We start from the raw sequence: 1,153,433 nt of genomic DNA, 5'->3' as shown, positions 1-1,153,433 counted from the left end.
CGTGAAAGTATTTCTCTTGCAAAACTTCCTCACCTGATTGAATTGATTCTGGTGCCTTAATATATATATATATAAAGATGCTTGTTATTTTTGTAAATTGGTTTGGATCTCCTTATTGAATTGTGGGTCTCAGTTATTGACTGTGGGCTTATAGTAAATGTCTAACACTCCTCTCTGATAAGCATAAGGCTGTTCAACCACACCACCCCCTAAGAGAGCACCAAGGGATTGCTAGAGCAAGACCCTGTCCACTGGTAAGGGAACCCCTGGACTCTTTATATAGCATACCAAAATGAGGTACACCGCCCAAAGAGCCAGTTGCCTACAATCACTCTATGAAAAAGGGAGGCTGCTAACACCAAACCAAAAGGAAGTTCTTTTAAATGAAGCACCTTATTCATTGTGATAAACACTGTTAAAACTTTTGAAGTTGAAAGCAAGTTGATCTGGTGATAAGCTGCATTGAACAAAAGTAACATTTTCCCAAATGTCAGCAGTGGAAAACTATTAATTAATTTGTGTTCAAACTGGATAAGTCAACACAAAATCTTAGTTGGACACCCATGTAATGTGAAATCAAGACTGGGGAAAGCCAACCTCGTCATTCAAGATTCCATCCATTGTTTTTCTTTACTTATGGACTAATCATGAGTGGAACAGATGGCATAGGGTGTTGAACTGGAATTGTGTTTTCTTGGACACATTTCACCAACAATACAGTGTGATACTTTTTCATACTTCTTTAAGATTTTATGTGGCCCAGCATCCAAAAATAAAACATTCTCTCAATCACCCGTATTACCATCATGTCCTTATCATTTTTGTATCTTCAATATTCAGGGCCCTGTATCTGGTACATATATTCTGTGTATGCATTTTCTTACATTAAAAGCAATGTCTGCCTGCTAGGATACCTTAAGCTCGATGAATCCTTCATGGTACCCATCTATCTTCAAATATTTATTTAATAACTCATTAATTTCCTAGTTTTCCAAGTGGAATTGTGTATATGAGTCCTGAATCTACATTTACTACTAATCCTTTAATTTCCTGCATAGGATGAGGTTAAGGTGTCCTGATCTTGGGATTTTCCTCCTGCTGTCCCTCATACACATTATCCTCACAGACCGTCACAATATTTAAACCATGGGTTATTTCTTATACATCATTGCTTACATAAGACACTGCTCCCGAACCTCTTGTGTTTTAGCTCAGCACACTTTTGAAAACTGTCCACAACTGTCACAAGTCATATTTTATTTATCCAGTATTGAATCAGCAAGCCATGTACAGGACTAGAAGAAAATGAGTTACTCACCTGTAACTGTAGTTCTCTAGTATTGTAATCTTTCATAGATTCACATGCTTGAATCATTCCCCGTCGTCATAGTGGGAGTCCCCGGTATCATAATAAGTAGTGTACAATATAATATTAAGCTTTAAAAGGAAAGCAAAGCTCAATTTAATAGCCTATCTATGTCCTTTCTTAAAAAAGCACCAAAGCTATCCATTGACCAATCAGGCGTCAGCACCCTCTAGAACCCTCAGCACAGAGGCTCCAGTTCCTCAGATTTTCTACTGCACGTCAAGTGATAGAAGTCTCCCTGAGCTCTGCTCAGCTTTTCTCTTCAGAAGTTACTTCAACTGAATACTTCTCAGGTCAGATTTAAAAACTTATATTTTATTAGAGCCTGGGACATTCTCACCATGTCAGGATCTCCAAGGAAAGGCCTTTTTAAGCCATGTAACACCTGTGGCAAAAAGAGACTTTACTCAGAAGACCCCCACAGTGAGTGTATTTATTGTCTCTATCCAGAGCATAAGGTTGTGGAATGCAAAATCTGTAGAACTTTCTCACAGAAAACCCTAAAAGACAGAGAAGGAAGGAACCTCTTGTGGTTGCAAAAATGTAAATCAAAAGAACATACCTTCTCTGGGGAAGAGAGTGATGACTCTGTGCAAATTGAGAAATCCCACAAGAGAGAAAGATCTTTGGATGCGGAGCCTCCAGGGCCCGCACAAAAAAGCACTTAAAAAATCTCATGGAAAAGAGATGGTGCCACATAAGAAATCTTCCTCAAAAGTCTCTTCTGAGCCTTCAACACCGGCTACCAAAGAAATTTCTGTCAGAAAAATGTCGAAATCGCTTCCTTCTACAGCAAAAATAATTCCTGATAAAAATTAAAAACTTCAAAAATTCCTTCACCATCGATGACAGTCTTTTCGATGACATCTATGACCATAATACAGACTTTCCCAACAGCGACATCGCCTATGATAAGGTCCTCTTCTCCATTGTCATCGAAGACCATTGTATCTTGCAGGATTACGAGACCTCCGTCGACGAAGGTATTACTGTTGACGAGCTCTACAATGGCAGTAACGTCCCTGCCGTCAACGATACCTCCTTTGACGAGGGTTATCAAAAGATCATTTTCACTGACGAAACAACCGTTGACAACCTCATCGTCTATGAAGCCCCCGTCTACAACACCATCATCGATTATACTATTGTCGTCACCATCTACGAAGTTACCTCCAACAACCATGTTGCCTTCAACAACCTTGATGCCTGTAACTGGCCTGTCCCCTGCAGACCAACTAATATGTCCGGAGCACACATCCCTAAGTAAAGTCACGCCATTTCCACTGTATCATTTATCTGACAATGAGTCAGAGGATGAAGGACCTTTTGGTGTAGCGCACAGACCATCCGAATTGCGGGTGAAGTGCCAGGATGATGACCAGTACTATCATTCCAACGTTTACATCACTGAGAATGTACAACACACCTAAAAGCCTAGCACACCAATACAGGATCAAAAAGTCCAGATGCCACAGGACTTGATTTTTAACTTGCAAACGCTTTCCCGAACCTGCACAATCTGCACCTCCATTGCAGCTTCAAACACCAGCAAGATCACCTCTACAAATTCCGCCTACTCATCCTTCTTCGCTGTCCTTTTCAGGGATTCCGCTGTCTACAATGCTATTAGCGGATCCACTGTCAGACGATCAACATACATTGCAGGACAAATGGGAAGAAGAAGGGGAAATAAGGGATCAAGCCTCCATGTCTTCAGAATGGGACAACTACGTCATACAACCACCATCACCACCACAGCTGCCTCCAGTTGACTCTCCACCGGACAACATTGGTGGTTTTCATAGTGTAATGGAGCGTGCAGCAAATAGGTTTCAGTTACCTCTAACCTCTAAACAGATTGTTTTTTGTACGATTTTAAGAAACCCAGAGAGAAGTCAATGTAAGCAATACCCATAAAAGATTTAATCTGGCAAGAGGGTATTCGTACTATGAAGAATCCAGCCACTATTGCAGCAGTCATGCCAAGACTGGTTAAAAAATAGAAATTTCCAGACAATGCACCAGCTTGTTTATTAGGACATCCGAAACCAGACTCTGCGATAAGTCAAGCTGCCCAGCGGTGTTCCAAAACCCATCAGCACCCATTACAACACCACCTGATAGAGATGGGCGCCGGCTCGATTCTATCTGAAAACAATTCTCGAGTATGGCAGGGCTGACACAGTTCGTGCAGCTAATTCTCTTGTGATTCTGGCAAAGTTCGACAGGCAAATGTGGTTGGATATGTCGCAATACATAGATCTCCTTCCAGAGGAGCCTAGAGAAGAAGCCAGAAAAATTCTTCTTGAGGATCAGAAGGCGTCTTCAGAAATCATAGACTGCGCTATTGATATCTCTGCAACAGATTTTCGGCAACTAGCAGGAGCAGCTGTGCTCAGAAGACAAGCATGGTTAGAGGCCACATTCTTTAAAATTTTGGACATGCCTTATGATGGTGAATCACTATTCGGAAAACACATAGACGAAGCATTACAGACTATTAAGACTGATACTGACACTGCCAGATTATTGGGTGCGTTGAGGTCAAAAAGGCAACCCTTTCAGGGAGCCAGAGGCAGGAGTACTTTTACCTTTCGTGGAGGTTTTCAACCTTATAGACAGCAATATCAACCCTTCCAAGGACAGTACCATTCTCAATACATTCAGCAGTATAGACAACTGCCTACGGCAGCCTACAAGCAGCCAGCTAGAGGAAAATAACCCACCAGAGGTAGAGACTCATCAAGGAAGCAATGACCTAACATCTGCGCAGGCTACCCTACATTCCCAGTTAGTACACAAATTAGGAGGTTGTTTCTCCCAATTTTTCCACCAATGGGCTACTATAACAACAGACAAATGGGTCATAGATGTCATATCTCGAAGACACACCCGCAAATTTATCAACAAACCTCCAAATTGCCTGCCCAAGGGTCCACCTCCTCCAGGTCTAAAGCAGCTACTAAAGGAAATTTCCCTCATGATATCAAAAGTAGCAATAGAAAGAGTACCATCTACTCAAAAGGGAATGGGTTTTATTCCCGTTTCTTTCTCATCAAGAAATAAATCAGGAGATTGGCGTCCAATATAAGATCTTCGTAAACTAAACAAATATCTGAAAAAACAATCTTTTCGGATGGTCACCTTACAGGACATTCTACATCTTCTAAACCACGGCAACTATATGACATCTATAGACCTCAAAGATCCGTATTTCCACACACCCATTCATCTGAATCATCGAAAATACCTATGATTCCAGGTAGCCGGCGCTCATTTTCAGTTCAAAGTGCTCCCCTTTGGTTTAAAATCAGCCCCTCGAATATTTACAACGATGCTAGCCCCAGTAGCATCACGTCTGAGGCAAAAAGGAGTTCAAGTATTCCCATACTTGGACGATAGGTTGATCAAATCTCCTTCCCTGAAAACAAAGACAGCCCACACAAACATGTGTCTCAAACTGTTCAAACCCTTGGGTCTCACAGCAGATCTTCAGAAGTCTTCGCTCACTCCAAAACCAAAAATTGCATTCCTCTGTGCATTTATCAACACCATCACTGACAAAGCTATGGCATCTTTGGACAGACAGATAAGAATACAACAATTAGCTCGCAATCTAATCAAAAGAAGGTCTGTTTCAGTTTGGATGTACAAATCGTTCCTAGGAATGCTTTCTTCTTGCATTTCTTTAATTCCGAACTGCAGACTTCACATGAGGCCACTGCAAGAGGAGGTAGACAAGTAGTGGAAACAATCTCAAGGCTCTTTCGACAACACCTTACAAATAACCCACGTAATGAGATCCTCCGTGCAGTGGTGGACGCAGAAAAATAATTTGGCAGAGGGATTAACTTTTCTGTCCCCAGTGACAGATTACGTAATAACGACAGAAGCGTCACTACAATGTTGGGGCGCGAACTTGCAAGATCTTTCCATCAGTGGGAAATGGACCAATCTCGACAAGAAAATGCACATCAACTATCTCAAACTCAAAGCCATAGCTCTTGCGCTCCGTTTGTTCCTTCCCAAAATCAAAAAATGATCCACGCTCATCATGCATACATGCATACAGTACCCAAACAAGCAGGGGGGAACAATGTCTGAAGCCGTGTCGCATAAGGCGCAGGAAATCTGGAACTGGACGATACAGAACAAAATATCTCTGAGAGCAGAACATTTTCCAGGAGCATCAAATGTGCTGGCAGACACTCTGAGCAGATCGACTTCAACCTGCCATGAATTGGAGTTAGACCTGCAAACATTGCAGAACATATTCATCAGATGGGGCATGCCAAAACTAGACCTCTGTGCCACCAGGAACCACAGGAAATGCCAGTACAACACAAGTTGGCATCTCCAAAAAGTGTCATTGGAAAATGCATTTTCGATAAGATGGTCGAAAATATTTGCCTAAGCTTTTCCCCTGATTCCTCTAATCCCACGGATACTTCGCAAAATGAAGACAGAACCATGCAGGATCATCCTCATAGCTCCCAAATGGCCCAGGAAGTTCTGGTACACAGACCTGCTGCTATCGGAAAAGCTGCATGTACAGTTACTGCCCAGTTGGGCAATGCTAACAATGAACAAAGGCCAGATCTTGCATCCCAATCCAAAGCATGGCTCCTGAACACCATGAATTTAAAGACCTAGACATTCCACCTGATTGTACAAAGATTCTAGCCAAGGCTAGAGCAGAGTCCACCAATAAATCATATTAGCTAAAATGGAAACGTTTTTGTATCTGATGCTATCAAAGAAACTTGCACCCATTTTCCTCGAATCCTGAACACATTTTACCATATTGTTTGCAACTAGGAAAATCGGGGCTCACACACTCATCCATAAGAGTTCACTTGGTAGCAATATCTCGATTTAGACGAGAGGACAAAACACCCTCCCTATGGTAGTCGAGAGTTATCAAGCAATTTATGAAAGGCCTCTTCAGCGTTTTTCCCCCAGTAACAAAACCACTTCCTACATGGCTTACTAATATTGTCTTAAGCCAGCTAATCAGGGCCCCATTTGAGCCTATACACAAAGCAGACCTCAAATATATTACAGGGAAAACTGTTTGTTTGTAGCACTAACATCTGCTAGAAGACTGGGTGAGATACACGCCTTTACCATTAAAGAGCCCTTCATGCAGTTCAAGAAGGACTGTATACTCCTTAGAACGAACCCTAAGTTCAAACCTAATATTCCATCGGATTTCCATCTAAAAGAACCCATCATTCTAAAAACATTTTTTCCAAATCCCCAGTCGACTGCTGAACAGACGCTTCACACTTTAGATGTTAGAAGGTGCATTAGATTCTATTTACATAGAACACAACAATTTCACACATCAAGTCAGTTATTTGTCTCATATGGAAACTTCAGGAAAGGCTTTCCAGCAACCAAAGCCACAGTGGGAGGATGGATTGCTGAAACCATTCAACTCTGCCATGCAAAGGCAGGGAAACCATTGACTCGTATGGTTAAACGTCACTCTACAAGAGCTATATCTACATCAACAGCTCTATTTGCGGGAGTGTCTATCCAGCAGATCTGCAAAGCAGCGACATGGTCTAACAGACACACCTTCACGCAACATTATTGTTTGGAGGAGGCTGATAAATCGGATGCAGCAGTGGAGCAAGCAGTTTTACGCCATCCATTCCAATAAGGTGAGCCATTATATATTCATCTAACCACCATCCGCTTGCTTTGTATATGCATATGAATTGAAATTATAAACTGCTGATTATTCTGATTCAAGCATGTGAATCTATGAAAGATTCAAAACTGGAGAAGAAAATGAGCTACTTACCGGTAACTGTAGTTCTCCAGTATTGTAGTCTTTCATAGATTCACATGCAACCCCCCTCCTCCACATAGAGGCTCATCTTTTATCATCAGGCCTTGAGTACTAACTCACCTTTGCACGTAAAAATCTGAGGAAGTGGAGCCTCTGTGGTGAGGGTTCTAGAGGGTGCTGACGCCTGATTAGTCAATGTATAGCTTTGGTCCTTTTTTACGAAAGGACATAGACAGGCTATTAAATTGAGCTTTGTTTTCCTTTTAAAGCCTATTATTATAATGTACACTACTTATTATGATACTGGGGACTCCCACTTCGACGACGGGGAATGATTCAAGCATGTGAAACTTTAAAAGATTACAATACTGGAGAACTACAGTTACAGGTAAGTAACTCATTTTCTTCTATACCTGCACATGGCTTGCTGTATACAAGGTATTTTCTGTTGCCACACAAACAGCAATTTAATAAATCACATTATGTTCCTGGTTACTCCTAATTCTCTCTTCATTTCTTTAATTAGTAAATATATTTCCATCTGGTTTTTCACCTCACACTTTTGTTGTCCCTTTAATGCATTGCTCAATTTATTTTGTAGTTTGGTTATAATCACGGCCCAGTGGCGTCTTACTCGTAGCCGATCTTGTATTTTTTCATTACAGTACTGTACAGTTGACCACATGCTCTGTTAACTCTCCAAACTCAAACAATGCAACAAATTCTTTAGGTGCAGGTACAAATTAAGCAATGATCTAGTCTTTGTGGTCTACTGTAGAATTTAAAATGAACACCTTTCTTATTGTGTATTTCTAATCTGTGCATGTCTGATCAAATACATGTTGAGTCTATTACCGATTTCATCTCTTTCCTTCCCTAGAAAATGAAAATACTTTTTTTTCTCTGTGCCTAGTTCCCTGATTAACTGGTCTTGTTACATCAAGTATCTAAACCTCTAAATAATTTAAGACTATATTTTTCCTTTGATGTTATCCCATGGCATTCTAAAAATGTGGGGGTATAGCCACACTGGACAACTGTTGTCTACATATTTGATTGGAGATATGTCCGGTTTGAAATAAAATGTAACTTACTATGAATTTATATAACAATGCCCTATACTTTTGCAGATAGGTATTTTCATTCCCCTTTATCAGGCAATACTCTTTATTATATTGGTACCCCAAGATAGTTAATGGTTTATACCACCATTTCTCTTAATATGAATGTTACATTCTACTCCCAACACTGCTATTAAAATAATTGTCCTTAATTACCTTCCCTTTTTATTTACCTTTTTAAAGTTTTGTCTATTAAATGTGTTTTTATTAGCCAACAGGGATATATAAAAAATCGATTACAAATAGCCATTTCTACTTATCTTGATGTAAAACACTGCTTACCACTGGAATATTGCTAGAGAGGAGAAACTTTACAGCTAAGCGGAGCAAAATCAGTGTGCCTTGTTCAGCCTTGTTCAGCCAGGTGTCGGTGGGCACGTAAAATCCTGCTTATTGGTACATGAATGTCCCCTGAAGATATACAGTCTTGCCCCTTGCCCTGTGTGCTCGAACTGGATACCTATGATCCTGTTTTTGTGATTTTTGTTGATATCACACACTAATCCTGTGTGTGCACAGACCATGGCCCGGTCACGTTCTGAGCCTAGCCCTCAGTCAAGAGGACTGCACTGTTAGAAATGGGGTCTCTAGTTAGCAGTCAGTTTGCACCCTGTCCAAGTAGGGACCCTCGCTCTAGTCAGGATAAGGGAGATGCCCAGCTCAGATAAACCCTGCTCACCCGCTTGGTAGCTTGGCACGAGCAGTCAGGCGTATCTCAGAAGCAATGTGTAAAGCATTTGCACATAACACACAGTAATACAATGAAAACACTACAAAAGGACACCACACCAGTTTTAGAAAAATAGCCAATATTTATCTGTGTTAAACGAGTCCAAAACAAGAAAAATCCAACATACAGTAATAACGATATGAATTTTGCAAGAATTAACTTAAAAATCCAGTTCCTTGAAGTCGATAGCTCTGTTTGGGGCTCTCACGGCTTCGTGAAGAACAAATCCAACAGTTCAAGCCGGCTGCGGCGTCGAGGGTTAGCTATGGTTTTCGGGAAGAGCCGCAAACAATACCTTGGAAATGAAGGGCGGCATGATCCTCGCAATGAGGTCTGGATTGCGGCATCACTGGTGTCGCAAGTGTCAGTTCCGAAGGTCAGTGCAAGGTTCATCCAGCCCTTGAAGTCACACGCGTTGCAGAACGAACTCTGGGCTGATGACGAAGTCAGAAGCGATGCGTTGATAGCGTCAGGGCTGCAGTGCAAAGTGGGACTGTGAGGTGTGCGGTGCCCACAGGTCATGGTGCAGGTAGCGGCTCGGTGACGGCGTCCTGTGGCATCAGTGAGACCAGGACTGCGATGTAAAGCGAGGCAGTGCGACGTGAGGTGTCTTCAGGTCATGGTGCAGGCAGCCATGTGGTCGTTGCTGAAACGTTGTCGTCAGTAGGTCCAAGTTGGCAGTGTGGGCTCCGTGCGGCACCCATGAGTCACGGTGCACACAGGGACGTCTGTTGACAACACTGGAGTTGCTGGCTTCGGTGGACCGGGGCTGCGGTGCGGAACGGGATGGTGCTTCATGTGCCTCAGTGTCAGCGTGTAGCGGCGGCGTCGGGATGCCAAGGCTGCGGTGTGAGCAAGGCGATGCGGAGTGCGGGCCCACAGGTCATGTTGCAAGCAGCAGCTCAGTGACAGCATCAGGTGGCGGCGGCGGTGAGACCGGGGTTGCGGTTCGAGGTGGAGCACAGCTCCGTGTGATGTCGTCAGGTCACGGTGCAGTCAGCGGCATTATTGACCGCGTCATGGTGGTTTTTCTTCTGTTGCAGTACAGAGCACACAGTTCCAAGTGCTCTAGGCAGATGAAGTAAAGTCTTTAATATCCCTGAGACTTCCAACAGGAGGCAAGCTCTACTCCAAGCCTTAGGAGAAACCTCACAAGCAGGATACACAGCAAAGTCCAGTCTTTGCTCTCTTTAAGGCAGAAGCAGCAACTGCAGGCCAACCCAGCAAAGCACACAAAGCAAAGAGGCAGTACTCCTCCAAAAAGTGTGTGTTTTTAAATTGTCAGTTCAGAGACCCCAAACTCCACATCTCTATCTGCTCCCAAATGGAAACTGCACTTAAATGTTATTTAAAGGCAGCCCCCATGTTAACGTAAGAGAGAGATAGGTCTTGCAACAGCGATAACCAAATGTGGCGGTATTTCACTGTTAGGACATGTAAAACACATCAGTACATGTCCTAACTTCTAAATACACTGTACCCTGCCCATGGTGCTACCTATGGCCTACCTTAGGGGTGCCTTCATGTATTAAAAGGGAAGGTTTGGCCTGGCAAGTGGGTACACTTGCCCGGTCGAATTGGCAGTTTAAAACTGCACACACAGACACTGCAGTGGCAGATCTGAGACATGTTTACAGGGCTACTCATATGGGTGGTACAACCAATGCTGTAGGCCCACTAGTAGCATTTGACTTACAGGCCCTGGGCACCTCTGGTGCACATTACTAGGGACTTATCAGTAAATCACATATGCCAATCATGGGTAAACCAATCACCAGTACAATTTACATAGGGAGCACTTTCACTTTAGCACTGATCAGCATTGGTAAAGTGCGCAGACAATAAACCAGCCAAAACAGAGTCAGGCATACCAAAAAAAACAGGAGGGCAGAAGGCAAAAAACACAGGGGAAACACGCCAAAAGATGGCAGGTCTAACATGCACCAAGCACACTGTCATATTGACAGAAGCTATAGTCCTTGTTGCACTTTTTGCATACCGTATTAAAGAATTATAGTGACAGGCTTTTTTACACAGGAGACATGAATGCAGGCCAACTGGCACATTCATCTAAAACATTTTGCTTCTCATGATAAAACTAGAACATGGAATGTGACACCCCACGTGCTGTATGTGTGCTAGGGTTAGTAATATGATGTGCCCAAAAGACACAGGCTTGTGTGTTCTATTTTGGAAGCCCACAGCCTGGACCAGAGAACAAGATGGAGCAGAGGAGGCATCTCCTACATGGAAGAGGGGGCACCAGATGCTATGGTAAGGAAAAAGAAGACAGGTTTTCCATAGTTGTTCCAGGACCCTTCCTACTACATGAAGCTGTTAATGGCTGATTGCAGCTGCGATTAGGTAGACGGCAGGGGGTACAAGCTTAGGCCAGCAGAATCTGTTATGGAAAGGAGACCACTGAAAGGGCACAGATTCTTGTCTATTTTCCTGATCTCTGTAAGGAGGCATCATAAAAAGCTGGGTGCAGCCTGCTCTCATCTCTTTGTACTTCTGTAGTGGGCATTCAACCTAGAGACCATCCAACTGGACAGAACACACTTGCAGACAAGGGAGAGGCCTGGAAGGTGGACTGGTCAAGTCAGATGAAAGGTGAACTGACCCAGACTGGCTCCAAGGAAGCATTCATGGAATACACATCCACCGTCTGTGAAATTTGTATAAAGATGGTGGCTGAAGACCCATTGTTGTTCATTGCAGTGGTCTATTCCACGGAAGAGGGGGTACTCTGGAAAGTATTCAGGGAATGCTACGCAGCCAAGGGTTTGTGCTTCACTGACAGTCACTGCCCCAAGAAGCGAAGGAACATTACCTGGAGTACAAGCTGAATGAGGAATTACAGGAATGTCCTGGGTGCCAAGATATCCTGCTTCGGAGCAAAGGAAGGAAGTGCCAATGTTGCAGGAGAAGCAGATCATGGGAGAGACTGCTGTAATTGACCTTGGTGTATGGTCTGTCTGACAGAGACTCTGTAAGTGCACCAAACGAATCACTGTACTGCCAAGTCAGGCACTGTGGCATTCCTGGAAGAGCCCCATTAAAGCTGCCAAGCCCTTGGAGTGGTATGCCCATGCGGGCGATGTAGGAAAGTAGCCTCTTTTTAGCATGGTTAACCCCACTTTTTGCCAGTGTGTTTGACTGTGTTCACTGGGATCCTGCTAACCAGGACCCCATTGGCTATGCTCTCTCCCTTTAAACTTGGATACTTGAACCACATACACCCCACATTTGGCATATTGGTGCCCCCATATACATCCCTAGTATATGGTACCCAGGGCATTGGGGTACCAGGGGATCCCTGTGGGCTGCAGCATGTATTATGTCACCCATGGGGAGCCTATGCAAAGTGTATCTGCAGGCCTGCCATTGCAGCCTGCGTGGAAGGGTGCATGCACCCTTTTCACTTCAGGTCAATGCACCAGGTCACTGTAAGTCACCCATATGACAGGCCCTCAAGTACCTGTGTGTGAGGGCACCCCTGCACTAGCAGAGGTGCCCCCACGATCTCCAGTTCCATGTTTCGGAACTTTGTGAGTGCAGGGACGCCATTTTATGCGTGTACTGGACATAGGTCACTACCTATGTCCAGCTACATAATGTTAACTCCGTACCTGCGCATGTTTGGTATCAAAGGTGTCTGAATCATACCTCAATACTGTTGCCAGTACTGAAAGTAGATTACGTGCACTCGGGGGGCTCCTTATGGGACCGCCAGCATTGCTCCTACCAGCCTTCTGGGGTTTTCTAGGCAGCCCAAGCTGCTGCCACCCCTCAGACATATTTCTGTCCTCCTGTTGCTTGAAAAGCTCAAGCCCAGGCAGACAGAATAAATGATTTCCTGTGGGAGAGGGGGGTAACACCCTCTTCCTTTGGAAATAGGTGTTCTATGGCTTGGGAAGGGTAGCCACTCCAAGACAGTGGTATGCTTTGCAGGGCACATTTGGTGCCCTCCGTGCATAAACCAGTCTACATCAGTTCAGGGACCCCCAGTCCCTACTCTGGCGTGAAACTGCACAATGGAAAGAAAGTGATCACTTCCCCGTCCACCACCGCCCCAGGGGTGGTGCCCAGAGCTCCTCCAGAGGGTCTCTGGGGCCTGCCATCTTGAATCCAAGGTGGGCAGGGACCTCTGGGAGCATCTGAGTGGCCAGGTCAGGCAGCTGACGTCAGAGCCCCCTCCTGATAGTTGGTCACCTGGCTAGGTGACCAATCCCCCTTGCAGGGCTATTTAGGGTCTCCCTTTTGGGTGGGTCCTCAGATTCGGCTAGCAAGATTCCAGCAGGACTCTTCTGCAACCTCTACATGGACTTCTAGCCACTGGAACCGCGACTGGACCCTCCAGGAACCGACAATCTGCATCCATGGCGAAGACTCTGCTTTCAACCTTGTTTCTACAGTTTCTTCCAGCTTCTGCAACTTTTCCCCAGCTGTGCATCCTCTGAGGACAGCAAGTCTTCAGTCTGCACGAGAAGGAAGAAGGAATCTCCCTTGGAGTGAAGGAGTCACTGCCCTGCATCCGCAGGAACCAACTGCAACAACGATGGGCTGCGTGGATCTCTTCTCATCCTGAGCTGTGTGGATCCTGCATCATGGGTGGTGGTCCTGAGTAGTCCTCTTCCTCCTCTCTGCCAGCTGTCCAACTTTGGTTGAGCCCTTGCCTTCCCATGCAGGACAGTACCCCCGTGCACTACGTCTCTTGCAGCTACAAAGGCTTATTGGCATCTCCCCCAAGGGATCTTCAGGTTCTGTGTAGCCCTAGACCCCAGAACTCTTTCCTGCGACACAAAGCCCTCTGCGTGCTTCTCCTGCGGCTTGGGACCCTTCTCCAGTTGTGCTGTGTGGGCTCCTCTGCGACTCCTGGTTCCTCTTCCAGCGAGTCTCTTTCTTTTGGGGGCTGCCTCTTCTTCGGTGGATTCTCTGCCTTGCTGAGGGTCCCTCTATGACTCCCCCCATGGGTTGAGTCCTCCTGTAACTTGCTGGTCCCCGGCAGCTCCACTTTTGCTTCATCGCGACTTCTGCCTTTGCCAAGGCTTGTTGGTGGTTTTTGCACGTCACTGACCACCTGCAATCATCCATCTGGCGTGGGACCCCGACTGCATCCTCCAGGAACTCTTCACCTGCTCCAGGGCTCGGTTCTTGACTGTCTTGGTTCTACCGTCGACCAACTCCTACAACCACAGTTGGGTGGGTAGTGGCTCCTGCCCCCACTGGACTCTTCTGTGACTTCTGGACTTGGTCCCCCTGTGCCACAGGTCTTCCTCTTCAGGAATCCACCGCTGGTTTCTTGCAGTCTTGTCTGGGTGTTGCATTTTCTTTCCTTTTGGGTGGTTTGGGGAAAATCCAGTAACTTACTCCTTTCTTCCTGGTTGCTGGGGGCCACTGTGGTACTTACCTTTGGGTTTCCTAGTTTCCCCCAGCTACCCTCTACACATTCCACTTACCTAGGTGGGAGTCCCTCATTCGCATTCCATTTTTTTTAGTATATGGTTTGGGCTCCCCCTAGGGTCACTATTGTCCATTTGTATTTGCACTGTTTTCTATCACTTTTTATGCCTATTGCTGATTACTAGTGTACATACCTGGTGTATTACTTACCTCCTATTGGAGGGTTGCCTCTCTAGTACTTTTTGGTAATTGTGTCACTAAAATAAAGTACCTTTATTTTTGTAACACTGAGGGGGTTATTCTAACTTTGGAGGAGTGTTAATCCGTCCCAAAAGTGACGGTAAAGTGACGGATATACCACCAGCCGTATTACGAGTTCCATAGGATATAATGGACTCGTAATACGGCTGGTGGTAAATCCGTCACTTTTCCGTCACTTTTGGGACGGATTAACACCTCCTCCAAAGTTAGAATAACCCCCTGAGTGTTTTCTTTCATGTGCGTTAGTGCTGTGTGACTACAGTGGTATGCATGAGCTTTGCATTTCTCCTAGATAAGCCTTGGCTGCTCATCCACAGCTACCTCTAGAGAGCCTGGCTTCTAGACTGCCTACAATACACTAATAGGGGATTCCTGGACCTGCTATAAGGTTTAAGTACCACACACCAGGCCAGCTTCCTACAGTGGACATGACTGAAGCTTGTATAAGCACCTGCTGGTTCCCCATGTGTCCTGTAAGTGCACTTGTGACCGCAGCACTGCCAATTGCGCCATTGTATCGGCACCGTTCAAACACATTTTTTACCAGGGCTTCACAGAACATCAGAATCATAGCTTCAATGTCCAGAGCTCTTCATTCCCGGGGAAAGGCACGAAGCTCCACGATATATAGAAAAGCTATGATAAATGACAGCATCTGCAAAGGGCTTGAGTAGGACAACCGCATCTTGATAATGAACCCCAAGCATGTGAGAAGGTTTGCAGTCATCTGGCGGTGTTTGATGATTGTCTGGGGCCATCTTGCCTTAACCAGCTAGTCATTGAGGCTGGGAAGACTGGTACCCTTAACCTCCGAAGGTGTGCTGAAACCACAGCCATCACTATAGGGCACTGGTGAGGCCTAAGGGGAACACTGCACACTGAAAATGCTCTTGGCCTACCATGAACCGCAGGTGGTGTCTGTGGGCCCGCAGAACGAGGATGTGAAAATTAAAGTCCTGCAGGTCCAAAAGCCACCATCAAGCTTCCGGGGTTTAGGGTAGACAGGACCTGGGCTAAGGTAAGCATCTTGATTTGTTCTTCCACAGGGATGAATTGTGAGGGTGAAGATCTAAAACAGGACAATGGCCTCTGTCTTTCTTTGGCACAATTAATTAGCAAAAGTAACTTTCTACTTCCGAGGCTGGAACCCTCTCTATGGTCACTTTGGCCAAAAGGGCCTGCGCTTCCTGCCATAAGATGGACATATATTCCTCAGTCAGCCGCTTTGAAGATGGTAGAAGGCAGGGCTGGGAAGAAAAGAATAGCACCAACGGACAGTTGGAGGAACCACTTGCCTGCCGTGATGGCCTGCATATCGGGTCCTGCCTCCGACATGGTTGCTTTGTGCTGGCAAGAACATACTAAAGAGGTTTTGGGGTTGGGGCTGCTGGATGCGTGATTAACACATTGTCCTTGCTGTACCTGTTGTCTTTGAGAGCGTCTTCCATGGAAGAATTGAAAAGACTGTTGGTCTGGAGGAGGAGTCAAGCGTTAACAGATGAAGAATACTTTATTGTAGCCACAGAATTACCTAGTGGGAGAAGAAAGGCCCACACAACTTGCCATGGCTCTACTCTCCATGAAATGCTTCAAGACCAAGGCCCTCATTCCAACCCTGGCGGTCTCTGACCGCCAGGGTGGAGGGCAACGGAAGCACCGGCAACAGGCTAGCGGTGCTTCCAGGGCCATTCTGACCGCGGCGGTAAAGCCGCGGTCAGAAAAGGGGATCCGGCGGTTTCCCGCCGGATTACCCCTGGCCCAGAGAATCCCCCATGGCGGCGCTGCTTGCAGCGCCGCCATGGGGATTCCGACCCCCTTCCCGCCATCCTGTTCCTGGCGGTTTTTACTGCCAGGAACAGGATGGCGGGAACGGGTGTCGTGGGGCCCCTGGGGGCCCCATTAAGATTTTCACTGTCTGGTTTGCAGACAGTGAAATTTGCGACGGGTGCCACTGCTCCAGCCGGCTTCATTGTTGCAGGGTCTTTCCCGCTGGGCCGGCGGGCGCCCTTTTGGCGGTCGCCCGCCGGCCCAGCGGGAAAGTCGAAATGACCCCCGCGGTCTTTCGACGGGGTAACTTTGGCGGGCGGCAAAGTTAGAATGAGGGCCCAAGTCTGCTCTGTCACCAAAAAGGTTAGCGGCCTCAAAGGGCATACCCATTAGAGTTGCCTGGACGCCCCCGCAGAAGTCCACAGACCTCATTCAGGGATGGTACTGAATGGGCCTCACTGGCACCCATGACACATTACAATCAGTCACATCCACTCCTGAGCATATCACAGATTGTGCCATATCGCGACTGCCTCAATCACATGTGTAAGAGACACTCGAAGATCATATGGAACAGCTGGTAAAACTTAAGCCACTGTATCCCAAAGGGCATCGGCGTAATGGCCAAGGAGACAGTTGCCATTTACGGATCTCAGCACGAATTTCGTGGAGAAATTTTTTTATCATGTAAATGTCTATTCGCTGGTACTAATAATTGGGAGGAGCGGTAGGGAGGGCATTAGTGTTGACCCTGCTGGTGGACGCTTGTATCATCAAACTTTCTGGAGTTGGATGCCTTCTTAGGAAAGCAGGATCACCAGGTGCAGGGCGATGCCGACATGCATTCTGTTAATTTAACCAGTGGCCCTGAACAGGGCTTAGCGTTTGGGCCCAAAAGGATGTCAGTAATTGCCTTATTAAATGGTAACAATGGCTCAGTGAGAACCTGCCCAAGTTGAAAAACTTCAGTCAATACACTAGTTTTCACATCCATGGTTGGCAATTGTAGGTCAGCCTGAGAGCCATGTTGGTTGAGGTCATGGCCTATTCATTTCAGCTAGCACAAGAGGGTGTATATCCTCATCCGGTGTCAGTAGTGTTGATGCGAGTAGGAGTGGAGCAGCAGATGGCACCTGAGCCAAAGCAGGCACCAGAGCCAGTGCTGATTTGGAAACTGGTCCAAAGGCCACAGATGGCACCGAGGGCAGATCCTCCAGTGGATGTCCGACTTAAGGTCCATGTGGATCCTTGAAACCTGAAGGTATGCCAGATGGAGCGAATAAAGTCTTGAGAAAACACAGTTTAGCCTCCCTGAAAACTACTTGTTGCGATGTCCCCGACAGACCTAGAAACACATGATGACCATCCTAGGAATCTCTCCAATGTAGATCAGGAGCAAGACCTGGAGGCATAGTGACACCCTTGCACCCTCTCTGGAGTTTGAGAGTGGCAGAAAGAGGCCGATTCTGGGATTTTTTTGTTTTACTCACCAGAAGCCTTCGACCGAGATAACAATCTGCCACAGGAAATGACTTACGGAGCTAGAATAGGATCTTCCTTTTGAATTCGACAGGGCACTGTGCAGATCCTTACTGTGTTTGACATTATAGAGTTTGGCTGCACATTTTTGTATGGCTTTCCGGTTCATCATAGACTTTGGAGTCGTGGTCCGACACACCACACACCACACACACACACACTTACTTCATGGGGGTCTGCCAGATACATCTGACAGTCTCTGCACGGTTTAAACCCTGTGGTTTTAGGTTGTGACATTTTTCTTGCCCACTGGATGACATTTCTGTGATTAATCTGTTCAAATACCAGGGAGAAACTCCAGATCAGTGTCTGACCATGCAGAAAGGCACAGAAAGTAAGGAACAGACATGAATGTGCATGGGTGGTGCTAAGATGCAGCTCAGCTCACTTCTGGAGTGGAATGACATTGGTGTGAAGCCAGACACCTCCGTCTAACGATGTGAAGGGGAACTGCTCTACAAGTTTTCAAATACAGTGTGATGCATGGGAATTATTCACAAGGTGAGAAATCTACGATGAGAAGTATACATCAGAACTGAACACTTAGGGGGTCATTACGACCTCAGTGGTCTTTTCAAATGACCGCTGAGGCCGCGGGAGACAGAATACCGCCATTTCCGGCGGTATTCATGTCTCCCTATTATGACATTTCCGCTGGGCCAGCGGAAATGTCACATCAACATTGCAGCCGGCTCGTAATAGAGCCAGCAGCAATGCTGATGTGCAGCGGGTGCAGTAGCACCTGTCGCGCATTTCACTGCCCAAAATTCAGGCAGTGAAATGCGCGACGGGGCTATGCCTGGGGGCCCCTGCACTGCCCATGCCAAGTGCAGGGGCACCCCAAGTCCCCTTACCGCCGGCCTTTCAATGGCGGTGTGTACCGCCACGGACAGGCCCGGCGGTCGGGGACTCATATGACCGCCAGGCGGAATCCTGGCGGTATAATGGAGGGGCCGTCGGTATGGCCGTGGCAATTCCGCCACGGTCATAATTGCTGGCAGAGCACCGCCAGCCTGTTGGCGGTGTTACCGCCAACATACCGCCGGCCGCCAGGGTCGTAATGACCCCCTAAGTATTCAGCGAGGTATCCTGAGAGTGCAGCCACCTAGAAGAGGGCCACCAACAGATGCCTCAGCACCTGCCTCTAGCCTCTGTGACCGATGTGCTGAGCTGTAGCTGACACGTACTCCTGGGATGATTGTTGTGTACTGTCTGGAGGCTCCTGCTTGCCTGCTGAAGATCCTGCTGCCGCAGGTGGGCTGAGCTTCTCCCACACTGCTGCTGGACTACCATGTGCTGCTTGAAGTCTCACACCTGCTGCTAGTGAGATTCTGCTGCTGCAGGACACCCGAAACCAGGTGCACCATGCAACCACGAATTAGTTGAGAAATGAAAGGGGCCTAGACCTGAGGGAATATTACTGTAGTGCTGCAGATAACAAAGAGGGCATGGGCTGTACCCATATAGCTGACCGTTAGATTCCAAACCTACAACAGGGAGGGTCCCAGTGTGAGGGGAGGGTCCCAATAGAGCCAGATAAAGGCCTACTCAGCAGACAGAGAGCACAAAGACTTGTATCCGTGAATCGGGTATTCATGCATGATTAAATGTGTAGAGGAATTCTGTTTTTTTTAAATAATAAAGTACTTTCAACAAAGAGAAGCCCTGGGCTGCGCATTGACTTCACTGCGCTGCTGGGGGGGGGGGGGTAACATTGATTTCTGACTCTGAGTACTCCCACACCAACATCCCTGAGAAGTCTGTGACTGCTCTCCTACGCTACTACAGAGAGTCAGTTGCTGAAACCACTGTGCTTGGCCCAGTTTGCAGAGCCACAGTAGGGCTCCCCAGAGGACAGCAGTGGTAAAAGGCCTAAACTCCCCGGGCTGTGGCTCAGAAGCCCCTGCTAGCCCTGAAGCCTTCTGAATGGGACCTGACACTGCTTTTAAAGCTTTGGGAGGCAAAATAGGTGGTTGTCCTTCCGACCTTTGAAAAAGTATAATCCTTAGTTTGTTGCTGTAGAAAACATTTAGTACACACTCAAATAAGGATGAACAATTTATTCCTGGCCAGAATCAAGGCAGGTGACTTATTTTGTTTCATTAATTGAGCTATTAGCACTCACTGTAGTGGTTCGTAATATTCACTGAGAAAACGAAACCACTTTAAACTTTCCTGATATGTTGTCAAGGTACAAATGCAAGAGTTGCATAACCCTATGTTCAGTATGCTTGTTTTAATTTTGCTAAAAGCTGTCAATACGAAGGACTTATTTTCAGGCATTTCTTTTTGTTGTCATGAACATAAAATAGGGGGACTGGGAGTAACTAAAGTCCAGCACACACTCTCCAAACATATAATATTAACCCCTTCGCTGCCAGGCCTTTTCCCCCTCCTGTGCCAGGCCTTTTTTTGCCTATTTGGGGCAGTTCGCGCTTAGGCCCTCATAACTTTTTGTCCACATAAGCTAACCAAGCCAAATTTGCGTCCTTTTTTTCCAACATCCTAGGGATTCTAAAGGTACCCAGACTTTGTGGGTTCCCCTGAAGGAGGCCAAGAAATTGGCCAAAATACAGTGAAAATTTCGTTTTTTTTTTAAAAAATGGAAAAAGTGGCTGCAGAAGAAGGCTTGTGGATTTCCCCCCGAAAATGGCATCAACAAAGGGTTTGTAGTGCTAAACTCAGCAGCTTCCTAGCTTTCAGGAACAGGCAGACCTGAATCAGAAAACCCAATTTTTCAACACAATTTTGGCATTTTACTGGGGCATACCCCATTTTTGCAATTTTTGGTGCTTTCAGCCTCCTTCCAGTCAGTGACAGGAATGGGCATGAAACCAATGCTGGATCCCAGAAACCTAACCATTTCTGAAAAGTAGACAAAATTCTGAATTCAGCAAGGGGTCATTTGTGTAGATCCTACAAGGGTTTCCTACAGAAAATAACAGCTGAAAAAGAAAGATATTGAAATTGAGGTGAAAAAAACATCAATTTTTCTCTATGTTTTACTCTGTAACTTTTCCCTGCAATGTCAGATTATGGAAAGCAATATACCGTTACGTCTGCTGGACTCCTCTGGTTGCGGGGATATATAGGGCTTGTAGGTTCATCAAGAGCCCGAGGAACCCAGAGCCAATAAATGAGCTGCACCCTGCAGTGCGTTTTCATTCTATACCGGGTATACAGCAATTCATTTGCTGAAATATAAAGAGTAAAAAATTGCTATCAAGAAAACCTTTGCATTTCCAAAAAGGGCACAAGATAAGGTGCTGAGGAGCAGTGGTTATTTGCACATCTCTGAATTCCGGGGTGACCATACAAGCATGTGAATTATAGGGAATTTCTCAAATAGATGTCTTTTTTACACACTCTCCTATATTTGGAAGGAAAAAATGTAGAGAAAGACAAGGGGCAATAGCACTTGTTTTGCTAATCTATGTTCCCCCAAGTCTCCCGATAAAAATGATACCTCACTTGCGTGGGTAGGCCTAGCGCCCGCGACAGGAAACACCCCAAAGCGCAACGTGGACACATCCTAAATTTTGGAAAAAAACAGAGGTGTTTTTTGCGAAGTGCCTACCTGTAGATTTTGGCCTCTAGCTCAGCCGGCACCTAGGGAAACCTACCAAACCTGTGCATTTCTGAAAACTAGAGACCTAGGGGAATCCAAGGAGGGGTGACTTGCGGGGCTCGGACCAGGTTCTGTTACCCAGAATCCTTTGCAAACCTCAAAATTTGGCTAAAAAAACACATGTCCCTCACATTTCTGTGGCAGAAAGTTCTGGAATCTGAGAGGAGCTACAAATTTCCTTCCACCCAGCGTTCCCCCAAGTCTCCCGATAAAAATGATACCTCACTTGCGTGGGTAGGCCTAGCGCCGGCGACAGGAAACACCCCAAAGCGCAACGTGGACACATCCTAAATTTTGGAAAAAAACAGAGGTGTTTTTTGCGAAGTGCCTACCTGTAGATTTTGGCCTCTAGCTCAGCCGGCACCTAGGGAAACCTACCAAACCTGTGCATTTCTGAAAACTAGAGACCTAGGGGAATCCAAGGAGGGGTGACTTGCGGGGCTCGGACCAGGTTCTGTTACCCAGAATCCTTTGCAAACCTCAAAATTTGGCTAAAAATACACATGTTACTCACATTTCTGTGGCAGAAAGTTCTGGAATCTGAGAGGAGCCACAAATGTCCTTCTACCCAGCGTTCCCCCAAGTCTCCCGATAAAAATGATACCTCACTTGTGTGGGTAGGACTAGCGCCCACGAAAGGAAAGGGCCCAAAACACAACGTGGACACATCACATTTTTTTATAAAAAGCAGTGCCTACCTGTGGATTTTGGCCTGTAGCTCAGCCGACACCTGAGGAAACCTAGCAAACCAGTGCATTTTTGAAAACTAGAAACCCAGGGGAATCCAAGATGGGGTGACTTGCGGGGCTCTGACCAGGTTATGTTACCCAGAATCCTTTGCAAACATCAAAATTTGGCCCAAAAAACACTTTTTCCTCTAATTTCGGTGACAGAAAGTTCTGGAATCTGAGAGGAGCCACAAATTTCCTTCCACCCAGCGTTCCCCTAAGTCTCTCGATAAAAATGGTACATCACTTCTGTGGGTAGGCCTAGCGCCCACAAAAGGTAATGGCCCAAAACACAACGTGGACACAACATATTTTTTCACAGAAAACAGAGGTGTTTTTTGCAAGGTGCCTACCTGTGGTGTTTGGCCTGTAGCTCAGCCGGCCCCAGGGGGGGGGGCAGAAATGCCCTAAAATAAATTTGCCCCCCCAACCCCCACCCTCCCCCGCCGGGAGCGACCCTTGCCTACGGGGTCGCTCCCTCTGCGTGACATTGGCACCAAAAAACAAATCCCCGGTGCCTAGTGGTTTCTGCCCCCTTGGGGGCAGGTTGACCTAAACTCAGCCAATCTGCCCCCAAGGGGGGCAGAAATGGCCTAAATACAATTTGTCCCCCAGGGGAGCGACTTTTGCCTGATGGGTCGCTCCCCATCTCTAAAAAAAAAAAAAAATGAAAAAAAAGAAAGATTCCCCTGGCGCCTAGAGGTTTCTAATAATAGGCCGAACTGCCCCCAGGGGGGGCAGAAATGGCCTAAAATAAATTGCCCTCCCCCCCAGGGAGCGACCCTTGCCTAAGGGGTCGCTCCCTTTGCGTCAAATTCACGCAAAGAAAAAAAATCCCTGGTGTCTAGTGGTTTCTACCCCCCTTGGGGGCAGATTGGCCTCATCAAAATAGGCCAATCTGCCCCCAAGGGGGGCAGAAATGGCCAAAATATAATTTTCCCCCAAGGGGAGCGACCCTTGCCTAAGGGGTCGCTCGCCACCAAAAAATAAAAAAATGAAACAAAAAAAAAAAAAAAAGGTCCCTGGTGCCCGGGGGCAGATCGGCCTAATAGTAGGCCGATCTGCCCCCAGGGGGGGCAGAAAAGGCCTTCCCGAAAATATGCCCCCCCTGGGAGCGACCCTTGCCCAAGTGGTCGCTCCCTTTTGTCAATAACAATAAAAAAAAAAAAAAATCCCTGGTGTCTAGTGGTTTCTACCCCCCTTGGGGGCAGATTGGCCTCATCAAAATAGGCCAATCTGCCCCCAAGGGGGGCAGAAATGGCCAAAATATAATTTCCCCCCAAGGGGAGCGACCCTTGCCTAAGGGGTCGCTCCCCACCTCAATAAAAAAAAATGAAACAAAAAAAAAAACAAATGGTCCCTGGTGCCTAGAGGTTTCTGCCCCCAGGGGGGGCAGAAAAGGCCTTTTCAAAAAAATGCCCCCCCTGGGAGCGACCCTTGCCCAAGGGGTCGCTCCCTTTTGTCAATTTCAATGAAAAAAAAAAAAATCCCTGGTGTCTAGTGGGGTTTCAAAAGCCGGATTGCAAGCAATCCGGCTTTTGAAACCCTCGGAGGGACTTCAAAGGGAACAGGGGGGGGTGGGGGGGGTCGGGGGTGGAAGGGGAAGGTCTTCCCCTTCCATCGCCGACTTGGGGGGGGAGGGGGGTGCACGGGGGCGCGCTAGCGCGCCCCCAAGTTCCCCTGTGCCATGGACGAGATGATCTCGTCCAAGGCACAGGCACAGAAGAGGTTAAAAAACAGTCTGCTGTTCCTAAAAATGATTCAGGTTAACACCATTTTCGGAGGAAAAGCCCTCACCCACGCCAAGCGGTGGCATGTTTTATCACTGGGCTAGCTCCCCGTTGGGCCGGCACTGCAAGGCCCTACAGGGCCCTCTACAGGGGCTTTTTGCCTGAAAGCTTTTCTTTCTGTGTGTGCCATCAAGAGTCTGAGGTATCCATCAGAAAGTCAATATTGACTGAATCCATTGATTGGTAAACAAGAGGATAAAATTACCTGGGGTATCCCTCTGAGGATACTTTACTGGGAGGGTCCCTGTTAAAAATAAAAGACAAAGCGGGAATATGTTGGGAAATTTTGTCCCCCTATGTTCACCTAAAAGGTCGACATGTTTCTTGCCTGTTTAGCCTTTAAAGATCTATGACAATTCTTCAGGGATAGATCAACCTAATCTACAAGTAGTGGGGTGCTATGCTAAATCCATAAAGTGTCCCCACACAGAGAGCACTCAGTTATAAAATTATACCTCTTACATGTTGTAGGAAGATTTCTCACCCTAAACCCGGCCTAAAATATAAATATTTAGACAAAATGTCTGTAAAAACATCCTTGATACATCTCAAGGTCATAATTCTGTCATTCCAAATAAAGACCCTGATCCAAATATCAGTGTCAACACCAATGTAAAAACCAGTAAACAGGTAGGACATACACACATAGACAAAACACTTTGGGCCTGATTACAAAGGTTTGCGGTGGTGGTGGGACTGCTGCCAATGCGGCGGTCCACCGCCACATTACGACCACAGCAGTTGCAACACGGTCGGACTGCCAGGATTAGTCATCCCGGCAGTCTGGTGGTCCAAGCAGTCTCAATCTGCCAGGGCAGCGCTGCCCAGGGGATTATGACTTCGTTCTCCACCAGCGATTTCTTGGGGGTAGCACCGCCACGAAAAGGCTGGCGGAGAATGGGTGCAGGGAGCCCCCCTGGCCAGCAACGTCACAGTGTTCACTGTCTGCTTTGCAGACAGTGAACATTGCAAGGATGCTGGTGCACACTGCAGCATTTTTCCAATCTGCTCCATTTCGTTTTGATGGATGGGGAGGTCATGAAGTGGATGTTTATCTCAAAGGATGGATACAATTGTACATAGTTTGTAGATTGATTGGCTCTTTTCTTGTGACCTTTTGAAGTAAGGCTCGCCCTTCTGCTGGTTCGGTTGTATAAGTGTTTAGCCTCTCTACCAGTGAAAAATCCTGTATTCTAGATATTTAAGAAACAAAGGGCCTGATTTAGACATTGGCGGATAAGTTACTCTGTCACAACGGTGACTCATATCCAGTCGACCCAAATCTAAACCCCTTTAAATCCTATGGGATTTAGATTTAGGCGGAGGGATATCCATCACCGTTGTGATGGAGCAACTCGTCCACCAATATCTTAATAAGGCCCAGAGTTTTTCACTTTTCTTTGAGTTGCTCCACCCCACACACTTGTGTTATTTATTACTGTTGTGGGTGGAAATGTCCAAGTAAGTGGCATAAAGAGGTATAACCATTAATTAGGAAGTAGCAACCTTGCCTTGAAAGGGAACAGCGACAGAGGGGGGTGTCTGAGTCCTTAGTGTGCTCGTTACCTTAGGCATTGACAAAGGAGACAGATCTATGGTACCGCAACAGAGATAATAATCTCTCTACTGCGGGGTCATTAGTATTTTGCAATACAAAGAGCTTTCTTAGAAGGGTAGCTTACTGCTCCTTAGGGCATGTTTGGTGTGAAGGGTGTAGGATATTGTGTGGACTATAAAAGGAGAGTTTTGGTGTCATGAGTAATGACCCGAGGGATGCTGTTACCTTCATAGATGTAAAGTATGGATTGAGTGTGGTGTGGTGATCAGGAGAGAGATAGGGCTATCTTCACATAGCATCTTTGCGTGTTGTATGAGAAATGTGAGTTTAAGGTGTTATTTATGTCGATTACGAGCCTGAGACAATGCTGTAGGCCCTTTCCTGCTGACCCAGTTGGAAACTCGTAATGGGCCCGGCGGGGAGGCAGCCACAATGGCGGCAACCTCCTGGTCAGGATTTAGGCAGACAGGCTTTTCCGTCTGCCAAAATCGTAATAAGGCCCTTTGCGAGCCAGAACAACTACAGGAACACTCTGGAGTGAAAAACAAGTGATTGGATGAGAGCGTCACCGCTGCCTACCCAAGCCTTACTGGGATCGGGTCCTTTGGGAATCATGGGATCGTCAGCCATTTGTAGATATTTCTAAATACATATAGAGTATCTGTGCCATATCCACCATTGCCAGAAGTGGAAATTCACTCATTGTTTCCACTTACATCAACTCTTTGTGGGATTTGCCCAAGATCCACCCCGGTACAATGCAATATGTGATCATTTGTTCATGCCCTGCATCACTAATGCAAAGTAAATTTGACAAATTGCAGGTTTCTGGATGATGAGTTGACACACCTAAAAATGCTTCTGTAGAGCTTGTGGCATTTACACAAAAAATTCAACTATCATTGTTCTTTCCAAAAATGCCATTCTCTGCAGCGCCCAAAATTACTTTTTCTTGGTGTGATCTCCGTCCTTTTAAGTGTTTCTCCCTGCGACAAGTATTTGGAATTGTATTTAGTAGACTGCATTAGGTGGCTCCTGTGTCATCACGCAATGCATTGTAGATCCATCTTCTAGTTCCTCCAATAATTGCTACTACCTAATCATTGCCCAATGAAGTACTTGGTCATATACACAGGTTGGTCTTCCATTTGTGTGCACTTGCCACAGTCTTCTCTGCTGACCCATTTAGAAGTTTTTCCACCATACTTAGAGACACTCTTCACCAAATTGTAGGGATGATGTAAGGCGGTGAGTAGACAAGGGACACACAGTGATGCTTCCCAAGCTTTATTAATGCCAAACAAGGAATATTATTAGCTAGTGGTGGTGAGAAGGCAACTGACCAAATGCTTTTAGGCAACTATAGTTGCACCCTCAACATCCTGAAATATAAAGATCCCATTCTAATCTAGGCAGTGCTGGAACAATCCAACAGAGGATATCACTATAGAAATCAAGGTCCATAAAGATGCATAGAAACCTGTACGGAACAACTAGAAACTTAAAAAACAAAAGGTGATCAGAAAATTTTGAGACAGAAACAAAACTCATCTCACAACTGAGGGGCCCAGCTCATAGGTAATATGTTATAGGTGGCAACAGGGTCTCTAGGGGCTTAACTTACAAAAGTATTTTGTAGTCAAGAAGTCTGAGATCTGCAAAAAACACAGGATTTGTGAATACAAAACACCTTAATATAATGCACTAAAGCCTGTTTGCAAATCGAATTATGACTCACAAAAGTGTTTTTAAGACCCTTTCCAATTGCAAATAGGAGAGGGCATTTAAGCATTTAAGAGACATTGCCCTTCTCTTTATGAGTCAACTGTGGTCACAAACCATTCTGTTACCTGCCTCTGAGTTGGGATGATAACTGGTTAGCAAAGGGAAAGCCATCCCCTTGGGATCCCTGCACCTCTAGAAACCATGACTAGAAACGCTTGAAATACAGAACTGCTGCTGCTTGCAGACCTTCATTCCAGCATTCACAAGCATTCATCCGGTGCCACAAATGCCTGCTGTCTCCTACTTATCAAGTAGGAGGCTTTTCGACCTCTGGGATTCCATATTTTGAGATGATGCTGATCAGGACATGATATGCATTGCAAATGAAGGCCATATTGCAGTTCAGTCAGAGCGCAGAAACGCCAACTCTATTGCGCCCTGACCAGTAATGCACAAGTCCCTCAGTTCTGTGTCATTAATGTGTTCCTAAGAACACATCATATACTTGGTCTTAATGATTTCTAGTTTCTTTTATTGTTACAATTTGAATATTTCTTTCAAGCCTTTCAGTCTATTGCCTTTTTTGTATTACATCCAGCTGGGTTATACATTGTGCCTTGCAGATACGGCCTTCTTGGCCCTAGATGTGTCTCAGCTACTGATAGGTCTAGAGTTATGTTGGAAATTATTCCTGCAAAGGACACTTGAGGCAAAGGAGAAGCAATTGGCGCTAGAAATATATTTACAGTTACGTTCTTGTATAACTGGGATGGGCAGATTGAGGTATCACGCTAAGGGATTACTTCTCTGCATTTTGCATAAATGACTGTGGCCGTGTCTGACAGCTCAGCTTGTAGGGATGGGGGGCACGCACAAGGCCGCTTGTGTAAGAGAAATCAGGACGGCGCTCTTTGTCATCAAGAAAGATGTCCAGATTCTGGAGTAGGCTGGTGAAGAACATGAAGAGTTCCATCCGGGCGAGCTGCTCCCCTGGGCACACCCGCTGACCTACAACAAGAAACTGGGCATGAGAAGAATTCCAGATACAAAATCTCATCACACAACAGAACCCAAAAAACAAGGACACCAGGAGCAGGGCATGAGTAGGGAAAACAGAACAAGATGTCTATAAGGAATAACACCGAGCAAAAAGAAACAAGAAATAGCATATTATTTTTTTCTTTGTGTTTCTTTTTACAGAGCTAGGTGGCTGTGGTCTGCACTTGAATGCTAAGCACATGCATCACTGGCAGAGACAAAATGTTTAAATTTGTGAGGAAGAGAGTAATTGCATAGCAGGCAGCCATGTACTGACGTGTAGGCAAATTTGCTGGACCCCTCTCCAGATAACACAGGTCCCAATGAGCGGTGATGCAGGAACTTGCCAAACATCTCGCAGAAGATTATAGGAGAAGGGGGAAGAAACAGTGCCGAGGGCAAGGACATCTCGGACACTGCGAGCACAGCTTCTTGAGGCATTAATACCAGTGACATACTCAGGTGATACACCTGGTTCCTGAATCTCTGGGTTCAAACCTGAAATCCAGCACCATCTCCTCAACATCTCATATAACAGCGAGCATCCCTTTGGTCCCAACTTTGATGAGAAGCTTGGAAAGATAAATAAGGACAGACACATTTCAAAATCCATGGATGCCCCGAAAATTCTTCCGCTTAAGGGCTCCCTTTGGAAGCAACAGCTCAGGGGCAGAGCTAAATCCACCTCACCTAACAAGCAGTAATCCTATCAAAGACAGCAGCAGGCTTTCTACCTGCAGGCTGGTATGGGCTACACCAGAGTTGTCTATAGGATCAACATCAAAGGTGAGGGCAGAGGTGGCTCCAGTAAATATCTTCCACTGCAGTGAGTTGCCTTATTTCATCCTCCTGATCACACATCATGGGTTGGAGGCAGAATAAAAGTTTTCCTCCCAAGTTGGGACGAGATCAGATCACACAGAGGGTTCCACCTACAGCCTAGTAGCTGTCACTACCCCTCCCAAAATAATAGCCACACACGTCTTCAGCATGTCCTCCCAGAGGAAGTGCTACGAGCGCTGCAGAGACCGTGCCCCCACCTATACTTCCTTATTCCCCAATAGGAGTGCTCCTTTGGGCTTATTCTAGACCTCAGGCCTCTAAACAAACAAATCCTTTGGCAACACTTGCGTATGACAACTCCCTAGGATGTCTCTCCATTGATCCAACTGGATAACTACATGCCAGTGCTTGACCACAAAGATGCCTACTTTCACATAGCCATTCACACTGTCATCGGTGATATCTTCACTTTCAGTTAAGTAGACATTTCCAATTCAAAGTGGTCTATTTTGGGGTCACTGCAGTGCTATGGGTATTTCAAAGTGCCTGGCAGTGGTGGCTGCACATCTACAAAATGGAGCCACTCACATCCTCCCATATCTAAATGACTGGCTGATCAAGAGCGGCAGCAGGCAGCACTGCCATGGCTGCCCTCCGGCAGCACTTTCCCTGCTTGCAGTTTATCATAAATGCCACCAAGTTCCACCTACAACCTCAACAGATTCAACACTTCTAGGGATCTGTTAACCACAGTTACAGGGGAAAGTCTACCCCCAAACAACAAAGATTCTTGGCATTTCAGAAGCTGCTGACTCTTCTGCAGCTCAATCATCAATGCGCAGTCTGAACTATGATGTACCGCCTAGGGATGATGGCCTTATGTATCGTTATTGTACCCTATATTCAAGGCTCTCTCTGAGCCTCCTACAAGACTGCTTTGCGGCTCAGTGGTCACAAGCAGAGGGTCACTGGGGAAATCTGGTGTTAATAAAGGCCAACACTCACAATGTGCTGCAATGGGGAACAATAACAAATTGTTGCTGGGCAGACCTTGGCTCATGCATCATTTCACATGTGACCATCACCACAGACACATCTCTCAAAACCTTGGGAACACATCTTGAGGACATGACTACAGGGAATGTGGCTTCCTCAACAATACAGCTACCACATCAATTAGCTATAAGTGCTAACCATACAAATAGCCCTCAATGACTTCTTCTGTGTCATTAGATGGAAGGTAGCCCTTATCAAGACGGACAACATGACAGACATGTTCTACCAATAGAAGAAGGGTGGCACACACTCTCCCCAGCTCTCAGCACTAGCACAGAGGATGTGGCTTTGTGCGATCTGCCAAGACATATTCCTAGAAGAGGACAACAACTTTTGCAGACCCGCTCAGCAGGATGTATCAACATGTCCACTAGATAGAACTCTGCCCTCAAGTTCTGCAAAGGTATACTTCCAGTGGTGGGGAAACCCGTAAACAGACACCCCCAATAACACAAAATGATCAAACTTTGCCTCTGGGTGCTCACACCCAGAGTCCATGTGCAATGTACTCTGAATAAATTGGTCAGAGATCTTTGCCTGCAGTTTTCAGCCTCTCCCACACCTCTCTTATGTGGTCAAAAAATGCTACAAACATCTCTGACACTCACCCTAGTGGCCTCAGGAGGGCCTGACAATCCTGGTACTCCATGTTTCTGGAGATGTTCATCATCCCCCACAAGCACATTTATTCTCAGAACGGATCTTCTCACACAGATTCAAGGCCACACGAGATACCCAGACCCAAGGCAGTTCAACCTATCACTCTGGCACACAATGTCTTAGAATATGGCTATATGTGGACTTCAAAACCTTGTTCAGTTGTGAAGCAAAGGTGGCATCTTTCACCTGCCTGGGTGCCTAAATCAGGCAATATTTTGTGGAGCAAAATGTACTATATTCTTTGTCACTGAAGATATTTCTGAGATCTTAAAAACCTTACAGACAAGTGTGGGCAGCAGGCTACAGGATGCAGATCCCCAGAGAAAGAGATGCAGACAGGTAAAAATAATTCCGAATTTCAGACATTACACAAGGGAAAGCCAATACAGAGGCAGTGGATGAGCATAACAATAAATTAAGTCACAGAAATAAAAAGGGCACAGGTGAAACAGAAAATCTCAGATGCTTTAACAAAGAGAAACGCCAAAAATCCTAAGATGATCTGCTGCAAGTGTGTAGCACTTGAAGCAGGTAAAGTTATCAATGTGGACGTATGAGGATCTTGCTACCTCGTAAGGCACCTCTAAATTTGTACAGAAGTCCCCACATCTTATAGGTAGACTGTCCATGCTCCCATTCAACATCAACCAGTTAGGTTCCCTAGTCACCTAAAGCACATAATGTCTGAGGCTGGAAGCCTACAAAATAAAATTCCCACCCAAAAACTTCCAGAGTTGACTCACCTGCAGAAAAAGGGATCATAGATTCTGGCTTCTCAAATTGTCCTTGCTCGTTTAGGAAGTTCTGGGGGTTGAAGTGATTGGGGTCTTTCCACACCAAAGGGTCGAAGAAAAGGGAGGTCATGTTAGAGATCACAGAGGTGCCCTGAACGAAGATGAAATGAAAGGCATTAAACAAAATCTCAGGTGTAGAGGATGCAACCTTAAGAAAACTGTGGAACAAACCTGGGATGACATACAAAAAGAACCAGGGGATTGGAGAGAATCAGTGCAACTGAAGAACATCCAAGAGACAGCATGCACACTGGTGGGATTAAATCATTACCTGTGGAGCATAATGTGAAATACCTCATCTTACAGCATCACCCAGTTTTTTATTTTACATTATGACTCTAGTTACAATGTCACTTTCAACCTATTACACTTTCTCTATCACTTTGACTCAGATGATAAAACAATTGCAAGGAAGCATTGTAGGCCTAAGCTATAACTAATGTGCCAATACTCACTTCATAGTTTAAGGCACGTCTACAGGTATGTTTACAGAGCACAAGTGGGAAAACAGGTGCTGTTGATTTGGTTACAATGGCATGCAGGGACCCAGGGGTTTGCTTAAATGTAAATGATCTAGCTTGTAAATCTTCATGTAGTGGCACGTATTTAGGAATTCAGTGTATCTTTCTTAGGGTACCAAATCTAATTCACTTCCTTTTTAGCTTTACCTACTTAGTTCTCTTGAACCGGAGATTGGCTTCAGTCATTTTCTGGGTACTCACTTTGGTCAGGTGGTACCCTCGGAGAGTGGTGTCCTTGGTGACTTCTCTGAAAACTCCAGCAGGGCTGATGTTCCCAAAGCGCAGAATTTCATTGATAGTAGCCTCCACGTAGGGCATCTGGAGCCGATCATCCCAGGCAGGCAGGCGGTCCCAGCCCACCACTTGCTCGATCTCCTGCTGGCACCGGACTAGCATCAGAGATGTGAGGTAGAGAAGAGAAGGCAAGCTCAGTGATAGTGGTGTTATCAACACCCCTTAATTGCCTCCCACATCTGTGAATATGGTGGCATATGGTGAGGAGTCCTACGACCAAACAAACTGAGACATGCTACCAATATTCCAAACTGTACCTTTGGCACTGCATTGCTAATACAGAATAAACACAGCTCTGCCAATGAATCAGACTCCTCCCACGCAAATCACCTGCCTTTCCAAAACAATGAGACAACAAAGATCCTCCAATGTGTATCTCAACCTCATGCCTCAGATCCTACTTAACTACCCTCAGCACTATATTTAGTACATTGGACCAACATAATTCCCCAAGTTATGGTCAGTTTTTTTACAGGATGAAGGATACCATGGATGCACTCAATCCAAAGAAAGGGCTCAAAAGGATCTTCCTTCCTGTCATAACCTTGAGGCTTAGCATTACTTTTCAGACCAGTGAACTCTCATTTCATGTCAGGTAAGAAGAGGAATGGTAATATACAACAGCATGTCATGTCATTTGCTTGGAGCACTACACACCCCTAGAATCTCCCAATGCAGTCATCGTTATGCAAGAACAAATCTGTCTCCTTTTCATTTTCCTCTTCTGGTCCTTGACTGTCCATTTCCCGACTGCTACTACCTTTTCAATTTACCCTGTACTTAGAGTTTTAAAACCCTGGCTTGTGCAGATTTCTGTTAAAGTCAGAAACCAGCCTTGCTTTTTTCCCCATTATCCCTGTTAAGGTTCTTCTAAATTCTCTGCTGCTATTCACTTTAGAAGTCAGATCATCATCAGAAGGCAGTCACCCTTAACGTTGCATAAAAGATATTGTGCCAACTTCACACACAGACTGTTATTGTGTATCTAGTATTTTAGGTATCAATTTGTATATATTAGCCTTAGGTCATCATTTTGCATATCTTACCTTGGATGTCTGGGTAGGTGATCATGTACAGAAACCCCCATCTGAGAGTGGTGGAAGTTGTGTCTGTCCCAGCTACAAAGAGGTCAGCAATGCAAGCTTGTAGATTTTCAGACGAGAATGTGGAGTCTGGATTTGAGTTTTGCTACAATCAAATATACAGGAAAAGGGAAGTACAAACAAGTATGTTCATGTGTGACACCGACTCTAGACAGCATTTTCTATAATTTGTACACAGGTCCACGTAACTTTCAAACACCAGTGATGTATATAGGAATGTACAATTTTTTTAACTTTTTAAATATACTTACATTAGGGTGGGGGATACACTGCCTGGGGGAGCGCTGTTTTTATTTCTTTTTAACTGGGGCTTTTTTACCTTTCTTTGTCGTCTCTTCAGCCAGGCATCATTCTAGAGCCTGCACCGGAAGTGAGGGTCAGTTAGAGCCCTCCTTCCGGCCATCAGAGACTCTGTACCGCGAGTTAGCGGTCCAGCTGTCGGGCTCTTGGCCCGGCGCCATAAATGAATCCAGCTGAGTGGCCGCGCATTGAAGGAGAGCGCGTCACTCGGCTGCTTTGCGCGGCATGAGGGAAGTTTATTTTCAACTTTTTAAATATACTTACATTAGGGTGGGGGAAACGCTGCCTGGGGAGCGCTGTTTTTATTTCTTTTTAACTGGGGCTATTTTACCTTTCTTTGTCGTCTCTTCAGCCAGGCATCATTCTAGAGCCTGCACCGGAAGTGAGGGTCAGTTAGAGCCCTCCTTCCAGCCATCAGAGACTCTGTACTGCAAGTTAGCGGTCCAGCTGACGTCGGGCTTTTGGCCCGGTGCTATAAATAAATCCAGCTGAGCGGCCGCGCAGTGGGCACACCAAAGGCACGCCTAAGGCAAGCCCGTCTGCGCCCAAACGGGCCCTGGAGCCAGAGATTCTGCCCATTTTTTAAAATGTGCGGCCCCTCAGGAGTATAGCAGCAAAATCAAGATTAAGAATATGCCCTGTAAGAAGAAGGCGCCATCCGATTACGGGGCGCTTGGACCTGTGAGGAATGTAATTGGACAGTACAAGCTCCATTAACCTTGAAGGAGGCCAGAGCTCAGCATAGGAGGCCTCTGATGTCTGGAATGGCAGCTCAGGAAAATACGGTAGCTCACGGTCAGCCGTTCCAGTATGCCTTGTTAAATTTCTGCTCACTCCCCAAGCACAAACTGGAAATCTGCGATGATTGATACTTGCCATATTGATTATTTTTAACAGAAACCTGGGGCAAACAGAATCAAACCCGGTTTTTGTAGCAGCTCCCCCCCAGGGTATACCTACTACAGATTATATAGACCCCACAATAGGGGTGGGGGCTTGGCTATTATCTGCAGGGCTACTCTTGTGTGCGCTTGGTCTGGCCCCGCCGCTGAAACATGCGAAACAATGGCTTTTAAGATTTCTCAGAACAGTGGAGTACTGTAGGAGGGCCTATTGATTTATCGACCGCTGGGCCCTCCTACAAACTTTGTCCAATCTTGGGTTAAGCTGATAGAACCTATGGTTTTGTCCCCAAAGGCAATTATAATAGGCGATTTTAATATTAATTTTGACGAGATCTGCACTCCAGTGGTTAGGGAGTTCTTAGATCTTATGGAGGCCTTGGATTGGTCCCTCAGAGTCTCGGCAGCTACCCATAGTGCATGACATATATTAGATGGGGTCTTTGTTCGTACTTCTCTACAGCTGGTGTTAACCAATACCCAGTTAAGTTGGACGGATCATCATCTGCTAAACTTTAAATTTGACATAACGCACTTTCCTGCTCTGTATGAGGTGAAGAGAAAAGTATTTAGGCCATGGAAGCAGATTAAAGTGGAAGAGTTAGTTCCCGGCCTTAGAAGAGGCCTGGGACAGAGCCAAGAAGCTAGCTCGGCCCCTGCTTGACAGTTTTCAGCAACGGGTTGAAATGGCCATGACTCAACTGGCTCCCCTAAAGATCGGGGGGCCTTGCAGCCGAAAGAAGCTTGGTCAACCTTGGTTTACGAGCGAACTTAAATCTTTCCAGAGAAAGTACCGACAACAGGAGCGCCGGTGGAAATTAAAACCAGTCCCAGAGGAAAGAGCTGCATTAAAGTCCACCCTCAAGGCTTACAAAGCGGCGCGTTTTAAGGCCAAATCTAATTTCTATATTGCCGAAGTGAAGGAGGCATTAAATGCCCCTAGAGAACTATTTAAGGAGATAAAGGCATTATCCACTCCCCTTAGGCCATTCAATCTGGAAAATTCTCAGGAGTTCTGTGATAAGGTTGCTAGGCACTTTGAGAACAAAATTCTCCAAATACACGCAAATTTTGCTCCTCATGAGATTTCTACGGAAATCCCCTCTAGGGTATCTACCGACTCCAAAGGTAGCTGTATAGTTCTATCTGATTTCCATATCCCATCTCATGACAGTATTAGAAAGAGGATCCTAGAAATTAAGTCTGGTTCCCCTTTGGATCCGTGCCCCCATTCTATTTTTCAACTGGCCCCCGACCTGATGGCTCGGGCGTTAGCTCCTATCTTTCAAGAGGTTCTGATATCTGGGGTGTATCCCTCCCTATGGAAAGAAACCATAGTGGTTCCCCTTAAGAAGAAGCCAGATGGCGACAGCCAGGACCTAAACAATTTATGGCCAATAGCACTTCTTCCCTATCTGGCAAAGATTTTAGAGAAAATCTTGAATTTGGAACTGGCTGAATTCTTAGTGGAAGTGGGAGCCCTTGACGCCTCTCAACATGGTTTCAGAAAGGCGCATAGTACGGAGACGGCCTTGATTTCAAGGAGGTCAAGGGGTCATCCTAGTACTATTAGATTTATCGGCGGCGTTTGATACCATCTCCCCCCACCTATTGACGTCCCGCCTTTGTCAAGTAGGGATTAGAGAGCGAGCCCTTAAGCTTCTGGAATCTTTTCTTACTAACAGATGGACCACTGCAAGTTGTGGCGACTTTAGATCCACGCCTTATCTCTTACCCTGCGGGATTCCACAGGGATCTTCTCTGAGTCCCACTGTGTTTAATGTGTATGTTGCCCCGCTGGCTAGTCTGATTCACTCCTTTGGCTTCATCCCGTCCTCTTATGCAGACGATACTCAGCTTATCATCCCAATCAAAAACCCATGGGAGGAGGTTGCGGACTGGTTCAACAACTGTATGCAAGCAGTTAGCAATTGGATGAAGACTAACTGGCTTAAAATGAATGCCACCAAAACCTAAATTCTCTGTTTCGGACCAGGAAAATAGTTATGGAGCTCACGCTGGTGGCCTTCAGAATGTGGCGTGCTTCCTGCCCCCACCACTGTCAGTAGGAATTTGGGCATTCTTTTTGATGATCGCTTATCCTTTAAAAATCAGGTAAACCACACCTTAAAGACATGCCTCTGGTTCATTAAAATGCTCAGGAAATCTTTTCCTTATCTCCAGCATGAATGGAGTCTCTGCCATTTTAGCATCGGTGATGTTTAAAGTAGATTATTTTAATGCCTTATTCCTTAATCTGGACAAGGCCTTGATCAACAAATTGCAATTGGCCCAGAACGCAGCCGCTAGAGCGGTTCTCAACCTCTCACGGCAGGTATCAGTCAGAGAGAGCCTCAAACAATTACACTGGCTTCCGGTGGCTCAGCGCATCATCTTTAAATCGCTCTGTCTAACGTATAAAGCTACTCACGGGATCGGTCCTCGCTACCTCACCACCAGGCTCTGTTGGCATGCTCCTAAGAGAAACCTGAGGTCCTCCAAAGCCTATCAAATTCAGGTTCCCCCGTACTTATAAAGCTAAATGGGGGGATAAAGCTTTCACCGTGGCTGCTGCCAAAGGTTGGAACTCGCTTCCCTTGAATATCAGGCAAGAACCCTCTTACCTAAGGTTCAGGAAACTAGGTAAAACTTGTCTCTTCCCCCGATAGCACCCATTTCGTACCACAGTTTGTACTTTTAAGTAATTTTTTCTCTTACTATTCTCTGTTTTTTGGGTGGGTTCCTTGGATTTTGGCTATCTCCCTCTTTTCTCACCTTCTACATTAGCGCTTCAATGCTCTGTGAGTCGGAATGCGCTTTACAAATATGACATACATACATACATACCATTTACCTGCATCCATTTATTCACATTCTTAAAAAACACATCCAAACCGATTACCATCCTAAACAACTCTACCTTAACACCTTCACCATCACAGCACACATGAAGAGTGGGTCAAAGTCACTGAAAGGCATTCTACTACCAGACTTTCCCTATTTGCAAAGTACTAACACCAGAATACCCCAGTGCATCTGAGTTTTGAACTTTGTTAGCTCACACCGCCCCAACTTGCAAGTCCCCCAACCACTGACCAGAATATGAGCTGAGAGACAGTTAGCACCTTTCTCCACATCCCCACCCAGTAACCCCACATACTTGGAGCCATCAGCTGGAACCCCTTCAAGGTCTAAGCAACAATAACTCAGTTTCATCCTCACCAATTTTCTCCCCTGGATCAGCAACTATTAAACCTTCAGAATTTTGGCATGCGGCCTGGAACTGCATCTCATCCTAAAGACTAACAGCATCCAATGACCATCACTGGTTTCACAAAAAATAATTAAAACCAAGACAAAAACAATCCTCACAAGAATCAGAAGCATCATGAACACTATATTGCTGAGACTAACAAACACCCACATAAATTGGTGAAGAACACAAAATGCCTAGGTCTTTCACAGCAGCCACTAAAAACTAATTATAGAAAATTGCTGGCATGGTGAAGGGCCACAATAACCATATTCCCCCTCCACCTTAGAAAACAACTGGTACAGCTAACTCATGTCCACTTAACGCTTTCAAAGATTACACTGATAAACGCAAGATTTCCATTCCTCTATTTTAAGAGGTCCAGTCCATAGGCACAGTGAATGGATGCTTAATAGGACTAAAGCTAATCTTCAACTCTGGGAAAGCACATGCATTTAGATCTTGAATCCACTGTCTTATTGCTTTCCACAATACATATATTGCCACATACAGAGATGTACAATAGGGCTGCACCCCGTCACATTTCTTGGTTTATATCTATGTAGCACATCTGGGAGATTCTTTGGTGATTTTTGATCCTTCATGTCGGACAGAAACAAGTGTTGTCACTGCCATTCATAGCAAACAATATACTACTAGGGACGTACCAACCCGTAGATGCTGTTAGATTATTCATCAAAACCAAGGTGATTAATAACAATACTTCAAAGTAATAGTAATAACTTTTAGCTTAAAGGAGAACCATGTCTGGTCCATAGTTAAATGGTGCATAAGGACATCAGTCCAGCACAAACTCATTAGAGTTTATCTTAAAATCATTCTGCTGGGACGAAGGGGCTTTAAACAGAATAACTGAAAGCTCAGTGCCAACTACTGGAGAAAGAACCAGGTGAGGAAGTACGTTTAGCTAAATAATGATGGGGAAATGGATGAGCTCATGTTAGTTATGGTGAAATTTGCTGTCTAGAGAAGTGCAATTCTCTGGTAGCTGACATAATAATTAAGCAGAATATACAACATGACTTTGAAAAGACTTGAAAATTCTAAAAGGTAAACACAAAAAAATGGTTCTATACAGAATCAGAAAAAGTAGCAGCAATTACGTTTAGGGGCAGTTAAATATTCACATTAACCATTCCTTTGGCTCACACACTCCTAAAATGCAATTTTTTTTTTTTTTTTAACAAAATGACTAATCAAGTACATTGGTACCATATAGGCTTTCAGCAAGTGGAGTCCAAACTGCAATTAATTAGCACAATTAAAGGTAGGGGTCAACTGGATACTCCCACTTCATACATTACACCAACTGCTATGACAGTTTGTTAACTGTGTATTTGAGAAAATGCACAAATAAAAGTATAAAAACAATTAGCACAATTAATAACAGGAATGAAGTATAATTTAGTACTAAAAAACGGAGACTGGAACAGTTTAGGAGATTCCACCAGCAGCTTTATATATCTGCTCACTCTGTTGGAGTGAAACAATTGGGTTTCCTTGACAGGTTCAGCTTGCCAAGTACTTCTGAGATAGTTGGTGAGGTGAAAAGTTTGAGACCCTTGAAAATCAGAATGCAGTGTGGAAGGTGATTAAAACTCTGGATATGAAATGTGTGGGGGCAGTGATTACTGCAAAGATCAGTTCTAAGGTACAGTGGAATCAAAGTAATGAAAACTTTTTGCCAATCTCTGTCATATAACAACATGCATAGTTTGTCTCACAATAGGAGCGGCAATGGTTACTATGTTCCAAAAAACAGAAAAAGGACCCTGTGTTATGTTTGTTGTATTGGCTTATAGCTTTCTCCAGTATTGGATCTTTCATAGATTCATATGCTTGAATCTTCCCCGTCGTCGAAGTGGGAGTCCCACTATATCACTAGAACAGCAGTGCAATATACACTAATATAGTACACTGTAATGGATAGCCACTGCAATAGCCTATGCATATCCTTTTGTAAAAAATAACTTAACCTAGGTCACAACCAATCAGACGACAGCCCCCTGTAGAACCTTTGCAAGAGAGACTGAGTTGCTCACATTTTCTACCACACGTCAGGTGAAAGGGAGTCTCCCTGAGCTCTGCACAGTATTTCTTCACATTTCTGATATCTTCATCCATTTCTCACCATATCAACGCATCTAAGAAAGGACTCTTCACGTCATGTGGATCTTGTGGTGAGAAGAGACTTCACCAGGAGGATCCCTAGAAGGATTGTACAGTATATATAGCTTCTACCCGCAGCATAAGGTCAAAGACTGCAAAATTTGTAGGACTTTTTCAACCAGAACCCTAAAAGACAGAGCGTAGGTTGTCGATTTGGTTACAGAGACTCAAAACTAAATCTGATGTCATCTCTGAAGATGAAGACACTGCTAGCTCTGAACACCTCTTCTGAAAAGCACAAAAAGGGGGAGAGATCACAAGAGGCTCATGAGGGAGAGATCACAAAAGTCTCAAGAGGGTCATAAAAAGGCTGCTAAGAAAACGCACCAGGACCCTCCCAAATCTCCTCACAAAAAGGAAAACCTTCATCTAGTTCTTCGTCTGTTATCAAAATCTGCATCAAAGAAGAAACCTGCACTATCGACTGTAGCAAAAACCTCCACTCCCTAGATGGAGATTCCTCAGACACCAGCGAAAGCCTCCTTGGCGAAGCCTTCATTGGCGAAATATCCACCATTGGTGATGCCTCCACCATCGACGGCATATCCACCGTCGACAGCACCTCCACCATTGAAGACTACATCGTCGACATTCACTACATCGACGACGACAAAACCATCAGCGATGACAACACAGACAACCTCATCACATCATATCATATAATTCCATCATCAACAGCATGCTTCTTGTCGACGCCTCCATCATTTAGAATGAAATGACTCTCAGGCTTGAAAGTTATCCCTCTTTTTCAGGCACAATCATCCAGATATTTTTACCAAGATCTTTTGCAGGTATCACCATTACCGCCTGACAATTTTCTGGAAGAATCTGATGATGGTTTATTTGGCCCAGCACACAGTCCATCACAGCTGAATGACAAATATCAAGAGGATGATGATGACGAATATGACCAATATTACATCCAGGAATTCCGCCCACAATGTGTGGCTGACAAGACCCAGCAATATATAGAACCCATTCAGGTATCCATGGTTCAGCTTCGTGTGGCATTAGAATACTTGCACGCCATGTTAATAGAGTACTGTACACGTTTTCCAACACCTGTGGGATCACAACCACCTCCTCCTCAAAGAACGCCATCGCCTATACCTGCTTCAACACCAAGGGTTGTTCCACCCTCACACATTGCCGTTCCTTCAATGCAAGATCTGCCTTCAACTGATGATGATGCGGAGGAGGGTGAAATTCAAGACACCAGACCTTCTAGCAATGAATGGGATGAATCACACACCTTCTCCTCCACCTGCCCAACCAGCAGACTCACTACCAGAGGACATGGGTGGTTTTCACGCCCTGATGGAAAGGGACGCAACTAGGTTTCACCTTCCTATAACGGTCAAGCAGTCTGACTATTTTCTTTACCATTTTAAGGGCCAGTCAAGAGGAACTGTGAGAGGGATTCCAATAATCTACTATGTATGGGAAGAAGGCGCAAAGGTCATGAAGGCACCAACTACAGTACCGCACCCCTCCCCAAAATAGATAAAAAATTCAAGGCCATAAACAATGCACCTGCATGTTTGGTGGGAGATACAAAGTCAGACTCAGTGATCACCCAGGCTGCACAGAAGAGATCAAAGAATCCTTCTGCACCTATCACTCCCACTCCTGACAAGGAGGGTAGAAGACTCAATAACATAGGCAAGAGATTCATGACCATCTCCGGAACTACAGTGCTGGCAGCCAGTGCCTTAGAAATACTGGGAAGGTATGATCGCCAGATGTAGTAAGATATCACACCATATCTAGACTTTCTGCCAGGTGATAAAAAACAGGAGGCATGCAAAATCTTACTAGAAGGAGAAAGAGCAGCTTCCGAAATAATTGATTAATCAATGGACATTACTTCCCTTGCCGTTTGTCAGCTGGCTGGAGCAGCCGTCCTTAGATGCCAAGTTGGCTTAAGGCGACCACGTTCCGGCCAGAGGTACAAAGTAAGATTATGAACATGCATTTCGACGGCGATATGCTTTTTGGCAAGCATATAGATGACTCCTTACAGGCCATTGAGGCGGATACCGATACGGCTAGGTCCTTGGTAACACTTCAGTACAGTAAAACACCTTTTCATCGAGCACTAGATCAAGAAACCTACGCCTTCTGTGGGAGCTATCAATAGTACCAACCACAAAACTATCAATCATTTTGTTCCACCTACCAGCAGCACCGATATCCTGCACCATGGCAAGCTGCATTTTCCAGAGAGCAGCCCACATGCAAGCATCCAGCACAATCTGAAGACACATCAAGGAATAAGTGACAGTTCAGTGGAGCCCCCTACAGTTTCTCCTATCCTGCCACCCAAGGAAGCACACACATCTTGTTACTACAACCAATGGAAACAAATTACCACAGACAAGTGGGTTCTAGATATAATAAGATATGGCCATACTTTGGAGTTTGTCCAACTTCCACCTCCTCATCTGCCATAAACATCACCTATACCCTAAATCCACTTACTCAAAAAGGAAGCAGCCATCATGCTACAAAAGGGTGCATTAGAGAACGTTCCTCGTTCTCAGAGAGGAAAGGAGTTTTATTCTTGTTTCTTTCTAATAAAGAAATGTCGGGAGAATGGCACCGCATTCTACACCTCAGGAAGCTGAACAAAAATCTACAGAAAAAGGCCTCCCGTATGGTAACTCTCCAAGAGAAATTGCAACTTCTCGACCATGCAGATGTTATGGCCACTTGATTTGCAAGAAGCCTACTTTCACCTCACTATCCACCCAAAGCATCGAAAATATCTCTGCTTTACTGTGGCAGGAGCTCGCTTTCAATTCAAAGTCCTACCCTTTGGTCTCCGTTTAGCTTCCCAAGTGTTTACCAAATGTCTTGCCATGGTAGCAGCACATCTGTGGCTCAAAGGACTACAACCTTTTCAGTATCTTGAGGATTGGCTTGTAAAAGCGCTGTCTCTTCAGAAGGTGTCAGACGCCACGTCAATGTGCCTCCAACTGTTTTCTCTAGGACTTACAGTACGTTTCCAAAAATCGGTATTCTCACCCTCTCACAGGATAACTTTTCTCAGGGCAACTCTGGACACCATACAAAACAAGCCATTCTTGTCCGCAGAGAGACAAAGAAGCATAATATCCCAGGCTCACGATCTGTCCAGAAAAGAGTTAATTTCTGTGTGTATCCTCAAGTCATTTCTCGGCATGATGTCCTCAGCCATCCTCATGCTGCGTCATGCACGCCTCAGAATGAGATCCTTCCAAGAACAGTTGGACAAGCAGTAGCTCCAAGTAACTGGATCATTCAACGCTCTAATTCGAACTACTCAGACTATGAAAAAGGCACTTTTAGGGTGGCAATCCGTCAGAAACCTTTCAGCATGGCTAACATTTCTCTCTCCACTTTCAGATTTCATTATTATAGGAAAGTCACTCTTTTTGGCATGGTTTTTGCCTGTTTTGAGTGTGCTTAGACTGTTTTTACTGAGATCCATCTAACCAGGACCCCAGTGATTGTGCTCTCTCCTCTAAACGTGGTTGCTTTGGTACCCTTTATACCCCACAGTTGGCATACTGGTGCACCCCTGTAGGTGTCTAGAATATGGTGCCTAGGTACCCAGGGCATGCGTACACCCTGATGACCTGCATGGGGTCCCTGATGACCTGCAGCATGCATTTTGGCACCCATGGGAGCCCATTCAAACTGTGTCTGCAGGCCTCCCATTTGCAGCCTGTGTAAAAAGGTGCATGCACCCTTTCACTAATGTTCACTACACCAGGTCACTGTAAGTCACCCCTGTGGTAGGCCTTTCAGCCCAAAGGGCAGGGTGCAGGTTCTTGTGTTTGAGGGCACCCCGCATAAGCTGAGGAGACCCTATGGGCTCCAGTTCCAATGCACTGGATTTCGTAAGGGTGGGGAGGCCATTTTACCGGTGTACTGGCCACAGGTCACACTACCTGTGGTCCAGCTACATAATGGTAACTCTAAACCTAGGCATGTTTGGAATCAAACATGTTGGAATCATACCACCCAGTATTGCTCCTACCAGTCTTCCAGGGTTTTGCGAGCATCCCCATAGACATGTTTCTGCCCTCCTGCTGCTTGACCAGCTCAAGCAGGGGAATAAAGAACAAAGGATTTCCTGCGGGAGAGGGGATGCAACACCCTCTCCCTTGGAAATATGTGTTAAACGCCAGGGGAGAGGTAGCCTACCCACGCCACCGGCTTGCTTTGAAGGGCACATTTGGTGCTCTCCTTGCATAATCTGGTTTGTATTAGTCCAGCGACCCCTGATCCCTGCTCTGGCACTAAAGCACAGAAAGGAAAGAGGAGTGACCACTCCCCTGTCCATCACTATCCCAGGGGTGGTGTTCAGAGCTCTCCCTGGTGGCCACTTGATTCTGCCACATCGAAATAAGATGTGCAGAGGCCCCTGAGAGGATCTGGTTGGTCAAGACAGGTAACTGACGTCAGTGACTCTGCTGAACTTCACTGGAACCAAACAAGTCTGCAAATCCCGAGACGACCTCGCCCTGCAACATTGTTTCTTGGCTCCTTCCAGCAATTGCAACATTTCCACGGCCGGTCATCCTCTGGGGTCGGCAAAACTTCAGCTACACCAAAGAAGCAAGAAGGAGTCTTCCTTGGAGTGAAGGAATCACCTCCCTTGCATCTGCAAGTACCTAATGCAATGACATCTGGCTGCGGGGATCTGCTCACCACTGGAACTGCATGGATCCCTCAATACAGGTGGTGGTTCTGAGTTGTCCTCTTCGTCCTCTCAGCCCTCTGTCCAACTTGGGAGACGGTGAGCCCTTGCCTTTCCTGGCAGGACAGAATCCCTGTGCACTGCGACTCTTGCAGCAATCAAGGCTTATTGACTCCAGCTATGAGTGATCTTCAGGCTCCAAGGAGCCCCGGCCCCAGCACTGCATCCTTGCAAGGACAGTCTCCCCTCTACTGCTCCAGCAATGTGGGACTCCTCTCCAGGTGCGCTGACTGGGCCTCAGTGCAACTTACTGTGCCTACTGCCAGTAAGTTGCCTATGGGGGTTACAACTACTTCTGATGGCTCTCCTGACTGCTGATGGTCAGCCCGGACTCCCCTCTAAGGGTTGAGTCCCCTAAACTTTACTGGTCCTCTTCAGCTATGCAAATCCTCTTCTGTCCAGATTTCCATTTGCTAAGGTTTGTTGGTGGTCCTCCTACCATTGACCCGACTGCGACCCGGTGAATGGTGTGGGACAGCTTCTACACGACTTCAGGGACTCTTCTGCAGCTCCTGGACTCTACAGCTGGCCTTCATCTTTTATCATCGATCTGGATCTTCATCCACAGAAGGGTGGGTAGTGGGTCCTGCCCCACCTGGACACTCCTGTATGGACTGGACTCTGTCCCCTTCTTTTGCAGTTCCTCTTCTTCCGGAATCCACCATTGGGTTCCACTAGACTGGTCCTGTTCTTGCAAAGTTCCTTTTCCGAGTCCCCTTGTTAGTCTATGAGAAGACCAAGTAACTTACCTCTGCTCTCCTGGTCGAAGGGGGGTCATCTAGGTACTCACCTTTGGAGATGAGTTCTCCCAGCTCCCTCATAACTATACTACATCTTTGGGTGGGGGACCTCACTTCGCATTCCACTATTTTAGTATATGATTTGGCCCCCTGTAGGAAGCTGGCTCTGTATATACTATTTCAAAGTGAGAGATAGTGTGTGCACACAGAGTCCAGGGGTTCCCCAAGAGGCTTGACATAGGCAATAATAGATAATACTAATGCTCTATTCGTGTAGTGTGGTTGAGCAGTTATGCTTATCAGAGGGTAGTGTACCCACACAAGCAATAAGGGAAAACACACACTCAATGACTTAACTCCAGGCCAATAGGTTTTTATATAGAAAAATATTATTTTGTTGATTTATTTCTAGAATCACGAGATTCATTTAGCAGGTAAGTACATCAAATGAAAGGTACTTTGCATAGTAATACTTAGGACTTTGATTAGAATCAATATTGTACACAGTTTTCTTCAAAATGGCAAAAAGCTATTTTGAAAGTGGACACTGCAATTTTCAGTAGTTCCTGGGGGAGGTAAGTAAAGTACAGTTTCTGAGGTAAGTACCACACTTACGGGTTCAGTCTCACAGGCATAGGTAGCCCACCGTTGGGGGTTCAAGGCAACCCCAAACACCCAGCACCAGCAACACAGGGCTGGTCAGGTTCAGAGGTCAAACAGGTGCCAAAATAACGTGGGCACCTATGGAGACGTGGGGTACTCCGGTTCCCGTCTGCTTACAGGTAAGTACCCGTGTTGTTGGAGGGCAGACCAGAGGGGTTTGGAGGAGTACTTGAGGGGCCCCAAGTAGGCACAAAAACAACACCCTCAGCGGCACGGGGTGGCCGAGTGCAGTGTGCCAACAGGGTGTCGGGTTCTCAATAGAACTCTATGGAGGGACCCGGGGGTCACTTAGGCGCTGCAGGCAGGGTACAAGGTGGCCTCTCGGGCAAGCCACCAACTGGGCAACGGTGAGGGCCGCCTTCTGGTCGTTGCTGCACCGGTGGGACGGTTTCTCACGGGCTTGGGGGCTGCAGGTGCAGTGCTTCTCCAGGTGTCCGATATCTTCGTCCCGAACAGTCGCGGTCAGGGGGGTCCTCGGGATTCCCTCTGCAGGTGTCGTCGTGGGGGTGCAGAGAGGTCAGCCCAGGGTGGACAACGTTGTCAGAGGTGCCTGGGGCTCTTCTCTGGATAGTTGGTTTCTCTGGACATGGGTTGGGGTCGACAGGTACAGAGTAGTTGAACTCACGCTTCTGAGGTGAGGTGAGAGTCCCTTTAAAGTTGGTTTCTTGGTCTTTTCTTTGGGCAGGTCCGCTGTCTACGGGAGTTTCTTGGCCCTTGATGATGCAGGCAGTCCCCTGGATGCTTTTCAGGGGTCGTTGTTCCTGCAGAACGCGTTGCTTTCTTTCTTGCAACATTTTGAAGCAGGAGACGGGTCGGTAGGGCAGGGCCGAGTCAGTGTCTCCTTCTCTTCTCTGCGGGGTTTTCAGCTCAGCAGTCCTTCAGATTTCCTGACAACCTCAAGAAAGAAGAAGAGCTGGGTTCAGGGTTGCCCCTAAATACTAAATTTAGAGTGTGTTAGGGTCAGTGGGCAGTAGCCAATGGCTACTGTCCCTGAGGGTGGCTACACCCTCCTTGTGCCCACTACCTCTAGGGAGGGGGTACATCTCTATCCCTATTGGTCCTAATCCTCCAAAGCAAGATGGAGGATTTCACAAGGAGGGGGATCACTTCAGTTTCTGATCACCTTAGGGGTGGACCTAGCTGAGGGGGTGACTCCTCCTTGTTTTTCTCATTATCCCTCCAGACATGCCGCCAAAAGTGGGGGCTCGTCCAGGGGGCGGGCATCTCCACTAGCTGGAGTGCCCTAGGGCACTGTAACACCAGGCTTGAGCCTTTGAGGCTCACCGCCAGGTGTTACAGTTCTTGCAGGGGGAGGTGGGAAGCACCTCCACCCAGCACAGGCTTTGTTTCTGACCACAGACTGCACAAAGGCACTCACCCCATGTGGTCAGAAACTCGTCTGGAAATGGAAGGCTGGCACAGACCGGTCAGCCTTGCACTAGCAGTACATACTAGCAGTACATCTCTAAGATGCCCTCTGTGTGCATTTGCAATAAATCCCACACTGTCATCAGTGTGGGTTTATTGTGCTGAGAAGTTTGATACCAAACTTCCCAGTATTCAGTGTAGCCATTATGGTGCTGTGGAGTTCGTAATGACAGACTCCCAAACCATATACTCAGTATGGCTACCCTGCACTTACAATGTCTAAGAATTGACTTAGACACTGTAGAGGTGCAGCGCTCATGCAGATATGCCCTCACCTGTGTTATAGTGCACCCTGCCTTAGGCCTGTAAGGCCTGCCAGAGGGGTGACTTACCCATGCCACAGGCAGTGGTTTGTGGGCATGGCACTCTGAGGGGAGTGCCATGTCGACTTTGTCTTTTCTCCCCACTATCACACACAAGCTGCAAAGCAGTGTGCATGTACTGAATGAGGGATCCCCGAGGGTGGCATAATACGTGCTACAGCCTGTAGGGACCTTCCCTGGCCACAGGGCCCTTGGAACCAGGGGTACCTTTTAAAGGGACTTAACTGTGTGCCAGGGCTTTGCCAATTGTGGAAACAAAGGTACAGTTTTAGGGAAAGAACACTGGTGCTGGGGACTGGTTTGCAGGGTCCAGAACACTTCCATCAAAGCTGGCATCAACACTAGGCAAAAAAGTGGCGGGGTGACCATGCCAACAGTGGCATTTTCCTACACCACCCTATAAGGCCCTAGCTATTTTCTGCTATTTCTTTCTAATCCTTGTTGTTTTCATATGCTAATTCCTACTACATGTGTATATAGTGTAGTCTTACCTCCAGTTGAGGGACTGCTTATAAGTAATCTAGTTCAGTGTTACTGTAATAAAGTACCTTTATTTTTGCAACACTGTTTGGTTCCTTTCATGTGAGATAAGTTACTGTGTGACAAATGTGGTATTGCAAGTGCTTTACGCTGCTCGCCACAGCTACCACTGGAGAGCCCTGGCTTCCTAGACGCTGTCTCACTAACTAATAGGTGTTTTCTGGACCTAGTATAAGGTGCAAACACCATAGGTGTCCACCACACACCAGCCCAGCTTCCTACAATTATCACCACAGATGCCTTCCTGGAAGGTCGGAGAACCCATCTTCAAGATCTCCAAAGAAGGGGCAGATGGAGTGCCTCTCTTTCCAAAATGCACATCAGTTTCCTAGAAATGAGAGCCATTTTTCTGGCACTGTAATCATTCCTTTTGAGGATACAAACATCATCTGTCCTCATTCAAACAGACACCACCTGCATGTATTTTCTAAATAAGCAGGGAGATAACAAGGTCTCACATTCTCTCTCTAGAGGCTCGGAGAATTTGGAAATGGGCACTACAATGCTGTATGTCCATCAAGGCGAAGCATCTGCCAGAGAGAAAGAACAATCTAGCAAATATCCTTAGCAGAACCAGTCTAACCTGCCATGATTTGGAACTCCAATCAACCAATTCTCGACTTCATATTCCAGAGATGGGCCACACCAAATTTAGATCTCTTTGCGCCGAAAGACAACCAAAAAAGACGGTTCTTCGCCAGCTGGAAACCACAGAAAGGGTCATGGGGGAATGCGTTTTCGATAAAATGGTCAGGGATGTCGCGCCGCGCGGTGCGGCGCGAGCCGAGAGATCGACTTCGGCCGGGCGTTCGGCTCGGGCCGCGCACCGCGTTATTAAGACGCGGCGCGCCCCCAGCCTCTCCTGCGCGTTTCGAGGCCCCAGATTTGCTTGGGGCCTCGTTCTTCCTTCTGCCTTTCACTGTCCCAGGGGTCTCTGAACCCTCTTACCTGTTTTTCTTCGTTTCCTTGTCCTTTCTTCTGTTTGCAGTCTGTTGTGTGCCTTTCTTTATGTCTTTTCCTCCTTCCCAGATTCCTGTGCTTTCCCAGCATTCCTTGTTCCCTATTCTCTATGGTTCCTCTACTATTCTGTTCTATATATTGTTTCCCTATCTAAGATGGTGTCCTTTTACTTCCTGTGGGTCACTTCCTGTTTGTTGGTATATAAGGGCTGTGTTTTTCCTCTTTCCTTGCGCTGCAACACTTTCTGCTCAGTTGGTGTCTTCGCTCCTGATTTCCTTGCCTTTTGGTTTTGGACTCAGCATTCTGTGTTTTCTGAATTTTGCTCCTTTTGGATTCCTGTTTGTTTGTTCTTGTTTTTCTCCAGGACTTTTCCTGTTTGGAGGTTTTTCCCCTTTGGAAGGGGTTTTTCCCTCTGGCGCTACTTTCTGAAGGGCACGGTCTGTTCTTGGTGTCTCCATTGCCTACAGCACCGTGGCTACCAGAAAGAGTCGCCCCTTTTTGGGCCAAAGCCGAACATTGAAGATTCACGCCACCAGATCTGCAAATTCCAGGCGCAAGCAGCACGTGAGTCGTGACAGATTGCAGCGCCAAACCATTCCGACGTCCTCAAACACCATGGATAATACAGTGGCGGCTGCTGCAGATCCGGAGCAATCTCTGTTAACCACGATTCAGCAACAAGCCCAGGAGTTGCAACAACTACGTAATGAAAATGCTGCGTTACGACAGGCTTTGGCCCTCCGCACCAGTGATGTTCCGACAATCTCCGCTTCTACCCCTTGTTTCTCTGGTGAACCAACCAAGCTTCGCGAGTTCTTGGATGCTTTAACGGTGTATTTCGCCTTCCGACCTACTCAATTCTCCCACGACAGGACCAAGGTGGGTTACCTTATCAGTGCCTTATCCGGCCCAGCCTTGGCCTGGGCAACCCCGATGGTGTCCTCCGACGACCCTGTATTGTCAGACTATTCCGCCTTTGTGAGTCGCTTCAAACAAATGTTTAGCCGTCCTGGATTGGAAGCCTCCGCTGAAGAAGCCTTGTGCGACATCCAACAAGGCTCCCAAGACGTCCTGCAATATATAACCCGTTTTCGTCAGCTGGCGGCAGAGACCACTTGGGTGGAACGTACTCTGGTAACATTATTTCGTAGAGGACTCAAAGAAGAAATAAAGGATGAACTAGTGCATTCTACCAGAGCGGAAGATCTTCGTGGCCTGATGGATCAAGCACTGTCCATCGAATATCGTCTTCAGGAACGGAGATCGGAAAAGAAAAGGAGTAGAGGGTTTACCCAGCCAAGTAGCTCACGTGCATACCTGCAGCGTTCCGAGGAACCTCGCACTCCTGCTAGAGACATCGAAGGGGAACCCATGCAGGTGGATACTACCCGAGGTCCGCTCTCTGCTAGTGAACGAGAAGACAGACGCAAGAGAGGGTTGTGCCTGTATTGTGGTTCTGCTGGTCACATACTCCGTACCTGTCCAGTACGTCCGTCCAGACCTTCGGGAAACGCCACCTCCCGTCCTCTGTAAGAAGGGAGGGGACGGGATCTACAGCTATACCTTCCATCAGCTCCTTTAATGACAATACAACTGCCTTGTTCATCTTTCCTGTCCTGTTACAACTTCCTGACGGTCGTCAAGAAAAGACTATGGCATTACTAGACTGTGGTGCTAGTGGTATATACATGGACAAGACATGGGCTGCTGCTAACCTAGTTCCTACTCAAGCAAAAGAAGTACCCGAACAGGTACACACTGTGGATGGATCTTTGATATCCTCTGGTCCTGTAGACACCACTACCCTGATGTTAAGTCTACAGGTGGGAAACCATCAAGAACACATCTCCTTCGATCTTATTACGTCCCCTAACCATACCATCATTCTTGGAATTCCGTGGCTCATTAGACATAACCCATATATAAATTGGGTTACCCGGACAGTCTCTTTGTCTTCGCAATTTTGTCACGAGAACTGTTTTACTTCCGACAAGTATTGGTCTCCGAAAAGATCCTTAGCTACTGAAGGTGCCACTGGTATGTCCATTAATACGGTCCAAGGGGTCCCAGACCACTATTTGGAGTTTCAGGATATTTTCCAAAAACCGTCAAAACCTGTGCTACCTCCACATCGAGAATATGATTGTGCAATTCCATTAGAACCCGGCACAATTGTTCCTTTTGGGAGGATGTACTCCCTCACGGAACCCGAAAGGGAAGTTCTAAAGGAGTATCTGGACGAAAATATACAGAGTGGTCTTATTGTTCCATCGTCGTCTCCGGCTGGGGCCCCTCTCTTTTTTGTGCCCAAGAAGACTAAGGATCTTCGTCCGTGCCTGGATTTTCGAGGTCTGAATAAAATCACCATTAAGGATCGTTATCCTTTGCCTCTCATCAGGGACATACTGGAAGCAATCAGAGGGGCCCAACGTTTTACTAAATTGGATTTACGAGGAGCCTACCACCTTTTACGCATAAGAGAAGGCGACGAATGGAAGACAGCATTCAGGACCCCATTTGGCCATTTTGAATATAGGGTTATGCCGTTTGGTCTTACTAACGCCCCGGCAATCTTCCAGAGATTTATGGACTCAGTGTTTTCAGACCTACTTAATCAGACAGTCGTGATCTACCTAGATGACATTCTTATTTATTCTAGAAATCCTGAACTCCATACTTCCCATGTGAAACAAGTTCTTCAAAGACTTCGTGATCATCAACTATTTTGCAAATCAGAGAAATGTGAGTTCGACATAACGGAAGTCAAATATCTGGGCTATCATTTAAGTCCCACCGGCATAGCTATGGATCAAGAAAAGGTACAAGCTATCCTAGAGTGGCCTTCTCCTTCTACCATAAAAGAAACACAATGTTTCCTAGGTTTAGCAAACTTCTATCGACAATTCATTCTAGACTTTGCCAGTCAGACTAGCCACATAACTCACACCTTAAAGAAGGACAATTTAAAGAAGGGGTTTGTCTGGACTGAGGCTGCTGAAGCAGCCTTTCAAAGCTTAAAGAGAGCCTTCACCCAAGCCCCCATCTTAAGACATCCAGATACCACCAAGCAATTTATAGTAGTAACTGATGCTTCTGAGAGAGCCATCGGAGCTGTCTTACTCCAACGACAAGAGGATGATGGCCTTGAACATCCTGTTTTCTATTTGTCTCATATCCTTTCCACAGCTGAACAACATTATTCCGTACTTGAAAGGGAATTATTGGCTCTGAAAACAGCCTGCCTTGAGTGGAGGCAGTTTCTGATGGGTTCCAAGGAACCATTTGAGGTGAGGACAGACCACCGTAATTTACAATGTTTAAGAAATTTTGTATGCCAGAATAGTCGTCAGGCCCGCTGGGCCTTTTTCTTCAGTCAGTACGATTTTTATATTACATATATTCCAGGATCTCAAAACATTCTGGCTGATGCTCTGTCTCGCCGATATCCAGAGTGTTCTCCTTCCTCATCCCAGTATCTTCTAGAACCCAGTAAGATCATTGGAGTGGCTCAGTCTTTCCTGGAAGAAGTACAACAAGAATACGCCAACCTATCGGACCATGACATAGAAGAACTAAGACCATTATTGTACAAAAGACAAGGATATTTTTATTACCAAGACCTGATATTCCTCCCTACAAACAAGGTGCAAAAGAAAGCATTACAAATGTGCCATGATTCCCCTGTAGCTGGTCACAGAGGCATCAAGGCCACACAAGAATTACTTTCACGATTTTTTTGGTGGCCTACCTGGAAACTGGATGTGGAAAGATACGTTCAGGCCTGTCCCATATGTGCCCAAGTCAAAATACCTCACACCAGACCGGCAGGATTACTACAACCTTTGCCTGTTCCATCGGCCCCATGGCATACTATCTCTACTGATTTTATGTGTTCGCTCCCACCATCAGCAGGAAACCGGGTTATCATGGTCACAGTGGATTCTTTCACAAAGATGGCTCATTTCACTGGCCTAAAAAAGCTGCCTACTTCCCAAGAACTAGGTCAAATATTCATAGATCATGTCTTCCGTCTCCATGGACTTCCACATACCATAATCTCTGATAGAGGACCTCAGTACATCTCCCGATTTTGGAAGCATTTTTGTAAAACACTGAATATGAATAGAGCCCTGTCTTCAGGGTTCCATCCTCAGACCAACGGACAGACTGAGCGTCTGAACCAAGGACTAGAGCAATATCTTCGATGCTTTTGCAATTCTACCCAAAGTAACTGGAGCACTTACCTCTCTTTAGCTGAATTTTCCTACAATAACTCAGTCCATAGTGCCTCCAAGGTCACTCCCTTTTTCTGTTCCTATGGTTTTCATCCTACCTCTTTCCCTACTTCTCCACAATCCAACTCTCCTCTACCTGCTATTAACTATTTCTCCAAACGCCTTCTCCAACTCCATAAACTAATTCGATCTAATTTGTTACATACCAAGAGGTATATGAAGAAGGCTGCAGACAAGAGACGTACAACCAATCCAAATTATCATCTGCAAGATAAAGTCTGGCTCTCCTCCAAATTCTTGCCCTCACGTCTCTCTCAAAACAAGTTCACACCTCGTTACTATGGGCCTTTCCGTATTCTCCAGTTGGTCAATCCTGTCACTGTCCGTCTTCACTTACCCCATACATGGAAGATCCATCCGGTTTTTCATGTTTCTCAGCTTAAACCTTATGTGCCTGATCCTTACTCACGTCAGTTTCCTTGTCCACCTCCTGTCCTTGTGAATGATGCTCCTGAATATGAAGTGCAGGAAATCTGTGACTCTCGTCTTTTTCATAAACGACTTCAGTATCTGATTCATTGGAAGGGTTATCCTCTCAGTGAATGTTCATGGGAAGATGCCTCTTCCGTTCACGCTCCTCTCCTGACTCAACGCTTTCACTGTTTATTCCCTCTTAAACCTGAGCCTTCGGGAGGGGGACCTACTGTCGCGCCGCGCGGTGCGGCGCGAGCCGAGAGCTCGACTTCGGCCGGGCGTTCGGCTCGGGCCGCGCACCGCGTTATTAAGACGCGGCGCGCCCCCAGCCTCTCCTGCGCGTTTCGAGGCCCCAGATTTGCTTGGGGCCTCGTTCTTCCTTCTGCCTTTCACTGTCCCAGGGGTCTCTGAACCCTCTTACCTGTTTTTCTTCGTTTCCTTGTCCTTTCTTCTGTTTGCAGTCTGTTGTGTGCCTTTCTTTATGTCTTTTCCTCCTTCCCAGATTCCTGTGCTTTCCCAGCATTCCTTGTTCCCTATTCTCTATGGTTCCTCTACTATTCTGTTCTATATATTGTTTCCCTATCTAAGATGGTGTCCTTTTACTTCCTGTGGGTCACTTCCTGTTTGTTGGTATATAAGGGCTGTGTTTTTCCTCTTTCCTTGCGCTGCAACACTTTCTGCTCAGTTGGTGTCTTCGCTCCTGATTTCCTTGCCTTTTGGTTTTGGACTCAGCATTCTGTGTTTTCTGAATTTTGCTCCTTTTGGATTCCTGTTTGTTTGTTCTTGTTTTTCTCCAGGACTTTTCCTGTTTGGAGGTTTTTCCCCTTTGGAAGGGGTTTTTCCCTCTGGCGCTACTTTCTGAAGGGCACGGTCTGTTCTTGGTGTCTCCATTGCCTACAGCACCGTGGCTACCAGAAAGAGTCGCCCCTTTTTGGGCCAAAGCCGAACATTGAAGATTCACGCCACCAGATCTGCAAATTCCAGGCGCAAGCAGCACGTGAGTCGTGACAAGGGATCTTTGCTTACGCTTTTCCCCCATAACCTCTCATCTCCAGGATTCTAACGAAAATGAAGAGAGAACCGTGCCACCTGATCCTCATTGCTCCATGCAGGCCCTGACAACACTGGTTCACGCAACTTCTTCTGCTCTTGGAAACCAACCCATATCGCCTGCCTGTGGCGTCAACTCTATTAACCATGAACAAAGAGCAGATCCTCCGTCCACATCCCACCTCTCTCCAATTGCATGCATGGCTTCTGAATTCAACGAGTTCAAGCATTTATTATCCAAGGTGAGGGCTGATTGCACCAACAGAGCCTATAGGTTCAAATGGAGACGTTTTTGCTCAGATTCTACCTTACCTACTATCTCTGTCTAAATCAGAACTGGTACATGCGTCATTTAAAGTTCACCTCACTGATATGTGGTGGGTAACTAAGGTACTTAACACCTTATACCAGGTCTCCCTTATTAGTGTAGTGTAGGCAGTGTCTAGAAGCCAGGCTCTGTAGAGGTAGCTGTGTATGAGCAGCCAAGGCTTATCTAGGAGACATGCAAAGCTCATGAAGTACCACTGTTGTAAAGAAATGGCTCCCTGTTGCAGTTACCCCCCACTTTTTGCCTGATACTGATGCTGACTTGACTGAGAAGTGTGCTGGGACCCTGCTAACCAGGCCCCAGCACCAGTGTTCCTTCACCTAAAATGTACCATTGTATCCACAATTGGCACACCCTGGCATTCAGATAAGTCCCTTGTAACTGGTACTTCTAGTACCAAGGGCCCTGATGCCAAGGAAGGTCTCTAAGGGCTGCAGCATGTCTTATGCCACCCTAGAGACCCCTCACTCAGCACAGACACACTGCTTACAAGCCTGTGTGTGCTAGTGAGAACAAAATGAGTAAGTCGACATGGCACTCCCCTCAGGGTGCCATGCCAGCCTCTCACTGCCTATGCAGTATAGGTAAGACACCCCTCTAGCAGGCCTTACAGCCCTAAGGCAGGGTGCACTATACCATAGGTGAGGGTACCAGTGCATGAGCACTGTGCCCCTACAGTGTCTAAACAAAACCTTAGACATTGTAAGTGCAGGGTAGCCATAAGAGTATATGGTCTGGGAGTCTGTCAAACCCGAACTCCACAGCACCATAATGGCTACACTGAAAACTGGGAAGTTTGGTATCAAACTTCTCAGCACAATAAATGCACACTGATGCCAGTGTACATTTTATTGTAAAATACACCACAGAGGGCACCTTAGAGGTGCCCCCTGAAACTTAACCAACTATCTGTGTAGGCTGACTGGTTCCAGCAGCCTGCCACACTAGAGACATGTTGCTGGCCCCATGGGGAGAGTGCCTTTGTCACTCTGAGGCCAGTAACAAAGCCTGCACTGGGTGGAGATGCTAACACCTCCCCCAGGCAGGAACTGTGACACCTGGCGGTGAGCCTCAAAGGCTCCCCCCTTTGTCACAGCCCAACAGGGCACTCCAGCTTAGTGGAGTTGCCCGCCCTGTAGTCACACAACACTTACACACATGAAAGAAAACACAAATAAAGGTACTCTATCTGATAGAGACTTCCAGTTTCAGATTCCTTACCTTAGAATTTCCCCTGGTCGTCAAAACTGGATCCGGAGAATTTTCTTCGAGCAGTACCCTTGAGCGTCGTTAGGTGGCGTCTGGTGACTCCATGGGCGTTGTGGTCGCTGTGATGACGTTGGGAGTCGTACATAGACGCCGCCTCTGCATGGTGACGTCATTTATTTTCTTTCCGCACTATGCACTGATCTGGAGAGAGCTACCCTGGTAAATTTTTGACTGATTTTGACTCTTGTTGAGTTTTTGGTGAATGTTTGGTGCGTTGAGGATGTCCCCACAGACCGGTTTCAAACTTTGTTAGGCCTGTCACCGCATGATGTCGGTGACAGATCCGCACCGGGTCTGTTTGTGGTGCCTGGAGTGCGACCACACACCCGAAGGCCTTGAGGGAGCGTTCCCTCAAGCTTATATCGGCCCAGCGCTAGACTCCGCGTCAATCCCGGTCTCGCTCGAGAGGAAGGTCTCAAGACCTCTCGCTGAGTCACCACCACTCGTCATCCTCCAAGTCTTTAGGTCACTCAGGTAAGAGGAAAAGAAGTCGAAGAAGGCTAAACAACCTTCGACTTCACCCCATCGCTCAGCTGATGTGACACAGGAGAAGCGTTGATGCTCTAGGCCTCCATCCTGGGAGGCTACTTCTGGGTCCACTCTGTGCCTCCCCGACTTTTTTGGGAGCCAGAGCGACCCCTGCCCCATTGAAAGAATTCTATGAGGCCATGTATCTAATTTTTGTGTAGTCTGACTCCCCCCCTCCCCCCCACCCCCTTCGATGCCTTCAGGCCCTGGGGGTTTATCTGGGACCCCTTTGGTTTCCGCACCTGCAGCTCTGGCCCTGGCCTCTGAGGTCTCCTCTGGATCCCCTACCGGATCCGTACCGACACCGATCGTACCATCTCGACCTTCTCCACTGCCAGTTCACCATCAACACTCTCGTCGTCAGTTGTGCCCACGATCGGTGTCACCCCCGATTTTAATCCCTGATGACTCTGATTCGGAGCGGCGGCGGGGGACGATGCCCTCTTCTTTGATGGGTTCTATTCACCCCAGGTTGGATTCAGACTCTTTTTCTTATTTCTATGAATACAGAAACGGATTAGAGGGGTCCCTGGACCCTTATGAGTACCAGGACAACCCTAACATGGACTGGGCACAGGAATTGGGTGAGGCCAGTGGTCTGGATACTTCTCCAGACGCTGGCATGCTGTCTCCTCCTACCGTGGCTACGGCGGAGGGAGCCACTTATTCTATGGTTGCAAGTAGGGTGGCTGAGGTCCTTGGCCTTCCACATCTGAGCCTCTCCTTCCTTTGAATGAAGCCCTCATTGATGTCTTACTCGGTTCTTGGTCCATACTCCGCACAGGGGCTCTTGTGAACAGGTCCATCGCTCGCCACAATCGGCCCGCCCTGAACGACCCTAAATTCCTGTCCCAAATTCCATGCTTGAGAGCCTTGTTATCTAGGCATCCTCGTCATCTGGTGCATTCCCTTCCGCACCTTGGGAAGAAGATGTTTTCTTCCTCCAGTCTGGAGTTGCGGTCAGTGAACACCGCATGACTTTTGGGCCATTGTACTCACTCCCTGTGGGATACGATCGCGCACGTCTTGCCACAAATACAGGAGGAGGCCCGGACTATCACTTCCCAAGCAGTTGCTGATGCGAGAGACACTGCAAAGTTCACTATTCAATGTGTACTGTACACAACTGACTCTTCTGGGTAGATCGGTTGCGTTGACGGTGGCCTTGAGGCGCCACACCTGGTTGAGGACATCTGGTTTCTCAGGGGATGTCCAATAGACCCTTATGGACATGCCCTTTGATGGCACCCGTCTTTTTGGCGACAAAGCGGACTCAGCACTTGAGAGGTTCAAGGACACCGGGGCTACAGCTCGGTCCCTCGTCCATTCGACTCCCCCTCATCCCCAACAGTCCACCTTCCGCCCCTTTTGTGGCCAAGGAAGGGGCTCCCTGTCGCATCCCTTTCCCAGCCACCCTGCCACCCATGCTGTTTAGCCCCTGCATGGCAGGGAATGTAGAATCCCACGGGCTTGTGGGACAGGGAACCAGAGGTCTTCCCAGTCCACCCCCGCCCCTGCTGCAGCCTCCAAGCCTTCCTAGTCCGTTCCCCCAACTCAGTCCAGTTGCCAGGATTCGCCCCACTGGTAATCCATCACCACAGACAGGTGGGTTTTGCAGATTGTCCAAAAGGGCTACTCCCTCCCCTTCGAGACTGCCCCTTTGTCCATATCTCCATACTATGGCCACTTACTGGAGGATCATCTGGCACTTCTCTATGAGGATTTAGCGTCTCTCTTGGCCAAGGGAGCCATAGAGGGGGTCCCTGTGCCAGAAGTAGGTTGTGGTGGTTATTCCCAATACTTTCTGGTGCACGAAAAGGACAGGGAATTACGTCCTATCCTAGACCTTTCGGCCTGCAAGCTCTCCCTCAGAAGGAGATGTTCAAAATGCTCATCCTGGCTCAGGTCCTGTTTGACTTGGACACAGGAGACTGGATTGTAGCGTTGGACTTGCAGGACATTTATTTCCATATTCCCCATCTTGCCTGCCCACAGACGTTACCTAGGATTCATGGTAGGTCACGAGTACTTTCAATTTACCGTGCTTCCCTTTGGCCTTACCAGCTCCCCTGGGTGTTCACGAAAGTGATGGCAGTAGTTGCAGCTCACCTGCTCAGGTTGGGGGTTTCAGTCTTTCCCTACCTTGACTGGCTGTTGAGGGCGGACACGCCCCAGAAAGTCATCTCCCAGCTTTAGACTACGGCAAACCTCCTGCACACGATGGTGTTCACTATAAACATGCCAAAGTCACACCTGACTCCCTCTCAGATGCTCCCTTTCATCGGAGCTGTTCTGGACAAAGTGCAGTTTTGGGCTTAACCGCCCGAAAAGCGAGTCCAGGATATTCAGGCGATGATTCCTGTATTTCAGACTCTATCCTGGTTTTCGGTGAAAATGACTAGGAGGCTGCTGGGTCTCATGGCCTCCTGCATCCTACTAGTGACACATGCCAGATGGCATATGCGGGCTCTGCAGTAGGACTGAAAGTTCTATTGGGTGCATCATCCGGGGAATCTCTCCGACATGGTCCATATCTCGGAGGGGACTGCAAAAGACCTGCAGTGGTGGCTTTCGTATCAGGATTTGGTCAGCGCCGGATCCCTCTCCCTTCCCCAACCAGATCTGACAGTAGTGACAGACGCGTCACTCCTGGGCTGGGGCGGCCACAAGGGACAGGTGGCGTTCAGAGGTCTCTGGTCTCTGGCAGAGTTTGGACTCCACATCAGTCATTTGGAGCTCCGGGTGATCGTTCTTGCATTTAAAGCATTCCTTCCCTCTCTCAAAGGGAAAGTGGTGCAGGTCTTCACGCACAACACTACTGCCATGCGGTACTGCAATCTACAGGGCAGAGTGGCATCCAGGACCTTATTTCAGGAGGCTCTGTGCCTCTGGATATGGCTGGCACATCAGAGCATTATCCTGATGGGTCAACATCGTTTTCCAAGGCACCACTCGCTCTGCAACGCTTTTAGTCTCAAGTGGAACTCCGGCCTCCTTTATGCCTATACCACTCTGTCCAGAGTTCTGAAGATAATCAAGAATGACCGGGCCAAAGTAAACCTGGTAGCTCCAGACTGGGCACGGAGAGTATGGGATCCAGAACTACTGAGTATGGCCACCGATCCTTCAGTCAGACTGCCCCTTCAGGAGGATCTTCTGTCACAGCAGCACCGGATGGTTCTCCACCCGAACCTGTCCAATCTTCGTCTTCATGTGTGGAGATTGAGCAGCGACAGTTGACGGCTTTTGACCTTCCACCCGAAGTCTGTGATGTTAGCTTGGAAGCCAGGAGTCCCTCCACCAAAACGGTATATGCCTGTTGGCATAAATTTGTGGAATGTGTACCAACAAGTCTGTTGATCCCCTTTCTGCTCCTCTCTCTGAGGTTCTTTTGTTCATTCTTTCTTTAGCCCAGCAGGGCTCTGCTTTGGGCACTCTTGAAGGTTACTTATCAGCTATCTCAGCTTTTCTTAGATTGCCTGATCAACCTTCCCTTTTTAAGTCTCAAGTCGACTTAAGCCTCTCACCCATTTGTTTCTTCCCACTCCATTTATCATGCCTCAGTGGGACCTCAATCTTGTCCTTACTTACTTGATGTATGCTGCTTTTGAGCTGTTACACAATTGTCCCTTATGGCTCCTTACTTTCAAAACTGTTTTTCTTGTTGCGATCACCTGTGCTTGCCGAGTGAGTGAGCTCCCGGCACTTTCTTCAAAGCCCCCCATTTTTGTCTTTGCACCCTGACAAAGTGGTGTTATGCACTAGGGCCTTATTCCTTCCCAAAGTAGTTACACCTTCGAATCTGAGGAGCCACCCAAGAGGGAAACCCTAAATAGTCCTGGAATTGGGATTGGTCACCTAGCCAGGGGATCACCAATCAGGAGGGGGCTCTGACGACATTTGCCTGACCTGGCCACTCACATGCTCCCAGAGGCCTCTGCCCACCTTGGTTTCAAGATGGCAGAATCAAGGGACCCTCTGGAGGAGTCCTCCCTAGCCATGTACCACCTATTTCCAAAGGGAGACAGTGTTACCCCCCTCTCTCAAAGGAAATCCTTTGTTCTGCCCTCCTGGGCTTGAGCTGATAACACAGGAGGGCAGAAACCTGTCTGAGGGGTGGCAGCAGCTTCGGCTGCCCAGAAATTCCCAGAAAGCTGGTAGGAGCAATGCTGAATGTTCTCTAAGAAGCCCCCACAGTGCATGGAATCATACTTCCAAGACTGGCAAAAGTATTGGGGTACGATTCCCACATGTTTGATACCAAACACCCCTAGGTTTGGAGTTACGCTTATGTAGCTAGACATAGGTAGTGACCTATGTCCAGTACACACGTAAAATGGTGTCCCCACACTCACAAAGTCCATGAAAATGGAGCTGGAGTTCGTGGGGGTACCTCTGCTCATGCTGGGGTGCCCTCACACACAGGTACCTGCACCCTGCCCTCTGGGCTAGGGGGGCCTACCATAGGGGTGAATTACAGTGACCTGGTGCAGTGACCTGTAGTGAAAAGGGTGCATGCACGCAGGCTGCAGTGGCAGGGCTCCCATGGGTGGCATAATACATGCTGAAGCCCATGGGGGACCCTACACCATTCTAGCAAGAAAATGTCTTCAGTAGAGCACAACTCTCCGGCCCCAGACTGTCACTATGAGGGTCTTACCTTCCAAGAGCGTGCCACTAGAAAACTGAAGACAGGGAGAAATCCCAATAAAAGTCTACTTCTTGGCTTACTTCTCCAAGCTGACCAGGACAATGCTGGCAGCCAGGAGGAGGAAGAAGTAGAAACTGACCCTCCAGTCCTAGACAAGGTAGACTTAGGCTTCACTGGGGAGGGTCAGAGGGAACCTTGGGAACACCACAGCCCTGTTAGGAGCACTGCAGATAATGAGAAAGGGTTCATGTCAGTAGGCCCACCTTCACTCCTAGGGGGTTGATTCAGAGAGTTCTCAGGAGGAGGGATAGATCATCCGCTGTCAACACCCACATCTCCTCAGTATCTGAGGGGACCCGCTGCTCCACCTCAGGGGAAGATTACTTGGACAGGGAGCTAGGAAACTGAGGTTGGAGGAGGCCAAGCTGAGGCTGCAGCAGCAACAGCTGGCCCTAGATAGGGAGGTCCTGGCAGTGGAGATGAAAAGACATGGTCTGGGGTTAGCACCCTATGGTGGCAGCAATTTGAGCTTTAGGGACACCAGAATCAGGGAGGACTCATGATTCTAGGAACCTAAGCAAGATAGTCCCACCTTACACAGTAGGAGATAACATTTACAAATGACTCACTGCTTTGGAGAGGATCTGTAAAGTCCAAAAGGTCCCCCCAAAGGCAGTGGGCAGTACTCTTGTGGCTCCCCTTCTCTGACAAAGGCAGGGACAAATTCCTTACTGTTAAAGATAAAGATGCAGGCAATTATACAGCTCTAAAAAGTGCACTGTTAGATGGTTTTAGTTTGACTACTGAACAATACAGGATCAAGTTCAGGGAAAACAAAAAGAGTCCTCCCAAGATTGGGTAGATTTTGCGGTTCTGTGAAAGCTCTGGAACGCTGGTTGCATGGGTGCGAAGTAAGTGACTACCTGGGCTTATACAATTTAATTCTGAGAGCACGTTTTGAATAACTGTATATCTGATCACCTGCATTAGTACCTGGTGGGCTCTGATCTGACCTCTCCCCAAGAACTGGGAAAAAAGGCAGACAAGTGGGTCTGCACCAGGGTGAGCAAGAAAACTCACACAGTGGGTGACTACAAGAAGAAGGAAGCAAGTAAGCATCAGGATAAGGGTGGGGACAAAGATAAAACTAAAGTCTTCATCAGGCCCACAAAACTCCTCTGGGTGTGGGAATAAATCCTCTTCCTCAAATTTAAGAAGCCTTGGTGCTACATGTGTAAAAACAAAGGCCATGGGGCAGGAGAAAGCTCCTGTCCTAAGAAAGTCACCACGCCCCTCACAACTACTAATACCACGTCTACCTCTAGTGCCCCTAGCAATGGCAGTAGAGGTGGTAATAACACTAGTAGTAATTAGTCCACAAGAGTAGCTGGGCTCACCTTGAGGACTGTAGTGGGATCTGGGCTAGTCTGGGAGGCCACAGACGCTGTGTTGGTCTCAGATGGGGGCACTGACTTTGCCACTCTAGCTGCCTGTCCCCGTAATATGGGTAAGGACAGGTAGCATCCCTTAATCAGTGGTGTTGCGTCCAAGGCCAACAGGGACACAGGTGCCAGTGTCACTATAGTGACTTAAAAACTCTGTCTCCTGAGCAAAACCTACTTGTTAACACCTACCAGGTGACTGATGCTTATAATAACACTTTGTGCCATCCTATGGCAGTTATTGATTTCATCTGGGGGGGCGGTACTGGCCCTAAAAAGGTTTTACTGTCCTCTGATCTACCTATAGAATGTCTGTTAGGTAATCACTTGGAGACTTCAGCTTGGGCTGAAGTGGACTTGGAGGCCCATGCAGCAATGCTGGACATCACTGGGCACATCTTTGCCCTCACCAGATCACAGGCTAAGGAAATAAAAACAGGGAACTTTGGAGCATAGAACAATGGCCCAGGAGGATCCTAAACAGAAGAGCAGAAATGGGAAAAAGGTACCCCCTGCTCCAGCCTCCAGTAAAGATTGAACTCCTGAGGGAGGAGAATCTACTCAAGGTGGCACCCCAAAAGGCCCCTTTAATTCTACTACCAGTAGTCGGCGTGCCCTTTGAGAGGGCTGGCGTAGATATTGTTGGCCACCTGGACCCTCTAAATTCCTCTGGCAATAAATTCATACTGGTGGTAGCCACCAGATATCCAGAGGCCATTCCTCTTAGGACCACTACAGCTCATGCAGTGGCCAAAGCCCTCATGGGAGTTCTCTCCAGGGTGATTTTTTCCTAAAGAGGTGGTATCAGACAGGGGTGCAAATGTCATGTCTGCTTACCTTAAAGCCATGTGGAAGGAGTATGGTGTAACTTATAAACTCACCACCCCTTAACATCCACAAACAAATGGACTAGTTGAGAGGTTTAATACAAAAGGCATGATAATGGGACTCTCTGAGAAACTCAGAAGGAGGTGGGCTGTCCTGTTACCTTGCCTCCTCTTTCCCTACAAGGAGGATCCTCACAAGGGAGTCGGCTATAGCCCATTTGAACTTCTATTTGGACACCCTGTTAGGGGTCTCCTTGTTCTTGTAAAAGAAAGCTGGGAGCAACCTCTCAAGCCTCCAAAACAGGACATTGACTATGTACTAGGCCTCAGATCTAGGATGTCCGAGTACATGAAGAGGGATTCCAAAAACGTTAGGCCAGCCAGGAGTTGTAAAAACAATGGCATGACCAGAAGACTGTGCTTACTGTGTATCAGCCAGGACAGAAAGTATGGGTCCTGGAGCCTATGGCTCCTAGGGAACTCCAAGACACAAGGAGTGGACCACGCACTATTGTGGAGAAAAAGGGTGAAGTCACCTCCTTGGTGGATCTAGGCACTCCTAGAAGCCCCCACAGGGTGCTTCATTTAAACCACCTGAAACCATACTATGACAGATTTGACATGACCTTGCTCATGGCAACTGATGAGGGACAGGAAGAAGAGTGACCATCTCCCTGACCTCTTCTCCCACAATACAGTTGGTGACTCAGTAGATGGGGCTGTGCCAGCAGACTGCCTCTCTGAGTCACAAAAAGATGACTGCAGAATCCTCCTGGGACAGTTCTCGGAATGGTCCCCCTGAACCCTGGTTCAACTATATGGTGTGACCACACCATTGTCACAGGTGGCAGCTTGCCTATTAAAAGTAAAATTTACAGGCAGCCTGATCATGTCAGCGAGTGCATCAAATCTGAGGTGCAAAGTATGTTGTACCTGGGAGGCACTGAGTCCTCTAACAACCCCTGAGCTAGTCCTGTAGTTCTTGTCCCAAAACCACACTCCCAAAACGGTAAAAAAAAGAGATTATGCTTTGTGTGGACTACAGGAGTCTCAATACAGTTACTAAAACAGATGCTCATCCTATCCCAAGGACAGATGAGCTCATAGATACACACTGGCTTCTACCAAGTATCTGAGCACTTTTGACCTGACTGCTGGCAGATCACGTTTTCAGAAGATGCCAAACCAAAAACTACACTCTCCACTCCTAGTGGGCACTATCCCTTCACAGTGATGCCCTTTGAACTAAAGATTGCACCTGCCAACTTACAGAGGTTGGTGAACAAAGTTCTCTAAGGCCTGGAAAGCTTCAGTGCAGCTTATCTTGATGATATAGTGGTCTTTAGCTCCACCTGGGAGGATCGCCTGGTCCACCTTAGGAATGTGTTGGAGGCTCTGCTGAAAGCAGACCTCAAAGTCCCAAATAGGGCAGGGATAAGTGGTTTATCTGGGCCACCTTGTAGGTGGAGGCCAGATCCAACCACTACAGGCCAGAATCCAGACCATTCTAGATTGGAATACCCCCAACACACAAACCCAAGTCAGAGCATTCCAAGTCCTGACAGGGTACTACAGGAGGTTCATTAAGAACCATGACTTCATTGTAGCCCCCTTAAATGACCTCACCTCTAAAAAGATGCCCAATAAGGTTTTGTGGACAGCTAGCTGCCAAAAAGCTTTTGATGACATTAAACAACCATGTGCTCTGCTCCTATATTAAGATGCCCTGACTACTCCAAGCAATTTATTGTGCAGACAGATGCTTTTGGTGTAGCGATAGGGGCAGTACTATCTCAGCTGTATGAAGATTGGCAGGATCAACCTGTTGCCTTCATTAGCAGAAGGTTGACACCCAGGGAAAAGTGTTGGTCAGCCATAGAGAGGGACGCCTTTGCTGTGGTCTGGGCTTTGCGGTAGCTGAGGCCATACTTATTTGGCACTCACTTCCCTGTTCAAACAGACCACAAGCCCTTCCTATGGTTAAAACAGATGAAAGGTGAAAATCCCCCATAGTCCTAGAGGGAATGGACTATATAGTGGAACATAGACCTGGGAGTAACCACTCCAATGCAGATGGACTCTCTAGATATTTCCACTTAGAAAATGAAGACTCAACTGACCCAGGTTAGTCTTATTGTCCTTCGTTTGAGGTGGGTGGAGGGGTGGGGGGCTATGTAGGGAAGTACCCTCTTTTTGGCATGGTTATCCCCACTTTTTGCCTGCTGTCAACTGCGTTCTGACTGTTCACTGGGATGCTGCTAACCAGGACCTTGGTGACTGTGCTCTCTCCCTCTAAATTTGGGGCCAGATTTAGCAAAGTATTTGCACGTCGCAAACGGCGAAAATCGCAGTTTGCGAGGTGGAAATGCCTCTTTGCTATGCAGAAATGCATATTGCGAGTCAGTACCGACTCGCAATATGCATTTCCGACTCGCAAATAGGAAGGGGTGTTCCCTTCCTATTTGCGAGTCTGAGTGGTATGCAATACCATTTGCGACCGCGTACGCGGTCGCAAATGGCATCGCAGTTACCATCCACTTCAAGTGGATGGTAACCCACTCGCAAATTGGAAGGGGTCCCCATGGGACCCCTTCCAGTTTGTGACTGGACCCACAAATATTTTTTCAGGACAGGGAGTGGTCCAAGGGACCACTCCCTGCCCTGAAAAAATACCGAAACTAAAGGTTTCGGGTTTTTTTTAAGTGCAGCTCGTTTTCCTGTAAGGAAAACGGGCTACACTTAAAAAAAAAAAAACTGCTTTATTTAAAAGCAGTCACGAACATGGAGGTCTGCTGACGACAGCAGGCCTCCATGTTTGCGAGTGCCTATACTCGCTATGGGGCCGCAATTTGCGACCCACCTCATGAATATTCATGAGGTGGGTCATTGCGACCCCATAGCGAGTTGCAGTCGGTGTCTGAGACACCGTACTGCATACCAATTTGCGAGGTGCAAAGTGCGAGTCGCATGGACTCGCACTTTGCACCTCGCAAATTTTAAATTTGCTACATCTGGCCCTTGGTTCCTTAGGACTTTGCACAACCTACAGTTGGCATACTGGTGCCCCCATTTAAGTCTCTAGTATATGGTTAGGTATCCAGGGCATTGGGACACCAGGGGTTCCCCGTGGGCTGCAGCATGTTTGAGCCACCCATGGGAGCCCCTGCAAAATGTGTCTGCAGGCCTGCAATTGCAACCTGCGTAAAAAGGTGCATTCATCCTTCACTACAGGTCATTGCACTAGGTCACTGCAAGTCACCCTATGGTAGGCCTTCCCAGCCCAGAGGGCAGGGTGCAGGTACCTGTGTGTGATGGCACCCCAGCATGAGCAGAGGTGCCCCTACGAACTCCAGTTCCATTTTCATGGGGTAGCCATATTAAGCCTCCGAAACTGGACTTGTTTGGTATCAAACATGTCGGAATCATATCCCAATACTGTTGCCAGTATTGGTTGTATAATTCCATGCACTCTGGGTGGCTCCTTAGTGGACCCCCAGCATTGGTCCTACTGGTCTTATGGGGTTGTCCGGGAAGCCCAAGCTGCTGCCACCAGTCAGACAGGTTTCTGCCTTCATCCAGCTTGACCAGCTCAAGCAGAGGAAGGCAGAACAAAGGATTTCCTGTGGGAGAGGAAGGTACACCCTCCCCTTTGGAAATAGGTGTATACTATGGCCTGGGAGGGGTAGCATCCCTAAGCCACTGGTATGCTTTGAAGACCACATTTGGTGCCCTTCTTGCATAAACCAGTTTGCAGCAGTCCAGGGAAACTGGACAATTGAAAGGGAAGTGACCACTCCCCTGTCAATCACCACCCCAGGGGTGGTGCCCAGAGCTCTCCAGGTGGCCACTTAATTCTGCCATCTTGAATCCAAGGTGGACAGAGGCCCCTGGGAGCATCCGAGGGGGAAGGGCAGGCAGGTGACATCACATCCCCCTCCTGATAGGTGGTCACCCTGCCAGGTGACCAATCCCCCTTCCTGGGCTATTTAGGGTCTACCTCTCAAGTGGGTCCTCAGATTTGATGTGCAAGATTCTAGCAGGACTCCGCTGCATCGTTTACTTCATCTTCTGGCCATGGGGCATGCAACTGGACCCTCAAGGAATCGAAAATCTGCAACTCCAGCGACAACTCCTCTCTGCGACATTGTTTCTCCGGCTCCTTCCAGCAACTGCTAACACTTCCCTGGCTGTGCATCCTCCGAAGCCGACGAGTCATCAGCCTGCACAAGAAGTAAGAAGGAATCTCCCTTGGAGTGAACGAGTCACTCCCCTGTGTTCCCAGGCACCAACTGCAAGACCTACCTGCTGCGTGGATCCTCTCTCCTTCTGAATTGTGGGGATCCTGCATCACCGGTGGTGGTCTGGAGTGGTCTACTTGGTCCTCTCTGCCAGCTCTCTAACTTGGGAGACAGTTAGCCCTTGCCTCTCCTTGCAGGACAGAACCCCTGTGCACCACAACCCTTGCAGCTACCAAGGCTTGTTTGTTCCTCCTCCAAAGGATCTTTAGGCTCTGTATAGCGCAGGCCTCCATCAGTCTTACCTGCTGCTCCAGCGTCATGGGACTCTTCTCCAACTGTGCTAAGTGGGCCTCACTGTGACTCCTGTGCCTGCTGCCCATGAGTAGCCTGGGGAGCTGCCTCCTCTTCTTGTGACTCTCCCAGCTGCTGAGGGTCACCTCAGACTCCCCTCCTTGGGTCGAGTCCCCTAGGCCTTGCTGGTCCTCTTCAGCCTTGCAAAACATCCTTCTCTGACTCTAGCATTTGCCAAGGCTTGTTGGTGGTTTTCCAGCACCACTGACTGACTGCATCACGACCGTCGAAATGGGACATCACTTGCATAACTTCTGAACTCCTCTTCTGCTCCTGTGCTGCACTTCTGATTTTCTTCATCCACCGTCGACCTAGTCCTGCATCCACAGAAGGGTGGGTAGTGGCTCCTGCCACAACTGGACACTCCAAATCGAACTGGACAGGGTCCCCTTCTTTTGCACATCCTCTTCTGTCAGGATCCACCTTTGGTTTCTTTCAGTCTTGTCTGGGTCTTGCACAGTCCTTTTCCAAAGTGTTCCTGTGGGTTTGAGGGAAAACCAGGTACTTACCTCTCCTCCCCTAGTCGCCAGGGGGCAACCTGGTACTTACCTTGTGGGGTTCCTAGTTCCTCCAGCTCCCCTCTACTGATTCCACTTCCTTGGGTGTGGAACTACCTTTCACATTCCACTTACTTAGTATATGGTTTGGTCTCCCCCCTAGGGCCTTCACTATTTACTATTGTTTTACTATTTGCTATTGCTTTCTATGCTAATCATTGACATCTAATGTATACATAATAGTGTGTTTACTTACCCCCTATCGGAGTATTGCCTATTCAGTATTTTATTATTTGTGTTACTATACTGAAGTACCTTTATTTTTGTAACACTGTGTGGTTCTTTCATGTGTGTAAGTGTTGTGTGACTGTAGTGGTATTGCATAAGCTTTGCATGTCTCCTAGTTAAGTCTTGGCTGCTCATCCACTGCTACCTCTAAAGAGCCTAGCTTCCTAGACACTGTCTACACCTCACTAATAGGGGAATACCTGGACCTGATATAAGGTGATAATACCATGTGTGCTCACCACACACCAGGCCAACTTCCTACACTCACCACCACAAAACAACTGTCCAAGGCAGCTGGACCCCTCAGCACCACGGGCACACATAAATTACCTGGAGATTCAAGCCATCAGACTAGCCCTGAAAATGTTTGTTACACTGCTACAGGGAAAACTGTGCTATTAAAGACAGAGAACATGACAGCCTGTTCTACATTCAGAATGAGGGTTCCATCCATTCTTTTCATCTTTCTGCGCAGGTCCCAACAAATTTGGCACAGGGCAGTTTGTTTCAACATTCACCTGTTGGGGGAACATCTCTCAGAAGAGGAGAACATCTATTGTGGGGTCCCCAATATCCAATGAAGCATGAAGCTAAAGCACCCGTGAAAGGAATTCTCACAGTTAGAGTACCAGGGCATAATTGAACCATGTGTCTCACTAATGAACAATCCATTATTCCCTGTAGCTAAACCTGACCATTCATAAACAATAGTCTTAGACTACAGACATTTAAACAGTCATACACGCACATTTGCTATACAAAATGCACACAGCACAGCACTTATGAACAACATAGTGTGCAAAAAATACAAAACAACCCTGGATATTTCCAATTTTTTTTCCTGCCAAAATATAGCGCCTGAAAGTAGGGACTTAACAAGTTCCAGCGCTTTAGGCTCTCAGAAAAATGTTTGCGGACTCCCACAAGGGTAAAAGAAAATTCCAGGACTGTTTTCAGCTTGTGTAACATCAATTTTACATGGCATTGACCCTGAGGGGTTGTCCAACGTAGATGATATCTACCTTGCAGATGACGACCTCATGCAACACATAATATGGGTAGCCCGCTTTGTTGTGAGATTTGCCAAATTCAGCTACAATTTCAATAAAAACAAAAAATGAAAATAGCCTTCTTTGGTGTCTCTTTTTGGGATATGAATTATTAGATGAAGGCAAGAGCCTTGCGCCCCAATTTTTAGAAAATTGCGCACAACTACAACCTCCAAACACCATCAAAAAGACAGTCTTTGTTGGGCTTTTAAAATGTTGGAAGAATATACATTCCAGATTATGCACAACGCAGTAAACTTTTATATGACTGGATACGTCCTGACCTTTCCAGCAAATAATGGACAATCAAACACATGCGTTCTCAGGGCATTACAGCAAGACATGCTTGCAGCTAAACACCTACACACAAGGGACAACAAAAAACATTTGGTCATCAGAGTAATTGCTGGTGCCATTGGTTTCACCTACGTAACATTCATTGAGGGTGAGACCATCCCAATTGCATACAAATCACATCTATACTCTACAGCAGAACAATGCTTTGCTTCCACTGAGAAAATTCTCACTGCTGTTCAGATGGCTGTCATTAAAGAGAGACCTCTGGCCCAGGGGAAACATATTATTGTGGTATCCCGGCCCTTGCCGACCAAAGCTAGCGTTCCTAATGCTAAAGCATTACATCCACGTTGGATTCATTGTGCAATGTCTCTGACATGCACTTATGCTGACTATACGTTTGACTCAAAATTACAAACTCAAGAAATTTTGCAATACAAACTTGAATACCCAGTTCCAAACACATTGCCTATTGAACAATATCAAACAATTATGTACACTGATGGTTCAGCCCAACCAGCTACAGGCACAAAACATCAAGACTCCGTTGCTTGCGCAGGCTTGAGTGGCTACATGAAGGATGGTGAATTCCATCCACAACACACTTACATGCAGACCTTAGGGGACTGCACTGCACAATTAGCAGAGCTCAAGGCTCTGGTGATGGCACTGGAACACGCGGATCCTGAGCAGCTGATGCTGACTGTATGTGATTCATACTATTGGTTCCAGCCCTTCAATGAATATCTGCATTACTGGCACCAAAATGGGTTCAGAGATTCAAAAGGAAACACCATTAAACACAGACTTCTACGGGGAAAAGTAGTGGATCTGAAGGAAACGCTACCTAGTGTCCATGTTGTACATACACAGGGACCAGCGTGTTGAATACTGTTGACTGAGGAAGCATCCAAATCAGCAGGAGCTATGGCTTCTGTTGCTGCAGTAACTCGTTCAAGAACGAAATTGGATGCTGATGGCTGCTGTGATTGCCTCGTCTGACGGCCCGCCCTTGCCAAAGGCATATCCTGTCAAATATTCCTACCACATATCATGCCTCAAAACAGCTCTAGTGGTAATACCACAGGTGGGTAATCATGTGATTCCCAATAAACATCAAAGACCAGAATTGATCAAAGCAGTGCAGGAGGGAAATGCTTCTGCCAATGCTGGCGTGTTGGCTACAATATCATTGTTACAAGCACGTTGCTGGTGGCCAGCTCTCTACAAACAGACCAAGCAGTATGTCCTTTGTTGTGAGATCTATCAACAAATAAAAGGCTCCACCGTCAAACGCCCACTGCAGACACCCCTTCTAATTTCAATTACTTGGACTGTGGTCTCTTGACACCTGACAGTGCATACAAATATATTTTAGTCGCTGTTGACTCATGCTCCAGATATCTCTGGGTTTGACCACAATGGTTGGCTCACGCTCGAACTGTTATAAAAAATTTGCAAGTCTTTATCAGTACATATGCTGTTGCGGCTTTCCACTCGGACCAGGGCCCTGCTTTTGCCTTAAGGGCTTTCAGGGACGCCATGGCTTCGTTAAAGGTCCAACTGCATTATTTGTCTCCATTTCATCCTGGGGGAAACAGTGTTGTGGAGCGCAGAAACCGGGATTTAAAGCAATCCTTAACAGCCAGTGTATTAGGTACGGGTCGTAGTTGGCTTACACACCTGTATGGAGTCCAGAGAGCACTTAATAATCTTCCCAGAAGGTCCCTGGGGGAGGGGAAAGCGGGGGGGGCAACCTCATACGAATGCCTGTTTGGAACACAAATGTATGTTCCAGATCTTGATGGTCTTGGCACGCAGGTGGCAGATACACCTTTTGACTTAAACGAAGGTGTCACGTTCTTGCAGGACTAACAACCGTTCTGTGACAACAACGCATCTCCCAGTGCCGGTAAGGGATGTACCAATAACATCTACCGGCTGGATTCCCAAAGTTGGGGATCTAGTGCTTGAAAACGTTGCAGTGAAAAAGCGGTTTTGTCCTTCCTATTGTGTACCAGCTCCACTCCTCGGAATACACAGTACCAGAACTGTCATTATACTACTGCTGCCTGGTTCTAAAGAAAATCGCTTTGTCTCTATTGACAATGTCAGGCTACACCATATCGACGATCCTGCACAGCAGATCTTGGTGAATCCCTCTCACTACAGTCCAGGATGTTCCTCTACAGGTTTTAAAGAGCAACACTGATACCTCTCCGAGCTTGGGGAGGGTGGAAAATGATCTTTCATTATTCCCACTAACTTCTTCTGAGACAAGCAACGTCAGCAACATTGAGTGATTTTACTCAAATTCTTCAAAAACGGATGGTATAATCTACTATGATCCACTGATGGAGACTTCTGCTAGCTCTCCTCCTTCAAACATGGTTAATGTTTTTGCACGAACTTCTTTCTGGATATTTTGCCGACATCAATGACACTTTCACTGACTCATCTGCCTCTACTGCAACAGAACTGTCAAGAGCACGTAAGCTGATCATTTGGCTCAAAAGTTACTATTGTGTTCTTTCCAGGAACTATCTATGGCTTTTTTTTACCTGTACTTGACATCCTCCTTTGGATTGGGTTTGTCATTGTTTTCTTTTTACTAATGCATGGTCATAACCTTCCTTAAAGCTCTACAGTTGGACTGGTGGATGAGGTCCTAAAACCACATTTTTCTTCTCACAAGGTCCGCAGATACTTTTCTCTAGTGAACATTTCCGCTGTACCAATTCCTGATGGGATTGTTTGGGATAAAGTATCATTTGATATATATACGGCCCAATGGAGGCCATTCAAATTCCTTATGTTTTTAAACTTTCCATGAACGATGTTATAACACCCCGAGTTGTTTCTGATGATTGGGATGTAAAAACAGTTGATTCTATGATGACTGATCCGCAATATTACATTGTATTTGAAAGTGAGGATGTGTATCGATCCAAAGGGAATTATGGAGATATGTTCTGTTATCATTATTATGGACATCATTTAATTCACAGAGCAAGTACCCCAAAAACTATTTTTAATTTTACACATTGGGAACTTTGTCTGACTCTGCCGGGGGGAGTTCCAAAACATATACTGAAACGTTTGACTATTTCTCTGGGCACAATGTTAAAAATGCTGAGTCATATTATTTTAAATTGCCAGTAATGGAAAGTAAACACATTATTGACTGATACAAAATTAATTTATTCAGATTCCTTTGTTTCCCAGTTAGCTATAGAAGGCTATGAATATTGGTTGAAGTCGATTGACTTAAAAAGTGTGTGGGGAACGAAATATTGGCAAATAGTTGGGAAGGAAGCTTTATTTAGAGCATGCTTGATTCCTGTTCAAATGCAATTTTTTAAATGAAACTGTACAACAGACAAGTTGTTTAGGCTTGGCAAAAATTAAGGATTTGAATGCGCCCAGTATTCCTGCCCCTGCCAAATTTTACAAATGGCAAAAGTACATAAATGCATCCAAAGATCGGCTCGATGGGTAGGTCCAGAATGGAACATTTAACACATCTCTTTCACGTCCTGGTGGGTGGTTATTGTGGCCAGTGGACACCAATGGGTGCCATACACGTTTTGCAGACTCCATGTGGGGGTTTAGAACAAGTAAGCTCGACCCTTGCTATGTCTCAACGGAACACTCGGGTATATTAACATATAGAGTGTATGGAAATTATGCCAGCAATGGTTGTAAAGTTCATCACTTGATGCTGTTTAAGAACACCTCAGTCTCCTGTCTAACAAATCTGCAGAATTTCCTCCTAGGCCCCAGAAGACAACACAGAAAGCGGTTCTTATATGCAGTATATAACAAGATTTCAGAACTTTCTCAACAAGAAGTTGCTGCCTGGTTAAGGCAAACAGATCAGGAAAATTTACAGAAAGCATTAGCCATTGTAGATAATGGTAGTAACACCTTGTCCGACCGGATATACACATTGTCTCTTTTGCAATAGACACAGTACAGAGCGACATGTCATCTTTATTGAATGGACAGTCAGCTAAGGTCCATTAGGCAGTTAGGTTGGACACTACAAACATTGAAAGCAGGTCGCACTCTTGGCAACACATTAGCGCAAGGGATACATTTTCAACATTTAATTTAACGTGACAACAACAAATAATGGCTAAGAAGAAAGCGACTTATGTCATGCTAAATATCGAGACATTAGAAAAGTTGTCTTTTACTGTGGCTGAAATAACATCTGCTGAGTGGTTTATACACGGGGTTAATAATGTGCCTATTTCAACACTTCAAGTCACATCCTGCTTGAGACACATTCCAATAGGCAGATATGAAAGGCTGGGAGATAGTTACATACATGAGGTGTGGGAGCTTCCCTTTTCATACAAATGTTTCAATGGCATGTAAGAGGACTTTCTTGGCAGCAGTAAATGCAAGACTTCTGTGAGCCATTTGATGGTTTGTAAGCAGCTGTCCTTGCACAGGTGTGTAATGCCGCAGCGGCAAACTTGGCTTGCTATCTGAAGGGAGTTCCGGTCCCCTTGATTAGACCCAGGTTCCAGGTGCTCTCAAACAGTAACTGTGTGTTCCTTAACAGTGAGAGTTGTTGTGGAATGCGAGCCAGAATAGCTTGTCTCGTTTTGGTCTCCCAAATTGTCACCTGTTCTGGGAGTGTCCTTTTCCCCTCTTCACAACAAAGGGAAGTAGCAGAGCTTTGGCCTCATATTGCTACTTCAGATGTGAATTTTTACATGTTGAGCGGACTCAAAGCTTTATTGTTTTAAAAACATGTGGTGCTTTCATCTGCGCGTGAGACCTATGCGCTTCAAGTTGCAAGGTCATCTGCTGGGATTCAGTCTCTTTTAAGAGCAAACTTTCAGAGACACTTTGGTGAACTTGTGGGATGAATATGTAACGCGTCCAGTACTACTGGAATTCCGCATTTCGTAAAGGCTGTTGGTTCTGTTTTTGTTCACACCTTTTCCTCTATATTTGGCTTAATACCTTCAGCCATACACTCAATATTTTTGGATGTTTTGGGGGGATTTCCGATTACTTTGGCTATAATAGGTAGCATTCTGCTGTTGCTATTTTTTCTGTGCAATGCTGTCCCTTCAAAACAAGGAGGACTGAAAACGCTTTCACAGGCACAACTGTGTCGCACATGTATTATGCAGTATTTCAGAGCACCACTCCTAAAAGAACTGGAGTGCGACTGGTCAGACCGATTTTTGATTTTGTGCAGCCGGTGTTTCGATGCCTTTGGTGCCTTTTCGAATGTGCACTGAAAGTTTGTCTTTCTACACAGCATTTACTTTCATTGGATGCTGATCTGCTGATGTTCTCGTTGAGGGCTCATTACCAGACATGCTCGTCGAGGGTGCGTTTGCTCTGGGAAGCTGTTGTGGATAATGGAGCTGTTAACTCACCATTGGGCACACCACAGAATGCTGCTTCCTCAGCTGAAGCTCAGGCTTTGGAACACAAGTGCTCTATGGTTTTCCTTGGCACCGATTTGGATATTTTGTCTACCTGTTGAAATGGAACATTTGCTGGCTCCAATTGTCCTAGATATAATTGGCGATTTTAAAAAGGACATTGACTTTTGAATTCATTTTTTATTTTTTTTGTTGTCACTACTAATGTTTTAAATTGCCCTTTTGTCCGGTCCAGGGAGGACCTTCCTTGTCAGTTTGGGCTGGACTGTTCCCATAAGGAACAGGGTCAAGACTGATTTGCATATGGCTGGCTCCAAGCTGGATCGGTATGGTGAGCAAAAGAGCGATGGATTATACCCAGATCTGTGACTGGGGGTGAGTGTTTGCATTGTTCAGCACTCCATCCATCACCCTTTTGTGTTCCCAAATAGGAAGGCCCAAACCTTATATTCTAAGGACAATGGAAATAGAACATGCTCTCTTACATAGACAGCACTAAAATTAAAAATCACTCTTTCAGGAAGAAATGAAAAAAACATTCTCTGAACAGTCCCTTCTCCTGAGGCTTTTCTAAATGTTTAGTTGCATTCTACATGTGCCATCACTAAGCCCCACCAACACCTACCCAGTATATCAAACAAGCACTGGCAATGCCAATACGTCTGGCTTTAAAGGAACGTTGTATGGTAATGTGAAGCACTATGAGTAAATAGCATGGGAAAATATATGTATTTGTGTGGATGCAAAGAACTGTAGAATGATATGTGTAGGTTAAAAGGTCAGGTGAGAGTTGCACCGTCAATCCAGACCTAAATATTTATGTCGGTTAAGACTGCCCTCCTCCCATTTATGCCTCTGCAGGGTAAAAAAAACACATAGATTATTTAGTTATTTAAGCCACTATACTAGCGTTCCAATGGCTTGTGTGTGTCCCTGAAATTTCAGGCTTAGGCAGCTGGATAAATAAACAAAATGATCATGTGTGGAAGGCAAGCTGTCTTTTTTTGGTCACACACAACTTCTGCCCGATCAAAACATGTACTCCTGGCTCCCAACGTTTGGGCAGGGCCAAAGGCCCTCTTTGGTAAGGATCACATAATTGTCTGGCAACAGCTACCCTGTAAAGCCAGACCATAGAGACTCCTTAATCAAATGAAAAAGAATTCTTAAACGGCTCACCAAGCGGCTCTGTCAGTTTCTTTGTCTCAGCCAAACAGTCATTGTCAGCAAATGCATTCCCAGAAACGAGACATATTACTTATTGAATACTAAATTCAAATGTCCACTTATATCATGATAATTAAATGCACTGTGGATTTCTACTGTTCCATCATGACTAACAATCCTTCTGCACTTTAATCTCATCTGCAGTTTCATCTATGTAAGACCACAGATTCCGGGTGAAGCCATATGGTGACAAGATTAGAAGTCAGACTCAAAACACAATGGACCAACAACCATGTAGGACACTCATGGGTCCTGGCCCCTTACCTTGTCCATTTCAAGCAAGTAGGCATCAATGTAGTCCTTTGGGTTCTCAGCATCAAGTGTTTGTCTGTGCTCCTGGATGGTCTTGTCAATGAACTGGAATATTTCACAAGCATTGTCCAATATTTTCTGGTGTGGCCCAGGAAAGGGTCTCAAAAAAGGGCACATATTGACCATCTGAAAGTACACAACAGAATGCTAAAAGAATACAGTGGTTGTCCTAAACTCACAGCTTTCAAAATCCTCATACGTCCTTCTCAATATTTTCTGCCAGTCTGAGGGCTGTTCCAAACACAAGTCACTCTTAGGTGGCCTGTAGTAAACAACCTTTCCTTATGTTAATCTACGCACTTCATTGTTGTACGTTTTTTGCCTCTCTATCAAAGTGTCCAATCTCAGGTGAAAACCCTTGGTAAAGGGCTGCAAAAGGGTACCTACTGTGCATATCATAGGATAAATCTGAACAGACATATGCCTTCACATCTCTTCAACACTCTGTTAGCCACCTTAGACCTACCATTTTACAAAACTGTGTAATTTGGTGCATTAATGAAATTGGCTGACATACAACAAAACAAGAATACAACCGGTGAAAGGGTGACAATCTTCTGTCCTAGTAAAATGGTATCAAACGGACACCTTAAGAGAACATGTCTCCTACTGCACATTACAGGAAATGGTTTCTCAAATTTTTATGTATTTCTTGCAGTGAAATAAAGATACTTTGGTAGAAAGAAAACACTGTGGTTCTTGGCCTTACCTGAGCAGCCAACCCGCCAGCCAGCCGAACGTTGTTGCTAACTAGATGAAGAAGATACTGGAATTTGGCATCGCTGTACTCAAACCGAGTTCCAAAGACGAGTGAGCAAATTATGTTGGAGACAGCATTGGTTACTTTGAACTGAGGATCAAATGGCTGACCTGAAGACAAAGTATTGGAAAGGAGTGTTCAACACTGGAAAGTTAGAGTGCCTCTAACCTACATAAAGGATTACTTTGATGTTAACTCATACAGATAGTGCACCATGAAGGTGCACTTCAAGCCAAATAATTGGTGTATATGAGTCTCCAATGCCAGCATAAAGCATCTGACACCAGCAAAGAGACTCTCAAACACATAAGGAGGCACCAATCATGACAAAGGTACCCTGGGACAAGCAAAGAACCCCAGGAGACAAATAACCCCCACCTCATCAGTTTTCCACAGAAACAGCAAATAACACCACTATCACCAGCAAATAGAGATTTCAACACCAGCAAAAAGAAACCACCACCATTTAAGAAAGTCCACCACTATCTTCGAGCATCCAGCACCACTATATGACCTGTACAACTACCAACAAAGAGCCCTCAATACCAGCAATTGGTCTTTGTTGCCAGAAATGAGCACCTGTAATCAGTTACATCCACCACTTACTCTACAAGTTAAGAAACTATGGGCCCAATATAGAGTCTGACCCAAACAAAATATCTGCCCCTCAAAAAAAACCTTCAGTAAAGCCTCTTCAGCACCAGAAGAGACTCATACAACATCAGACAAGAGCTACTTTCAACACTAGATGGCCCCATGGTCAGCAGAGAGCCCCAGAAACTAGCAGTTAAGCTACTCTCCAGCATATGGTGGTCCAGTCACCATTTGAGAGGCTGCAGGGTTACAGCTGCCAACAGAGGGCACCGGCCACCAAAAAAAAAGACAAAGTCGCGAAATGTCCAAGGAATGACCATCATATCCTAAGCAGACGAAACCCAGCTCATCCTCTCACTATCAGAATACCCCCTCCAGCAAAAGGGCCAACTTCTGCAGGTGTATGACGGACATCGCCGACTGGATGAAAAACAACTGCCTGAAACTCAACACAGACAAAAACGGAAGTGCTGATCTTTGGGAACAACACCTCCCCATGGAAAGATTCTTGGCGGTCTTCCGAACCAGGACCCCCACCCACTCCGACAGACCACGCATGCAACCTTGGCATTATCCTGGACAGCAAGCTCACCATGAAAAAGCAGATCAACGCAGTCTCCTCTGCCTGCTTCCTCATTCCTTGCATGCTCTGTAAAATTTTCATATGTTTCCTCAACCACATGAGACGAACCGTCACTCAGATTCTAGTCACCAGTCTGGTGGAATGCAGCAACGTACTCTATGTAGGAATCACCATGCACCTCCTAAGGAGACTACAGAATACAGCAGCCAGACTCATCCTCAACCTCCCCTAACGGACCCACAAACCCCGTCACCCATCTTCCCCCCCCCCCCCCCGCCCCTCTGCCCCCCCCGGCTCAAGAAGCTCCACTGGCTGCCAATTCCGAAGAGATGCCAATTTAAAATTCTGATTCACTCCTACAAAGCCCTTCACAATCAAGGACCAGCATACATCAACCACTGCTTAAACCCTCCAGACACCTGGGCTCTACTTCCCTCGTCCTCGCACTCATCCCCTGCATCCACACAAGCAACAGTGGAGGTTGCTCCTTCTCCTACCTCACCTTGAAATCCTGGGACAACCCCACCCGCTTTATCTACGGACCTTAACACTCTCTTGTGGAATTAAGAAAAGGACTAAAGACCTCGCTGTTCAACTTAGCCCCCTCAGCAGCACCTAGATACCCTTGTGGGTGATTAGCAGCACTCTAATAAATCCTGGTTTTGTTTATTTGACAGAGAACCCTAGTGACCAGTAAAAATGCTACCTAAACAAAGGCAAAGTTGTCCTACCCTTTGTTTCTTGAAAGGCCCGGATCAGGAATGTTGATTCCTCGGATATCCGTGCTTCTAAGCTCTTCTTCCCCAAGCCAAAATTTCGAAGAGTCATCAGAGTAAATCTACGTTGTTGTTTCCAAGAAGGTCCATACGGGGCAGTCAGTATCCCTGGAAAAAAAATATATATATTGTTTTTGTAGGAAGCTGGCCTGGTGTGTAGTGGGTACCTTGGGAACTTACACCTTATACCAGGTCCAGTTCTCCCTTATTAGTGAAATGTAGTGTTCTAGCAGATTAGGCTGATAGAGGTAGCTATAGCAGAGCAGCTTAGGCTGAACTAGGAGACATGCAAAGCTCCTGCAATAGCACTTATAGTTACACAGTACTTATAAACAAGTAAAGACAATACTCTGTGTTACCAAAAATAAAGGTATCTTTATTTGGGCGACACAGTACCAAACATATCTTAGAGGCAATACTCCTTCTGGAGGTAAGTATTATACACAATATATACACTAGACACCAAAATAAGGTAAGTAATTAGACATAGAATAGTGCAAACAATAGGAAATGCTACAGAATCCAATGGGAGAAAATAGGTCTAGGTATAACACAAACCATATACTAAGAAAGTGGAATGTGAATCACAAATTCCTCCCTAGACAAGTGTAGTGTGTGCAGAATCGCTGGGAAAGTAAGAATACAGTAAAGGTAAGTAAATGTCCCTACCCCAGAGCCCAGAAAAGCAGGAGTAAAGTACTGCAAGTTTCCTGAGGACACACTACAAGTAGTGATTAGAGTTATTGCAAGAACCAACCAAGACTGCACTCAACAAATGGTGGATTCCTGGACCTGAAGACCTGCAGAGGAAGGAGACTAAGTCCAGAAGTCAAAAGAAGGCCCAGGAAGGACAGGAGCCCCTGCCAACCCAGAAGAGGGTAGAGTTCCCGGTTGGACGAAGACTGCAGAAATGCCCCCAAGGAAGATGTCAGCGGGTTCCTGCGTGATGCACTGGATGTCCCACGAAGAGAAGTTGGATGCAGGCGAGTTTTGGCGCTGGTTTCCTCCAACAAGCCTTGGTTCTGGCAAAGTTGCGTTTTGAATCAGGTTGGCGCTATCTGGACCCAGGAGGGACCTGGGGGCCTCAACTCTCTGTGAGGAGGAAGAGGGGGCTCTAAGCACTTCAGAGAGCCCTCAGGACATCAGATAGCGCCCACTGGAGTCCCAGGACACAGGGACAAAGGAGGTGCAAAATGCGGTTGGTGCAACACTACAAAGGAAGGTCCCACTCTGCCGGATAACAACGCAGCTAGTTGAGCGTCTCAGGATACAGTGCTGGGGACCTGGGCCAGGCTGTGCACGAAGGAATTTTTATATAGTGTACAGAGGCCTCTGGAGGTGAAGACGCCGCTGTGCACAGGGGTACAGTCGTTCTGGGGGAAGGCAAGGTTTTACCTCCTCCAAATTGGGACAGCAGGACCTCAGGACAGTCTGAGTTGATGGGGTCCTCCCTCTGTGTTCCAAGGAGCACGCTTGTGACCAGGAGAGGAGTCCAAGAGAACCGGTCATCGACTTCAGAAGATGCCTGCGTGAGCAAGGAAGTGACTGTCACTTCACGGGAGATTTCTTCGGTCCTTCTGGTGCAGGGTAAAGACAGGGAGTCCCCAGAGTGTGCACATCGTTGAAACTGTTGCAGTTGCTGGCTGGAGCTGAAGTTGCAGAGTAAAAAGTAGCCCTTCTGGATACTTTGTTGCAGTTACAGCGGTTCCTGGAGGAGTCTGCAGTTGATCCGAGGTCAGAGGATGAAGTAGTAGTTGCAGAGGATTCCTGCTGGAAACTTGCAAGTAGAATCTGAAGAGAACCCACAGGAGAGACCCTAAATAGCCCTGAGAGAGGGATTGGCTACTTTATCAGATAAGGACCTATCATGAGGGGTCTCTGACGTCACCTGCTGGCACTGGCCACTCAGAGGCCTCCAAAGTGTTCCCACACCCTGCAAAGCAAGATGGCTGAAGTCTGGGACACACTGGAGGAGCTGGGTCGACTGGGTTCACGACCTGTTGCTGGCAAAGGGATGAAGCAAGCATGCCCCATGGTGATGTATTCTTTTTAATTATTATTTTTGGCTTTGCGTTGTGCATGAATATATAATCACTGTATATGCAGAGATATAATCCATGATTAAAGTAGTGTATTTTTAGGTTTTATGAATATTTTTATTCTACTGCTGTGATTATTTTTGGAGGTGTACTCGTGTTGCTGCATTTGACCTACATTTCTCCTATATTCAAACCCGAAACAGTGCTTTAATAAATGTATTACTCAGACTAAGAGCCCTGTATTGTTGGAATTCCTTTTATTCTTGTTTCCTCTCGGTTCTTGGACTGAGAGGGTTGCATACCAGAAATTCCTTTCAGTATTTGTGTATTTCTTATTAGACTGCAATAGAGCAAAACACATTGGGGTAGTCGGGCAGTGAAAGGGGTAGTTAGAAGTGTAAAATTTTAAAGTGAAATATGTTTGGCAAAAAGTCAAAGGCAGCACCGCAAACCATTTCTAAAAATACATGTGAAATTCTGGGATGGATGACAGAGCCATATAATGTTTTAGTGAACAGGTTCTCTTGTTTATCAGTTCTCTTTCAAGTTTAGGACAAATGTTTAGGGGATGCAGACCCACAAAATGTGGTTACATGTTTTTAAAAAAGTGCCTTTTGAACGGAAAAATGAACTCTCTGTTCTTGGCAGACAGGGTTGGATAATTCTGTCTGCCTACAGGAAAATGCATGAAAAGTGCAAGCAGTTAGAACAAGAAAAGAAGCAATAAGAAAAACAACTTGTTGACACAAAAAATACCGTAACTACGCTGTCTTGTCAGAATAAGTTATTACAAGGTAAAGCAGACACCTACCAAACCATGGCCGAGAGGGCAGCTGTTAAGGTCGCCCAAAACAAATTCCATAAACGCAGAGGAAAAAATTAATCAGAAAAAAGTTTATTTAGCCCTTGCTAAAGCCGGTTTAGACTGAGACCCAGATTCATGGGACGTGAACATTTGGGACTCAGAAGTATTCTCCACTTCTAGTGAAGAGGAGATTAAGAAGAAGGGCCAGTGTGAATTGAATACACAGGACAAGAATATGGTTTACGCACAGCCATCACTTACCTGGGTTGTAAGACTGTTTGAAACCGGGGCTTCTGGAGTAATTTTAGATATAGGAGATGCTTGTAAGTTTTGTACTCTCAGTTGTGACACAGTAATACAGGAACTGTTTTCAAGGGCAACACCAGACTAATTTATTGCAACTACCAGTTGATGGATGTAATCTGAAGTATCCTACAGATTGAGAGTGGCCACCCAATGACAAACCCTGGTATACCCTGCAAGATGAAATGCAGAGAATTAAAGATGAGGCAATGAAACCTGCCATTTTCCTGGGCACTGCACACCAATTGTAAGACCGCTTACCATACCAATAAGAAACAATAATTTGCCTTGCTCAACCTGCCTACAAGCAAGTAATAATGACTTTCTTAATTAATCAGACAGGGTAGGCTTTGAAAGATATGCTAGAGGTGGTCACAGAGTTACGTGAATTAGGTGTCTTGGAAAAACCCGAGAGATCTTCAAGGTCTGAGGTCGTACTGATAACAGACTATCTAGGACAGATATGTGCATGGCATTACTGAAGGATGGTGTCAGCAAAGAGCAGATTGATGGGACAGATACTAAGAGCTTGTGGGAGATGTACCGCAAAAGAGGCTTGGATCGTAAGGAAGGTAGCAGAAAGGTAAACAAGCAAGATAATAAACGTGCAACTCAGAATCAGCCACAGGTGCAGGATGGAAAGAAGAGGAAGAAAACTGTCTCTTCACGAGGGAAAGAGGAGGAAGGATTTGACAGCAAGTGGTTAACTTTGGGGAACAGAGACGGAGGAGAGTCTGCTCGCAGATATGAAAGCATATATCCAGATCTGACTTGGGAAAAAGTTGACTGGTTTAAATCAGCCTAGGAAACTGGCCAAGCTCTGGTACAAAGCTCGTAAAGATAACAGACCCCATGTTGATTTAGAAATACACTGGAAACACAGAAATGTGCAAAAAGTTAGAGCATTAGTCGATACTGGAGCGGATGCCTCTTTAATTTATGGAAATCCTAAAAGGTTTTCAGGTCAGCAGTACACCATAACAGGGCTGGGGAGGGGGGGGCAGACCCCCACTGTGCAAACTACAGTTCAAATGAAAATAGGAAGAATACCAAAAAGAGAATATATTGTTTTAATTGTGCCCCTTTTGGAGTATATACTGGGAATTGACATTTTAAAAGGAATGACTTTGTATTTGGATGATGGTTATCAACAGTTTGGCTCAGAGGTACATTTCGGTGGCAGCTAAGAGAGTGAGTCAGTTGAAGATACTACCAGTGAAGGTGCCACCAGCAACCAAGATAATTTGCTTGAAGCAGTGCCGCATTCCAAGAGGGCACGAGGAAATAAGTGAAACCATAAAAGATATAATTAAAGCTGGTATAATAGCTCCAACCACCACTAAATGTAACAATCCTTTATGGCCTGTTCGTAAACCTGATGGGAGCTACAGAATGACCATTGATTATCCCAAGCTGAACAAACATACACCCCCATTGACAGCTGCGGTGCCAGACACCGTCACTTTGATTGAGAGAATACAGAGACATAAAAGGACCTGGCATGCTACTCTTGATATTGCCAGTGATTTATTTTCTATACCATTGGCCCCTGAGTGCCAAGATTAATTTTCTTTCTTGCATTCTGGCAGACAATTCCAAATGCTAAGGATCCTCCAAGGGTATTTACATAGCCCCACCATCTATCACCGGCTAGGGGCAGAACACCTGGATGAAATATCTATCATTCCAGGCGTGCAGTTGACCCATTACACTGATGATGTGATGATTCAGGAAGTGACACAAGAACAGGTGCAGACTCAGTTGGAGCGGGTTGTGGAACTCTTGCAGAGTAAAGGGTGGATGATTAATCCAGACAAGACACAAGGACCCTCTCAAAATGTGAAGTTTCTAGGGATTCAGTGGAATTAGGGACACAGAGAGATGTTGCCGTAAGCAAAACAAAAGATTCTAGGGTTTACCACTCCACCTACTAAGCAAGAAACACAGCGATTCATTGGATTGTTTGGTTTTTGGATACAACATCTTCCACATTTAAGTCAGATTCTAGCCTCTTTGTACAAAGTGACCAGAAAGAAACATGAGTTTGAATGGGGTGAACAGCAGCAATGAGAGTTTGATTTGGCAAAGGAGGCGATTCAACAAGCTTTAGATTTGTGGCCAGTACAGGATGGAGACACTGAGTTGCATGTAACCATTAAAGGGCAATATGCAAATTGGAGCATGTGGCAAAAGCAGGGAGGAACAAGGGCGCCCCTAGGGTTCTGATCTAAAAAATTACCTGAAGCTAGGGAGCGATACACTCCTTTTGAGAAACAGCTGCTAGCATATTATTGGGCTCTAGTGGATATGAGCAAATAACCCCAGGTCATAATGTGATTCTAAGACCTGAGATTCCAATAATGCAGTGGGTGATGAGCTCACCTAAAACACACCGCATAGGACATGCGCAAGAAGCTAGTATCATACATTGGAAATGGTACATTCGAGATAGAGCATGAGCGGGACCAGCAGGTACCGCTGTTCTACATGAACAGGTGTCACAACCCCAGTGCAGAATGAGGAGTGGGGGCAGGAGGTAACACAGGTAAAAGAGTCATCAGTGAGATGGGGTGAGACATTTGAATCCTTGTCCCCTGAGGAAAGGAAGCATGTATGGTTTACCGATGGTTCAGCCAAATATGTGGGAGCTAAAAGACGTTGGAAAGCAGTGTCATATAATCCAGTCACCAAAAAGTTGTTAACTACTACCGGAGAAGGGAAAAGTAGCCAATATGCAGAGTCGGACGCTGTGTATCAGGCTCTAAAGCAAGAGCTGCCTGGAACTTGTCTTATTTACACTGATTCTTGGTCCACTGCCAATGGGTTAGCCACCTGGCTTCCCACATGGCACGCACATAACTGGTTCATCTACTCTAAGGAAGTGTGGGGCAAAGAATTGTGGCAAGAAATTTGGGAAATGCTGGAGTAAATTACTGTTACTGTGCATCATGTAGATGCTCACTGTCCCATTGATTCACTAGAATGCTGGTTCAATTCCCTTGCAGACGACAAAGCCAAAATCTCAGAGGCAGAAGGGGCAACACAGGATTCTGACTCGGTGGGGATGGCTAAATGTGCGCACCAAAAATGTGGACACCTGGGAGAAAAGAAGGATGCACATTCCCCTAGATTTGATCAAAACTGTGATTTTGCAATGTCCTATTTGTCAGCACACACAACAGAGATCTGTCCTGCAAACTGTCAGAGGTCAATTGGGGAGAGTAAAGTAACCAGGAAAGATATGGCAACTTGATTACACTGGGCCTCTACTGATTAGTCATGGGTGTCAATATGCTTGCACAGCAGTGGACACTTATTTTGGTTACCTGATTGTTGTCCCATGTAAACGTGCTACTCAGTACAATACCATAAAAACTCTGGATCTGTTAATGTTATATTATGGAGTACCACTCCAGGTCCAGAGTGACAGTGGGTCACATTTTAAAGGGAAATTGGTACAGGATTACTGTGCACAACACATTATTGAGTGGATTTACCACATACCTTATTATCCACAAGCCTCGGGACTGATTGAGAGAATGAACGGCTTGCTGAAAGCCCAATTACGAAAATTATCAGATGAAACATTGAAAAACGGGAGAGAGCATTTAAATGAAGCCCTCCAGATTCTGAATAACACCACTAACAAATGCTGAGACTTCCCTGATGCGAATGTTAACCCCTGCATTGCAGATACAACCCCATGTGGCCACCAACACCATCATGTACTGGGAAATAAACCCCAGAGCCTTAGCCCCTTACAGAGCCACACCTGAACCTGCAGGTCTGGACTTGCATGCTTTAAAAGTGTACACATTCAAACCGAGAGATATGGCACTCTGTGAAACAGGTGTTGGTATACATATTCCCCAGAGCATTTCGGATTGATTGCTCAAAGATAGATCTGGGTTGGCACTCAAAGGTATTCAGGTTTTGGGGGGAGTGATTGATGCAGACTACTAAGGAGAAATTAAGACTATGGGGGTCATTCCGACCCTGGCGGTCATGGACCACCAGGGCCGGGGTTGGAGAATGCACCGCCAACAGGCTGGCGGTGCATCAAGGGCAATTCTGACCGCGGCGGTAAAGCCGCGGTCAGAAAAGGGAAACCGGCGGTTTCCCGCCGGTTTTCCCCTGCCCCTGTGAATTCTCCACGGCGGCGCTGCAAGCAGCGCCGCCATGGGGATTCCGACCCCCTTCCCGCCAGCCTGGTTCTGGCGGTTTTCACTGCCAGAACCAGGCTGGCGGGAACGGGTGTCGTGGGGCCCCCTAACAGGGCCCCACATTGATTTTCAGTGTCTGCCTAGCAGACACTGAAAATCGCGACAGGTGCAACTGCACCCGTCGCACACCAGCAACTCCGCCGGCTCCATTCGGAGCCGGCTTCCTCGTTGCTGGTGCTTTCCCGCTGGGCGGGCGGGCGGCCTTTTGGCGGTCGCCCGCCAGCTCAGCGGGAAAGTCAGAATGACCGCCGCGGTCTTTTGACCGCGGTACGGTCTTCTGGCGGTTCCCGCCAGGCGGGCGGCTTCCGCCGCCGGCGGGGGTCAGAATGACCCCCTATATTTTTTAATAGTGGAGATACTGATTTGATAATACACTCTGGAGATAGGATTGCCCAAATGGTGATTATCCCAGTGTATGGAGGAATAGTTAATAAAGGATCTACCCCAGCCCTTTTTTATACAGTATGTGGGGAGGGAGGCTTTGATTCAGCTGACAAAAATCCTGATGCTAAAGTGTGGGTAGAACCCCCGAGCCATCCTCCTGAACCAGCGGAAATCATAGCTAAGAACCCAGATAACGTCCTTCTGATTATGAAACCAGGAAAGGAAAGATGGGAGCACAACCCAGCTGACAAATGTTATTTGCAAGAATTATCATACTTGTTTCTTTTACAGATCATACTACTACTGATTGATCGACCACGTCGAGCAACACCACTGCTACACTTGTCGGAGAATATCTGGACCCACTTAGCACGAGTTGTGCTTAACCAAATAGACTTCTGCATGGGAACTATGCAGAGTACTGTGGATGTTCTATCAACCTGTTTGACTGCAGTACCTACATCTGCAAGTGTCCTGTTGTGTATTTTTAATGCCACCGACCAGGATGGGATTGTTTAAGAACATGATGTAAAAACTAATTTCAGTCCTTATGAATATTGTAGGGACTGTCAAGAAGCCACCAATGAGAAGTGAGATAATCTCACTGAGATAATTGTATACAATATCACCACAGGCGATGTTTGTTACCAGATGTCGTGCAATCCTCGTAACGTTGGAAAATGTGTTCAACTATGTCTAGAAAGTACAACAGGGTCTTCTCAAAAGATCCCGTGCGAACAGCAAACCTTATGTTCATCCCGAACGGACAAACATTGCAAAAACGTAACCAACCACATGGCTTGTCATCACCTGGTGACTGCTGCCAGTCACATCAAACACGTGTAATTACCCGTGGGATGGTTGTTCTCATGTGGAAACCTTCCTTTCACCTACATTCCTGCTAATATCGCTGGTGGACCGTGTACCTTTACACAATTAGGACTCATGATGTTTCCATTTAACTCTGTACATATTTGTTATCCTAGGGATGCAGTTCAATTAAGTGAGGACACTGATTCAGACATTCAATTACTATCCAAATCAGAATATCTAAGCTTGAGTCTTTCTATTGTAGGGGTACCCGGCTTAGCTGTTTATAATACTCAAATGATCTACAAGTTGGCATGCTTAACGGTTAAAAATATTAATCACACGTCTATTGCCTTATCTGAATTCTTATTAGATATGCGTGGTACTAGAAAGGCTGCATTAGAAATAGGGCTGCTATAGATTACTTGTTGTTGAAACATGACCACAGATGTTCTGAATTTGAAGGCATGGGCTGTTTTAACTTGTCCGACCACTCCAAAAGTATCCAGTCCCATAATGGTGCTTTACATGAATTGGTGAAAGGAGTAAAACAAGATGTTGATAAAGGTTGGCAGGATTGGTTATTCCAGTGGTTGCCTGATTTTTGGGCAGTTACGCAATGTCTTGGGTGGGATACTTGTGGTAATTTCTATAGTTATAACATTGTGCTGCTGTGTACAATGCATACCCAATTACTTGCAATGTTTAAAAAAAAAAAAGTTGATTTTAGACCTGTGTGTTATAAGACTCATTGGGCAAAGGGTGGAGTGTAATTACATCTGTATTTAACCACTGCTTCATCTTGTCTACTGAATCCATTTTGTGCTTAGTTTAGCTTCACACACCGTCACATTGGGAGCAAAAGTAAGATAAGGATTTACCAGGAGAATGTTTGTGGTACGGTGAGAAACAGCTTGGTTTTGAGAACGCATCTTGGGATGTGGCCAGTCTCAATGTGTTTTCTCGAAACTGACCTGAGGTAGCCAGCGTTTGAACCACAACTCATAGGTTGGGAGGAGGATTTCTAGAATTCTCCTCTTCGGCTTGTTTAAGGTATATAAGAGACGGAAACTAGATGGCTGGGGAAAAAGACTGAATTCGGGCGGGAGAGGACGCTCTGCCTGCCATCACTCCCTTGAGGGTAGATGTCTCTCTTTCTCCACAGTCAACTGGGTTCACAACCTGTTGCTGGCAAAGAGATGAAGCAAGCAAGCCCCATGGTGATGTATTCTTTTTAATTATTATTTCTGGCTTAGCGTTGTGCATGAATATATAATCACTGTATATGCAGAGATATAATCCATGATTAAAGTAGTGTATTTTTATTGTTTGGTTTTATGAATATTATTATTCTACTGCTGTGATTATTTTTGGAGGTGTACTCGTGTTGCTGCATTTGACCTACATGTCTCCTACATTCAAACCAGAACAGTGCTTTAATAAATTTATTACTCAGACAAAGAGCCCTGTATTGTTGGAATTCCTTTTATTCGTGTTTCCTCTCAGTTTAAAGTAAAGCAGTGCACTTTTATTTCTCAGTGGTGATTTTCTCCACATGTGCACTTGTGTTGCACATCACTGCAACGTGTCTTGATAAATGTGTTTCTCGGACTGAGAGGGTTGCATACCAGAAATTCCTTTCAGTATTTGTGTATTTCTTCTTAGTCTGCAGTAAAGCAAAACCACATGTAGCAGGCCACGTGAAGAGACCCATATGTGTATTTGAGAAATTAAGGTCCAAATTGACAATTTTATACCCATAACGAACATGGAAGAAATAGTAACTGTAAAGACATAGGGGGTCATTCTGACCCTGGCGGTCATCGACCGCCAGGGTCGACGACCACGGAAGCACCGCCAACAGGCTGGCGGTGCTTCCTTTGCTATTCCGACCGCGGCTGTAAAGCTGTGGTCGCCCAGCCGGGTCCGGCGGTTTTCCGCCGGATTTCCCCCGGCTGGGAGAATCCTCCATGGCGGTACTGCTTGCAGCACCGCCATGGGGATTCCGACCCCCTTCCCGCCAGCCTGTTTCTGGCGGTTTTCACCGCCAGAAACAGGATGGCGGGAATGGTGTCGTGGGGCCCCTGGGGGCCCCTGCACTGCCCATGCCACTGGCATGGGCAGTGCAGGGGCCCCCTAACAGGGCCCCAGCAGGATTTTCACTGTCTGCTTTGCAGACAGTGAAAATCGCGACGGGTGCAACTGCACCCGTCGCACCCCTGCAACACCGCCGGCTCCATTCGGAGCTGGCTTCAATGTTGCAGGGCCTTTCCCGCTGGGCCGGCGGGCGCTCTTTTGGCGGTCGCCCGCCGGGCCAGCGGGAAAGTCGAAATGGCCCCCGTGGTCTTTTGGCCGCGGAGCGGTCTTTCGACGGGGGTAGTTTGGCGACCCCCATAATTACCAAGCACATATACATGTGTGTCTAAGCCTTCTAAGGTCTAATAAAACCCATGCGGTGTGGGCAATACCAATAATTCTTTAGACCACATATAACGCTCCTACCTAAACAGGGCCCAGAATCTAGACTACTACCTGGCTAGAATAAAGCAATACATCTACCAATCAACAAAGACAAAGTGGCATCATGTATATATACCAAAAGATATTCCATATAAATAGAAAAGGGTAATATGAAAAAATACAGTCTTGAAATAACAAAATTAGAAAAACATCAAATAAATAAAACGGAGCACTTTATGAATACAACAACCCTGTGATCACCAGCAATAAAGTAAACATTATTCCAAAAAAATGTAGGTCTTTCTCTGTATTTAATCCTTCTACTGCTCTCAACCTATTAATCCATTTACTCTCCAGCTGTCTTGACATCAAACTCTTGTCCCCACCCCTAGGGCAGGTGCCTATTGTGTCTATACCATGCGAGGATATGTCCAGTATCTCTCTCTGTCCATGAACCAAATTATAGTGTTGTGCAAAGGGGTAATCGGTGTTATTGTGTCTTATGGCCCTAATTTGTTTCTGGATCCTCTCTTTAAATGGCCTGATTGTGCTGCCTACATATACACGGTTGCAAACACAAATCAGGCAATATACAATGAATTTGGTATTGCAATTCATAAATACAAGCGTTCCTTTTACATGTTCATCGGCCATAAAGTAATAATTGTGTCGACTTGAATTTGTGCCATGGGGTGCACAAAGGATTATTGTACTTGTTTTCGGTTGGAGTTTATTACAATTTCTTGTTTTGAGGATGACAGCATGATTCTTCTTTTTGGTATATAGGGCTGACAGTAGCATTGCTAATGAACGGATGTTAGATCTTGATTTAGTGGTTTGTAGTCTGGAAAATATAGTACAACTCTTTCTTCTCTCTTTCCACTGCAATATTTAGGCATGTCACCTCGTTTAGGGGAGCTTTTTCTTTACTCGTCTGCTCTTTTCTTGGTGTCTTGTCTAAGGCAAATTTAGTCTTTCCTACACTGTGTTGTGTTTTTATATATCATCTTCGTTTTTTCTAGACTTACCAAGTTCGTCTTCTTTCTGCATACTTCATGCTATGCAATTGATATATTTCTGGTGTTAAAATGGTTTCCTGTGTCCTCCAGGTACCTTATAAGTATTTTGACGGGGCGCTAATATGGATCATTTTGGTAGGTTAAACATTTACTCGCCTTAGGTTGGATTGCTTCCTTATTTATTTGGTATACCACAGGCTCATCTGGTTCTATGGACATCTTTGTATGTTACGGGCCAGCTTTTCTTTTTGGTTTTGCATGTAACGTGTATGTAGCACTTAGAGCTATAGGGTTCTATTATATGCACTGCATGTATCTCGTTTCCCTCACAGGGTTTCTATAATTACATTGTCTTTTTCTCTCTTGTCTCGTTCTCACGAGAGAGACCCCTTTGAGATTTGGCGTTCACTTCTTATTTTCATTTTTATATTTGTATGGTTCTTTAAGAAGTTAGTCCACTTATTCTCATCTTGTACCCATGCTATATACCAGGGTTGGTACATTGATATACATTTTTCTTTATTTGTATTACAGCTTTGAAAAAGTATTTTTGACTAAACACATGTCGGCTGTATTTTCATTTGAAGGATGCTTTTCACACTTGGAGTACCTGTGGTTTATATCGAGGAAGGAGCCATATTCAAGAGTTCCTCAACGCTCCTCAGATAAATAGCCCAGTTACTCAAATTGAAAAATTGGTTTCAAAGACCCCCTCATGCTGTCAGTGTTGGCTCTGCAGATGCTATGATAAAGCTTCATTATATCCATTTTGCATTCAGTTTCCATCTTTATTAAAGCAAATTCCAGGCATATCCCTGCGTGCCTAGTGGTTCTAGGAATCCAAAATATATTCTTGTAGGCTTCTGCCTGAAGCTTCTCAGGCAACATAGTAAGCCTACCAGGATATGCAAGATGCCCATAGGATATTGTTGGCAGTAACTTTACCTTAATGGCTCTTCTGATTGCCTCTGCAGTCTGGGATTGAAGCTGATAGTAACGTTTGAACAGGGCATAGGTAACTCTCTCCGCTTTTTCTGCCAAAGCTGCTGCTTGATATGAGATTTTCCCCAAGTTTGATATCCAAACTTCATGGTAGTGATACTTTGTTTCCCCCTGTACCTTTAACGGACCAAGGTTCCAATCCATTTGATGTTTTTTGGTTTGGCGGGAAAAGATCAAAACTTTGGTTTTAGCCACATTTGCCCGTAATGCATTTTTCACATTGTAACAATGCAGTATATCCAAGCCCTTTTCAGCCCTACCGAGTCTGGGCAAGCAGAACCAAGTAATCTGCATAATGAATTATAGGGAGCAAGTATTGCCCAATTTCGGAGGAAATATCTTTACTTTAAGCAACTCTGCGCCCAGGTCGGCCATATAAAGGTTGAAAAGAGTGGGGGCAATGACACAGCCTTGATTTAAACCTCTGTTAGTATAAAGTTTTTTTGTTACATGTGTTTGAGATATCTTGATAAGCACCCATGTGTTGGAGTATAGCACGATTATAGATCCCAGCAATTTTTTTGGTATCCTCCCCCCACGAGGCTAATTTTTTCCAGAGAATATGACACTCAACACCATCAAAAGCTGCACTATAATCTATGAAACAAGCGTAGAGTGGAAGGGATGGGGACTTCTGTGCTTTTTGACCCAGGTATGAAAGGGGAAAGAACATTGGGGGTCATTCTGACCCTGGGGGTAAAAGGCAGTTACCGCCGGTCAGAAGACCGCCATAACACCGCTGCGGCCGCGGTAACCCGCCAGGGTCATTCTGACCCACAACTGGCAAACCGCCAAAAACCCGACCTCCACTGAAGGCCGCCACATCAGCGGTCAGCGATAAACTGGAGATGACCAAACCTCCACCGTCATGCCAACAGAAATACGCCCATGCCATTACGACCCACGAATCCACGCGGCGGTCTTTCAACCGCGGTATCCCATTGGCGGTACACACCGCCGCGGTCAAAATACACACACATCTACAAAACACTGCCACTTTGGACAATTACAAATACACACACCTGATACACATACAAACACCACTCCCATACAATCAATACGATATAAAACACACACCCATATCACCCACAAACCCCCACAAATCGAAATTCAGAGACAAGGCGCAATACACAGAGATAGAGCACAGGGAACACAAACCACAACACACACAGGAACCCAACATCATCCCCCACACTACATCTACGCACAAAACACCACACACCACTACACTCATCACCACAAACACCACCCCACACCTCATCCACACCACCCCATGGCACCCCAAAGACACCCCAGGTTCTCGGACCAAGAACTCAGGGTCATGGTGGAGGAAATAATTACGGTAGAGCCCCAGCTCTTCGGCACACAGGTGCAGCACACCACAATAGCCAGGAAGGCAGAGCTATGGCAAAGGATCGTCGACAGGGTCAACGCTGTGGGACAGCATCCCAGAAATCGGGAAGACATCCGAAAGCGCTGGAACGACCTACGGGGGAAGGTGCGAACGATGGTGTCAAGACACAACATCGCTGTGCAGAAGACTGGCGGCGGACCCCCACCCACTCCACCCGAATTCACAGCATGGGAGCAAGAGGTCTTTAACATCCTGCATCCTGAGGGCCTCGCTGGAGTAGGCGGAGGAATGGACTCTGGTAAGTCTAATCTCAACTACTTCACCCCCCCCAACCACCAGCATGCCAACCTACACCCCCACCCTCACCCCCCCAGCACATATCCTCCCTGCTAATGTCTCACCAGCACAACCCACCCAAACCAACACCAACCCCTGAATGCCAACACAAACCATGGACACCCATCACCTAAGCATGACCACTGCACATACCCATCCCCCCCCAAACCACCCTCACAACTCCTCCCACAAGGGAATGCCAGCACTGGGGGACAAGGGCACCCACAAATCGCACGCCATGGCACACACAGAAGCAATAACCATACCCTTTTACCCCTGCAGGGCCCGAACGCCAACACACCGGCCCGGAGGGTCCAGAAATGTCCATCCCACCCCCAGAACAGGCCCCCAGTGATGACAGCAGCTCTGTCGACCTAGAACCTGATTACCAGCCCGGACCATCGGGGACCTCTAGACAGTCGGTTCCCCTCAGGCAGCCACAGGCCACAGCAGACCTACCCCCCTCTGGAAACCCCAGCACAGCACCCACCCAGCGGGCCCATGCCTCTGTCTCCAGGACAGGTCAAGCAGCGGTGTGTCTACCACTACAGGTCACCCAGGGCAACCCACCACCCCAACAACAACAGGGACCTGGGGGCAGTGGTAGTGGGCACACTGGCCAGGGGACAGAGGCCCAGGAACAAAGGGGAACTGGGAGGGCTGCTGTGCGACAGAGGGAGGACAGGCCTAGGGAACCCACTGTCCAAGAGGCCCTCACCACCATCATGGAAGCGTACCACCACTCCCAAGAGACGATGGCGACGGTCCTGGCCACGTTCCAGGAGATCCAGGCCATGCAGGAGGGCCAGAACATGGGGTTCCGGGAAGAACTGCGCAGCATCAGTTCCGCAATGGGTACAATCGTGGTGGCACTCAACCAGATTGTCACCACATTGCGGGACCATGTGGCCCCCCAAAGGGCCCCTGCCACTAGCATGGAGGAAGAACAGCCCACCACCTCCGCCGGCGCTAGTGGTCAGGAGGCCCCGACACAACAGCAACGGGCCACCCGGACCCCACCCCCTGCAGAACATGAACCACCCTGCAAGAAAGGCCTGAGACCTAGGAAGAAGACAGAGTAGGATGTCAAGACCCCCGCCATGCACGGATCCCCCTGGATGACATCCCACTGTCCCACTTGTTCACCCTGTCCAACCTTGAACTGCCCCAGCTCCACCTTCCACAGGCATATGGACAATGCACCTGTGCGAACGAGACTCTGGACTCTGCCATGGACATGCCTCCACCATCACCCATCACCCTTTTTGAACTATACACCAATTTTTGCACTTGAATAAACACAATTATTGCACAAAAACCATCTAGAGTCTGCTATTTATTTTTTTAAACCAAATGTATTCGATATAACCAACCAAAAATATCCAATTACATTGTGATGACAACATACCAGTGTCACACAGCGGTAGTCCATGGGGAAATAAACCAGAGGGCACTCCGTGGGGACCAGATCACTGAAATAGGAAGGCAAATTCACAACTAAGTTACCATACATTGGGCTGAAAGGTCAGACAGTAGAGAGCCAGTACTGTTACAGATATAATAAAATGCAGGAGTAGATTCTTACCCGTGTGTTACTGGAAATACTGCAGTATCACTCTGTCCCTGTTGTCTGTGTCGTCCTTTTCGTCTTCCTCCTCTTCACTCTCCGCAGGCTCCACAGCGGCCACAACACCACCATCTGGACCATCCTCCTGCAGGAAAGGCACCTGGCGTCGCAAAGCCAGGTTGTGAAGCATGCAGCAGGCCACGATGATATGACACACCTTCTTTGGTGAGTACATTAGGGATCCACCTGTCATATGCAGGCACCTAAACCTGGCCTTCAGGAGGCCGAAGGTCCGCTCGATCACCCTCCTAGTACACCCATGGGCCTCATTGTACCGTTCCACTGCCCTTGTCCTGGGATTCCTCACTGGGGTCAATAGCCAAGGCAGGTTGGGGGTAACCAGAGTCACCAATTAGCCACACACGCTGTCTCTGTAGCTGTTCCATCACATAAGGGATGCTGCTATTTCGCATGACGTACGCGTCATGCACTGACCCTGGGAACTTGGCATTTAAATGGGAGAGGCGGAATCCCTGTGGGTTGGCGGATGGGTGACATCAGGTCTGGCTCCAGCTGGGCACACAGTTCCTGTATAGTGGCAGTGTTGAGTCTGTAGGTGAGTATGACATGTCGTTCTTCCATTGTCGACAGGTCCACCAGCGGTCTGTACACGGGAACATTCCTCCGTCTCCTCGCAAGTCCCAGCGGACGGTGCCTAGGAAGGACAACATGGAGCACAGAGTCAATCAACCCACAGCTAAGTTCCCACAGCCTGCACAGTACACGAATCTCTCTGGATTGAATGGCGATGTAAGGCCTAGCCATGTGTGACGCAGTAGGAATTAAGCCATGTGGGCCCTTGAAATGGCGGCTGCCTGACCTGTGAAGTGTGACAATGTGAAGTGAGGTCATTGCGCTGGTGGGGCACGCCGTGCCGGTAGGCGGTCGGAGACCGCGGCGCAAAGCAGCATTGGTTAACATTGAACCCTATGGGTTTCAGGAGCCAATGACGATGTGCGCCGGCGGTCGCGGTACGCACCGCCGCGGTACGCACCGCCGCGGGCGTGACCACCATTTTCTCTCTGCTTAATCACACGAGACCTGAGCATCAACAGGAGAGGACCTATACTGCAAGTGCTGCTGTGACCTCGGTCTGGAAGTGACAATGGCTGCTGCGACTGGGGAAAGGGCCCCTGCCTTCAGTTCCGAAGAGTTGGAGAAGCTCGTGGACGGGGTCCTCCCCCAGTATGCGCTACTCTACGGTCCTCCAGACCAACAGGTGAGTACACGGGGCCAATGCATAGTGGGCAATGCCTGTGATGAGTGGGGTGGATGTACGATGGAGGGGAGGGGAGCGAATTACGAATGCATGGCACGACAGATGAGAGCATGTGCCACATGGCAAGTTTGGGGAGGGGGGGCCACTCACATTGAGCATGCAGAAAAGTGATGATGTTTCTTTTCCCCCCCTGTACATGTCACATAGGTCAGCGCCCATCAGAAGATCGATATTTGGCGTGCCATCGCCAAGGACGTCCGGGCCCTGGGGGTCCACAACAGACGGGGCACCCACTGCCGCAAGAGGTGGGAGGACATCCGCCGCGGGAGCAGGAAGACCGCCCAGGCTCTGCTGGGGATGGCCTCCCAACCTAGGAGGGGTGCCAGTCGTACCTTGACCCCCCTGATGTCCCGGATCCTGGCGGTGGCCTACCCCGATTTAGATGGGCGCTTGAGGACATCACAGCAGACACAAGGGGGTGAGTACCAGCACATTCAGCTATATTTGCGCGCAGTGGAGGTGCCTGGGTGGGGGAGGAGGGCTGTGGGTATCCCTAGGCCAGGGCGATTTCTGTAGGCTAGGCCCCTCCGTGAGGTATGGTCCTGTGCCCCCGCCCCCCATCTCTGTAGGGTGCCTAGTAACGCTATTCATGGACCTGTGTATTCTGTGTGGGCAGTTGTCGCCCATAGGCTTGTAGGGCATGTCCCAGTGAATGAGTAGTGTACCCCAAGTGCGCAGCGTAGTGCAGGGGGCTTCTGTGTCTGTCCTCTCCGCCAACGGTGTCCCCAATGCATGCACTCAACTTGTCTTTATTTCTCCACCCCCCACCCCCAATTTTCTTTGTTTTTCTGTGAATGTGTGCATTAGCATCATCAGGCGGAGGAGATGTGGCATCGGTGCAAGAGGGAGCTGCATCTCACATGGCCCCGGAGGGCCATGCAACGGACTCCGACATGACCAGTGAGACGGAGGGCGAGGGGGGCTCCACCACAGGGACCCGTGCAGACGTCAGTGACACCGGCACGTCCTCGGATGGGAGCTCCCTTGCGGTGGCGGCAACATCCGTGCCCACCGAAACTACAGGTACAGCCGCCACCCAGCGCACCAGCTCCGCCCTCCCAGCAGCCCCTCGGCCTTCGGCCCGTGCCCGCACGGCCAGGAAGGCGGCCATCTCCTTCGCCCCAGGCACCTCAGGCCCTACCCCCGTCACCCCTGCTGCCCTCAGTGAGGAGGTCATTGACCTCCTGAGGACCATCATTGTTGGGCAGTCTACCCTTTTGAATGCCATCCAGGGTGTGGAGAGGGAGGTGCATCAAAGCAATGCATACCTGGAGGGCCTTCATTCGGGTCAGGCTGCCCATCGGCGATCGTTCAACGCTCTGGCCTCAGCACTGACGGCAGCGATTGTCCCTGTTTCCAGCCTCCCTCTTCTAACTCCCTCCACCCAGTCCCACTCCCCTGTTCCTCTGCCTATCCCATCCACACCTACAGACCAGCCTGCACACACCTCAACACCCAAGGGAAGCTCATCCAGACATAAGCACCACAGAACACACAAGCATTCACACAAGCAACATAGAGATGCAGACATGCCAACAGCCACTACCTCCTCTGTGTCCCCCACCTCCTCGTCTCCCTCCTCCCTCCCTGTGACGTCTACACTCACACCTGCATGCACACCACCATCAGCCAGTACACCCATCACCAGCACACCCTCCAGCCCAGTCCGCACACGTGCAGTCACCACCCCCACTGCCATGTACACGTCCCCTGTGTCCTCTCCCAGTGTGTCTGTCACCCCCGCTTCCAACCCACACAAACGCAGGCAGGCACCCAACCAACAGCTATCCACCTCACGTCAGCCTCCAGCCCAAGCACCTGCACCCAAAGACAACAGACTTGACTCTCCTACAACCACATCCTCTTCCTCCACTCCCATATCCACTCCAGCTACCCTTCCCATTGCTCCTAAAAAACTATTCCTCTCTAAAGTGAACATCTTTTCCTCACCTGACCCACCCCCTCCATCTCGTAAGAGTTCCAAAAACACCTCAGCCACCACCAGCCCAGCAACTCCCAAGAACGTCGTGCCTGGTTTTTGGAGTCCGCCCTTTCCTTGGGCAGGGACATCGGCCAGCAGCAAAGGCACAGCCAGCCCCCCCCCCCCGGGGAAGAGAAGCAAAAAACTGAAGGGCAGGCGCGAGAGGCCTGATACGCCTGCCCCCAAGGAGGGTAGCCTTGCACCGTCACCTGCCACATCGGGTAAGGGAGCCAAGGGCCACGGAGAGTCTGCCAAGGAGGGCAAGGGCAGCAAAGCGCCGAAGGCAGGGAGCAGCCGACCTGGCCATGAGGGCCCCACCAGCCCCATTCCGGGGGTATCGGAGGAGACCCAGGGCCCCAGGACTCCATCACAGGAGGGCCCCGCAACGGAAAGGTCCGATGCTGACTGAGCGGGAAGTATTGGCCAGGTGTGGTTCACTCGAAACACAAGACAGGCACCGCTGAACAGGGCCCGCCGTGAGAAGCACCGCTGAACAGGGCCCCGCCAATACAGGCACCGCTGAACAGGGCCCGCCGTGAGAAGCACCGCTGAACAGGGCCCTGCCAAGACAGGCACCGCTGAACAGGGCCCGCCGTGAGAAGCACCGCTGGACAGGGCCCGCCGTGAGAAGCACCGCTGGACAGGGCCCGCCGTGAGAAGCACCGCTGAACAGGGCCCGCCGTGAGAAGCACCGCTGGACAGGGCCCCGCCAAGACAGGCACCGCTCCGCTGGGCCCTCCTGTCAAGCACCGCTCCGCTGGGCCCTCCTGTCAAGCACCGCTGGCCCATTGGCATGCCCGGTTCTGTGTCGGGCAGGGCTTCACGGGGCACTCTGCCCACCATGCCTCCTCCATGACCAGTGGACTCTGTAATCCACCTGATGGACTGTGGCTTTGCACTCCCCAGGATGGCACGGTGGGCAATCCACCCACTGTAGAGACTTGAGAGACTGTTGCTTTGCACTCCCCAGGATGGCACAGTGGGCATGGAGGCCCTTCGTGGATCTGGCGTCGTGGACTCATGTGGCTGAGGTGCCCCCCCCTTCCCTTCCCCCTGAGGTGCCAGTATTTTATTATTGTGATGCCCCAGCAGTGTTCTATCCAATGGACTCGATCTCGTGTGTGGGCTTTGCCCATGTGTTGCTGCACATTGGCCCACGGACATTTGAACTTTGCAAAAATGTGCCGGACTTTTGCTACTTGTATATATTAATTCTAGATGTGTAATGATTCTGTATATATTGCTAAGTTCGCTATACTTCATTATTGCTATAATATAGTTCTATTTTTACAATCATTGCCTTTTGTCTTTGCATCTTTGTTTTGGGGGTTTGGGGGTGTCACACTTGACTTTTTAATCTGCATTGGTGTGTAGGTATTTCGGTGGGGGTGAGGGTGGGGGTGGGTGTGTGGCGTATGTGAGTGCCCGTAACCTTTCCTCCTCCCCCCTCCCCTGTGTCGTAGGTGCAGTACTCACCGTTGTCGTCTGCAGCGACCTTCGTGATCCTGGAAGATGAGCAGGAAGGCAATGGCTGGGAGGATGTGGAGTTCCGGTTCCATGCTGTTCCGATTCCACGTGGAGTGTGTCGAGGTGAGCGTTTACCATTGGAAATGTCTGTTTCCGCTGTGTTTTTATCGGTGGGGCTCCCGGCCCGGAAAAGGTGGCGGATTGGTGAGTCGTGATAGGGTGGGCGGTACATTGTCTGCCGCCTGGCTGTTGGCGGTGAACGCCGCGCTGTTTGTTTGTGCCGCCGTGGCGGTCGGAGTGTTAAAGCGGCGGCCTGTGTTGGCGGTTCCCGCCAGGGTCAGAATTCCATTTTTTGGACCGCCAGCCTGTTGGCGGGTTGGCCGCCGCTTTAACACTGACCGCCAGGGTCAGAATGACCCCCATTGTCTATTGTAGAAGAGCAAGATCTAAACCCAGTCTGGTATATGGGTATAATGTCATTTTCTGTGATCCAATTTTCAAGCTCTTGTAGGAGCACCTTTGCAAAGGCCTTACCATCCACATCTAATAGTGCTATCAGCCTATAACTGCCAGGCCAGGTAATATCCCCTTTTTATGCATTGGGAACAAAATTTACCCTTTCCAGGCTTCTGGGAACACAGAAAAATATAGGCAATCATTGAACAGGATAGTCATAGGCTCAACCCAAAAAACATAGGGGGCGATTCCAACGCCGCCCGCCAGGCGGGAACCGCCATTTGGCCGCCATGCGGCCAAAATACCGCTGCCCCCATTCCAACATTACCGCTGGGCCGGCGGGTGCTAACCAAGTTAGCGCCTGCCGGCCCAGCGGGAATGAGGCCTGCAACACAGGAGCCGGCGGTGTTGCGGCTGTGCGACGGGTGCAGTTGCACCCGTCGCGCTTTTCACTGTCTGCTAGGCAGACAGTGAAAAGCTGTCCGGAGCCCTGTTAGGGGACCCCTGCACTGCCCATGCCAGTGGCATGGGCAGTGCAGGGGCCCCCAGGACACCCCTTACCGCCAGCCTCTTCCTGGCGGTGAAAACCGCCAGAAACAGGCTGGCGGTAAGGGGGTCAGAATCCCCAGGGCATGGCGGATTCTCCCAGCCAGGGCAAAAACGGCAGAAACCGCCGGCCCCGGCGGGGCGACCGCAGCTTTACCGTTGCGGTCAGAATGGCATGTGAAGCACCGCCAGCCTGTTGGCGGTGCTTCTGTCATTCGTGACCCTGGCGGTCCAAGACCGCCAGGGTCAGAATGACCCCCATAGTCATCTCTCAAGATGCCTCCTGGAAGGCCATTTGGATCTGGCGCTCCATCACGCTGCATACTACTAAGTATGACTTGCACTGATTTAGTAGTAAAGTTTAACGATCTATTATCAAGACCATATAATATATGTTGTGACCCCATGGTGCCATGAGCATCTACATAATCTGGGTCCACACATAGCTTTCCCGCATAGCTTTCCCATTCACAAGCAGAAATCACACTCTTTGCTGGCAGATGTGTGTAAGAGGGTATTGACATAGCCCCAGAATGCTCTGCTTTTCCTTGGCATCATTGTGTGTATTCGTTTCCAGCATTCCTCTCTATCCTTCATCTTTAATTTCCATATTATTTTCTTGTACTCTTTCCTTGCCAGCCTTCTGAGGCATTCAGTAATGGGAGTTTTATTTTTCCTGTAGCGTGATTCTGCCTCTCTGCATGCCTTTTTGCAATGTTGGTACTCCCGGGATGTTGTAAATTTATCCACTTCTCTTCCAGGGGATCCTCATCAATAGTCATAAACATTGAATATTCCCGCCCTCGTGCGGGCATCCCGGAGCATATATAAAAACACACATGTATAAGTATGAAATATATATGAAAAAATAAAATAAATTAGTAGATAATTTCCATGCCAGAATCATGTATAAATGTGTATAATCTTAATGCACACTATGTTGATAAACAGGCTAAAATGCTTTATTTTTATGGAGTTTTTTTTTTTTTAACACTCTCCCTTATAATTACAAGAAAACTTTCTGAAGCCCAATTGGAGGGCACAGAAAAAATACCAGCGACACGTGAAAAGAGAAAAAAACTACTTTGAAAACAACAGAGCATTATTAGCCAATAGGTTGCATGCAAGTTAATACAGCAGAACCACAAAATTTGGCACCGTGCCTTTAAGACCCTGAGCACCTCCAGTATCCCACCATGCCTCAGGGGTGAAGGAGAGGTGACAGTTGGTTCACAGTTAGGTCAGTTCTTTTTTCCGGCTTCTTCTGAGAGGATCCTGGAGCATTGAGCTCTCAGTTTTGCTGAGTTTTTCACAGAAAAATATTCAAAAACCTTGTTTTTTCTACCTTCACTCGACGTTTTTCACCTTTTTCTGAGTGAGGGGATTTTTTCCTGTCTGGAAAATGCCTTCTTTTTTTGTGAAGTGCCCTTCCTGTGGGAAGAAGAAGGTCCAGTCTGATCCACACTCTCTGCATTGTGTGTTTGCCTCAGAGCCACTGCCCTGACACATGCAGGCACTGTAATAACATGTCTAAAAGGACTCTGAAGGACAGAGAGAAAATCAGACTTCATGGGCTTCATGAGAGGCAGAAAACATCATCCTTTTCTCTTCCCAGGCAGTCAACAAGCCGTTCTCATGAGCGACAGGGTAGATCGATGTCAGCTGGTAAGAAAGCACCTGTTTGTTCCCAGTCTACGTCATCGCTGCCACCGTCGCATCATTGCTTATCACCGTCGACGGCGACCCGACTGGCGTCGAAAGATACGATGTCGAAAGCTCATCTCCCTCATCGGGGCAGATCTCCGTTGACGGCAACCCACAGATCGATGTTGAGCCAGCACCGGCATGCTCATACGCCATCGAAGGCATTACAGCCCTCGACGGCACAGAAGACGACGTCGAGGTCGCCGCAGCGTGGAGAGCAGAGACTTCCGTCGTCAGCGGCCCATCACTCGACGGCGAAGCATACGACGTCGAGTCGCACACATGCAAGGGACCACCAGTCGCTGTCTAGACCTGAGCAGCCTACAACACATTCTGGGCCTCCTTCGCCGTCAGTACACCGATCAACGTCGAGACAGCTAGTGGCTGTCTCTAAAGGAGAAGAGCATCAGCAACCCCGACCGACAAGAATCCCACACCACGAAGTCCAGTGGTCTCCATAAGGAGTGGATCGTCCAGACGGTCTAAGGCCTCATCGTCAGAGCACATCTCGCCCATAAACCTATCGCCTAGGTGGTTGGAGAGCCTTAACAAGGCGCCGGCTTCTCCAGGCTCTCAGTACTCACGCATGTACTCACCATCAGCGTCGCTTCCGAGGACACCATCGCCAACGGCGCATGCAGAGCGGGCTCGCTCTACGTCCCGCCAATCTACTACTAGGCCTCGACGCACTACCACAAGATCTCGGAGCAGGTCGCGCTCCCAGAGGAGGTCTAGGTCAAGGTCGCGCCATCACAGAAGGACCTCTTCTTGGTCCACATCGTCGAGGTCTTCCATAAGAGGTTACTCCCCGAATCTGACAGACTCTCCACCAGCTAGAGTTTCCCGGTGGATGATATAACAACTTTCAATGAGGTGCTGCTCAGGGGAGCACAAAAGTTTAACATTGATGTCCCGGAACCTTCAACTTCCTCATCAGTGATCTTCGAAACCTTGCAGCACAGAACGGTTTCAGGGAAGTTGTTACCACTAGTGCCTGGTCTTCTCCAGCCGACCATGGAGACTTTTTTGATGCCAGCAAACCTCCGTTCAGCTCCTGCTAGGATCTTGAAAAAGTACCAGGCCCCTGATCAGGATCCTTTGTTTCTCAGGGCTGATCCACCACCAGATTCAGTCATATTAGCCGCAGCCCGCAAGACGCATTCAGTGGTGTCATCCTCAACGGTTCCGCCAGACAAGGAGAGTAGACATCTGGACTCTCTAGGTAGGAAGATGTGTGGCACGGCGGCATCGTTGATGAAGGCCTCCAGTGCCTCAGCACTCCTAGGCAGATATGATCGATCCCTCTGGGACTCGCTGAACAGATTTGCGGAAAAGCTACCTAGGGAGGACAGGCAGGACTTCCAGGAGATCCTTCAGGAGGGAAGTCTGGTGGCCAATCAAATCATCAGTGCAGCCGCAGACGGTGCGGACTTGGCGGCACATGGATACGCACATGGGGTTTGCGCAAGAAGATCTTCCTGGCTGAGGCTCACAGGGTTAAAGCAGGAGGCGCAACAGCATATCATGAATCTTCAGTTTAATGGAAACTCGTTATTTGGAGCCCACGCGGATGATGAGATGGCACGTATGAAGGCGGAGGTCGACACGATGAGGGCAGTTGGTCTGGAAAGAAGGAAAGACTTCAGAAGGAGGTACAGACCTTACGGCAGGTGCCCGTTCCAACAGAGGGTTCAAACCCCTCATTGGTCCCAGAGACCGCAACAGAAGCAAGGGCGTCCTCTATTCCCTTCTCGCAAGGCCACAAGAGACTGAGGATCAAGCAGACCTCTACAGTCTACCCCCAAAACCCCCACAAAACAATGAGGGTTCACTTCCCTTAATACCGTCCACCACTCCGGTTGGGGGAAGTATCACAGAGTTCGCTCACGAGTGGCATGGCATAATAAGAGACAAATGGGTGCTGAACATTGTAGAGAATGGATACTCTCTTCTTTTCCGGCAACCTCCACCTCATTTGCCACCAACCAAGTCCAGGCCTGCTCACATGAACTTACTACACAAAGAGGTTTGCGCCCTGTTGCAGAAAAGAGCGATAGAAAAGGTGCCAGCCGCCCAAAGGGGAAAAGGAGTATACTCCCGATATTTTCTAGTAGCAAAAAAGGGTCGGGAAGGAGTCTTCAGACCTATTCTAGACTTGAGGCTGCTCAACAAATTCATACGGAAACAAAAATTCAGAATGCTGGCCCTTCATCAGATTTTCCCCCAGCTGCATCGAGGAGACTGGATGTGCTCCATAGATCTGCAGGATGCGTATTTTCATAACCCGATTGTACCCAGACATCGAAAATTCCTTCAGTTTGTGATAGCCTCTCAACACTATCAGTTCAAGGTGCTGCCTTTCGGCCTCAAATCTGCCCCTCGCGCATTCTCCAAGTGTGTAGCAACGGTAGCGGCGCATTTAAGGAACAGAAAATCTTCATTTATCCATACCTAGACGATTGGCTACTAAAAGCCTCCTCTCTGGAACAGGTGAAAAAGCATCTAGGCATTGTTCTCAGTGTTTTCCGCTCTCTAGGTCTGCAAATCAACTTCCAAAAGTCCACTCTCATCCCAACTCAAACCCTCCACTACCTGGGGGCAATACTGAATACAGAGCTAGAAAAAGTGTATCCTTCGGAGGAACGACTATTATCAATAAGGAGGAAGTGTCCCGATCTTCTTGGTTCCCCCGCGCCTACGGCCCGTAAGGTGACATCTCTGTTGGGCTCCATGGCCTCTTGCATTTTCATTGTCCCAAACGCCAGATTGCATAGGAGACCTCTTCAAGAGGCTCTAGAGGAAAACTGGAATCAACACACAGGTCAATGGGAGGACAGGATGCTTCTTCCTGTAGGAGCGCGGCAATCATTGCAATGGTGGACGCGCAGACATCAACTGTCAGTAGGAGTTCCGTTTCACCAACCAATTCCTTCCAACACTCTGGTAACGGCTGCATCACTAGAGGGCTGGGGAGCTCATCTGGGTTCCCTTCAAGCTCAGGGCTTGTGGTCCAGCAAAGAGAAGACTTACCATATCAACTTGCTGGAGCTCAGAGCGGTTCATCTGGCTCTCAAATCATTTGCACCATCGATCCAGGGAAATTCTCTGCTGGTGCAGACGGACAATACGACGACAATGTATTATCTGAACAAACAAGGGGGTACGAGATCCCGGCCCCTGTCTCGGGAGTCTCAAACCATTTGGCACTGGCTTATAGCGAGGAGAATGTCTCTTACAGCGATCCACCTCCCAGAGCAGCTCAAGTTGGTCAAGCGTCTCTGAGAAATTTGTTTGCATAGTGTATGTCTTTTTCCTGCACTTCTATTAGACAGTCCGCAGAGATAAGGGATGGGCTTGCTAATCTATTCAATGTTTATGACTATTGATGAGGATCCCCTGGAAGAGAAGGATAAGTTACTTACCTGTAAATCCTAGTTCTCTTCCAGGGGTATCCTCATCAAAGTCATAAACAACCCACCCTCCTTCCAGGACACAAGTCTCCTAGAAGTGCAGTACAGACTATCTATCTAATCTGTTGGATTCCTTGTCACCGTAAAAAAGTACTGACCTAATAGTGAACCAACTGTCACCTCTCCTTCACCCCTGAGGCATGGTGGGATACTGGAGGTGCTCAGGGTCTTAAAGGCACGGTGCCAAATTTTGTGGTTCTGCTGCATTAACTTGCATGCAGCCTATTGGCTAATAATGCTCTGTTGTTTTCAATGTATTTTTTTCTCTTTTCACATGTGTTGCTGGTATTTTTTCTGTGCCCTCCAATTGGGCTTCAGAAAGTTTTCTTGTAATTATAAGGGAAAGTGTTAAAAAAAAAAAAACTCCATAGAAATAAAACATTTTAGCCTGTTTATCAACATAGTCTGCATTGCTATTATACACATGTATACATGATTCTGGAATGGAAATTATCTACTAAAAAATGTTTTTTTTTCATATATATTTCATACTTATACATGTGTGTTTTTATATATGCTCCGGGATCCCAGCACGAGGGCAGGAATATTCAATGTATATGACTTTGATGAGGATACCCCTGGAAAAGAACTAGGATTTACAGGTAAGTAACTTATCCTTCTCTTCTTTTAGAGCAAAGTGGCCTATGCTGTTTAGAGCCATAAAGTGCACAGTGGAGCTTATTAACCATGATTTCCCACTGGTTAGACACTGGACTTGTCCCAGTTTCATACATTAGGGGGCCATTGGCCTGTTTACACAGTGCATACCTGGTAGAGCAAGCTGTATCCCATTTAATTAGTTTCATCAAATGACACAAATGAGATGACATTTGCTTCCCCGTAGCTTTGTAGGGCAGATGCCTTGCTGCTCCAAGACCAATTTCTATTGTCACAGAATTATGGTCACTTTCTGTTCTATTAATGACCTGATGGCTTAGGCATCGGGCCCACCGTATCACACACAAATGTAGTCTAATATGGAAATATTTCTGAATGTTGGTAGAGGTGTCACAACAACAGTTTCACAAAAATTGGTCGTTCTCATTTCAAAGTCTTTGAAGTTTCTAAAGTCATTCTTGCAGAATCTCCTTGAAGCCCATCCTCCTGACCCAAGTTGCGAAGATTAAAGTCTCCTGCTATCACATATCCATGATCCGGGTGCTCATACTAAAATTTGTTCAGCAAAGATAAGATGAATTTAATATTTGCCTGTTTTTTTTGCCCGGCTCGGATTTATGTACAAGTTTATAATTGATACCGGCATTTATTTATTGCTAAAGGCCATGCCGAACATGCTTACCACACGGACATCCCTCATTGATTTCCCTCAGACCTACGATGCCCTGATCATTCCATGTTTTCAGGCGATCCAAGCATAGATGTTAATGTTTACCGGGAGGAGATCTCCAGATGCAAGATTCGATAGCGATGGTATATTGTGCAGCAAACGCAATATGTTTGATCTATTAAGGATGTCTCAAGGCCTCCGTGATGTATATCGCGGGGTAAATTTTAGCGCAGGCTGATCAAAGTTCTTCTGGGACTTTATACTATTCATGATTGATTTCCCATGACACTCCTGCTCATAGTCAGACCCATGAGAAGCAGGGGAGTTCCGAGTACTTATAATGTCAGGCTCGAGGTGATTTGACCTGTGCTCCAGGTACACGCCTGATCCCCCGATATTACTTCCCTGGGTCGAATTGTTTCTTGTGGGAGTCCCTGTTCCTGATACTAAAATATTTATTCAGGTTGCACCAATGTAGGGAGCTTTGAAAGAAGCTTCTCCTGTATACATCGAACCTGAACCACCCGTGAGTTGGTATTTCATGTGGCTACTGTCCCGTCCTGTGCCATTTGCCGATTGGGGGAGGCCAGCCTCGTGCACCTCGTTGAGTGAAGAGAGAGTTTGATGTCTTATCCCCACTGTACCTTCTCTGTATGTGTAGCCCTTCCCTATTTATAAGGGTATTATTTTGGGAATCCCCCACTGAGCTACCCACTGGGCGACTCATTTTCTCCATTTTTTCTGGCTACGTTATTGAGAAGATCCTCTTAGGATTCCTGCCTACATCGTGGGCAGTTTTACAGTGACTAATAAGTGCTGTTAGCATATCAGGCAGGGTTGCTAACATCAATTATTTCATCACTAGAGCTTCCCCCCACCATATTACCTTCATTCCATCTATATCACCAACTATCTACCTTTCCACTTAATAAATCCAGTTTCCGATCCAGCGTAAGAACACTTTGAGCCAATATATGTGTTAGCTCCAACTGAATCTCCAGTTTGTGCGAATGCCAGGTAAGGCCTTTAACAGCAGCTAAGAGGAAGGCATTTATGGTGTTTATAATGCAGTCTTTTCTACCCTCTTCCCCAGACTCCTTATGAGTCAGGTTGGCTGAACGAACTATACAAGGATAGAAGGCAGCTGCACAGCCTATGGATTTTATCTTGGTATGTGTTGGGTTTATCAAAAATGCCATGTCTAGCTGTGTTTAAAGACATTAAGAATTATATAGAATAATAATATGCTTAAAGGAAACATGGCTTTGCAATGATCCTCCTGTATTGGGGGGAGGGGTTGCAGGTTAGGGTTAAAGAAGTGTCGCGTAGGCTCTCATTCTAATGAGACTACTGGATTTTGAGCGGCAGAATCGCCCGCGGTGTGGGAGACTAAGTCTAACCCACTGTGGGTGACACCTGTAGCTCCAATCCAGATTTTGCTCTGGCTAACTAGCAGTACCTCATCTCTACCTAAGGATAGGGATGACTGGGCAGCCGAGCGCATGACATCATTGGTTTCTCAGGGAAGCCCTGGCCACTCAGGTCTCATCCGTTTCTCTCAGTTACATTTAGTCTCATATATAAATGACAATCAGAGGCAGTATATGTTTCAATAATGAGTTTAAAAAAAACAACTGCTTCTTAGATAGCAAAGCGTGAGCTGCAATAACCAGGACGACACAATATGACAGTATTAAAATTGTGACGAGAAGAGTGAAGCATAAAAATAACGCTATTATATTATCACTATCGTCAATAGACTAACTCCTACCTAGGCTATGATAGAGCACAGCATGTTAAGCTCTAATTCTGCCCTTCAGGTTCCCCTGGGAAGACATCATCCCCCATACCTGAGCAAAGGCCTGCGGTCTGCGTTAGCATCTGTAGCGAAGCATTCGGCAATCAGCATACAGTTGTGGTCCTCTGGCTAAAATCTCCCTCTAACGTGTAAGGGACAAGGAAGTATTTTTATCACAACACAGCTGATGTTCTGGGAAAAAGTCCCTACGTAAGGATGTATGTTTTCTACGAATGTTGGAGACTAAACTTTTACCACGTTCACCAGCAGTGTACTGTGCTGTAGCCTTGGAAGAAGCACAGAGTGATTAAGAATGTCTTGTTTGAGAACAGAGTGCTGGTGTAGGCAAAAACAGTTAGATAAACAGAAAATAAAACAAGACCGTAAAAGTGGCTATTGTAACAATAATAAAATGAAGCCGAATAAAATATATCTAGGTTAAGGTGCACAGCAGCTTGGCCTAGTGTGTTAAAATGACGTGAATGAAGCTATGGCTAAAATGTCTACAGAACACCCTTCCCTTGTCGGTTGAAGGTGGTTCAAAACCTAAGGACAGATTAAATTGCTACTAAAAGCTCAACCTAAGATATATATGTAAAAGCAATGTCAATTATGAAAAGTCGAAGGGACACATGAGCATGTAGAAGGACAATTTAAAACATGAACATGTGGCGTAAAACCGAATTTCAAAAGGCAAAGTTATTTTTTAAAAGTTCCAATCGATTCTGGGACATTGGAGGACAGGAAATCTTCCACTTCGGCCGATGTTAAAGTTGGAAAGTCATCAATAAGAAGGATCAAGGAGCAATTGTGTTCCATAGCCTCAGCCAAGGCAGCATTCCGTGGTGTGCCCAGTGATGAGTCATGAGCCACATCCTCCTCACTTTTTATAAGGAGAGCCATAGATAGTTCCATGGAAAAATAAAGTATGTTATTTTAAGCCAGTTCATTAGCTTACATGTGTTTGACAGTTCAGGTGTCAAAGAGGCGAAGTTGTATCGAATCGATCGATCGATGATTTCTGTATTGTTTGATGTTAGTGCAAGATCATTTTCCACCCCCACCCCCAAGCTTAAAGAGGTCTCAGTGTTGCTGCTTACAACTTGTAGAGGGACTTCTTGACCAGTAGTGAAAGGGATTCGGGAACTAGTGGGTGTGCCTCTTGGTCTGCTGTGCAGGATCGGCCACATGGTGTAGTTTGACATTGTCGATGGAGACAAAACGATTTTCTTTGGCACCAGCCAACGGTGGTAAAATTACAGTTCTGGTACCGTGTATCCCCAAGACTGGGACTGGTGCTCCGTAAGAAGGACCAAATTCAGTTTTCACAGCAACCTTTTCACCTACTATATACCCGACTATAGGAATCCAGCCGGTAGGTGTTACAGGTACATCCTTGATTCCTGTGGAGGCAGCACTGATAGAAGAATTATCCTCACGGAACTGTTGCAATTCCTGTAAGACAGTGACACGTTCATTTATGTCAAAAGGTGTTGCCTCCACGCCAGGACCATCAAGATCTGGAACATACATTTGCGTTCCGAACAGGCACTCATATGAAGTACGACCCCCCCAAGGACCTTCAAGGCAGATTAAGTGCTCTCTGAACTCCATACAGGAGATTAAGCCAACTAAAACCCGTACCTAAGACTCTGACTGTTAAGGATTATTTTAAATCACGGTTTAATTGCTCCACAACACTATTTCCCTCAGGATGAAATGGAGACGAGTACTGGAGTTGGACCCCCAACGAAGCCATGGCGTCCCTGAATACCCTTGAGGTGAAAGCAGGGCCCTGGTCCAAATTGAAAGCCGCATATGTACCGATAAAGACTTGCAAATCTGTAATAACAGTCCGAGTGTCAGCCGAGCGTTATGGCCACACCCATAAAAATCTGGAGCAAGAAACAACAGCAACTAATATATACTTCTATGCACTATCCGGTGTTAGGGGACCGCAATGGTCCAAGTACACACATTGTAATGGTTTGTTTGAAATCAAGAGGGGTGTCTGCGGCGGGCGTTTGGCAGTGGAAACTTTGATTTGTTGGCAGATGTCACAGCAAAGGACATACTGCTTGGTCTCTTTGTAGAGGCCTAGCCACCAATAACTGGCTTGTAAGATTGAAATTGTAGCCGCCACACCAGCATGGGCAGATGCCACCCCCTCATGCGCTGCTTTAATCAATTGTGATCTTATATCTCTATTGGGAATATCTTGTACCCCTACGCCTGGTATCTTAACCTCAGCGTTCAGCATACCTCCCATTCGGTAGGAATATTTGTCAGGAAATCCTTTTGGGTAGGGCATACCATCAGCCGTAGCTGTCACGGCAGCCGATATGTCTGAGCCCGGTTTTGAACTCAAGCGAGTTACTGCAGCAGCCACAGCCACTGCTGACTTTGCGGCTTCATCAGCCAATGCATTTCCAGCAACGTGTATTCCAACACGCTAGTGTCCAAGTGTGTGTACAACATGGACATTTAGTAGCGTCTCTTTTAGATCTGATACCTTCCCCCACAGGAGTCTGTGTTTAATGGTGTTACCTTTAGAATCTCTGAACCCATTCTGGTGCCAGTAATCCAGGTATTCACTGAAGGACTGGACACAATAATATGAATCACAAACAATCAGCGTTGGCTGTGCAGGATCCGTATGTTCCAGCACCATCTATTAGCGCTTTTAGCTCTGCCAATTGTGCTGTGCAATCCCCTAGGGTTTGCGTAAATGTATGTAGGGGACAGAATTTATTGTCCTCCATATACCCGCTTACGACAGCGCAAGCAGCAGAATATTGGTGTTTTGTGCCAATTGCAGGTTGTGCAGAGCCATCAGTGTACATGATTCTATTATATTGTTTGTTAGGCAGTGTATTTGCTGGAGCTGGGTATTCTAGTTCATACTGCAAAAATTCTTGAGTCTGTAGTTTTGGGTAAAAAATGTAGTCTACATCAGTGGCTGTCAAAGACGTGGCCCATTGTATCCAGCGAGGATGTAATGCTTTTGCGTTTGGAACGCTGGCTTTTGTAACAGCCTCTAGGGCTGGGATTGGGGAAACAACAATTATGCATTTACCCTGGGCTAGAGGTCTTTCTTTAATGACCGCCATCTGTACACCAGTGAGTATTTTCTCAGTGGGAGCAAAGCGTTGTTCTGCTGCTGAGTACAAGTGTGATTTGTATGCCATCGGGACTGTCTCATCTTCATTAAATGCCACATAGGTGAAACCGATGGCACCAGTGATTACTCTGATGACCAAATGTGTTTTATTGTCCCTTTTGTGTAAATGTTATGCTGCAAACATGTCGGTCTGCAGTTCTCTAAGAATTTGTGTATGTTCAATTGTCCAAAATTTACTTGAGAAATCAGGACGTATCAAATCATATAAAGGTTTTATGCGTGTAGCATAATCTGGAATGTAAGTTCTGCCAAAATTGAGAAAACCCAATACAGATTGTAGTTTTTTTTAATCGTATTTGGTGGTTGTAGTTGTGCGCATTTTTATAAGAATTGTGGCGCTACGCTCTTTTCTTCGCTTGACAGCTCATATCCCAGAAACAGGATGCTGAGGTAGTCAATTTTTGTTTTTTTAAGTTGAATTCATAGCCAATTTCAGCAAAACCGACAACAATGCGGGCTACTCATCTTAAACGATGTAGCAATTCATCATCCATCAGATAAATATAATCTACATAGGACAATGCTTCAGGGTCAACCTCGTGCAAAATTGCTGTCACACGAGCTGCGAACAGTCCTGGGCTGTTCTTATACCGCTGAGGTAAACAACAGACTTTTTTCTGGGAGTCTAGTGCACTGAAACTTGTTAAGTCTCTACTGTCAGGTGCAGTATTCTACCGCTGAGGTAAACAACACACTTTTTTTCTGGGAGCCTAGTGCACTGAAACTTGTTAAGTCTCTACTCTCAGGCGCAGTATTCTGGCAGAAGAAACCATTGGAAATGTCCAGTGTTGCTTTGTATTTTTTATGCACTATAGTGTTCATTAGTGCTGTGCTATGTAAATTTTGTATAGCATATGTGCGTGTGTGACTCTTTAAGTGTCTGTAGCCTAAGACTATTCTGTATGAATGGTCTTGTTTAGCTACTGGGAATAATGGATTATTCATTGGGGAGACACAGGGTTCAATTATGCCCTGGTACTCTTATTGTGTGAGTATTTCTCTCACAGGTGCTTTTGCTTCATGTTTTATTGGGTACTGAGGTTGAGGTTGGGGTTGAGGTTCATTTTTAATAGGAATTACATGGTGGGGGATTCTTTATCCCATCCTACGTGATTGCGCTATAACGCAGGTGCCTGTGCCAAAGCCCAATCACTGGCATAGGATTCAGCCAGTTCCTCTGGAACAAGGGGAGAGAAAGAACGTTTAATAAGGTCTTCTCCATATGGGCAGGTACGGACAAATTCAGGTGGCCAATCTTGATCGGCCAACAAAACATCATATATGTTTAGTACGCAATCCCAAAAGATTGCGTCTATTATGCGCTTAATGTCTCCTTCTAACTGTAGCGTTACTTTATACACCCTACAGGTGTGGAGACACGCATGTCCACAGTTTCTACTTGTATAAAGTCATCAGTTGCTTTCACCTCTAGATGCTCTAGAAGACTCCGGCAAACTACTGTGACCTCTGCCGCGCTGTCTAGCAGTGCTAGTGCCCACTTCTTGTACTTCAAGAGGACCCTGTTCCTGAGTGGCATGTCGGGCTGCGACTGCTGCCACTTTTTTCCTTTTTGAATTGGGGTTTTTGTTGGGCAGGTTTCTCTTCCTTTTCAACAGAAACCTCAGATGAGCGTTGTGATTCCTGTCTCGGTTTCACGTACTCTGATCTCCGCTCTGATCGCCCATCTCTCTCATTTTGTTTTTCCGATGAGTCCTGAAAGGAACGAGATTGGCGTGTATCAGTATATTGATATCTATCAGGCGTTTTTATATTATCTCTAATTCTGACATTATATCAATTCTGTGGGGTCTCCATACGTGGAGATTCTCCCCTCTCTTTTTTAGGAGTTTGTTGTTTTTTATCCCAGTGTTTCTTATTACCCTCAGGAGCTTGCTTGGAAAAATCTTTGTTAGATTTGCCGTGAAATTGTGGTTTAGTTGGTCTGGCCCATAGACTATCTCGACCAATGCAAGAATAGGTCTCTGCGATAATCTTAGGCAGCTCGCGTTCCTGATCCTGTTGAGGAACGTCACAGACCCTCAAGCGCACTGCTAGTGCGACTGCTTCCCCTTTAAGATTACTTAAAATATTGAGGATACTGTGGGAAAATTGCCCATTAGTTGCATCCCCAAGTCCAGGGCTGGGGCTGCCCCGTATTCATCTTGAATTTGTTTCAACACTTCCGGCAAATTGGCAAGTGTCGGCGTACCGTGTGCGGTTGTATAGAGCGCGGCAAATCCTGTGCCCCAAGTATTACAGTTATCTACTGTAGGGACCATCCCAAATGGCAAGCGCATCGTTAGAATTCTATGTTTATCCTGAGGTCCCATATGGGGAAATACTGCTTCCAGCGCATTTATTTTTTGTGCTAACCAAAACAGAGATTCCTCTCGTTTGGCGGGTACTTTACCCACAATCGAATGTACAGTTGCATGGTTTATACCTGGCGTTTCTGCATGTGGTTGCACTGGTGCAGCACGTGCTGGGTTCGTATTTAATGTTTGCATCACAAACTGTACTAATCATCTATATGTTGCTGTTAATTCAGTATATAAGCGACGAACCTCAGCTACTGCTAAATTCGCTACTGCTGGATGTGGTGTATAGGTGGCCAATAAAGGCCAGGTAGGACCATCATTACTTAGAGGATCTAACCTTACTGGTAATATTGTGTGGGGTAGGGCGCCATAAAGCCAGTTATTATGTTCTTGATAAGATAATGGTATTTCTAAATATGCATATGACCTGTATTGTCCAGGTATGTTTGCAAGTGTATAATGATGAAATGTGTTTGTGTTCCCATCAGCTGCTGGAAATGTGACCCAAGAATAGAAGAGTTCTGTTCTATAAGCTGGATGGGCATCTACCACAAATGTGACTGGACCTCCTTGGGCCGTTAGGCCATCTGCTAATAAGTGTGCAGTCCGAGGTTGTCTCATATTTACTGCTATTGCTATCTGCTGTGGATTCGCCATACTAGATAGAAGATATGTTCAGAGAAGGCACACCAAATAGGGTTTTTCCTTTTAAAGTTCAAGCTTGAGCAACCTCCAGCCCCAAGTAGGATAGCCTACGTGGTTGTAGTGGAAATCCTCAATACCACGGACATCTCTGTATATAGAATTAAGGCATCATTGTATATAATGAGACCGAGATACTCCGGAGGATCCGAAAATTAGAGCCTGACCAAACGTTGGCGGTGCCATGTCGCGTAGGCTCTCATTATTCTAATGAGACTACTGGATTTTGAGCGGCAGAATCGCCCGTGGTGTGGGAGACTAATTCTAACCCACTGCAGGTGACAACTGTCGCTCCTATCCGGGTGTTGCTGCAGCTAACTAGCAGTGCCTCATCTCTACCCAAGGATAGGGATGACTGGGCAGCCGAGCGCATGACATAATTGGTTTCTCAGGGCAACCGTGGTCACTCAGGTCTCATCCGTTTCTCTCAGTTACATTTAGTCTCATATATAAATGACAATCAGAGGCAGTATATGTTTCAATAATGAGTTTAATAAAATGACTGCATCTTAGATAGCAAAGCGTGAGCTGCAATAACCAGGAAGACACTACATGACAGTATTAAAATTGTGACGAGAAGAGTGCAGCATAAAAATAACGCTATCATATTGTCACTATCGTCAATAGACTAACTCCTACCTAGGCTATGATGGAGCACAGCATGTTAAGCTCTAATTCTGCCCTTCAGGTTCCCCTGGGAAGACATCATCCCCCATACCTGAGCAAAGGCCTGCGGTCTGCGTTAGCATCTGTAACTAAGCATTCGGCAATCGGCATACAGTTGTGGTCCTCCCTCTAACATGTAAGGGACAAGGAAGTGTTTTTATAACAACACAGCTGATGTTCTGGGAAAATGTCCCTGCGTAAGGATGTGTGTTTTCTACGAATGTTGGAGACTAAACTTCTACCACGTTCACCGGCAATGTACTGTGCTGTAGCCTTGGAAGAAGCACAGAGTGATGAAGAATGTATTGTTTGAAAACAGAGTGCTGGCCTAGGCAAAAACAGTTAGATAAACAGAAAATAAAACAAGACTTTAAAAGTGGCTATTGTAACAATAATAAAATGAAGCCGAATAAAATATCTCTAGGTTAAGGAGCACAGCGGCTTGGCCTAGTGTGTTAAAATAATGTGCATGGAGCTATGGCTAAAATGGCTACACATAGCAGAAAAAGGGGGGGGCTTGGGATGGCCTTCTTGGGGGCGGCTGTTAACTTTAATCTCAACAAAGACTACCTACAAATATTATGACTAAAGAAAAAAAGTAAGTGGTATGTGAGTGGAAGGGCATAATGAGGGAAAAGATTATGATGGCCTGATCACAATTAATGTTTATATTCTTCTAGGGAGATCTGAAGATTTTGGGTGAGAAATAAGAATCTTCAAAGATTATCTTGAATGGATCTGTAGAAATTATTGTAAGGATATGATAACATTGCTAGGAGATTTCAATCATAAATTGGATCCAAGAAATAGCGACTCCTTGATTAAAGATACCATACAAGCATTTAATATTAGCTATGCAAGTTTCACAGCATGTAAAACTACAGCGCACAAGGTTGCACTGGTAAAATACCTGGTTCAAATAGGAATGTTCATTGTAAATGGCCCCACTAACAGACAGTCCCGCGAGACAAACCTTTAGAAATGGTGAGCAATTGTGTCAGATTGATTACATATTTTTACACACACCGTTTTTCAATAAAATTGTAAGGTTTAAGGTAATGACACTGGATGGAAGTGACCACTATCTGCTGCATCTGGAAATAATATCAGATGGAACAAACTCTAAGGAAAAGGTAGTCCCCTTACAGGCCGAACACCCAAAACGGTTAACCACCAGGATCTCAGAAGAGCATCTGTAGGGGCTGGCCAACCTACAACAGAACTCTGAAGCGATGCAGTGGGAGCATATACCTGAAAACTATATAGCATGGTATAGTGACATAATTGCCCAAGCAGTAGATTGTCTAAAGGTGAAAATAGACGCTGTAAGGGACAAGCAAGAAAGGGCCGGTGTAGGTATACGGAAAGGGAACCTATGGGTTGATAAAAGGGAATGTAGAAACCTATAAACCAGAAAAGGAAATGGGAGAAGAGCTTGAAGACAAAAAACTGCCAGCTTCTCAGCGCCAAGCAGAGATAAAAAAAAAAACTAATTGCCGATAGGAAAAGGGCTTTAAAGGAGAGTTGCTGGGCAAGCATGCAGGAAGCAATTGAAACGAAAAATACGAGAAAGTTCTGGTAGCTGGTGCAGAAAGGCACAGGAAAGGAATGTGGGTCATTGAGGTGTTTGGTAGAAGCAGCAGCATGGGTAAAGCACCTAAAAGATATGTATGGTGTAGGATGTGAGGAAAAGGCAAGAGATAGGGATGAATGGTCTACTGTAGCAGGGGAAATTAGGACATATTTCTCCTTCGAGATTATTAAAGACACCACAGGGACATTAGAACTAACCAGATAACCTGCCAGCCTTGATAATTAAAACCAAGATAGATTGGTGGGCCAAATCTGTTACTTACTTTTCCAGAAAATATTAGCAACTGGCCAAAATCCAGTCAGCTGGAAGGGTGCTATAATAAGGCTGATATATAAAAAAAATAGGATTTTAAGAACCCAAAACATGATAGATTAATTAACTTCCTTGATGTGGGTGTAAAACTGTTTTCAAAAGTGTTCTTGGGGAGGCTCAAGGAATGGGCCAACTAGCCTAATATAGCCCCATTAGAAAAGGGGGGTTCCAGGAGGGCCACTGAACGACAGATCACTGTTTTGACCTGTGGGCTCTTGCACTGAAGTTGGTGGAACAAAGGGAATCCCCTTTCTGCTGCTTCGTTGATTTCCGTACAGCATATGATTCAGTGGATTGGCACAGCCTATGGGAAACATTAACGAGTCAGGCATCCTTAGGAGCTTGTTGGCAATTTTAAAAGAACTTCATTATCAGTACCAGGCTCAGGTAAGAATGGATACCGAAGGAAGCCTGTCCCAGAAAATACCAATCGAAAACGGGCTGCACCAGGGCTGTGTCCTGATTCCTCTGCTTTTCTCCATTTTATAGCAGATTTTCCATCAGTACTCGCTGCAGCAAGAGGGTTAAGCCCCAAAATGAATAGCACACATTATAATTGCTTATTATATGCTGATAATCTAGTCGTTGTGGATATGACTGAAACAGGCCTACAAAAAAAGCTTGATATTTTAATGGAATACTGTAACAAGAAAACACTAGTGGTAAACATACATATAATGAAAGTGATAGTATTTGGGGAAAAGATTGTCAAATATACATGGCACCTAGGTACTATTAAACCAGAGACAGTAAGCTAAACATAAATACTTAGAAGTATGGTTTGAAAATAAGCTATTGTGGAAAAAGGACATAGAAGCATTAAAAACAAGAGTAATGGCCTCAGTAAGTGGCCTCAAAAAATGTAGCAAAGATTAAATAAATTGGTATGGCTTTAAGACCTATGCGAAATGCATATGCGGCTCTGGTTCACCTGGAACTCCACTACGGAGTTGAATTGCTAAACCCAAGTGGTAAGCAGTATTAGGAGTAAGAAGAGGCTACATTTTTAAAAAGCCTGTTGTCATTACCCAAGCCCAGACAACAATGATACAGGCTATAAGGATGGAAACAGGATTACCCTCTTGGAGTCGCTTAGCCGGTGAGGTGGTGGCGAGATTCTGGAAAGAGGGAACTTTGCACTTTAGCGGCAAATGTAAACAGAGATCATGGCATGGGGTACCTCAAGGGTAAGTTATCCACCCAATTCTTCTATGACTCATGGCAAAATGAAGAATGGTTCCCATATATAGAAGCATTACTAAAACACAATCTTAGATATGAGGTACTAACGCTAAGAACTGGCCTAAATCCCTGCTATCAAAACAATGAGGTACAAATGGCAATGCTAGATGCACAGGGAACATCCACATGTGGTTTAATAGGTAAATGTTTTTTGGACTGTGCAAAGGTGTGGTCAATACGAAAAAGGTTTTAAAGCCACTCTTTTTAAACTGCAACATTCGGGATTGCACCAAGCACCTGCTCTTTTAATAGATATGAGATTCCTGGATGTGATTTGTGCCTTGGGAAGATTTATGGCTGCTGTGAGGGAATTTTTAGTCCGGTTTTAGGTTGTTTAATAACTTATCCATGGCTAATACTTTTAGGCATACATTTTATTTGTGGCACATTCGTATCTACTATTAAATATAGTAGTATTTGTGTGATCTGTAATATTGAGTATTTATGGTGCATATGGTAGTTTGTTTAACCACTGTAAAACAAATCACAGTGTATATCATTTTTGCTGTTGTTTAAAGACCAGGGTCTAAATAAAAATCATTTTTGACTGACTGGTGTTAATACTACTCTTTTTTTCTTCAGCACATTTCGCAATTAACTTGGTCCCTACATCTAACAAGTCATGTTAACGTTGCTTTAGGTGGTTTTTGGCTCAGTGAGTGGGACTTTCATGTGTGGCAATAATTGTCTCACTGCAAAAGTGCTATACCACCGCTGTGATGTTTTCTGAGTTATTACAGATGTGTTGCGCTTGCCACCAAATATTCTGCCAAAACTACAGATTTCTACACTGTAAAGGTTATTTCTAACCGGTGGTGGCTGCTTTACAATGGAGAAAGAGCGTCAGCCCCCTGGCTAAGAGCCAGGAGCTGTAAAATAAAACAATATTTAATTATGGTTTTATTTTACAGCTGCTGGCTGAGCCATCAGCAGTGCAAGGCGGAGCTGGGCCACGGGAGGTGGGAGAGGGGAGTGGGAAGAGGATATATATATATATATATATATATATATATATATATATATATATAAACAATTGAAATAGCAATACCTTCTTTGTCATAGAAGCTTTTATTTATATATTAAAAAAAAGACCATCTGCATATCACCCTTTTCTGTCATTTCAAGTGGCCCTAAGCGTTCAGAAGATGCACAATATTTTTCATCACTTTTTAAAGACATAATGCATATAATCCTAAAATGTTTTCTGGTGAGACAGCAACATAGACAGTACGAAATCTACAAAATAAATATACATTGTGCAACACTCGTCTACCTTGGCTCCTAATTCTATTATTTAGGCCTTGGTAAGATTAAAATCGACAAGGCACATTGGGGCAATTTCTGAATGATAGTGTGTGGTCAATGTGTGCTCCGTCTATTTCACCCTTGTAGTCAGCCGCTGCTACTGGTGGCACACAAATGTTTTCGGAGCAGCTTGCACATTACTAACGCAACAGTGCCATGTGTGCCAGCTTTGGCATTACAGGGCACGCTTCAAGGACTCCAATTTACTACGGCGGCAGAACTGGTTTTGTGGAGAGGAGCGCGAGTGGAGATGGTGGGAGACCTATACATGGGCGTAGGAAGTGTGGGGGACGCGGGGGACGTATCCCCCCCAGATTTTGGAGGGTGGGGGACACGGGGGACGAAGATGGGATGGGACAAGGGGACAAAATAATTTCCCCTTTTACATCTATTATTCAGAGGGCCATTAGCGCACAAAAGCGCTACTTATACTATCCCTGTAGGGACCATCCTCCAATCTGATGGTAACAGAATGAAGGTGAGTCCGGAGGCCCCCTGCGCCCTCTGCCCTTTTGTTTGTCCTGTTCACAGCTGTGGGCATTAAGGGTGCTCATAAGAACAAAGGGCACGAAGAGGAGAAGAGTTTTGGATGATTACTGTCTGCATCACCTGCTGCCGCCTTGAAAAGGAGCACTGCAGGATGCCTTTAAGAGGAGCTGCAGAACAATGAGGAAGATCTAAAGAGGAAACTGAGTCCCACTCAGGCTGGTGTCTGCAGGCTAGAAAGGAGACTGTGAAACACAGTATTTGTATTTGCCTAAGATCACACCAGTTGGTGAAACAGTGAAGTCGAAATTGGGCCCAGATTTTACCCTTTCCCACAACGGTTTAGGTTTTAGAAGGGTATATTTTTCTAAGATTTATGCTTAATGCTTTTTTATCTAGATAATGAAGGGCTTGATTACAGCCTGGCTAACAGGGAGAAGCCATATTTCATTTTGGGCCGTTATGCCTAGAGTTATTATTTATGTTGTTGTTATCGTTACATACTTAAGCATATTGAAGTATATTATCTTTTCTTTATCTTTTCTTCACTCTACTCTGAAACAATCTACCCTATGCCACTGCACCCTACACCACTTTTCTCCACTCTGTGCTACTCTACGCCACTGCAATCTATGCTGTACCACTCCACTCTACATCACTCTACTCTGCAGCACTCTACACTACGCCACTGCAATCTATGCTATTCTACTCTAACCATTGTACACTACACCCCTGCACTCTGCCAGTGCACTCTTCACCACTTTACTCAAAACCAATGCACTCTATGCCACTGCACTCTATGCCAATCTACTCTGCACCACAGCACTCTATTCCACTGCTTTCAATGCCACTGCACTCTGCGCCACAGCACTCTAGGCGACTGCACTCTATGCCACTCTACAATACACCACTGTACTCTGCGACCCTCTAATCTGCAACATTACACTCTGCCACTGAACTTCACGCCACTCTACTCTGCACCACTGCATTCAATGCCACTGTACTCTGTCCCAATGCACTCTTTTCTGCACCACAGCACTCTAATCTACTCTACACCACTCCACTGTAGGCACTTCACTCTACTTTGAAATCATCTCCTCTATGCCACTGCAATCTACGCAATTCCACTCTTTGCTATGCCAGTCTAATCTACCCTTAACCACTCCAATGTACCCTGCGCCACTCCAATCTGCTCTGCACTGCTCTATGCTACTGCACTCTACATCATTATGCTCCACTCTGCAACAATCTACTCTTCACCACTATACTGTACTCTGCAGCAATCTACTCTATGCCATGGCACTCTATGCAACTCTATTCTATTGTGCACCACTGTACGCTAAACCACTCTTCTCTACTCTGCATTACTCTACATCACTGCACTCTACACCAATGCATTCTATGCCACTCTACTCTACACCACTGCCCTGTATGACACTCTGCTCTGCAACACTGCACTCTGCCACTGAACTATACTCCTATCTACTCTGCAACACGGCACTCTACTCTGCACCGCTCAACTATATGCCACTCTACTGCACTCTACACCAATGTACTATATGCCACTACACTCTATGCTACTCTACTCTGCATCACTGCCCTCTGCACCAGTCTACTCTACCTTGCACCACTCCACTCTACCATGCACTGCATCACTCTATGACACATCACTCTGAACCACTGCAATCTATGCTGTGCCACTCCACTCTGCTCCCCTCTACTCTTCACCACTCTACGCTACTGCACTGTACGCTAAACCAGTGCAGTCTTCGTCAATGCACTCTACACCACTTTACTCAAAACCAACGCATTCTATACCACCACACTCTACACCAATCTACTTTGCACCACTGTACTCTATGCCACTTCACTCTAGACCACCCAACTCCACTCTATGACACTTCACTCTGACATCACACTCCATGATACTAGACTCTGACACTCTATTCCATTAAACTCTAACACTTTCTCCACTCTGTAACTCCCTACACAACTCCCTATACGCCACTCCATTCTGCTTTACTCCACTCTATGCCACTCCACACCACTCAATGCCACTTCAACCTACAATACTCTACTCAACGCCACTGCACAACCCTCTATGCCACTCCACTATACAACCATGTACTATGCTCAACAACACTCTACCCAACTTTTTCTATGCAAGTTCACGTTACTTTACTTCACTCTACTCCAGTTCACTCATACTTATGCCTTTCCACTCTACAACACTCTGCCACTCCACTCTATGACACTCTATTACACTGTGACACTACTCCACTCTACTACTACTTTATGGCTTTGGCGCTTGATTAGAGATTCAGATCTCCATTGATTGCCTTGTCACTCATATGAGACGTGAGTTAGATTTATCTTGGCCGTTTTGGTTACAAGCACTCTGTAACCCTTTTAACTCAAGCTTAACGAAGGCTTAGGATGATCCTGATACTTGTCTAGGGGATCTAAATATCATCGGCCAAAGTACCTTGACATTAAATTTGTGATATTGTACATAAGTTGGCATAAGCATAGGTACTATGAGCTAATGACTTCTTGATTCACTATTTGAGTCATTCATGTAAAAGTGGGTGTATAAAAGCTTGTAAATCATTATTGTGGATGCTTACCTTGTAGGAAAGTAGCCTCTTTCTAGCTTGGTTACCCCCCCCCCATTTGGCCTGTTTGCCAGTGTGTTGAGTGTGTCTACTGGGATCCTGCTAATCAGGACCCCAACAGTTATGCTCTCGCCCTTAAATTATGGTTGTTGCATACTGGTAACTCAGTATTTCACCCAAGATTGGTATACTGGTGCCCCCTTATAAGTCCCTATTATATGGTACTTGGGTACCCAGAGCATTGGAGTTCCAGGAGTTCCCTATGAGCTGCAGCATTTCTTTTGCCATAGGGTGCCCATGCAAAGGCTTCTGCAGGACTGCCATTGCAGCTTGCGTGAAAAGGTGCATGCACCCTTTCACTGCCAGTTACACTGCACCAGGTCACTTATAAGTCACCCCTATAACAGGCCTTCCAGCCCTGAGGGCAGGGTGAAGAGTACCTGTGTGTGAGGGCACCCCTGCACTAGCAGAGGTGCCCCGACAACCTCCAGGACCATTTTCCCAGACTTCAGGAGTGCGGGATGCCATTTTACATGTGTACTGGAAATAGGTCACTCCCTATTCCCAGCTACATAATGGTAACTCCGTACATAGGTATGTTTGGTATCAAACATATTGGAATCATACCCCAAGGCTTTTGCAAGCATTGGTTGTATGATTTCATGCACTCTGGGGGCTCCTTAGAGGACCCCCAGTATTGCCATTCCAGCCTTCTGAGGTTTTCCAGGCAGCCCCAGCTGCTGCCACCTCTCAGACAGGTTTCTGCCCTCCTGTTGCTTGAGAAGCTCAAGCCCAGGAAGGTAGAACAAAGGATTTCCTTTGGGGGAGGGGTGCTACACCCTCTCCCTTTGGAAATAGGTTTGGAAGGGGTAGCTTCCTTCCCCAGGCCACTGGAAATGCTTTGAAGGGTACATTTGGTGCCCTCCTTACATAATCCAGTTTACACCAGTTTAGGTACCCCCAGTCCCTGCTCTGGCACAAAACTGGACAAAGGAAAGGGGAGTGACCACTCCCCTGTCCATCACCACCCCAGGTGTGGTGCTCAGAGCTCCTCCAGAGGGTCCCTGGGTTTTGCCATCTTAGATTCCAAGTTGGCAGCGAACTCTGGGAGCATCTGAGTGGCCAGTGCCAGCAGGTGGTGTCAGAGCCGTCCCCTGATAGGTGCTTACCTGGTTAGGTGACCAATCCCCCTTTCAGGGCTATTTAGGGTCTCTCCTTTGGGAGGATCTTCAAATTCAGATTGCAAGACTCCAGCAGGAATCCTCTGCATCCTTTACTTCACCTTCTCACCGAAGAAACTGCATCTGGACCCTCCAGGAACTAAACTGCAACAACGAAGCAAAGACGACTTCTGCAACATTGTAACTTCAGCTCCTGCCATCAACTGCAGCTGTTTCACGGTCGTGCATCCTCAGAGGACAGCCTGTCTTCAGTCTGCACCAGAAGAATGAACGAATCTCCTTTGGAGTGAAGGAGTCACTCCCCTGCTGAAGCAGGCACCTCTCTGCAATGATGACCATCTGCATGGGTCCCCTCTTCTGACGAGTTGCATGGATACTGCATCACGGGTGGTAGACTGAAGTGGTCCAGATGGTCCTGACGTCCTACTGTCCAACTTTGGTGGAGGTAAGAGCTTGCCTTCTCACGCAAGACAGTACCCCGTGCACCACGTGTTTTTCAGTTGCCAAGGCATGTGTCATCCTTCTATGAAATTCTTTGTGCACAATGTAGGTCCGGCCCCCAGCACTCCTTCCTGAGATGCACAGCTTCCTGAGTGGTTCTCTGGCGGCGTGGGATCCTTTGTTTTTGTGCTGCGTGGGCCTCCTTTTACAACTCCTTTGTCCCCGTGCTGGGGGACTCCTGTGTGTGCTGGCTGGTATTCGGTGGGCTCTCTGAGTTGCTGAGAGCCCCCTGTGACTCCTCCTCCTGGGTAGAGTCTACCAGGTCCCTCCTGGTCCCGGGCAGTGCCATTTTCCACTAACCATGAGCTTTGCCTGTGCCAAGGCTTGTTGGTGAAATCCAGCGATGCAAACCAGACTGCAATCATCCATCCGGTGTGGGATATCATCTGCACCAACCCGCATCCATCTTCTTGGGTGCAGTACTGACTGGTGTTCTTCACCAGTGGTTCTTCTTTTGCACCTTGATTCGGGTTAGCGGGGGCTCCTGTCCTCCCTGGACTCTTCTGTGCTTCTTGGACTTAGTCCCATTCTTCCACAGGTCTTTAGGGCCAGGAATCCACCCTTTGTGTCTTGAAGTATCTTCTGGTTCTTGCATTATCTTCTTTCTCATGTTCTTGTGTGTTCTGGGAAAGTTACTGTGATTTACTCCTGCTTTCCTGGGCTCGGAGGTGGGTTCTATTACTTACCTTTGGTATTTTCTAATACTCCCGGCGCCCCTCTACACACCACACTTGCCTAGGTGGGAAACCGATATTCGCATTCCAGTTTCTTAGTACATAGTTTGTGTTTCCCCTAGCCCCATTTCTAACCATTGTGATTTTCACTAATTGCACTGTTTTCTGTTTTTATTGCTATTGCTGCATACTAGTGTATATAATTGGTGGATTACTTACCTCCTAAGGGAGTATAGTCTCTATGGTATTTTTGGCATTTGTGTCACTAAAATAAAGTACCTTTATTTTTGTAACACTGAGTATTTTCTTGCATGTGTGTGAGTACTGTGTGACTACAGTGGTATTGCATGAGCTTTGCATGTCTCCTAGATGAGCCTTGGCTACAGCCACCCCTAGAGAGCCTGGCGTCTAGGCACTGCCTACATTTCACTAATAAGGGATAACTGGATGTGGTATAAGGTGTAAGTACCATAGGTACCCACTACAAACCAGGCCAGCCTCCTCCAAACCACTGTACTATATAGGTTACTTTTTAAATTTTTCTTGTAATTGGCGACATTGGGTCATCCAGATAACTTGTGTAATGCCTGAATACCAGTCTTTCTCGATTTCCCCTATTGATGTTTTCCCACTACATTTGATCTTTTATATTTTGATTGAAAAAATGCATAAAACATTCCATTTGCATACTACTTTAATATCATTGTTTATGGGAGGGGTGTTGCATTTTTTTTCCAGGGACCCCTGTTCCTTCAAAGTTAAGTTTACTGCTCCATTCTAGGACACTCTACTTACTCCATGATACTATGCCACACCAGTCGATGACACATCATTCTCCTTTATGCCATTAACTTTGAGCCATGCTGAATAGTAGTCTCACTAGTGTACAGCATGGCTAAAACACATTGGCAAAGGCAATAGAACTTACATAGGTGAGACCTATTGACTTTGCCACTGCTTGTTTATAAGGTATGAACTTTAAGGTGACTTGCAATATCCTTATGTACACAGGGGGTATTTTACCCCATATAATACATGGGCACACCACCAACTTTCCCACAAACCACTTAAAACCTTAGTGCATAGGTTCTGTCATTTCAAGCTATTAAAGTAGAGCAGAAGAAAGAAAAGCAACATTCAATTTTTTGCTTTAAACAGCTTTATTAATTATGCTCCTTGACCTGATCTTCCTTTTACCTTGGCTGCTAGCTCTGGCAGAAGGCATTGTAATGTCAGAACTCGACTGTAAGAACCCTATCATAGTCATTTTCTGCAGTCTTTTCGTTATAATCAGTGAATGTCTTTTCTTTACACGCTGTGACTTGGTGCATCACAAACAGCCGTTTCTAAAGAAATTAGTGACTGCAGTTTATACAGAGATTAGAGAATCCATGTTTATATAGACTGTAACTCCAAGAGTTTCTTCAGTTGAAATGCTTCTAGTTATGACTGATGTGGAGCTGAGCTTCCCAAGATCACACACTGGAGTAGAAGTGCTATTAGAACTATGGTTTCCGAGCACAGTTTACAACTATTGTACATAATCGCTTTTGATCTCTCCAGTGCGGTTCCAATTGGCATGAGGCGAAGGGCATGATGGGTGTGGGGCGCAAAGGGTATGTTCTTCCTTTTTACCCTCCTACCTTGATTTGCTTGGTGCATGAAGATGCAAGGTTAATCAACATGTTATTTTCACATTTGAGCTAATTACTTTGTGAATATAAATAACAATATAAGATACTTTCAGACTGTGTAAACATGCCTTCCTTTCTCCCTATTTCACTTCCAATATATATGATTGTGTATATTTATCTGAGCCTGCAGTTCGTAAACAACGAGCGATTTGTATAGGGTTGATTGAAAGTCCCCAAGGCTGTCCCTGTCCCCCCCAGAAATGTATTGTCTCCTACACCCCTGGACCTATATGAAGACGGGACGCTTCTGACTTATGAGGTGCTGGCAGAGGCAACGGGTCTCCCACCCGGGCAATTTTTGCTACATGGCTCCATTGTGGGGTTGCTGGCGAACCGCCAATACACCAAACCATACATTATCTTCATGTCATGGGAACAGATCGACACTTGGTGCGGTGGCTCGCCGCCTCACTGTGTGCGCCCACAGCATCATTGCTTGAGTCCCCGAGCGCAAAATGGGAGCAGAACTTTGTCCGCCCCTGCACAGGTAAAGAGTGGTCTAATATTTTGCAGACCCCCACAACCATCCCATGAAATGCATGGTTTAAGTTAACACAATTTGATATTGTGCACAGGCCATACATTACTCCTCTTAACATTAACAAATACTTTGGCACCACGAATGCTGCATGCCCGTGCTGTGAACTGATCAATGCGAACATAGTTCACATGTACGACTGCACACCCCTGCAGTCATACTGGAACAGGGTATTGAGGCACCTAATGCATTGCACAGACAGAAGCATCCCTGGTACGTGGGAGGTATGGATACTAGATCTATACCAGAGGAGCAAGAAACATAAGCCCACTTCTTGATTTATTAATTTGGGGCTCCTGATAGCTAAGCGTCTAATCACACACCAGAAAAAAGTCACTAGGTCCACAGCACTTAAGGGCTTGGCTACACTCATTGATGAACTGGGCACAGGCTGAGAGAGCAGCATTGAGCCATGAAGACGCAATGGGTATATGTAGGCATCCCATGGTCAGTGGGTGGAATGCATTAGTAGCGGGACTAAGTACAGACCTCACAGACACATGGGGGGTTATTACAACTTTGGAGGAGGGGTTAATCCGTCCCAAAAGTGACGGATATACCACCAGCCGTATTACGAGTTCCATAGGATATAATGGACTCGTAATACAGCTGGTGGTATATCCGTCACTTTACCGTCACTTTTGGGACGGTTTAACACCTCCTCCAAAGTTGTAATAACCCCCATAGACAAGCATGGATGATGGTGATTCCAACCCACACAAGCAACGAAAGGAGCAGAGCGGGCACCCTTAGTCGTATACGCAGGGGGCTCACTGGCAGGTATTAGTGACTACAGCAGGTTGAAATGCACTATTTAGAGGACACCGATCAATCCACAGTGTGCTGTAAGGAATGGTAACATAAAGAAACCAAGGTAGACCTGGAGGTTCTTGTTTTACCTTTACATTTTTGCAGTTGGAATGTGTTGTTAGAAATGTTTTGGTTAGATATGAAAATGTATTGTGAATTGTTGCTGATGCTGAAAATCATATAGTTATTCCTATTGTGATGCTAATTGATGAAAAGTAAGATATCTGTGCACCCATTCCGAGGAATTATACAGCAAATTGGGAAGTGTCAGCAAGCGGGTATGAAGACTAAGCATGTTATTGGCACTTGACAGGGTTGATGTACAAATGACGATCTATGCCAGACTGACTTTAGTTTCTGATGAGTGAGAAATGTATACCCCGCTCACATTGTCATTGTAAGTACTGACAAGAGAAAATTATGTAATGGGAAATGTTTCCACTGAAAAACAACAATAAACAGATTAAAACAAAAGAATTATAGTGTCTGGTCAATGCAAATGAACAGGGTGAGGCAAGTGTTCCCCAGTATCACACAACTAGTAATGGATGCAAAACTAGTGACACCGGAGTAAATGGATTTTTAAAATAATTAATACAGAGCTGTGGAGAATCCAGCAGGAAGGTGTGTTAGTTTATCATTCCTCTTTAGTATAGGAGATAATAGAGGTTTAGAACGCACCTCGACCATGAAGAAACCACTCCAAGATGGGCATAACTGGTCGGCCTGCAAACTCTACAGCAGATTGCACAAAGGCCTCCTTGACCACCTGGTAACCGTTGAGTATCACAACAGGGGTGCGACCCAAAAAGATGGTGCACATGTCACCATATTTTCGATGAATCTGAAAAACACATATAACCCAAATTTAGTTGAGTTGAAAGCATCTCAACAATTTCTACAGAAAGATTTTCTACACACGTCAAGATCCATTTACTAAGTAAACATCATCTCCCAGAACTCCAGAAATGTCATAGTTCTATTTGCTGCTATATCAGTATGAACCCATATGTTTACAATGGCTGTCAAGTTGTTTCTGTTTACTTATTTCTTCTAAAGTGCACAGTCACACTAGGCATCATTGCACAAAAAAAGGTAAAGACACCCAACCTGTCCCCAAGGACCCGACAAGAGCAGCCAATCACAAGCATTTGCAATGAAATAGGTCTTACATTTGCCTGAGTAAATCTATTGGCGTTGTAAATACATAATTGGACTTTTCTTGCCACATACGTTGGTCAACCCTGCCTCATAATTTAGTTCTTTCCTGTCACATAATTCCAGGGGCCCTGCATATAACTGCAAAAATCCCGAAAGTAATTACAACTTTTATACACACTCAACAGTTACTCTGGCAAAGCAAAAATCTTGTCAGCAACACACTAAAATAAACACATAATGTTACTGTAGGTTGTGCTGTTTTAAACAGTGTCTGTGCAGAGAGGGTATGGTGCAAGTTGGTATGAAAACGAGCATCTGGTCTGCTGTGCTGCTGACTGGAATACTGTGTTGCGATGTCTACTGACACTGTAGTTACATATGCATCTTGCCCCCACACCAGTATTTTTTTATTCTGAGGATAACCTCCTCCAATCAAATGAGATACAAAAAAAAAAAAGTATACCCCAAAATCTGTTTCAAGCGGAACTTCTCGCTGGAGTATTCTAAAGCCGTAATCAAAGTTATTACTATTACCAAACTCAACACTACACCTTCAGTGGACCTCAGACGAATAAAAGGGCAAAATCAGCCCTGATATAACTCAAATCCATGACCGATATCTAAAGCTTACTTTGTGCAGGTGGAAAGCACCACCACCCATTTCTGGAACCACAATATATTTTTCATCATCTGCCTTTGGCTGAAAGCAACAAAATGAAACGCCGAAAAGGTAGTAAAAAGAAGGTAGACTAAAATAGGAAAAACTGTCCAAAGGGAGAATTGGGGGGTGAAAACAATCTGCAGGAGTGAGATAAAGATACAGGAAGTTTTGTCTGGTTGGAAAAAGTGGTCATGAGGTAGAATCCAGAATTGGCAAACCTTGGTACAGCAACCATGGTCTGCAGCAGCAGAGGCTCCCTAATTAGGCACCTGCACATTTTTATTTTTATTTAAGTATTATAATGGATTAATAAAACCCAAAAGCTTAAACACCTTTTAAGTGGGTATAGCAATCCGATGAGCTATTTCACCCGCTTTTAAATGTTACACATGGCTGATCTATTTATTCTGTCAAACTCCATTCACATAATAGTTTTACTTATTCTGAGTTAGTCGGTGAATGTATTTTAATTGAGAGGTTTCTCGATGCACCTTTAAGCCACAGACAACTTAACACAGTAAAAGCTTTGAGAAGAAAAACCGGGATAGCTTGTGGTGTGTCTGGCGGAATTTCATCCCAAACCACAAAACATTAAATAACAGATTTGGTCCCTCATTAAGACATTGGCGGTAAGTGCCGCTTACCGCCATGCTGACTGCCGCCAACATACCGCGACCGCAGCGGTATACCGCCACCCGTATTATGACCCACACATAGAAATACGCCACTATACACACACACACACACACACACAAGTCCGCCAGCCCAAAGGTCAGTGATAAAATGGCGGTACCAAAACCCACACCGTTAGGCCAACAGAAATACGCCCACAGCATTATAACCCACGAATCACCACGGCGGACATTCAACCACGGTAAACCATTGGCAGGACATACCGCCACGCTCAAAATACACACACTCTAACAAAACAACACCACATAGGTCAATTCAGACTACACACACCTGACACCCATTCACACACCAAACCCACACCACTATAAAACACACACCCACATTACCCACAACCCTTACATCTACAAACAATTTACAACAGAGAGAGAGACACACACGCCAGGAGCACCCACAGAACCAGAGTCACAGAACACCATCACCCATACACGATCCACGCACCTCACAGCACACATCCCAACACATCACCCCACACACCCTCACACACCCTCACACACCCTGCACCCATGGCACCACAATGACACCCCAGGGTCTCTGAGGAGGAGCTAAGGGTCATGGTGGAGGAAATCATCCAGGTAGAGCCACAGCTATTCGGATCACAGGTGCAGCAGACATCCATCACTAGGAAGATGGAGCTATGGCAGAGAGTCGTGGATAGGGTCAACACCGAAGACAGCACCCCAGAACAAGGGATGACATCAGGAAGAGGTGTAACGACCTATGGAGGAAGGTGCGTTCCGTGAATGCAAGACACCAGATAGCTGTACAGAGTACTGACGGTGGACCCCCACCTCCTCCCCCACAGCTAATTACATGGGAGGAACAAGTCTTGGCGATCATGCATCCTGAGGGCCTGGCAGGAGTAGCAGGAGGACTGTACTCTGGTAAGTCAACTCTTTACTACTTTCACCCCCCCTACCTGCATGCCATCACATACCCCCACCTTCACCCTCACCCTCACTCCCATCACTCCACCACCTCCCACACACCCCACCATCACAACCCACTCCTCCCACAACCAAGCCCTGCATGCAAAACCAATGCATGGACACCCATCTCAGACCTGCATGGACACCCATCACCAAACCATGCACACTTGAGACAATCACCTAGCCCACCAAATCACCACTCACACAAGCGTAAGCTGTCAGGGCAGTAACAACCATAGAGGGCAACACACACTGATGCACAAGATGGCACACGCAGAAACACTAACACTGCATTTACATCCCTACAGGACCCCCACACAACGTCACCGGAGAGGAGGTGCCAGGAACATCCAGTCACCCCCCTCCCTCCCAGAAGAGACCCACAGTGATGAAAGCAGCTCTGCGTACCTGGATCAGGATGACCAACCTGGCCCATCAGGGACCTCTGGAAAGTTGGTTACCAAAGCACAGTCCCATACCACCACAGAGCCTCCCCCCTCAGGAATCACTAGCACAGCACCCACCCAGCGGGCCCAGACCACTGTCCCCCAGGACAAGTCAATCAGCAGTGTGTCCACCACTACAGGGACTCCAGGCAACCCCACAAACACAGGACGATCAGGGACCTGGGGTCAGTGGTAGTAGGCACACGGTTCAGGGGACAGAGGCACAGGACAACAGGGAAGTTGGGAGGACTGCTGTGCGACAGGGGGAGGACAGGCACAGGGAACCGACTCTCCACGAGGCACTCACCAACATCCTGGGATCATACCACCATTCCCAGGAGACCATGGGCCAGATACTGGCCAATTTGCAGGAGACCCAGCGGCTGCAGGAGGGACAGTACCTGGGGATCAGGGAGGACCTGAGGGACATCCAATAGCAACCTGGTCACCATGCAGGGGTGCTGGCTGACATGGCCAACTCAATGAGGGAGGCAGTGGCACACAAACGGGCCCCTGACACTGGCCACACCGATGAACAGCCTTCAACCTCCGCTGACGCTAGTGGACAGGAGGCCCTGCCACAGGAACAACAGGCCACCAGCACCCCACCCCCTGCAGGAGAATCACCCCACAAACGGGCCCTGTGATCCAGGCAGAAGCCAGAGAACATTGCCAAAACCCCTGCCAGGAAATAAGACTCTCCTGAATGTCACCCTTGTGTCCCACTCTGTCACCCTGTCCAACTTGAACTGACATTGATCCCCCTCCTATGCCCCCTTGGACAATGCACCTGTGAAACAAATAGACTGGACCCTATCCTAGATTTTTCTCCACCATCACCGAAGCCCATTGCACATCCCCATTTACTTCTCAGCACTGAAATAAACACCCTTGGAAAAAACAAGTATGTCATATGATTGAAGGATGTAGTTTTTTAACACTCATTAAACATTGCAAATAGACTGTACAGTGATGTATACGTACTTATGACCTGTAATGTGCTGCAGTCAATACACCAGGAGCCACAGGAGGGCACAAATATTGGCAAATAGACATGTTAAAGGGTACAATAAGTGGCCCTTGTAGTGTGAACAGCAGCCAGGCAGAGAAAAATCACTTCACAAAGCAGCAATGGAAGGTGAGGTTACAGTGTCTTACCTGTGTGTCACTGGAAGTACTGTTGTATTATAGTTGTTCTGTTGTCCACATCCTCTGCCTCCTCTTCGTCAGTGTCCACAGGCTCCACCACTGCCACACGACCATCTCCAGCCTCCTCCTCCTGCAGAAAAGGCACCTGGCGTCTCAAGGCCAGGTTGTGCAAAATGCAACAATGATCTGGCAGACCTTCTTGGGTGAGTATCACAGGGATCCACCAGTTAGATGGAGGCACCTGAACCTGGCCTTCAGGAGGCCTACGGTGCGCGCAATGATCCTCCTTGCTCGCCCATGTGCCTCATTGTAACATTCTCTGCCCTTGTCCTGGGATTCCTCACTGGGGTCAGTAGCCATGAGTGGTTGGGGTAACCAGAGCCACCTGTAAATATCGAGGGATACTGGTTAGCCAGACACTCACCCTTAGGGCCAACCCCACACCCATATACCAACATACACTGGGTGGGGACCATGGGCTCACCTGTTAGCCACACCCTGTGCCTCTGGAGTTGAACCAATACATATGGGATGCTGCTATTCCTCAGGATAAAGACATCATGCACAGACCCAGGATACTTTGCATTCACATGGGAGATGTACTGGTCCACCAGGCACACTATCTGCACATTCATAGAGTGATAGCTCTTTTGATTACTGTACACCTGTTTATTTCTCTGGGGGGGGGGGCACAAAGGCAATAGGTGTACCATCAATAGCACCAATGATGTTGGGGATATGTCCCAGTGCATAGAAGTCAGCCTTCACTGTGGCCAAATCCTCCACCCGGGGGAAAACGATGTAGCTGGGCATGTGGTTCATCAGGGCAGACAACACTCTGCTCAGCACGTTGGCGTTAGGCATTGTACTCCATGGCCTGGTGACTAGAATAGTAACTGGTAGTGCATGGCCTAGTGCATAGGGCTGTTCCCTGTGTGTGATTGTGTTGTGCAAGCCAACGCTGGTGTTGTTGCTGGCATTGACCAAGTGTATTCTCTGTCTCTCCCCCCCTTTCTGTTTTGTCACCCTGTCCTTGTGTGCATTAGCATCATCTGGCAGAGGAGCAGAGGCACCGGCGACAGAGGGAGATGCATCCCACATGGCCCATGACGCCGAATCCACCGACGGTGAGGGCACCAGTGGGACGGAGGGTGAGGGGAGCACCAAGGCACAGACAGCGACACCTCCTCCGATGGAAGCTCCATGGTGGTGGCGGACACCTCTGTGCCCACCCCAACTACATGTACAGCCGCCACCCCCGTACCAGCACCGTTCTCCCAGTAGCCCCATAGCGTGTTTCCCGTGCCCGCTCACCCAGAAGGGTGGGCATCTCCTTCGCCCCAGGCACCTCAGGCCCTGCCACAGTCAGCCCTGCTGCCTCAGTGAGGAGCCTATTGACCTCCTGCGATCCATCTCTGTTGGGCAGTCAACCATAGTGAATGCTATCCAGGGTCTGGCAGGGCATTTGCAACAAACAAATGCATTCCTGGAGGGCATTCACTCTGGTGTGGCGGCCCAGAAGAGATCATTCCAGGCTCTGGCCAACTCACTGATGGCAGCCATTGTCCCGGTCTCTAGCTTTCCCCCACCAACTTCCTCTAGCCAGTCCCATTCCCCTCAACCCCAGCCTATCCCAAGCACACCTTCAGACCAGCATGCACCCAATTCAACACACAGAAGTGGCTCAGGCAAACACAAGCACCACACTTCATCCCACAGGCACTCACACAAGCCCCATCCAGATGCAGACACCGCAACATCCACTGCCCCCACTGTGTCCCCCTCCTCCTCCTCGTCCACCACTCTCCAAGTAGCATCTCCACTCACACCTGCATGCACAACATCCTCATCCACTACCTCCATCATCAGCATGCCTATCACTACATGCCCCTCACTGGCAGTCACCATCCCCACATCCATGCACACGTCCCCTGTGTCCTCTCCCACTGTGTCTGCCCCCCCCCTCCTAAAGTACACAAAACGCAAGCACACGGACACCCAACAGCCATCCACCTCACAACAGCATCCAGCCCATGCACCTGCACCCAAACACAGCAGGCATCTCCTACCACCACTCCCTCTTCCTCCACTCCCAAACCTTCAGCCTCTTCCCAGCAAAATGTCCTAAAGAAGCTTTTCCTATCCACCCTTGACCTCTTACCTGAACTCCCCGCCCCGTCCTTCACTTCTGGCCGGGGTGGTCAGGACCCAGGCTAGCACCTCAGCCACCCAGACCACGGCCACTGTTGTTTCTGCAGCCACTGGAGTTGTGAGTGGCTCCATGAAGACACCCGTCCACACAGCCAGTGTGCCTGCACCAACTGCCAAGGGCAAAAAGGGAGCATCTGCTGTCAAATCCACAAAGGCACCACCAGCTGCCAGACGCAAGGAGGCACCACCAGCTGCCAAGGTAATTGACAAAGGCACAGACGCCGCAGGCATGGTGCTGGAGCAGCATCTGAACATACACCAGCCATGGCACTTCAGCTGTCCGAGGCTGTGGGAGAAGGGCTGGAGCCTCTACCCACCACAGGCAGCACCGACACCTGCACCTCTGCCAGCAACACTGCCAGCAGCAGCAGCCCCAGTGGGCAGCCGTCTGAGGCTGCAGGAGAAGGGCTAGAGCCTCCCCCCAGCACAGGCAGCACTGCCACCTGCACCGCTGCCAGCACCGACACCTGCACCGCCAGCAGCAGCAGCCGCCCCAGTGGGCAGCCATCCAAGGCTGCGGGAGAAGGGCTGGAGCCTCCCCCCACCGCCGCCAGCACTGCCACCTGCACCGCCTGCAGCAGCAGCCACAGTGGGCAGCCATCCGAGGCTGTGGGAGAAGGGCTGGAGCCTCCCCCCCCACCATAGGCAGCACCGCCACTGCCACCACTGAGCAGCAGTCACCGCCGGCGGGCACTGTGTAGTCATGCCTCCATGGGCTGTAGTGCGTCCTGGCCCCTGCAAAGACTGTAAGTGTGACATCCAGGTGAGAGACTGTGACCTTGCACCCTCCAAGATCTGCTTCACAGGGCACAAGGCCCCCTCTAGAACCAGTGGAAGAAGGCATCCACTCACCCACTCCTTGCCAGGATGAAGCACAATGGGCACAAGGCCCCCTCCAGGAGTGGAGAAGCTACCCACTAGAGAGACTGTGGCTTTGCACTCCCCAGGCCCAAGCAGTGGGCAAACCACCCACTAGAGAGACTGTGGCTTTGCACTCCCCAGGACCAAACTGTGGGCAAACCACCCACTAGAGAGACTGTGGCTTTGCACTCCCCAGGCCCAAGCAGTGGGCAAACCACCCACTAGAGAGACTGTGGGTTTGCACTCCCCAGGACCAAGCAGTGGGCACACAACCCACTAGAGAGACTGTGGCTTTGCACTCCCCAGGATATCACCGAGGGCATGTAGCCCCCTCTAGGAGCAGTGGCGTTGTACCCTCTTCCGGCTGAGGTGCCCCCCCCCCCCCTTCCCCCTGAGATGCCTGTGCATTTTCGACCTGATGCCCCAGCAGTGTTTTCTCCGTATTGAGGCAGGAGTCAAGTGGGGCCTTGACCTATGTGATATGGCCCTGTGGGCCACGGACAATTTGGACTGGGCAGTGTCCCTCCATTTGTATATATTTTAGATACTGTTTTGTGCTTTGAGGACGTATTTATTACAATGTATGTTATTACACTGACTTTACTCACTTCCTTTTGTCCTTGCGTTATTCCCGAGGGGTACGGGGTGGATATGTACTGTTGTTGCATCTGTTAGTGTATAAGTTGTTGGGTGTGGGGGTGTTGCGTGTCACTCTCTTCTCCCCCCCGCCCCCTTGTGTGCTAGGTGCAGTACTCACCGTGTTTGTTGTCTTCGCCGCTGTTTGTGTTCCTGGTGTAAGTGGAGGTAAACCAGCATGGGGAAGATCTACAGTTCAGGCTCCATGGTGTTGTGGTTCTTCCTTGAGTGTTGAGAGGTGAGTCGTTTCCCTTCTGTGTACTGTTTTCGCTGTGCTTTTGATGGCGTTGGTACCGCCCCAGAAAAGGTGGCGGATTGGCTTATTGTAAAAGGGTGGGCGGTACATTGTCTTCCACCTGGCTGTTGGCGGTTTCCGCTGCGGTGCTTGTTGCTACTGGCGTGGCGGTTGGTGTGTTAAAGTGGCTGTCTGTGTTGGCGGTTTCCGCCGTGGTCATAATTCCATTTTTTTTACTGCCGGCCTTTTGGCGGTGTTACCGTAGCTTGTTCACTGACCGCCAGGGTTGTAACGAGGGCCTTACTTCCTTAAACAAACGACTGTGTTACTGAAATCTTCATTTTTAATAAAAACACAAGGTCTTCCTATTCAAAACCCTGAAAAGCAAGAAGCCAACTGCGTATTTATTTCGTGGTGGGGAGAGCCCTTTTACGCATCAGTAGAAAGGTCGTCGCAGAGGTCACCCTCCATGTAGAGGGAGCCAGAAAGAACAGCAGCAGCCTCCTGGCCAATCAATGGCTGTCATTCACAAGCAGATATCTGTGATAGGCAACCTTGGGCGACCCACGCAACTGGAGCAGCACTAGTTGGGACAGCAAGTGCCACAACAGGTGGGCACAAAAAGGGGGCACAAGGGAATTAATTATGAAAAACAGACAGACGCCTGGAGCAGGAGGGCACAGGGGATTCTTAAACTGCCATTGCCAGGACTAAGTGCCACGCCTTGTGCACTGAGACAAAACCTCGAGCGCAAACAGATGTACCCACACACAGAAATCAAAGTAAGAAAGTGAACACATGATTTCCAATAAATAAGGCAGGAATAAATGTACTATTACTAGGATAAAAACCATAGCCAATACCCCATGTTTGATGTTTGTATTAGTTGTAACACAAGGTGAGAAATGTGAATTTAGCATACCCTTAAATATAAGTGAGTCGCACTGATCATGACGGCAGGGAGTTCAGGCATCCAGCAGCTATAACATTGTAATCCCAGAGTGGAACGAGCGATGCCGAAGGAAACAGGAGGCAGAAGCCAGAGATGCTAAAGTTTCCAGAGGGCGGGCCCGAGCCAGCAGCAAGCCACAAAGAGCGGCAGCAGCAGCCCCAGCAGGCTGAGCCTCACAGGTTGTAAAACAACAGCCCTGCAAAGCATTATGGAGTGACTTTCCTGAGTGCAGTGAATATTAAAGTATCGGCTTTCCTGTTGTGCCAGCCGCTTTGAGGATTCCTGTGTTTTTAAGGCAAAGCATATCCCAATTACAAGGGGTTTTCAAAAGCCATGGAGCGCGAAGGGTTGTGCCAAAAGCAAAATTGAAATAACACAGATTGGGTAACAGTGTGAACAATGTGAGGAGCGCTCCAATACTGCCAATAGAGTTTGTGCTGTGAGAGCCATGGCCCCCATGGAACGAGTAGGGGGGAGACAAAAGAAACAAGCATTTACAATACAATAGGTCTTGCATTTTCTTGAGTTAGAGCTATTGGCATTGTAAATTCAGAACTGGACTTTTCTTGCCACATAAATTGGTTAACCCTGTCTCATAATTTTGTCTTTTTCTGCCATGTTTTGGTGGTCACTGGCGGCTACTGACATCAGAAACATCTGAACATAAATTGAAAATAAGGCTGGAAAAGCATTTTCTTTTTATTTTAACAGACTGAAAAGTCTTGCAAGAGTTCTTGCCTCGCATTTCAACAAAGCTCTAATGAAAATAACAATATCAGAGCAGCCTGAAAAGATTTATGGCTCCAATAAAGGAGATAAGCAATGCCCTGTGTGTGATGTCCAGGGGCCCTGAAGAGAGAGAGACTACAACGTAAAGCAAGCTCCACACCATTGCTTTTAGGTTTAGCTACATTATACAAGAAAGGGCATATTGTGGCTTTCGTGAGCAGTGAGCTAAAGGACCAGGTATTTCCTTTGCAAAATAAGCATATTTTAGGAGCCAGAGATAAACGAGTACAGCACTGGAATAAAGCCAAAACAAATGTCAGCGACATGGGAGGGAATGCTGCAATAAAACGCAGAAAGCTACCAGCCTAAAACACCCACAGTGAAAAGGCAGCAACAAAGAAATAACAAAAAAAGTCAGTCACAGCAACAGATAAAGAAACCAAAGTAGAATAATACAGTAGTTGGTCACTGCTCTGAAACAGAAAAAGGAGGGAGAAAAAGGCAGAACTAACCACTAGTGAGCAAGAATTTTTAAAGGACACTGCAACCAACAAATGAAATTGCTTTAAGCCATAAGAAGTATACTAAAAGTATACACGAGGTCGAAAGCTTACACTCGACATAAAAAGTAGTTAGCCCACCCTGAAGTATATCTGCAGTTGTGCAATAATCCATGTAACAGGGTCAGTCTGCAAGGCGTAACACAACAGCCTCAAGGCGGGACAAATGTAAAGAAATTACCAGTGACATCAAGGGATTTTTGAAAGGCAAGCCCAGGAATGAATGAAAGTGATGGGCCTTAGGTGGGTGTGGTTAAAGCCCACAAATACTTACAACAGATCGAAAAGTGCTTGTGCGCTCGACCTAAAGACAACAGGGTAAGTACAGTGTATAATCTCACAAAAAAACTTCAAAAAAGGCTTTACAAAAGACATCATACTCCAATATTACTCACCGCCAGGAACAGGATGGCGGTGAGGGGGTCGGAATCCCCCATGGCGGCGCAGCTTGATTCCCAGGGCAGCGGAAAACCGGCGGGAGACCGCCGGTTTTCCTGGTCTGACCGCGGCCAAACCGCTGCGGTCAGAATGCCCTGCGGGGCACCGCCAGCCTGTTGGCGGTGCTCCCGCATCCCCGGCGGTCAAGAATGAGCCCCTAAGTGTCTCTCTGTTTCCATAACAGTGACCACAGAGCCTAGTGCTGTGGTTGAACTCAAAGTGCATTCCGCTTTTACAGAGTGGCTACTGCATTCTCTACCCAGTCTGTAGCAGAATGATAGTGATGGCAACATTAACCTATAGACAAAGGTACCGCTAGCACCAGCTTCTTCTGTCTTCCCTGGGGCCTGATGGCTTTTTATGTCTGGAATGTGTGCTGAGAGTGAATGTGTTCACTGGGAGAGGATGAATGGGTGAGCCATTTTTTAAATGTAAACTGAGCTAGTATATCTACAGCTGGACATTCCTGCTCCATCATGGCCCTCCTTAGTCCTTGCAGGAGCTGAGCAGGGTTGGGTGAAGATACCCCTTACCTACCTTTAGGTCAGACTTCCTGCTGAACCTCCCCTTCCCAGATGCTGGTAATCTCCCATTTCTGGAATTGATTAATATGTTACCATGTGTATGGTGGGTACAGGTACCACAGACATAAGTCTATGACAGCACTCCCTCACATATGTAGTGATCATGCAGTAGTAGACATTCAGGAAACATGCACCAAGGGCTATAGGGGTCGCAGAAATTCAGAAGTTGTTCACTGATCAGCCTCTTCTTCAGAAAATGGTAAAAGACTGGCCTCATTGGCTATTGGGTCTTTCAATATTTCACTATTTTCAAAAAAGTGCAACACATCAGGGTGGTTAAGGAAGTACACACCTTGATATGTAATCCTCTGTCAAGTACCATCATCGGTGCCACACCTGGGAATATGGGTTGGGTTTCAGAAGATGTTTCTGTGACGGATGTGCCTGTGGAAATGAATTTGCTAGACTGAGATTCTGAACCCCTTATATGACTAGAAGAATATTTACTCTGCTCTCCCTGTCAACAAGGTTGCGTGTTGGTATCATCTTAGCACGGTGGGAAGTACTGACCAATGATGAAGCATGTCACAAAAGAGTGGGTAAGGCCTTTCCATCTAAATATTTTTTTCTTCCTGTTCTTTTGTTTAGAGATGAATCTTCTGTTCCGAGAAGTGTGAAGGAATAGTTACTTTACCATACATTAGTATGGTTTTGTTTCGTGTTGGAGGGTGTACAGCACACCGCTCTCCATTACTCTATCTTATGTGTGTTATTACTTTATGATGAATAACATTCCAGCATAATGAATACAGGATAAAAAGAAGCTGACGAGAGGATGATATTTTTTCAGAAATAAAAGGGGCTTTTGTTACACGTAATAGCAGTTTGTATTGCCTGAGCTGTACTTTAAAAATATTCCAAGACTGTTCAGAGTAGTTTTGTCTCCATTTAGATACAGATTTTCTATTCAAAAGCTGCATAGCTCCAACTTCCGAGGTATACCATTTGTTAGAGTATCTGTTGTAACAACATTTATTGCAACTCTCGCTGCATCTTGCCACAGGATGCCATAATGGCTGTCTACCAACCATCAGACCCTGTCACATTCTGAAACAACGTGAGAGGCCCTCATGCGCACAGATACATGAGGAAGGAAACAAAAGGAAGGCATTGAAAGACAACCAAGGAAATGAACATACTGGCAATGTACAATCCACTATTTGACTAGACTACATTTACCTTCTAACTGCAGGTCAACACTACATCTTCTCCCTCCCTTCGGAAAAAGTCAGTCCAATCAACAGTCAATGAATCGGAGAGGCATCCCCACATTATGTGAACGCATCATCTTCTACCTTATTGATGTTTTCCTACATGCATCAAAAGAATAACTTGGCCAATTATGAGACAATGTCTCTGCCAGTGGTGACAGAACAGTGGCACCAGAAGATGTCCCAGCCTTCCTGAAAATGTCTCTTATAGTCACCCAGATAATGGTCCCAGAGGTTTGGACAATGTCTGGTGATCAGGTATAACATTCATGACATGTGACACATACCACCAACCTCCACTGCTGAGCATTGTGGCAGAACTGGAAGCTCTGATCACCTTCACTGGTTTCTCAAACTTGTCACCATTGAATTTGTTGTAGGGGCATCTAATCCTTACAAGATCCCAAACAGAGAGATTACTTGGAGTAGCAAATTCTCTTAGATCTTAATAGCACTTTATCTTAGCTTGGTACCTTTCAACACTGTTCCTCACAGTCACATCACACCAGACATGAGTGGTAACATCAATGGGAACTCCTTAAACCTCTTGACCACTTTTTTTAACCAATGGGGCAGGAGTTTGGTCGATACAAATCTGCCTTTCATTATGTGGGTGTGGTAAGGTCAGCCCGGAGGTGGACAATTAAGTAAACCCTTGGGGCCATTTGATTTGTCGCCTTGATAATGTGGTTGGTCCGCTCAACTTGGGTGTTACTTGGGGATCACAAAAGGATGGACATTTCTACAGAAATTAATTAAGAACCATATATCACTTACAAATTCTAAGGGAAACCTCTCACAGGAAAAACTTGTTTATAGGAATTCAAGAACATTGCCAGTGGTGAGAGAGTTAAAAAATTTAAATTACTGTAATTATCAACTTAAAAAAAAACACAGCACAACGCACGGTTTCAGGGAACTTATACATGGGTCCTATTAAATCAACCCCTTCCTTTGCTAGGGTCCCACTTGGAGTGGAAGAGGAAGAATAACACATGTATTTAAAGTTTTGGCCCTCATTATGAACACAGCAGTTTTCACCGCCGTGTTCAGGCCGGCGGTCATTTCATTGACCGCCAGCCCCCTGGGATCCCGCCAGTCGCATAATAAACATTTTGCTGGGCCGGCGGGCGGAAACTTTGCTTCCGCCTGCCGGCCCAGCAGAATGCCTGGTCAGGACATTGCCGGCGGCTCCACATGGAGCCGCCGTCAATGCATCTGTGCGGCGAGTGCAGCTGCACCTGTCGCGCAGATCAGACCTGCATGATTGGGCACTGCACAGGGGCCCCTGCATTGCCCATGCCAAGTGCATGGGCAGTGTAGGGGCCCCCAGATGGGCCCCAGAGCACCCCTTCCGCCAGCCTTTCCATGGTGGGGGAACCCGCCAGGGAAAGACTGGGGGCAGAAGGGATCATTATCCGCAGGACAGCAGCGTTGCCCTGTCGGATAATGATTCTTTCCACCGTCAGGCTGCGTCCATTATATGGCAGTTCAGCCCGCCATGCCGGTGGCGGGCTTTTCACCTGCCGCCGGCATGATGGGCAGAACCGCCGGTGTTCATTATGACCCCCTTTATCTTCTTTTCCACACAACTGACATTCCTGAACAACCACTACTACATCATAGTCCATAGCCAACCACAAATAATACATTCTCTGTTTTTCTTTTGTACCAGTTAAGCGAAGATATCATTCATTGGCCAAAGCAAGAGACGGGATCTTAATTGAATGGGGACCACCAAAACATTTCTCAAAACAACTTTACCTTCAACTGACAACTAATCTTGTATCTTCCACTAAGGTCTAAGATTTACATCCACCCCTTTTTCATTGGGCCAACCTTTCATAATGAGTGTAGGTACCTCAGAATAACATAAGCCAGTGGTTCCCAACCTGTGGTCCGGGGACCCCTGGGGGTCTGCGAAGCCTCTTCAGGGGGTCCGCGACAGCTTAGAAAAATAAAAAATATTAACAGATTATGTCCCCAGCGTTCAGCAATGACTCAGTGAGGGGTCCCCGGATTCCAATAAAGATTCAGTGGGGGTCCCCGGGCTCCAGTAATGATAAAGTGGGGGTCCACAGAAGTCAAAAGGTTGGGAACCACTGATAAGCCATATCATCCCCACAGTTTTGGATCAAGGGAATGAGAGGAAAAACTGAGCTGGGCTGGCCATGTTCTGTTTTTCCTTTATTGATAGGTAGTAGTACATAAACACGGTTAATTTAAAACAGGTCGAACTGACATAACAGGGCATACAAACATGCATATTTTGGAATTGTGCCACTGCACTGGTCACACGTATGGGAAAACATTGCAAATCATGTTTTTGGGTGAGGTTCATATTGTGTACAACAAGAACATGCTGCATCCATTCATCTTGACTTAACCTAAACTAATTGAAAAAAGTTCCCAATGAAAGGGTTTAAGGGCAGGACCCTTGCTTTCAAATTCTAATGAGAGTGTTTCTCTTATTAGAAAGAATCATTTCCATTCCAAAATTTTGATCCGAATGTTGGGCAATGCATAAGACAATGCCTGCACATACTTAGTCAAAGATTCTCCCTTGTAGAAAGGGACACGATTTATAGCATAAATCTAACCAAAAAACATTTCAGTCGACCCAAATGTACTTGCAAACATTTTACTTAATACCCACTGCCCATTCCCACAGGTCCCTAAAAAATAAGAATATATCAAGAAAGCTACTCTGGGGTGATAATACTTTTGTAGACAGCAATTTAAGCCTTTCAGCTTAAGGACAAAAGTTAATTCTGATAAATGGAAATTCCCAATCTGAAGTAAAAGAAAAGGAGTCGCATGTGCTGTATTCCTGAGGAAAGGGCATATAGATAAACAAGAAACAATCCTTCTTGCCAAAGTGCTTGCCTCCTGAAAGAAATGCAAATGTGTGCAATTGGTTAAATCTGGAATTTTAAAACCTGTGCTGGAGTCAGTATTGGTGTTAATTAAAATCACCCGAAGCTTCCTGTGGCAAAGGTATATTCTTTATTTTGAGAGGTACTGTAAGGGTGTCACAAGTTGTGCTGTGGTTGCTTTTAATGGACAGTTATAAAAAATGTTTGCACTAGATGAAAATCAGTATATTACTGAAATCTTTATTTTAGAAGCACTTTTTATCTTTAACCTAAATCTATATGAAATTTTGTGGCAGCCTATATTTTTACTGTGTGTAATGTACATTTAAAATAATGACTTACACATTCACTGTGCTTTCAGGGACCTCATAGCACTAAAAAGATACAAGTCGCTTTTCCCTGCTGCACCAAACAGGATTAAATTCTATGGGTCTCTGGTTGCACACATATACATATGTAGTGATCGTACTAACCAATAGAGGTTTCATAACATAAAATGGCGCATTTATTAGTTTAGCTTTAATTTATTTTTCATTTAATGTGCACGTTATTTTATATGAAGTTAATTTATGGTGAAAGATCACCAAAATAGAATATTATTTTCTTTTTAGCCACTTCTTTGAATTTGCCTTCTGTTCACTGACCCTGTCCCCATTGCAATAGTCATATTTTTTTAAAGCTCTTTTGCTGCTTGTTGGAAATTACCCTTTTAGCAGGGTTAACCCCAAACCTTTTGCCTTCTTCCTCATATTTTTTCAGGTCTGTGTTAGCTGGTTTATTGTCTCTGCACACTTTACCACTGCTAAAGTGCAGTTTCTCCCCATATAAATTGTACTGTGGATTGGTTTATCCATAATTGGCATATTTGATTTACTAATAATTCCCTAGTAATGTGCCCTAGAGGTGCCCAGGGCCTGTGAATCAAATGCTACTAGTGAGCCTGCAGTACTGGTTGTGCCACCCACATTAGTAGCCCTGTAAACATGACTCAGACCTGCCATTGCAGTATCTGTGTGTGCAGTTTTAAACTGCCAGTTCGACTTGGCAAGTGTACCCACTTGCCAGGCCTCAACCTTCCCTTTTACTACAAGTGAAGCACCCCTAAGTTAGGCCCTAGGTAGCCCCATGGGCAGGGAGCAGTGTATGTTTAAGGTAGGACAAATACTAGTGTGTTTTATATGTCCTAACAGTGAAATTCTGCCAAATTCGGTTTTCACTGTGCAAGGACTATCTCTCTCACAGGTTAACATGGGGGCTGCCTTTAAATATCCTTAAAGTGCAGATTCTCTTTGAGAGCAGATACAAATATGGAGTTTAGGGTCTCTGAGCTCACAATTTAAAAATACAGTGATTGGTATACACTACTACCATATTGCAGACCATTACGTGCCACATACAGTTTTTTTGTTATTGATTTTTTTTTCTCTTTGACCTTTTTTTGATCTTGAGTTCAAGTGAACCCCAACAACATCATGTCTCAATCAAGAGCATCTTCAGTTGCATCCCAGGATTTGGCTTTTGAGGAGGATAGGTTGGAAACCTATTCCATGAAGGAACTGACAGCAGTTTGTAAAAACCTCAAAGTTCAGATCAGAGTCCTCAATAAAAAGGAGGAGCTACAGAAGGCACTGAGGGCCTGGGTAGCAGCCAGAACTGCCAATGGGCAGTCTGAGGATCCAAATGGAGAGTCTGCTGACACAAATTCTAGGGAAGATGTACTGAGGGTGCAGGAGCTGCCGGGGGGAGGTACCCCCTATGCCAAGCAACAGTGGTGGATCAAAAGGCCTGGCTCCAGAGGAGCTGGAGGACAGGAGAGAAGCCAGGAGGCACCAGATTGAGTTGGAGAGATTAAAAATGGAGGCTCAGAGGGAGCAGCGAGCCATGGAGGGAAAAAAGATGCTTTTGGACCATGAGCTTAAAGTAAATGAGCTGGATGAGAGGAGCAGGTCCAGCCAGGATGGTGGCAGCAATTCCTCAGTGCAGTCAGACAGAATTGTGCACATTCCTAAAAACGTAGGGCGAGAGTACAAGAAGGGAGATGACATACAGAGGTGGTTGCAGGGATATGAGGCATCCATCCACATGAATGGGGATTGTGGAACCACTTCACAGAGAAGGGGAGGGACACTTTGCTAGCTTTGGGTAAGGGGTACAACCTCACCTACGCTGACATGAAGGAGGCCCTTCTCACTCGGTATGGTCTCACTCCTGACAAGTACAGGGATCAGTTTAGGCAGAGTAAGAAAACTGAGTCCCAGACCTGGTTAGAGCATGCAGATTCATTTTGCAGAGCACTGGATGGTTGGATGAAGGGCAGTAATGTGACAGATTTTCAGGGGCTGTACAACTTAATTGCGTGGGAGCACTTGTCTAGTCTGTGTTTTGCAGAGCTGTGCCAGCACTTGACTGATAGTAGGCTGACTGACCCCAGGAAGCTTGCTATGGAGGCGGACTGCTGGGTGAGTACCAGGGTCCACAAGAAGGTTTATGGGGGAGACTCTGCCAAAAGTGGGCAGGGTTCCCAGAAGAAGTAGAGGGAAGTCAAGGGAGATGCAGACAGGTCCCAGGATAAGGAGGGAGAAAAAGGGTCCCAGGTCCCTTCTGACAGGAAAAAGGGAGGTTCTGGTAGGTGGTGGCCCAGGGTACCCCATTTTCAACCCTGGTGCTTTGAATGTTCCCAGTTAGGACACATGAAATGGTATTCTGTCTGTCCTAAGACAATCCACATTGGTGGCCCCTCTACCGAGATGGCTAATGTGGCCTTAGGGGGGAGGTAGCCCCCAGGGGCAGGTCATAGACAATGCCATGATATCCCTTAGTTGGGAGTTTGACTCCGAGGGTGAGTTGGTGATCCCTGAGGGTGGGAGTCTTCACTTCCACCAGGTAACAGTGAATGGGGTCCCAGTCACTGCTCTGAGAGACAGTGGGGCTAGCCATACCATGATGGTGGAAAGGCTTGTCTCCCCAGAGCAGTACACCGGCCAGGTGTGTAGGTTGACACCAGCCCATGGGCAGGACTTCTTCCATCCTATGGCCCTGGTATCCCTAGAGTGGGGTGGGGAGGTGACCCAGAGGCGGGTCATAATCAGTCCCCAGATGCCCATAGACTGCCTTCTGGGGAATGAGTTGTCCCAAGTGTCAGGGGAACTGGGAGGGGTGGACCCCAGAGGCTCACTCACAGTTCAGTTGTCTGGGGGTACCACTCCAAGGCGGAGGGTACCGGATCTAAGCAAGAGGGACAGGAGGAGGGAGAGCTCACCACTGTCCCCTGTTCAGCCTGAGGGTGCAGACCCAAGGGTGAGAGACTAGTCTCAGGACACCACTCCTGAACTGGTAGGAAGGGAAGTGGAAAAAGGGTGCAAGTCACCTGGGGTTACTGCCCCCCACTTTTTAAAACCACAGAGGCCAGAGACCCCAGGATGGCCTGGGGCCTGGCTCGACACTGACAGCTATCAGTGGCCTCTGTTGGTTGTTATCCTTGTGGTCAGAGTTTTCCCTGGGAGGGGAACTGAAGACAGACCCCAGGGGTGGAATGGGCCACATCACACTGTTGGCCCTGGTGGTACTGTCTGCCTACTGGGATGCATCTGTGAGCAAGGTAAGATTAGGAGCTGCACAGATGGAGTCCTCAGTTGAGGAGGAGAGTTCCCCCTAGGTTAGTTCAGTGGGCCCTGAGAGTGTTGACCGAAGGATCAACCTGGATTCAGAGAGGCGTAGAACTGGCAAGAGCTCCTGCAGTAGTGGGCCATCGTCCAGGTTCTATCGCCCGGAGCAGGAAAGTCCAGCAAGGTATTGATTGGCCTACCCTGGCTTTAGGCTGGCAGGGGGTTGTGTTGGAAATGGCCCTTATTGCAGGGTTATCCCCAAACTTTTTGCCTTTTTCCTCCTATTCTTTTAGGTCTGTGTTAGCTGGTTTACGGTCTCTGCGCACTTTACCACTGCTTATCAGTGCTAAAGTGCAATTTCTCCCCATATAAATTGTACTGTGGATTGGTTTGTCCATAATTGGCATATTTGATTTACTAATAAGTCCCTAGTAACGTGCCCTAGAGGTGGCCAGGGCCTGTGAATCAAATGCTACTAGTGGGCCTGCAGCACTGGTTGTGCCACCCACATTAGTAGCCCTGTAAACATGACCCAGACCTGCCATTGCAGTGTCTGTGTGTGCAGTTTTCAACTGCCAATTCGACTTGGCAAGTGTACCCGCTTGCCAGGCCTCAACCTTCCCTTTTACTACATGTAAGGCACCCCTAAGTTAGGCCCTAGGTAGCGCATGGGCAGGGGGCAGTGTATGTTTAAGGTAGGACATATACTAGTGTGTTTTATATGTCCTAACAGTGAAATTCTGCCAAATTCGGTTTTCACTGTGCAAGGCCTATCCCTCTCATAGGTTAACATGAGGGCTGCCTTTAAAAATCCTTAAAGCGCAGATACAAATGTGGAGTTTACGGTCTCTGAGCTCACAATTTAAAACTACATCTTGTAGTGATGTTGGTTTTTAGATTGTTAGTTTGAAAATGCCTCTTTTAGAAAGTAGGCATTTTCTTGCTTAACCATTCTGTGCCCGTTTGGGGATTCCCCATCTGGGTCAGTTTGACAGTTGGGCTGTTCACACCTCTCCTCTAGATAGTGACACAAAGGGAACTTGGGTGTAGCCTGCACATCTTGATTAGCCATCTGTGCTGAAGGGGAGGAATGGTCACTCACACCTGAAAGGACTGTGCCTGCCCTCACACAATGCTGTCTCCTACCCCCTGGTGAGTGTCTGGGGCCTGGCCTGGCCAAGGAAGGATCCTGCAAACACTTGAGACTTTGCTTTGAAGTTTGCCAACTTCAAAGGCAGAACTGGGTCTAAGAAGAAGACCCAAACCCCCAGACTTTTAGAATATTTCTGGAATCAAGAGGAACCTCTGCAAGCTCTAGAGCTGAAGGAGAAGTACTGTCTCTTTGCTCTGTTGCTTTGCTGGACTGGCCTGCAGTTGCTGCTTCTGCCTGAAAAGAGTGCAAAGGATGAACTTTGCTGTGTGTCCTGCTTGAGAAAATTCTCCAAGGGCTTGGAGTAGAGCTTGCCTCCTGTTGGAAGTCTCAGGGACACCAAAGACTTCAGTTTCCTCGACATGCAGCACTGAAAACGGTGTGTTTTGTGCTGTTCAAGAGGAGAGTCCACCGCCACGCTGCCAATGACGCCGCTGGTCTGCACCGTGACCTGCCGACGCCACACGGAGTCGCATTGCCCCGCTTCGCACCACGACCCTGGTATCCCTGACACCGTCAAACGACTTCACCAAGCCACTGCTCACACCGTGACCTGTGGGCCCCGCACTCCGGCATCGCCTGCTCACCCCGCAGTCTGGGCATCCCAGACGTTGCCGCTCCTGCTGACACCGGCGCCGATGCCTGCACCGTGGCCTGTGGACACCGCTCGTGAGGTACACGAAGCACCGTCCTGTCCCGCACCGCAGCCCGGGTCCACCAACGTCAGCACCATCGACTCCTGCACCGTGGCCTGTGGACACCGTTTGTGAGGGTCACGAAGCACCGTCCCGCACCGCTGGCTTGGGCCTACTGACGAAAGCACTTCAGCAGCAATGACGCCACTGCTTGCAGCGTGACCTGTGGACACCGCATGTCGCACCTCCCGATTCACACCGCAGCTCTGGTCTCACTGACACTGCTGGACGCCATCTGTGGGCACCGCACATCGCATCGTCCCGCTTCGGACCGCAGCCCCAGCGCCATCCACGCCGGCGCACCTGACTTCATCAGCCTGGAGTTCGATCTGCAACGCGTGTGACCTCAAGGGCCCGACGACTCCAGAACCGACACCGCAACACCTCTCTCCAGAGCTCACCGCGAGAATCACGACACCCTGCAAATCCAAGGTACTGTTTGTGGATCTTCCCGACACCGTGGCTGGTCCGCAACGCCGGGGCCGGCCTCAACTGTTGGTTTTGTTCATCACAACGCCGTGATAGCCCCAGGTGGAGCTATCGACTTCAAGGAACTGTATTTTTGAGTAAATCTTGCAGAATTCATATTTTTATTACTGTGTGTTGGATTTTTAACGTATTTTATATAGATAAATATTGACTATTTTTCTAAAACTGGTGTGGTGTCCGTTTGTAGTGCTTTCTCTTATTGCTGTGTGTTATGTGCAAATGATTTACACATTGCTTTTGAGATCAGCTGGACTGTTTGTGCCAAGCTACCAAGGGGGTGAGCAGGGGTTATCTGAGTGGGTATCTCCCTTATCCGGACTAGAGTGAGGGTCCCTACAGGATGCAAACCGACTGCCAACTAGAGACCCACTTTATAACACTTCTGATTTGAATAGTTATGTAGGCCCAGATTTATATTTGTTTCATGCAACGCAGCAAGACAACTTAAAGGAAGAAGACAGGAATGTGCCATATCTATGAGTATATAGCGCATTCCTGTCCTTTGCCTGTGCTGGTGCACCATCTGCTGCCTAGCACCAACGCAGACACCTTTGCTCCATGGTGCACGGGTGCCTGCGTTACAGGGGGATTTCTTTTTGTGCAGAAAGGGACAGCTTCCTGCACAAAAGCAGACCATAGCTGCATTTTCCTCTTTCTAAGTGCTTTGCAGCATTCAGCACACTTAAAAAGAAGAAACAACAAGGAGAAATAGATATATGTATCTTTATTGCAACTCCCCTCAGACGGCGTACAATTCTGATGAATTCCCAGATATGTGACGCATTCCCAGGTCTACCAGTATCGGTAAATCAGGCAAACCTTAGAATACATGGGTGGATGAGTGGGAACACCTACGCTCCAACCATGTAACACCTTACTGGCTTACTTTAATGCAAGACAAGAGCTACCTTGCATTAGAACAGACTTACCAAGCCACGCAGGGTGCCTCTGTGTGTGATGGTAAATATCATTCTACGTTTTGCATCGCCCTGCGTTGCATTGCACAATGCAACCTTGGTAAATCTGCCCTTTAACCCCTTCGCTGCCAGGCCTTTTCCCCCTCCTGTGCCAGGCCTTTTTTTGCCTATTTGGAATAGTTCTCGCTTAGGCCCTCATTTTTGTCCACATAAGCTACCCACGCCAAATTTGCGTCCTTTTTTTCCAACATCCTAGGGATTCTAGAGGTACCTAGACTTTGTGGGTTCCATTGAAGGAGACCAAGAAATTGGCCAAAATACAGTGAAAATGTTTTTTTTTTTTTTTAAATGGAAAAAAAGGGCTGCAGAAGAAGGCTTGTGTTTTTTTCCCTGAAAATGGCATCAACAAAGGGTTTGCGGTGCTAAAATCACCAGCTTCCAGGAACAGGCAGACTTGAATCTGAAAACCCAATTTTTCAACACAATTTTGGATTTTACTGGGACATACCCCATTTTTACGATTTGTTGTGCTTTCAGCCTCCTTCCAGTCAGTGACAGAAATGGGTGTGAAACCAATGCTGGATCCCAGAAACCTTAACATTTCTGAAAAGTAGACAAAATTCTGAATTCAGCAATGGGTAATTGTGTAGATCCTACAAGGATTTCCTGCAGAAAATAACAACTGAAATAAAAAAATATTGAAAATGAGGTGAAAAAAACAGCCATTTTTCTCTACGTTTTACTCTGTAACTTTTTCCTGCAATGTCAGATTTTTGAAAGCAATATACTGTTACGTCCGCTGGTCTCTTCTGGTTGCGGGGACATATAGGGCTTGTAGGTTCATCAAGAACCCTAGGCACCCAGAGCCAATAAATGAGCTGCACCTTGCAGTAGGGTTTCATTCTATACTGGGTATACAGCAATTCATTTGCTGAAATATAAAGAGTCAAAAATAGGTATCAAGAAAACCTTTGTATTTCCAAAATGGGCACAAGATAAGGTGTTGAGAAGCAGTGGTTATTTGCACATCTCTGAATTCTGGGGTGCCCATACTAGCATGTGAATTACAGGGCATTTCTCAAATAGACCTCTTTTTTACACCCTCTCTTTTTATTTGGAAGGAAAAAATGTAGAGAAAGACAAAAGGGGGCAATAACACTTATTTTGCTATTCTATGTTCACCCAAGTCACCCGATAAAAATGGTACCTCACTTGTGTGGGTAGACCTAGTGCCCGCGACAGGAAATGCCCCAAAACACAACGTGGACACATCACATTTTTCTACAGAAAACAGAGGTGTTTTTTGCAAAGTGCCTACCTGTGGATTTTGGCCTCTAGCTCAGCCGCCACCTAGGGAAACCTACCAAACCTGTGCATTTTTGAAAACTAGAGACCTAGGGGAATCCAAGATGGGGTGACTTGTCGAGCTCTCACCAGGTTCTGTTACCCAGAATCCTTTGCAAACCTCAAAATGTGGCTTAAAAAATTATTTTTCCTCACATTTCGGTGACAGAAAGTTCTGGAATCTGAGAGGAGCCACGAATTTCCATCCACCCAGCGTTCCCTCAAGTCTCCCGATACAAATGGTACCTCACTTGTGTGGGTAGGCATAGTGCCCGCGACAGGAAATGCTCCAAAACACTATCTGGGCACATCAAAATTATCAAATAGAAAAATACCTGTTTTTGCGGGGTGCACCTGTGTTTTTGGTCCTGGGCTCAGCAGCCATTTAGGGAAACCTACCAAACCCAGACATTTCTGAAAACTAGACACCCGAGGGAGTCAAATGAGGTGTGACTTGCGTGGATCCCCCATATTTTCTTACCCAGAATCCTCAGCAAACCGCAATTCTAGCTAAAAAAAATTAAATTTTTCCCACATTTCTGTGTGGGATCACTGCACCAGGACAAATTTCCTACCACCCAACGTTCCCCTCAGTCTCCTGGTAAAAATTATACCTTACTTGTGTAGGTGGGCCAAGTGTTTGTGACAGGGAAGAGCCACAAACACGTCGAAATTGAGGGGGAACCAAAGTGGGTCCAAAAGGGCAGTTTGAAAAAAAACATTTTTAGGCTGACAAGTGCAGCAGAAATTTTATCAGTATAGATGAGAAAATACTGGGTGGTAGGAATTTTGTGGATTACTGCAGATTCCGGAAGGTTCCATCACAAAAATGTGGGAAAAATGTGTGCTTCCCAGCAAAGTTGCAGGTTTGCAGGGCATTGTGGGTAAGGAAATGGTGCGGGGTCATCAGACGCCACGGTGGGGGGCGGGGTTGAAGGGGAAGCGATTCCCCTTCCATCCCTGCCTAGGGGACGGGTGTGCCTGGCCCCAGGGGAAGCGCTAGCGCTTCCCCCGGGGGCCCATAGCAGGACGAGGTGATCTCATCCAAGGCACCGGGGAACCGTCACCTTGGATGAGATCACCACGTCCTCGGCACACTAGGGGTTAATGTGGGAAAAAGCCAATGGTATCTGCATATGGTGTCTTGCCTTCCCTTACTTTCACTATGTACTTTTTTCTGTTTTTAGACATTGTGTTATATTATCCTGCAATCTGTATTTATTTAACACAGTGCAATATTCATCTAACAGAATATTACAAAAACAATGGTTTCTGATTTTCAAAGGGAATAAGAAATAGAAATTAATCTAGTCAGTGGCCTAAGTGCACTATTTTTGACTTGGAAGCCTGGGTTCAAGACCTGGATTCCCTGCATGACTAAACTGTGTAATCTAATTAAATCAATTTACTTCATGTGTCTAATTTCCTTGGTAGTGACATTAGAGAGCACTTTCAAGTAGTTGTGTATAGGAACACAGCGAATTATGGGGAAATGTTCTGTTATAATCATTGGGGACATTACTTTCTGCACTGAGCAACTAGACATAAATCAGTATTTAATTACATACAGTGGGAACATTGGTCAACTCCACCCATGGGGAGCCTCAAAACATGTGTAGACAAATGTACATACTTTTCTTGGCATGACACTATAAATGCAGTCTCATTATTTCAAACTACCGCCATCCAAAATGCGGAATTATTTGCTAACTGACACCAAGTTAATCTATTCAGATTCCTTTGTTTCCCGGCTGGCTGTTGAAGGTTATGAATACTGGAAAAGCACTATTGAAGTGAAAAGTGTATGGGGATCACAAGATTGGAAATTGCCTTATTCCTGTTCAAAAAATATTTTAAATGACACGGTTCAACAAACATCCTGTCTAGGGTGAGCAAAAATAAAAGAAACAAATGCGCCCAGTAGCTCTATACCAGCCAAATTCACCAATGGGCAACCATTCCTAAATATCACAGAGAAAGAACTGAATGCTTGGGTTCAGAACGGTACCTCTAATTCCACACCTTCAAGTCCCGGCGGGTGGTTATTGTGGCTAATAGACGCGAATGAGTGTCAGACGCGTTTTGCTAATTCCTCAGGGGGTTTCAAGATTAGCCGGCCGGACTCTTGCTATGTCTCAGGTCAACACTCTGGTATAGTTACCACATACAGTGTGGGTAAACTATGCCAACAATGGTTATGCACTAAAACCTTAGCAGCAGTTAAAGAACATCTAAGTCTACTATCAGAGGAAGTAGACTAGCAAGATTTCTTGCTAGGTCCAAGAAAACCCTGTTCTAAACGATTCCGGTATGCCATATACAATGAAATTTGGAAGCTTTCTCACATGGAAGTAGATGCATGTTTGAGGCAGACAGGTAAGGAAAATATGGAAAAGGCTTTAGCTGTTGTCTATATTGGCATGAATACTCTGTCCAACAGAATATACACACTTAATAATATTGTGTCTTCTGCAATTGATATCTTACTCCAGTATTGGAACTTTCATAGATTCACAAGCTTGAATCATTCCCCGTCGTCGAGATGGGAGATCCTTGTACCTTAGAAAAAAGACAATGTCCCCAAAGACATATTAGCAATAACATAAAAACTCTACATTTTAGTAATCTATCCAAGTCCTTATGTAAAAAGGACCAAACTTGAGCCTCAGCCAATCAGACTGCCCCACCCTCCAGACCCCTCCTGAGAGAAGCTCCAGTACCTCAGATTTGCTACTGCACGTCGTGCTAGGGAGTCTTCTCTGAGCTCTGCTCATTTTGTTCCTGTTGGAGAAGATCTGGTCACTGCATCTGAATTTCTACTTTGCTATTAAGTGTTTCTGATTTACACTCACACTTTTCTGGAGCCTGGCCTGACCTTAACAGCACAATGTCTGACAGAGAGAGGAAAAGTCTCTTTAGAGCCTGCAGTACTTGTGGCAAGATAAGGCTCCATTCTGAAGATTCTTATAGAGATTGCATATATTGCCTCTATCCTGACCATTCTGCTACTGATTGTAAGGTATGTCGTACCTTTTCCTCAAAAACTTTGAAGGATAGAGAGGGAAGACTGCTAATATGGCTCCAGAAGCTTAAATCAAGGAAAAACCCTGTCTCAGACTGACAGTGATGAGTTTTCATGGTCTTATAAAAGATCCCAAAAGCAGTAAAAGATCGCCTCACTCTGAAAAGGGTTCAAAACAACCCTCAAAAACTTTCAAAAAGACCTTTCAGGGGTCTGTTGAAGGCCGCAGTCTCCCATCATCACCTCAAGAGAAAAGATCTTCCTCACAGTCCAAGCATCGGCCTTCAACGTCAAAGGAGGTGCCTAAACCTTCTTCACAGCCTTCTATGCCTCCACCAAAGGTTCTGACTACATTCAGAAAGTCTTCCTCAGCTCCTGACGACGGACCGTCGTCAAAGTCATTGTCGTTGACGAGAACATATACGGCAGCTGCATCGACAGTGTCAACGTTTACCAGACCCTCGACTGTGGCTTCCTGTGTCGTCGACTGTAACGAAATCTAGACCGTCAACGTTGAAGAAAAAAAAATTCGTCAGACGATTCCGACGACACCGTCGACGAGGATTCCGATGGCTATGCCATCGCCGGCGGCACCGTCAACGGGGAGCGGTGCATCTTGGCAAATGGAGATGACTTTGTCGACAGGACCGTCGTCTACACCGCCGACGAGGAGGAAACCACAGGCCTTGACTGGGAGAGGGGATATAACTCCGAGAGCCACATCCCCAAGTAAGGTCACACCTTTAATTCCTGCTCATCTTTTGGAAGAAGATTCTGATGATGATGGGCCATTTGGGGCAGCCCATAGTCCTTCCCAGCTCCATGTTAAATGTCAGGAGGATGAAGCAGAATATTATCAGCAGTATTATTCTCCTGAAGGACAGCAATCAAATGTGCCAGAGGATATGGTCTGTATCCAGAGTTCCCTTATGTCTGATTTACAACTGATGTTATCAGATTACAAAAAAAGAGTTTTCCATCGGAACCACAATCGGACATGCAAATGGCGCCTCCTCCCTTGGTGCCTGCCACTCCAGTGCCACAGCCTAGGTTATCTCCTAGATCAGCGAGAAGTACCCCGCAAAGGACTTTCATGCAGGTTACTGACTCCTCGGATGAGGAAAGGGAGGAAGGAGAGTTGCAGAATGCGCATTCGGGTTGGGACAACTATATATTGTCGACCCCTTCATCTCCATCACCTACCTCTGTGGATTCTCCCCCAGGAGATATTGGGGGTTCCAATAATCAGCTTGAAAGAGCAGCAAAGAGATTTGCATTGCCCATGTCATCTAAGCAGATGGATTATTTTTTTATACGACTTCAAGGAGCCTTTTCAAAAGAGTATCCACTCCATACCCATAGTGGGCTACATCTGGGAAGAAAGTCTCAAGGTAATGAGGAATCCAGCTATGGTGACAGCAGTGTTACCTAGATTAGAAAAAATATATAAGGCCCCAGAAGATGCCCCAGCTTGTCTCATTGGTCATCTGAAGCCAGACTCGGTCATAACCCAGGCAGCGCATTCAAAAAATTAGTACATGCCAACGTCAGCTCCTTCAGACAAGGAAGGGAGAAGGCTGGATAACAACATCGGAAAGCGTTTCTCCTCTATGTCGGGGCTTATAGTAAGAGCAGCGAACTCGTTGCAATCCTGGGGAGGTACCACAGACAGCTGTGGGCCGATATTGCTCCGTATCTGGACCACCTTTTGGAAGACTCTAAGGTGGAGGTGAAGAAGATCCTCTTGGACGGGGAGCGCACCTCGGCTGAGGTAATCTATTGCGACCACTGCTTTTTGTTAATTAGCTGGTGGGGCGGTGCTGCGACGTCAGGGCTAACTTAGAGCAACTTCCTTTCGTCCGGAAGTTCAGAATAAAGTATTAGACCTCCCGTTTGATGGGGAGGCTCTTTTCGGCAAGCATGTGGATGAAGCTCTGCAAGCCATCAAAACGTATACATACACTCCAAGGTCCTTAGGAACCCTTCAATTTAAAAAGATGCCTTTTCGTGCTTCCAGGAAGAGAGAACGAGAGAGCAGACACCCTCTGCAGGCTGACGTCCTCCTTTCACGAATGGGAGCTGAACCAGGAATGGGAACTGAGCCAGGAGGTGCTCGACCAAATTTTCAGAAGGTGGGGGAAACCCAAACTGGATCTTTTTGCAACTCCCCAGAACAACAAATGCTGCTTTTATGCAAGTTGGGTTCACCATCCAGGCTCATGGAGGAATGCATTTTCGATGGCATGGTGTGGAATATTTGCCTACGCTTTTCCACCCATTCCCCTGATCTCAAGAGTACTTGGCAAGATCAAAAGAGACTTATCCTAGTAGCTCTGTTTTGGCCTCGCCAAAATTGGTTTTCGGAACTCCTCCTACTTTCAGAGACAGACCACATTCCACTGAAAGTTTCACCACTGCTCTTGACAAGGAGCGAGTTATCATCTTGGATCATGAACACAGTGAGTTCACCTATTAAAATATTCACCCGGAATGTCAGGATATTGTTTCGAAAACCGGAGCAGATAGCACCAACAAATCATACTCTTTAAAATGGAAAAGGTTTTGTTTGTGGTGTCAAAAGGAGCAGATTGATCCGTTGTTGTCGCCGCCAGAGCGAATATTGCCCTATCTCTTCTATCTAGCGTTGACAGGCTTGGCGCATCCATCCATCAGAGTGCACTTGGCAGCCATAACTCGCTTCAGACGTTCGACGACATTGCCATCTCTCTGGTCTTCTAGATTGGTCAAACAACTTCCTAAAAGGCTATTGAGTTTTTCCACCAGTAAGGCCTCCTCCACCGTCTTGGCAGGGCAACACGGTTCTCTCTCAACTTATGAGACACCCATTTGAACCAATTCACAGAGCTGATTTGAAGCACTTATCGTGGAAAGTAGCTCTTTTGCCAGCCCATACTTCTTCTAGACGGGTCAGCAAGATCCAGGCGTTGACCATTCAAGAGCCTTTCCTTCAATGTAAAAATGAAAGAGTGATACTTCATACTGACCTGAAATTTGTTCCAAAGGTGCCATCAGACTTCCATATTAACGAACCTTTGATTTTGAAATCTTTCTTTCTGAACCTGTCATCTCCGGCAGAAAGAGCTCTTCACACGTTGGACATCAAAAGGAATCTCAAATTTTATTTGAAGAGAACCAAGCATTTTCGAAAGACTACTCAATTGTTTGTTTCATATAGTGCCCTTTGGAAGGGACAGGCCCTTTCCAACCAGAGTATAGCCAGGTGGATAGTAGCTGCTATAAACCTTTGTCACCAAGCAGCTGGTAAACCTTTACATTCTTCTGTAAGGGCACACTCTATGAGATCTGTCTCAGCGTCCATGCCACTGTTTGCAGGTGTACTCCTGCAGGACATTTGCAGAACAGCCACCTGCAAAAGTACTCACAATTTTACAAAGCACTATTGTCTGGATGCCATCCCTAAAGGAGATGTAGCGGTTGGTCAGGCGGTCCTGCGACATCTGTTCTGGTAATGGTGAGCTCATTTTACCTCCCTCCATCCTTCTTTTCTGATACGCACATTGCATGGTATGATGGTTGTGTGTCCCATTTGCATATAGTTCTGATCACACATAAATAGGTTTGCTAATAGGTTACAGTTATTTTATAGAAAATAATGCTATCATGTCTTTGCAGATAACTCAGCGATCTGTCAAGAATTCAAAACGATACATAGTCAATGCAATGTTCTCTGAATACTGCTTTAGAGTCTGATTCAAGCATGTGAATCTATGAAAGTTCCAATACTGGAGTACGAAAATAAGTTACTTACCTGTAACTATAGTTCTCCAGTACTGGAATCTTTCATAGATTCACATGCGACCCACCCACCTCCTGGGGGAAGCTCACCTTCATTATTTTCTTGATCAACCTTTAAGATACACACTAGTGCTTAGAAAATCTGAGATACTGGAGCTTCTCTCAGAGGAATCCCAAAGGAAATACATCAACAGTAGTGACTTGTTTGCATCTTTTAATTTGTCCAGGGAGCAACAGATAATGGCTAAAAAAAAGCGAGTTGCACCATGCTCAACATAGAAAAGTTAGAAAAGTTGCCTTTCATTGTAGCAGAGACACCACCAACAGTATGGCTCGTGCATGGCGTTACAAATCTGCCAATTTCCACCTTTCGTTTCACAAAATGCTAGAAACATTTTGCTGTGGGCAGATATGAGTGGCTAGGATATAGCTATACAAAAGAAGAGTGGAAGTTGCCTTTCGAGTTTAACTGTCTGAACGGCGAAACAGAGGTCTTTCTGAGTGGAAGCAAATGTGAGACTACTGTTAGTCATTCAGTGATCTGCAAACAAGTTTCACTTCACAGTTTCTGCAATGTGTGGGAGTTGCAAACTTGGCATGCTTTCTGAAGGGTACTCCCATCCCTTTGATTTGTCCAGCATTTCATATACTTTCAAATGGAAGTTATGTGGTCCTGAGCAATCAGAGCTGCTGTGGAATGAGACCAGGAATTGCCTACGCAATTTTGGTGTCTCAAATTGTAATTTGTTGTGGACATGTTCTGTTCCCCTCCAAAAGAGTAGCAGAAATGTGGCTTCACATTGATAATACTAATGTAAATTATGACAAGCTGAGCAGACTAAAGGCGCTACTGTTTTAAAAACAAGTGGCGCTGATATTGTCCAGAGAGACGAATTCTCTACAGATAGCAGGATCATCAGCCGAGATACAACCCCTATTAAATACCAACTTCCCTAAGCACTTTGGAGAGCTGGTCTTCAGAACTTTCAACGCCTCGTGCACTACAGGGATTGTACATTTCTTTAAGGCTGTTGGGTCTGGATTCGTTTTCATCTTCTAGACTGTCTTCAGAGTCATTCCATCAGCTATCCAGTCACTCTATTCAACTGTGGTTGGCGGCTTTCCTTTGACTTTGGCACTAATTGGCGTAATACTGATGCTGCTGTTTCTAATACGCAGTGGTTGTGCTTTCTAAGCTAAATGGAGTAATGGAGCTATTACCACCAGCCAGGCTGTGTTGTGATTGCATAGTACAGTTCTTTGCTGCAACGTTGATGGAAAAATTGGAGCATGATTGGTCATTGTCATTCTGACCAGTCCTGTTGTGCATGCAACCTGTCTTTCATTGCACCTGGTGCCTCTTTGAGGGTCTACCATTAGTGTGTCTTGCCGTTCAGCCAGTGCCTTCTGTGGACAAGGAGCGGCTGATGTTCTCGATGAGGGTTCATTCATGGTCGTGCCCCATGAGAGTGAGGTTGGTTTTCAAGGCCAGTTATGAGCCACCGCTTGTGAACTATTTGGCTCCTATGACATCTGGCATTATAGATGGTGCTGCCTACGCTCGTTATCCTGCGTTTGAGGCTTCTGCACGCTTCTGCTCCGATGGATCCATCTGCCAATCCTGTGATCGATCTGACATCTGATGATTTGGAGTCTTTCCTGGATCCACTCCCATTTATGACTTTGGAGACATTCTTCAGGGTCATGATTGTTGTTGAATGATTCGACCATGGGCCTTATTCAAAGTTTTAAAATTTAACAGCAAATTGCCTTATTAATTTGACTCCCATTTGGCCGGCAGTGCTTGTCATGGTTACGATATTATTTCTTTGTATGTTTTTAGCCTGGCTTTTAATTAGATTTTAGACTGTTTTTAGCTCAGAGCATTTTAGCGTGGACTTATGCACCCTCAATAGCGAGTTAGCATCCTTGTTTCGGCAATGGGGAAGGTGTGGTGAATCCAATTTAGTTTTTATTGGGACTCAGGAGTTTAGCTTAGCCTTTGGCTTGCACGTCCGTGTCCCCGTCACCTATTGACTTTTAACCTACTTAGCTTGCTCTGTTTTAGCCCATTTGTTTTATTATTGTTTTTTAAGATGGCTGCCATTGTTTATAGTTATAGAAATGTTTTGATTTGCATTATCAGTACCACTCTGGGAAGGCGTCATTATCAGCATCATGATCAGTGATGTATGTAGGGATTAACCTCATGTCCCTTTCTCACTTACGTGTGATAGGAACATAATGTACACTTGTTGGGGATTGTTTATATAATTGCTGCTACAAGTTTGCCTGATCTGTATAAATACATCTCACATGGACAAGGTCATTAGAGGGATTTCTTCCAGATGCCATCTACAATGCACATCACCTTGCTGCAGAACTCAGCATCTGTGTCACCACGGAGTCTGACCTAGAGACCTCCTTCATTGCCTGTGTGTGACTAAGACTTGTTGCTAAATTGAGAAAAGGATAACTTCTGTTACACCACAACTTCCCTGAGATGTCGCAATCTAGAGTCCATGCATAAGGATGCCAGAAATCACCTTGAACTGTTTTTATTTTTTATTTTATTTTGATGAGGTACTGCTTGTGAGCCGGGAGGGTTGGGCCGAGAGTTGCCACTTGTTGCAGGAGTGGCTTAGTCCGCTACAAACAAAGGTTTTGTCTTCCCTAAACCAGCAGTGTTGCCCAGGAGCAAGAGTCCAACTAGGACATGACAAAAGATGTTACATATCATGATAGTAGCCAGGTATATATCAACAGATTCCATTGTATCTTTACAGAAGACAGTGCTGGGCTATATACATTCATGAAAAGTTAGCATACATTTTTTTTTTAATTCCGTGTAACAAACTGACCTATAATCATCTGTCCCTTTGCATACTCTTACCCAGTCACAGCTGCCTTAACTATCAGTGTAGGGAACCCTGTAGCGCTTAGAAGAAAGTGTTCTAGTGGGTAAATTGCTACAGTGTATCAGTGATAGGCACCCTTAGACCACTGCCCTGTGCAGCTGTCTGGATTTGGCAAGAAACAATTGGTACATAGAAACTGAGTGTTTAGGATTGGGGGTGGATTGTGGGGAAGAATATCATCCTTGGGCAGTCTATAGAGCCCTCCACCAAAAAAAAAAACATGTGCATATAGTAACAAGTTTTCTCAAACCAGTTCATTCCTCCCTGAATAACAGAGTGCTCTTAGATTGAAACCAAGAGAGCAAGACCTTGGTCCAACTTATGAAAGTCAGAGCAAGTGAATCCTTCAAGTGCAGTGTAATATTGTGTTTTGCTAGAAGAAGAGCCAGGCCGAGGAACTTAGTGGAGGGTTTCTCAAAATTAGGGTGTGGGAAAATGCCCAATATGAACACTTCTGGGGAATTTGTTAGTACATAGCCCATCGTGGTCGACAGCACCTCAAGAACTCTGCTGGTATGGAAGGAGTGTGGCGGAAAGACCAAAACATACAAAGCAAATTGCATCTAATTGCATAAAGTGAGAACTTGCAGCTGGGACTTCCAGGTATATTTTGTTCGGGCAGGTGTAAGGGAAGAATATTAAATTGAATATACTTAAAATGGGAGCTCCCGGATGCTTTATGGGGATATGCCAATATTTTATCCCAGTCCGCGTGGTGCAGAGGTTTAGCCAGGTTAGTCTCGAGTTAGTACAGAGGGAAGCCTTGTAATGGTCACTATGTTTCAGGAACGCTTTGTACTCCTCTTACCAGTTTGCCACCAGTCCCTATATTGTTCAGCATCTGGCACACTTCGTGGGGTTGGTGCTAGGTGGTGGACACAAAATAGGGAATTTAATGATTGTTTAAGATATTCGTAAGTAAGGAAATGACCCACATGAAGTATGTAGTCCACCACAAGGGTTTGGAAATCTAATAGCTTGTCGTCAACAAACAAATCCCCCAATTTTGAGAGGCCTTCAGCATGCCACTGACAGTTGTCTAGAGTGAACCCTTCCTGTGTAAGAGGGGAGGCCTAGCAAAGGTAGTGCAGAAGCGTAGGGCTTCTTTGTGTTAGTGGGTTTACAGGTTCTAGTAAGGAAAGAGAAAGCTGTGTGGAATAACCCTGGGTGGCGCTGGGTAGAACGGTCAGTAGGAAATAATGAATAGTGCAGTAAGCCCCCCTCAAAGTCTTTACGGGTTTACCATGTCTCATGCAGGGGGTGGCGAGACAGACCGTGAGTCTCCCACTGGAGCTGTGTAACTAAACAGTAGCGTTCAAAGATAAGAAGGGCTAATCCACTCCCAGTCACAGGTAGCACCCCAGCCCCCAAATCAGATGTGGGACGTATCTGAAGAAAGAACGAGGGATGAGCAAGGGAAAGTTTGCAAAATAATACCATAACCAGAGTAGCACCACCAGCTTCACGAGTGCCAGGCGGTCCATTACTGAAAGCAGAAGAAAAGACCAAAAATCAAACTGGGCTCAGAGACCCTGTCACTCTGGCCAGATTTCCATCCTGCAAATCATGGAGGGAATAGTAGATATTAATCCCTAGGTATTGAAAGGTAACTGATTTCCAGTTCAATCTGGGACCTTATTGTATATAAAAGGGAAAACACTACCATATGTTAAAGAAATACTTATTACATTTTAAAACCTTTATCATGTTCTTCCATTTTTTGTGTGATTAACATCCCAATTATTTTGAAGATTGTACAAGTACTTTGGCATTTAGGGATAAGCCAGATCACTAGTTCAACCTTGTTTTGACTGCAGATCTATTTAAGACATGGACAGAGTGGACAATTGCCCAGGGCACAACCTTCCAAACGGTCTAGCCCCTACTCACCCTTCACAAGCATGGCCAGCAGACCTTTTCACCAGCAGTTTGCAACGTGGGATGGCTGCTTGTTCAACCATTTGACAGTGCCTCTTCAGTTTCTCCTCTCTCTGCTTAGAGAACTCCTCAGAGGTGTGCAATACTTCCCAATACCCATGGCTGGCCCGTCTTGTCTCATTTTAGGAACTATCCCACCTTGTTGTTCTCTTCCTTTTTTGTCCGTTTCTTAGCAACAGCCCTTTGAATAAGTTGCTGTGGATCGCTCATCTGACCTTGACTGCATCCTGTCCTTTAATTGTTTTTGATTGGTAGCTCGGGCTGTCTGTTCTGAGATAAATGCAGGGTCCCGGGCGCGCACTCTAGTGCTGTGAGACCATAGACAAGTTGTAGGTACCTCACATCCTGACATTAGGTGCAGGACTGTCGCCCAAACCATCTGTTCTGCCTCATTCATTTTATTAAAGTTTAAAGTCCACTGGAGGTTGAGGTGAGCCAGATGTTTTTTATTTAAACTTGTCTAAAGTGGTAGAAGGCTACATACCTTAATGTTTCCTACACTGCTTGTGATAGCTTTAAAATATTTAGAAACATAATCAAACTGTTGCTTTGCTCCAAGAACAATTGGGCAAATTTGGATAGGGCTAATGCCCTTGACACCGTGCACGGGGCGTTAATTCACTACTGAACAAGGATATAAGGTACCACCTGAATGTAGCAAACGCGGAGCACAACCACATATAGACCATTGTGAATAAATAGTGCTATGTAGAAAATAGTAACTATACTCGCTGGCAAAGGAGTGGGGTATGGCCTCTCCTTCCATGTGTCTGCAAAAATGTACCTTTTGTCCTGAATTTGTATCCATGCTCGATGACAACCCTACAGTTTACCAAATCGTTAATTGTTACATTATGCGGAGTCGTCACTATGTCGAGCTAGTTTCCACTTGAAGCCTTTAACTTATGATTGGACTAGTAAAACTACAAGTACCAGAATGCAACGTGATGTGATAGCTGACTGGCCACTCGTCGTACTATACAACTTGCCCTTTTCTAGACATAATAGTTCGTACTAACCGTATCTAGTTGGTTTAATAGTTTTAAAGTGTTTCAGTGAAACAGCTTACTGTCAACACTGGACGACTTCTGCCCCACCAGGCTTAAATCGTGTTGCCCGTAGGCTGCACAACTACTAGACCTCTGCAGTTAGTGCACTAACCCATCGATCAACCTTACCAGCTTAAAGTGCGTCCGTGTTTACTTGCCTTTGCAAAGGCCTTCACGGGGTCACTCGGGTTCAGCTGGAGCACGTTTCCCAGGAAGGGCAGCGGGACAGGCCCCGGGGGTCGCCGGTGCGAGGGATACCACAGCCTCCGGAGCTCCAGCACCAGCAGGAGCACAGCTCCGCCGAGCAGCACCGATAACCAGGTTGGACACTCCATCCCAGCGAGAGGAACCATCTCCCAGTCCTGGCGGAAGTTCACAAACTAGCCGTGTCAGGACGGCGGAAGCAAGAAAAACGGAGGTATCACAGCACGGATTAAGGGCGTCGGTCAGTTCGCAAAGTCAGAAGGAATATAGCGCCGTAGAGCGGCGTCAGGGTATGGAGACTGCTGACAAGGAGCGCCCTTTAGCCGGCCGCTGCCATCCACGCCTTGGAGTCGCACTTAAAGGAAGTTATCAGGAAGACGCGAAGCAGGAAAAGCAGGTGACATAACTGGGTCCGAGGTCTCGAAAATGGAACGGGCAGTTGTAGAGCGAGCGCCTAGATGCGAGTAGGGTCGCGCTGAAACCCGAAGAGGGCAGTAGGAGGGATGGGTAGAACGTGTGGATGGGAGGGATGGGTAGAACGTGTGGGTGGGAGGGATTGGGCACAGGGTGGGATTGGCCTCAAGGGCGCTTTGGCAGTGCTGCCCTGACAGGTCAGTGCGCGGGTTTAGTCAGCGATTATTTGTGAGCCTGTTTTATGTTCTTCTGGACCTTGTTTTAAACTGTTGATTACCATGATGTTACTAGGAACAGTGCCTGCAGCAACACAGAGACGCGTAACCTCTCATACCTTTCAAAACTCCTGTACAGACAGTATCTTTACAAGCCCCAAACCGCCCTGATTTGCAGACTGTTTTTTCCAGTTCAAAACTGTTCCGCTTTACAGGACACTGACTCACTATCGACTGGGCCTTTTTGTTTTGGTGCATACTGTCGCTCCCGACCGGTAAACTGAGGCCCAACAAATCCGCAAAGGGCCAAAATGCAAGCGATGTGAAAATGTTGTGCACCGTGGTTGGAGACTCGTTTCATTCATGGTTTTCTTGTGGTCCCTACTGCAAACAGCATGCGGAAGGGGGTTGTCCCACTCCGTCTATTGGCTAAAACGCACAGTGACATTTCATTCTGTCCATTCACAAGGAGCACATCCGCACAAAGTGCTTCTTTCTGCCATGTGCTACAAACGGAATGTAGGCTTTTGAGACCAAAGAATATTTGTGCTTTTAACCAGTTTATTTTTTATTTATTGGTGATGGTTTGGCAGCTCCACCAACAAAAACGTTTCCAAAATACAAGACAAAAACAAGCAATGACAAAGCCGAGTAGCCGCAGCCAAAACCAGATTTAAAGGCTTTGCAATACTTGTATTTAAGCTGCCTACTTTATTGTTAAATTTCAGCTGCTGTTGTATTCTGCGGATGTAGTTTTATACCCACGGCATCTGCACACACTGTTTCGTGCAGTGCGTGTACTGCACACCTGGCAGCTCGTCACAAGAGTGTCTGATGTGAGGGGATGCTAGAGGACCCATGGCAGATGGCCGCACTCTAGTGCAGCTCCGCTAGGAGCTTCAATCTGCCAGGTATCTTGCTATCTGGCTCTTACCCTTCTAAAAACGACCTCGCAGGCACACTGGAGGCCCAAAGAGCTGCCAGCCACGAACTCCGACTTTGGCGATAAACAGCGGGTGTGATCTGCCCTGTGAGAGGACCCGCATGGCAGCTTGTGAGTGAGACTGCAGCTGAGGGTGCTGCTATGAGCGGCCGGTGCTGCTGCCATGGGCAGAATAAAGAGCAGCTGGGGCCCGTATGACCTGCGGGGTTGAGGCGCTGTGCCGGCGGCAGAGGAACGGTACAGCCGGGTGGAAACGGTGTACGAGTGCGCCCCCCCTTGATCGATTGGCCGCAATGGCGCAAGCCGGCGGCCTGCGGACGGAAGCGGGACGACAGATGAGAACCTGATGGCGGCAGACAGAATTGAGTGCTGGAGACACAGGCCAGGAGGCCTGCTAAGAGGTATGTGGGGCTATACTAGGTGGCATAGCGGAGTGAAGGTATGGCTTGGGTGAGCTACCCAGGCGTTCGGAGCTTGTCTGGCCGCTGGGCAGGGGGCAACCATGAGCTCGGAGCTGCTGCAGTGCTGAGAAATCCTAGCTATTACCTCAAACTAAATAGTGGATTTGGCGCCTTAGGCCAATGGATCGACACAACATTGATTTGAGAGGATGTCAAGGGTGCATGTCATAATAAACATCAACAAGAAATCAATAATCTAATCACTATACAATAACCACACCAGTTTATTAAGAAGGATTATACATTTATTTCCCTATATTAACGTAGCAGTGGGCCCCTCCCACAAGTAGTTAGGTCATTACCTCCCAAGTGGATTAAGAGAATGTCCGGCTTGCACCCTCTCCTCCCCACCAGGCTGCTAACTCTATGTTCCAGCATGGCCCATCTCATTCCTGGGTACCCCATCCAGGAAAGTTCGACGTTACTGAAACCGCGGTTCCAGCCTTTTTCTTTGGCCCGTTGTTCCGCTCTGGCCACTAGGGAGTGGCCCATCACCCATACCGTCTTAGCCCCTAGATGAACGAGAAGGTACTATTACAACACACTTTATTGACGTTTTCGACAGCCATATATACACTTCTGGCAAAACATTGTTACAACACAGACATTGCAATTCTCCCGAAGCTGCGCCCCGTTCCCTTCTTGAGTAAATGACGGTCTATGAGCTCTCGGGGTGGTTGGGTGGGGGAGGCGGTGGTCAGGACCGAATGTAGAGTTTATATCTGTCTGACTGCCACCTCCCAATCTGCTTAATTGCCCCCTCCTGCAGCCCCTCGTGAAAGGCCGTTGAAGCCGCACCGATTCTGAAGGAATGGGTTGACCACTTGCGCCCTTGGTACCCTGCTTCTGTGATTGCCCACTTCAGGACCCTACTGTATTGAAACAGTGTGAGTGGTAGGCCGTCCTGGTGAAGCAATAGGTAACCTGGTTGTGTGGGGCGGCACGCTGCGTACCTCCTGAGCTGCTCCACAGGGCAACACTTGGGATCCTCAAAACCTCTCAAACGCACCAACACACCCATACCTTTCTGGTCGGTTTTGGAATGCCGCACTCTGAGTTCAATCATGTCAACCCCCAATTTTAAGTCGCCCCATTTCAGTGCCCTGTAGGATGTGTCGCTCTTCGCATTGGCCACTAACTCTGAAGCCCTAAATGCCCCGAAAAAAGCTAGGGAAAAGGTGACGGCGAATAATAGCTCCTCATACTGGGAGTTACATATAACAGTGAGTGCCCCCACCAGTCCCTTTAGCATGACCACATCGATGGGCGCCCTTTGGTCAGGTTGTTTTTCTTCCCCCCTCGCCCAACCTTTCAGTGCTGCCCTCAAGGGGAATCCCGACGTTGGGTCTCCTTCCCCTCTTAATTTGGTAAAATGGGCGATAGCCGCCAGGTGCCTTGAAATCCATGCGTGTGATTTGCCATTGTCTTTTGCCCATAGCACAAAGCGGTCTACTTTTTCGCCCGTTGGGTGGCTCTCCCCCGACCCCCAGGTGCTCGTTAGTGATGTAAACTTGTTGAAGCATGACTTGTATCTGGCTCGGGTTGTTGGTGCCAGGGATAACTCCCCCAGTGCCCTTATCCTTTGTTCCACCGAACCAGTCGCCACCATTCTGCCTTGAACGGCGTCATCTCCTTCATCGCATGGGGGCAGGCCTCCCGGAATTTTGTCCACTGAAAACGAGAAAGAGCGTCAGCGGCCACATTCTTCACCCCTTGCACATGCCGCGCACGAAACTCTACGTTTCTCGACAAGCAGACCCTCACCAGCTCCCTTAGCAGTCCTACTAACACGGGGCAGTTCCCTGACTGGCAGTTGATGGCCTGGACCACGGCCATGTTGTCTGACCAGAACGTAATCCTCTTGTCAGCTAGCACCTGTGGCCATAGATGGAGAGATAACACAATTGGGAACATCTCTAATACTGTGATGTTTTTGGTGAGCCCGTGCCTACTCCATGCATTGGGCCATTTTTCCGCACACCATTGACGGTCCAGTATGGCACCGAAGCCCTCTCTTCCCGAAGCATTGGTGAAAAGCTGGAGTTGTTGACTGGTGCACCATGGAGTGCGCCATAACAGTGTCCCATTGAATTCCTCCAGGAATGACTGCCACATGCGCAGGTCCTCCTTTAGGCCCGCACTCAGGCGTACCAAGTGGTGTGGTTTGTTAACCTTCGCGGTTGCCCTTGCTACTCGCCTGGCGAAGATTCTGCCCGCCGGTATAATCTTTGCTGCAACGTTTAGCCTGCCCAGTAGGCTCTGTATCATAGCTAATGTCGCTTTGTCCTTGCTCAGCACCCGCCGAATGTCGGCCTGTAGAGCTGTGACCTTGTCCTCCGGCAACCGGCAAATGCCGCTCGTGGAGTCGATCTCAATGCACAGAAATGTCAAACATTCCGACGGTCCCTGGGTCTTTTCCGGTGCCAGCGGTACCCCCAGTGCCCGACTCAGGTGCTCAAAGGCATTGAGGGTAGCCCTACACTCGTCCGACCCCGCCTTCCCCATGAAGAGGAAGTCGTCTAGGTAGTGAAGTGAACTTCCCGGGGGTTTTTGTTCTTTTAGCGCCCATTCCAGGAAGCAAGCGACTGTTTCAAACAAGGAACATGACACCGCACAGCCCATAGGCATGCACTTGTCGTAAAAATATTGACCAGCCCACTTCATCCCCAGGAGGTGGAAGCTACCTGGGTGGACTGGGAGGAGGCGGAATGCGGATTCAATGTCAGCTTTTGCCATGAGCGCACCTATCCCTGCTGCGCGAACCAGGTCAACTGCCTCGTCAAAAGAGGCGTAGCTCACGGAGCACGATCCTTCCTCCAAATAGTCGTTCACCGACGCCCCTTTGGGGTAGGAGAGATGGTGGATCATTCTATATTTGCCTAGTTCCTTCTTTGGGACGATCCCCAGGGGTGACACAATGAAGTTTGGAAGTGGTGGACGGGCGAAGGGGCCGGCCACCCTCCCCAATTGCAGCTCCATCTCCAGCTTCTCCTGGACTATTCCTGGTGCTTCCTTGGCTGACTGTAAGTTGTTGGCTTCCCTGGTGACTGACGGGCCTGCGTATGGTATCCTAAAACCCTCACTAAAACCTCTGAACAGCATCACCCGCTCACTCGGTCTAGGATAATCTTTCAGGATGTGGGCCAAGGTGCTAAATGATATGGGAGACAGTGCTATCGTGTTGTGTTGCGACTCAGGACAGTTAGGGCTGTTTGGAAACGGTATTGGCACCCGTTGGCTTGTCTGCCCTGTTCCCTTTGTTGCAGTTGGCTGCTGGGTGCCAGCCGGCGCACTTGGAGCAGTTGTGGGTGAATTTGCACCCGGCGCCCCAAGAGCATGCTCCGTTGTTGTACAGCCTGCATGAGTTGTTGTTGAACCTGTACTGTGAGGCTCCTCTCCCCCTCTGTGGGGGCCTCCCTCGAAAGGGGGGCCTAAACTGCTGTTTAAAATAGAATGGCCTTGCCTGTTTGTGCTTTGTGAAGGCCGAGTCGCTGCTTGCAGGCCTGCCGCCGTTACCCATGTACTGCACCCAGAGTTCAATTTCACGGCAGTCCCACGCCATCTCTGGTGCCTGTTCCATTTTTTGCCTGAACTCTCAGTCGTAGTTCAGCCACCCTGTGCCCCCGTTACGGGTATATTCCTCGTATATGACCCGGTTGTATTTGCATAGTGCCGGCCCTTGCTCAGGGAATTTTTCCATGATCACCGTGGACAGCATCGCAAATGCCTCTAGCCAGTTGTCAATTGACTCCTCTGGCTTAACCTTCCTCTTCCATTTGTGCTTGTCCACCTCCTTGCTGGGTACTGTTATGTCCGCGCCCTCCTTGGCAAATGTGAGCAGCGAGAAAATGTCAATGAATTCCCTCTTCCAGATTCGCTCCCTAGCTTCCAAAGGGACCCTCCACGCCAGGGAAGACCTCCCTGACAGCAAGGGGGGGTCAGGCCTGACGCTGTTTGCTCTATCGCTCCCGCCTGCTGCGGTATGTAGTGAGACCCCGTCTGCTACCCCCGCCCTTAACGCGGAAGCATCGCCCTGTGCCGTTGGCGACCCGTTGGTGTCCTGTCCCCACACCTGTCCCGCGCCTGCTCGCCTGCTGCTAGCGCTCTGCTCGTCCGCGCCCAAACCAGCTATTGCCTTTGCTGAAGCCATGAAGCTGTGCATTGCCTCCATCATCTTACCCAGTCCCACCTGCAGCCCCTGCCCTGGTGCCCCTATGGTGGGTCTGCAGGCCACATAAACTGCTGGTTGGCTGGTCTGGTCCTCCGCACTCGGCGTGCTTGCCCCTGGGGCCACCCCCACAGCCGCAAGGGGATCCCCGTGCCCCCGGCCGCCTCCTGCTCCTTATTGTCTTTCCCGGGCCCTCTCGGCCCGCTGTCCGGCTGGGGAGTAGCGGGGCCCTCCGGTAACTCAATGTCCGCTGTGTCCTTCTTGGATCTTTTCAGTTTGCTCCTTGCTGCGGCCCTTGCCGGCCTCTTCCGTTTTGCTGGCGCAGTTCCCCTCTCATCGCTTAGGAGACAGAGGCCCGAGTCCGAAGGCTGCACCTCGTTCGTGCTTGTCAGTGCGGGATTTCCTGACTGCTGAACTCCTTGTGCCGCCACCATCACCTTTGCCCATTCGAGGCCTTTCGCCTGACCCATGGCCATGAACCTCGACCATACATCCGCCTCCTCCGGGTTCTCTTCAGGGGAAAAGAGTGTAGGCGAACCGTGGTCCTCCATCGTCCCTTAGTGCGTGCCGGTGAGTGATCTTAGGTCTGTAATTGAGAGAAGACAGCCTTAATAACGCATCCTGGGCGATGTCCCACCCTATATTTGTTCGCCCGGTACTGCTGTGCTACGCCCTCCTCTCATATTTGCTCTCTCCCCCTTTTTTTTTTTTTTTTGCTCTCCGGCTCTCGTCCTGTGCTGCTGCTGCACCTGTTGGCCCTCTCGCCTGCCCCTAACCTATTCCGGTGGCAACTGGCCTCTTCTCTCGATGCGCCGCCAGCAGCCCCTTACCCTGAAAACCCCGCTTGGTACACTGTCTGAGTCTGGCACACTGATGTTCGGGTGGCCCCCCCTTTTTGCGCATCTACCCTGGTACCCCATCCAGTCTTACCGTGTACCTTAATTCACTTACGTGCCCCAGTGCCTCGCAGTTGCCCTATGCGGCCACCGCAGCGGAGCCTAGTAGTTCATTAGCTACCTGGAAGTAAAGACAAACAAGCACCAAACATCACCGTAATACAGCCGCCCCTCGCTATGTATATACAATTAATACGGTTTATTTCCACCAATATCTTTAAATATACACCACCCTTTTTTTTTTTTTTTTTTTTTAGTACGCCCCGCCCCACACATAATCCGTAATAAACAGGCATCATTTGATATATATCATTTCATCACAGTCCTCATTATAGTATTTGTAAAAAACTTTTTTTTTTTTTTTTTTTTTGGCGTAACATATCCATAAATCATCCTAACTGCTCGTATACCTTACATGCAGGTTAGCTGTACCCAGTCCATATGACATTGATTTGATTATGAGTATGTATATATTCTTATTTTTTTTTTTTTTTGGAATGGAACCTCTGCGCGCCTGCGCAGAGCCATTCTTCCCTTCGTGTCTAATATAGCCCTCTTTCCCCCCTTTTTTTTTTTTTTTTTTTTTTAATTAATTACTGGCGCGCTGGCATTGCCCAACGCGCCCAATTTCCGTAGCGGGAGGCGTGGGCTCGCCCGGGCGAGCCTCCGCGCCACCCTCGGCCCGTGGCTTGTGTGCCCTCAGCCGCACCTCGTTCCGCGTGGAACGCGATGCAGCCGAGCGGCGACCGGCCCCGCCCGTAGGAGGGCAGGGAGGCCATGCGCCGCCGGAAGAGCCGTGCGGCCATGCGGCCCCGCGCCGCCAGAGGCACAGCGGCCACGTGGTCCGCTGAACCGCACCAGCTCCGCCTGAGGAGCCGTGCGGCAAAGCGGCCCCTCACCTCCCGATCGCCGCAGCGGCCACGAGGCACGCTGACCGGCACCCGAGCCGTCTCGGGAGCCGAGCGGCCATGCGGCCCCGCGCCGCTGGAGGGGCACAGCGGCCAAGGCGTACGCCGCGCCCCCCCCCCTCCAAGCAAGAATGACACGCGGGGGGTGCAGCCCCATGCTGCCTACCCGCCGCACGAGCGCCCCGCATGACTACATGTCGGGCTCTATCAACGGCTAAAACGACGCGACGACCGCACGGCAAGCCCAGGAAAACCCCTGGCGCCGGGACCCAACGGTAGGTGGCTTATGCTTTCTCTATATGTATAATATTTTTATTATTTTATTTTATTTATTTGTTTATTTATTTATTTTTAAATGCCCTTATCTGTTAGTCCGGTTGCCGGCCGCAGCTTCTAGCGCCCTTCCCCCCCCCCCCCCCCCAACCCTCCCTCCACTTTTTAGACTAACCTCCGCGTTGTTGGCTCCTGCGTCTCACTGCCCGTCCACCAGCTGCCGTCCGTCTGCCCAAAATACTGCGCGTCTAAGAGGCCCCAGCCCCCCAGGGTCACTCCTTTTGAGGCCTCTTGGCCTCACTCCTCCCTGCCGACACCTCGGGGGCCATAAACCCGGGTGGACCACCCTTCCCCGCTATGGTGTCCCCTTATGCCCATATGCCTTCCTGGCAGGGGAGCACGCTAATGTGCTGTCCCCTCTATTGTCGCGCTTCGCGCGACGTGGCCAGCCGCAGAGGAACGGTACAGCCAGGTGGAAACGGTGTACGAGTGCGCCCCCACTTGATCGATTGGCCGCAGTGGCGCAAGCCGGCGGCCTGCGGACGGAAGCGGGACGACAGATGAGAACCTGATGGCGGCAGACAGAGTGCTGGTGCTGGAGACACAGGCCAGGAGGCCTGCTAAGAGGTATGTGGGGCTATACTAGGTGGCATAGCGGAGTGAAGGTATGGCTTGGGTGAGCTACCCAGGCGTTCGGAGCTTGTCTGGCCGCTGGGCAGGGGGCAACCATGAGCTCGGAGCTGCTGCAGTGCTGAGAAATCCTAGCTATTACCTCAAACTAAATAGTGGATTTGGCGCCTTAGGCCAATGGATCGACACAACATTGATTTGAGAGGATGTCAAGGGTGCATGTCATAATAAACATCAACAAGAAATCAATAATCTAATCACTATACAATAACCACACCAGTTTATTAAGAAGGATTATACATTTATTTCCCTATATTAACGCTAAAGTCACGAAAATAATTCTCAAACATAAAAGATAAGCATATAGAATCATCAACGGCTGATTAGAACGCCTTATATATATCTGAGTTTAATCAAAGCAAGTAAACAAATTAATTCAAGTATTATAACACAACGTCTTGTCTGTGGATCCATTGTTCCATCGCGTCCAAATCTTAGGTTCAGGAAGAAACATCTAACATAGTTGCCACCTACTTTCACCCTGGAGGAAGAAACCACACATCAGTGACAATTTTCTAAACAATAGGACAGTCAAACTCGAGCAATGACCTAATAAATCTGACCTTGTGAGACATAAAACAAAATCCCACTAGTGGTAGCTGTCCTCATGTCTATAAGCTATTAATCACACTCTTTTAAGTAGGCATTAATCAATGAAAAACAACTGCAAATTTAGCTAAAGTTAGCCTAAGCAGAAAACAAAATGAATGATGGTGGCCATTTACAAAAGTCACCCGTTTTTCACATTTTAGTTCATCAATGATCACTACATTATTAATGAATAAAATCATCAGTAACATTTCCGCTCCTGCAGAGCTGATCTATGTGGGGGCACACACACCAATGCTCATCCTACAAAGCCGTATCGGGCAGAGCAGCTATAATATAGGACAGACCTGCTGACACTAAATTGGGATGGTAGGGGCGCTTTACGCTGTTGATGGTTGGTCTGCTCTTGGTTCATGGGACATTACAGACATGCTGTATATTGACGTATTGTCGCTAATATCTGCTGCACTTTCTGCCACAATTTGCCAAGAGTGGCACTAACCAGCCTGGAGGTACCTGGCACCCGGACAATAAAACACATTTTACTGCATTGGGTGCCAGGCGGGGGCCGAGCAGACAGAGCGGGACCTGGCAGCGCTACAGCACCTTCTGGTCCAAGTGCATTGGTGGAGTGGTCTTCGGGGCGGCAAGAGTGTCAGGGAGCCAGCCCTGCTGCTGGTGAAGACGTAATCTCTAAAAAATGTGAAAAACAGATAAGACTCAACCACGGCTCGCGTTTGAGTCGTGTCAAACTGACAAGACCCTGCTGGATATGGCCACAGATCAGGGAATGGACATGCTCAGTCAGAGAGCAGCGGTGCTTCAGACCACACTGCTAGCCATGCAACAGGGTTTGCAATCTATCAATGGCAAGATGGATACCTTAAACCTGTGTGTGGATCACCTGACTACCAAACTGGATAAACAAAGAGGCGCTCAAAAAGACGGCAGAACAGCGCATCTGTGCAATGGAAGATGTCATGCAATTGATGAGCACTAAGTGCTTAAACATGGAAAAGGTGCTGGCTGTCATACAGACCAAGATTGAAGACTTGGAGGCACTTTTCCGCCATAAAAATCTGCATGCCACAGGTGTCCTGACATCGACAAAGACAGGCAAATGAAACAGTTTGTGGAAAATATGCTAACTGACATCTGTGGGTCTGACAACCTATCGAACCTGCTGGTGGTGAAAAAGGCGTACATATCTCTCTTGGCAAGGCTGCCTCTGGAGGTCCCAATGCGCCCAATAATAGCCAAACTAATAAACTGTTGAGATCATGATGCAGTGCTCCGGCTAGCGCAAGAAAAGGAGGACATCAACCGCCAGGGAAACTGTGGCATTTTCCCCTTTTTTCACAGCAACAGTGCAGGCAGACTGCAAATAATTTATGCCTGTCAAAAAAAATAAAAAAAATGATAGAAGGCGGAGATATCCTATGCAATGCTCTACCTGGCCCACCTGCGCATAGAGGGGCCACAAAAATCTTTATAATTCCCAAGGCAGCGATGGAGGTCCTTAAAAAACTTTCTCTAAGACATTGTGAACAGTCGGACGCCAAGGTAGAGAGCACTTGAGGCGCTGCGGAAATGACTACTGTTGGAACTTCCTGATGTTTGTCCCTTTTGTATCAGGAAATACTGCTTGTTCCGGGGAAAGGGGGGAACACAAAGCACAGGAGCAGACATGTAGCCTAGAGAACCAGGATGACCAGCTGGATATGGTCACTAATAACAACGCCCTCCATCCTCCTAGCCATGTGCAGTGTTTTGTGGTATTGCTTGACTGGTCCAATGCTGATTTGGTCCTAGGCTGTGAGACCCGGTGGCACCGCATGATGAGGACTACTCGAGTGCCTGAGGCATGGCAGTTTTTACCTGGCCGGATACTAGTGTGTCTTTCGACCACCTCTGTTCAACTGGGATTCTGGTCACCCCTACAAGGGTACACCCCATATGTCTCTCGAATGTGTTATACCAGTGTACACCTGTTATCTTTTTTTGTATACAGCTATGTGCCTTTTGCTTCTAGGTTGTGCAGATACCTTTCACATGAGTGGGATGTTGAAGTGGGTGGAGAGAGTGCTTCTTATCTTTTTTTAGTTGCCACTGAAATATTATATTATATTATTATTGATTGCCATTATTTGCAACATCACATGGTGCTTGACATGCTGTACAAATCATCTATTGTTTACAAACTGCTGACTCGACCGAGTCCGCTGGACATATATCCTTTTATTCTGGCCTGTATGCGAACTTAACAATCCCCGTAAAACATGTCAGGTACTCCCATATTTAGACAGACACTATATTAAAATTGCATTCCTACAGCAGAGCACACTGTAGATGTCTGGTGGGCAATAGTTCTCTTAGCCTCCTCATACTCTTCATACTGTAGGGAATGTTAATATTAGTTAAAAAAAAGCCATACCCTTCACTGTCATTCACTAATAGACAATCAAGGTAGACACGCAATGGTGCAGGGCAATTTGAGTGGTACTTTGGTGACTCTGCTTAACACCTAAAGGCCCAATACTGATGACCCTGAATCTGTACATGGCTCTGGAGCAGCTTGCAGTCCATACAACAGTCTGCTGTCCTATGGAGGGGTGATCTTATCACGCATCTAGATCCACTGCTGGATCAGTCTATGAGAAAAGACTGGCATGGTAGACACCTTCCAGGGTCCTATGCGAAGGCATTGAGAAATATGGACTAGTGGACCTTTGGTGACTGCAAAACCCCGGTGGACGAGAAGGGACTTTTGCCTCCTTGGTGCTCAGCTTGTGGTCCCGACAAGATTACTGTCTAGCAACCAGAAAGGTGAGTGCCTGGACTGTTGAGGTGTAGCACCCATCCAAAAAGAGTTTGCGGACACATTGCCTCTGCACCTTCTTGCGATGTATGAAGAGGCGTACAGTAGGCAGGTGCTCCCACCCTATCTCTGTGAAGCCCTGATCATTGCATTACTAAAGCCCGACAAACAACCAGAGTTCTGTGAGTCATATCGACAGCTGTCGCTGATTAATACAGGTGCCAAAATATTGGCAAAAATACTGGCTACTAGACTTCATTCGCTGCTGACTAATCTGGTCCTATCGGACCAAACAGGTTTTATACCTACCTGTTCCACAGCACAATCTGTGAACACTGTTTGTGTTCCAGAACCAACTTGACCCCAGGGGGCATCGTGCCCTATGCTCTTGATACTGGGGAGGCTGGGGTTGGTGGGTGTCTTACCCACTGGTTCTGGAGGAGGCATCATGCTCTGTGCTCTTGATCCTGGGGAGTGCAAGGTCAGTCTCTCAGGATGGGTGTCATACCCACAGGATTTGCAGGGGACGGGCCACACAGCAGCCCATGGAGGCAGGACTACATGCCAGTGGTGACGGCTGCTCAGTGGTGGAAGTGGTGGTGCTGCTGCTGGGGGGAGGCTCCAGCCCATCCCCTGCAGCCTCGGATGGCTTCCCACTGGTGGTGCCGTTGCTGCTGCTGGTGGGGGGAGGCTCCAGCCCATCCCCTGTAGCCTCGGATGGATGCCCACTGGTGGTGGTGGTGGTGCTGCTGCTGCTGGTGGTGGGAGGAAGCTCCAGCCCATCCCCTGCAGCCTCGGATGGCTGCCCACTGGTGGTGGTGCTGCTGCTACTGCTGCTGGTGGGGGGAGGCTCCAGCCCATCCTCTGCAGCCTCGGAATGGCTGCACAACCATGGTCGGTGGTGGGGGCTTCATCAAAGTTCCTGCCCCAGGCCCCTTTCCCTTCCTGCCTGCTGGTGCTGGTTCCTTGGTCTTCCTGGCAGCAGATGGGGCAGGCTCCTTGCTCGTCCTGGCAGGAGCTGGGGCAGGCTCTTTGCTCTTCCTGGCAGCAGCTGGGGCAGGCTCTTTGCTCTTCCTGGCAGCAGCTGGGGCAGGCTATTTGCTCTTCCTGGCAGCAGCTGGGGCAGGCTCCTTACCCCTGAGGCTGCCTGGTGCAGGCTCCTTCACCCTCAGGACATGTGCCCTGGATCCTTTTCCACCACAAGTGGGTGTGGTGACTTCTGGGCCTGTGGACTGGGTGGCTGAGGTGCTTGGCTAGGATTTTGCCACCCTGTGCAGGACGGGGGTGGAGGGCTTGGGAAAAAGTCAATGGTTGGTAGGAAAAGCTTTTTAGGGACATTGGGGCAGGGAGAGGGAGAAGGTTTGGGAGTGGAGGAAGAGGGAGTGGTTGTAGGAGGTGTCTGTCTGCTGATTTTGGGTGCAGGTGCATGGACTGGATGCTGTTGTGAGGTGGATGGCTGTTGGGTGTCTGAGTGCTTGCGTTTGTGTACTTAAGGGGGGGGGGGGCAGACAGTGGGAGAGGACATAGGGCACGTGTGCATGGCTGTTGTGGAGGTGTCTGCCAGTGAGGTGTGTGTTCTGCTAGGTGTAGTGGTGATGCTGGTAGTGGATGAGGATGTAGTGCATGCAGGTGTGAATGTAATCTGAACTGGGAGGGGGGGAGGAGGAGGGGGAGACAGTGGAAATTGTGGATGTTGCTATGTCTGCATCTGGATGGTGTGAGTGCCTGTGTGATATGTGTGGTGCTTGTTTTTTGCCTGTGCCACTCGTGTGTTGTCTTGTTTCCACCCACTCCCCTTACACGAGGCCTTCACACACACAACTCCATGCATTCATACCACATGCATCGTGCCCAGTGTACTCACCTGTTGGTTTAGAAGCCCATATAGTAGTCCATACTGGGGTAGGACCCCATCCACCAGTCTCTCCAACTACGAAGAAGTAAAGGCAGGGGCCCTTTCCCCAGTCACATGGGCCATGGTAGGTTCCAGACACACAGGTCACAGCAGCACATGCAGTGTAGGTCCTCTCCTGTTGAAGGTCAGGTAGAAAGTGAGGAATCAGATAGAAAATGGCAATCACGTCCGCGGCGGTGCATACTGTAACTGCCGGCATACATCACCTTTGGCCACTGTACCCCATAGGGCTCCATTATAACCAATGAGGAGTTGCACGGCGGTTCCCGCAACGGCGCATAACGTCAGCGGAATTACCTCACTTCCACCTGTCCCTCCAAACAGGACAGGCGGACACCATTTTGTGGGGGGTGGGGGGAGTTAGGCCCTTGATAATTACTGCGTCACTGTTTAATTTTGGACATACAGGACAATTCTCATTGACCCATTATAATTTGACAGCATGCATCGTACTGTTGTAGCCCTGACTCCTCACTCTTTTGTCCCTTCGATTGCTACCGCTGTGGTTCAATAGGAGATGGAGACATACCCCCGTCTACAGACCCCTGGTGGACTTGGCAACAATGGAGGACAGGCACATCATCCTCACCTATAGACTTGACAGGGCCACAATCACAGAGCTGTGTTCCCAATTGGAGCCTGACCTGATATCTGCTATCTGTCACCCTACTGGGATCCCCCCTCTTGTGCAAGTTCTATCAGTTCTCCATTTCCTGGCAACTGGTTCTTTCCAAGTGACAGTGGGCTTGGCAGCAGGAATGTCACAGTCAATGTTCTCAGTTGTGCTGACCAGAGTGTTGTCTGCCCTTATTTAACACATGTGCAGCTGCATTGTATTTCCCCAGGTGGAAGATTTGGCCACAGGGAAGGCTGACTTCTATGCAATGGGACACATCCCCAACATGTATGATTGATGAACCCATATTGCATTTGTCCCCCTGTCAAAATGAACAGGTGTACAGAAATCTTAAGAGTTTTAACTCAGTGAATGTACAGATGGTGTGCTTGGCGGACCAGTACATCTCCCATGTCAATGCTAAGTATCCTGGGTCAGTGCATGATGCCTTTGTCCTGAGGAATAGCAGCATCTCAAATGTGATGGCCAACTACAGAGGCACAGGGTGTTGCAAATAGGTGAGCCCTGGTTCCCACCCAGTAGATGTTGGGGTATGGGTATGGTGTGGGCCGTATGGGCTGGTGTGTGGCTAAATGTTGTCCCTCAATATTTGCAGTTAACTTGTTACCCCAACCTATCATGGCTACTGACCCCTGTGAGGAATGCCAGGACAAGGGCAGAAGAACGTTATAATGAGGCACATGGGCGAACCAGAAGGATCATAGAAAGAACTTTTGGCCTCCTGAAGGCCTGGTTTCGGTGCCTCCATCTGACAGGTGGATCCCTGTGATACTCACCCAAGAAGGTCTGCCAGATAATAGTGGCATGCTGCATGTTGCACAACTTCGCGTCGAGACACCATGTACGTTTTCTGCAGGAGGAGGAGGAGGATGGAGATGTCCATGTGGCAGCAGAGGCAGAGGATGAGGCAACAGAACAGCAGTGATCAGACAGTACTTCCAATGACACACAGGTAACACAGTGTTACTTCACATTTCATTGTCGTTATTTTAAAATGTTTGGCACTGGCATGCTGTTATTTCCCACTTCTATGCCCACTTACTGTACCCTTTGGTAATTCATTTTATAGATGTTGGTGCCTCACAGTAGCTCCTGGTGTGATCACTGCAGCCAACTACAGATCTTTCATATGTGCTTATTTTCTGTACAGTTTATTTGCAATGTTTGTACATGGTTAAACGTATACATACTTAAATAATGTGACATACTCCATACTTCTATTTGTTTTAAGGGTGTTTATTTAAGTGCTCAGATATTGAAGAGGAAGTTCAATGGGATGGGGTGATGATGGAGCAAATTCCAGGGTAGAGTTCCAGTCTGTAGCACAGGTGCATTGTCCATGGGGACATAGGAAGGGGAGCAATGGCAGTTCAAGGTGGACGGGGTGACAGAGTGGGACACAAGGGTGACAATCAGGAGAGTCTCATTGCTTGGTGGGGGTCTTGGCAATAGTCTCTGGCTTCTGCCTGGATCGCAGGGAACATTTGCAGGATGGTTGTCCTTCTGCAGGGGGAGGGGTTCTGGTGGCCTGTTGGTCCTATGGCGGGCCTCCTGTCCACTAGCAGCAGCAGAGGTGGAAGGCAGTTCAGATGTCTGGCTAGTGGCAGGGGTCCATTGTTGTGAGACTGCCTCCCTCATAATGTTGGCCATGTGTGCCAGCACCCCTGCTATGGAGACCAGGGTGCTGTTGATGGCCTGCAAGTCCTCCTGGATCCCCTGGTTCTGTCTCTCCTGCAGCCGCCGGTTCTCCTGCACATTGTCCAGGATCTGGCCCATCGTGTCCTGGGAATGTTGGTATGCTCCCAGGATCTCTGCAAGTGCCTCCTGGAGAGTCAGTTCCCAGGGCCCATCCTCCCCCTGGAGCACAGCACTCCTCCCTGTTGTCCTGTGCCTGTGTCCCCTGAGCCGTGTGCCCACTGCCACTGACCCCAGGTCCCTGATTGTCATGGGTTTGAGGTGTACCCTGGGGTCCCTTTAGCGGTGGACACATTGCTGATTGACATGTCCTGGGGACAGAGGTGTGGGTACGCTGGGTGGGTGCTGCAGTGGTGTTTCCAGATGGGGGAGGCTCTGTGGTTGTCTGTGACTGGGCTTGGTTGACCGACTGTCCAGAGGTCCCTGATGGGCCAGGTTGGTCATCCAGATCCAGGCGACTGGAGTTGCTGTCATCACTGTGGGCCTCGTCTGTGGGGTGGGGAGGAGGGCTGGATATTGCTGGCACCTCCTCTCCACTGACATTGGCTAGGATACCTGTAGGGATTGAAATGCTGTGTTATTGTTTCTGTGTGTGACATATTGTGCATTGGTGGGTTGCCCTCTTTGGTTGTCAGCTTTCATTTGTGTAAGTTGGTGTGTGGTGGGCTAGTTGATTCGCTCTTGTGTTCATCCTTTAGTGATAGATGTCCATGCAGGTCTGTGAGTGGTGTCCATGCATTCGTAGAGCATGCAAGGCTTAGCATTGGGATGAGTGAGATGTGATGGTGGGGTGTGTGGGAAGTGGTGGAGTGATGGGAGTGAGGGTGAGGGTTGGGGTATGTGTTGGAATGCAGGTAGGGGGTAGTGGTAGTATAGAGTTGACTTACCAGAGTCCAGTCCTCCTCCTACTCCGGCCAGGCCCTCAGAATGCATGTTTGCCAAGACTTGCTTCTCCCATGTTGTTAGTTGTGGGGGAGGAGGTTGGGGTCCACCGCCAGTCCTCTGTACAGCGAGTTGGTGTCTTGCTGCAATGGAACGTACCTTCCCCCGTAGGTTGTTCCACCTCTTCCTGATGTCATCCCTGGTTCTTGGGTGCTGTCCCACGGCGTTGACCTTGTCCACGATTCTCCGCCATAGCTCCATCTTCGTAGTTATTGATATCTGCTGCACCTGTGCTCCAAATAGCTGTGGCTCTACCCTGATGATTTCCTCCACCATGACCCTTAGCTCCTCCTCTGAGAATCAGGGATGTCTTTGTGGTGCCATGGGTGTTGTGTGAGTTGTGTGGGTGACGGTGTGTAAGGTGATGTGTTGGGGGTGTTTGATGTGGGGTGCTTGGGTGGTGTATAGGTGTAGGTAGTGCATGGCTCTGGTTTTGTCTGCGGTTGTGGTGTCTGTCTCGTGCCAACGGTTTGTAATGGTAAAGGGTTGTGGGTAATGTGGGCGTGTGTTTTATAGTGGTGTCGGTGTGGTGTGTGTGTATGGGTGTCAGGTGTGTGTTGTTTGAATTGTCCAATGTGGTGGTGTTTTGTTTGAGTGTGTGTATTTTGAGCGCAGCGGTATGTCCCACCAGTGGTTTACCGCCACTGAATGTCCGCCGTGGTGATTCGTGGGTCATAATGTGGTGGGCATTGTTCTGTTGGCGTAACAGTGTGGGTTTTGATACCGCCAGTTTATCACTGACCTTTGGACTGGCGGATTTGTGTGTGTGGCTGAATAGTGACGGATTGGTGTGTGTGTCATAATATGGTGAACGGAAATCCACTGCAACGGCGGTATGTTGGCGGCAGTCAGTGTGGCGGTAAGTGGGATTTACCGCCAATGTCAGAATGAGGGCCTGAGTGTGTTTGGGTTGCGTGATCCATTAATACGGAAATTACCATCAAGTTTGAAAGGCAGCCCTTATTTTGGCAGAATCTCGTTTGGTTCAGGGAGATGAGTCTATTGTTGGCCCAGTGCTCAAGTTCATTTAACGTCAAAGTTGTAACATGTTTAGCTTCAATGCCAATCAGAGCAACAAAATGATAATTTTTTGGTTTGGTTGAATCCCCGACTTTATAAATTGGGTGGATTATTGAACCCCTGCAAGACTCAGAATTTCTTCACCTTGCATAATGTGTTTATGTGTATGCTTAGTCTTTTTTTTTTTAAACCAGTCGTGTTCGGGCTGGGTGCACAATTTGTGCAAGATTTAGCAACAACCTTCTCCATGTCTTCACTGAGAAACTCAATATGGCGTGCTGCCTGCTGACCAGGCTCTGTTATGACGCCCATGAAACCGTTATTTGTGGCATAATTTTGAGATGTTGAATAGCTCATGATATGATGTTATGTATCTAGCGCTTTGAGGCGTTAAGGATCCAGCATGGCAATATCTATAGTTTGTTGCATGGAGTGCAGTGCTTTGCGGTTTCAGATGGAGTATCAGTTATTTTGTCCTGGCTACATCTACCAGGTATTACTCAGATCATATTCCCAGGCCGATTCTCAGGGAACAAAAATAATTTGTTAAATAGGCCGGTTCACTAATGTTTGCATTTTAGCTTTCAGACCTGTGCTCTTTTTTTGTTGATCATGCTCCAGAAGTTTGCAATATTTTTATCTTTATTTGCACATATAAGTTTTGCCCAGTAATCATTGTGTTTTGCCTTGTTTAGTGTCCAAAAGTTCTTCTTACGTTTGGTCCTCTCACCTGTTACTGCTGCCTTTATTATTTATGTTTTTAGGGTCGAGCCTGCGTTGCATGCGCTCGCGCATGCGTATTGCAGCAAGACGCTTTTGTATTTAGAAAAGGGCTCGGAGCCCTGTCAACTTCACGTCAGCGCTTTTTATTGGTTCGTGGGCTTGCCTTATAAAATCTGCTTGCTTTCATTAGCACGCATACGTCATTCCTTTTCCGGTGGCTAGCCCTCCTCGAGCGCAGTGACCAAGTACAGAAAACATGCGAGGCTCGCTGTTTTCCATCGGGCTTGTGGACCTCTTTTTCTCTAACTTACGAGCGCGATCTCGCTTGGCAGAAGTCGAGCGCTTTACATAGTTAATTTCACTTTTTCAGGTTATGTACATAAATGCACTTTTGCCCGATAGGTGAAAAGTCGGGTTAGGAGTTTACAACGCGATCAGCTCTAACATGAGCAAACGCGAGACCCGTTGCATTGTAAATGCTTGTTATTCATTGTACTGACATCACAGAAAGGGAGTTACGTTATGTAAAGTTGCTTCAGTGATGCTAAAGAGAACTAATAGAATTGAGTGATGTCTTTTCCTGCAACATCACTTGTGCGTTAGAGATGACTCTCACATTCACCTTTCTGCCTGAAGCTACAAAAACCTAAGAATCGGACAAGGATAGGAGAGTGTACCACTGGTACCGTAAATCTGTACTGTACCCGAATATGGGTGTGGGCTTGGGTGGGTTGATAAATGATTTAAAATCTTGCACTGCACGCCTACGGTGTAGTTTAGGGAAGTTTGCACAGCTACTTACTGCTGTCCATCTCATAAGTGTTCTTTTTGCCTACTGAAGCATGTTAAAACCATTTCAATAAACAAATACTAAAGGATCAGCTAAGACAATGTTGGTTTAAATTAGTATACCTCATTCTCATTCCACTGTGCCTCAGGATAATAAGAAATAATCAATTTTCTACTGGGGTATCGGCATTCTGGGAGTAGTTCCCAGTCTCTGAAACCATGCTCTGAAAACATTTCTTTCTTCTAATATGCCTTTATAAAACGATACATCTTGTAATTTTGTAGGTTGGTACCTGTTTAGTCAGGAGTTACGATTCCCTATATCACTGCTACTTATTTTATCCACCTAGGATGTCAGACTGAGCACTGTAAAAGAGCTAGCTTATGTAATCAGCTACCAGACGGGTTGCATGCACACATATCAGCAAATACATAAGCATACTGAGAGCTTTTTTCATACTTGTGGTACATGCATGTGCCATTTCCAGAAGCCAAATGGAGCCCAAACACAAAGTTTATAATTCTGCCCAGGGAAGTTTAATTCCTGCCATGGCTTGTAGGCCATCACATTTGGCCCAAACATGAAGGCAGGAAGGGAACGCCTGCTTTGTGAAATTGTCATGCAGATGAAGCTGGGAAAGATTGATGTGTAAGAGGGTGTATTGCACCATTGCACGCTGCTGTCAGCCATAATGACTTGCGACACATCCCTTGATATAAGCCATCACCAAGTGTATTGCTCAATACCTATTGCTCGGAAAGGCAAAACTGGTCAAACTTTGGCTCAACTAGTCTTTCAGAAATTTATGATTTAGGTGTGTTCGAAATTGCCAAAGTACACTTTCAGTGTCATATGTCGTTTGCCTGTATGTTCCATTACTTTTGTCATACAGTACTTTGATTTTAAAAGTGACCCGTGTCACGAGAAGGAGGCAGTTTCAAGTGGAACATGTCTCTTGGCAAGATATTTTCAATGTAAATTAAGGTCCTGCAGGAGAAAAGTACATGAAATCCCATAATGGATATTTTGAAAAATTTCCTGTGGCCCAAAATTCTTGAATTTCGTGATTTCTTTGAGATAATTTACATTTCGCTCAGGACTAGATTTTTCCTGTTATGCAGGGTTTCTGATAATCTAGATGGTCTAGGGAAAGATGGCGCTGCATTTTACATAGCGCAATTGCGTTGCGTTTGTTTTTGCTTTACAACGCTAATAGCTCTAACTCGAACAAATGCGAGACCCGTTGCATTGAAAATGCTTGTTGTAATTGAGTGATCACTTGCAATGTTGTCATCTTGAATTTTTGTGTTTTTATAAACTTGTTTATGAAGGAGAGGTCTAAAATTGGTTGTAGTGAGTCATCTACTTTAGTCATTAGGAAACAGATTGAGTAGTTTCCTTTGTTGAACTTGTTTGGAACCCTTTCTATTTCTCCAACAGTTCCTCCACCTCCTTGAGGAGGCATGTTGTTTCATCTTTAGAGTGAGTCTTTTTGTTTGGTCCTCTTTCCAAAAAGAATGAGAAATTCTATGAAATATCCGGATTTGATTAAATGTAATATTCATTTGTTTGATATTTTTCACCCATCATTTGGTGGCTTGATATATCAGCCGCATCCAAAGCTGACTTTAAACATGTGTTGGCAATGTTCTTGCCACTATCCACCAAGTGTGCTGCCCTTTTTCTGATTTGTTCTGGGAGGTGTTTCATCAGTTCTTCAAATTCAGTGTGCATTTGAATTTGTGATGGTGCCACTGGATGACTGCAATGCACTACAATCTTCTCCCCATGAGCTCCATCCTCTTGTTCTCTTTTTCTGGGGCCAGCCCTACAGTTGATGGCACACTGGCCCTTTTCCTCGCAGTTGGCACAATGACCGAGCCTGTTGGAACTGCTCCTTACATATATATGCCGAATCTTTTGACGAATGCTTGTACTTTTCCTCTGCCCTTGGAGTCACAACTCAACAAGCTGCAGGCTGTTTGAATGCTTCTTTCCCTTGGTCCAGGACATTAGGTAGCTTGAATAGTGTAGGAAGCTGGCTCTGTATATACTATATCAGAATGAGATATAGTGTGCACAGAGCCCTGGGGTTCCCCAGAGGCAATAATAGATAATATTAATGCTCTATTTGTAGTAGTGTTGGGCGAGCAGTTAGGCTTATCAGAGGGTAGTGCTAAGCATTTGTTTTACATACACAAGCAGAAGAAACACACACTCAATGACTTAACTCCAGACCAATATGATTTTATATAGAAAAATGTTTTCTTAATTTATTTCTAGAACCACAAGATTCAATTTGCACGTAAGTACATTAAATGAAAGGTACTTTGCATAGGTATAATCAGGACTTAGAATGGAATCAACAGTGTACACAGTTTTTCTTAAAGTGGCAAAAAGCTATTTTAAAAGTGGACACACTGAAATTTTCAACAGTTCCTGGGGGAAGAAAGTACAGTACAGTTTTGGAGGTAAGTAACCCACTTACAGATCCAGTCTCCGGGGCATAGGTAGCCCACCGCTGAGGGTTCAAGAAAACCCCAAACACCCAGCACCAGCGACCCAGGGCCGGTTAGGTGCAGGGGTCAAACACGAGCCAAAATAACGTGGGCCCCTATGGAGACAGGGGGTACTCCGGTCTGCCTGCAGTTATGTACCCATGTTGTTGGAGGGCAGACCGGGGGGCTTCAAGGCCTTTTAGACCTTTTTTTTAGTTTTTATGCAGGATTTAGATCTGAAAATTAATTTTGCTAAATGCTATGTAATGACAAGTGGCCAACTGAACACAAAGAGGAGCACTGGGGAGGGGGTGGGGGGGCCCAAGTAGGCACCAAACATGCACCCTTAGCCGCCAGGTGCAAACAGGGTGTCTGGTTCCCAATGGAACTCTATGGCGGGACCCCGGGGTCACTTAGGTGCTGCAGGGGGGCACCTCGGGCAAGCCACCGACTGGATAGGGAGGAGGGTCGCCTGCTGGTCACTGCTGCACCTGTGGTTGGTTTCTCTCAAATCTGGAGGCTGCAGGTGAAGTGCTTCTCCAGGCATTCAATATCTTCGTCCCAGGCAGTCGCGGCCGGGGGGGGTCCTCGGGATTCCCTCTGCAGGCGTCGTCGTGGAGGGGTGGGGAGGTCAGCCCAAGGTAGACACTGTCAGAATTGCCTGGGGATCCTCTCTGGATAGTTGGGCCACCTGGACACGGGCTTTGGGCATCGGGTGCAGAATGGTTTTGGACTCACCCTTCTGGGGTGAGGTGGGAGTACCTTGGAAGTAGTTTCTTCTTCTTGTTGGACAGGTCCACTGTCCACGGGAGTTTCTTGGTCCTCAGTGATGCAGGCAGTCCCCTAGAGGCTTTTCAGGGGTCGCTGGTCCTGCAGAACGCATCACTTTTCTTTTGCAGGGTCTTTGAAGCAGGAGACAGGTCGGTAGGGCTGGGGCCGAGTCAGTTGTTGTTTCATTTTCTTCTCTCTGGGGTTTTCAGCTCAGCAGTCCTTTTCTTTAGGCCATCAGGAATCTCCCTAGCTTGGTTCAGGGAGCCCTTAAATACATGATTTAGGGGTTAGAGGGCAGTAGCCAAAGGCTACTGTCCCTGAGGGTGGCTACACCCTCCTTGTGTCAGTATTTTGTGGGCATGGCACCCTGATGGGAATGCCATGTCAACTTTGCCTTTTTCTTCCCACCAACACACACAATCTGCAATGGCAGTGTCCATGTGTTTGGTGAGGGGTCCCATAGGGTGGCACAACACATGCTGCAGCTCTTAGGGACCTTACCTGGTCACAGGGCCCTTGGTACCTTTTAGAAGGGAGCTATCAGTGTACCAGACGTGGGACAATTGTTTTAGGGAAAGAATACTGGCCCTGGGGCCTGGTTAGAAGGATCCCAGCACACACTCAGTAAAGTCAGTATCAGGCAAAACGTGGGGGTAACTCCAACAAGTGCCAGTTTTCTACAGGTAGGAACTGGTTCCTGGTTTGTGTTGGCATTAGGGTTTCTAGAAGAAAACATTATTGGAGTTTTTCTTGCTCAAGCTGAACCCCATACTTCTGTTTAATCACCCGGCTATGCGTGCCAATATCGTCGGGAGATGGTCTAGAGGGATAACTGTCTGCACCTTCCTCTGTGGAGTCAGTATTTAGGTCCTGCCACTGCTCCACGTACTCAGCTTCTGATCCCCGATATGATTTAGCCAGCTCTTCTTCCTCGTCTTGGGATTCTGGAGTAAGGGGAGGCTCAATTTCCCTAACCTCTTTCTCCCTGTGATCTTTCGACAATAAAGTCTTTGTGGCATTTGTGGAAATACCCTCTCTTCTTCTGAAAGATGGCAGCCTTTTCAGCCTCGAGGCACCTTCTTTCTCTGTATCTAGGTCACTTTTTCTTCGGGGACTAGGTTTGTTCAAGCCCTCCTATGGCGTCTCCTTCGAGGGATCCGAGAGTCTCGTTTGGTCGAGGCATGCCTGCGCTCGGTGAGCTCTTCAACGCTGAGGCTCCCTTTGATGTCTTGGAGTCCGATTTACATGACTTGGGCAGTTTTTCAAAGCTAATGACTTCTACCTCCAGTTTCTTTGTTGTCTGACCTTTGACTTTGATGATGTTCCATTCAAAGACCGAAATCCCTCCTTCTGCCTCCCCAGCGACATTGTCCTCCTCTTCATTGGAAAGGCCCATATCTGTTAAGGATGGTGGTATCTGCTGTCCCTGCATGCTGTGATGGGCAAGCCTCTGTTTCTCCCTCACCCTCAGTGTCTTTGATGTGAAGACCAAGCAGGTGTTGCAGTCCTCGTTTTTTAGGGTTGATAGGCAGGTAGAGGTTGTGGACCGGATGTTATCCTTCTGAGAGAACTATGGTGGCAGTCGTCACAAAACTGGAAGGGTGTCTTCTCCATTTAGGCCCTTCAGGAAGCCCCCTGAATAAGCATTCTCTAAAAGTCTTTCAAAACTCTTCTTCTCTGAAATGATTCCTCCTGCACCTTTTTTTCGGTAATGGTAACAACTCAGATTGGAATTTGGCAATTTTCTGTAATCTTTTCCACAAATGTCTTCCTTGTGTTGGAGCTCTTTCAGCAAGCTTCCTGATCCAACAGCGAAAAAAAAAAAAAAAAAAACTTACGATGGTGACAAAAGGTGAGAGCTTCTGAAGGAGGAGATACAGCGTCACAGGAAGCACCAACTGGGCAGATCCGTCAACGCCCAACAACAAAAACAAAAAATAAAGAAAGGACTAAGGAAACAGTAAGAAGTTTTAAAATTCCACGCTCACCCACTAAATAGCGGCATAATGCACAGCTTGTGAATCCAGAAACAATTCATGCTGCAAAATCTTACTGCTGTAAAATAGGGTTTGGTGAGAGTGGAGGACTCGCATGTTGAAAATCATGAAATCCCTCCCACTCCCTTGGTTGCATGCAGCATGCACATTAGCAGGAGACTAAATAAACAAATTTATCATATTTATGGAAAGGGAATCTATACATTACCTGTACAGAAATAAAAATCATCTGTGTCCGGTGGACTGCATTATCATTCCCCTTTAAAAAAGTGTATTGCTTGACTTTTTTTTTGCTTATGAAACAAACTAATAGTATGCAGTGAGGCTTTAAGAATGAGTTGGCAAATGTATTATTTTTTTAACACACCTGCAAAGTTTCTCAAAATTCTCTATATCTACTATTTGTGTTGTTGTGAAGATTCCTGGTCAAAGTGTGGTAAGTATTTTTGCGGACTGAAAGATCATTTTCACTCTAGCCAAACATTGGGAAATATAAACAGAATTTTGTCTGCATGCTTTTGCAGCATAAATTGTTGAAAACGTCGCTATTTTCAGACAATTTTGGCAAAGGGGATGACTGCACAACCTTGTGAAGGTGCAGTGTTTTTCATATTTTGTTCTGAAGAAAAACAAATCGCCCACCAGTAGTTTTAAGGATATCCACAATGATTATCTACAGTTATGGAACTTCGCAGAAGGATATTTGTGGATTTTATCAGCCATTCTGAAAACCTAATCCCAAAATGACTACAGCAGACGTATTTCGAACACCTGCCCTTCTCATAAATCACTGGGTAATAAAACAGTATAACAGATAGAGTGCACTAATGATAGAACAGACAATATGTGACATCCATGATGAGTAAGGATAGTTCAAAGTAGTTGTCTTTGTTCTGAACAATGGTGGTTGTGATTCAGCCATGTCTTGCTTGTTAGGCGGATGGGTGAGAGGCTGGACAGAATGCACGTTCCTCAAGTGTCACATAAAAGGCCTTCTATTTTGAGTACACTTAGGATTCTAAAACTGATTCAAGAATCAGTCTGGTGTAGGGGTTATTCTAGAGTCTTGGTAAGAAAGGGTAGTGAACTACCATAAAAAGTCCTGCTGGCTTAGGGCACAGCCATTTTGAACATCAGCTTTGGGGCTGGGAAAAATATCAGCAAATAGGATTGTACAGGGAAAAAGCAAACAATGTGAATTGAGTAGCAACACATAGCAAAGAGAGAAGAGCTGCTGCTTAGAAGATATGCAGTTGGTCTGGACGCAAAAAAGATGCAACATTAGCGATCAACATGCAAAGAAAAACAAAATGGATGGCGAGTGATTACTGAACCCCCCCAGCTGAAGGACACCAGATGGGAAGGTTTCAATATCAGGTCCTTGCTGTGCTGACAGTCTGCTGTTCAGACTATAATTTCCACTTTGCATCCATGGCATGCTTTCTTCTTCCTTGGAATTAGTAGCAAATTCTCAAGAGTTTTGTTTATAATGAGCACTATCCACAGCTCAATACTTTTCTAAAAACACATGCACCCCTCAATAAAATGAAAGGCCAGGTGTTCACCAGGGTCGCATTGTAAAGTCTATCGATTCGAAAACCATCCTCGGAAGAAAATGCCCAGAATAGATGAGGAATCCTTCAAATCCGTGCCAATTTGATCCTTGTTCTTCAAGACATCTGTGAATTGTCCAAGGTCCCCTGGAAGTAGAAGGGAAGAAAAGTTTTGTTTCTAACTGGCCGCACAGTAAGTAAATAAAATGACATCATCTAAAACCTAAGATCAATGAATTTTAGACTTCATCACATGAGGTGAACAGCAATGGCTGTAGCATTGAGCTAAACTAACAAACAAAACGTGCGTTTCTTGGATGAATGTGCTATCAGAAACAAAGATTTTCAGGTTCTGAAAAAACATTGATTTTACCTCTTAAATGGCACTTTGATTTTGTACTACAACTGTCCATTGTAAAAGAACGAATACACCTCAATGTGTTTTACATCAAGCTGTACCAATTCTTTCTATGAAGCAGTTTTCTAAACAGACAAGCAATTGATGGAGGAAGTAAATGAGACCTGCAAGTGTTGGCTCTTAATTATCCCATTGTAATCTATAAGGACTTTTAGGAAAATAAAGATTTCGGTCTGAGAAAGCTAGGAGTGGGCCGCCTGTTGGTCAATTACAAGCAACACAACTACAACTGGTCTCAAGCCCCAGAATCTAATTTGCATGGTACCAACCAAGGACTAGAGCAGAAAAAAGTCAGAGGCCTCACCAAGACTGCATTTCTAAGTTATAGAGCATTTTGGTGATGTGAAGGATGCCAGTTTATCATTGGAAATGACCTCTCTTTGGCAAGTGGTAGAAGGTGCAAACCCAAAGTTGGAGGTAAAAAAAAAAAGCTACTGCTAGCACCTAAAAAGAAACAAAACGAATTTTAAGTGCCTCTGAACAAAGCCTCTGAACAAAGGGTTTAACGAGTTACTATGAAGATACTAGACATGCCCTATGATGGTGAGCTCTTGTTCGGCAAGCATGTAGATGATGCTTTGCAATCTATTAAAACAGACACCGAGACAGCCAGATCTCTGGGAGCATTACAATACAAAAGACAGCCCTTTCGGGGAGCGAGAGGGAGAGGAAGCTTTTCTTATAGAGGGGGCGCACATCAATACCGTCAAAACTCTTCTTACCAGGGACAGTTTCGTTCCACCTTTGGCCAGCAACAGCCACATACCTTTCAACAGCAGTCATCCACACATTTCAGACAGCAGGCGAGAGGAAAGTTGACTTATAAAGCCAAAGAGGCAGCAAGGAAACACTGACCTTCATCAGATGCCTGCATCCAACCCCTATACCAACACTCTAATAGGGGGCAGAATTGCCAAGTTCCTCCACCAGTGGTCCCAGATTACTTCAGACAAATGGGTGCTCGATATTGTCAACCGAGGACATACACTAGAATTCAATCCGCCTCCCCCTCATGTACCACCAAGAGGTCCCCCGCCGGCCCATCTCAGCGAACTTCTGGCGCAGATTGCTATCTTAATGGATAAGGGAGCAATAGAGATCGTACCACAGTACCAGAGGGGAACAGGTTTTTACTTCCGCTTCTTCCTTATACGGAAAAAGACAGGAGACTGGAGACCTATTTTAGATCTTCGTTCTCTCAATAAATACCTCAAGAAGCAATCATTTTGCATGATCTCCCTTCAAGACGTCCTATGCCTACTCAAACGGGGGGATTTTATGACATCCTTAGATCTCCAGGACGCATATTTCCACATTCCCATTCACCCCAGTCATCGGAAATTCTTACGATTCAGGGTTGCAGGCACTCATTACCAGTTCAGAGTGTTGCCCTTTGGCCTCAGATCGGCCCCAAGAGTGTTCACCAAGGTTTTGGCACCAGTTGCAGCCTACCTCAGGCAACTAGGGATTCAGGTGTTCCCGTACTTAGACGACTGGCTAATAAAAGCACGAACAACGACAAAAGCTGCCAGGGACACAAAGACATGTTTATCTCTCTTCGGGACACTAGGCTTAACAGTCAATTACCCCAAGTCTCATCTAGGTCCTTCCCAAAACCTCACCTTTTTAGGAGCCGTCTTGGACACAGTCCAAGCAAGAGCCTTTGCTTCGCACGACAGACGGAAGAGACTTCAAGATCTAGCAACACGTCTCAGCAGAAGAAGGTCCGCTTCTGTTCGGACTTACAAGTCTTTTCTGGGGATGCTTTCGTCTTGCATTCCATTGATAGAAAACTGTCGTCTGCACATGAGAACACTTCAACAGCAATTAGACAATCAATGGAAACAAATAGAAGGATCTTTCGACGATGTAGTTCGAATAACCCCATCAGCAAAACAAGCTCTCAAATGGTGGAAGGATACCCCCCTCATCTCGGAAGGTCTCTCATTCCTGAAGGACAAGCCAGTGCATATTATAACAACAGATGCATCCTTAGAGGGATGGGGCGCACCTTTACAAGATCTATCAGTGAGAGGGAAATGGTCCACTCAGGAGTCGACTCTTCACATAAACGTATTGGAGTTAAGAGCAGTTTCCTTGGCGCTCAAGTCCTTCTCACAACCATCAGTGGTTCCTCAGTCTTGATAAGAACAGACAACACCACAGTCATGCATTACCTCAACAAACAGGGGGGTACAAGATCGTGGGCATTGTCGCTAGAAACACAAACTGTGGCATTGGGTGATTCAGCATCAGATATCCATCAGAGCAGAACATCTCCCGGGGATCCCCAACACCTGGGCAGATGCCTTAAGCAGGACTCGAACCAGCTGCCACGAATGGGAACTCAATCAGACAGTTCTCGACCGCCTCTTTCGTCGTTGGGGCAAGCCCAGTCTGGATCTGTTTGCGACCAGAGACAACAAAAAATGCCAACACTTCGCAAGCTGGCGACCGCAAAAAGGATCAAAGGGGAATGCGTTTTTGATCAAATGGTCAGGGATTTATGCATACGCTTTTCCCCCGCTTCCACTCATCCCGAGACTTCTGCAGAAAATGAAGAGGGAGCCATGCCGGCTTCTATTGATAGCTCCCAAATGGCCACGCCAGTTTTGGTTCACAGAACTTCTATTACTCTCGGAACAGCCTCACATACGGCTGAGAACACTACCGGACTTGTTAACAACGAATCAGGGGCAGGTCCGTCATCCCAACCCGACATCTCTTCGATTATCAGCCTGGCTCCTGAATTCTATGAATTTGACGGCCTAGATATCCCTTCAGACTGCAGGGAGGTACTGGCCTGTGCCAGAGCTCAATCTACAAACAGGACGTATAAGTTAAAGTGGAAAAGGTTCTGCATATGGTGTTCAACTTCCAACGTTCATCCTCTAAAGTCTTCTCCTGAACAGATCCTTCCATATCTGTTGCATTTAGCTAAATCAGGCCTTTCCCATTCGTCTATCAGGGTCCACCTTGCTGCTATATCCCGTTTCCGGCGAACATCACACTCACCATCTTTATGGTCATCCAGGATAATAAAGCAATTTCTAAAAGGCTTGTTCAGGATGTTCCCGCCGATTCACCGTCCCCCACCTCCGTGGCATTTAAATATTGTGCTCTCCCAATTAATGAAGCATCCGTTTGAGCCCATTCATAAGGCAGACCTGAAATATATTTCTTTGAAAACAGCCCTCCTTCTGGCCCTCACTTCAGCGAAGAGGGTTAGTGATATCCAGGCTTTCACAGTCTCACCACCTTTTCTCCAATTCAAATCAGAGGTGGTCATTCTAAGAACTAATCCAAAATTTATCCCCAAGGTTCCATCGACTTTTCATTTGAATGAGCCGGTGGTTTTGAGAACATTTTTTCCAAATCCGCAAACTCCAGCGGAGCGGGCATTACATTCTCTAGACATTAAACGATGTTTAAAATTCTATATACAAAGGACTAGCAGTTTCCGTAAATCTGAGCAACTGTTTATTAGTTATGGGCGGATCAATAAAGGCAAGGCCGTTACTAAGCAGACCATAGCACGCTGGATCTCTTCTACCATACAACTCTGCCACCAGTTAGCAGGGAAGCCGTTATCGTCCAATGTCAGAGCGCACTCCACTAGAGCGGTATCCACTTCGGCAGCTCTATTCGCAGGAGTCCCTCTGAACCAGATCTGCAGAGCGGCAACGTGGACACGTGCCCACACCTTCACCCAGCACTACTACCTGTGAGCTACTGACAGGATGGATGCCGTAGTAGGACAAGCAGTGTTATGTAATTTATTTGCATAAGGTGAGCCAATAATCTCTTTACCCTCCATCCTCTATGTATTACCAGACTAATATTTTTTCATGTAGATATATCTATGTGTATATGTATATATTCATGTATATAATCTTTTAGAAGGTTGATTAGCATAATTTAACTACCTATATGAGTCCATATAGGAAGAATTGTGAACAGGCATGCTTCTGGTGTTCAGAACTCAACCATCTTTCTTACTGCTGACTACTCTGATTCAAGCATGTGAATCTATGAAAGATACCACAATACTGGAGAAGAAAATAAGTTACTTACCTGTAACTGTGGTTCTCCAGTATTGGTATCTTTCATAGATTCACATGCAACCCACCCTCCTCCCCATAGGGGCTCACCTCTTTTATTTTCTTGTAATCACTAGTGCGGAGAAATCTGAGAGACTGAGCTTCTGTGCTGAGGATTCTAAAGGGGTGGTCTCGCCTGATTGGCTGAAGTTTGGGCTTTTTCTAATGAGGCTGATAGTTACAAAACTGAATGTGTTTTTTCCTATTGACTACAATGAGAAGAAAAAAAAAAAAAGGGTTTTCTTTATCTATTTATTGCTTTCTATGTACCGTGGGACTCCCACTTCGACTACGGGGAATGATTCAAGCATGTGAATCTACAAAAGATACCACTACTGGAGAACCACAGTTACAGTTAAGTAACTTATTTTCATCCTTTCTTTGAGCAGTTTGGGCTAATCACCAAAAATGATCTTTTTACTAAAGTGACATTAAGTTAAGTAATTTCCCCAAGCTCACCAATGGATGAATACAGTAGATATAAAGTACAATATCCTTGATAGCCCTAGGAGCTATGAATGTGAGCTCAGCTGCCCCATGTCTTACAAAAAGTTGGTATTGTATTTATTTGAGCGTGGTACCAGTGTTCCCTGTTAGTATTTTTCTTCATTTTATTCTTCCGCTCTGAAGAAGGCCGACTAGCAGAGGTTTTTCAGTGCTTAGCTGTTACATTGACCTATCAGCATACATATAAAGATAAAATATCAACCATCATTATCTTAAAACAAGCATTTGCAATGTTAAAGGTCTCGCATTTGCTCGAGTTGGTGCTATTGGGATTGTAAATTCATAACTGGACTTTTCCTGCCACATAAATTGGTCAACCCTGCCTCATAATTCTGTCTTTTCCTGCCATATAATCCCAGTCGCCATGAAGCACGAAAGAGAGACACAAAAGAAAAAAAATAGTTTGCTCACGCTGAAGTATATCGGCAATCGTGCAATAATCAATGTAACAGGGGCAGTCTGTGAGGCGTGACAAAAACAGCCTCAAGTCGAGGCAAATGTAAAGCATTTACAAATGACATCAAGTGATTTTTGAAAGGCAAGCCCAGGAACAAATGAAAGTGATGGGCTAAAAGCCCACAATACTTAGAGCAGGTCAAAGTGCTTGTGCGGTCAACCTAGAAAAGCAGAGTATGAGATTTGGGTCCACTAAAAGTAAAGTAGAAATGTTCAGGCTCTCCACCTAAGTGCTGCGGTTTGTGGCTCCCGTTTGCCAGGGGAAGAGGGGTCTGCAATGAAGATTAAGGGCCCTCATCCTGATGCATTGTGAGCTGAGAAGTGGAGTGACGCCCCTGCCGTGCTGTAACCTGAAGAGCCATCACCCTGGTTTGCTGTATGCAAACCCTCCCACGAGGGGACTAGTGAAGATTAAAGGCTGTTGCCCTGGTTCATTGCTTCAACAAGAAGTAAGAATAGAATAGCACATGAAGTGTTGTTCCTGGAGGGCTGTTGCTCTGCAGCACTGTTCTCGACCCCCCATATACTAGGTAGGGGCTGTGGTGAGTAGGGAGGACCCTGGAGCATTGTGCAACAGTTGAGAGTAGTGAGTTGTGGCCCATGGAAGCAAAGCATTGATTCGATCACCTGAATCCAGAAGCACCCAAGACCAACCGCCGCACTCAAAAGCTTTACTGCATGATCGAAGGAGTGCCCTGGACACCTGCAGCCTCCAACCTTCTACTCCCCTACTGTGCTACCGACGCACAGGCTAGCCAATGTGCAGATCCAGAGAGCGTGGGTAAGTGTTTGCTGGACCACTGAGTCTCCGGGGGAGCTCTGACTAGAAGCAGTACACTTTTGGGATGCTTTAACTTTTGAGAGCCACCATGGAATTCTACTAGTGGGGTCTAAAATGAATGTTGCCTCATATGAATGGGAAATAACCACAGTCCTTAGATAAGGTAGCGGAAATTGGGGACTTGCCCGGAAAATGCTAGAGCGCTGGCCATTATTTTCTGTCCACCATATTTAACTTTGTGTTTGTATATAGATGCTACTTTTTTCATGAAAGCAAATATCTGGCTGGACATTCATTTATTGGGGTTGCTGAGTGTGTTCATGAGTTGTGATCCTGTATGCACCTTGCATATATCCTGCTTGCCCAGTTGCCCTTTGAAAGGGGTTCTAAGACCTTTTTTTGTGTACTATGAGAAATTGGGTATTAGTAGAGAAGGTTGCGATTCTTGCACAAGTAATACGCCTGCAATTGTCTTTTTACTGTGGACTGTGTACCCCATTGTAACTCTTTACTCTCCGTGTAGCAGAGTAAAACAGTCCGAAACCTAACCGGAGGAGGACTTTGTGTGGGCTAGTAATCTCAGTTCACTGGTACTCAACAACAGCATGTGACAAATTATTGTCCAGTTGGTGCCTTGTCTAAAAAAGAAAATTAATTTTATTACAGGTTACAAGATACTTTGCATTAAATTACAACCTGCTTTGTGAGGGGTGTCGTCAAATGCATCTTCCCCAAGAGAGTAAATCAGAGTTTGCACATTGTTAGAACACGCAGGGTTAATTCAGTTAAATTAATTATATTTACAGCCAAGAGCGCCTAGGACACAGTTCACTTGATTAGGTGTTGCTTACTAGAAGGCGCATCTGCTGTCTGGTGTGAGACATATTGTGGGCTTACCAAGAACATATGGGTTCTTGGAGCCCATCCACTGCTGCCTACTTCTTTTTCATGTTCCAGTTTGTCAATCTTGTGTTTGTCCCTCCCATGGAGAATTGTTCTTTATCATCACTTTTTATTGACTGACTTTTGTGCCTCGACGGCTTGCTTTTTTTTGTCTAAGTTCTCCATGAGTGAGCATGCATTTTCCAGTTTCCTCCCTCAAGTATTTCTCGCCATGTGCATGCACTGTGTTGCTCTGTCATTCATGTGCTTCTCCCAACCCCCTCCATGTGTGCTTGCCCTGGTGTACTTCCCACATGTCTTCTTGCCCATGTGCTTCTTCACTGCCCATTCATTGTGTTCTCACGAATGTCTGCTTCCCCCAACCCTGCCCTCAGTGTTCTTCCACCCTCTTCTTGAATCATTCAAGGTTATTGGAGATGGAGTCCCACTGTAACATTAAATAGCAGTAAAAATACATTTTACATATAAAACAATGTTAAAGTGCATTCACCTTTATGGCTTATGTCATTATTTGAAAAGACCCGAAGTCTAGCCAGTAAGCTGACAGCACCCTTTAAAACCCTCACCACAGAAGCTTCAGTCTCTCAGATTTTCTACTGCATGTCACACGAAGAGAGTCTCCCTGATCTCTGCTCAGTTTGTTATTTTTTCCAGCTTTAAAAGCATCAGAAAATGCCTGCTACTTCAAGGAAAATACTTTTTTGCCCCTGCAAATCATGTGAGGAAAAATATATTGTGTATGACCCACATAAAGACTGCCTCTGCTGCCTTCATCCTCACCACAAAGTGAAGGACTGCAAGGTATGTCACACTTTTCTCATCAAAGTCTTTGAGACAGAGAGGCGGGACTTCTGTTGTGGCTTCATAAGGTTAAATCACAAGTAAAGACACCCTCAGGTGAAGAAAATGACACCTAGGAAGTACTGCAAGAGAAAGAGAGATCCCACGACCAGGGGACCTCTAAGGAAGGCAGGAAGGCCCTTAAGTCTTCCCGTCATGGGTTTCTAAAAGCTACTCATAAAAAGGAGAAAAGCTCAAAATTTTCCTCAAAAACAATGACTTCTTCACCTACTAATACAACTACTGAGTCCTCAGAACCATCTATGACCAAACCAAAGAGCCAGGTAAAGGTATAGTTGAAGAGATCTTAACCGACAACAGCTTTGTGGATGACCACTATAACCACGGGTACCACTGTCTCGTCGACGAGACCATCAACAAGATGACAACTTCGGTCATAGGTGCCCAATCCCGTAGACGAAGATTGCCTTGTCGACAAAGACACCAACGAAGGCACCACTGTCGACTGACACCACCGGTGACGACAAGAGACACCAACATCAAAGACCATGCCGTCAACACATGCTCACATTTCCTCATCGACAATGTTGTCGACTACCCTGTTGATTATCGTCAAAGTGGCAAAGACTTTCTCAAGGCCTCAAAAAACCTCCCCCAGCAACGTTTGCCATATCCTTCTAGCCCCTTACTTGATATGGAGGCTTCCGAGAATGAAGGCCCGTTTGTCCCAGCACATAGCCCATCCGAGCTCCAGGTGAAATGTCAAGATGAGAAAGATAAAGAGGAGGAGTAATCCTATTATGGCCAATGTTATAATCGACAGGCCAAACTATGATAAACTGTGATTATCCAGACCCTCCACCTAAAAGTGATGTGCAAGTACCTCTCTCACTGGTACAAGATTTACAAGCTATGCTGCAGGAGTATTGTACAAGGTTCCCAGAACCATCATAGAAACAACTGCCACACTCTGTTCCAACGACGCCAAGGCCTATTCCCCGTCTAATAACACCAAAAATGACACCGGTCTCCTTTACTGCAGCACCACCCAGGGATGATCCATCCTTATCTGAAGATGACAGGGAAAAGGGTGAGATCCAAGACACCCATCCACCCCATGATGAGTGGGATGTCCATCTGCTCCCTACTCTGTCACCACCAGCACTGCATCCCTCAGATTCTCCTCCTGAGGACATCAGGGGCTTTCATAATTTGATGGAAAGAGCTGCGGCGAGGTTTGACTTGCCTCTTTTGAGGAAGCAGTCAGATTGCTTCCTTTACAACGTCAAGAAACGGGCATGTAAGTCTATTCATGCTATCCCAGCAATTACTCATGTTTGGGAAGAAGGTCTCGCGCTGATGTGGAATCCAGCGACTGTAGCGGTAGTGGATCCATGCATCGACAAGAAATACAAGGCCCCTGAGGATTCCCCCGCTTGCCTAACAGGACATTCTAAAGCAGATTCAGTGTCTTCACAAGCGACGCAACAGTGCTAAAAAAAATCCTTCTACCCAAATTTCTGCTCCACCTGACAGAGATTGTAGGTGTCTGAAGCGGGAAGCGCTTCTCCACTGTGTCTGCCATTACAATTCATTTAGCCAATTCTTTAGCCATCTTAGGCTGTTGCGATAGGCAGATGTGGTCAGATATCGGCACCATGATGGATCTAGAGCCTGAAGACCGAAGCAAGGAAAATATTGCAAGAAGGGGAACGTACATCCCCTGAAATAATTGACTGTGTGATGAATATCGCTTTCACTGGCTGATGACAGTTGGCAGGAACAGCAGCTTTCCACAGACAAGGCTTGCTAAAATCTACATGGTTTAGGCCAGAAGTACAATAAACAAATACTTGACATGGCATATGACAGAGAAACACTATTTGGCAAGCACATCGATGTCACCTTACTCACCATCAAAACTGATGCAGATACTGCAAAATCGTTGTGCATATTGCAGTTCGGCAAATTTTCCTTTCAAGGAGCATGCAGTAAGGTTTACCTACAGGGGAGGTTACCAACATTACCCGCAATACCAGCCCTTCAATCTCAACATAGGTCTACCTACCAATACCAGCCGTACTGTCCACCACCATCAAAGGTCACACTAAGCAGAATGCACGATGTAAGCAGCCTACCCAGTCCAGGGAAATCACCCATAATCAATGACCTTGACAAGGTGCCAGCTATGTTCATATTACCTCATCCCAGTGGTGCGAACATCTCGAACTATCTCCACCAGTGGCGGGAAATAACTACAGACAAATGGGCACTAGGTATGGATAGGCTTCATACCTTAGAGTTTATACAGAGACCGCCAAACATGCCAGCATTCCAGCAAAAGGTGCACACCCCCCTCATTTTCACTTATTGTGGAAAGAGGCCCTAATTAGAATTGCTGTGGGAGCAATCAAGCAGGTACCCTTTACTCAGAAGGGCAATGGTTTCTCCTCTAATTTTTTCCTCTTCCAAGAGAAATCTGGAGAGTGGAGATGCATTCGTGACCTCAGAAAGCTCAACAAATTTTAAGGAAGCAATTTTCTGCATGGCCACCCTATCAGACATCCTGCATCTCCTGAACCAGGGAGATTATATGACAACTAGACTTGAAGGAAGCATATTTCCACATTCTCATGCATCCAAAGCATTGCAAATACCTCTGCTTCACCATAGCTGGCACCAATTACCAGTTCAAAGCCCTCCCATTCGCCCTCAAATCAGCTCCCCGCATTTTACCTAAATGCCTCGCCCCAGTTGCAGCCGTCATCAGAAAACACGGTCATCAGGTATTTCCCTCTACCTGGACGACTGGAAGCATTTCTTTCCCTGGAAAGACAGCAAGGATTGACTCGTCTGGCCTTCAGGATTTCCAAAAGAAAGTCTGCTTCAGTGCGTCTATACATGTCAGTGCTAGGGATGATGTCAGCTGCAATACATATTTTCCTCTTAACACGCCTGAAGATGAGTCCCTTGCAGGAGGAACTACAACACCAATGGATTCAGACAACGGGTCGTACAACAAACGCATAAAAATAACTCCAAGAATGGTCCAAGCTTTGAGGTGGAGTTCCTACACACCCCATATCTCCAAGGGCCTCACATTTTTGCCACTAATACCGGACTTCACCATAACGACGGATGCCACCCTTGAAGGTTGGGACAGACCTCTCCATTACTTGCAAATCCAGGGGAAATGGTCTACCACCCAAAGGTCCATGCATATAATCCACCTGGACCTCAGGGCTATTTTTCTTACCCTCCAGGCTTTCTTACCTCGCATATACTGTTCTTCTATGCTGGTACGTACAGACAATATGACCAGCATGCATTACATAAACCAACAAGGAGGTACAAGATCGCTGGCTCTCTCCCAGGAAGCCCTGGAGTTATGGCACTGGCTGACAACACATTACTACTCTAAGGGCCGAGCATGTAGCAGGAACATGCAATACGTTGGCGGACACGCTCAGCAGATCCCTAGAGAGCTGCCACTAATGGGAGCTCAACCAGGTAGTATTAGACAAGATATTTCAGCTTTGGGGCAAACTAGACCTTTTCACCATGAACAAGAACAACAAATGCCACTTCTACCCCCTTCGGCACCCACTCCCAGGATCGTGGGGGATTACCTTTTTGATAAGATGGGCCAGGACATATGCGTAGGCCCTCCCCCCCCCCCCAATGATACCGAGAGTTCATTGAAAGATGAGGGCGGAGAGGTGTGCCGCTTGATCCTGATCACTCCCAGGTGGCTCTTGCAATACTGGTTCACAGAGCTCCTCCTGCTGTTGGAGTCCAAGCTTGTTCGTCTTAAGACCAAACAAACCCTGCTGACAGTGAACCAGAGCCCAGTTTTACATCCGAATCAGGCTCTCTCCAGTTATATGCATGACACCTGAATTCAATGGATACCCGAATGTGAATATTCTTCAAGAAATCGGGACCATCCTTGCGAGGGCAGAATCAACTAACAAATCCTACAGATTGAATTGGGAAAAGATTATGTTTATGGTGTCAAGAATCCAATCTGCATCCACTGGAAGCATCACCAGAACAAATCTTACCTTATATTTTCTCTGGCTCCTTCAGGTTTGGTACATACATCTGTGAAAGTACATTTTGCAGCAATGTCGAGATATAGACGTTCCTCATAATCTCCTTTGGTATGGTCCACAAGGATAGTCAAGCAATTCATAAAAGGACTTCCGATTTTTCCCTCCAGTCGAAGCTCCTCCACCGGAATGGCGTCTTAACATTGTACTTTCCCAGCTCATCAAACCTCCATTTGAACCGATTCACAAAACGGATCTAAAATTCCTCACCTGGAAGTTAGATGCTGTTGGCAATGACATCCGCTAGAAGAATGAGTGAGATTCAGGCATTCACGACCCATGGGCCTTTTCTCCGGTTCACAGACGATTGTGTCTTTCTAAGGACTAATCCAAAATGTATTCCTAAGGTACCTTCTCAGTTTCACCTTAGTGAGCCTACTATTTTACGAACATTTTTGCTAAATCCGGCAACTCTGGCAGAGCAATCTTTGCAGAACTGGACATAAAGAGATGCCTTAAATTCTACTAACATCATACCAAACAGTTTCGTAAAACTGAGCAACTCTTGGTTGCGTATGGACCGTCTCGACAAGGCACACCTTACAAAAGCAACTATCGCAAGGTGGATCTACGCAACTATACAGCTTTGCCACTCCAAGGTGGGCTAACCGCTTTCCGCAAAGTCACACTCCACGAGGGCAGTCTCCACGTCAGCTGCCTTGTTCGCAGGTGTTCCTTTGGAGAAAATCTGTTGTGCTGCAATGTGGAAGACAGTCCACACTTTCACTCAGCACTATTGCCTGGATTCGGCACACTGCAGTGATGCAGCAGTTGACTAGGCAGTGTTACAGCATCTATTTCAATAAGGCAAGCCTCTGTTATTTTGAATGCTACCTTTACTCGTCACCTCATTGATCTGATGAGCTTTTTACACATTATAGGTCAATACTAAAGCATTCAAGTATATGTATTATTTTACTATTTTGCAGCCTGCCATCTGCAGAGGTAATAATGTCATAATATGTCAAATTACAAAACTGCGTGCTATTCTGATTCAAGCATGTGAATCTATGAAAGATGAAAAACTGGAGATGAAAATGAGTTTCTTACCTGTAACTTCAGTTCTCCAGTAACCTGCTCTTTTTCGTTGCTGGATAGGCTTAGTTCCCTTAGCGACTCCTGATGTTTTTGGTTCTGCATCACTTCGTGGTGTTCCTCTTTGCCTTTGACGTGCCCTGAGGGTTTTAGGTACAAAAGCCGCGCAGACCTTGCAGCCCTCGTCTCTGTGGTCTTTCAACAGGCAGAGTTTGGAGATTTTTTGCAGGTCGTGCGGGGCAAATTTCTGGTGGCAGTTTGGGCAGAATTTAAATGGGGTGTTTTCCATGACCCCCCTACCTTGCTTCATTCTCCTTCCATATGCAGATTCTGTTGGGGGAGGCTCTCTGCTTCTCTCGGTCACTGTTCGCTTCTCTCGTTTGGCGATATCTTCCTGAAAAATAAACCTTGATTACTCTTGATTTTCCCAACGTTGTCTCAAAAAACTTCAGAGCTCCTCCTTTTGATTCCAGACCCAATGGCAGAAGAAAGAATCTGAAGATGGCTAATACACACAAGAACTTCTGGGGCGCCGTCTGACATCATGCAGGGGACAGACCAAACACCAAATGGTGGTTGAAAACGCCCAAAAAGGGGAAAAAAAGGAGAGACAGTTCCGACCAAACCACTAGATGGCAGAATAATGCACGGCATGTGAAAACCGGAAACTCTTCAGGCTGCAAAACTACTCCTACTGGTAGGTAACCCTTTTGTTACTTACCTGTAACTTCAGTTCTCCAATATTCGTATCTGATTGGCTGGACTTGGGTGTTTTTTCAAATGATGACAGTAAGCTATTGAGGTGAATGAACTTAAGCATTGTTTTATATGTAAAATGACTCTATGCTGCTATTTAACGCTACTGTGGGACTCTCACTTCAACGACGGGGAATGATTCAAGCATATCAGTCTAGAAACAGTACCAATACTGGAGAACTGAAGTTACAGGTAAGTAACTCATGTTCCTCTCCTCCCGATTCATGTACTGCCCTAATGCTGCCTTTCACTTGTTCTTCGCCCTTGCCTGCTGCATGTTTCTCTCTCACCTGTTGCTTCTCGCCACCCACCTGCTTCATATGTGATGGTTTCAACCTACTGCTGCCCAATGTATTGCTTCCTTTTCTGCCCACCCCCAAGGATTTCTACCATCCTGCCTCATGCAGTTTTTGCCACCCACTCCCCACGTGGCTTTCACCCATTACGTTGTTTCTTAGATACCCTTAGTTCCCCCTACCAATCACTTCAAAAGACACCTTTGTGCTTTTTTTTGTACTGATTAGAACATCATTTCTCAATGTAGATATGGTGAGTTTCAGGTGTTTGATGCAGATAAAAGCTGTCCGTAGTAAGTCATTTGTTTTGGAACTGACATTTTTAGGAATTTGGTGGGGGAACTTGGCTTTCTTTGAGCAGTTGTATTTAAATTGAACACCTTTCTAAATGAAGGTTCCCTATTCGTCTGTTGTTGATTGTTAATGTGAACTATGCTTGCTGTACAGTGTATAGTATAGGGTCAATGTTGCACAAAAAGCATACTTTCTGTCCATAAGGGAGTTGTATCTGGCGGAGGTGTATGTCATAGTTAGCGCTGTTAAAAAAAATAACTGGTAAATTTCTGTTTTTGTTTTATTTTTTTATTCAAAATGTTAATGTTATCACTGACATATTCACCTAACTATAACATTACTTTAACCTTTGGATTTTTCAGTGAATTTCAAAGGAAAAAAATAATTGATCCTTTCATCACACCTAATTATAACGCTACTTTAACCTTTGTTTTTTCGAGTGAATTTCTAGGGTATTTTTTTTTTTTTAACATAAAGTAATATTTATTTACCATACGTAAATGCAGCCCCCGCTACACATGGCCTTTGGTGGACTGGCTACAGGGCACATGCGCCCTGTAGATTGAGCCCTGGGGACCCCGTCCCCAGCGCCTAGCACCATAAGGGTTGGTGCCCACCCAGAGCACCCACAATACTGTCATTGGGAGCCACAGGGGGAGTTCCAAGGTCCTTGTGGCTCCAGTCGGCTCCAAGGAGCCGACATTGCTCCCGCCCAGAGGGAGCAGCTAATACTGCTATTTTTTTTATAACTTTAGAACAGGGGACTAAATCCTAAAGTCCTGTAATGGTAGCACTCTGGGTTTCCGCCAATGGGCCTTGGGGCTCAGGGTATCCTTACTCTGCCCCCATATATCTTTATTTTTTTAATAACTTCAGGACAGGAAACTTAGGCCCTGATTTTTACTTTTTTTGCGCCACACTACTGACGCAAAAGCGGCGCAAACTTACAAAATACAATTGTATTTTGTAAGTTTGCACCGCTTTTGCGTCAAAAAATGACAGTAATGCGGCACAAAAAAAAGTATAAATCAGGGCCTAGATTCTTAAGTCCTGTAATGGTAGCCAGCAATATTTTTCTAATGTTGATGGCAGCCAGTCAGAGAGCTTGATCTCGTGCATGTCTTGGCTCCTGCATGAGAGAGGTGGCCCACAGGAAAGAGAGCGTTCTGATTGGCCCAGTGAGCTTTATTTTTTATATTGACACTCCTGTAAGAGTCTGAGACTCTCACAAGTTCAGCTGACAAAATATAGAATTCATTTTGACCCTTAATTTTTCAAAATCGGTTGGTTTAGGTAGAACCAATAACTTACCTCCTCTCTCCTGGTCACTGGCGGGGCACTCTGGTAATTACCTTGTGGGTTTCCTAGTTCCTCCAGCTCCCCTCTACTGATTTAGATTCCACTTCCTTGGGTTGGACCCAACTTTCACATTCCACTTTCTTAGTATATGGTTTGGTCCCCCCCAGGCCTTCAGTATTGCCTATTGCTTTTCACTGTTTTCTATTATTTTTATGCCTATTTCTGATTGCTGTATATATATAGTATGGTTACTTACCTCCTATTGGAGGATTTCCTATCTAGTGTTTTAGTAATTGTGTCACTAAAATGAAGTACCTTTATTTGTGTAACACTGTGGTTCTTCCCTGTGTGTAAGTGCTGTGTGACTACAGTGGTATTGCATAAGCTTTGCATGTCTCCTAGATATGTCTTGGCTGCTCATCCACAGCTACCTCTAGAGAGCCTGGCTTCTAGACACTTACTACACTTAACTAATAAAGGGATACCTAGTATAAGGTGATAATACCATAGGTATTCACCACACATCGGGCCAGCTTCCTACGGGGACCCCCACTAAGTGTTATATATATATTTATTCTATTTGAGGGGTTTTATAGAGTGCGAACATGACCCAAGAGGGTATCAGAAGGCTGTACAGATAGCATACAAGTCATACATATAAAGTAAATAAAAAAGTGAGTATCGAAACAAATATACTGGGCACCAAATGATTATGTAGATTTGCATTCTAGTGGCACCTCAATTAATATAAGTCAGCTGAGAACTTCAGGGTAATTACTGAAGTAATTTGTTCATCAAAATATTTTTACTTCTTTTTTTAATTAGGTAGTTGAGGGGGTTTGACCTGATTACAGGCGGAAGAGTGTTCCATATGGAAGAGCAGTTATAAGCTTTCTTTTTTGTTGAGCTTCTGCGGTTTCAAGAGTACTAAGTAAGAGCTTCTTAAGGTGCGGCAGCCTCCAGGCAGTTCCAGTTTATTAGCCAGGTAGGTGGGAGTGTTATGGTGAAGGACCTTGTGTGTCATGTAGGCGATCTTCAGCATGATCCTTGCTTCAACAGGAAACCCATATATCAGTTTTAGGTCGGGAGTGATCAACTTTCTGGATACTGTGATGAGCCTAGCAGCTGCGTTTAGCGTGGAGTTTATCGGCGGTTGCATTGATATGATCTTGCATATTCAGGTGTTTGTCCAATGTTATGCCTAGTGATTTAGTAGAGTAAATGAGGTGTGGGGCTCAAATGAGAGCTGTAAATTTGTTTGAGCCAGTCTTCTATGGGGCCAGAGTGATTGTGGGGGCGATTAAGAGAAATTCAGTTTTGAGTATTTTAAGCATAAGGTGGCTGCGTGTTAGTCATTGCTGGGTTTTTAGCAGGGTGTAGTTGAGACTATTGACATCTTCGGGTGATGAGATTTTCAGGTTTAATTGAGTATCATCCGCGTACGTGTTGTAATGAGTGTTTTAGAATTTGAGTGAGAGGTTCCATGAACAAATTGATTAACTAGAGATAGAGTACTGAACTTTTTGGGTACTCCAATCGAATCTTGAATGGTGTCGGAGAGGGTTTGGTTGACTTTGATCCTTTGTGCTCTGTTTTGTAGGAATGAGGTAAACCAGTTTAAGATGGGTGCAGATAGCCCCATTCTTGACTCTAGAAGGTCAACCAAGCTGTCATGTTTGACTGCGTTGAATGCAGAGGAGAGATCAAGAAGTATAGGCAGGCACAGTTTGTTCTGATCAAGTCATCTCAAGGCATCATCTACAATATGAGTTACAGCAGTTTCAGTGCCATGTCCCGTTCTGAAGCCAGATTGGCAGTGGTCAAGGAGGTGATGTTGTTCAATGTGGTCGCAGAGTTGGAGGTGTACACATTTTTCTAGGCCCTTAGCAAGAGTTGGGAGGTTGGTGATGGGACGGAAATTATTGAGGTCAGACTGGTTGTTATTTGGCTTCTTTAGGATAGGAGTGTCCTGTCCTATCTTTACACAATTGGGAATCAGGCCGTGGGGGAGAGATGCATTAACAATCTTAGTCCAGAGAAGGAGGATGACAGAATTTAGTTCGTTGACGAGTTTTGTGGGCAAAGGATCATTGAAGTGGTCTGAGGGTTTTTAGTGACATAATTAGCTTGAGTATGTCTACTTCTTCTTGAATTGTTTTTGTAGTAAGCCTGGATTGAGGGGATCTCATAATTTGAGGTCCTGGGAGGCGACTGGGTTGGGAAAGGTTTAGTAGACTCTGGGAGGCAGGTTGCAGATCTGAATCGATCTTTATAGTCTTTTCCATGAAATACTCCGAGATTGTTTCTGCTTGGTAAAGATCCATTGTCTATCAAAAAGGGATGAGAGTTGCAAGGTGCTTGTTGTTTGAGGAGTTCGAATAGTTTTTTGGGTCTTTTATGGCGATATCTAGTTTAGTCCTGAAGTGTTCTGCTTTGGATCTTCAGATGTGTTTATTGTAGGCGCTTCTAGTCGATCTTAGATATTTGAGGTGTGCTAAGGAGGGAGCTATTCTTCGGGATCTTTCAGCAAGTCTTAAATTACACCTTTACTCATTAAGGTTGCTGTTGAACCAGGGTTTGCAGTGTTCATTGGTAATTCTTTTTAGTTGTTTCCGAGCAATAGTATCAAGTATGTCATTGGAAGTAGTGAGCAGTAAAATCATTGACATTCTTTAAGCTGGAAGGTTGTTGCTAATAGAGGTTAGTTCAGTTAGATTGATTGATATATATATATTTATTTTTTTACAGTGCAAAAAATCAGTCAAGGCACTCCTCGTGGTGAGGATAACAAGTTTATTGCAATCCCTGACATCGCAATAAACCTGTTATCTTCATCTTGAGGAGTGCCTTGGCTGATTTTTTGCATTGTATCATTGACATGGATGCTGCAGCCAGACTTGTTGAACGAATGGGCTTTGATGTGCCACAGTCACCTATAATGCAGTACACATTATGGAGCACCAGGTGGCAGCGTTTCACTATGCTAGAAGGGCACACGGAGCGTACTTGACAGCTGCGGAGGAATGTGTTCAAAGATTTAGTAGGCAAATATTGACTTATTGTAATGATGTGTCTCATCCTCAGCCTAACATCACACTCGAAATGCCAAAAATCACAAAGTGACATGGGCTGTGTTGTGGCGCAGGTGGGAGAGTGCAGGGTGTGGGAAGTTCAGCCAGCTCATTTGCTTCTTTTGCAGCTATGGCCTAGAGCGTCCAACAGCGCCCATCCTTTACCCATCTGTTAACGCTTCACTTTGGCGGTATTTCGCTGTAGGAAGGATTAACGAAGGCACAATGTCACCGCAAGACAGAAGTGGTGGGTTTAACAGTAAATCAGTGCAAAAATTACACGACATACACAGTATCAAGAGTACTTCACGAAAGGCAGGCAAATGAGTTGGTACAAATGCTGTGTTCTAGTAGGAGGCGTTGGTACCGCATCTAGGTCAAGTTTTTTGTTTGCATCTGGGGCTTGTAGTAATATTGTTTGCTTTCAAGCAATCGTAGTTTTTCGTTTGTTATTACAAACGCCCGTTTTAATGAGGGAAAACACATGCCAGAATGCTATAACAAACGAGTTTCTATGCGACATCATGCTCGTTTATGATCCGCTCTCCCCAAACACATTTCTACACTTTGTGATAAATGTCTGTAATGTTTACGTTCCCACAAGTAGCATAGGGTGTCTGATTTCACCTCCCTTTAGGGGGACTAGACGTCCTGGATTTACCTAGACAGTACCGGTTTTCAGAGGACTATTCTGGTGTCCAGACGAATTTGTTCGTTTTAAATAAATGCCGGGTTTTGGGAGCAAAGGCCAGGTCATCCGGAAAACGCTTTTGTTAATTTAAAAAAAATGTCCCGGTTTTTGAGACAAAGGTAAGGCCAACCTGCGACTCAGATGTGAATGGTATGCTTTCCTTTCACATTACCTCTAGAGTTTTAAAAAATTGAAGAAGTAATTTGTTGGCTTCTGGTGCCTCTCTCGTGCGTGCGCGCGCGCACACATTTACAGGACGTGCCAGAAATAAAAGTGAGACTAAAGGATTTAGTCCTACTTTTATGTCTAACCTTTCCCGGTTTTTTCCTTTCAAATTCTGTTACCGATTCCCCAAGTGACAAACGATCGACATGGCTGCCAGCCCTGTGGTGTGAGACTAGAATGGCGAAGCACCACTTATTCGGTGCTCGACCAAATGACCGCCTCTCTGCTCTATGCCACTTTACCATATTAGCCCCACCTTCCGAGGCAGCAGGGAGAAGTGGAAAAAACAAAGGCCGAGATGACTGCCTCATGGAGTTCACTTGCCCGCTCCTGCAGCTGCTCCTTACAAACTTTGGTTATGCATTTAATGTGGACGTATTACCCCTTTATGATATGCCGCCATGGCCTGTAAGTACAATAAGTGCATTTACCTTTTGAAGTCAAAATAGTCATAGATTACTGGCTGCCATGTTTGATACGGCTTCCGACGCTTGTCCTCCTTACCGCTACTCTTGTGTGCACTTACTGTCCTTTCTTGTCATTTGACTCAACCTCAGAGTCACAAAACATGGCAAACTTGGAGAGACACGAATAACCTCTCTCAGCAGCCTAACTTTTAACAGTGAAGTCTAGAGTCAACCAAATATGAAGTGTCTTGCTTAACTTGGGAAACTTTGAGGCATCAGAAATCAATCTCAACGTGGCAACTGTAAGCAGTCGTAGATAACCTCAAGGAAACACGAAGAGCCACACAAACTTAGAGACACATTCACTTTCAACAGACTAATACACAGCAACATTAGAGGCATGAATAACCACTCTCAACAGGGTAACACACGGCAAAATTAGAGGCATGAATAATATCTTACCATATTACAGAAAGAACAGTTAAAGGGGCATGCATAACCACTCAACAGGGTGACATTAATCATCCACCTTAAAAACGCACAAAGACTCACACAATATGGCAGACTTGACAGGGCTGAATAATCATTCTCAACAGGGCACAGGCACGAAACGTCACACTCAGAATAGTGACATTAATCAAGCCTTTCAGTGCCATAAGCAACACGGTGATCGTAAAGATCTATGCAGAGGCACACTGAACAAGGCCATTTTAAGCAAGCAAGAAGAATCACATTCACATTTAAGAAACGTGAAGAATCACCCTGAACATCACAAACTCAAACAACAATGTAGACCATGAGTACTCACAAACATTTTCCAAAGGGCCCAAAGGTTTGGTCGGTAGTGGGCCCAAGGGCTGCACTGATGCCGGTGGGGTCGGGGGTAGTGCTGTGTTACAGCGGGTGTAGAAGTGAAGCATGCGCATCTACTGGCTGAAATGAATTGCACAATGTGGAGCCAGAAAGCCTAGAATCAGTCCCGGCTTCCACACTTGATCAAATTGAGTGATCCCAGGTAAGTGTTTAATTTCACTTTGCCTTCTTTTTCTTCATTATCATTTATGAGGATCTTGAAATACAGGACTTCAGGAAGTGCACTGTAGAAAACCTTCTATTGTGTTGATTTAATGAACTATGATGTTGTTCATGTAGGATAGTAGCCCCGACCACCCAACAGGTGCCCATAGCAACTGACTTGCCTCTCTAGTTCATTATTGGCATTGTTTTTGGGTCAGGAGGAAGCATGAATGTTTGTACATTCATGTTTGAAAGCTGTCACTTAAAAAAAAAAATACTTTTCAGTGCACTGATATAATCTGATTTACTGAGGTGAAACATTTCTTCACGTTAATGAAATACACTTTTTGAATTTTTAAGAGACTCATAATTTTACAGGTATGCTGCAAAGCTTCTATATAAATGAAGGCGTTGCTAAGGTTAATTGGTGCATGATACCCTAAGTTACTTAGTTTCTTTAACTGCAGTTCATCTTTATATAAATGCTAGCTAGTTTAACATCTTTTTCTTTTAATGCTGAGTCGAGTAAACAGCAGCCCAGTGCTGCTGTTGACAAGGGGACCGCACATAAAGGTCTGGAGGGTTACACTTTGAGTATCACTGATGTAGACCATCCATATCACTGATGTAGACCATCCATACACAACATAGCATCAACCCCATAGAGTCATGGAGAAGCCCTTTCACTTGAAACATCCTCAGTTGAAGCCCTCACCATAGCAACCCTACACAGTCATACAGAAATAAGCCCCACTGACAGCCTTTGATAATCGAAGATAGGATGTTCAGTACAGTGACTGCAGAAAGTTGTGGAAAGGTGCAATAGGTGATTTCTGCTCACAGTCTGTCCACGGCACCTATCTCATTTTAGCTTCTACCTTTCTCTGTTCTTACTACTTTGTTGCTAAATAATGTATGGCACCCAGGTAATTACCCTTTCTTACCTTGACATTACTGTATAACCATCCTCGATCCTTTATCTCACCACTTTTGCTGCAGTTGGTTCTGTCTCACCCTTAGGGTTTGACTGGCCTTTAGGGCAATCAGGCAGTGCCCATGAGGCTGGTTTGACAGATCACTGTGCAAGTCGTTTTTTTGCAGCTTGTGAGCATGTTTTATGGCCAGGTGAGACAGTTTTCACTGTTGATTTCCCTGACTTTACCACAAATATTGCTTGCAGTAAACACACATGCTTGAATTCTCCCATACCTTGCAAAATCCCCATTAGGCTTGCCTTTATGAGTTCAAAACTGTCCTGATTTGCAAATGTGGGCTACTTTTTGGACGATCCGGTTTGCCCATGGTGGCCAATTTAATTTTAGTGCCTAGCCGTGTTTTTTGTCCCAGTCCTACTCTTCCTGCTTTATAGAGGTCAAATGTCAAACTCTAAATAGTACAATTAATTGTTCCTTACTCTGTTTTCATTGGCATTTCTACAGGAGTGATTGGGCTCCTGATGCCGTTCAGCCTACCGAGCTGCTCTTGCACCCACGTTGCATTGTTAGCATGCTTCTTTTGCAACACGGCCCCAACCATCGCCTCACCTCTTACTCCCACCTAAGACTCCCTCTTCCTCTCTCTTACTCTGGACAGCACTAACTAATGAGCTTATCCGTCATTTTCTTCCCAGACTAGTCATTAATGTTTTAATTTAATTCTAGGAAATAGAACGTACAATTTCCATGGTGATCCAGTTCTTTTCCCTGGAGCCCTGGTATAACCAGGGTCCAGGCTGGAAAGTAGATGGAGAGGAGTGCCTGGCACATTCTTTTAAGTTACCTCAGTCAAAAATATACACATAATTCCCAAAGGCTACGACTGATGGAATTATACGGTGACGGAAGACTAAATTATGTGCATGGTTGACTAAAATATGATGGAGGAAAAGGAAGATTACAAGGCATAATGTGGCACATTCTCCGGCAATATTATTTCACTAGTATGTCATTCTAAGTCATTAATAACGTCTAAGGAAAAGTTTCATCTCATTTGTGCCAACTTAATACTTGAATACAGAAACCATTAACTGAAAGGAGACCAGCTGACCTTTACGAAGGCTCTGTCACTGAGCATACATGCATGCTGCTCTATAATTGTATTTTTTTTTATCTGTTTGAACAACAAACCAATTCTTTTAAATCAACCAATTCTGTAGCATGAGGGGAATTATGTGGTAAGTACAATAAATCCATAATTATGCAGGAACAGAAAAGCTGCACAACCACACAGTTCCAGAGGCAGTGGGGAGAACAGTGGGGACATGCCTAGCCTCACCCACGTCTGTAAGTCCTCAGTGCACAACATAACTGACTGAACATTGGTACCTCCAAAGGCATGAAATTATGTTGACAGTAAATTAATTTGTCCATGGATGGTGGGGGCGGTGCTGTCTCCCTTTTTCAGTCTTACCATTATATCATATGAGGTATGAAGTGTAGTGCAAGGACTGACGCTCTATCCCTCTCATTTGAAAAATAGTCTCAAAACGCCTAAAATTGTGATGTTATCTCTTATGATTTTTTTAAGTATGCTTATTGAGATTTCTAATTTCACAGCTAGGCTTCTCTCCTGCTGGGAACCCTGACTTAAAAAATGTACCTTGGTCCAGCTGGTATGTGGAATCAAGACCAGAGAGCTTAGGTATTTGTGATATACAGCTTTCGGCAGTGGTGGGGGCAGGCTCCTGTGAAAACCATCGGGCCAGTGCACTTTTATGATTAAGATTATTATACCCCATTGATATACCTTTCAAAACCCTCCTTCTATTGCCCCCCATCTAAAGGGGACTGCATGGGATTTTTGCAGAAAATAAAGTGCAGCAACACACTCTGCACATCAAATAGCCTTATCACAAAGGACAGTTCAACAATCCCTTACCTCGTGCCGTTGTGAATATATATCCAGCTCATTTCTAAAATGTCCTGGTGCGTTATTCCAAGGAGCAGTTCTGAGACAATCTCTGGTAATGACTGGTTAATGCCTTAAAATACCTAGATGGCAGCGCCAGTCCAGCCTAGCACATTTTCTTACGCCTTTAAGACTATTTTCATGACTCACAAATGTCATCCATAAGCAGTAGCCCTGGAAAATCTGTTAAAAGCTCAAATACCTAGACCACTTGTTTCCTCCACAATTGTGGCTGCCAAGTCTGAGCACACTGCCATAGGATTGAATTGGCCTGGCAGGCAGAGTTTACCTGGTTCTTTTTAAATATTCTTTTTATTGAGATTATTAAGTATAAGAAAGAAGCACAGGTTTAACAACATAGGATATTATAACCATAGAAAGGGATGAATAAAAACATCCAGTCCTAGAATTAGAACATGATACATGTAGTGCAATAAGCAATGAACGTTCCTGTAAAGCAATAATCATAACTGGAAATACAATAACAAAGAACCACCAGGTAAACAGGGAATGAGGAGGGGTTGGAAGCTTAACAGCAGATGTCTAGGGTGTTGGAAATGGCCCTTTTTGCAGGGTTATCCCCAAACTTTTTGCCTTCTTCCTCCTATTTTTTCAGGTCTGTTTTTGCTGGTTTATTGTCTCTGCGCACTTTACCACTGCTAATCAGTGCTAAAGTGCAGCTGCTCCCTATAGAAATTGTACTGTTGATTAGTTTATCCATGATTGGCATATTTGATTTACTGGTAAGTCCCTAGTAAAGTGCACTAGAGGGGCCCAGGGCCATAAATCAAATTCTACAAGTGGGCCTGCAGCACTGGTTGTGCCACCCACATTAGTAGCCCTGTAACCATGGCTCAGACCTGCCATTGCAGTGTCTGTGTGTGCAGTTTTAAACTGCCAATTCGACTTGGCAAGTGTACCCACTTGCCAGGCTTCAACCTTCCCTTTTACTACATGTAAGGCACCCCTAAGTTAGGCCCTAGATAGCCTCAAGGGCAGGGTGCAGTGTATGTTTAAGGTAGGACATACACTAGTTTTTTTATGTGTCCTACCAGTGAAATACTGCCAAATTCGGTTTTCACTGTGTAAGGCCTATCTCTCTCATAGGTTAACATGGGGGCTGCCTTTAAATATCCTTAAAGCGCAGATTCTCTTTGAGAGCAGATAAAAATTTGGAGTTTAGGGTCTCTGATCTCACAATTTAAAAAATAAATCTTTTAGTGAAGTTGGTTTTTAGATTGTTAGTTTGAAAATGCCACTTTTAGAAAGTAGGCATTTTCTTGCTTAATCCATTCTATGACTCTGCCTGTTTGTGGATTCCCCGTCTGGGTCAGTTTGACAGTTGGGCTGTTCACACCTCTCCTCTGGACAGTGACACAAAGGGGGCTGGGGTGTAGCCTGCATATCTTGATTAGCCATCTGTGCTGGAGGGGAGGGGAGGAGTGGTCACTCACACCTGAAAGGACTGTGTCTGCCCTCACACAATGCTGTCTCCGACCCCCCTGCTGAGTGTCTGGGGCCTGGCCTGGACAAGGAAGGATCTTGCAAACACTTGAGACTTTGCTTTGAAGTTTGCAAACTTCAAAGGCAGAACTGGGTATAAGAAGCAGACCCAAAACCCCAGACTTTTAGAATCTTTCTGGAATCAAGAGGTACCTCTGCCCAGAAGAGCTGAAGGAGGAGTACTGTCCCTTTGCTGTGTTGCTTTGCTGGACTGGCCTGCAGTTGCTGCTTCTGCCTGAAAAGAGTACAAAGGGTGAACTTTGCTGTGTGTCCTGCTTAAGAAAATTCTCCAAGGGCTTGCCTCCTGTTGGAAGTCTCAGGGACACCAAAGACTTCAGTTTCCTCGACCTGCAGCACTGGGAACTGTGTTTTTTGTGCTGTTCAAGAGGAGAAACCACTGCAACGCCACCAATGACGCCGCTGGCCTGCACCATGACCTGCCGGCGCCACACGGCTTCGCATTGCCCCGCTTCGCACCGCGACCCTGGACTCACCGACGCTGTCATCGGACGACTTCACCGAGCCGCTACTCGCACCACGACCTGTGGGCCCCGCACTCCAGCATCGCCCGCTCACACCGCAGCCTGGGCATCCCTGACAACGCTGCTACTGCTGACACCGGCGCTGCTGCCTGCACCGTGGCCTGTGGACACCGCTCGTGAGGTACACGAAGCACCATCCCATCTCGCACCGCAGCCCCGGTCCACTGACGCCAGCGCCATCGACTCCTGTATCGTCACTAAGGCATCCTGCCTTCACCGTGGCCTGTGGACACTGCTTATGAGGGTCACAAAGCACTGTCCCGTCCTGCATCGCTGGCTTGGGCCTACCGACAACAGCGCTTCAGCAACGACGCTGACTGCACCGTGACCTGTGGACACCGCATGTCGCACCACCCCGCTTCACACCGCAGCCCTGGTTTCACCGACGCCGCTGGATGCCGTCACCAAGCTACTGCCTGCACCGTGACCTCTGGGCACTGCACGTTGCACCTGACTTCATCAGCCTGGAGTTCGATTTGTAACGCATGTGACCTCAAGGGCCCGCCGACTCCGGAACGGACTCCGGAACCGACACTGCGACATCAGTGACGCCGCTCTCCGGAGCTCACCGCGAGGATCACGATGCCCTGCAATTCCAAGGTACTGTTTGCGGGTCTTCCCGACACCGTAGCTGCCCTGCAACGCCGCGGCCGGCCTGAACTGTTGGTTTTGTTGATCACGACGCCGTGATAGCCCCAGGTGGAGCTACCGACTTCAAGGAACTGTAGTTTTGAGTAAATCTTGCAGAATTCATATTTTTCTTACTGTATGTTGGATTTTTATCGTATTTGGCCTTCTTTTCTATAGATACATATTGGCTATTTTTCTAAAACTGGTGTGGTGTCCTTTTGTAGTGTTTTCATTTATTACTGTGTGTTATGTGCAAATGCTTTACACATTGCTTCTGAGATAAGCCTGACTGCTCGTGCCAAGCTAATAAGGGGGTGAGCAGGGGTTATCTGAGCGGGTATCTCCCTTATCCTGACTGGAGTAAGGGTCCCTTCTTGGACAGGGTGCAAACCGACTAGAGACCCCATTTCTAACGGAGAGCTATTAGTAGTGGCAAGGCGGTTGATGTGGAGTGCCTGGCTGAAAAAGTGCAATGGAAGATATCTAAGGTGAGGTGTGGCAAGGGGACACTGCTCGATGAGGCAGGAAGAGTGGTATGCTGCCCTCGCAAAAGCCTAGCTGGTGTGTAGGAGTGGGGAGGAGGTATGCACCCGATGACATCACAAAGAGGTAACTTGTGAGGTAGAGCCCGGGGTCTGGTCAACTGGAGTCACGAGGAACTGAGAGTAGGGTATCCCATGCAGGAAATATGGGACGTCTGCAAATGTGCTGGGCCGCGTCGTAAGGGAGAGATGTACCCTCTGCGGCTCCCCACTTTCGCAGTGCTCCATGCCATGGTTCTACCAGTGGTGCATGCTTTCCAATGCAAGGGGACTGTTCGTTTAGCAAATGAGAGCAAAGCTGGTCTGAACAACACACAGTTTCCTACATTTAAAGATGTCTAGGACACAAGCCTCCCAAGAGTCTAAGTAAGTGAGTTCTGTGACGTCCCGTAGGACGGTGTGTATACCCTGCCAAAAGGAATAAATAGCAGGGCATGACCACAACGTGTGTCGGAGATCTGCCTCATCCAATCTACCACTGGGGCAGGTCATATTCGCTGTGGGGGAATTATCTGTTGAGTTGTGCCAGGCTTAAGTAAGCACGGTGTAAAATGTGAAACTATGTTTTTAAATCTCACATTTATTGAGACATTGTGTGGCACTGATTACCTTGTGACTCTTCTTGTCCTTTAGTCTGCGAGTGCCCATACGCCTGCGGCATCAGGTGATCTGTGCACTCTAAACAGTGAAAACTCATTGCTTCATTACTCCTCACACACAGGTTCTTGTATAGGTAACATGCTTGCAAAGAGAGAAGAAGAGGTCTATATGAAAGCTGGATGTTCGTGTTGTGGCATCTCAATGTGCATGTTTCACGTGTTCTCTACAACACTACAGGCTAACTCGTACTCCAGCGTGAGAAAGCATCCATCATGAGACCTGGGCTGGGTTGTGTCTAAGCTTTCTCCATCTCTTGCATTCAGGTCCCTCATCCAAGAACATCCTACACACCTGGCATTAAGTCCTCCTGAACTGCATCGTCTGCTTTCTGGAGAAAAGTCTTGAAACACTGTTGCATAACAGTACCCCGACCACAAAACAGTGCTGTAGTGTAGATTACTGACTGACAGTTGCCTTGTAACACTAAGCACAGATTAAGATAACAGTGGAACAAAAACATATCTGCTAGACCCCGTTTAGGACATGCAGAAGAAAGTTGGGGTATGGGCCTTCTTAGCCCAGGTGAGTCTTGGAATACACTTCTGGAAAATTTGAGAAGAACTGACAATCTCGTGACTTTTAGGAAGTCCTTCAAATACCTGCTGTGTTGAGTGCTCTTTCTCTGTCAGTGCTTTGTTTTGGTCTCCAGTGCAAAATGCACTCGTGATTGATTGGTTCACATACAGAGGCCAAGAATTTAGTTTTGATTACCCCTTGGTTATTCCATAAGAAGCTTCAAGAGGCCCATCCCTGGGGATGTGGACAACAGCACAAAAAAGAGGTCTGCCTGCACCATGATGGTTGCTTCGGCTCTTGTACAAATCTTCTCCCAGAGAAGGTGATCTCTGAATGGGGCTGCTGCTCATGAACAAGACCACTCATGAGCCTTGAAAAAAATGAGGTGCAGTGGCTGAGCTGGATGAGGTCCCCCTTTCAAACTGCTCAAATGGGGAGGGGAATTTGGGAAGATGTTGCCTGAATAGAGACCAGAAAAAAACTGGTAACAAAATGCAGTCAGAGTTCAATCTTCAGAGTAGTATAAACCTTTCCCCTTGTTGAAGCACCTTTGAAGTTATGCTTGGCCGTGGTTGTTTGATTATTTCCCGCTAGGATAAACTTATGTTATTACTCTCTTGGACACTGTGCAAAGAATTGAGGTGCTTAAAGGTTATGTACTCACAAGGATTCGCTACTGCATGTCAGTGTACTACAAAGAAGAAGGAAGAGAACGATGGCAAACTACGGGACAAAGCAGCAATGACAAAGAGACAAAGTGAAAGTGTTGGGTGGTGGAAGAAAGTGCAATGAGGTGGAATCAAAGCTAGGCAGCCTTGGTATTTGGCAACCACAACATTTGGTAGTGCCAGAGTGGACTCCTAAGAAACACTTTGGAGCACCCAACTTATTTTTTTAACAAACTAGACACAGATTGATGCCACCTTTGCTGCCTGCAGTGGTCATACACAGTATTGTCAAAAGTATATCTCAGGTAGGGTGTGGAAGCCCTTTTACCCCCAGCCCAATGGCATGGAAAATATTATACCCCATGCCCACTCCAATGAGAGCACTTCTCTGCTACCACTAATCCTCAAACAACTCCAGAAGGGAGAAAAGTGAAAGCCTTCCTCCAAAGCTGCAACTTAGGAAATTGCCAGTATGAAGCAGCTGTCCTGGGGTAGTGTTCAGCTTTTAGGGTCGCTTGAATTCTGGGGAGTGGTCAAATAAAGGCATCCAAGTGTTTTAACGGATCTCTACCTCGATGGTGCATTTGATGGTTTCTTGACCCAGCAGAAGTTGTAGTTGACTGAGTCAAAGGTTTGAGGAGGAGTGTGCCTTGTAAGAAGCTGCAGAGTGGCTGTTTTATTAATTGCCTATAACATATTGTTGAGTAGCTTGCGTTATAACCAGTAGAAAATTGCAGTGGATGGATGTTGAGCTAAGTTGTCTAGCATGCGGGTGCAGAACTGCTAATCTTATCAAGCAAAGAGAAAACATATGGTCACAGACATGCCTTCTGGGTTTTGTGGTAGACTTGTTTGTTCATAACTAACTAGCTGATAAGGGATTTAGTTAAGAAAGGGAGGTGGTTCCAGGTTCTGTTTAGAACCCAGAATGTGACATGTGAAGAAGATACTGAGCCCAGAGTGAATTTAAAAGGGCATCATGAAGCTCAAAATAGAAAGATAAATGTTGAATTATGGTAAAAGTTGAGACATGAAAGCTGCAACGAACCTACATTAAAGGGGCAAGCTCCGTGTAGTGTTTGTAACAGATTGGTGGGGATGTGTGGTATACAGACTATGAGTCAAGGAAGAGTCTAGGGTAGAAGTATGAGGATAAACAGAAAGTAGGGTACAGAAACTATGGATGAATGGTGTACTGAGCAGCTATGGATATAGAGCACACGTGGTAGGCCAACCAGGGTTGCTTTGAGAACAGGTAGGACGACGATGGCTGCATAGAAAGTTGAAATAAAGTTTTGTGGAACTTTAGGATCCAAGAATAAGTATTGAATGAAGCTCAGGATAGGTTGATGGGTGTTTCAGAGCCCAGATTGAGTGAAAAGTGAAGAATGCAGCCCAAGCTATGGGGATAAGTGCTCTATACATTCTAGGAAACAGGGCTTCATAGACCCTTGGATAATCAGGCTGTCCTTCTCCAAGTCTGGAGTCTATCAGAAGCAAGCATGCTTGACATTGTGCCTTTCAAATAATTAAGCCATTGGTTCACACTGGTCAAGGGTAGGGGTGTTGTGGAAATTCTGCAGTTTCTACAATTTTTTCATAACATCTGCGTGAAATTCAACCTTTGATCAACCTCAGGGGAAAAAAAATCTATCATGGCTACTCTGTTGCCCTTTGCAGGGACAGAGCATCAGATACATCTCTGTCTCGGGTTACTAGTAGCGGCCGAATCCACCAAGAGTAACATGATTCTTACCCTGGCACGAGGGGTCCCTGACTTTCAATGGCACGATCAATCCTAAACTGACTTTAAAGAAATGTTCATCTCCACCGGTATTTCTTCTACTTATTTTTTTAATTGCTTTGCTTTATTAGAAAGACTTCTCACAGTCCTCTTTTTTTTATTTTTTTATTATATCGACTACTAAAAATGTCAAAAAATGTTTCTTTTACGTAGTTGTCCATAAAAAGGGACGTCTCCGGCGAAGGTCAGACCTCTGAAGCGTTTAGCTACTGCACAACTTTCCCAGTCTTGGAAAGGTTCATTCATATGGACTAAAATACTGTCATTCATTAGGACATCTTCTGTAATTTGTACCTGACTGATCAAGAACTTTCAAGTCTGGCAAAAATGAGTCTTCTTCCAGGCATTCGCTGTCTAAAAGCATTGGCCCAGTACTATCCTTCTAAATGAGCCAGCGTGACATTTGAGTTACACGGGCCTAATTTATGTAATATTTGGAAGTGCGCGTTGCTCTTGTTCTTGTGAATGATAGATTTGAATTTCACATAATTAAACTAATTATGCGTAATTGTCCCACTATTTTACTTAATAATGCCAAGCGAAGTTCGCACATCCCTACTTTTAAAGTCCCTCCTCTTAAGCATATTCATGACACACTAAGGAGCCATTCCACCTTAATGTCGACTCCACTATGACGTGGATAAATATTGAGGACCACAATGTTTCTCTTGTCGACGTTTCGACATACAACCACTGACTGATTCTCAGAAACTGCCTCCACAGTGGAAGGCTGATGGAGTTTGTGACTTGGCAGCTGGTAACCACACTCTTTAGGGTTGGCAAAAGATAATTGCCAAGAACGCAGGTACCAATGGACTGCCTGGGTTTAGACTCTCTCGTTTTGAGCGTGGAAGGATGTGAAGTTTCCTTAAAACAGCATTCAGGGATCCTGATGCTACTTGTGGTATGCTTTACGAAGAGAAATCAACCAGTGAATTCATGCAAATATTTCATGTGGCATACAGCACTGTATCTCAGATAGATAACAGAACACAGCTATATCTGAGCGGACCTAGAATCAGAGCTTTTTCTGAAGCACCTGTGATCTGGTGAAGGAAGCCTGAAGGAGCACTCATACAATCTCAAGAATTGCTCTAATTTGCTTGACACCAATACCAAGTTTCATGCCCTCTTTTGAGGATTGATTTTGCATGATGATGCTCTTCTGAAGTGAAGAAGACTGCACCCCTCCCACCTGCTATAGAGTGGTGAAATGAGTCTAAAATGGCCGCCATGTAATGTAATCTGGTTGAGTAAAATAAATAGAAACGCTAGGTCTGCACCTCGGTTAGGAGTGCTGTTTAGACACTGGAGTGTGCACAGTGACGCTTTGGTAATAGGGTAGCAAACCTCCTGTGATCAGGAAAGCTCTCACATCATGAGCAGTATAAACATTGACTTAGTTTGAGATGCTGGTGGGCAAATATGGACTGTCGTGGAATGAGAACAGTTCCAGGGAATGGGAAGTAGCATTTAATGATCTTGACAGTATGAAAGCACATTTACTGAAAATAAGCAGGGGAAATTCAACAGAGAGCATCACCTCTTAAATCAAAACAGGTAGAACCATTAACTGACACATACAGTTCTGGAATCAGTACATTCCAAAGGGGGATCAAGGTTGGAATAATAATGGAGGCCAATGGTTTAGGAAAAGGAAAGGAGTATAACAGAGGGGTGTTGGAGTTAGAGGCAGATTGCAAAGGTAACGCTGGGTTGCAAAAAGTAAAATATGGGAACACCCAGTTATGCCTCCTACCCTCCAGAATAAGTTGCTAACAGCACCTCTCATACTTTGAGTCTTCCTGTTGAGTCCCGCCATGGCGTACACAGACTATTCCCCTACTTAAGGCAGGGTTGCCTTAAGGTCTGTGGTGCTCACTCAATAATGGCAGCCTACGTGATGTGAATATTGTATGTTGGGCTGAGTTTTCAACTGCTGCTGGCTATCTTGTAATTGTAATCCATACAACAAAAATTGACAAAATAATGTTTCAAAAACGGAAAGTAAATTGCAAAAATTGTAGCTATAGATTAATGAATGTCTTATTATCAAATGTCTGATTGTTTGGAATAATTACTGTCTTGAAAGTGACACATTTGGGAGGCTCTGTTAAACATCACAGTAAGAGTTGTTAAAGTGGCTATAAAAACAAAAATGAAAGACTTCAGAAACTTCCCACTGCTTACTTTAATTGGGGGAGGAATACTCAAGGCAAGCCAGTTCACTGTTGTTGTTTTTCTTCTTTGTTTTGAACTCTGCTGGATAGCAGAGCAGTTTGTCTTGTGATGAGCATTTCTCAACTTGGAATATATGCCAACCTCTCTTTGCTATTGTATGCCGATTTGTGATCGTTTTGAGAGAAACAAAAAGACATGAATCTAGGATGAGGTTTCATCAAGGGAAAGGCCAGGTTTTGTTGGCTGTTGGAAAGAAGGCACCCCTTTTCACCGAAGAAATTCTGATTGACAACCCAAACCCCTCCTCCCCACTCTTTTTGTGTCAGCTTAATGCTGGCATTTCACCCCTGCAACTATTTACCCCTTTGGAGTGCCACCAGATTTACCATAATCTTATTGTTTCATAAACAAACTGAATTTAAAAATTGTATCTGGTCCAGTAGCATGTTATTATACGGACTTTCCTCTCGTTAACCGTTCCCAAAAAATAATCTCTCCTGAGAAGCAGTATTTTCTAGTGCCATTACACAAGGAAGCGACTCTCCCGAGAAGCAATGTTGCCTATTTTAAATTAATTAGTCAACAACACCATTGCCCACCAATGTAGAGCAATACCAGTTCTTTAATACATATTGAGTAAATAGTATATATTTGAGTAGTGCACAGAATCATCGGGAGGGGCAATGGTTGTTGAAAATCCCGGTTAATGCATACAGCATGTATAGCATTCATGGTAAAACGAGGAGGAGTATGTGTAGTCCTTGGCACGGGGGTTCAGGTTGTTCAGTAAAACGATGTGGGCTCTATGGTACCCATTGAGAGACACAAGGGTAGTACGCATCCCAAGGTATGACGAGACTGGCTGTAAATATAAGGATTCCGTAAAGCCTTTTGGAGAAGCATCGGTGCTCTCTGAAGGCCGTAGTAAAAGGTTGCTATTGTAAACAACCGATAGCAGAATGATGTAAGGCTTGTAAAGGCTGTGGTCCAGGGGTGATGGGGTATAGAGCCAGGTGCAAAGGGGAGGGTGGAAGGGGTTCTTTGAAGAATTGTAGAGGGAAGGCGACCTGTGGAGTCCAAGGTAAAGGAATGACATTGATCTCTTGGGTCGTACACAGGCCAAGGTGAGCCATACTGCTTACATATTACTTGTTGAGATAAGTGTTATCTTTTGGAATAGGTATGGGAATTACAGACGGCTGTGACCTTGAATCAAACACTCAAAGAAGCGAACCGTTGCTGGCCCACCACGCCAGGTAATTCCTGGTGGATGTCTGTACTCTAACAACATGCCTTTGCACTTCAGCGTCGCTGGACCTTAGCAGATCCTTCCTAGTTACTTTTGCAGCTTTACAAAATCATGCCTCGTTTATCCCAGTCCCTGCGGGGGGTGAACCCACTAAAAGGCGCTATTTAATCTGCCATTAGGTCTGCCTTACCTAACAGATCGTCAGCAATGTCACTCTTTAATGCATTGTAGAGCACCCGACCTTGAGTCAAACCCCGAGATATTACATTTTCCATTTCAATTTCCCAGAATCCACCAGGGATAAGCCGACCCGACATGAAATCAACACTTGCAGCCTGTCCTCCGGCCAGTCCTCTGCGACCTTTCCAACATGCCGCTTTGAGATGGTGTGCAAAGTTTTTAATCACACAAACATAGAATCTGATTATTCCCTTTTTTTGTGGTATTTTACATTTTTCTATCCCTGGGAGCTTCTGTCTTTTTTTTTTTTTCTTCTTTCAGGACTGTCGGTTGACGCCAGTAATTCGTTAGTATTTAGAAAAACAATGCATACCTTGGGCAGTTTTTTCTCTCGAGTATCTCAATCCAAGTTTCACGTTTTGAAAAGCCTTGCGCAAGTCCCGATTTCTAAGCTAAAAATAATCTTTCATGGAAATTTGCGACCCTCTCAAATTGATTCTTGTTTTAGTAAGAAATGCCCAAAGTTCGAGGAAAAACACAATGCAAAATCTGAAATACCCCTGCTGTCGTCATTGTACCCCAGGCCAACGTGCTCTGTAGCCTAGGGCCAAGGTGACAGTAGCATAGACAGTACGTCATGGGCAAGGCCACTGGAATTGTGCGATTGAGCGGCCGTGGGGGGTTTCGCATTATTATAAATTTGCCACATAATCCATCATCTGCAGCACAGCCTGCAGATTTTAACAAAAAAAATTGTTTCTAGCTCAAACGGTTCATTTTTTAAAAAAAATGCAGCGACCTGTTGCCGCACATTGGAAGGCCCTTTCCAAAGCTAGAACTGATCAACTTTCTGTTTCTTAAAGCTATATTCGGGTGTTAAACTGTTACTACTGAGGTGCAGCCAAGTCCCATACAGTGTTAAACCAAGTTTAAAGTGATAAATAATCAAGTAATATAATTACAAAACGTGACACAATATGCAGCATAATTTGCCTTTTCTTGTCGCATAATTTACTCAACCCTACCGCATAATTTGGTCCTCTCCTGCCACATAATTCCAGGGGACCTGGGATTGGGCCCTAGTGCAAAGGAAGGATATGGACCCCTGTTCTTCTGTTTGAGTTATAAAATACAGCAATAATCGGGGATCAGTGAGCACCCGCTGCACTGAGGGAATCTAAGCCTCTTCTTGTTGGGTAGAGTGATAGCCTTTCGATGGCACTGCCTCCCCTGCAGGCCTTTGCTGGAGCTTGCTTCTGTTTTCTTTCAGAAGAAATCATTCTATCTCTTACATATTTATGACTGAGCAAATATTTAGGTTAAAGGTTTTACCCCTTACCCAATAACCATATCTCTGTAACCTTCAAGACAGCAATTCTTAACCTGCGGTCTGGGAACCTAGCTGTGCCACTGCACCTACTCAGAAGGTCCTTGACGGGTTACAAAATTAAATAATACTAGCAGATTAATAAATAAATACATATAAAAAGCAAAAATGAACATTTTAAAGTGTTATGTAAATGTGAAAGTATTCCTTATTGTGATTTGTGGGAGCAGCGCAATACAGAAAATGAAATCTAGTATGGATGATTTGTGGCCTCAATTGAAGCGCTAATATACATTGACAAAAAAGATAGCATATGTTAGGAGGAAAGCGTGCATATGCCTCCATCTTTTAAAAATAAAACCACACTTTGAAAAGCTCCCACTTTTCCATTAAACGTAACATTTTGCTTGTAGCATTTTTTTGTTTGTGAATTAAAGAAAATTAAATAAAGTATTTCAAAATGTGTGTATTTGTTTCATGTACACTTGTTTCTGTGTGTTTGCCTATAGTTTTGAGGTCAACTCACAGCAATTGCTTTGGCAGGGTTTCCCTACTTCCAGTAGTCGTTCACTGTGGGTGCTCCCAAAGTTAAAACAGTCCACTGCCCTAAAATACACCCTAGACCCTTTAACTCAGTCCTAAAATTCTACTGCTTGAATATATATACTAAAATGATGTCAAAACCTTAGTCCTAACGTCATAACTATTGAGATAAAATCTGACCCTGTACACATAACATATGAACTATATTACTCTTAAACTATAACCTCAACCGTATAACCCTAGTTATTCAGTCTAGCCCCACAAATGCTATACTGTAACGTTATAATGCTAACCAGATAATCCTAACATTTTATCCTTATAATCTAGAACCTATAACTCTACAATACTTAAGATAGAATTCTGATCACTGCAAACTCCTTTATTCTTGGATATAACTCATCCTACCATTCTAGCTCTGTCACTTATATAACAAGACTAACCTCATTTCTCTTACACTATATCTCTTAGGCTAAAACCCTGACTCGTAAGCTGTAACCTACAACCCTAATACTAAAATCCTACCACATACCATATACATCCTTTTAACCAATAACTTTCCTTCTAAAACACTGGGAATCTAGCCACATAACTCTAATTGTATAGCAAGAATCTCCCTGATAACCCTGTAAACCTGACCTCATAAATTAAAGCCATGCAAAACAAAGTGCATCTGTGGGTGTGAGTGCTTCTCGAACAGAAACCACCACTCTGGGGTCATCTTTGAATTCCTGGAACAAACGTTGAAGCCTCCACAGCATGAACCAAAAATTCCATTGAAAAGTAATGAATACAATTTTAAAATATTCATGAAGTAGAACAGAGGAAATGATACCCCCCAGCCTTCATCCTGCCAGCGAAGTAGTTTTAAGATTTGCAATTAGTAAGTGATGCAAAAGAGTGAAGGGTTGTGGGGGAGGCTGAAAGAAGGTACACAGACTGGGGATGTCATTTTCTTTTCCACATTTCATGGTATTTTAGCCCGTTAAAATTACCTGTGTTCTGTATTTAGATGTGAGATATTTCTGCTGGAAACCTCTAACCTCAGATTCCTCACTTTTAGAAAATATCCTGGGCGCCAGACTAGATCAGAAAGTTTTTCCAGTATTGCTTCCATGCACCACTAGATGGCGTTGTAAAGCTTCATGTTGTCCTTGTTCTTCCCCAGAAGTAACAGACTGGAGCATCATATAAGTGCCACCCCTCCATGCTGACATCGGTTCCTTTTTTTCACCACTTTTCGAAATCAGTTTAGGTGCTCAGCTCTATTCTTCCAAGTTGCTTTTCCAGTGTGAAAGGAGACATCTTCCCCACGGAACGTTACTAGGTTGAAACCGTACCTCGACTGTCGGAAACAGATGTTCGTGATCGATAAGCACAAATTGTGCCATTGGTGTTTGAGCACGGGGCTTGATTTTAAGTTGTGTGTAGAATATGCCTTAATGCGCCAAAACCGGTCCGAGACCATGAAGAGAAGCAGTTTGTTGCTGAAAGTAAATGAAGTCACAGACATCACATTCAGTCCCACTCCAAGTTGAGGGTGTGGACTCCTTGCCTTTCGTGAGGCTGTTCCTATGACAGTTCTTCTTCAAAGTCGAAATTGTACAGTAAGTCAAAGTTCAAGTTGAAGAAGACGCATAAGAAGCTGAAGCAGAACTCAATTCCATCCCGGTCTCTGTCTAAAGAGAAGTCAGAAGGGTGTCAAATTGCCAATAAACCTCGCTTGCGAGCACTGGCTGAGGAGCTGAATCCGCAACTGATCCAGTTGCACCCTGACTATCCTAGGCAACAGCACTTCAGCAGATGGAGGCCATGCTGTGTATTTTGGGTACCCTTCCAGCTATTCCTGGTGCACCTTTGGGCCCCAAGGTTCTGCATGAGACTTCAGGAGGGTTAGACCCATTGGATCCATCCTACACACTTCTCAAACCCCTGGACCTGCACCAACGCTGGTACCTACTTCATTCTGGCTCCACGACATTCACCCATCCCTTCTTAGTATCCAGTTCTGATGTCAGTGGAGGTGGATCCCCTCCTGACCCCTGATGCCCAACCCTGAGCTGAATCATTTCAAACCCATCTGAGGCTGTGCTTTGACTCCACTCAGGTGCACCCAATTCCCATACAATCTGATTCAGACAGAACAGTTCCTTTACCTCAGACCTGTCCCCAAAAGCTGTAGCATCTTTTTGGCTCAGATCCTGACCAATGTTAGCCACCACCTGATAATAACAACGGTGATGATTTATTTCCACATTACGATGATGATCATTTCTGTATTGACGTACACGAGGCCACTATGCTTGATACTTCCCCTGATACATAGTTGATTTCTCCCTTTGGACAACAATGGAAAAGAGCGCTTCATTTACTGTTGTTATAAAATGGGAAGCTGAGGTGCTGGATCTGCAGCTATCTTCTGTTGATGCCAAGACAAAGGTCCTTACTGTAAATTTGCCTTATTGGCGCCCAGACTTCAATTTAATGAAGTCCTGACTGACACCCTTCTCGGCACTTGGGCTAAGCCTTGCTCTTGCCCATCAGTGAACAAGAAGGTGGCCAGATGCCACAGACTGGCATCCAGTGACCTGGATTTTCTTACGCAGCATCCAACTTCTGAGAGTGTGGTCATCCAGGCTTCCACCAGAAAAAAGAATTCTAACACATTTTCCTTGGCTCTTGCAGACAAAGAGTTGAAAAGGATTGAGGGATTTGGTGAACGAACATTGTCTTCGGCCAGTTTGGCATTGAGGCCAGTTAATGTGGTCAGCCTATTAGGCCGCTAAACGGATTCCCCCTGAGACATGACCAGTGAGATCTTACCCACTGTCCCAGAAGAGTTCAGGGCTTCCTTGGCTCAAACCAATTCAAGATGGCTAGGATGCAGTCAAATATGTAATTTGGGCTGAACTGGACACTACTGGTTGCCTGCGGCTCCATTGCCGCATGTGAATGCAATCTACAGGCTTTGCTGGAAATGTGCAGGCATCCCTCATGAATATGTCTTTAAATGGGTTGTGCCTATTTGGCAAAAAGGCTGACTACGGCCTGGAATCCTTTAAGGAAAGCAGGGCTGCAATGAGCTATTAGAGTCTTTCCACACTTGCCAGAGAGCTCCCTCATCAGTTTCGACCCCTCTGATGCTATTCCAAAGCCTTGGCGTACACACACCAGGTTCCTCACCACTACAAGCGTTACTGACCAAAAGAGCAATTGAAAAGGTGTCAGCCTTGGGACGGGGGCTTCATTCTGTTTTAGATCTTCACATTGCTATGTAAGGACAAATTCAAAATGCTCACACTGGCCCAAATTCTGTCTGTCCTATATCAGGACGACCTGATGGTAGCTTTGGATCTGCAGGATGCTTACGTTCATATCCCCGTTCTGCAGGCCCACAGGTGTTAACTGCGGGTCAAGGTCAGCGAGGAGCATTTTCAGTTTTCTGTGCTTTCCATCAGCCTCAACAGTGTCCAATAGGTGTTCACATAAGTGCATCTTAAGAGGTTAGGGATACCAGTTTTCCCATACCTATGCAGGCTCTGCAGCAGGGTCTGAACTTTCACTGGGCCCATTACCAAGGAAACCTGTACACTCCCTTCCAGCCAGTACACAGCTTTTCATTGCATTTTTTGACCCTCAAAACTGTCTCCATCATTATGATTTACTTAACTTATGTGAGAGAGCTCTAGGCCCTCCTGGTGCAGCCTTTATTCTCTAGACAAACTAGTGTTGAGGCCAGGATGGCCTTTTTGCCAAAAATGTGACCCCTTTCCAAAATAGGGGGTCTATCGCTTGCCCTAAATCCTTGCTCCGGCTCACCCTTCAAAAGAGGAAAGACTCCAATGGATGAACGGGTAGAGAGCTTTAAGCTTTTACATCAATTGCACCAAAAATGCTTAGGTGGATGATCAACTTTTTGTGGGGTTTTGGTTCTTTGGGGCAAAGGAAGGTAAATGTGGTGCAGTAAAGGACTTTGTCAAGGTGGATAGACCTCCGCAATAGGATTTCATGTTCACCAGCCAAGAAGCTGTCTTTAGAAGGTCTGTGGGCTCATTCTACCAGGGCCATTCCACGACCACTGCTTTGGCATGCAGAGTGCCTGTTCCTGATACCTGTGAGGCTGCAACTTCTGTGTAAGTGCACACTTTAGCAAAGCACTATTGCCTTGACTGCCATGTCAGATAGGAAGAGCATTTAGCCTGTGTGATCCTGCAAGGTTTGTTTTGGTCTCAGCACACTCCACCTTAGGGAGGTACTGCTTTAGAATTATCCATCAGAATAACAAGTTACTTATCCTCAGCAGTGTTTCTGGCGGTTACTCTAGCTGCTGATTCCCCACATCCCTCGCTACCCATTCTGTCGACTGGTCTCTTTTTACCATCTAAAAAGGCCCCAAATTAGAAATGGGTGAATTGTTACCAACATTTGTTTTATGCCCCACAGAAAGAGTCAAGCAAAAACTGACATTGGAGCACAGGGTTTGTGCTTATATGCTGCCCCATCAGTTCCAGGACAAAGCAAAGCATTTAGCTGCATGTGGAAGCTCTGCCGTAAAAAAACTTCTGGATTCTGGTGCCTGGGAATCTGTGATAGCCACCAGAAAGAGGGTTACTGAAGGTAAGTAACTTTTTATTTCCTGCAATTGCGTCATATGGTAAGCAATCAGGGATGTATCTAAACGAGTGCAGTAGGTGCAGCAGCACCAGGTCCCATGAGTCCAAGAGGACCATTACTCAGTTTATATCTATTTTCACTACTACACCAGAATATTTAGGACCAGTATTCCTTGGTTGCATTAGCGACTCTGGCAACCTGGCTAAGCCTCTGTAAGCAATAACATTAAATCTCAACTTCACTCATCTTGCCTGAGTCCACCACTTTGGGCACCTTCAGATCCTCAGCTGAGTTCTGGCGTGCAGAATGGTCAGTAAGGCATCTTGTATGCTTTATGGCAGGGCTATCCGGCATCAGTCCACAAGTTCCAGATCGGTGCTTGATCTTTAGCAACCTCAGATTGTTTACGTATGTATAAATATGGTATTTTGGTAGCTCACGTAACCAGCAAGCAACAGAGCACTGTACCGGATAAACAACAAGCATAAAGTCAACAAGTCATTCAAGAGGTAGCTAGGTTGTGGCCAATTAAAGCGTTAAAATGTAGTTTTTTTTTAAAGAGGTAAGTCTTCAACTCTTTCTGCTTTGGGGAGGTCCTGATGAAGCTGGGAATGTTGTTCCATTTCCTGGATGCATAGATGAAAAACAGGCCTGCTCCCTTGTTTTCTTTTTTTACACTTCTCAGTTTACACTCTGATAGTATCCTGGCTATCAGTGTGTCGATAACCACCAGCGATGGTGAGCTTGACTTCAAGGTAAGCAGGGGTGCTGGTCGTGATGGTGTTGTAAATAATGCAGCAGGTTTATGTAGACTGTGCATTTAGTTTAGTTGTATGTAGAGTTATTGCAACTGAGATTCATAGTCCCCATGTACAATTTAGAGGAATTTTTATGTACATTTATAGTGGTTGACCAAGTACCATTTAGATTCTTTGAATGTAAATCTATTCTGTGTGGCTATCCGGGAAAAACTGCAATGGACTTGGGCCTAGTGGACTAAGACGGACACCTCTTCTTGAGGATTTAACAGTAAATGAGGGAACTGTAGGACAGGACGAGAAGGGTGGGAATGTTGGCTTATGCAAATAACTCTCACAAACCCTTCTGGGGCTAAAGGGGAGCCCAGTGCCTGACACTGCGTAGAGCAACTGCAAAAGGCTGCTTGCAATACTTCTGCACTTGACCAGATACTAGCTCAGGTCATTGGTGCTAAAAGACCCCTCAGAGCGAAGTTTGCCCTCATGTGCTCCTAGCCCCATGCAAATCCCCTATTTGTAGAAGAGGGTCATCCTGAGGGCTACCAGTGCCATCTTGCGTACAGTATAGCCTATTTGGGGTAGATTATTATTATTTTTTTTTTAATGAGTGCGCTGCAGCACAACAACCAAAAATTCAGTGTTGGCCATTCCTATCAGGCACTTTGGCAGCGCCAGATGTGCCAACTTGAAAGGTCCAGTGTGGCATGGCCCACTGGACCTAAAAAAGCAGCCTACACATTGGCCTTGATTTTCAGTGTGTTGTTTTAATTCTGGTGAGGCAAAACAAACCCAGAATGCATTAGGCGGTCACGAGAAAGACCAGGACTGGAAACAGTGTCTGTTATGACCTGGAGAGAAGTGGTTCCCCTTACCGGCATGCTTAAGCATAATATACAGCAGCAAATTACACTGTTACTTATTAGAAATACACATCGTAATTTTAACTACCACGACTGATATAACTTGTTGACACTTCAAAGCTCTTTTCAGATAAACTTTTCTCTGCAGCAGCCTATGTGCCAGTGGGCATACCTGTCTGGCAGTAATAAAACACGGAGAGATTGCTTCAAGGAGCTTTGCATTTTTAATGGTTTTACCCCTTTTATTTCCAACTCATTGCTAGATGTTAGAAGTGCATAAAGAACATTTGTGATCATGTTATTGTTATTAGCTGCCTGAAGTCGTCTCCTGGCTCCTTGAGTGACATATGAAAGCCACAAAATATAAAAAATAATATCAAACATATTCACATTCAAAGAACATTATCATGTAATTTGTTACCAACTATAACTGACATCCAGTTAATTAAAGAAATATTTCTGCTTTTCAAAAAAACTGCAAGTTAAGTTTTAAATGTGTACATTTCACTGCCACTGAGTAATTAAAATGTGCTGCATGCAATTTTTAGAATAAAGTGATGGTCGTGTGTGTTAAGTGTGGCATGGCCACGGGTTTCTCACTTTCCCATACTCTGAGAAGCAGACACCCTGGCTAGAAAACAGGGATAAAATAATCTATTTCAATAAAATAATTTTGCAGCCTCTTGTCTCATGCCGCCCCGGGAAAAGGTCTGGGTGTGATTGGTGACTAGAGCACATCTGGCCGCTCCTCTTCGCAGCTTTAGGCTTTTGTCGTTCTCCAATTTGAAAACATCCGTCAAGGCCTATATAGTACCTTCTTGTAGATTTAACGGTGCACCCTGTGTCAGACCTCATTTGGGAAGCCTCTGGGCAGATGGGCCACTGAGCCTCAACTGTAGTGTTTGAGTTGTTTGTCCCTGATGCCCTTGGTCTATCCTACTGTGGCTATGCAAACTGTGCCATGTACACCCCCCTCCACGCTTAACCCTCAGGGAGTTACTGTGGGGTGCACAAGCTTGGAACTCAACAAACGATAGATATAATAACTTCAGAATCCAACCCAGTACTTATCTTTTAAAAATATAAAGTACTTTTAATCACACAGCTCACTAAATGCTCCACTTTTCAATGTAAGTTACTAACTTCGGCACATCAGCTGATTCTCCCTTCTGTGCTAAACCTACCCCGTATGACCACCTAATGGTCAATCCCACCCGGTAGAGATGGCAAAGGCATGAATCAGGCATAGTTGCAGTCCATAATGTCTCCCGCAACCCATATGCGCACTAAGTCCACTTTGTGCAAGCTTCTTACTCTGATTGATCTAGTGGGGATACAGCAGTTCATGATGTTCTCTCTAGAGCATATCCTGCAGTTTAGAGCCCTTTCTGAATGTGAGCTGCGGTGAGCGAATGCAACCTTGGAGGACACCACATGAGCTGCGTCTGGGACTGGGTCAATCTTTATGGTGCAGAAGAACAAGTGCATGGAGCACAGAGTAGGGCAGGCTGATGTTGTCTCAGGGCCAGTAAAGCCCTGATTTGGCCAATGCCATCTCGTGGCCTTTACAGCCCTACCCAGGCCAAGCTGGCAGTTGTAGCCCTGGTTGTGCTGCTGTTGCATGGCAGTAGCAGCCTTGACTGGCCAGTTAGGTATTTGCAGCCCTAATAAGGGTGATGTATTACAACAGTTGCAGAACTGATCAAACCAATTAGACAGCAGAAGCCTCAATCAGGCTAATCTCATTGTTTGGCAGTTGCAGTCCCAATTGTGCCAGCTAGGCAGTTGCAGGCCCAGTCTGGCCTATGCCAGTATGGCATTTGCAGCCTGATTTGGGCCGAGCAGGTTATTATGAAGAGCAGTTCCCGCCAGGATAAAGGTATGCAAGACCAGGAGGAACCCTCCACGACATGTATGCTCCTGGCTCACTGTCAGCAGTCTGTTTCCTCTGGATGGCCCACAGCCCCTGGGATATGCTGGGCTTCTTCTCCAGGACAGCATCTCCTCTTACAGGGTCTGAGAGACTTCTTCACTCTCCCAGCAGACAGGCTGTCTTCCATGGATACAGGCAGACCCTCAGCATCTCTGGTAGAAAGTGCAGACTTCAGGTGACGTCCTCTCACCCCTGAGAGACTGATTGTCAGGCAGCCACTCCCCCTTGGTCACACAGCAGTCCTTCTGATACTCTTTGAATGACTCCTTTCCTTTGTCTTGAAGGACTTGGAGCTGAAACAAAGTAGGATGTTTTGTGCCTCACTTAAATACATGTATTGTAGACACAGATGTGGATGCAGCATCTCCAGTTTCAGAGTGCACTTCTCAAGGAGCTCTCCAAACCAACTTTTGTGTAGAGTGATGGCTCTCACAGCGGGTAGCATTGCGACTGTCTCTAGACTAGAACACAGGTGCCATGAAGTGTGAGAAGTTTACATCTGGCTGTCATCAGCCCAACAGAAGCAGTAACTCCCTGATAAGTAAAGGGGGATGCCTGACCTAGAAACCACCTCACATTTTACCTCAGAAATTGAAGTTCCACCCCTCATCCCTAACATCAACCCAATGGCAGTGGCTAGGAAGAACTAATCAGCAGCACTTGCTAACAAAACTCCTGGGATTTCTGATGGCAGCCCTGCCTCCATCCTCCTCAATCAAATGTCTGGCTTTCCACCCTCGACTCAAGGGACTGCAGACAATATATTTCCAGTGTCTGGGGAAAATGTTGTTATCCTCCATCTTGTGCTATGCTGTGCCACGGGTATCTAAAATAGATCCCATTGGCTTCATCCCTCAGTCTCACTCAAACATAGCCCTACCAATGCACATGTGCTAGGCAGGCAAACAGCCTTTACCACCTAGGTATGACAATGTAATGCTTTTACCACACATCAGTTACCATGCATTGCCTTTACCATACATGTTTTTACTATCCATATGCCTTTACCACGCATTAACATATATATTCACTGGAAAATAAACAATGGTTACAGGTAAGTTATAGTTAGGTTCACGTTTTACCCACACAAAACCATAGAAATTCAGCAGCTATAGTTATACTTATTTTAAGAAACTATAAATTGTGACCTAAAGTTATTTAATGGCACAAGTTATAGTTTCTTCAGATGAGTATAACTATACGTATATCTATAACTGCTGAATTTTTATGATTTTGTGTGGGTAAAATGTGAACCTTACTATTTGGTCCCCGTAACCTTTGTTCTTTTCAGTGATTTTCTATGGTTTTTTTTAAATATAAAGTAATGTGTAATTGCCACATGTTAATACAGCCACGGCCATGCAGGGCCTTTGGCAGTACAAGGTGGTTGTTGCCAACCCCCACCATGCACCCACGCTGCACAGCAGGGTTTGGTGTGTGAGATTTCTTTTCATTGGTTATTGGATCTGCAGATCCATTGCGATTTTACACGGGGGTGCACTGAGCGGTGCAGTGGATCCACGGATTAGGCCCAAAAAAAAATTGGGACAGTTTTTGCCCGAGGGACCCCTCCATGTGTCCTGTGGGGTCAGGATATCTGTATCCTTTCCAATTACATGTTTTACACTTTATTTTTCCCTCCCCCCAGGCCAAGTGACAAAAAAAATGGCATCTGCAACTTTTGTTGTAAGGTTACAGCGAGCCAATCACGGCCTTGCTTTTCTCCTAAATCCACAGATTCCCCATGATGTGGATCCGCATCCCCAGGTGTCTATATTTTCTTCCTTTAATAAATCACAAACTACTGAACAGGTTTACACAAAATAGCAAATAGAGATCTTTCTGGACCAAGATCTAGCCTTCTGCCAAATTTGGTGTAAATCCGCTCAGCAGTTCAGACTGCAGTTGTGTTCAAAATCACTATGGAAACTTGTATGGGGAAAACACATTTGGGACTCATCTGTCCCCTTTTTTAGGGGTTAGGGTGGTTAACAGGAATTAGTGGTAAGTGTGTTTTTAGGATTTAGGGGTGGGTAAGGGAATTGGGTGGGAAGGGTGTTTTAGGATTATGGGGTGGGTAAGGGTATAGAATGGTAAGGTTATTTTAGAGTATAGGGTTGGGTAAGGAAATTGGATGTAAGGACTGTTTAGGATTTAGGGGTGGGTAAGGAAATTGGATTTTAAGGGTGTTTTTAGGGTTTTGGGGTGGGTAACGAAATTGGGTGGTAAGGATGTTTTAGTGTTTTGGAGGGGATAAGGGTATGGGGGTAAGGATGTTTTTAAGGTTTATGGGTGGGTAAGGGAATTGGGTGGTGAGATTACAAAATAGGGGGATTATCCCCAGAAATGAAATATTGTTTTAATAATTTCAAAAAATGGGTGGGTTTAGGAAAACAAATGTATATATACATATATATTCACACATATTTAAATATACATAAACATATGAATGTGTGTATGTATGTATAAATATATATATGTATATGTGTGTGTATATACATATATATATATATAGCTTCCACTTGCCTTACATATACTTACCTTGCGTTGTAAAGGCATGTGTGTGGTAAAGATTTGCATGGTAAAGACTTTGCTCGGTAATTCATGTGTGGTAAAGGCATGCATTGTATATGCATGCATGCTAATGCCATATAACCGTGCTAGACGCACTACATAAGTGGACATACTCAAATTACACACAGGATACGAGCACAGTGTTGTGGGCATAGGCATAGCAGTGAAACTTTACACAAGAGGGGCCACTAGGCCTCAGTCATAGTGACACAGGTAAAAAAAAGTTCTATTCACTCTACTATTCTTCCAAAACACAGTATACTTGAGCCTTTACTTAATTTGCTACATGCAGAAAAGGACAGTAGTCGTCTGTCCACAGTGAAAGCATGCTTGGGGCACACTTCTAGGTCAAAGCACAGTTCCCGGATCTTGCATAGTCAGCGATAGGCCAAGGCTTGTATTAGCAAGACGCTAGTGCCAAAATTATGAAAATGATACTATATATGAGTGCAGTCAGGCTCTCATGAAAGTAGAACATGCCCTTATAACACACTGAGGATATTCCAGTCCCAAGCCCTGTGTATTTTTTCACAAAAATGTCCCACCTCGCCGTCTGTGGCTGTCTAGTGGGCCCATATATTATAGTTTCTCCTCATTCTCTCATGGATCTGCAGGATGAAGTAGGTAATGGTAAGGACAGGCAGGGGAGCTACACAGCCCAATATCAAATCATAGTTAAAATAATGATTTTACCAGTACACCGTAAGATCTCGGGATCTGAAGCCACACCACACGGCTATCATTTGTGAAAGATATCAAGGGTCACAGGGTAAAGGAACCTAAAATGAGAGTCAAGACGTCTGCTGTCTACTGTTGTCATTCGTATGGGGGCCTTAAGCTAATCACAGACCAATATTATTATTATTACTATTATTGTTATTTTAACTAAAACTACTAGCACCACTAATAACATAAATAATAATATTATTGTTATTAAGTATGCATATAGAGAAGTTCAGGTGTACACCACCACATCCCACGGAGGTACCTCAGCTCCAATGCCGGGTAGAGGAAGAGGCAGGCAGGGGTGTTGTGGTTGGGGATGCGTCTCCCCCCTGGGTATAAGAATGTTCTTTGTTCAATATTTAGTTGTATGTAGTGGTCATCTTCCCTAGACCACCGGATCTGCTTCTGCCACACTGCTTGGCCCTTGCTCAAACAGCATCCTTCATTTCTGATTGATGGGCAGGCAGCCCTGCACTCCCACTAGATTCTTGTGTTGTGGGAACTTCTTTCACCACCCACAGCTCTTCATTAGGAAAACAGTGTTCTCTGGGAGAAACTCATCCTTATTTGTCCCCAGGAGAAGTGATACAGGCAACACAAAGCTCCAAGTCCCAAGGAGACCCGAACAAGTCGCACTGGCCATGTTTTACAGCTACTCCCTTGCCGCTCCTCTTTGTCAAGTGGGCCAGTACGTATTCATCTTTCGGTGGGGAGCTTGAGAGGCTGCATCTCCACTGTGCGAGTGTGTTCTGAAAGAAAGTTCAAGGGGGGCCTATCAGGCTGGATTGAGTAGCTTACACAACACAACTTCCATCCAAAGACTGGGGCTGATTCCAGGCGTGAGCCATACCGTTGCACAACAGCCTCTTCGTGTGACAGGATGTGCGGGAAGCACTTAAGGGAACCAAGAAGAATAGGAGCCCTTCCTGATACGTTAGGATTTTTGCTGACAGAACATAGCTCCACAAAGGAAGACACACAGAGAAGAGGTGAGCGTGCATGCCTGATCACAGTCGCTCCTCACCATAAAATGGGATTTTCAGGCAGGAGTTGACACTGCTTTACATACGCACATATATAGTTATGGGGCCAAGATTGTTTTCCAGCTGCATGGATCGCACTGTCACCAACCAGTCAGACACCCTTAATTTCTAAAGGATATTACACCCTGGTTGATGAAACGAGAGCACTTTGATTGCTCCCCACTCAGTCTAACGTCCTCGGGATATCAGACGTACAGCCAAGTGAGCAAGAATCACTAAAGTCAATAGGCTAGGAACTGGCTGGCAGCGTTTTTGTTTTGCCGATGCTTGTTTTGTCCTTGCTTTTGTAAAACTTTTTCGTTGGAGAAGCTGCTGGATTCTTATCAATTTATATATAAAAAAAAAACAACCCTTGGCTAAAAGCAAAAAATATTCTTGGTCTTAAAAACATACATTTCTGTAGAAGGGGACTACTTTGTATGTGGTTGTGCTGCTCGTGAGAGGGAAGAATACTGTCACTCAGGGTGAAGATAGCCAGTAGTTGAATGGGCTGAACCATTGCCTCATGCTGTAGTGGGTGGGAGAAATATGTGAATGACCCAACAACAGACCAATAGGTGACAAGGGCTGGCTGAAAGCCCCTATCACTGAGGAGGAGGGGGTGTGTGGGGAGGGAGGGTGGGGTGTGTGTGTGTGTGTGTGTTTTTTTTTTTTTTTTTTTTTTTATGTCAGATCTGAAAATGTGGAAAAGGGAACTTTTGGGCGTAGAAGAAACAACGCAGAATGGTTGAGCTGTGAAGAGACTGCCTGTATTTCGCCATCTCATTGACCATAAAGTCAATGAGTGAAATAAATGGTGTCATGTGAAATGAGAAAAGAGCAACTATGGCAGAGTGCGGAGTAAGACACTCGCATCGTCCTCTAGTCCCTATAATCCCAACATCTGATCTGAGTACTCCATTTAAAAGATTTAACAGAAACCTAGTCTGTTTTCACCTCGGCCCCGAGGATCTGAAGTAAAAGTCTTTTTTCACACAAACACCTACATAATAACTAAACACACCCAAAAGCATCATATTTCCGCTCCAAGAATCCAGCCTGCGACCTAATCCTTGAGACCATGGTGTTAAGTATGGGACGCCCATAGCGCTACGAGGCCAATACTAGTGGCAAGTCAGCGCTATACAAACCACTGTAACGTATAGCATAGCAACTATTTTCGAAGTTAAAATCTTAAAAAATGTGAAATGCGCCCATCCATCTCAAACATAGGGCTATGTGTGTGGTGGCGCCAAACTTTGGATTCTAGAAACTGGATAAGACAGCTGAGTAGGTTAGGCTCCTGCTGCTGAAATCTAGCGCGTTACTATTAAACTGGTTAGTTTCAAGACCCGGGTGACTTAACCTCTCGTGAATTCGCGGTCAGTAAAATATCACCAGTGAATTCGTTCGTAATAAGCAATCTTATATAAAAGGCTTCTAAACTGGTAGATGGCGGCAGCAAACGCTATAGAAAGGTCAATGATTATTAACGCCAAGTGGTGTTTCCGTGGGGGTCACACACAACCCACGCCAATCCCGCCCGCCTAGTCAGAAAACGGTACAGAGATCTCGAGGGACTGAGAGGGGAAGGGCAGTGATGTAGTGGCTTTTGGAAACTTCAAATTGATGAAGCTGCTAAACACAAAAATGCATTGCGATGTGGGGGGGATGATTCATTATCAGCCGCAGTCTGGCAGTGAACTTTTTCCCCTCCCCCATAAATATATTCATTTAAGGCTACTCTGCTGATTTAATCTCGAGCGCGCCGTGAAAATTGTTTAGACCAAAGACGCAATTCGCCTTTTTTCGCCTTGTTTATGTCTTTATTTACAGCAGGTGGTTTTTTTTTCCTCACTCGGCTGTGGAGGCGAACGCATGTTTTTTTCCTTCCCTTTCCAGAGTGAGAGAGCGGAAAGGGTTAAGGAGCCGCGTCTATGGTAGCAGCTCTGGTTTGTCGCTGAATCGGGGAAGGAAACTGCTTCGCCTGCCTGTTCAGATAATCGCAATCTGCCTTTCCCAGTCACTTCCAGCGCTGGGAAGCGGACGGAGCGCGCTCGGAGCCCGGCGTGCGAGCCCTCACTCGGGCGAGTTCACACTCCCTTCCCAACGGGAGGTGGCGACTCCTCGCAGGTCCTGGATGGGAGCGATATTAAAATTCCAGAGGAGCTCGAAACACAACTTGCCAGGGAAGTCAACGTTCAAAGGTTTGCCGTCTCGGGTGGTCCCTGGTCCTAGTAGGACTCTGACCATCGAAAGTCCATGATGACTTCAGGACGTGTCAAGAACCCATAGGAGACTAATGGGTGGCAAAGCTTTTTCTTAGAGAAACAAAGCGGTTTAGAAGAGCAACGTTTGATTCATGTTTTTTTTTAGGGTTTAGAGTTGAATGTTGGACTTTTGGTGCCGTCTGAAAATTTGCACACTTTTGGAGAAGCTGGCCTGATAATAGTTGAAGGTGTGGAGGGGCGGATTTTGAATCCTGTAAGGGAGTTGTTATAGTGCGACTGACTTCCAACAATGAAAGTTGCCCAACTGGATGGTTGACTTGGAAAGGGCGCCATGAGGCTCCCACGAGTTGTCTGGGCCCTCGTAGGGTTGGTGGCTTGCTCCTTGGTTGGTTGTGAGGTGACAGTGGAGAACCTCACATTGGCAGTAGTATTGCCGAAGCAAAATCTGGTCTACCCATGGGCATGGCCGCGGGTGGGGCCCGCCATCCTGTTTGCCATCGACAAGATTAACGATGACCCCAACCTCCTGGCTGGCCTTCACATCCAGTCCGTGTTTGGGAACAGCGAGGACAAGAACGGCAACTGCTCTGACTCGGCAGCGCCCTTCACAGCTGTTGACCTGAAGTTCGCCTACAAACCCAATGCCTTCATCGGGCCAGGATGTGTCTACACCTCGGCTCCTGTGGCTCGCTTCACCGGCCACTGGAAAATGCCACTGATTACTGCTGGGGCAGCAGCCTTCGGCATCGACGACAAGAGCATGTACCCGCTAACTACCAGGACGGGGCCAAGCCACACCAAGCTGGGCGAGTATGTGGCCCAAATCCACCAGCAGTTCAACTGGACCACCCGCGCTATGATCATCTACATGGATGGGAAGATGGACGACCGGCCTTGTTATTTCACCGTTGAGGGTCTCTACGTGGAGCTGCCAAAATTTAAAAACTTAACTGTGGTGGACATGCAGTTCAAGGAGAAGGATATGGCCAACTACACGTCGGTCATCCAAGACATTAAGCAGAAAGGCAGAAGTGAGTATGTTGGTGATAGTCGAATCACACCCATTGGGGTATATGTTGTATGTGAGTGCAAATTAGGGCATCAGAGCTGCTTATGACCTGAACCATGTTGCTTTCCACTCTCCACCCTAGATTGTTTTCTGTCAATTTAATTCCAGAGTGGTAAATCACTTTTAGCAAGTCTGGTGCCTCATATGCACAACAAGGTGTGGTACCAGAATGTAGATGTCAGCATAGCAAATAAATATTGTTGAAGATACCTTTTACAAAAATGTCACCACAGCCGAGGAAATAATAGAAAATCTACAACTAATGAGAAGATAATTTTGATAATAATGATTATGACACTACTTATGTCAGCCGATAGTGCTATTTACAATATTTTTCCATTTAGCGCTTACACAATTATAACTTCTGTCTTACCGACTGGTGAACAGACAAATCTATTCATTCAGTGGTTGTGTTGCCAACTCTAGGCAGATCACTTATTGCAAAGATGACCGTGTTTATGAGCAATACATTAGGACTGTAAAGCCATAATCTCAAACTAACTCACCAGCACTCCCCTACTCTTCTCACACGTTGTATAGTGGTGATTATATTGTATTGTTGCTTTTAGCCTTCCTGATTTTCTTGTGCACTCCACACCCCCATGCTTTTCCACCACATACCCCCTGCGACTCCCCAGATGAGGAAGGGCTGTACTCGGTGGCCCGATGTGCCTGGGGCATGCATTAATCACCTCTGTGTTTCTTAATGAAATCTAGACTTTTTGTCGCCACGCTAGGGAAATTTCAATTTACATGCTCTTTGAGAACCAGCTTTTCCTAACTGCAGATTCTGTTGTTTGTAAGGAGATACATTACTTGGATGATGGGGGTATGAGAAACGACCCGTCTAATATTAATAGTAATAATAATAAATCCAGGATTTGTAAATTCCGACAAATCACCCGTGAGGGTCTCAAGGTGCTGAATTGTAGACATAGGGAGATTAAGTGATTTGTCCTCTCCTGTGGGCAGTCATTCACGAAGGCACACAACTTCTGTGGTCTTTTTCCAGGTGATGTAGGGTACTGTGCTGCTGTAGTTAAACATACACGAGGTATCTTACGCCTACGGTCAGACATCCAAGAGGCGAACCAACTCCTGTGGTTGATTCATTGGGGGAGGGGGGCTGCTATTTTGTTGCATTCCGGCTCTGCTGTAGTGTTCAGTTCACAGAATAGAGACCGTACACATAGGCTGAATCATTGTCAATCTTTGAATAAGGGACTTTTATAGGTGGGGATCTCTACTTTTTTGTTCAGTTTGGGCGCAGCTATATTGTTTATTTTGCCAAATAGAGACCATACACATAGGATCAATCATTGAATAGGGGACTCTGTTCTGTTGTCAGTTATTGAACAGGAGGTGGTCCGTTTCTACAAAGGACCTTACTCTTGTGGTTAGTGATCCAAGAAGGTACTGGTTTGGGGATTCATCATTTAAGGGGAGGGTGGGCTTGAATTTCATAGTGAAACTTCAAGGAGTATTGTGATCCTGTAGTCAAGCTTCAAATAGGGATCTCCAATTCCATGGCCAATCTCTGAGAAGTGCCCCTGATTTCTGTGATGGATAATCCATCGTCCCATGCAGACCCTACTCCTATGGTCAGTCATTCAAGAAGATTCTCTTTCTCCTGTTCTCAAACACCCAAGAGCTCTCCTCTCCCTGACATCTACAAGTGATAATTGTTTGCCCCAGCTAGGTCCCGAATCCTAAAGTAAAACTTCAAAGAGGTGCCCCTTAAACCTCTGGCCAACTGCCCAAGTGTTGTTCCTTACTCCTGTGGTCAGCTGTCCAAGAGAGGTCCCATGTGTGTGTGGTGATTCAAGCTGTGTCCCTTCCTTGTGTCCCTTCCTTCTTTAACTAATAATCCATCATCCAAGATGGGTCCTTTACCCCTAGAGTCGACTGTCCAAAACTGGACTCTCTTGCGTGAAGTTGGTTTTCCAAGAGGAAGACTGTTTCAGTGGTGATGAATCAAGAGCAGGCTTTTACATATGTAGTCGATATATTAACATGTGTTAATTTCCTAAGATTCACAATGAAGCATGGGTCCCTAATCCGGTGATTGATAATACAACATCCAAGGGTGTTTCTGACTCCTATGGGTGGTAACCTAAAAAGGTCTACCTTTCTACCAATCCAGGATAAAGTCCTTCTCCTGTGGTTGGCCATCCAGGAGAAAATTCTCTCCTAAGGTTTAACACCCAACAGGGATTCTTACTTCTGTAGTCGATCATCCAAAATGGGACACTAATCCTATAGTTCACCTCCCATCAGGTCTCTCATACTCTTGTGTTCCGACGTCCAAGAACTCCTGTTATCAGTTGTTCAGGGGTGGTCCCTTAGTCATGTGGTCAGTCATCCAAGAGGGGTCCTTTATTTCTCTGGTTGATCAACCTAGAGGGTGCTTTACTCCTATGGCCTGTCATCCGAGAGTGTTCCTTTACTTGTGTGCTTTATCATCCAAAAGGGGTCCTTTACTCCTATGATTGATCTTCCAGCAGTGCTCCTTTACTTCAATATCAAGAGATGATCATTTATGTCTATGGTTTATTAACCAGGAGTGGTTCTTAACTTCAATGGTTGATCATCTAAGAGATGCACTTTAATTCGATGGTTAATCTTCCTATCCTTTACTCTTGTAATTCATCATCCAAATTGGATCCCAATTCCTGTGTTGAATGTCGAAAGAAAGTCCCTTACTACTGTGTTTGATCATTCAAGATGGTGGCATCTGTTTCCTATCTGTGATCATCGGTCATCTAAGAAGCTCCCTTATTCATGTGGTCAGTCATCCAAAAAGAGTCCCTTAGAAGTATGGTTAGTTACACAAAAGGGGTTCCTTATTCCTTTTGTTGATTGTTCAAAAGGGGTCCCTTTCATCTGTTGATCATCTAAGCAGATTTATTTTCTTCTGTGGTATATCTTGCACATGGGTCATACTCCTGTGATAAATTTTTTCAGCCAGTGCTGTATGTCTGTGGTTGGTCACATAATTTTTTTTTTCACTCCTATAGTTATCCTGTGGTTTATCATCCATGACGGGGTCCCTTAGTCCTGTGGCTATTCATCCAATAGTAATACTTTACTCCTGTTTTTAACATCCGTGTGTGGTCCCTTACACCTGTGGCCATTCTTCCAGGAGTGATCCCTTACTCGTGTGGCTGTTCTTCTACGTGTGGACCTTTACTCCTGTGTTTTTCATCCATGAGGGGCCCTACTCTTGAGGCCATTCATCCAGCAGTGGTCCCTTACTGCTGTGTTCATCACCCAGGACGAATCTCTTACTCCTGGAGTCATTCATTCAGGAGCGGCCTTAACACCTGTAGTCATGAATCTTGCAGTGCTCACTTCAAGTTTATCATCCAGGAGTGGTCACTCATGTGGTCATTCGTCGAGGAATGGTCCCTTACTCCTTTGGCCATCCTTCTAAGAGTGATCCCTTACTCCTATGTTTATGAGTGTTGATGGGGTCCCTTGCTCCTGCAGTCTGTCATCCATGAGGAGTCCCTTACCTCCGCGGGCATTCACCCAGGAGTGGTCCCTTCCTGCTGTGCACATTCATCCAGGATTTATTCCCTAACTCCTGTGTTTATAACCAATGGGGGTCCCTTACTATTATAGTTGATCATTCAAGAAGGGACCCTAAAGCCACACCTTTCTCATGTGCGATCACCTAAGAGTTGACTCTACCCTTGATCACCAGACGTTGGTTGTACTTCAAGAGTTGAGCCTACTGCTACGGCCAGGCCTCCAAGAGGTGACTCTTGCCCTATGGTTTTTTGTCTGAAAGGAGACCTTGCTTTTGCGGCTGGTGGTCCAAGAGGAACCTCTAGTCCTTTGAGAAGCCAAAGGAAAGGCCACACTACTGTGCTTTGGGCCCAAAGGACGCCCTACTTCTATGATCAGTTACCAAGAGAACACCCTACACCTCTGACCAGTCAACTGAACTGAGGGCCACCTCCTGTGCCGTCTTCACTGGGGGGGGCATTGCTCATGTGGTTATTAGGCCAAAGGGTGACCCCACATTAGTGAGAGGGCGCCCTAGTCCGGTGTTTGGACGTCCAGATGCGGGCCTACCTCCGTGGCCGATCGCCAGGGGTGAAACTTCTGCTGTGGGCGACCCTCCCAGGCGCAAAGGATCCACCCAGGTCGGTCGTCTGAAAGACGCTTACACCAGTTTTATACCTGGTAATAGGAAAAGGTACTCATGGTGCCCAAGAGAGGGAGGTTTCCACGGCAGCTGTCGCCGAAGAGAGGGCGCCCTCTCCTGCGGTGCTCGGCTCCAGGTTGAAGGCTCTGCCCTGCTCCGGCAGATCAGCCTAGCCCGGGCACACGCCTACGACGAATGTCCTAGAAGACGCCTCCTCCGGTAGGAGGCGCTAGACTCACCCGAGACCGGGGCATACGCCTACCACGAATGTACTAGAAGGCGCCTTCTCCGGCTGGAGGCGCTAGACTCACCCGAGACCGGAACGGAAAGGCTTCCAGATGCAGAAAATGGATTAGTGTGTCCCCCGCTGGGTCCGAGAGAGGTTTTTCTGCCACGTTGTAGACCACCCCAACCTCCCACTGAACCAAACGCAATGTCCATTGACCATGTTATTATGTATATAGCATCGGAAAAGTTTTCCGCATCAGAGCCTGCTTCCACGAAGGGCGCCCCCCTTTTAACTCGTATGATACGTATGTTTCACAGCAGCAGATGCGGCCTCAGATCTTGTTCTTCTTTCGACTCAGAAAACAACATGAAGTTATTGCCTAACGGTGCTGGTCAGGCGAAGAAGGGGCATTCTGGATAAAAGCGGGGACGGAAGACAATGAAACAGACAAGTCGCAGCAGGTGTGGGGTGTAGGAGGGTGAAATGAGCTGTCCAGGCACTCCTGGAGCGGTGCCAGGGTGATCTCGTACGCCACCTGGGTGCCCTTGCCGGCATCCGATCACCACAACACTGGCATCTTTGAGAGATCCCTCTTGGTCGCCCGGGGGACAAATGTTCGAATATTGACAGATGTCACTTTGTTGTTATTAAGTGTACATGGGGGACCTAGAAAGGTCGATGTTGAGGCAAACCGGTGTCAGCCCTCCTAGCGTCCAGAGGGCTCCGTGAGACACCGGCCACCGCTGACATCCGGTGTGATCTGTAGCCACGAGTTCGGATCCCGACTGGACAGCTCCGGCTTCAGTTCTTTCTAGGTCGGTGAATTGAAGGCTATTCAATCAGGTGAGCGCTACACCTGCTACGTGTAGCGCCTTTAAATGGCAGACGTGCGTTAAGAAGCGCTTGATTAAACATACGTTATTGTTTTCAGTGAGAAAACAGTGTGGCCCAGTCGCTAAAACACGCTGTTTTGCCTAAACTGTCAACATTCGCGCACGCTTCCCTTGAGCAAATGCCGAAATGTTGGTAAAAATCAGAGGAGCGTTCAGGTACAACGCTCGCTGCTGAAACCTGCTGTAATCTTTATACGACGCCCTCAAATCCCTGTAGGGCAGACTGAGCTGGGCATCCTTCCCAGTCGCCTATCTAGTGCCATACACTGGGTAATAGCTACACCTGTATAGAGCTTAGAGATGACAGATGGGAAGGATGGGGCGATATAGAAAAAATGAAGTTATTTCTGTGTATAAGCCTCTTAACCGGCATAAATCACGACTTCCCAACGCTGGTTTATGGTGTGATCTTGGGCAAATCACATGTTGCCTCTTTGTCATAGTCTCGTTTTCCCAAAAATGAGAGATCTTAGACGTAGCACGAACACCACTTTCAAGCGCCGTACCAGCATGTAGTTGGCAACCCCACTCTTAAGAATGCCGTGTGAGCGTTAAACTGTTTAGGGAACAGAGGCCGTTCAATGCCCCTCCGCCTTAGTGCTTTACGAACGGAAGGAACTAGGAGTCTTTTTTACTTTCGGCGCACCGTGCACTATAAATTGTGTAAAGTGAGTTTTCATCAAGCCTGAACCAGTCGCCCTCTGAGTGGGGATTGAGGCGCCACGGGTGAAACCTAAGCCAGATCCGGAAATTCTTATGGTTGAAATTGTTTAATCGTCTGATTTTCGGATCCGCGGTTGTGCGTTCTCCACGAGTGTTGTGACTTTTGTGTGTAACACTGTCAGTCAGCAGTGGGGAACAACACGGATAGGGAGGGCAGAGACGTCCCTCTCCACCCACCAAAAAGGCAACTCCTGTACGGTTTACCAGTTTGGGGGACCGGGGTTGGAGAGGAGGCGTCCTATTCTCACGAGTACAGGTGATGCTGGAATGATTTTACGAATCCCACTGTGGGTAATTCCAGTAATTGTGTTCTGTCCAGAGGGGGCCGTGGGGCTCCGGAAGCTCTGATAATGAGGCTGTTATAGAAAGCATCGGAGGAAGAAGCGGCGAGGGAGCCGAAAGAAAGATGTCATTTAATTCCCACTGTAGCGCACACAGCAAGCTTAACGCCTTTAGGCACTTTGAGCGAACGGTTTGGGTGGATTGGCGCTAATGAAAATTACCAGACGCATGGTGCTGAAGTTCCGGCTTCCAAAAGCTCCTTTCTGAGTCTGTTCACCATTGACCGCTTTTAAAACTAGCCACCAGTGCCTGCTGCTCGAACAGCCTTCCAGTGTCAGCGCCTCACACTGCCTCCTAATGGCAACTGCTCAACTGCCCACCACTGCCAGGGACTGTTCCTCGCGCTTCTCACCACTGCCAGCTGCACACACAACCTTCTAGTGTTAGTACCTCAGACTGCTCACCAGTGCCAGCTGCTCACACCGCCTTAGTGTCTGTACCTCAGACTGCTCACCAGAGCCAGTGGCTCACACTGCTTTACAGTGACTGTACCTCACACTTCTCACCAGTGCCAGCTGCACACACAACCTTCCAGTGTTAGTACCTCAGACTGCTCACCAGTGCCAGCTGCTCACACCGCCTTAGTGTCTGTACCTCAGACTGCTCACCAGAGCCAGTGGCTCACACTGCCTTACAGTGTCTGTACCTCAGACTGCTCACCAGTGCCAGCTGCTCACACCGCCTTAGTGTCTGTACCTCAGACTGCCTGCTGCTCACATTGCCTTACAGTGGCTGTACCTCAGACTGCTCACCAGAGCCAGCGGCTCACACTATCTGTACCTTAAACTGTTCACCAGTGCCTGCGGCTCACACTGCCTCAGACTGTTCACCAGTGCCAGCGGCTCACACTGCCTTACAGTGTCTGTACCTCAGACTGCTCACCAGTGCCAGCTGTTCACACTGCCTTAGTGTCTGTACCTCAGACTGTTCACCAGTGCCAGCGGCTCACACTGCCTTACAGTGTCTGTACCTCAGACTGCTCACCAGTGCCAGCTGCTCACACCGCCTTAGTGTCTGTACCTCAGACTGTCTGCTGCTCACATTGCCTTCAGTGTCTGTACCTCAGACTGCTCACCAGAGCCAGCGGCTCACACTGTCTGTACCTTAAACTGCTCACCAGTGCCTGCGGCTCACACTGCCTCAGACTGTTCACCAGTGCCAGTGGCTCAACTGCCTTACAGTGTCTGTACCTCACACTTCTCACCAGTGCCAGCTGCACACACAACCTTCCAGTGTTAGTACCTCAGACTGCTCACCAGTGCCAGCTGCTCACACCGCCTTAGTGTCTGTACCTCAGACTGCTCACCAGAGCCAGCGGCTCACACTGTCTGTACCTTAAACTGCTCACCAGTGCCTGCGGCTCACACTGCCTCAGACTGTTCACCAGTGCCAGCGGCTCAACTGCCTTACAGTGTCTGTACCTCACACTTCTCACCAGTGCCAGCTGCACACACAACCTTCCAGTGTTAGTACCTCAGACTGCTCACCAGTGCCAGCTGCTCACACCGCCTTAGTGTCTGTACCTCAGACTGCTCACCAGAGCCAGTGGCTCACACCGCCTTAGTGTCTGTACCTCAGACTGCCTGCTGCTCACATTGCCTTACAGTGTCTGTACCTCAGACTGCTCACCAGAGCCAGCGGCTCACACTATCTGTACCTTAAACTGTTCACCAGTGCCTGCGGCTCACACTGCCTCAGACTGTTCACCAGTGCCAGCGGCTCACACTGCCTTACAGTGTCTGTACCTCAGACTGCTCACCAGTGCCAGCTGTTCACACTGCCTTAGTGTCTGTACCTCAGACTGTTCACCAGTGCCAGCGGCTCACACTGCCTTACAGTGTCTGTACCTCAGACTGCTCACCAGTGCCAGCTGCTCACACCGCCTTAGTGTCTGTACCTCAGACTGCCTGCTGCTCACATTGCCTTCAGTGTCTGTACCTCAGACTGCTCACCAGAGCCAGCGGCTCACACTGTCTGTACCTTAAACTGCTCACCAGTGCCTGCGGCTCACACTGCCTCAGACTGTTCACCAGTGCCAGTGGCTCAACTGCCTTACAGTGTCTGTACCTCACACTTCTCACCAGTGCCAGCTGCTCACACCGCCTTAGTGTCTGTACCTCAGACTGCCTGCTGCTCACATTGCCTTACAGTGTCTGTACCTCAGACTGCTCACCAGAGCCAGCGGCTCACACTATCTGTACCTTAAACTGCTCACCAGTGCCCGCGGCTCACACTGCCTCAGACTGTTCACCAGTGCCAGCGGCTCACACTGCCTTACAGTGTCTGTACCTCAGACTGCTCACCAGTGCCAGCTGTTCACACTGCCTTAGTGTCTGTACCTCAGACTGTTCACCAGTGCCAGCGGCTCACACTGCCTTACAGTGTCTGTACCTCAGACTGCTCACCAGTGCCAGCTGCTCACACCGCCTTAGTGTCTGTACCTCAGACTGCCTGCTGCTCACACCGCCTTAGTGTCTGTACCTCAGACTGCCTGCTGCTCACACCGCCTTAGTGTCTGTACCTCAGACTGCCTGCTGCTCACATTGCCTTACAGTGTCTGTACCTCAGACTGCTCACCAGAGCCAGCGGCTCACACTATCTGTACCTTAAACTGTTCACCAGTGCCTGCGGCTCACACTGCCTCAGACTGTTCACCAGTGCCAGCGGCTCACACTGCCTTACAGTGTCTGTACCTCAGACTGCTCACCAGTGCCAGCTGTTCACACTGCCTTAGTGTCTGTACCTCAGACTGTTCACCAGTGCCAGCGGCTCACACTGCCTTACAGTGTCTGTACCTCAGACTGCTCACCAGTGCCAGCTGCTCACACCGCCTTAGTGTCTGTACCTCAGACTGCCTGCTGCTCACATTGCCTTCAGTGTCTGTACCTCAGACTGCTCACCAGAGCCAGCGGCTCACACTGTCTGTACCTTAAACTGCTCACCAGTGCCTGCGGCTCACACTGCCTCAGACTGTTCACCAGTGCCAGTGGCTCAACTGCCTTACAGTGTCTGTACCTCACACTTCTCACCAGTGCCAGCTGCTCACACCGCCTTAGTGTCTGTACCTCAGACTGCCTGCTGCTCACATTGCCTTACAGTGTCTGTACCTCAGACTGCTCACCAGAGCCAGCGGCTCACACTATCTGTACCTTAAACTGCTCACCAGTGCCCGCGGCTCACACTGCCTCAGACTGTTCACCAGTGCCAGCTGTTCACACTGCCTTAGTGTCTGTACCTCAGACTGTTCACCAGTGCCAGCGGCTCAACTGCCTTACAGTGTCTGTACCTCACACTTCTCACCAGTGCCAGGTGCTCACACCGCCTTACAGTGCTGTACCTCAGACTGCTTACCAGTGTCAGTGGCTCACACTGCCTTACGGTGTTTGTACCTCAGACTACCCTAGAGTGCCTGTTGCTCACACTGCCTTATAGTGTCTGTACCTCAGACTGCTCACTACTGCCAGTGGCACACACCATCTTACAGTGTCTGTAACTCAGACTGCTCACCAGTGCCAGCTACTCACACCGCCTTAGTGTCTGTACCTCAGACCGCTCACTAGTACCAACTGATCACACTGCCTTACAGTGACTGCACCTCAGACTGCTCACCAGTGCCTGCGGCTCACACTGCCTTACACTGTCTGTAACTCACAGTGCTTCTGTGCCTCACAGTGCTCACCAGTGCCGGCGGCTCACACAGCCTTCCAGTGTCTGTACCTCACACTTCTCACCAGTGCCAGCTGCTCACACTGCCTTACAGTGTATGTACCTCAGACTGCTCGCCAGCTGCTCACACTGCCTTACAGTATCTGTACCTCAAACTACTCACCAGTACCACCTGCTCACACTGCCCTACCGTTTCCGTTCCTCAAACTGAGAACCAGTGCCAGCAGCTCACACTGTCTCACAGTGATTGTACCTCAGACTGCCCTAGAGTGCCTGCTGCTCACACTGCCTTAGTGTCCGTACCTCAGACTGCTCGCCAGCTGCTCACACTGCCCTACCGTTTCCGTTCCTCAAACTGAGAACCAGTGCCAGCGGCTCACACTGATTGTACCTCAGACTGCTCACTAGCGCCAGCGGCTCACACTGCCTTACACTGATTGTACCTCAGACCGTTCACCAGTGCCAGCGGCTCACACTGCCTTAGTGTCTCTACCTCAGAGTGCTCTCCAGTGTCAGCTGTTCACGCTGCCTTACACTGTCTGTACCTCAAACTGTGCACTAGTGCCGGCTGCTCATAATCCCACCACTGCCAGGGACCATTCATTATACTGCTCACCAGGGCCTGCTTTTCAAACTGGCTTCCGGTGTGCGTTTCTCAAACTGTTGACCAGAGCCAACTGCTCACGTTGCCTACCAGTGTTCTCTACTCACACTGCTCACCAGTGCCAGCTTCTCACACTGGCCTCCATTGTCAGTTGTCCACACTGCTCACAGTGCCAACTGCACAAGCTGCCTTCCAGTGACCCTCCACCAAACTATTTAAGGTGCCAGCTGCTCACATTGCACACTAGAGCCAGCTGGGCAACTGCAGATCTCTGCCAGGGACTGTTCTTCACACCGTTCACTAGTGCCAGCTTCTCTCACTGCCTTCCAGGGTACCACTCCTCAAACTGCTCACTAGTACCAACTGTTCATACTGCATAATAGTGCCAGTTCCTCACACTGCCCATAGGTGCCAACTGCAAACACCCCACAGGTGGCAGTTTCAAACATTACCCTCCTGGTGGAGTTTCCCACACTGACCGCTAGCACCAGTCTTCACACCGCCCATCACTGTCTGTTCCTCACCCTGCCCACCAGTGCCAGCCGGTCACACTGTCCACCACGCCAGTGCTTTACATTACCGACAGTGCCAGATTCTAACACTGCCCCCCAGTGTAACTTCAGCATTCTGAACACCATAGTCCGCTGCTCACATTGTTCATTGTGGCAGCTACTTAAATTGCCCAATTCTTGCCGCTAAACTTTGCTCACCACTGCCCGTTCCTCAAAATGCCCACTTGTGCGACATCCTCACATGCCTCAAAGTGCCAGTCCCTCATACTATCAGTGGCAGTCCCTCACACTGCCCATCAGTTAAAGCTTCTAAGAACCCGTTCGTTAGAGTGCCCACATTTTTCCGGACAGTCCCTGTTTTTCGTGGAATGTCCCGGCGTCCCAACATTTTTAATAAACACAGAAACATGTCCCGGTGTGGGGAAGAGGGACGGGGAAGCCTGCACATTACAGTTGGAATAGAGTGCAGGCTGGCATTCCGCTGCTTCTCTCTTGTTAAATCACCGGAGGGACAAAAAGCAGATCTTTTTATAATTTTTAAAGACTCCCCTGTTGTGCTGTAGTTTCTTACTGAAGCGTTACAGCAGGGTGTATAGAGGGGTTGATTAGTAACAAAAGACCCTGAGGCGATGCCCAAGCTTCGTGAGTTTTCCTTTAAACTTTATCGCAAGTTGGAGAGGCGAAGGTGGGTATTTATTGAAAACACTGTACTATTTTCGTTTAAATTGTGAAAAGCTGGCACGTCTTTAATGCTTAGCCACGTCTCAAAAAGAGATTCTGTACGTTTTATTTAAGTCTACGTATTTTCCGGCCCACATCGTAGCAAAGGCAAATATATTTTTATGGGTCCTTGTGCAACTTTCAATGTTCTACCACCAAACTTTCTTAGCAAGTTATGGTTTTCAGAGAGGGTATCCTCAGTACACAGGGAGGTGAGTTTTCATGTATTTTGGTGCAAAATTAATCATTAGCCCGCAGTGAAATTAATTTAGTTAACAGCTAAACCGTGAATAAAAGCTGCATTTAATTCAGTATAGTGCCACATTGTCTCTTTCCTATGTTGGTCTGCGCTGTCAAGTCTTTCTGTGCCCCCCAATCAATGCAAAATGATAGTCCTACTTCTATATTTGTGGACATAATCTAGTCACCCAACTTTCAGTGGCAGTGTCCGACACTGACTACCACTTACAGCATCCAACAACCCATTATTTTATACAGTCCTACAGGGGCAGTTCGTCACATTGTTAACTTATATCAGCTGCTCACACTGCCCCTCATTAGGCATTGCACCAGATGAGGGGGCTATCAGGCTCCATGCCCATTTAGTCCGAGGACTCTTTGCTGTGATTAGAAAGTTCAACGCCACGTTTGTGCCAGCGGCGCATCGGTGAAGTGGGGGCACGAGGCATAGTGTGGTGTCGGGGAGAGAGGGGGAGAGTGAGGGTCGCACTTTAGCTTGGGAGGCAGAAGGCAGTGTACTCCGATAGCGGAGAGTGCAACTGAGCGTGAGTAGTACAGTTGAGAAACGAGGTTGTGTGGAAAAAAATCGATAGTGGGGGGGACAAGTGCGGGGAAGTTTGGAGTGTAAATGGGAGCGGAGGGTTTGCTCAGGAGTGGAGAGCACGGCGGGGGGTAGGACCACACCCCGGCCTCCTTCGGTGTGCCCCGGCACCCTCTGCAAACCCTGCTGCATGAAGGCGGCTCCACCCCGCCTGGCCGACCAGCGGAACACCTCCGGGGCAAGGGTCAAGCACGTGACCGAGAGGTAAGATCCCGTGAGCGGGGTCTGAAGGGTCCCCCCACCGCCTCTAAAGCGCTCTGAGGGGAGGGAGCCGACGAGTCCCGGCCTCGGAGCGCTAACACAGTACTGAGCGGCCGGAGAGGCAGTGCAGCGCCTCTGCACTCCGCGGGGGCCGGCGCCCCCGCTGCACTCCCTCAGTCACTGCCCCGCCTCTCGTCGCCCCCTCGTCGTTACCCGGCCTCTATTCTCTTTTTGTACTCTGGACCCTCCTCTCCCCTGTTCTCTTACTCGGTTTCTCTTCTTTCTGTCATGTTACCTGTTCACTGTTTTTCCCAGGTACTCTCTTCCCTTGTTTCTGCCGGCTGCTGTTCCTTCTCTTTTCTCTCCTCTGCACTCCCCCTCCTATGTCAACCCCATGATGTTAACTCTTCTCTCCGTTGTACTCTCTTGTCTTTCCCCTCTTCCTTTTCTCTGGTGTCTTGCCTCTACCGTCTTCCCTTTCTCTGGTCTCTTGCCTCTACCCTCTTCCCTTTCTCCAGTCTCCTGCCTGTACCCTTCCTTTCTCCGGTCTCTTGCCTCTACCCTCTTCCCTTTCTCCGGTCTCTTGCCTCTACCCTCTTCTCTTTCTTTGGTCTCTTGCCTCTACCCTCTTTGCTTTCTCTGGTCTCTTGCCTCTACCCTCTTTGCTTTCTCTGGTCTCTTGCCTCTACCCTCTTTGCTTTCTCTGGTCTCTTGCCTCTACCCTCTTTGCTTTCTCTGGTCTCTTGCCTCTACCCTCTTTGCTTTCTCTGGTCTCTTGCCTCTACCCTCTTTGCTTTCTCTGGTCTCTTGCCTCTACCCTCTTTGCTTTCTCTGGTCTCTTGCTTCTACCCTCTTTGCTTTCTCTGGTCTCTTGCCTCTACCATCTTCTCTTTCTCTGGTCTCTTGCCGCTACCCTCCCTTTCTCTGGTCTCTTGCCTCTACCCCCCCTTTCTCTGGTCTCTTTCCTGTACCATCCCTTTCGCTGGTCTCTTGCCTCTACCCTCTTCTCTTTCTCTGGTCTCTTGCCTCTACCCTCTTATCTTTCTCTAGTCTCTTGCCTCTACCCTCTTCCCTTTCTCCAGTCTCCTGCCTGTACCCTCCCTTTCTCTGGTCTCTTGCCTCTACCTTTTCTCTGGTCTCTTGCCTCTACCCTCTTTGCATTCTCTGGTCTCTTGCCTCTACCCTCTTTGCGTTCTCTGGTCTCTTGCCTCTACCCTTTTCCCTTTCTCCGGTCTCTTGCCTCTACCCTCTTCTCTTTCTCTGGTCTCTTGCCTCTACCCTCTTCTCTGTCTCCGGTCTCTTGCCTACTCCTTTTCTCTGGTCTTGTGCCTCTACCCTCTTCCCTTTCTCCGTTCTCTTGCCTCTTCCCTCTTCCCTTTCTCCGTTCTCTTGCCTCTACCCTCTTCCCTTTCTCTGGTCTCTTGCCTCTACCCTCCCTTTCTCCGGTCTCTTGCCTCTACCCTCTTCTCTTTCTCAGGTCTCTTGCCTCTGCCCTCTTTGCTTTCTCTGGTCTCTTGCCTCTACCTTTTCTCTGGTCTCTTGCCTCTACCCTCCTCCCTTTCTCCGGTCTCTTGCCTCTACCCTCTTCCCTTTCTCCGGTCTCTTGCCTCTACCCTCTTCGCTTTCTCTGGTCTCTTGCCTCTACCGTCTTCGCTTTCTCTGGTCTCTTGCCTCTACCCTCTTCGCTTTCTCCGGTCTCTTGCCTCTACCCTCTTCGCTTTCTCCGGTCTCTTGCCTCTACCCTCTTCTCTTTCTCCGGTCTCTTGCCTCTACCCTCTTCTCTTTCTCCGGTCTCTTGCCTCTACCCTCTTCTCTTTCTCCGGTCTCTTGCCTCTACCCTCTTCACTTTCTCCGGTCTCTTGCCTCTACCCTCACCTTTCTCCGGTCTCTTGCCACTACCCTCCCTTTCTCCGGTCTCTTGCCTCTACCCTCTTCTCTTTCTCTGGTCTCTTGCCTCTACCCTCTTCTCTTTCTCTGGTCTCTTGCCTCTACCCTCTTCTCTTTCTCTGGTCTCTTGCCTCTACCCTCTTCTCTTTCTCTGGTCTCTTGCCTCTACCCTCTTCTCTTTCTCCGTCTCTTGCCTCTACCCTCTTCTCTTTCTCCGGTCTCTTGCCTCATCCTATTCTCTGGTCTCGTGTCCCTACCCTCTTCCCTTTCTCCATTCTCTTACCTCTTCCCTTTCTCCGGTCTCTTGCCTCTACCCTCTTCTCTTTCTCCGTCTCTTGCCTCTACCCTCTTCTCTTTCTCCGTCTCTTGCCTCTACCCTCTTCTCTTTCTCCGTCTCTTGCCTCTACCCTCTTCTCTTTCTCCGGTCTCTTGCCTCATCCTATTCTCTGGTCTCGTGTCCCTACCCTCTTCCCTTTCTCCATTCTCTTACCTCTTCCCTTTCTCCGGTCTCTTGCCTCTACCCTCTTCCCTTTCTCCGGTCTCTTGCCTCTACCCTCTTCCCTTTCTCTGGTCTCTTGCCTCTACCCTCTTCTCTTTCTCCGTCTCTTGCCTCTACCCTCTTCTCTTTCTCTGTCTCTTGCCTCTACCCTCTTCTCTTTCTCCGGTCTCTTGCCTCTACCCTCTTCTCTTTCTCCGGTCTCTTGCCTCATCCTATTCTCTGGTCTCGTGTCCCTACCCTCTTCCTTTTCTCCATTCTCTTACCTCTTCCCTTTCTCCGGTCTCTTGCCTCTACCCTCTTCCCTTTCTCTGGTCTCTTGCCTCTACCCTCTTCTCTTTCTCCGTCTCTTGCCTCTACCCTCTTCTCTTTCTCCGGTCTGTTGCCTCTACCCTCTTCCCTTTCTCCAGTCTCCTGCCTGTACCCTCCCTTTCTCTGGTCTCTTGCCTCTACCCTCTTCTCTTTCTCTGGTCTCTTGCCTCTACCCTCTTCTCTGTCTCCGGTCTCTTGCCTACTCCTTTTCTCTGGTCTTGTGCCCCTACCCTCTTCCCTCTCTCCGTTCTCTTGCCTCTACCCTCTTTCCTTTCTCTTGCCTCTACCCTCTTTCCTTTCTCTTGCCTCTACCCTCTTCCCTTTCTCTGTTCTCTTGCCTCTACCCTCTTCCCTTTCTCCGTTCTCTTGCCTCTACCCTCTTCCCTTTCTCTGGTCTCTTGCCTCTACCCTCCCTTTCTCCGGTCTCTTGCCTCTACTCTCTTCTCTTTCTCAGGTCTCTTGCCTCTGCCCTCTTTGCTTTCTCTGGTCTCTTGCCTCTACCTTTTCTCTGGTCTCTTGCCTCTACCCTCCTCCCTTTCTCCGGTCTCTTGCCTCTACCCTCTTCCCTTTCTCTGGTCTCTTGCCTCTACCCTCTTCCCTTTCTCTGGTCTCTTGCCTCTACCCTCTTCCCTTTCTCTGGTCTCTTGCCTCTACCCTCTTCGCTTTCTCTGGTCTCTTGCCTCTACCCTCTTTGCTTTCTCCGGTCTCTTGCCTCTACCCTCTTCGCTTTCTCCGGTCTCTTGCCTCTACCCTCTTCGCTTTCTCCGGTCTCTTGCCTCTACCCTCTTCGCTTTCTCTGGTCTCTTGCCTCTACCCTCTTCGCTTTCTCCGGTCTCTTGCCTCTACCCTCTTCGCTTTCTCCGGTCTCTTGCCTCTACCCTCTTCTCTTTCTCCGGTCTCTTGCCTCTACCCTCTTCTCTTTCTCCGTCTCTTGCCTCTACCCTCTTCTCTTTCTCCGGTCTCTTGCCTCTACCCTCTTCTCTTTCTCCTGGTCTCTTGCCTCTACCCTCTTCTCTTTCTCCGGTCTCTTGCCTCTACCCTCTTCTCTTTCTCCGGTCTCTTGCCTCATCCTATTCTCTGGTCTCGTGTCCCTACCCTCTTCCCTTTCTCCATTCTCTTACCTCTTCCCTTTCTCCATTCTCTTACCTCTTCCCTTTCTCCGGTCTCTTGCCTCTACCCTCTTCTCTTTCTCCGTCTCTTGCCTCTACCCTCTTCTATTTCTCCGTCTCTTGCCTCTACCCTCTTCTCTTTCTCCGGTCTCTTGCCTCATCCTATTCTCTGGTCTCGTGTCCCTACCCTCTTCCCTTTCTCCATTCTCTTACCTCTTCCCTTTCTCCGGTCTCTTGCCTCTACCATCTTCTCTTTCTCCGTCTCTTGCCTCTACCCTCTTCTCTTTCTCCGGTCTCTTGCCTCTACCCTCTTCTCTTTCTCCGGTCTCTTGCCTCTACCCTCTTCTCTTTCTCCGGTCTCTTGCCTCTACCCTCTTCTCTTTCTCCGGTCTCTTGCCTCTACCCTCTTCTCTTTCTCCGGTCTCTTGCCTCTACCCTCTTCTCTTTCTCCGGTCTCTTGCTTCTACCCTCTTCTCTTTCTCCGGTCTCTTGCCTCTACCCTCTTCTCTTTCTCCGGTCTCTTGCCTCTACCCTCTTCTCTTTCTCTGGTCTCTTGCCTCTACCCTCTTTCTCCGGTCTCTTGCCTCTACCCTCTTCTCTTTCTCCGGTCTCTTGCCTCTACCCTCTTCTCTTTCTCCGGTCTCTTGCCTCTACCCTCTTCTCTTTCTCCGGTCTCTTGCCTCTACCCTCTTCTCTTTCTCCGGTCTCTTGCCTCTACCCTCTTCTCTTTCTCCGTCTCTTGCCTCTACCCTCTTCTCTTTCTCCGGTCTCTTGCCTCATCCTATTCTCTGGTCTCGTGTCCCTACCCTCTTCCCTTTCTCCATTCTCTTACCTCTTCGCTTTCTCTGGTCTCTTGCCTCTACCCTCTTCGCTTTCTCCGGTCTCTTGCCTCTACCCTCTTCGCTTTCTCTGGTCTCTTGCCTCTACCCTCTTCTCTTTCTCCGGTCTCTTGCCTCTACCCTCTTCTCTTTCTCCGGTCTCTTGCCTCTACCCTCTTCTCTTTCTCCTGGTCTCTTGCCTCTACCCTCTTCTCTTTCTCCTGGTCTCTTGCCTCTACCCTCTTCTCTTTCTCCGGTCTCTTGCCTCTACCCTCTTCTCTTTCTCCGTCTCTTGCCTCTACCCTCTTCTCTTTCTCCGGTCTCTTGCCTCTACCCTCTTCTCTTTCTCCGGTCTCTTGCCTCATCCTATTCTCTGGTCTCGTGTCCCTACCCTCTTCCCTTTCTCCATTCTCTTACCTCTTCCCTTTCTCCGGTCTCTTGCCTCTACCATCTTCTCTTTCTCCGTCTCTTGCCTCTACCCTCTTCTCTTTCTCCGGTCTCTTGCCTCTACCCTCTTCTCTTTCTCCGGTCTCTTGCCTCTACCCTCTTCTCTTTCTCCGGTCTCTTGCCTCTACCCTCTTCTCTTTCTCCGGTCTCTTGCCTCTACCCTCTTCTCTTTCTCCGGTCTCTTGCCTCTACCCTCTTCTCTTTCTCCGGTCTCTTGCCTCTACCCTCTTCTCTTTCTCCGGTCTCTTGCCTCTACCCTCTTCTCTTTCTCCGGTCTCTTGCCTCTACCCTCTTCTCTTTCTCCGGTCTCTTGCCTCTACCCTCTTCTCTTTCTCTGGTCTCTTGCCTCTACCCTCTTTCTCCGGTCTCTTGCCTCTACCCTCTTCTCTTTCTCCGGTCTCTTGCCTCTACCCTCTTCTCTTTCTCCGGTCTCTTGCCTCTACCCTCTTCTCTTTCTCCGGTCTCTTGCCTCTACCCTCTTCTCTTTCTCCGGTCTCTTGCCTCTACCCTCTTCTCTTTCTCCGTCTCTTGCCTCTACCCTCTTCTCTTTCTCCGGTCTCTTGCCTCATCCTATTCTCTGGTCTCGTGTCCCTACCCTCTTCCCTTTCTCCATTCTCTTACCTCTTCGCTTTCTCTGGTCTCTTGCCTCTACCCTCTTCGCTTTCTCCGGTCTCTTGCCTCTACCCTCTTCGCTTTCTCTGGTCTCTTGCCTCTACCCTCTTCTCTTTCTCCGGTCTCTTGCCTCTACCCTCTTCTCTTTCTCCGGTCTCTTGCCTCTACCCTCTTCTCTTTCTCCTGGTCTCTTGCCTCTACCCTCTTCTCTTTCTCCTGGTCTCTTGCCTCTACCCTCTTCTCTTTCTCCGGTCTCTTGCCTCTACCCTCTTCTCTTTCTCCGTCTCTTGCCTCTTGCCTCTACCCTCTTCTCTTTCTCCGGTCTCTTGCCTCTACCCTCTTCTCTTTCTCCTGGTCTCTTGCCTCTACCCTCTTCTCTTTCTCCGGTCTCTTGCCTCATCCTATTCTCTGGTCCCTACCCTCTTCCCTTTCTCCATTCTCTTACCTCTTCCCTTTCTCCGGTCTCTTGCCTCTACCCTCTTCTCTTTCTCCGTCTCTTGCCTCTACCCTCTTCTCTTTCTCCGTCTCTTGCATCTACCCTCTTCTCTTTCTCCGGTCTCTTGCCTCTACCCTCTTCTCTTTCTCCGGTCTCTTGCCTCATCCTATTCTCTGGTCTCGTGTCCCTACCCTCTTCCCTTTCTCCATTCTCTTACCTCTTCCCTTTCTCCGGTCTCTTGCCTCTACCATCTTCTCTTTCTCCGGTCTCTTGCCTCTACCATCTTCTCTTTCTCCGGTCTCTTGCCTCTACCCTCTTCTCTTTCTCTGGTCTCTTGCCTCTACCCTCTTCTCTTTCTCCGGTCTCTTGCCTCTACCCTCTTCTCTTTCTCCGGTCTCTTGCCTCTACCCTCTTCTCTTTCTCCGTCTCTTGCCTCTACCCTCTTCTCTTTCTCCGGTCTCTTTCCTCATCCTATTCTCTGGTCTCGTGTCCCTACCCTCTTCCCTTTCTCCATTCTCTTGCCTCTACCCTCTTCTCTTTCTCCGTCTCTTGCCTCTACCCTCTTCTCTTTCTCCGGTCTCTTGCCTCTACCCTCTTCTCTTTCTCCGGTCTCTTGCCTCTACCCTCTTCTCTTTCTCCGTCTCTTGCCTCTACCCTCTTCTCTTTCTCCGGTCTCTTTCCTCATCCTATTCTCTGGTCTCGTGTCCCTACCCTCTTCCCTTTCTCCATTCTCTTACCTCTTCCCTTTCTCCATTCTCTTACCTCTTCCCTTTCTCCGGTCTCTTGCCTCTACCCTCTTCTCTTTCTCCGTCTCTTGCCTCTACCCTCCTCTCTTTCTCCGGTCTCACGCCTGTGCCCTTTCTGTCTCTTGTCTCTACCCTCTGACACTACCTGTCCTCTGTACCCTCTCCTCCCCTATACTCTGTATTCCTGCCGCCACCCCCACCCTACTCCAGATCTTGCTCCTACACTTGTGTTGCTCAGCCTCCCTCTCTCTGCATCCTCTGTACAAAGTGCCTTTGTTGATGGTGTTTGTTACCGTTTCACTGATTTTCTCCTAAGTGCTCAGGCGGTGAAAGAAATCTATTGTTTTATGGGAGTTATTTTTGGCTCTTGTTGGAGGGAAAAGAGGATCTTTGGTGCCAAAGGTTTGGAAACACAACGCATGTAGCTCCCTTTCTTTATTGTACTAGTTAAGAGATATTTGGACATGCCTGTCCTACACCCTCTTTACTGTGCCAGTGCCGATCTCTATAGAAGTGCCTGTCCTACACCCTCTTTACTGTGCCAGTGCCGATCTCTATAGAAGTGCCTGTCCTACACCCCTGTGACTGTGCCAGTCTCTATAGAAGTGCCTGTCCTACACCCCTGTGACTGTGCCAGTCTCTATAGAAGTGCCTGTCCTACACCCCTGTGACTGTGCCAGTCTCTATAGAAGTGCCTGTCCTACACCACTGTGACTGTGCCAGTCTCTATAGAAGTGCCTGTCCTACACCCCTGTGTCTGTGCCAGTCTCTATAGAAGTGCCTGTCCTACACCCCTGTGTCTGTGCCAGTGTAAGGAAATGCCTCCTTGGCATGGTTGCCCCCTGACTTTTTGCCTTTGCTGATGCTATGTTTACAATTGAAAGTGTGCTGAGGCCTGCTAACCAGGCCCCAGCACCAGTGTTCTTTCCCTAACCTGTACTTTTGTATCCACAATTGGCAGACCCTGGCATCCAGATAAGTCCCTTGTAACTGGTACTTCTAGTACCAAGGGCCCTGATGCCAAGGAAGGTCTCTAAGGGCTGCAGCATGTCTTATGCCACCCTGGAGACCTCTCACTCAGCACAGACACCCTGCTTGCCAGCTTGTGTGTGCTAGTGAGGACAAAACGAGTAAGTCGACATGGCACTCCCCTCAGGGTGCCATGCCAGCCTCTCACTGCCTATGCAGTATAGGTAAGACACCCCTCTAGCAGGCCTTACAGCCCTAAGGCAGGGTGCACTATACCATAGGTGAGGGTACCAGTGCATGAGCATGGTACCCCTACAGTGTCTAAACAAAACCTTAGACATTGTAAGTGCAGGGTAGCCATAAGAGTATATGGTCTGGGAGTTTGTCGAACACGAACTCCACAGCACCATAATGGCTACACTGAAAACTGGGAAGTTTGGTATCAAACTTCTCAGCACAATAAATGCACACTGATGCCAGTGTACATTTTATTGTAAAATACACCCCAGAGGGCACCTTAGAGGTGCCCCCTGAAACTTAACCGACTATCTGTGTAGGCTGACTAGTTTTAGCAGCCTGCCACAAACCGAGACATGTTGCTGGCCCCATGGGGAGAGTGCCTTTGTCACTCTGAGGCCAGTAACAAAGCCTGCACTGGGTGGAGATGCTAACACCTCCCCCAGGCAGGAATTGTCACACCTGGCGGTGAGCCTCAAAGGCTCACCTCCTTTGTGCCAACCCAGCAGGACACTCCAGCTAGTGGAGTTGCCCGCCCCCTCCGGCCAGGCCCCACTTTTGGCGGCAAGGCCGGAGAAAATAATGAGAAAAACAAGGAGGAGTCACTGGCCAGTCAGGACAGCCCCTAAGGTGTCCTGAGCTGAAGTGACTCTAACTTTTAGAAATCCTCCATCTTGCAGATGGAGGATTCCCCCAATAGGGTTAGGATTGTGACCCCCTCCCCTTGGGAGGAGGCACAAAGAGGGTGTACCCACCCTCAGGGCTAGTAGCCATTGGCTACTAACCCCCCAGACCTAAACACGCCCTTAAATTTAGTATTTAAGGGCTACCCTGAACCCTAGAAAATTAGATTCCTGCAACTACAAGAAGAAGGACTGCCTAGCTGAAAACCCCTGCAGAGGAAGACCAGAAGACGACAACTGCCTTGGCTCCAGAAACTCACCGGCCTGTCTCCTGCCGTCCAAAGACCCTGCTCCAGCGACGCCTTCCAAAGGGACCAGCGACCTCGACATCCTCTGAGGACTGCCCCTGCTTCGAAAAGACAAGAAACTCCCGAGGACAGCGGACCTGCTCCAAGAAAAGCTGCAACTTTGTTTCCAGCAGCTTTAAAGAACCCTGCAAGCTCCCCGCAAGAAGCGTGAGACTTGCAACACTGCACCCGGCGACCCCGACTCGGCTGGTGGCGATCCAACACCTCAGGAGGGACCCCAGGACTACTCTAAGACTGTGAGTACAAAAACCTGTCCCCCCTGAGCCCCCACAGCGCCGCCTGCAGAGGGAATCCCGAGGCTTCCCCTGACCGCGACTCTTTGAATCCTAAGTCCCGACACCTGGGAGAGACCCTGCACCCGCAGCCCCCAGGACCTGAAGGACCGGACTTTCACTGGAGGAGTGACCCCCAGGAGTCCCTCTCCCTTGATCAAGTGGAGGTTTCCCCGAGGAACCCCCCCCTTGCCTGCCTGCAGCGCTGAAGAGATCCCGAGATCTCTCATAGACTAACATTGCAAACCCGACGCTTGTTTCTACACTGCACCCGGCCGCCCCCGCGCCGCTGAGGGTGAAATTTCTGTGTGGGCTTGTGTCCCCCCCCGGTGCCCTACAAAACCCCCCCTGGTCTGCCCTCCGAAGACGCGGGTACTTACCTGCAAGCAGACCGGAACCGGGGCACCCCCTTCTCTCCATTCTAGCCTATGTGTTTTGGGCACCACTTTGAACTCTGCACCTGACCGGCCCTGAGCTGCTGGTGTGGTGACTTTGGGGTTGCTCTGAACCCCCAACGGTGGGCTACCTTGGACCAAGAACTGAACCCTGTAAGAGTCGTACTTACCTGGTAAAACTAACCAAAACTTACCTCCCCTAGGAACTGTGAAAATTGCACTGTGTCCACTTTTAAAACAGCTATTTGTGAATAACTTGAAAAGTATACATGCAATTTTGATGATTTGAAGTTCCTAAAGTACTTACCTGCAATACCTTTCGAATGAGATATTGCATGTAGAATTTGAACCTGTGGTTCTTAAAATAAACTAAGAAAATATATTTTTCTATACAAAAACCTATTGGCTGGATTTGTCTCTGAGTGTGTGTACCTCATTTATTGTCTATGTGTATGTTCAACAAATGCTTAACACTACTCCTTGGATAAGCCTACTGCTCGACCACACTACCACAAAATAGAGCATTAGTATTATCTCTTTTTGCCACTATCTTACCTCTAAGGGGAACCCTTGGACTCTGTGCATGCTATTCCTTACTTTGAAATAGCACATACAGAGCCAACTTCCTACATTGGTGGATCAGCGGTGGGGTACAAGACTTTGCATTTGCTGGACTACTCAGCCAATACCTGATCACACAACAAATTCCAAAATTGTCATTAGAAATTCATTTTTGCAATTTGAAATTTTTCTAAATTCTTAAAAGTCCTGCTAGGGCCTTGTGTGTTAAGTCCCTGTTTAGCATTGTCTTTTAGAGTTTAAAAGTTTGTTAAAGGTTTGAAATTAGATTCTAGAAACAGTTTTAGATTCTTTAAAACGTCTTCCAACTTTTAGCAAAATAATGTCTGATACAGAGATGAATGTGGTGGAACTCGACACCACACCTTACCTCCATCTTAAGATGAGGGAGCTAAGGTCTCTCTGTAATATCAAAAAAATAACCATTGGCTCCAGACCTACCAAAATTCAGCTCCAGGAGCTGTTGGCAGAGTTTGAAAAAGCCAACCTGTTGGACTTTTGCTTTTGCAGGGTCATCCCCAGACTTTTTTGCCTCCTGCCTCCTATATTTTTCTGACATGTTGCTGTTGGCTTTTCAACTCTGAGCACTTTACCACTGCTAACCAGTGCTAAAGTGCATATGCTCTCCTGTTTAAATTGTATGTAAGTGGTTTATCCATGATTGGCATATTTGATTTACTAGTAAGTCCCTAGTAAGGTGCACTAGAGGTGCCAGGGCCTGTAAATCAAATGCTACTAGTGGGCCTGCAGCACTGGTTGTGCCACCCACATAAGTAGCTCTGTAATCATGTCTCAGACCTGCCACTGCAGTGTCTGTATGTGTATTTTTACACTGTAAATTCGACTTGGCAAGTGTACCCACTTGCCAGGCCTAAACCTTCCCTTTTCTTACATGTAAGGCACCCCTAAGGTATGCCCTAGGTAGCCCCAAGGGCAGGGTGCAGTGTATGGATAAGGTAGGACATATAGTAAGGTGGTTTATATGTCCTGACAGTGAAATACTGCCAATTTCGTTTTCACTGTTGCAAGGTCTGTCTCTCTCTCATAGGATAATATGGGGGCTACCTTTAAATATGATTAAAGTGTAGATTCCCCTAGAGAAGAGATGGACAGTTGGAGTTTGGGATCCCTGAACTCACAATTTAAAAATACATCTTTTAGTAAAGTTGATTTTGAGATTGTGAGTTTGGAAATGCCACTTTTAGAAAGTGAGCATTTTCTTGCTTAAACCATTCTGTGACTCTGCCTTGTTTGTGGATTCCCTGTCTGGGTCAGTTTGACAGTTGGGTTGTTTTTCACCTCACACCAGACAGTGACACAAAGGGAGCTGGGGTGTGATCTGCATTTCCTGATTAGCCATCTCTGCTAGGAGGGAGGGGTGGAGTGGTCACTCTCATCTGAAAGGACTGTGCCTGCCTCTGACAATGCTGTCTCCAGCCCCCTGGTGTGTGTCTGAGGCCTTGCCTGGGCAAGGCAGGATTTCACAAGAAGGTGTGAGTCCCCTTTGAAGAAAGGTGACTTCAAAGACTAAAATGGGTATAAGAAGGGCACCCAAACTTACAAACTTTAGAAACACTTCTGGAATCAAGGGGAACCTCTGCCTGGAGAAGAGCTGATCGCTGAGGAACAAGTGCTGCCCTGCCTGTGACTGTGCTTTGTGGAGCTTTCCTGCAGTGCTGCTTCTGCCTGAGTAAGAGGGCAAAGACTGGACTTTGTGTGCCTTCCATCTTGAAGAAGAAATCTCCAAGGGCTTGATGTAGAGCTTGCCTCCTGTTGTTGAAGTCTCAGGGATAGCAAAGACTTCTTCCTGCCAGCACCTGGAGTCTCTGGAGAGACCCCTGCTCTGCTCTGTGGTGCCCTTCCAGTTCCTGGGACCCTAAAAGGAGAGGCTGGCAGCCTAAGGACAAAAATACACGCACCGCGCACCGTGCGGAGAAAAGATCGACGCGAATCCGATCGCGGCCGAGAAAACGACGCGACGCCGGCTCCGCAGCTGAGAAACGACGCCGCTGGAAACGCGACCGGAGAATCGACGCCCGGAGCAGGAGAAACGACGCGCAGCATCGCTGACGAAGGCTGAGAGATCGCAACCAGCGCCGCGGGACTTCGGACCGTCGCGTGGCTGGCTTTTTCGACGCGCCTCGCCGAGCCGAGCTGTTTTCGACGCATATACCCGTGCCGGGTTATTTTCGACGCACACCGCCCGTGCGGGGTTATTTTTGCCGCAAACCAGGTACATTTACACGCTAGCAGCGCTAGTGTGTTGTTACAACTACCTAAAGACTCTTTTTATTTTAAACCTTTTAGAAATCATAACTTGACTTGTGTATGTTGGATTTTTGTCGTTTTGGTCTTGTTTTGCCTAGATAAATATTTCCTATTTTTCTAAACTGGTGTTGTGTCATTTTGTAGTGTTTTCATTAAGTTACTGTGTGTGTTGGTACAAATACTTTACGCCCAGCACTCTGAGGTTAAGCCTACTGCTCTGCCAAGCTACCAAGGGGGTAAGCAGGGGTTAGCTGAGGGTGATTCTCTTTTATCCTAACTAGAGTGAGGGTCCTTGCTTGAACAGGGGGTAACCTGACTGTCAACCAAAGACCCCATTTCTAACATTGGTGACCAGCGGTTGGGATTGGACGTGTGTTTGTACTTGACATACAGTAATTAAGTGTACACTACTGTTTTGATCTCAGACCACTACGTGACCACATACTACTTGTTTGGTGATCTTTTGATTTTTCTCTTAAGGACTCTTTTTATTCTACTTCCATGATTTTGCTGATCCCTTGACTGATTCTTTTTACTTCATTGGGAAATTATTTTTTTCTGCCTTTTGGAACTTTGCACTTGTGACCATCATGTCTCAATCTGGAGATGCAACAGCTGGAGCTGTGTTTGAAATGGAGAAACTGAAGGAGTACTCAGTTGCTCAATTGAAACAGTTCCTTAAAGATCTTGACTGTCCCACTGAGAGCTCCACCAGGGAGGGGGAGCTGCAACAGGCACAGAGGGCCTGGGTGACAATCAAGAAGGCTGGAAGGCACACAGAGGAGGAGAATATGGGGGGGGAAGTGCAGAGGATACACAGTGGTGTAGTGGAGGAACCTGTTACGCCTGGGGGGAGGGTCCCCAGGAGGGATGGCAGGGTGTCACCCAAGGGTCTGACTCCTGAAGAGTTACAGGACAGACAGGCAGAGAGGGAGTTCCAATGGGAGATGAAAAAGCTCAATTGGGAGTTGGAAGAAAGGAGGAGGAACTTAGAGATTAAAAAAATGATTTATGCTTACGAGCTTAAATTGAAAGAGCTGGAAGTCATGAGGGCTGAGTCCAGCTGGAATGGTGGCAGCAACAATTGTATATCCAGTGATGCTGCAGAAGTGCACATGCCCAGAGAGGTGGTGCCCTACTTGAAGGAGGGAGTTAACACACGCCAGGAGGTTCAGGGGTATGAGGTAGCTCCAGTGATGCACAGGGTCTCTGAGGTGGATTGGGGAACTGGCATGGGGAGTCATATTCCTACTGGTGGGAGGGACACTCTACTGACTCTAGTTGAGAGTGACAGGGAGAGGGGTTCCCCCCAGGTAGAAGTCCTGGTTATGGAGTGTGAAGACATCCCAGAAGAGTGTGGGTTGAGTGTCAGGGACAGTCAGGTACTGTCTCACCAGTCTCAGGAGGGTGATGTGGGGTGCTTTGTCAAAGCAGAGTCACTGGATGGTTGGGTGAAGGGTACTTTGGTTAATTCATGTGAGGGGCTGAGTGATGTAATTGCTGGAGAGCATATGTCTAGTCCTTATTTTCCAGAGCTATGCCAACACCAGGTGGAGTGTGAGTTCTCTGACCCCAGGGAGCTTACAATGGAGGCAGACTTCTGGGTGAGTACCAGAGAGTCTGAAGAGACATTTGGGGGTGCTCCTGAGAGGAGTGGTCTAGGTAGTTCCCAACCATGTGTGGTAGGGAAGGATTGTAGTGTCCCAGGTAGGTCCCAGTGTAGTGGGATGGGTGAGGGACCCCATGTCCAGTCTCAGAGGAGAGGGAATGGGGATGGGTTGAGGCCCAAGGTGCCCGAGATCCGGTCCCAGGTCCTGGAGGGTTCCCTGCGGGAACACCAGGAGGGGAGCCTAGCCTGTACCATAGGGCCCTCTGTTGAGGGAGACCCCACAGTGTCAGGAGAACTTGGGGGGGCGGCTGTAGCCAGCGTCCCACCAGTTCTGGTGTCTGGCAGTACCACTCCTAGTGAGGGGGTGCAGAAGTCCAGACAGAGGGTTGAGAGGGGGTTGCGGACCCCAGTGGAGAACCTGGAGGGTCAGGGGTCAGCTCTGAGTGCAGAGCCCCCCAGGAATGACCTTGGTGAGACCATTTCTGGGCTGGGGGGAATCCAGACTCTGTCAGATGGGCAGAGGTCAGGAGACCTGCGCCAGCCAGACTCTTGTATGGCCCTTGGGGAAAGTGTTTCCCTTGTGGGGGGTAGGTGTGCCCCCCAGGAAGTCCTGGTGTGCCAGGCAGTGGTTCAACCGCAGGGTGGTGACCCTGGGTTGGATGACCAGGTTCAGAGGGTAAACTCTGACCGGGTAGGGGGTAAGTATGCCCCCCAGGAAGTCCTGGGTTGCCAGGCAGTGATCCAGTCTGTGGGTACAGACCCTGGATTGGGAGGCCAGGTTAAGGGTGTCCCCCCTGACCTGGAGGAAGGGGCTACTGCTAACAGTACCCCTACCATGTTGTCTTCTGGGGGGGCCGCTCCTAGTTGGGTGGTTCAGGACCCCAGAAGAGAGGGCAGGGGGAGGGAAGCCTCACCCCTGGCCCTGGTCCAACCTGAAGGTACAGACCCCAGGTTGGAGGATCAGTTGCAGGTTAACATCCCTGCACTGATGGAAGAATTGTGCAGGACTGCTTCTACAAGCACCCTGACAGTTTTTGACTCTGGGGGTGCCGCTTCTGCAGGGAGGGTACAGAGCCCCAGAGGGGAGGACCAGGGTCAGGTTGTCATCCCTGACCTGGTGGAAGAGAGAGTGGTCAAAGGGTGCCAGGCACCTGGGGCTACCACCCCCCACTCTCCACAGTCACAGTGGTTAGAGAGGCCTGAGGTCGGGCTCTCATCCCTGACAGTTGTCTGGGGCCACTGTGGCTTGCTGTCCTGGTGGACAGAGTTGCCCCTGGGGGGGGGAGGACGAGAGTCACACCCCGGGGGTGGAGTGGGCAACACCACTGTGTTGGCCCTGGTGGTACTATCTGCCCATTGCAATACATCTGTGAGCAAAGTAAAGTTAGGTGTTGCACAGATGGTGTCTGTAGATGTGGAGAGGGGTTCCCCATGGGTTAGCTTAGTGGGCCCTGAGAGTATGGACAGAGGGATCCAACTGGAGTCAGGAAGGCGTAGAACTGGAACATGCCCCTGCTGTTGTGGGCCTGGGTCCCTGTTCTATCGCCCCAATCAGGGAAGTACATCAAGGTATTGATTGTTCTCCCCTGGCTTTAGGCTGGTAGGGGGTCGTGTTGGACTTTTGCTTTTGCAGGGTCATCCCCAGACTTTTTTGCCTCCTGCCTCCTATATTTTTCTGACATGTTGCTGTTGGCTTTTCAACTCTGAGCACTTTACCACTGCTAACCAGTGCTAAAGTGCATATGCTCTCCTGTTTAAATTGTATGTAAGTGGTTTATCCATGATTGGCATATTTGATTTACTAGTAAGTCCCTAGTAAGGTGCACTAGAGGTGCCAGGGCCTGTAAATCAAATGCTACTAGTGGGCCTGCAGCACTGGTTGTGCCACCCACATAAGTAGCTCTGTAATCATGTCTCAGACCTGCCACTGCAGTGTCTGTATGTGTATTTTTACACTGTAAATTCGACTTGGCAAGTGTACCCACTTGCCAGGCCTAAACCTTCCCTTTTCTTACATGTAAGGCACCCCTAAGGTATGCCCTAGGTAGCCCCAAGGGCAGGGTGCAGTGTATGGATAAGGTAGGACATATAGTAAGGTGGTTTATATGTCCTGACAGTGAAATACTGCCAATTTCGTTTTCACTGTTGCAAGGTCTGTCTCTCTCTCATAGGATAATATGGGGGCTACCTTTAAATATGATTAAAGTGTAGATTCCCCTAGAGAAGAGATGGACAGTTGGAGTTTGGGATCCCTGAACTCACAATTTAAAAATACATCTTTTAGTAAAGTTGATTTTGAGATTGTGAGTTTGGAAATGCCACTTTTAGAAAGTGAGCATTTTCTTGCTTAAACCATTCTGTGACTCTGCCTTGTTTGTGGATTCCCTGTCTGGGTCAGTTTGACAGTTGGGTTGTTTTTCACCTCACACCAGACAGTGACACAAAGGGAGCTGGGGTGTGATCTGCATTTCCTGATTAGCCATCTCTGCTAGGAGGGAGGGGTGGAGTGGTCACTCTCATCTGAAAGGACTGTGCCTGCCTCTGACAATGCTGTCTCCAGCCCCCTGGTGTGTGTCTGAGGCCTTGCCTGGGCAAGGCAGGATTTCACAAGAAGGTGTGAGTCCCCTTTGAAGAAAGGTGACTTCAAAGACTAAAATGGGTATAAGAAGGGCACCCAAACTTACAAACTTTAGAAACACTTCTGGAATCAAGGGGAACCTCTGCCTGGAGAAGAGCTGATCGCTGAGGAACAAGTGCTGCCCTGCCTGTGACTGTGCTTTGTGGAGCTTTCCTGCAGTGCTGCTTCTGCCTGAGTAAGAGGGCAAAGACTGGACTTTGTGTGCCTTCCATCTTGAAGAAGAAATCTCCAAGGGCTTGATGTAGAGCTTGCCTCCTGTTGTTGAAGTCTCAGGGATAGCAAAGACTTCTTCCTGCCAGCACCTGGAGTCTCTGGAGAGACCCCTGCTCTGCTCTGTGGTGCCCTTCCAGTTCCTGGGACCCTAAAAGGAGAGGCTGGCAGCCTAAGGACAAAAATACACGCACCGCGCACCGTGCGGAGAAAAGATCGACGCGAATCCGATCGCGGCCGAGAAAACGACGCGACGCCGGCTCCGCAGCTGAGAAACGACGCCGCTGGAAACGCGACCGGAGAATCGACGCCCGGAGCAGGAGAAACGACGCGCAGCATCGCTGACGAAGGCTGAGAGATCGCAACCAGCGCCGCGGGACTTCGGACCGTCGCGTGGCTGGCTTTTTCGACGCGCCTCGCCGAGCTGTTTTCGACGCATATACCCGTGCCGGGTTATTTTCGACGCACACCGCCCGTGCGGGGTTATTTTTGCCGCAAACCAGGTACATTTACACGCTAGCAGCGCTAGTGTGTTGTTACAACTACCTAAAGACTCTTTTTATTTTAAACCTTTTAGAAATCATAACTTGACTTGTGTATGTTGGATTTTTGTCGTTTTGGTCTTGTTTTGTCTAGATAAATATTTCCTATTTTTCTAAACTGGTGTTGTGTCATTTTGTAGTGTTTTCATTAAGTTACTGTGTGTGTTGGTACAAATACTTTACGCCCAGCACTCTGAGGTTAAGCCTACTGCTCTGCCAAGCTACCAAGGGGGTAAGCAGGGGTTAGCTGAGGGTGATTCTCTTTTATCCTAACTAGAGTGAGGGTCCTTGCTTGAACAGGGGGTAACCTGACTGTCAACCAAAGACCCCATTTCTAACACAACCCCTCTGATGATGACATCACAGAGGAAGAAATTAGTGACTTGGAGGCCAATGTCCCTCCTCCAGTCCTAAATAGGGAGAACAGGACCCCTCAAGTCCTGTCTCCAACTGTGTTAGTCAGAAATAGTGAGTCCCTCACAGGAGGGTCCCACATTTCTGAAATCACTGAGGATGCTCTCAGTGAAGATGACCTCCTGTTAGCCAGGATGGCCAAAAGATTGGCTTTAGAGAGACAGCTCCTAGCCATAGAAAGGGAAAGACAAGAGATGGGCCTAGGACCCATCAATGGTGGCAGCAATATAAATAGGGTCAGAGATTCTCCTGACATGTTAAAAATCCCCAAAGGGATTGTGACAAAATTTGAAGATGGTGATGACATCACCAAGTGGTTCACAGCTTTTGAGAGTGCTTGTGTAACCAGAAAAGTGAACAGATCTCACTGGGGTGCTCTCCTTTGGGAAATGTTCACTGGAAAGTGTAGGGATAGACTCCTCACACTCTCTGGAAAAGATGCAGAATCTTATGACCTCATGAAGGGTACCCTGATTGAGGGCTTTGGATTCTCCACTGAGGAGTACAGGATTAGATTCAGGGGGGCTCAAAAATCCTCGAGCCAGACCTGGGTTGACTTTGTTGACTACTCAGTGAAAACACTAGATGGTTGGATTCAAGGCAGTGGTGTAAGTAATTATGATGGGCTGTACAATTTATTTGTGAAAGAACACCTGTTAAGTAATTGTTTCAATGATAAACTGCATCAGCATCTGGTAGACCTAGGACCAATTTCTCCCCAAGAATTGGGAAAGAAGGCGGACCATTGGGTCAAGACAAGGGTGTCCAAGACTTCAACAGGGGGTGACCAAAAGAAAGGGGTCACAAAGCCTCCCCAGGGGAAGGGTGATGAGACAGCCAAAACTAAAAATAGTAAAGAGTCTTCTACAGGCCCCCAAAAACCTGCACAGGAGGGTGGGCCCAGAGCCTCTTCACAAAACAATGGGTACAAGGGTAAAAACTTTGATCCCAAAAAGGCCTGGTGTCATAGCTGTAAACAGCATGGACACCAAACTGGAGACAAGGCCTGTCCCAAGAAAGGTTCCACTCCAAACTCCCATCCAGGTAACACTGGTATGGCTAGTCTCCAAGTGGGATCAACAGTGTGCCCAGAGCAAATCAGGGTCCACACTGAAGCTATTCTAGTTTCTGAGGGTGGGGTGGATTTAGCCACACTAGCTGTCTGGCCGCCTAACATGCAAAAATACAGACAGCAACTCTTAATTAATGGGACTAGAATAGAGGGCCTGAGGGATACAGGTGCCAGTGTCACCATGGTGACAGAGAAACTGGTTTCCCCTGGCCAATACCTGACTGGAAAAACTTACACAGTCACCAACGCTGACAATCAGAGAAAAGTACATCCCATGGCAATGGTTACTTTAGAATGGGGAGGGGTCAATGGCCTGAAACAGGTGGTGGTCTCCTCAAATATCCCAGTGGACTGTCTGCTTGGAAATGACCTGGAGTCCTCAGCATGGGCTGAGGTAGAACTAAAAACCCATGCAGCAATGCTGGGTATCCCTGAACTGGTGTGTGTGAAAACAAGAGCACAATGCAAGGCACAGGGTGAAAAAGTAGAGCTGGAGTCTGGAAAAATGGCCCAGCCTACCAAGAGAACAGGAAAGTCAGTTGGGAAACCAACTGCAACACAGCAAAAGAAAGGGAACCTCTCTTCTCAGGAAGAAGTTCTGCCCTCTGAGGGAACTGAGCCTTTGGAGCTTGAACCTTATCAGGTTGAGCTCTTGGGCCCAGGGGGACCCTCAAGGGAGGAGCTGTGTAAGGGACAAGAAACCTGTCCCTCTCTTGAAGGCCTTAGGCAGCAAGCTGCTGAAGAGTCCAAAGGCAAGAAAACTGGAACGCACAGGGTCTATTGGGAAGATGGACTCCTGTACACTGAGGCCAGAGACCCCAAACCTGGTGCCACTAGGAGAGTGGTAGTGCCTCAGCTGTTCAGGAAGTTCATCCTAACATTGGCCCATGACATTCCCCTTGCTGGACATTTGGGACAAACCAAGACGTGGGAGAGGTTAGTCAACCACTTCTACTGGCCCAATATGTCCAACATGGTTAAGGAGTTTTGCCTCTCCTGCCCCACCTGTCAAGCCAGTGGTAAGACAGGTGGACATCCAAAGGCCCCCCTCATTCCACTTCCAGTGGTGGGGGTTCCCTTTGAAAGAGTGGGTGTGGACATAGTTGGTCCACTGGAACCTCCCACAGCCTCAGGAAATATGTATATCCTGGTAGTAGTGGATCATGCTACCAGGTATCCTGAAGCTATTCCCCTTAGGTCGACTACTGCCCCTGCAGTAGCCAAGGCCCTCATTGGTATCTTTACCAGAGTGGGTTTCCCTAAGGAGGTGGTGTCTGACAGAGGTACCAACTTCATGTCAGCATACCTAAAGCACATGTGGAATGAGTGTGGGGTGACTTATAAATTCACTACACCATACCATCCACAAACTAATGGCTTAGTTGAGAGATTCAACAAGACATTAAAGGGCATGATCATGGGGCTCCCAGAAAAACTCAAAAGGAGATGGGATGTCCTCTTGCCATGCCTGCTTTTCGCTTACAGAGAGGTGCCACAGAAGGGAGTAGGATTCTCACCCTTTGAACTTCTGTTTGGTCATCCTGTAAGGGGACCACTTGCCCTTGTTAAAGAAGGCTGGGAGAGACCTCTCCATGAGCCTAAACAGGACATAGTGGACTATGTACTTGGCCTTCGCTCTAGAATGGCAGAGTACATGGAAAAGGCAACCAAAAACCTTGAGGCCAGCCAACAGCTCCAGAAGTTTTGGTATGACCAAAAGGCTGCACTGGTTGAGTTCCAACCAGGGCAGAAAGTCTGGGTTCTGGAGCCTGTGGCTCCCAGGGCACTCCAGGACAAATGGAGTGGCCCTTACCCAGTACTAGAAAGGAAGAGTCAGGTCACCTACCTGGTGGACCTGGGCACAAGCAGGAGCCCCAAGAGGGTGATCCATGTGAACCGCCTTAAGCTCTTCCATGACCGGGCTGATGTCAATCTGTTGATGGTAACAGATGAGGATCAGGAGGCAGAGAGTGAACCTCTCCCTGATCTTCTGTCATCAGACCCAAAAGATGGCACAGTAGATGGAGTGATCTACTCAGACACCCTCTCTGGCCAACAGCAAGCTGATTGTAGGAGAGTCCTACAACAGTTTCCTGAACTCTTCTCCTTAACCCCTGGTCAGACACACCTGTGTACCCATGATGTGGACACAGGAGACAGCATGCCTGTCAAGAACAAAATCTTTAGACAATCTGACCATGTTAAAGAAAGCATCAAGGTGGAAGTCCACAAGATGCTGGAATTGGGAGTAATTGAGCGCTCTGACAGCCCCTGGGCTAGCCCAGTGGTCTTAGTCCCCAAACCTCACACCAAAGATGGAAAGAAAGAGATGAGGTTTTGTGTGGACTACAGAGGGCTCAATTCTGTCACCAAGACAGATGCTCATCCAATTCCAAGAGCTGATGAGCTCATAGACAAATTAGGTGCTGCCAAATTCTTAAGTACCTTTGACTTGACAGCAGGGTACTGGCAAATAAAAATGGCACCTGGAGCAAAAGAGAAAACAGCATTCTCCACACCTGATGGGCATTATCAGTTTACTGTTATGCCCTTTGGTTTAAAGAATGCCCCTGCCACCTTCCAAAGGATGGTGAATCAAGTCCTTGCTGGCTTGGAGTCCTTTAGCACAGCTTATCTTGATGATATTGCTGTCTTTAGCTCCACCTGGCAGGATCACCTGGTCCACCTGAAGAAGGTTTTGAAGGCTCTGCAATCTGCAGGCCTCTCTATCAAGGCATCCAAATGCCAGATAGGGCAGGGAACTGTGGTTTACTTGGGACACCTTGTAGGTGGAGGCCAAGTTCAGCCACTCCAACCCAAGATCCAGACTATTCTGGACTGGGTAGCTCCAAAAACCCAGACTCAAGTCAGGGCATTCCTTGGCTTGACTGGGTATTACAGGAGGTTTGTGAAGGGATATGGATCCATTGTGACAGCCCTCACTGAACTCACCTCCAAGAAAATGCCCAAGAAAGTGAACTGGACTGTGGAATGCCAACAGGCCTTTGACACCCTGAAACAGGCAATGTGCTCAGCACCAGTTCTAAAAGCTCCAGATTATTCTAAGCAGTTCATTGTGCAGACTGATGCCTCTGAACATGGGATAGGGGCAGTTTTGTCCCAAACAAATGATGATGGCCTTGACCAGCCTGTTGCTTTCATTAGCAGGAGGTTACTCCCCAGGGAGCAGCGTTGGAGTGCCATTGAGAGGGAGGCCTTTGCTGTGGTTTGGTCCCTGAAGAAGCTGAGACCATACCTCTTTGGGACTCACTTCCTAGTTCAAACTGACCACAGACCTCTCAAATGGCTGATGCAAATGAAAGGTGAAAATCCTAAACTGTTGAGGTGGTCCATCTCCCTACAGGGAATGGACTTTATAGTGGAACACAGACCTGGGACTGCCCATGCCAATGCAGATGGCCTTTCCAGGTTCTTCCACTTAGAAAATGAAGACTCTCTTGGGAAAGGTTAGTCTCATCCTCTTTCGTTTGGGGGGGGGTTGTGTAAGGAAATGCCTCCTTGGCATGGTTGCCCCCTGACTTTTTGCCTTTGCTGATGCTATGTTTACAATTGAAAGTGTGCTGAGGCCTGCTAACCAGGCCCCAGCACCAGTGTTCTTTCCCTAACCTGTACTTTTGTATCCACAATTGGCAGACCCTGGCATCCAGATAAGTCCCTTGTAACTGGTACTTCTAGTACCAAGGGCCCTGATGCCAAGGAAGGTCTCTAAGGGCTGCAGCATGTCTTATGCCACCCTGGAGACCTCTCACTCAGCACAGACACCCTGCTTGCCAGCTTGTGTGTGCTAGTGAGGACAAAACGAGTAAGTCGACATGGCACTCCCCTCAGGGTGCCATGCCAGCCTCTCACTGCCTATGCAGTATAGGTAAGACACCCCTCTAGCAGGCCTTACAGCCCTAAGGCAGGGTGCACTATACCATAGGTGAGGGTACCAGTGCATGAGCATGGTACCCCTACAGTGTCTAAACAAAACCTTAGACATTGTAAGTGCAGGGTAGCCATAAGAGTATATGGTCTGGGAGTTTGTCGAACACGAACTCCACAGCACCATAATGGCTACACTGAAAACTGGGAAGTTTGGTATCAAACTTCTCAGCACAATAAATGCACACTGATGCCAGTGTACATTTTATTGTAAAATACACCCCAGAGGGCACCTTAGAGGTGCCCCCTGAAACTTAACCGACTATCTGTGTAGGCTGACTAGTTTTAGCAGCCTGCCACAAACCGAGACATGTTGCTGGCCCCATGGGGAGAGTGCCTTTGTCACTCTGAGGCCAGTAACAAAGCCTGCACTGGGTGGAGATGCTAACACCTCCCCCAGGCAGGAATTGTCACACCTGGCGGTGAGCCTCAAAGGCTCACCTCCTTTGTGCCAACCCAGCAGGACACTCCAGCTAGTGGAGTTGCCCGCCCCCTCCGGCCAGGCCCCACTTTTGGCGGCAAGGCCGGAGAAAATAATGAGAAAAACAAGGAGGAGTCACTGGCCAGTCAGGACAGCCCCTAAGGTGTCCTGAGCTGAAGTGACTCTAACTTTTAGAAATCCTCCATCTTGCAGATGGAGGATTCCCCCAATAGGGTTAGGATTGTGACCCCCTCCCCTTGGGAGGAGGCACAAAGAGGGTGTACCCACCCTCAGGGCTAGTAGCCATTGGCTACTAACCCCCCAGACCTAAACACGCCCTTAAATTTAGTATTTAAGGGCTACCCTGAACCCTAGAAAATTAGATTCCTGCAACTACAAGAAGAAGGACTGCCTAGCTGAAAACCCCTGCAGAGGAAGACCAGAAGACGACAACTGCCTTGGCTCCAGAAACTCACCGGCCTGTCTCCTGCCGTCCAAAGACCCTGCTCCAGCGACGCCTTCCAAAGGGACCAGCGACCTCGACATCCTCTGAGGACTGCCCCTGCTTCGAAAAGACAAGAAACTCCCGAGGACAGCGGACCTGCTCCAAGAAAAGCTGCAACTTTGTTTCCAGCAGCTTTAAAGAACCCTGCAAGCTCCCCGCAAGAAGCGTGAGACTTGCAACACTGCACCCGGCGACCCCGACTCGGCTGGTGGCGATCCAACACCTCAGGAGGGACCCCAGGACTACTCTGATACTGTGAGTACAAAAACCTGTCCCCCCTGAGCCCCCACAGCGCCGCCTGCAGAGGGAATCCCGAGGCTTCCCCTGACCGCGACTCTTTGAATCCTAAGTCCCGACACCTGGGAGAGACCCTGCACCCGCAGCCCCCAGGACCTGAAGGACCGGACTTTCACTGGAGGAGTGACCCCCAGGAGTCCCTCTCCCTTGATCAAGTGGAGGTTTCCCCGAGGAACCCCCCCCTTGCCTGCCTGCAGCGCTGAAGAGATCCCGAGATCTCTCATAGACTAACATTGCAAACCCGACGCTTGTTTCTACACTGCACCCGGCCGCCCCCGCGCCGCTGAGGGTGAAATTTCTGTGTGGGCTTGTGTCCCCCCCCGGTGCCCTACAAAACCCCCCTGGTCTGCCCTCCGAAGACGCGGGTACTTACCTGCAAGCAGACCGGAACCGGGGCACCCCCTTCTCTCCATTCTAGCCTATGTGTTTTGGGCACCACTTTGAACTCTGCACCTGACCGGCCCTGAGCTGCTGGTGTGGTGACTTTGGGGTTGCTCTGAACCCCCAACGGTGGGCTACCTTGGACCAAGAACTGAACCCTGTAAGTGTCGTACTTACCTGGTAAAACTAACCAAAACTTACCTCCCCTAGGAACTGTGAAAATTGCACTAAGTGTCCACTTTTAAAACAGCTATTTGTGAATAACTTGAAAAGTATACATGCAATTTTGATGATTTGAAGTTCCTAAAGTACTTACCTGCAATACCTTTCGAATGAGATATTGCATGTAGAATTTGAACCTGTGGTTCTTAAAATAAACTAAGAAAAGATATTTTTCCATACAAAAACCTATTGGCTGGATTTGTCTCTGAGTGTGTGTACCTCATGTATTGTCTATGTGTATGTTCAACAAATGCTTAACACTACTCCTTGGATAAGCCTACTGCTCGACCACACTACCACAAAATAGAGCATTAGTATTATCTCTTTTTGCCACTATCTTACCTCTAAGGGGAACCCTTGGACTCTGTGCATGCTATTCCTTACTTTGAAATAGCACATACAGAGCCAACTTCCTACAGCCAGTCTCTATAGAAGTGCCTGTCCTACACCCCTGTGTCTGTGCCAGTCTCTATAGAAGTGCCTGTCCTACACCCCTGTGACTGTGCCAGTCTCTATAGAAGTGCCTGTCCTACACCCCTGTGACTATGCCAGTCTCTATAGAAGTGCCTGTCCTACACCCCTTTTACTGTACCGGTCTCCATGAATGTGCCTGTGCTCCTCTCTCTTACTGTGCTAGTGCCTGTCCGTCACCCTCCTTACTGCGCCAGACCGACATTTTATGGAAATGCCTGTGCTTCACCCGTTTTAGTGTGCCAGTGCTTGGCTTCCCTGCCTTACTGTGCCAGTGCCTGTCCCACTTTCTATGGAAGCGCATGCGCTTCACTCTCTTTAATGTGTCAGTACTGGTTTCTATGAAAGTGCCTGTGCTTCTTTCTCTTACTGTGCCAGTGCCTCACCCTTTTTACTATGCCAGACACCTTTTTCTTCTGTAAGTGCCAGTGCTTCACCCTCTTTAATGTGCCAGTGCCGATCTTTAAGGTGGTGCCTTTGATTCACTCTCTTGAATGTACCAGTTCCTGTGCTTCATCCAATTCAGGGTGCCTGTGTTGGTGTCTGGAAGTGCCTGTGTTGGTGTCTGGAAGTGCCTGTGTTGGTGTCTGGAAGTGCCTGTGTCGGTGTCTGGAAGTGCCTGTGTCGGTGTCTGGAAGCGCCTGTGCTACTCTCTTGTTGTGCAAGTCTTTGTCCCACTTTCTATGGAAGTGCCTGTCTTCACAATCTTTAATTTGCCAGTGCCGTCATTATGAACGCGCCTTTGCTTCTCTATTTTACTGGGAAGTGCTTCGCCCTCTTTGCTGTGCCAGAGCCACTTTTTATGGGAGTGCTTGTGCTTCACCCTCTGTAATGTGCTAGTGTCGGTCTGTATGAAAGCGCCAGTGCTACTCGATCTGTCTCTGGCAGTGTCTGTGCCTCACCCGCTTTACTGTGCCAGTTTCTTTAAAGTACCTGTGCTTTCTTACCTGTCCAAGTTTTAGTGTATGTGTCTGGTTCTTCACCATCTTTCCTGTGCTAGTTTTAGTGTAAGTGGCTGTTCTTCGCCATCTTACCTGTGCCACTTTTAATGTAAGTGGCTGTTGTTCACCATCTTTCCTGTGCAACTTTTAATGTAAGTGTCTGTTGTTCACCATCTTACCTATGCCGGTTTTAATGTCAGTGGCTGTTCTTCACCGTCTTACCTGTGCCACTTTTAATATAAGTGGCTGTTCTTCACCATCTTACCTGTGCAACTTTTAATGTAAGTGGCTGTTCTTCACCATCTTACCTATGCCGGTTTTAATGTAAGTAGCTGGTTCTTCACCGTCTTACCTGCGCCAGTTTTAGTGTAAGTGGCTGGTTCTTCCCAATATTACCTGTGCCACTTTTAATGTAAGTGGCTGTTCTTCACCATCTTACCTGTGCCGGTTTTAATGTAAGTGGCTGTTCTTCACCATCTTTCCTGTGCAACTTTTAATGTAAGTGGCTGTTATTCACAATCTTACCTGTGCCAGTTTTAATGGAAGTGGCTAGTTTTTCACCATCTTACCGGTGCCAGTTTTAATGGAAGTGGCTGTTCTTCGCCATCTTACCTGCGCCGGTCTCTGTGGAAGTGCCCCACTTGCCGCGCCAGTGCCGGTTGTTTTTACTGTGTAACTGTGGTAGGCGGTGTACGAGAAAAATGCAGGCTGCAGAATCTCTGGGCGGGTTTTCCTCCCCACCCTACTTGTGCACGATTAGAGCGGCTCCCTCCGTTTACAGATTACACCCACCAAAAGCCTCGGGGGGTTTTCAGACTCCTACCCGAACACTGCGTTGATTGCTTTGTCCGGCCACAAGCCCACAACCCCACAAAGTGATGGGCTGTGACTAAAATTAGATTCCATTCGCTATCATCGCAGGATATAGGCTGCAGATGGGTTCCTTGTCCTTATGAGACCCGAGTCTTTCGCCACAAATTGGCCGATGCGTCTGCAGTACGTACAAGCGTGCAACTGTGAAAACCCTTGTCTCAGAAAACTAACAGTGAAAGCCAGCAGAGCCTGGAATATATCGATGGATGCACTCCCTTATATTCTGTTGTGCTCTCACTGTACTGTCAACCATAGAACATAAGGTATGTACTTAGTCTTCTAGAAAGTTTGTGCATATTATATTCACTAGGACACTGGCATATCCGTCATTTCAGAATCTTTTTCTAATCATTCGTTTTGAAATGGACTATCAATTTATTCTGGTGACTAGCTTTCTTCTTATTGTTACCGTGGACTCACTTGCTGGCCAAACACTTTGTGGCTTGTTACTTGAATGAATCTTAGGAACCATTGGTTTTTCTCTTTCACTGATCTCACTTTTCTTTCTTTCACCAGCAGTTTCCATCGTAGCACTATCTTAACCCGGGCACCCTTTTCGTATGTTTCTGGAATTTCCGTCCATTGGACGTGCTTGGTGGTAAGGCTGGGTGTGGTTAGTAAATCTATAACACTAGTCTAGTTTAGTGATGTTTCATGTTGGCTTATCGGTTGTCTTTCTCGAGACTGGGGACGTTTTTAACTAGACATCGGCACTAAATAGAAAGCAATGTTGTGTGCTTGTGCGTGTAGTTTGTTTACGCTAAGATATATATATTTGTGTGGGTTTGGGATTGTTGTTGAGTTGGCAGCGTTTTGTCAACTGGGTTGCTTTGGTGCCATGTTTTTCAGGATGTCAGGAGGGCTGGCTATTGTGTTGTTTTTCATGAAGGCACACTGTAAGTGTAATAGGGAAGTTGTGGTAGTAATAATTGTTAGTTGGATGGGCTGTTGGGTGTCCATGGCACATTGGAGATATGTTGTGCAATTGTGGTTAAGTGGTTCTGCAGCTTTTTGATGCCTGTAGGTGTGTGGTGTGTATTTCATTTGGGTGGTGTTTGTAGCATACTGATAGTAGCAGTATTCCAGATTCTAGACACTGGTTGGCTGGAATTCAAGGGTGGAAGGCGCAAGGTAAGTGTAGGTTGGGCGTTAGAATTAAAGATAAGAGACAGAGCAGAAAATATTATCAGGGTGTATGTGAGGGACCCAGTGAGGATGTGGCTGTTGACAGAAACTTGGGACCTCAGGATTAAATGTTAAAGGTAGCATTCCTGGGATACTGGGCCCAGGAGGATACCAGGAGGGTAGGAAGCTGGCACCTCCTGCCCCTAGTAGTGTCTGAAATCAGACAAGAGCCAGCTGTTTCTCCCTGACTAATACATTTACCTGCGGGCCCAGAGGCTGGAAAGGAGAATGGCTTTAGCTTGGGTCGATAGTTACACCACCCTTCGTTGCGTCTGAAGGCCTTGCCCTGGCGCTCACCGAGCCTAAGGAGGATCGGTGGACTGGAAGGATGTTCCATTGAAGCTCTTTGTCGAATGAGGACACTGGCTCGTGTTGTGATGTGTGGAGGAGGACAAGGCCCAGACCCCTGCACAGTTCGCTCTAGGATTTTAACTTCTTGGTCTGCAAGGGAAGAGAGTAAGTGCAGTGCATGTGTGGGGTGGTTAGCACAGCAGGGGAGCATTTGAAAGAATGAGTGAGTAAATGAAGGTAGTGCGAGGTTTTACAGACAGGTGTGCCTGGACGACGGATCAGAGAGGATTGCAAGATGAAAACTATCGCCCTACCCCTATTCCCCGTCTCCCCAATTCCAAGTATGGATAAGCTATCCTATGAGTGCCTTTTAAGCCGCAGAAATTGGTTTATCAGTTGCAATTGGGAATTCATTTCCAAACACAGATAATTCTTTTCTGCAGAAGGCATTTTATACTTGCATGCAAAAGGTACTCTTTTTCTGCAAAAGGATCTGCCTTTTGCAGAAAGTACTCAGCTCTGTAGATGGTACTGCATCTGGGTCAGACTGGCCTATAAATACAATCCGGCAGTGCCCGATGGGCTGATCTGCCAGGTCAGTATGTGGGCTGTGTTTTTTGCCGGTTTTACGGTCTGCTGGGCCGGTTTTTACTGTTTGTTTCCCTGATATTAAAAGAAACATTCATGCAGCAACAGCGAATCCATGCACACTCTGGAAAGCACTTACACAGCCTGTCTCCACAAGTTTAAAATTGCTGCAGTTTGCAAATATAGCCACTGTTTTAGCTGACTACTTCACTAAAGGGGGCTGCTTTAGGTTGGTGGCTGTTCTTATTTTTTGCCCCAGTCCGACCCTGTACTCTCTTCTCCAGGTGCTGCCTAGTTTCATACGGCCCAGTCGTTTCCCAGGAAGGCAGCCGTTTCTGCAAAGTGCTCCCTTTAGTTCCAGAAAGTGCTCCTATCTGCAGATATCTTTCAGAAGGTACTCATTTCTGCAAATGGACCTTGGCCGGCCCTGTTTCCAATGTACTGTCGGGAGGGTGTGATAACCAGCTATAGCCATAACTGCCTGCATTGATTGTATGTGGAGAGTTCTGTCTTATGTATTCTGTTGAGGGTTTGTGTGTGAAGTGTAGTCGCGTACACGTCACACACAATCAGTCTATCTTTTAGCACTTGCGTGAAATGTTCTGTCTAATATATTCTGCTATAAATTGGTTTGCTGTGAGGTAACAATAGATACTAAGCAAACTTTCTCAGGGTGATGCATTAAGATGAAGCTTCTAATTAGTGCTTCACAATACAGTTTGTCTGTGAAAGAAAACCAGTTTGCAGGGGATATATTTGCACATTTCTTTTCATTTGCATCGCACGATAGGTGCATGTGTGTATACAGACAGCTATAACTGTGCTTGTGTGTGCGCCTGCATGTTTTTTTTAAATCTGTGAATATTCATGCCTCTGAACATTTCATGTGATGGCTGGATTGGGGTGCAGAGAGAGGCCGCACACAGGAGCTCATGCTTTCTATTTCACAAAGGGACAGACAGTCGGTTTCAAGGCTGAAGAGGGGATCCCGCAGGGCACTGAAGTGGTGAAACAAGGGGAGATGGCCTGCTTCTGGTGGCCGTAGTTATCCTTAGCGCAGCAGCTGGGCTTGCGCTGCCCCCAGGAGTGGAAGGGGCTCACAGCACCCCAACTAACGGGAGGGGGGCTAGTGTTTTTTGTCGACTCTGTTTTTGTTTGATGCATTTGCTCTTTTATAATGTTTACATTTAGGCAGCGGGTGAAGTTAGATGGTGGACTCACACGGGTGGGGGTGGGGGGTGGGGCGCGGAACGGCTTGGACGGTGTTCACGCTAGGGTGCACAGCATTTTTTGGGAGCTCTCACTTTACTGGAGAGCACAAGGCTATTGAAAAAGAAACGATGACTGATTCTGCTCTCTTGTCATTTAAATCACTGACATGCATTTTGCACATATGCTTCACCAATGTCACCATTAATTTGATCCCCTAACAATTAACCAAATACTGCTTGAAAGGTGCATCAGACTGCTAACCTCTGGGATAACTCAACACTCATACCTGCCTTGACCAAGCACCATTCTACCGCTCAGCCCCTCGCGCTATCCATCACCCAAACATACCACTGTCAGTTCCCACTTGGCACTGATAGTTTGCGATGGGCCCAGGCATTCTGGGTATTTTCAATTCGAGGTGTTTTTCAGCTCCCTCATTCTGATTCACACGATGTTCGTGCTACATTAAAAAAATGCACAAAAGGTAAAATCAAAGCCTTAACATAAAGAAAGAGAAAAGGATACCCCCTTGCTGGCTGAATTGTACGTAGTGAAACCAGAAAACCTAGGTAAAGCCTTTGCTTCAAAAGATTACCTTTTAGTTGTTTTGCAGTTTTATATAGTGCAAACTGGACCTGAGGTTATTTGAACGCTTTACATGAGCACCACTTACATGTCACAAGGCATTCATTCACTGTAGCTTTTAGGTAGGGTGTGGTCAGGCAGCTGCCAAGTGTGTTTTTTACTTATTACCTCACATGATTGCAGCTGTGGGGGCACCACTGGAGGGAAGTTCCTTTAACTTGGTGATGCTGACTTTAAAGTTTAAGCAGAAATGTGAACCACCTTAGCTCCACACAATTAGTCTGCTGGCTGGGAATGAAACTCCGGAGCTTAATGGCGTACTTCATTGACTATGGTGCAAGAAGCAGACACCTGAGTCTGTGCAGTGTATCTTGAAAGGTGCTGATGACAGATTGTCAAGACTTGATTTCTCGGCCCCCTGCTTTCCTGCAGCCTCTACCCCACTCGTTCTCAACTCGCCTGAAGGTGCGACCCCCCCCCCCCTTGTGAGGAGTTGGGGAAAGGGTGCTCTCTACCCCCTGATTGACATGAAGCCCCTGCACTTCAGCGCTTCAGTCGAATATGTCCAGGCTTAATTTTAACCTTTTGTCATCTGGGGGTGAGACTGGCACTCAAGGCTATGACTTTGCCAAGTTGATGCTCTCACAGGCCTCAGAGCTCTGAGACTGTCATCCCGGCAGATGCTTTAGACTTTGGGCCCGTCCAGTGGGAACAGTTTTACTGAATATATCACTGACTCCCTGCAACAACAAGCACAGTAGGTGGCACTGTGCTGCAGGCTGCAGCCTCGGCCCCTAGCAAGACTGAAAAAAGTGTTTGTGTTTTTTTTCCCTTGAAAAGGGAGCAGTCTGCTATTAATATTTTTCTTTATTTTGCCATGCCCTGAATAGAGTGAAAGTAAAGAGGGCGGAGCCCCGACGCCCTCGCCAGGAAACCACCACTGGATTATGAACTATAGAAAAGCATCCCAAAAATAATATTCCATGCCGTCACCCACTTACCCAATCTTTGCCATAAAGTGTTGGGGGGGGGGGTGGCTGACTTTAAAACATTTTGCTTAGGGGGTTCAGTGTAAAAAAAGTTTGAGGATCTCTTTTCTGGGTCAGTAGGAGGTGTTGTTCTCTACTTTGTAATAAACCCTTAAACAGTTCTTTGTGTGTGATGTGTTCTCAAATAGTTCCTTGTAACAATTATGTAACGAGTGCCAGAGGAGGGGCGGGCAGAACAGCCACCAACTTCTCACGATGACTTCTCCTGATCCCAAGAAGTCCTCAAGGTTATTCGGCCTGGACTGAAAATCAGAAGACAAGCCTTAAAATCACAGATAAAGTGACTAATCTTGTGATTTTGCACTGTCTCCTTGGTTGTTGTTTCAGTTTCTGATATTTCACCATTCTTGTGCCCCTCCCTACCAATTACTGGATCCTACTTGATGTGAATGGGTAGTGGTTAGAATCAGACAGTGCTTGTGCCATGGCTTTCTTGAGCTTTGTACTAATTCACATCATTATATCGTGGAATGTATCACTGAGTCTTCATGTTTGGCGCGTCAGCTAATATAGACGTGTACTCTTACAGAAAGTTTGTTACAGAGCAACTGAAAGCTCTGGAAATAAGGATCAGGTCAAGTCTTTGTTTAGGCCTGACAACATATTTTTCACAATTCATCTGTGATTTTGCCAGATTTTCTTTTACGTCTTATTGTTTTGCTTGAGAAAGGTGCTAAATTCTCTTGGTTGAAAGTGTGTGACAATACCTTTTGCAGAGTTAAAAGAGAGATTGGTAAAATGCCCACATTGGGTCACTTTGATGTCACAAAGAAGACCACCTGAACCACAGATGCCAGCATGAAAGGCATGGGTGTGGTATTATCTCAATACGTTTATTGCGAGGATAGAGGCATTTTCCTCGCACTCTCTTAAGGGGTCAGAGGAATGCTTCTGTTTGATTGAACATGAGCTACTTGCATGTTCATATTAACTTCTTTCTTGGTTAGGGGGGCTTCCTTTGGTCCTTGTGTGTTTATATTTCAGGGTGCTGCAATTGCCAGCCCACGAATAAGGAGATGGGTTGAGGAGTTAGAGGAGTACAACTTAAATGTGGGGTATCTGCAGCTGATTACAGTGTCTTCACTGGAATATCTGTGATGATGGAGAATGAACCATTAGTTATGTAGATGACAAAATCTCTTTTATATGAGGAGGAGGGAGTCTGGCCTAGATCTAGCGGGCCACCAGGTCAAGAAGAATGTGAGTTAGGACTGGCCTAACTTTGCTATGTTGACAGTGCCTCTCAAGGGTTTTGAAATGTACAATGCAAATTGTGAATCACTAAAGAAGAACTGCATAGTAATGGGAGACTTGAACCACCATGTGTGTTGAGAAGCAAGATCATAAACTTGACACACAAGGGACATTGTGGGTGGACTTTCATGAAGGCAAAAGTGAGGGACATATATAGGTGGACTAAGGTTGAGAGGCAGGTCAAGGATATGGCTAGCAATCGCATTCTCTGTGCTGGGAATGATAAATGTAGAGTTGTTCGAATTCCCACTGTTCGCCTGTTAAGATCCTGGTGGAGTCTTGGACAGAATATGTCAGGGACATTATGGCTTCATTTGAATTATTGTCATCTGCTAAGATGTGTGATGCTTCTATGGACTGTACTGCCAAACGGGTTACAGCAAGTTGTGTGAGCCTTATCAACACAAAGAATGTTTTGGAATACTTGAAGGATGTGTTTGCCTGTGAAGGCATACCAAAGGCAAAAATTACGGACAATGTAACCCAGCTTGATTTTCACTACATGAAAGGATTTTTTGAGTGATCTGTCCTTTGCTCATCATAGGACAGCGCTCTGTGATCTCACCATTAATGAAACGGATGCAATTAGAAATGTTGAAAATCATTTTATAGATGAGATTACATATCACATTACCTTAACTACTTTGACAGATGACTATGAATGTAGTATAATTTATTAGTTTGAGGATGGGTTGTTGTTTAATTACTTTTGATTTAGACTAATGCTATATATTGTTTTATAAACTGTGAGGTCATAAGCATTGCATTTGAAGTGCAAGTTATGATTTGCATGGCTGTGTGCAAGTTATAGATTAAGGTCCTAACCAGAACTTGGAAACTTCAGTGGTTTTTCAGTTTTAATTCGTACCCATGACTACATAATTTAATTTCTATTTTTTTTAAACATGTCTTATAAACCAAAGCTATCTGGAACTTCAATTTCACCTTTGCTTTTTTCCAGTGATTTTTGGGGGGTTTATGGTCATATATCACATGCAAGACCACCCTAACCCAATCAACCACCAGAAACTATCCCATGCTGTGCATGGCCTTTGGGCATGAAGCGTGGGTGTTGGCTACATGGACAACTGCCAGGCCCTGCACTCAGCATTCTATGGGTGGTAGACCCCTACTGGCCACAGCCTTTGTCCTTTGGACAACCCCCTGAAGGATGTTAAGATATTGGCCACAGGCGGCCAGGCCCAGCATCTAACTTGCAGCCTGTTTCCAGCACCTACTGCACAAGGCCTTTGGCTGTCAACAGCAGGGGTTGGCCTAAGGTCTGTTGTGATCCTGGCAGCTATCCCCTGCCAGGGATTGGTAGCAAGGACTGGACTGGCACAAGGACCTACTCCCAACCCTCCGTGTATGGCCAGTTCCCTCATATGGCCAGTTGCCAAGTGAGGTAGGAGTGTGCTAAATACTTTTTTTCCATTTTTTGTATCAGGATTCATTAATCTTATGCTGGATTTGTGAGTTCTGGACCTTGACTGGGTACTGCAGACCGTTAGAGAGTTTAAGGTTTAAATCTAGCATGGGATTGAAACTCATGATTCTTTTTTTTAATATTTATTTAACTACTGTAGGGGGTCCCTATGGGCCCTCTCACATCGTAGGTTTGCCCTGCCCCATTATATCTTTCTTATTTTTTCCAACTCAGTGCTCAGTTCTTGTGCTGAGTAATGACAGCAGCAGAAGACAATTTTATGTGACGGCCAGCCATTCACAGTACAACAAATTTGTGGATCCAGGGCGGATTCACAAATCCACAACAGATTCACAAATTTGCCTTGCATGATGGGAGAAAAAACTCCCTTGTCTAATGATGTGCCTCTAATTTTTGATTTGCATTCGCAAATCCTTCCTGGATTTGTGAGTCCATGGAGGAGCCATGAATTTACAGTTCAGACATCTCTAAAATTTTACTTCTTCATTGCCCAACCAGAACACTTTTTAAACAGTAATTTTTAGAAAAATGCTGACTGGATTTACACCAAAAAAGCACAGATGTTTTCTTGAATAAAGTTCTATTGACATGCCAAATTTTCTGCAGTCCTGTTTGCATATCAAGGAGAAAATAATTTTATGGGAGGAAAGCTGGTAAACGTTATTGTTGGGACACTTGTCCCCGCCCTATTTTTAGGAGCCAACTTCACAGATCTGCATGAAACCTGCCATAAAGAACCTGAAGTGGACATGTTTTTTTAAGTTTCTTCTAGACTCTATGAACAGCACCAAATCTATTAAGAAAACAAAAAAAATGGCAGATTCTGTGCTTAAGCGTCTTAAGGACAGCAAGGCCAGCGCTCAGTCAGTCGGTTTCTCCATGTCTCTGCAAGAGCCCCACTCTGCTTCTATTCCCGCCCTGACCAACACACTCCCCAGCCCTTTCGTAGCCTTGTATGTGGTTCCCACAAGCCCGGTGGGACTCCAGTCCAGAGATCTCACCAGTCTGCCTCCCCTGGCAGCCAAAGCCGCTGAACCTTATCCTCTGAATCTTAATATATCCTCTCTCCAACATGGGCAACCGGTCAGCGGCAGAATCCCTCACGACCTGCACTGATGGTAGTGCATAGCCTTGGGCAAATGGGTGCTCCAAATTGTTCAGCAGGGTTACACTCTTCCATTCATAGAAGCCCTGCCTTCCATGCCACCATCCTCAGATCGGCTGATGGAGGACCACCTCTCCCTTCTTCATCAGAAAGTGCAGGCTCTTAGGACAAAGGAGCCATCGAGAGGGTACCAACTTCAGAAGATGGTCATACCTGCTATTCCAGCTACTTTCTGGGGCTGAAAAAGGATGGCAGCTTCCGCCCTATGCTAGACCTGTGACTCTATTTTTTGTCCAGAAGGCGAAATTCATAATACTCTTGTTGGCTCAGGTCCTGTCTGCCCTGGATGCTGGAGGCGGGATGGTAGCTTCGGACCAGCAGGATGCCTATTTTCACATTCTAGCCCTGCCGGCCCACAGGCATTACCCACAGTGGGCCACAAGCACTTTCAGTTTGCTGTGCTAAATTTTGGCCTCACCTGTGCCCCTTGTGTGTTAATGAAGGTGATAGTGAAGGTTGCTCCCCATCTGCAGAGGACAGGGGTCCTAGTCTTTCCTCTTTCGACTGGGTGTTGAAGGTTTGCTTGCCCCAGGCTATTGTCGCCCACCTCCAGACTGCAGCGGCTCTCCTGCACTTGCTGGGTTTCATTATCAATATGCCTAAGTCACACCTGACTCCCTCTCAGATGCTTCCTTTCATCTGAGCTATTCTGGACACCGTGCACTTTTGGGCCTATCCTCCAGAGTGGCAAGTTCCAGGATATTCAGGCTATGATTCTGATGTTTCAGCCCTATCCTGGATTTCGGTGAGACTGACAGAGACTGCTGGGCTTCATGGCCTCCAACACCCTGGTTTTGCAGCATGCCCACTAGCATAGGAAGGTTCTGCAGTTGGAACTAAAGTCCTAGTGTGAACAGTATCACAGGAATCTCTCAATCGTGATCCAGATAGCAACAGGAACTGCAAAAGATCCGCATTGGTGGCTGACCAACTGCAATTGGGTCAGTGGCAGACCCCTCTCCCTTCCCCATCCAGAGCTGACTAAGGTGACATATGTGTCACTCTTGGGTTGATATGGCCATCTGGGAGAGGTGGTGATCAAAAAGCTCTGGTCTCCGTTGGAGTCTCATCTCCTCATAAACCTATTGAAGTTCAGAGCGATTCGCCTGCCATTGAAAGGCTTTCTTTCTTCCATCAAAGAAAGGCTGATTCAGGTTGTCATGGAAAAAAACAACGCCATGTGGTATTGCAACAAGCAGGACGGGTGGGGCATTTGACCCTATGTCAAGAGGCAGTGTGTCTCTGGACATGGCTATAATGTCAGGAAATAATCCTGTGTGTACAACACTTGATGGCTCTCTGAACGCCAGAGCAGAAAAACTGAGCAGTTGATGCTTCGCGGATCATGTCTCCATCCGGAGGTGATGCAACGTCTCTTCCACCACTAGGGAGAACCTTGCTTAGATCAGTTCATCACTACCCAGAAGCACAAGGTCAGCACTTCTGCAAGCTGGAGTTTCCAAGGCAACTCTCACTCAGAGATGCATTTTTTCTCAATTGGACTTCAAGTCTCTTGTACGCCTTCTTGCTGATGCTACTCCTTCCCAGAGTTCTAAAGAAGATCAGGAATGACCAGGACCAAGTTATTCTTGTGGCCCCATAGTCTGCCTTGAGCATTGATGTAGGGGGCCACATAAACACCTGATAATGCCCTTTCTCCTGGAAAATATAGAAAATGTCAGAACATAATTACAACAGATTTGGCCAGTGTATAGTGTTTAGCTGTATTTGGTGTCCTTTAGTGGTGTTTCCATTTTTGTTTTGCAGTTAGTAAAAAAGTAAGGAATTGTCACTATTGAATACACTGTTGCTGGTTATAGCTGTATCCCTTACTCAGCCCGTGAAGATGAGGTAAATAAGAAGAAAATGAAACAGGCCCTTTGATAATCTAAATTTGTCTAATATTCACAAACAGAAAAAAAATGATTTAGCTTTTTAAAAAAGCCACATAATTAAGCCCTTTGATTATCTGAATTTGTTTAATAGTCACAAACAGGGATAAAAGTGATTAACTTTAATTAAAAAAAAAAGGTACATAATTGGCTAGCAAAATAAAATCTTCTAAAACTGAGAAAATGTTCTAGTATATACTTTATGCCATAAAACCCTTCTCTCGTGTTAGCAAAAGTCAAGAGCAGTGACACATAAACATTCAGCACAGTGGTTTTGGCTGCTGCATACTGTAAAAGAAGATGTTCTATTTGGTCTGCCACCTTGACTGATCCTATCCCTTGACGTGTGATGGCCGACAGGGAGAACTGTACCCAAACAAGCATTGGCTAATTGGTCTGGTGTCGGCTGCCAGCCTTTTTGCCTTTGTGAATGCTTGAGGGGATTGCTGGGCCTTCGCCAATATCAAAAAAATACGGCTATAAACAAAAATATTTTTTGTCTTAAAGCATACATCACCATAATAGTCCCTCGCACTGCAGTAAACTACTCTGTGTGTGGTTGTGCTTCTTGTGAAAGAGCAGAACGTTGTCACTCACAATGAGGTTGGAGTGGCTGGCCCATTGACCACAATATATGCTGCGGGGGGCAGAAGGAAAATGTGAATGATACAACAAGTGACCAATAGATGAAGAAGGTTTGTTGAAAGTATTTATAAATAAGTATATTGCGAACATATAATTTTGGTAAAATCAAAAGATCTTGGCTATTACAGACCAAAATAAAAATATCCACTACGAGGAGTTTAAAAGACACATTGGCCCAAGATCTTGAATGCAGTACCATAATAGTACTGGCCTTGCACTGGCCTTGCGCAGCGACTGGGGAGAAATATTATGCATTCTTGTCCTTAGCCCTACTAAACGTTTTCGGTGCTTTATTAGCCCATTTCTCCTGTTTTTTTGCTTATACCGTCAGTGATGATGTAATATGTGATGTCACCAGTGATGTCATTGATGATGTAATTGATTACCTACCAGCTAGAGGTCAGTGCAAGCATAAACTAAGAGCAGGGATGAGTATGCTAGTAGTGAAATGGGTGCAAATACCATTTATTCCTGCATTAGTGTCTCTGCATGGGCTACTTTCTATTTGTTGAAAAAATTAAGGTGTGTTCGAAATATTGCCTTACTTTTAGGAGTCCTAAAAAGTTGGGTGAAATGACAAGCCCAGACTGTTAATACAGATCCGATTAGTTTAGACAAATTCCAGAGGATTATTAATTATGGGACTCAGTTCGATACCACAAGACATTAAAACAACACCTAAAATAGTCACAAAAGAGGTCTGATTGCTAAGGGCAACTGCAACAGCAGGGGTGAGATTATCACATCAGGTTTACTTAGATAGTTGGGTTTTAGCTGAGCTATTTACGCCAAGGTTCGGATAGTTTCATCATGGAATGGTTACCCAGGGCTCAGATGTTAGTTTGGGTCTTGGACAGATACCTCTGTGCTCGGAGTCCGGAAGAGCTCAGATTGTCAAGCTAGAGCTTAAGTGGTTACTACCGTGCTCAGATGTTTACACCAGGGCTCGGATAGTTACATATGTAGCTCAGATAGTTACTGTAGGGCTCATATCTTAAGTCATGTTTTAGGTAATTACCCCTGGGCTCTGATGAGTTACATCAGAGCTCAGGTAGCTAAGCCACAGCTCAGACGGTTACTGCAGCGCTCAGATGATTATGCCAAGGCGCAGACGAGTACAAGAGGGTTCAGGCAGTTGAGCCTGAGTTTAAAAAATTGACTCTGGGCTCAAATGGTGGCATGAGAAATCTTATGTTACATAAGGTCTAAGATAGTTGCATTAGACCTCAGAAAGTTACTCTGGAGCTCAGATAGATTCACCAAGACACTAATGGTAATGACAAGGGTTAGACACTTACAACAGTGCCCTGGTGTTCTGACAAGCTGAAGGGGTTATGGTAGCAATAGGCAGATCTGGGCTCAGAGACAGTATGGCGGGGCTCATCATTTTAAAATTCCCTCTGAACCAAAAGCGCTAAAGCAAACTTGGATCCATAAAAAAAAAAAAACAGGAGCGTTTTCAAAGGTTTCCTAAACCAAAGAAGTTCCTTTATTAGCCGAAACGCACAAGACCTCTAAGACAGACCAGCATGGGATGCTAAAGATTGGCTGCCTGTCTGTGCTCGGAGGGCCTGGGTATCAGAACAGTCCACCAAGCTAGGTTTTAGTTTTGACCCTGAACTTGCGATGGGTTACAGGGCTTGTAAAAACTGCTTTATGAGTCAGGCATAACCCTTACATGTCATTCTGGCATGGACGTGCAACCAGTGCAGTGTACTGAGAACGAAAGTGGAAGAGATATCTTCTCCCAGGAACGCTAGACGTGTCCTAGAAAAATAGTTCTGAGGAACTCTGGTTTTATGATAGGGATTCCCTGGCACATGGATAAGAAGAGACCTACAGCAATCCCTATAAATGCCATTAATATCTGTTGCAATGGTTTCTCTCTGCTTTTTGGCTAGAAACTGTGCAATCTGGATAGAAGTCTAATCATGATTTGAGGAGGCTACCACCACAATGAGCACGTCTGTCCATGGACAAGTTAGTAATCAGACAATGGGTGAAGTGGTCTGACCCAAAACCTGTTTCTGTTTGCTATATGCTGTGTGGTGCATGTTTTATTACGTTTCATGTATTGTGTTGACACGAGGTTTGCTAATAGATGAAGCTGTCTGTGGCTAGATCTACAAATGTCACCAAGAGACATTACTTTCTCCTGGGATGCAATCAAAATGTCAGTCAGTCAGTCTAGTTTGATGATAGTTTGTATCGCATTTTATGAGGGGTGGCTCCTCCATGAGGGCGGAGGAGTGTTGCCTCCCCCGCCAGCAGCAGCTGCAAAACCTTCTTAAGGAAACAATAATAAACAGTATTTATTATTGTTTCCTTATAAAAGGGCGGGGCCACAGGGATGACGAGTGTGAGGGGGAGTGCTGACCACTCCCTCTCAGTGCGCATGTGTGTTTGGCCGGCCAAACACACAAGTGCACAGGTCTCTCTCCAGCCCAGCAACACAGTTGCTGGGCTGGAGAGAGCCTGCACAGGCTCCCAGTCTGCCTGGGAGCGCCCTTGCTGGGCACTCCCAGGCAATCCTGACGCTGCTTTGAGCTGCGTCAGGATTGGGCGCAGGGCAGGGTGGGAGACTGTGCCTGCCAGCTGAGGAGCAGGACGCTGCGCAGCACGCACAGCTTTAAAGTTTATTTTCTTTTTCTTTTATTAATATTCCCCCCCTGTTCACCCCAGAACCCCGCTCGTGCGCCGCCCCGCCCCTTCTAACATCGTGAGCCACAACTGCATTTTATAAATGTTATCGGAATGGCTCAGGCACAACACTTATCCTCAGCTAGGCAGGATAAAGTCCAGTCAGTAATGGGGTACAGATAGGACATTTATATATTTTTTATAACCAACTTTATTATTTATAAATAAGGTGCACTTGTCATACAGCAAGAAAAAACAAGTATTGAGTCTTCAGCACTGATGCATTACATATCTGTCCATTTTTATACAGTGTGGCTGTCTTACAATGATAACTCATAGTAGTTCCTCGTTTCCCCCACATTTTATCGTGTTTCTTTGGACATCTCTGAGCTGCATCAAACAGCTTTTCTTGTTGTGCACACCAGTCAATACCCGCTTGCCACGCCCCCTTCAATGGGATTGTGGGCTGCTTTCACAAGCAGGCTATGTCTCTCTTAGCTATGAGGCGTGCCATTCCTAAAAAGTTACGTTCCACATGTGGACCTGCCAGCTCCTCTAATAGATCCAGCGTAATCTTCGGGGTCAAGTCAATCGGACATCCCAGGACCTCTGAAATTTCTGTTGCAACCACCTCCCAGAAGGGTCTTAGCTGAGGTCATTCTCAGACCATATGAAAGATGTCCCCTGTGGAAAGGTTACATCTAGCACATATTGGGTGGGCCTCCAGGAACATTAGTTGCATACATGCAGAGGAAAGGTAGGGTGCATGAAAATAGTTGAACTTTACCATGCGTAGTTGGGTGGATGTTGCCAGTTCCCTTGGGGCCAGGGACGCTTCCCTCCAGTCGTCATCGTCTAAGTCTCCAACCCAGTTTGCCCATTTCTGTCCCAAGGAGTCAAACCCGTCAGGGGCATGAGTGATCAAGGATCCATAGAGTTGAGATATTGCTTCCCCCGCCAATTGCCCCTTTAGTATTGTTGCCTCCGGTGGGCTGTATTCTGGGAGCTGAGTGTCAGGGGGATGTGTGCCCCAAGGACATGTCGCATCTGTAGGAAGCAGAAAAATTGTGTATTAGCTAGAGCGTGGTGCTGTTTTAGGTCCTGGAAGGACATCAGGCTGGATGGGTAGATGTCTCCCAGGTATGTAATTCCGATCTGGTCCCTTTGATAGAACCCTCTCAGTGTTGTGAGTTGATGCATCCATGTACCCTGCCGGTTCTACCTTATTAGGAGCAAAGCTGCGCTCCAGCAATGTATTGCTCCTTGAGTACATGAAGGGGTTCTCCCGAGACAACCTCTCCCATATAGTAGGCACAGGAGTCCGTTGAAGCACGTTCAGTGAATCTCAAGGTGGTAGACGCGGTCGCCTCAACCTCTCGCAAATCTGGGATTCCCAATTCCCCACCACCTTCACCCCCCCCAATTGGTTACTTCCGCACCAAATTAAAGGCTACTCTGTGCCGCCCTCCATTCCATATAAAGGTCATCATTTTAGATGGCAAATAACGAAACCACTCACCTGGTATAAGGTAGGGGAAGCTTATCAGGGTATAGAAGTAACGGGGAAGCCACATCATTTTAAAAGTGCAGTGCGTCCCATGGATTTGAGGGGTAGGCCTTTCCATCGTTGCAGATCTCGATCAAGGGCCAAGGTCAGACCTCTGAAGTTAAGCTGCCATGCCAGCCCAGGAAAAGGAGATTTATGGATCCCTAGGTAATTAAAGACATTCCTCCGTATCGGGAAGTTTGGACACCAGCAGTGGCCCTCGACGTCTCTTGGCACTTCCTCCAGGGTAAATTTGTTTGCATTAATGTGAAGACCAGAGGCCTCCCCTTACAAATTCAGCAGCTCTAGGCATCGTGGACCCAAGGTTGGAGGATCCCCCAAAAATACCAGGATGCCATCTGCGTATATTGCTGCTCTGTCTTCCTGCCCGTCCCCCCATCTCCAGCCCCTTATTAGAGGGTCGCAATGCAGCTGGCGTGCCAAGGGCTCTATAGCGAGGGTGAACAACAGCAGGAAGAGGGGGCATTCCTGGTGTGTGCCCCTCCGGATCGGGAATGGGGGGGATAAAACTCCATTCAATCTGACCCGGGCAGTCGGGCTTTGGTAAAAGAGGGTGATCATTTTACGGAATTGTGTTCCCAGTCCCATACGCAATAGGACCACTTCCACGAATTCCCATGAAAGTGTCAAATGCTTTACAGAAATCTATTAGGCGGAGGGCCAGTTTTCCATTCAGTTCCAGGGCTTGGGAGCGGGTCACCTGAACCCGACGGAGGCAATGTCGGGTGTTTCTGCCGGGCATAAATCCACGTTGATCATGGTGGATGAGATGGGATAGTGTTCGGGCCAGACGTGTCGCTAATATTTTAGCATTGGTCTTAACATCGACGTTAATGAGAGAGATTAGTCGATATAAGGCTCACTGGTCACAGGGATGACTACGATTGTGGCACAGTCTAATTCGAGGAGGAATTACCCTCTTTCCACTGCCTTTTTGTAGGTGTATAGGAGATGATGGGCCAGGATGGAGCTAAACATTTTATAGTACTCTATAAGATACCCATCCGGTACACGGTTTTCATCGATTTAAGGTCAGAGATTGCTGCTCCAGTTTTTCCCACATCAACGGCTGGTCCTGATTGCGAGCTAGGGAAGGCAGGATATGTGGCAGAGGGATGTACCAGATAATAGGCTCTACTTCATTCAACGGCGCTGAGCATAGAGGTCTTGGAAAAAGGTTGCAAACGTTTGGACTGTCACTGGCAAGTCTTCTTGAAGAGTACCCTGCCAGTCTCGTATGACCGGCACCCCTCTGGTGAAGGCAGTTCTCGTTGCCAATCAGTACAGTCATTTACCGGACTTGTTTCTTGTGCCATAAATCCGACTAGCTGAGGCCTGCCAACATTGTTTGCCTCTTGTAGGGACACTTGTTGCAATTCGACTCATGCCAGTGTCAACTGACGTTATGTTTCCTGTGATTCTGACTGCTGGACCTGCTGTTCTAGATCAAGTATCTTGTTTTCTAGGGTGGTACACTTTTCCCTTTGCTGCCTTTCCTGCCATCTCACATAACCCTAAAGCACACATCTCATTGAAGGTTTACATGCCTCCCATAGTGTAATTTTAGATTCCACTGTGCCTTGGAGCCCATCCTCCAAAAATGTTGGCACATTCAGAAGCTTTCAAGTGCCATGCACTGAATCTCCAAGTTGACTGTTGTTGTGCCCCATTCCGCCAGGTGTGATGCATGGTCTGATTTGCAGAGTGAATTTAAACCTCAGTAAGCGATGGTCCAGATTTTTTCTTCCTGTGTAAATGCCCTTTAAGGATTGAAAGAGATTGGTGGTGGGAACTCAAACGGGGGGTCTGGACCAAAATCCCCCTTATGTAGAAAAGTCCGAACAGGTTGAGAGTGAGAATCCACTTGTATTTTGTTAAATAGTATCCAGTTTTAAAAAAAATAAACTTGCAAACTGTGCTTAATATTCAATCATGTATTCAATTGATCCAGATCAGGTACAGCCGACACGTGTTTCGCCCTCTATGGTGAGTCCACCTAGGGCTTTCTCAAGGCATTTCGATAATTATGTTTAACAAAAGATCTGCTGATGTCTAGTCATTACAGCAATTTATATAGAGAATTGCAACATGTAGTATGTGGTATCAATACCATGATTTGTGTCTGAAATACGAAGTAGGCAGCAGCTGTATGCCGTTATCTCATCCTAGATTGGCGCCATCAAGGGCAGCCCATCAAGGTCAGCCCAGGAGGAAAGGACACCAGGAGAGGCCCAATAACTTTTAGTGTGGGCTGCAGAAATTGCAAGGGAATATAACAGGAGAATAGGTTATACTGTCTGGCTGCCATTCAGCCCTCCACACCTTCGTGTACCTTCGTCACTGTTATTGGGAGAGATCAGTGCAACAATAGGGCCACCCCCTCGAGCCTCGTGTGAAGCCCGAGTGAAAAAGCCTGTCATATCCAAACCATCCTAGGAAAGAGCCGTGTGTCCCCGGTAGGTGGATTTCTTGTAACAAAACTACTGTAGGTGTGTGCCTCTTTACATAACATAAGACTGCAGTTCTCTTGATGCGGTCTAGGAGAACATTAACATTCCATGAGATTATTGAGATCATTGGGAAGGAGGACATAATCTTAGGGGATCTCAGAAGGTTCCCCGTGTGCAGTAATCATCTGTCTAGGACAGCTAGTGTGTAAGTCTGAATACCTATGATAACACATTGGATGTTTCAGTGCACAGGAACCTGGACTTGGAAAACAACATTAATACAACTATATGTGATACATGAACTGTAAAGAAAAAACAGGTAAAAACAACATGAACTGATAAAGCAATATCCCTACACCCCAACTCCCCCCACCCCGTACTTCCTTCCCAGAAGCATCTGTCGCCCATATATGAAACATTCTATGTACCTTACCACTGGTGGAGGAACTCTGAGTCAAGCCCCACCCATCAATACAAGGATACTTTGCCCTGACACCATAGTTCTGAATATGTGAAAAAGAAGCGGGCCTCAACCTCGGGACCCCCAATCGAGTCCATGGCTCCGGGACCCCACCCACCAGATGTCCCACAGACAGGGGAACTCAGACTCACAATTGAACGCTATTTAACTCTGTGAAATTACCAATGTCTGATTTGCATTATTAAAGTACCCTCTACATAGGACAGTTAAGGCAGTGAGTCAGAGGGACCATCCTGTGATTAAATAATAGCTGGTGTGTCTGACAAGGAGGCCTCCTGTGGCTCTGAGTGCAAACCCTATCTGCCGGAGCCTGGCTCAACGACCCCACCACCACCACCGTTGGGCACTGCTCTGTCACCCACTCCCATGCCTTCTGCAGAGTGTCAAAAAAGTGTGTGGAGGCGCCATGTATAAACTTGAGCCTGGCAGGGAAGAGGAACATGTAAAGTACCTCGAGGGCCCACAGTTTCTGTTTCACTTCCACGTAGGAGCGGCGACGCTGCTGGACCGCTCAGGTGTAATCAGAGAAGATCAGAATTTTCGCATTGGAATACCGTAAATCCAGCTTGGACCGAGCCCCTTGGAGGATAACATCACAATCCCTGTTGTTGAGAATTCGGATCATATCCGGCAGCTCCGGAGGGAGGCCTCTTGGTCAGCGCCCGATATGCCCGCTCCACCACAAAGCAGAGGGACTGTTTGTCTTCTGGTACTCATGGGAGAAATCAGATTTCCATAAGTCCTTCCATACCAGCTCCCTCAAGACCCTCCGGCAGGCCCACTAGGCGTAGGTTATTTCTGCATGAGCAGTTTTTATCCTCCAACACTGCCACTTTTGAGGTAAGTCGAGAAGCTCATTTTCGGAGGGTAGTCCCTTCATCCTCAGTTGTAAGTAGCCGTGTCTCAGCTTCCGTGACCCTCTCAGCCACCCTTTGCAGATCTTGGCACAATAAGGAGAGATCAATTTGGATGCCAACAACTTTGGACTCGACTGCCTTTCTGGAGTCCTGGATTACCTTCAGGTGGACCTATGTATCCGTTGGAGGAGGCGAGCCCGCCATGTCCTGCGGCAGCCCATCCGCCGTGCCACCGCCATCACGCCACGTAGTAAATTGTTCCATTTTTGTTTGCACCGCCAATGTATGTGGAGGTTTGTCCTGAGGAAGCGGGCAGCCAGGACGCAGCAAGTCACCAGCAGGAGGTAGACTCCAGCACCAACGTCCCACCCAGACGAAGGCACCTTTGGAGCCCTGCTCACAGGCCGGTAGTGGTCAGGCAGACCCCCTGGGGCTCACACGCCCCAGATGTGCAGATGGCCAGCCTCCAGCCCGCGGGGGAGGGCACAGGCGAGCCCAGGGGAAAGGGGAAGCCGAACCCCCAGCCAGGGCCCCCTTCAATTAACTTGTGCGCTGGTGCGGGAGGTGTATGCTTTGTCCACGACTCGCAGCCAGAGCCCCCGTCAATAAACTTGTGCGCTGGTGCGGGAGGTGTATACTGTGTCCACTGACCCCCCCCGCCCTGCCACTGATGACCTCAGTCCACCACCATCTGAGGTGTCGAAACGGGGGTCGGCCAACCAGGATGTGTCCCTTAAGTGTTTATATAGTGGTCTGCCCTCTTCCCCCTGCCGTCTGCTCCAAGGGCGGGTCATAGGTTGCTGAATTTATCTGAGAAAGTCCTCAAATAGTCTTGGTGGGAGCGGGCCCGGGTCCCCAAGGTACCCCCAATTGGGTGCCACTCCCCAGATGCAGCAGGCACGGGTTCCGTTCCACCACACCGGGGGCAGCCTCTCCAAGGTCCCGCCAGGTCCCTCCGCTCCTTCACTCCACCACCTGCTGCCAGTCAGAGGTCGGGCCCGGCCTCACTCCGCCACGCCACTCAGCCCCTATCCAGCATTCCTCTCACCTCAGGGCGGTGGGAGGCCACCAACCGGTGCGTCACTGCCGCAGACAGCCTGCAGGATACAAGAGGGAATTGGCCTCAGGGCGAGGCACCCAACGGCATCAGCATGCTTGCTGCCGGGCCACTCCCTCCAAGCCCACGATGTCTCGATCCCAGGTTCTTGCCAGGGTGGGCCCCCGTCTACGCTGTGATGACAGTGACAGGGGCCGGGACAGCCGTGCCCCTGCCGGGCCTCCGTAGCAGCAATCTGTCTCTGCGCCAGCTCACTCCTCCAGGGCCAGTGTAGCCCTCACTAGGCCACGTCCCGCCCTGACCTTCCACAAGCCAAGCACTGCACCCAGGGGGGCTCAGAAGGTTCCTCACCACCTCAGGGCGCGTCGGGATGGCAAAATGTATAGCCGCTGTCAGGCAGGAGAAGTTGAAGGATTCCGGATGGCGGGAGCTCCCTCAAGTTGCTGCCGCCATGTTGGCCAGCTTAACAGATAGAATATTTATGGCAGGGCTCACACAGTTATCACAGAGGTGAAAGGCATAAGGCAGGGCTCTAATATACTAGGATTAGAAGGGTGGAATGGATTATTTTACTGAAAGGTCAAACTGCCTCTGGGGTGGGTAGTTAAAGATAGCCATAATTTGGCTGCAGTCGACCTCTCAGACCTCTGGATTAGGAGCCACAGTACCTGCTGTGGTGATGGAATGTATGCCTCTGCTCAGATTGTTACTGCACAGCTCACATCAGGACTTGGATAGTTAAGGTAGGACTCATGTGGCAACCATATGACTACGGTGATTGTGACCGGGCTAAGATGGTGCTCAAATGACTAGGACATGGCTCACAATAGGGCTAAGATGGATATAGTAAGGCTCAAATGGTTACAGCTGAACTCAGATGGTTGTGACTGATCTCAGACGATCCTGACAGGCTCATGTTGGCGCTCAAATCATTACAAAAGGCCTGAGAACAGAGCTCCGAACCTTGGTTGGTTGCAGCAGGCATCGGAAGCCTAGAACAGCACAATTGATTACAGCAGGGCTCCGATAGTTAGAAAAGGGTTCAGCTGGTTATAGTAGGGCTTACAACAGGACTCCGATGGTAACAAGACCCAGTTGGCTGCAGCATGCCTTGGATACCTACGAAGAGGCTCGGTTGGTTACAGCAGGGCTTAGATGGCTACGAGCTGGCGAGTGGTTACAACAGGGTTCACACAGGGCTCAGATGGTAACAAGACTTTGTTGGATGCAGCAGGCTTTGGATACCTAGGAAGAGAGCTTGTTGGCTGCAGCAGGCCTTGGATACCTAGGAAGAGAGCTGGTTGGCTGCAGCAGGCCTTGGATACCTAGGAAGAGACTTATTTGGTCATAGCAAGGCTCGGATTGTTACCAAAGGTTCAGTTGGCTATATTGTGGCCACCTGGTAATGATGGGATTCATAGTTGCCACAGAGCAAAGATGATTACAGCAGGGCGTAGATTTCTACAAGCTGACTAGTGGTTACAACAAGGTCCGCACAGGGCTCAGATGCCCACGACAGTGCTCAATTAGTTACGCCTGAGTCTTGCGTAGATGAAACAGATATTTAAGACAGGGCTCAGGTGGTTACAGCAGGCTCTGATATTTGACTGTGCTCTAATAGAACAGCGTTCAGATGGTTGCAGCAGCACTGAGATGGTTGCTGCGACCAGGTGCTGTGGTTACAACTTTGTTGGCACATTTAAGACGCGGCTCGCATGCTTACAGCAAACTTTGGCTATTTGCTTAGACCAGCGCTCAGATGGTTACATCATGGCTTCGATGACTATGACCTGGTTAGGAGTTAAAACGGGGATCTCCGCGGGGTTCAGATGTGAACGACCAGTGAGTGGCTTGACCCAGGATGTGGCCCGTGGGCAGTGCTTAATTTGTAAATAAAAACGTGCGGTGCCTGTAGGAGGCTGGCCTGGCTTATAGTGGGTACCTTGTGGTACTTACACCCTGTGCCAGGTCCAGTTATCCCTTATTAGTAGAATAGAGGTGTTTCTAGCAGCTGAGGCTGATAGAAGTAGCTATGGCAAAGCAGCTGAGGCTGAACTAGGAGACATGCAAAGCTCCTACTATACCACTTATATCATATAGCACAATGTCATAAGAAAACACAATACTCGGAGTTACTAAAAATAAAGGTACTTTATTTTTGTGACAATATGCCAAAGGTATCTCAGAGGATACCCTCACTTAGGAGGTAAATAATATACACAAATTATATGTACACAAACCCAAAACAGGTAAGTAACAGTAAGAAAAGTAGTGCAAACAATGTAGAATCACAATAGGGTGCAATAGGTAGACATCGGTCTAGGGGCAACACAAACCATATACTCCAAAAGTGGAATGCGAATCACGAATGGACCCCAGACCTTTGGGAGGTTGTAGAGGGTCGCTGGGACTGTAAGAAAACAGTAAGGGTGTCCAAGATACCCCACCCCAAGACCCTGAAAAGTAGGAGTAAAGTTACCCTACTACCCCAGAAAGACACAATAGTCGTGATAGGGGATTTTGCAAGAACCACAAGCACCAGCAAAACACTGTAGACGGATTCCTGGACCTGAGGATCTGTAAAGGAAGGGGACCAAGTCCAAGAGTCACAAAAGTGTCGGGGGCAGGACCCCACTAAACCCCGGATGAAGGTGCAAAAGGGCTGCCCCTGGGTGGAAAAAGCCGAAGATTCTGCAACAACTAAAAGGGCTAGGAACTTCTCCTTTGGATGGAAGATGTCCCACGGCGTGCTGGAGGTTGCAGAAGTGTTTCCAGGCAGAAATACCGCAAACAAGCCTTGCTAGCTGCAAGAGTCGTGGTTGAGGATTTGGGTGCTGCTGGGGACCAGGAAGGACCAGGATGTCGCCCCTTGGAGGAGGAGACAGCGGGGGCGCTCAGCAACTCAGAGAGCCTCCACAGAAGCAGGCAGCACCCGCAGAAGTACTGGAGCAGGCACTTAGAAGATCTGAGGACAGCAGTCACAAAGGAGGGTCCCACGACTTCGGAGTCCACCTCAGTGAGTTGGCCAATGCAGGACGGAGTGCTGGGGACCCAGGCTAGGCTGTGCACAAAGGAATCCTTGGAGAAGTGCACAGAAGCCGGAGCAGCTGCAAATCACGCAGTACACAGGTTTGCTGTCTGGCGTGGGGAGGCAAGGACTTACCTCCACCAACTTTGGACAGAAGGGCCACTGGACTGTGGGAGACACTTGGACCCAGCTGCAGTGTTCCAGGGACCACGCTCGTCAGGATGAGAGGGGACCCAGAGGACCGGTGATGCAGAAGTTTGGTGCCTGCGTTGGCAGGGGGAATATTCCCTCTACCCACTGGAGATTTCTTCTGGGCTCCCAGTGGAGGGTGAAGGCAGACAGCCCTCAGAGCATGCACCACCAGGAAACAGTTGAGAAAGCCGGCAGGATGAGGCGCTACAATGTTGCTGGTAGTCGTCTTCCTACTTTGTTGCGGTTTTGCAGGCGTCCTGGAGCAGTCAGCGGTCGATCCTTGGCAGAAGTCGAAAAGTCAAGTGCAGAGGAATTCTGGTGAGCTCTTGCATTCGTTATCTGAGGAATAGCCCAGAGGAGAGACCCTAAATAGCCAGAAAAGGAGGTTTGGCTACTAAGAAAGTAGGCTTGGCTACTGAAAGAGGTAAGCACCTATCAGGAGGGGTCTCTGACGTCACCTGCTGGCACTGGCCACTCAGAGCAGTCCATTGTGCCCCAACACCTCTGAATCCAAGATGGCAGAGGTCTGGGACACACTGGAGGAGCTCTGGGCACCTCCCCTGGGAGGTGCACGTCAGGGGAGTAGTCACTCCCCTTTCCTTTGTCCAGTTTCACACCAGAGCAGGGCTGGGGGATCCCTGAACCAGTGTAGACTGGCTTATGCAGAGATGGGCACCATCTGTGCCCATCAAAGCATTTCCAGAGGCTGGGGGAGGCTACTCCTCCCCAGCTTTTCACACCTATTCCCAAAGGGAGAGTGTGTAACACCCTCTCTCAGAGGAAATCCTTTGTTCTGCCTTCCTGAGACTGGGCTGCCCAGGCCCCAGGGGGGCAGAAACCTGTCTGGGGGGGTTGGCAGCAGCAGTAGTTGCAGTGGAGACCCCGGAAAGCAAGTTTGGCAGTACCCGGGTTCTGTGCTAGAGACCCGGGGATGCATGGAAATGTCCCCCCAATACCATTCTGGTATTGGGGGGACAATTCCATGATCCTAGACATGTTACATGGCCATGTTTGGAGTTACCATTGTGACGCTACATATAGGTAGTGACCTATATTTAGTGCACGCGTTTAATGGTGTCCCTGCACTCACAAAGTCCGGGGAATTCGCCCTGAACAATGTGGGGGCACCTTGGCTAGTGCCAGGGTGCCCACACACTAAGTAGCTTGGCACCTAACCTTCACCAAGTGAGGGTTAGACATATAGGTGACTTATAAGTTACTTATGTGCAGTGAAAATGGCTGTGAAATAACGTGGACGTTATTTCACTCAGGCTGCAGTGGCAGTCCTGTGTAAGAATTGTCTGAGCTCCCTATGGGTGGCAAAAGAAATGCTGCAGCCCATAGGGATCTCCTGGAACCCCAATACCCTGGGTACCTAGGTACCATATACAAGGGAATTATAAGGGTGTTCCAGTGTGCCAATGAGAATTGGTAAAATTGGTCACTAGCCTGCAGTGACAATTTTAAAAAGCAGAGAGAGCATAAACACTGAGGTTCTGGTCAGCAGAGCCTCAGTGATACAGTTAGGTACCACACAGGGAACACATATAGGCCACAAACTTATGATCTCTGGGGTCCTGGCTAGCAGGATCCCAGTGACACATATCAAACACACTGACAACGTAGTGTTTTCACTATGAGCACTGGGTCCTGGCTAGCAGGATCCCAGTGAGACAGTAAAAAACACCCTGACATATACTCACAAACAGGCCAAAAGTGGGGGGTAACAAGGCTAGAAAGAGGCTACCTTCCTACAGTGCCCAAAGCCCTCCTCTTAAACATGCGGCTGCTGCAATTAAATGTTGGAACAGGGACTAATGAGGCAGAGTAATGCTGAAGCCATCTCAGGCCTCTTCAATCCATACAAAGCTCCTCCCTGTCCCTTCAGCTCACTCCAGCAGCTTTCTGCTTTCTCCCATTGTGACCCTTTGTTCGCTTTTTTCTTCCTCCATCTTTCCCAGATGTGTCTTTTGCTCGCAGTAAATGCCCGAGGCAGAAGAATAAGCCCTGGCCTGCAAAAATAATTGCCGGTGCTCAGCACTGTAAACAACAAAAACAAATAAAGCACTGCTCGTGGGCATCCTGATAGGTCAATGCAGCCGTTTAGAACATGTACACATCTTAGAGAGTGTCAAGGGTTTTTGGCGTTGCGCCCTTGATCCAAGCTCCATAAAACAGAGTATTGGCCACTTGTAATTGTCATTAAAGACTACAGTTAAAACCGCAACGTATTCCAAAATGCTTTTCTTATTGCAGACCACTTTACTGCTGTTTCAGTGTTCACAAATGGCAAAATTAGTCCTTATTTAAGATTTATGGGCTAGGCCTGGTATGCGGTGTGGGCTGCGAGCACTCAAACAGGCTCCCAGCACACAAATACCAAACTTCTGCTAATCTGAGCAAGTTTTGCAGGGTATTTTTAGAAGCATTGCCAATAGAATGATATGATAGGCTGTGGTCCAGGCGAGAATGCGAAATCTCAACTCTCCAGAAGAAGTTTCAGACCACTCCAAATTCATGGAAATGTTTTGAGTTGTATTTATTATACAAACATATTAATCTGATACCGGTATTAATTTATGGCATTGACATAACGTAAACATATGGAACAGAAATCTTAAGCTTTCAATAAAAGATTTCGCTTTGTGCATTTCCAAACAAGCCGAAAGACCGACGAAACTGTCAAACATCGAAGAAAAATAAGTTCTTGGAAAAACCTGTGCCTTAGTGCATATACTCCCCATAAACACCACTTGTAAGACCACCCTGGACAACCATGATTTGTAGATGCACTCGCCCAGACCGATCTCTAATTAACCGTGGGCACAGTAAGGGTTGCAGGCAGGGCGAATATTTCCCGGGGAATTTCGTCGTGGGCACACAGTCGAGGTGTGGCTCTATCATCCACAGGAACAGCACGTCTAGAATTCTGCAGAAAGATGTGGTTGTTGGAACTGAAACTTGAGGGTCAGATTTACTAAAAGTCACGCAAAGCAGCAAAACAACTTGCTGCACTGTGTTCCATGACAGGGAGAGAGCAGGAATGCGGCATAATACAGCACTCCGAGAAAAAGGAAGTTACGGAGAAATGAAGATATTTGTCCTTATTACGCCTCTACTGGGAAAGCTTAGCATTTTGACACATTTCAAGGTTTACTAGTGTTTGTAAAGCTGCGAGTGCGGCAAAAACCCGTGGATGGATGCATGGAAACAACCGCTCTTCACCCATGGTACGCCTTCCAGCGCAGTGTAATGCCAAGCAGTGACTTGCACTGCCTTGCATTACTCCAGATTTACTGAGCCACGCAAGGTGGCTCTGCGTATTTTCGTAAATCTGACTTAAGCCCTTGTATTGCCTTGCGTCACCTTGCATGACTTAATGGCAATGTAAGGCCTTAGTAAACCTGGCCCTTATTTTATAGGTTCCATCATTTATGGCCTTACGGCGTACTAAGTACTCAACCAGTTTCCTGAATGACAAATTTATTTCGGCCTCACCAAAGAAGGTGGGGGTACCTTTACCTACTGTACTTAAAAGATGGTAATGCGGACCGCATCTTATCCTGTACCCCTATTGAAGGGTTACAGGTGGATCGCCAAGAGGGACAGCAGGCATTTTCCATGTAGGTTAATGCAGGGATGCCCAGTGTAGGTCCATGAGGGTCTGATCTTGCTTGAGTTTTAAGGTTGTCCATGAAACATAAGTGTGCATACAGCCTGTGTTCAAGGAACTTAATTACATAGTCACTGGTTATCCTGAAAATCGGGCGTGGATCCAGCTTTTTTGAACCACGGTGCGTACTCGCAACATGGCGTTTTCCTAGCGTTTAGACGCCGTATTTGGATCGTTTGCAGCCTAATAGCTTTGAATGAAACGTCTTTTGAAATACTGAGCATACAACAATCAAGGAATTTGATGTATGTTGTTTTGCACTGAGCAGTCATATTAGGAACAATACCTACCTTTTGAAGTAACTTAAAACTATTTGGAATTGGAAGCTTATAAGAGCCCTGAAGAAGTCGTTGGGGACTAGAGGACTTCCCCATGACGAAACGTGTTGGCTCGGAGTGTATTTCCATGGATGATGCTGTAAATTTGAAGTTGTGATCTAATAAACTTCTGGACTGGATTGGACTTTATATTGATTTACGTGAAATTTGTAGATTGCATTCCTTCGAACTTTACTCACTTGAATTTTGACTTACTTGATGTGAACTTTACTCACTTGATTTTTGACTGACTTAACTTGTGAATAGAAAAAAAAATAAAAAATTGGGCGAAGGGGGCCTCACTTTGTGTTAATCACGGTTTGAAACAACTCTGGTAACATCATTAAAAGGTCACAATCAGTCACCTGCCAATAATTGTGTACTTTTGGCCTACAGCAAGCAGCACATCTTTACCCAGGCTTTGAGACATGTCAGTTAAACAAGGATATTTCTACTTCAAGTGTTACCATTGCTGTGCTGTAGAGCCCCTACAGGCATTGACCCGAGACCTTGTCAAACACGTTAGATCAGGACAGAGGAGTATTTAGGTCTCAAGTGCTACCATTAGTATACATGAGAGGCTATTTCACACCTGAAAAGTGCACTCAATCATCACACTTTTTGTTACAGTCAATTCCTTGTTTCATACTTGCACTGTATATAAAAGCAAGCTTTTTTTTCAAAGTAGGATACACTGGCTCACTTTACAACAGAACAAATAGATTTGTCGACATCCCTAAGGCTCATTCCTCTAATGGCTGCTGTTGGAGGAAGAGCCCTGTAGGATCTCTGCAGCCACATTCAGCAGCTGGTGTACCGGTGAGATATAGCATACTCTGCACTGTCCCTGCTGCCACCAGGCAGCAGCTGAAATACAGGTTCATTGCGGCCAGCTGCTTTGGAGAAGCCAAGATCTTTACCAGAAACTGCAAGGGATACCCAAGGACCCTGCCAGTGCTGCTTCTTCCTTGCAGTCGCTTCTGTGTGGGTACCTTTTGGGTCCTCCCCTGTTCTCTCCCATCTTCAATATCCACTTTTGAACTGGTGCATATGAACAAGGGCAACTCAATAACCCCTAGAGAGCTTGGGTATAGGGTATGTATTATTATTATATAGAATAAATAGCCACCATGGTGGATCATTCAGACAAAAATGTCAAACTATCTTAATCTTATAATGACTACATGAATGGATTCATTCACGATCCTATATGCATCACTAGAAACCAGCTTACTGAGAATGAAATGAATTCTCATTAGTTTAAGTGATATTTACTTAAGTAGATTAAACAAAAATTGCATTTAAGAGAATGTTCGATGTTTACAAGTTGCACAACACAGGGTGTATATTCTAGCATATAGCAAAAACATCTCCGATGTCAAAAGGAAGTTCAGAAGTATTCATCAAGAAGAGACAGGTTAGTGCTGATCCACTGTTGCACATAGTTTGTTTGGTCACTCATCCAATGTAGAGCATGTGTGATTGTCAATGAGAAGACGCTTGTTCGTCAAGTCGCAAGTAGTGGAGTCACATCAACGTTTCGGTCTCTAAGTTAATTTGTTTGCATTTACCACCGGCTTCCCTAACCCAAGTACTGATGGTGCTTCTGCAAGACTTAGTCTAACATTGAAAGAAAGTCGTTACTGCACACCCAACTGAGTTGTCATTACCTTGTTGGCAACATCTTCTTCTTAAATAGACATTGCATCTCAGCACGTCATTACTGCAGACTATTTTTAATGAAACGGGCTCACTAATACCTGCTCTAAGCACTTCTGTGCTGAAGATTGTCTCGTTTTTTAATTATATCATAGACTAATCATGTCCAAGTTTGAAGCTTTAGGTTAAATGACCCACTTAGTGGCTTTTTTTTATCTACCTTGAGTTTGGCGGCCAACCTTCTCTGGTCCCATGGCTTTCTCTTTTCTTTTATATGTATGTCTAAAATGGCAAGTTCCTTGCTCATCTTCCTGGTGGCCTGGATGCTGTCAACAGATTCCGATATTGTGAGAGGTCAGGGTCCGGTTGGAGAGCCACAGCCTTAACTTAATGGAGAAAAAAAAAAAATATTGGTAGTTGGGGACGGCACAGACCCCTAGACCTCCAGGCTCATGGCCTTGTGAAAGGGGGTACTTGACCCTCACTGGTTAAAGATGTTCATAGTCCAGGCGTCAGAATCGATAGAGACCATAACCATCTTCTTCACATAAAAGCTATGACAAGCCCTTACTTTTAACCAGAGCATTTGCCACTTCAGTGGCTAACAAGACATTTTATCAGAACAAGCGTTGGGAAACCCATGAGTTTAATACTTGATAATTGACAAAGGGAGTTAAAAAAAAAAAAAGTCTGCTGTACTGCAAAACAAATTAAGAAAATAAACTGTTTTGCATATTCAGTGCAGCATGAGATAAATAAATAAATTTGTGATGAAACATTTACTCTTCATTTGTAAAATAGTCTCCTGTGCATTGCAGTGCAAAGACGGCGCTAATATACTCCTGTGGAATGATCCAAGGTGTGATGTAGAGCGTGTCAAGCCAGTGGCTGAAGGTTCCGCAGGCAGAGAAGCCAGTGGCTGAAGGTTCCGCAGGCAGAGAAGCCAGTGGCTGAAGGTTCCGCAGGCAGAGAAGCCAGTGGCTGAAGGTTCCGCAGGCAGAGAAGCCAGTGGCTGAAGGTTCCGCAGGCAGAGAAGCCAGTGGCTGAAGGTTCCGCAGGCAGAGAAGCCAGTGGCTGAAGGTTCCGCAGGCAGAGAAGCCAGTGGCTGAACCAAAGCCCTTGCTGTTTGAAAAGACCACAGTATGTTCGACAGGAAGGGCGAAAGATCCAGTACACATCAGACTTCAAAATGAGTACCTACTGGTTGCTGTGCCGGCAAGAGCGTGGGTAGGGGTAGTCACCAAAAGTGACCTTTGAATCCGAGCCAGTGCAGGCCGGTATTAAGACCCCCCACCCTCAACACCACAGTTCCCTCCCCTCCGCCCCCGAAGTTCCCGCAGACGTGCAGTGTCAGGACTCTTCTAATGCTAACACAACTTAGAGGATTCACCCTAAGAGGAATCAGGCGGCAGGGAGAGAAATGTACAGCCTTTCTTTATTTTGACAATCCCTGGCAGTTTGCCCATTTTTAAATCCCTAATCTTTTTCTGTCGCATGGAGGCAATTGGCTTATGATGGGGTCAGGGTCAGTACTTCTTAAGAGCTGATATGGACTTCCGGTGTAGAAAGGAAGCCTGTTAGCAAGCAGAGAACGTAAATGATGGTATTAGAAATGAGCCTTCTGAGTGGAAGGATCTTGTCTAAAATACAGGTATCTTAGCAGAGCACCTGAAAATGCAAGCTAGAGCTATTGGCTTTGTCCGTGCTTGTTTGTTACATAGCTAAAAACAATGCACATGACCCTCCATCAGAGTTTATTATTACATTGACATTTTCAGAAACAAGCTGTTCTTCAGTCGCCCTGACTCTGGGGTGATGAGTAATAAGTTTGCAGAAGGTAAAAAAAGCACAGCTCTCGTCGCTTGTGAAGAAGCATTGTGGGAAGAGGCTTCAAGGAGGGCTGGCAGTCCTTGAAAAAAAAGCAAAATCAGTGTCATTGAGGTCCTTGCCAAGGAAATCCAAACCCTGTGTCTCTTATCATAGATGTTTATCCAGAAAGATAAATCTGCAGTTTAGCCCTCTTCTGTGATTTGTGCATCAGCAGGCGGTATTTGTAAAGCTCAGTCCTAGATAAAAGATATTGGAGCCATGGCTGGGTCAAAGAGAAAGATACATTGAAAGAGGGTTTGGAGGGGTAACTGAGCCCTGAGAGAGGACATGGACTGTTACTTTGTGGTCTTCTCGAGACTGGAAGTTCACAGGTTCGAAACTCACTAGAAAGTCTAAATCCTTTGGTGAATTGTAGTCTGTTAAATTATACGCCACTTTTTTACACTATCATGTCTCATATAAAAAATATAGTGCTCTTTCGGAGATTCTTGTATTTGAGAAGCTGAAATATTGCCCACTCCTCCATTTTTTTTAATTATTACCCACCCCTCCATCTTCTGATTACTGCCCACCTCTCCATCTTTTGATTATTGCACACCCCACCATCTTTTGATTATTGCCCACATCTTTTGATTATCGCCCACCCATATCTTTTGATTATTACTCTGCCCTCCATCTTATGATTATTGCCCACCCCTCCATCTTTTAATTATTGCCCACCCCTCCATCTTTTAATTATTGCCCACCGCTCCATCTTTTAATTACTGCCCAACCTCCCATCTTTTAATTACTGCCCAACCTCCCATCTTTTAATTATTGCTCACCCCTCCATCTTTAAATTACTGCCCAACCTCCCATCTTTTAATTATTGCCCACCTCTCCATCTTTTAATTATTGCCTACCATTGCATCTTTTAATTATTGCCCAGCACTCCATCTTTTAACTGTTGCCCAGCGTTCCATCTTTTAATTATTGCCCACCCTTCCATCTTTTATTTATTGCCCACTGCTCCATCTTCTAATTATTGGCCAGCGATCTATCTTTTGATTATTACCCACCCCTCCATGATTATTGCCCACCCCAAATCTTTTGATTATTGCCCACCCCAAATCTTTTGATTATTGCCCACCCCTCCATCTTTTGATTATTGCCCACCACTCCATCTTTTAATTATTGCCCACCTCTCCATCTTTTAATTATTGCCTACCCTTCCATCTTTTAATTATTGCCCAGCACTCCATCTTTTAACTATTGCCCAGCGCTCCATCTTTTAACTATTGCCCAGCGCTCCATCTTATTATTGCCCAACCTTCCATCTTTTAATTATTGCCCACCACTCCATCTTTTGATTACCCACCCCTCCATCTTTTAATTATTGTCCACCACTCCATCTTTTAATTATTGCTCACCCCTCCATCTTTTAATTACTGCCCAGCCTCCCATCTTTTAATTACTGCCCAGCCTCCCATCTTTTAATTATTGCCCACCTCTCCATCTTTTAATTATTGCCTACCATTGCATCTTTTAATTATTGCCCAGCACTCCATCTTTAAACTGTTGCCCAGCGTTCCATCTTTTAATTATTGGCCACCCTTCCATCTTTTATTTATTGCCCAGCGCTCAATCTTTTAACTATTGCCCAGCGCTCCATCTTTTAACTATTGCCCAGCGTTCCATCTTTTTATTATTGCCCAACCTTCCATCTTTTAATTATTGCCCACTGCTCCATCTTCTAATTATTGCCCAGCGCTCCATCTTTTAATTATTGCCCGGCGCTCCATCTTCTAAGTATTGCCCAGCGATCTATCTTTTGATTATTGCCCACCCCTCCATGATCATTGCCCACCCCAAATCTTTTGATTATTGCCCACCCCTCCATCTTTTGATTATTACCCACCGCTCCATCTTTTAATTATTGTCCACCACTCCATCTTTTAATTATTGCTCACCCCTCCATCTTTTAATTATTGCCTACCATTCCATCTTTCAATTATTGCCCAGCACTCCATATTTTAACTGTTGCCCAGCGTTCCATCTTTTAATTATTGCCCACCCTTCCATCTTTTATTTATTGCCCAGCGCTCCATCTTTTAACTATTGCCCAGCGCTCCATCTTTTAACTATTGCCCAGCACTCCATCTTTTAACTATTGCCCAGCGCTCCAACTTTTTATAATTGCCCAACCTTCCATCTTTTAATTATTGCCCACCACTCAATCTTTTCATTATTGCCCACTGCTCCATCTTCTAATTATTGCCCAGTGCTCCATCTTTTAATTATCGCCCAGCGCTCCATCTTCTAAGTATTGCCCAGCAATCTATCTTTTGATTATTACCCACCCCTCCATGATTATTGCCCACCCCAAATCTTTTGATTATTGCCCACCCCTCCATCTTTTGATTATTACCCACCGCTCCATCTTTTAATTATTGTCCACCACTCCATCTTTTAATTATTGCTCACCCCTCCATCTTTTAATTATTGCTCACCCCTCCATCTTTTAATTACTGCCCAGCCTCCCATCTTTTAATTATTGACCACCTCTCCATCTTTTAATTATTGCCTACCATTCCATCTTTTAATTATTGCCCAGCACTCCATCTTTTAACTGTTGCCCAGCGTTCCATCTTTTAATTATTGCCCACCCTTCCATCTTTTATTTATTGCCCAGCGCTCCATCTTTTAACTATTGCCCAGCGCTCCATATTTTAACTACTGCTCAGCGCTCCATCTTTTAACTATTGCTCAGCGCGCCATCTTTTAACTATTGCTCAGCGCTCCATCTTTTAACTAATGCTCAGCGCTCCATCTTTTAACTATTGCTCAGCGCTCCATCTTTTAACTATTGCCCAGCGCTCCATCTTTTTATTATTGCCCAACCTTCCATCTTTTAATTATTGCCCACCACTCAATCTTTTAATTATTGCCCAGCGCTCCATCTTCTAATTATTGCCCAGCGCTCCATCTTTTAATTATTGCCCGGCGCTCCATCTTCTAAGTATTGCCCAGCGATCTATTTTTTGATTACTACCCACCCCTCCATGATTATTGCCCACCCCAAATCTTTTGATTATTGCCCACCCCTCCATCTTTTGATTATTACCCACCGCTCCATCTTTTAATTATTGCCCAACCTCCCATCTTTTAATAATTGCCCACCTCTCCATCTTTTAATTATTGCCTACCATTCCATCTTTTAATTATTGCCCAGCACTCCATCTTTTAACTGTTGCCCAGCGTTCCATCTTTTAATTATTGCCCACCCTTCCATCTTTTAACTATTGCCCAGCGCTCCATCTTTTAACTATTGCCCAGCGCTCCATCTTTTAACTACTGCTCAGCGCTCCATCTTTTAACTATTGCTCAGCGCGCCATCTTTTAACTATTGCCCAGCGCTCCATCTTTTTATTATTGCCCAACCTTCCATCTTTTAATTATTGCCCACCACTCAATCTTTTAATTATTGCCCACTGCTCCATCTTCTAATTATTGCCCAGCGCTCCATCTTTTAATTATTGCCCGGTGCTCCATCTTCTAAGTATTGACCAGCGATCTATCTTTTGATTATTACCCACCCCTCCATGATTATTGCCCACCCCAAATCTTTTGATTATTGCCCACCCCTCCATCTTTTGATTATTACCCACCGCTCCATCTTTTGATTATTTCCCACCCCAAATCTTGTGATTATTGCCCACCCCTCCATCTTTTGATTATTACCCACCCCTCCATCTTTTGATTATTTCCCACCCCAAATCTTGTGATTATTGCCCAACCTTCCATCTTTTAATTATTGCCCACCGCTCCATCTTTTCATTATTGCCCAGCGCTCCATCTTTTGATTATTACTCACCTCTCCGTCTTTTGATTATTGCCGACCCCACCATCTTTTGATTAAGGACCCAACATGAATCTGGACGTCGTAAGCGGGGCCATGGTGTGTGCTAGAGCAAGCGGGGCCATGCATGTGCGTGAAGCAAGAAGGTATCTCGGTGCTTCTGGGACACTGAATAGTAAACGAGCGGGCAGAGCGAGGTGTTGTTCACCGTCCCAGCAGCTTCTGCTCCTCCCGCTGGTTCCACTGATCCGAGCAGGCGCAGAGAGCACGTGCTGCGGGGAATTGGGCCGAATGACGGAAAGCAGACATCGCTGGGCCGCTCAAGACTGAGAGCATCCAGCGGCTTCCTGCTGCTGCCGAATGCGTGCGAGTCCTCTTAGGAGCACGGACGCCGAGCCCAACAGTGAGGAAACGTGCACGACCAGCGTCTGTGTGTGCCGGTGTGCCAGCCACGAGGACCTGTCGAGCAGGCTTTACCGAAAGGCTGCCACGCATGGCTGGGTCTGGCGTCCTCACAGCTGGTGTCACTGACTGCAAAATCACTCACCGGTGCAGATCCTGCCAGGGAGCGCCGCTGCAGGGGCAGCTGTGTGAGGAGGGGTAGTTCCTGCGAGCACGCTCCGGCTTCGTGTTAGAGACGCCGGCGCCCCAGGACCCACACACACCAGGCAAGTGTCCAGGTGCTGGGTGAAGCAGCTGCCATGCCTCGCCGTGCCTCGCGCGACAGAGCAGCGGGCGACTTTGTGACCCGCCAACAATCCCCAGTGTGACGGCAGAAAGTGCCGTCAGCGGACAACAAAGTGTGATGGAGAAGTGTGGCTCAATGGTTAGAGCGGCAGACCCTGAAGCAGAGATCTGGCTCAAGACCACGGTTCAAGTCCCGCTTCGGCAGGTCTTGGGCTCAATTCCCCTTGACCAGATAATTCTCGCCTGGGTGCCTAAACTAATTCATGGGTCCCACTCTGCAACTCTGGGCAATAGCTTGCTTAATCTCCACAACGGCCCCAACAGCGCTTGGATGCCTGGCTTCACCCTGGGGGTGCTCAGGAGTGGGCGCCTCACAGGGAAAAGCCAGGAGGGGTTCCATAGCGGTATGAGTACAGCGCCTTGAGACCCTAACGGGTGAGTAGTGCGCTATACAAGTGCTAATTTACATTTACATTTACATTAAAAAGATTCACGCAAAGGATGAGCAGAGAGCCCCTTTCTGGTCGCATGCTGTGCTGTGTTGCACAGATTGCCCGTGCCACGTCTGAAAAGGGAGCAGTAGATGGAAGAACTGGGAGAACGGGAGCAGGAGGAGGAGGTCGGTGGGATGGAGTTGACAGTGAGGCACTGGGGCCTGGCAGAGGGAAGTCATGGTCATTGTGTTGAATTTAAATACCACATCGGTGCTAAACATCCCCTGCACAACTAGCAGTCTGGCTTCAGAGCACACTGTTGCACGGGGAACAAAACTGTACCCACCTCAGTCAATGCCTTGTTGACCACAAAATCAGATGAGCCATGCCCCCTGATATTGCTGGACCTCTCGGCTGACTTCGACACAGTTGTCCATCGCACCCTCATACGCACCCTGTTGTCTCGGATAGTGTTCACCAGCAATGTATTTCACTGGCTTTCTTCCTAGCTTTCCAACCAACACCTGTTTGTTCACATGGGCACCGCTTGTCAACAAAAGATCCCTGTCACTTGTAGAGTCTCCCATGGGCTCCATATTGTCTCCTGTCATCTTCCACCTCTACACAGAACCGCTTGGTGCTCTACTCAGAAATAACAGCATCAGGATTCACCAATTTACCAATGATACACAACTGTACTTGAGTCTTCTGTACTCCAGACTTACAATGCCTCAAACACTTCCTGTATATCATCCACATGTGCCTGTCCACCAACTACCTGAAGCTCAACCCAACCAAGACAGGATTCCTCTTATATACCAAGACCAATAAATAAGAAACAGTAAAAAAAATCTGGCTCGATGATCTAAACCTTGATGTCCTCTAACCCCATCTTTTATCGGATACAAAGTCACTTGTATTCACCTTTGGGCACCAACCTGAACCTTGAGGAAAACATTGTTAAAAACATACAAAAATGGCCTGGTACCAGTTCTGTCTTCTAAAGAAAGTCAAAAATTTCTTCCAGAAAACGATTTCAGATGTGCCATTCCAGCTCTTGCACTCCCACATCTGAATGATGGTAGTTCTCTGCTATATGGCCTCCCATACTCCACACACTAGCATCTCTGACAGGGCTTTAGACACCCTGCAGTACATCTCTTCCAGGGCCTGAAGAAATATTATCACATCACCCCATCCTGCTGGAACTCCATTAGCTCCCTGTGTTGGACTGCACCATCTTCAAAACCAGCTGCATTATTTACAAAACGGTCACAACCAGCACCCCGCTTATCTTGCATACAAGCTCACCATCTCTAGTGGTTGTCTGCACCCCCTCAGCCAGGACATCATCAAACTAAGAGGTGTGAAAAAATAAGACAGCCATGCATCTAGTTCTAGAAAAACATCCCTGTATCCATCAGGAATGCTCCAACACTGCTACATTTTAGGAAATAGCCGAAGCCTCACTACTGTATAGAACACCACATTACAATGCATTAACCATCCTTAATCCAGCCTTTCCTCCTCTTCCTCATTTACTCCATGCTTGTCTTTGACATCGCGCAGTGCTCCACTGCCTTTTGGCTAGGTTTGCTCTCTAGAAATACCACATACATACATACATACATACATTCTGCCAGAGCTATTGGAACAGTGAAGATGGGTATGTGGGAAGCAGACAATTGCCCCGTCCCTCCTTTCAAACTGTCAAATAACCCCCACCCGCTTCCTCAACTGTCTCTAGTGTGACATTAGCATTCAAAGGCTTTCCTGCTGTCAGTCCTTGGGGGGTCAAACACTCCCCCACCCTCTCCCTTAACTGCCTGTAATGAGACATTGGTAGACAAAAACTGCCCCGCTGTGAGACATTGGGAGTAAAAGACTCTCCCTCCATTTCTCCCTAAAATATCTACAGTAAGACATTGGTAGTCAAAGGCAGCCCAACTGTGAGACTTTGGGATCATTAAGTGCACTCTCCTAATTTCCGTAAATGCTCCAAATTTTATGTTGCAGAGGCAGTTACACATCAGGTTCTGAAGGCTGGTAGGGCTGAGGCCAGCAAGTTACAAGTCAGAGCCTTGGAAAAGCCAGAGTGAATAGGGACGAGTAATTCACATAAGAAGCCGTGCCTCTGGAAACAGAACAGAGTTGTGATAGAGTCAGGCAGGTCCCCTTCAAAGTATGGTGGGCCTGAAACCAGAGTCAAGAGGATGTCAGGTAAGGATTTCCCCAGTTACAGCTCTCATCCTTTTATGTTTATAGGTTTCTAACAGGAACAACATATGATGGCCAACAGATTCTATCTCGCTCTCTGTTCTTGTATAGATATTTCGAAGGAGCCTTCCTAGTTCAGACTGGCACCTTTGATGTATATGGTGTTTGTTTAGGGTGAACCTGGCCAAAATGCAGGGGCGTGCTAGACATGGTTCAGGCCAGCCAAGTCAAACAGTGTAATTTTGTGCGACATAATATTGGCTTTTTTCACACAGTCATGCCCGTGAGGAGCCAGTATCGCCCTGTGGCAGACAGTATGAGTTGGAAACCCCTGCAGAGTGTTTCCAACTCTCATTGTGTGGAGGCTGAGCATTGCTGATGTAAATCAGGGTTTTACTACCTTCCCAGGACATCAGTCGCAGCCTTTGAAGCCTTGGTTTGTTTTATTTAGGAAGCTTACAGTGGCACATGGGCGGTGACCTTCTCAAAGCCCCATCGCCATCTGAATGGCCATGCCCTTCAGAAGCACTCTGATGGATAAAGAGGTAATGGGCTCAAGGTCCCGCTCCCTCTGCAAGCCCCGCCCCCTCTTGGGTCCATCCTCTCACATGCCAAGTTTTTATTTTTTGCTAGTTTGGCAAGTTTGCAAAGATACAGTCAGCCCTCTGAGGTGAAGCCTGGTTCTGAGGGTGGAGGTGGACCGTTATTTCTTCAGGATATAGTTTTCTTTAAGGAGGTGAGAATCTCTTTCCTAAATTAGAGCAGGGGTGAGGCAGTCTGGAGAAGTACCCAGATGTTGTTGTACACCTTTGTTGCGTAGCTGGAAAAGGCCTATTGCCTTGTATTTCTTGTTTTTCAAAATTCGTTTCCCGGTTATACCAGCTTAGTAGACGACATGCTGGTGGGCGGTGGAAGAGCCCTGTACAGGTCAGACATATGCCTCTGACATGGTGGAAACTTGGGGTGCAGTGCTTCCCGGGTCAGAGTAGTGCTTTTGACATAGTGGAGGGTTTGTGAACAGTCCATAGTCTGATGCTCTGGTGTACTGATAACGTGGGGAAGTGTCTTTTCTAGGTCAGACTAGTTCCTCCCATAGGCTGGTGTGCGAGGAAAGAGTCCATCATAAGTTAGGCTGGTGCTTCTAATGTCCTAGTTTCCTCAGGAGGGTTCTTTCTAGGTCAGACTGATACCTGTAACATGTAGAGGGCTGGGCAGAGTCTGTCACGTGCTAGTTTGTTTGCCTTATTACTTTTAAAGAACAGTGTGTGAGACCAAATGTGGATTCTTCCCTCTGACACTGTTTACAGTGATAATATTAGTAGTATTTATGCATGTCCAGTGACCCAAGACATTAGGAGGGAGGGTGAAGTGCAGTGGGTGGTAGAGCCTCCTCGATCCTGTTGAGAATAAATATTGTGCCAGGTTAGAGAGGTCACTGCTAGAATGAAGGGCATCTGTAAATACAGAGAGCAAAGATACGGGTAAGCCAAAGGAAAAGTTGATAGGGAGTTGTCACTTGCTAGCCTGAAAATCCCTTTTTGAAGTGAGGCGCAAGAATGTTGAAAAATAGTTCACACAATAACCAAAGTCCAATAAATCTAATTAAAGACAAAAAATAGATAATGATGAATTCAAACCATTTGTAGGTCTAGTTGCAACCAAATGATATATAAAAAAATAATTTATGTGAAAGCGAACAGTGAGAAGGGATTAAAGTTAGGAAAGCGTATGCAGGTGTGGTCAGGGTAAGGGATAATTTGAGAGTTAGTTTCAGGGTGAGAATGACAGTCTGAGGTAAGATTAGGGTTGTGGTAAGGCCAAGGATACAGTAATGGTGAGGTGCAGTCTTCCAGTTGGACGTAGAGTTAGGCTTAGGGTGACAAATGTAGAGTACGAGTAAGTGACTGGTTTAATTTTAATATTACGGTTTATAGTTAGAAAAACTTAAAACAGTGCAATTCAAACTGTCTTTCAATTCCTTATTAAAACTATCTGCAAACAGATGTTTTGATCAGAACTAAATGTATTTTGTAGGGCATGGACATCTTTTGCATGGTGCAGCATCCATTTTTTGCTGTATCTGTCTTGCTGGCCATAGAACTCTGTGCACTTTACCCTTGATAATCAGTGGTAAAATGCCAATGCTCCCTCTTTCAACATGATGACATTGGTATGTACCTGACTGTCATATTTCACTTGCCAATAAGGTCCTAGTTTTTGGTACAAAGTGCATTCAGAGCCTTCAACTTAAATACCACCAGTGAACTGCAGTACCTATTGTGACATCCCCTCATTATCAGTGTAAACATGGCTTCGGCCCTACCAGCGTAACCGTATTGAAGCAGTGTAAAACCTGCAATTTGAGCTATCAAAATCAACCCCTTTGAAAGGTCAACCCTACCTTTAAATATTAATAAGTCACCATAATTTAGGCCTTGTCGTCTACAAGGTTGGGGACATGGCAATTTAAAAGTATGATATGTAGAAATGTAATGTTAACATGTTCTTACGACGACTAGCACCCAAAATCTATTTTTCACTGTGGCAGGCCTAGCTGTCCTATGTAGAAAACCACAGTACAGATTGAAAATCCTAATACTGTAGTTTGAGAATGGGACTAGCTAGAAAAAACATTAGACATCTTTTTTTAATAGCTATTAAAATCCAATTCTATGGCGAAGTCAGATTGTTAATAAACACGAAGAAGAAGTAACTTTTAAAAAGTTACCTTTTCCCTGCCTTTGCATTTTCTCTCCCACTTCTGCCAGCTAGTAATCAGCATTTGAAGAGGTGTGAAAACTGTTGCGATGGCAGAGAACAAAGACCTCTGTGGTGGGAGGAGTTACTGTTCCCTTGTCAGGGTAACCAGTGGGGTTGGACACTGAAACCGGATTAACTTCAAAGATACCTGACCAGTCAAAGACCAGTGTTAGCTGACACCTGAGCAGGGCCCTTCTTTTGTCCCACCAGAGGGTAAACTTCAAACTCCCCACTAAATAGTGGATAATGCTGTAGTCTTTGGCACTTCTGTGGAAACTTGTGGCTGAACTATTGGTGTGCAACTTTTTAAGGTGCATATGGTGTAAAATACATTGATAAAATTATGTGTGATTAGTTACAATGGAAATAGTAATTGATTTAAGACCCCTAATGGCACTGTTGGGTGTGAATGTGCAGACTGCAACATTATCCATGACTGAATAGGAAGTTTGAAGAATAATCATTACAATATGGTTTGTCCATCTGAAGGAATAAGTCCTAAGGAATTCTTAGTGGAGGAGCAAAACATGTTGGCTTGGCTGATGCACGGATTTTAAAAGAAGGAATGGATTTATAATAAAGAAAATTTTGAATTAATTTTAGAATGATGTTGGTTCACTTCAAGTGTTTTGTGAATTTAAAATGGATTTTTTTTTTTTTTTTAATATATGCATTTGGATAACTCAGTTTTGATGGGATCAGATAGAAACTGTGAGATGGGTTTAAGTATTACATTTTGGTGATTTCAAATGGTATTTCTGGTATTTCAGTATTGCCAGTTGAATGTATAGTATGTCTCTCTAAGATGTTTTTATGTATGTTGATAATGGGCATTTAGGCAGACAAACTGGTTAGAGGAATAGCACCACTTTGATTGTGTGTACTAATAGTGCGTGTGTGATGTGAGTAGCTATAGCTGCCTGTGTTTTTGGAATCCCCTACCTGACACACTTTGAGTCTCTGAGGGGCATATTTATACTTTATGCTGCAAACTGCGAAAGCGCCAGCCAGGTGCCAAATTTATGGAATACTGACAGCCGGCAATCAGGGTGGACTACCATCAGAAAAAATGATGTTAGACGGGTGGGGGTGGCAGTCTGGGGGAAGGGGGTTTTGCTTCAAAAAATGACCCTAGGCTGGTTAGAGGCAAAAAATGCCCCTAACCAGCCTAGCATAATTTCCTGACACAAAACCATCCATACCACATGACTCCTGTCTTAGAAAAGACAGGACTCATGCCCCCCACCCCAATGTCCAGCACAGGGGACCAGGGTCCCCTGGGCATGGCCATTGCCCCAAGATCCATGTGGGGGGCCCATGTCAGGGCCCCCAGTGGCACTTCATTTTTTTTTTTTAAATACTTACCTATACTTAACCTACTTACCTGGGATGGGGTCCCCGTCCTCTAGTGTCTCTCTGGTGTGGGGGGGCGGGTTCCAGGGGCTTGGGGTGGGCACCTGTGGGCCCATTCCATGGTGTTTCACCATGGAAATGGGTCCACAGCTCCCCTAACGCCTGAATTCCCAGGTGTTAAATAATGGTGCATAGCAAGCTTTGCACCATTTTTGAGCCCCTCCACCCACCCTTGCGTCATTTTAGCACGGGGGATAAATATGTGGCTATGGGGTTAGCACCAATTTTTAGATGGGAACGCCTACCTTGCATCTCATTGATGCAAGGTAGGTGCACGCATCCAAAAAAATGGAGCTAACACCAATATTTTGACCCTAGACATGTCTAGCGTCAAAATATAAATATGGAGTTAAGTTTGCACTGAATTTGTGTTAAAAAATAATGCAAATATGGCACAAACATAATTTAAATATGCCCCTAAGTGTCTGCCCTGAAGTTTTGGGGGGTTCCGAAGTGTACTTTGGTAGATTGGGATTTGACGGACAAAAGTCAGAAGGTAAAGTCTTTGACCAGAATGAACCTGGTTGGTGTATACAACCTACGTTCCATTAAGTATCTTTATGCTTCTTGGTGCCATTCCTACTTAAGTCTTTGAAAATTCCCATTTCCCATTATTGAATCTTTGTCTTTTAAATTGTACTTATAATTTCTAATTAAGTTTGGGATTTTTATTGTTTTGCATTTCATCTTTATTACTGTTTTGGTACTGCATACATTCTTCATACATTGCCCTAAGTTAAATCTGTCTGCTCTGTGTCATAGCTGCTACGAGGTTAAATTCAGGTTAATTTAGTGACTTTAAGGGTTTACCCTAACAAGGGTTGTGATTACTCCTTGAGGTGGGTAGTTACCTCCCCCAATTAATAATTCAATGTATAACCGATTTTATTGAAGCCCTTCACATAATTGCATAAAGTCAAACTTTGAAATCATAAAAAATGTACAGTATAAAAACGTGCTATCCCTGAACAGCTTGAAACTACCCATAATACATAAAGTAGTCACGCACAACACAGTGAAACAGCAAAGAATGGGACACTGATGACAAACTATAGATAGTGGGCTCCTTTCACAAAAGCAATTTCAGAGAATGTAACATAGTACTACTCGGGTATCCAAAACACAATTCAAAACCTCTGACTGGAGATCTCCACGTTCACCTATCCTTGTCTGTTCTGTACGGAGATCTTCATCAGGGTGTTAAGAGACCTCCAAACATATACGTATATGTCTCAGTAGTAAATGTAGGAGGGGAGAGGCAAGTGGAGTGGTGGGAAAATGGGAAATAATTTCTAGAAAATGGATGGGATAAAGGAAAATTGAAGGCAAGGTTTAGGGAAAAACATGCTAATGCAAATCACATCCTTTCCCACCTTCGAGTCGGTCAAGGCAAACACATTAGCAATCACTGGAACTGCAACACTCCCAAACAAATCAAAGGAAGCAGGCAATAGAAAACAGAGGTAAGAGGTATCTGACTCACAAGGCTGGATTCTTAAGCACCTAGACAGATAAAGAAATGTGACATCTGGCTTATGTGTCAAGGTACTAGGGCAACTGCAGTGATAGTGGATTGGGCATCTGACTATGGCAAGTGACACATTTGGCTTTTATGCCTGTGTTCTTGAGCACTTTTTACAGAGAAGGGCAAGCTCTGGCTTACATGGCTGGGTTCTGGAACACCTAGACAGACGGAGGAGCAGGACATCTGGCTAATGTAGATAGTTCTGAAGCACTTAGGTGGAGGGGCGGGACTTCATGTTTCAATGCCTGTGTCCCGCCCTTCATAGATAGAGGAACATAACATCTGCCTCACATGGTGCGGGTTCTAATAACCTAAACTGATGGTTGAGCAGATCATCTGGCTCATGTGGCTGGGACTGTGGCTCAAAGGCAGATCATTGAGTGGGACATCTGGTGTGCATGGTTAGGTTGTGAAGCACCGAGACAGACAGAGTAGTAGGGTGTCTCGTTAACAGTTATACGTGAGAATGTTGATAACAAAGATATCATTGAAGCAAAACTATCATTTACAAAAATATTGCTCTGTTAGGTGTAAGTGTTCTATTTTTAACACCAATCGGATGATATTTTGTAAATTTATATTTAGCTCACAATTTTTTGTCAGATGTTATTTAATCCACAATATTCTTCCATGCCAGGGGGGTTGTATGGTACCTTTGTGGCCACATTTTAAAATGTCTTTCACTACTACCTTTCGACCTGCAGAACAATGCATGTTTCAGCAGGGTGCATTCCGCTCACTGAGGTTTTACCTGTTTTTGCTGTCTTTGCAGTAATGTGTTTCTGTCTTATGGATTTGAGATTTGTTTCATATTACAGGAACGGCCTTTCTTCGGTGTTTAATTTATGCAGGCACTTGGCACCACCACCACTCATTTTTGAGAACCTTGACTTACATTTCTTTATCTGTCTTTAACCCAGAGCAAGAGAGACAAAATCAGAAATCTGAGAAGGAGGATAAAGATTGGAAAAAAATGAAAAAAGGAGCAGAAATATTCTCTTTGTAAAGACTGCTTGTATACAGATATTAAATTGTTGGGATTAGGATGATCACCTGCCTCAGAGGCAAACTGGAGGCAGTGACTGTAAAACTTTAGGACAAACTTTAAAAACAATTTTGGACACAAATTCAGGACAAACGTTCGGTTTAATGAAAACATCTTAGGAGGTCAAAAAATAACATTAAAGAAAATAAACAGGCGGCCAAAACAAGTAAAAGTCAAAATAGCCTTATATTGATTTAAAGAAAATAAACAGGCGGCCAAAACAAGTAAAAGTCAAAATAGCCTTATATTTTTTTAAGTTGTATAATAGATAACAGTATTGAACAAACATTTGTATTTGAATGAACCTACCTGAAGTTTAAACTATGGCAAACACACATGCCAAGCAACATTTCACAGCCGACATAAGCTAAGGGGATTCGGACCCCTTACCTTGATCGATAGTAACAGAAGCAAACATACAGGGAGCGACAGCAGCAATAGTCCCAAATGCACAACTGTTTTTTTTGTTTTGTAATAGAAAGTTTTCCTCCCTGAAAGAAGTTTCAGTAGGGAGGTCTTGTACTGTAAGAAGGCCAAATGTGTCTACTTGCATGAGTAATTACACTTATAATTATGTACATAGCAGTGACAAATGAGTGTTGATTACCAGCCAAATGAAACTTGCGAATATGGAAATATTAAGAAAAATAACATAGGGTTCCTTGAAAAATGTTCATAACTCACTGGGTTATATTGCAGTGATTATAGTTTCTGGCCTGTAGGTACCACAGGGGAATCTATTGCCAGAAACAGTAAACCATTGAGCTTTCTATATAAATAAAAATCTGTGAACAGCGTGGGCACTTTGCAATAGTAACATGAAGTAGGTAAATCACGTTTACCTGACCCATAGAGCCAGCGATGAACAGACACACTAAACGCACCCGAGGAGGGTGAAGGAGCAGCATCCGTTCCAAAGTTCTCCTACCTAAACTGCCACCTTTGCTGTAAAAAAAAAAAAAAAAAAAATACCTGCCAATTCAACTACCCACCACTCGATCAGAAGCACCTTCGTCATGGACACTTACAGTCATAAGCGCAAAAGATTCAAGCATTACGGAGTAAGTATACAGTGTTTGGGCGAACCTCTGTACCACCATTCTGCACCGGAAGAGGACCACCCAATACCGCGCCATGTCATGCTGACCCCTGTTTCTTTGACTGATGGTTCGGGGCATCTATAGAGCTCATTAATACCCATAAAAGATCTCAACACAGTGACCAGCAGGAGCAGAGCCTACACCATCACAACAACACTGATTGAGGGCTTGTTAGTTTCTCATACCTAAGAGTGTCTGCCTGGTCCCATCACTGGCTTTCATAAAGAGATTAAAGACATACAATGAAGGCACAAATGCATCTTGACAGGTCTGCATTAGTCAATAGCCGCAGTATCCAAGTACAATGGCAACTCAGTCTGTCTACTAGATTCCCTAAAAAGCATTGCAGTTTTTTGTTTGAGAGTTTGTGTCTCCAATGACAGTTTTGTTTCCCCAAACATGAAAAATGTGTATTAATCACATTTGCCGTGTATTTTGTATTTTTTTCCTAATTGCATCTATACTCAAGCATCATTGCACATGTGCTGCAGGGGGAAATTAGTGAAAGGTGTTACTTTCTTATTTTCTGGAGCCGCCTGCTCTGTCCGTTGTTGACACATCCCCGTGAGTTTGTCTCTAGTGGCCACTTATTTGCTGTCTGCCAAACACTCGCTAGAGCCTTGCTCGATTTATTATTTTTTATAATCAAGAGTGAAATGAAGACTGTCAGAATTAAAAGCAGTAAAATTATGGACAAATTCTGCCCTTAATGGATTTTTAAATTTGCTCCACAGTGCAGCTGTTGCCTAATTCTATGTGATCAACAAAAAAACTTTCAGAATACTACTGAAAGGGGCGTTTAGTTTCCGCCCACATGTTGGTTACCCTAAGTATAGAATTTGATTGGGCAGAATTTGTGTGATTCCACTGCCAACAGTTCTTGAATTGCAATGTTTGGCTTCTGGCAAAGTTTATGCTGGACACAGCACGACTGAATTTGTTATGGTGACAAGCCAATGTTCATGGCTACAGACCTGAACTGTTTATTATCACATTATGATAAAGGCACAAGGCTTGACTTATTTATTTAAAAGGCACATGTTAAAATCAAAAGGCATTTAAGTGTGGATTGTTATTACTCTGTATTAAAGCTTGCATACAGGTATTATGATGCATGCAATCTCACAGATTAGCATACTAAGCAAAGATTTTAGTGTTGGTTACCCTGTATGGCAAACCGTGGAATACAGAGTATTCCTCTGTGAGAATCCTTGTTAGGCCTTCTTAGGAGAAACTATATTTTGTTTAGCCAAATACAATTTGTGTACCTCTCTAATTTTGACTGTGTGCCTGGTGGATACCTTGCAGAACAGCTTACTCTCCAAATCAGTGATACTCTAAGTACGGCCCGTGGGCCACATGCGGCCCTCCTGACCTTTACTTGTGGCCCCTTGGTCAACAGCAGCACTTGGCTGCGTTTACTCAACTCAGCTCTAACATTAAAAATATGTTAAATAAACATGTTAAATAAATGGCCAAGCATGTATTTAAAGGTTAATCTCAGTTAAAGAAGTGGAGTAATTAGCTTGTCCTGCACTGCAGCTTAACTTTAGGAACACCCCATTTATAAATATATCTTGCAGCAAACATGTAAAAATACGAAAGTGTCTTAAAAATTCAAAAACTATATTCCATGTAGAAGTGGTTCACCTTAGGAAATAAGATTGTCAGTGCATTAAACAGCTTTTTTTGTTTAAGGGATCGTTTTCAAACTTGAATTTAGAAACAGTCATGCTTCCCTCCCACCCTGGCAATATTGCAAATAGTGAACTAAAAGGCAAGTCAGGTGTTATTTGCACCTTTTGGGTGGCCAGTGTAGCCATTATACATGAACAACTACATTATTAAATTGAACACAGTATAAGTTGTTGTACAGCACACATTCTGAAGTCATGTATTTCAAGGTCCTCTTAGATGTGATAAAGAATGGAAAGTCAGTTAGGACAACAGCCTAAGATCACACAAATTGATCAAGCATGAAAGCCTAGTGTAATCCAGGGTTTTCTGATTCCACCTAGTGCAATTTAGTTCAGACACTAGATTTACATGCTTAGCTTCCACTATACCCACCCACCACCTACCTGCTCACATCAGTGCGGCTCTGTCTTATCGCTGACCAAATATATCGGCCACTGGGAAAGTGTTTGTGAGTACCCATGCTCTAAACTGTAGGCCTGAGTTTGTTGTGGTGCAAACTATAGACGTGATTGATGTGCTGGGAAACGTTAAGTCTGATACCAAAGCTCTAGTCGACTTATTATGAAATGTTTTGACAAATGCAATTGGCCTAGCTAAACTATTTGTTAAAACCAGTAAGCCTTTAACAGTCTGTTGTTATCATGTCGTATTACACTCGGTTGACAAATATTTTATGACCCTCTAATCTCATAGATTACTTTAAACCAAGGGATTTTCCCTTTCTGACAAACCCTGAGTTATTTCACTACAATGATTCTTCTTAGGGCCTCTTGAGAGAGGCTGTATATGGTTTTGCAAGCTTGTTTTTCCTATTTATTTGTGATTGTCTAAGTGTATGCATTATGGATGTCAGTTTATGTGCACTTGAGTAGGCTGTTGGTGGGTGAAGTGTAAAGCCCATGGACAAGTTTATGGGCTTCATCCGTTCGAAAGGTCATGCCAGATTTCATAGGTCTGATGTTTATCTTGTGAGAAGGTTTATGACTAACACAGTAGATCTGAGCTGGTCATGGTGACAAACCAACGATAAACTGTATAAGACAGATTGTTTAAAAGTTATGATAAAGACAGTAGGCATGCCACATTTATTTTGAAAACTATATGTTAAAGCCAATATGTGTTTACGGGTAGAATATTATTGCTCTGCATTAAAGCCTACAGGTAGATATTTTGTAACTTGGAATCTCACAGGTTACTGTAGTAGGCAATGATATTGCTTCTGGTTACCCCATCTGACAAACCACCAGTATAGAAGTTTTGAAAAGACAGAATCCTTTTTAGGCCCTGTTACAGGAGATAATATTTTGCTTTATTGGCTGTAATTTTGTATACTACATATTTTTGTGACTGTTTGTCTGATGGCTGCTTTGTGGGAAAGCTTAAGCTGAGTAGGGGAGGCCTGATTTTGTTATGGTGACAAGTCAATGATAACAGCTAGAGATCTGATTGTTTCACTTGGAAAAATATTTCAGAAGGAATTGGTATGATCTGTTTATTATGAAACGTTATGATAAAGGCAGTAGGCCTCACAAGCTAATTGTGAAAAGCATATGTTAAAGTAATAGGCATTTAAAGGTGGACTATTGTTTTTCTGTACTGTCTACAGACAAGTATTTTATTACATGAAATGTCACAGATTACCTTTGTAGGGAAGGATGATTTTGGTGTTGGTTACCACCTCTGACATACCCTAGGTCTTAATTGATTTGCACTGTAGTAATTATTGCTTGAATCTTTAATTCGCTTCCTGTTAGAATCGTGTACAAAAAAAAAAAAAAAAAAATACATGCACCAATTTAAATAAATATATATCAATATCGATGCACAGCGGGCATTTGGGTCAGCTGTAGTCTGCTTTTGTTTTTTCTGAGTCTCATTTACATTCTACTTCCATTCATGACAATGTACAGCATGTGGCAACTGTTCAGTCCATATTACTCATTAGCACACATCCATCTGGAAATGAATGCACTTCAGTATCATTGCAGTTTGGCCAGTCCTTTAGATTTTTGTTTCATCCTTTAAATGTTCTGCTTTCATTGTTCTGCTTCTCCTTACTTTAATTAATGTTTCTAAGAAGATGTTACAGCTCTGCAGGAAGTGCTAATGGGTGTGCTAGCTTACTGCTGATTTCATCCGTAGTGCACCACATCCTATATGACTACTTACGCTAAACCAGGAAATAATTATGGAATTCTGTTTTCCATAGTGTATCATTGTTTTGCTATTCCAGAATGTTCTAAATGTGACGGCCATGCTGGAACGTTAAAACACCTATAGACCATTTACAATACATCTCCAATATGGACACTCATTGCAATCTTTAGTTTTGTTATTGCAAGCATCTGCCTGTCATGTTTAGGCAGCAGCATGGTTTCTATTTTTCTGCTTGTATTCTTTTAATTTATCTTGAGCATGTTATTGCGTTGGTGTGTGTTTTATTACGGTTGTGTCAGAGGGTAAATGGAAGAATGAGTCAGTAGATTGATGAATGGATGCAGGACTGCAAAAATCTGTGACGGGGAGCATGACTGGTGACTTATTCAGTGCCTAAACCCAACAATGACACAAAAGGGACTTTCATTCATTAACCTGACCTATTGGCTTTGGCAATGCTTATTACAAATTTAAGTACTGCCTTTCCTGTCTCAAAAAGAAACAACTAACTTACCCAACAGGCTGTCAACTATGTGGTATATATGTAACCATATGATTAACATGATTTTCCTATTTAAAGTAATGCTGTGATATTGCATAAAAATATGGAGTAAAATTCAATAAGAGTATAGAATAAATGTGCACATTTACGCCAGTAAAACATTGATTTAACTTAGTTTCTTCCCACATTTAAAGAAATTGTCTGAAACGCAGGTTGTTCTACCAGAATAAGTTTCAATCATCTTTTAATGAGCATCATAATGCCAAAACAAAGTCTGATTTAAAATTCAGCATTTAGTTTTGTGTATTTTCATTGTATTGAATTTAATATGGGATTTGGGAGGGAAATGAAGAATTGTGCAGCCTTCAAGCTCGCCAGTCAAAATTTCCACTTTCCCTAAGGTCAAATTATAAAGTTCATAGAGGTATGCGGGGAGGGACTAGGCACAGGGAAACTAATATTTACTCTATTCTTTGCTGCTCCACACCACACAATGATGCTCGGTGCCGCTCTACGCCACACCACTCTACACCACTCCAGTCTATGCCACTCAACTCTGCTGCTCTCTGCATATGCATCCCTAGGCCATGCCACTCTACTCCATTCCACCCCACTATGTCATCCTATTCTATGCCATTATTCAACTTCACTCGGCACGACACTGCGCCTCTCCATGATACTCTACACCACTCCACACAATGCCATTCTGTGCCACTCCAGTCTGCGGCACGACACTCGATGCAAATCTACTCTACTCTACAGCATGTCATTCTGCTCTACTCAATGCCACTCAATGCCACTCTACACCACTCCATGCCACTCTACCACTCCACGCCACTCTACCACTCCACTCTTAGCCACTCTCTTCTGCTCTACACAGTGCTTAATTTGTGCTTGTTGTTTTCGGTGCTGAGTACCAGCACTTATTTTTTAGGGCCGGGGCTTATTCTTCTGCCCCAAACATTTGCTGGGCGCAAAAGCCTCATATGGGAAAGACAGAGGAAGGGAAAAACGAAAAAGCTTCACAAAGGGAGAAAGCTGCCAGATTGAGCTGAAGGAGCAGGGGGTGGCTTTAAATGGATTAAAGAGGCCCGAGATGGCTTCAGGATTAAGCCGCCTCAGTATTCCGTGTTCCCACATTTAATTGCAGCAGCCGCATGTTTAAGAGGAGGGCTTTGGGCACTAGCATGTTTATATTTACAAATTAAGCACTGGCTCTACACCATTAACTTTTAGCCATGCTGCTGTACAGCATGGCTAAACTACAGTGGCAAAGCCAATAGTTCTCACATAGGCGAGTCCTTTTGGCCTTGCCAAAGCTTGTTACCTTATGTTCTTGGCATTGCCTTTGCCACCCCTGAGGCCAGGGTCGCAGCGTCCATGTGAAACGCGTCTTGCTTAAAGGAGTTTCCGAAAATTCTGATCAATTGGTTTTAAATCCAAAAGGAAAGCATGAGAAATCGACCATCGCGGTCTTCAGTCCTAATATTCGCTCCCCTTTGCGAGTATTTATTTCACAAGGCGAGAGTTCGCTCTCCCCCTTGTTTTCCCGCCCATGCATTCCCGTCATAGACAAGCTGTGAGTTGCAACGGCGTCTTCCTGCGGAGGGACGGGGCCTGTCTCCTTCCAGATGCCTCCCACCCCAAATCCGTCCCCCCGTCCGCGTGACGGCCATCCTGCCACACGATGCACTTAATGGCTTTAGGCAGCAGGGGCCTACCTCTGAGACCCCTGCCTGTCATTATGCATCGACATATCTGTCATTAGGCCGCTGCGGCTTTACCAATTCACCACATCACGTTGCATGTCAAATGTGGCAGGAGACTGTCAGGCACCCCTCCCCCAGTCCGATTGTGCTCTCACGCTGTGTACACACAATGCACATACAGTATGAGGCGGAGATGACTCGAGAGTCAATAACTGTACTCGGTGTTGATGTGAAACCCTTTCAGCAGCCATTTATTCCTGAAACAAGGCTCGAGGAGAAGATTTTAGGGAGAAGCTTCGGATACCATAACCCCTAATGGCTTTGCCAGTGCTTCTTTTTTTAAATTTATTTTTATTTAATAGCATATTCATTTAAAGATCGTAGAGGGATGTTGATTCTTCTAGCATACTTGATCACTAGCACCAGAAGGGTGTGGTGATGTAATTGCGGTTCCAGGAGGCCACTGCAAGCCTGTTTGTCATTTCACCTGAATTTTGTAGCACTTTGTTCCTTTGTGTGATTTCACCTAAAAGATAAGCTGGACAATGCATCATTGTGTTTGTTGGTTGACTGTTGCATTCTGGGCTCTTGCTCCCCTCACTACCTCCCTGAGAAGCCTTTGACTGCTCGCCCTTCCCACTCTGAGCGTCAATTACCCAACTTGCACTTGGACCCCAGGACACCAGTGGCAAACGGCCTCTACGTCCGTGTTTAGAGCTCAGCAGCCTCTGTTTGCCTTATGCCTACCAACCTGGGACTGACACGTGGCCTCTCAGCTGGGAGTTAGAGCTAGAGTACTGAATAATGCAGGGCCTCTCAGCTGAGAGCTAGATGTGGAATATTTAATGACACAGGGCCTCTCAGCTGGGAGTTAGAGCTGGAGTACTGAATAATGCAGGGCCTCTCAGCTGAGAGCTAGATGTGGAATATTAAATGACACAGGGCCTCTCAGCTGGGAGTTAGAGCTAGAGTACTGAATAATGCAGGGCCTCTCAGCTGAGAGCTAGATGTGGAATATTAAATGACACAGGGCCTCTCAGCTGGGAGTTAGAGCAAGAGTACTGAATAATGCAGGGCCTCTCAGCTGAGAGCTAGATGTGGAATATTTAATGACACAGGGCCTCTCAGCTGGGAGTTAGAGCAAGAGTACTGAATAATGCAGGGCCTCTCAGCTGAGAGCTAGATGTGGAATATTAAATGACTCTTGGCCTCTCAGCTGGGAGTTAGAGCTAGAGCACTGAATAATGCAGGGCCTCTCAGCTGAGAGCTAGATGTGGAATATTAAATGACACAGGGCCTCTCAGCTGGGAGTTAGAGCAAGAGTATTGAATGATGCAGGGCTTCTCAGATGGGAGTTAGAGCTGAGAGTTAGACGTACAATATTAAATGATGCAGGGCCTCTCAGCAGGGAGTTAGAACTAGAGTACTGAATGACGCAGGGCATCTCAGCTGAGAGTTAGAGCTAGAATACTGAATAATGCAGGGCCTCTCAGCTGAGAGTTCGATGTAGAATATTAAATGACTCTTGGCCTCTCAGCTGGGAGTTAGAGCTAGAGTACTGAATAATGCAGGGCCTCTCAGCTGAGAGCTAGATGTGGAATATTAAATGACACAGGGCCTCTCAGCTGGGAGTTAGAGCAAGAGTATTGAATGATGCAGGGCTTCTCAGATGGGAGTTAGAGCTGAGAGTTAGACGTACAATATTAAATGATGCAGGGCCTCTCAGCAGGGAGTTAGGTGTAGAATATGAAATGATGCAGGGCTTGTCAGCTGGAAGTTAGAGTACAGAATGAAGCGGGCCTCTCAGCTGGGGGTTAGAACTAGAGTAGAATGGTGCAGGGCTTCTCAACTGGGAGTTAGAATATTGAATGATGCAAGGCCTCTCAGCTGGGAGTTGGAGTTAGAATAGTAAATGATGCAGGGCCTCTCAGCTGGGAGTTAGTGTTGGAATATTGAATGGTGCAGGAGTTAGAGCTGGAATATTAAATGATGCAGGGCCTCTCAGCTGGGAGTTAGTGTTGGAATATTGAATGGTGCAGGAGTTAGTGTTGGAATATTGAATGGTGCAGGAGTTAGTGTTGGAATATTGAATGGTGCAGGAGTTAGTGTTGGAATATTGAATGGTGCAGGAGTTAGTGTTGGAATATTGAATGGTGCAGGAGTTAGTGTTGGAATATTGAATGGTGCAGGAGTTAGTGCTGGAATATTGAATGATGCAGGGCCTCTCAGCTTGCTGATGGAGTTATTACTGAACGAGTAATGCATGCACTCAAATAGAAAGACTCCCTTCTACCAGTGACTGTGGCTGTGCACATGCGTAATTAATTAAATGAGCAGAAAGTACAGGGCCGCGGCTCCCGGGTGCTGCAGGAGGAGCGCGGGGCCTGTGCTGGGAGTCTGCCCCCCCCCCCCCCCCCCCCCCGCCCCACCCAGCTCCCGAAGCTGGCAGCTCTTGGAGGGCCCTGGAGTGCCCAAATCACTTAATGTGTTAGCACAAGACATGCATTATTCATGCGCACAGTTTAGCCTCCTTCATTTCAACGTCTATGAATTTGCATCGTTAGGCTGGGCGTTCTAGAGAGCCTGCCTCGGCTGATGTGTCTATAATGTGTGCACCGGTGGGGGCCATGGGAGGTGAGGGGGGGGCAGGGACTGCCGGGGTAAAGCATAGAGGTGCATTGGGGAGCTGCGTGCACCCCATGGTCCCATGCACTGCCAGAGATGTGTGAGTGGAAGGCACCGAGGCCGCTGCAGTAAGGGAAGAAACATGCGTCATTAGAGCGGTGCGCGTGCACTGCGGGGTTGTAGCACCGGCGAGAGGTGCTTTGACGGCGCTCTGTGTGCTGTGCAGGGCCTGCTGCAGATAGGATACTTAGGTGCATTGTCAAAGTGTTTGTAGAAGGCGTAGGGTGATGCAGACAGAGCTGGGCTTCTGCGTTACCCGGTAGAGGTGATCTGATGAGCTGGGCTGCTGCATTATACTGTAGAGGTGCATTTGCATAGCTGGGGCTTCTGCGTTACCTTATAGAAGTGCATTTGTAGAGCTGGGCTGCTGCATTATCCAGTAGAGGTGCATTTGCAGAGCTGGTGCTTCTGCGTTACCTTATAGAAGTGCATTTGCAGAGCTGGGCTGCTGCGTTACCCAGTAGAGGTGCATTTGCAGAGCTGGGGTGTCTGCATTACCTTATAGAAGTGCATTTGCAGAGCTGGGCTGCTACCTTACCCAGTAGAGGTGCATTTGCAGAGTTGTGTGACCGGTTGAAAACGTTGTGCAGGTCAGGATAGCACCGCATTGATTAGGATCCGGAGGCCTCCAGACAACCCGCACTCCCCCCACCAGAAATACACAGACCGACAAACTTTAAGTCGTTGGAAGTGGTTTATTTAAACATTAAAAAACATCTTATAACTTTAAAGCAAACTAGTTATACCAAGTGTAATGGGTATCCGTTCCTCAAACATTGATCATATTTACATTTATCATATTTACATGTCATGAAAGTTAGTGACCATAAGTCAATTCTGACAGGATCCCTTCCTGCCCTGAACCACCATTGGACCACACAGGTGACCCATATCTCACCTGTATCCATAGGAGGGGCGGTTACCCTGACTACACCGTACCTTGTCCTCATGCTTCGGGTTCCGCCCCCCCCTCCAAACACCAATCAGACTCGGGGTGTAACGGGGCGGCCAAGAGCTGGAGCCCCATGTTCCCCCCAGCGATCTGAGCTCCCTCACCCCTTGATCTGGTGTGTACATCCGTTGGTTGGCTCAGAACTTCAGGATCCTATCCCAGGTGTCCTCCCGGGGGCCTCACCTTGGGGACCCCCCCCCCCCCCCTGTTGCTTCTAGCCACATTTATATCTCAATTTCTGCCACGAGGGCGACCAGGGCCCAAAAGGTCCTTCGCCTTCCCCACCTAAAAACAGACTACGAGCAAAAGACCACATGTCACAAATTAATTGATCAGTCCCCGCATCAGATAGATGCACCTGGTCATTGTGAAACATGTGGGAGCCCTTTAAGAGTTTGTGGGGGATGTTCCATAATCGCCCAGGGCCTGGGCAGAGTTTGGCCATCTCTGCGTTAAGCCGGCGTACCGAAACATTGATAGTCCTTGATCTGATCCCTGTGCCCCATTTTCGTCGTGGCACCATGTGGGACCATGCAGTTGCAGCATTTGGAAATTGTTTTGCCAACTTAGTGATCTCTAAAAATACTGTTTCTCTCAGAGCCTTGCGGCCCAATCGCACCAAGTCGTTGCCTCCTAAGTGAATAATGATAAGATCCGGGGACTGTAGCCCCCCACATCCTTTCGCCATATTGACCAAATGCTGTAGCTGAGTGATGCCTACTCCACCAATTCCACACTAGCAGAACGCCACACCTTGTACCATCACCGGATTCGACCCAAGGAGCTGTTGCACCCGGTACGCCGCCCGTGGAACAAATGAATGCCCCAGAACCCAAACTACACTTTGCAACATTGCACTGAAATGAAAAGAAAAGAGCGTGAGGAGATCACATACTAGCAACCGCGCTGCCTTTATACCAATTCTGGCCTGATGTAACGTCTGTAACACTCCGATGACCACCGCCCGATGCCTTTTCCTGCGGTAGCCGACAGGCCAGCAGCTGCCGCCAGTGTGGCTGCCCCTATTCTAAATGAATGGGAGGAGTAACCTTTTTGCTCCACCCCTATTGTCTTCAGTGCCAACTTGAAGACCTCCACGAATTTGTAGCGCGATAAGCAGTCCCTGTTATGGTGTATGATCAAGGCGGACGAGCCTGCCGGAGAGCGGACCGTGAGGTAACTATTCGTTAGAAACACTGGGCATAGCGGTGATCCGGGCGCGGCCCTGAGTTTGATGCGCACCCCCTTCTTAAGCTGATCCGTTTTTGATTTGCGCAAGTCTATAGAAAGGAACCCTGTGCTGACTGTAACGTCACCCCACTGTAACCCACCCGCGTGGTTGCCCTTGGATGAGCCCACCAATTCACTGATGCGAAAGGCCACCGCGAAAGCTGCAGAAAATAAAGCTGACTCAGCTTGGGACGAGCAGATGACTGGGAGTGCACGCAAGAGGTTCTCAAGCAGGGGTGCGGTAACGGGGCACCTAGCATCTGCGCTAAAATGACCCACCCTGGCCCAACCCGCTAGGGCCCATTTTATAATAAAGGCGTTCAAAGGTGCCTCAAGTTTTCTGATCTTTGCGAAAAAACGTATCGCTGCCAAATAAGCTTTTGCACAAGACACAGGGCGCCCCAAGATTTTTATATGCTGTAGGAAAGTGCAAACCGCGGACTCAGTGAATATTTTGGAAATATGCTAGGTCTGCAAGAACCGTCTGTAATGGTAGAAATCGTTCTCAGAAGCTTTCTTAGTGCGTGGTGCTAGAGATGTTGCTACTAAATAAGGGAGGGCGGGGCACCAATTCTCCACAGGGATTCTGGGAACTCCGTCATCTTCTCCATCGCCCGGGGGTGATACCGCAGAAAATCCTTCATTAATGAGCGAGACAGAGCGTCAGCTGCGTTGTTATGAACCCCAGGCACATGCTTAGCCCTGAAAGTAATGTTGTGTTGCAGACAAGTCAAAATCAGGAGCTTTAACAGGCGCAGGACCAGAGGGCATGAAGCCCCTTGGCGGTTAATGACTTCTACTACCGCCATGTTGTCAGACCAAAAGATTACAACCCTATTCTTCAATACTTCCGCCCAGATATTTACAGCTACAACAATAGGGAATAATTCCAAAAAGGCTATGTTCTTGGTCCAACCCTTGCAGACCCAATCTTCAGGTCAGTCAGCCCTGCAACACAAAGGGCCCAATATTGCTCCAAAACGTATGCTACCTGCAAAATCAGTGTACAAGCCCAGCGTCGGGCTGGAGATCGCCTTGAAATCTTACAGGAAAAGATCCCACAACCTTAAGTCTTCCTTAACCTCCCCAGACAACCGAGTGTGGTGATGCTTCTCAGACAGCCCGACCATTGAACGAGCGATAGATCTAGAAAAGGGGCGGGCCATAGGAATGATCCTCAGTGCGAAATTCAGTTGGCCTATCAGCACCTGGAGCTGGTGAAGGGTAACTTTCTTCTGAGACAACATTGTATGAATGGATTCCTTGAAAGCCAGCAACTTCTCCTGAGGTAAGTGACACTCCCCGGCCACAGAATCAATTTCAATCCCCAGGAATGTGATGCACGTAGAGGGACCAGCCGTTTTTTCGGGGCCAAAGGAACCCCGAATTCCTCAAACATTGCAATCAACGCCCGGAGAGCCCAACCGCATTTGTCAGACCCAGGGGGGGCCAGGATTAGGAAGTTATCCAAGTAATGAATAACATCGCGGTGACCAGTGCAAAGTGAGAAAACCCACTGGAGAAAAGTACAGAATTGCTCAAAATAACTACATGATATACTACAACCCATGGGAATGCATTTATCATAGTAGTATTCACCATGGAACTGAAAACCCAATAGGTGATAATCATCGGGGTGGACAGGAAGAAGACGGAAAGCTGACTCAATGTCAGTTTTTGCTAACAAGGCCCCATGGCCTAACGCCCTTAATTTTTCCAATGCGTTGTCAGCTGATGCTTAGTGGACCGAGCAAAGTTGAGGATCAATGGCATCGTTCACTGATGACCCCCACAGGGCAGACAAATTGTGAATCAGCCTGAATTGCCCTGGTTCCCTCTCTCTTAGGAACCACTCCCAAAGGGGAGCACACAAAGCCTGCTAAAGGTGGTCTTTGGAAGGGGCCCGCTCTTTTTCCAGCTTCCTGGCCACCACATAAGAGTTCTGTGATGCTGAGATTAAGTTCTTACAGTGATTCACTGGTGAGACATTAGCGACAGGGATCCTGAAACCAAAGGAAAAACCGTGAAGAAGTAACTTTGCGGAATCTAACGCTAGGTAAGCATGTAACCACAGAAGCAATGTGTCTAGTCTAATAGGGGAAGGCAGAGGTTGGTCAATTAGATGGCTTACCTGGATCTCTGCCCCTCTCTTTAGACTTCTTAATACATTTAAATTCTGGGTGGGAAGGGTGCCCGCAAAAGGAACAGTTATGCCTGAACTTGCAGGATCCGGCGGGACGTGAACACACCTTCCTGTTGAACGCCGAGCAAGAGCGATTCTTCTCACCTGACACTTGTGGCCGAAAGGGCTGCCTACCAGAGACCTTGTTGTTAATGCATTCCAGCCAAACATTAACCTCAGTTTGATCCCATCCAATGGATGGATCTTCTACCTTAGCCCAGCGAAAATCCCTGTCATATTCCAACCAAGCAGACCCCCCATAAGCGTGTTGGGCCTTCAATATTTTATTTGCGTAGTAAATTAGAGAGGAGCCCAACTCAGGTTTTTTCTCCAACAAGACTGACGTGAATACGTTAAAACCAAATAACCAATTTGTAATATTCTCCTCCACCTTGGGGCTTCCTATCTCCAAATGATGATGACTTAGGTTCTTTATCTTTAGTCTCCACCTCCCTCCTTTTTGCCCTAATCAACGAAAAGATGTCCACAAATTCTCCCTTCCAGAGCTTCTCTTTTACCTCTGTACCAACATGTGCTGCCAGCTTACCTGGTTTGGATAGTAACGCATCTGTTGTCCTTTCCTTTGCAGAGTTATCCTGACCCGGAGCCTTGCTTGTACTAGGCAGGACATTTTGAACTATGGGTGGTGATGCGAGAACAGCGCACAGTGTCAGGGCGACACTCGGGCTGTTAACTGATGCTTGCGTAGGATTTGAGGTATGTGCAGCCGACAGTGCGTCCACCTGGCGTTTTAGTTCTTTTAGTGTATTCTGCAAGGAATCATTTGACCCCCACGGGGTTGTAGGCGGGGTGTGTTGTTAGATGGGGCATTAATACTGGCTAACAACCTGGATACCTCAAGTAACGCTTGCCTGGATGGATCCTGCACCTGTGCCTGATGCTCGGGAGCCTGAGGAGTAGAAGGGGGCACAGGCAGCGCTGCAGGCAACGCTGCGGGCAAAACTACCTCTGGTAAAGGGGCGGGAGGGACCCCTGATTGCGTTGTGGGTGCCAAGGAGGCCAGGGATTTCCAGATATCCGCTAGGACCCCTTCCAACCCCAGAACCAGTGATGTAATGGTGTCTACCGTTACGCCCTGAGGCATAGGAGGAGGGGCTGCGACTAGGGCAGGAGGTTCTGGTAGGTCAATCTGTACTGGGGGGCTGACTACTGCAGTGGGGGTCTGCTTAGAGGAGGCCGGAACTGGCGTTTTACCATTCCTCTTGCGCGTGACCGGGGGGAAAGCAGCGCTTGGAGCTACATGGAACCGCTTTGGGCGACTGCTCCTATCTCCACCAACATCTTTAAAAGGTGACCCGCTGACCTCGACTGCATCATCTCTCCCCAATTTCTCTAGAACCAATCTTAGCAACTGGGATAATTCAAGATCCCTCCCATTTCTTTTTAGGCGCTCGCCTTTTTTGGTGGCGTGATCAAATGCAAATACAAGAAACCTTCTTACGCTGAAATTGCAAAGAAGTTTTTTTTTTTTTATGTGTTATTGATGACCCTGCAAACAAGATCAATACAATCACAGTTAACCACTGAATTAAGGGTATAACATGTCTTACATACCTAACCCTGCCATGAACAGCCAGATAATTAATGCAACCACACAGGCTACACACACTCTTTGGCTGACTGCAAATGGGCCACTTCTTAATAATGGCTCATACACATAACGCGCTACACAGGCAGGTGGCTTAACACTGCGCTAAAGCACGATAAAATACAATACCAATGCTATGAAAAGCTGTAAGCCCCCAGATGAAAAACCACAGCTTTACATAAAATTGTTTTGCTTGCCATTGAACCATGAGTTTCAGGGAATTAAGCAGAGGCAGAAGTTACCCCTTTTTTTACAAACAAAGCAGAAACGTAAAACTCCCCAGAGGTCCTGTGAAGCGGAACGCACAAATCACAACATTAAAACAAGAGCGATACACCAAAACAAGACCAGTTCGCCCAGCGCGCGTTTGGCAAAATGCACTGAACGTCGGGAATCGTGCTGCCCACCACTGATAATGCGTTTAAAACACGAGCGATAAACTAAAAACAAGACCAGTTAACACAGCGCGCGCTTGAAACGCGCTGCTCGCCACTTGGGAGACTGACCCGGCGACCGGAACCCAAGCACTCCGCTGCTCGGATAATATTTTGCCCCCACGTGGCTTACCAAACAAAAAATTCCGGATGGAAGGTTCTACCCAGCTGGTTCTACTTAGCCGGCCGCCCTGAAATTAAATAAGACTGGAGACCGCGGCGCGTTTAGTTGCCCCCCCCCCCCCACGCGACTTGAAAGCAGGGGCCCCAGCACGCCACTAGAGCGCGAAGAAATCCGGCTCGGGCACCGACCAGGACACGCAAATACTTACGATATTCTACGGCCGTCAACAGCGAAGCAGGAAAGACCAAGAAGAAGGCAGCAACCGATGAAGAAGCGGGAATCCCTTTGGTGAGTAATCCTTAATTGCGGGCTCCTGCACGCACCTGGCCGTCACAACAGGTAAAGAAGGACTAGCCTTCTTGGGGGGGCTCTTAAATAGCCCCCCACCGGATTGCGGTGGCCGGATCCAGCCAGAGGCCAACGCGGACCCAACGTCTGGCCCCCTGCAGTACTTCCGCCCGATGCCTCGCGAGGCTCGGGGGCGGAAGTCCGGCCGGCCCCTGCGCACCTCCGGTGCGTCCAAGGGGAGTGCTGGGCCTCGGAGGCCCCGACCCCTAATGGGCCGCGCCCCCCCCCACTTTGGGGCGGGCGCTTTACCCATAGCTGTGCACTGTTCTGCATCTGCATTAGATCATGATAAAGGTGCATTGGCGGCACTGCATGTAGAGGTTGCAGTGGCTTCTGTGAAACAGGGTAGGGGTGCATTGGTGGTGCTGGCCAGGTTTTATGTGCATTTCAGAGCTGTGTGAGTGGAGGTCAGTGACACTTGCTACAGTGATGCTAAAGGCGGTTTGACAGAGCTGGGTGTAGACGTTGCAGGGGTTTCTGCAGTACATGACAGGGGTGAGTATGTAGAAATCAAGATACACGTGCACCAGTACAGCGGTGTGCGCTGACCAGGATTTAGGTACACTGGCAGAGATGTGCACATGGTATGGGTCACCTGCTACAATGATTCAAAAGGTGCATTGGCAGAGCTGGATGTAGAAGTTGCAAGGGTTTCGGCAGTACATGACAGCGGTGCTGTGGTGGTGCAGGATGTGCCAACCAAGATACATGTGCACCAGTACAGCGGTGTGTGCTGGCCAGGATTTAGGTGCACTGGCAGAGATGTGCACGTGGTCATAGTCATCTGCTTCAATGATTCAAAAGGTGCATTGGCAGAGCTGGATGTGGAAGTTGCAAGGGTTTCGGCAGTACATGACAATGGTGCTTTGGTGGTGCAGGATGTGCCGACCAAGATACATGTGCACCAGTACAGCGGTGTGTGCTGGCCAGGATTTAGGTGCACTGGCAGGGATGTGCGCGTGGTCATCTGCTTCAATGATTCAAAAGGTGCATTGGCAGAGCTGGGTGTAGACGTTGCAGGGGTTTCTGCAGTACATGACAGGGGTGAGTATGTAGCAATCAAGATACACGTGCACCAGTACAGCGGTGGGTGCTGGCCAGGATTTAGGTGCACTGGCAGATATGTGCACGTGGTCATTGTCATCTGCTTAAATTATTCAAAAGGTGCATTGGCAGAGCTGGATGTAGAATTTGCAAGGGTTTCTGCAGTACATGACAGCGGTGCTATGGTGGTGCAGGATGTGCCAACCAAGATACATGTGCACCAGTACAGCGGTGTGCGCTGGCCAGGATTTAGGTGCACTGGCAGAGAAGTGCGAGTGGTCATGGTCACCTGCTTCAATGATTCAAAAGGTGCATTGGCAGAGCTGGATGTAGAAGTTGCAAGGGTTTCAGCAATACATGACAGCGGTGCTATGGTGGTGCAGGATGTGCCAACCAAGATACATGTGCACCAGTACAGCGGTGTGTGCTGGCCATGATTTAGGTGCACTGGCAGAGATGTGCGCGTGGTCATGGTCACCTGCTTCAATGATTCAAAACGTGCATTGGCAGAGCTGGGTGTAGAAGTTGCAAGGGTTTCGGCAGTACATGACAGCGGTGCTATGATGGTGCAGTATGTGCCAACAAAGATATAGGTGCACCAGTAAAGTTCTGTGTGTTGGCTAGGATTTAGGTGCATTGGTGGATCTGTTTGCGTGGACATCAGGGATGTAGAGGATTTCAGGGGTTTCTGCAGTACATGCCAGGAATGCTATTGTGGTGCAGTTTGTGCCAACGACAGTACAAGCGCACCTGTAGAGCTGTATTTGTTTGCCCGGACACAGGGCGACAGCAAGGCATAGGAGCGATGCATTAACAAAGCATTTGGCAGAATGGGCAAATCTGCACCGGGTCCTCCAGGCCTCTGCTGAATGTTGGCTGATGATGCACTGGGGGACCCACCCCATGACCACCCAGACTTGCTTTTGAGTTTTTGTGGCTTTATGGCAGATCCAGGATAAAGTAATGTAGTCATTTTCCAGACCTATCGGTTCCGTACTGACCTCCTGGCCCCACTTGTCCTTCTTCCCGACCATTTATTTGTGAATTCAGACCAACCAGTCTTCCGTGCAGCCTGCTCCTCTTGGACCAGGGTTATCGGTCTCACTATTCCATCTCTTGTAATTATCTTCCTGTGAAGTCCCTAGGCAACCAGGACAATTGTAATACATGGAGTCACCTGCCTCTCGTGTCTGGTCACTTCCTTACTACTGATTCCAAATACCAGGTACATGCTTTAGCACTTGACCCCCACTCTATCAGGCAGAGCATACTAAGGGCCGGATTACGAGTAAAATAATTATTGCGTTCAATAAAATCCAGCACAAAGGAATTGAGAATTTGAAAGGATCTGATAATTAGCCCTTAATATGATCTTTTGGGGAATAACATGCATATTTTGGTCTTTATGTAATTAGACATGCTGGCACTCAAGGTGTACTACCTCCACTGACTGAAGGGGGCTGGCCCCTTGCCCATGTTGTATGCTAGTATGGGCAGACGCAAGCTGAATGACACTTGAAGAGACCAGTGAATAAAGAGGGCTGCCCCAATACACTTAATGGATGTTTCTGAATGTATTGTGTTATATGTCATTGTTACTCTGTCTTATGCAGGTCTAGGTCATTCTTGTGAATGAATTTGGACCATTTAATACTCAAGAAAGGCCAAGCTTCCGGCTTCATAGAATGGGTTTTGCATGTGCTGTGTGCTGCACACTGTGATATCCCATGGGGAGCAGAGGGGGTAGTGAGTGGTCAAAGGTTAGTGTGTGCAGAGGGGAAGTAGTAACAATTTCATAGTTAAATTAACAACCTTATCCAGTTTTAAAAATGAATCAAATTGCAGACATTGTATAAGTGGATAAGCCAGTTGCATTAGAAAAACATCTCTGTATCCAACAGGACCACACCCACGCTGCTCAAATTTAGGAAATAGTTGAAGACTATCCTCTTTAAAGAATACTACATGACAATGTACTAACTGTCCACAACCCAGCTTTCTCTCATTTTACTCACTGAATTTATGCTTATATTGTGCTTCTTTACCTTTTGGCTAGGTTTGTGCTATTAAAATGCCACATGTGTACTACCTGCAATATGCATTAACCTTTGGGGCATGTGACCTCAGGTTCCACAGTACTTTTGTGAAAAGGACTACCATGCAGAGACAACTCAAATAAGTCTCCCAACGGGAGCTTCGTACTGAGGTTAAAAAAAAAACAATGAAATATCCTCTTTAATCATAACTTGGAATGCAATTAAGACATCACACTCAACAGTACTCAGATCTCAGCATCTTCCTGAATGCATATGAAATTAGGAGAAACAAGGAGCAAGCTAATGCAAGAGAGAACTACCTTTTGCCAGTCCGTGTGGACACCAATGTAGCAATGGGTAAATCCCAAATCTTGGTTCTGGAAGCTTTAGCACATTATATTGTTATTATAGCTCAACTTTTTTTCAGAGATTTTACTTCAAATTTTTGTTTTTCAAGCTTTGAATTTTGTGACTCTGATTGCTGAACATGTTTTTTTTTACATTTGGCCAAGCTCAACTAGGAGGAGAACGGTGGCTCAAGGTGTAGCCACAGACTGATTGGGGAATGCTTGAATACATCTTAGCCCCTGATAATTAAGGCAGTGACCTGCAAATCAGCCTGGGCCCTACTCAAATAGGGACCGCCAAGCCTGAACTTCACTACAAGTAATCACAGACATATTTTGTCCTTATTAGGTCTCTTCAGTGAACTTTAATTATCGCCCTTTGACACAGCGAGCACAGAACCCTTATTTGCCCACACCCGTTGGGCTTAGAGATTCACACTGAAAAAGGATTAAAAATGTGATGGATGGACTACCTGAATGAATCTTATCCACTGGCAATACCTCTGCATCGCATTTCAGTCCACTTTTTTTATTTTTTATACAGTTTACCCCTTCTTACAGAGACCTACCATATGTAAATCAGCCTTAACCCGACATAAATTGGGATAATCTAGATCAAACTGCTAGGGGCTCATCAGTGTGGTGCCAATGAGTTCTATGGCACAGGCAGTGTGGGGCCCACATCTGAGCCTGTGTGTTGCACTGAACATCTCACTAAGAAAAAACAAAAGATAATTGAATGCTTGAGTTAAGTTAATTACTCTAAGCTGCATTCCAGTCCATTGTTTTTTGCTCATTATACCACTACAAATAGTGGACTAACTGTGTAAATCAGACGTTCTTGAATCCACCATTAGGGATAATAAACTCAAAACTGCCGGAGAAGTTCCTTCTGTCTGTCTATCGCTACATCATATTTTTCAGGCTCTTTTGAAAGCCCTCCGTGTGCATATTGAGTGGTCTGCATGGGCCGGAGCAAGCACAGTGCTTCCAGCAGACCTTGGGCGACTTTACACCTCTCCAGCACGTCCAGAGCCTTACTCCTTCACTAATGGGCTTTCTATTCCAGATAAAATGAATTGTTCATGCAAGCTGTCATTTTCGGTTTCTTTCACTGTCCAAAATTCTGTATTTAGAAATTAATCTCTAGCACACAGTCCCACTATGCATTGCTGGCAGATGTGGGCCTTGGAAGTCCTAACTTAGCTCAGGAATTTCCAGTATTTTGTCAATACAACTGGTTCTCTCTAGCTTTACTTGCCTTTCAGAAACACCCCCTCTAAGCAACAGCTAAAAATATACTGAAAGAAAGGGGAGAAACAGGATTATTGGCCTTTATTCCAGTTCTTAAATCCTTTGCCAGGTAGACAAAAGCAAAACAAGTTTATTATCAACATGTGGGAGCCATGAACAGTAGCAACGGTGCCAAAATTTCCTTTCTCTGTGTACAGAAAACGCAATCTCTCCCACATCACCTGATTGCCTGGAAGGGAGCAGAACCGTCCTCAATATACCAGTCAGGAGGCAATATATGTAACAACTGTCAGTACAAAGTGGACCCTAGGTACTGGAACAGATAGAAGTTAGACGGATTACATATTTACAGTGCCTTAGTACCCAAAATACTAGAATCCGACTACGTCTGATGGGTTGTATACTTTTGTCACATTTGCCATACCCAATGAGTTCTATTGAGTAAGTGATGGGGTGTATTGTAAATTCATCCGACCCTCAACACCAATAGATTGTGTTTCAGTCAATCAATCGGGATTTACAAAGCATGGTTAATCACCCAATAGGGTACCCAGGCGCTTTGCAGGTCACAGAGGCTTATTTGAACTACCAGGTCTTGAGGGCCCTTCGGAATTCCAGAAGTGAGGTGATGGTCCGGAGGTGTGTGGGGAGGCTGTTCCAGGTTTTTCCTGCAACGTGAGAGAAGGAGCGTCCTCCACTTCTGCTTCGGTAGATGCCGGGAGTATAGGCAACTGAAAGGGAGGCAGAGCGTAGTCTTCTCGATGGCTTGTGGAAGTTCAAGCAGTGGTTAATGTACGTGGGTCCTTTTTTGTGTAAAGCCTTGTGTGTGTGGGTCAGCAGCTTGAATGCACATCGCTTCTGTACGGGGACCCAGTGGAGTTGCGTGATGTGGGTTGTGATGTGGGTTCGTCGGGGAAGGCCGAGAATGAGTCTGGTTGCAGCGTTCTGTATGGTCTGAAGTCTCTGTAGGAGGTGCACAGCGATTCCTAAGTAAAGGGTGTTGCCATAGTCCAGTCGGCTGGTGATGAGGACCTGTGTCATGGTTTATCTCGTTTGTAGAGGTAACCACTTGAAGATCTTACGTGGCATGTGCAAAGTGAGGAAGCAGGCGGAGAAGATGGTATTGATCAGTGATTTCATGGTGAGCTTGTTGTCAATGAGTATTCTGACGTTTCTGGCATGGCCGGAGTGAGTGGGCATGGGTCTGATGGGTCACATTTTATTTGAGTCCGACTTTTAAAACCCAACTCCATAGATTCATTCTGAGCCCAATGGGTCATATTGTATTTACATCTGACCAACAACACCCAACACACTAGATTCACTTAGGACCAGATGGATCATATTGCGTCACCGGACCCTCAAGACCCAACACACTAGATTCATTCTGAGCCTGAGGGGTCTTATTGTATTCACATTGAACCGTTAACACCATGCATCCTAGATTCAGTTTGCGCCTGAGTGTCATATTATATTTACATCTGACCCGCAACACCCAACACACTTGATTCAGTATCAGCCTTTTAAGGTGCATTATATTTATATCAGACTCCCAACACCAAGCACACTAGATTAATTCTGAGCACAATAGGTCGTATTTTATTTACATATACTCTAGAACTCATTGGATAATCCACAGTAAAGGCCCTGCTCACTCTCACGCAAAGTCAGTTATCCATCTGACAAATACATTGAGACAATAAGGGAGTAGTGGGGAGTCAAAACATACATGTGAATCAGCAATATATTAAAGTTTAAATTTGTATTATAAACTTGTATTTCTTTCATGGAAAAACATAGTTTGACGCAAATATTACATTCTCATTGTGAAGATGAATAGAATATAAAGTCATAAGTGCATATAGACCAAAGTTATCAGGAGTATTACATTCTTGTTCTGAACATCAGTACAGTACAAAGCAGTAAGAAAAACACTAAAGTTGCCAATACGTGTTTCGTGGACTGTATCGGCTTCTTCAGGGCAAAAACTCTAGAGAAGTATTCTTTAATTTAATAGGTTTTATCAGCAACCATACATATTTTCGTTTTTCCTTCACACCTGATCTGGAAATATAAAGCATATTCACATAAAGATGTAAAGCTTATGATGCAACCCAAATAATTATCTTATTAAACATTCCACAATTACATTAGAGGTTTCACAATATATAAAAATTCATTAAGTGTGCAGTCGCAACATTATTATATTAACATTATTATAGGCTGCTGCGAGTCAGATTTACTTCATGCACAAGAAAGTATCTATCTATACTAGGAGTCATAATGGTGGTTTTATGCACTAATATATATTTTAAAGTTACAAGTTTTAATTCTAAAAAATATATACACTTACCTATTTTATTGCACTATTGTGGTCTTCAATATTTTATAAATCAATATTTTTGAATGTACATATGTAATGTCGATATTTGGGTCCTCTATACTTTTTAACAATACTTTAGTCATAGATATTTTTGTCGGAATTATTCTTTCATTCAACCATTGTATTTACATCAGACCCTTAACACCCAACAGACTAGATTCAGTCTGTGCCTGAAGGGTCGAGTCTGTAGCTCAAAAAACAATACACTGGATTTAATGGGATAATATAAAGATGGTGTTTTATACTGCAATATCGCCTACTACAATATTGTCGTATCAAGCTTTTGTCAGAACACAACACAAAAATATTGTATTTTTAGTGTATGATACTTCCTTTACTACAATATCATCCACACACAAATAGCATTATTTATGTCTTTTTAATGTACATACCATTAAATATAGACAATATAACGAGAAGATACATGGCAGATAATAAATAAATAAGAGCACACCTAACCCTAATGTTAGCCCTAAACCCTATTCCAAATAAGAACCAAGGTCCCAGCACTAGCCTTAGCCCTAACACGAGCCCTGTACCTAACCCAAGTCTTGATACTAACCCCAACCCAAACTAATACTTGCTTTAATACTTACCGGTCAAGGTACGTTCAAACAGTAGATATTATCCACAATATTTTTGTAGGACTCGGAGCCCAGAGTGTTGTATTCAAATTACCCTCTCCCACACACCTATTGAAGAGTTTAATCTAATATCTACTCAAACTAGGACCACAGTTGACTTAGTTGGAGTTCTGATTATCAGCTGGAGTCAGTCTGACCCCAGTAGTTTGTGTTTACAGCTGACCCCCAACATCTAAAACAATGGGCTCAGACTCTAGTAGGATGTCAGCATGAGATGCTCCCCACCAACACCCAGCACACTGAATTCAATCTGAACCCAATGGTTTGTGTTTACATCTGACCTGAAACAGCCCTCTGGGAATCCAAGAGGGTGTTTACATCACATGCCCTCCCCATCAACACCCAACACACCAGTTCAATTGGTGTGTAATTGTTTGTGTTCCCCTGTAAAAACTAAACATCAAATGCAATAAAGCCAATCTCAGCCCAATGGGTTACGGCCAGTGCTTAATCTGAGTCGGTGGTTGCCAGTGGTGGGCACTGGCACTTATTTATGAGACTGGCACTTACTTTTACGCATCAGATGATTGCTGAAGACAAGCGAGGAAAAAACTCACAAATCGGTAGGATGGAGGAAGAGAAAGTGGGAGAAAATGTCATGCAGTGAAGAAGCAGGAACCTGCAGGGGTGAGGTAAAGGAGTAGGGAGTGTGTGGTGGTGGATTTAACACTACCAGCCTTTGTACTGGGCACACAGACATTTAATTGCGCCGACTGTGGGCTTCTGAGCAGAGCTTTGGGTACCGGCACTCTTTCCTTTACAAATTAAATGATGGTTGTGACCCTCATCACGCATAATATTGGATCCCATCTAACTTTTTTTTTGCAGACCCCAGCATGTACATGAAATCCTTGCGTTCTTTACCCCTGAAACAGAGTGGGCTGCTCACGGGACCCTCTGGCAGATAGGTGTGGGCTTTTGGAGGATGGATTGGGACATTGGCCTCTGGCAATGCAGTTGGTATTTTTTATTTTTTATTTTGGCGTGAGCCTGATAAAGGCCACGGAATTTAGCTCCCATCTTGATTGGTGGAAGGGCGATAAGAAAACAACAGGAGCAGCTGTAGGACAACAGGTCAGCTGGATTTAAGGCAGGGTCACCTTGGACTTAGCCTTTTTAACTTTATGGCTGCCCTGTAGTTGCCTGCTGAAATTGCGCAGCAGCCTTCTTTTTCACCTGTCCACCCATAACTCATGTAAGTGTTTCTGGTGATGTGGAGATGAAACAAATGGTAGTTTGTCGCGTTTGGCAAGGTGGACTCGTGACTGGTCACAAGGCAGGTCGACGCCCTGGCATCACACATTCTAAAGCGTCATGAGAATTCTAAATTTGGCTCAATTGTTACCTACAGCTTGAGCAATACACCTCTACAATCATTGAGGGGCTGGGGAGGGCGCTTCAGTGTTTGTCCTTAGCCCTTAAATGGTACTCCATAGAACTATCCTGGTGAGGTGAGAGGATGGTGCTTGCTCCAAGGGACCAAGGTATGACCCGGTTGCCCAGGCCTCTATCCCAAAGGCTGTTCAGGGATGATCTGTCATTAGAGTTGGCTTTGGCATGATGGTTTTGGGCCCAACTTTCTAGTTTGTCTGTGCTCCAGGTAGTTTGTAGGAAATACATTTGTTATGAGTAAAATTCAGTATGGGCCCCAGAAATTAGCAAAAGCAGCTCCGAAAATTAGCAGAAAGAGCCCAATTCAATTCTCTGGTGCTGAAAGGGCATGTTAGGTGGTAAGCCATGACTCCGGAAGTAGAAGCTGTTAGGAGTTTTATGGCAGGTTATCAATGCAGGTTTTGACTTACTGATATAATTAATTGTATTGATGATCATTTTATATGCAATGTTTATATTTTGTCCTATTTCTAATGAATATGTCCCGAAAAGTGTTTTTTTTATTTCTCAAAAATGAATGAGGTGTTCCAGGCTAATTGTTATACGTTTTGGGCAGAGAGTTTTTCCTCTGATGGTCCTCTCACCTTTTTATCCCTGGTTTGCTGATATTGTTCAGAACGCTGATTGCAGGCAGACACTAACAAAATCTCCCTCCTCTGCCAGACTCGGCGCTGCTCTTTCCTCTCCGAAAAACAGAGACTTAAGTGCTGTCGTTTATTAGGACATTACTCGTATAATGAGCATAATCGGGGGCGAGCGATAACGTCCTAGGGCCACAGCACAAAACCACATCTCATTGCACCGCAGACGTCCTTGTCTCTGAATATGTCGGGTCCCAGTGAGTCTTGAAGTGATGCTGACTATGGACAGCCCCCCGCCCCCCCCCCCACCCCCCCCCCGGCACCACCACCAAGTAGTCTCTGGCACTTAAGAGAACAACTTTGTGTTCCCTGTGAAAGGTCACAATGCCATTACTCACATTGAAGTTACCCATTGCTACATGATGCACGCTGTAGTGTATACTACAAATATGTGAATGACACAACAATAGACCAATCAATCAAGAAGGTTGGCTGAAAAACACTCCAAAAAAGGTTGGTTTGTATATATGTTTATAATTTTAGTAAAATCAAAAGGGTTTGGTAACACAGACCTGTAAAGTTCTTATTCCATCATCAAAGCAAGGAGATGCCGGCCCTTTCTCCTATATTATTGAGAGGTGCCTTTCTCTTGCCCATGTCCTAGACCCTTTGCAGTCGCGACTTGTGGGATTGCGGCGCGGGGGTGGGGGTCTAGGAGTTTGGACGACCCAAAAAATATATTTATAATAATAAAAAAAAGATATTTTTTGTCGCGCTGCACCGCCGCTTCGATCTGCTCCTGTCCTGTATTGCAGCACAGACACAGACTCCCAGCCTGCCCTGCGTCCAATCCTAATGCTGCTTTCATGTTGCTGGCAGCGTGAAAGCAGCCTTAGGATTGGACGGAACGCCCAGCTAGGGCACACTGAGGCAGAGTGGGAGCCTCTGCCTACTCTCTCCAACCTGGCACTGTGTTGCCGGCGTGGAGAGAGCCTATTGCGCATGTATGTTTGGCAGGCCCAAAGCGGATTGCCAAACATACATGCGCACTGAGGGTGAGTGCTGTGCACTCCCCCTATGTCCCTGTTACACCCGTGGCCCAGCCACTTTTACAGAAAAAACATAAACATAGTTTATTATGTTTTTACTGTAAAGGTTTTGCTTCTGGGAGGGACGCTCCTCTGCCATGTTCAGACAATGGTTCCCCTTTTCTATCAACTAGTTTTCTTTCTAACTCCCAAAACAGTGTGGTTGCTTATGGGTAATGTAATGCCTGGTCTTTAACCTTTTGCCACCTGCTTTCCGGGGCATTTGTCCCAATGGCACAGGAATGAATTCCATTGCATCCTTATAGTGTAGAAGTGGGCTTAGCATGCTGATGGTGGTGGCAGTGGGGACTGGTATTAAATACTAAGCACTACTGCACTACAAAGTAATGTATTGGTGTGACAAGTTACACAAGTGTTGGTAATCACATACAATTAACTAAAATTACATTATTATATATAACATTCTGTCTAGTTGTGGTTGTTTGAGTTTCTTGTATTTGTAGAAGTCCTTGTTTTATGTACAATATGTTTTTTTAGGTCACTGCATAGATATAGTTTGCTGCTTTCCCCACCTTTTCAAGCAGGTCTTTTAGGATGATGCCCAGATTTTAGGTCAGGCTTTTGAGACTGCTTGAGCTGTCTTGCAAGACTATTGTGGTTTTTTTTGGTTGTTATTTTTAAACATGTATAAAGGAGTTTTTGGTGGGCGGGCTTCATTCATTGGTCTGTAAAGTTGTCACTCACATTTTGCTTCCGCCCACCACAGCGACAGCATGAGGCAGTGGGTCAGCCCACTTTTCCCATTGGCTCTATTCATTGTGAGTAACTGGACAGGGGCATGTGGCAAAGGGGGTTCAGTGTGTGTGTGTTTTTTAATTATATCTTTATATTAGCTTGAAGTACCAGTTATATAGCCTGCAGTCTGTTTATCTGATAGAGACTTCTAGCTGCAGCTTCCTTACCGTAGAATTCCCTGGTGTCAGCTTCGAATCTGGAATTTTTCTGCTGAGCAGTACCCTGTGCGCGCCGTCGTTCGGATCCGCGTGCGTCAACCAGCTCCGCGTGCGTCGTCAGCATCGTTGGAGCCGTCTTATGATGTCACGGTTGTTTATATAGACGCCGTCTCGGCGCGCGTATGTCAGTTCTTTTCCTTCCGTGCAGGTTAAGCGCAGTTCCGGAAAGAGCTACCCTTCTTCGACGGTTTGTCGAGGCTTTTTTGACCGTTTGAAGTAATGTGTTCAAGAAAGACAGGGTTCAAGCCGTGTGGTGTGTCCCTTCGCACCATGTCGGTGACGGACCTGCACCGTATTTGTCTTTGGCCCAAGTACTCTTCCTCGCATTCGAGGTCATCTGAAGGTAAGAGGCACATGAAGAAGAAGAAGTCCAAGCGGACTTCGACTTTGCCACGCCCGTCGGCCGACGAGGCATCTGTGGAACGTCGACGTTCCGAGCGCGGTTCTGCGGAGCCGACGCCAGGGCCGACTCCGCGTCTTCCCCCTTTTCCGAGGACCGGATTGACCCCCGCTTAGATTGAAAGTCTTGTGTGAAGGGCATTCCATAATTTAGGGGCATTGTCTGAGACGAATAGTCGAGGATGGCCTTTTTCCTCAATCAAGGGTCTTGAGAAGCATTGAGAACTAATTTCTGGATCCTCTGGTTTTGATAGCTATATTGAGTTTTTGTGAGAGGTATTTCCTAGTCCTCCTCCTTTCTAGTCCTGATCCCTCAAGTCTTATAATACTCAGGCGGTCATTTGGACCGCGGTGGGCGGCGGTCGCCGCCCGCCATGCGGTTACCGCCGAATGACCGCACCGCAGTCATTCCAACTTTCCCGCTGGGCCGGCGTGCGACCGCCAAAAGGCCGCCCGCCCGCCGGCCCAGCGGGAAAGCCCCTGCAACGAGGAAGCCGGCTCCGAATGGAGCCGGCGGAGTTGCAGGGGTGCGACGGGTGCAGTGGCACCCGTCGCGATTTTCACTGTCTGCAAAGCAGACAGTGAAAATCTTTGTGGGGCCCTGTTAGGGGGCCCCTGCACTGCCCATGGGCACTGCCGTGGGGCCCTGCTGCATGGGCAGTGCAGGGGCCCCACGGCACCCGTTCCCGCCATCCTGGTTCTGGCGGTGGACACCACCAGAAACAGGCTGGCGGGAAGGGGGTCGGAATCCCCATGGCGGTGCTGCAAGCAGCGCCGCCATGGCGGATTCCCTGGGCCAGGGGAAAACCGGCGGGAAACCGCTGGTTCCCCTTTTCTGACCGCGGCTTTACCGCCACGGTCAGAATAGCCCAGGAAGCACCGCCAGCCTGTTGGCGGTGCTTCCGCCGCCCTCCGCCATGGCGGTCATGGACCGCCAGGGTCAGAATGACCCCCTCAGTCTTGTAGGTTGATCGGGTGGCTGGAGGTAGTCCGCTGAGGTATTTGAGAATCTGAGAGAGTCGATAGTCCCTCTGTCTCACTCTGTTTAGTGCTCTGTTGCTTTACAGGTAGGTTTACACTCTGAATTCACATACATGAATAGAAATCATGCCTAACCTGGTACCTACTGTTAAATCTCTTGGGCACTCAGTTGATATTACCTCAAACTTCAAGGCTCCTTTAAGCAATTTCTTGAGAGTCGTAAAATACCACTTATAACTTTTAAAGAAAATTCAAAACTTCATCCACATAGAGGCTTCTAAACACTGGTGAATGTTCTGGTACTCATCCATCTAGGCAGCTGTGATGCCATCTCGGCAGGCCTCCCTAAGTCAAGAATGTCTACCCTCAAAGCCATTGTGCATGATATGGCTCGACTGGGGGCAATGTGAGAAAATCTTGTTACTTAATGTAAGCCCTGAAACCACTCCACTGGCTTCCCCTGTAGGAGAGTGAATCATCTTCTGAAATTGTTTACATAACATACACAACGGTAAATAGAGGAGCTCCAGGATACCTGCAGGTCAGACTACACACCTTTGGGAGCTAAACAGTTAAAAGAGAGAAAGAAAGACTAACTTTAGAAATCCCTCCCCCGCCCATCAAAGAAGAGTAACACTGTCATGAAGCATTCCCCTGCCTTGCACCCATATTCTGAATCCGAATTCCAGAAGGCATGAGAACCATTCATAATGTTCGGACCTTCTGTAACACAATATCTCAAAACGTATCTTTTCAAACTGTGCCTTCCACAGTTTTGCACCATTGAGCCGAGCAGAGGTGGTTCTGGGTAACGTCTTTGTTCTATGACCTGATATCTGATGGTTTAATATGTCGGAACCTGTTTGATGTAAATCACCCTGCAGTGCCTGTGGGGAGGGAAACTACAAAATATTTAATAAATAAATACATCACTTGCAAAGAAATTACTTTTGGGAGGAAGAGAACATAAAAGAGAAACGTGAAAGATTTCTTCCATTTTCCCCAAAATTTAATTTATGGGGATTATATAAAGCAATATACAACATGGGGATCAATAATGAAAATTACTAGACTCCTGTCTTGGCATTCCCTCAATCGGAAGGCTACTGATACTAGTGGTATTAGAGTATTCAGGAACACAGAGTACCAGCCCATTCTGAATTATCGACCGAGGAATGATGAACAACAGCTAGAGTCTAGTCCACGGAGATCACCAAATGTTATTCCTCATGCCCATGTCGTTTTTCACTGTCACATTGCATATGTGTTAGTTGTGACGACAGTGAGATTTTTGGAGATCACATACAAGAGAAGGGAATGCTTTATTATAATATTGGCGCATTTTCACATTTAAATTAGAAAAATAAAGATCAGGGTTATCGTGAAAATGGACCAGTATCCAGAGCTCTTCTCAAAACAGTCAAAGTGAACAACATACATACATCTTGTACTGACATTCCTCGCTCAAAACGTGAAATAACTTCGATTTATTTACCCCAGTGAGTTGTGTTAACATTTAGTCATCATTGTGAAATTTAGAAATCCTTCCCAAAATCCATATTTACCAGCAGTAGCCAATTTTCTATGATATTCATTTTTGATCACTTAGAAAGTGATTCTTATGTTCTCCAACAAATAAGGACTCTCTGCATGAGTGGCCTGCTCATTGGCATTTCAGGAGTTAAGAGGCTACTCCCTTCATCATGATGCAGCATTCCAAATTGCACATGTTATCTGTGGATAAGGGGATAGCTTTTTAGATCTGGGTTTTGCCAAGAGAGGCCTGTAGCCCACAACACACACAGTGTGGGCTTACTGTCTGCCTCTTTTAACCATTGGGTTTCTTTAACTAACCTGTGTAATCCATTTGCTTGAAATGTTGTAAGTCATGCTTTGGCTACGCCCAGTGGAGTATTCATCTCACATCTAATGCTAGTGGATGTAGGCATGTATCCTTCTGCCTCCTCTCCAGTGCTTGCACTGTACAAAGGACTTCTTCACAACCATAGCCCTCCCTGTCCGCTGTTGCTGGCTCCCTCTTGAGTGTCTCACTCTAATGTGCTAATACTCCATGTTTACCAATGCTTGTTTCCAGTTATATTGTACTTTGTAATCTTTTTTGGATTTGTTACATTCTTTCTTTTGATTTGATTTGAATACACAAGACACTGAGTAGTATTTACCCACTTTATGTTATTGTGTGTGTCATAATTTTGAGTGGAGACCTTCCTATGGGTCACTGTCGCTTTCTCTGTTAAGGGGAACTCTCTCACCTCCAGTTGCTTGTGAATTTGGACTAGTATGTCCTGCATTTAGACTGGGGTGCCCGACTTTGGTCCATTAGGGATAGGGCCATGACGCATTTTTAGACTACCCAGTTAAGATACCTTTCTATGTAATTATCCTAAATTGGTTAACCTGAAAATCTGACACTGGTCCAGCCCTTGTGATCAAATGCTTGGCACCCACTGATTTAAGCCACCTTCTCACTAACTGAGAACTGATCAAGAACCTAGCATTGCCCCAGTGGCAAGCATCACGCAAACCTTAGTGGTACTGATCTAGAAATTCATTATGAAACATTCAGTGGAGTAACAAAACTTGAAGGGGGCCCCCTGCAAAGTACATGCAGCTCCTCCCCTCAACCCCCACCCACCACCCCCCTCCGGACTCAGTCAGGAGCTCTCAGGCCATAGTGCTGATGGGGCCTTTGTTACGCAACTGGGAAAACTTTGTTGGTATAATAGATTTTGCCAAAGCTAGGGTATAATACAATACAGAATTTCCAGTTGAGTGCAGTGTTCTGCTGTGTTGTGTTATAGCCTACTAGAGATGCGCCTTTCTAGGCTTGTTGAAGTCTGTGAGACTTAATAATGGTTCTTATATGTCCTCCATCGACGGAGCTCTATCGAAACGTGAGAGGTTGTGAAGGTGATGTCTTGCAGTCTTTGATAGCAGAGTTGCCTCCATGCCCCACTCGTAGCTGCTCACCAGCCTCTTATTTAGCACATGCTGAGGAGAAAGGCAGGAGCTTGAACAAGAGAAAACAGGGGACTCGTGCAGCCAGTGGTAACCGTTCAGACTGCATTTATAATGCTTACTAGCGTTGAGGAGACATTGCAAAGCTTCGATGTTCAGTGGCTCGAATCCTTGCAGGCAGTGAATGTAAAATGTGGCATCTGCTCCTTTCTGCTTCTGCCTTCCTCGCCTCTGATGTCAGGGGTGGCCAGGACAGTGCCAGGGGCTCTAATGGGCACCGGTATGAGGGCTGCTCCCCACAGCTCCCCCTGCCTGGCGCCTGCGCTGTCCTCTCTCCTGTGGTGACAGGTACAGGTGCAGCCCGCTCGCGGCAGCCCCCATCACCGAGAGGTAGACTCGGGTTCTGCTCCGTTATACTGGACCTTTTCCGTTTCCTCAAAGCGTGAGGGGAACAGGCCTCTTAAGGGTCTTGGTTTGAAGAGAAGTGCAGTTTAAGGTGCTTCCCAGCCTCAGCGCATCGCAGCTCGCACTGCCGACACAAGTTGGTTTTCTAAGTTTCATACTGGGCCGGTGGTAGCCAGCTTCCTTTTCCGAGCATGTCGTCACTCAGAGGGGTTTTACTTTGTGAAGTTCCCTCACACGTTTTCGCAGTGGGTGATGCTTTGCCCATTGTCCTGACTGGGCTTGTCCTAAACATCCATGACACTGTTGGAAGTTTACCTCTCAGTAATTAGTCTAGTGCCATTAGGGTTACTTTCCGTGAGCATTTTGTTTATCGCGTTTCCCTCTCGGTAACGCATCTTGTGGCCTTAGTGTGTCAGTCAGTAACCACTGTGGGCCCCCGTTCTCCTCTCAGTAAATATAGTGCCCGAACTATGCCTGTCAGAAATCAGTCTGCCGCCCTAATAATAACTATAGCTATTGATGATTCGGTTATCCTAAGTGAGCTTGAGAGTAATAATCATTATATTACCTGAAGTGATCCCCTCGGTAGGAATCATTGTATGGCCGTAGGCGTCAATAGTAATCATTATATTGAGAGGCTCTCAGCAGCAGTAATTGTTATTTCGCTCAAAGTGTGCTCCCCAGTGGTGCTGGTGACACTGCCCTGTGTGTGTGTTTCTAGGTAATCCTTGCTTGCACTGCCTGTGTCTCGAGAGCAGTACAGGGTGCGTCCAGTTTATTGCTCGAGATGCATTTCGCAGGAGGAGAGTTTTACTCTAGGCGTCTCTTAGTAGGCGCTATATGCAATCGAGGTGTCCCAGAGTATGTGCTTTGTCCCCCTGAGAGTCTTTCAGTGGGCAGTGTGTTACTATGGACTGTCTCTGTGTGAGCCCCGTATTCCCTCTGGGTGTCTCAAGTGTGCTGTATTACCTCAAGATGTCTCTGGGTGTGCGCTGTGTACCTTAAACGTGTATCTGGCTAGAGGATATTTTTCCACGGGCTGTCTGAATGAGAGGCGTGTCTACCCACGGGCCGTCTGAGTGAGAGGCGTGTCTACCCACGGGCCGTCTGAGTCAGATGTGTGTCTACCCACGGGCCGTCTGAGTCAGAGATGTGTCTACCCACGGGCCGTCTGAGAGATGTGTCTACCCATGGGCCCCCTCAGTCAGAGATGTCTACCCACGGGCCCCCTCAGTGAGAGATGTGTTTACCCACGGGCCGTCTGAGAGATGTGTCTACCCATGGGCCCCCTCAGTCAGAGATGTCTACCCACGGGCCCCCTCAGTGAGAGATGTGTTTACCCACGGGCCCCCTCGGTGAGAGATGTGTTTACCCACGGGCCCCCTCAGTGAGAGATGTGTTTACCCACGGGCCCCCTCAGTGAGAGATGTGTTTACCCACGGGCCCCCTCAGTGAGAGATGTGTTTACCCACGGGCCCCCTCAGTGAGAGATGTATTTACCCACGGGCCCCCTCAGTGACAGCTGTGTTTTTCCCAAGGGTTGTCTGAGTGAGACGTGTCTACCCACGGGCCGTCTGAGTGAGAGATGTGTCTACCCACAGACCGTCTGAGTGAGAGGCGTGTCTACCCACAGACCGTCTGAGTGAGAGGCGTGTCTACCCACGGGCCGTCTGAGAGATGTGTCTACCCACGGGCCGTCTGAGAGATGTGTTTACCCACGGGCCCCCTCAGTGAGAGATGTGTCTACCCACGGGCCCCCTCAGTGAGAGATGTGTTTACCTACGGGCCCCCTCAGCGAGAGATGTGTTTACCCACGGGCCCCCTCAGTGAGAGATGTGTTTACCCACGGGCCCCCTCAGTGAGAGATGTGTTTAACCACGGGCCCCCTCAGTGAGAGATGTGTTTACCTACGGGCCCCCTCAGTGAGAGATGTGTTTACCCACGGGCCCCCTCAGTGAGAGATGTGTTTACCTACGGGCCCCCTCAGTGAGAGATGTGTTTACCCACGGGCCCCCTCAGTGACAGTTGTGTTTTTCCCAAGGGTTGTCGGAGTGAGACGTGTCTACCCACGGGCCGTCTGAGTGAGAGATGTGTCTACCCACGGGCCGTCTGACGGAGAAATGTGTTTACTTAGTCTTACTGGGAGATGTGTTTACCCACTGACTGTCTCTGTGCGGTCGAATTGTTTGTTCCGTGGAGTGTATCCAGTTAGTGCTGTGTTAATCAAGATGGCTTCGAGGAGGTGGTGTATTACCTCGCTGCCCCTCTGTAGGGGCTTATGCCCCCTCTCAGTGTCTGAGTGGGCGCTGTGATCCATCAGCTTGTCAACAAATAGCTCCTGTGTTCCCTCGGGGTGTTTATGAGTAGGAGCTATATTCCATAGGGAACACTGAGTAGGTGCCGAGTTCTATGTAGTTGTCTCTGAGTAGGCACCGTGTTCACTCATGCGGTGTGCTACCCTTCAGTTTTACCCGTCAAAGGCATGTTTTGTTTGAATTTTCATACGTTTCTGGAGGGACTGAGGAAGGTTCAGACCTTTCATTTTGCAGCACGCTAGTGTCCCTCTGGACATACTCTCTCAACCCTACAGGATTGTAAGATTGAAGCATGTTAGATTGCAGGAAGGTCGGAACTGGAAACGGGCCCTTCAGAGGACAAGGAGTCAGGTAACCACTCTACTCGTGGGAGTAACTCCTGGCTCCGTCTTTCTTAAAGGAACTGTGCAATGAAAGCACACGACTCCAAATCAACAGGGATAAGGTCAGTTCTTGACTTTCTTTTGACAAATTCATAATGCATTCTGCGAATATAATATTAGTTTAATTCAAGTGAACAGAGACGAATAGCACTGCTAAAAACAATAATTTATAAAAGGAAAGCCCATGACACCTAGTCCCCAAACCTTTAAGTTACACCCAGATCTCCGCAGCAGTCATTTGACACACTAAGGTATCTTAGCAGCTATTTGAAAGGTTGCATTCGGACCACCCCCGCTATCAAGCAAGCCTGTGTAATGAAGGATGCTCTAATTCCAATAAATCCCATTTAGCTCGGACTCTCGAGATGAGACTTGCTGAACACCTGACCTCACTCTGAACTTTAACCTCCCGTCTGGGAGATCTATTGGTTTGACATTTTCCCAATAGCTGCAGCTCGTGTTTGCGGATTTCATTAGCCACTTCTTGTTATTAAAAGATCCGCTTGTTTACACAGGGGTGAATGTCATTGGTTGGGCGCGCGCCTGCCTCCTCCCAGCTACATCTGGAGCGAGGGGGCGCTGTCGCGTGGGCGCGGCGGCCTTTACTGCTTAGTGACCCCCTATATCTCGTCTTGCCCTCATATCTTTTAGCACTTCCCCCAGGTTTCTCCTGCACCCCGTGAGTTCCAGCACTCCACACACACCCTTTCGCAGCACCTCGCCCACATCCCAAGGCGCAATTCCGATTCCCCCCAGGAAGTCTTAAACATATCTCCCAGCAGCACCTCGGACATTTCTATGTCAGTCCTGGCCGGTGCATTCTAGCGCCTCGCAGATCTCTGGCAGTCCTCGCCTTCCGTCCCGTACATCCCAGTGCGCACGAGGTCATCGGAGCAGTTAATTGTTAACCTCCCCCTGAGGGTGGGAATGTGAGGGGGAGCTGCGGCTCCTGCCCGCCCTCCCGCACCACCTGCCCCTGAGCTCAGTCGAGCGTGGCGCGCACTTCTGCCGTCCGGGTCCAGCCGCAGCCTTAACGCTCTACCCACATACCAGTCTGCTGAGGAAACTGTTACACAGCAGCATCCACGGCTCTAGTGCTACCCACAGACCAGTCTGCTGAGGAAACTGTTACACAGCAGCATCCACGGCTCTAGTGCTACCCACATACCAGTCTGCTGAGGAAACTGTTACACAGCAGCATCCACGGCTCTAGTGCTACCCACAGACCAGTCTGCTGAGGAAACTGTTACACAGCAGCATCCACGGCTCTAGTGCTACCCACAGACCAGTCTGCTGAGGAAACTGTTACACAGCAGCATCCACGGCTCTAGTGCTACCCACGTACCAGTCTGCTGAGGAAACTGTTACACAGCAGCATCCACGGCTCTAGTGCTACCCACAGACCAGTCTGCTGAGGAAACTGTTACACATCAGCATCCACGGCTCTAGTGCTACCCACGTACCAGTCTGCTGAGGAAACTGTTACACATCAGCATCCACGGCTCTAGTGCTACCCACGTACCAGTCTGCTGAGGAAACTGTTACACAGCAGCATCCACGGCTCTAGTGCTACCCACAGACCAGTCTGCTGAGGAAACTGTTACACAGCAGTCCCTGCCGCCCTATCGCTAACCACATAGCAGGCAGATCACAGACCTGTCATACAGCAGCAGCAGTCCTTGTGCTACCCAGATGTCAGGCAGATCAGACACGTTACCAGCGGCCTCCGCAGCCCTGTGAAACCCATGTATCAGGCTGACTGTTCACACAGCACCATTCGTGTCCCTAGAATGCGCGACCCACATTCTGCCCCATGATATCGCTTCCTCCACAGCCCTTTTACGTCACCTCCAGCATTGACAGTGGTGACCCGTCTTGCACACCTCTGTCCGCAGCTCTGTTGCAGCCTGACGGACATCCCATTAGCACAACTCTTCACACAGCTTTGGTGCTCTTTTCAAATCACAAAGATTTACTATAGTCGCACAGCCGCATCCACAGCCCAGAGGCACCACCCACATCTGTTGCACAGCTCCAGGGCATCCACAGTGCACCACCCTCATTGCTGCACAGCTCCACAGCTCCACAGCTCCGTGCTGACGCAGCGTTCACGAGTATCACCGAGCGCGAGCCGTGTTACACTGCATTCTCCGCAGCCGCGGTGCACCATCCACATGAGCTATCTTTTACAGAATTCACCCACCGCCCTAGTGCACCATTCACGCCCCCAAAGCGACCTTTGTTCCACCGCTCCATCCCCCAGCTCTAATGCACCATTCATAGTGATTCTTGTTTCACAGCTCTCTCCACAGCCCTCCCAAATCTTCGACATGCAGGGCCCCTATCCATCAGTGCTGCCTGTCGACTTTGAAGCAGGCAACACCGCACTGCTCTGTTCCACAGCTCTACGCTGTCCTCAGCAGCACTGCGTCACTGTCCTCAACAGGGCAGCATCTTGATCCTCAGCAGCACCGCATTCTCCTGTGCGGCTCTACACTACCTTCAGCTAACCCCCTCCTCTCAAATCAGAAAAAGATCTGCCTTCTCAACAGCACTGCGCCCTCTTCTCAGCAGCGCCACATCCCTCCCAGCAGCACTGCACCCCTATTCTCGGCAGCGCCACACCCCTACCGGCAGCACCGCGCCCCTCTTCTCAACAGACCCACATTCGAATCAGCAGCACTTAACTCCCATCAGCAGCACAGCGCTCCACTCGCAACTCGTGAGTGGCACAGCCGCCTGTCCTCGGCAGCACAACTCTTCTCAGCAGCTCCACATTCCCATCGGCAACACTACGCTACCTTCAGTGATACAACCCCTCCTCTCAGCAGCGCAGCGCCCTTCTCCTCAGAAGTAAAGCACCCCTTCCCTATGAAGGCACGGCACCCCTACCTCCCTCCTCCCAACAGCACTGTACTGCACTCAGCAGCACCACACCACTCTCCCCAGCCTGTCTTATCCACAGCTCTGCACTGCCTTTCTTAGCTGCCCCGCACTATTCGCCTCAGCAGATCTGAATCGTCACTCGTGGGCAGAACTGTACTGCACCCAGCAGCACTGCACTAATTTCCTCAGTTGCCCAACAGCCTTCCTATCCGCAGCATTGCACCCCTTTCCTCACACCCTTCTCAGCAGTACTGCCTTCCATTCAGGTGCACTGTACCTCTCTCCCCAGCAGCACCGGACCAGTCCCCCAGCAAATCTGCCTTTCATTTAGCTGCATTGCAGCTCCCTCCCCAGCAGCACTGCACACCCTCTCAGCAGTTCTGCCTTCCATTCAGGTGCAGTGCGTCTCCCTTCCCATCAGCACTGCACTCTCCTCAGCAGCTCTGCCTTCTGTTTAGCTGCACTGAAGCTCCTCCCGCGGCAGCAACGCACTCTCCTCAGCAGTTCTGCCATCCGTTTAGCTGAACTGAAGCTCCCTCCCCAGCAGTACTGCACTCAGCAGCTCTGCCTTCCGTTTAACTGCACTCACTGCTTTAAATGAAAATGTAGCATTGCAGGTACTATTTAGAGTATCTGGTTGCTCCTGGGATACTCTCCTATTAAATGTACTGCAGTAGAGCTGAGAAGTGCAGGTACCCTCCCTTTCAAATTAAAGAAGTGCAGGTACTCAGTACCGGACAGTACCTGCCCATTTAAAGCACTGGCTGCACTGAAGCTCCCTCCCCAGTGGCACTGCGCTCTCCTCAGCAGCTCTGCATTCACTTTAACTGCACTAAAGCTCCCTTCCCAGTAGCACTTCACTTCCTCAGCAGCTCCGCCTTATGCTTAGCTGCACTTAAGCTCCCTTTCCAGCAGCACAGCACATTCCTTCAGCATTTCTGCCTTCCGTTTAGCTGCACTGAGGCTTCCTCACCCAGCAGCACCACACTCCCACAGCAGCTCTGTCTTCCGTGGCTGCACTGAGCTCCTGCCACAGCTGCACCGCACTCTCCTCAGCACCTCTGCCTTCCTTTTAGCTGCACTGAAGCTCCTTACCCAGCAGCACCACACTGTCAGCAGTGCTGCCTTCCGTTTCCCTGCAGTGAAGCTCCCTTCTCAGTAGCACCACTCTCCTCAGCATCTCTACTTTCTCTTTAGCTGCACTGAAGCTCCCTCTCCAGAAGCACCAAACTTTCCTTAGCCGCTCTGCCTTCAGTTCTGCTGCACTGAAGCTCCCTCTCCAGCAGCACCACACTCCCTCAGCAGCTCTGCCTTCCCATTAGCTGCACTAAGTCTCCCTCCCCAGCAGCAGTGCACTCCCTTAGCAGCTCTGCCTTCCATTTAGCTGCACAGAAGCTCTCCTTGACTAGCAGCACCACACTCTCCTCAGCAGCTCTGCCTACCATTTAGCTGCACTGAGGCTCCCTCCCCAGCAGCACCACACTCCCTCAGCAACTCTGCCTTTCGTGTAGCTGCACTGAAGCATCTCACCCCAGCAGCACCACACCCTCCTCAGCAGCTCTGCCTTCCGTTTAGCTGCAATGAAGCTCCCTCCCCAGCAGCACAGCATTCCTTCATCAGCTCTGCCTTCCGTTTAGCTGCACCGAAGTTCCCTCCCCAGGAGCACTGCACTCCCTCAGCAGCTCTGCTCCTGTTTAGCTGCACTGAGGCTAACTCCCCAGCAGCACTGTACTCTCTTTAACGGCACTGCCTTCCACTTAGCTGTGCTAAGGCTCCTCCCCAGCAGCACCGCAGTCCCTAAGCAGCACTGAGGCTCCCTACCCAGCAGCACTTTACTCCCTCAGTGGCTCTGCTCCTGTTTAGCTGCACTAAGGCTCCTCTCCCCAGCAGCAGCGCATTCCTTAAGCAGCTCTGCCTTCCCTTTAGCTGCACTGAAGCTCCCTCTCCAGCAGCACCACACTGTCAGCAGCTCTGCTTTAGTTTAGTTTCACTGAGGCTCCCTTCCCAGCAACACTGCACCCCCTCAGCAGCTCTGCCTTCCGTTTAGCTGCACTGAAGCCTCTTCCCTAGCAGTACGGCATCCGCTCAGCATCTCTGCTTTCCGCTTAGCTGCACTAAAACTCCCTCCCAGCAGCACCACACTCCCAGGGCTGCTTCCCCACAGCAGCACTGCACTCATAAGGTTGCCTCCTGACAGCAGCACTGAAGCTCCCTCCCTGGCAGCACCACACTGCCTCAGCAGCACTGAAGCTCTCTCCCCAACAGCACCGCACTCCCAGTGATGCCTCCCCACAGAAGCACTGACGCTCCCTTCCCGGCAGCACTACACTCCCTCAGCAGCACTAAAGCTCCTTCCCCAGCAGCACCAAACTCCCAGGGCTGCCTCTGCTTCCGTTTAGCTGCACTAAGGCTACCTCCCCAGCAGCACCACACTCCATCAGCCACTCTGCCTTCCCTTTAGCTGCACTGAAGTTCCCTTCCCACAGCAGCATTGAAGCTCCCACCCCAGCAGCACCGCACTCTCACGGCTGCCTCCCCACAGCAGCACTGAAGCTTCCTCCCCAGCAGCACCGCACTCCCTCAGCTGCACTGAAGCTCCCTCCCTAGCAGCACCACACTCCCAGGGCTGCCGCCACACAGCAGCACTGAAGCTCCCTCCCTAGCAGCACCGCACTCCCAGGGCTGCCTCATTACAGCAGCACTGAGGCTCCCTCCCCAGCAGCAAAACACTTCCAGGGCTACCTCCCCAGCAGCACTGACGCTCCCGCCCCAGCAGCACCGCACTCGCAGGACTGCCTCCCCACAGCAGTACTGAAGCTCCCTCCCGAGCAGCACCGCACTCCTAGGGCTTCCTCCCTGAGCAGCACTGGAGCTCCCACCCTAGCAGCACCGCAGTCCCAGGGCTGACTTCCGTTTAGTTGCACTGAAGCCCCTTCCCCGGCAGTACTGCATCTGCTCAGCAGCTCTGCATTCCGCTTAGCTGCGCTAAAGCTCCCTCTCCAGCAGCACCACACTCCCAAAGCTGCTTCCTCACAGCAGCACCGCACTCATAAAGTTGCCTCCCGACAGCAGCACTGAAGCTCCCTCCCTGGCAGCACCACACTGCCTCAGCAGCACTGAAGCTCTCTCCCCAGCAGCACCGCACTCCCAGTGCTGCCCCCCCACAGCAGCACAGACGCTTCCTTCATGGCAGCACTACACTCCCTCAGCAGCACTGAAGCTCCTTCCCCAGCGGCACCAAACTCCCAGGGCTGCCTCTGCTTCCGTTTAGCTGCACTAAGGCTACCTCCCCAGCAGCACCACACTCCATCAGCCGCTCTGCCTTCCTTTTAGCTGCACTGAAGTTCCCTCCCCACAGCAGCATTGAAGCTCCTGCCCCAGCAGCACTGAAACTCCCGCCCCAGCAGCGCCGCACTGCCAGGGCTGCCTCCCCACAGCAGCACTGCAGCTCCCTGCCTAGCAGCACTGCAGCTCCCAGTCCTGACTCCCCACAGCAGCACTGAAGCTTCCTCCCCAGCAGCACTGCACTCCCACAGCAGCACTGAAGCTCCTTCCCTAGCAGCACTGCACTCCAAGGGCTGCCTCCCTCAGCAGCACTAGGGCTCCTGCCCCAGAAGCGCTGCACTCCCAGGGCTGCCTCCCCAGCAGCACTGCACTCACTCAGCAGCTCCGCAATCCCAGGGCTGCCTACCCAGCAGCACTGCACTCACGCAGCAGCGCCGCTTTCTCAGGACTGCCCACCCAGCAGCACTGTACTCACTCAGCAGTGACACACTCCCAGGGCTGCCTCCCCACGGCAGCACTGAAGCTCCCTCCCTAGCAGCACCACACTCCCAGGGCTGCCTCATTACAGCAGCACTGAAGCTCCCTCCCCAGCAGCAAAACACTTCCAGGGCTGCCTCCCCAGCAGCACTGACACTCCCGCCCCAGCAGCACCGCACTCGCAGGACTGCCTCCCCACAGCAGTACTGAAGCTCCTTCCCGAGCAGCACCGCACTCCTAGGGCTTCCTCCCTGAGCAGCACTGGAGCTTCCACCCTAGCAGCACCGCACTCCCAGGGCTGACTTCCGTTTAGCTGCACTGAAGCCCCTTCCCCGGCAGTACTGCATCCGCTGAGCAGCTCTGCATTCCGCTTAGCTGCGCTAAAGCTCCCTCTCCAGCAGCACCACACTCCCAGAGCTGCTTCCTCACAGCAGCACCGCACTCATAAAGTTGCCTCCCCACAGCAGCACTGACGCTCCCTTCACGGCAGCACTACACTCCCTCAGCAGCACTGAAGCTCCTTCCCCAGCAGCACCAAACTCCCAGGGCTGCCTCTGCTTCCGTTTAGCTGCAGTAAGGCTACCTCCCCAGCAGCACCACACTCCATCAGCCGCTCTGCCTTCCTTTTAGCTGCACTGAAGCTCCCTCCCCACAGCAGCATTGAAGCTCCTGCCCCAGCAGCACCGCACTCCCTCAGCAGCACTGAAACTCCCGCCCTAGCAACACCACACTCCCAGGGCTGTCTCCCCACAGCAGCACTGCAGCTCCCTGCCTAGCAGCACCATACTCCCAGGCCTGCCTCCCCACAGCAGCACTGAAGCTTCCTCCCCAGCAGCACTGCACTCCCACAGCAGCACTGAAGCTCCCTCCCCAGCAGCACCTCACTCCCAGGTCTGCCTCCCCACTGCAGCAATGAAGCTCCTGCCCCAGCAGCACCGCACTCCCAGGGCTGCCTCCTCACAGCAGCACTCAAGCTGCCTCCCTAGCAGCACCGCACTCCCAGGGCTGCCTCCTCACAGCAGCAATGAAGCTGCCTCCCTAGCAGCACCGAGCTCCCAGGGCTGCCTCCCCAGCAGCACTGCACTTACTCAGCAGCGCCGCAATCCCAGGGCTGCCTACCAAGCAGCACTGCACTCACGCAGCAGCGCCGCTTTCTCAGGGCTGCCCACCCAGCAGCACTGTACTCACTCAGTAGTGACGCACTCCCAGGGCTGCCTCCCCACAGCAGCACTGAAGCTCCCTCCCTAGCAGCACCACACTCCCAGGGCTGCCTCCCCACAGCAGCACTGAAGCTCCCTCCCCAGCAGCACCGCACTCCGAGGGCTGCCTCCACACAGCTGCACTGAAGCGTCCTCCTCAGCAGCACTGAAGCTCCCTCCCCAGCAGCACCTCACTCCCAGGGCTGCCTCCCCACAGCAGCACTGAAGCTCCCGCCCCAGTAGCACCACACTCCCAGGGCTGCCTCCCCACAGCAGCACTGAAGCTCCCTCCCCAGCAGCACCGCACTCCGAGGGCTGCCTCCACACAGCTGCACTGAAGCTTCCTCCTCAGCAGCACTGCAGCTCCCTCCCCAGCAGCACCTCACTCCCAGGGCTGCCTCCCCACAGCAGCACTGAAGCTCCCGCCCCAGTAGCACCGCAGTCCCAGGGCTGCCGCCTTACAGCAGCACTGAAGGTCCCTCCCTAGCAGCACTGCACTCCCAGGGCTGCCTCCCAACAGCAGCACTGAAGCTCCCTCCCCAGCAGCACCACACTCCCAAGGCTGCCTCCCCATAGCAGCACTGAAGCTCCCTCTCTAGCAGCACCGAACTCCCATAGCTGCCTCCCCAAAGCAGTACTGAAGCTTACTTCCCACCAGCACCGCACTCCCTAAGCACTGAACATCCCTCCCTAGCAGCACCGCACTCCCAGGGCTGCCGCCTCACAGCAGCACTGAAGCTCCCTCCCCAGCAGCACCGTACTCCCAGGCCTGCCTCCTCACAGCAGCACTGAAGCTGCCTCCCTAGCAGCACCGCACTCCCATGGCTGCCTCCCAACAGAAGCAATGAAGCTCCCTCCCCAGCAGCACCGCACTCCCAGGGCTGCCTCCTCACAGCAGCACTGAAGCTGCCTCCCTAGCAGCACCGCACTCCCAGGCCTGCCTCCTCACAGCAGCACTGAAGCTGCCTCCCTAGCAGCACCGCACTCCCATGGCTGCCTCCCAACAGAAGCAATGAAGCTCCCTCCCCAGCAGCACCGCACTCCCAGGGCTGCCTCCTCACAGCAGCACTGAAGCTGCCTCCCTAGCAGCACCGCGCTCCCAGGGCGGCCTCCCCAGCAGCACTGCACTCACTCAGCAGCGCCGCACTCCCAGGGCTGCCTACCCAGCAGCACTGCACTCACTCAGCAGCGCTGCACTCCCAGGGCTGCCCACCTAGCAGCACTGTACTCACTCAGCAGCGACACACTCCCAGGGCTGCCTCCCTCGGCAGCACTGGAGCTGCTGCCCCAGCAGCACCGCACTCCCAGGGATGCCTCCCCTCAGCAGCACTGAAACTGCCTCCCTAGCAGGACCGCACTCCCGAAGGCTGCCTCCCCACAGCACCACTGATGCTTCCTCCCCAGCAGCAGCGCACTCACTCAGCAGCGCCGCACTCCCAGGGCTGCCTCCCTCAGCAGCACCGCAGCTCTCGCCCCAGCAGCACCGCAGCTCTCGCCCCAGCAGCACCGCATTCCCAGGGCTGCCTCCCCACAGCAGCACTGCTGTGCCCGGCGCAGGCGCACAGACACCCTCTCCCACCCCCGGTGACATGTCTCTCACTGTCTCTGTTTGTGTTTGTGCTGCGAGAAATGTTCTGTCACAATCCCAGGAAATATCACCACCTCCGGAGATTATTTATAAACAAGACGGCTCCTGTCCCTGCTCTCTCGCTCCCCTCTTCCCTCCTTCCGCACCATTCAACCTCTCTCCTTCCTCTTCCTCCATCCCTTCTCCCTTTCCACCCGAACCCCTTATTTGTTTGAGCCATTGCTCTCCTTGTTGTCATACATCCCTCTCTATCACCCCCTTTCTCCTTCTCCCATTCCCCGCGTTCTCCTTCAGTTTCCCCCTCTTTAGTTGTATTTCTTCCGATTCGTGCTTCGCCTCTTACTTCCTATCCCCATCCATCCTGCTTTCATGTTCCTCCTTCTCCGTTATATGTCCTGTGCCCCTTGCTGCCCCCATTCCTAATTCTTCCTCATTCCTTCCTGCCTCCTCCGTGCCACCCTGCCCCGTCTCACCGTGCTTTCCCTCATTCTCCTCAGCCGTTATCCACCCTCTCCTCGCTGCCTCCACCCGTCTCTCCCCCAGTACCTCTTCCTCCATCTCCACACGCTTTCCCCCTCTGCGCAGTCCCTCATGCTCCTTCTCACCCCCCACTATCCCACACCATAGCACCTACTCCTCCACTACCCTTCTCTGCCTCCTTCTCACTTCTTCCACAGTATTCCTTCCCCGGCCCTCCCTTTAACTCGTACTTCAGACACCTCCTTTTTCACTCCCTCTCACCACCTTTAAGCATCCTCAGGTGGACAGTGTCTGAAGTGTCCATACACCCACTTTCTGCCCCCATCTCTTCAATATTCCACACTCCTCACTCTTTCTTTATCTTCCCTTCTTAAGCATTCACGTTTCATTCTTTTCTTTCTTCCCTCTGCACATTTTCTTCTCCCAACCTTTCTCTTCTCCCCTCCACTCTTCCTTCCGAACCTTTTTCATCCTCCTTTTATTTCCTAATGGTCCCTCCTTCACAATTCTCCCCTCCTTTATATTTCATAATGGTTCTTCCCTCACCATTCTCCCCTTTTATATTTCCTAATGGTCCCTCCTTCACAATTCTCCCCTCCTTTATATTTCCTAATGGTCCCTCCCTCACCATTCTCCCACCCCTTTACATTTCCTAATGGTCCCTCCCTCACCAGTCTCCCATCCCTTTATAATACCTAATGGCCCCTCCCTGAACAGTCTCTAATCCCTTTATATTGCCTAATGGTCCCTCCCTCACCATTCTCACATCCCTTTAAATTACCTAATGGTCCCTCCCTCATCAGTCCACCATCCCTTTATATTTCCTAATGGTCCCTCCCTCACCATTCTCCCCCTTTATATTTCCTAAGTGTCCCTCCCTCACCATTCTCCCCTAATGGCCCCTCGCTCCCCTAATGGTCCCTACCTCACCTTTCTCCCACCCTCCACGTCTCCATCTCCCCTTCCCATCTTCTCCTCATCTCCTTCTATTCATCCCCTCCATCGTCGCCTCATCTTTATCTTCTTCACTCTCGCCTCCTTTCCTTTATTTCCTCCCTCCTTTGCCTATCCGTCCTTAGCACCTTCTATTCTATCCCCGCCACCCTATGATCTTTCCTCGCCTTGCCCTGTTCCCCTGTAAGCCCTCCTCTTCTCCACATCTGTTTTATTCTCTTCCTGCTCGTCATTTCTTCACCTCTGCTCCGTCCTCCCTTCTCCTCATCTTTTCCGGGTCTTGCCCCACCGCATGCCTCTGCTCCTTCAGGACAGTCGGCACGCGCCCGTCTCCTTTAGCCTCGCTTCCCCCCTCATCTCTCTCCTGCCCTCTTCTTCTCTCCAGTCCCTCTCCTCCTCTGGCCTTGCTTCTCTCCTCATCTCTCTCTCGCACTCTTCTTCTCTCCAGCCCCTCTCCTTTAGCCTCGCTTCCCCCCTCATCTCTCTCTTGCCCTCTTCTTCTCTCCAGCCCTCTTCTTCTCTCCAGCCCCTCTCTCCTCCTCTGGCCTTGCTTCCCTCCTCATCTCTCTCTATTGCCCCTCTCCGTTCTCCAGCCTCTCTCCTCTGGTCTTGTTTCCCTCGCCCTATCCCCTCATCTCTTTCTTGCCCCTCTTTTTCCCTCCTCATCTCTCTTGCCCCTCTACTGTCTCCAGTCTCTCCTCCTCTAGTGTCACTTCCCCCGTCCCCTTATCTATTCAATGCCTCTCTCCCCTTCTTCAGCCTCTCTCTCCTCTAGTCTCGCTTCTGTCCTCACGCCCTCCTCATCTCTCTCCCCCCTCTCCTTTCTCAGTCCTCATCTCTCTTGCCCTTCTCCTTTCTCCCTCCTCATCTCTCTTGTCCTTCTCCTTTCTCCCTCCTCATCTCTCTTGTCCTTCTCCTTTCTCCCTCCTCATCTCTCTTGTCCTTCTCCTTTCTCCCTCCTCATCTCTCTTGTCCTTCTCCTTTCTCCCTCCTCATCTCTCTTGTCCTTCTCCTTTCTCCCTCCTTATCTCTCTTGCCCCTCTCCTTTCTCCGCCCTCCTTTCTCTTGCCTCTCTTTTCTTCCTCCTCATCTCTCCCCCCCTCCTCTAGTCTCGCTTCCCTCTGCCCCCCTAATCTCCCTCTTGCCCCTCTCCTTTCTCCAGCCGCTCTCCCCCTCTAGTGTCACTTCCCTCCCCATGCCCCCCTCATCTTTCTTGCCCCTCTCCCCAGGCCCCCGTCTTACTCTCGCCCCTCAGCTTTCTCCAGCCTCTCCCTCCTTCTCTAGTGTCACTTCCCTCCCCATGCCCCCTCATCTCTTTCTTGCTCCTCTCCTTTCTCCAATCTCTCTCTCCTTTAGTTTCACTTTCTCCCCTGCCCACCCCTTCATCTCATTCTTGTCCCTCTCCTATCCCCCGCCTCTCTCACTCCACTCCCCATCTCTCTGTAGCCTCGCACTTCCACCTACATCCTCACCCTTATCTCGGCCACTCCCCCTCTTCTCTCCACTTGCCCTCCTTATCCTTCTCCTTCTCTATTGTCGCTCCTCCCCGTCTCTCTCCGGTCCTATTCCGCATGCTCCCCATTTCTTCCTTTTTCTTTTCTTTCTCCTCCCATCCTTCTGACCTTTCTGTCCTCTATCCCCTCCTTCATTCTTCGCTTTTTTTCCGTCGCCTTTCCCCCACCTTCCACTATTTCTCCATCGATGTTAATTCCTCTCTCCCCGCTATTCTCCTCATCTTCCGATCCCATCTCGTCCTCTTCCCCCAAAGTGTGCCCCTACTCTCCTTCCGCCCTTCGAGTCCCCTCCTGAATTGGATATCTGCCCTCTTCTGTCTGCACTCCCCCCTCTCCTGCTCTGAGCTTTCTCTTCCTACTGTCCCCGTCTCTGTTTGCCTTCGTGGCACACTTCGTCCTCGGTATTTTCGCATCGCTTTTCCCCTTCTTCTCTCCCCCACCCCCCTCTACCCCTATCCTCCCCTATCTCCAGCCTCCCTCTGTATCTCCTTCTGTTGCAAGCTCTGTCTAACTAGCGCTCCTGTCCCCTCTTCCCTGTATTCTCACCTCTCCACCCTACTCCCCAGCCCTCAGATTTACCGCCCATATCCACACCCCCGTTCTGCTTTCATATCCCCACTTTCTTAACCCAGTTCAGCCATTGGTTTCCGACTTTTTCAAACACGTTTTGGGTCAGCCCAGTGTTGTATTCAGTGCTTAATTTGTAAATAAACACGTGCCGGTGCCCAAAGCTCTCCTTGAAAACGCTGCTGCTGAAATTAAATGTAGAGTGGAGAATACTGAGGCACTTCTCGGGCCCCCTTAATCTATTTAGAGCCACTCGCTGCCCTTTTAGCTCACTCTTTCAGCTTTCTGCTATCTCCCTTTGCGACGGTTTTTCGTTTTTCTCTTCCTCCGTCTTTCCCTTATGTCTCGTTTGCTCGCAGGAAATACTAGAGGCAGAAGACTAAGTGCCGGCCCTCAAAAACAAGTCCTGGTGCCTAGCACCGGAAACCACCGGCTCAAGTTAAGCACTGGGTGTATTTACGTCTCACCTCTTCCTATCGGTTGTTTAGGCGTATCCTTCCGCTACCACTTTCCTTTGAACTGCCATGAGCTACTATTTCACAATTATAACCGTTTATTTGAAATAAGAGCAACACGATCAGTATCCAATGCAGGGGAGCCTTCAATAAAGTTTGCCTTTTATTTTTTTTCTATCTTAAGTACGTTTAAGCTTCATGCATTGGCACATTAAACCCAGGACTTTTGGGCCTGCAAACACTTCTTATTTAATCTAATCCAATGAAGGCCCAGCCCAGCCACTCGCCTTCTCTGTCCCTACTTCTGTATGGGAGGATTACTAAGATTTTTTTTTTCCTCAATGTTTTTGACATGGTGACCCACCTATTTATTATTGCATTAGTCTGTTCCAGATGAATTTCAATTGATGGTTGCTACTCAGCTTTACAAGACAATCTATGGCCTTAAGGCTAGTGGTTTTTGTTTCTAGATTTGCTTCAATGATTAAGAGTGCTAAGGGTGTATTAAAAGAAACCACAATCTGAAAATTCGTTACCAGGGTTTATAATAGATGTGATACACACATCAATAAATGAATAAGTCACTCTTCCATGTTTTTCAATAAGTTGAACGCGGTGGTAAGGCTAGTTGTCAATTTGCTTGCAAAATATTTGCATAAAGGACAGTCCCCTGTATCTGAACATTTGTTTCTAATATTTTGGTAACTTGTACTTCTTTCAACTTGCATGCAAGTGAGTTTAGAAAGAAGCCAGCCTGGAATATACCTCAACCATATTCTGAAAAAGGACTGTGTTCCGCCATGCATAGCATTTTGTACATATCCCGTAACCATGTAGTTTCAGATATTCCTTTGCACTATACTTCACTGCCTGTTTACATTCATCCTTATACAGCTGGATATGTTTTGTGCAACGCCTCGATACTCACTTTGTCACCATTTTAGGTTGAGCATAGCAGCGTGCAACCACCCAACCTTGTGCTGCGCATGGCCGTGCGTCGTGTGGTTGTCCGCAGGGTCTGGCAAGTGGCCAGGCCTTGCAGCCAACTCCCCTAACCACCAAACCCCATGCTTCACACAGCCTTTGGCCAAGTGCAGCAGGAGTTGGCAACAGGCCTGTGAGGCCCCCTCCCCTGGCCTATTTCGGGCTCTGGGACCACATTCCCTGGACCCAGTCTTTTAAAATATTTTTTTGGGGGGGGGGGGGGGGGTGGTCTGCGTTGCCCCACTCCCCAGGCCAATCTCAGTCCCAGGGACTGCAAGCCCCAGAGCCCAGTCTATATAGTCTTTTTTTTTTTTTAGGTGCGGCCCCCATCCCCAGGCCAATCTCAGCCCCAGGAACTCCATCCCCCGGGCCCAGTCATGTGACTTTGGTGCCCCCCAGGGCACCCAGGGACAATGCTGGTGGCCGCAGGGGAGCCTTAAGGCCCTGCGATCCCAGCCGGCTCCCTAACTCGAGTAGGAGCTGGGATTGCTGTCACAGAGCAATATTTCCTCTGTTTCCCCTCCTGTCTCTCCTAGCTGCCTTCACTTTCTGTATCACTAGTTTCCAATGGAGTTTTTGTTATGGAAAGCAATTAGCACCCCATGAGCCTTCGTTTTTCACTTGTCTGAAATATTTATGAAATTGCAAAGCCTTTGTTTAAACTGTGTTTAATCGTTTTTGTCAGGAGAGGGATCTCCTTGTGGTAAACCACATCTGGTGATGCAGTGCCATGTCATAATGTGCTTAGATTGCAAACAAGTTCCCACATTTTTAGTAACAATATTGTGTTTCTGTGTTGTTCATGGAATGTTCTTCTGCTTCCTCCACTTTTAGGTGTGTTTTCCTCTTGTGCTATTCTGTGTAAGAATACGTGTGGTTTGCCTGTATGCAGTGGGAGGGAACATTTTTTTTTGGAGTAACAGGACAATCAGAGACTACTAGCCCAAAATTGTGACAACTGGAGTCTTTTACCTGTACTGTTCTGTCTTTCCCTGCTGCTGGACCCCAAACTGAATTCCAAGTACTACCCTTTAGCATTTGCCCCTCAATGTAGCTGGAGAGAGAGGTCCAAGGTTTATACTCAGGGAGGAGGTATGAGGTAGAAACTCAGAAATGACTCAAGCAACTACTAACCATTAAACAATCATTGAACAGCCCATGCTTTTGCTAGAAAAAAGTACTCCGACTGTACAAAACTAAATACCACTCGTGAAATGCAGGGAACAAAATAATACATAAGCTTATAAAGGATGGAGGAGTGTTACTGGGGGCATGAAGTCCATTGTATGAATCATGAACTTCTACACACTTGCAGGTAAATGTATGGTGTTGGAGATCAGAATGAAATACAATAAGCAGCCCCAGGGGCCGGTGGATATGACTCATAGCTGCCCCGGTGCCAGGTAATGCTAGAGTGGTCCCTGCAAAGTATTAGTTAGCACTGTACCTCCGCAGGTTTTACGGTTGACTTTGGCTGTCAGTATTCGTGGCGTGAGGCTTCAGCTAGCGTGCTCACCTGCAAGTACCATGGAAGTGCAGCAGTCTTGATTCTGCCATGGCCTAGCCACATGCAGACTCTCTGTTGCGCACACGATTCCGAAAGAGGATGCCGCTTGAGCACAAGGAGGGAGGCGAAACTCTGCTACCTTCTGCTAGGGAGGCTGTTTGTCTTCACATCTTCATTGGACCCAGGCTTCCAACCAAAAAACACAAACAGCATACCTCTGGTCATAGTGGTGATCTCGTTGAGTAAAGATATGTCTCTTCTGGCCAAGCCATCACAGGTGCTTTTTCTCGCACACCATTAGTAGTAGTCTCAGGGGAAAAGATAAGCACAGATTGTAGGAGTAAGTAAGCCCACTCCAAAGGGCCCTCTGCGGGAGGACCAGGGCCATAAAGCTTCACTACACAGCCTGGTAGTTCCAGATCGTTCCTTGGACTACGGTGGTCCAACTTTCAGCTCCTCGAGCACAACTCCTCAAGCCCCTCCTCTTCTAGGCAGCCTTTCTTTCATCCAGGGATACCTCTAGTACCATTTCTCAGCTGTCAGAGGGTTTCTCCCTTCAAGGTGATTCAAAACAGCTTTTCTCAACAGGATAAAGTAGGCACCCTCCTATTCATATGAGCCTGGATCAGTTTAAAGTGCTCAGGAATGTTCCACAGTTTTCTACAGATTCACATCCCATTACTGCCAGGCTCGTGCTCAACCTCCATCTTGTCAGCCTTACACATGCAGAAGTCCTAAAGAGAATTTGTCACTCACACTGAGCAAATATACCTGCACACTAGTGTCCCATAGGTATCATACTAAATATCAAAGTCAGAATATCGATCGAACTAAATATCGAGCACAAAATATTGAGAAAAAAATTGTGTAAGTCTAGATTTCTTTATACCCAGCTCCACATACATGTACCTAGCAGTACTTCCATCTTCATGGCATGTAGATGAGGAGTTAGGAATAATAAATCTGTACTTCCCTATATGCACTTACCTTTCAATGTTTTGTCCCTCGATATTATTGCACCACGAAATTTGTTCACGTCGATATTCAGTAGTACAGTAGTCCCGAATGAATGGAGTTATGGACCCCATCTAAGGTAACTGGCAGAACTTTTTGAACAGGAGCGGTTGGTAGACAGCTCTCCCACTGAAGGGCACAGGTAAAAATACCTAATCTTACCACTCCATTCTGTGGTTGCCACCACTGTTAGTTCTTTTATATGAGAGTAGCCACTCTCAGGAGAAACACACTTGTTGTGTCCCTCTAAGACACAGCTTCGCTCTGGATCTCGTGCCATTTGAAAGAGGTACTCAGTGAACATGCATGACTTTGTGTGCTGAGGCAAATTATCAAAAAGCTAGAGAGTTGCTGCAAGTGGAACTCAGGACAGGGGTGCACACAATAGCCAGACTTGGAGGTCCAAATTTCTGTCCCTTTGTATGCAATACTGTGAACTCAAATTAGACGTTTTGCTAGCAAGCGAACAACACAATTGTGCACCCATGCCATGTTGTTTTTTTTTATAGCAAGTGGACTGCCATAATGCACCATGAAGTTGGTTGTATTTCAATCAGTGAGAGAGCGTAGAGGCACACATATCCGTAAGTGATATTCACTCTTTCTGCTCCCTGTGTAGCATCCTGACATTGAGCATACTCACATTTACCATTAGCTTAGGTGTCTAGCTATCCTATTGGCATGCCTTCATCACCTGTTGTTTGGTAACACGAAACATAACAAAATGTTCCAAAACATAATTGGGCAATGCCTTTGCTGCCTTTTTTGGTAGTGGAAGGCATGCGGCTAAAGCTTCATCCCATCTAAAATGTGGGCCTACCTTAAGTTTGCCTGCACCTACCCTTCCAGGTTTCTAGGCACCTTCTCTTGATTATCATACATCCTTTTTTAATATTGCATCCGGTTTTTCCTATTGGAAAGTGTAGCCTGAGGGGAAGTGCTCATTGGAATTGGATTTACCAATCTGTGAGCGCCATGTGATTGCTTCTAGTTTTTACTCTTTTGGACTACTGTAAGTAAATTCTAGAAATAATTGAATAAATTAATGTAGCACGTCGGAGCTTGTTGGTGTGCGACCATGTTTAGCTTTTCGTTTGATCTCAAAGGGGATTATTTTCAAAGGGGATCTCTTGCTGTACTACTCTTTCTAAATTCTCTTCCTATTTCAAAGTCGTCACACCAGGATTATCTTAAAAAATCCTTGCACAAAGCCCAAGTAGCCAATTGGATCTTCTTTCTACAAACCCTATTTCAAGTTCTGTATGCAAATGTACTCTTCTTATCTTTAGATTAAGCTTATTCAATGTCAGTAACCAATTGATAAAAGTGACTTCCTTACAAGGTCTTGTTATACATTGCATTGTTTAGTGAATACTTATTCCATATTCATGGGCAGGATTGTGAGAGTAACAGATTATTATTTTCTCGTCTCATGTTTAGGGCACTTTTGTGTCATGTCCGAGGGCCACCCAATAAAGTGTATGTCTTTCTCATGTTCAGGGAAAGGTCGCTCCATGTTTCTGGACAGGTTATGAGAATCACTGACCTTGGGTGTTGTCTTTCTTCCAGCGCTCACTAAGGCTTGTGCTGGAATCCTTGGTCCTAACCAGAGACTGACTGGCTAAAGTGTTCTTTATCTTTTCATGTTCTTGAAAACTATTATACATGTTTCTGGGCTGAATAATGAGTGTTCTTCTGAAGTGCTTTCCTGTCCCATGTTCAGGTGAATTGTGTTATGTGTCCAAGAGCTCTGCTACCTAGGGCTGAAGGTGTCTGGCCTCACTAGCCATTTTTATTCTGTTCCTGATTTTAGGGGAAGGTTGTGTTTTGTCTGTGGCTGGGGTGGGAGACTGACTGATCCAAGATATTTATATTCCCTTTTCAGGCTTGGGCAAAGCTGTTCCATGTCTGAAGGATGAGGAATGCGATTCACTGCCCCCTTAATGTGTTTATGTGTTTTTCTCATGTTCAGGAAAGTGTGTTCCATGTTTCCTGGCTAAGGAGTGCCAGTGATTGATCTCCTAAGTTCTTTTGTTACGTTTTTGTGATCACGGGAGGCTTGTTGTAAAGCTGTGAGCTAAAGGGTCAGATTGATTGATTTCCAGACGCAGTTCTTCTCTCTTCACCTCTTTGGGTGGATGTGGGTCCTGAATATTGAATAGGTAATATTGTTTTATTTTAATATCATAGGTGGAGGTGGGCAAGCCAACCAATTAACATGGATAGCCACAGCCAAGCCAAGGGACCGGATGGGCTCTGAGAGCCCATTCATGAGCCGAGCCCTGAAATATCTGTCATCTAAATCATGCAGCAAACATCATGTGAAAATGAGTCTATTTAAAATAAAAAATGTATTGCTTTAACATGTACAAACGTTTTACTTTAATACATCAGATTATTTTTGTACCTCATACACTCAGAATGTTCGTATTGGAATGTGCTCTCATGTGATAATGAAGGAAAAGGAGGCTGTCTAAAATAAAATGTTTGCCTAGGATCATACATTTTCATTAAGTGGAGAAGCCAGGATTGGTCCCAAGATTTCTGGTTTTACATTATGCAGTTTACCTACTAGATGGCAACTTCTTTCCCTCCTTTTAACACCAAAAGCTTATGCTTTGTTTTTAATTCTTGGCGGAGATGGTAGATGGTAAACCACATTAAAGTTTGGCTTGTTTTGGGCTTGAGAGTGCAAGAGTACTTTGAGCTGATCCGGGCCTCTGGCTCGAGCCTTAAGTGGCTTGTCCATCACTAATCGTAGCTATAATAACGAGGGCAAAATTATCAATAGGTAAGAATGTATAGATTTCTTTTATACCAAACTCCACATAAGAGCACCTTGGAGATATATAATACATATTCCCATCCTATTGAGGGCCACAAATAAGTACAGTTAGGACCTAATTCCCATAGACAAAAAGCTTTTTGTTCTGCCAATAACTTTTGCACGGTTTGATGAATCTTCACACATTTTGTTAAAACTGTAATTCGTTCAGCTGTTGTCTTTAAAGTTTCAGGTTGATCCGTCAACTAGGGACTGATAAAAAAAAAAAAACTGGGGTCCCAAAATCCGTTTTCCCCTTGCAATTCTCTTTATGGATTTCAAACATGACTACAGTCCGAACCGCTGAGCAGAATTATACTACATTTGGCAGAAAGGTAAATCTTGGTCCAGAAAGATCTCTTTTTGTTACTTGGTGTAAATTCATTCTGTAGTTTTGGAGTTATTTGAAGAAAGAAATATAGATATCTACGGATGCGGATCATCCGCGGATGGACTGCTAAGTACCCCACATGTTACATCACTCATGACATCTTCTGTGACATCACTGACAATAACACTGCAACATTTACAATAAAATTATTGATGAGAAAATTGTGCATGGCAAGGGTGCGCATTATAGTTACCTTAAGGCACAAGTAATCGTTTCTTGAGATAAGTATAACTGTTGAATTTCTATTGTTCTGTGCGTGTAAGATCTGAACCTAACTATAGCGTACCTATAAACTTTTTCTTTTTTCAGTGAATTTCTAAGGGTTTTTTAATATATTTCCTAACTTTAACGTCACTTTAACCTTTGTGTTTTTTCAGTGAAATAAATAGAGATAAATATATATATAATCAAGGTACGTAGATGTGGCGTTAAGAATAATACATCTTTGCTTCCCTTACCTTTTAGTGGTTTTATCCTCATTAGCTTGGCTATGATATGAAGGTATAACAATATTCTCTAATCAATATTTCGGGAATGAAAAAGATTTTGTTTTCTGTGAGCTAAGGCTTGGGAACTGCTGACCTATTAAGAGTGGCCTTTGTTTTCTTGTATTTAGGGGAGCCCTGTTCCATGACTGTGATGCAGGGTCGGGGAATGGCGGTTCTCCTAAGAGAGGCTTTTACTTTCTGTCATGACGAGGCTTGTTACTGTCTTTGAGATAGGGTATATGAATGACTACTCCTAGGTTTTTTCTCTTTTCTTTCTATATAAAGGGGGTTATTCTAACTTTGGAGGAGTGTTAATCCGTCCCAAAAGTGACGGTAAAGTGACGGATATACCACCAGCCGTATTACGAGTTCCATAGGATATAATGGACTTGTAATACGGCTGGTGGTAAATCCGACACTTTTCCGTCACTTTTGGGACGGATTAACACCTCCTCCAAAGTTAGAATAACCCCCAAAGTGTTCAAAGTCAGAAGGTTGAGGTGTAGCATGCCTGGGTATGATGCTTCTTTTGTCCTCTTGTTTTTTGATGAGGTGTGATGTGAGAAAGGCTGCTTGATTACTTTCATTGCTTCAATTTTCTGCATTTTTGCAGTCTACTTAGTAGGTCAGTTTGAGGCTGTCTGCATACCGAATGCTGAATATGGTGTATACTAAATGCCTTTAAAGTAAACGTGTTTTGCTGTCACACAAAGCATGTGTAGGCAATGACTTGTGTCCTTCCATAAGGAAGGAGACACTGAATATAAGGAACTCATGTCCCACGTGTATCAGGCACTCATTAGGTACTCAGGTACCCCGTGTAAACAGATGCATACACTCCTTACTATATATCTTTTGTTCCAAGAACACTAGTGAAGGTAACACTGCCTCTGTTGGCCGTTCGGGATCCGGTTTGCTTGATCCACTTAACACACATCCTTGGTAGAATGAACACAAAGGAAAAAAGAACAGAAAGAGTTTTGGGATTGTAGATTACTAAAATGTATGATGATGGCAGTTCCACAATTTAAAGGTTGCTTTGTAAGACTTTCTCCAACTAGCCTTTTGGGCTGCTGATCATAAGTCACCTTGAAGATCAAGTTGAATTGTTCGTTGCTAAGCTTGGCCTCCCCTTGTCTTCTGTTTTCTTGCCCTAGTTGTCTACATCTGCTGTACCCCGGACATTTTCCGACAGCTCATGCTGCAAGCCTGGAGAGAGGGGTTGACCAATGGGGACTATGCCTTCTTCTACATAGATGTCTTTGGAACCAGCCTCCAAGGCTCGCAGTTCCCTGACCCTGAGAGACCCTGGAAACGAAATGATGCTGACGATGCAAATGCTAAGGAGGCTTTTAAGGTAAGATCTTAGGTGCTACTTCACTTGCTTTGTGGTTTGCTTAGGACATTAAGATGTTTCACTGGACTGGTGTCTCTAAATGTGACTGTGATATACCTTGCCATTGTCTATTAAAAGTGGGTACATGCGGACAAAAGGTAAACAAAGTTTGTTGGAAAAATATGTCCACAGTAATGGCATCCATTAAAGTGTCAGCTTCAGTGCCCCATCTGACTGACTACAACACACACAGCCTCAAAGACCTCACAGTCACACTCATCAACCCCATGTTCACCTATTTCAGCTACCGTTGGCCTAAATTCGTATGAAACTACATGCCTCCACAAAAAATGACAAAATCAGACTAGATAGTGCAAAGGAAAATACACCTCAAGACTTCATGATAGAAACTCACTCCGGACTATATGTTGCAACGGCCTATCATGAAATGTATTGTCTGAAACCTTGCTTGTGACTGAGTCACTGTTTGTCCCCTCTCCCCTTTAACCACTCCCTTACATAGGGAGATCCTAGTTGGATTCCATATGCAACCATCACCTGAATAGACACAAATTGTGAATCAGCTCAACAGCTTTAAGAAGCTTCAAAATTCAGATCGATTTTTCTTAATTTCAACCTAACAACACAGTCATGATAATGTCACCCACGACAGCTGAACTCATCTAACTTGGAGGCTGGTTCACCTAACAAATCAAATCCAATGCCTCCCTCCAAAGTCGTCTTGAACGGAATCCTGGTAAGCCTTCTCATTTACAGCCTCTTGCTCACTCCGACTATAGGAACCTTCCCAGGCACATCAGAATTTATTTTCTAACACCGAGTGCCTTAAACGAAATGAGATGTGTTACCATATTGTGTGAGAAGCATCAGACTACTGATTCAGTTTCAACAACATGTTTTTGTGGAAATAATGTGGTTACTCAATGTCTTTGAACTAAGGAGCAAAGTCCAAAGTAGCCAGGTCATTTACAAAATTCATTACCTTCTAATCTGTTATGCACACTGGTGATGTGGACATTTGGTTATGGAACTATCGTCTGTTTTGTGCAGTGGTACTCTGAGCAACTATGGGAAATCTACTGGATTTCATTACAAAAATGGTTGTTGCAGAAAGTGACTAACACTTCCATTTTCTACTCCTGAAACAGATTATAGGATTTGCTATTTAACATACCTTAATGTATGCAGATGTAAGCATGGTGCATTATTCCTTTTTAATTCAAATACAGTCTCAAAAAAATATATGAAGTGTTTTGTTCTGGTATTCCTACAGCATAAATATTCTTTTTAGAAACATGATTGGCTAAATATGCAAATCATTTTTCTCAAATATGCAAAAGTGTGACGCAAAGTTCATTTGCACACAAACTATCCTCAAGTTCTCTGCCATATAGATGTGGCTGTTGTTTTTCGTATCTTTTTGCAGTATGTGGATGCTTTGTTATGAAGAGAGGAGTTTATTGTATAAAGGTATGGAACTCGTATCGTGTGATCCCTCCCTACCTTCGAGTTTATTCTTTGGGGCCTCTGCTTTTATTCCCAAGAAAACGTGAATGTACTAATGATGTAAAGTTCATGAAATTCCAAGGGGTCGTTTTTGTTTTTGTGCACTGCAGCCTCGAAAAAGTTGTTGTTTCCCAAATTATCCGGTGCGATATTGGGCATAGACTGATACCAAAAACACTGGGGGTGGATGTCCTATGCAAAACAGGCTTTAGCTGTTCTGTCTCTAAGGCAGTGAGGGATAAGGAGGGGTGCCTTTTGACATTACAAATACTTCGGGGCAGGCAGCCGCTTACACGTCTTAATACCTACATTCCAAATTCCACTCAGGATTCCTATCTCAGGCGTGGGCTGCACGAACAACTGATGGGGCTTCAGGGCGACATAATAGTCAGTGGTGACTTTAATTTGGCCTGGGATCCTGAAAAGAACAGAAGTGGGTTTTGTATCAGGGCAGTGGGGCAATGTCTGCCTAGCTAAAGAGGAATATCGCTGACGTGGGGCTCGCGGATGCCTGGTATTACAAACATCCTGATGCGTGGGACTACTCCTTCCACTCCCATGTACATGCCTCGTATTCCCACATAGACCATGTCTTTGTAACACATTCTCTTCTTCGCAATATTGACGCAGCAGATATCTCAGGTATATCAGTCTCCGATCACGCACACATAGAACTGCTCTGGTCCGACACCACTTCCCCTTGCAGAGGTCTGCCACATTGGTGCTTCCCCCCAAAATCATACGAAACCCAGTAGATGTGACTGAGATATGTAAGTTGATCGTGGAGTACTTTACCCTTAACTCCCTACCGGATACCTCCCCACATATGCTATAGGATGGGTTCAAAGCTCATATATGGTGAGTGGTCGCCTGTGCAGCTAGAAGGATAGAAGCGTGCATGGTAGAATCAAACTAACAACAGAGTTCAAAGAAATGGAGCGGCAAGATAAGCTAGGGCCCTTCCACCGAAACAAACGCTAACTTGCCCTGCTGCGGAGTCATATAGAACCAACTGTCGGAACACACTCTTTTGGCTCTACAGCAGAGATACTATGAGGGAGGTAACAAGGTGGGCACACTTTCAGCTCATAGACTCCTCCAGACACTAGTCCGGGTGCATATAGCGAAATTCCAAACCGGAGACCAAATTTTGGCGACTGCTGAACGTGACAAACAGGCATTTTCAAGACTATCATCGAGCACTTTACCAGCGCGACAGCGTGTCTCCAGCACAGATAGAGACCCACTTGAATGCCTGCGAGTGGGAACCACTACATCCCCAACACGCAGAGCTCCTTGATGCTCCAATTACCTGGAGGAGCTTCACACAGTGGTAAGAGTCCTCCCACTCGGCAAAAACCCCATGCTCAGATGGACTGCCTGCCATCTTTTACTGCCTTTTCTTATCTGACATGCAGGATCACCTTTTACAACTCTTCAACTCCTTCACACAAGATACAGGGCTCACTCCCTACTTGTCACCTGTGGAGGTATCCCTCATATCCAAACCAGGCCAAGACAAAGTCCCATTGCTTATCTTGTCCCCCTATAATCCTACTTAATAATGACTCCAAGATATTTACCAAGATTCTGGCTACCAGACTGGCCTCATTTACTTTGGCCAGGTGGTCTTTATTCGTAACAGATAAGGGGCGGATAATGTCCGCCATTGTGCACACCTTGTTGAGAAGGTACAATGCCATTATATCCCGGCAGGCCTCCTCTCTCTTGATGCGGAGAAGGCATTTGACAGGGTTTGGGCCCAGGCATATAGCTAAAATTATGGTATCCTATGCCACCCCAACACCAACAGTCCATGTCAATGGGCAGCAATTGGCTGCGATTGCCATACGGCAGGGAACGCGACAGGGGTGCCCTTTGTCGCCCCTTATATTTGCTCTAGTCATTGAACCGCTGGCTATCACCCAGAGGATTTATAGAGCGCACTAATCACCCGTTAGGGTCTCCAGGCACTGGGGGGGTGGGGGGGAGCTACTGGTCGAAGACCCATGTCTTTGAGGTGTTTCCTGATTGACAGGAGGTCTTGGACCTGGCAGAGGTGGAGCGGTAGGGAGTTCCAGGTCTTGGCGGCTAGGTGAGAGAAGGATCTTCCTCCGGCGGTGGTGCGACGGATGCAGGGGACGCAGGCGAGGGTGAGGCTGGCAGAGCGAAGGTTTCGGGTGGGGGTGTGGAAGGTGAGTCTGTCGTTGAGGTAGGCAGGACCTGTGTTGCGGAGGGCTTTGTGTGTGTGGATGAGGACTTTGAAGGTGATTCTCTTTGATACTGGTAGCCAGTGTAGGTCTCTGAGGTGGGGTGAGACGTGGTTGCGGCGTGGGACATCTAGAATGAGGCGGGCAAATGCATTCTGGATTCTTTGCAGCTTTGTTTGGAGTTTGGTATTCCTTCATATAGGGCGTTTCCGTAGTCCAATCTGCTGCTGACCAGGGCGTGGGTGACAGTTTTCCTGGTTTCGGCGGGAATCCACTTGAAGATTTTGCGGAGCAAGCGGAGAGTGTTGTAGCAGGAAGAGGAGGTGGCATTGACCTGCTGAGTCACGCTGAGTGTGGAATCAAAGATGAAGCCCAGGTTGCGTGCGTGGGTGAGGGTGCGGATCCTAGGGAGGTGGGCCAACAGGAGTCGTTCCAAGCTGAGGGGTTGGTGCCAAAGATGAGTATTTCTGTCTTGTCTGTGTTTAACTTGAGGTGGCTTATTCCATCCAGCTGGCGATCGCGTGAAGTCCGTTGTGGAGGTTGTTCTTTGCAGTTGTAGGGTCTTTCGTGAGGGAGAGGATAAGCTGAGTGTCGTCTGCGTAAGAGACTATGTTGATGTGGTGGGTTTGTGCAATCTTGGCGAGGAGGGCCATGTAAACGTTGAAGAGTGTGGGGCTGAGCGAAGATCTTTGGGGGATGCCACAGGTGATTCCGGAGGCTTCTGACAGGAACGGTGGAAGGCGGACTCTCTGGGTTCTGCCCGTGAGAAATGAAGAGATCCAATCCAGTGCTGTTTCTCCTTTGTCGAGCATGGTCCTGATGTCGTCTGTGGCAGCAATGAGTGCGGTCTCGGTGCTGTGGTTTTTGCAGAATCCGGATTGGGAGGTGTCGAGTATCTTGCTGTCTTTCAAAAACCGGGATAGTTGACTGCTCACAATTTTTTCGATGAGCTTGGCTGGGAAGGGGAGGAGGGAGATTGGCCGGTAGTTCTTGGGGTCGTCAGGACCTGCCTTTGGTTTCTTCAGCAGGGCGTTGATTTCTGCATGCTTCCATCTCTCTGGGAAGGTGGCTGACTCGAAGGAGCTGTTGATGGTGTTTCAGAGATGGGGAGCGATGATGATGTTAGCTTTGTTGAAGATATGGTGTGGGCAGGGGTCCGATGGTGATCTGGAGTGGATGGAGGCCATTGTGTTGGCGGTGTCTTCTATGTTGACAGGGATCCAGGTGTGGAGGAAGTGGGTGTTGCTTGGAGCATTGGGTTTGTGGGTGTTTGTAGTTAGCTGGTGGGTCTGGGGGTTGAAATTGTTGTGGATTTCTTCTATCTTTCGACGGAAGTGGGTTGCGAGTGAGTTGCAGAACTCCTGTGATGGCGGGGGTTCGTTGGAGCAGGTCCTGGAGGTGGAGAGCTCTTTGATGATGCCGGAGAGCTCTTTGCTGTTGTGAGCGTTGGTGTCAATGCGGTTCTTGAAGTGGATCCTTTTGGTGGTGCAGATCAGTTGGTGATGTTTGCGTAGGGCATCATTGAAGGCGATGTGGTTGGAGTTGGTAGGGTCAAGGTGGCAGGTTTTTTCCATTCTGCGACATAGCCGTTTGTATTCCTGTAGGTCTGGGGTGAACCAGTTGGCCTTGATTCTGTGTGGGGTGTTTGTTTTTTTTTTTTTTGCGGCGCGAGGGTGTTGACGCAGTCTTCTATCCAGCGATGCAGGTTGGTGGCGGCTGTGTTGGGGTCCAGGGTCCCAGGGGGTGGGGCCCGGGCGAGGGTGGAGATCAGTTGATCCGTTGATATTTTGCTCCAGTTGCGTGGGGGCGTTGTGTGCAGTGGTGGTGAGTGACTGGTTTCTGGTAGGAGAAGTGGATGCAGCAGTGGTCTGACCATCTGAGTTCGGTGGTGTGGCTGAAGGAGACGTGTGTGCTGGCTGAGAAGATGGGATCGAGTGTGTGGCCTGTGGAGTGGGTGGGTGAAGTGACAAGTTGCTTGAGGCCGAGGTTGTCGATTAGGTTGGTGGTGTTGATATTGTTGTTATTTTCTAGGTGGAAGTTCGGGTCGCCGAGGAGGATGTAGTCCGTTGAGGCGAGGCCTTGGGAGCTGATGGTGTCGGTGATGTAGTCGCAGAACTGCGGTCTAGGGCCAGGGGGTCTGTAGACCAGTGTTCCTCTGAGTGTGTTGTTGGCGTTGATGTGGATTTTGAAGTGGAGGTGCTCAGCGGATTTGATGGTGTCGTCGGAGTTGGTGGCGACTCTTATGGTGTTTTTGTGGACTATGGCGATTCCTCCTCCTGGTTTGTTGCTGCGGTCTCTTCTGGTGATCTTGCAGTTTTCTGGAATGGCTATGGCTATGTCTGATTCCGAGGCTGAGTTCATCCAGGTTTCGGTGAGGAATGCGATGTCGGTGGAGTACGTGGTCAGTAGGTCCCAGAGTTCAATTGCATGTTTGTGGACAGAGCCGGAGTTAAGCAGGATGCATCTTAGGTGGCTGTCTGTTGTTTTGATATGGTGTTCGGAGGTTAGGTTGCAGATGACGTTGCAGGCTTTGCAGGAGAAGAGTCCTTTGGCGCGTCGGTGTGGACTGGAAGCAGATAGAGGAGCGTCCTGGATTGAGGGCGTGGAGTTCGTCGGCAGAGTAATGGTGATTGGTGGCGTGGGGGCGTGTTGGCCAGGGGGGTCTGGTGCTGGGCGTGGTCTTGGCGCGGACGGGCTTACCTTTGGTGCGCCAGCGGCGCGACCGTGCTGCTGCCGGCATAAGAGGGGAGGTGGGAGGGAGTGGCAGCTGGGAGGAGGGGGTGGCTTGACCAATGGAAGGGCAGGGGGGGCAGCTGGGCTCCGAGGCGGGAAACCACGGGGGAAGCAAGAAAATGGAAGGAGACTTGAGGATGAGGGAGGGGGGCGGGCCGCAGGGACGCATCGGCTACGAAGGTCAGAAATGCACAGGGAATAGAAAATAGGATACCAAATCAAGAGGAAGGCAGCTGGCAGTAGCGGAGGTGAGGAGGAAGCGACCTACCTGCTAGAAGCAGGGTCAGAGGTCGCTGTCCCTGCGACAGAGGTCGCTGGTCATATGACTGATGTAGTGGGCATTGCTTTTGGGGGAACAAAACTAAAAGATAAGCATGTTTGCTGATGACATTTTACTCACTTTCTCACAACCAGCTGTTTCTTTCCTGGTAGTAATATCTTGCCTGACGGCCTTTGAGGCTGTTTCGGGCTTCACGACATGACCGTACCCAAACAGGACCTGCCTGCCCTATGGAGCCTGGTGCCATTCTAGCAGGCATCAGTTATGATCAGATACTGGGGCCTTTAACTTACCCTGATGCTTTCAACCTGGACGCAGGGAAACTGGCCACAGCTTCATCGCTGTATCCTGGCAGATTTTAAATGGTGGAAACCCCGCCATATTTCCTGGTTAGGCAGAGATAATTTTGTTAAAATGAATGTGCTCCCACGGGCCCCTTACTTATTCCAGACTGTGCCCACCCCAATCCCACATGATGACATCTACACTTGTAACTGGACATCCGCTCCTTTATCTGCAACGGGAGGCGGCTGAGGATCTCTAACACCCTATTGATGCAACCTTGTGACAGAGACAGGCTGGCCAGCCCCAACCTCCTCGACTATTACTGGGCTGCCCACTTGCGATACATATCTGCATGGGTGGTATGCGCAAGCAAAAAACACTGGTTCGCCATGGATCGAGCCATCCCCTTTTGAGACCTAGCTTGGCCACTCAAACACTCCCGCCCGCACAACGCTTATATTGCCACCCTCACAAAAAAGGCACTTGACATATGGGACAGGCTTGCACTTAGAAGTGGTCTTACCACCTTCCCCTCCCCTAATACTCCTATTGCTTGCAACCCTGACTTTACTCTGGCACTTTCTCCCGAACCTTTTCTCGACTGAAGGGTGAGCGAATGCAGGACACCACGTAACCTCTTTCTCAGAATCTTGATAAAGTACTTTGACTGGTGTAATACTGACTACCATCTCCCGGACACAAGGAGGTTACAATCCCACCAGCTGTGACATTGGGCACTACACCCAACTGCTTAACCCAGACTTATAAGAACATATACCTCCTTCTAAAAGCTGGTGAGGACACATACTAGGCCCAAGGGCCTCATATCCAACACATACCCCACACTTCAGCACGCCACACCCGTTCGCAAACACAGGTATCAGACCAGGCAAACCTCCACTACAGGGGGCATCTCACAGAAACAGTGGGAGAACTTATGGCGTGACATATGTTTCATTGGTATTATAATCCAGCCCGTCTTTCCGCTATCTCCCTCTCTACAACCTCCCTCTGCTGGAGCTGTGGCCTTACAGTGGGTGACATCTGCTACTTGTGGTGGTCATGCATCCTCATTACAACCTTCTGGAAAGGGATCCTGGGTCATATTAAAGCCACAGATGGATTCCCACTCCCTACTTAGTATCTCAGTCATCCTTGGAGTCTGCCCCTTGAATTAAGCGCAATGACTCAAGCTGATTGGAGACTCAGTTATATGCTTCATGCGGCTTGACAGCTCGTGGCCCCTGCATGTAAAAAAACAACAGCTCCCTCTATCGCTCAGTGGTTCACTCGCCTCTGACATGTCATGGCGATGGACCAGCTTTCCCATAAGTGCTGCTGCTTCTGTTCCAGTTGCTCACAGTGAAGAAGTCTTCTTATTTATTAGCAGTGTGCTCACCAGTGGGCAACACAATATCACATGGATGTTTATACACGAATAAGTGGAGTAGGCTCTGGTGGGGTATGACTCCCTCCACTGAGCTGAATTCACTGCCCCTGGTGCACAGCTTTCAAACCTTTTACAGGTTCAGTTCACACATCCGTCTTTCAGCGAGTCTCACTCTGTAGTGATGAAAGGACTGGCACTGATTGGAAAGATGGGCCTGTCTCACTTTTGGTTTGAGTTCCTGTCTCAACCAATGTTTCTCTCAATGGACTGCTTATATTTTGTTGATATGTATAGCACACAGATCGCCCGTGAGGGTGTCCTGGCTGCTGAATTGACATCTCTGTGCCCATTGGGGTGCTCCATGTGTTTTTATGATACTCAGTTTGACTGTGGGATGCGCCAAAGTAAATCCCCATTTGTGATAGGCGGTGGCTATTGTTCCATCACAAAACTAAAGAGAGAATTACGCTGGCAGCAGATTACATTTTGAGGGATAGGGATGAGGCCGTTTTAGATGTAGCAGGCATTCATGGAAACCAAGCTGTATGCAAGGTGACCTCTGTGAAGAGACGCTGCATGCAATGTAAAGTTGGTGACTTCCTGCAGAAGCTGGCAAGTACTTTCCAGCTTCCCTGTCCTTGGAGAAGACATGGAGTTGAATACAAAAGACTGGCCTAAACTGTTCTGATTGCAGCTGGAACGGATTTGCCTACGATCTGCCTACTGCGTCTACTAGTGTGCGACCGAATCCGAATCCTGTGACCTACTGGGCTTCTCCCTTTCGTACTCAATGAACACGATCTTGAATTCATGTAATCCCACTCAAGGACTCTAAATTGTCTTCCTGGGAAACTACATTTCCACAATCAGTTAATTGGTGCGTGTCTTCCTCCTCTTTTTTACATGTCCAAAAAACAAAGGCCGTGAATACTCTCTCTATTTTGGCTGGCTGGTGTTAGGATTTTTTAACCTGGCCACCAGCTTGACTTAATGCAGTTGTATTCTCCAAGACGACTAACATATATAGCTGAGGCCCTGAGGCAGTTTACTGATCTGCCTATTCATTGCTTACGTGATTAGTGGGTCACTGCTGTCACCATGGCTCACCATCATCATCTCTATGCTTATGTCCAATGACCTTCATGGGAAGAAGCGGGCATCAAAGCAGTGGCCAACATGGGCGTCTGTGGGGAGGTGGGGGCAAAGGCAGGGAGCACTTCCTGGAAGCGCTCCAAAGCCCTGCATGGTCCATAATTTAGGTTGGCTTAATTGCAGAAAGTAGAGATCAATTGTGTTCCAAATTCCATTTACATTTTAAAATAAAAGACGTGTTACACTAGGTTGCATTTGTGTGGTGCACCACTAACATCAATGGCAATATTCAGCGCCATTTTTCGCATTACAGAGTAATTACCACGCAGACCTAGTCACGAGTTCTGAAATGCAAACCTTGTGGAGAGGGGGAGCTAGAATAGTAGAAGCCGCTATATATTCTTCATCTACTGGGAGAGTAGTAGTGGAAATCATTCTATTTCCTCCATGAAATAGACACTGCTCCTGACCAAACAGGAGAGTGTAAGGCATCCACTCAGTTGGGTGATCAGGCGTCCCGGATTTGCCGGGATAGTCCTGGTTTTTACCTGCTGTCCTAGCAGATTTCAGCAAATTTCATTCATGTCCAGTTTTCAGCGAGGGTTGACTGAAAACAGATGGAGGCAGGTTTATTATGTGTCCCAAAGCAGAGCTAGCAAGCATCTTATCTGAAAGCAATACAAATACCAGATGTGATTCTGAGTTTTATACTTGTTAATTTAGTCCGTTAGTCTCCAGTTTGTCTGTTTCTCCGATGATGAGCGCTGTCAGTCCCTGCCCCTCGGTTGGTGTAAAATTGTAGTCATTTTATTTCTGTGAAATGTCCCCGTTTTTAGTTTCCAAAATCTGGTCACCTACCACTCGGCATAGCCTAGGCGGGTGTGGCGGAAGGTACTGCGCTCTCCCAACCCAAGAGAAACTAATAGACCGGACGGACACCCCCCACCCTGGAGGCTCCAGGTACCCAAGGACCTCTCTTGGTTTCCTAAAGAGTTGTGCGTCATCTAACGTGGTGGACTTAATCCCAGCCACCAGCACCGGTCGCGATATGTGGCTCCTTCCATAGCTCATGCCTCTTATCTCAGAGTCCTCTACCAGGCCGGCAGCAGCAGGAAGGACACTGACTTCTCCTGCCTGAGCGTCGCCGCCCTCGAGCCCCCAAGGTGCATCCTGGCGGGCACGGCGCGTTCGTCCCTCGCGCCGCCCGGCTCCTGGCACAAAGGGCAGGAAAAGCGTCAGCACAATAGCGCGCTTCCGGCAGCCCGGCCGGGGCCAGCTGACTGCGCGCGTGACGCGCTGCGGCCTGCGCACGCGGCCTTTCCTCTCACACCTCTGCCTCTCAGATTTCAGCCCGGATAAGGCCACGCAAGCACCTCCCAATTTAGGTCACTTTCTGGAGCAGAAAGTCACTGCCCAGCTGGAACCAAACAACCGTCGTGCAACTCGAGACTCACTAAAAGGCCCAAGTGTTCCTTGACAACTGTTTTATTTTCTCACAGTAGGTATTCCGTACACATTTTTTTTTACCCTCAATGTCTTCCCTTTGTTTCCTTCCCTTTTCTCTTCTCCCCTTTTGTGTCCATCATGCCTTCTCCGCCGTTTTTACTTACTATATCATCACCAATCAACTGTGCTACTTTCAACCCACTGAGACCCAGTCTTTACTCTTTGGCTTTTTGCTGTGCTCTGCATGTTTCTTTAACAGTGGGCCAGATATCCGAAATTACTTTGACAAGTATGACCTGAGGTGGGCCAACATGCATAGAACTCGTGCAGGAAAACTGCCTCAAAATGACCGATGTTCTTGGCAAGCTTGTAAGGGTGAGGTAGACTTAATCACTTTCATGCCAAAGGGTCTGTTTTCAAACGGCTAGTTGGTCTTCCAAAATGCTTAATTTGATCTGGTGGTTGCAGGTGGTACCTAATAACACTCATTTTTAGGGACCCGCACTTCTCTTTTCTCATCAGACTCTGAACAAGAGGGCAAAAAGTACACAACGGGAAAAGAAGGAGAAAACTAGAAAAGCAATTAAATGGGGAGAAAGCAGGGATGAAAAGAACTTGCAACTGTGAGATAACGAAGTAGGGAGTCTCTGGTGGTACATAAAGGAGACATGAGATGACTACGCAGCCTTGGTATTTTGCACATCGCCACTGCCAGCTGTGGGCCATCGAGCAAATCTTTGGACTCCAGCTCTTATCCTTTTACAAACTAAGCAGTGGACTCACCCAGTATGTGACTGACCTTGCACCGATTTCACTGCCCATTCAGGGACATCGGTAAATACAGAAATCCCCTCATATTCAGAATTTTTCTGTACTCCAATCTGTGGGGCGTTTCCCTATTGCAAAGTCAAGTAATACAATGCAGCAAAAAGTCTTGAAAGGGTATTCTCTTTCCAGCACAAAACACGTGCCCTTTGTGTCAATTACGTAAAGGAGGTATTACTTGGGTGTAACTTGGACATATCATCGCAAGCGAACATTATTTTTGACACAAAGTCCAATATACTAAGACAGGCACACAGGACTTGGAAAAACGTGCTAACTTGGAGAAATGTTTTAATTTCTCCAAACATTTCACACATTGCATGTGAGCACTGTATAGCGCACATCCAGTGTGTCTGTTTTACAGTTTGTCTACACATAGGATTTTTTACTGTAAGGCTGTGCTTCTAGTACAAATACTGTGCCAGACATCACAGACACCACTGTGCCATGGTGCAAAGGTTGTGCATGGTGCTAGGCACTCTGTGTGCCAGGGATGAGAGGAGCAGCAGGCCATTATTAATAAAAAACACAGCACATCAACTTTGGTTGCTGCGTCGCACACAGAAATACGAATTATTCCCCATGTGTCACCTAAACAGAACAGTAACCACAGGTTCGGAGAGTGCAGAAAGAGGGTGGCTTGCGATCTCAAACATTTATAATTGTTTATTGGGGAGCAGCTGCCATATTCTGATGTACAAGCTATGAGTAAAAGAGCCCAGACAGCTTGTGCGTATCTGATCAAGTGGCTGAGTCACACAGCTGAATACTTGAAATGTTCCTTGACTTCTTAGGGCTCCACCAAAAAATATCAGATAGGAGAACACGTCTAAAATGGGGCACCTTTTTGTTCAGGTAGTATCACAACCCTGAGCAGGGTAGCAGCCAAACCGAAACAAAAAATCTTAAATAGAGTGGTTCATTTGTAATACTTGTCCACAGAATTCTCAGATCCTCAGGCTAATTCTTTTTATCATAGTAATAATATTTTTAAAAGACCACAATGGGAAAGAAACACAGCCACATATCAAGAGTTTTCACAACAGAATCACAACCTCGGCAAAAGCTGTGAATCTGCACATTTACCATGAGGAAAGCCCATTTTTAGCTTCAGTCATTCCAGGGAAAGCCCAGAATAATGTCATAAACTCCATTCAACCACAAGATTAGAACAAAATCAATAACCTTATATAAGGACAGGTACTGGTCCTTTAACAAATCTTCTTCACCACCCCAAACTCCTCCAAGTCGTTCAAATTGGAACCACATGATCCAGAAAACGATTAGTCTTCAATTCACCCATAACTTTGGGTGGTGGATCTATTGGGCATTTCAGAGCATCCTTTACGGTTTTGTGGCAGGTGCATATGGGCGCATAGCTTAGTGTATTCCTTAGTATTAACAAAAAAACAAGTCACAGCTGCCTAAAAGCACAAGGTCATTTGTTCTTGTTTTCAAAGATTGTTTAAAGTAACTTGACCATAGCAGGCCAACCAGTGGAAGACCATAGCAGGCCAACCAGTGGAGAGAGTCAGCCAATTTGACTATCTGGGGATCAGGCTAAGTGATGACCAACACTGGTCGACGCAGATTGGGAAGAGTCTGACAGTACTCAGGCAGAGGTCAACAGCGATAGGGAAGAAAATTGCCAATACCTTGGAAGGGGAGATATCACCCGCCATCACTGTTTATAAAGCAGCGGCAGTTGCAGCTTCAATCTATGGCGCTGAGCTCTGGGGATACACTAATTCTAGGTGTTTGACTACTGTAGAAAACCGGTTCATACGGAATTTCCTGCGGCTACCGATGAGTACCCCTCTCACCCCCCTTAGATTTCACCTAGCCTTAAACGAAATCCATAACGAAATTGCACTAAGACCTCTCATGTATTGGGTTCGTCTTTGGACTTCGGAGTACTTGTCCATCCTCCATGTAGCATTAGACGAGTTTCTTGTAGGTGACTGTGCATTAAAGATCCCTTGGTTTAGACACATCAGAGATGTGTGTAAACTCCTCAAGATGGAGGAGGTGTGGAGTACTCCTCATAATTTGACCAAGGAAGTAAAAGAGCGTGTAAAAAGGTGCTACTGGGAGAATATCTTGGTTCAAATCTGTCTAAAAAGCAAGGCAGTCGGAGCCTACAGTTCCTAGACCATAAATGTAGCCCCAAATTTGAGGCCTACATGGACAATGTAAATCCTCCCTGTTGGACTTTTTGCCTTACGCAGGGTCATCCCCAGTCTTTTTTGCCTCCTTCCTCCTGGTTTTTCTGACCTCTTGCTGTTGGCGCTAGGACTCTGAGCACTTTATCACTGCTGACCAGTGCTAAAGGGCAGGTGCTCTCCCATCTAAAGTTGGTATGATTGGCTTATACCTAATTGGCATATTTAATTTATCTATAAGTCCCTTGTACAGTGGTATCTCTATACCCAGGGCCTGTAAATTAAATACTACTAGTGGGCCTGCAGCGCTGCTTGCGCCACCCACTGAAGTAGACTTTCAAACCTGTCTCAGGCCTGCTAGCGCAGGGCCTGTCTGCGCAGTTTTCTGCCACAGGGACCTGACATCTAAATTTACTTGCCAGGCCCAGAACTCCCCTTTTACTACATGTAAGTCAACCCTAAGGTACGCCGTAGCTAGCCCTATGGGCAGGGTGCCATGTATGTAGAAAGGCAGGACATGTGCCATATTGCATGGCCTGTCCTAGTAGTGACAAGCAGCCTAACTTGGTGTCTCACTGCTGTGAGTGCTGCCTTCTCATAGGATTGCATTAGAAATGGGGTATTGTCTGATTTATGAGGGGTAGCGTAGGCGTGTTTGGTATGGTTGTGATGGTGATAATAAATGCTGCTTACTGGTGTGGGTGTATTTTGTTATTACTATCAGAGAAATGCCACCTCTAGAAAGTGCACATTTATCTGTGCTTATGACTCTGGTGTTTTGCAGCTTGACTCCAATCCACGTCTGGGCAGAGTGACAGTTGGGGCTTTGTGCATACTTTTCAGACAGCCTGTACACAGGGAGGGTGGAGGTGTCACAGAGGTGCATCTGCATACTGAATAGTCTTCCTGGGCTGAGAGAAGGGAGAGGCGGGGCACACCTGCATTTGTAAAGACTGTGCCCTGGCCTCACACAATAGGGTCGTTAACCCACCACTGATGTTTGGAGCCTGTGCTGAAAGGAGAGAGGAGGCACTCCCAGAACCAGTTGTAACTGGCTGGAACCTCCTCTCCCTACCATTGTAAAACACTGTAAGAACTGACTATAAGTACAGGGGAATTTTCCCCACAATTTGGAGACTCTTAGAATCATCTTGGAACTGGACACCAAAGGCTGAAAGGACTCACCAGGAACCGCCATGGACTGCTGCTGCTGTGCTGACCTGTGACCTGCCTGGTCACTGTGAAGGACTTGCCACTTGCTGCCTTTCCCTTGTGCTGGCCTGTAGCTGGGCCCTCCACCTGAGGACCTTGTCTTAAGATTCTGCTCCCCAGGGGCAGGGTGCTGTGGCCCCTGACCCCTGCATCCATTTCTTCACAAGGGGTGCTTCTCCGTGGTTGCGGCTGCCATAGCGCTGATTGCAGCGCGCTTATGGAGCCTTGGGAGCTCGTAGGCTCCTTGCTGCATTGTGCCCCTTTAAATAAGATCACCGCAGCAGCCCGGTAAGCTGGAAGAACACTCGCGCACCGCATCGGGTGCAGGCGAGTGTCTGCTCGGGACCCAGGAGGGGTCTGATCTTCTTGTGGCTTCACGGCAGGACCAGGGGAAGGCGCGGGGAGTGCCCCCTTCCCCCTGGCCTCTGCATTAGGAGCAGGACGCTCCTTTTCTGCTATTAGGTAAAACAGGCATTATTGTGCCTCCCCCCCGAGCTTGGTGGAAGGGCCAGTGGAGGCTCGGGGGGGCCCCCAGAGATCACGGGTCCCGGGAGGGGCCTGTCATTAAACCGGAGGGGCTGCGTGGTGCCCCCCTCCTGCCCTAAGTTGTTTTTGCTGGCTTTGGCCCCCCTCATGAGGGCCGGTTGAGGCCCTGGGGGCCCCCAGTAATCACGGTCCCTGGAGGGGCCTGTCTATAAAAGAGAGGAGGTGCATGTCGCCCTCCTCTGACCCCAGAGTATAAGGGAGGCCCCCGTTTTGCGCATAGGAGCGCCGGGGGCCCCATTCTTCGCCTTCTAGGCACTGGAGGTGCCTTCATCCAACCAGGTACTGTTTAAAGGACCAATATAGTTGCAATCCAAAGTTCTTTCTACAGACTTTTGTTTGATTCATATATTACCTACCTGTGTTTGATGTTTTTACATATGTGTATGCAAAAGTTCCTTTTATGGGCATGACTTGCTAATATGTTTCCCTAACTTGCCATATGTTTTCTAATGTTCCTACTATGGGCGTTTTATGATACTCTTATGACAAGTGTTCTAATGTGATAACGTGTTTCCTGACTACTGCTTATGTTGCAGAATACTGAGTAACCTGTGTGTTATGTGTGACTACTGCTAATTTGCAGAGTAACTAATGTGTAACGTTCTGACAACTGCTAAGGTAGCAGGATAGTACTGTTATGTGATGTTTGGTCTGATAATTGCGTTGTGTACAATACAGTATATTTTCATATAATCTGGTGTTGTGTTTCCTTTGTGGTGGGGATATTGCGTCACATGTGTTGTGTGTGTTGTGCGGACGCTTTACACATTGCCTCCGGGTTAAGCCTGACTGCTCGTGCCAAGCTACCAAGGGGGTGAGCAGGGGTTATCTTGGACGTGTACTCCCTTGCCCTGACTAGAGTGGGTAAGTTCTGCCTGGCTGAGGTGCATACCCAAACCAACCAGAAACCCCATTTCTAACACTCCCTATACTAAAACACTTTTCCTCAAATTCAGATTAGGAATCCTCCCGCTCAAGACATTTACAGTGCGATGGAGGGCGGAGGATAGTAACTCAATATTTTGTCATTATTGTCAAAAGACAATAGAGTCACTCGCTCATTTTATGTTTTTTTGTCCTAGATATTTGGTACCTAGGAAGAAGTGGATTGCTCCGTTATGTAGGTCAGTGGGGATTAGGGAATGGAATACAGCATTACGCTTTTTGACAACTGACACAAATGACAAAATAGTTCTTCCAGTTGCAAGATTTCTGCAAAGTGCATGGGCTATAAGAACCAGAGAATTGTTATAATTGCGTGTTTTAACATATTGGTCTTAGATTATATTTATTCAACATAATCAAGTTTTAACTGTTTGGAGTTAAGATATAATGGCCTAATAATTGTATATTTAATATTTTAGGATTTTAAGACTTTAAGAATTTTTTTTGTTTTGTACTGTTTTCAATAACTATGTGATCTTATAACTTATTTAGCTTGCTCAATTATGATATGGTGTTTTATTGTTTACTTTTATGGCTTTTAGCCGAAATAAAGTTACTATTTGGCTGAAAGTAACTTTGCAAAACTCATTTGAAGAACTGACTTTATTTGTAACCCATGGAATTCCATAAGGCTCCGCTGGCAAGACTCAAGCTCCTTCCTAACATAACAATGGCCGTATGGCTGAATATTAAACCTGACTAGAGCTTAGGACATACAAATACTTTTCAGGCCATCATTCTGTCCCAGAGAACATTAGACATGTCTAATAAATACTAATTATCTGTGAGGAAGATAGAATATTCTAGCTAAGGTAATAAAGTCCTGTTGTTCTTACAAGTGAAGATCTTTTTAGACTCTAACATTATTTTCAAAATGTATTGTGTAAACTGTTTCTGAGAGTCTGTCATAGCCCCAATTCCTTTAGTAAGCCTTTGCTGTTCTACCTTGCTATACTGTGTGAGATATTTGCAAAAGATGGTTATCCAGATGGAGTACAGCAGGTAGTGGACCCAACACAGCAGAGGTATACAATATTAATGTACTACAGTTACTGCCCAGTAACTTGTTATTGCCCTGGGACTCCAGGAAAAGGCCTCATAAACACCAAGTCAAACAATTCCATTGGTAATTAAAAATAAATGGAGGGGATTTCAAGACTTCTTTCTAACAAAATCTCACTAATAAGAGAACAAATTACAGCCTTCTTTCCACGGACACTGTTGGAAGCCTTACTCACCAAAAGCAACTAACTCATGAATGAAGTTTGCACAATCTCTGAAGATCAACAATGTAACACAAAAATACCTGAAGCCCATGTTCTACTATGATGACTGATGGAGGTCAAGTGAATAAACAATTTTTTCTTTTATTCTGCATATCATAGTGTAACTTAATCAATAACTCATTGCAAGAATGCACATTTCCAGATGCTCTAAACACTGGGCAAATCACACAACCCCTACTAAAAAAGCCTGAAACAGACACTAACCAACAACCATTCTCTCGCTTATCTTCCATCCCTAGGGAAAGCCAGTGAACATTGTATAGTCAACCATTTGGGGATAAATATATTGAAATAGACAATCTCCTAAGACTTTGCCATCTGTTGGAGAATTGTGATGCCCGTCTCCTGTCCTTTTACACACAAGACGTTGGTTCTGAATTAGGCAAATTGACAATCATAGATTGGGTATTTAAAGTGTATGCAGTATTTTGGCACCTGGCTCAAGCCTGATCTACCAAAGAATGCCTACAACACACCATTAAATCAACCCGATTCTTCAAGCACTTAATAAAAAAGTTAACTTCTTCATCATTAACCATAAAAAAACGATTTAAGCCCTTAAAAGCTCTCCAAATAACTATAGTAACGCTTCTCTGAGAAGCTTAATAAAGCAGCAGTGGCACCACTAACTGCCATTCTACATTCAACTGGAAGACTTGTCTCCAAACAAAGAACTCTAAAAATATTACCCCTGTGATCTTAGAACTAAATTGGTTACACATCCGAGTCTCAAATAAAATTCTAGTGTTTCTGTCTTATTTTTAAGACTCTGCACCTACAGTTACTTTACAGTTCAACCAACATCTTATTTGAGTGTTGCTCAAACACCAATGACCTACCTTCACTTATGTTTGTGATTTATCTCTTTGGGGCCTTGTTGTTTTCCTCCTTGAGGCAGTATTCATAACCTGCACTCACTTCTGTTAATCGTTTGTCTCTTTGAGGTAGCAATGATTGCCTAGGCTTACTCTTGTAAGATATTTCTCCCCTTGAGGTAGTATTAATGACACATAGCCGTTTCTGTTAGTGGTTTCTTTCACTGTTTACAGTTTCTTGTCTATGTTTATGATTTATCTTGAGATAGTATCAAGTGTCCTACACTTATGTCCAGTTCACATTTCTTTCAGAGGGCTTATCAAATGTCTGCAGTCACCTCTGTGATTTGTCAGTTTACAGCCTTATTGGTGGCCTATACTCCCTTCTGTTTGTGGTTTCGTTCCTGTTGCCTTTATTTAAACATTTAAGCCCCCCCCCTTTTTTGGTTCAAGATTAATTTCCTTTCAGACCTTAAAGAATACGTTTATTCACCTCTATTTGAGTTTTTTCTTTACTGCCTCTTTCGCTGCCTTATCAGTTTTTACGGGGTTCTTGTCTCTTGGTGCTTATTGATGGTCCACAAAATCTCTTCCTTTTGAGTTTTCTCTAATTAAGGATGTAATAATGATGACACTCACTTCTGTTTACGGTTAGTTTTCTAGAGAGGGTATTGGGGGCGACACTTGTTTTAGATTGAGATTTGATTCCTTAGGTTTTACTGCCTGTCTGGTTTCTGTTGACCTACACTTGTTTTGGCAGAAGAGAGCATAGAGGGCTGGCTGGTACATTAACAACTGCCTTGGCCCTAGAAGAAATCATTCTGGCCGCCTTAGTGGGCATATTAAGGGCAACCCCCCCCCCCCCTGCCCCCCCCCAAAGGAAATTGGGAGGGGGTCAAAAAAGCACTAAAAGGAAACTAAAAGACACAAAAATAGTTGGACCATCAGAGGCCCAGAATAGCAAAGGGGGGTAGGGGTTATAAGCATCGCTGCCCCATGCGTATGCTCAATAAGAGGTAGATGGGCTGCAACCTGTGGCACCCAGAACTGTTTTTTCCGGGCCTAGGGCAGTTGTTAAAACATCAGCCCTCTATACCCCCTTCATTTGCAGCCTCTGCCTTTAACCCCTGAACTTGACCCACTCCAACACATTCACATTGTGATGACTTGGGGGAGCCGCATGGGGACGTAAGCTGCACAGGTGGGGTGGCGGTAAAACAAGAGCAAGTGTTGGTAAAAGAAGGCACTCCAGTAGGGCGGTGTGCCCTACTGTAGCCCAGAATGGTTTATTTGGTATGTTTCACACTTGGAGAACAACAGTGGGAGTATGCAGAACACAGCACTCGCTGCCCAGACCTGTCAGAGGGCAGGGCAGAAGGGGCCATACAAAGTAGCGAGTTGAGCCTAACAGCAGTGCAAGGCTACTCTCCCTACCACTCGTGGTCAGAGGATAAGGCCAACATACAGAAACTCTATTTACCTCTTAGAATTGATATGTATGATGGATGACATACCAACAAATTAAACCTGTCTGATTTATGACCGGGTTTGTGACCAAGAGTGATTGATGATCCGTCAAAATTATTTAAGACCTCTCAAAAGTGATTTACTACCCTACCAAAGATGATTAATGAAACCTGTCAGTGATTTATGTTGTCCAGCGACATACGAGTGCCAATCATACATGATACTAAAACTACCACCAAGAATTCCTAAAAGCACAACCCATGCCTCCTGTCTCTATATGATAAGCCATCAAAATGTGAATGTGTTGGAGTGGGTCAAGTGTGGAGGTTAGCATTTTCTTTCTTCTGGGCCTTATTGAATGCCTGTACTAGGTTCCATTTGTAGTTTTATCTTCTGAACCATTCTGTTGCTCTACACTTGTTCTTGTTAGTGGTTTGTTTCCTGTGAGCCTTATATAACATCTACATTTTGTTCTATTTCTGGTTTCCCTCACACAGGTCCTATTAATATTTTGAGTATTTTCTGCTTTTGAGTATTTTCTAACTGGTGCCTTATGCTATTTGTCCAACACTCATTTTTCTTTATTGTTTCTCTGCTTGAGGTTAAATTGATGCTTCATTTTGCAAATTACTTTGAGATGATATTAACAGATTTCACTAGTTTTAATCTGCAATTGTTTTCCCAGAGTCTTTGTGAATAGCCTCACTCGCTTTTATTTATGGTTCCTGTCCTTTTCGGTTTTATTGTGTTGGCCTACTTTTGTTTGTGTTTCTGGTTTATTTCCTCTGGGACTTATTGAATGTCTAACCCTTCCATTTGCAGGTTGTGTTCTAGGGGTATTATTGATGACCTGCATTTGCTTCTATTTGCGGTTTCTTTCTTCACAGCTTTCTTAAAGTAAACACTCACTGAGTACACAATTTGTTTCTTTCTACTCTTCGGGATGACCTGCATTCGTTTCTGTTTGTGGTTTCTCTCCTCGAGGCCTGTTAATGTGACTCTTGCTTCTGTTTGTGGTTTCCTTCCTTGAAGGCATATTAATGGTAGACCACTCTTCTGTTTGTGGTTAATTCTTTGAGGTAGAATTAATATCTCGGTTTTAGATTTTCTGTTTGCGGCTTGTGTTTTCTGGGGATCTATTGACTGGCTAGTGTTGCTTCTATTTACTGTTCTCTCTCTGGGACCTCGTTGGTGTCCTGCATTTGCTTCTGTAAGTGTGCTTTTTCTCTCTCGGAGTATCTTCTAAGACTGACAACCAAGGGATCTTGTTCATGGCGGGCACTGCAGCAGCTGATGATTTCTCGGGCCCAGCAATTAGCCACGTTTGCTGAGGACGACCAAGAGCCCCCCTGAGACGTGTGCAACCAGGCTCCATTAAGCGGCTAATTTATCGGCCTGCTGTTTGCAGTCTGTGCTGAACCACTTGGTAACAACGCAGGTGTCGCATCCTCTCCGGCGCTTATGCTCCAGGAGAAGACATGACAGGCTGCATTCAGGTATCTTCAGTCCAGCGTTAATCCCAAATATCGGGCGGTGAGTAATTGGTTTCTTATCTGGCACTAATTACCAGAGGTGAGAAAATCTGCTAGCATTTGTATCCTTTAAGCCAACCATGTTCTCTGTCGGGAAGAGAGAGAAAGGATGTCCTTAAGCAAACACTATCTAAAGTAGGCAGGATGTCAGTTTCTTCCTGATATTTCTAGATGCTTGTTTCTGCTGTAAATTCAGATCCATTTCCGTTGTCTGCTGGACTGTTGTAAAGACTTCTTACACCCCAGGAACTGAACTACCCATCTGGGGTTGTCCGTACATTTAAACCTGCTAAATTCTGACCCCCCTGTGCGAACAGCACAATTATTACACCATTGCTGTTTCCCCATGCTAGATTCTGGAAGGTGAAACCGCCCAAAACTTATCAGGGTGTGGGGGAAGACTAAATAAAGGCAAGGCTTCTAAAATTTGGCATGTTAAGTACTGTTTCTGCATATTAAGTTTTATTTTCAACTTGAAAATGAAAATAGGAGTATTTAACAAAGGTGGTTAATATCTCACCCTCTGGAAACAGTATTTAGCTTGTGTATTGGCTATCTGATACAAATTAAACATGAAGCTATTTGTAATTGATCAGATGCAATAATTATTAAATATTTTGATTTTTTATTGGGGGGGATAACATGCAGATTTTGGTTCCTTTATGCGCCAGATTTCACATTTACTGGCTACCTGGCCGTTTCACTTTAAATTCCAGCAGGTTTGACCTGTCAAAACTGAAAGAAGGATGACATCTTTATCGCACCTGGTAATTACCCCCTCATGTGATCCTCCTCGTCCCAGTCCTAACAATCGAAGAGGACTGGGACGAGTAGGATCTCAATCGGGGTAATAAACATTACTGGTAAGTAACTGAACATTACCGGGCGAAATAAACATTGTACCACTTGTAATTGTGATTCCTGCACAAACAATTTAATGGCCACTTGCAGTGGGGCTCCCTATCTTCAAGGGTGTTCTCATCCTGGAGGATTTATAGGTTGTTCTTTTGAGGTATTATTTTGAAAACAGATATAAATGGTCAAGTCACCACTTTATGGACTAAACAGAGACTATTTGAGATTGTGAGGTACTGGCAGCCAGACAGAGTCTTTTGGAAAGAGGGGTATGTATGGGAGAGGGCCTGTTGTGTTCTGCAAGGGCTGTAGTATGTGGAAGTATCTGTGGGGAGCTGAGGTTGAATCAAATTAATAGGTTGAATGAAGGCAGAATAACGACCTGCATCAGAGATGGACTGGGCCAGTGAGGAGATGGAATGGCTAGAGTGACTGGTGTGTCTGGTATGTAATTTACTGTTCTTCAGGCCCACTCAACTTTCAAAGTGAAGCTTTCCTGATATGTGGCAGGCTGTGTCCCACCGATAGTGGCTGGTCGAAGAATCTGCCCACATCTACTCACCCCATTCAACTATATTGCCTTCTAGCCAATATTTTTGGGCGGTTGAAAGTAGGAAATATTTCATCTTTTGATTTAAGGCAGCAATATTTATTCTAGGCAAAATTCAGAGTTTACATCATTTGGAAAATATTTTGATAACTATTGGGGAATCAGGCCTCAACAGTGTGCTTGCTCAGCAGAGACTTGTCTCTTTGGCGTACTGAGTGCTCCATCAAAACAGTGGCAGATGTTCCAGCCACTGTATTTCAAGTGTGCTATAGTCTGTAACAATCCAAATATAGCAGATGGGGCATCCATCACCTTTTGAGAGAGTTCCATGTCCCAAACTCTAAAGAAAGCCACAAGACTGCAAACTGAGAACCACCAGTCATCATGTGACTTACACTTTGTACATTAATCTAAGTAAATGATAAACGTATAGTCACGCCTTAATATCCGTTTTGTTGCGCTATTTTGCTTTGTGCAATTAAATAATACATTTACCTGAAACCAACAGAACTGTATTTTAAAAATAAAATAATGACAGACATTTACATGTAAAAATATAAACTTAGAGCCTAAATTTCTAAACATGGGCAGAATATTAACTAATGCCAAACTAGTTGTTTCTGGCGTGCTGTTCATGAGTGGCTAGCATTAATATCAGGGTGGGCAGATGTGGCTCTGCACTTGGCGACATTGAGCTTCTGCTTGCTGTCCCTCCCCAGCTCCCTGTTCTGGCCTCTTCCTCCCTTCCCATAAGGCCCAATGTCCGGCTCTGCGCCGGTCGGATGCAGCTGCATGGAGCTGTGGATGAAGAGGAAGCTGGAGGGGCTTAACTTCCCTTCCTCTTTCACAAACACCATTTTCCGAAGGTCTCAGACACAACAGTCCCTCACATCTTCAAGGCACGAAGACTCCAGCCACGACAGCATGCATCAAAGGGGAATTGTTAAAACCTTACAAGCGGACCCTTGTGCTTATAGACGTCTGTCTTGTTGGATCCTTCTCGCCGGCGGCCCCATGTCCTGGGGGGCCTACTTTTTGAAGAGGCACTTGAACCCCCCTTACAAACGTGTGAGGTAGCTGCTGATGTCATTAAAATAAAGTAGCCAAATTCAGTGGAATTACATTGCCTAATGTCAGGATTGTGTAGTTTAGGCAGCCATGTTTTTAGGTCTGTCATAAGCTAGACATTGTGGGCTTGATTCACAAAGGTGAGTCTTTTTATACGTGGAGAATCTACACTCTTAAAAATACTACTGATATATCCCCTTGTGAATACCAAACAATCATAAACGTCCACAGAAGTGTAAGTTTACTTTTGTGAATCAGGGCCTTTGATTTCATTCAAAGTACAAGTATACTAACTTATAGGGGCTCTCAGCCACCCTTATTCATCATTTCATCAGTTATTGTGTTATTCACATTTTGATTCCTCCCCATACAGAATACATTGTAATAGGTCAGTCCACTTTAGCCATTGGCTAACTTCACTTTTGAGTGACAGCAATTTGCCCTTTTACAGGGAGCACAACCACACACCAATGTTGGTTCCCTTAAGTGCCAGGAAATACTATGGAAGTGACCAGAGGTATTTTGGCTTTTAGTCAATTTTTTTTAGATTGATGAGGGCCCAGTAGCTGCCCCGATGACAAAGTTTCACTAAAAAAAGCAAAACAAAATAAGCATTGACAGAGCCAAAAGGCTGACGGCCAATAGACAACCTACTGGCTTTACCAATGTTTGTTTCCTGGTACTTGCAGTTTTTCTTTTTCCATAAAAAAAATAAAAGATTTCCTCTTTGAGAGACATTCGCAGGGTGAGTGAGTCTGAATAAGATGCGTTGGCTATCTGAGTCCAACTGTGGACTCTTGGCTTTCTGACTATGAGGATACCTTGGCTTTGTTTTCGTTTGACTGAATGCATTTGTCTAAGTGTGACTGAGGACATTTTTCTTTAGTGCCCTACAAAGGATACTGCTGAGGTAACTTGGCTTTTTGAGTTCAGCAGATAACATTTGGCTTTCTAAGTGCAGCTGATGAAGTGTGTCTCCCTGGCCATCTTTGCCTGGATGCAGAGTGTGCATATGTAAGAGAAGGGAGGGCTCTTGCTAAACACAACTGTGGCTAACTGGCCAATGACTGATAATGGTTATAGGATTTGGGCAGTGTGCAAATTGCTGCATAACAACTTTATAACATGGTCAGTGGCAGCATAAGCGGCACAACAGGGCAGGATAACCTTCTGTAGATCATACAGAACAGAAAACATACATGTTCACAGAAAACAGAGTTCCACTTTGTGTCCTTTGTTTCCATCCATTAAAGCATGCCTCATTATTTTGCAGTCTATCTGAAGTAAAAACAAAATTCTACATAAGTTAGTACAGCCAAGCATAAGCCGCAGGAATAGTTCTTAGTTGTTGGCACGTGACTCAGCAAAACATTGACACAGGGAGCTCTCGGCTTGTCACGAGATATGTAATGTTTTGAAGTATGAAACACATGCAAGGCAGGTGGTTTTGTGTGTAACTTGCATGTTTTATGCTGAAAGAAGACAGACCTTTTCTCCAGTATTGGATCTTTCATAGATTCACATGCTTGAATCATTCCCCGCCGTCGAGATGGGAGTCCCCGGTAACTTAATAAAGCAGTATATATATATATCATTATCATAGGCTATAATAGCAATGAAAAGGTCAGTTTAATAGCCTATCCGTGTACTTTTTCAAAAAAGGACCAAACTTGAACTATAATCAATCAGGCAACGGCACCCTCTACAACACTCCCAACAGAGGCAGAGTCCCTCAGATTTTCTACAAGACGCCGTGTGAAGGGAGTCTCCCTGAGCTCTGCTCAGTTCTTCAGCTTTTACTTCTTTTTGGATCATCCATGATTATATTTCCTGTTTCATTTCTCTAACCCTGGCACTAATATGTCAGAGTAACAGTAAACAAGGTAAAAGACTACATAAATATGTCTAACCTTTTCCTCAAAAACTCTCACGTCCTGAGAGATAAGGCTATTACTGGGGTTACAAAATCTTAAGTCTGTCACTAATAATGAGGCCAGTGAGGATTCCTTCACCTCACAGGAGAGGTCAGAGGGAAGAGGTTGCGCCAGGCTCTCCAGAAGGCACGCAGAAAAGCCATAAAAAGACTTACCATGAGTCTTCATAAGGCACTTCTCACAGAGAGAAAAATAAAATGGCAAAAAACCCTCGACTCCCTCTTCAACTCTGACAATACATCAGAGCGACCCTCATAACCTCACAGTGGGGCGTCTGAAAACTGCCTGTAAAATCATCATTCACAGGAATTACTTTGAGGTGGTTGATGACAGTGTTGACTATTATTACCTTGTCTACGAGGGCCTCGTCTATTATGGCCTGATCTACGAATGGCCTCACCTGCGATGCTGATCTACGACTGCCTCATCTACGACAGTCGTCTATGACAGTCATCTACAGTGGTCGTCTACGACGGTCATCTACAGTGATAGTCTACGATGGTCATCAACAGTGATCGTCTGCGACAGTCATCTACAGTGGTCTATGATGGCCTCATCTACGGAGGGTTTAATCTACGGTGGCCTCATCTATGACTATCGTCTACAACAGTCATTTACAGTGGTTGTCTACAACAGTCATCTACAGTGGTTTTCTACGACAGTCACCTACAGTTGTTTTCTACGACCGTCACCTACAGTTGTTTTCTACGACCGTCATCTACAGTGGTCGTCTATGACAGTCATCTACAGTGGTCGTCTACGACAGTCATCTACAGTTGTCGTCTACGACGGTCATCTACAGTGGTCGTCTACGACGGTCATCTACAGTGGTCGTCTACGACGGTCATCTACAGTGGTCGTCTACGACGGTCATCTACAGTGATCGTCTACGACGGTCATCTACAGTGATCGTCTACGACGGTCATCTACAGTGATCGTCTACGACGGTCATCTACTGTGATCGTCTACGACGGTCATCTACTGTGATCGTCTACGACGGTCATCTACAGTGATCGTCTACGACTTTCATCTACAGTGGTCTATGATGGCCTCCTCTACGAAGGGACTCATCTACGGTGGCCTCATCTAGAATGGTCATCTACTATGGCCTCATCTAGAATGGTCATCTACGACAGCCTCATCTATGTTGGTTGTCTGACATCCTTATCTATGATGGTTCTATATGCTAGCCTCATGTATGATGGTCCTAGATGATAGCCTCATCTATGATGGTTCTGTATGACAGCCTCATCTATGATGGCCGTCTACAACAGCCTCATCTACGATAGTCATCCACCACAGCCTCATCTATGATGGTTCTATATGACAGCCTCATCTATGATGGCCGTCTACAACAGCCTCATATATGATGGCACTATCATCTGCGACTGTCGTCTACGGCAACCTCATCTATGGTGCAAGTATATGACAACCTCATCTACGATGGTCCTCTACGACAGTCATATACGACTGTCTCTTCTATGATAGTCATCTGTGACAGTCTTATCTACGATGTTCATCTGCGACAGCCTCTTCTGATGGTTGTCTACTACTATCACCTTGCCTGCAATGATCTAGTCTACGGAACCACGTCTACGATGGCCTTGTCTTTGTAGGTTTTGACGACGACAGCCTTGTCTATGACTGCATCCACTACGAAGGCCTCGTCAACAGCAAACATTGTCTACATGAGCCTAGTCGTTTACTTCCGCCTCGTCGAACTTGATCACAATACAAATTAAGACAAAAATACGTAATTGTCAACAAGAGCAAAACACACATAATCCAGAATAATTTAGTGTCAACCATTGAGGTACTAATATGAGCATGTGTTAAACAGTCCGTATATTGAGGGGCAATATATGGAGCAATTACACCACTCCGCCTCCAACTGCAGAGTATGGGTCAGGTCCATGTATCTCATACTAGAGCTTTAGAGCATATTACAACCGCAACTGGTGGATTTCCCCACCAGATTTATTTAGGGGTTTCCATACCCTTCCGAGTGAGCGACCAAACACTTCCAGTTTCCTATAGGAAACAAGATAAATTTCTTTTCCTTATGAATTTAAATGGGAAAGCTGTAAAACCTATTCCAATTGCTCGTATATCCAGGAGGAATTACAATCATGGAAAACCTTATCATTCATAATTCCGCCTAACCAGCAAGGACACGTTCTCATCTAGGTCCTAACTACTGTACGGGCTGTCAATTCACTGGTAATATGGGGCAGGTATAGCCACCGGATGTGGTCAGACATGGCCACATAAATAAAATGTTTGCCGGAGGATGAAAAAGAAAATGCTGCTGTGGTGGAGTGAGATGTCAGCATAGACTGTGCTATAGACAAAGGTTCAATATTATTCCCACAACTTGCAGGGTCAGTGGTCCTTGGATATTATTGATCAAGGCCACAACATTTAAAAATTTGAAGGAAGTACAAATATATCTAATATTTTATAGTTCCATGCCGACGCTCTGGATGTCATGTATGTTGACGACTACTTACAAGCAGTCAACGGTGTCTCTTGACACAGCATGATCTTTTGGGGTATTACAATTTCAAATGAAACAATCTTTAGAGGGGCCCAAAAAAGACAATTATCCATTCATATGTATCTGACTTAGCAACCCTCTCAGTAGCACTTAGGCTAGCTTACCTACAGTGACAACATTCTGGTGCTGATTACACCATCCAGAGGGAAAAACCGTTCCAAAAATGTTGTCATCTGGCAGAAAATGGCATTGAACAAATAAGTCCTGGATGTCGTCACATATAGATATATATTACAAATACAGTAGTGGCTATGCTAATGGTTCGCACCTCCTATGTATATATGTACGGGTAATGTTAATTTTTTACGAATGGTCCTGCAAAGGGTGCTAAAACTGGTACCGCACCCAACCACTTCAGGTGCAAACGTGTTGGTTGAATAACAACCAGTACCAGTCAATTTGACATATAGATATATGTTGCAGTTCACCCAGATTCTGCCATCTACATTCGGAAGGAAGTGCTAGCTACTCTGACAAAAGGGTCCATAGAGAGACACCCACATTCTCAGCAAGAAAGAGGCTTCTATTCTCGGTTTTACCTTATAAACCAGAAAACAGAGGAGTGTCCATCCATCATACACCTCCAGAAATTAACATGTATTTCCAGAAACAATCCTTTTATAGGGTCTCCTTCAGCACAGGATATATATTTTTGTTTTTGCATTCCCACTCATCAGAGTTCTTCCATTTTGCTTCAGATCCGCTTTTTCCCCAACTTCGACAACTCGTTGATAAAAGCACCAACGGCATTTCAAGCGTCCAGTGCCACAAAGGCTTGCCTAAAGTTGTTTCACAGGCTGTTTCCTTGTGAATTATCAGAGATAATCAACTTCTTCATCAAAGAAGATACTTTCTGTTCAGTTAGCTTTTGGGCGTCAGGTCCTCAGCGATCAATAGGATCCCTCTTGTATGCCTGAAAATGAATGCCTTACAGGAGCAGCTACAAAAACAATAGATTCAATCAAACAAATCATTTCAGAGCCTGATGAATTTTCACATAGGTGATGGAAGCTCTAGTAGGGTAGTCTCAGACTACAAATACTTCCCTGGAAAGCTGGGGCAGTCATCTACAGAACCACTAATTCAAGGAAAGTGGTCTCTGCTTCATAAGAGCATACATATCAGTCACCTAGATCTCAAAGCCAGCTGTTCGGTCTCCAAATGTTCCTGCCAATGTATTAGAGCCTTCGGTGTTAGTTCGCAAGTACAGTACTACCAGCATGAAATTGGTGAATAAACGAAGCAACACAAGGTCCTTGGCGCTGTCCAAGGAAGACCAGGAAATTTGGTGTCAGCGAATGACACACAGGATAACTCTTCAGGCTGAACATAGTCCCTGGACTAGAAATCTCATAGCAGACATGCTAAACAAAACTGTAAACAGCCTCCAAGAAGGAGAATTTGATAATTCGGCTCTAAGCATGATCTTCTTGTTGTGGGCAAACTGGATCTAAATCCCTTTGCAACATACGAAACCAGCAAATGCCAGTTCTATGCAAGTTGGCATCCACATCCAGGCTCTTGGTGGAGTGCCTTTCGACAGATGCTCCAGGGTCTATATCTACCTTTTTCCCCAGTACCTTTAATACTAAAGATTCTCACCAAGAGGAAAGCAAAGCAGTGTCCTCTTGTCCTCATAGCCTCCAGGTGGCTAGTTCAGCATTGGTTCACTGAGCTTCTCCTGCTATCAGAATACAACCACATTCACCTACCAACATTCTGTAAACCTTTGATGATAAACCAAGGCCAGGCCCTTCATCCTGACCTGACTTCTCTCCTCTTAAGCGCACAGCTCCTAAATTCCATCAATCCAAAGATCTCAATATTCCTCAGAACTGCAGGTGTATTCTGTCCAAGTCGAGGAGGAGGCCACGATAAGGACATGTAAACATTAATGGAAAGGTTTCTGCCTGTGGTGCCAGAAAATCAAACCTACATCCTCTGTTGCAAATAACTAACCTATCTCATATCACTAGCTCAGTCACAGTTGGTACATTTGTCCATTAAGGTACAGCTTACAGCAATATCAAGATAAAGCTTCTCATCATATTTTTACTTTCTACTCTTGCAGAATCATCAAACAATTTATAAAATATTTATTCAGTGTTTTCCTACAGAAAGGGCTGCTTCCTTGGACTGTCACCTGAACATACTTCTATTTCAACTCATGAAGAGTTGATTCAAACCCATTCTCAGAGCACACCTCATATTTCATTGAAGTAGGGTAGAGAAGGTGCAGGCTTTCTCAACACAAGAGCCTTCTTGTGTCTCACAGGCAATTTAGTTCTTCTCTGAACCAATCCACAGATTTATTCCCATGGGTCCTTCAGATTTTGCCTCAATGAGCCTATAATATTTCAGACTTTTCTCTTGAATTCAACATCACCAGCTGAGGGTTCTATTTACACTAAAGGTATCAAGTGATATCTAAAATTTCTACTTACATCGCACTAAACAACTCATGTGAACTGACCAACTGTTGGACTCAGATAGTCACACTCGTAAGGGTGCTCCAGTCACAATGGCAACCATTGCTGAATGAATTTCTGCTGCAGTCCATTTCTGCCACTCAGACTAGCAAACCCCTCACAGACAAAAGTAGGGTGCATTAAACTGGGACAGTTCCACTTCAACTACTTTGTTTGTGTAAGTACCTCTGGAGAAGATGTGTTGTGATGTCACTTGGAAAAGTGTGCATATTATTCATGCAGCATTATTACCTGGAATCAGCGCACCGCAATCATACAGCGGTTGGATTGGTATTACTATACCACTTATTTCATTAAGGGGAGCCTCTTTTGGTTCCTTGTGTTTATGTATTCATGCAGATTTTAATATTGGATGTGTGTGTATATATATATATATATTTATTATATTCCATATGAATGTTATGTATATATTTTCTACCCACCATCCACAATTTTTTCTAATATTACAAGATATACAAATACAGTAACTGCTTGCTATTCTGATTCAAGCATGTGACTCTATGAAAGATCCAATACCGGAGAAGAAAATAAGTTACTTACCTGTAACTGCAGTTCTCCAGTATTGGTATCCTTCATAGATTCATATGCGACCCAACCTGCTCCCCAGAGAGGCTCCCCTTATAGCTCAGGATTATCTATTCCCACTTGTGCTTGAAAATCTGAGGGACTCAGCCTCTGTTGGGAGTGTTCTAGAGGGTGCTGTCACCTGATTGGTTATAGTTCAAGTTTGGTCCTTTTTGAAAAAAGACATGAATAGGCTATTAAACTGACCTTTTCATTTCCATTATATATAGCCTGTGATATATATATATATATATACTGCTTTATTAAGTTACCAGGGACTCCCATCTCGACGACGGGGAATGATTCAAGAATGTGAATCTATGAACTATACCAATACTGGAGAACTGCAGTTACAGGTAAGTAACTTATTTTCTTAGCCTGCAAAAAAATGGAATATCTGATTGACACTTCTAGAAACAGATTTCTTATCTTAAAATTATCCCTAGGCATCAGTCTGGATTTGGAAATTTTTTCATAAGGAGTACCCCTGCTCTTCAGTAGGTACCGTCCTTGGGCTCCACGTGGCATCTTCTATGTCAGAAGAGAGGTTGGCGGTGCCTATATAGGTGCCACCCAAGTGTGTTGATGTTGGTTCTTTTCTTTCTGCGCCAGTCAGTGCAGATCCACAGAAGAGCTATTCCTTACTCTTTTTTTTGACTTTTTAGACTTTTTGTTGACGATTTTTTAGGTTAATTTCTCCTTGTGTGGCAGGGATGTCATCTACAAAGGCTGGCGACATACCTTCCAATGCCTGTCATCGATCGATCGATATTGGTGACAATCCCGCAATTTGTAAGCCTCTGGTGCCTCAAGCATGACCACAACCTGAAGGCCTGCACTGATTGCTGTCCCATGAACCCAAAGGCCTTGAGGGAGCGATCCCTCAAGCTCCTGGCGGCTCTATGTGCGACTCCGCGACAATCCAGATCCCAGTTGAGAGGTAGGACCAGGGAACAATCATGGAGTCCAAGACCTTCTTTGCACTCAAAGTCATCAGGTCACTCAGGTAAATCCCACCACCACAAAAAGAAGTCCTCATCAAAGAAGTCTTCAACTTCACCTCGTTTGTCAGGCAACAAGAAAAGGGAGTGTCGTGCACCGAGGCCTGGTTCAACGGTAGAGCCAGTGCCTGGGCGGTCTCCACACCTCCCTGAGTTTCTGGGAGCCAAAGTGACCACCCCAACTTCAGTAGTTCAGTGAGAACATGGGCCTCATATTTGGGTGGCCCCTTGCCACTGGTGTACCTTTGGCCCGAGGGCCCAGATGGGGCCCCTTCTGGTTCAACACAGATGGCTCTGACCTCGGCACCAGTTGGGCCCCTAGGATCCAACCTCAGATCCGGACCCACACCTTTCGTGCCATTTAAACCTTTCTCAGTGCCAGTCTCGATGTCAGTGCTCCCAGCAGCACCTTCACAGTCTTCATACCCGACTGGAACCATGCCTTCTAGGCCAGAGCTACAGCCCTATTCCCATGGACTAGGACTTGGGGAGGATTGGGAGGGATCGCTGGACCCTAAAGAATACCAGCATTTTGAAGACCCTGACATAGACTGGTGTGAGGATTTGGGCGGAGCCAGTGGACTCAATACTTCTCTATATACTGATATGCTTTCTCCTCTTCCTGTGGCTACAGCGGAGGGAGCATTCTTTGTTATAGAGGAGCGGAGGGCAGCAGAGGTCTTGGACCTGAGTTTGCCCTTAGTGGCAGTCAACAGTAACATCTTGATGGAGGTGTTGCAACTGGGAGTCTTCCCCTCAGAACCGTTATTCCACTCAATGGGGCCCTCACAGACGTCCTTCTGGGGATATGGTACAAACCCAGCATATTGACTCCTGTGAATAGGAGGGTTGCCGGCTGTCACTGCTCCACTCCAGGGGATGCAAACTTCCTCAGTCAACACCCTACCCCAGAGGACTTGGGGGTCCACGTCTGTACATCCCATGAAAATCCTGGTGCATTCCCTATCGCACCCCTGGATACGGAATCCAAGGTGCTAGATGCGTTAGAGAAGATTATGTTTTCTTTCAGCAGCCTGGCATTGCGGTCCGTGAACACTACATGCCTTTTGGGTTGCTACTCCCATCCTTTGTGGGACACGGTTGCACAGGTGCTGCCACTGGTTTTGGAAGAAGGCTGGGCCATACTCTCCCATGCTGCTTGCGACACGAGAGATGCATCAAAGTTCACTGTCCTCTAAATAACTACCCCTCCTCCCCATGCCACCAACTTATGACAGGCTGACGGAAGACCACTTGTCCATTCTACACCAGGAAGTGAAATCTCTCTTGCCCAAGGGAGCCATAGAGAAGGTGCCAACACCAGAAGTAGGTTATGATTGCTTTTGCCACCTCTACTTTCTGGTGCCCAAAAAAGACAGGGGCCTTTGTCCTATCCTACACCTGCGCCTTCCCAATTTCTTCCTCAAGAAGGAGAAGTTTAGAATGCGCTCACATCGACTGAGGTCCTTTCTGCCCTAGACCCAGGAGACTGAATGGTAGCAGTTGATTTGCAGGACACGTACCTCCACATCCCCGTCCTGCCTGGCCACAGACGTTACGCGCGGTTTACAATAGACCACAAGCACTTTTAATTCGCTGTGCTGCCCTTTGGCCTTACCAGCACACCCCTCAGCTGTTCACAAGGTGATGGTGGTAGTTTGAGCTCTTCTGCGAAGATCAGGAGTGCCAGTCTTCCTTATCTCGATGACTAGCTATTGAAGGCGAGATCGTCCTGGCTGTTGTCTCCCACCTCCAAACCATGGCGGACTTCCTGCATTTGCTGGGTTCACTATCAATGTGCCAAAGTCGCACCTTACTCCCTCTCAGATGCTCCCCTTCATCAGAGCTGTTCTGGACATGGTACAGTTTCTGGCTTACCTTCCCGAACAGCGACCCCAGGGTATTCAGGCTATGATACTGATGTTTAAACCTCTATCCTGTATTTCAGTGAGACTGACTTTGAGGCTTCTGGGACTTATGGCCTCCTGCATCCTGCTAGTGACACATTCCCGCTGGCATATGCAGGCTCTGCAGTGGGACCTGAATTTCCAGTGGGCACAGCATCAGGGGAATCTCTCCGACATGGCACAGATCGTGAGGGGAACTGTGAAAGACCGGCAATGGTGGCTTATGAACCATGATTGTATCAGAGTTATACCACTCTCCCTTCCCCAACCAGACCTGACAGTAGTGACAGATGCATCACTCCTGCAAAGGGGAGGCAGTCTGGGAAAAGTGGAGGTCAGAGGCATCTGGTCTCCAGAGAATTTCGGACTCCACATCAACCTGTTTGAGTTCCGAGCGATCAGATTGACATTGAAAGCCTTTTAAACCTCCATCAAGGGAAGGCTAGTGCAGGTGTTCATGGACTGCATCACTGCATTGTGGTACTACAAAAACAGTGCAGGATGGGGTTGTGAACTTTTTGCCAAGCGGCCCCCCGATCTCTGGACGTAGCTGGAACATCAGGGCATATCTGTGGTAGTTCAACACCTGGCAGGCTCTCTGAATGTCAGTGTGCACAAACTCAGCCGAAGATGTCTAGCGGATCACAAATGGCATCTCCACCTGGAGGTGGCACAAGGTCTTTTTCAACAGTGGCGAGAGCTGTCACCTCTACTGAGAATGTGCAGTGCCAGGAGTTTACTAGGCAGCACCTGCGCGAAGACGCTGTTTGTCTCAAGTGGAGCTCAGGTCCCCTGTACGCCTTTACCCCAATACCACTCATTCCTGGAGTCCTTAACATAATCAAGAATGACCTGGCCCATGTCATCTTTGTGGCTGTGGGTTGGGCATGGAGAGTCTGGTATCCCAAACTCTTGATCATGGCCATCGATCCTGCAATCAGGTTGCCCATTTGGGAGGATCTTCTGTCACAGCAGCACAAGAGAGTCCTACACCCGAACCTGTCCAGTCTATGCCTTTTTCCGTGGAGATTGAACGGTGACAGTTGATAGCTTTCAACTTTCTTCCCGAGGTCTGTGATGTAATCTTGGCAGCTAGGCATCCCTCCACCAAGACGGTATGTGCCTGCTGTTGGCAACATTTTGTGGCATATTGTGCAGAAAAAGAAATTGATCCCCATTCTGCCCTTCTTTCTCAAGTCCTACTTTTCATTCTCTCCCTTGCCTAGCAGGGATTATCTGTGAGCACTCTTGAAGGCTATCTCTCTGCTAGCTCTGCTTTTCTGCAGTTGCCTGATCAGCCATCACTCTTCACATCCTCTGTTGTACAAAGGTTCTTGAAAGGTTTACAGCATCTTTTCCCTCCTTCATTTATCTTGCCTTAATGGGACCTTAATCTTGTTTCAACTTTTCTGATGTGTGCTCCCTTTAAGCCATTACATAATTGCCCACTCAGATTACTGACTATCAAGACAGCGTTCCTTGTGGCAATAACATCTGCCCGGTGAGTCAGCAAGCTTCAGGCTTTCTCATCCAAGCCTCAGTATCTCACCATCTATCTTGATAAACTGGTGCTTTGCACGCTGGCCTCTTCCTCCCAAAAGTGGTCACTCCTTTTCACGTAGGCCGATCCATCACCTTGCCTCATCCTTCCAAGTAAGAAGAGCAACTCCACTGTCTTGATCCAAAAAGAGCGTTGTCCTTCTATTTTGACCATAGACAAAGGGTTCTTCGAACAACTCATTGTGGGGTATGTCGGAGTGAAGAACGAACGGGCCATGCGGATGCAGACTATCTCCAAATGGATTGACCTCTGCATAAAGATCTGCTATGCATTGGCCAAGAGGCAACCCCCTGAGAGCTCTTTCCACCAGAGCTAAAGCAGCGACTACTGTGTTAGCATGCAGCCTTTCAGTCCTGGACATCTGCCATGCAGCAATGTGGGCCTCATTGCACACGTTTATGAAACTTTACTTTCTGGACAGTCAGGTCCAAAGGGATGGGGATTTTGCCCATTCGGTCATGCAGGACCTCCTTGTCTGAAATTAGTCTGCTGACCCACCTCCAGGAATGGTATTGCTTGGGTGTCTATTCTAAGGTAAGGAATCTGCGGCTAGGAGCCTCTGTCAGATGAGGAAGTTACTTGCCTTCAATAATGGCAACTGTAGAGACTATATCTAGCCACAGATTCCTTACTGACCCACCCATCCTCCCTGTTCTGCAAAAAGATTTCTAGGGACAGAGCTTATTCCCTTTCAGGCTCCTAGTTCTACGCCAGTGGTCAGTGTTCTTTGTGGCTCAGCCCTCCTGGTTTAAAAGTTCTGGTGCGAAAGAAACTGATGTCAGCACACCTGGGTGTCGCCTATATAGGCACTGTGAACCTCCGGCGTGGGCGATGACGCCAGCTGGAGCCAAACAATGCCACCCACTGGCATGCACGGGTACTGCTCACAAATCCAATTTCTGGATCCAGTCTGACACCTAGATAAATCTAAGATGAGGAATCTGTGTTTTTTAGAGGGGTTAGCGTGGCTCAAAGGTAAAAAACTGCATAAAGCCCTGCCCCTCTCGATGCTCTCTCTCACTGCTTAGAAGCACTTTATGGCCAGGGAGGTAATGTGATCATGAGCTGACCCACTTGCCCCACTCCTTTGAGGTTTTTAGGTCGAGTCTACTAGACAGTGCTGTTGTGTCTGTTGCAAGGCATATTTTTGCCTACAAACTTGGAGTCTGCCCATTGCTTACCATTGGTTGACTTTCCTGTCACTCTCATTTGTCCGCTTCTTAGTGTCTCAGTGTGTTAATCTTCTGAGAACCATTAGGCATTTATATACGCAGAAGGACCAACGCACACGTAAGGCTGCTTCCTAGCAAGAATGGTGGGTTTAGAGTAATTTAGAGAAAATTAGAAGGTCTGGGAAAGGCAGTTTAGTAACTGGATAAGAGCAGGCACAAGTTATGAGATTGATTTAGGGGACAGTGGTAATATAAATTCTACTAACAAATATTCCATTTGGCAGTTTTTCTTGCAGCTAACAGTATTGCGATTGATTGGCAAATTTACCACCTCCTGAAGAAATCATCAGATTTTATCCTTCTGCAGAGCTGTAAATCAGGCCCTAAACAGAAATAAGGTGTTGCAATAGAGAGAGAATTAGGCCGGAGTGGATGCTTCTGGGGTCGTGTTCTCAAGCAAAATGGCTTCATTGGATGGGTCGGAAAATCCCCATCTGCAGAGCGATGGTCAGACTGCAGGACCAAGGAGTTTTCTGTTACCAGGTGCAAAACAGAGAAATTATTCCAAATCAGAGTCCCAGGCGGGGGTTAAAGCCATTTAAAGTTTAGCTTACTGGGAAGTCCGCTTTCCCTAGACCAGAGACTCATCAGTCAAGGACGATAGCTAGGCAATCAGTATTTCTGTCTTCTTCCGGAGTGGCTGTCGCCTTTTTAATATGTGGCAGGTGATTTGTCACAATGTAATTTGGATTGTTGAATTTAAGTGACAAATGGACGTGTCATCTCACCCGATAGGGCAGCGCAGAGCCAGCTAGCAAATACGCTATCAGAAGAGTATTCTAGAGTGGATCATGTCAGCCTTAGGAGGCAAGAGGAGGGTACAGGGTAGGAACCTCAAACAACCCTCCATACCTCACCCTAGGCACAAAGAAATCATATGACTGGAAGGTATAGAAAGGGAGTGAGCAGAAAGTCTACCTCCCAGCATTGGGTGGAGCTGGAGTTCGACACTTTTGCTCAAGAGAAATTCCTGTGAGGGAAAAAAAGGAAGTATTCCTGGCAGGTTCAGATTTGAGGTATACCAATCAGTGATGCAGCAAGTCCCTAAGCGGTGCACTGCAAGAAAGTTAAATGCTATCACTGTCCTGGTGTTGTGTTTACCCCAATATTTTTGGAGTCACGCCTGTTAGATCCCCTGAGCCCCAGAAGGAAATGCACCTCTTCCAGTGAAAAGGAGAAACTGGCAGGTGTCGCTCACTCCTCTTCTAGAAATGTTTTCTCTTGTAGACAGGGAGTGTTGAGTCAGATAGACCTGTTAAAGAGCCCCTCTCTGTATCCTCAAAACACTATACGCACATGCTGTATGATATTTTACAGTCATATGATTATTTATTGTGGGGTATCTAACTGAGTCAGGTTGAGCATAAGGATGTCTTATGGTGTGAGGCGGTGTCATTCATGCCGGGCTCCTGTTGTGCTACAAAAATGTGCAGACAGCGCTCCTCTGCAGAAGAATACGGAAGTTAATACTACTGTTTCCTCCTTCCTTCCAAGATGGCTCTCCCCAAGGTCATCTTTGCCTTGCAGCCGTTTCCTTGTGCACCAAGGTAGTGGAACGTTTACTTTCTTTGTCCTGTTAATTTGAACGGTATTGGAATGAAGTTTTCTTAAACAAAATACATGGAGATCTAGCACGTTTGTTACTATTACTATTCAAACCGTGTGCTTTTCTAGGTCGTGTGCCTATTAACAACGTCGGATTGGAAGGGCGGGCAATCTGCCATTGCCCGAGGGCCCTGAGGCAGAGGCCTTCCGGTGGGCCGGTTTTAATAGCTGTAGAAAAAAATCGGACTTGCCTGGGCCGGCTTGGCCACAGGTGCTTAACCTTAATAACTCCTGCAGCCTTAGAGCGTAAAACTGTGCTCATTCCAACCAAGCACACAGAATGGCTGGCTCATTGTCTTGTGTACTAGGACAATGGGCCAAACTGAGCAGGCACAGCATGTGGCGGGTCTCCTCCTGTCCCCAGCGCCACAGTGCACAACTAGCACTAATGCTACCATGGGTCAGGGTGAAAGGGGCCTGTGCAGGGAGACAGACTACAAATGGTGGCCATTTAAGAGTCTCTACGTTGCTCTCCAGCAGCAGACAGATGAGCCCAAGGTGCCCGCTATATTGTCATTTTAAAAACGGCGAGGGGACTGCTGTTCACCACTGAACAAAAATAAAAAATAATGCACACAACCAAAAAGAAAAATGTTTTTTGACAAGAAAACACTTATTGTGAGAAATGTTTATTCTGGAACAAAATGAAAAAGATAAGGGAGAATAGGCATGGCAGGACAGTAACCAAATGGATTGAGCTAAGAGAGCAATAGGGAGAGAGTCAAAAGTAGAAGTGAGACAGCAGAGTGCAGAAGAATGAAAACAAATATTGGAGGAGTGTGAGGAAATGGCTCCCTGTTGCAGTTACCCACCACTTTTTGCCTGATACTGATGCTGACTTGACTGAGAAGTGTGCTGGGACCCTGCTAACCAGGCCCCAGCACCAGTGTTCTTTCACCTAAAATGTACCATTGTTCTCACAATTGGCACACCCCTGGCACACAGATAAGTCCCTTGTAAAAGGTACCAGTGGTACCACGGGCCCTGTGACCAGGGAAGGTCCCTAAGGGCTGCAGCATATGTTGTGCCACCCTCAAGGACCCCACACCTAACACATGCACACTGCCATTGCAGATTGTTTGTGTTGGTGGGGAGAAAAAGCCAAAGTCAACATGGCATCCCCTTCAGGATGCCATGCACACAAAATGCTGCCTGTGGCATAGGTAAGTCACCCCTCTAGCAGGCCTTACAGCCCTAAGGCAGGGTGCACTATACCACAGGTGAGGGCATAGCTGCATGAGCAATATGCCCCTACAGTGTCTAAGTCTATTCTTAGACATTGTAAGTACAGTGTGGCAATATTAAGTATATGGTCTGGGAGTTTGTCAAAAACGAACTCCACAGCTCCATAATGGCTACACTGAATACTGGGAAGTTTGGTATCAAACTTCTCAGAATAATAAACCCACACTGATGCCAGTGTTGGATTTGTTAAAAAATGCACACAAGGGGCATCTTAGAGATGCCCCCTGTATTTTACCCAATTGTTCAGTGCAGGACTGACTGGTCTGTGCTAGCCTGCTGCTGAGAGACGAGTTTCTGACCCCATGTGGCGAGGGCCTTTGTGCTCTCTGAGGACAGAAACAAAAGCCTGCTCTGGGTGGAGGTGCTTCACACCTCCCCCCTGCAGGAACTGTAACACTTAGCAGTGAGCCTCAAAGGCTCAGGCTTCGTCTTACAATGCCCCAGGGCACTCCAGCTAGTGGAGATGGCCGCCCCCTGGACACAGCCCCCACATTTGGCGGCAAGTCCAGGGGAGATAATGAGAAAAACAAGGAGGAGTCACCCACCAGTCCCTAAGGTGTCCTGAGCTGAGGTGACCCCTGACTTTAGAAATCCTCCATCTTGATTTTGGAGGATTCCCCCAATAGGAATAGGGATGTGCCCCCCTCCCCTCAGGGAGGAGACACAAAGAGGGTGTAGCCACCCTCAGGGCAGTAGCCATTGGCTACTAACCTCCCACACCCAAACACACCCCTAAATTGAGTATTTAGGGGCCCCCAGAACCAAGCAAGATAGATTCCTGCAACCCGAAGACGAAGAAGGACTGCTGACCTGAAGCCCTACAGAGAAAACGGAGACACCAACTGCTTTGGCCCCAGCCCTACCGGCCTGTCTCCCCACTTCAAGAAAAACTGCAACAGCGACGCGTCCCCCAGCGAACTCTGAAGCCTCAGAGGACTACCCTGCATCTAAAAGGACCAAGAACTCCCGAGGACAGCGGCCCTGTTCCACAGAGACTGCAACTTTGCAACAAAGAAGCAACTTTTAAAGCCCACACGTTTCCCGCCGGAAGCGTGAGACTTTCCACACTGCACCCGCAGCCCCCAGGACCTGAAGGATCCGACCTCCAGTGTAGGAGCGACCCCCCCAGGTTGCCCTCTCCCTAGCCCAGGTGGTGGCTGCCCCGAGGAGCCCCCCCCCTTGCCTGCCTGCATCGCTGAAGAGACCCCTGGGTCTCCCATTGAAACCTATTGCAAACCCGACGCCTGTTTGCACTCTGCACCTGGCCGCCCCTGTGCCGCTGACAGTGTACTTTGTGTGCTGACTTGTGTCCCCCCCCAGTGCCCTACAAAACCCCCCTGGTCTGCCCTCCGAAGTCGCGGGTACTTACCTGCTGGCAGACTGGAACCGGGGCACCCCCTTCTCCATTGAAGCCTATGCGTTTTGGGCACCACTTTGACCTCTACACCTGACTGGCCCTGAGCTGCTGGTGTGGTAACTTTGGGGTTGCCCTGAACCCCCAATGATGGGCTACCTTGGACCCAACTTTGAACCCTGTAAGTGTTGTACTTACCTGTGAACTTAACATTTACTTACCTCCCCCAGGAACTGTTGAATTTTGCAGTGTCCAATTTTAAAATAGCTTATTGCCATTTGTGCCAAAACTGTACATGCTATTGTGATGATTCAAAGTTCCTAAGATACCTGAGTGAAATACCTTTCATTTAAAGTATTGTTTGTAAATCTTGAACCTGTGGTTCTTAAAATAAACTAAGAAAATATATTTTTCTATATAAAAAACCTATTGGCCTGGAATTGTCTTTGAGTGTGTGTTCCTCATTTATTGCCTGTGTGTGTACAACAAATGCTTAACGCTACCCTCTGATAAGCCTACTGCTCGACCACACTACCACAAAATAGACCATTAGAATTATCTCTTTTTGCCACTATCTCACCTCTCAGGGGAACCCTTGGACTCTGTGCATGCTATTTCTTACTTTGAAATAGTACATACAGAGCCAACTTCCTACATTTGTGGATCAGCGGTGGGGTACAAGACTTTGCATTTGCTGGACTAGTCAGCCAATACCTGATCACACAACTAAATTCCCAAAATTGTCATTAGAAACTGATTTTTGAAATTTGAGCTATTTTTCTAAATTTTTTAAAGTCCTTCTAGGGCCTTGTGTTAGTCCCTGATAGCATTTCTTTTAGAGTTTAAAAGTTTTGTAAAAGTTTGGATTAAGTTCTAGAGATAGTTTTAGATTCTTAAAAAGTATCCCAACTTTTAGAGAAATAATGTCTATTGCAGAAGAGATGGTGGTGGAGCTCAACCTCACCCCTTACCTGCATCTTAGGATGTCAGAGTTAAGGACTCTGCAAAATCAAAAAGATAAAAACTGGGTCCGACACTACCAAACTAAAGCTCCAGGAGCTTTTGGCAGAGTTCACAAGGGACCACCCCTCTGAGGATAATCCCTCAGATGGGGAAGTTAATGAACAGGAGGATGATTTCCCCCCTCCTGTCCTAAATAGGGAAGACAGAGTTCCCAGAACGCTGACTCCACAAATCATAGTCAGAGAGCCTGGTTCTTCCATAGGGGAGTCCAGTACCTCTGAAAGCATTGAGGGCAGCCTCAATGAAGAGGACCTCCTGTTAGCCAGGGTGGCCAAAAGATTGGCTTTGGAGAAGCAGCTCATAGCCATAGAAAGGGAAATAAAAGAGATGGGTTTAGCTCCCATCAATGGTCGCAGCAACATAAATAGGGTCAGAGAGAATACTGACATCCTAAAAATCCCCAAAGGGATTGTAACAAAATATGAAGATGGTGATGATATCACCAAGTGGTTCACAGCTTTTGAGAGGGCTTGTGCAACCAGAAAAGTAAACAGATCTCACTGGGGAGCTCTCCTTTGGGAAATGTTCACTGGAAAGTGTAGGGATAGACTCTCACACTCTCTGGTAAAGATGTAGAATCTTATGACCTCATGAAGGCTACCCTGATTGAGGGCTTTGGATTCTCCACTGAGGAGTACAGGATGAGGTTCAGGGGGGCTCAAAAATCCTCAAGCCAGACCTGGGTTGATTTTGTAGACTACTCAGTGAAAACACTGGATGGTTGGGTAACTGGAAATGAAGTGCATGACTATGTTGGGCTTTATAATTTGTTTATGAAAGAACACATTTTAAGTAACTGCTTCAATGAAAAGTTGCATCAGTATCTGGTAGACCTAGGTCCAATTTGTCCCCAAGAGTTGGGAAAGAAGGCAGACCACTGGGTAAAGACTAGGGTAACCAAAACTTCCACTGGGGGTGACCAAAAGAAAGGGGTTACAAAGCCTCCCCAGGAGAAAGTGGGTGAGACTAGAAATAAAGAAAAAGAGTCCTATGTAGGCCCCCAAAAACCATACCAGGTGGGTGGGGCCCAATACACAACCCAAAACAAAGGTGGGTACCAGGGTAAGAACTGGGATGCCACTAAGGCAGGTTGACAAAACTGTAGACAGACGGCACCACACCAAGGGCACTTCTTGTCCCAAAAACAAACCCCATAGCAATATTCCAGGGGTGACCAGTGTAGCCATTGGGGATGACTCCTCAGATGAGGAGGTCTTCATAGCCTTCAACTGGAAAAAGGGCCCAACAGGTGAGTTGGAGATTCTAGAGGGAAGTAGACACTTCCACCACCTACTGGTGAATGGAATCCCAGCCACTGCCCTGAGAGACACTTGTGCCAGTCACACTATTGTGCATGACAGGCTGGTGTTCTCAAACCAGTACATCCCAGGTGAGACTGCCAGAGTAAGAGTTAGCCCAGACAGGGTCACTGATAGGCCTGTGGCTTTTGTGCCCATAGAAGTGGGTGGGACGTTTAGCTGGAGAAGAGTGGTAGTCAGTACAGACCTCCCCTTGATTGTCTCCTTGGAAATGACTACCCAGAGGTTAGTCAGAGCCCAAGAGAGGAACTCCTCCAGTGCCAGTCCTCTCCCAAAGATTCTGGAGGTGCTACCCCTGCAGTAACTGCAAGTAGGCCCCAAAAGAAAAAGAAAGGAAAACAGAGTAGAAAAGGTGGACAACCTTTAGCCAAGGTTCCAGCAAGCCAAGGAGATTCTGCTCCAGTAGGGGAGAACTCCCAAAATGGCACTGGTAAAGTCCAACCTGACCCACAAGACGTCCTGGCTAGTCAGGCAACTGTTAAACCTGAGTGGGTGGCTCCTCGGTTAACAGAAGAAAGAGTGGAAGAAGGGTGTTTACTACAAGATGTAGTAACCCCCCACTCTTACACAGCAGACAGGCACCTGAACCCAAAGAAGCCTGTAACGTAGCTCCTTCCCTTGCAGGTAAAGACCTAAAGGTGTGGTTCTGGGTACTGACAGCCGTCAGTGGCCTCTGCTGGGTGTTAGCTTTTATGGCTGCACTATCCTTGGCATGGTGGTCTGACCCCATACCATATTGCAAGTTAGGCCCCCTGACCCTGTTGGTCATGGTGGGGTTACTCCAGCTCTGGGTAACCTCTCTGGGCAAGCTAGGGGTGACCCTGGCTAAGATAAGATTAGCAGAGGTGGATACCTCTAACCCCAAAATAGAGAGAATGGGTGAAGACATTAAAAGCACAGACAAGAGTCAATTCAGACTAGGTCCTATCACTGTGGAAGTGGGTCAGTTCCCCAGAGGGAATGACCTGAACAGGAGGATCTAAGGCAGAGTAGGCCCTGCAACAAACCAGCCTATTTTCTCTAATCTTCCTCGCCTGACAGACTAGGACGACTCTCCCAACTTTGGCTGAGTCTCCTGGCCTGTGGGCTTGGGGGGCTTGTGTGAGGAAATGGCTCCCTGTTGCAGTAACCCCCCACTTTTTGCCTGATACTGATGCTGACTTGACTGAGAAGTTTGCTGGGACCCTGCTAACCAGGCCCTAGCACCAGTGTTCTTTCACCTAAAATGTACCATTGTTTCCACAATTGGCACACCCCTGGCACACAGATAAGTCCCTTGTAAAAGGTACCAGTGGTACCACGGGCCCTGTGACCAGGGAAGGTCCCTAAGGGCTGCAGCATATGTTGTGCCACCCTCAAGGACCCCACACCTAACACATGCACACTGCCATTGCAGATTGTTTGTGTTGCTGGGGAGAAAAAGCCAAAGTCGACATGGCATCCCCTTCAGGATGCCATGCACACAAAATGCTGCCTGTGGCATAGGTAAGTCACCCCTCTAGCAGGTCTTACAGCCCTAAGGCAGGGTGCACTATACCACAGGTGAGGGCATAGCTGTATGAGCAATATGCCCCTACAGTGTCTAAGTCTATTCTTAGACATTGTAAGTACAGTGTGGCCATATTTAGTATGTGGTCTGGAGTTTGTCAAAAACGAACTCCATAGCTCCATAATGGCTGCACTGAATACTGAGAAGTTTGGTATCAAACTTCTCAGAATAATAAACCCACACTGATGCCAGTGTTGGATTTATAAAAAAATGCACACAGAGGGCATCTTAGAGATGCCCCTGCCTGCTGCTGAGAGACGAGTTTCTGAGCCCATGTGGGGAGGGCCTTTGTGCTCTCTGAGGACAGAAACAAAAGCCTGCTCTGGGTGGAGGTGCTTCACACCTCCCCCCTGCAGGAACTGTAACACCTAGCAGTGAGCCTCAAAGGCTCAGGCTTCGTGTTACAATGCCCCAGGGCACTCCAGCTAGTGGAGATGGCTGCCCCCTGGACACAGCCCCCACTTTTGGCGGCATGTCCAGGGGAGATAATGAGAAAAACAAGGAGTCGTCACCCACCAGTCAGGACAGCCCCTAAGGTGTCCAGAGCTGAGGTGACCCCTGCCTTTAGAAATCCTCCATCTTGCTTTTGGAGGATTCCCCCAATAGGAATAGGGATGTGCCCCCCTCCCCTCAGGGAGGAGGCACAAAGAGGGTGTAGCCACCCTCAGGGCTAGTAGCCATTGTCTACTAACCTCCCAGACCTAAACACCCCCCTAAATTGAGTATTTAGGGCCCCCCAGAACCAAGCAAGATAGATTCCTGCAACCTGAAGACGAAGAAGGACTGCTGACCTGAAGCCCTGCAGAGAAGACGGAGACACCAACTGCTTTGGCCCCAGCCCTACCGGCCTGTCTCCCCACTTCAAGAACAACTGCAACAGCGACGCGTCCCCCAGGGTCCAGCGACCTCTGAAGCCTCAGAGGACTACCCTGCATCTAAAAGGACCAAGAACTCCAGAGGACAGCGGCCCTGTTCCACAGAGACTGCAACTTTTAAAGCCCACACGTTTCCCGCCGGAAGCGTGAGACTTTCCGACGCCCCCGGCTCGACCTGCGGAGAAACAACGCTACAGGGAGGACTCCCCGGCGACTACGACCCTGTGAGTAGCCAGAGTTGACCCCCTGAGCCCCCACAGCGACGCCTGCAGAGGGAATCCAGAGGTTCCCCTGACCGCGACTGCCTGCTTCAAAGAACCCGACGCCTGGGAAACCCACTGCACCCACAGCCCCCAGGACCTGAAGGATCCAACCTCCAGTGCAGGAGGGACCCCCAGGTGGCCCTCTCCCTAGCCCAGATGGTGGCTACCCCGAGGAGCCCCCCCCTGCCTGCCTGCATCATGAAGAAACCCCTGGGTCTCCCATTGAAACCTATTGCAAACCCGACACCTGTATGCACTCTGCACCCGGCCGCCCCTATGCCGCTGAGGGTGTACTTTTTGTGCTGACTTGTGTCCCCCCCTGTGCCCTACAAAACCCCGCTGGTCGGCCCTCCGATGTCGCGGGTACTTACCTGCTGGCAGACTGGAACCGGGGCACCCATTCTCCTTTGAAGCCTATGCGTTTTGGGCACCACTTTGACCTCTGCACCTGACTGGCCCTAAGCTGCTGGTGTGGTAACTTTGGGGTTGCCCTGAAACCCCAACGGTGGGCTACCTTGGACCCAACTTTGAACCCTGTAAGTGTTGTACTTACCTGTGAACTTAACATTTACTTACCTCACCCATGAACTGTTGAATTTTGCACTGTGTCCAATTTTAAAATTGCTTATTGCCATTTTTGCCAAAACTGTACATGCTATTGTGATGATTCAAAGTTCCTAAGATACCTGAGTGAAATACCTTTCATTTAAAGTATTGTTTGTAAATCTTGAACCTGCGGTTCTTAAAATAAACTAAGAAAATATATTTTTCTATATAAAAAACCTATTGGCCTGGAATTGTCTTTGAGTGTGTGTTCCTCATTTATTGCCTGTGTGTGTACAACAAATGCTTAACACTACCCTCTGATAAGCCTACTGCTCGACCACACTACCACAAAATAGAACATTAGAATGATCTCTTTTTGCCACTATCTTACCTCTAAGGGGAACCCTTGGACTCTGTGCATGCTATTTCTTACTTTGAAATAGTACATACAGAGCCAACTTCCTACAAAGAGGAAAAGGAAATCAAGTAAGGAAGGAAAGTTAGAGGCGAGAGTTTAAGAATGCTAGCGATGCAAGCAGATTGAGCGAGTGAGATGGAAGAAATTAAGGAGAAGAAGTGATGAAAGACAGAAGAGAGAAGGGTCAGATATTTGTTAAAGATAGAGAGAAAGCTAAAAAGCTAAAGTGGAGAGAGAAAGCTGGAAAGCGAAAGTGTGGAAGAGGGAGACAGGAAAGTGGTCGAGGATGTGGTGTAATGGCCAGAGCAGCCGACATTGGAACTTGGGAACCGGGTTTGTCTCTGTGTCAGCTCAGCATTCTGTGTTTCTAGGCAAATCACTTAATCTCCCTGTGCCTATAAAAATGAATGTGTCTATGTAAAGCACATTTGGGTAGGGTTTCCACTATATAAAACTACAAAAAAAGTAAATGACAAAGGTTATTGGTGGAGAGGAAGGTAAAAGAGGGTGTCAAACATTTCTTGATCTATGAGAAAAAAGGAAGGTTGGCTACTACCTCACTTGCACTATTCTAATTCTCTCCCTCAGTCTAGGGCTTAGTTAAGAGGTTGTTAATATTCCAGGAGGTCGTGATATTTGTAGATTGCAATCCACCAGTGGAATTCCCTTCTTCAAAGGGATGGAATGGTAAAGGAATTTCTACTGGTGGATTCTCCTTTGGTTTAAGCACTGTCTCCAGGCACAGGAGGACATTCCATTACTGTCTGCAGCAAAGCAATAAAGTGGACAAATAAGAATATACCATTAGGTATAGTACAAAGGAATTTAAGGGGCAGAGGGATGTGAGAAAGACTGCCAGGAGAGCAAGATAAGAGAAAAGCAAAGGTTTGCAAGACAGAGAAAAGAAATAAAACGTCAAAGAGAGATACAAAATGGCAGGAGCAATATGGGTGTAACAGATATAAAAATAAATGAATAAAGATCCCACAGGGGAGACAGGAGTGGGAGAGAGAGGAGGGGATTTCTAGAGAGAGAGAGAGAGAGAGAGAGAGATAGGAAAAGAGAGGGGAGATGTGAGAGACTGAGTGAAGGAGATAGGTAGAATGAGAGACACCAAGGAAAAGAAAAGTAGAAGAATGTGGGAGAAAAGGGAAGAACAAGATAGAGGGGCACAATAGTGATAGCAAGAATAAGAGAGATGTACACAGCGAGTAAGAAAGGGGAATGTAGACCAATAGGTGATTAACAAATTCGTCCATTGGGATGTGTGAGGGCTCTTGCTCCTAGAGAGTTAGGTCTCCCTGCCTTTCTTCTGGAACAGTGTCCTCGTTGTTTGTTGTTTGTTGTGATTAACAAATTCAGTCACCCGAAATAGAGAACTATGTAGACCTGAAGGTCAGGTAAGGAATAATTGTGTTCAAATGGTGTGTCGTGTCTTAGCCAATGCTACTGACCCCATGAGTTAGATGAAAGCTTAATTTATCAGATAATACTCCCACAATTACTCCCGATACTAGGCATCGTTTCATGAAAGGCCATTATTCACAAATGTGGTCCACTTTGTTTTGGGGCCCGTGCCTAATTCTGTTCCCAATCTGACCCCGAGAGGAAAGGCTGTGGTGAGTACGAGAAAGGAAAGGCATAGGCCTATGATAAATATCCCTGATGAAAGTGAGAAAGGTGACTTGACATTAGCTGGAAAAGAACCTGCCAAGAATGCTGGCATTGGTTTGGTGGGTATTGTAAAGCTACTTAGCACAAGTCATAACGGAGTGGTGCTGTGGAGGGTAAGACATGATATTAGAAGAGTTAGGAATGCAATTTAGCAAGAGTCAGAAAGGTTACTTGGCTGATATATTGTTAAAGTGTTTTCCATGTAGAAAAAGAGGTGAATCTGCTGATGTAGACTTCAAGCTCAACTTCTGCTAACATCTATTCCCTTCAAACATGCTAGTGATGCACCCTTACTGAATTTTGGTGTGATGTGGTGGTGTATACCATGCCTTGCCAAAGTAGCAGTAAATCTACTGAAGTGAAATTGAAGCCCAGCTTCAACTCATGCCTGTTTTCTGTGAGCTCTTTGCTTAGACAGAGTTCCTCAATTTCTGCTGCTGAAATTTGTGTGGTGCTGTAGAATCGTTTAACGCTGTAATGGTGAGGTGAACCATAAGGATGTCTAGGTTATGTATTTATCTCTTAAAGATTTTTTTTCACAGAAATCGTTTAACTGATCCACACAACAGGATAAAAATCAAGATACACCATACAGCTGCTACTTGAGAAAAGATTTAGGACATTTTTACAGTCGATAACAGATATTAAGATACTTCGAGTAATATACAGTGTCAGCGCTTCGGAAAAAGGATTGACATTATACTTTAGAAAAAGTGGTTGTAAAAAGAACTTTTGATTAACCTGTTAATCAGGTCAAAAAAGAGTCCATGGTTTACACAGAATTGCAATAAGGACGTCCTGGGTGGCTTGGGCCATTGGTATCAGAAAGGCAGATGCTATTTCCTAGCATGAGGCTCCCTAATTTAAAATTCAGAAAGATTCTTCTCACTTCAGGTTCTAAGTTCTTTCTTAAGTAGAAGTGAGGTTCACCCATTTTCACCAGGGACCAATAAAAGTGCAGTTTATTTTTAAGCAGTGAGCAAGATCTGCATCAAAATGTTTGCTCCTGGATATTTTATTTTCCCAAAACGTCATGCTAGCCTTAAATGGCTGAGGTAAAACCTTATTTTTAATTATCTCCAAGACTTCCATTGAGCAAGAGAGTAATTTAGAAACAATACTGAAATCCTACATCACTTAATAGTTCATGCCAAAAAAGCCCTTTTAACACAGAAGGTAGGGCTTTGGTCAATAATAAAATAATTACCCACCTGGGAATATGCCTGATAGTTTAACAAAGTTACACCAAGCTCTAACCTAAGATTGTAAACCAACTGGACCACCTGAAACAAAAATACGTCCTCCAAAGTCGACCTTAGCATTTCAATGATGTTAGAACTTGAGTCTCAATGGCATATGAAGTGATGCAAGGAATTTTAGGGGTTTAAACATTTAATAAAGAAATTAAATCTCTCTTGACTAATGCTTTGAAAACATGTAATAATCCCAGGCCAACTGAGCTAGCATTAGCTGACTGAATATTACTCTGAGTTAAACATGAAAAATTATTTGAAACCATAACTCTCAAAGATGTTTAACAACTTTAAGTTCACTGTCATTAATCAACCACTGTCGTGGGGTGGCTTTCCCTCGAGCACTCGTTATCATAACTTTTTTTTTTATTTGCCTCCAAATTATCAGTGTTTGAAGAAAATGGCAAAGCATCAGGTTGTTTCTTTAGGCCTACCAGAGAGTTTTCAATTAATAACAGGTTATCATCATTATGCATATAAATAGCTCTGCTGGCCCAACTTTGGGAAATAAGGGAATTACATGTTTTGCTTAGTTTTTGAAAATTGGCATCTAAACAGAAAATATTAAGAGAGCTCACTCAATCCCATTTCAAGGCATTCACCACTGGGATTTTAGCAATAAGTTCAGAGTGGGTTCTAAACATGACCCATAGCCGAGTATCAACATGAACATTTATCATAGCATTTAGTAGTTAAGAATATTCAGAGCTTTTAACTTTTGCCATAATTTAGTATGATCAACCTATCAAATACACACATAAAGTCAACAAATGCATGCTATACATTACAGATACGGATTGCACACACCTCTCAGTCAAAAGCTGTAGACGTAAAATATTATTTAGAGACACAAGAACCACCTGTCCAATTGGCAACAAGTTGTTTTCTAGAACCCAGGATCCTAGATGGTTTAAAATACCCATGTCAAATATTGTCCCTGTAGCATCTAGAAGGGCAGCATGTTGATCATTTAAAGGGTTGGGCCTAAATCCTTTTTATATATCAGAATAAGATGACTATCTTCCCATGAGTCAGGAATCCTATTGTTAATAATAGAATGTTTAAAAAGAAGTTGTAGCAGATCAGCTCACAGTAATGGTGCTGATTTAAGAACTGTAGTAGGGACACCAACTGTCACTGAACATGAGAATTATTGATACCTTGGATGATTGAGGCAATCGATTCAGTGGTTATTGATTAAGAACTGTAAGATAAATTCTGGAAGATGCCAAATTTAGAGAAGAACAAAGAATACTTGCCTCATTATAAAGAATTATAAAGTGAAATCACTAAGTGGCACCATCCCCAGGAATATATATTTTGGGAACTTCTCTGCCCAGAGCTCTAGCTACAGTAGATTAATAGTCATGTATGCAACATTTGGTTAAAGTAATTAAAATCTCAAGCCAGCCCCTAGATAATATATTTTTCCTTCTCCAATTATGAATTTTCCTTATGGTAAGGTTTTAGGTTGTAAATATCCTTTGATGATTTACTTTTTGGAGACGAGGCAAGAGAAAGAACTTGACTCTCTAGTCCATACAAACTGAAAAGTTACAGTATTTTTTATTAATTGATTCAAATATGAAGCTCATAAAATCCTGCTCAGAACGTAGACATTGGAGTGCTCAGTAGTTACATGAATTGTGGTGGGGTAACTAGGGCTTAATAGCAAATAATTTGCTTGATTTTATTTACAGTGATAAGACAATTTGCTTCACGAACAATGTGCTTGACAAGCACTGCCCTTTGAGTGACAAATAGTCCCTGTTAATAATGCACTTAAAATTAGAGGTATACCGAAGCCAGATATGACAAAATTATGTCTTAGAAGCAATGTATAATAATAAAAGATCTGACTTGTTGTAAGTAGTAGTTAGCAATCCATCTTACTGGGACGGATTGCAGCAGTGGGAATAGGTTTTCATCTTTTCATAGGTGTTTATCTTCTACTGATTGTCAATAACCTATTTGAGGGATAATTTAATTGCTTAAATGATACATTACGTATGATGTGAGTTCATAGAGAGAAGTGGTACTGTAGACAAGAGGGAGAACTCACTTTTACAGCTTTTGGTACTGGGTAGGTGCCAAGCTTTTCATGCACAAGCTGTGCGGGTGGGACATAGTAGAAACACAGGAGGCTAATGATTTGGGTATCATTTCATTTGAATTGTACCATATTAGGTGTGGGTCATAACCATACAGAGGTAAAGCATATCCTCTCTGGATCTGTTCTATTCTTTTTTGTAGATGCCCAGTTATCTTGCCTATATATAGGCACCTGACTTAAGACCCACACTGGAGTTTGTATTGGGTGGAAAGAAAATAGATGAAGCTGATGAGTGATAAATCTCTGAATGGGAATTGCCAATGACAGACTTTTGTGAGTGATGAGCTGGAAGATACCCTTTACACACATTAAAGATTTCAAAGAAGTGAGAGTGGTAATAAGCCTTTAGCCTTCACCTTTTCTGATTTTGCAGATCTCTTATTCTAGAAGCCAAATGGTTGAACGTAGTTTAATTAATGTATACCCTAGATGTCAACAAATTGATTGTGCATCTGTTATCACAACTTGGATAAAGGCAGATTTTCTGCTGTTATGGAATGTTGAACTGCTGATACACCTTCGAACTTGTCTCTAAGCCATTTGAGGATTTTGTTGCAAAAATAAGGAAAGAACGCCAGTCCCACTAAGATTTTCAGACATGGGAACATAAACTGGTGGCATTTGTTGTCTCCAAAAACAGTGATACTTGTTCTCTAAAAAAAGAAAAAAAGCGCTCAAAATATTTCTGTAGCTCAAAGATTGCAGCATATGAACATGAAAAGTACAAGAGGATTGCCAAGCAAGGAAACAAGATTTGTGGCAGAATACAGCACAAGAGGTTCAGTTCACCAGTAGATATATCTTTTGTTTTTTAAACTGGCCTCTCATACAGATACTATTTCAAACAGTGGTCAGTAGGCCAATATACTTAGTCGAGTTTGAGTTTACTTTATGGAAACCATTAAAAGTTGTCTCTGAATTCACTCCTTCCCAATTATGTAATCCTACAATAATCTGTTGACATAGTAAGAGTCTAGGACTAAATGGAGTCCCAGTTAACATATATTTTTATAAATCAGACTTTTGGGTCCCACTGTTGACCAGTGTATTTAATCCTGTAATTCTGTCAGTCAGTCATCATTCCTACTTTCCAAAAAGTAAATAGAAAGGATCCGCCTGTTACTGCTGTATATCCATGTGAAGCACCACTTGGAAACTAATGGGTTGGATTATCCACTTCCAGTTACAAAAGATGCTGCTGTCTTGCTGTATATTCAATAAGGCTTTACACACAGGCTGAGAATAGTAGAACAATGTTTGAATTTTTGTTTGTTAGTAGCTAACATATGTCATAACCAAAAATGGGAATGTTTGGTTTATCTTTAATGGACTTGCAGTCTGCATTTGATAATATAAATCATGCTAAATTGTGGTATAATTTGGCTTAAAATGGTCTGGGCATTCACCTTATAATACTGTTATAAAGTACAGCCACACAAACAAAGCTACTGTTAGATATGGAGACAGAGGGAGTTCACATAGTTCCTTAAAGTCTTCAAAGGTGTCTGACAGACATATGCCTGCCCCTTTTCTATTTCACTTGCACTCCAAATGATTTGGAGTCAGTACTTATGCAGCCATGATTTGCATTATGGATTTCACAGACTTCGAGTCGTCTTTAGAAACAAGTTCAGGCATATGAGCACATTTGGACATTTTAGACAGCTCCACAAATATGATTAAATCAAAAGTTATATGCATTCAGAGTATGTTTTTTTAAATGAGAGAGATAAATGGAGCGCCCTAGTTCTTTATTAGTACATCATTATCATATTTAAAAAAAGCAAACCTGGGAGGCAGCAAGATGGAAATCTTGGTTGAGTCTAATGGTGCTAGGACAACCTTTGCCCACACATGGTTACAGACAAATCAATTTAAAGCTTATAAAAACAAATATATCTGTCCCCACTATGTAACATGAAGTGGATTATTCAAGATGTTCAGAAGGAACTAAACAAATTTTTTTCAGTTCTTACTGGATGCCCGCAACCCTTGATCTGCTGCATTGTGCACTGGTAACAGGTTTGTCATATATCACAGATTAGGCAATTTGGACCCCTATTCCCTTTATGTGTTTATAGAGCGAATTTGGGAAAATGTATATAGACAAACCTTAGAAGAAGAGAGAGGAAGTTTGGGTGGAATACTGTTGACTAAGGGTCCTTCTATACCACAAGGACCTAGAACTCCAAAGTGCAGACATGAAAGTGGTAGACACATACAGTATTTTACATTAAAGGGCTTAGGGTAAAATACTCCATTGAAGTGGTTGAGATTCTAGCAGAAACATATGGGACACTTAGACAGGACCTTAAAAAACACAGGGAAGAACTGTAGTGGATCCCAAAGAAGACAACACATCTAAACAAACATGCTTGGAATAGAGATGGAGGCTGTTTGAGTTAACTTTAATTTTGAAAAACAGTGGAATCTAAAACACATTCTATTATGGAGTGCCTCTAAAGGTATTAGAAATTGTAAGAATGGAGTCATACAAGCATGCTGTGACCAGAAAGAGAAAACTGAACATTTCTGAGAAATAACAGGATATACCAACAGAGTAATGCGTGTCCCACCGAGATGCTTTATTTGGGAAAGCATCTCTTGCAGTGCCAGAATCTTAAAACAAATTGGAAAGCAATGCATGAAAGAAATAGTGTAGTGGGAGTAACACCAAGATCCATTGAGGAAATCCGTTAAAGATGGTATGACCACAGATCCAGGAAGGGAGAAGGTAAAAATCCAGGTATGTGAGGCCACAGCAACTGGAGGAGGTTCCCCCACTTCCCTCCACTTCCCCCCACCCACTGTGATAGAGTAACTTGTGGAAACAACTTTAAAACCAGAGTCCGTGGAAGGATTCAGCACAATTGGTACATTTGAGATTCCCAGAACCTCTCAAGGTATGTGTACTAGAAGACTTTGATGAAAATACTATATACACATTAGGCTTTGCATAAACACATTACACATAGAATAGCACTGTTTTAATGTGTATAATAAAAATAAATAACATGAAAAATATGTCAGTAAAATAGTAACCCTTGCATATTAACAGTGCCTCACACAAGCTGAAGTACATTCATCATAGGCTGATGTGACTTCTCTCAAAGTTAATTTTTCAAAACAACAAAATTAAACACACATCACTTAGCTATATTAAAGAAAGTAATTGTGATTCAATTTCCTAACCGATAACCATACTTATGAAAGTGATGTTTCAGAAGGCAAGGAACTTGAGGATTACCAAATACAATGCAAAGAGCCACTTGGTGTTGGGGCCATAACACAACACCCCAAGCTGAACCAATGAGTCCCACAACTGTAGAATAGACACAGTCTGCAAATTAAGTCTGTGGAACAAGCACACAAAGTGTGAGGCAAGAACCTGTAGTCAGGCCAAGAAAACTGAATGGAAGATGTAGACATCGCACTGGCTGTGTTCCCAACACTCCATCCCAAAGAAACATTGAAAATGGTAACATCTCTAAAATGTCAAGCGTTTGGTGGCTTGGATGCATTGATGCTCAAATTCAGCGACTGCAACAGAAGGAAATAAAGCTGGTTAATACAAAACCTTCTAATATTGAGAAAAGTATAACCACAATGACTGGATAATATTGCATCAACTCTAGCTGATAATCAAAGTACCATCAATGCAAAGATTGACAATCTCACAAACACATTAAAGACTCATAATAACAACCATGTCCTCTAGAGATGTAGGGAATGCCAACAAACTGCCCGCTTTGCTGGAATGACAAGATCAATTAACAGACTTGCACATGCGACATCTGTGCTGTCCAGACGTACTGTCAACCTCCAAGTGGCTGTGATGTGACTCATGGACCGATACAGATAACAAATACTGTAAAGACTTTACAAACCGCTCAGATCGCAGGTGTCAGTCAGGTAGTATGGCCAGGGAGTGATGACCGATCTAGTGTCAGTACCATATCTGTCAGTGGCACTATGAGGTGACTCAGGGCTGTGGGTGTAAATGTGAGTGCCAGCACTTCTGTTCATAACAAATGCAAGTCATAGGCTGTTATCCTTGTGTTTATTTTGGATTTCCTGCGTGTCTGTAAACATATGTCAAAATAGTTTTCAACTATACTTGTGACATGATGTAATGTCATATTTCATTGCTTACGTTCCTTGCAAACCATAGGAATAAAGGTTGGTTTATGTTTACTTGCAAACATGCTGTTGATTGTGATTTTCTAATATTGTCTGAATAGTTCACTTACTCAGAAAAAGTATTATCAGTTATGCTAGCGCTGCGTCTTCGACTGTCTGCTGCTCATGATGCATCCTTTTATAAATGTTGCAATAGCTGTTCTTCCTCATCATGAGTTTCAGACTCTGATACAGTAACTTCTAAGCCTTTGTGAGTTGCTACATTGTGTAGAATTGCAGTTGCAACAACCCTGCAACAGGTTTCAGGAAAGTACCTAATGGCACCACCATTCTTTTCCAGACATCTGAATCTACTTTTCAGTATTGCAAATGTGCGCTCAGTGTCACCTCTAGTTTTTCTATGTGCCACCTTGCAGTGTCGCTCACTGCGTGTGGATATATGAAGCCATTATCCATGGACGTAAGGCATATGCACTATCACCTTAAATAGCAATGTATACTTTTGCACATCATAGTAACAATATTTGATTTTTTTCTGTTGCCATCAAAATGTAATATAGGCTTACTACTCAAAATATGTCGACCAGGATTGCTAGTTCACAGGAAGAGGCAGTGGTCAGGCCCACAAGCACTAGTATGTTGGGACTATATATTGTATATGACCTTATGCAGAACACTGAGGTGGCACTTCTGGTCAAATACTTATGTTTTTTTTTTTAAGTTTCACAGTAATGGACTGTGGCAATAATTTTAAAAAATTGAAGCTTTTTTTAATGTTTATTTAAAGAAATTGTTTAATTTTATTTGTAATGGCAATAGTGCACATTCCACTTTTGAATTTATATTTTCCCAACTTAACAATAGTCTCCCCATATGATCTGCAGCAGGTAAACAGTATTTATCGGAAAACTGTTTACTTTATTTGCCTGCTACTAGTTCTCCACCTTTAAGACCCGGGGTTGCATCAGCAGTGTTAGGGTTCACAAGAGGCAAACCTGGGTCACAGCTGCGATCTCTAAATTATCTCCATGTTGATAGCTCCCAGACGTTAATAGATGTAAACTGTATAACACAAGCACGAGTAAGGATGGACTTACTACATAAGTTGTGTCTCTCAAGCCGAGCCTTTAGATCAGCAATTAGAACCATGATTACTGCTTTACTTAGCCTATACTTGGTGTATATCCCATCCTCTGTTTGTTGAAAAACTGTGGCCCTCAGTCTGAAGATTATCTCTTGTCTTTTCCACCTTCAATGTAAACCCACCAAAATCCTGGTTCTCCTTGCCAAGACATACAGAGCAGCCATTCTGGAAAAATATGATACATTTTGAGGCTTTATTGTAGTTTGCACATGATTACCACCTGGGTAGAGGTGATGATCAATTGCATGTGCAAAATAGTGTTTTCACAAATGTTCGCTATTTGCGACTGGGATGAGCATATGAGTAGTGAAAAGCAAATACTTATTTCTTATTGACCATTTAATTTAGGACTGCGAATGTGTTTCTTACATTTTTATTTCACTGTGTTGCAATTCATATTCAGCTTGCGACTGAATACCACTTCGCAATGGTTTTGTACATATGCCCTTTAACCTTTCATGTCCAACTTTCATCACGTCTCACCCTGACTGTTGCATGATCCGCTTTTATACCACCTACCAACTCTCTTTATTCTGAGTGTTGCAATGAGCCTTACTTTCTGATGTTGCAAAATCCCTTTTTCATATGTATGACTTAACAATGCGGGCATTTATAAAGCATGCCTTTACTACGCATCCATTACCTCGCAATGCCTTTACCACACATTGCGTTTACAACGTAAGCCTCTACCACGCTAATGCCTTTACCACACATGCCTTCACACACTTTACAACGCATGGTAAGTATATATAAGGTAAGTAAAACCTGTGTGTGTGTGTGTGTGTGTAGGTATATATATAAATAACTGTTTTTAAAAATTAGGAGGAAATCCCCCATTAAAAAAAAAAAATTACCTTTACCACCCCATACTGTGACCTGCTCCTAAACCCTAAAAACACCTTACCACTCTTTACAACTATTCACCCTAAAAAGACATTTACCACCAATACACTTACCCACCTCTAAACTTTAAAAATACCCTTACTACCCTATACTCCTTACCCACTGCTAAACCCTAAAAACACCATCATCACCCAATAACCTTACCACCCATGCCCCTGCCCATCCCTAAACCCTAAATAGCTCCTTATCACCCAACACCCCTCCCCTCCCCACCCCTAAACCCTAAAAACATCCTTACCACCCAATACCCCTACCCATCTTTAAACCCTAACAACACCCTTTCCACCCTACCTACCCCTCAATGGAAAAACACCCTTAAACCCAAAACCCTTACCTACCCCTAAACCCTAATAAACACCCCTGCCATCCTATATTCGTAACCACCCCTAAACCCTAAATATACCCTTTCTAACTAATATCACTACCCACGCCTAAACCCAGTAAACACTGTTACCACCTAATACCCTACCCATCCCTAACAGATGAATAGATAGATAGATAGACAGACAGACAGACAGACAGACAGACAGACAGATAGATAGATAGATAGATAGATAGATACTGTTGAGAAGAAGGGCTTCCTCTAGGTAGGTCTAATCAGGGGTTTTATTCAAGACGAAATTCAGATAAGGAGCGGTGCCAGCATGCCGACCTGAGAGACCATATCAGCTCCAACTGCCACCCCCAACCAACACACCACAAAATAGCTCTCCCTGTACATTCCACATACCAACCCAACATTCTACCTACCTATGTCCCACATATACATATTTATATGTATATAAACACACAGTTACCTTATGTGTACTTAACCTTTCGATGCATATGTTGTAAAGTGTATGCATGGCAAAGGCATTGCGTCTTCATGCCCGTGTTGTTAAAGGCTGTTTCCCCACCTTTTTCTGACTGACTCGCAAGGGTTCCCTTTATGACTCTCACCAGCTATACCTTTTTTACTCCTACCAGGTACTCTTTCTGACTCCTACCAGTTGTTTTCTTTCTGACTTTTGCCAGGTCCCTTCCTTTCTTACATTCACCATGTCCCTACCTACTGACTCACATCAGGTTAGTTTCTGACTTACTTTAGCTGCCTTGATTTGTGAATCGTCAGGTCACTGTTCTGCCACTTATCATCAATTGCTATTTGTGATGTCACTGGTACTACTCTATGAGGTCATGAGCAGTGGATTCAGGTGTTATAGAACTTAAGTGTATTTTTAATACATGAGACCAGATATGTGACTTAACAGTTACTTTTTTCTGTTTTATTAAGGCTGTGATGATAATAACCTATCGGGAGCCGGAAAATCCTGAATACCGTGATTTTCTGGAAAGGACGAAAAACTATGCAAAGCAATATTTTGACTACAACTTAGAAGACAGCCTGGTAAGTGAAGTATTTGGGCGAATCAATTGTGCGTTACAAATACTGAATCTGACCCAACCTGAGTGGCCTTTCAAGGACTGTGTTGTGTGACATGTTACTGACTTGTTCAGTGATGTAACAAAACGTAAGGGGGCCACCTGCAAAGTACCCATCGGGGCTTCTTCCTCTGTGGACCCAGTCAGGGGCCTGCCACCTGTGCACAATGTACTGTGCTTGGAGGCCCTCCGCACTGCAAGGACTGCAGGGGCCTTTGTTACGCCACAGGAATTGTCCTCCTGACCATTCAGGGCCTTTTTAACTGATATGTGAACAGCTCTTGAGGTTGACCTAGATACCAGGTCATATTACTTCTCCTGGTAACCCAGGCAATTGTTTGGTCCATGGGATTCTTTTTTTTAGTCTCTCCTCAGTGGCCTGTCCAGCACATGGGTTGTGTCTTCTGTACCACCTTTGATAGTCAATGGCATTTCCATGATTGTGGCCCTTTGATGATATTTGTGGCATCCTGCTTGCTACTATAAGCAGTGGAAATCTTTCAACATTTCTATCATTATTCATACTTGTGTACTTTCCATGTTCTAAGCTGACTTTTAAAACCTGGAAAAGATGGTGGATGAGGTGCCCCATAAAGCTGACCCTTAACTCTGTATGCTGTGGTTTAGTAGTACATTTAGTGGTTTAGTGTAATAGAGAGAATTGTGATGCTGATTTAGTAGGATATTGGATGGAGAAAGAGAGTTAGCCCCTGCTTGTGATGTCATTGTGAGAGATTATAGATAGGTCGGTACCCGAGGAACTCTTTGGTGTAAGCGTTTGGACTTAACACACCAGTGAATCAGTGAGACCAACTATAGAGTGCAGCGTGATTATTGATGGTCAGGTATGGATTCCCAAGTAGAAAGTTATTAAATGTGTAGATTCCTGTATGAGGGACACAGTGAGAATGATCAGTACACCTCCCACAAAATACAGGAAACTACCCATCAGTCCATGGGAGGCGTTAGCCCTTGAGATAATTAAATCAAAGATGGTGAGCATTCACCTGTATGAATGCCGGTTTTAATAGCTATTTTTCTAGCTGGACTGAAATCAAGATACTTCCCAATATCGAAACTAGCTCTGTCCCTGATTTTTGGGGTAAAGTATTTATTGGAGTAGACTTACCTGCAGTTTTCTAACTGACAGTGTCCCCCAATTGATTTCACAAATCATATTAAAGTTTTAAAGAAACGTTGAATACTTCACAACAAATGTGCTGTGTGTCATTCAGAGGGAGATGGCCTGGTCAAAAGGCTAACAAGACAGTAAAAGAAGCAATACAACTGGTTAGATCTACAGGGAAATTGTGGAGAGAGAAGGTTGACAAATAGTCGGTGGTGCAAAGTATGACGCTGCATGCCTCTACAAGCAAAATCTCTTGAAAAATGAAGAGGTAGAAAACCTAATATTATTTTGTCTCAAGATTGTGTGAAGACTGAAAAAAACGAGCATTTCCAATGCAACGTGTCTTGTGTTTGCTCGAGTTAGAGCTATTAGCATTGTAAATTCCTTAATGGACTTTTCTTGACACATAAATTTGAAAATGAAAAGTAAAATAGCTGACAGAATCAAGTCAATTCAAAGCGCCCTGGCCGCCATGAGTGCGAGAGTTTTTGGCTCCCTGCGTGAATGTCTATAAAGGATCGTGGCTGGGAAAAAAGGCAAACCGAAACCGGAGGAAGGCCAATACACGCTGTAACAGGAGGAAGCATGACATAGTGTGATGACCAACAAACATGTTCACTTAGTGAAATCACCTGGGAGGGAACTCAGCACATAAAGGAGGGACATTTTGCAAAATGCACCAAATAAAATGAAGCATTAAGACAAGCGCAACAAAGAATGAATAGCAAGAGTGGGCTTGGTTAAAAGCCCACAAAGAGATTACGACAGGCCAGAGTGCTTGCACACTCGACCCTAAAAAGACAAAGTAAGAGTGAAGGGAAGAGAAAAAAATTGCGAAAGAACGAATGCCTGATGAAGAAAAACAGATGAAACAAATAACTACGTTTATTGCAAGTTTGAAAGAGGAGGTAGCAATAGGGACATATTAAAAAAAATGGAGAGGAGTAGAAATAAACAGATGAAAGAAAGAGCAAAACTGTGTGCAAGTGTTGCTGAGTGTTAGCCTGGAGGTGCCCTGGTGAAGATGTGAGGGGGGGCCAGCATGGGAATGACCTTGCCTCTGAACCACAGAATTGAAGAGTCCTCAAGTGTGTGTGTGTGTGTGAGTGTGTGTGAGCCTTAGTACTGAGAAGAAATGTGCACTGAATTTTAGAATTGATGGATTCTGGCAGAGCTGTGGTGGTTCCCATCAATAGTGGCGTTCGATGTTGGACTTGAGGTGCACTGGCTAAGCTGTGTTTTGCTCTTTGGGTCCAGGACTGGCTTGGCATTGGGACTGAATATTAGAATTGAATTGCTGTAGTGGAACTGTATGTGAACAGGGTCCCAGTATAGGAAAGAAAGTGACCTCACCGTGGTAGAACTGAGGTGCACTGATGGAGCTGCACCTGAGATCCCAGTACTGGAATAGTAGAGTGTACTGACTGCAAAAACTGAGGTGCTCTGGCAGACAGCGTGCTTGGGGGTCCTGGCAATGGCACGGCTAAGAGCTTGGAGCATGTGAACGGTGGTGCAGTTATGGAGCAATGCCCGAGGTCCCAGAACTGAAGCAGCAGAGAGTACTGACTGCAAGAACTGAGGTGCTCTGGCAGACAACGTGCGTCGGGTTACTGGTGCAACTGAGGGATTGGTGCGTGTGTACAGAGGTGCACTGATGGCGCTGCAACAGAGGTCCCAGTACTAGAGCAGCAGAGTGTACTGACTGCAAGAACTGAGGTGCTCTGGCAGAGAGCATGCGTGGGGTTCTGGCACTGGCACAGCTGAGGGCTTGGAGTGTGTGAATGGAGGTGCACTGATGGAGCTGCACCCGAGGTCCCAGTACTGGAGCAGCAGAGTGTACTGACTGCAAGAACTGAGGTGCTCTGGCAGACAGTGTGTGTGGGGTTCCTGGCACTGGCACTGCTCAGGGCTTGGAGCGTGTGAATGGAGTTGCACTGATGGAGCTGCGCCCGAGGTCCCAGTACTGGAGCAGCAGAGTGTACTGACTGCAAAAACTGAAGTGCTCTGGAAGACAACGTGCTTGGGGTTCGTGGCACTGGCACAGCTGAGGGTTTGGAGTGTGTGAACTGAGGTGCACTGATGGAGCTGCGTGTGAGGTCACAGTACTGGAGCAGCAGTGTGTACTGACTGCAAGAACTGAGGTGCTCTGACAGACAGCTTGTGTGGAGTTCTGGCATTGGCACTGTTGAGGGCTTGGAGTGTGTGACTAAGGTACACTGGTGGAGCTGCGAGTGGGATCCCAGTTTGTAGCAGAAGTGTGCACTGTCTCTAAGGATTGTGGAGCCCTGGTAAAGCTGGGTGCCTAGGCTATAAGCAATTACAAGTGATCCTCCAGGCAGGCACTCTTAGTAAAGAAAATCCAAGCAAAGGAAGGGTGGGAACCAGGCAGCTGAGAGAGTGTGCAGAGAGCCTATAAAGACCAAAAGTGACCAAGATGACAGCCTGATTCATAGCCTTGTGTACAGCTAAGCTCAGAGCAAGAATGCTCTGCAAATGAACATGGGAGCTTCCCTGGATAGGAGCAGGAAAGAAAGTTTAAAAAAAAAAAAAAAAAAATGTCCCATCGAGACCAGATAAAGAGGACAACGTGTTATACAGTAGTTGGTCCCTGCTCCCATACAGAAGAAGGAGGGACAAAGAGGCATGACTGACCACTAGCAAGCAAGGATTTTTAAATGATATTGAAACTAAAAATGAAATAGCTGGAAGCCCATAGAAGAAGAATACTTAAAAGTATACAAGAGGCTGTATGCTTATGCTCAACCTAAAAACTGTGTAAAATGTGACACCGGCAATATAGCATGAAATGAGAAGTTGAAAATGGCTTGAAGTGGGAGACATGCTAATAGTGAAATTGCCAGTTCCAAAAGGATAATCGAAATTTTGTATGTCCGTGCAGGTCGTCTAGACGTTTAGAATTGCTGTCAGAATTGCAGATGGGTCTATCTAGACCATGAACCGAGTATCGCTGATTAAGTGAAATATACTTCTCTGCTTAATTCATATGTATCTTTATGTATGTATGTTTTTCTTGAGGCAGACAGAGTGGATTGTTCAGTTTGTATTTGTTGAAAGTGGGGGGGGGGGGGCGGGGGGGGAGTGTGACAATCTGCTTCCTGCTGCAAGCAGTAGAATCCCGTCAAAGGTGCCATCACAGGACGTGTGTTGTGTATGTTCCATGTTCTATGTTGACTTTTGGAACAGTTTACCTAGCAAGGCTGTGAATAAGGTGTCTAATACAGAAGTAGCTAAACCTTACATCTGTAGGCTGTGGTTTTCCTTGGCCTTCCAAAGTATCTGCTAGCTGGCAAAGAAGGTTTAAACTTCCCTCCCTTTTGAGCCCTGCAAATTGCCTTGACTGCTAGAATAAGTGTCTACTCTTGGTGGCCATGAGGGAGGTTTTCCTGAATAATGTTGCCTGCAATAATGCAGCAAGACCTGGAAGACCAGATACTCAAAAGTTGTTTCTCAGAGTTCCAAGCAACGTGTACAGTGACCCCTCGTTACCACCCTCATAGAGAGAAGGGCTGTTGCCATCCCTGACCATGCTTTGTGAGACTGACAGTGGCAGGATCATGATCTGTAGTGGAAGTGATAGGTCATTCTACCTATTACCTTCAGTAGGTTCCCTAGCGGCCTCCTTTGTATAAAAGGTTAGACAACCTCACTTAACTGGACCTCTCACCGCCGGCTGTGTAAGAGGCACGCCACTCTCGCATTTTGATGAATCCCCCAAATTACAAAATCAGGCTTACAAAACTAAACTTAATTTTGGGGAAGAGTTGAAATGATGAAATACATTTTGTACAAAATAGTATGTTTCTGTGAAAAAAACTATAATGGAGTATTTAAAAAAAAAAGTCTGTACTTGCAGTACTCTTACTTTTACGTCCAACGCGACCCGGAGTTAAAAACAATAAGTTGAAAATGAGATAGAAAATATGGTGAGCAGTCTGAAACAAAGGTAAGTAAGGAAAATAGTGTGGGTATAGTGGATGGGGAGGCATAGGTAGGTGTGGGATATTGTTTTGAGGGTGTGAAGAGGGGAGTGGAGCGGCACAAATGGGCGTTGAAAGGCAGAGGGAGAGGATCAGGTGGCTAAAGGGGTAATGGGGTCCCTTAAAGAAACAGGGTGAAACAAATTGAAGAAGCTCGTTTTTGTCAAGAAGAGCTTTGCCAGGTTGATTTTTGTCAACTGGTGAAACCCAATCTGGTAACAGAATTTGTCAAGCAAGGTCCTAGGAAAAACATAAAATCAAAATCAAGTTCATGCTTTTAATATTTTATATAAAGTCTATGGTTTCATCATGTGATGGTTAAAGATTTTGTTTTCACCTCAATTTCTTCAGGTGAAATAAATAGTGTAATTTGTGACGTATTGTTTTAAGCACAATGCACATCAGATTTCGTCTCTTCATGAGGGACGTTCTTACATAGATCCTTCAAATACAAAATACTAAGATACAGTTTACGAAATTCAACAAAACACATTACAGCAAGTTAAACAATTATCGCTATATCTTTCAAGTGCTGCATACTAAATACAATTGAATCCAGGAAATTAAAAAATACAGGTAAAATAAAACCATCACTTTCAGTTCTATCTCTCGGTTCAGTATTTTCTTACAGTTCTTTCCCCTCCTGTCCTTGTGAGGCTGGGTACAGCATGAACGCTACTGTTGTTTCCCTTGGTGTATATGGCAGTAGAAAATAGAGGAGTGCCTTAGCTAAGGCCATCAGTGTTCTTCACGCTGCATACTTTCATCAACTTGGGAAAAAGTTGATGGTGATCAATACTTTCAAAAATAGGCGCCCTTGTACTTTAATTGACATGGTTGCTGAAAAATCATAAATGTTACTGAAATTTGGCCATTTACTTCCATAATCCTGCCAGACCTGGAGAATCGAGTGTGTGGACAATGGAAGCATCTTTAGTTCTTCTCCAGCGATAGACTTTCACAAATCTGTGCTTCGTTGCTCTCTGCTCCCTTCCTCCCGTTGTCGAGGCACTCCATCTTCGTTTACTCTTCCATTCCATCTTGATTGGCAGCATTTGTTGGACTTGAAAAGAATCCTCCAAGGTCAGGCAAAGGTCACATGAACATAATAAAGCCTTGATGGTAGTGCACAACCTGACCCGCTACAACTTAATGAAGTCTCCCTTGAACTGCCTGCAACTGTATACTGTCGCCGCTGAGCAACAAGTGAACACATGCGTATTACAGTTTCAGGGACTAGATTCACTAAGGCTGTGGTATTCACAAGAGCCCTTAACAGCCTTATCTATTAATATTTTTTATAAAACCATGGAATTGACTTGACTTGAGTTAATTCTGACAGCAGTAAAGATACTCTAATGCAGACCTCTGGTTAGGAAGGAACAAGAGGGGTATAGTTTTCATTGCTTTTCTTTTTACCACATTGATTCAGAAGATTGTGATTAGTGAGTTATATGTGTTACTGAGTTTTCGGCAAACATTACTTTGTTGAGGCTTTTCTACCAGAATATTGAGGTTTTTAATAGTGACCTGTTAAACTATTTTGGCCAAAATACTGTTTATAAAGTACATGGTCCTCCACAATGAACACATAGAAATTGAGGTAGTGGATGATAAATCGCTTACTATCATACTTGGTACAAGAGAAACATCCCAGCCATCAACCACTCTTTAGCGTCAATCTGTTTGAATCGTAACATTCTCTTTAGAACAAACATATACTTAGGTTCTAGAAGTGATGACATTATATCTCACACTGTTTGGTGTGCAACACATCATGTTACCTCACAATTCCCTTCCATATGAAACTCTATGAAACAATAATCCAGAAAGATTTGAGGTAAGCAGTGAATCTAATAACTACACATTTTACCCCAAGATAAATGATCACAGTGTAATGCTGATGACATGATAAAACAAGTATAATTTAATTTACAATATAATCTTTTAAATATGATGAAGTCATTACTTCTCTATTAGACCTCCGCATAAGTGTAACATCGTGGCTAGAGTCTTCACATACATCAACTCTTTGTTTATTATTCTGAGAGGCATTTCCATTTTTTCTCCTCTCCTTACACTTCTAAATTACCACGCTATTGAGATTCCACACTTGTGATCTTCTCTCTTGACTGTATTGGTGAAAATCGTAATCACTTTCATAGGTATTGACAATTTGCCAATCTATTTTTTAACCAGCTTTCTTTATCATGACCCACTCACCTACTGCAACTACTGTTTGTTTAACAGAATTTCTTCTGTCAAAGTTTACTTTGCTGACTTTTATGTTTTTGTCTTCCTTCAGTTTCCAAACATCCAAACTCCCTCATACATGGCTGATTGTCCTTTGCCAAATAAATGTTTTCTTTTAATACTCAATTAAACCTCTGCACCATCCCAATTGTTTCAGGATGATAGAGAGCACACTTTTTGTGTTTGACTCCACAGCCTTCAAGGAAAATCTCCATTTCTCTAGACACCAGCTGCATCCAATTGTCAGTAAGTAGTGTCTCAGGAATCCCTTCTCTCATTATTAATTCTTTTAGAAATTTATTGACATGTTTAGTCTCAATTCCCTTTGTAAAACACATTTCCAGTCACTTGGAGAAAATATCCATCACCACAGTGATAAACATTTTGGGCCCATCCCCATGAATAGGTCTTAGAATATCCAGAGCAATATCTTGCCATGGACCTGCTGGACGATTCCTGATCACCACGGGTTGCACTTTGGTTTCATGACATTTTCACTCACCGCATACGCTCTCTCACTAATCGTTCTGCTTGAAGAGCCATCCCTGGCCACCAATATGAAGATTGTAACCTCTCTTTAGTTTTAGAAATTCCTAAATGACACCTGTGTGCTTGTTCTAACAACTCTCCTATTAACTTTCTTGGAGAAACTAATCTTGTACCCATAAACAACAAACCTTTATTGTAAGCCAATTGATCTTTCACCCACCAATACTCTTTACACTCAGCCCCTCCTTGTTTTCTTTGTTTCCAACCAAGGTGCAGTAGATTAATCACTTTTTATAATACTTCATCCTTCTGAACTTCTTCTCATCATCTCTCTTCAGAAATAATTTTGTAGTTAATCTCACAGGCAAATTTACCCTGGTCAGAATCATTCACATCTTCCTTTTGTCAATCATTCATGTCGGGTACTAACCTGGACATTGTATCAGCCAAAACATTCTCCATCCCAGGAATGTATCTTACCTTAAAGTCATACTCTTGCAAACTCACAACCTACTTCGTGATCCTGCCTGACACAGCCTCAATTCCTTTTGATTTGAAGACCTCATATAAGGGTTCGTGATCAGTTCTTCCTGCTAATGAACTTCCCCATAAGAACTTCAATTTCTTTATTGCCCAATGTACAGCTAAAGCTTCTCTTTCTGTCACAGAATACCTTGTCTCTGCTCCTTTTGAACTCCTTGAAATGAACCTAATGGTATTTTTGGCAGCTAGACCTTTGAGACTACCATCAGTGGTTATTATCGAGCTTTTCTTTGGATCAGATTTTTGAGTTTTGGAACAAGAGCTAGCTTATTTTTCAGCTCTACAAATTATTTTTAACACTCGGGATTCCACACAAAATCAACTCACTTTTTCAACAAATGCCTCATGTTCGAACTGATCTCTGCAAAATTTCTAATTAACTTATTATATTATTCTGCCATTCCTAGAAACCGCATAAGTATTTTTTTGTTAGAAAGAGGAATAATGTTTTGCATTGTGTTAAGATCTGTTTTGGGAAATATCCCATCACCTGTGATTCTGTGCCCAAGATAATCAATTGTTTTTATGCCAAATTTACATGTATCTATCTTGATGGAAAGATTGTGTTAATTTAATTTACTTAGCACTTTCTGTACTCTTTCATTATGTTCAATCTTATCTTTTCCATACCCAAGTATACCATCCTGATACACACGCACACACACTCCCCACTTACTTCATGCAAGATTTTCTCCATTGTACCGTGAAATAATTAGGCTGCTGAAACCAACCAAAATGGCAGTCTAACATATCTGAAAGTCCCAAAGGGTGTTATGAACGCTGTGAGGATTTTAGAAAATTTGTCTAGTTCAATTTGATGATAGGCCGAAGTGAGGTCAGTGGTACTAAAAATATTTTCTCCTCCCAGCATCATCAATAGTTCTGAAATATTTGGAAGTGGATATCTATCAACCATGACACATTTGTTTAGTTTTCTAAGGTCAACACATAATCTCACACAACCATTAGCCTTCCTAGCCATCACACCAGGTGCTAACTATTCAGTACCCTCTATTTCTTGAATTATTCCTTGACTCTCAAGATTTTCCAACTCCACATGCATCTTCTCTCTTACTGTTATATTAACACTACAAATGTTGCTGTGCATCAGGTTGCAATTGAATTTTGTGGGTATAATCCTTCATGCATCCTAACTCATTTCTAGATACTTGTGGAAATTCATTTTTGGATTCATCCGGTGATGTTGGTCTAGTAATCTCCTCATCACCCACTACGCTCACACAATGACCCTTCTTCAAAATTATGGATTTAGAGCTATTAGGGTCCAGAATCACCCTTAAATCTCTTTGATGTAACCAACTTGTAATGCTATCACTTTTTTTTTTTAAACATACACCTTCCTAGAGGTATAATGATGTTTATAATCAATCAACCAAACAAAGCAACCATGCAATTCAGTGGACTCTCCACCATACTCACAAGGTCTGTTGTCAGGTTTCAATAACTTCACTTTCCCTTTCAGGTTATCATCATAAAATGTACTTGTAATAATTGTAATCTTTGCTCCAGAATCAAATTACATTTTGGTTTTCTTTTACCAAACTTCAATATAATCTAGTAGACCCGCATCACTTTTATTCCCAACTTATACAATTATTTGGCCACATTCAAAATTGCGGTTTCCGTCCTCTTTATCATTCACATCAATATAATTTACCTTTTGTTTAGCTTTTTTCATTCTACAGCCTGTCACAAAATTACCCTTTTTCTTACAATACAAACAGACACCTTTAAGGGAAGGGCATGTTTTGTCATTAGCAAAATGTCCTTCTTTATCACACCTAAAACATTTTTCTCAACCTTTGACTGCTTATCTGTACTCCGAGTAGACACTTGTTCCTTCCCTTTTTTCAATTTTTAACAACATGTACATCTTCGTGACCTTTTCATGACCTCTGCACACTTCCTGGAATGTTAAATTTTTCCAGCTACTGAAAAGACCTAATCTAGAGTAGGTTCATCTCACAACCAGAGTTTGTCACACACCTTCTTAATGTTGCATTCTAACATAAACTAATCGTTAATTCTTTCATCTTGCAAGGAACCAAATTTACATGAGGATGCTAAACTTCTAAAATCTGTAATATAGTTCTCTGTAGACTCTCCCTCATTTTGTACCCTCTTCCTGAAGTGGTATCTTTTGAGAATAGTGCTTATCTTTTTGCAACTAATGTAAGTCTAACTTTCGTATGCATGTCTCATATTCATTGAGATCAATAGCTTCATTGTCTAGAACATCCGGAAGATGGTCAAAAACGTCTTGACCTTCAGCTCCAAGTCAGTGAAGTAAAAGTGTGGTTCTCTTTTCTGCACTCAAATAAGTGCCACAGACCCTGGCGTATCTTTCGAAAACTTTTTTCCATTTCTTCCATTTAATAGGTGGATCACCTAGACTTGACAAAAAGAATGGAGGTGCTGTTACATTCTGCATGGTAATGGTATTCATTCACCTTACTCAAATAGAAACATAGGTACGTTTTGGCTAAATAACAGATTAAACAATTAATCAGTTGAAATGGAATATAAATGCCCTGACTTAATGTCATTTTATAAACTCTCAATATCTAGTCTCACAAACTGCTTCAAATACCTAATATGGTGCTCCTAATTAAACTGTAGTTTTCTAAGTTCAAGAATGACAACCAAGCGTTACAGGAGCGAGTTACAGGTGTGCCTGTCGCTGAACATGCTGCAGAACAATCTGCTAGAGTTGAAGTCGTTCTTGTCACTGAGATAGCTGAATATGTGGCTGAACGGCTGCTAAAGTTAAAGGGCAAAACAGGCTGCTAGAGTTGAAGGCGTGCCTGTCGCCAAAATAGCATAATCTGTGGAAAACAGGTTGCTAAAGAAATACATGTTACTTGATGATGTACATATCTTCTAGTACTTTGTGGAATTAAGAGTAATGCAATTACCGTCACATTATAAAGGTAGCCAATATTTTGGAAGGCCAATATTCTTGTCGTCAGTTTTCTGGCATGCAGCCTGCTTTGTGCAAGACTTACACTGTCCTGCTTCACTATCCCAAGAGTCGAGTACTAAAGGGGTATGTTTGATAAATACTTCCTGGGTTTTTTGTCTCTCTATTGTATTGCAAGATCTCCAAGACCGAAATATCACATGCTCAAATAGCTACCACTATTGCATCAAGGTACATATCTACAGGGAAGTGTAGATTTACTATTCTAACCTCACATCTACTTGCCTTGATGATATAGTGAAAGGTGATATTGTGGAGTCAATATCTGAGTACGTTGAAACTAAAAACTCAGTATTGTGACTCTCCTCCTTCCACTGAAGCCCATTTTAAAATAAAATCCTAACTGACATTGAAACCAAGGTTATCTTTCTCCTAAGTGGAATGAAAGGACAGCTGCCTTTATATGAATGTGCGTGGCTTGGCAGAGTCTCTTTTAAAAAGGAGTGACCCCTTTCAGTATCTCACAAAATCCTTTTGCGAGTTGTGATTATTGTTATAGTTAGAAAGTGACCTGCCGCCTTTGGTCATCAGTTTGTTAACACTAACAAGCACTGCTAGTAGAAAGAACCCCTTATGAGATGTAAAACAAAGAGAGCCACCAGCAACTGTACATTGTCTCAGCAAAACCGAGGTGTGGTTGGGAGTTAAAGTGAAAAAGACTCATCGTGGCTTAAAGTACTCTAACAAGTACTTGAAAATAACGTATGAGCCAGCAGATTATATTTTACAATGATGTTCTGTAGGAAGACAACACACGTTAGAGTCACAAGCCCTCTTCAATGTGAATTTACTTCACTGCACAAATTTAACCCCTTGAACCCTGATCTTGGTTAAATAACTTGGGATTTTTGTTTTTATTGTTTGGTTTGACAGCATACTTGTCACCAGCGGTAATGTGATAAAGCTTTAAAAAAAAGTATTTAGGTGTACTATACAGAGGGGCTTTGGCACTACCCACATGTTGGTAACCAGGAGTACGTGTGTTGATTGGGCAGAAGTTATATGCTTCCACAGGGAAAAAGTGCTTCCCCCTCAATGCAATAGTGATCATTTTGTTTATTTATCTACCTGTCTGAGATGACTGCAGTATGGCTCCTTTCCTTGAACTTAAATGGGCAAACACTTGATATTGTAATGTTAAAATGTCCTAGATACCTGAATAGTTTACAGCAGCACAGATGTAAGGAGCGCAGTCATGAGGATTGTATTGCCCCAGCATCCTCTCCTTCCTAACTTTAGACTTATGAATGACGTTTTGTGTTTGAGAGCAGCATAGCAACCTCAGGGCTACACTAATCTACATAGAGTTTTAGACATGGCCTGACAGAAAAACTCTAAAGAGAGGAGGAGGTTTGGGCTCCTCTCACATGCTGGTTTCCCCAATACAGAATTTGATTGGGCAGAAATTGTGTGCTTCTACAAAAAAGACAACTTTTTCAATTGCTGCAAAGCTTATACTCGATACAGAAAGATTGGGTTGGTTATGGTGGAAAAGGATCATGTCTACAGGTTTTATGTGTTTATTATAAAATGTTATGATAAAGGCACTAGGTATGACACATTTATTGTAAAAAGCATATTTTAAAGTTAGTAAGCATTTAAGTTTGGGTTGTTATTACACTACATCTGATAAGAGAGATGTGGTTGCAGATTCCTTACCTTAGAATTTCCCCCCAAGCACCAGACTTGATCCGGAGATTTTTCTTTGAGCAGTACCCTTGCATGGCGTCAGGTGGCGTTGGTCGACTCTGCCGTTGGCAACGTGGTCGCCATGATGACGTTGCTGTACATAGACACCACACCGGCGTGTTGATGTCAATTCTTTTCTTTCTGCGCCACATGCAGATCCGGAGAGAGCTACCACCTTTGACTAAAACTTTCCTTTTTGCTGTCTGTTTTTTACTTCTTTGGTGCGTCGAGGGATGTGTCAGAAGACCGGCTTCAAATGATGTCGGTGACAGACTTACTCCTGGTGTGTTTGTGGTGTCTGGAGTGCGACCACAACCCGAAGTCATGCTGTGAGTGCCGGGCCATGCACCCGAAGGCTTTGAAGAAGCGGTCCTTGATGCTCACAGCAACCGCTTGCGGAGTAATCACCACTCCTCCTCCAAATCTTCGTGAGAATCGGGTCACAAGAAGAAGTAGAAGAAAGGCAAACGTTCTTTGACTTCACCTTGTCGCTCAGCCGATGCAACGCAGGAAGAGGGTTGACGTTCAAGGCCTCCGTCAGCCGAGCCTACTTCTGGGTCCGCTCCGCACCTCCCCGAGTTTCTGAGAGCCGGAGCCACCTCTACCCAGTTAAAAGAAATTTATGAGGCCTGGCTCCTCACCTTTGGGCAGCTCGAACCCCCTGTGGTGCCTTTGGATCCTAGGGGCTCGGATGGGGGCCCATTAGGTTCTGTACCAGTGGCTTCGGCCCCTGAGGGCTCCTCCAGATCCGTTCTTGGATCCGTGCCGACGCCGGTCGTGCCAATGCGACCTTCCCTGGTGCCGGCTAAGACATCAACACTTCCGACGTTGGTTTGGCCCACAATCAACATCGACCCAAACGTCATCTCTGACAACCCAGAGCCGGAGGGATGTCAATCGACGCCGCTTCCGACTTCGATGGGGCCTACTCACCCCAGGTTGCATTCTGACCCTTTTTATTATGGGCACGAATATGGGGGAAGAATTAGAACGGTCGCTGGACCCTTTGGAATACCAGCTTGACAACCCTGACGTGGACTGGGCACAGGAATTGGGTGAGGCTAGTGATCTGGTTACTTCTCCAGACGCTGGCATGCTTTCTCCTCCTACTGTGGCTATGGTGGAGGGGAGCGTCTTACTCCATGTTGGTCAGGAGTGTGGCTGAGGACCTCAGCCTCGACCTTCCCTCTGTAACAGTCAGGGCTAACCTCCTGACGGAGGTGCTCCAGCCTGGTGCTTCCACTGCGGAGCCTCTCCTTCCATTTAATATAGCCCTCACCCATGTCCTTCTGGGTACTTGGTCCGGACCCAGCAGAGGGGCTCCTGTCAATAGGACAATCGCCCGCCCCGAACAACCCTAAATTCCTGTCCTGAGAGCCTTGACATCCAGGCTTCTTCTTCCTGAGGCTCATTTCCAACCGCTCCACCAGATAGGGAATCCAAAAGACTGGATCAACTTGGAAAGAAGAGTTTTTCTTCCTCCAGTCTGCATTGTGGTCAGTGTACACTGCATGCCTTTTGGGCTGCTACACCCATTTATTGTGGGATACAGTCATGCAGGTGTTGCCGCAGGTCCCAGAGGAGGCCCAGGCCATCATCTCCCTAGCCGGTACTGGTGGGAGGGATGTGGCGCAGTTAACAATTCTTTGTGGGCTGGATACGACCAACTCACTGGGCAGATTGGTTGTGTCAACGGTGCCCTTGAGGCGCCACGCCTGGTTGAGGACATCTGGTTTTCCAGGGGATGTCCAACAGACTGTCATGGACATGCATTTCGATGGCACCTGCCTCTTCAGAGACAAAGCGGACTCAGCACTTGAGAGGTTCAAGGGGTCCCGGGCTATGGCTCCGTCCCTTGGCCTCCCAGCCAGCCTCCCCTTCGCCAAGCATGGTCTGCTTTTCACCCCTTTGGTGGTCACCTGTCGCATCCTTTTCCTGCCAACCACCAAGCCGCACATGCTACTCAGCCATTGCGTGGCTGGGGACGTGGAATCCCACAGGCTCATGGGACAGTGAACCAGAGATCTGCCCAGTTCACCCCTGCGCAGCCTCCAAACCCTCCTAGTCCGTCCCACCATCTCAGACCAAGTGGGGGGGCAGGATCCGCTGTCATCTGCACCACTGGGAATCCATCACACCAGACAGGAGTTTTGCAGACAGTCAGAAGGGGCTAATCCTTACCCTTCAAGACTGCCCCTCCGGCCATGCCTCCATATTACGGCCCCTTACTGGAGTATAATCTGACACAACTCTGCAAGGAAGTCACAGCTCTCTTGGTCAAAGGAGCCATAGAGAGGGTCACCGCACCAGAAGTAGGTTGTGGTTGTTATTCCCGCTACTTTCTGGTGCCCAAAAAGAACAGGAGCCTATGTCCTATCCTAGATCTTTGGTCCCTCAATTTCTTCCTCCAGAAGGAGAAGTTCAAAATACTCAGTCTAGCTCAGGTGCTGTCTGCCTTGAACCAGGGAGACTGGATGGTAGCGTTGGACTTGCAGGAAGGTTATTTCCATATATCCGTCTTGCCTGCCCACAGGCACTACTTGCGATTCGTGGTAGGTCACAAGCACTTTCAATTTACTGTGCTCCCCTTCAGCCTTACCAGTGCCCCTCGGGGGTTCACGAAAGTGATGGCGGTAGTTGCGGCTCATCTGCACAGGTTAGAGGTTTCAGTCTTCCCTTACCTCGGCGACTGGCTGTTGAAGGTGAACACGCCCCAGAAAGTCGTCTCCTATCTTCAGACTACAGCGAACCTTCTGCACTCGGAGGGGTTCACTATAAACGTGCCAAAATCACACCTGACTCCTTCTCAGACACTCCCTTTCATCAGAGCTGTTCTGGACACAGTGCAGTTTCGGGCATATCCCCCCGAAAAGCAAGTCATGGATATTCAGGCTAGGATTCCTATGTTTCAGCTTCTATCCTGGATCTCGGTGAGAATGTCTCTGAGCCTGCTGGCCCTCATGGCCTCCTGCATCCTGCTGGTGACACATGCCAGATGTGAGGAATCCCCAAGGTGCCTCCTGCGTTATCTGTCAGCATCCCCAGGTATTAGGGTTAAATCATATCTCTGTTCTTGGTTAAACCTTCATGTTTCTAAGAAAACATAATGTGCTGTGTTACACAATTAGTTTTATCAATGTTTGTTTTACCAATGCTTGTTTGCTAATGTGAGCAGGTGTAGACTTGTGGTTCTAATTGGATGTGGTGTAGACATGTGCTTCTAATTGAGAGTGGTGACTCATCCACATGTGGAAACCTGATCTCAGCATCAGATTTGGCAGTCCAGCCCCTGCTGTCATTCTCGTATTCAGGACATTGGAGGCAATTCTTTTCTTTGTTCCTGTACCAGCTGACACCAGGCATTCCTCCAGCACTCTGGAAAAGACTGCAGCTAAGTGACTAGTATTTTCCAGGGAGTTTGTTCTTTGAGCGCTGCGCTTTCCTAGAACAGCTGTTTTGGCAGAGTGCTTATCTTGAAGAGGCAAATGCATTTCTGAACATTTTACATTATTATTGTAGTTACTTGCCTAAATGTGCTTCAAGAAATCTGCTTGAGCTCAAGTAGTACAAAAAGTGACAGTGCAATTTAAAAAAAGCATTAACGTGACTTTTCTTTCTCTAATAGCATAACTCTTGGATTTAAATTGTCATTCATGCCTGTGTTTCAGGTTTGAGGAATTTGCTTTTGAAGGGTTTTTCACAGACAGTGAAACCAAACCAAACTGTGCCACCCTAACTGTTTAAACCCAGAATGGACATTTGTATTTTTTGGATTGTTTTTGTTCCTTTTAGTTTAACCCTATGCATGCAGGAAAGTTATATGTGATATAATTAATACCCTTGTTTGTCTTTCTTGTGCATGATAAGTGCAACCACAGTTCTAATTGTAGTGTGCAACAGTGAATCTCTGTGAGGCCAGCCCTAGTGTCGCAGTACTTATTGTTATGATACTCAGTTTGTGTTTTTGGTGATGCAGTGTTAGTAATTGTGCCAACAGTTATTATTATCCAAGAAAAGTGCTGGAGCATCCTGGTGTTCTTCTGCCGCTCCGTGCCCATATCAGAAAGAGAGATTCAATTTCAAGGAAGTTGAGTGCACTAACTCTACTATCACTCTGTCAACAACGACCTGCTCCCGCCCGAAGATACAGGGCCTATCTGGACCGGCAAGACGTGGCAGTGTTTTGTCTCTTTCTCTTCCACTCCCCCTTTCCGTTTGGGACACCTGCCGGGGTTTCTGTGTCCACCAGGAAGTGCCAAGAGGTGTTCCAGGAGGTCGGGGGCATACCATCACCCCTGCAGACATCCTGCTTTTCAGGTGAGTGGCCCCATCTCAACACCAGATGGCATATGCGGGCTCTGCGCTTGGACCTGAAGTCCAGTGGGCGCAGCATCAGGGAAATCTTTCTGACATGGTCCTCTCAGGGAACTGCCAAAAATTTGCAGTGGTGGCTTTGAAACTGTGATTCGGTCAGTGGCAGACCCTTTTCCCTTTCCCAACCAGATCTTACAGTAGTGACTCTCCTGGGATGGGGCGGCCACGTGGGAGAGGCTGAGATCAGAGGTCTCTGCAGAATCCAGACTCCAAATCAATTGTTTGGTGCTCCGGGCGATCAGATTTGCATTGAAAGCATCCCTTCCCTCTCTGAAAGGGAAAGTGGGACAGGTGTTCAGGGACAACACTACCGCCATTTGGTACTGCAACAAGCAGGGCAGAGTGGGGTCGTGGACTCTTTGTCAAGAGGCTGTGTACCTCTGGACTTGTCTTGAACATCAGGGCATAATCCTGGTGGTTCAACTTCTGGCGGGCTCTCTGATCACCAGAGCAGACAAACTTAGTTGTCGATGCAGAGTCAATCACGAATGGCGTCTCCATCCATCTACAGCCTTCAGTAGTGGGGAGAGTCTTGAATAGATCTGTTCACCTCTGCAGGGAACACGCAATGTCACCTGTTTTGTGCGTTGGAGTTTCCAATGCAGCACTCGCTCTGCAACACTTTTTGTCTTGAGTGTAACTCAGGCCTCCTTTATGCCTTAATGCCAATACCACTTCTGTCCAGAGTTCTAAAGAAGATCAAAAGCGACTGGGCCCAAGCAGTCTTTGTGGCTCCAGACTGGGCACGAAGAGTATGGGATCGAGAGCTATGGAGCATGGCTACGGATCTTCTGATCAGACTGCCCCTTCAGGAGGATCTTCTGTGATGTTATCTTGGCAGCCAGGCGCCCCTCCACCAAAACAGTATACTGCTGTCGTTGGCATAAATTTGTTGCATGGTATACTAACAAGTCTGTTGATACCCTTTCTGCACCTCTCTCTGAGGTTCTCTTGTTCATCCTTATTCTGGCCTAGCAGGCCTCTGCTTTGGGCACCCTTAAAGGTTACTTATCAGCCATCTCAGCTTTTCTTAAATTGCCAGACCAGCCTTCTTTATTCAGGTCTCCCATTGTTGACAGGTTCCTTAAGGGGCTCACCCATTTGTTTCCTCCGAGTCTGTTCATTATGCCCCAGTGGGACTTGAACCTGGTCCTAAAATACCTTATTGGTGTCCCTTTTGAGTTGCTGCACAGTTGTCCCTTACGGCTTATAATAATCAAGACTGCTTTTCTTATTGCCATCACCTCTGCTGGCAGAATGAGTGAGCTTTAGGCTCTTTCTTCCAAGCCAACATTTTGTCTGTCCATCCTGACAAAGTAGTGCTTTGTACAAGGGCCTCCTTCCTTCCTAAGTTTGTTACGCCTTTTCACGTAGGCTAATCCATCACTTTGCCTACTTTTTATGCACTCCCACATTCCTCTCATGAAGAGGAGAGACTCCACCGTCTGGATTAAAAAAGAGCGTTGGCGTTCTACCTGAAAGATTTCTAGGTGGACAATCAACGTTTTGTTGGATATGTGGGTGTGAAGAAAGGGAAGGGGGTGCAGAAGTGTACTGTCTTGCGATGGTTACTCCTCTGCATCAAAATGTGCTATGCTTTGGCAAAGAAACAACCTCTGAGAGATTGCTTGCTCACTCCACCAAAGCAGCTGCTGCTACAACAGTGTTAGTGGGCCGAGTTCCTTTCCTGGACATCTGCCAGGCATCAACGTGTTGGGCATCCATGCACACGTTCACAAGGCATTACTGCCTGGACAGTCAAGTCCACAGAGATGGCTACTTTAGTCGTTAGGTCCTGCAAGACTTTTTAGTATGATCTTGGTTCGCAGCCTACTATTAGGATGGTATTATTTGGGTATCTATTCTAAGGTAAGGAATATGCAACTAGAAGTCTCTATCAGATGAAGAAGTCCCTTATCTTTGGTAACAACTTATCTGGTAGAGAGATATTCTAGTTGCGGATTCCTTACCGACCGCTTGCCAACTGATTTCTAGGGACAGGGATTCCCGTTTCAGGCCCTTAGCTCTGGCGCACCAATTTCAGTGTTCTTCATGGCTCTGCGCTACTAGTGTGGAAAGTCGTGAAAAGAAACTGACGTCAGCGTGCCCGGGTGGTGCCTATTTACGACCACAACATTATCACGGAGACCGCGATGGACGGGGAGTCTACTGACGCCACCTGATGGCGCTCAATGTACTGCTCAAAGGAAAATCTCCAGATCCAGTCTGACGCCTGAGTGACATTATAAGGTAAAGAACCTGCAACTAGAATATGTCTCCACCAGATAAATCGTAACCTAAGGTAAGTAACTTGTTTATTAAAGCATGCAGATAGGTATTTTGTTACATGGAATTTCACACATTATCATAGTAGGCAATGGTTTTGGTGTTGCTTAGCCCGTGTTCCAACCCATGGATGTAAAGTTTTTGCTCTGTGGGAATCCTTGTTAGGCACTTTTAGGAGAGACAGTATTTGCTTAAACAACTGTTAATCTGTATATCTTTCTGGTGCTATGACTCTGTGTCAAATGGTTGCCCTGTGATAAAGTGTACAATCAAAGCTACAGGCCAAAGTTGGTTATTGTGACAAGCTATATGCTTGATTGGTGCACAGGGAAACGTTATGTCTGATGCCATAATCTTGTTAGGAAACCTTGTGACAAAGGCAGTTGGCCTAGATTATTATTCTGAAAATCAATTGTTAAAGCTAATAAACCTTTCACTGCTGGTTGAGAAGGGTTGGACAATGTTTTCAAGCTGCATTTTTCATCATAATTATAATTTTATAACAGTATGAATGATGGTTGCCAGTTTATGTGCACTTCAATGGGCCAGTGTTTGGTAAGGTATAAAGCCAATTGTAAAGGCTTCACCTGTTCATTGGGAACAGGGCCGGTGCTGAGCATGGGCAGTGTGGCCAGCAGCATCCCAGGGCCTCATTACTGCTCACAACTAAGGGGGCCTCACATCAGATCACTGCCTTTCAAAGTATTCCAGTGTTATGAAGACCCGGGGAGCAGCAGAGATGCAGCTCTGCAGAAGAAGAGGGCCCTCCTTCCCTGGGCCTTACAGGTCTGGGCTGAAAGGCCATCAGAAAGTCTAATAGATGCATATGCATGAAAATAGCGATTCAGTGGGTACTTGATGTGCCCTTAGGTGAGAAGTGAGACCTGCCCCTCTATGAATGAAAAGCAGGGCGTCCTGCAGAGCTCACAAAAAAAAGAAAGAGACCTATTCCATCACCAATGGGCATTACTTAATTAGGATAAAGAAAAGGGCGACAATGTCAACTCAATTCAAGGCGTTTTACCTTAGTACATCAATTTTATTTCACTGCACTGAGATGTATTTAGTAAAAGTAAAAGGTTTCTAACATGAACTAGAACATCATTCCGTCCCTGCTCGGATGATAATGGTATTGGTGAACAAAGAAATGGGCCACTGGAATTATGTCCGGAATGGAACAAATGAGGATGCAGGGCTTTCTAACTGGTGCAGTATGAAAAGCCAAATTATGTGGCATATTTTGTGATAGTATTACATCATTATTTTGCCGTTTTTACCGGGTTATTGCAGTCTAGGCAAAGGTTTTGTCTCGTTAGTACCAGTCTGACACAACCAAAAACTTCAAATATGCAACGGAAAGATGACCAGTAAACCTTTGCAAATGACTTTCAACTCTGCAGCAACAGGAGTTGCTACTTTTTAGTAACTTTTGATTCGTTTTTTAATCAATTTGAGTTAGAAACAAAATTATTTTTGTTAAATGGATGTAAAGAAGGAGAACTGCTGACGTTTGGTAAGAGGCTAGGGAAGAAGAATGATAAAGCGCAGCATATGGAAGGAAGATGTGGATGTATGAGGGTCTTAGTTTTGAGATGCATGTAACATTCTTCACAAAGAATTGTGATCTTTCACCATCCTCAATATGTCTGCTGAATTTCAGCCTGCTCTCTGTGTATTTTATTACTCCTCTTGACCTTTCTATTAAATCGTACTCCGATTGGGACCCTCTCCTGCTCATGTCCTGACCGTAGACCTAAAGATCAGAGCTCTTGTCCTGAACACCCTTTGCCTTATCTTGCTTGTCTCATCGTAAGTTCCTACCAATGTAAAAACTAGAAGAACTATGGTTGTTTTTCTGGTTTAAAAAAACCCTTCAGCAGGCTCAGAACGTCTCTGTATACTCTGACATCTCTTTGCTACTCTTTTATCGGATGTCCAATAATATTATTCTGTAAAAGCAGTGCTTGAAAAGGAAAAAATAAAGTGCCGGTACTCTGTGCCAGAGTACCTGCTTGTTTCTGAGAAGTGCCGGTACTCTCCAATTAAAAGTATTACGTTTTTCCTGAGATGTGCCGGTACTCACCCTCTCAAAATAAAAAAGTGCCGGTACTCAGTACCGGACAGTACCGGCCCATTTAAAGCACTGAAAAAAAGAAGAAGTATGGTGTGAGACCTTTTCTTTGATTCAGATGCAATAGGTTATTAATTGGCAGCATCTGTGGAGGATAATATTGTTAATGATTGCTGTTTCAGAACTGATTCATTTGGTTAAGATTTACTGCTTTTAAAAGCTTGTCTCTCCGAAGGTGGCATTAGCGAGCAGTCAAAGCTTAATCCAGGAGGTTATAAAGGTATTGGAACTCAAATATGGTATGTCACATTAATCATAGCAGATTAGCACCTTATCCAGGCAACTTAGCTATCTTTTTAAAGTGGACTGATTTAGAGCAGATGGTTGTGAAATGAAACACCAAAAAATTTGTACTGTGACGAATAGTCCCTCAATACCCAAAAAGCACCTTAGGATGTCTCTGTGTTGCAAACTGTCCTGCAAATTGATAGCAGAGAGTAGCTCATCCTGCAGCACTTAAGTGCGGTGAGGACTATGAAAGGGGTTAGGCTCAGGAAGGAAAGGCTGAGAATCCACAATTCATCAACGGGCCTAAGCCCATGTCGGAGTGCCAAGATGAGTTTTTGTAATTGCTGTAGATAAGCTAGACTCCTTGCTTGGGTTGGCTTGCCCGCTTAAATACAACCCAAAATGCTGCTGCAGCCTTAAGGTTGGTGTGCATAGAATCAGCCTGACTGTGCTCACAAAGCCAGCTGTTTCATTGTCATGTGCAGAATGACAATGAGCCGGCCTCACCAAGTACAGTATGATGTGCGACTGACTCCCGGTATAGTTTTGGCATTCTTTTTTTTCCCCTGGTCACAAACTGTTTTCCTGTTTTACCTATCTCTTGTGTATATCTTTAAGTTAGTTCAGTTCTTTGCACTCTTAAAAATGGAGTTTGAGAGTAATTACTGTGTTTGGATAATCAGTGTGCAGGTGTGGTCCAGACTATGGTGCTTTTGCCTGCCAATATGTCAGCAACCCCACCTGCGTATGACATTAATGCGGGCACCTCTTCTTATCTTCTGGAATCTGTGCTGTGGTTTGATGCAGCTCTTGGAGGTCACTTACCCGATCTAGCATGCATCTCTTGTGTTGATCTCCTATGCCTGCCGAAAAAGCAAATGCCTTATCTTCAACTTCACTAGCAGAAAGGCAGGGCTGGGGAATCACTAGAAGTCACCCTATTTAAGGGGGGTATTGCTATTACTCCAAATGAAAGCCTATAGACAAACTGTACTTTTTTCACTTAGTAGGCCAGGGTTATGGTGTTGGTTATCCCGACTAACAAACCATGGGCATAGAGTATATGCACTGGGGAATCCCTGTTAAGCCTGTTAGATTTCATATTTTGCTCTGCCAACTGTAATTTTGTATCTATTTTCAGTTTTATGACTATATGCTGATGGTTGCCTTAAAGGAAAGCTTACATTCAGTTTAGTACTCAGCTGTAAGCTTGATTGGGATGTATGGTATGCCCAATACATAGGTCTGGTCTATTTATCATGAAAGGTTATTGCAAAGACAGTTGAGGCATGGCTTAGTAACTGTGCAAAACATGTGGCAAATATGCATCTAACAGTGGATTATTATCGCATTATTCTACAGGATGTAAAAGGGTTACATATAATCCAACAGATTACTATAGTATGCAAGGGTTTTGGTGTTGGTCACCCATTCTGACAAAGCCTGGAAGTAGAATTTCACTGTGATGATTCTTGTTAGGCCCTGTTTAGAGGGGTTGTACATTGGTTTGATAACTGCAATTCTGTACACATTTGTAATTCTATAAATGTATGCCTGATTGTTGCCAGTTTATTAGTGCTTCAGTGGGCCTATATTGTATGTAGTGCAAATCCATTGTGAAAGGCCAGAGTCCTTATCGGTTCTCTGGGAAAAGGTACGTTGGATTCTTGAGGTATGATCAACTCATAGGGAAATGTTGTGACAAAGCAAGTAGGCCTTACTTATTGTGAAAAATGTGTTACAGACAACAGGTTTTAACCCCTTAGCTGCTGGGCATTTCCCCCCCCAGTGCTGAGCCCTTTTTTGGCTATTTGGGGTAGTTCGCGCTTAGGCCCTCATAACTTTTTGTCCACATAAGCTAACCAAGCCAAATTTGCGTCCTTTTTTTCCAACATCCTAGGGATTCTAGAGGTACCCAGACTTTGTGGGTTCCCCTGAAGGAGGCCAAGAAATTGGCCAAAATACAGGGAAAATTTTGTTTTTTTTAAAAAAAAAATTGAAAAAGTGGCTGCAGAAGAAGGCTTGTGGTTTTTCACCTGAAAATGGCATCAACAAAGGGTTTGCGGTGCTAAACTCAGCAGCTTCACAGCTTTCAGGAACAGGCAGACGTGAATCAGAAAACCCAATTTTTCAACACAATTTTGGCATTTTACTGGGACATACCCCATTTTTGAAATTTTTTGTGCTTTTAGCCTCCTTCCAGTCAGTGACAGAAATGGGCATGAAACCAATGCTGGATCCCAGAAACCTAAACATTTCTGAAAAGTAGACAAAATTCTGAATTCAGCAAGGGGTCATTTGTGTAGATCCTACAAGGGTTTCCTACAGAAAATAACAACTGAAAAAGAAAAATATTGAAATTGAGGTGAAAAAAACATAAATGTTTCTCTACGTTTTACTCTGTAAATTTTCCCTGCAATGTCAGATTATCGAAAGCAATATACCGTTACGTCTGCTGGACTCCTCTGGTTGCGGGGATATATAGGGCTTGTAGGTTCATCAAGAACCCAAGGAACCCAGAGCCAATAAATGAGCTGCACCCTGCAGTGCGTTTTCATTCTATACCGGGTATACAGCAATTAATTTGCTGAAATATAAAGAGTAAAAAATTGCTATCAAGAAAACCTTTGTATTTCCAAAAAGGGCACAAGATAAGGTGTTGAGGAGCAGTGGTTATTTGCACATCTCTGATTTCCGGGGTGACCATACTAGCATGTGAATTACAGGGCATTTCTAAAAATAGATGTCTTTTTTACACACTCTCCTATATTTGGAAGGAAAAAATGTAGAGAAAGACAAGGGGCAATAACACTTGTTTTGCTAATCTATGTTCCCCCAAGTCTCCCGATAAAAATGATACCTCACTTGTGTGGGTAGGCCTAGCGCCCGCGACAGGAAACGCCCCAAAGCGCAACGTGGACACATCCAAATTTTTGGAAGAAAACAGAGGTGTTTTTTCGAAGTGCCTACCTGTAGATTTTGGCCTCTAGCTCAGCCGGCACCTAGGGAAACCTACCAAACCTGTGCATTTCTGAAAACTAGAGACCTAGGGGAATCCAAGATGGGGTGACTTGCGGGGCTCTGACCAGGTTCTGTTACCCAGAATCCTTTGCAAACCTCAAAAAGTGGCTAAAAAAACAAGTTTTCCTCACATTTCGGTGACAGAAAGTTCTAGAATCTGAGAGGAGCCACAAATTTCCTTCCACCCAGCGTCCCCCCAAGTCTCGCAATAAAAATGATACCTCACTTGTGTGGGTAGGCCTAGCACCCGCGACAGGAAATGCTCCAAAACGCAACGTGGACACATCAAATATTTTGAAAGAAAACAGAGGTGTTTTTTGCAAAGTGCCTACCTGTAGATTTTGGCCTCTAGCTCAGCCGGCACCTAGGGAAACCTACCAAACCTGTGCATTTTTGAAAACTAGAGACCTAGGGGAATCCAAGATGGGGTGACTTGCGGGGCTCTGACCAGGTTCTGTTACCCAGAATCCTTTGCAAACCTCAAAAAGTGGCTAAAAAAACAAGTTTTCCTCACATTTCGGTGACAGAAAGTTCTGGAATCTGAGAGGAGCCACAAATTTCCTTCCACCCAGCATTCCCCCAAGTCTCGCAATAAAAATGATACCTCACTTGTGTGGGTAGGCCTAGCGCCCGCGACAGGAATGGATCACACAAGGGTCAATGGTAGTCCTTGCTTGAGGTCTACTGTTAACCCTGGAGTGATTCATTCCTGAAGCAGGCACTAGGCGCAGGCACACAAGCGGGGTTGTGTTTTTATCAGGACAAGTGGGGAAACATTGGGTGGTAGAAATTTTGAGGATCCCTGCAGATCCCTGGACTTCTGCTCATTGGAATGCAAGGAAAATGTGTTTTTTAAGCACATAATGTAATTTCAAGGGGATTCTGGGTGAAGGAAAACTGGTGAGAGCCATGCAAGTCCTGCACCCTTGGACTCCCCTGGTACTAGTTTGTTAAAGTTAACCCACCACTCACACTGGTTGGTTTTAGCACCTCCAGAAATTATGGTTTCAAAGCATGATTACTTATCAAAGTATCTGAATATTGAAACCAAGCCTTCTGAAGGTGGGCCATAAAGCCGCGTCCAGGCACCAACCTCTTTATGGTCCATTCACACGCCATTCACACACAACAAACAACCCTTTCATATCGCCAGCCACGGGCCCAATCCAACCAATCACTGCACTCACATTAATTACCGCTGCCAGACAAGGGCCCATCACATTCACACGCCACAGAACGGAATAAGTTTGACTACATTTTACCACCTGTCAAGTAACTGCCTCCTTCTTCCTTAACATTACCAAATGCATGCGTAACGAATCTTTACTAATGACTCCTGTGACAGCCACCTGAGGCTCAGGAAGACATGTTTTTCATGCACCTTTAACGCACTCTCTGTGCTAAATCCAACTCCTTCCAGTTTGTGGATGCAAGTTTGGGGTGTCCGAGTATGCCGTACAAAGCGATTCCTCGAACTGAGTGAGCATATCTACCTTTGAAACTAAGGGAGACATGCTGGGGATTTCTCATGATGTTCCCTAAAGAGAAGGTCATAGGCTATGGAAAAGGGTAGTGTTTGGTACATAGGGGAGTCCATGAGAACGTAGCATATGTCCCAGCCAACATTATGTGCAGTGATGTGACTATAATGCACTTATACAGCAAACTGAACATCTACTAAGTTCTGATGGAGGATGAACATGCAAAGCAGGTCAAACACTGACCTATACAAGTCATTCTCCTTCAGTGCTGGGATGGCACAAATGGGTTTGAATCCATAGGTGTAGATGATGTACATCTGTACTACCTTTACTATCTGCCTTCTACCTGTGCAATAACCCTGTGAAGGCACTCTCACCATAAGCTTTCCTTACCCATCCATGTCTCTGTTCTCATAAGAGTCCTGGCTAATCCTGTATAATAGCCAAGTGAACCTATACTAGTTTGTGGAAGCAAGTTGGGGGTTTCCAAGTATGCCGTACAAAGTGATTCCTCGAACTGAGAGAGCATATCTACCGTTGAATGTAAGGTAGACATGCAGGTGAAGAAAGGGTACTCCGTGGCAATGTGGCATATGTTCTGTCCACTAGTATATGCAGTAGGGGGAAGAAAATTCATGTTAATTGAACAGAACACCGACCACGCCAAAAGGAAGTCCATGATGAAGTAAAATTCTGTGGCTCCTTGCCTAACGAAGCAGTGGCCCATGGACGTTCGGTATCCATGCACTGCCACTGAAAGGATTACCCAACAGCAGCTCAACCTCAGTCGATTTCCCAGAACTTTGCTTTAGTATGATACAACGTAAAGCAAGTGGGGATACAGAGGCCTGGTTGTGATGGACACTGGGGACAGTAATACCGACTCTCCTGCCGCTTTCCATGCTTTGAGCACACTTTACAGCGACGACATGGACGATCCTTTTTGGGTGTTTTAGGTATGCGATCAGCAAAGTGTCGCTCCTGCAGCCTTGCCACATCCTCCAGAACATATGAGGTGGAGGCTGCTGCTTCTTCTGTAACAGCAGTGAGGCTTTCAATTACAGACAACTGGAAGTCAAGGAAAGTCATGAGTCTTCCTGTTGTTGTCTGACGGTAAACAACATACGCATTATATGTTGCCATCTGAATCAGGTGGGCAAACAGTTTCTTGTACCAAGTGCAAGTTTTACGACACGCATTGTATGGTTGAAGAACCTGGTCGTTCTTGTCCACTCCACCCATGTACTTATTGTAATCGAGTATACAGATAGGCTTGTGGACTTCGGCCATCTGACCCCAAACCGTGATGGGAGAAATGCTCTCATCATGAATTGTAGTGAGCACGTATACATCACGCCTATCTAGGAACTTGACTGCGAGCAGTTCGTTAGAACGCAATGCAGTACTCTGTGATTTCTGGAGCTTCTTGCAAACAAGCTCCCGCGGGAATCCTTTGCGGTTACAACGAACTGTACCGCAGGCCACAGTGCCAGCTTTGTAGAGCTCACTGAACAGCTCTACTCCTGTATAGAAATTGTCCACATAAAGGTTATAACCTTTGTGAAGAAGTGGCTGGACAAGTTCCCATACAATCTTACCTGTGACCCCTAACGTGGGAGGTCAACCTACAGGGTTTAGGGTAGAATCCTTCCCTTTATACACTCTCAGTCTGTACACATAGCCAGTAGAGCTCTCACACAGCATGTACAGCTTTATGCCATAGCGAGCTCTTTTGCTCGCAATGTACTGTCTGAAAAGCAGCCGTCCTTTGTAGAGGATCAAGGACTCATCGACTGCTATATTCTTTCCAGGAGTATAGATCTCTGGAAACCTGGCAGACAAATGTTCCACGACAGGCCGAATTTTGAACAACCTGTCATGATCTGGATGGTCCCGGGGCAATGCAGCAGAATTGTCATTGAAATGCAGCATGCGCTGCAGTAGCAAAAAACGATCTCTGCTCATGTATGGTGCAAAGATGGGAGTTACCCAAACCGTGCGAGTCGTCCAGTAGCACTGCAATGTGGGTTTCTGCACTAACCCCATTTTGAGCGTAAGGCTCAAAAATATCTTCAACTCCGCCAGCGAAGTGGGAGTCCACTGGCGTGCCCTAGAACGGGGCCCTAGAGTGCCTCCGCGCTCCCTCAGAAATTGGTCTGCACGCAAATTTGTTTGCTGCACAACTTTCTGAAGAAAGTCAACATCCAAAAACAGATAGATGTAGTCGACTGGCAAAAAGTTAGCTGTATCGACTTTACATCCAGCGTCACCAGTAAAAGGTGGAATTTGGGGCTGAACCAAACAGGGGGGCTGCCAAGAGAGCACGCTCTCTGTGCTCGTGGCAGCAAGCACGTGCTCTCTGGGTTTGGCTAACCCAATGTGGTCCCGCTGCCCAGAATGTGCTTGTGAAGGGACAGCACGGATGTTGTCATTGTCTCCTTCCGACTCACTGGAAGAGGTGTCGTCAGATGGGACTCCGCCGACTGAAAAATCACTCCCAGAATCTGCCCCATTGTCCTCTCCCTCAGATGCTGTCTCAGTGTCTGCTGTCTCAGTCTCTGAGCCTACATCAGAACTGTCCTCCATAACCCGAGCTAGGGCTTGATCAGCAGTCATCCAACGAGACGCCATCTCTGCAACTGGCTAAACTGTCCCTCTAAATTACTAGCCTACGTAGAAGGCAGATAGTCACAAAATTGCTTGTGGGTATGTTTGTTGTGTACAACAGGAAATGTCGTCACCTTACCTTCGCTTCTTCTCCAATTCTGCAGATTCTCTGAAAACACTGAAAAAAGACAAAAAAAGAATGTATTACTTCACCTTACCACACACCCTGTGCAACAGTCATTTTTGGTGCTCTGCCTCCCATTACCTCCTCTTCTAATTCCCTCAGTACTACCCAGCAAAAGTGCCACTCATATCTCCTCAGTCCCCCTGGCATTACATTTGTTTTAAAGCGCAGGTAACGCTTGCCTTTACTAATCCACTCAGCTACTTTATGGCAACTGCCACTAAAGAAAAGACATGTGTATATATATATATATATATATATATATATATATATATATATATATATATATATTGTGTGAACAAGATTCTCACCCCACTCCACGAGGTTCAAATTGGCATCTTTTATTGCAAGCAACAGCCACGTACGCGTTTCGACTCTCAAGGAGTCTTGATCACAGTAAATGAGTCCCTCTTTTCTTTCATTGTTTATACTTGCAATAAAACATGTCAATTTGAACCTCGTGGAGTGCGGTGAGATTCTTGTTCACAAAATATTTTCGAGGTTGCTCTCCTCCATCACTGAGCACCGGCAGTGAAGTGCGCTTCGCAACAATCTTTTTAACCAATTTGTGTTGCATATATATATATATATATATATATATATATATATATATATATATATATATATATATATATATATATACAGAGAAGACCAATCTAGAAATTATCTAATGCCGAAAAATTTCACCGCACTCCACGAGGTACAAATAAACGTGTATTTTATTGCAGTCAATAATCACCAACGTGTTTCAACTCACCAAGGAGTCTTGATCACGGTCCACGTGGAGTGCGGTGAAATTGTTCACCATTATAAAACAACACACACAAGAATAACAAGCATTTACAATGCAATGGGTCTCGCATCTGCTCGAGTTAGAGCTATTAGCGTTATAAACTCCTAACCCAACTTTTCTTTTGCCACATAAATTGATAATTGAAAGTTAAACTCTTTCACATAAGAGAGCCGATTCACAGCGCCACGGCCACCATGAGCATCATGTGAAGAGATACACAAAAGGAAAAGAAGTTCGCTCGCAGTTAAACGTAACAGCAAAAGTGCAATTAGCCATGTACCAGGGGCGATGGCCAAGGCGGTAACAAAACCTCCCCAAGGAGGGACAAAGGTAAATCATTTTCCAATGTAATCAAAGGATTTTTGAAGGGCAAGCCCACGAACGAGTGGTAGTGATGGGCGTGAGGTGGGCGTTGTTAGAAGCCCAGATACACACCAACAAGTCAGAAAAGCAGCACATGGGCACTGCAATGCTTGTCCTGAAAAAAAAATATATATATATATCTATATCTAAATATATATATATATATGTGTGTATACATATATACACATATATATGAGAGAGAGAGAAAACAAGACACTCATGTCACAAACCTTTTTTTTTTATACATGTGTGCTTGCCCTTGGCAAAGCACACATGTATAAAAAATAAAAAGGCCCCATTGATGGTCACCCCAAGGGCTGACCAACAATTTTTTTTTCTTTTCTTTTTTACCCTGGGGGGGCAATCGGCCCCCCCTGGCAAAACTACATGTTTTTTTTTCTCCCCATTTTGTTTTCTTTTGTAACTTTTTTTTATATTGTGGGGGGCGCGATCGCCCCCCAAAACCGTGTAAATAAATAAATATTGCCCCCAGGGGGGGGGGCGGCCCTTTTACAAGGGGGCCGACCCCCCCAAAGAAGATCCCTGGTGCCTAGGGGCGTTTCCTGGAGATGGATCGCAGCCGCGCTGCGATCCATGGCCAGGAAACGGTGCCAGGGAGGCATCGACGGAAAGGGGAGAGCCTCCCCTTTCCATCGATGCCTCCCTGGCATCTGGGGAGGCCGTTTTGGCCTTTTTTTCCCCACCGGAGAAAAAGAGAACGCTTATCTGCTTCTCCCCTTCTCCGGTGGGGAAAAACGGTGACGTCAGCGTGACTCGCGGCGCGCTGACGTCATAAGGGGGCGGGAGGGGGGTGGGATGGAGACGTGGAAGCTCTTCCGCGTCTCCCACGGTGTAAAAAAAAAAAAAAAAAAAAAAATCCTCCGGTGGATTGCACCGGAGGATTTTTAACCCCCTCCCTGGTGTCGGCCACTGGTCATGACCCGCACCAGGGAGGGAGTGTGGGCGTCGGCCAGTGGCAGACGCCCGCATCTAAAAGGTTAAAGGGTGGATTGTTATTACAGTAATCTAAAGCCTCTAGGCAGGTATTTTGTAACATGGAATGTCACAGAGAGCGATAGGGTTTTAGGGTTGGTGAGAGCAAGTGTGGGTGAGAGTAATCCTTATTTGGCAATATTAGAAGGGATGTATTTATTGTTTTGACAACTGTATTTTCTAAATATTTGTAATTTTATTAAGGTATATCTGATGGTTGCCTTTTGGGAAGCCTTGTGACCAACACAGTAGGTCCCAGTTGGTTATGGTGACAAATCAATGATAAGGCTTAGAGGCCTGATTGTTTATAATGAAATGTTATGATAACGGCAGTAGGCCTGACATACTGATTATGGAAATTATATGTTAAATTCAATTGGCGTTTAACCGTAGATTGTCATTACTCTGTATTAAAACCTACAGGTAGGTATTTTGTCAGATGGAAACTTCCAGATTACCATAGTAGGCTATGGAATGTTAAAGTTAATAGGTGTTTAAGCGCAGATTGTCATTACTATGTATTAAAGCCTACAGGTGGTAGGTATTTTGTCACATGGAAACTAAAAGATTACTGTAGTAGGCTAGGTTGTGGTACTTTTTGCCCCCTCTGACAAAACTGAAGGTATAGATTTTTTGATAGGTCCTCTTAGGTGAGACATTATTTTGCTTTTACCCACTGCAAGTTTGTATACTTTGTAATTGCATTCATGTATGCCTAATGGTTGCCTTGTGGAAAAGCTTAAGTTCCGTAGAGGAGGTCTCCTTTCACTAGAAAAAATATTTCCAGTGCCATTGGTCTGATAAGTTTATCATGAAAAGTTATGATAAACACAGTAGGGCTGACATATTGATTTAGGAAATCATTTTAAAGTCAATAGGCATTTAAAAGTGGATTGTGTTTTCTCTGCATTGAAGCATACATTTAGCTTAATATTTCTTGCTAGAATGTCTTCTTAGCTGTCTTGAGGGTTCTTGCATGCAGGTGAGCCGGTGGGGCCATAGGGGCCATGGGCCTCCCCCTGGATCACAAAAATGTGTGTATAGTGGGTGTCCCCGGTGGGATCGGGGTACCCCTTTAGACCCCAGGTTATGGGGCCGCAGGGCCACTTGGCTAGGGATGGGGGCCGCAACCCCCTTTAAATGAATTTCACCCTGAGGGATGAACCTTAAGTGATTGCTTTCTCTAACATGTACAAGAAGTGTTTCATGTAGGGCGAGTGTGATGCAGGACCTGCCTGAATATATTTTGGATTTGCTTTTATTTCATCCTTCTGTGGACGCATTAAACTTTTCAAAGAACATGTTTTCTCTAGTAGCTGCTGCCTTAATCAGCAGCTGGAATGCCCATTGTCTCGCTTGCTAAATGACAGTTCCAATTTACAGGTTTTAAATTACCTACTTTGTCCGTTACTAGGCAGGTGATGATACAGGCTCCATTTTGCTATCATAAGGCATGGATCATAATGTTCAAGTAAGGTAATTAGTATGTGCTGCTTCACAGATGGGGCCTATAATTTAAGAGCTGTGAATATTATGGTGATATCAAATGCATTAGGGTTCTTTTCTAGGCTTTCAAGATAGGTCCTGTTGTGTGCTTCCTGCCTGTGTCCGACCGATGTGAGTGTGGCCAAGTTTGAACCATTTTCAGGAGAAACTAGTCCACCAGGGCCTGAAGATGGAATGCTTTGTAGTACACATATGTAATTCTGATACCCAAAATCGGAGTCCTAGTGCTAGAGGGGCAGTAGGCTGACTTGAAGAGACATGTTTTTTAAAATAAATTTTTATTGCAGTAAGAAAAAAGGTTGACACACCTTATCACATCATTATTATGAATGGATACATATTTGATCAATTTGAATATACATAGGACACGGTTTCTTCCTGCCCCCCACCCAACCCCTAAAATAGTAAACTGAAATTCACAATACTATAAATTACCTGTGCAATACACTGAGCTACACCAAGCGCAGCCCAGCTTTATTTGCCACTTCCATCGTGGAGGCATGGGCCTCTGGTCACTCATCATCTTCCTGAAGAGCCATGTTTTGTCTTTCTTAAGGCATATGCGCCATACAATGGGGCCAACTTATTCCAGTGTTGTAAAAAGAGATAGGAAAAGTAAAGTCCACCCAAGCTTGCATGCTTAGTGGGTGGGCTGACTGTCATCTTGTTATTCGCTGAGCACAGTTCAGGAGTAGGGCACTACTGGTGATAACATTTTGAATGCATACAGGGCCTTTATTGGAAAGAGCATTGAAAACCATCAAGAGGACTTTGAAGATGGAACTTTGTTTAAAAGTAGCCAATGAAGATCTCTACAATGTTAAGAAATTGGGTGACAAGCAACGAGGGATGTTGAGAATAAGTCTTGCATCTGCATTTTTGTCTACAGAAAGGCGATGAGATAAGTAGTGTAGGAAGCCCAGATCAGAAAGGTTGCCATAGCCAAGGGAAGCAAAGGGAAAATTACTATCAAACCAGATGCCCAGATTTTCTAAGAGCTGGCTAGGGTGGGAAATTGTCCAAGTTCAGATAGCTGCCAACTTTCAGACTAGAAGATGAGTTGATTACCAAACAGAAGAATTTCTGGTATGTTGCTGTTTAGTTTCAGACAGTTGGCGTCCTTCCATTTGGCCATCGAGGCCATGCAAGTGCAGAACTTATTTTGGATGGATGACAAGTTATCAGAGACGTACACAGTAAGTTGTATGTCATTGATATGCCATATGATCTTGAAACCAAAGGAGCAAACTAAAGCAGCAAATGGAGTAGTGTAAATATTACATAAAGTAGGGATCAGAGAGAACCTCTGTGGGATATCCCCAGATAGAGGAGCAGGAAAAGAACTGAAAGGAGAAAGGGAAACTGATTGCGGCATGTGAGGAGGAAAATAACGGAGCCATTTGATTGAGGGCAGATTTACAGACACCCAGACTGAGGAGACGATTGATAAAGATTGCAAGTGAAATTTTGTGAGAACTGCTGAGAGATTTAGTACTATAAAGGTGGTTGAGCCAGCCAGATCTAAGATGATACAGAGGTCTTCTGTGGCTAACAAATCCGTTTCAGTACTGTGTTGAGACAGTTGGACATTAATTAGTTTCTCTAAGATTCTGGCACAGAAAGGCAAGAAGTACATTGGAATATATTTGGATCCAATGTTTTTTTTTTCAGAATAGAGACCACTGTGGTGAATTTCCACAGGGAGGGGGCTGTGGCTGAGATCATGGAATAATGAATGAGCTTGGTAAGGACAGAAAAATGCTTTCAGAGCTTAGCAAGAGGGTATTGAGTCTGACTTATTCTATATAAGGGCAAGTTGGATCTCAGCGCATAAACTCAAACTAGCAACTAGTGAGTCCATTGAAAGTAAATCAGGAAAATAGGTGTAAACGTTTGAGATTTTATTGTGGAAGATCAACAATTGATCACAAATCGAGTTTGTGCCACGGAGCAAAGCAAGGGAGTATCGATAAAACTCTTAATATACCACACTTGAACCATACCTTTATTCACTACAAGAGGACATGAATCGAGCAACCTGACCTTCCTTTGGAGAATGCCTTATACGCTTTGATCCTCCTGTCCTTTCCATCCTTCTATCTCTCTGTCCTTTCCATCTTTTATATGATCATATATTCATCTGTCTATCAATTTACCATTCCACTGCTATATTTCAGTGCATAAGTCATCCTTGGGTCAATTTTTGAGCTAAGGATGCATTTTGCAGTAAAAAGATTCCATTAAAAGCACGAATGGCACGAACAACAACCACGCACATTCTCTCAGTTCACATTATTTGCACGACCTCGTGGTAAAAGTTTGCCTTGAACAGCACATATACACAGCGTATTTTGTTGCATCATTTTGGGAATTTCATGTAACTAGCTTAACATGAAATTCACCAAACTATTCAAATTATGCAGGTTTAATTTTAATTTAACCTAGGCCTAATGTTCTTTCATCCTATCACCCATCCATCATTCGTTAGATACAAATCGCCTTCCATCTATACTTAATTCCTTCCATATACATCCATATTTTCATACATTCACCCATCAAATATATCTATGTAGCCACCCATGCTTCCTTTTACTCTTCCCAATCTTTCAATCCTCATCCTCCCATTAATTCACCCTTTTACCTATCAATCATCTGACTCTCACATCCATCCTTTCATTCTTTCAACTGTCCTTCTTTTCACTCTTCCACCCATTCATTCTTTCACACTTCTATCCTTTCGGTTTTTCTTCATTATTGTCTTTTCACATTTTCTTCCTTTCTGCTCCTGCTTTCCGATTTTTATCTACCAATCTTTTGTCTCTCATTCTTACTTTTTCTTTCTTCACTTTCTATCCCAAGCTTACTTATCTATTTGTCCCTCTCGGTGTACATTCACTTTTTCGTTGTTTCGTCAGTTGCCCTTCTCGGTTTTCTTTGAGCATATCAGCCCATCTTCCACCAATGTCTGTCATGGTATTCCCTAGCAGTGTTATTTATGATCATTTTGTCTGCAATCCTGCTGACATTAGATATCCATATGCAACTAAGTCCCAGCTGTTTAAGGTGTAGGTTCACGGTGTTACTGGTGCAATGGTTTGAGTCAGAGCTGGGGAGCAATTTATGTTTTAAATGATCAAGAGAATGACTTCTGAGCAGTTGGCAGACTGTCACAGCAAAATATGCAGAGCAAACCGAATGGATTTGATGCTGATATTTTTTATGTGGCTTTGTAGAGCACTTTTGCTTCTGGGTTGTAAGCTGACCAACATTTGGGTTTACAGCGACACTTAGCGGCTTCAAGATTCTCAGTATACCGTAGTGCAGGGGGTAATTAGCTGTAAGCATGTTCAGATTTCAAAAGGGCCAGAGCATTAAGTGAACACAGAAGGCAGATATTTAAGTTTTCAACAGGTCCTCTGAAAGTGATAGTGAGGTTTCCTGTGGTGATTTCAGGAAGGTAGAGGCGTCTAGTTTAGGCCAGACCCACAAGGTTTGCACTACCAGAAAAGATGGTCAATAGAAAAAAGGAACAGAAAAGTGGTATGTCCAGATCAAAGGGAGGTGTGATGAGATAGACAAGTCCTTTAGGTTGGAAAAATAGGATCCAGGATTTGTCCCGCCTTATAGGGTGGATTGATACCTTTTGAGTTTCATCAAACACACTTAAAGCTTCAAGAAGGGATACAGAGTCAGGGAGGGAGTTGTTCTCTACGTAGTCCTTTAGATCTTCTAGAATAATAATGTCAGCGATTTAGTATATAGAACACGACCAGGTTGACCAGCAAACTGCTAAAACTAGATTTTGATGGGTACAACTACCTGTGGATTCCTCACCTTATGAATTCTCCCAATGCGCCAGCATTCAACTGAAATTTTTCTTCCCAGCTCTCTACGTCGATGAGGACGTCACAATTGCCCGACTCTCACGTGACTTCATCTTCCGGAAAATCCTCGAGGTCGCACAAGAAACAGCGTCGGCATGATACCTGGCGTCGTTCAGATAGAGGTCGGTCCCAATCGAGGTCTCCATCAAGTCGGCGTCGTGTGACGTGGGAGGTTAGTCCGACGGCGACTCCATCACCTCAGAGTCCTCAAGCTTCTCCGGCGGCTTCAGTCATCGAGGTGGTTGGCGCTCAGGAGAGTCCTCGCTTCTCGCCTGGAGCACAATCGGACGTTCCAGATCCGGTGCAGACGCCACAGGAGGAACAGGGGTATCTTGCCTTCCCGGCTCTGGGTGCGGATGCAGCGGTGGGCACTTCCATTGTCACCAGAAGACATGCGTGGTTGAGGTCTTCTGGATTCTCTACGGGTGTCCAGACGACCCTCTTAGACCTGCCCTTTGATGGGTACAAATTGTTTGGGGCTAAAGCTGACTCTGCATTAGAGCGCTTTAAGGAGAGTATGGCTACTGCCAAATCCTTGGGCCTACAGGCTTCCACTGCCACCCCATTCAGATCTTTTAGGAGGTTTAGGGGGTTCAGACGAGGAGCTTCCTTTCATGGGAGACCCCAACCAGCAGGCCAACAACACTCAAGTCTACCCTATAGATCCTATAGAGGGCGGGGTAGAGTTAGAACAAGAAGGGCCACCCAGCAGCACCCTGCCTCTTCCTCTTCCTCCGGGGGGGTGCTGCAGCAAGGAAAGCAGCCTTAGTTCTCCACCCATTGCATCTCATGTTTCTGCTGTAGGGGGAAGGTTTTTTCATTTTCTCAGCGGGTGGGACTTAATCACATCGGACTCCTGGGTCCTCAATATTGTGGGGAAAGGTTATGCCCTTCCTTTTTGGGAGTTTCCCCCTCCCATCCCTCCCCGTCCATCCTTTTGCACAGAAGACCATCTCCTGTTGTTACAGCAGGAATTTCTAGTCCTTTTATCAAAAGGTGCAGTGGAGTTGGGCCCAGAGCAGGAAAGGGGTCAGGGTTGTTATTCAAGATATTTCATGATCCCCCAGAAGGATTGTCGTTTGAGACCTATCCTGGACGTGAGGGTTTTGAATTGGTTTCTCAAACAGGAAAAATTCAAAATGCTGACTCTAGCACAGGTGCTCCTATCCTTGAAGAAAGAGGATTGGATGGTGTCTGTCGACTTTCAGGATGCTTACTTTCATATCCCTATTCTGAAGTCGCACATGAAGTATCTCCGGTTTGTGGTGGGGTCGCAGCACTACCAGTTTGTGGTCCTTCCGTTTGATCTTACTTCCGCACCTCAAGTCTTCACAAAGGTGATGGCCGTGGTTGCAGCAAGTCTCAGGAGGAAGGGAATAGCGGTATTCCCTTACCAAGATGATTGGTTGATCAAGGCCAAGTCTCCAGAGATTGTGCTGCATCACCTGCGAATGACAACCCAGTTGTTGTTCGATCTGGGATTTTCGGTAAACGTGCCCAAATCTCACCTGAAGCCCTCTCAACGCCTCCTGTTCATAGGGGAAGTACTGGATACAACATTGGATCGAGCCTCAGCTGATTCAGGACATTCAGGGGTTGATTCCAATGTTTCAGAGTGGAGCGGTCGTTCCAGTCCTCAAGGCCCTTTGTCTGCTCGGTCTGTTGGCTTCATGCGTTCTGTTGGTCACTCATGCACGCTGGCACTTGAGGGCTCTTCAGTGGTGCCTCCGCAGGCAGTGGTTTCAACACAAAGGGGATCTCGAGGAGTTGATAACGATCTCCAGAGACACTGCAGTGGATCTACAATGGTGGGCTGTGGACGGCAACCTTTCCCAAGGAAGGCCGTTTTCACTACCGCCTCCAGTGGCCACGGTTATAACGGATGCCTCCACTCTAGGGTGGGGAGCTCATTTGGGGGACCTGGAGATCAAGCGTTGTTGGTCTCCAGTGGAAAAGATGTTTCACATCAATCTGTTAGAATTGCGGGCGATACGTCTGGCTCTCAAGGCCTTCCTCCCCTCCCTTCACAGTCAGTCGGTCCAAGTCCTGACGGACAACACTACCGCGATGTAGTACATCAACAAGCAGGGAGGAGTAGGGTCATACCTTCCCTGGAGAAAGGCTCTGCGACTCTGGTCCTGGGCTCAGGACCATCGGATTTGCTTAGTAGCAAACCATCTGGCCAGAGTTCTGAACGTGCGTGCGGACAGTCTCAGTCGGCATTTCTCATCCGATCACGAGTGGCGGCTCCATCCAGACCTGATCCATTACATCTTCCAGATGTGGAGGTTTCCTCAAGTACGCCTGTTTGCCATTCGGGAGAACGCTCACTGCCCGTCGTTCTGCAGCCTCCAGTATCAGGTGCAAGGAGCGTTGGGGTACACGTTTCAGATGTCCTGGAACGGCCAATTGCTTTACACGTTTCCCCCATACCCTTGATTCCTCGGGTTCTGAGGAAGATTCGCCAAGACTGGACTCAAGTCATCTTAATAGCTCTTGATTGGCCGAGAAGGTTGTGGTACACAGACCTTCTCCAACTCTTACTGTGCCCTCCTCTCGCAGGGGCAGGTTCTATACCCCCACCTCCAGAACCTGCACCTTCATACCTGGAGATTGAACGGGGCAATCTGAGTTCCTTTTCTCTCCCTCCAGAAGTGGTGGATGTTATTTTATCGGCCAGGCGACACTCCACCAAGACTATCTATACTGGCAGATGGGCAAAATTTGTTGCTTGGTGTGGAGAGAAGCAAATTGATTCCTTACGAGCCCATATGACGAACAGTCCAAATTGTTTGCATTGTCTTTGGCGCAGAAGGGTTGTGAAGTTGCGACTGTCAAGGGCTATTTATCGGCACTGTCGGCCTTTCTGTGCCTTCCTGATCAACCCTCATTGTTTAAGTCCACCATAGTTGTAAGGTTCTAAAAAGAACAAACCAATAGGTTTCCTCCCACTCAGTGGGATTTGAATTTGGTTCTCACTTTTCTGATGGGTTCACCATTTGAACCTTTGCCCATTAAGGCTTTTGGTTTTGAAGACAGTTTTCCTCACAGCCACCAAGTCTGCTAGGCGTGTGAGTGAGCATCAAGCTATTAGTGTTAAACCCCCTTTCACATCTTTTCATGCAGACAAGGTGGTGCTGAGAACCAGGACGGCTTTCCTATCAAAGGTAGCACTCCCTTTCATACGGGGCAATCCATAACACTCTCGTCCTGTTACCCTCCTCCCCATCCATCGAAAGAGGAGGAGAGACTGCATCGGCTTAAACCAAGGAGAGCTTTGAGCTTTTTTATTGAAGGGACTAGAGAGTTTAGAGTGGACGATCAACTCTTCATTGGCTATGTGGCGAAGAGGAAAGGCAAGGTCGTCCATAAGAGAACACTGTCCAGGTGGGTCATTCTTTGTATTAAAATCAGTTATTCTGTGGCAAAGAAGGCTCCTCCTGTTGGAATTAGGGCCCATTCCACCAGTGATAAGTCTGCCACTTCAGCCTTGGCTAGAGGTGTTCCAGTGGTTGACATTTGTAGGGCTGCAACTTGGGCTTACCTCCACACTTTCGCTAAGCATTATTGCTTGGACTCGGAGGTTAGGAGGGATGGCCGTTTTGCACGGTCGGTGCTTCAAGATTTCTTGGTGTGACCACTCAGGCACCCACCTCTGAGTGCGGTACTGCTTTGGGACTCTATTCATAAGGTAATGAATCCACAGATAGTTGTATCGATCAGAAGAACAAGTTACTTACCTTCGGTAATGCTTTTTCTGGTGGATACACTAGCTACCTGTGGATTCCTCACTGTCCCACCCGCCTCCCCATTGCCTGTCTTGTCATACCAAGTTTTCTTTGGGTGATTATGTGTATATATATATATATATATATATATATATATATATATATATATATATATATATATATATATATATATATATATATATATGTAATAATGTGTGTATATATGTTTTTACAGTTTATATTTGAATAAATATTATGTATTATATTTGATGTATTTATGTTGAGTATGTGATGTCGGTGATCACCTGTTCGCCTCAAATGCACGTAAAAAAATGGTGAAAACTGATGTCAGCACGCCTGCGAGGACCTCTTATTGCCACAATGACGTCAGACGGAGTTGTGTGGGAGTTGGGCAGTTGTGACGTCCTCGTCGACGTAGAGAGCTGGGAAGAAAAAGTTTTGTCGAATGCTGGCGCATCAGGAGAATTCATAAGGTGAGGAATCCACAGGTAGCTAGTGTATCCACCAGAAAAAGCGTTACCGAAGGTAAGTAACTTGTGCTTTAGGGCCAGGAGTCGATATACTGTGGCTCCTAAGAAATAGAAAGTGGGGTTGAGTGTCAGGTAGAAAAGCAGGCATTTGCCCTCTGGGAAAAGCTCCCTTGTTGATGAGGGAGCAAGTAAAAGTAGAGTAATAAATGATAGCAAGTCTTCTTTGCCTACAGACGGTAGGGCCAATCGTGCACCCCACTTAGAAATCGATCTGGCCAAGACCATTTCCTGATGGCCTCTGAAAGGTTTTTATACGCAAGCCAGGGCCTGTACGATGTCATAGCAAAAGCAGGACAACTTGCTTTGAGATCTGCAAAGAAATTGTGTCACATATCAATTCGAAGTACCTAGTTGTGGTATGAGAGGCATGACATTACATTAATTTTATTGTCATTGATCTGACCTGATCATGAAATTGAAAGTTGGAACCATTTCCTTTTGTAGGGCTCACATGAGCTTCAGATAATTTGCAATGAAATGATTGACCACCCAAGGAGATAATTGTACGCCCTGGTAGATAATCGATTTGGAAGTCTGTGTGTAAGGTGCCCCCATGTGAGGCTGATTATTTCATATATATTGAGATTAAGTTTAAAAACTGCCACTTTCTGAAAGGGCTGCAGGATTTATATCAGATTTGGGAGTGATGCTGTAGAGGAGTTCCAAGTTAGAAGTATATCATTCATAAATAACATGATTTTATGTATGTATGTATGTGCCGAATGTGATCTCTTCGAGGTCAAGCTTTTTCCTTATTTGGAGGTACATTTGTCTATCCACAATAAAGCTATATTGTCCAGATGGACCTAGCCAGGCATAGGTCTCTAATCTCATTGCCAATATTTTAGTGAAAAGTTTTACATAAGTGCTCATAAGATGTTCATTAAGACAGTAGGCATGTAAGGTACACACTGTTTATGATCTTGCCCTGACTAATTTGAGGGGTATGAATGCTTCTTCCAGAGAGTTAGATGACCCACCCCTGTCGTTGGTTCATTCAATAAGATAGTCAACCTAGATGCAAATATGTGAGGGAAGATCTTATAGAATTGATGCCTGAAGTCGTCCAACCCAGGGTGTTTGCAAACCTTAAGAGTGTTAATGGCTGTAATTACCTTGCCAACAGTTATGGGGCATCTCGTACCCATCCTTGGGCTTCTAATAGGCAAAATATAGAGGGCATCTCAAGGTTAGTATCTTGTACCCAGTCAAGGTGTGCCTCTACAATGAATAGAAAGTATAGAAAATGTGAGACTATTGTTTTATGCCAACAGGGAACACCTGTCAGAGGAAAGTATCCAAGCAATGTAGTTATTTTCAATCTTTCGTCTACGCAAGCATGCCAACTGCTGACCCACCTTGTTGTCTTGGTCAAAGGTTTTCCTTATCAAATGGAATAGCAATTTATCAGCCTTTACCCCACAACACCGTGAACCTATGGAGCGAGAGGGAATACTATCTGCCTCCCCAAATGCCCTCTTGTGGTTTGTGTTCCTGAACTCTAAATTTAAGGGATGCCATAGAACCTATACATTTTTCTGATGTCAGTGCCCTGAAGGCATTCCACAAAGAGCTGGAGCTCCTTTTCACCTGTATTATCACGGATAAGTAATCCATTATTTGAATAAGCAAGTCAGATCAATGTGCTGGATCAACCCAACATGCCTAGGTCTTTCCTCAACTTCCTACAGTTAGATATTTTCAATGTGTAATCTGGAGATAAAGTCACTAGTACCTGATCTGAAAATGTCTTTGAGTATATTTCTACCTCTGAAGTGTCCACAACTAAGCTATTGCTGCCCAGCATGTAATCACCCTCAGGCATATAGCTGATCTTCTGCATATCTCAAGCTTCACAGAGTTTATAGGCATATACTGTGGCAGCCCTGAAAAATTGTCTCTCCTTCTGCCGCTGGTGGGTGTCCGTAAACCTTTTGAAATATTCCAAAAGGGCCAAATGTCCCAAAACAAACAATGACATTTCACATATGAATCCATTAGGTTCCCCTACTGCAGTTGGTGCAGCACCCTCCCTGTCACCAAAGTGTGAAATGTCGCCATCATTATCGATGCTGATCTTTTATTGGTAGCCCAGGTAGCCAAGGACTCTGACACCTGCTTTCTGCAAACAAAAATTAAGAATGTTACCTTTTTCACAGCTGCAACAACAGATTCCCATAGTCTACTCCTTAGTCCAATATAGTCTGTATTATGCCAGTACTATTTATATGGCAACTTCCATCTAACTGCTTGCAAGCTACAAACAGTTCATGATGGAGCTGCATACTCACTTACCTGGTTCCTGAGCCAGATCACATCAATTAAGTGCTTTGCATACTTCACTATCTGTTAGTTCAAAGTCTGAGCTGTCAAATGCTGGCCCATTAACCTGTTCACTTGCCTTTGGAGTTCTAAGGATCCTCCAGTAAATCTCTTGCAGCCTAACCCTGACTGTTGGTTCACTAAAACATCAGCTTTCCCTCTGCCCACACCAACCAGGTTGTTTACTCAGCAGCACAATCTGTCCTTCTGCAATGCCACTGTGCCAGTCATTGCTTGCACTAACCTTGAGCCACAAACTCTCTGTCACGAGCCGTGCTCCAACCCACGGGTAACACGTTTGCGATTCATCCCCCTTCCAACACTAGCCATGGCTTATCCCACGCCTAAAGCTAGTCATGATATATATCACTTCAGGCACCATGCATGATCCTCCACATTGCTGAAACATGCATGATCTGTCCGGTTACTGTCACTAGCCGTGATCATACCGGGACCCATTGGGAATTGCTGTAAACACAGGGATGGTGGCCTGCTGAAGACAGAAGATCACCATTTCTGTGTTTGTTTTTAAATAAAACAACATTTTTTTTTTAATGCAGCCCATTTTCCTTTAAGGAGAAAGGGATGTGTTTCAAAAACAAAAATGAAAAGTTTTATTTTCATTTTTATAAGAGCAGGCATGTCGTCCATGGGACCATTGCCTTCTCTTAAAAACCTTTTTAGGACCATTCACTTGGGGACCGCTCCCCATTTGCGAATGGGTGACCACCAAATTGAATTTGGTGGTAAAAAGTAAACATTTTGCAATCTCATTCTGGTTGCAAAACATTCATACATACCACTGCAAGTTGTTATTAGTAAGGGATGCATTAAACATGCCCTTCCTAGTACCGAATCCCCAACCCGTTTTACGATTCGGAAATTGGTTACCAAATCGGACTTAGTATATAGGAAAATGCTTTTTTCCTGTCAGAAACGGGCCAATTCAGCAAATCGGTGCATTTGCGAGCTGAATAAAGCTTCATACATCTGGCCCAAAGTTCTTTTATTGCATCCGAGACAAGCTCCAAGGGATGGAGAGGGTCCAAGGCACTAACTTCCTGTGTAGAATGCCTAATTGGTTGAATAATATGTAGGGACTTTGCCGGAGGACATGGACCCAAGTCCTCCTAAAGTACGAATACATAAACTGAGATAATGGAAAAGTCCCTCTAAAACAAAGTCTTTACCGAAAAGTCCAAATACTTTAAATTAGATGAAAATAGGGTGAACAAGATTACATCATTGTTGATCCACAGGTTCCTTGTTTATTTTATGTGAGTAGGGCAAATTGTTTCCAAAGTAGATAACATCAATAATGAGTCCTGAGCAACGACACAGAAGAATCAGCCAACACGTTTTTCGCCCCAACAGGCGCGAAGGCCGGGGCTTTCTCAAGGCATTCAGATTTAGGGTTCAGCAGTACAAAACAATTTGTTGTGTATGATACTTAGGTATGTTCTTAGTCTAAGGGAACCAATAAAGTGCCTAGAGACGCGTCCGTCTCCATGTGAAACACCGGGACGGACACAAAGACGCGGCTCTGCTTATAAATATGTTGCCGGCGTCTTTGCGTCCATCCCGGTGTTTCACATGGAGACGGACGCGTCTCTAGGCACTTTATTGGTTCCCAAAGTTCTTTTATGCCTGAATAATTTAATTGTTGTATTGCTCCAATAAGACCACTTATGAGTGCTGTATGAATGAAGGGGGGGGTGGCTTCGCCGACCAAGATGGCGGGTGCAAGTTAACGGAGCTCCGAGATGGGGCCCCGATCCAGCTATCCTGTCAGCCATCGGGCCGGGGATGGACCGCTGCCGTCTGTGGCACGGGGGTACAGAACTCGCTGCGCACCGGCCGCACTGATTGAGAGGCGAACCGATTCACCAGGAGCCGCGTTGGAACGGATACGGCCTATGCGGAGTTGCACCGCGCAGCAGCTGTGGTGGTGAGGCCGGGCGTGGAGTGCCTGCGGGGAGGTGGTGTGATTCGGACGCGCCCCGCATTGATCCAATGGCTGCTGCTGGGCGGAACTAGGATGACACGCGCCTGCCTGGCCTGAGAGGAGGTGAGACACCGGTGGAACAAGACTGGGGGCTACATTGGAGGAGCCGCAGATGAGATGGAGGCACGGGGAGCTACAGAGGCGCAATAAGGGCCTCGGTGCCCAGAGGAAGCTGAAAAAAACTCTTGGAGGTCACAGTCTTGGTGCTTATCTGTTCAGGGGCCTTAATCTTGTTCTCACTCCAATGAGCTACTGGGACTGTGGTGACTAACGGATGGCCTACACGCCCGCCTGACACTTTTTATGTCCCACGTGGTCTGTGCCTTACCAACTGATTGTTCTGTTATTACGCTAGTGTTTGCTGACCCTCCGTCAGTTTCACAAACCCACAACGTAACTGCTTCTGGCATGGCAACTGGACCAGAGGATATACAGAGGAGTGGCACAGTAGGTAGCTGCCTTGGCTGTGGCCTGTCATCGTCTTTGGGGAGGGCTGCTCGTACTGCTGCGTGTTAAGACTTGCACGCAAGCGGGCGCCCCTGTGCAGCTGGCAGTTAACAACACACCCCAACAGTCGTGGAGACTTACAGTGATTGAATGAGCCTAGAATGCCGGGACCCTGGATCAGATGACATGGGCCGTCTACGGTCTGGCACGAGGGCCAAACAACCAACACTTAAGGGCAGGCCTCTGGACTCTGACAGCAACAAGTTAGACGTTGTGCTGGCTTCGGTGGAACGTTTCGGAGCCTCGCTGGAACAGGCTGGAACCTCAGTGGAGAGTAAGATTGACAAAGTGGCTAGTGATCTCACCCTGCTTTGCGCTGACCACCGCAAAGTAGCGGACAAGACCCGCTCTCTGGAGAGCCACCTTGACGAAATTGATCCTCAAACTACTCATGTGGAGAGCTCATGCAGGCTGTGTTGAGCAGACTGACAACTTTGGAACACCGCCTGGAGGATGCTGAAGGATGCTCCAGAAGAAACAATCTCTGCGTCTTGGGTCTCCAAGAGGGTGTAGAGGGTACAGGTGCAGTCGCCTATGCCACAAACTGGCTCCGAGCATTGGTCCCAGAGGGCACGCTGACATCCTTCTTCTTGGTGGAATGCGCTCACCAGGTCCAGACCAGAGCCAGGCCGTCGGGCAAGGGCTCCCACCCTTTCCTCATCCGCCTGCTACACTGCGGACAGAGACAGCATTTTGCGTGAGGTGAGATTACTCCCGGCACTTCAGGTTGACAATGTGCAAGTCATGATGTTCCCGGATTATACCGTCGCTGTACAGAAGCAATGAGCATCTTTCCTGACAGTGAAATTCAAACTTCACGCCCTCCATCTAACATACTCCCTTCTCTTCCCTGCCAAGTTGTGAGTAGTGCACCACGGAAAAACGCACTTCTTCAACACTCCGGATGACGCCTAGGAGTGGCTGGAATGGACTAGCTTGAGCAGCCAACAGAAGGCAATAGAAGAGAGTGCCAAGCGAGAAAACTCTCAATCATGCAGGCAGAGAAAACGCAAATGAAGTGAAGCCCTCCTCCCACATGCCTGCCATGCTCCCAACTTAGAGCAGATCATACGGGAACATTGACAGGCGCTACAGAATGCAGCAGCCATCACTGAGCTGCCGGCCACATCTGACCCAGAACCAGAGCTGGCGGACTCAGATGCCGTGAACGGCTCCCTCGCTGACCTGCTCTCGGACACTGGCTCCTCGGCTCCCCTTGTGGTGACACTCCAAACAGTGGACAACATCATCTGAACTGCCGCACCTAGCGCGTATGGTCACCCCGCTGGACTTGCGATGACATCGCACAACACGATCTGGGAAATTCGCCAAGTCACATGTTCTACTTGTCCCCCATGCTGACTAGTTGGGCATTGATGTGCCACGCTGCTTCTCACAATTGCTGGGGAAGCTATGATGGATCCCCGCGCAGACAACTTAATCTCATGCCAGACATTGCACAGCTCGCTCATCCGCCGCCCACATCCACACTATATTTGGGGCCTCTACCTCCTTAGGCTCCTCAGCCACCTCCGTCCCATTTTACCTGTTGTTAGTGGGTCTTTCCTGCTTACACTGGTGATGCCAACAGGCAAGTTACATAGTTTGGGTGTATACTAGATGTCCCTCCCCTCTTTTGGTATTTCACAATTTTTTTAAGGCAGCAGTCATTTCTGTACTGCACAAGTTAGGTTTTGACTGGAGCCCGAGTTTCCCCGCCTTCATCCCCTGCACCCTGCTTGGCGGGCGAGTGGGTGTGCTCCTCCCCTCCCCAGGTCCTGACCTCTAGGACATTATTCACCCACCGCTCAGCATGACCTCCACTAACATCCTGACATGGAATGTGCACGGCATACACACGCCAGCCTGCAGATATTCCATATTTTCATACCTTAGGAGACAATTCAAATAGCACTCTTGCAGGAAACCCATCTCACGCACCCGGAGACTGCACAACTGCGGAGGCGCTGGTGGGGGCAGTTGTCTGCGACCCATTACTCCTCCTACGTCAGGAGGGCCCTGATCTGAATTCACCCTGTTCATGGCTGATGCCTGCGAGATTGATGCTGAATGGTGATATGTGTTAGTACGTGGGCGAATGCAAGGCCGGATGATATTATTGCGGTCCATTTACGCACCAAATGTGGATCAGGCTTCTTTTCTCAGCAGGCTCTATGGCCCTCTCTCTAGATGGAGTGACCTCCCCTGGCTGTTGGAGGGAGACTTCAACAGTGTACTAGACCTCCGGATGGATCGATCCTTCCCCCACTACCTGCTGCACCCACAGTGATCGCTGCACGTGCTCTGTGAGAGTGGCACAGGCATTGGTGGCTGTTGGATATCTGGCACCAGCGTAATCCGGATGCTAGAGTCTACTTGATCTTCTCTGCCCCACATCAGCTTCATGTGAGATTAGACAGATTTTTATGCACTACCAACCTAAATTCTTCAGTTTTGGGGACAGATTACTTAGGCCGCACTCATTCTGAACATAACCCACAACTTCTACAGCTGGGTTGGGACATATCTCCCCCCGTGATCCCCACATTGCGATTGCGGTCAGAATTGCTAGAAGATGCTGCTTTCAGGGCATCACTAGAGAAAGCAATCCCTGAATATTTTGAACTCAACGCCGGTTCCACCTCGTCGAGTCCCATTGAATGGGAGGCGTTCAAGGTATTTATACGAGGGCATTGTCTGGGCGCACTGGAATCTGCGCAGATCCGTTGAACATGACCTGGTCCAAGTGGAAAGGTCCCTGTTATCACATGACCAAAGGGTCATTCAGCACTCCACTGCCGCCCCGGAGCTGACGTCTGCCGGTCGGAGCACATGTCCCTGTTAGAAAGGTTGAGGCGTCTTAACTATACAGCGCATTCGACCCGCACACACGCCATCTGGCCTGGCTGATCCGCCAGGAGCAGGATCATGGCTCTGTGGTGGTACTGCGCTCGGCGATGGGCGTGTCAATCCATATATCAGGTGAGATACATGCCGAATTCACCCAATACTACACAACACTGTACCGCTCTTCCACTGTAGCTAATTCAACTGACTATAATGAGTTCTTTTCCCTGAACACTCTCCCCTGTTTGACAGATGAGCAGCATGAAGAACTGGATGCACCCCTAGAATTCTATAAGACATTCTCCTCAGCCATTGCGCCCCGCCTCCTCAGCCTTTAGGAGGAGGCGTTGAGAACTGCAACCCTGCCTGCATCACAGTGGGAGGCACTGTTGGTATCGCACCCCAAACCTGGTAAGGATCCGATGGCACTGGGTTCTTACAGACCCCTTGCAATGCTCAACACAGACTATAAAATCCTGGCCAAAACTCTGGTGATGCGATTAACACCCCTAGTGGACCAGTTAATCCACCTGGACCAAAACGGATTTGTGTCAGACCGCAGCACATCCCTGAATATCAGGCGCCTATTCAGGGTCATGAGGTACTCGATTCAGGACTGGCCTCGGGTGGGTTGCCTAGTGCTTTATCTAGAAAAAGCCTTTGATTCCCTGGAGTGGCCCTACCTGTTTGAGGCACTGTGGCGCTTTGGACTGGGCCCGCGCTTCTTAAGCCTGGCAAGACAGCTGTACACCTAACCACAGCTCAGAGTTAAGATTGGTGTAAACATCTCTGACCCACTGAGGTGGGCAGAATGATCTCACAGGGCTTCCCCCTCTCTCCGTTACTATTCTCGCTTGCCATGGAACCCTTGGCGGTCTAATTTCGCAGGAGGGAGGTGGCCTGGGGCATCCCGTTAGGAGACAGCGCACACATTGTGTCATTATACGCAGATGACCTCCTTTTATACCTCAGAGACATTAAAAACATCCCAGCTGACATTGCGGATATACTACAAAACCTTGCCGCACTTTCTGGGCTGCGGGACAACTGGGTGAAGTCATGTCTTTTCCTTTCGCCCCTGACATGCATGACCCAGGCCGCTGCTTGTTCAGTGTACTTATCCCCTGGCAGCCTAGAACATTCCATTATCTTGGCATCAATATATTTCACACAGAAGATGACCTCCATGATGGTAACCTTAAACGGGCGGTGACCTCCATTAGAGCTCAGGTGACGTTCTGGCAAACCCTCCCCCTCTTGTGATGGGCAGAATTGCCCACCTAAAAATGGTAGTTCTTCCCCGACTGCTCTATTATTTCTCTAATTTACCCTAGTATGTCCCGACCAAATTCTTTAGGGAACTGGAGACTAGAATCAGAGAATTCCTCTGGGGTAAGAGCCGCTGTAGAGTAGCACTTACTAAGATGTACCTGCCCCTGGACAGGGAAGGCCTGGCAGTTCCGAACATAGAGCAATATTATTTGGCCTCCCAACTTCACTGGGTGGCGCTGTGGCTATGTGGTGGCCAGTTGGCGGACACAGCGACTAAAGCACCGCCCTGGACAATGTCTGAAATTCTACACCTCTTCCACCCCCTTACAAAACCAAAGCAACCTGAAGCACCCTTGATGGATGTAGTGCACTGCTGCTACTGCAGAAGCCTGCACCTCACACGCACAAGCATCCCCTATGCACCTGCTGTGGTGCTACTGGGCACGCCACGTGGCTTACAGTACACTAGGAGTACTGAGCTGAGACTTGTGCGAGGTAGAGATACATACATTAGGCGACATATACGAGGAGGGCACACTCCATCCCATTCGCCATTCTGGCGGCGGAGACTGGTCTGTCCACGGGGCAATTCTTGCTGCATAGCTCCCTGATAGCGACACTGAAGAGACACTGGGAGGACATAACAGCCAAACCACCAACACACTTACTACTACAATACATGCACGTCATGGGGCAAGGTAGACACCTTGTAAGGTGGTTCACTGATGCCCTTGCTCACACACGGCTCACAGTTGCACTGAGCTGCGTGCCAGGTGGGAGGCAGACGTGACTAGACCTTGCCCTGACATGACATGGGCTGCTGTGGTGTCAACCCACACTAACATCCCCGCAACTCTAGGTTCTGCCTCATCCAGTTCTACATTCTTCACAGGGCCTATCTCACGCCAGCTACCCTAAACAAATACTATCAGCAGTTGAATGCTGCATGCCCCGGTTGCGCACTGACGGAAGCGGACTTGCTCCATATGCTTTGGTCCTGCCCCTCTCTTAGGGCCAGATGTAGCAAGGGTTTTGCGACTCGCAAACGGCGAAAAACGCTGTTTGCGAGTCGCAAAAGCCTCACCGGAATGCATTTCCGACTCGCAAATAGGAAGGGGTGTTCCCTTCCTATTTGCGACTCGCAATGCTATGCATTTTCATTTGCGACCGCGATTGCGGTCGCAAATGAAAGTGCAGTTACCATCCACTTGAAGTGGGTGGTAACCCAGGCGCAAACGGGAAGGGGTCCCCATGGGACCCCTTCCCCTTTGTGTCTGGAAAAAAAAAAAAAAATTCAGAGCAGGCAGTGGTCCAAGGGACCACTACCTGCCCTGAAAAATACCGAAACTAAAGGTTTCGGGTTTTTTTCAAAGTGCAGCTCGTTTTCCTTTAAGGAAAACGGGCAACACTTTGAAAAAAAAAAGACTGCTTTATTTAAAAGCAGTCACGGACATGGTGGTCTGCTGTCTCCAGCAGGCCACCATCCCTGTGAGTGCCCTGACTCGCTATGGGGTCGCAAATTGCGACCCACCTCATTAATATTAATGAGGTGGGTCTTTGCGACCCCATAGCGACTCGCAGAAGGTGTCTGAGACATCTTTCTGCATTCCAAATTGCGAGTTGCAATTTGCGAGTCGCTGGGACTCGCAAATTGCAACTCGCAATTTGGAGTTTTGCTACATCTGGCCCTTAGTGCCTACTGGTGTGGCGTCACGGGGAGATTGTCGGATTGCATGGCGCGCCCACTTCTGTCCACTAGGAAGGCTTGCCTCCTGGGGTTATACCCCAGGGCCAAAGAGCATAAAGCCTTGTCAAGATTTCTTGACCTTGATCTCCTGACCGCTAAGTGCCTAGTTACCAGGAGCTGAAAAGCCATGGTCTCACCCACATTAGCGGCCTGGGAGAACTCCTTTGCGGTGTGGTCGGAGGCAGAGGGGATGGCGCAGCGTAGGGAGGACAAGCTGGGACTCCGAAAATATCCTTTGGTCATCAGTTGGGATGCGATGCTTGATAAACTGAGAGAGGCAGGGCAGCCAACAAACATGGGCAATACTACGGCCAATGATACACTGTTGATTACTGGATGAACTGTCCACACACAGGGGCTAGCTACTGCATTTGCTCAGATGCATGAACAGTGCCTTCGTCCCTGCTTGCGGGGACCCGCCCCGTGGTGGGTGGGTGGGTGTTATGGGGACGGGCCCCAATGGACCGGTGGAGATGGATGTTTGATTTGTGAGACATGCTGGGACTGTGGGGTGAAGGAGGGGCCGAGGGGAGGCATTCGAAATGGACTCCAAGTTGTTAAATGTTGTTTTGTAATTGCATCGTTATGTCACACAAGTTATGCTGAATCTCCACCTTGAAATGCAGCTATGTGACAAAGCTGTTTGTAATGCATATGTTCTCTATGCCTTTACATGTTGTACTGTAGCCTTGAATTTAAAACTAAAACTATAAAAAGATTCAAGCAAAAAAAAATGAGTGCTGTATGAATGAAAGCCTGCAGCAAGTCTCTGGTGCCAACCATCTACCTAAAACTAAATACCAACAAAACAAACTTCTACTTGTCAAGGGTAGTAAACTGCAACCAGTTATTATGGGTTAGTTAAATAACACTACATTGAATGGATTCATCCCATCTCTGAGTACTCCTGACTTATCTTTTGTCACCTACATTGCAATAACCTTCCCTTGAAAGGCAACTTTAATAAGAACAAACAGAGAAAATAGCACCTTATCGGCTATTTATGCAAGATAAAATCTATTCTGCACATGACCACAACACGATCGCATAAGCACATGTCCTGCCACCCCTCACCATCATTGCCAGAGACAAAGACCTGCTCACTGGCATCCCTGATTCCTTACTCAGGCCACTGAAAAACAACTTCGAACCATCTGACACACTAATGTCTGCAGAACGAAACTTTACCATATCGCGCCCTGGACAGTGCTCTGCTGTCATCTGGCTAGATTGCTCTATAGAAACACATACATAAATCACCTTGAAACCGCCAGATCCACTTCCAGACAGTACCAGCACTAATCATTTTAAATCATTGTGAATCATCTACAAGACCGTAGGCACCAAAATGACTGAAAACCTAGCAGAAATACTTCGCTTACATTTCCGTGTCTGTACCATCTCGAGCACCAACCACGAACCAGACCACGCGCACAGAAAAAACCTTCCCCCCTATGTTCCCTTCTTCTGGAATATGCCCTCTGTAGGTTACTACCATGTCTTCTGACCAACAAAGACCTTCAGCTCTACTCTTCTCTGTGCACTTCTTCCCATCTAATCCTTCTTTATCACACATCCCACTATGTAAATATCGTAAACTGTATATTATTGTAATATTTGTAATTCGCGGCATCTTGTAAACTGAGTCTAACTGTAACACAGTCTGGCTGCCCGTGGCCCTCTATCCTGCACATAAGGACAACTAATGCTCAGCCCTCAATAGGCTGCTCTTCCAGCTCAGAGCCAAAGTTAGGTCTGCAGTATGGAGATCCCCTAGATCGTCCTCAACTAATAACACTAGCCAGGAGGTCTTGTATTCTTCAATTAGTAAGTGATGCTCCAAACCCAGGTCTTCAAACAGTGGTGATAGTCACCATGTCCCTGACTCCTCCACTCAGTAGCTGGTCTTTGTCTCATCAGTCTCTGCTCAGTCAGTAAGGGAAAATCCTCACTATGGGTCAAATGTAGGTTATTTCCATTCTCAGAAAGTGGTTGAAAATTACGCACTGACGTTTTGCTAATGGAAAATAGTTTTGTGAATCGACCTATTTACTAATCGATTGATTCCCAACATTTCAAATCATAGTGTGTCGCAGTCCGACCTACCTCATCATTATTCATGAGGTTGGTGATAAACTGTGACTCACTACGATTGGATGCCATCACAGAGAAGGTGGCATGTTGATGTCAGCAGGCCAACATGACTGTAATTGCATTTAAATAAAGTAAACAGTTTTTAATGCCACCTGTTTTCCTTAAAGAATAAAGGGCTGCATTTAAATAGAAAGGTTTATTGTTTTTAAGGTTTGGTTTAGAGTTGGCAGTGGTCCCCAGTACCACTGTCTACTCTCCAACAAACCTTTTTTTTTTTACATTCACAGTGAGGATGGGGCACCAAAGCAATCCCTTCCTTTTTGCGAATATGTCATCACCCCCAACTCAGCATAACTTTTCAATGTTATGCAATCGGATTTCAGTTGCAAAACCTTGATACATACTATACCGAAGACCTATTTGAAAAGGCTGCCTTAAAAAAGCTCCTTTCCAAAAAGCAAGTTTTGGATGACATGTTACTGCATCACAAAATGTGCTTGGTACATTTAAAAAGGCCATTTGTGGTTGAAACCCTGTTATTTTGTAAACCACAGGCTTTGCATTAACAAAATGACTTTGCAAATCTGGCCCAAAATCTTCTAGGGTCCTGTACTCTGTAAGTGGTGATCTTTACCCCAGATCTTCGTGTCATCGGTTCATCTCAATACATTATGGTCCTCACCTAGTCCTTTGCCCCTCCACTCCGTAAAGGTTTATCCTTCCCACAAGATTAAGTCACCTCCCTTCCCTCTCTCAATGAGTTGTGATCCTGAATAAGCCCTTGGCTCCTCTGCTGAATAAATGTTGATCTATAGTATACGAGATGGTCTTAACTGGATGCTTCTTGAGCACTTTGTGGCCCAGTCAAGGGTTCGAAACGCTGTACAAATGTACCAATACAATACGTTGTACGTGTTGATCCTACCTCAAGGGACTTGGATGCTCTTGGATGATGTGCCCACCAGAGGACTGGCATGCTGCTAGCAAACAAGCTGGATCAGGGGAGTAGCTCAAAAAATAAATTACCCTCCCACTTGAAACTAAAGCTCTTACGGAAACAAGCAACCAAAGCAAGTCATTGTGAACCCCCCACCCAGAAAAGCTTGCTTGTCTCTTCCATCCAAGCATCTATCTATTCACCCTTTCATTCTTCCATCTACCTTCTGATAGCCACCATTCCACTTTTACATACTGTCATCCATTCAGTCTTTCATCCATTGTTTATTCTGTCACCATTACATCCATCCACCTAGCCATCTGTCCGCCCATCCATAGCCAAACATCCATCCATCTTCAAACCTATTCATCAAACATATCCATCCATCCTTTCAGTCAGTCATCCATCCTTTCAGTTATCCAACATCCTTTCATCCTTCCTTTCAATCATCCATCCTTTGCCTCTTCCATCCACCCTTCAACCACCCATCCACCCCATCATCCACCCACCCCTTTCAATTAACTGTCCGTCCTTTCACTCACCCATCCATCCTTAAAGTAATCCATCCACCCTTTGACCCATCCATCCATTTACGCTTTCACTCATCCATCCACCTTTTCACTCATCCATCCATCCACTCACCCTTTCACTCATCTGTCTGTCCACCCTTTCATCTATCCATCCTTCTACACTCCCCTTTACTCATCATGCATTCTTTCATTCATTCATCTTTACAGCCATCCTCTCACCCCTCCACCCTTTCACTTATCAATCCATCCTTTCACTCCGTCCACCCAGCCACCTTCCAATCCATCCATCTACTCATCCATCCAGTCACCCTTTCACTTAGCCATCCATCCTTTCATTTACTCATCCATCCATCCTCTTATCTATCCATCTACGATTTCACTCATCCCATCCATTTACTCTTTCACTCATCCCATCCAGCCATCCGTTCACCTTTTCACTCGTCCATCCTTCCATCCGTCCATCTTTCTTTCACTCATTCATACTTTAATCCATCCTTTCACTCACTTATCCATCCATCCACTCACTTACCCAACCTTTCACGGTAATTATAAGCCTTTTCTGGAGAGGCCCATCACCAACCTCACCCCTGCTGCTAAAGCTGGGGTTGACAGCGTCGCTGAGCTGGATGCCTCTCGGAGCCCAGCACATTGTCCATCTCGAAGCCCAGCACAGTTGCGAGCTGGAGCTGTGTAGAGAGGGTTCTACCACAAAATGGAAGTTTTAATATCAGCATGCACTTATATCAGCTTCACAATGTTGCCTCCCGACACTGTCAAGATAGGTTAATGGGAGTTACTGATCTTGATATTTTGACCTGCAACCATGCTGAGCTGCCTGTGAGGGAACATGATTGCTTATGAAGGAAATGGGAGAGAGGATCTGTAAGGAAGAAGGTGCCCCGGACGGTGCAGCTTTCGAACATGTTTACCTGTAGAGATGCTAACAAGCAGGAAAGTCGGAACATACAGTAGTAGCCCTAAACCAGTGATGGTCCTCAAAGCCCTCAATGCAGCTGGCTGATGTGGTCCATTCCACCCTGCCACCACCCAGTGCCCAGCCTATCGGCAACGAGGTCTTGCTGTCAGGATACAACTGTACACACCTGCCCATCAACCTGATCCCTTAGTCTAGTAAAAGTAGCTGGATATACAAACATCACTTGTGTCTAGACTCCTTGAGAGAACAAGGTGTGAGGCTGCAGGCGTGAAGATACAAGCGTGGGAAGGTAGGTGTAGGAATAAAATTGTGAAAATACAGGCGTGCGAACAAGGGGGTGAAGATGTAGTTGTTAAGATGCAGATGTGAGGCTAGGTGTAAGGATGCAGACATGCGGCTGCAGGTGTGAGAATTAAGGGGTGAAGACACAGGCGTCGGGATTCAGGCATAAAGGTTAAACGTGTGTAGATGAAGATATAGTTGCAAAGATACAGGTGTGAAGATTCTGATGTTATGATACAGACGTGAGGTTGTAGGTGCAAGGATGCGGGCGTGATGCTGCAGACGTGAGGACAGGTGAGAAGATAAAGGTGTGAGGATACAGGGATGAAGATATAGTTGCAAAGATACAGGTATGAAGATGCAGACATGACGATACAGACGGGAGGCTGTAGGTGTGAAGTTGCGGGCGTGGGGCTGCAGACGTGAGGACAAAGGTGAGAAGATAAATGTGTGAGGATACAGGGATGAAGATATAGTTGCAAAGATACAGGTGTGAAGATGCAGACATGATACAGACGGGAGGCTGCATTTGTGAGGATGCGGGCGTGAGGCTCCAGATATGAGGTCACAGGTGTGAAGATAAAGGTATTGGAACACAGGTGAGGTACGGGGTAAAACATAACTGTGATCATAACGGTGTGATGATGATGTAGGCGTGAGTATACGGGGTGAAGAGACGGGTATGAAAAAGACACGAGTGAGTATACTGGGGCACCATATGTCATGTTCTAGTCATGGAATGGGAGCTGTGCGGGCCCCATATACAGGGGGTGGTCCCCTTCCGTGATGCGGATGCACTCCTGAAGCCTATGCCAGAGAAGGTGCACAGCATGTCAGGGTCAGGAATAGGGTCACCATGGAAACCTCAGCCATTAAAAACTGAGAAAATATAAGGAGCTGCTGGCGCGCGCTCCCTCCTCTAGCCCTAGAGACATGTGAGGCTCTGCCCTGGCAACCAGAACTCTGCTCCTTAAGGGTCATTTAATGAGAAGGACCAGCGTGGAACCTGTGGGGAGGGTTCGCTCAGAACGCGGGGAGCTGTGCACGGGTTGTATGGGGGGCCAGAAGCGGGCTCACTGAACCGCCCAGTGTGCGAGGGCTTTACACGGGATATATACCAGAGGCCTCCAAGAGCATTATACTGAGGCCTCTATCGGTGCACGGTATGTGCACTTGTATAAGTGCTTCCCATGCTGCCCTGTACCAGTGCCCCAAGGTACAGTATACTAGTGCTTTCGCAGGTTCACTATAATAAAGCTTAGCCGAGTGCAGTAAACTGTTCCCCCCCCTAGATGCTGTACACTAGGGCGCTCTGTGCACCATACTGGTGCTCCCTAGATATACTGCTGTAGTAGTGTTGATTCAAGTGGGGTACACTAGTACTTCCTAAGTGCAGTTTGGTAATAGTGCTCACCAAAGTGCAGTACACTAGTGTACCCATCCTTGGTGCAGTGCACTATCATTTCCCATGTGCAAGTGCAAACTACACTAGTGTAGTGCATCCTTGGTGCAGCAGACTATCACTTCCCATGTGCAGTATACTAGTTGTTCCACAGGTGTGCTACTGAGGTGTCTATTGAAGTGCAGGAATGTCAGCGTGACAGTGCGGTCATTTACAACACAGCAATCATAACGTGATTACCTTTACATAATGAGATTTTATAGTGTGGTTTGTTAGCGTATGTGGAAGTGCTATTTTTAACAGCCACATATGTGTGTGTGTGTATCTTTTTAATATTAAAAATATATTCCTTGTTTATAGATCATGTTGTAAGTATTGTTGGCTTTAAATCACTCCCACCTCACGCCCATCACTTTCACTCGTTGGTGGGCTTTCCTTAAAAAAATTATTTGTTATCATTGGTAAATGCTTTATGTTTGTCCCTCCTTGGGGCGGTTTTGTTACTGCGTTAGTCACCGAACCTGTTGCATGGAAAATTGCCCGTTCGCACACATGCTCATGGCTGCCATGGTGCTTTGAATCGACTCGCTTATGTCAACTGTTAACTTTTCATTTTCAATTTATGTGGCTAGAAAAGTCCAGTTAAGAATTTACAACGTGAATAGCTCTAACTCGAGAAAACGTGAGACCCATTGCATTGCGAATGCTTGTTTAATTATAGTAAAATTCCCCTGCACCAAGCCCTTAAACCTAAACCCCCTTAACACTACCCAACCTTGAACATCCTTAGTGCCCATCAACACTACCCATTCCTGAACTCTAAAACCCCTTCCTATCCCCGTAAAACTACCTGTCCCTGAATCCTGAAAACACCCTATCATTCTTTAATGCGACCCATCCCTGAGTCCTGAAAATAAACCCTTACTACCCCTTCAAACCACCTGTCCTCAAACCCTAAGACCCACTTACTACTTCTTTTTATGTGACACTAACCCTAAAATACAAAAATATATATTTTTAATTTAGTAAAAAACTGTGGTGTGCACACATAGGCCTACGATTTCACTCACTCATACACACACAAAACACTCACACACATATTTCACAGAAAAAAACAAAGGTTACGTGGCGGTTTAGTTAGGTATGATGCCAACAAGATCTAAGCTTATATTAAAACAAAAAAATCTTGAAATTCACTGAAAAAGTCTACATTGACATTATAGTTAGGTGTTAAAATGATGGAAAACCTAATGTTTAAAAGACAACAAATAAATGAAATTCACCTGTTAGAGTTTACTGAGCTAATAATAACTTGGCCCCATGCCAAGCACTGTTTATGACCTCACATGTTACATCACTCAGGACATGCTAAATGACGTCTTTAATTACACCTCAAATGACGTTGATGACATTACTGATGGCCTCAACCCGACATTGTGGCATCGCATGGAGTTGTAGGCTTGAATTAATTCAACAAACATGGTACATTATTATACATATAGACCTAATGTAATGTTACTTAAAACATTAACAAATTACTTACCTGCAATGTAAAGTATTGCTTTGTTAACATACTAAAATCCCTTTTCTGGTACTTACTTGAAACGTAAAGACTGGGTCGGACTGTGTTGTAGTGACCCCATTGTAAAAGCAGCATATCAAAGTGCAGTATACTACAGCACCCTAAATGCGCAATACTATGACTCAGTGTGTGCAGTATACCTGTGATTCCACAGGTGCATTATAGTAGTACTTGAAGTACAGTGGACTAGTGCACTCTAGTGCAGCATAATAATGGTCCCTAGGTGAAAATGAAAATAAACTTGTAAAACAATCAGATGCCCAAGGGCATCAGGGCACTGAAAAGGTCAAAAGCCCATTCCCTGAAACAGACTAAGAGCTCTAGAAACAGAAACCTAAAGATCGAAGAACCAGGTTTTAAGGTTTTTCCTAAATAAAAGATGATTGTCTAGAGAGAGAACAGCTTAGGGCAGAGTATTCCCAAGCTTGGCAGGTGCATAAGAGAAAGATTTACTGCTGTTTTGGGCACAACAAATTCTGGGAACCACAAGTGGTGTACTGTAAGAAGAGCACAGTTCCCTTCTAGGAGAATACCAATGGAAGTGGTCTGTAAAACAAATTTGGGCCTGCAATTATGTAGCGCATTCTGTGTGTTATAGAGAGTCTTAAAAATGATACGTTTTCTGACCTGGAGCTAGTGGAAAATGTTTTCTGACCGAGAGCCAATGAGACTTAGGGATGTCCAAAATCAACCTAGCTATGGAATTCTACACTGTTTGTAGCCTGTTCAATGAGCATTGCTTAGCATCAAGATTAAGCATGTTGCAGTAGTCCAGATGCGAGATCAAAGCAAGAACCACCTCTTTACAGGAGGCAATAGGGATGTAAGAAAAGATTTTCCGTAAAGAGTGGATAATGTTGAAGCAGGATGAGACCATACTGTTAATGTTAGAGTCGAGAGGCAATTTATTATCAAACATTGCCACCAAGCTCTTGGCCAAGTTAACCAGAGGGGGGGGGCACGAGTAAAGCATCAGGCCACCGGAGACTGGATTACAACAAATACTGAGATCCAAACAAGACCCGAGTTTTGTTTGTGTTTAATTTAAGGCAATTTGCCTTCATCCGACAGCGGATCTCCTGCATGCAGTTTTTAAAATTAGTGGCCACAGAACTAACATCATCAGTGATGGTAACAGTAATGTGTGTGTTGTCAGCATAAGACAACACATGAAGACCAAAGGAAAAGATCAGTTGGGCAAAGAGCAAACGCATTAAGCAGTGTTGGACTGAGGGACCATTCCTGCGGGACATCACACGGTAGAAATAAATATTTGGAAGAGATATAATCACACATGACTGATAGAGACATATCAGACAGGAAAGATCCCAAGAGACTCGCAGCTGCTTCTCAGAGATGCCTACTTCCTGAAAATATGAGACCAAACAAGTGGGTGAGACAGTACTGAAAGCTGTGGACAGATCTAACATTTTAAGGGCCACAGCCTTTTCTCTATCTATCACAGATTTAGCAAAGGGATCAAGCAGCTCATGAGTCATGTTGAAGTTAATACGTTCTTTATTTAAATGTTTTTCAAGCATCTTCACTGGTGATGGAAGCAATGAGAAAGGGTAATATTTTGTAACAGCCTTTGGATCACTCTTAGGTTTTTTTAAGCAAAGGGATGACAATGGCTTATTCCCACTGTGTAGGGAATTGACCTGAGTCAATCACATGATTAAAAAAAGGGGTAAGGTTGATTGGCAATGCAATCTTGCGCCAGGTGCAGGATCTTAGAAGAGCATGGATATAACAGGAATAAGAGCCTGCACTTGAGAGATGGATAGAGAGGACAAGGAGGAAAAGATTGAGCTGGTAGATGGCTTCTCAATTCTATTAACTACAGCACAGAGGTCGCCTGGGTTATTAATACCAAACTCAGAATAGATGTCACTTATTTTATTTTGGAAGAAGATAGCTATCTCATTACAAGCGACTGAGACCACTCCATGTTGACTTGAGTGCTGGACCTGAAAGAGTGTTGACAAGTTTGAAAAGATCCTTTGATGGGTCTGTGGGTTACTGACGCTCTGGATACAGTACTTAGATTTGGCTTCAAAGACTGCACGTTTGTACTCAAGAATAAGAGATCTGTATTTCACTTTTTCAGAGGGATTGTGAACAAAGCACCATTTGCACTCTTGTCTGCAACATTTTTGCTCCCACTCTGTAGGACTTCTGAGAGCCAGGGAGCAGGGGGTTTATCTTTAACAGGGATGGCAGATTTAAAAAGAGCAATGATGTCAGGAGCACAAAACTAGGCGCCGCTATATCAGTGTTGTGATAGGGGATAGGAGAATTAACAGTGATTGCTTTGCTAAACTTACTGGACGAGATGTTTTGCCAACTTTGCCATTTCAGGTTGGAGTGGATTATGTTAGGCTGGGTCCTCAGGCCAGTAACAACAAGAGAGAAGCGTACTGCATTCAGACCAGTGAAGGGGGAGTACGTCCTTAATGCAGAGATGAGAGTTAGTGGGCAAGATGCCATCTAGGGTGTGACTGGACAGATGGGTCGGGCGCATACCAATTTTGTGAACTAAAAGCTGCCAAAGGTTTTGATAAGTCAAGTACCATCCCTACACAAATATGATTTGAGAGGAAAAGTAAAATCTCCAAGGATTGTAAAATTAGATTTAGACAAAACAGATTTTAAATAGGTACATGAAGAGTTAACAAAAGCAGCTCTTGTTCCCAGAGGGTGCTACACTAAGAGGCTAGAGAAGATGCAGAAGGTAAGATTTTTGAGGTCAAAAGTGACTTCTTCGCGCAGCAAGGAAGGAAAGGGAACCATATGACATTGAAAGCGTTCCATTGAATAATCACAAGTCCACCTCCCATTTGTTTGTGCAATCCAACCTACAAACTGCATGGCCAGCTGGAACGGCTTCTACAAAATCAGGACCAGAATGAGCACGTGCCCATGTTTCAGTGACGAAAACACAATCAGGGTTACTGGTTTGCACTAACTCAAAACACTCAAATGTATTTCTCAATAGAGAGTGGGTGTTAATAAGATAACAAGTAAGGCCACTAAAGACTGAGAATGGGCCTTTAAACACAGGTTGTACCGTTCCAACTATGAAGCATGCTTAGTAAACTTATCCGTGCAAAAGCCACACTTAGGACAAGAGGCGTCTGTGAGATCAAACGCCGTTAGCCTATTTAAACTATGGCCGAGAACACTTATCATTGATATTGAGCCTCAGAAGAAGATTACAGGAATAGACCAAGATATTGCTTCAGATTGGATCTGAGAGCGAAGAATCAGGGGTTCTGGCGCAAAACGCAGTCCGGGCACAGACAGGCTTGCCTTTGGAGGCAGCTATGCGGACGCGTTGCAGGTGGATAAAAAAAATCCAGCATGCAAGCACCTGCTACAGCGTTCCTTGCCTCATGCAATTTTCAGGCAACAATAAATATAGCAAAATAACTCTGGTGATTAATGTCCTGCCTGGAGCCACATCAGAGTTTTCTTTGGTGTACGTTTTAAGGTAGCGTAGAAGGTTAATGTACCAAGCAGATCACAAAGTGCAAATAATACAGATAGGTCAGTAGGTTACTACATTTGTCAGAGCGGTTAAAATCCTAATAAGGAACAGTAAACTCTTAAGTGTCTTCAAAGAGGTGCATTCATACTGCAAGGTATAGATGAGAGCGTTATGAATGTTTCTCGTGCCTTTCATTATCCTAATTTTTTTTAAAAAGCTTAATTTGGATAGAAATCAATTCTTATTATTAAAGAGAACCCTAACCATGGTGTTACACTGTACGTTTTGAATTTGTGCTTCTCTAGATCAAGTAATCTTAAACTATACAGCCTTCTGGTATGGATGACATGTGACACCCCTACACTTTGTAATCCTCTGTCTTACGTAACATTTCTTATACACTGATTTACACACCATTGATTGTCTCTGTGTAATGTGTGTGCATAGTAAAGTGCTCTGACTTCCTACACTGGTATGAGTGGCACTATAAAACAAATCAAGTGCATCTGAGAGAGACTGCTTAAAGAGAGTTTAGGGGCACTATTAAATGGTGGTCAGTGGGGAACACAAACAAACATTGTTGCACAGGGCGCCACCAGCAGTAACAATGCAATGAGTCTTGCCCTTGCTACAGTTGACTTTTCCTGCCACATAAATTTTAAATGAAAAGTAAAACATTACTTGACAAAAGCGAGCTGATTTAAAGCGCCATGGCCACCAGGAGCGCAATTGGGAGACACAAAAGGAAAAAGAAGTTTGCTCACAGTCAAACATATCGGCAATTGTGCAGTTATCAATGTAACGGGGTCAGTGTCCAAGGCTGTAACCAAACCGCTCCAAGGCACACAAAAGTTAAGCATTTACCAAGAATAATAAAGGATTTTTGAAAGGCAAGCCCAAAAACGAGTGAAAGTGATGGGCGTGAGGTGGGTGTGGTTAAAAGCTGACAATACTTAAAACAGGTCAAAACGCTTGTGCCCTCAACCTTAAAAAAAAAAAAAAAAAAAAAAAAAAAAAAAGTGGGGGAAATAAAATACAAAATCGAACTGGATTTCAGCAACTCCAAATGGGGCTCACAGGCTCCCCTGTGAGGCCAGTTTACTAGGAATAGAAAGCGAAATAAATAAACCATGAAAAAGAAAAAATATAAACGAAAAATAGCATGCTATTTTCAGGCATTTAAAGAGATGGGACCATCCTCAAGACTGTTTAATGATTTTGAACTGTTGGACTGAATAGTTTCTTTTGTGAGTGTGTCATCGTTTCAAAATAGCCAACTATTCCTGAAATATATGCCTCTGAATTTCATTTTCTTCCCAAAAAATGTATACATAATTTGTTTTTTCTGACAGCATAGTTAGTCTTTTTCTTCTACATGATTTAATCAATAACACGCGATCCCACGGCCCCGTAATAGCATTGGCCCGGACTCTGCAGATCCTTCCCCGGGTGCACCATACCAGTGCTCCCTTGGTGTAAAAAATGTCCCATCTGTTCCTCAAATGCAGTAAAAAAAAAGGCACACATTTTATCAGAGTACACAGTTTTTCCCATCAGAAATTGAAATGTAAACAAATTGATTGTAATTAAATATATATAAATATATTTACATGTATAGATCTCAAAATGGTTCTGAGTTGGTACGTTTCTGTTTCAGATGAATTACATAGCTGCGGGCTTTCATGACGGGGTCCTGCTGTATGCCCAGGCCATCAATGACACGTTAGCTGAAGGGGGGAGCCATCACGATGGACCTGCCGTCACGCGTCATATGTGGAATCGGACCTTTTACGGTGAGTGCACTACAGTGCTTAATTTGTGCCGGAGCTTGCAGGTGGTGGGTAACAGAAATCATTTTTGTTAGCCGGGTGAAAAAGATAGCAGCATGATACCGCAGGAGGACGCTTAAACTAGGAAAACAATAAAAAGAGGGCAAAGTAAGCTAAAGAGACAGGAAGTGTAGGGTGGTGGAATGACTGGTGTAGCATGGATGGCAAGGGCCCTAATGCAAGAATGGAGAACGGGCCAGGTCTTCTGCTAGTTTCATATTAAAAAACAAAAAAACAGCTATAAATTGGGTGCAGAAGGCCACTTGGAACCGGTGCCATTGCACTTGCTGCACTATTGCTAGCCACGCCCTTGGGAAGAAGAAAAAGGCATGAAATGAATCAGGACTAGGCAGCCTTAGTTTATCACTGGACTGTTTTTTTTTCACAAAGTAAATATAAGGCCCGGTTGGGAAGGTGTCACCCATCAGCAGGGAAGTGATGAGGCTACAACGAGGAAAGTGTAATTTTCCAGCAGTTAACGGTTTAACTGTACTGGGCAGAGTGTTAACTCAAGTAGAGACAAAGGAGCTCACCTGCAGTAGGAAGGAGGCACCGACCAGGAACAAAAGGGGATTTGTGCAGAGGTGACATGTTAGCCTGAGCAGCACAAGGGGGCATGCTGCAGACAGCAGGTTAGGCTGCAGAGAGAAAGGACCACTTTCATGAACAACTTCAGACTAGCAGTTTGCAAGGAGAGGCATCTCTTGCTTTGTCAAAATGTAAATTCCAGTCTGTGCTAGCTTTTGTTGCATTCATTTGCAGTGTTCACAGCAAGCTGTGGCTCACTGTCTCACTTCTTTCCCCTTCTGCCTCTGATCAAGAACTGTCACCTTCATGTTGTTTTGTGCCCCATCCGCTCTCTCCCTCCACCCACGCTCTTGCGCCACTCATCAGCTCTGTTGTCCATAGCATACACTCCACTTCACTTACCGTATACTCACTGTAAATAGGCGCTCTCACTCAGTTTTTAATTTAAGCCGGTGGTTGCACAATTGATCCTCTGTTGTCCACCCGTGTTTGGCTGTGTGTCTGTATTACTTAATAACTTGTCTGCAACCAGTGTGTTCCTCCTTTGCTCATCATGGTCATCACATGTTACTGTTTATCTTAATTCTAGTGTAAATTATTACTTAACACATATATCATGGAAGGTACATGTGCGCCTACAACATTTGTAGACGCCAGGAGAACCTGCAGTAGAGTGGGACCAATGGAAGGAGGGTTTTGAGGCTTAGAAATGAAGGTGGGGTCATTTTTACAGACAAATGCAAATGAGTTCTCCTCAAGCTCTGTTTGGGGGAAGAAGGTAGGAGAATACTCAAACATTTGCAGACTCAGATACATGAAGATGAAGACCAGGGAGAAAACAATTTAGATGAATCTGAAGTAGCCATGAAAAAACTGGATGCCCACTGCATTAAGACAGTGAATGAGGTGGCGGTCAGAATCCAGAGATGTTAACAACTACTAGGGCAGACCAGTTGGCAAGCATGTAGCAAATATAAGAATGATGGGTGCTACTTTTCCAAAAGTTTTCTTTATTTTCCAATTTGTAGGAACTTTAATTAATAGCATTATAGCGTAATGTGTACTAATTCCACAATAGTTTGCTAGCTCGCAAATATTTTAGGGCAGTGAAGCGCACAACTTTCTTTGTTATTTTACTGCTTAGAATTTTACTTCTTAAGATAACTTTAATACCTCTCCTTCCTCTTCTTCTTATCCCAAACCTCAACAATAAAGCATGAAAAACAATCTTTTCACTAGAAGGGTCTAATTATATTAATATTTCAAATAAGGTTTTCTCTAACTATATGAGAGGCTCCTTTCGCAATTATACTTCCTCAGCTCAGAACTTGTCCATGAATTAGGTTGTTTAGCCCTTTTCATTTGTTCTTTATTTGGGAAAAAATATCAACCCAAAACTTGTGGATGTGAGCAAGAGGTTCACAAAGCTCCCATCAACAGCCCCTCGACTAAAATATTTGCAAAGGTTTGAAAGTTCATTGGATTCCAAACTGTTGGCAGTTAAGAGCCATGCTCCAAGGAAAGTGTGCATCTGCATTGGGCATATGGGTAAGACTGAGCAAGGGGATTTGTTAAGCCGGGGTCATGTTTGCTGGAAGTAATTCATTTTGCAGCAGGGAATGTCTAAATATTTTCATTTGTTTTGGCCTACAGTGTCCAAGTAGCACAAAAGCAGTTCCTACAAGTACTGAAGCACTTTACAAGAACATTTTGATCAAAACAAAACAATTTCCTATATGAAATGCTTCAAAAAATGTATTTGGTAAATGGGGGCATTTGACAATGGGTTACAAATTCCAGAGTTTAATGGCAGTGGGGGTGGGAGCACACAATCGGGACAGGACCCTGCAGTTTATTTTTGCATATTAGAAACATTATAATATACATATTTATAGTTAAAGGTACAGGGAGGTTGACAATCATAAGTAAAGATCTCAACATGCAGCACTAAAGGGGTTGATATTCAGAAGTTAAAAATGTAACATGTAGCAGTAAGGGGTTGGCATTTAGAATTAAAGGGGTTGACATTCAGAAGTAAATATCTCAACATGTAGCAGTAGGGGGTTGACATTGTGAACTAAAGATTTTAACATGTGGTAGTAAGGGGGATGGCATTCAGAAGTAAAGAACTTAACATGTAGTAGTAAAGGGGTTGACGTTCAGAAGTAAAGATCTGAACTTGTAGCAGTAATGGGGTTGGCATTCAGAAGTATAGATCTTCATGTGAGCAGTAAAGGGGCTGACATTCAGAAGTAAAGATTGTAACGTAGCAGTAAAGAGGTTGAGATCCAGAAGTAAAGATCTTAACATGTAGCAGTAAAGGGATTGATATGCAGAAGTAAAGATCTTAACATGTAGCAGTAATGGGGTTGGCATTCAGAAGTATAGATCTTCATGTGAGCAGTAAAGTGGCTGACATTCAGAAGTAAAGGTTTTAACATGTGGCAATGAGTGGAAGGAATTCAGAAGTAGAGGTGTTCATATTAAGAAGTAAAGATCTTAACATCTAGCAGTAAAGGGTTTGACATTTAGAAGTGAAGATCTTAACATGTAGCAATAAAGGGGTTGACAGTCAGAAGTAAAGATCCTAACATGTAGCTGTAAAGGGGTTGACCTGCTGCAGGAAAGTGGTACCTTTGCCACAAATTAACAATTGAACCACTGCTGAGAAAAAAGTAACCTGATTTGGGCAAAGTGTTGTCAGACTGCAGGTACACTCACTTTGGTCAATGGAGATGGGTAATGCTGTAGAAGGTGGTCGGAACGATGGCACCGCTGTAGGTCTAGAGGTCACTATATACACATAGTCGTAAGGACTTCCCAGGAGCACGCCTTCAACAGTTTAAAAGGAATGACTACGTGGACAGCATTACACAAGCAGCAGGTACTCACTACTTGAGCATCAGGCGGTCATTACTTCTGTGGTAGTGGCCTCTAGGTGGGCTTCAGGGCATCAGTTCGTGGTTAGCAGGTGTCCCCACGTGTCCCCATGGAAACAGTTATAAATACAGCGACGGTAGACCCCTGCCTGGATCCTGACATTAGAGACTTTCCTAGTACTAAACCCTCTTCCTGCTGAGCTCGCGCCTTCCTCAGTCTCCAGTGGGCTAACTCCCTCCATTCCTCCTTGAATTTCCCATAACATTGTGTTCTCTGTGTCAGAGCAAATAGTCCTCCACTTTCTCTGATCTTTGCAAAAGCTGCAGGTTAGGCGCCGAAAGCCTGAGCTGTGAAATGCAGGCCTCATAATCCACCTACTTGCCTTTGGAGTGCTATGGAGACTCCAGTAAATCTCTGGCGGCCTGAGCCTGTATCTTTCTCCAGCTTGCTGACATGCCGCCTTCGGCTAAGAAGATTATCTGACTCCGAGATTCAGTTCACTATCAGTGATGCTTAGACGGATGAATTTATGTGGGATTTACAGTCCCTGCTTCTTTCAGCACAGAGATGGTGATTAGTTTGACTGCCTGTTCACTGCATATCAAGCTTCAAACTGCTCACCCAGGTATCGTAAGCCAAGCTGCTGTGATTCCAAACACAGTCTTCCCCTCTGCTGTCTTCTTCTGTTAGCCATCCCTTTCTTAATCGTAAACCACATCTTCTGGTTCACCAACCACTATTCATCTCACGAATGACACGTATCATTCTTCCCATTTCTCAGTCTAGCCAAGACCCATCAAAATGCTGACATGAGCCATGTTCCATGCTACTGCTGAAACCAGGCGTAAGCCATCTTCTGCTGACACCAGCCATGATTCATCCAACTGCTGACACCAGCCATGCTTCCTCCCACCACTGATTCCAGGCATGACTCCCTCCACCGCTGACCTCAGTGATGATTTCTTCCATCACTGGCACCAGCCAAGATCAGTCCTTCTGCTGATACCGCCCATGGTCATCTTCTACTGATGCTGGCATTATTTCTTTCGCAGGTGACACCAGCCAAAATCATTCCCTCTGCTGATACATATTCAATTCACTCCCCTGCTGATAGCAGCCAAAAGCCATCTCCCAGCTGAAACATGCACACAATCAATCCCACTGCTTCTATGTACATCCAACCCACTGTGGACATCAATAGTTTTCCATCCCGTTCCAAATGTCATTTAAGACCTGTTCCACTGCTGACACCAGGCATGATCCATTCTACTGCTTTCACCAGGCATGACCCATCCCGCTTCATACACCTGCCAAAATCCACCCCTGTGCTGACGCCATTTATAATCCATTCCACTGCCGACAGTAGCTGACGCCAGCTATGATATATTCTACTGCAGACGCGTGCCTTGAAACGTCCCTTGTCTGAAAAGAGCCATAAGGCATACCTCTGCTGAGAACAGCTATGAAGCTTGCAACTTTTGGCACAAGTTGTGATCCATTCCACTGCCGTCATCATCCATGTTCTATTCCACTTTTGTCCCAGCCATGATCCATCCCACCATTGATGTCATTCATGATCTTTCTAACTGCAGACAGCAGCCATGATCCTTCTCCGCCTAACACATGCACAATCCATCCCGTGCTGGCTCAGGCATAATGCACCCCACTGGTCACACTACCAAAGATGCATTGCTCTGCTAACACAGCCATCATCTGTTTCACAGATAAACCAGTCCACTTCTCCCCTTACGACAGCTATCGTTAGTTTTCCCTTCTTCCTGTCTTAATTCGGTTCATTTATAGCCTCTTTTCTCGAAATGTCAATTCTTCTTGCATGAATACCCTTGTCTAATTGTTATGTGCCTTCCTACTGTTATCATATGCTCTCTTTTGCCACTGTTTGAATTTATCTTTCCCACTCTTTTTTGTCTTTAACTCTTTCTCCATGCCCTGTGGATGTATCTTCTCGCTCTTTGTTTTTCTTTCTAGGATGCATCCCCATTTCCCCTTTCTCCCTGTTTTTCACATACTCACCCACTCAAAAATCAATCAACCCACATCACCGCCTAATTTTCCCAAAATGTTGCACACATTTTTGTGTCTAGTAGGAAGACTTGTTCTGGGCAAGAAGCATTGCTGGTTGTCTTTTATCAGAGTTTGTGGGTGAGGGATTTCTGTTGCCCTCACTGGTGGCTGTTACACAATTGCACTTTTATCCCCTACTCAGGGTTGATTGTTCATTACCCGAGGGCTCCTTGCACAGTGACGTCATACGAGGTTTGTTTAAGTGCCCTTAACTCACCTTTTCATAGCTTGCTGGAACTGACCGGGTGCAAGGCTGAGTGTAAACAATTCAGGTCTTTTGTTACCTTTACTACTCTTTTTTGCCTTTGTGGGTGCCGGGAGCCTCGGGACAGCTCCTTCAAGGCAATTACAGTGGGAATATTTGGTGGCAAGGATATAGCAGGCCATCTTCTTGAGGTTCTTCTTTCTTCCGGCCTGGTGTACTTCCAGAATTTCAACTTTTCACATCAACCTACAGAAATATTGACGTCAGTATATCAACTGCCACTATATCTTAAAGATGATATAGTAGTGTACTATTGTTAACTCCACAAAAGAGTACCTTGACTATATATATCAAAGAACATGGATGCGGATTTAAGAATAGTAGATCTACTTACCCTTTATAAATTATCTTGAGAATATAGTCGTAGTCAATATTTTTTTACTTCAATATTTTATAATCTCAGTAGTTTGACATAGAATCTCTCTTTCCCTCTTGTGTTCGTCCACCAGACTGAACTCGGTTTTTACGCGTCTCAAAAATTGCTTCAGAGAAATCAGAAACTTGATTTGCTTTATTGTTCACAGAATGCAACATACATCCCTAGAGGCAGGGCATCTTCTCACTGAGTAGTACATACAGTGATCTGAAATCAGACAACAACTAAAACACATGCAGAAATAGGGAGCAGACCTGTCAAAAGAGAAGGATCAGTTGAACAGGAATGTCTCAGGGTCTTTACTGAAAGTTAAATGACTCTGAAGGAAACTATTGTGGATGAGGACATAGCCTTTCAGGTGTTTAAACAACACCATTCTCCAGTCCCCCTTTATTGAAGAAGTTTTATCAGTAATTTGAAAAGGGGTTCATCTGGCCCCTTGACCAATGTGACCAAAGAGGCTCTGTCTGGGCACTAGGGCTGACAGCTTCGTTCTGCTTGTATTTGGCATGGTTGAAATAAACATGTCAAACAGGTTACAGTAGGACACATTTTGGGGCTTGGACCGGACTGCTAGAAATGTAGGGCATTTGACGTTTGAATCATAATTTACACTTTTGAAGCTGAACCCACTGACAAGACATTTCTCCATTAGCCTCATAATGTAAGTGGACTCCACACAGGCTCCTCGCTTGGACACTTGTTTCATGCTTGGTCTAGTTAAATGTCCGTGACAAGGTAGCCACACAGAAAGGGCATTTTATTAGGCATTGTTGATGCACCCCCAAGTCTAATGGAAACTCCAGCCCGAGCGTGGCCTTACAACCAAGGCTTCTCTTAGGCTCCTAAGTGAGAAAGTCTTTGAAGGAGAAATAATGAATTACTTGTCTTTAGTATTTGGTGCACGGATCAGAGGGTCTTGAAGAAATATTTTGTACACTGGATGCCAATGTCAAACTTTGGCAGGCCAAAGAAGTCTGTGTCAATGGTCGAGATGCAATAGGAGTCATGCCCCTCTCTTCTGGGCGCTCTTAAGTTTGTAAAGGGATATTTAAACTCCAAGGCAGAGTACATTTGTATAATCAAGTTGCAATACCTTGTGCCCAATGAGGGCTGGAGGGGACAATATGTCCTGGGAGCCCCTCAGGCACCCTGGAGAGGCTCTCGTCTCCCTTATCGCTCAGGCAACCTGTGAAGTCTCTTACTTTCTTGAGTACCCTGTGAAGGCTCGTCTCCCTTAAATACCCTGGGAAAAGCTCTTGGCTGTCCACTGTGACTTATCTGGCTAGCACCTACATGCTCTTCTGGGGACACAAAAAAGACACGAGGAACAGTGGGTGGTGTGAAGACACCCCGCTATCAAATTACAGAAAGGGTGATGAGATGTGTATGAGGGTCAGAAATCCTGATGGGGGTGTAGTTATCAATGGTGCAGTAACACTGGGACTCTGAGGGCTGGTTGATCCCTGATTAATTTAATTTACTACTCAGCCAAAAGAGAGCGTGACAGCGTTTCCTTCCTTGTATGAGTGCTAATGTACCCCAACATCGATGCATAGTGACGCAGAAATGAGGTACCAAGCATTCCGAAAATAATAATAAATACAGTGGATGAAGTTTGATATAGATTGCTTCTTTTTAGTATTAAATTGGGACTGAGGATTCTTCACATTTCTTAGGTTTTCACTTAAGATTTTACCGTCCACCCCCTTCAAAACTTTGATAACAATTCTGCAGATTTTATTTTTTTAGTTGGCAGTTATATAGAGTATGATTCTGACCCGATGGCATTAGAGAAGCTTCAGAAGAGAATGATATTACTTTGTACATTATTTTAGGCATGGGGAGTAAGTGATTTGCCCAGAGTCACAGGATGTTGAGCCACGGCTGGGATTCCAACCTGATTTCCCAATTCTAAGGTTGGCATCTATAGCCGATACCCCATGCCTCCTTTCTTTGAGAGGATTTAGACTGCCTCTAAGTCATATGGTCCTATTGTACTCTCTTGTAGCTCTCTCAACACCCTCTACCCAGTATTTAACAAGTACGTGTAGCCAAAATCTGACACATTTGGGTTCTTGTTTCCGGAATATATTTTTTTACAGGTCTGCAGTGTGATGGAAATAATGATTTTAATAGGATCAGAGCAAATCAAAACACTTGGTGATGCACAAAAAATAAATATTCACTGAAACCCTTCCCCACACATTATCATTTGTGTGTAATATATTTTTAGCAGTGCAACTGTGTCTGTGCACATTTAGTGAACATTTCAACGGAAAACATGCCTTCTGTACATGGCAGTGCACTACCACATGATGATTTAGGTTACATTAAAAATACGCTGTCTCATGTGAATTAAAGTTAGGTCGTTCACAAAAGTGTGTTGTTCTAAAAAGGTAGATCGTGGCTGTAAAGTGTTTGGGAAGCACAGTTCTAGAACTGCTCTATCAGTTCCATGGTCCTTCTCCTTGGGTGTAGGACTCGTTTCTCAATCTCTATCTCGGCCCCCGTGGCCTGGTTCTGCGTTCTACAACTGGTCTCAGTCTCTCGCCCCACCCTGCAATCTGATGGTCATAGAGCTGCCGTCCTACTCCCTCGCTCAGGCTCGGCCGGGCCTAGTCACTGCTGGGTCTAGACCTACTGTCAGTTTCCTCGACCTGCTCCTCGAGTGTCGCTTTTGTTCTCAGTTTCTCGCCCCGCCTTTACAGTTCTTGATTCTAGCGCTGCGGCTCCCTGTTTCCTTGCTCTGCCTCTGCTCTGCCCGTGTGTAGGAGGTTTATGCTTGTAGTGTGCTCCCTGGAGCCTGTAATCCCCTTTGGATGGCTCCAGCCATGCAGGGCCGATCTGATAGACCCGGCGGCGCTCTGTACACGACTCAGCCATGAACAAAGCAAGCTTTTAACACCGAGCCCCAAGCACAATGGCCTCTACCCTAGCAAACCTTTTATCCTCATTTCAGCCCAGAGAGCGGTGGGAGAGAGCAGCAGGCTCCCTGATGAATAATGTAAATGCAAATGTACATTCCTTCGAGGGACAAATGCCTTTCTACCACCAGAGGTAGTTAGTGCTATTCAAAGGCAATCACTGTACAATACAAGTGGAAGGGGTGTGTATGGGGCGGGGGGGGGGGGGGGGTGGGGGGGTTGTCATGTGAAGACAGTGTCACAGGCTGTCTTTAATGTGATGTGCTCTGCCTAAGCTATGTCCCCCAATCATTGTTGTGCTGTAGTACAGGGTTGAAAAGCATTGGGAGAGTGCGTACTTAGGTTACATCTAGGTGCATATATATAGGATATGGGTGAGGTGCACTGCCAAGCTGCATACCACACATACTCACTTATAGGTGAGCACAGGAAACGGGTGGGGGCATTTCAAGACCTGTGTACATACGTCATTTCTAGGTGTTATTAGAAATTGGTCTACAGTTGACAGAGGTATGCATCCTGTCCAAGTAGGGGCCACAATTCTAGTCAGGGTAAGTGAGATACCCTAAATTAAGCTATGTTCACCATCTGGTCGCTTGGCACATAGCAGCCAGGCTTAGCTTAAGAGGCAATGTGTAAAGTATATATGCAACACTTATATTACAGTAACACAGTGAAAAACACCTCAAAACGACACCACACCAGTTTACAGTTTTGAACAATAGAGAATATTTATCTGAATAAAACAAAACCAAAATTACAAAAATCCAATAAGTAGAAGTCGAGATATGAATTTTTAAAGATTAAATGTGAAAACTTTGCATTGACATCAATAGCGGTCAAAAGGTTACTCGAGGTTGCGAGGGACCAGTGCAAATCCAAAATCCGGGCCAGCTACGAGGGAGTGTAGGCTGGCTACAGGACCCAGACAGGTCCAACTGAATCAGTACCTTCTATGGAGCCTTTGTCAACAATGAGAGTCCAGTGCATCACCGTCGAGCTGTGCAAAAGGGGGGTCCCGCGCCGTAGTCAAACTCCGTTGAAGTGAATTGAAATGCATCAACCGTGCCAAGCATCGTTGTTTAGCCAAGTAGATCATGGATCCGATGTCCGTCGGCATGAGCTGTGCCAAGCATAGAGGCGATGTTGTCAAGCAGCCACTGTGTCGACATCGAAGAAGAGACTGTGTCGACTCCGATTGATGCAAAATCCCCGATGCGTCAACATTGAGGAGAAAAAAGGCTACAGAAACCCACTTCTGAGGCAGGGGAATAGAGGAGGGGCGCCTCAGTCAAGGGTAGGACTCACATATGGCGGAGACCAGCAGCACCAGGTAAGTTGCAAGTAGTTTTTGATGTCCCTGAGACTGCAGGAGAACAGGGGGCAAGCCAACAAGCACTGGAAAACTCTTGTGTTCAAGGATGAAGAGAACCGGTCTAGCCCTTCTCACTGCAGGTAAGAAGTCGCAGGCTAGCACAGCAAAGCAAGTAGCAAAGTGGCAGTCCTTCCTGTAGCATACAGCAAGCCTTAGGCCAACACAGCAATGCAGTTGCAGAGTGGCAGTCCTTCATGGCATCACACAGTCCTTCTTCCTGGCAGAAAGTCCTTTGTTCCAGTAGATTTCTGATTTGCTGGGGTTTGGGGCACAGTACGTATATCCAATGTGCCTTTGGATTGGGAGAGACTTCAAAGAGGTCTTTGAAGAGCACAAGGTCCTTGCTATTACTTCCCTGGCTCCAGACACGCTATAGGGGGTGGATGCAGCCCTTTGTGTGATGAGAGGCACAGCCCTGTTCAGGTGTGTCAGCTCCTCCCACCCATCTAGCCTAGGGCGACCCATCAGCCTAGTGATGGGTCATCAGGATGCAAATGTCACACCCAAGCGCCGTTCTGTGTGACTGTCTAGAGGGAATGCACAAAGCCTAACTTTCATCTACCTCAGATATGTATTCAGAGACAGGTGAGGTACAGAATGGTTAAAGTAAGAAAATGCCAACTTTCTAAAAGTGGCATTTTCAGGTTTGCAATTTAAAATCTGACTTCATCATGAGTTGTGATTTTGAATTGTTAGTCCAGGGACACCAAACTCCATATTTCTATCTTTTCCCAATTGAAAGTTACACTTGAAGGATGCACCAAGGTAACCCCAATGTTAATCTTTGGAAAAGACAATCCTTGCTGTAGTGGAAAACAAATGTAGCAGTTTGTCACTGCCTGGACTTGTTAAACTTAGAAGTACATGTCCAACTCTTTAAATACACTGCACCCTGCCCTTGGGGCTAACTAGGGCCGACCGCAGTGATAACGTACACGTAATAAAAAGGAAGGCTTGGGCCTGACAAGTAGGTGCACTTGCCAGGTCGAAATGGCAGTTTAAAACTGCACACACAGGCTGTGCAATAGCAGGCCTGAGACATGTTTGAAAGGTTACTCTAGTGGGTGGCATGAGCAGTGCTGCAGAACAATTAGGAGCATTTCATTTACAGGCCCCGGGCACATATGGACTGGTATCACTGAGGCTTGTTGTCCAGACCCCACCATTCAACACAACCAGACCCCCACACTCCAAGTCACCCAACATGGCATTACTTCACCTTGAATGACAACAGCTTTTTAGGTTTGGGGGTTGTGAACTCCCGGACGTATTTTATTTTTAGGAAAAAAAATCGAATTCAATCAATAAAACGTTTACGCAGTAACCCCACTGTAGGAAATTGCCTCTGTATATACTATATTAAAATGAGATAAGTGTGCACAGAGTCCAGGGGTTCCCCAGAGGCTTGACAAAGGCTAAAGTAGATAATACTAATGCTATCTTTTGTGGTAGTGCAGTTGAGCAGTTAGGCTTATCAGAGGGTAGTGCAAAGCATTTTGTTGTACACACACAGACAATAGAAGAAGCATACACTCAATGACTTAAATCCAGACCAATGGGTTTTATGTAGCAAAAATATATTTTCTTAATTTATTTTTAGAACCTCAAGATTCAAGTTGCAGGTAAGTACTTCAATAGATTCATATTTTACACATGTATCAACAGTACTTTGTTTGAGATCGACAGATCATACAGTTTTTGAAATATTGACAATAATCTGTTTTAAAAATGGACACTGCAATTTTCAGAAACAGTTCCTGGGGGGGAAGAAAAGTTAAATCGTTTTACAGGTAAACTTACAACTTACAGATCTAGTCTCCGGGTTTTAGGAAGTCCACCGGTCGGGGTTCAAATTAACCCCAAGCACCCACCACCAGCAACACGAGGCCAGCTGGGTGCAGAGGTCAAAGATGAGCACACTTAACCTGGGCTCCTATGGAGACAGGGGGTACTCGGAATCAGGCCTGCCATCAGGTAAGTACCCGTGGCTTGGAGGGCAAACCATGGGGGGTTAGAGGAGCACTGGGGGTGGCAGCACAAGTAGGCACCAAACATACACCCTCAGCAGCACAGGGGCGGTCGGGTGCAGGGTGCAAACATGACATCGGGCTCCCAATGCTGGTCTATGAGAGGACCCCAGGGTCACTCAGAGGTTGCAGGCGAGATCTGGGGGGTCGTCTCAAGCAGACCACAAGCTGGACAGGGAGAAGGGCCTCCTGCTGAACGTTGTTGCACCAGAGGTAGGGTTCTCCAAGGCCTGGAGGCTGCGGGTGCAGTGTGTCTTTAGGTGTCAGATATCTTTGTTCGGAGCTTCGTGGTCAGGGGGGTCCTCGGGATTCCCTCTGCAGGTGGCGTTGTGGAGGGGTGGAGAGGTCAACCCAGGGCGGGCACATGCTCAGAACTGTCTGGGGATCCTCTCTAGCTGGCTGGGCCACCTGGACATGGGCCGTGGGCATCGAGTGCAGAGTGGTTAGTACTCACGCATTCGGAGTGAGGTGGGAGTCCTTAGTTGTTTGTTTCTTCTTGGATTGGCCCGATATCCACAGGAATTCTTGGTCAATTTGTGAGCAGGGCAGTCCTCTGGAACTTGGCAGAGGTCTCTGGTCCCGCTGGATGTGTTTCGGTCCTTTTGTAGATTCTTTGAAGCAGGAGACAGGCAGGTAGGGCTGGGGCCAAATCACTTGTCGTCTTTCTTCTTCTCTGTTAGGGGTTTCAGCTAAGCAGTCCTTCTTCTTGCCAGGTCACCAGGAATCTGGTGAGTTGGGTTCAAGGAAGCCCTTAAATACAAGATTTAGGGGCATTACAGGGGTCAGAGGGCAGTAGCCAATGGCTACTGTCCCTGAGGGTGGTTACACCCTTCTTGTGCCCACTCCCTTTGGGGAGGAGGGCACATTCCTAACCCTATTGGTCCCTATCCTCCAAACCAAGATGGAGGATTCTGCAGGGAGGGGGGTCACTTCAGTTTTGGACACTTAGAGGTAGTCCCAGCTTAAGTGGTCACTCCTCCTTGTTTTTCTTAAGTCTCGTGCTGAACTGGCCATCAAAAGCGGGGCTTTGTCCGGGGGGGAGTGGGCATCTCACTAGCTGGAGTGCCCTCGGGCACTGTAACATGAGGCTTGAGCCTTTGAGGCTCACCGCAAGGTGTTACAGTTCCTGCAGGGGGGAGGTGTGAAGTACCTCCACCCAGAGCAGGCTTTGTTTCTGGCCTCAGAGAGCACACAAGCCCTCACCCCGTGGGGTCAGAAACGTGTCTGCTAGTGGCAGGCTGGCACAGACCAGTCAGTCCTACACTAGAGGATTAGGTGAAATACAGAGGGCATGCATCTCTAAGATGCCCTCTAGGTGTTTTTTGTCATAAATCCTCCACCGGCGTCAGTATGGGTTTACTGTGCGGAGAAGTTTGATACCAAACTTCCCAGTATTCAGTAAAGCCACTATGGAACTGAGGAGTTCCTAATGACACACTCCCAGACCATATACCTAATATGGCCACACTGCACTTGCAGTGCCTCAGAATGGACTTAGACACTGTAGGGGCATATTGCTTCTGCAGCTATGCCCTCACCTGTGGTATGATGCACCCTGTCTTAAGGCTGGAAGGCCTGCTAGAGGGGTGAATTAACTATGCCACAGGCAGTGTTTTGTGGGCATGGCACCCTGAGGGGGATGCCATGTCGACCTTTCCTTTTTCTCCCCACCAACACACAATCTGCAATAGCAGTGTGCATGTGTTTGGTGAGGGGTCCCTTAGGTTGGCCCAACACATGCTGCAGCCCTTACGGACCCTTCCTGGTCACGGGGGCCCTTGGTACCACTGGCACCCTTTTTAAGGGAATTATCAGTGTACCAGAGGTGTGCCAATTGTTGAAACAATGGTACATTTTTAGGGAAAGAACACTGGAATTGAAGGCTAGTTAGCAGGATCCCAGCACACACTTTCAAGTCAGCATCAATATCAGGCAAAAAGTGTGTGTGGGGGTAACTGCAACAAGTGCCAGTTTGCTACACCCACCATCTTATTTACAAAATATTTGCATTTTTCAGATGCCTAGCCTTAACAGAATCCGCTAATACATCAGAATTCCTATAGCTGACTAAATCAATTCCTGAGTATCCAAAATATCAGTGACTGTGGGTGAGGTCATGGCTGACTGCTAAGTCACCTGGTCCCTGCCTCTTCCCTCTGGCTATAAGGCCCAGGGGTAGGATCTCCGTGTGGGATTGTTCCATCCCCTCTCTAAAAATTCCAGTTGTGTAGACCATGTGGTGGGACCCGCCTACCTGCCAGGACACCTACCTCAGGCATCCCCTCCACTCAAAAGACTCTCCGACCCCCCCCTCCCCTCACCCCCCTAAAGGGCCAGTGCTAGTTTAAAATCTTTGGACGGGTGGTTGGCCCTAGGGACCAGATGCCAAAGACCGCTTGCAACTCCTGCGTCACTGGATGTCATCCTCAATTCCCAGCCAGCACCCCCTGGAGGATCCAATTACCATGCTGTACTGCTGAGGTGAGGAAAATGCACCTAATTCCGCCACCCCCCCCATCCAGTCATGGTCTCACCCCGTCTCAGGCCAGCATAGTAGACCGGGTATCCGGCCTCCCCTCCCGCATTCATTCCTCTATTGGGGATAGTGGGACAACTAGGCCAAAAAGTTTGTCAAGCAACATGTTGTTCCACACCCAAGAAAGATGCACCCCATCCCTGAGAAAGAAACACTCCCCTTGTATGCGTCCGTGTGGGATGACGGTTAACCTTAGTGATCTGAACAACCTGGCAAGCTTGTTCTTAATTCTCCTAACCAACTCATTGAGAGCCTTAACTGAGAGGCCGACCTTCCACTGCAATTGGGTTTTAATGTTTGACCATGCAAGCACCACCTGTGGAAATTTCTTGGCAAGCCAACTGAATTCAGAGACCACAAGGTCAAATAGCTGTTGCCAAACCAGAGGAGCCAAGTCATTACCCCCTAGATGCATTATGATGACGTCTGGTTAGGGGGACCCTCGTGGAAGCATAGAGTCCAAGACCATTCTCAGCTGGGTGAAGCGCAACCCTCCTCTCCCAAAGAAGAAGAAGCGGAATCCAGCCTGCACTGCATGTGCTGCAATGCACCTCTTCACATACCCATCAGCTGCCCATTGAACATAAGAGGTGCTGATGACCCACACCTTCACGAATTTTGACGCTCCTCCGTCAACCAGAACGCTCTGGAACTCTAAGCGAATGCCTCGGCCACCTAGAGAAAAGGCAGGACAGAAGGGAGGTGTAAGAAACTAGTATTCACAGCATATGCAATTTCACATACCTCTTATAGCAGTCGGAGGACCATCTTCCACTTCTTTGAACCGCCGCCCCCGGTAAACCCATTGCCACCGCCACCATTGCAGCCCCGATCCTAAAGGAATGAGTCCCAAATTCAGAGCCATCAAAACCTGCTGCGCCCAGTCCCCGCTTAAGTACTTGTGAAAACTGGTACCTGGTTAGCGGTGAGCCATCAGTATGCACCAAGACTGTACCCCCACTTGTGAAAACTGGTACCTGGTTAGTGGTGAGCCATCAGTATGCACCAAGACTGTACCCCTTGACCCCTGCCAGCGCAACGCTAGGAAGAACTCCAAGCTATAAACTGGACAGCACACATTGGCAGGGGCCCTTCGCAACAATACATGGTCACCTTTCCCATCCTTGTCCATTTTAGAATGAGGGATATTGATCACCAAGGACCCGTCCCCGTCTGCCAATGAATGTCCCCCAAATGTAACCCCTCCTGCTATGTCTTTCTTTTTGCTGGCCACCGATTCTCCCAATCTGAAGGCCCCATAAAAGGCTAATGTAAAAGTCGCCTTAAATAGGGCGACCTCCCAAGGGGATGTACAGATCCATTCAAGGACCCCCAAAAGATAGCCCATCTTCCCTACGTCAGTGGGGCACCTAGGGTCCCTTGTAGCTGCTGCCAACCCTTAATGGCCCTCCTTACTAGGAAAGATTTAGTTCCGTCATGCACCCCTGTAACTGGGCAAAAACAGAAATGGCAGCCGTGCGGCGCCTAGCACATGCAACCAACCTCCCACTCTTCCTCAGGACTTCCAGAAAAGCCAAAACCGAAGAAGCGTCCGCCCAAGAGGACCCTCCTGCCCCAGGAAATTAACGTAGGCTGTGAAACCCCCCTCATAAGTCTCCTTGGTGCTAGACTGGCTGCCAAAAGGCCTGATAGTCTTGTGCACCAATCCACCACAGATGTTCCGGGAAGGGTGTTCGGCATTCCTCCTCTTGTGGATGGTGGGACCTGAAAACCTACATCTTAGAACAGAATAGAGCATCAGCAGCATTATTCAAGATACTGAGCACATGTTTCGGTCTAAAAATCACATTTAACCTGAGACACAGTAACACAATTACTTTCAAGACTCTTAGAATCATTTTATACCTGGCAGCCTGTTGATTTATGCATTCAACCACTGACATATTGTCAGGCCAGAAAATCACAGACTGGTTGCAGAACTTATCAGGCCAGATTGACAATGACACCAGAATCGTGAATAACTCCAGAAAACCAATGTTCGTCACTAGTCCAGATTGCACCCATTCCTTGGGCCACCTCTGTGCACACCATGCCGAACCAAAGATGGCACCAAAACCCTCACTGTCTGCTGCATCTGTAAAGAGACCAAGCTCCTCACTGGACCTGGGCAGACTTGGCCACACGACCATTCCATTCAAGTCACGCAAGAAAGATTCCTAAATTCTCTTGTCCTGTTTAACCTCACTGGAGAGCCTAGTGTGGTGGTGTTTCACCTTTAGACCTGACATGGCTTGAGCTGTGGACCAAGATAGGGCACCCCAAGAGAATGATACGTAGAACGAAATTGAGCTGGCCAACCAAGCACTGCAACTGATGGAGAGTCACTTTATTCGCCTTCATGCATGCTTGGAGTGGGGACCTAAATTCTTGCCATGCGCAAGCGGAACCCTGAGTTCTCTTATCAGACTGAAAAACTTCTAATGTACCCACACACTGATCCGAACCAGTGTGACCAAGAATGAGGAATCATCGAGGTAATGAAGTACTGACTGATGCTGTGGTTTGCGGCTGAAAACCCAACCCAAGAAGGGGCTACATTTTTCAAAATGGGAACAAGACACAAAGCTGCCATTTGGCTTTCACCTGTCAAAGTAGTACCTCCCCTCAAACTGGAAGCCCAATAGATGGAAATCTTCTGGATGGACTGGTAGCAAGCTAAAGGCAGATTCAATGTCTGTTTTTTGCCATCAAGCTCCGGGCCCCAGCTCCTGAAGCATACTTGACTGAACAGAGGGCCACATCAATAGCATCAGTCACTGACTGGCCTTTGGGTACCGACAGGTTCTTAATCAGTCTGTACTCCCCGGTTCCTTCTTATGGACCACCCCTATGGGGGGAACAACAGAGTCCTGCATGGGGACACCATCAACAAGACCTGCTATTTACCCCAAGCTTAGTTCCTTGATAATCCTATTTCTAGCCACATTGGCAGGGCTCGAAAAATCTACTCAACCACTCGCTATGGCAAGGCATTTTTTATCAGGTCAAGCTATTTTTAGGACTTACTGGCCCCTTCTGGCAAGTTGATAAAGAACAGGTGTTCTGTTCAGTCAGAAAGTGGAGGAGCAATAAAAGACATCTTTAAATCTTGTTCCTGTATGTCACATTTGCTCCGTGTTCACAGACAGAGGTCAAAAGTCAGTTTGTCTTGCAATTAATTTTCCTTCTGACTGTAGAGTTCCAGGATTTTGAAAGGTGAACTGTCTGGCCTGCTGTGTAGAGTGTGAAATAAAAGGCTATAGGGTGTCAGGGATTTCCTAACACACAGCATTTAAATGATTAAGTCAACTGTACAAACCTTTCAAAATGTATTTCAGTAGTTGTGAAAGCTCTTTTTTTGTAGTTGTGTGACGAAAAAATATTTTAATAGGATGAAAACAAATCAGAATACTTTAAGTGTTGACGTGTAAAGGATAGGTTTTTTCTGAAACCCAATTTTCACAGATTAATACATTATATCATTTTATCAGTAAAGCTGAAAATTAGTGGAAAGGTTTTTGGACATTTCTTGAAAATGTACTGTGTCCAGTTTACAAAACATGGTTTAGTAATATATCTATTAAAAGTGAGAGTTTAAACAAACTGAGAAACACTCCTGCTCTGGTGGCAATGGTATTAGTAAAGTAAAAGCAAGTAATGGGTCATGTGTCCCCTATATGTGGGATAGATGCTTTTGCTACATGGATCAAACTTTAGTCTACTTAATCAAACAAAAGAGGCTTTTTTGTACAGCTGAAATGCTGCACTCACACATTTGAAGGTGTAATCGTGTGAGAATGAAGAAAAAGACAAATCTAAACTATTTGTCTAGGATCACACAATTTGAGAGCCGTTTACGGATCAAGTACATTACAGTTAGGTCGAGTAGATTATTCAACCATGAAGGATCAATGGTTCAAGCAATGCCTCCGTGTGTGAGCGCCTTGCGCCCCTATGCTGACTAGCTGCCATCATGTAGCAAAACCGGAATCAAAACACAAAACACCAGATCAACACAGTCAATCCCTACACCCAAAGCACCCCAACAAAAAATCTCCACGGGCTAACCTAGGGAACAGTTGGAAACTAGCATACATCAGGCAAGGGTAAACAATACCAGATATGGCTGCGAGATGAATTAGACACAACAAACCAAGCAACCCTGTAAAGAAGGGTACGACCAATATGGCCAGAATTGACTAACTACATATACTCAGTGTGTCCAAATAATGCTCTTCCCCTGTGTGGCCTGTGCAGATCCCTCACCTGCAGCCCCAGGAACCCCACCAAAGGCGCCACCAAGATTGACTTGGGTTGGGTGAGCGTAGCTTGAACCCGTATATCTCCCGGTGAGGGGCGCGCTGGGCTTCTCGTAAAATCCGGGCCAAATATGCAGTGTGTGCAAGCAGAGCGTTCCCCCCCTGTCTGCTGCCTTGACGATCGAACCTGTAGAAAACAAAGGGGAAGAGAGAAGAAAAACGAAGTCTTCTGAAGATTTCAGCGCCAACGGAATGCTCTTCTAGACAATGCTGTCGGCGAGTGGGAGCAAGAGACCCACTCACTTACCACTACCCCCTTTTAAAGGGGGTGGAGGGATTATGGCATCATCATCACATGCGGCCTGAAACCACTTAAGTGCTTCCAGGCTGCTCCACCCTCATCGTCAATCCTTGGAGACATCAAGGAGGGGGTCGGGCGTGACGCACCCTCTTCTCCCACCCCCAGCTTCAGTGCCCGGCATGCCCCCATATTTGGGGTCCTCCCGATGGATCAGGGCCCAGTCTATATAGTGCACGTTATGAGTGACTCACAAGTAAACTAAATATGCCAATTGTAGAGAAACCAATAATACCGTGTTCAGAGTACAGAGCACCTAGACTTTAGCACTGGTCAGCAATGGTAAAGTACCCAGCAATCTAAAAGCCTGCAAAATTGACTCAGTAAAACAGGAGATAAGAGAACAAAAAATTAAGGGGAACCACACCAAGAATGCCAGGTCTAACAGGTGTGCACAGGATATGGGTGAGGTGCACTGGCAGAGCTGTGTGCATACGTCACTTCTGGGTGCGCCCAGAATATGGGTGAGGTGCATTGGCAGAGCTGCACACGATCGGCAATTCTTGGTGCGCACAGGATATAGGTGAGGTGCAATGGCAGACCTGCATACGTACAGCACTTCTAGGTGCGCCCAGAATATGGGTGAGGTGCAGTGGAAGAGCTGCGTACGTACATTATTTCTAGGTGCACCCAGGAGATGGGTGTAGTGCACTGGCAGAGCCTTGTACGTATGTCACTTCTAGGTGCGCACAGGTCATGGGTAAGGTGCATTGGCAGAGCTGCCTACATACATCACTTCTTGGTGCATACAGGATATGGGTGAGATGCATTGGCAGAACTGCGTACGTATGTCACTTCTAGATCCACACAGGAGAGGGGTGAGGTGCATTGGCAGAGCTTCGTACGTACATCACTTCTAGGTGCACACAGGATTTGAGAGAGGTCCATTGGCAAAGCTGCATATGTACATCACTTCTACGTGCGCATAGGATATGAATGAGGTGCATTGATAGAGGTGTGTATGTACATCACTTCTGGGTGTGCATAGGATATGGGTGAAGTGCATTGGCAGAGCTTCGTACGTACATCAATCACTTCAGGTGCACACAGGGTACGGGTGAGGTGCATTAGTGGAGCTGTGTGCAGGGCTTCTCCAAGTGCAGAGAGGTTTGACAGGACTGAGGTGCATTCATAGAGCTGTGTGCCTTGAAAACGGCTGGATATAAGACATTGCAGTGGTGGGTGGCTCGTATCTACAATGGGATAGGGCGTTGTACAATAATATATATTTTTTTAAACGGCACCTACCTTTGGACTTCCTCATCTCTTCTCTCCTGGCTCCAGCACGCGACTGGGCCCAGGAAACTGCACTAGCCAATCTTGGCACTGTTTCCATGCGGGTAACAAGCATGAAAGAAGTGTCAGGATTGGTGGGAGCGGCCTCTCTCAGCGCTCACGAGACGCACGAGGCATGTGCTTGGGTTACAGAAATTTAAAGTGCGCATGTCAGGCTGGCCGTCACAAGACAAAAGGACATGCGCACTTTAAACAAGTGCACAACTCCCTGCTGCCCCTTGACAGCAGTTGGCCTACCACATCCTGCCAGGGGGCTGAAAAATAAAATGGTAATAAAGAAAGTTTATTACCATTTTATTTTTCGTTTTGGGGGCCTTTGTTTTACCGGGGCGATGCTCCTCCGCTCTCGTGGAGGGGCCGCCCCTGCACTGGAGTACAGCAATGGGTGGTAGAACCGAGGTGCATTGGCAGAACTGAAAGCTGGGCTTACTCAGAATACTTGGGGTGCTGGGAAGGTGGACTGCTGTGCACTGTGTATTAATTGCAGTAACAGTAGAGAGTGCAGCATGGCAGGATTGGGGCGCTCTGGTGGGATGGGTGATTGGACTGCACCGTTGACCTTCTGGAATGTCAAGGGTTGCTACAGGGCACGGCTGAGGTACCCTGGCGGAGTGTCACTCCGGCCTCACTGTGGTGCTTAGTTACCACATCCGATGGTCTCCAGAAGAACATCCGAATACACCATTAAAGTGTTAACCAAGTATTTAATATAAGATGAAATATGCAAGAGTCCAGCTGACATGTCCCACACTCCCGACTCCAGATCACCAACTGACGAAATGTTCAGTCATCTACAATCCTAATGCCCGGTGCATCACGAGACCTCAAGCGCGAGTCATCGTGCTCTCCACACACCAGAACCCAACATGGACAGATGAACAAGGATAAACTCAGGATACAACCCTCATTCAGGAATAGCGCAGGTTGCACAGGACACGGTAAAGGCACCTTGTCTGAGGTTTCTGCTGGATTTGTAAGGGCTAATAGAGGGCACTGCCAAGGAACCTTGGTGAATGTGTGTGCTGGGCTCACTTCTGTATTAATAAGGGCTATTGGTTGGCGTATATCCTGGGCTCAATCATGGAATAATGACTGATTTAAATGGGCAGACATAGGAGTAGGAAACACATTAAAATATCCCCCACTTGAAGCATCCTTCTATTCATATGACCACAAGAAGAGAGCAATCCCAACTTTCATTAGAATACTGGAATGTTGCACACATGTTCAGTCCAATCCAATCCAATCCAATCCATCCCAGTGAAGCACACTGCACCCAAATCCAATCCACCCCACCTCATTTCAATCCACCCCACTCACTCCATTCCACCACACTCTACTCCAATACACCCCACCCCACCCCATCTCAGTTCAGCCCAGCCCTCTCCAGTCCTATCCATCAAGCCCACCCCACTCTATTCCACCACACTCCAATCTAATCCAGTCCACCCCACTCCAATCCACCCCACTACAGTCCAGTGAATCCAATCCATCCCACTCTAATCCACCCTACTCTAGTCAGTCTAATCCACTCCAGTCCACCCCAATCCACACCAGCCCTATCACTCCGATCCAGCCCACCACATACCAATCCACCCCAATTAATCTACCCCTATCCAACCCACCACACTTTACTCTAATCCACCCTACTACCTTAATCAATTCCAACTCTGTCCACTCTATTTCAGACCACTTCACTCCACTCTAGACACGCCAACACATCCACTCTACGACACTCTACTCCCCCACTCCACTCTGACACTCAACACCACTACCTTTTAGCCATGTTGAACAGCAGCCACATTGGTATACAACATGGTAAAACACATTGACAAAGCCAGTAGCTCTTGTATAGGCGAGACCTATTGACTTTTCCAATGCTTGTTAATTTCCTGCACTCAGCGTTATACCAGGACGTGATTTTATATACTCTTCCTCTATTGTTATTGGGCATGAGGAAACAGACAATTAGAAGATTAAAAAAGCTTGAGTGGTTATCAATGACATCCTGCAGATTATCCCCGGGAGCCATAGCAGCTTTAAGTTTTACTAAGACGCTCAACAGTTTTTTCTCATTAGAGGATAGAGCTTCCTATCTTGCTGCCAAGTGCCTCCATTTGAGATGACGTTTGCCGTTAGCTAGCTGAACATCCTTAGTAATACAAAAGGGATAGGGGGTCGGAGGTGAGTTTCCCCCAGTAGGGAGTCATAGAAAGACATAGGGGATTATGATGGCGTTCAGTTCTACTTTACAGTACCATGTCATCTATAAATTGCCACAACCTTAAATCAATCAAGATGTAATTGATGCAGTTCTTGTGATATTGTTTGTTTTAGGTGGCCACACCTCTACAGTCAGATTGTGTCCTGCCATTTAATGCCCCTAGACTGTGTTTTAATGTAATGGATTGAAGCTGGAAAGTAGTCTCTGTCCACTTTTTAACTAAGGGAAGATCAAATTATGGGATAGCTGATCTTTCACCCTCTTCTCCGGCCAGCATTGCATCCTCCCTATCCAGGGGTTTAAATGTAGTGTTAAAGTCAACACCTGCTATAGAATAAGCAGAAGGATAACTGGTTTCCCAGAGAGTTTTTCAGCTTTGGCACTGTATCCAAAAACTTGCCTCCATTGGAGCCCCCTTGCGTATACATTGTAAATTTAAACATTTTGGTTCTTAGCTTAACTAAAATGGAGCCCTAGGAAGTCAGGGGAATCTGTCTTAATTATATCAATTTTGCAATCAAGTGAGAGCTTCACCCAGACTGTTAGCCCACCAGTGGGGCAACCACACAGATTAACAATAGCTGTTATGAAACAGTTTAAATACCCAACTGATTACAGGTATGGTGCACTACATCTCCTTAAATAGGCAAATATCAAACCTATCAACAAAGGAGCACCTATCAGTTAAACTTGTTTTGTAGATTAGGTCTGCACCCGCTAACAGACTCACTCAGACCCTCAGGCACCCACTCACACTCATGCACCCACCAACCCACTCAGACCATCATACACCCACTCACTGTGCCACTCAGACACTGACACACCCACACATAGACCCACTCAGACCCTCATGCACCCACTCACAGATCCACTCAGACCCAAACACACCCACTTTCACACCCAGATGGACACTCACACCCAGAGACACCCTCTCACACCTATTCTCACATGAACAAAGACATACTGTTCGGCTGTGCATGGTGTGGGGGGGTGGGTACGGGAGTTGGCCGCAAGGCCTGGGCGAAGGCTGTGCACAGCACGGGGTTGGGTGGTTATTAAGCTTGGCCTGCTCAGACCTGGCCACAGGCCGGGCCCTGCAACCAACTTGTGGGCTGTGCACAGTGTGGGGTTGGGTTGTTAAAGGGGCTGGCAGCAGGGCCTGGCCCAGCAGCCAACTGCCACCGTGCAGCAGTGGTTGGATTAACGTATAGTAATAAAAATTATGTTAACAAAAAACATGGAAATTCACTGAAAAAAAACAAAGCTTACAGGGACGTTCTAGTTAGGAAACAGTGGCCCTCATTACAACCCTGGCGGTCGGTATTAAAGCAGCAGTAATATCGCCAACAGCCAGACAGAAAAGAAAATGGAATCACAACCATGGCGGAAACTGCCAACATAGACAGCCACTTTAACACTCCGACTGTCACGGCGGTAGAAACAAACACCGCGGCGGTAACCGCCAACAGACAGATGGAGGACAAAGTACTGCCCACACTATTACAAGAGGCCTATCCGCCACCTCTTCCGGGGTGGTACCAACGCTATCAAAAGCACGACGGAAACAGGAATTGGAACGGAAACCACTCACCTCTCGACACCCGAGGAACCAGGACGCCATTGAGCCCGAACTACAGGTCCTGCCCATGCTGGTCTTCGTCCTCTTGTATCAGGAGCAGGAAAGACGCTGTCAACGACCAGGGTGAGTACTGCACCTACAACACAGGGGAGGGTGGGAGGGAAAAGAGAGTGACACACACACGCAACACGCAATACCCCCACCCCCACCCTCACCCACAACACCATACACACAAATACATGCAGCAACATTACATATACACCCCCTCACTCCCTGGAAGAACGCAAGGACAAAAGAAAATGATTGTAACAATTGTAATCAATAAAAATCAGATAGTGCAATTTAAAAAATCAGTATATACAAATAAGTACACCAACTACACAAGTCTGGATATTAATCAAACATCGTCTGTGGATCAGTGTCCCAAAATGCATGGGCGAAGCCCACACAAGATACCTGACTCGAAGCAGAGAGAACACTGCAGGGGCATCAGATCGAAATGAAACAGGCACCTCAGGGGGAGGGGGGGGCACCTCAGCCGGATGAAAGCACGACGCCACTGCTCCACAAGGGGGCTCCATGCCCACTGCTGTATCCTGGGGAGTGCAAAGCCACAGTCTCTCAAGTCTTTCCAGTGGGTGGTTTGCCCGCTGCTATATCCTGAGGAGTGAAAAGCCACAGTCTCTCAAGTCTTTCCAGTGGGTGGTTTGCCCACTGCTCTATCCTTGGGAGTGCAAAGCCACAGTCTCACAAGTCTTTCCAGTGGGTGGTTTTCCCACTGCTCTATCCTGGGGAGTGCAAAGCCACAGTCTCTCAAGTGGATGTCAGTCTCGACTGGTTCTGGAGGGGGCTTTGTGCCCAGAGTGCTTCATCCTGCCAAGGACTGAGGAAGTGGATGTATCTCTCCACTGGTTCTGGAGGGGGCTTTGTTCCCAGAGTGCCTCACATGCAGTGTGGCAGGTCCCATTCCCTCACCTGGGTGTGTGTGCCACGAGATTCCCTGGGAACAGGTAGCATGATACGCCATGGAGGCAGGGACGCACTCCACCCTGCTGCGACTTCTCCTGCCACCTGCTGGTGCAAACAGTGCTGGGAGTCATGCCTCATGGACGCTGGGCAGGGTCCAGGACGTCTCCTGCAGGCTCGGACGGCTGCCCACTGGGGATGATAGCCGTGTCAGCTGTGGTGGCTCTGTCTGAGCACGTCGCGGGGCTGGTGGCGGTGGTGTCTGTGGCGGAGGTGCTGACGGTGGTGTATGTGTCTGCACCTGTTGAGGGACACAGCAGGACGTCTCCTGCAGCCTTGGACGGCTACCCACTGGGGATGATGCTGGGGACTGTTGGTGAGGCAGCAGACGTGCAAGTGGCGGTGTCCACCGCCGAACAGGTTGATGTACTGGTTGACAGAAGGGGTGACTCTGGTCCCTCAGCCGGAGCCACCATGCCCTGTCCTGACCTGCTCTTCAGCTTGTGTCCCTTCCCCACCTTTGATGTTGCTGCTGGTGTCTTGCCACTGTCCCCTTTTGGTTTGGAGGAACCCTTGCTTGCTGGTAGGTGCGGCTTCTCCCTCCGGCATGTGGGCACCTTCTTCACCTTGGCAGTTGGCGGAATGGCCTGCTCCTTGGCCTCGCTAGGTGGCACACTGGCAGCCCTGATGGGTGGCGGCCGTGGTGAGACCGGAGTTGCTGTGACCACTGTGCTTGGGGATTTGGTGGCTGAGGTGCTGGGCTTGGGACCTGGACAGCCTGGCCCTAGGGGAAGGACGGGGGGAGGTGTAGGGAAGAGGTCAATGTTAGCCAGGAAAGGTTTCTTAGACACACTGGGACTGGAGGATGGAGGGGGTTTGGGAGTGGAGGAACAGGTAGTGGCTGTAGGAGGTGTACGTTTGCTGAATTTGGGTGAAGGTGCATGGGCCGGAGGCTGTTGTGAGGTGGATGGCTGTTGGGTGGGTGTGTACCTGCGTTTGTGTACTTTGGGAGGAGGGCTCACAGACACACTGGGAGAGGACACATAGGATGTGTGAATGGTAGTGGGGGTGGTGATTGCACGTGAGCGGTGTGTGGTGATGGGTGTGCTGGTGATGGAGGTAGTGACTGAGGATGTAGCACATGTAGGTGTGAGTGGAGACGCAACAGGGAGGGAGGAGGAGGATGACGTGGAGGAGGGGGACACAGTGGAGGCAGTGGATGTTGTTGTGTCTGCATGTGGATGGTGCTTGTGTGAGTGCCTGTGGGATGTGTGGTGCTTATGTTTGCCATGTCCACTCTTGTGTGTTGATGAGTGTGCCTGCTGGTCTGATGGTGTGCTTGTGATAGGCTGAGGTACAGGGGATTGGGTCTGGGTGGAGGAAGTTGGAGGGGGGAGGCTGGACACAGGGACAATGGCTGCCATCAGTGCTGAGGCTAGAGAATGAAATGCTCTCTGTTGGGCCGCCTGCCCAGAATGAATGCCCTCTAGGTATGCATTTGTTTGCTGCAAATGCCTATCAACACCATGGATGGCATTCATAATGGTAGATTGCCCAACAAAGAGGGATCTCAGGAGGTCAATAGCCTCCTCACTGAGGGCAGCAGGGTTGACTGGGGCAGGGCCTGAGGTGCCTATGGCAAAGGAGATGCCCACCCTCCTTGGCGAGTGGGCACGGGACACACGCTGAGGGGCTGCTGGGAGGGCGGTGCTGGTGGGGGGGGTGGCGGCTGTACCTGTTGATGCGGTGGGCACAGAGGTGCCCAGCACTGCAAGGGAGCTCCCATCAGAGGAGGAGTCGCTGTCGCTGGTGTATGCTCCTGTCCCTGTTGTGGAGCTCCCCTCGCCCTCTGTCCCACTGGTGCCTTCAGACTCCGTTACTTCACCCTCCAGGGCCATGTGGGATGCAGATCCCTCCTGCTCCTGTGCCACTGCTCCTCCGCCAGATGATGCTAATGCAAGCAAGAACAGGGTAACAAAACAAAAAGGGGGAGGGTGAGACAGAAGATACACATAGTAAGTGCATGCAGCACCACTACTGTTGGCGGACACAACACACAGGGAGCAGCCCTATGTACTAAGCCATGCACTAACAGTGCAGTGGAAAAGCACATGCCCAAGGGAGACTTTGTCTAGACCCATTTCATGCACAGCTGGCACCCATGGGAGCCTGACTAGGTGTAGAGGACAAATACCACCTTTGGGGTTGGACTGGGAATGAGGCTGCAAAACAATGGATCTACCTTTGCCCGTATGCCTTTGCCTAGGGGAACCTACAGGCTACCACCCCCACCCAGACACCTCGTCAAGCGCGCAGAGTCAGCTTAATGAGAGTGTACTCACCCCCTTGTGGCTTCTGTGATGCCCTCAAGCACCCATCCAACTCCGGATATGCCACCGCCAGGATCTGGTGCATCAGGAAGGTCATGGTGCGACGGGCACACCTTCCACGTTAGGAGGCCATCCCCAGCTGGGCCTCCACCGTCTTCTTGCTCCAGCGGCGCAGGTCCTCCCATCTTTTCCGGCAGTGGGTGCTCCGTCTATGGTAGACCCCCAGGGTCCGCACTTCCTTGGTGATAGCACACCAAATCCCCTTCTTCTGGTGGGCGCTGACCTAGGGGAAAAGTGAAGTAATAATGGATGTTACTATCCCGTACACTTCTCTCACACATTGCCTAAAAACCTTCCACCCTGGCCCAGACATACATACACACACACTATCCTCACATGCTGGCCTGTCCCTCTCCCCTCCCTCTTCCATCCATGACACTCCATACAATAATGTGCCATCCACCATGCTCACAGTGTACTCACCTGTTTGTCTGGAGTACCGTACAGTTGCGTGTACTGGGGGAGGACCCCATCCACTAGTTTCTCCAACTCCTCCGAAGTGACACTGTAGCCATTGTCGCTTCCAGACACAGGTCACAGCAGCACTTGCAGTGTCGGGCCTCTCCTGTTGAAGGTCAGGTATCAAGTGAGTGAACAGTTAGAAAATGGCAGCCTCGTCCGCGGCGGTGCGTACCGTCACCGCCGGCGTACATCATCATTGGCTCCTGGAACCCACAGGGCCCAATGTTAACCAATGCTGAATTGTGCAGCGGTCTTCGACCGCCTACCGCGACGGTGTACAACGCCAGCGCAGTTACCTCATTTACCCTTGTCCCACCTTACAGGTCAGGCAGCTGCCATTTCAGGGGGCGACATGGCAGGCCAAATAACTGCATCACACCTATTTAGGCCTGGAATACAGACAGACAAAGGCACATGGAGAAATTGTTATCTTTTTGCAAAACAGCATTGTGATACCTAAGTGTTGTATGACCCTCTGCTCACCGTTCTCCTCCATAGGGCACCTCCTCAGGGGCAGGTGATGAGATGGCGGCATCCTCCGGTATACGGACCCCTGGTGGACCTGTCGACAATGGAAGAGAGACACATAATTATCACTTACAGACTTGATCGTGCAACAATCCAGGAACTGTGTGCCCAGTTGGAGCCAGACCTGATTTCAGCTATCCACCATCCCACAGGAATACTCCCTCTAGTGCAGGTCCTGTCTGTACTCCATTTCCTGGCCAGTGGGTCTTTTCAAACAACAGTGGCCATGACATCAGGGATGTCCCAGCCAATGTTCTCTAACGTGTTGTCCAGAGTGTTGTCTACCCTGCTGAAACACATGCGCAGCTACATTGTTTTCCCTCAAGTGGAGGATTTGCCCACAGTGAAAAGTGACTTCTATGCCCTGGGACACATCCCCAACATCATTGGTGCCATTGATGGTACACATGGGGGATTTGTCCCCCCCCCCCCTGCAGAAAAGAACAGGTGTACAGAAACCGGAAAAGCTACCATTCTATGAATGTGCAGATGGTGTGTTTGGCAGACCATTACATCTCCCATGTGAATGACAAGTATCCTGGCTCAGTGCATGACGCTTACATTTTGAGGAATAGCAGCATCCCTTATGTGATAGGCCAACTCCAGAGGCACTGTGTGGCTAATAGGTGAGCCTAAAGTCCCCACACAGTTTAATTTGCTGTCTGGGTATGGAGGATTCCCTAATGTTTGGAGGATGTCTAACAGTTGTCCCTCAATATTTGCAGGGGACTCTGGTTACCCCAACCTGTCATGGCTACTGACCCCAGTGAAGAATCCCAGGACAAGGGCAGAGGAACGCTACAGTGAGGCACATAGGCGAACTAGGAGGATAATAGAGCGCACCTTCGGCCTCCTGAAGGCCAGATTCCGGTGCCTCCATCTGACAGGTGGATCCCTATACTACTCACTGAAGAAGGTGTGCCAGATCATCGTGGCCTGCTGTATGTTGCACTACCTGGCTTTGCGACGCCAGGTGCCTTTTCTGCAGGAGGATGGGCATGATGGTGGTCTTGTGGCAGCTGTGGAGCCTGTGGACAGTGAAGAAGAGGAGGCAGAAAAAGAAGATGTAGACAACCAAAACAACATCATCATGCAATACTTCCAGTGAGACACAGGTAAGAAGATGGAACTGCTTCACACATCTCATACTATTGTAGGACCTAGCATAACTCTGCCTTTTTACCTCTGTGTATGGACCCTGACTTGTCACTTTGGCTTTCCAGTTCACAGATCTGGGTCACAATTTGTGCCCCCTGCTAGGTTTACTCCTGGCCTACAGCTGTGTAACATTGGTATGTGAACAAGTACATTGACATTGCTATATTCCAGAGATTTTGCAATTACACATTTGTGAAAGCACAGACTGTCTCCAGATTGATTTGTGATTCAAGGGTGTTTATTTCTGTGCAAATAAGTGGAGGGGGGTGTGAAATGGACTGGGGTGATGGTGGAGGAATGTCCATGGCAGAGTCCAGTCTCTCGGTCTCACAGGTGCATTGTCCAATGGGGCATAGGAAGTGAAGCTATGGCAGTTTAAGGTGGACAGGGTGACGAAGTGGGACAGAAGGGTGACATTCAGGAGGGTCTTATTTCCTGGCAGGGGTCTTGGCAATGTTCTCTGTCTTGTTCATGGATCTCAGGGACCGTTTGCGGGGTGGTTCTCCTTCTGCAGGTGGTGGGGTGCTGGTGGCCTTTTGGTCCTGTGGCGGTGCCTCCTGTCCACTAGCGCCGGCGGAGGTGGAGGGCTGTTCATCGTCCAGGCTAGTGTTAGGGGCCCATTTGTGTGCCACTGTGTCCCTCATGGTGTTGACAAGGTCTGCCAGCACCCCTGCAATGGTGACCAGGGTGGTGTTAATGGACTTCAAGTCCTGCCTGATCCCCAGGTAGTGTTCCTCCTGCGGCCGCTGGGTCTCCTGAAACTTGGCCAGCACCATGCCCATGGTCTCCTGGGAATAGTGGTAAGCTCCCATGATGTTGGAGAGTGCCTCGTGGAGTGTTGGTTCCCTTGGCCTGTCCTCCCCCTGTCGTAGAGCAGTCCTCCCAGCTTCCCTGTTATCCTGTGCCTCTGTCCCCTGCACCGTGTGCACACTGCCACTGACCCCAGGTCCCTGATTGTCTTGGGTTGGTGGGTTTGCCCGGGGTCCCTGTAGTGGTGGACACACTGCTGATTGATGTGTCCTGGGGACAGAGGGATGGGCCCGCTGGGTGGGTGCTGTGGCGGTGTTTCCTGAGGGGGGAGGCTCTGTGGTGGTTTGGGACTGTGTCAGGGGAACCGACAGTCCTGAGGTCCCTGATGGGCCGGGCTGGTCATCTTGATCCAGACGTGCAGAGCCTCTGTCATCACTGTGGCCCTCTTCTGTGGGGGGACGGGATATGTCTGGCACCTCCTGTCCGGTGACGTTGGGTAGGGGTCCTGTTGGGGTGTAAATGCATAGTTTTAGTATCTGTGTGTGCCATCTTGTGCATTGGGTGAGGTACCCTCTACTCCTGTGCTTGCGTCATTGTGTTAGCCCTTTTGTGATAGTTGGTTTGGGGTCTGTGTGGGTTTCTGGACTGGACATGCTTTGGTGACAGTGGTCCATGCATAGATGTTGCATGCAGGGCCTTGGTATTGAGATGTGTGGGTTGTGATAGTGGGACATATGGAGATGATGGTGTGATGGGGGGGAGGGTAAGGTTGGGAGTATGTGATGGCATGCAGGTGGGGTGGGGGGATGAAGTAGTTAAGATATGACTTACCAGAGTCCAGTCCTCCTGCTACTCCTGCAAGGCCCTCAGGATGCATTATTGCCAAGACTTGCTCCTCCTATGTTGTTAGTTGTGGGGGAGGAGGTGGGGGTCCACCGCCAGTCCTCTGTACAGCAATCTGGTGTCTTGATACCACGGAAAGTACCTTCCCCAGTAGGTCGTTCCACCTCTTCCTGATGCCATCCTGTGTTCTTGGATGCTGTTCCACTGCGTTGACCCTGTCGACGATTCTCCGCCACAGCTCCATCTTCCTTGCAACGGATGTCTGCTGCACCTGTGATCCGAATAGCTGTGGCTCTACCCGGATGATTTCCTCCACCATGATCCTGAGCTCCTCCTCTGAAAACCTGGGGTGTCTTTGAGGTGTCATGATGTGGTGTGGGTGATGTGTGAGGTGCTGTGTTGTGATGTGTGGGGGGATGTGTTGGTGTGTGTTGTTTGAGGTGCGTGGATGTTGTATAAGTGATGGTGGTGTTGTGTTAGCTAATCTCTCTCTCTGGCCTTCTTTGAAATTTTGGTTGTAAGGGTTTGTGGGTAATGTGGATGTGTGTTTTATAGTGTTGTGGGTGTGGTGTGTGTGTGTGTCAGGTGTGTGTATTTTGAATTGTCCAATGTGGTTGTGTTTTGTAAATGTGTGTGTATTTTGAGCGCAGCAGTGTGTACCGCCAATGGATTACCGCGGTTGAAAGACCACTGTGTTGAGTCGTGGGTCGTGATAGTGTGGGTGTATTCTTGTTTGCGTGACGGTGTAGGTTTTGGTATCGCCAGTTTATCACTGACCTTTAGTGTGGAGGACTTGTGTGGGTGTCTGTAATGTGGCGGATTCTGAGACGTGGGTCGTAATACCTGTAGCGGAATTCCACCGCCACAGCGGTATGTTGGCGGTCTTCAGCATGGCGGAAAGCGTGATTTACCGCCAGGGTTATAATGAGTGCCAGAATTTTTAAAAACTTAAAAATCCACTTAAAAAATCAAATGTTACAGAGACGTTATAGTTATGCTCTAAATTTACTCGTACAAAACCATAGAAATTCAGCAGTTATAGTTAGAGTTCTTTCAAGTAACTAGAACTCGCGCCCTAAGGTAACTATAACTCTCGCCCTCGCCATGCACTGCTAATTACCCCACAAATTACAGCACTCATGACATCTTTGATAACATCATTGATAATGTCACTGTAACATCTGCAGTAAAATTATTGATGCATGGAAAAGCTAGTCTGGACCAAGCCTAGCATGGAGGGAAAGCAGTTACTTGACTATGAGAGCTGTGTGGCTCCCACTCCATGTGTAGGAACTAGCATGCCCTGGGAGAAGATGTCTTGGAATGAGGCAGTGTAGCTTGCAGGACCCACTGGATTAGCTCACTAGCACAGCGGCCAACTTTAAACTAAAATGTACCCTAGAACAAAGGATCGAGCTAGCCCACAAGGCAGAAAGTCACAACTAGAATGGGGCCATGGGTTTTCTCATTGTTTGGTCATGGCAGCCCATGATGCTCTGAAAGCAGCCCCAAGCATGCAGCCCAAAGAAAAATGGAAGACTGGCAGAATGGCCAGTCCTGCCCTTGCTAGTGCTTCATTGGGCAGAGTTGAAGCCACTAGCGTTATTGCTGGACAGGTGGCACTCAGTTGATAGTCATGCTTCAGTAGCCACATTACAAGATTATTAGTGTTACCTCACTGTGCTGCTTCTCCAAAAGGCAGAAAGCAGCACTAGTAGCCCTTCTTCATTGGTACACCGAAAAATCAGGAAGCACATTTAAACTAACATTGTATAAACTATCTTGTAACCTGAAAAACCACAACCAAACACCACCAAACAACTACTGACGGTGGGCCCAAAGAAATATAAAAGAGGGTGCAGAATAAGAAATTTGCACTGTGGTATAATGATGGCAGTGAGTGCCATACAAATAACAGAACTATTGATTCCGGAGTTTGTTTTCTTGTCTGATCTCATGCCATGCTTTCCTGACGTCCTTAGTGCATCTTTTCCTTACCTGCCTTCTGCCAGCCAATTTGAGTCTCTTTTTCTGTTTCTATTCCTCTCCTCCAAATCTAAGATTTTGCTTAGGCTGTGTGTTCTTGCTCGGATCTGAGCTGTGAACAGGCTACAAACAGATATGCTGTTGAGGGACACCTGGGAGAACATGACACGGGGTATAGGGTAGCAAGGGTGCAGGAAACACAAGTGATATTTTTTCAGGTAGGTGCTGCTTTGCGGTGCCACAACTAAAAATAGGATTGGCATAGATTGACCTAGCTAATAAGTGCAGCAGATGGACTTAAACACAGTTGACACAGGTTAGACACTGGTGTATCACAGGCCCCTCCAACACCAGGAGTGCACCTCACCTCTCCTTACATGGGACCCTTTCATCCTCAGGATTAGGAATATCTGTGACATATGGGAGTCTTAGGGGCACCTCAACACATTCTGCAGGCGAGCACCATTTTGCATTTTGCCACTGAGGTTATCATATAAAAGCATACATGTCAATAGACACGATACAGACAGGAAACTCCTGATTTTTTAAGAATAAAAAATGATTTATTTTAGCTGTCTCCACCTCAGATTGCCTGTGCTTCAGTAGAATTCAGTGGAGAAAATACATTCATTTATTTTTTTCTGTAAATCTCCCGTCTTGTTCTAAAATGTTGACATATGCAAATGACTCACACCTATTGTTGCCACCCAGTTGGTTTTCTGCGGGCATCACCGGTAGTTTAATGTCCCGGTCAGTACAAAAATAAGCAAAATCACCAAAAGTCAGTATTTTTAGCCATTAACTGTACTTACTTCAGACTGAAAAGATAAATGCATACAGGCAACATTTGAGAAGGCGGAGATTTTAAATAACAATCAAAAGAGGTGTTTTCCCTATTGACTTCTAATGAAGAAGATGCAAATTCAGACGGGCAACAGCCAAAATAAAACCATCTTTAGCTTTGAAAATCAGAATTCTCCCACCTGAATCGGCTCTATTGGCATGTATGTAAATAGAATACACTTTTAAATGTGTTCCAATGCTGTGTCAACTATCCATGGCTAATAATTGAAACGAACACAGACAAAAAAGTCAAGTTACAAATTAAAACATTTGATTTCGTTGAAAGTCCTGTTTAGTAACATGTTGTGGTCTTTGCAGACTCTTGAAACAACAACAAATGGCTGGTATTTTTCTTCTGGAAAGGTGGCAATCCTACTCACACCCTGGAGAGACAATCCTAAAGCATACATGCGGATAGACCGATTCAGGCAGGAGACTCCTGATTTTTTTAAGAGAAAAATGGTTTTATTTTGGCTGTTCCCACCTGAAATTGCTTCAGCTCCTCATAGGTGCCAAGGTTTCAGATTGCTATGTGTGACATTTTCATAATTTCAGTGTAATTGTGAGTGACATTTCAAAAAAATTAGTGACATTTTCTTGCAAACAAAATCAAGCGATAAAGACGAGGGAACCATATAAATATCGTAATGTGACCTTTGATAAACTCTACTCAGAGCTTACCTAGCAAAATTAGAAACTGGAATAAGAAGGTGTTACTGCACTTAAGGAGTTGAGTGCCAGTCTCAGGCATTGCGGTAATGCATATTCTAACGCGAGATGCATGACACTTGGCAGGGCTGGGTCCTATATCAAGTCAGTGGGGGAAGTCCGTTCTCCCGCTTATTATTATTTTTTTCATATTTTTTTTTAATCCGGAACTTTTCTCTTCTAAAACGTTGGCATGTGTGCTAAGGACGCCTTACTCTGTTCAGCAGGTTTCACTGGAATCTATTTTCTGAACGAAACTACCTAAATCACCAAATCACGCGCAACACCGCTCTCTATCTTTGGCGTGGTCTGTCCAGCAAGTGTCACCATCCTAGGGCAAACATTCGACATGTCAACATTTTAGAAAACGAAAGGGGGAGATTAAAAAAAAAACGGCAGAATGTGTTTTCCTTACTGAATAAGAGGCAAATTCACATGGGAGAAAGCTAAAAAAAAAAAAAAAAAAAACATTTTGTCTTAAAAAAAATAGAGAGGCTGCCGCCTCAACCGGGTCTATTGACATGTATGCCCATTGCACGAAAACAGAAATAGTTGTCTGGCGTGCGTAGCGCTGCGTAACGTGAGAGCACTACACGCGAAAAGTGCAGCAGCTCGAGCAGCGATGCGAACCGAGGCTGGTCTTGTCACGCGTCGTCCTCCCCCTCGCAGGAAGAGAGGGGCTTCGGGTGCCAAGGGAGGTTAATTACACCTGCTAATTTTGGGGCTTAATTGGATCAGCGATTCCGTTGTGGGAGGCGGCAGGGGGTCTGAGGGCCTCCGTGCTTTGGGCTGAGAATGAAGCTCCCCCTGCCCTCGGTTCCACAGAGAGCCGCGTGTGCCGCTAACGAGGACGAAATGGTCTATAATTTTAATGAGAGATAGCGTTCACTTCAGATGAGTTTTCTTGCGAATATCGCAGACACGTACACAGACGCGCTCACACTAAACTCTGGACATAAACGTTTCCATACTCCACTCCTGTCATGTCTGGTCTCCCAAGACGCCATGTCCAGCAATCGATAGGTTTCTTAAAGCACCGGAAGCCCAGCACTGCCTGACAGGTTTGTACTTCTCAGGGATCTTTAATTTCCTTTTTTTTACATGGATAGCTTAGGTTGGAAACTGGTGTCGCAAATTCTGAGTAAGAGTTTCATATTTGTTGCCCTGGAGTAAAGCGAAGTGGTGGTGGGTGGGGTGGTTTCGATGATGGTAGTTTACACTTGCTCAAGACTCGTTTTCCTTTTAATTCATAAATTTCCTGAATGAAGATAGTCCTCTGTTGCAACAGAGTGAACGTATAACTAATGAAACGAAGGCCGAGTTAACAAAAGATCATTCAGTGGTAAATTCTGCATGTTTGTACATTCTGAGTTACAAATATTTTTGAATCCGAATTACATTAAACTGGTTCTGTTATCTTTTTGCAACAAATTACTACTGTGGCATATACACACTAATCAAAAAGCAGTACCACTTAATCAAAAACAAGTGTCAAATAAACGTGTGTGTGCATTACTCAGTAGCTATGACGACTGTGTAGTTGTGTTTGCCTCACAGTTTCCATTTATATTTTATTTGAATATATATATATTTTTTACCTCTGGACAGATTTTCACAACACTTGGTGATCAGCGAAATAAGTAGCCTAAGTTAAATATACCAAGTTTCGTGAAAATGCATCAACGGGAAACACTTTTAAAGGAGGTGTGAAAAAATAGCTATTTCCCGTTTTAGCTTCCATACAAAATTTGGCTCATTCTCATAGCCCAAAACCGCTGAGCAGATTTGCACCAAATTCTGCATGAAAGTAGAACTTAATTAAAATGTATGGTTTTGATGTTTCGTGAAATCCATTTAGTACTTTTTGACATATAACCATTTAAAAAAGTTGTAGAGAGGGAGTCAGAGAGTGTCTGATGATATTTTTTTAAATTACGAGTCAAGACTCACAAATTTTGGCAATCACATTCTGATTTTGTAAAGAAATATGATTGTCTGATTAAGGGCTCCTAAATGTATGTTGGCATTTTGAAGCTTATTACGTGGCATTGACTTGTGAGTATCGCACTGAGAAAAAAAAAGTTCCACAACCATAGATAGGGGTGGTGCTTAATTTGTAAGTGCCAGGGGCCAAAGTATTTTTTAGGATACCAGTGTAGCTTGCCATCCACTGCCCCTGCTGCCAAATGTCTGTACCAACACAACTACTAATCAGCTTACTCCTACATGTCTGACAATTTGGACTATTTTAGGCAACCTAAAGCTGTCCGTATTTCCAAGATGTGCAGGTATTATTCATTTTTAATGTTTAATTGTTAAACACTCTGTTGAGACGGCAACCTCAAAAATAGACAAACAGTGCCACTCTGTGGTGGACTGCCATAAGTGCTGATGTTGAGAATTAAGTCCTGGTGCTGAGCCCCGGCAACCACTGGCTCAAATCAAGCACTGCGTGGGCAGCCACTCAGAAGTTGCCTACCTGAGGGCAGTGCTCAAGAGTACCTGGAGGCATTGATAACTCAAATCCCACAACAGATAGAAAACACTGTAAATGCTGCATGACATTTGAGTGGCCATTTTAGGTGCTGAATTAGTCTTGCATTTTCTGAGTGACTTGAGAATACCTTCTGACTCAAGTTTCAGAGACTGTTAAAAAAATAAATAAAAGCAGATGCAAAGGCACTCATTCGTGTCTGAGGCAGTTGGACACAATCCTTGCCTTGCCACCAGGCCCTGCGCAAAATCTCCATTGTCCATCGCCAAATGCCTTTGCTTAGCAGGGGTTGGATAATGGCAGGAGGTATAGCAGAGCAAACCCTGCTGTGCTGCAAGGCTGCTGATGGCAGGAGGGTCATTGCAGGTCCCATGGACAACCCCCACTGTTCGTGGCTTTCGTCTGTGCGCAACACAGGTTGACTGATGGCAGGAGATAGGGAGCAGGGCCTGGGCATTGGCCAGGGCCTGGGCATTGGCCAGGCCCAGCGGGCAACCCCTTTGTTACATGGTGTAAGGCCCTGCTCAGAGGGCGAGAATTGCAGTCAAACCTCACTTGCACAGCTGAAGACCCAGCCATCATTGCGAGGGTTGCCTGATATGAGGTGCTTAGGTATAGGGCTTGACCTGTACATTCAACACCCACCTTGCGCAGCAAAGCAGGGGTTGACTGCTGGCAGGGTATACAACCACCCCTGCTGGCAGAACATGCACTCAATCCCTGATATGCGAGGGAATTGGACAAAGGGCCTAGCCTCTGACCAAGTCATGCACACAGGCTTTCTGGGCAAAGGATGTGCACAGTGGAGTTTGACAAAGGTTGCTTGCCGGGATGCTCACAAGCCCTGGTGCACATGGTCACAGGAAGTGTCAAGTGAAGGCTGGCTGTGGCTATAGTGCACATCCGAAAACTGGGCAGTGGAGGTTAGATGCCAGTAGTGGAATAGGTGCAGGACCTCCCCGCAGGCAATGCTCTTTGACAAACTCCTGCTGTGTGCAACCTCCGTAGCATACTGCTGACAGCCGTACATAGTGGGTGTTGACTAATGGCAGAAGGTTAAGTGAAATGTCAGGCCCTGCTCCCAACTGTCGCTGAACATGGCCTTTGGGGAGGGGGACTGGAGAGGGTTGGGTACCGCTCCTGGTAGCAGGCCAGGCCCTGCACCCAAATCCCTCATGTACAGTTGGGTTTTGGAAATTAAGTACATCATAAACAAAACAATAAATTTCACTGAAAAACACTTAAAAATTGAGTTATGATTCTGTCGGAAATGAGACAAACCACAGAAATTTGCATGTTATGTTTTCCAACTTACACAACACACCATAACTGGCTTTGACTGCCATGCTCAAAACACCAATTGGCTGGCAGCTCAGAACAAAAAATGGAGCAGAAAAGAGAACAAAATAATATGAAGCACGAGTTATGGCATGCTTGGTGTGCATTGGCTTCCATAGCTGGCACACATCTCTGTGCTTTGTGTGTAATTTATTTATATATTAATTACGTACTGATGGTCGCCAGTAGGAATTTATAGTTAGGACCTAGTTTCCCTTAGAAGAAGCGCTCTTTGGTTTGCTAATAACTTTGGCGCCATTCGCTGAATCATCACAACATTTTCAAAACTAGTTTGCCAGTCAGTTCAGCTGCTGGCTGTTAAGTTTTAGGATGATCCGGCAAGTGGGGCTGTGAAAAGGGGAGGGGGGCTTTAGCCCAAAATAGCATTTTTCCCATGCAATTTCCTATAGGGATTTTAGACATGACTACAGCCCGAACCACTGAATGGAATTACACCAAATTTGGCAGAAAGATAGATCTTGGTCCGAGAAAGAGTGTTTTTGTAGTTAGGTGTACATCAGTAGTTTTGGAATTATTAAAGTAAAAAGAGTAATGTATAGAGAGACGTGGATGCAAATGCCAACAGCAGTGCTGTGATTGGCTGGCCGCAACCTAATAGCAAATTTGTGGCTGCCATATTGTGCATCAGAACTCTGTTAAAAGTGATAGAAGGAGTCAGGATAAAGGTACCCTGACCGCATGGGACTGATGGATCTGTGAGGGCCTCCTCATGGACACAAAAGTATCAAAAAAACGTTTTCTTTTAGTGTGCGAGGAACCACATAGCTACCACCGTGCTCAGCACAACTCCCTGTGTGCTCCGCGGCAGATCTGCAAATCCAGGCCCTAATTAAAAAAAAACACACAACTAATCACAGACCCACACACCTACTCACTCACACACCCACTTACACTCTCATACGCCCGTACAACCACTCACCAACCCACAAAACCTCTCACACCCTATTGACAGCCACTCACACAACCTTTTACACACCCAAAAGCCAGTCACACACCCTCTCACAGACCTACAAAATCACACACACACACACACACACACACACTTACTTGCACACCCACACAACTACTCACACATTCATACCATACAGCCACTCATACAACCAAATAATCGCACAGACAAGCACTCACACACCAACAAAACCACTCTCACTCACAAGCCCACAGAGCTACTCGCACACCCATTCACACAACCACACGACCACTCACATACCCACCCACTCACACACATACATCCACTTACACACCAGCACAACCACACACAATATAAAGCCAGTCAGACACCCGTTCACAAACCCATAAAACAGCTTACACACCCACTTGCAGATACAAACAGCCACTCACACATCCACTCACACCCACAAAACCACTCAGGCCCACACAGCCACTCGCGCACCCACTCATACAACCACTTGCACACCCACATAACCACTCACATAGCCACACACACACAACCTCTCTTACACCCACTCACAAACCCCACAAAACCACTCACACACCCTTTTGCAAACCCACACAGCCACTTGCACACCCATGCAGCCACTCACACACCCATACAGCCAATGACACAGCCACTCACAGACCCGCAAGACCACTCACGACCCACAAAACCGCTCACACACCCACTCACAAGCCCACACAGCTACTCGCATACCCACATGACCACTCACATACCAATTCACACACATTCGCTCACTCACAGAACTGCAAAACCACTCACAGACCCACACAGCCACTCAAACACCCACTGACACACCCACACAACCATTCACAAACACAAAGCCACTCACACACCCACACCACCACTCACATAGCCACGCACACACACATACACCTACAGCCTCTCTTACACCCACTCACAAACCCCACAAAACCACTCACACACCCTCTTGCAAACTCACATATCCAGCCATACACACACAAAGCCACTTGTACACTTACAAAACTGCTCACACATCCAGATCCACAGATCCATAAAATGAATTAAAAAAAGATTTGGTGCATTGTATTTATAGAAAGACTACGTAAGTTAGCTTATGTTATTTTTTAAATATTTTTTTTAAAAGTATTTTAAGAATGAAAGCATGAATAAAAAGTATTTATAAATTTGTGAAAATGTATGGATCTAATTGTAGTACAATTTATATTTAAAAAATGATGACATTCACTAAAAAAACAAAGGTTACGAGGATGTTATAGTTAGGAAATAGAATTTTAAAAAAAAACTAGAAATTCCCTAAAACAAATCAAGGGTTACAGGAATGTTATAGGTAGGTTGAGATTTTACATACACAAAACCATAGACATTCAGCAGTTATAGTTACCTGAGCTAACAATAACTTACGCTCCCCGCAATGCACTGCTTATGACTTCACATAATGCATCTCTCGTGACATAATCAGGGACATCACATGACTATAGTTAGGCCCTAGGAAATTTATTTTTTGGTTTGCCAATAACTTTGGTGCTGTTTGAAGAATCTTCTTAAAACTTCAAAAAATACAGAAAGTTCATCCACCTCAGCTCCTTCCTGGAAAGTCTTTTGGCGATCTGTCGAGCGGGGCTCTGAGAAAAAGGGAGGTTCCAAAATACAGTTTTGGAATGCATTTTCCTTAGTGATTTTTGAAAATCGCTACAGTCAAAAGGGTAGAAAGAAATTACACCAAATTTGGCAAGGTATTTACCAAGAAAGCGTGCTTTTTGTGATTTGTTGTAAATCCATTCAGTAGTATTTGAGAAATTGAGGTTCAGAATTTAGATAGCTGGACTCCACGCGCATGCAGCTCCAAATAATAAAGCAATCTGATTGGCTAAGGAGGGCTTTTATCCCCTCCCAGGGACTCTGTCCCCATGTCCTGAAAATAAAAAAAATATAAGGAATAAGAAGCGAGGGGGGGCTAGCCTGAACCTCTAGACCTTATTTGGGGGGGGAGGTGCAGAGGGACCCTAAACACTGCCTCTCCACCCGCTGCCCCCAAGGTGGCCACCTTTCAAGGGATACATTTTGGGTTGCTGCAATCAGGCTCCTTTCCTTCCGTGCAATCAGACTCTAATCCAGAGCTCTCTCTTGTCTCTCAGAGACACTTACCTCTTTCTGTCATTTCTACTTAGTCTTGTTTGGTGCTGGGACATTTCTCTGGCTCTTCATAGGACCTCCTGTGAGATACTTGACAAAGCAGTACTAGATGCTTTCTTTTCCACTTTGAGATCCATTAGTAACACGCATATGTGCTTTTATCTGACATTCTTTGGTAGATACACTTTTTTTGGATCTTCTTTTATGATATGTCCTTCACAGGGAGTCTTTTGGGACTAATGTGTTATTGGTGATCCTTCCTGTCTCTCTTATCATTTCAGATAAACTCTGGGCAATATATGTTTATCAAAATTAGGTTTTGAAATTTGTTATCGACCTCTGTATACTGTTGCAGCCTTGAAAAAGTTGCTGTGGTGACGAAGCATGTGTCGGTTTCCTTTGACGTTATAAGCTTGTGATCAAGTTACATGTGGAATCTGGACTGAACTATGGACTGTATTTGGAATAAATACCACTGGACTTCAATAAGAGTGGTTCAGTATCAAATTGTATGTCATTTACACCCTACACTCCCCTTTTCTGAATGAACTCAGATAATGGTTAGGATGAGTTCATCCCTATCAAGATGACAATTCGTATGATACCTTGTAGGAGACTAATTGTGTTGATAATCCCCCCCGAAACAGGCATTCTCTCGCCCCATGGTCCAGCCAGATAGGAGTCCAGTTTTTATGGTAATGCTTAGGGTGGCTGAAGCCTTTGATTTCCGGATCCCACTGTGGAAGTCAAGACTAACTAACAATACTTCTCCAGCCTGGGCAGACATCTTCTGAGTCCATTTTACTAGTTAGTGAGACACTGACAGATACCCTTTTGGGGGATTGGGCTGACCCTTGTACAGGCTTCCCATTCATCAGACAAATAGCCATCGCTCTGCCGGCGATCCTGCGTTCCTCTCTGCACCACCAAACCTTTCCCCGAATGTTTGGTGGTGCAGGCATCCACAAGCATATCTAACACCAATGCTTTTCCAGCTACTCCCCCTATTAGGGAGCCTAAATGGGTGGAAGCATTTTGGATACTTGTTCTTTCTTCGTGGTGCCTGACTCCACGTTCAGCAAATGTCATCTGCTTTCGGGAACATTATTCCCATGCCCTTTTCCCATTCATTTTTCCATAGGAAATTTGAACAGGGATACACCAAAAACTGTTGAACAGATTTACACGAAGTCTGTTAGAAAGGTAGATCTTAGCCAGAAAGTGTGTTTTTGGTGGTTTGGTGTAAATCCACTCAGTAGTTGTAGTAATGCTCTAAAACGTATATTTTATGCCACAGAGGATCTGTGGAACCGACATATCTAATGATGAGATCTGATTGCTGCCACCACATCAACAAGGATGCTGCGGCAGCCATCTTGGGACTCTAGACTCAGTTCTGAATCTTAAACAGAGGTTAAAAAAAAGAGACATAAGTGAGTAGGGTAGGGATACCCTGAGCTCCTAGGTTATGGCCCCCAAGGGAATTTTTATTTTTTTTAAATAAATTGCCTCAAATTCGGGGCGGATCCACTGCAAACTTAAAAAAGAAAGTGGGCTCCTGTGCTATTGTTGTAACACCCCGGGTGGGCCGGCCATACTGGAGCAATGCTGGCTCCCGCAGCACTCAGGATGGGCACATGCGGGGAGTCGGCTGGGGCCGTGCAGGTCCTTGGGCTCCCTCTGCTTCACATATTGTTTCATGGGTGCTCCAGGTGGACACTGGGGCACCCACTGGGAAAGAGCAGGGGCCCTGGGGGCTGGAGTTCCCGAGTCCTATTAAAGCTCTGATAAGGGGTCCGTGCGCCGCTCTTCCCTTATTCATGGAATTTAGCCCTGGGCATGTGGCCCCTGGGGCCTATTATGGCTGAGAGAGAGGGCCATGCACCCTTCTCTCCTTGCTTTAAATTACAGCCCCAGGTGATGGTGTCCCTGGGACCTCTGTTGGCCCTAGGAGAAGGGGCCATGCACCTCACTCTTATTTTTCTTTTTAAAATGGGACTATGGCATGGAGTCACCGGAGCCACTATTGGCTAGTGGAGTGGGCTGTGCGCCCCCCCCCCCCTAATATTAATAAAACAATGGCCAGGGGGATGGGACACATGCTTCCCCTCTTAATCAAGAAAAAAGCCTCCAGGGGATGGGAGGAAGACCGTGTGCCTCCTGCCTTTAATAAAAAATAAAAATAAATCAAAGGCACTGTGGGATGGGCTTCCCCAGGCATAAAGTGGCTCAGGGAGGGGGGGCCATGTGCTCTCTCCACTTAAAAAAAAGTAAATAAAAGGGCCCTGGGAAATGGGAATGCTGGGCTGCAGAGTGGCTTGAGGAGGGGGATTATGCAAATGGTTTGGACACAAGACCTGGCCGCAGCTGAATGCATTGGGTGCTGTGGGGTTGACTGCCTGTGGGTGGTTAGCCACTGGGCTCGGCCACAGACCAGGCCCCGTGGCAACCTCCCACTGCCAAGGGCCATGTGCAGCAGTTGGTTGGCTTAACGTATGGTAATAAAGTATTACTTTACGTTAAAAAAAAATGCAAGAAATTCACTGGAAGAAAACAAAGTTTAAAGGGACGTTATTGCTAGGTGAATATGTCAGTCAAAACATGCTCTTTTAAATCTGCAAACTACTGAAATTCACCAGTTACAGTTATCTCAAGTAAATATAACTCATGCCCTAAGGTAACCATAACTCGTACCCTCACCATGCACTGATAATTACCCCACATATTACATTGCTCATGACATCTTTTATGACATCACTGATAATATCACTGCAACATTTGCAATTAAATCATTGATGCGAAAACTGTGCGTGGTGGGAGCACAATTTACATTTATCTTAGGGCACAAGTTATAGTTACATGAGATTACTAAAACTAGTGAGTTTTAGTTTGTTTTGTTGGTTTAAAACGTATGTTGTAACTGACAACAGTACGTTGTAACTGACATTTCACCTAACTATAAAATCCATTTAACCTTTGGATATCATATATATATATATATATGTGTGTTCAATTAAAAAAACAAAGGTTAGAGGCACGTTATAGGTATGTCCTGAATTTACTTGTACAAAACCATAGACATTTTGCAGTTAGAGTTCTTTAAAGTAACTATAACTCGTGCCCTAAGGTAACTATAACACGATCCTTTGCCATGCACAGCTAGTTACCCCACATATTATGTCACTTATGAGATCTTGTATGGCATCTTTGATATCACTGCAACGTTTGCAATAACATTATTGAGAAGAATACATGTATGAGTGAATTAATTAGTGTATGAATAAGTGTGATCTTTCTTTCAAATATTTCAAATCATGAATGCAGCGCAGGGAAATGCAGAATTATTTGAAATCCATAATTTCCCCCTAAAAAACCTATATCACATGCATGGGTTCAGGTTACCTGCACCCTGACCCCTTATGCCACTTTAAATTAGGATGTTCAGCCCTGGGGACCGTGTCCTGTGAAATAAAATGGCAGCCACAATTTTCTAGTCCGGTTGTGGTCAGCCAATTACAACACTTTCTTTCTCATGCACATTTACCAAAAATTCATGAATTTTGTAAATTATTTGCAAAGACGCTGTGACAAGAGATATACAAATTTGGATTTACCTAAATTTCTCAAACTACTAAACGGATTTACACCAAATAAGCAAAAGATCAATCTGCGTACCGAAAGCTAGCTTTCTGCCAAAGTTAGTGTAGTTCCGTCTAGTGGTTTGGGCGGTGGACATGTCTAACAGTCCTATGGGAATTAATATGGGAAATGTAACTTTTTTGCCCCCTCTTTTTCCCAGCCCCCACTTAATGGATCACCCGAAACTTTCCATGCGCAGCAAGAATCACCCCAACACTTTTTTGGGGACAATTTTGTGAATATTGGTCAAATGGTGCCAAAGATGTAGGCAAGTCAAAAAATGTTTTTTCTATGGAAACATGGTCCTAACTATATCTACCTAGTGGTGGCCGCCACTAGGTAATATATATGTGTGTGTGTAGGAGGCAGTAATGTGTAATTATTATGGTTAGGTCATAGGTTTCATTGTTGTTTTTTTTTAGAAACTTTGGTGCAGTTCACTGAATCTTGTAAAAAGTTTTTTTAAAAAGGGCATCCACTTTAGGTTTGGCTTGACAGGTTTAATACAGAGCTGTCAATCATGAGCAAAAAAAAAAAAAAAAAAAACTCTTCCAGTTCTAGCTCCCATCAGGAATCTTTGCATCTCAATGGTGAGGAAAAGCAGGTGAACAGATTTTACACCAAATTTGGTATAAAAGTAGAACTTTACATAAATTGATTCTCAACTTTTTAAAGAAATTTGCATTTATAAATTGTTTTGGTCTGGTCATGAAGAGGGTACATTTTAGCAATACCTTGATAGTATGAAACTTATATTTTTTTATCTGTGTGTACCTTTAGTGCTATTGGATGAATTTGCACAAAATTTGGCAAACGCTTGCCACATTTAGATTATTTTTGGTATTCCTAAATTTGTGAATATTCATTAAGAAGGTCACAATTAAAAGAGGTTTAAACAAGTGTTTATTTGCTAATAAATGTGGCACTTTTTAACGAACCCACATGAAATCTGACTGGCATTTAACATGTAGTTTTCTGTGGATATTGTAAGTTTCATGCAGATTCATCAACAGTGGCAATCTTGAAAGGTGGGGAATACTTTTCCTATGCTGATAACATTGATTTTTTTTATTAATCTGCTTGAAATTTGGCAGATAGTTAGCATATAAGCCCAGTGTAGGAATCTCAAGTTTTGTGCAGATTCTCCAACTTGGAGGACAAAGGTAAATGGGAGGGTGCCAAAAATAATCTATTTCTTGTTGTCGTTAGTGCATTTTTACGGATCTTCACAACACTTGACAAATGCCATGTTTAGCTTATTCTTATTATTTTGAGATTCATGTAAGTTTGTTGGCGTGCTTGGTGGTGTCACTTAATGGGGTGTTGGAAAAAAACACTATTTTTCCCATTCTACCTTTCATATGATGTATTTACTCCCTGAAGAAAAAAAAACACTAACCTGAACCATCTCAAACTTTGAATGAAATTAGAACTTTTCTTGGTTGATTTGGCCTAAATCCGTTTAGTAGTTTAAAAAAAATAGCATTACAAACCATGTTGGATGGCTTGACCATGTTAAATGTTAGAAATAACTGGACCATTAGTTCATGGACAGTCCGGTTAGTAAACTGTCCATGGACCTAAATTTAAACCCAATAGCTGCCATTGGATAAGGACGTTTTTTGCTTCTGTCATCAATTTCAGGTCTGTTGGTCCAAGGTTGGATCCATTAATCACAAACCAGAGTCTACAGACTCTTACAAACATGTAAAAAATTGAAATTGTGCCTGTTGACAGGCACATTCAATTCCAGATGACCAATCGCCAATGCGCACGGCTAAAACCATGGGCAGTGAGTGGGGCTTGGACACCCCTGAAGTGTTGGGTGCAGGGCTTGTGCACACATGGAGGGTTTAGTGCAGGGCCTTTGGCAAGCCCTGCAGTCAAGTCAACCCCTGCTTCTTATAGCAAAATTCGTTCATAGTGGGTGTTGACCATGAATGGAAGGTTAAGGGCAAGGAACAGTTGGATATGGTATAATTAAAACCCACTGAGGTTCACAGGAAAATAAAAAACCTAGAGGTTGTAAAATAACTGCTAATAACGTTCCATACTTCCACAGTATCAATGTTAGCCTACACATTCATTTATTTGCTGTAAAGTGACATTTCTATAGATAACACTGTTTAGAAACATACTAGTGGATAGACAAATGGTATTTCTCTCTACTTGGCAAAGGTCGAAAATGTTATAGGTTTTGGTCCCGGATCTGAGACTAGAACATAATAAATTACAAGGTCACAGAATAAGTAACCCTTCTGAACATATTGCAGCAGTGACTTAAACAGGTTAATACAATATCATTTTGTTTGGTCGAATTCATCAATAAATAAGGATTTCATAGCCTTCATTTGTAGTATAAAAACTGCACTGCGTACAAAATCAATAAAAAATGTTTTAAACTATTAAAAAATTAACAAATTTTGTAGCACACAATTTCATTTGGCGACTTGTATAAAAAACTGTGCTTTATGTACACTAGAAATCTTGCTATGTATAAATAATGGTTTCAGGAACTTTACTCGTTGAAAGTATAATGCTGGGAAGGCAAAAATTAAGTTATCTACATCCTGGATTCCCTGTGATTATAGCGGGCATAATCTTTCATTTCTTTTAATGTTATCCAAGGCCCCAGTCACACTCCTTAGTGCCAGCATTTGAAGTCTGATCAGTAAAAACAGGCTGCAAACTTGGTGCTCTATTCCAACTCAAATAGGGCTTCATTCATTTTCTAGTGCATCAGGATCGCAGGGATTTTGCCATTGATAGATTTGATGAATGACCAGAGATCAGTTCCTACAATCTTTGATGCACACAGTAGACTTGCCAAGACTTTAAGGTGAAACAGAAGGAGAAGTGTGGCAAAGTGTCTCCTCCCATGAGCTTTATAACACCTTCGCAGACTGTTTGCGTGCCTCCACGCTTCGGAACTTAGATGTGAAAAATGATCCTTCTCTGATAGGTTAGCACTGAACAATTTCCCCAGATGAACATAGTTTTTTGACCAGCTACATTTTTTTCTTTCTCTATATGCCAGCTAAAATGTGTTTCCTTTAAGTGATGCTTTTCTTTTAATGTCAGTATTTAGCTTTTGGATACATTTATTTTTAGAAAATGTTCTTCTCAATAGGTTTGGAGTTGATTTAGCCTCTTTTGCAGGTCTTTGGGGATCAAGTCTGGCAGCACTATATCATACGCATACAGTAAGCAACTTATTTCTTCACCATCAACATTTGGGGGGACCCTCCTTGACTGACACCAGGCATCTGGTAAATCATGGACATACAGAGAAAACAGCATAGGTGCTAGTAAGCACCCCTGTTTTAGCCCATTATTTGTATTTAATGGTTTCCTAACCGCAGCTCTTTACACCAATTCGGCGTATGCATTGCTACTATTAGATGCAACAAACATTAGGGTATACCAAGGGATGCTAATTTCTTCCAAAGAGTGGGTCTGTTGAGCGGGTCGAATGTTGTGGTGAAGTCACTGAAAGCTGTATGTACAAATTGCCTCACTGTCCATTAGTATTTTTTCAGTAATGAATAATTGAATTGTCAAGTGTGACACAGTTCTGTCTGAAGCCTGACTGTTTCCCAAGGAGGATATTTTTTTCTAATCCAACTTTATAAATAGACTAAAATACTTTTTGTGAATATCTTGCCAGCAGCACCCAGTAGTGCTGTCGGTAATTACTCTGGGGAGATCTATCCCCCTGCTTATATAGTGGGAGGATGATGGTGCTTCCCCTCCATTAAGGCACAACCTCCGAGTGCTCATATCAGTGCTTGAAGATGGGAGCTAAGAAATTGAACCTAAGACAGTGCTCTATTTTTTAAACTGAAATTGGGACCTCATTAGGACCCATTGCACTGAAGCATCTGACTTATGTAATGTATGATTTAATGGTTGTCCCCAATCTGTAGGTGTTTGTGGACCCATGACTGTGCTATAGCTTTGAGAATTCTTAAATTGGATTACAGTTTATTGATTGCTATTGTGGTTGCTAAGTTTCTTGGGGACATGTGACGTATTAGGAGTAAGTTATTGAAGGCTTTATGAGCGAACAATTCTTTTTATTGTCTTGTACCAATACTTTTGTGTACCCAGTGGACCTTTAGCGTAAACCTGCTGCTTGATGTTCATTAATTGTATATTTGAGCTGTAATAACGTATCTTTCCTGTGTTGTTCAAATTTTGGTGATGATGGTGTAGTGATTTTTTTTTTACTTTTAAAAGATTATTTATTCTTCATTTATATCTGTTTATTTATTCTGTTGTCAGGAAGACTTTTATGGCACTAGTTGCCGAAATAGTTATTTGATTTGATTTAAACATGCCTCCTGTGGGGGGGGCGCATAGACCATTTTGGAATCATCAGGCTTTAGCTCTCCATGATGAATTACTTCAGGGTCGTCACTTTTTTGGGCATACAAGGCCTGGATGTATTAGACCCATTGAGTGTTGCTGATTGGAGTTGACTTTTTTCTTGCTGCGCAGGTTTCCGCAATTACAGGCCAGAACTTCTTCCTGTTGTTTGGGACGACAGCTTCCCTCAGGGCAATCCATTTATGTTCTGCTTGATTTTGTCTAATTATAAAATCTGTCTTGTCTTTTTTTACTTTAGCTTCTTAATTAATTTTCCCCTACAGATGAATAAAATAAATTTCGGGATCTTGTCATCTGATTTCTAGCCCTGGTTATACTTATGAGGGTAGAAAATTTGTTGCCGGAGGGATGATGCTCTGTGTGGAACTTGCCAGCATTAAACTTGAATCTACTTTCTGTCTTCCTGGAAAAATGTCTTATTGATTGTGAAAATGTATCTAAATGGTTGTGGGAGGAACACCTTACTGCCTCAATTGCCCTTTTGAGGAGAGACTTTGTCAGCTAATCTATTCCCGTCCTAATAAGACCACCTGTTCTTATTAACCAACTTCAGGTGGGTCCCCTGGTTATTCCACATGAAAGATTATTCAAGCAGTCAATCAACACATTGTCGATGACCCTTAGGTTGGACAGTAACCCAAATGAGGTATAGGATTTAATCCCTATGTGGCCACTAAACTCCGGGCCTTCTCAAGGTTGCAAGTAATGCAAAGGACAAACAGTTTATTCCAGATATATTCTTTTCATGCAGCAGCTGGATAAAACCAATATTTATTAGAAAAAACATATTTACTGATGTACCAACTACGAGAGTATGCACTCTACAAAAAGTGCCACGTCACTCAACTATAATTGTAATTATATGAACTATGGGGTCAGAATGTATGATCTGTTGGTTTGCTTTCTTAACTGTTCAAAAAGGTATGTGAGTTAAGGTAAGACAGTCAGTGGCGGACATAAATCTACCTCTTCTGGTTTCAGTCACCATTAACGGCAATGTCTAGGATTCAGTAGTTTTCATACTGTGAATCGATTAGGTCTCAAGTCCATCTGAAGAATATAGGAAAAAGAATTAAAAGTGGAATCGAAATAAGAGAGAACTGACTCTTCTGGCACGATCATTGGCTTACACATGGATGTACAATGTCTTCAATAAAATTATGTAATGCGTTCTGTGGCTTGTAAGTTTGTTAGAGTAGCTTTTGTATGGTTGTAAAGCTATGTAGTCCTGATAAATATGCAGAATACAGCATATTAGCGGACTGAATAGCAACAATAAGTTAAGTTGGGAGCAATGTAGGAATTTAATTCACAAATACAAGGTATGGATTTTGATTTGATAAAGAAATTTTACTTAAATAAAAATATGTAATGGTACATAAAATTTAGATTGTGTATTGAGTCCATTTTCCCATTTTTATGTGAATCACGCTAGTCTTAATAAATTTAGAACATTATATTACATTATATTATAATATATTGTATTAGACCATTTTATAGCGTGTCCTACAATAAGAAATGGGGGTAGAGGGCTATCAAACTGCATACTTGGTTGGTTAGCAATGCTACACCATGGAGCAGTGCATGTTTGAAAGACTGTAGTATTTGCTGTGAACCTCTGCTGGAAGTGTTTTGTTGCTGTGCATGAGTTACCAGGGAGGTGTTAATTTACTTTTGGAGGCGACTCTTAGCAATGTTACGGAGTAGTAGGAAGTATGAGAGACTGATGTAGAGATTATGATCGTAGTTGTCTGGCAGTTATAATTTAGTCTGCTGTTCTATTATTATGTTGATAGCTGTCTTTATTGTTTTTTGTCCATCTCCTATGTCGACTGCAGCAACTGAGATGTCTTTGTAAATCGTATGACCCTAGTTTGTAGTTTGCAGTGACAGACAGAAACAGGAGAAATGGGAAAGAGGCAAATATCTACCTGGATGGTCTACATTATAGTCATCCTTTATGACATTAAGACTATGAGATCAATGGTATTGTTAAAGAGTACTATTAGGGACCTACTTGGATGGAGTTTTAGAGTTCTCCGGAGTATCAGCTATATCGATCAGATCTCTTCATCGAATAACTGGCTGTCCATATTGGTACTGGCTAGTAAGGTAAAGCTGATCGAGATTGGATTTCTTGGCTGTTATGAGTGATAGCCCAGGACCCTGCTAAAATATATATTTCCTGCATTGATTATAGTCAGTACTGGTAGTGTTCCGTTGGTAACGGGCCTTTATCAGCCCCACACAGGTATGTAATTATGTAACCATCGTCTTGCACTCAACTGGAAAGAATCCTAGTGTGGCTCTCTGAAACTTACAATCAATATTTGTAGTTGAGTTTTCAGGAATAAAGAAGTGAGACAACTCTGGTAGCAATATAGTATTTATCAAAGAATAATACGGCCGGGAGCACAGCTCAGTTTTGTAACTGAAACCACATTCAACTCAACTTTTACAAACAGCGTCTTTTATAGACTTAAAAAACGCATCTGACTATTTGTCACTAAAAATGCAGCTGTAGCGCATATAATATGCGTATGCATACTCTAACAAGCACAGTTTCTTTTGATTGCACCCTTGGAATTCTAGCTGAGTTTCCTCCCTACACTGTTCCCATACTCTGAAGTTTTACGGCCTATCCTCCTCCCTCTACCAGCCTTGACACTCACAAGAATCCCGTGTCTTTCTTTCAGATTTGCCATGATGTACCCCTCCTCCTAACACTCGTACCGGGAAGTGGCTCAGGCTCTCGTGTGTGCGGCCTTCTAAATTATCTGAGATATGCGAGGGCCAGCTGCAACTGCTCTGCCCTGCACCTGACCTGTTCCTCTGTTTCCTTTCTGCACCTGTATTCCATTTTAACATGGTCCCCTGGTTTACGCCTGTATTTATCTCGCACTGTATATGCTCCTGCATGTTTTCCTCTTAAGCCATGTGTTGACCAGACTGGGCCTTCTCTGTTTCTTTTGAGGCCTATTACATTCCCCCCTCCAGTTGAATTTTCAACTACTAACTTACCTCTCCTATCTAGCGTACCTATCTCAGCGTATGCATTCATTTTTTCCTTCCACCCTTTACTAACTACCCTTCTAGTAAACATCCCTCCTAACAACCGACCGCTGGATTTACAACACCCTACAAAAATCTGGGCCAGGCAATATATCAAAGGGATCACCACAAGGATTGGAAGAAGTCCTTTAAGCAATTCTGGTAACCAGGACGGCATCCACAAAAACAACCCTGGAAACCACTTGTCGGGGCACCCCCTTCTTCCACCACTCTCTTCTACGGATTAGGCAAAGTCTGTATGGCCTCTGTTATTGTTCCATTGTCTGCATCATTAGCTGGCATGTATATACAACAAGCTGTACCGATCTTGGCACAAACCCCTCCTTCCATAGCTGTCATCAAGTCTAACACATACCTATGTTGCATAAGCATTACTCACACTGCCCGCAACTCTTCTTTGATTGCATTTAAATCATCTTCCATAGCATTAATGGCTTTCATCAGTTCCCATTGTGTTATTTGCAACCAATGAGCTGTGGCTTTCTCTTGAATGAATGGGAGGATGCTTCCAAAAAAACAACTGGGCATCGTTGAATACTCCTGCGGAACTTCTGCCCAAGTTGCAGTGCCAAAATACTCGGCGGCTCTTCTCCTCCAGTGATGATGAAACAAGGTCGTTGGACGACTGATGGGGTGGTCATGTAGCTATGAGATGTCCACTCCTGGAATCACCAAGGAGGGGGTGTGCACAGTGACTAAAGAACAGAGTCCTCTCTATCCTGCAGGAAGTCGCATATATAGCTATTCTCCACCCTGCCAATAATAGTCCATCAGACTGGAGGTGACTCATTGAATGTCAGCATTGTACCTTGTGATGCAATTGACATTCTTTCCTACCGAGACTGTTCCGTTTCCCCTAAAACATAAGGAAAAGACAATGGGTGTTCGACCCACTCGAAGAGTTGTAGGTGCTTCTACCCAAGTTAAACTCTGTATATTCTCATCCCATATAGCCTGACAGTTCTGTTGTGGGTCAGTATTGTTTTTATTCCCTCTCCATAAGGAGAGACCTCTGCATGCAAATGTTGCACCATGGTGCCATTGACCATGAACGTATACTGAACCATTTACCTTGAGATATGGTCTTTCCTGCCAATCATAGGGCCTAGGTGTGGCAGAATAATCCTTACACAAAAGAGTAGGTCTTGATACCACTAGGAATCCCTGCTCTAATATTCTAGCCTTCCACCTATCCCCCTTGTACCTTAGAACCCCTGTCTGAGCCATTGTCTCTAGCTTCTCTTCTATTTCTTTGCGATCGGTCAAGATATCCTTTGTCAGCTAACTCCTCTTCATACTGTGTGATGTTTACTAAAAATGTTCCCCTTTGTACCTGTGAGGGTTGCTTCCATGCTCTCAGTCTACACAGGAAAAGATGCAAAAGACACCGTGTGATGATAAGAGGTACTTCTTTAGATGAATGCAATCTATCTGAATCACTGGCATGCATAAGTAAAGAACATACCAGGCAAGACTTGTTAGTACTTTGCATGCCTACTTTTGTCATAAACTGATAACACATATTGGGGGTCATTACGAGCTTGGCGGCTACCGCCGCCCGCCAAGTGGTAACCGCCATGAGGCCACCAATGCGGCCGCACTCCCGCGGACCCCATTACAACATCCCCGCCGGGGCTAAAACGGTGGGAAACCGCTGGCCCCGGCAGTGCGACCGCGGCGCTACCGCCACGGTCGTAATACTGGTCTCCGTACCGCCAGCCTGTTGGCAGTACGGACGCCACATTACCCCTGGCGGTCTCTGACCGCCAGGGTCGTAATGACCACCATTATCTAATGGGCTAGCATGCATATTGTGAGATACATTCTTATACTCCTATGCTTCTCTTTGCAAGCGCACAGTACTTGGACATGATACTATACATGAATTAAGATAACACTGTAATATAGCTTTAAAAATGATAAAACATAAACAAGAAAACAAAACAATAATCCACCAATGTCTGTTGGCAGAGCCAATGAGGTATTCTGCTCACTCTTTAAAAGAAAACAGTGTTACTCATCGTCCTCTTTGTTCTCCTCTAAATGTTCCTGTAACAATGGCGTGGTTTGACACAGGGCAGGGGCCAACCGAATGTCCGATAGTGTATCCACGGTTTCCTGCCCTCCACTTTCACTGCTGTGGTGGTGTTCTGGGTGACTGGATAAGGCCCCTCGAACTTGCTGTCTTTCCATCGCCTTACAAAATTGCGAACGTACACTTGTTGATCCACAGGAATTGGACTGCTGGGCTATGGTGGGGCACTTCTGCTGTCGCGCCACCTGTTTAGAGAAGAACTTAGCAGACTTCATCAAATGAGACAAATAACAGCTCATTTCATTCCCCAAAACCTCCACTGTTGAGCATTTGTCTTCTGCCTTGCAATTGTTAAAGGAGTCTGCATAGGGTGCTCTGTCACCATCTGGTGCAGGGTTGGGTGATGATCACTTCCTGGTTGATTTCTGAGGGCATACAAGGCTAACGGGAGGCAGTGGATCCAGTTCTTATGCAGTGTAGCACACAGTTTGCTTATTTTGTTTTTCAGCAGGCCATTAAGGCGCTCAACTGTACCATTACTTTGGAGGTGATAGACAGGTAACAATGGATGTTTTATCCCCAGGGAGGTGCATATGTGTTGAAAAAGGGTTTGTAAAATGGGTTCCGTTGTCTGAACGGATCACTTTTGCGATTCCCCACCTAGGTATTACTTCTCGTATCAAAAGGTTAGCTGCTGCTTTAGCATCATTATGTACACAGGGTCCTGCCTCAATCCACCTTGAGAAATGACAGACGATTACAATTAGATACCTGAAGTTGTTACATCTACAAAACATGTCAACAAAGTCTAAATGTACATGTTTAAATGGACCTGTTGGGCGGGGAATTGTTTCTGTAATAACTTTTACTGTGGGTCTTGGACTGTATTGTTGGCATACTGCACATTCAGCAATATATATAGTAATTATTTCAGATAGTTGTGGGATAAACCAATCTGCCTGTAATGTAGCAAGAAGATATTCTTTGGCCGTGTGTGCAGGGAGATGTAGTTGCTCTAGTACTGTATACAACAGGGCTTGTGGCATTACAGGTTTCCCAGTACTTTCCTTCCTATAAATGAAATCTGTTGGTGATTATATACACCCTCCGTGTTCGCATAATTCCCTTTCATGTGGTTGTGCTTGCTCTTGCAACTCACATAGATGTAATTGTGCTGTTTCTGTGTACGGGGTGGTAATTCAGTATCATTCTGTTGCCTACTTATCATCATTTCTAATGTGTGGTCTTCTGATTCCGTATAATTGGGAGGTGTTTTGGCTGCCTCTTTGGCTGCCCAGTCTGCCAAAGCATTACCCCTGGAGACAAGATCTTGCTTGTTGGTGTGCACCACACATTTTATCACTGCTTCCTTGGATGGTAGGGCTAGAGCCTGTATCAATTTTGAATCACCAGGGACCCATTAGATTTAAGAAACCCCCTCTCCTCCCACTTGTGAATGCTAGAATGTACAGTGGTGGTGACCTGAATAGATGGTGACTTCTAACCCCTCGGCATCCTGCAGTGCTTCAATGATGGCCACTAGTTCTGTGGCTTGTACTGAAAAATGAGAGGGTAGTGGTATGTGACTCACTATCTGTAAAGTATCAGATGACCCCTGCTGTTTGGCTCTTACAGCTGCAGCTCCTGAATGTCTGTTTTTTTATCTGTGAAGGAAGATCCATCCACAAAGAGCAGCATGCTCCCAGGGATGGGGTCCTCCCCCACCATGCTGTCTTACTCTGGCACATAATTGGCACAGTCGTGTACTTGTTCGTCTTCAGTAACTAGGTGTGCGACGAATGTTTCTGGATTAACTGTGTGACATCTGATCATTTGCAAAGATGGTAATGAAAGTATTACTTCGTACCCAGATACTCTCTGAGTGGTGAGAGTGCTCTTGCTTCTTTGCAAGATAGCAAATACTGCATGCTCTACATACAGTGTTTAAGGTGATCCCATCACGATAGTGGTGCTCTTCTGGACTGCAAAGGCTGCTGTAGCCAGGGCTTGCTCACATGGATAGTGACCTTTCATGACAGAATCTAGCAGCCCACTGCAGTAGGCAATTGGCTTATGCCCCATAGATGTCTTTTCAGTCAGTACTGCAGTCATTGTCATTCCGTTACAATGACAAAAGAGGTAGAATTGTTTGGTGTAGTCAGGTGTACCTAACACTGGAGCATTTGTGATCGCTTTCTTTAGCTCCAGGAATGCTGTCTCCCCCTCCTCTCCAAGTTATTTTATTTGCTGTCTCATGTGACTCTTTTAACGCGGTGAGGAGTGGTGCTGTCAGCATAGCGTAATCAAACACCCACTGCCTCACATAATTACAGAGTCCTAAAAATTGCTGCATTTGTTTGGTAGTGTTGGGCTTAGGTATGTTTCTAATGCTCTCTACTCTGTCAGGTGTCAGATGTTAGTTGTCTCAAATAGTGGGCCTCTGTCTGCACATATTGTAACTTATTTTTATCGACTTTGTACCCTTTGTCTGCAAGTGTACAATGGAGGCCAATGGTATTGTCTCTACAAATGTCTTGAGTGGCGCTATGTAAAAGTGTACTCTTTCATTGTTTGTTCGCTAGGTCTTTTTTCACGGTTCTATTAAAAATGCTCGAGGAATTGCAAAAACCTTGAGGGAACCGTCTGTGGCAAAATTGCGTATTTTTAAATGTGATCCCAATCAAATATTGACTGTCTGGATGTAATGGAATGCTAAAAAACTAAATTTTCAAATTGATTACAAAGAAGAAAGTGGCATCTTTGGGAATATTTTTCAGCATAACGGATGGGTCAGGTACCACGGGAACTCTGGAATGACTGTTGTCCAGAGAGCGCAAATCTTGAGTCATTCTCCAAGTTCCTCCCTTGGCATTTTTTATCAGGAAAATCGGCATATTACATGGATGTCGGTCTTTCATGTATCACTTCCTGCTCAAGTAACGCCTGACGTATCCTGGGCAATATGGCTCCAGGTTTCAATGTCATTTTAACAGGCTCAGCTCCTTTAATTAGTCGCACATCATGTGGCCCCTTTGTCCAGAACACTTCCGGTACCTTTGCCAAATCCCTTTCTCTTATTGTGGAGTCTTGTACTTGTTTTCACACTGTCCTATTCTGCTACTGCATTCTAATAGAAATGTCAATTTCGAACACAACTGTTCCTAACAGGGGGTGTTCACTGAACAATTCCTCCTCTGAGACATCCCTTAATTTGACCCCGGGATTTGTAAACACTATTGATGCCCACATTCCCTGCCTCTGGTCGAATGCGATGAGCACCGCATATGTTGGAGAACTGATATGTCCAGTACCACCTCTCATTCTGTTATGGGGTCTACGGATTCACAAGGTCAGAACACCAGCTCTTTTGGTAGCTGCAACATCTTCCCTTTTAGTGTTGGTGTCTGCACTATCAAAGCGTATATGCCATGCAAGAAAGCCTCTTTATCAACTGATACTGCTCTAACCTGCTGCCCTGATTCCTCATGAGCTATGAGGGACAGTATTCTGCCTGGCGTGACACTGGGTGTAGAACACACCATCGATCCATCTTCCAGGAACAAAATGGTCATATTCAACTTGCTCATTAGGTCTCTTCCAAGAAGGTTGACTGGTTACTCTGGGGAATACAACAATGGTCCGTCAACTTGTGCGTCATTCACAGTCATGTTTACTGATCTTGTAAAAGGAACCCGTCTGACAGACCCAGAGAACCCTTGTGTGTACATTGAGTTGCACGAAGGTGGTAATATTCCTTCCTTTATGCAAGACTTGGTATACCCAGTGTCAATTAAACACTGACAGGGTGGCACTTCTATGGCTACTGTCACAGTGGGTTACCCATAGTATTGGACACATAGTTGTTACCTGTGGGCTTTGTCTTTGGACATAGTAGGTGTCACTGTCCCACTGAACGCTTGGGGTGATGGTGAAAGGGGTTACCTCCTTGCACCATCACTCCCCCTCCCTGAACTTGCGCTTGACCTCCCATGGTGTTGCTGTCTCCCAGGGGCCCATTTTCCGGCGGTGGCCCCTGTGGTGCCACCCACTGAACTTTAGGGGTCTGGGGGTACTCCTGTCTCCCATATTGTTGTGGTCCCATTGTAACTGCGTCAGTCTAGTTGCCTGTCTTTGCGAAGTAGGCCACCCTTGCATGCGTTCATCTGCCCTCTTAGCCTTGCATTCTCTTGCAAAATGACCCACTTTACCGCAATAATAAAATTGCTGTCCCACTCTGTATCCTCCTTGTCTTCTCCCCTGCATTAGTCCTGGCTCTCCTGACGAACCTCCATGTCTCTTCCCCATATCACTTGCTATTTTCCCTCCTGATTTCTGCCCTTGCCCTGGCGTTGTGATAGTTGCTGGTGATGCCCTCACCAGTGCCCCTTCCATGCTCGGTTTCTTGAGTTTCTGTTGCACCAACTTAGCTGTAGCCCTCTCTGCCTGTTCTGTTCTTTCTTCATCTTTTTCTTGTTTCTGTTTAAAATAATGTGTTATGTTGGCCTTTATTTCTTGCCATGGTTTGGCCTCAATTCCCACTACCCCATCCAAATTTGACTATTTTTCAGTAGGAAGACCTTTCTTCAGCACGTTGTAAAACAAAAAGTGCATTTCCTCCCGTATTTTCCCAATTACACCCGACCTTCTCTACCCATCGTTCTTTCATTCTCGAGATGAACTCTGCAATATCCTCAGTTAGCTTAATACTTTCTGCCATAAGTGCTCCGATATCTGGTCTGTCTGGGTATGTCTGCCGAAGCGCATTCCAAACGTGTTGGCGGACATTGTTGAAGGAGAACCCGCCAAACTACGTGTTTATCAATGTGACTTGAAGGCGTCCTACTCTAGTAAATATGGTGGTCACTTCATCACCCACCAGAGAACTTAGCAAACTTTTAACATCGCCCAAGGCGAGGTTGACTCCTGCGGTGTATTTTTCAAAACATCCTATCCATTTTCCTGCACCTTCAGACAGCGGGGGAAATGCTCTCTTTAAATTCTCTTTATCCATCTGCGGCCAAGGCACGTGTGTTACTTGCCCTCCCATAAAAATGAGGGGCAACTGCATGACGGGTGGGAGACCGTGGCTTAACCTTGGATCTGGCCTGTTAATTTGTGTCACTTCAGTAGGTTTATCCTCAGCTTACATCTCCCAGAATGCAAGGCATTCCTGCAGATATGGATAGTTCCGTTCTGGGGCACCTCATCCCTGCCGTGTACAGTCTTCTGCCATGGCTAAGTCATAGGGTTGGAAAGACCCCTGTCGGGGCCACAGTGTCCTCCCATTTCTTTCAGTCCATGTTGCCAGTTTGTCTGAAAAGGGCTGACAATAATAACTACCCTCCTTCTGCTCTATCGTCTCTATATGTTTTGGCCCCTCTCTGGATGTTTTTTAAATTGACCTTCTTTCTGTCTCTACTGGGTCCCTTGCTATCAATTGTAGTCTTCGTATGGGCAGTGGTCAGAAATTATACAGGCTGCTGTCTCTTCCGAAGGTACTTTCTCTTACTTCAATCCCTTCGCCCCATTCCTCTGCTTCCGCTTCTGCCCCTGCTCACCCTCCCATCTCATCTCGACATTCGTCATACCATGATCTCTCCATCCCTTTTTCCCACTCTTTCTTCCTGCATCCAGTCCCCAGCTGCCTCTCTGTGTTTCTGCTGATGTGTTTCCCAATTTTAGAACGATCAGCCCAGTCGTCCATTGCCCCCGAAGAGGGTCAAGGCCCCTTGGATTTTCCTGCCTGTTCTCTAGTGTGTCGCGACTTAGGTGTTGCCCTGCCTCTTCTTCTCTGCTCATGATCCACCCAAGGAGCTCTCCCAGCCCCTTTCACATCTTTCCTATCTTCCTCAGGTTCAATCCGTTCTGGGTGCTGATACCCCGCAGCCGGCAGAGTAGGATAGATACCATATGGTGGGGGCACCTCTGGAGCCTGCTCTGGGGTTTCTCTTGCTCCTGCGTTGCTGCCTCTTTAGGCTCTGTCCCTTTTACAGTTGTCTTCGTATCACAGAAAACCTGCTATAATAACAGAATAGCTTCCCTCTTCTTTCTCTTCTTCTGATACTTAGACCTAATATGAGTCAGTGTGTGTTCAACTATGTCTTCATCAAATGTCTCTTCCTTTGGCCATGGCTGGGCATGGTCCTTAGTGTCTCTGTGCCATTGCTTACAATATTTCTGTATTTTCCTTTTGTCTGACAAAAATGTTTTTATCATATGTTCCAGGGCATCCATGGCTTTCCCCAATACATACGCTTCCTGTTTTCTCCTCTTATTATTATCCCCTCTTTGTGTCCCTTCTCTCCCCTTCGTCTTCCTCACTGCTATATATGTCTCCTTATCAATGTTGCGAACCTATAGCAATGTGCTTGGTGGAGAAGTGTTCTCATGGAGTGTTGCCTGACTTGACATACATCGTTGTAAGGCCGTACTGGTGAACATCAGCGATACTGAACGCTAATCTGTGCAGCACTTCTTCTATACTAATGTCGGCTACATTTATGGGGTGGGGACGAAGTGGATTGGTGCTTGACGCAGTAAATGTTATAACGTTATCATGAATGAAAATTATCAGTAGTGGTGTCTGGGGCTGTGGCGTCCCTTTCATCATTTAAAATCCCAGAGTCATAGAAATCTGTGAAAAACGCATCAAGAAGTATTTCTAATATAAGAGGGTCTTGCGTTGTAATGCTAAACCGAGGGGTGTTATACGGGCATGGTGGTTGGTCGTGAGCCCATTTAAATATTAAAACTAGATCAGGGGTATCTGTTTCCCACTACAGGGAATCGTTAACTTCACTCATAAGGTCTTTCTATTTATTTTCACTTGTTTTGACTTTTTCTATTTTTTTTTTTAATAAAGAAATTGTTATTGGTTTTGCAAAAAAATAAAAAATTAACAGTGATATATACATGTAACTAGGCGCCAACGGGCACCGAACATCGGTCAATCCCAAGTCCTAGACAACACATTGAGTGAGTAGATTGTGCTTCTCCCTGTTGGAGCGTTTCATGAATGATTTAACCCATCGGGGGGGAGGAGAGGGGTTCGTTTCGGCTCTCTCCAGTGTTGAGCCAGTCAGTCATGCAGAAAGGTTAATCGTTGAGGCCTCCCACTTCCCCCACACCTTATTATATTTATGTGGGCATCCTCTAGCCTCGTATACGAGTTTTTCACGCTGTGCACACCAATCCACTCCTCGTCTCCACTTAGTCAAAGCTGGTGCGCTTTTGGTTTTCCAGTCTGCCATTATGTCTCTTTTGGCCACCAGGCACGCCACCCCCAGAAAGGTTTGTTCCGCTCTCCTTAGTCCAATATCGCCCATGATCCCCAGCAGGTGTGGCAATGGTGTCAACCCCACGTCTATCTGTAAGGCCATTGAGATCTCCCTTGTAACCGCCCCCCAGTAGGCTTTAATAATTGGGCAGGTCCATACCATGTAGAAAAAATCTGCATCTGGGCCTATACAGCGGGGGCAGTCAGCTGCGGGTCGGAGACCTGCCCTATGTAGTTTGGCAGGTGTAAGGTAGGCCGTATGGAGATAATAGGTTTGTATTAGTCGGAGACGAGTCGTCATCGTTATTGTGTGTGGAGATGCCAAAGCTTCATTCCAGTCCACCTCTTCCATAGGACCCACCCATCCCTCCCATTTCTGACGCAGCCCCTCCAGGGAACAGGCAGTGATAGTAATTAATGTACGATATATCTGGGAGACGCCTCCCCTACCCAGGTTCCCCATCAGTGCTCTCGCCTCCATAGGGCTATATTCAGGTATGCTGTCCCCTGTTTGGACTTCTGTCAGTAGGGCGTGACGGATCTGGAGGTATTTATGGAATTGCGTTTTGTTTAATGAAAAGCTTTTCTGGAGGTCTTCAAAGGAACGCATGTGTGACCCCTCCCATACGTCACCAAGTGTAGAGATACCTATGCTGTCCCATTTCTGGAATCCCTCCAGGCCCGCCACTTCCCTTAAGAGCGTCCCCTGCCATAGTGGGGTCTGCTGGGTGAGGCGCCCCCACCACCCCGTCACCTTTTGGGCTGTCCGCCAACCCTGCAATACCACCCCGGTCACTTCCGGGGTCCCACGCGAGATCAGCCCACCATATAGGGCATTAAAGATCTTTGAATAGCTCATTGTCTGGAGTTCTAGCCGGTATGCCGGGTCTGTCCATCCACCCCCATCCAATCATTAATCACGAGTAGTTGCATTGCTAGATGATAGTAATGAATGTTGGACATTCCTAGCCCCCCCTCATAAACGTCTCTTTGGCAGGTTTTAAGCGCCAACCGGGGACGGGTGCCATTCCATAAAAATTGGCGTGCCTGTGAGTCCATCTCTCTGAACCATCTCATGGGAATAGGGTGAGGGAAATTCTGGAGGAGATAGAGGAGTCTGGGGAGAACCATCATCTTATAAAGTGCGATTCTCCCAAGTAGATTAAGGGGTAGGTTCCTCCATCGCTGGAGGTCATTTTTAATTTTCTTGGTTAATGGTGTGATGTTACGTTCCCATGTTAGCTCAGGGAGCATGGAGACAGGTACACCCAAGTATTTAAAGCTATTTCTCCGTACTGGAATGTTTTGCTGCCAGTCCACACAGTCTCGAGACTGGTGGAGGGGAACCAGTAAGGATTTACTAGGATTTAGGATCAGTCCTGAGGCTTCCGAGAAGAGACCTAGGATTTGTAAAATGCGGGGGCCACTTTTAGCCAGATTAGAGATGTACAGCAGGACGTCGTCCGCGTATAATGCTACCCGGTCCTCCGGACAAACAGGCCAGGGCCAACCCTCTATCAACGGGTCTTCCTGAAGCAACTTCGCCAGTGGCTCTATTATTAGTGCAAAAAGCAGTGGAGATAATGGGCACCCCTGATGGGTGCCATGGCCAGTGGGGAATGGGTCGGAGACTAGACTTTTTCTATTTTTAATTCATGTATTTTATCTGCACTAATATTTCCCCACTTTTCCCTGCCGCTTTGAGTTTTTCTATTGGGATATCAAAAATATGGCAGAGATCTTGCACCCACTCGTCCTCACTTATTTCAGATTGTACAACCACTGGTGAGAATTCTTGCCTTTTTTTTTTTTTTTTTAATAATTTGACCACCGTGGCTGGGGATTATCATATTCTTTTCATCCTTCCTATTACTCATTATGTTTATTCATAGCTGTTGTGTTTTTTTTCAGTTTCGCAAACAGTGGTCTGACCATGCTCAGGGTGAGGTCACTTGACGCCGACCATTCGGTCGTCTTTTTACTAAAACGTCAGATTTCCCCCTGATGCTTAGGACTCGGAAGATGCCAGCAGGCCTTTACCCCTACACAGGTCATACTACACCAACCGACAAGACAATTAATTAGTTGGAAGAAGTATTTATTTATATACTTTTGTTTAAGATCAAAATACCATTAATCAAAATTATGCAAATCATCTTATGCAAATTACTCTATTACACATTTCACTGCAAATCCTCAATATACACTGATATATGTACATTTTTACATTTGTAACCATACATTTTGACAGGATCCCTTCCTGTCCTAAACCTCCTTTGGACCACACAGGGACTGGTTGTCACCTGTATCCCTGGAGGGGCGGTACCCCGCTTCCTCTGTTCCTTGCATCCATGCTCCGTCCCCTCTCCAAACACCAATCAGCCAAGGGGTGTACCGGGGTGGCCCAGGGCATGAGCCCCGTGACCACCCCAGTGATCTGGGCTCCCAATCTGGTGTGTCCATCCGCAGGTTGGTCCGGGACTTCAGGATCCTATCTCTGTTGTTATACCGGGGCCCCACCCTTGGGGTCCCCTCTGTTGCTTCAGGTTACTTTAGTCTCTCTTCTTCCGCCACGAGGGCGACCAGGGGCCCAAAGGTCCTTCTCCCTCCCCACCAGAAAAGAAACACCTAGCGAAGAACCACATATCAGCTATGAATTGGTCCGTACCGGAGTCGGACAAATGAACCAGGTCCCTGTGAAACATTTCCAGTCCTTTTAATTGTCTATGAGGGATGTTCCGCAAACAGCCTGGACCAGGGCAGAGTTTTGTCATCTCCGCATTGAGTCTCCTAACTGACACATTGATTGTCCTTGGCTTTATTCCTGGGTCCCATTTCGTCCTTGGCACCATGTGGGACCAGGCGATGGCTGCGTGTGGGAATTGTTTAGCTAGCTGTGTAATTTCTAGAAATATGGCCTCCCTGAGGGCCTTTCGTTCTAAGTGCACCAGGTCATTGCCCCCAAGGTGAATGATGATGAGGTCCGGGGACTGGAGCCCTGCACATCCACGAGCCAGATCTACCAACTGCTGCAGCTGTTTAATTCCTTTGCCGCCAACCCCGCACCACCTGAAGGCCACGTCTAACTTGCCGCCGGATTCGGTTTACGGAGCTGCTGCAACCGGCATGCCGCCCGACGAACGAATGAATGCCCCAATACCCAAACCACACGAGGAGCCATCTACTGTAATATAGGAAAAAATGCGTGAGAAATAAGAATAAATGTGAAGACATAACATATAACCACTGCTTATACCAGTTCTGGCCTAACGTAACGTTTATAGCAACTGGATGCCCATCTTCCAATGGCTTTCACCACTGAGATGGGCATGCCTTCCCCTGCTGCCAAGGGGGCCGCGCCAATCCTGCATGAATGGGGGGAGTAACCCCGAGGTTCCACGCCCGCTCCCAGTAGTGTAATCTTCAACACCTCTGCAAATTGGTAACGTGATAGGCAAGCCCCATTAGCATGTATGAATAGGGCAGTGGAGTTCTCTATGGGGCGTACCTTCAAGTAAGCAGCTAGATTGGCCACAGGACAGATTGTTGACCCATGCGCTGCCCGTAGTACAATCCTCGCACCCTTGCCTAACTGATCAGTATGGACTTACGCAGCTGTATAGTGGTAGTTATTATTGATTATCACATCGTGCCACTGGAGACCCCCTGCGTGGTCATTTGTGGAAGCACCTATCAATTCCCCTATGCGGAAGGCCCTGTAAAAAGCCACAGTAAAGGCCGCTGTGAATAAATTAGCCTCAAACTGTGAGGATGTAACTAGGGTGACTGAACCCACCAATTTTCCCAATAATTGCGTGGTTATGGGCCCCCTGAAGTCTGTTCTGGGACCGTCTGCTCTAGACCAAGCCACTAGCGCCTGCTTAATAACAAAGTCATTGAGTTTAGAGTCTTGCCCCCTGAGTTTGGCAAAAAAACGGATGGCTGACAAGTTGACTTTGGCGCAAGACACCAGTTTACCTTTGGTCTTTAAATGCTGCTAAAAGGCACAGATTGCTTCTGATGAAAGCCAATCTGAAATGTTCACGGATTTCAAGAACCGTCTATAATGCAAGAAAGCCCTTTCGTATGCCCCCCTAGTGCGCGTTGCCAATGATGACACTACTAAGGCTGCTAATGCGGGACACCAATCCTCCACATTGATGTTGGAAACTCCGTCATCTCCGACGCCTGTGGGTGGACCCTCTGAAAATCCTGCATCAATGATCGAGACAAGGCATCAGCCGCATTGTTATTTACCCCTGGAACATGTTTTGCCCAGAATGTGACATTGAGTTTCAAACACTGCAGCACCAAATGTTTAAGTAGTCTAAGTACCCATCTGCAACTAGCTTTCTGTCTATTGATAGACTCCACAACAGCCATGTTGTCTGACCAAAATACTACAGATTTGTCTCTTAATATGTCGCCCCAGACCAATACCGCGACGATGATGGGAAATAATTCTAAAAATTCTATATTTTTTGTGAGTCCTAGGTTAGCCCATTCTGTTGGCCAATCCGCCCTGCACCAGGCAGAACCAAGAATAGCCCCGAACCCCACGCTGCCTGCAGCGTCTGTGAATAGGCCGAAGGAGGGGCTATCTACTGAGTGGTGGGGCCAAATTACCACCCCATTAAAGTCTTGTAGGAAAGCATCCCAGACTCTCAAATCTTCCTTTACTTCAGCAGACAGTCTGGTGTGGTGGTGTTTCTCTGTCAATCCCGCCATGGACCTAGCTATGGATCTGGAAAAAGGGCGGGCCATGGGGATGATTATCAGGGCGAAATTCAATTGTCCCACCAGAACCTGCAGTTGGTGAAGTGTAACTTTATTATGGGACAGGACGGCACGGAAGGACCCCTTAAAAGCCTGAAGCTTATCTAAAGGAAGGCGACACTCACCCGCCTCAGAGTAAATTTCAATGCCCAGAAAAGTGATGCAAGTGGAGGGGCTCTCTGTTTTGTCCTGCGCAATTGGGACCCCAAATTCCTTGGACATGGTAGTTAGTGACTGCAGGGCCCGTAGGCATTTTTTAGACCTAGGGGGGCCCAAGACTAGAAATTCATCTTAGTAATGGATCACGTTTTCATGACTTGTACGCCTGGTGAATATCCACTGTAAGGCAGAACTGAACTGTTCGAAATAACTGCAGGACACACTGCACCCCATGGGCATACACTTATAATAAAAATAGTCCCCGTTAAACTGAAATCCCAGGAGATGGTAATCTTCAGAGTGGACTGGCAGGAGCCGGAAAGCTGCCTCAATATCTGTTTTTGCTAGCAGCGTACCGCGCCCCAGAACCCTCAGCTTCTCCAGCGCCTGGTCGACGGTAGCATAGCGAACTGAGCAGAGGACCGGGTCAATAGCTTCATTTACTGAACCACCCAGAGGGGCTGACAGGTTGTGAATCAACCTGAAATGACCAGGATCTTTTTTGGGTACTACCCCTAAGGGGGAACAGACAAAATCATTAGTATGAGGGAACGGGCGAGGACATGCCAGTCTCCCTAGTGTGCATTCCTTAGCAATTTTTCTAGCAACTACTTCAGGGTTCCTCAAGGCAGACAACAGATTCCTGCAATGCTTTAGAGGGGGGACCCGGGTGGCGGGAATTCTAAAGCCCTGGGAGAAGCCGTTAATCAATAGTTCAGCTGAAGCTTTTACTGGGTAAGCCTTCAACCAAGGGATAAGAGTATCTAAGTCAATGGGCGAGGGCAGGGAGGAACTATACATTGGGCTTACTCCCCTCCTTAACTTTATCCCTTGATTTCTTAAGGCATTTGAATTCGGGGTGGGAAGGATGCCCACAAAATGAATAGGAGTGCCTGAATTTGCACGTCCCGGAGGGGCATGAACATATCTTTCTGTTGAACGCCCAACATGAGCCTTTTTTGTCATTCGCATACCGTGCTCGAAAGGGCTGCTTGCTAGGTAACTTGTTATTCACGCATTCTAACCAAACGTTTACTTCCGTCTGATCCCACCCGATCGCTGGGTCCTCCACCTTTGCCCACCTGAAATCTCTGTCATATTCTAGCCAAGCGTTCCCTCCATACACATGGTGGGCTTTTAATATTTTGTTTGCATAGCATATCATAGCTATACCAGTTTCCGGCTTCTTCTCTAGCATGACTGACATAAACACATTAAAACCGAACAACCAATTCTTAATGTTCTCCTCAATCTTTTGTTTTTTCTCGCTAAAAGAAGAGGCTTTTGCATCCTTTTCTTTTGTTTCTACCGCTCTTCTCTTAGCCCTAACCAGGCTAAAAATATCTACAAATTCCCCTTTCCTTATTTTCTCTTTAATTTCAGGAGCCACATGCGCGGCTAACTTCCCTGGCTTGGACAGCAAAGTGTCAACTCCTGTCCCCTCAGCAGAAGCAAGTGTTTTCATGGCACTAACGCCTTGTTCGCTAACCTTACCATGCTCTTTTTCCACCTGCGGATTCTGAGGGAGCGAGCCCGGTGCCAGGCTGACACAGGGGCTGGAGGTCGTCACCTGTAAAGAAGGAACAGCACGCGCCGTCACCAGTGCTTCAACCTGGCGCTTAAGATCTTGCACTGAACTCTGAAATGAATCGCTAGCCCCTGGAGTTTTGGGGGGGGGAGGGGCGGGTGGCGCTCTAAGATTGGCTAACAACTGTGATACCGCCAATAGGGCTTGGGTTGTTGGGTCTTGAGATGCTCCTGGGAGGTTCGGCGCACTCTGCCCCTGCTCTGAAGTTGTGCCCCCCACTGGTGCCACCCCCTGGGTACTGGGGGATGCTTGGACGGGTAACTCCTTGGTTGATGCTGCCAGTACTGCTAAAGATCGCTGTATGTCAGCCAGCATGGAATCCACCCCTAACGCCGGTCCTGGGTTAGCCGTCACCTCCCTTGGGTGAGGCACTGGATTAACCACAGTGTGTGATGCAGGCATCGGGGCTCCCAAGGGGACTGGATCAACTATAGGAGATTGGGGGGGGAGGGCTGAATGTGTTGCACTTGGTTGTTCGACCGCTGCGACCTGCTTTTTACTCCTACGCTTGACTGGAGGAAAAGCTGTGCGCGGGGCCACATGCGTTCAATGAGGACGGGAAGGGCCTTCCCCACAGTCATCTCCCTCTGAAGGGACATCCCCCCCCATCTAAGTCACCGTCACCCAATTTTGCTAGAACCAATTGTAGGAGGCTGGCCTGGCTTGTAGTGGGTACCAAGGGGTACTTACACTCTGTACCAGTCCAGTTAACCCTTATTAGTGTAGAAGAGGTGTTTCTAGCAGCTTAGGCTGATAGAAGGTAGCTACAGCAGAGCAGCTTAGGCTGAACTAGGAGACATGCAAAGCTCCTACTATACCACTGGTGTCATATGCACAATATCATAAGAAAACACAATACACAGATATACTAAAAAATAAAGGTACTTTATCTTTATGACAATATGCCAAAAGTATCTCAGTGAGTACCCTCAGTATGAGGATGCCAAATATACACAAGATATATGTACACAATACCAAAAATATGCAGTAATAGCAAAAGGAAGTAATGCAAGCAATGTAAAGTTACAGTAGATTGCAATAGGAGCACATAGGTATAGGGGCAACACAAACCATATACTCCAAAAGTGGAATGCGAACCACGAATGGACCCCAAACCTATGTGAGCTTGTAGAGGGTCACTGGGACTGTAAGAAAACAGTGAGGGTTAGAAAAATAGCCCACCCCAAGACCCTGTAAGGTAGGTGTAAAGTGCACCTACAACCCCCAGAGAGCACAGAAGTCGTGATAGGGGGATTCTGCAAGGAAAACCAACACCAGCAAAGCAACAACAGTGGATTTCTGGATCTGAGTACCTGTGAAACAAGGAGACCAAGTCCAAGAGTCGCGATAGTGTCGAGAGTGGGCAGATGCCCAGGAAATGCCAGCTGAGGGTGCAAAGGAGCTGCCACCGGATGGAAGAAGCTTGGTGTTTTGCTAGAACGAAGAGGACTAGGAACTTCCCCTTTGGAGGATGGATGTCCCACGTCGTGAAGAAGCTTGCAGAGGTGTTCCCACGCAGAAAGACCGCAAACAAGCCTTGCTAGCTGCAAGGGTCACGGTTAGGGTTTTTGGATGCTGCTGTGGCCCAGGAGGGACCAGAATGTCGCCACTTGGATGAGGAGACAGATGGGGCGCCCTGCAAGTCAGGGAGCCCTCACAGAAGCAGGCAGCACCTGCAGAAGTACCGGAACAGGCACTTGGAAGAGGAGTGAACCGGAGTCCACCCGAAGTCAGAAAAGGGAGACCCACGACGCCGGAGGACAACTCAGAAGGTTGTGCACTGCAGGTTAGAGTGTTGGGGACCCAGGCTTGGCTGTGCACTAAGGAAATCCTGGAAGAGTGCACAGGAGCCGGAGCAGCTGCAAATCACGCGGTACCCAGCAATGCAGTCTAGCGTGGGGAGGCAAGGACTTACCTCCACCAAACTTGGACTGAAGAGTCACTGGACTGTGGGAGTCACTTGGAAAGAGTTGCTGAGTTCCAGGGACCGCGCTCGTTGTGCTGAGAGGGAGAGGACCGGTGATGCAGTCTTTTGTTGCCTGCGGTTGCAGGGGGAAGATTCCGTCGACCCACGGGAGATTTCTTCAGAGCTCCTGGTGCAAGAAGGAGGCAGGCTACCCCCAGAGCATGCACCACCAGGAAACAGGCGAGAAAGCCGGCAGGATGAAGCGATACAAGGTTGCAGTAGTCGTCTTTGCTACTTTGTTGCGGTTTTGCAGGCATCCTGAGCAGTCAGCGGTCGATCCTTTGGCAGAAGGTGAAGAGGGAGATGCAGAGGAACTCTGATGAGCTCTTGCATTCGGTATCTGAAGAATTCCCCAAAGCAGAGACCCTAAATAGCCAGAAAAGGAGGTTTGGCTACTTAGGAAGGAGGATAGGCTAGTAACACAGGTAAGAGCCTATCAGGAGTCTCTGACGTCACCTGCTGGCCCTGGCCACTCAGAGCAGTCCAGTGTGCCAGCACACCTGAATCCAAGATGGCAGAGGTCTGGGGCATGCTGGAGGAGCTCTGGGCACCTCCCCTGGGAGGTGCAGGTAAGGGGAGTGGTCACTCCCCTTTCCTTTGTCCAGTTTTGCACCAGAGCAGGGCTGGGGGATCCCTGAACCGGTGTAGACTGGCTTATGCAGAGATGGGCACCATCTGTGCCCATCAAAGCATTTCCAGAGGCTGGGGGAGGCTACTCCTCCCCAGCCCTGACACCTTTTTCCAAAGGGAGAGGGTGTGACACCCTCTCTCTGAGGAAGTCCTTTGTTCTGCCTTCCTGGGCCAGGCCTGGCTGGACCCCAGGAGGGCAGAAACCTGTCTTAGGGGTTGGCAGCAGCTGCAGTGAAACCCCGGGAAAGGCAGTTTGGCAGCACCCGGGTCTGTGCTAGAGACTCGGGGGATCATGGAATTGTCTCCCCAATGCCAGAATGGCATTGGGGTGACAATTCCATGATCTTAGACATCTTACATGGCCATGTTCAGAGTTACCATTGTGACGCTATACATAGGTAGTGACCTATGTATAGTGCACGCGTGAAATGGTGTCCCCGCACTCACAAAGTCTGGGGAATTTGCCCTGAACGATGTGGGGGCACCTTGGCTAGTGCCAGGGTGCCCACACACAAAGTAACTTTGCACCCAACCTTCACCAGGTGAAGGTTAGACATATAGGTGACTTATAAGTTACTTAAGTGCAGTGGTAAATGGCTGTGAAATAATGTGGACGTTATTTCACTCAGGCTGCAGTGGCAGGCCTGTGTAAGAATTGTCAGAGCTCCCTATGGGTGGCAAAAGAAATGCTGCAGCCCATATTGAACCCCAATACCCTGGGTACCTTAGTACCATATACTAGGGAATTATAAGGGTGTTCCAGTATGGCAATGTGAATTGGTGAAATTGGTCACTAGCCTGTTAGTGACAATTTAGAAAGCAGAGAGAGCATAACCACTGTGGTTCTGGTTAGCAGAGCCTCAGTGAGACAGTTAGTCATCACACAGGGAACACATAGAGGGCACACTTATGAGCACTGGGGCCCTGGCTGGCAGGGTTCCAGTGACACATACACTAAAACAACATATATACAGTGAAATATGGGGGTAACATGCCAGGCAAGATGGTACTTTCCTACACCAATTTCAATAGTTGGGCCAACTCTGGATCAGTTCCCTTCCTCTTGCCCACCCTCAACCTATTGGATGCCATAATGTAAGAGATAGGTGAGAAACAAGGGCCCAGCAGCCGCAATACACTTCTAACAGGAAAATACCCTTCAAGAAAATTCTTTGTTAACACAATCACCCAACAGCTAAATTGAAACCTTAGCAAAGTTTGTAAATAATAACAGTCCTGTAAAACCTGAAATAAAATTGTGTTAATTAACACCAGCAGAAAATAACAAACTGGCTGTTAACACTTCTTAAGCATCCATTGGCAACATTTTTTGCTGTAAATAACTTTTGGATTTAAAGCATACACAAATTAATCACAAATTAGTGAAACGACCGTATTGTAAAATTGATGACGCTTTCAACATTAACCACAATTCGAGAAAAGACGACCGCGCTGTGCAACAGGTAAATTGAAATGCTATAACAAAGAAATGCTGTAACAATCACATAAATCACTGAAGCTCTCAACATTATCCCCAATTCGAGCCAAAACAATCATGTAAATTGAAATGCTGTAACAAAGAAATGCTGTAACAATCACATAAATCACTTATTATTGCTGAAGTTCTCAACATTAACCCCAATTCGAGCCAAAAAACGATCGGATAATGCAGTTGTTCCAGGTGAGGCACGAACTCACAACCTTGGCATGGCTCAGTGCAAGTACTGCTCTATAAGTACCATGCGCTAACCGATTGCGCCACTGGAGCTCACACACCTAACAACACGTTTACGCGCCCCGCAACCAGCGTGTTACTGGCACCTGAAATTGCCAAAGTAAAGTTTGGGGGGAACCCCTAGCAGGTGAGCGCGCTCACAGTTAAACCCACACTCCTAAGAACGGAGCCTAGCTACTGTGCGCTCACTCACCTCTGTTCAAACTGTTAACGTGCCCCTGAGACCTGCCGCCTGCTCTCCGCGAAGCCTGGACTGGACTGCTCCTGGATCTAGATAAGGAATAGGATCTCGATCTGGAAGAGGAATCCCAACCGTCCGGGCCACCGTGCCAACGAGAAGAAGGCCGAGCCTTCTGTGGGGGGCGCTATTAAGCCCCCACTGGCTTGCGGCGGCCCAGACCGGTCCGGCCCGCACGTCGGCCTGACGGTCCCTCAATGGAGGTACTTCCGCTCCCAAGCCTCGCGTGGCGTGCGAGCAGAAGCCTCGGCCAGCCCGTGCACAACTAGTGTGAGGGTTTGGCCCCGGCGTCCCCGACCCCTAAGGGGCCGCACTCCCCCCCCATGTTGGGGGGGGTGCTTTTCCATCGGTCTCGATTGTTCTCCCTCCAAAGCACTTTCCCAATGTCTTAAATCAAGTATTTGTGAATCCGGCGTCTGTCCTTTTTAGAGTGGGGTCTGCCGATACCTGTTAAGTAACTATCTCCTGCGACGTCAGACTTTGTGCGCATTACCCGATTCACCTCACTTGCTTTATTCTAACCCTCCGGGTCTAACCAGGATATCTGGGTGGACACGAACTGTTCCTTCCAGGAACTGCCTTCTGGGTAATGCACTAGTACCTAACTATTTCTTCCAGGAGCTGTCCCCTGGGTAATACTGTTATAATGTATTTCTTCTTGGAGCTGTCCCATGGATAATGCACTATTACTTATTGCACTTCCTTTCTTTCACACAAAGGGAATCCCTACTAGCTAGCCTTCTGGCCTGGCTGGGAAAACACATTTCTGCATCACCATTGCTTTTAAAAAACCCACACAAATCCTACATGCACTTATTCCCCCATACTACAATTGCCACAGAAATATGCACTTTACATAATAAAGTTCGAAGCCCGACCTCTTACCATTTAGGACAGAAACCTCTAAAACCCCGCTGTCTTGAATAGGCAGGTGTATGCTCACCTGACTTGCGCACAATGTTCTATTCAAAAGATGCTGGCGGTGTTTCCTTCAGCCGCAGTCCAGGGAGTTGAAGAGATGGAGGGCTTCTGGCTGCCGCTCGCCAAAATTTTGTCAAGTTTTCAGAAATAAAGAAGTGACACAACTCTGGTAGCAATGTAGTATTTATCAAAGAATAATATGGCCGGGAGCACAGTTCAGTTCTGTAACTGAAACCATACTTCACTCTGCTTTTACAAACAGCGTAGAAGTATAGTTTTGAAGACTTTGGGGCTCATTACGACTTTGGTGATCGGAAAACTCCAAAGCCTCGGTGAGGATACAGCCATCATACCGGCTGCCCCCCCCCCCGTCAAATTACGACTTTCCCACCAGACTGACCAGGAGGAACATCGTATTACAACATTTCCACAAGTCAAACTGGCGGAAAAAGTGCTGCGGTATTGGCTTCCGCTCCCTTAATGGAGCCTAGGTCAATACCATAGCACACCAGCACCCTCAGAATACGCACTGTCTGCAGCGCAGACAGTGCGCATTCATAGGGTGCTAGGCGGGGGGGGCCCTTGCACTGTTTCTGCCAGCCTTTCCATCGTGGGATCTCCACCATGGAGAGGCTGGTGGAACAGGAGTCGTGATCAGCACAGTGGCGCTGAGTAGTGCCGCCGTAGCTGACAATGTGCCCACTCGCTGTCAGCTAGTCGGGAACCTTGTTTCCGGCAGTCGCAGCAGTCCCCTGGTGGTTGGACCGCCAGAGTCGTAATGTGGCAGTCCGACCGTCACCGCGGGGCTGGTGGCCTCAAGACGGCCAGCCTCGTAACGAGAGTGTTTATCTGGAGTGGGTTCTGTCAGATTGGGGTGTTTTTTAATATGGAGTTGGGTGAGCCACTGAAAGCTTGAGCCAGATTAGAGCCAGATATCGGTCTGGCCAAGCTCTGGGTCCCCTTGGATCCTCAAGCCCAAAACGAGCTGAGCCTCCTTGTGGCTTCTGCCTGCCGCCCACAATTTGCCCACATGCACCAGGAATGAAAAGGAAGCATAAACATTTTGATATTAAAAATGAGAGAAAAAAATACCTTTCGAGTTGCTAAAGTGCATAATGTGAAGCCTGTAATTCTGGGGTGAATTCTGGCCTCCTCACTTGAAATAGTGTGAATCTAGGCAACGATTTTAATTCACTAAGCCTGTTTTTCCTTATTTGTTACATGTGAGAGCATCTTCAAAACCTGAACTCGGGATTTGCGCAGTCCAAAAACCTTGTGCGTTTGATGTAATATACTATAATGTTGCTACAGCTATAATAAGAATCTTGGCCGCATATGGAGTACAGATGACAGCTGTGTTGCCTCTTAATTCACTTTGTCGTCGAGGTGGTGGGGGAACAGTAATATTTTTTATTTCATGTTTAAAAACTAACCCTTTTAATAATTATCCATCACTACAGTGATAGAATCTGATGCACAAAGGTAAACACTTCCATGTGGTAAAGAAATATACTTTTTGGAATTTTGAAGAGACTTTGCCATATTTTTACATAATGTTTGTGATTGATTTGCATGCCAACTATTTCTAGGGGTCGGTTCGTGCACGGGCTCTAAGAGCCAATCTAGACCCTTGACTCGGCCCTCTCTGTTAATTTGTTGGCTCGTCCACCTCTATGTATGTTAGAGCTTCTTAAAACCTCGGTTCACAGTGCTGCTTTGATGAGGCTATGACTTGTTACAAATGTAATTGGTTGGTTTAGTACTTTTTACATGCCAAATTACTGTGGCTAATTTCCCTAGAATTCAAAGATCTCACTTTAACAAACGCTCTAAATGGAGGTGGGTATGCATAACAGCCATTCTCTTCACCAATGAGTAATTTCCTGTCCCTTAATTCCTCTGGTCTGGCTTCAGTCCTCTCCCGTCCATTAGTTCCCTTTGTTACTTCAAGGCCCTGTGCCCCGGAAGTGTAAACACAGCAGAAGAGCATTATTCTCAGACGGCTCCCTTTGTTCTTTAGCTCAGCATTCCATTATTCCGGTACGACTCAAGGAAGATCTGACTTCAGACCAGCAACTTTGAAATTAAGTTTAAATAACATTTGCAGAGTAATGGATGCGTTTGCCTAATGACTTTATGCAGTATTAACTATTTTTGTAAACATGCAGCACTTTAACACTTAGTACGGTATTCTGCGTGCATTTTCGTTTGTGGAAACAAAAACATGCCTCTTTTTGTGCCTTACTAAACTAAACAATGTAATATAAAAAGCGGTTGTATTTGAATTACAAACATTTACTTTTATCTTGGAGTGCTAGTCATATTAATCAGTCACTTTTTAGGGTCAAGCCTGCGTTGCATGCGCTCGTGCATGCGTATCGCAGCGAGACGCTTTAGTATTTAGAAAAGGGCTCGAGCCCTGTCAACTTCACGTCAGTGTTTTTGATTGGTTCGTGGGCTTGCCTAATAAAATCTGCTTGTTTTCATTAGTCAAAGGCACGCATACCTCATGCCTTTTCCGGTGGCTAGCCCTCCTCGAGCGCAGCCACTAAGTGCAGAAAACATGCGAGGCTCGCTGTTTTCCATCGGGCTCGTGGACTTCTTTTTCTCTAATTTACGAGCGCGATCTCGTTTGACAGAAGTCAGGCGCTTTACATAGTTAATTTCACTTTTTTGGGTTACGTACATAAATGCACTTTTGCCCAATAGGTGAAAAGTCGGGTTAGGAGTTTACAACGCGATCAGCTCTAACATGAGCAAACGCGAGACCCTTTGCATTGTAAATGCTTGTTGGTTTATGCGGTCACCAGAACTTCTGGATAGCAACACAGACTTGTAATTTACAGCAAGGCTGCCACATATCCTCCCTGTGTTATATATATATGGCTCACAGATTCCAGGCAGAAAATCGTGCCAGTTTCCCCGTAATTCACAGGACTAATGTCAAGAGAGACCCATATTAGTTTTATTCATTTTATTCGTTTACATAATTAGTAATCCTCACACTTAAAATAAAATCCCTCTTTGTCAGGTCTCCAGGGGCCTGAATTATGACAGGACACGAGGGAACGTTTGGCACTTCTATCTTTATTGCTATCCTGCTCCGTACTGCCTTCGCGCCCTTTCTCCCCCTCCCTTGTCACCTCCCCTTGCCGTCCAGCCCATCCTGTCCTCTGAAGAGGGGTGATCCTTCTTCCCCCTCTGTGACTCCACTGCTGGTGCGGTCCCGTATTGGTGACGACACCACATCCCTCCCCAACGTGGAAGAGGAAAAGTTTGAAACAAAACACTTAACTTGTCAGGCAAAACGTGCCTGCTCCTTCTGCAGGGATCTGTCCACTGCCTCCCGGGCAGGGACTTTAAAGAGTGTTCAATCATCAGCGTAATTTTCGTACCGTCGGGACGGGCCTGGATTGTGTCTCAACATGTATCTTCCGGTTTTGGACCTGTCCGACACTTGGCTTTGTTCTGGTCTTTCTCCGGGTGCTGGCCCGCCAACTGAATGGTTTTGGCTTTGCTCTGTCGCTGGACGGGCTGTGCTGTGTTCCAGAATGTCTTCAGTTCTTCCTCCTGCCGCCTCGGGATTGTCGGTATTTGCATCCAGGTCTGTCCATTCTTCACCGCTATCTCCTGTTTGCTCGTCGAGTGTTGCTTGGGGTACCTGTTTAAACATTGCTGCATTTTGTGTTATCATCTCTGGTCCTCGTCGGGCTGTTATCATGGTGCCTTTCCTTGCTGTTACTCTCCAGGGTTGTGCTTCGAATGGGAGCCGGAACTTTCCCCTTGGGTGACGGTCTTTGACTAGGACGGTGTCTCCCGCCTGCAATGTCACCTCGCGAGCTCTCCTCTTCTTGGATGCTTGTTCGTTCGTTTTAGTTCTCCTTCCTTCCGACTTGTTCAAAGGCGGTGGTCTCTCTGCCCACGACGGGTGGTGTGGGATGACGTCAGACACCGTTCTCCCGAAACAGAGTTGGCTGGGGGTGACTCCTGTGGTGGCATGCGGTGTCACTCTGTACTCTCTTAAAAAGGTATATATCGCTCTTTCCAGGTTCTCACTTTGTGCCACCGCTATGCGGATGACTTTGTTGATTGTTTTCACGAATCTTTCCACCTCCCCATTTGCCTGTGGCCATCGCGGTGTTATTCGCCGATGTTTAGTGTTCGTTGACGCTAAGAATTCTGCCCATTCGTGACCATTGAAAGGGGGCCCGTTGTCTGTGCGCACTTCTCCGAACAAACCATGAGTGGCCATCATTTTCTCAAATTTTGGAATGACTGCTTGTGCAGATGTAGATTGTACGATTTCTACTTCTGGGTAACGTGAGTAGTCGTCCATCACCACTACCATGTACGAGCCATCCGGCAGGCTTCCGAAGTCTGCGCTTACCCGTTGCCACGGCGCTGTTGGCCCCTTTTCCGTGATGATGGGTGGTGGTGAATCTGGGCTGCCGCTGGCCTGGCATACCAAGCATCTTTTGACTGTGTCTTCCACTAGCTTGTCTAAACCGGGGAACCACACTTTTTCTCTGATGCGGGCTTTTGACTTTACTATGCCTTGGTGCGCCCCATGAGCTAGGGATACTGTCCTGGTTGTAAGACTCAATGGGATTACCAAACGGAGGCCTCTCAGCAGGCAGCCATCTTCACTTACGGAGAGCTCTTGCCGTATGTTGAACAGCGCATGTAGTCGCGCCTGGGCTTCTTGTGTCCTGAAAGCGTCAGGCCGTTGTAGGGCCCGCCAATTTCCTGTTCTGATGGCTGTTATGGCTAGCTGCAGGCACTCGTCTTGGGCTGTTGCTTCAACCACTTCGCTGAGTGGTATCGGTAGGGGTCTAGCGCGCTCTACTACCATTCGGACGTACTCCTCCGTCTCTTGTGCTTCTTCGATCTCTTGAGGTGTGGCTATGCGGGCGTGGCGGGAGAGGAAGTCTGCTGGGTTCCTTGTGCCCGGTTGGTATTCTAATGTGAAGTCATATTCTTGGAGTTGCAGAATCCACTTCTCTATCCTCGGTGGTGGTTTTGAGGAGGAACCTTTGAATAGTGGTAGTAGGGGTTTGTGGTCTGTCACAACTGAGAACGGCTTCCCGTACAGGTAGAGATGGTAATGACGGCACCCCCAGTGGATGGCAATGGCTTCCCGTTCGATCTGCGAGAACCGTTGTTCTGTCGGTGTGAGTGTACGGCTGGCAAATGCGATAGGTGCCCACTCCCCACAATCTTGCCTTTGTACCAATACTGCTCCCAGCCCTGTGGGGCTGGCATCGACGACCAGCTGTGACTGTCGTTGTGGGTCGAAAAACGCCAGCGTGGTTTCCGCCGACAGCGCTTTCTTTGTGGCTTGGAACGCATGCTCTTGTTCTTCCCCCCATTGCCACTGGCGGTTGGCTTGCGTGAGCTGGCGCAGGGGTCCTGTGATGTCTGCCAGGTTTGGCATGAACCGGCTACAGTACGTGACCATGCCTAGGAAACTCCGTACTCCTGATACTGATGTTGGAGCCGGTGCTTCCTGGATATCCTTCACTTTGAGGGGGTCTGGTCCAACTCCATTTTTGGAGAATCGGTATCCAAAGAAACACATTTCTTGTTTGAGGAACTCGCATTTCTCTTTGTGCAGTGTCAGTCCTCTGCTTTGTAGCCTGGCAAATACCGCTCTCAGCCTTTTCAGATGTGTTTCTACTGTGGGTGCATGGACTAGAATGTCGTCACTCACGTTCAGAACCCCCGGGAGTCCATTCAGAACGTCTTTGATAACGTGTTGGAACACTTCAGCTGCGCTAGAGATGCCAAAGTTCAACCGTTTGTATCTCCAGAGTCCATTGTGGGTGGAAAAGGTGGTGATGGGTCGTGAGTCTGGGTGAAGCATTATTTGATGGTATCCAGACTGCAGGTCCATTTTTGAGAACCAGATTGACCCTGACAGTTCGCTGAGAATGTCATCTATGGTCGGGGTTAGGTGCCTTTCTCTTTTGATAGCTAGGTTTGGTACGCGCATGTCGACACATATCCTCACTGCTTCTGGTTGTTTGGGTTTCCGGGCGACGACGATGGGGGAGACCCACGGTGTTGGGCCCGATACTTTTTCTATGACCCCTGCTTGTTCTAGGAGCCGTAGTTCATGTTCCACTTTGGGGCGTAGGTGGAATGCTATTCTTCGGTGTCTGAGCGCTATGGGGGCCACTGACTTGTCAATGTGGAGGCGTAGTGGCGGTCCTTTCAGGCATCCGATGCCTTCAAACAGACTTTTGAAATCTTGCATGAGGATTTGTAGTGTGTTCACGTGGACTGTGAAGGCAAAATGCACCAGGTTGAGGTCTTGGGCCGTGCGACAGCCTAGGAGGAAGCCTGTTCCGTCTTCGGAGACATACACTTTGGTTGCCATTTCAGTGTCGTCGTGGGTAATGGCAGTTGTAAAGACTCCCGCTATACTTAGAGGCCGGTCGTTGCCAAACGCGAATACTTGTATGTTTGTGGACCGGAGTGCTGGTCGCGGTTGCGACAGGTTGTTGTACACATTCATGGCCATCAGGTTGATGGAGGCGCCTGTGTCTACCAGTGCTTGTGTGGGGGAGCCTTGGACCATGACAGTGCATGTGGGCAGACGTCGGTTTCCTACCGCGTGAATCACGTGGACTGTGTGCTGATCGTTGTCCATGTCGCTGTCTGAGTCTTGATCTAGTAGTGTGTCCACCATCTTGACGGTTTGTTTTGTGGGGTTATTTGGTGGCTTCGGTGTTGACTTGCAGACCTTGGCGAAGTGGTTAAGCTTCCCACACGCGCTGCACATCTTGCCCCAGGCTGGGCAGGTGGTCGGGTGTGGTGCTGGGCCACCGCACCATTTGCATGGCTTGCCCCACAGTCTCCCCTTATATGGTTCTCTTTTCTGTCGTGGCGTGTTTGTCTTGACTGCATTGGCTACCTCTGTTTTTGTCGGGGTCGCAGACACTTGTTCCATGTGAGCTGCTCTGGCTCGCGCTAGTTCTTGTGACCTCCCCAGTGCGAGAATGTCCTTCATTGGCATATTGGGTTGTTGGAGAATGCGCTCTCTTAGCTTTGATGACGAGCATCCTTGTATGAACTGTGCACGAATTTCATCCGCTTCATCCGGTAGAGTGCAGGTGCTGGCCAGTTCTCGTAGTCTCGTGTAGAAAACGTCGACTGATTCGTCGGTGGTTTGGCGTGCTTGGCGCAGTAGGAAACTTTCGTAATCTGAGTTGGCGTACGGCTCAAAGTGGGCTGTGATGGCTCTTTTGAGTGTCTCGTATGTGCGGGGTTGCACCTCAGTGACCGATTTAAAAATTCTGTGGATGTCCGCTCCGCCGATGTGGAGGAGGAGGGGTCTGCGCCGTTCGGCTTTGATATCTAGTGCTTCGAAGTACGTTTCCAGTCTTTCAACCCAGACCTTCCATTTTGCAGCTTGGGTGGGTGGCGCCCCTGTAATGGTGAAAGGTTCTATTGGCGGTACGCCGGCCATGGTCTGTGGTCCTTAGGCTAGTGCTGTGTAGAGATGAAAATTTCCTGTTTTCGTTGGTCTCTGGGCTTTAGCGCTGGAGCTCTGGGAGTGGCCGGGCACTCTTTTCTACCTTGTGCCTGTGGTGTCTTGTGTACTGCCGCTCCTGTGTGCAGTGGTGCCTAGCTGGCTGGTAAGTCACCTAAGCGTTTGGTATTTGATTGTCTCCTGGGAGTGCGTGGCTGTAAATTCACCTCTGGCTTGGGCGGCGCTTTTTCGGTCCCCTCCGGCGTGGGCGGCGCTGTTGCGGTGCAGCTCGTCGCGTTGGACGCTGAGCACAGTTTGCACGGGGACACTCGCGGCTCCTTCGACTCAGCGAGCAGCTGGGTGTCTTCTTTTAAGCCGCGCCGTGCTGGGAGCGCGCTCTCGCGGCCGGCAGCCGCTTGCGGTGAGTGTTGTTTTTTTTTTTTCCTCTGGGAGTGCGCGGATGCACCTCCCGTTACTTTGTGCTGCCGTCGGCGCAGTGCAACGCGGTGCGCGTCGAGTGCAGGACTCCGGTTCTATTTGTTTCCTCTGGGAGTGCGCGGATGCACCTCCCGTTTTCCTTATGCCGCCGCCGGCGCAGTGCAACGCGGTATGCGCCGCGTGCAGGACTCACAGTTCCTGGGGCAGATGAGTAAGCGGGTGTCGTCTTCTCACCGCGCAGTGCGGGATGCGCGCGTGGCCGGCCGCCGCGACCGGTAAGTGCAGGTTGCTCGGGGTGCGTGGTGACGGCCACAGTGCCTCAGTGCTGAGTTGCAGAAATTAGCCGTTGGATTGGTTGGTTGTGCGGGTGCACCGCGGTGTTCCATTCTGGGCTGGGTGCGTTCGTGGGTGGCGGCGCTACCATGGATGGTAGGCCCACCTTCGTCGCCAAATGTCAGGTCTCCAGGGGCCTGAATTATGACAGGACACGAGGGAACGTTTGGCACTTCTATCTTTATTGCTATCCTGCTCCGTACTGCCTTCGCGCCCTTTCTCCCCCTCCCTTGTCACCTCCCCTTGCCGTCCAGCCCATCCTGTCCTCTGAAGAGGGGTGATCCTTCTTCCCCCTCTGTGACTCCACTGCTGGTGCGGTCCCGTATTGGTGACGACACCACACTCTTGGCACGCAATCGGCAAGGCAAAGACATGCAGACAGATTCGGCTGTGAGTGGTTAATTGTCGAGCAGGCCTTCCTGATAACGAACAAGCCCTGATAAAAGAGATCTGATTTCATAGGCAGCCTTGTCCAGAGAGGTGGCGCCTCAAGAGAAAGGCAAATCCCTTAGGAGGCGTGTCGAGATGGGGGGTAACAAGTAGCAACTACTGTAGACGCTTGGTAGTCTCTGGGCGAGGAAAAGGTCGTATCACTGCCTGATGTTGCCTGTTGGACATTTTGTATTAAAACATTTTGTAGGATTCAACACAGATGTATTCACGTTTGCGAACCCAGGCGAATTCAGGGAACTGTGTACTTGAACAAAAGTAAAAAGCTACACAAATTCGTCTGGGAAGCATAGTTTTCTATCTGCCCACCCTTGTAGCTGGATTTCCCACTCAGCGTGGACAGGCAACCAGGTGGCAGGAACTTGTGTTCGTCTGTCAACTGTTTGACCGTGTGGTGAAACATTTGGTCAGACTTCTTCATCCATTGGTCTGTTCAGGTGTCATTCACCTGTTGCTTCTGCCTTGTGCAGAGTTCTTCGTGGGACGATTGGTCAGCCTCTTTGGCTATTGTCTTTTTCACATTTTACTCTTAAATATGTTCACATCCACCTAAAAAGCAGTCCACTTTAGTACCAGGGAAGGTAGGCCTGCGATCATTTCATTTTTTTGAATTTGTTTGCAGTGCCTACGGGTTCCAGTATTGATAAAGTGGTGGTCCACAGGAGTCAAAAAGTGGGGAACCACTGCTTTACACCTTTGCATATGTTTGCAAAATAAATAAAATGCATTGTAGGTTTGCCAAGGTTGGAACTGTTTGTATTGTTAATTCTTATTTTAAAACTGCTAGTTTCATGGTGCCTAAGGAAAGGAAATGTCATATCGCAGTGGTTCCCAAACTTTTCACTTCTGTGGACCCCCATTTTAGCATAACTGGAACTCGGGGACCCTCACTGAATCTTTTTTGGAACCCGGGGACCCCCACTAAGTCATTACTGAAAGCTGGGGACCTAATCTGTTAATATTATTTAATTTTCTAAGCTGTCGCGGACCCCCTGAAGAGGCTTTGCGGACCCCCAGGGGTCCCCGGACCACAGGTTGGGAACCACTGTCATATCGTTTTTCAGACATACATTTATGCAGTCAACCCCAAAGTGGATCAAGGATATTTGGATAGTTAGGAATAATGGGCATTGGCATAGTCTGGTCACAATATTACGAAGGAAGCTGAAAACCATTGTGCAGACCGGGGTTAAGATGTGAAGGCGTTAATATTCAGTGTTGGCAGAATATGAACAGCTTCATAAGTTAATTTAAGGATTTAGGCTCAAGTTGCCTTCTGAAAATGTTAGACAGGGAACCAGAAGGTTCTCTGGCAAAAACTGTTCTACTTGCAACACACAGAGGCAGGCAAGCAAAAGTAGCTAGCGAACTGCCCCTTAATTAAAATGTCTACATTGAAGAATAATTTAGAAAATGCCATATGTTTAACGGCAGCTCTGAATGAGAATTTGTGAAATTTTCCAGACTTCGGAACCTGCCATAGCATCCAGGAGAACTATTTCTCCACAGCAGCAAACGCTGCATCTTTCTATGAGGAACTGTACTCGAAATAAAGAAAACAGAATCAAAATATACATTGCAAAAAAAAAAAAAACGTCCGTTTACTAAATGCTACAGAAGCCACCAGGACGTTTGCAGAGGATGTTTAACAGATGAAGGTCAATATTATCCTCAATAAGCTTTATTCTTGTGGTTATGGGTTACAGTAGCATGCTTGTATACCAAACACTGCTGTGACAGTTTCCTCGATGCCCCTGTAAGAAAAAAACATTAGCATGGCATTCCCAAATTGCCCTGTATGTAAAGTCTAATTGCCACGAAAGCGTTCACATTGCCCTGTGTGTAAAGCACCCACTAACATGCCCATCTCCTACTATGTAAATGATACCCTATGACATTTTCTGTGTTGTCAAGTGCATAACTTATACATTATTGCCATCCCGATTCCACATTCTTTTTTGTGTGCTTTCCATTCAGAAAAAGGATCCCCTACAATATGTGTGCAAACCATTTTGTATTGCTATGTATGCAAAGCAGATATTCCCATGCCCATCTCCCACAGCTGCCTAAAAGGGCCTGTCAAATCATAGAAAACTCTAGGTACCATGGATGTATGCATTTTTCTACTGCAGCCCTAGCTGGGTAACAGCGAAGCATTGCGTATTCATGGGGGTGCAGGGGGATGAGCCAAGACTGTTGCATCATTTGGGGATTACAAATTCATTACATTTCAGTCACCTTTAAAATTGTAGTCACAGGTCTCCGGTTTCCAAAGTCAGCAAACAATATATTGCTCGCGATCACATGAGCCATAAGAGAGCCAGCATCCCTCAAAGGTGCACAAGTAGCAACATGTACTCTGTGCCTAATTTGTTAAAAAATAAAATGAAGGGCCTCAAAGCTCCTCTTTGGAGCCCACCACCGGCTCTGCCTCATGCTTCTGTCTCCACCACCTTACACCCTTACAATTCTTATCCCTTTATTTCACTCTTGCAGGTTCCTTTTCATCTCAGCTTTTTCCCTTCATCACTATTTTTTCATCTTTCTCGTACTCCTTCTTTTTCCCTCTGCTGCATTTGTCTCCTCTTTTGGGTTGAGGTCTGATGATGGTAAAAAAAAAATCCTGGTCAGTTAAAATGAATGCTCAAGTCCACCACTTGCAGTCACTGACACAACTCCGGCTAGTTGGCACACTAGAGGATATATTGAAACGTTGGTGATCCACGAGGTGGTTGAAATAAAGCTCTCCTCAAGCTGCTGGTGCTGTTCTCTCGATAAGGAGTGCCCTGTGGCATTGCAATACCATGCAAACTTCTACGTACTGGGGTATCGCCAGTATAGGTGGTTAGAATGTTTCCAGTACCTCAGTTTTCGTCGGTAAATATAGGCAGGTCAGGGCTGCTAATATTTACCAGATGAAAAGGCAGATAAATCCCGGGAAGTGCGGATTTTGGCGATGGGACCAAAATCCACGTGCAATTGGGAAAATTCCTCAAACTGCTGCTTCTCGCACCTGTTAAATCTTGAGCTCCAGGGAATCGGTATTTAACAGATGCGCTAAATAGCATCTGTCCCTCAAAGGCACTGATAGTTGAGGCCTAAGATGTTATGAGTGTTCTGAGATGGCAGTAGCTGTTCAGTTGTTTTGGGGAAGATGGAACCCTTTCCCGCTGAATGCCCGCCACAGCTTAAGGCCCTCATTATGAGTGTGGCCCAGCAATTGGTGTGATATTTATCGCGCCTGATAAAATTCCATCCCGCTGGGAATAGGAGGGAGTAACCTGGGAATGTTGGCGCTTACCGTACCATACCGTGCAGGTTCTGGTAAATATCTGATCGGTATGGGCAGGTCTGATCTGCTGATGTTTAGAACAAAATTAATAATTGTGATATATGTGGTAACAACAGCTGTTAGTTATTGTATATGCCCAGTGTCGTAACAAAGACCCCCGCAGCCCCACGGTTCGGGGTGGGGCGATGTCAGCCCCCTCAGCACAGTATGCTGTGAACTAGCGGCAGACCCCTCATTGGGTCCAGGGGGGTGGGACCCCTCAAGGTCTTTTCCAGGGGGACCCCTTCAAGTTTTGTTACGCCACTGCAGATGTCACAGTTAACGAGGCTTCTTGTAGCGAGCGCCACAGAAGTATAACAGAGATAAGAGATACATACCCTCAACTACGGATATGTGGAAACCTACGCACAGTCATAAACCACCCGACCTTCAGAACTGTCGCTTGACTTCCAAATAACTCGTTTACGACTTTGGAGGCTTGTAATTCATGCAGACGTTCATTATTCGGTTCAGGTTCCGTATCCGCATTTCGGTTCCTTTATCTTAAAATGTCATTCCCATGTTCATGCATATTTAGTGAGAGCTGTGGCCTTGCTTTGATGTTTTCAGAGATGGAAAGATAATACTCTTATCACGAAAATGACATCTTTAATTGCGCGGATCCTCTGTTTAAGATATCTTTTTGAAGGGACGGCGTCAAATATTCTGTGAAGGGAACAAGGAGATTGGTTAGTGTACCTTCGGGTTAAATGCAGTACATGGTTTATGGCTCCTTAATGAGAAGGTTCATTTTAAATGATAGTTTCCGAATAAGACAAATGCTTTTGAAGATCTTTGTGCAGTGATGCTCCGACTGTCTTTGGATCCTCAAAGACGGTGTCTCGCTTTCTATAAAGCATACACCCACATTTTCTTTTTCTGTCCTACTCGTTCCCTGCTGAGTGGTCGGCTTGCTTCTTTTTCTGAATAAGGTGTTCCCGAGTTTTTACTATCTCTCTCTCTCCTCCTGCAAATGGATCCCTCTGCCTCTTTCTGTCTGTTTCTTTATCTATTTCTGTATCTCTATCTTGCTCTTTTTCTCTGGCTATCCCTGTTTCTCTCTCTCATTGTCTTTCAGTTTAGGTGGATCTCTATCGCTATTTTTCTCTCTTTGGCTCTTGCTGGCTTTATCCTAGGGTAGGTCACTTCCCCTGCCGCTGCAGCTCCACCTTCCCAGGCTCCTGACACCTCCCAGCAAGACCAGCTAAAACCGTAAGTACTCCCCCCGCCCAGCCCCACGCTACTCACCTCTCTTTCCCTGAACTTCTGTCTTCTGTCTTCTGCCTTCCGCTCTCTCCTCCAACCTTTCTCCGCACCTCTGCTGTCCATTTCCCTTCGCTTTCTGCTCCTCCTTCTGGTAGCCATCTTCCTCCGCTCTCTGCTCCTCTTCTGCAGCCCACTTGCTGCGTGTTCTGCTCTTCCTCTGTGCCCCTCTCCTCTTCCTCACCGAGTTCTCTTCCTGCTTTGCTCTTCATCTGTGTTCTTCATTTCTCCTCTTCCTCACCGCGTTCTCTTCCTGCTTTGCTCTTCATCTGTGTTCTTCATTTCTCCTCTTCCTCACCGCGTTCTCTTCCTGCTTTGCTCTTCATCTGTGTTCTTCATTTCTCCTCTGCACCCCGTCCTGCGTGTTCTTTCTTCTTCTGTGCTCTTCTCCTCCTCTGCACCCCGTACTGCGTTTTCTTTCTTCTTCCGTGTTCTTCTGTGCTCTTCTCCTCCTCTGCACCCCGTCCTGCGTGTTCTTTTCTTCTTCTGTACTCTTCTCTGCATGTTCATTTTCTTCTTCTGTGGCCTTCTCCTCATCTTCTGGACTCTTCCCTCCTCTGCTTCTCTGGTCTCTCCTCTTCTTCTTGACTCTCCTCTCCTCCACTTCTCCTGTCTCTCCTCTTCTTCCTGACTCTTCTCTCCTCCTCTTCTCTGGTCTCTCCTCTTATTCTTGACTCTCCTCTCCTCCTCTTCTCTGGTCTCTCCTCTTCTTCCTGACTCTTCTCTCCTCCTCTCCTCCTCTTCTCTGGTCTCTCCTCTTCTTCTTGACTCTTCTCTCCTTCCTCTTCTACTCCTCTCTTCTTCTTCTTGACTTCTCTCCTTCCTCTTCTACTCCTCTCTTCATCTTCCTGACTCCTCTCATTCTCTCTAATCCCCCCTTCCCTATCTTCTTTTTTTCCCTTCCCCTCTACCTGACCCCCCCGCCCTCTGCTTTCCCGCCGCCACCTCCCGCTCGGCCCGCCTCCCCGCTCCCATTCGTCGCCCCCCCTCCTGCCCCCAGCTGACCCCCCCTCCTCCCTCTTATGGGGGCCGCTGTGCGGCTGCGCCGAAGGCAAGCCCGTCTGCGCCCGTCCGCGCCTGGACCGCGCACAGCGCCACGACCCCTGGCCCCCAGCACTCCCAAACCCCGCAGCACTGCTACGACCCCACCTCCCCCTACGCTCTCAACCCGGGACGCTCCAGAACCTGCTTCCAAGCCAACCCTAAACGCACCCATGGACCCTTTGCATGCCTCACCTGCAAACACACCTTCCACCGGGACTGCACCCCGCCCGCCAGCCCACGCGCCAATAACCACCTCAAATGGATCCTCATCAACGCACGCTCCGTCCACAAGCACGCCATTGAACTATGGGACCTCCTGGACTCCACCGGACGTCGCCTTCATCACTGAGACCTGGATGAACGCCTCCTCGTCCCCTGACATCGCCATAGCCATCCCCGACGGCTACAAGATCACCAGGAGAGACCGCACCAACCAAGTCGGTGGAGAAAACGCCATTGTTTTCAAGGACTTCATCAACGTCACCACCTCCGCGGAAGACACCCCCCTCGCCGCAAAACACATGCACTTCCAGATCCACACCGACCCCAGGACCACCCTCAGAGGAACTCTCATCTACAGACCCCCTGGATCACGCGCCCTCTTCAGCGAATCCATCGCCGACTTCATCTCCCCGCACGCCCTTGCCTCGCCGGACTACATCCTCCTCGGTGACCTCAACTTCCACCTGGAGCAGAACAACGACCCCAACACCACCACCCTGCTCGACAACCTCGCCAACCTCGGTCTCAAGCAACTGGTGAACACCCCCACCCACATCGCCGGACACACGCTCGACCCCATCTTCTCCGCCAGCAACCACGTATCCTTCAGCCACTCCTCCGTAATACACTGGACCGACCACAGATGTGTCCACTTCACCTTCAGACGCAGGACTCTCCACCTCCGCACACAACCCATCCCACGCAGACATTGGAACAAAATCCCAACGGAACAGCTTCTCTCCACTCTCAGCGACAACCAACCCACCTTCTCCACCGACCCCAGCGACGCAGCCCTCAGCCTCACTCATTGGATCACCAACTGCGCGGACAACCTCGCACCCCTCAGACGCCTCCCAAGACAGACCAGCACCAGGAAACCTCAATGGTTCACAGACACCCTCAAAGAATCAAAAAAAACCTGCCGTACCCTCGAGAAAGCCTGGCGCAAGGACCACACCGCAGAAAACATGTCTGCCCTCAAAAACGCCACCCGCGAACACAATCAGCTGATCCACGCCACCAAAAGAACTTCCTTCACAGACAGACTGGACAAGAACACTCACAACAGCAATGAACTCTTCAACATCGTCAAAGAGCTCTCCAATTCTAACGCCAACTCAAACTCCATCACGCCATCACAAGACCTCTGCAACTCCCTCGCTACCTTCTTCCATCGTAAGATCACCGACCTACACGACAGCTTTGGACACCAGACCCAGCCAACCACCACAGAACCTACAAACCCAGCCATCACCCTCAACGCCTGGACTCACATCAGCGCGGAGGAGACCAAAGCTACCATGAACTCCATCCACTCCGGTGCCCCCTCGGACCCCTGCCCACACTTCATCTTCAGCAAAGCTGACAACATCATCGCCCCGCATCTCCAGACCATCATCAACAGCTCGTTTGCTTCTGCCACCTTCCCCGAGAGCTGGAAACACACGGAAGTCAACGCCCTACTGAAGAAACCTACGGCAGACCCCAGCGACCTGAAGAACTTCCGCCCCATCTCGCTCCTCCCCTTCCCTGACAAAATCATTGAGAAGACCGTCAACAAGCAACTGACCAACTTCCTTGAAGACAACAACCTACTCGACCCCTCTCAGTCCGGATTCCGAGCCAATCACAGCACAGAAACAGCCCTCATCTCAGTCACAGACAACATCAGAACTCTGATGGACAACGGAGAAACAGTCGCCCTCATCCTCCTCGACCTCTCGGCTGCCTTCGACACCGTCTGCCACCGAACCCTAACATCCCGCCTGCGCTCCACCGGTATCCAAGGACTGGCCCTGGACTGGATCCCCTCTTTCCTCTCCAACCGCTCCCAAAGAGTCTACCTCCCTCCATTCCGCTCGGACCCCACTGAGATCATCTGCGGCGCCCCCAAGGCTCCTCGCTCAGACCGACTCTCTTCAATGTCTACATGAGCCCCCTCGCCGACATCGTACGCAAACACAACATCATCATCAGCTCCTACGCCGACGACACTCAGCTGATACTTTCCCTCACCAAGGACCCCACTGGCGCCAAAACCAACCTACAAGATGGAAAGAAAGACGTCGCAGAATGGATGAAACTCAGCCGTCTGAAACTGAACTCAGAAAAAACGGAAGTCCTCATCCTCGGAAACACCCTGTCCGCCTGGGACGACTCTTGGTGGCCCATGGCCCTAGGCACCGCACCAACCCCCTCTGACCACGCACGCAACCTCGGATTCATCCTGGACCCGCTTCTCACCATGACCAAACAAGTCAACGCCGTATCATCTTCCTGCTTCCTCACTCTCCGCATGCTCCGTTAGATCTTCCGCTGGATCCCCGCTGACACCAGAAAAACTGTGACCCAGGCCCTCGTCACAAGCCGCCTGGACTACGGAAACACCCTATACGCAGAAACCACAGCTAAACTCCAGAAACGTCTGCAGCGAATACAAAACGCCTCCGCCCGCCTCGTCCTCGACATATCTCGCAACAGCCACATCTCCGCCCACCTGAGACACCTGCACTGGCTTCCCGTCAACAAAAGGATCACCTTCCGGCTCCTCACCCACACACACAAAGCCCTCCACAACAAGGGACCCGATTACTTCAACCGTCGCCTCAGTTTCTACACGCCCACCCGTCAACTTCGCTCCACCAACCTCGCACTCGCCGCCGTCCCTTGCATCCGCCGCACCACAGCAGGTGGGAAATCCTTCTCCTACCTGGCAGCCAAGACATGGAACTCCCTCCCCGCCAACCTCAGGACCACCCAGGACCACCCTGCATTCCGGAGGCAGCTCAAAACCTGGCTGTTCGAGCAGCAGTAACCCCCTCTCCCTAGCGCCATGAGACCCTCACGGGTGAGTAGCGCGCTTTATAAATGTTTTTGATTTGATTCTATCTTTTTGTAGAAGTATAACTCTTTAGCTCCCTCGTCCTTAGATTTCATTATTTCTCTTCTTGTGGGGTTATATTCAGCTTCCTGACTGTATTTTTGTACAAGGAAGAACTAAACTGCCCAATTCTTTGAGCATATGTGCCCAAATTCTTGTCTTGTTCAACTTATGAACATGATGTTCCCAGCTTCCTCGTTCATATTACATAGTTCCTATCTTCCTAATTCACTATCTTCCAAAGTGGTTGTACCTAGTTTCCTTCCTGTCTTTCCACGGAGGCCGATATCAGAGTCCTGCATCTTTTCTCTGTCTCTCTCGATCTCTTCTTTAAGGCTAGTTACTCAGCTTCCTTCTTCTTGTTGGGAGTGCTTCTAACTTCCTATCTTTCTATACAGAGTGACCTCTGCTTCCCATGTATATCTCCCTCTTTCCTCTCACACTTTCTATAGAGGGTGCTGTATTAGCCAGCATGTTCCCATTCCATGTATGTCTGAGATGGTGTTTGTAATGCTGAAAGTGAATGATATAATAGATTGTTGGTATGTGTGGTCCGCAGTGGAAGCTAGGAGAGAGGGATAGAGGAGGGTGGACGGGGCTCTAACAATACCTAATTGCTATTGTAGAAGGGCCTAAAATGTAATAAAGGACTTAACCTCCTATAACATTGGCTCCAGACTCGTTTGAAGACCCTGCTGTCCAACTACAAAAGGTGCACCCAGTTCACCTGCCTTTCTGGAAGAGGATATTCTCAGTTTCAAACTCTCTCCTGCCTTTAGACACTGCTCTCAACTTCCAGTTTTCTTCTTTTTCCATAGAAGGCGTAATTAGCTCCATCTCTCTCACTCTCCTTTTCCTATTGTCGTGTTCTGGGACACCTCAAACACTCTTTTTTTATGTTTAAGATCTCTTTTATTTTATAATATAAGACAACCAAGGAACAGTACAACATTTCCCACCTACATCCAATGGCCGGTGGGGAGCTTCGATCATATCAAATGGGAAAAAGGGGGAATAGGAAGTGGGTGGGGAGAACAGTTATGGTGATGACCATTCTTATGTAAAGTCCAGTGGGTAAGTAGCAAATTAGGCTTGCAGTGCGGGGACCACTTCTCCATTGTCTCAACAATCTAACCTCCCTATGTTCTATAAATTTCAGATGTGGTCAGTCGGAGAATACAAAGGTACAGCGGACATGTCAGTTCCCTAAACCTTTCTGATAGATATCGGATACACAGGCCCCACATTTTATCGAATAAGGGCAGCAGGGCTGCCATAGCCGCTGTCAATTTTTCCATCCCCAGTATGTTCCGTAATTTATGTAGCCAGTCAGTGTGTGTGGGTATTGCCTCTGAGCCCCAGTGTGAAAGTAGCAGTTGCTTAGCTGCCCCTAGGGCTAGTGTGGTAGCGCATCCTCTAAGGGAGCGGAGCTATGTCTGTGGATTAATGAGTCCCAATAACGCATAGCTAGGGAGTCTTGGTATAGCGGTGTTGTATATTTAGTCTACAAGCATGCAAGACTATTTCCCAAAAGGAGTACATTTTGGGGCAATGCCACAGCAAGTGAGTAAGCATGCTGTCCTGGCCACAGTTACGCCAACACCTACCGTCGCTGTGTCCTCCACCGATCAACCCTCACTGGTGTGTTGTACCAATAATGGGCTATCTTTAGAAACATCTCTTTAGAAGTCATATTTTGGGCGGTGGCCCATGCTCGATGTAGAATATCCTGCCGCTCCCTAACCGTAAATGAGTGACTGCACTCCAGCTCCCATCTTCGCCTGGCTGGTGTCTGAGGAATGTGCGCGTGAGCAACAATCTTTCAAATGGCATGAGGGGTCTGCTCGCCCGAGTTCGTATCAATGGGGATGTCACCCAGTGGCGGACCTCTAAGTATGGACAGTGTGCTGTGTTTGGAAGATTATAGCCCTCCTGTATCTGGGCAAAGTCCATAAACCCATCTGCATCAAAGAGGTCACCAGTTCTTTTGCAGTTTGCGTCTCGCCAAACCGCAAATGAAGTTTCGCTCTGTGCAGGGAGGAAATCTGGATTTCCAGTGAATGGGGCCTGTGGAGAGACCAGGGTAGATAGTCCCTTCCTCACCCAAACTCTATCCCAGGACCTTAATGTCACTCACAAAATAGGGGAGATATAGACACCTAGTGGACGGTGTTTCTTTGGCAGCCATGGGATCTTCTAAATATGTACTCCGGCCAGGCTTGGTCAATAAAGCACCAATGCTTCTCGGTGTATGTCTGTGACCATTCTACCATGTAGTGTAATTGGGCTGCGTGGTAATAACTCAACAAGTGTAGAATTCCCAGTCCCCCTTTCGGCCTGTGTCGGGTATGCTTGGGTTTTCCCCATTCTGGCTTTCTTGCCAGTCCATATATATAGTCCCAGATGTATGTTTGTATTTTTCCAGTACGCTAGAGGGCGTTTGCAGGGGTAAAGTCTGCATAGAGCACCTTCGGCAAGATCATCATCTTGACCGCGGACAAACGTCACAGCCAAAAGAGGCCATACGTCTTCCATCCTGCCAAATCTGCTGGGTCGGTCTGCAATAATGCGTTATAGTTGTATTCTACTACAGCTCCTAAGGTGGGGAGGATCTGCAGACCCAGATATCTAATCCTGTTCGTGGACCAGGAGAAAGGCAGGATGCCTCCAGGGGGCCCTGTCTGCCTCTGGTAGAGTAAGATTCAAAATGGATAATTTGTGTTTGAAGCCAGAGACTTCACTAATGGCTGCCAACTATTGCATGACTGCCAGGAGTGAAGTCTGTAGTTTGGGACAAGTGAAGGAGCACATCGTCCGTTTATAGGGCCAACTTATGTGTTCTACCACCCATAGGAATGCCTGTTATGCAGAGATGTCTTCTTATGCGTTCAGCAAAAGGTTCAATATATAAGCCAAACAATAAGGTCGAAAGTGGGCAAACTCGTTGTGTGCCCGTAGAGAAAGGGAACTGCTGTGAAAGGTTTCCATTCACACTTAGAACAGCTCTGGGCGCTTCATAGTTACAACTTATCCAGTTACAAACCTAGGACCCAGGCCACAGTGCCCCAAGACTACACATAGATACAGCCAGTGCACACAGTTAAAGGCTTTCTCTGCATCTATAGAAAAGAGTGTAGCCGGCATTTGTGAGCGGTGAATTTTGTCCAATAAATAGTAAAGACGCTTAGTATTATCAGCACACGATCTTTCAGGGATGAACCCGGTCTCGTCTGGGTCCTCTAAGTGCTGCATGTACAGACCCACCCTCTGGGTCAATAGGTACATGAAGATCTTAGCGTCTACATTTAGCAACATGATGGGACGATAGGAGGAACACAGCTGTGGGTCTTTCCCAGCCTTGGTTATGATCGTTATTGAGCCCAGTTGCATCGAAGGGGGGAGGGAGCTAGCAGCGCCCAGGGCATTATACAGCCTAGCCAGCAAGGGATCCAATTGGATTCCAAAAGCTTTGTAAAATTTCACCCCAAACCATCAGCACCCGGTGCCTTCCCTGCTCGGCGGCGCTAGATGGCCAGGAGCACTTCAATAGGGGTAATGTCCTTATCTAAATTGGCACTAGTCCCCTGTGAGATCTGAGGCAGAGGGACGGAGTCCAAGTAAGCCCCCAGACCATCGAGATAAAGATCATCGGCAGCAGAGAGGGACACATAGAACTCTTTAATTTGCTTGAGGATCAGATCATCTCAGTGTGTTAAGGTGTCATTGGACAGTTTCAGTTCCGCCACCCTCCTTTTCACGGCCTGAGATAAAAAGGCAGTATGCTAGACCAGTTTTATTCCCCTAATGTAGTGCGTCTATTTTGTCCATAGGAGGGCATGTTCAAACACGGTTTCTTTTAATGATGTTTTACACTCTTTTGCTTTCTTACAGCAGTGTCCTCAGCTTACTGAGGACACTGGCCCTGCCTGCCATTGAACATCTGATCCCAGTGGGGTCTGTGTGGATGTGGGGTGTAAACCTCGCACCTCCTTTCTTTACACAAACTGCCGATCATTGGCCGCCCATAAACTGGACATTAATTTATTACTGAGGCCTCTCCCACAGCCTTGTTTCTAACTGAAACATGGCTGAATGAAAGTTTGGACCCTGACATTAACCTGGCATTGCCTACAGGATATCTAATTGCCAAATTAGACAGAGGGATGGCCAGAGGAGGGGGATTGCAGTAATTTACAGGGAATTCCTTAACCTTACCGACCAGCCCCTTCAGTTAGTGGAAGGGGAAGGCATGTTCTTCTCTTTTGCTCTTAACCCCCGTTAAACCATTTCAGGGATTTTATTATATTGCCTCCCAGGCCCCTCTGAGAAGTTTCTAGATTCTCTTTTAGATTGCACCGCAGATTTTATATGCTCTAGACCTAGTTTTACTATTTTTGGAGATTTTAATATTTATGCTGAGACTTTTGAACAATCAGGCTCAAGACGTCTACTTGGTGGCATGGAGGCATTGGGTTTGACCCAACTTGTTAAGGGTCCTACCCATGAAAGGGGTCATACTATTGATTTAGTCTTTAGCAATACACCTGCCTTGACATGTATGTCCCCTATTCCACTGGCTTGGTCCGACCATTTTCTAATTCCTTTTGAATTAGTTACGGACACAGTGGAAAAGGGGCCCAAGCCTTCTGTACAGGTTGGGAGATCATGGAGTAAACTGAATAGAGATAACTTTTTAGCTACCTTGGTTTCCCTTAAGTCTTGGTTCATAGACAAGGGGGAACCCGAAGCTGCGGCCTTCAATGACTGGATTACTGATAGCCTGGACAAAATTCTTCCCTGGAGGAAACAATTCGGCCCGCGTAGGTAGGCTAGCGCTCCATGGTTTGCACCCCAACTACTTCTCCTAAAGAAAGGATGTAAAAAAACTAGAAAGGACTTGGAGAAAAAATTATGATCCAACAGACAGGGAAGCATACAAAGGGGCTATGAGGAGATATCACTCTGGGATTAAGGTGGCACAAAGTGTTTTTTATCAGCAGAAAATTGAAGAGGCAGCAGGGTCTCCTAAAGTAGTTTTCCAAGTCCTAAAGAATATCCTTCAAACTCCTGTGGAGGACAACCCCAAGGAAGCCTCCTTAGAATATAGTAACACGTTAGCTAATTTTTTCCACCCAAAAATTTTGGACATCTATGCTACCTTTGGGGATTATAGTCCTTCTCTTGAGGAGGAGGAGAATCCTACTGCTGACATTGTAGCCTGCCTCTCTCATTTTACCCCTTTGTCGCAGGCTCATGTATTCGCTTTCTTGAGTGCCCTTAAATCTGGATCCCCCTTGGACCCGGCTTTTCCGTGCATACTTGTTCAAGGGGCGGAAGCTATAATACCTGAGCTTACAGAACTACTTAATGATTCACTAGCCAAAGGACTAGTACATAGCCTATGGAAGCATGCTATAGTGAAGCCGCTACTAAAAACAAAATCCACTCTTGACCCTACAGTGTTGAAGAATTTTAGACCGATCTCCCTACTGCCTACCCCAGCCAAGATTTTGGATAAATATATCAATGTACAACTTTCCACCTTTTTGGAAGAGAATATGCTGCTCCATCCCACTCAGATGGGTTTCAGAGCGGGTCATAGTACAGGAAACTGCATTAATTGCGGTTATGGAAGAAGCCAGGAAGCGGGTTGACCAGGGTCATACTACAGTGATCATTATGCTGGACCTGAGTGCAGCATTTGACACTGTAGACCACCAAGTTCTGATCCAGAGAAGGAAGAATTTTGGAATTAGGGATCAGGCGTTGGCTTGGTTTATATCCTTCGTACAGGACAGATCCTTTCAGGTCCTTGACTGATCTTTTCTGTCAGACAAACTACAGTGTAGGTGCAGTGTACCTCAGGGCTCTGCCCTGAGTCCGACACTGTTTAACATTTAAATGGCCCCGCTGGCTACCCTGGTAGAATCATTTGGTCTAGCTTTGGTGTCCTGTGCTAATGACACCCAACTGGTGGTTTCTTTTTCTACTAATGAGACCGCGGAATGAGTCGCATTATCCACGTGCATGCAAGCGGTCTCTAGCTGGATGACCCAGAGTAAATTGCAACTAAATGAGGAGAAAACTGAATTGATGATTTTGGGGCCGGAACCTAGACCTGGAAACCTTCGCAGTTGTCCTCTGGCACTTAGTGAGTTCCCGCCTCCCAAAAAGCAGATTAAGAGTTTGGGGATTAGCTTGGATCCCCTCTTGACGTTAGACATTCATGCTAGGCACATATCAACAACTTGCTTCAGCTTACTTAGACTTCTTAGGAAGGTCTTTGCCATCCTCCCGGCATTGGCAAGAAGACTTATTGTACAGGCCGTCATCCTATCAAGGTTAGATTATGGGAATGGCCTCTTCTTAGGCTCCCCAGCTTATGTCAAGAAGAAATTACAAAGAGTACAAAATGCTGCAGCTCGTTTACTGCTGAACATCCCGAGACGGTCATCCGTGCAAGCTGGGTTAGCCTCCTTGCTCTGGTTGCCGGTAGAGCAGCGGATCAAATTCAAGGCCCTCTGCCATATACATAGATCTTTGTATGACAGAGGACCCCCGCTCCTTAAGAATTTGGCCACTTTTTAAAAGACGAACAGAGATTTGAGATCCGCCACAATACCTTTAGCAACTACACCTAAAATAAAGAAAGTAAGATGGGGTGGGTCTACACTGGCGTTCTTAAGAGTCAGACTCTGGAATCTGTTGCCCCTTAAACTTCGGCTGATGAATCATGAACTTGAGTTTCGGAAGGCTTTGAAAACATGGTTGTTTTAGATCTGGTCTTTTTCCTCCTGTGTACTTTCTGTGGTTAGGGTCCATTAGTGCTGGGAAACCCAAGGATATCCATGCGCTCTACAAACCGTGTAACGTAACGGTCACATGGTTTCCGGCTGTAGGGTGTTCTTCAGTTTCTGATTTAGCTCTTGCCAGCTGTCTTTGTTCTCTCTTGCAAGCTGTCTTTATTCTCCAGTCCCTGCTTCTTTCTCATTAACTTTGTTCTTAAATTCCCCCCTCTGGTCTCTCTCATACAGACATATGTTGTACAGCTTCTCTCTCTTTCATCCGCTCTCATCATGTAGACTGAATCTACAATCCTGCCATGGTACGCTTGAGATACTGTCCAGTTCACAGACTTACGATCGTCTATAAAATGTTAGTCTGATGAGGAAACCTTGCCTTGGAGGAGCTTTTTCGCAAAGCGCTGCGGAACAATCACTTAAACCTTGTATGCTGCCTGCCTCCACCCACCCAAAAAATAAGTAAATACATTTAAAAAAACAAAAGCTTCTGAGGCTGTTGCCAATGTCCTGAAGAGGTGTAAACGCCCTTATCAATCACAAGCTGTGCAGAGTCTCAAAAGATGAGCTGTAAACCCTTGGAAACCCACTCCATGCACGAGTTTTCATCACACCAGCGAATCGCCGTGTGATACTGACTGTGTGAAGAGAGATTATATTCTGTGACACACTATGCTACCTTTTGAGTTCCAAGGTATCAATTTAGGTGTGGTCCATGTGCGCGGACCGCCCTTCAATGGATAACTTTTTTTTAAAGAATAAAACTCTGTTTTCAACTCCTACTCACCATACTTGCGGTTCAGTCCTGAACTTTGCATTCCGGCATAGACCAGTCATTCTTCACAGAGTATACTGGGGTTCCTGCACAGAATGTTTTCTCTTCAACACAATCCATCTGGCTGTTATTATTTTTATTTAGCAGTTTTCAATATAGTTTGATACAGGCCAAGAAAGGTGCACTGGGGCACTTAACAGGAATGAAAACACATTTTTATAAATCTTGAGAAAAAAATATCCGATGTAATTGAGGTCTGAAACCATAACTTAGAAGTGTGGGGTAACCTTACCTATCAATGACTGTTAAAGTCAGATTTTATGTGAGCAAAACAGAGAAATATTTACTGAATCCATAATACTGCAGGAGCAAAAGTAGTCTGGAATTTGGAGATTTTAGTTTAATACCAGCCAACAGTAGTCAATGAGGACCCTCTTCCAGTGACAGACGATAACTGTCAGTGTTTTTAAGGTCACGGGTTGTGTGGATATATTATAAACTCACACAGACGTTCATTTCCTACATATGTAGGGAGAGTGGTCCAGATAGCAAGTCCAATAAAGACCACTTGAAAATGTTTTCTCCTGAATAGCTTTTTTCGTTGAATCAATATCCTCCTCAGTTTCTCTTGTAACCAGAGATCTTTAAGGGCTGTGAATTTTCATGTGGCGAGCTTCTTAGGAGATCTTTGAAGTATAGAACCAGGATATCAAGTGTTAAATGTTGTGTTACAAAAATATCGCAGCAGAATATCGACTACCAAAATATTACTACGGTAAGTATTTATAGGTAAACAGAGATTTTCTATATAACTTAGCCTCACGTTTATGTTGAGTCTGAATGTGTTCAATTGCAAAAAATAATAGTTGGTAAATCTGCTGCCAAAGCGGTTCTCCACACATAAGTATCAAGGCATAGCTCCCCCATACAAGGCACAGCCACAATAAATATTTTACTACATGCAGTTTTAGCATTGATCATATGATAAAATTCAAACCAACCGAACAAGCAGCTGCCTAGCTGAGCTTGAGAGAATTGGTAGATAGACTTCAGTAGTAACATAAATGTAAAAAGGTTGGCTGATCAAGTTGGTTTTAAAACTTGTGTCTTTTGTGTGAGCACTATATATACCCAAGGCTTGGAGACCAGCAATTCAGAGCAAAACTGCTTACATTATTTTACAATTGTATATATATAAATATATAATATATACTTGGCCATGGCATTAACAAAAGTGTCTAGATTAGACATGTCATTAAGAGTGAAGACAAGTGGTTTAACGATATATAAGTAGTAGGACAGTTGTGTGCCTATCCTGGATATCTATCTCAAGCTAGTGAGTTTCTTACTACAGAGTTCTTCTCTATGTTCCAGTCCGTGCAAACTCCAGTTTGCGACTTCACTGTCAATGTCCCAGTCTTTTGAGCGCCAGTCCTAAATGGTGAAACCCTTTATGCTGCAGTCCTTTATTCTAAACCTTGAACTCTCTAGTTTACTACAGACCTGAACTGTATTCCAAAACTGCAGGTCATAAACACTAGACCTGGTAGAGAAAAGGTTTTAATTTGTTTACGCTTTTATTTTCTTGGGCCGTTTGGCTCTACTTTCCAGAGCACATCCATCTGTAACCTGGATTAGGGCCAGGAAAGAGAGAAGAAGGAGTGTTTTGTTCAAACATCTCTTTGAAAAATGTGTAGGATGGACCCCCCGAACCCCTCCATGGCCAATCCTTGGTAGAACTCTTCTCTCCATTTTTTTTGTGTGTGAAGGAATGAGATAGAAGGTATGTATGTTCTAGACCTGGGGTCTCCAGCCTTCTTAGTAATAAGAACTAATTTTATGAAATAAAATCATCCCGACCTATTAACATTATTAGTGTCGTAATAGTGACCACATTAGATAAGATTATATCAGTGCCCACTATATGCAGGGTTACTAGCAGTGATCACCTCAGGTCGTCAGACAGGGTTACCAGCATTAATGTAAATAAGCATTGGCAAAGCCAATAGGTCTAGACTATGCAAGAACTATAGGCTTTGCCAATGTGTTTTAGCTATGTTGTAGCAGTGTAGCTGCTCTTCAGCATGGCTAATAATTTGTTGTATAGAGGAGAGTGGGGTAGAGTGCAGTAGCAAAGAGTGTTGTGGAGTGGTGCCGCATCATAGTATGTAGTGCCATAGATTAGAGTGGTGCACAGTAGGCTAAAATGCAGTGGCGTAGAGTGCAGCGGTGTAGAGTGCAATGGTGTAGAGTGGAGTTGCAGAGGGCATTGGGTAGATTGGTGCAGAGTGGTGCAGAGTAGAATACAGTGACGTGATGCAGAGTTGAGTGCACTGGTTTAGAGTGGAGTAATGTAGAGTGTAGTGGCATAGAATGTGTGGCGTAGAGTGGTACAGAATAGAATGCAGTGGCATAGAGCACAGTGATGCGGAGTAGAGCGGCATTGAGTTCAGTGTTAGAAGGTGCAGTGTAACAGTAGTGTCGTAAAGTGCAGTGGTGTAGAGTAGAGTGCAGTGGCATAGTGAACAGTGATGTATAGTACACTGTTGCAGAGTAGAATAGAGGTAGAGTGCACTGTAGAGGACCGTGTAGTGGTGTAGAGTGCAATGGTAAAATATAGAGTAGAGCATAGTGGTGCAGAGTAGATAGGTGTGGAGTGCATTGGTTTTGAGTAGTGTCGTAGAGCATGCTGTTAGCGTTGTTGCTGCGGCATGTCTAAAAGTTTGTGGCATAGTGGAGAGGGGAGTACAGTGAAGTAGCATAAAGTGGAGTGTCCCGTAGTATGCAGTGGTGTAGAATAGAGTGCTGCAGAGTAGAATAAAGTGGCCTAGAATTCAGTGGCGTAGAGTGCGTGGTACAGAGTAGAATAGAGTAGTGTAGAGTGCAGTGGTGTAGAGTGGAGTAGCATGGAATGCAGTAAGGTAGGGTGGCATTGAGTAGAGTGAGGTAGAGTGATGCAGGGGACAATGCAGTGGTGTGGAGTGCTGAAGAGTATAGTGCAGTGGTGTAGAGTAGAGTAGCGTAGAGTACAGTACAGGGGTGCACATTAGAATAGAGCTAGGGTGCAATGGTGCAGAGTGCAGTGTTGTTGCATAGAGTACTGTTGCAGAGTAGAGTATAGGTGCATAGAGTAGAGTGTTGCAGAGTGGATAGCTATAGAGTGTATTGGTTTTGAGTAGAGTGCAGTGGCATAGAGTAGAATGGTGCAGCGTAGAGAGGAGTGGTGCAGAGTGGATTGTTCTCAGCGTAGAGCTACAGTGGTGCAGAGCGAAGTAGTGCAGGGTAGAGTGGGTTGGTGTAGATTACAGTGATGTAGACTGCAGTCGTGCAGAGTAGATTAGAGTGACTTAGAGTGGAGTGGTACAGAGTAGAATATAGTGGCGTAGAGTGCATTGTTACAGAGCAAAGTGGCATGGAGTGGTGTAGAGTGGAGTGGCACAGTAGATTGGAGCTGTGCAGAGTGGTGTAGTGTAGTGCAGTGGCTAAGAGTAAGTAGTGCCCTGTGGCATAGAGTGCATTGACATAAAGTAGAGTGGTGCAAAGTAGAGTGCAGTGGTGTGGAGTGGTGCAGAGTAGAGTGGCGTAAACTGAAGTATGCATGGGTGGTAGGGCACTGCCATTACACACAACACATTTTCAATTGAAATTACCATTACATTTGCACAGACATACAGTTTATTGATAAACTGTTCAGCACACAAAGGATAATGTGTGGAAATGTCATCAACTAGAGTATTGATTTGTTTTGATTGTATTAAAATATTTGTTTCCACCACACTTCCGATTTACAAAAAACTGTGCTTAATGTCTGCTTTCTTAATTCTGATATATTCTGGAATATCTGCACAGTTAATTTACAGACATTTAAATTTTGTTGTTTTCTGGAAAAAATAACATCTACAGTCTTGTTCCAGCACATCCCAAGTACCCCGCATGATTGTCAAATAAATTCTCTCACTCTGAAATCAGAAAAAGAAAAGTAAATACCAGGCTCCCTTGGAAAGCAGTCTGACATTTGACATCTGTCTTTGAAATCTCAGCAAATGTGACGCGATAAGAACAAGATTTAAAGGCCTGTTTACAGAAAAGGGAGCACTTGGAAGGCTACAGTAAATAAGCAGTACTCCATGCGAGGGTCAAACTCAAGCTGGACAACCTAAAAGAAATAAAGACAGCAAATAGAAAGCAAGCAAATGCGATTTACAAACCACAAAGTCAATGGTGAGCAATAGGTGGAACACATTTACAGCGGAGGTTTCAGAATGCCCACAAGAGGTTGTTAGCAAACCAGACAGCTGCACAGTCTGGTAGGCTTCACCCTAAAAAGGCTTTGTCATTTTGGAATGTCTGTACATCGGTGATAACAGCCAAAGTTGCAATGCATCTGAACCAAAGTTACAATATTAGTTATAAGCCTCCCCAATGCCATATGATTTATCACTGTTTTTATTCCAAACATCAGCTGTAAACACATATACGTTTGTCTCAAATACACACTCAATGTTGGTATGCATATAATTTCAGTCAAGTACAGTTGTCTTATTTAGTAGGGGAGCGCTTCACAAAGGAGTGCTACTTGCAGATAGTTGGAGCACAACCCGTAGCTCACGAGCAATTTGTTAGAGAAGCGGGTTCGAGACTGTTCATGTTTCTCTATGCCCTCTCATTCCCTTTACAACCTTTTAATCTCCTTCATTCTGCCAACTGTTTGAAACCTGGTCGTATGCAGAGTTGCCGAGGATGAATATTCATCGTCTGTGCTTTGTTTTCTCCGTAGGTGTGACCGGCTACATGCGAATTGACCAGAATGGTGACCGGGAAAATGACTACTCACTGTGGGACATGGCAGATTCAAATGAAGGAAACTTTCAGGTAATTGATGGTCAGATGTGATGTTGAGGGTATGTTTTACTGTTTTGTGTTACACATTCTGCTTTTGATACAGGCCCACAGACCACAGTGGGGTCCAGCATTTTCCCACCCCTTCGTCTTTTAGGATTTCATCACAGACAAGTGTCTCATTTTGTTAATGAGCTGTAATTTGTAGACGTCATTGTGAATATAGTTATTGGTTTTATTGCTGATAATTTGATGTTTTGCAGCTTCACTGGGTCAAAAACCATTGCCACGAGTTTCCACACAGTCTCGGTCATGATCCTCATAATATTGTCACCCCTTATCGATATGTTAACTGGTATAGGATTTTGAGGTACCTTGTTGCATGGATACGATTGTCACACACTTAAACGGTCACTTACCTGGATAATCATTTGAGGTACCTAGTTGCATGTTGGGTATAAATTAACGAGGCCACCATGTGAAGAGGAAATAACGTTTTTTTACCCAGTACTAAGTTGCTAAAACTCACCAATAACGGGCGTTCTTGTAAGTTCCTTTCTTTGACGATATCAGCTTTGGTTTTTATTTCTGTTGTGACCTCGTCGAGTCAATGGTCCCTTTAAATCTGAGTGCCCAGAGGAGCCCAGGGTGTGCTGTAAACCTGAGTGGAAATGTGCTGTATTGTACAGCAAGACTGAAGATCATAGGCAGGTTCGTTGGGATTGCTTGCTTAAGAGATGCAGCAGTGCTGGTTGGTAGTTTTCCGGTCTGGCCACTGGACTTGGACTGTGAGAGTTATAGATTTGGAGGACTAACGACTGTGGATAACTTTTCCCTCAAATTGGTGTTACTGCGTTTATTGAGATTATACAATTATTTTTCCCAGTTTGTGAGTGGGTTATCAGTTGCTTCAAACATTTTAATGAGTGGGACTTTAGCCTATGGCTAGAGGGTATGTTTCATCTTCCATAATGGCCCGAGGCAATGGCGCAATGCATGGAGTAATGTGGTGGTGTGTGGTAGAGAGCATGACCGTGTATTTAGTCTGGGGTTGCAGTTGCGCCTTTATTGATGGCAGTCTGTGTAGATGCTCATGTGTTTTTAAGTAATCTACCTAAGAGACCTTGTCAGGGGCCTATACGCTGAACCAGTGGTTTAAGTTGACCAGACTGGGGTTCAAGCATCGTCTTTTTTGTATTTGCCACGACATGTTTCAAGCAGAATATGGAGGTTCAAGTCTCATTTTCATTTTGTGAGACAAAGGTGGTTTTGAGGCTCTACATGTCCCAGCCTCATTTTCACCTACAAAAGACTGTAGTGGGTGCCACTAGCTGGAGTGAAAAGCATCTTTTCCGAGTCTTGGAAGAGAACTGCACACATGTTCCATGAGCAGGTGCAAAGTTTGGCAGCTACTGGAATGCATGCAGTGTTGTTAAAAGTTATTTTTTCTTGACCATTTCTAAATTTTGGGTGCTCTGTCAGCTTCTCAAAATCAACATTTTACTGACTTTCTATTTTTGATAGATCTTGTTGGTGTGGCAATGACTGTGGTTTCCATTGGGGTTGTATGTCATAATATTGTCTAAATAAGTATCTTCTGACAAAAATATTGTATCCTAAATATCATTTACTAAAATGTTGGATGTAGATTTTCTATTATTAACTCCAATGGGGCAATATTTTTGTAGACAATGTTTACAAAACTCTGTTTGACATAACCTTACCTGTGCTTGTCCCTGACATACTTGAGTATGGGTGCCTCCCTAACCTCCATGTTACTTAGCTAAAGTCTGAACTATTACCCTTATTCGGATCAAGGCATAGTCTAATTCAGATCCTCATCTCTGGTGGTGACAACTTGATGTCAGGATTTTGGTGATTCCGCTTAGTGACTCGTTCATTGCTTTTATAGGAAAAACATTTTAGTTGTAGTTGCCAGGGGGCATAGAGAGTAGGGTGAACCACACCCTTCTACCTCCACCTGTGAATGGAGCTTCGTCAATTATGATGAAAATGATGGTACTTTAAATGTTTTTGTATCTCTTCCTAGTAACCCCTCTCACAATGCCTGCCTACTTTTTATTAGGATAAGGTACTGTCTGATAAGACTGATTCAGAGGAGTGGGATGGAGCAGAATTTCTCTAGGTCGACGCCTTGAAAAGGACTAGCTGTGCCATATCTGAAAGTATACCCAGTGACACCTTTAGCACCCTGTGCTAGGTGTTAATCACAGCTGATGTCTCACCTCCAGTCACTGTCCCTCCCTCAACACGTGCATAAATAGTGGAAGCCTCAATCACGCTGTTATATCCTTGAATAGAACCCAGTTTTATTCTCCTCCAGACCCTGACACAGTTGTTATCACGCTGAGCCTAGTGTTAGCTACTGTACATATTGAAGCTAGTCCGCCTACTGTTGCCTGGGCCCAGTTTTTGGCGTGAGGCGGGTATTGACTTCTCCTTTGATTGACAGATACATTGTCCTTGGAGCTATTTACTGCTCTACAGATGTTTTCATTAATCTCACATTTATTACCAAAACCAGGTGGCAAAGCAGGATGGCAGCAAAGCACATACACTTTTTTAGTATAAGAGAATCAGGGACACTCTAAAGAAAGCCTGGCTGAACAGCTCCTATCTCGCTGATGGATCTTAGAGAGCACACTGTGGTCAATATGTACTAATCAATTTTTTTACAGACAGAGAATGGTAAAAACTCTTTGATACATCAGGCCTTATATCAGTGAAGAGAGGGGTAGGGGGTAGGGGGTAGGGGGTGGGGCCACGACTTATCCTTGTACTACAAGATCCAAGCAGAGGAGATTGCAGTAGTTACTTGTGCTCATCTCCCTTTGCCGAACCATTGACGTATGATTGCATATTAATATGAAGGCATAAGGGGTGATTCTTGTTATAGTTTTGAATATAAGCCTAGTGTCTCAACAGTGCACCATACATTATAAATAAATCAATCAGTAGGTTTGTAGCATGCTTCTTGTCATCCGTGAGGGTATCCAGGTGCTGGCAGGGTCCAGTTGGTTAACTGAATAGCCAAGTATTCAGGGACTTTCAGACCTGTGGAGTAGATGGGGAGGTCCAGATATAAAAGGGTAGCTTGTTGATATCTTCGCTGCTAGGTAGGACAAAGAGCGGCCTCCACATATGATAAGTCATATGTTCTGTGTTTGCATTGCACACCTGCCAGCATGCATAGCATTGATAATAACTTCACTGACAAGTGCCACAAGTCCAACATGCCCATAGCATATTCAATATGCGTGGTCTAACCTTGCCCTCTAGTACATTGCTGGGTGGTGTATGTCTGAAACGCTGAGTGATGTTCCGGTGTAACAAGTCCCTGCCCATCATCCTGCTTTCCTCTTGGGCTTCAAAGACACAACACTCGAAGTATGCCAGAGGTTGGAGGTTGGAGGTTGGGCTGTGGGGATCTCAATAATAGATGTTGCCAAAGGCTTCTTGTTCAGGGAATGGATGGATGATCTAATTTATTTTCGCATTAAAGGCAATGCTTTCAATGGAAGTTTTAATATGAGATTCAGACTGAAGGATAGATGACCTAATATCCTATGCAATGTAATGAATTTGAGTGGGCTGAATGATGCTCTCTGTATCCTTTGCCACCGCCAGGTGACTGAAGAATTGTCGGTTACCACCTTCATTGAGTAATAGTATTAATAAACAATTGAATTTTCTGTTTGCTGCTACCATAGGATGTGATTTGCATATTGCACTCTTAAGTGTAATTTTTCTCATGGATTCTTCTAACTGCAGAATCCTCAGCATTTTAATTTACCCAGGTGCAAGGCTGGATACAGAAAATGTTTCCAGCAAGTACTCCCATTTGCCTGTAGGGAGAGCCATCAGACTTCAAGGTAACCTCGCCCCGCCTCCAGAAGTGACAGGACAGAGCCGTAATAGAGACCACGCAATGTGCTGGCATCAGTTCCTTTTTCCTGTGCCCTTCAACACGGATCTAGAGCTCTGCTCTAGAACTTTTGTTGGTGCTTTCAAGACTTAGAAAATGTTTTTTCTTTGCGGGGTATGCTAGTGCTGTTTCCCCAGTAGACTGCAGGCTTCAAACAGTGCTGCACTTGAAGGAGGCAGATATCGGCAATGACTCACATGTTTGTTAATGGTGTATATGATCTAAGCATGATTGTATGTCAAGTGATAAATGGACCCTGATGCACCCCAAAGGCTGTTAGGGAGCGAAATGTGAAATTGTACATCGCAGAGCACAATAAGTTGTCCCAACCTAATTTGTAGCACATTCCCACTCCAAAACTCGCATCTGGTTGAGGTCCTCAGGCAATTCTCAGACCAGGTCCAGGAACAAATTTTGTCACAAGCAAAAGTTCTCTGCAGTTCCTCATTCCTGAGTGAGAGATATTGCAGAGTAGGTACTCTAAAGGCCTGACACCTCTCCAGTCATTTGACTCAGATCTCCTTCCACGGAGGATCTAGTTGACCCCAAAACTCATGGGCCATTCTTAACTCCACAGCAGGTAGAGGCCTTCAAGAAGCCAATGCTGCAGCTTTTCCAAATTAATCCAGGTCCCCGTGCTGTGCCGTCAGGCTCCAATGATCTCCTGATGCCACAAGTCAGACTTCCAATGACAGATTCTACCCTGGTGTAGACCAACCCGTATGACTGCCACAAGTCAATCACCAACACTGGGCCATGTCTCAACTCCTTAGCAAGAGGCAAGGCCAGTTCATGTAAGGCCTGATTCTGGATCCGACTCCAATGCCCATATTGAAGCCGTAGCCAAGATCAGCTAGATCTAAACCAAATTGTTTTAGGAGATAACTAGTGTACAGCATCTGGTTTTTGTGGACTTTCTTGTCAGTCTTTGCCTCAGTGTCAGTATCTTAAATGCCTTAAGGCCTTTTTCCGCTTAGATTCTGATGTCATGCAAGGCTTGCAGTATGTTCCACAAGACAGGGGTGAGGAGGATGAGACAGACAATTATTTGCACCTGGTCTGGACACTTATCCACAGACAGAATTCAATTCTTCATTTGGGCCCCTTCTGAGGAATACTAAGTTTTGCTGTTGTAGTAGGTCTGGCAACAGAGATTTTGGGACCGAAGTCATAAACAAAGGAAACTTCTTACGTCAGAGCCCTTGCTGCCTTTTAGTGAGGCGCTGACAGGCTCTGTTGACTGCAGTCAGATTGAAGCCTGCTTGCTGTCCGCAGTAAGTGAACTCATCTATAGGTGCCAGGCCCTTTTTTCTGGTGCCACAGCCTTCTTGACTTTGCACCGAACACAATAAATCTTAGGATTCACGTTTCATGCTCCCTACTGCTCCTCAGGGACATCTTAAGGATTTTGGGGGCCCTGGGCCAAACATATTGTGGGGGGCCCTGTTCAAAACAGCTTTGAATTGATGATTCAATTTCAGCTCTTTCATGCTCTATTCGGTCAGGTAACTGCCAGTGCAGAGGGACACTTGTCAACATTTATTTGTGTTTGCAGCTATTATTCAGGGATAGTGATGTGTGATTTCAATAGTGTAGTAAAGCAGCAGCTCACTAATATTACTGCAAATAAACTCTGTGACACCTTCCCCTTTTTCATATATGAGGTCCTATTGTGATCCAAAAGAAACCTTTTTATGGATGTTGCATGAAACAAACACATTTTGTTTGCAAAATGTCGGTCACATATCATCCACTTTAAAATCAATTAAAGGAAAACGGTATTTATAACAATCTGCTTAAACATTGTTCAAGGTCATCAGGGCAAGGCTCTGCAGAACAGAGCTGGCTGTACCAGTAGCCCCCCTGAAAGGCTGGGGCCTTGGGCCAGAACCCACTTTACCCATGCCTTAAAACGTTTCTGCTGCTTCTCAGTTTGGTGTATCAAAGCAGTTGATGCAGTGGGACCTTCAGTTGATGTGCATGCCCTTCAATCCTGCACTGCTGTTCTTTAAAGTTACTGGTCCTTGAGATTATCTTCCTAATTGTTATTATTTCTGTGCACCTTGTCAGTAAACTTCATGTACTGTGAATGCAACTACAACTTCATGCACTGTGAATGCAACCACCATCAACACAATGGGTACTCGCAGACATTTTCCCAGGAGCCAAAAGTCTGGTCTGTGATGTGCCTGAGAGCCGCATTGATGCATTGGGAGGTGAGACTGGGCGAGGGGGCTGGTGGGATTGGCAGTATGGTAGGTGTAGGTGAATTGACGGATATGCTTCTAGTGGCTAAAGTGAACAATGTGAAACAAGAAAAACTGGGATTAACCCCAGCTTCCCCACTTTTCCAAGTTTTGTGGCCCTAGGCAATTGTTTAATTTCACTTTCCCTCATTTTCCTTTATCATCACACATAAGAGGACCTCGAAATATATGATGTTATGGTGTGTGCTGTACAAATCCTGCTCCTGTGTTTGATTTAATAAACTATAATGTTGTTTAAGCATAATAGGAACCCAGGCCACCCAAAATGTGCACATAGTATAACTGACTTGCCTCTTTAATTTACTATTGGCGTTGTTGGCAGGATAATGGGAATAATTAATGTTTCTAAATTCATGTTTGAAAACTATTACTTTTAAATGAATGCTTCTCAATACACTGTTATAATGCATTGTACTAAGGTAAAAAGGTTCTACCTGTTAACTAAATATACGTTTTGAATTTTTAAGAGACTGTTATTTTTTTACACATTTGCTGTAAAATGTCTTTTAAAATTAAGGTGTTTCTAAAGTTAAGCACAGGTTTCCCTAGTGTCTTCCTTCCTTTAACACCAGTTAAGCTTGAAATAAACAATTGCCTGACTATTTAATATTTTGTATTGCTAATGCTGAGGCGAGTAAACAGCTGCCTAGTGCTCCTGTTGCCCATGGTGGCCACATGCGGCCCGCGGTCCATACTATGAGTATCCATGATTCTACATCTTATTTCCAGACAAGCTGGTGCTTTAGACTTCGACCTCATTTCTTCAGAAAGTGGTGTCTCCTTTCTAATGGTAGCAGTCCATAATGCTTCACACTTTATTCTTTCTAGCGCTTTCCTATAAGAAGGTGAAGAAAGGCTTCTGTTGTAGTATCCCAGAAGGACCCTTCGTTTTAAAATCGATTGCACCTAGGAGCACTGAGTGGGTGACAAACTTTTTGCAAGGTCCTTTGGTGCTAAAAAGAAGAAGAGCTAATCCAGACAGAATATCTTTGTATAAAGACATGCCATGCCGTGGCCAAAAAAATAAGCACCCTAGGGGCCTTTGGACTCACTCTACCAGAGCTTACGGCTACCCCTCCTCAGACATACTACCTTTTGGGAGGGGCTGCTTTAGTAGCTTTTCAAAGATGAGAACGGTTTGTTTAGAAGTATCCATAAGAAGAACAAGTCACTTACCTTCGGTAACGCTCTAATTGCAGATTCCTTACTGACCAATTTCTTCTCCCCACTCAGTGGACTGACCTTTTAGGTGTTAACCAGGTTCCAAGTTAAATTTTGCATACTGTCATGCTTCTTAATTTATTACTGATACTGTGCACGAGGGTGCAGAATGCTTAGTTTGAAACCGATGTCAGCATGTGAGTGTGAAGAGTGCTGGTGCCTTTGCTTCCTTGGACAGGGTGAGGTCATTGTGGAATGTGATGGCGCTATCTGCCGTCAAGGGAGGGGAAGCAATTGCTTGAAAGGTTTTGGAGCCTGTTTGGCACTTGGGGTATTTCTAAAGGTAAGGATTCTGCAGTTAGAGGAGTAGCCACAGGAAAGAGTATTACAGAAAGTAAGTAAATTAATCTGCAATGCACAGGCTTTTTAACATCATTAGAATGTGTTAAACTTGTTTTTTCCCATTATGAAAGGTGGGGGGAACATTTTTTTAAGAACTGTTGAGTTCATTGATTGGGTTGGCATTGTATGTGGGGTCGGTGTAAATTGTATATCTTTTTTGTTATTCTTCTTGGGGTGGCCTGCAGGTGGTTCCTCTGTCCAGTGGCATGAAGGTGAGCACAGGGTTCAGTGTTCGGTTCTGTAGTGTGTTTGGTTTGAGTGTGGCCGTAGTCACTCTGAGTCTTTAGTGAAAAGAAAGAGGTATGTAATAAGTGTTACTGACCTTGTATTTATAGTTGGAAAGGGTGGGGAATGACCTGTTTACACCCCGGTCTTTACCTGGCGATGTTTGAGCTGAGTTAGTAGTGTCATTGGTGCAAAGGTTCTGTTCAGTTCTTTCATCAAGTTGGGCCGTCCATGTAGGAAGGTGGTGCGTGGTATTGTTGGTGTTTATATAGGGCTGAGCTGTGCTGTCTTTCTCTGTCCAGGATGGAATGCATGAACTCTGCTGGAATGTTGCTTCCCTCACTGTTGGGGTGAGATTATCTGGAGTTTAAGGAGCATGAGCAGAGAGTGGCTGTGCTGCTGCAGATGCTGGTTGAAACCTATATCACCAATAGGGAAGATTTATTTCTGTTGCTCACGATGTCGTGCCTGGCTTAGCACTGTAGACTTTCGTTGGTTGTTCTGGTAAGTTTTGGTAAAAAAATAAATATATATGCTGAGAGCTTCCATGGAAGGATTTGTGGGTGGCCTGCACTGCTTCATTGGAATAATGCTGCCCCATGCATCCCATGACCACTTTGTCTTCTCATCCTGCTGATCGTAATGCAAGCCAGAAATTGTAGTATTTAGAAATGTTATCAACAGGTCATGTTAATGCATTTTCTCTTCTCTCTCCTCTTTCTTTTCTGGTCTTTCATTGTCCCCAACTATCTTTCTGTGCCATCTCTCCCTCTCTTGTCTCTCTCTCCGTGCATTTCTCATTCCCTTTCTGTTTCTCTTTCTGACTCTTCCTCTCTGTTTCTTCCTCTTTGTTTATCCCCATCTCTTTCTTTCTCCCTCTTCACATCTGTCACTTGCTGTTTCTTTCTCCACCTCCTATCGCCCTTCTTTTCTTTTTCACACTCGACTTCTTGCTGTCTTTCACTTTTTTGGTCCTCTCCTGTTTGGTCCTCTTTTTCTCCCCCTCTCTCCCAGATTGTATCAAACTATAACGGGTCAGTTAAGAAGATCATTCCAGTTCCAGGGCGGGAGATCCATTGGCCTCGGAATCGAATTCCATCTGATGTTCCTCTCTGTGGCTTTGACCAGAGCAATCCCATCTGCAGGAAAGGTTTGGACTGCCTCTTTTGTGGATTTTCACTGATTGCATTGTATTGTCACATTGATATTAGGCTTACTACACCTTTGTGGGAGATGAAGTGCTTGCCTGCATGTGTACCAGGCTACACCATCTGCGGTGTGTGATTGGAAGGACGTTGTCTTTGTTTTGATCCTATGTGGAAAGTGTTTTGTTGTTTTGCGTAAATTTTTAGGATAAATGTACATGAGATGGGGAGTGGGCTATAGGTGCTGATGGTTGTTGTAGCAAGCACATACAGAACACTAGTTGCCTGAGACCGCAAACCATAACAACCTTATATAGATTATTGCTGGTAACAGCTTCTAAACATAAGCAGCCATTAACTCTTAACGCCAATGAAATGGAGTTGAAGCAAATATTTACTATAGTAGTGTCAACCATGTGCCCAATGCGCCCATGAGGTTTGACAGATTCATTGCTTGGTGAGCAACTAACAAAAGGGAAATTGTGTTCTAAGAGTTCTCTTCCAGATGATATCCAAGGTAATTCATAAAGCAGTAAAGATCTCATATTCCTTGTCAATATCCCACAGATTATGTGATTTAATTTGAAGTGTCTTTTGGGTCTTCATGAATGACAACTAGAGGCAAAGGGAACAGTGGTCCCAAGGTATTGACATTAGTATGACTGGAGCAGGGTGGCGATTAAGAGAGGATTGAGCCCAGGAGCAGGGCTTCAACCTGGGAGTGGAAGGGAACTTGAGTGGCGAGGTGACTTGAGATCTGAGGTCGGGAGTACTACAAACTGAACAGCGGGGAGAGAATGAGGGACAGAAGGAAAGCCAGGAGCGACGATGGGATGAGGGATGAAAGGGAGGCCAGAAGAAGGGCTAGGGCAGTCTGCTGGACTAAACTTGTGAGTTAGTATGAGACTGAGGAAAGGATTGAAGGGAGGAGCCCTGGAGTGAGGCCGAGATGAAAATCAGGACTGAACAGTGGATAGAGGGCTGAACATGGAAGCGGGACTGAACATGGAAGCAGGATTGAACATGGAAGCAGGGATGAACATGGAAGTTGAGCCTAGGCATATGGTCATTGCAAGGATTTTTGGCACCACAAACAGACAATTTGTTTCCCTGCTCATCTGTCAGTGGTCCGTGTCCTCCTTGTTGGTGGATCCTTTGGCAGCTGCCTTTTACTTTCTTAAAGAAATACTGGCTTTGCTTAAACAAAGTGCAGGACAGATCTAGGATGAGGAGCAAGACTTAACCAATTGTAATGGGACAAAGATTGGGTCTGAACCCCAGAGCCAGGCTGAGATGAAAAGTTGGTATGAACCGGGTGTGAGGTCTAGGAACAGGGCTCATCCTGAGAAGCCGAATCTCTCCATTTCTGTAAAGTCTGGTGTAGTGAGCTTTAAAGAAGGAATGAGCAATCTGTTATTGTCATTCACATTTTTCTTCCACCCACTACAGCATACATCATGAGATAGTGGATCAGCCCCATTAGCCACTATACTCTCTGTGAGTGGAGGCACTCTTCCTTTCACACGAAACGCACCCGCAGAGAGTGTTTGTCCGAGCAGGCAATATTCTGTACCTGCTGCTCCCCGTGAAGGCGGAGAGGTCATTTTTAGGGTCGAGCGCACAAGTGTTCCGTCCCTGTTGTAATCTCTCTTTGGGCTTATAACCACGCCCATGTCACGCCTGTCACTTTCATTGGTTCATGGGCTTGCCTTTTGAAATCCACTGGCTTTCATTACTGAAAGGCATGCATAGGTCATGCCTTTTCCGGTGTTTAACCCTCCTCGAGTACACCGGCAACTACTGAAAACTTACAAGGCTCGATGTTTTCAGCCTGGTTTCTCCACTACTTTATCTTTTTATTTTCCATCCAGCGCGCTCGCGCTGGGATTTACATTGCGCGATCGCGCTGTTTCTTTTCTTTTAATTTTTGTGGCAAGAAAAGTCCGGTTAGGAGTTTACAACACTAACAGCTCTAACTCGAGCAAATGCGAGACCCGTTGCATAGCAAATGCTTGTTTTTTTTTGTTTTTTTTACCTGTCACCAAAGTCGTCATTCCCTTCAGAAAAACGCAGGCACTGTGACCTTTTAAAAACGTAACATGGATAAAGTATTTTATTACCGAGCATCGAGCCGCGGGGCAGGCATTTGCAGACCTTCATTAAGAAGGCATCGGTGGCCACCTTTACAGCACACAACTCAATATCAAGAACAGCAGGCATGACAAAGGCCTGGCTGGCATGGTGTCAGCAGAATCACAAGGCTCACAATCCAATTTTCCATTTGTGTAGAGCTTTCCTATTCCATTTGGAATATTGATGTGGGATCGCTAAGTAAGTTGTGACACAGTAGGCACTGCAACATTCTGCTTTGTCCTTCATGTAGTTAATTCCCCTAAGCTCAGCAATGCCTTTATTTAAAGAATTCAACATCTCTGGGCTTCGATTTTTAGAATTCTATTCCATGCAGTATATATTTTAGCAGTGCTTGTGTTTCAAATTCAACTTGGTCATTTCGAATTAAGAAAAATACTAATTGTGCTACAGGTCACTAGAAATAAAACCTGAAATAACTGATTAAACGCATATTGTGGTAAATACATATCTGCATATTAGTATGCAAATGTATTAATATGGTCCAGTGTTGTTTAGAAGGGTTCTGGTGACATCTTAAACCATGAGGCTAAAGTCACAGTGGTTTGTAAATGTCACCAGAACTTCAAAGTGACAAAACGGGGCCATACTAAACAGTTCCCTTTATGTATTTCTATATATTTGATAGAGACTTCTAGTTGCAGATTCCTTAACTTTTGAATTCCCCCAGGTGTCAGACTGGATCCAGAGACTTCTTCTTCAAGCAGTACCTCTGCGGGCCGTCAGGTGGCGTCGTTCTCACCATGATGACGTTGCAGTCGTACATAGGCACCACCCCAGCTTGCTGATGTCAGTTCTTTTCTTTCCGCACCAGTCCACGTGCAGATCCGGAGAACAGCTACCTCCGTCACTTTTTGACAACAACGACATTTTTGTCAAACAATTTTTGACGAGGTCATGGATGCGTCAAGGGATGTCCTGCAAGACCGGTTTTAAGCCCTGCTGCTACTGTCACTGAATGATGTCAGTGACGCATCCGCACCTTGTGTGTCTTTGGTGCCTGGAGTGCGATCACGACCCGAAGTCGTGCTCCGAGTGTCTGGCCATCAACCCGAAAGCTTTGAGGGAGCGGTCCCTAAAGCTAATGGTAGCCCGGCACTCGACTCTGCAGCGCTTATGGTCTCGTTCGAGAGGAAGGTCTCGAGACCGGCTGCGGAGTCATCATCACTCTTCGTCCTCAAAGTCATCTGGATTTTCGGGTCATAAGAAAAAGAAGTTGAAAAAGAACTGCGGCACGGCAAGCGCGTCGATGCTCTAGGCCTCTGTCCTCGGAGCCTCCATCTGGGTCTGCCCCGCGCTTCCCTGATTTCCCGGAGCCACCCCTGGCCAGCTAAAAGAGTTTTATGAGGTAATGTGCTTCATTTTTGGGCAGAGACCCACCTTCAGCGCCCTCAGGCACAGGTGAGTCGGTGAGGGCCCCCTCAGGTTCGAAGTCGCCTGCTTTGGCCACAGCTCCGGAGAGCTCCTTCGGATCCAATCTAGAATCACCCACGCCCAATGCCAGTCGTGCCACAGCAACGTTCCCCGGCGCCGGGTTAGACGTCGAGTCTCCCGACATCAGTTGGGCCCACAATCGACGTCGATCCTATTCTCATACCCGCCGACCTGGAACAATGTTGCTTTGACGCTGATTCCGTTCTCTATGGGTTCCCTTGAAGGGGGGGGGGCATAGGGAATGCGTCAGAGGAAGAAGAAGAGAAAGCCTGGATCACAAGGCTCTCAGGCGTGGGGTATTGGGTGAGGAATTTCGTGTCTGATGGCGCAGGCCAATGGCAGTGGGCAATCATCCTATTCACAGGAGCCTCTATGCTGGGTCTGGACCAAAAGGACGTCAGTCAGCACCTCATTAAAGGGGAGAAATGGTTCTGATGTGGAAGACCCCAGCTGAAGCACATTGGTTAGGATATTAGGCCTAACCTCCACAGAAGGTAGCTCAAGGTCCACATCCCCGTCTTGCCGGCCCCCAGACGTTACCTAAGATTCGTGGTAGGCCACAAGCATTTTCAGTTCACTGTGCTCCCTTTTGGCCTTACCAGCGCCCCTCGGTTGTTCACAAAGGTGATGGTATTGGTTGCAGCTCATCTGCGCAGGTTAGGGGTCCCAGTCTTCCCCTACCTCAATGAATGGCTGTTGAAGGTGGATACACCCCAGAAAGTCGTCTCCCACCTCCAGACTACAGCTAACCTCTTGCATTTGCTGGGGTTCACTATAAACATGCCGAAGTTACACCAACTCCTTCTCAGACGCTCCCTTTCATAGGAGCTGTTCTGGACATAGTGCAGTTTTGGGCTTACCCTCCCAAAAAGCGAGTTCAGGGTATTTGGGCTATGATACCGATGTTTCAGCCTCTGTCCTGGATTTCGGTGAGAAGAACTCTGAGGCTGCTGGGCCACCTGCATTCTGCTGGTTCAAAGGGCCTGATGGTATATGCAGGCTCTGCAGTGGGACCTGAAGTTCCAGTGCATTTGCTGGACTACTCAGCCAATACCTGATCACACGACTCAATTCCAAAAATTGTCATTAGAAACTGATTTTTGAAATTTGAGCTATTTTTCTAAATTTTTAAAAGTCCTGCTAGGGCCTTGTGTTAGTCCCTGTTAGCATTTCTTTTAGAGTTTAAAAGTTTTGTAAAAGTTTGAATTAAGTTCTAGAGATAGTTTTAGATTCTTAAAAAGTATTCCAACTTTTAGAAACAAAATGTCTGCTGCAGAAGAGATTGTGATGGAACTCAACCTCACCCCTTACCTGCATCTTAGGATGTCAGAGTTAAGGTCTCTCTGCAAAATCAAAAAGGTAAAGGGGGTTATTACAACTTTGGAGGAGGTGTTAATCCATCCCAAAAGTGACGGTAAAGTGACGGATATACCACCAGCCGTATTACGAGTCCATTATATCCTATGGAATTCGTAATACGGCTGGTGGTATAACCGTCACTTTACCGTCACTTTTGGGACGGATTAACACCTCCTCCAAAGTTGTAATAACCCCCAAAAACTGGTTCAAACCCTACCAAAGTACAGCTCCAGGAGCTTTTGGCAGAGGTTGCTAAAAATAACCCCTCTGAGGATACCTTCCCAGAGGGGGAAGCTAGTGATGTGGAGGATTTCCCACCTCCAGCCCTAGATAGGGAGCCCAGGGTTTCTTAAACCCTGTCTCCACAAGTGATAGTCAGAGATGTTGCTTCTCTCACAGGAGAGTCCAACAGCTCAGCCAGTGAGGGAAGGCAGCAGTCCCAACCCTACTGGGACCTCCGAGCTGAGAGAGAGAAAGAAAAATATTTTTCTCCTCCTTGTGAGGAGGAATAGCCATCGCCCACAAATCCACCCTCAAAATCCACACCCACACGGACGACACGCTCAAGACCGCCGAACACCTGCACTTCCGGATCCACACTGACCCCAACACCACCCTCAGGGGAACACTCATCTACCGACCCCCAGGACCACGAGCACCCTTCAGCGACTCCATCGCCGACCTCACGAGCACCCACGCCCTCACCTCTACGGACTACATCCTCCTTGGAGACCTCAATTTCCACTTAGAGAACAACAACAACGCCAACACCACATCCCTAATCGACAACCTCTCCAACCTCGGCCTCAGACAACTGGTCAACACAGCCTCCCACATCGCCGGCCACACGCTCGATCCGATCTTCTCCGCAAGCAACCACGTCACCTTCAACCACACCACCGAACTCCACTGGACCGACCACCACTGCATCCACTTCACATTCAAGAAGCACATCGAACACCACCGCACCCAACTACCACCCCGCCGCCGCTGGAGCAAAGTCACCGAAGACCAACTGACCAACACCCTCGCCCAGAACCCGCCCACCAACCCAGACACCGCCGCTCTCAACCTACGACAGTGGATCAACGACTGCCAACACCCTCGCACCCCTCAAGAGGCCCACCGACAACCAAGGAAAGAAAAAAGCCGCCTGGTTCACGGACGAACTCCTCACCTCCAAACACACCTGCCAGAAACTAAAGAAGAAATGGCTCCTCGAACACACACCGACAGCCTAGCAGCCCACAAGGAAGCCACCCGCAAGCACCACCAGCTAATCCGACTCGCCAAACCTTCCCACTTCACAGAACGCCTGAACAACAACGCACACGACAGCAAAGAACTCTTCTGCATCGTGAAAGAGCTCTCCAACCCCAGCGCCAACGTCAACGACATCCCACCATCCCAAGAACTCTGCAACGCCCTGTCCACCTTCTTCTACAAGAAGATCGCCGACATCCACGACAGCCTCAACACCACGCCTCCGCCAGACCCCACCCCCGACAGCTCCACCTGCACCAACCGCCTGACCGCCTGGACCCCCTTAGACGACACGGAAACCTGCAAGATCATGAACTCCATCCACTCAGGATCCCCTTCAGACCCTTGCCCCCACCACGTTTACAACAAAGCTGACTCTACCATTGCCCCCCAACTTCGAAAGGTCATCAACTTATCCTTCGAAACCGCAACCTTCCCGGAAAGCTGGAAGCACGCCGAAATCCACGCCCTCCTCAAGAAACCCAAGGCAGACCCCAACGACCTCAAAAACTTCCGCCCGATCTCCCTCCTCCCCTTCCCGGCGAAGGTCATCGAGAAGATCGTCAACGCTCAGCTTACCCACCACCTCGAGGACAACTCCATCCTGGACCCCTCCCAGTCCGGTTTCAGATGCAACCACAGCACCGAGACTGCTCTCCTTGCCGCCACAGACGACATCAGACAGCAAATGGACAACGGCGAAACATCAGCCCTCATCCTCCTGGACCTTTCCGCAGCCTTCGACACGGTTTGCCACCCCACCCTACTAACACGCCTCCACGAAGCCAGAATACAAGAAAAAGCCCTCAACTGGATCTCCTCTTTCCTCTCCAGCAGAACCCAGAGAGTCCGACTTCCACCCTTCCGCTCCGAAGCCACCAACATCATCTGCGGCGTACCCCAAGGCTCCTCCCTAAGCCCGACGCTGTTCAACGTCTACATGGCCCCCCTCGCACAACTGGCCCATCAGCACAACCTCAACATTCTCTCCTACGCCGACGACACCCAGCTCATCCTCTCCCTCACCAAAGACCCACACACCGCCAAAGCCAACCTCCACGAGGGAATGAAGTCCATCGCCGAATGGATGAGAAATAGCCGCCTGAAGTTGAACTCCGACAAGACGGAGGTCCTCATCCTCGGACACACCCCCTCGGCCTGGGACGACTCCTGGTGGCCCACCGCGCTGGGCCCCCCTCCAACGCCAGCCAACCACGCACGCAACCTGGGTTTCGTCCTCGACTCCGCCCTCACCATGTCCAAGCAGGTCAACGCAGTTTCCTCCTCCTGCTACAACACCCTCTGCATGCTCCGTAGAATCTACAAATGGATCCCGACGGAAACCAGAAAAACTGTGACCCAGGCACTCGTCAGCAGTAGACTAGACTACGGCAACGCACTCTACTCAGGCATCCCAGCAAAAGACATCCGACGCCTCCAACGCATCCAAAACGCCTCCGCCCGACTGGTCCTCGACATACCCCGCTGATGCCACATCTCCCACCACCTGAAAGACCTCCACTGGCTCCCCGTGGACAAGAGGATCGCCTTCAAGCTCCTCACCCACGCTCACAAGGCACTCCACAACGCCGGACCAGCCTACCTGAACAACAGACTCAACTTCTACGTCCCCTCCCGCCAACTCCGCTCCGCCAACCTCTCCCTCCCCATCGTCCCCCCCTTCCAACGCAAGACCTCCGGCAGAAGATCCTTCTCCTATCTCGCCGCCAAGACCTGGAACGCCCTCCCGACCCCCCCTGCGGCAGACCCAGGACCTTCTCACCTTCAGGAGACTCCTCAAGACCTGGCTCTTCGACCAGTAGCAGCTTGAAACCCTAACGGGTACGTAGCGCTCTATACATTTTTTGATTGATTGATTGATTGTGTGTTCATTTGTGTGAGTTCTTTTCGAATTAATGTTTGGTGCGTGCGTGCGTGCATGTTTGAATGTTGATGAGTGTTGTTAATGGATGTGGGTGCGTGTGAAAGTGTGCTTCCAGTCCACCCCCCTCCCTACTAAAACTGCTGGCGCCACTGGTTGCCATTACCTCTGCTTGCAGAGTAAGAGAGCTCCAAGCTCTGTCATCTAAACTACCTTTTCTGGCAGTACATCCTGACAAAGTGGTACTCCACACTAGGGCTTCTTTTCTTCCTAAAGTGGTAACATCCTTCCATGTAGGTCAATTCATCACCTTGCCTACTTTTTACCCACCCCTACATCCCTCACATGAGAAGGAGAGACTTGACCGCCTGGACCCAAAAAGAGCATTGGTGTTCTACCTTGATCATACTAAAGACTTCCGGGTGGACAATCAACTCTTTGTGGGATATTTGGGGGTGAAGAAAGGGAAGGCGGTGCACAAGAGAACCATTTCACAATGGGTCCTCCTATGCATCAAAATGTGCGAAGCTTTGGCAAAGAAGCAACCCCCTGAGGGTTTGTGTGCTCACTCAACTAGAGCAACTGCAGCTATCGCAGCATTAGCACGAGATGTTCCAGTCCTGGATATCTGTCAGGCAGCTACGAGGGCATCTCTGCACACGTTCACCAAGCACTATTGCCTGAAGAGTCATGTCCGTAGGGAAAGCTACTTTGGTTGTTCGGTCCTACAGGATTTCCTGGTCTGATCTTGGTTTGCAGCCCACCTCCAGGGATGGTATTGTTCAGGTATCTATTCAAAAGGTAAGGAATCTATAACTAGAAGTCTCTATCAGATGTACAAGTTACTTACCTTTGTAAATGATAGATCTGGTAGAGACATATTCTAGTTGCAAATTCCTTACCGTCCTGCTCATCCTCCCCGCTCTGCGAACTGATTTCTAGGGTAGGAACTTTCCTTAAAGGGCTCTGATTTTGGTGCACCACTATCGGTGTCCTTCATGGCTCCGCACTTCTGGTGTGGAAAATTGTGAAAAGAAACTGATGTCAGCACGCCGGGGTGGTGCCTATATACGACTGTAACGTCATCCGAGCTAGCACAATGCCACCGACGCCTGCGGAGTTGACTGACACCACTTGACGGCATCGAAAAAAAAAGTCTCCAGATCCAGTCTGACGACTGGGGTAATTCAAAAGGTAAGGAATCTGCAACTAGAATATGTCTCTACCAGATATATTGTTACCGAAGGTAAGTAACTTGTGCTACATGTTATATTGGGGTAGTTACATAGAAAAAATTGGGCACCGATTACAATTAAAATGTTAATGGTTTGATTCGTACTGATTTCTTCCCCAAAATTAGTGTGGCCCAGATGTGACACTTTTTACTCTAAATTACCATTTCTTGCATTTAATAGTCAAACCATAATTCTTAAAGTCCCCAAAACGTCTGTAAACTGATATGTCATCCTTAAAGAAAATAAAATTTTCACCTCAACCCACACTCCTTTCATTATCCGTAAAAAGCGTGCCAAAGAGAATCACCCAAAAGGCATCCTTACTTTCCTCCATCCATCGATGCCTAACCCAGTGCAGAAGCCACTTGGAGGCCTGTCTCCTACATTACCTGCAGCACTTTTATTCTATCCAACTCTTCTTGAAATGGCTCCAACATCAAATTTGGCACCTCACTAATCTTAAGAACATCGGCTTATCTCTATTCTTTAAAATGATCATGTGTTCAATACTACAGAGCAAGCTCAACTTTTCATCAAATGCTTTCCGAAATCTGCACACAATGTCTACATTTTCACCCAATCTGGAGATCAGCACAGCTTGTTCTGAGGCTCTAAGATTCAACATAATACCAGGATATAGCAGGTAGGTACCCACGTCTTCGGAGGGCAGACCAGGGGGGTTTTGTATGGCACCGGGGAGGACACAAGTCAGCACAAAAAGTACACCCTCAGCGGCACGGGCGGCCGGGTGCAGAGTGCAGACAGGCGTCGGGTTTTCAATAGGTTTCAATGGGAGACCCAGGGGTCTCTTCAGCGAAGCAGGCAGGCAAGGGGGGGCTCCTCAGGGTAGCCACCACCTGGGCAAGGGAGAGGGCCACCTGGGGGTCACTTCTGCACTGGAGGTCGGATCCTTCAGGTCCTGGGGGCTGCGGGTGCAGTGTCTTTACCAGGCGTTGGGTTCTTAGAAGCAGGCAGTCGCGGTCAGGGGGAGCCTCTGGATTCCCTCTGCAGGCGTCGCTGGAGGGGTACAGGGGGGGGTCAACTCTGGCTACTCAAGGGGTCGCAGTCGCCGGGAGTCCTCCCTGTAGTGTTGTTTCTCCGCAGGTCGAGCCGGGGGCGTCGGGTGCAGAGTGCAAAGTCTCACGCTTCCGGCAGGAAACGTAGAGTCCTTTTAAAGTTGTTTCTTTGTTGCAAAGTTGTTTCTTCTTTGGAGCAGAGCCGCTGTCCTCAGGAGTTCTTGGTCCTTTTAGAAGCAGGGTAGTCCTCTGAGGCTTCAGAGGTCGCTGGACCCTGGGGAGCGCGTTGCTGGTGCAGTATTTCTTGAAGTGGGGAGACAGGCCGGTAGGGCTGAGGCCAAAGCAGTTGGTGTATCCATCTTCTCTGCAGGGCTTTCAGGTCAGCAGTCCTTCTTCGTCCTCAGGTTGCAGGAATCTCTCTTGCTAGGTTCTGGGAGCCCCTAAGTACTCAATTTAGGAGTGTGTTTAGGTCTGGGGTGTTAGTAGCCAATGGCTACTAGCCCTGAGGGTGGCTACACCCTCTTTGTGCCTCCTCCCTGAGGGGAGGGAGGCACATCCCTAATCCCATTGGGGGAATCCTCCATCTGCAAGATGGAGGATTTCTAAAAGTCAGAGTCACCTCAGCTCAGGACACCTTAGGGGCTGTCCTGACTGGCCAGTGACTAACAATCTTATCTTGCATTCCCCTTACAATCTTTCCCGGGTTTGGCCATCAGTCAAGGTGTATGGATACCCCCAGCCTGCTAACACTGAAGCTATGCTCCTCTCAATCTCAGCATCACGTTAAGGCTAGGTTATGTTTTCATCTTCATTTTATTAATTTTCCACCTCACTCACCCACCTTTTGCGCGTATTCCACTTTTGGATTGTTCCAACTCTTTCATGCTTTTGCATCATGGCCCTTCTTTCTACCCGCCTCACATGAAGATTTCCTGCCTACACCGCCACAGCAGTATCACCTTGTTTTATTTTTCCTGTCTCCTTTTTATTTCTCTAATCTCTTCTTATCATCGGTTTTATTACATTCATTGACCCTGACAATTTTTAACCACAGCATTCCTTTATCTCATCTATTTCACCCAGTATTTAATATATTCCAGATCTTCTACAATAGTGATGGCCTCTTCGAAATTAAACGTTTTAGGAAAGTAGTTTTTCTGGCACTCCAGGATTATTAGTGTAGTGCAAAAGTTGATTTAGGGATTAGTGAATCTGTTAAATGACAAAATTTGCAAGTGCAAGCCAAATTCCTTAGGCTGGCTACGTAGTAAAACTTTCATTCACCACTTTGTTATGCATGCCAAAATACCCCTCAAGCATACTGACCGACTTTTCACAGATGCTTCTTGGTTCTCAGTTCCCATTATTACTCAGTGGTGTTTCCTTAATACTTTCACCGATATTGTTTTCCTTGATGCCTAAGTTGTGAAGCAATACATCTTGCTTCCTGGCTGGAGTTTTTTTTTTTTTTTGCTTTCAATGACGACCAAATGTCAATCAGACGTTTCCACTGCTTCTAGGGCAAAAGTTGTTCCCCTACCTTTGAGGAAAAATTGAGGTATTTGGAACATATTGTGTGCCAATTTTCCTCCATATTCTCTGTTCTCAAAAGAAGTTGTCTGCACGCCTTTGATTGAAATATACATTTGTAGTTCGGCTTTCAATTGTGAGGTCTTTCTCAGCTGTTCCACTTTCTTCAAACAGCAGCCGTGAGCCACTTTCATAAAGGAAACAATAAATCCACAGGGTACAGGTTGCCCCGGGCTAAGAGGACCACATTTATGAAGGACCTTAGTACACTGATTGGACACACATCAAAACACAGTAGGTTAAGTCACTTTCTCAGCTCGTGTCACATGGTCATGTACCCACCGGTTTGGTCCCGTGGTGGCTGATTCTAGTCTTCTGTCACTTGACCTCTGGACTGTTATGTGAGTGCTACTCCCAGTTTATCTCCTATCAGGTATCCATTTGCCGACTCTATTTGCTGTGTTTGTGCTCACACTGGGTTCGGTGCACTAATGTAAAATGATGGCTTTTGGTAAAACCCGGAGACATACATTACCCGAGTATGTGGGCTATAGGTTTCTTTAAGATCCTCTGCTTCAGTCTCTCTTTGCTGTCTGGTTGATACATCAGGGGGCTTTGGTTGTTGGGTCTAGAGTTGCCTTTCTCCAGCTCAGGCTCCACTTGTTGCCACGTGTGGTGTTCTTGTACCATCTGCTCCCGCAGAACAAACAGTCTTAAGTTCTTGGTGAAGTTTTATTAGACCAGAACAGTTATCTTTCCACAAGTAACATCTAGCAACCACCAACCCGTTAATCCCAGCAATGCACGCATTCCCCAAAGGAAGCAGGCAGAGACTCATTGCACTCAAGCTGGAGATGGCTATTCAGGAGATGGAAAGAGATTTGGATCGTTTCCGGCCTGGTTGGAATGTGACCCGAAACCCTCCAGGCGGAAGGACATATCATCGGCCACGAGGCTCCCGTGGAACCGGGCTGCGGCCTCGACCAAAGGGGTTATCATTTGTATCGTACACTGAGAACATTCATTGGCAGCCAGCGGTGGACTCGTTCTGCCCCTTGGGACCTCCAGTCACGAGAGCTGCAGTCCGGCGCTCAGCTGATGTCGAGGGCTCCCCTTGTTTCTTTGTTCCCGTTGGTACATTCCTGCCCGAGGAGGCTGCCAGTTTGTTCCCAGAGCTGACCTCCGGAGATGTATCTGCCGTCGGCGCTTGGCCCGAGGCCAGTGCTAACATGCTTCAGCCAGCACATATTGACCTTCCATCTGGAGGAAGAACTCCCTGCTGACTTGGCGCCTTTCTCCATGTAATTGGCAAATCAAGACATCAGAACAAGTTGTCAAATGCAGCGGGGGGGAGGGGATGTTCCTCTCCTTCACGCCACTCCCCGTCTGATGCCCTTAAGTGGGGGAAAACATTGCAATTTTAAATTGTGGTCTCCTGAGGTAGAAACAGCTGGACTTCTCTTGCCTTTGGGTGAGACTTAAAAGTTTTCAGTCCGTGCCTGGCCGTTTGGATGATGTTTCGTCGAACCCAGGAAGGCACGAAAACTGAATGTCGGCGGCAGGCCGGAGAAGGAGTCAATCGTGCCATGGGGCTTCACATTTAACACACGTTTTCCATTCCATCCGACACTTTAGGATTATCAACTACTCTGGACATCGCCCATAGTGCCTTGCTGGTTTGGAAGCTTTGCCCCAAGACTTGCAGAAATACTTGAAAGAATGCAGGGTTCCTTCTGCTCACTCATGTGCCACGTAGTTGTGTTTGCAGTTTTGTTGAAGGGTCATTATGGGAAATAAGGCCTGGATGTTGGGAACATAGGAACCAGGAACGAGCAAAAGAGAAATAACACACTAGAGTACCACACACCCGAAGGCTAGAAAATCTACCAACGCAACAAGGACCTCTGAACACCAGTCACCATGATTGACCACAACCCATAAACCAAGATCCGTCCCTCCTGTATTAGAACCGCTTGTAAAAGCACTTCAGAATTCTAACTCACTGTACCACGCATAGTGACAAGATTAATAAAACATCCACCCTTGACCAGAGGTTGATCCGATACAATCTCTTTTCAGACAAACAGTGGCGAATATGAGTTTGTTGGAGGATTACAAAACAGCACCCAAACTCTGAACTGGCACCCACACAACCTACTACCACTCAACATGCACTTTGGTTAGGTAGGATGATCACAAGACACCCACCTCTATCCAAACCACCTGTCAACATCAGCTGTGATTTGGGAAGGGACTCCAAACACATGCTGGATGAATGTCATATGCAGAACAGAGTTTCTGCACATAGTGCCAAAAGATCAAGCAATTGCTCAAAGTTCTGCAATTCCAATACCCACCAAAAACATAACCCAACATAACAATTGCGTACTCCTGTATTACATTTATATTGTGCTTCATATCTCTTTATGAGGCTCTGATAGTTACCATGCTGTACCATAGGGGTCATGAATATTTGTAGGAGTATTGGTTTGCCATGTGGCCTTTGTAGGAAGTATAGTGCTCTTCTTTTGTTTTAGGTGACAACGTTGAGCTGTATAATGATGAGAAGAAATGTAAGTGATAGAGTACATGCAGCTTACATTAATTGATTGGAGAGACTCATTGAGCAGGTCACCATAGAATAAACCCATAGGGAGCAGCCCATGGCTTCTACTCACTACTCATATTCACAGTAGATGGCTCGGTGGACTAATGCATACACTCAAGGGTCTGTGTTTGAACTGAATGAGTATCTTTGAGTTGGGTAGTAATAATCTTCTGTTGTTTATTGTCCCAGAGGGATGAGCATATACATTACAAAAAAGATGTGATATAATTCCCTGGGGGGACGAGTGAGTGACCCTCAGGCATGTTCTGCATACAGTTAGCCAAATTAAGGTCCAGATGTTCAAATGCATCTTCTGGTTTGCAAATCCTACAATACAGTAAATCACTAGGTTTGCAACAAAAAATCTGTTTTTCAAACATACTAAACCATTTTAGCAATTCAGTAACCTGTTACCAAATCTCTAACTGGGTTTAGGAAACACAGAAATCACTGTCGGAAGGGGTGTGTTTAGGGTGTCCCTTCCAAATGGCAATTCCTTATAGTACATATTAATGTTTTGAGACCGAAATTCCGTTGCAAAACATTAATATTTTACTGGCTACTGAGAGGTACTGGTAATCTTTGCACAAACAGGAAGGAGTCCCCTAGGAACCCCTCTTCCTTTGTGACTGGTCGAAACACATGTTATTTGGAGTATTTGGAGTAGGATTACTGAATACACTCTAAAATAGTTTTCAAAACTTTTCTTAGATTCTTTTTTTTTTTTAACATACCTTTTCCTTTAAAGAAACGGGCTGCATAAAAAAAAAATTGAGTGATGTATTTAAAAGCAATAACAGACATGGTGGTGTGCTGTTCTCAGCAGGCCACATACTTGTGATGGCAGAAAATCATAGTGGGTAGCAATTTGTGACCCACCTCATTAATATCTGATAGGTCAAATTGCAACTACCTGGAATTCATTAATTTGTGAACTGACCTATTAGTACATAATTAGGTTTACAAAATACTATAGCAGTTGCAAAAAGTTGGTGTGCAAATTACGACCACTTTTGGAGAAATCTATCGTAGTACAGCTGGTCCTAAATGTTTCAATAGCTTATCCGGAAGGGATGGAGAGTGAACCCCATATGTGTCAGGTGAAATGCAGCTATGGGAAATGTTTAGTGTGACAGAGAGTTGCTCAGATCTGTTTATCCATTGGGTGTGCTATAATGCTTTGTTACAGACTGCTTGTCATTAGAAGGGGGACTCTGTTGCTGGTGCCTGCTGCACACTTATCTCCTGCCTTGTGTCTTGCAGTCAGCCTTACTGTTTTGGAGATCATGTCCATCGTGGTCAGCCTCTTTCTTCTGGGAATCATCATCTCCTCTGTCTTTGTGTACAGGTATGTACTCCTCTTCTCGGATCTCTGCTAAGTGGTCAGTGTTTATTTCTTCATACAGTGCTGGGTTTTAGACATGTTTTAAGTGCTTCACTTCACTTACAATACTGCACTGAGCCTCAGTTTGGTGGTAAACGGAGTCACCTGGAGCTAAAATGATTTGTCCAGGTTTACCCAATGCACTGAAATGGGGAAACCCAGTTGGAATTAGAACTTGACAATCCTCATTCCACAAATCACAATTTAACCACAAGACCCTACGTACTTTTACTCCAGTGTGGTTCAAAACATTCATGTAAGAGGTGTGGATGAGTGTGAAATACACACTTGGACTGGGTAAGCTTTCTCATGCATGGACTTGGGAAAATTGAGCGCTCTGTATTCTGGGACCGGATTCGCCCTGCATTGAAGGCACATGTGTAGGAAGCTGGCTCTGCATATACTATATCAAAATGAGATATAGTGTGCACAGAGTCCAGGGGTTCCCCAGAGGCTTAACAGAGGGTAAGGAAGATAATACTAATGCTCTCTTTTGTGGTAATGTGATAGAGCAGTTAGGCTTATCAGAGGGTAATGTAAAGCATTTGTTGTACACACACAGAAAATAGAAGAAGCACACACTCAATGACTGAACTCCAGACCAGTGGTTTTTAGATAGCAAAAATATATTTTCTTAATTTATTTTTAGAACTACAAGATTCAAGTAGCAGGTAAGTACCTTAACCCCTTAGCTGCTGCCCCCCCTACCCCCCCAACCACACACACACACCAGTGCTGAGCCCTTTTTTTTGGCTATTTGGGGTAGTTCGTGCTTAGGCCTTCATAACCGTTTGTCCACATAAGCTATCCAGGACAAATGTGCATCCTTTTTTTCCAACATCCTATGGATTGTAAAGTTACCCGGAGTTTGTGGGTTCCCCTGGAAGAGACCAAGAAATTAGCCAAAGTACAGCAACAATTTTGCTTTTTTTCAGAACAATGGGGAAAAGGGCTGCAGAAGAAAGCATGTGTTTTTTTCCTGAAAATTGCATCAACAAAGGGTTTGCTGTGCTAAAATCTCCATCTTCCCAGCTTTCAGGAACAAGCAGACTTGAATCAGAAAACCACATTTTCAACACAATTTAGGCATTTTACTGGGGCATACCCCGTTTTTACTATTTTTTGTGTGTTCAGCCTCCTTCCAGTTAGTGACAGAAATAGATGTGAAACCAATGCTGTATCCTGGACAGCTAAACATTTCTGAAAAGTAGACACAATTCTGAGTTCAGCAAGGGGTTATTTGTGTAGATCCTTCAAGGTTTTCCTACAGAAAGTAACAGCTAAAATAAAAAAATATTGAAATTGAGGTTTCTGTCCACATTTTCTTCTATAACTTTTTCCAGCTATGGCAGATTTTTTAAAGCAATATACCGTTACATCTGTTGGACTCTTCTGGTTGCACAGATATTTGGGGCTTGTAGGTTCATCAAGAAGCCTAGGTACCCAGAGCCAATAAATAAGCTGCATCTTGCAATGGGTTTTCCTTGTATACCGGGTATATAGCAATTCATTTGGTGAAATATAAAGAGTGAAAAATAGGTATGAAGGAAACCTTTGTATTTCCAAAATTGGCACAAGATAAGGTGTTGAGAAGCATGTGAATTACAGGACATTTCTCAAATAGACGTCTTTTTTACACACTGTTTTACATTTGGAAGGAAAAAGGGTAGAGAAAGACAAGGGGCTATAACACCTGTTCTTCTATTCTGTGTTTCCCCAAGTCTCCTGATAAAATGGTACCTCACTTGTGTGGGTAGGCCTAGTGCCTGTGACAGGAAATTCCCCAATGCACAACGTGGACACATCACATTTTCCCAAAGAAAACTGACGTGTTTTTTGCAAAGTGCCTAGCTGTGGTCTTTGGCCTCTAGCTCAGCCGTCACCTAGGGAAACCTGGTAAACCTATACATTTCTGAAAACTAGACATCTGTGGGAATTCAGAATGGGATGACTTGTGGGGCTCTCACCAAGTTCTGTTACCCAGACTTGTTTGCAAACCTCAAAAACTGGCAAAAAAAACACTTTTCCTCACATTTCGGTGATGGAAAGTTCTGGAATCAGAGAGGAACCACAAATTTCCTTCCACCCACCTTCCCCCAAGTCTCCCGTTAAAAATGATACCTCACTTGTGTGCGTAGGCCTAGTGCCCGTGTCAGGAATGGATCATACAACGGTCAATGTTAGCCCTTACATGAGGGCAACTGTTGCCCCTGGGGTGATCCATTCCTGACGCAGGCACTAGGTTGCAGGCAGTGAAGTGGGGTAGCGTTTTTATCAGGACAGGTGGGAAACACTAGGTGGTCGGAATTTTGTGGATCCCAGCATATTCCTGCAGTTTGTGTGACAGAAATGCTAGAAAAAATTGAGTTTTTATTCACCATTTCACATTTGCAGGGTATTCTGGGTAAAAACAAATTTGGGGATTCCACACAAGCCACACCTCTCTGGACTCCCCCGGGTGTCTAGTTTCCAGAAATGTCTGGGTTTGGTAAGTTTCCCTATATGTCTGCCGAGCCCGGGACCAAAAAGCAGGTGTCTGCCTTACAAAATCAGGTTGTTTTGTGATAGATAATTTTGATGTCTCCACAGTACGATTTGGGTGGTGGAATTTGGGGCTGAACTAAATTGGGGATCTCCCAAGAGAGCACTCTCTGTGTGCTTGCCATCACATGCACCTGCTCTCTGGGTGGGCTAACCCACTTTTGCCCGGCTGCACAGACTGTGCTTGCTAAGAGACAGCAGGACTGTCCTCATCACCTCCCTCAGAATCACTGGAAGAGGAGTTGTCGGAAAAATCACTCCCAGAGTCTGCACCATTGTCGTATCCCCCCGATGCTGTCTCAGTATCTGATCCTACGTCAGAGCTGTCCTCTACAGGGAGTGCAGAATTATTAGGCAAATGAGTATTTTGACCACATCATCCTCTTTATGCATGTTGTCTTACTCCAAGCTGTATAGGCGCGAAAGCCTACTACCAATTAAGCATATTAGGTGATGTGCATCTCTGTAATGAGAAGGGGTGTGGTCTAATGACATCAACACCCTATATCAGGTGTGCATAATTATTAGGCAACTTCCTTTCCTTTGGCAAAATGGGTCAAAAGAATGACTTGACAGGCTCAGAAAAGTCAAAAATAGTGAGATATCTTGCAGAGGGATGCAGCACTCTTAAAATTGCAAAGCTTCTGAAGCGTGATCATCGAACAATCAAGCGTTTCATTCAAAATAGTCAACAGGGTCGCAAGAAGCGTGTGGAAAAACCAAGGCGCAAAATAACTGCCCATGAACTGAGAAAAGTCAAGCGTGCAGCTGCCACGATGCCACTTGCCACCAGTTTGGCCATATTTCAGAGCTGCAACATCACTGGAGTGCCCAAAAGCACAAGGTGTGCAATACTCAGAGACATGGCCAAGGTAAGAAAGGCTGAAAGACGACCACCACTGACCAAGACACACAAGCTGAAACGTCAAGACTGGGCCAAGAAATATCTCAAGACTGATTTTTCTAAGGTTTTATGGACTGATGAAATGAGAGTGAGTCTTGATGGGCCAGATGGATGGGCCCGTGGCTGGATTGGTAAAGGGCAGAGAGCTCCAGTCCGACTCAGACGCCAGCAAGGTGGAGGTGGAGTACTGGTTTGGGCTGGTATCATCAAAGATGAGCTTGTGGGGCCTTTTCGGGTTGAGGATGGAGTCAAGTTCAACTCCCAGTCCTACTGCCAGTTCCTGGAAGACACCTTCTTCAAGCAGTGGTACAGGAAGAAGTCTGCATCCTTCAAGAAAAACATGGTTTTCATGCAGGACAATGCTCCATCACACGCGTCCAAGTACTCCACAGCGTGGCTGGCAAGAAAGGGTATAAAAGAAGGAAATCTAATGACATGGCCTCCTTGTTCACCTGATCTGAACCCCATTGAGAACCTGTGGTCCATCATCAAATGTGAGATTTACAAGGAGGGAAAAAAGTACACCTCTCTGAACAGTGTCTGGGAGGCTGTGGTTGCTGCTGCACGCAATGTTGATGGTGAACAGATCAAAACACTGACAGAATCCATGGATGGCAGGCTTTTGAGTGTCCTTGCAAAGAAAGGTGGCTATATTGGTCACTGATTTGTTTTTGTTTTGTTTTTGAATGTCAGAAATGTATATTTGTGAATGTTGAGATGTTATATTGGTTTCACTGGTAATAATAAATAATTGAAATGGGTATATATTTTTTTTTGTTAAGTTGCCTAATAATTATGCACAGTAATAGTCACCTGCACACACAGATATCCCCCTAACATAGCTAAAACTAAAAACAAACTAAAAACTACTTCCAAAAATATTCAGCTTTGATATTAATGAGTTTTTTGGGTTCATTGAGAACATGGTTGTTGTTCAATAATAAAATTAATCCTCAAAAATACAACTTGCCTAATAATTCTGCACTCCCTGTATAACTCGAGTTAGGGCTTGAGCAGCAATCATTCAACGAGACGCGATCTCTGCTACTGTCTGAGGTCTTGCTCTAAAACACTAATCTACTTAGACAGTCACAAAATTGCTGGTGGGTGTGTGTGATGACTGCAACCGTAAAAGTCAGTCACCTTACCTTCTCTCGTAGGGGATTTCCATGTATAGTCATAAGCGTACAATAATGCCCCACCCACCTGCGGGGACCCCGGAGCTCTTTTTCCAATATCACTTCTTAAGTGTCCCTGTTCGCCTCCCTTCAGTAAGGCCTGTCAAGACACTTAAGAATATTCCCATGCAGCCTATAGGAAGGGCTACAGTGTTCAAGCTCCTGCATTCAGATTGTCCTGGAAGTAAAAATATTAAATGTTTGTCAAATAAAAGCCATTTTCCAGACCAGCTACTTCCCAAAAACGTATTATATTTCACAAAACCCCTATAAAGGAGTGCAGAACAGTGTAGTCCATAGGCTGCCATTAGAAATGAAGAAAAGGGATACTGTGCCTTTAAGAACAGCCAGTCCTCCAGTATCCCATCATGCCTAGAGAGAGGCTGTTAACTTAGTTCTTTTTTCCAGCACCTGCTGACAGGACCCTGGAGCATTGAACTCGACCTTTTTTAGTTTTTTCCTTCAAAATTTCAGAGAAAAGTTCGGAAAAAAGGCTTCATTCTACGTCTTTTGTCTTTCTCTACTACATTTTGAAGTTTTCTGACAGAACTTTAAGACTTTTTTCAACAAAATGCCTTCCTTGTTTGACAAGTGCCCTAAATGTGGCAGAAAAAAGGCTAAAACAGACCCTCATGAGCTCTGTATTATTTGTCTACCCTCATCTCACATTCCTGCCTCCTGCAGCATCTGCAAGATGTTCTCCAGGCGCACGTTGCGTGACAGAGAGAAAATTCGCCTTCAAGGGAGAGCAGAGAGAAGAAGACAAGGAACCAGTGGGACCTCTGAGCGAGGGGAAGGTCAGTCTTCCACCAGGGCTCATACCTCAACCTCCAGGGGTCGTGGGAGGTCTGAGAGGCGCTCGTCAGGGCAAAGACGACATTGGTCCCGGACGACGTCGAGAAGGACGACGTCGAGAGGTGGTACGGCGCCGACATGTTCGCCTTCAAAGTCCGGTTCGACGTCATTCTGAAGCCACCAGTCAGCGTCGAGGCATAGTGCGACGTCGAAGACCCCGAGACGCACGACATCAAGGAGCAGATCGGCGTCGTCGGGGTTGACGTAGACATGGCTCGTCGCCACACACAGCGTCTACATCGAGACGGAGAGGGAGATCGACGTCAAGGACTCCGTTGACGTTGAGGGGTCACAAGAGGCGGAGAATTTATTCCTCATCGGAGCGCTCTTCCTCGGTAGTGCTGCTGGCTTCCTCTCCTTCTTCTCGTCCGTCTCCGCCTCGGTCCCCTCCTCCAGAGCTTCCGGCAATGCCGCCTCAGCCAACTGGCCAGGAGGCGCCGCAACCAACGCCACTCCAGGCACCTCAAGATCCGGTTAGTGTACCGTCTAGACCGCGCTGTTCATCGCGCCATCGTTCACGCCATGAACGGGACTCCTCCAGATCAAGATCACACCGCCGATCGAGGCGTAGATCAAGTTCAAGGGAGCGTGACAGAGACTCTTGGTCCTCCACCAGAGACTATTCACCTACGTTGTCGGACTCTCCTCCTCTTCGGTCCTCTCCGGTGGATGATATTAATACATTTCATGAGGTTCTAGACCGAGGGGCGTTGAAACTAAGTATACCGATGGCTGCTCCTACGCCATCCACATCGGTCATTTTTGAGACGCTTCAACAGCGGTCAGCGGCCAGGCCATTGCTATCTCTAGTGCTGGGCCTCCTGGGGCCCGCTATGGAGGTCTTCCTCACACCGGCAGTGACAGACCTGCACCGTCCAGGCTGCAAAAGAAATATCGCCCTCCGGAGCAAGATCCGCTCTTCTTGCTTCTGATCCGCCACCGGACTCAGTCGTTATTTTGGCGGCACGCAAGGCCCACGCAACTTCTCCATCCTCCACTTCTCCTCCAGATAAGGAGAGTAGGTGTCTGGACTCGACAGGTCGTAAGGTCTGTGGCTCGGCAGCGTCCACGATGAAAATGGCGAGCGCCACAGCCCTTTTGGGCAGGTACGATCGCTCCCTGTGGGACTCCATCTTGCAGTTTGCAGATCATCTCCCAAGAGACCACAGAGAGGACTTTTTAGAAGTTGCCAAGGAGGGCGCTATGGTTTCCAACCAAATAATAAGCGCAGCAGCAGATGCTTCGCTGCTTTCAGCACATTCGTACTGCCATGGTGTAACGCTCAGGAGCCACTCATGGCTGCGACTCACGTTGTTAAAACCAGATACGAAGCAAAGACTTTTAAATCTGCCATTTTCAGGATCCATGTTATTCGGATCGCACACAGACGACGAAATGGCACAAATGAAATCTGAGGTGGACACATTAAAGGCAGTAGGATTGGACAAGCCTAAAGAACAACGCAGGTCCTTCCGTCCTTTTCATCGCCGCTACACCACGCAGAGGGTTCAAGCCCCTCAATGGGCCTCTACGAGGCCTCACCAGCAGTACCAGCGGCTCTACCAGCAACAGCGTAAGGCGCAGAGGGGACGATCAGCCCATCAGTCCACTCAGAGCACCCGACAGCCCACCACCTCAAAGCCCTGAGGATTTCCTCCCCCCAACTTCGTTATCCACTATGGTGGGGGGAAGTGTCACCAATTGCCTGGTAGAGTGGCAAAAGATTACAACAGACGCTTGGGTCTTAGACATTGTGCAGAATGGATATTGTCTCAGATTTTCTTGACCACCTCCGGCCATCCCGCCAAAGCAGACGACTGCAAACCTCGATCTCCTAAAGGCGGAAGTTTCCATCCTCCTCGAAAAGAGAGCAGTGGAATCGGTTCCCCTCAACCAACAGGGGAAGGGTGTCTACTCAAAATACTTTCTCATCCAAAAAAAGGACAAAAACGAAGTCAGACCTATTTTAGACCTCAAAACGGCCAACAAAAGGATCCGAAAAGAGAAGTTCAGGATGCTATCCTTACACCAGATATATCCTCAGATTCGGCAAGGAGATTGGCTTTGCTCAGTGGATCTACATGATGCGTATTTCCACATCCCCATTGCAAAGAAACATCTGAAGTTCCTGAGGTTTTTGGTAGGTCAAGATCACTTCCAGTACACGGTCCTGCCATTCGGTCTCAAGTCTGTGCCCAGGACCTTTTCCAAGTGCATGGCAGTGGTGGCAGCTCACCTCTGGAGGAAACGGATCTTCATCTACCCGTATCTCGACGACTGGTTGATCAAAGCATCCACGTATGCAGAAGCAAAACGGCATTTACAACTGACCTGCGACCTTCTGTACCGGTTAGGTCTTCATATCAACTTTCAAAAGTCAACGATAGTACCAGTCCAGAGGCTACATTACTTAGGAGCTACCATAGACACACTGCAGGCAAAAGTGTGTCCTTCGGCGGAACGACGCTTATCTATTCTCCGGAAGTGTCGGAATCTCCAGACAACGAGTCTCCCAACAGTCTCCTCATTCCTCGGATCCATTGCATCCTGCATATACCTGACACCCAATGCTCGCCTCCACATGCGTCCACTTCAGGAATGCCTGGAGGACCAGTGGGATCAGTGCTCGGGGAGCTGGGAAGATCGCATTCACCTCTCCACTCATGCACTCAGATCTCTAACCTGGTGGTGCTGTCCATCCAACATCCTAAAGGGGATGCCATTCCAGGCGCAGCCTCCGACGCAGACTATTGTGACAGATGCCTCTCTCCTCGATTGGGGAGCTCATATGGATCACCTGCAAATTCAGGGCCGATGGACACAGAAGGAATCGTTATACCACATCAATCTTCTAGAGCTACGAGCGGTACACATAGCTCTCAAGGCGTTCCTACCCTCAATCACGGCAGACAACTTGCTGGTGCAGACGGACAATACCACCACTATGTTCTATCTGAACAAACAAGGGGGCACCAGATCCAGAATCCTGTCTCAGGAGTCCCAGACAATTTGGCACTGGCTCCTTGCCAGAAAATTGAACATAGTGGCTACCCATCTGCCAGGGGTTCAGAACAGTCAAGCGGATGCCCTCAGCAGAGTTCTGAAAGACGTTACTCAAGACATTTTCCATTTGTGGGGCACACCTTCTATCGATCTATTCGCCACAGAAGAAAACAGGAAATGCCGCCACTTCGCCGCCAGATTTTACCACCCGCAGTCGAAGGGCAATGCTCTGTGGATAGACTGGTCCAACAAATTTCTGTACGCTTTTCCATCGATTCCGCTGATCCCAGCAGTCCTCCTCAAACTGTCAATGACATCAGCCACAATGATCCTCATTGCACCGGAGTGGCCGAGGCAGTGGTGGTTCCCGGGTCTTCTTCAGAAATCACTCCAGCCACATCTCAGGCTACCCTGCAGGCCGGACCTCCTGACGAAGTTCAGCGGACAATTGAGGCATCCCATTCTCTCATCTTTGAATTTGGCGGCATGGCTCCTGAGCTAGTCCAGTATGGTCATCTCAACCTGCCACAGGATTGTATCTTAAAGGAGGCGAAGAGGCTATCTATGCGTTCAGCGTATTCCTTTAAGTGGAAACGATTCTGCATTTGGTGTTCCTCTAGAGGGATAGATCCTACATCTTGCAAAGAAGATGTTATTCTGCCTTACTTGTTGCATCTAGCACGATCGGGCCTCCAGTTTCCCTCCATTAAAGTGCATTTAGCATCATTAACTGCTTATAGAAAGACTCCTTCACAGACCTCTTTCTTCAGAATCCCAGTGATTAAATATTTTCTAGAAGGGTTAAAGAAGGTCTTTCCCCCAATTAGACGCCCCTCACCACCATGGGAACTTAATGTGGTCCTTTCACGTTTAATGCAGGCCACATTTGAACCCATACACAAGGCATCCCTCCAACACCTCACTTGGAAGACAGCCTTTCTGGTAGCGATCACTTCAGCATGAAGGTCCGCGAAATCCAGGCCCTCTGTGCTCATGAACCTTACACAATATTTCATTCTTCCAAAGTAGTCTTACGGACATGTCCGAAATTTCTACCTAAGGTCATATCCGACTCCCACATTAACCAGTCGATTGCCTTGCCCACGTTCTTTCCAAACCCTTCCACTCCTGCTGAGAGGACTCTCCATTCCCTAGATGTTAAGAGAGTATTGAAATTTTATCTAGATAAGACCACTCCTGAACGGAGAACTACACAACTGTTTGTTAATTACGGACCTGTACGAACTGGCTTAGCCACCTCCAAACAATCAATAGCGAGATGGATAGTCTCTTGTATTTTATTGTGTTATCAACTAGCTAAGAAAACCTTACAGGGTAGGCCTAGAGCCCATTCCACTAGAGGAAAAGCAGCTACCACTGCTCTATTGCGCAATGTTCCTTTAGCAGACATTTGTAAAGCTGCGACTTGGAAATCAGTTTACACATTTACTAAACATTATTGTTTAGATTCGGATGCTAGAGCAGATGCTCGAGTAGGCCAGGCTTCGCTTAGAAACCTTTTTGCTTGAGTACATATGAATGGTTTACTCTAACTACTCCTCCGCTGGTTGGGGGGATGGGCTTGGTATTCTATTCTACGCTTATGACTATACATGGAAATCCCCTACGAGAGAAGGTATAGTTTCTTACCTGTAACTCCAGTTCTCTCGTAGGGGTATTTCCATGATAGTCATAAGCAACCCTCCCTCCTCCCCGGGGGAGCAGTTAGATGTCTTGATACGTTTATTCTGATTGTCAGCCAGTAACTACCTGCAAAAAGAACTGAGTTAACAGCCTCTCTCTAGCCATGATGGGATACTGGAGGACTGGCTGTTCTTAAAGGCACAGTATCCCTTTTCTTCATTTCTAATGGCAGCCTATGGACTACACTGTTCTGCACTCCTTTATAGGGGTTTTGTGAAATAAAAGGAGTTTTTGGTAAGTAGCTGGTCTGGAAAATGGGTTTTATTGGACAAACATTTAATATTTTTACTTCCAAGACAATCTGAATGCAGGAGCTTGAACACTGTAGCCCTTCCTATAGGCTGCATGGGAATATTCTTAAGTGTCTTGACAGGCCTTACTGAAGGGAGGCGAACAGGGACACTTAAGAAGTGATATTGGAAAAAGTGCTCCGGGGTCCCCGCAGGCGGGCGGGGAATTATTCTACGCTTATGACTATCATGGAAATACCCCTACGAGAGAACTGGAGTTACAGGTAAGAAACTGTACCTTCGCTTCTGCTCTCAATCAGCACGTTCTGTCAAGACACTAAAAGAAAACACAAAAAAGACACACTATTACTTCACCTTGTCACATACCAGTCGTCACAGTCTTTAGCGCCTCTGGACCCCAGTCCAACAATCATTATTGGTGCTCTCACTCCCATGACCTCCTCCTCGGATTCCCTCACTACTACCCGGCAAAAGTGTGCTTCATCTCTCCATAGTCCCCCTCGCACATATATTTCATTTGTATTATAGCGCAGGTAATGACTGGCTTTACTAATCCACTCCGCTATTTACATAAAATACAGATTTGATCTTTGCAGTAGGCATATAAACCTTCTGCTCTACTTTATGGTATCAAAACTGCCACTAGACAAAAGTCAGATCCTGTTGTTGCAGAAACATAATCACAAGTTACTTAACTTTTTTATTGCTGCCGAAAAGCTACAGTTGAAACACGTTAGTTGAAGTGTGTGCATTGCTTTGAAGGCGCAAGCTGCAACTGCAGGAGAACTGGTGGCGAATATTTATATATATATAGATCACTTTTACATGTGGGTGTGGTTTTCCTGGGGGCCGATTGCAGCCCCCAGGGAAACCGCACATGCACTGACAAAAGTGATCTCTCTCTGTCTAAATAGCTGTACTGTTTCCTGAAACCATACAACTATTAAAAAATAAATTGCCCCCACTGGGGGTTGCCATGCTCACTGGCGATCCCCTGTCAATTTCATTTTTACAAAAAAAAAAAAAATTATATATATATATTTATTTTTTAGGTGGTTATTTTTAAAATATGTGCCCCTGTTTGGGGGGGGGGGGAGGTGGGGGAATCCCTGGTGTCTAGTGGGGTTTCCTGGCCCTGGATCGCAGCTTTTGCTGTGATCCGGGGCAAGGAATCTGTTTCAGGAAGGCCTCGTTTGAAAGGGGAGACACTCCCCTTTCAAACAAGGCCTTCCCGAATGGTGGGGAGGCCCCTTTGGGCCCTTTTTCCCCACTGGAGCAGGAAGTGGCCTTACCTCCGCTTCCTGCTCCGGTGGGGAAAACAGATTGTGACGTCAGCGCGCCATGTGCTGTGCTGAAGTCACAAAGGGACGGGTGGGGTGCAGGGGAGACACGGATGCTCTTACGTGTATCCCATGGGTATTTAAATTTAAAAAATCCTCTTTAACCCCTTTCCTGGTGTCGGCCACTGGTCATCACCCGTACCAGGGAGGTAGTGTGGCCGAGTCCTGCACTTATGAGGTTAAAAGATTCGTATTTCGCACAGGTATCAAGAGTACTTTGTTTGAAATCGGTAAGTAATACAGTTTTTGAAATATTGGCAATTATCCGCTTTAAAAATGGACACACTGCAATTTTCAGAAACAGTTCCTGGGGGGAAGAAAAGTTAGCTCGGTTTACAGGTAAGTACAACATTTACAGTTTCAGTCTCTGGGTTTTAGGAAGTCCACTGGGTGGGGTTCAAGTTAACCCCAAATACCCACCACCAGCAACACTGGGCCAGCTGGGTGCAGAGGTCAAAGATGAGCAATTTTAACTTGGGCTCCTATTGAGACATGGGGTACTCGGAATCAAGCCTGCATGCAGGTAAGTACCTGCAGCTTGGAGGGCAGACCAGGGGAGATTGAAAGCACCCTGGAGAGGCCACAAGTAGGCACCAAACCCACACCCTCAGTGGCACAGGGGGGGCCGGGTGCAGGGTGCAGGGTGCAAACAGGACATCGGGCTTCAAATGCTTGTCTATGAGGTAACCCCGGGGGTCACTCAGAGGCTGCAGACGAGGTCCAGGGGGTGTCTAGGGCACACCACTGGTCAGACAGGGAGGAGGGCCGCCTGCTGAACGTCGCTGCGCTGGGTGTCGGTTTCTCCAAGGCCTGGGGGCTGCGGGCTGCAGTGTGTCTTAAGGCGTCCGATATCTTCTTCCTAAGCTTCGCAGTCAGGGGGATCTTTGGGATTCCCTCAGCAGACATTGTCGTGGAGAGGTCAACCCAGGGTGGGCATTTGCTCGCAATCACCTGGGGACCCTCTCTTGCTGGGTGGACCTCCTGGACACAGGCCGTGGACGTCGGGTACACAGGAGTCAGGACTTGTGCATCCGGAGTGAGGTGAAAGTCCTTGGTTGTTGATTTTTCTTGGACAGGACCGCTGTCCTTTTGGGTGCAGGGCAGTTCTCTGGAGTTGGGCAGAAGTTGCTGGTCCCACTGGACGCGTCACTGTTCTTTTGCAGGTTCTTTAAAGCAGGAGACAGGCCGGTAGGGCTGGGGCCAAAGCTGTTGTCGTCTTCCTTCTTCTCTGCTGGGGTTTTCAGGGTGCTAAGCAGTCCTTTTTCTTCTTGTCAGGTCAGGTGAGTTGGGTTCAGGGAAGCCCTTAAATACTAGATGTAGGGGTGTTACAGGAGTCAGAGGGCAGTAGCCAATAGCTACTGTCCCTGAGGCTGGCTACACTCTCCTTGTGTCCACTCCATTTGGGGAGGGGGGCATATTCCTATCCCTATTGATCCCTGTCTTCCAAACCAAGATGGAGGTTCCTGCAGGGAGGGGGTCACTTCAGCTCTGGACACCTAAGGGGTGGTCCCAGCAGAAGTGGTCACTCCTTGTTTTTCCTAAGTTTCCTGCCGAACTTGCTGCCAAAAGTGGGGCTTTGTCCGTGGGACGGGCATCTCCACTAGCTGGAGTGCCCTGGGGCACTGTAACATAAGGTCTGAGCCTTTGAGGCTCACTGCCAGGTGTTACAGTTCCTGCAGGGGGAGGTGGGAAGCACCTACACCCAGAGCAGGCTTTGTTTCTGGCCTCAGAGAATACAAAGGCCCTCACCCCATGGGGGCAGAAACTTGTCTGTTAGTGGCAGGCTGGCACAGACCAGTCTGCCCTATACTACAGGGTTGGGTAAAATACAGGGGGCATCTCTAAGATGCCCTCTGTGTGCATTTTTTAAATAATTGCACACTGACCTCAGTGGGGATTTATTGTGCTGAGAAGTATGATACCAAACTTCCCAGTATTCAGTGAAGCTATTATGAAACTGTGGAGTTTGTAATGACAAACTCCCAGACCATATACTTAATAATATGGCCACACTGCACTTACAATGTCTAAGAATGGACTTAGACACTGTAGGGGCATATTGCTCATGCAGCAATGTCCTAACCTGAGGTATAATGCGCCCTGCCTTAGGGCTGTAAGGCCTGCTAGAGAGGTGACTTACGTATACCACAGGCAGTGTTTTGTGGGCATGGCACCCTAAGGAGGATGCCATGTCGACTTTGCCTTTTTCTCCCCACCAACACACACAATCTGCAATGGCAGTGTGCATGTGTTTGGTGAGGGGTCCCTTAGGGTGGCACAACACATGCTGCAGCCCTTAGGGACCCTCCCTGGTCACCGAGCCCTTGGTACCACTGGTACCTTTTACAAGGGACTTATCTGTGTGCCAAAGGTGTTCCATTTGAGTAAACAATGGTACATTTTTAGGGAAAGAACACTGGTGCTGGGGCCTGGTTAGCAGGATCCCAGCACACTCTCAGTCAAGTCAGCATTACTATCAGGCAAAATGTATGTGTGTTTTTGGGGGGGGGGGGGGTAACTGCAACAAGTGCCAGTTTCTTACAGCATGGTTGTCTATAGTTCAGTTTACTTGTACAAAATGCCCCCTTCCATCATGAATCATAGTTGAAGCTTTTTCCAGAAAATATTGTTTAGTCGTGTTTCTGATTGAAAGACATCAACATAGTTCAACTTATTACATTACTCTGATGCATAGTGTGAGTCATATATATTGAGTGTGTCGCCATATATTGTTACATTGATGTACATATCTCAAGAAACATTTAATAGAATCAAAGTGTAATAAACACAGTTTAAAGTGTCCAAACTCCCTCACTGTCAAAAGATGTCTGCACAAATGAAGCACGCAGATGTGGAACATCTTAACTTAACTAAACTTTGTCATTTAACATTGTGCTTGTAGCTTCATTGGTACTGGGATATAGCATTGACCCTCACTATGAAAACTGAAATCTTCAGTCTATGAATTCAGTTTCCATCACTGCGTGTCCTTCTGCATTTATTTGGATGACACTCCCAGTATAACAAAATGTAAAGTTTGGAGTCTGTACTTGGACACAATTCACCAAATTGCAGTGTAAAGCTCTGCCCTAGAAATTAATTAGGCCCATCGGAGAAACTGCATGTGGCTATAGTAGAAATTATTGAATTGAGTGGCATTATGTCAAACACCTAGATCAGAATGATCCAACATTGGCCCAGTACAGTCAAAAAGCCAGATTTTCATAATATCCACATCCATTTACATTCAGTGTAACATATCAACATAGCCAATGGCTGTCCTGATAATCTGCTATGAATCCACCCCTTACGGACCTATGCTAGACACCCAGGAAGTAGTAGAGAAAATATTGTTTCAGGAAGTTCCTGAAGCAATACTTCTTCCATAGAACCTGACCAAACCCACCTGCCCGCCTCCTTCTTGGGGTACTTACACTCTTCCTAGAAGCGTACTGCATTGAGGCACCCTTCTGACAAGATATTTCGCTTTACAAGTAGCTCATAAAACTTCCAGTAATGTCCAACTTTCCTTTGCTACAAGGCCCACCTGCTCTTTGTTTTTCTTAGTTTCTGAACCCCCGTAGTAAATCCAGGAGGACTGGACCCATGCAACTTTTTCAGGGGAACCATCAGCATTGTAAATTAGTTCAGTTTACATTAATTATTTGTACATTTATCATATGTGGATTTCCTAAAACTCTGGCATGGGTCTGGCCCTGTTGGACCTACATATGACACCCCTTTTCTATCAGATCTTTTCCTTATAACACTAGCTCCACTTCCCACCACTCCTGTAAGATCCATTGTCATTCTTATGTTGTTCAACAATATGCAAGTTCCTCTGTCTGCATTTTCTGTTTGATATTTAATGCCTACCCTTACCAAGTAATAAACATTAGGCATTGATCTCAATCCAAACTGAACAATGGTGCATCAAACTTGATGACATTTTGCAACTTCTGTTTGCTGTTACTACCCAGACTCCTACTAGTTATTCTTTTAACGTCACATTAATAAGTGATCGTTGCATGCTGTCGTATCTACCAGACCGGATGGGGAGTTCAAAGAATTGTGATTGGATTGCCTAGAATCTTAACTATATCGTCATTTTCACTGGTGATCGGAATATGAGCAGACATGTATAAGCCACGAGGAAGCAGGGCTCCGCGAAACACGTGTTGGATGTGATTTTCATGTTGCATAAAGGTTTGAATTGATGTATTTGGGTGATTATGCCTGGACTTTTGACTATGTGAACTGAACAAATCATGAAAATATCTTGACTATAGCTTGACTTCGGAATTTAATGTATGTATTTCAGCTACTAGGAAATCACAAAAGAGCTTCCCCACGTATAATAATATTTACACATCTGTTGACGCCACTGCATATTGGTGCCGTTAGAAGCAATAGCACCTGTCTGTACCTGTGATAACTGTAGGCATCACTGAAGTGCAGGAAACATATACTATTTGAAAATTTAGGTGAAAATAAAATATTTAACCCACTTAAAACGACTCAAGGAGGTGTTATTTTTTAGTGCAAGGTCTTGTCTGCCATTGTTAGTAGAGAGGGCTGTACGTTAAAAACCATAGATGGTAGTGTGGGAGAACCCATATACCGCCACTGGGACTCCCCCTTGACGCAAAGTAGTCCAGAGTAGCACACAGCTCTGTTTGTATTACTTTACAGGCTAGGTTTAGTGCAAATAAATTTTTGTGCTGGAAAGTGTGTACTTTAACAACAGTTTGCGTTGGTTTACCTCACGTTTTGTGACTTTTTACTAGTGCAAAGTGCTGATTAAAGTGCCCCTGAATCGGATGCCTTTTGGCACTGAAAATGTTATTTACTAACATATGTAACATTGAAAGCAACTTTCCAACATCTTTATCCCAGTGTGCTCAGTCGGGGTACTTTATGCCATCTACTGCACCTATTACTAGGCCTTCTTTAAATGACATGCCATTCTTGTAGCTCAAGCTTTTCTCCACCTGACTTCTTGCTTGCAGGCTCTGTGTGTGTCGTGGCGCCCAAAGTAGGTCAGTGCTTCAAGTGGTGTGGTCCGCCCAATGAATCATTTATGTGGCATCACCAAGCCATGACCTGTCTGACTCAAGGAGGAATGACCTGGTAGTTTATGAATCGCAGGGGCTTTACATATGTTCCTTCCAACCAGCCTGTCTCCTGCCTTTCATGCAGTGTGCGGTTTGGTCTGGTGGTAGGAGGTGGTGGACATTAGCACTCATTTTTAGGGCCGGGACTAACTTTTCATTATCAGACTTTGACCATAACAACCCAGAGACAGGTGAAAAGGAAGGGGTGGGGGGAAAGACACCCAAACAGGACCACGGGAGAAAGGAATATAAAAGAACCCGAATAAGTGTGATAAAGCGACAGGAGTGTGGGGCGTGGGGGAGGGTCTAAAGAGGCCTATGTTAGAATCAAGACAGCAGCTTTGGCAACACCTGCATTTGACGGCACCGAGCAGGCTCCCTGTAAAACGAGCCATCCCGCCCCCTACCTCCCTTCCCCACACACCCGACCTTCTTTCTTTCCAAATGAGGCACTACTTTCATCCCATTTCCCCTCACCCGAGGGACTTGTGCAGGTCTGGTGCTCCCGCCTCGTAGGAGACACGTCCACCTCCCACTATCCCTTCCACCTAGGGCGCTGGAACACTTGTTGTCGGTGCGAGAAAGCAAGGGGACACCTGGCAAGCCGGGCTTTTAATAGGGGCCGCTCATGAAAGCGGGGATGATGAGCCAGCGCCACATCACTTGTCAGCTAAGGATGCTGCTGGGTGCTGGCGGCGCGGATAGTCCTCTTTTTTTAGGTCAGCTCGCCGCGCGCTGTGATACCGGGGAGCCGCAGTCTCTTCCTCCCGCCGCTATTTTTATCTCTCCCCGGCAGCCTTTGTTCCCGGCTGCCTGCGGCCTGGCCAGGCCAGCCTAATTCAAAGGCAGCCTGCGGAAGAGGTTGCGCAGGGATGCTGCGCACGACAACCAAGTCCTTATTAGCCGAGCTGGGATCCTGTGTGGGGGGCCACTGCTCATGTCTGCAGCCTGGCACCGCACCCTCCACGACACCCGCCAAAAGGGCCTCTGTTTTCAAGGATTATAATTTATTCATGCCGCTTGACGCTCCTGCCATTTGCTCGCTTGCTTTTGAAAGCCTTGTTCCCACAAGTTGTGCTCGTTAGCGGGAGCCCTGGTGCGTACGTGGTAGCATCTCCTAGGATATAAGTGAAGCAGGTAATGTCGTTTTTTTAAAGGAGGTGACATAAAGGTGTAGCGTCGAAGGGAATGAGGTCCTACACTGATAGCCGGAGATCAGCGGCTGGGCATACGTTGACACTGCGGTTACCACGGTTTGATCGGTACAGTTTTGTTTTAGACTGATCTGTTAGGCCAGAGGGAGCATTTTGCCCCATTGTGACCCATGTTCTGTCCACTCTGGATAATTATCTGATGGTGCCTGAGTAAATGTCTTTTCGAGTCAGACCGACCTCTCTGTCCCATACGGACATTGGTTCTAGGCCAGATCCGATCCTTTGCGTCAGAATGCACACTTGCCCTTAGGGACCCATGTTTTGTTCCACTCAGGTTAATTCTATGATCGCTTCTGGATAAATGTTTGAGTCAGAACGACCTCTCTGTCCTGTAGGGACCTTTGTTGGATTCTAGGCCAGATATGCTTTTGTTGGGGACACTTGCCCTTAGGGACCTATGTTGGGTTTGAGCTTGGAAACATCTCTGTTCATTTGTAGTGTGTGAGGTCTCTGGGAGGGTCGTGTCTGCAAAAAGTGTTGTTTCATTCAGAGAGAACTCCTGTCAAATTGTGACCTACTTTGTGTTCGAATCTGGATACATTTTGATTCGAACCCGGGTAACTATTTAAGTTAAGTGGAAACCCTAAATTGAAGTCCTACAAAATATATTGGACCAGTGTTTTGGGAACCAGCAGACTTCCAATAGTGTGGAATGTGCATAACTCTTTGTAAAAAAAAACAAAAAACAACAGTCGTGAACGTATGAATGAGCCTCGGTTAAAGTATATGAGAGCATTCATTTGGGAATGAATGACTTCATTTAAGTGTGCTGGTCTAGTGACACCGGAATGAATACAACTCAGTATTTATGAAGTGAGTGATGGGGAATGAGTTAGGCTCCATTGACATGGCTGGAGTGATGCTCCATTAAAGTGTATGAGGCCAGTGATAGGGAATAAGCGAAACTCAATGAAAAGTATCTGAAACCAATGGTGGAAGAATGCTTAAGATTCAGTTGAACTGTGCTGATCTGATCTGGGAATGAGTTACATCCTAGAGTCACGTAGGGTTTCAAAGATGAACATTTTCAATTTTGATTCAGAAATAAAACACAAAGGCCTTGTGTGCCTGTGACGCCAGGACTATATTTTGCATTTGCCCATTAGTTGAAATATCTAGGTTTCAGACCCATATTTAGTGGTGGTAGGGTGGGTGGAGGTTGGGCATTTGTAGAATAGTTGGGCTTTCTCCTCAAGCATCTGTACACATTTCGTCTAGGAATTCTAGCATCTGTACATTGCAAAGACACGGTTCAACATTGAGATGAATAACCTCTAAAGTTGTATTGCACAGATGAACGTAATCAAAACTACAAATATGTCCCTAATACAAAATGGGTTCCTACTGATGGAGTCCCAAGTGTAAAAAAAAAAAAAAAAAGTGTGTGTCTCAAACCCAAAAAGTTCCAAATACATTTAAATATGTCTAATATCAGTAATCAAAAATACATTTATTCATTAATATACGTATTCATAAATCCAATTATAACCTGAAAACACAATTTCTTGATAAAGAATTTTGTTGTATACTCTGGAAAATATCTATAGAACCTAAAAACAGTGAACACAATCATATGAATTCACTCATACAGAAATTTAAAAGATGTAGCAAGGACAAGACATAGTCAAGGAAAACAATGTAAATCACAGTACAGAAATCATATATACTACCCCAGACGGACCACCCGGACTCGCCGATTATGCTCCAACAAAGTTATGATAAACCAGCTTCCTAGTCCACAGGCTGTTATATTATAAGGAAGTCCATTATTTCTATTGTATTGTTTCTTCAATCAGAGCTTCTTTTATATGAATCTCCTTTTTTTATGTGAGTCCTTCTTCACATCCTTATATTTAGGGGAAACATTTTTTAGTCCAATGCACTGTCCTTGTCCTAAGTATAAATGACAATACATATCAAGTGAAAAGTCCTTGTCCTACATAGTAGTGCCGACGTACGTTTTGGTGAAAAGTGGCCTGTCTGGGTCACTAACCTTCTTCAGGGCACAGATAGTTGACATGAATAGAGTAATCCCAGGGACAAATATAATATTTATATAGTATCTATTTTTTGGAGCCTAGGGGCTGATAGAATTCCTGTCATTTGCTTCCGCAGAGGGAAAATCCCCTCAAGCATCCCCTTTTGGTCAAGGTACCTTATACAGCCAGAGTTGTCATATTCTGCAATGTTGAGACTCTATCACGTGTCTATTCACTGTTATTCCTCCTTGAATTGGTATTACCATACCAAGGGTGTCCCCAACTGTGGGGTAGCGGGACAAACGCCAGCACCAAACACATTCACGAACAATTTTATATTGGCGAAATCAGTGGGCTCCCACTCTTCCTTTTTCATTACAGCTGCCGAAATGGCAGTACTCGCACATCCAACAGTTGTCTCAAGACTGTAACGGACGTTCTTTTTTTGAAGATCCCTTGGAGGAGATGCAAGCAAGCCTTTGCAGCTGCAAGAGATGTGATGCACAGGGGTACTACCCTGGGTGGGAAGGCAAAGGCTTACCTCCACCAATGTTGGACAGCTGGTAGAGAGGACTAAGAGGGCTACTCCAGACCACCACGCATGATGCAGAATCCAGGCAGCTCAGCAGGAGAGGGGATCCTCACAGCCAGTCGTCGCTTGTCATAGGTGCCTGCGGATGCAGGGAAGTGACTTCTTCACTCCAAGGGAGATTCCTACTTCTTCTTGTGCAGCCTTCTGGGGATGCACAGCGAGGAAAATGTTGCAAAGCTGGCAGGAGCCATGGAAACAATGTTGCTGAAGAGTCCTTTCTTCTTGGAAGCAGCTTGTTGGGTCCTGGAGGTTCCAGTTGCAGTTTCGAAGGCCAGAAGTCGACACAGAGGTTGCCATGAATCCCACTGGAATCTTGCAAGCTGAATATGAGGAACCACCCAAGAGAGAGACCCTAAATAGCCCTGAAAGGGAATTGGTCCCCTAACCAGGTAAGCACCTATCAGGAGGGGGCTCTGACGTCACCTGCCTGGCCTGGCCACTCAGATGCTCCCAGAGTTCTCTGCCAACCCCCTTGGGGCTATTATGGACAGGGGAGTGGTCACTCACCTTTCCACTGTCCAGTTTCACGCCAGAGAAGGCACTGGGGGTCCCTGAACTGGTGTGGACTGGTTTATGCACGGAGGGCACCACATGTGCCCTTCAAAGCAAACCAGTGGCTTGGGGAGACTACCTCTCCCAAGTCAGTCACACCTATTTCTAAAGGGAGAGGGTATTCCTCCCTCTCCCAAAGGAAAGCCTTTGTTCTGCCTTCCTGGGTTTGATCAAATCAAGCAGCAGGAGGGCTGAAATATGTCTGAGGGGTGGCGGCAGCTGGGCTGCCTGGAAAACCCTGTAAGACTGGTGGTAGCAATGCTGGGGGTCCTCTAAGGAGCCCCCAGAGTGCATGGAATCATATTTTAAATACTTGCAACAGTATTGGGGTATGATTCCGACATGTTTGATACCAAACAAGCCCAGGTTTGGAGTTACCATTATGTAGCTGGACATAGGTAGGGACCTATGTCCAGTCCACATGTAAAATGGTTTCCCTGCACTCACAAAGTCCAGGAAAGTGGATCTGGAGTTTATGGGGCACCTCTGCTAAAAAAGGGGTGCCCTCACTCACAGGTACCTGCACCCTACCTTTTGGGCTTAGAGGGCCTACTAAAGGTGTGCCTGGTCTGTAGTGATCTGTAGTGAAAATGGGTGCATGCACCCGTTTCTCGCAGGCTGCAATGGTAGGCCTGCAGAACCCTTTGCATGGGCTCCCTACGGGTGGCAGAATAACTGCTGCAGCCCATAGGGATCCACTGGAACCCCAGTGCCCTGGGTACCTAGGTACCACATACTAGGGACTTACATGGGGGGACCAGTATGCCAATTGTGGGAAGAAAAAGGTACAATGTAGAGGAGAGAGCAAAACTATTGGGGTCCTGGTTAGCAGGAACCCTTTAGACACAGGCAGACATACTGACAACAGGCAGAAAATGGTGGTAACCTTGCAAGAAAGAGGGTACTTTCCTGCACTGAAATGGATAGGGGAACGCCCTCTGACATTCAGTTCCCCAAATCCTGCAGCAGAGCTTAATTTGTCAAATAATAATAATCTAATATTATTAGTAATAATAATAAATGCAGGGGTGTCAACATTTTTTCTTAGAAGTCCATTGTTGCCATAGTCAAATACAAAGGCAGCCAAACTCCAAAGCCACAGGCCCTCACAACTCTTCCAGGTTCTTATTGACTGTAGTCCAGGTGATGTGTAGCCACCATACTGGGTTGTGTTTAGTAATTAATCCTGTTGAATAGAGGTCTAGTGTTCAAGAATTCTGGCAGATGCACAAGATTACTCTATCCAGATATAGTTCTCTGTATAGTTTTGTAGCATTTTTTTGCGTTACTCAGATGCTTCCATTTTAATTGACATGATATGTCTAAAGCAAAAATTGTGAAATTGTCATCAATGATTGCATATAATTGATTCTTTGTCACTGTCTCTACTGCTGAAGTCGATCCATTCTCGTTTTTCTTGTCACCCAGAAAGCTGCGCCTTGAAAAGGAGTTGGCAGCTGAACTGTGGCGGATCCGGTGGGAAGACATTCAGACCAGCCAGATGGAAAAAAATCTACGCAGTGCTGGAAGCAAGCTAACGCTTTCTTTGGTAAGGGCACATGTGGCATAGGGATGGGTAACTACTGTTAGGGTGTGGGCCAGTGCTTAGTATGAGCCAGTGGCTGCAGGTTGTTCTCACTAGCACTCAAGTTTGGAGACTATGACTTGATATTTATCATTAGACTTTTACCTTGTAGCATGAGAACGACACCTAGAGAAAGAAAATGGAGAAAGACAGGAAAACAGATACTATGAAGAAAGCAGTGATAAAAAAGAACCTGCAAGAGTGAGATAAAGAGGCAGGAAGTGGATGGTGATGGAAGAAGAGGCATGCGGTGGAATGAAGACTAGGCAACCTTGGTATTCGTCAACCGGAACTTTTGGGGGTGTTGGCTGTTGCCTTCTTATAAAAATGTTGTTGATGTGTTCCACAATTGAGTAAGTTTGGGTGTACCATTTAGGGTACACTGATCAACAATGTATTTAAGGTAAAGGGTCCGTATGCATGAATGAGACATGGGTCTGGGTGTTGGCATGGTATAGAGGCTGAACTCAGTATTGGACCAAGTGTAGAGGTAGACAGAGTTTCCAACGATCTCTGCTGTGACAGTGATGAATTTTTGGGGTCATTCTTAATCTGTTAGTTTTTAAAGTTTTCCCTTTATAGGTCTGACCTAGGGACATATTTTGCAGTCATGCCAGCCTCATGCAATTAAATAAATTAATAATAAATGTTTACATATTTAACTGCTTTCATAGAACTCCACATTGGTTTACTGAACTATTGTAGACTTTTTGCTTCTGCCCACCATGGAAGGACCACTGGTACACATAGTACAGCCAGTGGGTCGCTTGCTGTCTACCTGATAACTTCATGCTGCCCCCTGGTAAACAGCAGCACTCTCCTTATTCATTAAGATGTGCTGCTGTTTTCCACAGGGCTGCATTTGTGTTCCAGTCAGGGGCGGCTCCTCCTTTAGGGCGGAGGAGAGTCAACCCTCCGTCAGCAGCAGAAGTTGCAAAACTTTCACAACGAGGGGATAATAAACTATGTTTATTATTCCCTCGTTGTGAAAGGGGTGGGGCATCTGGGATGAGGAGCAGTGAGGGGGAGTGCTCAGCACTCCCCCCTCCCTGCGCATGTATGTTTGGCTGGCTGTCTCGGGCCGGCCAAACACACATGCGCGGTAGGCTGTCTCCAGCCCAGCAACACAGTTGCTGGGCTGGGGAGAGTTTGTACAGGCTCCCAGTCTGCCTAGGAGTGCCCAGCCAGGGCGCTCCCAGCCAATCCTGACCCTGCTTTTAGCCGCAGGGCAGGCTGGGAGCATGTGCCTGCATGAAGGCAGCAGGGAAGAGGAGCGCGGCAGGGGATGGAATTGAAAAGGTAATGGTTTATTTAAAAAATGTAATTTAATTATATTTGAGATCCCCTCACCACCCCCACCCCCAACCCCCCCCCCTCCACCCAGCTCGCTGCACCCACCACATTCCTTTTGAGCGAAGCGAGCCACGACTGGTTCCAGTTGTAGATAGTCAGCTGAAAATGCATATTGGAGGGAATGTTGGGCATGCTCATTACCACTGGTCCATCTCTCAGTAACATCACATTACTGGGGTGGTGGGGCATTCTTAAAAAACTTGGTGGGGGTAAGATGATTTGTGTAAGAAACTGGGTTATTAATTAGGGTGGGTGACTCCCTACCTCAAGGAATAACCACAATTCCTGGTTTGCCCTGGTCAAAGACTGTATCTTCTGATTTAGTCCTGTAATTCTCAATTCACCACATGAACACACTTCTAAAGGCCTCCAGGACCCCAGGGGAGGCACTTAGAGTTTCAAAGGGTATCATAGTCTCATAGGGGTTCAGGTAGAGGCCAACGGCTGGGTCCAGTCCAGTCCCACTGCCACAGGTCAGCTGGGTACTTCTAGGAAAAGACTTCTTGTAGCTTGTTGTATCCCTGTATTTTGAACAGAAGGTGAGCTTCATGACTCCCGGAGTCCCCCTCTGGGGTACAAGAGGCAGCAGATGCAGTCCTTCAAGTCTCATCTCAGGTGACAGACAGGAAGCCCAGTCCTCATCTGATTTCCCGCAGATCCAGATACTGTTTTGAAGCGGGTGCTTGAGGTGCCACATTTATGCTTGACACTAGCTAGTGGGTGGGAATGACTCATGGGTATGCCCTACCCAATGGGATAAAAGTTCCCAGGGCCAACCCTACCACTTTGGGCATGTTCAAGATTACGTAAATCATCCCCGCCCTAAATTTGAGCTCTGAGGGCTGGTGTTATGTGTGGGGAGTGTACTGTCATAATTCTAGTGTCATCCCAGTCTAACATTAAAATCCAGATTGCGGCAACCACTGTACCCACAAAAAACCCAAGCAAAGATAGCTGGCAAGATAAAAGCAGAGTTCTTCAGCAACCAGGCAGAGAATCCACAAGAATTGTCTTGGCTTCCTGTTCTTCCTGCTTTCAAGCGTGCCCTAAGTGTTAAATGTGAACTCATTAGATCTGTGAAGCAGGATTTTACACTTAAACAGGATTTTACACTGTAGAACCTCCCAGCCATTCTTGAAAGGGCTGTTACACAACAGGGACACCACTTGCTGTATATGTTGTAGGTGCTGGCCTGGTAGGGGGCCGTTCACTAGAGCCACAAATCTGTGGCCAGCGCATCCCACTTCCCTTCAGCATCCTCCAAACCCCTCGTCATAACGAACCTATGCCATCCATATATGTACAAAGCCATTCCAGGAATTTCTCACCGTATACACTGGCATAAAAAAGTCAAATTCTCTAAATTTACAAGACCTTTTAAGCGTTTGGATAGCTTCATCTCCTGTACTTCTGACCCTTCCTTAGCCCTTACTTCTCGGTGCAGAGTTAAGCATATTCATCTTCAAAAAGTTTCTCTTTCCCCTTTTTAGGGTCGAGCCTGCATTGCATGCGCTCGTGCATGCCTATCGCAGCGAGATGCTTTAGTTATTAGAAAAGGGCTCGGAGCCCTGTTGACGTCACGTCAGTGTGTTTCATTGGTTCGTGGGCTTGCCTAGTAAAATCTGCTTGCTTTCATTAGTGGAAGGCATGCACACGTCATTCCTTTTCCGGTGGTTAGCCCTCCTCGAGCGCAGAGACCAAGTACAGAAAACATGCGAGGCTCGCTGTTTTCTGTCCGATCGTGGACTACTTTTTCTCTATTTTCCTAGCGCGATTTCGCTTGGCAGAAGTCGAGCGCTTTACACAGTTAATTTCACTTTTTCGGGTTAAGTACATAAAAGCACTTTTGCCGATAGATGAAAAGTCGGGTTAGGAGTATACAACACGATCAGCTATGACATGAGCAAACGCGAGACCCGTCGCATTGCAAATGCTTGTTTACTTTCTTTTTACTACCCTCTTTTTCCATATCCAGCGTTCCTTCCCCGTCTAATAAATTTGGTTTCCAATCCTTTTTGCTTTCCTCAACCAACATAACCTCATCATTTCCCATGCCGTTGTCAGCCACATGCTTGCATTTCGTCTGCTGGCCTTCCTCCAAAACTCCATGCACAGTGGAGTGAACAAATAACACGCCCCCTTTTCTGTCCAGCAACACACCTGGTTTGAAAACTGAGGCCTGCACTGAAGCCTGCTGTTCTGACACCGTTTCTTACAGTCTATTTTCCTCCTCTTTGTGAGCTTTAAACATTCTGCTCCTGCAAAACACCAACTGCACCCACCTTATTAAGCATCTCTGGCCTCCCCTGGCCCTGCAAACCTTCTGTCCACTAATGCCATTCTTCCTATGTTTCTCTCACTCGAGGCTCACCCACAATAATCTCTTCTTCCTCCAGCTCCACATCCTCTTCATCATATTCCAGTTCAGTGCCCCATGCCGCCTCGCCCTCTTTTGCGGTATACCCATTCATACTGGGGATCTTGCTGTCTCCCACACGAGTATCAAAATTACCCTGTTGACATTTCTTTCTTTATCCCAAGGGGCTGCACGAAACCCTCTCAGGCTCCATTACCCTAAGCCCATTACCACCACCAGTCGAGATGCACTAGACTGAGCCCCGTCTTCGGACAGGGGTCGTGTGGCCCCAAAAGACCTACCCTGTTTCATAAGCCATAAACCGCATTCTGATGCATCCTCTTCACACACCATATTTCCTCGCAAGAGGTTACCTTCAGGAAGTGTTCTGCCTACCGCGCTCTCATAACCTGTTGCCTCACTCTCTCTGGCATAACCAACACCCATAACCAACACCCAGCAGCACTTTGGACACTTCTGCCTGCTCATCTGCCTGCTTCTACTCTATGTAACCTCATTCCCTCCATGCATCTTGCCATCTTATCCATCACTTACTTTCATTCCAGATGTGCAGCACATCTGGCCATCTCTTGACCTGTTGCTGTCAAGCAGCTTCCCCTTTGCTGGTTTCCCTGAAATGTATACCACCTGTTGCCTGTAATCCTCGTTCCCAGCAACAGCCTCCTCTGCCATAATCTCTTTCCTCTGCCCCTCACTCACACCAGGTGAATAAATCTTGCCCCTATGCCCTCCTTTTCCTCTCCTTTTTTACCCTTCACGGTAACACAGCAACCACGCCATATTGACGGCCAAGCTTTGTATTTTCTGTCTCTTTCTTGGTAAGATGAAGCGGGCCTGCAATTCTTCCTCTCTATCCAGTAATCAGCCTTTGTCTTATCGATGGTGCCTGCAAGGGTGGAGTTTGGTCTCTGCTCAGACTCCACCTGCTGGGCCCCACTCTGCAACAGTGCTCTCCTCCTGCAATAGCAGCGGTTAAGCAAGGACAGTTGCAAACCCTGCAGCCAGTGCTAAGGCTCCCACACCAGATGAGCCCAAGTGTTGCTTCTTGCATGAGACTGGGCGCATTTCATGATGGGGGCACTCCTGACACGTCTTCCGCTGGACAATATCCACTCCAGGACCCCAATATCCTTCACTGCCTCCAACCACTCTTTTTTCCCCATTTTTTTATTTTGAGAACGGTGCAGGGAGGAGGCTAATACAGAGGCCGCCACCCCTGTCGCCAACTTCCTCATTCATCGGTCTCCACCCCTCTTGGACCCTAGGCTTGATCAAAGACCACGATATCAGCAGGTCCTCACACTTAGCCTCCTTCAGATCCAAAAGTGCCTCAGCCACTGGTTTTGCCTTCTAGCCCTCAGTAATCCCTCTAGTGAAAGATAGGCCTCACTAGCCTAAATCCCTTGCCTGCAGGTAACCGTCACAGAAACCTAAATGGAAAGAGGACCTTTCATCCTTCGCCTTATATCTAGACTGTCAATTAACCCCTGTCACAAGGTCCCCCCACCAATCACCCATGGCCTGGCTCCTGGACTGGCTCCTGGACTGCACCCACCTGCCTGATAGCTTACATTTCGCCTCCCTTAAAGCCTTCTTTGGGTAAGACGGCACTATGCTTAGACCATCACCTCCCACAAAGCCCCATTTGTACTGATGGCCTACCTCCCTCCCCTCATGCCTTCCTTTTATTAGTGGTATGGTTGCCACCTTTAAAAGCAAACCTGTCGGACAATTGATTGTTTTACTATTCTGGAAGGCAAAAATCTGAAGGAACAAGGATTTTTGCAAAAGTCTCAGCACTCTTTGTTACTGGCACTTATCTCTCTGTTTACTTTAATAATCATTTAGAAATAATTTACAAAGCTCTCAAACACCTTATAATAGACTTCATTGTGTGTCTGCTGGTTCTGGTCTGTATTTCAAAAGAGGGGTTAAAATGGATTTCCCTTGTTTAAAAGGACACAGACATAAGAATACGGGCTAGGTCTCGGAAATATAGGAAGGATTCCAACCCTAGTTGCTGAGGTGAATAAGGTATTTAGCAAGGATTGCGTGACAGTGTTTTTTCCTGGATGTGAATTGCACTGTTCTTCCTGACAGGTTAAAATGATTAATTCGAGCAGATTATGTTTCTAACTACCGAGTATCTGCTGTGAAAAGGCATTGTATAAATGTTTCTTATCAATTCCATAGAGTCAAGTTTTGTTTGTTCATGTTTTTCTTTTAATTTCAAATGGGGCAGGGGATGGATCTATGATATTTTTAGGTTGAGCCTACTAGACAGTGCATTCGCTCTATGTTGCGAGGCATATTGTGCCATACCAAGAACATAGAGGGGCTTGTGACCTGCCCATTACTTACCGTTGGTTGGCTTACATTTTAAATACTCCCAATGCTCCAGCATTCAACGGAAATCTTATCTTTCTAGCTCTCCACGTCGATGAGGACTTCGCAATGGTACGGCTCCACACATCAGTCCGTCTGATGTCATCGGAGCCATAAGAAGTCCTCGCCGGCCTGCTGACGTCAGTTTCCTTTTTTCCGCGCCTTCGCAAACATTTTTTCTACCTCTCCAGGCGGTTACGCTGTTTCGATTGAGCTTTTTTGGTTGGGGTTTTGTTTCTGCAACAATGTCTCCGCCGAAGAAGTCTGGCTTTAAGCCTTGTAGGGCGTGTGGGGGTCACATGTCGGTCACTGACCATCATGAAAACAGCCTTTGGTGCTTGAGTTCTGACCATGACCTCGGAGAATTCTCTTCTTGTCAGAGCATAAACCTGAAAACCCTGAAAGAAAGAGAGGCAAAGCTCTTCCTGTCGAAAGCTAAAAAGGAGAAGTGGGGGCATTGGAGGTCCCGGCCTTCTTGAGGAGTCGTCATCCCACAAATCTTCGAGATTGTACAAGAAGCAACGTCGTCATGCCTCAATGCGTCGTTCATACTAAGATACCAGCCCTCAGTCTGTGTCTCCGACTTCGAGGTACCGGTGCCGCTTGCCTTGGGAAGTGGGTCCCACTCTGTCTCCTCAACCGAAGTTGCCTGAGGTGTAACTGGCTCTGTCTTTAGTGGAGATAACGGCGTCGCCTTCAAGTCCTGTGGCACACTTTTCTCCTGTGTCCCCATCAAGTCAGGAGATTGAAGAACAGGTAACAGGTCTGGTCTAGCCTCCACAAAAGGAGCAGGAATATCCAACCTTTCCGGCTCCAGGGACGGACCCATCCAACTTCTTAAATGCTGTGTAGAGCATTTTTAATGGGGAGATGGCCCCCTCTGCTGCTTCTTCAGATCCCACAGTGCTTTGGCCTTTAATGTTGGATTTCCAACACCATATAGGCAGGCTCCATTCATGCCTTTTCTGACCACAACTCCATACCAGTGGACTGGATTGTCGCAGAGAAAAACACCATCATCTTCGGAGATGACAGATGTTGGCTAGAACTCATCCGGCATCGAGTCAATCTACTCCTGCTCGGAGTAAGATCCCGGCGCCGGCCCGTCTTCACCAGCACCACAACAGGCTTCCTCTACATCAGTGCATTCTCTGTCAACACTGCACCTGGAATACTGGCTAGGATCTAAGAGGGAGGCTTTGAGGCTCTTGGAGGAACAGCAGTATTTGGAGGAACAGCAGGAGCTAGAGGAAGGAGAGATTCCTTTGCCTTCCCATGACTTTGAAGGAATTGAGGTAACAAATGGGTCGGACACCTCCCCTCAGTGGGAATTGTTATCCCCTGGGGGCATACCCCCTCCGGAGGTTACCTCGTACCATGGGGTATTTAGAAAGACAGTGGAACTTTTAGACTTGCTCTGCCTACTACAGAATTGAAGTCTAATATCTTGACTGAGGTTCTCCACTCATTCTCTGTATCAGCGGAACATCTACTACCATTCAATGAGGCTTTATCTGAGCCAATTTCAGATTTATGGAAGAAACCTGTTACTACTCCTACAGTTTCTAAGTCCATCACCATGAGATATAGAGTTGCACCAGGTACCCGCAGTTCCTGTTTCAGCATCCAACACCTGAAAGTCTGGTGGTGCAAGCTACATATTCATCAAGGGCTGCACCTGGTTCCTTCCCTACAATTCTTGCGGATAGGTAGTCCAAATGTATGGAACAATGAGCGAAAAATACCTTTTCGTCAGGAAGCATGGCCCTAAAATCAGTTGCTTGGAAGGTACATTCATGCGCTGATGGATTCGGCAAAAGAGGTCAGCCCTAAGCTGCCGCAGGATGTGCACGGCCATTTTATGGAACTATTGCAGGATAGTCAGGTGGCAGAGAAACAGGTGATACAATCAAACCTGGACACCGGATTCTCTCGCCAAAGACATGGGACTTCAATTGCTAGCAGAAGGCACGCATGGCTTAGATGATAGGGTTTTCCCCTGATGTGCAAACCTCTTTAATGGATCTCCGATTTGATGCATCTAGACTTTTTGGAACCAAGGCAGACTTGGCCTTAGAGAGGTTTAAAAGAGAGTAAGGTTACAGCCAAGTTTTTGGGCCTTCAAACACTTTCCACGACTTACAGACCTTTGCGTAGGTTTAGGCTGTTTGGCCGCAGCTCCTCCTTTCGAGGGAGGCAGCAGTTCCAGGGCCAACAGCCTGCCAACTCCTATATAGGTCCAACAGAGGTTGTGGGAGACCTAGGTAATGTGGTGCCATACATTAGCCTTCCTCCTCCTCCTCCACTTCATCATCAGCTGGAAACATGTCAGGGAAGCAGCCCTAGTTTTCTCCCCTTTCAGCAGCATGTGTTGCACGTAGGGGGAAGATTAGTTATTTTCTACAAGAGTGGGAGTCAATAACATTGGACTCATGGGTGTTGAGCATTGTAGGAAATGGGTAAGCTCTTCCCTTTTGGGAGTTTCCCCCTCCCTTCCCTCCCTTCCCTCCCCAGCATTTCTTTTGTTCAGAGGATTTCCTGCTGTTGCTTCAGCAGGAGGAACAATATCTGCTGTTAAAGGGTGTAGTGGAGCTGGTTCCAGAGCAGTAAAGGGGTCAGGGATGTTATTCAAGGTATTTCCTGAACCCCAAGAATGATGATCGTTTGAGGCCCATCCTAGACCTGAGAATTTTGAACTGGTACCTCAAACAGGAGAAGTTCAAAATGCTGACCCTTGCTCAGGTGGTTCTTGCGCTGGACAATGAAGACTGGCTGGTTTCTATGAAGTTGCAGGACACAAATTTTCACATCCCCATTCTGAAATCACACAGGAAGTATTTTCGGTTCATGGTAGGGTCGCAGTCCTTCCTTTTGGTCTTACTTCCTCATTGCGAGTTTTCACGAAGGTGATGGCAGTGGTCGCAGCGCAGCTCAGAAGGAAGGGAATATCGGTACTCCCTTATCTGGACGATTGGCTGCTCAAAGCCAAGTCCCCAGGGTTAGTGCTACACCACATGCAGGTGACACAACCCTGTTGTTGTTCAACATGGGCTTTTCGTTAAACGTGCCCAAATCTCACCTGGAGCCCTCTTACCACCTCCTGTTCATAGGGGCAGTACTGGACACAACATTGAATCATGCCCCCCCATAACCCACTCAGAGGATTTGGGAAATTCAGGATATGATTCCAATGTTTCAGGATGGATCAGTGGTTCCAATCCTATAGGTCCTATCCCTGCTCGATCTCTTCGCTTCCTGTATTCTGGTGGTCACTCATGCACTTTGGCACATGATGGCTCTCCAGTAGTGCCTCTGCAAACAGTGGCTTCAACACATTAGGGACCTCAAAGAGTCATTAACAGTCTCCAGAGACACTGCAGGATCTTCCATAATGGAGTGTGGATGGCAGCCTATCGCAGTAGAGGCTGTTTTGTCCTCCACCTCCGGTGACCACAGTCATAACGGATGCTTCCACTCTAGGGGTAGAGTGCATCTGGGGGATCTGGAGATCAAAGGTCTTTGGTCCCCAGTAGAACAGATGTTTCACATCAATCTGTTCAAGTTACAGGCAATACGTCTGGCTCTCAAGGCCTTCCTCCTGAACATTCGTGTTCAGTTGGTTCAAGTCTTGGTAGACAACACAACTGTGATGTGGTACATCAACAAACAGATAGGAGTAGGGTTGTACCTGCTCTGCAGAGAGGCTCTGTGACTCTGGTCCTGGACTCAGGATCATCAGATTTGCATAATTGCGAACCATTTGGCCGGAGTTCTCAACATATGTGTGGACAGTCGTAGCCGGCTTTTCAGCTGACCACGAGAGGCATCGTCATCCGGATGTGGTTCTTCATATCATCCAGTTGTGGGCGACACCTCGGATAGACCTGTTTGCCTCTCACGAGAACGCCTTTGTTCTGCAGCCTCAAGCATTCGCTCCCGGGAGCTTTGGGGGACGCATTTCAGTTGAGCTGAAGCAACCGGCTGCTTTATGCATTTCCTCCCATACCCTTGATTCCTCTGGGTCTGAGGAAAGTTCGCCCAGACCTGGCCCAAGTCCTATTCATAGCACTGGATTGGCCAAGACGGGTATGGTACAAAGACCTCCTTGAGTTCTCCTTGTGCCTTCCGCTCCATCTCCCTCACAGGGCAGACCTCCTCTCGCAGTTGCAGGGGCAGGTTCTACACCCGCACCCCCAGAGCCTGCACCTACATGCCTGAAGATTGAATGGGGCAATCTCAATTCTTTTTCTCTCTCTCCAGAAGTGGTGAACGTTATATTATCGGCCAGGCTACCTCTACCAGAACTGTCTATGCTGGTAGATGGGACAAATTTGTTAAAAGGTGTGAGTACAGAAACATTGATCCTTTAAAGGCCCATTTGTCCAATGTTCTACAATTTGCTATCCCCTTGGCACAGCAAGGCTGCACAGTTGTGACAATGAAGGGTTATCTGTCTGCACTGTTGGCATTTATTTCTTTAACAGATCAACCATCTTTATTTAAGTCCACTATTGTTCTAAGGCTTCTTAAGGGTTTTGCTAATAGGTATCCTCCCACTTAATTTATAATGCCTCAGTGGGATTTAAATTTACTTTTAGCATATCTGACGGATACACCGTTTGAACTATTGCATAGTTGCCAGTTGAGGCTCCTTGTGTTTAAAACTATTTTCCTTATAGCAATCACATCTGCCAGGCATGTTAACAAGCTTCAGGCTGTAAGTGCGAAACCCCTTTTACCACTTCCCATGCTAACAAGGTGGTTTTTGGAACCAGGGCTGCTTTGCTGCCAAAGGTCGCGACTCCTTCTCATTTAGGGCAGTCCTTCACCCTTCTGTCCTTTTACCCTTCTCCCCATCCTTCTAAGGAGGAGGAAAGGTTACATTATCTGATTCAAAGAGAGTGTTGATCTTCTATGTGGACAGGATGAGAGAGTTGAGGACGGATGATCAGCTCTTCGTTGGCTGTGTGGGCAAGATGAAGGGCAAAGCCATCCAGAAAAGAACAATATCAAGATGGGTCACTCTTTGCATTAAAATATGTTATTCACTGGTAAAGAAGGATCCTCCTAAGGGCATTAGAACTCATTCGACCAGAGCTAAGTCTGCTACTTCTGCTTTGGCTAGAATTGTACCTGTTGTTGGCATTTGCAAGGCAGCAACTTGGGTTTCCCTCCACACTTCTGCAAAACATTACTGCTTGGACTCAGAAGTGAGGATGGATGGCCGTTTTGGCTGTTCGATACTGCAGGATTCCTTGGTATAGCCAGACCGACAGGGATTCTGTTGAAAAGGTGAGGAATCCACAGGTAGATGTATCCATCAGAAGAACAAGTTACTTACCTTCGGTAACGCTTTTTCTGGTGGATACAGTATCTACCTGTGGATTCCTCACGGTCCCACCCGCTTCCCCCTAGCCTATCTGGTTATGCCAAGAAAGAAATTGTTTGTATATGATATATGTGTGTGTATATATATATATATATATATATATATATATGTGTGTGTGTGTGTGTGTGTGTCTGTGAGTGTATATATGTGTGTGCGTGTGTTTATATATGTGTGTGTGTGTGTGTGTGTGTATTTCTGGAAAATTCTATATTCCGAATATATGTTTAAATAAGGAAAAATAAATATATATATATATATACATACACATATATATATATATATGTAAAAAAAAGTTTGTATTGAGTTCGCACATGGTGTGCTTGTGATGTTGGTGTTCACCCGTTCGCCTCGAAGGCACGGTAAAAAAAAAAAAAGTGGGTGAAACTGACAACAGCACACGGGCGAGGACTTCTTATGGCTTCGATGACGTCAGACGGAGTCACGTGAGGAGCCATACCAGTGTGACGCCCTAGTCAACGTGGAGAGCTAAAAGAAAAGATTTCCTTTGAATGCTGGCACATTAGGAGTATTCAAAAAGCGAGGAATCCACAGGTAGGTACTGTATCCACCAGAAAAAGCGTTATTGAAGGTAAGTAACTTGTTCGTGTTTTCGAGCCGTCTCCCTTGTGTACTTCTCTCCCCATGCAAGTGTGTTGCTTTCTGTTGCCCAAGTGCTTCTCCCTTGTGGTGGTACCTTAGGAAAGCAGCAAGGTTGCATTCAACCCCAGTTTATAAGCGGTTCATACCGTAGAGCCCACTACAGAGGCAGTACTAACAGAGGTCGTGGATCCACTACCAAAGGTATCATGTCCACAAAGCAGTGACTCGGTCCGCCTCCCCCTCAACACTTAACACCGTTGGGAGAAGGCTACAGGACTTCCACTTAGACTGGGAGCAAATCACCTCTGATCAGTGGGTCCCGTCTATAATAAAAGACAGATATTGTCTAGAACTAAAAACATCTCCAACCAGTATTCCACCTTGGTCACAATGTCAAAAGAACAGTTAACTCTCCTACAAGAGAAAATTCAAGCTCTGCTTCAAAAGGGAGCCATAGAGCCAGTTCCAAAGCAATATCAGGGACATGAAGTGTACTCACTATATTTCCTTATTCCAAAGAAAAATGGCACCTTAAGGCCTATACTAGACCTCAGGCCACTCAACAAGTACATCTTGTCGGAACACTTCCACATTGTTACACTTCAAGAAGTCATAACACTGTTGCAGCAAGGAGACTTATTGACTGCCATAGACCTCAAGGATGCCTACTTTCGTATACCGGTGTGGTTGTGGGAAGGTAGTCACACTTGTTTTCATATCTAGATGATTTGCTTATCGAGAGCGCAAGCAAACAACCTCTGCAGGAGATTCATATCCCAGTTTACAAGAGGTTTCAACACTAGCATCATAATCAGCCGCCAAGCATGGTTAAGGGTCTCAGGGTTTAAACCTTAATGTAATCAACCTTCCACACAATCTGGGCTTCATGCTCAGTGTTAAAAACATCTCACCTACACCCTTACAGGTTCAGCCATTCCTCAGGGCTACCCTAAATTCCATTTCAACAAAGGCTTATCCCAGTCCTGCCAGATTACAAAAGGTCCAACTTGCATTGCCTCTTTTTCAACTACATCATCACAGTAAAAACAGTGATAAGCCTTATAGACATGATGTCCTCATATATCTTCATAGTGCCACATGCACAACTGCACATGCCCGTCTACAACAATGTCTACAGTCACAATGGTCCCAAGCGGAGGGTTATCTAAAGGATGTAGTGATGATAGGGCCAGCGACCCATCGCTGTCTGCAGTGATGGAACAGCAACAATCTGTTTTTCACGAGCAGTACCCGTGTGCACTGATAGGTGGCGCTGATCTGCTCTGTCATCAGGATTTTCTGCATGGTTCCTATATAGGCCCCAACCAGGGGCACCAACTTCATTATTTTCTTTGCGTGCCAACCAGTGCAGATCTGATAGAGAGCAACCCCTCTGTCAATTTTTGACTAGCCTTTTTTGACATTTTGTCTAACATTTTTGAGGTTTCTTTCTCCTGATGTGTTAAGATGTCACGTAAGATGGGTTTTAAGCCCTGCGGAACCTGTCATCTGATGATGTTGGTGACAGATCCACACCTCATCTGCTTGTGATGTCTGGAGCCCGACCTTGACACAAAGTCATGCTCCAGTTGTTGGGCTATGCATTCAAAGGCTTTTAGAGAGCGGTCCCTAAACCTAATGGCGGCCTGCCATGCGCGCAGGTCAAGAGGTTGGTCCTGGGACCGTTCGCGGAGTCCCAGGTCATTGTCATCCCACTCCAGGTCCTTGGGATGATCAGGTAAGTCGAGGCACAAGAAAAAGAGTAAGAAGTCAAACCCTTCTTTGAATTCTCCTTGTCCGTCGCTCCGCCGACACTACGAGGAGCGTCATCATTCTAGGCTTCGATCTTCAGAACCTGCACCTGGGCCGACTCTGTGAGTGTCCAGAAGCTGGAGCAACCGCTGCCCAATTAAAATGATTTTATGAGGCCATGTGCCTATTTTTGGGAAATCCGACCCTGTTGGCGTGTCTTTGGAACCGGCAGGGTTAGAGGGGGCTCCATCGGGTTCCACGCCAGCAGCTTTGGCCGTGTCACCAATGTGCACGCCGGCCGTACCACCTTGACCTTCCCTGGTGCCAGTCCCGATGCCGATGCTCCTGGCGCCCACTTAAGGCACCAATCCCCATTGTCATTCCCGACTGATACGGAATCGGATGCATGTTGCCCAACGCCAACTCTGACGCTGACAGGAGCTTTGCCTCCTAGATTGGATTGGACCCTAGCTGTATTCTGCTGGGCTAGGTTCAGGGAGCACTGGGAGGGGTTGCTGGACCCTTTAGAATACCAGCCTTATAAGGAGGAAAAGGACTGCAGTGAGGGCTTGGATGGAGCCAGTGACCTCAATATGTCTCCAGAGACTGGTATGCTTTCTCCCTCTGCTGTGGCTATGGAGTAGGAGGAAGCCTCTTACGAAAAGGTGGTGAGGAAGGTGATGAGAAGGGCGGCTGAGGTCCTGGACCTTGAGCTACCCTTGGTGGTAGTAAAGACTAATCTCTTGACAGAGGTGCTGCAACCAGGAGCTGTCACATCTGGACCCCTGCTCCTGTTCAGTGATGCCCTCATGGATGTCCTTCTGTATACCTGGTCCAAACCCATCACAGGGGCTCCTGTGAATAGGACAATTGCCCACCGCCATCACTCCATGCCTGGGGACCCATGTTTCCTTATGCAACACCCCACTCCTGCGAGCTTGATAGTACAAGCTTCTACTTCCCAAGGCATGTTCCCTGCCGCTCCCCAGGGAGCGACTCCAAGGTGCTGGATTCACTTGGGAAGACGTTTTCTTCTTACAGCATAGCTTTGCAGGCCGTGAACACTGCATGCCTTTTGGGCCATTATTCACACACACTGTGGGACATGTTTGCGTAAATGCTGCCACAGGACCCAGAGGAAGCCTGGGCTTTCTGTTGCCAGTGGGAGAGACGTAGCAAAGTTCATGATCCCTTGTAGACTGGACACAACCTACTCGCTAGGCAGAGTGGTTTCAACAGCAGTGGCCCTGAGGCCCCATCCCTGGCTGAGTACGTCTGGCTTTTAGGGGATGTCCAAGTTTCTCTTATGGACATGCCCTTCGATGGCACCGGTCTCTTCGGAGACCAGGTAGATTCGGCGCTTGAGCACTTCAAGGACTGTCAGGCAATGGCCAGGTCCTTGAGCCTCGCGGTAGCCCCTTGTTCCCCCAATCTGCCTTATTTTCCTTTTGTGGCTACGGAAGGGGCTTCCCACTGCTCCTATTCCCATCCAGCCACTGTGCCTCACATGCTGCCCAGCCTCTGCATGGCTGAGGGTGCGGGACCCACCATCCTCATGTGTCAGGTGACCAGCGGTCTGTCAGTCTGAACCCCCTGCAGCAGCCTCTAAGCCCTCTTAGTATGCCTCTCTACCACCATGAGCATCCATTTGGCAGCAAGATTCGCCATCACCAGCCACATGCACAGTCCATCACCTCGGACAGGTGGGTTTTGTGGGAAACACCCGGTAGAACGAGTCCGGAACCACGAGGTTGTGAAAAACAAAAGCGAAACAGCGTTTTCGTTTTCCAAGACTTCCTGGTTTCGGTACCTTAACCATGCATGTCTGAACAACGTACATGCGTAGTTAAAGTACAGAAGGGAGTTGGAGTGGACGTGGTGAAGGAGGAGGTACGTTGGGCTGGGACTGGGGCTGTTTTGGGGGAGCTGGGGGTGATTAGGGTTTGGGGGGCAGGGTTTAGGTTTTAGGGGCGAGGGTGGGGACTCTGGGTATTTTTAGTTTTTGGGGTGGGGTGGGGGGCTGGGGGTGATTAGATTTTGGGGGGGTTAGGGTTTAGGTTTAAGGGGTGGGGTGGGGGGCTGGGGTGGAAGCATGCTGGGTTGTGCATGCTGATTGGTAATGCCTTTACCAGGAATGCGTTTACAATGGTAAAATCGTTGTAAACACATTCGTGGTAAAGGCATTAGTGTTTAGAACGAGGTCGTTGTTGAGCCACGGGTGGTTTAGTTACCCGTGGTTCCGACATATAACCGGGATTTGCAGATCGTCCGAAGGGGCTACTCCCTCCCCTTTGAAACTACCCCTCTCTCCATGCAACCCTATCTCCATGCAACCATCTCACAACGGGATGATGGAAGATCGTCTCTCCCTGCAGAAAGTTGCAGCTCTTTTGGCCAGCAAAGCCTTCGGGAGGGTTCCGGTGCCAGAAGTAGGCTGTAGGCTTCTGGTTCCCAAGAAGGACAAGGGTCTTCGCCCTAGACCTACGATCCCTTAATCTCTTCCTCAGGAAGGAGAAGTTCAAAATGCTCATGTTGGCTCAGGTCTTGTCTGCCCTGGACCCAGGAGATTGGATGGTAGCATTGGACTATCAGGATGCTTATTTCCACATCCCTTTCCTGGCTGCCCACAGATGTTACCTGTGGTTCACAGTAGGCCACAAGCACTTTCAGTTCACTGTGCTTCCCTTTGACCTTACCAGTGCTCCTCTGGTGTTCACCAAGGTAGTGGTTGCAGCTTATCTGTAGAGATCTGGGGTGTCAGTCTTCCCCTTTCTCGACAACTTGCTGTTGAAGGCAGACTCGCCGCAGGCTGTCGTCTCACACTTACGGACTATGGTGAACATCCTGTATTCACTAAGGTTCACTATAAACATACCAAAATCACATCTGGCGCCCTCTAAGACGTTCCCTTTCATCAGAGCTGTGCAGTTTCGGGCTTATCCTCCCAAGCGGCAAGTGCAGGATATTCAGACTATCATTCCGATGTTTCAGCCTCTATCCTGGATTTCTGTGAGAATAACTGAGGCTGTTGGGAATCTTAGCCTTCGGCAGCCTGCTGGTGACACATGCCAGATGGTATATGTGGGCTCTGCAGTGGGACCTGAAGCTCCAGTGGGCACAGCATCAGGGGAATCTCTACGACATGGTCCATGGAACTATGACAGATATGCAGTGATGGTTATCTAACCACGATTGGGTCTTAGGCAGATCCCCCTCCTTTGCCTACCCAGATCTGACAGTGGTGACAGATGTGTCACTCCTGGGATGGGACAGCCATCTGGGAGAGGTGGAGATATGAGGACTCTGGTCTCCACTTGTCCCTTTGGTGGCATGTAGTGTGGCAACAAATTATAGCAGCAATTTAATTATATAAGAGCTCTGATAACTTCTCTGGTTATGCCAGGGCACATACTATTGTAGGGTTTGAATACGAGCAATTCCTTAATTTCGGCACCCTTCATCAGATCTACATCCTGAGGCTGGAGATAGGGATAAGCAATAGTTTTAGGGTTGGAATGCCATTTGAGTCTGTGCAAACCTAATAACATGCACGCTTTGGGGTTTTCACCAACTCTTCTGTAATCTTTTCCCAGAGAAAGGTTGGAAATGTACTCATGACAAGGGCAGAAGTACAACTACTTCCTGGGTTGGGAAAAAATGGTTGGAGAGAAAGAGAACTGTCTACACATGCAAATTTGTTCATGCTAAAACACAGTTCACAAGTATTTTCTATGTTTTCTTGGCCTGCTTCTGTAAATTCTTGTGAAATCATGAGTGCAGTAAATCTGCAATAATGCAAGAACATATACTATGCATACACTTTTGTGATTTTCTTTAAGATAACTGGCTATCCAAGAATTTTTGTTTTTATTAAAATTCTTGCTCTCGCTCTATTTATTGTCTGTCTTCTCTTTCAGAGGGAGCATACTGCCACATTAAGTAGATGTGTTTAGTGTCCTGAACTACTGTGGCAACGTGTGCTTTTTGAAACCAAAAATATTTTTGCTTTCTGCGAGTGTTTATGATGGTGAGGGCCCGGTAGTTCCCACACCAATAACGTTTTACAAAAACCAAGTCAAAACAAGACACGCACTGACAAAACCAAAAGGCCAATCACCAAAGTCAGACCTATTGGTTTTGCCATACTTATTTATTTTCATGTTTCCCATAATCTTTTTGGAATTACTTACACTGATCCTTCCACTATGAATATTTTTACTAGCATGTCAACACGTTTTACTAAATGATGCTTCAAAGAAATGGTACGTAAATTTCACAGTTGTTTTAGCAAAATGTTTTTTTTCCTAGATGCCGTTTTAGTGAACATTTTTTTTTAAAACAAAGAATCATCAATCCCGCTTTCAAGCGCCTGCAAATACTCATCAAACCAGAGAGCATGCTGGGTGCATTACATGTAGCCTCATGTTATCAACTTTCGCATATGTGTGTATGCATTTTTATGCTGGAACCACTGTCATTAGTGCAGTCCGAGCTTAGATTTTCTTGGAGTGCTCACCCTAATAATAAAGATCTTGCATTAGTGGACCATAAATACAAGTCTGAACATCATTAACATATGGACACAAATATGACCCAAAATGCGAATAATGCTCTTTCTGGATCCCTGTAAACTGGCAGCCAAAGGGCTTGTACTGCAGGGCGCTGCGCATACTTGTACCAAGAACAAAATAAACAATGAACTTGTTGTCCTTGACTTCAAACTATATGTCCTGGGCATCGGGCTATAGGAATTCCACATCCCTGCCTTTGTGGTTCAACACCCGGCAGGTTCTCTGAACGCCAGGGCGAACAATCTTAGTCGAAGATGCCTAGCATATCACAAATGGTATCCCATCCATAGGTGGTGCACGGTCTCTCCCAGCAGTGGGGAGAGCTTTGGTTAGATCTGCTTGCCGCTGCCGAGAATGTGCAATGTCAGCAGTTTTGCGCACTTGAGTTTCCCTGAAGGCTTTCACTCCAAGATGCTTTTTGACTGAAGTGGAATTCAGGCCTCCTGAATGCCTTCTTGCCTATATTAATTCTGCCCAAAGTTCTTGATAAGATCAAGAACAAACGGGCCCACTATATTTTGGTGGCTCCGGACTGGGCATGGAGAGTCTGGTATCCCAAGCTACTGAGCATGGCCATCGATTCGCTGAGGAGGCTGCCCCTTTGGAAGATCTTCTGTTGCAGCAGCAGGGAAGGATTCACCACCTGAACCTGTCCAGTCTCTGCCTTCTTTTGTGGAGATGAAATGGCAGCAATTGACAGCCTTTGACCTTTCTTGATGCTATTTTGGCAGACAGGTGTTCCTCTACTAAGACGGTATATGCCTGCTGCTGGAAGAAATTTGTGGTTTGGTGTTAAACAGAAATGTTGACCCCCTTTCTTGCCCCTCTTCTCAGGTTCTTCTCTTTATTCTGTCTTGCCAAGCAGAGCTCTGCTCTGGGCACTCTCACAAGCTATCTTTCTGCGATATCTGCATTCCTCATATTGCCTGACGAACCCTCTCTTTTCAAATCTCCTATTGTATATAAATTCTTGAAAGATTTGGTTAATCTTTTCCCACCTTCTCCTTTTATCATGCTGCAGTGGAACTTAAATCTGGTCCTCGCATTCGTAATGTGCGCTTCTTTTGAGCCACTTCACACAATTGTCAACTGTGCTAACTCACCATCAAAATGGCTTTCCTCGTGGCTATAACATCTGCCTGCCGAGTTAGCGAGCTGCAGGCCCTGTCATCTAAACTGCTCTACTTAGCTGTACATCCTGACAGAGTGGTGCTTCTCATGCAGGCTTCCTTTCTTCCATAGGTGGCCACACCCTTTCATGTAGGTTAATCCATCACTTTACCTACTTTATATGCTCCATCACTCCAAAGATGAGCATTTTCATCATCTGGACCCCAAATGAGTTGTTGTTCTAACTTGACCACACACAAGAGCTCCGGATGGATGATCACTCTTCGTGGGGTATGTTGGAGCTGATAAATGTTGTGCTGTGCACAAAAGGACCCTTTGTAGATGGGTCATGCTCTGCATTACAATCTGCTGAGCATCAGTCAAGAAGCAACCCCCTGAGGACTTGCACGCTTATTCCACCAGAGCCGAAGCTGCGACCACTGCGTTAGCACGCAGAGTTCCAGTCCTGGATATCTGCCAAGCAGCAGCATGGGCCTCTCTGCACATGTTTACTAAACATTATTGCTCAGACAGTCAGGTCCGTTGTGTTGGGCATTTTGCCATTTGGTCCTGCAGCCCTTTCTCTGCTTTAATTGGCCTGCAGACCCACCTCTGGGGATGGTATTGCTGGGGTATCTATTCTAAGGTAAAGAATCTGCAGATAGAAGTCTTGTCAGATGAACAAGTTACTTACCTTCGGTAATGCCTTATCTGGTAGAGACTATAGCTGCAGATTCCTTACTGACCCACCCATCCTCCCTACTGTGCGACCAGATTTCTAGGGATAGGGTTGCATCCCTTTCAGGGCCCTGGTTATCCACACCAGTGGTCAGTGTTCTTACCGTAAACTGTGGACCCTTGTTGGATAAATGAGTAGGTGAGCTTCCGTTCTAGCTGTGATGCTCATTTTACAGAAATTAAACCTCAACAGTAAACACTTAAAAATATGATTGTAGCAAGTCCCAGTTGAAGCTCCACTTCTGAAATGGACAAATTATCCTAATTCCTAGGTTTGGTGAAGGCAAAGCAGGTGTGCTTACTGGGCGATTCCATATTGAAAAACGATGTAAAATCCTTTGTGGAAGTGAATGCTCCTTTCATCTATTAGAGCGCAATCAGACTCTCACACCCACCCTCACACCCACATAGACCCTCTCAAACCCACTCTCACAGCCACTCTCACACCTATTCTCACACCCAGAAAGACATGCCCTGCAACCAACTTTTGCTGTGCATGGCAAAAGGCTGTCTACAGTGTGGGGTTGGGTGGATAGGGGAGTTGGTCGCAGGATTGGCCACAGCCTGCGGCCAAACCCCTATTTACTCCAGTATTGAAACTTTCATAGATTCACATGCTTGAATCATTCCCCGTCGTCGAGATGGGAGTCCCGGTACAATTTTCACAAGTAATGTTAAAACATATTGAAGAGAAAAAGGCCCTAGGCCTCTTCAATTTCATAGTTTATCAGAGTCATTTTGTGAAAAGGACCAAACCTGATCCTCCACCAATCAGGCGACAGCACCCTTCAGAACCTCCTGAGAGAAGCTCTAGCACCTCAGATTTTCTACCGCACGTCGTGCTAGGGAGTCTCCTCAGAGCTCTGCTCTGTCTTCACACCTTTATTCAGCTCTTTTCTCTCAGAGAAACTCATTTATTTGGATTTGTCAGCTATTTTTCAACTATGTCTGACAAGGAAAAGAAAAGTCTCTTTAGAGACTGCAAGACTTGTGGGAAGAAAATACTTCATTCTGAACTGTAAGATTTACCATACTTTTTCTTCTAAGACCTTAAAAGATAGAGAAGGCAGATTATTAATATGGCTGCACATAGGAAGGATCCAGTTTCTGGTTCTGAGAGTGAGGAATCATCAACATCCAAGAGATCAACTAAAAGGGCAAGATCACGCTCTAGATCTCCCTCACAAATCTCAAGGAAAGCCCTCAAAAAGACTGCTTCAGGGCCTTATAAGGGTCGCAGCCCATCTTCTTCCCCAACTAAACTCTTAAGTAAAGAGGGGAAAAGACATTCTTCCAGTTCTGAGAGGCACAGGAAATCTTCATCTGTTCCACCATCTATGCCTTTCAAAAAGCCATCCTCTGTGACTGGAAAAAAGGTCTCGTCGACGGATTCCCCGTCGACGGCACCGTCGGTGGTCGTATTGCCGACGACAACAGCTACTTCAGGATTTCCATCGTCAACGGCTCCGTCGGCGACATCGTCGACGAGAACAAGTACACCACCGTCGACGAGAACTGCAACGAGGACATCAGCGTCGATGACCGTCTACACCTCGTCATCGTCGACGGCGCTGATGTCAGTGTCAGCCCTACCGTTGTCGACTTCGGCTTTCTGCTATTAAAATAACGGTGCGTCCAGCGTCGATGGCACCGTCCATGACAAAGTCAATTTACACGTCATCGACGACACCGTCGACGAGGGAAAAACATCAAAAAAGAGGAGAAAAGTTAACTCCAACCCACACATCACCTAGTAAGGTATCCTCCCTGGTACCAGTACATCTTTTGGAGGGAGATGAAGATTCAGATGAAGATGGGCCTTTTGGAACAGCCCCTCTGAATTGAATGTAAAATACCAGGAAGAGGAGGAATATTAGGAAGCTTATGATCCCCAGGCTTACTCTGAGCATCAGCAGTATCAGCAGGGAGCGTATATTCCTTCCGACCTGCTTACTGGCCTTAGAGCAATGTTAGTGGATTACAACAGTAGGTTTCCTCCACAAGGAGAACAGCCTCCTCCATCGCCCATTTCTGGTGTTTCTACTCCACATCAAAGACCAACGTATTTGCATCTCACAGATGTGGCCACCCTGGACATGACAATTCCCCAAGACACTGACATCTCAGAAGGAGATCAGGAGGAAGGAGAGCTCATAGACACTCACTCAGAGTGGGACGAGTATATTATTCCTGCTCCATCTTCTTCTTCTCATTCGAAGGTGGAGTCCCCACCTGAAGACATTGGAGGTTTTCACAATCTCCTAGAGAGGGCAGCCAAGCGTTTTGCTTTACCGCTACCTACGAAGCAAACAGATTGTTTCCTATATGAATTTAAAGAGCCCTTTCAGAAGTCTGTGCGCTCTATCCCGATGGTGAACTACCTGTGGGAAGAAGGCCATAAAGTCATGAGTAATCCTGCAACAGTCACAGCAGTTTTGCCACGTCTGGATAAGAAATAAGAAGCTCCTGATGATGCACCAACATGCTTGACAGGACATCCTCCTCCAGATTCAGTAGTAGCTCAGGCGGCTCAAAGAAGATCAAAAAATCCTTCTGCTCCGATTTCCGCACCCCCAGGTAAGGAGGGTAGGCGGCTAGATAACATAGGGAAAAGATTTTCGTCTATGGCCAGCCTAGTGCTTAGAGCTGCCAACTCCTTGGCTATTTTGTCTCGATACGACAGACAGCTTTGGGCGGATATTGCACCTTTTATTAATCAACTGCCAGAAGACGTAAAATCAGAGGCAAATAAGACTGTACAAGAAGGTCAACGCACGTCTGCAGAGCTTATAGACTGTGCAATGGATATAGCGACCACTGCTTTCAGACAGCTTGCAGGTGCTGCTGTATTAAGAAGGCAGGGCTGGCTCAAAGCCACCTCATTTCGCCCAGAAGTCCAGAATAAAATCCTAGACTTACCCTTTGATGGCCAAGCGCTATTTGGGAAACATGTGGACGAAGCCCTACAGTCAATTAAAACGGACACAGACACGGCAAGGTCATTAGGGACCCTGCAATATCTAAGATCGTCCTTTTGTCCTAGGGGGCGGGGCCAACCCTCTTACAGAGGGGGATATCAACAACAGAGATATTCTTCCTATCCATCATCTTCACAACAATATCGTCCATACTACTCCCAAAGGCAACCGACTCAACCAGCCTATAGTAGACCGGCAGGCCGTGGACGTTTAAACCGCGCCGCCAAAGATTCAGCTCGTAGAACCTGATGTTTTCGAGGCGCCGGCTACGCTCAGTCCTCCTCCTGTCACCCTGGGCGGGAGAATTTCCTTATTTCTCAGTCAGTGGCAAACCATTACGTCAGACAAGTGGGTCCTACAATTAGTGGAACGGGGCCATACTTTAGAATTTGTCCAGATACCTCCCTCCAACCCTCCCCGCAGGACTCCTTCAAGATATCCTCAACAACTCAAAGAAGAAGTCGACAAGCTCCTTCTCAAGGGAGCTATAGAGAAGGTGCCTCGGGCTCAACAAGGAACAGGATTTTATTCCAGGTTCTTCATCATTCGAAAAAAGTGGAAGGATTGGAGGCCGATCCTCGATTTAAGGCAACTAAATGTATACCTAAAAAAGCAATAGTTTCGAATGATCAGCCTGCAAGACGTCCTTCTGCGTCTCAATCAAAGAGATTTTATGTCATCACTAGACCTCAAAGACACATACTTCCGCATACCCATCCACCCTGCCCACAGAAAGTATTTGAGATTCACCGTAGCCGGGAGCCATTATCAATATCGCGTCCTTCCCTTCGGGCTCAAATCAGCCCCAAGAATATTTACCAAATGCCTAGCACCAGTTGCAGCCTTTCTCAGGAGAAGAAAGCACCAGGTCTTTCCATACTTAGACGACTGGTTAATAAAGGCAAAGACTTATGCAGGAGCACACAAGTCAACAAGAAAGTGCGTTTCCTTACTGACCAATCTCGGATTCACAATCAACTGGGAGAAGTCCAACCCTCTACCAGTACGCAGTATTACTTTTCTTGGAGCAAAACTGAACACGGAATCCGGCATGGCATGTCCCACGTTAGAGAGACAACAAAGATTACTAACCCTAGGGAGTTTCATACACAGAAGACGAAAGGTTACAGTCCGTCTCTTCAAATCACTATTGGGCAGGAGCAGCTAAACCGTCAATGGCTCCAAGTATCAGGCACTTTCGAAGACCGGATACAAATAACTCCGATAATGATCAAAACTCTCAAGTGGTGGTCTCAAAAGCATCATCTGTCAATCGGTCTCTCGTTTCTTCAACAGCCAGCCCCGTGGACCATAACAACAGATGCCTCACTGGAAGGCTGGGGCGCAGTATTACAGGACCTGAAAATATGTGGCAAATGGCCAACCCATCTGGCATCAATGCATATCAATTGGCTAGAACTCAGGGCAATGCACCTCGCCTTACAAGCGTTTCTCCCAAGAATCTCTGGATCGCGAGTGGTGATAAGAACGGACAACACAACTACGATGCACTATCTCAACAAACAAGGAGGAACAAGATCTCTCACCCTCTCCAGGGAAGCCCAAGCGATCTGGAACTGGGCCTCGCAGCAAGGCATCACACTATCGGCGGTACACTTGCCGGGAATAAACAACAAGGCAGCAGATGCACTCAGCAGGCAGAAATCGGACTGCCACGAGTGGGAACTAGACCAGACAGTACTGACCCAGATTTTTTCCCAGTGGGGAACACCAACAGTGGATCTGTTTGCGAAGAAGGACAACGCCAAATGCCAGTTCTTCGCAAGTTGGCATCACCAAAAGGGATCTTGGGGGAATGCGTTTTCGATAGTCTGGTCAGACATCTTTGCTTACGCCTTTCCTCCCATTCCGTTGATCCCAAGGGTCCTCACGAAGATAAAAACAGAACCGTGCACTCTCATACTGATAGCCCCGTACTGGCCGCGCCAACATTGGTTCACAGAGCTCCTCATTCTGTCAGTCAAACCTCATATTCCACTGGAGCCGTTACCTCATTTACTAACGATGAACAACGGCCAAGTTCGGCACCCCGATCCGCAGTCAATGCGGTTATCAGCATGGCTCCTCACCACAGAGAATTTGCGCATTTGAACATCCTGCAGGACTGCAGAGATATTTTGTCAAAGGCCAGAGCTGATAGCACTAACAAGGCGTATCAGTGTAAATGGAAAAGATTCTGTGCCTGGTGTCATCAGCGTCAAATCGACCCTCTACTCTCACCACCAGAAGAAATATTGCCGTATCTCTTACAGTTAGCTCGATCTGGCCTAGCACACTCGTCCATTAAAGTTCATGTAGCAGCCATAGCTGCATACAGACGTTCAGATGACACACCCTCGCTCTTCTCTTCTTAGCTGATTAAGAGATTTCTAAAGGGGCTTTTCAGGGTTTACCCTCCTTTCAGACCGCCACCTCCTTCGTGGAATTTGAATATTGTTTTGGCACAACTGATGAAGCATCCATTTGAACCGATCCACCGTGCTTCCCTCAAATACTTGTTGTGGAAGGTTGCCTTAATGATAGCTCTTACATCAGCTAGGCGGGTCAGTGAGGTGCAAGCGCTGTCCATCCAAGAGCCATTCCTGCAGCTTAAACAAGATAGACTACTAATGCGCACTAACCCGCATTTTATTCCAAAGGTTCCGTCAGACTTTCACATGAACGAACCTTTGGTCTTCAAGTCTTTTTTCCCTCATCCATCTACTCCAGCGGAGAGGGCATTACACTCTTTAGACGTTCAATTTTATTTGGACAGGACTAAATCTTTTCGGCGCTCTAATCAGCTATTTGTGGCGTACAGTGCTCCTAGGAAGGGGTACCCTCTATCCAAGCAGAGTATTTCTAGATGGATCGCCTCTGCTATTCGCTTCTGCCATCAGGCAGCGGGCAAACCTTTGCAGTCATCTGTGCATGCTCCCTCGACGAGAAAAGTCTAATCGTCAGCGGCACTGTTTGCCGGAGTGCCACTACAAGACATATGTAGGGCAGCAACATAGAAGAGCTGTCATACCTTCATTAAGCACTATTGCTTGGAGTCCCTCTTGCACGGAGAGTAGCAGGGGGCCAGGCGGTTCTCAGGAATCTCTTCAGGTGAAGGTGAGCCATTTCTCCTACATCCCTCCATCCTAGAACAGGTATGCACATTGAAAAAAACAAAAAAAAAAACGAAATGCATCTAAAGATAAGAGAACGCTATCATAATCCCATAAGTAAGCAGGTTTTCAGACATTGATCATGTTACAATAGTGTCTTATGATGTTTTATTACTGTTTTGTTATTCAAATTTCATCATGTATCTTCACAGGTATATCTCTATATATATTAGAGATAAGTAGATAGTTATATTTATATATATATATATATATATAAAGACATATGTCAGTACACTCATATACTTCATCAATTTATGCATGTTGATAAGAAGGGTTTGTGGTTTAAGATATTTTGTTTATTAAAGATGTTGTCATTTTACAATGTGCATAGTTATTGCTTTCTACTCTGATTCAAGCATGTGAATCTATGAAAGTTCCAATACTGGAGTAAGAAAATAAGTTACTTACCTGTAACTGTAGTTTTCCAGTATTGGAATCTTTCATAGATTCACATGCGACCCACCCGCCTCCCCGGAGAAGCTCACTTCACCTCTTTCTTTCTATTTATACATATATTCAGCATAACATAAGCACTTGTGCTTGGAAAATCTGAGGTGCTAGAACTTCTCTCAGGAGGTTCTGAAGGGTGCCGTCGCCTGATTGGTGGAGGATCAGGTTCGGTCCTTTTCACTAAATGACTCTGACTGACTATGAAATTGAAGAGGCCTAGGGCCTTTTTCTCTTCAATATGTTTTAACATTACTTGTGAAAATTGTACCGGGACTCCCATCTCGACGACGGGGAATGATTCAAGCATGCGAATCTATGAAAGATTCCAATACTGGAGAACTACAGTTACAGGTAAGTAACTTATTTTCATCCACCCAGCCCTGCAACACATGCGTGGCAGGGCTAAGGTAACTAAAACTCGTGCTCTCGACATGCACTGCTAATTACCCCAGATATTACAGCTCTCATGACAACTTTTATAATGTCAATAAAAATATCAATTAAACATTAGAAAAATATTTTAAATATTTTTAATCATAAAAATATTGAAGAAAAAAACTGTGCCTGGCGGGGGCACGAATTATAGCTACTTAAGACTGCAAGTTCAACTTCCTTGATATAACTCTTTAACTCCTGAATTTCAGTGGTTTTGTATCAGTGAACTCTGTGCCTAAATATAAATTCCTTGTATCCTTTTTTTTTTTGGTGAATTTCTAAGATTTTTTTAATTCTATTTCCTAGCTATAACATCCCTGTAACCTTTTTTTTTCGTTTTGTGTGTGTGTGTGTGTGTGTGTGTGTGTGTGTACACACACACACAAACACACACACACACACACCTAGTTTCTATATAAAAAATATTTTTTTCCCCAAAAATTTGCCAGTCCCATCAGCTGCTGCCTGGAAAGTTTTAAGGTGATCCATCCAGGGGAGCAGAGGCAGAAAGGGGGGACCAAAACACGTTTTCCCCATTCATTTGTCCATAGGGGTTTTAAACAACGATAGAGCAAAAACTACTGGACGGAATTACACTAAATATGGCAGGAAGGTAGGTCCTGGTCCAGAAAGAGGGCTTTTTTTGTTTTGGTGTTATTCAGTTCAGTAGTTTTTGAGAAATTAAGGGTAAAACAAATTTGTATATCTAGGGACGCAAAGGATTTGCGACCCCCTAATGATCTTGTGCCGAGATCTGATTGGTTGATAACACTTCAATAACAGAAGCTGTTGAAGTGTTGTCAGTCATTTTGGGACTCTGCTTCAGCCAAGTCCTAAAATAAAAGTAAACAGAAAAAATAAAAGGTGCCAGGGTACGGACACCCGGACCCCTTAGCTCTGGTGGTGGGATCCCAAAGGGACTCCCCCATGGCTAAAAAGCTTTTTTTTAAAAAAAAAATGTACAAGCAGAGATGTGGATCAGTGAATTCGCTCATAAAAAGAAAAAAACAAAGCGTTTGTTTAATGCTCCCGGGTGGGCCAAGTCCTGGGGGCTTTAAAAAAAAAAAAAAAAAAAAAGCAGGGGGGACCTCCTGGCAGCCTCCCGATACCACGGGGATTACCTTCTCCCCAGGGCTCTAATGTAATATGGGGGGCATATGGCCCCCCTCCCGTCGCCCTGGTGACCCCCAAGCAAAATGTATTTTATTTGCGGGGTGACCGGACCAAGACCTTCCGGATTGGAGGCAGTGTCTCCATTTTATGACAGGCTTTGTGAGAAATATGCTTGGGGTGAAACTGAGCATCCTTGTGGTTACCCTTGGCCAAGGATAATGTATACTAGTGGTCTAGACACCTCACCAGACACTAGACTGGTCTCTCCTCCTAGTGTAACCACAGAGGAAGAGACTTTCTTTGCTTTTGCGGAGGGTGGCAGAGCATCTGGACCTTATGCTGCCCTCAGTGGAGGTCTAGACCAATGTGTTGACAGAGGTGGTTCAACCTGTGGTGTTCCACGAGTACTTCTCCTCCCCTCACTGATGTCCTGCTCGAGGCCTGGGCCAAGCTCTGCACAGGCATGGCTATACACAGGACACTTGCCCATTGCCAGCGCCCACCCCCTGAGGATCTAGATTTTCTAACCCTGCACCCCGCCCCAGAGAGACTGGTCATTCAGGCCTCCACGTTCGAAGTTAACCCTGGAGTGTTCCTTACTGCACTACTGGATAAGAAATCCAAGAGGCTGGACACCTTTAGCAAGACGGTTTTCACTTCAACCAGTCTTGCACTGCGGTCAGTGAACACTGTATGCCTCTTGTGCCAGTATACCCACACAGTATGGGACTCAGTTGCACAAGTGCTGCCCATGGTGTCGAAGGAGGTACAACCCATCCTGACCCAAGCTATTGCTGATGGCAGAGATGCAGCACAGTTCATTATGCGCCACGGACTGAGTACTATAGACTAACAAAGTAGAGCAATTGCTTTGTCGCCACACCTGACTGAGGTCAACTTATGGACATGCCCTTTGGCAGCACTCGCCGGTTCGGTGAAAAGGCAGATTCAGTACTTGAGAGCCCCAAAGACAGTAGAGTACCACCAGATCGTTGAGCCCCATGCCAGCCTCACTTTGCCTTCTACTCCTTCCTTGGCTGTGGTAGGGGCTACCAGCTGTGTCCATTTCCACCCAGAAACCACCACCAACAAGCTCCCTAGTCCTTTCATGACAATGGATGCAGCTCCCTGAAGGCTCATGTGTTACAAAGCTAAAGGTCTGCCCAGTCCACCACCACCCCACCCCCAATGCAGCTGCAGCCTCCAAACCTCTTTAATACACCCTCGCAACATCACAAGCTACCGGTTGGCGGGAGGAACATGCACCACTTTACCCACTGCAAGTCACAACTTCTGACAAGCTGGTGCTCCGAAGTGTTCAGTGGGGTTATGCCCATCCATTCACAGAACCCTCCACTGTGGTGCAGGTACCAATGCGGTACTAGGGCCCGATTGATCATGGTGGAAAAACAACCTGCTGTGGAACAGGAACCTTTGTTCTAGGATCACATGAATTATGATGCAAGTGCATGAAAGCTCACAATACTAATGTGCTATAACACCTGTGATCATTGTGTTTAACCCAGTGGCAGATCCTGTGCAGTAGTGAAGAAGCATTGCCCCACTGGCTGAGCCAGCAGCTGGAAAATAAAACAATATCGTTTTTTTTTTTCAGCTGCCGAGTCAGTCAGCAGGTGCGAGGAGGGGTGGGGCTGATCCATCAGAGGGGGGAGGAAGGGGAGTGGAGTCAGTGTACCTAAATGCGCCTGTTAGTTTGGCTGGCTGCCTTAGGCCGGTCAAACTGACATCCACACTTGAGTGTCTCCAACTCGGCTGTGTAACACAGCCGGGTTGGAGAAACTGCACAGACCCCAGTGCACTTTCTGAGTGGCAAACCAAGCTGCTCAGACCAATCCTGACTCTCCTCTCATGTGATTTCCCCCCCCCCCCCCCAAATATTATTTTATTATCCCCCCATATCCCCGCTCCCTCCCGTTGAGATTTGCGGAGGCCGCCGCTGGTTCAGGTGCAGCATCCTTTGCTGCACTTATATGCTAGGTCTCCCTGGAACTCTAGGCCCAACCCCCACTGCAGTGTAGTAAGGATCACTGTAGTAACGCACTATGACCACCCCCCCCCCCCCCCCCCTGGAATGTTCATTACCAACCAATTTCTTCAATGCAGGAACCATGTCTGTGCACTTGTGCTAGTGCTATGGCTCATTGTGTACTACCCCCAGCTTTTATCCAGGTTTCCTGCCAGGGCCCTTTCAATCACCCACCAGAGTATCAGCAGACATCAAAGGCTTATTTTTACACTGAGGTGCTTTCTGGAAGGGAGAAGCTAGTTTGGGGGTTACAGAAATAATTAATCACAATTGCAACTCAGAAAACAAAATATACCGAAGTTCCAAATACCACTATCTGTAAGATTTTTTTTTTTTTTAAGTTAAAATATTGTTAATAGAAAAATGGATTAGGATGTTGGAAAGGGTAATTAATCTTTTTACCATTTTACACTAAAGACAATAGGAACTAAGGGTAATAGGGAATCCTGGAGGGGAAACTTTTCATCTATTAGAAAGGAACGTGATTGACAGACATAACAGAGGGGGTTCATTTATGGTTTGGTGGGGCGGGAGCTCCACCATAAATTGGCAAATTGTCCGAACCGGAGGTTCTCTCATCCTATTTAGAGGGAATGGAATAGCCAGGTGTTCAACTTAAAGACTGCAGCCAGCTTCACCATAGGAAACCCTTGATCTGGATTCATGCCCATTTGTTCATTGATTCTTGGTGCCTGGGACCGACATGCGAAGCAGCCTCTACATGGGCAAAAAATAACAAAAATGCCCCTAATGCACATCGAGCAAAAATACTCTTCAGAAATAAACCACCAGTTTGGGGCTTACTTCTTAAAAGAATGCCAAGCGGACTCCAACAAAATGGCAGCCTGCGACCGACATGGAAGGCATGCTCTACATGGGCAGGAAATGACGAAAATGCCCCAATGCGCATGGAGAAAAATACTTTTCAGCAACAAACTGCCATTTTGGGGCTTACTTCTGAAAAGAATGTAAAGCAGACTGCAACAAAATGCAGACCACTCAGTATTTATATTTAACAAATGTGCATCTGCTGCCAGCATCAATGCTCCTTCAGCAAAAGAATTCCCACCACAAAGGTGTTGATTTCTGTATATGATAGCGGTCTTCTGCTGGGAATTGGAAGTGAGAGCCTCCACTGGAATAGTGGCCCAACTCTTGCATCGGATTTAACCCAGAAGTTCCGGTTTGAGACTTTTAGATGAAACAAGTCTACTGGCATGGCCAGACCATGAGTACATGAGGTTAGCCTCATATTGGAATTTGTGCTTAGCATGTTACCTTGCATCTTTTTTGTTAAAGAAGAAAATAACTTCAAGTGGGTGCTACTCCGCAGGCAGAGGTCAAGCAGGGTTCCGCAACCCTAGACGGCTCCAGCGCAATTCTTCAGAAAAAGGTGAAACGCTGCAGCTGCCTTTTTGTACTCAATGATCAAGCTAGGCGTGCTGGATTATGATGTGTTTTTTAGCAGTGGAATGAAAATAGGTCCAGAAGCAGTTGTCCAAAAAGTTAAGCCGAACGGCACTCTCTTTACCAACATAGATATGGTAGCATGTGATTTACAATTACATGTGGTCCACGGGTACTGTGAAACAGATGGATGATTTTGCTTTTCCTGGTTTTTTAGATGGTGCTCAAGAAAAGCGTGGTCTTTTTTGGCCTGATTCCTTCACTTAATACCAAAGTTTTCAGTCATCAGTTTCGCAACCTCGGTTCTTAAGAGAAATAAATATTCCCAAGGTTAGCTCCAGCTGGCTAGGGCCCAGAAATATGTCCTTTAGACATAGTGAAGTGTTGTATTCTGGGCTTTGCTGAGCAGTACTCTTCTTTAACACACAAATACCAAACCCATTCAGGAACTTCTTGTAGGTCCCAGGCAGGGCAGCCAGTGTTGACTCAGGTCGTGCACAGAAGTAGTAGAGGCTCTCTATCTCAGCCCTGGCAGAAAGGCTTTTGGTGAGAAGGCTGTTGGGGAGGTTACCTGCAGGCTGGCAAAACGGTTCCAAGATCAGCGCCTTTAATGTGTGTGGAAAGTCTTTGTGGGATTAAATGTTTTACCATGCTGGGATTTAACCCCTTTTGCTCTTCTTCAGCAAGATAGTGATGACGCAAGGGTACATTGTGTAGTGCTGTGTGAAAAATGTAATAATCTCTGGACACTTTATAGGACTGTACTGATGCACATTTCACACACTACTGACTGGTACCTTGCAAGTTTTTCCACTTGAATAGAGAATAGCATGAATAATTTGGTGCTTACTGTACCGAAATACCCATGTCCCAGTATTTACTAAGCATTTTTTTCCAGATACATTTTGGCATGGGTGGCCTACAGATATTTATCACAAAAGTCATAATTCCTATGTAGAGGGTAGTGGGAGTTAATTGGTCAACTCATAATGTGAGGGCATTAGTGGATACTAAATAGCCAAGATGGCTTTCAAGTGTCTCTCCTGAATAGATGTTCCTTTTGGCTGAACTGCAGACCTGCAATTGTTAAAGAATCTGTTGTTACAGGTTGAAAGGAGAGGGGCTTCGGGGGGCATCAGACCTCTTTGTAGGATCTTTGCCTTGTCTATTGAGCTTTCATTAGCTGGACCTCTCATCATGAGATGTTCAACTTATTTTAGTTATCTCCACCCAGGAGAAGTATTGTCTTTGAGATGGACCCAAAAGTTCTTGGCTATTGGGAGACTCTACCGAGAAATAGCCAAGCTAGTTTTACTTGTATATTCCTTAACCAGGTTGCCAAATACAAAAATAAAAACTTAATGATACAATGTCCATTTTATAAATGAAAATATGCAGCTAGTTTTACTTGTATATTCCTTAACCAGGTTGCCAAATACAAAAATAAAAGCTTAATGATAAAATGTCCATTTTATAAATGAAACTATGCAAAGTGATTTTTGGGAAAGCAATGTAAAAACCTCTAAACATAATTATTCATCTTAGATACAAGTCCACGTGGGAAGAAATGAGGTCTGCTGACTTTGAAACATGGGAATCTTGCTGAATTCTGTCCATTAACTCATTGTCCTCTGATTCTGTAAATCACCTAATCTCTCCCTGTTGCTACAAAAAGGTGTAGCGTCTGTTTTTTTGTAAAGTGTACCAAGTTTGCACTGTAAAAAAAAAAGTGCAAAACAATATGCTAGGGATACCAGCCACGAGAGGCGTACTTTGCTGCCTCCAAATGCTTGTTTGAGTTGTTTGGTTATTTAATATAGACATTAATGTTAGGTGACCCCTTCTCTCCAGGTCATTACTGAAATTGTCTCTTGTCCTTAACTTTTCATCTGCAAATCATTAATTTCAGGAGTGTTAGTCTAATTAGCTCAGTGGGAGAAAAAACTATTTTTTTCAGGTTGCATTAGTCTATATTATAAAAGTCCTGAATTGGCAGCAGTGTCCGTAGTGACCTGGAGGGAAGTGGGCACTCAGTGGAATGTCACATCATTGAATAAATGCTTTGTAAGCTGTTTTTCAATGCTATACCAAGTTTGGGACCTAACTCTAGTAACTTTCCAGTGGCAATAAAAACTACCAGAGTAGGATCACTATCACGATACAGGGATCAAAGGTAACTTTAAAATAATTTAGAAACCCTTAATCACATTGATTTATGATTTTAATTTTTTGGGGCAATCCTTTAGCTTGCAGGGTCAGCATCTACTGAAAAATAAAGCAGACATTTTTGGAGCAGCAAAGCTTTTGAAACAATTTGGACTTTCAACAATCAGTTTGTGCATGTCTAAAATATCAAAATGTCTAGGGTAGGCTTGCAGCTCAGCTGAGATCGAAACGTCGCAGAAGTGAGAACATCTTTCTTGATTACAGTTGAGCAGATCGGATCCTTACAAACCACCATCTCCGTACTAGTAACTAGGGTCCTCTGTCTCATTGTGTTTCATCTAGAGGTGGGTGAATTCTTGTGAAGCAAGATAAACACTGGTATTCCCCTTGTGTCTTTTCTGTCCACAGATTAGAATTAGTTGTGATCTGCTCCATGGGTGGATAAAAGAATATAAAAAGCACAGTTGATTTTAAAATCAAAGGATTTATCTTAATTCTGGCTGCATTACAGGAAACACAGACAGCACAAGAAAGCATTGTTCTTGGATTCCTCAGTGCCCGTAATGAGGATTTCTTGTATTTCCAGGAATGTTACCTGCAGTCCTTACTTTTTTCTATCCAGGCCAGGCGGATCTGGAAAATCCGGTATTTGCCAAAGTGCTGCATTCTTTCTTACCATGGAGTAACATTTTTTAATTTTGCTAAAGCCCCACTACTGTACTAATGTCCGAGGGCCACTTGTTTGAATTTGTCCAGCCATCTCCTGTGCTACTGTGAGCCGTCACCAACAGTCTTCTCCTCTTCTACAGTACCATTCACTGTAATAATCATCAGTACCGTGGGTCAGGATGTCCAGCCTCCTGCCTTGTTTTACCTTTCACTGTATTAGTGTACTTGGCACCACTAGGCTATTGTGCCCACCTTCCTGTGTTAGTGTAATCAGGACCACTGAGTTATTGTGCCCAGCTTCCTGCTTTGTGACAACTGCAGTAGATTTGCAAATGTACTTGGATCCAGTTAGATTTTGTGTCGGCCCCTGCCCTGCTGCCAGACCTATCACAGTACTACAGTACTATGGACCACTGGGTTATTAAATCCAGCACCCTACTCTGCTGTTGGACCTATCACGGCACCAGTGTAATCTGGACCACTGGGTTATTGTGTCCAACTTCCTGCACTAGTATACTTTAGTCCGCTGGGTTATTGGGTTCAGCTTGCTGCACTAGTGTCAATCAATCAGGGAGTTCTTGTAACGTGTGAGCTTGTCACCCTGGCGGTGGAGGGGGGGAGAAGGAGGGGGGAGGAATGGGGGGGGGGTGCTGTGGTGGTGTTGCAAGTCTGGCCCAGTGGGAGATGGTGGTCTAAGAGCCAGGTCTTGAGCTGCTTTCTGAAGTCCCCCAGAGTAGGTGAATTGGGAGGTCATTCCAGGACTTGGCGAGGAGGTAGAAGGAGTGCCCTCTGAGTCGTTCGTGGCAGATTTTGGGGTATGTGGGCCAGGGCTAGGGTGGCTGATCGGAGTGCTGGTCGGTGGAAGGTGAGGTGGTTGCTGAAATAGTTTGGTCCGGCATTGTGGAGGGCCTTGTAGGTGTGGATGAGGAGAGTGAAGAGACGTCTGTGCTGTACTGGGAGCCAGTGGAGGGCCCTGAGGTGGGGAGTGATGCTGGTTCTTCTGGGGAGTTTGAGGATGAGTCCTGCTACTGCAGTTTGGATGGTCTGGAGGAGGTTGATGTGCTGCTTCATGGTTCCAGTGTATGGTGCATTATTGTAGTCGAAGCGGCTGCATATGAGGGCCTGGGTGATTGTTTTCCCGATGGAGAGGGGTATACAAGTGAAGATCTTGTGGAGTGTGTGGAAGCAGGTGGAGGAGGCAGAATTGATCTGTTGTTCCATGGTGAGTTGAGTGTCCAGGATTAATCCGAGGTTGCATGCGTGGCTTGAGGGTGTGGGAGGGGGGCAGAGGGCAGCAGACCACTATGAGTCGTTCCAGGGGGATGGCTTGTTTCCGAAGACGAGGATATCCGTTTTGTCTGAGTTAATCTTGAGGCAGTTTGTCTTCATCCAGGAGGCGATGTCGGTCATAGTGTTTTGCAATTTGGAGCGTATGGAGGTGGTGTCGTCGGTGAGGGAGAGGATGACCTCAATGTCGTCAGCATAGGAGACAATGTTGAGTCTGTGGGTACGTGCAAGGTCAGCTAAAGGGGTCATATAGGCCTTGAAGAGGGTGGCGCTGAGGGAGGAGCCCCATCACTCTCACACTGTCTGCCTCTCCATCACTTTCGCCCCACCATCACTCTGGCCACATCTGTCTCTCCATCACTCTCTCCCCATCTGCCCCACCATCACTCTCGCCACAGCTGTCTCTCCATCACTCTCTCCCCATCTGCCTCTCCGTCACTCTCGCCCCACCATCATTCTCACCCTATCTACCTCCAACACTCTCACCCCATCTGCCTGCCTCTCCATCACTCTCGCCCCATCTGCCTCTCCATCACTCTCGCCCCACCATCATTCTCACCCTATCTACCTCTCCATCACTCTCAGCCTCTCTGCCTCTCCATTACTCTCGCCCCATCTGCCTGCCTCTCCATCACTCTCTCCCCATCTGCCTGCCTCTCCATCACTCTCTCCCCATCTGCCTGCCTCTCCATCACTCTCGCCCCATTTGCCTGCCTCTCCATCACTCTCGCTCCATCTGCCTCTCCATCACTCTCGCTCCATCTGCCTCTCCATCACTCTCGCCCCATCTGCCTGCCTCTCCATCACTCTCGCCCCATCTTCCTGCCTCTCCATTACTCTCGCTCCATCTACCTGCCTCTCCATAACTCTCGCCCCATCTTCCTGCCTCTCAATCACTCTCGCCCCATCTTCCTGCCTCTCAATCACTCTCACCCCCTCTTCCTGCCTCTCCATCACTCTTGCCCCATCGGCCTGCCTCTCCATCACTCTCGCCCTGTCTTCCTTCCTCTCCATCACTCTTGCCCCATCTTCCTGCCTCTCCATCACTCTTGCCCCATCTTCCTGCCTCTCCATCACTCTTGCCCCATCATCATTCTCACCCTATCTGCCTCTCCATCGCTCTCGCCCCATCTGCCTGCCTCTCCATCACTCTTGCCCCATCGGCCTGCCTCTCCATCACTCTCGCCCTGTCTTCCTTCCTCTCCATCACTCTTGCCCCATCTTCCTACCTCTCCATCACTCTTGCCCCATCTTCCTGCCTCTCCATCACTCTTGCCCCATCTTCCTGCCTCTCCATCACTCTTGCCCCATCTTCCTGCCCCTCCATCACTCTCGCCCCATCATCATTCTCACCCTATCTTCCTCTCCATCACTCTCACCCTATCTGCCTCTCCATCGCTCTCGCCCCATCTGCCTGCCTCTCCATCACTCTTGCCCCATCTTCCTGCCTCTCCATCACTCTTGCCCCATCTTCCTGCCTCTCCATCACTCTTGCCCCATCTTCCTGCCCCTCCATCACTCTCGCCCCATCATCATTCTCACCCTATCTTCCTCTCCATCACTCTCACCCTATCTGCCTCTCCATCGCTCTCGCCCCATCTGCCTGCCTCTCCATCACTCTTGCCCCACCCGCGTGCCTCTCCATCACTCTCACCCCACCTGCGTGCCTCTCCATCACTCTTGCCCCCTTTTCCTGCCTCTCCATCACTCTTGCCCCCTTTTCCTGCCTCTTCATCACTCTTGCCCCCTTTTCCTGCCTCTTCATCACTCTTGCCCCCTTTTCCTGCCTCTCCATCACTCTCGCCCCATCTGCCTGCCTCTCCCATCACTCTCGCCCCATCTGCCTGCCTCTCCATCACTTTCGTCCCATCTTCCTGCCTCTCCATCACTCTCGTCCCATCTTCCTGCCTCTCCATCACTCTCGTCCCATCTTCCTGCCCCTCCATCACTCTTGTTCCATCTGCCTCTCCATCCTTCTTGCACCACCGCCCTCCCTCTCTTTCTCACTATCCCTTCTCTCTTAACCCACCACCTCTCCTCCCTCTTGACTCACTGCCTCCTCATTTTCACTCGCTTCTCGTGTTCAGTCTTTTCCTCACTCACCTGCTTGAATCCTCCCTCCACCCTTCTCAGTCCCTTTCCCTGCATATCTCGTTCCTCCTTTCCTCTCTTCCATCCCATTTCTCCCTGCTCCCTCCTCATGCCATCTTCCCCCGCACATCTTTATCCATGCATCCCACCTGTCCCATTTTTCACCCTATCAATCATTTGTCGCTTCAGTCCAATCCATTTTTAACTCATAAATAATTTCCTCTGCCTCGCAATAAGGCTGGCCCCTTCCACCTGTTTCTGCCCACCTCCTTTTAAGTCTAACGCTCCGTGCTTTACGTCGTTCACAGGCGCCACCTCATCTCCCCCCAAAAAGCTACAAGCTCTACTTCCGCCCAGACACGAGGTCTGACGTCCTCAAAGGCCCGAGGCTCGTAATTAGAAGAGATTAGTGCTAATGGACGGGCGGGAAGTGCTGGTGCCCGGCGTCCTGTGATTACCGGAGAGGGACCTGGCTGGTCTTTACTGGCCAAACGCCACTTTCCGCTAGTCGACCAGTTGGCACCATGCCACTGCCTTCCACCCTTCTTTGCACTGGCAGAGCACAGGCCAAACGGAGGTCCTTTCACTGAGTATTTAGTGAACTTCCAGTTCACAAGGAGACCCTTTGTGTCACCATCATCACCCCTTTGTCCTCAAATTGTTGGAGGCCGTGAGGCTGCTATATTACCATAAGGACCAGATGCAGACTGACCTGAAGGGAAATTAGGTTATCCCTTGACAGATGGTTGCCTCTGAATTGGCATTTGTGTAGTCCTGACAGGCGACTTGCTCATTCATGAGACACACATTATTCAAAGATCACCAAATAGATGATAGATCTTATTTCAGGCAGTGGTCTGGATAGGATGCCAGGTGCCCTAATGCAAGCAAGAAAATTGACTCTTCACCCATAATTGAGGTGCAGAAGGCCCCTTAAACTTCTAGGCTCTGGCGCTAGAGCAGCTGCTGCTCCTTGGCTGGCTTATACCTCTGACGCATTCCGGGACTCAAAATGCACATTGATAATAAAGAACCACTTGTAAACCACCTTTTAAGACCTGTTAGCCCCTAAAGTGATAGGCACTGCTACTTGGATAAACTGAGTCATCTGTGCCGTGGACCTGCAGGCCACACCCAGATTATCTACAATTAATGTGATGTCACTTTTTGTGAATACACAGTGAGAAGTGCCAACGGAGAACAGAATTAGGCAGTAATAATGTGAGTGTAAAGACCGGGAGACCGAACCAGAGACCATGCTCATCTCGCTATGTTGTAATAAGTAGCTGCATGGTAGAAAGTTAAATTTTTGCCTCTCATCCAGTGTCAACGCGGGTCTGGTTTTTATAGATGTCTCCCATGGAGTTGCTCTTCTTATTGAGGAAACTCAGAGGCTTCCAGTATACTGGTAATTAAATAGACCTCTATGGGCAAGGTCTAAGGTCTGTTAAAGAACTGACTTATAGAATCCCCCTGAGGGGTGACCAGAAGAAGGTTCCTCAGTGAGATAGTCAGGTCTACCACGTACACGGGGGTTGTGGAGGGATTCCTTTAGTTTATGCTTTTTGTGCTCACCAACAGATTTGTGAGGCGAATAGAGCAAGATTTTGCAGAAGAAAACATAGGGTCACCATTTACAAAACTAAAAAGGTCACTTGTAACATCCTGGGTGCTATTAACCCATTTCCATGAGTTTGGATTGATGTCAAATGGGTGGTCGTAGTAGCTCAGATTGGTCCCCTTGAGCACTGAAAATCCATTAATAGGATAGGCAGCATTGATCAAAGAGACTAGTGTGTGAGACTTCAGATTGTTTTCTTGTGGCTAGGTGGCTTCCCTGCTTAAGACAGTGTATTGGGCTGTGTTGCTTCTGCCTTAACTCTCTTATCAGGGCTGTGGAAGATGGCATGCAGATCCTACTGGACATTAGAGACTCTGGTTCTGGACGCTGAACTGTTCCCAACAGGGTCAGGCTATAGTTACTTGAGATCCGAGGAGTCGAGACAGTGGTGCCAGACACAAGGAGAGGGGTAGAGCAGAATACTGCAAAATTCATAGTGTGGTCTCAAGAGGAGCTCAGCAGGTGAACTATCCAGCATCAAGGAACCAAATTTGAGGCAGTTTCTACTTCCAACTCAAAATTAGAGTGGCTGAAGATGTCTTCTAAGATCCAAGACACACATATTTAAATGTTCACAAAGATACAAGGAGAAGACGTTCCTAAAGACCAACTTTTTCAAATGTTCATCAGAGGGAGAAGGTCCACACCATTGATCCAGAGAATGAGCAACCTTGTCAACCTCGAATCCTTCTTCAGAACGTTTGCTGGTCTACAGAAATTCTTGAGTATGAGCTTGTGTACACCTCATTTGATCCTGTGGAGAGCTCATTTTATGAAGCTTTGAAACAACCACCAGTGAACTTGTAGCGAATCCTATCTTGTTTTAATGAGAAGCAGGAGTTAGCTTATCCTTCTGGCTTGCAGACCTGTGCCCCTGTCGTCCAGTGACTTTTACCCTACGTAGCTTGCTCTGTTTTAGAGCAATTATTTAATTATATCTTTCCAAGATGGCTGCATTGTTTTTAGTTGGAACAATGTTTTAGTTTCCTGGTATCAGTGCCACTCTGCTAAGGCGTCGGTATCGGCGCCAGAAGATAGATAAGATGTAGGTATTCACATTAGGGACTTTCCCTCTTTGTGCTTTCAAGAAATTGTTTATGTAATTGCTGCCCCAAGCATGTCTTGTTTTCTGTTTGGGAAGAAGCCTACGTCAGGAGTCTGAGCAGATCTGTATAAATGCACCTCACATGGACAGATAGTTAGAGTGATTCCTACCAGATGCCATCAATGCTATACCTGCTACACGTCGCCTTGATGCTGACCCAGTCTCTGTGTCTCTACGGAGTCAGAGCTAGAGCCCTCATTCTAAGGTAACAAGGGTTTGGGGGGCTCTTCACATGGACATGGCATTGGCAGATTACGTTTAACGAACACCTAGCTCTCTTTAGGTTATAGATTAGGTTCATCATTCTAGGGAATTAGGACATATTTCATATCTCATGTCATTTTATGTTACTGCAAGATGGTGGGAGTATTTGTATTAATGACTCTTCTGTTCACAATTCCGTTTCTTACATTATTCATTATCCTTATCATTGCAGCCCAGGCAACTTATTGTAGATTGCAGTTTTGTTAATAAAACCTATTGAAAACTTTACTGTATCTCCTTCCTTGCCTGTGTTTGATTGATAAATGTTGTTCATGTGAGAAAGGGGTAATCTCCGTTCAACCATGACACTCCCCGAGATGTCGCACTCTTGAGTCCATGCGTAAAGGTTGCTACAAGTCACCCTTTACTGTTTGGGTTTTTGGTGAGGTGCTGCTTGTGAACCAGGAGGGTTGGGACAACAGTTGCGATTTGTTGTAGGACTGGCATAGTTGCCTACAAACATAAGTACTCTCATCCTTAAGCCAGCAGTCTTGCCTAGAGCAAGAGTCAAATTACGACGTGGCGCCACCAAAGATGGTGTTTAGGCACTGATTTACGGATACCCTGACTATCACTGTCTCACGTACAACAGGAACCCTAAGTACCATTATATAGAGATGTCTGTCGTCTTAGGGAAGATCCTTTTCAGCTCAACAGGGATCACCTAATTAGGCTGTAGGTTGTTCAAGCACGAACCATTAAAAGGACTTTTCTCCGCACTTGGTGTTCCATCTCTTTACTCACTCACATTATGTCTAAAGCCATAGACATTCCTGAGAATGCTAGATAAGCATTAACATTACACCTAGTAGGGCATGGCTTAACAGACGAGGACGGGGATGTCACATTCATAGTAATAGCTAGTGAAGCTTACCAAATAGAAATATTCTACTCTTGGGTCACCTTTCCTGAGGCAGACCAAAGATCATTCACATGCCACACATACAGAACTGCAATCGTACCTCAAAGGTACCAAGCATACCAGTATCTTGAAATCGCGATTACTTATCAAGAACATCAGAACTGGTTTAATGGCACCCTACCACACGTAATACAACCAGTGAGATCAAGTCCCTTAGGTAATGAAGGACCAACATGGCCTATGTTTGCCACATACACACCTCACCCAGGTATACAAACCATGCAGGCAGCAGATCTGCGCAATCTATACATTGAGCTAGTGACACTATATAGACGACTTGTTCAGTTCGTAATGCAAACTCTGAACACTACACCAGCGCGTCCAGCATCTGCTGGATACCAGTTGGCTACTACTGGGATTAATACACAAACAGTACATTCTGTCATGGTTAAAGTACCCACTGAATGAGAGAAAATTCAGTTCTGGATAGGCCATAAAACAAATCAGCTGGAAGCGGTGTTTCCCCATACAGGACCACAGGAGAAACATACAGTTCTCACAATGTGCTTGCCCTTCGGGATGGTTCCCTCAGTGGATGACTATGCCGCATGGGGTACAGTCTTCGCTGCACTTTACAGTGCCACACCTGGTACCCAAACACTTGCCAATTTACCTGAAGTGTTAAAACAAATTTAGAATGAGCATGGGGCTGCTCCAGCCCTAGATTTGGGGATGAAATTCATGCGTAACTTTGACGCAGTCTCCTCAGTCATACTCAGTAACATTAAAGGGGAAGCAGTAGCACTGGCTATATGCCAGCGCCTCCGAGAGATTCCACATTTGAACCAGGAGAAAGAGCTACCAAAAATAATTTCCAACACCTAAACCAGTAAAGGGTGGGATAGTTTGGGAGCCAAGCCGAAAAAGCACGAAATACAGAGTACCATCCTTAAAGAAGGTACTAAACAAGCACAGGAGGGTTCTAAAAAGTGCTGGGATAAACAAAAGCAATTTAAAGACAGACGAAATTAGAGAGCAGATTCTTCACACCCGGAGAACTCCGACAGGAGGTATACTCTGAGAAATAGAGAAAATATAAAAGCTCCTGACAGATATACTGATTCACGTCCCTCTCGCTCCTTTCAGGACGCACCGGATAGACGTAGCAAGAGAATGGCCTGGTCAGAGCGAAGTCCTGACTACGTGAAACAGAAGAAAGACTCACCAAAGTCTTTACACAAAATCCTATCTTTTTTAAATGGGAAGCAGGAGTTAGCTTAGCCTTCTGGCTTGCAGACATGTGCCCCCGTCACCCAGTGACTTTTAGCCTATTTAATTTGCTCTGCTTTAGTTAGGACAATGTTTTAGTTTCCTGATATCAGTGCCACTCTGCTAAGGCGTCACTATCAGCGCCAGTAGATAGATAAGATGTAGGTATTCACATTAGGTACTTTCCCACTTTATGCTTTCAAGGAATTGTTTTTGTAATTGCCGCCCCAAGTATTTCTTATTATCTATTGTTTGCTAACAAGCCTACGTCAAGAGTCTGATCAGATCTTTATAAATGCACCTCACATAGATGGATAGTTAGAGGGATTCCTACCAGATGCCATTGACACTACCCATGCTGCACGTCGCCTTGACGCTGACCCAGTCTTCATGTCCCTACGGAGTCTGAGCTGGAGACTTCATTCCAAGGTAACGAGGGTTGGGGGCTCTTCTCATGTACATAGCATTAGCAGATTAGGTTTAACACACCTAGCTCTCTTTAGGTTATAGATTAGGTTCATCATTCTAGGGTATTAGGACATATTTCATATCTCATGTCATTTTATGTTATTGCAAGATGGTGGGGGTATGTGTATTAATGACTCTTGTGTTCACAATTCTGTTTCTTACATTATTCATTATCCTTATCATTGCAGCCCATGCACTTATTGTAGATTGCAGTTTTGTTAATAAAACCTATTGAAAACTTTAAGACATCTCCTTCCTTGCCTGTGTTTGATTGAGAGATGTTGTTCATGTGAGAAAGGGGTAATCTCCATTTAACCACGACACTCCCTGAGATGTCGCACTCTTGAATCCATGTGTAACGGCTGCCATGAATCATCTTTTACTGTTTGGGTTTTGGTGACATGCTGCTTGTGAGCCGGGAGGATTGGGACGACAGTTGCAACTTGTTGTAGGACTGGCTTAGTCACCTTCAAACATACGTACTGTCATCCTTAAACCAGCAGTCTTGCCTAGAGCAAGAGTCAAACTACGACAAACTAGCCTCGGCTTCCTCTGAGAGACATTGTGTGAAGGTGATGTTTTTGATCAGCCCAAAACTCCATAAGATCTTCCCCTTTTTAATATATTTTTTTAATAAATACCCAAGTTTATCAATTGTATTTCTTGAGCTTTTCTGTAAATTTTCCTTTAACTTGTAAGTAATGTAGCTTGTTGATATCAGCCAACCACCAGCACATAACCTAATCCACACCCCTCAGCACCACTGCAGAGTGACTTCACTGGATACGAGCTTTGTGTATCTAAGTTAAAAATCGGCCACTCTCTCCTCTGCCTTGCAGGTGTGTTTTGTTCAGTCCTATCAGATATTTCCTGTTACTACATAAGAATAGATTGCCTTTGTCCTAGAAGGAGGGCCTTAACGTCACAGACAGATATGGCTTGCGTACAATAGACAAGGATTGCCCATGTTATAGACGCAAGTTGTTTCTGGAGTCCTACACTGGAGTGGCAGTTGTATCATGGTTGAGGATTGCTTATGGTTTAAAACTGGATAGGTCTTGTGATATCATAGAACAAATACTATGTTTCTATCAATAAGGATTGTGTGTGATATCAAAGATGTCTTAGTTGTGATGTCATCTACCAAGATTGCATGTGGTATCTTACTGAGGGATTTCCACTAATTTAAACAGCACTGATAGTTTGTATTGTATCGTAGGCAGTAAGTGCTTGCTTCATAGAAAAAGGTGGCTTCTGTCATTAGCTATAATAGATTCTTTGGATGGTACTATAAACTAGTTTCTTTGATTGTCATGTTTCAAATAGAGATTGCTTGTGTCAAAAAAAGGGATTGCTTGTGATGCCACATATAATGATTGCTTGGGGTGTCACATAGTGCTGTTGTTGCATGGCTTGCATGTAGTCTCCGTTTTAGCTTCAACTCCTTAAGTTGACATCTCCTTTCCATGGTAACCTTTTCCACACTTTATCGTGTCAGTGTGCTGTATGTGCCTTTCTGATAGGCACTGATGCAATGCATTCTAAACTGCTGGGTCCAGGGTCATACTATTCAGAACTTGATGCCATTGTTTTGCTTTTGTGCTGTGCTCATTAGGAGACTTTTTTTAGCTAAATGAAACAAATGAGCTGCCCTGTGTCTCTCTCTCAGTGCGATAAGAATGCTACTTTATTATATAAACAACTTCCGTGCTATGGCTCAATGAGAGGGGCACTTCTGTGCTAGGATTATCACAGAATCTCTGCAGCTGTGACTGCAGACTCTGACCTCCATTCTGCCAAAGCAGACAACCTTTACTGGCTTCCTGACTCATAACACCAAGGTATGAGGGTTATACTATCCCAACTGATTTGGCAGATGGTACTCCTGCTGTGCTCATTTTACTATAGTGTTAGATGCAGATAGGAGTAAGCAAGCATTAGCAACAAATACCATGGTTGAATTGTTCATATTGTTCACCTTTCTAACAATGCTGATTACAGTGGTGTGCCTCATCTTTCTAATAATCAAGGCACATGCTTTCTATACAAGAATTCAATCATTCCAGTAAATGTTTTTAAAAAGCTTTTCATTTCTTTCTTGTGTTTACCTTGGGCGTACAAAAGTGACCACAAACAGGGCTAGATCTATTTACACTGATTCCTTGGGAATCAGAGTGCCATTTTCGAGGTTGTCAACAACATCTTTCCCTGGTCTGTTTGGGGGTTGGATGTGGTACTTTCAACTAGCTGAGATACACCAGCAATTATCAATGGTATAAGTGGGCTGAGACTCTGTATTGTGAAGTTGGTGTTGGTCTAATACACAGTCCTGCTATATTCGTAGGAACTGTATAACAGTGTGTGGTCTCACAGTTTGTGATTGCTTGTGCTGCTGTTGACCAGGATTGCCTATGGTGCTCATAGTGATTTTGTCATAGTCTGTAATTAATCATGCTGTTACAGACATATATTGTTATGTAATTGCCATTGCTTGTGGTGTCACAGGCAGGGTTTGCTTTTATTATCGACCAGAATTGATTGGGCTGTCATAAACAGATAATGCTTGGGCATAGATTAGGATTTCTTGTGGTGCTGTGATCTAGGATTCCCTAGCTGTCATAGTCAGGTATTTATGTTATTATAGACCAGGGCTGATTGTGCTGTCATAGACAGATATTGCTTGGGTCATAGATTAGGATGGCTTGTGGTGCTGTGACCTAGACTAGGCTGTGCTGACACAGATTTATTTTGTCACAGACTTCTATTGAATGTCCTGTTATAGGCTAACAGTGCTTACTCCAGTTTTGGAACGTCCATAGACTCACATGCTTGAATCATTCCCGTCATTGAGATGAGAGTCCCCCGGTTCCTTATAAATAGCAATGTAATATAAAACATAAAGCATTTAGGCCTTGAGGCCTTCACTGTTGTAACATGTCTCAGTCTAATTAAATAAAGAGACCAAAGACAAGTTTCAGCCAATCAGGTTGTCCCTCCCTTTAAAATAATCCTATGAGAAGCTCCAGTCCCTGAGATTTTCTACTGCACATCGTGCTAGGGAGTCTCCACTGAGCTCTGCTCAGTAGTACCTCAGAGTTACTTCTGGGAATATATTCCACAATTTTCTATTTCTTATAGCTAATGTTTCCTACTCAGTAGTATTGTTTTGGTGTTTATATGATTTTTTTCCTTCACCAGCCATGTCAGATAAGGAGAAAAAGACTAGACCTGTGGCAAGAAAAGACTTCATTTAGAGGATCCACATAAGGATTGCATATATTGCCTTTACCCAGACCATTCAGCAAAGGACTATAAGGCACGTCAAACATTTTCTAGTAAAACTCTGAAGGACAGAGAAGGGAGACTGTTAATTTGGCTCCAGAAATTGAATTCGAGAAAGAAGCCTGCGTCTGACTCGGACAGTGAGGAATCATCTACATTCTCAAGGAGGTCACACAACGGAAACAGATCCCCTCACTCGCGTGCCTCTAGCGAGCAGCCTCAAAAAAGACCAGTCGGGTCTTTTGAAGGTCGCAGTCCTTGAGGTTCTTCTTGCAGGCGATTATCATCTTCGCACAAGGAGAAAAAATAACATTCTCCTTCTTCAGAAAGATTTCAGAAGGCTTCTTTTGAACCCCTTACACAACCTCGGAGGGTTCAACACTTTCAAAAAGCCACCTTCTGTACTACTGTCTGAGAAGATGCCGATGAGAACCGCAGCATGGTCGAGACCCCCCGTCGTCCACATTGTAGACAACAAAAACATCTGCGGCATCATCGACTATAAGTACCACAACCACTGTCTCCACTGTGTGCAGTACTTCAACATATCAGACGACAGTGACGTCTTCAGTGAGACAGTCAACATTAGACATATCTGTATCTGCACCACCAACGACAATGAGGACAATTCCATTGTTGGTCACTCTACTGCCATCGACGGCCCACTTGTCGCTGGGTTCGTCTACATCGCTGCAGATCACGCTGTCGACGCTTTTGACAAAGGAAAAAAGTTTAAAAAACAGGACACTGTCCCACACGTCTCCCAGCAAGATATCTCTGATTCCTGCATATCTCCTGTAAGAAGACAATTCAGGTGTTGAAGGTCCATTTGTTGTGGCACACGGCCCATCTGAATTACAAGTAAAATGCCAGGATGAGGAAGACGAATAGGACGAATACGAGTCTAAAGGGTATGATCCACAAGCATTTTATAACCTTCAAGAGCAATTCTTAGATCAGAAAGAAATGGTTCCTGTGCCTGGATCTCTAATATCAGACTTACAGTTAATGCTGGTGGATTACAGGAAGCTATTTCCACCTACATCTACAGCTGCACAGCAGTTACCTGCTCCACCAGAGTCACCAACACCGTCTTCAAAAACTGTACAGACAAAGTTACCGCTATTTGAAGTTGGCAGGCATACACCTCTAACAGCTTTTATTGAAGACCCAGGAACCTCTGATAGTGACAGGGAGGAAGGAGAGTTGATGTGTCAATACAGAGTGGGATGATTATCTCATACCCACACAGCCTTTGCCTTTTCCTGTTCCAGTGGATTCCCCAACTAGAGGAGATTTGAGAATTCCATAATCTGTTATAAAGAGCTGCATTGATCAAAGAATCCCCCAGCCCCAATTTCTGCACCCCCGGACAAAGAGGAGAGGAGGCTATACAACATTGGAAAATGTTTTCCCTCAATGTCGGCTCTTACTGTCAGAGTGTCAAATTCCTTGGCTGTTATGGGCAGTATGATAGACAGCTATGGGGGGACGTCGCTCCCTACTTAGATCAGCTACCAGAGGAGGCCAAAGCAGAGGCTACAAAAATCTAACCAGAGGGTAAACGCACCTCAGCAGAAGTTATTGACTGTGCGATGGACATCCCTACTACAGCTTTGGACAATTGGCAGGAGCTGCCGTACTTAGAAGACAAGATCGGCTTCAAGCAACTTAGTTCAGGCCTGAGGTCCAAAACATGATTCTGGTTCTACCATTAAATGGGAAAGCCCTGTTTGAAAAACATGTGGACGACACCTTGCAGGCTACTAAAACTGACTTGGCCAAGTCCCTAGGTACCCTTCAATTCAGAAAACAGCCTTTTCGTGGCATCAGAGGGAGGAGCTTTCCTTCCTACCGAGGAAATTTCCAGCAGTATGGATACCCCGCTTACTCCTCTTCTTACTAGTCATTTCGACCAAAGTATACGCAGAGACAGCCTCCACGGGCTGCCTATAGCAAACCCATGCAGAAGGGTAGAGCAGAGCATCAGGGAAAGGATGCATTCCGTAGACAATGACTTTACCCAAACTTCGGCTACCATTACCCTCCTCGATACCAAAGCTAGGAGGAAGGATTACCCATTATTATTGGATTTGGCAAGACATCACTTTGGATCAATGGGTCCTAAACCTTACACAAATTGGTCACACCCTGGAGTTCATGCACATTTTACCAACAAGACCTCCTCTTGCACATATTCAAAAGTACTTCCATCTCCTCAAAAGAAGATTTTTGACAATGTTCCAGAAGGGAGCAATGGAAAAAGTTCCTGTTTCAGACAGAAGGAAAGGGTTCTACTTCCGTTTCTTTCTTGTCCACAAGAAGTGGAAGGATTGGAGTCCAATTCTGCACCTCAGGGATTTTAACACCTTTCTCAAGAAGTTGTCATTCCGTATGATAACTCTACAGGATATCCTCTCGCTTATAAATTCCAGGGATATGTCCCCTCTCGTCCTCCAGGATGCATACCTTTAAATCCCAATCCCAATTCATCTGTCCCACAGAAAATTTCTCCGATTTATGGTACTTGGAAGTCACTTTCAATTCAAGCTCCTCCCATTTGGCCTGAAGTTGCCCCGGGATATTCACCAAATGTTTAGCTCCATCTGCAGCATTCCCAAGGAAATACAAACATCAGGTATTCCCATATTTGGATGACTGGCTAATCAAGGCCCCGTCCAGGGCACAGGCGCAGACATCAATATCAGCCTGCACAGATCTGTTCAAAGAATTGGGTCTCACAATCAACAACAAAAAATCATATTTTCAGTCCTCAAAAAACATCAGCTTCGTGGGGCAATACTGGACACATCACTTAACAAAGCTTTTCCTACAAAGGAAAGACAGCTAAGAATGATAACCTTAGCAAAACCAGTTCAAAGAAAAAAGTATTTCAGTATGCCTCGTCAATTTGCTAATAGGCAGGGATGTGGAATTCCTATCGCCCGACGCCCGGGACATCTTGTTTGGGGTCAAGGGCAACAAGTTTTTATGTTTACTTTGTCCTTGGGACAAGTAGGCCCAACCCTCTGCAGCACAAACCCTTTGGCTGACTGTTTACAGAGAGTGGAACTCTCTGCAGTTGAGGTAATGTGTTTCCAAGAGATAATGCTGTTCGAACTTGTATTTATGGTTCATTATTTGAAATCCTTCATTATTAGGGTGAGTGCTGTAAATAAATGTTTTAAGGTCACACTTCACTACTGATGTTGGTTCCAGTACAAAAAAAAAAACGTGTATACACGTTTGAAAAGTTTAGGCTATGAGGCTAAGTATAATGCTCCCAGAATGCTCTCTGATTAGATGCAAATGAAGTGTCATTTAGTAAAATGTGTTGGTGCATGCTAGTATTTCCCAAAAATATTTCTAATGGAAAATCAGTGTAACCATTTTCAACACGATTATGGCAAGCATGAAAATAAACAAACACTGACAAAGCCAACTGATCTGACATATTTTTATAAGTCTTTTAGTTTCATCAATGCGTGTCTTGTTTTGACATGGCTTTTGTAACACTTTATTGTTGTGGGAGCTATCAGGCCCTCAACACTGTAACAAACACTGGCAAAAAAAAAAAAAAACATTTTTGAACTCTAAAAGCACACGTTGCCACCAGTGGCATAACAAAGGCCCCGCAGCCGCCCTCCTGGGGGCCCCTTCAGCACAGCACCTGGCCTGAGTGAGTCTGGAGAGGGGGCTCCTCCATGTTCTTTGCAAAGGGGCACCCTCCAGTTTCGTTACGTCAATGATTGCCACTGTAGTTCCTGACACTGAACAAAACTACTTTGTGTGCCAATATGCTCCTTGTGGAAGAGCAGAATGCGATCGCTCAAAGTAAAGCCAGCCGAAAGAGAGAGAAATAGAAGTTTAATAAAAACAAAATGTTTTGTTAACACCAGACCTAATTAGGGACCAAGACCCACATGTAGGTAGCTTTTTGCATGTCGCAAACAGCGACTTTCGCTGTTTGCGGCGTGCAAAAAGCACATTGCGATGCACAAACCCAGTGTTGCCATTCGGTAACCTGGTTACCGAATCGCAAAACGGGTTTGCGACTCGCAATTAGGAAGGGGTGTTCCCTTCCTAATTGCGACTCGCAGTGCAATGTAGGATTGTTTTGTGACCGCGGGCGCAAACCAATCGCAGTTTTCACCCATTTCAAATGGGTGCTAACACTTTCGCTAAAGGGAAGGGGTCCCTATGGGACCCCTTCCCCATTGTGAATGTCACTGTAAACATTTTTCAGAGCAGGCAGTGGTCCTGCGGAACACTGCCTGCTCTGAAAAAATGAACCGAAAACGTTTCATTTTTCGTTTTTGTAATGCATCTCGTTTTCCTTTAAGGAAAACGGACTGCATTACAAAAAAAAAAAAAAAAAAAAAACAGCTTTATTAAAAAGCAGTCACAGACATGTTGGTCTGCTGTCTCCATTCGCAAGGGGGTCGCAAATTGCGACCCACCTCATGATTATTCATGAGGTGGGCATTTGCGAAGCCCTTGCGAATCACAGATGGTGCCATCCTACATTCGGATTTGCGACTCGCAAATTGCGAGTCTCTCTGACTCGTAATTTGCGGGTCGCAAATCTGAACCTACTGACATGTGGCCCCAAATTCTTAAAGAAAGTCACAAAAGTGCACCCATGGTATATGTCGTACCCCTATAAAATATTTGTGAACTGTATTTTAGCATGGGTAAATACGATGTGTAGATTTGCTCGTGTGAAAATCTATTGAGCATTTGCAAGTTCATTTTCCCTCCAGCCACTTTCTTCCCAACCCTGGAAGAAGTTCTAATTCTGCCATTGTCAGGAGTAAATGTCCAACCTTTCTTATTATGGGAAAATATTAGAGAGAAGCTGGTGAAAATCTTTAAAACATGCAGGTTAGTAGGTTTGCAGACTCAAATGCATTTCAGCCCTGGAACTATTGCTTACTGCTTCCTCCAGCCCCAGTATGCAGATCTGCAGAAAGGTGGAAAAATAAGGAAATTGCTACAGTAGGGTTTGAAACTGCAAGTATTCAAGCCCTACTAAGGTAGTAGCCCTGGCATAATCAGAGAGGCTATTATCAGAGCTCTTACATAATGAGATTGCTGCCATAATTTGTCGCCACACTACATGGCACCAAAGGGACAAGTAGATCTTTTTACAGGACAAGTAGATTTGAGAAGCAACCTGTCCCCTGGACAAGTAGATATTTTAATAAATTCCACACCCCTGAATAGGAGTTATGTCATCTTGTATACCTCTCATTCCATTCTGCCATCTCAAAATGCAACCCCTTCAATAAGAGCTGGACTGCCAGTGGGCGCAGTCCACAGGTTCCTTCAACTATGCCGTCATGATTATAAACACTATGATCACAGCACTATACTGGTGGACCTAGTTCTCCCATCTATCAGTCAGTCTCTCATTCCTCACTCCACCATCTTTGTGGGTCATCAATACCAATGCTTCACTGGAGGGATGGGATGCCTCTCTACAGGATTTATATGTCAGTGGCAAGTGGGAAAAGCCACACAAAATCTTCCACATCAATCTTCTTGAGCTCAAAGCGGTTCCTGTAGTCTTTCAGGCTTTCCTTCCAAGGATACAAAACTCCCTAGTCCTCAAATGTATGGACAACACTACAACGATGCACTATACCAACAAACAGGGAGGGACAAGATCTATCTTATCTTATCTCAAGTATAACAACATACCTGGAATTGGTCCATCCTTCATGGAGGGCATCTACGCGCCGAGCATGTGCCAGTAAAGCAGAATGTGTTAGCAGACACTCTTAGCAGTTTGAGAACATTCAACCACAAATGTGAATTAGATCAAGAAGTGCTGGACCACATCTTCTATTGGTGCGGCAAACCGAACCTAAATCTGTTTGCCACTCCCCAGAATGCAAAATGACTATTCTTCGCAAGTCAGGATCATCATCCAGGGTCATTGGGAAATGCATTTTTGATGGCATGATCCGGAATATATGCTTTTTCACCCCTTCCCCTCATTCCAAGAGAACTAGCCAAGATCAAGGCTGAATGCTGCAAAATACTCCTGATAGCTCCAGCATGGCCGCACCAACATTGGTTTACAGAGCTGCTTCTTCTCTCAGAGAGTCTCAACATCTCATTACCAATAACTCCGTTGCTGTTGACAATGAACAGGGGTCAAGTGCTGCACCTGGATCCAGCATCTCGTCACTTGACGGCCTGGCTCCTGAATACAATGAAGTTGCTCACTTGAACATTTCTCCTGACTGTAGGGATATTCTCGCCAGAGCGGACAGTACAAACAAAACTTACCTTCTTAAATGGAAAAGATTTTGCATATTGTGCAAGCAAGCTCAGGTGCATCAATTGTCATAATCACCTGAACAGGTTTTTCCATACCTCCTGCATTTTGCACAAACTGGATTGTCTAATGCTTCAATTTAGGTTCTCCTAGCTGCGATATCCCGCTACAGACGGTCGGAAAACTAACCATCTTAATGGTCTACTAGAATTGTCAAGCACTTCCTCAAAGGTCTGATTCGAGTTTTTCCATTAGTCAGGCAACCTCCTCCATCATGGCAGCTGAACATCGTATTATCTCATCTGATGAAACATCCATTCCAACCCATTCACAAGGCAGAGTGAAAATTCCTTTTGTGCAAGGTCGCTGTTCTCTTGGCCCTTTCCTCAGCAAGGAGAGTAAGCGAAATCCAAGCTTTCATCATAGAGGATCGTTTCTTATAGTTTAAAGAGGCTAGAGTAATCCATTGAACAAATCCAGAGTTCATACAAAAGGCCCCTTCAGACTTTCACATTAATAAGCCAGTTGTTTTAAAATTGTTCTTTCCAAATCCTACAAGATCTGCAAAACAAGCTCTTCACTCTTTGGACATCAAAACGTGTCTCAATTTTTTTTCTGGATAATACCAAAAGCTTTAGAAAATCCAACCAACTGTTAGTGACATTTAGTGCCCTTAGAAAAGGTCAACCGCTTTCCAAGCAAGATATTGCTAGGTGGATATCTATCACAATTCATTTCTGCCATGGAGCTGCAGGAAATCCTCTGTAGAGACCAACACATGCCCATTCTCAAGAGCTGTAGTGGCCTCAACGGTGCTGTTTGTTGATGTGCCCATCCAGGACATTTGCAGAGCAGCCACCTGGAGGAACGTGCATACTTTTACAAAGCACTACTGTTTAGAGTCCATGCCAGGTGGTGCTGAGGCATCTGTTCCAGTAGTGGTGAGCTTTCATGTTCTTCCTTTTCCCTCCGTCACAGTTTCTGTTCAGCACATTGTCTACTTTTCATGGTGCTTTATGATAATCACATGTATTCATATAAGGTTCAAAACTAATTGGATAGATTTTCAATGTTCTTTACACAATGATATTTGTATATGCTAACAGTTATAATTGGTATGCTTAAAATTACAATGTGCTTCACTACTGCTTGCTGCTCTGATTCAAGCATGTGAATATATGAAAGTTTCAATTTTGGAGTAAGAAAGAGTTAGTTACCTTTAACTGTAGTTATCCAGTATTGGAATCTTTCATAGATTCACATGCGACCCTCCCTCCTCCCCTGAGAGGCTCATAATTCCCTCTTTATTTTCTTTCTTTACCATTGGTTCACCAGCACTCGTGCCTAGGAAAATCTGAGGGTCTAGAGCATACTGCTTATTACAGGGGCTGCTTGTACATCAAGAGGGTATTTGCCTGTGATTTCATACAGGAATCCCTGTGGTGACAGCGATTATGTTTGGTGTCACTGAAAGGAATTGTTTGTGGTGCTATGGTCTAGATTTGCTTGTTGTATGATGAACAGAGATTGCTTGTTTCTTAGACAGTGATGGTGTCGCAGACCGGGATTGCTTGTGCGGCTGTTGGCCAGGATTGCCTGTGGTGTCTATAGGCAGGAGCTGATTTTGTCATACAAACAAAAGAGGGCTAGGTAGATTGACCCGTCCAGTGTACAGCCTTCCAATTCAAATAGTCAACACATCAAAATACACTGCTCCATTTTAGGGGGGCTCAGTCTGTTCCTTCTTTTAATCACAGATCGATGGGCACATATAAGGAAACAGGAACCCTCACACAAATAGATATAATGCTTCATCATAGGGTCTGCTACACATTGGGCCGGCTCTGCAATGCCCAACTGGCCCCTCCAAAGGGATCTTCCCCTGAGATCTTTTAATCAGTGCTTTTGAAAAGTGCAGAAAAACCTTTATTCCGCTGAAAAGGAAGTAATGGACTGAAAAAAGTGTATTAAAATTAACTATAGGCCCTAAACATTATTGCTTATAGGTTTAACTACATTCTACCAGGAAGGACATATTGTGGCTTTCCTGAGCAGTGAGCTAAATGACCCGGTGTTTCTTTTGTAAAATAAGCTTATTTTAGGAGGCAGAGGTAAACGAGGACAGCACTGGAATAATCCAAAACAAATGTCAGAGACATGGAAGGAGATGGGAATGCTGCAATAAAACGCAGGCAGCTACCAGCGTAAACACCCACAGTGATAGGGGAGCACCAAAGATAGAACAAAAATAGTCCATCACAGTAACAGATAAAGCAACCAAAGTGGAATAATACAGTAGTTGGTCCCTGCTCTGAAACGGAAAAAGGAGAGAGAAAAGGGCAGAACTGACCACTAGCGACAAATAATTTTTAAAGGACACTGCAGCCAACAAATGAAATCGCCTTAAGTCATAAGAAGTATACTAAAAGTATACACGAGGTCGAACATTTACACTCAACCTAATAACTAAATCCCTGCCTTGTGTGATGTGAAGTTTGCTGCGCTGACGTGCGTCAAAAAGGGGCCACTTCACAACATCTGCTGAATTATAGCATTTGACACTCAGGTATACTTAATAAATGTCTCGCAAGGCAGCGCAGCAACCAGAGCTTCTGTGTTGCGTGAGATGGTAAAAGCAGGTCAACACCATATCTACTGACATATGGCGCTGTCCTGCTCTCTCTCCAGCGCTGCGTCACAATCAGGGTGCAAGCACCAACCACAGACCTTTGGACTATAGTGCAGAAGTGCCTGTGCCATATCCAGCTTGGAATTTGCAGTAGTTTAGTGTGGGTTTTGTACTAGAAAGTATCCTGGAGTACACAATACTGTGCTTAGACTAACTTTTAATGTTTTCTTACTGTGTGTGTTGTACAGTACAACAAACATGCAAAGTCAGAAAAGATTGTAGAACTAAAATCATTTCTTCAAGAATAGCAGTGTCAAAGCAGCATTACTTTTGAGGGAAAACCCTGTATACTTTTTTAGTAGATCGCTGTTTGCATCTGAAACCATAGGTAGCTGCATGGGAATGCCCACGCACCACCTATGGACCCATGACACACAGTGATTGAAAGCAGCACTAGGCACTGCTTTCTATTACTTCCAGGTGACAATCCAGCACACAGCAAGTTTTGCACTGATTGTAAATTTCAAATAAGCACTTTTGTGACATGCAAAATGTAAATAAATATACCCCTCAGTTACCAAACCACCGCACTCACACAATCTCTCGAGTGGAAATTTGGTCTCCAAATTACCCATCTCCCAACATTTTTTTTAATTTGTTTGTCTTTGTTTATTTGTGCAGTTCCATATCGGGTGAAATAGGCATTTTAGGGCTTTACAAGGACAAAGGGCAGAGTTACGAGATAAATAATACAACCACACCATCACCAAGAAAAGCATTTGCACAATAAGCAATTGCACCTTGAAGGAAGTCAGAAATGAGTGTGAAAGAGAGAAAGCTGGACAGCGGCATATCTATAGACATATGACACTGCCCTGCTCTCTCCCCTGTGCTGCCACATGATCAGGCCGCAAGCACCAACCACCCTTTTTTGCACCGTAGTGCAAACGTACCTGTGTAATGTCCAGAATGGGGTTTGCACTGGTTTAGTGTGGATTTTGTACTGGAAAGTATCCTAGCAGTACACACTACTGTGCTTAGACTAACCTTTAAAGTTTTCTTACTGTGTGTGTTGTACAGTACAACACACATACAAAGTTGGAAAAGATTGTAGAACTACAACCTTTTCTCCTACAATAGCAGTCAACACAGCGCTATGTTTTAATGGAAATCCCTGTCTACTTTTTAGTAGATTGGTGTTTGCATGAGAAACCATAGGTGGTTGCATCGGAACGCTCATGCACCACCTATAGAATGCCCCCATGACGCAAAGTGATGGAAAGCAACACCAGGCACTGCTTTGCTTTACTTCCAGGTGACATTCCAGCTTACAACATGTTTTGCTCTGGATGATAAATTTCAAGTAAACCAATTTGTGGTACTTTTGTGATGGTGCAAAATGTTAGTGAATATACCTCTCAGCTACCAAATCACTGCACTCAATCTCTGGAGTGGAAATGTGGGCTTCAAATTACCCAACTTGCATCATTTTATTTGTTTGTTTTTATTTGTGCAGTTTCATATGGGGCGGTACAACCCAAGGGCATTATAGAGCCTTACAAGGACAAGGGCAGAGTTACAAGATAAATAATACAACCACACCTTAATCAAGAAACGCATTTACACAATAAACAATTGCACCTCGAAGGAAGTCAGAAAGGGGTATGTACAAGATTTGACGTAAGCAAACACAAGGTAGCAGCCAGATGCGTCTTGTGGCATTAAATAACAGAGGATATCAACAAGAAAGGGAATTTGGAAAATAGACCATGAGAGACATTGAAGAGACAAAAGAACAGACCAAGGTATTGATGAGGGTGGGGAATGAAAGTATTCATTCCAAGTACTTAAAGAGTCAAGACAAGGGGGCTGGAGGTTAAAGAACACTGTGGAGCTAAGCACCTGAGCAACAAATCTAGTTGTTGCAGACATGCAGTGTCCCTGGACAAAAAGTTTCAGGCCCTTCTTGAAGATTTCCAATACGGGTGTGGTGAGAAGATTATGAAACCGAGAATTCCAGCATCTTGTTTCACTCACAAGACTTATTGTGCCATTGTATGCTTCTTTTTGAAACCTAGATGTTCTAAGAGAAATGTATCTGATAGAGTCTTCTAGCTATTGAAATCTTACCTTATTCTCCAAACGTCAGACTGAATCTGGAAAGTCCACACTACGCTGGTAGGTGGCATCGTTCAGCTCCATGCCAGCATAGTCCACGCCGGAAGTGACATGCGCAGTGCCTACATGGGCACTGACCCACTGCACTGACATTGGTTCTTTTCTTTTTGCGCCATCACAGCCGATCTGGATGAGCTATACCTCAGTCCTTTTTTTAGACTACCTTTTTCAGCCTTTTGTTGAAATTATTTTTTAGCTTCAGTCCGTATGTCCTCTAGAGATGTCTCTAAAAATATGTGTGGTTTAAACCCTGCAAATACTATCACAGGCAGATGTCTGTGAGAGACCCTCTCCCCCCCCCCCCCCCCCCAAAAAAAAACCTCCCCCTCTGGGTTTGCGTGTGGTGTCTGGAGCAGGGCCACGGCTCCAAGTCATGCCTGGTATATCTAGTGATGAACCCCAAGGTGGTTGAGGAACATGCATGAAACTCTTAGTCGCTCAATACCTGACGACTCCGCATGGCTCCAGGTGCTGGTTGCAAGGAAGGTCTCTGGCCCATTCTCTGAGGCGTTCCCACCGGTCATCATTGCATTCAAAATCCTCAGTGGGTGAGTCCCACGAGAAAAAGTAATACAAGAAGGTGAAGCTTTCTTCAACTTCACCCTGCCAGGCCAAGTCACCTGACGGGGCACTGGAACAAAGCCACAAATCTAGGCCCGCTCCCACACTACGCCCTCTGAACTACTTTTTGAAAAAGGAGAAATTCTAAATGCTCACATTGGTTCTGGTCCCGTCTGTCTTGGATCCTGGAGATTCTATGGTGGTGCTGACCTTGCAGGGCGCATATTTCCAGATACCCGTCCTGCCGGTCCACAGGCTTTACCTGTAGTTCACATTGGGCCAAGAGCTCTTTCAGCTTGCTGTACTTCCTTTTGGTCTTACCACCATCCCTCGGGTATTCACAAAGGTGATAGCTGTGGTTGCAACCCACTTGTGTAAGTCAGGGGTTTCCTGTCTACCCCTACATGGATAACTGGTTGTTGAAAGCGGGCTCACCCCAGGCAGTCATTGGCCACCTTCTACTATGATGGACCTATTGCATTCGCTGGGGTTCACTATAAATGTGCCAAAGTCACACCTACCTCTGTCTCAGATACTCTCTTTTGCCTCAGCCATTCTGGACGTAGTGCAGTTTTATGCCTGCCCTCCAGAGCGGTGAGTCAAGGATATTCTGGCTGTGATTCCAAAGTTTCAGACTCTATTCTGGATTTTGATGCGCTGACTCAAAGGCTACTGGGTCTCATGGCCTCCTCAATCCTGCTTGTAAAGCATTCCCAGCAGCATGTGCCGGTTCTGCAATTGAAACGGAAATCCCAGTGGGTGCAGCAGCAGGAAAATCTCTCAGACTTGCTCCAGATATCGAAGGGTGCTGAAAAAGATCTTCAGGGGTGGCTGAGAAACTGCGATTGGGCCAGCGGCAGACCCCTCTTCCTCCCCCACCCAGACCTCACAGTGATGACAGATGAGTCCCTTCTGGGTTGGGGAGGTCATCCGGGACAGGTGAGTATCAGAGGACTCTGGTTACTGGTAGAGTCTCAGCATCACATCAGATTGTTGAAGTTTAGAGCTATCCGCTTGGCTTTGAAGGCCTCCCTACCTTTCATCAAGGGGAGGCTAGTTATGGTGTTGATGGACAACACCATTGCAATGTGGTACTGCAACAAGCAGGGCTGGGAGGGGTCATGGACTCTTTGCCGAGAGGCTCGGCATGTCTGGACGTGGTGAAATGTCCGGGCATATTCTTGGTTGTACTACACCTGGCGGGTTGCTGAATGTCAGACCAAGTAGACTCAGCCGTCAATGCCTTACAGATCACAAATAGCGTCACCATCCATTGGTGTTGCTAGGTCTTTTCAACAACTGGGGTGAACCTTGGTTAGATCTATTCACAACTGCTGAGAATGGGCAATGTCTTCACTTCTGCGCATTGGAGTTTCCAAGGCAACTCTCCGTCAGAGAAGCATTTCTTCTCCAGTGGGGCTCAGCACTGCTGTACCCTTCCCTCTGATACCCCTTTTGCCTTGAGTTCTGAAGAAACTCACGATGGACGTGAGCCCAAGGCATCGTTGTGGCTCTGTAGTGGGAATGGAGAGTATGGTATCCTGAACTCCTGAGCATGAGCATTGGTCCAGTGGTTAGGCTGCCCCTTCGAGAAGATCTCCTGTCACAGCAACAGGGCAGGGTTCTACACCCAAACATGCGCACACTCCGCCATCATGCATGGTGATTAATCTGCAGCAGTTGACAGGTTTTTGTCCCTCAGAAGTTTGAGACGTCACCTTGATAGCTAGGCATCCATCAATAAAGGCCGTACATGCCTGTCGTTGGGACATGTTTGTGACTTTGTGCGTTGAAAAGCATGTTGATGCACCTTTGCCTGAGGTATTATGTTTGTTTTAGCATTAGCCCAGCAGGGCATTGCTTTGGGCACAGTTAAAGGGTATATTGTGGCCATTTGGGCTTTCTTATTGTTGGCCGGATCAACCATCACTGTTTAAGTCACTTCTTGTGACTCATTTCCTTAAAGGTTGTTTCCCCAGCCCTTTATTATGCTCCAATGGAAATTAATTTGGTTTTAATCTTCTTCATGTGTTCGCCCTTCAAGCCCATGCATAGCGTCCCTCAACCTTTCTTGGTTAAAGAAAAAGTCCTCATGATGGCTATTACTTCGGCCAAGAGGGTTAGCGAGCTACAGGCATTCTCTGTACCCCTTCCATACACCAGCTTCTTCCCTTCTTCCCAGGCAAACCGGTTCTGTTCACCTGTGCCTCTTTTCTGCAAAAGGTTGTCACACCTTTCCACAACAGCCAAAGCATCACCCGTTGACCTGCTTTGCTCTACCTTAACCTTCTAAGACGGAGGAGAGACTCCATCGGCTTAACCCAAAAAAGAGTGTTGTTGTTTTACATTGATAGCACAGGAGAACACTAGGTAGATGTTCAACTCTTTGTTGGGCTTGCCGGAGTGGAAAAAAGGTAAGCTGTGTAGAAACTGTCCATCTTCAGAAGGATTGTGCTCTGCATTAAGATCTGCTATGCACTGACCAAGAAGCATCCAACTGAGGGTGTGTGGGTTCATTCCACCACAGCTAAGGCCCAAGCCACTGTGTTGGCTCACAGAGTCCCTATCCTGGACATTTGTCAGGCTGCTGTATTGTCATCTCTGCTCACATTTACAAAACACTACAGGCTTGACAGTCAGGTCTGTCATGACTGGCACTTTGCCCGTTTGGTCCTCCAGTACTTTTTTGTTCATAGTCCGCTCACAGACCCACCACTGATGAGCTATTTCTTTGGTATCTATTCTAAGGTAAGGAATTCTTGGCTAGACATCTACTATCAGAAGAACAAGTTGCTTACCTTCAGTAATTCGTAGAGACTTTGTCTAGCCGCAAATTCCTTACCAACCCTTCCAAACTCCCCGCTTCTATGAACCAGTTTTTTATGCTTAAAGTTCCCTGTAGGTCCATAGTAGCTGCACACAGGTCCATCAGCCTTCCGATGTCATTCTGTTCTTCTGGCACAGAAAAGTCACAGAAGGAAACTGATGTCAGCTCCTTAGGGTCACATCACTTCCAGCACTAATCAACGTAACCTGCCAGCATGCAGAGGTACTGCTCAAGATTTTCCAGATCCAGTCGGATGCCTGGGGAATATTCTAAGGTAAGGTATCTGCAGGCAGATAGTGTCTTAATGGATACGGCATTACTGGGGGTGAGTAACTTGTTTTTCACATCTACAGAGAGATTTCAGACTATCTGACACCATCAGCTTCAAAGGCAGGTATGGGGGCCTTTAAGTGTGTAGGACCCTCTTCATAGTGCAGGCTGTCTTATGTAATGCTGTCACTTCTATGAGAAGTGACATTTTGATTGATCATATTGGTGTAATAGGGTCTAATGTTTTGGTGCAGTAAAGTAACCTGCCACATCATGTTGTGCTGGTTTTAAAGGAGGAAGAAGCGCTTTAGAATGTCCTTTCAGGATTGCGTTACCTTAGTCAATAATTGATTAGTACCAAAAATTGGACTAGCAGCTTCAGGTCTTGTTCTGGCATAAGATGGCAAATCCTCCAAAGAAGTCTCAGTTGGAACCATGCACTCTAGGACATTATATTAATTTGTGTTGGAAGGTTGGATCACTTATCGGAGGCGGGTGGTAATTTGCCTGAGTGGGAGAGTGGGCAGGTCACATGCTTACACACATACTCTCACTCATCTACATGCAATCTCATTCACATACATCCATTCACAAGCATGCACACATACACGAACCATTTACAATCATATATGTGAGATTTGGAGAAAGGTCTGTGCAAAATTAGAGCGCAGTTGGAGGAAATCGTATAACTGCAATGCCAAGACTCTCTATAAAGAGGTGCTTAGGAGCATCCTTAAAAATACATGCAACGCTATGAAAGAATACTTTGACCATCATATCAAGATGGTGGCTAATTCTTCCAAGGAAGTGTTTAAAATAGTGAATTCATTTGTCTTCCCCAAAGGGGCCAAATCTGCTATCATCCACTCAGACGAACTCTGCGAAAATCTGTCTGTCTTCTTTGATGAGAAGATTCAAAACGTATATTCCTCCTTTCCAGAGACACCGATGAAGGGTTTAGCTTCAAGTTCAGTTATTGCAGGGAAGGCTGAAACCACCCCTGTGCTCCCTTATGATTCAAGCCGTCCTTCTCTGACTCTGCCCTTATTTCAGATAAATGCTCCTTGAACGAGATATTAAAATGCAGGTCCGACTCCCTGGATGAGGTTTGCCCCCTGCATATTTTCAGACTTATGGCTCAGCACTTTCACCTTCCTCTCAATAAAATATAGAATGCCTTGCTAATGTCTGATGTTTTCCCTCATCTCTTCTCTCGCTCCTTAAAAAGCTGAATGCTGACAAAGGTGTTCTGAGCAATTACGGGCCCATATCTCTCATCCCAGCTCCTGCAAAATTTTGGAGAAATTAGCTAATCATTAACTGTCCTCTTTTGTAGAGGCCAAATCCATCCTCCACTAATCGCAGTTGGGCTTCTTTGCAGGACCCAGCATGGATGCAGCTCTCCTGGAGTTAGCAGAGTTTGTCATGGTGAATCTGGACAAGGGCATACCTGTTATGGTGCTGCTTCTTGATTTTTCGGCGGCTTTGACACAGTATGTGGTGCCTTGCAGGGTTCTGCCCCAAACCTGATCTTGTTCAGCCTTTCCCTTCCGTCTTGGCGGATCTTATTGAGACCTTGAGTGTTAAGTTAGTGTCGTACCTCGATGACACCCAATTGCTTTTTTTCCTTCCAAGACCACTCGGAGGCAGCTTTTAACAATTTTAAGGAGTGCCTCTGAGGAGACGCGGTTTGGATACAGGCAAATTGCCTGAAACTAAATTCCAATAAAACTGAAGTCTTGGTTTCAGTCAAAGTGGGACCCCCACGGCCCTCTGTTTGTTAGCCTGCTAAACTTGACGCTCCTTCAAATCCAACCTCTTTGGCCAAAAATATTGGCATAGTTTTCAATTCCACACTCTCCTTTGCCACTCAGATTAAACAAATCTCGTTGGTCTGCTTCATGAAGATAAAAATCCTAAAGACGTTTCTTCATCTGGTACCTGAGGAGAAAAACTGTAGTTCATTCTTTAGTCACCTTTCGCCTGGGCTACTTGAACAGTCTCCTTCGTCTCCCTGCTTATCAGATACAGACTTCAGTTAATGCAGAACGCAGGGGCCAGACTAATTAAGAGAGTCCCTAGTCGCAATCACATCGTTCCACATTTTAGACGTCTGCACTGGCTCCCGGTGGAACAGGGCATTAAATTCAAAGCTCTGACGCTGGCTTTCAGAGCTCTCCACGGTGATGCCCCTTGCTACTTGTCGAACAGACTGACCATGTATCCTCAAGAGAGAGCACTCATATCCAACAACAGCGGCTTCTTGCGGATCCCAAACTTTTCAAAGTCACACCATGAAGGTAGCTCCTTCACTTTTACTACAGCTAAATTATGGAACATCCTTCATCTAATCTGCATTCGGCAACCTTCAAAAGCAACTCAAACCTGGCTATTTGACACTGCTTAGCTTTGATGATATATAACCTAGCCTTACATTGTCGGCTTGACTGTAAGGACGCTTCTGTTTGAAACAGCTGTGCGCTTTATCAGATGATGAGATAAGTAAACATGGACTCAGGCATCAAAGTTAAGGATGCAAATACATGTTATGTTAGCTTCCTTGAAGATCAATAATTTTAATGTGGCTCAACCACTAGCCTACTCAAAGAAATAATTGCGCGAGTTGAGTCAGTTGGACTCAGGCGAAAGGGATTTTCATTATTGTGGCTTAAGCCTTCTACTCTAGATTTTTGTGAACCTTGGCATTCTAATGTTCCCTTTCCATAATTACAAGAACTGATTAATCCCCAGATGTGCAGCGCTATTTTTAAATTTAGAATATGACTTCAATCACTTATTGAACACTCACTAGGGATTTCGTCATTTACGGACTCAGACGGGGTCTCTGGATGTGGGTTGTGGACTCACTGTACGAAAGTTCATGTCTTAGCTTGTTGATATTTTTTTTAATTCCACAGCAGAAAATGTTAAAACCCATTTCTTTTAAAATATAATATAAGGTCTAGAAAAGAGCTTTCTATTTCAAATGCAGTCTTTGGCTGTAACTTGTGCCTTGGTGAGATTTTTTATGATTTCAAAACATCTTGCACCTTGATTGTGTATTATCATGTTTGTACTGAGGGATTTTTATAGTTTTAAATTCTGTTTTTGGCAAGGGAAATCCTATTTTGTTGTTTTATTGAGAGCTTGTTGTTCAAACGTATTATTGATTGACTGGCACACACAAATCCATATACATTCATACATAAACATGCACATACAAAATGAAAAAACAAAAACGTACCGTGCTGCGGCGGTGATATCGGGTGGCAGGAGGGAAGCCTCTCCCTGGCAGACCTTTTCATGTATCACCTAATGAGAAGAGGAACCTTGCTTACTTGTCACAGAATGGGATGGGGTCAGTGAGACTTGCTGACCCCACCCCACTCTGTGACGAGACATCACTGACGGACTGCCGACCCTGTGCACTTCATAATTTAAATCTGAAAAACCTAGGTATGGGTCTATCAGTGATATGCCCCGTGCCATGAGGCAGAGACCTTGCAGTGTCTAGACAGGCCGAGAAAGTCAAAGTCACACGCACAGGGTTGTGAAATCTTCAGCCCAGCAAAGTTCGTCTCAGGCAGCCAGACACCTGCGCATTTAGTGCATGTACAACGCCTGGCTGCTTTACTTGAAGAGTGCTTGTCAGGCTGACATTAGCTCAACCTGACAGACACTCTTCTTCATGTTTGGAAAAAGGTGAGGGGCAGGGCCCCTCCACTCTTTATGGCAGGCTGCGCCTGCCGCTTATCAATAATGACACTTAAGGATATGGTGTACCGTTCCATAGCTGAATGTATGAAGCTCATATTTGGGTTCGAAACACCTCACTCACAAAATGTTTGAAATAGCCATTTGGGCTCCAAAGCTCAACAGTAAAAGAATGGTTGGAGATAAAACTAAGTTGTCAAAGCGTCCTTTCACAGAAAGTTTAACAGCAGCATTTAAATTCTACTTCCCCTACTCACAAAATACATGAAGCAACCACTTGGGCTCAAGAACACCACACTCACAAGAAGGTTGACTCTTGACACTTTAGAATCAAGCAACTAACAGAATATATGAAAGTGAAACTGGTGCACCAAAATCCCCACTCACGGGGCGAATTAAGCTGACACCTGTCCTCCAGTTACCCCACATACAGAATGAATGTAGAAACCTGGGTTCCAAACACCCCCTTGTAGAATGAGTGTAGTATATACATGACACCAAACCCCTCAACTAAAGAATGCCTGAATATGAAATTTGGAGACCAGTTGCCCCACTCACAGAACTTATGAACCCGACACTTCTGCTCCAAACACCCAAATCACAGAGTGAATTAATCTGGCTTTTGGAATCAGAACACCCCAATCCCAGAATGCATTAATCTGACACCTGTGCTGCAAACATCCCTCTCACAGTATGAAGATAGCTGACACTTGTGCTCCAAAGCCCCATCCACAGCATGCTTGAATCTAACACTTGCGCTCCAAAGACCCCACCTGCAGAATGAAAGAATCTGACACTTGCGCTCCAAAACCCTACTTGTCGAATTAAGTAATCTGAGACTTGAGAGCCAAATACCCCACTTGCAGAATTAGTGAACTGACATCTGAGCATCAAGCACCCACTCACAGATTATTAAAGCTGACAATTATACTCCAAGACAAAACACAGTGTTTGAAACAGATTGTTTCTGACCAGTCCCATTAATCCGGGGGTTACTCATAGGAAGACTGAATCTAACACCTCTCTGCAAAACCAGCCTACTTGCTGAAAGTATGAAGCTGCAAGTCGGGTTACAAACACCTTGCTCACAGAACAAATTAAATTGACTCTTGGGCTCCAGTCACCCCACTCACAGAATGAATGAATGAAGTTGACACTGCCTCCAAACACCCTACTCACAGAGTAAATTAAGCTGAGTCTTGGGCTCCAAATCAGTCAATTAAGGATTTGTGCAGTGCGGCTAATCACCCATAGGATCTCAAGATGCTAAATGTAGGTGTGCTGCTCAGTCGAAGAGCCAGATCTTGAGGTCTTTCCTGAACTGCTTCAGTGATGTGGTCTGCCTGAGTTTGATCGGAAGTGTGTTCCATTTCTGGACTGCTAGGTATGAGAAGGATCTTCCTCCTGCTGTACTTTTCTGGATCTTGGGGACGCCTGCAAGCACAAGCTGGGAGGAACAGAGACATCTTTTGGATATGTAGAAGGTGAGGCGGTGGTTGAGGTATGCTGGTCTTATGTTGTGCAGTGCCTTGAAGGTGTGGATCAGGAGTTTGTATGTGATGCGCCTGTTGACTGGGAGCCAGTGTAGGTCTCTGAGGTGGGAGGAGATTCAGCTGTGTCATGGGATGTTCAGGATGAGTCTAGCTGCTACATTCTGGACTCATTGTAGTCTTGATTGAAGCTTCTAGGTAATGCCAGCATATGGTGCATTGCCGTAATCCAGTTTAAAGGTGATGAGTGCATGTATGACTGTCTTCCTCATGTCGGGAGTGAATCCATTTGAAGAGACGGAGGGTGTGGAAGGTTGATAAGGAGACAGTGTTAAACCCACTCACAGGATAAATAAAGTTTACTCTTGGGCTCAAAACACCCCACTCATAGAATGAATAAAGCTGACTCTTGGGCTCCAAACACCATGGCTACAGAACGAATGAAGGAGTTGGGCTCTCAACACCAATTTACAGATCGAATGAAGGGGACACTTTGGCTGAAACTAAAGCACTCACAAATGTTTTATGCAAATCGTTTTTGACCAGTCCTTTAAACCTAGAGTCCAATCTGCTCAGGATGTGCTGAGTGTGAAAGGTATTCTGTTACTTGTCGTACTTGTAGTATGTAACACTGCAGCATGGGTGAAATTAAGTGCGGTTGGTAAAACAACATATGAAACATGAATTACACTGGTACAATCTGTACCGTATTGCTACGCTATTTTCTTAAATAATAAATGTCAGTACACGAAACTGGGTTTCTCTATTTGCCTATGCTTCTGGCAGGAAGGGGCGAGTTACACGCTCATTCCTGTGTAGTTTGGGCTGGTTCTACCTGAGGCAGTACTGGGGTTCAGATATTACCTCGAGGGCTGTCACAGGCAGATTTAAGTAAAACGACCTAAATTTGACAGCAGTTTCAGCAGATGGATAGCACACAAATTTTCTGCGTCTGTTAATTTGATGGGCCTAAACTCCATTTGTTATGTTGTATGTATTTGTAAAGCACACTTTCACCCGCGAGCGTATCGGGGCACTGAGTTGGCGTGTGTGCTTAGCCCTGGCTGTGGTACCTCTGTTAATTGAAAAGCCAGGTTTTCAACTCCTTGCAGAAGAGAGGAAGGGAGGCTCTGATATTTGGTGTTAGGGCGTACCATGTTTTAAGAGCTAGGTAAGAGAATGCCTGTCCACCTGATCTGGGGCCAGATGCAGGAAACCATTTGTGAGTCGCAAACGGCAAAAATTGCCGTTTGCGACTCGCAAATCGCATTTTCCTATGCAGAAATGCATATTGCGAGTCGGGACCGACTCGCAATATGCATTTCAGAATCGCAAATAGGAAGGGGTGTTCCCTTCCTATTTGCGATTCGGAGTGGTATGCAATACCATTTGCGACCGCATATGTGGTCGCAAAGGGTGTCGCAGTTACCATCCACTTCAAGTGGATGGTAACCCACTTGCAAATTGGAAGGGGTCCCCATGGGACCCCTTCCCCTTTGCGAATGGACCCAATACTATTTTTTCAGGGCAGGTAGTGGTCCAAGGGACCACTGCCTGCCCTGAAAAAATACCGAAACTAAAGGTTTCGTTTTTTTTTTTAAGTGCAGCTCGTTTTCCTTTAAGGAAAACGTGCTACACTTAAAAATAAAAAAAACTGCTTTATTTAAAAGCAGTCACGAACATGAAGGTCTGCTGACTACAGCAGGCCTCCATGTTTGCGAGTGCCCATAGTCGGTATGGGGCCGCAATTTGCGACCCACCTCATTAATATTAATGAGGTGGGTCTCTGCGACCCCATAGCGACTCGCAGACGGTGTCTGAGACACTGTTCTGCTTTGGAAATTGCAAGTCGCAATTTCCAAGTTTGCTACATCTGGCCCTTAGTTCGGAGTGTGCGTGGGATGGGTGCGGGTAGGAGTGCTGCGGAGCGGAGATGTCTGGGTGGTTGGTGGAAGGAGATGTGACTGTTCAGGTAAATGGTACCTAAATTATGTAGTGCCTTGTAGACATCTGTATGTCATTCACAGGGCAGAGACTGCCATTCATTCTTCCACAGTTGATATGAATGGCATTGGGAATAGGACCAACACCTAATACTGAAGCAGAGTTGGTGCTACATTGTCACTCATGCAGCTGCCTTCTTGGGAACAAGTAGGCACCAGAAGCAAATGTTGTCAAAGAATGCGTTTTTACTGACAGAAAGGGAGCGCCCACTCGACAAAATGTATTTTTCCATGGGGCTCCGAAAATCCTCACACTGGTAGGAGCAGTATTGAGGAAGCGCAAGCGGACTGTTTGGTTTGCGGTGTACACTCTAAAATCTGTCAACCTTATTGGAACACTTTATTTGAAGGAGAGTTTGTTTTGCGGGACTGAGTCATCGTCTCGCAGCTGAGTCCTTGCAAGGGATGTGCCGTGAACCCTTCACGAGGCACCGGGGACTCATGTTAACAGAGGCATTGGACGCCAGCCCTGGCGCTGCTATGACTCCTATGTTTCTCTCATTATCTTGTTGTGCTTTAAATATGTTTATAATTTGATTTGGCCTCCTTGGAGCATTTCTTCATTCCTCCTTCAGTGGGTCACGGCGTGTACACAAACACATTTCACTCTCTCTCCCCCGGGGAGGCTCTGCGTAGCTGCTCCTCTGTTCCCTGTGAAGCAGGGAGGTTGGGGGCGCAGAGAGAGAGGGCGGGGGCGCACTTAAGTTCCGCAGGTGGCGGCAGCTCTGATTCAGAGCAGTGCTGTGCATGTCACCATGGATAAAATACTTGGAGGTCTTGGGGTCGCTTGCCTTTCGATTCCTATGATGAAGCGATAATGTTTACATCCCGACTCTACGTCCGACTACTTCCCAATAGAACCAAACCCCCAAACCACAAGTAGTGGACGAGAACTGAAGATAGGCCTTTCCTGCTCCAGGACTGGGTGCTTGAGGCCTAAAGACCTGAGGGTCTTAGGATACAGACCGCTCACTGTCGGTGGCCAGATATGAGGGATACAAGCACTTCACCCTTTGTGGCTAGATATCTGAGGGATATGAGCACTTCACCCTTTGTGGCTAGATATCTGAGGGATATGAGCACTTCACCCTTTGTGGCTAGATATCTGAGGGATATGAGCACTTCACCCTTTGTGGCTAGATATCGCAGGGATACAAACACTCCACAGACTGTGGCTAGATATCTGAGGGATACAAACACTTCACCCTCTGTGGCTAGATATCTGAGGGAATCAAACACTTCACCCTCTATTGCTGGATATCTGCATACCATACACCCTCTGTGGCCAGTTATCTGAGATATACCAATCTTTCACCCTCTATGGCCAGATATCCTAGGGATTAAAACACATCACCCTTTGTGGCTAGTTATCGCAGGGATACAAACACTTCACAGTCTGTGGCTAGATATCTGCATACCATACACCCTTTGTGGCCAGTTATCTGTGATATACCAATCTTTCACCCTCTATGGCCAGATATCTGAGGGATTCAAACACTTCACCGTCTGTGGCTATATATCTGAGGCAGGGTCGGCTTTAGGACTTGTGGCGCCCTGTGCGACAGTTTATTGTGGCGCCCCCCCGCCCCATGACCTCCTCCTCGGTTTCACTCACTACCACCCGGCAAATTTGCCCCTCATCATTCCATCGCTCCCCTTTCACATACATTCATGTGTTTTAAAGCACTTGTAAAGGCTGGCTTTACTAATCCACTCAGCTAGCCACTTAAAATATAGGGGCATATTTAAGAGCCCCTAGCACCATTCTAACTCCACATTAGTGTCATTTTTTTCACGCTAATATGGTGTTAGAAGGCCAAAAATGCCGTGCCATATTTACAAAGTGGCGCAATGCATGCATTGCGCGAATTTAAATCCCTTTGTGCTACTTTATGCCTGCAAAACACCGGACTAGCGTAAAAACTTCTGACACTAGTCCCCTAACTACCACCATGTTGCACTGTATTTTAAATATGATGCACACATGGGGGCGTTAGGGGAGCTCTAAGGGGTGCAAGAAAAGTGGTGCTGTACTGTGTGCAGTGCCACTTTTCCTAAATATGCCCCATAGTTCTGTTTTTTTGCAGCAGGCATATTAACCCTCTATGCTACTTTATGTTGAGTCAAAGCTGCCGCTAGCAAAACTCCCATCTCTCTCTCAAGCAGGAACATTTATCACAAGAGGTATCTTGACATTTTAATTGTTTCTTGAAGGCTAAATGCATAAGTATCTTTTCAGCAGGTGCTTTTAAATCGCAAGTTTCGGACGTTATTGCTAAACACAACGCCCCCCCGGAGGTCAGCGCCTGGTGCGGTCGCACCGCTAGCACCGCCCAAAAACCGGCCCTGATCTGAGGGATATGAACACTTCACCCTCTGTGGCTAGATATCTGAGAGAATCAAACACTTCACCCTCTGTTGCTGGATATCTGCTTACCAAACACCCTCTGTGGCCATTTATCTGAGAGATACCAATCTTTCACCCTCTATGGTCAGATATCTGAGGGATACAAACACCTCACTATCTGTGGCTAGATACCTGAGGGATATCAATACTTCACCTTTTGTTGCGGGATATCTGAGGGATACATACAAAATACCTTCTGTGGCAAGATATCTGAAGGATCTAAACACTACACCTTCTGCGGCCATTATTCTAGGGGATTCAAACACCTCACCCTCTATGGCCAGGTCTCTGAGGGATACAAATCCTTCACCCTCTGTGACCATATATCCGAGGGATACATACCATATGCAACTAGATGTATGAGGGATACAAACATTTCACCGTCTGTGGCCAGATATCCGAGGGATACAAACCCTTCACCATCTGTAGCCAATTATAGGAGGGATAGAAACCTGTCACCCTCTGTGGCTAGATATCTGAGGGATATAAACACCTCACCCTCGGTTGCTTGATATCTGCTTACCATACACCCTCTGTGACCAGTTATCTGAGAGATACCGATCTTTCACCCTCTATGGCCAGAAATCTGAGGGATTAAAACACTTCACAGTTTGTGGCTAGATATCGGAGGGATATAAACACTCCTCGGTCTGTGGCTAGATATCTGCATACCATATACCCTCTGTGACCAGTTATCCGAGGGATTCAAACACTTCAAAGTCTGTGGCTAGATATCTGCCTACCGTACACCCTCTCCGGCCAGGTATCTGAGAGAAACAAGTCGTTCACCCTCTATGGCCAGATATCTGAGGGATTCAAACACTTTACCCTCTTTTGCTGGATATCTGCATACCATACACCTTTTGTGGCAAGTTATCTGAGAGATACCAATCTTTCACCCTCTATGGCCAGGTATCTGAGGGACATAAACGCTTCACCCTTTGTCACCATATATCCGAGGGATACATACCATATGCCATCTCTGACTAGGTATGTGAGGGTTACAAACATTTCACCCTCTGTGTTCATATATCAGACGGACACATGCCATATGTGGCCAGATATCCGAGGGATACAAACCCTTCACCATCTGTAGCCAATTATATTGGGGGCAAAAATCTGTCACCCTCTGTGGCTAGATATCTGCAGGATGTTGACCATACACACTCTGTGGCAATATATCTTAGGGATACAAAGCCTTCGCCCTCGAGGGATGGATGTCCTAATGACCCAGAGCCTTTATCATCCAGTGCTAGATATCTTACGCATACTAGCCCTCCACCTTCAAGGTCTGGATATTTGTAGGATACCTCTGTGGATTGATATCTTAGGGACACAATGTATTTACCATCTAGGTTTGGATATTGTAGGGATACAAACCTTTCACCTACTAGAGTTGGATAGCTACATTTTTCCATATAGTCTATATTTGTACAAGGTTACGGTTGTTTTTAGTTCTCCATCATTTCACATCACTCAGTATGTTCATTTATTAGCATCAGTCACTTACCACTCCTCTACTGTCTATCTCACTCTGCACTCTTGTCTGCTCAGTTTCTGATTGCATGCACTTGTTCTTTCTGAGTAACGGGTAGTTTAGAGTAAGGTGGTATATGACCTGACGAGAAAAATACTGGAGTATGTGGTCTATAAAAACTGGCCATATCTCACCCCTACACATTACTGGAGAGTAGGTCTTCCTCCCTCCCATGAATCCACTCATCAGCTCCTTCCCAGTGATATCGGAAAAGCCTGTGGGAGGCACATTGGCTTGGTTTGACAAGTGGGTCCGTGGAGCTTCTATGTTTGTATCATTTTATGTTGGTAATCGGCCCTCACATACTTTACATCCTTATTACCCAATCGATGTACCGCTGCTACAAATGTCTTTTCCACCTTAATCTTTGCATCTGTGGTCATCAAAATAATCTTTATAGTGCCTGGCAAGGCAACCGCCACTAGGATACAGGTTCACACACTCTATATTTCCTCCTACTCTCCAGCCACCCACATCTCCAGGTGACATTATTGCTACACATTGTCTTCGAGGATGTTTTTTTGTCCCTGCCACATTATACACATCAAGTTTCTGGGTTCTACCTGATCGAGTAACAATGAATTACACTGACATATCATCTGGTCCAATCAAAATAGAGTCAAACTGGTCTCACCAAAGAGAGGATAGACGAGGAAAGCAACCCAGCAGTCTTTTGGGGTTCCTGAGTGCTAATAGTTCCAAAAATATTTAAAAGGGAGATAATGGTTTCTCCGTACCTGGCGAAGTACAGCTTCTATAAAGAGTTGTTATAATAGCTGAAGTCATGTCCAAAGTGCTTCAGGTCCTGTAGTTTAGTAGGTGTCTACTCAAGCCATCGGAAACATTATTTCCCAAAATGGAAAATTGACAACTCCAATGTGGTCACTATTGACCCTCTCCATCACTCTGCTCTATGACAGAGGTTTTCTTCCTAATTTTCGCAGTGCTTCTTCTTATTACAGCTCTTCCAGGTGAGATGTAGCGGGTAGTTCCCCTCTTGGTTCCTGCATTTTATGGCTGTGAGTTTTCACTCAGCAATGCCGGGCTCGAGCAGTGAGCAGGGCATCTCTTCTCTGTTTCCAGCTTTAAATGGATGGGCATCCCAGCTTTGGGGTTTGCTTTGTGCAGGGAGGATCATAAGTAACCCAGGCTATATGTACCAGTGGGTGGAAGTGTCTTCCCCCACCTCCGTCCTACCTCTAATACTGGGCATGGTTACGCACTCTTAGCTTCAATATGATTTTTTAAAAGCAGTGTGTAGAATACAAACCCAAACAGTGGGGCCCTGAATGTAGCACATAGAATAATTTTATAAAAGTATTTCAGAGCTGTGTAATATACAAAGTACGATGTGCATAGAAGATAGCAGCTTACGTGCAGAGAAGATGAATAAGCATCGTAAAGGAAAGCACTAGTTACAGTTTAGAGAAATGAGTCATCAGAGCTGGGCTGAAAGGGTCCACAGGTTACTGCGTTAATCTTGAAAGCAGAGTACCGGCATTGCTAAGCTTTGATGCAATAATTTAAATGACAGAGGAGCTGATATTTATTGGGTATATCCACATGTAGTTACTAAAGAAGGTGAACAGAAGGAGTGCCAGAGAAAAAGTAGACCCGATACACCTCTTACATGCACCACAACCACCCAACTCTAATCCTAGAACTGTGCAAAAATGAGGGTGGCCCAGCATTATCCACACCTCGATCAGCTTCTCTTGTATTAACTGTTTTCCATGTCTTCTTTCCCAACAGAGAGGATCCAACTATGGCTCCTTGCTGACCACAGAAGGGCAGTTTCAAGTCTACGCCAAGACTGCATATTACAGGGTAGGTGACTGTGTGCATACAGGTGTGTCTGCTCTTCTTCCTATCTTCTATCGCCGTGAAGCCACATCCTTATCCCTCATGATACCCAAGTGCCATACGCCACTGTTATCCTCATATGTTGTGATGGACGATGTCTTGGTTAACTCTAATTCCTTGTCACCTGTCTCATCTCCGAGTAAAAATATCCTGATTCTGCCCCTAAAACTTGTTTCATTGAAATGTTCTAACCCATTTCCCTTTGCACGCAAATACCTTTTCTTAACTATTGGGAATTTCTCTGCTAGCACTTTATTTCTTTGTTTTTAGCTCCTCTAATCTATGACAGAAAGGAGACCACCATATGCAGCTACATCTTTTGCACCCCAGAGCAAAAATCCAGTGTTTTCCGTGTATTGCTACAGTTGCCCTACGGCTTCCCCTTGAAATACATTTTGGGTATGAGAAAATGGAAAGTGTTCAGGGAAAAGCCACTTGTTTCTTCCTGGGTTTTAGTTCGAACGGAGAGCCACAGTTCTGCCACTTAAACTGAAATTATTGCCCCTGGATCTGCTCTTCTTAAATTTGGAAATAATGACATATCACAAGGTAGGAGAGCAGGGTCGTCTCCCTGGTTGGTGTAGCCAAATTCATTCCACCAGGAATGGAGGGCTAAAGCTGATTGATTAATGATGCCAAGGGTTTAAATTCATTCCATGCTCAAACTGGCAGATGACTATGGAATTCTTTATGCATTGTGGGCCAGATGTACCAAAGGATTTTACCCATTCTGTGTCTATGGGAAAATGCTTGAGTACATATGGCCCTTAGTTCTTTGCCTCTAGGACTAGACCAGTCAGTGAGATCCATGACATCAGGCTGAGTGTTTGGTGAACAAGTTGCTATAGGAGCATCAGCAGGGCATAAGGAGTAGAGTGGCCGCTTTGATTTTGCTCACCAAAACCTACTGAATTACTTGTTATGCTCTATCTTACTTTAATTATTTTTAACTTGAAGAATGATGAAAGGCTTTCTCAGCGTACTGAAGTCGCATTGGGGGCATTTTTTACAGCTTCTGCATTAGTTGTATCCTGAAAGTTAAGTATCTCCTCTGAGTGATTGCTTGGATGATTAATGTAGTTGGTGTAGTTTACCTTTTTTATCATTTTATTCTTTTTAGTGCTCATTTATATGATTCCCTTTACACGCCTTTCTTTGTTTATGATTTTTGACGGGTACTCCTCAGTCCAGTATTTTATTATGCTGCCACAGAGGTTATCTAGGAATTCTTCGTACCATTTACATTTGTTGCATCACTGAATCTGTTCTGAAAGTGGTCTTATTTACTCTATCAAGTTGTCTTACCCAGATATGCAGTGCAAGAGATGGAAAGTAATCAGAGAGTTCTCACAGCATGTTTGAGAATTATCAAGTTTGCCACCTTTTAATTTACAATTGAAAATTAGGTCCAATCAATCCAAGCCATGTGAACAGACTCATTAACTAGTTGGTTGAGTTTTAAAGCTTCCATATTCTCTATGCAGTAAACTCCGAGTTTATTATCAGGGGATCTCTACCTACTTGTTTGAATCTACCAACAGTATGATTTCTTAAATAATGGACAGCTCCAGGATTTGGTAAAAAAGCAATTTTAATATCTTAATCCAGTGGTTCCCAACCTGTGGTCCGGGGACCCCTGGGGTTCTGTGAAGCCTCCTCAGGGGGTCTGTGACTGCTCAGATTATAAAGTGTATATAAATAAAGTGGTTAATTGTACAACTGGAAATTTTAAAACATACTGTAAATGTCAAGGAATGTGAAATTAGAGGCTAAAAATGTAATTAGTAACCTCAGATTGATTTGTGGGAGCAGTACAGGTGCATCAAATAGAATGTAGTATGGAGAGAGTGTGGCTTCAATTAAATTTAGAAAAACTCAAACCTTCCTATTAAAATTTGCATTTTTCATTTGTATTGCAAATTAAATAAAATGTGTTATTATTTGTGTATGTGTGTGATGGAATGCTTGTTTCTGTATTGTTTGTGTATTGTTTTGCTGTTCAAACCATCAACAGTATTTAGGCTGGCGTCCCCGCTTCCAGTTGTGACTCAGTGGGGGGATCACCAGATTCCAATAATAATTAAGTGGGGGGGGGTCCGCAGGTTCCAATAATGACAAAGTGGGGTCCACAGAAGTCAAAAGGTTGGGGACCACTGTCGTAATCTATAAAAATTTATTGGGGGTGCTGATAAAAGATGTGGTTGTATCCACTGTGCATCTTGTAGCTAGGACCTCAGTAGAATTGTATAACATTATCGAGATCGCAATGCATTAGAGTTCCTTGGTGGATACTGCATACCCACTTTACCTCCCTTCTCTTCAGGGCACCCATTTTTCAGGATTGATATATCACCTTGTAGGAGCTATTTATCAATAATGGCTACTGGATAATCTGCAAGCCATGTTTCTAAAAAAAAAAACCATGGTGTTATACATTCCCCTTATTTAGTTCCACTTGATCAATTTGCGTGTGTCAAATGAGTGCTTTTTGATTAAAAATAGTTCTAATATGGTTTTCTGTTTCGGCTTCAAAGATACAGGTTTTCTGTGGCTTGTCTACCAGAAGTTGTGGTGCATTCCTGATCTTGAATGTCATCTGTGTAGTGTAATCTGTCTCCCTCCCTTTCTTCTGGGTTAGTTTGAGATTTGGGTGTTTGGCAGAAGTGTTTCATATTAGGTCTTTGTGCTTAGCTGTTAGTGGACTTTATGTAATTTTTGGTTCATTGCATGATTATGGTTGCAGTTTGATCGCTGGGATTGACGCTGCTAATAGGAGATGTATTTGTTGTATACATGATGGGTTTCTATATCATTCTGATAACTTGTTGTTCTAAAATTAACTCCTTATGGAATTATGTAGGCATTTGCTGTTGCAGGAATGTTAAATTAAAACAACAAAGGATAACAACAATCACAAAATAAATAAAGTATAACTGAAACTTGGTGCAGCCCCTCATAGTTAAAATTACAGTCAAAATGGAGGCAAAATGGAAGTGAGAGGAAATCTTGGTGGTTTAATTATGCTGCAGCTGTAATCGCATTAAAGGCAATTGACAATTGTTATAACTAATAGATTTAAGTGTGCTAAGCAAGTTTTTTTTTTTAAGGATTTCTTTTAGTCCTACACCGTGGCACATCGCTAAAGGCAGGATGTGGGGTAAATCAAAATTGATGGGATGGGGCTGCAAGTAAAACAGAAAATCGAAACCTATTGTGTCGATAATCAATGTGTCGGAATGGTCAGAGTGAGGAAGGATTTTTTAGGAGAAACTGAGGAAGGAAAGGCAACAAGCTTTCAGATTGTGCTTTGTGGTTTTAGGTTCCTCACTATCTAAAAGTCAGGATTTAGAATTAAGAGCCTTTACATGGCATCAGCTGAGCCAACCATTTCGGGAGCCCGAGGGACTGGATGCCATGGTGTTAGAAATGGCATTTCTGGTTGGCTAGGGTGTACACTTCACCCAGGCCAAACCCACCACCCTTGTCATGAAAAGTCAGATAAACACCCTAAATTAAACTGTGCTCACCCTCTGGTAGTTTGGCGCAGAACAGTCAGGCTTAACTTAAGAGGCAATGTATAAAGTATTTGTGCGGTAATCAAGCCAGAAATTACAGTGAAGACACCCCATAGGGATAATACTCCAGGCAGGGGTATAGTAAAAAATGTACACATTTTATGAGCTTTCAATATAATCGCAAAAGACAATATCAGAACATAAATAAAAGCAATATTTTAGGGTTAAGCATTTGCTGGGAAGTCTTCAGGCTGTTAGGTATGTTATCAAGGTGCTTTTAGATAAAGAAGTGTTACTGACAGGTCTCACACTATTTTCGTTGCACGAGGCATGCAAGGAGGGTATTCCAGGAAATTCACCGGCACCACTATCGAGGTGCTTGCAAGCAAAACAGCGTTATGGGCGGGCCTCATAGTATCTCCATAGCGCAAGGTGAGCATTGAAGATGTTCCTAAAAATCCACGTGTGCATGAGAATTATGGCCCTGCCCTAAAGCTTTGTAGAGCAGCAGCAGCAGCTCCCTTGATGGGGTGGAAGGTTCCAAGTTTGTTGGAGGCACCTTGCTTCGATTAGGACACATGGGGAGATCGCAAACCCTTGGGGTGCAGTCCTGGTCACAGAGGTATCGTAGGGCAAATGTGGTGGCCCCTCCCAGGGTTTCGCAGAGAGGAACGTGGACCTCACACGGCAGGGTTGCACAGAGGGGCAGGTATGAGCGGGGTTCTCCTGCACTCGAACACGGTCCTTCCCAGGGGGTTGGGGGAGGTGGATACAGTACCAACAACGACAGGAGGTGGTGTCCTGCGGCCACACTCCGAGTTGGAAGATACGCAGTGTGGCACGCACCTCGGCAAGTTCTTCCGGCAATGGTGTGCTGGACGAGGAAGCTTATTGCAGTCCCAAGCGCGGTGTTTCTCCTGAGACTAGACACGCGCAGGAGTTAGGTAGTGAACCCCTGGAGTTGGCTTGGGGGTTCCTTAGGCTGGGCAGGGCAGCGGTCCCTGAGGACAGTCGGGCAAAGCGAAGTAGCAATCCTTCTGGGCAGCAGGGTTTACTCCAGCAGAGTTTCCTCTTGATCAAGGAGTGAGCTGTCTGAGTGGATCAAGAGAACCAGTACTAATACGAGAAAGTGCATTTGATGTGGGGGATGACCACAAAAGAATCCTTGTGAAGGGCACAGTTCCCCCTTTCAGGTCGGTCTTTGCTCCAGACAGTCAGTCGGAGGTAATCAGCCCTTTTGTGTGAACCCTAGTCCTTACCGTTTGAGGTGTAAGTGTGAGCCCTTCCCAACCTCCTTCCCAGGAAGCCCATCAGTATGCAGATGTGGCTGAGTAGCCTATTTTGTGTTGTCTGAGGGGAATGTACAAGTGGAGCTCGCACCTAGCCCAAGCCAGACGTTCCAGAGTGCAGAGAACTGTCCACATTCTAAAAAGTGGCATTTCTAAAATAGTAATGATAAATCCAACATCAAAGAGGATTTATTATTCCCATTCCAGTGGTACTAAACATAATGCAGCTCCTCCTTTCAGAAAAGGAATTACACATTTATAGATCATATAAGAAATTCCTAATGCTGGCCCATGAGAGGGGCAGACCTCACCGGAATGAAAAATTACTTTTAGGAGCTTGTCATTACTAGGATATGAAAAACTTAAAGGTACATGTCCTACCTTTTGCTAACATTGCACCCTGCCCTATGGGCTACCTAAGGCCTACCTTGGGGGTGACTTACATGTAAGAAAAGGGGAGTTCTGGACTTGGAAAGAGGATTTGGACGCCAAGTTGGAGTGGCAATGAGACTGCATACGTGGGTTCTGTGATGGCAGGCCTGAGACTTGTTTACAGGGTTACTTAAGTGGGTGGCACAATCAGTGCTGCAGACCCACTAGTAGCATCCAGTTTACAGGCCCTTGGTATGTGGCATACCACTCTACAGGTAAATTAAATATGCCAATTGTTGTTACACCAAGGGTACCATGATGCAGGGGACAAGCACATGCACTTGAGCACTGATTAGCAGTGTTAAAGTGCTCAGAGTCCTATGGCCAACAAAAAGATACAGAAACAAAACAGGAGGTAATGGCAAAAAGTCTAATGTAAGGCCATCATAAGGTCGCCAGGTCTAATACATGCCCCCCCCCTCCCCCCCCCAAAACCCTCCTAGGTCTCCTGTGCTTTCTCTGCCACAGCCTCCGCTTCCCCAGCAGGTTGTGGTGCTCTAACCAAACCTTATGTCTAATGCAGATCTTCTGAGCCCGGGCAAGCGGATCTCTGCTGTCAGCAAAGCCTGGCTTGTTAATGCAATTTAAGTCCAGCATGCTGCCTGCTGTTCTTTGACACAATCCGTGTTTACCAACAGCATGCTCACTCGGACTGTCCTTTCTCCTCTCCCGGAAGTGTGGACACGTTCAAGCCACCTTGCAAAGCAGCATTGTCTAAACCACTTTCCCTCTCAGAAGTGAAGTTTATCAAAGACATAGTGTAGGAAGCTGGCTCGTTATATAGTGGACCAAAATGAGGTACACTGTGCAAAGAGTTCAGACAAACACCAGAGGTAGCACAAATTACATCCCAAATGCTCTCTTTTGTGGTAGTGTGATCGAGCAGTTGGGCATAGTAGAAGGTAGTGCTAAGCATGTAAGGCATACACTTATCTACAGTAAGTGAGACACACACCCAGTAAAGAAAGCCAACACCAGTTTATAAAACAAAAAACATATTCTTTTGTATAACCTTCAATACTAAGATCATCAGAATCAGGTCAGTAAATTTGAGATATGGATTCTTAAAGTTTTTAAAAATTGACAATGCAATTTTTGTGTGCAGTAATGTTATCCTATGAGGGAAATACGTACTGCATTTGGACACTTCACAGTGCCTTACGGGACTGTTCTCCAGGACTTACGGTGAGTATGGGGCAGAGTCCAAGGCCATAACAACAGGTCACATTGGGAGACTCTGGGACGTCCGGGTGCAGAGGTGTGTTAAGGCGTCGGGTGTCCCATTCACTTCTCCCCTTTGGTTACTGCCTTTTCCATCTCCTTTTTATCAGTTTTTGTCTTTCACTTCTTTCCTCAGCTACCCTCTGCATTTTTGCTTCATCACTCTATCCCCTCCTGTCTCTCTTCAGCTACCACGTCTCCTTTCTCGGTTACCATTAAACACTCTAACCTACTATTTTCCCCTGCCTCTGTGCTTATTGTCTCCCAACTTCCATCACCCACTTTTTGTCCATCTCTAGTGATATTCACGAAGCCTGTGCCCTTATTTGTCCTTTCATGTACTCTTTCATCTATTACACATTTCCATTCTCTCCTCAGCCACTCTTTTTAACCCGTCTCCTGTCACACCATTTTCCCTTCTCAGTTACACTTTTTTCCCTTCACTTCACAGGGGGTCTCGACCACTGAGGTCCTTGGGCACGTGGGGATACCGTTGGACCACTTCTCCTGGGCTATGTGGCATGGATGCAGTGGTGTCTTCTGGCGTTTGGTCTGTTGCTGGAGTTCCTCCTGGTTGTAGGGGGGCCTGCAGGAACAGTTTGCAGGTGTGGACTGGGAGTCCAGTGAGACCAAGCCTACAAGTGGATTCAGGTCTCACGAGGCTGTGAGACATGGGGATATCCTTGGATCTCTTCTCCCCAGTCCAGGACTGATGGGTGCAGAGATGTCTTGAGTCGTTGGTTTCTGTCTTGTGGTCACTCGCAGTTGTAGGGGTATCTGCAGAAACAGGCTGCAGATGCCATCTCGAAGTCCACAGTGGGTGAACTCAGAGTCGGCTTTGTCTCTCAAGGCCCTGGGGACAACGCTGACACAGGAGTCCCACTTTAGCACGGGCTAGGCGGCTCAGGTCTATGTTCTTCTTGGAGATGTGTGAATAACTGGCAGCTCTCCCAGTTTCTTGGATGCTGCAGCGGCAGGACAGGTCAGTTGCTCCTCGACGGTCAGGTGAAGCAGGCCGGCAGGGTGGGCACCATGTCAGTCGTGCTCTTCAGTTCTCGGGTTCAGCAGGTTTCTTGTCCACTCCTTCATTTGTGTCCAGCAAAGAGCTGAGGATCTGGTATCAGGGAGTTTCCTAAATACTCAATTTAGACTGCGTTAAGGAGACTGAAGGGTATTAGCCAATGGGCTGCTTACCCTGGGGTCACTACACTCCCTAGATTACCACTTTCTGTGAAGAGCGGGCATCACCCTGTCCACAGGTCCTAAATTCCACCACAGTTAAGATGGTGGAATTCCTGAGGCTGTGCCCACAACAGGCTGGCCACGCTAGGGGTATGTCCAGCCTGGGAATGCATCACGTCTCCAACATAGCCTATTTTCCCGCCTGTCCAGGTGCCAGATGGGCCCTGAGACAAGGGGCTTGGCATCTTCCTCTGAGGAAGGCCAGCTCTGCAAGCCAAAGGTGGTGAGCTTCTTTAAAGCTCCAGCCTTGGAATGTAGATTTGTGGGTTATCCTGTTGGGAGGGGTGTGTCAACACCCTGGCCAGAGCAGGCTTTGTTACTGACCTCCAGAGAGCAGAGGCTCTCACCCCTGGAGGTCATATTTTCATCTGTTGGCAAACTGGCTAGAACTGGTGTAGGAAGTTGGCTCTGTATATACTATTTCAAAGTAAGAAATAGTGTGCACAGAGTCCAAGGGTTCCCCTTAGAGGTAAGATAGTGGCAAAAGTAGATAATTCGAATGCTCTATTTTGTGGTAGGGTGGTCGAGCAGTAGGCTTATCAGAGGGTAGTGTTAAGCATTTGTTGTACACACACAGGGAATACATGAGGAACACACACTCAAAGACTTAATCCAGGCCAATAGGTTTTTATATTGAAAAATATCTTGTCTTAGTTTATTTTAAGAACTGCAGGTTCAATATTTACATTAAACACTTTAAATGGAAGGTACTTCACTTAGTTACTTTAGGAACTTTGAATGAAAACAATATCATGTACAGTCTTTGTAAAAATGGCAATAAGCTATTTTTAAAGTGGACACTGTGCAAAAATCAACAGTTCCTGGGGGAGGAAGTAAAGGTTAGATTAGGAGGTAAGTACAACACTTACAAGTCTCAGTCCTGGGGCATAGGCAGCCAACCGTCAGGGGTTCGAAGCAACCCCAAAGTTACCACACCAGCAGCTCGGGGCTGGTCAGGTGCAGAGGTCAAAGAGGTGCCCAAAACATATAGACGCCTATGGAGAACAGGGGTGCTCCGGTTCCAGTCTGCCAGCAGGTAAGTACCTGTGTCTTTGGGGGCAGACCAGGTGGGTTTTGTAGAGCACTGGGGGGGGACACAAGTAGGCACACAAAACACACCCTCAGTGGCACAGGCGCCGGCCGGGTGCAGTGTGCAAAGCATGTGTTGGGTTTCTGATAGGAAACAATGGAGGGACCCGGGGGTCACTCTAGCGGTGCAGGCAGGTACAGGGGGGGCTCCTTGGGGCAGCCACCACCTGGGCTAGGCAGAGGTTCGCCTGGGGGTCACTCCTGCGTCGAAGTTCGGTTCCTTCAGGTCCTGGGGGCTGCGGGTGCAGTGTTACTTCTCCAGGCGTCAGGTCCCTTGTTACAAGCAGTCGCGGTCAGGGGGAGCCTCTGGATTCTCTCTGCAGGCATCGCTGTGGGGCTCAGGGGGGTCTTCTCTGGTTACTCACGGGCTCGCTGTCACCGGGGAGTCCTCCCTGTGGTGTTTGTTCTCTGGATCTCGAGCCGGGGGCATCGGGTGCAGTGTGTGAAGTCTCGCGCTTCCGGCAGGAAACGTGAAGGCTTTGAAAGTTGCTTCTTTGTTGCAAAGAAGTAGCTGGTTTTGAGCAGGGCCGCTGTTCACTGGAGTTTCTTGGTCCTTTAATCCAGGGCAGGCCTCTGAGGCTTCAGAGGTCGCTGGTCCCTGTCGGATGCGTCGCTGGAGCAGGTTTTCGAAGTTGGAGACAGGCCGGTAGAGCTGAGGCCAAGGCAGTCTTTGTCCTCTTCCTTCTCTGCAGGCTTGTAGGTCAGCAGTCCTTCTTGTTTCTTCAGGTTGCAGGAATCTGATTTCCCGGGATCCGGGGTGCCCCTAAATACTGAATTTAGGGGTGTGTTTAGATCCGGGAGGGCAGTAGCCAATGACTACTGTCCTTGAGGGTGGCTACACCCTCTTTGTGCCTCCTCCCTGTGGGGAGGGGGCACATCCCTAATCCTATTGGGGGAATCCTCCAAAATCAAGATGGAGGATTTTTAAAGGCAGGGGTCACCTAAGGGGCTGTCCTGACTGGTGGGTGACTCCTCCTTGTTTTTCTCACTATCTCCCCTGGACTTGCCGCCAAAAGTGGGGGCTGTGTCCAGGGGGCAGGCATCTCTACTAGCTGGAGTACCCTGGGGCATTGTAACACAAAGCTTGAGACTTTGAGGCTCACTGCTAGGTGTTACAGTTCCTGCAGGGGGGAGGTGTTAAGCATCTCCACCCAGTGGAGACTTTGTTTCTGGCCTCATAGAGCACAAAGGTTCTCAGCAGCAGGCTGGCACAGACCAGTCAGTCCTGCACTGAAGGATTGGGTAAAATACAGGTGGTATCTCTAAGATGCCCTCTGTGTGCATTTTTTAAAAATAAATCCAACACAGGCATCAGTGTGGGTTTATTATTCTGAGAAGTTTGATACCAAACTTCCCAGTATTCAGTGTAGCCATTATGGAGCTGTGGAGTTCGTTTTTGACAAACTCCCAGACCATATACTTAATATGGCTACACTGTACTTACAATGTCTAAGAATAGACTTAGGCCCTGAAGGGGCATATTGCTCATGCAGCTATGCCCTCACCGGTGGTATAGTGCACCCTGCCTTAGGGCTGTAAGGCCTGCTAGAGGGGTGACTTACCTATGCCACAGGCAGTATTTTGTGTGCATGGCATCCGGTCTGGGATGCCATGTCGACTTTGCCTTTTTCTCCCCACCAACACACACAATCTGCAATGGCAGTGTGCGTGTATTATGTGAGGGGTCCCTAAGGGTGGCACAACACATGCTGCAGCCCTTAGAGACCTTCCCTGGTCACAGGGCCCTTGGTACCACTTGTAACATTTACAAGGGATTTATCTGTGTGCCAGGGCTGTGCCAATTGTGGAAACAATGGTACATTTTAGGTGAAAGAACACTGGTGTTGGGGCCTGGTTAGCAGGGTCCCAGCACACTTCTCAGTCAAGTCAGAATCAGTATCAGGCAAAAAGTGGGGGGTAACTGCAACAGGGAGCCATTTTCCTACAACTGGTCAGTGAGCTCGCCAGCAGTTGGTAAGATTTCAGGGGTGCCCTTTGGGTACATGTATTAATAAACCTGTCAGTGGAATCAGTGAGGGTTTATCAATATGAGATGTTTGATACCAAACATCCTTAGTTTCAGTGAAGCCATCACGTAGCAGGGGAACTCGTATTGACCAGTTTCCAGCACATGTATTTAAAATGGCTTCACTGCACACTTAATATGTCTAAGAATCAACAAAGGCATAGCAGGGGCATATCTGCTCTTGCAGATATGCCCACACATGTAATATTATGCACTCTTCCTTAAGGCTGTAAGGCCTGCTGTAGTGGTGACTTACAAATATCACAGGCAATGTTTTAGGGGGCATGACCCATCTGGCACCTGGCACACACAGTGTGTACCATGCCGTGTTTTCACTTTTGGGAGCACCTTGTACTGCAGCCTGCAATGGCAGTCTGCATGATATTGGTGTTTGGTCCCTTAGAGTGGCACAAGTTTAGCTGCAGCTCTTAGAGGCCGTCTTCAGTACTCATACCCTAGGTACCAGGGGTACCATTTACTACGGACTTACAGAAGTACTAAAGGGTCTGCCCACTTGGGAATCAAGTGACTAGGTGTTTTGTTTTGGGGAAGGAACACTGGCACCGGGGACCTGGTTAGCAGGAACCCAGTGAGTGTCAGTCAATGTTGCACCAAAAACCAGGCAAAAAGTGTGCGGGTGCGTACTGCAACCAGAACCCAGCTTCCTACAGGTAGTCTTTAATTATTTTTATATTATAGAGACTTCTAGTTGCAGATTACTTAACTTAGAATTTCCCCCAGGCGTTAGACTGGATCCGGAGATTTTCCTTCGAGCAATACCCTTGCGCGTCAGTAGGTCGGTAGGTGGCGTCGGTCGACTCTGAGAGCATTATTGGCATTGTAGTCGCCGTGATGACGTCAGGAGTAGCACATAGACGCCGCCTCAGCGCAGTGACGTCAGTTCTTTTCTTTCCGCATCAGGTGCTGATCCGGAGAGAGCTACCCTGGTCTCTTTTTGACCGAATTAGACAGTTTTGTTCAGTTTTCTAGTGAGCTTTTGGTGTGTGAAGATGTCCCTGAAGACCGGTTTCAAGCCGTTTGAGGACTGTCACTGCATGATGTCAGTGACGGATCCGCATCAGGTTTGTTTGTGGTGTCTTGAGTGCGACCACAACCCAAAGTGGTGCTCTGAGTGCCGGGCTGGGCACCCGGAGGCCTTGAGGGGGAGGGGTACCTCAAACTCATGGCGGCCAGGCACTCAACTCCGTGTAGCTCCCGGTCTCGATCGAGAGGAAGGTCTCGAGACCGTTCGCAGAGACATCACCACTCGTCGTCCACAAAATCCTCGGGTACAGGTAAGAAGAAGAAGAAAAAATCGAACAGGTCTCATCGCTCTCCGACTTCGCCCCGTCACTCAGCTGACGTGACGCGGGAGGAGCGTCGACTCTAAAGGCCTCTGTCCTGGGAGCCTGCATCTGGGTCCGCTCAACACTTCCCTGAGTTTCCAGGAGCCGGAGTGACCCCCGCCCAACTTAAGGAATTCTATGAGGCCATGCGCCTCATCTTTTGGCGGACCGACCCCGATACGGTGTCTTCGGGCCAAGGGGTTCGGTTGAGGGGCCTTCGGCAGCAGCTTTGGCTCCGGCCACCAAGGTCCTCTCCATATCTGCACCAGGGGCCGTCGCACCGTTGAGACCTTCCCCGGCGCTGGGTCAATTGTCGACGCTCCCGATGTCGGTAGTGCCCACTATTGACGTCAACCCGATCCTTATCCCTGACGACTTGGAGTCGGGGCGGCGTCAGCCGCCACCCCCTTTCTCTTTGATGGGCCCTATTCACCCCAAGTCAGATTCAGACCCTTTTTCCTATGGGTACAAATTCGGGGAAGGATTGGAGGGGTCCCTGGACCTTTGTAAATACCAGGATGACCCATCCTTGGACTGGGCACAGTCTGCCCAGTGCACCTTTGCCCCCGCTGCAGCCTCCAAACCCTCCTAGTCCGTCCCCCCACTCTCTCCCAGTTGACGGCAGGATTCGCCATCACCTGCCCCACTGGGAATCCATCAGTACAGACAGATGGGTTTTGCAGATCATTCGGAAGGGTTACTCCCTCCCTTTCGAATCTGCCCCACCAGCCATGCCTCCATCACTCAGCCAAGTCCTGGAGGATCATTTGACACTTCTCTGCCAGGAAGTTATGGCTCTCTTGTCCAAGGGAGCTATAGAGAAGGTCCCTGTGCCTGAACAAGGTTGTGGTTGTTATTCCCACTACTTTCTGGTGCCAAAAAAGCACAAGGGCTTACGTCCTATCCTAGACCTTCGGGACCTAATCTACTTCCTCAAGAAGGAGAAATTCAAAATGCTCACCCTGGCTCAGTTTCTGTCTGCCTTAGACCCAGGAGACTGGATGGTTGCGTTGGACTTGCAGGATGCTTATTTCCACATCCCCATTCTGCCTGCCCACAGACTTTACCTACGATTCGTGGTAGGTCACAAGCACTTTCAGTTTACCGTGCTCCCCTTCAGCCTTACCAGCGCCCCTCGGGTGTTCACGAAAGTGATGGCGGTGGTTGCAGCTCATCTGCGCAGGATAGGAGTATCAGTCTCCCCCTAACTCGACGACTGGCTGTTGAAGGTGGAGTCGCCCCAAAAAGTCGTCACCCACCTTCAGACTACGGCGAGCCTCCTGTATACGCTGGGGTCCACTATAACATGCCGAAGTCACACCTGACTCCCTCTCAGACGCTCCCTTTCATCTGAGCTGTTCTGGACACAGTGCAGTTTCGGGCTTATCCTCCTGAAAAGCAAGTCCAAGATATTCAGGCTATGATTCCGATCTTTCAGCCTCTGTCTTGGGTTTCAGTGATGGCGTCCTGCATCCTGCTAGTGACACATGCCAGGTGGCATATGCAGGCTTTGCAGTGGGTCTTAAAGTTCCAGTGGGCGCAGCATCGGGCAAATCTCTCTGATATGGTCCAGATCTTGGAGGGGACTGCGAAAGACCTGCAGTGGTGGCTTTCGAATCCGCATTGGGTCCACGGCAGATCCCTCTCCCTTCCCCAACCAGATCTACCTATAGTGACAGATGCGTCACTTCTGTGTTGGGGCGGCCACATGGGAGAGGCGGAGATCAGAGGCCTCTGGTCTCTGGCAGAGTCTGGGCTTCATATCAATCTTCTGGAGCTCCGGGCGATCAGGCTTGCGCTGAAAGCATTTCTTCTCTCTCTCAAAGGGAAAGTAGTGCTGGTGTTCACGGACAATACTACTGCCATGCGGTACTGCAACAAACAAGGCGGAGTAGGGTCCTGGACCCTTTGTCAAGAGGCCCTACTTCTTTAGATATGGCTGGAACATCAGGGCATCACCCTGGTGGTTCCACATCTGGTGGGTTCTCTCAATGCCAGAGTGGCTGAACTCAGCCGTCGATGCACAGACGATCATGAATGGCGTCTCCATCCGGAGGTGGCGCAAGGTCTCTTTCAGCAGTGGAGAGATCCTTGATTAGATCTGTTCGCCTCTGGAGAGAACACGCAATATAAGCTATTTTGCGCATTGGAGTTTCCAAGGCGGCACTCGCTCAGAGGCACTTTTCATCTTGAGTGGAACTCTGGCCTCCTTTCCGCCTATACCGCTTCTGCCCAGAGTTCTCAAGAAGATCAGGAACGACCAGGCCCAAGTCTTCTTGGTGGCTTCGGACTGGGCAGGGAGAGTCTGGTATCCAGAGCTATTGAGCATGGCCATGGATCCTCCAGTCAGACTGCCTCTTCGGGCGGATCTTCTGTCACAGCAACAGGGTACGGTTCTCCACCCGAACCTGTCCAATCTCCGCCTTCATGAGTGGAGATTGAGCGATGACAGTTGACGACTTTTGATCTTCCACCTGAAGTCTGTGATATTATCTTGCCAGCCAGGTGTCACGCCACCACAACTGTATACACTTGTCGTTGGCATAAAGTTGTGGCATGGTGCACCAACAAATCTGTTGATCCCCTCTCTGCCCCTCTGTCCGAGGTGCTTTTGTTCATTCTTTCTTTAGCCCAACATAACTCTGCTTTGGGCACCCTTAAAGGATATTTATTTGCCATTTCGGCCTTTCTTAGGTTACCTGATCAGCCCTCACTCTTTAAATCCCCTATTGTGAGTAGGTTCCTAAAAGGTCTCACCCATTTATTTCCTCCCACTCCCTTTATCATGCCCTAGTTGGACCTCAGTCTTGTCCTTGCTTATTTAATGTGTACTCCCTTTGATCTGATACACAATTGTCCCTTACGGCTGCTCACCATCAAAACTATCTTTCTTGTTGCCATCAGCTCTGCTTGCAGTGTGAGTGAGCTTCAGGCCCTTTCGTCCAAGCCTCCATACTAGTCTGTGCACCCTAACAAAGTGGCATTGAGCACTAAGGCTTCCTTCCTTCCAAAGGTGGTTATGCCTTTTCATATAGGTCAGTCCATCACCCTGCCTACTTTCTTCACACACCCACATCCTTCCCATGAGAAGGATATCTATCTTAATCGTACAAAAGATTTCCGGGTGGACGATCAACTCTTTGTCCGGTAGGTGGGTGCGAAAAAAGCGAAGGCGGTGCAAAAACGTACCATCTCTCGGTGGGTGGTACTTTGCATCAAGATATGCCACGTTTTGGCCAAGAAGCCACCCCCTGAGAGCTTGCGTGCTCATTGCACCTGAGAAACTGCTGCTTCCACAGCGTTGGCAGGCAGAGTTCCTGTCCCGGATATCTGCCAGGCAGCTACTTGGGCGTCCCTGCGCACGTTTGCTAAACACTTTTGCCTGGACAGTCAGGTCCGTCTGGACGGCTACTTTGGTCGTTCGGTCCTGCAGGACGTCCTAGTATGATCTTGGTTCACAGCCCACCACTGAGGATGGCATTGCTTGGGTATCTATTCCAAGGTAAGGAATCTCTAACTAGAAGTCTCTATCAGATGTACAAGTTACTTCCCTTCGATAACGAAATATCTGTTAGAGACATATTCTAGTTGCAGATTCCTTACCGACCCACCCATCCTCCTGCTTGCGAACTGGTTTCTAGGGACAGGGATTCCCCCTTCAGGTCTTTAGCACTGGCGCACCAATCTCAGTGTTCTTAGCGGCTCTGTGATTTGGCATAGAAAGTCATTAAAAGAAACTGACTTCACTGCGCTGAGATGGCGTCTATGTACTACGCATGATGTCATCAATGCGACTACGACGCGAAGGACGCCCGCGGAGTCGACCGATGCCACCTACCGACGGGCAAGGGTATTGCTCAAAGAAAAATTTCCAGATCCAGTCTGACGCCTGGGAGAAATTCTAAGGTAAGGAATCTGCAACTAGAAAATGTCTCTACCAGATATGTTGTTACCGAAAGTAAGTAACTTGTACCTTGGTACCCACATTGACCTTGTTAAGTGGCTGCACAACACAGATTGCACTTGTGACTCATATTTGTTTTACATTTAGAGGCACTGCTGAGCTATTGTTTTAGAGATAGATTTTTACTTTCATGTGGTGTATGCTGTTGACTGTAGTGGTTTCCTAACTGCGGACATTTAGATTTAGGTAAAAGTTCTGATTTGTAAGAAGCCCATGTCCACTGAAATACAATTAGTCTGTGTAACTTCTGCAAGTTTACCTGGGGCTTTATTCTTCATTCTGTCTCAATATACCAGGATGCAGTTTTAGTACTTCAGTTCTATTAGTTCTCCTCTTTTTTTGTTGATGTTTTTATAAATCGCATTAACATGTTTGTTGGACCTGGCCCTTTTTTGCAGGGCCATCCCCAAAATATTTGCCTCCTTCCCCCTATTTCTTCTGACCTGGCTTTAGGACTCTGGGCATTTGGCCACTTGTAACCAGTGCTAAAGTGCATGTGCTCTCTGTCTAAACTGTATTAGTTTTTCCATGATTGGTTTAAGGAAATGCCTCCTTGGCATGGTTACCCTCTGACTTTTGCCTTTTGCTGATGCCATTTATGATTGAAAGTGTGCTGGGACCCCGCTAACCAGGCCCCAGCACCAGTGTTCTTTCCCTAAACTGTACCTTTGTTCCCACAATTGGCACAGCCCTGGCACCCAGATAAGTCCCTTCTAAATGGTACCCCTGATACCAAGGGCCCTGATGCCAGGGAAGGTCTCTAAGGGCTGCAGCATGTATTATGCCACCCTAGGGACCCCTCACTCAGCACATGCACACTGCCTCACAGCTTGTGTGTGCTGGTGGGGAGAAAATGACTAAGTCGACATGGCACTCCCCTCAAAGTGCCATGCCCACCTCACACTGCCTGTGGCATAGGTAAGTAACCTCTCTAGCAGGCCTTACAGCCCTAAGTCAGGGTGCACTATACCACAGGTGAGGGCATATGTGCATGAGCACTATGCCCCTACAGTGTCTAAGCAAAACCTTAGATATTGTAAGTGCAGGGTAGCCATAAAGAGTATATGGTCTTGGAGTTTGTCAAATACGAACTCCACAGTTGCATAATGGCTACACTGAAATCTGGGAAATTTGGTATCAAACTTCTCAGCACAATAAATGCACACTGATGCCAGTGTGGAATTTATTGTAAAATGCACCCAGAGGGCATCTTAGAGATGCCCCCTGAATACCAGTCAGACTCCCAGTGCTAGGCTGACGAGTTTCTGCCAGCCTGCCACAACCAGATGAGTTGCTGGTCACATAGGGAGAGTGCCTTTGTCACTCTGTGGCCAGGAACAAAGCCTGTACTGGGTGGAGGTGCTTCTCACCTCTCCCTGCAGGAACCATAACACCTGGCGGTGAGCCTCAAAGGCTCATGCCTTTTGTTACAGCACCCCAGGGCATCCCAGCTAGTTGAGATGCCCACCCCTCCGGCCACTGCCCCCACTTTTGGCGAAAAGGCTGGAGTAGATAATGAGAAAAACAAGGAGGAGTTACCCACCAGTCAGGACAGCCCCTAAGGTGTCCTGAGCTGATGTGACCCCTGTAAATCCTCCCTCTTGAGATTGGAGGATTCCCCCAATAGGATTAGGGATGTGCCCCCCCTCCCCTCAGGGAGGAGGCACAAAGAGGGTGTAGCCACCCTCCAGGACAGTAGCCATTGGCTACTGCCCTCCTGACCTAATCACGCCCCTAAATTCAGTATTTAGGGGCACCCCAGATCCCAGGAAATCAGATTCCTGCAACCTGAAACAAGAAAAAGGATGCTGACCTGAAAGCCCTGCAGAGACGACGGAGACGACAACTGCTTTGCCCCCAGCCCTACCGGCCTGTCTCCAGACTCAAAGAAAACTGCACAGCGATGCTTCCGACAGGGACCAGCAACCTCTGAAGCCTCAGAGGACTGCCCTGAAATCCAAAGGACCAAGAAACTCCAGAGAAGAGCGGCACTGTTCACCTACAGCAACATTTTTGGAATGTTCTAACAGCTTTTAAAGAACTTACTCTTCCTGCCGGAAGCGTGAGACTTCACCCTCTGCACCTGACGCACAAGGCTTGAGCTCCAGAGAACGAACACCACAGGGAGGACTCCCAGGCAACTGCGACCTCGTGAGTAGGCCGAGACGACCACCCCTGGCCACCCACAACGACGCATGCACAGAGAATCCAGAGGCTACCCCGACCGCGACTGCCTGTAACAAGGAACCCGACTCCTGGAACAAGCACTGCACCCGCAGTCCCCAGGACCATAAGGAACCAAACTCCAGTGCAGGAGTGACCCTCAGTCGACCCGCTGCCTAGCCCAGTCGGTGGCTGGCCCGAGAAGCACCCCTGTGTCCTGCCTGCACCGCTAGAGTGACCCCCGTGTCCCTCCATTGATTTCTATTACAGACCTGACGCCTGCTTTGCACACTGCACCCGGCCGCCCTTTTGCCGCTGAGGGTGTGTTTTGTGTGTCTACTTGTGTCCCCCCAGTGCTCTACAAAACTCCCCTGGTCTGCCCTCCGAAGACGGAGGTACTTACCTGTTGGCAGACCAGAACCGGAGCACCCCTGTTCTTCATAGGCGCCTATGTGTTTTGGGCCATCCGTCGACCTCTGCACCTGACTGGCCCTGTGTTGCTGGTGTAGTGACTTTGGGGTTGCCTTGAACCCCCAATGGTGGGCTGCCTATGCCCAGGAACTTGAACTTGTAAGTGCCTTACTTACCTGAAAAACTAACCATTACTTACCTCTCCCAGGAACTTTTGATTTTTGCACTCTGTCCACTTTTAAAATAGCTTATTGCCATTTTAACTAAAACTGTGTATGCTACTGCTCTTATTCAAAGTTCCTAACTTACCTGTGTGGAGTACCTTGCATTTTATGCATTTACTTCAAATCTTGAATCTTGTGGTTCTAAAATAAATTAAGAAAATATATTTTTCTATACCAAAACTGTTGGCTTGGAGTTAAGTCTTTGAGCGTGTGTTCCTCATTTATTGCCTGTGTGTGTACAACAAATGCTTAACACTACCTTCTGATAAGCCTACTGCTCGACCACACTATCACAAAATAGAGCATTAGAATTATCTACTTTTGCCACTATCTTACCTCTAAGAGGAACCCTTGGACTCTGTGCACACTATCTCTCACTTTGAGATAGTATATACAGACCCAACTTCTTACAATTGGCATATTTGATTTACTGGTAAGTCCCTAGTAAAGTGCACTGTGTGTGCCCAGGGCCTGTAAAGCAAATGCTACTAGTGGGCCTGCAGCACTGATTGTGCCTGTCTCAGACTTGCCACTGCAGTGTCTATGTTTGCAGTTTTCAAACTTAAAGTGTACCCACTGCCAAGCCCAAACCTTCCCTTTTACTATGTGTAAGTCATCCCTAAGATAGGCCCTAGGTAGGCCCATGGGCAGGATGCAGTGTATTTAGAAGGTAGGACATACACTGTTGTGTTTTACTTGTCCTCATAGTGAAATACTGCCAAATTTGTTTTTCACTATTGCAAGGCCTATCCCTCCCATAGGTTAACATGGGGATTGCTTTTAAATATCTTTTAAGTGCAGCTTCCCATTGGAGCAGATAGAGTTATGGAGTCCCTTTACTCACAATTTAAAAATACATCTTTTGGTAAAGTTGGTTTTAGACTGTCTGTTTGAAAATGGCAATTTTAGAAAGTGGGCGTTTTCCTGCTTAACCATTCTGTGCCTCCGCTTGGCTGCCGAATACACGTCTGGGACAGACTGACAGTTGGGCTGTTTGTAAATTCAATCTAGACAGTGACACAAAGAGAGTTGAGGTGTGTCCTGCATATCCTGATGAGTCTTCCTGGGCTAGAGTGGGAGGAAGGAGTTGGCACCTGTACTTGAAAGGGCTGTGCCTGCCCTCACACAATACAGAGTCTGACCCCCTGGTATGTGTCTGGGGCATGGCATGGAAGAGGAAGGGATTTGTGCACTGCAAAAACTTTCCTTTGAAGTTTGCCTACTTCAAAGGCAGAAATTAGTATTAGTATTGGACTGTTGACACCACAACTTTGGATTACTTCTGGATCAAGAAGAATCTCTGCCAAGGAGAAGAGCTTGATGCTTAAGGAGGACCCGCCACTCTGCCTGTTGCTTTGCTGTGCTGGCCTGCTGCCCTGCTCCTGCCTTGAGAGTGAAAGGACTGGACTTTTCTTTCTGAAATCCTGCATATAAAGTTTCTCCACAGGCTTGGACTAAGTGTGCCCCATGTTCTGAAGTCTCAGGGACATCAAAGACCTCATCTCCCAGTGCCTGGGCTCTTCTGCTTAGAGTCCTGACTTGCTAAGTGGTGCCAAATCCAGTCCTTGGGCCCTCAGAACTGGAAGCTGGTGACTTGCAAGGGGAAAATCACGCACCTCAGTGTGCGTGTCAGAAGAATCGGTGCAGCGGCTGTCCCGCGGCTGAAAAGTCGACGCAGCACCTGCCTCATGGCTGGTGAATTGACGCAGTGCCTGTTCTCAACCTGGACCCTTCGCACAGCGCATCAGAATTTTCCATGCATCGACCTTGGGCGTCAAAATCTTCAACATCACAGCACAGTCATGAGGCTGCTTGTCTGGAAATCGGTGCATCGCTTCCCACTCTGGAAAGAATTGATGCATTGCTTACCCTGCGAGGAGAGAATCGACGCATGGCCTCACTTGCACTTAAGAAATCAAGGCATCACTTGCTTTTTCGACACGCGCTTCCCGGTGCAGCTTTAATTTTTTGCGCATACCAGGTACTTTGTGGTAAAACATTGTATCCATTGATTTATATGGATGAAGCCGCTTTATAAATTAAAAATTCATATTTTTTCTTGTGTATGTTGGATGATTGTTGTTTTGGTCGTGTTTGTTTTAGATAAATATTGCCTTTTTGTCTAAACTGGTGAGGAGTCCCTTTGTTGTGTTTTCACTGTGTTACTGAGTGTGTCTGTACAAATACTTTACACATTGCCTCTGAGATGAGCCTGACTACTTATGCCAAGCTTCGAAGGGGGTGAGCAGGGGTTATCTGAGCTGTGTATCTCCCTTACCCTGACCGGAGTGGGGGTCCCTACTTGGACAAGGTGTAAACTGACTGCCAACTAAAGACCACATTTCTAACTATGTTCTAAAAGCTTACTGAGTATTTATTGTGCTGTTATAGTAGATATTTATTGTGTGCTATTTTTGTGGAAGGGCTTGGGTCTTGCGCTATCATCATCTTATCTACTGAGGCTTGTTTCTTTAATTACGTCAATCAGTTTTGAACTTGACTTCAAGGAACAATCCAACCGGAATTGCTTGGCCACCTCTCATGTGAAGGAGAATTGAAGCAACCTCAGGTCCATAAGACATATTGCTGCATCATCCCAGAGGTGGATCTTGTGTCCTTAAACCTAGCAACCAAGCTGGGCCCTACTCCTAACGAGTGACCCAACTGAGCCCTGAAACAGAACAAAACTCTGTTCTACATATCCCAACTCCTAGCCTTCTCATGCATGATCCGCTCACACAACCAATACTTTACATCCCGATAAAACAGATAGGCTGTAAATAAAGTAATTGAGTCCATCTACCAGCACTCCATTTTCTTAAAGGAGCATTGATTCACACATTGCCATCCATCACGTTTTGGGTATCTCTGCTACAGTTCTAACAGCCTTGATGGGTGTCTCCGGCTTAAAGTCTAGTGCTGTCCCTTTCTCCTCTACACCATTTACCAGTATTTCTCATTTATGTCCCCCATTGTTTCTTCCGGTAACAGATGGGTTTCCTAACCCATTGTTCTCTCTCTTAAGATACACTTGGTTACTCCAGTATTGGAACTTTCATAGATTCACATGCTTGAAACGTTCCCAGTCATCGAGATGGGAGTCCCCGGTGTCATACAAAAGCAATGCTCTTGTATATATATATACATTACAGGCCATAGGCTTTTAGCTTAGTAACATATCACAGTAATTTTGTAAAAAGGGCCAAGCTCTAGACTCCGCCAATAAGGCTACACCATCCTCTAGAACCCTCCTGTGATGTGCTGCTTTCCCTCAGATTTTCCACTGCACCTCGTGCTAAGGAGTCTCCTCTGAGCTCTGCTCAGTTTTGTCTCAGAAACAGTTATTCTGAGTTATTTTTGGCTTGAACTTTTAACCTTCTTCTCAGAAGCTGAATTCTCTTCAAGTTGGCGATACAAACTGACATACACCATGTCAGAGACACCCAAAAAGGGGCTTTTCAGACCTTGTGCTATCTGCATGAAGAGGCTTCAAAATGATGACCCACATACGGACTGCATATACTGTCTCTACCCAAACCATAAGACCATAGACTGCAGGGTATGTCGCAAACTTCCGACAAAGACATTAAAAGATCATAAGGGGAATCTCCTCTGGCTGCAGAAGCTAAAATCTAGAGACAATTCTGTCTCCAACGATGAAGGTGCCTCATCTTCCGTTTCAGTCACCAAGACACCAGTGAAGAGACATAGTGAGAGATATACATCGCCTGTCACTAAGGAACCTTCCAAAAAAAGACACTCAAGAAGTCATCTGAGGGCTCTTCAAAACTTCGCAGCCCTTCTAAGAAACATTCATTCAACTTAGACAAACAAAAACAGTCAGATTCCTTATCAAAATCAAAAAGGGAATCTCATTCTGAGCCCCCAACTCCGCCTCTGCAGGTTAAACACACTTAAAAAACAACCTCTTCACAGTGGACTGCAGCATCGTCAACATTATCCCCATCGACGGCACACGCGTCAATAATTTCATCCACTGTCTCTTCCATAACATCCACCGTCTTTTCCATAATATCCAGCGTCAACACTATCTCTGTGTCGACGGCAGTGTCAACTGAGTCCTTGTCAACGTTTTTTCCATCTTCATCAGCGGTGCGTCCTATTTCATCTCCGTTCATGCAGTCGCTGACGATGCGCACCTCGTTGACAATTCTCCCGTCATTGATACTCTTGTCGACTGAGCATCTGTCGACGACTCCGCCGACTACGCTACTGCTGTTGATGGCACCTCCATCGACGACACCTCCATCAACAATGAATCTGTTGACCACAATCGATCTTTCGTCGGCGACCATGTAAACACCAGCGACAGGGAAGAGACTATTAACACGGCCTCTTTTCTCGTTGACGGATCAGATAGAACTTAAAAAGATTAAAAAAGCTTGTTTGACCTCATCTCTCACATCTCCTAGCAAAGTTACTACACTTCTACCATCCCATCTTTTGGATTAGGATGATTCGGAAGAAGATGGACTATATGAGGTGGCTAGAAGCAGTTTACAGCTGCATGTAAAGTGTCAAGCAATATTTAGATGATGACTCATATTATGACCAACAGTATTATGACCAGCCACCTCAACAACTGCAGGAGATGGTATGCCTGCCTTCCAGCCTTATGTTGGACCTGAAAGCTATGTTGGCGGATTACAGGAAATGTTTCCCGCCAGTATCTATGTCTGTACAGCAGCCACCAATTTCCACAATCCCAGCAACCTCTCAACAACTTCCACAGTCACAGATGTTACCTCTGACGCAACCACGAGATTCTCCCCGGGGCTGTACCTGCGCAGAACCAAACTTCCCCGGAGGAAGAAGGGGAAAAGGGTGAGATCCACACCCACCAAGATGAATGGGATGAGTATAATATACCTGTACCTGCTTCTCCCTTACCACCTCAAGTAGAATCTCCTCCTGAGGATATAGGAGTTTTCACAACCTACTGGAAAGGGCAGCCACACACTTTGACGTACCATTACCAGCAACACAGCAGGATTGTTTCCTTTACAATTTCAAAGAGCCCCACAGGAAAACTGTCAGAGCTATTCCTATCATTGACTATGTTTTGGATCCAAGGCTTGAAAATTATGCGTAACCTGCAACAGTACCTGTGGTATTAACTAAATGTTAAACAGATGAAGCTCCTACCTGCCTAACGGGTCACCCAAAGCCAGACTCAGTTAGCTCACAGGCGATGCAACAACACTCTAGGAACCCCTCCTCATCTCTCACCACCAGATAAAGAGTGAAGGCTTGTAGGAGGCTGGACTGGCTTGTAGTGAGTACCAAGGGGTACTTGCACCTTGCACCAGGCCCAGTTATCCCTTATTAGTGTATAGGGTGTCTAGCAGCTTAGGCTGATAGATAATGGTAGCTTAGCAGAGCAGCTTAGGCTGAACTAGGAGACGTGTGAAGCTACTACAGTACCACTTAGTGTCATATGCACAATATCATAAGAAAACACAATACACAGTTATACTAAAAATAAAGGTACTTTATTTTTATGACAATATGCCAAAGTATCTTAGAGTGTACCCTCAGTGAGAGGATAGGAAATATACACAAGATATATATACACAATAGCAAAAATATGCAGTATAGTCTTAGAAAACAGTGCAAACAATGTATAGTTACAATAGGATGCAATGGGGAAACATAGGGATAGGGGCAACACAAACCATATACTCCAAAAGTGGAATGCGAACCACGAATGGACCCCAAACCTATGTGACCTTGTAGAGGGTCGCTGGGACTATTAGAAAATAGTGAGAGTTAGCAAAATAACCCTCCCCAAGACCCTGAAAAGTGAGTGCAAAGTGCACCAAAGTTCCCCTAAGGACAAAATAGTCGTGTTAGAGGGAAAATGCAAGGAAAACACAAATCAGCAATGCAACAACGATAGATTCCTGACTGAGGGTACCTGTGGAACAAGGGGACCAAGTCCAAAAGTCACAAGCAACTCGGAGATGGGCAGATGCCCAAGAAATGCCAGCGGTTGGTGCAAAGAAGCTCTTACTAGGCTGAAGAACTGTGAATACTGCAGGAACGACAAGGGCTAGAGACTTCCCCTTTGGAGGATGGATCCCCCACGCCTTGGAGAGTCGTGCAGAAGTGTTTTCCCGCCGGATGGACGCCAACAAGCCTTGCTACACGCAAATCGTGCGTTTGGCGTTTTTGGACGCTGCTGGGGCCCAGGAGGGACCAGGAGGTCGCAAATTGGACCTGCAGAGAGAGGGGACGTCGAGCAAGACAAAGAGCCCTCACTGAAGCAGGTAGCACCCGGAGAAGTGCCAGAAACAGGCACTACGAGGATGCGTGAAACGGTGCTCGCCGAAGTTGCACAAAGGAGTCCCACGTCGCCGGAGACCAACTTAGAAAGTCGTGCAATGCAGGTTAGAGTGCCGTGGACCCAGGCTTGGCTGTGCACGAAGGATTTCCGCCGGAAGTGCACAGGGGCCGGAGTAGCTTGCAAAGTCGCGGTTCCCAGCAATGCAGCCCAGCGAGGTGAGGCAAGGACTTACCTCCACCAAACTTGGGCTGAAGAGTCACTGGACTGTGGGGGTCACTTGGACGGTGTCGCTGGATTCGAGGGACCTCGCTCGTCGTGCTGAGAGGAGACCCAAGGGACCGGTAATGCAGCTTTTTGGTGCCTGCGGTTGCAGGGGGAAGATTCCGTCGACCCACGGGAGATTTCTTCGGAGCTTCTGGTGCAGAGAGGAGGCAGACTACCCCCACAGCATGCACAAGCAGGAAAACAGTCGAGAAGGCGGCAGGATCAGCGTTACAGAGTTGCAGTAGTCGTCTTTGCTACTATGTTGCAGGTTTGCAGGCTTCCAGCGCGGTCAGCGGTCGATTCCTTATCAGAAGGTGAAGAGGGAGATGCAGAGGAACTCGGCTGAGCTCATGCATTCGTTATCTCAAGTTTCCCCAGAGACAGAGACCCTAAATAGCCAGAAAAGAGGGTTTGGCTACCTAGGAGAGAGGAAAGGCTACTAACACCTGAAGGAGCCTATCACAAGGAGTCTCTGACGTCACCTGGTGGCACTGGCCACTCAGAGCAGTCCAGTGTGCCAGCAGCACCTCTGTTTCCAAGATGGCAGAGGTCTGGAGCACACTGGAGGAGCTCTGGACACCTCCCAGGGGAGGTGCAGGTCAGGGGAGTGGTCACTCCCCTTTCCTTTGTCCAGTTTCGCGCCAGAGCAGGGGCTAAGGGGTCCCTGAACCGGTGTAGACTGGCTTATGCAGAATTGGGCACATCTGTGCCCAACAAAGCATTTCCAGAGGCTGGGGGAGGCTACTCCTCCCCTGCCTTCACACCATTTTCCAAAGGGAGAGGGTGTCACACCCTCTCTCAGAGGAAGTTCTTTGTTCTGCCATCCTGGGCCAGGCCTGGCTGGACCCCAGGAGGGCAGCTGCCTGTCTGAGGGGTTGGCAGCAGCAGCAGCTGCAGAGAAACCCCAGGAAGGGCAGTCTGGCAGTACCAGGGTCTGTGCTACAGACCACTGGGATCATGGAATTGTACCAACAATGCCAGGATGGCATAGAGGGGGCAATTCCATGATCATAGACATGTTACATGGCCATATTCGGAGTTACCATGGTGAAGCTACATATAGGTAGTGACCTATATGTAGTGCACGCGTGTAATGGTGTCCCCGCACTCACAAAGTTCAGTGAATTGGCTCTGAACAATGTGGGGGCACCTTGGCTATTGCCAGGGTGCCCTCACACTAAGTAACTTTGCACCTAACCTTTACCAGGTAAAGGTTAGACATATAGGTGACTTATAAGTTACTTAAGTGCAGTGTAAAATGGCTGTGAAATAACGTGGACGTTATTTCACTCAGGCTGCAGTGGCAGGCCTGTGTAAGAATTGTCAGAGCTCCCTATGGGTGGCAAAAGAAATGCTGCAGCCCATAGGGATCTCCTGGAACCCCAATACCCTGGGTACCTCAGTACCATATACTAGGGGATTATAAGGGTGTTCCAGTAAGCCAATGTAAATTGGTAAAAATAGTCACTAGCCTGTCAGTGACAATTTGGAAAGAAATGAGAGAGCATAACCACTGAGGTTCTGATTAGCAGAGCCTCAGTGAGACAGTTAGTCACTACACAGGTAACACATTCAGGCACACTTATGAGCACTGGGGCCCTGGGTTACCAGGGTCCCAGTGACACATACAACTAAAACAACATATATACAGTGAAAAATGGGGGTAACATGCCAGGCAAGATGGTACTTTCCTACAAGGCTGCCTTGATAACATTGGCAAGCGCTTTCCTCAATGTCTGCCATTGTGGTATGGGCTTCAAATTCTCTGATGCTCCTTGGGAGATACAAAGGCACCTATGGTTAGATATTGCTCAATACTTAGAAGAGCTACTGGAGAACGCCAGAGGAGAAGCCAGGAAAGTACTGTTGGAAGGCCAACGTTGTTCTGTCGAAATTATTGACTGCACACTCAACATCGCCGCCATGGGTTTTAGACAGTTAGCTGGGGAAGCAGTACTAAGACGTCAAGGGTGGCTTAAGGTGACTAATTTGCAACCTGAGGTTCAGACAAAAATTTTGGATCTTCCCTATGATGGGGAAGCACTGTTTGGAAAGCACATTGATGATGCGCTTCAAGCTATAAAATCTGAAACAGACACCACCAGATCGCTGGGCACACTACAGTATAGGAAAATACCTTTTTGTGGAGTCAAAGGAAGAAGCCAGCCCTCATTTCATTGAGGATACTAACAGTATAGGTATCAAACATACTCCTACAGTATTCACGGTGCCATGCCTCAATATCAGCAAAGGCAACCACCTTCGGCAGCATACAGTAGACTTCCTCTGAGAGGAAAGTCCACAAGGCAGAGCAAGGAAGCCTCCTCTAGGCAATGACAGGATTCAAAGGCCGGCTACCTCTTATTCTTCCACATCATGGTTACCAGGAACACTGAAAGACTACCTCCATTGTTGGCATCTAATAACCAAGAACCAATGGGTCCTAGGCATAATTAATTTTGGCCACCTTCTTGAGTTTGTACAAATACCCCCATTGATACCACCTTCTCTAGTGCAGCAAAAACACCTGCATTTGCTCAAATTAGAAGTGGAGATCATGTTACGAAAAGGGGCAATAGAAGTCGTACCCTATTCTCAAAGAGGGAAGGGCTTTTACTCCTGCTTTTTCTTGATTTGAGAAAAATATTGTCTATGGAGACCAATACTAGACTTAAGAGAGCTCAACAAGTACCTGAAGAAGCAAACATTCTGCGTGCTCACATTACAAGACGTTTTACAGGTTCTCAACAGGGTGGACTACATGGCGTCCCTGGACATTCAAGATGCCTACTTTCACATACCCATTCACCCGAGTCACAGAAGGTTCCTGAGATTCACAATAGTCTGCAGGCATTTTCAATTTAAGGTCCTTCCCTTTGGGCTCAAGTCAGCTCCCCAGATCTTTACCAAATGACTAGCTCCAGTCGCAGACTACCTCAGGTGGAAATGGCACCAGGTTTTCCCCTACTTAGACAATTAGCTAGTAAAAGCTCCTAATATTTGATCAGCCAACTTAGCCATCAAAACTACCTTATGTCTTTTTAAGGACTTGGGCCTCACTCTCAATCAAGAGCAATTGGTGCTCCAGCCATCAAGAAGAATAACCTTCCTGGGGGCTATATTAGATATGGAACAAACCAAGGCATACCCAATGCTAGACAGACAAGAGAAGTTAACCACCATAGCAAAGTGAATACAAAGAAAAAGGTCTCTTTCAGTTTGACATTACAAATCTTTGATAGGAGTGATATAATCTTGTATCAATCTGATTCCCTACTGTCGCCTTCATATGCATCCACTCCAAGAGGAGCTAGACAAACAGTGGAAACAGGCGCAAGGGTCCTTCGAAGATGTAATCCAAGTAACTCCACTCATGATAACCTCTCTCAATTTGTGGAACGGTCCGTGCAAATGTCTGGGGAAGCCCACACTTCTTAGCTCAAATTCCCCCATTAACCATAACAACGGATGTGTGGCTGGAAGAATAGGTGAGCCTACTTGCAGGATCTTCAAGTAAGTGGCAAATGGCATCCCCCACACTGCACTCTTCACATCAACCTCCTTGAACTGAAAGCAGTGTATTTGGCGCTACATGCCTTCCTCCCAAGAATTTGCAGATCAACGGTGCTTGTCAGAACAGAAAACATATCGACAATGCACTACATCAACAAACAGTGAGGAACTCGCTCACATATACTGTCCCAGGAAGCACAACCATTTGGACTTGGTGGATTCAACATTCAATGCACGTAAAGTCAGAACACGTTCTGGGACATCAAAATGCCATTGCAGACTCTTTAAGCAGGCTGACGACAATTCCTCGTGAATGGGAATTCATGAGCCATTTCCACGTCCTGTGCATTGTTTGCAGGAGTATCATCACCGGACATCTGCTGAGTTGCAACGTGGAAAACTGCACATACCTCCACAAGACACTTCTGCCTAGATACAGAAACGCTCAGTGATGCAGCAGTTGGGCAGGCACTGCTGAGACATCTGTTCCAATAAAGGTGAGCCATTTGGTGTTCCCACCATCCACTTTTACAGTCTGATGCACATTTTCAACACATCTGTAAGTCTGCTTTTATCATATATTAAAAGTCTAAACATAACCAGTAAACAAAAAAATAGTAATACTATCTAATATATAGTAGAATATTTATATATGATCACCGAAAATGTGCTAATTACTGCTTGCTGTTATGATTCAAGCATGTGAATCCATGAAAGTTCTAATACTGGAGTAAGAAAATAAGTTACTTACCTGTAACTGTAGTTCTCCAGTATTAGAAACGTTTATAGATTCACATGCAACCCACCCACCTCCCCTGAGAAGCTCACCTTCATTTCTCTCAGTGTTATCCTTCTACCAGCACTACTGCTTGGAAAAACTGAGGGAAAGCAGCCTCTCACAGGAGGTTTCTAGAGAGTGCTGTAGCCTGGCTGATTGGTGGACTCTAAATTTTGGTCTTTTTTCTTTTTTTTAAAAAATATCTGTGATAAGTTACTAAGCTAAAGGGCTATGACCTGTAATGTATATGTATATTAGAGCATTACTTTGGTATGACACCCGGGACTCACATCTCGACGACTGGAAAGGATTCAAGCATGTGAATCTATGAAAGTTTCCAATACTGGAGAACTACAGTTTCAGGAAAGTAACTCATTTGTTTTTTTCACTTAGCCAGATTTCCCGTGCCTCTTCCCCTAGTTATTCGCCTTCCTCTTCTTACACGTATTTACTGATATCCCTTGTTTTGCTGCTTTCCTTCGGTCTCCCGGCCCATTTCATCTGTAGCTCTTCACACTTCTCTCCTAACCACCTGCTACACTTCTCAGTTACTCCCCACCCAATCTACTAATCTTCCTCTTTTTCCAGTTTTACCACCCGCTTTTGAATCAGTTATTCTGTTCCCTTTGGTTACTGCCTTTGCAGTTGGGCATAGTAGAGGGTAGTGCAAAGCATGTAAGGCATACACTCATACAGTAACTGAGACATACACCCAGTAAACAAATCTAACACCAGTTTATAAAACAAAAACCATATACTTTTATATAAACTTTGGTACTAAGATCACCAGACTCAGGTGAGTAAATTCAAGATATGGATTCTTAAAGTTTTTAAAGGTTGACAGTGCAGTTTTTGTGTGCGGTAATGTTATCCTATGAGGGTAAAACGTATTTCATTTGGACACTTCACAGCGACTTACGGGACTGTTCCTCAGGACTCAAGGTGAGTATGTGGCAGGGTCTAAGGCCACAACAACAAGTCACATTGGGAGACTCTGGAGCGTCCGGGTCCCGAGGTGTTTTAGGGCGTCGGGTGTCCCATTCACTTCTCCCCTTTGGTTACTGCCTTTCCATCTCTTTTTATTATCAGTTTCTGTCTTTCACCTCTTTCCTCAGCTACCCTCTGCATGTTTGCTTCATTACTCTATCTCCTCCAATCTCTCCTCACTACCACATCTCCTTTCTCAGTTACCATTTAACACCCTCACCTACTACTTTCACCTGCTTCTGTGGTTATTGTCTCCTAACTTTTCACTCACTTTTCCTCCATCTCTGGGGATGTTCTTTTAGCCTATGCCCTTATTTGTTATGTTGTGTACCGTCTTTCATCTATTATACATTTCCATTCTCTCCTCAGCCACTCTTTTTAACCTGTCTCCTGTCAGATCATTTTCCCATCTCAGTTACACTTAATCTCCCTCCTGCCTTGTGCCCTCACTCCTTTCCTTTCATCCCTTTCTTTTTCTCACTTCCCCACCCTATGCTCTCCTCAGTTAGCCTTTCTCCTCAGTTACTCCTTTCCCTGTATCCTTGGCTACTATCTTTACCATCATCTTAGTTACTCTTTCATTACCTCTCTCTCCTCAGTTACCATTCCCCATTTAACCTTGTCTCCACATGCCCTTAGTTACTCTTTGTGCCCTCTCTCCTCCTCTATTGTTTCCAGCCGCTTTCCTTAGCTTCTCTGCTACACTTTCTCCCCAACTGCCTTCTCAGTTATCCTATCCCCTCTACAGTAGAGCCACATCCCTCTCCCCTTATGGTGTCATTGCTTGGAAGGCAGTCATCTGGCTTCGTTTCTGTATTCTCCGTAATTCATCCTGTCCATGCTGGTCTCTGGGGCTGTATATTATATGTATTATTCTGTATGTGTGAGCAACTCACATAAATATTCTGAGTTTTTGGATGGGTCCAGGCCAACATCTGAAACCAGTTAGTAGGGGCATTGTGGGAGAAAAGGGGAATGGTGGTGTTCCTCAGGTCTGTTATTAAGGATATTTTGGAAGAGAAAATAAATGAGGTGGTCTCTAATCCTGCTCAGAAAACCTTTTGGGAGAGGGGTAGTTTAGACTTGCAAATCCTATTAGCCAGGGATAATGTGAGACAATAGGTATTGAAGTTCTCCATGTTGAATGCTGGACCACGTTGAAAGGAAACTGTATGACAGAGCCGGAGGTGCAGAAATGAAGATGTGCACACTGGATTTCTTTATCAGATTTGTTGCTGATGAGTGGTGAACAAGGGGTGGCCTGTCAATTTCGCTGTTTCAGGCAGTCTCCTAGGGTGCCTTAAGTGCGGCTCTCAAACCGCAAAAAATAAATTCCAAAAATCAAAATGAAAAAAACTTGTGTGTGTGCAGATTGCATCATTCTCAAACAAAGCCCCTCTTCAAAGCTAGTCCAGTATTCAGAGGCACTCCTTCATTGGAGCAGTATCTGTATTTCCTTGGGCCCAATAGCATGCCTCAAGAGCTTTCTTGGGGAAGTAAGCTATCACCTGAGAGATACGTAAAATTAACTAATGGGCCCATCTGGCTTAATCAAGTTAAATCACGCCTGGGATCTCCAGATCTAGAAGGGTCGATAATTTGCATTGGATTCTACAGTGCAGCTCCGGGCCCTTCAATATCACAACTGGTACTTGCAGTCTATCTCCACAGGACAGCAAGGCTTCAGAGATCCTCTAGGGCTCCGTCCATGAAGGTGAACACCATGAACAATCCTGAAACTTCAGATGGGTACTACTAACTGCAGAGTCCCCAAGCTCCGGACTAGATGCAGACTTTTTCACTGCTGTGCGCTCCAGCACCACTAAGGGGCATCATGTTGCTCTTTGTTGACCTCGTCCGCCCCAGTAGTGACAGAGTGGAACCTCATATAAGCGCCACCCCTGCACGCAGCAAAGACTTCCTTTCTTTCTGCACCTTCAAACATGAATATCGAGCTCCGTTCCCTTTTCATAACTTGATGAAGCCCTTTCAAAATCTTTTCCAGTGTACGAGTGAACAATGTCCCCACATGTCTACAGGATAAGACTGTGCCATGATTGTCGATAACAGGTGATGGACCCACATGAGATGGATCTCTTGTATTTGAGCTTGGGGTAGGAATCCAAGATGTGGGAAGAATGTGCCCTCATACACCCAAATGCAGTCTGGGACTGTGAAACAAAGCTGTATGTCACGAATACCAAATAAGTCACAGACCTTTTTTAAGTCCTGTAGGAAAGTGCCCTCTTTTTGGCATGGTTACTCCCACTTTTTGCCTGCTGTCAGTGTGTTTTGACTATTTTGACTGGGATCCTGCTAACCAGGACCCCAGTGATTGTACTCTCTCTCGCTAAATGTGGTTGCTTAGGACTTTGCACACACCCCCAATTGGCATACTGGTGCCCCCATATAGGTTTCTAGTACATTGTACAGGGCATTAGGGTTCCTCAGTGGCTGCTGCATTTATTGTGGGAGCCCATGCAAAATGTGTCTGCAGGCTTGCCATTGCAGCCTGCGTGAAAAGGTTCATGCACCCTTTCACTACAGGTCACCTCACCCGCCCCTGTAGCCTAGAGGGCAGGGTGCTACGAACTCCAGCTCCATTACACTGGAGTTAGTATGTGCGGGGAAGCCATTTTACCCATGTACTGGACACAGGTCACTCACTACCTGTGTCCAGCTACATAATGGGAACTCCGAACCTGGTCATGTTTGGTATCAAACATGTCGGAATCATACCCTAATACTGTTGCCATTAATGGTTGTATGATTCTGTGCACTCTAGGAGCTTCCCAGAGGACCCCCAGCATTGCTTCTACCAGCCTTTTGGGGTTTTCCAGACAGACTGCGCTGCTGCCATACCTCAAACAGCTTTCTGCCCACCTGCTGCTTGACCAGCTCAGGCAGAGGAAGGCAGAACAAAGGATTTCCTGTGTGAGAGGGATGTAACACCCTCTCCCTTGGAAATAGGTGTTACATGGCTTGGGAGGGATAGCCTCCCAAAGCCACCGGTATGCTTCAAAGGGCACATTTGGAGCCCTCCTTGCATAAACTGATTTGCACCAATACAGGCACCCCAGTCCCTGCTCTGGCATGAAACTGGACAAAGTAAAGGGGAGGGGAGTAACCACTCCCCTGTCGATCACCACCCCAAGGGTGGTGCCCAAAGCTCCTCCAGGTGGCCACTTGATTCTACCATCTTAAATCCAAGGTGGGCAGAGGCCCCTGGGAGAATCTGAGTGGCTAGTTCAGGTAGGTGATGTCACAGCCCCCTCCTGATATGTGGTCACCCTGCTAGGTGACCAGTCCCCCTTCTTGGGCTATTTAGGGTCTCCCTCTAGGATGGGTCCTCAGATTCGACGTGCAAGATTCCAGCAGGACTCCTCTGCATCGTTTACTTCATCTTCTGGCCCCTAGGACTGGACCCTCTAGAAACTGACAATTTGCAACTACAGTGACAACTCCGCTCGGCAACATTGTTTCTCCAACTTCTTCCAGCAGTTGCAACATTTCCCCAGCTGTGCATCCTCTGAGGGCGATGAGTATTCAGCCTGCACAAGAAATAAGAAGGAATCTCCCTTGGAGTGAAGAAGTCGATCCCCTGCATCCGCAGGCCCCAACTGCAACATCGACTGTCTGTGTGGATCTTCTCTCCTCTGGAGCTGCAGGGATCCTGCATCACAGGTTGTGGTCTGGAGTGGTCTCCTTGGTCCTCTCTACCAGCTGTCCAATTTGGGAGACGGTAAGGCAAGCCTTTCCTTGCAGGGCAGTACCCCTGTGCGCTGCAACTCTTGCAGCTACCAAGGCTTATTTGTTCCTCCTCCAAGGGATTTTCAGGCTCTGTGCTTTCCAGGAAGGAGTGCTGGGGCTACACAGTCTCCTGCCTGCTGCTCCAATGACTTGGGACTCCTCTTCAGGCGTGCTGAGTGAGCCTCACCGCGACTCCTGTGCCTGTTGCCAGTGGGTTGCCTGTGGGAGCTGTCTCGTCTTCTTGTGACTCTCACAGCTGCTGAGGGGCACCCCTCCTTGGGTTAAGTCCCCTGGACCTTACTTGTCGTCTTCAGCCTTGCAAAACCTTCTTCTCCGACTCTTGCATTTGACAAAGCTTTGTTGGTGTTTTTTCAGCACCACTGATCAACTGCATCTTGACCGCCAACGTGGGACATCACTTGCATCACTTCTGGGACTCGTCTTCGGCTCCTGTGCTGCACTGCTGACCTTCTTCGCCGACCTGGTCCTCCATCCCCAGAAGGGTGGGTAGTGGCTCCTGCCACAACCGGACACTCCAACTCGAACTGGACTTGGTCCCCTTCCTTTGTAGGTCCTGTTCCTTTCAGGATCCACCTTGGGGTTCTTCCAGTCTTATTTGGGTTTTGCACAATCCTTTGCCAAAGTCCTCCTGTTGGGTTTGGGGAAAACCAGGTACTTACCTCTCCTTTCGCTTGGGGAGGGGGGGGAAGGGGGGGGGGGACTCTGGTACTTACCTTTTGGGGTTCCCAGTTTCTCCAGCTCCCTTCTACTGATGTTACCTCCTTGGGTAGGGGACTGCCTTTCACATTCCACTTTTTTAGTATATGGTTTGGCCCTCCTCTAGGGCTCTCACTATTTGCTATTGCTTTTACCAATGCCTATTGCTTTCTATGCTATTTACTGATTGCTAATGTGTATATAATAGTGTGTGCCTCTACCTCCAGTTTTTGCCTTTTCAGTATTCTAGTATTTGTGTTACTCTAATAAAGTGCCTTTATTTTTGTAACACTGTGTGGTTCTTTCATGTGTGTAAGTGCTGTGTGACTATAGTGGTATTGCATAAGCTTTGCATGTCTCATTGATAAGTCTTCGCTGATCATCCACAGCTATCTCTAGAGAGCCCTGGCTTCCTAGACACTACGTACACTTCACTAATAGGGATACCTGGTATAAGGTGATAACACCGTAGGTGCTCACCACACACCAAGCCAGCTTCGTACAAGTCCCACTTCAAGTCAAGGGCGTGGACTCATGCCCGCTCCTGAGGCCACTGTAGCAACAGGTCTTCTTTGTGGTCAAGGTTGTCTGGTAATTTCAAGTCTTATTTTAAGAATAAGCTTAAGAAGTTAAAGTGGGACTCGTCTCAGACCCGCCACTCTCTGTCAAGCGTGCAATTGGGAGAATATCAGATGCCAATCCATCTTGCTTCCAATCCTTGTTTGCAGAGTGCCTGAACTTCCCAGGCTGTAGGCGATGCCGTAGCATGGCGAAGTCTTTGAGGATAGGCCATGCTGCATATTTTTGGCACTCTTCTGGTTCCCTATGGTGCTCCTTTGGGCCCCAAGAATCTACAAGGACTGCCAGTCAGATTATCACTGGCAGATCCATACACTGTTCCATCTTTGCTTCTAGAACCCGTCTTGGGTTCTGCACAACTTCATTGTCAACTTATATTCCAACTCCAAGATCTGCGACAGTCTAGAGTTTACTAAAGTCCTAACAGGCTAGAAAATGGGGAGAGCATGGAAGCCAGAGTGTGTGAGGTGTCAGTCCCCAGAAGGATAGCTATATCATATGCTCTGGTCCTCCACAACTATAGAACCTTACTGGCGGAAGGTCTGTGCGTCACTTGCTGAGATTTTACAGTTACACATGGTCATGGATGCCAAGGTAGCCCTACTGGGAATAATGAATGGCTTATTGGAGACAAGGGCTCATCAAGCTTTTGCAGGCATGGGCTTTGTAGTAGCTAAGTTGACATTGCCAGATATTGGCTGCAAGTGGGACCTCCATCTCTGCAGAAATGGTCTAGAGGCATGAACATTTATTCAAGGGCTGAAAGCTTTATTTGCAAGTAGAGGGGCTGCAAATGCAAATTTGATAAAGTGTAGGGCCGTGGGTGTCACAATAGAGGACATGAGATAGAGACTCAGACCACATTCTGTCTTGTATGTTCATTTACACAATCTCAATGTGCCACATACCCTGTATGCTTGGAAATGTGTACAGTCTGCCTTGTTTGGTGCTATAGCTCGTTGTCTGTGGATTGTGTGTATATCATGTTCTAAAACAATTAAAAAGAGTTATTTAAAAAAATAAAAAGTCACCACCAGTCTCTTCTGTACCAATGGCTATCCCACTTTTCCGAAGTCGAGTCTCTGCCAACTTTGGTCTATGACCTCAAGACAAATCTGCTTTGACCTTGCCCTAAGTTATGACTTAAGCGCATCCAGTCCCTGTACACTCTGGATCCAACAAAGCTCTTCTCCAACAATGGCTTTCTCAGAGGCTTAATCACCTTTTTTCATCAAATTCTGATTGACCTGACACTGATGGTGGAGATGATCTAACCCAACACTATGATGATGATGACAACATCTACATGGACTTGCAGGATGGTATTGGGCTGGATACTAACCCTAATACAGTGTTAGTTTCACACCTTGGTCCCCCAGAAAAAGTGAGTGTTGCATTTGCTGTAGTTTAGATAAGACACTGAGGTTCTGGACCTACATCTGCCTTCAGCTGAAGCCAAAACAAATATCCTTACTATAGTTTTGCACTCTGGAAAAGCTGCATCTGTGCCTTACTTCCCTTTAATAAAACCCTGAATGACACCCTGTTAGAAATGGGGTCTCTAGTTGGCAGTGGTTTTCACCCTGTCCAAGTAGGGACCCTCACTCTAGTCAGGGTAATGGAGTCACACAGCTAACATAACCCCTGCTCACCCCCTTCGTAGCTTGGCATGGGCAGTCAGGCTTATCTCAGAGGCAATGTGTAAAGTCTTTGTACACACGCACACACACACACACACACACACACACACACACACAACACACACACAGTAAAACAGTGAAAACACCACAGAAGTACTCCACACCAGTTTAGGGAAATAGCCAATATTTATCTGAGACCAAAATGACAAAAATACAACATACACAAGCTAAGATATGAATTTTAAAAGATTAAATCTTAGTATGGCGCTTAGAAACACAATAACTCCAACTGAGGCTATCATAACATCTTGACGGTGTCCTTCCCAATAGTTCAATGCCACTCGCGGGGGAATGCGGGCCGGTCATGGAGTTGCAAGGACCCCCTGGTTCAGTACACTGGAAAACGAGGAAATAAAGTTGTTGTGGGGAGTTGAGGCATGGAGCCAGTGTGGGGTCAGTTTCTTACTGCTACTGGGGACGTAAGGCGTTGGTTCCTTACTGCTGGGCAGGGGAGAGGAGGCGTCTGTTCCTTACGGTTGCAGGGGAGGTGATGCAGCGTCAGTGGTTATGCGTCAGTTCCTTACGATCCAGTGGGTTCCATGAGCCCAGCAGATCAAGACGTGAGGCGTCAAATTAGCGGTGTTGCAGTCACACCATGGGGTCACGGGTGCTGCGACGGAGTTGGGTGTTCTGGACATCGGGGACATGGCACTCGGGACTCATGCTGTGGTGAGACTTAAGAGGTGCTGCAGCAGGATGGATCTGCAGTGTCAGTCATGGTCATTGCACTCAGCGGGGACCACGGCTCCGGTGCAGGCAGCAGCGTGGAGTTAGCGTCGCTATTTCCGAAGTGGCTCTGGAGTCGATGTTTCTTCTTGGTTGCACCAAAGCTCACTCGTAAGTACCAGGGATTGGCACCACTTGGCAAGTCAGGACTCTCAGCAAGAGAGCCCTGGAAGATTAAGTCTTAGATGTCCCTGAGACTTTTAAAAGGAGGCAAGCTCAGATGAAGCCCTTGGAGAACCTTGGAAACCAGGATGTAGAAAGCAAAGTCCAGTCCTTTCACTCCCAAGATAGAAGCAGCAGGCCAGCACAGAAAAGCAACAGGCATAGTGCAGTCCCTCCTACAGAATCTAGCTCTTCTTCATGTCAGAATGTCTTGGTCCAGAAGGATTCTAAAGTTGTGGTCTCAGAGGTCCAATACTTATACTCATTTATGCCTTTGAAGTAGGTAAATTTCAAAGGAAAATCTTTGTAGTGCACAAAGCCCTGTCTTTCCTGCCCTGGCCCGAGACACACTGCAGGGGGTTGGAGACTGCTTTGTGTAAGGACATGCACAGTCCTTTTCAGGTGCAACTGTCAGCTCTTCCCACCACTCTAGCACAGGAAGACCCATCAGGATATGTAGGGCACACCTCAGCTCCCTTTATGTGACTGTCTAGAATGAATTCATAAACAGCCCAACTGTCATCCTGACTCAGACATGTATTCCACAGACAGGCAGAGGCACAGAATTGTTAAGCAAGAAAATGCCCACCTTCTGAAAGTGGCATTTTAAAACTTACAATTTAAAAACCAACTTCACCAAAAGATGTATTTTAAATTGTGAGTTCAGAGACCCCAAACTCCATATCTCAATCTGCTCCCCAGGGGAAATTACACGTAAAAGATATTTCAAGGCAATCCCTATGTTAACCTGTGGGAGAGGTGGGCCTTGCAATAATGAAAACCATATTGAGCATTATTTCACTATCGGGACATGAAAAACACACCAGTCCATGTCCTACCTTTTAAATGCACTGCATGCTGCCCATGGGGCTGCTTTGGGCCTACTTTAGGGGTGACATACATGTAGTAAAAGGAAAGATTCGGGCCTGCCAAGTTGGCGTACTGGCCAGGTTGACCTGGCAGTTAAAACAGCACATATAGATACTGCAGTGGCAGGTCTGATACATGGTTACAGGGCTACTCATGTGAGTGGCACAATCAGTGCTGAAGGCCCACTAGTAGCATTTGATTTAAAGGCCCTTGGCGCACACACAGTACACTTTACTATAGACTTAGCAGTAAGTCAAATATTGCAATCATGACTTACTGTGCTCGTCCTAGGAGGTGCTTATCTGCATTCAGAGGGTCGCGTTGTGCGGGGGAGCCGGAGAGTGAGGATTACCGAGCCCAGCAACACCAGCAGCAGGAGGGCAGTCCATAAGCTGCATTCACACCAGGAGGTACTTATCTGCAGTCAGAGGGTCCCTCTGTGCCGGGGAGCCAGAGGGCGAGGACTAACATGCCCGTCAATACGAGTAGCAGGAGGGCTGCCCACAAGCTGTGCTCACGCCAGGAGACGCTCATCTGCAGTCAGAGGTTCCTGATGTGTAGGGGAGCCAGAGAGTGAAAACTACCGAGCCCAGCAACACTAGCGGCAGGAGGGACACCCACAAGCTGTGCTCACACCAGGAGGGTCACCCACAAGCTGTGCTCACACCAGGAGGCGTTTATCTGCAGTCAAAGGGTCCCGCTGCGCTGGGGGCTAGAGGGCAAGGACTACCAAGCCCAACAGGAGTCCGCCCACAAACTGTGCTCACGCCAGGATGCACTTATCTGCAGTCAGAGGGTCCCACTGTGCGGGGGGCAGAGGGCAAGGACTACCAATCCAAGCAACACTAATGGCAGGAGGGTTGCTCACAAACCCTACTCAGGCCTGGAGGCACTTATCTGCATTCAGAGGGTCCCGCTGCGTGGGGGAGCCGGAGGGCGAGGACTACCAAACCCAGCAGCAGGAGGGCCACCCACAAGCTATGCTCGTGAAAGGGGGTGCTTATTTGTAGTCAGAGGGTCCTGTTGCGCTGTACGTGCCTGTGCTTGTCCAGGCAAAGATCGGAACAAGAGTGGGCCCGTCTGCGCCTAGATGAGGCTGGGCCCACTCTTTTGGTCCCGGAAGAAGTAGTGGGATGTTGAGATCTGGGCGGGCCACATCTATTTCTTATGTATGGTGAGTGACTCCGCTGTTTTCTTCCCTTCATAATCTCTTTTTATTTGTTAATAACCCTGATATGGGTAAGTGTAAGGCGTGTGTACACCCCTCACCATCTGCTTTAGCCCCCAATATGACAAGTATAGATGCTTTTTGTAACTCACGCCGTGGATATTTTTGATAAAGAGATAGCCCTGGCCGAATGCCTTCTCTCCCTATTTTCTCCATCTATTTCGGAGGTTGATTAAACTTCAGCTATTTCAGGCTTGGTAGTTGTCCCTGGTGTTGTGTCCTTAAAATGCGGTGGTGGTCACCCCCCATACCCCCACCAGGTTGAATCTGCAGAGGAAAAAGAAAAAGGGTGCAGGCTATCACTAAATCTAACGGAGCGAAGATCAGCACTTCCAAGCCCAAGCCTGGTATGAAAGGGCTACGTTAAGTGAGGGCTCACAACAGCAAGGCGCTGTCTTGGAGCCGATGGTATAATTGGTGCTCTAGACTCTAGATTAAGACCAATCTTGGATCGATTGGATGTTATTGAGCTGGCGCATACAAAACTTTCAAACATAAGGCGAAAGAATTGTGCGTGTGTAACGAATCTTATTGATAGACCTACCCCATCCTTTTGTATGTCGGGTTCTGTTACTACATGTTGGGAGGCAGGGCGTATTCAAGCTATTCCCCTATGCCCCCCAGGAAAGTGTCCCCTCCAGTCAGACTGCTGGGCAAATCTAGTAAATCCTGTCAAATCTGCAAATTCTACAAACTTGACAAATTCTCAGAATGGAAAGTCTTCCCTGATAAGAACCCCTTTGGTTTCCGCTGTATCTACTGGCTCAAATAGAGAGCAGGATGTTTCTAACCCACCTATACCACCTTGGAGGTCACGAGTCCCTGTGGATAAGAGAATGAGAAGGGAGCATGGCTCAGTGAGGGGAGGTCAAAATTATGAGATTTCTCTTCCATGTACTCACATTCAGCCTGAATGCATCCTGTGTGTATGGCTAATGTTCCTAAGGTTAATCATAGGTTTTCAGAGCAGCACACTACCCTAAGGAATAAGGTATTGCACTGGCTGGACTTGCATGTATATTGGCCTTACTTGCAATCTGGTAAAATAAATTGTTTCTACAAGGAAGGCTGCCTGGATTGGCAATTCTCTGAGATCCATCGATGGGGATTATGTGATAATTAAATTTAGAGATACTGGTGTTGTGCGGAGTACTTTGCAATCACTGGGTCCCTTTCCATATAAGCAGGATGGTATTAAAACTCTCCCTTTGGGTTTTTCCTACCCCCACCCCAAGGCTCAGAGGTTTTTGCCGGAGCAGGATACAGACTGTTCGGTGGCATGTGTAGCTGCAGATACACATGCTGTGCATAGTCCGCCGTCTGGTGTTGGGTCGAAGTGTTACAAGTTGTTTTTCTTCGAAGAAGTCTTTTCGAGTCACGAGACCGAGGGACTCCTCCTCCTTTGTTTCCATTGCGCATGGGCGTCGACTCCATCTTAGATTGTTTTTTTTCCGCCATCGGGTTCGGACGTGTTCCTTTTCGCTCCGTGTTTCGGGACGGAAAGATAGTCATAACTTCGGAAAACTACGTCGGTATTGTTTCGTTCGGTATCGGGTTAGATTAGAATCGACACCGAATCCTGAAGAGCTCCGGAAGCCCTTCGGGGTAATTTCGATCCCCGTCGGGGCCTGGTCGGCCCGACCGCGTGCAACATCGACACTGATGGAACGGACCCCGTTCCGATTCTGTCCTAAATGCCACAGTAAATATCCCTATACAGACCAACATTTGGTCTGTAACTTGTGCCTGTCACCCGAGCACAAGGAAGAAACGTGTGAGGCCTGTCGAGCGTTTCGGTCGAGAAAAACGCTCCGTGACCGAAGAGCCAGACGGTTGCAGATGGCGTCCACGCCGACAGGACAACAAGGGTTCGAGGAACAGGGAGAAGAAGAGGAAGCCTTCTCCATCCATGAATCGGACTCGGAAGAATTCGACGTCGAAGAAACCGTGAGTAAGACGTCGAAGCAAGCACCACACGGGAAAACAGACAAAGGCCATGGCTCAACCCATAAAGTAGGTGACCGTCCATCGGCACCGAAAAAAGGCGAACTGGTGCCAAGGTCGTCCGACTCGGGTCGAGACACAGGCACGCAGCCATCTCGGGACCGAGAAAGCGCTGCAGAAAAGGGTCGACACTGAGACAGCACCACCGAGGCTGCCCGGCACAGAGACAGCGGCACCGAAGATGGTCGACGCCGAGAAAGTTCGACACCGAAAAAGAGGAAAATCTCGTCGGGGCCGAAGACAACAAAAGACACGGTTTCGGTGCCTAAACGACCAGCAACCGAACCAACAGCCAGTTCGTACTCAGATGCGCAAACACAGGTTTGAGGAAGATTTACAAACCACAGATGTAGACCACACCCAAAAGCGGATCTTCATACAAAGTGGTACAGGGAAGATCAGCACTCTTCCCCCAATCAGGAGGAAACGGAAACTCGATTTCCAACCACAAGAAAAGACACCTCAAGCAAAAGTGGTAAAGAAGGTAACTCCACCACCCTCTCCACCACCGGTAACTCATACATCACCGGCACAGACACCGTCACATTCACCAGCTCATACCACTATGAGCCAAGATGACCAGGATGCGTGGGATCTCTATGACGCCCCAGTATCAGACAATAGCCCTGAGTCGTACCCTACTAAGCCCTCACCACCTGAAGACAGTACTGCGTATGCACAGGTGGTAGCTAGGGCAGCAGAGTTCCATAACGTGTCGTTACACTCAGAGACTGTCGAGGATGAATTCCTTTTCAACACCCTCTCCTCCACCCACAGCAATTATCAAAGCCTTCCTATGCTCCCGGGAATGCTAAGGCACGCTAAACAGATCTTTAAAGAACCTGTCAAAAGCAGAGCAATAACTCCAAGGGTGGAGAAGAAATATAAAGCACCGCCCACGGACCCTGCTTTTATCACATCACAACTGCCACCAGATTCAGTTGTCGTAGGAGCAGCTCGTAAAAGAGCCAACTCGCACACATCAGGCGACGCACCACCTCCAGACAAGGAGAGCCGCAAGTTCGACGCAGCTGGGAAAAGGGTTGCAGTACAAGCTGCAAACCAGTGGCGCATCGCTAACTCGCAGGCGCTCCTAGCGCGATATGACAGAGCCCATTGGGACGAGATGCAGCATCTCATCGAGCATCTACCCAAAGAATGACAAAAACGGGCAAAACAAGTGGTTGAGGAGGGACAAAATATCTCCAATAACCAAATACGTTCCTCTATGGATGCAGCGGATACAGCTGCAAGAACAATAAATACCGCGGTAACCATAAGGAGGCACGCATGGTTGCGCACATCCGGCTTCAAACCTGAGATACAACAGGCAGTACTCAATATGCCGTTCAATGAACAACAATTGTTTGGACCCGAAGTGGACACGGCAATTGAAAAATTGAAAAAAGATACTGACACAGCTAAGGCCATGGGCGCACTCTATTCCCCGCAGGGCAGAGGCACTTTTGGCACGTTTCGCAAAACAACCTTCAGAGGGGGGTTTCGAGGTCAAACCACACAAGCTAGTACCTCACAAACAACACCGTCTACCTACCAGGGACAGTACCAAAGGGGAGGCTTTCGGGGCCAATACAGAGGGGGACAGTTCCCTAGAAACCGGGGAAAATTTCAGGGTCCCAAAACCCCGCCAACCAAACAGTGACTCACAAGTCACTCAACCCCTTCACACAACACCAGTGGGGGGAAGACTAAGCCAGTTCTACAAATTTTGGGAGGAGATAACAACAGACACTTGGGTCTTAGCAATTATCCGGCATGGTTATTGCATAGAATTTCACCAACTCCCTCCAAACGTCCCACCAACAACACAGAATATGTCAAAACAGCACTTAGACCTGCTAGATCTGGAAATTCAAGCATTACTACAAAAAGACGCAATAGAATTCGTACCAGGTCCACAAAGAAACACAGGAGTTTACTCACTGTACTTTCTAATACCAAAAAAAGACAAAACACTGAGACCAATCTTAGATCTCAGAACAGTAAACACCTACATCAAATCGGAACACTTTCACATGGTCACGCTACAGGACTTATTACCACTGTTGAGACAGCAAGACTACATGACAACCTTAGATCTAAAAGACGCGTATTTCCACATACCGATACATCCCTCGCACAGGAAATACCTAAGGTTCGTATTCAAGGGAATACATTACCAATTCAAAGTGTTGCCGTTCGGTATAACAACCGCACCGAGAGTCTTTACAAAATGTCTAGCAGTAGTAGCTGCACATATCAGAAGGCAGCAAATACACGTGTTCCCCTACCTAGACGATTGGCTAATCAAGACCAACTCCCTAACAAGGTGTTCACACCACACAGATTATGTCATACAAACCCTCCACAAACTAGGGTTCTCCATCAACTATACAAAGTCACACATTCTGCCGTGCCAAACACAGCAATACTTGGGAGCAACAATCAACACAACAAAAGGGATAGCCACTCCAAGTCAACAAAGGGTTCAAAATGTTTACAAAGTCATACAAGCCATGTATCCAACACAAAAAATACATGCAAAGATGGTGTTAAAACTCCTAGGCATGATGTCCTCATGCATAGCCATTGTCCCAAACGCAAGATTGCACATGAGGCCCTTACAACAGTGCCTAGCATCACAATGGTCACATGCACAGGGTCACCTTCTAGATCTGGTGTTGATAGACCGCCAAACATACATCTCGCTTCTATGGCGGAACAGTATAAATTTAAACAAAGGGCGGCCTTTCCAAGACCCAGTGCCACAATACGTGATAAATACAGATGCTTCCATGACAGGGTGGGGAGCACACCTCAATCAACACAGCATCCAAGGACAATGGGACGTACATCAAAGAAGGTTTCATATAAATCACCTCGAATTGTTAGCAGTATTCCTAGCGTTGAAAGCATTTCAACCCATCATAATCCACAAATACATTCTTGTCAAAACAGACAACATGACAACAATGTATTATCTAAACAAACAGGGGGGAACACACTCAACACAGCTGTGTCTCCTAGCACAAAGGATATGGCAGTGGGCAATTCACAACCACATTCGCCTAATAGCACAGTTTATTCCAGGGATCCAGAATCAGCTAGCAGACAATCTCTCTCGGGATCACCAACAAGTACACGAATGGGAAATTCACCCCCAAATTCTAAACTCTTACTTCCAAATTTGGGGAACACCTCAAATAGACCTATTTGCAACAAAAGAGAACGCAAAATGCCAAAACTTCGCATCCAGGTACCCACACCAGCAGTCTCAAGGCAATGCTCTATGGATGAATTGGTCAGGGATATTTGCGTACGCATTTCCCCCTCTCCCTCTTCTTCCATATCTAGTAAACAAATTGAGTCAAAACAAACTCAAACTCATACTAATAGCACCTACATGGGCAAGACAACCTTGGTATACAACACTACTAGACCTGTCAGTAGTGCCTCATGTCAAACTACCCAACAGACCAGATCTGTTAACACAGCACAGACAACAGATCAGGCATCCAAACCCAGCATCGCTGAATCTAGCAATTTGGCTCCTGAAATCCTAGAATTTGGACACTTAAACCTCACACAAGAATGTATGGAGGTCATAAAACAAGCTAGAAGGCCATCCACTAGACACTGCTATGCAAGTAAATGGAAAAGATTTGTTTGCTACTGCCATAATAATCAAGTTCAACCATTACATGCATCTCCAACGGATGTAGTAGGATACTTATTACATTTGCAGAAATCAAATCTGGCCTTCTCTTCCATAAAGATACATCTCGCAGCAATATCTGCATACCTGCAGATTACTCATTCAACTTCACTGTTTAGAATACCTGTCATTAAAGCATTTATGGAAGGCCTAAAGAGAATTATACCACCAAGAACACCACCTGTTCCTTCATGGAACCTCAACATTGTCTTAACAAGACTCATGGGTCCACCTTTCGAACCCATACATTCTTGCGAAATACAATACCTAACGTGGAAAGTTGCATTTCTCATTGCCATTACATCTCTAAGAAGAGTAAGTGAAATTCAGGCGTTTACTATACAGGAACCATTTATTCAAATACACAAAAATAAGGTAGTTCTAAGAACCAATCCAAAATTCTTACCAAAAGTTATCTCGCCGTTCCACTTAAATCAAACAGTAGAACTACCAGTGTTCTTTCACAGCCAGACTCAATAGCTGAAAGGGCACTACATACATTAGACATCAAAAGAGCACTAATGTACTACATTGACAGAACAAAACCAATTAGGAAAACAAAACAACTATTTATTGCATTTCAAAAACCTCATACAGGAAACCCAATATCAAAACAAGGTATAGCCAGATGGATAGTTAAGTGCATCCAAACCTGCTACCTTAAAGCAAAGAGAGAGCTGCCTATTACACCAAAGGCACACTCAACCAGGAAGAAAGGCGCTACCATGGCCTTCCTAGGAAATATTCCAATGAACGAAATATGTAAGGCAGCAACATGGTCTACGCCTCACACATTTACTAAGCACTACTGTGTAGACGTGCTATCTGCACAACAAGCCACAGTAGGTCAAGCTGTACTGAGAACTTTATTTCAAACTACTTCCACTCCTACAGGCTGAACCACCGCTTTTGGGGAGATAACTGCTTACTAGTCTATGCACAGCATGTGTATCTGCAGCTACACATGCCACTGAACGGAAAATGTCACTTACCCAGTGTACATCTGTTCGTGGCATTAGTCGCTGCAGATTCACATGCGCCCACCCGCCTCCCCGGTAGCCTGTAGCCGTTTGGAAGTAATCTCCAACATTTGTACATTTGTAAATATATTACCTTAAGCTTTATTTTGTACATACTTATTAATTCCATTGCATGGGCACTATTACTAACATACACAACTCCTACCTCACCCTCTGCGGGGAAAACAATCTAAGATGGAGTCGACGCCCATGCGCAATGGAAACAAAGGAGGAGGAGTCCCTCGGTCTCGTGACTCGAAAAGACCTCTTCGAAGAAAAACAACTTGTAACACTCCGACCCAACACCAGACGGCGGACTATGCACAGCATGTGAATCTGCAGCGACTAATGCCACGAACAGATGTACACTGGGTAAGTGACATTTTCCTTCAGGCAGAAGCAATGAGGTGGAGTGTTTACTCTCAGAACTGTCAGCAGGCCTATCTTCTTCCTTTATATAATAGGTTTGATGTTCTTTCCTCTCTGGATCAGAATGATTGACTTTTAAATATAAGTCCTATCTCAATGGACAGCATTCATTCTAAACTGGACTCCCCTGACTGGTTAAGTTTAGTGGAACGTTAGCATATTATTTGCTGCCAAGAGACCTGGTTGGGGGATGTTTCTTATGTTAACAGATGTACCTCTTTTTGCGTTCCTACTTCTCCCGCCACCTCAGAAAGAGCAAGGGGGTTTGGTGTCTCTTGTCTCTGTTCCATTGGTGCACTCAAATGTCACTGTTAATGTAGTTACTGCATATTATCAGGTGATATTGTTGCACTCCCCAAACCCTTTGATATACTGCTGGTGATTGTTTCCCATAACATCTTTGACCATGCAGAAATCATTATTGTAGATGAGCTAGAGCAACTCTGTATGAAATTTCAAGTAGTCTTGTTAAATTGACTCGTGCTTTTGGGGATGTTCAAATATGCGGTATCAGTGATGAATGTAATTGTTCACTAGCCCATTTTAAACATACATCATATGGTGATTCCGTGAATAAGGTGATGTTTTCACATAGTTTGGTGTTACTTTCAAATCATTTATATTCGAGCTCAGAGGAGATCCCCACTTTCATGGGTCCAAAATCAAGTTCTTCAATTGACCTTATTTTGGTCTCTAGGCCACTGTTACCATTAGTTGGCTCTTGTAAAGTTAGGGCCTCAGGTTAGAGTGATCATAATCCACTCACCTTGGAACTCATATTCTCTTTGTTCAATAAGTTGTCACCTACTTTTTTCCTGTAGTTGGATTACAGTTCCAACAAAGGGTTAAGCATTAAGTGGGATAAGGTAAGCAAGACCGTTTTTCATAACCATCTTTACAGCATAATGAAGTAGATATTAATATTATCTCACAGGAAGACTTGAGTCCTTTAGACGTTTTTGAGGCTTTTACGAGGTTAACCAATTATATGGGGGGTAAGCTGACTAAGGTGGCCCAGAAGGAAGGGGTTGACCCAACATGGTTGAATAGCTCTTGTTCGAAAGCACACAAGCTTATGAACCTTGCCCTAAAAAAACGTCTACGGGTCCAGTCAGAAATTGCCCTGGCAAGGAAGTCATACATGGAGGCTTCTCGCTTGCGGAAAGCTGACTTCGGGTCGACGGTCTCAGAAGACTTGAGATTAGCAAGTGAGCAGAAATATTCTAGGAGCTTTTTGGAAGGTAGTGAGCTCATATTACCCTTTGGCAGAAGCCACGCCAAAAATGGAGTGTTATTAGTAGTAAAGATTGGGTGGCTTATTTCTCTAATATGTTTGCCTCTAAGGTGCAGGTTTCTGCTTTGCTTCTCAAAAAAGTGATTACTACTGATGTAGCCACCACCCAGGCACTCTGTAGTGCGACCACAGTCTCAGATGTTAGGTTAGCTATTGGACGTAGCATCCCGAGCAGGGCCACTGGCCCAGTTAGAGTCCCTGCTGATGTTTTTAAAGCATATCCAGAGTTCTGGGCACCCTTATTACTAAAGTTATTTAGAAGTATATTGTTAGGCCCCCAAATTAAATCTTGGACGAGGCCATCATTGTGCATATATTTAAAAAAGGTGTTAAGTGCTCCCTTAATTGTTACTGTCTCATCTCCCTCTCGGACAGTAGAGTAAAGGTATTGGGTAGAGTCATGCTGATAGTGCTATTGTCTCCCTACTTAGTAGGTTACATAAGCAAACAACTGCCAGATTTCGCTATAGTATATGAGGGGAATCTCACTGAGGAGTTTCCATCGGTAATGCGAGTTAGGCAGGTTTGCGTCTTGGCCCCTTTTCTTCTCATTTATTAATTTGTTGGGGAATTATCTGATTAGGCAGGAAAAAGATTTCCTCATAATGGCTCAAGGGAAATCCCGGTCTTGCTTTACGCAGACAAGGCTGTTCTTATTGCCCTACAGTTAATGCCCTTCAAGTTTGTATAGATACTTTTAATAAGTTCATGGATTCTTTGAGTCTCAGGGTTAATCTGTCTAAATCGCATGTTATGAAATGCGTCCCCAAGCTTGCTAAAACAAAAAAGTTTGTTCTTAATGATGAGGACATTTTGAAAATTCCACATTTCACATACCTGGGGATCCCGTTTGATGTAGGCCATAATTGGACGTTTTTAATTAATGTTAGAATGGTGCATTTTTAGTGAGCTATAGTTGCCCTTTTCAGATTTTCTAAGTGGCTGGGCCACAAGTCTATGAAAGAAATTATGTGGATTTTTAAAAGTGAATGTGTCCCGGGGCCACATATGGGGAGGGAGTATGGGGCTATATGGACGATACAGCTCTTCAAATCATCGAAAACAAATTTCTAAGAAGGCTGCTGGCAGTCCTACAGTCAACTCTTGCTGTTCTTTGCCATAAAGAGGGTTAGGCTCCATATTTTGGGTGATTATATTGCGCTTCAGCCCATGGTGCTGTGGCATAGGATTTGGATGAACCCTGAGATGCAGCTCTGTAGAATTATTCATTAGGGCTTGTATGAATCTTGATAAGTATAAAGACATTGTAGGAAGTTGGCTCTGTATATACTAGCTCCAAGTGAGAGATAGTGTGCACAGAGTCCAAGGGTTCCCCTTAGAGGTAAGATAGTGGCAAAATTAGATAATTCTAATGCTCTATTTTGAGGTAGTGTGGTCGAGCAGTAGGCTTATCAGAGGGTAGTGTTAAGCATTTGTTGTACACACACAGGCGGTAAATGAGGAATACACACTCAAAGACTTGACTCCAGGCCAATAGTTTTTATATAGAAAAATATATTTTCTTAATTTATTTTTAGAACCACAAGTTCAAGATTTGAAGTAAATACATAAAATGCAAGGTACTCCACACGGGTAAGTTAGGAACTTTGAATTAGAGCAATAACATATACAGTTTTTGTTAAAATGGCAATAAGCTATTTTAAAGGTGGACCCAGTGCAAAAATCAACAGTTCCTAAGGGGAGGTAAGTAATGGTTAGTTTGTCAGGTAAGTAAAGCACTTACAAGTCTTAGTTCCTGGGCATAGGCAGCCCACCGTTGGGGGTTCAAGGCAACCCCAAAGTTACCACACCCAGCAGCTCAGGGCCTGTCAGGTGCAGAGGTCAAAGAGGTGCCCAAAACACATAGGCGCCTATGGAGAACAGGGGTGCTCCGTTTCCAGTCTGCCAGCAGGTAAGTACCCGTGTCCTCGGGGGTGTTGTAGAGCTTTGGGTGGGACACAAGTAGGCACACAAAACGCACCCTCAGCGGCACAGGGGCAGCCGGGTGCAGTGTGCAAAGCAGGCGTCGGGTTTTGTATTGGATTCAATGGAGGGACCCGGGGGTCACTCGAGCGGTGCAGGCAGGGCACAGGGGGGCTTCTCAGGCCAGCCACCGACTGGGCTAGGCAGAGGGTCGCCTGGGGGTCATTCCTGCACTGAGGTTCGGTTACTTCTGGTCCTGGGGGCTGCGGGTTCAGTGCTTGGTCCAGGCGTTGTCTCCTCGTTACAGGCAGTCGTGGTCAGGGGGAGCCTCTGGATTCTCTCTGCAGGCATCGCTGTGGGGGTCCATGGGGGTTGTCTTGGGCTACTCATGGGGTCACAGTCGCCGGGGAGTCCTCCCTGTGGTGTTTATTTTCTGGATCTCATGCGGGGGCGTCGGGTGCAGAGTGTGAATTCTCACGCTTCCGGCGGAAAGAGTGAGTTCTTTGGAAGTTGCTTCTTTGTTGCAAAGATGTAGCTGTTGTTGAGCAGAGCTGCTGCTCACGGGGGTTTCTTGGTCCTGGGGGTCAGGGCAGTCCTCTGAGGCTTCAGAGGTCGCTGGTCCCTGTTGGATGCGTCACTGGTTGCAGGTTTTCGACTCTGGAGACAGGCCAGTAGGGCTGGGCCCAAAGCAGTTGTCGTCCATCATCTCTGCAGGCTTGTAGGTCAGCAGTCCTTCTTTGTAGTTCAGGTTGCAGTAATCTGATTTCCTGGGTTCTGGGGTGCCCCTAAATACTATATTTAGGGGTGTGTTTAGGTCAGGAGGGCAGTAGCCAATGGCTACTCTCCTGGAGGGTGGCTACACCCTCTTTGTGCTTCCTCCCTGTGGGGAGGGGGGCACATCCCTATTCCTATTGGGGGAATCCTCCAAAACTAAGATGGAGGGTTTCTAAAGGCAGGGGTCAACTCAGCTCAGGGCACCTTAGGGGCTGTCCTGACTGGTGGGTGACTCCTTGTTTTCCTAAGTAACTTCTCCAGCCTTGCCACCCAAAGTGTGGGCAGTGGCTGGAGGGGGGGGGGGGGCATCTCCACTAGCTGGGATGCCCTGTGGCGCTGTAACAAAAGGGGTGAGCCTTTGAGGCTCACCGCCAGGTGTTACAGTTCCTACAGGGGGAGGGGAGAAGCACCTCCACCCAGTATAGGTTTATTCCTGGCCACAGAGTGACAAAGGCACTCTCCCCATGTGGCCAGAAACTCATCTGGTTGTGGCAGGCTGGCAGAAACTGGTTAGCCCCACACTAGAAGTCAGATTGGTATTTAGGGGGCATCTATAGGATGCCCTCTGGGTGCATTTTACCATAAATTCCACACTGGCATCAGTGTGCATTTATTGTGCTGAGAAGTTTGATAACAAACTTCCCAGATTTAAGTGAAGCCATTATGGAACTGTGGAGCCCGTGTTTGACAAACTCCCAGACCATATACTCTTATGGCTACCCTGCACTTTCAATGTCTAAGGACACTGTAGGGGCATAGTGCTCATGCGCATATGCCCTCATCTGTGGTGTAGTGCACCCTGCTTTAGGGCTGTGAGGCCTACTAGAGGGGTGACTTACCTATGCCACAGGCAGTGCGAGGTTGGCATGGCACTCTGAGGGGAGTGCCATGTCGACTTAGTCCTTTTCTCCCCATCATCACACACAAGCTGTGAGGCAAGTGTGCATGTGCTGAGTGAGGGGTCCCCAGGTTGGCATAAGACATGCTGCAGCCCTTAGAGACCTTCCCTGGCATCTGGGCCCTTAGTACCAGGGTTACTATTTACAAGGGACTTATCTGAGTGCCAGGGCTGTGCCAATTGTGGAAGCAAAGGTACAGTTTAGGGAAAGAACACTGGTGCTGGGGCCTGGTTAGCAGGGTCCCAGCACACTTTCAATCATAACTTGGCATCAGCAAAAGGCAAAATGTCAGGGGGTAACCATGCCAAGGAGGCATTTCCTTACAGACATGCCTTGGCTAAATTGTGTTAAGTGTTGCTGTGACAGAATAGGTAAGCCAGGCCACTTTATTAATCCAGAAAGTGTAGCTACTATCCCCCTTGGCCAATTTATAGAAATATTTAAACAACATTCTGGCTAACTGTGGTTAACCGTTATTTTGATCTTTCACTGAACACCGCAGTTTATTTACAGCTTATTGTGAATGGAAAACTTATTGTTTTATTGACACGGTTCTGACTTAGGATGCTACATTTTTTAGTGGCCTTTTCACAGAAGGGGACCTGGTTTTTCACTCTACCTCACTGTCATTATAGTCTCCCAGCTGAACAAAGCACATTAAACTTTGTCTTGTTCTGCGCTTGTTATGAGCCCCAAAGACAGCAGTTTTTATGCCCTGCTTATGAGCCTTAGGAACCAAGTCTCATGTTGTTGTGTTTGACACACTGCTCCAGCTGGATAATCAAAGGGTTATATATGCTGTTTTTAATTTTATATTAATTGCTCCTAATGTCGTTCCAGATACAGAAGCTTGTTTTCTTTTGGTATTTTATAGAACGCACTTTGTAGGATGTGCTAATCTGTTAATTGTATCTTATTGTGTGGTTTGAAGCATTTTTATAGATGGATGCTTTTGGCACTATTTTTATGTTTTTATTTTAAAGTGTAATGCTTTATTATTGGACTTTTTTATGGATGTAAAAATTGCAGAATAAATGTATTTTGACTGGCTGAAAAAGTTAGACACAACACTTGCACTTTAGAACTGGTTAGCAGTGGTAAAGTGCCCGGAGTCCTAAAGCCAGCAATAACAGGAGGTCAGAAGCCAAAAAGACAGAGTAAACCCTTCAGAAAGGTCCATTTCCAACACACCTTTATGGGTACTTGGGCGCAGCCTTTCTCTTCAACAGGCAGGTGTTGAGGCGCAACAGACCTGCACCAGGTGATGCAGATCATTTTGCGCAGTAACCAACTCCTAAGAGTTTGATGGTCCAAGCTTCCACCAGAAACATCAGTCTCGGTGCATTTTCCTCGACCCCCCCTCAGATAGGAAGTCTAAAAGTATTGAGGGTTCGAGAAGTGAATTTTATTTTCCAAATACTTGACATTGAGACTGGTCAAAGTGGTCAGCCTATTATGCTGTTAAAAGCACACTGACAGTCTTGCTGTGACAGTATTATAGGGGGTTCAGGCATCTTGGGTTCAAACCATTCAAGATTTCCAGGATGCAGCAAAAAATGTGATTTGGGCTGGACTGGATACTACAGACTGCTTGGGGCATGCGGTGTGCACGAGTGTGGTGCTCCACTGTTATGCATGGATGTGATTCACTGGCCTTTTTGGGAACAGGAGGACGTCTCTTATGGATATGTGTGATTGTGTTCTTGCATGGTTTAAAGAAAGCAGAGCTGCAGTGTGTTCCAGTGGCTTTACAACCCCTGGCTGACCGTGTTCTCAACAGTTCTGACCTTTTCTAGGCTAATCCAGATGGTTTGTGCATAGGAAATGCCTGGCACCACAGCCATCTCCCCAGTCCTTTGTTGTCCAGGACGGGGATCAAGCAGACATAGTGTAGGTCACCTAGCACACCATACCACTCAGTCCCCCATACCAGCAACATCAGACTCCAAGCCGCTTTACTTTGCCATTTGCGACACAGACCTACCTTATGGTGAGGCAGGATTCGATTTTTTTTCCAGGTGCCGACAGATGAGTCCTCCAGGTCATCCAACAGGGCTTCCATTCCTTTCCGATCTACCTCAGCTTCCTGCCACATTAGAGCAGCTTTTAGAGGAGCAACTATCCATCTTGTTGCAAGAGGTGCAGTTTATACAGGCCATAGGGTACACTGAAAGGGTGTCAGCAATGGAAGTAGGGAGGGGCTGTTACTCCTGGTATTTGCTGATGCTGAAGAAGGATGGAGGGCGTTATCCTATTTTAGATCTTTGCATCATATATTCCTTCATTCAGATGGACAGTTTCAAAATACTTACTCTAGCTCAAGTTCTGTCTGCAGTGGTAGACCTGGGTGACTGGGTGGTTGCCTTCAACCTGCAGGACATGTACTTTCATGTTCCCAGCTTGCAGTGCCACAGACTTCACCTGCAGTTAAAGGTCGGCCAGGAGCATTTTCAGTTTGCTGTGCTCTCCTTCGGCCCTACCTTGCACGCATCAAGTGTTTATGAAAGTGGTGGCTGCACATAATTGGATAGTAGGGAAACTAGTTTTCCCCTACCTTGATGACTGGCCGTTGAAGGCAGACTTGCCACAGTCAGTTGTAGACCACCTCCAGACGATAGCTAACCTTTTGATGTCATGGGGGTTCTCACTTGACTCCATAGTAGAAGTTTACTTTTATAAGAGTTCTTCTGGATACTGTGCAGTTCAGGGCCTTTCCTCCCTTCCAGATCCTTTGGGCTATGATTACGATGTTTCATCCTAGGACCTGGGGAGATCAGCTCTGAGGCTTTTTGGCCTGCTGGCCCCATGCATTCTGGTTGTTGATTTATCCAGGTGGATGTGTAGTGGGTGTCTTAAGTCTCAGTGGGCCCAGCACCAAGGAAACCTGTCGGATGTGATCCAAGTTTCAGAGGAAACTACACAAACTCTGCAGTAATGGCTGCCAGTCTGCAGTCTGATGAGTGGAAGGCCCATCTCCCTTTCTCACCCAGAGCTAACGTTGTTGACTGATGTGTTTCTTCTGGGCTGGGGACATCATCTGAGAGATGTGCTGATCAAAGCACTCTAGTCTCCAGTGGAAACTCAGCTCCACATAAATCTGTTGTAGTTGAAGGCCTTCCAATGACGCGGGGATCATTGAAATGTTTTTACTTTCACTTACTGCCACATTTTACATGGAAGTAAGCGAAAGTAAAAACTTGCTATTTGTTTGCCCACTCTAAATAGGGCGGTTGGATAAATGGCAAAACCTCTGTCGGGGAGTCCCCGCCGCTTACATACTGAAGGTCCGCCTATCTCTAAATGAGGCGAGCGGACCTTCAGTATAGTGGAAGGAGCCTCTGCCATTGCGACAGAGTACCCTTTCTGCCTCACTCTGAATCAAGTCCTAACTTCTTGGAGCCTCCTAAAGGCAAGGTCCTCCAACACTACAAACGAGGCATAGTACATGTCAGTGTTGAGTTCCTTCCAGTCGGTACCGTCAAGATGACCATCTATTTCCGGCCTCTAAGGGAATTTCTATATTTTAAAACTAGATCTTCATTTTGCCCCATGCCTATGCCAGCCGCATCCTCTTTTTCAGGTCCCAGCCAATAGTTCAGGAGGATGTTGTTTAAGAGAAAGTCTAGTGCCATCTCCCAGTCCTCACCAGAGCTATAAAGTTCAAATTACTTTTTTTAGGTTCTACTTCATATTAAAAGGGCCAGTCCACTCCAGTGGTAGGACGCATACTTTTCCCTCCAGTATCATCACTGGACCAAAATCATCACAATGCCTGTATCCTCTTGATGATGAGGAATGGTGCTGTTCTGGAGATTCCCTTGACACGTCTATCAAGGCCAGCTCTTCCCCAATCGAAATTGGTATCTTTTGCAGGAGGTCAAAAGGCTCCTTGCTTTAGGGCTACTCGCTTTGGGGCTATTATTACCAATGCTGCCCAAGAAAAGCGGGATGAGCTATTTATTACTCCCTCTACTTTGATGTTAAGAAACACAGCATAGGTCTACTCGCCATTATAGCTCTTTAGGGTCTCAACCAGGGCCCAGCAGAAGTTCAAGGTATTGGTTTTAGCTTAGGGCCTGCTGCAATTTATCCAGTGCAAACCATTTGCTGTTTTCAGTAGACCTCTTAAACTCCTACTTCCATGTACCTTTTCTATTGTACATAATAGGTAAGCTCTATTCCAGTAGGAAACCAACACTGCCAGTGCAAGATAGTGTCATTTGGCCTAATCTTTACTCCCATCTAGATACTGGGCGCTCTGAAACCCTTTCTGCAGATTCTACAGCTAGATGGATGATTGTATATTGAGTTCACCAACGGAGTCAGCAAAGTAGGGTCTTGCCATAGCGCTGCAAAGCATGTTTAATCTTGATATCTCAATGTACTACCCCAAATCCTTGCTGACGCCATCAGATGATTCAGGCAATCCATAATATTCTGTACAAAAACTGGGAAAGACATTTCCTTGAACCAGAGAGACTACTGGCACAGAAACAAACTCTGTCCTGTTGCTGGAAAACAGGGCCATTTAAGCCTAGCTATTCTGAGGACATCTGGGACAACTGGCACCGTGCATAGTGGTGGTACTCTAAACCAGGCCTCACATGCACTCCTTGACCTCCATAAGGGAGAGCGTAAGAATCAGTTGCTTGGCAGCAAGTCCAAGCCTAGCCCAGTCAACCCACGTTTGTTGTCAATCCTGATATAGTAGACGTATGTTACTGTATTCCTGGTGGGCTCCCTTTTAATGCCCCATAGTTAGCAAATGGCAGCCATGACCGCCTCAGCAGTTTGGATAGTCGGCCTAACTGACCTCTCTGTCAATGCCTTATGGGACTGATTACATATGACTCTCCAGATAACTTCTGGTGCTGAAAGCTTTCTCACCCCAAAAGCCTTTATCAAAGCAGTAGTGAGGAGATATGTGTGACCACCTCAGCTGTTCTTGAGATAACATAGACGTCTTGGTAGTTGCCAGGACATTTTTCAACATAAAATAGTACAGAAAAAAGTGACTAGGATTCTGCCAGTGTCAGAGGACATCAACCTGCTCAGTGGACAATGTCTGATCCATTTTCAAGCAACTAGCCTAATCAGAATTTCATAAAGATGTGCAAGATCTACCACTACAACTTAACAAAAAAATTGATTGGAATCTACCATGGGTGGTGCATCTGTTCTCTCCGAGAATATCTACAGTGGTCTCTTCAGATCTAAAATTCCTGGCAGATTGATGCACAGATCCTTTGAACCTATGGGCTGCCGCAGTTTGAAACTCCTCTCTTGGGAAAGATCCTTCTTGTTGCTTTACTTTTACCCTGATATTTTCATCAAGGCTGGTATCCTCTGCGCCTCTGAACATTATAATATGCCTTGTCCTGAAGACTCATCCCACTTTGGTCCGAAGATGTTGATTGAGGACCATTAGAATCATATTTTCCCTATTTTTTCCATCCCTACGAGTCTTTTGCATGACGAGATGCCCCACAGCTCTGACTTAAGTTCCATATCCTTTTTCATACATAAAATCATGGTGCTGTGTTCCACAGTTAACTTTTATGAGACAGTAATGTTGGCAAAACTGACGGTATGGACAACATTGCCATATGGATCAAGTATTGCATCCCTCACCTCTGTTCACTGCATGAGACAGTCCCACCACTGTTATATCCGAGCATCCTCCATCTTAGCAAGGAGAGCTTCAATGCCATTCCCCAGGCCCTACCAGTAAGAAATTTGTATTAGGTGCTTAGTGGGAAGTGGCAAACGATTTCTGTGGACACTCTGCGCTTGAGGCTTCCTCCTGAAACAATATTCAGAAGATTCTTCTGAGTGTATTCACCTAGGCATTGTCTGTTCATTGCTGCCTTCTACCCCATCTCTGTTCTCTATGCCGTGGAATCCCACCACAAGTTGTGAATGGTAGCGAGCCAGAATGTCGGAGCAGGATGGAAATTACCTTTATGGTGACTCAATATTCCTCGTCCATAGGCTTCCTCTTATTATCAACAGCCTCCCTCCAATCGTCAGCTTTTGGTGAAAAAATAACATTGATTTGTTCTTTTGTATAAGAAGTAAAAATAAGAATAGTACGAATATGTATGGGATAAGGTATGGTGTCAATGTATGTCTCATGCATGGTACCTTACAAATAAAACTCCATTTGAAGCTGTTTCCGCTCACACCTTCCGGTGGTGCTGTGAGAGAGAGAGCATGCAGGCTAGGAGTAAAGAAATCACCATATGGGTAACAGTATCCTTTTGTGGTACTGAACTTTCTCTATACTCTTACTCTGGCGCTGACCTACCTCTGCCCTCAGATCCTACACATAAACTTCCTCTAAAATCAGCAGCGACCTCCTTCTTTGCCCTCTACTTACTAAACTGTTCTTTATGGTGTGTGGCAGCGACCTCCTGTTCTTTCTCTTGCTGTCTCTCGTGATGACCCATATGTCTTTTGCTTTGTTGTGTATTGTAAAATGCGCATATCACTTCTGTTGGGAAGAGTGGCGGCCTTTTCAGAACTCTAACCTTTAAATCTGCACGTTGACCTTAATGAAAGCCCTCCTGTCCTATGTAATAATAAATGACCTTTCTCTGGTTCCAACATGTCTCTGAATTGTGGGCAGACCAGTGGCATTTCTCAGACTCCAGCACTGCCCTCCCGACATCCTTATCAGCAATTTGTTTGGCCTTTATAAAATCTGACCTTTGCCCCTATTTTGGTCACTGTGCCTGATTTCTCGCTCTTCTTTTCACAGGGAAATATTGTGGCCGTGAAGCACATCAACAGGAAAAGAATCGATCTCACCCGGGAGGTGCTCTTCGAACTGAAGCATGTAAATAAGCTTTTCATCTTCTCTGTGGTACAGCGAGTGGGTGGGGGCATCTGGGGAGGTGCTCGAGCTTCAAGGACGGTGTGGGGCTGAGATTCTAGGGAGGGGTTGGGGCTTCTAGGGAGCGCTTGAGCTTCAAGGGAGATGTTTGGGATTATGTGGAGGGATTTGGGTTTATCACCGTTTAGGTTTACGGGGGAAGGACAGATTTATTGCATAGTAGTTGTGGTTTTTGATAAGCCTTAGTGATCGGGGGAAGAATCTAGTGCTTGTGGGAAGAGACATGCTTTTGTGGAAGTGGCCTAGTATTATAAAGGCTGGGGGCTGGGGGCTAGGGTAGGGGTGAGGGGGCGCTGAGCGCATAGGTTGAGCTTCTGGGAAGAGGCTTGATTTTCTTGAGAGTTTCTTTGCATTATGAGTGAAAGACCAGGACTTCTAAGGAGGCCATTCACTTCTTGTGAGGGACTTGCTCATCTTTATCAGTCCTAAGCAATATGGCAAGTGAGATGGGGCTTCAGGAGGTGGAGTTTGAGCATCCGAGGGAGGTACTTATGCTGGTGGGTGATGATTAGCTGCTTCTGGCGTTAGACGTGTGGCTCTGGAGTGGGACTTGGCTTCTCAAGGTGGGATTGCGCCTCAGGTACGGGGAAAAAAACTACCAAGTTTGGTAGTGGATACAGGACAGCGTTTCATGGCTAATTGAGTTACATTTTAGGGCGAGGACTAAGAGGATTAGTTAGGCCTTGATGGATGGTCAGGGGTTCCACCAGGGTACTGGAAAGGAAGCCACAGCATCGGTTCTCTCCCCAGTACTGAAGGTTTGCCAAGCTGGAGACATGTTGAATTGACTCTCCCAGCAAACTTTTTTTGATTAGAAAAAAGAAACTCATAAAGAGGGAGGTTTTTTTCACTTGAACAAAAATTGAATGGCCCATTGCAAAGAGAGTTTTCTCCCTGTGTCTGAGGGCCATTCTGTATTTTCACTGCCTGTGTTTGCGATGGGAAATAAATAATACTGGTCCACCCTCAGTGGTGCGGGCCTCCCAGTACTGTGACCCAGAGGAGACGGACTGCGAGTCAGCCGAGGCTCCTAACCAAAGCCTTTGCGGGGCATAGGTACTGCTGGTTTTAGTGTTGCTCTCCTGCTTTAGAAAAGCATGAGGTCCTGTGGCTTGTAGAGGGAGGGGGCTTTTAAAAGTGCTGCACATTGTTCTGAAGTGTATGGCATGCAATGATTTATTGTAATGTGCAGTCCTTCTGTGCGTTGCACCTCTGGGTGAAATGTCGTGATCATCACCCCTTCTGAACGTTAAGGATGCTGAGCAGCAGCCAGCAAATACCCCTTGATGGACCTTCACACTGCTGGCCTGTCCTGTACCAACCACTGAAAAATAGAACAAGATGGTGCCGTGTACCTGTTTGTATTCTGTCATGAAGTTTAGAAAGGGGGCACTCCTGCTGTCAGCTTGCTCAGCACTCGTCCAGCATACTCAGAATGAGAGACATTTTGTAGTTTTTGAACGTCTAATGTGCCTATACACATTGAGCTTGCCTGCTGTGTCACAGCTTGCCAAAGTATTTGTCACACTGGTATGAAACGGAGCACTCCTGGAACATCATCTCAGTCGCCGTTCTGTCAAAATTCTCGGAAAGCGAATGTACCTTCTGTGCCGCAGCTTGGGGAGCATTCTACACCAGCGCTGAGGAAGGGGTGCGCCTGCTAATGTCAGTATTCTTATAGTCTTAAGAAAGAGAGAATATTGAACAATGCAGATAGCTAAACATCCTGCATCAATGCTTAGGAACAGAGTGACTGCTGTGGTGCACCGGGGGAACCTTCTTCGAACTTTTCAGAAAAGCAACAGGACAGCTGTGCAGAGGCCGTACAACTGTGCCCATGGCTGCCACACCACGGCTTGCTAAGCATTCTGCCACAGTGTTCAGGTGCCACACCACGGCTTGCTAAGCATTCTGCCACAGTGTTCAGGTGCCACACCACGGCTTGCTAAGCATTCTGCCACAGTGTTCACGGCTGCCACACCACGTCTTGCTAAGCATTCTGCCACAGTGTTCAGGTGCCACACCACGGCTTGCTAAGCATTCTGCCAGAGTGTTCACGGCTGCCACACCACGTCTTGCTAAGCATTCTGCCACAGTGCTCATGGCCGCCACACCGCGGCATGCTAAGCATTCTGCCACAGTGTTCACAGCCGCCACACCATGGCTTGGCAAGCATTCTGCCACAGTGTTCACGGCTGCCACACCACGGCTTGCTAAGCATTCTGCCACAGAGCCCATGGCTGCCACACCACAGCTTGGCAAGCATTCTGCCACAGTGCTCATGGCCACCACACCGTGGCATGCTAAGCATTCTGCCACAGTGTTCAGGTGCCACACCACGGCTTGCTAAGCATTCTGCCAGAGTGTTCACGGCTGCCACACCACGTCTTGCTAAGCATTCTGCCACAGTGTTCAGGTGCCACACCACGGCTTGCTAAGCATTCTGACAGAGTGTTCACGGCTGTCACACCACGTCTTGCTAAGCATTCTGCCAGAGTGTTCAAGGCTGCCACACCACGTCTTGCTAAGCATTCTGCCACAGTGCTCATGGCCGCCACACCGCGGCATGCTAAGCATTCTGCCACAGTGTTCACAGCAGCCACACCATGGCTTGGAAAGCATTCTCCCACAGTGTTCACAGCTGCCACACCACGGCTTGCTAAGCATTCTGCCACAGGGCCCATGGCTGCCACACCACGGCTTGCTAAGCATTCTGCCACAGTGTTCACGGCTGCCACACCATGGCTTGCTAAGCATTCTGCCACAGGGCCCATGGCTGCCACACCACGGCTTGCTAAGCATTCTGCCACAGTGTTCACGGCTGCCACACCATGGCTTGCTAAGCATTCTGCCACAGTGTTCACGGCTGCCACACCATGGCTTGCTAAGCATTCTGCCACAGGGCCCATGGCTGCCACACCACGGCTTGCTAAGCATTCTGCCACAGTGTTCACGGCTTCCACACCATGGCTTGCTAAGCATTCTGCCACAGTGTTCACGACTGCCACACCATGGCTTGCTAAACATTCTGCCACAGTGCCCATGGCTGCCACACCACGGCTTGGCAAGCATTCTGCCACAGTGCCCATGGCTGCCACACCACGGCTTGGCAAGAATTCTGCCACAGTGTTCACAGCTGCCACACCACGGCTTGGCAAGAATTCTGCCACAGTGTTCACAGCTGCCACACCACGGCTTGCTAAGCATTCTGCCACAGAGTCCGGGTGCCTGGCGTCCCACCGCAGGGTCAGATCAAGAGAGTGACTGTTGTATGTGCACACATGCTTGTTACTAATAACGCTACTACTAGTAATAACAACAGTGTCTTTAAGAAAGGCCTCTTAGCCACTCGCAGGATAAAATGGTCTTTCTTTCTGGATACCAACAGCAGCTCACTTTCCCCTCCTCCGCGTTTTCATCTGTTGCTTAATCGCCACGGTTTCTAATCGTTGGTCAGGATTCGCGAATGGAGTATTTTTTGCTTCTTTTGTTTTTTTAAGCTGAAGGGACGCCCATGAAACGGGGCTCTGGCAATGAGGCAGAAAAGGCCTGTAGCAGTGAATCACACACGGGGGACAACATGTTTGTGGGCTAAAGGAGGCTGCGGTTTCTCTCCTCATAGATGACCGCGGAGGGAGAACGCATGTCTCCGCTCAGAGAGTTTCGGCATTTGGGGGTCCACTCGGGGTGAGCCAGGGAGCCTCGTCAGGGCCCACGGCCAAGTGTGAGCAGCGGAATGAGAGAACCGGGAATCTCGCTGCATGCTCAGCCTGCCTCTCTTGTGCTCACTGACGAAACTCTCATTCGAAGAATCCTCTTTCCGGAGCCCAGTACAGTGGATCTGTGACACCTGTCGCTGGTGTTCCTTTCTTGCGTGTCTCACAACCCCTGAAGCCTGTTTCAGCTTTCTCGAGGATATTATTCACTCATGTCGTCTTCAGAATCTCACACAGAGTCAAGCCTGTCTTGATGCCCCAAACACTTGTACTGGTGACCACAGCCAGAATTCACCCTCTGGAGTGCCGTGGCAGTGGTTCTTACAGCCTTGGGATCCTTCCTCTGGTTCCTTCTTCCCATGGGGTGTCACAGCCTGGAGATCCTTCCTCTGGTACCTTTTTCCCAGGGGGTGTCACTGCCTGGGAATCCTTCCTTTGGTGCCTCCTTCCCAGGGGTTCTCATAGACTGTTTTGTCTCAGGACCTCACAGCTTTTCACACCTACCTGCGTCCATAGCCCCGCACCGAGGAGCTAAACACATGTAAAGCCTCTCTTGCTGCTGCCTGAGGATCTCATAGGTAGTGAATTGTGTACGTGTATCTCACAACCTATGTAGAATTTCTTTCTATAATTCCCCTTCCTGAGGATTTTACAACATGTAAATCCTATCTCTGAAACTTTCTACACAAAGAAGTTCTCAATCTGTGAAATTTCTCTCTTGTGACCCCTCTCTTAGGATCTCACACCCTGTGAATCCGGTCCCTTCTTTGAGGATCTTACATCATGTGAATCGTGTCTCCGATAATGTCTGCACGAAGAAGTTCACATCCTGTGAAACCTGTCTCTCATGACTCCTGTCTTAGGATGTCACACACTGTGAACCCTGGTGCCCTCTTCCTTAGTGATGTTACAGCCTATGGAACCCTTCTGTCTCTATTACCTGCTCTGTGAGGATCTCACCGCCTGGGAATCTTGTTGTAACCATTCACTTAGGCTCTTACACCCTGTGAACTCCTTGCTGTCTGCTGCTTTATGCCCCTCAGAGCCTGAAAAATATTTTTCTAATACCTTTGTCCAGGGATTCGTACAGTCTAGTAGCCCCTCCCTTTGACACGTTCTTCTTCATGAGGATCTCATAGCCGTTGGTGCCTGCCTGCCTGTTTTGCTGTCTGAATGAGGATCTTGCAGCTTTCGAGTCTCCTGGATCCACTGCCCCTCCCTGAGGATCTCAGAGTTTGTGAATCCTGCATGTGTATCTCATGCCCTGTGGATCCTTTCTGCCTCTATGTTTCCCCTCCCTGCAGATCGTATAGGCTGTACGATGTATCTTGTGCATCTCTGTCTCAGATACTTACCTCACGAAAAAGCTTAGATTCAGCAAAACCTGTCTCTTGTGATCCCTTATGTTAGAATCTCACACCCTACTAACCCTGTCTGTGATATTGTATTCCTTGGTGATCTCACAACCTGTGAATCCTGACTCTGGTACCTTCTTCTCTGAAGATCTTACATCAAGTGAATCCTGTCACCGATAACTTCGTCACAAAAAAAGTTAAGATCCTGTGAAACCTGCTTCTTGTGATCCCTCTCTTAGGATCCCATACCCATTTAATCCTGTCTTTGGTACCATCTTTCTTCGTGATCCCTTGCCCTGTGAACCCTGTCTCTGGTGCATTCCTCCATGATGATATCAAACCCTGTGACTTTGTCTCTGGTACTGTCGTCCTTGATGATCTCACAGCCTGGGAAATACATCTCTGCTACTTTGTTCTCAGTGACCTCTCTCTAGTGATCTCTCAGTCTATGTGGCCAATCCCTGATGCCTTTTCCCTGAGGGTTTCCTAATCTGGGAATTCTGTCTGTGGTGCTAATTTCCAGAGGGTGTTATAGTTTTGTGCACTTTGTTTCTAGCACCCCTGCCCTGAGGATCTATGAGTATGTATAACCTGTACGTGGCACACTTTCTCAGGAGAGCTCACAGTCACTGCAACACTTCTTTGGTTCCCCATTGTTGAGTAAGTTCTGGTGAGTCTAGACTGAATGGCCAAAACGCCATTTCTATTGGACCTGGCTGTCAGGGCAGTAGTGCTTAATTAACATGTGCACTGGCTCCCACATTGCAGCCAGATAAGTATCCAGGACAGGCATTATGCATTCTAATGCTGTGGTGTCAGCCCAGGACCTTGTGGAAAGGGCCCTAAACCCTTCTGGAGTCTGCTTTGTGGCCATCATATAGCAGATCTTAATGCAGAGGACTATCCATATAGACAAAGTCCATTGATGCCCTGTCTTGTCTTTCTTTGCTCTGGTGCAACCCACAAGAGCTGATCGCTCCAACAATAATCTTTGGTACAATCAGTGTTAAAACTGGACTGTGTCTGCCAGAATGCCTACACCAACAGGATTGGATTGCCTGTTTATGGGGTAATCAGCCTTGATGTTGCTTGAAGGCGAAGCCCTTAGCAATATCAAGAAAGGGGCAAAATTGTTGAGCATTCTGCCTTGCAGGATGCAGAAAGACTGAGGGAGCGCTAAGTAGCTCTACTCTTTAAAGACCTGTAAGGCGAGTCAGGCTTGGTGAGACGTGTCAAAAGACATAATCATAAGTGATGCCTGAACGGACCTTGAGAAGCCTGTGGATCTCATCCACAGGTGGCACTGGAGCACCAGGCCATTGCTGACCTCTTTGCCTGAGCAGTCTGTCGTGTCCAGGTCTTACCGGATAACATTCTTGGCCTAAGCTTGGCTATCTTCAATGCTGTGGGCCAAAATAGCATGAAATTCCTCCGAACCTGCTGCTAGAATCGCAGGCAACGAATCCTATAATGCCTGGAAGTACCTTCCCAGCAAACAGCTGGTGTGGACTGACCTTAGGGTGAAGCTAGCAGAAGAAAACATCCTCTTACAAAATGCCTCAGTTCTTTTTAGTTCTCTGTCCTGAGTGTACTTGGAAAATAATTAGGATAAACCTTTCTGTTCGAGGTCTATTCTGTCAGTCTATTAGGAGTATGGCATTGCTCCAGGAAGGCAGGGTAACCCAGGGTGCATACGTGACAGTGTGCCACTTGTCTGTTATGAGATGAGTAAGAGCAGGGCTTGGCCCAAGTGCTCATGAGAGTGTTGGTCAAGACCTCCTAAAATGGCAGTAGGGATTCTGATGATGATAATCCAGGTTGTCACATTTCCTTGATAACGTTGATTTTTACTTCTATGGAAGACAACTGTAGATCTGAGACTTCAGCCACCCTTCTAATGACCATTGCAAATGAATCAGACTCTTCTGTGGAAGGATCAGTGGGCGGAGGCAGACCTCTCCAGTGTCAGGGGAAGTGTCGAGCCCACTGGCGTCTGGTAGGTCTAAATACAAATTGTCATCATTATATTGTGGAGAGAATGTGTACCTATCATCACCAAAAGCTGGTTGGTGCTGTTTTGAATCCTGGAGGACTTTTTGGTTTGAGCCAGTCTACAGACCCACCACTGGGGTAGGTACAGCTTTGTTATCTGTTTTAAATGTGAGGAATCTGAAGTTGGAAGTATCCATTAGAAGAACAAGTTACTTACCTTCAGTATTACACTTTCTAGTGGAAATACTAGCTAACCTCAGATTCCTCACTGCCCTCCCACCGCCCTTTTCTTCAGAATGGACTCTTTTTCCACCCACAAAGATCCTCAATTGGAGATCTGCACACTGGCATAAGCAATTCGTTTTTGGGCTAAGCAAGCGAGGGTACAGCCAGTGTCCAGAAAGAAACTGGTAGCAGCGCCTGTATACTGTATGGATCCAGTTATCAGTTCAGTTTGGAGTCTAGTCAGTGCACAGCCGCACAACACTGCCTGTTGACATACAAGGGCTATGCTGAAATCTTGCAGATCAGTCTGGCACCTGGGGATATTTAAAGGTGACGGATATGGTTAGATGGAGTATCCACCAGAAAGACTGACTGAATGTAAGTACCTTGTTGTTTAGGGCCTCCAACCTTCAAAGAGGAACATACAGTGGCACAATCTTTCACTTGATGTTAACTAACATTTGCAGGCTCCCCCCCCCCCCCCCCCCCCACAATATGAATCACAACAACCTCTTTAAGACACATCTAATTTGCAGTTGAAACTTCTCCTCTTTAACAAATACTGCATGTGAGCACCTGGTAAATTGGTGTTGTAAGAAAACTCCCCCACACCTATTTTCGTTTTCTCTTTGTTCTTGCTTCCACTGAGTTAGCTTTTAATGTATTACCTTATTTTCTTCTTTTGTGAACTATAAATGAATACATAGACCACAGGCTATCCCCCTTTATTGGCTAGCTTTGATCCAGTGCCTAAAAAGTGCCTGACGTCCCCTTCCCATCCGACATGATGCTCGTGTTCTCGTCCTCCACCGTTAATAGGCTGCCCTCCCTTTTCTCATCTTTTTTGTACAGACTGTGTCTTTTGTTCCACCCCAACCTGCCTGTCTCCTTGCATTAAAGAAGGGAATTTAAATAGAGTGAGGTTATGGCTCACGCCCACCCTGCCACAAGCACCGCTCATCCACTCCTGCACTGGTTCTCAGAAGGATGTGCCATTTTGGGGAGACACACATGAGAAAGGCGCAATCCTGGTTGAAGGGGAGACCGTCGAGCCCTGCTCCAGGCAGCAGTAATCTCTATAGGGAATTGGAGCTCTGGCTTTTACTGCCCTGCCTCACGGAGGTAATGCAAGGAAATGGTAATAAGTGGGAGCCACTCAAGGGAAGTAAATGTGCTGTCTGCTCAGAACTGGGAGCAGAAGAGAAAGGCTCAGCCTGGGGTTCACCAGGGACATTGACACTTTGTGGCGGTACATTGGAGTGTGGGCAGTGCAGCCAGTGGGTACTACGAGCTGTGTTTCAGGTTCCTGACATACAAGATGGGCATGGGTGTAACTGAGGGTAATGCAGACTGGGGGTTGGCAGCAGCAATCAGAGGAGGAAGGGGGCTAGTAAAGGGAGGTGCATTCTAATATATTACAGAATGGAATGGTGGCACAGAGACCAGAGGAGTGATTACAACAGGGGACCGGAGCGCATTTCAGTGTATTGAGAGATTATAACAGACCCCATAGATCACAGCAGGGACGTGTGCTTTCCAATGAAGTGGGGATTGAAAGGATTAGAGTAGATCCCTGGGATTACAAGAGGGGTCTGAGTGTATTCTGGTGTGTTAGAGTCCTGAGGGATTACAACAAACCCTAGGGATCAAAGAAAGGGCATGTGTGCACTCCACTGGAGATTGGGAGGATTGGAGTAGATCCCTGGCATTACAAAAGATGTCTGAGTGTAATCCAGTGTGTTAGGGACTGAGTGAATGATAGCAGACCCCTGGCATTTCCAAAGGGGCATGTGTGCATTGAAGGGAATTGGAGACTGCGGGGAGTAGAGTAATCACGAGGGGATGAATTGCGAGGGGTAGAAGTGCCTTCCAGTACATTAGATACCACGAGGAATACAACAGACCACAGTAACTACACAGGGGGGATGAACTGATTCCTCAGACTGGCATGATTAGTACAGACCTGGGCCTGGGTGTGTTCTGGTATATTTGGGAGTGGAAAGATTAGGATAAACCCTCGGGATTATACGAGGGGCCTGGGTGTGTTCTGGTATATTGGGGAGTGGAAAGATTAGGATAAACCCTGGGGATTATACGAGAGGGCTGGGTGCTTCCAGTCTCTGCTGGAGACAGAGAGGATTACAAACATCTACAGGGATTACACGAGAGGCCTTGATCCATTGCAGTGGAGTGGACACTGTGAAGATAGGCCAGACCCCAGGTTTATCAGAGGGGCATGGATGCATTGCAGTGAAGTCGAGACTACGAGGATTACAGTAGACACCTGGGGGGTACTTAGGTGTAGGGTTGCATTTCAGTATATTAGATACTGCACTGATTACAACAGACTTTAGGGATTACACAAGGGGCCAGGTACATGGCGGGGGGTAGACACTGGGGAGCAGTCTCACAAAGTGATGAATGCGGGAATTGTTCAGGCACCAATATAGGCAATACCAGCGGGGTTAGTAGTTTCCTGTGAAGTGAAGACTAGGATGATGAGACACAGTACAGTATAAGGAAAACTAAAGAGGCACCAGTAGATACGTGTGGATGTGTACAGAGTCGAGTACAGATATTTCCTGATTTGCAATGGTATATAACTGAATAGTGAATACTACGAAGATGAGGCCAAACCCCGGTGCAGGAACTGCAAGGGATGTTAGGTCCAGTCCTTCATGCTAAAGATTGAGGATATGGACAGGATCGCAGACAGGGTAGGTTGTACAAGAAGGACTTGGGTAGGATCCAGTGTAAATTGGAGATTGGGATGGTTAGGTTCAGACTCCTACATATGGATTACAATCGGGTCTTAGTTGGTTCAGCTAAAGTGGGATTGGAGGGCCAGTACCTCTTGTGGTGCAGGACTCACCAAGAACTCTTGAGCACATCCTTCATGCAAGAGATTGGGGGTAGGGTATTAGAGGAGGGGCATCAGTGGATTCAGGTGGATGAGAGATTTTGAGAATTAGGGGAGATAGCTGCCCTTGTGTGTTCCTTTCAAGTGTTGCTTACCTGCCCATGTGCTTTGATTCCCATCTCCGTTCCAAATGCTCTCTTTCTCACCTATTTGCTTTTCTCTCGTGCCCTCCATACTCAACGTGCTTCCCCTCTCCCACATTTGCTCCTGCCTCCCATGCCCTCTATGTTGCTTCCCCCCACTCACGCCCTCTGTGTTGCTTCAGTCCCCTGTGTTGCTTTAGCCCCCCCATAGCGCCGCGCCCTATGTTGGTTCTGGTCCCTGCCTGTGTTGTTTCCTCCCCACACGCTGTGTATTATATTGCTTTTGCACCCTTCACCCATGTTGCATCCCCACTCAGTTTCCAATAGAAGAAAAACATAAATGCGTGTTTGCATTTTATTTTTGCATTTGTCGAGTCTACATGGATCGGCAAGTAAAAAGTGAATAAGCAGTTGCTTCATTTTGTTGACGCCTATAAGCGGTGCGAAGTGACGCAATAGCCTTATTTCATTTAGCCAGGCTGCACAGTACCGGGATGTTGTACAGTAGTACTAAAAAACTAATTGACAAAGCCAGTAGGTTGCAAACATCCCCCCGCCTCCCCCCACCCGCCTTGTATTTCTCTGTACTGGAATATAGCCTTTCCTCACACTACTCCACTCTATTATAATCAGATGCTTATGAATGAACATTAAGCGTCCCACACACTATGGGGGTCATCCCGCCAAGCGGGAACCGCCAGAAGACGGTACCGCAGTCAGAAGACCGCGGCGGTCATTCTGAGTTTCCCGCTGGGCTGGCGGGCGACCGCCAGAAGGCCGCCCGCCCGCCCAGCGGGAAACCCCCTTTCACGAGGATGCCGGCTCCGAATGGAGCCGGCGGAGTGGAAGGGGTTCGACGGGTGCAGTGGCACCCGTCGCGATTTTCAGTGTCTGCATAGCAGACACTGAAAATCTCAATGGGGCCCTGTTAGGGGGCCCCTGCACTGCCCATGCCAGTGGCATGGGCAGTGCAGGGGCCCCCAGGGGCCCCACGACACCCGTTACCGCCATCCTCTTCCTGGCGGTGAAAACCGCCAGGAACAGGATGGCGGTAAGGGGGTCGGAATCCCCATGGCGGCGCTGCAAGCAGCGCCGCCGTGGAGGATTCCCTGGGGCAGCGGGAAACCGGCGGGACACCGCCGGTTTCCCGTTTCTGACCGCGGCTTTACCGCCGCGGTCAGAATGCCCCCGGAAGCACCGCCAGCCTGTTGGCGGTGCTTCCTCCGTCACCTACCCTGGCGGTCATAGACCGCCAGGGTAGAAATGACCCCCTATATTTGTGCTGTATTATAGTACAACAAGCGTGCAATGTGTGAAAAGATAGGACACATAAAATAATTTCTCCTTGTCAGCCCCTGCCTTGAGGAAGCTGTATTGTTGGCACGAAGCCATGTCTACCAGTGGTAGTAGATAGGGTTTTGTGTAAAAAAAAAAAATCATGTCTGTCAGTGCTGAAGTAACACAGTCGGGCAAATCACAGCTTGCATTACTTTTATATTACAACTTTCCGCTTCAAAAAAGTTTTGCACTGGAAAGTATTTTGTTTGCGCCAGTTTGCATCAGTCCTTGTGAAGTGGCATTGCCGCAGAGTGTGGATATATGTGCCCCATGGTGTCCTGACAGCATTGCGGGAGGCCGCAACCCTACTCTTTGGAAAGATGGCTGTCAGCCTGGGGCTGGACTTTCTAAAAGTCAGGCACTGCCAAGTGGATCCGCTTGCGAGGGCGGTGCCCGACTGCCCCAAAGCCCAGCCCAGCACCGATGACCTGCCAAGGCCTAAAGGCGCGCGGAAACTGAACCCTGGCGGGGATCAGTCCCTGCCCCCTGCTGATCTGATTAGACCGATGGCCAGTTCATAATTAATAGTTAATAAGCCTAATTAGGAGGCCATCCGGGTGGAAGAAAGTGGGATTTAAGAGAATAATTTGCGGTTCCTTTCTGGTGTGAAGGTCAGGCCGGTAATCCTGGCTACGGAAAGCAGCGCGAGCCTCAGATCTGTGCTGATTACACTGACGAGATGGGACAGGGGGAGACGGACGGCTCTTAATTAGCAGCTTGTTGGGCATTTTCTAATTAGCAAGGGAAGAAGCCATGAGCACAGAGGAGAGAGCAGCGCCACCGAAAACGGACAGGAAGGCGGGGGCAGCAGAGATCAGAAGAAAGTGGGAAAGGATTGAGTGGTGCGATGGAAAAGAAGTGGAGGGGGCGGGGAGACTGGTGAACGGGAGGGACAGAAGATCATAGAGAAGAAGGGAAAAGAGTAAGACAAGTGGGCAGGGAGATGCTGGAAAGAAGGGAAGGAGACTAGTGAGTGGAGAGGGGGAAGGAAGCATTGAGAAAGGGAAAGAAAAGAGAGTAGGAAGAGCAAGGAAAGAAGGGGTGCAGTCTATAGAGCGGAGGGGGAAGAGGAGCATTGAGAAGAAGGGCAAAGAAAGGTGGGTTGGGGAGCAATGAAAGAGGGGGTGCGGTCTAGAGAGAGGAGGGGGAAGAGGAGCCTTGAGAAGAAGGGGAAAGACAGAAAAGAGGGTAGTGAGAGCGAGGAAAAAGGGGGTGCCGACCAGAGAGGGGCAAGAGGAGCATTGAGAAGAAGGGAAAAGAAAGGTGGGTAGGGGGAGCTAGGAAACAGGGGTGCAGAATAGTGAGGGGGAAGAGGAGCATTGAAAAGAAGAGGAAAGAAAGTTGGGTGTAGGAAAGTCACACTTTTTGGCATGGTTACCCCCACTTTTTGCCAGTGGTCAGTTTGCTTAGACTGTTTTCACTTGGATTCTGCTAACCAGGACCCAGTGATTGTGCTCTGTCCTCCAAAGTTGGTTACCCTGGTACCATTTTACACCCCACACTTGGAATTCTGGTGTCCCCTTTTAAGTCCCTAGTACATGGTGCATGGTTACCCATGGCATTGGCACACCAGAGGTCCCCCCATGGGCTGCAGCATGTATTATGCCACCCATGGGAACCCATGCAAACTGTGTCTGCAGACCTGCCATTGCAGCGTGCGTGAAAAGGTGCATGCGCCCTTTCACTGTTGGTCACTGCACCAGGTCACTGTAAGTCACCCCTAGGGCAGGTCTTTTCAGCCCAAAGGGCAGGGTGCAGGTCCCTGTGTGTGAGGGCACCCCTGCAGCGGTGCTCCTACAACTTCCAGTTCTGTGCACTGGACTTCGTAATTGCGAGGAAGTCATTTTACCTGTGTACTGGCCACAGTTCACTCACTATCTGTGGTCCAGCTACATAATGGAAACTCCGAACCTAGGCATGTTTGTTATCAAACATGTCTGAATAATTCCCTAATACCAATGCCAGTATTGGTGACATGATTCCATGCACACTAGGGGGTCCTTAGAGGACCCTTCCAGTATTGCTCTTACTAGTCTTTCGGGATTTGCGGGCAGCCCACACTGCTTCAGCCCCTCAGACAGGTTTCAGCCCACCTGCTGCTTGATCAGCTCAAGCAAGGGAAGGCAGAACAAAGGATTTCCTTGGGGAGAGGGAGGTAACACATCCTTGCATAAACCGGTTTGCACCAGCCCAGGGACCCCAGGTCCCTGCTCTGACACGAACCTGGACAAAGGAAGGGGGAGTGACTACTCCCCTGCACTTCACCACCCCAGCATTGGTGCCTAGAGCTCCTCCTGGTGGCCACTAGATTCTGCCATTTTGAAAACAAGATGTGTGGAGGCCCCTGGGACAATCTGAGTGGCCAGGTCAGGCAGGTGACTTCCGTGACCCCCAATAATAGGCGGTCACTGTACAAAGTGACCAAACCCCCTCTTAGGGCTATTTAGGGACTCTTGTGGGTGGGTCCCCAGATTCAATGTGCAAGATTCCACAGGACCCCGCTGCATCAGTCTATTCTGCTCCTGGCGACTGGAACCGCAACTGGACACTTTAGGAACCTACAAGACTGCAACTCCTGATACCTCACCTTGCAACGTTGTTTCCCCAGCTCTTTCCAGCAACTGCAACATTTCCACGGCTGTGCATCTTCTGGGTTCAGCAAGACTTCAGCTGTACCAAGAGAAAATCTCCCTTGGACTGAAGGAGTCACCAAAGGCAACAACGTCTGGCTGCGTTGATCTGCTCTCCCCCGATACTGCGTGGATCCTGCAACACAGGTGGTGGGCCTCTCTGCCCTCTGTCCATTTTGGGAGACAGTGAGCCCTTCCCTCTCTTTGCAGGGCAGTACCCCTGTGCACCGCGACTCTTGCAGCAACCAAGGCGTGTTGGCTCCTGCTCCAAGGGATCATCAGGCTCCAAGTATCCTCAGCCTCCAGCACTTCATCCTTTCAAGGACAGTCTCCCCTCTTCTGCTCCAGCGACATGGGACTCCTATCTAGGTGTGCTGATCGGGCCTCACTGCAACTTACTGTGCCTGCTGGCAGTGGGTTGGCTGTGGGGACTGCGATTGCTTCTGCTGGCTCTTCCGACTGCTGAGGGTCATCCCAGACTCCCCTCCAAAGGTCGAATCCCCAGGACCTTGCTGGTCCTCCTCAGCCCTGCAACTCTTCTTTTGCCATGGTTTGCATTTGTTAAGGCTTGTTGGCGGTCCTTCTGACTGCTGACCCCTCTGCGACCAGACAACTCCGGGAAGTTTTCTGCTGCTTCTGGACTCCGTAGCTGGTCTTCATCCTCCCTTGTCAACACAGATGTTCATTCTCAAAAGGGTGGGCTGTGGCTCCTGCCCCGGCTGGGCACTCCATCTTGGACTGGACACTGTCCCCTTCTTTTACAGGTCCTCTTATTCCAGAATCCACCTTTTGGTTCCTCCGGTCTGGTCCTGTTCTTGCAAAGTTCCTTTTCTAAGTCTCCTTGTTAGCCTATGGGGAAACCAGGTAAGCTACCTCTGCTGTCCTGGTCCCTGGGGGTCATCTAAGTACTCACATCTCGGGGTTCCGAGTTCTCCCAACTTCCGACTAATTACTCCACATCCTTAGGTGTGGGACCTGACTTCGCATTCCACTATTTTAGTATATTGTTGGCCCTCCCCTAGGGCCCTAGTATGTTCTGATATTTCTTACCAGTGCTTGTTGTTTTGTATGCTAATTCCTAACTGTTACCATATATATATATATATATATATATATATATATATATATATATATATATATATATATATATATATATATATATGGTTAGGGGCTAGTCTATAAGTAATCTAGTTTAATGTTAACATGATAAAGTTCCCTTATTTTTGCAACACTCTAAGTATCCTTTCAGGTGTGAAAGTTGTTGTGTGACTAGTATGGTATTGCAAGTGCTTTACACTCCTCCTAGATAAGTCTTGGCTGCTCATCCACAGCTACCTCTAGCGAGCCCTGGCTTCCTAGACACTGCCTACATTCACTAATAGGGGATACCTGGACCTGGTAGAAAGTGCCAACACCATAGGTGTCCACCACACACCAGGCAAGCTTCCTACAAAAAAGGAGCATTGAGAAGGAGGGAAAGAAAGGTGGGTGGGTGGGGGGAGCAAGGAAATAGGGGGTGCAGCGTATTGAGGGGAGAGATAAAGAGGAGCATTTAGAAGAATGGGAAAGAAAGAAAAGAGGGGAGTGAGAGCGAGGAAAGAGGTGGTGCCAACCAGAGAGGGGCAAGAGGAGCATTGAGAAGAAGGGGAAAGCAAGGTGTGTAGGGGGAGCAAGGAAAGAGGGGGTGCACACTAGAGAGGGGAGGGGGAAGAGGGGCATTGAGAAGAAGGGGGAAGGTGGGTGGGGGGGCAAGGAAAGGGGATGCAGAGTAGTGAGGGGAGGGGTGAAGAGTAGCATTGAGAAGAAGAGGAAAGCTAAGTGGGTGGGGGAAGCAATGAAAGAGAATGTGCAGAATAGTGAGGGGGAAGAGGCGCATTGAAAAGAAGGGAAAAGAAAGGTGGGTAGGGGAGCAAGGAAAGAGGAGATGCGGACTAGAGAGGAGAGGGGGGAGAGAAGCATTGAGAAGAAGGGGAAAGTAAGGTGGGTAGGAGAGCAAGGAAAGAGGAGATGTGGTCTAGAGAGGAGAGGGGGAGAGAAGCATTGAGAAGAATAGGGAAAGGAAGGTGGGTAGGGGAGCAATGAAAGAGGAGATGCGGACTAGAGAGGAGAGTGGGAAGAGAAGCATTGAGAAGAAAGGGAAAGAAAGGTGGGTAGGGGGAGCAAGGAAAGAGGGGATGCAGACCAGTGCGGGAGAGGGAGGACCAAAGGAGCATGGAAAAGTGGCGGGGGGGAGGCAAAATGAGCAGAGTGGGGCAGAGGAGTACGGTGAAGAAGGGGAAATTGAGGTGGTAAAGGTGGGTTTGAGAGAGGTACGGAGAAGGGCAGCCAGAACAAATGAAGAAGATGGGGTGAAAGATAGGCGAGCAGGGATGGGTACGATGGTTAAAGGAGGAATGCGGAGACAGTGGAAGAGGGAGAGCCAGAGGCCGAGGAGAGGAGGGCAGGGACGATGACAGAAAGAGAGAAAGGACACAGAAGCAAGGAGAGACGGAGAGTTAGGAGGCGGGCCAGGGTGGAGTAACCACGTGAGCAGTGGAAGGCATCCGGTCTGAAGACGGAAGAGTGGGGGTGAAATCAGGGATTTAAGTTGGCTGAGTACTGCCGGTGCACATCACGGACAGTTCTAAAAAGCAGGTGCCAAGGCGGGTCCCTATCTAGCTTTCCATTTTTGCCCTCAACCTCAGGGTGAAAAAAAAAATCTTAACTCCGCAGAAGTACCACCCTGTGCTACCTTTAATATAACTTCAAAGAGACTGGTTATAATATAATTCTTTAACAGTCTCATTTTTCAGAACTGAAGCATTTTCAATATTTTATACAACAAACCCATTGTTGCTTTTTTATCTTATGCATTTAACAACCATTGACAAAAACAACAGACCTGGCTGATTGTAGGTTGCTACTTTTTGCATTATATCTCTGGATGGAATGACACAAAGAAGCAGCAAAATGCCAGTCAGGCGGCACACGATGCTAAGCACAGATTAATAGCTTATGTGTTTTTAAAGCACGCCCTTCATTACATTGGCCACGCCCCTTTGAGAGACCCCCAGTTTATTCTTCCCACTTCAAGCCCTGGGTGAAGGTGTGAGACGGGGTGGAAGTGGGCGGGTTGAAGAGGACACAAGCAAGGGACAGTAACGGAGTGAGGGAGAGGAAGAAGAAGAGATACAAAGGGAAGTAGAGTGGAGGATGAAAACAGAAGAGAGGGTTGTGGAGATACGAGGATGAGGGCTTGAAAAAGGAACCAAACGAAAGCGCGCAAGGAGAAATATAAGTTTATACAGCACTTACTGCCCCTGGCGAGGCGCTGAATGGGGGAGTGGATGAAGCCAGAGGCTTACAGAGAAGGGGAGAAATGAGCAGGCTGAAGGGCTACCGGAGAGAGCAGAGGAAGGTGCATGAAGGGGGAACTGTTTGGGAGAAGGGCAAGGCTAAACAGGCACTAATGGACAGACGCGAGGGAGCTGGATGTGAAATGATAACGAACCGAGAACGCAGCCCATGTTTGGTGTTTTCAGATAAAATGTATTGCAACATTTACATTCTTCCGTTTTAAAGAATCCAACAGTTTCAAGGCCTGGGAGGAACCCCTGGAGTACAGAGGAGGTGGGGTGCGACGGCTGAAATCAAACTACAGAACTAGACCTAGAAAGCATTGCGCTGTGAAGGGTAGCTTTGCTGTTTATAGCACCACCTGTAAAATCAGTATAAATTGAGAGATTGTTCTGCTGTGTTACCTACCAGCCTGTAAGATCCGAATAACCCATGATATAGTTCAGCTTTCTAAGAAACAGCTTGTAATATCCGATAGAGACTTTTAGCTGCAGATTGCTTACCTTTAGAATTTCCTGGCGTCAGCTTGGAATCTGGAACTTTTTCAGAGCAATACTCTTGCGCACACAGTCGGGTGGTGTCGTTCAGATCCATGTGGCGTGGTTGGATCTGTCTGTGACGTCACAGTCGCCTATAAAGGCACCACCCAGGCATGCGTCATCAGTTCTTTTCCTTCCATGCCGGTTAAAGCGCAGATTTGGAATCAAGGCCTTTTTCTACCCTTTTGTCAAGACATTTTTCATCTGTGCAGGAAGATGACTTCTAGGTACACAGGGTTTAAGCTATGTGACGCCTGCCACAGTGCCATGTTGGTGACGGACCCCCACCAGGTATGTCTCTGGTGCTTAGACCGAGACTACTACTCGAAGTCGTTTTCCAACTGCCGGTACATGGCTCCGAAAGCTTTCAGGGAGCGGTCCTTGAAGCTCATCTCCTTGGAGGTAACAGCCCCGTTCAATAAGGAGGACGCAAGACCGCTCCAGGAGCCCAACTTCCTTTTCATCCCACTCGAGGTCCTCCAGACACTCAGGGAGGAGGCAAAAGAAGAAGAAGTCAAAGTCGACTTTAATTTTATCTCTCCCATTGGCCGACTAGGCGAGTTGGGAACATTGACGTTCCTTGCACGGTTCCACAGAACCGTTGCCAGGGCTAATTTTGAGCCTTCCCCTTCCCCACTTTTCCGGGAGCTAGAGCGACCCCCGTTCATCTAAAAGAGTTTTAGGAGGCCGTGCATCCGGTCTTTGAGTGGGTTGGCGCTGCTGGTGCTCCTTCGGGCCCTGCAGAGTCCCCATCAGATTCCACGCCGGAGACTTCAGGCTGATGGGGACCCTTGGATCTGTTGCCAGATCTGGAACGACGCTGAGTCCACACAGTCTGCCTCTTCTGGCGTCTCTCCCAACGTAGACGATCCCAGTGCCACTGGTGGTATGAACCCCATTCTAATAACTGATGGTCGGGAATGGTGTCGCACGATGCCGATTATTGCGCCAGCAGGTGTCAGGTCATTGCCTGAGCCTTTCTACAATCAGCCAGGTACTGGTGAAGAATGTGAGGGGTCTAAGGACCCTCTGCAGTCCCAATTGGCACCAAGGGACTGGTATGAGGAACTAGGAGAGGCCAATGGACTGGACACCTCTCCAGATACTGGCACGCTCTCACCTTCTACTGTGGCTATGGAGGAGGGTGCATCATACACAATGGTGAACCGTAGGGCAGCTGAGGTCTTGGACCTAGATCTGCCTATGGAGCCGGTCAGGACTAACCTCCTAACTTAGGTGCTTCAGCCGGGGGTTTCTACATCATCACCGATGTTACCCTTTAATGAGGCCCTCACGGATGTCCAGCACAGGGACGACTGTAAACAGGACAATTGGCCGCCGCCATCGCCCAGCTCTGGGTGATTCTAGCTTCCTCACGCAACACCCCACCCCAGAGAGCTTGGTGGTCCAAACCTCCTGTAGGAATCTGGCTGGATGGTGAGCACCTGTGGTGTTATCACCTTACAGCAGGTCCAGGTATCCTTTATTAGTGAGGTGTATGTAGTGTCTAGAAGCCAGGGCTCAGTCAAATAAGGGGTCTCTGAATTGATGAGGAGAGAGAACCAGGGAATCAAATACAATTAATTAACAAGAGCAACTCTCCTACATTCATATAAATAACAATAAATATAAATAATACTAATGAATAGAAAAAAACTTCAACTTTATTATAATATTAAGACAAAGCTAAAATATAAATGTACTATGACAAAGACATCTACCATTAGACAAATTCTTGCTAGTGACAATAGAACAAAAAGTCAGGAGAGCCAGACAACACATAAAACAAATATAATTCAGAAAATATATAAATGATAACACACTAAACAGATAATCTTCAATCAAATAAATTGTATCGTTATGAAGATTTACTTTAACATATAGTTTTTTCAGCCTATATGAATTGTAGGTCCTGCATATTTTGTTGTAATTGATTACTTATATTAGTCTTTCAAAATGTAATTGTTTACTGCTTTACACATAATTTTGAGATGATATAACAAAATAATACTCATCAGAGTCTTTGTACACTTTTAGTGTTCCTTAGGTCAGGATAGAACCACGATTGAAAAAGTATTTTCAGTCGGCAGCAAGTGTGTTCTCAACTTTTGCTTGCCCAAGTCCCGGCAGAGTTTCAACTTTTGCTTGCCCAAGTCCCAGCAAAGTTTTGATACTACTCGCTTTTACAGCCTTGATACTTTGATACTGCTCACTCAAACTTGATACTAGTTGCCAAGTCTAAGCGCAGTTTTGATACTGCTCACTCGAACAGCCTTGGTACTGATTGCCAACGCGCGTTTCGGTGCATCCCAATGTATAATAATTCTCAAAGCCACCTTCATCAGGGCCTCATTCAATTCTGTACCAAAGACACAATCGTACATCTGCATAGAGCGGATAAAAAAAATATTCAATTCTATTGTCACATTCTACGTCTCGTCATAAATAACAACGTGCATTATGCAAATAGATCTGGCTTTTCGGGGGATGATCAGGCAAACCTCGTGGACATGCCCTTTATTAGCGAAAAGGCAGACTCGGCGCTAGAGCGTTTCAAGGACTCCTGGGCTACGGCCAAGTCCTTGCGCCTCTTGGTGACCCCTCGCCAACAGTCTGTCTTTCGCTTCTTTCAAGGCTTTGGCAGGAGCGCAGTACAACACCACCCACAGACCATCCACCATCCTCTGCCAGGCCAACACCTTGTATAGGGACGTGGATGTGTTAACTTCAGACCTAGAGGGTCTGGCCAGAAGTTGTCCACCACCCAGCCCCCCTCCTCTACAGCATCCAAGCCCTACTAGTGTGATTCTGCAAGTCCATGTGCGTCCAGTTGGAGGGAGGATTCAATACCCCTCAGTGGCAAGCCATAGCATCAGACAAATGGGTCTTGCAGATCACGCTGAAAGGCTGTTCCCTCCTCTTCCAGTCTGGCACCCCCTACCCCCATCCCTCCATCAAAAGAACGGCTGATGGAGGATGACTTAGTTTTCCTCCCCGAGGAAGTTAGAACTCTCTTGGCCAATGGAGCCATAGAAAGGGTCCCGATATCAGAAGTAGGTAGTGGTTATTTATTCCCGCTACTTTCTGATACCCAAAAAGAGCAAGGGTCTTCGCTGTATTCTGGATTTGTTGGACGTCAGTCTCTTCCTCAAAAGGGAGGAGTTGAAAATGCTCACTCTGGCTCAGGTCTTGTCTGCCCTAGTCCAAGGAGACTGGATGGTAACATTGGACTTGCCTGATGCGTATTTCCATACCCCCATCCTGCCTGCCCACAGGCGTTACCTGAGGTTCCAGGTGGGCCACAAGCACTTTGTTTACCGTGCTCCCATTAGGCCTTACCAGTGCCCCTTGGGTGTTCACCAACGTGGTGGCAGTGGTCACAGCTCATCTGCACAGGTTAGGGCTTTCAGTCTTTCCCTTCTCAATTACTGGCTGCGGAAGGCTTCTTCGCTCCAAGCTGTTGTCACCCACCTTCAGAGTATGACGAACCTCCTGCATTTGCTGGGGTTCACTATAAATGTGCAGAAGTCACAGCTGACTCCCTCTCAGACGCTCCATTTCATCAGAGCCGTTCTGGACACAGTGCAATTTCGGGCCTATCCTCCCGGGCAGCGAGTCCAGTATATTCAGTTTATGATTCAGATGTTCTGACCTCTATCTTGGATTTCGGTGAGACAGACTCTGGGGTTGCTAGGCCTCATGGCCACCTGCATCCTGTTAGTAAAACATGCCAGAAGGCATATGAGGGCTCTGTAGTGGAGCCTGAAGTTCCAGTGGGCACAGCATCAGGCGAATCTTGCCAACATGGTTCAGATCTCGAAGGGAACTGCAAAAGATCTGCAGTGGTGGTTAGAAACCCTGATTGGGTCAGAGGCAGACAACACCACAACAGTGTGGTACTGCAACAAGCAAGGAGGTGTGGGGTCATGGACCCTTTGTCAAGAGGCCTTGCGTCTCTGAATGTGGCTGGAACAGCAGGACATAACCCTGGTGGTTTAATATCTGGCAGGTTCTCTGAACACAAGGGCAGACAAACTCAGTTGTCGATGCCTAGCGGATCACAAGTGGTGTCTCCATCCAGAGGTGGCACAAGGAATCTTTCAGCAGTGGGGAGAGCCTTGGTAGATCTGTTTGCCTCTGAAGAGAACGAGCAATGTCAGCAGTATTGCGTCCTGTGGCATCCATCCACTAAGACGGTATATGCCTGCTGTTGTAAATGGTTTGTATATTGCTGTAAAGAGAGATCTATTGATCCTCTTTCTGCTTCTCTCTCTGACATTCTTCTCTTTGTCTTATCTCTCGCCCAGCATGGATCTGCCTTGGGAAGTCTCAAAGGCTATCTTTCCACCTTATCAGCGTTCCTTTGGCTGCCTCATCAGCCTTCATTATTTAAATCACCTATAGTACATAGGTTTCTCAAAGGGCTTGTACATATCTATCCTCCTACACCCTTTGTTAAGCCTCACTGGGACTTAAATCTGGTTCTCACATTTCTTATGTGTGCTCCCTTTGAGCCACTGCACAACTGTCCCCTTCGGCTGCTCACCATCGAGACAGCCTTCATAGTGGGAATAACATCTGCCAGGAGGGTGAATGAGATCTAAGCCGCCGTATCTCACCATTGTCCAACAAGGTTGTAGTAAGAACTCGTGCCTCTCTCCTCCCTAAGGTGGGGACCCCATTTCATCTGGGTCAGAACATCACCCTGCCCACTTTCTATGCTCCACCGAATCCTTCAAAAGAAGAGCAGCGACTCCACCGACTGGACCCAAAAAGAGCATTGTCGTTCTTCCTTGACCGAAGAAAAGAGTTCTGGGTGGATGACCAACTCTTTGTGGGGTACATGGGAGCAAAGAAAGGTAGGGTAGTGTAAAAGTGAACCATTTTGTGCTAGGTCGTTCTTTGCATTAAGATCTGCTATGCACTGCCTAAAAAGCAGCCCCCTGAGGACTTTTGAGCTCATTCCACCAGGGTCAAGGCTGGTACCACTGCGCTAGCACAAGGTGTTCCAGTCCTGGATATCTGCCAGGCAGCAACGTGGGCATCCTTGCGCATGTTCACAAGACATTAATTCCTGGACAGTGGGGTCCGTAGAGATGGGCACTTTGCCTGTTTTCTCCTACAGGACTTTCTGGTGTAAGGAGATATGTCCTCAGCCCACCGCCAGGAGGTATCTATTCTAAAGGTGAGGAATCTGCAGCTAGAAGTTTCTATCAGATGAACAAGTTACTTACCTTTGGTAATGCATTATCTGGTAGAGACTCTAGCTTGCAGATTCCTTACACCCACCCATGGCTCCCCGCTCTGCGGACACGTCTAGTAGGGTCAGGGATTGTCCCTTTCAGGGTCCTAGTTTTTTGCACAGACAAACTGTGTAGTTCTTTTCATGGCTCTGCGCTTCTGACGTGGAAGTTCGTGGAAAAGGAACTGATGTACGCGCTTCTGGGTGGTGCCTTTGTAGGCGACAGAGACTGCTCCAATGACGACACCACGCGTATCCGAAAGACGCTACCCGACGGCGCGCATTAGGGTATTGCTCTGCAAAAGTTTCAGATTCCAAGCTGACACCAGGAAATTCTAAAGGTAATCAATCTGCAGCTAGATAGAGTCTCTATCAGATAATGCGTTACCGAAGGTAAGTAACTTGTTCATCAATGCAATCCGAGGGACAGATGGGCTTTCCAAAGCACCAACTTGAAGGATAGCTCTGCTTTCTAAAGAACCAAACTGTCAGATCAGTATAAATTTAGGGATAACTCTGCTGCATAACATACCTGCCTGTAATAGCAGAATAACCTGAGTGCTAGCTCTGCTATGTAAAGCATCAACCTGTAAAATCTGTATATCCAGGAGGATAGCTCTGCTTTCTAAAGCACCAACCTGAACGATAACATGCGGGCACGTCCGTGCTGTCTTTTTCATCAGCCTGTAACATCAGTATGATCCAGGGGATAGCACTGCAGTCTAAAGAAAGGTTCTTTGCTTGACGCACACAGGGCCTGGCTCTAATGAGCATATTCATAACTAGAACTTTGTGTAACAGCTCTTTACGAGCATTCTTAATAGAGATTACTTTCTAAGCAAAATAGTTAATAGAGAATCAATTCCAGAGCCTCACTTCATTAATTCTTAAGGGGCTCTTTGCAATATTGAAACATTCTTATTATAACTCCTAGGCGAACCCATTAACAATTATAAAAAGAAAATTCACAGCTCCTTCAGAGTAAGCAGTTTCATATAATATCGCCAATTTCGGGTGACGATTGCATAATGGAGACTTCATGTAATGTTGTTATCAATGGCTACCAACCAGGTAGGAGGCTACCCCACAACAGTACACCTAGCAAGGCAACAGCATAGCTTTAGAAAAGAGGTAGGGTATTTTTGGGAGAAGCTTGATTTGAGACAATGGTTAGTCCATCCAACTTTGAGCTGACCGAGACGATACAAGACACTTTCTCTATTTTTATTACCTCGTTATCCATATTTAAATAGAGCTCCGATCCATTTCTCTTACTTTGAAATGTTAACCTATCATTATAGTAAGAGACAATGAGGGTCATTATGACCCCCAGCGGTGAGTATTAATGTGGTGGTAGTACCGCCAACAGGTTGGCGGTACATACATTATGGGTATGGCGAGTTGCCTGCAGCCAACCTGCCACTTCTCCACTCATACAGCTGTGGCGGTATGAGCCACCAGGCCAGAGATATTAATCTCCAGCCCGGCGGCCGGCACAGGACTGCCGGCGGCATTATGAGCCTGCCTACCACCATGGTTTTTGTGGCGTTAGCAATGCCACAAAAACCATGGCGGTACACCCTACAGGTGACAGGGAATTCCTTCCCTGTCACCAGTAGGTGGCTCCCCCACCCCCCCCAAACACACTTGATACCCCTCAACATTCACATATAACCCCCACCCTCGATCCAAACACACACACCCCACCCCCTCCGAACCAAACACACACCCCCACCCCATCCGATTCTCTCACTCACCCCCCCACAACCCTCTACATGCACACACCCGCAGACACGCACCACGCATAAACTCAGTCACTCACACTGGCATACATGCATTCATACACACACTGGTATACACGTATTCATACATGCATGCTTCCAGACATGCTCGCACACATTCTTACACACAATCACACTGACATGCATACACGCATTCACTCACGCATACACCACAACACTCACTCACAGACGCATTCACACACACACACATTCATGCACACATCCAGACACACACAAAACACCCCCCACCCTCCCCTGTCGACTGCCCGACTTACCTTTGTCGAGGAGGTCTTCCAGTAGGGAATGGGAAGGGGTATTACTACCGCCAGCAGTGCCCCACCAGCAGAACACTGCCAGCCCGTATTACTTTTCATACTACGGCTGGCAGCATTCAACTGGCCTGGCGGTGCTGGTGGTATTGCCGCCTTACCACCGTCTGCCACCATGAACACTGCTGGATTTCTGCCCTTCTTGTGGCAGAAGCCTGGCAGTGCTCATAATATGGAAGACGGATGGTAGCCGCTGTGGCAGTATTTTGGTGCCTGTCACCGCAGCGGTAGGCGGTTTTTACTGCCAAAGTCAAAAATACCACCAATGTCTACTAGAATGTAACACAAATGTTTGTTTTGCTGTGTTCACAAATACACACTTCACTGACGTGTGAATCACGTGTGTCTCCTCACAGCATGTGATGAATGTGTAAACTACTTTCAACAATATAAGATCTTACGGTTGTCGGAATTTACTTTTCTTTTACAGACCAATAATCTACATTCATTGAGGATTACACCTGATATCAACTATCTTTTTCCTCAGATGCAGGTTGTAATTACACGTATTTGTTTGTTTGTTTGTTTGTGACAATAGAAGACTGCACTGACTGTTCTCATAAATCCTCTGAACCCTAATGTGTTTGAGGAAAACCTGCACCATTTTACACTTCAGCCTTTAAATTCAGTATAACCCAAGGGATAGCTCTGAAGACTTAAAAAGTAAACCTCTGAGATTACTATAAATTGAGAGGCAGAGCTGCTGTCTAACAACTACCCTGTAAAATTCCCACATGTGACTAACTGTTCGATGTAAACGGAAGGACATCTCTGTTATGTAAAGCACCAACCTCTTGCATCAGTGTAGTTTGCAGAAGAGTGCTGCTGTCCAGCAGTGACCTGTGACATGCCAGAGAGATAGGTCTGCTCCATACTACAAAAATATGTAAGATCCATGAAATAACCTGACAGTAGTTGTGCTAAGGCACCAGCTATGCCATCCGTGCGATCGGAAGGATTACTCTTGTGTCAGGTATCCCTAGCACTTGCTACTTACTGGGTAGCACTGCTGTCTAAAGTACCAGCATGTAACCAGTGTAACTCTATAGATATAGGCTCCAGGTCCCAACTGGTAACCTCTCTTTATACCAGGGGATAGCTCTGCCACTTTAAGTACCAACCCATCACATCGGTGCAGCCAGCAGAAAAGCCTTCCTTCCAGAAAGTCATGTATTATTTCATGTACTCTGAGTGATAGCCATGCTCTCAGAACATCCCAAGCTTCTGCGTGACAATAACCTGACAGATAGTTTTGCTGTCTAAGACACCACTTGTACCACCTCTGTGACCATTCAACTTCCTACCAGCTCTCTCTGCTCTTGAAGCGCTCTCTGTGCTTGTTTATTTTTAGCCTAACTGTGGTTTTGGTTTCAGATCAAAGTGCAACTTGTAGGGAAGTACCCTCTTTCTTGGCATGATTAGGTTAGCTGTTTTCACTGGGATCCAGCTAACCAGAACCCCAGTGATTTATGCTCTCTTCCTTCTAACTTGGTAAATTGTACCACTTTCACCCCACATTTGGTGTACTGGTGCCGCCATGTAAGTCCCTAGTACAGTTCGCCCCGGAAAAATAATTTGGATGAAGCTGATGACGGTATTATAATCCTAGATGTAATCCTAACCTGTCCACTGCGGAGCCCCATGCGTCCACAGGCACGCCATCGAACTCTGGAACCTCATCGACACCACATACCCGGACGTCGCCTTCCTCACAGAAACCTGGTTTAACCCCATCCTCAGCTCCAAGCATCGCCATCCCAGACAGCTACAAGATCATCCGTAAAGACCGCGCGATCTGCCCCGGGGGAGGCATCGCCATTGTCCACAAAGAGTCACTACGCATCTTCACCAGCACCGAAGACTCCACAACCAACATGAAACTCCTCCAATTCCAGATTGGAACCAACCCTAACACCAATCTTCGGGGCACCCTCATCTAGGCCTCACATTCTGCGGCACCATCGCTGACCTCACCACTACCCACGCACTTGCTTCTAAGGGCTACATCCTTCTCAGGGACCTCAACTTCCACCTGGAGAACCCCAATGACAACAATTCCACAGCGCTGCCCGAAAACCTAGCCAACCTTGCACTCAAGCAACTCATCACCTCACCCACACACTCCGCCAGACACATACTCGACCCCATCTTCACCGCCAGCAACCACATCTCCATTAGCCACATCACCGAAATCCAATGGACCGACCACCTCTGTATCCACTTTACCTTCAGCAAAACCCCGACCAACACCTCGCACACCTACCCACCCCGCAGGAATTGGAACAAGATCACCCAGGAACAGCTACTTTCCAGCCTCAACAACTCACCCCCCAGATGACCTCAACACTAACACAGTTACCCGAGACCTCATCAACTGGATGTCAGACTGCGCCAACACCTTAGCCTCCATCAACAAACCTTCCAACAGATGTACATCAACGAAAGCCAATTTGTTCACACCTGCCCTCAAGGAGTCCAAACAAAATGGCAGACGCCTAGAAAGAAAATGGCGCACCAACAAGACCCCCACCAACCACGAAGCCTTCACCACACCACCAACTCATCAGGACCCCCAAGAGAAACACCTTCGAGGAATGCATCAACAAAAACGCACACAACAGCAAAGAACTCTTCGCGATCATCAGTGAACTGACCAACCCCAGAGCAAACTCCATGGATATCATCCCCTAACAAGAACTCTGCAATAACCTCTCCACCTACTTCCACTTCCACCGCAAGATAGCAGACATCTACGACAGCTTCCCGACTCAGGACCTTCCCACCATCGGCATATCCACCAACGAAACTCCTCCAAACCCCCACCACCTACTCTGCTGGGCCAACATCTCCGATGAAGAAACCCCCAACATCATGAACTCCATCCACTTCGGCTCTTCCTCTGATCCCTGCCCCTACCACATCTTCAACAAACAAGCAGCACTATTGCTCTCATACTCCGGCACATCATCGACTGCTCCTTCAAAACCGCCACCTTCCCAGAAATCTGGAAACACGCCGAAATCAAGCCCTTACTGAAGAAACCCACCGCAGACCCAGAAGACCTCAAGAACGTCCGGCCCATCTCTCTGCTCCCATTCCCAGCTAAGTTCATTGAAAAGGCTGTCAACAGACAACTCATCAGACACATTGAACTCAGCAACATCCTGGACCCCTCACAGTCAGGCTTCCGGAACAACCACAGCACCAAGACCACCCTCCTCGCCGTCACAGGTGACATCCGCATCCTCCTAGACAGGGTTGAGACCGCGGCTCTCATCCTTGACCTGTCTGCCGCCTTCGACACCAACTCCCACTGCACACTACAGACACGTCTTCACGACGCCGGCATCCGAGACAGAGCACTAGAATGGATCACCTCCTTCCTCTCCGGCAGGCCCAAAGAGTCCGACTCCCCCCTTCTACTCAAAGGCCACCAAGATCATCTGCAACTTCCTGCAAGGCTCCTCTCTGAGCCCCACTCTCTTCAACCTCTACATGGCCCCCTTAGCCACCATCGCCAGACACCACACACTCAATATCGTCTCATACGCCAACAACACTCAGCTAATCATCTCCCTCACCAACGACCTGCACACAGCCAAAACCAACTTCCACAGCGGGATGAGGGCAATCGACGCCTGGATGAAGGACAGCTGCTTCAAGCTTAACACTGAAAAAAACAGAAGTCCTCGTCATCGGCAACAACCCCTCAACCTAGGACATCTCTTGGTGGCCCACTGCCCTCGGAAGCGCTCTGATCCCCACCGACCGCACCTGCTACCTCGGCTTCATCCTGGACTCAGTACTCTCGATGAACCGTCAAGTCAGCGCAGTCTCCTCCGCCTGCTTCAACACCATGTGCATGCTCTGGAAGACCTTCAAATGGATCCCAACCAAATCCAAAAGAACAGTCACCCAGGCCCTCGTCAGCAGCCGCATAGTCTATGGAAATGCACTGTACACAGGAACCACCACCAAGGTACAGAAAAGACTGCAAAGCATCCAGAACGCCTCCGCCCGTCTCATCATGAACACCCCCAAACACAGCCACACCTCCGCTCTACTGAGAGACCTGCACTGGCTCCCAATAGACAAGAAAATCACATTCAAGCTTATCATGCACGCCTACAAATCCCCCCACAACGCAAGACCAGAATACTTTAACCAAAGACTCCACTTCTACATGCCCATCAGACAGTCCCGCTCCGCCGACCTCGCACTCGCTGCCATCCCACCACGCCGCCAAGACCTGGAACTCCCTTCTCATCCACCTCAGAAGATCTCCCACCCTATTGCAATTCAGAAACGACCTCAAAACCTGGCTTTTTACCTGACCCCCTCTGTTCTTTGACATCCTCTCACTTCCTGCCTCCCTCTCCCAGCGCTTTGAGACCCTAGCGGGTGACGGTCGCTTTTTACGACTGATTGAAGGGACACGTGATTCTCGGAGAAGTGAACTGTTAAGGAATGCTTGATGCTAGGCCACACCCCTAAAAATACTTCATTTTAAAAGGTCTATGTATAGGTGCTACGTGTTGTGCCAGCTGGTAAAATGTTTTGTGTGGGAGATGCTGGAATTGCGGGATGAGGTTTACTCACTTATTGTTGAGAGAGATCAGCAAGACTGTCTTTCAAGAGGGGTGGATTTAGAGCTGATCACTGTTTAAAGATTTTGTTTTTACTCCTCCCTACGCTCCTCATGTGGCTTATCCTGCTACTGGGCATTATTCTCAGAAAACCCAACCACTCAGAGTCACTGTCACTTTCTTCCCATTAGATTCCAATATAACAGGTAATGAAATATTTTGTAGCCAATGCGTTTTAACATGCTACTTATTTACCATGATATGTAGGAAGACCAGCCACGAAACATGTAAATGCCAAGTATCCCCTTTGCCTTATGTAACATTTATTGTGTTACAATACTGATGGTGCAATCAAGCACTTCCTTTACCAGCAACAAATTCTCACTTTACCTCCTCTACGTTTTACTCCAGGCGATGAAGCCTTAACTCACACGCTTTCACCATGAAACCATCTTCTTCAATGGCAGCAGATTGCATCATACTCTTCATATCACTGAATAAAATCAAATGCAAATCCCTGCCAACTCTTAGCAGCAAATATGATACATCCATTGCAGCTCCACTTTTCTTGTGTCCCTTAGTACCCCCCTAACGCCACCTTCTGTGTGCCGTATTTAAGATATGGCACTCCATGGCGGTAGTTAGGGAACTAGCGTAAAAAATGTTGATGCTAGTTTGGCGATTTGCAGGATTAGCATAAAAAATGTTGACGATAACCCTGCAAAGCACATTGAGGCCCATTATTATAAATAATGGTGTGTCTCCTTTTAACACCTGCTCGGTGTAGGCGTTAAAAATGATACAAAAAATGGTGCAAATAAATCTTTTAGATTTCTTTGCAACATTTTTTCGGCCCACCTAACGGGGGGACGCCCCCTTGCATACACTTAATGCCTGGTGCAGGCATAGTGTAGCGCAAAGGGTTACAAAGTGGCGCAATGCATGCATTGCGCCACTTTGTAAATCTTGCGCAGCGATTTTTGCCTCACTGGGCCACATTAGTATAAAAAAAATGACGTTAATGTGGCGCAAGGAGGTGCTAGGGGCTCTTAAATCTGGGCCTTCTTTTCTTTGGAATTCTGGCATTAACTTCAGCAATCTGAAAAGGGCTAAATACACCTCCTCTTCAATACAAACCCAACAGAGAAAACACCTTCCCTGGATTTTTTCTAAACTTCCCTCATAGCTCTTCTCACATATTGGCATGTATGGCATGTACAATCAGAGTAACCTGCGGTCCACCTGCCTTCACTGGAAGAGACTAGAGATAAAAAAAAGTAAAATCAGACATGTCCTAAGAAGCTAGCTGTTTCAGCAGATTCCAAAACCAGTGCGTCACTCTACTCCGTCTCCCATACCACACATCAGTGCGCAGATTGAGAAATCGTCCATTATTTGCCACAGATGGCATATCTTCATCTTCGAGTCAAAAGATGTGGCTACCTACCTACGTGCATCTTGAACAGCTCTGGCAGGCAGATGATAAACATATGACTACTACAGTGAGGAGTTTAGTGAGCATCGACTTGGTGGTGGCCCTGCACATGCCATGCAGTAAGATTGTTTGTACACGCATCCTGGTTCAGCATATGTCTTAAGTGACGTTGAAGCTGCCTGTTCTTTGTTCAAAGTAATTTCTTTTTTTAGCAAAACTTTTATCCACAGCTAAGCTTTTTTTTTAATCTGGCATTGAGCTCCATCAGCTCACAGTGGCTCCAAAACTGTGTGCTGGTGAGTGCGCCCCTGGTTAGTTTTGGTGGCGCACCAGAGTGCCGCGGCGCACAGATTGGGTACCCCTGCCCTAGTATATGGTACACCGGTACCAAGGGCATTTGGGTACCAGGGGATCCCCTTGAGCTGCAGCACATGTTATGCCACCCATGGGGAGCCCATGCAAAGTGTTGTGCAGGCCTGTCATTGCAGCCTGTGTGACAGGCTGCATGCATCCTTTTTCACTACAGGTCACTGCATCAGGTCACTGTATGTTACCCTTATGGCGGGCCCGCCTAGCCTAGAGGGCAGGGTGCAAGTACCTGTATGTGAGGGCACCCCTGCACTAGCAGAGGTGCCCCCACGAACTCCAGTGCCATTTGCATGAACTTCGTGAGTGCAGGGATGCCAATTTATGCATGTGCTGGACATAGGTCACTACCTATGTGTAGCTCCGAACCGAGGCATGTTTGGTATCAAACATGTCGGAATCACACACCAATACTGTTGCCAGTATTGGAAGTATGATTCCATGCGCTCAGGGGACTCCTTAGAGGACCCCCAGCATTGCTCTTCCCAGTCTTCCAGGGTTTTCCATGCAGCCGAAGCTGCTACCACCCCTCAGACAGGTTTCTGCCTTCCTGCTGCTTAAATAGCTCAAGCCCAGGAAGGCAGACAAATACTTTTCTTTGGGAGAAGGGGGTAACACCCTCTCCCTTTGGAAATAGGTATTACATGGCTTGGGACGGGTAGCCTCCCCAAGCCACTGGTATGCTTTGAAGGGCACATGTGGTGCCCTCCCTGCATAAACCAGTCTACACCTGTTCATGGACATCCAGTCTCTGCTCTGGTGCGAAACTGGACAATGGAAAGGGGAGTGACCACTCCCCTGTCTATAAGCTCCTCCAGAGTGTTCCTGGGTTCTGCCATCTTGAATCAAAGGTTGGCAGGGACCTGTGGGAGCATCTGAGTGGCCAGGCCAGGCAGGTGACATCGGAGCCCCATCCTGATAGGTAGTTACCTGGCTAGGTGACCAGTCCCCCTTTCAGGGCTATTTAGGGTTTCTCTCTTGGGTGGGTCCTCCGATTCGGCTTGCAAGATTCCAGCAGGACTCATCTGCAACTTTACTTCAACTTCTAGCCAGTGGAACCGCTACTGGCCCCTCCAGAAACCGACAATCTGCATCCACGAAGAAGTATTTTCCTGAAACATTGTTTCCACGTCTCCTTCCACCTTCTGCAACATTTCCCCAGCTGTGCATCTTCTGAAGGCGGCAAGTCTTCAGTCTGCACGAGAAGTAAGAAGGAATCTCCCTTGGAGTGGAGGAGTCACTCCCCTGCATCCACAGGCACATACTGCAGCGTCGACCGGCTGCGTGGATCTTCTCTCATCCTGAGCTGCGTGGATCCTGCAACACGGGTGGTGGTCCAGAGTAGTCCTCTTGATCCTCTCTGCCAGCTGTCCAACTTTGGTGGACGTAAGTCGTTGCCTTCCCATGCAGGACAGTACCCCCGTGCATCGTGTCTCTTGCAGCTGCCAAGGCTTGTTTGTATCTCCTCCAAAGGATCTTCAGGCTACTAGTAGTCCAGCTCCCAGTACTCCTTCCTGCGACGCACAGCCCTCTGCGTGGTTCTCCTGCAGCGTGGGACCCTTCTCCAGTTGTGCTGCGTGGACTCTTCTGCGACTCCTGTGTCCCCGTCCTGTGGGACTCCTGTGGGTGCTGCCTTTGCTTCTGTGGGGTCTCTGTGTCGTTGAGTGTCCCCTCTGATTCCCCCCTCCTGGGTTGAGTCGAGCTGTGTGACTACAGTGGTACTGCATGAGTTTTGCATTTCCCCTAGATAAGCTTTGGCTGCTCATCCACAGCTACCTCTCGAAAGCCTGGCTTCTAGAGACTGCCTGCATTACAACACTACACTAATAGGGGATACCTGGTATAAGGTGTAAGTACCTTAGCTACCCACCACACACCAGGCCAGCTTCTTACACAACTCATCAAGAGTTTTTGGTGCGTTGAAGTGCAGGGTGCTTTCACGTGCTGCTGAGCTGTTTAGTGTGTCTGACGCTCAGATGATCAGTTCACTGTGATGCACACAGCACTGCCACATCACGAGCCCCGAAACTTGAAAGCACAAGCTGCGTCTGCTTTTGTGTGCACCGACATGCACTGCTGCCCACCTGATTGTCTATGCTATGATAAATTCTAGAACTGCACAGCACACTCTCCGCAGGCAGTGCTGCAAATGAGTCAAGTATGCAAAGACTGTACCAGCAAATCTGTTCTGGCTTGTTTACAGAAAGACAGCATTTTAAAATATCTTATGAGGGCACTGCACCTGCTGCAAAGAAGACTGTGTACCCCTAAAGTTCCATAGTATAATAGCAGTACGTTTACTCTGTTGTTTATGCACTTGCTTGGGTGATTAGTATGCACTGTGCAGTACCGTCACAGGTTTGAATCCGCAAGCACAGAGTCGAGGTGCCTTCTGCAAAGCACATCGCTCCCGACATCGCCATCGCTATCCCAGAGGGCTACAAGATCGTCCGGAGGGACCGAAACGCCAACCAGATGGGAGGAGGCATCGCCATCATCCACAGAAACACCATCCGGATCACGACCAGCACCGACATCACCCTGACCAGCGCCGAACACCTGCACTTCCAGATCCACACCAACCCGAACACCACCCTCAGAGGCACCCTGATCTACCGACCCCCTGGTCCACGCACGCAATTCAGCGAGGACATCGCCGACTTCGTCAGCCCGCATGCCCTCCCCTCCGCTGACTACATCCTCCTGGGAGACCTCAACTACCATCTGGAGAACAACAACGACCACAACACCAGCACCCTGCTCGACAACCTCGCCAACCTGGGACTCAAGCAACTGGTGTCCACCCCCACCCACCTCGCCGGACACACACTCGACGCCGTCTTCTCATCCAGCACAGACATCCTCTTCAGCCACGCCACAGAGCTTCAATGGACGGACCACAGCTGCGTCCACTTCACCTTCAAGAGAACAACGACCCACCAACACCAGCAACAAGCCGCCCACAGAAGCTGGAACAAGATCACAGCAGACCAGCTCGCCACCTCCCTGAGCCAGCACCCTCCTGCCAGCTCAGCGAACCCCAGCCAGGCCGCCGACAACCTCACGAAGTGGATCAGCAACTGCGCGGACGAGCTCGCCCCGCTGAGGACCCCGCCTAGCAGACCCGGCAGCAAGAAGGCCCCATGGTTCACCGACGAACTCAAGTGCTCCAAGAAGAACCTCCGAGCCCTCGAGAAAGTCTGGAAAAGGGAACCAACACCGGACAACAGGACCTCCTACAAACTTGCCACCCGGAAACACCACCAGCTGATCCGCGCCGCCAAGAAAACAGCATTCAAGGACCGGTTGGACAACAACGCACACAACAGCAAGGAACTCTTCAACATCGTGAATGAGCTCTCCAACCCCAGCGCAGGAAACAACGAAATCACCCCATCACAAGACCTCTGCAACTCCCTCGCTTCATACTTCCACAACAAGATCGCGGACATACACAACAGCTTCAACAACCAACCAACGCACACCATGACCGAACAACCACCCCCCACCACCACCCTCCACGCCTGGACCCCGATCAGCACCGAAGACACCATCCGCACGATGAACTCCATCCACTCCGGATCACCGACCGACCCCTGCCCTCACCACGTCTTCAACAAGGCCGACGCTGTCATCGCACCCCACCTGCGAGACATCATCAACACATCCTTCGACACCACCATCTTCCCCGAGAGCTGGAAACACGCCGAACTCAGCGCTCTACTCAAGAAACCAACAGCGGACCCCACCGACCTCAAGAATCACCGCCCCATCTCGCTTCTCCCGTTTCCAGCCAAAGTCATCGAGAAGACCGTCAACAAGCAGATGGCCGCCTTCCTCGAGACAAACGGATCCCTCGACCCCTCACAGTCCGGCTTCCGAGCCAACCACAGCACCGAGACCGCCCTCATCGCCGCCACCGATGACATCCGAGCCCTGATGGACAATGGAGAAACAGCGGCCCTCATCCTCCTAGACCTCTCCGCGGCATTCGACACGGTCTGCCACCGCACCCTAGTACGGCGCCTCAGCAACATCGGAATCAAGGACAAGGCGCTGGAATGGATCATCTCCTTCCTCGACGGAAGAACACAGAGAGTCCGCCTACCACCGTACAAGTCAGAGGCCTCCGAAGTCATCTGCGGCGTCCCACAAGGATCATCTCTGAGCCCCACCCTCTTCAACGTCTACATGAGCCCCCTCGCGGCCATCGTACGCAAACACAACCTCAGCATAATCTCCTACGCCGACGACACCCAGCTGATCCTCTCCCTGACCAACGACCCCGCCGCCGCCAGAGCCAACCTGCACGAAGGGATGAAAGAGGTAGCCGAGTGGATGACGACCAGCCGCCTGAAACTGAACTCGGACAAGACGGAGGTTCTCATCCTGGGCTCTTCACCCTCCGCCTGGGACGACTCCTGGTGGCCTCCCGCCCTGGGCACCGCACCCAAACCGACAGACCATGCACGCAACCTGGGCTTCATCCTGGACTCCTCCCTCTCCATGACCAGGCAGGTCAACAACGTCTCCTCGGCGTGCTTCAACATCCTACGCACACTTCGGAAGATCTTCTGGTGGATCCCCACCGAGACCAGGAGGACCGTCACCCAGGCCCTCGTCACCAGCCGACTGGACTACGGTAACGCCCTCTACGCCGGTACCACCGCCAAGCTCCAGAAGAGACTCCAGCGGATCCAGAACGCCTCAGCCAGACTCATCCTCGACATCCCACGATCCAGCCACATCTCCGGACATCTGAGAGACCTGCACTGGCTCCCCGTCAACAAGAGAATCACCTTCCGCCTCCTCACCCACGCACACAAAGCCCTACACGACCAAGGCCCGAGCTACCTCAACAGCCGAGTCAACTTCTACGCTCCCACGCGCCACCTCCGATCAGCCAACCACGCCCTCGCCGCCGTCCCCCGCATCCGAAGAGCGACTACAGGAGGAAGGTCCTTCTCCTACCTGGCCGCCAAGAACTGGAACTCCCTCCCGACCGACCTGCGCCTGACCCAAGACCACCTCTCCTTCAGGAAGAAGCTGAAGACCTGGCTATTCGAGCAGTAGCGGCACCCCCCCCCCCCAGCGCCTTGAGACCCTACGGGTATGTAGCGCGCTTTATAAGTGTCATTGATTGATTGATTGATTGATCGTATCACATGCAGATGCCAGAGTTGTCCCCATGGACAAATGTGACAGCAAGTCACTTCGGGCGTACTTGTTTACACTCTGCGTACTAAAGTCTGATATGAGGGTAATGTAGCTGCTGGAGAGATCATTGGATACCCCAAAGGTTTTAGAGTACACTTGCAGTACGATAACTCGTTTGGTTAATGCAGGCATTGGAGTAATTTGTGTGCATGGCTGAGTACACTCAGATGTTTGACGCATCAAGCGTGCAAAGTTAATGTGCCTACTGCAAAGCACAGAGCATGACACTCACTTCACAAGTTCGTTTATGTCTATCGCCTAGTGCGTTACTGCTTTGCTTGCTGCTTTGTGCAGGGGTTGGAATTCTGATTTGTGGGGAGTTTACCATAGCCAGATGTGCTGAGTCTTTTCCTGGTGTTAAATTTCAGCAGGTCAATCGAAACCTGCTTGAAATTAATAAAGCAGGAAAGTATGGGATTTATCGTGCCATGCATATTTGGTGAGCAATAGCACTTTCTTACAGCTTGAGAAGTTCGAACCCAGAGTTTTTTAGCCATCCTCTGAAGGTTAAGGAATCCTTTGGAGGACTGAGTGGAAAACCAGTTCATTGCTTGTCTAATGCAGAATTAGCTTACTTTCCCAGAGTTGTATTTAAGTACAAGCATGCGAAATGATTTTGTACTTTTTGAAAGTGTTCTATAAACTAGTCGGAGAAGTGGTTGATTTATTTTTCTTCAGGTACCACTGTTAGTGGTAAGTCGGCTTAATCTAGTTGCAACTGCCCCTTATGCCGGCTGTCTCATTTTGCTTTGTGTTTCGTTTTTTATTCTTTGAATAAGCCCAGTTACATGAGAATGTTAGCTCGGTACTGCTATTTATTATACACGCCAAACAACATAATGCCTATTTGACCTGTCCCAGTCTTGGTCATCTGTTTACCAACTTTTATATATTTGATTGACCTCGTCGAAAGTGTCTCTAAAACCGAACTTTGTCCTGATTTTTGTCCCGATTCATGACATTTGTCCTGAAATGTTACAGTATTTGCGTCCATGTCAAGTGGTCACCCTAGAAACACATAGATTAAAAATGATTCGCTCGGCCGGTCCTCCTTCTTGGAATCAAACATGCTTTACTTCCCGCACACAAGGCAGTCCTGTACATACATTCCAGGGGGCCTTAATGTGACACAATCATTACCATAAGCAGGAAGCAGTCGGTACTAGCTAGAGCTGATCCCCTGTGCGAGCTCTCGATATACAAGTGAAAACCTATTACCCTCCTGAGACCTGAGTGGTGGGTAATGCTCTGGTGGCCTCTTAAGTGATTGCAGTCGGGTAGGGCGTGATTTTCCCCTGCACTGTACCTTTTTATCTTCCCCGTTCTCTGCAGACTTTACCTGCTATTGCTTGTTCAAGATCCGGCAAAAGGGGCCTTTCCCATCCCAAAGCACCCAGACATGCTCACGAACGTGGCTTGACTTGAGCACTGGACGGTGACAGGCAAAATCTGTATACACGAGGCGCCCCGAAGCAGGGTTATCTACACTCGGGTGTGAGCCACAACAATTTCAGTGGCGGAGTGGGCGACACGTGTCTCACGAACGGCCACGCTCTGTCACATGCACACATGCTGACTCGTAGTTTACCAAATGACAGCATCCTAAGTGGAATAGCTGGCAGCTGGCCTGGTCCTCACTCTGGGCCACTTCCGGTCACCCTGCGGGGGGAGCCGGCATCAATCCTCCAGCACATAGCCAAGGCAGTGAACGTTCCGTTGAAGGGGTCAGTGTGTGAAGGCCGGGCCCCCAGCCAAGATGTGCATCATGCGGGGTGAAGCCTTCTCTGTCTGTATTCAATATCACCGGTAGCCTGCTCTCTGACTCTGCCTGCGGGACCCTTTGTATCCTGCCGTCACTGGATTTATAGGACCTTGTTAGTCTGCTCTCCTTGACCGTGTCTGCGGGACGCTCGGTATCCTACTCACCCTGGCTCTCTCAAGGACCTCCATAACCTGCTCTCCCTGACTGTATGCAGCACCTCAGTAGTACCCTCTCCATCGCTGTATTTGTGGAACCCCAGATATCTTGCTCTCACCGATTGTGTCTGCGGGACCCTCAGTATACTGCTTTCACTGGCTCTGTCTATGGAACCCTCGGTACCCCTTGTAGGAAGCTGGCCTGGTGTGTAGTGGGTAACCAAGCTACTTACACCTTATACCAGGTCCAGGTATCCCCTATTAGTGTAGCGCAGTGCAGGCAGTGTCTAGAACCAAGGATCTCTAAAGGTAGCTGTGGATAAGTAGCCAAGGCTTATCTAGGAGACATGCAAAGCTCATGCAATACCACTGTAGTCACACAGCACTCACACACATACATGAAAGAACCACACAGTGTTACTAAAATAAAGGTACTTTATTTTAGTGACACAATCAAGAAAAAGTACTAGAGACACAACCCCCCAGTAGGAGGTGACTAACATACTAGATATGTACACTAGTAAACAGAAATAGGCATACAAAGCAGTGGAAAGCAGTGCAAATAGCAATAGACAATGGTGACCCTAGGGGGAGCCCAAACCATATATTAAAAAAATGAAATACGAATGCAGGTCCCTCACCTAGGTAAGTGGAATGTGTAGAGGGGAGCTGCGGGAATTAGGAAACCCCAAAGGTAAGTACCACAGTGCCTCCCAGTGACCAGGAAGAAAGGAGTAAGGTACTGGATTTTCCCCAAACCACCAAAAGGGCTAACAAGAAGATAATACAACACCCAGACAAGACTGCAAGAAACCAGTGGTGGATTCCTGAAGAGGAAGACCTGAAAAAGAAGGGGACCAAGTCCAGAAGTCGCAGGAGTGTCCGGTGGTGGCAGGAGCCACTACCCACCCATCTTTTGTTACAGGAGTTGGTTGAAGGTAGGGCGAAAACGGTCAGCACCCTGGGTTCGGTGAAGAGTTCCTGGAGGATGCAGTTGACGCCCCATGCCAGATGGAAGATTGCAGTCTGTCTGTGGTGTGGTAAAGCCACCAACAAGCCTTGGCAACGGCAAGAGTTGTAGTAGAAGAAAAGTAGAGCTGCCAGGGACCAGCAAGGTCCAGGAGGACTCATCCCACAAGAGGAAAGGGGGGGGGGGGGCTGTCTCAGGGGACCGTCAGTGATGCAGGGACTGCACAGAAGAAAAGGCAGCCCCCACAGGAGACCCACTGGAAGAGGACCCAGGAGTCACAGAGGGTGAAGAAGGGTCCCATGCCTCAGGAGAAGCACATAGAGAGCTGTGCGTCAAAGGGAAGAGTGCTGAGGGCTGGGGCTACATGGAGCCTGGAGAATCCCTTGGAGGAGATGCCGACAAGTCTTGGTAGCTGCAAGAGACACAGTGCACAGGGTTTCGGTCCTGCGTGGGAAGGCAAGGGCTTACCTTCACCAAAGTTGGACAGCTGGCAGAGAGAACCAAGGGGACCTTTCCAGGCCAACACCCGTGATGCAGGAGCCACACAGCTCGGGAGGAGAGGAGATGAGATTCACGCAGCTAGTCGTCGTTGCAGTTGGTGCCTGCGGATGCAGGGGAGTGACTCCTTTACTCCAAGGGAGATTCCCTTTTCCTTCTCGTGCAGACTGAAGATCTACCCCCCTCGGAGGACTCGCAGCTGGGGAAATGTTTGCAGAAGCTGGAAGGAACCGTGGAAACAATGTTGCAAGTAGAGTCTTCGCCTGCTGTCAATAGCTGTGTCTGTAGGACCTTTGGTATCCTGATAACCTGCTCTCACTGGCTGTGTCTGTCGGACCCTCTGTATCCTGCTCTCACTGGCTGTCTCTAGAACCTCAGTAGCCTGCTCTTCATGGCTGTGGAACCCCTGGTATCCTGCTCTCACTGGCTGTCTGTTGGACCCCATTTCCTGCTCTTCCTGTCTCTAGGACTGCAGTAGCCTGCTGTCGCTGGCTGTAGGACCTTGATAGACTGCCGTCACTGGCTGTGTCTGGGGGACCCTCAGTAGCCTGCTGTCCATGGCTCAGTCTGTAGGACCTCAGTATTCTGCTCTCAATGGCTGTGTCTGGGGAACCCTTGATAGCCTGCTGCCCATGGCTCAGTCTGTAGAATCTCAGTAGCATGCTCTCCCTGGCTGTGTTTGCGGGACCCTCGGTATCCTTCTCTCACTGACTGTAGGACCTTGATACCCTGCTCTCCCTGGCTGTGTCTGTGAAACTTCGGTAGCCTGCTCTTCCTGGTTGTGTCTGTGGGACTCTCTGTATCCTGCTCTCACTGGCTGTCTGTAGGAACTTAGTATCCTGCTTTCCCTCACTGTGTCGGCAGGATGCTTGGTAGCCAGCTCTGCAAGGCTGTGTTTGAAAGACACTCAGTGGCCTGCTGTCCCTAGCTCTGCCTGCAGGATAGTTGGTATCCTGCTCTCACTGTATGTAGGACCTCGGTAGCCTTCTCTCTCTGGCTGTCTCTGCAGGACCCTCAGTATCCTACTCTCACTGGCTGTGCCTACAGAACTCTCAGCAGGCTGCCTCGCCATGACATCTCTCCTTAGCTGTGTTAGAGTGAAACTCACTAGCTCTGCTGTCCCTGAGTTTGTCAGCAAGATCCTCATTTAACCTGTTCTCCCTGGCTATGTTCGAAAAATCTTCAATAGAACTGTTCTACCTGGATGTCAACAGGACCCTGCTGTCCCTGGTTGGGGGATCCTCCTGTGCCTGTCTTCCTTAGAGGTCCATGCTAGATCTGCTCTCCCTTCTTTTGTCTGCAAGTTCTCAGATAGACCTGCTTTCACTGCTGCTGCCCATTAGCATTTCAATATGCCTGCTCTCAACGTTGTCTATGCGAGACTTGATGGATCTGCTATTGTTGCATGCCTACAGGACCCTCCATGGCCAGTTCCCTTAACACCTTGTCTGCAGGATTCTTGCAAGGCTTCCTTTGATGGTGAGTGGATACTCTGTCCTGACTAACTCCTCAAGTTGTCATGGCAATAGTTGCAACTTTACTTTGTAAGCAGTTGGACAGGTATACGCTGAGCTGCACTCTACTATTTTTGAGGACCACTCAAATGAAAATTAGCATGATCCCACTCAAAAAGGGGCAGCCATGCCCTTACCTTTAGGCCACGTCCTCACACGGAAAAAAGCAACAACTGTCTTTTTTGGAGTTAGCCCCATGTACACACCTACCTCGTTTAGTTTCAACTGGATCATCTCCGTCCGTTTTGATTCAACCTTATAGGCTTCTCTGTCTCTTTCAGATTCTACCCATGGTTCATTTCTTCCTCTTTTTTAAAAATATTGTTTTTATTGGCATTTGTTTAAACAGTGACAGGTGTCCATCCTTCAAATCAGTTAAAAGGTCAACCCCTTGCGTTGGTCAAAATTTAAACCTCCACGTATCATGGACATCTCCATGTCTCAACAAGTAGGAAACCAAACTATCCGCTATGCATCATCCCCCTCCCTGCCCCAACCCTGAGCTTCCATGGAGAGTTCAACATGCCACAACCAGTTCTGTCTCAAGTAGTGCATACATTACAGGTGTGATGCCCTCATTATTCGAGTGCTATGTATTGAGAGTCCCAGTCGCACGTTCATCCCTCATAGCCTTACCCCCTCCCTGCTGACTCCAAATCCATGCCCTCTTGGCTCAGAATTATATGTTGTAGTAGCACCTGTGTCACTGCAGCCCATGCCATTAGGATAACCTGAATTCTCATCCTTCCTTGTTCTCCTCAAATGTGCCTCCTCTGCCCCTGCCACTCCACCAGGTCCTTTTGCCAGGCTTCTCTCTTTGGGGGATGTGGGCTGATCCAATGAATTTCAACACATCTCTTCAATACTGTGAAATCCAATAGTGCATAGTGCTTACTGAGTTTCATTTTTTGGTTCTCCAGGAGGAGCCCCAGCAGACATTTGTTTATTGTTTGTGGAATGTCCCAGCCTGTTGCCCTCTTGAGCTGTACCAAAATAATCCTCCAGAAGTCCACTGCTCCTGAACCATGCCATACCATATGTATCTAGTCTGCTACCTCTGCATGGCACTTAGGACAGCATTTCTCCCCAGAGGGATAGATGGAGTGGAGGCCCTGTGGGAAAAGGTATGTCATGTGTATGATATTGTACTGTATCTGCATAAACCTAGTGCATAATGCCACCTTTCAAACCCTGTGGGTGGTCATTTCCAAGGAGACAATCAAGGGGGAGGTCTGTACTGACTATCACCCTTCTCCATTTAAAAGTCCCACCCACTTCTAGGGGCACTAAAGCCACAGGCCTATCAGTGACCTTGTTTGGGCTGATCCTTAGTCTGGCAGTCTCACCTGAGATGTACTGGTTTAGGAGCACCAGCCTGTCATGCACAATAGTGTAACTGGCACAAGTGTCTCTCAAGGCAGTGGCTGGGATTCCCTTTACCAGTAGGTGGTGGAAGTGTCTACTTCCCTCTGGAATCTCCACCTCACCTGTTGGGCCCTTTCTCCAGTTGAAAGCTATGAGGACCTCCTCATCTGAGGAGACATCCCCAATGGCTACACTGGTCACTCCTGGGATTTTGTTAGGGGGTTTGTTTTTGGGACAAGTGTCCTTCGTGTGGTACCCTGTCTATCTATAGTTGTGGCACAATGCCTCAGTGGCATCCCAGTTCTTACCCTGGTACCCACCTTTGTTTTGGGTTGTGTCTTGGGGCCCACCCACCTGGAGTGATTTCTTAGGGCCTACAGAGGATTCTCTTTCTTTATTTCTAGTGTCACCCACTTTGTAACCCCTTTCTTTTGGTCACCACCAGTGGAGGTTTTGGTTACCCTAGTCTTGACTCAGTGGTCTGCCTTCTTTCCCAAATCTTGGGGAGAAATTGGACCTAGGTCTACCAGATATTGATGCAACTTTTCATTGAAGCAGTTACTTAAAATGTGTTCTTTCATAAACAAATTATAAAGCCCATCATAGTCATGCACTTCATTTCCAGTTACCCAACCATCCAGTGTTTTTACTGAGTAGTCTACAAAATCAACCCAGATCTGGCTCGAGGATTTGCAAGCACCCCTGAACCTAATCCTGTACTGCTCAGTTGAGAATCCAGAGCCCTCAATCAGGGTAGCATTCATGAGGTCATTGGATTCTGCATCTTTACCAGGGAGTGTGAGGAGTCTCTCCTTACACTTTCCAGTGAACATTTCCCAAAGGAGAGCTCCCCAGTGAGATCTGCTTACTTTTCTGGTTGCACAAGCCCTCTCAATAGCTGTGAACCATTTGGTGATGTCACCACCTTCTTCATATTTAGTTACAATCCCTTTGGGATTTTTAGGATGTCAGTATTCTCTCTGACCCTATTTAAGTTGCTGCCACCATTGATGGGAGTTAAACCCATTTCTCTTCTTTCCCTTTCTATGGCTAGGAGCTGCTCCTCCGAAGCTAATCTCTTGCACATCCTTGCTAAAAGGATGTCCTCTTCATTGAGGCTACCCTCAATGCTTACAGAGGTACTGGTCTCCACTGTAGAAGAACCAGGCTCTCTGACTATGATTTGTGGGGACAGGGGTCTAGGGACAGGGGTCTAGGAACCCTGTCCTCCCTATTTAGGACAGGAGGGGGGAGTTAATCCTCCTGTTGACTAATTTTCCAATCTGAAGGAGGATCCTCTATATCAGAGGGGTGGCCCCTTGTGAACTCTGCCAAGAGCTCCTGGAGCTTTGCCTTGGTAGCGTTGGACCCAGTTTTTATCTGTTTTATTTTACAGAGAGACCTTAACTCTAACATCCCTAGATGCAGGTAAAGGGTGAGATTGGGTTCCACCACCATCTCATTTGTTTGACTCATTATGACTCTAAAAGTTGGGATTACGACTTCTAGAACTTAGATCCTAACTTTTACAAAATTTTAAACTTCAAAAGAAATGCTAACAGGGACTTACAAAAGGTCCTAACAGGACTTTAAAAAAGTTTGAAAAATAGTCAAATTGCAAAAATCAGTTTCTAATGACAATTTTCGGAATTTTGTCTTGTGATCAGGTATTGGCTGAGTAGTCCAGCAAATGCAAAGTCTTAGACCCCACCGCTGATCCACCAATGTAGGAAGTTGGCTGTGTATATACTATCTCAAAGTGAGAGTTCCCCTTAGAGGTTGATAGTGGCAATAATAGATAATACTAATGCTCTATTTTGTGGTAGTGCGGTCGAGCAGTAGGCTTATCAGCGGGTAGTGTTAAGCATTTGTTGTACACACACAGGCAATAAATGAGAACACACACTCAAAGACTTAACTCCAGGCCAATAGGTTTTTATATAGAAAAATATTATTTTCTTAATTTATTTTAGAACCACAAGATTCAGAATATAGGTAAGTACATAAATTGTACTTGACACAGGTAAGTATGGAACTTTGAATTAAAACAGTAATGTACACAGTTTTGGCAACAATGGCAATAAGCTATTTTAAAAGTGGACACATTGCAGAAATCAACAGTTCCTGGGGGAGGTAAGTATTGGTTAGTTTCTCAGGTAAGTAAAGTACTTACAAGTTCAGTCTCCTGGGCATAGACAGCCCACTGTTGGGGGTCCAAGTCAACCCCAAACACCCAGCACCAGCAACACAGGGCCGGTCAGGTGCAGAGGTCAAAGTAGGGCCCAAATAACATAGCTGCCTATGGAGAACAGAGGGGCTCCGGTTCCAGTCGGCTAGCACGTAAGTACCTGCGTCCTCGGGGAGCAGACCAGGGAGGGTTTTGTAGAGCACTGGGGGGGTCCCAAACAGGCACAGGGCCGGCCGGGTGCAGTGTGTGAACAAGGCGTCAGGTTTTGTGTTGAAATCAGTGGAGGGACCCGGGGGTCACTCTGGCGATGCAGGCAGGCCACAGGGGGGCTTATCGGGCCAGCCACCGACTGGGCTAGGATGAGGGCCGCCTGCTGGTCACTCCTGCACAGGTGGTTTGTTCCTCTTGGTCCTGGGGGCTGCGGGTGCAGTGCTTCTTACAGGCGTCGGGTTCCTTTGTTACCGGGCAGTTGCAGTCATGGAGAGCCTCTGGATCCTCTCTGCAGGCATCATTTTGGGGGTGCAGGGAGGTCGACTCAGGGTGTCCACGTTGTTGGAGTTGCCTGGGGGTCCTCTCTGCGGTGCTGGTTCTTCTGGACACGAGCTGGGGGTGTCAGGTGCACAGTGTGAAGACTCGCGCTTCCGGAGTGAGGCTGGAGTCTTCTTTGAAAATGGTTTCTTTGTTGCAGTTTTGGACAGAGCCACTGTCCTCAGGAGTTCCTTGGTCCTTTAGGTGCAGGTCATTCCTCTGGGTCCTCAGAGGTTGCTGGTCCCGCTGGATGGATCGCTGTGCAGGTTCTCTGAGTCTGGAGACAGGCCGGTAGGGCTAGGGCCAAGTTAGTTGTTGTCTCTGTCGTCTCTGCGGGGCTTTCAGGTTAGCATTCCTTCTTCTTTCTTCAGGTTGCAGGAATCTGGTTTCCTGGGTTCAGGGCGCCCCTAAATACTCAATTTAGGGGTGTATTTTAGGTCTGGGAGGCGGTAGCCAGTGGCTACTGTCCTTGAGGGTGGCTACACCCTCTTTGTGCGTCCTCCCTGTGGGGAGGGAGGGCACATCACTAATCCTATTGGGGGAATCCTCCAAAACAAGATGGAGGATTTCCTAAGGCAGGGGTCACCTCGGCTCAGGACACCTTAGGGGATATCCTGGCTGGAGGGTGACTCCTCCTTGTTTTTCTCATTATCTCCTCCGGACTTGCCGCCAGAAGTGGGGGCTGTGTCCGGGGGGCAGGTATCTTCACTAGCTGGAGTGTCCTAGGACACTGTAGCATGAAGCCTGAGCCTTTGAGGCACACTGCTAGGTGTTACAGTTCCTGCAGGGGGAGGTGTGAAGCACCTCCACCCAGTGCAGGCTTTGTTTCTGGCCCCAGAAACCACAAAGACTCTCACCCCGTGGGGTCAGAAACTTGTCTCAGTGGCAGGCTGGCACAGACCAGTAAGTCCTGCACTGAAGGATTGGGTAAAATACAGGGGGCATCTCTAAGATGCCCTCTGTGTGCATTTTTTTAATAAATCCACCACTGGCATCTGTGTGGGTTTATTATTCTGAGAAGTTTGATACCAAACTTCCCAGTGTTCAATGTAGCCATTATGGAACTGTGGAGTTCTTTTTGACAAACTCCCAGACCATATACTTAATATGGCCACACTGTACTTACAATGTCTAAGAATGGACTTAGACACTGTAGGGGCATATTGCTCATGCAGGTATGCCCCCACCTGTGGTATAGTGCACCCTGCCTTAGGGCTGTAAGGCCTGTTAGAGGGGTGACATACCTATGCCACAGGGATGCCATGTCGACTTTGCCTTTTTCTCCCCACCAACACACACAATCTGCAATGGCAGTGTGCCTGTGTTAGGTGAGGAGTCCCTTAGGGTGGCACAACACATGCTGCAGCCCTTAGGGACCTTCCACACTGTACTTACAATGTCTAAGAATAGACTTAGACACTGTAGGGGCATATTGCTCATGCAGCTATGCCCTCACTTGTGGTACAGTGCACCCTCCCTTAGAGCTGTAAGGCCTGCTAGAGGGTGACTTACCTATGCCACAGGCAATATGTTGTGTGCATGGCATCCTGAGGGGGATGCCATGTCGATGTTGCCTTTTTCTCCCCACCAACACACACAATTTGCAATGGCAGTGTGCATGTGCTGAGTGAGGGGTCCCTAAATATTTTTATTTCACAGTAGAGGTTCAGTGATTTATACTAGATGTCTGCAACCTAAGGTTCTCTTTAATTTGAAGGAGAAAGAGATCAAGGATGTAAAAGAAGGTTGTAGGTAAGGATGATCCAATGCAACCATGTGCTGTAAAAAACTGCCGTAGAAGTCCCTACAACACACTTAAAAAAAATATTTCAAATCACATTGGAGTTCTGTATACATTTATAAAGGAATTCAGCCTCCAGGCTTTCTCCTCTGACTAGTTACATAACTATTCGATGACTTGCAAGAAACCTTTTGACTTACTGTAGGAGATACTTTATCCCTTATATAATCAGCAGTTGTAATTCACTGGGCAATTTGGTGCATGAGCTGTTTGCTAAAGAGTTCGAGCTTATTTTGCAACTGAGTTGCATTTGCCCCAGTAAATTTATTGTTAGCGTTTGCGGTATTACTATGAATTCTGAACCTGTTGGGCATTTCCAGTCCTATCTTTAAATGTAAACAAATTGATAAGCATAGTCACATTCTTGTTGCTTAGGCTTTTGAATTGCAAACAGAATAGCGTTAACCTGCCCTTACGCCAGCACTTTGGTTCATCCACATAAATAATAGATTACAGATTTATGTTGGGTTGGGTGAATTTTTGAAAATGTATCTCGCTTATGAACTGGACATAGTGGGGACTGATCACTGGCCACAATATTTTTCCATGGAGCTGTACTAAAGATTTAATCCAAGTGCAGCACAGGACTCCGTATAATCGGGGCTATAAAGATAGGCTGCTTGTTCAATTGCTTTAATCCACAAAACAATATTACACAAGATTTAATTTGCACCTTTCCTCTGCAAACACAAATGTGCCTGTCATCTTGCATCTTTGAAGAATTGTGAGGGGTGTTAAGAGTAGGTCTAGGGGGGTATGATAGTCAGATACAATAAATGTTAAGATAATCTAAATGCAATTTATTTACTCAGTTTTCAGGTCGAAAATCTGCATTGAGCTCAGTATGCCTGGACCTATGGTGAATATCCTGCAGTAGACACAAAAATCTTATTTACAAACTGCTACAGTAGTACCTTTAAAAGCTCAGCCATAGAAAAACTCTATGACGAAATAACACGATTTGACGATTAGAAGTGAGAGCTTTCACTTTGTATTCTTCCAGCTTCCTATTTTGCAAGTTGGAGTGGCCTGGCTCCATTTAACTAGTCACACTTGAAATTTCAACCACATAAATGTTCTGTTTGAAACACTCCCTATATGACTTTCTTTTGTGTACTCATTATTGTGCTTTAACAAGACCATATTACATATTTTCAACATGTTGAAGCAAATACCATAATAGTATGTTTTTATAAGAAAAAATCACAAAGTGTTTATGTACTTAATTCTTTTGCATGCTGTTCGAGGAAAATATTATTGTTAACAACGTGTGTATGCATACGTCTATCATAGCAATTTTCAGAGCCTAGGATCTATTTCTATATGTTTCTTAGATTAGGATTTGTTTCTTTTGGGATATACCCGCCCAACTGAAGAGCTCGCCCCATAGGTACACATCCGTTCTAGTAAATGCGGTAGGAGTGGGGTGACTGGAAAATGGGGAATACGTACTACTAAAGGGGAAGGGTTAAGGGGAGAGTAAGGCTTGGCTAAGGAAGGGGTTTATGGAGGAACATGCACACACCTACAAAAGAATAAGCCCATTGCTATTCACAGACTGCACCTGTATAGCCACTACAGCCAAAAAGACCAAAAACAGTTGTAAACGTACTCCATCTCAGAGCTGGAGTAAGTCCTGCACCTTGGCCAACCAATGGTACCGCAGCACCCTTCTATAAAAAGTAATGGAGGTAGGAACTTGGAAAAAACCCTTTAGGAACAAATGTTAAATTAAAATATATGAACTATTAATTACAAAATATAAATGAATGGATTTGATGGCAAGAAATCTATAAATGAAACAAATTCCTTATTTTATCTTTAAACATTTTAACTACATACTTTTAATTCTAAAATAAATATAACAGTATGTTTTATTTAAAATAATTACATTAATTTAAATTCTATGCATCACTTCTAATAAATATAATAGATTATATACATCTATTATTTTTTTACTTTAGTTGGGATTTATTTTATTTATTTCAGCTTCAGAAAAATATATTTTTTAAATGATTATATTCTGAATAATTTTGATTTAAAATTAAGTTTTCATGCTGTAAATTTGAGTTATTCTACCTTTAAATCAAATATATAAAATTAACATTAATATCTAACGTAAAAATATTTATTCGATTTTTAAATGTTTATTAAACTTTTAAAAAATTTCCGATACTTTACTATAGGGAGGTCTAAGCCCCCAGATGTGGAGTCTCTGCCATGTGGGTGGAACAGTAAATACAGTAATAAAATCACTACTAGTAGGATCTTTACGATCCATATTACACGCGGTGAGGACATGTAAGTCTACCCTTTTGAGAAAATTTACAATCACTAGTGGTGAGTAGCTGTAAGGAAATGCCTCCATGGCATGGTTACCCCCTGACTTTTTGCCTTTGCTGATGCTAAGTTAGGATTTGAAAGTGTGCTGGGACCCTGCTAATCCGGCCCCAGCACCGGTGTTCTTTCCCTAAACTGTACTTTTGTCTCCACAATTGGCACAACCATGGCACCCAGGTAAGTCCCTTGTAACTGGTACCCCTGGTACCAAGGGCCCTGATGCCAGGGAAGGTCTCTAAGGGCTGCAGCATGTCTTATGCCACCCTAGGGACCCCTCACTCAGCACATGCACACTGCCTCTCAGCTTGTGTGTGCTGGTGGGGAGAAAATTACTAAGTCAACATGGCACTCCCCTCAGAGAGCCATGCCAACCTCACACTGCCTGTGGCATAGGTAAGTCACCCCTCTAGCAGGCCTTACAGCCCTAAGGCAGGGTGCACTATACCACAGGTGAAGGCATATGTACATGAGCACTATGCCCCTACAGTGTCTAAGCAAAACCTTAGACATTGTAAGTGCAGGGTAGCCATAAGAGTATATGGTCTGGTAGTTTGTCAGACATGAACTCCACAGTACCATAATGGCTACACTGAAAACTGGTAAGTTTGGGATCAAACTTCTCAGCACAATAAATGCACACTGATGCTAGTGTACAATTTATTGTAAAATACATCCAGAGGGCATTTTATAGATGCCCCCTGAAAATATACCCGACTTCCAGTGTAGGCTGACCAGTTTCTGCCACCCTGCCACACACCAGACATGTTGCTGGCCACATGGGGAGAGTGTCTTTGTCACTCTGTGGCCAGGAACAAAGCCTGTACTGGGTGGAGGTGTTTCTCACTCCCCCTGCAGGAACTCTAACACCTGGCGGAAATGCCCGCCCCTCCGGCCACTGCCCCCACTTTTGGCGGCAAGGCTGGAGGAGATAATGAGAAAAACAAGGAGGAGTCACCCACCAGTCAGGACAGCCCCTAAGGTGTTCTGAGCTGAGGTGACCCCTGCCTTGAGAAATCCTCCATCTTGAGTTTGGAGGATTCCCCCAATACGATTAGGGATGTGCCCCCCTCCCCACAGGGAGGTGGCACAAAGAGGGTGTAGCCACCCTCAAGGACAGTAGCCATTGGCTACTGCCCTCACAGACCTAAACACACCCCTAAATTCAGTATCTAGGGGCACCCCAGAACCTAGGAAACTAGATTCCTGCAACCTTAACAAGAAGAAGGACTGCTGACCTGAAGCCCTGCAGAGAAGACTGAGATGACAACTGCTTTGGCCCCATCCCTACCGGCCTGTCTCCCAACTTCGAAGAAAACTGCAACAGCGACGCATCCAACAGGGACCATCGACCTCTGAAGCCTCAGAGGACTGCCTGCACCCAAGGACCAAGAAACTCCTGTGAACAGCGGCTCTGTTCAAAAACCTGCAACTTCTTTGCAACAAAGAAGCAACTTTAAAGACTTCAAGTTTCCCGCCGGAAGCGTGAGACTTCCCACTCTGCACCCGACGCCCCTGGCTCGAGCTGCAGAAAACCAACACCTCAGGGAGGACTCCCCGGCGACTGCCAGCCCGTGAGTAACCAGAGACGACCCCCCTGAGCCCGCACAGCGACGCCTGCAGAGAGAATTCAGAGGCTCCCCCTGACCGCGACTGCCTGTAACAAGGGACCCGACGCCTGGAACCAACACTGCACCCGCAGCCCCCAGGACCTGAAGGAACCAAACTCCAGTGCAGGAGCGACCCCCAGGTGACCCTCTGCCTAGCCCAGGTGGTGGCTGCCCCAAGGAGCCGCCCCTGTGCCACTGAGGGTGTACTTTCTGTGCCTTCTTGTGTCCCGCCCCTCCCCACCGGTGCCCTACAAAACCCCCTGAGGACGCAGGTACTTACCTGCTGGCAGACTGGAACCGGGGCACCCCTGTTCTCCATTGAAGCCTATATGTTTTGGGCACCTCTTTGACCTCTGCACCTTAGCGGCCCTGAGCTGCTGGTGTGGTAACTTTGGGGTTGCCTTGAACCCCCAACTGTGGGCTACCTATGCCCCAACTTTGAGACTTGTAAGTGTTTTACTTACCTTCAAACCCAACCTTTACTTACCTCCCCCAGGACTGTTGTTTTTGCACTGTGTCCACTTTGAAAATAGCTTATTGACATTTTTACAAAGACTGTATATGATATTGCTTTTATTCAAAGTTCCTAAAGTATCTAAGTGAAGTACCTTACATTTAAAGTATTACTTGTAAATCTTGAACCTGTGGTTCTTAAAATAAACTAAGAAAATATATTTTTCAATATAAAAACCTATTGGCCTGGAGTAAGTCTTTGAGTGTGTGTTCCTCATTTATTGCCTTCGTGTGTACAACAAATGCTTAACACTACCCTCTGGTAAGCCTATTGCTCAACCACACTACCACAAAATAGAGCATTAGAATTATCTCTTTTTGCCACTATCGTACCTCTAAGGGGAACCCTTGGACTCTGTGCACACCATTTCTTACTTTGAAATAGTATATACAGAGCCAACTTCCTACAGTAGCCAAAAGTAGTTTGGTTACACAAACGTGTTATGGTTAATATTTCTTGTAGTAAATTAACACATGTAGATGTATCTTTCTCAATAGGGCTCATAGTATTTACTTAGCAATCCGTGATGCTCGCATCAAAGGTAGCGGTGACTATTATGAGCCATAAAACTTGTGTCACAGAACTTGGTGCTCGAATCTTGAACCAGGTTCTCATGCACATTCTTTACCTTTGCCTTCACTCTTCTTCCTTCTCTTCCCCACCACTTCCCTTTAACAACTTAAAACTTATCCTGGCAAAGTACATACCTTGGCATCACCAGAGTAGCCAGCTATGTGACCTAGGATGGGATCATGTGTTCTGAAACTTCAGTAGTCCAGGCCTTACATTATGTGACACAAGGATGAAAGGCTCGTTTCCAGACCTATAAAGCCCAGATCTTCCACGTAGTGCTTGTGCTTCTGGGAAATGAGTAGCTTCCGCTATACCTTCTCTGCCTCCCTTTTCAACCTCGAGCTGACAGATAAAGGTGTCTGTTAAGCTTCAGTTAGAAATATTACCGGGTCAGAGCTGGGTATGGGTACGTACTTCCCACAGACTTTCTTCTGCGTGCCCTGTTGTCAATCAGACAGTTTGCCACGATTTCTTCTTGCCAAGCCATTATTTCTCTCATTATTGTTTCATCCTACCCACCTGCCAGGAAGAGGCCTTAGGTAGACATTGTTCTACTGTCTAAGGGTATAACAAACACCGTACAAATAGTCAATTTACCATAACACAAATATACTTATTTTTCACAATTAAATCCAGAATTCTGCCTTGTCCCACTTACCAGGGTATAGAGGAGTAGGGTTCATTGCCATGTGCTTCTACTAAATTCAGTCACACGCTCACCAGGTCGCAGTACTGGCTGGGGTGACAGCCTACTGCAGTGAAGGTGAGCTAAGGGCATTGCCTATGCCAAAGGAAACAAGCGTGGCAAAGCCAATATTTTGGCTTTGTTATGGCTTGGTATATTACGTCATGTTATTTGCAAAATATTATTTTTTTAGAAAGCTATTGGGTCCTTGTCAATCTAAAAAATAAATTGGCTAAAAGCAAACAATATTTTTGTGCCTTAAAAGCATACAATACCTTTGTAGACTGTTGCACTTAAGGGAACTACTTTGTGCGTGTCTGTGGTCATAGTTGAAGGGCAGAATGCTGTCACTTACACTGAAGGTAGCCAGTGGCTGAAATTGGCTGACTCACTGATTCATGCTGTATGCTGTGGTGGGTGAAAAAAATGTGACTGCAACAATAACATGCCAATGGATGAAGAGGGCTGGCTGAAAGCCCCTAAAAGTAACTATATTATAAATAAACTTTTAGTGAAGTAGAATAATCTTGTATAACACCATACCGAAAAAGGTGTCCAGATCCATGCATGATCATTTCATGAACTAACCACCCTCTTCTACAATCGTACCCATGTCCAATGTCTTACACTCTTTAAAAAAAAACTCAAACCTTTGTTAGGGATGTGACACATCAGTTCACACATCCCTTTACCTTGCTCTACCAGTGTCAGTTTTGAGTAGATAATTGTATTTCTGAGATACAAATTAACATATCAAAAATGAGTAAATGGCAGATTAAATAAGAATAGCACCTCAGAGTGAAGTTGAAGACAGAAGCTGGACAGACCAGTTCTCCCTCTGAAAGGTCTGTAGAGCAGTGCCAGAGTCTGTGAGAAGCCAGAAAAAGCCCTGGGGCTGGGTCAGAATCAGTTATTCTCTGGCCACTTGTCTCTGAAGGGCCAGTCGAGCAATAAAAATGTTATTCAAGTCATATCTTTGTCTTGAGACTGTGTGGACTAAGGCCCAACCTCTTCGCACACCTACTGTCACCTGTACACTGCCACATAACCTCACAGTTGACAAGCAGCGTTCTACAAATCCACATTACATCACATTGGCTGACAAATGACTGTCTCTGTCTCAATCCTTCCGCTATTTCAGAGGCACTGGCCTGCCTCTCATTCTCCAGTTTTCCACAGAGCCTTCCTCTGCTTTCAGTGGACATTGTGAAAGCCTTCCTCAGTCTAAATCTTGCCTCTTTTCAGATGCGTGATGTACAGAACGAGCACCTAACGCGCTTTGTTGGGGCCTGCACCGATCCCCCAAACATCTGTATCCTGACAGAGTATTGTCCAAGAGGCAGCCTGCAGGTAAGAAGTGAATGTTGGAGCATTTTGGTGGTGAGACAACCATGGATAACTGCTAAACCTGATGTCCTATAACATTTTCTTATATATGTCCCTATAGCACTAAAGGTGATTTAAATGATACTAGCTATGTGGCAGTGGCCCAATGGAACAATGTTGTAGATAGCTATGAACTGCAAAGCACTCAATAGTGGCTCGTAGAAGCCCCAAGAAATATGTGGTAGATCCAGTACAAGGGACCCACAAGCATAGGTCCCTTCTCAATACAGTGCCTACTTAGATTTGGGTAGAGGTAAAGTAGTCTGACATTTTTGATTTGTAGCGTAGTCTTCTTTAACTGTCTCGATCTTTCCTACAGGAAGGGAGAGTGAATTATGGTTAGAATTGATATGGAAACATGGTTCTCCAGTATTGGATCTTTCATAGATTCACATGCTTGAATCATCCCGTTGTCGAGGTGGGAGCCTCACGGTAACCTCAAATACACATAGCAGTACACTTTACACACTAGGCCCCAAGGGCCCCCCTAGGTTCTTTTATAGTCTATCCATGTCGTTTTGCAAAAAAGACCCAAAGTTGAACCTCAGCCAATCAGGCGTCCATACCCTCTAGAACACTTCCAACAGAGGCTCTTTCCCTCAGATTTTCTACCGCACGTTGTGTGAAGGGAGTCTCCCTGAGCTCTGCTCAGTATACCTTTCTGACAGGAATTTTTCTCTCAGAAAATTTCACTTTTACCATCTCAATATGTCTCAGCAGACTAGGAAGGGTCTGTTTAGGGATTGTGGCAGCTGTGGGAAGAAGAGACTTCACGTTGATGACCCCCACAAAAAGTGTATCTACTGCCTGCATCCTGACCACAAGGTGAGAGACTGTAAAATCTGTTGCATTTTTAGTCAGAAAACCCTCAAGGACCGTGAGGGTAGGCTTCTGGTGTGGCTGCAGAGACAGAAGGCCATGGAAAATCCATCTTCAGATGAGAGTGAAACATCATCTCGCTCCCTCAAACGACCTGGAGAGAAGGGAAGACTACCTGAGGAACCACCGAAGAAAGTGGTTAAAAAGACAAAGTATAAATCTATGGAGAAGCAGGGGCACCAGGAGCCTGCTACTTCCGGATCAGAGACCCAGGCAAAACTCTTAAAAAATGTTCGTTCAGAGCCTACGACGCCAGTGGGGAAAAAAGGGCACCCACAAAAAGTGCCTCTCTGTCCCTGTCGCCAACGAGGGATCCAGTAAGACCTTCCTCTGATGCTTCCAAAAAATGTCAGTCGACGACGGTCATGACAATGACGTTGACGTTTACTACGGCGGTGTCTCCAATGATAATAACATCACCGTCGCTTTCATCGACGATGATTATCACTGCTAAAATCTTCAAGAAGGCATCGTCGACGAAGACATCGTCGACAGCGGAAGCAGCAGTGGTCCACCCGTCGACGACGGCACTATCGTTGACGAAGCACCTGTCCACGAGGATAAAGAAGGCGCCGCCGACGAGACAACCGCCGACGAGGGATCTGTCGGCGAGAGACCGGTCGACGACACCACCGTCGACAAGAGAACCGTCGACAGCACCACCGTTGACGAGAGAACAGTCTACGGCACCACAGTCGACGAGAGAACCGTCGACGAGGGGACTGTCGACGATGAACACTGAACTGTCAACGGCAAGGATGGAAATTTTGTCTGCCCAATTGTCGACCATCATGCCCCCCTCTGGGGATTTCGGAGTACAGCACGATTCGGCAAGATTCCTCCCTCTTTCCTTTATCACCACGGGAGAAAGAACATCACCAATTCTTCCAAGACATACGTCTCTAAGCAAAGTCTTGCCATATCCCCCGCAGCATCTCCTGGATGATGATGAGGACATTTATTCCCAGGATGACAGAATGTTCGGTGCAGCCAGTAGTCCATCTCAGCTGCATATAAAATGCCAGGACTTGGATGAGGAGGAGGAAGGGCAGCAGCAGCTCTATTATTCCTCAACTATATATCAACGGGACTCTTCATACCCAACGAGGGAACAAGAACCTTCTTTTCCCATGCCTAGGTCTCTGGTGACAGATCTCCAGGGTATGCTAAAAGACTACTGTTGGCGTTTTCCACCGTCAACGCCTGTAACTCCATCTAGACCTTACAGTCAGCGGACACCTATGCAAACCCCTATTACCAGTCTCCCGGGAACCCCACATAGAAGCATCCCATTGGTTCCACAGCCACAAGATGACCATATCTCGACGGATGACGAGAGGGAAGAAGGAGAGATTTCGAAGGCAGCTCCTAGTGAGTGGGATGACTACTTCATTCCCACACCGTCACCTCTGCCGGCAGGACCAGTTGATTCACCCCCTGAGGACATCGGGGTTTTCACAATTTATGGAAAGGGCGGCCAAGAGATTCGACTTGCCTATTATTTCTCAGGAAACAGAATATTTCTTATATGATTTCAAAGAACCGTCCAGGAGATCAGTAGGAGAGATCCCGATAGTGGATTTCCTAAGTCAGGAAGGCTTGAAGGCAATGAAAAATCCAGCTACAGTGCCTTCCCAGATGCCAAAGCTGGAAAAGAAGTACAAGGCCCCTAACAACACTCCAGCCTGCTTAATATCACAACCAAAGCCGGATTCCGTAATATCCCAGGCTGCGCAGCGTCAATCAAAAAACCCTTCGGCACCTATCACAGCACCTCCAGACAAGGATGGGAGGAGATTGGACAATATTGGTAAGAAGTTTTCCTCGGTGTCGGCGATCACAGTAAAGGCGGCCAACTCCTTGGCCATATTAGGGAGGTACGATCGCCAGTTGTGGGCGGACATGTCAGCTTATGTAGATCTCTTACCTGAGGATGTCAAAGTGGAAGCAAAGAAGGCGCTGCAGGAGGATGAGCGGATCACAGCGGAAATCATTGACTGCACAGTAGACATTTCCTTAACAGGATTCTGACAGCTCGCAGGAGCAGCGGTCTTGCGTAGGCAGGGGTGGCTCAAGTCTACAGCCGCATTCTGGATATGGCGTATGATGGGGAAAGTCTATTTGGGACGACATGCTACAGTCCATCAAAACGGATACTGACACGGCGAGATTGCTTGGTACCTTGCAGTACCGGAAGCAGCCCTTTCGTGGGGCAAGGGGTAGAGGAAATGATTCCTTTCTAGGGGGCTTTCAACAGTACAGACCCCAGTATCAGTCCTCTACGACAGGACCCAGACAGCAATACAGCTAACATCAGCAGCATTATCGATTGCTACCTACCGCTGCATATAGATACTCAACGAAGGGAAGTCCGGCGCCACGGGGAAGAGATACCGGCAGGAAACAATGACCAGCTAGCCATAGCAGCTTCCTACCCTAACAGGGGCTCCAGGATCGGGGGTCGCATCACTTTTTACTTCCTTCGTTGAAAGACCATAACATCAGACAGATGGGTGTTAGATGTAGTGACCAGAGGACATACTCTGGAGTTCATACAAAAGCCACCGGGCGTGCCGCCGTCGGGCCCTCCATGATTAACCCAACTCCTCAAGGAAGAACAGGTGATGCTACGCAAGGGCGCAATAGAGCTGGTCCCTGTTCCTCACAGGAACAAGGGGTTCTATTCAAGCTTCTTTCTGGTCAAGAAACCTTCAGGAGACTGGCGCCCCATCCTGGACTTAAGGTCACTAAACAAGTTTCTGAAGAAACAATTGTTTCGAATGGTAACACTGCAGGACATCTTGTGCCTCCTGTGTACCGGAGATCATATGGCATCCTTAGACCTCCAGGATGCGTATTTTCATATTCCAATACACTGCAACCATCGGAAATTCATCAGGTTCAAGGAGGCTGGTATGCATCTACAATTTCGGGTCCTTCCTTTCAGTTTGAAATCAGCCCCCAGAATTTTTACGAAGATGCTGGCTCCAGTGGCAGCTCATCTTCGCCAGTCGGGCATGCAGGTGTTTCCCTATCTTGACGACTGGCTCATCAAAGCACCCTCGAAAAGCCAGGTGGTGCGTCACATCTCTCTCTGCCTCCAGTTGTTCGACGATCTGGGGCTTACTGTCAATTACCAGAAGTCACATCTTCGCCCCACACAGGCATTGAACTTCTTAGGAGCAGTACTAGACACTGTCCAAAGCAAGTCGTACCCGTCGCAGGAAAGGAAACTAAAGCTGAGCAGGTTGGCCCGCAACCTCTCGGCAAAAAAGTGCGTTTCAGTTCGCACTTACAAGTCATTGCTGGGAATGATCTCGTGATGCATTCCGCTGGGTCCAGACTGCAGACTGTATATGCGGCCCCTGAAAGAGCAATTGGATGTCCAATGGTGCCAGGTTCAGGGCTCTTTCGAGGACAAAATTCTCGTCACATCGGAAATGTGAACAGCCATGGCTTGGTGGGAGACACCTGCAAATTTGTCCAGCGGTCTCACGTTTCTTCATCAGGTACCTCGCTATATCATGACGACGGATGCCTCCCTCGAAGGTTGGGGTGCCCACCTTCAAGATCTTCGAATCAGTGGATCCTGGACTCCAAAGGACAGTCAGCTCCACATAAATCAGCTGGAGCTCAAAGCAATAGATTTTGCTCTAAAGGCTTTCTTGCCAAGGCTTCAGGGCTCGAATGTCTTAATCAGGACAGACAATACCACAAGCATGTTTTATCTGAACAAGCAGTGTGGCACAAGGTCTCTACAGCTCTCGCAGCAGGCTCAGAACATCTGGAAATGGGCCATAGCGCACAACGTTTCTCTGAAGGCGGAGCACGTGCCAGGACACACCAACGTGTTGGCAGATACCCTGAGCAGGACAATTATCCCCTACCACGAGTGGGAACTAGACCAGGAGATTCTCGACCAACTCTTCAAGTTATGGGGCAGACCAAACATCGATCTGTTTGCCACGTTCGAGAACAAGAAATGCCCTTACTATGCAAGCTGGATTCCCCAGAGAGGATCGTGGGGGAATGCGTTTTCGATGAGATGGTCCGGTGTTTATGCCTACGCTTTTCCTCCGATCCCACTGATACCGAGAGTCATCAGCAAGATGAAGGCGGAGGGTTGTCGCCTCCTATTAATAGCACCGAGGTGGCCCAGACAGGTGTGGTTCACGGAGTTCCTCATGCTCTCGGAACAGCCACATGTGCTACTCAAACGGAAGCCATCCCTGTTGACAATGCACCGGGGCCAAGTCCGGCATCCGGATCCGTCATCTCTCCACTTATCGGCCTGGCTCCTGAGTTCCATGAGTACGCCACCGTAAACATCTCTTCGGAATGTAGGGAGATTCTAGCCAGAGTTAGAGCGGATATTACCAATAGGACCTACAGGTTGAAATGGAAGCATTTTTGTCTGTGGTGCGCAGCTGAAGGGATCCATCCAATCTCCTGTCTTCCAGAACAGATACTACCGTATTTCTTACACCTAGCAAAGTCTGGACTCTCATATTCTTCCATCCGCGTGCATGTGGCGGCAATTTCGAGATACTGCAGGTCTCAGAATACGGTTTCATTATATTCTACCAGAATTGTGAAGCAGTTCCTGAAAGGCCTGTTTCGTGCTTTTCCACCGGTGCGCAAGCCTCCACCGTTGTGGTCCCTAAAGGTGGTCCTGGGGCAGCTCATGAAACCCCCTTTTGAGCCCATCCATAGAGCGGAGTTAAAGTTAATTTCATGGAATAGGGCGTTATTGCTGGCTCTTACTTCCACTAAGAGAGTGAGTGACATACAGGTATTCACCGTCAAGGAGCCTTTTCTTCAGTTCACCACTACTTGCGTAATTCTGAGAACGAATCCTAATTACATTCTGAAAGTGCCCTCAACTTTCCATTTGAATGAACCGGTTATCTTGAAAACCTTTTTTCCTAACTCGGCAGACAGTGGCAGAAAGGGCATTACATTCCTTGGATGTGAAAAGGTGTCTGAAGTTTTACCTACAGAAGACTCAGAGCATACGCAAATCAGACCAGTTGTTTGTGGCCTTTGGAGATGCAAGGAAGGGCCTTCCGTATCCAAACAGACTGTAGCCAGGTGGGTAGGCCTGGTGATCCAATTCTGTCATATTCAGGCTGGTAAGCCTCTCCACAGCAGGGTAAGAGCCCACACAACAAGGGCTGTAGCCACATCGGCTGCCCTCTTCGCAGGGGTGCCCCTGCAGCATATTAGTAGAGCGGCCACATGGTCGTCTTCACGAAACACTACTGTCTCAAGGAGACGAATAACATGGACACAGTGGTGGGACAAGCAGTGTTGAGGCATTTATTTTGTTAAGGTGAGCCTCTTGGATCATCCCACCTCCGCAAACAGGGTAGGTGAGCAACGGTTTCTTATTCTAATCAAGGTTACATGTTTTCTATTTTTAATGCTTATGGTAGTGCTTGATTATCGTAGCATGCTAAACATTTGTTGTAATGCAGGGATCTATGCTTATTATGTCTGATTGTTATTTTCAGAAGAACATTTTTACGTTGCCATTGAACACTAACTGGAGGTACTTATTCCTATTGTTATTCTGATGTTTGTTCGGATTATAAGGGTACTGCTACATGTCTACTTAATCAATGTTACTGCTCGCTACTCTGATTCAAGCATGTGAATCTATGAAAGATCCAATACTGGATAACAAAATTAGTTACTTACTTGTAACTGTGGTTCTCCAGTATTGGTATCTTTCATAAATTCACATGCGACCCACCCTCCTCCCCGCAGAGGCTCCCCTTCTACATGAATTCTTAACTTCACACTCGTACTAGAAAATCTGAGGGAAAGAGCCTCTGTTGGGTGTGGACGCCTGATTGGCTGAGTTTCAACTTTGGGTCTTTTTTGCAAAACGACATGGATAGACTATAAAATAACCTAGGGGAGCCCTTGGGGCCTAGTGTGTAAAGTGTACTGCTATGTGTATTTGAGGTTACCTTTAGGCTCCCACCTCGACGACTGGGATGATTTAAGCATGTGAATCTATGAAAGATACCAATACTGGAGAACCACAGTTACAGGTAAGTAAATAAGTTTCTTACTGAGAGTGGAACTCAATCCATCCTTTTAAAGAGGCAAATTGTAATCCAGTTGGAGATGTGCTTTAATGTTTCGCACATTCATATAGCACAGCTCTGCCTAACATGGACATCTATGCAACTTACATAATAAACAATATGTAGGATCTAGTTTTGAGACGTTGGTCACCATGATCTATTTACAATGTGATGAGTCACAAAACAATGAGAAAGAATGTATATTAGATTTAGCATTGCAGAGACAGAAGTAACATCTGAGAAGAGAAGGCTGTTGAGGAACTGAAACTTCCTGATCACAAGTTTAAAAAATGACATACTTTATATTAAATACATAAATGTACAGTGTAAAATGACATGTCACATAATCAAAGTTGAGAATGCCGAGCCATTAAAAGACAAACCTAAAGGAACTTCAATTCATTGAGGCATGGCAGACACAGTGATGCACAAATGAGCCAATTAGACAAAGTATACTTACAATATGTGTTGCATATAAACAGACTTGACAAGTCAAACTTATCTGGCATTGAGACCCTAACTGAAAAGGATTGTGAGTTTTGATTCAGAGCCTGTGACATTTTATAAAGAATTCAGAAATATTAGGGCACATCACAGTCAATCATATAGGAATATCTTACTCAGTTTTGCCCCTGGGACGAAGCCGTGGTTTACATCTGTCTTCAATAATCCTAACACTTAGCGACTGTTCAAGGAAGAGCTGTTTACGAATATGACTAAAGAAAGACGTCAAATCAAAATTGTCATTCAACTCATAAACATAAATGCATTACTGCCTCACTCTCGGGTCCCTCAGGTCTTTTTACACCCAGAGGGATGATCAGTTTATATTTATGCTGACAAGGATTTAACTTTGTGTTCTTTCCTAGAATTTTGTTTTTTCATTTAACACTGACCCAGGTATATTAATAAGTCAGAACTGCTTATAAAGTATTCTTTGAATGAACAGCTAGGGTGCAATTCATCTTCCACATGTGAATGTCACACCAGTGTTCAAAATTCAGTAGGCGAAGAGAAACATCAGCAGCGATAGGTACTGTTGTAGTTGACATAGTGTACGTCTCTGTATAGTGTGACACCATTTTCTGGGGCACCTCAGCAGGACACCAGAGCTCTCCCCACCCTCTGTTTTTTAATTTGATATCTATAATAATAATGAACTTATAAGTAAATAAATGTGTGCACACGCCCATAAGTGAATGTGTGTGCACACGTATATTTACTTACTTATGGGTGTGAGTTAATTATTATTATGAGTAACAAATAAATTGAAAAAATGTGGGGTCGGGGTTTCCTGTTGAGGTGCTCCAGAATATGGTGCCACTCAATATAGAGACGTACACAGTGTCAAGTATAATAACACCTGTAGCTGCTGATATTTCTCTTTGCCCATTACATATCTATATATTTGTATCTACTTGTATATTTGTGTCTGTTCTATTTGTACAGTTGCTGTAAATCATAGACTAATTAAACACCATCAGGTTTTCTGGATACCCACAATGGATGCGCATGAAACGGATATACATAGAATGCATTTCATTTATGATTTGTTGCCTATTTGTTGGTCATTCTAAAAACCCAACTGGATTTTGCAATCGATTAGGAAATAACCCCAGCCCTGAGATAAATGTGTTTACACTCGCTGCACTGTTGTAGCCACTAAAGATTTGCCCTGCTTCTTCCATGTGCTAATCGCCTTCATTTCTCACATTGCTCCTCCTCTCTCACCCTGCAACATTTAGGACATCCTAGAGAATGACAGCATCACTTTGGACTGGATGTTCAGATACTCACTGATCAACGACATTGTCAAGGTAGGGTCTGATAGACTGGGTCGGGCCTGGAAGGTGGCAACACAGGCAGCCATAATCCTCTCACTCAGTGTAAATGTTGTTCATATCTGGTAGATTTTGCTGTTATCTCAAAAGTAGCATAAAATAAACACAGTGAATTATGTAATGTCATCTTAATACATAGCACTTGTAACAGGTGTTGCTGTTACTCTACTCAGGTCCTCATTATGAATGCCTGGAGTGTTATCCCAGTGGGGTATTCCACTCCTGACCATTCTGAATAGCTCAGTGCACATACCAGACCCAATAACTCTGCATCGGAAAATAACTGACACTAACCTGGATGAAGAGCTGCTGGTGGTGTAGGCATCTGGAGAACCTGGGCCCTCATCCAGTCTATTTCTGCACACTTCCCTTGGCCCATTGCACCGATCTCCGGTCCCAGACACCACTCCCACCCCACCCCAAAGAATCCCTTCTGTTACATTGTACCACCTGTTCGTAGCAGGTAGTAAATTGTAGCAAAAGGGTCCATGTAACTGGCACTGTATCAAGTATTTCTATGGAAAAAGGCCCAGTAAAACTGGGCCTGTAGGTTACTCCACATTCTGGAATCATTATGTCATAATGGCTTGATTTTGATGTGAGGATGCTAGCTAGAATGACTGTACCATAAACTGAATTAATTGTACTAAAGGCCTCAGAGAGCCATTTGAGCTCTTATTTCTAATGTATACTTTAGCCTACAGATTCCTCACCTTATGAATCTCTCCAGGCAATGGACTGGACTGGGCAAGTTGAAATGGCTCTCTGACACCGGGAGGTGGCATCATGGTTCCCACTCAATTCTAGTCGCTCCCCAGATGTGATGTCTCGGAGCAGTATATGTTGCCACACTTCGTTTTGATGTCACTTCCTTTTTTTGCACCCTTCAACACAGATCTGTAGTTGCTTTCCATGCTAAAATGTTTTTAATATGTGACTATTTTGCAGTGCTTGAAGGGCAGTGTCAACGAAGAAGAGGTCAGGTTGCAATAAGTCATTTTCATAGGTGATTTTCTGATTGTTCCCTATCCTCTTGTTGAGGTATTAGCAATGGTTCTTCTTTGGTTTGGACTCTGGCTGCATTCCCTATTGCTGCATTTGGCATCTGTTTATGGCCAAGCAAAAACATTTTACACATCTGGAGATCACAGTGAGCAACAAATTGGCACCTCTTTGTTCCCATTACATGTGCAGAGGACGCCTTATCTTCCAAAGAAGTTGTCTTGTTCCAAGTTTAGGACTTAAAGTGCGGAGCACCTATCTTCATCTTAACATTGGACTTAATCACAGGAGAGGTCTTCTAGTCAGTGGATTTGTTACCCGAATGTAGGTATTCGCTGTCTTAGAAACCTTGTCATAGTTGGCTGGACATGAGCCTAACATCTGTGTCCGGCTTCATTCCAGTTCTGCTTTCTGCGCCAGTGGCTCAGTTCCTAGTTTTTTGGGCCCCTGGTGCTTATCCCACTGAGGGGACTGTTTTCACCCAGGCATTACTGACTATACTGTGCCCTCCTCCAGCTCTTGCTGTTGCTCCTAAGAGTCCCAAGGTGCACTCATGCGCTTTAACTGTGCTTCTACCAACAGTTTATTCCCTGGTACTGATAATTATCCAGTATTGGATCTTTCATAGATTCACATGCTTGAATCTCTCCCGTCGTCGATGTGGGAGTCCCATGGTATCTTAAAAAGCAGTATATAACAATAACCAAACTGACCATAGAGTTTGTAATGCAAGACAGGCCCAAATTTGACAGATTGTCCATGTCATTATATAATATGGACCAAACTTGAATCACAGCCAATCAGGCACCAGCACCCTCTAGAACATTCCCAAGAGAAGCTCCCTTCCTCAGATTTTCACCACACATTGAGTGTGAAGGGAGTCTCCCTGAGCTCTGCTCAGTTATTTCCACAGTTTATTCTTCAGAGAAGGTTGGAATTTTCTTATTTCCAAAAATTATGTCTGATTCTAAAGGCCTCCTTCGTCCCTGCAAGATCTGTGGGAAAAAGAGAGTTCACGTGGATGAACCACATAAAAACTGTATTTATTGCCTTTATCCCACTCATAAGGCAAAGGACTGTAAGATCTGTCGTACTTTCCCGCCAAAAACTCTGAGAGACAGAGAGGGAAGATTGTTATTGTGGCTACAGAAAACCAAAGCTCAGAGAACATCATCTGATGAGGACAGTGACTCTGTGACTAAATCCCATAAGAGGGCTAGATCTCTTGAGGGAACTTCTAAGGAGAGCAGGAAGTCCCTAAATGCACCATCACTCTAAGGAATCCAAAAAGAGTGAAAGAGAAAAGCAACCCTCTTCTGAGGAAGCTTTCTCTGCTCCAGCTACCCCCTGTAAGCCACTGAGGCAAAAGAGGCACAATTCTCCAGTTGTTCTGTCATCAACAACGAAGTCACAGTTGACGGCAACATCGTCGACGACCACAGTCATCACTGTATCGTCAACGAGACCATCAACGTCGACGACGACCATTACATTCTCCACGCTGGGGCCAATTTCGTCTGCGAGGGCCTTGGAGACATCCAAGACTTCACCAGATGCGTCGTCGACTGCATCACCTCTAGTGAAGCTTCCATCGTCGACGTTGCCACTGTCGACACTTTCATCATCGATGCTCCCATCAACATCGTCTTCGCCATCAACGCTTCCAACGTCAACCCCTCCGTTGTCGACGATACCTCCGTCTACAGTTCCATCGTTGACGATACCCGAGCATCAAAATTAAAACCTACCTCAAGCATACAATGATTTATGCGACAAACATTTCCCCTCTTCTTCCAAGTCACCTTTTAGAGATGGAGGACTCGGACGAGGAAGGACCTTTCAGACAAGCTCATAGTCCCTCAGAGCTCCATGTGAAGTATCAGGACGAGGAAGACGAATACTATGGCGATCAGACTCAACAGGTTGGAGGATACTATTGCCAACCCTTTACTCAAAAGTACGCAGAACACCACTATTATACGGACTACCATTGTCCGCAGGAGCAGGCCATTATCCCTTGTTCACTTATAGAGGATCTTCAGAGCATGCTGGCGGACTATAGACGCCCCTTTCCACCACAGGCAGAAGTACCACCATCTACTCTGCAAAACACAACTTCTGTTCCGCTCCCAGACATGCCACCTCCAATGACATCCAGAATGACGCCACCTCCTCATGCTGTTTATCCGCCTAGAGACGATCCTTCTACATCGGAGGACGAAACTAGGGAAGAGGGTGAATTACCATCTCAACAGGACGAATGGCAGGATTATGTTATCCCTACCCCATCCCCACCTCAATATCCTACAGAGGACTCTCCTCCTGAAGATATTATGGTGTTTCACGCGATTATGGAAAGAGCAGCAGAGAGGTTTCACTTACCCATTACAGTAAAGCATTCTGATTGCTTCTTGTACGACTTCAAGGATCAAGCACGAAAATCGATAAGATCAATTCCGATCATTGATCATTTATGGCAGGAGGGTGTCAGGATCATGAAAAATCCTGCTACCCTTCCACGGATCGATAAGAAATACAGGGCTCCGGATGATGCTCCTGCATGTCTCACTGGTCATCCTCGGCCAAACTCTGTGATATCACAAGCTGCACAGAGGCATTCTAAGAATCCAGCAGCCCCTACTGCAGTGCCACCTAACAGGGATGGTCAAAAACCTTGACACAATTGGAAAAAGGTTTTCGCTCATTTCGGCCGTTACGGTAAGAGCTGCTAATGCCTTAGCCACCTTAGCACGGTATGACAGGCAGATGTGGTCAGATATTAAGGCTTTCCTGGATCTCATCCCTGAGGAGCAGAGGCAAGAAGCGAAGAAGATTTTACAGGAGGGGGAGCGCGCCTCTTCTGAGATTATTGATAATGCCATGGACATAGCCTCAACCGGATTTTGGCAAATGGCAGGCGCTGCCGTTCTGAGACACCAAGGATGGTTGAAGGCCTCGCCCGGAGGTACAAATAAAGGTCTTGGGCATGGCATATGATGGAGACATGCTTCTTGGCAAGCATATAGATGAGGCTCTTCTTGCCATTAAAACTGACACTGATACAGCTAAGTCCCTTGGTTCTTTACAATAGAGGAAACTGCCTTTCCGAGAGGCAATGGGGCATGGTTCTTCCTCCTACAGAGGATCATATTTCCGTTCTCAACAGTTTCAGCCATACCAACAATACAGACCGTCACAATCGTTTAGACAACCATCAACAGCTGGTTTCTCCAAACAAGAGTGCCCGTCGAAAATCTTCTCATCAGCCCAGAGACACAGGTCGTAAACAATGACCCCGCACTAGTAGCAGCTACTCTAGTATCCCACCACCAGGTAGGAACGAACATAACCAGATATCTGCACAATTGGAAGTCTATCACCTCGAACCAATGGGTTTTGGACTCCATGGCTTACAGCCGCACCCCTAGAATTCCCTGTCAGGCTACCAACCCAGCCACCCCCCCCCCAAAAAAGGGGCGCATTCTCCTCATCTTCACTTATTGAAGAAGAAAGTCCAGCTGATGCTTCTCCAAGGAGCAATACAAGAAGTTCCTATGGCTCAGAGAGGCAGAGGATTTTATTCCTGTTTTTTCCTTATGCAAAAGAAATCAGAGGAATGGAGACCTATTCTGGACCTTCGGCATCTCAACAAGTACCTTTGCAAACAAACTTTCAGAATCATCACTCTTTCAGACATCTTGAACCTCTTGAACAGTGGAGACTATATGGACCTGGAGGACGCTTATTTTCATATTCCCATCCATCCCAAGCATCGCAGATACCTCCGTTTCACAGTGGCTGGTACTCGCTATCAGTTCCGAGTCCTACCCTTCAGACTCTGATCAGATCCGCACATATTCACCAAGTGTCTGGCACCAGTAGCAGCTGCTCTCAGGCAGCAGGGTCACCAGGTATTCCCATATCTGGACGACTGGCTCCTCAAGGCTCCCACCAAACAACAAACTGTAGCAGAAACAAAAGCTTGTATTGTGCTTTAAAAAAAACAGGGCCTCACACTCAATGTCAAGAAATCTTGTACAACGCCCACTCAGAGTATGGTTTTTCTCGGAGCAATTCTGGACACGCAGATCAACAAAGCTTTCCTTACGCAGGAACGTCAGCATCGTCTAACATCCCTGGCACAAACAATATAAAAAAGAAGGTCCGTTTCAGTGAGGTCGTACAAGTTGCTCCTGGGTATGATATCTTCCACCATCAATCTGGTGCCACATGCGCGTCTCAAAATGAGGCCGTTACAAGAAGAACTGCAGGGTCAGTAGAACCAACCACAAGGCTTGTTCGAAGATCGCATTCTGGTAACACCAAAAATGATAAGTGAGTTGGGTTGGTGGACTTACCAGTCTCATCTTTCTCAAGGTCTCACGTTCATTCCGTTAGTCCCACAATTTATTATAACCACAGACGTTTCCATGGAAGGTTGAGGAGGACATCTCCAAGATCTCCAAGTTCAGGGAAATGGTCAGATCGCCAAAGGCTTATGCATATCAACAGCCTAGAACTCAAAGCCATTTTTCTTCACATTGCAAGCGTTCCTTCTGAGGATAGAAGGTTCTCAAGTGTGGGTATTGACAGACAAAACAACCAGCATGTATTATATAAACAAACAAGGAGGCATGAAGTCTTTAACACTTTCACAGGAAGCCAAGGAACTATGGGACTGGCTTACAAGACACAACATTTCTCTGACAGCCAAGCATGTTCCAGGGGTGCGCAACACGCTAGCGGACGGGCTCAGCAGAACCCACAACGATTGTCACGAATGGGAGCTGAATCAAGTTCAACTAGGCAAAATTTTTGCAGCATGGGGGAAGCCAGCCCTAGTCCTATTCGCAACGAAAAACAATGCCAAATGGCGATTTTATGCAAGTCGGTATCCCCTACCAAGTTCTTGGGGGATTGCCCTTTTGATGCGATGGTCTGGGATCTTTGCATACGCTTTCCCTCCCATCCCATTAGTCCCTAGGGTTAAAGCCAAGATGAAGAGGGAACCCTGTCGCCTAATACTAATCGCTCCCAAATGGCCCAGGCAATGCTGGTACACGGAGCTTCTTCTGATATCGGAAACAGCACCAATTTGCCTTCCTCCAATCCCAACGCTACTTTCAATGCGTCAGGGGCAGATTCTACATCCAGATCCGATGTCGCTACACTTGCATGCATGGCTCCTGAATTCCACAAGTTTCAGTATCTCAAAATAGACCCAGAATGCAGAGATATACTGTCTAACGTTCGTGCAATCAGCACAAACAAAACGTATTGACTCAAATGGAAGAGGTTTTGTTGTTGGTGTCAGCAGCACAACCTACACCCTTTTGAGGCTTCTTCAGAGGAGATTTTACCATACCTGCTGCTATTGGCAAAATCTGGGCTTATGCACTCTTCAGTTAAAGTGCATCTGGCAGCAATTTTGACATACAGACGTTCTTCGGATACGGTCTCTCTTGACTCGTCACGTCTGATTAAGCAGTTCATAAGGGTTCTATTCAGAGTTTTACCTCCAGTAACGTAACCTCCACTCGAATAGCACATTAATGTGGTGCTCTCTCAACTAATGAAGCCTCCGTTCGAACCCATACATAAAGCAGATCTTAAATTCCTCACTTGGAAGGTTACTTGGTCAGTGAAATTCAAGCCTTCACAGTAGAGCAACCTTTATTGCGTTTCACGAACGTTTTGTCATTCTCAAAACAAATCCGAAGTTCATTTCTAAAGTTCCTTCTCAGTTTCATCTGAATCAGCCAGTGATTCTCCGAACATATTTTCCTAATCTGACATCCCCTGCGAAAAAAAGTCCCTCCACACATTGGATGTGAAGATGTCTTAAGTTTTATCTCCAGCGAACTAAGACTTTTTGCAAATCTGATCAATTATTGCTTTCCTATGGACCTGGGTGTCTGGGTTCCTCAGTGACAAAGGCAACATTCAACGAGAGCAGTTTCAACCTCTGCGGCTCTGTTTGCTGGGGTGTCGCTGGATCAAATATGCTGTGCTGCTACTTGGAAGAGTACTCCTTTCGCGAAGCACTTTTGCCTTCAGGCTACCCATAAGACGGATGCGGCCGTGGGCCAAGCAGTTCTCCGTCACCTGTTGCAGTAAAAGTGAGCCTCTTGGTAATGTAGAATTTTATTTTCTATTATTATTATTATTATTATTATTTTATATCTCTTGTATTAATCAGATTTTTCTCTTCAAGTTCGACGTCTATGCTTTCACCATAGTCTTGATAACATTTGTATGCTTACTTACCTCTTTGTTTTGTTTAAAAAAAAAAGAGAGAGAAGAGAGTTCATATGTATAAGTATATCAGGAGTAAGAGAGAAAGGGAAAACGCAATGTTTTTTCATTCCCTCCACCCATGTTAATGTTATGATAACTGCTTGTTACTCTGATTCAAGCATGTGAATCAATGAAAGATCCAATACTGGATAAGAAATTAGTTACTTACCTGTAACTGCAGTTATCCAGTATTGGTATCTTTCATAGATTCACATGCGACTCACCCTCCTCTCCTTAGACGCTCCCTTTTACTTACTAAGGTTATATTCTTCACTCTCACACTGAAAATCTGAGGACGGGAGCTTCTCATGGGAGTGTTCTAGAGGGTGCTGTTGCCTGATTGGTTGTGATTCAAGTTTGGTCCATATAATATAATGACATGTACAATCTGTCAAATTTGGGCCTGTTTTGCATTACAAACTCTATGGTCAGTTTGTTTTTTGCTATATACTGCTTTTTAGGATACCGTGGGACTCCCACGTCGACGACGGGAGAGATTCAAGCATGTGAATCTATGAAAGATACCAATACTGGATAACTGCAGTTACAGGTAAGTAACTAATTTCAACCTCACTAGTAATTCAGTCTAGATTTTGGCATCAGCTGACCTTAGCTTGATGCAGAAGATATGCTGTCTTTTCCAGTATTGGATCTTTCATAGATTCACATGCTTGAACAATACCTGTCCTCGAGGTGGGAGTCCCACTATACATTCCAAATCAGTGGAAGTAGTATACATAGCTCACAATGGCAAAAGACATTGATTTTACAGCTTATCCACATCATTTATTAAGAACCAAACTTCAGCCAATCAGGTAATAACACCCTTTAGAACACTCTCAGCAGAGGCATCTTCTTTTGGATTTTCTGCTGCACATCGTGTGAAAGTGGAGTCTCTCTAAGCTGTGCTCAGTTCTTGAGCTTCTGTCTACCTATGGTGTATCTAAGTTACTTCTGCTATGCCACTCTTGACCTCAGCCTGTCAGAAGCTTTGAAGATGGGTCTCTTTAGACCTTGTGGGACCTGTGCCAAAAAGAAGAAAGGTCACACAAGAGTCACCTGAGGAACACAGAAAAGCCTTTAAAATACACCTCATTGGTATAGGAAGCTGGCCTGGTGTGTGGTGAGCACCTATGGTGTTATCACTTTATACCAGGTTCAGGTATCCCCTATTAGTGAAGTGTATGCAGTGTCAAGGAAGCCAGGGCTCTCTAGAGGTAGCTGTGGATGAGCAGCCAAGACTTAGCTAGGAGACATGCAAAGCTTATGCAATATACTATAGTCACACAGCACTATCACAAATAAAAGAACCACACAATGTTACAAAAATAAAGGTACTTTATTATGGTAACACAAATACCAGAATACTTTTAGACAGTCACCCAACTGGAGGTAAGTAAACACACTATTATATACACATTAGCAATCAGTAAAGAGCATAAAAAACTATAAGCATTGGCAAAGTATTACAAAACAACGTAGGCCCTATGGGAGGGCAAAACCATATACTAAATAAGTGGAATGTGAGGTACAGTCCCCCAGCCAAGGATGTGGAATTGGAACCCCAAAAGGTGAGTACCCCCAGCGACCAGGAGAGCTGAGGTAAGTACCTGGTTTTCCCGAAACCCAAAAGGAGGACTTTGGAAAAGGATTGTGCGAGACCCAAACAAGATTGGAAGAACCCAAAGGTGGATTCTGGCTGATGAGGACCTACAAAGGAAGGGGACCAAGTCCAATGCGTGATGGAGTGTCCGGTTGTGGCAGGAGCCACTACCCACCCTTCTGTGGATTCAGGACCATGTCTACGGGGGATGAAGATGACCATCTGTGCAGCACCGGAGCGGAAGAGGAGTCCCTGAAGTGATGCTGTCGGTATCCCACATCGGCTGTCGATTTGCAGTGGGTCAGTGGTGCAGGAAGACCACCAACAAGGCTTGGCAAATGCAACAGAGGAAAAAGAAGTGTTGCAAGGCTAAAGAGGACCAGCAGGACCCAGGGGACTTAACTCAAAGGAAGGGAGTCAGGGTTGACCCTCAGCAGTTGGGAGTCACAAGAAAAGGAGGCAGCCTCTTCAGGCAACTCACTGGCAGCAGACACAGCAGTAGCAGTGAGGCCCACCCAGCACACCTGAAGAGGAGGCCCACGTCGCTGAAGCAGTGAAGAGGAGACTGTGGTTGGCAGGAAGAAGTGCTGGGACTACACAATGCCTGAAGATCCCTTGAGGAGGAGCAAACAAGCTTTGGTAGCTGCAAGAGTCGCGGTGTACCTGGGTACTGTCCTGCAAGGGAAGGCAAGGGCTTACCATCTCCCAAGTTAGACAGCTGGCAGAGAGTACCAAGTGGGCCAGACCACTACCTGCGATGCAGATCCACGCAGCCGGTCGTCATTGCAGTTGGTGCCTGCAGATGCAGAGGAGTGACTCCTTCACTTCAAGGGAGATTCCTTCTTACTTCTTGGTGCAGGCTGGAGTCTCGTCGACCTCAGAGGATGCACAGCCAAGGAAATGTTGCAGTTGTTGGAAGGGGCCGAAGAAACAATGTTGCAAAGCGGATTTGTCCCTGGAGTTGCAGATTGTTGGTTCCTGTACAGTCCAGTTGCGGTTCCAGTGGCTGGAAGATGAAGCAAACAATGCATTGGAGTCCTGCTGGAATCTTGCACGTCGAATCTGTGGACCCACCTATGAGGAAGACCCTAAATAGCCTAGGAAGGGGGATTGGTCACTTAGCAGGGTGAGGGGGAGGGGGAGGGGGAGGGGGAGGGGGAGAGGGAGGGGAGGGAGGGGAGGGGTGGGAGGGAAATGGGAAGGGAGGGAGAGGGGCTGTGGATTCAAGAAAGCAGAATCAAGTGGCCACATAGAGGAGCTCTGGGCCACCCCCCTTGGGGTGGTGATGGGCGTGAGAGTGGTCACTCCCCTTTCCTGTGTCCAGTTTCACACCAGAACAGGGACCAGGGGGTCTCTGGACTGGTGCAACCCGGTTTATGCAAGGAGGGCACCAAATGTGCCCTTCAAAGCATACCAGTGGCTTGGGGAGGCTACCCCTCCCAAGCCATGTAACATCTATTTGCAAGGGAGAGGGTGTTGCCTCTCTCTCCCACAGGAAATCCTTTTTTATGCCTTTGTCTGAGCTAGTCAAGCAGCAGGAGGGCAGAAACATGTCTGAGGAGAGGCAGCAGTGTGGGCTGCCCAGAAAACCCCAGAAGTCTGGTAGGAGCAATGCTGGGGGTCCTTTACGGAGCCCCCAGAGGGCATGGAACCATACAACCAATACTGGCACCAGTACTGGGGTATGATTCCGACATGTTTGATACCAAACATGCCCAGATTCGGACTTACCATTATGTAGCTGGACAGTACACAGGTAAAATGGCTTCCCCGCACTTACAAAGGCCAGTGTAATGGAGCTGGAGTTCGTAGGGGCACCTCTGCTTATGCAGGGGTACCCTCATACACAGGGACCTGCACCCTGACCTCTAGGCTAGTAGGGCCTACCATAGGGCTTACGTACAGTGACCTGGTGCTGTGACCTGTGGTGAAAGTGAGCTTGCACCTTTTCACGCAGGCTGCAAAGGCAGGCCTGCAGAGACATATTGCATGGGCTTCAATGGGTGACACAATATATGCTGCAGCCCATGGGGAGCGCCTGGTGCTCTTATGCCCTTGGTACCTGTAGGAAGTTGGCTCCGTATATACTATCTCAAAGTAAGAGATAGTGTGCACAGAGTCCAAGGGTTCCCCTTAGAGGTAAGATAGTGGCAAAATTAAATAATTCTAATGCTCTATTTTTGTGGTAGTGTGGTCGAGCAGTAGGCTTATCAGAGGGTAGTGTTAGGCATTTGTTGTACACACACAGGCAATAAATGAGGAACACACACTCAAAGACGTAACTCCAGGCCAATAGTTTTTTTAATAGAAAAAATATATTTGCTTAATTTATTTTAGAACCACAAGATTCAGATTTTGAAGTAAATACATAAAATGCAAGGTACTCCACACAGGTAAGTAAGGAACTTTGAATTAGAGCAGTAACATACACAGTTTTAGTTAAAATGGCAATAAGCTATTTTAAAAGTGGACACAGTGCAAAAATCAACAGATCCTGGGGGAGGTAAGTATTGGTTAGTTTTTCAGGTAAGTAAGGCACTTACAAGTTCAAGTTCCTGGGCATAGGCAGCCGTTGGGGGTTCAAGGCAACCCCAAAGTCACTGCACCAGCAACACAGGGCCGTTCAGGTGCAGAGTTCAAAGGAGGGCCCAAAACACATAGGTGCCTATGGAGTACACAGGTGCTCCGGTTCCAGTCTGCCAACAGGTAAGTACCTGCATCTTCGGAGGGCAGACCAGGGGGGGGGGGTTTTGTAGAGCACTGGGGGAAACACAAGTAGGCACACAAAACACACCCTGAGCGGCACAGGGGCGGCCGGGTGCAGGGTGCAAAGCAGGCGTTGGGTTGTCAATAGGAATCAATGTAGGGACCTGGGGGTCACTCTAGCGGTGCAGGCAGGGCACAGGGGGGCTTCGCGGGCAAGCCACCGACTGGGATAGGCAGAGGGTCGTCTGGTGGTCACTCCTGCACTGCAGTTCAGTTCCTTCAGGTCCTGGAGGTGCAGTGCTTGATCCAGGCGTCGGGTTCCTTGTTTCAGGTAGTCAGGGGGAGCCTCTGGATTCTCTCTGCATGCGTCGCTGTGGGGATCCAGGGGGGTCGTCTCAGGTTACTCACGAGGTCGCAGTCACCTGGGAGTCCTTCCTGCAGTGTTGGTTCTCTGGAGCTCGAGCCTGGGGCCTGGGAGGCAGAGTGCAAAGTCTCACACTTCCGACAGGAAGAGTGAGTTCTTTAAAAGTTGCAAGAAAGTTGCAAAGTTGTTGCTGTTTTTGAACAATGCTGCTGTTCACAGGAGTTTCTTGGTCCTGCGGGTTCAGGGCAGTTCTCTGAGGCTTCAGAGGTCGCTGGTCCCTGTCGGATGCGTCGCTGTGCAGGTTCTTTGAGTCTGGAGACAGGCCGGTAGGGCTGGGGCCAAGTCAGTTGTTGTCTCCGTCGTCTCTGCAGGACTTTCAGGTCAGCAGTCCTTCTTCTTTGTGTAGGTTGCAGGAATCTGATTTCCTGGCTTCTTGGTCGCTCCTAAATACTAGATTTAGGGGTGTGTTTAGGTCAGGAGGCAGTAGCCAATGGCTACTGTCCTGGAGGGTGGCTACACCCTCTTTGTGCCTCCTCCCTTAGGGGAGGGGGGCACATCCCTAATCCTATTGGGGGAATCCTCAAATCTCAAGATGGAGGATTTCTAAAGGCAGGGGTCACCTCAGCTCAGGACACCTTAGGGGCTGTCCTGACAGGTGGGTGACTCCTCCTTGTTTTTCTCATTATCTCCTCCAGCAGTCGCCGGACGGGCATCTCCACTAGCTGGGATGCCCTGGGGTGCTGTAACAAAAGGCATGAGCCTTTGAGGCTCACCGCCAGGTGTTACAGTTCCTGCAGGGGGAGGTGAGAAGCATCTCCACCCAGTACAGGCTTTGTTCCTGGCCACAGAGTGACAAAGGCACTCTCCCCATGTGGCCAGAAACTCGTCTGGTTGTGGCAGGCTGGCAGAAACTCGTCAGCCTAGCACCAGGAGTCGGACTGGTATTCAGGGGACATCTCTAAGATGCTCTCTGGGTGCATTTTACAATAAATTCCACACTGGCATCAGTGTGCATTTATTGTGCTGAGAAGTTTGATACCAAACTTCGAAAATTTAAGTGTAGACATTATGGAACTTTGCAGTTCGTGTTTGACAAACTCCCAGACCATATACTCTTTATGGCTACCCTGCACTTACAATGTCTAAGGTTTTGCTTAGACACTGTAGGGGCACAGTGCTCATGCACATATGCCCTCACCTGTGGTATAGTGCACCCTGCCTTAGGGCTGTAAGGCCTGCTAGAGGGGTGACTTACCTATGCCACAGGCAGTGTGAGGTTGGCATGGCACTCTGAGGGGAGTGCCATGTCGACTTAGTCTTTTTCTACCCACCAGCACACACAAGCTGTGAGGCAATGTGCATGTGCTGAGAGAGGGGTCCCCAGGGTGGCATAAGACATGTTGCAGCCCTTAGAGACATTGCCTGGCATCTGGGCCCTTGGTACCAGAGGTACCATTTACAAGGGACTTATCTGGATGCAAGGGCTGTGCCAATTGTGGGAACAAAGGTACAGTTTAGGGAAAGAACATGGGTGCTGGGGCCTGGTTAGCCGGGGCCCAGCACACTTTCAATCATAACTGGCATCATCAAAAGGCAAAAAGTCAGGGGGTAACCATGCCAAGGAGGCATTTCCTTACAGTACCTAAGTACCATATAGTAGGGACTTATATGGGGTTACCATTATGCCAATTTGGGGTGTGCAAAGTCCTAAGTAACCAAATTTAGAGGGAGAGAGCACAATCACTGGGGTCCTGGTTAGCAGGATCCCAGTGAAAACAATCAAAGCAAACTGATCGCGGACCAAAAAGTGGGGGTAACCATGCCAAAAAGAGGGTACTTTCCTGCACCGCCGATTTTGCGAAAAGGCAGACTTGGTGCTGGAGCGCTTTAAGGACTCCTGGGCTACGGCCAAGTCCTTGGGCCTCTTGAACCCTCACCAACAGACTGTCTATGGCCCCTTTCAAGGCATTGGAAGGGACGTAGCACCACGCCACCCACACACCAGCCACCATCCTCCGTCAGGTCAACATCTTGTGTGGGGATGTGGTCATGGTGCCTTCCGACTCAGAGGGTCTGGCCAGAAGCCACCCCCCACCCCCCTTCAATGTGATTCTGCAAGACCATGTATGTCCAGTTGGAGGGAGGATTCAGTTTCGTCTCCCTCACTGGTTGCCCATAACATTGGACAAATGGCTCTTGCAGATCATGCAGAAGAGCTATTCCCTCCCGTTATAGTCTTTCCCTCCCACAATGCCTCCCTCAAACGGTGGATGGAGGAACACTTAGTTTTGCTCCGCAAAGAAATTGCAGTTCTCTTGGCCAAGAGATACATAGAAAGGGTTCCGATATAAGAAGTACGCAGTGGTTGTCATTCCCGCTACCTTCTGATATCCAAAAAAACAGGGGCCTTCGCCCTATTCTGGATTTGCGGGACGTCAATTTCTTCCTCAAAAAGGGAAAATTCAAAATACTCACTCTGGCGCAGGTCTTGTCTGCCCGAGATCAAAGAGTTTGAATGGTAGCTCTGGACTTGCAGGATGCATATTTTCACATCCCCATCCTGGCTGCCCACAGGCGCTACTTGTGATTCAAGGTAGGCCATGAGCACTTTCAGTTTACCGTGCTACCCTTCAGTCTTACCAGTGTCCCTTGCGTGTTCACCAAGGTGATGGCGGTGGTCGCAGCTCATCTGGGCAGGTTACGGGTTTTTTACTCTTTTCCTACCTCGATGACTGGCTGTTAAAGGCTCCTTCGCCCCAGGCGGTTGCCACCTACCTTCAGACTACGGCAAACCTTCTTCATAAGCTGAGGTTCACTATAAACGTGCTGAAGTCGCACCTGACTCCTTCTCAGATGCTCCCCTCATCGGAGCAGTTTTGGACACTTTTTAGTTTTGGGCTTATCCTCCCAAGGAGCGAGTCCAGAATATTCAGGTTAGGATTACTATGTTTCAGCCTCTATCCTGGATTTCGGTGAGACAGACTCTGAGGCTGCTGGGCCTCATGGCCACCTGCATCCCGCTAGTAAAGGATGCTGAATGGCATATGAGGGCTCTGCAGTAGGACCTGAAGTTCAAGTGGACGCAGCATCGGGGAAATCACACCGACATAATTTCAGAGGGGACTGCAAAAGATCTGCAGTGATGGTTAATGAACCGCGATTGGATCAAAGGCAGACTTCTCTCCCTTCCCCTACCAGATTTTACTGTAGTGACAGATGTGTCACTTCTGGGATGGTGTGGCCAACTGAGAGAGGTGGAGATCAGAGGTCTCTGGTCTCCTGCAGAATCCAGTTGCCATATCAATTTACTGGAGCTCCGGGCTATCTGGCTAGCACTGAAGGCGTTTCCAGTTGTCAAAGGGAATATAGTGCATGTGTTCATGGAGAACACCACCGCAATGTGGTACTGCAACAAGCAGGGAGGGAAGATCTTCTGTCACCGCAGCAGGGAAAGGTTCTCCACCCGAAACTGTCAACTCTGTACCTTCATGCATGAAGATTGAGCACCCTTCCTTCTGAAGTCTGTAAAGTTATTCTGGCAGCCAGGCATTCCTCAACCATGATGGTATACACCTGCTATTAGCAACGCTTTGTATATTATTGTACAGAAAGACCTATTGATCCTCTTACGGGCTGTCTCTCTGACATTCTTCTCTTTATCTTGTCCCTTGTCCAGGAGGGTCGACATTGGGCACTTTCAAGGGTTATCTTTCTGTCTTCTCTGTTTTTCTTTGGCTGCCCGATCAGCCTTCATTATTCATATCTCCTGTTGTAAATAGATTCTTTAAAGGGCTTGTACATGTTTCTTCCTACACCCTTTCTCATGCCTCATTGGGTACTTAAATCCAGTTCTCACCTATCTTATGTGCGCTCCCTTTGAGCCTTTACTCAATTATCCCCTCTAGCTGCCCACCATCAAGACCACTTTTTTTAGTGGCAATAACATCTGCCAGGAGGGTGAGTGAGATGCAGGCTTTCTTGTCAAAACTTCCGTATCTCACCATGTTTTCGGACAGGGTAGTGCTTTGCACTCGTGCCTTCCTCTTTCCCCCCTGATGTGGTGACCTCCATTTCACCTAGGTCAGAACATCATCCTGTCCACCTTCTTTGCTCTGGCTCATCCCTCTAAGGAGGAGGAGCGACTCCATCCACTGGACCCAAAAAGAGCATTGTCGTTCTACCTTGACCGCACAAAAGAGTTCTGGGTGGATGCCCAATTCTTTGTGGGTTACGTGGGACAAAGAAAGGTCAGGCTGTACATAAACAAACCATTTTACGCTCTGGCCAAGAAGCAGCCTCCTGAGGGCTCATTCCACAAAGGGCAAGGCTGCAACCACTACCTTAGCAAGAGGTGTACTAGTCTTGGACATCTGTGAGGCTGCAACGCGGGCGTCTTTAACCACATTTGCCAAACACTACTGCTTGGACAGTCAGGTCCGCAGAGATGGGCACTTTACCTGTTTGGTCTTGCAGGACTTTTTAGTTTGAGGACAATTTGCCTGCAGCCCACTGCCGGGAGGTTATGGCTTGTGTATCTATTTTAAAGGCAAGGATTCTGCAGCTAGAAGTCTTTATCAGATGAATGCCGGATTCCAAGCTGACACCTGCAAATTCTAAAGGTAAGGAATCTGCAGCTAGATAGAGTTTCTACCCGATAATGTGTTACCAAACATAAGTAACTTGTTCACCAAGTCTTCCCATACTTGGACTATTAGTTTGTCAGGGCAATTTCCTTTCAAGTTGGTGGTTATCTGCAAATGTTTTACGACTGCATTCCTGTTCGCAAAACATTCCTGCCTACCAGTGTTATTCGCTATTAGGGAGGGACACCCTTAACTCGTCCATTCCTAATAGTGACTCGTAAAGTCTATTTTGTGAGTCAGTAATAGGTTACTGACTCGCAAAATAGGGTTGATGCACGCCAAAAAGCATTTTACCGGTTGCAAATTTGGGCCATTTGTGACCAATAAAAGGCTTTGTACATTTGGCCCTAGATGTATGCAACTCTTTCTTGCGTAATGCTTCGTTTATTCAGGCTTCAACGCAAACTGACTTCACACAAAAGGATTTTACTATATTTTGGATTGAGATTCTCAGACATCCTGTAGTGGACTCACCACCATCTTCGAACAAAGATTTATAGCATTATTGCCCACCATGGCCTTCATTCAACAACAAAGCATCCCAAGTTTGACATCCTTTATTCCACACTGGGTTCTGAAGCCTTGCCACTACCATTTCCGCTCCAAGCAACTTGCAAAAGAAACAAACCTTTTTACTGTGTGCGTGGCACAAGATTTCCAAGCCTTAGGCTGATTACTGTGTCTGACAACACACTAAAGGAAGCTCATGGAATGCTCTTTGTCCCTCTGAAACAGTCACTGGCAGATTCCTGGCTTTACCTTGTGCTAAGACCCCTGTATGACTGTAACAGCACGCATCCCCTTGTCAACCTCCAAGTTCATCAGGGTGCCATTGAAGTAGATGACCAACTTGTGAAAAGGCATGAACTGAGGAAGCATCTTCCCTAAAGCGAACACTAGGAGGATAATTCATGCAATGAATTAAAAATCGAAGCTGTATTCAAAAATTCAGGGAATCATAAATCTAAAGAACTACATATTGGGGTTGCCTTTGTACCATAAGTTGAGATTCAGTTACAAGTCAATGGTAGATATCATAGATGTATAACTTTGGTTGAGATAAAAGAGAAACAGAATGAACCTTCCAAGTGGGAGGCAGCTTCAACCATAAAGCTACAGGAAAAATCTGATCAATTATCATACATGGACCAAAGAATTGTGGTCGAAATTTAACTGGCATTGTATAGTGGAAGAAGATGAGAAAACTGACAAACGTTCTCTAACAAAAAGAACATAGAGTCTGTTCTTGACTTATCAGCAGACCCTATTATCTTGACTTTAGAATGATGTAAACTTTCTGAAATAAGATGTCTATTTTTGCAGAGCTGATTTTTGTTGTCAGTAGCTTCTGGAAACAAATGATCAATGAAAGGATAAAATGGAAAAACCTTTGGATGAAATTATTGCTTAAAAAAGAAAGATAAAACTTTAGTAGTCCTGTATATTGCATTACGGTAAGAAAATTCCACAATAGGCAAACAAGAAGCACAATCTGATAGAGAAATCTAGCCAGAGATTCCCTACTTTAAAATTATCCCCAGGTTTCAGACTGGATCAAGAAATTGTTTGTGAGCAGTACCCCTGTGTGCCAGTAGGTGGTGGTGTCCGCGCCTGACGTGATGTGAGCGGTGTCTTTACAGGCCCAATCACAGCACGCTGAAGTCATTTCTTTTCATTATGCACCGGTCAGTGCAGATCCGGAGAGAGCTACCCCCAGCCATTTTTTGACTGACCTATATCGACTGTGTATAAATCTTTTCTAAGATCTTCTACTGGTGTGGCAGTGAATCAAGGAAGGAAGGCCGGCTTCAAGACCTGACACTCCTGTCAACCAACAGATGTTTGTCCCGGACCAGCACCTTGTTTATTTCTGGTGCCTTGAGTGCGACCACAACACAAAGACCTGCGTCGACTGCCACGCTATGCACCCCAAGACCTTAAGGGAGTGCTCCCTCAAGCTCCTTGAAGCTTGACGTGTGACATCGAAATTATCTCGATCCCAGTTGAGAGGAAGATCCCGGGATTGGTTACAGAGCCCAAGATCCTTGTTGCACTCTGCTTTGTCCTTGGGTACGTGCAACAAAAAGAAAAGTAAGAAGTTTCAACTTCACCACATTCGAGGAAGCCATCCGACAAGATGAGGGAACTTTGTCATTCGAGGCCTGGCTCCACACTTAAGCATGCAGCTGGGTCGGCTTTGCACCTTCCTGAGTTTTCAGGAGCCGGAGCGACCCCGCCCAACTTCGTGAGTTCTATGAGGTCATGCACCTAATATTTGGGTGGCCCATTCCCACGTGTACTCCTTAGGGCCCTGAGGTTTAAGATGTGACTCATTGATTCTCCTCCGGTGGTTCTGTCCCCAGCTCCAGCCCCTTGTATCCACTGATGAATCCGGACCTGCTCCAGTCGTACCACCTCGACCTTCCTGAGCGCTGGTCCTGGTGCAGTCACCCTCCAGCAGGGGCGTTCTCCAACGTAGTCTCCGGCGCCAACTGAAACCATGCCTTCAAAAACCGAGCCCTATTCTTATGGGCCGGGACTTGGGGAGAAATGAGGAGGGTTGCTGAACCTTGAAGGATACAAGTCCTTAGACCCTTACATGGACAGGGGTGAAGACTTGGCAAACACCGGTGGACTGGACACCTCTCCAGATACTGGCATGGTCTCTCCTACCGTGGCTACGAAGGAGAGAGCCTCTTTTGGTCCGGTGATGGGAGGGGCAGCCAAGGTTCTGGACCTTAGCCTACCCTCAGCACTATAGCTCTTGGCCAGTGGATGAGGCAAGTGAAACCGGCAGTTGTTTGGGAGATTGCTTCCTATAAGGGAAATCTGAAAGTCTTAAATTTCCTTTCTTCCTTCTTTCAGTCTTTTCCCTAATTGTGATCTTTTTTCCATTGTTCCTTTACTTTTTGCCATCCATACATGAATTTATCCATCCTTTTTTCTTTTTCATCCAACCATCCCTCCACCTTACATTTTATCCATCTCCTCATCTGGCCATCTTTTTGTTGGGTTCCTTCATTCCTTTTGTATCTATTCATCTGCCTATTCTTTCCAACAATGCTTCTTTCATACCATTCACCCTTCTACTTGTTCTTTCCATCCATCCTTTCCCTGCCCATGCCTTCAGTATCCTCTCCATCAATCACCCAATCCTCTCTGCTTTCATCTATCCATACTCTCTCCCTCCTTCGCTCTATCCCTCATCCTCACTACCACTCCCTTCATTCCAATCCAATAGACTGATTTATCTCAGAGTCCGGAGTCTACTATCGAGATCGAAATAGCCATAAACAAGTTAAACAGAAGTACCCAGTGATACCGCCACTACTCATCCTACTAATATGGTGCGGGTAATGGCGGCCTCGTGTGCAACCTTTAAAGTGGCATGTGGTGTCAGAAAACAAAGCAAGCAGCACAAAAAACAAAAAAATACACCAGAAGGCATCTTTTGTGCAGTAAAGCTTTCCATTCAGGGCAAAAAGTAAAATCAAGCTACCACTACTAAAATAAAATGTAGACTTCTACTAAATGGATATATCAAGAGATTTAGACACACAGGATTTAGGCACACTGTTAATTGATAGAAGGGCTGTGACTGGGAGATTCCAAGCCAGTACATAAGCTGCCTCGTACAGGCGGAACCAACTCTCCTAAATTCCTAAGTTTGTGGAGACTAATCATGTGTTAGGATGAGCTCTTGATATGTTAGAGAGGAAGAGCGTACACAAATGGTAAGTTCCATGGGTCGTTAATGCACCGGTTCTACAAACAGCGTTTGTAGCTCATTGTTTACATAGTGCCAGCTTAGAGCAGCAGCTGGAAATCCCTGACCAGATGTTGGCCCTGCATAGACTGTATGCTGGGGCTGTCCTTTGGTGCCCGCTGCCACTGAACACACTCCCCACCATCTCTAAATGACATACATCACATTACGATCCAGACCTTACACTCGGGGCCTAGTCTTCATCGTCACTTCCTGCTGCAGTCCACTTTCTGTGCATCTTTATACTAGTCAGTAGTTTGGGCGTTACGTTGTGGGAATGTGTCTTCAGGCTTGTAGGAAGCTGGCTCTGTTTATACTATATCAAAATACGATATAGTGCGCACAGAGTCAAGGGGGTCCCCAGAGGCTTAACAGAGGCTAAAGTAGATAATACTAATGCTCTCTTTTGTGGTAGTGTGGTCGAGCAGTTAGGCTTATCAGAGGGTAGTGTAAAGCATTTGTTATACACACACAGACAATAGAAGAAGCACACACTCAATGACTTAACTCCAGTCCAATGGTTTTTATGTAGCAAAAATATATTTTCTTAATTTATTTTTAGAACCACAAGATTCAAGTTGCAGGTAAGTACTTCAATTCAACTTGCTGGCAATTGCCTGCGGATCCTCTTTAGCTGGGTGGACCACCTGGACACGGGCCATGGGCGTCGAGTGCAGAGTGGTCATTACTTACGCATACGGAGTGAGTCTGGAGTCCTTAGTTGTTGACTTTTTTTAAACAGGGCCACTGACCTTAGGAGTTCTTGGTCCTTTTGTGTGCTGGGCAGTCCTCTGGAGCTTGGCAGGGGTTGCTGGTCCTGCTAGATGCGTTGCTGTTCTTTGGCAGTTTCTTTGAAGCAGGAGACAGGCCAGTAGAGTTGGGGCCAAAGCAGTTGTCATCTTCCTTCTTCTCTGCTGGGGCTTTCAGCTAAGCAGTCCTTCATGTCAGGTCGCCAGGAATCTGGTGAGCTGGGTTCAGGGAAGCCCTTAAATACAAGATTCTGATGGATACACCTACCTGTGGATTCCTCACCTAAAGAATTCTCCCCTCGCACCTGCTTCAACGGAAATTTCTTCTAGCTCTGCACGTCAACGATGACGTCACAATAGCCCGACTCCACGCGACGCCGTATGACGTCATCTAGGCAATAAGAAGCCCTCGTCGACGTGCAGACGTCAGTTCCCTTTTTTCCGTGCCTTTGAATAACGTTTTTTCTTCGAGGCTAACAGGGAGCTACAGTTGCGCATCTGTAGTCACAATGTCGCAGCCAAGAAAATCTGGCTTTAAGCCTTGTAACCAGTGTGGGGGTCACTGACCCCCATGAAAATTGTATCTGGTGCCTTAGTTCCGACCATGAGGTTGAGTCGTGCGGTTCCTGCCAGCGCATGAACCCTAAGGCGCTTAAGGAAAGAGAGGCTAAATTTTTCCTGGCCCGTTCCAAGAAGAGGAAGGAGAGGCGGCATCGGAGAGAGTCCTCTTCGAAATCTTCGAGGACTCATCGTCATCATGGAGACTCTCGGCGCCGTCACGACTCCCGGGGCCGATCGAGTAGAGGTCGGTCCAGGTCCAGATCTGCATCTCCATCAGCTCGGCGCCGTCCGACGTGGGAGATTAGCCCGACCGTCACTCCTCCGCCTCCTACGAAGTCGAGCCTCTTCAAAAACCGGCGGCTTCTCCGGAGCAGGAGTTGCCTGGCCCATCATCTGCTTCTATGCTGGTGTCGACACCGCAAACCCGTACCCAGCTTTCCCGGCGCCGGGTATGGATCCTGCGGCATTTTTAAATGCCATGTTCAATATCTTTTCCACCATGGCGCCTGGTGGAGGGCATGCGGGTCCGTCGGGCCCTTTAGCTTTTAATTTGGGTGCTCCGGCTCCTTACAAGCCGATGCCCTTCATGCCATTTTTACCGTCTGGAGCCGCTGCGGCGCTGATGCCCTTGGCGTTGCCAAGGAGGCCAGTGACGCCTACAACCTCTGCGACTCCGGCGGATTCTCCACAGATCCAGTCAACTGTCAAGGAGGGTCCGGCGTCGGATGGATCCGAAGAACGGCACTGGCGAAGATCTTCGGCGTCGGCCGACGCCTTATCGACGACGGGCCTTGAATCCAGACTCTAATCCAGACGTCTAGCTTTGCGCCTCCTGGAGGAAGAGGAATATAGCAGGCAACATCTGGAGGAAGGTGAAATCTTGGATCCTTCGGGTGATTTTCAGGGTCTGGACACTGCAAGCGGTATTGATACTTCCCCAGTCTAACATTTGGCAACACTGGCACACCAATACTAGGTTCCATACATTGCTCCATTAACATAACTCAATTCTGACCTTGTGTACCAGTTACTATTCCAGTACTGCAGCCCACATGCAACCTTGTCAGTGCACCTCAACCCTAACCCGCAGCGCCCCATTATTCCAGTACTAGGAATTACACGGCTCTCTGTTTCTCTTTCTTCACCTGCTGCCTTTCTGTTATTCCAGGACTAGGCCGGGACACAGCTCTGTCTTTCCTCCCAATCCTGATATGAAGCGATCCAATATTGCTGTATTGGGGTTCACATACAAATCTGCTAATGCACCCCCTGCAGTTCTGCAGTGCCCCCTGCTATTCCTTACTCTGACTTCTGGTTGAGGACGTAGGGGAGCCAATTAAATCTATTCTTAGCTGCCATCTTTATTTGGGAGGGTCTGTTTGACCTGTCTCACTCTGTTCTTTCCTTTACTCCGTTTACTCTGTGTTTTCTTTCCCCCCACTTTTATCTATCTAGCTCTTAAAATCCACACATTAACAGTTTCACTCTTTCTTTCAACTGTTTATTTCTACTCTTCTCCCCTTTTTTTAAATTTCCCTCTTCCTCTTGCTACCTCCTCTTTCAAACTCGCAAAAACTTGGTCATTTCTTTCCTTGTTTCGTTCCTCTCTTTTTTATTAATCATATGATCATTCTTTCACTATTTGTTTCTCTTCATTCTTTCTTTGTTTTTTATTTTCTCTTTGCTTTGACTTAGTGTGCATCCTTTCACTTTTTTTTAGATCTTTCTTGCTTCCTTTCTGTGGTGTTTTTCGTATCTTTATCTGTCAATTCACATTTTACTATAAATCCCTCTTTTTCCGGTCTGTATGTGGAAGCCACAAGTTACTTGTCAGGACCGGAAGTGTCAAAGTGGTTTTCCCATTCTGTGTCATTGGGAAATGTGTCGGTACATACTTGCCTTGGTTCTTTCGCTGCTTGTTTCTCTCACCATCTCTCTTTTTTCTCTGATGGTCATTTTTCTCATTCTTTTCACGCTTCTTTCATTATTTTTCCTTTTTATCTTTCGTTAGCTAACTTCCTTCCCTTTTTTCTCTTGTCGCACACGTTTGCTCTAGTTCCTCTAAGTTGTGTTTTCATTTTCGCTTTCTTTCTTTCCCATGTTTCTTTGTGACCCCTTCTCTTTCTTCCTTTTGTTTGTTGTATTCCATTCACATCTTTTTTTCTGCCCCATCCTCTTTCTCACCTGAGGCCTAGTTATCAATGGAGCAACAGGTGCAGTGGCCCTAGGGCCCGAGACCAATGGACCTCACTCAACTTTAATGACTACTGTATATTCCTACGGAAATTGCAGTCAACCATTTTCCTTTCTTACTCCAGGGCCCATGACACCGTTACTACGCCACTTGTCCTGCCCATGTTTACTCCTGACTCCCTTTTTCATTTCACCCTTCAGTCTGTCCCAAATTATGTTTTTGTTATTGTGTTTTGAGCATTACACTAATGCGAAAAGTTTATTTCTGATAAAGATTTATATGATAATTGAAGAAGTTTCAATTTAGAGGAAGAAGGTAAATGGAAGTGCTTTAGTTAAATGCTGGGCCACTGGAATTTTATGGCAGGAAATGACAAAATTATGGGGCAGGGTTGACCAATTTATGTGGCAAGAAAAGTCCATTTATGAATTTACAATGCCAATAGCTCGAACTCAAGATGCGAGACGTATTGCAAATGCTTGTGTTTTTTGTAGGGGATGCTGTTCCTGCACAACAGTGTCATTGTTTCCCATGGAAACCTGAAATCCTCCAATTGTGTGGTGGACAGCCGCTTCGTCTTGAAGATCACCGATCATGGGCTGGCGAGTTTCCGAAGCATTGTGGATTTAGAAGACACCCATGCATTCTATGCCAGTGAGGACCTTATCTCGTCAGTGGTTTGGGAAGGGTGCAGTGGTTTGTGTGCTTGCTAGGTTTTCAGTTGTACTTCTGTATGCTATATTTGAGGGATACTGCCTAGTATTTATGGAGTTTAGGTGTGAGATTGGCAAATGTGTTATTGTGTGTACAGTGGTGAATTTTACTGTTAGTTGGGTGTGTTAATTGATGTGTGTACTGTATATAGGATGTGGTGTTCCTGGTTTGTGTTTAGTAGTGGGCAGGTACTGGGTGGTCTGCATGCTGTGCTAGGGCAGTGTGTGCATCATGAGTAATATGGTCTATGTTTCCTGTGCAGAAAATTTGTGGACGGCCCCTGAGCTGCTTAGAATGGAGGCCCCACCACCGCAAGGCACCCAGAAGGGCGATGTCTACAGCTTTGGCATTATTCTGCAGGAGGTGGCCCTCCGCAATGGAGTCTTCTACATAGATGGAATGGATTATAGCCCAAAAGGTAAGTCTGTTCGAAAACTCTAGCAAAATGTTAGTAGAAGCAATTTGAGGAGCAGGGGAGGGAATGGGAATGGAAATGGAAATGGAAATGGAAGGACACCATTCTTGGTGTCATATTGACAAATCTGGAGATTACTGTCCCGGAAACCCTCACTAACACTCCAGTCTCGCTCTGACAAGCATTAGGTTCTGTCTAACCACATTGGCTCTCTGTATTTTGTTAGCGTAAAATATGTCCATTTGCACTCCCAGGGAATCGCTTTACTTTTACCTTTGTTATCATTGTGGAGGGTAATAAGCTGGGACAGGATGGCCGAGAGCATTCTCCTTGGTTTCCTATAATTGTTCATGTTTATATTCATTAAATACTGGAAACATTGCATCTCTACACTATGCAAGCATAGTTATGAATACAATGTACATCTGACTCCTATTTTCACATGCATCTATGCAGGTATATACAATCCTGAGCAGCATTGCGCATACACATGCACATCTAAGTTGGCAGATGATAGTGATTGTGACACACTTGTAGGAAGCTGGCCTGGTGTGTGGTGAACACCTATGGTGTTATCACCTTATTCCAGGTATCCCGTATTAGTGAAGTGTAGGCAGTGTCTAGGAAGTCAGAGCTCTCTAGTGGTAGCTGTGGATGAGCAGCCAAGACTTATCTAGGAGACAGGCAAAGCTTATGTAATACCACTAAAATCACACATCACTTATACACATGAAAGAACCACACAGTGTTACAAAAATAAAGGTACTTTATTATAGTAGCACAAATACTAAAATACTGTATAGGCAATACCCCAACTGAAGGTAGGTAAACACACTATTATATACACATTAGCAGTCAGTAAATAGCATAGAAAGCAATAGGCATTGGTAAAAGCAATAACAAACAATGAGGACCGGGGGGGGGGGGTGAATGCGGGGGGAATTAGGGAGAGGGGGGACCAAACCAGAAATTGGAATGTGAAAGGCTGTCCCCCACCCAAGGATGTGGAATCAGGACATGGGAGCTGGAGGAGCTAGGACACTAGAGGTGAGTACCAGAGTCATCCCCAGCGACCAGGAGAGCAGAGGTAAGTACCTGGCTTTCCCCAAAACCAACAGGAGGACATTGGAAATGGATTGTGCAAGACCCAGACAAAACTGGAAGAACTCAAAGGTAGATCCTGACAGAAGAGGACCTGCAGAAGGGGACCAAGTGATGGAGCCTATACCCACCCTTCTGTGGATGCAGGACCAGGTCGTCGGTGGACGAAGAAGGTCAGCAGTTGGTCAGTGGTGCTGGAGAACTACCAACAAGCCTTGGCAAATGCAAGAGTCGGAGAAGAAGAAGAAGGATGAAGAGGACCAGCAAGGTCCAGGGGACCTGACCCAAGAATGGGAGCCCAGGGTGACCCTCAGCAGCTGGGAAAGTCACTAGAAGAGGAGACTGACCCCACAGAGAACCCACTGGCTGCAGGCACAGGAGACGCGGTGAGGCCCACTCTCCACACCTGGAAGAGTGTCCCACTTCGCTGGAGCAGCAGGCAGGAGATTGTGCTTTGGTGGCAAGAAGTGCTGGAGGCCGGGGACACACGGAGCCTGAAGATCCCTTAGAGGAGGAGGAACAAACAAGCCTTGGTAGCTGCAAGAGTCGCATTACACAGGGATACTGTCCTGCAAGGAGAGGCAAGGGCTTACCATCTTCCAAGTTGGACAGCTGGTAGGAAGGACCAAGGGGACCACTCCAGGCCACCACCTGTGATGCAGGATCCACGCAGCTCCAGAGGAGAGTAGATCCACAGAGCTGGTCATCGTTGCAGTTGGTGCCTGTGGATGCAGGGGAGTGACTCCTTCACTCCAAGGGAAATTCCTTCTTACTTCTTGTGAAGGCTGAAGACTTGTCGCCATCAGAGGATATACAGCCTGGGTAGTGTTGCAGTTGCTGGAAGGAGCCGGAGAAACAATAGTGCTGAGTGGAGCTGTCGCTGGAGTTGCAGATTGTCGGTTCCTGGTTGGTCCAGTTGCAGTCCCAGTGCCAGAAGGTGACGTAACGATGCAGAGGAGTCCTCCTGGAATCTTGCACTTCAAATCTGAGGACCCACCCAAGAGGAGACCCTAAATATCCCAGGAAGAGGGATTGGTCACCTAGCAGGGTGACAATCTATAAGTAGGGGGCTGTGATGTCACCTACCTGACCTGGCCACTCAGATGCTACCAGGGGCCTCTGCACATCTTGGTTTCAAGATGGTAGAATCAAGTGGCCACCTGGAGGAGCTCTGGGAAAACCCTCCCCCCTCCTTCCCTCCCCCCAGGGTGGTGATGGACAGGGGAGTGATCACTCCCATTTCCTTTGTCCAGTTTCGCGCCAGAGCAGGGTCCAGGGGCTACCCCTCCCCAGCCTTGTAATACCTATTTCCACGGAAGAGGGTGTTGCCTCCCACTCCCTCAGGTAGTCCTTTCTTCTGCCTTCCCCTGCTTGAGCTGGTCATGCAGCAGGAGAGCGGAAACCTGTCTGAGGCGTGGAAGCAACGTGGGCTGCATGGAAAACCCTAGAAGACTTGTAGGGGCACTGCTTGGGGTCCTTTAAGGAGCCCCCAGAGTGCATGGAATCATACAGCCAATACTGACAACAGTATTGGGGTATGATTTCAACATGTTTGATACCAAACATTCCCAGGTTCGGAGTTACCATTATGTAGCTGGACACAGGTAGTGACCTATGTCCAGTACACGGTTAAAGTGTCTTCCCCACACTTACAAAGTCCAGTGTAATCGAATTGGAGTTCGCAGGAGCATCTCTGCTCATGCAGGTGTGCCCTCACACACAGGTACCTGCACCCTGCCCTCTGGGCTACGAGGGCCTACCATAGGGGTGATTCACAGGGACTTGGTGCAGTAACCTGTGGTGTAAGGAAGCGTGCACCTTTTCATGCAGGCTGCAATGGCAGGCCTGCAGACACATTTTGCTTGGGCTCCCTTGAGTGGTATAATACATGCTGCAGTCCATGGGGAACCCCTGATGCCCCAATGCCCCAATGCCCTGGGTACCTAAGTACCATATGCTAGGGACTTACAAGGAGGCATCTGTATGCCAATTGTGGAGTGCAAATAAGTCCTAGGCAAGCAAATTTAGAGGGAGGGAGCACAGTCACTGGGGTCCTGGTTAGCCGGATCCCAGTGAAAATACTCTAAGTACACTGATAACACTGCTTCCAGCTGGTTAGTGTTTTGCACTATCCAGAACGGAATCTTTCCATGTTCCATGGGCGCTTTGCCCATGATAGAATGTATCACTTGAGGGTTAATCCCTGTAACGGCCAATTGGTGAGCTGGTGCAGCCCATGCTGGGGGGGGGGGGGGGGGGTGGGAGTATTCAGTGTTCTCATAGCAAATTGTACTAGTTGTCTGTAAAGTTGTACTAGCTCATTGTAAAGTGTGCATATGTCAGCTACTTGCAGTGCCTGTATGCCAGGATGTGGTGTGTATGCGGCAAACATGGGCCAAATTGGTCCGTCATTACTAAAGAGACCTCATCTCACAGGTTGTATTACTTGTGGTAGGGTGCCATTGAACCAGTTTTGATGTTCTTGATAGGATAGGGATATCTCTAGATACTGAAATGCTTGGTACTGCTGCAGTATGTTTGCAGTTTGGTATGTGTATGTTGTAGTGGCTTACTCAGGAAAGGTAACCTAGGAATAGAATATTTCTTTATGGTAAGCATCATAAGTTTCTGTGATAAATGTGACATTCCCGCCCTCGTCTGTTAAGCCATGGGGTACTAGGTGTTGTGTTAATGAGTGGCTGACATTTTCCGGAATGTCTATGGCGTTAGCCATGTTGAGTAATGGGAACACAAATTGGGGAGAAAGTCCTTTTAAGAGTTCAAGCTTGAAGAACCTACATCCTAGTTAGACGCTTCCCATTAAGCTGAGGAGTATTAGCCCCAAGACCACGAAAGTCTCTGTATAATGGTACTTACTATACCTGCTGTGTATGAGACAAAGATACTCAGGATATCCATAAATACGTGCCAAAACACCATTGTTGGTGGCGCCATGTTGTAGTTGGACTCTCGCTTCTAGGCGAGACTGCTGGTTTAGGGATGACAGCACTTTTGTTTGTGAGGGACTGAGACTTTCCTACAACAAGTGGCAACTGTTGGCCCAACCCTCCCGGCTCACAAGCAGTACCTCACCAAAACCCAAGCAGTAAAAGGTAATTTCTTGAAGTCTTACGCATGGACTCTAGATTGCGACATGTCAGGGGAGTCGTGATGGAACGGAAGTTATCTTTTTCTCACGTTAGCAAGAAGTCTCAGGCACACACAGCCAAAAAAGGAGATGCAGGGAAGTTTTCAACAGGTTCATTGAAAAAAATGCAATCTATGGTAAAATGCATGCGCTGCAATGATTAGGAAAATGAACAATAACCGTAGCATAATTATGAAACTAAGCGTCATAAGTACAGAGACCCCCACCATCTTGCAATAAGCATGAAATGTGAAATCCCCAGCATGGAAAATCTAATCTCTAACCTGAGTGGTGATAAACCTAATCTGCCAGTACCATGAGAAGCGCCCCAACCCTCTTTACTTTGGAATGAGGTCCTTTAGGTCAGACTCCGTTGGGACACGAAGGCTGATTTCTGCAGCAAGTTGACGTGCAGCATAGATGGTGTTGAGTAGATTCTTATTATCCTAATGAGACTACTGGATTTGGGCAGCAGAATCACCTGAATAATGGGGTACTGAGTACAGTCCCACACCATGTGACACCTGTTGGCCTAATTTGGGTTTTCCAGCCAACTAGCAGTGCCTTATCTCCACCCAAGAGCGGGGATGATTGTGGCAACTGGGTGCATGACAGAATACAGAATCGTGGTCGATCAGATCTCATCCCTTTGTCTAAGTTACATTAGTCTCACACAGGCAAAGACAAACAGAAGCAGAGTATAGTTCAATAATGCTTATTGAAGTAACTGCATCTTAGATAAAATGGCATGTTTTGCAATAACTAGGATGATAAAACACGCTAGAAGCAAAATTGTGACATGGAGAGTGAAACACAAAAACAGTCCCACCATACTGTCACTAGGAATAATATATTTGTTTCCTACCTAAGCTATGTTAGAACACAGCGTGATAAGCCCTAAACCGCCCTTTAGGTTTCCCCCATGGGAAGACATCATCCCACATATCTGAGCAAGGAAGCCTGTTGTTTAAAAAGACACCGTCCCTATATAGGCCAGAGATTCGGCAGTCTAAGAAAGCAGCCGTAGCGAAGATGTTCAGCAATCATGCAGCCATGGTCATCTGGCTGGAATCTCCTTCTAAAGTGTATGGGACCCCAGGTACGGATATGTATGTTTCTATAAATGTCTGAGACACAGCGTACCACTTATTGCCGGTACCCCTATCTGACTGCAGCCTTGAGGAAAGCACAAAGTGAGATGATTGCTATGCTAAGAACGTAATGCTTTCCTAGGCGAAAAAACAACCAGATAGAGAAAATAAAACAACACCGCAAATGTTGCTAATCCTAGAAAAATAATAAAATGTAACTGGGATAAAGTGCACACAGGCAGGCCTAGTTTGTGAAAATAACGTGTCTAAAACATGGCTAGAATAGCCACACAACAATGGCATCTGGTAGGAATCCCTCTGATAACCTTGTCTGTGTGAGATGTATTTATACAGATCTTGTATAATTCAGGTATGTTCCCAAACAATTGATAAGGAGGCAGATATGTGGCTGCAATTATGTAAGCAAACCCCAACAAGTGTAAATTATGTTCCGGTCACACTTAAGTGACAAAGGGACATGATGTAAATACCATTGTACATCACTTGATCTTGACACTGATAGTGACGCCTTCACAGAGTTGCACTGATAACATAAATAAAAACATTTACATTACTATAAACGTTGGTAGACGTCTTAAAAGAAATAATAAAATAAGAGGATTAAAACAGAGCACGCTAAGTAGGTTAAAAGTCACTTGGTGACGGGGCACAGGCCTGCAAGTCAAAGGGCTAAGCTAATCTCCTGCTTCCCTATAAAAACAAATATGGATTCACCGCAATTTGGGTGTTCACTATTTGCCCTTCAAAGACAACTTCCTATTTGAAGCTCATCATTTTGCCTCTATTGTTAACTGTCCTGTTAGAAGTTAGAAGACTGTCTGTGGCCAGCATCTGCAAATGCCATGTAGCAAATATTACATTTAATTCAACTTTGAGCATCAAGTCGGGTTTAATGTAACATGTTGTTGATACTGTAGTAGTCCCATTCAGAGGTTTACACAGCTCAGTAGTCCACGTGTAACCCCGTACTCTCCAATCGGGCAACTCGCCTCTCTCACAGTAAAAACATTTGGAATTTTTTACTTTTAGAATATCTAAAACATATATTCTATTTTTTAATATTTTGCACCCTGCCTTAGAGCTTGGTAGGTCTGCTGTAAGGGGTGACATATACTTATCAAACAAGCATTTGCAATGCAGTAGGTCTCACATTTGCGAGAGTTAGAGCTATTGGCATTGTAAATAACAATGTTTTTTACCCATGTGTTTTGGTTTTGAGTGGAGTGGATGTATGTGGTGGGTAGTGAATTATGTAGGATGTATTGTAAAATGTTAGTTGTGGAATTGTGTGGTGTGAAGTGGATTTGTGTAGTGGAATTATGTGGCATGCAGGGCAGCTAAGGATTAGAGCTGTACATTATAGATATACACATTGATGCACTTTTCAGCAATTGAATTTACTTGCGACTTTACAATAGCTACAGCAGAAAACATGCAAAGTGGCAAGATAAATATAGACTTTAAAGGCATCTTTATTGTTTGGACGTTAACGTGTTGGGTCCCGAAGTTTGGGAAACACTAGACTACTGGAATGTGTGTACCTACTGAGACCAGGGTGGGGGAGGGACTGCAGAGACATCTAAACCCCGACATAATTTTAGATTGATAACACTTGTCACATATTCCACCTTTTTCTGTATTCATTTGCATTACACAATGTAATGAAATACACTTTGCAAATTTGGTCACGTTTAGCCATTATTGAACTCTGCTTGAGTATCAATGAGTCGAAATTGGAGAATGTTTTTGTCTGCAGAATGAACAAATCTATAAGTAAGTCTAAAGATTACTTATTTAGCATGAAAATGTTTTGCTTATTTAGCCATACAAAATCACATAACATGAGAGTCTGTTGTTAATATAAATCTTGTTTGAAAAAGGCATTTACAAGCGCTGCAAGTCCTCATTTATTTTCTTTTTAAAATCTGATGACTTTAGTCTTTCATTGTCTCCAAGTGAGACACTTAAATGATTAATTTGTAATGTATTTATCACCTTTATATCGAACCAAAGTGGGGCTTGTAGACTCCCACAGAGTAAACACTGCACCTGCTGCACCAATGGTAGCTCTATCCCTGGTGCAGCACTGTATGAACTACAGTCTTTCAGTTTGACATTTACATGGGATGTTGATACTAAAATGGAATTACTGCACTTCCATGCAAGACAAAAATATTTGTTGGTGAACAAGATTTTCATTAAGAATCAGTGAATGTTTAATATTTTTTCAGACACCATCCTATTCATATTGTATATAATAAGGACACCTTTTGTATTAATAATAGTTAAAATGACTCAATGCCAAGCTAATTGTGGTCATATATTTTGGCTCACCATTGTTGCATAATTCCGAAGGCCTGATGAATCAACTTTGCCAGGCAGCATGCGTCTATTAACAGCATCTTTTCTATGTATCGACGATTAGAAAGGGCCAATTTATGCCTGTCCATTTCGCTCTCAAATCATGACCACAGCCCCCTCTTTACTCATGTGAAAGAATGCTGCGTGCTCACGGCCAGATATGTTCCGTATTTTTAACTCCATCCCCAAGTGGAAGGGCCCCTTCTCTCGTAGGGGATTTCCATGTATAGTCATAAGCGTAGAATATTTCCCTGCCCGCCTGCGGGGACCCCGGAGCACTCTTTCCAATGTCACTTCTTAAGTGTCCCTGTTCGCCTCACTTCAGGAGGCTTGTCAAGACACTTAAGAATGTTCCCATGCAGCCTATAGGAAGGGCTACAGTGTTCAAGCTCCTGCATTCAGCTTGTCCTGGAAGTAAAAATATTAAATGCTTGCCAAATAAAAGCCATTTTCAAGACTAATTACTTCCAAAAAACTTCTTTTATTTCTCAAAACCCTTAAGAAGGAGTGCAGAACAGTGTAGTCCATAGGCTGCCATTAGAAATGAAGAAAAGGGATACTGTGCCTTTAAGAACAGCCAGTCCTCCAGCATCCCATCATGCCTAGAGAGAGGCTGTTACCTCAGTTCTTTTTTCCGGCACCTGCTGACAGGACCCTGGAGCATTGAACTCGACCTTTTTAGGTTTTTTACTTCAAAATTTCAGAGAAAAGTTCAGAAAAAAGGCTTCATTCGACGTCTTTTGTCTTTCTCTACTACATTTTGAAGTTTTCTGACAGAACTTTAAGGCTTTTTTCACCAGAAATGCCTTCCTTGTTTTACAAGTGCCCTAAATGTGGCAGAAAAAAGGCTAAAACAGACCCTCATGAGCTCTGTATTATTTGTCTACCCTCATCTCAGATTTCTGCCTCCTGCAGCATCTGCAAGACGTTCTCCAGGCGCACTTTACGTGACAGAGAGAAAATTTGCCTTCAAGGGAGAGCAGAGAGAAGACGCCAAGGAACCAGTGGGACCTCTGAGCGAGGGGAAGGTCAGTCTTCCACCAGGGCTCATACCTCAGCCTCCAGTGGTCGTGGGAGGTCTGAGAGGCGCTCGTCAGGGTGAAGACGACATCGGTCCCAGTCGACATCGAGAAGGTCGGCGTTGAGAGGAGGTACGGCACGGCACCGACATGTTCGCCGTCGAAGACCCCGAGACGCACTACGTCGAGGAGCAGAACGTCGACGTCGAGAGGTCGACATAGACATGGCTTGTCGCCCCACACAGCGTCTACTTCGAGACGGAGAAAGAGATCGACGTCGAGGAGGCCGTCGACGTCGAGGAGGCCGTCGAGGGGTCACAAGAGGCAGAGAATTTATTCCCCATCGGAGCGCTCTTCTTCAGTAGTGCTGCTGCCTTCCTCTCCTTCTCGTCCGTCTCCGCCTCGTTCTCCTCCTCCAGAGCTTCCGGCAACACCGCCTCAGCCAACTGGCCAGGAGGTGCCACAACCAACGCCACTCCCGGCACCTCAAGTTCCGGCTAGTATACCGCCTAGACTGCGGTCTCCATCGCGCCACCGTTCACGCCGTGACTGGGACTCCTCCAGATCAAGATCACACCTCCGATCGAGGCTCAGATCAAGTTCAAGAGAGCGTGACAGAGACTCTTGGTCCTCCACCAGAGACTATTCACCTACGTTGTCGGACTCTCCTCCTCCTCGGTCTTCTCCGGTGGATTATATTAATACCTTCCATGAGGTTCTAGTCCGAGGGGCGTTCGAAACTAAGTATACCGATGGCTGCTCCTACGCCATCGACATCTGTCATTTTTGAGACGCTTCATCAGCGGTCAGACCATTGCTACCTCTAGTGCCGGGCCTCCTGGAGCCCGCTATGGAGGTCTTCCTCACACCAGCAGTGACAAGACCTGCACCGTCCAGGCTGCAAAAGAAGTATCGCCCTCCGGAGTAAGATCCGCTCTTCTTGCGTTCTGATCCGCCACCGGACTCAGTTGTTATTTTGGCGGCACGCAAGGCTCATGCAACTTCTCCATCCTCCACTTCTCCTCCAGATAAGGAGAGTAGGCCACTGGACTCGACAGGTCGTAAGGTCTGTGGTTCGGCAGCATCCACAATGAAAACGGCAAGCGCTACAGCCCTTTTGGGCAGGTACAATCGATCCTTGTGGGACTCCATCTTTCAGTTTGCAGAACATCTCCCAAGAGATCACAGAGAGGACTTTTTAGAAGTTGCTAAGGAGGGCGCTATGGTCTCCAACCAAATAATAAGCGCTGCAGCGGATGCGTCGCTGCTTTCAGCACATGCGTATTGCCATGGTGTGATGCTCAGGAGGCACTCATGGCTGAGACTCACGTCCCTAAAACCGGATGCGCAGCAAAGACTTTTAAATCTGCCATTCTCAGGATCCATGTTATTCGGATCGCACACAGATGACGAAATGGCACGAATGAAAGCGGAGGTGGACACATTAAAGGCAGTAGGATTGGACAAGCCTAAAGAACAACGCAGGTCCTTCCGTCCTTTTCATCGGCGCTACACCACGCAGAGGGTTCAAGCCCCTCAATGGGCCACTACGAGGCCTCACCAGCAGTACCAGTGGCCCTACCAGCACCAGCGTAAGGCGCAGAGGGGACGATCAGCTCACTAGTCCACTCAGAGCACTCGACAGCCCACCACTTCAAAGCCTTGAGAATTTCCTCCCCCCAACTTCGTTATTCACTCCGGTGGGGGGAAGCGTCACCAATTGCCTGGTAGAGTGGCAAAAGATTACAACAGACGCTTGGGTCTTAGACATGTACAGAATGGATATTGTCTCAGATTTTCATAACCACCTCCGGCCATCCCGCCAAAGCAGACGACTGCAAACCTCGATCCCTTAAAGGGAAGTTTCGATCCTCCTCGAAAAGAGAGCAGTGGAATCGATTCCCCTCAGCCAACAGGGGAAGGGTATCTACTCAAGGTACTTTCTCATCCCAAAAAAGGACAAAAACGAAGTCAGACCCATTCTAGACCTCAAAACGGCCAACAAATGGATCCGAAAAGAGAAGTTCAGGATGCTATCCTTACACCAGATATATCCTCAGATTCGGCAAGGAGATTGGCTTTGCTCAGTGGATCTACACAATGCGTATTTCCACATCTCCATTGCAAAGAAACATCAGAAGTTCCTGAGGTTTTTGGTAGGTCAAGATCACTTCCAGTACACGGTCCTGCCAATCGGTCTCAAATCTGCTCCCAGGACCCTTTTCCAAGTGTATGGTGGTGGTGGCAGCTCACCTCCGGAAGAAACGGATCTTCATATACCCGTATCTCGACGTCTGGTTGATCAAAGCATCCACTTATGCGGAAGCAAAATGGCATTTCCAGCTGACCTGCAACCTTCTGTACCGGTTAGGTCTTCACATCAACTTTCAAAAGTCAACGATAGTACCAGTCCAGAGGCTACATTACTTAGGAGCTACCATAGACACACTGCAGACAAAAGTGTGTCCTTCGGAGGAACGACGCTTATCTATTCTCTGGAAGTGTCGGGATCTCCAGTCAACGCGTCACCCAACAGTGCGGACAGTCTCCTCACTCCTCGGATCCATAGCATCCTGCATTTACCTGACACCCAATGCTCGCCTCCATATGCGTCTGGAAGATCAAATTTGCCTCTCCACTCATGCAATCAGATCTCTGACTTGGTGGTGCTGTCCAACCAACATCCTAAAGGGGATGCCATTCCAGGCACAGCCTCAGACGCAGACTATTGTGACAGATGCCTCTCTCCTCAGATGGGGAGCTCATATGGATCACCTGCAAATACAGGGCCGATAGACTCAGAAGGAATCGTTATACCACATCAATCTCCTAGAGCTAAGAGCGGTACACCTAGCTCTCAAGGCGTTCCTTCCCTCAATCACGGCAGACAACTTGCTGGTGCAGACGGACAATACCACCACTATGTTCTATCTGAACAAACAAGGGGGCACCAGATCCAGAATCCTGTCTCAGGAGTCCCAGACAATTTGGCACTGGTTCCTAGCCAGAAAATTGAACATAGTGGCTACCAATCTGCCAGGGCTTCAGAACAGTCAAGCGGATGCCCTCAGCAGAGTTCTAGAAGAGGACCACGAGTGGGTGCTCAACGACGACGTCACTCAAGACATTTTCCGTTTGTGGGGCACACCTTCTATCGATCTATTCGCCACAGAAGAAAACAGGAAATGCCGCGACTTCGCCGCCAGATTTTACCACCCGCAGTCGCAGGGCAATGCTCTGTGAATAGACTGGTCCAACAAATTTCTGTACGCCTTTCCACCGATTCCGCTGATCCCAGCAGTCCTCCTCAACCTGTCGATGAAATCAGCCACAATGATCCTCATTGCACTGGAGTGGCCGAGACAGTGGTGGTTCCCGGATCTTCTTAAGAGATCACTCCAGCCACATCTCAGGCTACCCTGCAGGCCGGACCTCCTGACGAAGTTCGGCGGACAATTGAGGCACCCCAATCTCTCATCTTTGAATTTGGCGGCATGGCTCCTGAGCTAGTCCAGTATGGTCATCTCAACCTGCCACAGGATTGTATGGACATTTTAAAGGAGGCGAAGAGGCCATCTACGCGATCGGCGTATTCCTTTAAGTGGAAACGATTCTGCATTTGGTGTTCCTCTAAAGGGATAGATCCTACTTCTTGCAAAGAAGATGTCATTCTGCCTTACTTGTTGCATCTAGCACGATCGGGCCTCCAGCTTTCCTCCATTAAAGTGCATTTAGCAGCCTTAACGGCTTATAGAAAGACTCCTTCACAGACCTCTTTCTTCAGAATCCCAGTGATAAAAGATTTTCTAGAGAGGTTAAAGAAGGTCTTTCCTCCAATTAGACGCCCTTCACCACCATGGGAACATAATGTGGTGCTTTCACGTTTAATGAAGGACCCGTTTGAACCCGTACACAAGGCATCCCTCCAACATCTCACTTGGAAGACAGCCTTTCTAGTAGCGATCACTTCAGCACGAAGGGTCAGCGAAATCCAGGCCCTCTGTGCTCACGAGTCTTACACAATATTTAATTCTTCCAAAGTAGTCTTACGGACACATCCGAAATTTCTACCTAAGGTCATATCCGACTTCCACATTAACCAGTCGATTGCCTTGCCCACGTTCTTTCCAAACCCTTCCACCCCAGCTGAGAGGGCTCTCCATTCCCTAGATGTTAAGAGAGTATTAAAATTCTATCTAGACAAGACTAATCCTGTACGGAGAACTACACAACTGTTTATTTATTAGTACTGGCTTGGCCACCTCCAAGCAATCGATAGCGAGATGGATAGTTTCTCTTCCAGGGGATCCTCATCAATAGTCATAAACATTGAATATTCCCGCCCTTGTGCGGGGACCCCGGAGCATATATAAAATACACACATATTAACATGTGTAAAAAACAGCAATGCAGGCTATAATGTTAAAAACAGGCTAAAATGCTTTATTTCTATGAAGTTTTTTTTATTATTTTTTATTTTTTTATATTATAAAGCTACAATAGAGAATAAATATCTACCCAAGCCCCTCAAACTAGGCTTAGGGAAGTAAGCAGCAGCAAACTCTAGAGAAAAAGAGAAAAAACTGCATTGAAAAACAATGAAGCATTCTTAGCCAATAGGCTGCATGCAGGTTAACACAGGAGAACCATAAAAACTTTGGCACCGTGCCTTTAAGACCCTGAGCACCTCCAGTATCCCACCATGCCTCAGGGGTGAAGGAAAGGTGACAGTTGGTTCACAGTTAGGTCAGTTCTTTTTTCCGGCTTCTTCTGAGAGGATCCTGGAGCATTGAGCTCTCAGTTTTTCTGAGTTTTTCTCAGAAAAATTCTTTAAAAAAGCGTTTTTTCATTTTTCACTCGACAAATAATATCTTTGTCTGAGGTAGGAAGGTTTTTTTTCTGACAGAAAAATGCCTTCTCTTTTTGTCAAATGCCCTGCTTGTGGGAAGAAGAAGGCCCAGTCAGATCCCCACTCTCTGTGCATAGTGTGCCTGCCTCAGAGTCACTGCCCTGACACTTGTAAGTACTGCAAGAACATGTCTAGGAGGACTCTGAAAGACAGAGAGAAGATCCGACTTCATGGGCTTCAGGAGAGGAAAAGAACATCGTCTTCCTCACTTCCCAGACAGCCAGAAGGCCATTCTCAGGAGAGAATGGCCCGGTCGACGTCGACAGGTAGGAAAGTGCCTGTTTGTTCACCGTCGACGTCGTCGCTACCACCGTCTCACCGGCACAGATCGCCGTCGACGGCGACACACCCGACGTCGAAGGGAACGGCGTCGAGGGAACATCAGAGCAGGGGCAGGTCTCCGTCGACGGCAACCCGCCGATCGACGTCGAGCCATCGCCGGCGTGCCCGGTCGCCGCCAAAGGCTGTGCGCCCCCCGACGTCAGGACACACGACGTCAAGATCACCATGACGGCACGAGAAACATCCGCCGTCGACCTCCCATCGCTCCACGTCGAGGCACACGACGGCGAGCAGGTCGAGGTCCAAGGAGCGTCGTTCGACGTCAAGACACTCAACGTCGAGGCACTCAACGTCGAGGCAGGACCAACCGGCTGGGCGCCCTTCGACGTCGAAACAGCCATCGACGTTGACGCAGAACATCGCCCCACGCCAGACAAGGCGCCATCTCCAGTAGTCTCCATACCGAGCGACTCTTCTCGGTCAAGAGCGGCATCATCTGGGCATGTCTCGCCCATCAATTTATCTCCGAGATGGCTGGAGAGCCTCAACAGACCAGCGGCCTCCCCAGATTCGCAGTATTCGCGAATGTACTCACCTACTGCCTCCCTGCCAAGAACGCCATCACCGACAGCCAGGGCAGAACGGGCTCGTTCAGCTCCTCGACAACCAACCGCGAGGCCTAGACGCTCTGCTACAGCGTCTCGCAGCAGATCTCGCTCTCAACGGAGATCCAGGTCGCGGTCAAGGAGAAGATCACCCTCTTGGTCTTCATCAGGTTCTTCTGTCGGGCGTTACTCACCCACCCTTACAGATTCACCACCTGCTAGAGTCTCACCGGTGGATGATATTACCACATTCAACGAGGTGTTGCTAAGAGGGGCGCAGAAACTCAACATAGAGGTTCCAGAACCATCTACCTCCTCATCGATCATCTTTGAGACTCTACAACAGAGATCAGCGTCGAAAAAGTTGCTGCCTCTAGTGCCTGGCTTGCTGCAGCCAACCATGGACACTTTTCTGGCCCCAGCATCGCTTAAGTCTGCCCCGGCTAGGATTCTTAAGAAATACAAGGCTCCAGAACAAGACCCTTTATTCCTTAGAAAGGATCCGCCACCGGACTCGATGATCATAGCTGCCGCCCGTAAGACCCACTCGGTGGCATCTTCATCCACGGTACCCCCGGATAAAGAGAGCAGGCATCTAGACTCTCTAGGGAGGAAGATATGCGGGACGGCGGCTTCAGCAATGAAGGTCTCCAGTGCGTCTGCGCTCCTGGGCAGGTACGATCGTTCTCTGTGGGATTCCCTCAGTAGATTTACAGAAAAATTGCCCAGAGAAGACAGACAAGATTTCCAGGAGATACTACAAGAAGGATGCATGGTATCCAACCAGGTTATCAGCGCGGCAGCGGATGGGGCGGATTTGGCCGCTCATGGGTACGCACATGGTATCTGTGCGAGGAGATCTTCCTGGCTGAGGCTCACTGGCTTGAAACAGGAAGCACAACAACGCATCCTGAATCTCCCATTTGCCGGGAACTCTCTATTCGGTGCCCATGCAGACGAAGAGATGGCCCGCATGAAGACAGAGGTGGATACCTTGAAGGCGGTGGGCCTCGAAAGAAAGAAAGATTTCAGGAGGAGGTACAGGCCGTATGATAGACGCCCTTTCCAGCAGAGGGTTCAAACCCCTCATTGGGCGCAAAGGTGACAGCAGCGACAGGGACGACCTCTTTTTCAACGAAGAAACACAAGGGAGCGAGGGTCAAGCAGACCTCAACAATCCACTCCAAAAGCACCCACCAAGCAATGAAATCTCGCTTCCCTCGACACTGTACACCACTCCGGTGGGGGGGAAGTATTACGGCTTATCTTCACGAGTGGCACTCTATCACAAGAGACAAATGGGTGCTCAATATTGTCGAACATGGCTATTCTCTTCTTTTCAAACAGCCTCCACCACACTTGCCACCCACCAAAGACAATCCATCTCATCTCAGCTTGCTACGCAAGGAGGCTCTCGCCCTCCTAAGAAAGAATGCCATAGAAAAGGTTCCACTGGCACGAAGAGGACAGGGGGTCTACTCCCGTTACTTTCTAGTGGCAAAGAAGGCTCGAGAGGGCGTTTTCAGGCCAATCCTGGATCTACGGCTGCTGAACAAATACATAAGGAAGCAGAAGTTCAGAATGCTAGCGCTTCACCAGATTTTCCCTCAACTGCATCAGGGAGACTGGATGTGCTCCATCGACCTGCAGGATGCATATTTTCACATCCCAATAGCTCCAAAACATCGAAAATTCCTGCGCTTCCGAGTAGCGTTACAGCATTACCAGTTCAGGGTTCTACCCTTTGGCCTGAAATCTGCCCCAAGAGTTTTCTCGAAATGTATGGCAGTGGTGGCGGCACATCTCCGAAGACAAAGGATATACATATATCCATACCTAGACGACTGGCTACTAAAGGCTTCTTCTCCGGAGCAGGCTAGAAGCCATCGGGACATTGTACTAGGAGTTTGCGAAGCTCTAGGTCTTCAGGTCAATCACCAGAAGTCAACCTTGACTCCAACGCAGAATCTTCACTACCTAGGAGCTATCATAAACACAGAACTACAAAAAGTGTATCCTTCGGAGGAACGACTATCCTCAATAAACAAGAAGTGCCAGGACCTGTTGAGAGCCAGCGCACCTACGGCACGTCAGGTGACATCACTACTGGGCTCTATGGCATCGTGCATTTTTATTGTCCCAAATGCCAGACTCCACATGAGACCCCTCCAAGAGGCATTGGAGACCAATTGGAGCCAGAGAACAGGTCGCTGGGAGGACACGGTGCGGCTACCGACGGTAGCACTTCAGTCATTGAGATGGTGGATGCACAGACCTCACCTGTCAGTGGGTGCTCCGTTTCACCAGGTGCTTCCATCCGACACCCTAGTAACGGATGCATCTCTTCAGGGATGGGGGGCTCATCTGGGTCCTTTTCAAACACAGGGTCTGTGGTCAGACAAGAAAAAGCAGTACCACATCAATCTGCTAGAACTCAGAGTGGTCCATCTCGCTCTCAAGTCCTTCATACCGCTAATTCAGGGGAAAACTCTCTTGATACAGACGGACAATACAACCACAATGTATTACTTGAACAAACAGGGGGGAACGAGGTCCCTACCCCTATCGCGAGAGTCCCAAGCGATATGGCATTGGCTCCTGGCAAGAGGAATGTCAATTACAGCAGTTCACCTGCCAGGTCAGCAGAACGTGGAAGCAGACTTTCTAAGCAGACACCTGGAGGACGTTCACGATTGGGTCCTGCACGGCGAAGTCGCAGAATACATCTTCGCGCAATGGGGTCGGCCTCAACTGGACCTCTTCGCAGACGAAGTAAACAAGAAATGCCCAGACTTCGCATCCAGGTTCTACCGTCCGGGATCTCGAGGGAATGCCCTGTTGATCGACTGGTCAGGGACATTTCTTTACGCTTTTCCGCCGATTCCCCTCATTCCGGCAGTGATCAGCAAACTTTACAGATCCAGGACCAGAATGATTCTTATAGCGCTGCAATGGCCCCGACAGTTCTGGTACACGGATCTCCTCAACCTGTCGGAAGAACCTCACAGGAGGCTGCCGTGCAGACCGGATCTTCTGAGCAGAATGGAGGGCAGGATTCTACATCCCAACCTACCCTCTCTGAGCTTAACAGCATGGCTCCTGAATTCCTGCAGTATGGGCACCTAGGACTCTCGCAGGAGTGCATGAGCATCTTGAAAGAGTCCAAACGACCTTCCACGCGGCGTTCCTACGCTTTTAAGTGGAAGAGATTCTACATATGGTGCTGTCAGAAAGGTCATAATCCCATACGGGCGCAGGAGGATGTCATACTGTCCTATTTGCTTCATCTAGCGAAGTCCGGTCTGCAGGTATCATCTATTAAGGTACATTTGTCTGCTATTACTGCCTATTGCAAATCACCTTCTCAGGAATCCTTCTTTACAAAACCTGTAGTCAAGGATTTCTTAGAAGGTTTGAAGAAAGTTTTTCCGCCAATTCGGAGGCCTTCTCCTCCATGGGAACTGAACATAGTCCTGGCAAAACTTATGGGCCCTCCTTTCGAGCCTATCCATAAGGCCTCTTTACAACACCTTACGTGGAAGACGGCTTTTCTAGTGGCCATTACTTCGGCGAGGAGGGTCAGTGAAATCCAGGCCTTGTCTGCAAAAGAACCGTACACGGTTTTTCATGACAATAGAGTGGTTCTGCGAACTCACCCATCTTTCCTTCCGAAGGTGGTGTCAGAATTCCATATTAATCAGACCATAACTTTACCGACGTTCTTTCCCAATCCGGAGACTCCGGCAGAGAAAGCATTGCACTCATTAGACTTGAAAAGAGTGCTGAAATTTTATCTGGACAAGACAAAATCGATTAGACACTCTAACCGCTTGTTTGTAAACTATGGTCATTTAAGGACAGGAGAGGCAGCTTCTAAACGAACAATATCAAGATGGATAGTTTCTTGCATTGTTAATACTTACCAGCTAGCTAATAGACAATTGCTAGCGCGGCCTAGAGCGCATTCCACAAGGGGTAAAGCGGCTACTGCTGCTCTCCTTAACAATGTTCCGATATCTGAGATTTGTAAAGCTGCTACATGGAAGTCTGTCCATAAGTTTACAAGACATTATTGTTTAGACTCAGATGCAAGAGCGGATGCCCAAGTGGGGCAGGCCTCTCTAAGAAATCTATTTGCGTAAGACATATCTATTCCTGCACTTCTATCGGACAGTCCGCTGGGTTTAGGGATGGGCTTGCTAATCTATTCAATGTTTATGACTATTGATGAGGATCCCCTGGAAGAGAAGGATAAGTTACTTACCTGTAAATCCTAGTTCTCTTCCAGGGGTATCCTCATCAAAGTCATAAACAACCCACCCTCCTCCCCGGACGCACGTCTCCTAGAAGTGCAGGACAGACTGTGTTTTGAATCAGTTATACAAATTGTCACCGTAAAAAGAACTGACCTAACTGTGAACCAACTGTCACCTTTCCTTCACCCCTGAGGCATGGTGGGATACTGGAGGTGCTCAGGGTCTTAAAGGCACGGTGCCAAAGTTTTTATGGTTCTCCTGTGTTAACCTGCATGCAGCCTATTGGCTAAGAATGCTTCATTGTTTTTCAATGCAGTTTTTTCTCTTTTTCTCTAGAGTTTGCTGCTGCTTACTTCCCTAAGCCTAGTTTGAGGGGCTTGGGTAGATATTTATTCTCTATTGTAGCTTTATAATATAAAAAAAAAAACTTCATAGAAATAAAGCATTTTAGCCTGTTTTTAACATTATAGCTTGCATTGCTGTTTTTTGCACATGTTAATATGTGTGTATTTTATATATGCTCCGGGGTCCCCGCACAAGGGCGGGAATATTCAATGTTTATGACTTTGATGAGGATACCCCTGGAAGAGAACTAGGATTTACAGGTAAGTAACTTATCCTTCTTGTATTTTATTGTGTTATCAACTAGAAAACCTTACAGGGTAGGCCTAGAGCCCATTCCACCAGAGGAAAAGCGGCGACCACTGCTCTATTGCGCAATGTTCCTTTAGCGAAAATTTGTAAAGCTACGACTTGGAAATCAGTTCACACATTTACTAAACATTATTGTTTAGATTCGGACGCTAGAGCAGATGCTCGAGTAGGCCAGGCTTCGCTTAGAAACCTTTTTGCTTGAGTACATATGCATGGATTCCTCTAACTGCTCCTCCGCCGGTTTGGGGATGGGCTTGGTATTCTATTCTACGCTTATGACTATACATGGAAATCCCCTACTAGAGAAAGTATAGTTTCTTACCTGTAACTCCAGTTCTCTCGTAGGGGTATTTCCATGATAGTCATAAGCAACCCACCCTCCTCCCCGGGGGAGCAGTTAGATGTCTGGGTTACGTTTAGGCCTATTGTCAGCCAGTAACTGCCTGCAAAAAGAACTGAGGTTACAGCCTCTCTCTAGGCATGATGGGATACTGGAGGACTGGCTGTTCTTAAAGGCACACTATCCCTTTTCTTCATTTCTAATGGCAGCCTATGGACTACACTGTTCTGCACTCCTTCTTAAGGGTTTTGAGAAATAAAAGACGTTTTTTTGAAGTAATTAGTCTGGAAAATGGCTTTTATTTGGCAAGCATTTAATATTTTTACTTCCAGGACAAGCTTAATGCAGGAGCTTGAATACTGTAGCCCTTCCTATAGGCTGCATGGGAACATTCTTAAGTGTCTTGACAAGCCTCCTGAAGTGAGGCGAACAGGGACACTTAAGAAGTGACATAGGAAAGAGTGCTCCGGGGTCCCCGCAGGCGGGCGGGGAAATATTCTACGCTTATGACTATCATGGAAATACCCCTACGAGAGAACTGGAGTTACAGGTAAGAAACTATACCTTTCAAAACATGTCTGTGGCTTCAGATCATCAGTCAACAAACAAGCGGGGTACAAAGTGTTGTGCGGGTTGCGAAGGGGGCGGGATATTTAGATGCGTTACTCAGCGTTGGCAGGCTGAGAATGTAAAACTCACCTAGGAAAGAATGGCGTTATACTGCGCCAAACTAGCAAAGGTATTTGGCAGTATGTAAAAACGTACGCCTGTGATATCCTTTTACTTACTCTTACACAGTGGTCGAGCACCTTGTTTTTGATGGTCACACAGCGAGCTTTTAATGCACCACAAAATGCAGACACAAAAGAAAACAAGCAGCGCTGAGGTGGGCATGGGGTGCACGGCGCAGGGAGATTATTCAGGCGTGCTTTGCAAGGAAAGAATGTTGCACTCCCGGTGTACGAGAAAAGCCGAAATTTGTAAACAACGTGCAGACACAAAAGAAAACAAGCAGCGATGAGGTGGGAGGGCATTGCACGGGGAGATTAAGTGAACTGCAAGCAGCAATGGGCGTGCTTTGAAAACAAAGAAAAAATTAGTTTGGAAACACAGGGAATTTTAGAACTGGTGGAGTGAGATTGTAGTTGGCCGCTGGTCTGTTCTGGTCTCGGAAGGGATAAACCCTGCCCAGAGGGATGACAAATGCATGCCATAAACAAATGGAAAGACAGAATAGAGGTGTTACAATGACCCTGGCAAATAGCAATCATATGCGAGGGCTTCAAGCCCATATAATGAATACAGCATTTCTTGCGACAGCGCATGCGCGCTGCCTAGGCTCATCCTTAAGAGGAGGCTTGGGCTTGGGCTTGGCCATTGCTTTAAATAGTGAAGTCGATTTAGCAGTTTAAACTGCTCTTTCAAGCTGCAGTGGCAAACTGGGAGACGCTTCTTTTCTTGTCACCCTCAGGGTGGCACTACAGCTGCTGCATTCCCTGTGGGGAAGTGGTACACTTTTAATTACAGACCCTGGGTACCACATGCTAGGGACTTTTAAGTAAGTTAGCTTATGCCAGTTGGGTGTATGCCATTCAGACATGCATGTTAAAGGGTCATGGCTTTGAGGTCTGGTTAGGAGCACTCAGGGCACTCTCAGACTGAAAAAACCCAGCACCATAGGTGCAGAACTTTGGGGGTGATCATGCAAAAAAGAAACATTTCCTTGCATGTGCACTTTAGTCAATCAACACTATTAAATAATATTTCCCATCTAATCCCCCAGTAAACCTCACAAATCGAATTGTATGTAAATGCATAATTTTATTTTTTAAATGTAAAAAAATATATAAAACAAATATAAGACAATAGGATAATATAACACCATACCAAAGACAATATTTTACATTTCAATGCTACATCAAAAACATTAAAATATATACTTGCATTCTATATTTTGGTCCTCAATATTTTTGTAGTTACAATATTTTGACCATGTTGTTATGGTCATATGAAATTTGTGAGTGGAATTTTAGGAGGACTGCTGTTCTCTTGTTTAGGGAAAATCTTTATCATGTCTTTCCTTGACTAAAACAGGCCTCCTTTCCTACTTCCTTACCTTAGGTACATGAGGTCTTCTTCTGATCCTTCATTCACTTGACTGTAACGTTGCTTAGTTTCATTCTTCCTTTCGCTGAATTTGCCAGGGTCCCCATTGCATTAATAAATGAGATGCATGTTTCTTTGTCTTCAGAAATCATTGAACGAGTTAAGAGTCGCGAGAAGCCCAGTTTTCGGCCCTCCACCAATGTATACTGTCACATTGAAGAGCTTGGGCTGTTGATGCAGCGCTGTTGGGCAGAAGACGTCATGGAGAGACCTGACTTCAACCAGATCAAAATCCTTGTGCGCAAATTCAACAGGTGAGAGTCCATGACGCACCTCGTCTGACAGAACTCATCTGATGACCGCCCCCCCAAACCATCCCCATCCTTCGAATCCTATCTCCTTTTAAACAGACCACAAGCTTTCCAATAGAACTCACTATCTCCCAAAGCGATCAGAGGCCCTTCACTAAACTCTTAATCCCACTGGAAAAAGAAAATGTGACCTCCCCTGATAAAACAAATCATATCTTACACAGATCAGGAACCCTCCAGTAAAACTCACCTTCCCTTAAACAAGTAACATGTCCTTTAGTAAAACGTACTATCCCTTTTAGAGGTCAGAAGTCCTCCAACAAACCCACAATCCCTTTAGCCGCCCATAAACGTTCCAACTAAACTCGGGATCTCATCAAAAGGCAGAAGCTTTCCAGTGAAATCCATTTCTTCAGTGAGCTGGAAGAGTTCCAATGCACAGCATGTCTTGACCAGGTCAGAAGTCCTCCAGCTAAACCACCATTCCTTTTAAAGGGTCAGAAGCTTTCCAACAAAACCTTCCATTTCTACAACAGGTCAAAGACCTCTAATAAAATACACCCTTAAATAAGGCCTGCGATTCATTTAACAACTCCTGTTATAAAACGTTTGCATTAAAATCTCAAAAACGTTCACATAGGTTCAACTTTGTTAAACCACTTCTGATAGAGCATATAACCCAGTCAACAATCATTACGACTCGAATAGAATTCGTGGGTTATTCAGCGGGTATTCAAATACATCCTGAAATAGCAATACAAAACGCAGTCAACAAATTGCTAAACTCCTCATATCAAACCAATTTCAAAAGGTCAAACTCATTCGGATAAAAGCAAAAAAAGCATTTGAGCAGTTATTGAACAGCTCCTATAAACTGCGCTGTTGATTCAGTAAGTTGTTAATCCCCTTACAAATAGCATAGTCACTGGTTCCCACAAAACAGCCATTACTTGATTTAATAAGATGATGAACTCCTCCAATGAAACCTACTCGTTCAACAGGTTAAGTACACTGATGAAACACACTATGCGTTAAAAAGCTCTTGAACCTCTTTGATGAAACCCTGAAGACTCATCAAGTTGTTGAGTGTACTCCCAAGATAAAACTCCCAACATATACATTAAGTGGTTTATGCCCCACCCATAAGCCCCAGTGCACATGAGTACATCATGAACTCTTCAATAAAAACGTTGGCTGTTTCACTAAAATGTTGGGCTCCTATTGTAAAACCCACAGCCAATTTAATAAGAATTAACCACTCCGATTAAACATTCAGTAAGCTGTTGCACTCCTCCAATAAAATCCACCCAACTTTCAACCAGTTGATCTGCTCCAGTACACCTCACAACACAATTTGTAGATCCCTCCCATAAGATGTTCAGCCTATTAAACTGGGCAAAACTCTTCTAACGAAACACACAATCAACTATGTAACGATCCCCTCTTTTCACACCAACAACCTCCTTAACGTACTTGTTGACTCATTGTATGAAAATAAAGAACATTTTCTACAATTAGCAAATGTCTCCAATGAAAGTAATCCTTCCATTCAGTAAGTCAAAAAAGGCACAGACAAGACCAACAGCCACATATGTAGCAAATGTCACTAATGAGCACTCACAGGGTTTCTTAGAACTTGGCTCTTGGGGTTCTGAAGTGCAGTAGTTGTGACTCTGCTTCTGCATTGCCGGATTGCAAGTGGTACCGTCCTTAGGATTTTCCCAGTAGACCAGCCATCAGTAATGTAGCCTACCTATGTCAATAGATTATGATGTCCTGCTTGGCTGCTAAACAACAGTGGTTGTCCTTGTTATGTTGTTTTCCATGCTTGATTTCAGAGAGAGCAGCTCCAATATCCTTGACAACCTTCTGTCGCGCATGGAGCAGTACGCCAACAACCTCGAGGAGCTGGTGGAGGACCGGACACAAGCCTACCTGGAAGAGAAGCGCAAGGCTGAAGCCCTGCTGTACCAAATCCTTCCCCAGTAAGTGTCCGTCAGAGCTGTCAACTCGCCCCATGTCATGAGCATTATTTTCAGCCAATATTGTTTTTCAGCAACAGCAGTAATGACGAAACGGTTTGTAGGCTGATGTTAAAGATAGGTATGTGAAACCGTGTGTCACAGCAAGCTTAGTACTCCAGGCTGTAAAAAAACAGGAGACGAACCATATTGAGCGAAGAAGACAGTATCATACCACTTGAGCGGTGTGAAGAATACTTTTGAGGTGCCTTCCAACCTCCAAGTCAGCACAGGCTTCTGTTCTCAAGGTGGCGGACTGTCCAAGGTAGGTAGGGATCTCTGTTCCTTCAGTGGAGCCACATCTACGGTGGCTCCACTGATGTCCTAGAAAGGGAAAATGAGTCCTTATCGAAATTGGATGGGCAGCCATCAGTATGACCTGATGGCCCTGTGGGTGATGTTTGGTCAGGTCATATGTTTATGCCAGCGAAGTCTCCCTCGTCATAAACACCAGGGGCGGCTCCTCCCCCCCTCGACCAGCACCGGCAGCTGCAAGCCTTTTAACAAAAAAATGATAAACTGTGTTTATTATTATTTTTTGGTAAAAGGGGTGGGGCCATGGGGGTGACGAGCAGTGAGGGGGAGTGAACAGTACTCCCCCTCACAGCGCATGTGTGTGGCCAGCTGTCTTAGCCCGGCCAAACATACATGCGCAGTAGGCTCTCTCCAGCCCAGCAACACAGTTGTCGGGTTGGAGAGAGCCTGCACATCCCCTGGCTGGGCGCTCCTAGACAATCCTGACGTTGCTTTGAGCAGTATCCGGATTGGCTGCAGGGCAGGCTGGGAGCCGGTTCCTGCATACAGCAGAGCAGACTGAGGAGCGGCACAGCGCTGTGCAGGTAAGTTTTGTCGTTTTTTTTTTTTTTTTTTAAATAAATTGTACAAACTCCCCTGCGTGCCTCACCTGCTCCACATGAGCGCAGCAAGCTGCGGCTGATAAACACTGCACTTTCCTGACTGAAGAAAAGCATGGAAACTGTGAGTCCGGTACAGTGGGGACTCCCCTTTTTTACTCCCACCCCACTAAAATCTAAATGAGGCGATTAGTTGTGTTGCTGGTGTGTTGCAATGGCTCCCTTCCCTGAATCAGCTTTGCCTGGCACCCAAGCTGATCCATCCCTGGTCCCTAGTTTAACCATCCTCTCTGTCTTACAGCTCCGTGGCCGAGCAGCTGAAGAGGGGGGAGACGGTGCAAGCAGAGGCCTTCGATGGTGTGACCATATACTTCAGCGACATTGTGGGCTTCACTGCGCTTTCTGCTGAGAGCACTCCTATGCAGGTAAGTCAGTCCCTCAGCGTTCAGTAGGGCATTGATCTCAATCCAGGAATCAGCCCATCTGTTTGTCGAATAAACCGCCTTTATGGAGTGTCTTTGTGCCCAGAGAGCTTCTTTATTACTAACAAACCACTCCTGCCCGAGTCTTAAACTGTGTGAATGCGGATGCAACAGGAACACACTTACATATGGAACAACATTTAGTTAGCAGTTTGTATATTCATGCAATGCTTCAGGTGCCTGGATGTGGAATTTAGAGAGGCCAAGGAGACAGGATGCAAGTATGCTTCACCATATACAAAACTGCCATTGACACAAATAACGCTTGCTGGATCTTAATATAGCCTAGGCAAGGGGCAATCAAGCAACTACAGCAACACCATTGCTACGGACGTAGCTTTGGGTTTGGGGGTGTTTGGAGGGTTTGGGGTTTATCCCACCACAAATAAATGTATTTTGTGATAAATAGTTGGTTACAGGTGCTTTCAGTCGGGTATGGTGAGGTGTCTGTTGGATTTCACCAGAGATTTTTACACACTCTCTTCCTCTCTCTGTTTGGAAGGACTTCAAAAATGCTAACTATTTCACAAAATGATGAGTTTTCTCTTTTACTATCCTTACCAATCTGCATTTCTCTCAATTTCCACTGCCCCTTAAGCCCCTCTTGTGCACCCTGCTTGTTGTATAATGTATTGTAACATTATGTGCCAGCGTGATTGTTGAGAAATCTGAAGACCCCGCCTATTTTACTGACCAAGCTACGCCCCTGACCATTGCAGTGAAACTGCAGGGGACTACAGAGCAGGGGCAGTTAAATAATTTTTTTTAAAAATAGCTGCCCCTCTGTGATGCACCACTCTGCTCCAGTCGCCTCGTCTTCTCTCCCCAACCAATCACACTGCTTCTTTCATGCTGTTACACAACATGAAAGAATTGCTGCGATTCGCCTGAGTGGGCAGAAATGCCGCTCAGGGGGAGAGTGGGGCACTGCGCTTGGTCTCCACCCAGCTGTAAATTACAGCCAGGTGGAGAGTTTCTAAGTGCGCAGGTCAGTGTGGCCAGTCAAACTGACATCCGCACTTAAAAGCTCACATACCACTCTTCCTCCATTTGACGTGGAGGAGGCTAACCCTGCTCTGCCTACTTTTATAATCCCTTTATTTTTCTGCTTTTTGTCAATGGGGTGATGCTCCTCCGCCATAACGGATTGGCCACCCATGAATCTCCTACAGAACATCATATATTAGTCAGTATTGTAGGTACTGGTAAGGGACACTCAAATGTACACGCTTATTCCAGGACCTCGTATAGGCGATGTAAAGCACACCTGACTGCGTCATTCATCTGGCCCTGACCCCGTAACCATCCCTTTGCCCTGCGGACTAGGCCTCTTGTACTCGAGGGAGTAGAAAGGCAGGGGTGAGTGAATGCTGCCTATTCAAGAAGGATGGGCCACAGGCAGTGTAGAGAGGACAACAAATGCCTAGGAGCCCTAGGAGAGCATTAGCTTCTGTGTTTTTTAAATCTCTATTGTCCATTTATATAAAGCCGAGATCATAATAACAAGAAGCATAAAAATAAATATATTAAAAAATTAGATCTATGGAGTGAGAAGTGGTGAAGAGGGAGCAGTACCAGACAGATGGGAGAGCAAGCACTGCATCTAAAGCAAGACGTACCCGGGAGAGAGAGACCAAGGCAGACAAAATCTAAAATATAAGGGCATTTCGAGTAGACTACAGGTGATGATGAAGAAGGAAAGCGAGAAGGACAAGAATGATGATAGTAATTATTTTGTAATACTTGAATTCTGAGTATATACCCATTGGCAAAAGAACATCGATGAGCATTTTTTTCTCTTGGCACATTTTGTAAAGCTGATGCTCTTTCTTTTCACAATATTTATGAACATTTTAGGAAACAGTCAATCGGACTGCACTTCTTTGGCTGGCTGGCTGGCGGGCCTGCAATGGTTCTTCTGGGCACACAGTTTTCTATTACTCAAAGAAATGTGTTTGAAGCAGCAGAGTGATAATATTTTGAGGGACTGAGGCAGACCCAGGTACTGCGTTAATTCATGAGCTCTTTTCAGGTCCCTCTATGCAACCTTAGGTTTTTGGCCAGTTAGGAAAATGTGCTGTAAAATGCAGCATTATTCCAGGTTTTAAAACATTTTTGGGGTGGCTTGTCCCTTATGAGTCCCTCGCAAAAATATGCACTTGCTCAGTGAATCATGGACCCTTACAGATGTTGTGAGTATCTTAGGGGTGTGCGGAATTCATATGATTTAGTGTATCATAATTTGGCAGAATACCACAAAAATTACCTAAAATTCAAAAACGGCATTTAGCACGAAGTACATCCCCCATGGCTATTGTTGACACAAGGATGCACTTCCTCCTTAACAAATGTGCACAAAAACTACCAGTGTTGTTCGAGTTCTGGCTGGTTTAGTTGTTCCCATGCTTCTGCACTAAACTTCTGTAGTAAAATTATGCTACCTGGTATAATTACATAATTTCAGGAATCTCATATACCAAGCATGATGTGAAATTCGTAAAAAGTTGTCAAATTATGCTGGCTTAAAACTCCTCCTGGGGCTAGAAATAACTTCTTTGTGTAGGAGAGTGCAATTAGGTGATTTATTCCTCTCATGGGATGCTTCTTATCTGGCACTGTCTGCACTTTTGGGAGGCAGGGGCTTCTTTAACCAGACCTGGCTAAAAAATCTAACAAAACAAGCATTTGCAAAGGCAATAGGTCTCGCCTATGCAAGAGCTATTGGCATTGACAATGTGTTTAGCCATGTTGTACACCAGTGTGGCTGCTGTTCAGCATGGCTAAACGTTAGTACAGGAGAGTAGCATGGAGTGCTGTAGAGTAGAATGGGGGAAGAATGGATTAGAGTGTTGTAGAGTGGAGTGGCAGAGAGTGTTGGGTATTTGTAGGAAGCTGGGCTGGTGTGTGGTAGGTACCTGAGGTACTTCCACCTCTACCAGGTCCAGGTATCCCTTATTAGTGTACTGTAGGGAGTGTCCAGAACCCAGGCTCTCTAGAGATAGCTGTGGATGAGCAGACACGGCTTATCTAGGAGACATGCAAAGCTCATGCAGTACCACTGTAGTCACACAGCACTTACACACATGAAAGAAAACACTCAGTGTTACAAATCAGTGTTACAAATATAAAGGTACTTTATTTTAATGACACAAATACCAAAAAGTACTAGCGAGGCAACCCTCCAATAGGAGGTGCGTAACACACTAGATATGTACACTAGTAATAAGCAATCAACATAGAAAGTGGTAGAAAACAGTGCAATTGCAAATAGACAATAGTGACCCTGGGGGAGCCAAAACCATATACTAAAAAAATGGAATGCGAACACAGGACCCCCCATCTAGGTAAATGGATGTGTAGAGAGGAGCTGAGGGTACCATGAAACCCCAAAGGGAAGTACCACAGTGCCCCCTAGCGAACAGGAAGAAAGGAGTAAATTAGTAGATTTTCCACAAACCACCCAAAAGGACTGAAAAGAAAATGCAACACCCAGACAAGACTGCAAGAAACTATTGGTGGATTCCTGAAGCGAAGGCCTGCAGAAGAAGGGGACCAAGTCCAGAAGTCACAGAAGAGTCCAGTGGGGTCAGGAGCCACTACCCACCCAAATGTGGTTTCAGGAGTTGGTTGACGGTAGAACGAAGACGGTCAGCAATGCAGCCCTAGAGCCGGTGCAGAGTTCCTGGAGGATGCAGTTGATGCCCCACGCCGGATGGATGATTGCAGTTGGTCAGTGGCATGGAAAAGCCACCAACAACCCTTGGCAACGGCAGAAGTCGCAATTAGGTAAAGGTTGAGCTGGGGGACCAGCAAGGTCCAGGAGGACCATGGGGGGGATCCGGGGGGACCCTTAGCAAGGCATAGAGTCCACAGATGATGAGGCAGCCCCCACGAGAGGCCCACTCAAAGAGGAACCAGGAGTTGCAGAGGAGCACATGCAACACAACTGGAGAAGGGTCCCACGCCGCAGGAGAAGCACACAGAGGGCTGTGAGTCACAGGAAGGAGTGCTGGGGGCTGGGGCTAAATGGAGCTTTAAGATCCCTTGGAGGAGATTCCAACAAGCCTTGATAGCTGAAAGACTTGTGGTGCACGGATGTACTGGCCTGCGTGGGAAGGCAAGGGCTTACCTCCACCAAAGTTGGATAGCTGGTAGAGAGGACCAAGAGGACTACTCCAGAGCACCACCTGTGATGCAAGATCCATGCAGCTCAGGATAAGAGGAGATCCATGCAGCTGGTCGTTGTTGTAGTTGGTGCCTGCGGATGCAGGGGCGTGACTCCTTCACTCCAAGGGAGATTACTTCTTCCTTCTCGTGCAGACTGAAAACTTGCTGCCTTCATAGGATGCACAGCTGGGGAAATGTTGTAGAAGCTGGAAGGAACTGTGGAAACAATGTTGCAAGCAGAGTCTTCATTTTGGATGCAGATTGTCAGTTCCTGGATGTTCCAATCACGGTTCCAGTGGCTAGAAGTTGAAGTAGAGGTTGCAGAGGAGTCCTGATGGAATCTTGCAAGCCAAATCTGAGGACCCACCCAAGAGAGCGACCCTAAATAGCCCTGAAAGGAGGATTGGTCACCTAGCCAGGTGCATCCTATCAGGAGGGGGCTCTGACATCACCTGGCCACTCAGGTGCTCGCAGAGGTCCCTGCCCACCTTGTATTCAAGGTGGCAGAACCCAGGGCCCCTCTGGAGGAGCTCTGGACACCACCCCTATTGTGGTGATGGAAAGGGAAGTGGTCATCCCCTTTCATTGTCCAGTTTTGTGCCATAGCAGGGACTGTGGGTCCCTGAACCGGTGTAGACTGGTTTATGCACAGAGGGCACCAAATGTGCCCTTGAAAGCATACCATTGGCTTGGGGAGGCTACCCACATGGCATGGAATCATACTTTCAGTACTGGCAACAGTATTGGGGTATGATTCCGACACGTTTGATACCAAACATGCCTAGCTTCAGAGTTACCATTATGTAGCTGCCAAGCCACATGCAAAGAAAGAGGGTACTTTCCGACAGTATTGGAGTGACATAGTGTGGAGTTGTGTAGACTGGCATACACTAGAGTGGCACAGAGTGGACTGTATAGAGTGCAAGGCCTGGAGTGTTGCAGAGTATGGTGGGGTAGAGTGCAGTGGCATTGAATTCAGCGACATACAACGCAGCCTCCTAGAATGCAGTGGCATAGATTCTAGTGGAGCACAGTAGAGTGCAGTAGTGTGGAGTGGTGCAGAGTAGAGTGGCGTAGCGTGCAGTGGCATAGAGATGAGTGTTGCAGAGAGTAGTGTCGTAGAGTTGAGTGGCATAGAGTGCAATGGCATAGAGTGGTGCAGATTAGAGTATAGTACTGTTGAGTGCAGTGGCGAAGAGTAGAACAGAGTACAGTAGAGTAGAGTTCAGTGGCAGAGTGCAGTGGTGCAGAGTGGAGTAGCGTGGCGTAGAGAGCAGTGGCATAGAGTGGAACGGCGCAGAGCGGCACAGAGTAGATTGTTTCAGAGTAGAGTGCAGTCGCGTAGAGTGGCATAGGGTGTAATGATGTAAAGTAGTGGAGAGTAGATTAGTGGCGTACAGTGGATTGGCATAGAGTGCAGGAGCACAGAGTTGAGTGTTACAGACTAAAGTACATTGGTATAGAGTGCACTGTTTCAGAGTGGCATTGAGTGGAGTTGTGCAGAGTAGATTAGTGTGGCCTAGACTAGAGTGGAGAAGAGGCAGTGGTGTTGGGTACAGTGGCAAAGAATGCTTTGACTTAGAGTAGAGTGGTACAGGGTAGAGTAGAGAAGCATAGCATGAAGTGGCTTAGAGTGCAGGGGCACTGAGTGGAGTGATGCAGAGGAGAGTGGAGTGGTGCAGAATGGTGCAGAGTAAGAGTGGAGTATGCATTGTGTGGAAGCACACTGCCATTCAGACAACACATTTTCTATTGAAATGACCATTACATTTTCACTGATATACAGTTTTACTAATAAAACTATACAGTGCACAGACGAAAATGTGTGGAAATTGTATCATCTAGTGTAATGATTTGTTTTGATCATATTAAAGTATTTGTTTCCAACACACTTCAGAAATATCAAAAAGTGTGCTACATTCATGTTCCTATTTCTGATATATTCTGAAATACTTACACTGTTCATTTAAATGTTGCCATGGGCTAGAAGAAACTCTTTCCTACTCCTAGTATCCAGCAAGATTGTCACATAAATCTTTTCACTGTGAAGTCAGAGAAACAAAAGTAAAAAGCGTCCTCAGAAGGCAGGGCCTGACATTTGACCTCAGCCTTTGGAAGCACAGCAAATGTGATGAGATGAGAACAAGATATACAGACTTGTTCATAGAATAGGAGCACTTGGAAATAAGGTTTGGGAAAGGGAAGGTACAAACTCAAGCTAGGCAGCCTAAAACAAACAAAGCTAGCAAAAAGACAGCAAGAAAATGTGAGTTACAAAGCCACTGGCAAACATCGGGCAGAATATATTCCTCTGTCAGCTTTCTGAATAACCCCAAGATATCTTTAGCAAACCAGACAGTTGTGCTGCGACTTAATAAATCTAGCAAATGGAAAGTGATAAAATGTGAGTTTGAGTTTTCTTGTAGGAGATTTCTATGTATAGTTATAAGCACTGAATAGTCCTGCCCACGTGCGGCGACCCCAGAGCAGGTCTTCAATATGTGCTCTTAAGTGGAAATGTTCACCTTTCTTCTGGAAGGCCTGCAAACACACTTAAGAAAAATACAGATAATGTAGCCTATGTAGGCTACAATAGCCAAATTCATCATCTTGAAATTACAAAAGGGCAAATTTTACTGAAAATTTATCATTTTATATATTTTTTTACAAACAGAATAAATCATCTTCACAAGCCTCTGTTGTAATGATAAAGATGAGGAAGAGCAGGGTAGAGTAGCCATTATATTACTAAAATAGAGACAGTGCAATTAAGACCTCAGAGACCACCTGTATTCCATCATTCTCAGCTGGTGGCAGATGCTTCAGTTCTTTTTTCCGGCTCCGGCTGACAGGCCTCTGAAGCATTGAGCTTGACCTTTTGTAATTTCTTTCCACAAAAAACTGTAGTCAGAAATTTCTGACAACACATTCACTCAAAATCTTTTACCTTATTCTGCCTGTTTCTCAAATTTTTGGCCGAAATCTGTGACATGTTTGAAAAGTGCCCTCGCTGTGGAAGAATAAAGGTAAAAACAGACCCCCATAAGGTCTGTATCATCTGCCTTCCTTCTTCTCTTCCTGAAGCTTGTGACATCTGCAGAAGGTTTTCTAGTCTATGACGACGAGAAGTTCCTCGAAGTCGAGAAGTGCTAGTTCGCCATCGACACATTGCAGTCAATCAATGTCGAGAACCAAACATCAACGGGAGAAGACAACAGCTAGGAGTTTGTCGACACAGAGGTGACAAATAAAGAGGATAAGAAGAATTTATTTCTCTACTGATCCTTCACCTTCCCTGGTGATTCTTCCATCTCAGTCACTACCGCCTTCACCTCCTCCTCAAGCCACAACTCCTCTGCCATCAATACCTCCACCGCAACCTCCACCTCCTCATTTGGTACTTCCTGCACCAACAACACCTCCGAAGGTATCACCTTCTCCAGTTCCCAGGACAACACCAGCTCCTAGAACACCAACATGTTCCAGATTGTGCCACAATTCCCATCATCATACACCAGGACTTTTCCCTTACTACATTAAGACACCACCATCATGGTTCTTGTCATAGATCAAGTTCCAGGAGGTGGCGTTTGATTATTCCAACTCTTCCACGAGAGACTATTCTCTACTTTAATGGACTCATCACCGCATTGTGTCTTTCCGGTGGCGACATTAATACCTTCCAAGTCCCCACAGCGTCCACATCAGTAATTTTTTAGACACTACATCAGCATACAGCTACAAGGCCATTACTTCCATTGGTACCAGGACTCCTTGAACCAGCAATGCATTTTTTCCTCACACTAGCCATCATCAAGCCTGCTCCATCTAGGCTTCAGAAGAAATATAGGCCTCCGGAGCAAGACCCATCTTTTCTTCGTGCAAATCCCTGATCCGACGTTGTAGTTATTTTACCTGTTAAGAAAGTCCATTCCACCTGTCCATCATATTCCTCTTCTCCAAATAAGGAGAGTAAAAAGTTGGACTCAGCAGGCCGCAAAGTCGGTAGTACTCTGGCCACTTCATTAAGGCAGCTAGTGCTACGGTCCTCTTTGGGATGTATGACTGTGTACTGTGGGATTCAATCCAACAGTTTGTTGACCATCTACCAAACGACAAGCAAGGAGATTTCTTAGAAATCATAAATGAGGGTGCAATGGTTTCCAGCCAGATCATAAGCACTGCTGCGGATTCATTCATCCTTGCGCAGTTAGATATTGCCATGGAGTTACCTTGTGGAGACACTCTTGGCTCCGACTAACATCCCAGAAGCCAGAGACTCAACACCACATTAAATATTTGCCATTCCCAGGTACCACTCTCTTCAGCAGCCTTGCTGACAAAGGAGAGGGTAAGAACAAAGGCTGAATTGGACACGTTAAAAGCCGTGGGTCTAGAAAAACCAAGAGTCATACCGACCTTATCAGCATCGGTTTTATTCTCAGAGGGTTCAAACCCCTCATTGGCTCCCAAGTAGATCCCAGCAACATCAAAATCAGAGATCCTACCAGCAGCAATGCAAAACCTCAGCTTCAAAATCTTGAGTCCTGTCTTCCCACTCTTCAGTTATCCACTCCAGTAAGGAGAAGCATCACATTTCACATGGAAGAGTGGCATATATCACACCAGATGCCTGGGTTTTAAATATTGTCAAGAATGGTTACTGTCTCAGATTTTCTGCCACACCTCCGTTCATTCCACCAAAACTATCCACTTCACATCTAGGATTGCTCAGGACAGAAGTCAACATCTTGATGCAAAAGAAGGTGGTGGAAACGGTTCCCCACAGCCAACGTGGGAAGGGTATTTAACTCCAGATACTTCCTTGTACCGAAAAAAAAAAAAACACAAATTCAGAACCATTCTCGATCTAAAATTCGCAAACAAATGGATTCTGAAGGAGAAATTCAGGATGCTGGCTTTACATCACATTTATCCCAAACTTTATCAGGGAGATTGGCTTTGCTCCACCAACCTTCAAGATGCATACTTCCACATTCCCATTGCCAGGGAGTATCGGACGTTTCTGAGGTTCCTCGTAAGTCACAAACATTATTAGTATGCAGTACTCAAATTCGGCCTCAAGTCAGCACCCAGAACATTCTCCAAATGCATGGCTGTGGTGACAGCTCATCTAAGAAAAGACTGAATCTTCTCTACCCCTATCCAGACGATTGGTTCATAAAAAATGCACCCACTTCTCACAAAATACAACAACATTTCAATTGGACGTGCAGTCTATTTAATCGCCTGGGTCTTCACGTCAATCTTACTGAGTCAACGTCGACACCAGCACAGATGTTAAACTACCTGGGGGCCACTATCAACACCATTCACATAACGGTGTATCCTTAGGCCACTACCCACCCTTCTGTGGATGCAGGACCAGTTCAGCTGTGAATGAAGGAAGTCAGCTGTGCAGTACAGGAGCAGAAGAGAAGGTCCAGAAGTGATGCAAGTAATGTCCCACATTGGCAGCCGTGATGTAGTCAGTCACCAACAAGCCTTGGCGAATGCAGGAGTCAGAGAGGAAGATTTTGTAAGGCTGAAAAGGACCAGCAAAGCTCAGGGGACTCGACCCTTCGAGGGGAGTCCGAGGTGACCCTTAGAAGCCAGAGAGCCAACAGAAGCAGTTGCAGCCCCCACTGGCAGTAGGCACAGTAAGTCACAGTGAGGCCCAGTCAGCACTCCTGAAAAGGAGTCCCACATCGCTAAAGCAGCAGAGCGGAGACTGTGCTTGGCAGGATGAAGTGCTGGAGGCCAGGGCTACACGGTGCCTGAATTTCCCTTGGAGCAAGAGTGTAGGAAAGTAACCTCTTTTTAGCATGGTTACTCCAGCTTTTCTTCCTGTCAGTATGTTTGACTATGTTCACTGTGATCCTGCTAACCAGGACCCCAGTGATTATGCTCTCTCCCTTTAAACTTGGTTACTTGAACCACATACACCCCACATTTGGCATACTGGTGCCCCCATGTAAAGCCCTAGTATATGGTACCCCGGGCATTGGGGCACCAGGGTTTCCCCATGGGCTGCAGCATGTATTGTGCCACCCATGGGAGCCCATGCTAAATGTGTCTGCAGGCCTTCTTTTGCAGCCTGCGTGAAAAGGTGCATGCACCCTTTCACTACAGTTCACTGCACAAGGTCATTGTAAGTCACCCCTATGGCAGGCCCTCCTACCTCAGAGAGCAGGGTGCAGGTACCTGTGTGTAAGGGCACCCCTGCATTAGCAAAGGTTCCCCCACGAACTCCAGTTCCATTTTTCTGGACTTTTTGAGTGCGGGGACGCCATGCCCAGGTTCAGAGTTACCATTATGCAGCTGGACATAGGTAGTGACCTGTGCCAGGAAAGAGGGTACTTTCCTACACCTGGGTATATAAGTACCATATACTAGGGACTATGGGGGCACCAGTAGGCCAGTTGTGGAGTGCACAAAAGTCCTAGTGTAGGGAAATGCCTCCCTTGGCATGGTTACCCCCTAACTTTTTGCCTTTTGTTGATGCTATTTATGATTGAAAGTGTGCTGGGGTCCTGCTGACCAGGCCCCAGCACCAGTGGTCTTTCCCTAAACTGTACCTTTGTTCCCAGAATTGGCACAGCCCTGGCACACAGATAAGTCCCTTGTAACTGGTAACCCTGGTACCAAGGGCCCTGTGGCCAGGGAAGGTCACTCAGCACATGCACACTGCCTCACAGCTTGTGTGTGCTGGTGGGGAGAAAAAGACTAAGTCGACATGGCACTCCCCTCAGAGTGCCATGCCCTCAACCCACTGCCTGTGGCATAGGTAAGTCACCCCTCTAGCAGGCCTTACAGCCCTAAGGCAGGGTGCTCTACACCACAGGTGAGGGCATAGTTGCATGAGCACTATGCCCCTACAGTGTCTAAGCCAAAGCTTAGACATTGTAAGTGCAGGGTAGCCCATAAAGAGTATATGGTCTGGGAGTTTGTCAGACACAAACTCCACATTTCCATAATGGCTAAACTGAAATCTGTTTGGTATCAAACTTCTCAGCACAATAAAACCACACTGATGCCAGTGAGGGATTTACTGAAAAATGCACACCGGGGCCCCCAAAAGTAGGCTGCCTATGCCCAGGAGACTGAACTTGTGAGTGCTTTACTTACCTGAGAAACTAACCAATACTTACCTCCCCCAGGAACTGTTGATTTTTGCACTGTGTCCACTTTTAAAATAGCTTATTGCCATTTTAACCACAACTGTGTGCACTACTGTTTTAAATCAAAGTTCTATATTTACCTGTGTGAAGTACCTTACAATGTATGTACTCACCTAAAATTTGAATCTTCTGGCTCTAAAAATAAATTAAGAAAAGTTATTTTTCTATATAAAAACCTATTGGCCTGGAGTTAAGTCTTTGAGTGTGTGTTCTCATTTATTGCCTGTGTGTGTACAACAAATGCTTAACACTACCCTCTCACAAGCCTACTGCTCGACCACACTACCACAAAATAGTGCATTGGTATTATCTAATTTTGCCACTATCAACCTCTAAGGGGAACCCTTGGACTCTGTGCACACCATCTCTCACTTTGAGATAGTATATACAGAGCCAACTTCCTACACCTAGGCGACCAAATTTAGAGGGAGAGAGCACAGTCACTGGGATCCTGGTTAGCAACAGCCCATTGAAAAAAGTCTAACCATACTGACATAAACAGTGACTTTCCTACAATGAGCACTCTCATGAAATTCCTTCTAAAGTAGTGCTGGACTTTCATATAAACCAAACCAACTCATTGCCTACTTTCTTTCAGAATCCTTCTACTCCAGCAGAAAGATCTCTCCATTCTCTAGGTATTAGGAGGTTTCTGAAATTTTATATTGATAAAACTAAAAATATTTGCAGAACGGATCAGTTGTTTATTAACTATGGCCCAGTATGTACTGGCTTGGCTTCGTCTAAACAATCCATCTCTAGATGGATAGTTTCTTGTATTTTATTGTGCTATCAAAAAGCTAATAAATCCTTAATAGCTAAATCTAAAGCACACTCTACTAGAGGGAAAGCGGCTACTGCTGCTTTACTTAGTAACATCCTTATTCCATAAATTTGCAGGGCAGCCCCAAGGAAATCAGTCCATACTTTCACCAAACACTACTGTCTAGACTCAGATGCCAGAGCTTATGCTCAAATATGACAGGCTTCTTTTAGAAATCTGTTTGCCTAACTTTCCAGTAAGTTCTTCTGTCTCATCCACAGCGAGCTACAGGGATGGACTTGCCACTCTATTCAGTGCTTATGACTATACATGGAAATCCCCTACAAGATAAGGAATAGTTTCTTACTTGTAACTCCTGTTCTCTTGTAGGGAAATTTCAATGATAAGTCATAAGCAAACCTCCCTCCTCCCCGGTGGAGTAATCAAAGGTAATTTTACAATCTTCATAAGTTCCAGGTAGTCTTCAGAAAGAAATGAAGCAATTGTCACCAGCTGAACATGATGGGATGCAGGTGATCATTGAGGTCTTAAAGGCACAGTCTGTATTTTAGCCATATAATGGCATCCTATGAGTCTATTCTGCCCTGCTCTTTCTCATCTCTATCATTACAAAAGGGGGTTGCGAAGGAGATTTATTCTGTTTGTAAAACATATAAATATATACATTTTCAATAAAAGTGGCCCTTTTTTTACTTTCAAGATGATGAATGTGGCCATTGTAGCCTACATGTATAGGCTGCATTATCTGTCTGCGCGTTTCCGGGACTCCGGGTGACCCCTGCCCAACTCAAGGAGTTCTATGAGGCCATGCGCCTCATCTTTGGGCAGAGTCACCCCCCTCTCTCGATACCTTTGGTGCCTGGGGGTCAGATGTGGGTACTCAGGGTTCCACGCTGGTGGCCTCTGCTTCCGAGGGCCCCTCCAGATCCATTCTAGGATCCATGCAGATGCCAGACGTACAATGGTGACCTTCCCCAGCGCCGGCTAAGACATCGCCGCTCATGGCCTGATTGAGCCCATAATCTACGTCGACCCAATCATCATCCCTAATGACTCGAAGCCGAAGTGGCATTAGCTTCGATGGGGTACCGATACCGTTGCCAGCATTGGAAGAGTGATTCCATGTACTCTGGGGGCTCCTTAGAGGACCCCCAGCATTGCTCCACCCTGCAGTCTGGGGTTTTCCAGGCAGCCCAAGCTGCTGCCACCCCTTAGGCAGGTTTCTGCCCACATGCTGCTTGAACAGCTCAAGCCCAGGAAGGCTGAACAAAGGATTTCCTTTGGGAGAGGTAACACCCTCTCCCTTTGGAAATAGGTGTTACATGGCTTGGGAGGGGTAGCCTCCCCAAGCTACTGGCATGCTTTGAAGGGCACATTTGGTGCCATCCATGCATAAAACAGTTTACACCAGTTACTGCTACTGCACGGACTGGACAATGGAAATGGGAGTGGCCACTCCCCTGTCCATCATTACCCCAGGTGTGATGCTAAGAGCTCCTCCAGAGGGTCCCTGGGCTCTGCCATCTTGAATCCAGGGTTGGCAGGAACCTCTGGGAGCATCTGAGTGGCCAGGTCAACCAGGTGATGTCAGACCCCCCTCCTGATAGGTGCTTACCTGCCTAGGTGACCAATACACCTTTCAGGGCTATTTAGGGTTTCTCTCTCTTGGGTGGGTCCTCAGATTCAGCTTGCAAGATTCCAGCAGGACTCCTGTGAAATCTCTACTGCAACTTCTAGCAGCTGGAACAGGGACTGGGACCCTCCAGGAACCGCCAATCTGCACCCACGACGAACACTCTGCTTGCAACATTGTTTCCACGTCTCTTTCAAGTTTATGCAACGTGTCCCTGGCTGTGCATCCTCTGAGGGCGGCAAGTCTTCAGTCTGCACAAGAAGGAAGAAGGAATTTCTCTTGGAGTGAAGGAGTCAAGCCCCTGCATCTTAAGGCACCAACTGCAACGACGACCGGATGCCTGGCTCTCCTCTCACCCTGAGCTACCTGGATCCAGCATCACTGGTGGTGGTCCAGAGTAGTCCTCTTGGTCCCCTCTGCTAGCTGTCCAACTTTGGTGGAGGTAAGACCTTGCATTCCCACGCAGGACAGTACCCCTGTGCACTGAGTCTCTTGCAGCTACCAAAGTTTGTTGGAATCTCCTCCAAGGGATCTTCAGGCTCCGTGTAGCCCCAGCCCCCAGCACTCCTTCCTGTGACACACAGCCCTTTGCGTTCTTCTCCTGCGGCGTGGGACCCTTCTCCAGTTGTGCTGCGTGGCTCCTCTCTGACTCCTGGTTCCTCTTTCAATGAGTCTTCTGTGGGGGCTACCCCTTCTCCTGTGGAGTCTCTGCATTGCTGAGCGTCCCCTTAGGACTCCCCCGTGGGTTTAGTCCTCCAGGACCTTGCTGGTCTCCGGCAGCACCACTTGTGCTTCACCTCGACTTCTGCCTTTGCCAAGGCTTGTTGGTGGCTTTTTCACACCACTGACCAACTGCAATCATCCATCCGGCATGGGACGTCGACTGCTTCCTCCAGGAGCTCTTCACCTGCTCTAGGGCTGCATTCCTGACCGTCTTCGTCCTACTGTCAACCGACTCCTGCAACCACAGCTGGGTGGGTAGTAGCTCCTGCTCCCCCTGGACTCTTCTGTGATTTATGAGCTTGGTCCCCTTCTTCCACAGGTCTTCCTCTTCAGGAATCAACCACTGGTTCCTTGCAGTCTTTTCTGGGTGTTGCATTTTCTTTTTTTCTTTCCTTTTGGGTGGTTTGGGAAAAATCCAGTAACTTACTCCTTTCTTCCTGGTCGCTAGGGGGCATTGTGGTACTTACCTTTGGAGTTTCCTAGTACCCCCAGCGCCCTTCTACACATCCCACTTACCTAGGTGGGGATCCTGCATTCCATTGTTTTAGTATATGGTTTGGGCTCCCCCTAGGGTCACTGTTTTCTATTGCTATTTATGCCTATTTCTGATTACTAGTGTACATATCTAGTGTGTTACTTGCCTCCTATTGGAGGGTTGCCTCTCTAGTACTGTAGGAAGTTGGCTCTGTATATACTATCTCAAAGTAAGAGATAGAGGTAAGATAGTGGCAAAAGTAGATAATTCTAATGCTCTATTTTGTGGTAGTGTGGTCGAGCAGTAGGCTTATCAGAGGGTAGTGTTAAGCATTTGTTGTACACACACAGGCAATAAATGAGGAACACACACTCAAAGACTTAACTCCAGGCCAATAGTTTTTATGTAAAAAAATATATTTTCTTAATTTATTTTAGAACCACAAGATTCAAGATTTTAAGTAAATACATAAAATGCAAGGTACTCCACTAAACTATTTCACCTGCTTCCAACATGGTGGGACCCCTCTCTTGTCATTCATAGCTCCATAGCCCAGCCCAGAGGTGTAGCTACCAAAGGGGCGATTAGTGCACTGTATAAATAAACATAATATAACACATAAAACTCATCGTCATCAATACAAGGTCAATTGACATCTTCAATGTTTATTTGCAATGTACTCCACACAGGTAAGTAAGGAACTTTGAATTAGAGCAGTAATATACACAGTTTTAGCTAAAATGGCAATAAGCTATTTTAAAATTGGACACAGTGCGAAAATCAACAGTTCCTGGGGGAGGTAAGTATTGGTTAGTTTTTCAGGTAAGTAAGGCACTTACAAGTTCAAGTTCCTGGGCACAGGCAGCCCACCGTTGAGGGCTCAAGGCAACCCCAAAGTCACCGCACCAGCAACATAGGACCGGTCAGGTGCAGAGGTCAAAGGAGGGCCCAAAACACATAGGCTCCTATAGAGAACAGGGGTGCTCAAGTTCCAGTCTTCGGAGGGCAGACCAGGGGGTTTTGTAGAGCACTGGGGGGGACACAAGTAGGCACACAAAACACACTGTCAGCGGCACAGGGGCGGCCGGGTGCAGTGTGCTTAGCAGGCGTTGGGTTTTCAATAGGAATCAATGGAGGGACCCAGGGGTCACTCTAGCGGTGCAGCCAGGGCACAGGGGGGCTTCTCGGGCCAGCCACCGACTGGGCTAGGCAGAGGGTCGCCTGATGGTCACTCCTGCACTGGAGTTCAGTCCCTTCTGGTCAGAAGTCCTTCTTGTTGTAGGTTGCAGGAATCTGATTTCCTGGGTTCTGGGGTGCCCCTAAATACTATATGTAGGGGTGTGTTTAGGTCAGGAGAGCAGCAGCCAATGGCTACTGTCCTGGAGGGTGGCTACACTCTCTTTGTGCCTCCTCCCTGAGGGGAGGGGGGCACATCCCTAATCCCAATGGGGGAATCCTCCAAGCTTAAAATGGAGGATTTCTAAAGGCAGGGGTCACCTCAGCGCAGGACACCTTAGGGGCTGTCCTGACTGGTGGGTGACTCCTCTTTGTTTTTCTCATTATCTCCTCCAGCCTTGCCACCAAAAGTGGGGGCAGTGGCCGGAGGGGCGGGCATCTCCACTAGCCGGGATGCCCTGTGGTGCTGTAACAAAAGGCATGAGCCTTTGAGGCTCATCGCCAGGTGTTACAGTTCCTGCAGGGGGAGTTGAGAAGCATCTCCACCCAGTACAGGCTTTGTTCCTGGCCACAGAGTGACAAAGGCACTCTTCCCATGTAGCCAGAAACTCATCTGGTTGTGGCAGGCTGGCTGAGGCTGGTCAGCCTAGCACTAGGAGTCAGACTGGTATTCAGGTGCATCTCTAAGATGCCCTCTGGGTGCATTTTACAATAAATCCCACACTGGCATCCGTGTGCATTTATTGTGCTGAGAAGTTTGATATCAGACTTCCCAGATTTCAGTGTAGCTATTATGGAACTGTGGAGTTCGTGTTTGACAGACTCCCAGACCATATACTCTTATGGCTACCCTGCACTTACAATGTCTACGGTTTTGCATAGACACTGTAGGGGCACAGTGCTCATCACTTGTGCCCTCACCTATGGTATAGTGCACCCTGCCTTAGGGCTGTAAGGCCTGCTAGAGGGGTGACTTACCTATGCCACAGGCAGTGTGAGGTGGGCATGGCACTCTGAGGGGAGTGCCTTGTCGACTTAGTCATTTTCTCCCCACCAGCACACACAAGCTGTGAGGCAGTGTGCATGTGCTGAGTGAGGGGTCCCTAGGCTGGCATAAGACATGCTGCAGCCCTTAGAGACCTTCCCTGGCATCATGGCCATTGGTACCAGGGATGCTATTTACAAGGGACTTATCTGGGTGCCAGGGCTGTGGCAATTGTGGGAACAAAGGTACAGTTTAGGGAAAGAACACTGGTGCTGGGGGCCTGGATAGCAGGGTCCCAGCACACTTTCAGTCATAACTGGCATCAACAACAGGCAAAAAGTCAGGGGGTAACCATGCCAAGGAGGCGTTTCCTTACAATCCAGCACTGGCATAAATGTGGGTTTATTGTTCTGAGAAGTTTGATACCAAACTTCCTAGTGTTCAGTGTAGCCATTATGGAACAGTGGAGTTCGTTCTGACAAACTCCCAGACCATATACTTAATATGGCGACACTGTACTTACAATGTCTAAGAATAGACTTGGACACTGCAGGGACATATTGATCATGCAGCTATGCCACCACCTGTGGTATAGTGCACCCTGCCATAGGGCTTTAAAGCCTGCTAGAGGGGTGACTTACCTATGCCACAGGCAGTATTTTGTGTGCATGCCATCCTGAGGGGATGCCATGTCGACTTTCTCTTATTCTCCCCATCAGCACACACAAGCTGTGAGGCAGTGTGCATGTGTTAGATGAGGAGTCCCTTAGGGTGACACAACACATGGTGCAGCCCTTAGGGACCTTCCCTGGTCACAGGGCCCTTGGTACCACTGGTACCTTTAACAAGAGACTTATCTGTGTACCAGGGGTCTGCCAATTGTGGAAACAATGGTACATTTTTAGTGGAAGAACACTGGTGCTGGGGCCTGGTTAGCAGGGTCCCAGCACACTTCTTAGTCAGGTCAGCATCAATATCAGGCAAAAAGTGGGGGGTAACTGCAACAGGGAGCCATTTTCCTACACCAGACAAGACTGGAAGAAACCAAAGGTGGATCCTGACAGAAGGGCACCTGCAAAAAAAGGGGACCAAGTCGAGTTCGAATTGGAGTGTCCGGCTGTGGCAGGAGCCACTACCCACCCTTCTGTGGATGCAGGACCAGATCGACTATGAATGAAGAAAGTCAGCAGTGCAGCACAAAAGCAGAAGAGGAGTTTCAGAAGTGATGCAAGTGATGTGCCACGTTGGCAGTCGTGATGCAGTCAGTGGATCTTGGAAAGCTACCAAAAATTCTAGGCAAATGCAACAGACTGGTCTAGGAGGGCCTACCATAGGGGTGACTTGCAGTGACCTGTAGTGAAAGGATGCATGCACCTTTTCACGCAGGCTGCAATGGCAGGCCTGCTGACACATTTTGCATGGGTGGCACAATAAACGCTGCAGCCGATAGGGAATGCCTGGTGCCCTAATGCTCTGGATACCCAAGTACCATATACTAGGGACTTATATGGGAGCACCAGTATGCCAAATGTGAGGGGTACTAAGTCCTTAGGAGCCAAATTTAAAGGGAGAGAGAACAGTCACTGGGGTCCTGGTTAGCAGGATTCCAGTGAACACAGTCAAAACACACTGACAGCAGGCAAAAAGTGGGGGTAACCATGCCAAAAAGAGGGTACTTTCCTACACTTCACATAAGTCCCCAGGCTTCGATTATACTCTCCACTCACTTAGCGTAATATGCAGTGTTTTCTTCTGAGCACAGTTTCTATACGTTTAATGGGAGAGTACCTGCACTTCTCAGGAGCAAATAGATGCTTTTAATAACCACTTCTTCATTTCCATTTAAAACACTGGTTATATACATGACCACAATATGCAGCAGGGTTGTTTAAATTATGCAGCAAAAAAGGCAAATCACGCGGCCTTTTGTGTTCACTGGTCAGTACCTGGATGAGCAGCGACTTGACCTAGCCTCATGCAAATGATGGTTTTGTTGATGTGTGTCAGCAGTGGCCAGAGTCTGAAGGAAGGGGGCAACGAGGTGTCTAGGAGGGTGTTAAAAACATCACCCACGGTATGATAATGAACGACTAAAAACCAAACACTTTAAACTGGCAAATCCGACAGAAACAAGGTTAGAGCAAGATGAGAAGGGTGTTGCTGTTGGCATTTGGTAAAACAATGCGCACAGCTCCCTGCTGCACCCATCAGAATATTAGAGCCGGAGTCCTGAGCCCAGCTGGCCCATGCCAAAGGCCGGATCTGCGTATGATAGTAGCCCCCCCCCATCCCTCCCAGTGCCACAATTTGATGGTATCAATATCAATTATGATTCATCATCGATAGAGAGCAATTCATATGTCCAGGATGCTGGATCGGTGCGGTATTTCAGGTTAACCACTTATTATTCAAATTCGAGCTATTTAATTGAATATTATTTGTAAATCTGTCTAGATGGTTATTTTGGTATTTTGTCATGATTCCGTATATTCTGACTCGGCAGTGGACCCCCGTGCGCCATAAAAACACGACTCTGAGCGCAGAACATGGCTCAAGTCAGTGGGTCCCTAAGGCTCCCAGGAAAGAGATGAAGGACTGCAGGTCTGCGCAGTCAGTGGTTCTCTCTATACGCTGTGTTCATGTAGGTCAAGGCTGCAAACTGTTCGTAGAATTCATTACCTCCATTTAGCAGTTCAGCAGCAACAAGATTGAAAACAATTACCAGGCAAATAAGGTGACATATAATGGAAAATGGAGGCGGGTGTAAGGCGGGGACAGGCAGATGGAAACATGCTGGTCTCTTGTGGAGACGGCAAACGTGAAGCTGGAGAGTAGTACTAGAAATATGAAAGGCCAGGATTGTGTACGGAAAAATGATCGTTGTCAAAAGAAACTGTAGGGACTGAACCAGTGCTAGGCCTTTAGCTTAAATCTAATTTCAGACACAAAGGGGAGGCCGGGGCCGAATTATAAATGTTATCTAGTGCAGTCATTTTGTACTTCTTCCACACATTTTTAGCAGTTTTAACCCGGCTGCATTTGTGTGGGTAAAATAGCAAAGACTCAGACTTTTTGCAGCACACAACAGGAAAAGACATGCAGTAGTACCTCTTTTCCCGCATTCCCGGGGGCTCTGTGAAATTTGGTATTTGCCAGATGTTAAAGCACATACCAAAGATATATATATATTTTTTTAAAGGGTAGAGTACTTGTGGGGTAGCTCATGCTGAAGGTCCTACCATAGCTAATGTTAGTAAATGTAGCCTTGAATATATATATATATATAAGTTTTGGTGTGATCTGTCAAGCGGGGACTGAGAAGGAGGGGGAGGAGTAGCAGAGGGAGAAGGAGATGGGGAGGGGGTCTCAAAATGCAAGGTCTCCATACATTTTCCATAAGCTTCTTTAGGGTGGGCTACAGCAAAAACTACCTGATTCGTCAGGAAGCTAACTTTTGGTCCACAGATTGTGCTTTTTAGGATTTGGTGTACATCCGTTCAGTAGTCTTTGAGAAATTAGGGGTCAACAACAGTTGTATATCTGGACAGTTGGACTAGTGCAAGACTGTCATGGGAGTGCCAGTTTAAAAATACAGTGTTCTGATTGGACCATGGAGCTTTATTTCCCTTGGGCCATCTCTTTCCTGCAGGAGTCAGACTCCCATGAGAGCAAGCACTCAGATTGGCTGCCAGCAATATGAGAAAACTGTTGCTGGCAGCCATTACAGGACTTGAGGACCTAGTAGACTGTCCTGAAGATAGGAGAAAAAAAAGGGATATGGGGGCATGCCATTATTGGCAATGTCTGCACCAGATCTGACGTTGCGGGTCCTATATAGGCGCAACCCAAGTGCAGTGACGTCAGTTCTCTTTACTGCGCCAGTTAATTGCTGATCCTAAGAGAGCTACCCCTCGGTCAATTTTTGACTGGCTTTTTAAAAAAAAAAATTGAGTATTTTTTTAGTTTTACTCCTTGTGTGCTGATGGATGCCTTCTAGGAAGACAAGATTCAAACCCTGTGGGTCTTGTCATCATGCAATATCCGCGACAGATCCACACCTCATATGTCGTTGGTGTGTGGAGTGCAACCATGGCCCGAATTTGTGTTTCGAGTACCAGGCCATGCATCCAAAGGCTGTGAGGGAGCGGTCCCTGAAGCTGATGGTGGCTCAGCATTTGACTCTGCGCAAGACTAGATGATAGTGTTGGACTTGCAGGACACATACTTTTTACATTCCCATCCTGCCTGCTCACTTTGTTAGATGGGGTTCACAAAACGCCACAAGCACTTTCAGTTCGCCATGCCCTTTTTGGCCTTATCAGCAGCTCTCGGTGTTCATCAAGGTGATGGGGATCGCTGCATCTCATCTGCGGAGGTCAGGGATGACCGTGTTCCCCAATTTCTATGACTAAGGTCAACCTCCTGCATCTGCTGGGGTTCACTATAAATGTGCCGAGATCACACCTGACTCCCTCTCAGTTGCTCACTTTCATCAGAGCTGTTCTGGACACAGTTCAGTTTTGGGCCTATCCTCCCGAGCGGCGAGTCCAGGATATTCAGGCTATGATACCAATGTTTCAGCCTTTGTCCAGGATTTCGGTGAGAATGACTCTGAGGCTGCTGGGTCTTATAGCCTTCTGCATCCTGTTGCTGACACATGCGAGATGACATATGCAGACTCTGCAGTGGGATCTGAAGTTCCAGTGGTTTTCAGCATCAGGGAAATCTCTCTGACAAGGTACAGAACAGCAGAAGATCTGCAGTAGTCGTTAATGAACCATGATTGGCCCAGGGGCCGATCCCTCTCCCTTCCCCAACCGGATCTGACAGTAGGGCCTCCACATTAACCTGTTGGAGCTCCATGCGATCCAGCTGGCATTGAAGGCCTTTCTTCCCTCTATCAAGTGAAATACAAGGCAGGTGTCATAGACAATACCAGCGCCATGTGGTACTGCAAGGAGCGGGGCGGGGCGGAGCGGGTTGTGAACCCTTTGTCAAAAGGCTCTGTACCTCTGGCGCAGCGGGGTGGGGCTGTGGACCCTTTGTCAAAAGGCTCTGTACCTTGGGAGGGGGGAGAAGGGAGGGGTTCTGGACCCTGTGTCAAAAGGCTCTGTACCTCTGGAGCAGCAGGGCATATCCCTGGTGGTTTAACATCTGGCAGGCTCTCAGAATGCCAGATCAGACAAACTCAGCCGAAAATGCCTAGTGGATCACGAATGTCATCTCTTTTTTTTTTTCTTTTTCTTTTTCTTTTCCCATTCGCCTCCATACCGAACGTGCAATGTCAGTAGTTTTGTGTGCTGAAGTTTCCAAGGGAAATAGCTTTTACCATGCAGTTCCTTTAGAACGCAGTCTCAACAAAGAATGCATCTTTACCAGGCATTTCTGAACCATGCAAGTCTTTACAACAACTTTCTTTAGGGAACACGTTGTTGGACTTGTATTGGATTTTAAGTCCAACACATTTCCTACTGTTGTGCTAACTGGAGTTGGAATAGTAAATATACTATTCCAAAGTCCAGCGCTTCCCTGAAGCACATAGTTGAAACCACTTGCATGGTAAAAGAATGCTTGGTAACGACACGTTCGTTGTTTAGACCACGATCTAAAGGCATGCGTGATAAATGCATGTGCGGTTTCGTCATACAACCATTTCCAAAGTGGCAATTTTTTAGAGACGCTTTTTGTGTAGTTCAGGACTCCTGTATGCCTTTCTGTCCATAACACTCCTCCCCAGAGTTCTCAAGAAGATCAGGAATGACTGAGCCCAAGTAATCCTTGTGGCTGCTTAGTTTGTGTATTGATCCTCCAATCAGACTGCCCCCTTCAGAGGGCTCTTTTATTGCAGCAGCAGGAGAGGGTTCTGCACCCAAAGCTATCTACTCTCCATCTTCTTCCATGGAGATGCAGCATTTGAAAGCTGTTGATCTTTCTCCTGAAGTCTCTAACATAGTTTTGGCAGCCAGGCATCCCTCCACCAGAATGGTTAATGCCTGTCGTTGGAAGAGATTTGTGGCATGATGCACAAAAAGTTTGTTGCCCCCCCCCCCCCTTTATGCCCCTCTCTCTGAGGTCCTGTTGTTCATCCTTTTCCTTGCACAGCAGGGCTCTCTTCTGGGCACTCTGTATGGATATTTGTCTGGTATTTCTGCTATTTTGTGGTTGCCAGATCAGCCTTCCTTGTTAAAGTCTCCTATTGTACATAGGTTCTTACACACATTTTTCCTCCATCCCCATTCATTATGCCCCAATGGGATCTGAGTTTGATGCTGACATTTCTGACGTGTGCTCCTTTTGAGCCTCTCCACAATTGTCCTCTGTAAGGAAATGCCTCCTTGGCATGGTTACCCCTGACTTTTTTGCCTTTGCTGATGCTAAGTTATGATTTGAAAGTGTGCTGGGACCCTGCTAACCAGGCCCCAGCACCAGTGTTCTTTCCCTAAACTGTACTTTTGTTCCCACGATTGGCACAGCCCTGGCACCCAGGTAAGTCCCTTGTAAATGGTACCCCTGATGCCAGGGAAGGTCTCTAAGGGCTGCAGCATGTCTTATGCCACCCTAGGGACCCCTCACTCAGCACATACACACTGCTTGCCAGCTTGTGTGTGCTGGTGGAGAGAAAATGACTAAGTCGACATGGCACTCCCCTCAGAGTGCCATGCCAACCTCACACTGTCTGTGGCATAGGTAAGTCACCCCTCTAGCAGGCCTTACAGCCCTAAGGCAAGGTGCACTATACCACAGGTGAGGGCATATGTGCATGAGCACTATGCCCCTACAGTGTCTAAGCAAAGCCTTAGACATTGTAAGTGCAGGGTAGCCATAAGAGTATATGGTCTGGGAGTCTGTCACACACAAACTCCACAGTTCCATAATGGCTACACTGAAAACTGGGAAGTTTGGTATTAAACTTCTCAGCACAATAAATACACACTGATGCCAGTGTGCACTTTATTGTAAAATACACCCAGAGGGCATCTTAGAGATGCCCCCTGAAAACATACTGAATTCCAGTGTGGGTTGACTAGTTTTTGCCAGCCTGCCACACACCAGACATGTTGCTGGCCACATGGGGAGAGTGCCTTTGTCACTCTGTGGCCAGGAACACAGCATGTACTGGGTGGAGGTGCTTCTCACCTCCCCCTGCAGGAACTGTAACACCTGGCGATGAGCCTCAAAGGCTCATGCCTTTTGTTACAGCCCCCCAGGGCATCCCGGCTAGTGGAGATGCCCGCCCCTCCGGCCACTGCCTCCACTTTTGGCGGCAAGGCTGGAGGAAATAATTCTAAAAACAATGAGGAGTCACCCACCAGTCAGGACAGCCCCTAAGGTGTCCTGAGCTGAGGTGAGTCTTACTTTTAGAAATCCTCCATCTTGTAGAAGGAGGATTCCCCCAATAGGATTAGGGATGTGCCCCGCTCCCCACAGGGAGGAGGCACAAAGAGGGTGTAGCCACCCTCAAGGACAGTAGCCATTGGCTACTGCCCTCCCAGACCTAAACACACCCCTAAATTCAGTATTTAGGGGCCCCCAGACCCGAGGAAGATAGATTCCTGCAACCTAAAGAAGAGGAAGGACTGCTAACCTGAAGCCCTGCAGTGAAGACGAAGATGACAACTAATTTGGCCCCAGCCCCACTGGCCTGTCTCCCTACTTTGACGAAAACTGCAACAGCGACGCATCCAACAGGGACCAGCGACCTCTGAAGCCTCAGAGGACTGCCCTGCATCTAAAGGACCAAGAAGCTCCTGAGAACAGCGGCCCTGTTCAACTAACTGCAACTTTCTGCAACAAAGAAGTAACTTTAAAGACCCCACGTTTCCCGCCGGCAGCGTGAGACTTTCCACTCTGCACCCGACACCTCCGGCTCGACCTGCAGAAAACAAACACCTCAGGGAGGACTCCCCGGCGACTGCGAGCCCGTGAGTAGCCAGAGTTGACCCCCCTGAGCCCCCACAGCGATGCCTGCAGAGGAAATCCAGAGGCTCCCCCTGACTGCGACTGCCTGCAACAAGGAACTCGATGCCTGGAACCAGCACTGCACCCGCAGCCCCCAGGACCTGAAGGAACCGAACTCCAGTGCAGGAGCGGCCCCCAGGCGACCCTTTGCCTAGCCCAGGTGGTGGCTACCCAGAGGAGCCCCCCCCTGTGCCTGCCTGCACCGCTAGAGAGACCCCCCGTGTCCCTCCATTGTTTCCTATCTGAAACCCGACGCCTGCTTTGCACATTGCACCCGGCCGCCCCGGTGCCGCTGAGGGTGTGTTTTGTGTGCCTACTTGTGTGTCCCCCCCGTGCTCTACAAAACCCCCCTGGTCTGCCCCCCTCGAGGACGCGGGTACTTACCTGCTGGCAGACTGAAACCGGGGCACCCCTATTTCCATTGAAGCCTATGTGTTTTGGGCACCTCTTTGACCTCTGCACCTGACCGGCCCTGAGCTGCTGGTGTGGTAACTTTGGGGTTGCCTTGAACCCCCAATGGTGGGCTGCCTATGCCCAGGAACTGAGACTTGTAAGTGTTTTACTTACCTCACAATCTAACCTTTGCTTGGACTGCAGCATGTATTATGCCACCCATGAGGAGCCCATGCAAAGGTTATCTGCAGGTCTTCCATTAAAGACTGCGTGAAAGGGTGCATGCACCCTTTTCACTACAGGCCACTACACCAGGTCGCTGTAGATCACCCCTACGGCAGGCCTTCCTAGTCCAGAGGGCAGAGTGCAAATACTTGTGTGTGAGGGTACCCCTGCATTAGCAGAGGTGCCACCACGAACTCCAGCCCCATTTTCCTGGACTTTGTGAGTATGTCCACTCCATTTCATGCGTGTACTTGACATAGGTCACTACCTATGTCCAGCTACATAATGGTAACTCTGAACCTAGGCATGTTTGGTAGCAAACATGTCAGAATCATACCCCAATACTGTTGCCAGTATTGGAAGTATGATTCCATGAACTTTGGGGGCTCCTTCGTGGACCCCCAGCATTGGGGTTTTCCGGGCAGCCCAAGCTGCTGCCACCCCAAGGCTTGTTGGTATCTTCTCCAAGGGATCTTCAGACATTGTGTAGCCCCAGCCCCCAGCACTCCTTTCTCCGACACACATCCCTCTGCATACTTCTCCTGCGGCATGGGGGCCTTCTCCAGTTGTACTGTGTGGGCTCCTCTGTGACTCCTTGTTCCTCTTCCAGTGTCTCTCCTGTGGGGGTTGCCTCTTCATCTGTGGACTCCCTGCCTTGCTGAGGGTCCCCCTAGGACAACCCCCCATGGGTTCAGTACTCCTGGACCTTGATTGTCCCCGGCAGCTCCAATTGTGCTTCACTGCGACTTCTGCCTTTGCCAAGGCTTGTTGGTGGCTTTTCCACACGCTCACCGGCTGCAATCATCCACCCGGCGTGGTACGTCGACTGCATCCTCCAGGAACTTTTTACCTGCTCCAGGACTGCACTCCTGACAGTCTTCTTCCTAGTGTCGACCAACTCCTGCAACCACAGTTGGGTGGTAGTGGCTCCTGCCCCCAAAGGACTCTTCTGTGACTTCTGGACTTGGTCCCCTTCTTCCACAGGTCTTCCTCTTCAGGAATCCACCACTGGTTTCTTGCAGTCTTGTCTGCGTGTTGCATTCTCTTCTTTTCCTTCCTTTTGGGTGGTTTGGGGGAAATCCAGTAACTTACTCCTTTCTTCCCGGTCACTAGGGGGCACTGTGGTACTTACCTTTGGGTTTTCATAGTAGCCCCAGATCCCATCTACACATTTCACTTACCTAGGTGGGTGTCCTGCATTCGCATTCCATTGTTTAAGTATATAGTATAATCTGATCTTGAGAGAGAATATTTTGAATAACTGTGTCTGATTTGTTGCACCAATACTTGGTAGACTTAGATCTTACCTCTCCCTAAAAATTGGGAAAGAAGGCAGACAAAAGGGTCAGAACTAGGGTGAGAAGAAAAACTCATACGGGGGCGACAACAAGAAAAAGGAAGCAGGTAAGTCTCAGGGGAAGAGTGGGAACAAAGATAAAAAAATACTAAGGGTGTTACTGGTCCAAAAAAAGTTGTTGTGTCCACAGACCTACCAGTAGAGTGTCTACTAGGTAACAACTTGGAGACTTCAGCTTGGCTGAAGTTGAGTTAGAGTCCCATGCAGCAATGCTGGGCATCCCAGGGCTTATCTTTGCCCTAACTACAGCATAGGCACAGAGGCAAAAAGAACAAGCAAACTTCAAGCCTGGAACAATGGCCCAAGAGCTTCCAAAACCCAAGAGTAGGAAGGGCAAAAAGGTGCCCCTTACCACAACCTCCAGTGAAGATTCCCCCTTTGAGAAGGAGGAATCCACTCCCTTGGCAGAACCTACACCTGAGGAGCTGAAAGCTGATACAGCTGAGCTCTTAGCTGCATGGGTGGCCTGCCAGAGAGGAATTCAGTATGGCACAAAAGACTTGTCCAACAGTGGAGGGCTTGACACACCAAGCTGTCCTTCAGGAAGCAGGGGATGTCAGTACCACCCACAAAGCGCACTGGGAAGACAACCTCTTGTATTCAGAGCCAAGGGAACCCAAGCTTGGTGCCACCAGGAGATTAGTAGTACCTCTACAATGCAGAGAATGTTTGTTGACCCTGGCACATGATATTCCCCTAGCAGGTCACTTGCAGCAAAGTAAGACATGGGAAAGACTTGTCCCTCAGTTCCACTGGTCCCACATGTCAGAAGACACTAAGGAGTTTTGTCATTCATGTGTCGCCCGTCAAGCCAGTGGCAAGACAGGTGGCACCCCCCAAAAGCCCCCTTAATTCCACTTCCAGTGGTTGGGGTTTCCTTTGAGAGGGTTGGGGTGAACATTGTTGGCCCCCTAAACCCACCCACAGCCTCTGGGAACAGATTTATTCTGGTGCTGGTGGACCATGCCACCAGGTACCCAGAAGCTATTCCTCTAAGGACCACTACAGCTCTTGCAGTGGGAAAAGTCCTACTGGGAATTTTGTCAACAGTGGGCTTTCCTAAAGAGGTGGTATCAGACAGAGGTACCAACTTTCTGTCTGCATACCTAAAAGCAACTTGGAAGGAATGTGGTGTTACTTACAAGTTTACCACCCCCAAATCAATGGTTTGGTAGAAAGATTAAATAAAACTTTCAAAGGTATGATCAAGGGACTCTAAACACTCAGGAGAAGATGGCATGTCCTACTGCCATGCCTCCTTTTTGCCTACAGTGAGGCCCCTCAGATTGGAGTGGGCTACAGCCCCTTTGAACTTCTGTTTGGGCACCCTGTTAGAGGTCCTCTTCCAAGGGAGAGCTGGGAACAACCCCTCCAGCCCCGTAAACAGGACATAGTGGACTAGGTACTTGGCCTCAGATCAAGGAAGGCTGAGTACATGAAGAAGGCCACTAAAAACCTTGAGGTTAGCCAGAAACTGCTGAAGCAGTGGCATGACCAGAAGGCTGTTCTGTTTACCAACCAGGGTAGAAAGTGTGGGTCCTAGAGCCTGTGGCTTCCAGGGCACTCCAGGACACGTGGAGTGGTCCCCACACAGTAGTGGAAATGAAGGGTGAGGCCACCTACTTGGTGGACCTAGGCACTCCCAGAAGCCCCCTCAGTGTGCTTCATATAACCCGCATAAAGCCCTACTGTAGGAAAATGGCTCCCTGTTGCAGTTACCCCCAATTTTTGCCTGATATTGATGCTGACTTGACTGAGAAGTGTGCTGGGACCCTGCTAACCAGGCCCCATCACCAGTGTTCTTTCACTAAAAATGTAACATTGTTTCCACAATTGGCACACCCCTGGCACACAGATAAGTCCCTTGTAAAAGGTACCAGTGGTACCAAGGGCCCTGTGACCAGGGAAGGTACCTAAGGGCTGTAGCACATGTTGTGCCATCCTAAGGGACCCCTCACCAAACACGTGCACACTGCCATTGTAGATTGTGTGTGTTAGTGGGGAGAAAAAGGCAAAGTCGCCATGGCATTCCCCTCAGGATGCCTTGCCTACAAAATACTGCCTGTGGCATAGGTAAGTCACCCCTCTAGCAGGCCTTACAGCCCTAAGGCACAGGTGAGGGCATAGCTGCATGAGCAATATGCCCCTATAGTGTCTGAATCTATTCTTAGACATTGTGAGTACAGTGTGGCCATATTAAGTATATGGTCTGGGAGTTCGCCAAAAACGCACTCCACAGTTCCATAATGGCTACACTGAATACTGGGAAGTTTAGTATCAAACTTCTCAGGATAATTAAACCACACTGATGCCAGTGTTGAATTTATTTAAAAAAATGCACACAGAGGGCATCTTAGAGATGTCCCCTGTATTTTACCCAATCCTTCAGTGCAGGACTGACTGTTATGTGCCAGCCTGCTGCTGAGAGACAATTTTCTGACCCCATGGGGTGAGGGCCTTTTTGCCCTCTGAGATCAGAAACAAAGCCTGCTGTGGGTAGAGGTGCTTCACACCTCCCCCCTGCAGGAACTGTAACACCTAGCAGTGAGCCTCAAAGTCTCAGGTTCGTGTTACAATGCCCCAGGGCACTCCAGCTAGTGGAGATGCCCGCCCCTTGGACACAGCCCCCACTTTTGGCGGCAAGTCCAGAGGAGATAATGAGAAAAACAAGGAGTCACCCACCAGTCAGGACAGCCCCTAAGGTGCCCTGAGCTGAGGTGTCCCCTGCCTTTAGAAATTCTCCATCTTAAGTTTGAAGGATTCCCCCAATAGGATTGGGGATGTGCCCCCCTCTCCTCAGGGAGGAGGCACAGAGAGGGTGTAGCCACCCTCCAGGACAGTAGCCATTGGCTACTGCCCCCCAGACCTAAACACACCCCTAAAATTAGTATTTAGGGGCACCCCAGAACCCAGGAAATCAGATTCCTGCAATCTGAAACAAGAAGGACTGCTGATCTGAAAGCCCTGCAGAGTTGATGGAGACGACAACTGCTTTGGCCCCAGCCCTACCGGCCTGTCTCCTAACTCAAAGAAAACTGCAACAGCGACGCAACCAACAGGGACCAACAACCTCTGAAGCCACAGAGGACTGCCCTGAACCGAAGGACCAAGACACTCCAGTGAACAGCGGCTCTGTTAAACTCCAGCAAAAACTTTGCAACTTTCTTAGATCTCACTCTTCCCGCCGGAAGTGTGAGACTTTACCCTCTGCACCCGATGCCCCCAGCTCGAGCTCCAGAGAACCAACACTACAGGGAGGACTCCCAGGCGACTGCGACCTCGTGAGTAACCCGAGACAACCCCCCTGGACCCCCACAGCGACGCATGCAGAATCCAGAGGCTCCCCCTGACCGCGACTGCCTGTAATAAGGAACCCGATGCCTGGACCAAGCACTGCACCCGCAGCCCCCAGGACCAGAAGGAACCAAACTTCGGTGCAGGAGTTACCCCTAGGCGACCCTCTACCTAGCCCAGTCCTCTAAGGGGAACCCTTGGACTCTGGGCACACTATCTCTTACGTCGAGATAGTAGAGCCAACTTTCCTACACCTACTGTGACAGAGCTGACATGACCCTGCTCATGGCCACTGATGAGAGACAGGAAGAAGAGAGTGACCTGCTCCCTGACTTCTTCTCCAACACTGCAGCTGATGCAGTAATCCTTGCTGACTGCCTTTGAGTCACAGAAAAAAGACTGCAGGAATCTCCTAGGGCAGTTCTTAGAACTGTTCTTTCTAACACCTGGTCAGACAACATGGTGTGAACGCTGCGCCTTCTGCCTTTGCCAAGGCTTGTTAGTGGCTTTTCCACACCACTGACTGACTGCAATCATCCACCTGGCATGGGACGCCAACTGCATCCTCCAGGAACTCTTCATCTACTCCAGGGCTGCACTTCTGACCGTCTTCGTCCTACTGTCGACAAACTCCTTCAACCACAGTTGGATGGGGGTAGTGGCTCCTTCTCCCCACTGAACTCTTATATAACTTCTGGACTAAATCCCCTTCTTCCACAGGTCTTCCTCTTCAGGAATCCACTGCTGGTTTCTTGCAGTCTTGTCTGGGTGTTGCATTTTCTTCTTTTCCTTCCTTTTGGGGAAAATCCAGTAACTTACTCCTTTCTTCAAGGTCGCTGGGGAGCACTGTGGTACTTACCTCTGGGGTTTCCTAGTACCCCCAGCTCCCCTCTACACATTCCATGTACCTAGGTGGGGGGTCCTGCATTCGCGTTCCATGTTTTTTACTGTATAGTTTGGGCTCCCCCATGGTCACTATTGCCTATTTGCTGTTGCACTGTTTTCTGTTGCTTTTTATGCCTATTTCTGATTACTAGTGTACATATCTAGTGTGTTACTTACCTCCTATTGGAGGGTTGCCTTTCTAGTACTTTATTTTTGTAACACTGAGTGCTTTGTGACTACAGTGGAATTGGATGAGCTTTGCATGTCTCCTAGATAAGCCTTGGCTGCTCATCCACAGCTACCTCTAGAGAGCCTGGCTTCTAGAAACTGCTTACACTATACTAATAAGGGATACCTGGACCTGATATAAGGTGTAAGTATCTCAGGCACCCACCACACACCAGGCCAGCTTCCTACACTTGGTAGCTGCAAGAGTTGCGGTGCACAGGGGTACTGTCCTGCAAGGAGAGGCAAAGACTCACCACCTCCCAAGTTGGACAGCTGTTACAGGGGACCACTCCAGACCACCACCTGTGTTGCTGGATCAACACAGAGTTGCAGAAGAGAGGATCCATGCAGCCGGTCGTCGATGCAAATGATGCCTGCGGATGCAGGGGGGTGACTCCTTCACTCCAAGGGAGATTCCTTCCTGCTTCTTGGTGCAGAGCGAAGACTTGCCGCCCTCTGAGGTTGCACAGCCGGGGAAATGTTGCAGTTGCTGAAAGGAGCCAGAGAAACAATGTTGCAGAGCGAAGTAGTCGCTGGAGCTGAAGATTGTAGGTTCCTGTGAAGTCCATTTGTGGGTCCAGTGGCCAGAAGTCGCCTACCTGTCCTGGCCACTCAGATGCTCCCAGGAGACTCTGCACATCTTGGTTTCACAATGGCAGAATCCATCGGCCGCCTAGAGGAGCTCTGGGCACCACCCCTAGGGTGGTAATTGTCAGGGGAGTGGCAACTCCCCTTTCCATTGTCCAGTTTCGTGCCAGTGCAGGGGCCAGGGGGTCCCTGGACTGTTGCAAACCGGTTTATGCAAGGAGGGCAGCAAATGTGCCCTTCAAAGCATACCAGTAGCTTGGGGAGGCTACCTCTCCCAAGCCATATAACACTTATTTCTGAAGGGAGAGTGTAATGCCTCCCTCTCGCAAAGGAAATCCTTTGTTCTGCCTTCCAGGGCTTGAGCTGATCAAGCTGCAGGAGGGCAGAAACCTATCTGTAGGATGGCAGCAGCACAGGCTGCCTGGGAAAACCGTGCAAGCTGGTAGGAGCAAAGCTGGGGGTCCTCTAGGGAGCTCCCAGAGCGCATAGAATCATAGAACCAATACTGGCAACATTATTGGGGTATGATTCCGACATGTTTGATACCAAACATGCCCAGGTTCGGAGTTACCATTGTGTAGGTGGACCAAGGTAGTGACCTATGTCCAGTACACGGGTAAAATGGCTTCTCCACACTCGCAAAGTCCAGGAAATGGAGCTGGAGTTTGTGTTGGGCACCTCTACTCATGCAGGGGTGCCCTTACACACAGGTACACACAGGTACCTGAACCCTACCCTCTGGGCTAGAAGTGTTTGCCACATGGCTTCAGCCCGAACCCCTGAACAGAATTACTAAATTATGCAGAATCCACAAATCGGAGCAAATAGCTAAGCCCTAATTAGCTGGCCACAACCTGAAAAGAAAGTTATGTCTGCCATTTTATTAGTTGCTTGGCTCAGAGAGGGAAAAGTAAAGTGTGAAGACGACTAAGGGGTTAGGATACAGGTATTGCGATCCCATAAGACACACGGAGAAGGTCCCTGTGAGACCACTCAAGGGCAGGAAATTGCCTAAAAAACGCTCAGCGCGGAACCAGTGTAACTTCACAAAGGATCCACAGATCCGAAGCACAGTGAAATAAAAATAACACCCACCCACATACCAATCCCCCCAGACCATGCTAAGCGTGGGACTGGGTGCATGCTTGGGGGTGTTCGCTGCAGGGACATGTGCGTCAGTGGTTGTATTCACATACAGTAATTATACATTACTTTACTTTCGAAAAACATACATCATCACTGGAAAAAAACAACGGTTACAGGGATGTTATAGTTATATGTATCTGAAGAAACTATAACTTGTGCCGTTAAGAAACTATAACTTGTGGCCTAAAGTTACTTAACATAAAAAAATATAACTGCTGAATTTCCATGGTTTTGTGTGGGTGAAACGTGAACCTCTTTATAACATTCCTGTAACGTTTGTATCTGATAGAGACTTCTAGTTGCAGATTCCTTACCTTAGAATTTCCCCCAGGCGTCAGAATGGATCCGGAGATTTTTCTTCGAGCAATACACTTGTGCGTCGGCAGGTGGCGTCGGTCGCCTCTGCGGGTGTCGTTGGCGTCGTGGTCGCCGTGATGACATCAGGAGTAGTATATAGACGTCACCCTCGCACTGTGACGTCAGTTCTTTTCTTTCCGCGCCACGCACTGATCTGGAGAAGAGCTATCCTGGCTATTTTTTGACCGAATTTGACCATTTTGTCGACTTTTTTCTGTGTAACTTTGGTGCATTGAGGTTGTCCCCGAAGACCGGGTTCAAGCCATGCGAGGACTGTCATGGGACAATGCTGGTGACGGATCCTCATCGGGTTTGTCTGTGGTGTCTCTAGCGCGACCACGACCCAAAGTTGTGCTCTGAGTGCCGGGCCAGGCACCCAAAGGCTTTGAGGGAGCAGTCCCTAAAGCTAATGGTGACCTGACACTTGACTCCACATAGGTTCCAGTCTAGCTCAAAAGGAAGGTCTCGAGATCGGTCACGGAGTCATCACCACTCGTCTTCTTCTAAATCCTCAGGTTAATGTAAGAAGAAGAAGTCAAAGAAGTCCCATCATTCTCCGACTTCACCCCGTCGCTCGGCCGGCGCAACGCAGGAAGAGCGTCCACGCACAAGGCCTCCATCCTCGGAGTCTGCGTCTGGGTCAGCTCCGCGCTTACCCGAATTTTCCAGGGCCAGAGCGACCCCCGCCCAGCTTAAACAGCTTTATGAGGCCATGCGCCTCATATTTGGACGGTATGACCCTGATACAGCGCCTTTTGGCCCAAGGGGTTTGGCTGAGGGGCCTTCGGGTTCCGTGCCGACAGCTTTGGCTCCGGCCACCGAGGTCACCTCCGGATCCGTGTACGGATCCGCACCGGCGCCAGTCGCACCCTTGAGACCTTCCCCGGCCAATTATCGACACTCTGACGTCGGTGGTGCCCACTATCGACGTTGACCCAATTCTTATCCCCGACGACTCGGAGTGGGAGTGGTGTCGGCCGACGCCGCCTTCAGCTTCGATGGGGCTTATTCGGCCCAGGTCGGATTCGGACCCTTTTTCTTATGGGTAGGTATTGGAGTGGTCACTAGACCCTTATGAATACCAGGATGACCCTGCTATGGACTGGGCTCAGGAATTGAGCGAAGCCAGTGGTCTGGATAATTCTCCTGACGCTGGCATGCTGTCTCCTCCTACCGTGGCTACGGCGAAGGGAGCAACTTATGGTATGGTGGGCAGTAGGGCAGCTGAGGTCCTTGGTCTCGAGCTTCCCACTGTTGAGGTCAGGTCTAATCTCCTGACTGAGGTGCTTCAACCTGGGGCATCTACTTCAGAACCCCTTTTTCCGTTTAATGAGGCCCCCACCGATGTCCTTTTGGGTACATGGTCAAAACCCAACACAGGGGCTCCTGTGAATAGGACTATCGCACGCCACCATCGGCCCGCTCCGAACGACCCTAAATTCCAATCCCCAAACCTGAGAGTCTTGTTATCCACGGTTCCTCTTCTTCCGGCGCATTCCCTTCCGAACCCCCGCATAGGGAACCCAAAAGGCTGGAACAGTTTGGCAAGAAGTTGTTTTCTTCCTCCAGTCTCGCGCTGCGGCCTGTGAACACCGCATGCCTTTTGGGCCACTATACCAACTCTTTGTGGGATACGGTTGCGCAAGTCTTGCCACAGATACCGGAGGAGGCCTGTGCTATCGTCTCCCAAGCTGTGACTGATAGGAGAGATGCAGCAAAGTTCACAATCCGTTGTGGGCTGGACACAACCGACTCTCTGGGCAGATTGGTTGTTACGACGGTGGCCTTACGACGCCACACCTGGTTACGAACTTCTGGTTTTTCAGGGGATGTCCAACAGTCACTCATGGACATGCCCTGTGATGGCTCCCGTCTCTTCGGAGACAAAGCGGACTCTGCCTTGGAGAGATTCAAGGATTCCAGGGCTACGGCTCGGTCCCTTGTTCTTTCCTCTGCCCCTCGCCCACCAGAGTCTGCTTTTCGCCCCTTTCGTGGCCCCGGAAGTTGCTCCCTGTCGCGTCCTCCACCTAGCCACTGTGCCTCGCACGCTGTTCAGCCTATGCGTGGCCGGGGACGCGGAATCCCACGTGGCCGTGGGACAGGGAACCAGAGGTCTGCCCAGTCCACCTCTGCCCCCGCTGCAGCCTCCAAACCCTCCTAGTCAGTCCCCTCACTCCCTTCCAGTTGGTGGCAGGATTCGCCACTGGGAAAATATCACCACGGACAGTTGGGTTTTGCAGATCGTTCGAAAGGGTGTAGCCCTTTCGAATCTGCTCCACCACCCATGCCACCATCCTTCGGTCACCTTCCAGAGGATCATTTGGCGCTTCTCCACCAGGAAGTTGCAGCTCTCTTGGCCAAGGGAGCTATAGAAAAGGTCCCTGTGCCAGGAGTAGGTCATGGTTGTTATTCCCACTACTTTCTGGTAACAAAAAAGGACAATGGCCTATGTCCTATCCTAGACCTGCGGGACCTAAACTACTTCCTCACGAAGGAAAAATTTAAAATGCTCACCCTGGCTCAGGTTCCGTCTGCCTTGGACCCAGGAGACTGGATGGTAGCGTTGGACTTGCAGGACGCTTATTTCCACATCCCCATCCTGCATGCCCACAGACGCTACCTACAATTCGTGGTAGGTCACGAGTACTTTCAGTTTACTGTGCTCCCCTTCAGCCTTGCCATCGCCCCTAGGGTGTTCACGAAAGTGATGGCGGTGGTTGCAGCTCATCTGCGCAGGTTAGGGGTCTCAGTCTTCCTCTACCTCGATGACTGGCTGTTGAAGGCAGATTCGCCCCTGAAAGTTGTCTCCCACCTTCAGATTATGGCGAACCTCCTGCACACACTGGGGTTCACTATAAACGTGCCGAAGTCACACCTGACTCCCTCTCAGTCGCTCCCTTTCATCGGAGCGGTTCTGGACACAGTGCAGTTTTGGGCTTTTCCTCCCGAAAAACGAGTCCAAGACATTCAGGCTATGATTCCGATCTTTTGGCCTCGATCTTGGGTTTCGGTCACACTGACTCTGAGGATGCTGGGCCTCATGGCCTCCTGCATCCTGCTAGTGACACATGCCAGATGGCATATGCGGGCTCTGCAGTGGGACCTGAAGTTCCAGTGGTTTTCAGTATCAAGGGAATCTCTCCGACCTGGTTCAGATCTCGGAGGGGACTGCGAAAGACCTGCAGTGGTGGCTTTCGAATCTACATTGGGTCCACGGCAGATCCCTCTCCCTTCCCCAACCAGATCTATATATAGTGACAAATGCATCACTTCTGGGTTGGGTCATCCACATGGGAGAGGCGGACATCAGAGGACTCTGGTCTCTGGTGGAGTCTGGGCTCCATATCAATCTGCTGGAGCTCCGGGCGATCAGGCTTGTGTTGAAAGCATTCCTTCCCTCTCTCAAAGGGAAAGTGGTGCAGGTGTTCACGGACAATACTACCGCCATGTGGTACTCCAACAAACAGGGCGGACCAGGGTCCTGGACCCTTTGTCAGGAGGCACTACCCCTCTGGACATGGCTGGAACATCAGGGCATTACCCTGATGGTTCAACATCTGGCGGGCTCCCTCAACGCCAGAGTGGACGAACTCAGCCGTCGATGCACAGCCGATCACGAATGGCGTCTCCATCCGGACGTGACACAAGGTCTCTTTCAGCAGTGGGGAGAGCCTTGGTTAGATCTGTTCCCCTCCGCAGAGAACGCGCAATGTCAGCTGTTTTGCACGTTGGAGTTTCCAAGGTGGCACTCGCTCGGAGACGCTTTTCGTCTCGAGTGGCACTCTGGCCTCCTGTACGCTTTTCCGCCCAGAGTTCTCAAGAAAATCAGGAACGACTGGGCCCAAGTCATCTTGGTGGCTCCAGACTGAGCACAGAGAGTATGGTATCCAGAGCTATTGAGCATGTTCATCGATCCTCCACTCAGACTGCCTCTTCGGGTGGATATTCTGTTGCAGCAACAGGGGACGGTTCTTCACCCGAACCTGTCTAACCTCCGCCTTCATGCGTGGAGATTGAGCAGCACCAGTTGACGGCTTTTGCCCTTCCACCCGAAGTCTGCTATCTTTGCAGACAGGAGTCCATCAACCAAAACTGTATACACCTGTTGTTGGAATAAATGTGTGGCATGGTGTACCAACAAATCTGTCGATCCCCTTTCTGCCCCTCTATTCGAGGTTCTTCAGTTCATTCTTTCTTTGGCCCAGCAGGGCTCTGCTTTGGGCACCCCTAAAGGGTATTTATCTGCCATTCCAGTCTTTCTTAGGCTACCTGTAAGGAAATGCCTCCTTGGCATGGTTACCCCCTAACTTTTTGCCTTTGCTGATGCTAAGTTATGATTTGAAAGTGTGCTGGGACCCTGCTAACCAGGCCCCAGCACCAGTGTTCTTTCCCTAAACTGTACCTTTGTCTCCACAATTGGCACAACCCTGGCACTCAGGTAAGTCCCTTGTAACTGTACCCCTGGTACCAAGGGCCCTGATGCCAGGGAATGTCTCTAAGGGCTGCAGCATGTCTTATGCCACCCTAGGGACCCCTCACTCAGCACGTGCACACTGCTTAACAGCTTGTGTGTGCTGGTGGGGAGAAAATGACTAAGTCAACATGGCACTCCCCTCAGACTGCCATGCCAACCTCACACTGCCTGTGGCATAGGTAAGTCACCCCTCTAGCAGGCCTTAGAGCCCTAAGGCAGGGTGCACTATACCACCAGTGAGGGCATATGTGAATGAGTGTATTTTACAGTAAATTCCACACTGGCATCCGTGGGCATTTATTGCGCTGAGACGTTTGATGCCAAACTTCCCAGATTTCAGTGTAGCCATTATGGAACTGTGGAGTTCGTGTTTGACAAACTCCCAGACCATATACTCTTATGGCTACCCTGCACTTACAATGTCTAAGGTTTTGCTTAGACACTGTAGGGGCATAGTGGTTAGCAGGGTGTAAGGAAATGCCTCCTTGGCATGGTTACCCCCTGACTTTTTGCCTTTGCGATGCCAAGTTATGATTTGAAAGTGTGCTGAGGCCTGCTAACCAGGCCCCAGCACCAGTGTTCTTTCCCTAAAACTGTACCTTTGTCTCCACAATTGGCACACCCTGGCATCCAGGTAAGTCCCTTGTAACTGGTACCCCTGGTACCAAGGGCCCTGATGCCAGGGAAGGTCTCTAAGGGCTGCAGCATGCCTTATGCCACCCTAGGGACCCCTCACTCAGCACAGACACACTGCTCGCCAGCTTGTGTTTGCTGGTGGGGAGAAAATGACTAAGTCGACATGGCACTCCCCTCAGGGTGCCATGCCAACCTCACACTGCCCATGGCATAGATAAGTCACCCCTCTAGCAGGCCTTACAGCCCTAAGGCAGGGTGCACTATACCATAGGTGAGGGCATAAGTGCATGAGCACTATGCCCCTACAGTGTCTAAGCAAAACCTTAGACATTGTAAGTGCAGGGTAGCCATAAGAGTATATGGTCTGGGAGTCTCTCAAACACGAACTCCACAGCACCATAATGGCTACACTGAAAACTGGGAAGTTTGGTATCAAACTTCTCAGCACAATAAATGCACACTGATGCCAGTGTACATTTTATTGTGAAATACACCCCAGAGGGCATCTTAGAGATGCCCCCTGAAAACATACCCGACTTCCAGTGTGGCCTGACTAGTTTTACCAGCCTACCACACACCAGACATGTTGCTGGCCACATGGGGAAGAGTGCCTTTGTCACTCTGTGGCTAGTAACAAAGCCTGTACTGGGTGGAGGTGCTTCTCACCTCCCCCTGCAGGAGCTGTAACACCTGGCGGTGAGGCTCAAAGGCTCACCCCCTTTGTTACAGCGCCACAGGACATTCCAGCTAGTGGAGATGCCCGCCCCCTCCGGCCACGGCCCCACTTTTGGCAGCAAGGCCGGAGGAGATAATGAGAAAAACAAGGAGGAGTCACTGGCCAGTCAGGACAACCCCTAAGGTGCCCTGAGCCGAGGTGACTCTGACTTTTAGAAATCCTCCATCTTGCAGATGGAGGATTCCCCCAGTAGGATTAGGGCCATTGGCTACTAACCCCCAGACCTAAACACACCCCTAAATTGAGTATTTAGGGGCTCCTAGAACCTAGGAAAATAGATTCCTGCAACCTAAGATGAAGAAGGACTGCTGACCTGAAGCCCTGCAGGGAAGACGGAGACACCAACTGCTTTGGCCCCAGCCCTACCGGCCTGTCTCCCCACTTCAAGAGAAACTGCAACAGCGACGCGCTCCCCAGGGTCCAGCGACCTCTGAAGCCTCAGAGGACTACCCTGCATCTAAAAGGACCAAGAACTCCCGAGGACAGCGGCCCTGTTCCAAAGAAACCAAAACTTGGAACAAAGAAACAATTTTAAAAGGACTCCACATTTCCAGCCGGAAGTGTGAGACTTTCCACTCTGCACCCGACGCCCCCGGCTTGACCAGCGGAGAAACATTACTACAGGGAGGACTCCCTGGCGACTGCGAGCCCGTGAGTAGCCAGAGTTGACCCCCCTGAGCCCCCACAGCGACGCCTGCAGAGGGAATCCAGAGGCTCCCCCTGACCGCGACTGCCTGCTTCCAAGAACCTGACGCCTGGTAAAGATACTGCACCCGCAGCCCCCAGGACCTGAAGGATCCGACCTCCAGTGCAGAAGCGACCCCCAGATGGCCCTCTCCCTTGCCCATTTGGTGGCTACCCCGAGGAGCCCCCCCCCCCCTTGCCTGCCTGCTTTGCTGAAGAGACCCCTGGGTCTCCCATTGAAATCTATTGCAAACCCGACGCCTGTTTGCACTCTGCAGCCGGCCGCCCCCGGGCCGCTGAGGGTGTACTTTTTATGCTGACTTGTGTCCCCCCCGGTGCCCTACAAAACCTCCCTGGTCTGCCCTCCGAAGCCGCGGGTACTTACCTGCTGGCAGACTGGAACCGGGGCACCCCCTTCTCCATTGAAGCCTATGTGTTTTGGGCACCACTTTGACCTCTGCACCTGACCGGCCCTGAGCTGTTGGTGTGGTAACTTTGGCGTTGCCCTGAACCCCCAACGGTGGGCTACTTTGGATCCAACTTTGAACCCTGTAGGTGGTTTACTTACCTGCAAAACTAACCAATACTTACCTCCCCCAGGAACTGTTGAAAGTTGCACTGTCTAGTTTTAAAATAGCTTATTGCCATTGTTGCCAAAACTGTACGTGCTATTTTGCTGATTCAAAGTTCCTATGATACCTAAGTGAAGTACCTGTTAGCATTTCATTTAGAGTTTAAAAGTTTTGTAAAAGTTTGAATCAAGTTCTAGAGATAGTTTTAGATTCTTAAAAAGTATTCCAACTTTTAGAAACAAAATGTCTACTACAGAAGAGAATGTGATGGAACGCAACCTCACCCCTTACCTGCATCTTAGGATGTCAGAGTTAAGGTCTCTCTGTAAAATCAAAAAGATAAAGACTGGTTCAAACCCTACCAAAGTACAGCTCCAGGAGCTCTTGGCAGAGTTTGCTAAAAACAACCCCTCTGATGATGGCCTCACAGAGGGGGACACTAGTGAGTTGGAGAAACTCCCACCTCCATCCCTAGATAGGGAGACCAGGGTTCCTCCAACCCTGACTCCAAATGTGATAGTCAGAGATGCTGCTTCTCTCACAGGAGAGTCCAGCAACTCTGGAAGCATTGAGGAAAGCCTCAATGAAGATGACCTCCTGCTAGCCAGGTTGGCCAAAAGACTGGCTTTGGAAAGACAGATCCTAGCCATAGAAATGGAAAGACAAGCTATGGGCTTAGGTCCCATCAATGGTGGCAGCAACATAAATAGGGTTAGAGATTCTCATGACATGCTAAAAATCCCTAAAGGGATTGTAACAAAATATGAAGATGGTGATGACATCACCAAATGGTTCACAGCTTTTGAGAGGGCTTGTGCAACCAGAAAAGTAAACAATTCTCACTGGGGTGCTCTCCTTTGGGAAATGTTCACTGGAAAGTGTAGGGATAGACTCCTCACACTCTTTGGAAAAGATGCAGAATCCTATGACCTCATGAAGGCTACCCTGATTGAGGGCTTTGGATTCTCAACTGAGGAGTACAGGATTAGGTTCAGGGGGGGCTAAAAAATCCTCGAGCCAGACCTGGGTTGATTTTGTTGACTTCTCAGTCAAAACACTGGATGGTTGGATTCATGGCAGTGGTGTAAATGATTATGATGGGCTGTACAATTTATTTGTGAAAGAACACCTGTTAAGTAATTGTTTCAATGATAAACTGCATCAGCATCTGGTAGACCTAGGACCAATTTCTCCCCAAGAATTGGGAAAGAAGGCGGACCATTGGGTCAAGACTAGGGTGACCAAGACTTCCACAGGGGGTGACCAAAAGAAAGGGGTTACAAAGACTCCCCAGGGGAAGAGTGTTGAGACATCCAAGGGAAAAAGTAAAGAGTCTTCTACAGGGCCCCAAAAACGTGCTCAGGAGGGAGGGTCCAAAGCCTCTTCACAATCCAATTTTGGGTACAAGGGTAAAAACTTTGATCCCAAGAAGGCCTGGTGTCGTAGCTGTAATCAGCAGGGACACCAAACTGGAGACAAGGCCTGTCCCAAGAAAGGTTCCACTTCAAACTTTACTTTACTTAGCACTGGAATAGCCAGTCTCCAGGTGGGATCAACAGTGTGCCCGGAGCAAATCAGGGTTCACACTGAAGCTACATTAGTCTCTGAGGGTAGGGTGGACTTAGCCACACTGGCTGCCTGGCCCCCTAATATGCAAAAGTACAGGCAGCAACTTTTGATTAATGGGATTAGTGTAGAAGGCCTGAGGGATACAGGTGCCAGTGTCACCATGGTGACAGAGAAACTGGTATCCCCTGGTCAATACCTGGCTGGACAAACTTATCCAGTCACCAACGCTGACAATCAGACTAAAGTACATCCCATGGCTATGGTAACTTTAGAGTGGGGAGGGGTCAATGCCCTGAAACAGGTGGTGGTCTCCTCAAATATCCCTGTAGACTGTTTGCTTGGAAATGACCTGGAGTCCTCAGCATGGGCTGAGGTAGAACTCAAAACCCATGCAGGCATGCTGGGTATCCCTGAACTGGTGTGTGTCAAGACAAGGGCACAGTGCAAGGTTCAGGGTGAAAAAGTGATGTTGGAGCCTGGAATAATGGCCCAACCCTCCAAGAGGAAAGGAAAGAAGACTGGGGAACCAGCTTCAACACAACAAAAGAAAAAGAACCTCTCTTCCCAGGAAGAAGTTCTGCCCTCTGAGGGAACTGAGCCCATGGAGTTAGAACCTTATCAGGTTGAGCTCCTAGGCCCAGGGGGACCGACAAGGGAACAGTTGTGTAAGGGGCAAGAAACATGTCCCTCTCTTGAAGGCCTTGGGCAGCAAGCTGCTGAAGAGACCAAAGGAAAAATCACTGGAACACATAGAGTCTATTGGGAAGATGGACTCCTCTACACTGAGGCAAGAGATCCCAAACTTGGTGCCACTAGGAGAGTGGTAGTGCCTCAGGAGTTTAGGAAGTTCATTCTGACCTTAGCTCATGATATTCCACTTGCTGGGCATTTGGGACAAACCAAGACTTGGGAAAGGTTAGTTAACCATTTCTATTGGCCCAACATGTCCCAGAAGGTAAAGGAGTTTTGTGTCTCCTGTGCCACCTGTCAAGCCAGTGGTAAGACAGGTGAACACCCAAAGGTCCCCCTCATTCCACTTTCAGTGGCGGGGGTCCCCTTTGAAAGAGTGGGTGTGGACATAGTGGGTCCACTTGAACCTCCCACAGCCTCAGGGAACCAGTATATCCTAGTGGTAGTGGATCATGCCACTAGGTACCCTGAAGCAATTCCCCTTAGGTCCACTACTGCCCCTGCAGTAGGTAAAGCACTCATTGGTATCTTTACCAGAGTGGGATTTCCTAAGGAGGTGGTGTCTGACAGGGGTACCAACTTCATGTCAGCATATCTGAAGCATATGTGGAATGAGTGTGGGGTGACTTACAAATTCACCACACCATACCATCCACAAACCAATGGTCTTGTAGAGAGATTTAACGAGACATTGAAAGGCATGATCATGGGACTCCCTGAAAAGCTCAAAAGGAGATGGGATGTGCTCTTGCCATGTCTGCTTTTCGCCTACAGAGAGGTGCCCCAGAAGGGAGTAGGGTTTTCCCCCTTTGAACTTCTGTTTGTCCATCCTGTCAGGGGACCACTAGCTCTTGTAAAAGAAGGCTGGGAGAGACCTCTTCATGAGCCTAAACAAGATATAGTGGACTATGTACTAGGCCTACGTTCCAGGATGGCAGAGTACATGGAAAAGGCAAGCAAAAACCTTGAGGCCAGCCAACAACTCCAGAAGATGTGGTATGACCAAAAGGCTGCCATGGTTGAGTTTCAGCCAGGGTGGAAAGTCTGGGTATTGGAGCCTGTGGCTCCCAGGGCACTTCAGGACAGATGGAATAGCCCTTTCCCAGTGCTAGAAAGAAAGAGTCAGGTCACCTACCTGGTAGACCTAGGCACTAGCAGGGCCCCCAAAGGGTGATCCATGTGAACCGCCTCAAACTCTTTCATGACAGGGCAGATGTGAATCTGTTGATGGTAACAGATGAGGACCAGGAAGCTGAGAGTGAACCTCTCCCTGATCTCCTCTCCACAGACCCTAAAGATGGCTCAGTAGATGGAGTGATCTATTCAGACACCCTCTCTGCCCAACAGCAATCTGACTGTAGGAAAGTCTTACAACAGTTTGCTGAGCTCTTTTCCCTAACCCCTGGTCAGACACACCTGTGTACCCATGATGTGGACACAGGAGACAGCATGCCTGTCAAAAACAAACTTTTCAGGCAGTCTGACCAAGTTAAGGAAAGCATCAAAGTGGAAGTCCACAAGATGCTCGAATTGGGAGTCATTGAGCACTCTGACAGCCCCTGGGCTAGCCCAGTGGTCTTAGTCCACAAACCTCACACCAAAGATGGAAAGAGAGAGATAAGGTTTTGTGTGGACTACAGAGGACTTAATTCTTTCACCAAGACAGATGCCCATCCCATTCCAAGGGCAGATTAATTAATCGACAAACTGGGTGCTGCCAGATACTTTGACTTGACAGCAGGGTACTGGCAAATCAAAATGGCACCAGGAGCAAAAGAAAAGACAGCATTCTCCACACCTGATGGGCACTATCAGTTTACTGTTATGCCCTTTGGTTTAAGGAATGCCCCCGCCACCTTCCAAAGGTTGGTGAATCAAGTCCTTGCTGGCTTGGAGTCCTTTAGTGCAGCTTATCTTGACGATATTGCTGTCTTTAGCTCCAGCTGGCAGGATCACCTGGTCTACCTGAAGAAGGTTTTGAAGGCCCTGCAAGCAGCAGGCCTCTCTATCAAGGCATCCACATGTCAGATAGGGCAGGGAACTGTGGTTTACTTGGGACACCTGGTAGGTGGAGGCCAAGTTCAGCCACTCCAACCCAAGATCCAGACTATTCTGGACTGGGTAGCTCCAAAAACCCAGACTCAAGTCAGGGCATTCCTTGGCTTGACTGGGTACTACAGGAGGTTTGTGAAGGGATATGGATCAATAGTGACACCCCTCACAGAACTTACCTCCAAGAATGCCAACAGGCCTTTGACACCCTGAAACAAGCTATGTGCACAGCACCAGTTCTAAAAGCTCCAGATTACTCCAAGCAGTTCATTGTGCAGACTGATTTTATTTATTTTATTTTATTTAATGCGTTTTTATATAGCGCGGACTTTACCCGAAGGTGTCAGAGCGCTTCACAATAGGCAAAGTAAAGATACAAGAGGAGAAGAATTACAAGTGAGCCTGTTACAAAAACAAGCGTTACATTACAAGAGGCAATCGTGATAATTGTGCACGTATCAAGAGCAAAAAATAAATGAGGTAGCAAACGATACGTTATGAGAGGAAAAAGTGACGTGTGCAGGTTACAAGAGCAAATAAAGTACGAATAGAGGTAAAAAAAAGTTGCAATCAATGGTAGACACTCAAAACACTAAAACAATAGTTACGTTACATGAGGCAGTGGTGGCCGTTGTGCATGTATCAAAAGCAAACAAGATATAAGAGGTAGCAAATGATACGTTGAAAAGGAAAGGTGCCGTGTGCATGTTACAAACGAGTACAAAATACAGGTAGAGGTAAAATACTGCACTAAATGGCAGACACTCAAAACACAAAAACACCCTGGGAAGGCACTTCTATAGGCATGGAGAACAGAATATCCTATAATGGAAGGACTTCCTTCTGAAAACAGAGGGCTTGAATTAACTTTGGAAGTGTCTTTGAAGGAGGAGAGCTTTGAGGTCAGTTTTGAAGGCCTGGGAAGAGGTGGTGGTCCGAAGCTGAGGCGGAAGTGAGTTCCAGATTCTCACCGCGTTGCCTGAAAAGGATTGGGCCATCAATCTTTCCTTCTTGAAAATGGGAGGTTCAAGCAATAACTTTTCTGCATTACGTGATGGTCTGGAGCCCCCAGAGAGTTTCAGTTTATTCACCAGGTAGCGAGGGGAGGAGGAGTGCAAGGCTTTGTGGGTGATACATGCAGTTTTGTAGATAGATCTTGCCTCTATGGGAAGCCAACGGAGGGTGGATAAAATGGGTGTGATGTGGTCACTTCTTTTGGCCCCATATATGAAACGAGCTGCTGAATGGAGAATAGACTTCAGGGGGGAAAGGTGGGATTTGGGAAGGCCAGTAAGAAGAGAGTTGCAGTAGTCCAATCTGGAGAGAACCAGCGCTTGGACCAGGGTTTTAAGGTCGTGCTCCGGGAAGAAGCGACGAATCCCCCAAAGAAGGCGCAGTTGGTGTCGAGCAGACTTTGCAATGGAGTTAATGTGGGAGAGTAGATTAAGTTTTTTGTCGAGAATGACACCAAGGGATTTTGCGCTCTCGACAATGATGGGCTTATTGTTCATTAGATTGATCTGATCCATCCATGTTTGCACTGGGGGATGAGAAAGGGAGGAGGAAAGGAGGAGGAATTCTGTTTTGGAGGGATTCAAGATCAGTTGATGAGTTACCATCCAGTTTTGAATGGAGTCGAGAGTAGAGCTAAGGAAGGAGAGATCGTGATTGGAGGCCACCTTAAGGTAAATCTGAGTGTCATCCGCATATAGATGATAGTGGATCCCGGATTTACTCAGCAGATTTCCCAACGGTTCTAAATAGAGATTGAACAGTGTGGGTGCAAGTATGGAGCCTTGAGGAACACCTTGACTGACTGCTACAGGAGCTGAAAGACTGTTCGCTATTTTGATCATTTGGGATCTATCAGAGAGGAAGGAGGCAAACCATTTGAGCACAGTGCCCTCCATGCCCATTCTCTGTTGAAGAGTGTTAAGGAGAGTGTTGTGATTGACAGTGTCAAAGGCTGCAGAAAGGTCAAGAAGAATTAGAAGACAAGACTCCCCTGAATCGAGTATCCGCAGCGCGTCATCAATCACTAGCAGCAGGGCTGTTTCAGTGCTGCAGTTTTGAATGAAGCCAGACTGGAAATTGTCAAGAAGATCATTTTCCTTGATATGGCGAGAGAGTTGTTTCGCTACACATTTTTCTGTGATTTTCGCAAGAAAGGGTAGGTTAGTGATGGGACGGTAGTTGTTGAGGTCGTTCGCATCAGCAGTGGGTTTTTTTAGCAGAGGGGTGACCTGCCCAGTTTTGAAGGACACAGGAAGGGAGCCTTGACTGAGGGAGAGGTTGACCAGAGTGGTCCAGTAGGAAAGAGAATTAGTATAGAAGTCAATGGCAATGGCACTAGGGATGGGGTCAAGAGAATGGTTAGAGGGCTTAGTATCGAGGATGCATTTAAGGAGAGCATCGTCAGAGATGGGATCAAAGTTTTGCCAAATGGTTAAGGATTTGCACTCCTCTGTGGGGGTAGGATGAATGACCTGATCTACAAGTGATTTTACCTTTTCGTCAAAGAATATAGCGAATTCCGCTGCTTTCTTTGTGGAATCTTCCAATTTGGAGGTTGGGGAAGAGCTGTTAGGGTTCTTGATGAGGTCAAATAGTTTTTTGGGTCTATTTTTGGCTGAGTCAAGGAGGGATTTGTAGTGCGACGCTTTTCCAAGGAAGATGAGATTGTGGTACTTGGATCTTGCTGAACGAAGCGTGGCCAAATTTTCAGTGGAGGATGCTTGTCTCCATTGTTTCTCAAGGGCTCTTATGAACTTCCTTTCTTCATAGAGGGATTTGTTGAACCAAGGTGCTGAGGGAGTGGGCCTTTTCTTTTTGCTTTGGAGAGGAGCGACATTATTGATTTCGACTGCAAGGACTGTGAGGCATTGGGAGGTGAGTTTGTTGACATCTAGGTCCGGGTCTAGCCTTGGAAGTGATAGCAAGGCAGAATTACAGAGGGTACTGAGGTCAATATTTTTAGTGTCACGGAACCAGGAAGTAGCCCTCTTAGGCTGGCCCAGAGTTATAGAGTGTGATAGGTGAAGAGAGAATGGGATGAGGAGGTGGTCCGACCAGTCTACATGAATAGGGGTAGCGATAGTCAGCAAGCCTGCTTTAGAAATGACAAGGTCTAGGATTGAGCCTTTAGAGTGTGTTGTTTCTGTGCAGTGTTGGATAAGATCGTTTGCAGAGAGGAAGGTGGCCAGCAAATTCGCATTTGTGTCTTGAGGCGAGCCCCAGTGGACATTGAAGTCACCCACGAAGATCTGATTGTCACTTTGCGTGAATTGGTCGCTGATGCAGTCCGTGAGTTCCTCCATAAACGAAGGGCTGCTACCAGGCGGGTGGTAAATAGCATGGAATCTGAGAGGTGAGCGGTGGTGCAATTGAAGCTCAAGTGATAGGCATTCAAAAGTGTGGAAGGAGCTGTTAGGAAGAGCCTTAAGTTGAAGGGAGTTTCTAAAGATGACCGCAACACCTCCCCCCACTTTGTCAATTCTGTCATTTCTAAGTATAGAATAGCCTGTGGGTACAAGGAGATCAAACATAGAGTGAGAGGTATCGTTGAACCAGGTCTCTGTGAGGAAGAGCATGTCAATATTGTGCAGGTTGATGGTATCGGAGATTTCAAGTTTGTGTTTTATTGCAGATCTGCAGTTGTGGAGCAGACAGCGCAGCTCTGACGCAACTGTTTTGGTGACGGGGGCACTTGGGCTATGAGGGGTGATAGGGATATTGTGCTTATATGAGGGCGCTCGGGAGGATTTAGGTGGGCGAGTGGTTCTGACAGAGGAGATGGTCTGAATAGTGTAGATTACAGGGTTACTGGGAAGTGGAAGTGAAGGAAGGGTGGCGTTCGAGTGCTTGTGTGGATTTGCAGATGACTGGCTATGTTTAGCTATTGTGGGGTTGGTGGTGAGGTGCATCTCGTGGAAGGGTGAGTGTTAGCCAAAGGAATTGAGGTGTGTGGAAAAGTCGAGATCTTGGAGCTTAAAACTAAAATGGTAGCTTCAAGTTGGGAGATGGCGGTGATTAGAGAGCCTAGCTTTTTTTCCAGAGAGAGTAAGGAAGAGCACGGCGTAATGGGTGGCTCGATGGAAACAGGAGGGGGTGCACTAGGCAGTGTACGGCAGGAAGAGGTGGGGGAACGGGAGGGGAGTAGGGGTATAGGGTTCAGAGGTGGGGAAAGGTTTAGGATGCGAGCAGGAGTTGGTGCACCAGGGGTGAGAGGAGAGTTGTCGTTGTTGGCGTTGCAAGAAGGATAGGAATTAAGGGCAGAACTAGGGGGCGATAGTAGAGGAATGGGGCGGTGGGGCGATAGGGGAGGGGAGGAGTGTGAGGAGTCATAGGGATTAGGGAGGTATGAAAGGAAGGGGGGGGAGGGGGTTGGATAGGTCCTGGCAGCTAAGTGAGGTGGCTGTGATGGAGCGGGTATCGGGCAGAATGGGGGGGATTGGGAGAAAGGGAAGTTGAAGAAAGGAAGTGATTCTGCTCGATCCGAGGGAGGGAAGGGGTTAACAGGGGAGGAAAGGGGGTAGCACAGCAGTGCTGGAGGAGAGTGGGGAGGGAGAGAGATGGAATGTATTTGCGGGGAAATCAGGGTACATAGTGAGGGGAGGAGTGGGCGGAAAAGCAGAGCGGAGGAGGGAACAAGGGGAGCTTAGGGAACATAGACAGGGGGAGAGGGCTGGAGGAGAGGTGGTCTAAGGAGGGGGGTGGCCGGAAGGGATAGGGGGGAGGAGATGAGAATGGAGTGCCGGGACGGTGCAGAATGGACGAGGAGCGTGTTAGCTAGAGGTAAGGCTGAAGTGAAGAGGGGAGGGGCAAACTGTGAGGGGGGAAGAATGCGAGGGGAGGTCCGAGGGGAGAGAAGAGGGTCGACCTGTGCCTCCCCAGGGTGCAGCCTGTTGGAGAGTGGGGGGGGTCAGGGGAGGAGAAAGGGAGTAATTGGTGGAGCTAGATGGAGAGTCAAGGGATAGCCCGGTCGCAGGGGAGGGGAGTAGGGAAGGGAAGAGGCGGTCAAAGAGAGAGAGACAGGTGTCTTTGGCTTGGATCATAACAGTACCGTTGTTATAGAGTGAGATAGTGAGGGAGCCGTTAAAACACGCAGAGGGGGAAATTTTTAGCTGTATCCCATGAGGGATAGAGGAGGAGGAGGTGACGTTAAAGGAATTGTAAAAGCTGGTAGACCAAGAGGGTATGTCGTGCGTGAAAAAAATTAGATCGTTTTTGAGCCCCCCATATCGACCATTGTAAAACTGATCGACAAAAAGGGAATCGGGGAAATATTCAATGGTGTTATGCTTGAAACGTTTTGTTGCAGCTTTAGACAGGTTAGAAGGGTAGATGATTTTGTAGCAATTAATTCCAGACTTAATTCGAGCGGTGGCCATGTTGGGAAATTGGGGAGGAGGACGGTGGTGGGGAAAAGGGAAGGGTGTTACTAGGACGGTGGTGGTGATGAGAAGTATGAGGGCAAGAAGGGGGCACATAATCCATACGTCGGGAGAAGGAACCTGAGTTATTGTGGAGACAGGAAAGTGAGGCGATTAGGGATAGGTTGTTACTTCAGAACAGGGCTGATTCAACAAGATAGGACTGAAGGTGGAGTGGTGTAAGAGGAAAATCACTGTACTTATCATCCTGAGATATAAACCACATAAAGCACAGCATCACAATAGGTATCAGAGACATTGTACGCCCAAAATCTCAACAGTCTAATATTTAGACACTTATCTCCTAAGTATCGGCAGCATTATGGGCAAAAAGCACAGGGTGGGACATAATTTCACTAGCATAACCCAAAGTATGCCAGAACCTCAAAATCATAAAACACAATTTAGAGGTAGCCAGAACAGGGTCTGAAAATCAAACTACCAGAAATACATTTCCTAGCACTACAAATACACAATGGGGCCTGGCGCCCTACAAACCACCAGGAACCCCTAGTCAGCTGGCCAACCCAAAGGGGCTCAAATGCCCTGTGTCCAGAATGTCGGGGCTGCTGCCAATACAGCGAAAGACCAGCGTGCGTACTTGCGCAAACCTAAACGTTGCAACTGGCACTAAGTGCTGCACAGCTGTGAAGAAATGGTGCAAGGAGTGCATCTCACTCCTACCTCAGACAGAACTACCTCCAAATGCCCTAAGAGTCTAGAGGACTGTACTGCACGGCGTTGGCCCGTTTTACCCATTTTGCGGTGATGTGCATGTGCCAAATGTAGGTGGTTTCCCTACAGATCGTTGTAGTTTGCTCGAGTGATGGGGCAAGGTGTGGTGTTACTCTCAGAGCCCACAATCCATAGTTGGGGTCAGAAAGAAACTGGGTGGATCGCTTTTACTCTTGCTTTGGTCTTGATACCCCCCTTTTAGTGCAGAGTCTTGGAAATAGTCCCTGCTGGGATCTGGTTTGATTCAACTCCCCAGGTGATTCCCAGGACCAGGGGTGTTTCCATTATATTCCCAGAGGCTCTCACCTTAATGCTGCGTTTGTACAATCTTGTCTTCAGGTGCCCCCAGTGGTGCTCTGTTGGACCTCCGAGTAGGGGTCTCTAGAGTTAGTTTTCCAGGGGCCCCAAGTCAAGGGGCCTCGCCAGTTTTGTTCCTTGACCCCGATCAGGTCACCGGTGTTCCGCTTTCCTTCTCTCCGCAGGGTGTCAGAGGCAAGCACGGCTCACCTCAGCGGTGTGGGGCCAGCTGGTTCGGGTCTTCCCTGGGGACTCGTCTATTTTACGGCTCCGTTGTCCCCGGGTGACGGCTCCAGCGCAGGAGGCTGGAGATGCGTTGGGGATCCAGCACCGGGCGCGGTGCACGCAGCCCTTTCACTTCGCTCTATGCTTGCGACGGGTTCGCATGCAAAATGGCGGCCGCCATCTTGCGCCCTTCCATAGAGCCGCTTTTCACTGATTCGGGCCCGCAAAAGAAATTCTCGGGCACCGGGTCGCATGGTGAAGCGGTCGGAGGGGTCTCTTCAGAAGTCCTGGAAAGTACTGTAACACCAAAACTCCACTCTGGGAAGACCCAAACGAGGCATCTCGGAGACCAGAGACAGCTCCCTTCAGTCTTCAGTTCCAGTCAGCAGCACACAGCGCACAGCGCACACAGGATGATATTAATGCTCAGCACTGGAGGCCCGAGGGCCCGTGCGTTTCCTTCATTTCCTCCCCATTAAAGTGGAGCATTAAAGTGATGCCTCTGAACATGGGATAGGGGCAGTTTTGTCCCAAACAAATGATGATGGCCTTGACCAGCCGGTTGCTTTCATTAGCAGGAGGTTACTCCCCAGGGAGCAGCGTTGGAGTGTCATTGAGAGGGAGGCCTTTGCTGTGGTTTGGTCCCTGAAGAAGCTGAGACCATACCTTTTTTGGTATTCACTTTGTATTTCAAACTGACCACAGACCTCTCAGATGGCTTATGCAAATGAAAGGTGAAAATCCAAAACTGTTGAGGTGGTCCGTCTCCCTACAGGGAATGGACTTTATAGTGGAACACAGACCTGGGACTGCCCATGCCAATGCAGATGGCCTTTCCAGGTTCTTCCACTTAGAAAATGAAGACTCTCTTGGGAAAGGTTAGTCTCATCCTCTTTCGTTTGGGGGGGAGGAGGTTGTGTAAGGAAATGCCTCCTTGGCATGGTTACCCCCTGACTTTTTGCCTTTGCTGATGCCAAGTTATGATTTAAAAGTGTGCTGAGGCCTGCTAACCAGGCCCCAGCACCAGTGTTCTTTCCCTAAAACTGTAGCTTTGTCTCCACAATTGGCACACCCTGGCATCCAGGTAAGTCCCTTGTAACTGGTACCCCTGGTATCAAGGGCCCTGATGCCAGAGAAGGTCTCTAAGGGCTGTAGCATGCCTTATGCCACCCTAGGGACCCCTCACTCAGCACAGACACACTGCTTGCCAGCTTGTGTGTGCTGGTGGGGAGAAAATGACTAAGTCGACATGGCACTCCCCTCAGGGTGCCATGGCAACCTCACACTGCCCATGGCATAGATAAGTCACCCCTCTAGCAGGCCTTACAGCCCTAAGGCAGGGTGCACTATACCACAGGTGAGGGCATAAGTGCATGAGCACTATGCCCCTACAGTGTCTAAGCAAAACCTTAGATATTGTAAGTGCAGGGTAGCCATAAAAGTATATGGTCTGGGAGTCTGTCATACACAAACTCCACAGCACCATAATGGATCCAACTTTGAACCCTGTAGGTGGTTTACTTACCTGCAAAACTAACCAATACTTACCTCCCCCAGGAACTGTTGAAATTTGCACTGTCTAGTTTTAAAATAGCTTATTGCCATTTTTGCCAAAACTGTACATGCTATTTTGCTGATTCAAAGTTCCTATGATACCTAAGTGAAGTACCTTTCATTTGAAGTATTGATTGTAAATCTTGAACCTGTGGTTCTTAAAATAAACTAAGAAAATATATTTTTCGATATAAAAACCTATTGGCCTGGAATTGTCTTTGTGTGTGTGTTCCTCATTTATTGCCTGTGTGTGTTCAACAAATGCTTAACACTACCCTCTGATAAGCCTACTGCTCGACCACACTACCACAAAATAGAGCATTAGAATTATCTCTTTTTGCCACTATCTTACCTCCAAGGGGAACCCTTGGACTCTGTGCATGCTATTTCTTACTTTGAAATAGTACATACAGAGCCAACTTCCTACACAGGGTCCCAGCACACTTTCAATCATCACTGGCATCAGCAAAAGGCAAAAAGTGGGGGGTAGCCATGCCAAGGAGGCATTTCCTTACAGTCTCTACCAGATATTTTGTTACCCAAGGTAAGTCACTTGTACTTTTTTCAGTGACTATATATAGATGGAAATAGATATATAGATAATAATGTGGATATGTAAACCGAGACAGACATAGAAGTAAGACTAAAGGCCTACTTTTTTTTCTGGCCTGTTCCGACTTTTGCCTTTCAAACTCTCAAATTATACTTGAGCACTCTCTACACATGTCCAGGCTTTCCGTTTCATGAGTCAAATGTAAAAAGTGTGACCTGTCAGATTTTTTAAATGTTTTTCCAAAGGAAGGTTTACAAATTAGAGGCCTTTCTTCAGAAAATAAAAAAGCAATGTAAGAGCCAGATTGGAAAATTCTGGAGTCATAACATAAAGTTTCAATTCTATTAAGAACACGGAGGCGAGGATTAGGCTTTTCCTTTCTTCACTTTTATTCAACAGCAGTGTTAACCAGGAACTTAACCACTCATTAAACTACATTTTCCATAAAAGATTGGGAAACAACAACAAATAGTTAATCAAGCGTCGTCCAATCAGCTGTCACCAAGTCCCTGAAGAGCCCGAGTAGACGTCCTTTCTTCTTGCGACCTTCAACGGAATGGAAGTTCTCACTCCTGTTTTGAGGTATCCGTTCCTAAAACAATATATCACCTGTTTATAAACGAACTATACCTAACATAAACATTACAGAAAATTGTAGCAGAGCAGTGTCAAGGACTCAAGCCTGTAACGTCATCTGCAGAAAAACATGCATGTACGCAGCTGATATCAAGAGCTGCATCATTAGCACGATCTGTACAGGATACATAAGCCAACTAAATTACCCACCTGATACGTAGGGCGGGATTTATGTTCCGTAGGGTGGGCTAATCCTCCCTCTGTGTCCTTCATAGAATTGAAACTTTGATACGATAGCTAGTATTTTTTTCATTCTATGTCAGGACCGGAGGCGAGGATTAAGCTACTTTAAAGCTTATCAACCACTAGCGAGGCCATGGTTTGGATAGGTTTGAAGTAGAAGGTCTTGAACGTGGAGTCCGAAGACCAGTCAGCCACATTAAGAATATCTTCCAATTGAGCTCTAAATTGAAAGCCTTAGATCCATAGCCCCTCTCACTGAATGTGCACCAAAAATAGATAATAGATATGTCTATTCCTGCTTCACTCATGGCCCACTTAACCCATCTGGTGATTGTAGGTGAGAAAACCGCTTTATGAGGTTTTGTCAGGACTATAAGAAGTTGATCCTCTCCCTGTGGTAGGAGATCATTTGTCATGACTTATTAATCTTTAATTGCTTTGACTGCGCATAGCTTTGGAGCATGTGGGAATTTCGGGTATGAGACTGTTCAGTAATTAGATTTTGCACGCCTGTGGATATGAAAGTCACACCTTCTTGGGTAAATACTCTACCTGTTATATCCAGTGTTCTGACATCTGAAACTCTGCAACAGGAAATAAGACATAATAGGGTTGCAAGCTTATCTGACATTTGGCTCCTGAAAAGGTATTTATTAGAAGGCCAAGAACGGAACAAGGATAGAACCATATTGACATCCCAAAGGGAAGAGTAGTGTGGTTGAGGGGGGAAAGGATAACCTAACACCTCTCAGCAGTTTGCACACTTGAGGATGTTGCCTTGAGGGGTGCCCCTCCACTTCAAGGTGGCCTGCGGAAATGGCTGAGCGGAAAGTATTAACTGACCTGTACGCCATCCCTTCAGAGGCTAAAGAAGCTAAGAAGTTAATTATATGGACAACTCCTGCCCCCATGGGATCCAAGTGTCGTTGGAGACACCAACCCAGCCAGCGGTTCTATGTGGAGTTATATCGTCTATCAGTCCCCTCCGACTAGGCCTTGGCGACGAGAGAGGCAACCTCTTGCAAAATTCCCGGGACTTCCCATCTTTCCCGGTAATCCTCCAAGCCGTAAGAGTGAGAGAACCCTTCTATATCAGGGAATTAGTGTTTCCCGAGGGATCAAGTAGGAGATCTGAGAGAAGGGGTAGACCAATTGGAAAATCCCAAGAAAGTTCCATCAGAACTGGAAACCAAGCTTGAGACTTCCAGGCTGGCGTAACCAACACAAGATCTACCTCGGTCAACGAAGTTGGGATGACGTCCTCATTATCATAGAGAAGTTGGGTGGGGGACACATATCCTGGAGGAATGCATCTGTCCAAGTCGCCCCGGGTCTGGTCTCCAGCTGCAATACCTGTCGATTTGATGTTCCAGCCTGGAGACAAACAGTTCTATGGCGAAAGGACCCCATTTGTCTTTGATCGTTCAAAAAAAACAAAACCCTTGTGGAGTTTCCAGAGGCTCGCGTCGTGCCAATGACGCGAATATCAATCTGCCACCTGAGTGGAAGCCCCCAATGAGTGTTCTGCCACCACTGAGATTTGATTGTCGAGGCAATATTCCCAGAAGGATTTTGCCTAGTCGGAAAGTGCCTTTGACCGGGTGCCTCCCAGATGGTTGATGTAGCGGACCACCACCACATTGTCCATCTTCAGAAGGACACAGCTTTGAGGCTTGTCCCTCATTCAACATCTCACTGCAAAAGAGCCTGCCAAGAGCTCCAGATGATTGATGTGGAGAGGAATGTTCTTCGGAAGACCACACTCCACCTGTGGTGAATTCCCCACAATGATCTCCCCAGACAGATGCGCTGGCAATGGACTCTATGATCAAATCTGGCTGAGAACTAAAGATGGCACAACTGTTCCATGTCTCCATATGTGCGATCCACCATTGAATCTCCTCCTTGGCTTCGTCCGAGAAGGGATTTACTTGTGAATATGTGAGGCCCTTCTGTAGGTGGGAGATCTTTCACCTTTGTAGGGCCCGATAATGGAGAGGGCCTGGGAAGATACCCTGGATGGAGGATGACATGAGGCCCACAATGCAAGCCAGATGACATAGGGAAATAGTTGCCTTGACCAGAGTTCGTCTGAGTTTGAGACGTATCTTGGATAGTTTGCAAGAGGGGAGACTGAGGGTGGCTTTGTCTGAGTCCACCATTGTCGCGTGGGCTCTCATTTTTCTAAATGAGACTACTGGATTTCTAGGTAGCAGGATCTATAACGGTGTGGGGGACTGAGTCTCACCCACGTGTAAAGAACTCTGTCACCCTAAATCCGGTTTTTGCTCCGGCTAACTAGCAGTGCCTCATTTCTCCCATGTGGAAGGAATGATTTGGCAGCCGAGCGCATGACATCTTTGGAACTTCTCAGGGAAGTCGTGGTTACTCAGATCCAAACCAACTCTCTTATTTCCAATATGATCTCATATACAAATGACAAAGACAGTATAAGTTTTATATAATGTTTTAATAAAACGACTGTATTTTAGATATTAAGGCGTGAGCCGCAATAACCAGAACGATACAACACAGTAGGATTGAAATAGTCACCAGGAGAGTAAAACATAAGAACAAAGCTATCATATTGTCTAACAGTTTCTACTCTCCCTCTGCTTGTTCTATTTAGAGCACAGCATGTTAAGCTTCTAGCTTGCCTATTAGAATCACTGTGGAGACATCAGCCCTCATACCTGAGCAAAGACCTGTGATCTTGGTTCAGCATCTGCAACGAGGCAGTCAGCGTCTAGTTGTGGTTCCCTGGTCGGAATCTCCCTCTTGCGTGTATTGGGACAAGGAAGTGATTTTATAACTAACATGTCATCGTGATCACAAAATGTCCCTACGCAGGAATGCCAAGTCTAAACTCCTACCACGTCTATCGGCAATGTACCAGACTGTATCCTTGATTGAAGCACAGAGTAAGTATGTTATGGAGAACTCCAGTGCTGAAGTAGGCAAAACAGTGTGATATGAATAAAAAACAACACCGTAGAACTGGCTATTTGAAAAATAACAGTAAGAAGCCTAATAAAAAGCATATAGAGCAAAGTGCACAGAGGCTCTAAGCTGTCAGCAAATGAATAAAATATATTCAGGGCAAAGTGCACAAAGGCCTAAAGCCTGAAGCTAAAGCGCAATGAATACGTAAAACTAACCACACTACACTATGAAACCCAGAAATTGGAGGGACTGGATGGGAATCAGTGTTGATTTCGATTCGTTGATGACGAAACCAAGATATTCCAGTAGATAAATGGAGGTTTGTGGCGAGGCTATGTGGACATTGGTCCATAAGGAGAAAGTCGTCTAGATAGATGATGAGCCTGATATCCATGAACCTGAGGAACTCTAAAACGGGTCTTAAAAGAGTTTGGTGAAGCACCAAGGGGCGGAGAAAAGTCCAAAAGGAACAGAAGTGAATTTGAACACCTGCGCTCTCCATTGAAATCGCCAATAGTTAGGAAATTTCGGTGCCTGTCAGGTCTATTTGGGCTGTGGAAAACACTAGAGGGAATGGCTCCTGGTTTGAACTGGGGAGCCATAAAACTCTATATGAAACCCTTTCACTTTCATCAGAACCCAGGCATCTGAACTAAGAATTTCACAATTGTGCAAAAATTGGGCCAATCTGTCCTCCCAAAGGAAACCCCATACAGGAAATTGCACTCAACTTCATGGGAGTTAAAGGAGTTGTTATTGTTCTTGCCAATGCCTCTGTAGCCCTGTTGTCTCAGGTATGGTCGGATCGGGTAGAATGTACCAAAGTGGGATGCATCTTGCCACTGTCCTCGTCTAGTATCCGGTCCTCTGGAGGCGCTCTGAGGAGGGCGGCCAGTTGAGCGTCCCCTTCCTCGACCTCCCCAGCAAAAACCAGGGGGGGAGGGGGATGTGAAAATGTTCCTAATCAACGTTTGCGACCTATCCATAGAATTGAAAGTATTCACAAATTTACCCAGTTCTTGAATAAAAGGTTCTCTGAAGAAACCCCTTTGAGCTATCGGGCCCGCCTCTGATGTCTCCAATTCCCCCAGTCTCTGCTGAGAGTGCACAGTTAGCATTGCCCAGGAAAATAATTGCCCGCTGGGCCCAACCTGACTGCACTTCTGGGGAAATGAGGGAGCCTGAGGACTTAGCGTCTTCCTCCAGGTCTAGGATTTTGGTAAGATGGCCCGTTATGTCCAACAACTTATCCTGGCAGGCCCGTTCTTGGGGTCCTTCATGAACTTCGCCAGGAAGATCGCCATTCTGGCATTGATCTCAGGGGTGAGTGCCACCTGGCCCTCCAGAGAGGGTCGAGGGTATTCCGTCTTAAGACGGTTTCTCACCTTCTTATCCAGGGTTTGCGAAGGCGCCCCACCACTTTGGGTGCTGGGGTCCTTTCCTCCGAACGCAGATGCATTAAGTCTTCGGGGTACAGCATGTCAGAGTCTTCTGGGGGAGTGTTGTCTGATACCATTGAAGCCTTTTTGAGGTGTGACAAAGCCTCTAAGGCGACGCCATCTTACCGTGCGTGCTTTCATTTAGGATTTTGACTTTTTGCCTGCTCCGTAGGTGTAAGGCTCGAGGGCCCAGCTTGGTCTTCCCTTGTAAGGAGTAAAGGGCATTGAGATGCCATCAAGTCAAGTTTACTCTCCGGGGAGGGGGCATTAGTTGAGCAACTACTTTAAATATAGAGGCCCCCATTATTTGGCAGAAATTGTCATCTACTGGATGCTAGGAGATCTGTTCCGCTTCCACATATTCCCTAGAGGGGTCTGCAAAATGGCGCTTCTTATGGATACAACTACCTGTGGATTCCACACCTAATGAATTCTCCCCATGTGTAGCATTGGACGGAAACGTCTCTCTCTAGCTCTGCACGTCGGCGAGGACGTCACAATTGCCCGACTCCACGCGGCTCCGTGTGACGTCATCGTGGCAATAAGAGGTCCTCGCCGCCGTGCTGACGTCAGTTCCCTTTTTTCCGTGCCTTCGATAACGGTTACTTTTCTGTTACCTGTATCGTTAGTTCTTCGGAAGGGATACTTTGTGTTTTTCCATGATGTCAGCTCCAAAGAAGTTGGGTTTCAAGCCCTGCAGGGAATGTGGAAGTCGCATGTCTGTGACTGATCCACACAACGATTGTCTTTGGTGCCTCAGTTCCGATCATGACGTCCAAGAATGCGGATCCTGCCAGAAGATGAATTCGAAGGCATTGAAGGAACGCGAGGCGAAGCTCTTCTTGGCGAGGTCCAAAAAGGAGAGGAAGCGGCACCATCGTCCCGGCGCCGCAAGTCTTGGGAAATGAGTCCGACGGTGTCCCCTCAACCTGCGACACCGCAGACGTCCCCGGCGCCGTCAGTTTTTGAAGTTGTGGAGCCTCAAAGTCATCTGGCTTCGCCAGAGCATCCAGAACCTGAAGAGTCCAGCCTGGCGCCAGCTCCGGCTCCACAGAGTTATCCTTTGTTCCCGGCTCCGGGTACGGATCCGGCGGCATTCCTTAATGCCGTGTTTCAGATCTTTCAAAATATGGCTCCGGGAGGTGGTGCGCCGGCTGGCCCCACTGGCCCCTTGGCTTTCAATCTCGGCGTTCCGGCTCCATATAAACTGACACCGTTTATGCCATTTTGTTCGGCTGGACATCCAGGTCAGGCCCCTATGCCGACAGTACAGCAGGAGAGACCTTCGACTCCGATATCGGAGGTGATGGAGCCGAGAAGTCAGATGTCGGATGCAGGTGCCTTATCCATGGCGCCGATGGATCCATCTGCGACATCGGGTGGATCCGGAGAACCTGTCATGACGCCTTCCCGGCGCCATTCACTGACGTCGCTGCGCTCCATGTCGACGCCGTGGCTCGAGGTCAAGTTGAGGTCACGTCGAGAGGCCCTTAGACTTTTAGAGGAGAGGGAATATCAGCAGCAATTCCTCGAAGAAGGGGAGATCACTGAGCCACAGGGTGACTTCCCTGGGTTTTTGTCCAAACACCCTTCACCAGAGAGCTTGGTGGTGCAAGCATCCTGCTCTTCGAGGTCGGCCCCTGGTTCGTTTCCGGGAGTACCATCGGACCGGGAATCTAAGCAGATGGACCAATTGGCCAGAAAGGTGTTTTCATCTTGCAGCATGGCTCTAAAATCTGCCAATGCAACTTGTATTCTGGGCAGGTATATCCATGCTACAATGGATGCGACGAAGACCGTTCTTCCAGACATGCCCCAGGACTTGCGTGGTCTTCTTTCGGATGCTCATGCAGCGGCTACGCAAATTATTCAGACAGGGCTGGATACCACAGACACTATTGCAAGAGCCATGGGGACTTCCGTTGCCTCCAGACGGTATGCGTGGTTATGCACTTCCGGATTTTCGTCTGACGTCCAGTCTACTTTACTGGATCTGCCTTTTGATGGGGCAAAACTGTTTGGTTCAAAAGCGGACTCTGCGCTAGACCGCTTTAAGGAATGTAGGGCCACAGCTAGATCTTTGGGTCTGCAGGCTGCTTCTACCCCATTTCGATCTTTTAGACGGCTGCATGTTTTTGGAAGAAGTGCTTCCTTTCGTGGGAGATCTCAGCAGCCGGATCAGCAGTCCTCCAGCCTCCCTTATCGCTCATACAGGGGGCGGGGTAGAGTCCGCACAAGAGGGGCCACCCAGCTGCAGCACCCTTCCTCTGGAGGGTTACCTCAAGGAAAGCAGCCCTAGTCCTCTTGCCATTGTCTCTCATACCTCTCTGGTAGGGGGGAGGCTTTCTCTTTTTCTCCCCATATGGGAGTCCATAACAACAGACTCTTGGGTCATCAGTTTGGTGAGAAAAGGTTACGCCCTTCCCTTTCGGGAGATTCTTCATCCCTGCCCTCCCCGCCCTTTCTTTTGTTCAGAAGATCATCTCCTGCTGTTACAACAGGAGGTTCTCTCCCTATTATTGAAGGGTGCAGTGGAGTTGGTTCCAGAGCAAGAAAGAGGTCAAGGGTGTTATTCCAGGTACTTCCTGATCCCTCAAGAAGGATGGTCGTCTGAGACCTATTTTGGACCTAAGGATTTTGAAATGGTTCGTCAAACAGGAGAAATTCAAAATACTTACTCTAGCACAGGTGCTTTTGGCATTGGACAGGAGGATTGGATGGTGTCGGTTGACTTGCAGGATGCTTATTTTCCCATTCCCATTCTCAAGTCGCACAGGAAGTATCTCCGGTTTGTGGTAGGATCGCAACATTACCAGTTTGCAGTCCTTCCGTTTGGTCTTACTTCCGCACCACGGGTCTTCACGAAGGTGATGGCGGTTGTTGCAGCACACCCCAGGAGGAAGGGAGTAGCAGTATTCCCTTACCTGGACGATTGGTTGATCAAAGCAGAGTCTCCGTTGCATCATCTGCAGCTGACAACCCAGTTGTTGTTCAGTCTGGGTTTTTCAATAAATGTAACCAAGTCTCACCTAGAGCCCTCTCAACGCCTCCTGTTCATAGGGGCAGTACTGAACACGACATTGAATCGAGCCTTTCCTCCGCCACAGCGGATACGGGACATTCAGGCGTTGGTTCCTATGTTTCAAGAAGGAGCGGTAGTTCCGGACCTCAAGGTCCTACGTTTGCTCGTTCTGTTCGCTTCTTGCATTCTGTTGGTCACTCATGCACGCTGGCATATGAGGGCTCTTCAGTGGTGCCTCCGCAAGCAGTGGTTTCAGCACAGAGGAGATCTCGGGGAGTCGATAAAGATCTCCAGAGATACTGCAGCAGATCTCCGATGGTGGGCTGTGTAAGGCAACCTTTCTCAAGGGAAGCCGTTTTCGCAACCAACTCCGGTGGCCACAGTGATAACGGATGCCTCCACCTTAGGGTGGGGAGCTCATCTGAAGGATCTGGAGATCAAGGGTCGTTGGTCTCCGGTAGAGCAGAGGTTTCATATCAATCTGCTAGAGCTGTGAGCGATTCGTTTGGCCCTCAAGGCCTTCCTCCCTTCCCTTCGCGGTCAGTCAGTTCAGATTCTGACGGACAACACGACCGCGATGTGGTATATCACCAAACAGGGGGGTGTAGGGTCGTACCTTCTTTGCAGAGAGGCTCTGCGACTCTGGTCCTGGGCTCAGGACCATCAGCTTTGTGTAGTGGCAAACCATTTGGACGGGGTCCAAAACGTACGTGCGGACAGACTCAGTCGCTTCTTCTCGGACGACCACGAGTGGCGTCTGCATCCGGATCTAGTTCTTTACATGTTTCGGATGTGATGTTTTCCCCGTATAGACCTGTTTGCCACTCAGGAGAACGCGCACTGTCTGTTGTTTCAGTATCCGATGCAAGGAGCGTTGGGGGACGCATTTCAGATATCCTGGTGCGACCAGTTGCTTTACGCGTTTCCTCCCATACCCTTGATTCCTCTGGTTTTGAGGAAGATTCGCCAAGGCTGGGCCCAAGTCATTCTGATAGCTCCGGATTGCCCACGAAGGGTGTGGTATGCAGACCTTCTTCGACTCTCACTGTACCCGCCGCTCCGTCTCCCTCTCAGGGCAGACCTCCTCTTGCAGTCGCAGGGGCAGGTTCTACACCCCCACCTCCAGAGCCTGCACCTTCATGCCTGGAGATTGAACTGGGCAACCTGAGTTCCTTTTCTCTCCCACCAGAGGTGGTGGACGTTCTTTTATCGGCCAGGCGACACTCCACCAAATCGGTCTATGCAAGTAGGTGGGCTAATTTTGGTCGTTGGTGTGGAGAGAAGAAAATTGATCCCTTAAGTGCCCATCTTTCTGATGTTTTATTGTTTGCATTGTCATTGGCTCAGCGTGGTTGTGCTGTGGCCACTGTTAAGGGCTATCTATCGGCCCTTTCGGCTATTTTATATCTTCCGGATCAGCCCTCTTTATTCAAATCTCCTTTGGTTGTTCGTTTTCTGAGGGGACAGTAAGGAAATGCCTCCTTGGCATGGTTACCCCCTGACTTTTAGCCTTTGCTGATGCCAAGTTATGATTTGAAAGTGTGCTGAGGCCTGCTAACCAGGCCCCAGCACCAGTGTTCTTTCCCTAACCTGTACCTTTGTTTCCACAATTGGCACACCCTGGCATCCAGGTAAGTCCCTTGTAACTGGTACCCCTAGGACCAAGGGCCCTGATGCCGGGGAAGGTCTCTAAGGGCTGCAGCATGTCTTACGCCACCCTGGAGACCCCTCACTCAGCACAGACACACTGCTTGCCAGCTTGTGTGTGCTGGTGGGGAGAAAATGACTAAGTCGACATGGCACTCCCCTCAGGGTGCCATGCCAACCTCACACTGCCTATGGCATAGATAAGTCACCTCTCTAGCAGGCCTTACAGGCCTAAGGCACGGTGCACTATACCATAGGTGAGGACATAGGTGCATGAGCACTATGCCCCTACAGTATCTAAACAAAACCTTAGACATTGTAAGTGCAGGGTAGCCATAAGAGTATATGGTCTGGGAGTCTGTCATGCACGAACTCCACAGCACCATAAGGGCTACACTGAAAACTGTGAAGTTTGGTATCAAACTTCTCAGCACAATAAATGCACACTGATGCCAGTGTACATTTTATTGTGAAATACACCCCAGAGGGCATCTTAGAGATGCCCCCTGAAACCATACCCGACTTCCAGTGTGGGCTGACTAGTTTTACCAGCCTGCCACACACCAGACATGTTGCTGGCCACATGGGGAGAGTGCTTTTGTCACTCTGTGGCTAGTACCAAAGCCTGTACTGGGTAGAGGTGCTTTTCACCTCCCCCTGCAGGAACTGTAACACCTGGTGGTGAGCCTCAAAGGCTCGCCCCCTTTGTTACAGCACCCCAGGGCACTCCAGCTAGTGGAGTTGCCCGCCCCCTCTGGCCACGGCCCCACTTTTGGCGGCAAGGCCGGAGGAGATAATGAGAAAAACAAGGAGGAGTCACTGGCCAGTCAGGACAGCCCCTAAGGTGTCCTGAGCTGAGGTGACTCTGACTTTTAGAAATCCTCCATCTTTCAGATGGGGGATCCCCCCAATAGGATTAGGGATGTGCCCCCCTCCCCTCAGAGAGGAGGCACAAAGAGGGTGTAGCCACCCTCAGGGCTAGTAGCCATTGGCTACTAACCCCCAGACCTAAACATACCCCTAAATTGAGTATTTAGGGGCTCCCAGTACCTAGCAAGATAGATTCCTGCAACCTAAGACGAAGAAGGACTGCTGACCTGAAAGCCCTGCAGAGAAGACGGAGACTCCAACTGCTCTGGCCCCAGCTCTACCGGCCTGTCTCCCCACTTCAAGAAAAACTGCAACAGCGACGCATTCCCCAGGGTCCAGCGACCTCTGAAGCCTCAGAGGACTACCCTGCATCTAAAAGGACCAAGAACTCCCGAGGACAGCGGTTCTGCTCCAAAGAAGAAACATCTTTGCAACAAAGAAGCAACTTTTAAAGACCACACGTTTCCCGCCGGAAGCGTGAGACTTTGCACTCTGCACTCGACGCCCCCGGCTCGACCTGCGGAGAAACAACACTACAGGGAGGACTCCCCGGCGACTACGACCCTGTGAGTAGCCAGAGTTGACCCCCCTGAGCCCCCCCCAGCGACGCCTGCAGAGGGAATCCAGAGGCTCCCCCGCCCGCGACTGCCTGCTTCTAAGAACCCGACGCCTGCTAAAGACACTGCCCCCGCAGCCCCCAGGACCTGAAGGATCCGACCTCCAGTGCAGAAGCGACCCCCAGGTGGCCCTCTCCCTTGCCCAGGTGGTGGCTACCCCGAGGAGCCTCCCCCTTGCCTGCGTGCTTCACTGAAGAGACCCCTGGGTCTCCCATTGAACTCCATTTGCAAACCCGACACCTGTTTGCACTCTGCACCCGGCCACCCCGTGCCGCTGAGGGTGTACTTTTTGTGCTGACTTGTGTCCCCCCCCCCGGTGCCCTACAAAACCCCCCTGGTCTGCCCTCCGAAGACGCGGGTACTTACCTGCTGGCAGACTGGAACCGGGGCACCCCCTTCTCCATTGAAGCCTATGCGTTTTGGGCACCACTTTGACCTCTGCACCTGACCGGCCCTGAGCTGCTGGTGTGGTAACTTTGGGGTTGCTCTGAACCCCCAACGGTGGGCTACCTTGGACCCAACTTTGAACCCTGTAGGTGGTTTACTTACCTGCAAAACTAACAAACACTTACCTCCCCCAGGAACTGTTGAAAATTGCACTGTCTAGTTTTAAAATAGCTTATTGCAATTTGTGTGAAAACTGTATATGCTATTTTGCTAATTCAAAGTTCCTAAAGTACCTAAGTGAAATACCTTTCATTTGAAGTATTACTTGTAAATCTTGAACCTGTGGTTCTTAAAATAAACTAAGAAAATATATTTTTCTATACAAAAACCTATTGGCCTGGAATTGTCTTTGTGTGTGTGTTCCTCATTTATTGCCTGTGTGTGTACAACAAATGCTTAACACTACCCTCTGATAAGCCTACTGCTCGACCACACTACCACAATAGAGCATTAGAATAATCTCTTTTTGCCACTATCTTACCTCTAAGGGGAACCCTTGGACTCTGTGCATGCTATTTCTTACTTTGAAATAGTTCATACAGAGCCAACTTCCTACAGGGAGTTACTAATAAATTTCCTTCCAGGCCTTTTATTATGCCGCAGTGGGACTTGAATTTGGTGTTGACTTTTTTAATGGGCTCCCCCTTTGAACCACTTCATTCCTGCCCATTAAGGTATTTGTTTTTCAAGACTGTTTGTTTGGTAGCCATTACGTCGGCTAGACGTGTTAGTGAATTGCAGGCCCTTTCTGCTCACCCGCCTTTCACCACTTTTTATAAGGACAAGGTGGTTTTGAGGACCAGGGCGGCTTTCCTTTTTTAAAGGATTGTACAAAAGTTTTTACATGAAGTTTCTCTATAAAGTTTATTCTTGTTAATCTTAAAAGGTGTAGATTGTCGATGTTCTTTATATGTTTCAAAGGTACGTCAAAAGTGGTGTGAACTGATGTCAGCACGGCGGCGAGGACCTCTTATTGCCACGATGACGTCACACGGAGCCGCATGGAGTCGGGCAATTGTGACGTTCTCGCCGACGTGCAGAGCTAGAGAGAGAAGTTTCCGTTGAGTGCTACACATGGGGAGAATTCATTAGGTGAGGAATCCACAGGCAGCTAATGTATCCACCAGAAAAAGCGTTACCAAAGGTAAGTAACTTGCTCTTTTCAGCCATATTGGCAAAATGAAGCAGAAATTTACCAGGTACGAGCGTTGTGCGCACTTATCACTAAGGGCAATTAGGGTTTGGCAAGTAGGCCTGAGATATGTCTGTGCCAAAGGCAGTCTAAGATGGCGGGACATAATTCTCTCCCTGTGTTTTCTGAGGGAAAGCTGGGTAACGCCGACCGCTACTGTGCCTGGGTCACGTCCGTTTATTGTGGTATGAGAGGCCTTACCCACAAACGGGTGTCGACGCGGCTCTGGGCAGGATCCAAATACAAGTCTTGTTATTGCTGAAAAACGGACAGCTCCCACCAAGCTTGGGGAAAGGTAAACCTTCCCGGCAGCTTCAGGCCGCGATTGCGTGTCAGTTTCAGTCGTTTGTATAATTGAAACTGACACGCATCGCGCGGGATGCCGGGAATGTGAGGAGCCCTCTGGCGGTCAGAAGATCGCCCCACTCTCGGAGTCGAGGTGTTTGCCACGAAGGAAGGAAAAGAATTCCTGCGGCATGCGAACAAACGGCGGAAGTACCCTGAAAAAAACAAACATAGTCGTAAAATACCGTTCTGTCAACCATGCAATGCAACAAAGGAGTGGTACTCATCTCGCTGTGGGAGCAGTGAAGAAAGGACGTCTTCTCGGGCTCCTCAGGGAGTTAGCAACTGTTGATTGGATGGCGCTTCCTGGCCTATTTGTTGTTTCCAAATCTCTAATGAGAAGTGTAGTTTAATGAGTGGTTTAAGTTCTTGGTTACGCTGCTGTTGAATAAAAGTGAAAAAAGGAAAAACCGAATCCTCGCCTCTAGTCCTGACATAGAATCTATTTATAGGTCTTGGCCCTTGAGGCACAAGGCCAGTGCTACCCAGAATTTTGCAGACTTTGACAAGTTGCATTGTGCAAGGGTGGTGAAATTACCAGGACCAGAATCACTTACACCACAGCCATTCATAGGTACCACCACTCTATGCGCTGATGTCAGTTCCTTTATTTTCAAACGTTCTGACGAGAGGATCTGGACTTGGAAAAAGGACAAGGTTGCTACTCTCATTATTTTTCTGTGCCGACAGAGGACTCTGGCCTATACTGGACCTTCGGCTTCTGAATGCCTTCCTCCGCAAGGACAAATTCACAATCTTTACACTGACCCAAATTCAAACCACACTTGAACCAGGAGACTAGATTGTGTCTCTGGACCATCAGGATACATATTTTTATATACCTGTCCTGCAGTCCCAAAGGCTTTACCTGAGGCTCGGGTTTGGTCAGGAAGTATTTTCAATATGCAGTGATTGCTTTTGGCCCCACCAGTGTCTCTCGGGTGTTCAGGAAACTGATCGCGGCATACCTTTGGAAGTTGTAAGTGCATGTCTTCCCCTACCTTGACTGTCTCTTGAAGGAGGCCCTACAGCAGTCAGTTGTGGGCCACCTCCAAACTAAAAAAAATATTTTGATATTGTTTACATTCTGTATCAGCGAGTGTAGGAAGTTGGCTCTGTATACTATCTCAACGTGAGAGATAGTAGATAGTGTGCACAGAGTCCAAGGGTTCCCCTTAGAGGTTGATAGTGGTAAAATTAGATAATTCTAATGCTCTATTTTGTGGTAGTGTGGTCGACCAGTAGGCTTATCAGAGGGTGGTGTTAAGCATTTGTTGTACACACACAGGCAATAAATGAGGAAAACACACTCAAAGACTTAACTCCAGGCCAATAGGTTTTTATATAGAAAAATATATTTTCTTACTTTCTTTTTAGAACCACAAGATTCAAATTTGAGGTAAGTACATAAAATGTAAGGTACTTCAAAAAGGTAAGTATACAACTTTGATTTACAACAGTAGTACACACAGTTTTGGTTAAAATGGCAATAAGCTATTTTTAAAGTGGACACAGTGTAAAAATCAACAGTTCCTGGGGGAGGTAAGTTTGGTTAGGTTTCTCAGGTAAGTAAAGCACTTACACAGTCACTCTCCTGGGTATAGGCAACCCACCGTTGGGGGTTCAAGGCAACCCTAAAGCCACAGCACCAGCAACACTGAGCCGGTCAGGTGCAGAGGTCAAAGGAGGGCCCAAAACCTCATAGGTGCCTATGGAGAACAGGGTTGCTCTGGTTTCAGTCTGTTAGCAGGTAAGTACCTGCGTCCTCGGGGAGCAGACCAGGGTTTTTTTGTAGAGCACTGGGAGAGTGGGAGGGGGGAGCAGGGGGGAGGGGGGCACAAGCACACAAAATGCACCCTCAGCGGCACGGGGCGGACGGGTGCAGTGTACAAAGTAGGTGTCCGGTTTGCTATTGAAAGCAATGGAGGGACCCGGGGGGGGTCACTCTGGCGATGCAGGCAGGGCACAGGGGGGCTTCTCGGGCCAGCTACCAACTGGGCTAGGATGAGGGCCGCCTTCTGGTCACTCCTGCACTGGTAGGTGGTTCCTCTCGGTCCTGGGGGCTGTGGGTGCAGTGCCTTTGTTACCAGGTTGTCGCGGTCAGAGGGAGCCTCTGGATCCTCTCTGCAGGCGTCGCTGTGGTGGTGCAGAGGGGTCAACTCAGGGTGTCCACGTCGTTGGAGTCGCCTGGGAGTCCTCGCTGCAGTGTTTTTTGTCCTGAACTCGAGCCGGGGCGTCGGGTGCAGAGTGTGAAGACTCACACTTCTGGCGGGAAGTGAGAGTCTCTTTAAAGTTGTTTCAAAGTTGCAAGTTTGTTGCTGTTTCTGAACAGTGCTGCTGTTCTTGGGAGGTTCTTGGTCCTTTGGGTGCAGGGCAGTCCTCTGAGTCCTCAGAGGTTGCTGGTCCCGCTGGATGCATCGCTGTGAAGGTTCTTTGAGTCTGGAGACAGGCCGGTAGGGCTGGGGCCAAGTCAGTTGTCTCCGTCGTCTCTGCGGCGCTTTCAGGTCAGCAGTGCTCCTTCTTGTTTCAGGTTGCAGGAATCTGATTTCCTGGGTTTCCTGATTTCCTGGGTTCTGGGTCGCCTCTAAATACTAAATGTAGGGGTGTGTTTAGGTCAGGAGGGCAGTAGCCTCCTTCCCTATTGGGGGAATCCTCCAAACTCAAGATGGAGGATTTCTCAAGGCAGGGGTCACCTCAGCTCAGGACACCTTAGGGGCTGTCCTGACTGGTGGGTGACTCCTCCTTGTTTTTCTCATTATCCTCTCCTGCCGTGCCGCCAAAAGTGGCCGGAGGGGCGGGCATCTCCACTAGCTGGGATGCCCTGGGGTGCTGTAACAAAAGGAATGAGCCTTTGAGGCTCACCGCCAGGTGTTACAGTTCCTGCAGGGGGAGGTGAGAAGCCTCTCCACCCAGTACAGGCTTTGTTCCTGGCCACAGAGTGACGAAGGCACTCTCCCCATTTGTCCAGAAACTCGTCTGCACACTTTCAATCATAACTGGCATCTGGGGCCTGGTTAGCAGGGTCCCAGCACACTCAATCATACCTGGCATCAACAAAAGGCAAAATGTTAGGGGGTAACCATGCCAAAGAAGGCATTTCCCTACAGCGAGCCAAAGTCACACCTGATTATATCGCAGAGACTTCTTTTCAATGGAGATGCCCCTGATACAGTACAGCTTAGGGCCTTCCATTCATTTCAACAAGTCCAGGACATCTGAGCTATGAAACTGATGTTTCAAAATTAGTTTTGTGTCTCGGTGGGAACAGCTGTGAGGCTATGTCAGGTGGCATATGCAACAAGAAAACCTGTCAGATCCAATGCAGATTTCGGAAGAAACTGCGCACGATCTGCATTGTGATTGCTCAGTCACAATTGGTCCCGTGGCAGAGGTCTCTTCCTCCGACACCCTGAGTTGATGATGACAGATGCGTCACTGCTGGGTTGGGGGTGTACTGATTCCGAGTACCCCTTGTCTCCAAAGGAGCCCACGTTAAAATTGCTCCTCTGTGACCTTTGCACCTGGCCAGCCCCGTGTTGCTGGTGGTGGGTGTTCAGGGTTAACTTGAACCCCAACCGGTGAACTTCCTAAAACCTGGAGACTGAAACTGTAAGTGTTGTACTTATGTGCAAATCATAGTACTGTTGATACATGTGTGAAATACAAATCTATTGAAGTACTTACCTGCAACTTGAATCTTGTGGTTCTAAAAATAAACTAAGAAAATATATTTTTGATATATAAAAACCATTGGTCTGGAGTTTAGTCATTGAGTATGTGCTTCTTCTATTGTCTGTGTGTGTACAACAAATGCTTTGCACTACCCTATGATAAGCCTCACTGCTCGACCACACTACCACAAAAGAGAGCATTAGTATTATCTACTTTAGCCTCTGTTAAGCGTCTGGAGAACCCCTGGACTCTGTGCAGACTATGGGGGTCATTCTGACCCTGGCGGTCCATGACCGCCATGGCGGAGGGCGGCGGAAGCACTGCCAACAGGCTGGCGGTGCTTCCTGGGCGATTCTGACCGCGGCGGTATAGCCGCGGTCAGAAAAGGGGAGCCGGCGGTTTCCCGCTGGCCCAGGGAATCCGCCATGGGGATTCCGGCCGCCTTCCCGCCAGCCTGTTTCTGGCGGTGTCCACCGCCAGAACCAGGGTGGCGGGAACGGGTGCCGTGGGGCCCCTGGGGGCCCCCTAACAGGGCCCCACAAAGATTTTCACTGTCTGCTTTGCAGACAGTGAAAATCGCGACGGGTGCCACTGCACCCATCGCACCCCTGCAACTCCGGCGGCTCTATTCCGAGCCGGCTTCATTGTTGAAGGGGCTTTCCCGCTGGGCCGGCCGGCGGTCTTCTGGCGGTCGCCCGCCGGCCCAGCGGGAAAGCCGGAATGGCCGCCGCGGTCTTTCGGTGGGAACCGCTTGGCGGGCGGCGACCGCCGACCGCCGCGGTCAGAATGACCGCCTATATCTCATTTTGATATAGTATATACAGAGCCAGCTTCCTACAGGGGGTTTAGATCAGAGGATTAATCTCAGCAAAACCAGGTTTCCTGTCAACTTGCTGGAGTTGCAGGCCAGTCATCTGGCATGAATACCTTCCTGTCATCCATCAAGGGGAGGCAAGTTCTAGTTCTCATGAACAGTATCATTGCCATGTAGTACTGCAAAAAGCAGGGAGGGAGGGAGGTGGAGAGGGAGGGAGGGAGGGAGGGAGAGAGGGAGAGTGGTTGGGGTCATAAGAGCTCTACCAAGAGTTCTGCTTCTCAGAAGTAGGCAGTAGGTTCAAGTCATTTCCCTGATCTTGAAGCACTTGGCATACCCATTTAGTGGCATGTGACGGGTCACATATGGCACACCTACACCCCAATGGTGGCACCGGGCTTCTTCCAGCAGTGAGGAGAACCCTGGCTAGAACCTCATTCGCCAACAGCAAGAATGCAGTGTCAAACGTTCTTTATGTTGGAGTTTCTGTTGAAATAGTCTCTTGACAATGCATTCCAGCTGGAATGAAACACAGGACTCTTGTATGCCTTCACACACCTGAGTCTTCTGCCTCGAGTTTTGAAAGGGTCAATAACAACCAGGCCGAAGTCATCCTACAGGTTCTCTTGTTGGTTCCAGGTAAGAAAAACAGAAAGGGTAATGCTCATTCTGACTGAACGGATGTTCATATTGTACCTTGGCATAGCCAACTACAGCATAGGTGACCTGTTGAATTACTGTACCTAGGTGGCTCAGGAGCGTACTGCTCAGTGACGAAACCAGCTGTATCTCATATCAAACACTGATACCTTTGTCCTAATTACATGGTTTGTCAGGTATACCTAGCTTATGTCTTATTTATCATATTAAATAATATTCATCCAAGTTATCAAGCTCAAGTTATAGTTCTCATTGCCTCTCCCTTGATGTAATAAAATATACTACAAACACCAATATCCAAACAGTGATCCTGTTTTCATAGGCATGAATAATTCGAGAGAGATAAAGAATGAGTGTGTGTGTGTGTGTACTGTTTTCCTTCTGCATTGTCTGTGCTCATCACCCCGTCATGCACACCTCCTCCTTGGAGCCTTTCTCTTGCCCCCACCCCCTACCTTCTTGCATCCTGCACCCTGCTCTCCCTCTCCTCCCTTCTGTTATCGCTTACATAACCTTGTGTATCTCCTTCACATATCTAACACCCTTTCTGTTTCTTTCTCAACTACTCTTTCTCTGCCTTTCTACCAACTATTTCTTTGTACAAAAATCGCAACTTCTCACTGCCCATCTCCTATTGCTTGTGTTTTGCAGGTTGTTACCTTGTTAAATGATCTTTACACTTGCTTCGATGCCATCATAGACAATTTTGATGTCTACAAGGTAATATGCCCTGACAGCATGCGCTCAACTGGGAAACGTGTACTAAACACAATCAGGAAAAGTCAACGCGTACATGTACAGAGCATTATACACACTGGGAAATAAACACACAGACAAAAACACACAGGGCTCCAAACAATGAATCTCTGCTTCATGCACTTCTGATACCTGCTCCGGTAGAGGAAGTATCCTGACAGAGTGACCACGGATAACAAAGGACACCTGCGTTTTAAATATTGTACAGAATGAGTATTGTCTCAGATTTACCAGTCCCCCACCAATTATCCCACCAAAACCATTCAGTCAACATCTGCAGATGCTGTGATTTGGAGGGAACATCCTTCTGCACATGTAAACAGTGGAGATCTTTACTCCCAAGCATTGAGACATGGGGATTTACTTCCATTATTTTTGGGTGAAAAAGAAAGGCCCCAAAAATGAGCACTTTTTCATAATATATCTTCTTATGTGTAGATGTTTGCCTTTCTTCAGGAAGGCCTGCACAGTCACTTAAAAATTAAAAATATTATGCAGCCAATAGAGGTAGGCTGCAATGGCCCAATTCTTCATCTTGTACTTAAAAAGGGGCCAGGAGAGTTATATATGCATATTATATCATGATGCTATGGTAAAACAGCATAAATGTATTTCACAAAACCTTTTTAGATAGAGTATAGAGATGAAGTAAAGCAGGGCAGTGTAGCTTTATAGGCTGTCATTATATGAGTTAAAAACAAAGACTGTGTCTTTAAGAGACTAGAGACCACCAGTATCCCATCATGCTTAGCAGGTGGCAGTTGCTTAACTTCTTTTTTCCTGCTTCTGCTGACAGAATCCTGGAGAGCTCGGCTAAATGTAGCTTTTTTTCCTCAAAAATCTCAAGATTTTTCTTCACAACTATTTAATTTGACAGTTTTCATCTCTGCTTAACTTTTCCCTGACAGAAAATGAAAGTATTTAGTCTGGTAAAATGCCTTCTTTATTTGAAAAATGGCCAGCCTGTGGGAGAAAGTAGGCCTGAACAGACCCTCAAGAAGTTTTTATCATCTGCTTTCCAGAAAGTCATATTCCTGAGTCTTGTCATCACTGCAGGAACTTCTCCAGACGTGCGCTCAAGGACAAGGAGAAAGGTCGCCTCCGTGCCATCGAAGAACGATGAAGACAAATGATGCAGCCTGAAGGTTGGACCTCAGAGTGAGGAGAGGGTCAGTCCTCTACCAGGGCTCTGTCATCTGTTTCTTGAAGGCGTGCAGCAAAGTAAACTGCAGAAAAATGCCATTGGTCCCGGTCAACATCAAGAAGATCGACATCAAGGAGAGATACAGCGCCTACCTGTTCACCGTCACCAGCCAGTTCAATGTTGTAGAAGCGCCGAAGATTAACATTGAGACAAAGTGGGTCGACGTCGAAGACTCACAGAATGTTGACACACGGACCTCGTTCAATATCAAGGAATCCATCAACACAGAGGTGCTGACAACACTCGCCATCAAGGTCCAGATCGACGTCAAGAGACTGTCGAAGGTCTCCGTCAATGGCAACGTCGAGGTGCAGACGAAGATCTCTGTCGAGGAGTAGATCAACATCGAGGCATCAAAGGCAGTGGACTCAAGGAGTCTTTCAACATCAACAAGACTACAGGAGGCAAGGAAAAAGAGAAGACATATTTGTTCTTCTCCAGATTCGGAGTATTCTAGAACATACTCCCCTTCTCTAAAGGTCGACCCATGTTCTGGACCACCACCAGTTTCACCTCCTCCACCATCTCCGCCATTACCATTGCCGCCTTATTAATGCCAATTGTTCCCACTATACCAGCACCACTCCCATACTAGGACCCAGATCTCTGTCCAGGTAGGGCCATCATTCAAGTAGGCACCATCATAGTCACTATTCTTGACGCTCTCACTCACGATCCAGCCATCGTACCACCGACACATCTTCCACTTCTACTGGAAGATATTCTCTGATACTTTTGGATTCTCCAGCAACCCGAATTTCACTGGTGGATGATATCACCACGTTCCAGGAAGATTTGGTGAGGGGAGCTGCAAAGCTTAACATTACCGTGTTGACTCCGACCCCCTCAACCTCAGTGATCTTCCAAACACTTCAACACGGGTCAACATCACAACCATTACTTCCACTGGTGCCAGATCTCCATGAACTAGCTATAGATCTTTTTTGTGACAGCCGGCTCCATGGAAGCCGCCAACAAGGCTTCAAAAGAAATATTTACCTCTGGAGCAAGGTACTGACCTGCTTCCAGATTCAGTGATTGATGTTGTGGCAAAAAAGCACCATGCCACTACTTCTACAATACCTCTCGATAAGGAGAGTAGAAAGCAGGACCCAGTGGTTCGGAAAGCATGTAGCACTGCAGCAACCACCATGAAATTGGCCTGTGCAACTGATGGGCATTATGGAAGTCCATGGAACAGTTCGCAGAACATCTCAGGGACTGAAGAGAAGATTTCGTGGAACTACTCAATGAAGCCTTAATGGTTTCCAATCAAATAATAAAAGCTGCAGCAGACTCTTTCCTATTAGCAGCACATGACTAATGCCACTGCATCGCTCGGAGAGAGCATTCTTGGCTCTGCCTCACATCTCTCAATCAAGAGTCTCAACAGAGAATTCTAAATCTCCTATTCTCAGGCTCTACTCTATTTGGAAGCCACACAGATGACACGTATGAAGGCTCTTAATGGAGACTCTTAAGGCAGTAGGGTTAGTGAAATCCAAAGAGCGAGATTCATGTCTCCGAGCCTATCAAGATCCGCCGTTATAGTATTGCCCAGGTATGTGGCCTCACCCACCATCCGAGAATCCCAAAATGCAGATGTTTATGAATCATCACTTGGGTTTTATCCTGGTTGAGTGAGTATCCTGCGACACTGCCAATCTCCTCCAATGCCGAGACAGGATCCGATGTGACCACTGCGACATCATCTGCATAAGGAAGAACCTTTGTATCCCCTCCCAACAAGTGTACTGGCTTTATATGACAACTGACCTCCAACTTCCTGATCGAAGGATCAATGTAATAGGTGAACAATAACAGAGAGCATGGACACCCCTGTCTGATTCACCTCTGGATTTGTAGAGGACCAGACTGCCCAGAATTTGGACCTTGTGGCTCCTGCTAGATCGAACAATGTAATCACTCGGCAGATATGGTCTGTGGTCCCACGCCTGGAAATAAAACCTAGTATTGGGAAAACTAGTTTGCCAATATTTTGATTTTTATTAGGAGGCAAGAATTTTCAGTACAGGAGAGAGTGCTTACAGCTCTTTTCCACTGCTCTTTGGTGGTCATGGGCTTGCTTCTCTATTCCAGGCTTATGACTATGAACAGAGATCCCCTGAGAGACAGAAGGAATTGTTTCTCATCTGTAAGCCCATTTCTCTCAGGGGACTCTCCATTGAAGCCGTAAGCACTCTCTCCTCCCCAGTGGAAATAATAGAGATGATGATTAGACCTATCTGACATTGCCACATCTTGGTAAAAAGAACTGAAGCACCTGCAGGGCATTATGGGACACTGGTGGTCTCTGGCTCTTAAAAGTGCAGCATCTGTTTTAACATTTACATATGGGGCTGGCTACACATTCCTCTTTTCCTTAATCTTTCTCCTTTAAAAAAAATGGTTTGTGAAAGAGATTTAAGAAGTCAAATAACTTTTTCCAAGTAATTTGACTTCAATTTAGATGTACATATACATCTATTACCCATTTGCAAACACAATCTGATGCAATTGGCCATTACAGCATGTTTTAAAGGCAGCACAATATTAATTTCTTAGGTGTTTCACCAGGCCTTACCGGAGGAAGGCAATCATCTGGACTTAAGAAGATTTAGTATAAGCAGTGCTCAGGGATTCATAAAACATGGATGGAACTATTCAAAGCATATGACTTGAGTGGAGGTTCTCCTGAGAGAGAACTGGGATTACAGATGAGAAACCATGTTGTTCCAGTCTTTTTTTTATTTTTTATAAAACAGCTTTATTGATTTTATTGCAGAACAAAGAAACAACACAGCATAACACCACTGGTCACTTTTTGCCTTCTCTGATTGGACATTACACAGATAGACCATAATCACGGGACTAACAATCCCCCTAAAGACTCCATCAAGTCTTAGTTGCACTTCCCCCAGCTCACACCGAGGAATCACGCCCAGTGCCCTCCTCCCAGGATCCCATCCATTTCCCCCACACCCGTTCATATTTAGCAGGACAGCCCCGTGCTTCATAGGCAAGTTTCTCTTGGGAATCACTCGGCAGATATGGTCTGTGGTCCCACGCCTGGAAATAAAACCATGTTGCCAAGGGGAAAACTAGTTTGCCAATAATAATTATTAAGATACGCTGCAAGAAGAAAATAAGTCTGCATCAATCTAAGACGTGGTCATAGTCAACAGTTTTGGGGCCATCAGGGCATCTCTCCAGTCCTCCTCTGTCATCTGACCCACCCATTGCTCCCATCGTGCATGAAGCTTATCGAGTGGTTGCGATGTATTAGTAGTCAACATGTGGTATATACGCGAACCCCCCCCCCCCCCCCCCCTTTTGCCTAGGTGTACCATAAGAGTCTTGGTTTCCACTGGGCTGAACTCTGGGAGAACCGTTCCTGCCTGAAGGTGCACCTGAAGGGCACAACGGAGTTGTAAGTACTTATGGAACTGGGTCTGGCTGAGCGAGAATTGCTGTTGAAATTACTGAAAGGACCGCATATGTGAACCCGCCCAGATGTCTCCAAGCGACGATATCCCAAAAAGATCCCACTTATGGAACCCCCGAAGCGCCGAGACCTCCCTCAGCCATGAACTCTGCCACAATGGGGTCTGTTGGGTAGGCCAACGCCACCACCCCGTGGCACAGGGTCACCGTAGAGCATCCCAAACAAGTTAGGGCAGCCCATGGTCAGGAGCTCCAGTTGATAGGCGGGGTCCGACCATCCTCCCCCCAGCCAGTCGCTAATCACCAGCAGATGCATCGCCAGGTGATAAAGGTGAAGATTGGACATCCCCAGGCCACCCTCGTAGACATCCCACTGACAGACCCGAAGCGCCAGAAGAGGACGCGATCCATGCCACAAAAACTGTCGCGCCACGGCCTCCATGTCGGCGAACCACCGTCGGGGAAGTTTTGAAGTAGTTAAAGGAACCGGGGGAGTACCATCATCTTATAAAGTGCGATCCGCCCAAGAGTATTGAGCGGAAGAGATCTTCATCTCTGGAGGTCTTCATTGACCCGCTTGGTTAGGGGCTTGACGTTCAAAGCCCACGCAAACTCTGGCAACAGTGCTATTTGGATCCCCAATTACCGGAAGCTGTTTAGCTTTATAGGAATGCTGTGCTGCCAATAATAACATTCCCTAGAGTGACTGAGCGGGATCAATAAAGATTTACTAGGATTAACCACTAGGCCTGATGCCTCTGCGAACAGTCCCAGTAACTGCAGCACCCTGGGGCCACTGCTGGCCGGGTTAGCCAGGTACAGGAGGACATCATCCGCATATAACGCAATACGTTCCTCTCTCCCGGTGGGCCATGACCATCCCTCAACCAGGGGATCCTCCCGAATGAGCTTCGCCAGCAGCTCCATCGCCAGGCCGAAGAGGAGCAGTGAGAGGGGACATCCCTGGCAGGTCCCCCTGCGGATGGGAAATCGATCCGATACCGCCCCGTTGACCTGCACCCGGGCTGAGGAGTAGAATAAAGGAGGCCCACTAATGTACGGCGGCCCGAGCCCCACCCTCGCAAGGACGCAGCTTAGGTACGACCAATCTACAGTGTCGAAAGCCTTTTCGAAGTCCACCAACAGAAGCGCCAGTGGAGGGGTCAGAAGGGCCCTGTGAGCCAAAGCCACGTGCAAACACCTAATACAGTGCCGGGTACTACTAGCCGGCATAAAACCGCACTTGTCATGGTGAACCAAAGCAGGCAGTACCATCTTCAGTCTCAAGGCCAGTACCGTGGAGAAAATCTCGAGCTCCGTATTGAGGAGCGATATGGGGCAGTAAGCTGAGCAGTCCCGCGAGGGGGGCCTAGTCTTTGGGATCACCACAGTAGTGGCCTGATCCAAGTCTGGGTTGAAGCCCCCTGTGTTTTCGGCCCCTTCGTACATTGCTAGAAGGTGGGGGGGCCTCATGTAAAACTCGTATGGACCAGGCGTCTTGCCCGTCGCCAGCTCCGCCATTGCCGCCTCAACCTCCTCTAAACTGAGAGGCTCGTCAAGTTCACTCCTCTCCGCGTCTGAAACAGTGGGGAGGGTTACTTCTATCAACAATGGGGCCTCGACCTCGCAGGGGGTCTAGGCCGCTCCTCATAGAATCTCCGGTAATAGGCAGCGAAGCTCTGCGCAATCTCACTGGGGGTCCGCGAAACAGCACCCGAGCCATCAACGATCCCCGGGACCACCCTGTCTGCCATGGCGATCCAATGCAGGAGCTTACCGTTTTTGTCCCCCCACCCGTACACTCGGGCTACGGAGGCTCGCCACATATGTTTCGCGGTTTTAAGTGTTATGTGTTTAATTTCCTCTCTAACCAAGGCTAACTGCCGCATGACCGCTACACCTGCCGACCCATCAATCTGGCCTTCCAGGCGCACCGCCCTTTCCTCAAGTACCGATATTTTATGATTGCTTATGCGCTCCCTAGCTCGAAGGAGCTGCCTGGCATGACCCCTGACAGTGGCCTTACAGGCCTCCCAAAGAATGCCCGGTGGCGCCACGGATCCCAAGTAATGCGTAAAAAACTCAGAGAGCCGATTGCCCAACTCCTGGGCGTACTCGCCGTCCTGCAGACACCAGACGTTGAGCCGCCCCCTCCGTCGAGACAAAGGATAAGCGGCACATGATTCGATACCCCATGACGAAGGATCCCCACACCCGTAAATCGGGGTATGTCGAAGGCGAGTGCAAGAAAGAGATCAATTTGCGATTGAGTGTGGTGCGCCGCCGACGTATGGGTATACTGCCGCAAACGGGGGTGCCAAACCCACCACACGACACAAAGATCCAGAACTTCCATCCATCTTCGCAATCCAGACGCCCCCACCCTGCGACTCGAGGACGGGGGCCCAGTGACATCAACCTTGGGGTCTACGACAGAGTTGAAATCCCCTCCCAGCACGGTCAGACCTGGGGCAAGTCCTGCCACCACCTCCCCAAGGGACACCAAGAACTGTTCTTGCGCCCCAGGAGTGGCGTAAACACTCAGAAGATTAATTGGGCGCTCTCCAAGCAAGCAGGACCGCACCACAATTCACCCCAGCGGGTCGGACCGGGAATCTGCTACCACCAGGGGCAAGGAACGGTGCAGCAGGACTGCCACTCCTCTCGAGCCCCTGGAGAATCCAGCATGATAGACTCTGTCATACCCCCCTTCATAAGCATCGGGCACCTAGTACCCAACAGATGGGTTTCCTGGAGCAGAACCACAGACGGGGTAGACCTGCGGATGGAGGAAAAAAACGCGGACCACTTAATTGTATCCAAGAGCCCATTTACATTCCATGAGAGGACCCGTGTAGACTGTTCCAGCATAGGTACATGTGTGATGGCTTCCCGTGAAGTGCCCCTACTTTAGCCTCCCATTGTGACCAGCGAACCAAACCTAGAAGAACATAATATACTCCCAAACATAGGCAACAGTGTATGAACTATCCCGCCCTGCCCTCCAACTGTCCCCCTCCCCATACTTCCAACCCTGAAGTATCTGTTGCCCGAAACTAAATACAGAGTGTCAACAGTAAGCGTGGAGTGGTGGACCCCTCCTACATGACGGAGAATTGCAATACGGCCTTCTGCCTCCCCGAGTCCAGTGTCATAAAGACATCGATGCCCATACTCTCTCCTTCAGCGTGGAGTGCCGAGAGATCAGCCACAACACATCCGAGGGGACTGGCTGAGGCGCTCAACCTCCAGGATCGACACTGAACCCCCACCGCCAGGGCCCCCCTGCGTGGCCCGGTCCACAGGCTGGCTCGGGCCCACCCTGTCGTCCCCCGCCGACCCTCCACGCAGGCCGCTCTGCCTCCTCTTGCGGGATCGGCTCCATCTGCGTCCCCCCCTGAGCCCCGGGGGAGCCGCCAGGAGCAGGCACCGGCCTCTCCCTCCCAACCTGGGAGAGCTCCTCCTGGCCATCCGGTGCTCCTCCATAAGCCAGTAGAAAGCCGCCTCCGGGGACTCAAAGAAGAAGGATTTTCTGTCGTGGAGAACCTTGAGGCGAGCGAGGAAAAGGAGCATGTAGGTCAACTGCATCGCCCGGAGCTTCTGTTTGACCCCTTCATACGATCGCCTCCTGGCCTGCACCTCCCGGGTGTAGTCAGGGAATATAAGGATCTTGTGGTTGTCCCAGCAAAGGTCCGGGTGTGCCCTCGCCACCCGAAGGATGACATCTCGGTCCTTGAAATTGAGGAACCGCACGATCATTGGCCCCCGGGCCCTATGTGCGCGTTTAATGGAGAACCGGGGGGAGAGTTTCTGGGCAGGAACCCACAACTTAATCCAACTCTCTAAGAGGTCCAATGCGCATCCTGCCTCTGCATCTTCCGGGAATCCCACAAAACACAGGTTATTTCGCCTGGCCCGATTTTCCACGTCCTCCGCTCTGTGATGCAGCTCACCAGTACCAGTTTGCAACTTCGTGACTTTAACTTTAAGATCTGCAATCTCGTCTTCGGCCTGGGAAATGCGGTCTTCCACCTCCTTGATACGACCCACTGCAGTCCGCAGATCTTGCCGCAGGAGGCCCACGGGGTCTGACGGGAGTGGGTCCCAACTCAGGTCAGGTCTGGGTCAACTGCTGCATCTCTCTTCTTGCAGCACCTGCTGCTACGCTCACCTCAGCGCCCGCTCCACGCCGGCGTCTTCAGGGCGCCGCAGCCATCCCGGTGCCCGATTGCGCTGCCACCGCACCTTGCCCTCCTCACAGCTTTAGGCCTAAAGGCCCTCGGTCCTGGCTCCAGACCGGCAGGCACCAGTTCAGCTCTCCGCCTGCCCTCCACTGGCACTCCAGCAGGGCCTTCAGATGTCCAGGCGGGCACCAGACACCAATGCTTCAGGGGCCCGACCAGACCTCACGGCGCGGGCCCCCACTCAGTCTGCACACGGGCCTCAACCCCAACCCCCACTCCCACCCCCGTTCTTGCTCCGCGGGGGAGCCCAGGCACCCCCGAGTCCACCGCCTTCCTATGCCAAATGGGGGATGCCCAGGTACAGGCACGGTCCTCCGCGCCCCTCCCCCAAGCCACGCTGCTCATGGAGCCCCCGTCTCCTTGGGGGCCGCCAACCCACCTTACCGGGCTCAGGCAACCGGGCCCGACACGCGCGGCGTGGGAAAGCTTCCTCGCCGCCTCCCCCGGCCGGGGGAGGTGAGTGTCTGCAACCCGGTCTCGTGGCGCCCCTTCCACACGGGGCGCCACTCAAAAGTGCTTCTGTGCTGCTCAGAGGGCTGCCGCTCCCCGGACGGGAACGCTGCGAGCCCTCCCCTGCAGGCCCCGGGCACCGGCTTCAAGCTACTGGGTTATCTGTGGTCCCTATTTAGTTTATTACATGATGCTGTAGTCCTGTATTGATATTCCCATACCTGGATATATTGCTACTGTATGAATCTGTATCTTTCAGATTTGGAAAAACGTACCCATTATGAGTTTTTTCAGGAATAACATCCCGAGTTAGTTTTTCTGCACCAATTCCCACACCTTAGTCCTCATTCCAGCCCTGCTTTTTACTTGGATATTTCATTGGTTTTAAGGAGGGGAAAAGTCTGGGTGAAAATAAACAGAAGTCATAATTCACCTGTTGAGTTAGTAATTTCAGAGTTGGCTAGTAACTTAATTGAGCAAAAAATCAAGCTGTACTGTATCCATGAGTTAACCCAGCCTTTGTGATGGTCTTAAATTATTCTGCCCACAGGCGGTGCCCAGCAAATCCAAAACACGTCCAGCAGTTGCCTTTCTTCTGATTAGGGTCACCTTGCCCAGCAGTTTAGACTCACTGTTCAAGTAATTCTTGTATGGTGGGCTCCTCTTTGTAGTGGCAGAATGACACAAAAATTGATTGATTAAACGTGGCCCAGAGCGTTAAGGGTTAGTTCAAGCATTCCACCCATCTCTTTATTTCCTCATCATGTGAATCAACTTCCACTGATTTATGTGAAACTAATTTAGGGTGCTTCACTGGCTTCAAACATATGCGCACATCACGCACAGTAATACACTGTACAGTCACGTGAACATGTACACCACAATAGAGACACTTTCGTGACTTCAGACACATGGACAGGTGAAGATCCTGATGGACATTCACATATCACAGATGGCCACGTCACAAAGGATGCACTAACATTGATATATGAGTACACTTTATAATGGATACAGGCTCATGGAAGGGCACACACCTGATTATATACATTATTATATATATATATATATATGTGTGTGTGTGTGTGTGTATATATATATATATATATATATATATATATATATATATAATGACACAAGTTACAAGTATGAGCACACTCCATAATGGACACACATCTAGGCACATGTAGGAGCACAAAGACAGCAAGGATCGCGTCTGCCCCTGCTGTAAATTCATCATAATGGAGGTTTGGGTGATCTTTGTCAGTCCTTCTCATTCCATCTGGTTTGTCTTTGTATTATGGTCTCTTGTCTCAGGTGGAGACCATTGGAGATGCCTACATGGTGGTATCCGGCTTGCCAGTGCGCAATGGGAAGCTGCACTCCAGGGAGATCGCACGGATGTCCCTAGCTTTACTGGAGGCTGTGAAAACCTTCAAGATCCGACATCGACCAGACCAGCAACTGAAGCTTCGCATTGGCATTCACAGCGGTGAGTAACACTAACCCAGCTATAAGATAGTGCTAACCATCTGCCATGACACAGTAGTGAGCAACACAAGCACATCCATTGCACATGAGTAAGTGGCACTAAACCTGCTATGATATACAAGGGAGTAAATGTAAACCTCTGCCAAAATGCAGAGTGAGCAACACTAACTCAGCCATGACATAGTAGCGAGTTTGGCTAGCCCCTAGCAGTATACCAGTGGTGAGCAAGTCTAACCAAACCATGACTCAGTTACGAGTAACACTAACCTTCCCCCATGGCACAGCTGTGAGCAAAACACCAATCCTACCATGTTACAGAGGCCAGAAATACTGACTGTGCCATTGAAGAGCAGGGAGCAAGACTAACTGAACCATGAAATTGCGATGAGCATTACTACTCCCTGCCGTGACATAGAAGTGGGCAACACTAATCCAACCATGATACAGCAGTGAACAGTGGTAACCCTATGCCAAGTCACAGTGGTGAGCATGGAAGGCTGAGAATTGTGATGCAGGATTATAGTTTTATTTAAATAGGCCATCCAGTGAAAGGAAAAGCAGCTCCCTTAAGGCTGGATTTTCAGCAGACACCACCAGTAAGGAATCCAGAATAGTCCTTTGGTGATGGCTTGTAGGTTTTGAGAATTTTTGTACAACCATTCATTAGACAACTCGAAGGAGAAAGGAGTAAAGTACATGGCCTGTGGCCTTCTTCTGTATTGAAGCACAGAAAGAAGGAGCGCCTGGTCACTTTCAGTACTTTATGTAGCTAGTAGTGCTGCATTTTTGCCTGTTAGTCTATTTCATAATTTTCTTTGAGTAAGCATAAAAAGAAATGAGACCGGTATCTCCACGTTTTATCAGTTTGCAATTAGAGTTCAAATCTTTTTTTTCTGTCATTAGTAGCATGGATGCTCGGACTCTTGCTCACGAGCACTGATTTCAATTCTTTAACAGTTTGTGCTGTGTGGTTCAGATATAGTAATACAGCCACCCACAACTCTGTAGCAGTTGACAGGTGCAGCTCACTGCTAAGAGCTAGCAGCTGGAAAATAAAAGAATAGTTTGCTATTGTTTTATTTTTCAGCAGCTGACTCAGCCAGCATGCCCGGGACGAGGCGAGGCTGGGCCGAGGGGGAGAGAGGGAGAAAGGGAGAAATGGAGAGGGAGAGAGGGGGAGAGGGAGAAAGGGGGAGGAAAGAGGGAGTGGAGTTACTGATTGCACTTAAGTGCGCAAATCAGTTTGGCCAGCCATCTTAGGATGGCCAGACAGACATGCGCACTTAGGTTTCTTCAATCCAGATGTGTTGCACAGCCGGATTGGATCAACTGCACAGAGTCCCATGCAGTGTCTGAGCGACAGACCAAGCCACTCCGACCAATCCTGACTCTGTTCTTATGCTAGGTTTAGTATGAGAGCATCGTTAGGATCGCGTGGGGATCCTGTGCTGGTGCCCCTCTCCCCCTTTGAGATGTATGGGGGCAGCCACTGGCAATTGGTACCTTAAAAGATTATGTCTAACCTTCCACCCTCATTGGCTGTTTTTATTGCTCTCTGTTCTGCCCAGGCCCAGTTTGCGCTGGTGTGGTTGGCTTGAAGATGCCACGGTACTGTCTATTTGGAGACACAGTGAATACAGCGTCACGGATGGAATCTAATGGAGAAGGTAGGCTGGCATCCGGTGGCCTGGATGTTGCTCTTTTGTAGACTTTTGCATGAAAAACGCACTACCAGGAGACCATGGATTTTGTTAATGTGAGAACTCTGTTAGTTTGCCAGGAGCAGAGATGCTAAGGCTTCTGTAAGAAAAACCCAGGTGTGATGATAACGATTGCATGGAGGTGTCCTGTGTTGGACTGAGAACCCTAGAGTAGCTCAGTCTAGTTGTCTTTCTTATGGCTTAGGCTGGAGGTTCCTTGAGCAGCTCTTCATGCAGTGAACAAGAGTTTTGAAAAGGGGCCTGCAAGGTGACTGGGAGGTAGTAGCAGCAGCACAAAAGTTGTCATTCAAAACGCATTACTTGTGTTACGTTTGTACTCTTGAATTCTTGTTTGTTTAGTACAATTTGTTTTAGTTGGAATAGAAAGATGGGAATGGATTACAAAAGGGACGTAGTAGACATGTGTGCCTGTTAGTTGAGTGAAGTGGCTAAAAAGAAGAGGGATGTTTGAAAAGGGTGTTTGGGAGTAGTGGACATGTGCCCCCTTTAGGTGAATTGTCTAAAAAGAAGGTGGAAGTTTCAGAAGGATGCTTAGGACAAACGTTGAAGTGAATAGATGTTTTTTTAATGAACTTGAAATTGAATTACATACATATATCCACATGACACTTAGTAAAGTTTTAGTGGCTGAAGTAAACATATATATGTATATTCACCACAGTTTAAAATACAAGTATGGTTATGCAAATATCTCAGTGACAATAATGTTTTGCGCTAAAAAACAAAAAGCACAGAAATTCACCAGTTACAGTGAGCAGAGCTAACTATAACTTGCGTCCCGCCATGCACTGCTTATGACCTGACTTATTACATCACTCATGACATGTTCTATGACATCACTGATGACATCATCCAGTGAGAGTGTTGGTTTGTTTCATAGTTTACATAGTGGTGGATACCTGCCATATGACATTTTTACAGCCTATGTCCAGCTAATCAGTGTAAATGTTTACTAAAGACATTTGCTCCTAATGCACCATAGGTGTGTAGAGATACTGAACACTTTATAAATCTTTGTTTTGAAGAATAACTCCCTGTGCAGGTGGCAGTTGACGACTTGTGTTAATTATGTGCCACAAAGGTTTTTTGGTACTGCAGAAAAAGTTTCCAGCAGGGCAAAGATTCTATGTACTAAGTATTGTAAGTAGACTTGAGTTATCAAATAGAATTGTCTCAGCTTGACAATTTCTACCTAACATAGAAGACTGTGTGCAACAGCTACTAACCTATGCACATGTGCTAGTTTTGCTTCAGAAGATGGGTAATCTGTAAAGTTTTCACTACAGTATAAAGGCTGTAAGTTGTATGATCGTTAGCACCTTCAGACCTTGGTTATTTTAAGTGAATAGTCCGTCTTTGGAAAAGTTTTCTGTAGAGTGTACACTGCTCTTAGTAGATATAATTTCATACTATGTATTTCTCAGGAGCGTTTCACTGTCTGCAAACTGTGTGGTACAGAGTAAACTCTCGACATAAAGTAAACAGTGTTAACACTACCCACTTTTCTACTAATATCCACTTCATTTCTCAGTGTAGGTTCAGTGACTGTCAGGGGTTTGATACAGGTAAAGACTGTCCATAGTAAGGCATTAGTTATGTAAAAGGACTTCAGTATCTGATGAAACATGGTTTTTCCTGAACCTTTGTATGGAGATTCAACACGGTATGCAGGATAAATCACACTTTTTATCTGTGCTTCATAGTCAATATGAACTTAGCTAACCATGAAGTGTATAGGGTCAGTGTTGCACATGAGACACGCTGACTAGTAATGGCGTTTCATATTACTCGGAGCTATTTTGTACATAATTTCATAGCTCTAATTCTGTACCCATTTATAGAAGAATGTGTACGAAAGAATCTTGGATGATGTCATCAGTGATGTCACAATTAATATCATAGAACCTGTCACTCGTGATGTCATAAGCTGATTTGTCCCAGGGGTGGGCTCCCCAGGACATAGCTAGTGAGCCAGTCCAAAAGGTGGAATCTCCAGGGCTTTGGTTCTGTAAAAAAAAAAAAAAAAAAAAATTCCAACAGGAGAAAGAATCTCCTTAGTAGATACTAACTTTTGTGCGCAGCCTTGAGTTATTAAAGAGAATTATGTCAGCATGATAATTTACACTAAACATGGAACAGTGTGTGTACCAAGTTTTAACCTGTGTATTCATGCTTGTTTTGGTCCAGAAGAAGGGCTGTCTGTAAAGTTTTCACCACGGTATGAAGGCTGCAGGTAGTATGATCTTAAGCACCTTCAGAGACTGGTTATTTTCAGCAAATAGTGTTTTATTTTGTTTCTACACTGTTCTTAGTATAATCTTTTAAATACTCTGTGGTGCATTTCTTGTTAGGGTTTTATTGTTTCCAAACAGTGTGGTGTAGAATGTACTCTCCCCTTTCAGTAAACCCTGTTTACAGTAGTCAGTTCTCTATGGCTATCCACCTCATTTATTAATGTAGGTTCAGTGTGTGTCAGAAGTTTGTTACAGACAACAGTTGTTCATAGTATAGCATATGTTTTGGAATTGGCATCCATTATTTTGGCTTTTTCTGCACCATACTCAATGAGGGTTCCCATGTATCTGTGGTTGATTGTTAATGTGGACTATGCTACGTGTAAAGCCATAGCAATTTACACAGCAATATGCGAGAAAGCGAAGTTTGGATGATGTCATCAGTGATTTAATCTGTGATGTCATTAGAATGTTATAAATCATGTCCTAGAACCTGTCATGAGTGATGTCATATGTGAGGTCATATGCAGTGCATGGCAGTGGTGCAATTTATAATTAGTGCTGCTAATTCGAAGTGCTAAATTTCTTTTCTTTTTTAGTTCAAAACGTTAACATTGTCACTGAGAAATTCACCTAACTTTAACGTCATTTTAACCTTTGGGTTTTTCAGTGAATGTTTAAGTTTTTTTTTTTTTTTTTTAAATGCTCTTTTTATCACGACTAACAATAACGTTACTTCAGCCTTTGTTTTTTTCAGTGAATTTCTAGTTTTTTTTAACGTAAAGTAATACTTAATTACTAACCCCTCCCTAACGAAAAAAGGAACCCACTCATCTCAGTCACAACGGAGGAGATGGCGCTTCTATTAAGTAACAATGCATTCACCTTCATCAAGGTTTCAGATTGTTTTTCAAAGCGGAATTGCAGAGAAAACACACTAGCTTTGCCATGGTGACGCACAAGAATTTAGGATGGTTTGTCCTTTACAGAAGCAGAGCTTTAACTAGGGCACCCGCTATGTTTATACTTGTAAGTGCTGCCCGTTGAGGTTTCATTTCTGTGAAACAAGCATTGGTGCCAGAAAGGATCTTCACCTGCTTATTTATCTAAAAAGAGTCCACAGTTTTGCCCAAAACGTCTACCCAACTTGAATACTTTCTACTTGTTAAATAGTAAGTGCTACCTCGTTGGATAAATGTCTAGAGCATATTCTGCACTACAGCTGCGTAAAGGCTCACGAGATAATGTCTCCAGTGACCTGTGCATGTCATTTTGGAAATGTGATTGTTCCTAGTGTGTCTTCATACAGAAATCTTTGCTAACATGAATACTGGTGAGAGTACAAAGAGTTGAATCTCCACTAAAGGAGAGTACTTTCCTTAGTTATATGAAGTAAGTACTACTTTTTTTGGTGGAGAGGTGCTCATGTTCCTCTGCATCATGAACGTGTCCTCAAAATCGTCGGGAAATGCGCTCAGGGGCCTTTTGGTAAGCTGTCCATTAGCCTGGAAAAGGTGGGAAGGCCATTACATACCACTAGCGTAGACGAGGCAGGGCAGAGCTTTAAGGTAATTTTGCACATTTGCATACTCATAGTAATTAAAAGGGAGAATGATGGACACTGCTCACACTAGGAGACAACAGGAAAGAACCTACCCGTCACAGTCACTATAGAAGAGATTGTGCTCCAGTAGTAGATCAATGCATTTACCCCATCAGGAATTTTGGGTCGTTTTCACAGTGGAATCACAGAGAAATCACTCTCTTTGCTTTGAATAAGTGCAAGAGGTTAGGGTGATTTTGTATTTTATGGAAGCCGAGCTCCAACTGGGACAGCTGCTATGTTTATATTTATAGTGCTTCCCAGTGGGAGCCACTGGGGGAGCCCCAAGGATCAAGCGGAAGCTGGCACATCTCTCCCCCTCATAGCCTGTGAGGCGGACCTGGTTGTGGGCTCCCCGGGACCAATAGCTGGGCAGTGAGGGGATCCAAGTGGCCCCTTGTAGGAAGCTGGCTTTGTATATACTATTTCAAAGTAAGAAATAGTGTGCACAGGGTCCAAGGGTTCCCCTTAGAGGTAAGATAGTGGCAAAATGAGATAATTCTACTGCTGTATTTTGTGGTAGTGTGGTCGAGCAGTAGGCTTATCAGAGGGTAGTGTTAAGCATTTGTTGTACACACACAGGCAATAAATGAGGAACACACACTCAGAGACTTACTCCAGGCCAATAGGTTTTTATATAGAAAAATATATTTTCTTAGTTTATTTTAAGAACCACAAGTTCAAGATTTACAAGTAATACTTCAAATGAAAGGTATTTCACTCAGGTATTCTAGGAACTTTGAATAATCACAATAGCATGTACAGTTTTGACCAAAATGGCAATAAGCTATTTTAAAAGTGGACACAGTGCAACAATCAACAGTTCCTGGGGGAGGTAAGTAAATGTTAAGTTCACAGGTAAGTAAAACACTTACAGGGTTCAAAGTTGGGTCCAAGGTAGCCCACTGTTGGGGGTTCAAGGCAACCCCAAAGTTACCACACCAGCAGCTCAGGGCCAGTCAAGTGCAGAGGTCAAGAGGTGCCCCAAACACATAGGCTTCAATGGAGAACAGGGGTGCCCCGGTTCCAGTCTGCCAGCAGGTAAGTACCCGCGTCCTCAGGGGGTAGACCAGGGGGGTTTTGTAGGGCACCGCGGGGGACACAAGCACGCACAGAAAGTACACCCTCAGCGGCACAGGGGCGGCCGGGTGCAGAGTGCAAACAGGCGTCGGGTTTTGTATTGAAAGCAATGGGGAGACCCAGGGGTCTCTTCAAAGATGCAGGCAGGCACAGGGGAGGGCTCCTCAGGGTAGCCACCACCTGGGCTAGGCAGAGGGTCGCTCCTGCACTGGAGTTCGGTTCCTTCAGGTTCTGGGGGCTGCGGGTGCAGTGTTGGTTCCAGGCGTCGGGTCTCTTGTTACAGGCAGTCGCGGTCAGGGGGAGCCTCTGGATTTCCTGTGCAGGCGTCGCTGTGGGGGCTCAGGGGGGTCGTCTCTGGCTACTCACGGGCTCGCAGTCGCCGGGGAGTCCACCTGTAGTGTTAGTTTTCCGCAGGTCGAGCCGGGGGCCGAGTGGAAAGTTTCACGCTTCCGTCGGGAAACGTGAAGTCTTTAAAGTTGTTTCTTTGTTGCAAGAAAGTTGCAGATTGTTGAACAGGGCTGCTGTTCACAGGAGTTTCTTGGTCCTTGGTTGCAGGGCAGTCGTCTGAGCCTTCAGAGGTCGCTGGTCCCTGTTGGATGCGTCGCTGTTGCAGTTTTCTTCGAAGTTGGGAGACAGGCCGGTAGGGCTGGGGCCAAAGCAGTTGTTGTCTCCGTCTTCACTGCAGGGCTTCAGGTCAGCAATCCTTCTTCTTGTTAAGGTTGCAGGAATCTAGTTTCCTAGGTTCTGGGGGCCCCTAAATACTGAATTTAGGTGTGTGTTTAGGTCTGGGAGGGCAGTAGCCAATGGCTACTGTCCCGAGGGTGGCTACACCCTCTTTGTGCCTCCTCCCTGTGGGGAGGGGGGCACATCCCTAATCCTATTGGAGGATTTCCTAAGGGTCACCTCAGCTCAGGACACCTTAGGGGCTGCCCTGACTGGTGGGTAACTCCTCCTTGTTTTTCTCACTATCTCCTCCAGCCTTGCTGCCAAAAGTGAGGGCAGTGGCCGGAGGGGCGGACATCTCCACCAGCTGGGATGCCCTGGGGCACTGTAACAAAAGGGGTGAGCCTTTGAGACTCACCGACAGGTGTTACAGTTCCTGCAGGGGAAGGTGAAAAGCACCTCCACCCAGTACAGGCTTTGTTCCTGGCCACAGAGTGACAAAGACACTCTCCCCATGTGGCCAGCAACATGTCTGGTGTGTGGCAGGCTGGCAGAAACTAGTCAGCCTACACTGGAAGTCGGGTATGTTTTGGGGCATCTCTAAGATGCCCTCTGGGTGTATTTTACAATAAATTGCACACTGGCATCAGTGTGAATTTATTGTGCTGAGAAGTTTGATACCAAACTTCCCAGTTTTCAGTGTAGCCATTATGGTGCTGTGGAGTTCGTGTTTGACAAACTCCCAGACCATATACTCTTATGGCTACCCTGCACTTACAATGTCTAAGGTTTTGTTTAGACACTGTAGGGGCATAGTGCTCATGCACTTATGCCCTCACCTGTGGTATAGTGCACCCTACCTTAGGGCTGTAAGGCCTGCTAGAGGGGTGACTTACCTATGCCACAGGCAGTGTGAGGTTGGCATGGCACTCTGAGGGGAGTGCCATGTTGACTTAGTCATTTTCTCCCCACCAGCACACACAAGCTGTGAAGCAATGTGCATGTGCTGAGTGAGGAGTCCCCAGGGTGGCATAAGACATGCTGCAGCCCTTCGAGACCTTCCCTGGCATCAGGGCCCTTGGTACCAGGGGTACCAGTTACAAGGGACTTACCTGAGTGCCAAGGTTGTGCCAATTGTGGAGACAAAGGTACAGTTTAGGGAAAGAACACTGGTGTTGGGGCCTGGTTAGCAGGGTCCCAGCACACTTTCAAATCATAACTTAGCATCAGCAAAGGCATAAAGTCAGGGGGTAACCATGCCAAGGAGGCATTTCTTTACACAACCCCCCCCCTCCCCCCAAAGAAAAGAGGATGAGACTAACCTTTCCCAAGAGAGTCTTCATTTTCTAGAACCTGGAAAGGCCATCTGCATTGGCATGAGCAGTCCCAGGTCTGTGTTCCACTATAAAGTCCATTCCCTGTAGGGATATGGACCACCTCAACAGCTTAGGGTTTTCTCCTTTCATTTGCATGAGCCATCTTAGAGGTCTGTGATCAGTCTGAACTACAAAGTGAGTACCAAAGAGGTATGGTCTCAACTTCTTCAGGGACCAGACCACAGCAAAGGCCTCCCTCTCAGTGGCACTCCAACGCTGCTCCCTGGGGAGTAACCTCCTGCTAATAAAAGCAACAGGCTGGTCAAGGCCATCATCATTTGTCTGGGACAGTACTGCTCCTATCCCATGTTCAGAGGCATCTCTCTGCACAATGAACTGCTTAGAGTAATCTGGAGCTTTGAGAACTGGTGCTGTGCACATAGCTTGTTTCAGGGTGGCAAAGGCCTGTTGGCATTCTACAGTCCAGTTTACCTTCTTGGGCATTTTCTTGGAGGTAAGTTCAGTGAGGGGTGTCACTATGGATCCATATCCCTTCACAAACCTCCTATAGTAACCAGTCAAGCCAAGGAATGCCCTGACTTGAGTCTGGGTTTTTGGAGCTACCCAGTCCAGAATAGTCTGGATCTTGGGTTGGAGTGGCTGAACTTGGCCTCCACCTACAAGTAAACCACAGTACCCTGCCGTATCTGACATTTAGATGCCTTGATAGAGAGGCCTGCTGCTTACATGGCCTGCAAAACCTTCTTCAGATGGACCAGGTGATCCTGCCAGTTGGAGCTAAAGACAGCAATATCATCAAGATAAGCTGCACTAAAGGACTCCAAGCCAGCAAGGACTTGATTCACCAACATTTGGAAGGTGGCAGGTGCATTCTTTAAGCCAAAGGGCATCACAGTAAACTGGTAGTGGCCATCAGGTGTAGATAATGCTGTTTTCTCTTTTGCTCCTGGTGCCATTCTTATTTGCCAGTACCCTGCTGTCAAGTCAAAGGTACTTAAGTATTTGGCAGCACCCAATTTGTCTATTAACTCATCTGCCCTTGAAATGGGATTGGCATCTCTCTTGGTGACAGAATTAAGCCCTCTGTAGTCCACACAGAACCTCATCTCTCTCTTGCCATCTTTTGTGTGAGGTTTGGGGACTAAGACCACTGGGCTAGCCCAGGGGCTGTCAGAGTGCTCAATCACTCCCAATTCCAGCATCTTGTGGACTTCCACTTTGATGCTTTCCTTAACTTGATCAGACTGTCTAAAAATGTTGTTTTCGACAGGCATGCTGTCTTCTGTGTCCACATCATGGGTACACAGGTGTGTCTGACCAGGGGTTTGGGAAAAGAGCTCAGCAAACTGTTGTAGGACTTTCCACAGGCTCCAGAACCCAGACTTTCTGCCCTACCTGAAACTCAACCATAGCAGCCCTTTGGTCATACCACATCTTCTGGAGCTGTTGGCTGGCCTCAAGGTTTTTGTTTGCCTTTTCCATGTACTCTGCCATCCTGGAACGTAGGCCTAGTACATAGTCCACTATATCTTGCTTAGGCTCATGAAGAGGTCTCTCCCAGCCTTCTTTCACAAGAGCTAGTGGTCCCCTGACAGTATGACCAAACAGAAGTTCAAAGGGGGAAAACCCTACTCCCTTCTGAGGCACCTCTCTGTAGGCGAAAAGCAGACATGGCAAGAGGACATCCCATCTCCTTTTGAGCTTTTCAGGGAGCCCCAAGATCATGCCCTTCAATGTCTTGTTGAACCTTTCAACAAGACCATTGGTTTGTGGATGGTATGTTGTGGTGAATTTGTAAGTCACCCCACACTCATTCCACATATGTTTCAGGTAAGCTGACATGAAGTTGGTACCTCTGTCAGAAACCACCTCCTCAGGAAAACTCACTCTGGGAAAGATACCAATGAGTGCGTTGGCTACTGCAGGGGCAGTAGTGGACCTAAGGGGAATTGCTTCAGGGTACCTAGTAGCATGATCCACTACTACTAGGATATACTGATTCCCTGAGGCTGTGGGAGGTTCAAGTGGGCCCACTATGTCCACTCCCACTCTTTCAAAGGGGACCCCCACCACTGGAATTGGAATGAGGGGAGCCTTTGGCTGGCCACCTGTCTTACCACTGGCTTGACAGGAGGCACAAAACACCTTTACTTTCTGGGACATGTTGGGCCAATAGAAATGGTTGACTAACCTCTCCCAAGTCTTGGTTTGTCCCAAATGCCCAGCAAGGGGAATGTCATGGGCTAGGGTCAGAATGAACTCCCTAAACTCCTGAGGCACTACCACTCTCCTAGTGGCACCAGGTTTTGGATCTCTTGCCTCAGTGTAAAGGAGTCCATCTTCCCAATATACCCGGTGGGTTCCACTGACATTTCCTTTTGTTTCCTCAGCAGCTTGGTGCCTAAGGCCTTCAAGAGAGGGACATGCTTCTTACCCCTTGCACAGTTGTTCCCTTGTGGGTCCCCCTGGGCCCAAGAGCTCAACCTGATAAGGTTCCAACTCTATAGGCTCAGTTCCCTCAGGGGATAGAACTTCTTCCTGAGAAGAGAGGTTCTTTTTCTGTGCTGAAGCTGGTTCCCCAGTCTTCTTTCCTTTTCTCTTGGAGGGTTGGGCCAATATTCCAGACTCCAACACCTCTTTTTCACCCTGAGCCTTGCACTCTGCCTTTGTCTTGACACACACCAGTTCAGGGATACCCAGCATGGCTGCATGGAGTTTGAGTTCTACATCAGCCCATGCTGAGGACTCCAGATCATTTCCAAGCAGACATTCAACTGGTATAGCAGAAGAGACTACCACCTGTTTCAGGCCAGTGACCCCTCCCCACTCTAAAGTTACCATAGCCATGGGATGTACTTTAGTATGATTGTCAGCATTGGTGACTGGATAACTTTGTCCAGTCAGGTATTGTCCTGGGGAAACCAGTTTGTCTATCACCATTGTGACACTGGCACCTGTATCCCTCAGCGCTTCTACACTAGTCCCATTAATAAAGAGCTGCTGCCTGTATTTTTTCATGTAAGGAGGCCAGGCAGCTAGTGTGGCTAGGTACACCCCACCCTCAGAAACTAATGTAGGTTCAGTGTGGACCCTGATTTGCTCTGGGCACACTGTTGATCCCACCTGGAGGCTGGCTATTCCAGTGCTAACTGGAGTAGTAGTAGAAGTGGAACTTTTCTTGGGACAGGCCTTGTCTCCAGTTTGGAGTCCCTGCTGATTACGGCTACGACACCAGGCCTTTTTGGGATCAAAGTTTTTACCCTTGTAACCAAATGAGGATTGTGAAGAGGCTTTGGACCCTCCCTCCTGAGCAGGTTTTTGGGCCCTATAGAAGACTCTTTACTTTTTCCCTTGGATGTCTCAAAACTCTTCCCCTGGGGAGTCTTGGGGACCCCTTTCTTTTGGTCACCCCCTGTGGAAGTCTTGGTCACCCTAGTCTTGACCCAATGGTCTGGCTTCTTTCCCAATTCTTCGGGAGAAATTGGACCTAGGTCTACCAGATGCTGATGCAGTTTATCATTGAAACAATTACTTAAAAAGTGTTCCTTCATAAACAAATTATACAGCCCTTCATAATCATTTACACCACTGCCATTATTCCAACCATCCAGTGTTTTGACTGAGAAGTCAACAAAATCAACCCAGGTCTGGCTCAAGGATGTTTTAGCCCCCCTGAATCTAATCCTGTACTCCTCAGTTGAGAATCCAAGCCCTCAATCAGGGTAGCCTTCATGAGGTCATAGATTCTGCATCTTTTCCAGAGAGTGTGAGGAGTCTATCCCTACACTTTCCAGTAAACATTTCCCAAAGGAGAGCACCCCAGTGGGATTTGTTCACTTTTCTGGTTGCACAAGCCCTCTCAAAAGCTGTGAACCATTTGGTGATATCATCACCATCTTCATATTGTGTTACAATCCCTTTGGGGATTTTTAGCATGTCAGTATTTTCTCTGGCCCTATTTAAGTTGCTGCCACCATTGATGGGAGCTAAGCCCATCTCTTGTCTTTCCCTTTCTATGGCTAGGAGCTGTCTCTCCAAAGCCAATCTTTTGGCCATCCTGGCTAACAGGAGGTCATCTTCATTGAGGCTGCCCTCAATGCTTCCAGAGTTGTTGGACTCCCCTGTGGGAGAAGCAGCATTTCTGACTATCACTTGTGGAGTCAGGGTTTGAGAAACCCTGGTCTCCCTAACTAGGACAGGAGGGGGGAAATTTTCCTCCTGGTCACTAGTTTCCCCCTCTGTAAGGTTGTCTCTAGCAAACTGCCAAGAGCTCCTCGAGCTGTACTTTAGTAGGGTTTGATCCAGTTTAGTTTTTTTTGATTTTACAGAGAGTCCTTAACTCTGACATCCTGAGATGCAGGTAAGGGGTGAGGTTGAGCTCCACCACCATCTCATCTGTACTAGACATTATTTCTCTAAAAGTTGGGATGCTTTTTAAAAATCTAAAACTATTTCTAGAACTTAATCCAAACTTTTACAAAACTTTTAAACTCAAAATGAAATGCTAACAGGGACTAACACAAGGCCCTGGCGGGACTTTTAAAAATTTAGAAAAATAGCTACAATTTCAAAAATCAGTTTCTAATGACAATTTTTGGAATTTAGTCGTGTGATCAGGTAGTGGCTGAGTAGTCCGGCAATGCAAAGTCTTGTACCCCACCGCTGATCCACCAATGTAGAAAGTTGGCTCTGTATTTACTATTTCAAAGTAAGAAATAGTGTGCACAGAGTCCAAGGGTTCCCCTTAGAGGTAAGATAGTGGCAAAAAGAAATAATTCTAATGCTCTATTTTGTTGTAGTGTGGTTGAGCAGTAGGCTTATCAGAGGGTAGAGTTAAGCATTTGTTGTACACACACAGGCAATAAATGAGGAACACACACTCAAAGACTTACTCCAGGCCAATAGGTTTCTATATAGAAAAATATATTTTTCTTAGTTTATTTCAAGAACAACAGGTTCATGATTTACAAGTAATACTTCAAATGAAATGTATTTCACTCAGGTATTCTAGGAACTTTGAATAATCACAATATCATGTACAGTTTTGACAAAAATGGCAATAAGCTATTTTAAAAGTGGACACAGAGCAAAAATCAACAGTTCCTGGGGGAGGTAAGTAAATGTTAAGTAAAACACTTACAGGGTTCAAAGTTGGGTCCAAGGTAGCCCACCGTTGGGGGTTCAAGGCAACCCCAAAGTTACCACACCAGCAGCTCAGGGCCGGGCCGGTCAGGTGCAGAGGTCAAAGAGGTGCCCAAAACACATAGGCTTCAATGGAGAACAGGGGTGCCCCGGTTCCAGTCTGCCAGCAGGTAAGTACCTGCGTCCTCGGGGGGCAGACCAGGGGGGTTTTGTAGGGCACTTGGGGGGACACAAGCAGGCACAGAAAGTACACCCTCAGCGGCACAGGGGCGGCCGGGTGCAGAGTGCAAACAGGCGTCGGGTTTTGTATTGAAAGCAAAGGGAGACCCGGGGGTCTCTTCAACGATGTAGCCACCACCTGGGCTAGGCAGAGGGTCGCCTGGGGGTCGCTCCTGCACTGGAGTTCGGTTCCTTCAGGTCCTGGGGGCTGCAGGTGCAGTGTTGGTTCTAGGCGTCGGGCCCCTTGTTACAGGCAGTCGCGGTCAGGGGGAGCCTCTGGATTTCCTCTGCAGGCGTCGCTATGGGGGCTCAGGAGGGTCGTCTCTGGCTACTCATGGGCTCGCAGTTGCCGGGGCGTCCTCCCTGTAGTGTTGGTTTTCCGCAGGTCGAGCTGGGGTGTCGGGTGCAGAGTGGAAAGTCTCACGCTTCCGGCAGTAAACGCGAAGTCTTTAAAGTTGTTTCCTTGTTGCAAGAAAGTTGCAGATTGTTGAACAGAGCCGCTGTGCACTGGAGTTTCTTGGTCCCTGGTTGCAGGGCAGTCCTCTGAGGCTTCAGAGGTCGCTGGTCCCTGTTGGATGCATCGCTGTTGCAGTTTTCTTCGAAGTTGGGAGACAGGCAGGTAGGGATGGGGCCAAAGCAGTTGTCGTCTCCGTCTTCACTGCAGGGCTTCAGGTCAGCAGTCCTTCTTCTTGTTAAGGTTGCAGGAATCTAGTTTCCTAGGTTCTGGGGGGCCCTAAATACTGAATTTAGGGGTGTGTTTAGGTCTGGGAGGGCAGTAGCCAATGGCTACTGTCCTTGAGGGTGGCTACACCCTCTTTGTGCCTCCTCCCTGTGGGGAGGGGGGAACATCCCTAATCCTATTGGGGGAATCCTCCTTCTACAAGATGGAGGATTTCTAAAAGTAAGGGTCACCTCAGCTCAGGACACCTTAGGGGGTGTCCTGACTGGTGGGTGACTCCTCCTTGTTTTTCTCATTATCTCCTCCAGCCTTGCCGCCAAAATCGGGGGCAGTGGCCGGAGGGGCAGGCATCTCCACTAGCTGGGATGTCCTGGGGCGCTGTAACAAAAGGGATGAGCCTTTGAGGCTCACCGCCAGGTGTTACAGTTCCTGCAGGGGGAGGTGAGAAGCACCTCCACCCAGTACAGGCTTTGTTCCTGGTCACAGACTGACAAAGGCACTCTCCCCATGTGGCCAGCAACATGTCTGGTGTGTGGCAGGCTGGCAGAAACTAGTCAGCCTACACTGGAAGTCGGGTATGTTTTCAGGGAGCATCTCTAAGATGCCCTCTGGGTGTATGTTATAATAAATTGCGCACTGGCATCAGTGTGCATTTATTGTGCTGACAAGTTTGATACCAAACTTCCCAGTTTTCAGTGTAGCCATTATGGTGCTGTGGAGTTTGTGTTTGACAAACTCCCAGACCATATACTCTTATGGCCACCCTGCACTTACAATGTCTAAGGTTTTGCTTAGACACTGTAGGGGCATAGTGCTCATGCCCTCACCTGTGGTATAGTGAACCCTGCCTTAGGGCTGTAAGGCCTGCTAGAGGGGTGACTTACCTATGCCACAGGCAGTGTGAGGTTAGCATGGCACTCTGAGGGGAGTGCCATGTCGACTTAGTCATTTTCTCCCCACCAGCACACACAAGCTGTGAAGCAGTGTGCATGTGCTGAGTGAGGGGTCCCCAGGGTGGCATAAGACATGCTGCAGCCCTTAGAGACCTTCCCCGGCATCAGGGCCCTTGGTGCCAGGGGTACCAGTTACAAGGGACTTAGCTGAGTGCCAGGGTTGTGCCAATTGTTGAGACAAAGGTACAGTTTAGGGAAAGAACACTGGTGTTGGGGCCTGGTTAGCAGGCCTCAACACACTTTCAAATCATAACTTAGCATCAGCAAAGGCAAAAAGTCAGGGGGTAACCATGCCAAGGAGGCATTTCCTTACACCCCTCTCCCCATTTTATGTTTTTTTTGTTGGGCCCGAGATGGGCTTCCTGTGGCCCCTCAAGGCTCATGGACAGGGGCAACGTGGGCCCCCTCCCCGTAATTATCAATCCGGGCTCATGTTGCTGGCAGCCAATCAGAGTGTTCATTCTTGCAAGAGTATCACTTCCATGGATGCAAGTTGGCCCAAGACAAAATAAAGCTCCCTAGGCCAATCAGAATTCTTGATTATATTTAAATTGGCGCTCCTGCAAGAATTTTAGTGACTCTCGCAAGCCCAACCATCAAAGTATAGAACTATTTTTCACCCTTTATTTCTCAAAAACGACTTAACGGATTCACACCATATCACAAAAAGCACAATCTGCGGATCAAGATCTAGCTTTCTGCCAAATTTGGTGTAGTTATGTTCTTCAGTTTTTGTTGTAGCTCTATCTAAAGAAGTCTATGGAAAATGCACAGTGATTTTACTTTTTGGGACCCACCCTTTTTTCTGGAAAGATAGGTGATTGGTGAGGTGTGGGGAATAACATCAACGAAGGAAGGGAAGGAGAACCGTGGAGAGGTGTGAGAAATGATAAGAACATGGCTGAGAAAAGTGTGAGCCGGACAGCCAGGGGTGGGAGAAAGTGGAGGGATGGACTTCTAGAGGATGGTGAGATGTGAGGCTGGATGGAAAACGATGGACAGCAGTCAGAGATGCTCAAGAGGAAAGAGCTAAAGCCTCTGGAATAGGGTGCGTGGGATTGTCACTAAGAAGCAAAAGAGAGGAGGGAATGCTACAAGGAAATATGGGTGAATGTTTGAGAATCTTCTGAGAGATGACAGATGATAGCAGAAAAGAAGCATGGAAAGGGGGAGGCTATGAGGAAAGAATGGAGGTTGGTTGAGCATGATTCAATGAGAGGCATCACTATGTTAAAATATAGACAGGTTAGAGAAAGCCATAAAGAGAATCACTGATAGGGTTAGGCGAAAAGGACTAAGATTCACTGCACTAACTGAAAACAAAGCACTTAAATAGCCTTTTATTGAACTATGCATACAAAAAATCCACCATTTCTCAAATGCTTTATAAATGTCAGCGTGTCTCGCAGGCTGTCTGTAAAGGTTTGCAGATGAAAATATCACGTTTCTAAAAGGAAAAAAAACATAACCCTTCAGCCTTGAATGTAAAACTGTTATTGGCAACTCTTAAATGTCACCAGCCCCTTCCTATCAGAGAAACCTCGTTCTGTATTTTTCAAGCACCTCTCCTGCTGTGAGGTTGTCAGAAAAGCTATATTCCCCATTTTACAATACCGCCTCTTCAGAAAATGGCACCTCATTACCCAGAAAGGTCTCTCCACTTTCAAAAGAACACACCCTCTTGGAATGGACCACAATGCTTGTTTTCAGACAGAGCCATTTCTGTGAGTTACGTTTGTTGCTTTAATTCAGAAAAGTAGGAAGTAGCTGAAACGTACACAGAGCCCAAATATTTGGTAATCTCCAGGCGCACAGTGGGTAATCTGTGATGTAACGTGGCTAGATTTCCGAGGCAAAGAAGGAAATGACAAAGTGCCTGGAGGTGGCAGTAACTTTATCCTGGACAGAGAGAGGTGAGAGTGGGTCCCTAATGCTCAGGTGCTGAACCCACAGGCACTTCATATCAATATTGTAGGAAAGTACCCTCTTTCTTGGCCTGGTTACCTCCATTTTCTGCCTGTTGTCAGTGTGTGTGTGTGTTCACTGGGATCCTGCTAACCAGAACCCCAGTGATTATACTGTTTCCCTTCTAACTTGGTAACTTGTACCATTTCACCCCACATTTGGCAAACTGGTGGCCCCATGTAAGTCCCTAGTATATGGAGCCCAGGTCTAAGGGCATTGGGGTACCAGTGGATTCCCATGGGCTTCAGCATGTATTATGCCATCCATGGGGAGCCCATGCAAAGTGTTTTGCAGGCCTGCCATTGCAGCCTGCGTGAAAGGGTGATTGCACCCTTTTTCACTATAGGTCACTGCACCAGGTCACTGCAAGTCACCCCTATGACAGGCCTTCCTAGCCCAGAGGGCATGTTGCAAGTACCTGTGGGTGAGGGCATCCCTGCACCAGCAGAGGTGCCCCCACTAACTCCAGTACCATTTTCATGGACTTCGTGAGTGCGGGGACACCATGTTTACGCCTGTACTGGATATAGGTAACTACCTATGTCCATCTACATAATGGTAACTCTGAACCTAGGCATGTTTGGTATCAAACATGTCTGAATCATACCTCAATACCTTTGCTATTATTGGAAGTATGATTCCATGCACTCTGGAGGCTCCTTAGACGATCCCCAGCATTGCTCCTACCAGCCTTCTAGGGTTTTCCAGGGAGCCCAAGCTGCTGCCACCCCTCAGACAGGTTTCTGCCCTCCTGCTGCTTGAACAGCTCAAGCCCAGGAAGGAAGAACAAAGGATTTCCTTTGGGAGAGGGGGGTAACACCCTCTCCCTTTGGAAATAGGTGTTACATGGCTTGGGAGGGGTAGCCTTCCCAAGCCACTGGTATGCTTTAAAGAGCACATTTGGTGCCCTCCGTGCATAAATCAGTTTACAGCGGTTCAGGGACCTCCAGTCCCTGCTCTGGCACGAAACTGGACAATGGAAAGGAGGGTGACCACTCCCCTGTCCATCACCACCCCAGGGGTGGTGCCCAGAGCTCCTCCAGAGGGTCCCTGTGTTCTGCCATATTGAATCCAAGGTTGGCAGGGAACTATGGGAGCAGTTGAGTGGCCAGGCCAGGCAGGTGACGTCTGTGCTCCCTCCTGATAGGTAGTCACCTGGCTAGGTGACCAATCCTCCTTTCAGGGCTATTTAGGGTCTCTCTCTCTTGAGTGGGTCCACAAATTCGGTTTGCAGGATTCCAGCAGGACTCCTCTGCAACCTTCCTTCGACTTCTAACCACTGGAACTGCGACTGGACCCTCCAGGAACCGACAATCTGCATCCACAAAGAAGACTTTTCTTGCAACATTGTTTCCACGGCTCCTTCCAGCTTCTGCAACATTTCCCCGGTTCTGCATCTTCTGAGGGTGGCACGTCTTCAGCCTGCATGAGAAGGAAGAATGAATCTCTCTTGGAGTGAAGGAGTCACTCCCCTGCATCCGCAGGCACCTACTGCAACGACGACCAGCTGTGTCGATCTCCTCTCATCCTGAGCTGCGTGGATCCTGCATCACGGGTAGTGGTCCGGAGTAGTCCTCTTGGTCCTCTCTGCCAGCTGTCCAACTTTAGTGGAGGTGAGCCCTTGCCTTAACATGCAGGACAGTACCCCTGTGCACTGCGTCTCTTGCAGCTGCCAAGGCTTGTTTACATCTCCTCCACGGGATCTTAAGGCTTCATGGGTCCCTTCTTCAGTCGTGCTACGTGGGCTCTTGTGCGACTCCTGTGTCCCCGCCCTGTGGGAGCTGCCTCTGCTCCTGTGGACTCTGCGACACTGAGGGTCCCCTGTGGCACCTTCCCCCCCCCCCCCCCCCCCCCCCCCGGTTGAGTGCTCTGGGCCTGCTGGTCCCAGACAGCACCACTTTTCCACTAACTGCGAGTTTGCCTTTACCAAGGCTTGTTGGTGGAATCCCTGTGCCAACACCTGTCTGCAATCTTCACTCCAGCGTGGGACATCATCTGCATCCATCAGGAACTCTTCTCCAGCTCCAGGGCTGACCTGTTCTTCATCACAGAAGACCAACGCCTCCAAGTACCGCTGGGTGGGTAGTTCGCTCCTACTCCACCTGGAGTGTCTCCTTTTCTTCTTTTTCCTCCTCTTGGGTGGTTTGGGGAAATCCAGTGACTTAATCCTGCTTTCCTGGTGGCTGGGGGTGTTGTGTTACTTTCCTCTGTGGTTTTCTAGTACCCCCAGCGCCCCTCTACACGTTCCACTTACCTAGGTGGGGTCCTGTGTTTGCATTCCATGTTTTTTAGTATATGGTTTGTGCTCCCCCTAAGATCACTATTGGTTATTGCTATTTTCACTGTTTTCTAACATTTTCTATGCCTATTTCTGACTACTAATGTATATATTTAGTGTATTACTTACCTCCTATTGGAGGGTTGCCCTTCTAGTAATTTGTGGTATTGTGTTCCAAAAGTAAAGTACCTTTATTTTTGTACAGCTGAGTGGTTTCTTTCATGCATGTAAGTGCTGTGTGACTACAGTGGTATTGCATGTCTCCTAGATAAGCCTTGGCTGCTCATCCACAGCTACACTTCGCTAAGAGGGGATACCTGGAATAAGGTGTAAGTACCTTGGGTACCCACAACACACCAGACCAGCTTCCTACAAAGACTATCTTCAGATTGATTCTTTAACAAGGTATTTGTGTGTGGTGTACTAATGTATTTAAATAAGGAACCGAATACTCAGTTGTTAAATGGGTGCTTTATGGAGAAACCAGCCCAGAAGCACCCAGTGTGTAACAGGAAATCTGGGCTCAAATCCTAGCTTGTAGGAAAATGGCTCCCTGTTGCAGTTACCCCCCACTTTTGCCTGATATTGATGCTGACTTGACTATGAAGTGTGCTGGGACCCTGCTAACCAGGCCCCAGCACCAGTGTTCTTTCACTAAAATTGTACCATTGTTTCCACAATTGGCACACTCCTGGCACACAGATAAGTCACTTGTAAAAGGTACCAGTGATACCAAGGGCCCTGTGACCAGGGAAGGTCCCTAAGGGCGGCAGCATGTGTTGTGCCACCCTAAGGGACTCCTCACCTACCGCATGCACACTGCCATTGCAGATTGTGTGTGTTGGTGGGAGAAAAAGGCAAAGTCTACATGGCATCCTCCTCAGGATGCAATGCACCCAAAATACTGCCAGTGGCATAGGTAAGTCACCCCTTTAGCAGGCCTTAAAGCCCTAAGGCAGGGTGCACTATACCACAGGTGAGAGCATAGCTGCATGAGCAATATGCCCCTACAGTGTCTAAGCCAATTCTTAGACATTGTAAGTACAGTGGGGCAATATTAAGTATATGGCCTGGGAGTTTGTCAAAACAAACTCCACAGTTCCACAATGGCTACACTGAACCCTGGGAGGTTTGATATCAAACTTCTCAGAATAATAAACCCTCACTGATGCCAGTGCTGGATTTATTAAAACATGCAAACAGAGCGCATCTTGGAGATGCCCCCTGTATTTTACCCAATCCTTCAATGCAGGACTGACTGGTCTGTGCCAGCCTGCCACTGAGACAAGTTTATGACCCCATGGGGGTGAGAGCCTTTGTGCTCTCTGAGGCCAGAAAACAAAGCCTGCAATGGGTGGAGATGCTTAACACCGCCCCCCTGCAGGAACTGTAACACCTAGCAGTGAGCCTCAAAGGCTCAGGCTTTGTGTTACAATGCCCCAGGGCACTCCAGCTAGTGGAGATGCCCGCCCCCCGACACAGCCCCCACCTTTGGAGACAAGTCTGGAGGAGATAATGAGAAAAACAAGGAGAAGTCACCCTCCAGCCAGGACAGCCCCTAAGGTGTCCTGAGCTGAGGTGACCCCTGCCTTAGGAAATCCTCCATCTTGCTTTGGAGGATTCCCCCAGTAGGAATAGGAATGTGCCCTCCTCCCCTCAGGGAGGAGGCACAAAGAGGGTGTAGCCACCCTCCAGGACAGTAGCCCTTGGCTACTGCCCCCAGTCCTTAACACACACATTCAGTATTTAGGGGCGAACCTGAATCCAGGAAATCAGATTCCTGCAACCTGAAAAAAGAAGAAGGACTGCTGACCTGAAAGTCCTGCAGAGACGACGGAGACGACAACTGACTTGGCCTCAGCCCTACCGGCCTGTCTCCAGACTCAAAAAGGCTGCACAGCGACGCATCCAGCGGGACCAGCGACCTCTGAGGACTCAGAGGACTACCGTGCACCTAAAGGACCAAAAACCTCCCCAAAACAGCGGCTCTGTTCAAAAACAGCAACAAGAAACCAACTTAAAAGAGACTTTAACTTCCCGCCAGAAGCGTGAGTCTTCCCACTCTGCACCCGACGCCCCCGGGTCGGGTTCAGGACAACCAACACTGCAGAGAGGACTTCCAGGCGACTCCAACGACGTGGACACCCTGAGTGACCAACAGGTGGCCCTCATCCTAGCCCACTCGGTGGCTGGCCTGAGGAGCCCCCGTGCCGTTCCTGCATCGCCAGAGTGACCCCGGGTCCCTCCATTGTTTTCTACGGCAAATCCTACCCCTACTTTGCACACTGAACCCGGCCGCCCCTGTGCAGCTGAGGGTGTGTTTTGTATGCTTGTGTCCCCCCCCCCCCAGCCCCCCCCCCCTCCAGTGCTCTACAAAACACCCCTGGTCTGCTCCTCGAGGACGCATGTACTTACCTGCTAGCAGACTGGAACCGGAGCACCCCTGTTCTCCATAGGCGCCTGTGTTGTTTGGGCCCTCCTTAGACCTCTGCACCTGACCAGCCCTTTGTTGCTGGTGCTTTGGGGTTGCCTTGAACCCCCAACGGTGGTCTGCCTATGCCCAGGAGACTGCACTTGTGTGAGGAAATGCCTCCTTGGCATAGTTACCCCCTAACTTTTTGCCTTTGCTGATGCTAAGTTATGATTTGAAAGTGTGCTGGGACCCTGCTAACCAAGCCCCAGTACCAGTGTTCTTTCCCTAAACTGTACCTTTGTCTCCACAATTGGCACAACCCTGGCACTCAGGTAAGTCCCTTGTAACTGGTACCCCTGGTACCAAGGACCCTGATGCCAGGGAAGGTCTCTAAGGGCTGCAGCATGTCTTATGCCACCCTGGGGACCCCTCACTCAGCACATGCACACTGCTTCACAGCTTGTGTGTGCTGGTGGGGGGAAGATGACTAAGTCGACATGGCACTCCCCTCAGAGTGCCATGCCAACCTCACACTGCCTGTGGCATAGGTAAGTCACCCCTCTAGGAGGCCTTACAGCCCTAAGGCAGGGTGCACTATACCACAGATGAGGGCATATGTGCATGAGCACTATGCCCCTACAGTGTCTAAGCAAAACCTTAGACATTGTAAGTGCAGGGTAGCCATAAAAGTATATGGTCTGGAAGTTTGTCAAACACGAACTCCACAGTTCCATAATGGCTACACTGAAAACTGGGAAGTTTGGTATCAAACTTCTCAGCACAATAAATGCACACTGATGCCAGTGTGCAATGTATTGTGACATACACCCAGAGGGTTTCTTAGAGATGCCCCTTGAAGACCTACCCGACTTCTAGTGTGGGCTGACCAGTTTCTGCCAGCCAGCCACACACCAGACATGTTGCTGGCCACCTGGGGAGAGTGCCTTTGTCACTATGGGGCCAGGAACAAAGCCTGTACTGGGTGGAGGTGCTTCTCACCTCCCCCTGCAGGAACTGTAACACCTGGCGGTGAGCCTCAAAGGCTCACCCCTTTTGTTACAGCACCCCAGGGCATCCCAGCTAGTGGAGATGCCCGCCCCTCCGGCCACTGCCTCCACTTTTGGCGGCAAGGCTGGATGAGTCACCCAGCAGTCAGGACAGCCCCTAAGGTGTCCTGAGCTGAGGTGACCCCTGCCTTTAGAAACCCTCCATCTTAGTTTTGGAGGATTCCCCCAATAGGATTAGGGATGTTCCCCCCTCCCCACAGAGAAGAGGAACAAAGAGGGTAGCCACCCTCAAGGACAGTAGCCATTGGCTACTATCCTCCCAGACCTAAACACACCCCTAAATTAGTATTTAAGGGCTCCACAGATCCCAGGAAATCAGATTCCTGCAACCTGAAGAAAGAAGAAGGACTGCTGACCTACAAGCCTGCAGAGAAGGAGGAAGACAACAACTGACTTGGCCCCAGCCCTAACGGCCTGTCTCCAACTTCGAAAACCTGCTCCAGTGACGCATCTGACAGGGACCAGCGACCTCTGAAGCCTCAGAGGACTGCCCTGGACTACAGGACCAAGAAACTCCAGTGAACAGCGGCCCTGTTCAAAACCAGCTACTTCTTGGCAACAAAGAAGCAACTTCCAAGGACTTCACGTTTCCCGCCGGAAGCGTGAGACTTCACACTCTGCACCCGACGCCCCCGGCTCGACCTGCAGAAAACCAACACCGCAGGGAGGACTCCCCGGCAACTGCGAGCCCGTGAGTAACCAGAGACGACCCCCCTGAGCCCCCACAGCGACGCCTGCAGAGAGAATCCAGAGGCTCCCCCTGACCGCGACTGCCTGTAACAAGGGACCCGAAGGAACCGAACTTCAACACAGGAGTGACCCCCAGGCGACCCTGTGCCTTGCCCAGGTGGTGGCTGTCCCGAGAAGCCCCCCGAGGACGCAGGTACTTACGTGCTGGCAGACTGGAACCTGGGCACCCCTGTTCTCCATAGGTGCCTATGTGTTTTGGGCACCTCTTTGACCTCTGCACCTGACCGGCCCTGAGCTGCTGGTGTGGTAACTTTGGGGTTGCCTTGAACCCCCAACGGTGGGCTGCCTATGCCCCAGGACTGAGACTTGTAAGTGTTTTACTTAACCCTAATCTAACCTTTACTTACCTCCCCCAGGAACTGTTGATTTTTGCAGTGTCCACTTTGAAAATAGCTTATTGCCATTTTTACAAAGACTGTACATGATATTGTTTTCATTCAAAGTTCCTAACTTACCTGTGTGAAGTACCTTGCATTTTATGTGTTTACTTCAAATCTTGAACCTGTGGTTCTTAAAATAAACTAAGAAAAGTTTTTTTTCTATATAAAAACCTATTGGCCTGGAGTAAGTCTTTGAGTGTGTGGTCTTCATTTATTGCCTGTGTGTGTACAACAAATGCTTAACACTACCCTCTGATAAGCCTACTGCTCGACCACACTACCACAAAATACAGCAGTAAAATTATGTAATTTTGCCACTATCTTACCTCTAAGGGGAACCCTTGGACTCTGTGCACACTATCTCTTACTTTGAGATAGTATATATACAGCCAACTTCCTACACTCACAATATATCCTGATAAAGTAGTCCTCAGAACTCGTGCTTTTTTCCTCCCCAAGGTGGTGACCCCTTTCCATCTGGGTCAAAATATCACCCTGCCCACCTTCTTTGCGCCACCGCATTCCTCTAAGGAAGAGGAGCGTCTCCATCGGCTGGACCCAAAAAGAGCGTTATCGTTCTACTTTGATCGCACAAACGAGTTCCGGGTGGACGACCAACTCTTTGTGGGATACGTTGGTGCAAAGAAGGGTCGGGCAGTACAGAGACGGTCCATTTCGCGGCTGGTTGTTCTCTGTAAAAAGATTTACTACACCTTGGCTAGGAAGCAGCCCCCGGAGGGATTGAGGGCTCACTCTACCAGGGGAAAAGCTGTTACCACTGCATTAGCTGGTGGCGTGCCAGTAGTTGACATCTGCCAAGCGGCAACGTGGGCTTCGTTGCACACATTTGCGAGACACTACTGCCTGGATAGCCAGGTGAGGAGAGAGAGGCATTTTGCCCGCTCGGTCCTGCAGGACTTCCTGGTATGAAATATATTCTCAAGACCCACCACCAGTAGTTATAGCTTTGGTATCTATTCTAAGGTAAGGAATCTGCAACTAGAAGTCTCTATCATGTTAACAAGTTACTTACCTTCGGTAACAAATTATCTGATAGAGACTCTATCTAGCTGCAGATTCGTTACACGCACCCAAGCCGCCCCGCTCTGCGGATACACACACACACACACACACATATATATATATATATATATATATATATATATATATATATATATATTAGTATTTTTGCCTTTCTTAAGGGCATGTCTTTTTCTTCAAACAATCAAGTGAAAAAACGAAGTGCTGTTAGTTCTTCTATGACTCTGTGCTTCTGGCGTGGAAAGTTGTGGAAAAAGAACTGACACACATGTGCCGAGGTGGCATCTACATAGACAACCGTGATGTCACCGACTGCTCCAACGATGCTGACAACGCACATGGATCTGAACTACGCCACCCGACGGCGCGCGCAAGGTACTACTCAGCTGAAAAATTCCAGATTCGAAGCGGACGCTAGGGAATTCTAAGGGAATGAATCTGCAGCTAGATAGAGTATCTACCAGATAATTTGTTACCCAAGGTAAGTAACTTCAGGGACACATCCAACCTTGACATTGAATCCATGGCCATCATGACCCTTCCTACCCTAATTTTGATTTATACCCCATTTTGAGATTATCGAAGCCACTGACAAGTACAACTCCTGCATGAAATCACTTATCGAGAAATGTGCACCCCTAAAGTGCAAATTATCCAGACCAGAACCCTCCAGTCGTCGGTTCTCAACAGAACTCGCAAACAAAGAATGAAGACTAGCCCCATCTCAACTGAGTATGATTAAGCTCTGCAAAGTGAGAAAAGAATACAAAGACCATATCCTCCCACATGGGAGCCCTCATGAACACTGCTGAGAACAGACCTAAGCAAGCGCCTGTTCAAGGTCATCGTGCAGATTACAAACTCTTCCACCACTTCAGCTCCTAAGTAATCCGTGGCCTGCTGCAACAACTTTGTGGATTTCTTTGATAAAAAAAAGTTCCTACCCACCAGTGTCTCCCAAGAAACAGTGGAGATTCTAACATGCAAGGCGCTGCAATTATGATAATCTTTCTCCCTAATTTCTGAACAGGACCTACAATGAACAATCTCTAAAGTAAAACCTTCCAACTACCTTCAGAACGCCATTCCAGGTTCTATCAGCAAATCTCTTGCCACTCACCTTGTCCTACATGGACCACCATGGACAACTCACCTCAAACAGGGCATATTTCCAGAATAAATAAAAGTCTCTCCTCTCCTGAAATAACAACCTCTTGATTGAGAGAACATGAACAACTACTGCCCAGTCTCTATACTCACATTTTTATGCAAAGTAATCGAAAGTTGCTTAGCGTCCCAACTCCTTCATACATTTGAACAACCTCATCGACACTCTTCATTCAGGTTTCCTCCACTGCCACAGTATGGAAACTGACCCTCCAGATGGTCAATAACTCCCTCAGAATCCTTGACTCCGGTAACTCCTGCCTTCTGGTCCTCCTCGATTTACCTGCTCCATTTGACACTGTCAACCATCTGGTCCTCTTTCGCATTCTCGAACAACGCATGGGATGTGGAGGCACAGTTCACAACTGGTTTTCCTCATACCTAACCAACTGTTCCCAAATTGTGAAAATGGGTAACTCTTTCTCAAGACCAGTGTGCGTACTTCAAGGGGGGTCCCTCAAGGTTCGATCCTCTCCACAGCCCTCTTTAGCCTCTACCTTGAACCACTATGTGTGATTCTTAGAAACCCTGGGATTCTCTTCCACCTCTATGCCAACGACACCCAAATTTACATGAAAATCTCATCCCCAGAAGACACTGTCCTGCTTTCAAACACACTCTTAAATATTCAAAACTGGATGTCTAACCATTATTTAAAGCTGATCCCAAGTGAAACAGAATTTATTTTGAATTTCCCTCTGAAAGCAAAAATTCTAGTACAAGAATGGATGGCTACCTTCCAACCCTGGATTACTGGCCTGCCATTATCCAGAGGGTCAGATCACTTGGTATCATCCTTGACAATCGTCTCAATTTTCACAGCATTTCAGCCATGGCCAAAAGCGCACAACACTGACTTAGGAATCTTTGGGGCATCAGACAATTGATCTTGGAACAAGACCTCAAAACATTGTTGCAGGCTCTCTTTCTCTCTATAGGAAGCTGGCTCTGTATATACTCTGTATATACTATATCCAAATGAGATATAGTGTGCACTGAGTCCAGGGGTTCCCCAGAGGCTTAACAGAGGCCAAAGTAGATAATACTAATGCTCTCTTTTGTGGTAGTGTGGTCGAGCAGTTAGGCTTATCAGAGGATAGTGCAAAGCATTTGTTGTACACACACAGACAATAGAAGAAGCACACACTCAGGCCCATATTTATACTTTTTTAGCGCTGCATTTGGGCCGCTTTCTGACGCAAAAATGGTGCTAACTTACAAAATACAATTGTATTTATTAAGTTTGCACCGCTTTTGCTTAAAAAAATGAAGCAAATGCGGCACTAAAAAAAAGTATAAATATGGGCCTAAATGACTTAACTCCAGACTAAAGGTTTTTATGTAGCATAAATATATTTTCTTCAGCGGCACAGGGGTGGCCGGGTGCAGGGTGCAAGCAGGACGTCGGGGCTCCCTATGCTGGTCCATGAGGGGACCCGGTGTCAGGCTGCAGGTGAGGTCCACGGGGTTGTCTCAGACAGACCACAGGCTAGACAGGGAGGAGGGCCACCTGCTGAATGTTGCCGCACCTGAGGCCATATTGTCCAAGGCCCAGCGGCTGCGGATGCAGTGTGTCTTTAGGTGTCGGAAATCTTTGTCGCGAACTTCACAGTCAGGGAGGTCCTCTGGATTCCCTCTGCAGGCGGCGTCGTGGAGAGGTGGAGAGATCAACCCAGGGTGGGCACTTGCTCAGAACCACCTGGGGATCCTCCCTAGCTGGTTGGGCCACCTGGACATGGGTCGTGGGCGTCAGGTGCAGAGCGGGTAGGACTCACGCATTCGGAATGAGGTGGGAGTCCTTAGTCGTTGGTTTCTTCTTGGACAGGGCCACTGTCCACTGGAGTTCTTGGTCCTTTTGGGTGCAGGGCAGTCCTCTAGAACTGGGCAAAAGTTGCTGGTCCCACTGGTTGCGTCACTGTTCTTTTGCAAGTTCTTTGAAAAAGGAGACAGGCCGGGACCAAAGTAGTTGTTGTCTTCCTTCCTCTCTGTTGGGGGTTTCAGCTAAGCAGTCCTTCTTCTTGTCAGGTCACCAGTAATCTGGTGAGCTGGGTTAAGGGAAGCCCTCACAGACCAGATTTAGGGGTGTTACAGGAGTCGGAGGGCAGTTGCCTATGGCTACTGTTCCTGGGTGGCTATACCCTCCCTATGTCCACTCCCACAGCCCTAACCCTATTGGTTCCTGCCCTCCAAACCAAGATGGAGGATTCTGCAGGGAGGGGGTCACTTCAGCTCTGGACACCTTTGGGGTGGTCCCAGCTGAAGTGGTCACTCCTTGTTTTTCTTAAGTTTCCAGCCAAACTCGCTGCCAAAAGTGGGGCTTTGTCCGGGTGACGGGCATCTCCGCTAGCTGCAGTACCCTGGGGTACTGTAACACGAGGCCTGAGCCTTTCAGGCTCACCTCCAGGTGTTACAGTTCCTGCAGGAGGGAGGTGTGAAGCACCTCCACCCAGAGTAGGCTTTGTTTCTGGCCTCAGAGAACACAAAGGCCCTCACCCCATGGGGTCAGAAACGTGTCTGTTAGTGGCAGGCTGGCACAGATCAGTCAGTCCTACACTAGAGGATTTGGTAAATCTGTAGATGCCCTCTGTGTGCATTTTGTTTTCTACTTCCCACACTGGCATCGGGGGGTTATTGTGCTAAGAAGTTTGATACCAAACTTCTCAGTATTCAGTGAAGCCATTATGGAGCTTTGGAGTTTGAAATGTCAAACTACCATACCATATACTTAAAATGGCCACACTGCACTTACAATGTCTGAAAATGGCGGCCGGGTGCAGGGTGCAAACAGGACATCGGGCTTCCAAAGCTGGTCTATGGGGAGACTCTGGGGGGTCACTCAGAGGCTGCAGGCGAGGTCCAGGCGGTGTCTTGGGCACCCCACCGGGTGGACAGGGAGGAGGGCCACCTGCTTAAACTTGCTGCACCGGAGGTCAGGTTCTCCAAGGCCTGGGAGCTGTGGGTGCAGTGTGTCTTTAGGTGTTGGAAATCTTTATCTTGAGCTTCATGGTCAGGGGGGTCCTCGGGATTCCCTCTGCAGGCGTCGTCGTGTAGGGGTCAACCCAGGGTAGGCACTTGCTCGCAATCGCCTGGAGACCTTCTCTAGCTGGGTGGACCACCTGGACATGTGCCATGGGTGTCAGGTGCAGAGTGGTCAGGGCTCTCACGCATCCTGTCCTCTGGAGTTCTTGGTCCTTTGGGTGCAGGGCAGTCCTCTGGAGCTGTGCAGAGGTCGCTGGGCCCGCTGGATGCGTCGCAGTTCTTTGAAGCAGGAGACAGGCCGGTAGGGCTGGGACCAAAGCAGTTGTCGTCTTTCTTCTTCTCGGCTGGGGGTTTCAGGTAAGCAGTCCTTCTTCTTGTAGGTTGCCAGGAATCTGCTGAGTTGGGTTCAGGGAAACCCTTAAATACAAGATTTAGGGGAGTTACAGGGGTCAGAGGGTAGTAGCCAATGATTACTGTCCCTGAGGGTGGCTACACCCTCCTTGTGTCCACTCCCCTTGGGTAGGGGGGCACAATCCTAACCCTATTGGTCCCTGTCGTCCAAACCAAGATGGAGGATTGTGCAGGGAGGGGGGTCACCTCAGCTTTGGACACCTTAGGGTGGTCCTGGCTGGGGTGGTCACTCCTCCCTGTTTTCTCTAATTTTCCTGCTGGACTTGCCGCCAAAAGTGTGAACGGACATCTCAACTAGCTGGAGTGCCCTGGGGCACTGTAACACGAGGCCTGAGCCTTTGAGGCTCACCGCCAGGAGTTAGTTGCTGCAGGGGGTAGGTGTGAGGCACCTCCACCCAGAGCAGGCTTTGTTTATGGCCTCAAAGAGCATAAAGGCCCTCACCCTCACTTTTCTGCTAATGGCAGGCTGGCACAGACCTGTCAGTCCTACACTAGAGGATCAGGTAAAATTCAGGGGGCATCTCGAAGATGCCCAACACTGGCATCAGTGTGGGTCTATTGTGCTGAGAAGTTTGATACCAAACTTACCAGTATTCAGTGAAGCCATTATGGAACTCTGGAGTTTGTAATGACAAACTCTCAGACCATATACTTAATATGGCCACACTGCACTTACAATGTCTAAGAATGGACTTAGACACTGTGGGGGCATATTGGTCCTGCAGCTATGCCCTCACCTGTGGTATAAAGCACCCTGCCTTAGGGCTACAGGGGTGACTTACTGTAGGAAGTTGGCTCTGTATATACTATCTCAAAGTGTGAGAAAGTGTGCACAGAGTCCAAGAGTTCCCCTTAGAGGTTAGATAGTGGCAAAATTAGATAATTCTAAAAAGTAGGCATGGTGATGGATCGGCCTACATGAAAGGGCGTGACTGCTTTTAGCAGAAAAGAGGCCTTAGTGCGAAACACCACTTTGTCAGGATTGATGGAAAGGTAGAACGGCTTAGATGATATGGCCTGCAGCTCACTCACTTGGCGGGCAGGTGTAACTGTCACAAAGAAGGCTGTTTTCAAGGTCAGAAGCCTGAGAGGATGTAGGAAGTTGGCTCTGTATATACTATTTCAAAGTAGGAAATAGTGTGCACAGAGTCCAAGGGTTCCCCTTAGAGGTAAGATAGTGGCAAAAAGAGATAATTCTAATGCTCTATTTTTTGGTAGTGTGGTCGAGCAGTAGGCTTATCAGAGGGTAGTGTTGAGCTATCGTTGTACACACACAGGCAATAAAAGATGGAACACACACTCAAAGACTTAGCTCGAGGGCAATAGTTTTTATATAGAAAACATATTTTCTTAATTTATTTTAGAACCACAAGATTCAGGATTTGAAGTAAATACATAAAATGCAAGGTACTCCACATAGGTAAGTAAGGAACTTTGAATTAGAGCAATGGCATACACAGTATAGGTTAAATTGGCAATAAGCTATTTTAAAAGTGGACACAGTGCAAACAATCAACAGTTCCTGGGGGAGGTAAGTATTGGTTAGTTTCTCAGGTAAGTAAAGCACTTACAAGTTCAGTTTCCTGGGCATAGACAGCCCACCGTTGGGGGTTCAAGGCAACCCCAAAGTCACTGCACCAGCAACACAGGGCCGGTCAGGTGCAGAGGTCAAAGGAGAGCCCAAAACACATAGGCGCCTATGGAGAACAGGGGTGCTCCGGTTCCAGTCTGCCAGCAGGTAAGTACCCGCGTCTTCGGAGGGCAGACCAGGGGGGTTTTGTAGAGCACTGGGGGGAACACAAACAGGCACACAAAGCACACCCTCAGTCCACAGGGACGGCTGGGTGCAGTGTGCTTAGCAGGCGTCTGGTTCTCTGTAGAAATCAATGGAGGGACCTGGGGACACTCTAGCGATGCAGGCAGGGCACAGGGGGACTTCTCGGGCCAGCCACCAACTGGGCTAGGCAGTGGGTCGCCTGATGGTCACTCCTGCACTGGAGTTCGGTTCCTTTTGGTCCTGGGGGCTGCGGGTGCAGGGCTTGGTCCAGGCGTCGGGTTCTTTGATCCAGGCAGTTGCGGTCAGGGGGAACCTCTGGATCCTCTCTGCATGCATCAATGTGGGGGCGCAGAGGGGGTCGCCTGAGGTTACTCACGAGGTCGCAGTCGCCTGGGAGTGATCTCTCCAGTGTTGGTTCTCTGGAGCTCGAGCCGGGGGCTTCGGGTGCAGTGTGAAGTCTCACGCTTCTGGCGGGAAGAGTGAGTTCTTTAAAAGTTGCTTCAAAGTTGTAAAAATGTTGTTGTTGGTGAACAGTGCCGCTGTTCTCGGGAGTTTCTAGGTCCTTCGGTTCAGGGCAGTCCTCTGAGTCTTCGGAGGTCGCTGGTCCCTGTCGGATGCGTTGCTGTGCAGGTTCTTTGAGTCTGGAGACAGGCCGGTAGGGCTGGGGCCAAGTTAGTTGTCTCCGTCGTCTGTGCAGGGCTTTCAGGTCAGCAGTCCTTCTTCTTTGTGTAGTTTGCAGGAATCTGATTTCCTGGGTTCTGGGTCGCCCCTAAATACTAAATTTAGGGGTGTGTTTAGGTCAGGAGGGCAGTAGCCAATGGATACTGTCCTGGAGGGTGGCTACACCCTCTTTGTGCCTCCTCCCTGAGGCGAGGGGGGCACATCCCTAATCCTATTGGGGGAATCCTCCAATCTCAAGATGGAGGATTTCTCAAGACACCTTAGGGGCTGTCCTGACTGGTTGGTGACCCCTCCTTGTTTTTCTCATTATCTCATCCAGCCTTTATGCCAAAAGTGGGGGCGGGGGGCAGTGGCCAGAGGGGCGGCATCTCCACTAGCTGGGATGCCCTAGGGTGCTGTAACAAAAGGCATGAGCCTTTGAGGCTTACCACCACGTGTTACAGTTCCTGCAGGGGGAGGTGAGAAGCACCTCCACCCAGTACAGGCTTTGTTCCTGGCCACAGATTGACAAAGGCACTCTCCCCATGTGGCCAGAAACTCGTCTGGTTGTGACAGGCTGGAAGAAACTGGTCAGCCTAGCACTAGGAGTCGGACTGGTATTCAGGGGGCATCTCTAAGATGCTCTCTGGGTGCATTTCACAATAAATCCCACACTGGCATCAGTGTGCATTTATTGTGCTGAGAAGTTTGATACCAAACTTCCCAGATTTCAGTGTAGCCATTATGGAACTGTGGAGTTCGTGTTTGTCAAACTCCCAGACCATATACTCTTTATGGCTACCCTGCACGTACAATGTCTAAGGTTTTGCTTAGACACTGTAGGGGCATAGTGCTCATGCACACATGTCCTCACCTGTGGTATAGTGCACCCTGCCTTAGGGCTGTAAGGCCGGCTAGAGGGGTGACTTACCCATGCCACAGGCAGTGTAAGGTTGGCATGGACTCTGAGGGGAGTGCAATGTCGACTTAGTCATTTTCTCCCCACCAGCACACACAAGCTGTGAGGCAGTGCGCATGTGCTGAGTGAGGGGTACCCAGGGTGGTATAAGACATGCTGCAGCCCTTAGAGACCTTCCCTGGCCTCAGGGCCCTTGGTACCAGGGGTACCATTTACAAGGGACTTATCAGTGTGCCAGGGCTGTGCCAATTGTGGGAACAAAGGTACAGTTAAGGGAAAGAACACTGGTGCTAGGGCCTGGTTAGCAGGGTCCCAGCACACTTTCAATCATAACTAGCATCAACAACAGGCAAAAAGTTAGGAGGTAACCATGCCAAGGGAGCCATTCCCTACAAGATCTTAATGCAGAGAACGACCCAGCGCAAAATGGTTAGTTTCTGCACTGCCTGACCCTGGAATCTCTTGTAGCTGTCCCTCTGCTCTTAGTGAGTTTCCGCCTCCAAAAAAATTGATAAAGAGTTTGGAGATTACTATGGACCCCCTCCTGACTTTAGACGTTCATGCTAGACACACATCTGCTACCTGCTTTGGCCTACTTAGACTTCTTAGGAAGGTCTTTGTCATCCTCCCGGCATCGGCAAGAAGACTTATTGTGCAGGCCGTGATTTTATCAAGATTAGACTATGGGAATTGCCTTTTTTAGGCTCCTCAGCCTATGTGAAGGAAAAATTACAAAGAATACAAAATCCTGCAGCCCGTCTACTTTTGGATATCCCGAGAAGGTCATCAGTGCAAGCCAGATTAGCCTCATTGCACTGGTTGCCGGTTGAGCAGCGGATCAAATTTAAGGCCCTCTGTCATATACATAGGTCCTTGCATGACAGAGGACCTCCACTCTTTAAGAATCTGGCTTCGTTTTACAAGCCGAACAGAGACTTGAGATCCGCCACAACAGCCTTAGCCACCATAACAAAAATTAAGAAAATTAAATGGGGCGGGTCTACACTGGCTTACTTACTTTGAAAACATGGCTATTCTAATACTGCTCCTGCTTGGGTCACTCTCCCTGGTCAAGGTCTACTAGCGCTGGGAAACCTGAGGGTATCCATGCACTCTACAAACTGTATAACATAACATAACACTGTAAGTGCAGGGTAGCCATAAAGAGTATTTGGTCTGGGAGTCTGTCAATTACGAACTCCTCAGTTCAATAATGGCTACACTGAAATCTGGGAAGTTTGGTATCAAGCACTATCTCTAACTTTGAGATAGTATATACGGAGCCAACTTCCTACAGATCTGCTACGCATTAGCCAGGAAGCAGCCCTCTTGAGGGCTCATTCTACCAGGGGCAAAGCTTCTATCAGTGCGCTAGCTCGGTGCGTACCAGTCCTGCAAATCTGTCAGGCAGCAACGTGGGCATTCTTGCAGATGTTTGCAAAACATTACTGCCAAGACAATCAGTTCTGGAGGGACGAACACTTTGCCCATTCGGTTCTACAGGACTTCTTAGTGTAAAGGAGATTTATTCGCAGCCCACCGCCAGGAGGTTATGGCTTGGGTATCTATTCAAAGGTAAGAAATCTGCAGCTAGAAGTCCCTATCAGATGAACAAGTTACTTACCTTTGGTAACACATTATGTGGGAGAGACTGTATCTAGCTGCAGATTCCTTACACCCACCCATGCCTGCCCGCTGGGCGGATATGTCTAGTACAGTTAGGCTTTAGCCCTTTGAGGGCACTAGTTTTGCACAGACAAACTGTTGGTTCTATCCATGACTCTGAGCTCCTTGAGTGGAAGTTCGTGGGTAAAAAGAACTTACGTACGCGCACCGGGGTGGTGCCTTTATAGATGACCGCGGCGACACAGACGGCGCTGCCTACACCATGGGGAGCTGAATGACATACGCGCATCCGAACGACCCCACCCGACGACGCGCACAGGTTATTGCTCAGCAAAAAGTTCCGGATTCAAATCTGACGACAGGGAATTCAAAGGTAAGGAATCTGTAGCTAGATAGAGTCTCTACCAGATTATGCGTTACCGAAGGTAGGTAACTTTTTTCTTTTAGTCTATCCCATACTGTTACCTCTGCTCGCAGAGTGAGTGAGCTCCAAGCACTCTCTGTTCAAAGCCACAGTTTTTAGTTGTCCATTTGGACAAAGTGGTGCTTCTTACCAGGGCTTTCTTCCTTCCCAAAGTGGTGACACCTTTTAATGTAGGCCACTCAATCACCTTGCCTACTTTTTACGCACCCCCACATCCCTCTCATGTGGAGGAGAGACTCCACCGCATGGATCCAAAAAGAGCGTTGGCGTTCTACCTCACTTGTACCAATGATTTCCGGGTCGACTATCAACTCTTTCTGGGTTATGTGGGTGCGAAGAAAGGAAGGGCGGTGCAGAAGTGGACCATCTCGCGATGGGTAGTACTCTGCATCAGGATGTTACGCTTTGGCAAAAAAGCAACTCCCTGAGGGTTTTCGTGCTCATTCCCCCAGAGCAACTGCTGCAACCACAGCGTTAGCACGCAGAGTTCCAGTCCTGGATATCTGCAGGGCAGCGAGGTGGGCATCTCTGCACACGTTCACTAAACATTACTGCCTGCATAGTCATGTTCGCAGAGACGGCTACTTCGGCCGTTTGGCCCTGCGTGACTTTTTTGTGTGATCTTAGCAACCTGTATGAAAGTACACTCATTTTGGCATGGTTACCCCCACCTTTTTGCCTGTTGCAAGTGTGTTTTGACTGTGTTCACTGGGATCATGCCAACCACAGTGACTATGCTCTCTCCCTCTAAATTTGGTTGCTTAGGACTTGGCACACCCCACAATTGGCATATCTCATATAAGTCCCTAGTATATGGTACTTCGGTACCCAGGACATTGGGGCACCAAGGGTTCCCCATGGGCTGCAGCATGTATTATGCCACCCATGGGTCCCATGTAAAATGTGTCTGCAGGCTTGGCATTTCAGCCTGCGTGAAAAGGTGCATGCACCCTTTCAGTACACGTCACTGCAAGTCACCCCTATAGGAGGCCCTCTCCAAGCTCAGAGGGCAGGGAGCAGATACCTGTGTGTGTGAGGGCACCCCTGCAAGAGCAGAGGTGCCCCTACAAACTCCAACTCCATTACACTGGACTTCTTAAGTGCGGGGAAGCCATTTTACCCGTGTGCTGGACACATATCACTACTTATGTCCAGCTACTAATGGTAACTCCAAACCTAGGTATCAAACATGTTGGCATTGCTCCTACCAGTCTTCCAGGGTTTCCCAGGCAGCCCAAGCTTCTGCCACCCCTCAGACAGGTTTCTACACACCTGCTGCATGAACAACTCAAGGTCAGGAAGGCAGAACAAAGGATTTCCTTAGGGAGAGTGGGGTAACACCCTCTTCCTTTGGTTTGGAAATAGGTGTTACATGGCTTGGGAGGGCTTGAAACTGGACAATTGAAAGGAGAGTGACCACTCCACTGTCCATCACCACCCCAGGGATTGTGCCCAGAGCTTCTCCAGAGGGTCCCTGGGTTCTGCCATCTTGAATCCAAGGTTGGCAGGGACCTCTGGGAGCATCTGAGTGGCCAGGCACGTGACATAAGAGCCCCCTCCTAATAGGTGGTCACCTGGCTAAGTGAGCAGGCCCCCTTCCAGGGCTATTTAGGGTCTCTCTTATGGGTGGGTCCTCTGATTCAGCTTGCAAGATTCTAGCAGGACTCCTCTGCATCCTCCACTTTGAGTTCTAGCCACTCGAACCGCTACTGGACCCTCTAAGAACCGAAAATCTGCATCCACAAAGAAGACTCTTGCAACATTGTTTCAATGGCTCCTTCCAGCGTCTGAAACATTTCACTGGCTGTGCATCCTCTGAGGGCAGCCAAGTCTTCAGTCTGCACAAAAAGGAAAATCCCTTGGAGCGAAGGAGTCACTCCCCTGCATCTGTAGTCACCTACTGCAACGACGACCGGCTGCGTGGATCTCCTCTCATCCTGAGCTGCATGGATCCTGCATCACGAGTGGTGGTCCGGAGTAGTCCTCTTGGTCCTCTCTGCCAGCTGTCCAACTTTGTGGAGGTAAACCATTGCCTTCCCACGTAGGACAGTACCCCTGTGCACCGCGTCTCTTCCAGCGACCAAAACTTGTTTGCATCCCCTCCAAGGGAACTTCAGCCTATGTGCAGCTCTGGCCCTCAGCATTCCTTCCTGTGACGCACAGCCCTCTGCGTTGTTCTCCTGGGGGTGGGATCCCTTTCTGTAGTGCTGCGTGGGCTCCTTCTGGGTTCCCGTCCTGTGGGACTCCTGTGGGTGCTGCCTCTGCTCCTGTAGGCTCTCTGTGTTGCTGAAGGTCCCCTGTGAATCCCCCTCCTGGGTTGACTCCTCTTGGGCCTTGCTGTTCCTAGACAGCACCACTTTTCCACTGACCGCAAAATTGCCTTTGCCAAGGCTTGTTGGTGGAATTCCTGCACCGACACCCATCTGCAATCTCCATTCCAGCATGGGACAGCTTCTGTATTCCTCAGGAACTCTTCTCCGGCTGCAGTGCTGACCTGTTCTTCCTCACCGTCGACCAACTCCTGCAAGTACAGCTGGGTGGGTAGTAGCTCCTACTCCTCCTGGACTGCACTGACACTTTTGGGCTTGGTCCCCAGTCTCCACAGGTTTTCCTCTCCAGGAATCCGCTGCTGGTTTCTTGAAATCTTGTCTTGGTGTCTTATTTTCTGCTTTTCCTTCCTTTTGGGTTGTGTGGGGAAATTCCAGTGATTTACTCCTGCTTTCCTGGTTGCTGGGGGGTACTGTGTTACTTACCTCTGTTGTTCTCTAGCACTCCCAGATCCCCTCTACACATTCCACTTATCTAGGTTGGGGTCCTGTGTTTGCATTCCATTTTTTTAGCATATGGTTTGGGCTGCCCCTAGGGTCAATAGTGGTTATTTACATTTGCACTGTTTTCTAACATTTTCTATGCCTATTACTGTTTACTAGTGTATTTAATTATTGTAGTACTTACCTCCTGTTGGAGGGTTGCCCTTTTAGTGTTTTGTGGTACCATGTGACCAAAAATAAAGTACCTTTGTTTTTGTACAACTGAGTGTTTTCTTTCATGTGTGTAAGTGCTGTGTGACTACAGTGGTTTTGCAGGAGATTTGCATGTCTCCTAAATAAGCCTTGGTTGCTCATCCACAGCTACCTCTAGAGAGCCTGGCTTCTAGACTCTGCCTACACTTCACTAAGAGGGGATACCTGGACCTGGTATAAGGTATAAGTACTTTAGGTACTCACCACACACTAGGCCAGCTGCCTACAATGTGTTACATGGCTTGGGAGGAGTAGCCTCCCCAAGCCACCGGTATGCTTTGAAGGGCACATTTGGTGCCCTCATTGCATAAACCGGTTTGCACCAGTCCAGGGACTCCCGGTCCCTGCTCTGGTGTGATACTGGACAATGGAAAGGGGAATGACCACTCCCCTGTCCATCACAGAGCTCCTCCAGGTGGCCACTTGTTTCTGCCATCTTGAATTCAAGGTAGGCAAAACTCCCCTCCTGGTAGCTGGTCACCCTGCTAGGTGACCAATCCCCCTTCCTGAGCTTTTTAGGGTCTCCCTCTTGGGTGGGTCCTCAGATTCGACATGCAAGATTCCACCAGGACTCCTCTGCATCATTTACTTCATCCTCTGGCCACCGGAACTGCAACTAGACCCCCTAGGAACCGTTGACTCTGCCCTGCAACATTGTTTCTCCGGCTCCTTCCAGCAACTGCAATATTTCCCTGGCTGTGCATCCTCTGAGGGCAATGAGCCTTCAGCCTGCATAAGAAGCAAGAAGGAATCTCCCTTGGAATGAAGGAGTCACTCCCATGCATCCGCAGGCACCAACTGCAACGACGACCGGCTGTGTGGATCTTCTCTGTCCCAAAGCTGCATGGATCCTGCATCACAGGTGGTGGTGGTCTGGAGTGGTCCCCTTGGTCCTTTCTACCAGCTGTCCAACTTGGGAGATGGTAAGCTCTTGCCTCTCCTTGTAGTACTCCTGTGCGCCGCGACTCTTGCAGCTACCAAGGCTTGTTTGTTCCTCCTCCAAGGGATCTTCAGGCTCCGTGTAGCCCCAGTCTCCAGCACTCTTCCCTGCAAAGCACAGTCTCCTGCCTGCTGCTCCAGTGACATAGGACTCCTCTTCAGATGTCCTGAGTGGGCTTCACTGCGACTCCTGTGCCTGCTGCCTGTGGACTGCCTCCTGTTCTTGTGACTCTCCTAGCTGCTGAGGGTTCCCTGAGACTTCCCTTTTTGTGTCGAGTCCCCTGGGCCTTGCTGGTCCTCTTCAGCCTTGCAAAACCTTTGCCTTCGACTCTTGCATTTGCCAAGGCTTGTTGGTGGTTTTCCACCTCCACTGACTGACTACATCACGACCGCCAATGTGGGACATTACTTGCATCACTACTGCTCCTGTGCTGCACTGCCGACCTTAGTCCACCGTCGACCTGGTCCTGGCTCCTGCCACAACCAGATACTCCAATTTGAACTGGACTTGGTCACCTTCCTTTGCAGGTCCTCTGCTGTCAGGATCCACCTTTGGTTTCTTCCAGTCTTGTCTGGGTCTTGCACAGTCCTTTTCCAAAGTCCTCCTGTGGGTTTGGGGAAAACCAGGTACTTACCTCCCCTCTCTTGGTCGCTGGGGGGGGGCACCCTGGTACTTACCTTGTGGGGTTCCTAGTTCCTTCAGCTCTCCTCTACTGATTCTACTTCCTTGACTGTCTTTCACATTCCACTTACTTAGTATATGGTGGTTTGGTCTCCCCCTAGGGCCTTCACTATTTCTATTGCTTTCTATGCTAATCACTGAATTCTAATGTGTACATATTAGTTTGTTTACTTACCTCCTATTGGAGTACTACCTATTCAGTATTTTAGAATTTGTGTTACTATAATAAAGTACCTTTATGTTTGTGACACTGTGTGGTTCTTTCATGTGTGTAAGTGCTGTGTGACTATAGAGGTATTGCATAAGCTTTGCGTGTCTCCTAGATAAGTCTTAGCTGCTCATCCACAGCTACCTCTAGAGAGCCCTGGCTTCCTAGACACTGCCTACAAATCACTAATAGGGGACACCTGGAATAATGTGAACACCATAGGTGCTCACTGCACACCAGGGCAGCTTGCTACACAGCCCACCACGGGGATGGTATTGCTCGGGTATCTATTCTAAGGTAAGGAATCTGCAACTAGAAGTCTCTATCAGATGAACAAGTTACTTACCTTCAGTAACAACATATCTAGTAGAGACATTCTAGTTGCAGATTCCTTACCGACCCGCCCATCCTCCCAGCTCTGCGAACTGATTTCTAGGGACAGGAACTTCCCTTTAAGGGTCCTAGTTTTGACGCACCATTTTCAGTGTTCTTCATGACTCTGCGTTACTGGCGAGGAAAGACGTTAAAAGAAACTGACGTCAGCGCGCCGGGGTGGCGCCTATATATGACCGTGACATCATCACAGCAACCACAACTCCCACGGGGTCGACTGATGCAACTTAGTGGTGCGCAGGAGTACTGCTCAAAGAAAAATCTCCGGATCCAGTCTGCCGCCTGGGGGAAATTCTAATGTAAGTTATCTGCAACTAGAATATGTCAGTACCAGATATATCGTTACCGAAGGTAAGTAAGTTGTTTATCTTAGCAGAACCAATACAGACTTTCATCAGTCCTTGGTTAATAAAATTACTTTTTAGTCTATCCCATAATGATCGTTCCATCCACCTAAAAGGCATGGCAAGAAATATGTAGTACTGGCATTATTGCTGTTAGCTCAAATTCTGTGCATGGAATAAACATGTATTGTCTCCTGGCTCTAGCATTGCGGATTCACGTGTCACCAGCAACCAAAGGCATCTTAGAGGAATTTGGCAGCTTTGAACTCCAGCTTCGAGGAGATGTTGAAATGAAGGTAAGCAGATTATCCCTTTTTTTCTGACTCCTAAATTGGTAAAAAGTGCCTGGATGCCTTTATGGTCTAAAAGAACTATATAAGCATTGTATTAGTACATTTTTCCTCAACTTAATTAACAGTACTAGTTTTCAATCTATTCTCTCATATGTTATTTGGACTGTTGTACTCCAAAATATTGACCCCCAGAATATAGTGGTACAAGAAGTTCAAGGAAAGAATATCGAAAGGTGAGTGCCTATAGGGAAGTATAGATTTACTATTCCCAACACCATATCTACATACCTTAAAGATATATTTAATCGTTGAGGTACATATATGTGGATCTAGGGCTTGAAAATCAGTCTAGACATATTTACCTGTCAATATTTTATCCTATTTGGGGGGGGGGGGGGGGGGGTAAGGGGGTTGGGGTTATCAGTGTTTGAGTCATACATCAGTTAAGCACATTCACATTACATGGCCTATTTACAAAGGCGTTTTTGAGTATGTAAATTAGCACTCAGCTAGTACTCTTTTCTGTACTCTTAGATTCCTTTGTGAATTTGCTACAAAACATCTAAAATGGGAGTATTTATGTGGAATAAGTAAAACAACTATGTCCCATTTACACTTTAAGGTTTTGGATGTTTCTGGGTTGACTCACAAAGTCATATAAGTGTTTGTAAAAGAGTACTCTTATAGTACTGCTTCCAGTACTCATAAATGTGTTTATGAAAAGAGAAGGGATCAAATAAAGCTTGTTGTATTTGAGAGATATCTTTCATCCGTGTGAGGTTTGTAAAAGGAATACAAATATCTGTTGTATTTCATCGGTACAAAGCAACATCTTGCAGTGAAACCGCACTCTACAAATACACGTGATTTGTAATGGCACCTGTGGGCACGACCACGTTGCATAATCATACAGAATGATCAAAAATGGATGGATTAGCCATGCACCTTTAATGCACTAGTGAGGAGAGGAGAGGACTGGGTGAATCTGATTGCAGTGACTCAATTTGTAAGCCATGTGCTTTTTTCTGTTTTTTTTGTGGTCCTTCTGCTGGGGTACATAGCCATGTGGCACAGACATACTGTGGATGTGGCCTTCGCCACAGCCCCTCAAAGATACTTGGTGTTTGAGCAGTCGTTGCTGTGTGCGTTAACTTTACGCTTTGGGAGATGGTGATTTAAGACGCATAGCTTTGTGCAGTAATTCCACTTAGGATGGAACCTGTGATCCATAGCCATGTCCATTGATCACACATGACATGGAATCTGTGTCGCACACCCATTTGTTGTGATCACACATGGAATGGGACCTATGGTGCATCACCATGTGTTGTAATCGCATGCAGGATTGGACCTGTGCTGCATAGCAATGTGTTAAGCTTCCACCTGGTATGGGACCTTTGGTGTATTGCCATGTGTTGTGAATGCACTTGGGATGGGACTGTGTTACGTATCCATATCCAATAGTTGCACTTGGGAAGGGACCTGTGGGACTTAGCCATGTGTTGTGAGGCATTTGGGAAAAAACTTGTGTTGTAATCACACTTTGGATAGAACCTTTAGTGCACAGCCATGTGTTGTGTTTGCGCTTTGGATGCCGCAATGTTGTGCGTGGCCACCTCCAGCGACTGCACTTGGAATGGAACTTGTGAGGCTTTGCCATGTGTTGTACTTGATGTAGAACACAACCTCTGATGCGTAGCCATTCTCTGTGTTTGCACTTGGGACAGAACCTATGGAGCACAACCATTTGACCTGTTTGCTATTGGAATGAGACCTATGGTGCATAGCCATGTGCTGTGATCGTACCTGGGATGGATTTGTTGTGTATCCATGTGTTATGATCACTCTTGGGATGGAACATGTTGTTGCATAGCCATGTTTTGTGATCTCACTTCAAATGAAATCCGTGGTGCTTAGCCATGTTTTGTTATTGTAGTTTGTTTGTGTGTGTTCTCACAGGTGTAGCCTTCAGTTTTGATTGTACTGGGAGGGTCTGTGAGCGTAGCCAGGTGTAGTGATTGCACTTATAGGCATAGTTATGGATAGTGATTTTCACTTGGTATCTTGGCAGCCCTAGCTAGACCTGTATGGACATGTGCATGGTTGCCCATGGGGCATAATCACACATGGTGATTACTAGTGTGGAGTGTTGCCCTTGGATGTTGTCATGCAAGTAGATTGAATCTGAGAGGCATGTTTGTGCGGCATAGGCATGTAAAGTGATTGCACTTTATGTAATGGCATGGGTTGTAGCCATGAAGTGAGTATACTTGCAAACCCACCATTCATAAACGTCTGGAGTGATGGCAATTTGAGGGGGAGATGGATGGTATTAAGGAGTATACCAATGCTTAATTAATGAACATGGGGTCAGATCAGGGCGACAGGAGGGAATTGGGCAAATGCAATGTTTACAACTGCTGGGGATGTGATTCTGTGGGCACAAACATCTCAAGTGATTGGCTTTACAGTCATATCTGTGTAGAATGTGGGAGTAGCCAGTACAAGTAATTGCACATGTGGATTTCATTTGGACAGCACAGCCAAACAGTTCCTTCAGCCCAAATGGTATGGCCATTCACAATAATTGAGCTTTAGAGACATAACAAGCACATACCAACACTTCTACTTATCTGGTGTACAGCAAGGGATTGAGAATGAATGCTGTATGCATGTAAGTACTAGCTGATAGAGACTTCTAGTTCCAGATTCCTTACCTTTGAATTTCCCCAGGCATCAGACTGGATCCGGAGATTTTTTTTCGAGCAGTACCTCTGCGCGCTGTCAGATGGCGTCGGTCGACTCCGGGGCGTCGTGCTCGCCTTGATGACGTTGCGGTCGTATATAGGTGCCACCCCAGCGCGCTGACATCAGTTCTTTTCTTTCTGCGCCAGCCTATGCGCAGATCAGGAGAAGAGCTACCTCAGTCATTTTTTGACTACATCTACACTTCGGGGATGCATCGAGGGATGAAGACCGGATTGAGGACCTGCGACTCCTGTCACCGAACCATGTCGGTGACAGATCCGCACCTTGTGTGTCTCTGGTGCCTGGAGCGCCATCACAACCCAAAGTCGTGCTCCGAGTGTCGGGCCATGAACCCGAAGGCTTTGAGGGAGCGGTCCCTAAAGCTCATGGCGGCCCAACACTCGACTCTCACGGTCCCGTTCGTAAGAAGGTCTCGAGACTGGCCGCGGAGTCACCACCACTCTTCGTCCTCCAAGTCATCGTGACATTCGGGTCACAAAAACAAGAAGTCGAGGAAGGACAAGCGTTCTTCAACTTCACCCCGTCGATCGGATGATACAACGGGTGAAGAGCGTCAGTGCTCTAGGCCTCTGTAAACGGAGGCTTCCTCTGGGTCGGCTCCATGCTTCCCTGACTTCCCAGGAGCCGGAGCCACCCCCACCAAAAGTAAGGAATTTTACGAGGCCATTCGCCTCATTTTTGAGCGATCCGACCCACCTTCAGAGCCTTTGGGCACAGGTGAGTCGGTTGGGGGTCCCCTCGGTTTCAAAGCCGTCGGCTTCGGCCACGGCTCCGGAGGGCCCCTCCGGATCCAATCTCGGATTCGTCCTGACGTCAGTCGTGCCACGGCGACCTTCCCCGGCATCTGGTCAGACGTCAATGCTCCCGACGTTGGTTGGGCCCACAATCTACGTCAATCCCATCCTCATACCCGATGACCCGGAGCCGGAACAACGTCGATCGACGCCAATTCCGTTCTCTATGGGCTCTCCTGGGCCCAGGGTTGATCCAGACCCTTATTCTTGTGGTATGGATACGGGGAGAGTATGGAGGGGACGCTGGACCCTTTAGAATATCAGATTGACCCGCAAACGGACTTGGGTGCAGGATTTGGGTGCCAGTGATCTAGACACCTCCCCTGACACTGGTATGCTCTCTCCTCCTAGCATGGCTACGGATGAGGGTGCTTCTTATTCTATGGTGGTGAGAAGGGCGGCTGAGGTCCTGGACCTCGAGCTACCTTCTGTGGAGGTTAGGCCTAACATCCTAACCGATGTGCTTCAGCCGGGCTATTCCCATACTTTCTGGGATACGATTACGCAAGTGCTGTCTGCAATTATGGAGGAGGCCTGGACTGTCCTTTCCCAAGCCGTAACAGATGGGAGGGGATGCAGCTAAGTTCATGATTCATTGTGGACTGGATACGACCGAGTCTCTGGGCAGATCGGTTGCATCGACAGTGGGACGCCACGTCTGGCTGAGAACATCTGGCTTTTCGGGGGATGTCCAGCAATCCTTGATGGACATGTCCTTTGATGGCACACGTCTCTTCGGAGACAAGACGGACTCGGCGCTCAAGCGTTTTGGATTCCCGGTCCCTTGGCCTCGCGCCCACACCTAGACCCCAGTAGTCTGCCTTTTGTGGCTACGGAAGGGGCACCCAACCGCGTCCTTTTCCCCCTGGCCATCGACCCACGCATGCTGTACAGCCCCCTCTGCGGACGCGGGATCCCACGTTCCCGGGGATCAGGGAGTCAGTGGGTCACCCAGTCGTCGCCCAGTCCACCGTCCCCTTCATTTCTCCAAGCCTTCCTAGTCCACGGGTACAGCAGGAGCCAGTGGGTGGCAGGATACTCCATCACCTGCCCCAATCGCAATCCATTACCTCGGTCAGGTCGGTCCCCCAAATTGTCCGAAGGGGCTACTCCCTCCCCTTAGAGACATCTCCTCCAGCCAAGCCACCTTCATACAGTCAGATATCTAAGGATAATATGGCGCTTCTCCCCGAGGAAGTCCAGGGCCTTTTGGCCAAAGGAGCTATAGAGGGTTCCATTGCCAGAAGTAGGTTGTGGTTGCTATTCCCGCTACTTTCTGGTTCAGAAGAAGGACAAAGGTCTTCAACTTACATTAGATCTTCGGTCCCTCAGTCTCTTCCTAAAAAAGAAGTTCAAAATGTTGACATTGGCTCAGGTCCTATCTGCCCTGGATCCCGGAGACTGGATGGTAGTGTTGGTCTTGCAAGATGCATACTTCCACATTCCCGTCTTGCCGGCCCACAGACGTTAACTACGATTTGTGGTAGGTCACGAGCACTTTCAATTTACCGTGCTTCCCTTTGGCCTTACCAGTGCCCCTTGGGTGTTCATGAAGGTGATGGTAGTGGTGGCAGCTCATCTGCGCAGGTTAGGGATCCCAGTCTTCCCCTACCTCGACGATTGGCTGTTGAAGGAGAACTCACCCCAAACAGTTGTCTTCCACCTCCAGACTACGGCAGATCTTTTGCATTCACTGGGGTTCACTATCAACATGCTGAAGTCACACCTGACTCCTTCTCAGACGCTCCTTTTCATCTGAGCTGTTCTGGATACAGTGCAGTTTCGGGCATATCCTCCCGAATAGCGAGTCCAGGATATTCGGGCTATGATACCGATGTTTCAGCCTCTGTCCTGGATTTGGTGAGAATGACTCTGAGGCTGCTGGGCTTCATGGCCTCCTGCATCCTGCTGGTTCAAAATGCAAGATGGCATATGCGGGCTCTGCAGTGGGAGCTGAAGTTCCAGTGGGCGCAGCATCAGGGGAATCTCTCCGACCAGGTCCAGATCTCGGAAGGGACTGCGAAAGACCTGCAGTGGTGGTTAACGAAATTAGGATTGGGTCAAGGGCAGATCCCTCTCCCCAACCAGATCTTACTGTTGTGACAGATGCGTCACTCCTGGGATGGGGTGGCCACATGGGAGAGGCAGAGATCAGAGGCATCTGGTCTCAGGCAGAAACCGGACTCCATATCAATAATCTGGAGCGCCGAGCGATTCGACTAGCATTGAAAGCCTTTCTTCCCTCGCTCAAGGGGAAAGCAGTGCAGATGTTCACAGACAACACCACCGCCATTTGGTATTGCAACAAACAAGGCGGAGTGGGATCGTGGACCCTTTGTCAAGAGGCCCTTCACCTCTGGACTTGGCTAGAACATCAGGGCATTTCCCTGGTGGTTCAACACCTAGCAGGCTCCTTGGATCCCAGAGCAGACGAACTCAGCCGACAATGCATGGTCGACTACGAATGGCATCTCCATCCGGAGGTGGCGCAACTTCTCTTCCTGCAGTGGGGAGAACCTTGGTTAGACTTGTTCGCCTCCGTAGAGAACGCTCAATGTCAGCTGTTTTGCGCGCTGGAGTTTCCAAGGCGGCACTCGATTGCCAACGCTTTTCATTGCGAGTGGAATTCAGGCCTCCTATATGCCTATCCGCCTATACCACTTCTGCCAAGAGTTCTGAAGAAGATCAGGCAAGACCAGGCCCAAGTAATACTGGTGGCTCTGGACTGCGCACAAAGAGTCTGTTATCTCAAAGCTTTTGAACATGGCCATAGCTCCTCCGTTCAGACTGCCCCTTTGGGAGGATCTTCTGTTATCGCAGCAGCAGGGGAAGGTCCTCAACTCTGCGGCTTCATGCGTGGAGATTGAGCGGCGACAGTTGGTGTCTTTTGACTTGGCAGCCAGAGGTCCCTCATCCAAAAATGTATATGCCTGTTGTTAGAAGAAATTTGTGGCATAGTGCAGACAATTCTGTCGATCCTCTATCTGCTCCTCTTTCTCAAGTTCTTCTCTTTATTCTTTCCCTTGCCCGGCAGGGTTCCACCTTAGGCACTCTTAAGGGATATCTCTCTGCTATCTCTGCTTTCTTGAGGTTACCTGATCAACCTTCCTTATTTAAATCCCCCATAGTTGGGAGGTTTCTTAAAGGCCTTACTCATCTCTTTCCTCCTATCCCATTCATCATGCCCCAATGGGATCTCAACCTGGTCTTAACTTACCTTACGTGCACCCCGTTTGAACTGCTTCACAACTGTCCTCTAAGGCTCTTAACTATAAAGACTGTCTTTTTACTTGCCATTACTTCTGCCCACAGAGTTAGTGAACTCCAGGCTCTGTCATCTAAGCCACCGTTTCTTGCCATACATCCTGACAAAGTGGTGCTTCGCACGAGGGTTTCTTTTCTACCTAAGGTAGTAACACCCTTCCATGTCGGACAGTCCATCACCTTGCCTACCTTTTATGCACCCCCACATCCCTCTCGTGAGGAGAAGAGACTCCACCGCCTGGACCTAAAAAGAGCATTGGCGTTCTATCTTGATCGTACCAAAGACTTCCGGGTGGACGATCAACTGTTTGTGGGATATGTGGGTGCAAAGAAGGGGAAGGCGGTGCAGAAGAGGACCATTTTAAGATGGGTACTCTTATGCATCAAAATGTGCTACGCTCTGGCTAAAAAGCAACCTCCTGAAGGTTTGCAAGCTCACTCCACCAGAGCTACTGCCGCTACCACGGCGCTAACACAGGTCATTCCAGTCCTAGATATTTGTCAGGGAGGAAGCTGGGCATCTCTGCACACTTTTACCAAGCACTACTGCCTATACCATATGGCCGATGGGACGGCTACTTTGGCCGTTTTGATCCTGCAGGACTTTTTGGTGTGATCTTGGTTCGCAGGCCCACCCCCGGGGATGGTATTGCTCGGGTATCTATTCAAAGGCAAGGAATCTGCAACTAGAAGTCTCTATCAGATGTACAAGTTACTTACCTTTGGTAATGAAATATCTGGTAGGGACATATTCTAGTTGCAGGTTCCTTACCAACGCGCCCATTCTCCCCGCACTGCGAACTGACTTCTAGGGACAGGAACTTTCCCTTGAGGGCCCTAGTTTTGGCGCACCACTCTCAGTCTTCTTCATGGCTCTGCACTACTGGCGTGGAAAGTCGTGAAAAGAAACTGACGTCAGCGTGCCGGGGTGACGCCTATATACGACCGCAACGTCATCAGTGCCAGCACGATGCCAACGGAGTCGACCGACGGCGCGCAGAGGTACTGCTTGAAGAAAAATCTCCGGATCCAGTCTGACACATGGGGAAATTGAAAGGTAAGGAACATGCAACTAGAATATGTCTCTACCAGATATTTTGTTACCGAAGGTAAGTAACTTGTACCTTAGGCATAGAGCCTGCTTGTGCCTGTTAGCAGAGCCAACGTGGGATCTCTTAAGTGTTTCTCCAATAAGAACCTTTCCTTTGATCTTCCTGTTGAAAGAGTGTTGTTGATTCCTTCCATACCCTTCTCTCAAGAACAGTGTTGCCCTGCCCTTTTTAAGATTCCTGCACTCTATTAGCCTTACCCAGAAAAGGAGCCATATTCCATCAATTGTGGACTTCCTACTAGAGATGGTTTCTTCTTTTACTCATGGGATCGACTAAGTCCATGCTCAAGTAGGACATGGTGTCTGCTGTCTCCTAGATATGCCACTATCATTCAGCTGCAATGTGTTTTCAGTTTCAAACCAATGCTCCACTGTTTCTGAAGTCTACAGGGTCCAACTTGTAATTCTTTTTTTCCTCCAACAGGGCAAGGGGAAAGTGAGGACGTATTGGCTTCTTGGCGAACGGGCCAGCAGTACTCGAGGCTGACCATATTTCCTGGAAAAGTGTTTGCCTTCCTCTCCTCGGTTTGGGTTCAACAGAGAAATATTTGGGCATCTTCTTGACACCTCCACAGTCTGGCTCACCCACCAAAGTGCTGATGGGGACACTGCAGAGGAAGCTTCACAGGTGGAAAATGTGGGTGCCAAGCAAACCTGCTACAGAGGCTACTTCCATTTCCTTTGCTCCCCCTTTTTTTCGTGCAGAAGCTTATGACACCCATGAAATCTGTGTAAGCTTCCAAGGCTACACCTATGTGTTGACGTTTATATTCAAGGGGCAGAGATACCTTCACTTCACACCTGAAGATCAGCATCACTTAGTGTCAAGTATCCTGTTGGGTTATGGTGCAAAAAGCACAGTCCGTCCCAGCCACCAACAGAACATAAAACCTTTTCAGCTTTGTTACCGTTTGACCCAACATGTTTATTTTCTCAAAACATTTTTCTGAAAGACACCCTTGAACATCAATAGACCAAGAGCCGGTGTTGCCTTGCTGTCATGATGGCACCACAAAAACGCAGTAGAAGAATGAAGGAAGTTTGGTGATGGAGGCATGACGTGGGCAGTGATGACTGAATCATGGTTACCAAAGTGGGACTAATCACAGTGTCTCCTGATTCACCTCAAACAACAGACATAATAGCCTTGCCTGTCCCATATCTACAAAGCACGCCTTAAACCTTACCATACGGGACAGACTCACTCCTTACTACAGAAGAAGACACAGTCTCTCCAGGACCGGATTTAAACCATGACATGAACAAATAGGGGATCTCATTTATCAATAGGAACACATAAGATGGAACATAAAACCCTGGACTTTAAAACATTGTATACAGCTCTCTCTGTTTGTGACCAACATGAACTTACCTGTTGACGAAAATGTCATATGAATTGTACAGGGAAGAGCCCTTTATGACATTATGTACAAAGTGCAAAGCACATTGTGATAAGATGTAAAGATTCTTTACGACGTCTGTAGAGATGTACATGCTTCTCCTATTCAGAAGCCGATAGCGATGTATAGTTTAATCAGACACTCCCTAGAGAATTGTAGGATTTTAGGGATTGAAGAATGTGTGTGAAATTCTGTAGGAAAACTCTTAAATATATGGGATTAAAAAAGCAAGCCTTATATTACTAAGTGTGCAATCCTTCAAAAAGTTTACAGTGGTTTAGAGAATACCTGCTGGGTAGTTCACAGAACAGTGTACGGAGATGTTAACAAAGCTATGAGTAACGAACAAAGACATTTTTCACACTATTCACAGAGTGGTCTTCAGCAATGAACATAATCTATAGATAAGGATTTTCCCTAATCGCAGATGAGTCTGTCGAAATGTAAAAAAGAAAAAGGAATGTAAAGGTGATGATCATTTTCATCATGACTGCTCATCAAAGTGTGTATGGAAGTGTACACAAATCTACAGGTAATGAATGGGGAAATTCGTCATCAGTGTTCATGGGGGAGTTTTTAGCATTGTGCTTAATCTATAGGTAATGACTAAAAAGTTTAGTTGTCGCCATTCATAGATGGTCTGTAGAAATTTACAGAAACTTACAGGTGACAAACGAAAAATTGTTTTTGGTCGAATAGGAGCTCACGGGAGTGTAAAGATGAACAGACAAGTCTATCGAAATATAAGGAAATTGATAATTAGTGATTGGAGAATTCAGATGTCGGTGTACACAACTTGATACAGATAATGAATGTATAATTTTGTATTAGCTGTTACAGAACACTGATTCGAAATGTTTTGGAATGTATAAAGAGCCTACAGAAAGTATTTGCATACTCTGAGTGTTTTGTCCTACAGAATTTCATAAGACGACAGCTGCTTATGCTAGAAGCACTAAAAGTGTAGAGCTCAGCACTTTTCTTCAAATTTATAGAAAAAATATTTGTAATCACTATGCTCAATCCCCCGGTTTCTGTTTCTTATTATACTATTCAAAAGAAACCCTGCTACAAAGTACATTAATTACTAGAAAATCCTGTGATGCATTGCTGTGGCCATGAGTGTCTTTCGGTGGTGTTTTAGCACATCTCTCTGTTCGGTACTTTCTGATTAAGAATCTCTCCCTCAAAAATGGTAACATGATTTAATGGGACCAGTTCCCAAGAGAGCGCTGTGTGACTTGTGCTAAATCCACAGGTTTACGGCGATGTGTATCTTCTCTTCATACGTGGTTTCTTTCAAATGTCAAAAGAGCAAAGTTATAATTTATTTCCGCTCAGGTGATCACCTCTCCCAAGAGCACAAACCCTTCATCAGCAGGAAGCCACCTTGGAGGCTACGGCTCTGAGAGACTGATTAATGTATAGCGTGTCATATAAATGCCCCAACCCCAACTCTGGGCCTGATTTAGATATTGATGGATGAGTTACTCCGTCACAACAGTGACAGATATCCCATCCACTGAAATCTAAATCCCACTATATCTTATGGTATTTAGATTTCGGCATACCAGATATCCGTCACCTTTGTGACGGAGTAACTCATCCTGCTATATCTAAATCTGGCCCTCTGTCTACATCCATAACCGTTGCAGCTGTGCTGGAAAACAGAATTATATCCATTTAGTGAGTCTGGATTTTGTCACATGTGTTAGGTCAGTAGACACATATAATATAGTAGAGATCATGGTGAATAATCTGTGAAGCAACACAAACTGCTTTATTTTTGTATCAAAAATGCTCAATGTTGCCCTTGTTTCTTCAACATTTGCCATTGAGGCGTTTGAGGAAACACCCCCATTTCAAAATAATTGCTTTCGTTCCAGCACCCCTGCTAGCGTAGTGTAGGAAGTTGGCTCTGTATATACTATTTCAAAGTAAGAAATAGTGTGCACAGAGTCCAAGGGTTCCCCTTAGAGGTAAGATAGTGGCAAAAGTAGATCATTCTAATGCTCTTTTTTGTGGTAGTGTGCTCGAGCAGTAAGCTTATCAGAGGGTAGTGTTAAGCATTTGTTGTACACACACAGGCAATAAATGAGGAACACACATTCAAAGACTTACTCCAGGCCAATAGGTTTTTATATTGAAAAATATATTTTCTTAGTTTATTTTAAGAACAACAGGTTCAAGATTTACAGTAAACACTTTAAATGTAAGGTACTTCACTTAGATACTTTAGGAACTTTCAATAAAAACAATATCATGTACAGTCTTTGTAAAAATGGCAATAAGCTATTTTCAACGTGAACACAGTGCAAAAATCAACAGCTCATGGGGGAGGTAAGTAAAGGTTAGATTAGGAGGTAAGTAACACACTTACAGGTCTCAGTTCTGGGGCATAGGCTGCCCACCGTTGGGGGTTCAAGCCAACCCCAAAGTTACCACACCAGAAGCTCAGGGCCAGTCAGGTGCAGAGGTCAAAGAGGTGCCCAAAACACATAGGCGCCTATGGAGAACAGGGGTGCTCCGGTTCCACTCTGCCAGCAGGTAAGTACCTGTGTCCTCGGGGGGCAGACCAGGAGGGTTTTGTATAGCACTGGGGGGGGACACAAGTAGGTACACAAAACACACCCTCAGCAGCACAGGGGCGGCCGGGTGCAGGGTGCAAAGCAGGCGTCTGGTTTCAGATAGGAAACAATGGAGGGACTCGGGGTCACTCTAGCGGTGCAGGCAGGCTTCTCGGGACAGTCACCACCCCGGCTAGGCAGAGGGTCGCCAGGGGGTCACTCCTGCGTCGAAGTTCGGTTCCTTCAGGTCCTGGGGGCTGCGGGCGCAGTGTTGGTTCCTAGGCGTCGGGTCCCTTGTTACAGGCAGTCGCGGTCAGGGGGAGCCTCTGGATTCTCTCTGCAGGCGTCGCTGTGGGGGCTCAGGGGGGTCGTCTCTGGTTACTCATGGGCTCGCAGTCACCGGGGAGTTCTCCCTGAGGTGTTTGTTTTCTGGATCTCGAGCCGGGGACATCGGGTGCAGAGTGGGAAGTCTCACGCTTCTGGCGGCAAATGTGAAGTCTTTGGAAGTTGCTTTTTTGTTGCAAAGAAGTAGCTGGTTTTCAACAGGGCTGCTGTTCATGGGAGTTTCTTGCTCCTTCTGTCCAGGGCAGTACTCTGAGGCTTCAGAGGTCGCTGGTCTCTGTCGGATCTGTAGCTGGAGCAGGTTTTCGAAGTTGGAGACAAGCCGGTAGGGCTGGGGCTAAAGCAGTTGTCGTCTTCCTCCTTCTCTGCAAGCTTGTAGATCAGCAGTCCTTCTTCAGGTTGCAGGAATCTGATTTCCTGGGATCTGGGGAGCCCCTAAATAGTGAATTTAGGGGTGTGTTTTAGGACTGGGAGGGCAGTAGCCAACGGCTACTGTCCTTGAGGGTGGCTACACCTTCTTTGTGCCTCCTCCCGGTGGGGAGGGGGCACATCCCTAATCCTATTGGGGGAATCCTCCAAACTCAAGATGGAGGATTTCTCAAGGCAGTGGTCACCTCAGCTCACGACACCTTAGGGGCTGTCCTGACTGGTGGGTGACTTCTTAACAAGGGGCCCAACGCCTGGAACCAACACTGCACCCGTAGCCCCCAGGACCTGAAGGAACCGAACTTCGACGCAGGAGTGACCCCCAGGCGACCCTTTGCCTAGCCCAGGGTGGCTGTCCCGAGAAGCCCCCTCTGTGCCTGCCTGCACCGCTAGAGTGACCCCCGAGTCCCTCCATTGTTTCCTATCTGAAACCCGCCGCCTGCTTTGCACACTGCACCCGGCCGCCCCTGTGCTGCTGAGGGTGTGTTTTGTGTGCCTACTTGTGTCCCCCCCAGTGCTCTACAAACACCCCTGGTCTGCCCCCCGAGGACGCAGGTACTTACCTGCTGGCAGACTGGAACCAGAGCACTCCTGTTCTCCATAGGTGCCTATGTGTTTTGAGCACCTCTTTGACCTCTGCATCTGACCGGCTCTGAGCTGCTGGTGTGGTAATTTTGGTGTTGCCTTGAACCCCCAACGGTGGGCAGCCTATGCCCCAGAACTGAGACCTGTAAGTGTGTTACTTACCTCCTAATCTAACCTTTACTTACCTCCCCCAGGAACTGTTGATTTTTGCACTGTGTCCACTTTGAAAATAGCTTATTGCCATTTTTACAAAGACTGTACATGATATTGTTTTTATTCAAAGTTCCTAAAGTATCTAAGTGAAGTACCTTACATTTAAAGTGTTTACTGTAAATCTTGAACCTGTGGTTCTTAAAATAAACTAAGAAAAGATATTCTTCAATATAAAAACCTATTGGCCTGGAGTAAGTCTTTGAGTGTGTGTGCCTCAATTATTGCCTGTGTGTGTACAATAAATGCTTAACACTACCCTCTGATGAGCCTACTGCTCGACCTCACTACCACAAAATAGAGCATTAGAATTATGTACTTTTGTCACTATCTTACCTCTAAGGGGAACCCTTGGACTCTGTGCACACTATTTCTTACTTTGAAATAATATATACAGAGCCAACTTCCTACATTGGTGGCAGCAGTGGGATCTAAGACTTTGCATTTGCTGGACTACTCAGCCAATACCTGATCACACGACTAAATTCCAAAAATTGTCATTAGAAACTGATTTTTGCAATTTGAGCTATTTTTCTAAAAAATTTAAAGTCCTGCTAGGGCCTTGTGTAAGTCCCTGTTAGCATTTCTTTTAGAGTTTAAAAGTTTTGTAAAAGTTTGGATTTAGTTCTAGAAATCGTTTTAGATTCTTAAAAAGTATCCCAACTTTTAGAAAAATAATGTCTAGCAAAGAAGAAATGGGGGTGGAACTTAACCCCACCCCTTACCTGCATCTAGGGATGTCAGAGTTAAGGACTCTCTGTAAGCTAAAAAATATAAAGACTGGGTCAAACCCTACCAAAGTGAAACTCCAGGAGCTTTTGGAAGAGTTTGCCAGAGACCACCCCTCTGAGGATAACCTTACAGAGGGGGAAACTAGTGACCTGGAGGATAATTCCCTCCCTCCTGTCATAGTTAGGGAGGCCAGGGTCCCTCAAACGCTGACTCCACAAGTGATAGTCAGAGATACTGGTTCTTCCACAGGGGAGACCAGTAACTCTGGAAGCATTGAGGGCAGCCTCAATGAAGATGACCTCCTGTTAGCCAGGATGGCCAAACGATTGGCTTTGGAGACAGCTCCTAGCCATAGAGAGGGAAAGACAAGAGATGGGTTTAGCTCCCATCAATGGTGGCAGCAACTTAAATAGGGTCAGAGAAAGTACGGACATGCTAAGAATCCCCAAAGGGATTGTAACAAAACATGAAGATGGTGATGGCATCACCAAATGGTACACAGCTTTTGAGAGGGCTTGTGCAACCAGAAAAATAAACAGATCTCACTGGGGTGCTCTCCTTTGGGAAATGTTCACTGGAAAGTGTAGGGATAGACTCCTCACACTCTCTGGTAAAGATGCAGAATCCTATGACCTCATGAAGGCTACCCTGATTGAGGGCTTTGGATTCTCAACTGAGGAGTACAGGATTAGGTTCAGGGGGGCTCATAAATCCTCGAGCCAGACCTGGGTTGATTTTGTTGACTTCTCAGTCAAAACACTAGATGGTTGGATTAATGGCAGTGGTGTAAATGATTATGAAGGGCTGTATAACTTGTTTATGAAGGAACACCTTTTAAGTAATTGTTTCAATGATAAACTGCATCAGCATCTGGTAGACCTAGGTCCAATTGCTCCCCAAGAATTGGGAAAGAAGGCAGACCACTGGGTCAAGACAAGGGTGACCAAGTCTTCCACAGGGGTTGACCAAAAGAAAGGGGTCACAAAGCCTCCCCAGGGGAAGAGTGTTGAGACATCCAAGGGAAAAAGTAAAGAGTCTTCTACAGGGCTCTAAAAACCTGCACAGGAGGGTGGGTCCAAAGCCTCTTCACAATCCTCTTTTGGGTACAAGGGTAAAAACTTTGATCCCAAAAAGGCCTGGTGTCGCAGCTGTAGTCAGCATGGACACAAAACTGGAGACAAGGCCTGTCCCAAGAAAGGTTCCACTTCAACTACTACTCCCGTTAGCACTGGAATAGCCAATCTCAAGGTGGGATCAACAGTGTGCCCAGAGCAAATCAGGGTCCACACTGAAGCTACATTAGTCTCTGAGGGTGGGGTGGACTTAGCCACACTAGCTGCCTGGCCGCCTAGCATGCAAAAATACAGGCAGCAGCTCTTTATTAATAGGACTAGAGTAGAGGCCCTGAGGGATACAGGTGCCAGTGTCACTATGGTGACAGACAAACTGGTTTCCCCAGGACAATACCTGACTGGACAAACTTATCCAGTCACCAATGCTGACAATAAGACTAAAGTACATCCCATGGCTATGGTAACTTTAGAATGGGGAGGGGGTCACTGGCCTGAAACAGGTGGTAGTCTCTTCTGCTATACCAGTAGAATGTCTGCTTGGAAATTATCTGGAGTCCTCAGCATGGGCTGAGGTAGAACTCAAAACCCATGCAGCCATGCTGGGTATCCTTGAACTGGTGTGTGTCAAGACTAGGGCGCAGTGCAGAGCTCAGGGTGAAAAAGAAGTGTTGGAGTCTGGAATAATGGCCCAACCTTCCAATAGAAAAGGAAAGAAGACTGGAGAACCAGCTTCTGCACAGGAAAAGAAACAGAACCTCTCTTCTCAGGAAGAAGTTCTATCCCCTGAGGGAACTGAGCCTACGGAGTTAGAACCTTACCAGGTTGAGCTCTTGGGCCCAGGGGTACCCTCAAGGGAACAACTGTGCAAGGGGCAAGAAACGTGTCCCTCTCTTGAAGGCCTAAGGCAGCAGGCTGCTGAACAAGAAAAAGGAATTGTCAGTGGAACACACAGTGTCTATTGGGAAGATGGACTCCTTTAAACTGAGGCAAGAGATCCCAAACCTGGTGCCACTAGGAGAGTGGTAGTGCCTCAGGAGTTTAGGGAGTTCATTCTGACCTTAGCCCATGACATTCCCCTTGCTGGGCATTTGGGACAAACCAAGACATGGGAGAGGTTAGTCAACCATTTCTATTGGCCCAATATGTCCCAGAAGGTAAAGGAGTTTTGTACCTCCTGTGTCACCTGTCAAGCCAGTGGTAAGACAGGTGGCCATCCAAAGGCCCCTCTCTTTCCACTTCCAGTGGTGGGGGTCCCCTTTGAAAGGGTGTGAGTGGATATAGTGGGTCCACTTGAACCTCCCACAGCATCAGGGAATCAGTATATCCTAGTAGTAGTAGTGGGTCATGCTACTAGGTACCCTGAAGCAATTCCCCTTAGGTCCTCTACTGCCCCTGAAGTAGCCAAAGCACTCATTGGTATTTTCACCAGAGTGGGATTTCCTAAGGAGGTGGTTTCTGACAGAGGTACCAACTTCATGTCAGCTTACCTAAAACATATGTGGAATGAGTGTGGGGTAACTTACAAATTCACCACACCATACCATCCACAAACCAATGGTCTTGTTGAGAGATTTAACAAGACATTGAAGGGCATGATCATGGGGCTCCCTGAAAAACTCAAAAGGAGATGGGATGTCCTCTTGCCATGCCTGCTTTTCACCTACAGAGAGGTGCCTCAGAAGGGAGTAGGGTTTACCCGCTTTGAACTTCTGTTTGGCCATCCTGTTAGGGGACCACTAGCTCTTGTGAAAGAAGGCTGGGAGAGACCTCTCCATGAGCCTAAGCAAGATATAGGGGACTATGTACTAGGTCTACGTTCAAGGATGGCAGAGTACATGGAAAAGGCAAGTAAAAACCTCGAGGGCAGCCAAGAACTCCAGAAGATGTGGTATGACCAAAAGGCTGCTATGGTTGAGTTTCAGCCAGGGCATAAAGTCTGGGTTCTGGAGCCTGTGGCTCCCAGGGCACTTCAGGACAAATGGAGTGGCCCTTACCCAGTACTAGAGAAAAAGAGTCAGGTCACCTAACTGGTGGACCTAGGCACTAGCAGCACCCCCAAGAGGGTGATCCATGTTAACCGCCTAAAACTCTTCCATGACAGGGCAGTTGGAAACATGTTAATGGTTACAGATGAGTACCAGGAAGCAGAGAGTGAGCCTCTCCCTGATCTCCTCTCCACTGACCCTAAAGACGGCACAGTAGATGGAGTGATCTATTCAGACACCCTCTCTGGCCAACAGCAAGCTGACTGCAGGCAAGTCCTCCAGCAGTTTGCTGAGCTCTTTTCCCTAACCCCTGGTCAGTCACACCTGTGTACCCATGATGTGGACACAGGAGACAGCATGCCTGTCAAAAACAAAATATTCAGACAATCTGACCAAGTTAAGGAAAGCATCAAAGTGGAAGTCCACAAGATGCTGGAGTTGGGAGTGATTGAGTACCCTGACAGTCCCTGGGCCAGCCCAGTGGTCTTGGTCCCCGAACCTCACACCAAAGATGGCAAGAGAGAGATGAGGTTCTGTGTGGACTACAGAGGGCTTAATTCTGTCACCAAGACAGATGCTCACCCCATTCCAAGGGCAGATGAGCTGATTGATAAATTGGGTGCCGCCAAATACCTGAGTACCTTTGACTTGACAGCAGGGAATTGGCAAATAAGAATGGCACCAGAAGCAAAAGAGAAAACAGCATTCTCTACACCTGATGGGCACTACCAGTTACTTTGATGCCCATTGGCTTAAAGAATGCCCCTGCCACCTTCCAAAGGTTGGTGAATCACGTCCTTGCTGGCTTGGAGTCCTTTAGTGCAGCTTATCTTGATGATATTGCTGTCTTTAGCTCTAGCTGGCAGGATCACCTGGTCCACCTGAAGAAGGTTTTGCAGGTCCTGCAAGCAGCAGGCCTCTCTATCAAGGCATCTAAATGTCAGATAGGGCAGGGTACTGTGCTTTACTTGGGACACCTTGTAGGTGGAGGCCAAGTTCAGCCACTCTAACCCAAGATCCAGACTATTCTGGACTGGGTAGCTCCAAAAACCCAGACTCAAGTCAGGGCATTCCTTGGCTTGACTGGTTACTATAGGATGATTGTGAAGGATTATGGATCAATAGTGACCCCCCCTGACAGAACTTACCTCCAAGAAAATACCCAAGAAAGTTAACTGGACCTTGGACTGTCAAAAGGCCTTTGACACCCTGAAGCAAGCAATGTGCACAGCACCAGTTTTGAAAACTCCAGATTACTCTAAGCAGTTCATTGTGCAGACAGATGCTTCTGAACATGGGATAGGAGCAGTCCTGTCCCAAACAAATGATGATGGCCTTGACCACCCTGTTGCTTTTATTAGCAGGAGGTTACTCCCCAGGGAGCAGCGCTGGAGTGCCATTGAGAGGGAGGCCTTTGCTGTGGTCTGGGCCCTGAAGAAGTTGAGACCATACCTTTTTGGTATTCACTTCATAGTTCAAACTGACCACAGACCTTTCAGATGGCTAATGCAAATGAAAGGAGGAAACCCTAAACTGTTGAGGTGGTCCATATCCCTACAGGGAATGGACTTTATAGTGGAACACAGACCTGGGACTGCACATGCCAATGAAGATGGCCTTTCCAGGTTCTTCCACTTAGAGAATGAAGACTCTTTTGGGAAAGGTTAGTCTCATCCACTTACGTTTTTTTTTTTGGGGTGGGGGGGGGGGTTGTGTAAGGAAATGCCTCCTTGGCAGAGCTACCCCCTAACTTTTTGCCTTTGCTGATGCTAAGTTATGATTTGAAAGTGTGCTGGAACCCTGCTAACCAGGCCCCAACATCAGTGTTCTTTCCCTAAACTGTACCTTTGTCTCCACAATTGGCACAACCCTGGCACTCAGGTAAGTCCCTAGTAACTGCTACCCCTGGTACCAAGGGTCCTGATACCAGGGAAGGTCTCTAAGGGCTGCAGCATGTCTTATGCCACCCTGGGGACCCCTCACTCAGCACATGCACACTGCCTCTCAGCGTGTGTGTGCTGGTGGGGAGAAAATGACTAAGTCGACATGGCACTCCCCTCAGAGTGCCGGTAAGTCACCCCTCTAGCAGGCCTTACAGCCCTAAGGCAGGGTGCACTATACCACAGGTGAGGGCATATGTGCATGAGCACTATGCCCCTACAGTGTCTAAGCAAAACCTTAGATATTGTAAGTGCAGGGTGGCCATAAGAGTATATTTTCTGGGAGCTTGTCAAACACGAACTCCACAGTTCCATAATGGCTACACTGAAAACTGGGAAGTTAGGTATCAAACTTGTCAGCACAATAAATGCACACTGATGCCAGTGCGCAATTTATTGTAACATACACCCAGAGGGCATCTTAGAGATGCCCCCCGGAATAACTACCCGACTTCTAGTGTAGGATGACCAGTTTCTGCCAGACTGCCACACACCAGACATGTTGCTGGCCACATGTGGAGAGTGCCTTTGTCACTCTGTGGCCAGGAACAAAGCCTGTACTGGGTGGAACTGCTTTTCACCTCCCACTGCAGGAACTGTAACACCTGGCGGTGAGCCTCAAAGGCTCACCCCTTTTGTTACAGCGCCCCAGGGCATCCCAGCTAGTGGAGATGCCCGCCCCTCTGGCCACTGCCCCCACTTTTGGCGGCAAGGCTGGAGGAGATAATGTGAAAAGCAAGGAGGAGTCACCCACCAGTCAGGACAGCCCCTAAGGTGTCCTGAGCTGAGGTGACCCCTGCCTTGAGAAATCCTCCATCTTGAGTTTGGAGGATTCCCCCAATAGGATTAGGGATGTGCCCCCTCCCCACCGGGAGGAGGCACAAAGAGGGTGTAGCCACCCTCAAGGATAGTAGCCATTGGCTACTGCCCTCCCAGACCTAAACACACCCCTAAATTCTGTATTTAGGGCCTCCCAGGAAATCAGATTCCTGCAACCTGAAGAAAGAAGGACTGCTGACCTACAAGCTTGCAGAGAAGGAGGAAGACGACAACTGCTTTGGCCCCAGCCCTACCCGCCTGTCTCCAACTTTGAAAACCTGCTCCAGCGACGCATCCGACAGGGACCAGCAACCTCTGAAGCCTCATAGGACTGCCCTGGACTAAAGGACCAAGAAATTCCCGTGAACAGCGGCCCTGTTCATAACCAGCTACTTCTTTGCAACAAAGAAGCAACTTCCAAAGACTTAACGTTCCCGCCGGAAGCGTGAGACTTTCCACTCTGCACCAGACGCCCCCGGCTCGAGATCCAGAGAACAAACACCTCAGGGAGGACTCCCCGGCGACTGCGAGCCCGTGAGTAACCAGAGACGACCCCCCCTGAGCCCCCACAGCGAAGCCTGCAGAGAGAATCCAGAGGCTCCCCCTGACCGCGACTGCCTGTAACAAGGGACCCGACGCCTGGAACCAACACTGCACCCGCAGCCCCCAGGACCTGAAGGAACCGAACTTCGATGCAGGAGTGACCCCCAGGCGACCCTTTGCCTAGCCCAGGTAGTGGCTGTCCCGAGAAGCCCCCTCTGTGCCTGCCTGCACCGCTAGAGTGACCCCCGGGTCCCTCCATTGTTTCCTATCTGAAACCTGACGCCTGCTTTGCACACTGCACCCGGCCGCCCCTGTGCTGCTGAGGGTGTGTTTTGTGTGCCTACTTGTGTCCCCCCCAGTGCTCTACAAACCCCCCTGGTCTGCCCCCTGAGGACGCAGGTACTTACCTGCTGGCAGACTGGAACCGGAGCACTCCTGTTCTCCATAGGCGCCTATGTGTTTTGGGCACCTCTTTGACCTCTGCATCTGACCGGCTCTGAGCTGCTGGTGTGGTAATTTTGGTGTTGCCTTAAACCCCCAACGGTGGGCAGCCTATGCCCCAGAACTGAGACCTGTAAGTGTGTTACTTACCTCCTAATCTAACCTTTACTTACCTCCCCCAGGAACTGTTGATTTTTGCACTGTGTCCACTTTGAAAATAGCTTATTGCCATTTTTACAAAGACTGTACATGATATTGTTTTTATTCAAAGTTCCTAAAGTATCTAAGTGAAGTACCTTACATTTAAAGTGTTTACTGTAAATCTTGAACCTGTGGTTCTTAAAATAAACTAAGAAAAGATATTCTTCAATATAAAAACCTATTGGCCTGGAGTAAGTCTTTGAGTGTGTATGCCTCAATTATTGCCTGTGTGTGTACAATAAATGCTTAACACTACCCTCTGATGAGCCTACTGCTCGACCACACTACCACAAAATAGAGCATTAGAATTATGTACTTTTGTCACTATCTTACCTCTAAGGGGAACCCTTGGACTCTGTGCACATTATTTCTTACTTTGAAATAATATATACAGAGCCAACTTCCAACATTGGTGGCAGCAGTGGGATCTAAGACTTTGCATTTGCTGGACTACTCAGCCAATACCTGATCACACGACTAAATTCCAAAAATTGTCATTAGAAACTGATTTTTGCAATTTGAGATATTTTTCTAAAAATTTTTAAGTCCTGCTAGGGCCTTGTGTAAGTCCCTGTTAGCATTTCTTTTAGAGTTTAAAAGTTTTGTAAAAGTTTGGATTAAGTTCTAGAAATCGTTTTAGATTCTTAAAAAGTATATCAACTTTTAGAAAAATAATGTCTAGCACAGAAGAGATGGGGGTGAAACTTAACCCCACCCCTTACGTGCATCTAGGGATGTCAGAGTTAAGGACTCTCTGTAAGCTAAAAAATATAAAGACTGGGTCAAACCCTACCAAAGTGAAACTCCAGGAGCTTTTGGAAGAGTTTGGCAGAGACCACCCCTCTGAGGATAACCTTACAGAGGGGGGAACTAGTGACCTGGAGGATAATTCCCTCCCTCCTGTCATAGTTAGGGAGGCCAGGGTCCCTCAAACGCTGACTCCACAAGTGATAGTCAGAGATACTGGTTCTTCCACAGGGGAGACCAGTAACTCTGGAAGCATTGAGGGCCGCCTCAATGAAGATGACCTCCTGTTAGCCAGGATGGCCAAAAGATTGGCTTTGGAGAGACAGCTCCTAGCCATAGAGAGGGAAAGACAAGAGATGGGTTTAGCTCCCATCAATGGTGGCAGCAACTTAAATAGGGTCAGAGAAAGTACGGACATGCTAAGAATCCCCAAAGGGATTGTAACAAAACATGAAGATGGTGATGGCATCACCAAATGGTACACAGCTTTTGAGAGGGCTTGTGCAACCAGAAAAATAAACAGATCTCACTGGGGTGCTCTCCTTTGGGAAATGTTCACTGGAAAGTGTAGGGATAGACTCCTCACACTCTCTGGTAAAGATGCAGAATCCTATGACCTCATGAAGGCTACCCTGATTGAGGGCTTTGGATTCTCAAGTGAGGAGTACAGGATTAGGTTCAGGTGCGCTCATAAATCCTCGAGCCAGATCTGGGTTGATTTTGTTGACTTCTCAGTCAAAACACTAGATGGTTGGATTAATGGCAGTGGTGTAAATGATTATGAAGGGCTGTATAACTTGTTTATGAAGGAACACCTTTTAAGTAATTGTTTCAATGATAAACTGCATCAGCATCTGGTAGACCTAGGTCCAATTGCTCCCCAAGAATTGGGAATGAAGGCAGACCACTGGGTCAAGACAAGGGTGACCAAGTCTTCCACAGGGGGTGACCAAAAGAAAGGGGTCACAAAGCCTCCCCATGGGGAAGAGTGTTGAGACATCCAAGGGAAAAAGTAAAGAGTCTTCTACAGGGCTCTAAAAACCTGCACAGGAGGGTGGGTCCAAAGCCTCTTCACAATCCTCTTTTGGGTACAAGGGTAAAAACTTTGATCCCAAAAAGGCCTGGTGTCGCAGCTGTAGTCAGCATGGACACAAAACTGGAGACAAGGCCTGTCCCAAGAAAGGTTCCACTTCAACTACTACTCCCGTTAGCACTGGAATAGCCAGTCTCCAGGTGGGATCAACAGTGTGCCCAGAGCAAATCAGGGTCCACACTGAAACTACATTAGTCTCTGAGGGGGGGTGGACTTAGCCACACTAGCTGCCTGGCCGCCTAACATGCAAAAATACAGGCAGCAGCTCTTTATTAATAGGACTAGAGTAGAGGCCCTGAGGGATACAGGTGCCAGTGTCACTATGGTGACAGACAAACTGGTTTCCCCAGGACAATACCTGACTGGACAAACTTATCCAGTCACCAATGCTGACAATAAGACTAAAGTACATCCCATGGCTATGGTAACTTTAGAATGGGGAGGGGGGCACTGGCCTGAAACAGGTGGTAGTCTCTTCTGCTATACCAGTAGAATGTCTGCTTGGAAATGATCTGGAGTCCTCAGCATGGGCTGAGGTAGAACTCAAAAGCCATGCAGCCATGCTGGGTATCCTTGAACTTGTGTGTGTCAAGACTAGGGCGCAGTGCAGAGCTCAGGGTGAAAAAGAAGTGTGGAGTCTGGAATAATAGCCCAACCTTCCAAGAGAAAAGGAAAGAAGACTGGGGAACCAGCTTCTGCACAGGAAAAGAAACAGAACCTCTCTTCTCAGGAAGAAGTTCTATCCCCTGAGGGAACTGAGCCTACGGAGTTAGGACCTTACCAGATTGAGCTCTTGGGCCCAGGGGGACCCTCAAGGGAACAACTGTGCAAGGGGCAAGAAACTTGTCCCTCTCTTGAAGGCCTAAGGCAGCAGGCTGCTGAACAAGAAAAAGGAATTGTCAGTGGAACACACAGTGTCTATTGGGAAGATGGACTCCTTTAAACTGAGGCAAGAGATCCCAAACCTGGTGCCACTAGGAGAGTGGTAGTGCCTCAGGAGTTTAGGGAGTTCATTCTGACCTTAGCCTATGACATTCCCCTTGCTGGGCATTTGGGACAAACCAAGACATGGGAGAGGTTAGTCAACCATTTCTATTGGCCCAATATGTCCCAGAAGGTAAAGGAGTTTTGTACCTCCTGTGTCACCTGTCAAGCCAGTGGTAAGACAGGTGGCCATCCAAAGGCCCCTCTCTTTCCACTTCCAGTGGTGGGGGTCCCCTTTGAAAGGTGTGAGTGGATATAGTGGGTCCACTTGAACCTCCCACAGCATCAGGGAATCAGTATATCCTAGTAGTAGTGGGTCATGCTACTAGGTACCCTGAAGCAATTCCCCTTAGGTCCTCTACTGCCCCTGAAGTAGCCAAAGCACTCATTGGTATTTTCACCAGAGTGGGATTTCCTAAGGAGGTGGTTTCTGACAGAGGTACCAACTTCATGTCAGCTTACCTAAAACATATGTGGAATGAGTGTGGGGTAACTTACAAATTCACCACACCATACCATCCACAAACCAATGGTCTTGTTGAGAGATTTAACAAGACATTGAAGGGCATGATCATGGGGCTCCATGAAAAACTCAAAAGGAGATGGGATGTCCTCTTGCCATGCCTGCTTTTCATCTACAGAGAGGTGCCTCAGAAGGGAGTAGGGTTTACCCGCTTTGAACTTCTGTTTGGCCATCCTGTTAGGGAACCACTAGCTCTTGTGAAAGAAGGCTGGGAGAGACCTCTCCATGAGCCTAAGCAAGATATAGTGGACTATGTACTAGGTCTACGTTCAAGGATGGCAGAGTACATGGAAAAGGCAAGTAAAAACCTCGAGGGCAGCCAAGAACTCCAGAAGATGTGGTATGACCAAAAGGCTGCTATGGTTGAGTTTCAGCCAGGGCATAAAGTCTGGGTTCTGGAGCCTGTGGCTCCCAGGGCACTTCAGGACAAATGGAGTGGCCCTTACCGAGTACTAGAGAAAAAGAGTCAGGTCACCTACCTGGTGGACCTAGGCACTAGCAGCACCCCCAAGAGGGTGATCCATGTTAACCGCCTAAAACTCTTCCATGACAGGGCAGTTGGAAACATGTTAATGGTTACAGATGAGTACCAGGAAGCAGAGAGTGAGCCTCTCCCTGATCTCCTCTCCACTGACCCTAAAGACGGCACAGTAGATGGAGTGATCTATTCAGACACCCTCTCTGGCCGACAGCAAGCTGACTGCAGGCAAGTCCTCCAGCGGTTTGCTGAGCTCTTTAACCCTAACCCCTGGTCAGACACACCAGTGTACCCATGATGTGGACACAGGAGACAGCATGCCTGTCAAAAACAAAATATTCAGACAATCTGACCAAGTTAAGGAAAGCATCAAAGTGGAAGTCCACAAGATTCTGGAGTTGGGAGTGATTGAGTACCCTGACAGTCCCTGGGCCAGCCCAGTGGTCTTGGTCCCCGAACCTCACACCAAAGATGGCAAGAGAGAGATGAGGTTCTGTGTGGACCACAGAGGGATTAATTCTGTCACCAAGAGAGATGCCCATCCCATTCCAAGGGCAGATGAGCTGATTGATAAATTGGGTGCTGCCAAATACCTGAGTACCTTTGACTTGACAGCAGGGTATTGGCAAATAAGAATGGCACCAGGAGCAAAAGAGAAAACACCATTCTCTACACCTGATGGGCACTACCAGTTACTGTGATGCCCATTGGCTTAAAGAATGCCCCTGCCACCTTCCAAAGGTTGGTGAATCAAGTCCTTGCTGGCTTGGAGTCCTTTAGTGCAGCTTATCTTGATGATATTGCTGTCTTTAGCTCTAGCTGGCAGGATCCCTGGTCCACCTGAAGAAGGTTTTGCAGGCCCTGCAAGCAGCAGGCCTCTCTATCAAGGCATCTAAATGTCAGATAGGGCAGGGTACTGTGCTTTACTTGGGACACCTTGTAGGTGGAGGCCAAGTTCAGCCACTCTAACCCAAGATCCAGACTATTCTGGACTGGGTAGCTCCAAAAACCCAGACTCAAGTCAGGGCATTCCTTGGCTTGACTGGTTACTATAGGATGATTGTGAAGGATTATGGATCAATAGTGACCCCCCTCACAGAACTTACCTCCAAGAAAATACCCAAGAAAGTTAACTGGACCTTGGACTGTCAAAAGGCCTTTGACACCCTGAAGCAAGCAATGTGCACAGCACCAGTTTTGAAAACTCCAGATTACTCTAAGCAGTTCATTGTGCAGACAGATGCTTCTGAACATGGGATAGGAGCAGTCCTGTCCCAAACAAATGATGATGGCCTTGACCACCCTGTTGCTTTTATTAGCAGGAGGTTACTCCCCCGGGAGCAGCGCTGGAGTGCCATTGAGAGGGAGGCCTTTGCTGTGGTCTGGTCCCTGAAGAAGTTGAGACCATACCTTTTTGGTACTCACTTCATAGTTCAAACTGACCACATACCTCTCAGATGGCTAATGCAAATGAAAGGAGAAAACCCTAAACTGTTGAGGTGGACCTTATCCCTACAGGGAATGGACTTTATAGTGGAACACAGACCTGGGACTGCCCATGCCAATGCAGATGGCCTTTCCAGGTTCTTCCACTTAGAGAATGAAGACTCTCTTGGGAAAGGTTAGTCTCATCCTCTTTCGTTTGAGGGGGAGGAGGGTTGTGTAAGGAAATGCCTCCTTGGCATGGTTACCCCCTAACTTTTTGCCTTTGCTGATGCTAAGTTATGATTTGAAAGTGTGCTGGGACCCTGCTAACCAGGCCCCAACACCAGTGTTCTTTCCCTAAACTGTACCTTTGTCTCCACAATTGGCACAACCCTGGCACTCAGGTAAGTCCCTAGTAACTGCTACCCCTGGTACCAAGGGTCCTGATACCAGGGAAAGTCTCTAAGGGCTGCAGCATGTCTTATGCCACCCTGGGGACCCCTCACTCAGCACATGTACACTGCCTCTCACAGCGTGTGTGTGCTGGTGGGGAGAAAATGACTAAGTCGACATGGCACTCCCCTCAGAGTGCCATGCCAACCTCACACTGCCTGTGGCATAGGTAAGTCACCCCTCTAGCAGGCCTTACAGCCCTAAAGCAGGGTGCACTATACCACAGGTGAAGGCATATGTGCATGAGCACTATGCCCCTACAGTGTCTAAGCAAAACCTTAGACATTGTAAGTGCAGGGTGGCCATAAGAGTATATGGTCTGGGAGCTTGTCAAACACGAACTCCACAGTTCCATAATGGCTACACTGAAAACTGGGAAGTTAGGTATCAAACTTGTCAGCACAATAAATGCACACTGATGCCAGTGCGCAATTTATTGTAACATACACCCAGAGGGCATCTTAGAGATGCCCCCTGAATACCTACCCGACATCTAGTGTAGGCTGAACAGTTTCTGACAGCCTGCCACACACCAGACATGTTGCTGGCCACATGTGTAGAGTGCCTTTTGTAGGAAAGTACCATCTTGCCTGGCATGTTACCCCCATATTTCACTGTATATATGTTGTTTTAGTCTATGTGTCACTGGGACCCTGCCAGGCAGGGCCCCAGTGCTCATAAGTATGTGCCCTGTATGTGTTCCCTGTGTGATGCCTAACTGTCTCACTGAGGCTCTGCTAACCAGAACCTCAGTGGTTATGCTCTCTCTGCTTTCCAAATTTGTCACTAACAGGCTAGTGAGTAAATTTACCAATTCACATTGTCATACTGGTATACCCATATAATTCCCTAGTATATAGTACTGAGGTACCCAGGGTATTGGGGTTCCAGGCGATCCCTATGGGCTGCAGCATTTATTTTGCCACCCATAGGGAGCTCTGACAATTCTTACACAGGCCTGCCAGTGCAGCCTGCGTGAAATAACGTCCACGGTATTTCACAGCCATTTACCACTGCACTTAAGTAACTTATAAGTCACCTATATGTCTAACCTTCACCTGGTGAAGGTTGGGTGCAAAGTTACTTAGTGTGTGGGCACCTTGGCACTAGCCAAGGTGCCCCCACATGGTTCAGGGCAAATTCCCCGGACTTTGTGAGTGCGGGGACACCATTACACGCGTGCACTATACATAGGTCACTACCTATGTATAGCGTCACAATGGTAACTCCGAACATGGCCATGTAACATGTCTAAGATCATGGAATTGTCCCCCCAATGCCATTCTGGCATTGGGGGGACAATTCCATGATCCCCCCGGTCTCTAGCATAGTACCCGGGTACTGCCAAACTTCCTTTCCGGGGTCTCCACTGCAGCTGCTGCTGCTGCCAACCCCTCAGACAGGTTTCTGCCCTCCTGGGGTCCATGCAGCCCTGGCCCAGGAAAGCAGAACAAAGGATTTCCTCTGAGAGAGGGTGTAACACCCTCTCCCTTTGGAAATAGGTGTCAGGGCTGGGGAGGAGTAGCCTCCCCCAGCCTCTGGAAATGCTTTGATGGGCACAGATGGTGCCCATCTCTGCATAAGCCAGTCTACACCGGTTTAGGGATCCCCCAGCCCTGCTCTGGCGCGAAACTGGACAAAGAAAAGGGGAGTGACCACTCCCCTGACCTGCACCTCCCAGGGGAGGTGCCCAGAGCTCCTCCAGTGTGTCCCAGACCTCTACCATCTTGGAAACAGAGGTGTTTGTGGCACACTGGACTGCTCTGAGTGGCCAGTGCCAGCAGGTGACGTCAGAGGCTCCTTCTGATAGGCTCTTACCTCTCTTGGTAGCCAATCCTCCTTCCTTGGTAGCCAAACCTCCTTTTGTGGCTATTTAGGGACTCTGCTTTGGGGAATTCTTCAGATAACGAATGCAAGAGCTCACCAGAGTTCCTCTGCATCTCCCTCTTCACCTTCTGTCAAAGGATCGACCGCTGACTGCTCAGGACGCCTACAAAACCGCAACAATGTAGTAAGACGACTACTAGCAACCGTGTATCGCCTCATCCTGCCGGCTTTCTCGACTGTTTACAGGTGGTGCATGTTCTGGGGGTAGCCTGCCTCCTCCCTGCACCAGGAGCTCTGAAGAAATCTCCTGTGGGTCAACGGAATCTTCCCCCTGCAACCGCAGGCACCAAAAGACTGCATCACTGGTCCTCTCGGTCCCCTCTCAGCACGACGAGCGTGGTCCCTGGAACTCAGCAACTCTGTCCAAGTGACTCCCACAGTCCAGTGACTCTTCAGTCCAAGTTTGGTGGAGGTAAGTCCTTGCCTCCCCACGCTAGACTGCATTGCTGGTTACCGCGTGATTTGCAGCTGCTCCGGCTCCTGTGCACTCTTCCAGGATTTCCTTCGTGCACAGCCAAGCCTGGGTCCCCGACACTCCTTCCTGCAGTGCACAACCTTCTGAGTTGTCCTCCGGCGTCGTGGGACTCCCTTTTGTGACTTCGGGTGGACTCCGGTTCACTTTTCTTCCAAGTACCTGTTCAGGTACTTTTGCGGGTGCTGCCTGCTTTTGTGAGGGCTCCCTGAGTTGCTGGGCACCCCCTCTGTCTCCTCCTCCAAGTGGCGACATCCTGGTCCCTCCTGGGCCACAGCAACACCCAAAAACCTGTACCGCGACCCTTGCAGCTAGCAAGGCTTGTTTGCGGTCTTTCTGCGTGGGAACACCTCTGCAAGCTTCATCGCGACGTGGGACATCCGTCTTCCAAAGGAGAAGTCACTAGCTCTCTTCTTTCTTGCAGAACTCCAAGCTTCTTCCATCCAGTGGCAGCTTCCTTGCACCCTCAGCTGGCATTTCCTGGGCTCCTGCCCACTCTCGACACTGTTGCGACTATTGGACTTGGTCCCCTTGTCTTACAGGTACTCAGGTCCGGAAATCCACTGTTGTTGCATTGCTGGTGTTTGTTCTTCCTGCAGAATCCCCCTATCACGACTTCTGTGCTCTCTGGGGGTAGTAGGTGCACTTTACACCGACCTTTCAGGGTCTTGGGGTGGCCTATTTTTCTAACCCTCACTGTTTTCTTACAGTCCCAGCGACCCTCTACAAGCTCACATAGGTTTGGGGTCCATTCGTGGTTTGCATTCCACTTTTGGAGTATATGGTTTGTGTTGCCCCTATACCTATGTGCTCCTATTGCAATCTATTGTAGTTCTACACTGTTTGCATTACTTTTCTTGCTATTACTTACCTAAGTTTGGTTTGTGTACATATATCTTGTGTATATAACTTATCTTCCTACTGAGGGTACTCACTGAGATACTTCTTGCATATTGTCATAAAAATAAAGTACCTTTATTTTTAGTACTTCTGTATATTGTGTTTTCTTATGATATTGTGCATATGACACCAGTGGTATAGTAGGAGCTTTACATGTCTCCTAGTTCAGCCTAAACTGCTTTGCCATAGCTACCTTCTATCAGTCTAAGCTGCTAGAAACACCTCTTCTACACTAATAAGGGATAACTGGACCTGGCACAAGGTGTAAGTACCTCTGGTACCCACTACAAGCCAGGCCAGCCTCCTTCACCTTTGTCACTCTGTGGCCAGGAACAAAGCCTGTACTGGGTGGAGGTGCTTCCCACCTCCCCCTGCAGGAACTGTAACACCTGGCGGTGAGACTCAAACGCTCACCCCTTTTGTTACAGTGCCCCAGGGCATCCCAGCTAGTGGAGATGCCCACCCCTCCGGCCACTGCCCCCACTTTTGGCGGCAAGGCTGAAGGAGATAATGAGAAAAACAAGGAGTAGTCACCAGTCAGGACAGCCCCTAAGGTGTCCTGAGCTGAGTCCTGCCTTGAGAAATCCTCCATCTTGGGTTTGGAGGATTCCCCCAATAGGATTAGGGATGTGCCCCCTCCCCACCGGGAGGAGGCACAAAGAGGGTGTAGCCACCCTCAAGGATAGTAGCCATTGCCTACTGCCCTCCCAGACCTAAACACACCCCTAAATTCAGTTTTTAGGGCCTCCCCCAGATCCAAGGAAATCAGATTCCTGCAACCTGAAGAAACAAGAAGGACTGCTGACCTACAAACCTGCAGAGAAGGAGGAAGACGACAACTGCTTTGGCCCCAGCACTACCCACCTGTCTCCAACTTCGAAAACCTGCTCCAGCGACTCATCCGACAGGGACCAGTGACCTCTGAAGCCTCAGAGGACTGCCCTGGAGTAAAGGACCAAGAAACTCCCGTGAACAGTGGCCCTGTTCAAAACCAGCTACTTCTTTGTTGCAAAGAACCAACTTCCAAAGACTTCATGTTTCCAGCCAGAAGCGTGAGACTTTCCACTCTGAACCCGACGCCCCCGGCTCGAGATCCAGAGAACAAACACCTCTGCGAGCAAATAAGAATGGCACCAGGAGCAAAAGAGAAAACAGCATTCTCTACACCTGATGGGCACTACCAGTTTACTGTGATGCCCTTTGGCTTAAAGAATGCCCCTGCCACCCTCCAAAGGTTGGTGAATCAAGTCCTTGCTGGCTTGGAGTCCTTTAGTGCAGCTTATCTTGATGATATTGCTGTCTTTAGCTCTAGCTGGCAGGATCACCTGGTCCACCTAAAGAAGGTTTTGCAGGCCCTGCAAGCAGCAGGCCTCTCTATCAAGGCATCTAAATGTCAGATAGGGCAGGGTACTGTGGTTTACTTGGGACACCTTGTAGGTGGAGGCTAAGTTCAGCCACTCCAACCCAAGATCAAGACTATTCTGGACTGGTTAGGTCCAAAAACCCAGACTCAAGTCAGGGCATTCCTTGGCTTGACTGGTTACTATAGGAGGTTTGTGAAGGATTATGGATCAATAGTGAAACCCCTCACAGAACTTACCTCCAAGAAAGTTAACTGGACCTTGGACTGTCAAAAGGCCCTTGACACCCTGAAGCAAGCAATGTGCACAGCACCAGTTTTGAAAACTCCAGATTACTCAAAACAGATAATTGTGCAGACAGATGCCTCTGAACATGGCATAGGAGCAGTCCTGCCCCAAACAAATGATGATGGCCTTGACCAGCCTGTTGCTTTTATTAGCAGGTGGTTACTCCCCAGGGAGCAGCGTTGGAGTGCTATTGAGAGGGAGGCCTTTGCTGTGGTCTGGTCCCTGAAGAAGTTCAGACCATACCTTTTGGTACTCACTTCATAGTTCAAACTGACCACAGACCTCTCAGATGGCTAATGCAAATGAAAGGAGAAAACCCTAAAGTGTTGAGGTGGTCCATATCCCTACAGGAAATGAACTTTATAGTGGAACACAGACCTGGGACTGCCCATGCCAATGCAGATGGCCTTTCCCGGTTCTTCCACTTAGAAAATGAAGACTCTCTTGGGAAAGGTTAGGCTCATCCTCTTTCGTGGGGGGTGGGGTGGGGTGGGGGTTGTGTAAGGAAATGCCTCCTTGGCATAGTTACCCCCTAGCGTTTTGCCTTTGCTGATGCTAAGTTATGATTTGAAAGTGTGCTGGGACCCTGCTAACCAGGCCGCAGCACCAGTGTTCTTTCCCTAAACTGTACCTTTGTCTCCACAATTGGCACAACCCTGGTACTAAGGTAAGTCCCTTGTAACTAGTACCCCTGGTACCAAGGGCCCTGATGCCAGGGAAGGTTTCTAAGGGCTGCAGCATGTCGTATGCCACCCTGGGGACCCCTCACTCAGCACATGCACACTGCCTCTCAGCTTGTGTGTGCTGGTGGGGAGAAAATGAGTAAGTCGACATGGCACTCCCCTCAGAGTGCCATGGCAACCTCACACTGCCTGTGGCATAGGTAAGACACCCCGCTAGCAGGCCTTACAGCCCTAAGGCAGGGTGCAGGATACCAAAGGTGAGGGCATATGTGCATGGGCACTATGCCCCTACAGTGTCTAAGCAAAAGCTTAGACATTGTAAGTGCAGGGTGGCCATAAGAGTATATGGTCTGGGAGCTTGTCAAACACGAACTCCACAGTTCCATAATGGCTACACTGAAAACTGGGAAGTTTGGTATCAAACTTCTCAGCACAATAAATGAACACTGATGCCAGTGCGCAATGTATTGTAACATACACCCACAGGTCATCTTAGAGATGCCCCCTGAATACCTACCCGACTTCTAGTGTAGGCTGACCAGTTGCTGCCAGCCTGCCACACACCAGACATGTTGATGGCCACATGGGGAGAGTGCCTTTGTCACTCTGTGGCCAGGAACAAAGCCTGTACTGGGTGGAGGTGCTTCTCACCTCCTGCTGCAGGAACTGTAACACCTGGCGGTGAGCCTCAAAGGCTCACCCCTTTTATTACAGAGCCCCAGGGCATCCCAACTAGTGGAGATGCCCGCCCCCCCGGCCACTGCCCCCACTTTTGGCAGCAAGGCTGGAGGAGATAATGAGAAAAACAAGGAGGAGTCACCCACCATTCAGGACAGCCCCTAAGGTGTCCTGAGCTAAGGTGAGCCTGCCTTGAGAAATCCTCCATCTTGAGTTTGGAGGATTCCCCCAGTAGGATTAGGGACGTGCCCCCTGCCCACCGGGAGGAGGCACAAAGAGGGTGTAGCCACCCTCAAGGACAGTAGCCATCGGCTACTGCCCTCCCAGACCTAAACCCCCCCCCCTCCTAAATTCAGTATTTAGGGGCTCCCCAGATACCAGGAAATCAGATTCCTGCAACCGGAAGAAACAAGAAGGACTGCTAACCTACAAGCCTGCAGAGAAGGAGGAAGACGACAACTGCTTTGGGCACAGCCCTACCCGCCTGCTTGTGTCCCCCCCCCCAGTGCTCTACAAAACCCCCCTGGTCTGCCCCCCGAGGACGCAGGTACTTACCTGCTGGCAGACTGGAATCGGAGCACCCCTGTTCTCCATAGGTGCATATGTGTTTTGGGCACCTCTTTGACCTCTGCACCTGACCGGCCCTGAGCTGCTGGTGTGGTAACTTTGGGGTTGCCTTGAACCCCTAACAGCGGGCTGCCTATGCCCCAGAAGTGAGACCTGTAAGTGTGTTACTTACCTCCTAATCTAACCTTTACTTACCTCCCCCAGGAACTGTTGATTTTGCAGTGTCCACTTTGAAAATAGCTTATTGCCATTTTTACAAAGACTGTACATGATATTGTTTTAATTCAAAGTTCCTAAAGTATCTAAGTGAAGTACCTTACATTTAAAGGCCCATATTTATACTTTTTGACGCAAAACTGCGCTAACGCAGTTTTGCGTCAAAAAAATTAGCGCCGGCTAACGCCATTCTGAAGCGCCATGCGGGCGCCGTATTTAAGCAATGACGTTAGCCGGCGTTAGCCGCCGGCGCTGCCTGGTGTGCGTTGAAAAAAACGACGTACACCAGGCAGCGCCGGCGTAGGGGGATATGGAGCTTGGGCGTGAAAAAATGGGGCAAGTCAGGCTGAGGCAAATTTTTCGCCTCAACCCGATTTGCGCCATTTTTTTCCACTCCCAACCCCCATAGAAATGACTCCTGTCTTAGCAAAGACAGGAGTCATGCCCCCTTGCCCAATGGCCATGCCCAGGGGACTTCTGTCCCCTGGCATGGTCATTGGGCATAGTGGCATGTAGGGGGGCACAAACCAGGCCTCCCTATGCCACAAAAAAATAAAAAATAAAAAATACTTACCAGAACTTACCTTATTGTCCCTGGGATGGGTCCCTCCAGCCTTGGGTGTCCTCCTGGGGTGGGCAAGGGTGACAGGGGGTGTCCCTGGGGGCATGCGAGGGCACCTCTGGGCTCCTTCCGAGCCCACAGGTCCCTTAACACCTGCCATTTCCAGGCGCTAAAAAACGGCGCAAAAGCGGCCGTACGTCATTTTCTTTGACCCGCCCACTCCCGGGCGTGAATTTTGCCCGGGAGTGTAAATACGGCGCACATGCCGCGGAGTCACTTTTTTAGACGGGAACGCCTACCTTGCATATAATTAACGCAAAGTAGGTGTCCACGCTAAAAAAGGACGCAAACTCCATGGACTTTGGCGCTAGACGCGTCTAACGCCAAAGTATAAATATGGAGTTACTTTTGCGTCGGAATTGCGTAAAAAAAAAACGACGCAATTCCGGCGCAAACGGAGTATAAATATGCCCAAAGTGTTTACTGTAAATCTTGAACCTGTGGTTCTTAAAATGAACTAAGAAAAGATATTTTTCATTAGAAATTCCTATTGGCCTGGAGTAAGTCTTTGAGTATGTGTTCCTCAATTACTGCCTGTGTGTGTGTACAACAAATGCTTAACACTACCCTCTGATAAGCCTACTGCTCGACCACACTACCACAAAATAGGGCATTAGTATTATCTAATTTTGCCACTATCTAACCTCTAAGGGGAACCCTTGGACTCTGTGCACAGTCTCTCACTTTGAGATAGTATATACAGAGCCAACTTCCTACAGACAACCTTGGCACAACACACAAGGAAAGTCAGTTTCTTCCCATGCTCTGGCATGCAGGTGAAACCTTTAAGGAACTAGTTAGATCACAAATTTTTATTCCCAGAGTAGACAAAATATATATAAAGCTGCACCCACTGACCCTTCATTTATCAAAGCTCAGATTCCTCCCGACTCTATTCTTGCCTCTCCTGTTCACAAAAGGGTTAATAGCCAATCAACAGGAGACACACACCCTCTTGACAAAGAACGTAAGAAGATAGATGTGGCAGTTCAAGCAGCCAATTTATGGCGTATTGCTAACGCACAGGCGTTACTATTCCGCTATGATAGAGCTCACTGGGATGCCATGGAGGAGCTTCCACAATGTCTCCCTGAGGAACATCGTAAAAGATGGTTAGAAATTGTAGCTGACGGGCAAACTATCACCAATAATTAAATTAGATGTGCTCTGAATGCTGCTTGATACAGCAGCATGCAGTAATAACACCAGCGTCATCATTAGATGACATGCTTGGCTCAAATGCTTAGGCTTTAAACCAGAGGTACAGCAAGCACTGTTGAACATGCCCTTTGATAAAGAGCACTTATTTGGCCCACATAAGTGGATACCACACATAAAAAGCGTAACAAAGATAATCAGACTGCCAAAGCTATGTGGGCACTCCAAGCCAGCACACACAGGTACTTTTCGTCGCCTGGGGTTCTCAAGAAGTTTTCAGTCATCCTTTACTGACCAGTCTAACACACAAGCAAAGCCCACCTCTCAGTTATACTCCAGGGGGTATTATAGAGGTTCCTACAGAGGAAACAATAATACAAGTTGAAGAAAGCCATCTACATCTAGAGCCTCCTAATCCATCACCAAGCAATGACTCCCTCCACCAGCACACATGACTCCTGTAGGCTGCAGACTACAACACTTTTACCCACAATGGTCTCAAACTATCACAGATCAATGGGTACTTTCAGTTATCCAAAATGGCTACTGTTTGGAGATCACATCCACTCTGCCAAACATACCCTCTTGTACTCACAGACTTTCTCAAGAACATCTCACTCTTCTCAAAGAGGCCACAGAACCAGTTCCATTACAACACAAAGGTACGGGAGTTTCTTCCCTCTATTTTCTAATACCCAACAAAAATGATGTCTTTCAGACCAATCTTAGATTTCAGACCCTTGAACCATTACATCCTGTCAGAAAACTTACTTATGGTCACTCTTTAAGATGTCATTCCCCTTCTCCAAAAGGGCAATTTCATGACTGTGTTAGACCTCAAAGACGCCTACTTTCACATTCCCGTTCATCCAGCACACAGCAAATACATCAGAATGTGTGGTTGCAGGAAAACATAACCAATTCAAAGTCTTACCTTTCGGGGTCACAACTGCTCACAGAGTATTCACCAAATGTCTTGCAGTAGTGGGCACACACCCCAGAAGACAACAAATTCACATGTTCATTTATTTGGACGACTAGCTTATCAAGGCGAGTACTGTAGGAAGCTGGCTCTGTATATATTATATCAAAGTGAGATATAGTGTGCACAGTGTCCGGGGGTTGCCCAGATGCTAAAATAGATAATTCTAATGCTCTCTTTGTGGTAGTGTGGTCGAGCAGGTAGGCTTATCAGAGGGTAGTGCAAAGCATTTGTTGTACACACACAGAAAATAGAAGAAGCACACATTCAATGACAACTCCAGACCAATGGTTTTTATATTGCAAATATATATTTTTCTTAGTTTATTTTTAGAACCACAAGATTCAAGTTGCAGGTGTGTACCTTAAAAGATTCGTATTTCACACAGGTATCAAAAGTACTTTGTTTGAAATAGGTAAGTAATACAGTTTTTGAATTATTGGCAAAAAGCTATTTTAAAAATGGACACTGTGCATTATTCAAACAGTTCCTTAAAGGGTGGAAGAAAAGTTAGATCTGTTTACAGGTAAGTACAACACTTACATTCTCAATCTCCGGGTTTTAGGAAGTCCACCGGTTGGGGTTCAAGGTAACCCCAAATACCCACCACCAGCAATACGGGGCCGGCCGGGTGCAGAGGTTAAAGTTGAGCAAATTTAACGTGGGCTCCTATGGAGACAGGGGGTACTCGGAATTTAGTCAGCCAGCAGGTAAGTACCCAAGACTTGGAGGGCAGACCAGGGGGATTAGAAGAGAACTGAAGGGGCCACACGTAGGCACCAAACACACTCCCTCGGTGCACAGGGGAGGCAGGGTGCAAACAGGACATTGGGTTTTCAATGCTGGTCTATGAGGAAGCCCCGGTGATCACTTAGAGACTGCAGGGGGGTGTCTCAGGCACACTACCAGTTGGACAAGGATGAGGGCTGCCTGCTGAACGATGAGGCACAGGGGGTCGGTTTCTCCAAGGCCTGGGGGCTGCAGGTGCTGTGTGCTTTTAGGCATTGGCTATTTTCGTCCGGAGCTTCGCGGTCAACGGGGTCCTCAGGATTCCCTCTGCAGTTGTCATCGTAAAGGGGTCAAACCAGGGTGGGCACTGGCTCACAATCGCCTGGGGACCCTCCCTTGCTGGGTGGACCACCTGGACATGGGCTGTGGGCATCAGGTGCACAGGGGTTAAGACTCACGCATTTGGAGTGAGGTGAGACTCCTTAGTTGTAGGTTTCTTCAGACAGAGCCGCTGTCCTCAGGAGTTCTTGGTCCTTTTGGGTGCAGGGCAGTCCTCTGGAGTTGGCAGAGGTCGCTGGGCCCCCACTGGATGCATCACTGGTCTTTTTACAGTTTCTTTGAAGCTGGTAAGGCTGGTAGGGCTGGGGCCAAAAGAGTTCTCGTCTTCCTTCTTCTCTGCTGGGGTTTCAGCTTAGCAGTCCCTCTTCTTCTTGTAGGTCGCCAGGAATCTAGTGAACTGGGTTCAGGGAGGCCCTTAAATCCTAGATTTAGGGGCGTCTTAGGGGCTCACAGGGCTGTAGCCAATAGCTACTGTCCCTGAGGGTGGCTACACCCTCCTTGTGCCCACTTCCTTTGGGGAAGGGGTAACAGTCCTATCCCTATTGGTCCCTGTCCTCCAAACCAAGATGGAGGTTTTTGCAGGGAGGGAGTCACCTCGGCTCTGGACACCTTAGGGGTGGTCCTGGCTGGGCTGGTCACTCCTCCCTGTTTTCCCTAATTTTCCCACCAGACTTGCTGCCAAAAGTGGGGCTTTGTCCGTGGGGGCGGGCATCTCCACTAGCTGAAGTGTCCTGGGGCACTGTAACCCGAGGCTTCAGCCTCTGAGGCTCACCGCTAGGTATTATAGTTCCTGCAGGGGGAGGTATGAAGCACCTCCACCCAGGACAGGATTTGTTCCTGACCACAGAGTGCACAAAGGCACTCACCCCATGTGGTCAGAAACTTGTCTGGAAGTTGGCAGGCTGGCACAGACTGGTCAGTCCTACACTAGCAGTTGGGCTAACATAGAGGGGGCATCTGTAAGATGCCCTCTGTGTGCATTTTTCAATAAATCCCACAGTGGCATCAGTGTGGGTTTATTGTGCTGAGAAGTTTGATACCAAACTTCCCAGTGTTCAGTGAAGCCATTGTGGTGCTGTTGAGTTCGCAATGACAAACTCCCAGACCATATACTCAATATGGCTACACTGCACTTACAATGTCTAAGAATGGACGTAGACACTGTAGGGGCATATTGCTCTTGCAGCTATGCCCTCACCTGTTGTATAGTGCCTTAGGGCTGTAAGGCCTGCTAAAGGGGTGACTTACCTATGCCACAGGCGGTGGTTTGTGGGCATGGCACCCTGAGAGGAGTGTCATGTCAACTTTGTCTTTTATTCCCCACCAGCACACACAAGCTGCAAGGCAGTGTGCATGTGCTAAGTGAGGGGTCCCCTAGGGTGGCATAATTCATGCTGCAGCCCTTAGAGACCTTTCCTGGCCACAGGGCCCTTGGTACCATGGGTACCTTTTACAAGGGACTTCACTGTGTACCAGGGCTGTGCCAATTGTGGAAACAAAGGTACAGTTTTAGGGAAAGAACACTGGTACTGGTGCGGGTGCTGGTGCCTGGTTAGCATGGTCCCAGCACACTTTCAATCAAAGTTGGCATCACACTAGGCAAAAAGTGGGGGGGCTAACCATGCCAACAGTGGCCCTTTCCTACAAGTACCCTCCAAGAATGTTGGCATCACACTCAACTTACAGTCAATCTCCAGGGATGTGGAATTCCTATCACCCGACGCCCGGGACATCTTGTTTGGGGTCAAGGACAACAAGTTTTTATGTTTACTTTGTCCTTGGGACAAGTAGGCCCAACCCTCTGCAGCACAAACCCTTTGGCTGTCTGTTTACAGAGAGTGGAACTCTCTACAGTTGAGGTAATGTGTTTCCAAAAGATAATGCTGTTCGAACTTGTATTTATGGTTCATTATTTGAAAACCTTCATTATTAGGGTGAGTGCTGTAAATAAATGTTTTAAGGTCACACTTCACTACTGACGTTGGTTCCAGTACAAATAAAAAAAACGTGTATACACATGTTTGAAAAGTTTAGGCTATGAGGCTAAGTATAATGCTCCCAGAATGCTCTCTGATTAGATGCAAATGAGGTGTCATTTAGTAAAATGTTTTGATGCATGCTAGTATTTCCCAAAAATATTTCTAATGGAAAATCAGTGTAACCATTTTCAACACGATTATGGGAAGCATGAAAATAAACAAACACTGACAAAGCCAACTGATCTGACATATTTTTATAAGTCTTTTAGTTTCATCAATGCCTGTCTTGTTTTGACATGGCTTTTGTAACACTTTATTGTTTTGGGAGCTACCAGGCCCTCAACATTGTAACAAATACTGGCAAAAAAAAAAAAAAACGTTTTTGAACTCTAAAAGCGCACGTTGCCACCAGTGGCATAACAAAGGTCTGGAGACGGGGCTCCTCCATGTTCTTTGCAAAGGGGCACTCTCCAGTTTCGTTACGTCACTGATTGCCACTGTAGTTCCTGACACTGAACAAAACTACTTTGTGTGCCAATATGCTCCTTGTGGAAGAGAAGAATGCGATCACTCACAGTAAAGCCAGCCGAAAGAGAGAGAAATAGAAGTTTAATAAAAACAAAATGTCTTTAACACCAGACCTAATTAGGGACCAAGACCCACATGTAGGTAGCTTTTTGCATGTCGCAAACAGCGACTTTCGCTGTTTGCGACGTGCAAAAAGCACATTGCGGTGCACAAACCCAGTTTTGCGATTCAGTAACCTGGTTACCGAATCGCAAAACGGGTTTGCGACTCGCAATTAGGAAGGGGTGTTTCCTTCCTAATTGCGACTCGCAGTGCAATGTAGGATTGTTTTGCGAACGCGGGCGCAAACCAATCGCAGTTTGCACCCATTTCAAATGGGTGCTAACACTTTCACAAAAGGGAAGGGGTCCCCCTGTGACCCCTTCCCCATTGTGAATGTCACTGTAAACATTTTTTCAGAGCAGGCAGTGGTCCGCATGACCACTGCCTGCTCTGAAAAAATGAAACGAAAACGTTTCATTTTTCGTTTTTGTAATGCATCTCGTTTTCCTTTAAGGAAAACGGGCTGCATTAAAAAAAAAAAAAAAACTGCTTTATTGAAAAGCAGTCACAGACATGGTGGTCTGCTGTCTCCAGCAGGCCACCATCCCTGTGAGGCCGCAATTCGCAAGGGGTTCGCAAATTGCGACCCACCTCATGATTATTCATGAGGTGTGCATTTGTGAAGCCCTTGCGAATCACGGATTGTGTCAGGGACACCATCCTACATTCGGATTTGCGACTCGCAATTTGCGGGTCGCAAATCTGAACCTACCTACATGTGGCCCCAAATTCTTAAAGAAAGTCACAAAAGTGCACCCATGGTATATGTCGTACCCCTATAAAATATTTGTGAACTGTATTTTAGCATGGGTAAATACGCATGTGTAGATTTGCTTATGTGAAAATCTATTGAGCATTTGCAAGTTCATTTTCCCTCCAGCCACTTTCTTCCCAACCCTGGAAGAAGTTCTAATTCTGCCATTGTCAGGAGTAAATGTCCAACCTTTCTTATTATGGGAAAATATTAGAGAGAAGCTGGTGAAGATCTTTAAAACATGCAGGTTAGTAGGTCTGCAGACTCAAAGGCATTCCAGCCCTGGAACTATTGCTTACTGCTTCCTCCAGCCCCAGTATGCAGATCTGCAGAAAGGTGGAAAAATAAGGAAATTGCTACAGTAGGGATTGAAACTGCAAGTATTCAAGCCCTACTATGGTAGCAGCCCTGGCATAATCAGAGCGGCTATTATCAGAGCTCTTACATAATGAGATTGCTGCCATAATTAGGCGCCACACTACATGGCACCAAAGGGACAAGTAGATCTTTTTACAGGACAAGTAGATTTGAGAAGCAACCTGTCCCGTGGACAAGTAGATATTTTAATAAATTCCACACCCCTGATCTCCTACACACTTTAGGACTCACCATCAATTACCTCAAATCACATCTTCAACCCTCGAGATACAACCCTATCTAGAGTGATTCTAAATACACAATTAAGACTAGCATTTCCCAGCTCAGCCCGAATTCAAGCTCTCCAAACAATGATTGCTCTATTACCAGAGAATCATTCATATACAGTAAGGACTTTTATGTATCTACTAGGGATGATGGCATCCTGCATCGCATGCCAGACTTCATATGCGCCCCCTGCAACGGTGCCTCTCTCATCAATGTTCTCAGGCACAGGGTCACCTGGAAGATCTAGTATTGTTGGATCGCCAAGCTCACCTATCTCTGCAATGGTGGATCACCACAAATCTTAAGAAAGGATGGCCATTTTTAGACTCTGTGCCTCAGATCACTCTCACTACAGACGCCTCACATACCGTTTGGGGAGCTCATTTCCACTACCTCAGAGTCCAGGAGCTATGGAATATCACTCAACAGTCCTTACACATCAATTGCCTACAACTCTTAGCAGTTCGGTGTTGTTACATAGAGACAACATGACTGCCATGTACTATCTTCAAAAATAGGAGGGTCACAATCACCTCAACTATCCCATCTTGCACAAACAATATGGAAATGGGCAATTCATCACCACATTCAAATAGTGGCACAATATCCCCCAGTGATAGACAATCAATTTTCAGACCTGCAAAGCAGGATGCAGCAACAAGTCCACAAAGGGTACTCCACCCACAAGTCCTTCACCAGTACTTTTTAAAGTGGGTAACACCTCAAATAGTCTCATTTGCCACATCTCAGAACACAAAATGCCAAAACTTCACCTCCAGGTACCCTCACTCATACTTCAGAGGCAATACTCTATGGATGAATTGGTCTACTCATTCCTTTTCTAGTTCGGAAACTCAGACAATCTTCCCTCACCATGATCCTAGTAGCTCCTATATGGGCACGTCAACCATGGTTCACAACGCTTCTGGATCTCTCAGGAGTTCCACATCAGAAGCTCCCCCTTCTAACACAAAACCAAGGGCAAATAAGACATCCAGACCCCAAATGCCTCAAACTAGAGATATGGCACCTGAGGTCAGTAAATTTGGTTACTTACAGCTACCACAAGAATGTATGGATGTTCTCAGAGAAGCACGTAAACCCACACCTAGACATTGTTACACGGCAAAATGGAAACGTTTTGTTTGCTATTGTCAATTAGAAAACACTGGCCCTCTTAAACCAGTAATTCAACAGATTGTTACTTACTACATTTACAAAAAGCTAGTCTTGCTTATACCACCATTCGTCTTCACTTATCAGCTATAGCTGCATATCTTCAGAACAGATAGCATACTTATTTGTTTAGCGTTCCTTTTATGAAGGTATTTATGGAAGGACATAAAAGAATCATTCCACGAAGGGTGCCTGCAGCACCCCACTAGAATGTTTATATTGTTCTCACAAGGCCTATGGGTCCTCCTTTTGAGCCACTACATTCCTGTTCTCTACAATTTCTGTCATGTAAAGTAGCATTTTTAGTCGCCATCACTTCCCTTAGGCGTGTGAGTGAGCTCCAGGCTTTAACCTTGGAAGAACCTTTCTTCCAAATTCACAAAGGAAAAACTTGTATTAAGAAGGACTCCAAAATTCCTTCCAGAGGGAGTTTCACAATTTCATATCAATCAGTCAATAGAATTGCCAGTTTTCCTACCCAAACCAGATTCTGTAGGAGAAAGAGCTCTACACACTCTTGATGTGAAAAGGGCTCTTATGTATTATATAGACAGAACCAAAGAATTTCAGAAAATAAAACAACTTTTTGTGGCCTTTTTAAAGCCCCATAAAGGGGGAGGTATATCTAAACCAAGTATAGCTAGATGGATAGTCAAATGTATTCAACTTGCTGTCATAAAGCCAAACAACAATTGCCTACACCACCTAAAGCACACTCCACTAGGTGGTAAAAAGGTGCATCTATGGCATTTTTAGGTAACATACCTATAGCAGATATTTGCAAAGCAGCTACATGGGCTACACCGCACAACTTTACAAAACGTTATTGTGTTGATGTTTTTGCATGTCAACAGGCAAATGTGGGGCAAGCAGTACTAAAGACACACTTTCAAACAATTGGACCTCCTGCACATTATCCACGCTTCCAGGAGGGACTGCTTTACAGGATATGCATAGCATATGTATCTACAACCACACATGCCATTGAAAGTAAAATGTTACTTACCAGTAGATATCTGTTCATGGCATGTGGTGCTGTTCACATGCGCCCTCCCTCCTCCCCGGACGCATGTGGCCGTTGTAATCTATTAACTTTTAAATATTGTACATAAATACATACATTGCCTGGACTTCTTTTCTATCCTTTTCTATCTTCACTACTTCACTCTCCCGCCTGCGGAGGAAAAATCTAACAAAGGACTTGATGCCCATATATATATCCACACACACAGGCACCACCCCAGTGTGCTGACCTCAGTTCCTTCTTTGCTTCTTTTCAGCTCCATCATCGCAAGTCCGTACGAGCTCCCCACACTGATTGTTTGACTTGTTTTTTTTCGACGTTTTGTCTAGTGTGTCTTTTTTTTCTTTCCTGTTCTTTTGGAAATGCCCCCGAAAAAAACAACAGGGTTCAAGTCTTGTGGTGCCTGCCACAGACAGATGGCTGTGATAGACCCCGGCTTGATATGTCTGTGGTGCCTAGAGCAGAACCACGACTAAGCATTCTGTGCAGAGTGCAAGACCGTGAGTTCCAATGCCATCCGCAAGTGGTTATGCAGCTTTTGGCTACTTGCCACTCAACTCCACACTGCTCCAGGTCCCATTTGTGAGAGAGGTCTCAGGACAGTTCCCAGTGACACTTGTGTCAATCTTCATCACAATCCCAGACTTCTTCAAGAAAGTAAGAAGTCCAAGAAGTCAAAGTGCTTTTCAACATCCCAGCGCCGCTCCCATTCTTCTAATGATGTGAGGGAACGACACCCCAGATACAGGCCCCACTCCCAGGTTGTCACAGTGGGGCTAGGATCTTACACAGGGTCCGCTCCACTCTTCCCTGAGTTCCCCAGAGCCAGAGCAAACCCCACCCAGCTACGAGAACTTTATGAGGCTTTGAGTGGTCTAACCCCTCTGGAGCGCCTTTGGGCCCCATGGGTTCAGAAGGGCCTCCCTTCTGAGACTCCATCGGTAGATCCACCCTCTGCAACATTTGGGCCCTCAGGATCCGTTGGTGGATCTGGATCTGCCCCGGCTGTGACTTTGCAACCTCCTCCGTGGACCAGTCCAGTGGCACCATTCCCATTGTGGTTTGGACCGGCATGGCCCGATGCCAGCTCCGACGCGGACCAAGCCCACATGCCCTGAATTAGAGAAGGAGCCCTATTTTCCTGGTGGGCCCTCTGAGAAACACGAACAGAGTGTGCTAGTCTGACCCCCTAGCAAAGACCATCTCTGATTACACTTGATATGAGGATTTGGCTGACACCAGTTGTCTGTACACCTCATCAGACACTGGCCTCCTCTCTCTTTCCACAGTGGCCACGGAGGAAGGGGCTTCTTTTAAGATGGTGGTCTGAAGGGCAGCTGAGGTCCTGAACCTGTGTCTGCTCACGGTCGAGGTCAAGACCAATGTCTTGACAGAGGTGCTTTAGCCCGGGATCAGAACACTTACTCCCCTTTTTAATGAAGCTTCCTCACAGATGTCCTGCTCGGGGCCTGCACCAAGCCCTGCACATGCACTGATGTGCACAAGACCATCACCCACTGCCGGGGACCCTGCCTTCCTTCCTTCCTTCCTTCCTCTTCCAACATCCCACCCCTAAGAGCCTGCTCGTTTTAGCGTCAACTGCCACAAATCTGGCGCGTTCGCTGCCACAACATTGGATAGGGAAGCTAAGAGGTTGGATATCTTTGGCAAGAGAATTTTCTCTTCCATCAGTCTGGAACTGCCGTCTGTGAAAACTGCGTGCTTATTGGGCCATTAATTCTACACTGTGGGAGAATACAGTTGGGTAAGTGCTGCCCGTGGTCCCAGATGAAACCCGGGCCATACTCTCCCAAGCTATTGCTGACAAGAGAGATGCAACAAAGTTCACAATCAGAAGCTGGTTGGATATGACCGATGTGCTGGGCAGAGCCATTGCTTCTACAGTGCTGCTTCAACATCACATCTGGCTTTTTGGGGGAAGTACAGGCATCTTCATGGACATGCCTTTTAATAGGATTCTCCTTTTTGGCGGATTATGTTCTAGAATGATTTAAGGACAGTAGGGCTACCTCAAGGTCGTTAGGGTTCTCCATAGCCTGCGACACCCGGAATCTGCTGTCCACCCACTGGCTACAATAGGGTCTATCATCTGCATCTACATCACCCTGGCCACTATGGCCAGCAGACATAACAATCCCTTCCTGCCATAGACACTGCTCCCACAGGCCTCGTTGGAACCAGAGGTTGACTCAACCCATCCCCCAACAACCTCAACTCAGAAGCCTCTTTAGCTTATCCTTCTTCCCCCCATGGGCACATGGTTGGTGGCAGGATTCTGCACCACATGCCCCAATGGTGGAAAATAACTTCAGACAAGTGGATGTTTCAGATCGTCCAGCGAGGCTATGCGCTCTAATTCTACCAGGCCAGCCACCTTTGCCACCAATCGCCTGATGGAGGACCAGCTCTCGCTATTGCAACAGGAAGTACTGGCTCTTCTGGCGAAATGAGCCATTGAGAGGGTGTCAACGACAGAAGTAGGTTGTGGCAGCTATTCCTGCTACCTTCTGGTGCCAAAAAAGATCTACACCCGCAGCTACTTCCAGAAAAGGAAAAAGTCAAGATGCTCGCTTTGGTTCAGGTTCTGTCTACCTTCAACCTTGGAGACTGGATGGTAGTGCTGGACTTGCAGAAGGCCTACTTTCACACCTCTGTTCTTCCTGCCCACTGGCGTTACCTGCAGTTCACGGTAGGCCAAGATCATTACCAGTTTGCTGCACTCCCCATTGGCCTTACCACTGTCCCTCAGGTGCTCACAAAAGGGATGGTTTGGATGCAGCTCATCTACAGCGGTCAGGAGTCTCAGTCTTCCCCTACCTTGACAACTGGCTGTTGAAAGCAGGCTCGCCAAGGCAGTTGTCCCCCACTTGCAGACTATGGTTAACCTTCTGCATTTGCTGGAGTTCACTATCAATGTGTCAAAGTCACTCCTGACTTCCTCCCATACGCTCCCTTTCATCGGAGATATTCCAGATACAGTGCAAGTTCGGGTTGTGTCTGGAGCAGGGAGTCCAGAATATTTGGGCTATGATTCCAATGTTTCAGCCTCTACCCTGGATTTGGGTGGCATTGACTGAGGTTGCTGGGTCTCACGGCTTCATACATTCTGCTGTTAAAGTATGCCCGTTGGATCTGAAGTCCCAGCGGGCACAGCATCAGGAGAATCTCTCCAACATGGTCCAAGTATCTGAGGGAACTGCAAAAGACCTGCGGTGGTGGCTCATGCCACATGATTGGGTCAACAGCAGACCCCTACCCTCTCCCTTCCCCACCCAGAGCTTAGGATAGTGACAGATGCATCACCTCTGGGTTGGGATGGCCATCTGTGAGAGGTGGCGATCAGAGGAGTCTGGTCTCCAGCGGAGTCTCAGATCCACTTCAAGTCACTGGAACCGAGAGCGATTTGCCTATCACTAAAAGACTTTCTTTCTTCTATCAAGGAAAGGTTGGTTCAGATGTTCATGGACAACATCGCCATGTAGTATTGCAACAAGTGGGCAGAGTGGGGTTGTGGACTCTATGTCAATAGACCCTGCAGCTGTGGACCTGGCTGAAACATCAGAATTTGTTCTTGGTGGTTCAACATCTGGTGGGCTCGCTGAATGCGAGAGCAAACAAACGCAGACCAATGCATTGCATATCACAAATGGCGTCATCATTCAGAGGTGGTGCTATGTCTCCTCAGAGATTGGGAGAACCCTGGTTAGATCCATTTGCCACCACAGAGGTGGTGGGCTGGAGTTTCTAATGCAGATCTTGACAGGAGAAGCGTTTCATCTCGAGTGGACCTCAGGGCTCCTGAACACCTTTCCGCTAATTCCACTCCTGTCCATGGTTCCCATGAAGATCAAGAACAACCAGGCCCAAGTCATTGTGGCCACGGATTGGGCAAGGAGAGTCTGCTATCCCAAGCTCCTGAGCATGTGCATCTGTTCTTCGACCAGTCTGCCATTTCTGGAGGATCTCATATTGCAGCAACAGGGCAGGGTCCTGCGCATGAACATGCACACACTCCGCCTACATGTGTGAAGATTGAACTGCGATAGCTGAGGGTGTTTCATCTCTCTTCCGAGGTGTGTGATGTCATCCTGATAGCCAGGCCCCCTCCGCGAAAATGATTTATGCCTTCCAGTGGGAAAAATATGTGGCTTGGTATGTGTCCAACTCTGTTGATCCTTTGTCTGCACCCTTGTGTGGAGTTCTTTTGTTTGTTTTAGCCCTAGCCAGGCAAGGCTTTGCTTTGAGCACTTTGGGCATCTTCCTGTGGTTGCTGGACCAACATTCCATATTCAGGTTACTTGGTGTGACTCGTTTCCTTAAAGGTTTAAAACACGTTTCTGCCTGCGCCTTTCATTATGCCCCCAATGGGATCTTAAATTTAGTTCTCACTTTTCTCATGTGCTCACCATTTGAGCCTATGCACAGCTGCCCTCTAAGACTGTGGCAAAACAGTCTTCCTTGTGGCAATAACATTTGCCCGGAGGATTAGTGAGTTGCAGCCTCGTTCAGTACATCCCCGTACCCAACCTGTTTCCCCAGACAAACTGGTCAATAGGACCTATGCCTCCTTTTTACCAAAGGTAGATAACACCTTGTCTTGTCCGGCAGCACATCATGTGGTCTACTTTTTTTTTAACCCCCTCCTCAACCTACCACTGCAGAGGAGCGACTACACTGCCTGCTTCAAAAAAGGGCATTGTCATTTTTACATCAACAGTGCCAAAGACTTCCCAGAGGCCAATCAACTCTTCGTTGGTTTTAAAGGTGCGAAGCAAGACAAAGCAGTTCACAAAAGAACTGTCTCCAGACGGATTCTTCTCTGTATAAAAATCTGTTACTGAATGGCTAAAAAGCAAATCCTTTGAGGGCTTAAGAGCTCATTCCACCTGAGCTAAAGCTGCAGCCACTGCACTGGCAAGAGGGGTCCCAGTTCTATGTGGGCATTGCTGCACATATTGCCAAACTCTACTGCCTAGACACTCAGGGCTGCCATTCGGTATAACATAGTCCACAGACCCACCCCCGGGAAGTAATTGCTCTGGTATCCATTCTGATGTACGGAATCTGCAGCTAGAAGTCTCTGTCAGATGAACAAATTAATTACCTTTGGCACACTGGTCATTTCTTCTCAGCTTGGATCTGGGATTCTGGTGTGGAAAAAGTTAAGAATTTAGGTCAGTGCTCTGTGGTGGCGCCTATATGGACACCATACAGAGAGTTAAACAATGACACCTAGGGACGAGCAGGGGGATTGCACAGAAATGTCCAGATCCAGTCTGACACCTGGGGAATAGTCGAAGGTAAGGAATCTGCGGCTGGATAGATTCTCTACCAGATTAGCCATTACCGGTGGTAAGTAACTTCTTCATAAGATAGAGACTTCTAGTTGCAGATTCCTTACCTTAGAATTTCCCCCAGGTGTCAGACAGGATCTGGAGATTTTTCTTTAATCAGTTCCCCTGCACGCCATCAGGTGCGTCGGTCGACCCAGCGGGCGGCAGTGCGGTCATATATAGGCGCTGTAGGAAAGTACTCACATTTTGGAATTTTTGTCCCCACTTTTTGTCCGCTGTCAGTGTGTTTTGACTGTGTACACAGAGATCCTGCTAGCCAGGACCCCAGTGATTGTGCTCTCCCCCTCTAAATTTGGTTGCTTAGTGTAGGAAAGTGCCATCTTTTTGGCATAGTTACCCCCACTTTTTGCATGATGTCAGTATGTTTTGACTGTGTTCACTGGAATCCTTCTAACCAGGACCCCAGTGACGGTGCTCTCTCCCTCTAAATTTGGATGCTTGGACTTCTCACACTCCACATTTGGCATACTGGAGCCCCCACATAAGTCCCTAGTATATGGTACCTAGGTAGCCAGGGCAATAGGGATTCCTCAATTGGCAGCTTGTATTATGCCACCCATGGGAGCCCACGCAATCTGTGTCTGCAGACCTGCCACTGCAGCCTGAGTGAAAAGGTACATGCGCCCTTTCACTGTTGTCACTGCACCAGGTCACTGTAAGTTAGCCCAAAGGGCAGGGTGCAGGTACCTGTGTGTGATGGCACACCTGCATGAGCAGAGGTGCCCCTGTGAACTCCAGCTCAATTTTCCTGAACTTCGTAAGTACGGAGAAGCCATTTTACGCGTGTACTGGACACAGCTCACAATCAGTGTCCAGCTACATAATGGTAATTCCAAACCTAGGTATGTTTTGTATCAAACATGTCAGAATCATACCTCAGTACTGTTGCGGGTATTAGATCAATGCCCTCTGGGGGCTCCTTAGAGGACCCACAGATTTGCTCTTACCAGTTTGCAGGGTTTTCCTGGGCAGCCTGCTCTGCTGCCAACCTACAGACAGGTTTCTGCCCTCCTGCTGCTTGACCAACTCAAGCCCAGAAAGGCAGAACAAAGGATTTCCTTTGGGAGAGGGAGGCGACATCCTCTCACTTTGGAAATACGTGTTACATGGCTTGGGATGGCCTCCCAAAGCCACTGGTATGCTATGAAGGGCACCTTTGGTGCTCTCCTTCCATAAACCAGTCTGCACCAGCTCAGGGACCTCCAGTCCCTGCTCTGGCGCGAAACTGAACAATGGAAAGGGGAGTAACCACTCCCCTGTCCATCACCGCCCCGGGGGTGGTGCCCAGAGCTCATGCAGGTGGCCACTTGATTCTGCCATCTTGAATACAAGGTGGGCAGAGGCCTCTGGGAGCATTTGAGTGGCCTGGACAGGCAGGTGACGTCACAGCCCCCTTCTAATAGGTGGTCACCTTGCTAGGTGACCAGTCCCCCTTCCAGTGCTATTTAGGATCTCCCTCTTGGGTGGGTCCTCAGATTCAACATACAAGATTGCAGCAGGATTCCTCTGCAACGTTAACTTCACCTTCTGGCCACTGGAACTGCAACTGGGCCCTCCAGGAACCGACAATCTGCAACTACAGCGACAACTTTGCTCTGAAACATTGTTTCTCTGGCTCCTTCCAGCAACTGCAACCTTTCCCCGGCTGTGCATCCTCTGAGGGCAACATGTCTTCAGTCTGCACGAGAAGCAAGAAGTAATCTCCCTTGGAGTGAAGGAGTCACTCCCTTGCATCCGCACGCACCAACTGCAACAACGACCGGCATCGTGGATCTCCTCTCCTCCAGAGCTGCGTGGATCCTGCATCACGGGTGGTGGTGTGGAGTCGTTCCCTTGGTCCTTTCTGCCAGCTGTCAACCTTTAGAATCAGTAAGTCCTTGCCTCTCCTCGCAGGACAGACACCCCCAACCTATGCACCATGTCTCTTGAGCTACCAAGGCTTGTTGGCATCTCAACCAAGGGATCTTCAGGCTCTGTGTAGCCCCAGCCCCCAGCACTCTTCCTTGCGATGTTCAGCCCTCTCTGTGCTTCTCTAGTGTCTTGGGACTTCTTTCTAGGTGTGCTGCGTGGGCCTCATCGCGGCTCCTTTGCTTCCTGCCTCTGGGTTGCCTGTGGGGGCTGCCTCCTCTTACTGTGGCTCTCCTCATTGCTGAGGGACAACCAGGACTCCCCTCTGTGGGTTGAGTCCCCCTGGATCTTGCTGGTCCCCGACAGATCTACATTTCTTCATTCACGACATTTGCCTTTGCCAAGGCTTGTTGGTGTTTTTTCCACACCTCTGATGAACTGCAATCCTTCTTCCGACATGGGACGTCGACTGCATCACTCCAGGAACTCTTCAGTTGCTCCAGGGCTGCACTGCTGACTGTCTTTATCCACCGTCAACTTGGTCCTGCATCCACAGATGGGTAGGTAGTGGCTCTTCCCACCATCAGACACTCCAACATGAACTTGACTTGGTCCCCTTTCTTACCAGGTCTTCCTCTTCCATGATCCTCCTTTGGTTTCTTGCAGTCTTATCTGGGTCTTGCAATATCCTTCTCTGAAGACCTTTTGGTGGGTTTGGGGAGAACCAGTTACTTACCTCTTTTATCCTGGTCACTAGGGGGTAATCTGGTAGTTACCTTGTGGGTTTCCTAGTTCCTCCATCTCCCCTCTATCGATTCCACTTCGATGGATGGATAGATGGATGGATGCCAGAGTTTCGCAATCCACTTTCTTAGTATATGGTTTGGTACCCCCTAGGCCTTCAGTGTGGTATATTGCCTTCACTGTTTTCTATTGCATTTTTATTCCTATAATAGTGTGTTCACTTCCCTCCAGTATTTTGCTCTTTGTGTTACCATAACAAAGTACCTTTATTTCCGTAACACTCTATGGTTCTTTCATGTGTCTGAGTGCTGTGTGATTACAGTGGTATTGTATAAGCTTTGCATGTCTCCTAGATAAGTCTTGATTGCTCATCCACAGCTACCTCTTGAGAGCCTGGCTTTTTCAACACTGACTACATCTCACTAATTGTGATAACATAAGGTGATAACATCATAGGTGCTCACCACACATGAGGCCAGCTTCCCACATTGATGGTGCAGCGGTGGGATAAGCACTTGCAATTACCTAACCACTCTTTCACTAGGTACTTTCCACAGGAAAGGCCATTACTAACTAGTAGGTACACACTGCACTTAGAGTTAGGGATCTAGGCCCTGATTTATACTTTTTTTGCGCCGCATTACCGTCATTTATTGACACAAAAGTGGCACAAGCTTAAAAAATACAATTGTATTTTGTAAGATTGTGCTGCTTTTGCATCAAAAAATGATGGTAATACGGTGAAAAAAAAAGTATAAATCAGGGCCTTACTCTCTTAAGTTTAGGTAAGCTAGGGGTCTAGCGTAGCCCTTGCTCCAAACTTCTTTGGGAGCCAAGTAGTTACGGTCACCTTCACCTCTCTAGCTAGACAACATGTCCTCAGTAGAGCACACCTCTCAGGCCCTGGACTCCCAATATGGGTGTTTGACTTTCCAAGAGTTGAGGGAGATGTGTGCTGAGAGAAAACTGAAGACAGGGAGAAATCCCAAAGACTCTGCTTCTGGGCCTACTTCTCCAGGATAGCTAGGACCATACTGGTAGCCAGGAGGAGCAGGATGAAGAAGTAGAATCTTACCCCCCAGTTCTAGAGAGAGTAGACTTAGATGCTGAGGAGGGTCTGGAGGTACCCAAGGAGGATCAGAGAGAACCTAGAAACACTCACAGTCCTGTTAGGACACTATGGTAGTGAGAAAGGAGGGGGTCATACAAGTATGCCCACCTTTGTCCCTAAAGGGCTGATTGAGAGGGATTCCAAAAAATAGGAACAGATCCTCCTCTGCACATTCTCATGTCTCTTCAGTCTCTGAGGGGACCACTGCTCAACTTCAGGTGAGGACTCCCTAGACAGGGAGATCAGGCAACTGACACTGGATGAGGCCAGGCTGAGGGTGCAGCAGCAACGGCTGGCCCTAGACAGGTAGGCCTTGGCAGTGGAGAGAGAAAGGCAGGGTATGTGGTTAGCACGTCATGGTGGCAGCAGTTTTAGTTTCAAGGACACTAGGGTCAGGGAGGACTCTTTTGATTCTAGGAACTTGAACAAGATAGTCCCCACCTTACAAAGTGGGGGATGACATCCACAAGTGGTTCACTGCTTTGGAGAGGGCCTGTAAGGTACAGAGGGTCCCCCAAAAGTAGTAGGCAGCTATTTTGTGGCTCTCCTTCTCTGACAAGGGTAGGGGCAGACTCCTTACTGTCAGAGAAGAGGATGCAGACAACTACACAGTTCTCAAGACCGCACTTTCAGATGGGTTTGGTCTGGCTACCGAACAATACAGAATCAAGTTGAGAGAGACCAGGTAACAGTCCTCCCAAGATTAGGTAGATTTTGTGGGCTGTTCTGTATAGGCTCTGGAAGGCTGGTTGCATGGGAGCAAAGTTAGTGAATATCAGGGCTTGTACAACCTACTTCTAAGAAAGCACATTCTGAATAAGTGTGTGTCTGATTTGCTGCATCAATACCTGATGGACTCTGCTCTGTCCTCTCCCCAAGAACTGGGAAAGAAGGCAGACAAGTGGGTCCGCACTAGGGTCAGTAGGAAAACTCACTCAGGGGTTGACCACAAAAAGAAAGAGGCAGGTAAGTATCAGGACAAACACAAATAAAAAGAATCCTCTTCAGGCCCACAAAGCTCTTCTGGGGGTGGGTCTAAGTCCTCTTCCTCTAACAACAGTAAGAAACCTTGGTGTTACCTTTCTAAGCATACAGGCCATAGGGCAAGTAACAACACTTGCCCTAAATAAAGAACCAAGCCTGCTACCCCTACTACTACCACCCCTAGTAGTAGCAGCAATCAGCCCAAAATGTAGTTAGGTTCACCTTTGGGACTGTAGTGGGCCCTCGGGTATATAAAACCCCTGGCACAATTTTTGTCTCTCAAGGGCACTGACCTTGCCACCCTAACTACTTGTCCCCTTAATATGGATAAGTACAAGCAGCACCCCCTGAGAAATGGTGTTAAGGCTGAGGCCTACAGGGACACAGGTGCCAGTGTCACTGTAGTAACTCAAAAACTAGTGTCACCTGAACAACACCTACTTGGTCACAAGTACCAAGTCACTGATGTGAATAACTCCACTCAGTTCCTCCCCATACCTATGGTAGACTTTAGCTGGGGTGGGGTTACTGGCCCTAAACAGGTGGTAATGTCTTCTAACTTATCTGTAGAGTGCCTCCTAGGTAATAACCTGGAGACCACAGCCTGGGCTGAAGTAGAGTTTCAAGCCCATGCAACCATGCTGGGCATCCCTAAACACCTCCTTGACTTAACCTCAAAACAGGCTAAAGAGGGCAAGGAACCCTGGAGCCTGAAATAATGGCCCAGGGCACTCCTAACATCAAAGACAGGCAGCTCACAGAGTTACCTCCTGTAGGAAAGTACCGTCTTTTTGGCATGGTTACCCCCACTTTATGCTTGCTGTCAGTGTGCTTTTGACTGTGTTCACTGGGATCCTGCTAACCAGGACCCCAGTGACTGTGCTATCGCCCTCTAAATGTGGTTGTCCCTGACATTCTGCTGTACACAATTGGCATACTGATGCCCCCACGTAAGTCCCTAGTATATGGTACCAAGGTACCCAGGGCATTGGGGCACCAGGGGTTCCCCATGGGCTGCTGCAGCATGTATTATGCCAACCATGGGAGCCCGTGAAGAATGTGTATGGAGGCCTGCCATTGCAGTCTGCCTGAAAAGGTGCATGCACTCTTTCACTACAGATCATTGCACCAGGTCATTGTAAGTCACCACTATGGCAGGCCCTCATAACCCAGAAGGCAGGGTGCAAGTGCCTGTGTGTGAGGGCACCCCTGCATGAGTAGAAGTGCTCCACAAACTCCAGCTCCATTTTCCTGGACGTCTTGAGTGCGGGGAAGCCATTTTACTCATGTACTGGATATAGATCACTACCTATGTCCAGCTATATAAGGGTAACTCCAAACCTGGGCATGTTTGGTATCAAACATGTCAGAATCATACCCCAATACTGTTGCCAGTATGGGTTGTATGATTCCATGCACACTGGGGGCTCCTTAGAAGACTCCCAGCTTTGTTCCTACGTGTTTGCAGGGTTATACCAAGCAGCCCGCACTACTGCCATCCTACAAACAGGTTTCTGCCCTCCTGCTGCTTCAACAGCTCAAGCCCAGGAAGGCAGAACAAAGGCTTTCCTTTGAGAGGAAGGCAACACCCTCTCTCTTTGGAAATAGGTGTTACATGGCTGGGGAGGGGTACACATTTGGTGCCCTCCTTGCATAAACCGGTTTGCACCAGTCTAGGGACCCCCAGTCCCTGCTCTGGCGCGAAACTGGACAATGGAAAGGGGAGTTACCACTCCCCTGTCCATCACCAGCCCAAGGGAGGTGCCCAGAGCTCCTCCAGATGGCCCCTTGATTCTGCCATCTTGAATCCAAGATGGGGACAGGCCCCTGGGAGCATCTGAGTGGCCAGGTTAGACAGGTGACATCACAGCCCCCTCCTGATAGGTGGTCACCCTGCTAGGTGACCAATCCCCCTTTTAGGGCTATACAGGGTCTCCCTCTTGGGTGGGTCCTTAGATTCCACATTCAATATTCCAGCAGGACTCTTCTGCAACGTTTACTTTGACTTCTGGCCACTGGAACCTGCAATCTGCAGCTTCAGCGATGACTTTGCTCTGCAATATTGTTTCTCCTGCTCCTTCCAGCAACTGCCACATTTTCCCGGCTTTGCGTCCTCTGAGAGTGGCACGTCTCCAGTCTGCACCAAGAAGCAAGACGGAATCTCCCCTGGAGTGAAGGAGTCACTCCTCTGCACCTGCAGGCACCAACTGCAACAACGACCAGCTGGGTGGATCCTCTCTCCTGAAATCTTGCAACACAGGTGGTGCTCTGGAGTGGTGTCCTTGGTCCTCCCTACCAGCTGTCCAACTTGGGAGGTGGGGAGTCTTTGCCTCTCCTTGAAGGATGCTACCCCTTTGCACCGTGACTCTTGCAGCTACCAAGGCTTGTTGGCTTTTTGTCTAAGGGATCTTCAGGCTCCGTGTAGCCCCAGCCTTCAGCACTGTTCTCTGCAATGTGTAGGCTCCTGCCTGCTGCTCCAGCAACGTGGGACTCCTTTCTAGGTGTGCTGAGTGGTCCTCACTCCGACTCCTGTGCCTGCTGCCTATGAGTTGCCAGTGGGGCCTGCATCCTCGACATCTGGCCCTCCTAACTCCCTAGGGTCGCGTGGGAACTGAGTCCCCTCGGACCTTCCTGATCCCTAGCAGCTCTGCAACTCTCCATTTGCGACTTTTGTCTTTGCCAGGGCTTGTTGGTTGTTTTTCCACAACACTGACGGACTGCAACTCTTTTTCCGATGTGGAACATTGACTGCATCACTCTGGAACTCTTCTTCTGCTCCTGTGCTGCATAGCAGACTTCTGGTCTCCAATGTCGACCTGGTCTTGCATCTCCAGAAGGGTGGGTAGTGGCTCCTGCACCAACCGGACACTCCAACTGGAACTGGACTTGGTCCCCTTCATTTGCAGGTCCTCTTCTCCCAGGATCCATCTTCTGTGCCTTGTAGTCTTGCTTGGGTCATGCACAGTCGTTTTACAAAGTTTCTCTATGGGTTTGGGAAAAAACAGGTATTTACCTCTTTCTCCTGATCCCTGGGGGGCACTCTGGCACTTACCTTTTGGGGTTTCTAATTCCTCCAGCTCCCCTCTACAGATTCCACTTACCTGGGTGGGGGTCTGCCTTTCGCATTCCATTTTTTTAGTATACGGTTTGGCCTTCCCCTAGGGTCTCTACTGTTTACTGTTATTTCACTGCTTTCTATTGCTTTCTATGCCCATTCATGATTACCAAAGTGTATATAATAGTGTTTACTCACCTGCTAGTACAGTATTGCCTATACAGTATTTTAGTATTTGTCTTACTAAAATAAAGTACCTTTATTTACTCAGCCATCCTTGATCTGAGGCCGAGCACATAATCTATAATGTCTTGTTTAGGAGGCTTGAGAAGTTGCTCCCAGCCTTCTCTAGCAAGAGCAAGAGCAAGGGGACCCTAAAAAGGGTGCCCAAACAGAAGTTCAAATGGGCTGTAGCCCACACCCTTCTCACAGGGCCTCCCTATAGGCGAAGAGGAGGCATGGCAGCAGGATATCCCTTCTCCTTGTGAGCTTTTCAGAGAGTCCCATTATTATACCCTTGAGAGTTTTGTTAAACCTCTCTACTAAGCCATTTTGGGGGTGGTAAACAGTGATGAATTTGTAAGTCACACCCCATTCCTTCCATATGGCTTTTAGGTAAGCAGACATGAAGTTTGCACCTCTGTCTGACACCACCTCTTTAGGAAAGCCCACTCTTGAAAAGATACCAAGAACGGCTCTGGCCACTGCAGGAGTTGTAGTGGTTCTAAGAGGAATGGCCTCGGAGTACCTGGTGGCATGGAACACTACCACCAGTATCAATCTGTTCCCAGAGGCAGTGGGAGGGTCCAGGGGGCCCACAATATCCACCCCAGCCCGCTCAAAGGGAACCCCAACCACAGGGAGGGGAATTAAGGGGGCCTTTGGGGTGCCACCTTTCTTGCCTCTGGCTTGGCAGGTGACACAGGAGCGACAAAACTCCTTTCTGTCTTCAGACATGTGGGGCCAGTAAAAATGTGGGGCCAGTAAAAATGTTGTGCCAGTAAAAGTGTGGGACAAGTCTGTCCCAAGTCTTGCTTTGCCCCAAGTGACCTGCTAGGGGAATATTATGTGCCAAGGTCAACAGGAACTCCCTAAACTTCAAAGGGATCACCAATCTCCTGGTGGTATCAGGTTTGGGATCCCTTGACTCTAAATAAAGGAGGCCATTTTCCCCAGTACACCTTATGGGTGCTGTAGGACGTTGGCTCTGTATATACTATTTCAAAGTAAGGAATAGTGTGCACAGAGTCCAAGGGTTCCCCTTAGAGGTAAGATAGTGGCAAAAAGAGATAATTCTAATGCTCTATTTTGTGGTAGTGTGGTCAAGCAGTAGGCTTATCAGAGGGTAGTGTTAAGCATTTGTTGTACACACACAGGCAATAAATGAGGAACACACACTCAAAGACAATTCCAGGCCAATAGGTTTTTATATAGAAACATCTATTTTCTTAGTTTATTTTAAGAACCACAGGTTCAAGATTTACAAACAATACTTTAACTGAAAGGTATTTCACTCAGGTATCTTAGGAACTTTGAATCATCACAAAAGCATGTACAGTTTTGGCAAAAATGGCAATAAGCTATTTTAAAATTGGACACAGTGCAGAATTCAACAGTTCCTGGGGGAGGTAAGTATTTGTTAGTTTCACAGGCAAGTAAAGCACTTACAGGGTTCAAAGTTGGGTCCAAGGTAGCCCACCGTTGGGGGTTTAAGGCAACCCCAAAGTTACCATACCAGCAGCTCAGGGCCGGTCAGGTGCAGAGGTCAAAGTGGTGCCAAAAACACATAGGCTTCAATGGAAATAGGGGTGCCCCGGTTCCAGTCTGCCAGCCGGTAAGTACCCTCGACTTCGGAGGGCAGGCCAGGGGGGTTTTGTAGGGCACCGGGGGGGACACAAGCAGGCACAAAAAGTACACCCTCAGCGGCACAGGGGCGGCCGGGTGCAGAATGCAAACAGGCGTCGGGTTTGCAATAGGATTCAATGGTAGACCAGTGGGACTCGTCAGTGATGCGGGGGGGGGGCTCCTCGGGGTAGCCACCACTTGGGCTAGGAAGAGGGCCTCCTGGGGGTCGCTCCTGCACTGGAGTTCGGTTCCTTCAGGTCCTGGGGGCTGTGGGTGCAGTGTCTTTACCAGGCGTCGGGTTCCTTGAAGCAGGCAGTCGCGGTCAGGGGGAGCCTCTGGATTCCCTCTGCAGGCGTCGCTGTGGGGCCTCAGGGGGGTCAACTCTGGCTACTCACGGGCTCGCAGTCGCCAGGGAGTCCTCCCTGTAGAGTTAGTTTTCCGCAGGTCGAGCCGGGGGCATCGGGTGCACAGTGGAAAGTCTCACGCTTCCGGCGGGAAACGTGTGGTCTTTAAAAGTTGCTTCTTTGTTGCAAAGTTGTAGTTTCTTTGGAACAGGGCCGCTGTCCTTGGGAGTTCTTGGTCCTTTTAGATGCAGGGTAGTTCTCTGAGGCTTCAGAGGTCGCTGGACCCCGGGGGACGCGTCACTGTTGCAGTTTTTCTTGAAGTGGGGAGACAGGCCAGTAGGGCTGGGGCCAAAGCAGTTGGTGTCTCCGTCTTCTCTGCAGGGCTTCAGGTCAGCAGTCCTTCTTCGTCTTCAGGTTGCAGGAATCTAGTTTCCTAGGTTCTGGGGAGCCCCTAAATACTGAATTTAGGGGTGTGTTTAGGTCTGGGAGGGCAGTAGCCAATGGCTACTGTCCTTGAGGGTGGCTACACCCTCTTAGTGCCTCCTCCCTGAGGGGAGGGGGGCACATCCCTATCCCTAGGCAGGGGTCACCTCAGCTCAGGACACCTTAGGGGCTGTCCTGACTGGTGGGTGACTCCTCCTTGTTTTTCTCATTATCTCCCCTGGACTTGCCGCCAAAAGTGGGGGCTGTGTCCAGGGGGTGGGCATCTCCACTAGCTGGAGTGGCCTAGGGCATTGTAACACGAAGCCTGAGCCTTTGAGGCTCACTGCTAGGTGTTACAGTTCCTCCAGGGGGGACGTGTGAAGCACCTCCACCCAGAGCAGGCTTTGTTTCTGGCCTCAGAGGGCACAAAGGCCCTCCCCACATGGGGTCAGAAACTCGTCTCTCAGCAGCAGGCTGGCACAGACCAGTCAGTCCTGCACTGAACAATTGGGTAAAATACAGAGGGCATCTCTAAGATGCCCTCTGTGTGCATTTTGTAATAAATCCAATACTGGCATCAGTGTGGGTTTATTATTCTGAGAAGTTTGATACCAAACTTCCCAATATTCAGTGTAGCCATTATGGAGCTGTGGAGTTCGTTTTTGACAAACTCCCAGACCATATACTTAATATGGCCACAACTGTAGTTACAATGTCTAAGAATAGACTTAGACACTGTAGGGGCATATTCCTCATGCAGCTATGCCCTCACTTGTGGTACAGTGCACCCTGCCTTAGGGCTGTAAGGCCTGCTAGAGGGGTGACTTACCTACGCCACAGGCAGCATTTTGTGTGCATGGCATCCTGAGGGGGATGCCATGTCGACTTTGCCTTTTTCTCCCCACCAACACACACAATCTGCAATGGTAGTGTGCATGTGTTAGGTGAGGGGTCCCTTAGGGTGGCACAACATATGCTGCAGCCCTTGGGGACCTTCCCTGGTCAGAGGGCCCTTGGTACCACTGGTACCTTTTACAAGGGACTTATCTGTGTGCCAGGGGTGTGCCAATTGTGGAAACAATGGTACATTTTAAGTGAAAGAACACTGGTGCTGGGGCCTGGTTAGCAGGGTCCCAGCACACTTCTCAGTCAAGTCAGCATCAGTATCAGGCAAAAAGTGGGGGGTAACTGCAACAGGGAGCCATTTCCTTACAGGTGCCACTGACTCCCCCTGCCTCTTATGCTTCAGCTTGCTGCCTTAAGCCCTACAGTGTGGGACAACCTTGTTGTTCCCTACTGAGGTCCTCCCTGGTGGCCCCCCCCCTGCACCAAAGAGTTCAGCTGTGTCAGCTTGCAACTCTTCTAGTGTAGGTTCCACCAAAGAAGTGTATTCCTGTCCCTCAGGAGTTGAATCCTCACTGGAGACTGGAGCAGGGGGTACCGTACCCTTCCTACTCTTGTCTTTAGGAAGCTCTTAGGCCATTGTTCCAGGCTCCAAGAATCATTGCTCTTTTTCCTTTTTAGCCTGTGCTCTTGTGAGGGCAAAGGTATGCCCCGGGATGCCCAGCATTGCTGCATGGGCCTCCAATTTCACCTCAGCCCAAGCTGTGGTCTCCAAGTCATTCCCTAGTAGACAATCTACAGGTAGGTCTGTGGAAAGCACAACTTTCTTAGGACCAGTACGCCCCCCACCCAGCTGAAATCAATAACTGCCATGGGGTAGCAGAAAGTGTTATGAGCATCAGTCACTTGGTACGTGTGACTAAGTAGGTGTTGCTCAGGAGACACCATTTTCTCACTCACCATAGTGACACTGACACCCGTGTTCCTGCAGGCCTCAGCCTCAACACTATTAATTAGGGGATGCTGCCTGTACTTGCCCATATTAAAGGGACAGGAAGCAAGGGTGGCAAAGTCAATGCCCCCGTCAGAGACCAAAACAACCTCAGTGGTCTCTCTAACTAGCCCAGACCCCACTACAGTCCCTAAGGTAAGCCCAGCTACAAACTTGGACTGACTACTGTTAGTAGTGCCACTACTACTGCTATTGTTAGGGGAACTAGGAGTAGAAGTGGTGTTAGTGGTGGTGGAAGGCCTGGTGCTTTTCGCAGGGCATGTGCTGTCTCCTGCCCTATGGCCTTTGTTTTTGCAAACATAGCACCAAGGCTGTTTGAAGTTGGAAAAAGATCCGTTCCCACCCCCAGAGAAGTTTTGTGGCCTGATTAAATTTCTTTGTGTTTATCTTTGTCCCCGCCTTGTCTTGAGACTTACCTGCTACCTTCTTTTTGGGCTCACCCCATGTGAGCCTTCCTGCGCACCTTGGTGTGGACCCATTCTTCGGGAGAGGTCAGATCAGAGTCCACCAGGTACTGATGCAGCTGATCAAATACACAATTAATGAAAATGTGCTCTCCTAGAATTAGGTTATACAAGTCCTGGTAGTCACTAACTTTGCTCCCATGCAACCAGACTTCAGAGGTTTCACAGAGCAGTTCACAAAATCAACGCAATACTGGGAGGACTCTTTCCTTGTCTCTCTGAACTTCATCCTTTACTGTTCAGTAGTCAGACCAAACCCATCTAACAGTGCTAATTTCAAAACTGTGTAATTGTCGGCATCCTCTTCTATGACAGTGAAGAGCTTGTCTCTACATTTGTCAGTGAAGGAGAGCCACAATATAGTTGCCCACTGCCTCTGAGGGACCCTCTGTACCTTACAGGCCCTCTCCAGAGCAGTGAGACACTTATAGAAGTCATCACCCACCTTGTAAGGTGGGACTACCTTGTTCAGGTTCCTAAAGTCCGTCCTGACCCTGGTGACCCTGAAACTAAAATTGCTGCCACCATGGGGCACTAACCCCATGCCCTGCCTTTCTCTCTCCACTGCCAAGGCCTCCCTATCTAGAGCCAGCTGTTGCTGCTGCAGCCTCAGCTTGGCCTCCTCCAGTATCAGTTATCTGAGCTCCATGTTTAGGGAGTCCTCACCAGAAGTTGAGCAGTGGGTCCCCTCAGAGACCGAGGAGATATGAGAATGTGCAGAGTAGGATCTGTTCCTATTTTTGGAAAATCTCTTAACCAGACCTCTAGGGACAAAGGTGGACCTACTTGTGTGACCCCCGACCCCCACTTCCCACTACCAGTAGTGCTACTAACAGGACTGCGACTGTTTCTAGGTTCTCTCTGATCCTCCCTGGGTACTTCCTGACCCACCTCAGTGTCTAAATCCATTCTTTCTAGCACTGGGGGGTCAGATTCTACTTCTTTCTCTTCCTGGCTACTAGTATGGTCCTGGTCATCCTAGAGGAGCAGGCCTAGCAGCAGACTTTATGGGGATTTCTCTGTTCCTTCTGTTTTCTCTCAGCACACATCTCCCTTAACTCCGGGCCTGAGAGGTGAGCTCTGCTAAAGACATGTACAGCTGGAGTGGTGTAGGTGAACCTAACTACTCTAACCACTAGGCTTCCAGCAAAGTTTGGAGCAAGGCTATGCCAGAACCTAGCTTACCCAAACTTAGGAGAATAGACCCCTAATACTAAGGGTATAGTGTACCTATAGTTAAGTAAATGGTCTTTCCTGTGGAAAGTACTCAGTGACACAGTGGTAAGGCAATTGCAAGTGCTTATTCCACTGCTGCACCATTAATGTAGGAAGCTGGCATGGTGTGTGGTGAGCACCTATGGTGTTATCATCCTATACCAAGTCCAGGTATCCCCTGGCAGTGAGGTGTAGTCAGTGTTTAGGAAGCCAGGCTCTCTAGAGGTAGCTGTGTATGAGCAGCAAGGCTTATCTAGGAGACATGCAAAGCTTATGCAATACCACTCTAGTCACACAGCACTTACATGAAAGAACCACACAGTGTTACAAAATAAAGGTACTTTATGTTAGTGACACATACTAAAATACTCTATAGGCAATACTCTACTAGCAGGTGAGTAAACACACTATTATATACACCTTAGAAATCAGGAATGTTCATAGAAGGCGATAGAAAACAGTGAAATAACAGTAAACAATAGAGACCCTGGGGGGGAGGCCAAACCATATACTAAAAAAATGGAATGCAAAAGGCAGACCCCTACCCAGGTAAGTGGAATCCGTAGAGGGGAGCTGGAGGAACTAGGAACCCCAAAGGGTAAGGACCAGAGTGCTCCCCAGCAACCAGGACAGAAGAGGTAAGTACCTTTTTTTTCCGAAACCCACAGAGAAACTTTGTGAAAGGACTGTGCAAGACCCAAGAAAGACTGGAAGAAACAGAAGATGGATCCTGACAGAATGGGATCCTGCAAATGAAGGGGACTAAGTCTAGTTCCAGTTGGAATGTCCGGTTGGGGCCGGAGCCACTACCCACCCGCCTGGAGATGCAGGACCAGGTCGATAGTGGAGCAGGAGACTATGCGTTGCAGGGAAGAGTGCTGGAGGCTGGGCCTGAATGCAGCTTGAAGATCCCTTGGAGGAGAAGCCAAAATGTCTTGGTAGGTGCAAGAGTCGCGGTGCACAGGGATACCATCCTGCAAGGAGAGGCAAAGACTCACCACCTCCCAAGTTGCACAGCTAGTAGAGAGGACCGAGAGTACACTCCAGACCACCCCCTGTGTTGCACGATCCTTGCAGTGTTGCAGGAGAGAGGATCCACGCAGCCGGTTATCGTTGCAGTTGGCGCCTGCTAGTGCAGGGGAGTGACTCCTTCACTCCAAGGGAGATTACTTCTTGCTTCTCAGTGCAGACTGAAGACTTGCAGCCCTCAGAGGATTCACAGCCGGGGAAATGTTGCAGTTGCTGGAAGGAGCTGGAGAAACAATGTTGCAGAGCAAAGTCATCGCTGGAGCTACAGCTTGCAGGTTCCTGTGAAGTCCAGTTACGGTTCCAGTGGCCAGAAGTCAAAGTAAACATTTCAGGGGGGTCCTGCTGGAATCTTGCATGTTGAATCTAAGGACCCACCCAAGAGGGAGACCATATATAGCCCTAAAAGGGGGATTGGGCACCTAACAGGGTGACCACCTATTGAGGGGGCAGTGATGTTGACCACCTATTGGGGGGGCAGTGATGTTGACCACCTATCAAGAGGGGGCAGTGAGGTCACCTGCCTGACCTGGCCACTCAGATGCTCCCAGGGTCCGCTGCCCACCTTGGATTCAAGATGGGAGAATCAAGTGGCCATCTGGAGGAGCTCTGGTGACCACCTATCATAGAGTGAGCAGTGACGTCACCTGCTTGACCCGGCCATTCAGATGCTCCCAGGGGCCTCTGCCCACCTTGGATTCAAGATGGGAGAATCAAGTGGCCACCTGGAGGAGCTCTGGGCACCACCCCTGGGGTGGTGATAAAGAGGGTAGTGGTGGGGGGGGCGTGGCCTGACCGCCGGGCAAGATGGCCGCCACTTAGTGAGGCTCTGCCTGGCCCGGGCCATTTATCTGATAATTTCCACATCCGACGGTGCTGGCGGGAGTGAGCCTGGCGCGCCCAGTTCAGAGAAACCCCTGGGCTGCCTTCGGCGGCTCAGGAGCAGCGGAGAGGTCGGAGCAGCGGTAAAAGGACGCGGGCGGGCCTGCTGACGGCCGCGCTCGTGCGGGCGAACGGGAGTGGAAGCCTCGGCGGCTTCTGGGGAGTGCGATCGTGCGTGGAGCTGCGAAGGGCGCAGAGCGGGCGGGCGGACTTGAGGCCCGCGGCTGTTCCCGGAGGTAGGAGATCGGGCACGGGACCGCGCCAGGGAACCATTCGGCGACGTGGTCGCGTTGCGGCCCCACAACGAGCTTGGCCCTGGTGACGCTGGTGCAGGGGAGGCTCCGACGGGCCCCGAGGCGGTCTATGGGCCCGGCGGCTTAGACGGGCAAGGAGGAGGCCCGTAAGGAGACTAGCCATCGAGGTAATACCTCGAAGGGGCCCCCTGGGCTCGTAACTGCACTTGCTTGGTTCTGGAAACTTGTCTGAACATTCGGGTGGGCCCCTCGGGCCGCCAATTCAGCGATGTGAAGTGAGGCTTGGTGGAGAGCGGTGAAGGCTGTGACCGCGGGGGCCCGAGGAGGGTGTACGAGTGGCGACTCCCGGATGGACAGTGCGGGCTGACTTGGCCTGCGAGGATAGGGTGATGCTCTGGGACCCCGTTGCTTGACGATCCCTGCTCCTGGTGCAGGAGCCCACGGTGAGCCCCACGCTAACTTGAGAGGTCTCTGAGGTCCGGATCTTCCTTCGCTTGGCTTTACTCACCTGGACCTGGACGGAGGTGTTGGAGTAGGGTGGAACTATGGGCAAGGCGGATCAACGTCAGGCCAAACTTACCTTCGAAGGGGGGAAAAAAAAGAACGCTGCTGCCAGCTCCCAGCCCTGTGAGGAGCTGAACGGAGGGGATAGCCCTGAGGCATCGGTGAAGTCCATGTTTTTAGACCTTAAGGCCAGCCTGGCGGGCATTGACACCAAACTGGATCATGTCACCGAACAACTTGATCGCATTAGGGCGCATGTAGACGATCACGACACCAGGCTTGAGGCCTTGGAGTCACGTACATCTGAGATAGAGGATGCACGCCAGGGTGACAGGGATCGGATCGCACGTATGGATCGAATCCTTGAGGTCATACGTAACAAGAACGAGGACTTGGAATCAAGATCACGCCGCAATAATATTCGAATTGTGGGACTGCCGGAGGCGACCGATATGGGGCGAATGGAAGACTTCATTGAGCAGATGTGGTCTGAGCTGTTTGCCGGTGAGCTCTCTCGGATGCTGGTGGTTGAGAGAGCTCACAGATCTCTGGGACCCCGACCCCCCCCCGGGGACTCCCCCACATCCAATTATTGCACGTCTGTTAAATTACCGTGACGCTGTACTCCGCCTGGCAAGGGAGAGACGTCCGTTGCTCTATAAGAACTCCGAAATAAATTTCTTTCCAGACTATACACTCAGTGTGCAGTCCCAGAGACGTGCTTTTCTGCCGGTTAAGTGACTGCTATCTCAGGCGGGGTGAGCTTTGCCCTGTTGTATCCTGCCAGGCTGAGGGTGCGCCATGAGGGTAAGATGCACTACTTCACGGACTTAAAACAAGCAACCAAGTTTGCTCGACAACTGCCGAGGGAGCGGGAACCTGCAGAGCGCTGCGGGCGTGGCAATGACGGCGCTGCCTTAAGTGACAATGACTAAAATGCTCCGATCGACCTGACACCCATTGTTGGAATCGCGGGGGTGTGCCGGCTGCTCCTTCCTGGCCCCGTTTGGCTTAGTGACTGGCGACTGGCCCACGGGCCCTCTCTCCCGATGCCACCTGGGTGGAGAGATAATAGGCCGGTCATAGCCCCTGGGATGAGTCCTGTTATTCACTGTTCTTGCTTTCGAAGTGGGATTTGGGGTCAAGTTGGGTGGGCAATTGGGTGGGTCCGATTGGGGGGCCTGAGTGGGCGGGGGTGGGGGGCTTCTCACATGTTAGTGGGGTACTGTTTCTGCATTTATGTATGAATGTTCTATTTGTTTCCTTGCGAACTTTATGGCAGGTGGGGATTGGCCTTTGCGTGCAATACTGGCTGACTGTGGATGGGGCCAAGAGGTGAGGAAGTATCTGGGATCAGATGTTTGACTTGGAATGTGCGGGGGCTTAACGACAGTAGGAAAGCTCGACTTGTGGCTGCATATGTTAAGAGACATGCAATTGATGTATGTATGCTTCAGGAGACACACCTAGTGAAGTCCACAACACACAGACTAAAATCCGGGTGGGTAGGTGAGATGCATTGCTCAACATACTCAGGTTACTCCCGCGGAGTCGCAGTCCTTGTACGCAAGGGTCTGCAGTGGCGAACAAAAAAAGTACTGGTGGATCCAAATGGCAGATACGTACTGATGAGTGGTGTGTTACTGGACAAGGCGTGTCGCCTAGTCGCTGTGTATGGGCCGAATGTTGATGATCCAGGTTTTTTCCTGGAGCTGTGGCGCCTGGTGGAGTCGTTGGGGCCGGGTGCGATACTTTGGGGGGGAGATTTTAATGTCGTACTTGATGCCAAGTTGGATAGGGAGAGTAAAGCCAGGATGCAACATGTTGCGGCGGCTAAGGCCTTGGAGGCCGTGATGCGTGATGGTGCACTAGTTGACTTATGGCGGCAGCGCATGGAGTGGCGAGAGAGGGTACATGTCTGAATTATGTGCATGGTAGCTGGTCTCGTATAGACCGCTGGTTGGGCTCCAGGGATATGTTGGCCTGGACTAGAGCGGTTGAACATCTTCCTCGTACGCTGTCAGATCACTCGCCGGTGTGTCTGGAATTGGAGATACCGACTGAACTTGGTAGATCTATTATGTGGCGGCTGCCTAGGGGGGCGCTTCGCGATCCGGCCTTCCGTGAGGAACTGCGGGAGGCGATTAAAATGTACTTTGCAGAGAATCAGGGATCAGTGGAGTCCCCAGGAACCCTTTGGGAGGCATTTAAAGTTGTTATCAGAGGGGTTTGTATCTCGAAACAACACGGTATAGTTAAAACCCTGAGACGAGAGTTGGCTGAAATTGAGTCACGGCTTGCTGAGCTGGAAAGACGACTAGAATTTAACTGGTCTAATGAAGTTGTTGCGGAGATCCGCCAAGCGATATCGCTGTATGAGGAGGTTTCTCTCAGGGAAATATGCTTCCTCAGGCTCGCGCGCGTCAGTACGGGGAGGGCGAAAGGGCTGGACGTACATTGGCAGCTTTACTTCGTAAACCTTGGGCCAATGACTATGTCTCTGAGGTCATGGATGGAGGGGGTGAGAGTGTATCGGGATCGGGAGGAATTATGCAGGTGTTTACTAAATTCTACGCTGGGCTCTATGCAGCTCCGACGGAAACTGGTGTGACTGACGCACAGATGCCCTTTGAGGATATTGCGTTAATATGGTTTGACGAGGTGCACAGGAAATACTTAGATGAACCATTTTCAGTGGAGGAGGTGACTGCGGCCATTCGTGGCCTACCTGGAGAGAAGTCTCCTGGATTGGATGGCCTAACCTCTGCGTTCTATAAAGAGTATGTGGATATATTAGCTCCTCGACTATTGGAGGTCTATGCAGAAGCCCTGGAGACGGGGTCGCTCCCGACCTCGCTCCGGGAGGCACTGATAGTGACAATCCTGAAGCCTGGAAAGGATCCGACTCGGTGCGACTCGTATCGCCCACTTTCCATGATAAATATTGACAACAAAATCCTAGCAAAGATGATTGCGGCGAGGCTACAGCCTCTTCTCCCTAGTTTGGTGCTCCCAGATCAGTCGGGTTTTGTCCCGGGAAGGTCTACGGGTCACAACTTGCGCACCTTCTTCGCGGTGGCGGGAACACTAGAAAAAGATGACAATGCAGCGGCTGTTTTTCTGGACGCAGCTAAAGCGTTTGACTCCTTAACATGGGACTATATGTTTGCCCTGTTGGGTCGGGTGGGAATTAGTGCGCGCTTCCTCCGCTGGATTAAATTGCTGTATACATTGCCCACTTCTAGATTGCGCCTCAATGGGAATGCATCTGCTCCGTTCCCGGTTGCGCGCGGCACTCGCCAGGGTTGCCCGTTGTCTCCTCTTCTTTTTGCTGCGGCAATGGAGCCCCTGGCGGCCCGGCTCCGACAGAATTATAACGACAGAGGATTGCAATTCCGGCAGCGACCAATTTTGATATCTCTGTATGCAGATGATATTGCATTATATATACGGAATCCCGACCAGAATCTGGATATACTACTTGACAAGATTGTGCGTTTTGGTACCTTTTCAGGTATTAATATTAATTGGTCTAAGTCAGTGGTGCTGCCTTTGACCCCCAGGGTGCCGCGATATGACTCCCGATATCCTCTGATGTGGGCGGATGGGACGGTGAGGTACTTGGGTATACAGCTGTGCTGTGACGTGGAGGAGCTGTGGCTGGCTAACTACGGTGCTGCTCTGACGTGGCTGGAGGGGAAGGTAGAGATCTGGCGTACCCTCCCGCTGTCGTTGATAGGACGTATTGCTATTGCAAAGATGGTAGTCCTTCCGAAATTTTTGTACTTATTTGTGAATCTCCCTCTCCCGCTTCCGAGAAGTTATCTGAGGCGTATGCGCTCAGCACTGATCTGTCTGGTGTGGGCGGGCCGACGCGCGCGTATTTCATGGGAGAGGCTGACGCTGCCATTCGAACTAGGGGGGCTCGCTGCGCCGGATATGGAGCTGTATTATCTATGTGCTCAGGCGCACTTTGCGTATTACTGGCTGAATCCTATTCGTTATCTGCCGCACCTGGCGCCTGAGAGCGACTCTGTGTGGCCGGACGACCTGGCGAGAGCATTTGGTGGACGTGTTCTGTCCCGGGTGCGGGGGATTGACACGGTGGCATGTACGATGCGGGCGTGGGGTGTGCTGATGCGGCGATCCGGAGTTTCGGCCCCATTCGCTCCTTCCCTACCGGTAATGGCGATAGCTGACGAGAAGCTGTACCGTGATGGTGGAGTACGTGGATTTCTCCGAGATGCTGGCCTAACCGAGCTGAGAGATTGGATGATGGATGATCGCTTGCTTGATGTATCTGAGATGCTGGCCGGTCGCGAGTGCACGGCGCTTCAGCGTATGTATGTGATCCGAGTTCGCTCTTTCTTGCGGAACCGCTTATGGAGCTCGGATGAGGCCCCGGTGGAGTTCCGCGCGCTGAAGATTCTCTGCTGTGCGCGGTCGCCTAATAGGCTGGTCACCAAATTATATAACTGCATGCAGGAACAGAGGAATAATCTCCGAGAGCCGTCCAGACTAGCGTGGGAGGCGGACCTGGGAGAGCCCATCTCGGAGGCTCTGTGGCGCGCCTGCTGTGCGCATATGAGAGCGTTGACGCCAAATTACAGGTTCAGATTGCTGCATTTTAAATTTTTGCACAGACTATATTATACCCCAGTGCGGATGTACTCCTTGGGGCTGCGCGAAGATGCAAGATGCGAGCTGCGCGCGCTGCCTGGCGCCGGAGGCTAGTTTTTTACACTTGGCGTGGGAATGTGCGGATGTTTACGCTTTCTGTTTGGCAGTTTTCAATGCAATTTCTGAAATGGTCGAAATAGAAATCCCAGCCACTCCTAGAATCGCTCTGCTTGGGTGTGTGGAGGACATCAGGGCAACACACAGACGTTTAGTGGGCATACTATTGCTGTTAGCCAAGCGCAGAGTGGCCATGTGCTGGGGCGGGACGAGAGTGCCGCGCCGTTCTGAATGGCTAAGAGATGCAGCTTTCTGTCATGATCAGCTTATAGTCTTCTGGAACCTGATGCCTGAAGGGTCTAGACCCAAAGATATTTGGACCCCGCTGAATAATTTCTTAGCGGCCCAAGACGAGTGAGTGATATAACCAAAGAAGCACGGACAGAACACTGACCCCTCTGTACATTGGCATCTACGTCAGAAAAGGTGAATGGCTGTTGTGGACTGGTTGTATTCCCCACCTGCTCCTTTTTGTTTATATTTGTTGATGTCCCTTATTCAACTGCATGTTATATCTACTGCATCTCTGGCAGAAAACTGCCCTGTGGTAATTCCGTACAGATCATGTCTTCAATCAATAGATGGGAAATTTGCAGAACAAACTGAACTGTAATAATTAATGCGTACCTGTCTGATTTCTCCTGTACGGAATATATGTTAATATCGCAGTGGGGAGCTTTTGCTCTTTAGAATATGATGCTCTGTAGGGACTGTTGTTTTATTTTTATATGTTTGATATGATAAAATCTATAAATAAATAAATAAAAAAATGTTAAAAAAAGAGGGTAGTGGTAACTCCTCTTTCCATTGTCCAGTTACACGCCAGTGTAGGGACCAGGGTCCCTGGACTGATGCAAACCAGTTTATGCAAGGAGGGCACCAAATGTGCCCTTCAAAGCATACCAGTGGCTTGGAGAGGCTACCCCTCCTCAGCCACGTAACACCTATTTCCAAAGGGAGAGGGTGTTGCCTCCCTCTCCCAAAATAAATCCTTTGTTCTGCCCACCTGAGCTTGAGCTGTTCAAGCAGCAGGAGGGCAGAAATCTGTCTGTACAATGGCAGCAGCGCGCGCTGCCGGGAAAACCATGCAAACTGGTAGAAGCAAACCTGGGGGTCCTCTAAAGAGCCACCAGAGTGCATGGACTCATACAACCAATACCGGCAACAGTAGTGGGGTATGATTCAGACATGTTTGATACCAAACATGCCCGGGTCCGGAGTTATCATTATGTAGCTGGACATAGGTAGCGACCTATGTCCAGTACACGCATAACATGCCATCCCCGCATTCACAAAGTCCAGGAAAATGGAGATGGAGTTCGTAGGGACACCTCTGTTCATGCTGGGGTGGCCTCACACACAGGTACCTGCACCCTGCCTTTCGGGCTAGGAGGGCCCACCATAGGGGTGACTTACAGTGACCTGGTGTACTGACCTGAAGTGAAAGGGGGCATTCACCCTTTCATGCAGGCTGCAATGGCAGGCCTGCAGACACACTTTACATGGGCTCCCATGGCTGGCATAATACATGCTGCAGCTCCCGTGGTTGGCATAATACATGTTGTGGCCCATGGGGAACCCCCTGGTGCCCAATGCCCTGGGTACCTAGGTATCATATACTAAGGACTTATATGGAGGTACCAGTATGCCAAATGTGGAGTGTGTGATGTTCAAACAACCAAATTTAGAGGGAGTGAGCACAGTCACTGGGGTCCCTGTTAGCAGGATTGCAGTGAACACAGTCAAAACATACTGATAGGCAAAAAGTGGTGGTAACCATGCTAAAAAGAGGCTATTTTCCTACAGGGGATACCTGGACCCTGTATAAGGTGATACCACACACCAGGCCAGCTTCCTACACTTGCTGTCTGTGGGTCGCCTTTGGGGGCTGCCTCCTCTTCCTGTGACTCTCCTCACTGCTGAGGGTAACCTGGGACTCCCTCTCGTGGTTTGAGTCCCCCTTGACCTTGCTGGTCCCCGGCTGCTCTGCATTTCTTCATCCACAAAATTTCTCTTTGCCAAAGCGTGTTGGCAGTTTTTCCACACCACTGGCCAACTGCAATCCTTCTTCCAGTGTGGGACGTCGACTACATCACTCCAGGAACTCTTCAGCTGCTACAGGGCTGCACTGATGACTGTCTTGGTCCACCGTCGACCTGGTCCTGCATCCACACATGGGTGGGTAGTGGCTGCTGCCACCACCGGACACACCAAGGTGAACTGGACTTGGTCCCCTTTCTTTCCAGTTCTTCCTTTTCCAGGATCCACCTTTGGTTTCTTGCAGTCTTGTCTGTGCCTTACAATATCCTTCTCTGAAGTCCTTTTGGTGGGTTTGGGAAAAAAACATACCTCTTTTCTCCTGGTTGCTGGGGGGCACTATGGTACTTACCTTGTGGGTCTCCTAGTTCCTCAAGTTCCCCTCTACCGAATCCACTTCCTTGGGTGGGTTGGAGTTGGAGGCCTGACTTTCGCATTCCACTTTCTTAGTATATGATTTGGTTCCCCCTGGGCCTTCAGTATTGTCTATTGCTTTCACTGTTTTCTATTGCATTCTATGCTAATTCCTGACTTCTAATGTACATATAATAGTGTATTTGCCAACCTCCAGTTGGGGTTTTGCCCATATAGTATTTTGGTATTTGTGTTACCATACATAAAGTACCTTTATGTTTGTAACAATGTGTGGTTCTTTCATTTGTACTGTGTGACTACAGTGGTACTGCATAAGCTTTGCATGTCTCCTAGTTAAGTCTTGGCTGCTCATCCACAGCTACCTCTGGAGATGCTGGCTTCCTAGACACTCACTACACCTCACTAATAAGGGATACCTAGACCTGGTATAAGGTGATAACACTGTAGGTGCTCACCTCACCAGGCCAGCTTCCTACACTTAGGACCTTGCACACCCCACAATTGGCATACTGGTGCCCCCATATAAGTCCCTAGTATACGTTACTTAGCTACCCGGAGCACCAGGGGTTCCCCATAGGCTGCAGCATGTACTGTACCACCCATGGGAGCCCATGCAAAATGTGCCTGCAGGCCTGCCATTACAGCCTGCGTCAAAAGGTGCATGCACTATTTCACTACAGGTCACTGCATCAGGTCACTGTAAGTCACCTCTATGGTAGGCCCTCCTAGCCCAGAGGGCAGAATGAAGGAACCTTTGAGTGAGGGCACCCCTGCACGTGCAGAGGTTCACAAACTCAAGATCCATTACACTGGACTTGGTAAGTCTGGGGAAGCCATTTTACCCGTGTTCTGGACACAGGTCACTCACTATCTGTGTCCAGCTACAGAATGGTAACTCCGAACCTGGGCATGTTTGGTATCAAACATGTCGAATCATACCGTAATACTGTTGCCAGTATTGGGTGTATGAGTCCATGCATTGCTCCTACTAGTCTTCTGGGGGTTTTCTGGGCAGCCCGCGCTGCTGCCACCCCTCAGACAGGTTTCTGCCCTCCTGCTCCTTGACCTGCTCAGATAGAGGAAGGCAGAACAAAGGGTTTCCTGTGAGAGAGGGAGGTAACACCCTCTCTCTTGGAAATAGGTGTTACATGGCTTGGGAGGGGTAAACTTCCACAAGCCACCGCTAGGTTTTGAATGGCACATTTGGTGCCCTCCTTGTATAAACTGGTTAGCACCAGTACAGAGACCACGGGGCACTGGTTTGGGGAGAAACTGGACGATGGAAAGGGGAGTGACCACTCCCCTGTCTATCACAACCCCAGAGGAGGTGCCCAGAGCTCCTCCAGGTGGCCACTTGATTCTGCCATCTTGAATCTAAGGAGGGCAGAGGCCCCTGGGAGCATATGAGTGGCCAGGTCAGGCAGGTGACATCACAGCCCCCTCCTGATGTGTGGTCACCCTGCTAGGTGACCAATCCCCCTTCCAAGGCTATTTAGGGTCTCCCTCTTGGGTGGGTCATCAGATTCAACATGCATGATTGCAGCAGGACTCCTCTGCATCGTTTACTTCATCTTCTGGCCACTGGGACTGCAACTGGACCCTCCAAGAACCGACAATCTGCAACTCCAGCGATGACTCCGCTCTGCAAGATTGTTTCTCCGGCTCCTTCCAGCAGCTGCAACATTTCTCTAGCTGTGCATCCTCTGAGAGTGATGAGTCTCCAGCAATCACAAGAAGTAAGAAGGAAACTCCCTTGGAGTGAAGGAGTCACTCCCCTGCATCCGCAGGCACCAACTTTAACAACGACCGGCTGTGTGGATCTGCTCTCCTCCGGATCTGCGTGGATCCTGCATCACAGGTGGTGGTCTGGAGTGGTCCTCTTGCTCCTCTCTACAAGCTGTCCATCTTGGGAGATGGTAAGCCCTTGCCTCTCCTTGCAAGACAGTACCCCTGTGCACCACGCCTCTTGCAGCTACTAAGGCTTGTTTGTTCCTCCTCCAAAGGATCTTCAGGCTCCATGTAACCCGGCCCCTGGCACTCCGTCCTGTAAAGCATAGTCTCCTGCTTGCTGCTCCAGCGATGTGGGACTCCTCTTCAGGTGTGCTGCATGGGCCTCACTGCAACTTGTGTGCCTGCTGCCAGTGAGTTGCCTGTGAGAGCTGCCTCCTCTTCTTGTGACTGTCCCAGCTGCTGAGGGTCACCTCGGGCTCCCCTCCTTGGATCGAGTCCCCTGGACCTTGCTGCACCTCTTCAGACTTGCAAACCTTCTTTTCCGTCTCTTGTATTTGCCAAGGCCGCTAACCGATTACACCTCAACCGCCAATGTGGGACATCACTTACATCACTTCTGGGACTCCTCTTTGGCTGGGACTCCTCTTTGGCTTCTGTACTGCACTGTTGATCTTCTTCGTCCACCGTCGACCTGGTCCTGTATCCACAGAAGGTTGGGTAGTGGCTCCTGCCACAACCGGACACTCCAACTCAAACTGGACTTGGTCCCCTTCCTTTGCAGGTCCTCTTCCTTTCAGGATCCACCTTGGGGTTCTTCCAGTCTTATTTGGGTTTTGCACAATCCTTTGCCAAAGTCCTCCTGTTGGGTTTGGGGAAAACCAGGTACTTACCTCTCCTATCGCCGGGGGGCCACCCTGGTACTTACCTGTTGGGGTTCCAGTTCCTCCAGCTCCCTTCTACTGATTTTACCTCCTAGGGTAGGGGACTGCCTTTCACATTCCACTTTATTAGTATATGGTTTGGCCCTCCCCTAGGGCTCTCACTATTTGCTATTGCTTTTACCAATACCTATAGCCTTCTATGCTATTTACTGATTGCTAATGTGTATATAATAGTTTGTTTACTTACCTCCAGTTGGGGTATTGCCTATACAGTATTTTACTATTTGTGTTACTGTAATAAAGTATCTTTATTTTATAACACTGTGTGGTTCTTTCATGTGTGCAAGTGCTGTGTGTCTACAGTGGTATTGCATAAGCTTTGTATGTCTCCTAGATAGGTCTGGCTGCACATCCACAGATACCTCTAGAGAGCTCTGGCTTCCCAGACACTGTCTACACCTCACTATTAGGGGGTACATGGACCTGGTACAGGGTGATAACACAATAGGTGCTAACCACACACCAAGCCAGCTTCCTACAGGTGCCACCCTGGCGCGCTGACGTCAGTTCTTTTCTTTCCGTGCCAGCCTATGCGCAGATCTGGAGAAGAGCTACCCCTAGTCAATGTTTTGACTAACTTTGACACTTTTGACGAGTTTTGGCTGCGTTGAGGAATGTCCTGGAAGTCCGGTTGTAAACCCTGGGACTCCTGTCACTGAATGATGTCGGTGACTGATCCACATCTCGTCTTCCTTTGTTGTCTGGAGAGTGACCACGACCCAAAGTTTTGTTCCGAGTGTCGAACCATGAACCCGAAGGCTTTGAGGGAGCGGTCTCTGAAGCTCATGGCGGCCCGGTACCCGACACCATGTCGCTCCCAGTCTTGTTTGAGAGGACGGTCACAAGACCGCTCACGGAGTCATCACCACTCCTCTTCGTTCAAGTCATCGGGATGATCGATGACAAGAAAAAGAAGTTGAAGAAGGCCAAACGTTCTTCGACTTCACCCCGTCGCGCGGAAGACGCAAGCCGGGAAGAACATCGATGCTCTGGGCCTCTGCCTTCAGAGCCTGCATCTGGGTCGGCTCCGCACCTCCCCGACTTTCCAGAAGCCAGTGCCACCCCTACCCAGTTGAAAGAGCTCTATGAGCCCATGCGCCTCATCTTTGGGCAGACCGACCCTTCTTCGGTGACTTCAGTCCCAGGAAAGTCAGTGAGGGCCACCTCAGGTTCCATGTCGGCAGCTCCGGGGGGGCACCTCCGGATCCGTGTTGATGCCGGTCATGCCACCGTGACTTTCCCCGGTGTCAGGACAGACATCGACGGTCCCGACGTCAGTTGGGCCAACAATTGATGTTGATCCTATACTTATCCCTGACGAGCCGGAATGGCGTTGCTCAATGCTGATTCCGTTTTCCATGGGCTCTGCTAGGCCCAGGGCGAATCCAGACCCTTCTTTCTATGGGTACGGCTAGGGGGACAGTGCAGAGGGGTCCCTTTAGAATACCAGCTTGACCCAGACATGGACTGGGTTCAGGATTTGGGTGACAATAGCGGCCTAGATATTTCTCCTGACACTGGAATGCTTTCTCACCCTACCACTGCTATGGAGGAGGGAGCTTCATACTCCATGGTGCTAAGAACGGCTGCTGAGGTGTGGTAAGAACGGCTGCTGAGGTTTTGGACTTCGAGCTTCCTTCTGTGGAGGTCAGGACTAACCTCCTGACCGTGGCACTTCAGCCTGGGGCTTCCAGTTTAGAACCCCTCCTTCCCTTTAATGAAGCCCTTACTGACATCCTACTGGGTCCAAACCCAGCACAGGGGCTCCTGTAAATAGAACGATTTCCCGCTGAGCAATCCAAAATTCCTGACCCAATATCATACGCCTGAGAGCCTTGTGATTCAGGGTTCTTCATCATCTGGCGCTTTCCCTTCCGCTCCCCGGGATAGAGAATGATAAAGACTAGACAATCTTGGGAAGAAAGTGTTTTCTTCCACCAATCTAGCACTGCGGTCTGTGAACACTGCATGCCTTTTGGGCCGATACTCCCATACTCTCTGAGATACTGTCCTGCAAGTGCTGCCTCGAGTCCCAGAGGAGGCCCAGACGGTTCTCTCCCAAGCTGTTACTGACGGGAGACATGCAGCAAATTTCATGATTTGTTCTGGATTGGATACGACTGAATTACTAGGTAGATAGGTTGCATCAACAGTTGCCTTGAGGCGCCACGCCTGGTTGAGCACGTCTGGCTTTTAAGGGGATGTCCAGCAATCTCTAATGGACATGCCGTTTGATGGTGCCCGTCTCTCCAGGCTACGGCTCGGTCCCTTGGCCTTGTAGCTGCTCCTCGGCCCCCACAGTCTGCATTTCGCCCTTTTCGTGGCTAAGGAGCAGACACGCAGCCGCATTCATTTCCACCCGGCCACTGACCCACGCATGCTTCACAGCCTCTGCACAGAGGTAGGATCCTATGTGCTCGTGGATCAGGGGGCCAGCAGTCCACCCAGTCCACCCCCACCACTGCCTCCAAGCCTTCCTAGTCTGTTGGAATATCGGAAAGATTCGCCATCACCTCCCCACTGGGAATCCAGCACTATGGACAGGTGGGTGCTGCAAATTGTCTGAAGGGGCTACTCCCTCCCCTTCGAGACTTCTGCTCAAACCATGCCACCATCATTTGATCATCTGTTGCAGGATCATTTAGCACTTCTCTATGAGTAAGTCAAGGCTTTCTTGGCCAAGGGCGCCATAGAGAGGGTCCCTGCGCCAGAAGTAGGTCTTGATTGTTATTCCCGCTAATTTCTGGTGCAGAAAAAGGACAAACTTTAGCTCAGGTCCTGTCTACACTGGAGACTGGATGGTAGCATTGGACTTGCAAGACGCCTTTTTCCACATTCCCGTCCTGCTGGGCCACAAAAGTTACTTGAGATTCGTGGTAGGTCACGAGCACCTTCAGTTCACCGTGCTCCCCTTTGGCCTTACCACTGCCCCTCGGATGTTCACGAAAATGGTTGCAGCTCATCTGCGCAGGTTAGGGGTTTCAGTCTTACCCTACCTCGACAACTGGCTGTTGAAGGTCAACTCGCACCAGGCTGCTGTCTCCTACCTCCAGACTACGGCAAACCTCATGCCTTCGCTGGGGTTCACTATAAACGTGCCGAAGTCACACCTGACTCTTGCTCAGACGCTCCCTTTCATCGCAGCTGTTCTGGACACAATGCAGTTTCTGGCTTATCCTCCCGAAAACAAGTCCAGGATATTCGGGCTATGATCCCCATATTTCAGCCTCTATCCTGGATTTTGGTGACAATGACTCTGAGGCTGCTAGGCCTCATGGCCTCCTGCATTCATGTTGGTTCAGCATGCCAGATGGCATATGCGGGTTCTGCAGTGGGACCTGAAGTTACAGCAGGCACAACATCAGGGGAATCTCTCTGACAAGATCCAGATCTCGGAGGGGACTGCACTAGATTTGCAGAGGTGGCTATTGAATCCATATTGGGTCAACAGCAGATCTCTCTCCCTTCCCCAACCAGATCTCACAGTAGTGACAGATGCATCTGTAGGAAGCTGGCCTGGTGTGTGGTGAGTACCTACGGTATTATTACCTTATACCAGGTCCAGGTATCCCCTATTAGTGAGGTGGAGTCAGTGTCTAGGAAGCCAGGGCTCTCTAGAGGAAACTGAGGATGGGCAGCCAAGACTTATCTAGGAGGCATGCAAAGCATATGCAATAACCACTGCAGTCACACAGCACTTACACACATGAAAGAACCACGCAGTGTTAGAAAAATAAAGGTACTTTATTTTATTGACACACATACTAAAATACTAGATAGGCACTATTCCAATAGGTAAGGAGGTAACTTAACACACTAGTATATGTGCAGTAGCAATCAGAAATTGGCATAAAAAGCTATAGAAAACAGTGAAAATCAATAGGAAATAGTGAAGGCCTGGTTGGGGGGGGGGGGGGGGGTGGAGGGGGGGACCAAACCATATATTAAGAAAGTGGAATGTGAAGTCGGGCCCCCTCTACAGAAAGTGTAATCGGTAGAGGGTAGCTGGAGGAACTAGGAAACCCACCAGGTACGTACCACATTGCCCCCCAGGGACCAGGAGAAAACAGGTAAGAAACTGGTTCTGCCCAAACCCACCAGAAGTACTTCAGAGAAGGATATTGCAAGACCTAGACAAGACGCAAGAAACCATAAGTGGATCCTTGAAGAGGAAGACCTAAAAAGAAGGGGACCAAGTCCAGTTCAGGTTGCAGTGTCTGGTGGTGGCAGGAGCCACTACCCACCCATCTGTGGAAGCAGGATCTGGTCGACGGTGAGATGAAGACGGTCAGCAATGCAGCCCTGGGGAAGCTGAAGAGTTCGTGACTGATGCAGTCAATGACCCACGCTGGATGAAGAATTGCAGTTGGTCAGTGGTGTGAAAAAACACCAACAAGCCTTGGCAAAGGCAAATGTTGCAAATAAGAAATGTGGAGCTGCCGGGGACCAGCAAGGTCCAGGGGGACTCAACCCACGGAAGGGAGTCCTAGGTAACCCTCATCGGCCAGGAGAGTCAGAAGAAGAGGAGGCACGCCCCACAGATAACCCACAGGCAGCACAAGAGTCGTGGTGAGGCCCACGTAGCATACCAAGAAAGGAGTCGCAGGAGAAGCAGGCAGAGGGCTGCACATCGCAGGGAAGAGTGCTGGGGGTTGGGGCTACTAGGAGTCTGAAGATCCCTTGGAGGAGATGCCAACAAGCCTTGGTAGCTGCAAGAGACACAGAGCATGGGGTGCTGTCCTGGTTGGAGAGGCAAGGGCTTACAGTTTCCCAAGTTGGGCAGTTGATAAAGAGGACCACCACCACCCGTGATGCAGGATCCATGGAGTTCAGGAAGAGGGGAGATCCACGCAGCCGGTTGGCATTGCAGTTGGTGCCTGCAGATGCACGGTAGTGACTCTTTCACTCCAAGGGATATTCCTTCTTGCTTCTTGGTGCAGACTGAAGAAATGCCGCCCTTAGAGGATGCACAGCCAGGGAAATGTTGCAGTTACTGGAAGCAGCAGGAGAAACAAAGTTGCAGAGCACAGTCGTCGCTGTAGCTGCAGATTGTAGGTTCCTGTGGAGTCCAGTTGCGGTTCCAGTGGTCAGAAGTTGAAGTAAACATTATTGAGGAGTCCTGCTGCAGTCTTGCACATCGAATCTGATGACCCACCCAACAGGGAGACCCTAAATAGCCCTGGAAGGGGGATTGGTCCCCTAGCCTGGTGAGCACCTATCAGGAGCGGGCTGTGACATCACCTGTCTGACTTGGCCACTCAGATGCTTCCAGAGGCCTAGCCTGCCTTGGATTCAAGAAGGCAGGATCAAGGGGCCATTTGGAGGAGCTCTGGGCACCACCCTTGGGGTGGTGATGGACAGAGGAGTGGTTACTTCTCTTTCCATTGTCCAGTTTCGCGCCAGATCAGGGACTGGAGGTCCCTGAACCGGTGCAGACTAGTTTATGCAAGGAGGGCACAAAATGTGCCCTTCAAAGCATAACAGTGGCTTTGGGAGGCTACCCCTCCCAAGCCATGTAATACCTATTTCCAAAGGGAGAAGGTGTTACACCCCTCTCCCAAAGGAAATTCTTTGTTCTGCCATCCTGGGCTTGAGCTGGTCAAGCCGCAGGAGGGCAGAAACCCATCTGAGGGGTGGCAGCGGCATGGCCTGCCCATAACACCCTAGAAAACTGGTAGGAGCAATGCTGGGGGTCCTCTAAGGAACCCCAAGAGTGCATGGAATCATAAAACTAATACTGGCAACAGTATTGGGGTATGATTCCGACATATTTGATACCAAACAGGCCCAGGGTCAGAGTTAACATTATGTAGCTGGACATAGGTAGTGACCTACGTCCAGTACATGCATAAAATGGCGTCCTCGCATTCACGAAGTCCAGAAAAATGGAGCTGGAGTTCATGGGGGCACCTCTGCTTATGCAAGACTGCCCTCACACACCGGTACCTGCACCTTGCCCTAAGGGCTAAGAGGGCCTGCCATAGGGGTGGCTTACAGTGACCTGGTTGAGTGACCTGAAGTGAAAGGGTGCATGCACCTTTTCATGAAGGCCTGCAAACACATTTTAGATGGGCTCCCATGGGTGGCGTAACACATGCTGCAGCCCATGGGGTACCCCTAGTGCCCCAATGCCCTGGGTACCATATACTTGGGACTTACATGTGGGCACAAGTATGCCAAATGTGGGGTGTGTAAGTCCCAGCAACCAAATTTGGAGGGAGAGAGCACAGTCACTGGGGTCCTGGTTAGCAGGATCCCAGTGAACACAGTCAAAATATACTGACATCAGGCAAAAAGTGTGGATAACCATGCCAAAAAGAGGGTACTTTCCCACAGCGTCACTCCTGGGATGAGGCAGCCACATCGGAGAGGCAGAGATCAGAGGCCTCTGGTCTCTGGCAGAGTCCGGGCTTCACATCAACCTTTTGGAGCTCCAGGCGATCCAACTTGCGTTGAGAGCATTCCTTCCCTCTCTCAAAGAGAAAGTGGTGTAGGTGTTCACTAACAACACCACCACCAAGTGGCACTGCAATAAGCAGGGTGGAGTGAGGTTGTGGACCCTCTGTCGAGAGGCTCCTCGCCTCTAGACATGGCTGAAGCGCCAGGGCATTTCACTGGTGGCTCAACATCTGGCGGGCTCTCTGAACGCCAGAGCAGACAAACCCAGCCGTCGATGCACTGTCGGTCACGAATGACGTCTCCATCCGGAGGTGGCGCAAGGTCTCTTTCAGCAGTGGGGATATCCCTGGTCAGATCTGTTCGCCTCCACAGAGAATGCGCAATGTCAGCTGTTTTGCACGTTGGAGTTTCCAAGGCGGCACTCGCTCTGTGGTGCTTTTCGTCACAAGTGGAGCTCAGGCCTCCTTTACCCCTTCCTGCTAATACTACTGCTGCCCAGAATTCTGAAGAAGATCAAGCACGACTGGGCCCAAGTAATCCTGGTAGCTCCGGACTGGGCACAAAGAGTCTGGTATCCCGAACTATTGAGCATGGCCATCGATCCTCCGATTAGACTGCCCCTTTGGGAGGATCTTCTGTCACACCAGCAGCAGGAGACGGTCCTACACCCGAACCTATCCAGTCTCCGCCTCCTTGAGTGGAGATTGAGCGGTGGTAGTTGACAGCTTTTGACCTTCCGCCCAAAGTCTGTGATGTTATCTTGGCAGCCAGGAGTCCCTGAACCAAAACGGTATATGCCGGTCGTTGGAACAAATTTGTGGCATGGTGTATCAACAAGTATGTTGATTCCCTTTCTGCATCTCTCTCAGAGGTTCTCCTCTTCAAGGCTCTGCTCTGGGCACCCTCAAGCGTTATTTGTCTTCCATCTCTGCCTTTTTAAGGCTGCCAGACCAATCTTCTCTGTCCAAATCTCCCATTGTTGGGAGGTTTCTTAAAGGACTCACCCACATGTTTCTTCCTATCCCATTCATAATGCCCCAGTGGGATTTGAACTTGGTCCTCACTTATCTCATATGCACTCCTTTCGAGCCGCTTCACAACTGTCCCTGCAGCTCTTGACTCTTAAAACTGCCTTCTTGATTGCCATCACCTCTGCTTGTAGAGTGAGTGAGCTCCAGGCTCTCTTTTCTAAGCCACCATTTCTGGCTGTCCAACCTGACAAGGTGGTGCTTCATCCCAGAGCTTCCTTCCATCCCAAAGTGGTGACACCTTTTCATGTAGGCCAATCAATCACCTTGCCTACTTTTTATGCACCCCCCCCATCCCTCTCATGGGGAGGAGAGACTCCACCAACTGGATCCAAAAAGAGTGTTGGTGTTCTACCTCCATCGTACCAAAGATTTCCGGGTGGACGATCAACTCTTTGTGGGTTATGTGGGTTCAAAGAAAGGAAGGGCAGTGCAGAAGAGGACCATCTTGTGATGGGTAGTCCTCTGCATCAAAGTGTGCTACGCTTTGGTGAAAAAGCAACCCTCTGAGGGTTTGCGTGCTCATTCTACCAGAGCAACTGCTGCTACCACAGCGTTAGTACGTGGAGTTCCAGTCCTGGATACCTGCCAGGCCGCGATGTGGGCATCCCTGCACACATTCACTAAACTTTACTGCCTGGATAGTCAGGTCCGCAGAGACGGCTACTTGGCCGTTCGGTCCTGCAGGACTTTTTGGTGTGATCTTAGTTTCGCAGCCCTCCACCGGGAATGGTATTGCTCGGGTATCTATCCTAAGGTAAGGAATCTGCAACTAGAAGTCTCTATCAGATGTACAAGTTACTTACCTTCAGTAACAATATATCTGGTAGAGACATATTCTAGTTGCAGATTTCTTACCAACCTGCCCATCATCCATGCTCTGCAAACTGATTTCTATGGACAGGAACTTCCCTTTAAGGGCCCTAGTATTGGCGCACCATTCTAGGTGTTCTTCATGGATCTGCACTACTGGTGTGGAAAGTCGTGAAAAGAAACTGACACCAGCGTGCCGGGGTTGCGCCTATATACGACTGCGATGTCATCATGGCGACCACGATGCCCGACGGCACGCAGGGGTACTGCTCGAAGACAAATCTCCGGATCCAATCTGACATCTTCTGTAGGAAGCCAGCTCTGTAAATACTTTATCAAAATGAGATATAGTGTGCACAGAGTCCAGGGGTTCCCCAGAGGCTAAAGTGGATAATACTAATGCTCCCTTTTGTGCTAGAGTGGTCGAGCAGTTAGGCTTGTCAGAGGGTAGTGCAAAGCATCTGTTGTACACACACGGGCAATAAAGCATACACTCAATTACTAACTCCAGGCCAATTGTTTTTTATAAAGAAAAAATATATTTTGTTACTTTATTTCTAGAACCACAAGATTCAAGTTGCATGTAAGTACATTTGCAACCAAGTATCCAACATATGTAGCAATACCACTGTCTCAAATTGGCAAGTTATACAGTTTTCGAATAAATAGCAATAATCTGTTTCAAAAGTCGGTAGTGCAATTTTCAAAGACAGTTTTAGAGGGGAAAGAAAAGTTAGCACAGTTTCGAGGTAAGTACAAGACTTACAGTTCCAGTCTCCGGGGGTTAGGATGTCCACAGGTTTGGGTTCAATTTAACCCCAAACCCCCTACTACCAGCAACACAGGGCCGGCCAGGTGTAGAGGTCAAAGTTGAGGTTGGTTTAACACACACCCTCAGGGGGAGGGGAAGAACAGGTCTGCACCAAACACACACCCTCATTTGGAGGGGGGGTTGGGGGTCTCACAGGTCAGCACACACCCTCGGGAGCAGGGGCGGTGGCAGTAGCTGGGGCACAGGTCAGCGCCAAACACACACCCTCGGCGGTCAGACCCAGGGTGCAAACACAGCTTCGGGCTCCCAATGCTTTTCTATAGGGGGACCCGGGAGGTCCCAAAGATGCTGCAGGTGAAGTCCAGGGGGTTGGTTCCGGGAAACCAAAGGCTGAACAAGGAGGAGGGCCTGCACCAAAGGTCGGAAGCCCCAAGGCCAGGGGGCTGTGGGTGCAGGGGTACCATTTGGGGTTGAGAATCTTCATCCGGTTCTGTCGCCGTCAGGGGGTCCTCTGGATTCAAGCTGCAGGCGCCATCGTGTTGGACAGAAGGGGTCAACCCCAGGTGGGCACTTGCTCAGATTCGGGTGCAGAGTGGGCAGGTCTTGCGGATCCTGGGCGGTTCTGGAGACCTTGGATGGATTTTCGTCTTGGATAGGACCCGCTGTCTACAGGAGTTCTTGGTCCTCTGTGATGCAGGCAGTCCTCTGGAGTCTTTTCAGAGGTCGCTGGTCCTGCAGGATGCAGGGCCTTCTTTTTGCAGGGCTTTGGAAGCTGGAGAGAGGATGGTAGGGCTGAGACCAAGTCAGTTTGCGTCTTCAGTCTTCTCTGCTGGGGATCATCTTACCAGTCCTCCTCCTTTATTCTTGTGAGGTCACCAGGAATCTGACAAGCTCGGTTCAGGGGAGCCCTTAAATCCTGGATTTAGGGGCATTACATGGGTCAGAGGGCAGTAGCCAATGGCTACTGTCCCTAAGGGAGGCTACACCCTTCCTGTATCTACTCCTTTTGGGGAGGGGGACACAGACCTAACCCTATTGGCCCCTGTCCTCCAAACCAAGATGAGGGATTCTGCAGGGAGGGGATTCTGCAGGGAGGGGGTCACCTCAGCTCTGGTCATCTTAGGGGTGAAAACAGCTGAGGTGGTCACTCCTAGTTTTCCCTAATGTTCCTGTCGGACTTGCCACCAAAAGTGGGGCTTTGCCGGGGGCAGGCGTCTCCACTAGCTGGAGTGCCCTGGGGCACTGTAACAAGAGGCCTGAGCCTTTGAGACTCACCGCCACGTGTTACAGTTCCAGCAGGGGGAAGGTGTGAAGCATCTCCACCCAGTGCAGGCTTTGTTTCTGGTAACAAAGAACACAAAAGCTCTCACCCCATGAGTTCTGAAACTCGTCTGGGAGTGGTAGGCTGGCACAGACTGGTCAGTCCTGCACTAGTAGTTTGGCTAACATACAGGGGGCATCTCTAAGATGCCCTCTGGGTGCATTTATCAATAAATCCAACACTGGCATTAGTGTGGTTTATTGTGCTGAGAAGTTTGATACCAAACCTCCCAGTATTAAGTGAAGCCATTAATGAAGCTGTGGAGTTCGTAATGACAAACTCCCAGCCCATATACTCAATATGGCCATACTGCACTTACAATGTCAAAGAATGGACTTAGACACTGTAAGGGCATTTGCTCATGCAGCTATGCCCTCACCTGTGGTATAGTACACCCTCTCTTAGGGCTGCAAGGCCTGCTAGAGGGGTGACATAACTATGCCACAAGCAGTGGTTGGTAGGCATGACACCCTGGGAGAGGTGCCATGTCAACGTTGTCTTTTTCTTCTCACCAGCACACACACGCTGCAATGGCAGTGTGAGGGGTCCCCCAGGGTGGCTTAATACATGCTGCAACACTTGGGGACCTTCCCTGGCTACAGAGCTCTTGGTACCATGGGTACATGTTACACGAGACGTAATTGTCTGCCAGGGGTGCGCCAATTGTGGGAACAATGGTACAGTTATTGGGAAAGAACACTGTTGCTGTCTGTGTGTGTACAACAAATGCTTTGCACTAGCCTGCCTAGCTTAGCTGCTCAACCACACTACCACAAAAGAGAGCATCAGTATTATCTACTTTAGCCCCTGTTAAGCCTGTGGGGAACCCCTGGACTCTGTGCACACTATATTTCATTTTGATATAGTATATACAGAGCCAGCTTCCTACAGCTGGTTAGCATGATCTCAGCACACTCTCAGTCAAGTTGGCATCAATATCAGGCAAAAAGTGTGGTGTGATGTGTGGTGTTGGGTGTGGTGTGGTGTGGTGTGATGTGTGGTGTTGGGTGTGGGGTTGGGTGGGGTTGGGTGTGTGGTGTTGGGGGTGGGGTTGGGTGTGGGGTGTGGGGTGTGGGGTGGGGTGGGCTGGGGTGTGGGGTGGGGTGTGAGGTGGGGTGTGAGGTGGGGTGTGGGGTGGGGTGTGGGGTGGGGTGTGAGGTGGGGTGGGGTGTGAGGTGGGGTGGGGTGGGGGGTGGGCTGGGGTGTGAGGTGGGGTGGGGGTGGGGTGTGAGGTGGGGTGGGGTGTGAGGTGGGGTGGTGTGGGGTGTGGGGTGTGGTGTGGGGTGGGTGGGTGGTGTGGGGTGTGGTGTGGGGTGGGTGGGTGGTGTGGGGTGTGGTGTGGGGTGGGTGGTGTGGGGTGTGGTGTGGGGTGGGTGGGTGGGGTGGGGTGTGGGGTGGGGGGGTGGGGTGTGGGGTGTGGTGTGGGGTGGGTGGGTGGGGTGTGGGGTGTGGTGTGGGGTGGGTGGGTGGGGTGTGGGGTGTGGTGTGGGGTGGGTGGGTGGGGTGTGGGGTGTGGTGTGGGGTGGGTGGGTGGGGTGTGGGGTGGGGTGGGTGGGTGGGGTGTGGTGTGGGGTGGGTGGGTGGGGTGTGGGGTGTGGGGTGGGTGGGGTGGGGTGTGGGGTGGGTGGGGTGGGGTGTGGGGTGGGGTGTGGGGGTGGGTGGGGTGTGGGGTGTGGGGTGTGGGGTGTGGTGTGGGGTGGGTGGGTGGGTGGGGTAGGGTGTGGGGTGTGGTGTGGGGTGGGTGGGTGGTGTGGGGTAGGGTGTGGGATGTAGGGTGGGTGTGGGGTGGGTGTGGGGTGAGGTGGGGTGGTGGTGTGTGGTGTGGTGGGGTGGGGGGTGGTGGTGTGTGGTGTGGTGTGGGGTGTGGGGTGGGGTGTGGGGTGGGGGTGTGGGGTGGGGGTGTGGGGTGGCGGTGTGTGGGGTGAGGTGTGGTGTGGGGTGAGGGTGTGGGGTGGCGGTGTGTGGGGTGGGGTGGCGGGGTGGGGTGGCGTGCGGGGGGTGGGGTGGGGGGTGAGGGTGTATGGGGGGTGGGGTGTGAGGGTGTATGGGGGTGAGGGGTGGGGTGTGGGGGGTTGGGGGGGTGGGGGTGGGGTGAGTGGTGTGGGGTGGGGTGAGTGGTGGAGGGGTAGGGTGAGTGGTGGTGGTGGGGGGCTGGGGGGTGGAGTGTGTGGGGTGGGGTGTGTGGGGGGTAGGGTGGGGTGGGATGTGGTGACCATGCCAACAAGTGTACTTTCTTACACCAGGGGGAAATTCTAAGGTAATGAATCTGCAACTAGAATATGTCTCTACCAGATATATCGTTACCAAAGGTAAGTAACTTGTTCTTCCCACAAATCATTGGTCCTTTGATGTACCAGCTTTCCTCAGCTGGTTTCGGATCTCACATCCATGTCCTGCAATTGTAATCTACTTTTGGAATAAAATCTGTTTATTATATTTTTCAACTGTTTTATTAAAATGTAAAACATCATTGAGCAACTTAGCATTCAACCCATGTTCAAGTTTGTAAGTACCAAGATTGTCAAGAAGAAGCAGACAGAGAGCATCATCATTGTATGGTAGTCCATCTTGGAGTTCAATGCAAGCACTGCAGTGTAGGCAAAACAGCCAACAGCATTAGAAAAGAGATGATTACTCTATTGGGCTGAGTCAAGATGTGATTGATGGTCTCCAGCCAATGGCTGAAAGAGGAGGATCCTAAGCTCACTTTAAATGTCATGTTAGCAATAGGTCTGTTTAGCAGCTGTGCTGTCAAAACCTAGACCTAACTACGACCCTGTCAGTTCCACTCGTGTGAACCTATGAGACCCTCTCACAAATGCTCACTAACACGTATATGTTAGCCACAAAAAGTAGCACACCCCTTGTAGGAAAGTACCATCTTGCCTTGCATGTTACCCCTATTTGTACTTGTGTTTACTTGTGTGTCAGTTTGTTTTTGCCTGTGTCACTGGGATCCTGCTAGCCAGGACCCCAGTGCTCATAAGTTGTGGCCTACATGTGTTCCCTGTGTGGTGCCTAACTGTGTCACTGAGACTCTGCTAACCAAAATCTCAGTGCTTATGCTCTCTCTGCTTTTAAAATTGTCACTGCAGGCTAGTGATTATTTTTACCAATTCTGATTGGCACACTGGAACACCCTTATAATTCCCTAGTATATGGTACCTAGGTACCCAGGGTATTGGGGTTCCAGGAGATCCCTATGGGCTGCAGCATTTATTTTGCCAACCATAGGGAGCTCAGACAATTCTTACACAGGACTGCCACTGCAGCCTGAGTGAAATAACGTCCACGTTATTTCACAGCCATTTTACACTGCACTTAAGTAACTTATAAGTCACCTATATGTCTAATCCTCACTTAGTGAAGGTTAGGTGCAAAGCTACTAAGTGTGAGGGCACCCTGGCACTAGCCAAGGTGCCCCCACATAGTTCAGGGCAATTTCCCCAGACTTTGTGAGTGCGGGGACACCATTACACGCGTGCACTACATATAGGTCAATACCTATATGTAGCTTCACAATGGTAACTCCGAATATGGCCATGTAACATGTCTAAGATCGTGGAATTGTCCCCCCTTGCCAACTCTGGTATTGGGGTGACAATCCCATGCATCTCCGGAGCTCCAGCATGGACCCCGGGTACTGCCAAACTAGCTCTCTGGGGTTTTCACTGCAGCTACCGCTGCTGCCAACCCACAGACAGGCTTCTGCCCTCCTGGGGTCTGGGCAGCCCAGTCCCAGGAAGGCAGAACAAAGGATTTCCTCTGAGAGAGGGTGTTACACCCTCTCCCTTTGGAAATAGGTGTTAAGGGCTGGGGAGGAGTAGCCTCCCCCAGCCTCTGGAAATGCTTTGAAGGGCACAGATGGTGCCGTCCTTGCATAAGCCAGTCTACACCAGTTCAGGGACCCCCCAGCCCCTTCTCTGGCGCAAAACTGGACAAAGGAAAGGGGAGTGACCACTCCCCTGTCAATCACCACCCCAGGGGTGGTGCCCAGAGCGCCTCCAGTGTGTCCCAGAACTCTGCCATCTTGAATGCAGAGCTGTGAGGGCACAGTGGAGCTCTCTGAGTGGCCAGTGCCAGCAGGTGACGTCAGAGACGCTTCCTGATAGGTGCCCACCTGTTTAGGTGGCCAATCCTCCTCTGCGGGCTATTTAGGGTCTCTCCTGTGGGTTTCTCATCAGATAACGAATGCAAGAGCTCACCAGAGTTCCTCTGCATCTCTCTCTTCAACTTCTGCCAAGGATCGACCGCTGACTGCTCCAGGACGCCTGCAAAACCACAACAAAGTAGCAAGACGACTACCAGCAACATTGTAGCGCCTAATCCTGCCAGCTTTCTCGACTGTTTCCTGGTGGTGCATGCTCTGAGGGCTGTCTGCCTTCACCCTGCACTGGAAGCCAAGAAGAAATCTCTTGTGGGTCGACGGAATCTTCCCCCTGCTAAAGCAGGCACCAAACTTCTGCATCACCGGTCCTCTGGGTCCCCTCTCATCTTGACGAGCGTGGTCCCTGGAACACAGGAGCTGGATCCAAGTGACCCCGACAGTCCAGTGGTCCTTCTGTCCACATTTGGTGGAGTTAAGTCCCTGCCTGCCCACGCCAGACAGTGATCCTGTGTACTGCGTGATCTGCAGCTAGGGCTTCTGTGCACTTTTGCAAGGAATCCTTCGTGCACAGCACAGCCCAGGTCCCCAGAACTCCGTCCTGCATTGCTCAACTCGCTGAGTTGACCACCAACTTCGTGGGACCCTCTTTTGTAGTGTTGAGATGACCGCTGTGCTCAGATTTCTTGAACGCCTGTTCAAGTGCTTCTGCGGGTGCTGCCTGCTTCTGCATGGGCTCTCTGTGCTGCTGAGCGCCCCCCTCTGTCTCCTCCTCCAAGGGGCGACCTCATGGTTCTTCCTGGGCCCGGGCAGCACCCATTTTCTTCAACCGGGACTCTTGCAGCTAGCAAGGCTTGTTTGCGGTCTTTCTGCGTGGAAACAACTCTGCATCCTCCAGCACGCCGTGGGACATCTTCTGTGCAAAGGAGAAGTTCCTGGCATCTTCCGTTGTTGCAGAATCTTCAGCTTCTTCCATCCGGAGGCAGCCCTTTTGCACTTTCATCCGGGGTTTAGTGGGCTCCTGCCCCCCCCGGACACTTGGGTGACTCTTGGACTTGGTCCCCTTCATTTACAAGTCCTCAGGTCCAGGAATCCGTCTTCAGTGCTTTGCAGTCAGTTGTTGCATTTGCAGAATTCCCTATCACAACTTTTGTGTGTTTCTGGGGTAGTAGGGTAACTTTACTCCTACTTTTCAGTGTCTTGAGGTGGGGTATCTTGGACACCCTTGGTGTTTTATTACACTCCCAGTGACCCTCTACACACTACACTAGGCCTGGGGTCAATTTGTGGTTCGCATTCCACTTTTGGAGTATATGGTTTGTGTTGCCCCTAGGCCTATTGCATCCTATTGCATCATATTGTGTTCTACAGTGTTTGCATTACTTTTCTAACTGTTTACTTACCTGATTTTGGTTTGTGTGTATAGTTTGTGTATTTTACTTACCTCCTAAGGGAGTATATCTTCTGAGATACTTATGGCATATTGTCACTAAAATAAAGTACCTTTATTTTTAGTAACTCTGAGTATTGTGTTTTTATGATTTAGTACTATATGATATCAGTGGTATAGTAGGAGCTTTGCATGTCTCCTAGTTCAGCCTAAGCTGCTCTGCTATAGCTACCTCTGTCAGCCTGAGCTGCTAGAACACTATTAATCTACTAATAAAGGATAAACTGGACCTGGCACAAGGTGTAAGTACCATCAGGTACCCACTATAAGCCAGGCCAGCCTCCTACATTGGTGTTGCAGCGGTGGGATAAGTACTTGTAACTGCTTTACCACTTTGTCATTGGTGCTTTTCATAAGAAAATCATATACCAAATACTTCAGAATATACACAGTTAACCTAAACAGTTTAACTTTCTTTCTCTAAACTTTCTAAAAAGTTTTAGAGAAGTTTTCAAAAGTTTTGAAAAGTTTTAAACAGTTTTTCTCTTTTTTTCTAAAAGTTTCTAAACTTTTTTCTCTCTATCCTAAACTCTTTCTAACAATCATGTCTGCAGTAGAACTTACTCCCACAGTTGTCCAGGCAACCTATGGCAGTTTAAATTTTAAATGTTTGAGGGGTCTCTGCATTGAAAGAGGTTCAAGTATTGGTAAGAACCCTATAAACAATCTTCTCCTTAGCCTTCTCCTAGAAAGTGACCAGAACCAGTCTGGCCCATCCCAGGATCAGGAGGTGGAGGTAGAAGTAGATGTAGAGGAGGGGGGTACCCAGCCAGACTCAGAGGAGTCCCCTGAGGATGCTGGGGAGGGTTCTTCCAAAGACCTGCCAGCTAACAGGCCATCTAGTGACACTGGTAGTGGGAGGGGGGTCACACACTAGTAGGGCACCTTTCACTCCAAAAAGGCCATGTTACTAGTGTCCAGCCAGCTAGGGACAGGTCTCACTCTGCCAATCCCCACATTTCTTCTGTGTCTCACAATTCCCAAGCCTCCCACCCTGAGGATAACCGGATGGAAACGCAACTCAGAAAGCTGAGGTTGGAAGAGGCCAGGCTGAAGCTAAAACATCAGCAGCTGGCCTTAGACAGGGAATCTCTGGATGTAGAGCAGGAAAGACAGAGGTTGGGGTTAGTTCCCCATGGTGGCAGCAGCAGTGTTTTTGATAGCAATCCAGTGAGAGAACAAGATTCCAGAAACCTGCATAAGATAGCCCTCTCTTACATGGAGGGGGATGACATTAACAAGTGGTGTGCTGCACTTGAGAGGGCCTGTATGGTACAGTTGGTCCCTCAAAGGCAGTGGGCTGCTATCTTGAGGCTATCTTTCACTGGTAAGGGTAGTGATAGGCTCCTTAATGTCAGAGAAAGTGATGCTAATAACTACAAAGTTTTGAAAGATGCACTCTTGGATGGGATTGGCTTAACCACTGAACAATACAGGATTAAGTTCTGAGACACCAGAAAAGAGTCCTCTCAAGACTGGACAGATTTTGTAGACTGTTCAGTGAAGGCCCTGGAGGGTTGGTTACATGGCACTAAGGTGACTATGAAAGCCTGTATAATCTAATCCTGAGAGAGCATATTTTGAACAACTGTGTGTCTGATTTGTTGCACCAGTACTTGGTAGATTCAGATCTGACCGCTCCCCAAGAATTTGGAAAGAAGGCAGACAAATGGGTCACAACAAGACTGAACAGAAAAGTTCATACAGGGGGAGACAAGGATGGCAAGAAGAAGGGTGGTAAGTCTTCTGACAAGGGTGGGGACAAAGATAAAAAACATTCTGAGTCTTCATCAGGCCCACAAAAATCATCTGGGGGTGGTGGGTCCAAATCCTCTTGCCACAATCAGAAAAAGCCATGGTGTTATTTATGTAAAGTAAAAGGCTATTGGGAAAGGGATTCCACTTGTCCAAAGAAAAACACAAAGGCTCCCACTACCACTACCAAGTCTACTACAAATAGCCAATCTAAGAGTGTAGCTGGGCTCACCATTACCATTGGTAGTGTAGTTGGGGTTGGTCTTGTTAGGGAGACCACAGAGGCTATTTTAGTCTCTGATGGTTGCATTGACTTTGCCACCCTGGTTGCTTGTCCCCTTAATATGGGTAAGTACAAGCAACTTCCCCTAATAAATGGTGTTGAGGTTGAGGCCTACAGGGACAGAGGAGCCAGTGTAACTATGGTTATAGAGAAACTGGTTCACCCTGATCAACACCTACTTGGTCAGCAGTACCAAGTGACTGATGCTCACAATAACACACTTAGCCACCCCATGGCTGTTGTGAATCTCAACTGGGGGGGGGGGGGGTAACTGGTCCAAAGAAAGTTGTGGTAGCCACTGAATTACCTGTAGATTGTTTATTGGGCAATGATTTGGAGACATCAGCTTGGGCTGATGTGGAGTTGGAGGCTCATGCAGCAATGCTGGGCACTCTTGGGCATATTTTTGCTTTGACAAGGGCTCAGGCAAAAAAACAAAAAGGACTGGGAAACTTGGATCCTGGAACAATGGACCGAGTACTCCCAAAAGCTAGGTGTAATAAGGGTAAATCCTTGCCCACTATCACTCCCTCTCCAGAAGATTCCCCTTTTGAGTAAGAGGAATCCTCTCCCTGTGCAGAACCTACGCCAAAGGAGCTGTCAGCAGACACTGCTGAGCTTTTGGGTGCAAGGGGGCCTGCTAGGGAAGAGCTGAGTGTGGCACAGCAAACCTGTCCCACACTAGAGGGTTTGAGATAGCAAGCTGTCAAACAGCAGAATGGGGATGTCAGTGATAGCCCTAAGGTGTATTGGGAAGACAACCTCCTGTATACTGAGTCAAGGGGCCCTAAACCTGAAGCTGCCAGGAGATTGGTCATCCCTTTGCAATATAAGGAGTTTCTTTTAACCTTGGCACATGACATTCTTTTGGCTGGGCATTTGGGCCAGAGCAAAACTTGGGACAGGCTTGTTCCTTTGTTTCACTGGCCTCATATGTCAGAGGACACTAAAGAGTTTTGTCGCTCTTGTGTGATCTGCCAAGCCAGTGGCAAGACTGGTGGCACACCAAAGGCCCCCTTAATTCTACTTCCTGTGGTTGGGGTGCCCTTTGAAAGGGTAGGGGTTGACATAGTTGGCCCCCTTGACCCTCCAACAGCTTCAGGCAATAGGTTTATCCTTGTGGTAGTGGACCATGCCACTAGGTATCCTGAAGCAATTCCCTTAAGGACCAATACAGCTCCAACAGTGGCAAAGGCCCTCCTGGGAATCTTTTCCAGAGTGGGCTTTCCTAAGGAAGTGGTGTCAGACAGAGATCGTAACTGTAAGGAAATGCCTCCTTGGCATGGTTACACCCTGACTTTTTGCCTTTGCTGATGCCAAGTTATGATTTGAAAGTGTGCTGAGGCCTGTTAACCAGGCCCCAGCAATCAATCAATCAATCAATCATTAAATTTATAAAGCGCGCTATGTACCTGTTAGGGTTTCGAGGCGCTTGGGGGGGGGGGGGGGGGGGGGGCGTAGCTGCTATCGTTCGAAGAGCCATGTCTTGAGGATTCTCCTGAAGGTGAGGAGGTCCTGGGTCTGGCGTAGTGAGGTCGGGAGTGAGTTCCACGTCTTGGCGGCGAGGTAGGAGAAGGATCTGCTGCCAGAGGTCTTGCGCTGGATTCAGGGGACGATGGCGAGGGCAAGGTTGGCAGAGCGTAGTTGGCGTGAGGGAACGTAGAAGTTGAGTCTGGTGTTCAGGTAGGTGGGTCCGGTGTCGTGTAGTGCCTTGTGTGCGTGGGTGAGGAGTTTAAAGGTGATCCTCTTGTCCACGGGGAGCCAGTGGAGGTCCTTCAGGTGGTGGGAGATGTGACATCGGCAGGGTATGTCGAGGATCAGGCGGGCGGATGCGTTCTTGATGCGTTGAAGTCGTTTGATGTCTTTTGTTGGGATGCCTGTGTAGAGTGCGTTGCCGTAGTCGAGTCTCCTACTGACAAGGGCTTGGGTCACCATCTTTCTGGTTCCTGTTGGAATCCACTTGAAGATCCTGCGGAGCATGCGGAGAGTGTTAAAACAGGAAGAGGAGACAGCGTTGACCTGTTTGGACATGGTGAGAGCAGAGTCGAGGATGAAGCCGAGGTTTCGTGCGTGGCTGGCTGGGGTGGGTGGGGGGCCCAGGGCGGTGGGCCACCAAGAGTCGTTCCAGGCCGAGGGGGTGCGACCGAGGATGAGGACTTCCGTCTTGTCGGAGTTAAGTTTCAGGTGGCTGTTGCTCATCCATTCGGCGATGGATTTCAGTCCCTCGTGGAGGTTGGCTTTGGCGGTGAGAGGATCTTTGGTCAGGGAGAGGACGAGCTGGGTGTCGTCGGCGTAGGAGAGGATGCTGAGGTTGTGCTGGCGGGCCAGTTGTGCGAGGGGGGCCATGTAGATGTTGAACAGCGTTGGGCTTAGTAAGGAGCCTTGGGGGACGCCGCAGATGAGGTTGGTGGCTTCGGAGCGGAAGGGTGAGAGTCGGACTCTCTGGGTTCTGTCGGAGAGAAAAGAGGAGATCCAGTTGAGGCTTTGTCTTGGATACCGGCTTCGTGGAGGCGATTTAGTAGGGTGCGGTGGCAGACCGTGTCGAAGGCCGCGGAGAGGTCTAGGAGGATGAGGGCTGAGGTTTCGCCGTTGTCCATTTGTTGTCTGATGTCATCTGTGGCGGCGAGGAGTGCAGTCTCTGTGCTGTGGTTGCGTCTGAAACCGGATTGGGAAGGGTCTATGATGGAGTTGTCTTCGAGGTAGTGGGAGGGCTTGAAGTACTGGGTTTTTCAGAACCCAGTGGTGCCAGGGAACACACCCTAAGACTTCGAGTCCTTCCTGTTTCAGACTACAGAAACACAGAGTCTTCTTGGTGAAGTCAAAGATCTTATTTATTGGCTGCAGCCAGTAACAGGTATCCTAGAAGTACAACACGGTGTATATTCTCAGGAGACTGCTCCCCTTGCAAAGCTAACCTGCTCTTTTATATAAAATATTATGATTTAGGCAAACATTCCTTATTTTACAGTTGACCATTCACATATTTTCACTACAAAGAAATAGCAGGGTTATGATGACAAGCCATATTTCAGTTTGTCCAGCCCTCAATCAATTACCCGGCAAGGCTCAGTACTTTCATCAGATATCAACGGACCCCCAATATAAACAGGCACCTCCTCCTTGTAAAGCAAGTCATAAAGAAAGAAACAGGGACAGGTGCGTGTAAGATTAGGCATGGTTTGTGTGTGATGAAAGGTTTTATGATGTGTTGTGCCTTGATACTAATCTCATTCGGCCACTGGGAAAGAAACTGGCCGAACAGGTTTGGCTTCAGGCAGTGGAGTCAGCTTGCCCAGGTCACAGACGAGTCCGCAAAGATGTACGTGTCCTTCAGACTCGTTTTCGGCATTAGTCATTGGCCTATGTGAGGGCAATCACAAAATGGCTGTCGTTTAAATGGAACCTGAGGGTTCAGGACGGAAACTCTGATATTCGGGTGATTTCGTCACCCGAATATGAATACAATGCTTGTGCATACTATTCTAATCATTCTCGGTCTGCTGATACCAAAATCGTTGTGATACGACGATGTTTATAACACGGGTCCAGAATTTTCAGTACCACAGACCCTCCTTTTGCTCTTACATAGGCAATAACCCATACTCACGCTAATCTGAGTCCAGGTCTATATTCATAAAGTCGTTGAGATGTTGATGTAGCATCATCCTATTACTTAGCTCGTCCCTTGATACAGGTTTCCTTACACACGATGTAGCACAGAGGCCACATATTGCAGGAGCACACTGTACACACAGACAGGACAGGAAAAGAATGGCTAAGATCATCCCAATGACTACCAGAGTCTTCCATCCCCAGGCGGATATCAGCTCCCAGAACCACCCCATCAATGACCAATCTCCTTTATCCACGTGAATAGATTCGGAGATCTTATGCAGTTTGGAAATGGCCTGGTAGACTGTCGGAGCATTATCTGGGATGAAAACACAGCAACTTGATTGGATCACTTTACATACCCCACCTCGGTCTGCAAGTATGACGTCTAATGCGACCCTGTTCTGAAGAGTCATAAGGTGATCCGACTGGAGCTCAGCAGTCAAATTACCAAGGCCACCGGCGGTTTCAACTACCGTGGATTCAACCACCTTTGTCAATTGCCTTATGTTCCTGCTGTTAACCATAGGACCCCAAAACGGCAGAAAACCCTTTACGAAATCTCCAAATTCTTGTCCTGTAGTGTCTTCTTTACTTATGATACCTCTAACTATCCTTGTCTTATGGTAATCTGCCGCGGCCGTGTAGGTGGGAGGTAACAGGAATGAAACAAAACATGTGCCTGAGAAGTCAGGGGGCAACCATGTATAGGCTCTATTATGGCAGATGAAATAGGTACCCTTAGCTGCTAAGAACGAAGGAGAAGTCTGAGACGCAAAAACATATGTTTCAGTGCAGATACTTTTCCCTAACTGAGCTCTGGGATTCTTGCCATTATCTTGCAGACATAGGTGACCCTGATGGGGTACAATCCAAATCGGGGAGGATCTCTTTGCTCGCTGGTTCCCACTCAGAGTAACTCCATATCCTGTTATGTTACATCCAATATATGCTAGTGTCTCATCTCTCGGGATAGTCTCATAGGAAATATCTTCCCTAATCATATCTACTATACCCTTAGCTAGAGCACTATTCTTAGGATTATCTTTCACAGAACGTAGGGGGTTGGCTTCATACGCGTATATGAACACCGTTCTATATGCCCATACAGAACCATTATGGCTGAAAGGCAGGACCAGATAAGGGATACCTTTATCAGTAGTATGAGGCATAAGACCACACACCCAACAGTTAGTTGTGTTCACTACTAATTGGTGTTGGTGTAGAAGCTGAATGAATGAATTGTTGACAAATTCTAATCTTCTGGCAGACTCGTGTTCAGGCAGGGGGTGAAAAGAATGCGAGGAAACAGTAGAAGGAGGTATGGGCTGTGTAATGGGTGCAAATGTCACTTGAAAAGAGAATAAAACATATCCTATTAAAAACGTCATTACACTAAGGAACATGAAAATACATAATATCAAAAATCGTTTCTTTGTCATTATTATACCCATTCTGGCTTTAAAGTCCATCTGTCTGGCAGGTCTCTCATTCTTGAAAAACTCCATCCTCTCTAATTGCTGCTCGTGGTGGTAGGGTGTTCTATGCTAGGGAATGCTTCTGTCAGTCCAGGGCAACTGCCTTAGACCAACCAGAACTGTCGACCTAACGTCTTCAGCTGCACTCCAAAGACTTGGGCAACCACGACCCTACAGCTGAACCCGGATGGCGGTTCGAAAAGAAAAAAAAAGAAAAATAAGAAAGTTTCTCAGATGAGAGAGCCGCACTTTAAAAAAAAATAGCAAAGGAACGGGAAAAAAATTATTTGTCCTTAGTTCTTGGTCTCAAATTATAACGGCTTTTTCCAGGTACTGTCTGGTTCTGGAACAAGAGTTCAGGCTCTGTAGTGTTCAATCGAATTGACGGTGGCACAGCTTCTTGCAAATTATTGTCACTTTCTTGTTCAGAAATTGTTCCTTTTACACGTGCATCGCTAAATGGCAAAAAACGAGGCACAGTCTCAGTCTCAGAGTCAGCGATCCCCTCCTGGACCCATCGGTCGTACGGTAGAGGAAAAGGGACCCTCTTGCAGTGTACGCCGTGGATCCAGTTCTTTTTCCCTTCCACTCGAACAGCTGATCTTGTTGAGAGAAGGACGAGGTAGGGGCCGGTCCAACGGGGCTGGTCATTCTTTGTCCGCTGGAAGTTCTTGACCAGCACCCATGATCCAGGATCAATAAGATGTCCTGGAGCTTCAGAGACCTGAGGCAGAGTATCGTGAACCTGTTGGTGTAGAACACGCAATTTAGCCGTCAATTCATACAAATAATCAAGCAGTACAGGGTGTTCGATCTCACTGAATTTTGTTGGTCTTGGCACTCCCCATATGTTGGCCGGGCGGCCGAACACAATTTCATAGGGACTAAGTCCCACTCGCGAATGCACAGTCATTCTTGTTGATAGGAGTGCTAGAGGCAGAGCGTCAGGCCATTTAAGACCAGAGCTCGCTTGTATCTTTGCCAACTTCAGTTTTAGCGTGCCATTATAGCACTCTACTAGTCCAGCTGATTGGGGGTGATTTGCAGCATGGAATTTTTGCTGGATACCTAGCCCTTCACATACTTTTTTCATCACTCGACCCACAAATTCACTCCCATTATCACTCCAGACCATTCTCGGCATTCCAAACCTAGGGAAGAATTCTTTGGCAAGGGCTTTAGCTGTGGATAAGGCAGTGTTGTCTTTTAAGGGATATGCTTCTACCCATCTTGAAAAAGCACAAACAACAACGAGTACGTATTTCAGATTGTTGCACCTTTCCATGTGGATGAAATCTAGCTGCAAAACCTCGAACGGATACGTTGGAGGCGCAAAATGACCAGCTGGAGTTGGGGTTCCCCTACCAGGATTGTATTTCAGACACACTATGCAATTCTTGACCACATTCTCTGCACATTTAGGAATTCCAGCATTTTGCCATACTGGAGCCAACAACTTACAAATCCCTTTCACACTGATATGGGCCATTCCATGAGCCATTGTCACCACTGACAAGTCAACCCAACAACCATTTTCATCCAATTTACCCGTACTTTCTTTCCACACACTCAACTCTTTCTCTGAAGCTTCAGCTTGAAGAGACTTCACACCCTCTATCGTATCTTCACATATTCCAACGTCACCAACCCATCTTGTGGGCCTGCAACATACATTCGATTCATCACATCTTTTGCTGTTTCTTTTGCGATTTCATCAGCAAATGCATTGCCACGACCGACATCATCAGTAACCTTCTTGTGTGCACTGCATTTCACAATCGCAACTTGTAATGGCAAGGTCAGTGACTCAAGAAGCTCATTCACCAACTGACCATGCTGAATTTTAGCTCCTTGCGAAGTCAGGAACCCACGTTCTTTCCACAATCGTCCAAAACTATGGGCCACACCAAACGCATACTGGCTGTCGGTATATATGGTCACTTTCATTCCTTTCGATAACACACACGCTCTCGTAAGTGCAATTAGCTCTGCTGCTTGAGCTGAATTATGTGGTATACGTGCAGCTTCAACAATCGTATGCAAAGTTGTGACAGCATATGCTGCAGTCGTATCACCATTCGGAAGCTTGAAGCATGAACCATCCACCCATAAGGTACCATCACACTTTACAAGAGGAGTATCTTTAAGATCTACTCTCCCTTTCGTTTCTTCTTCTGTCCTAAGAAAACAATCATGTTGTTCAACATCATCTGTCTCTACTGAAATCGGCAATAACGTGGCTGGATTCAACGTATTGCACCTCTTTATGTGCACATGACTCGCTAACAGTGTCAACTCGTAACCTGACAATCAAGCACTAGTTAAATGCTGTGTCTTGGTCCTGTTTAACAACGTGTCCACTGCATGTGGAACCATCACAATCAACATATTATTCATCACTAACCCAGCAGACTGTCGAATAGAAACAGCTGCTGCCGCTGTGGCTCTCAAGCAACTCGGCAATGCTTTAGCTACCGGATCCAAAGTCGACGAAAAATATGCGCATGGGCGTTGCTTGTCTCCAAAAGACTGTGTCAGCACTGACAATGCACAACCCTCTTTCTCATGGACATACAGTGTAAAGGGCTTACTGTAGTCGGGGGTACCCAACACAGGAGCCGAACACAATGCATTACGCAATTCGGAAAAACTTTTCTGACAATCTTCAGACCACGGAACGGGGTTTGGTGTATCTTTATAGGTCAATGCTACCAAAGGTTTGGCCAGCAAAGAAAAATTCGGTATCCATTGTCTGCAGTATGATGTAATGCCCAAGAAAGCACGTACTTCTCTCTGTGTCCTTGGCACACTCAATTTTGCAATTGCCTGAATTCTTTCTGAGGTCAGTTTCCTTCCCTCCTTCGATAAGAGATGACCTAAGTAGGTCACTTCTTGTCGACAATATTGCAGTTTTGAAAGGGACACTTTGTGATGTAAATCAGATAAATGACGCAACAACGACAAGGTGGCTTCTTTACAAATCTCTTCAGTATCTGTAGCGACTAGCAAATCATCGACGTACTGAATAAGGGTAGCGCCGTCAGGTAAAACAATTGCATCAAGCTGTGTTTTTAAAGCCTGACTATATATTGATGGACTTTCACAGTAGCCTTGAGGAGCGCGTTTAAAGCGGAAACTTCGGCCTCCTAAACTGAATCCAAAAATATCCCTGCTCTCCTCGGCAATCGGGATGCTGAAAAAAGCATTCTTTAAGTCAATCACCGAGAACCAGGTGGCAGAAGCTGGAATCATAGTCAATAGGGCAGTGATATTAGGAACAACTGGAAACTGTGGCACAACTATTTTATTTACCTCTCTAAGATCAATCACAAGCCTGTAAACAGGTGGCTTAGAGGGGTCAGTACGTTTCAAAACAGGCAGAACAGGACTATTACAAACGTTGCCTCTTGTCTCTTCAATTACATCTTTTTCAATTAAATCATAAATGATCGCTAGCAACGCCTTTTCACCTTCACTAGAGATCTTGTATTGTTGAATGCGTGGTAATTTAACATTGGTTTTCAATGTCACAACATAAGGCGGTATTTCCAACAGACCCACGTCATTAGGACCAGTAGCCCAAATGGTATCAGGAAGAAACGTCAATTTGGTCGGAAGTTTATCCTTCGACAAATACATTGGAGAGACCATTTTCCTACCCAGTGTAAGTTGTACTCCTGAAGGAGAACAATATAATGTCGCATACAATCTTTTCAACAAATCCAATCCTAACAAGTTTTCACCACAACCTGTCGTCAGAATAAGGGGTGCTTCCAATTCACAAGGTCCAACAGAAAGGGACATAGGACTAGAAATTGGGTTCCTAACCGGGGCGCCAGAAAAACCTACTGAAACATTCATCTCGCCAGACAAAGGTGCGCCAGGGAGTTTTGAGTGCATAATAGAACTCTTTGTAGCACCAGTATCCAACAGAAAAGGCTCCGACACACCTGATGTAATCACCTTAACATAAGGTCCATTCTGATCCACTGGAACTAAAAAAACTCCCTCTCTTCGTCTATGGCTGTCCTAGCAATTATTACCTTCCAAGTTCTCATCTTCTGCATAGTAGTCGTCAACATAGTACTGAGCCGTCCTACCAGACGCGTTATATTGCTGGTCAAAACTATTCATTGAGTTTTGAGGCGGAAAGGAATGCGTGTTCTGGGGGAAACTTCCACGTCCTCTACCTCTAGGAGCTTGTTGAACACCTCGACCTCTTGCGCCAGAAGCACCATTCGTACGCTGTAACAAAATAGGACAACTATACTTGAAATGACCCTCTTCTTTACAATATGTACACTGATTGGGACCTACAGGAACACGTGGTTGAGAAAACTCGAACCTTTGCGAGTTTCTCTGGAACTGTTGAGGTTGCTGATAGTTACTCTGACCACCACATGGCGGATACGCCTGTTGTAAAAGAACCTTCGTCTTTAATTCTTTAGTTTTCTCGTCTGCTATATCCTTCTCATCTTTATCCCTATTTTCGTAGTACTGTGCAGTAGCCACTATTTGTGCTGAAGAGGAAACGGCCCAAGAACTCTCTGAATCCTTCAATTTCTTACACAGCTCGGCAAGCAAATTGTGCACAAACTTGTCGACAAACAACCGTTGACCACCTTCTGTACTCATATCTTGACCACTGTGGTCGATAAACGTTTCCTCAAACCTGGTGAAGAAATCAGACACTGTTTCATCCTTCTTCTGCTTACACGCAGACAATTTATCCCAATTCACACGCATCGCAGGCATTAAAGTCTTCATGTAAGTAATGATCCTAGCAGGCAGTTCTGCTACCAAAGGCTCAGGCTTGGCACCACCAACTTGTCTATCATTTGCAGCACTAATATTAGCCCATGAGTCACCTAACTCTTGTGCATGATCTGTATGGCGAATCAATCCGCACAAAGGCTGTGGAACAACATTCCCAAATAACATGTCTATGTCGGCTAAATTCATAATGCATGAGTCTGCAGTCTGTGATAATTCCTTATAATACCCTGCAGGGTTTTTACGGGGATCAGGCAAAGTCTGCTTAAGGGCTAAAACTTCAGCTCGCTTCCACGGAACATGTACCCAAACACGCTGAAAATGAGCTGGGACAGCATCAATTTGATTAGCAACATCAGCCGCAACGGCGTCCTTCCATACCGGAGGGACTTCTCTCATTGGGTACTGTCGCACCTTTTTTTTAACAGGAGTCATGTTGGAACAATGACTGAGAAGGATCCTTATTCCTAAAGGACAACAACGTCGCAACTGCTTTCTCAACATCGGGACCCACAATCGTGCCTTTTTCAAACTCAAACCGTACACGGCACAAATCAGGCGGATTTGTTTCCAAATCATTATCCTCCAATTCCTCACAAAGGAAAGCACACATTTTCTCAAAAACTTATCTTTGTTTCGGTGCTCCCCATTGACGGAAGACATCCATAACAGACTCTACATCGTATCTTAAAGGGTAAACAACCCATTTACGCGCCATACGGTCAAACATTTCTCTCTCTCGAGAATTAGGCAGTTGACTACGCGACTGCTTACGCTCCAAATCTGGGGTCACACCAGACGACCCAAAGAGAGGAAATATAAGGCTGGCAACAGTATCTGTCATTCTCTGTCGGACAGAAGGAGAAGTTGATGAAAGAACAGGAGGAAAAACAGAGGGAGGCAAGGCAGACGCAGAAGCAGACGCAGAGGCAGTATCAGGAAGAACACCAGAAGAGGCAGTCGATGTAGTACATAAAGTCGCAGGAGGTACAGATGGAGCAGGTAGCGAAGTTGGCGGCCCTTGAAGGGGCTGCGCCATAGTAGTAGGAGCCAACTGAAGAGGAGCTGGCGGCTGTGGAAGAACCTGAGGCACAATAACCGGAGGTTGCACAGCTAAAGGTTGCGGGGGTGCTGTAGCATTCTGCGCATAAGGGGGTGGCGAACTCAACAAGTGTGACATTAAATGATCTTTCAAAAGTTCTTTTGCTGCATCTTGCTGAAGAAGCGGAAAAACTGGATAACATTTATCGGTCACCAATTTACGTTGCCTGTGCAACTGCTCATTCATCTGTTCTTCTTCATCATCTTTAAACTGCATGGCAGCTTGCATTATCGAGATACCCTCTTCCCTCTTATTTCTCTTTGCTAATTTAATTCCTTCTGTTTGGCTTCCTTATGCCATAGGCGGAAAGAGTCAAACATCGCCGGCCGGGCTTTCTTCTTAAAAAGTTTAACCTCCAGATTATCCAGAATCTCTGTGTCAAAACTACCATATTGGGGCCATTTTAAAACACCATCTTTCCTGGTGTATCGGATCCATACTTCATTATATGTGAGGGGGCCTATGCCATGTTTCACATATAGTTCATAGGTTGGAGTTCCAATCGGAGGAACCGGACACGAGTCCTCCAATCGGGAATCCCTATTATAACCAAGACAAAACAAATTTCCATGTCTGCTAAGACCAGGCATCTTCGCTCTCTAGTCTAGCTTCAAACTTCAAAGGATTATCGAATACGATAGTCTCGTGAATACACGAATCCCTCGGCTTTGGTACTTGCAAGTTCCAAATCAAAGATCCCAAGGGGATACCAAACTAAGAACCAAACTAAGGACTGGGAGACGCTCCACTTATACTTAACTGAGGTATCGATGACGTCACCAGAAGACTCGTTTATCGTTTCGCTCTACCAAATCATCAAGGGTCCAAAACAGGGCGATAGTCAGGGCAGCAGTCCTTCGTAGCCGTCGGGAAGCATGGAACCTCGCAGCAAAGACTTTCAGACCACGTCGACATACAGGGGTCGATGAAGTGGCGGCCTCCCTCCAGAATTTTCACACGAAGCTCCTCACGAATCTCTGGCTTGGACTGGTACCGCTGAAATCGCCCCATGTTGGGCGCCAACTGAAGTACTGGGTTTTTCAGAACCCATTGGTGCCAGGGAACACACCCTAGGACTTCGAGTCCTTCCTGTTTCAGACTACAGAAACACAGAGTCTTCTTGGTGAAGTCAAAGATCTTGTTTATTGGCTTCAGCCAGTAACAGGTATCCTAGAAGTACAACACGGTGTATATTCTCAGGAGACTGCTCCCCTTGCAAAGCTAACCTTCTCTTTTATACAAAATATTATGCTTTAGGCAAACATTCCTTATTTTACAGTTGACCATTCACATATTTTCACTACAAAGAAATAGCAGGGTTATGATGACAAGCCATATTTCAGTTTGTCCAGCCCTCAATCAATTACCCGGCAAGGCTCAGTACTTTCATCAGATATCAACGGATCCCCAATATAAACAGGCACCTCCTCCTTGTAAAGCAAGTCATAAAGAAAGAAACAGGGACAGGTGCGTGTAAGATTAGGCATGGTTTGTGTGTGATGAAAGGTTTTATGATGTGTTGTGCCTTGATACTAATCTCATTCGGCCACTGGGAAAGAAACTTGCCGAACAGGTTTGGCTTCAGGGACTGGAGTCAGCTTGCCCAGGTCACAGAGGAGTCAGCAAAGATGTACGTGTCCTTCAGACTCGTTTTCGGCATTAGTCATTGGCCTATGTGAGGGCAATCACAAAATGGCTGTCGTTTAAATGGAACCCGAGGGTTCAGGACGGAAACTCTGATATTCGGGTGATTTTGTCACCCGAATATGAATACAATGCTTGTGCATACTATTCTAATCAGTCTCGGTCTGCTGATACCAAACTCGTTGTGATACGACGATGTTTATAACACGGGTCCAGAATTTTCAGTACCACAAGCTGTGCGTTGACGATCTTCTCAATGACTTTCGCTGGGAAAGGGAGGAGGGAGATCGGACGGAATTTTTGAGGTCGTTGAGGTCAGCCTTAGGTTTCTTGAGGAGGGGTTGGATTTCTGCGTGCTTCCAGCTGTCCGGGAAGGTAGCGGTGTTGAAGGAAAGGTTGATGATCTTGCGGAGTTTGGGGGCGATGGTGACGTCGGCTTTGTTGAAAACGTGATGTGGGCAGAGGTCAGAGGGAGATCCTGAGTGGATGGAGTTCATGGTCTTTAGGGTTTCGGCGTCGTCTACTTGGGTCCAGGTGGTGATGCGGTCGGCGTGGGAGGAGTTGTTGGGGGTGGGGTCTGGCGGAGGTGTGGTGTTGAAGCTGTCGTGGATGGCTGCGATTTTCTGGTAGAAGAAGGTGGAGAGGTCGTCGCAGAGTTTCTGGGATGGAGGGACGTCGTTGGCGTTGGGGTTGGAGAGTTCCTTAACGATGCAGAAGAGTTCCTTGCAGTCGTGAGCGTTGTTGTTAAGGCGTTCTGTGAAGTGGGAGCATTTGGCGAGTTGGATCCATTGGTGGTGTTCACGGTTGGCTTCCTTGAGGGTAGCAAGGTTGTCGGGTGTGCGCTCGAGGATCCATTTTTTCTTGAGTTTCTGGCAGGTGCGTTTGGAGGTGGTCAGTTCATCTGTGAACCAGGCTGGTTTTTTCTTTTCTTGGTTGACGGTGGGTCTCTTGAGTGGTGCTAGGATGTTGGCGCAGTTGAGGATCCATTGTTGGAGGTTGATAGCGGCGGAGTCAGGGTCGGTGGGGTCGGGTGGTGGGTTTTTGGCGAGGGTGCTGGCTAGTTGATCTTCGGGTACTTTTCCCCAGCGGCGGTAAGGCGGTAGAGGGGTGCAGTGGTGTTCGGTGTTTTTCTTGAACGTGAAGTGGACGCAGTGGTGGTCGGTCCAGTGGAGTTCGAAGGTGTGGCTGCATGAGATGTGGTTGCTTGCAGTGAAGAGTGGGTCAAGGGTGTGGCCAGCGATGTGGGTGGGTGTGTTGACCAGTTGACGGAGTCCGAGGTTGGAGAGGTTGGTGGTCAGTGATGCGGTGTTGGCGTCATTGTTGTTCTCCAGGTGGAAGTTAAGGTCTCCCAGGAGGATGTAGTCTGAAGAGGCGAGGGCGTGGGTGTTTGCGAGGTCGGAGATTGTGTCGCTGAAGGGGGCTCTTAGTCCTGGAGGACAGTATATGAGGGTTCCTCTGAGGGTAGTGTTGGGGTCCGTGTGAATCTGGAAGTGGAGGTGTTCGGCTATCTTGAGGGTGTCGTCCGTGTGGGTGTGGATCTTGAGGGTAGATTTGTGGGCGATGGCTATTCCTCCGCCGATTCCGTTGGTGCGATCTCTTCTGGTGATCTTGTAGCCGTCAGGGATGGCGATGTCTGGGGCCGAGGAGTCGTTTCACCAGGTTTCGGTTAGGAAGGCTACGTCTGGGGCGGTGGTGTCGAGCAGGTCCCAGAGCTCAATGGCGTGCTTTCGTGCGGAGCGTGTGTTGAGGAGGATGCAGTGCAGGTGGTTTGTGTTGGTTGTTGCTGGCTTCGTTGTTCTGTTGCAGGTGAAGTGGCAGGTGCGGCAGGAAAAAGGTCCTTTGGTGTGCTTCGGGGTGGCCTGGAAGCATTCTGTGGAGGAGCCAGGGTTGAGGGCGAGGAGTTCGCTGGCCGAGCAGCGAAGACTGGGGGTGCGGGGACGTGCGGACCAGGGGGGGTGGCGCTGGGCGCGGTCCAGGCGCGGACGGGCGCAGACGGGCTTGCCTCTGGCGCGCCAGCGGCGCGGACGCACAGCGCCAGCCATTAAGAAGGGAGGGGGAGGGGGGAGGGAGGAGCAGCTGGGAGGCGGGAGACGGGAGGGAGCGGCGAATGGGGGCGCGAGGGGGGCGGCCCGCAGGGAGGCAGCGGCAAGGGGAGATCAGCAAGGGGGAGCGCCCAAGGGGCGAAAAAACCAGGGAAAAAGGCACAAAACAGTAAGGAAAAAAGTTTAACAACAGGCACAAAATACAATTATGGCACAAGTTACAATCGGGGTACAGCAATCAGAGGGGCACAGCGGGGGCAGAAGCGCAAGGAGGCAAGGCGCTGAAATTTGGAAAAAAGCACTTACAGGACGGCGAAAAGCGGCACAATCAGAAGGGGCACAACGGGGGCAGACGCGCAAGGGGGCAAGGCGCTGAAAATTAGAAAAACAACTTACAGGACGGCGAAAGCGGCACACGGGTCAGGTGAAGCTTACAAGAGCCCACTAGACACCAGAGATGAGGCGCAAGAGGATGCCTGCGGGTGGTGGAGGGCCTCGAACACGCTAACAGCAGCGTGGGCGGGGGTCAGGGGCAGGAGACAGCAGGGTGGTGCTGCGGCCGTGGGGGGGCGAGCTCTAGACCTAAGGCAGGTCAGAGGTCGCTCACTCGCGACGCGCAGCGCCAGCCATTAAGAAGGGAGGGGGGAGCAGGCGGGAGGGAGCGGCGAATGGGGGCGCGAGGAGGGCGGGGCCGCAGGGAGGCAGCGGCAAGGGGAGATCAGCAAGGGGGAGCGCCCAAGGGGCGAAAAAACCAGGGAAAAAGGCACAAAACAGTAAGGAAAAAAGTTTAACAACAGGCACAAAATACAATTATGGCACAAGTTACAATCGGGGTACAGCAATCAGAGGGGCACAGCGGGGGCAGAAGCGCAAGGAGGCAAGGTGCTGAAATTTGGAAAAAAACACTTACAGGACGGCGAAAAGCGGCACAATCAGAAGGGGCACAACGGGGGCAGACACGCAAGGGGGCAAGGCGCTGAAAATTAGAAAAACAACTTACAGGACGGCGAAAGCGGCACACGGGTCAAGTGAAGCTTACAAGAGCCCACTAGACACCAGGGATGAGGCGCAGGAGGATGCCTGCGGGTGGAGGAGGGCCTCGAACACGCTAACAGCAGCGTGGGCGGGGGTCAGGGGCAGGAGACAGCAGGGTGGTGCTGCGGCCGTGGGGGGCGAGCTCTAGGTCTAAGGCAGGTCAGAGGTCGCTCACTCGCGACGCGCAGCGCCAGCCATTAAGAAGGGAGGGGGGAGGGGGAGGGAGGAGCAGCTGGGAGGCGGGAGGGAGCGGCGAATGGGGGCGCGGGGGCGGGGACGCAGGGAGGCAGCGGCAAGGGGAGATCAGCATGGGGGAGCGCCCAAGGGGCGAAAAAAACAGGGAAAAAGGCACAAAACAGTAAGGAAATAAGTTTAACAACAGGCACAAAATACAATTATGGCACAAGTTACAATCGGGGTACAGCAATCAGAGGGGCACAGCGGGGGCAAAAGCGCAAGGAGGCAAGGCGCTGAAATTTGGAAAAAAACACTTACAGGACGGCGAAAAGCGGCACAATCAGAAGGGGCACAACGGGGGCAGACGCGCAAGGGGGCAAGGCGCTGAAAATTAGAAAAACAACTTACAGGACGGCGAAAGCGGCACACGGGTCAAGTGAAGCTTACAAGAACCCACTAGACACCAGGGATGAGGCGCAGGAGGATGCCTGCGGGTGGAGGAGGGCCTCGAACACGCTAACAGCAGCGTGGGCGGGGGTCAGGGGCAGGAGACAGCAGGGTGGTGCTGCGGCCATGGGGGGCGAGCTCTAGACCTAAGGCAGGTCAGCACCAGTGTTCTTTCCCTAAAACTGTACCTTTGTTTCCACAATTGGCACACCCTGGCATCCAGGTAAGTCCCTTGTAACTGGTACCCCTGGTACCAAGGGCCCTGATGCCAGGGAAGGTCTCTAAGGGCTGCAGAATGTCTTATGCCACCCTGGGGACCCCTCAGTCAGCACAGACACACTGCTTGCCAGCTTGTGTGTGATGGTGGGGAGAAAATTACTAAGTCGACATGGCACTCCCCTCAGGGTGCCATGCCAACCTCACACTGCCTATGGCATAGATAAGTCACCCCTCTAGCAGGCCTTACAGCCCTAAGGCAGGGTGCACTATACCATAGGTGAGGGCATAGGTGCATGAGCACTGTGCCCCTACAGTGTCTAAGCAAAACCTTAGACATTGTAAGTGCAGGGTAGCCATAAGAGTATATGGTCTGGGAGTCTGTCAAACACGAACTCCACAGCACCATAATGGCTACACTGAAAACTGGGAAGTTTGGTATCAAACTTCTCAGCACAATAAATGCACACTGATGCCAGTGTACATTTTATTGTGAAATACACCCCAGAGGGCATCTTAGAGATGCCCCCTAAAAACATACCCGACTTCCAGTGTGGACTGACTAGTTTTGCTAGCCTGCCACACACCAGACATGTTGCTGGCCACATGGGGAGAGTGCCTTTGTCACTCTGTGGCTAGTAACAAAGCCTGTACTGGGTGCAGGTGCTTCTCACCTCCCCCTGCAGGAGCTGTAACACCTGGCGGTGAGCCTCAAAGGCTCACCCCCTTTGTTACAGCGCCACAGGGCATTCCAGCTAGTGGAGATGCTCGCCCCCTCCGGCCACGGCCCCACTTTTGGCGGCAAGGCCGGAGGAGATAATGAGAAAAACAAGGAGGAGTCACTGGCCAGTCAGGACAACCCCTAAGGTGTCCTGTGCTGAGGTGACTCTGACTTTTAGAAATCCTCCATCTTGCAGATGGAGGATTCCCCCAATAGGATTAGGGATGTGCCCCCCTCCCCTCAGGGAGGAGGCACAAAGAGGGTGTAGCCACCCTCAGGTCTAGTAGCCATCGGCTACTAACCCCCCAGACTTAAACACACCCCTAAATTGAGTATTTAGGGGCCCCCTGAACCAAGCAAGATAGATTCCTGCAACCTGAAGACGAAGAAGGACTGCTGACCTGAAAGCCGTGCAGAGAAGACGGAGACACCAACTGCTTTGGCCCCAGCCCTACAGGCCTGTCTCCCCACTTCAAGAAAAACTGCAACAGTGACGCGTTCCCCAGGGTCCAGCGACCTCTGAAGCCTCAGAGGACTACCCTGCATCTAAAAGGACCAAGAACTCCCGAAGACAGCGGCTCTGCTCCAAAGAAGAAACAA

The 1,153,433-nt window shown here is 47.1% G+C and overlaps 2 protein-coding genes and 1 non-coding gene across 3 annotated transcripts; 1 reads left to right on the top strand and 2 right to left on the bottom strand.

Annotated features, from left to right (window-relative positions):
- Positions 1-26,965: 26,965 nt before the first annotated feature.
- LOC138268489 (cytochrome P450 2J2-like) lies at positions 26,966-168,948 on the bottom strand. Its single transcript, XM_069218196.1, has 9 exons — positions 168,466-168,948; positions 131,756-131,918; positions 80,860-81,012; positions 78,901-79,061; positions 78,144-78,317; positions 33,612-33,753; positions 32,473-32,660; positions 31,700-31,841; positions 26,966-28,427 (listed from the first exon to the last, which is right to left on the bottom strand). The coding sequence occupies exons 1-9, from the start codon at positions 168,658-168,660 to the stop codon at positions 28,219-28,221; spliced, it is 1,527 nt and encodes a 508-aa protein (XP_069074297.1). The 5' UTR covers positions 168,661-168,948; the 3' UTR covers positions 26,966-28,218.
- Positions 168,949-246,012: 77,064 nt separating this feature from the next.
- On the top strand, positions 246,013-1,052,142 carry NPR1 (natriuretic peptide receptor 1). Its single transcript, XM_069218195.1, has 22 exons — positions 246,013-247,554; positions 390,280-390,479; positions 450,627-450,740; positions 515,619-515,754; positions 620,278-620,372; positions 629,355-629,490; positions 645,227-645,311; positions 668,003-668,123; positions 742,776-742,850; positions 802,207-802,284; positions 857,177-857,281; positions 866,037-866,108; positions 890,512-890,671; positions 890,994-891,149; positions 913,185-913,353; positions 915,189-915,335; positions 916,527-916,650; positions 989,611-989,679; positions 1,000,372-1,000,546; positions 1,002,114-1,002,212; positions 1,041,827-1,041,918; positions 1,050,278-1,052,142. The coding sequence occupies exons 1-22, from the start codon at positions 246,855-246,857 to the stop codon at positions 1,050,338-1,050,340; spliced, it is 3,171 nt and encodes a 1,056-aa protein (XP_069074296.1). The 5' UTR covers positions 246,013-246,854; the 3' UTR covers positions 1,050,341-1,052,142.
- On the bottom strand, positions 589,269-589,363 carry TRNAI-UAU (transfer RNA isoleucine (anticodon UAU)). Its single transcript has 2 exons — positions 589,326-589,363; positions 589,269-589,304 (listed from the first exon to the last, which is right to left on the bottom strand). It is a non-coding gene; the product is annotated as a tRNA-Ile (tRNA).
- Positions 1,052,143-1,153,433: the final 101,291 nt, after the last annotated feature.

This window comes from Pleurodeles waltl, chromosome 12 (genome assembly GCF_031143425.1).
Source record: "Pleurodeles waltl isolate 20211129_DDA chromosome 12, aPleWal1.hap1.20221129, whole genome shotgun sequence".
Classification (NCBI taxonomy): Eukaryota; Metazoa; Chordata; class Amphibia; order Caudata; family Salamandridae; genus Pleurodeles; species Pleurodeles waltl.
The sequence above is the reverse complement of the archived record's forward strand: the minus strand, read 5'-3'. Positions and strand labels throughout refer to the sequence as shown.

Excerpts from the sequence above, each read along its gene's own strand:
- LOC138268489 (XM_069218196.1), bottom strand. The coding sequence starts at position 168,660 with ATGGTTCCTCTCGCTGGGATGGAGTGTCCAACCTGGTTATCGGTGCTG. Across the intron at positions 79,062-80,859 it reads GGCCTTTCAAGAAACAAAGG|GTCAGCCATTTGATCCTCAG; the intron begins GTAGGACAACTT and ends CTTTGTCTTCAG. Across the intron at positions 28,428-31,699 it reads TATGATCCCTTTTTCTGCAG|GTCAGCGGGTGTGCCCAGGG; the intron begins GTGAGTCAACTC and ends TTCTTGTTGTAG.
- NPR1 (XM_069218195.1), top strand. The coding sequence starts at position 246,855 with ATGAGGCTCCCACGAGTTGTCTGGGCCCTCGTAGGGTTGGTGGCTTGC. Across the intron at positions 890,672-890,993 it reads CACCCATGCATTCTATGCCA|AAAATTTGTGGACGGCCCCT; the intron begins GTGAGGACCTTA and ends TTTCCTGTGCAG. Across the intron at positions 916,651-989,610 it reads CTGAGAGCACTCCTATGCAG|GTTGTTACCTTGTTAAATGA; the intron begins GTAAGTCAGTCC and ends TGTGTTTTGCAG.